This window comes from Eschrichtius robustus, chromosome 7, assembly GCF_028021215.1.
Source record: "Eschrichtius robustus isolate mEscRob2 chromosome 7, mEscRob2.pri, whole genome shotgun sequence".
In the NCBI taxonomy this organism is placed as follows: domain Eukaryota; kingdom Metazoa; phylum Chordata; class Mammalia; order Artiodactyla; family Eschrichtiidae; genus Eschrichtius; species Eschrichtius robustus.
This window is the reverse complement of record NC_090830.1, coordinates 82,314,563-83,276,688: the sequence shown is the minus strand read 5'-3', so window position 1 is coordinate 83,276,688 and position 962,126 is coordinate 82,314,563. Positions and strand designations below refer to the sequence as shown.

The 962,126-nt window shown below is 48.6% G+C and overlaps 2 protein-coding genes across 5 annotated transcripts; one reads left to right on the top strand and one right to left on the bottom strand.

Annotated features, from left to right (window-relative positions):
* Positions 1 to 462,481: 462,481 nt before the first annotated feature.
* Positions 462,482 to 904,502, bottom strand: RPS24 (ribosomal protein S24). 4 transcript variants are annotated; one of them, XM_068547968.1, is made up of 7 exons: positions 904,484 to 904,502; positions 902,859 to 902,924; positions 902,563 to 902,772; positions 901,130 to 901,240; positions 900,462 to 900,479; positions 898,688 to 898,709; positions 898,245 to 898,331 (listed from the first exon to the last, which is right to left on the bottom strand). In XM_068547968.1, exons 1-5 carry the CDS (start codon positions 904,484 to 904,486, stop codon positions 900,474 to 900,476), a joined length of 396 nt encoding a protein of 131 aa, XP_068404069.1. In that variant the 5' UTR covers positions 904,487 to 904,502; the 3' UTR covers positions 898,245 to 898,331; positions 898,688 to 898,709; positions 900,462 to 900,473. The 4 variants fall into 4 exon arrangements, with proteins under 4 accessions (XP_068404070.1, XP_068404068.1, XP_068404069.1 ...); XM_068547969.1 differs by lacking the exons at positions 898,245 to 898,331; positions 898,688 to 898,709 and adding an exon at positions 462,482 to 462,492; XM_068547967.1 differs by lacking the exons at positions 898,245 to 898,331; positions 898,688 to 898,709; positions 900,462 to 900,479 and adding exons at positions 753,921 to 753,940; positions 820,776 to 820,912.
* Positions 904,503 to 906,380: 1,878 nt separating this feature from the next.
* Positions 906,381 to 959,122, top strand: POLR3A (RNA polymerase III subunit A). The gene is made up of 31 exons (XM_068547966.1): positions 906,381 to 906,557; positions 909,557 to 909,692; positions 909,960 to 910,097; positions 911,815 to 911,986; positions 912,121 to 912,275; positions 916,948 to 917,187; positions 917,313 to 917,475; positions 917,652 to 917,788; positions 918,912 to 919,015; positions 919,826 to 919,967; positions 922,423 to 922,563; positions 923,403 to 923,472; positions 923,872 to 923,999; positions 924,205 to 924,343; positions 925,913 to 926,077; positions 928,785 to 928,957; positions 936,513 to 936,624; positions 937,976 to 938,094; positions 939,643 to 939,780; positions 941,585 to 941,755; positions 942,669 to 942,782; positions 947,730 to 947,816; positions 947,903 to 947,985; positions 948,913 to 949,083; positions 950,182 to 950,275; positions 950,470 to 950,562; positions 951,209 to 951,373; positions 951,877 to 952,041; positions 952,218 to 952,349; positions 953,775 to 953,907; positions 955,782 to 959,122. Exons 1-31 carry the CDS (start codon positions 906,514 to 906,516, stop codon positions 955,928 to 955,930), a joined length of 4,173 nt encoding a protein of 1,390 aa, XP_068404067.1. The 5' UTR covers positions 906,381 to 906,513; the 3' UTR covers positions 955,931 to 959,122.
* Positions 959,123 to 962,126: the final 3,004 nt, after the last annotated feature.

Sequence of the window (962,126 nt, the reverse complement as noted above, 5' to 3'; positions counted from 1 at the left end):
GCTTGGGGGTGGATGGTTACCCTTCCCCCAACTCCACAAGCTGCTGGAAAAACAGCAGGAAGAGGAGGGTGAATTAATCCTGGCCTCCCCTCCCCCGGGCTCTCTGTGATGCTAATTCCCTCCGCCTTTGATCCAGCCCAGGCCCCTAACTCTGAGCGGGAGCCGGTGCTGGGCTGGCCTGAGATTAGGGCTGCCTGGGTGAAGCCCCGGGCGCATCCCCAATGTGGCAGACTGGGGTCTCTCCTCTGGGGAGGGGTCTTGGGGATTAGAGCTCTGGTTACTGACCCTGGCATTCACAATGCGCTCTCCTTTGCCAGAACGTTCTCATTTTCTCTCCTCTTCCGAGGAGGCCCTGGGGTTCCCATTTTACACAGGAGCAGAGTGAGGCCCAGGGTGAAAGGACTCAGAGGCTTCTGGGCCAGTGAGTGGTGGGTCCAGACCCGGAGCACAGGTTTTTCAGTCTCCAGTCTCGCCCTGTTTCCACTGAGGGTCTTTGTTTATTCTGGTGACTAAACAAAACCCAAAACAAAACTCAACAAACAAACAACGATATTTATGGAGTAGTCACTACATGCCAGGAACTGTGTCTTAAAGCATCATTCCGTTCATTCCTCACAGCAGCTTTGTCATGGTCCCACTTTCCAGGTAAGGAAACTCTCCATGTAACTGTTGCAGTGGTGACATCTGGATTCAAACCCAGGACACAAGCTGAGCAGAGTCCCTCACAGTACAGAGAGGACACTGAAACCCAGAGAGGGGAAGGACGAAGCCCACAGAGGTAGTTGGCTGGGCATTTATCTCCTACCTTCCTGGCTACACCTGGAAATGACTGGAATCTTCTATGGACGCAGTGGAGCTGGGACAAGAGTCCAGCCCCTACACTGCCCTAGAGTCGGAGATGAGGTACCTGTGAGGATGCCAAGCATAATCACATAGGGGCGTCTCATCCAACCCGGCCTTGGAACAGCCTTGTAAACTTGGGCATAAACACAATTAAAACTTTTATTACATTAAATTTCATACATATAAAAGACTATTTGTAAGCCATGGAGCACATTAAATGAACCCTCATGACCCCTGCACTGACCCTGAGTATGACAGACACCAGTGAGGATCTGCCCCTCCCAGCCCCTCGCTTCCCAGAGGGAACCACTACCTGACGTTCATCCGTTGCTCCCTTCCTCGCTTTGACACATGGTTTTAGCACAAGTGTGGGATCCCCGGGCTAACTGCACTTTTGAGACATTGAATTATATGTATGCTGCATTCCCAGGGGAAGTGACTTCTTTAAAGGGAAAGAGGAGGAGTTTTGAGGGCCAGCTCACACCCATGTGTCTCTTTCCTTCAGGAACTGCCTTCTGCACTAGCTCCCGGCCCTGGGTCTGTTTGCAGTGTGGTGCCCCATTTTGCCCTCTCCCTCTCGAGAGTGCTCTGAAAAGGACACTTCTTCCTGGTGCAGCCAGCAGAAGCAGGGCAGGTACCCGGGCAGCTGGGCATTCCCTGAACAAGGCATGCCACTATGCCTTTGCATAAGCTCTTCCCTCCACCTGGAATGTTCTGCCCACCTAGTCTGCTCAGGAAACCCAGCTCCTTCTAGGTCCCACTCCAAGGTTCCATTTGCTGGGAGGTCTTCCCTGTGATCCCCACCTCCTCAGCCCCCAGCAGAGTTGGATGTGCCCTCCTCTACCCTGTCAGAGTCCTTGGACATCCCTCTGTCAGCCCTTATCCCAGGGCAGATGTTTTAGTAGCTCCCAAGAGCAGCCTTTTATCCCCAGATCCCAGGCATAGCCGGTGGTGTCAGACCTGGGCAGATGTTCCCAGAGTGACCAAGATAGAATTTGGGTGAAGGTGACAGCAGATGGATGTCCCTGTTGGACCCCATGCGCCTGGACCTCCAAGGTCCTAGCCAGTTTGCTCCAAGGCCCATCTTGACGGGGGATTTGGATGCAAGGCTGGGAGGAGACTGTCTGAGGCTTGGGGCTGCTGTTTACCCATCTGCTGTGTTGACGTGTGTGTGCAAGACATGTGTGCAAGCCAGTGGGTACGTCAGCTGGTGGGTGTGGTCACAGGAGTACATACGTTCACACATGTGCTTACACACGTGTGCATACACGTAGTCCCAAGTCCACAGGCCCCGAGGAAACAAGCAGGGGCACTTCCTTTTCCTGTTTTCAACTCCCCCTCCTGAACAAGCCTGTATTCTCTCTGAGCATCACACCGCGCACATTTATGGAGTGCCTGCTGTGTGCAAGACCCGAGGGGCTGGGCAGAGCAGAGTAGGGGGCAGCTGGCCCCTGGGAGGACAGGAATGACAGAGGGGTTGCACACCATCTACCCGTCCTGCTCTCCCCTATGCACTAGCCCTAGAAGCCAGGTGCCACTGTCTCCTCTTCCCTTTAGAAGCCCCTGAAGTTCAGAGGCCAGACAGGGGCACCAGTGAAGACAGGTGGACGAGACCAGAAGCTCTGTGCTCAGTTCCCAGTCCTGGGTGCTGGATGGTACAGGGCCTGCCAGAAACCCCTGCTTCCCAGGGAAACCTGGTATTGGGAGGGACTGCCCAGAAACCTCCCAGTCACTCTGCTTTCCCCCTGTTGGAAACCACACTTTTTGAGTGACATTTCCCGGAGCGTCCTGTAGGAGGGCGCCATAACTGTTAGCAGCAGCAGGGACTAAGGGTAGCTCTGAGCTGAGTCAGACAGGACAGTGTGGAACAGGGCCAAGGGTCTGAACTGGGGATCGGGCACTGCCCCCCCCCCAACACTCACGCACACATGCATGCATGTGCACACACAAATACACACGTGCATACACGCACGCACGCATGCACATGCAGAGAGGCGATCGGGGTAGTCTAAGGTCACACACAACCAGTGCTGGCCCTCTGCCTCCCAGCCCTGTTGGCTCCTTTAACTCAGGCTGCCCTAAAGGGGACCTCTGGCTGCCAGGCTTCCAGCTTGCCTCCAGCTGAGAACCAGGGCCCAGTGCCTGAGGGAGATGACCTTGGGGGTGGTTAGGTGCTCCTTCTGCAGCACCATTAGCCTGTTGTTCAGGTGGGAGGGGGACGTGGGTTACCCATTGTGAATACGGAGGCCAGAGGAAGGGAAAATCCCTGCCTTTCCTCCCCCTAACGCCCAAATGCAACCCAGAAGGCCCTGCATGGAGGCCTCTTTCCTGTGATGAGGATGCCCTGCGGCCTGGCAATCAGGAACTGGCTCTGGATTCTGACGGCCCTGCGCATACCCTGGATTCCTCGCTTCTAGCTGCAGGGTTGTGGGCTGGCCGCTTCACCTGGCTGGAGCGCAGTCCTGAACATGTACCCAGAGGAGGAACACCCTCACTTCCAGGTGTTTGGGGATGGTGGCCCAGGCCGGTGCCCAGGAAATGGCCGGCAGGTGGTCAGCACAAGGCCAGGCTGCACTGTGTCCAGACTGCCTGGTCCACAGGACTCGGGTCTGGCCTCCGGAGAACCAAGCTCTGTCTTGGTGCTGCCTCACCAGCTGGGTGACCTTGGGTGCCTCACCCTCCTCAGCCCCGAATGAGCACACCAGTTTGAGGGGCTAGAAAGACCAATCAGATGGGAAGGGCCTTGCAAATGCCCACTCTGGGGATGCTGGGGTGGGGAACAGGCCCCTGGGTGGGACCTCTTCCTTCTGGCCCCCAGCTGGGCTGAGAGCTGCACGTCCCTCACAGAGGGGAGAGCGTGTTCATTTGGGGACCCTCTCTGAGCCCTGTGCCTGCCCTCCCCGCAGGCCCCTGAGCTGCCAGGTTGGAGAGCTCTCCCTTGGGGAGTCTGAGGCCCCTTTGAAACTGGGAAGTTTGTACTGGAGGGGCAAAGGCAGCCTGGATTCAAAGCATCTCTCCTGGCCCTTAATTACCCTTCTTCACCCATAGGTGGAATTTCCACTCAAAGAACTAAAAAGAAAGGCACCCGCTCTGCCGCGGGGGACTGGGTTTCCCTGTTGCCTTTGTGTGACAGCCGCCAGCGGGGTGGTGGCACGCAGCTTGGGTTTCTGATTTTAATGATTTCCTGAATTCATTCTGTTTCCTACCTCAGGGAAAGGAGCAGAGGTGATCCTTTTGAAAATTCGCATAATTGCTTTTATTTGATTTTTATTAAAATGCATTCAGGAATAATGTGATTGCCTCCTTTATTACGTTGTTCATCAATCTGGCATGGGGAATCAGCCTGGAAAAAGAGGTGGGTGCAGGAGCCTGGTGTGTGGTAGGGAGCAGGGACAGCCCCGCACTGGCCAAGTGGCACTGGGGGAGCCCAGCCCCGGCTGCTCCCGACCTGGGAGGTGAGGTGACGACCCTGCTGGGCCCACTGCGTGGCGAGCTGGAAGATGGAAGGCAGTGCTGAGCGGGGAGTGCTGTGAGCACACTCTAGATGTCCTCCCCACCCCACCCTCTCCCCCTCTGTGCCTCCTCCTCCCAACCCTGAGTCCCCAGAGGCTGAGAGCCACAGCGGTCTGCCCTCCCAGCGTCCCTCGCACCCACACTTCCCTCGGCTCCCCCAGTTGCCTGCACCTTTACTGTAGCCTCCTCCCTGGTCTCGCTGGCTCCAGGCTCAGGGCCCTCAGTCCAACTTCCCACTGCCCCCCTGATCACGCCACTCCTCTGCTCAGGAACCTTGGTGGCTCCCGAGGGCCCTTTTCCTGCCAGGGCCTTTTGCTTTGGGACCTTCACCCGCAGTGGAAAGTACCTTGATCTCTTGTCAGACTCGGTTCCGAAGTTGCTCTGCTTTATACTGGGCAAGTCACTGCCTCTCTGAGCCTCAGTTCACTGATTAAGGAAACGTGAGCAACCAAGGCCTTCGGGATAGGGTCACTGAGAGTGAACCACGGGCTATGTAACTTACACAGCGTGGTTTGGGGGGTTGGGGCGGAGAATCACGTGACTTGGCCCGGTGAGAGGTCAGAAGAGCTCAGCAAATGCTTGAGGAGAGAGGAAGGGCAGATTCAGCCCTCGCCCCCACTGAGGCCCCAGACCAGCTGAGGTGGCCACAGGAACGGCGACAGCATTTACTTCTAGCACTTCTGCCCTCATGGCCCGCGGCCCTTCCCCTCCTCCCAGCAGAGAGTTCTGGACAGGACCGGGCCCAAGCTTTCAGCCTAGCAGGTAAGAGTGGGGCTCACTGTTCTTCCTGCCTCTCGCTGCCCTTCTGGGGGATGGGGGTTGTGGTTTCCGAGGAGGGTCAGAGATGCGTTTGCTGGGCTTCCTGGAAGCCCTGTCCCCGCTGAGTTTGGCACATGCACCAGGTGCCCTCCCTCCTCCACCCTCGGCATGTCTTATTGCCCTCCTCTAGCAGATGAGGTAACTGAGGCTCAGAGAGGGTAAGTGACTTGTTCAGGGCAGCTCAGCTAGGAAGTGGGGGGGCTCTTGGGCACAAGAAACTAGGATGGGCTCGTGACTTCCCTGCTATCCCTGAAGCTGTTGGTGAGATGCTTTGAGGGGTTGGGTTTGGCAGCTGGGCCGGGCCCGGTGGAGCCCCCCTGTGCCCTGGGGTGTGGGTGGACCCTTGGGTGTTGGAGGCAGGCCCTCTCCACTCAGCCTCCAGTTTCCCTAGGGGGGTCTGCCTCTGCTGGGTGGGCTGCACAGGGAGTCAGGTTAGCACGCGGGGCGTGGGCCTACGCATCCAGAGCCCCGGTGGGTGCTTTTAATTTCTGTGAAAAGCCCATCTTCACTGAAAAAAAAAAAGACAAACTTTTGCTGTCTGTTGCCGGTTTTCTTTTTTATGTGTTTGTTTTTATGCAAATCATTTGGCGGTGGATACAGCTGGGGGAATTCAGAGAGTGGAGGCCGTACATTTAGAAATTCAACTGTAGGGCCCCTGAGGGCCAGCTGGGGCCCTACCATCTAGGCCAGCACTCAGTACAGGGCGCGCGCAATGCTTAGTCCACCATCTGGCCGCTCAGCCTTGGGGAAGCTGTTACCCCCACTGGAATGCCCTTCCCTGTTCTTCTCTGCTTGGAAGACTCCTCTGTGAAGCCCATGCCACACCAAGCCTCCCTGGATGCGCTCACCCTCCGGTTCTGATACCGGCTCACTCTGCCTGCCTGTCCCAGGAGCTGTCTGGGTTCCCTGGCACAGGTTCACATCCAGTCTCTGCAATCAGTCTGTGAGTCTGTCCAAGAGGCCAGGCCCAGTCCTCAGTCATGGGGAGGGCCACGCAGGGAGCTGGGAAAGTCCTCTAGTCTCAGCAGAGGAAATCCCAGCCCAGAGAGGCAAAGGGTGACCAACATCTTCCCTAGGACCAAGGGGTTTCCTGGGATGCAGACTTTCATTGCTAAATTGGGACAGTCTCCATCACCCTAGCTAGGGCTGCTTGCTCAGGGCCCAACAGCAAGCCCAGGCCCTGAACCTCCTGATTCCCAGGCTGGCACCATGGCCTGATGCTGTCGCTATAGACAGTCAGTACCTTCTTTTGGGGGAGGGGGACACTGAGACCCCTCGGGTGTCCAAGAGACTGGCCCAAGGCCATGGGTGAGTGGCTACAGAGCTAGACAAAGGAACCACCAGCCGTTGAGCCTCTGGTTGGCTCCTGCATCCAGGGAAAGGGCTTGCCCCAAGGGAGGGGAGAATGGTTGAGCTTTGTAGTCCTGTGGCCTGAGTGCCACTCCCCAGGCGATCTCAGACCCCACCTCCCAGCTCCGTGCTTGCAGGGCTGGGGAGGGGCTGAGCTTCCCTCCCCCACTGCACCCCAGCCTCCCCTCCGCCCCCAGGCCCCAGGCCCTGAAGAGCAGAGCTCCTTATCAGATCTTGGTTCTCTCCTCCGCTCTGCTGCCTCTGCCTGGCCTCCGCCCCCAACCCCCCCGTAGTCCTTTCCTCTCAGAAGCTCCTTTTCCCGTCACCAACACACGCAGCCTGCAGAGATGTTGGTTTCTGTTGCTTTCAAAAAAAGTTTCCTTTTGGTGAGGGCGGTGAGGGGTTGTTTACTGGGCCTGCAAGGCCTCACCGTGGGCTGCAGCTGGGGGGTGGATTTGGGCCCGTAGGCTGCACGCACAACCCTGAGCCTCTGGATCCTGTGCAAAGGCAACAAGTGAGGAATAAACACCTGCTGTGCCCCCAGCTCGGGGGGGGGGGGGGGGGGTGGGCTCTGCAGCACCTACTGTGTATTCACACTCCCCCGGGAACCTGTGCATCTGGGCCCGGGGCAGGGGGGGTGGGGGTGGGGGTGGGGGTGGGGCGGGTGGTTATTATCCGTTTCCCACAGGAGGCAACTGAGGCTCAGCAGAGGTGGCTGGGCCCCAGGCCTCTGGATTTGTGGTGCGGACTCTGCCCACCACACCGTGCTGCCTTCAGAGCTCACCATTCCAACCTCCTCCTTCCTTACCTGCCTTTCCCCACACACACAGGGCCCAGGCTCTCCCCAGCTGAGGGACAGAGCTTCCTGAATCTTCCGTCCTAGCATCGTGGCCCCTCTGTAGGTAGGGCATGAGCTCTAGCCATGTTACCAGAGCTGGATTTGAATTTCAAGTCCTCCTGCTGTGTGACCTCTGGCAAGTTGTTTAGCCTCGCTGAGCATCAGTTGGCTTAGCCATCAAATGAGAGAAACTTGGAGAAATCTCTGAGAGAGACTGGTGGACTCTGAAGGCTGTCAGGCAGGGGGCTGGGGTCTCTGTCTGCTTAACAGGGGCCTCAGGAAGTTTCAATTGTCAGCCGGGTCTGGGGAATTGGCAGAGGTGGTGGGGAACTGCTGAAGGTGGGTGAGTGAGGGAGCACCGCAATGAAGACCATGTTCCAGAAGGATCACGTAGGCATCAGTGTGGGTGAAGACTGCAGGGGAGAGGTAGAGGCTGGGGGGCTGTTGAAGGGGGCTTTGACTTCCTTTTCAGAAAAATAGGGTGATGTTCTCCCTACCCCACACCCCTGCCCACGCTCAGCCCCTGCAACCAGGAGCAAGAATCATGGAGGCCAGACCATGATGGTGTGCCAGACTCCTGCCCAGGACAGATTCCCCCCGCTGGCCTCCTCCCAGCTTCAGCTGTCATGCCCTGTGGGAGGAGGAACTGGAGGTTTAAGGGGTCCTGAACCCCAGCCCACACCAGCGGCCAGGTGTGACATAGGGTGTCCTCCTCCTCCCAAGAGCCCCAGTGTCCCTGAGAAGTGTTGGCAATCCAGGTCCACCTGAGAACCGCAGTTTCCATTTCTCACTGACCTCTTCCCCTGGGTTTCCTAAACCTCTTGCTACAAGCCTCCCGACACTCCCTGAGCCCTTGAGAAACTCCCTCCAACCCCTCACCTTACAGGTAAAGAAGTCCCCCCAGAGCAGGGCAGCAGCTGGGCCATCTGTGTACACTTCCCCCGCCGCAACTCCAGCCTCCCCGCGTCCAGGACATGGGAGGGAAGCTCATGATGCAGGGAATCGAAGGCCATCTCTTTTTGTGAAGGAAGCACCTTTTCTGTAAAGTGAAGAGTTCCCCTGACATGTGTCTCCCTGTGAGTGTCACAGGCATTCTTAAAGATGAACGATCCTCCGCCACCTGTACTAGGTTTTCCTGGGGATAAGCCACAGCTTGGAGGAGCTGAGGAGGCCGGGACGCTTGAGGAAACTTTACTGTTCCCCCTTCTCCTGAAGTTTGTCGGATGGAGAGTGTGGAGAGTGGGAGCACCGTTACGTGGGTCCATTCAGGCTGCTACAGTAGAATACCATGGACTGGTGGCTTATATAAACAAGACATTTATTTTTCACAGTTCTGGAGGCTGGGATGTCTAAGATCAAGGTGGTGGCAGATTCAGTGTCTGCTGAGAGCCTGCTTCCTGGTTCATAGACAGCTGTCTTCTCACTGTGTCCTCACAGGGTGGAAGGGAGCTCTCTGGGGTCTCTTTTATAAGGGTACTAATCCCACTCATGAGGGCTTCACACTCAGGACCTAATCACCTCCCCAAAGTCCCACCTCCTAATACCATTACCTTGGGGGTTAGGATTTCAACCTATGAATTTCCACAGGAAGCATTCGGACCATAGCAATCTTGTTCTGGCAAAGGTTCTTTAATGGCAGGAAAGAAGGGTGTTTGAGTTTCACAGCCCTCCTGTGGCCATTGTACCCACTTCCGAGACAGGTACACTAAGGCCCAGAGTGAGAGCCTAGATGTCCTTGCTCATATTCAGAGCCTGACTCTCTGGACTTTTGGTCAAGAAGAAAAGTCTCTCTCTGCTTGCTTCCAAGGCATTGCTGCCCTGCCGCTTCCACTGTCCTCAGTTTCTGGCCAGCACACAGTCTCTTGCACAAGAGGAGGGATGCTGTTCCTTGCTAGCCCTGTGGCTGCTCTTGTGATGCTGGGCTCCTCTGCTGTCCACATGCTCAACCCTGTAATAAAAATACTTCTCCAGTTAGTTCTAATTTTAACTCGCATTAGGACCGGCATTGCCTATAAGGCTGGCAACCAGATACCCTGGGGGAATGTGCCTGCCTCACCCTCTCTCCTGGTGATAGAGGCCTCCAGGCAGGGAACGAGTGCTCATCCTGCTTTGCTGTGTGACCTTCCCCAAGGCTCTTACCCTCTCTGGGCCTCTTCTACATCATCTGCAGTGCCTGCTTTGTGGGATTGCAAGGATCAAAGGATGTGAGTGCAGGGGATTGGAAGCCCTTTCTGTGGGCCAGCACTGGGCAGCCCCCTTCTGTGTGTTTAATTTGTCTTCACAGCAGCCTTAGATGTCTGACACAGAGTGAGCTTCATGGACCACTTACTATCTACCCACCATCTGAGGGGGTTCTGCGCAGGAGGATTTTTATAGATATTAAACTGGTATTCCCCTGCTGACCAGGCCTTTGCATCCCTTTACCCGGGGGTTTGGGAGCTATAGCAGAAATGGCTCCAGATCCAAAGCTCTCTCTTGTCATCTCAGACAAGATGCTGTAAGATGGCCTGGAGGGCCTTCGAGGGACAAGACCCCAAGGAGGATGGGACAGACTGAGAAGGAAGGTGGGTAAAACAGACCCAGACTCGGGTGTGTGACCAGGCCTCAGCATTTCTGGGAGGCCAGTCCTGCACCTGGTCCAGCCTCATGCCCAGCAGTGCAGGAGGCCACAGGACGTCAGGGACACACAACTCAGAGCACGAGGGCCTCCGCAGTGGCCAGGACAGAGTGGAGATCCAAGGCCCTGCCCTACTTCCTGGGCACCATGGGGCCTCCCTCTTCTTGAGGCCGAGGGTAACAGCCTGATAATGATGGAGGTGAGATGGTCAGAATTTAGTTTCTTGAAAGAAAAATCCAAAATGTGATACTTCTTGCAGCTGTACATTTTGGTATAGCGTCGTGCCCTAGTAGTTCTATTAGACCCACTGCACAGATGAGGAAATTGCAGCTCAGAGAGTTTATAATTGTCCAAAGACATCTTGCTTGGAACTGGTGGATCAGAGACCAGAACCTTGGTCTGTTGATGTCACAGCCTCTGCAGCTTTTGCCTTTTTTATGCCTCCTTGACTGGCAAGATCACCCCACTTGGGGGACAGATAGGACAATAAGGCCCACATGGGAAAGTGACACAGCTAGGAAGTGAGGGAGGACTACCCAGTCTGTGCTTAGACACTAAGCTGCCCTCCTCTTGGTCCAAGCTGCCCACGGCCCATCCAGCATCCCTCTTCTTCAGCCTAAGGCCACCCACACCAGGCCTCCAGGTCCTGACAGTGTGGAGAAGTTCTGGCCTCCTTACCTGCTTCCCACAGCCGTTGCTGGCTGCAGAGCCTGCCCTGGACCCACTGAAGCCACATCTCAATCCCAGATGTTGCAGCAGGCACAGCCCCGGCCCTGCCCAGGCCTGCCATGGGCTCCTCCTCCCCATGGGCTCTGGGCCTGGGAAGTGATGCCCACTGGCTCAACCTGAGATTCAGTGGGTGGGTTTATGTTTTGGGTCAGCAGATCCAGGATCAATGCTTTTGATTTCTAGCATTTCTTTTTCTTTTTTAGAATTTCCATCTCTCTACTTGTATTACCCATCTGTTCATCCATGTGGCCTACTTTTTCCATTAGAGGACTTAGCATACTAATCATAGCTGTTTTAAATTCCTGGTCTGATAATTCCAATATTTCTGCCATATACGAGTCTGGTTCTAATGCTTGCTCTCTCTTCAAAGTATTTTCCCCCTTTTATCACGCTTCGCATTTTTTTTTTAATTAATTAATTAATTTATATTTGGCTGCTTTGGGTCTTTGTTGCTGCCCACGGGCTTTCTCTAGTTGTGGCGAGTGGGGGCTACTCTTTTTTGTGGTGTGCGGGCTTCTTGTTGAGGTGGCTTCTCTTGTTGCGGAGCGTGGGCTCTAGGCGCGCGGGCTTCAGTAGTTGCAGCACACGGGCTCAGTAGTTGTGGCTCACGGGCTCTAGAGCTCAGGCTCAGTAGTTGTGGCACATGGGCTTAGTTGCTCCGCAGCATGTGGGATCTTCCCGGACCGGGGCTCGAACCTGTGTCCCCTGCATTGGCAGGTGGATTCCTAACCACTGTGCCACCAGGGAAGCCCAAGCAGGACTTTCTAATGATAGAAGTCTCAGGCTTACTCTGTTAACTCTTTTCTGCACAAATGTTTAAAAACTTTCATTTTATCTAATACAAGCCTTTAAAGCTATGCATTTCCCTCCAGCCAGTCTTTTAGCTGCATACTACAACAATTAATATATTGTGTTTTTATTTTTTTGTTCAGTTCAAAATATTTTCTAATTTCTCTTGTGATTTCTGTTGCCCTGGCTTCAACTTGTCTGCAGCATCTTATCTGTTATTAATTCCTTCCTATGAAATTTTTATTTTATAAATTGTATTTTTCAGCTCTAGAAGTTCTGTTTGTTTCTTTTTATGGTTCTCATTCATCTCTTCACTATGTTTTCTCTTAAATCCTTGAATATTTTTATAATAATTATTTTAATGTCTTTGTCTGCTAATTCCATAATTTCTGTCATCCATGTCTGTTTCTACTGAATTATTTATCTTCTAGTTGTGGGTTGTATTTTCGTGCTTTCTTGCATGTCTAGGAGTTTTTGTTTGGATGCTGGACATTTTGATGTTCCATTGCTGAGTGTTTGGATTTTGTTGTCTTCTTTAAAGATTATTAAAGATATAGCTTTGGCAGGCAGTTAGTTAGTTTACTGGTGGATCAGGTTGCTCCTTTTGAGGCTTATTTTTAAGCTTTATTAAGCTGATCAATGAGGCCTCTCTGCTCTGCTCTGGCTGGTTGGAACTCAAAGTCTTTCAGCTCTGTGTGAGCTCTCCAAGTAGTTAAACTCATAGTTCCTTGGTAATAATTTTTCTCTGATAGATGGACTTTGCCTGGCTTCATCACGTCTCACCCCAGACAGGCACAGTTTATAATTCATTCTAAGGCTCAAGAGGACCTCTGTGAAGATTTCTGCAACTTTCTCTGCCTAGCTCCCTCTTCTCTGGTACTCTGCCCATGACTTCCTATACAGGCTTAGCCTCCGTGTTCTCCAGCCTGTCTCATCGGCTCAGTGAGATTGCTGTGCTTTACTTGGATTCTCTCTCTTTGTTCAGTAGCCTGGAACGTGTGTCCAGTTAGACAACTGAGACAATCATAGAGCTTACCTCATCTGCTTCCTGTCTCTCGGGAATCACTGACCTGTGCCTCTATGTGAAAATAGGTGTTTCTATGTTTCTTCAGTTCTCTTTTTCTATTTCTTTTTATGTTTTTATGGTGCTGATGCTAGTGCTAATCTGATTACCAGTTACTCTGTCACGGCTAGGAGTGGACAGCACTGACTCCTGTCCAATGTTCATGTTGAGTAGAAGTTAACCAGGAAGAGATGTGTAGGGGCATCTTAGGAGAAAGAGCTGCATAGGGGGAAGTTGTGAGTTTGGGGCATGTTCAGGGATGGTGTTTGTGGTACGTGTGTGGGGAAGGTTATGCGTGAACAGACAGATAGGCAGGAATGTATTTGCAGAGGACCTGGAATGACATCTAGGAGTTTGCACATTATCCCAGAGGTCTTGAGGAGGCTATAGCAAGAAATAATTATAAATACAATAACATGTTACTGATGTATTTTCATGTGCCAGGCAGGCACTGCTCTAAGCTCTTTCCATGTCATCTCATTTACTCCTCTGCCAGCTCATGAAAGATTACAGTGTTACTAGGAATTGCCATGTGCCCTGTGTTATTCTAAGCACTTTACACAATCACCTCATTTAGTCCTCACAAGAACACTACTTGGTAGGGCTATAACTATGCCTATTTTATAGATCAGGAAACCGAGGCACTGAGAGGGGAAATGACTGATGGTAACACAGAGAATAACTAGCAATTAGAGGTGGTTTTCTTTTCTGCCAAAATACTCTTTTAACATTATTATAATAATGTTCTTAAAGCTGCCTTTGGGTCATCCAGGTGTCCATGGTACCCCATTGCCTGCAGATACTGTGAATGCTGGGGCGTGTGGCCACCATGCCTGGTGGACATGGCATCGCCTTGTGGTCAGGTGGTACCTGTGATAGTATCAAATCACATCCGCAAATTCTTTGACACTTTCCATTGGAAGGTGGACTCTAATTCCCTTCCCCTTCTGGCTTTAGTGACTCGCTTCTAATGAATAGAACATGACAGAAGTGATGCCTAATGACTTCTAAGACTGGTTATAAAAAGACATCCCTGCTTCTGCCTCACTCGTTCTCTATGACACATGCCTTGGGAGTCCCAAACTGTTTTCTGTCCCTATAGTTTTGCCTTTTCTAGAATATCATATGAATGGAATTATCCAGTGTGTCGTCTGGCTTCCTTTATTTAGTATATTGCTTTTGAGATTCATCCATGTTGCTGTGTATATCGGTAGTTTGGTCCTTTTTATTTCGGCAGTGTTTTGTTAATTCACGCATCTGTTATTCATTTGTCCATCCCAGGGCTGGGCATACGTTGGGCGCTCAATAAATGGGTGTTGAGTACCTGAGGGGGTGAATGGAAGCTGAAGGTGGGGACTTTGCAAATCTGTTAAAGCCAGGCTTTGATGGAGGTTGGAGGAAGCAAGGTGATGACGTTTTCCCAAGACTCATTTATCATTCATTAATTCACAGATACTTACTGAGTATCTACTCTGTGCCAACTGTTGTGCCAGGCTATCACGAATGGTTTCTGCCCGCTCCAGAGCTGACTGTTGAGCTGAGAAGACAAATAACTCACCAAGCGGTTAACAGCGAGGGAGATCAGTGCTGGGAGAAAGGAAGACAAAGAAAGGGTGGGAGATGGGGAGGGCAGGGCAAGGGCATGATGGGGTGGACAAGGCTTCCCAGGGAAGTGAAGCCCTGAAGGAGGCGGTGTTTGCTGGACCGTGGAGGAGGGAAGGGTGTGCCTGGCAGAAGGAACACGTGTGAACACACAGAGTACACAGCATGTTGGAGGAATGAGGCCAGTGTGAACGTGGGGAGTGGTCAGATTTGGGGCTGGAGAGGTGGTCCTAGGGCCCATATTTTGCATCAGTGAGTTTGGCTTTTAGTCTAAAGACAAAAGGGATCCACTGAAAGACTTTAAGTTGCAAAGTATTAATCAGGATCTCTGTACTTCAGAGTGGAGAAAGGATTGGGTGCATAAATACAGGGAGAAAGGCCCGTGGGGGTGTTGTAAGTATTCCAGGGAAGGGTGGTGGTGACCTGGCCAAGGGCAATGGGAAGCAGAGATTTTAGATCAACTTAGGGGAAACCTGCCAGAATCTGGTGACTGACTTTATGTGGGGAGGAGGCAGAATGAATTAAGACTAGATCCCAGGTTTGGGACTTGGGCAACCATATCCCTGGAAGGGGAGCAAGTAAGGAGGGGGCAGGGGGTGTAGAGATGATGAGTAAACATGGGAACTGTTGAGATCAAAGATGTCCAAGTGGAAAAGTCCAGGAGGCAGCTGGATATTGTGGCCTGGAGAGGGAATCGGCTGGACATGCAGAATTGAGAGGCCCTGGCACGGAGCAGGGAGCAGATGAGCGTGCCCGTAAATGCGTGAAGAATGTGGAGGGCCGAGGGCTCAGGACAGGGACCTGAGGAGCACCAGGATTTCAAGAGAAGGACAAGAGGTGTCCAAGTGAGATTGAAGGAAATGGTGTGGGAAATAGAGATGCTGACAAAGGAGGGTTGGAGGAGCCTTGGGGCGAGTGTTGAAAGGCATGGCAGCGGGCACCAGCAGGCATGCTGCCCAATGGTAGTCAGATAAAGGGCAGAACTCAAAGATGGCCAGGCCCTGGTGACCTAAGAGATGACCCCCTTGGAAGAGTGGGAGGAGCAAAAGCCGGAGAGCTGGCTGGTGGTGAGGAGTGGATGGTGGGGATGGACAGGGAGGTCGTTTGGAGCGTGGTGTCTCTGTCTTGTTTTGCAGTTTGGTGGGGACGGGTGAGCCAAGGCTGGAGCTGGTGAGGGATGTGGGATCCAGGGAGGATTTTAGATGAGAGCAGCCTGGATTCGTTTAAGTGCTGATGCAAAGCAGCTAGTAGAGAGGGGTGTTCTGGTTGTCTATTGCTGTGTAATAAACCACCCAAATCGTAATACCTTAAAACAACAACCATTTATTATCTCTCATAATTCTTGGAATAACCGGGCTCCGCTGGCTCATGTGGGGCTGCAGTCACCTGTATGTTTGACTAGAATGTCAAGATGGCCCATCACATGGCTGGCGGCTGGTGCTGGCCGTTGGCGGTGAGTTGGGCCGACCGGAACATCGAGGTTCTTCTCCGTGTGGCCTTTCCATCTTGGTTGGGATTCTCACAGCATAACAGCTGGCTTCCAAGAGTATTCCAAGTGCTCCAAAGAAGCTGTAGATATCTTAAGACCCAGTTTTGGAAGTTACCCAATGTCACTTCCACCACATTCTATATAGGTCAAAGCAAGTCGCAGGCCAACCTCGAGTCAAGTGGGTGGGGGCAATAGACTCCATCTCTTCTTGCTGGGAGGAGCTGCGAAGAATTTTGGCAATCTTTAACATAACACAGGAAAAGGGAAAGGTGAACCTGAACGGGAATAATTGATGGATCTATCGAGAAAATGGCAGGGCTGGAGGCCCAGGGCACATGCAGTGGGATTGGCTTTAGAAAGAAGAAGGGCTTGGAATGGGCTTCCAGGAGGGTAGGGTCATCGTATATTTTATCAAGATCTGAGCAGGTCAACCAACCACAAAATTCTGGGTTGTGTAAACCACTTTGAACTTCCCCTCCCTTTGTAGCATAGCAGAGAGACTCCTAAGAACAACACTTATTATTGAGTGCTACTTTGGCCTTAATCAGTTCTCCTGGTGGCCCTGTTTGGTTGTATGAGGTCAATGCGGTGATGCCCGTTTTACAGGTGGAGCAACTGAGGCTCAGCAAGTCTCTCTCTGTCTTTGAGTTTGTGTGAATGTGTTGATTGTCTGCACATAGAACGTGTTTGCTCTCTCCTATCCGAGGAGGGACCCCATAATGGATGTGGAGTGAAATTCTCACCCAGGAGAGGGGAACAGGGAGTGGTGGCACCGGCTCAGGCCCTGGTAACCTGAGGGGGTCTTGGGCTGGGATGGAACCTGGGACTGTGAGGTTCAAACCCCTCAGGACAAGAAGACGGAGGAAGGAAGGGAAGGTTGGCTGCAGAAACCTGTACTGGTGACCAGCATTCCCGCCACCCTCATCATGCACTCGTGATATTAATAAAAATAATTTATGTCATGTGACTGCTTTTTAACTATCTGCTTTCAAGACTTAAGACCAGGATTATAAAAGACATGCATTTATAAATTATCAGCCCAGAGCTCATAAGCACATATACATTGGGGAACACTTTGGTAGCACTTTAAATTAATTTATTGTCATTCATTCCAGCTGTCTGTGATGTAAACCTTCAGCTATAAATTTGTACCATCATCTGACACACCATTAACTAAGGTGCTGCCCGAGCCAGAGCACGTTATAAAACATTCAAATACAATTTCTGTAGGGACTTACAGCTCCCATCTCCTTCCTTTCCTCTCTTCTCTCTTTCCCCTCCCCTCTCTTCCCCTCTCCTCCCCTCTCTTATTAATGACAAGCAATATGGAGAGAAGGCAAACACTTGAGTGTTGTGTTGGCAAAGGAATCAGGGCAAGTAAGACTCACTCTGCCTTGTGGCCGTCCACGGAGCTCATGGGGTTTCATCCCATTTTACAGATGGGACATCAGAGGTCCAGAGAGAGCGTGGGTTTGTCTAACTAAGATCACACAGCCAGCAGAGACCATGACCTCCATCCTACCTCAGTGCCTCCTTGGCAGGCAGGCTGAGTCTCTGCTCCTGAGAACTTTGGCCTAGGCGTGAGTGACCCCCAGAATTCAGAAGAAATGTAGGAAGAGGGAATAAGATTTCTTTGAGAGGCGTTTCTGGTGGGGCAATCAGAAAAGCTTTCTGGGGATGCCGGGCAAAGAGAAGGAAAGAATGGAGGGGGATTAATCCCATGAATACTGTTTTTAAACATTATAAAGGCAGAGAGTGGCTTGTTTGGGGGGCCCAGAAGGGCTGAGCTGGCAAATTGGAAAGCAGTCCCAGGGGACAGCTTGGATCCCATGAGGAGGGAATTGGTAATGGCCAGAGCTGGCTGACATTGGAGGGAGCTCCCTGTCACTGGAGGAAAGCAACTGGAGGGCTTCAGGAGACATGGAACCGTGTATTAGTTTCTTATTGCTGCTGTAACAAAAGACCACAAGAGTCATGGCTTCAAAGAACACAAATTTATTATAGTTATGGAGGTCAGAACTCAAAAATGGGTCTCATTGGGCTAAAATCAAGGTGTCGGATGGACTGCATTTCTCCTGGAGACTTCTAGGGGAGAGTCCAATTTTTTGCCTTTTCCAGCTTTTAGAGGCTGCCCGCTTTCCTTGACTCACGGCCCCTTCCTCCATCTTCAAAGCCAGTGACACCAGGCTGTGTCCCTCTAGTGATGCCATCTTGCTGGTTCTCTCTTCTGCCTCTCTCTTCTATTTTATGTACCCTTGTGACTACATCAGGCCCACCCAGATGGTCCTAGAGCATCTCCCCATCTCAAGGTCAGCTGCTCAGCAACCTCAATTCCATCTGCAACCTAATTCCCCTTTTCATGTAACCAACATATTCCCAGGTTCTGGGGACTAGGATGTGGACATTTTGGGTGGCGTGATTACTCCACCTATCACAGATGACGGGTAAGACCTCTGAGGTCTCCGTCACTCAGAGAAATTTTCTAATCTGGAGCCAGAGGACATTGCATTGCTTCTCTTAAGCAAGATAAGGTATGAGGTAGAAGAAAGAAGGAGAGGAAAAGGAGAAAGAGAAAGAGGAGGCAGGGCTTGGGGGCAGGACAGGAGAGGAACATGGGGCAGGAGGAGGAGTAGCAGAAGAAAGAGGAGGAGGATGGAAAATTGACTTTCATCCCATGTCAGACGGCCTCAGCCACTCACTATGTGGTCAGGCTGAGCATCAGGAGACTTGAAGTCCAATCCCAGTCCCACCATGCGACCGGAAGCCAGTCTGCTCCCCACCCTCACTGGCTTCAGTTTCTCCCTTGGTCCTGGCCTTTGATAGTTCTCCCAATTACCCATCTGGAGTGAGCCACGTTGAGGAGGCCACAGGAAGGCTATACTGGGGTCAGGCCAGGATGGTGGGGATGTCCCAGAAGGGCTGCCTGGCAGGATGGAGTTGGCATCCACTCCCAGCACCAACTGGCCATCACTGCTCCTTGAAGGGGGAACTGTGGACCTGAATGGTCCCTGGACTCCAAGCCCCAACTGCAAGGGCCTGTGTGTTTGCCCTCCTCCACCTGTCTGTCGCCCTCACCTCCCCTACCTGTCTATCGCCCTCACCTCCCCTGTCCCAACCAGGCCTTCTTGCCCTCATCCCAGGAAGCCCTGACCATCCTGAGGATCAGTCCCGGGAGAGTTCTGGGGCAGCCTGGGAGGAGCCTTGCTTGGAGCTGCCTGGGGCAGCTGGGTGTTCTTGCCTGACAATCATTCATCTTCCTCTTACATACTGAAGTGCAGGGGCTGGGTCTTTTTAAAACCTCATCTGTCCACCTCCCTCATTCCTCTCAACTCCTACGGATAAGGTCCTTAGCTTGGATAAAACAGTATTTACCCCACAGGGCTTTGGGCAAAGTGGAGTGACCGTCACTCTAAATGGCTCCGCGGCACAGGGTCTGGCACATAACAGGAAGTAAGTGGTGGGTGGTGGCCTTCCCATCGGCGCTGTCCCCGGGCGGGCCATGTCCATTCATTCTCAAACATGCCTTCCCTCCTGACGTCTGCCAGGGACCCTGGCCCGATAACTGCAGGTCTGAGCTCTGGGGCTTCTCCTAATGTGACCAGACCGTTGGGGTTAACGTTTCTGTCCCCTGACTGTCTTGCTGGCCTGGGGCGGCCATGCGGACTGTGATGTCCCTGAGGCAGGGCCTGGGTCTCCTTGGCCGCCCCGGCTCCAGGATCCAGCCCCAGCTGGGCACTTAGTAGGTGCTGGGTCAGGTGTTGGAAGGAATGACTAGATGCTGAGCTGAGAGCTAATTCACTCAGCAAACATTGCTCAGCCCTGCTCAGTGCCAGGCCTGGTGGGCACCCCTGTCCCAGCCCCCGCCCTCCAGGCGCTCACCGGGCCTTCTTGCCTGTCATGTGCTGCTGTGGTGGGTGTGTGGCTCACTGGCCAAAGAGGGAGGAGGACGAAGGCTCTGATGGTGGTCCTTGAACCCTCAGCACCCACTCTGTTGGTATTCACGTCTCCTCTTATCTCTGACCAGACCTCGAAGAGCCAAGAACCAGTTCTATTCATCAGTTATCTGCTGCCTGCGCTGAGAGCAGGGCTGCCTGGACAGATAAAGCCCCAGGGGAGGGACAGGGGGCCAGGAAACAGACAGGGTGCAGGAGTGGAGCCCCCGCATCCGGTGGGCACACACCACGGTGGGCATGCACCCTCACACTCTCACACACAACGATGGGGACATCTCTGGCACACCTATCACCCCTCTCACGTGTACATGCAGCCCCACACCCTCAAAAGGCCCTCCTGCGTGCACCTGTAGCGCACACGAACCCACAATCACACCTGGATCGCTCCCGCAGCTTGTCCCCTACACACATTGCTTCCCACACCCACGGTCACATGCACCCTACGTGGACACACCCTCCCCCAACATCAGCCCGCAGAGCCTGCTCCCATCTGCCCCGCCCACCTCCGCACACTCATCCTCCGCCTTGACAATCACACACACCTCTGGCACGCACGCGTGTCCATACACACGTTCTCCGTGCACACACCTTGCCAGCACCCATGCTGAGGGCTTCCTCCATGTTCCCCCAGGCAGAGAGTGGTGCCAGAATGGACTGGCCTTATGGGGTTTCTGAGGGCAGATGGATCATTACCTGGAGCCGGTTGGTTTGGTCTGAATATTTGGCTGTGGAATCAGGAGACCTGGGTTTGAGTCAGAGGTCTAAATTCACTAACCATGCGGGCGCCTGGATGAGTCCCTTTCACAGTCCAGACCTTGGTTTCTTCATCTGTGAGATGGGAACAATACCAATCCCAGTGGGTATTTCCAGGATCCAATCAAGTGCTGTCATGGAAGTGAAAATGTGAACATAGAGAGGGTCAGTGTGTATTATTATTGCTGTTTGCTGCCGTTGTTGATTAATCGGGTAATCAATCAAAAAACCTTTGTTTTTTAATTATTTTTTATATTTTTGTCCGTGCCACGTGGCATGCAGGATCTTAGTGCCCTCACCAGGGATCCAACCGCGGGCCCCCTGCCGTGGAAGTGCACAGTCTTAACCACTGGACCGCCAGGGAAGTCCCAGTAGTTCATCTCTTTTTATTGCTAAGTAGTATTCCATAGTCTGGATGTACTAGGGTTTGTTCAGCCATTCACCTCATGGAGGACATTGGGTTGTTTACAGTTTAGGGCTAACACATAAAACTGCTATGAACATTTGTGTACAAGTCTTTGTATGGACAGTTATTTCCTTGCCTTATGGGTGAGTAGGAATGGAATGGCTGGATCATATTGTAGATAGATTTTTTAAAATAGTTTTATTTTATTTTACTTTTTAATTTTTGGCTGCGTTGGGTCTTTGTTGCTGCGCGCGGGCTTTCTCTAGTTGAGACAAGAGGGGGCTACTCTTCATTGCGGTGTGCAGGCTTCTCATAGCAGTGGCTTCTCTTGTGGAGCACGGGCTCTAGGCGCGCAGTCTTCAGTAGTTGTGGCACGTGGGCTCAGTAGTTGTGGCGCGCGGGCTCTAGACTGCAGGCTCAGTAGTTGTGGCACATGGGCTTAGTTGCTCTGGGGCATGTGGGATCTTCCCAGACCAGGGCTCGAACCCGTGTCCCTGCATTGGCAGGTGGATTCTCAAGCACTGCGCCACCAGGGAAGTCCCAGTAGATAGATGTTTAACTTTTGTTTTAAATTAAATATCTATTTTTTAAAATTTATTATTCATTTATTTACTTAATCTATTTTTGGCTGCGTCAGGTCTTAGTTGCAGCACATGGGATCTTCGTTGAGGCATGTGGGATCTTTCGTTGTGGCGCACGGGCTTCTCTCTAGTTGTGGTGTGCGGGTTTTCTCTTCTCTAGTTGTGGTGTGCAGGCCCCAGGGTGCATGGGCTCTGTAGTTTGTGGCATGCAGGCTCTAGTTGAGGTGTGGGCTCAGTAGTTGTGGCATGTGGGCTTAGGTGCTCCGGGGCATGTGGGAGCTTAGCTCCCTGACCAGGGATTGAACCCGAGTCCCCTGCATTATAAGGCGGATTCTTTAGCACGGGACCATCAGGGAAGTCCCAATCGGGGTCCATTGGAGGATTAGGAGACCCTATCAAGGTGCTTGTGACCAGGGAAACCCGGCCTGATCCTGGTAACCTTGAGGGTTCGACACCCTCCAGCCCAAATCACTGGGACCCTGCCTGGGTCTAGTGCCTCACCCAGGATGCTCTGCAGCAAGCCTATCCCCGGGCATGCGCTCAGCGGGCCCACAGCTGCCTCCCGACCACCTCCTCCGTCCATGCCCAGGCATCCCTGCACCCAAGACGTTGGGGTAGATTTCCTTGCAAGACTTTCCCGCCCGATTCCCAGTGTTACAGCGGGAGGGTGACAGCATCGCTCATAGCACCTCTGCGGGCGGCCTGGGCGGCGGGGCCGACGTGGGAGCACACGGAGGGGTGACTGTGGGGTGTCCGTGTGGGTCTGTGCGGTAGGAATGTAGCCTGTGTGGCTGGGCAGATGTGTGGTGTGTGGGCACGGCTGTGCTGTCTGGGAGCGTGGGAGCGTGTGGGTGAGTGTGCTGTGTGTGCACAGGTCCATTTTGCCGTCTGAGAGGGCGAGCAGTGTGTGTGTGTGTGTGTGTGTGTGTGCGCGCGTGGTGGGTGTGTGGGTGCTAGTGCTCTGTGGTGCCGGGGAACGTGAGTGTGGAGATGTGTGTGTCTGTCTGTGGGTGTGTCTGTCTGGGAGGGTGACTGCGGTGCGGGTGTGGGTGGGAGTGTGTGTGTGTGCTGTGGTGTGTGTGTCTGTCTGGGTGTGTCTGTCTGTCTGGCTGTGGGCGTGTCTCTCTGGGAGGGTGGCTGCTTTGCGGGGGGGCGTGGGCTTCTCCGTGCTTGTGCGGCGTGTGGGGTGAGCGTGCAGGGCGGTGTGGGGGGGGCGGCGGTGTGCGCGGGAGCGGCGGGCGGGCGGGCGGCCAGGGCGCGTCCCCGCTTCCCCGCACACAGTGGCTGGGCTGACAGCCGGGCGGAGAAGAAAACTAGACGTCAGGGAAATCAGTCAGAGACAAATCGATTCCCTTCAGAGGTGAGAAAAAGCAGATGCTGCAGCTGCTGGTGGCCTGTTCGGCTCTGAGCCACATCCCTCCCCAGCCCGAGCCCCCTCCCCCAGTGCTCTTGGCTGCCGACGTCCGCCCAACCCCCTCTGCCTTTGTTAGGGGCCCTGCGGCGGGCCTGCTGCCTGGGCTGCCTCCTCCCTTCCCCGGCAGGCAGGCAGGAGCCCGTGCAGGGCGTGAGTGTGTGTGTGAGAGTGTGTGAGAGATTGGGGGTACAGACCTAGTTGTGGGCCTTGCCTGATGGCAGAGCCCCCTTAGGGTCTTCAGAGACGTTGGGCCAGCGACTTGGCTAAGGACATCCAGGGAGCTGGAGGTGGCACTGGTCCTGAATTCAGGCCTGCTGGGTGCCAACCAAGGGGGATTTTGCCCACCTCCTGCTCCCCCCAACCCCACCCAGGGGCTCTTTGAGCAAAGCCCCCTTTTCTTCCCTCCATCCTGTGTTCAGGGATAGCACAAGAGTTGCTGCCCCTGGGCAGCGCTGGTGCTGCATCCTTCCTCCCGGTGTGCGTGTCGGCCCCCGGGGTGGGGGGGTCTGGGGCTGTGGGCAGAGCTTCTGTGGGGTGGGGCCCTGACACCCCGCCTGGGTCTTGCTGGCACCTGGCTGCCCGGTGGTCGCCCCCCTCCAGGCCCTCCTCTCTGCCACCCTCTTTTCCATTGGGTCGTAACACCCAGAACAAATCAGGAAACAAGGGCAAAGCCTCTTAGAAACAGACCCATCTGGAGTCAGGGCTCTGCTTTCGGTGTCCCGGGTTCTCACGGCCAGCCTCTGCAGCCGCCTGCTCGGCAGACCTGCCGAGCTTTTGTTCTGGGCCAGGGCCTGGATTTGGAAGTGAGCAAGACAAGCAGCGTCTGCCTTCAGGGAGCCTCACATCCAGCTGCGAAGACACGCCTTGACTCCAGCTGGGATGAGAAGTAAGGGGTGGGGAGAGAGGGAGGGCAGGGTCCCAGCCATAGGCAGCCCGGGTGCCCTCGGCTCCACCCTCCTTTCCAGGAGCCCATGGGCTCCTAGCTTCAGCTCAAGCTGGTTCCTCAGCCACATTGCCCCCTGCCCCCTGCAACTGTCCACTTGCCCACCTCCTCCCCAGCGAGTGCTCTCCCAGGCCCCGCCTCTCTTCCACACTTGACCCCTGGCTAGGATGGGTGGCTCTGCCAGACCCACGCTCTATCTTCCTTCCTTTTCAGGACAGTCGGCTTCGTCCAGCATGGATGCCCCGCTGTTTTAGTGTGAAGGTGTTCCATTGAGCAGAGGGCGGGAGAAGTGGCTGTTCCAGGGGCTTGGTTTCTGGGATGGCTGCACCAACAGACTCCCCCCCACCGCGGACCCTGTCCTCTGCCCATGAGGACCCTGGTCTCTGCTCCCCACTCTCAGGCACGTCCTGACCAGTGTCCTGGCTCCTGGCCAGTGTCTACCTGCTGGAGCCCGCCATGGCCATCCCTGGCCACACTCTGGAATCCAGAGCCTGTACTGAGAAGCCTGTGTCCCCTGGCTCTCCCAGACCTGGCTGTGAGTCCTGAGCCAGGCACTAAACCTCTCCGGACCTTGTGTTCTACCTAGCTAAAAGGATGAGGAATCGGGCCTTTTTCAGCCCCAGAGGGCCCCAGAGTGGGATCTGCTCGGAGTAACAGCTGTGTTTTTGTTACTGCTGGTCGGGGGATGGCTCATGGAATCCTTTCCAAACCCCACCCCTGGCCTAGATTCCCAGTGGCCAGCCAGATGGGAGAGGCCATGGATTGATCTACAAACATTGATTGAACCAATTTGGGGCCAAGCCCACGGGCAGACAGCACCTGGCCTAGTGCCTGGCCCATGAGATGTGTCCAAAAATTAACTGCGGAGAGAAGGAATGGATGGAGTCGTGATTGTGGACATTGCTGGCATGTCCCTGGCCCCCAGGAGCTTTCAGTCTCACTGGGATGCGTTGGGTTTCTGACTCCAGCTCTGCTTCTGACTGCTCCTGGCCTTCCTGTTTGTCCCTCAGTAACATCGGCAGCTCTGTGACCTTGAAGATCATTTCCTGCTGGGATATTAATACCACCACTAATAATAACAGTAGCCATCGAGGCAGGAGCAAGCATACTAATATTAGGGCCCAGCCCTACTAATATTGAGGGCCCAGCACGTGCCAGGCTCCCGCATGTGTTCTGATGTCAGTCCTCCCCTGAGCCATGAGCTGGACCTACCATCTCCATGTTGACAACAAGAGGACGGATGCTCTGCACTTGCCCAGGGTTTCAGAGCTAGGATAGAACTCAAGGCTATTTTGGTTGGGCTCTGAGGATGACAAAGCACAGAGGTACTCAGCTGACCTCGAGTAAGGGAGGGCTGAATGAAAAGAGGAACATCGTGGGGACGTGGGGTGAGCCAGTTCCCTGGGCTGCAGGCAAGGCGGGACTGCGGTGTGGAGCCACAGGAGCTGGGGGCCCGTGCAGCAGAGAACCCCCGGGGCTGCAGTGCTGGCATCACCCTCAGTGGGCCTCCTCCTTCCCAGCTCTCTGCTCTGTCTGTCCCACGCCAGCTCCCACGTTCCCTTCTTCCTCTCTGTGTGTCTGTGCTGGACCCCTGCTCCTCACGGATGCGGCTGCCTGGAAGCTCCACTCTCCACTGGGCCTCTGTCCACGCCTCCTTTCAGGCCCTCTCCCCCAGCTGCCTGCCCAATTCACTTCTTATTTCCCAGTTCAAGGTCAGCTTCCCACCCTGCCAGGTCCCCTGCCCCAGCTGCCCGTTGTCAGGCCCCAGCCCTCGTGCAGTCAGCGGCGGTTGGACGGGCACTTTCCGTTCACCCAGAGGGTCTCAAACTTGGTCTCAGGACCCTGTTATTCTCTTAGAAATTACCGAGGACCCAAAATAGTTTTTGTTTATGGGGTTATGTCTATTGATATTTACCACATTCAAAATGAATCTGAGAAATCATAAAATATTCTTGAAGAACAATGACAATAAATCATTACATATCAACCATTAACATATTTTTCGGGAGAAATAACTATTTTCTAAAATGAAAAAATTTAGGAGTGGTACCACTGTATGTTTTCACAGTTCTCTTTAATGGTTTACTGGGACTTCCCTGGTAGCGCAGTGGATAAGACTCTGTCCTCCCAATGCAGGGGGCCTGTGTTTGATCCCTGGTCAGGGAACTAGATCCCATATGCATGCTGCAACTAAGAGTTCGCATGCCACAACTAAGGGTTCACATGCCGCAACTAAGAGTTCGCATGCCGCAACTAAGAGTTCGCATGCTACAACTAAGGAGCCCGCCCACCGCAACTAAGACCTGGCACAACCAAAATAAATAAATAAATAAATATTTTTAAAAAAATGGTTCACTTAAGAGAAGACGGTTGGGTTCTCATGTCTGCTTCTGCATTCAATCTGTTGAAGCCGCTGGAAAACTCCACTGTATGTTTGCAAAAGGAAGAGGGTAAATAAGGCAAATAACACCTTCCAACCTTGCAGAGCCCCTGAAAGAATAGGTGTCTTAGATCGTTCCTGATATGACCCCTGCACGGGCTCCTCAACCTGACAAATGCCTCAGGAACCCAGCAATCAGCCAAAGGCCGAACACCAGGCCCAAGAGCTCAGTCCTGGGAGCTGGGAGCTGGAGCAGCGGGAACTAGGAGAGCGAGTGGGCCGAGAGCAGCTTCCTGGAAGACATATAAGGTGAATGGAGCCATGGCAGATGGGCATCTTTGGAGAGGCAGAGAGGAGAGGGAGTTTTCTGGGCCCTGGGAAATGATTGGGCACATCTTCAAAGTGGAACGGAGAGGCATGTGGCCAAGGCTGGCTGAGACCTTAAGGGCCCTGAGCTCTGAGAAGATGCTTGTTCCCACCCTGCATAACTCAGGATAAAGTTTACTTTCCATAGCAACACTAAGCTTCCTTGTATGTTGAAATTAAATTAGCCCCTTTCTAGTTTCTGGATTGTAAAACTGGATAAGTGCACAGAAGCAGAACTTGTCTCATTTGGGGAGCCGTGTTGTGTTAGTGCCTGCGCCGTGGGCTCGCTCTACCTCGTGGGTCACGTATGGGCACTCGGAGTTGGTGATGGGCAGGGTGGGCGGGGATGAGGGACTTAGAAAGGCCTGCCAGCGCTCCCAGAGCACCCAGTTATTCCAGGCACCCGCTGCTGCCGAGGGAGGGTCTGAGCAGCCTAGCCTGCAATCGGTGGAAGGGGGCGGGGCGTGGTAGAAGCCCTGGAATCCCCAAATCTGGGGCGGGGTGGGAACAGTCATCCCCATGGCTACTGATCTTTCTACTTCCTTGTGAGGTGGTGGACCCTGGAGGGTTGCGGGGAGGAGTACCCTGGAGGGAATGACCCCCGCCCAGCAGAGAGCGGGAGGAAGTGGGGCTTGGTTAGGGCAGAGGTCTCGGGGCCATGTGATGGTCTGTGGAACCCCAGCTCTGAACCCGAGCTCTGCCACTTACTCCGGGCCTCAGTTTCCTCATCTGTAAAGCAGGGATGAGGACATCCAGCTCACGTGGTTGTCTGGAGGTGACATGAGAAGGTGAAGGTGAAATGAGATAAAAGGGATAAAGCAGGCGGTACAAAGAATTGGGCCAGCTCCATGAGGCACGAGCTTCCTTTCACTTCTGTTCGGTGCTATAATCAGATCCTGGTTCACAGGAATTGCTCTGTAGATACCTGTTGAATGAAAGAATTAATAAATGAATGCATTGGTGGCTCAGTTAATGCCAGTTCCTTCCCTTGGAGGACCTGAGGATCAACAGCTAGAAGCTGAAGGGCAGTCTGATTTGGGATGTGCTTCTAACCATCTGTACTGTCTGGAGGTCAGCCAGCTGCCTGTAAGGTAGTGAGCTCCTTGTCACTGGAGCTGTGCAAGCAGAGACCAGGAAATCCGGTGGCCATGGCTGTGGTTGTGTGTGTGTGAGTACGTGTGTGTATATAGGGCAGGATTGAGACCGGGAATTGTGAGGGCCTTCTGCCCTTCTAGGTAGGCCTGCTCAGGCCTGCTCTGGGGTCAGTGTCCCCATGGATGGAGGCTCTGCCGCCAGCTGCTTATAATCCGTGGCTCCTCTAAGGGGACGCTGCCGGATCCCAAACAGGAAACCTGTCGAGAAAGCTGTAATTAGAGCCGGGAGCCACAGGCCCGAGAGGTGCCTGCTGTAGCTTCAAGTGCAGACATGCTACCCTGGTGAAGTCCTTGGGCAAGAACCCCGTGAGTCAGGCACTCAGATCCTCTCCTTGCATGTGACACCCCTCCCCCACCCAATTCTCCCTGGAAGGAGACCAGTGTTCCCTGGGAGCCTACTGGGTGTCTGGGTTTCACATATGTTCTCTCTTCCATTCCTCCCCAGAAACCTGGAAGCGAGGCAGCGTTCACCATGATGCAGTGAGGAGCCCAAGGCCCTGAGAGGTCATATGACTCACTCAAGGTCATCCTGCCGTAGCAGAGATGCGATGAAGCCCTGCCTTTGTGAGTACCTGGTCTAACCTTGTCATCATTCTGGGGGAGGCTTCGAGTCAAAGGTGGGGTGCAAGAGGCCAACAGCACAGGTAGAGGAGGCCTAGATGGTCCTGGCTGGGTCCTGGGTCCGTCCTGACTGAATGTGACTTCCTTCAGCTTCTGTGAATCTGCCACAGAGGGGTGGGTCCCTGCCATGCTCCCCTATCAGGCTGCTGGGCCACCCATGGCGATTGTGGTGGTTTAAAAACATGGCCACAAATTCTTCAACACTCCTCCTATTGAGAAATAACCTCTATGTCCCCTCCCCTTTAGTCTGGGCAGATTGGTGACTGCTTCACTCCACAGAGAATGGCAGAAGTGATGCTAAGTCAGTAAAGACCATGCAGCTTTCCTTTTGTTCACTGGAGCTCATTTGCTCCTGGAGCCCTGAGCCACCATGTAAGAAATAAGAAGAATCACTGACCTGAGGCTGCCATGTTGTGAGGAAGCCCAAGTCACATGGAAAGTCCGTGTCTAGGCACCCTGGTTAACAGTCCCAGCTGAGCCCAGCCATCTAGCCTCTCCAGCTGTTTCATTTTCCCAGCTGAGGCCTCAGACGTCATGAAGCAGAGACAAATCATCCCTGCTATGCTCTATCTGAACCCCTGGCCCATAGAATCTGGAAGCAGGGTAAATTTTTTTGTGCCACTGTTTTTTGGGTGATTTGTTATGCAGCGATAGATAACCAGCACAGCTATGCCAGCTGGGACGTACCATGCAGTCATCTCAGAGGTCCCACCCAGCCCATCTTTTCCTCATGGCCCCTGGGCAGCTGGCTGGGCTCACACTCTCCATGCAAATCATTGCTCCAAGGGAAGGGTACAGGATTGGTGGTGGTGGAGGGGGGCTCTGTGTCTCCTGGGGGTTGCATCTGCTCAGCTTCCTCTGCCCACTCCTTTCTCAGAAATAAGTTCCCAAATCCGGATCTGCCTCAGGCCCTCTTGTGTGTGATTAAGAGTCCTGATCCCCGCTTTACCTCTTCTTAGCTCTGATGTCTTGGACAAGCTACTTAACTCAGTTTCTTTAGTCTGTAAGATGGGGGTGATAATTACGTTCGTCAGAGGGTTATTGTCAGCAGTGCCGTGCACATAGCAAGCACACTGATTGGTGTGGCTCATTATTATCCTTGAAGTCACCCTCTTCCTGGCCCCTTGTGCCATCTCCAGGTGCACAGGACTTTACAGTTTACCAGGTACCCTCTAGTTCCCCCAGCAACCCTGTGGGGCAGGTCAGTATTACTGCCATTGAACAGATGAGAAAACTGCAGATCTTGGATGTGGCTCGTGTCCATGGCCTCAGGTATAGGCCCTTTGTCCTCCTCTTGTCAAGCTTCTTCTGGAATTTTCCTCTTTGTCAACCCCCAAGGCTCCTGGCTGACTTGCCTGGTCTCCTCTTTACTTTTGCTCTCTCCTGCCTCTGGACTTCTGGAGTCTCAGCCTGTGTGGCTTTGGATAACTTCCCCTTTCTGTGTCTCAGTTTCCCCCTCCATAAGATGAGGGAGGTGGGCTGGCTGATGTCGAAGGGCACTTTCAGCTCTAAAACAATCGAGTTTGTTTTCATATCCGGGAGTGGCTTGTTCTCAGGACTGCCTGCTGCTCCTCTCCAAGCTGAGTCTGTCTTGGCTGTGAACAAACCAAGAGGGCCTGATATCCATGATTCCTGGGCAGCAGGGCCAAGCTCTGAGAATGGGGGAAGGGGCAGCACCCATGAGCTGGAAGGAGCCAGAGAGGATGCTGGGGCATTTGTTCCCAGCTTGGCCACACTTGTAGTTCTGCCTGAGATTGATCCTGACAGTGGCTGGGTGAGGGACCCAACCCAACCAGGCCTGGCCTCTGGGGCCCCTCCTAAGGCTGTTCTCAGTGGCGTCTCTGGGCAACGATGGGTTCTTTGGCATCCTGATTTCTGGTGGTCCAGCCATTGCTTCTTCACCTGCCAGGTATTTCCCAGGCCCACCTCAGGCCTCACTTCCTCCAGGCAGTCTTCCCTGATGTGCAGCATTAGGCCTTTTCTCTGTCCTCCCATAGTGACCTGGGCTTCCCATCGGGACCCTTGTTGAACTGTGGTCTGTAACTGCCTGTTTACTTACAGATTCTCCTCCAAGACCCTGAGCCCTAGGAGGCCAGGGTTCATGTCTGTCCTGCTCACCTCTGCTTCTCTAATGCCCTGTACAATGCTGGCACTACTTAGGTGCTCAGTAAGTGTACGTGGCGTAAAAGAATTTTAGATAAATAAATAAATAGCAACCAATGCTATTAGCAGTAATAGCAATAATGCTCCCTGCTTAAAATATCCCAGCCTCATCTGCCTGTACCTTAAGCTAGGCCAGGAGAAGATGGCTTCCATAGCATATTATTTTGGTCCCTGTAGGACTGCTTCTCTTGAATTGTCTCTTTGTATGATGTCACTCCCCAGAAAACATCTCCATGAGATTTGTTTCGTGTCTATTCGTAGAATTTTATAATGAAGATTGCCAGGAAATAGTCCTGCTCTATAATCAGAAGCAGTTATGATTTTCCTATTTGTTTCCTTTATTTATATATTTATATTTTATTTCATGGAATCGTGTAACTGAGCAGGTTTCCCCTTTTGCAGTTGCTACCAGGAAGCTCAGATCTAAAATCTGGATCCTTTGAAGCAACGTTTAGAACTTTGTAGTCCTCATTTCTAAACTAGTCATATTTCTGTCTCATTTAATGTCCTTTCCTCTGTTTTGCCTCTGTACTTTCTTATCAATTTCTAATTTATGTTTTATTGCAGTACTTCAGGTATCCTTGTAAATCCCTTATGGGTTTGAATATGTTTTAAATCATTTTTCTTGGAACAAGGCAAGATATAACCAAGTGCATACACATGGTACTTCTGAGCACATTGATCCCAGATTGACCCAGGATTCAGTTACAGGCTGAAGAGCGCTGGTGCTGGGTCTGCTCTCGGCCACACAGGCCTGTCTCCCTCCGGGCTCTGGCTACACGCACTCCTGGCAGCCTGGTCCATGTTCTGTGGGCTGTGGCCTGCCAGGCCTTGTATGGGGTGGACGCTCCCTGACAAGAACAGGGCTTCTTCCTGAGCTGTTGGCCTCACTGCCCTGCTGCTGCCTCCTGACCTTCCTCATCTCTGTGGTTCCTCACCCCCTGCCTCATCCCCCTTCTGTGATGATGCTTAATACGGCTCCCGAGAAGCTGGCTTGGCTGCCTTCACAGCTAAGATTCGACCTTGTCCCTTGGATGTAGCCTGATCCCAGTTGCCATGGGCAATCGCACTCACCATCAGTCAGGCCAGGGCGACTGACCTCCAGACCATCAGAACACACCCTGGACAGCTTGAGTCAGCACCAGGGGTGGGGGAGCTAATAGTAAATAGGCATAAAGTTAAGTGTTATCATTTTATCTTTGGAGATGAACATTTACCCCCAGAGGCAGCGAAAGAGGGTAGTATGAACCTGTTTGACAAATGAAGAAACTGAGGTTCAAAAGGATGTGATTTTCCCAAGGTCACACAGGAAGTCAAAGGACCAGAGGGCTTTGCCTTCCACACTGGGGCTGGGTCTACTCTATCTCCTTCCATCGCCGAGGTAGGGGCCTGAGTCTCCAGTGGAGATTGGGCTGAGGGGGTCTCCAATCACTCAGTCCCCGGCAAGGAGACCCCTCTGAGGGTCACAGTCCTCTGAGAACCCCATTCCCAGCCAGAGCCATCAACTGCCGACAGGGCGTAGGGCCTGCGAAGTTCGCTTCATTTCCTCTGCAGAGCTGCCTGGTTGTGGAGATTCAGCCCACGTGATCTGATGATCTGCCTGCTGGGTGCAGAAATGAGGAAGGGGAGGTGGGAGGAGGTGTGTGGGGTGCCGAGGCCTCTGCCTCAGGAAGCTTCATTTTGGTCTCTGCCAGAATTCAGAGCCCGGCCGTCTGATCAAGTGAGGCTGCCACACGTTCTCCCTAGAGCTGTACCCTCTATCCTTTTTACGAGGCTGTAGTGTTCAGAGCTGGTCATTTTGGAAGTAGGGAAGCCGGGGAATTGTAAGTCTCCTATATGGGCATCAAGACAGCTGGTGTGGGCCCTCCTTCTCTGAGTGACTGCACACAGGTCCCTTGACTCTGGGGGTCCGAGTTTTGTCATCTGTTAGATGGGATCCGGAGTCTTTGCCCACCTCTCTCTCAGTAGTGTTGTGATAACCAGAACCTATTTGTTCTAGAATGTTTCCCCACCTCACATTTGAGATGCTGTGCAGAAACAGTTCCCCAGGGGACTCTGTGTACCTCCTTGCCGCCCACTCGCGTTGCTGGAGGAAACAAAACCCCTCCAAAAAACAAAAGACATCAGCGCATCAGAATGCACGGAGTGGTTGGTGGTGTTTGGATTCTATTCCGTAGCAGAGCTGTATTCATGCAACGAGAATTTGTTAAGGTTTTGTTCAGTTTACAAATATTTGTCGAGTTCCTGCTTCGTGCTCAGCCCCCTGCTCCATGTTGGAGCTGCAGAGGTGATAAAGCACTCTGGGGGTGGGCATGTGGGGAGAGCCCGACCTGGCTCTGGTCCCCACCTCCTCGGTGACCTTGGGCAAGTCACTTCACCTCTCTGAGCTTGTCCCCTCTGTGAGCTGGAGATAATGCTAGCCACCTTCCTCATAATGTTGCAAGGATCAAGTGAGGAAATGCGATGTTCTTATTAGCAGTGACTGAAACACCAAGTGTGGTTATTGTTTTATCAGGAGTGTTGGGAAGACATGGGTCCTGCTCCCGTGGCAGCGTGGTTAGGGAAGTTATTAGTTATGGTAACGGGAGATTTGGGCTGGGGGGAGTGGACCTAAGATGCTGTGGACGCACAGGGGAGCCGGGGGGATTTGTGGCCTTGGTGATGATTTCCTAGCAAGCAGCTGTGAGCCCTGCCCAGGACTGCGGATGGAAGGTATACATGGGATTTAGAACAGACCCGTCTACATTCCTGGGGAGACAAATCTTGTGTATGCTAGCTCTCTTACTCAGATGGTGCCCTCAAATTATCCTGTTGGCATTTTCAGGAAAATTACAACCATGTGCATCTTGGAACGGGGTTCAGGGGAGGGGGAGGGTGGCAGTGGTGGGTGTCTTAGTTGGGCTGGCTGCTATAACGAATACCACACACTGGTGGCTTAAACGGCAAACATTTATTTCTCACAGTTCTAGAGGCTGGAAGGCCAAGATCAGGGTGCTGGCTGATTCCGTGTCTGGTGAGAGCCCACTGCCTATTTTGCTCTGTCCACACGTGGCAGAGACCATTTCTCTAGTGCTTCTTCTTATAAGGGCACTAATTTCATCAAGAAGGTTCCACCCTCATGACCTAATTCTCTTCCAAAGGCCTTACCTCCAAATACCATCACTTTGGGGGTTAAGGCTTCAACATATGATGTTTAGGGGGAAACAAACATGCAGCCCATGGCAGAGGGTTAATTCTTTGAAGGTGTCATGGTACTGGTAGTGTTGGCTGTGTGGTGGGAAGAGAGTTCCAGGTGAGGGGAGGGCAAGGGGTGTGCAGGTGCCTGGTGTGTGTAGGGCAGAATGAGGAGGCCTGTCACTCCAGGCCCTCCTGCCATCCGCTTCTTTCCCCTGCCAAGTCAGAGTATGCAGCGGGTCCACTGGTCAAGGACGGAGTGCCCAGGTAGGGGGTGTGTGCTGGTTCTCTGGCAGCGTGGGCAGGGCTGAGACGGAATGGGGCGTGGGGAACACAGGTTCGAGATGCAAAAGACTACTGAGGCAGCTGGGGCAATTCTGCAGGTTAGTGGAACTAACTTTGGGTGTAAGAATGGGTTTTCAGATTCTGCCAGGTTGAATGGGTCCTAAAAGCCCTGCCCTATATGAGCCATCTGTGCTGCTGGGTTTTCTCCATTTCCCCCTCACATTCCTTTTCCACCCTTCTCCTCCCTGTTCTGTGCTCTGGGAACATGGTCCCTATGGACCAAAGCAAACAATTGACATAACTAACTACTCCAAACATTGTGGCCTAAAACACCCACCATTTGATTATGTTCATTGATTCCATTAGTTGGAAATTTGGAAAGTACACAGTAGGGACAACTTGTCTCTACCCCACAGTGTCTGGGACCTCGGGCTGGAAACCTCTAAGGCTGGGGATAGAATTATCTGAAAGCTGAAGACTCACTCACTCACCTGCGTGACAATTGATACTGACTGTGGCCCGGGACCTCCGATGTGGTAGTCCACAGGAAAATCTGTGTGTGGCCTCTCCACGTGGCTGCTTGGGCTTCCTCACGGCACGGTGGCTCACTTCAAAGCGTGAGCATCCCAAAGAGAGCCAGGTAGAAGCTGCATCGCTTTTTATGACCTAACAGATATCACATAGTGTCACTTCCGCTGTAATCACAGCTGTGCCCAGATTCATGGAGTGTTAAAGTTCTACTATAAGAAGAGTGTGTGGGAGGGGAGCTATTGAAGCAGCCATTTGGAAAATGGCATCTGCCTCAGGATAAATCAGCAGGAGATCAGATTCACTGATTCACTTACTCTCTGGTTCCATCCACAAACATTCCGTAGCTTCCTCCCGGCTGGACCGTGGGTCAGTAATGGCTGTGTTCCTTAGCAAACGCCACAGCTCCTGTTGGTCTGTCTTCTCCTTCGTGGCAGCTCCCAACCTACGGGCGTTTCTGGAATCATTCTAGGGGTGGCAGCAGCTCCCACTGTCGCTAACCCTGGGGTGCTTCACCAGTCCTTTATGCTTTCCTTTAACCCTGCTAACACTTTTAAAAAGCCCCTTCATTAAACTCTCTTCAGTCACCCTCTTGAGTGATCATTTCTGCCAGAACTCTCACCGATACACTGTATGTCATAGAAGGAAACTGAGGCTCAGGGTGCCTCCCACAGTGAGTGTCAGGAGGGGCAGGATTTGAGCCCTGAACTCCTGTCCTTTTCCAGGCACCTCTTTTCCTTTTTCAGGCACCTCTAGTGATGTGTAGTAAGGGAGAGCTCATCTGAGCAGCAGGGCCAGCCGAGCCCTGGAGCCCCGTTCCGCTGGGGCCCTCGAGCACCCCATCTTTGCCTGCTGGGCTCAGCTCGAGGCCTGGTGTAACCTTGTTTGTGGCGTCCCCAGGCTGGGGGAGTCCCCAGGCCCCGCCAAGCCCCTGGCCCTCCCTGGGTCAACTAGCAACAGAGGGCCCAGCGGGGTGAGAGACGTGTTCTCCCAGCTGCTCACAGGCACTGGGGCGTCAGGGCCAGGAAGGATATTGCGTCACAGCTGGACACCCAAGCCAGGGAAGTGAAGGGGCTTGCCCGTGGTTACAGGGCGAGAATTCCCAGCCTAGTGCCAGCCCTGCACACCCTCCAGTCTAGGTCCCTAGAGTTTTTAAAGAGCTTTCATTCCTCACTAGATGAGTGATATCAGCAGTGTTGGTGATGATGATGATGATGGTGGTGATGGTGACAGCAAGTTTGCTGAGTAATTCCCATGAGCCGGGCACTTGACCTACATCATCTCATTTAAACTTCCTCCTTTTTAAGAGGACACGACATTTCTGGGGCCCCTCCTCTCAGGACTGTGCAAGTTCAGTGGCTCCTGGGGTGAGCTCCTCTCTCACTGCTGTGCCTCTGCTCACAGCATCTCTGTAAAGCAGGTCGTGTCTCAAATGATGGCACCACACTGCAGGGCAAAGTGACTTGCTCTGGGTCCCACGATTAGTAGGAGGCAGAGCTGGGATTTGAACCAGGCTCTGTCTGACTCTAATCCCATGTTTTCATTATGTCCTTCCCACCCAGGAATGAACAGACTTGAGTGGATCAGGTGATTTGCCTCGGGCCACAGTGGTGTGGGGACAGGGATGCCCTTGAGCCCAGGTCTTCTTTCTCAGCAATGCCTTCGTGTGAGCGAGAGTCTGAATTTTCTCTTGGCAGTCCTACTGGTGCCACCTCAGGCTGGGGGGCAGTTAAAGGAAGATGAGGGGTGCAGGGCAATACCATGAAGGTGTCAGTTCCTTGAGGACAGGGCTCTTCTGTCTTAGTCACACCCCAACTCCCCAGCTCAGAGCCTGGGTACAGCCTAGGGTACTGACACTGGGGCAGCTTGTTGACTGAATCAGTGAAAGAATGAATGAGTGAATGAGTGAGCCCTGAAGATGGGAGGTGACCCAGTTAGGAGGCCAGCGACTAAAGGTCCCAGGGGCAGATGACTGCCTTTCACCTGGATGGCTTCCTGTTTATTTATTCCGGGGAAAAAAATAAAAATACCAATCTGACGATGAAGCAAGGCTGTGTGCTAATTCTATTCCCAGATCAAATCACAGTGCGGGGAATGCGTTATCAACAGCGTGCTTACCTTGGGGGAACAGAGACAGAGAGTTTTATTAAATGAGACAATCTCCCTAAAAGGAAGCCTTACATTAGACTTTGGGCCTTAAATAATATTAGTGTCAAGAGCTGACAGACATTTTGCACATGATATTAGGGAGCAAACCATCTCGGAGTGCGTGGCTTTAGTGGGGGTCGCTGGACTGGAGTGACCAAGCAGTGGCAGGCGAAGAATCTCCCGGGCCCAGTGGCCACTAGACAAAGCAGTTCAGGCCCCACTTTTCTCTCAGGCCAGCAGGTGCCTCCTTCCTGGTGACGTGGCAGCGGGACCCTCTGCAGCCCCACAGGGAGAGGGTTGTGCATTCCTGTCTGGGCACAATGACTCTGAAACTCAGCAGGCCCCAAATGGAGACAAACGATTGTTTCCCAGATGGGATTCCCACTCCCCTCCCTGAAAACGTGCCCAGGCTGCCCTGGGACGTTGCACCTGCTCTTTTTGCGCCTGTTGCCCTGTCCCATCTCTCCCTCCCTGGGTCTCTGTCTTTCGTAGAGACCTAGAGCTGGCACCACTCAGCTGTTTAGAGCATGGAGCCATGAAGATGGGGGAGGACTGGCTGCACCTAGAGCCCGTGCTTCGCAACAAGAGAAGCCACCTCAACGAGAAGCCCGCGCACTGCAATGAAGAGTAGACCCTGTTCGCCGCAACTAGAGAGAAAGCCCATGCGCAGCAACGAAGACCCAACGCAGCCAAGAAAAAAAAAAAAAGGCAGATACATTCATTAAAAAGAAAAAAAAATTACCCTTTCTGAGCCTCAGTTATATCACCTATAAAGTGGAGGTGATAATTCGTAGGGTCGTACCTACAGTGGTCATTGTGAAGCCGAGAATCCTGGAATTTCAGGCTGCAGGGACCTTAGGAACCATCCCATCTGGCCCCTATTTCATGCCCAGAGAAATTCAACTTGCCCAGAGTTGGGGAGCTGGAAGGGACCGGAGCTGGGACTTGATGCTTGGCTACAGGATGTCATGGCCGTGTGGCGGCTCCTGGTTTCCAGGTCTTCCCAGGAGGGCTTGTGCCTGCCCCGCAGCACTGGCTCTGCCCTACTCCTCTGTGGTCCTGTCACTCTCTCTGTACCAGGTGTTTCCCCTGTGACACTGTACCCTCCTCACCATCCCTGCCTGCAGCTCATCCCAGCTCAGAGAGGGAACCGGGCAGAGCAGCAGCGTCTGGACTGGTGTTTCGGGAGCTGCGGGCTCCGGTCTATCTCCGAGGTTGATGCGGTGTCTGGATTCTGCAAACCCTTTCCTCTTCCTGGTTCCCAGAGTCAGAAGGGACCATGGTTTTATCTATCAAAAACTAGACAAGTTTATCTTTCTCCAGAGTATATTTCGTGCACATCCCCACTTCCAGTGGATGCTTCTAGGCGTTACACAAAGCAACAATTCATCATCAAATAAGTTTGGGAACTGCTGGGTTAAACAAAGTTAAACAGATTTCTTTTCCTAACGTTACTTTATTTAAATAATTAATTTAAGTTCAAAAGAAATGCATACTCACTATGATCCGCGGGAAGTATAGAGTGCTATAAAGCAGTTGCCAATAGCCACCACCCTCTGTAATGCTCACTTCCCAGGGCAAGCGCTGCTAATGGCCTGGGCTGTGTCTTTACACATCACTCTCCGTGCCCATAAAACACATGCACACACACATGCACATACGTAGGCGGTTTAAGAACCTAGTCTTGTTTCCTCCTGAAAGCCTTGTCTGTGCCTTTAACTTGTAATGAGCTCTTGATCTCCAAGACCAGCTATGCTGCATAACTTTTCTAAGTACTGGGCCCTTTTCATCCCTGCGGAGCATCTCGGGGCAAGGCTCTGGGCCAGGCTGGACTAGATGACCTGATACTTGGGCCTCAGTGACTCACAGGCCAGTAGGGGAGGCTCTATGAGGTGGGTGGGTGGTTGGGTGCTGGCCGCTGCCCTGGGAGTTGGCTCAGTCCACAGAAGCACTGGGCCTGGGTGGATGAGTGCCAGCACCAGGGGGCCTGGCTTTTGCAGCTTCCCTGAGAATGCCACGGGCAGCTGCTGCCTGCAAGGAGCCAGGCAGGCTGGGTGAGAAGGGGCAGTGCATGTGTTTCTGCCTGTGTCCAAGGAGTAATGAGAGGCCCACTCAGCCATAGAGCCCTCTCCCACCCAGATCCTTCTGGCTTTAGGGTAGATGGACGCTTTGTCCTGGCTACCCTACTCAGAGCTTGCCTGTGCACCAGCAGGTTTATACTCTGCTCATCATCTTCACCCTGAGGGCCCAGGTGATCAGGGACATGCCTGGGGTGACATAGAAATTTGGTGGTAGAGCCAGCCCACAGCCTGGGGCCCAGGATCCTCCAGCTTTCTCCAGGTGACTTCAGGTGGGCCACCACTCTTCCTGGGGAGCCAGGCCCAGGTGCCTGAAGACCTTGGCTTGAGTGCTGGCTCTGCCACCCAAAATGCTGTCAGATGCTAAGGAAGCTCCTAACTTCTGGTCCAGGTCTCCATTTTCCAAGTTGGTGTGCATTGGGCCTTGGCCTTGTCTGGGCTACAAGTCCCTTTGAGAAGGAGCCTGGGCCTGCTCCCCAGAGCCAGGTGCCGATGTCCATACCCGCAGAGCATTGTCTAGGGGGTGAGGGGGGGTCCCCTTGCAACTCTAACACTCTGGTGTCATGGTTCATTTTTGAGGACCTGTTGGGTGCATGGTCCAGTGCTGGGTACGGGAGAGTGGCGGGGTGGAGGATGGGAGTGAATTTGTACCCTCTGGGAACATCGGGTCTGGCTGAGTGATGAGGATGCAGCCACAGGATGCACACATCCGGGTGAAGATCAGAGGAGGCGAGAGTCCTGATGGCCTGCAACGGAGCAGCTCTGTGCCCAGAGTGGTCAGGGAGGGCTCCCTGGAGGTGGCTGAGCCTTGAGGCACGGACAGGACGGTATTCTTGGTGAGGGGCACGGTGCATACAAAGGCATGGGGGTCGGAGAGGTCAGGTGTTAGGAGCCAGCCCTGGACGGCTTTGTTGGGAAGATGGCTCAGTGTGCCAACAGGGCCCCCCAGTGAGGGGCTGCAGGGCTTGGCCTTCACCTCCTCTGTTGGCACAGCTCCGATGGCAAGAACCTGGCAGCGGCAGCCGCCCACCTCCACTCTGCGGAGGGAAGCCCGCCTCTGTCCCCGCAACAGACTCCCACAGGCCAGAGCCAGCTGAGGGATAAACATCTCTAATCGTTAATTACCATGCATGGTGTGATTTTATGACTTTCCAGATAAATGCTCTCTGAGGGAGTGTCAGCATTACAGACCTCCAGTTCAATGATCTGGGGTCATGATTGAAGGGGTGGGGCCCCAGAGGGCTGGAGGATGGGAGCAACGCTGCGGGGAGGAGGGTGGGACCCCTCAGGAGTCAGGCCCAGCGTTTCTGGCCTGGCAGCGGCAGGGGCTGGCCCGAGGCTGAGCGTCAGGCTGGGGTAAGGCTGCCTGCTGCTTCCTGTCACTCTCCCGAGCTGTCCACCTGCTGGCTGCTTCCTGTGACCCACAGCCCTGGCCAGGCGTCGTGGGACGTTTTGGAGTTGGAGATGCTGACAGTCCTTCCCGATCTCTGTCTGCTACCTTAGCCTCGACTGTCCGATAGCCGCTCACCTCCTAGCTCTCACTCCAGCCCAGTGGCTCACTGGAAGTGTGCTCTCCCTTTCTCCGACACAGCCCCACCTGCCTGCTAGCCCACCTCTGCTAAGAAGCCCCCGCACACTGGGGCCCATGACCCCCGGCTTTCCCTCCATCTTCCCTGAACCAGAGGCATTTCTTTCTTTCTTTCCTTCTTTTTTTGGCCACGCTGCGCAGGCATGTGGGATCTTAGCTCCCCGACCAGGGATTGAACCCGTGCCCTCGGCAGTGGAAGCTCGGAGTCTGCCAAGAGCATCTCCGAACCCTCCCGAAGCCTGGCTTGCACTGGGCACGTGGGGAGCCTGCCCCAGTGTTCACTACATCTGTCTTCCTTTTAGGGAGAAGGGCTGCCCCAGGGTAGAAAAGCCCTTCGCCAAGCGTGCTCCTTGCCGTGTGCTACACACTGGGTGAGGCCCTTTCATGCCTTTGCATAAGGTCAAGGTCAGGACCCTGGAGCCAGACTACCTGGGCTCAACTCTCATTGCTGTCGCCCATGAGCTTGGTGACTTAGGTGAGTAACTTACCTTCTCTGTTTCTTAGCTTCCTCATCTGTAAATGGAGGTTACACTGGTACCCACTTCATGGGTTTAGTGTGAGGATTAAAGGAATTCATCCGTGGAAAGTTCTTGTTACTGTTTCAGCCCACAGACCGTGCTGCTAGCTTGCTGTTGTTAGTGTATTTTGTGACAAGAGGAAGAAAAGGGGCGTGGCCAAGGGTTTAGGTACAAGCTGGCTGCCTGTGTTTGGTTCCTGGTGTGCAACTCAGAGTGGGACCTGTGAAAGGTCATTTCATTCTCTGGGCCTGACTTTCCTCATCTGTAAATGCTAATAATAATAGTAGTAGCTGCCTCCTAGGATTCTGCTTCTGATTATATGAGTTCACGCCCATAAGATTGGTAGCGAAGTGCCTGGCACGTAGCTGGCTCCCCATAAATGGGATTGTCACTCCTGTTTGACAGATGGGGAAGCAGCCTTGGTGAGGGGAAGGGACTTGCCCAAGAAGGTCGTTTAAACTCAGCTCCATGTGAGTCCAAAGCCAAGCCGTCGTCTTCCTTAGTTCCCTCTTCCTCCCATGGACAAGGGTCACGGTCAGGCCCTTTCGGGTCCCTGAAGCCACCTCTTCTGGTGTTCATAGTTGGAAAACCTCCACCAGCCTCCTCCCGCCCCAGCACAACTTATTAGCTAATTGAACCTTGGTGAATTGAAGTCTCTGAGGGCACCCGTCCTCCAGGAAGCAGGGCCAGCCAAGGCCACACCTCGGCAGGCACAATGGGTCCCGGGCCAATCAATCCCCTTTATGACCAAGGTCACCAATTTTCTCCATGTTAGATCCCCCCTGCGGAAGCCTGGTGTGTCCACCAGCACCTGGTCAGGATGCCAGGTTCACCTCCTTCCCTTCTGGTTTCATTCTGCTCCTGCCTGGCTGCCCGGCCACGTGGGGTTTGTCAAGTGCAGGGCCTGTCTCTTGCTGCCTGCCTGCCCTGCCCTCCGCAGAGTGCTGACCAGGCGAGCAGGATCTGCGGCTCTGCGCTGCAGACATCACTCTCCCGTGATAAGGGCCAGTGAGCGCCCTTGAACGGGGAGCGTGCCATTCTTCACTGGGCAGCAGGGTGGGCAAAGCTGCCTCTCAGAGTGGGGGACTCAGCGAGCAGACAGTGGGGGGGGGGCCACAGCAGGCCTGGAGGCGGCAGATTTGTATCCCTTGAGGTCTGAGCCTGGGGGTGTTGGAATAACAGAGGTTCCTGCTGCTGCCCTTGGAGAGAGAAGGTGTGTGATTTCAGCCACATGGCCTAGGTGCACCACGAGGCAGCGCTTAAGAGCAAGGACTTTGGATGAGGCCAGCTTGTGCCCTTGACCAGCTGCCACCACGGCTAATGACAATTAGGTTGAATCTCATCACATAGAGATGCCAAATGTGAGCCTTTAAAATTTGCTCATTCCTTTTTTTGTTTTTTTTTTTTTGGCTGCTTTGGGTGTTCGCTGCTGCGCGCGGGCTTTCTCTAGTTGCGGCGAGCGAGGGCTACTCTTCATTGCAGTGCGTGGGCTTCTCACTGCGGTGGCTTCTCTTGTTGCAGAGCACGGGCTCTAGGTGTGTGGGGCTTCCGTAGTTGTGGCTCAGGGGCTTAGTTGCACCGCGGCACGTGGGATCTTCCCGGACCAGGGCTCAAACCCGTGTCCCCTGCATGGGCAGACGGATTCTTAACCACTGCGCCACCAGGGAAGTCCTGCCCGTTACTTTTTGACACTCCTGCCTTCAAAAGTGCAGCCTCATTCCCCTCTCCTTGAGCATGGGCTGGACTGTTACTGGCGTTTCCCCTCACCCAGGCCAGGGAGGGACCGTGGGCACCATAGACATTTTTAACAGCCATCATCATTGCAATTCCCTGAACGCCTACTACAGGCCAGGTGCCAGGCTAAGCAGTTTCCTAGAGCCACTCATTTGATCCTCAGACCCAGCAGTTGGGGAGCTACTCTTGTTGACATCCCCTCTCAAGAATGAGGGAACAGGAACAGAGAGGTTAAGCAAATCACTTACAGCATCTGTTGGTTAGTCACTAAGCTGGGTTTGAACGCCCTTCTTAGCCACCATGTTACCCCACCACAAGGATGCAGCTGCAAAGAGAGTCCTGGGCCAGCTGTCCGGACACCTGGGTGTCCGTCCTGGCCCATGCCCCGAGCCAGGCCCTCTCCTCTCTGGGTTGGGGAGATGGATGTAGTGTTCCCCACAGGAGGCTGACTGTGCAGCTGAGAGGTCCCCTGAATGAGAAAGAACCTGGTGACCTCGGCAGCTCAGAACCCACAGGGGGCTGGTGAAAGGCAGGAGGAAGTGGTTCCTGAGAGATGGGGGGGTCAGCCTCCTTCCTGAAGGAGGACGAGAGAAGCCGGGACTCGGAGCCAGGGCAGGAATCAGGACGTGGGCGCGCAGGGGCTCTGGAAGCTGACTGAGGAATCCCTGGCTCAACTTTGCACACAGCGGAAATCTTTAACAAAATGCCAAGAAGATACTTTTTGAGCAGGACTGCATGACTGATTGATTGATTGATTTAGGCCTCACCACTCCGCATGAGGCATCTTAGTTCCCTGACCAGGGATCGAACCCGTGCCCCCTGCAGTGGACGTGTGGAGTCTTAACCACTGGACTGCCAGGGAAGTCCCAGCACTGCTTAATTTACACACAGTTTTCGGAGCCATCTCAGGGAATTCTCACTTCACCCTGGGTGTGCTAGCTTAGTAGTGCCCCACCCCCATCCTAGTCCCCCAGACAAGATCCTGGGGGCCCCACTGGCCTCTTCCTGTCACCCAAGTACCTTCATCTTGTCAGCCACTGGGAGGTCCGTCCTCCTACCGCCCTTGCTTCTGCCTGCTTCCTTCCCACGCCACTGTCCCCGCCCTACTGCCAGCGCCACCTCTGGCCTGCTGGGTCACTGCCATCGTCTCCGGCTGCTTCTCTCTACCCAGGGGCTTCTTCCCTCTAGCTATTTCTCTACCTTTCAGACTGAGGGGTCTTCCTAAGGCACAACTGAGCTAATCTTCCTTCCTTGCTTATAATTCCTCGGTGGCTTCCATGGACCTCAAGAGCAAGTCCGAATCCCTGAGCTTGTCTACTGGAGCCTTTTGTGCCTGGCCACCCTGGACACAACGCTGAGTCGTGTCATTGAACTGGAAGACTCCTCTGACTAAGGGCCGAGGTGGTAATACAGAAGGCTTTCTGGAGGAAGTGACAACTAGGCTGGGGGCTAAAGGGTGATTGCGAGTCCATGCCATTGACTACACAGGAGAGGTGCTCCAGGACACCAGTGGCCGAGGACCTTCCTTGAGGTGCCCTCCCACCCCCTCAGTCCCCTGTGCCTTTGGATTTCCAAGAGGAAGCAGAACTATGGGGCTATGCCACCGGTCGTGCAGTGTGGACATTCTGGGAAATACCACTGGCCACCGGGTTGGCGTCCACACAGGAAGGGGGATGCAGAGCTGGATTTGCTAAGCCCAGATAAGCAGCCCTGGAGCTCCCCAGAGCGGAAACCCCCGTGCATGGGAACCTCATGTGTGCGGGTGATAGGCGTGTTTGGAATGGGCAGGTATTGACTGAAACTGCCACACACAAACAGGAGACAAAGTGGGTGGTGGAGGGCTGGCCTTGGGGAGCCAGAGAGCATCCTGTAGGGTGGAGAAGGGACCGCGATTCTCTCCGCAGGGTGTCCAAAGAGATCCCAGGATGGGTTCACAGCTGGAGGGGGTGTCACCATCTGCAAAGCAGAGCGGGGGAGGGGATATGCCTTGCCTGGGAAGCTGGGGCACCTAAGCTTAGCATTTGTTCAGATAATGTATCATTAATCATTTGAGATGAATCGATCCCTCTACACGGCAGTTTGTCTCAAACCCAGTCCTCTACTCAAGAGGTGAAAGAGCCCCAGGAAAGAACCAGACTTGACATCGATGAAGACGCCACTGTCCCAGCCCTCCAGGTGTCAGTTGCTACTGATATGTGATGCTGGGCAGCTGCTTCCCCTTTTGAGGACCTCCGTCTTCCCATGTGTGAAATGGGTGTCAATAATAATCTTTCTGCCTTCTAAGACAGCTGGAGGATCAAATAATAGAGATAAGGTTACACAGGTATCTGCTGAGCTATGTACAACCATCGTGGGTGTGGGAGATGAGAAGAAGGCTTGGTCTTGCCCTCACACATCTCATGGTCTGATAAGCAGGCAGATAAGTAGTCAGACTAGAAAATCCCATGGGGAAGGTACTCCTATGGGAGCAGTTCAGGGGGCTCTGGGAGCATACAGCAGAAGCACTTCAACCAAGGAAGCCTTCCTGGAGGAGGTGACTTCTGAGCTGAGACCTGAAAGAAGGAAGGAGGAAGATGCAAGTGGGAAGGGAGAGTGTTCAGGGTGGAGGTCAGGGAGAAGGGGGGAGGAAGGCACCTGAATGGCTCTTGTTAGTTCAGCGTCTTTCAGTCATTGCTGTTGTAAATCTGGCAGGAGTTGGTGAGAGTCAGCACGTGACAAGTACCGTGTGTCTATGCACAGTGGCAAGGAGAGGGCTCTGGCCTGGAGGGCTTGGCTGTGCCCCAAATCTTTTTTTTTTTTTAATTGAAGTATAGTTAATTTACAATGTTGTGTCAGTTTCAAACGTATAGCAAAGTGATTCAGTTATACATACAAACACACACACACACACACACACACACACATATTCTTTTTCAGATTCTTTTCCATTATAGGTTATTACAAGTTACTGAGTATAGTTCCCTGTCCTATACAGTAGGTCCTTGCTGTTTACCTATTTTCTATATTGTAGTGTGTATATGTTAATCCCGAACTCCTAATGTATCTCCCCCCCCGCCTGTGCCCCCTGCCTCCGCTATCCCCTTTGATAACCATAAGTTTGTTTTCTATGTCTGTGAGTCTCTTTCTGTTTTGCAAATATGTTCATTTGTATCATTTTTTAGATTTCACATATTAGTGATATCATGTGATGTTTTTCTCGGTCTGACTTACTTCACTTAATATGATAATCTCTAGGTCCATCCATGTTGCTGCAAATGGCATTATTTCATTCTTTTTTATGGCTGAGTCATATTCCATTGTATATATGTATTATATCTTCTTTATCCATCCATCTGTTGATGGACGTCTAGGTTGTTTCTATGCTTTGGCTATTGTAAATAGTGCTGCTATGAACTTTGGAGTGCCTGTATCTTTTTAAAAAATTTTTATAGGAGTATAGTTGATTTACAATGTTGTGTTGGTTTCAGGTGTACAGCAAAGTGAATCTGTTATACATATACATATATCCACCTTTTTTGGATTCTTTTCCCATATAGGCCATTACAGAGTATTGAGTAGCGTTCCCTGTGCTATACAGTAGGTCCTTATTAGTTATTTATTTTATATATAGTGGTGTGTATGTGTCAATCCCAATCTTCCAATTTCTCCCTCCCCCCCCTTTATCCCCCGGTAACCATAAGTTTATTTTCTACATCTGTAATTCTATTTTTGTTTTGTAGATAAGTTCATTTGTAGCCTTTTTTTAGATTCCACATATGAGCAATATCACATGATATTTGTCTTTCTCTGTGTGACTCACTTCACTCAGTACGACAATCTCCAGGTCCATCCATGTTGCTGCAAATAGCGTTGTTTTGTTCTTTTTTATGGCTGAATAATAGTCCATGGTATATATGTACCGTATCTTCTTTAGCCATTCCTCTGTTGATGGACATTTAGGTTGCTTCCATGTCCTGGATATTGTAAATAGTGCTGCAATGAACATTGGGGTGCATGTATCTTTTTGAAATATGGTTTTCTCTGGATATATGCCCAGGAGTGGGATTGCAGGATCATATGTTAGTTCTATTTTTAGTTTTTTAAGGAACCTCTATACTGTTCTCCATAGTGGCTGTACCAATTTACATTCCCACCAACAGTGTAGGAGGGCTCCTTTTTCTCCACACCCTCTCCAGCATTTATTATTTGTAGACTTTTTGAGGATGACCATTCTGACTGGTGTGAGGTGATACTTTATTGTAGTTTTGATTTGCATTTCTCTAATAATTAGTGATATTGTGGCCCAAATCTTAAATCAGATGCAATAATCAATCTTGGGAGGAATCCCAGAAATTAATACCACTATCAAAGAATGCAACGATGGAGGCCCACATCACATCCCCATGCAATTTACCAATCTTATTCATGCAAACACCAAATGGAACTAGGATGATGGTGAATTACCACCTCTTCTGAGAAGTCTTCATGGACTTCCCCTGGGCTGAGTGAGTTACAACCTCCTGGGGATACCCATGATACCCAACATGGGCTCCACCGTGGAGACATTTGTACGCCCTCTGGCAGGTTAGCTCAGGGACACTTGGGCCCTCCTGCCTGTCCTTCCGTGCCTGGGGCAGAGTCACTGGTGGTCCTCGGTCAAAGTTGTTATCCTGAGCGACTGGCTGGCAGTTGTTTGTCTGTGGTAGCCTGGTGACAAGGTCTAGTGCCTTCCAATCTGCTCTGTGTCTAGAGCCTGGAAAGGTAAGGTCCCCGAAGGGGGGATTTCAGAGACATTAGCCCACTCTGGGAAAATGAGAATTTCCACATGCAGATATTAGCTAATGGAGACCCTCATTACTTGTCATAGCATTAATTTTAGGAGATAGTCGTGGTGCACATTAAGATGCTATTTTTGTGCCACACGAATTAGACACCTTTATTAGCCATCGGAGGTCAGAGAGGTAATGAAGTACTTGAGCTAGAAGGGAGAAATCACACTTCACCTTGAGTCTGGTCATTTCCCCCATGTTTCAGCGCCGTCAGCTCATCCGTCAGGCACTGCCCACGGCCTGATGGAGTCTCAAGCATCCTAGAACAGGGGTGCGCAGGCAGAGGGAGGGTCTGCATGGGTGGTCTGACCTGGGTGCACACTGGGGCCTGACTGGTGTGCACATTGTGCAGGAGTGTGGCATAAAAGTGTGTGTTAGGGTTTGCATTTAATCCTAAAATGTTCACCTTCTTTCATGTCTATTTATACTACATTCCTATTTACTAAGTTGGGAGGGGGCTTCTTTAAACAGTGCTTCACCGTTAATAAGTCAATGCCTGTTCTGTTTCTGGGATGTTCGTTTTGTGCATTAAAAAACTTCAAAATGAAAAAAACCCAGCTCACCTGTGAGCGTGCCTGTGTCTGTGTGTCTGGGCGTGAATGTGTGCGTGTGTGCGTGTGTGTGTGTGAAGAGTGAGTGGGTTTCCACGCATATGTATGTGTGTAGAGACCTTTTTAACTGAGCTGGAGGAAAGCGGACGGGCTGCCTGTGCGGGGGTGAGCTCCCCGTTATGGGAAGTGCTTGTGAGGAACAAGAGGCCCCCAGAGCTAGCCTGGGCAGCCGGTCTCTCTGGAGGGGCTCTTATAAGGGAGGAAGGACACTGCAGAGGTGGTGGATGGACTCAGCCTTGGGATCCCAGGATTCTGGATCTCTCTGGGCCCCGACTCCCATTGCTGGGAGACTTTAGACCAGAGACCTCCAGCCGCTTCCCAGGAAATGTGGTAGCTCCGTTCAGGCCCTCTCTGTAGGGCTCGTGTAGGGCTAGCAGGCCCTCAGCTAGCTCTGGGGTCCCCCAGGCCCACTCTGGGGGCCTCTGTTCCCCCAGGCTGGGGCAATCAGACCTGCTCTAGGGTCTCTGCTCTCCTCCCTTGGGGCTGTTGGCTTGGCTGGTGATGCTTCTGGAATGCTCATGTAGTGCCCTTTGAGGCACCCCCTGTCCCCCAGCCTGCCCCTCTCTGATTTCCTCTTGGATGCCAGCTTTCCTGATAAGCCAGCAGATGTGAGGAGTCACCTGCACCCTTATAAGGACTCAGAAAGGCCTGGAATCTATGACTCGCCCGGGGTTGGAGGGGGGGGCAAGTGCATTCCCGGGGTGCCCTTTGGTGACAGGGAACAAGAGCTCTTTCTGGCCACCCTGGGCTGTTGGCCCCCACAGCTGCCCTGGCCCTAGTGGGGACAGCACTTTACAGTCTACCAAGGACTTTCTCCTCCTTTGCGCAAGAACCCTCAGAGTCCCAGCGGCAGCCACTGCCCATTGGACACATGAAGGGAGGGTGGCCAGCTCGCAGTGAGTGAGGGACTGAACTGGGTCTGGTCTAGAACCCCTGTGCCCCCCAGGTGGACCTGAACACCCCATTCCTCTCTCTCTGCTTCTCCTGCAGCCTCTGGATGCTTCGCTGGGCAGAGGCGGAAGGGCCTGTGAGCTAAGTGGGCAGTGTGGAGGGGCAGGGAGACTGCCTCTTGGGAGAGCTTTGGAGTCGCCCCTTCAGACCTGGCCTGGGTTGGCAGGTCCCTTCATCTTTCTGGGCCTTCCTCCCTTCACCGGTAAAATCTTGTCAGAAGGAAACAAGAGGGGCCCAGATACGTTTCTGGAGCTTAGGAGGCATGTCTCATAAAGCGGTTCTTGGCCCTTTCCTTCCCCTTAAAACTGAGTGGGTTGGCATAGGCTCGAGTCTGCTTAGCCAGGGAAGTAGGTGGGAGCCAGTGTGCCTGTGAGGATTCTGCCGTGGCCCTCCCCCTTGCCCCTCACTCTGTCACCTTGGGCCCGACTGTTCCCTTCCCATCTGGGCCCCATGGCAAGCCCAGGCGGCCCCGATTGATCAGGGAGAGTTGGAGGCTGGAGGAGCACCCCCGGTGGGAGGGTGAGCCTGGTGACTCAGAGCTCTCCCGCTGCCCGCCGTCTGAATTTCTACAGAGCTTAGAGGTCCAGTGAGGGCGCTCATCACTTTCAGCTCTGAGCCCCATGTCCTACCTCCCTGCCTGGACGAGGGGCCATTTGATTCATCACTTTCTCTCTCCAGCCCCTGATGGATGCCTGACACATGGTGGCTGTTTGCAGAACAAACACACAAAATCAATTCAGCAGCGAGTGAGGGTCTTGGGGACCCGCTGGAGTCAGTAAGCCCTGTCTGGGAACTTATGTAGCCCTCACGCCCTCAAGGAGATGAGGCAACTGAGTCCTGGGAGCAGAAGTCTCGGGGGCAGGGTGTGGACAGAGGACTCAGTGGGCCAGAGTAAGGCTGCCGGGGAAGGGCTCAGAGCTGGGAGCTCAGGGCCCCACGGGCGTGTGGCCTGGGCTTGAGGGCGCGGGAGAAGATGCAGAGCAGCTGGGCCGAGGCTGGGGAGGAGGAGGGAGGGGGTGGGGCAGGGCAGGTGTCTTCCAGGCTGAGCAGAAAGAACATATGGCAGCCCCGAAGTGACAGTGCGTAGCCACTTTCAGGACATGGTGGAGAGTTCCTCAGATCCTGGAGCTGCCTAGGCCGTGGCATGAGGTGTGGGCAGAGACAGGACTAGAACCCCATCTGGCCAGGCTCCTTGTCCAGTGCGCATTCCGTGTGCACCCGACACAAGTCCAAAGGCCTGGACAGCCAGGAGAGGCTGTGGCCAGATGCCTTTCTCCTGGCCTGTCTGCCCACTGCACTCAGGAACAGATGCTAAGGCTCCTCCAGGCCTGGGACCCACTAAGGACGAGACCTGGTCTCCAGGACACAGCACGTGGGCTTGCAGATGACCTCCGCCCCCAGGCCTCGCAGAGACACCCTACATCCCGAGGCTTTGTTTTCTCGGGGCGGCAGGGCTGAGGGGAGGAGGGAGGCATGGGCGGCCTCCACCCGTGGTGGCAAATTTGGGCCATCGATTTGCATTTATTTCCTGCTCAAATGATCCAGGCTGGCTGCTGCTGGGGGCGGGGGTGAGGGGGCTGCTCTTTAGCATTTTAAGTTTGCAGATAATTGGAGGAAAATAACTTCAATAATGAAATCACTGCTGGATCGCATTCTGATACGTGACAAATCAATTCATTTATGATACCTTCTTTGTCACACTGTGCCATTCTGGCACTCAGTGGAAACCTCTTAAATTAATAAAACTGTTAAATCCATAAAATCCTCCGTTCTGAGTAGCACATCACAGCACAAGTTTGAATCATTAAAGGAATAAAACTGATACATGTGAGCTGGGGAGTGTCTGTGTCTGCAAAGAGGGGCTGGCTTTTAAGACAGATACAATATAATAGTCATAAGCTCCAGTGTTTCCTCCCTGTGTGTAAAGGGGGAGGGGAGGGCGGGTGAGGCCATCTGCATATTCCAGTGGGTGGAGGCTGGTAGATACAGGCCTAGCCAACGTGGGGCAGGCTGCTTTAGTGGTGATTTGTGGGGCTTTAGCCTTTTAAGTGAAATATGATTTAATAGCAAAGAGAAAAATATAAAGCCTTTATTGGATCCCGTTGAACCTGACTTAGCTCAACAGGGATTTTTCAAAATAGCTGTACTTGTCTGAAAGGGGAGGGATGGCAGGGCTCTCACATTGCACACTGACCGGGGGAGCGGGAGGCCTGGCGGACGGGGGGAGGGGAAGGGGGGTTACAGACCTGTGGGCCCAGGTCAGTCTGAGTGGCCTCCCAGCTTGACTGCTTGGTGGCTGTGTGACCTTGGGCAGGCTGCTGCACTTCTCTGAGTAAACTGGGGATGGAGATGCTGATCTCATAGGGAGGAATGCACGAGCTGGTGCACGAGCCAGAGCTTTATAAACTGTCAAGTGCGAGGGGCTGGCCAATTAACGTTCATTTGAACACGACCCCAGCTGGCAAAGATTCCTGCACTTCTTACAGCACAGGGCTGGCTTTGATGGGCTGCGTGTGGGTGGAAGGATGTGGTCGTGCTGGAGTACACTGTCAAGTTGTGTGCACATGACCTACATCATGTACCTTACAGCCGCGGACTTCATTTGTGCATATTCTTGAAATTCGAGAGCTCCCACGTCACTCATTCGGGCTGGATGGGCTTGGGACGAAGCAGCAGGGAGCCCGGTACACAGGAAGCAGCCAGTGAAGGCTGCTCCTCCCTCCACATCAGTCCAGTTAGGAAAACACCTATAGGAGTGTTCAGGGGGCGCTTCTGTGCCAGGCACTGGGCAAGGGTGGGCAGTGGGAACCACAGCAAGTGAATGAGACCCTGCCTGGCTCTTTGGGACCCATGTGGTCTCCTCTCTTGTCCATTTGCCTTTCATGCCAATGAGACTGGAGGCTCCCTGAAGCCAAGCTCTAGGCCTTCTCCTTTCCTCCACTCCTCCAGGCTCTTTTCTTATAAACTGAGGCTCCACACACTCTGGGTGTTCAGCCCCTATTCTAGAATGTAGGGGTCATCCAGTGTGACAGCTTTCAAACTTTATTTACCCAAAATATGAAAAACTTTTTACGTTGCACCCCAGACACACATCTGTGTTATACATACATAATTGGAACAAAATTTTAGGCAACAATACTTACGCTTAATGAATGTTTGGGATTCTATTCTATTCTATTCATTTCATTCATTCTATTCCATTCCATTCCATATTCCATTCTAAATTTTTAAAATGTTGTCTCAATCCATTAAATTACTTTTATGATCCACTAATGGTTGCGACCAGCAGTTTGAATACTTATGATCTGGTCCACCCCCTCAGTTTTCTGACAAAGGACTTGTCAAAGGCTGCATGGAAATGACTAGCCCCACCCCCCCCAGGCTGGGAGGCGCCCAAGGCCACAACCTACCAGGCCATCTGACCTTCATGTCCACTCCTCCCTCTGGCTCAACCTGAGCTCCGCTGGAGCCCTCCCCACTGGTCACTCTGTGCAGGACTTAGAGACTCCAGATGGAAAAGGGGTGGGAGAGCTGTCACCAATGGCCTTGGCTCACCTTCCTGAAAAGAGAGTGGGAGAGACAAGCCAGCTCACCTGCTCTCTCCACCCCACTGCGATCAAAGGGGTCTGAGGGTGGGGGACCCATGCCCCTAACATAATGAGCCACGTGGGCCCAGCAACCTGACAAGTCTTCACTCCCCCCAAGCGTCAGGAGTTCTTGACAGCCGGCAGCTTGAGCGCTAATTGCCAGCCAGGGTGAGGGTGGTAGCCCCGCAATCCATATCAATTATGGGCACTGGCCATGGCTGTGAGACAAAAAGCTTCCTCTGAGGCTGTCAGACCCCGGTGTCATTACTCGGGGCTGCTGGAGGCTGGATGGGAACAATGGCCCCCCCGCCATCCCCTACCGCCTTGGCGGCCTGGCCCTGGGCACCGCTGGCCTGCCAGGCAGGCCCTGACAGGTGTAAGGGCAAACACGCAGGCTGCCTGCCCGCTTTGATGTTTTGTCACCGTGCTTGTCACCCTGGGACTGATGGGCTGCCATCACCTGCCATCACCTCTCTTACAGAGGGAAAGCTTCAGGTCCGGTTTTTCTTTAAATCAAATGTTTTTTTTCCTTGTCGGGAAACTAAAATGGCCCCCCAAAGCATCATGACTGGTAGCTTTCAAACTAAGAGCTGCTGAGGGGAACTGAGAGGCTCACTGGGTGACATTCAGGAACCTCCATGCTGCGCTCAGGTTAAATCCGTTTTTCGAGTCAGGCTTTCTAGGACAATATTGGTTCTCAAATTTTTGCATGTTTTTACCTGGAGGGCTGGTTAAAACAGAGCCTGTGGGTCCCAAGAGTCAGTTTCCATTCGGCGAGTCTGAGGCGGGGCCATTATTTGCATTTCTAACACGTTCCCAGTGATGCTGATGCTGGGGTCCGTGGACCACACTATGGGACCCATTGTCCTAGAAGGTGCTTCTCAGTTTGTGTGTGTGCATTGCATATATCTGGGGGATGTTTTTCAAAACACACATGCTAGAGCATCACCCCAAACGTAGAATCTGAATTTTCAGACCATTGCTGGGGGCTGAGGAGTCAGATAAACCCCAGTGCTCTGGCCCCAAGTTGCTGGAGGAGGTCACAAGAGATGTGGTGCCTCCCTCTAGGGTAGGAAGTGCTTTTTGAACATTTGGAATTGTTCAGAGAGGCAAGGGACGCCCAGACAAGTAGTCAGCCTCCAGCCCCCGGTGCTAGAGGAGTCCAAGCCCAATCTGGGCCACCAACCCTCTAGGCTGTGCTAGAAGGGACCCTGAATGAGATAGAGGTTGGGTGGGCATCTCCAGGGTTTTCCTCCCTCACGGAGACATCTGTGCACAGGGAGTTTGGGGACATAGAGTTTGGGCAGGTCCTGGGTTTAGAAGTCTCTCTCCCATTTCCCGGGATGCCCTGGGGCTCAGTGGTTTAATTTCCCACCACATTTACTCCGTGATCTGACAGTTCTTCAGGCACCATCTCACCCACTCCCCTAATATAGCCTACCTCCCCACCCCCTACCCCAGAGAGAGGCAGGTGGCGGTACCATATCGGCAGATGAGGAAACTGAGGTCTAGGGAGGTGAAATGACTTGTCCAGGGGCCCACCACACTTCCTTCAGGGCTCCTGGGGGGGTGGGATCCTGGCCACACAGCACTGGTGGTGAAGGTGGCGGGGTGGGGACGGGAGCAGCACATGAGGCCAGCACGACCCTGGCACCGCGGACTGAATGATGGTGCTGTCGACGAGCCTGGCAAGAGGCCTCTGAGCTGTCTACTGCCTGGGGCTCTGGGGGAGTCTAGGGATCGGGGTGTGATCAAGGGGCTTCCTGGGGCTCAAGTCAGTCTGTGTTCTAGGGGTCTGAGTCCAGGGCACTCTGCCTCTCCGTAGCCAGCCTTGCCCCTCAGAGTCTCCCACGGCCTTTTCCAGGCTTGCGCCTTGCTCTGGCTTTTTAGAAAAACCAGCTTTGTTGAGGTATAATTTACATACCATAAAAGTCATCCATTGGAAGTGCACAGTTTGATGAGGTTTAATAAATTTACGCAGTGCGCAGCCATCAGGACAATCCAGTTTAGAACATTTCCATCACTCCAAAAAGTTCCCTCATGCCAGCTTTCAGTCACTCCCACCCTCAGCCCCAGGAAACTAGCGATCCACTTTCCTTCTCTCTAGTTCTGCCTGTTCTAGAAATTTAGTGTAAATGGAATCACGCAACAAGGAATCTTTTGTTTCTGGCTTCTTTAACTCAGCATAATGTTTCTTAGGTACATTTTTGTTGTTTTGGGTGTCAGTACTTCATTCCTTTTTATTGCCAAGTAGTATTCTCGTGTTTGGCTATCCACCTTTTATTAATCTATTCACCAGATCACGGACATTAGGATTGCTTCCAAGTTTGGGCAATTTCAAATAATGCTGCTATGAACAGTTGCAGATAAGTCTTTATGCAGATATATATTTTCATTTCTCTTGGGTAGATACCTAAGAGTCATATGCTAAGTATATGCTTTCAAAGAAACTGTCAAAAACTGTTTTCCAAAGTGGCTGCCCCACTTTGTATCCTCACCAGCAACATATAAAGGTTTCAGTTTCTCCTCTTCCTCTCCAGTGATTGCTATTATCTATCTTTTTATTAGAGCCATTCACCTGGGTCTATAGCAGTGTCGCTAATTTGCATTTCCCTGATAATGAATGATGCTGAGTTTCTCCTTATGGGCTTGTTAGTCATTCGTGTATCTTTGGTGAAGTGTTTATTCAAATCTTTTTCTTTTAATTGGGTTGTTTGTTTTATTATTGAGTCGCAAAATTCTTCATATACTCTCCATACAAGTCCTTTATCAGCTATGTAATTTGTCAGCATTTTCTCCCAGTCTGTTGCTTATCTCCTCATTTTCTTAATAGCCTTTAGAAGTACAAAAGTTTTAACTTTTAGTGAAGTCCAATTTATCAGTTTTTTCTACCGTGGATCACATTTTGGTGTCATAGCTAAGAAATGTTTGCTTAAATTAAGTCATAAAGATGTTCTATATTTTTCTAGAAATTGTATAATTTTAGCTTATATTTAGATCTATGATCTATTTTGAGCTAATTTTGTGTATGGTGTAATGTAAGAGTCTAAGTTTTTTTCTTTCTCCTTTTTTTTTCCTTTTTTGCGTATAAATATCCAATTGTTCCAGCATTATTTGTTGAAAAGACTATCCTTTCCTCATTGAATTGCCTTGGCACTTTGTTGCAAATCAACTGATCATACATACAAGAGTTTACTTCTGGATTTTCTACTCTGTTGCATTGATCTATTCTTCTATCTTTTTAATACAATGCTGTCTTGATTACCGTAGCTTTATAGTAAAATTTGAAATCTAGTAGTGTGAGTTTTCCAACTTTGTTCTTGTTTTTCAAAATTGTTTTGGCTATCCTAGGTAATTTTCATTTCCATATAAATTGTAGGATCAGCTTGACAATTTCTACAAAAAAAGCCTGCTGAGATTTTGATAGAGATTTGATAGGGATTTTAATGGTAATTTGGGGAAACTCGCCATCGTAACAATTTCAAGTCCTCCAATTCATGAGTGTTTACTTAGATCTTTTATTTAGATCTTCTTTGATTTCTTTTAACATATTTCATAGTTTTCTGTGCACGATTCTTTTATTTCTTTTGTGAAATTTATTCCTAAATACTTCTTTCTTTTTGAATTGTGAATTCTATTCACAATTGCTATTGTGAATGAGTTGTCTTCCTAATTTTATTTTCAGGTCGTTCATCAGTAGTAGACAGAAATACAACTCATTTTTGTATATGCATCTTATATGCTGCAGTGGTTTTAAAACCAAAATGTCTTGACATTCCTCCCATTGAGAGATGGGAATCTATGTCCCTACCCTTGAGTCTGGCTCTGGAAGTTCTTTTTTTTTAAATTATTTATTTTATTTATTTATTTTTGGCTGCATTGGGTCTTCGTTGCTGCACACAGGCTTTCTCTAGTTGCGTTGTGTGGGCTGCTCATTGTGGTGGCTTCTCTTGTTGCAGAGCACGGGCTCTAGGTGCATGGGCTTCAGTAGTTGTGGCCCACGGACTCAGTAGTTGTGGCTCACGGGCTCTAGAGTGCAGGCTCGGTAGTTGTGGCGCACAGGCTTAGTTGCCCCGCGGCATGTGGGATCTTCCCGGACCAGGGCTTGAACCCGTGGCCCCTGCATCAGCAGGCGGATTCTCAACCACTGCGCCACCAGGGAAGCCCTGGAAGTTCTTGACTAATAAGATATGGCAGAAGTAACAGGGGCAAGTTCCCAGGCCTTTAGAAGCTAGCTGCCTCTGCTTCCTGTCTCTTTGGATACTTGCTCTGAAAACCCAGCCACCATGTTGTGAGGAAGTCCAAGCAGCCTGGAGGGGCCCATTGGATGTCTGTGTGGAGAGGAACCGAGGTCTCCAGTCCTCAGCAGCAGTAACTTGCCAGCCCTGGGCGGGGAGCCATCTCTGAATTGGATCCTCCAGCTTCTGGGTGAACTCCTTTAGCTGGTGCAGCGTGGAACAGAGATGAACCTCCCCTGCTAGGCTTTGCCTTACATGCGGATTTGTGAGCAAAATAAATGACCATTGCTGATTTGAGCCACTAAGTCTTGGGGATGGTTTGTTTCACAGAACTAGATAACTGGAACATTTGCCTTCTGAGTCTGATTAAGACTCAGGTGGGAAGGAAAGAAGTAAGGGGGAAAGGCAGAGGGAAGGGAAGGATGGAAGAAGGCAGGAGGGTGGGAAGAAGAAAGCAAAAAAGAGGCTAAAATGTGTGATGATTTGAGTGCCTGCTCTGTGCTCGTCATGTGTCTTGATCATTAGAGTCAGACCAGCTCACAAACACCACAGCTCTGCCACAAACACACTGTGAGTGCCTGACATCAGGCAGGCCATTCCTCCCCTTGGGGCCTCATTCTCCCCATCTGTGCAATGGGGGCAGGTGAGGAGAAAGGATGAGCTGGGTAAAGTGGGAGTTGTGTCTAGAGCTGCCCAGTGCTTGGGGTTGCTCTTAAGGGGCATCTGTGGCCGTGGACCCTTAGTCACTTTAAGAATCTGACTGCATCTTTGGAAAACCCATATGCCTGAGGGAAGAGGAGGAGGAGGAGAGGGAAGACAAGGAAGAAAACCAGGAAGAGCCATAATAATTACAGTAATACTTTATATTGTTATGCTTCTTTCTTTTATAAATTATTTTTAATTAAATCTTTTTTTTTTTGAGGTAATTGTAATATACATGCAGTTTAAGAAAAATACAGACGTCCCGTGTGCCCATTACCCAATTTCCCTCATCAGTAACATCTTGTAAAACAATAGCACACTATCAAGACTGGGACTTTGACACTGATGGAGTCAAGACAGAGAGCATTTCCATCACCACAAAGTATGCTTCTTTTTTGAGAGTAGACTTTCACTCAAGTAAGCAGGTGGGCCCAGGGACACGGTGGGGTTAGGGGGGCATAGGACACAGCAGAGGAAGGGTGGGCCCCTGGGCTTCCACCCTGCTAGGGACTGGCCAGGTAAGGGCAGAGCAAATGCAGAGCAGAGGCAAAGCCTGCATCCCAGGAGCTAGGGAGGCACTGGCTGAACCTGGTTGTTCTGTCTCAGAAGAGAGGGCTCTGGCAGGGAGTGGGGTTGGGCTGTCCTGGGCAGAGGGAAACAGGAGGAGGAGATGGGGCCTCTTTGGCCTGGAAGGCAGAACTGGAGGAGGCTGATTCCAGGCTCAGGATAAAACCACTTGAGAGCTCATCACTGGAGGTGCATGGGGGAAGCTGCACAGCCCCTGCTGGGACCCCAGGGTGGAACGCAGGCCCCCATGAAGGCTGGACTAGATGGTTCTTGGAGCTGGCTCCCCGCCCTGATAGGCTGATGTGGCTCTGTGAGGCCAGATCAGAATGGCCCAGGCTCTGCCCTGAGGGATGCACGTGGCCTGGGTGGGCTGCTTTGGCTGGCCCCTGCCCCAATCTCCCCTCTTGACACAGCCCTTCTCTGGCCTGGCCTGTCCCACAGAGCCCAGGGCTCCTGTGCTGCCCTGTCCTCCCAGGACCAACGAGTGATCACGAGGCCCAAGTTCATTTGGAGCTGTCTGGAGAGCAAAGATTCGAGTGAGAGAGGCAAGGTTGGGTTGGGGGCACGTAGGACTGACAGGTGGCAGCAGGGCCTGGCTTGCTTGAGCTGAGGGCCAGGCTGGCTCCTCTGCCGCAGCTCCCTTCTTGGTGGGCTGAGCTTTGTACGCTGTCCCCATGGTCTGGATCCCCTTGCCTTTTGCTCTTTTCATGCCTGGTTCTTCTAGGCCCTTTAGTTCTAGCCTTACGTGTGGATTTGGACACCTCCTCAGAGAAGCCCTCCCTGATTGCCACAAAAAGACATCCACCATCCACTCTCTCTTCCTTGAAAGCTCCTCCATCCCCTGCTTGTTTGCTCCCTGGCACTATCACAGTCTGCCATTGTCTGTTGGCTCATGAGTTCTGGGTCTGGTCTATCTGTCCTGCTGGACTGTCGGCTCCGTGCCGTGGGGTCACTGTGGCCTTGTCCTCGGCTGTGTTCCCAGTACCCAGCGCAGCCAGTACCCGATGAATGAGTTACAGGAATGGCTAACACTTGATAGTGTTTATAGGCACTAGGCCCTGTTTTAAACTACCAATATTAACAGAATAGCTCCTCTTAACAACCTATAACGTAGTGCTATTAGTACCCTCATTGTAAAACAAAAAGGTTGTGTCCTTCAGCTAGTAACTGGTGAGTCTGGGATTTGAATCCAGCGATTCGGGCACCAAAGTCAATGCTCTCAAGCCCCTGAGGAGTGATGGTCACCTGCCTCTGGCCCCTCCCCTGCTTCGTGGGGATCCATTGCTCTCCCCAGGAGACATTATGCATAAAGTCTCCCTCCCCGCTGCCCTTCATTCTCCTCTCCTGGCTGAACACTCTGACTCCACTGGTCTTGGCGGGTCCTGGCAGGCCTCTCCCCTCCCAGAAGTCCCGTGTGGGAGGTCCCATCCTCTTAAGACAAAGGGGAAACTGAGGCCCTGCAGAGGAAGACAGTAACGCTGCCTCGCTTGCAGTCCAGGGCCCTTTTCTCTGTTCTTCAGCTGCTCGACCTCACAGGTGGGAGAGTGTTCCTAAAGGCTGGGTGGGTCCCAAGATGGGGCTCTTCTTAATTCCCTACAGCCCTAGGGGGAGGGCAGCAGGCATGGCTTTTATCCCCATTCTGCTGATGGAAAAACTAAGGCCCAGGGAGGTGAAGCCTGTTGCCTGTGGTCTTCTGTGTGAAGAAGCCCCAGACTTCCTGGCTTCCAGCCCTGGGCTCCATCCAGGGTACACATGACACTAGGTCATGAGGGGCCTCTGCAGGTTCACCTGCCCCAGAATCAGGGTGAGAAGTCAAGGAGGCTGGCACACAATAGGTGAGTAACACAAGACCAAACTGCATGGCAGGCGATTTTGAGGTTCAGGCCTAGCCAGGCATGAAGGAACGTACGACTGAGTGAATGATCCCCTGATGTATGACCCATGGTGGGGCCTTGCACCAGAGCAGGCACCTGTAGGGGCTCTGTAAGTACCAGCTGCCCACTGAGTCCTCCAGAGACAGCCTGTGTGGCCTGATAACTCAGACTGGGGAAAATGGTCCCTTCTCTAAGGGAGAGGCAAATGCAGGGATATGGAATGTCAGGGAAGGCTTCTTGGAGGAGATGGCCTTGGCACAGGGCATGGACGTTGGAGGGGAGAAACACTTTCTGGGCCAAGGGATAGGAGACCTAACAGAACCCTGGGTTCAGCTGAATTCCATCAGTAGTATGCAGGGGAGAGCAGGATGGAGGAAGGGCTCAGGTCCTGGGGATGGGGTGGGGGTCTCACCGTACCTTGTATGAGGCCTGGAACAGCCAGGGTCAGGACAGGAGGGCCGTTCCTCTGGTCCCTCCATGCCTCAGAATCTGAGTCCCTAACATTTTCTTGGAGTCTCCCAACACCTTTTTCTCTCTGAAACCCATCACCTCCTTGGCAGCGAACTCCAAGGACTCACTGGTTTTAGCTTTAGACACATGTGGGTCCTGCTTCAAAGACTTCCAGGCTGTGAAAATCCAAACCTCTAGGGGAAGGGAATTTCATTCCTTCCCAGGGACCTAGGCATTTACATACACTCATTTCTTCCTCAGAAGAAACCATGAAGAAGTTACTGTTCTTTTATTTTTTAACAGCTTTATTGTTTACACCTCACCTGTTTAAAGTGTACAGTTCATTGGTTTTTAGTGTATTCGCAAAGTTGCGCAAGCATCACCATAATCTAATTTTAGGACATTTCATTATCCCCCAAAGAAACCTTGTCCCCAGCAGCAGTCATCCTCCATTCCCTCCCTCTCTCTCCTCCCCATGTACCGAAAAAGTAGAGAAGGCATAATGAACTCCTTTTATCCAGCCACCCAACTTCATTGTTATCAAGTTCCATCCCGCTTCTACCTTTTTTGCCAAGGCAGTTGCTGAAGAATCTCAAAACTATGCTTACTCCATGGACCAGCAGTACAAGTGTCACCTGGGAATTAGTTAAAAATGCAGAACCTCAGGCCCCACCCCAGACCTACTGAATCAGAACCTGTCTTTTAACTACAGCTCTAGGGGATCTGCGTGTACAGGAGCATCTGAGTAGCTGGAGATAAAGCAAACCCCAGACTTCACGTGTGGCATGTTACTTTCATGCAGTTCAACACGCACCTCTGAAACAGGGACGCTGTCTTCCATAACCACAGGGCCATTCTCACGGCTATTGAAAGAAGCAAAAAATTCTCATTCTGAAATGTGGAAACAGACCCAGAGAGGTTATGCCCCTTGTCCCGTGTCCCAGCTAGGAAGGCAGAGCAGGATTTGAACACAGAACCATCTGGCTAAACGCCTTTCTCCCCTCCAGCCTCACTATTCTGAGGGGCTTTTAGCTATGGCCACCATTTCCCGCTTTTATTAAGGGCAGCCTGGAGCCTTTGGCAGAGTGCTTTATAGATACCTAGACACACAGGCTGCTGCTTCTGTATCTGCATGACTAGATTGGCAATGGCAGCGCCTCGGACGATGACCAGATGACCACAGCCGGCCTCTCAGTCAAAACACTAATGATGTGAGAACAGAGGGAACTGCTGGCTGCTGGGGCATTGGCCCAGCGGCTGGGCCACTCTGGGCACTAGTACAGTGGTGTTCGCTGGGGAGCCCATCCCGCCTCCCCTGGCTGAACTCCAGCAGGGTGCTGTTGTGGTGAGGGCATCTGCTTAGTAAGAACTTCCGATGAGAAATGGAGGGTGGGTTCTGTGAATTTGCTCTGATGCTGCAGAATCAGGCCTAGTGTCCTTGAGGCTCTGCAGGGGCCTGGCCCTCTCCTAGGTCTCCTGGGGGAGCCCAGGGGAAGGGCAAGTCAGGGCATGGTCCCCCTGGGGGCTGGCAGGCTGAAGCGGAGGGAGGACTTGGAGAAGGTCCCACCCTGGCATCGGCTCGAGTTGTGCAGGCTCTTCATTCTATAGATGGGGAAACTGAGGCAGCACAGCAAGAACTCAGGGCTTCTCTGGCTCTAATGATGGGAGTGCTGTGTCCTGTCCAGATGAAAGGCCATGAATGTGCTAATGGGACTGTTCCCCCAACCCCTGAGCTCAGCCTGTCAGACAGGGCAGTTGGGGTGTAGGCTCTGGGGTCAGGTGGCCTGAGCCGAAACCCCGGCTCTGTCTCTGACCAGGTGTGTGACCTTAGGTGAAGTGTAGAGTAGCCTTGAGTCTTGGCTGCCTCTTATGGAAACAGGGAGTGGTCATCACAGTACCCATCTCAAAGCACGGTCAGGAGGATTGACTATGGGTAAGCGAGCCGGCACATAGCACTCTGTCAATATGGGTTAGCTATTAATATTAATTAGTATCATTGTCCTCTGTGTCAGAGCCCCGATGTCTTATTGGACGTGGAAGGCCCTTCACTACCTGGCCCCTGGTTTCCTCTCCTGCCTTAACCCTCTCCCACTCTCTGCTTTATGTTCCAGCCAAAATAAATCTTTAAGTTGTTTCTGGAACAGGTTTCTGACCTCCGGACTTGGGCCCATGCTGTTCCCGCAGTCTGAACCACTCTTGCCAATTCCTGCTTTCTTTCAGGTCTCAATTTAGACCTCACTTCCCTGGCAACCTCCTCCCACCCGAGTGAGGATAAGGGGTCCCTCCTGGGGGTGCCCCTTACATTCACCATCAGCCTCTGCATGGCCATCTCTTGTTTACTTGTGTGACTTCCCCGTCAGACGGTAAATTCTGGGCCGCAGGGGACAGTCCCCAGCACCTAGTGCACGCCCTGCTCATTGGAGGTTCCCAGGGAATATTAGTCGAATGATCGAAGGGGTGCTGTCTGTCTGTATACAGTAAGTGTCAAATGAGTGCAGGCTGACTGCAATGAGAGGTCAGGACTGTACACCCAACAGCACACATTTATGAGAAGTAGTGGTCAGGAAAGGTTTTCTGTGGGAGGTGAGGCTTGATCATGGCCTTGGAGGATGCTGAACAGCTGGAGAGAAGGGAGAGGTATTTTAACTGCTTTCTATAAACGTTTATGAACGTACTTGAGTTAGTGGTAGCCTGTCTCTAATTTCAGGAAGCCCTTCACCCATGTGGTGTGTTTGGGGAGCTAGGTCCACAGGGGGAATTTACATTTGCGACAAATATATTTGATTGACGTGGAAAAAGCTATAGGAATTGGGGCAGGAAAGCTTGGGAAAGGCTTCAGATAGGAGCTGGCACTCAAGCAGGGCTGTGAAGGATACATAGGAGTTTTCAAGGTAGGTAAGAGAGGAAAGACAGCCTGTGCCGTGTTCCCAAGGGAACAGCCAGTAAAAAGTCATGGAGGGGAGAAGGTGTGTTTGAGGAATGGTGAAAAGTCTTACAGGGCTGCGTGTGGGGTGCCAAGCTGGGTGGGGGGGCATATAACAAAAACTTGTGAATATCAGGCTATGGAGTTTGGACACTATCCTGTAGCTCGTTCACTCAGGCATGTCTTTCACTAATATTGATATTTACTGAGCACTAAGTACATGTAAGGTTCTGTGTTAGGTTCTGGGCATACCCTGGTGGAAAAAGAGAACATGGTCCCAACCTTTGCAGAGCTTAGAGTCTATAACGGACCCACTGAAGATGCTTAAGCAATTAGTGACATGGTTAGACTGGGATCTTGGAAAAATTAAGTATTATGGTAGCTGAAATGGAGGATGGAGGAGAAGGCAGAGGCAGGGGGACTGGTCAGAACCAGGCCCATGTGGAGGGGACAGAGAGGGCGGTGACATGTGATAGATTAAAGACATCTGTGTATTTTTTGCTAATCCTGCCCTCAAGAGGTGCCATCTAATTTTTGACCCTTGCATCTGAGCTGCCTTTAGTGACTCCCTTGACCAATGGAATGTGGCAGAAGTGATGTTTGGGACCTCTGAGGCTGGTCGCAGCTTCCCTGAGCTCCTTAGGACAGACACTATGTGGGGGCCTTGAGCTGCCATGGAAGAAGTCTGACGACCTCAAAGCCCCCATGCTGCAGAGGCCACATGCCGCTGCTCTGCGGACAGTCCCAGCTGAGCTCTGCCTTCCGGGCATCCCCCCGCAAGGTGGCAGACATACAAATGAAGCCAACAGAGAACCTTGAGATGGGCCCATCCACCATGTGGGTGAGTGACCTTCACCCACACCATGTGGACCAGAAGAGTCACCCAGCTGAGCCCTGCCTGAATTCCTGACCTATAAAATCGTAAAGTATATTAAAATAGTTCGTGTTTTAAGCCACTAAGTTTCAGAGCAGTTTATTCCATGGCAACAGAGAAAGTGGAACAGGATGCAAGACAGAGGCCCTCGGGAGGCAAAGCCAGCAGGGCTCACCCCCTAGATGTGAGGAAGAGCACCTGTCCCTACAGGTGGGATGGAGGGATTGAGGCATCCAAGTGAGGGTGGCCAGATTCTGCAATTAAAAATACAGGATGCCCAGTTAAATTTCAGATAAACAGTAAATAAGTTTTCAGTATAAGTGTGTCTGAAGTACGGCATGGGATATACTTATAGCAAACATTCATTGGTCTTTTTTTAGAAATGTTTTTTTTTATAAAGTGCATTTTTTAAAAATTAATTAATTTTTAAAATTTGTTTTTGGCTGCATTGGTTCTTCGTGTTGCGTGCAGGCTTTCTCTAGTTGCGGCGATTGTTGCAGTGCGCAGGATTCTCATTGCTGTGGCTTCTCTTGTTGCGGAGCACAGGCTCTAGGTGCGCGGGCTTCAGTGGTTGCGGTGCGCGGGCTCAGTAGTTGTGGCGCACGGGCTTAGTTGCTCCGCGGCATATGGGATCTTCCCGGACCAGGGCTCGAACCCGTGTCCCCTGCATTGGCAGGCGGATTCTTAACCACTGCGCCACCAGGGAAGTCCCCAAACATTCACTGTTAATCTGAAACTCAAATCTAACTGGGCATCCTGTACTTTACCTAGCTACCCTGATCCAAGTGGTGAGTGAAAGTATGTGGAGGTAGCAATCCAGGAAGACATCAGCCTGAGAGGTAATGGGGCGGGGGGGGGGGGGGGAACCCTGGGGTCAAATGGGCAGGGACTTGTGGGATCCTGGCCAGGGAGCCAGCTGTCATGCTGCATGTGGGGAGCCTGTGCTGGGTCCACGATGGAACTGGTGTACGTTCTTGGGGCAGCCGTCCTGGCAGCAGCTGGACATGAGCCCCCCTGCTGGAGCCCCGATCTCTGTGTGCTGCTGGTGACCGGGGAGGGGCAAGTGCAGGGTCTATTGCCCCTGATGAGCCCCTCCCTGCAACATGTGAGGAGTGAGCCCACTAAGAGCTCCCTGCGTGGCTGGGCGCCCAGGCTGCTGGCCCCGTGGGCCCCTCGGAGGTGCCTCCTTCCCTGTCCTATTGGTTCCCCCCCCCCCCCCCGCAGACTGCTATCTTGGTAAATCCAGGCTTCGCCTCCGTGTCTTCAGAAACGCTGACGCACCGGCTCAGTCTGGGGAGCCATCTGCTTGCGTGCGGGGTGCTCCCCTGAGCAGGGCTGGCCCAAGGCAGCAGAGACAGTTTGCCCTCCCTGCTGGGGGCTGGCGGGATGGGGGACTCACAGGACCGGGGAACGGGAGGACCAGCTCCCCAGTCTTTCTCTCTCCCAGGGAGCCAAGCCTTTTCCAGCCTTGGGCTGCAGGAAGCCCCTGGGAGGGACAGGTCACCACTCTGGGGTCTGCCACTGCTGCCAGTCTCTCCTCAGGAGAGTGGACCCCAGCCCACGTACGGATCCCGGACCTCCACAACAAACATCTCTAAGGTCTCTCATCTCGGGGGAGCAGCCCCTCCTGAGTTGAGTCTGCACGCAGGGCTACAGCTGAGCTGGCGGCAGCGTGGGGATCTGGGCTGGGTTGGGGAGTCCCACTTAGACTGATGGCTCTTTCCTGGGGGCGCTGGCTAGGAGGGCTTCAAAGCAACCTCTCTTCACATCCTCCAGTGACCCCCATTGCCTGCACATCCTCACCTAGGGCCTGGCTGGCCTCGCCAGCCTACCCCAGTCTGCCTGCTGCCCTTTCTCCCACTGTCACAGACACAGTGCTCCATCCGGGCAGTGCCGCAGGGACCCCTTCTCTCCGCTGCCCCGCACTGCTCAGAGCCCACCCCTTTGTCACGAAACCATAGGACCTGCTGTGCGCTGAACACCGAGCTCCACGCTCCAGGGGCCACCGTGAGACCTGGACAAGGCCGCTGCCCTCAAGGAGCGAGGGGATGACCTAAGGAGACAGGGAGGGGTGGGAGAAAGATGGGCAAACAGAGTCAGAACTGGGAGTCTCCCTTCCAGAATCTAGACGCTAGAGCCGGCCTTGCACAGGGCGTGGCCAGCAAGCGACCACGTGGCTGCGGACAAGTCCCCTGAGGTCTGAGGTTTCTGAACCCCAGGTGCCTGCTCGTCGATTGTGGACAGTGCTACTCTGTCCCCTCTCACTCCGCAGACTGTGAGAGTCAAGTGACAGAGCAATTGTGAAAGCAGGGTGGCAACACGTTTCATAGCTGATAGGGATTATTTCTGTCTCGGTCAGAGCACGGCTTTTGTGTATTTGTTTGTTTGTTTTGAATATGAAGTGCTGCTCTGCAGAACTGGAGGATAAATTGTTGGATTCCAGCTAGGAGCTTGGGGAAGGCCCACGAGAAAGGGACATCAGAGGTGGCCCTGAGGCAACAGGAAGGGATTTTAAACGAAGAGGAGAGAAAGGTGGGGCTGGGGAGGGGCGGGAACAGTGTCTCAGGCTCCAGGAATGGAATGTGCAAAGCCTCCTCGCAGTGAGAGAGCAGTGAGCAGCAGGCCAGGAGGCTGACACCCAGGACCTGTGAAGGAGGGTGGGCAGGGCGGGCAGCCCCGGGATGCCAGAGTGGAGGGGTCACCTCGGGGTCAGCGTGGGGAGGCCTCGCACGCCAGCCCGGGGAGTCTGGACTTCATCCACTTGACGGCGGGGAGCCAAGGAAGGCTTTTAGCAGGAGAGAGACACGATCAAAGACACGCCTTGGCTCTTCTTGACACTGTCTCCTCCTCACCCCGCCTTCAGATCCTGCCTCCTCGATGAAGCTTTCCCCAAATGTCCCAAGTGCCCCGTACTCGGGACAGCAACGGTGGCAGAGCACAGGTGCGGCAGCCTACCTGGCACGGCAGCTGTCCTCTTCCTCCTGGGTGCCCGCAGCTCCATGTAGGCTGCGCACTGCATGTCCTCCATCAAACCTGGCCCATGGTCTGAGCACGCGCACACTGTGCTCCGAGTCTCGCTCTGCGATGTTGGCGTGAAACCCTCAAATGCCACCACAACAAGGATTGACCTACATTTCTGGGGTCAGATCAGCTCGGATGGGCCAAGTCATGTCTGTATTTGATTTTCTTGGATTAGACTCAAGCTTAGTGACTGCAATGAAAATAGGAGAGTTGTCTTAGCTGGATCTGGTGGCTCTGGCTAATTTTTATTTTTAACAACTAAAGGTGTCTTGTGGCCAGAGGTGAAGCACAAGATGCATAAACAGGAGGGCAGAGAAGCGGTGGCCTTCGGGGTCCCTGTGGATGAGGATGTGGACTTCTCCTGAGTCCCTTGGCGACCTCCAGGTCCCAGCTTTATTCACAGCCATGCCACAGCTTTATTCTACTTGCAGAGCTTAAAGGCCCGATGGGTCCTCTGTTCTATCCTTCACTCTATGAGGGGAAAACTGAGGCCCCAAGTGGGGAAGCACCAGCTAAGATCACACCGGGGGTCAGTGGCAGAACCAAGGGTAGAACTTCGCTTCCTGCTCTCCGTGGGGCATTTTTCCAGGCCCTGGGCTGGTTCTGGGCATGAGGACTAAACCAAGTTAGGGAGAGCTTAGAGGGGAGTTGCTGGAGCTGAAGATAGAGCTGGAAGAAAAGGAGAATCAGAGAGACACACCAAGGGAAAGCTGGGGCTGAGTGTCAGGTGGAAGATCTGGCTTAGATTTGGCCCCAAATTATATATTACTTATATTTCAAAAGCTGTGATGGTGTCTCCCGACTTACCAACCCACCCCCTGGCCCCGCAGTGGAAAGGATGGCCAAACTAAGGAAGACAATATGACATTTTTAATATTTTCAAAGGCTGGAGGGAGGAGCTTCCCTTAGCCTCTGCCTGGGGCATCAGCTGGGTACCCACTGTGTGCCCGGCATCATCCTCATCTCCATTTACCCTCTGTGAGCACTTAATAGGCTCTGGGTGCTGAGGATACAGGTATCAAGAAAGACTCATAACTTATGGAGAAGAGGGCCAGCTAAACAAGTACTTCTAATAGAATAATCCTACACCCAGAGCAGAGCCTCTAACCTTAAACGGAGGAGGGGTGGTGAGAGAAGGCTTCCTGGAAGAGGAGGCACCTGAGATGAGTCTTGAAAGACGAGAGAGAACTAAGCGGACTGCAAATGGGGCAGGGTGCTGTCAGCAGATCCAACAGCGTGAGCAAAACCAGGGAGCCATGAAGCTGTGTAAAGTGATTACTGCTTTACTCTGTGATAACTAACACACAGCCCAGCCCAAGAGTGAAGGCAGAGGACAATGGAGGGATCGGGGAGGGGACAAGGTCTGGTGCCTGGCCCGTCTTCCTTAGCAGTTTGAGTTCATCCTACAGGTGTTTTAAGGTGGAGGGCGGCTTGTTTGGATCTGTGTTTTAAACGATGGCCCTGGCAGGAGTGTGGCAGCTGACTCAGAGGGAGCCAAGGCAGGAGGCCGGGGAGACTGTTGCAATCACCCAGGAAGACAGGATGAGGGCTTGACCTTGGGCGGTGGTAGTGGGGACGCGGGGAGAGGGATGAGTTGAGAAACATTTAGGAGGGCAGGTTGTCAGGACCTAGTGACTGATTGGCTGTGTGGGATGAGGGATGGGTTGGACTCAAGGCTGGCCTTATCAGGGGTTGAGTGGTGTTGCAACCCAAGCCACAAGGAATTCAGGGGGCGGGGCAAACTTAGAGACTCAAGACTGATCTCAGGTTGAGACACGGTGACTTTTAGGTGCCCAGGAAGTGTTAAGGTGATGAAAGAATCCCAGGAGGCAGCTGGAAACCCAGGGACTGGAGGTCAGGAGGGAGGCCTGAGCTAGAAATGTAGATTTGAACTGATGAGCATATGGCAGTGGTGGGAACCGCAGGAGTGGTGAGATGGCTCAGGCAGACAGAGTAGAGGGAGGAGTGGGTCCCTCCCTGCGGACCCTGAACTTTAGGGGGTGAGCGGAGGAAGGGAGGGCCCCAGGAGATGAAGAGATGATAGAGAGGCAGGAGGCCAGCAGAAAAAGTGACATCATGCAGGCCAAGTGAGGAAGGGCTGCAAGAGTGAGGGTGGGTAACTGAGTTGAGTGCAGCAGAGTCGCTGGTGAGAAAAGGACCGAAAAAGGCCCACCAGGGAGAATGAGAATCTGGGAGGGTTTCGTTGGATGGAAGAGCCCTGAGCACATTTGGAGGCTTGGTAGGAGGAGGAAGTCTTAATAGAGGGAGGTCTTGGAGGCCCAGGAGAGATGGGGGCATTGATGGAGGGTCCAGAGTGGGTGGCCCAGCACACAATTGGAAGGGTGGCCTGTCAGACAGAAGGGGGACCGTCCTTTCCCTCTGATTCTGGACAGAGTTGTGATCAGGGTGGGCGTGGGGGCTGTGATTGGAGGTGGAACAGGGGCAGCAGGTTGCACCTGAAGGCCTTAATGGATTTGATGAAGTTAGGCATCTCCAGGAACTGAGGTGGGCAGAAGGGACAGGGGTCATGAGAAGAGGGCTGAAGGTCAGTGAGGCAAAGAACCGGTGAGGGAAATGGAAATGGGAAGCTGGCCAAGGCAGGCCAGGGGAGTTTGGGGTGACATCGAGGGTTCAGCTGAGGCTGGAGATCTTACAACTGACATGGATCCCTCATATTCCTGCTTTGGGTTCTCACCAGCCTGAGCGTGAAGTTTACTGGGGTTGGCCCTGGGTGATGTTAGGCTGCACAGATGAAGGGAATGGTGGCGTACAAAAAAATCAAGGGTGCTGGTGAGAGGGCCATTCGGATGACCAAACCATTGGAGCAGCTAGAGAATGTGGGCAGAAGGAAAGAGATGTTGAGGTTAAAATGGAAGAAAAGGAGCAGTTCTGGGTGATGGCCAGGGGGTCATGGGATTGGGGGTTGGGCTTGAATAGGGGAGAAGGTCCCTGGGGAGGGGGAGCTGAAGCTCTGGAGAGCCCAGGTGTTGGATGTCACCTAAACAGATGTCGAAGACCATCGGGCTGATGGCAGGCCTTGGCAGGGGAAGGAGAGACAGTGATCTGGGGCAGGTGGGCAAGGAGGCACTCAAGGGTGACTGGGAAGGTGGAGGCTGAGAGGCAGGAAGAGAGGGGCAAGGTAGCAGAGTTGGATGGCATGAATCTCAAAGGAGAAAACCCCATCACGTGAGGTTGATGGAATCATGGAAATACCCCTGGGGACGTGAAGGGGATGTGGGGACCTTGGGGACTACTCGAGGAAGTGAGATGTGGAAATAGGAACAGCCTCCCCGGGGAGGACCGAGGGCACGGGAGTCGCAAGGTTTCCATCACAAGGCCAAGGACAGAGGGAAGTGTCCTTGTGAATACTTTTTGCATTCACAAGAAGAAGTGAACCTGCTTCTTAAAGGAAGTGAGTTCCAGAAGGGGCAGAGGGGAGGTGTGGTAAGGAAGGTGGGTCAGGCCTGGTGAGGCACAGAGCAGGGAGGGGAAAGGAAGTGCACTGTGGGCCATGACCAAGGATGCGGGGCAAGAAGCACACAGCAAGGACTGAGAGAGGTGGGGACCTGGAGGATGAGTAGGAGTTTCCCTGGGGAACAAAGGCAGGGGGGTGGGAAAGGGGGAAGAGGACTCAACAAGAGGGAGTAGCCAGTGTGAAGGCCCATTCATTCATCCCACCCTCCATAGAGGGTTTCTATGAGATGGGAATGGTTGGGATACATCAGTGAACAAAAGGATGTTCCCTGCTCTTAGGGAGCTTACATTCTAGCTGGGGTGGTGGGGTGGTGGACAGAAAGAAAACATGACAAGAAGTACATTTTAGAGTATGTGAGAAGGTGATAAGGCTATAGAAAAAGGAAGAAGCAGGGCAGTGTAAGATGCAGCAGTAGTCCTGCAGGTGGAGTGGGGCAGGGGGCTGGGGGGTGTGTGCTGAAATGGAAAGTATGGTGGTCAGGGTAGGCCCAGGTCAGCCAAGGGCTCTGGGTCTGTGGGAAATTCCACGTAGTTTGACATGGATGGGTGGTAGGGGGTGAGGATAAGGGAAGAGGCGCCTGTATGGTTCCCCTGATGGATGGTTCCGTGGGAAGAGTTTTAGACAGGAAGAATCGACTAGGTTGGTTGAGAAGTGATGGGAAAAGGAAGGAGATGAAAACAAATATTCATGGGCATCTGTTAAGGGCCAGGCACTGTGCTAGGATGGCTCCTTAAATCAGTCTCTACTACTCTTCCTGACAAGCCTAGGAGTCAGGAAGGAACTGTCCTTATTTGTCCCTAGTTTACATGAGAATAATGGCAGTATCAAAAGGAGTTAGTACTCAGCATGGTCCTGAACACTGCCTGCATTTTCTTAATGCATCCTCCCACCCCCTCATGAGGTCAGGGTCATTATCTCCATTTCCTGATGAGAAGTGTGTGGTTCAGAAGAGTCACACAGTGGCCAAGATCACAAACTTGAGAGCTAACCTGCTGGGTGGCCCCCGTCTTACTAGCCACGGGACATCAGGCAGTTCCTGAATCCTTCTGGACTCAGCTTCCCCATCTGGAAGTAGGGATAATAAAAGCACCTGCCTTATAGGGGTGTGGTGAGGATTAGATGAGATTACGTATGGAAAACACACAGAACAGAGCCCGACACACAGTAGGTGCTATTGAGTGTTCCCTGTTACTGTTATTTATGTTCAAGGTCCTTCAGGTAGAAAGGGGAAGAGCAGGGTTTTGGACAGCCCGTGGTGGGGCTGACCCTGCCTCCTCCCAGCTGACCTTGGCCCTGAGTGGGACCCACCGTGCTGACCCAGACTGAGGAAGGAGGAGTTGTACATCCCCCACCAGGCCCAGTCCTCCGCAGCAGCCATGTGACATATTGTGGCGTGATGTGTTTTCCCCTCATGGTGCAAGATGTGACTCAGAGGGGCATGCTGGGGAAATGAGTTTCTTGGATTTGCCCACCTCATCGCCCCTGCGTTCTTTAGAATTTCTCTGAATCAGACTTTATATCTGGCGCTGCCGCTCACCGCCTTCTTTATGCAGAAAACAGCCCCATGTTTCCAACTTGCTCAACAGCCGTCAAGATTCATCTTGGGTCCGGGGAGGGTAGCAAAAGGCGGGGAGGGCCAAAAGGGAAAAGAAAGAAAGAAGAAGGAAGGAAGAAAGAAAGAAGGAAAGAAAGCGCCAGCAACAATCAAAACAAGCCTTTTCTCCCTGTGTAATCTGGGCAGCTTCCAGGAGGATAATGTCTTTCCACCGTGCATCGCCCCCTCCCTCCCAGGCTGTTTTCACAGGAAGCAAATCCTGGAGCATTTTCAATGTGCCCCTCGAGGCAGAACAATGAGGCCCTTGAAGCCTCGGCCCCGCGCTTCCTCCAGTTATCCGGAGCCCCGGCCGAGCCCCTCCGGGAGCGGGGCGGGGAGGCGGCGGGCGAGGAGGGGCGGGGGGAAAGGCTCTGGGAAATGGGGGAGGGGGGAGCCTGCGGGGTGTTGCGGAGCCGCACGAGGGAAGCCCATTAGCCAAATAATAGGTTTGGATCCGACTGTTTTGCCAAGGTACCCGGCATTTATCCGGCTCCCCGATTGGGGGCGGGGAGCTGAGAGGAGGCGGTGCGGATCCAATTACGGCTGCTCCTGCCCGGTCGCCTGGAGGTGGGGGCGGGCCGCGCCGGGATGGGATGGGATGGGATGGACCGGGCGGAGCAGGCGGAGCGGGGCTCCTGCGCGCAGAGCCCGGGCGGCGGGTCGGGGGGCGCCTCTCCCCCGGCCCCGGCCCGCGCCGCCTCCCTCGCCCGCCGGCTCAGCTGCCTCATTGTTTATTGTGGAGTCTGGTTCGCCCCCCTTCCCGTCCCCCTCCCTCGCTCCCGCCTCCCTCCCTCCCGCTCCTCTCTCCCCTCCTCCCGAAAAGAAAGAAGAGCCAGTCTGTGGAGTCGAATGAGTCATGAATAAACAAACAGCGTGGGGGAGCTGTCACTCCGGGCTGACTTCCTGGCCGCGCTCGGCTCCGCGACCTCCCGGCGGGCGCAGAAGCCGGGCTGGCTGGGGTGGGCAGGGGCGGGCGGGTCCCCCAGTGGGCATGGAATGGGGTGCCCGGGACCACAGTTGCCAAGCTGGCCTTGAGCACAGACCTCTCAAACATCGTGTCCGTTAGAGCAAGCGAGTGTGACCCGATGTCCGCAAGCCTATCTGTACACGTGTGCTGAGGGTTGTGAGTCTGATTTTCTTGGGTTTGACAAAAGCCATACGCCACAAACAGGCATGTGAGCATCTGCTGTGTGGGGTTGATTTCCCTGTGTGGGCTCACCCTCTGGGAATGCCTCTGTGTGTGTGTGTGTGTGTGTGTGTGTGTGTGTGTGTGTGTGTGTGTTGGTGTGGTTTCTCCTTTATGTGTATGTCTGGTGTATGCTGCTGACGCCTGGACACTGTGAGGGTGTGTATATGTGGGATGTGTATGCGTGCGGTGTATGTCTGGAGTGTGGGATACACAAGAGTGTGTGTCCATGTCAGGGCTGGTGGCCTGTGTGTGTGTTTGTTGTGTGATGGTTTTTCTGACACTGAATCTGCCTCTGCCACTTTAAGGTTTGAGATTCTTGCTTTGTGCTTAGTTTCTCTACTTGGGCCTTTTTCCTTTCCCTTGTGTGATCCTGTGGGTCATTCGGGGCCATCTCTTCCCATTAGTGAGGCCCCAGGGCCCCAGCAGACCTCCAGGGCCTGGCCTGGCTGGCCTCAGAGTCCAGCCAGCTGTGGCCACACGCAGGCTCCCGGCGCTGACTCATGCCTGGCGAGAGCAGAGCGGAGCGGAGTCTGACCAGGGCCCGGGCTGGGTGAGCCCCCAGTGTGGGGAGGGCACTCTGGGCCCGGCCTGTGGGAGTTCTCATGAGCTTTGGGGCTCAGGGACAGAGGCCTGAGCTAGCCCAGACGTTCTGGGGGCTTCTGGTGCAGAGAAGAGCCCACTCCATGGGGTCAGAGTCAGGGGCAGGAGTGGGGCATTTCTTCTGGCTTCCCTGGCAATCACACAGCTTCACAGAGATCCATCCCAGGGCCAGTGCTGACCGCTAGGCCTTCAGGAAGAAGGTTGGTGAGACCAAGCGTGGGTGTGACTCAAGCTGCAGCCCAAGCCCTTGCTACTTGGCTGAGTCCAGAACCCTGCCAGCCCTGGCCCAGTTCCCTCTCCACGGGCCAGCCCAGGCTCCTAAAATTCTCCAGCTCCGGGTTGGAGATTTGCACTTAGGGCCAGGTCCCCCTGAGACTGAAGCAGTGTGCAGGTTTGCTGCCCTTCCCTCACCATCACCCTCTCCTGCAGCTCTGTTGGCAGCACTGGCTTGCTGGATTTGGTTTCTTAGTGCTGGAATCACGGTGGTGCTTGTGGCCCTGACCGGCCACACCGGGAGGCAGGCTCTGGGGGCAGCAGGCCAACCCTGGTCATTTCCCAGCCTCCTTCCCATCCTTCAGCTGACAGGCAGTTTGAAAGTCTAGATCAACATGGGTTGGAAAGCAGGTAAATGTGAGTTCATAGCCTGGCTCATTCACTTTGTAGCTGGGTGACCTAGGGCAAGTCACTTAATCTCCCAGAACCTCTCTTTGTTGTTCTCCTTCTTCTTCTTTTTAAAAATATTTTCTTGGCTGTGCCGCGCAGCATGTGGGATCTTTTTGTTCCCCGACCAGGGATCGAACCTGCGCCCCTTGCATTGGAAGCGTGGAGTCTTAACCACTAGACCGCCAGGGAAGTCCCTCTTTCCTCTTCTTTAAAATGTACAAACTGACCCCTGCCTCATGGGGTAGTTGCAAATATTAAGGAAAAAATGCCCATGAGCCTTTAGCATGGAATAGAGGCTCTGAAGAGCTCACTGTCTGTCCCCGTCTCCAGCCTGCCTTGGACCTAGATCATCAGGGCCCATAATTTTACCTGCCCAATCTTGCTTATCCTCTGACCTAGGGAAGTGCTGGCCCCCAAGGACCTTGTCTAGAATTTGAGGACTCAGAAGCAGTCCCACACAGTAGCTGGGGTCTCCCAGGGTAGTGGTGGGATCTGGGCCTGGACTTCAGAGCCAGGCCCATCTAGGCAGGACAGCTTGGACCTACAGCATCCTTCTGGGGCTTTCTCTGTGGGGAGGAGTCTCCACCCTTCAGAGCATACTCTGGCTGTGCCTGGGTTGACCTCGACTTGTGGACGAGTTGTTTGGTCTACGTGGGGTAAAAAAAACAGCGAATTCTTAGGAATGAAGAAATTTCCCATGAAAATGTGGATTTTCAACTTCCTTGGATAATTGGGAGATTTGGCCACCCTGGGCTCACATTCCTATGTGGCAACTGTGGGCTGAAGCTGAGAAGTGGGGGGCCCCTTTGGGCAGGACATGTGCTCTCTGTTTACCACAGTCTCCACCACTCCCTATTGCCCTGGTTCTCAAACTTGAGTGTGCAGGAGAATCACTTGCTTGTTAAAACTCAGATTGCTGGGCTCCACCCCAGTTTCTATTTCAGTGGGTCTGGGGTGGGCCTGAGACTTTGCATTTGTAACACATTCCCGGATGATGCTGATGCTGCTGGTCCAGGGACCCACTTTGAGTACTCCTGGCCCATCTGATATTGAATCTGACTGTTGGTTACCACATATCGGCTCACTTGGCCCACTGTCTTCCTGTGGGGTAGGGCAATATTTCTCTCTACTCAAACTCTAGCAAAAGTAGGAAAATAAAAAAGGACAGAAAGCATATTTTTTCTAGTAAAGTGGAATATGTATTTCTCTGGGGACGAGAAGGATATTCCCGTGTGTCTGTGTGCAATTTGCACGTATGTCAAATAGACACTACTTAAAATGTTATAGTGATGCCTGCCCTGAACGTGACATGGGGGAGGGGCCAGGTGGGCACTCTCTGTGCTGGATTCTTACACCTGTCCACCTCATTCATTTATGTTATTTGCTCAGCCCCGTGAATGTCTGAGTGTGTGACCGTGCCCACCGTGGTTTATTCGTTGAACAATCCTAATCTGAACCAGTTCTGTTGCTGTGCTGGGTTAGCATATGGAGACAGGGCAAATAAGATATGTGGTCTCTACTCTTGTCGGACTCAGACCGTTGGGACTGACGACAAAACAAATTGAACAGATATATAAAAGGAGAAATTACGAATTGTGATAATAATCAGGGTGCTGAGATGGAGATAATGGGGTATGTGGGACCTTCTTTAGTCTGGGTGGTCAGGGAAGCCTCCCAGAGGTCCCTATCCTATGTGGGGGAAAAGGAGGTTGGGAAGCAAATGGGATCCTAGACCAAGTCAGCCTGAATCTCTGCCCTAAAAGATGGAGCGCAGATGGCAAGTCAGGAGACCAGGGCTCTAATCCTCGCCCCATGGTCTCCCCCTCCACCCGTGCCCTCCACCCCTGTCATTTTAACCCCCTTCAAAGTCCAGCCCCCATTTCACCAGACCCAGGGAGCATTCCTGACCTTCGTGCCCAAGTTTTGCTCTCTCTCTCTCTCTCTCTCTTTCCATCCTCTGACCCGCAGCTCTGGCAGCTGCCTGACTCTTCAGGGGCGCAGCCCCTCAGCGCCTCTGGTAGTTACGTAGTGGCTTCAGGAAGGTGCCCTGGTGTGTTCAGGAGGCTGCACCACCCTCTGGCAAATTACTTTGTCTCTCTGACCTCAGAAACTTCAGGACCACTTTGAGTACTTCAGGAGCCCCAATCCAGTGCTTTCAGTTCCCCCCTACTTTCCAGTCATTCTTCAACAACTTGGGTCAAAGGGCAGAACTTTTCCTCCCTCTTGGCTTTCCTCTCAGAGTCCAGCCCAAGGATGAACACAGAGCAGGGGTTCCACACATGCCAGGGCGTGGGACTGGGTACTGGCACTTCCCATATTTACATCTCCTAAAATGGCTAAAGAATCTTGCCCTGTATGGAAAACCAGTGGCACATTCTTCCAATAGTGTGCTCACAGCAGACATCACTAATCAATCATGACACTCTTTCCCATTGAGCCCACGCATAGCATCAGAATCTTTCTCAATACCGTCCTCCAGGAAGCTGATGCTGTTGAATTAGAGGTGCCTTGTAGGATGATTTTTGTTGGTCACTCCTGTTTTAGGAACAGGTCTCATATCATGTGGGTCTCATTGGCCTCTTGAATAAGTAGAAACCTGGGACACGGACTTAAGATGGGATTTTAGGCACCGGAGCTGGGCACGAGGTGGGGGCTGGACTGGTCTGTTAGCTACTGAAAAGACCTATGGGAAGCTGACGGGCAGTGGCAGGGGTGCAGTCGGATGCAAATCAGCTTAGAGTCCCACCTGAGTGTCCATCCAAAGAAGGGAGCACAGGCTTTGAGGCAATGGGGTGGAAGTGAGGACTCAGATAGAGCTGGGTTCCAGGAATGACGAGGGGACAGTGGGTCCTGCCTGGGATCCCGGAAGGCCAGCAAAAGGCTCCTTTGGCTCTCCTGAGAGTGAGGACAGGAGAGAGCAGTCGGGGCTGAACTGAGACCTATCCTCCTGCCCACCCAGGTTGAAGTGTCATCCTCGCAAAAGGGCTAGAATCCCCTCCCCTCCAAGTGCAAGCAGAGGCAGCCCAGGGCACTTTGGAGGGTCCCTTTGTAAGCAAAAGAAGCTTTTATGGAAATTAAATGTGGATATCCCTGTTCCGGGACCATCAATATATCTGACAGAGCTGCGGTCATTAGGAGACTGCACGGGGAGGCTGATGTCTGTCAAAGCTCCCATCAGGGTTCTCAGGAATGATCTGGATGTCCTGTAGCCTTGGTCTGACCAGAGGCCTGGGCTGTGGGCTGAGTCTGGCTCCCAGGGCTCTGGCCCTCCAGCACTGGAAGTCAGCAAAGGGTATGGAAGGGTCTTCCTGCTCCCCCTCACCTTGCTTGCCCTCCCTCTTGTCCTGGCCCTGTTCCCGGGCTCTGGGATGCTGCAGGCTGTGGGTGCAACGCTGCAGACTCTAAACTCCGTCATCTGCTAGTTCAGCCATCCTATGGCTGGTGCCCAGCCCTTGATGAAGGGAGGACTGACCAAGGGCACCTCTCCTTTTGTAAGCTTGCCGGGCTTTCATGCTTGCTTAACACCTGCTGTCTTTGCTACACCGTCACTTCACGAGGGCAGGGACCAAGGCTGGGAGGTCCACACCAGATCCGGAACCCAGCGCCATTCCCCGTACATAGTGAAGTTACACGGGCTGAAGGAAAGGCCACATCTTACCGGGCCCTCAGCCTCTGTTGAGTTCTGGGTCTGGGACACGAGGGGCTTTGGGCAGTTCTGGAGCTGAGGCCCTTATGGTCTCTGAGAGCACTGGACATCCCAACCCCTGGGCACCTCTGGCCATTCCCCTGATGCTGCAGGCGCTCCCACTGCTGGGCCTTTGCTTCCATTTGCCAGGCCTGGAGTTCCCCTCTCTGCTCCGTTTTGCCTGTTCAAAATCCTCTCAGTTCTTAAGGCTCAACTCCAGGGCCACCTCCTCCAGGAAGCCTTGCCTGGAGAAGGCCTCTACTCTCCACACGCCCTGGGCTTTCCCCACTGCTGTCCTCGTAGGATCTCTGGGCCTCATCCTGGTGTCCATGAGAAGCTGAGGCCTCCATGCTTTAAGCAGGCTAGAAGGGCAGTGACGGACCCAGCCACAGCTCAGGAATGAGGCCTCGCTGGACCTTGTGAGCAGCTCCAAAGCCATCTGGAGAGACACCTGGCCCTGTCACAGGGGCCCTCACATTGCTCTGGTAAGAGAGCACATATGGCTCTTTCTGCTGCAAGGAGAGCCCTTACTCATCTCCACGCGTGTGGGCTGCAGGCATGAACAGACATGGCCTCTCCCTCCACACCTTTGCTTCTTAGCCTCAGGGCTCAGGTGCAGGGCTTTGGGGATTGGAAAGGCACGGCATGTGGCGTAGGGTCTGGGTCATGCACCCCAGCTGGATGTGTGGGCTCTGTGGTGACTCAGCCTTTCAGTGTTTCAGTTTCCTCAATTATAAAATGGGGCACCCATTCCCATTTCATAAGGCTATTGTGGAAATTACAGGCCCCATTGTGCCTGCTCCCGCCTGTCTCAGGTTCTCTCTGTCTGAAGTGTTTCTCCCTTCTTCTTTGCCTGGCCAGCTCCTATTCATCCTTCAGAAAGTCTGGGCTCAATGTCACCTCCTCCAGGAAGCCCTCCCTGGTCACTGGTTCTTGCGTGAGTCTCTATTTGGGGTTGGCCTCCCCCATTAGACAGTTAGCTCCGTGACGGCAGGGGCCGTGCCTCCCTGGTACACAGAGAGGGCCTGGCACTTCAAAGGCAGTGAATATTTGCTAAGTAAATAACAAATTTAAAGTGTCCGTGCAAGAGGATTTTTAGGGCAGTGAAACTCTTCTCTGCATACAATAATGGTAGATACATATCATTATATAGTTGTCCAAACCCACAGAATGTACAACACCCAGATTGAACCCTAATGGAAACGATGGACTCTGGGTGATAATGGTGTCTCAGTGTAGGTTTATGGATTGTCATAAATGTACCACTCTGGTGTGGGATGCTGATGGGGGGGAGGGGGAGGTTGTATCTATGTGGGGCAAGGGGTATAAAGAAATATGGGAACTCTCTGTACTTTCTGTTCAATTTTGTTGTGAGCCTAAAACTGCTCTGACAAAGTCTATTTAAAAGAAATAAGACACTAAGAATTAAAAAAATAAAAAAAATAAAAAGTGTCCATGCATACTAGGGACTCAATCAATTACAGATCTTCTTATCAAGTGCAGCCCCCAGAGGCCATGTAATTGCTCCTCATTTCAGGCTGCCGGTGGGAAGTTCCACTGGCAGAAGGATCCCCGTTCAGCCTGCACAAGTTTGCCTTTTCTGGGGAAGTAGCCGCCCACTGGGTGATTTACCATCCTCTTGGCCCCTGATGCGGTGAGGTCAGGGAGGGACAGGTGAGGTGTACCTGTGACCTGAGCACCCAGTGTTGGTCTGCTTGAAAGAAAGCCCTGTGTGCCAGGGCCTCCCAGGATACATCCCTGGCGCAGAGAGCGTCTGCACACAAGGTTGGTTTCCTCAGCCTGATAATGGGGCCTTGCCTGCCCCTAAGCCCACAGCTAAGAGAGAGTGCCATGCCCACTGTGGTGGCTGTGTTCAGCCTGGGATTCTGGGGTCATTGTCCACACCTCCCCAAACTGTGTCCGGCTCTTGAATCCACTTCTGACCACAAGCCTGGCACTCGTGTCTCCTTATCAAGCCACCTGGGTCCTGGCTCTTCTATTTCATTCCTCTGGGCCTCAGTTTCTTCATCTGTCAAATGGGAATTAGAACCTTGTAAGGTGGGTGGTATTTTGAGGAGCCAATGGAATAACTAGCTCTCACAGTACTTTACAGTTTGTAATAGCCTATCGTGTTTTCCTGACCATGCAGACCATTCCTTTTCTGGAATCTCTAGGGTCTTAATGGGCACTGGGGAGATGACATACCCACACGTGAAAGTTCAGGATGCCGTGGTGTGGGTGCAACTCTGGGGGCACCATTCATGTGGATACAACGTATGTGCCCCTGGCAACAGAGCGAGGTGGCTGCACTGTGTCCTGGGACAGACAGGCCGCTGACAGTGAGTTCTGCCTGATGCCTGGTGAAGAAGGTGTCTGAAGGAGCCGGTCTGCCCTGCAGAGCCACAGCTTACGGCTTACCTGAACTTCTCACATCAGTCACAAGTAGCCAAAGGGGCCCTGAGCACCGAGGATGACGGCTTTGGAAATCCTTTGCCCTGGGCCCTGCTCTGCCTGGGCCATGGCCTGAGTGGCCTGAAGGATGGACACATTCATGGTGGGGACACACCTGCCTGTCCAGTCACATGTTTCACATGTGTTCACATGCATGCACACACACAGGTGCAAGCACACACGCATACACAGAGGCACACGACACAGGCACACAGTGCTCTAGACTGATCCCCTCGCTTGCATGGACCCAAGCGAGTGCCTCGTGTCTTTTTCTACACACGCGTGGAAAGATGATTCCCCAGAAACTTCCAGGGAGATTGTTCTGTCCATTTACCTCTTGCCTCCCCTCAGAACCATTTTATAAACTGGGAAACTGAGGCCAGAGAGGGTAAGAGGTTTGCCCAGAATCCCACAGCAGGGCAGTGGCAGAGCCAGTAGCAGCAGGTCTGGCTCCAGGATGCCTGCCCTTACCTGCGAGTGAGATGCCCTTACCTGTGAGTGAAGTGACTGCCAGCTCGCCTCAGCTCAGCATTCTCTTTGACAGATAGGAAAAGGGACTTGGCCATGACCTCCTTCGAAGGGCTCTCACATCCCAGACCGTGCAGAGTAGAGACTCAGAGGCTCTGAGTTGGAGCCCTGGGCTGTGGGTTTTGCCCCACACTGCTGGGAAATTCCAGGTCTACAGCTGCTGCTAGAAGAGCAAAGCTCATTCAGATCTGTAACTTAAAAATTAAAAAGGGAACTTCATAAACAGTGTGTTGTGCAGAGGCCGGGGTAGGGGGCAGCCTCTCCAAGTGACCACGCACTTGGGAGCACCTTGTCCCACTGTGTGGTGGTGGCCAGCAGCCCTGGCCGGGCAGACCTCCCATCCCCCCCCCACTCCCCATCCTGTCCCCCTGACACTGGCTGCATCCTGTCCTCTCACCTCCCCAGCCCTCTCGGCCCTGCCCTCCTGCTAGCAGGCTTCGGTAACAAGATGCCCTTTGTGTGTGCTGGATGGGGGAGGGGGCTCCTACAGGGCTTTTTGCTGCTGAGTCACAGCTCCCTGCCAGGCTCTGGGGACAGAGAGTCGCAGGTGACTGGCCAGGCGGCACGGAGCCCAAGACCTTGGAGATGACCTCAGGCAACCCCTTCCTTGCACTGATGGGGAAACCGAGGCTCAGAGAGGGTCGGGCCGTCCTCATACTTTCCTAGGGGCAAGCATCAAGATGAGCGCCCCCAACCCGGCGGCCTTATGGGCACCCAGAATTGTCGTGTGGTCATCATAGTGTCCTACTTCTCCTCAGAATGGCCTGGTGTGTCTGTGGGTGTGCACACACAAACTCATATCTATGAGTTCACGCTTGTGAGCATTGGAGGGTGTAATATTGTGTGTCAGTGTGTTTGCTTTTCTAGGGTCCCTGTGCCTTATCCCAGAGACACCCATGGCCTGGCCTCCATAGCACTGCCCTTTCGATCCACCTCGTAGGGCTCACCTGGACTTGTCCTGGCCCCGCTGCAGGAGGCCCCTGCCAGCCTGGAGAACTTCAGCCCCTGGGTGGGGATGGGGTTGAGCGCCTGTGATGGGCAGCTCATTATCTGTCAAGTCACACCCCTGAACCTAAGGTAGGGGGTCCCTTGGCCCTTCTGCGCTGTGCTTTGTAGGAATCACCAGCTGGGGGCCCAGCCAGAACTGTGGGGTGCCTAAGAACATGGGCTCTAGGGCCAGGCTGCCTGGGTTTGAGTCCTGACTTTGCCATTTCTTAGCTGTGTGACTAGGGCAAGTTACATCTCCTCTCTGAGCCTCCATTTTCTCACCTGTAAAATGGGATCATAATAGCCTTGCCTCATAGAGTTCTTACCAGGGTTGAATTTGTACTTGAAAAGCTTTTAGTGTGCAGTGCATAGTAGACCCTCAAGAGATATTAGCAATTAGTATTACTGTTAGAATTATTCATTGTGACCTTCAGAGATCCCACTGGAGATGCAAAGCCCTGATGTGGACTCTTCAGCCTCTGGGCAGCATGTGAGCCCCAGTCCTTTGGTCATAGACAAGCAGGCAGCGAGGGGTGGTGGCTGAACCTGGGAGGAGTTGCCCTTTCTGCAATGTGCCCCCACTGAGTCATACCACCTTCAACAGTAGGGCCCAGGCAAGATCTGTACAGTGCAGGGACCAACCCCTGCCTCTATGCTTATGGTCTTCCTGGCCTCTGAGCAGCGCCAGGCCCCGGGAGGCAGGGCAGGGCAGCCATGTGGCTGGAGCTGGCACTCCTCCCTCGATGATGGGCCTCTGATGGCCTTGGCAGGCGGAGGGCTTCCTGTTGCTGCTGCTGCTGCGACATCCTGCCTGGTGCCCAGGGCTCGAGGGCTGGGCCAGGGGCCCGTCGGCCATCTGCCTGCTTGGAGCTGGCTGCTTCCGAAAGGCAGCGGGTCACCTGTGAGAGCTGGGCTGCTGGAGGAGGCTCGGAGTCCGTTCTCATGGCCCCAAACTGCCCTGGGAAGGCCTGGTCCCCATGCTTCCTGCCCTAATTCTCCCCGCATGCACCACACAGGGCCCAAGAGTCAGGAAACCCAGCGTGTAGTACCAGCAACTGCAAGGACTGCCCTGTGACCTCAGGGAAGTCCCCGCCCTCCCTGGCTTAAGGTCTTCCATCTGTACAGTGGGCAGGCTGGCCTCCAGTGCCCCAGACCTCTGTCCAGTCAGAACTGCCTCTAGGCCCAGGTCTGACTGGGGAACATGCTCTGGCTGGAAAGGCTGTTTCCCAGCTGTAAACTTTTTTTCCAGCTCAGTTCCTGAGGCCTGGCTTCCTGGCCAACTGTGGAATTACACAAAGCCCCAAATGATCAGGTGCAGATCGGGTCCAAGCTGGGGTACTTGCTCAGCCCCAGCCCAGCCCAACCCCGGTGCCTTGCATGGTTGGTGTAGGGTGATAAGACCCTGAGAGATATCTCTCCAGAGAGTTGGAGGTTGGCTAGAACTGAAGAGGCAGCTTCTCACTCACTTACTCATTCATTCATTTATTCATTCATCATCCATCCATCCATCCATCCGTCCACCTGTCCATCCATCCACTCATCCATCCGTCCACCTGTCCATCCATCCACTCATCCATCCGTCCACCTGTCCATCCATCCACTCATTCATCCATCCATCCATTTGTTCATTCACTCATCCATCCATCCATCCACTCATTCATCCATTCATCCATTCATTCATTCATCGCCTTGCTCATTAATCCATTCATTCATTCAAAAGTTTACTGAGCATCAATGTCATGCTCAACACCGTGTCAGCCTCTGAGGACATGATGGTGAACACAATAGTCAGAGTAGGAGACACGCCTGTGTCTTGTCAATCACCACACAGTGTGACAAACGTGAAAATGGGATGACCTGGCAGGGATCTCACTCCAGTCCAGGGAGCCAGGAAGAGCTTCTGAGATGCCACAACTGAAGGAAAAGTTGGCGTGAGCCAAGGGTGTTTAATCTCTGTAATAACCTTATGAGATAGGCAGTTACTATCCCCACTTCACTGGCGAAAAAAGCGTTGCTCAACAAATAAATACACAGGCAGCTTTCCTACCATTGCGCCCCAAGTAAATGGGAGAGCCAGGACGGGAGCCCTCATCTGTCTGACTCTACACGCCACTGGGTCCTTAAGTTCTCCAGGTTCTATGGCGCTCCTGCCAGCCATGTGCTGCTGACCTTCCGTGGTGAGCAGGTCCTGAGCAGGAGAGGAGTGGACAGCAGAGGGCAGCTGTCCTGGCTGTCCGTTCCTTTGACTCGCTGTGCAGGGTCAGTGGGTGGCCTACGCTTCTGACTCTTGGAAGAGCTCAGGATACAGCCAGGCAGCCCCTGTACCTCTGTCTGGGAACAGCAGTCATACCTTGGTTACCTGGGGTTGGGGAGCTGCTGACCTGAGGTGACACAGCCAGCTGGGAGCTGGGAGTTCCAGTCCTGGTTTCCTATGGACACCCCTCCCCACTGGCTCAGCCATTGGGCACCGCTGGCCTAGCCCCCTTGGTTTCTTTCTCTGGGATAAATTCACCAGAAGGCGTTGGGCAAAGGCACGGCTGCCCCTGCCCTGCAGGCGGTCCTGGTCAAACCTGGATGCTCTGAGCAGGCCCAGAACTAGGGAACTTCCTCTTCTAGACCTCTCCTTAAGAACTGTTGAATGAATGAATGGACTAATGAGCGAGGGGATGAATGAAGGGGTGGCTGGCTGGATGGACGGATGAACGAACGGATGAGAGAGTGAACTTCTTGAGGGGAGCTGGCATTAAGCCCCACATCTCCTGGACTCAGGGAGGGCATTTCCTAACCCCAGATGGCCGGGCAGGCCCTCAGTGGGTACCCCATCCAAAAAGATCATGGCTTATATCAGCCTCTTGATTTCTCCCCAGGCCGGTCTCCGGGAATGCCCCACATCGCCCTGAGTCACTCTTGGTTCCTTGCTTTCCTTTCCTTGCTGACAACCAATTCTATTGACTCTACCTAGATGCCAAATTTCTCCATGTCTCACCACCTCCACTCTCACCATTCCCATCCACACCCTCATCTTCTGTCTGCCAGATGACTAAACTGGCCTCCGAACTGGGCTTCGATTGTCTGCTTCTGCACCCCTATGCTTCCTTCTCCACGCAGCTGTCAGGAGAGCATGGCACTCCCCTGTGGGGCCTGGACCCTGGCCTGAGAGGAGACGGCTTGTGTGACCTGGTCCTGCCCACCTCCCCCATCCTCCTGGCCCACTGTGCCTCGGCACTGCTCTCTCCTCTCTCATCCCTGACTTCCTGGCTGGTCCCACCTCCCGGCCTTTGCGTGGTGTCCCTGCTGCCTGGAATTCCCTTCCCCTGGGTGTCTTTGTGGTCTGCCCTTCTCACCTAGGTCAAGCAAGCTGCTCAAAGAGACCCTCCCTGGGCTTCCCTGGTGGCGCAGTGGTTGAGAATCTGCCTGCCAATGCAGGGGACACGGGTTCGAGCCCTGGTTTGGGAAGATCCCACATGCCGCGGAGCAACTAAGCCCGTGAGCCACAGCTACTGAGCCTGCACGCCTGGAGCCTGTGCTCCGCAACAAGAGAGGCCGCGATAGTAAGAGGCCCGTGCACCGCGATGAAGAGTGGCCCCCGCTCGCCGCAATTAGAGAAAGCCCTCGCACAGAAACGAAGACCCAACACAGCCATAAATAAATAAATAAATTACTTAAAAATTAAAAAAAAAAAAAAAGAGACCCTCCCTGACCGCGAGGCCTGGCGTTGCTCCACCCTATTCACTCTATCCCTTTACCCTACTTTGCTTTCTCTGGAGCTCTTACTTGTTTTGTTGTCCTCCCACTACCCCAACTAGAATGTAAGCTTCAAGACAAAGGGCACTTCCTGTCTCGTCCATCCTGTGTCCAGAGCCTGGGCTGGAGCCGAGAGGGTGTTCCAGGAACATCTGTCAAATGAGTGAATTTCAGGGTGCTATAGACACCCAGTGGGAAGGGATCTTGGTCATTTCTTGGCTGGATCTTGGAAATTCCTCTGCATCCCTCCTCAGCCCCAGGGGACTACTGGGAGATCATTGGCCCTGAGGCAGCACTTTTCATCTCTGGGCAGCTTGGACTGTTAGCCATTGTGCTTATCCAGACCTGAAATCTGTTTTCAGTGATTCCACTGGGCCCAGCTCAGTCACTGAGCCTGACCCCTCCTCTGCAGGAACTTCTATCCACTATTTGAAGAGCATGGCATGATAAAGACAGAATGGGGGACACAGCGTCACAGGTCATAGGTTTGAGTTCCCTCTAGTCCACTTCTTCCAAGTCAGTTGGCAGTCGTGGAGATCGCTGACCCTTGGCCTCCCCTCCAGAAACTGTGCCCCTCAAGGCTGCACTTGGATCAGAGGAAATGCTTCCAGCGTGACCAGCCTGGGGCCTGGCACGGGGCTGGTGCTTATTAAGCATTGCTTGAGTTTGGAAAAGTCTCCATGATTCTTCACTGCTCCAGAACATCTAGGCCCCCCTGCGCCCTCTGCCCTGGGGGACATCCTCCATATAAGAAAAAACAGAGACCAACAGGCCAGCCCTGCTCAGGTGGGCCCTGGCTGCTGGAGGGAGGTGGGGCATGCGTGGTGTGCCAACCTCTCCCGCGGTGACTTATACTGTTTTGCCTTTTGGAAACCATTGCAGTACAAGGTTGCCCAAGGTCAGTGCCTCTGTTCTGCGATCGCTTTATGAAACAGAAGAGAAAGTGGGCAACGTTTCCAATTTTTTAAGGAGCTGGCTCAGAGCCAGTCACTAGGCATCAGAGGGAGGCAGCTGCCTACACTCGGCCGCATCCGGAAAGTATCTGGAAGCGGAGGAAGGAAGCAGATGTTTCTTAAGGAACTACTGTGTGCCTGGGCCCATGCTAGGAGTGCTATAATAGGGAACAATTAATGCTTGCTTGGGATGGGCCAGACATTCTTGTAAGCATTTTATGTGGATTAACTCATTTAATGGATTTAATCCTCACTCCATCTCTAGGAATAGACATTATTGTTCCCATTTTAAAGACAGGTTAGTGAGGCAAAGGAAAGTAAAATAACATTTTCTGGATCTTGCAGCCAGCATGGATGTTCTTTAATCCCATGCTTATCACTGCTGTTTTATAAATGAGAGTTCCGAGGCTTGGAGAGTTAGGCAGTTTGTCTGAAATCACACAGCAAGAGGATGTGGCTGAGCTGGGGTTTGAACTCCAGTCTGGTGGCTGCAAGCATTGCATCCTTCTGTGCTGTGCAACTTGGCTCTTCTCCTCGTCTTCTCCCCCTTCCTCTGTTCCCTGAAATGGACGGGCCAGGGAGAGGGTGGGCTGCACACACGGTTGCTGAGAGTCTTCAAGGACCAGGAGAGGGGATGGGAACTAGGCCAACCCCAGAGCTGCCGTGGGCCCCTCTGATTTCCCTGCCAATGGTACCTTGGGCTTTATGTGAACGTCCGTGTTTCCAACACAGACCTAGAGGAAGAAGCTGAAATCCCCAGTAAACCTTCTGTTCTCTCTTAAGCTGCCTTCTTTGTTATCAGAGGGGTGTCAGGAAAGACTCAGATAAAGAGCCCATGTCTGAGCCCCACCGTCCCAGAACAGACCCCCACACACCACAGGATGAAGGCAGATGGGAGAAGTTCCTGGGCTGGAGCCAGGGCCTACTTGGGGCCAAGGCATGAGTTGGCCCAGCGTGCCGGCCTGCATCCAGCCTGCAAAGCCCTCCCTGCCTGCCTCAGGGACAGTCGTGCTCTGCTCTCCCTGCCACCCTCAGAACCTACTCCCAGGAAAGGATGGGATTTGCCCCAGAATCTGGGAGCCCATGGAAGTCAAGGTCCTTGTCTTCGAGACCATCCCCAAGGGCCCACTGTAGCTGTGCCGATGTAGGCAGAGTCCAACTTTGAGGGTTTGGAGGATGGGCTCTTGTCCCAGCCTTAACAATGACTGTCTCAGGAGACAGGGCAATATCCTAGGCCTTACTTTTCTCTTCTGTACAATGGGTATAATAATGTGGTTCCTCAGCCAACAGATGACCATCAGATGGGGCGATGGATAAGAAAGCACTTTGAATATGGTCAAGTCTTGGCCAGCTGCCTACAGTTACTATCCTGTCCTGTAGCCCCATGGTTTCCAAAGTATGAGTCATGCTGGAACCAACTAGGGATCCTAAACACACTGATGCCTGGCTCCTCCCCCAGGCATTCTGATTTCATTGGCGTGGGGTGCGACTGAGTCCTGGGAGATGCTAGAGCTTTCAGAGGATTCTAACGTGCGGCCACGTGAGGGAACTGCTGCGTGGCCCTTCCGTTCTGTGGTTTCACTGGATTGTCAGGTGACAAGGGAGCTTGGAGTCCACCTCAGGCCCAGATTTTTCTCTGTTCTTTCTCTATTCCTGTCCTAATGTGGCCTGCTGAGAGTTTTGAATCCTAAACACCTGCTTTTTATGGAATGTGCCTCTGGTGGATGTCTGGGGAGTAGCAGTGCCCCGTGATTTTTGCTGACCTCCTTCTATGGGGGGATTCTGCATTAGGGAAGGAGGAGGAAGGGTAGCCTCAGGCAGGCAGGTCTGCCCCCTACACTCCCTGGGGGCTCTCATCTTAAAAGTCCGGTGCAGGAAAGGGGAAGGCAACAGAGCATCTCTGAGCACGTACCGCCTGCTCGGTGCTTTCCTATGGATTAGCTTAACTAATGGGGAACGGCTTTGCCATCCAAACTCGCAGAAGAGGAAGCTGAGGCTCTGATAGGTTCCAAACTTGCCTGAGGTCTCTTGGATCACAAAAAGCAAAATGCAGTTGAACCCTGACCACCTCCTCAGCCCATGCTGCCGCAGGGAAGGGACAGGTGCAGACGGAGAGGAGGTATCATTCACTAGAGGCAGGCAGGCTTGGGGGCGGGGGTCAGGGTTTTGGGGGCAGAGTGCATCCAGGGTCCCCTCTGCTCTTCCTCTGACCCTCCCCCTTCTCCCCTCCTTCCCTGTTCTCCAGAGCAGGGGACAGCTCTGGATGTCCGGGGCAAAGGAGGGTTATGAACAGGTGTTTCCTCTCCCAGGGTTCAGCGCTGGGGATCTCTGGGTCTATAGTTATCATCCTGCAGTGCTGACTTAACTTGCCTTGTTTTTGGAGTAATCAGGTGGGAGTCAGTGATCGGTAAGAGAGGGGACGACATCATTAAGATCTACCTCAGCCTCAGTGGCTGGATCTGAAGAGGACCAGGAAGTCAGGGCTGTGTCAGGACCTGGGAGTGCCACATGATAAGGTGGCCACAGGGAAGGCTCCCATCGCTGTGGAGGTCTTCAATGCCAAGCAACAGTGATCCCACTTGAGTGGGGAGTCAGGAACAGTATTCCAGGCCCTGCTTATCCAAGTTCCCTCATTGAGTTGAAGGTGGAGTCTCTATCTCCCCCAGCCTCACTTTTCCCCATCTGTAAAATAGGAGGTGCCGTAAGTCACCACTCAGGCAAGTGCAGGGTAAAGCCTTATAACGAGAGCACCCAAAAACATCCATCCATTCGTGCTTCCTTTCACGCATCCACCAAATCTTATGAGCTCCTCTGGGGAGGCAGCTCTGAGCGGATATTTGCACACAGAGATGGATCAGAATTAAACCTGCTTCCCAGGGCTCTCAGCCGCAGTGGGAAGGCCAGTGCTGGGGGTGAAGGAGGCCATCATTAGTGCAGCCTGGGCCACTGGGGCAGGCTTCATAGAAGGGGCACCCTTTGAACTGGTTTGAGAGAAAGGTGAGAGTTTGCCAGGGGGGTGGGGTAGAAAAGGCATCTTTAAGTACAGAGAAAGGCCAAGGCCAAAGTGGGATGGGGTATTTAGGGCCTCTTGGCTTCCTCCTTGTTGTGGCTGAAATTTGACAGTAGCCACAGATGAAGCTATTGGAGGGGGTTTCTGAGCCAAGGCCCAACATGCTAACAGACCGCACTTAGGTGGCAGAATCTACTTTAGGCGGCAGAATTTGCTTGACTCGGGTGGGCAGAGAGGGGCTGCTGGCAAAGCAGGGCAGGCCGGGGTGAGGGCGGGCTGCCGGGGAGGAGGGTGTGCTGGGTCCGTCTGGTCCCTCCAGTAAAATGGGCCTCCTGCTTCTGCTGACCTTCTATCTGCTTTATTCTGTGGGTCAGGAGGCCTGTCCTGCCCAGATGTGGACAGACAGGAGCTGGGAAGCACCAGCCTGGCCCTCATCATTCCCTGTTCAGCCCCAGTGGAAGGAGTGACGCTGTCATTTGCATTTCAAAACCTGTATCACCCTGTATCTTCCCTTAATATGAGTCAATTACACCTCTGCCCCAAACCGCAGGTTGCCTGCGTGTCATTGGACTTTTATCCTGTTTGGGGTGGGGAGGAACTGCTCCCTTAAATGTCACATTTAGCATATGCAAATGAAGATAATTGTCCTTAATGGAAGATGAACTCACCTGCTTGCTGAGAGCTACAGACAAAAGCAGGCATTGATGAAATGTGGGTCTGGGGTCTGCTCTTCCATTTCCTGCCTCAGCCACGGGCTCAGCTGGCCTTGCCTACATCTCTCCACCCATCTGCAAGAGGCCAGTCCCGGAGTCTTTGCCAGTTAGACGGTAACACATGTTGAGCTTATTCTTCCATTTGACAAGTGTGGACGCTGGGGCCTGGAGGTGGGAGGGACTTGCTCAAGGTCATAGGCTGAGTCAAACCTCTTGGGGGAAGAGTGGAAGCCTACAGCAGCCCAGACTAGGGGAATCGAGGACTCAAGAGATCCGATGATTCTCTAACCAGGCAGATGGGAATGGAGAGGCAGCCAGGGGATCTAGCACTTGCCGGGAGCCTATGTCCTCAGTAGGAATGATTTTCAATCTGGGAGCTGTGCTGATCTGGAGGCTGAGGGAGAGGGCTGGAGAGGGGAGGGGCTTTGGAGACCATGTCACTCACTTACCCTCAGAGCCTAGTGCCACCACCCATTCGTGCTACATTTGCCTCAAACCAAGAGTGGTGGCGGGGATGTGCTCAGAGTGCGTGGTGTGCAAATACTGTGGGAGTGGCCTCTGAGTGTATATCCCCCAAAGAGTGGGAGTCCTCTCTGAGAATGAGCCCTGACTGGTCTCCCCTTGTCCCCTGAGCTGACCACAGGATGAGGAATTTAAGGAGCCCTGGGCCTGGGTGGAACTTGGGAGATTTGGCCTGCCCTGCTCCAAGAATCAAAGCCCCCTGCCTTGTCAGGAGTTGGCACTGTACCTCATGACTGGGTCCCATCCTGGTTCCTGCCTGGCCTTAGGGTCCTGCTTCTGACCCCTAGGGAAGTGGTGTTTTTGTGGAGTTTGAAAATCTCGATTCTAGCCCCAGCATGTCCACTTAAGCTGCATGATCTTGAATGTTTGTCTTATCCCTTCTGAGCCTCAGTGCCCTCCCCAGTGGAGTGGATGTGACGTACCTGACTCTTTGCGGTACAAGGCGGGTAATATCAGTGGGCTCAGAGTGATGGCTGGTACACGGGAGGGACTCAGTAGAGATTTGCTTGAATAATCACTTGCTCTATCCCCTTCCCCTTGCCTGTGGAGAGGCCTGAGTCCTGCTGCAACCCCCCAGGTGCCCATGCTCTGCTCATCAGCCCGGCCTGGCTGCCCTGGGCTGTCTCCCTCCTGTTGCCTCTTGCTGTGTCTCCCAGATGGCCAGCTCAGCCCAGCCACCTCACTGCTGGCTGACCCAGGGATGCCAGTGACCTTGGGAAAAGACACGGGAAATCTCCAGGCTCTCTTTCGCCAGGTGTTCTGACAGGGCTCAGAGAGGAACAGGAATTTGCCCAAGGTCATATGATGAGGTCAGGGGTCAGTCAGCACATCTCCAGCTTTGATGGTCTATGCGCTTCTGACTGTCACGTATCCCTGTGGGACATGGAGGACTCAAGTGTTCCAAGAGGAGGCCACAGCCCTTGGCACCACAGGCAGGGTGAGGATGGGGAGATGGGGCTTGGTCTGAGCAGGGAGAGTGGAAACCCAGCTCCTGGCAGTTGTCTGTCTTCATTCCTGTCCCTGCTCTGGGCTCCCTGCTCTCTGCAGTGGCTTCTCCAAGGCCCTGCTCCCTGGGGCTGCGTAGGTCAACTCCCACTGCCAAGCCTGTTCAGTGACTCAGATCAGGCCAAGGACCATGGCTGACTTTCTCCTCTGTGGGTCTAGGGATGGAGGGTGTGGGCATCAGTAGGGGCCTTCCCCGCAGTGTGATGACTAATTCTAGGATGTGCACACAGGTACAGCCAGAGCTCTTTCCTCAGTTTCTAGAATCTGAGGTCCAAGGTCACACGACCAGCCAGGCAAAGAACCAAGACTCCAGCCCTCTGGCCTTGGAGGCTTTCTCTGATGCTTCAGTGGATAGAGGAAGGAAGGCATGATGGCAGAGGACATACCCACCCTTCTCTCCCGACGTCCAGGCCGCAAGCAGGGCCGGCTGGCTCGCAAACATTCCCGGGGCTCCAGAAGGCAAGATACTGGCTGATGGATTCAGTGGGAGCCCTGACCTCCCCCGGGAACTTGTGGGGAGCTCCCTCCCAGCTCCAGTCTCCTCGGTCTGTCTTCGAGGCTGCCCGGAAGCCGTCTCCCTATGATTAATGAGCATTTCCCCTCCCGTGGGCCCCACGCTGGGGGACGGATGGGATGTGGCTTTGGCCGTCATGGGTAGTGCTGGGGTTTGGGGAGCCTTGGAACGTGGACTACAGCTGTTTACTTGGCAGGGCCTTGCTCGCAGATGTGAGGCTGCAGGGGTGAGTGGGGACGTGAGGGGGTGGGGTGGAACCCGGAGAGAAGCCCGTGCCATTGCCCCTCCTCAGAAGGAGCCCGTTCTTGGGCCCCTGCGCTCCTGGAAAGGACTCACACCCATTGCTGGGAGTTCACAACCATTGCTCTCAGAACCCGCCCCTGATGGTGGCCCAGCTGCCTCCAGCTGTCTCCAGATGTTGGTCCAGTTTCTTCTGCCCCTGCACCTCCTAGATGCTGACCCCAAGGCCCCTCTTACTCCAGCCAGTGTGGTTTTGGTTTTGGGATTGAAGCAACATTGGCCACAGGCCCCGGCTCCAATTATCTTGGGCAGTGGAATTTGGAGCCGGGAGAGGCCAGGCTTGGAAGAGTTCTTAGCTAACGGAAAGACGAACCGTGGGCTACTCCCTGCTTAGCTCATCTCAGGGGACAGGGCAGGCCCTGTATCTTCCTAGAGCATAGCCATAGGTTTCCAGGATGTGAGCTCAACACCAAGGGTGGGGGTCCATTCCCACCCCATCTGGGACACTTTTCTGTTCCTTGCTCAGAGGGGCCTGCCAGGTCTTTTTCAACCTGGAACAAAAAGATGTAAGGGAGGCAAGTAGGGAGGCTTCTCGAGTTATTGTCTGAGTGTGGTTCAGGTGGAGGTTAGAGAGGTACTCAATATATTCTGTTGCTGCTGAATAATTTTGTGCTTTTTTTTTTTATCTTGGCTGCATTGGGTCTTCATTGCTGTGCGCGGGCTTTCTCTAGTTGTGGTGAGGGAGGGCTACTCCTCGTTGTGGTGTGTGGGCTTCTCATTACGGTGGCTTCTCTTGCTGTGGAGCGTGGGCTCTAGGAGTGAGGGCGTTTCAGTAGTTGCAGCACATGGGCTCAGTAGTTGTGGCGCACGGGCTCTAGACCGCAGGCTCAGTAGTTGTGGCACATGGGCTTAGTTGCTCTGCGGCATGTGGGATCTTCCTGGACCAGGGATCAAACCTGTGTCCCCTGCATTGGCAGGCAGATTCTTAACCAATACGCCACCAGGGAAGTCCTTGTGCTTGTTGATATGAGTAATTCACCTGTTCCTTCTTCTTCCATCCTTTCAAGCTCCATCCATCTCTCCATTTAATTATCCATCTTCCAGTCATTCCTTCCATCCATCCATCCATCCATCCATCCATCCATCCATCCACTCATCCATTACTTTATTTCCACACATCTCTCCATCCAAGCATCCATCTATTCTTCCATTCATGCATGCATCCATACACACACTCCAGTTGAATGCTTGCACTAGGCCAGGCCCTGTGCTAGTTTTTAGGATACAGAGAAAAACAGTTAACCATCTCTGCCCTGAGAGCATTCCCAGTCTAGTGACCAGATATAAACACCAATGTCTCCTCAGCAATGTCAAGTTGTAATGAATGTGAAAGTTGTTTCGTGAATCCAGAGGATTAACTGACTCCAACTCAAATGACACCTTCTCTAGGACACTTTCTCTGATCCCCCCATGTGACATGGGATTTTGACAGGCAGAGAAGGGGATGAAGGGCATTTCTGGCAGATGCACCAGGCTTTGCCAAGGCTAGAGCTCTGCAAATACATAGCATGTTCACGGGAACGCAGCACTGTGGCTGCAGGGGGCTGAGAAGTGGGGAGATAGGCTGGAGTAGAAGGAGCAGTGCTCAGGGCCAGGTGGTAGACCGCCTTGGATGCCAGGTTAAGGCTCTTGAATTTCCCTGTGGTCCTCGAGGCACCAGGGAGCGGTGGGAAGCAGAGGCGAGACCTGGTCAGACTTCTATTTTAAGAAGATCATCCCAGCTGCGTTAGATATTTTTGAGGTATGCATACATGGGTTTGGATCCTTCTATTTAAGACCTTAGGCAAGCAAATTAATTGCTCGGTTTCCTCTTCTCCAAAATGGAGGTGATGCTCTCTACCTCATTGACTTGTGTGGTGTAAATGAGATGTTACTTAAGAAGTGCCTGGCAGAGTTCCTGGCACAGTTCCTGACACATAGTAGATGCCCACTAACCACCTTATTCTGGGCTCTGCCTGGACCCAGCTGGAATGAGAGCTTGGGTCTTCTGCTACTGATTTCAACTCACGGTACCTATTTGGGCCAGTCACTTTATCTCCAAGGACCTCAATTTTCTCATCCACAAAATGGGCACAAGAGTAGCCACATGGTAGGATTGCTATGATGAGTGGACCAGGTGATGAGTGTGCCTGGCAAGTCGCCTGGGCTGCAGGCATAGTGGGGGTATCAGACTCAGAGAACCAGTGATGCCCCAGCTTGGGACTGGGGGACTGGGCCAATGACACTAGGTGCTCTGGCACAGGGCCATCTGAAGCTCTTCCCGCCCATGAGTAGCTCCCTCATCCCCGCACTGCCTCGCCCTGCCCAGCTGCTCCGAGGAGATGGCTCCCTGGCCCCATGACTACAGCTGCTAATCTCCGGGAGCAGAGGGCTGAGACGAGACCCAACACGTCCATGGCACTCGACAGTCTGGTTTACCCAATGCTGTGGCTCTGTGCCATCCCCCCAGCTTCCGGGCTGGGGCTGCTGCCCACCACCCCTGCCAGGCTCTCCACACGGACCTCAGCTGCTGCCTGACTCTTGATCCTGCTGGGCCAGGAAGAAGTCAGAGACAGACGTGTCCAAGAAAAGAACCATGTCCGTAAAGGGCCCGCTCCACCTGCCCTTCTGCGGTGACCAGGAATGTGGAGCGGGAAGATCTCGTACCCACGTCCTCTCCTCTCACTTGTCACTTGGCCTCTGGGAGAGCCTCAGTTACCTCATCTGAAAAATGGGGATGATAATACTTCCCTCACAGGTTCTATCTGCGGGTCAAGAAAAGACAGGGAAGAGAAAGACCTTTGTAAAGTGTCACTCACGTGTGTTCTGTGCCTAACAGCAGAGTCACCTAGTTCCTGGCCTTGTTCTCAAGGACAATATTGCCCTTCCGTGGGAGCAAAGGGCAGGCCAGGCTGATGGCTGCAGCAGGAACAACTTCCAGAAAGAAATAAAGTGCCCTGGGGAACTAGGAACCAGGAAGGGCTCTCGAATTCCATCCCTTCTACCTAGCCCTTGCTATGCTGCACACGTACATGCTTGCACACGCACAAAAGCACACTCATGCACCCACACCTCATACATTCGCATATGACACAAATTCACAAATTCGTACAAGTCCACTTACACAACACATGTACACACAGCACCATACCCCGTGTTCACACATACCCACTCTTCTCCAGGATGTGTACACGTGTTTACACACAAATGCACAAACCTGTGCCTGCATCTGTATGCACACACCTACAACCCCTTCACAAATGATGACTTTTCAGGGGTAGAAATACCTGCAGTTGATTGTGTTGACTTTGATACCCTGGAGCAGAAAGTACCAGAATAAACATCATACTGTAAAATTGCAGCACTATAGATCTGCAAAATAAGGGAGCAATTATACGAGCCCCCTCCCTCTCCCTCATCTGCTGCTTGCTCACTTGCAGGTGGGGAAATTGAAGCTCGGAGAGGCAGGGCCCAGGCCACAGGACAGCTCTGTGACCTTGGCCAAGACAGGAGTCTCACCACGGTTGTGGGCAGACCCTCTGACAGCCTGCGCCCCTCCTCCTTATTTCTCTGCTCTGAACACTGGATCTGGCAGCCCCCATGGTCGCCCAGCCCCTCACTGTGCTCTTGGTTCCTCATTCGGGGCAGGACAGAGGAAAAACCCCTGACTTGGGGGGCATGAGCAGCCCCTGCCAGGGATGACACAGATAGTGGGCCACTTGCCAGTTGGGTCTTCTGAGAGGACAGAAAAGCCTGGCTCTTCACCCCAGGAAGGGTGGTGTCCAGGGTCTGGTTTATCCATGGGCACCCCAAGCCCGGGCCTATGGATTACTGTTTTTCCAAAAATATTTGTTACCTGAAAAAAAAATGATCGGCTTCAAAAAAATGACTGCAAAATCAAAATTAATTGATGTTTAATTGAATATGTGCATAATGTAACATCATGTCAACTTGTTAAGTTCAACTCAGCTCCTATGAAGTTACATGTAAGTGATATTTGAAGTGGGATGTAGACGCATTCTGATGCGTTTATTATGATGTGGTATGACATTCTAGAGTGAGAGGGTTGCAGGGGGAGCTATGAAGATTTAAAAACAGCTCTATTGGGGTACTGTGGGGTAGGAGTGCTGCCCGTAATAGCTGAGCTACTTTATGACTTGCCTGTCAATGCCTGCTGGGGACTCCCTGGAAGAATCGAACCGTTTCAGTACCCACCAATGGATAAGCTAAACTCTAGAGAGCCATTTGAACTCTAATATTCTAGACTCTTCCTGGACCATCCAGCAGGTTCATGCAGCAGCTGAATAGGCTCCGCTTGCCCCGGCCTGTCTCCCTGGGGCTGGGGATGCAGATAGGATAAGGCAAGACAGCCTGGAGAAGTGGAGACTTAACCTTTACCTCCATAACCGAGGCAGCCCATGGGCAGAGCTTTGGGGACCAGGGGCCATCAGATTTCGGGGGACCGTAGGAAGAACGATAGAGCAGTTCTGCAAAAAAGAATTACAACGGCGCTCACTTCTGCACAGCCCCGGGGCTGTTTGCACAGCATTTTTAGGCTCTTCATCTTGTTTTCACGATCACCTTGGGCAGTCAGGCTCAGTTTCCATACCTGGGCGAGGGGACCAGGGAGGCTCAGAAGGGTTGAAGAAGTCACACAGGTTCTCACTGTTGAGAAAGCACAGTTCTGGGACCACAGCCCCGCCCTCCTGACTCTGGGCTGGGCAGAGCTCCCCTGCCCCCCATCCTGCCCTCCTGGATCCCTGCATTTGCATCTGGCTTCCTCCTGCCTGCGCTCTCCCGGCTCCCATCAGCTAGCCACCCTGAGCTCAGCACACTGTTGGAAAAGGTTCCTGCTCACAAAGAGCCAGGTGCTTCCTCACACCTCCCAGCCTCCTGTGCTGACACCGGGCCCACGTCCTAGTTCCGGCTAATGGATTGTGAGCAATAGGGGCGTGTCTCTTCCAGGGCCCGCAGATGCCGAATTATGCCGAGGCTAATGGAGTGTGGGCTCCAGGACTCTCACTTGCCCTGGCCCCTCTCTCTGGGGGCCATGGGTATGTTATTTTGTAATTTCTGTGTACAGTGGTGTTGCAACAGCTGAAAAATATAGATGTAAAATACATGTGAAAACAGGGAGATCAGCTCGGTGCTTTGTGACCGCCTGGGGGGGTGGGATGGGGAGGGTGGGAGGGAGGGAGATGCAGGAGGGAGGAGATATGGGAACGTGTGTATGTGTGTAGCTGATTCACTTTGTTATAAAGCAGAAACTAACACACCATTGTGAAGCAATTATACTTCAATAAAGATGTTTAAAAAAAAAAACATGTGAAAAGATATATTTTACATGTATAATTTTATATAACTTTTCTGAGAGACAGCCCCTAAATTATATAAGTTTCAGGCCCACAAAACCTGGATGTGCCCCTGTGGCTGAGGGAGTTAATTGATGTGTGCCTCTGCCATCCGCTGTCCCCTTTTCTGCAGTGGCCTTGGAGGCTGAAGCCACTAGATGAAGGAAGGCTTCTTGCCCGATGTAGGCCTTAATGTGAGTGAGAATAAAGCTATCCTGTGAAGTCTCTGAGGCTTGGGGATTTATCTGTTACACAGCTTAACCTACAATGCTGACCCATACACACACTTTCATCCCCATTGCATGGAAGTGGAGGCTGAGGCTCTGTCTTTGGTGGGTAGTGCAGTGTTCCCAGAGGGGCAGTGGAAGGGTGGGGACTTGGAGCTTGCTTCCCACAGAGACCAGGACCATATGAACCCTGGTCTGTGGACTCTCAATTCAGAGCTCTGAGTGCGGGAGACTTGGGTTAAGACCAGGTGTTCCAGAAGCTTCATGGAGACCAGCCCTATCTCCCAAGGGACCTCAGAGTGAGGGGTAGCTGTGTTAGGGCCAAGCTCTCAGCCTGGAGTCACAGGGTGTGGGCAACTTTGGGAGTTATCTGAAGGTGTCTGGTGCCCTCCGGGACATCTGGGTCCCTGCAGCCCAGCACCCCAGATGCTGACCTCAGAGAAGGAGGTCAAGGTCATGGCCTCAGGGTAATCTGTTTCTCCCAGCATGGATGAAACAAGCAGCCCTGATTTCTGGCACAGCTGCTCCCTGACACGACTCTAGAACCAGGCTCAATCCCCTCCTAGGAGAGGGGAGAGGCCACAGGTCCGGAGATCTGAAGGACCCGGGCAGGAGAGGCTGCGTACTGGGGCTGGCTCTTCCTGCTCTGGGCTGAGGGCAGCAGCTGCTGGAGTGCCGGGGACGGCAAGGGCCCATGAGCCAGAGCTGCCAGGGCATCGGGGAGTTCTTGCTGCCGTCTTAAGGGCAGCTTCCTTAATAAACTGTCCCATGCATAGTACTGCGTTTATTCTGCAACAGCTAATCGAAACGGTGACACGTGGGGCTGTGTATGGTGTGTACATATATATTTTCCTGACTACACCCAAGCACGTATGTGCTACACAAGTAGGCATGTCCACCATTTTATCTAAATGGAGATTCTAATTCTCACCGAGAATGGCGGGAGGACTGAATAAAATATTGGGTTGGCCAAAAAGATCGTTCGGGTTTTTCCATTAAGACGTTATGGAAAAACCCAAACGAACTTTTTGGCCAACCCAATAATTTGACGCCATGCGTTAGCAGTGGCTTGGCCCAGAGTGGCACTTGATTCAGTATATACATTATAATCACTATTATAGTTGCTCTTGCCTTTGCTATAAATATTTGTACAGTTTGGTAGCTCTGGTGCCACCAAGGTTAAGGGCTTTGTAGTACTGGGGCAGTCCTCAGAACCTTCCAGCCTGTTTCGGAGCCCGGCTTCTTTGCCTTGTGATGCTCTGGTCTGGGTGGTCTGCAGGCTCCTATCCTCTGTCTGTGCTGGTCCCCAGTTGACTCTGCTGAACTGGTCAGCAGGGCTTGAGCCCCAGTGAGTCTTGCAGCCTTGGGTAACCTCGGAGGCTTCCACCGGCCGGACTGTGCCCTGGCCCTGTCTGCTGCTGTGGCCGAGCACACAGGCCCTCCTGGGCGTGCACAGCAGCACCAGTCAGCTCTGACCCCGCCAAATGCCAGCTGTGAAGTGCCCTCTGCCCTCTCCTGCCGCCAGGTGAGCAGCTTGACAACTCTCTTGGCTTTAGATAGGGAAGGCTGCTCCCCGAGCTGGGTCTTGTCTAGAAAGCTCTCACTGTCGTCTTAGGCCAGGTTCCCTAGAAGCAGAGGGTAAAAGCAGGATTCCTGTGCAAGTGCCTTGCTGAGGGGTGTTCTCAGGAGAAACCAGTGAAGCAGTGAGTGAAGCAGGGGAGGCTTCCTGCCAAGCAGAGCGGTGACGGTCTCTTAGCCTGATCACATGGGGAGCTCTGGAGTATGAATTGCACCAAAGGTTTGCCCCAACTTGAAGCAAAGGGGCTGGGATTTAAACTCTGGCATCTGTAAGTAATGGGTAGAGGGCTGCCCCTTGGAAGGATGGGCAAATTCCCCAGCATCTTCTGGCAAGACGGCTCCCATCAGCTAAGGGCGGTTCTGTGGAGAAGGGTACAATTAGCAACCCCCTACCGCCGGCAGCTGGGGGATGGAGACATGGACCCGGCCACGGGTCCAGGTGGGGCACCAATCATACCCGCTGCCCCCTCCATGTCCATTTCTTCTCTTCAAGGATGATCTTGTATTCTTCCCAGATTCAATTCTGCTTGGCTTAAGAAACATCAATTATCTGAACCTACTGTGTGCCCAGCCCCAGGGATGGCCTGCGTATGCTGGAATGCACACAGGTAACAGGCCTGCCTGGCAGGGTCTGTGGTTGCTTCTGCTGCGGGCTTCCACTCTCACCCACATCTGACCCCCTGGGTCTTGCTCTTTCCCTCTAAGACCTGCCCAAGGCCACGTTCACGAAAGCTGTGTGATGGCGTCTGCTCCAAAGCAGAGGGAGGTTGACCTGGCGAATGTGTTTTCTGTTACAAAAGGAGCTAGAAAGGACCCATTTTCTTTGGAATTGGTGCTGGGCGGTGGAGGAACGGTCTAATGCATGCATGTTTTTCCCTTTCTGCAAACTTTCCAGCCAAGCAGAGGAGGCTGCAAAGAGACAGACTCTCTCTCCTGCCCTCCTCCCCACCCTCTCCCTCCCGCTGGGCTGTCTCAACTGCGGCCTCGGCCTTGTAGCTACTGCTGGGGAAAACAGAAAACCACAGCTATGCGGCACCAAAACAGGCCTGCATCATGTTTACGCAATGACAGAGGACTGGGCCAGTCTCCAAAGAGGCGGGGGCCCCTGCGGCAGTTCAGACAGCCCTTCCACGTCCAAGGCTGTGCTTCGGAGGCCGCGAGGGCTGAAGGGCCCTTGGCGGTCACTGCCTCCAAGTCTCTCATTTCACCAGGAGGCCTAGAGACAGGGAGTGAGTTGGCCAAGGTTGTGCAGAGAACTGAGTTCTGGTTTGGGGAACGTGGGAGGGAGGCCGAGGCTGAGGTTCCGGGGGGAGGTGTGGGGCATGGGGGGTACTTGTTCCCACTCACATGTGGCTGTTCTCAGCTCCTGTCCCCTCCTCCCCTCGTGTCTAATCAGCTGCTAGGTTTCACCCCGAGGCCACTGTCACCGGATGAACAAAGAAGGGAAAAACAAGGAGGCCAGGCCTCAGAGATGGCCTGCAGTAGCTCCATTTCCTCAGCCTCACGTCTTGTACCAGAAGGATGAGGACTGCATCCCTCACTGAGAAACCAGAGGCCCGAGACGGCCTGAGTTCCGCAAGGAGTCACTCCGGGAACCTTTCTTCTCTCCCACCGCCCTGCAAGTACCTCTAGCCTCTCTGGGCCCCATTCACATCTCATGACCTTGTCTCCTGTTTCTGCGCAAAACTGAGACCAACTTCTCTTCTTTCCATCTTGGATCTGTTCATCCTGGGTGCCCAGCCTCTCCTGCTGGCAAAGGAGGAGGGACAGTATCCCTCTTTCCCTTCTCCGGTGCCTTCTCGTCCCCCAGAGACTGGCTCCAGGAATTCGCATCTCTCTTCTACAGCACCAACCCGTCTCCAGGCCCGGGGCCCCTGCCCTCTGCGTACAACTCGGCTCAATTCCTGAGGCTGCCACCTCAGCTCTCTCACTGTTTCCACTTCTCCAAGAAATGTGTGGCCACAATGCTTTAGAACTCTGGAAATTTGGCCGCTTGTTTCCACTCCGTTCCAATGTCTTTGAGGTCACCAATGAGTTGTCAAAACTTAGTCCTACTCTATTTAGTCTCTGTCCTGCATTTGACACTGTGACCCCCTCCCCAGCCCCACCTTGTCGTTTATCCCATTCCCCTTTCTTGAATCAACTGTCTGATCTCTCCTCAATCTTCAGCAATGCTTTCTCCTCTGTCTGATGTCCAAAGCTGGTTCTTCCCCTGCTTTCTAGTCTCGGCAGTTTTTGCCTAGGAAATGAGTGTGAAATAAGAAAAGCTTCATTTATTCCTAGGGATATAGCTTTGTCTACATTGTTGAAGACTTGAAAGTCACACTCTCAGATTACCCATCCTCTGCTCTGAATCTGCATGGATCATAACCTATCAGGACCCCCTTCCTGGATGTCTCCCAAATTTCTAATTAGAATCAGCATCTCCTACATCAAGCTCATCATCTTCTCCACCAAACCCCTCCACGCTTGGCTGAAAGTGCCACTCAGTTGCCAGCGTCAAAAATCTGGGTTTCTTTCTTGTGGTAGGCTGAATAATGCCTCTCCCCTGCCCCGCGATATTGAGATCCTAATCCCTTTGCAGATGTGATTAAGTTTAGGATTTTGACATGGGGAGATTATCCTGCATTATCTGGGAGAGCCTGATATAATCACAACAGACCTTACAGGAGGGAGACAGGAGGGTCAGAGTGAGTAGTAGGAGATGTGACAGTGGAAGTAAGAGGTTGGAGTGACGTGGCCACAGGCCAAAGACTGCTGACAGTCCTTGGAAGAGGTGAGGATGGTTTTTCCTCTGGGGCCTCCAGAAGGAACAGCCCTGCTGACGGCTTGATTTTAGCCCTGTGAGTCTCATTTTGGACTTCTGGCCTTCAAAACCGTAAGAGAAGAAAAGTGTGTGTTTTAAGTCAGTAAGTTTGTGGCAATCTGTTAGAGCAGCCATGGAAAACTGATAGAATCCTAATCTTCTCCATCACTGCCTATGCTCATTTGGTCCCAAATCCTATCAAATTTCTCTCCAAAATATCTTTCAGGCTTACTCCTTCCTTTCTATCCTCAAGCCCATGCCATCATCATTTCTCCCAAGAGCTTTAACCGATCACCCTATGTTTCTAAACTGTCCCTTCTGTTGCTTCCAGAGTTAGGCTCTGACCTGTGTTTTATGGAGAAGATGGGCCCCTCTTCCACAGTTTTGACTTCCAGGCTAGGGCAGGAGCTTGATGTGTTTAGACTATGGGGAGCCATGGGATGTGTCGTGATCAGTCCCTAGCCTCTCTTTCCTGCCCATATCCCTACCTCACACCCTACCATATAGTCACATGGGACAATAATGGCAGGCACTCAGCTGGTGTATCATCCTTACCCTGAAATACTCCTCTGTGACTTCTACTAAACCTTGAAGAGTCTGAGCCTTCTTTGGGCCTCAGCTTTCTCAACTGTCCCATTAAGAGGCTTGTCCAGACAAGCTCCAGAGCTGTATGGAACACTTTACCCTCAATAACTGAACCAAGTAGATTTTGTTGACCACTCAGTGCTCACGAGGTCCCTCAGTGGCCACTAACCCACCCTGTCTTGCTAATAGATGGTGTGTAATGGGCTGTGTTTCCCAGGGACGCCCTCTCAGAGTCAGTGGGCTGTGCATACACGTGCGGCATATTGTGGGTTTGTGCTTGCGTGTTTTGGGGGGAACAACAGAATTCTAAACAGTTTATTAAAGAGCTGCTAAAGGCGCCTTGGCTATGAAATTTCTCCAGGAAAAAAAAAATCCCTACTTTGACGATTTAAGTGTTAATGATTCAAAACCATATGGATCATATTTCCCTCCCATCCGTATGGTTTTTAAAAAGTATCAGTGAGACTGCTTAGGGCAAAATGCATTTATGATTCTATCGATCCGGCAGCTTTGCGAGGGCCATTCAACAGATCTGAGTGAGAGGAGAGCCTGGCGGGCCAGGATGTGGGCCCTTCCCTGGGCGTTTTCCTCATAGCCTCCAAGGAAAATCACTCTTGATGTCTGGGGAGAGTTTTCAGCCTGCAGCTTGGTGGGAAAGGAACGTTCTATCCCGGTGGGGTTTTTTGCAAAACCTCCAGAACTAATTTTAAAAAGACTTAGGCTTTGGCAGACTGAAGAGGTGTTAACTCAAACCCGGGTGTATTTCAAGGGAAATGTAATTAGAAAAATGCTCTCCTAGTTAGCTGGGAGACCGTGCCGAGCAATAAAGATTCCTGTTGGAGAATCGTTTGGTGAGATAAAAACATGCTGCATCAGGGTCAATGTGCAGGCGTGCATGTGAGCTCCTCACCTCCCTCCCCTGCTCAGGTACTGGGGCGACGAAACCCAGTGTGAAATGGACACTTGCAGAGACCATGCACGGGGGTCCTGCCGTCTCCACCAGTCCTGCCCTTAAGGAGCCAGTTACTGCTGGTCTCCTCCATGAACCAGAGTGGGATGGAGTGAGGGCACCTGGTTGATGTGAGGGCAGGTTTTGATCCGTAAAGATTCCTGGGCTTAACCCCTTTCCAGCCCAATCAGATGATTCTGACAATTGGTCTGATTTGGGCATCTCTGGCCTATGGGTGAAGTCCCACCTCCCAGTGTGATAATCCAGACCCTTCAGAGCAGGACTCAACTCCCCTTGCTGGCTTTATCTTTTTTCCCCCTTCTACCATGTTTCTTTTGCTAGTAGCCCTTCCAGAGTCGTTGTGGCCCCACTCCTCCCCACCTGGTTCAGGCATCCCTATGCCTGGGATAACAGGTTCCCTTTCTTCTCTAGAACGATCCATGCTGCAAGGACACAGCAGAAATTCTGCTTTGCCTGTGGAGAAGCCCCTATGGGAGTTTGTCCCCCCTTTCACTTTGGCCCTTCAGCAGAGTGGACACACATCCGTGACCACTGTCTGTAGCACTGTGTGTTGTCTCCCCATTGGGCCTGAATCTTGGCCCCAGCTTTGAGCTTCTATGGGGAAGAGACTTGTCAGAGTCCCATATGCACTGCAGTCAGGGACTAGCATGGGGCTTGACATGTGGTCAAGTGGAATGAATGTGGAATGAATAGGGTAAACTTTGAGACTCTCCAGCAGCGTTTCACCCATCCGTTCATCAGACCCATCCACTCATCGATCCACCCATCCGTTTACCTCTCCACCCACCCACTAGCCATCCATCTATCCATCCTTCCATCCACCCTCTTATCCATCCTCCACCATCCTTCCATCCACCCATCACCCATTCATTCTTCCATCCACTTATCCACCTACCCATCAGGCACTCATGCAACAGATTGGATGCTTTTTCTTTAATCACACTGAATTTAATATAAAAATGATCTTGGAATATTTCAAACCCTTATACTCTACTAGCATATTATAACAAACAACCAAGGACTACCCACCCAACTCTATCTTATCTTAATATTACGCCATATGTACTTCAGATTTTTCTTATTAGGAATTTAAACACTATAGAAATGGTTGAAGGCGCATATGTGAACCTCCAAAATCCTGTCTTTCTTCTCATCTCCCCAGAGATGGAGTTTCTCATTCTTATACATGTTTTAATTTTTTTTTACCATGTATTTCTGTGTTCATAAACAATACATAGGTTGGTTTTTCAGGTTTTAAAGTTCCACGCAAATGATGTCCCCCTGTATGTGTCATTTTATAACTTGATTTATTTTTGCTTATTCTTATGATCCTGTTGCACTTTTTATGTCTATCTCCATTAAAGCAACTATTAGCTTGTCGTATGCTCATCTATGTCTCTCCGTTTGGGTTGCAAGCACACTCCAGTGGGCAGAGAGCTCATGTTTACATCACCATTTCCCCAGAGCCAGCCATAGTCTGGTTGGCTGCATGGATAAAGGGCAAACATTTACTGAGTGCCAGTGCTATACCAAGTGCCAGGCTCTGGGGTGGGCACCCAGATGTGGCTCAGCCTCAGCCCCAGCCCCAGGGGTCAAAGACAGTCCAGATCAAGAGCCAGGCTAGAGGTGGGAGGGAGTCTACAGAAAGGCAAAGGAAGAATGAGAGATTTGACGACTTGGGGGAGAGGGTCAGGAAAGGCTTGGCTTGTCATGGGGTGATAGGAGTCAAGCATTGAAAGATAAGGAGAAGTTTCACAGTCAGGTGAAGAGGGAGAAAGACATTGATAAGCAGAGGAAACTTCACAGCTGAGACTTGGCATCTAAAGCCATTGGTTCCTGCTTCCTTGCCTGGGAGATGCCTCCATTGGAATCATTTCTTCACTTAAGGCCTTGGGTCCCCTTTTTGGATACACCTTTGCATCCAGCATGGGCCTTTTGGAGCTTTATCTCATTTACCCATTCATCCCTTCATACATTCAGTCCGCAGATATTTACTGAGCACCTACTATGTGCCAGGCTCTGTGCTCGTGCTACGACACACCAGGGAGCCAGAGGGATGTTTCTTGCCCTCAGTCTCATGGGGAATGAGAGAGACAACAGGGCAAACAGATAAGAAAAACGTCAGATGGTGAGCATTCTCCACACAGAGTCCTTAACGAATCTGATGGGCTTTTGAGTCCCAGATCAGGTACTTACTGGGGTAGTGGGGACTCCTTTCAGAGGAGGGGACACTTTAACTTGAGATCTGAAAGATAAGACGGAGGCAGCCATGGGAAAACCAGGGGGAGAGCACACAGGAAGGAGAGAACTGGCTTGTTCAAGGCAGGGAGAATGGCCTGTGTGTCTGGGATGGGGCCAGAGAGAGAGTGATGGGACGGGAGGCAGTTGTCAGGTTGCCTGCGGGGCAGGTAAGAGGCTTGTGCTTTATTCCAACCAGATGAGGAGACTTAAGAGGGTTTTAAACAGAGAAGTGATGAGATCAGTTACTTTTACAATGAATGAAAGTAGGGGCCTGAGCACTGGAGTTGGAAAAGAATCCGGGAGGCTCTTGTACAGTCCAGGTCGAGGTGACTGCTGCTTGCCGCGGTGGTCGGCAGCGGCGATGGAGACAGGTGGTTTTGGGGTGTGTTTTCAAGGCAGAGTTCATAGGTTTTGCTGAAAGGGTGGATGTAGGAAGAGAACGAAAGGGCAAGTCTGTGACCTTGAACCTCGGGTGGATGGTGGGAGTCATTTTCACTGGGAGAGGAGCAGATTTGGAGGCTGGGGCAGGAATAAAGAGTTTTGCTTTGGCCTCACTGATTTTGAAATGCCTCTGAGACAGCCAAGCGGAGCTGCCGATCAGGTGACGTAGGTTGGGGTCCCAGGGAGAGGCCACAACTGGAGATGCAGCTCTGGGCATCTGTCCTTAGCGTGGGAATGATATCTGCTAACCAGCAGGTGCCTTGTCCTGCCCACCTGCCAGGAGGTGCAGCTCACAGCCTCTCCCCCACATTCACTGTGTCCCTTCTGAGGGTTGGTCAGGGCAGGGATTAATGTGACCATTTTATCACTGGGGAAACAGAGGCCAAACAAGGTCAGAGAGTGGTCTGAGCACCCAGGCAGAGGCAAGACCCCACTCCCTGCCCCAGGCCTGGATTCTCCCCACCATGCCGTGCAGGCCTCCTCTGCATGCCTGGGTGAGTGAAGGCAGCTTCAGCCTTCCCTGGGTCTCTGGATCTTCCTCTGTAAACTCGCCTTTTTTTTTTTTGTTTTCATGATGCATCCAAGGTCAAAGGTGGCAGAGCCAGGGCTCACATCCAGGTTTTCCCTGCATGTACCTGTGTATTCTGGCTGTCCTGGTGATCAGTGCCAGCCAGGGGCTGATGGTCACCCAGTGGTGGGCACCATGATGGGCTACAACCCTCCACATTGTAAGGGAAGGGCAACCAGATTTAAGCTCATGGCGGGCAGGGAAAGGACTTATAAAAATCATAGCTTGCATCCCTAAATGCTTACAGCGCTGTAGGCATGGTTCTGAATACTGATACATGCAAGGTATTACACCCTTAGAAAATTAAGTACCAGGATCACAGGCATTTACAGAGGGGAAGCAAGGCGCGCCTCAGAGGAATCACCTGCTCAGGGTCCCACAGTGAGGAGCAGAGCTGGGACTCAGACCCAGGTGGTCAGATTGCGAAGCTCAACCCTCAGCCACTTCACTCGACATGGTGTTAAGTCAGTAAGTGGTTGTCGTCGGTTATGTTAGAGGTGGGGAAACTGAGGCCCTGTGTGTAAACTGTTTCCAGCTGGAACACACAGAAGACAAAGGTCCCCAGGGCCAAGACCTTGTGTTGGTAGGAGGTTCTGGGGACAAGGTTCCCTAGGACACGGGTCTCTGCCTGCCTGTTTGCGATAAGCTCTTGACAACGTAAACAGCCGTGTCCTGGGGAAACAGGAAGGGCAGACAGAGGCCCTGGCACACAGGCCGTAGCCAGATTAGCTAATGGCTGGAAGGAGAGGCTCACGCATCTGGGCTGTGCTTCCCGCCCACGGGGAGCTGCTGACAGGGAAGGGGAAGGCTCAGGGGCTCTTCCAGGGACAGGGAGACCTGGCCTCCACCTCCTCCACCGACTAAGCCACTGTGTGACCCGGGGCAGGGTCTGGTCCTCCGCTGGGCTGCACCAGCTTTGTCTCTAAAACCAGGGCTGGGTTAGAGTCAGATCCTCCATTCAACTAGTAAATATAGTTAGCCCTCCATATCCACGGGTTCCACACCAACAGATTCTATACCCACCGATGGACAATATTTGGGGAAAAAAAATTCCAGAAGGTTCCAAAAAGCTAAGCTTGATTTGCTATACTCCAGCAACAATTTATGTAGCATTTACATTTATTTATAATTATTTACATAGCACTTACACTGTATTAGGTCTTATAAGTAATCTAGAGGTGATTTACAGTGTATGAGAGGATGTGAACAGGACATGTGCAAATACTACACCATTTTATTTAAGGGACTTGAGCATCCATGGATTTTGGTATCTGCGGGGGATCCTGGAACCCAACCCTTGTGGATACTGAGGGAGAACTATACTGAGTGCCTACTATGTGCCCGGTGAGGGGCAGCTGTGGCTGGGAACCACCCTCTGCCCCATCTTTTATTGAGGTACCAGCAGGTGGACACCAAACAGTCTGACAATGTCCCCTCCTGGGGGTGGGGGGAGGACATGGCATTAGGGGGCACCTCCTTGAGAGGCCAGCAGAGGATCCCTGGAGGAAATGATTTCTAAGATGAACCCTGAAATGTGAGTAGGAGCTCACCAAGCAGAGGAAACCACCTGGGCAAAGGCTCAGAGGCTGGTAGGCATGTCACATTTAAGATGGAAAGGAGCTGGATTTTTTCTTTTTTTTTGTATTGAGGTAAAATTCACATAACAAAAAATTAGATAATTCATGGGTATTTCATATATCCAATCGCCTCTGCCTAGTTCCATCAGCTGTTTTTCACCCTGACCTTGCTGGTTTCCTGCTCTAAACGCTACGATTCCATGATTCGAACGGCAGAGGCAGGCTTGGCAGCATAGTGACAAAACACACTTTGGTCACACGGGATGATGTCATATTTACAAAAACCATTTGGTGATAGATATGACATCGCCATTTTACATGTGGGGACACTGAGGAAAACCGAAGAGCTCTGCCCAAGGTCACACAGTCTCGGGCAGAGCCAGGATTCGCATGCAGGCGTCTGAGCTCATGTCTCAGGCCCTGGTGGTTCCCAAGTGTTGGTCTTCAGACCAGCTGGGCACCTGGATAAGAATTCAGATTTGGGGCTGGGGCCCGGGCATCTGTGTTTCTCATTCCTCCGTCCCCCCCAGGATGGGGAAATACCTCATGCCAGCGCCTCAGGGAAGAGACAGCAGGGGGCTGCTCTGGCTCAGGCCCGGGGCACCGGGATCTGTGGCCACAGAAGCCTCAAGGTGGGCTCTTTTCCGGGGTGGCAGCTGGTGGGCTGGCAGCTTGAGAGTGGTGGGCGTCTGGGGGCAGCAGGGAGGGCAGATGGTGTGGGGAATGGGGACCAGGCAGCTCCAGGACAAAGCCCTCTTTGCCAGCATCCCCGGGCGTTGGCCCTGCTGACAAATGGGCCACGGTTTCTCTCATTAATTTGCGGTGTGGCGTGTAATAATAAAACGCTCCTTAAAGCTGGAACGTGGCGAGAGCGACAGCTTTCTCAGGTCCTAATGAGGATCATTAACTGCATATGAAAAGGTTTTATAAACATTTGTTAAACTCCCCGAGCTTACCGTGCCCATGGCCCGGGGCTCCCTGCGATGTCTCTGCCAGCCAGAGCCAGCTGGAGAGGGAAAGACCCAGGGCCCAGGCTCCTGCTGGCACCTTCGGAGGCTCCGCCACTCCCAGGCTTCTCCCGCTTGGCTGTGAAGTGACTGGGGGCTGTGCGTCCGGGAGCCCTTGCTTCCGAGCAGGGCAATCAATATCTGTTGAATGAATGGGCGGGTAAGTGGGTGGAAAGAGAGCCGACTCCACCATTTCCTAAATATGGGCCTTTGGGAGATTCCTTTTACCTCTCAGAGCCTCACACTCTTCTCCTGTAGAGATGCTATTTACTTCCCAGGTTTCTGGGAAAAGATTGGGTGCAGTGGAACACACAGGTAATGGCTTCCTGATTACCCTCCTCCCTGTTCTCCCTCCCATCCTCCTCTCTCTTTGCTTCTCTGTAGTAGGAACGCTCCCCCTGGAAGCTCAAGAGGAAGGAGAGATTGGGGCCGCAGGGATTCAGAGAAAAGGGAGGGTGGACGGACCCTCTTCTGGGTGGGGAAGAAGGGCCCAGGGGTCAGTCTCCTGCTACCTGTCAAATCATCCAGTTTGTTTCCCATTGCGCTCTGTGCTATACTCACGTCCCGTAACTTCCCAATATGCAGGAAAGTTCTGTCATGCATAATCATCTGCTGTTTATAGCCTTTGGGGTCATGGAAGAGGGTGGGCCTAACCAGGCCGAGCAGGGTGGGGTGGGGGGAGGGCAGGATTCGGCCAGCATGGACTGGCCCTGGGCAGCTAGGCCTCCTCCCCGCAGTGGGGTGGGGGCCACGCCAGCAGGAGGGGCCTCGCAGGGCTTGCTGCTGGGCCTCCAGGGGAGGAGAGGAAGGGGAGGAGGCCAAGGGGCTGGCAGGCTCCCACCTCTCTCCTACCTGCAGGATGGCCCGGCAGCCCTTGGAAGGACTCTTCCTTGGTTGAGGAATCCTGTACCTCTCCCTGTGTTTATGGAGGCCTGGGGCACACCCCCGAGCTGGCTGGTCCCCAAGATCCTTCTCCCCCCGGTAGTCCCCTCCCTTCCCTTGCACCCCTGTCTCGCCCCTCAGCTCCTACTTCTCCGTTCCCGAGGAAACTTGATTATAAAACCACAAACAACACTGGTCTGCTTATTTAAGCCCATGTGCACGTGTGGCCCAATCCCCCAGGCCGAGCAAGAGTTTCCAACAGGATGGCCAGGGAGGAAGGGTGTGGTGTGCGCTGCGGTGGGGGGAACAGCGCAGAGACAGGTCCGTGAGCTGGGAATGTTTGCGGAGGAAAATCTTTATCAAGAGTGACCCTGGTGAAGCTGGAGCTGGGGGTGATGGGGTGTGTGTGTGGACGTGTGTATGTGCGTGTACACACCATGCACACTGGGTGAACCGTGGAGACGGAAGTTGGGAGTTGGTGAACACATCTAGATTCACTGGCCCTATTCCCAGGATAATTGTATACCAGAAACTGTGCCAGGCTCATTTATATCCATTTGACCACAGAGTTTTACCCCAGTCACTCTAAGAGGGGTATGCTCTTTTTATTCCCATTTTGTACACTAGAAGACTGAGGCTTTGGAGGTTAGTGTCTTGCCCAACATCACACTGCTGGACACCTCAATTGGAAATCCTTCCTCTGTGCTCCCACCTTGACCTGCCTCTGTGCTGGTTCTTGTCACACTGCGTTCGAGGCGCCCGGCTGTGTGCCCAGGACTGCCTCTTGTTTCTCACATTTGGAGGTGCATCTTCTTCATCCTTGTTGCACTAGTATGTGGCTCAGGTCCTGAAATGTGGGAGGGAGTCAATACAGTCCGATGGATCCATAAGTGATGGTGCTCAGTCACCCCCAGAGCAGAGGAGGGCGCTCTGCGGGGAGAGGACTTGGGGTGATGGTTCAGCTGTAGCACACCCTGATCCCAGTACGCTTCATGGTTCCAAACTGGGCCTCGCATCAGAATCACCTGCACAGTCCCACTTGCTCAGTCTGCCCTGGGGTCCTGGAATGCATATGTAAATGAGCCCCCCAGGGGATTATGACACCAGCCTGGCTCCGTGCCTTGCTCTGTTTTTCCCAAGAAGTGCTGAGTGTAGGGGTGAGAGAAGGTCCTGTATGACTTGGCCTCACAAGAGAGGGAGAGAAATCAACCAACATCACTATCTGCTGAGAACCTCACCGTCAGGACTTAACGGACAGATGGGGGAACCCAGGCTCAGAGAAGGGACAAGCTCACACAGTGGGTGGGGGCAGAGTTGGGACTGAGCCTAAATCACCTGAACTCTCAGCCCAGTCTTGTAGCTAGAATCAAAGTCTGAAGAGTGAGTGTGCAGATGGAGGGGAGGAAGGCAAGGGACCGGGCCGAGGTGGGTGTGCTCAGCTTTTGCTATGAAACCCACTAGCTGCCTCTCACTTAGTTAAACTTATTTCGTGTTTTCCTCTTTCACTCAGCCAACCACGTTTCAACCTCAGGCATCTCTCCTGAAGCTAGAAAGAAGGGCAGGAAAGAGTTATAAGATTCCCTTTCAAAAGGAAAAGAAAAAAAGAAATTCCTCCCATCTCTTTAGCTCCCTCTCCTTCCCTTAAGGCAAAAATATGGATCGGAGATGTTTTTAGTTGCAGCACTTCCTTGCAGCTCCTATGAATGTTTGTCTAGCTCTTCGTGGGCACTGTGAATTTACAGCTTGGCATCTCTGGAAGTAGCTTCAGGGAGAAAGATGGTGGAATTTTATTCCTGCTAATTTAAAACAATAATAATGGTTCACACGTTAGGAAGCATTCCTATTAAATCAATCCAATCTTTCGGAACAACTCGAATAGAATGAAGCTAAATTTCCTGATCGGGCTTCCGTTGGCTTGGTGACATTCATTGACTCATCCTGCCTTTTGTTTCAGCAAACAGTGGTTGAGAGCTGACCACGGGCCAGCCCCGTGCTAGGCACCATGCATGGGGAAAGGGGAGACAGCAAAGAATTAAGTGGTGATCCCAGACATGGGTGTGATTTTTCTCGTGGGGAATAGGGGGACAGGGGTGTCAATCACCTTAACATGGCTATAGTTCTGGGGACCGACAGGGCTCCCCTTGGTGGCTGGACACCTGGTGGTGGCTTTTCCTAACATCAGGAACCCAGGAGGAGGATGAGTTCTGGGGAGAGGTTGTGGGTTCACTTGGCCAGGTTTGTGTTCGGGGAGCAGTGAACATGGGGGTGAACATGACGGAATCGAGCCCAGGATGGATGTGGGCACTGACTCAAGGTGAATCAAGACCTGAGTCGGACAGGGGCTTGGCTTCTCAGAGAATTCAGGGCAGGGAGAAACTGAGACCTAAACTCAGAACCAGGCTGAAAGGGGAGAAGAAAGGGAGGAATGGGTGTCCATTTCCAACTGGAGAACAAACACCATGGGTCTGGCAGGAATGAGGAGAGTAGCCAGAATTGCTGGACTGTCTGTTTCAAGGGGGTGAGGCTGAGCTCAAGGCTTTGTCTGTGCTGAGAATTAGTCTTTATTTTGATTCTTGTATGTGCTGTGGGGTAGACCAGATCCCCACATGCAACCGGGACCTGAGCAAGGCTGCATTTTTGGGCTTGTGAGTCATCCAGGAGGAAGTGTTCGGGGTTGGGGGGCGGTAATTGGGTGGAAAAATCTGTGTCCTAGAAAGAAGGTCTGAGCCAGCGCGGAGGAAATCTGTGGTGTCCTCAGAGATGCCACTGTATAAGGGGTGCCGTGGGGCTCTCTGAGGTGGGCATGTTAGAGCAGAAGAGGCTGGCTGGGGGGACCTGGAACTGGACGCCTCTGTGGCAGGAGGACCATATGCCGTGGTTCGCCAGGGATGGACCTGGTTTGTACCTGTGTTTCTGTGTGGACGTGAATAGTGCCTCCTCACAGTCCCAAAGACCCGGTTCGGATGATAACTGTTTATATTATCATGCCATCTAAAACAAACCCAGCACTTTGTGGGCCTGCCCATCGGACTGTCAACAAGCCTCTGCCTTGAAGAACCTCTCTGCTTCTTCTTTCGGTGCCAACCTTTATTAGCTTGGTAACTCCTTCCTTTCTGATCTTTGGTTTTGTAAAATGATCATCACATAAATAACACAAGGGTCCGTTTCCCAGAATTGTTGTGACACTGACATGGATGAGAAAGATCTTTGTAAGCTCTCAAGGGCTCTATAGGAGACTGTGCCATCTCTCTGTCTCTCTCCAGCTCTCTGTCTCTGTCTCTCCCCACCCCCTCCAGAAATCAGGCCACCACGTCTTTGAGGCAGGGAAAGCGTGCTGACTGCTCTGGGACCAAGAAGATAGTGACTTCTCTTTCTCTTTTTTGTCCCCTTTCTTCTTTGTCCTGAAGATTCCTGAGGCTCTGTGGAGCCAAAGAGTGAAGACCCCAGGGACTCAGCTTAAGGGGCCTGGGCGGGGAGGACAGGTGACTGGGCTTCAGGGGAGGGAACGGCAGTGATTACACGTGTGCCCTGTGAGAGCATTTCCCGCTTCAGGTCTAGAACTGTGTTCTGTCAAAAAGCCGCACAGGCTCCAGGCACAGAGAGGGAGGCTGTTTGGAAGGAAGGAGGTGGAAGTTCTGCTTGCTCTGGGTGTTCAGGCCACAGGGAGATGTTGCATTTACTCAGGATGATAATGAGACTCAAATCCATATCAAACTCAGTGTGTTGAAGAAACAGAGATATTTGGCCCGGAGAAGACTTAGAGGCCAAGGATTTACTGATCTTCTAAGAAAGGAGGCATTCCCATTTCTAGAGTTGATGTTCAATGAACCAGCTGCCCCAAAAAGGTAGTGAGCTTAGTGAGCTCCCCACCCCTGGAGGAATGGGAGCAGAAATTGCCTAACTACTTGGTAGTGTTGTGGAGAAGCAACAAAGCATGTGCTCAAGGTTGGACTGTTGACTTTCAAAGTCCCTTCTAGGCCTGGGCTTCTGGGGCTCTCCTAACACCAGCCTCCGCTTTCGGCAGCCAGCTGCCTTCTGGATGAATTGAAAGCCTGCCCAGCTCTGGCCTCCTTGCTGGGTGGGGCTCCAAGGGAGCTGCCCAGGCCTCCCACTCCTGCTACACAGGGCCACTGAGTTCACAGTCTCTGGGGTGCCTCTTGCAGCCACCAACCTCCTGGAGTCAAGAACTGAATGCATAGGTTAAACAAGGAAAAGGCAAAAACTACACACACACACACACACACACACACACACACACACACACACACACACACGGAGACTTAGTCTGAAATGAGAAATACTGTCGTGCTTTGGCCTTTTATCATAAGCCTATGGAGATGAATATTCTGACCTAATAATCAAAACAGGCTGTAATTGCAAACAGACTCTCAAGGCTGCACGGCCAAGGGGAGAGCAGATGAGATACCCGCTGAGCACAGCAGGCCTGGCCCCGCCAACCCTCCTCCCACCCTCGGCGGATCGATGCGGCCAGCCAGACATGCACCATTCTGCTGGACTGGCTTGATGGAGCCCTGCTCACATTCAGCCTTCCTCCAGGGACCCAGGACTCCCTTTGCAGGGGAGCCTCTTCAGAGGAAGCCAGCTCCTGTTCCCATCCTGAGAAAAACATGATTAAATACCCTGCAACATCCTGAAACACAACAGGGAGGAGGGAGGGAGGTTTTGCTCCCACCCCTCCCGATCTCCACCTCCTCTTGGCTCTGGAAGATGTTCTCCTGGGTGCGCCACCAAAGCTGGAAGGTCTTCGTGTCCCCTCCCTGCTCCCACCTCCTTTTTGTGTTTTGTTACAGACACACCCTCAGCTCAAATTTGCTTTGAAGGTCGGTAATTTCCACTCCTTTTCAAAACAACTGCCCAGTTCTTCTGGGACCCTAATGTTGATTCTCTGCACTGAGGAATGAGCCTCCATCAACAACAAGTACATTCCAGAAATATCCATCCAGCATCTTCAATGAGCAAGACATCCAGAGGGACCAAAGACGAACCAGGCCTGGGCCTTGTTCCCAGGACACTCCCAATGGCTCCCAAAGACTCAACCACCGACAGAGCACAAGGAGCCTGTCTGCGCCCCTCTTAGGAGCCGTGAGAACCCTGAGGAAGGTGTGCTTCCACTGGGTGGGTCAAGGTGGTAAAGGGTTTTGAGCTAAGTATTGAGGAAAAGGAGGACTGATAGAATGAGTTGATTAGGGAGGGGTCTACCAGGTGGATGGAACGGCCTGGGCTAAGAAAGGGCAGGACAAGTTGGTGGTGTATTTGAGGATGGTCTGGTGGGCTATTGTGACTGGTGTCTGGGGTCTGGGGTTTGATGATGGTGGAGCCTGTGTGGGGAGGTGAAGCTGGGAAGGTATGTGGATTGAGATGACATTGTGATGGGCTTTGAAGAGCTTGCTAAGAAGCTTAACTTCAGCCCCAAAGGATTAGGGGCCCCTGGAGGGTGAGAAGCAGGGCTGAGGTTTAGAGACGACATTCTGGTGGTGACACAGGGGATGGAAAGTAGAGGGAGAGAGTGGAGACAGAGGGCTAGAGGAAGGGGTCAGGAGTCTAGGCGAAAGGAAACGCAAGTCTAGCTCAGAGCAGTGGTGGTGGGAAGGAGGAGGAGAAGAGTCTGGGCACAGTTTCTTCTCGAAAAAGTCCTAGCTGGGTTGGGGTCTTTGCTTGGATGCTGAGTGGTACTGTCATCAGGTTGGTGGGATCAGGTGCTGAAGACTAGTGTCATGACTCCATGTTTTTGTATATTTTCATTTTGGAATAATTTTAGATTTACAGAAAATTGCAAAGATAGTACAGAGTGGTCCCTTCGCCTGCTTTCCCCTGGTGGTTGCATCTTGCAGAATTATAATATGATATCAAAAGAGATCAGCGCTGTTTGACCTTCAAACCCAACCAGACCCTGCCTAGAGAGCTTGTGGGTATGAGCTGTGGCTTCTCTGAAGCACTGACCTGCTCTAGAAGAGGGAGGGTCTAGACAAATTGGACAGGACTAGAGGCCTCAGGAGAGTCAGCCCCAGCAGCAGGCAGCCCTGAAACTAGTTGGGCAGTTTTGGCTCGGAACCTGCAGGGCTGGGGTGAGCTGTACTGACTCAAGCTTCACCATAGAAATCCTGCCTCAGTTTCCCTTCTTATTACTCTGGTCCTGGCTGAGCCTGGCACCTAGCTCTGAACCCCGACTTGTCTGGGTGAGCTGTGCCATCTCTCTCTAGCTTATACCCATCATAGCTTGGAGGGATGTACTTGCTCCCTGCTCCCGTCCCAAATCCCAGACTGGCTCCAGAGACGACCCAGAGGGCAGCATCATTGCCCAGAGGGTCCTAGAGTCCCCAGGAGCCTCCTCACCATCTTAGAACCATGGTCGAGATGGATGCATCCTTCTGAGCCCTGCATGAGGTCCCCCAGGGTCCCCCCTGCTCACGGCTCTCCCAGCCTTGCCATCCTCCAGCTCCCTTGCCCCACAGAGGACCAGCCCACTGAGAAGACAACCCCCCCAGCACCAGGTCACTCTGCTGTCTTTGAGCTCTTTACCAAGGCAGCTGTGGTAAGGGCTGGACGGGTCCTGGGCTGGGAGGCAGGGCAACTGGCCCCTGGCTTGGTCCATCATTGACTTTCCATGCGACTCCAGGCAAGCGACTAAACCCTCTCCTGGGGGCGATCTCAACACTAACCCCAGGTCATCATGAACAAGTTTTGGAAAGTAAAGAGCTATAAAAATTATAGACATTCGATCAGGCATTAATTCCCTTTCACAGTTTGAGTTCTACTGATCACTTTCTTTACCTATGAAGGATAATTAATAATGAAACCATCTATGGAGCTTCTACCATGTTCAAAGTGCATTACAAATACCCCAAATGAGGGATCTTGCAGGAGAAGGGACCAAGGATCAGAGACAAAGAGCAGACACTTCCTTCAACCAACATTGTAAATCCCCCATCACGGGCAGCGCGTTACACCTGACACTGGGGCTTCGGACCAACCCCATCCTACACAGAGTCATGACGGGGCTCCAGCTATGCTCCAACCCCAGACTGTCTGCATCCAAAGCAAATGCCCACTGCTACCCCCACCCCCGCATTGCTCACTTGCTCTTTGTGGACAAGTTTTTCCTGAGACAAGGCAAGGGCCTAAAATGACTGCCTCCTGATCCTTCTCCAAACACGGGATGGAGTCCCTGTCTGTAGACAGCCCTGCTGGAATTCTAGACATTCAGCTGGAGAGGGTTCTGGCGCTGCCGCCTCAAGTGCACCTTCCACCCTGGATGGCCTCAAGGCCTCCAGCTGCTCTTCTGCTCCGGTCTTTCCCCTGCATTCTGGCTGACCTTGGGTTGGCTCTTGCTCTGTTCCAGAGGCTTCCATGGTTCCCTAGTGCCTGTTAACTTCAGTCAGACTCCTCAGCCAGTGTCTCAGCTCTTCTCAACTTAACCTCCACCACCTTTCCCACCCCACACTCCTCCCTCCTTGTACCATGGACCCCCTGCAGATGATGTGGCCACCATGGGTCTCTCTCCTCCGAGGGTCTGGGGTCTGGGCTGGGCTTGAGTCCTCCCTCATCTCTGCCTGGACCCTCTTTGGGGTCCAGGATCCATTCTTTCCTTGACAGCTGTGCACTCTGCCCGGTAGGATGTTTCCAAGCTACTTGGATGGGGAAGAGGAATGAGATTCCCCGGCACTAGAGTCCAACCAAGCAGGGCCTTAGGACGTGGCTATATTTTACTGATTTCTATCTCTCTAAAAATAATATTTTCCTATTGGGAGAAGCATTTCATAACTAAGGCACCCACCACAGCCAGAAGCTTGCTAGTGGGGTCGCAGTAAGGCAGATGCAGTGTGACCTGGGGCTGGGGCTGGGGTGGGCAGAGAGGTCACGTTCTTAAAACACCTGCAGAGCTGAAGGCCCCACTGAGGGCATTCAACCCTCCTTTACCAAGTGCTCCCCCGGGGTGCCAGGCTGGGATGCCACTCCTGAGGGTCTGCGAAGCATCCTGAGAGGCCTGAGAAAAGAGAAAATGACTCCTGCTTTGTTTCTTCAGGGGGTTCCATTTCCCCTGTCTCGCTATGTTCAGAAAGAAGCCCTGGGAGGCTTCTCTTTTAAAGGGAAACTGAGGGAGGCCCCCAAAGAAAAGTGCTGATATTCTGACACGTGGGGAGGTCTTTCATGGCTGTCCCTGGTTCACGTGTTTATTTGCTCTTGGACTCACGAACTCACTCAGTGGTTAGGCAGGTCTGTACCAAGTGATCACCGAATGCCAGGGGCGTCCAGAGCTGCGGGCGAGCAGCGTGGAGCAGGGCGGAGGCTCTGCTCTTGGAGAGCTCCAAGTCCCCCATCCACTGGCTGGTTCCTCAGGATGCTGTGGACTGGCCTCCCGGCTGCCCCACAGGCAACTCTGCCAGAGTCCCTCCTGTCTCCCCGGGGTGAGACCCAGCCTGCCTCCTTCAGGTCCCCATGAGCCCTGGCTCTCTTTGCGTCCACCTCCTTGGCCGGCTCCTGACCTGGCTCAGCTTCAGGGCAGGGCCCCATCCTCTACTAGGCCTTGGCAGTGCCAGCAGCCAGACCAGTTGCCCAGGATGGGGTGACATTCCTAGTGGCACCACATGGGATCAGCCTGCAGCTGCTTTCACTAGCTCCCGGGAGGGCGTCCCAGCTTCCCTGTGTCCCAGGTGAATTACTCATCCATCCCTGGAGCATGCCTTCCTTCCACCAACATTTAGGAACGCCTGCCATGTGCTGGGTACTGCAGTCAGGGCCAGCTACTTTGGGGACTTCTGCTTTGCCGCCTCGGTAACAGCTTCTGGTTTCCAAATGACCTCTTGGTGTGTCTCTGTGTGTCGCCCTCACTATTGATTTCTGTATCATTAACACCTGGGCCTGGGGACCCACAATAAATATTTGTTAACCAAGTGAATGAGGACATTTGGGAAAGGCTTCCTGAAGAATAAACATTTGAGCTGGGTCTTAAAGAGGGGTAGGAGTTTTCTAGGTGAATAAAGGGTCAGGAAAGGCCACTTTGGGGAAGAACACGGTATGCACAAAGGCTTGGGGGTGTCAGAGAAAGAGCTTGGGTCTCGGGGGTCTGGAGAGAGGATCCACGTGGTTACAGGTGAGAAGAGAACATCCTGGGAAGAAAGCTGCTGTTGAGACTGATGGTAGAGGGAGGGCGAGTTGGAGAATTTGAGGAGCCTTGAGGGACACTGGGGGGTTTGGACTTCAACCTGACAGAGGTCAGCGGTGATTTTTTTTTTTTTTTTGGGCCACGCCACCACGTGGCATTTGGGATCTTAGTTCCCTGACCGGGGATTGAACCTGCGCACCCTGGGTGGAAGCTCGGAGTCTTAACCACTGGACCACCAGGGAAGTCCCCAGCGATAATTTTTGAGGAAGGGAATGACAGCATTTTATTTATTTATTTTTAGGTCACTTACTGTGGGTGCGGAGAGGACGTGAACTCAAAGGGAGCATGATCGAGAAACAGAATATTTAGAATATTTGGAAGACTTTTATGATAGCCTCTTTAAAATATGTGTATTTAATGAAGCTCCAAATAGTGAAAAGGGACAAGCTAACCTAAAAATACCTAAAAATCCCATGATGGGGAGAACAATAGGTTTTCTAATTATTCTGTTATCTAACTAGAATCAAACAGGCCACATTCCCGGAAGGGCTCACCTGTAATTCTAGTGGTAATACTCATGAGTCTTTAACTCGACTTTTCTTTTTGCTGTATAAAAATAATCTGATTTTCTCATGGTCTGTCCATGCAGCCATCGGAATATAATTATTCAGAAAAACGGTTAGTCTCAGCCTTGTTCATCAGATGGCACATCAGCTTTCCAGCTTTCCTTTTTTAAAAAAATTTATTTATTTATTTTTGGCTGTGTTGGGTCTTCGTTGCTGTGTGCGGGGTTTGTCTAGTTGCGGCGAGCAATGGTTACTCTTTGTTGTGGTGCGTGGGCTTCTCATTGCGGTGGCTTCTTTTGTTGCGTAGCATGGGCTCTAGGTGCTCGGGCTTCAGTAGTTGTGGCTCACAGGCTCAGTAGTTGTGGCGCACGGGCTTAATTGCTCCGCGGCATGTGGGATCTTCCCGGACCAGGGCTCAGACCCGTATCCCCTGCATTGGCAGGCGGATTCTTAACCACTGCGCCACCAGGGAAGCCCAAGACACTAGATTTTTTGTTAAGCAAAGCTGAATACAGTTTTTGTCACACAATTATATGGACACGTTTAGCACACCTGCCAGGGGAAAAAAACACCTTAGGGGCTCAAAAGCTTGCCAGGCGTATTTATGCATGTTAGAAGTGTCACGTTTTCCCAGACCCTTATCTGTTTTGAAGACAGTGGCAGCTAGAAGTGAAGTCTCTGTGGTCTGTGTTTATTGTTGGCATCTGATGTGAGGCATTAACAATCATGTTAAAGGACATTGGAAACATGCATACGTGTACCCTGAGCATGTGTGCACACACACACACATGCACGCCTGCAAACACACCACACACATGTGCACACACATGCACATGCACACACCACGGTCTGGAACTAAACATCAGGCTGATGATTTGACCTCTAGGATATTATTGCTGGAAAGGATTTTGAAATCATCTAAGCCAGCCCCTCATGTTATATATAAGGTAACTCACTGCAGCCCAGAGAGGGGAACTCAGCAAAGGGAAGGCCACTAAGGGAATTGATGGCTAAATCCAATTCCAGCAAGCACACAACCAAGACAATTTCCTATAGCAAAAATTTCCTTCCAGGCTGTGCCCTCAAAAGAGCTGTGCTGTTTTCTGCAGGGTCACAATCTCACCTGAGGATACCCCCTTGAGACAATGATGGCTGTACCACAATCCTTGTTTAATAAAAGGAGCTGGACACATCCTCAGAACTGGTCTTTATATAGGCTGGATTCCATTCCATCCATCTAGCTCCTTGGGGTTGGCAAAACATGTGGATTAAAACTGCCCCGGAGAATGGTGTCCCTGTGCCCTGAGCCTCTTCTGGTTTAACACCCTTGCCAGGTGGAAGACTGTGATTTCCTGGAATTTTGTCCATGGGGGGTCTGTTTCCATTTTACTCCTATAAACATCCATCCCTGCCTCTTTTTCCTTCTCCCTTCTCAGATAGATGTGGGGAGGAATTATCGTTCTCTGTGGTGTTTAACCAATAAGACTTCGCCGAACACCTGCCACGCACAAGCTCACCTGGGTGGATGACGGCAGGGATGCCGAGGAGGACAGTGTGGGCTCAGCACATTGTAGGCACTCGCCGACAAATGCCCTAATTTCCTGGAAATCAGGAAACGCCTCTTACCATTCATTCATCCACTTATTGATTATTTCGTCAAAGGACGATCGTGTAGTACATGATATTTCTTGCACTGAAATGCAATGTTTCATTTGATTATGTGATAAGGTCATTCTCTCCCATCTTTCATATTGCTTAATTATTTTAAGATTTTCATATAAACATCTATTGAACTCTTGCCATATGGCAGACAAATGATCCCATAGGTGCTTTTTCCTATTTAATATCATTTTGTTCCTACCACAGGCCTAGGAGATGGTTATTATTGTTACTGTCGTTTTTCAGACGTGATGCCTGCATGTATTTGCTTCAGGTTACACACAGGCAGGAAATGGCAGGGATGCAGCTCACTGCCAAAGACACTATGTTATGTGGTCAGAGAAGGTATCCTGGAGGTGGGCGGCCTTTGAGTTGGACCTGGAAGGAATGGAAAAGTAGAGAAAAGAGGATGGAGCCTTCTAGAAGACAGAGAAGGGAGACTTGGAAACACAGGCAAAGGGGAAGAGAGTATCTGTCGTGATTCTTTGTTGCAAACAGCAGGATGAGACTCTAGCTAATTCAAGTTAAAAAAAGAACTGAGAACCAGGTGCAGAGTCTATGCTGACCCACACATTGAGAAGCCCATCCTGAACGTGCTACCTGTGATCTGCCACCTCACGGTCTATTGGGAGGCAGCCTGGACCCAGAAAGGCTGGCTTCCGTGGAGCAGCTGCAGAGGGCCTAGGCTCTGCAAGAGTTGGGTGCGGGGGTGGGGGGCGCCGTCTGTGGGTCCAGCCTGTGTGCTCGGCAGATCAGAGCCACTTCTGTCACCCGGGCCCAGCCCTTGGGCTCCATCAGCGGGAGACCTGGGCTTCTGGAGACGGGACCCTGGCCAGGCCTGAAGCCTTCTCTGATGGGGAAGCTTGAGCCAAGGTGAGTCTGAAAGGATAAAGGATATTCCAGGGAAAGGGCCTGGATGGGAAGGGCGTTCAGGCAGGCTGAGGTCCTTGCACGTGGAGGATGGAGAAACAGTGCTGCACAGTGGCTGAGCGAGCTGATTGTGCCCCTTGCTTCCTGCCACAGCCTCTCTGTGCCTCAGTTTCCCTACTGGTAAAGTGAGAATAGTAGGGGTATTTGCTGATGGGGTAGTTCTGAGGTGTCAATAAAGGATTACCTACACTGGTGAGAAAGTGCCCAGTGAGCCAAAGGTCTTAACAAATGTCAGCTGTTAAGAGTATTATTATCACCATCACGGCTGGCAGATAGGCTACATGATGTGTGTGTGCAAGTGTACGTGTGCATGTATGTGTGTGTGTGCATGCGTGTGTGTGCAAGTGGGTGTGTGCTCAGGGTGCAGGGTGAGGACTGTCCCTGTGGACCCCCAGGGTTTGGATTTAACTCTGAGACATTGAGAAGCCATGGACCCTTCACCCAAAGGCAACAGATATTTGTGCTTTAGAAAGTTCTCCATGGTGAAAATCTGGATGGTGGATTGGAAGGGGGCACGTCTAGAGGTGGGGAGACAGTGAAATGTGGGCCCTCACCAAGCCTGTGGCAGGAAGACTGGGGAGGAGGACCAGATTTGGGGTAGAGCCCACCGGTCTTGACCCTGATTGGATGTAGGATGTGAGCAGAGGTGAGTGGAGACACCAGCTTCCTACTAGCACAACCGGGGTCACACCCAGGGTCCATCCACTAGGAGAAGGGGAGAAGAATCACGTTCTGTGGGTGGATGGGGAGCTGGGGGTGGTGAGAGGGTTGGTGGGGTGTCCTGGCGGGGGAACTATGCCTCCCGTTATGGGACTTACTCGTTTGAGCAGCCATCCAGGGAGCAATGCCCAGAGGCAGATGGCCCCATGGGATGAGTAGGGAGCTTAGCAGACAGGTCTGGTGCTGGAGAGGGAGCTGGGCCATCGTCAGACCCCAGAGAGCATGTATGCAGTGAGCCTCAACCAGGGGACATCTGGCAATGTCTAGAGACATTTTTGGTTGTCATGACCGGTGGGTGCTACTGGCATCTGGTGAGTAGGGGCCAGGGATGCTGGTAAACATCCTATCGTACCCAGGACAGCCCCACAGCAAATAACCAGCCCAGATGTCAGTAGTGCTCAGGTGGAGAACCCTAATGCTGAGTGAAAAGAGAAGAGCCCCAAAGGTGGAGGTCAGAGAAACACCCATATTTTTGGGGTGCAGGGGTCTTGGATGTCTCCACATCTCAGGGAGCTTCTCTGACACCCTGGAGGGGTTAATTGCCCCCCAGGCTGTGATAATTCCAATTCCATAGGCAGGTATTACAGCCCTCATTGTTTGCCTCTAACAAAGCAGCCACAGATGCTTTCTCTTTAACCTGAGTAAAAGATTCTCCAAATCAGGAAGTATGTGTATATGTATGTATGTATGTATGTATGTATTATTCATTCATTCATTCATTCACTCACTCGGCACTGACTCAGCACCCAGACACTGGGCTGTCCATCTCCACCACCAGCCCCGTTTCAAGCCCAAGGCTCTCCTCTCTCCTCTCCTCACCTCTCTATCTCCTCCAGGCCGCATAGGCATGTCCTGATTCCGGCGACCTTTGGTGCCTTTTCTCCATCCATGCCCCAATTTATTGCCAAACTCATAAAAAGCAAAACTTGGGAGAGAGCGATTGAGTTTGCTTCTCGCAGCAGAATTTGATTTAGAGCCAAGAAGGTGGCAATCGCTGCGAAGTGGAGATGGGCTATTTCGAGAGTGCAGTGAATGATTTTTTTTCCATCTCCAAATGACCTTACATATATTCCGCCTCCCGCTCCCCACCCTCCTGTGGTTGGGATTGATAGGGTGTGTGCGACTGGGCTCCCCTGGGCCCTGAGGCTGCTCCTAATAAATCTGTCTGACGGGCAGAAGGACCATGAGCACCTGGGTGGCTGGCTGGCTGGCCGGGCCGGCAGTTTAACACATGGGGTTTGGGTGAACACATCAGCCTCTCTGGTCACCAGTGCATTCTGGCTTGATCAGATGGAGACTGTCCACTGGCACTAAAGGCTCTGTCTGCTGGGGGAGGTGATTGGCACATTTGTCAGTGGTCTCTGAGTCCAATGGGGTCCTTCCTCCTCATGATCCCTGGCTCTCTGCATTCCTTGTCCCCACCGATGTGGACTCCTCAACTCTTCCCATGGGTCACGGTTATCCCTGCCCCAGGACACCAGAAGGTGCTCCTGTCCTGGGTCAGGAGTCCAAAGACTTGGGTTTGGAGCTCCTCCACTGCTGGCAAAGAGGGCCACCTTCAGCAGATTTCTTCTACTCTCCGTGCCTCAACTTTGTAATCTGTAAAATGGGGTTAACACTAGTATAACAGTATAACCCACCTTCTGGGAGTATCAGGAGGATCAAAAGAATTTGGGATGTGGAATCGGGGGACTCAGGTTTCGTTCCCAGCTCTCCTCTGGTTAGTTCATGGAGGTTGGGGATGCTTTCTAGCCTCAGTTTCTCCATCTTTGATGAAGACTAAGCGAAATAGGGAGTGTGTGGGATTCTGTGATTCATAAATACTTCGAGGAAGTCTTCCAAGAGGTTCTGCTTAGCAGCGTTGAGGCTGGCTTGTCCTGCCTACCCTGATCAGGTGCGGCCACTGCCTGTTGTCTCCCTGCCTGGGCTGCTGGGCTTCAGCTCTGCAGCCTGAAATTTAGGGGCAAGTCTGGAAGGCACAGAGAGGGTGTCCTGATAAGGGAGTGTTTTGATTTGGCTGTATCAAAGGTCCCTTGTCAAAGTGAAAATCGCCGCCCTTTATTTCCAAGAATGTGCCCAGCAGACATCCTTGCCCCCTTCCTCAACTCTTGACCATCCTGACCCCTCCCTCCTCTTCTTATCTCATCCTGGCTTCGCACTCCTTCACTGGTCCTCACCCAAGAGTGGGGCTGGGTGACGGCTGCAGAAAGTTGAGGACGGAGGGAGTTGGCAGTGGTCGTTTCCGCCTCTTACTTGATGACTATAAAATAATAGCTGAATATCAAATCACTGGTTCTTAGGCAGAGTCAACATGTCTCTGCATCCACACGGCTGTGTCAAAACATGGACTCAAAAGCAGTTATAATGTTGGGGACCTACAGGGCACATGGGGGTGGAGGTGCCACAGTGGTGGAGATCTGGGTGCGTCAGCCCTCAGGAGGCCGGTTCTGTGGGAGCCTGGCAGGGCTTAGACTCCTGGGGTCCCACTCCTGCTGTCCCCACAAGAGCACGGTGGGTGAGATACTCACCCGAGGAAGGCGGGGTGGGGGGCAGGAGGCTGGCTGGGGCAGAGGCGACCATCCTGACTCTGTCGTCAGCTGCATCCCCCTCTGAGTGGGCACAGTGCCCTCCACTCCCAAGGCCAGGTAGAAGCCTGGATTCTAGGGAGCACGGGGAACGTTTCAGGGGACATTTCCCTAAAACAAATGGGCTGGGGAACTTGAGGTGGGCTGGAATCTGTGATTCCACCTCCCTCTTATGACTGAGCAAGAGTCAAGAGGCTGAGTGACCTTCTCAGAGCCACAGAGCCAGCGAGGGGGACCCGAGTCCCCTTGCTTGGCCTCCACTGCTTCTCACCATGGCACACCCCCCGACGCTACTCACTTCAGGGGGGTGGGTTCTCTCTTGAAGACTATAAAATAATAGCTGAAAATAAACTCAAAACATATCCATTTTTATATTAAAAAAATCTCGATTCTGTAGGTCTTTATGTGTGAACAGGGTAAAACAGGGCCTGGTGTATTAAGAAGAGAGGGAGGCGGAAACAGCATTTATGGAGCGCCTGCTGCACGCCTGCGGCTATGTGTTGTGTTTCCCATGATTTCTTTTTTCTTTTTTTTAGCAGCTGAGTCCTAACCACTGGACCACCAGGGAATTCCCTCCCATAATTTCTGATATGATCTTACTAACACACACTTGAGGCATCTGCCCTTGTTCCCATTTCCTGATGAAGAAACCAAAGCTTAAAAAAAAGTCAGTTCCTTCTCAGAGTCCCTCAGAAAGTAAGAAGAGCCATCACTACCTACAGCTGAGTGAAAGAGCTCTGTCTTTTGGGAGCTTACGTGTTGAGGAAGGGAGACTAAACAGGAATTCCAGCCCCCCAGTCTCTCCCTCTTCATTTGTTCATTCATTCATTCTGCAAATACTTGCTGTTCATCATCGCCAGGCGCTGTTCTAGGCACTGGGAATGTAGCAATGAACAAAAGAATGATTAAAACCCTTTTCTTCATGGAAGAGAGGTGGGGAGAAAGTGGAGGGATGAACAATAAATAACATAATATGTTGAACTCTTTAAGCTTGCTAATATCCCACAATTTTGACCTACAAAAATGGCCATTTCATACAGTTTAACTGAAGGAGTGAAATATACAGATGGTGTGAAGTGCTATGGAGAAAAATAAAGTCAGAAGGTGGGCTCGGGAGCCCAGAGTTAGAAGGCATTGCTTCTCCTTTCCTGCAGGAAAGAGGTCTTTGTCGCGTCTTCACCTGACCACGCACACCCTCGTCTCCATCGAAAACTCCCAGTCTTGCTGAAGGAGCCCCCGCTCCTTCCTGGATACTCAAGGCTCTTTATACTCTGGATCCCTCCACCTTTGTCCCTCCGTCAGACCCACAGCTCCCGGAATACAGCCCCTTCTCTCTGCCAGGGCAGCCGGCCCTCGGTGGAACCGTCCTCCGTGCCATTGTCTGCCGGCCCTTCAGACCCAGCTGGAGTGTCAGGTCCTCAGAAGTGCCTTCCCGAGCCTTGCCCTCCTTCTCCCAGACAGTTTTAATTGCTCCCTCCTCTGCACTCACACACCACTTTATTACAGCACTTAGAACTGCTCTTCTCTTTAGAAGACACCGTGATTTATTCATGTGCCTTATTAATGGTCCTATTCCCAGTGGCTGGTGCAGGCCTGGTAGACAACAAGGCTCACGACAGGCGTGATGAGCAAATGAAGGAAGGAAGAAATGCCGAGTGGGAGCTGCAGGCAATGGAGAATCAGGAAAGGTGGGCTTTATGGAGAGGGTCAGCAGAGGCAGATCTTGAGGGTTGGGGCATTGCCCAAGGGAGAGGAGAGGGGAGGCCCATGCCCGGTCAGCCCACACCTGCCCACTCTTGTCCACTCCTGCCCAGCCCTGCCCACACTGACCTGCCCACACCCAGCCCGCCCATATCCTGCTCACACCCTGCATCCTCCCACGCCACCATCTGGCCCCGCTTCGTGCCCTCCATCCACCCTGGACTTGCTCTTCCTACTGCCTTGGTGGCTCTTGTCCTCACTTCTCTCCCTGCCTCTTCTCAGAGGTACTCTTCAGCATCCTCCAGACCGGGGAGCTTGCCCTGACGAGCACCCATAGCTCCCAGCTCTGCCCCGCCTAAGGCTCCTCGCAGCCGTTAACGCCTGCTGGGCAGCAGGGCGCAGTGGCTGAGCTGACGGCTCTTGGATCCGACTGCCTGCGTTTGAATCCTAGCCGTGACCTTGGGCAAGCTGGTTGTCTTTTCTGCCATTCCTCAGCCGTTTCTTCTGTGAAGTGCGGGTGATAACAAGTCCTGAACCCCTGGAGTACCCGGAGACTCCTGGAACTAACCCACGTGGAGCGCCGGCCCAGAGCTGGGCTCATTACCATGAACGTCCGTCGTTGACGGCAGCTGTGTCTTTCCTTCAAGCGGGACTCTGCGAGGCCAGGGGCCCTCCTGGCCTTGTGCTCTGCCCAGCACACGTGGAGGAGCCTGGCTGTGACAGTTGGTTGAGCGCCTCCAGGAGGGAGCAAAGTGGGCGGCCCTGGAGCCGGGCTGAGCAGAGAGCGGACAGTACGACGGGGCCAGGGGGAGGACCAGAGCCTGGCGACCTGAGTGCACGGCAGATGCCGAGCCCTGTTTTTCCGTGCGAAGAAGACTAGTCTCTCCCACGCGCACATTGATGAGCAACTCTTTGTGCATCCAGGAACAAGGTTGCCCAGAAACCAGAGATGCCCGGAGCCTATGTTTGGCCTCTTGCCGAAACGCTTCTCTCCGTGAGATTATACATTCTAGGCCACATCCTTCCCATCGACACTTCCTCCCTCACTTGACTCCTTTTCTTACTCCTCCATCATAAAAATCTCCAGAAACAGGTTTTGTTCAAAGTGAATGAGGCAATAAATTCTCTGTTTCTGCCAGGCCAACAAGAGAGATAAATTCTGTAATGGGAGAGGCAGCCCTGCTCCCTTGCCCTGTGGAGCTTTGGCTGATGTTCAGGTCTGTCCAGGGAAGCGGGGACTGTGTCGGGGGAGAAGGCAGAGGAAGCTCCAGGAGGCCCCTGGGCCCACCTTGGGTTCAGGTGGGCAGCTGCTCAGGTGAGGTGGGATCTTAGTCATTTATCAACTTGCTCAAGGCCAGGGGCAGGTCTTCCTGGCAGACAACAAGCTGGGTGGAAGGAGCCTCATTCATTCATTTATTTATTCACTCATTCATTTAGTCATTCAATCTCCTATCCATCAATTCATTCGGCAGTCACCTAGCGTGGATGAGAGATACCCAATTCCCCTCGGGTATGACCTTTTAGAAGAAGCCTTCCCACAAAGGATCCCAAATATTTGCAATTCAAGTCATAGCAAAAGATTGATTTCCCTGGTAAATAAAGAGCTCCTACAAATCATTAAGGAAAATAAACAAGCCAACAGGAATCTGGGCAAAGGATATGAACAAACAACTCACAAAAAGGGAGTACAAAGGGCTCTAAGACCAATGACGTGTGAAAAAGGCTGACTCTCACTCATCATGAGAGATGTGTACATGAAATGTCACTGCAATGCCAGCCCCACCCCCAGATTGCTCGAGACTGTTGATGAGGGTGTGTGGCGGGCACTCACTGCTGCGTGGTGGGGACAGAGTGCTGCGGTACAGATACCGCGGAGATCACTTTGACCCCATGCTTCTGGAGGGTGACCTGGCAATATTTCAGCACTGCTTCTACCCAGCAAGTCAACCTCCAGAAAGTTAACCCGCCTCTACATGGACAGACTATTCTACACGTATGAGATTGTTCCCTGAAGCATTTTCTGTATCACCGAAGACTAGAAATGGCCCAAATGTCCTTCACTAGGGGATTGGCTAAATAATTTATGGTGGATTTGTACAACTGAACGCTATGCAGTCATGAAAAAGAGAAAAAAAAAAAGGGTAATAGGAAGTGCCTTTAGGCACTAATATGCATTGGGCTCCAAGATACATTTTTAAGTGAAAAGGGCAAGGCGTGCAATGGAATGGAATACAAATGATGCTTTTGTTTGTATTAAGGAGAAGAAAATGAAAATATATGCACACATAGGTATACAATATACATATGTGTATATAATGTACATATATATTCATTTTCTTCATTTTAATATGAACAGTAGCATAATTTGTGTTATGTACAGCACAATATAAGTAGCACGTGCATTGTATGTTCATATGCACATATATGCATAAACGGTTCTGTACATTTACCTCTGGGAGGACAGAGACCTGTGAACAATGGCTGCTTCTGGGGAGCAGAGCCAAGAGCTGGGAGGCTGGGGGACATGGTCGGAGGGCAACTTTTCACTGTATATCCTTTGTGCCTTTTAGGTTTTGAATCTTGTGAATGTATTCCCTACTCAAAAAAGTAGCTATCGTTAACGTTTTTCAAAGAGAGATGCGAAGGAGACGTCTTCCTAAGTCTCTTAGCTGGGTCAGAGGTCTGGGAGTGGGTCAGGTGGAGAATAGAGGCAGGGCCTGCAAGGGCAGGTGCCTGAAGACATTGTGGCACAATCTGGGGACCAGGCTGTGGTCGGAGCACAGTTTTGGGGAGTCTTGGTAAGAACGTGGCAGGTGAGAAATGCAAGGGATTATTTATTGCAGTGAGGGGGTCTTGAGGGATTTAACAGGGGCCGGACATGGGTTATGTTGAATATTTTGGGAAGAGCTTCCTGGAGGCAGGGTGGGGAGCGGTCTGGGGAGAGAGAAGGCGCCTGATTCTCTGCCTGCCTTTCCGGCCTTTGCTCATCTTCGGTGACTCTGACAAGTGAGTAGCGTGAACACTATTGCACATGGGGACTGAGGCTAAGGATAACTGACTCCTAAGTTCTCACAGCTTAGAGTCAGGATGCAAACTCAGGTTCCTGTGTCTCTGAAGCCTGAGCTCTGATTTTAGCTCCGTGTGCTGGGTGTGCTCACAGGGCTGTGAGAATTGTGAATCGGTGGCCAAGCATCAGGGCCAAGTATGTGGCTGATTAAGTCAGTGGATGCAAGGGCAAGATCTTATCATCAAGCTCCCACCAACTCACTGATCCTTCCCTCTCCCACCCCCGAGCTGCCATCCAGGTGACATAAGTCCCCGGTCTTATCCATGGGAAGAGAAGCAGCGCCTTTCTTAACGATCTGTTTTCTTCTTCTGCGGACATAGTGAAGGTCAAGGCAGGCTTCTTACAGCTGTAACAGGAAGGGTTGGAAGGAGGTTCCCTCCAGATAGGGTCTGGGGGAGATGCATTTGGCTCCAATTAAGCTGAGCTTTCTAAATTTCCTGGTCATTTGGTTTGCATTTTCCTGTCATTTCTTTGCTTGCATTTGTCTACGACTCCCGTTTTATATATGTGAAAACTGAGACTCAAAGAGGCAAACATTCACCTAAGGTCATCTGGTTTGTCAACGGTGGAATCAGGTCTTAAACCCTTGCCTTGGGACACCAGATCTTTCTGCCACAGCATGCGTTTTTTGGTTTTTTTATTTTACTATTAATAGGGGTTTATTTGATGTCTCATGAAACGAACCCAGAAATGGCTTGTGATTACTTTCGCAGACTTTCAGTAAAGAGAAATCCGGGTGCCCCTTGTTGTGAGGCTGGTATTTTCACTGTTTGTGGCCAGGTGTCCGGGCCTATCAGATGCCGGGCCCTGGGGCAAAATGGGTGCCCGCGGGAGGCTGGATCCGGCAGCCGGGGGAGACAATGGGCGGCTCAGGAACGAGGCGCTGCTTGGTTGGGCCTCCGCTGTGACGACTACCACTGGCTAGTTTAATTAAGAGCTGGGGGAAGAAGGGTGCATTGTGTCCAGGGAGCTGATGAGGTCAGCCTAGGGGGGGTTGGGAGGGGCCTGGGAACCAGAGGACGGTCTGTCTGCTCCGTCTACCTCTGGGGACAGCCCAGACTCCCAGCATGAGCAGGTCCGCGCAGGACGCTGGCGGGGACGCACTGCAGTGGGTCTGACTAGGTCGGCTGCCTCCTCAGATGCTGAGACCCTCCCTGGCTATGAATAGAAGGTCTCCGGTTCCCTCTGGGCTGCCTGGGGTTCCCCCTAACCTCAGGGGTTGAATCTCTGTTCTGTCACTCATTCACTCACTCACTCTGTGACCTTGGGTAAGTCCTATCCACTGTGTGAGCCTTAATTTTTTCATATGCAAAATGGGAGTAAATAGTACTTGCTTTTCCTACCTCCACAGCATTTTGGGGAAGACCAGCTGGATAAATGGATGAGATGCAGTTTGGAAATTGTAAAGCATCGTACAGTACATGCAATGACACTGACAAAAGCATAACCATCCCCGCCATTGGAACGTCTTCAACACCCCAGCTTTACCCCGACCACCCCGTGCCTTCCTTTCTTATGTAATAGTAGGGTCGTCTTGATTTTGTTTAACTTTTCAACTGAAAATACCTTATTATTTTTCGAATTCCCAAAGTAGTACAGACTCACAGTAAAACATTTTTTTAAGGAAAAAAAAAATCAAGATTTCCAGCTTTAACATTGTCACCACGTGACTTGGGGGAAGCCACTTCTCTTTTCTGGGTTTGATTTCCCCATGTAGCCACTAGATCAAAGATGACAAATGTATAACACATACACTGCCCCTCTTCTGTCCGGTGCTTGTGGCAGACCTCACTAGTGGATCACAGCGTTCTCTCCTGCTGTCCCTGGAGGCTGCTTCAGAATCTTGCTCAACACAGCCTCCCATCTATCAGAACGGCTGGGAGAAGGAATCTATTGTCTTTTGATGACCGGATGAGCTCCCACGTTCTCTGACATCTTGGAGGGACGAGTCCCAGGGTTCAGGCCCTGGAGAGAAGCTTGGAGAGTCCCTCAGCATGTCCGTCTAATAGGGAGTTTCCTTTTATCCGGTTCAAGAATCTTAAGTATTGTGTAGCACATAATGGCTTCCAATGGGGAGTTCCCTGCAAATTTTTAAGAAAAAAAAAAAAAAAAAAAGGAATAACTCTTGGAAAGTCAATGGTATGCGAGCAACTGACTTAATTCACACCCACACAAATGCGTGTGCTCCTTCAGCTCCACATGAAACTGGGTGGGGTAGAATATTTCTGAAGCACTAGCTTCCAAAAAGCATACAGCGTGGGGAAGCGAGCTGACACTAGCAGGACCTACTCTGTGGAGGCATTATCCTGATGTCTCACATTCCTAGAATGTGAGTGATTGTAACAAATGAGGAAATGGACCTAGAGAACAGAAGTGAGCTGTCCAAGGTCATCTGGCTTGTAAGCGATAAAGCAGGGAGATGAACCCAGCTGCTAGCCCTCCACTTTTTCAGGGGGAACCACACAACCTGCTAAGTGAAAGTCCCCACAGTTTGGAATATTTCTATGAAGGAAATGTCTCCTCGTCGTTGATGTGGGGAAAAACATCATCTTGGTATTATCGTCCAGTCCACTGCCACCATCCGTGTGTCTCCCCACCCTGAGTCGGACGTGAGCCTTTCCCTCTTTGACATGCTTGCGTCTGCAGAGATAAAAACCAGGCAGCGCAGGGAGCCAGGAAAGTTGGGTTCTGGTCCAGCCAGCAGGCAGTTCTGGTCCCTCTCTGGACTGCAGTGCCTTTGGTAAACAGTGAGGGGCTCCTACTGGCAGCCCTACCTAGCACAGCGGGTAAGGAGATGGCTTCTGGAGCCAGCCTGCCTGGGCTCTTTCCGTGGTTTTAACCAGTATTACTTGTGCCATCTTGCACCTCTCTGTGCCTCAGTTTCCTCATCTATTAAATGAGAATAATAACATCCCGTATCTCATAGGGTTGCTGTGAGGATGGAATGAGTTAATTCACGTGTAGTTACAACAGTGCCAGTCAATGTTAGCTGTGACAGAAAGGACCCGGAATCTCAGGGCCTGCGCCCATGCAGGGAGAAGTGAGGGGTGGCTTGGCTTGGGGGCCCTGGCAGGTTTCACGATGGCACTCCAGCTGGGCTAGCAGCCTTACTCTGGGCTTCTCTTCTAAGAAGCTGCGGAGCTTCATTCAAATATTTGGCCAAAGTTCAGTGACATCAGCTCCTCCTCCGGGAAGACCTCCTGGATGGGTGGGCTGACATGCTCCCTCTCCCTGCCGCGGGCTCCCAGCCCCCGGTGCCGATGCCACCCTTTGGCCTCAGACAAAGCGGGCACCAGCAGAGGCAGCAGCCGGGTCTGCTCGGTGGCTTTCACGAAGCTGGAGCTCCCGGGAGCCCGAGCTGGGCCGGTCTGCTTTGAATCCTATTTGCATTGCAATAGGCGAGCCTAGCCTTCAATACAGGCCTCTTCTCTTTTGACAGAACAGCCTCACAATTGCCTATTGACCGGGCACCTGTTCCTGCCCCAGACATTATGCAAATGCCGGCCAGGAGCGAAGCCGCCAGCCCCCGGGCCATTGTGCATTGAACCCTGATGGCGCCCTGCCAGCTCCCAGCCGGCCTTTGTTCCCCGGCTGCACAGTGCCACCCCTGCCCCCCATCCCCCGCCCACCCGAGGTGCCCTGCCGAGGAGCCACCCCCTGACAGCTACTTGGGTCCTTGTACCTGAAGAAAGACCCTGCGAGCTGGAGGCTGGCCCACGCTGAGCCGGGGCTGGGGGCCCTGGAGGCAGCCAGGGACCAGCCGGGTCCTTCAGTCCCTGGGGACCACGGAAAGGGGGCCTGGCAGGCAAAGGAGGGGGCAGCCCGGATTGTGCCATCTGGGGGAGGGGGATTATAATAATCACTCTCACATCTGCTGAGGGCCTTCCACTTTGCAACCCCGTCTCATGGCCATCTCCCCGAGAGGCACACCTGCCCCTTGAGGAGGTGGGCGGGCAGGGGGCTGTGTGCCTTTCACACAGGAAGGGACTTAGGCCCCCTGGGGGGGAGCTGGCAGAGTCGGGGGCAGAGGGGGAGGGGGACTCAGACTCAGCACTGTTGGGGTCTCTGGCTCCCCGGCATCTTGCCTTGCTCCTCTGGGCCGCCTGTCTTTGCCCAGGCTGTGACTCCCCCCAAGCCACCGAGGAAGGCCCTGCACGGCATGGCTCCAGCCTACCTCCTCTTTTTTGGTTTCTTCATCCTCTTCTATACCCTCGGCTTCACCTTCACTCAACCCAGAAGGACTTTTCAAAGCGTGGTCCTGGGACCAGTAGCTTCGGCATCACTGGAACCTGTTAGAAATACCAGTTCCTGGGCCCCAGCCCCGGCCTGCTGCTCCGGGGTTAGTCCCAGCTCTCTGTTTTAACCAGTTTCCAGGTATTCTAATGCACAGGCAAGTCTGAGGACCACAGGCCCAGACGGCCACGTCCACTCCCTTCTCCGTCCAAGCCTTGCTGACCCTATTTCCGCCCCTACAGCTGGGCCCCTCTTCTCGGGACCACCATTCCCATCCTCCCTTCCCGGCTCCTGCTGTTGGACTTGAGGGAACATTATTGAGCGCCTGCCTGGTCCTGGGTTCAGGGCACCCAAATGAATGAGGCATACCCTGAAGAAACTCAGTCTGGGGAGGGCACAGCCAGTGTGCCCTTCAGCATTTCCAAGCAGAGCTCTGGTGCTTTGGGAGACATCAGTAGAGGTAGTGGGCGCGTGCAGGGAGGGTGCAACCCAGGACCTCCAGGAAGGCCCTGCCATATGTGTGTGCCACGGGCAGGGTCTGGCTGGGTGGCATCGAGCAAAGGCGGGAGACAAGTGGTACTGAGGTCACTCGAGGGGCCCAGTCACGCTCTCCACGCCCTCTTGTGCCACGTGGTTAATGGCTGCTTTGCATCTAGAAGGAGGCCTATACTCCAGGAGGCAGGATGGGTGGGGACTGCTGAGACCTCCTGGAGATGGAAGTCGGAGCACAGGAGGGCAGCTCTGGCTCGGGCACCGTGCAGAGGTATCAAGAAAGGAGTAACCCAACTCCTGTGGGACCACCGACCTGCAGCTGTAGCAGCAGATGCCCTTGGTAGCGTGGAAGCCCAGGTCTCCGTCCCACCCTTTGTGCCCAGTTGGGCCACGTCTGGCCCATTTCCTTGCTTCAGAAGAGCCATCAGGATGGGGAGTAACAGCAGGAGCAGGGCAAAGCACCGGCGTGGCCCCGGGTGCCAGCCAAGCTGCCCCCCGCCAGCCTTCTGGCCCCGAGCATCTTTCCCCCGATGCCAAAGTGCTTTAAAGAGTTTGGCCCCAAAGCAGGGAAATCTGATCTCATGAGAGGCCAGGGCAAGGTTCTCAGAGCCAAGTGTTGCTCTGGTCTCACAATTTGTCTTCTTCAAGTACTGTCAGAGTGCTCTTTGCCTAAAAGACAAATCTAAAAGAAAAGTAAATAAAGTCAGCCCTCCACAAACCACGTTCCTTAGTGTGGCATTCAATGCCTTTTAGGATCTGGCCCCATGTCTTCTCCTGCCTCAGCGCCTCGGCATTCCATCACCCTTCCAAGGCTCTGCTAGGAGGGGCCCGTCGGCCTGGGGGACAGGAGTGGAGGGGGTCATTTAAACACTTTTTCCTTTCGGGTCCATCAGATTAACTTCTACTCATGCATACAGACTTTCCTCGATGTCTCCTCCACTGGGAAGGCTTCCTAATCTATTTTCTCTATTCAGAATCACTTATTAAGGACCTACTGGGTACCAATGTTCTGGGCTCTGGAGGTAACATGTTGAGTGAGAAGTTGCCCATCTCTCAAGGAATTGCCGGTCTAGTGGAGGAAACAGACCACCACTGCATGACCTGAATGAGGGTTTAAGTGGGTGTGGGGAAACAGGGCTTAAGGGAATTTGGGTGGACCCAAGTTGGGGAATAGTTCAGTTAGGAGAAGTATAAGGGAGGGGAGGAGCTCGGAGGGATGGCCAGGTTTCCGGATGTGTGGACGGTAGGATTATCCCTAAGAGGGAGACCGTAGAGGGAGAGGAAGATTGAGGAACAGATGCGAGGATGAGGAGGTGGGTTTTGGCTGAGCTGAGTTTGAATTGCCCGCAGCACAGGCGGAAAGAGACCCCCACTGGTAGCTGGATGAGGGCTCTGCCCTTCAGGGAGAGTCTGGGCTGAGATTGACACTGGGCACCAGAGTATGGAGGTGACGGTGGAGTCTTGGGCTGAGGCTCCTGTCCTCCCAGATAGGAGTCATGGCAGTGCCTGCTCCATCTTTTGGGTTCTCATCGTACATTCCCTCCCTCCTCACGGCACTGAGCATGCCATGTCCTGGTCTGCTGCTTCCCCCCTCGCCCCCCCCCCCCGCCATCACCCCGTCCCGGTATTAGGAGCACCTGAGAAACGGGGGTGAAAAGCACTGGTTTCCAGATTACTGGGGTCTAATGGCTTGAGGAGGCCTTGATTTTTTGCAGCCTCCCCTGTGTGACTCACCTCTCTCTGCTTGTATCTTTGAGGAAATGTCTAAGGGCATCACGTGGAAGGAAAGGGGCTCCTAACAAGACTTGTGCTGCCAGTGCCATAACCCCCCCCAGTGAATCAACAGCAGGTTAGGGCCAGAACTGAGAGGGAGGTGATGCTGTCCCATTTCATAGAGGAGGAAATTGCGGCTCAGGAAGGAGCAGTGATGTTTCCTGATTGTACTGCGATGTGAGCAGCAACGGTACTTTGAGAGGGTGAAAGACGAAGATCAGGTTTTGCAGATGGGGGAACAGAATCCCACAGAGGGGAAGCCACTGACCCAGGCTCCCTCCATGGAAACCGTGTCCTGACTCCTGGTTCAGTGCCCATTCCACTGTATACCGTCCCATCCTCCAGGACGGGTGACATCCTTGGCAGGCTGGGGCTTCTGACCCTCAGGAGAGAGTGCCCTGTCAGGCCTCGGCAGACGCCAGGCCCAGGTGTCCAGCTGGCCCAAACATTCCATAGGATGCTCTGGTCCTCCCCCCAGCTGTCTGGGACTTCATGAACATCAGCTGAGAACCTTCCGGGTGCCCGGCACGGGATGTGCTTTGGTACAAGTTATCTGAGTGAATCTTCCCAGCAGCTTTCGAAAGCAAAAAAAGCCTCCTTCCTTTTGCCAGGTGTGGAAGTGGAGGGCAGAGGGATTCAGCTCTGGCTCACCCCTGTCAGTGGTAGGGGAGGAAGCAGGCTTTGAGCTGGGTACCTTGACACCCCCTTCATCTCTCCATCACCGAGCACAGTCTCCATCTTGCTGCTCCCCATGGCTCCCAGCTTTGAGAAGGGGACCCTGGGCACTCTCTCAACTCATAGACTTGCTCCTTGAGCTCCACTGCGGGGTCCTACCCCCTGGACTTTCCTCCACCCGACCCACCCAGGCGAGAGGTTCTAGACCCAGTTCTGCCACCAGGGCATCCAGGGAGCCTGGCCAGGCTCTTCTCTCTATTGTGGTCCCCTTTCCCAGTGTGCCCCATGTTGAGGGCTGGGCTGCTTTATATTTACAACTGTCACTTCCAGCTCTGGCCCCTCCTCCTCCTGCAGGCCTGCCGTCCAGGGCTGGGGAGAATGACTTTTCTCCATGGGCTTTGGAAAATGTTCCTTGGGAATTGCGATTCAGGCTTTCCCTCTTCCCGGTCACCAGCCCCTGATTTACAATCCAGATAAAGTGTATTTTCTTTGTGAATCAAAAGTGGGTGGAGGGTAATGGAGCAGGAACCCCTTTCATTGCTGTCCCGGGATAAAACCACCCAGCTGAATGGGCTCTCGTATGACTCTTGGAAGGTGGCTTAAAGCCAAGAGGGGACTTGTGGGCCTTTGTCCTTGAAGGGTGTCCCCTCTCTCCCTTCCACAGCTTGCACATTTTCCATGGGCCCCATGTTGCTCTCCATCCCTGTGGACGCCCGTCAGCTCTAGTCTGTCCTGAAGCCACCAGCCCTCCTTGGGTTGAAGGGCTCAGGCTGCGTTCACTTCGCTTTCAGATCCAGATTTAAGCATATCAATCAAGGTCCCACTATGTGCCAGGTCCCAGGCCAAGCGCTTCCTACCTTCTCTCTTTTTAATGTGAGGATGGATTCATCAGCCCACTTAACAAGGGAAGACCCTGAGGCTCAGTGGGGTGAAATGAGCCGCTGGGGCTGTGAAGTGGTGGGAGATGGAGCCGAGGCTGGGACCAGATCTGCCGCTTTCTTTCCTTGTCATTCCTGTAATTTCCTCGTAATCCTTTGGTTCCGTTTTACCGTGCTATAAAACGAGGGCGCCAGCATGGCTTCCACTTGTGTCTGTTAGACTGTAAACTCCTTTTCAACCTCTCGTGTCTGAAATATCTTTTTTTCAGTTCTTAGCACCTAGGAAGGTGATGATCCCAAAGATGGGCTGCAGAGAAAACCGTCCAGGACTAGGGCCCCAAAGTACTCACTGCCCAAGTTTGAAGGCCTCAACGTTGGGTGAGGCCTTTAATTCTAGCTCTAGTGTTCACAGAATATTCTGGAAGCTGTCGATTCTGAATCTAGCCTGCTTGCCTTTCTGGGTTTAAATCCTGGCCCTGTACATATAACTGTGGGACTCTAGGCAAGTAAACTGCTCTGTGCCTTGGTTTCTTCATCTGCCAACAAGGTTAATAGTAGCACCTACTCCATCGGGTTGTTGGTGAGGATTAAATACATTTATATGCGTAACATGCATAGAACTTATTGGTGATTAGTGGTAGTAAGCACTGATTAGTGGTAGCAGTGGTAGAAATGGGTGCGTTGGGTCTGAGGAGGGTACTGGGCCATTATTCTGGCTCTTTTTTTGGCTCCTGCTATGATGTCCAGGGCTGGGGCCCAGATGGGGAGCTGTGGCCTGGGGTCCCTGCCTGTCCTCTTCTTTCCTGTCTGGCTGCCCTGGTGGGTACATGGAGAGCAAGGGGCGGGAAGTGGAGCATGCATTTCTGTGTCCTTGGTTCCCGGGAACCAGCTGGGGTATACATGTGAGACCCTGAAAATTCCAAGATAATGTTAGGCAGATCCGGAGCTCAGTGCAGCCCTGGCTGAATGAGCCCTGTGATGAATTCCAAATGGTGCCGTGGTTTCAGTGCCCAGGAGCAGCTGGGGCAGCTGTGGCCCTGCCCGGGCCTGGGGACTGTTACTCGAGCCAACACGAAACATGGCCTGAGACCCCCAGGAACTCTCCTGGCTCCTCCCTGCCAGGTCTCTACCGGGTGGTCCCGTGGCACTCACTGGGCAGCCAGCGGCCCAAGTGGCAGTGCAGAAATTTATTCTGGGGGCCCCTAATCTAGTGACAAGCCCTCCTTCCCTGTGTTCATAACTAAGCTCTAGAGAAGCAGGTAGGGCCAGGACATCAAGGGCAGCGTCCAGCCCTCTTGCCTGGCCTCCTGCATTGTGCCCACCTTGTTCTCTTTCCCTGCCTTTAACCAGCCACTCCTGAACCGATTCAGCATGGCAGGCACGGGCGGGGCCATTGTGGCAAAGCCAGCATGACCCCTGGCCTTGAGTTCTTCTTCTTTCGGGGAAAGGTACAAGCCATGGATGATGCGGTGTGATATGGGTTGCAAGCAGGGACAAACAGCTTCTACAGGAGCCTAGCCCAGGCTGGGTGTGTGTATGGGGTACCTAGGAGGGCTTTCTGGGGAGAGGTGGAAGCTCAGACATGGTGGACACAGGAGTCAGCCAGGCAGGGGAAGGAGCGTGTAATAGACAGTGTTGCAGGCAAAGATAGTGGTGTCTGCAAAGCCAGAGAATTGCGGGGTGGGTTATGGGGAGAGAAGAGGAGGAGGAGGAGGAGGAGGGGGCAGCAACAGCAGGCAGCAGGTAGTTCCTCCTGGCTGGGCATCACGTGTGGGGATGTGGGTGGAGACAGTGCACTGGAGAGATGGTCAGGACCAGTTAAGGAGCCCTTGGTCGCCATGCTATGGAGTTTCAACTCTATACAGAGGGCAGTGGAGGCCTGGGGGTGGGGTTGTGGTAGGTGAACCAAAGGAACTTATTCCTGCTTTAGGAAGATCACCTCCGGAAGTGATGAAGGGGAGAAGGCAAGCTTGGATGCCAGGGGAGCATCCCAGAGCTGCTGTTTCATCTAGGAAGGAGGAAATGGTGACATGGGCCGGGGTGGTAGCTGTGGGGATAGACTGGAACAGACAGCTTTAAGAGTCATTTAGTGCTTCGTGATTGAGTGAATGTGTTAGTAATTGAAAGGAAGAGGGAAGGCTCAAGAATGACAGCTCTCTGCAACATTCCTGCCAAGGTTTGCACAGCCTCTTCTTGCATACCTCCAGTTACAGGCAGCTCACTACCTAATTGTTTAGCAAGGTAGTAGTTACCTACTTTAGTTTAAATCTGTCCACATGTGTGCTTAGGGCTGCAAAAACAAATATAAACCTTATTCTATAACAGCCTACCAGGCGTTTGAAGGCAGTATAGTCCACACATTCTCACCTTTTTTCCTGCCTTCATTGTTTTTGCTGTTGTTGTTATGTGAATGTTCTCAGATTTGTCCATCTAACTTGGACATTTTGTCCTGTCCTATTCTATTTTATTTTTGGCAAACAAGAATACCAAATAATAAATTTACAAAAAGAGCTACACCTGTCATGTTGAGTAGAATAGCCTCATCCCCTTTGTTCAGCATACTCTCTTCTGGTAGATGATTCTAGCAGGAAGTCAAGTTATAATTAGTAGGTCACTTGGTAAGCACGAAAACAGAGTCAAGGGAGTTAGCTCACTGATGTCAAGATGCTCAGAAAGTAAGTAATTGGCCCAAAGTCACACTAGTAGAAGTGGCACAAGAACTCAAGTCCGGTCTGTCTGGCTGCGGAATGCAAGCACCTATTCTTGCTCCTGTTCTTCAGTGATGATTGTGGTGGGAGGGTGTCATGGAGGGAGGGAAGGATGAGAGGCAGAAGCCCAGGTAGGAGGCAAGTGCAGAAATCCAGAACAGAGCCACGTGGCAGGAGTGGGGAGAGAGAGAGGCCTAGAGGAAGCCAGTTTGAAGGTGGCTTTCATGGGGCGTGGCTTGGGGGTGAGAGATTCTGAGGAGCGGTCGATAACCTCAGGGGGTGGGTCCTGAAGGCGCGTCCAGGAGGAGTGGGTCAGCAGTGGTGTCCGGACGGGATGTTGAGCTCGGATGTGACGTGGTGTATTGGAGGTGCCTGGGAGACCCCCAGGAGAGGTCCAGCCGGCAGCAGCTCCCTGCGGAGAAGCATTGCGGTCATGCCTGCCTCCCCTGTGACTCTGAGTGCAGCTCCCTCCTGGGCTGCTCCGCAGCTGGCCATCCTCCAGGCCCAGGACAAAGGATCTCCCTCCATTCCAGCACAGGGCTGCTCTCTGCGGGGGCCCCTCTCCAGCACAGCTGAGGGGCCACTCGTCCCCACCTGGGACCCGCTGCCTCACGCCACTCTGCAGGGCCAGGCCGCGGTCCCCGGAGACTTGGTTCCAGGAATCATGGCACTGCCGGTTACTGGCATGTCCAGGGACCTCTGGAGTCAACTAGGGACGGCGGAGCTGTCCCTCTGGAGTCAGGCTGGCTGCTCTGGAAGAACAGGGGTCAGAACAAGCCCAGAGAAGTTCAGGGCTCAGGCAGCTCATTGCAGCCACGTAAGGAGGTGGTTGGGCATCGCTGGGCACTCGGTGAGGCCAGAACACACCCTGCACAGACGCTCTTAGCGATATTGGCTGATGCTCCTGTCGGGAGGTGGCCCTGACAGCTGTGTGACTTTAGACAGCCTCTTGAGCTCTCTGAGCCTCTGCCTTCCCCTGGGCACAGGGAGAAGTAATCCCCCCTTCTGCCTTTTTCCCCTGCTTCTTCACTGTCGTTGTCAAGAGCAAATGAGGTAATAAACGGACAAGCGCGTTCTCAACTATACTGCAACACTGTGTGAGAGGTAAACAGACCCAATATGCACATGAACACGCACACACACCCACACACACGAGAGAGACGAGAGAGGGAGAGAGGGAGACAGGCACAGAGACAGAGCCACAGAGACCTTGAGAAAGAGACACACAGAGAAAAAGAAGAGGAATAAGGAGTGAGAGGGAAACAGAGAAAGTTAGAAAGACTAAGAGAGAAGAGATACGGGGTGAGGAAGAGAGCAGGAATTGGGGAAATCACGAGGAGTTGAAAAAGAGGGCAGAAGAGTGAGTGAGCAGAAGTGGGTGAGCGAGGTCAGGGCCTGGGGACAGAGGGGCAGGGCGGAGGATACAGGGAGGGGGCAGGAGGTAAGGCAGGAAAGGGGCCTGGACTGAGGGTCTGGCTGGCCCTCACTCCCTCGCTGGGCGCTGCAGCCTTTGGCCCGGGCCCCTCCTGGTTAGTGTGCTCAGAGCACGGAGCCAGGTGTCCCCAGGCTACCTGCAGGCCAGGAAGTCTTGTGGTGCCCCCGAGCCTACCATGGCCAGTGGGCACACCCAGATCCTGCCCTGAAGAGGCCCCGCGAGGAGCGCTGAGCTGTGAGGTGGGTCGGGCAGCGGGAGTCTGGGTGCTGGCTGGCCCAGCAGCATGCCTGCCGAGCGCCCTATGCAGAGCGCCCCTTTCCCGGCCTCAGTTTCCCCTCTGCAAGATGGTGCTCCCTCAGGGCCCTGTGAGTTCGGAGACCCAGGCAGCCTGGCGTCACACCCCCTGCCTTTGAACGAGGGTAGCCACAGACTTTTTCCTCTGTGCGATGATTATTTTAAAGCCAAGTTTACCTGTCTTTCCAGTTCCTGTTCTCCGTGCACATAGCCTTTGTCCACCAGCCCCTCCAGCCCCCCGACTGGGTGTCTCCTCCCCATATTTGTCCCAGGAAAGGCTGGGACTCTGATGACCCCCAAGGGGCAGTATCACATTGTAAGGGGCTGGACCAGGCCCAAGAGAGCTAAATGGCTGTCATCTGGGCCCCGAGGTTTCGGAGAGAGGAGTTTGGAGCATTAGGAGACCTACACAAAGCATTTCCTTTTAAAGGGGAGGTAGCTGCTCAGTGAAGAATCCGCATCAAGAATCCATAATGGGCTGGCACTCTGGGCAAAGGTCAGGAGAGGGGCGTCTGGGTGGAGTAGAGTAGGATGAAGTTACCGTGCCCTCTATTCCCTCAGCTGGAGCCCCCTCTCTGCCCAGAGCTGTGGCCAGAGTCCCATGAGCAGGGCTGGAGGGATGGGCCAATCTGTCTCACCCACCCCTGCCCAGGATCTAGGACCCCCAGATGTGGCAGCCAGCACCACCTCTGGCTGGAGCCACCTGGGGCCCCTTGGGGGTAAGAGTCAAGTTACACTTTTGGCTTTTGAGGCAGGACATCCTCTTTAACAGAGGGTACAGAGGTCACATCTCTTGCCCAAGGGCATGCTGCTAGGCAGTCTTTTCTAGAACCAGGGCAGAAATGCTGGTCTTTTGACTTGAGAATGTTGGGGACAATGGCCTGTTCCCAGGGTCTGCTTCAACGAGATGGGACGCCTTTCCTGAGGAATGATATATGGAGGAAGTGGGTGCAGCAAATCCTTGGAGCAAGGTTGGAGGGGGTGATGGTGGTGATGGTGGTGGAAATGGTGACAGGTCTTCAGCCCCAAATCCAACTCAAAAAAAGCAAGATGAGCCTGAGTCGACCTCTGCTGAATTCCCCTCCCTCGTACTGGGCCGGACATTTAGTAGGTGCACAATAAATATTTGTGAATGAGTGAATGAATTCACCCACCACGCTGAGAGTCTGCTGTGTGAAAAAGGCGGAAGCATGGGCGGTTGGAACCAGCCCCGTGGTGCAGGCTTGTGGATGCTGTGAACCCTCTGCTGCTTCCTGCAGCCCCTCCCCAGGCATGACTTGAGAGGGTGGTAGGATAGTTCTGTTTGAGGAGGGACCCAGAGAGATAAGAGACCTCTTTTCTCCATGGAGTGGCCTCCCATCCTCTGGAGTTTGGTACCAGGGAAGAGGCTGATTCGGACCTGGGCTGGGCTCTGGGTCTGTAATTGACACGGTTAGAATTCCTTCCTCATTTCTCCTGCCTGCATACCTGCCAACTTTCTTACCCATCCCCTATTTATCAAATTTTCTTTAGGCTCCTGCCCTGTGCCAGGCCAGTGCTGGGATGGAACGGTGACAACGCTGATACCAAAGAGAGAGATGCAGTTTAAGGGTCAAAGGGGCTCACCGTCTGGCAGGGGAGCGACCACAATCATAGAGTTGTCAGGTGCTGTCGACATGACTGGTTACTCAGGTGAGAGTTGGGGCAAGGACTCAGAGCTAGGTGGGAAGACTGATCCTTTCCTCCTAGAGGCAGGAATTTGATCCTGACCTTGAGGGATACATAGGATTCAGGAGTCAGAGAAGGGGAGAAGGAGGTGCGCGTACCGAGACAGAGGTAGAAAGGTGGGGTATGCTCACAAAAGTGTTTGGTGGGGCTGAGCCTTGAGTTGTTGGGATACAGGGTGGGCTTGGTGGGAGATGGGGTTGGAACACTAGGTTGGAGTCAGAGTGCAAATGGACAAATGCTAAGGCATTTGGAATTTTTCTGGGGGCAGTGAGCAGTTACAAACCATGATGGTCATGACTATATCTGTTATTCAGGAAGAACGTCCATGCCAGGTAGAGGGTTGATCAGCAAAGGCCTATGGAGAGGATGAGAGACCTGGGAGGTGGGGAGGATAACGGTGATACTGACGGTGATAGCGATAAGGGTGGTGAAAATGGCGGGTGATGGTTGTTATGATGATGGCGATGGTGATAGTGGTGGTGATAATCATGCTGGTGATGGCGAGATGGTGATGATTTGATGATGGTGGCAGTGGTGATGATTCAGGCCCCCGACTGCAGCCTGGGCTCTGTTGTTTGACACGCTGCTCCCCATCCTCTTGGGGAGATGGGGGTGGGGGCTGAGAGAACTTGCCACGGGGGCTCCTTTCTCTCTTCTCCCTCAGCAAGCCCTGCACAGCCCCTAAAGCTGTTCAGAGGGTGGGTTTCTGCTTGGTGGGCTCCAAGGAGTGAGTATGGAGTGTGGCTTGGGGAAGCCCCTCCAACACCCAACATTGCCTGAAACTGGGTGGCCGGTTCAGTCCAAACACAGCGCCCACTCAGCACATGGCCTCGCCCACCATGGGACCCAGGTGGGACCCAGCTGCAAATGGCAGCCTGGCCTGTTCTGCCCTTTCCCGCTACAGGCCCTCGCACCAGGCAGAAATGTCCTCAGGAAACGGGTTACCTCTCTCCTGGGGGTACTTCTGGATTCCCACTTGCAGCTCCAGCCAGGATGTTTTGCAATGAGCTTAGAGAAAGCATTCATTCCGGGAAGACTCAGGGAGTGGAATGCTCCCTGCCAGCAGGGGTGTGGGTGAGAGGGCGCAGGGCTGCCTGCTGGGCTGGGGCGGGCTGGGGTGGGGGTGAGGTAGGCAGGGGGCAGTGCTGGCTGCCTGGCTGGCCCGTTCCTCAGCCCTCGGTGACTTTGGCCTCTGGGCTGTTTATCTGTCTGTCTGCTTGTCCATCTGGCTTAGAGGAGCTGGCTGGATCAGGCTAGTCCCCCAAGCTGTCTGCTTATTATACGGTACCTTGAGCTTTGTTTTATTTTATTTTTGAATATTTTTGAATACGACTCAGAAGTGATTACTAAATGAAAAGGTATACTCACCTCCAACCCTACTGCTTCTGACCATGCCCCCATGACCCCCATAAATAACACCCCCCAGCCCCTGTTTTTTGTTTATTCACTCAGTGTTTCTGTTTGCAAAATAAGCAGCGACATAGCTGCATTTGGATCTCCCACATTTCTTACCCCAGCAGAAGCACTCTGTGTGCCTTGCTTTGCACCTTGTTTTTTTCCACTGAACAGTCTTACCTGGAGATCCCTCCACACTGGTAATGTGGAGACCTGCGTAGTCCTCTGTTGGAGGGGCTGAGCATGATCATTCCAGGCTTTTGAGTTTTAAAACCCACATGCCTACAAATACTGGGCTGATTCCCCAGCTGGGCTTTTTATAATTTTTCCAGGACCCCAACCAAAGGTGCCCGAGTCTTCCCTCCTCTGTACAGCCCTGCTAATGCCATGGTCTCCTGCGAGTCTTCCCTCCTTCCCATGTGGACGTATTACTGTTCACGCTTTGCAGGGGAGGAATCTGAGGAATTGAAAAATCAAGTAACACACCTAAAGGGATAACTAGTAAGTGATGAAGTCTGGGATTTGAATCCCAAGCAGTCTGGGTCTAGACTCCTTCCTCTTTATGATGTCACACTGCTGGGGAATATAGAGCTACCTAGTCCTCCCTCTTCAGGAGCCAGATGGAGCCCCTGAGCCCAGAGAGGGGCGGGGACTTGGTCAAGGTCAGAGAGCTGCGCACTAGCAACTCCCAGAGGGGAAGCATCACTTGGTCTCCATCGGGTACCCGACGCTCTCCCGTATGTGAGTGAGGGCTCCCCAGGAGGACTCCTCTCCTCTGAACTCCTAGGCTTCAAGCTCATGGTGGCTTCTCTGCCCACTTGCCAGGCTTAATGTCAGACGCACAGAAGCTCGCCGCTAAACGATTTAACAGTGTCATTGCACAGATGGACATACCGAGGCAGGAGGGAGAAGGGGAAAGGTCACACAATCCAACTGCAGCAGAACCGGGGTAGATTCCAGGTCCCATGACTGGTAGTCTGGGCATCCGTCCAGGCCCCAGCTTGCCCCCAGCTTGCCCCCAGCCAGCACCCTCCTTACCTGGCAGTGTCTGTGTGCCTCCCTTCCAAGCTTCCTCCTGGCTTCTTTCAAGATGACCACTTCCTCTCAGTCCTTGCCCATGGGTCAGGAAACTCCATTTCCATTAGTGTTCATTGGCTAAGGCGGTCTCTGCCAGCAGAGGGGTTTGTGCATGAAATCCTGGCAAAGTCGGCAGCTGAAATAACATCCTGGTCCGTGTAAAACTCAAGGGCTGACTGTGTGTGTGCATGCATGTGTGTAGGAATGTATTGTGTATGTGTGCATATGTGTATTATTTGTGTATATGTGTATTGTGTGTACATATCTGTCCTGGTGTGTTGCGCATGTGTATGCATGTGTGCATGTGTATTGAACTTGTGTGCATTTATGCATGTGCGTGCGTGTATTGTGTATGGTGCACATATGTGTGTGGACATGTGTATTATATATGTATGTGTGTGTGTGTGTGTGTGTTGTGTATATGTTTGTGTGTGTATTGCGTATCTTGTATACGTGTGTGCATGCAGGTGTGTGTGCATGTGTATTATGTATGTGTGCCTATATGTGTGTGCACATGTGTATGTATATGTGTGCTCATGTGTGTATATGTGTATGCTGGGTACATGTGTGTGTATGCATGTGTGTATGTGCATGTGTGTGTGGCAGTCAAGGCTCAAACACATAGACCCACAGCCATCACTCCATGATCTCTTGGTGTTGAGCCTTTTTCCTTCTCCAAAGAGATGCAGTTTGAAAGATCTATAGGTCCTGGGTGGCCTCGAGATTCCTTTGGCACTTGGAGGTGGGGAACAGCCTGAGGTGGGCGGCCACCTCTGCTGGTGGTCTGAGGGCAGGCTCAGGCCCCAGGGAAACTTAAGATCCATACTAAACTCCTGCTGGGAGTTTAGTATGGATATTCTGGTGAACGTGTGATCTTAGACAAATCACTTCCTCCTTCTCCTCTCAGCTTTCCCTCCCATAATGTGGAGGTATAACGTCTGTTTTGTTTTACCCCCAGGGGCATCGTGAGGATGAGATGAACTACTTGTTTTGGAAACTGTACCAAGCTCTTCCCAATTCTGTGATTTCCAAGTTTTGCAGGCAAAAGAAATCTCACTACAATGTTGTCCTGTATCTGTAGATGTATACTCACGTATGAATGCAAACCTGAATTTAATTTTGCGTAGGAGTGTTTGGGGACTAGGGTCATATACTTGAGGGTGTGGGTGCCTGTGTGTGTTAATTAGGATTTCCTGACAATCGCGTACCCTCTGCATGGAGCAGAGCAGGGCCTAGTGGGTCAGTTTGGGTTTGAATCCCACTGCTACCCCTCGCTTGGCTGGCTTGGCTTGAATAAGCCGTATAACCTGGGTGGGCTTCAGCTGCTTCATCTGTGAATGGGCCAATGAGAGTGGCCACTTCCAGAGTCTCGTGGAGATTTGACGGACTATGCACAGAAAGCTCTTGACACAATGGGAGGCTCGCAGATCAGATTAGTAGTTCTTAGTTCACCAAGAACTGGAGGAGAAATAGCACCAGTGCCATCACCTCTAAGGCGAATTATTATAAAAAAGAGGATCATATCCTCCACCTCCCACCCTCTGATCTTTTGCCTTGTCCAAAAGCCTGGATTTGATGGTCTTAAGTATTTGATACTTGGGGTGGGTTTTTCTGCTTGAGGGTGAGAGTGCTAGAGGCGGTTGATGGGAGAGGGAAGCTTTTGGATAGACCCACGGAGCCCCTTGCTTTCCTTTCCTGGATGTACCTTCGTTGCAGAGGAGAATCCCCGTGGCTGGGATCAGAGAACCACACGTGTCTTACAGAATGTCCCTCTGTCCCTGGTAGCTCTTGGGAACTGCAATACTCCACACTCACCAAGAGGGGTTCTGGCTTCAAGTGAGTTTGGGAAACACCGCAAACAGACCCCCTCATAGGCGTTAACATGCTTACTGGTATTATTAAAATGCTGTAAAAAGACGCGGTAAACAAATAATTTTAATTTGGTTTAACCCAGCATTTCCCAAATGCACTTTTCTTTTTGCATAAGCCCTGCTATAAATCTCTGCAGAATACACTCTGACAAGCACAGACCAACGGAATCAATAGTATGGAAATCAACAAAGCCACGTGGCCCTGGGTCAGTCTCCCAGTCAGGCAAATGATATGTTATAAAGCAGTGCTTCTCAAATGTCAGTGCGCACACATGTCACCTGGGGGATTGTGAAAAGGCAGATTCCAAGTGGCAGGTCTGGGTGGGGCCCAAGGTTCTGCATTTGTCACAAGCTCCCAGGTGCTGCCCCTGCCGCTGGGCCCAGGACCACACTTTGGTAAGATTACAAAGAGACCTCTACTACCATGGAATTTCACCTGTGTCCTTCCTTTCAACGGTATTTGGAGACGGGTGGCCACCAAAGCAGTCCCCGAATCAGGCCATTAGACCCATCACCAGGGAGGTGACCTTTCTTTCTGTGCTGGACAAGCAGTCCTGTTAGGGCAAGCCCAGGCTGGGTTAGTGGCTGAAGGGAACACAAGGACCAAGGTTTGGGGGATTGCAAAGTCCTTCAGAGCTATGAAATCTTGGCTGAGTCTGCCTGAAAAGATGACAGTCGGGTTACACTCCTGCCATCTCTCCCGTCTGGGCAAATAAGGTTGGGATTGTTAGTGTTTAATTTATTTATTTATTAATTTTTAAAGAGACATTTCCCCTTTCTCTTTCTTGGGTCTGGAGTCATTAAACAGGGATTAGCTGGATAAATAGAGGAAGTGATTTTTAAACTGTTTGCAAACTTAATGTGAAGAGCCCAGCCTTGCAAATTATCACGTCTAATCAGAGGCCCTCGCTTCACTGCTCCAGTAATTGTACTGGTATTAGTCAAATTCTTGTTGTCTCCTCATTAGCCGTGAAAAGGAGACTCAAGATGTACTTCATTAGAGTGTCCTGGAAATATATTGCTAACTTCGAGATGGAGGCAGAGGGAGGGAGGGAGGGAAGGAGGAGGGGGAGGGGTGTGGAGGGCGGGGCAGGAGCTGCAGGCCCACACCTGACACCTCACCTCTCACCAGTCCCTCTCTCGCCTGCCTCTGGGTTCAGTTCCTCTGCATGCAGCAAGGAGGGTGGGCCAGCTGAGATCCGAGGGCCCTTTCTGTCCGACACTGTTGAGTCTCTGGTTCTAAGTTTTGAGGCTTTGATCAGCACTGGATGTTCTTTCAGATCCTGGAACTTATGCTTTTCCAGGAGCCGTGCTTACCAAGGACAAAGAGAGCTTTGGGTGGGCTCAGCTGGTCTGTGCTTCTCCATCATTCCAAGGCAAAACGGCGAAGCGCTCAAATGTCAGCCAGATGCCAACCTGCAGCTTTCCTTGATATTGTCTGCTAGGAGTTGTAGTCAACATTTTCTCCTCCTTCCCAGCCTGCATCCTTCCTTCCATTCCTCCCTCTTTCCTTCCTTCCTTCCTTCCTTCCCTCCTACCCTCCCTATGTGTTCGGCATGCATTTTCTTCATCCTCATTGTCTTCTTCCCTTTCTTCTCCTCCCTTTTCTCTTTCTTCTCCTCCTTCTCTTCTACCCAACATATATTTATGGAGTGTCTAGTCCTGGAGCTATTTAAATTTAAATTAGTTGAAATAAAGTAAAATGAAAAAGTCAGCTCCTCATTTGCACTGGCCACATATCAGATGCCCACGTGCCACACGTGGCTAGTGGCTGCCACATTGGACGGTGCAGAGAATTCTACTGGACAGCCGCGGTCTAGTCTCTTTCTGTTACACCCTGTGCTCATCAGCCCAAGGGTGAGGCGTCTGTGGAGCCAAGGAAGAGAGAATCCTCCTCCTAAGATGCTCACAGTCAGGTGGGAGAATGATCACACCCGATATAGTTGGTTAAAGATGGGTCCAAGGACTAGATTAGAGGTCCACACCTATAGCTACCTGCACGGTGGGGGTCAGCCTGTTGAGCTGGAGAGTCAGCCAGGCTTCCCAGAGAGCAGGGACTTTTCCACTAGAGGTCTGTCTGCATTTGTGCTTGTCTTAAGGACGAGCCTGGCCCATCAGTGCCCCTGAGCTTAGGGTAACATTCCTGCCAGTGGGTTAACAGTGAGCACTAATAGACATGCAGCACGTCCGTCCTCCACTCTCAGCAGCCACAGAGGCATTTGTAAGGCCTGTTGTTTATATCCCTCTGCAGGGACCACGTGTTCCTGGGCTCGGGGTCTGGCGAGCCTTAGCTGGGTGTCTGGGAGGTACCTGCCAGGGCCATTCACCATGGCACCACTCTCTCCTTACAGAGCCTTCCTGGCAGCCAACCCCGAATCACTGCGTAGGGCAATGAAACGTGCGTGGCTTTTGAGATTCAACACATCTGATTCTGAATTTATGCTGTATCACTTGCCGAATCCACTGAGCTATGTAAGTCACTCCACAGTCTAAGCCTCAGTTATGACAACTGTAAAATGGGGGTAATAATACCTACCTTGAAAGCTTGCTGTTGTTGGTATTAATGACGTGGCATGCACAGTACCTGCTGTGGAACCCTGGGCAATCAATCAATTCTTCCCCCTCCCTCCCCCCCTGTTTCCCTTCCTCCCTTCCTCTATCCCTCGCTCCTTCCCTGCCTCCCTCCCTGCCTCCTTTTCCTCTGTCCCACCTTTGCTCTCGACGGGAACTTTGAGCTGCCGTCATCTTTGGCAGAAGCCCTTGGTCTCTCCGGCCTTCTGGATGCCGACCTGCCATCCTCTGTGGCTTGGAATCCAATTTCTTTACCTCTGAGAGGCTAAAGGGCTGAGTCAGCTCCCCAAAGATTCACTCTCGAGGTTCCAAGGAGTCTGGGGGCATTAGTGCTAGCACTTGGGCTGCTAATGGACTCAGAATGGATTCAGGGCTGATGACACAGCCCTGAAATGTGGAGTTCGCAGGAGGAACCATGGTGACCTTTTTTTTTTTTTTTTTTAAATGACTTCCACACAATAGGTTTCCTTTTAATCAGGAACTTGTTGTCTGCCTTTCTGGCTTCCAGTAACTTCCTCCCTGGCCCTACAAAGGCCACAGGAGGATCAATTAGATGCCCCTGATGCTGAGGGATGGAAAGGGCCAAAGCGGCAGCCCTGGCTCTCCTCCCCACTGTCCTGGTGGTGTGGAAGGCATGAAGCCCCCGAGGAAAACCCACTTCACTGGGCTCTTAGACACTCCCAGCACTGCAGATTCAGACCTGCAGGTGCATGAAAGTCAGAGGTGAGAAGAGGGTGAGAGCTTTGGGAAAGATGACCTGGGAGGCTCAGAGAGGTTAATTGACCTGCCAAGGGTCACGGAGCTGGTCAGGTGCCCTGGGCTAGGCTCTTCTTCCCAGGGTCCTTTCCACACTTGACCCTTAATCAATCTACCGTCGGTGCCCACCCACCACTTGGGAGGCACTGTGGGTCTCCCGGAGTGTGTATTTCACTGTCAGCCACTGTTCCTGGAAGGCACGCTTTTTTTTTTTCCTGTGGCAATTGCCTTTCCAGCCTGACTGCCAGCGCAAGGCCACGGGAGACGATCTGGACTCCATGACCTTGATTGTGCTGTTCCCCCTCTAAGAGCCAGCTTCCTCTTCTGGAGGGTAAGGGTGCTGGTAATGGCACCGTCTTTGGATCCCTGCCGGAAGGCAGAAAGGAGGCGCCATGTCAGTGTTCAACAAACTACTGGCTCAAAATAACCCCCTTTTAAGGAAGAAGTTACCGATTGCGGTAAGTTCTATAGGACTAATGGACCCAACCTGAGGTTCTCGAAGTATGGTCCCTAGACCAGCAGCAGCAGCCTCATCTGGGAACTTGTTAAAATGCAAATTCTCAAGCGCCATCAGAAATCCTGAGGGTGAGGCCCAACAATCTGTATTTTAACGAGCCCTCCAGGCAATTCTCATGCCCCTTAAGTTTGAAACCCTCTGGGCTAGACTTTTGTTTTCCATGGACCCAGAGGAGGGAAAGATTGTCATGGATGGGGATGTGGGCTTAAGGACCACCTCCAAAGAAGGCAATAGAAATGGACACTGGAGGGCAAGTAGTTGCTGGGTGCTGGGGAGGCATTCAGGTGCCAGCACAGTGCCTGGAGCAGGGATGCTGAAGGCAGATCTGCCAAAAGCCTGACCTGCTCCCACCAATGCCCACAAGACTGGAAGAGTGACCACTGACCATGGTCAGGATTCAGATTTGACCTTGACTGAATGATCACAAATGCTATGTCTGTATTTGGTAAGAGAATTCAGGATGCCCGTCCATTTATCCATTCATCCATCCATCCATCCATCATCCATCCTTTCTTCCAACTAAAGTTTATTTGTTTGAATTAAAGTTATTTGAACTGTATTCTGTGCCAGGCATTCAGCTATGCCCTTGGCTTGCAGAAATGCAACAACCAGAGATAACAGTTTGTGTCCTCTGATTAATTTAAAAAGTTAAGTTCTTGAAAATCCACTTTAATGAAAACAAGTTCCCACCAAATGTCACTATCTGAAGTACTAGATTAAATATTTCTGTGTGGCATGAAACAGGAGCAATATTTAACTTTAAGGCCTGTTCCCATCTTTGAGGACCTCAGAAGGCTGGGTGTAGGAATTAGACGTGTGACAGGTGGAACGTCACCCAGGGGAGGGTCACGAATAAGCTCACTAATTGTTTAGCTCCCAGAGTTTCCCACCTCTCCTTCTTATTCATTTTCTGATTTAATCCTGAAAACAATACTGTGAACTCTGAGGAAATTCAGACTCAAAATTTAAGTGACTTGCCCCAAGTTACAAAGGAAATGAGCCACAGAACCATGACGAAAACGGAATCTTCAGATTCTCCCAAACCCTGAACTCACCATGCTGACTTCCATTCATAATAGTAGAAGATCAGGCGCTGTGTTACCCGAGTCCTGTTTTGGGCAAGGTTGGGACCCTTCTAGGATGCCCAGGCTGCCCACGCCATCCATGCGTAGGGGCAGCTGTGGAGCTGCGTCTAAACCAGAAAGCTACTCAGGAAACCCAAGATCCATTTCCAAAGAAAGGTCATCCATTTTCCAGCATGTGCCATTCCCTGGAGACACTGGTCTCACCACCAAGCATGGCTACTCTGAGATCGGAATAAGAAACCCTCAGCCTCCTAACACTTGGTGAGTCCCAAGAATTTAACACCTCATCCATGCCGACAGGTCACTGTGGGGAAAAAAAAATCAAAACATACACTGGTAGTAAAATCGTGGCTCTTTGAACAATATTAAAACACTTCAGCAATGTTTCATATAGAATTAATTAACATAAACCCCAGCATCCTCATTGCTGCAGAGCCCTAAAGTGGTTGCCAGAATTTAATTAGACTTAACCTTTTTTCCTACACCAGTACCACTTTATAATAACTGCAAATCATTATTAATTCCTTTGGTGTTCACTGTAATAACATTAATCATGATGAACTTCTTTCTGTAGTAATGTGTATGTAATATGTAATTCCATAGCAATTTCGTATTAGTTAAGGCTAAATTGAAATTAATTTCACAAAAAGATACTATTTGTTATTGGATCCTGTATATTCATAAAATAATATTTTAGAGCAATTTATATTGAGGTGACCAGATTAGGAGGCATTTGGCAAACTGCGAAAAGTTCAGAGACAGAACAGTTTGCTGCTGATTACTGGAGCATACCTGATTGCTGGTGTCTCGTATCACAAGGTGCTTGAAACAACAAATCAGAAAATGGGTAAGCTATGATGCGATGGCCCTTTGAGATACCGTATCTTATCAATCTGAAGCCATAGCATTAGACAAGAATGTATCTTGGAGTCATTTCCAGAACCAAGCCTGTGATTTATTATCCCAGATTTCAAGAGTCAAGCCACGTTTTTGGCCTCTCCCAGGCTCAGTCTTCTCTCCTGTAAAATGGTTACATTATCCCCTCATGATGGTCTTCAGGGATTCCAAGGATGTGATAGATTTGAGTGACTTGGAAAATTGCAATAGCTGAGAAAGTATGCGATGCTAGGAAGAGAAGTTATGGTCTATGTGTGCTTTATTTTGTTGTTTAATTTCATTTATTTTTGTGATAGAATGCTTGGAAGTGGAGATGCTGAGAAGGGAAAGGAAGGTTTTTTTTAAGATATCAGCTGTACATGTCACTAATGTTTAGGCGTCACCTTGTCTCAGCCTTTGCCCTCTGCTGGGCGTATTCGGACACTCTGATGTTGACAAACCTCTGGGGACTTTCCTCCGTTCATTCATCCATTCATCTCACCAGGCAGGAGTGGAAGACAGAAGGATGAGTAAGACATAGCTCTGCCTTCGGGAAGCTGGTGGTCTAGGGGACATGACTATAAATGGATATTTAAAATATATTCTAATAAGGGCAGTAGATACATGCTCAGGTAAGGGGTGATACTAAAAGTAAGTAACAGCACATAAGGCCTCAGCCCTGACTAATCAGCGTGATGGCTGGCAGGTGGGCTTCAGGAGGGCATCCAGAGGGGCAGTAGATGGACACGGGCTGAGCTCAGGGCATGATGGGAGCCCAGAAGAGAGCTCTCTAGGCTGGTGGACAGGAAGGGGGAATTCAGGGAAACCCCCCTAGAGAAGGAGAAAGTCTTAAGTGACAGCGGGCTCTGGCGAAGAGCAGGGAACAGCAGAGGGGCAGCTCAGCGACAGGAGACCCCTCGATGTGTGTGAGGCAGTAACTAGGAGCAGTTTGCGCTTATGGAGGACACAGTCTCCTGAGAGAGAAGGGGCAGGCCCACTTGACCAGCGCACAGGACCCTCATGGAGGGCTTTGTAAGCTGCACTGGGGGAACTTGGACTTCAAAGGCTGAGGGTGTGGGTTGGGAGTGATGCAATGGGCAGAAGCATTGCTTCTGTTATTGTTCTGTTTTGAGCATTTTAAAAAAATGCCCTCACTGTTACGGTATAAATGATATATGTGACATAAAAATTAAGCATACATGTCTGGAAATAGATACCAGTAACAAAATCAAAAGACATATGATAAATGTTGGAAGAAAAGATTTGTAGGATGTATTACGAAAAGTTAATAGCCTTTATCTAGAAGGAGCTTTTTACAAGTGGATAAGAAAAAGACAAATAACCTGATAGATAAATGAACACGAAAAAGCCGCAAATAACCAATAACATAGAAAAAAAAAAAAAGGCTTGCCCTAACAAAGAATCAAAGAAATGAAAATGAAAATAACAACGAAAGACCAGTTTTTAAACCAAATTGACACAATTTGAAAGTGTTGGTAGTATCCATTACGGGAGAGGGAAAACGGGCACTCTCATGATTGGTGGGAGTGTAATTAGGGTACAATCTTTTCACTATTAAGGTTTAAAATGTGCATATTAGTTTGATCAGAACCCCCAGTTTTGGAAGTTGAAGCTACAGAAAAATTATGATGTAAGAAGGTGAGGTGAGATATAAAAAAAACCCTGAATGTTCATGGATAAGGAAATGTTTGAATAAATTAATGTACATCCATGCTATAGGATATTAATCAGTGACTTGGAGGCATGCCCTTGGTAATTATTAAGTGAATACAACAGAAAGTACACTATCAATTCATTGATGTTAAAAAAGTAATACATGCTCATTATAAAGAACTCAAGAAATTAAGAAAACCATTAAGTAAAAAAAAAATAATCCCCTCCCAAACGTAACCCCCAGAAATCAATATATATCCTGATAGAAGCCTACATAGACAGGAATGTAAAGGTGGGATCACACCACAAAGCTACTTTTTAATTAAAAAATATTAAATTTAATTTTAGTTTAGTTTAAAAGAAGAAAAAGAATCTAAAGTAAAATGGAAGGAATTGCTCCATTTAGACAAATATTTCTTCAGCACAAGAGATACTCTTTTCTAACAGATCCCCTCTGAGGGATTATAGAAAGCATTAGGAGGTGGGAGTCAGTTTAAAACGACATCTTTTAAATTTACACAGTATTGATTGACTTCCTGCTGAGAGAGATGAGGGGATGAGCACTCTTATACTTCCCTCACCTCCCTCTTCTCGTGCCTGATATTGTTAGTTTTATTACTTTAAAAAAATATTTTAAACTTTACAACATTTCTATTCTATTCTGTAGGCATAATTACACCAGTTTTTAAGTCTTAGAAATACATTTAATGAACTCTGTGTGTAGAACAATAGCTTCTCCATACCTAAGTTCTTTATGTAGATATAACTGTTAAGTCGACTGGTATATGAGTCAGAATTTGGTTCCACCGCATATAACATCCACAGAACAACAACAACAAAAATGGTGGTTGAAGCAAAATGAAAGTTTACTTTTTTTTCATATAAAGTAAACCTGAAGCAGCAGACCAGAGGAGGTTTGGCAGATCCACAAATATATTAGGCAGCCAAGCTCCTTCCAGCTGATTTCTCTATCATCATTAGGTTTAGCTTTTGTCCTCATGGTTTAAGATGGCTGCCAGGACTCCACCCATCACATCTATCTTTTAGGCAGCAGGGTGGAAGAAGGTTGAAGATGACGTCCTCCTTCCCTTTAATTAGACTTCCTGAAAGTTGCACACACCACATCTGATTATATACTATTGGTTAAACTTCACGACTTGACCATAACTAGCTGCAAAGAAGGTTAGAGAATGTAGTCTTGTAGGTGGGTGACAATGTCCCCAGGGAAATATCAGGATTCTTATGACCAAAGAAGGCAGAAAAGTAGACATTAGAAGGTAATAATAAGTCTCCACCACTGGGTTTCTACCACTACTAGCTGGATTTCAAAATCAAATAGCTTTTCAACAAGGAATCAAGCATACTATAATTCCTTCAATTCTTTCCTAGTTGGAAATGTCTTCCTGTGGCCTTTATTCTTGAATGACATCTTGGCTGGATATAATAATCCTGGCTTACATTTTCTTTCCATCAGAATTTTGAATATATTCCTCCCTTGTCTTCTGGAATTATATATTGTTGCCAAAGATTCTAAGGTCCATCTATTTCAATACAGCTTATCAATGACTTACTTTTCTACCTGGACTCATGAAGCATTCTGTCTTTGTCCTTAAAGTTCAACAAATTGCCAGATTATGTCTGGATGTTGATGTTTCGGTATCATCTCCCTGCCTCCTACCCCAAGACCCTTGGGAACAGTGTGCTTTTTAATCAGCAAGTTCTACAATTTCTCTTTTCAGGATCTTTTATTTCTATTATTACATTTCTATTTCATTTATGGTGTTTTCTACTATAAAAGCATCAGTTATTCTAACATAAGATCAACTTTGTCCTCCAAATCCACTAAAATCTCACTATATTCTTTGATCTTCTTGTGTTTTTCCTGTGCATTCACTGTGATCATCTCAAGCGGAGGGGTGGCATAGGGCCACAAGGGCTATGGACTGCAGGGCTCCAGGGGGCCCCTGCAGTACATTCACATCATGGACTAAGATATGAAAACTCCCTGGAGTTGTACCACTTGACAGCACATTCACAACTTTTTATTTGATATCAGGAATTAATTTTTCCTCTGCATTTATTCTGTTCTTCATTCTTATGATTTATTTATTAGTTCTATAATTGCATTATGATGGTTCTCCTTTTGTTTCATTGGCTCTGCAGCTCCCTTTTCCTATTGTTCTAGAGCTTTTTTAAACAGCTTCACAGAGATATAATTGACATACAGAAAGCTGTACGTATTTAAGGCGAAAGTGTGGCAAGTTTTGGCATATGAATACACCATGAAAGCAATTAACACAAATCAACATAATGAACACATACACCACCCCCAAAGTTTCCTTGCACCCCTTGGTAATCTTTTTATCTCCTCGTTAGCTTATTAACACTATACCTCTTAATTTAGTTATTTTGTCATTCTAGTCTTGCTTTTAGGGTATGTAGTATACGTCTTCAGCTTAACACAGTACACCTTTATTTGATATTTTATCACTTCATGTATGGTACAAGAACCTTACAACCATATACTTCCTTTCTCCTCACCAGGCCTTGGAGCTATTGTTGCTATACATTTTACTTCTACATGTGTTATAAGCCCTTTTATGCATTGTGATTAAATGTGTTTTAAATGGTCAATGATCTTTTAAATAGATTTAAATAATAAAAAAAATCTTTTATGTTTATTCACACAGTGATCATTTCCAGCAATATTTATTTCTCTGTGTAGATTTCAGTTTCTTTATGGTATCATTTCTTTTCTGCTTGAATGCTTTTCTTTCCCATATTTTGTATGATGGGCTTGTTGTGATAAATCCCTTCAGCTTTTGCTTGTCTGAAAAAAATCTTTCCTTTGCCTTCCTTTTGGAAGGCTAGTTTTGCTGGGTATAGAATTACAGGTTGGCAGGTCTTTTCTTTCAGTACTTTAAAGATATTGCTCCTTGTCTTCTGGCTCACATTGGTTCTGACAAGAAATCTGTTGTTATCTGTATTTCTTTATACATGATGCGCCTTTGTCCTAACTCAGGCTGCTTTTAGAATTTCTCTTTATCACCACTTTAAAGCAATCTTTTTATTGTATGGCTTGGTGTACTGTTCTTCATGTTTTTTGTGCTCGGGTTTTGTTGAACTTCTTTGATCTTTGTGTTTACAGCTTTTATCAAATTTGGAAATTTTTCAACCATTATTTTTTTTAGATATTGTCCTGCTATTTCCTTATGACTCCAGTTACACATCCATTAGGTTACTTGAGTTTGTCCAACAATTAGGCAGGCTTTCTTCATTTATCTTTAAATTTATTTCTTCATGTTTAATTTTAGATAGTTTCTACTGCTGTATTCAAAGCTTATAAATCCTATTTTTCTGTGATGATTTATTGGCTGTTAATCTCATCTAGTTTACTTTTCATCTTAGACACTGTAGTATTCATCTCTAAGATTTTAATTTTGGTCTTTATATCATCGGTCTCCATATCGCTTTCCCTCAGTTTCTTGAACATAAGAAATGCAATAATAATTACTGTTTTAATGTCTTTGTGTACTAATTATATTATCTGTGTCACTTCTAGGTCAGTTTTGATTGATCATATTTTCTCCTTATTATGGATTATCTTTTCCTGCTTCTCTGATAATTTGTTATTGTATATCAGAAATGTTGAAATTTATCTTATTGGGTGCTAGTTTTATATTCCCATATATATATATATATATATATATATACTTTTTTTTTTTTTGCGCCTTGTTCTGGAATGTACTTAAGTTTCTTAAAAACTTAATCCTTTCATGTTTGCTTTCAAGCTTTGTTAGGTCTGACCACAGCAACATTTAGCCTTGGGCCAATTTTGCTTCACTGCCTGAAGAAAATGTTTAAGTACTCTGTTTAATGCCTGTGGATTCTGCCTGGTGGGAACAGGAACTCTTCCCACCCTGCATGAGCACCTGCATGTGTTGATGCCTAGAAGCTCCAGGCCACACAGTGGGGCAATTGTAAGGCTCGTCTCTTGTTTCCCATCTTTAAGGGATCACCATCCTTTGTTGCCTGTCCCCCATCTCGAAAACTGTTGTTTCATATATTTTGTCCATTTTCTTGCTTGTTTCAGGTGATAGGGTAAATCTAGTGCTTGTCTCTTCATTTTGGCTGCAAATGAAAGTTTTTCTATTGTTTTACCATCTGTTCTTTACCTTCTTATTTTGATACATTTATTTATTTATTTAAGCTTTATTATAATGAGGAAATGTTCTTCTTTTATTTGGAATTTATTTTCCAGACTGGATCCTTTTTTTTTTTCTTGAACAATGTTTGTATGGTCTCCATACTGATTATTTTAATCCGTTTATACCTAACATAGAGACTGCTGTTCAGTTCTTGACTATGAAATTGTGAGTGGATTTGCTTAATGTTCCCACTTTAACTGAAACATATTTCTCTTTCTCTCTGAACTATACTTTAAGGTTTAGGTGTTTTTATTGTATCAACCATTCTGTAGTTGAGAATGCAAGGGGAAGAGGACAGATTTAAGAAAGAAAAACTTTCAATTTCACCCACACACAGGGTCATCTGACTTTTAGAAAATATTCAGGGAACTAGGTTATAAACACCATGAAGGCAGAAATTTTGGCGGGAAGGGGTCAGTTTTGTTCACTGTTGTATCCCTAGTCCTGAGAATGGTGCTTGGCAATAGTAGATTCTCAGTAACTAAGATTCGAAAGAGTAATTGATTCCATTTATTGATTCCTTGTTTTATTCCAACTACCCCCCTCCAGGAGGGTCCAGCTCTCTTGGGCAATAGGGTAGGTAGAGCATCCAAGCATCAAACTGATACAAGTGCTCTGCAACCAAACTGACTGACAAGCGTCCCTTGGGCCAAAGTTATTTCAGGCAGCTATGCCCATCAATAGAATGGTTAGGACTATGTGGACATGTGGTCACATGACATAATTTAGGCTGATTTCACCCCAAGTCAGTGGGAGAAACCATGGCCTCTCAAGAGCACACACCCATTTAAGCTGACATAGCTCTCAAATGCTCCCCCTTTGTCCCTAGCACAGACCTAGGGACTTCTTTGTCCCTAGCACAGCCCTCTCCCAAGCTCTTAAGGTAGTACTAATTGGATGATGTGCCGGTCCATGTCCGAGTACCAATAACTGCACATACATGTTGCTTTTCTCTTTCTGTTACTCTCTTCTAAGACAGGGAGGAGCTCATGCACAGACCAGCCTCTGTTGGAACCCCTGCTTCATTTGGTCAAACTCCAGCAGGCTCTCAGCTCACCTGACTCTTGAGATGGCAAGGATGTAAACAGTCTGCAGCAATTCCACGCCTTGCTTTGTCTGTACTTCCTCAAGGTCCTAGTGACTTGTATATTTTCCATCGAGTTCACTGACTTCAGACAGTCTGTGTTTATTAACCATTGTGATATATTACCCCTTCAGTAGAATTCATTTCCTTTTGATCACTATTGCCCACTCATCAACATTTCTATGCACCATAAATATCACAGAGCCTCTTGACAGCACTGCGATGTTTGCTGAGCCCCTCAACCTCTCTCTGGGCTGAGGGGCTCTGGATGGTTGTTAATATCATTGTCTAGTCTCAGCCATGATTTCTGGGTCTCCTGGAGATGTGCTGCCTCATGGGAACAGGGAAGAAAGAAGGACAAGCGTGGTGAGGTCCTGGGAGACTCCCAGTTAAAAATGGAGATTCGACACTCACTGCCTTTTTTGGAGCGTCTGCCAAAAGTCATGATGGAGTCAAGATAATCGGCCAGGGAAACCTCACATTGCAAAGGTGCACAGCCATTGGCAGGTCTCTAATGAGACGTATCCGGGAAGAGGATCGTGAGTTCCAAGCTTGCCAATATCTGAAACAGGGAGAGAAATGACAGGATCCTCACAGAAGAGCAATAAAAATGATCGAGCGTCCAGAGAGACTGATTTATGACCAAGGGTCTAGGAGCTACATACATTTTACTGTGTCCCAGCAGATCAAGGGAAGGAAGGGGATGGTGGTGGGATTCTTTGCAAAACCAAGCCTGGGAGAGTGGTGGGAATGGAGGTGGACTTTAAGGGGAGGGAAAGGTACTGAGAAACAAGGAGAAGGAATCTGGAGAAAGGGAGTAAAAAATGTAGGGAAGGAAAGAAAGAATTTGGGGGTAAACTATAAGGACTCTTGTGTAGCTATAAGGGTCCTAGGACTAGAGGGGCAGCTGGGGAAGGATTGAGGTTGCCAGGGTCAGCGGTGTCATTCAAATGTACATCACCTCTCTGTCAAGGTCAGAGCTGGGGCTCTTCCCAAAACACCTTCCCAATCCCCTGTCCTGGGGGCCTCTGCGTCTCCCTTCACTGCGTGGAAGCAGTTACAGAGATGACCTGCCTCCCCCAGACTGTGGACTGCCTGGGATTCCAGCATCCAGCACAGGGCTTGGCACAGTGCTAGGGGCTCCAGGAAGACTGTGAAATCAAATCCCCAAATTTGGGCTAGAAAGGACTGTTCTGATATAGGGTGGTCTAGAGATGGTTAAATGTGCCTCATTGCCTCCCTTTATTCCCGTCCGAGGAGGCCTCTGGCTGCGGAAACCTCTTTATGTTGCATTTAATAGAAGCAATAGGCTGGTGGGAACTGATGCTCTGAGACCCAGGACTGAGACTTAGAGGAGAAGTATGAGGTTGAACTGTTAGAGAGGTGTCTCCAATTCCACTTCCAAAATTACAGTGTAAAGCTCTTCAAAGAAGAGATGAAATAAGGATAATCATAATAGTCATGGTGAGGTCCTACATTTCTGTACTACTTTCAGGTCACAGAAAGCTTTCACATCCATTAACCATTTGCCCTCGTAACATCCTCGCCTATCTCAGTGGGTTGTCAGGAAAATCAAAGGTTTCCCCCATGAGCTGAGATTACAGGCATGCCCCACTTTAAGCAAATCCTGCTGTGAGCATTTAGGTGAAGAAAGCCTGCTTTGTGGAGGAATTTAACGGCATTATTTTAAATGGTGGGTTCCCCAGCATGTGAAGAAATAAGAGGCAATTTACTAGAATGTGTGATTGATTGACACATACCTTGTTCGGAATGAGCCGCATGCCTTTAGCATCTAATGTGTGCTGAGAGTGGCTATTTGTGTTGGGAAATATGGGAATGAATCTGATGTGGTCAATCCCAAGACAGGAGAAATCTCTGTATCTTGGGGTTCATTTTCCAGCCCCTCCTCTGCACACACAGGAGCGACTATCAGGAACTATCTTACCTACCAGAGATGGCCAGGATTGTGTTAAAATGGCACCCCCTCCCCAAATGGGCCAGAACCCTTCTCTGACACCTTTGATCTAGATCTGGCAAAGAGAGGTAGTTCCCCCACAGTATGGAGGGCTGTTGGTGGCCATGCTTGCTGCCCAGTGAAGAGAGGGGGAAAGACCCAGACGTAAGAACAGACAGACAAGGGAGGTGTAGAGAGATCAGGTGCCATCTGGTTCTGAGTGTCCTGACCCCGCCTTTCCTGCAGTTCGGTCGTTCAATTCTGCCATCTATGAGCCAATCACTTCCGCTTCTTTCAATTTAAGCTAGTTCAAGTTAGGTTTCTTTCACTTATAATCAAAAGAATCACTAATAGAATCCTTTGCTGAAAGACATAAGATGTACATGCCCAGGGCCTTAGATATTTGCAAAGGCAGTTAAATGTGGTGGTTGAGAGTTTGGGGCTCAAGTAACTGAAATAACAAAGACTGGAGATATCCAAAAGCCAACCAAAAAGGGATCAGTTAAATAAATTTTGGTGTATATCTGTACAAGGAAGTACGATGCAGCTGCAGGAAAAAAAAAAAAAAGGAGTAGCTCTGTATTCTGATATAGAAAGAGCGCCAAGTTCTCCTAAGTTAAAAAAGTAAGGTGTACTATGAGGTACTGCCACACACCTGTTAGAATGGCTAAAATAAAAATGCTGACAATATTAAGTGCTGGTGAGGATGCAAAGCAACAGAACTGTCATGAGGAAGGCAAAATGCAACAGCCAATCTGGAACACAGTTTGGCAGTTTCTTACAAACAAAGTTAAACATGAACAAACCCTATGACCTGGCCATTCTACTCCTGGGTATTCACCCAAGAAAAATGAAAACTTATGCTCATACAGAAACCTATACACAAATGTGAAAACAGCTTTAATTGTAATAGTTACAAATAAAAACAAGCCAAAGATCTTCCACCAGGTCAATGGATAAACTGTGCTGCTTTCACCCAATGAAATGCTACTCAGCAAGGACAAAGGTGAACTATTGATACATGCAGCATGTTGGATGCATTTCAAGGGCTTTATCTTGAGTTAAAAAAGCCAAACTCAAGGGTCACATACTATGGATTCCATTTATTATTTATTATTCTTTTTAAACAATTTTTATTGAGGTATAGTTGATTTACAATATGAGGTAAGTTTCAGGTATACAGCATAGTGATTCACAATTTTTAAAGGTTATACTCCATTTATAGTTATTATAAAATGTTGGCTATATTCCCTGTGCATTATTTATTATTATTGAAGTGACAAAACATGGTGGTCGAGAACAACTCAGTGGTTGCCAACGGTTAGGGTTGGGAGATGTGTGTAAATATCAAGTGGTATTTTGTGGAACTTGTTTGTGGTAATGGAACAGTTCTGAACCCTGATTGAGGTGGTGGTCACACAAATCTACACATGTGATAAAACTTCATAGAGCTATTCACCAAGACATAAAAATTTACGGCACCTAAACCTGGTAAGATCCAAATAAGTTTAATTGTATTGTTCCATTGCCAGTTTCTTGGTTTGATAGTTGTGCTATGGTTATTTAAGATATTGTCATTGGGGGAAGCTGGGTGAAGGGTACCCTGGAACTCTCTGTACTATTTTGGAACTTCTAAGTGGGTCTTAAATCATTTAAAAATAAAAATAACAAGGTGCAGAGCAACATGTAAAAGGGAGGGGTAAAATTTGTGTTCGTGTTTGCTTGTATATGCCTAAAGAAACTCTGGAAGTTAAAATAAGAGATGTAGAAGAATAGTTTTGGAGAGAAGGATGGTTGAAGATGCAGGATAATGATGAGAAGGAGGCTTTGCTCTGTCTATCTTTGATGCTTTCTGCGTTTTGAATCATGTTTATGTTTTCTTAAGTTTCTTAAAAGTTAAGAAAAGGTGAACATGGGTTTTAGAGTTATGTGTAGCTATGTTTGAATCACAGTTCCAGTGTTTACTGGCTGTGTCACGTTGCAGAACCCAATTTGCCTCTCTGTGACTCAGTTTTCATATCTGTAAAATGGAGACTATTATTATTACAGTCTATAGTCTATTACTGTACCTATCTCATAGGGTTGTTAGGAGGATTAAATGATCTAAAGTATGGAAGATGTTTCTACCTGGAACTTTAGTGGTTTGTATTCTTTTCACATATCCCCATTTTGTAGAGAAGGAAGCCAAAGCAGAGAGAGATAAAAGAGCTGATATAAGGTCCCACATTAGTAAACACTGGAGCCTCAACTCAATGCATTCTTGACCTCTACCCTTGCCTGCCTCCATTTCCCACTGCGTTTACACCTGGGAGAAGGAAGGAAGAAGGGAAACCAGTCAGCTCCCAGCACAAGTGAGCTCTTCCTTTGAATCTCTTTCTTGTATCCGGATAACAGCCTGAATGTCCCCATCTCAGCAAGCAGCTGCCCTGGGATGGGGTGGGTCACAGCCCTGGCCTTAGCCAGGCCCAGGGCTGCCAGGGTCAGTGTCCCCTGAGTGGGCCCAACAGCAGAGATACAGCAGCCATGGAACGTGGCTCCAGAAGACATTTTAATAAAATGCATTAATTTCATATTCTAAATAGTAATTTCTGTTTTGTCTTACATGAATGGCTTTCCAGGTGCATCTCAAGCTGAGTGCATGTTGGGGTGATGGTGGCTCTCAGGCCTTCTGCTGGGGAAGTGGGATTTGGGGAACTTGTGCTGCTCCAGCCCTGTCCTCAGGATGGGGGCAGGAGGGAGGGTTGGTCCCCAGAGCACGGGCAGTGCTCTGGGAGAGGAAGAGAGGGAAGTAGGGCCCAGGGCAGGGGTATCAGCGACGTCCACACCACATTGCCCACCTCCAGACAAGAGGTTCAGCTCAGATCATGGTTTGGCCTCATGCAAATCCTTTCTTCCTGTCAGACATTGGTTCCTGCCTCTGAATCATGGCCACCATAGGCTCTATGTCCCTTCTACTTCTCATCCTCTTTGGCCCTGATCTCAGTTTGGGAAGCTGGAGATGTGGTGAAGGGAACAGAGGGGACGGAGGCTTGGACTGGATGCATGTGTCAGGTTTTAAATTAGGCACTATGGAGGTAGAAGGAAGAGAATGGGCAAATGCAGAGAGGTTTGAAAGTGCATGATGTTTATTCATTCACTCAGCAGACATTGTTTGAGCCCTCACTTGTGGGGCCTTTTCTTAGTTGCTCTGGATAGAGGGGTGTATAATCCATGCTTCTCAAGGGGCTCAAATTTTAATAGGGAGACAGATGAGAAGATAAGGACGGCACCTGTGGCAAGGGTGGCAGAGAGAAACGCTGTGGGAGGGAAGGAACCAGGAGGCAGAAGGGTGGGAAACTCTCCTCTCTCAGGGAAGAGACAGGTCCAAACCTCCCACTCACCAGGGGGAAGTAACTGCTTGCTATGTAGAGGTTTCAAGATGTTGGCCCACGGACCAAATTCCAGCATGGATATATTTTATCTGGCCCCATAAAATATGTTAAAATGATAATAAGCTTCCAACTATAAAAACAGAGAGATTTTGTACAGAAACCTGGAATTCTGCTCTTGAAGACCCAGCATCATGGGCTGCTTTCCCAGGTAACAAGGGTCGGCTGGAGCCGAGCCGAGGTTACCCCTGAGGGAACGGGCTCCCTGACCCACAGTGTCTACCTTGCCCTGCTGTGTCCCCTGCCTGCAAGCGCTACTAGTTTCCTTCACCTTCCTGACTGGCTGCCGTCTGAGTTGTGACTGCAGTTCTTTTGAGCCCTGGGGGCTGGCTCCATTCTGGGCCAGGGGGACAGGGGTCTGCCACAGGTCCCCATGCCCCGGGAACCACTTTGTGCCTCTGACCATCATAAACACGATCCGTGGCCAGGTTGGAAAGATGGGAAGCATCCTTCCATCCTTCCAGGCCCAAAGGCTCCCCCTTGGCAGGTGCAGAAGCCAATTCAAATTGTTTTCCTTTTATTTGCTCATCTGATAAGTCCTCCCAGATCCTCCTTCTTATTAACAACCTGCACGTCACGCTGTGCTTAAAGTTCAGGGCGCCCTAGGATACGGAGCTGCAATTAATCTCTGTCCCCGAGTTCTAGAACACTTAGAGCAATTATAATTTACTGTCGGAAAACCAATTTGGGGAAGCGGTGGTGTTCTCACCCCTGATCAGGGCTCCACCAAATGCCACTTCCTGTTCACGTGCTGCCTGCCGGGAGAGCAAGGCCTTGAGTCCCTGCACCTCTGGGAGGTGACACCGAGTGGAGAAGGCGGGGGAGAGAAGAGGGAGTGGGCGAGCCGCCCGCGGGGGCTCTGCCTTGCAGGACTTCCTCCAGCACTGCCTCTGAGCTGGTTTTTTCTCCTGGCTGCAGGCACCTCTTATTTCCCAACTTACTTCCATTTTACAACCACTGTCCGTGGTCTTCCATGTCCCAAAGCTGTTTGGTTGGGCAGACGCCATGGCCCATTTCCTCTCTTCTGCCCCCATCCCCTTCCTCAGCCGCTGTCCCTGTTCCCTGGGCTGCACTCAAGCTTTCAGCTCCTCAGACAGAAGTTCCCTTCTTTCTCCTCATTGCTTTTTCGCTCAAGGCCAGATTGTCATATCATCAAAATCACTCTCAGATGACTGGGTCCGATGGACTCACCAGCCGTGTTTCCAATTATCGTTCGGGGGATGAGAGTCAAAGGGCCCGGCTCAAGTGGAAACGCACTTCCACACAGGTCAGGCGCACCCCTGGCTGGATGCGGCCGTGTGTTTATGGGCCTGTCTGCCCTGTCACCCGTGCTGTCTGTAGCCAGGAGCCAGGTCCCATTTGTCCACTGGCCCCAGGACACGGCAAGAGGCCCCATACAGGGCGGGCATGTAGTGTCCACAGAGATGGTTAGCTTAACAGAAACGTGCATAAACCGTGGTGCATGTGCAAATAGAAATAGCCACAGGGGAACAAGCTGATAATGGTCTGTCTTCCTGCATTCCTTCCTTCCTTCATTCATTCAACCTATTCTGACCAACACCAGCACCTGTGCTCAATCTTGGGGATATTGAAGTGAATATATCTTTGTTTCTCATTCCAACTTAAAAGTATCCATAAAACAATGTGTGATAAGTGCCCTCCTAGAGGTTCATTTAGGGTGTTACGGGGGCACACGGGAGGGCCCCCTGACTGTCTGGTGTTAGGAAAGCATCCTAGAGGAGGTGACACTTGAGCAAGACCTAGATCATACTGTGCCTGTCTCCTGCACTGCACCTGAAAGTTGTTCTAAGCTTATACGTTTATGTGTTTGTGTCCCCAGCAAGGCTGGGGACCCCTTTAGAAAAGGAACCTTGTTTTAGCTACCCTTGAATCTCACCGTCTAGAACAGTGCCTGGCCCACGGGATAATGTGCTCGGTAGATGTTCATTGGGTGAATGAGTGAACGAGCATTTTCCAGGTAAGGAAGGTGGGGAAGGGCACGCCAGGTGGAAGGAGCATGGATTGGTAGAAGGACGTAGGGCTGGCAGGTTAGTGTTGGGGCTGAGAGCCTGGAGAGCAGGGTTGGAAGGAAGGGTAGGGAGCACCAGGGGAGTAGAGGGGCAGAGACACAGAGAGCAGCTTCCAGGGGTCACACTTGGGTTGGAATTTTCACCAACACCTCAGCACAACTCATAGCCAGACACAAAGGCCCGGTCCCCCATCGAGGTCTGGACTCGGGCCCCTTCCCATTACGTGTGCTGCCTGGTCCTCACTGGGGCCTTGGGGGGAGGCCAGTGCAGCCCAGGACTGCCTGGGCCTCGGTCAAGAGGAGCTAAGGATCCTGGGAGGTGGCTGTGCCCCGAGGGCCTGTAACCAGAGTTCCCAGGCCTTTTATTTGCCCGGATCCTAGGGTCATGGCAAGGCTCAGCTTGCTGGAGACTCTCAGCCCCTCAGGTATGGCGGAGCCCACCACTGCATTTCAGCCCTGCAGAGGTGCCCCACACAGAGTAGGTGCTCCACAGATACTGCTGGACACATGAGCGGATAGTTTAGAGCCCCAGGAACCGCCAGCGCCCAGTCTCCAGAGGCCTATGAGCAGTTAGAGAAATACCTCCTGAGCACCTACCAAGAGGCAGGGGTAGTCTGGTGGCCAGGGCCACCCTGGTGACTGGTGTGGATCCGGTCCTGGCCCCGGGGAGTGCACAGAGGGGGAGGCAGACAGAGAAGGGGAGCGCAGCCCTACACACCCCCATGGCTGGAGAACCTATAGCTGCCCCCGTAGCTGGGCAATGATCCTCTGCCTGGGGCTCCCCGGGGGGCTTTCTGAGGCCCTCACTCGTCTCCTCCTTGCCCTTGTCTTGTCTTCCTGCAGCTCCCATTCCCTCTCCAAGGCCTGGCTCAAACAGCACCTCTTCTAGGAAGTCCTCCTTCACCCCCTTTCCAACTAGGCTTTCCCTTAGACCAGTTGTCACTGGTCTCATAGTCTCACCGTTCTCATCGGCTGTACTTGGGGGCTCCGGGCTTATGGAGCGTCTACTGGGTCCAAGGCTATGTGCTCGGTGGATGTTTGCTGAGTGAATGCCTGACCTGTCAGCACTGGAGAGAACATTCTTCTCTCCTTGATGGAAAGCGCAGACCGGGAATGGAAGGGCTTGGCCCTGTTCGGTGGGCCCCGGCACATAGCAGAAGGCACTGCTTTGCTAACATCAGAGCGCTTCTGAGTGTGCATGGATACTGCTCAGCCCTGGGTTTGCGTGATCTCATTTTATTCTTCCCACAGCCCTGTGATGTGAGGTTCTGTTATCATCGTTGTTAGACAAACATGTAAAAGCGGAGGCTCAGTGGCTCAGAAAGGCCAAGACATGGGCCAGAGGTCACACAGGTCTAGCATGGTCCTAAGACGGATGGCTTCGCCTGTGTGTTTGGTTAAGGAGCAGCCTGTGTCCGGCCAAAGGGGACAGAAGAAACCCCGCATCACGTTCTAAATACTAAAAGCATCCCCACCTGGGGGACTGTGGACTCGCCCAGGCCCTGCTGTAGCTCCCACAGGGTGCTCCCTGAGTGGTGCCTTCTCTTGCGGCTTCTCTGGCTCTGGGGGACTGAGTCACAGGCAGGGCCTCCAATTTACGCTGCTCTCCCCGCATGAACTGTGTGTGGGTCAGTCTTGGTCATCTGGCTTACAGGGTCGTCGAGGTCAGGGAGTGGGCCTGGGCACCCAGCAGGTACTTACTAAAGACAGGTGGCTCGGTCATGTCCTTTTTGAAGATTGTCAACCCCCATACACAGCCACCTGCATTTTCCCCTTAGGGCTGATGGTTTATCCATTGTCCACTAGAACCAGTGTCCTTCCTAGACGGCCACCAGTCTGCCTGGCTAGTGGGGAAGGCAGGAAGCCAAGGGCTCATGTCTCAGCACTGCCACTGACTGGCCATGGGACTTTGCCTCTGGGGTCCTCAGATGCCCCATCTATGAATGGAAATAATCAGATGTGCCCTTCAGGGTATGGTGAAGGCTGGAGGAAATGCAGGTGTAACTCTGTGTCTCAGTTTTGGCTGAGCTGCCTGAGGCTGAGGACCAAGCAAGTGACGCTAAGTACCCTCCCATTCCAAAGGGGGCGCTAGACCAGCTGGCTGGGCTTCAAGGGAGCCAGGTGACAGCAACTCACATATAGAAGGGCTAAGGAAGGGGCCAAAAGAAGAGTTCCCTTGGAGGGAAGTGTGGGAGTGCTGGGGTGTTTGTCCTCCCCCTCTCCCCTCTGGCCTAGTGAGAGACTTTCAAGGAGGGTGTGTTAGTCGGGGTCCTGCAGAGAAACAAAACCAATAGGATATCTATATCCGTGTCTACCTGTATCTTTATCTCTCTCTCTAGATACATCTATGTATCTATATATATGCATATATATGTAGAGAGAGCTCTGTCTATCTAGAGAGATATAAAAAAAGATTTAATATGGGAATTGGCTCACGTGATTATGGAGTCTGAGCTATTCCATGATATGCTGTCTTCAAACCGGAGACCCAGGAAAGCTGGTGGTATATTTAGTTAGAATCTGAAGACCTGAGAATTGGGGGGAGGGGTGCTGATGTAAGTCCTGGAGCCCAAAGGCCCAACAACTTGGAGCTCTGATGTCCAAGGGCAGAAGAAGAGGGATGGCCCAGCTCAAGAAGAGAGAGGGAATTCGCCCTTCCTCTGCCTTTTTGTTCTATTCCGGTCCTCAAGGGATTGGGTGATGCCCGCCCACACTGGTGAGGAGGGAGCTTCTTTACTTAATCTACTGATTCAAATGCTAATCTCTTCTGGAAACACCATCACAGACACACCCAGAAATATTGTTTTACCAGCCATCGGGGCATTCCTTAACCCAGTCAAGTTGACACATAAAATTAATCATCACAGAGGGCTTGGCAAGGGTGCCCCCAAAGTTTGGGAAGTGTAACGATAGGCAATATCTGCAAGGGAGCAGCTGGGTGTGAGGCAACGGAAGGGGCAACGAGGCCTGTATGGAGGGAAGCTGCCTTCTCTCACCGGCAAGGGAACAGGTGAGCACCTGTGTTCTAGGCCGGCTGTGGAACTCCTCCCAAGAAGCAGGCCCAGAGGGCAGCATGGCCTCCAGAGGGCCCTCAGATGCCCAAGGCTACGGAAGGATCTGGAGGTGATGGTGCAGAGCTCCCGCCAGGGGACTCATCTGAGAACCTGTGGCAGCCCCCGTGAGAAAGAGCTGGATTTTCCCCGCCCACCCAGAGAGGACAGGACCAGGTCCAAGGTGCCCTGCTCCAGGAGGCTGGGCAGCCTGTTTTTGATCCCCTTTTCCTCTGCGCCTCACCCCAAGAGGTCAGAATCCAAGGTCATGCATTGGAGGAGGAGGGCAGAGGTCACGGGAGAGGGGACCTCCTCCCTCAAGGCCAGCGGCATCCAACCCCACTGGTGGAGGGGACAGGCCGGAAAGGGGGTTTGAGTGTGGTCTTAACTGGACCGGAGATTCTAATTAGTGAAATAAGATTCTTTTTGGTTACTCAAGTGACCAGACGACATTTTATTATCCAAGAGTAATAGGAAAAAGGTATGGGACCAACCTGTTGAGATTTAGTTAAACTCAAGGAAAGAATCACGCCGACCAAGTAGGTTTAAATTTTGATATTTTGTACCTCGTGACTTTTTCTGCATTACTTTTGATTTTTAAAAATATTGCATTAAAATGTGATTTATTTTGATTACTGGGACCTTTGGTGCCTTCCTACATTTTGTTCCCAAGGCCACAAGTGCCTCCCTTGTCTCACCCTGCTCCCAGCCCTGGAGGGGAGGAAAATTAAGGGTATTCCCAGCTTGTACCCTATGGAGTTTAGCAGGTTCGCTCTAATGCTTAACAAGGATAATACTCTAGCCTGGTGTGCAGCAAAGTAGTGGTAGTACTAGTGAAGATGATGATGAAGATGACGACAGCAAATGCTTACATAGTGCTTCCTGACTAACCTGTATGGAAGATACCATTTTATCTTCATTTTACAGAAAAGAAAAGTGAGGCTGAGAGAGGTTAGTCAAACTACCTAAGGTCACACAGCAGTTACGTGGCAGATCTGGGATCTAAACCCAAACAGTCCAGCTCCAGAGCCCATATGCTATCTCTTATAGCCTCCCTGAGACACAGTGCCCTTGTTTGGTGTCCTCAGATGCTGCCTGGACTTAAAATCAGAGGCTGGTGGTTCCACTGCAGGTGCTTTCCCAGTTTGGTCTCGTTGGAAATTGATGGTGGAAACCCAACTTGCAACTGGAGCCTGGTTTATCCCCCCAGCCTCTGCCTGTGGACAGTTCCGCTCTGTGGTATGAAGCGTCAGCCCTCGTCTACCTCCTGGCTCCCAGAGCGCCCCTCCCTGGGTGGCAGAGGCTGACACGAGGGCAGGCTCTGGAGCTGGAGACCAAGGCAGCAGCCCGACAAGAGTGATGTCCAAGCTGTGCTGATTTGCAGATGGAAATTTACATACATAATGTAATTTGGGCCAATTGAATTCTCGATTAAGATGGAATCACTTGACAAGCAACGCATACTCTGGCGGGTGACCGAGGAGACAAGAGGCCCTTGAGATGCCTGTAGCGAAAACATGCTTTTGTTTTTGAAGGAGATGGCCATTTCCAAATTCCTCATTTTAACGACCTCCTCTCCTAAGCCCCCCACTTCCCTCCAGGTCACAGCTGGGATCTGTTGAGATGAAAAACTTTATGGGCAATTAGTGTTTGAATCTGAGGCCAGTAAGCATGTCCGTGGGTGCAGCTGGCGAGATGAGGGGCCAGGACACCTCCTCCGCCTGGGGATGCTGTGGGCCTGGGTCTTGGGTCTGAGCTATACAACCTCACACCTATACCAAGTGAGGAAGTGGTGCTGGGTGCATACTGGGGCCATGGGGAGGGGAGAAAAGAGGCTCCCTTGGGGTCACAGGGGTCTGGATTTGAACCCTTATAACCACTTCCTGCTCTGTGACCTTAGGCACGTGTTCATTTCTCTGAGCCTCAATTTCATCATCTGTGAAGTAAGGAGAATGTTCCACCATAACCTGTGATGACTATAGTGGGAAAGAAATGTGATAATATTAGAACCTCTAAATTCCTTCAACAGTGTTAATTGCAATAACGAAGGGTGACTAAAGCATTGCCACTATGCACAAAACTCTCTGTCCTAGTCCTTATTTTCAGATCTATTAACATAGTAAATTCCTTGCTGCCTCAGGGCCTTTGCACAGGTCATTCTGCCTGTAATTCTGTTCCTCCCTGCTGCATCCCCTTTGCCTGTCAGACCTCTCCTCCTCTTTCCTCAAGCTTTGGCCTAAATTGGCCTTCCCAGGGACTTTTGTCTCCACCCGCAGCCCAGCCTAAGTATTCCCACTCTACGTTTTGAATGTCTTGACCTTTTCTTCTTACACAGCTGTAATTCAGTGTTGTAATTATTCATGTCGCATCAGTGTCCACACCATGCTCTAAGCTCCATCAAGGCAAGGACTGTGTTTGCCTTATTCACTGCTGGAATAGACAGCAGTGTCTGGTCCAAAGTAGACATTCAAAAAATAGGTGCTGTTTATTGGAAAAACACACTCTTTCCCCTTTTCCACCCGGCTAATTCCTGCTAATCCTTTAGGTCTCAGCGTACATGTCCCTTCCTCCAGGAAGCCTTCTCAGATGCCCCTGATGTGAGTTAGGTGCCCTCGCCATGTGGTGCTACTGCAGGCCCCAGGACTTGCCTTCCTACAGGATGGCCCCTGGATTGTCACTGTTCATTTACTGATCTCTGTCCTGTGCTATACAATAAGTTTCCAAGGTTAGGGCTGGTGTCTTGTTCACCGGGGCATCCCCAGCACCTAGCTCAGGGTTTGGCATACGGCTTATCATGGAATAAACAAATCACAGAGCACCCAGTCTGAGCAGAGAGAGCCCACACCGCCTCACATTGTGGCTGTGGACAGCTAAGATCCAACGCAGAGGTTTAAAGAAAGGGAGTGATGAATCCTGCTGAGAGATGGGGCAGGGCTCTCTAAGCTTCTATGGGAACTCTGAGCATGGTCGCCAGGCACAGGAAAGACCCATGCCAGATGAATCGGGGCTACCCAAGTCTAAGGAGAGCAGAGTATTGGATTTCTTCAGGCTTCCTGGAGGAAGCAGACTGAGCTGAAGGCTGGGGGTGGGTGGTGCTACTTGGGACTGATTGATAAGCTGGAGGGAGGGGCCTGGGTTAAAGAGGAGCATCTGGGTGGGGTAGCTGAGAGCCCCTCATTGTGCCCAGGACTGGCCTCCAGGAGATACCTCCTGGGTGCCTTTATCCCACAGGGTCACCAGGCCTGCGGAGGGAGGGGCAGCAGCTGGTGGTGGTGGTAGCTCCTTGCCACCCCTCCCTCTCACCCCCTAGGTTAGCAGCCACAGAGATTCTGGTTTCAGGGCTGTCTCTTAGCAACTGGCACCCGGAGTGGCTTCCCTGTCGCGCTGGGGTAGCAGGGTGCTCACAGGACAGGGAGGCTGGTGCCAGTTTATTGCTAGCACTCAGCCTTGCTGCCCTTCTCCCATGCGAGGCCCCCACCCGAGGGGTCTGGGTGGCAGTGTGGAGCCCTTGGGGTCCTGTTGGGCTGCCCTGTCCCCATAATCCCTTGGACTGCTGCTGCATCACCCAGGGGCTCTTCTTGCCTCAGTTACCCCACTGCATTCTTTCCTCAGTCTCCTCAGGGCAAAGAGTCTTCACGAGCCCAGGGGACAGAAGCATTTTGCACACAGTAGGCACTTAATAAATGCTTGTTGAAACCCTCTTTGGAATCCTGGAGCTGCCATCCTTCACACTTGCTTTCCCGCCCATCTGATTGGGTCAGCATACAGTCCATGTAGGAACCTAGTAAAAACTCTCAGTAGCCGAGTACAGAGAACAGAGCCCTGTGGCCCTCCACTAGACACTTTCTTCTACTTGTCGCTGTGAACCCATGTTCAGCAGAGTTCTGGAGTTTCACAGGTTATTGGATAACAAACTGTGCCCAACCCTGTGGCAATAGAGCTCACATCTTTCTGCCTTTTCTAGAATAAAGGGTGGGCTAAGTAGGACAACACCACTCAGGAGAGCTTTGGGTCCTGTTGATTTGCTCTTCTCTCCCAGAGCCTCCTGTTACCTTCCGTGGGTCATGGTGTGGGGCTCCTCCTAGAGCTGATCTCATGTGCCACCCACCTCTGTGAAGACTGGTTACATGCTGGCCTTGGGACGGGTACCTTGGTCCATTTCCAAGGGATACATCTGGGAGAGGAGACAAAGGGAGGGCACAGGGGAGGAGGGCTGCTGGGCTGTTCCGGTCTGTCTGTTGTTCACGCCACTGCTCCTGCCCACCCCAAACTGGCCTCCTCCTCTTCCCATCCATGCCCCCTCCTCTCCTGAGGCCGTGAGCTCCCCCTGGTCAAGCAGGGCGATCTGTGGATTAGGTTTCCACTGACCTGTGTTACAGTGAGAGCTGCCACCCAGCTCCCCCGTGGAGCCGGCATGTCCCTTCCCCTCTCTGGGCCTCTGCCCCACTTTATAAAATGAAATGCTCTGAGGTTGATGATATCTAAATGGGTGTTCGTGTGTAAGACGCCCTGCACACAAATAAATGTGCGTTCTCAGCCCAGTTCAGCCACAAACAGTGGGTGTCAGGAAAGTCCCCTCTTCTCTGGCCTTTAGTGTCCTGAACTCTAAGGTTCTGGGGTGGGTGGATGGGTGGGTGGGGAAGTGTGTGCAATAAGCTTTAAGAACACTTCTCACTGTTCCTTTTTTGGATTCTATGTATCCTAATGTGAGTGACTTAGAAAAAAAAACTATTTAAAGAAGTATCCCTGAAAATCACTATGCTGTAAGATTTGATTTCTCAGAAATGATCAGGAAGGGAGAATGTGGGACACCTCAAGGTGGTGCGTGTGTGTGTGTGTGTGTGTGTGTGAGTGTGTCTGTGTGTGTGTGTGTTTTTTTTTTCTTCTTGTTTTACACTCCAGTGAATCCATCTTTGCAGAGAGTATGAAATGAAAATCTGGCACCTTGCAGTAAAATTAGAGCTGGCATCATTGTCCTTAAAAAAATTAAAAAACACAAAAAGGAAGCCTCAGAGAAATTATGACCAGCTGCCTGCTGGATTCACCCTGCCGAGGAAGCACCTTGTGACACAGTTTACGACCCTGAGGATTATGGCGGTCTCGATGCTATCATCTTAATTGCAGGAGCAGGGCTGCATCCAGCAGGCTCCCCCGAGCCCCCGTGCTCCGGCCCACATGACATGCCTGGCTCTCCATCTGACAAAATTTTTTCTCCCACTCTACCTCTCCAAATTACTTTCTGGAGACTACAGGTTTCCTGGCTGCTGCTGATTGTTTTCTGTTTGATTTTTTTCTTTCTTTCTTTCCTAAAATGGCGTTGTGGAAACCCAAAGAGTGGTGGGGAGAGGAGGGCAATTCGTTCTTCTGCCTAGAGTCTACTCCCCAGGTTGCAGGAGAGAGTTGGAGAGGGGAACCCTGTCTTTCCGGGCCATGAGCTGTTGAAAATTATGATGGTGTCTGAATGTTTTGGGATTATTGGCAACACCAGGATTTGGACCTCAGCCTTGAGACCAAGGGAGCCCCCAGCATCTCGGGAGCCCAGCATCTTTGGGCGGGAAGGGATGGAGGAGTGCTTCTGGCCTAAGACATCACTGGGCACATGCGCTGGGTGTGGTGTATGCTTCCAGAGACACTGCTTGGAGAGGAACTAAGCAGAGGAGGATGCCCGAAGCTCTGGTCTTGAAACCCAACTTCTAGGTCTGAGCCCCATCTGCACACCTTACTTGCTGTACGACCTTGAGAGATTTACCTTCTCTCCCTGGGTCTCAGTTCCCCCTTTGTAAAACTTGGACTTGGGATTTGAGCTGGGGTTGCAAACTAGTGGCACTGAGATTTATTTAGCCTGCAGCAGTTGTTTTGTTTGGCTTGAATTGTTCTTTTAAACCAGGAAATTTCATATTTAAAAATAATCCAAATTAAAATACAAAGACTTACGAAAAAAAAGGTTCATGTTCTCCTGTGGCAAAAAGTGGCTAGACCTAGAAATCGACAAGCTGATCCTAAATTCATCTAGGTCAAGAGACCCAAAAGAGCCAAAGCAATCTGGAAGGAGAACAAAGTCACAGGACACACACTTCCTGATTTCAAAAGTTACTACAAAACTATAGTAATTAAAACAATGTGGTAGTGGCACAAGGATAGACATATAGATCAATGGGATAGAACTGAGAGTCCAGAAATAAACCCTCGTGTTCATAGTCAAGGGTGCCATTTTCAACTAGGGTGCCAAGATAATAAGATGGGGAAAGAGTAATCTTTTCAACAAATGGTGATGGGACAACTGGATATCCACAAGCAAAAGAATGAATTTGGACCCCTACCTCATACTACATATAAAAATTAGGTCAAAATAGATCAAAGACCAAATCTAAGAGTTAAAACTGTAGAAGTCTTAGAAGAAAAGGTAGGTATAAACCTTCATGACCTTGGATTTGGCAATGGTTTCTTAGATATGACACCAAAGGCATAAGTGACCACGCCCCCCACAATTAGATAAATGGTATTTCATGAAAATTAAAACTGTTGTGCTATGGGTGAGCCATGATATTTTTAAGTATGTCTCTATAAGTATTTCATAATGAAATAGATAGAATATAATAGAGTACAATACAATATAATACAAAATGGGAATAAACAAATGGCATTTAATAAAAAAAAAAAAACTGTTGTGCTGCAACGATACCATCAAGAATGTGAAAAGACAACTCACAAAATGGGAAAGACATTCGCGGATCATGTATCTGAGGAGGGACTTGTAATCAGAGTATATAAACAAGTCTTACAACCCAATAATAAGATAACTCAATTTAAAATGGGCAAAAAAAATCTTAATGGACATTTCTTTAAAGAAGATATACAAACGGCCAATAAACACATGAAGATGTTCAACGTTTTTAGTCATTAGGGAAATGCAAATCAAAATCCTAATGAGATACTACTTCACATCAACTAGGATGGCGATAATCAAAAAGACAGATAAAATAACAAGTGTTGAGGATGTGGAGAAATAGGAACTCTTCTACATTGCTGGTGGAATGTAAAACAGGCAGCCACTTTGGAATGTAATATGTCTCCACACCCATGTTTATGCTCTTCCCTTCCCCTTCCCTGGAGTGTTTTACTTCCCCATACTCCCTAGTGAGACACTTGTGCCCACAGGCTCAGCAGTTGGGCTTATGGGTTCCACTGCACCCTTATGGGTTTAGAGTCAGTGTGTGTGTGTGTGCATGTGTGCGTGTGTGTGTGTGTGTGTGTGTGTGTGTGTGTGTGTGTGAGAGAGAGCTGGGAACAAATGAGAGGGGAGGCAATGGGCCGGAGGAGTGATCTCTGTTTTAGGAGCTAAGAAAGTCTCCCAAACTTCCTCTAGACCACAAACCCAAATGCCTAAAGAGGCCAGGCAGGTTTTGGTCATTAGTGAAGCAGGGGGGTTTGATGGGCAACAGCGAGTAGTGGAGTCTGTGGCAAACTAGGGAGCGTAGGCTCTGTCTAAAGGGGAAGCTGCTATTATTTCCTCCCCGTTGATGCTTTGTGAGAAAGTGCCAGAAAGGCTTGATCTTTTAATTTTGGGGGAGGAACTGGAAATCTATATTTGTATATAAAATGTACTGATCTTAAAAAGCATTGCACAGGACAAATAGAGTTGTGTGATGCTTTTAAAATTTTCAGGTACTGGTCTAGACTACTTGAGGCCTCTTCTCTAGGTGAGGCCACTGGGCATTGGAGGGTCTGAGAACCGGTCTGAACCCAAAGGCACCAGCCTGCCACTCTGGGCATCACCTGAGCTTCCCTCCTGGACCCTCCTTGCTGAGGAATAGCAATGACCAGAAGGATGGTAGGCAAGAGGGAAGCCAAGAGAAGGTTCCAGATGATGTGGGTTTTGAGAAAGAGAGAGAGAGAGAGGGAGAGAGAGAGAGAGAGAGAGAAAGAGAAGGGAGGGAGGATATTGAAAGGGAATGGAATGATGTGAAGTTGATCTATGTGTGGTGGAAAGAGCACCGACTGGGTTAGGGGTCAAGGGCCCTGAGCCCTCCCATTGGTTAAACTCCAGGTGTTGGGACACAGAGGTAGGTAAGCCATACTTCCTGTCCTATGGTAGGCCTAGTCTCTTATGGTAGAATCGGATGGAAACCAATCCTTATCTTATATGCCTGTGTGGTATCCTGGTTGTTGCACCATATTCAAGGGCTGCCTACCAAGGAGGGAGCCACCTATGCTGCCTAGGGCCTGGACAGAGATGGCTCACCATGGAGAAAGAAGGGGACGTTTGAGCTGGGTATAGAAGAATCAATAGGATCCTGTCATCTAGATAAAGACAAGTAGGAGGAGTATTTTAGGCCTGAAGCTATCAAGGCATGTGAAGGCAGGGTCTTCTGGAGTAGTAGTGGGCTTTGTCCAGAGCCGTTGTAGTGTGTGGGGTGGTGATATGTATGAAGAGAATCATGGTGGGAGATGAGACCAGAAAGAAACTTGGATCAGATCATAAATGGCCTCAGTACTGGGTAAAGGGCTTACCAGTGAAATCATAGGGGTGGGGAGGAGCCATGGCAGGCTTTGAAGTCAGAAAGAGCCGTGATATATTCATTCATTCATTCATCAAATATATTTTGAGCACTGAGGGCTCAGATGTGAGCAAAGCATACCAACTCCTGCCTTCACGGAGTTTTTCGTCTGGGGCAGGGGGAGACGAAAATTAATAAAAGAATCACCCAAACAAGTTCATCACTTAAGAGTGTAATAAGAGCAGTGAAGAAAGAGGCGAGGATGCTGTGACTAAGAGCTGGGAGTGAGGAGGGAGGGGGAGCAGAGGAGGCTGGAAACCCAGGCTGCGTAGACTCAGCCATGCGTACAGGTTTAGATTTTCTTCCAGGTGCCCAATGCCTTTGTACTGCTTTACCCAGGGCAGGACTCAGCCACGACCTTGCTGGGAACGCTGGGCATGCCTCCCATCCCCCAGCCCCCAACCTCCCCCTCCCGGCCTCTGAGTCTTGGATTTCACAACTGTACAATGAACTGGCCACCTCCAAGGTCCCATACAATCTCTCCAATTTTCTCCCTCCCCACTGCTGGCCCCCAGCTCGTAGTCTTAGAAGATGCAGCAGAGTCAATGTCAGTTTCACATGCTGGCTTCTCCCCCTTGTCTCCCTGCCTTCTACTTTGGAAGCTCCCTCTGGCCTCCCGGCTGCTTCTACCCTTCATCAGCTCAGCCTGGAGGGTAGGAGGGTGACACTGAGGTGTCCTCCTGATTGCTGAGGCACAGATCCTGCTGAGGAATGCTCCTCCCACCCCGAGGGCTGAGGAGAGCTTATGTGTTTGGGGGGCCCGGGGAGGCTGGGGCCTGGCTGTGGGCCTGGACACTTGTCTAGCACTGAACCTGACAGGGTGTGGGCCACCTGGCGGGGTGGCCAGAAAATTGGCCTGGACCTAGGGTCCTGGGTTCTAGCTTTGGTCTCATCCTTGATTCACTGTGTGCCCTGGGTACATGACTATGGCCCACTCAGCCTCAGTTTCCTCAACTGGTAAGATGAAATAGTTGTTCCAGAGAAGTAGTTTTATTAATAATCTGTAACTCCCTTTTCTTCGAGGAAAATCCTATGTCCTATCCTGATGTATTGATATAAACCAGATATAAACCAGATGGAAGCAAAGTCACTTAGCTTTTTGTGATGGCTGAGGGTCTGGGGCACTGCCCACACAACTGGTCTGACCCCAGGGAGCCCTGGGGTAGATGACCCGGACCGTGTGGTCTCCAGACATGTTGTAATGATGGAGCTGGAGGAGACACCTGCAACCATTTCAGGGCTGAAAGTGATGGGGCTCTGTACCCCGACTGGATGGGTGAGGCCGGGGAGGTCCAGGACGAGAATAACCCCACTGCTGTCCCTGGCCCTCTGCACTTGGTCTGGGGCACACAGTCTGGAGGGGCTTCTGGGAGCCAAGCGAAGGCTCTCTCCACCCACGTGTCTCCCTGGCTCTGGAGGGAATGTTCTGGTTTGTTTGGGCCCAGTCCTGCTTACTTGCTCCCTGGGGCCTTCTTTTGCGGAGGCACCAAGCATCCTGCTCCCCACCCCCACCCGGCTGGATGGAATGCAGAGGGGAGGACAGCCCAGGCTGAGGCAATGTCTTGAATTATTTTGCAAACACGTTGGGTTCACCAAAGCCCCACATACATCTTGTCCCCAGCACCCTCTCCCTGGATGTGTGAGCCCATATGTTCCTGGGCAAATGTGCTCCGTCTGCTCGGGCTGCATTTGCACTTAGCTCATCAGGATGCTGTTCTCTAATAGCCCTTTGATGTCCAACGAGCCTCCTAAGCCTGTGTGTTTCCTTTCCTTTGAAGCAGGACATCGTGTTTTGCCAGAAGTCAATGAAACGCCGTAGTAGAACAGAACGGTTTAATTCCCTCCTCAGATACAGGGCTGAGGGAGTTCAAACGGACTTCCGCCCATGCCTGCTCCCCCCATCGGCCTGTCAGATGCCCACCTCAGAGGCCTGGTGGAGGCCGCGGCCCCTGGAGGCTGGACCTTCCAAGGAGGCTCTGACCACCTTCACCAGGTAATAGCCCAAACCACCTGGCAGCCTTGGCCTGCCCTTGAGCCTTGGGCCTCCTTCCCTGACTGCATGTGGATTTGCCCATGACCCTGACTCCTCAGTTGGCTCTCACCTTGATTGGCTATTTCCTCTGACTTGGACCAGGCATGGGGCTCTGGCCTGGCCCGAGTTCCCCTCTCAGGCTCTGGTGCCCTCTGCACTCCGGTTGGGCTACTTTTGGCTTCTGAACTCCCGTCTCAGCCCTGACAGCTTATGGTGACCGCACGTATTAAGTGTCTAAGGGAGCATGCCCCCAGGGCCGGCTGGGGCCTCAGAGTCAGGCCTGACCCCGAGCGGCCTGGTCTTCCCGTGCTGGTTCTCACACGGATGTGAGCACCTGTGTCTCACATGCTGAGTCCATCTGCTGCTGTGGGAACTTCAGAGTCCTGCAAACTTCCCTTCCTTGGTGTTTTGGGAGTTGCTAAGGGTGCGGTTCCTTCCTGCATTTTTTGATGCAACCATCACTGCTGCTCACTAGGTCTGCTAACCAAGCCTTCACTGGGGACCTCCAGCCATACCAGTGCCTACTGGACGGGGCCAGACCAGTTCTCCTGGCAGAGCGCTGCTTCCTTGGAGCTGGACATGCACAAACCCAATGCTGGGAGCTGTCCTGGGACCCCCAGAAGACATCCCAGTCCCCCTCATTATCTGCTGCCTGGTTCAGAGCTGGGAGGTTTGGGCACAGACCCCTGCATGTTCCTTGTGAAATTAGAAGGAGCATATTCCCTGCCTTGGCGTCATATTGGCTGAGGGGTAGAGAGTTCCATGCAGGGAATTTGAATCCCAGTGAGTTATTCATTCATTGATTAATTCACTTACCAAAACTTGGTTGAGCTCCTATTAGGTGCCTCACCCTGTCTGCCCTCATGGAGCTTATACTCTAGTGGTGGGTACACCCCATTGCACAAATAAATGGGAGGTGTTTATTACTGGACAGGAGAGAGCAAATCTAGGATGACAATATGACAGGGAGCGACCAGAGGCCAGTGTAGGTAGCGTGGTCAAGAACTTCTTTGAGGAAGTGACATTTAAGCTGAGACTTGGATGACGAATAAGAGCCAGCCATGCAAAGCTCCAGAGGGAGAGCGTTTCCAGAGGAGGAAGGAGCGGTGCAGAGGCTGGGGCTGAGGATAAGTCTGGTAGGTTCAGGATCAGAATAGAGCTGGTGTGGCTGAAGCATGGTGAGTGAGAGGGGCAAACAAGGTGGGAGATGGTGTGGAGAACTTGGGGGGTGCCAATCACAGAGGGTCTCATGGACTAGGATGAGAGGTCAGATTTGATTCCAGTGGGAAGGAAAATCCTAGGAGGGCTTGATGACCAGAGAGACTGGGTCAGATACAACCAGGGCATTATCATTTCACTTCTTGAAGCCTCAGTTTTCTCATCTGTAAAATGGGCATAATAATATCTCCTCCATAGGCTGGAATAATGAATGAGGAGAGAGTAGAAGAATAAAACTAGATCATGAATTATGTGCTGAGATGAATTGTAACAACTGAAGGTAGCTCTTCTTTTTCAGTTTCCAGGAAACCAGGATGAAAACAGAACGGGTTACTTAGCGGTAGGAATCACCCAGCTCAACAGGGGAGACCATTTCTAGCCCTAAGTTTAGAAAGGCATTTACCCCTGAAGGTTTAGATGCCCTATCCCTTATTTTCTACATCATTCCTACGCTCTTGAGATATCCTGATCATCTTTGGCCACTGGTTGGTTTAGGACAGACCTGGGGAGATGGAAATAGGACCCAGGCTACTCCTGGCTTAGCTGTAAACTGCAGACTTACCTACAGATTTGGAATAGCTGCCAGTGAGCTACTGCCCTCAGCTTTATCTCCCATGGTCTGTGCCCTGGTCAGGGGCTGGTAAGAGGGCCTGGTAACTATCCAGAGGGTCTGGACTGAACCTGGCTCCAGGCACTGGTGTTTACTTCCTTCAGGTGTTCTTATTTGAAACCCACGACTTGTAAATAATCTATGGGTTGTTGGTAAAGATGGAGCAACTTATGATGGTACAGAGTCGCCGTTGGATGGTAGTCTGACTCCTGCCATGGTTTGCCCTTTATGAGCTGTATGATTGGGGAAAATCACATTAACCTCCTGGGCTACAGTGTCCCAGTCTGTCACACAGGATTGGGATCTCTTTTGGGAGGGCTGTCGTGAAATCAAAGCTAATGCCCCGTCAGGCCTGACCATGACAGAGCTCTACACACCATTCTTTTTATTCACGAATGTAGCTGCAGTTGCAGAACCACAGCCAAATTGTGAATTAGTGATAGACAGCCTTGTTGGTTCCAAGGATAATCAATTGTTGAATAAGTCTAGATCTTGGCCGGCCAGGTGATGTTTGAGGTAGCTAGCTGGCAAATGGCTTGAAAAAATGAATGGCTTTAAGGCAACTCCAGACAGCCTTCCCAGGCCCTCCCAGCAGACGCAGAGGCAGTGGAAGAGAGGACTTCATCCCATCCCTATATCTGTGGCTGGGAACCGGGCAGGGAGCCCAGGGGGCAGACACGTGGTTGACTCCTCTCCAGGCCACTTACAGCTGAGGGCACGGGGCCCAGCACAAGTAGATGCTCAACATTCAAACACGAGTCTGTTTACTGCTAGATTCCAATGGTTTTAAGCAAGGCGTGGCTGGGCCTTTAAAAATAAACAAATCAAATGTGCCGATATGCTTTGACAATCTCCTCATGCATGTCTTTTGCTTGGTCCTCTTCTACTGGACCCACTGCTTAGATACTGTCCTTTACTTGCACCCCCTAACACATTCATAAACACTCATACACGTTCTCTCACGCCCACTCACACACACCCACACAAACCCCGCAAGTGTATTCAGAGAACAGCGCTGCAGAGGGACTAAGAGCTCCATTCGAGCACCTGGAGTTTGATCCTGGTTCTAGCGCGCCATTGCTATGGGACCCTGGGCAAGTAACTTAACCCCTTTGAGCCCCGTCTGCAAAATGAATAGAAAAATACCATGCGTAACTCCTGTTGCCAAGCAAGGCATGTAAGGTGGTCAACATGGCACCTGGCAGGTAGGAAGTCCTCAATAAACACTAGCTATTCATCCTGCAGTGTCCCCACGTGCACTTACACACCAGCACTCCAGAAAAAGCACATCTAAACACACAGCGAAGAATCGGGGCTTTCCCCCTCTGTGAGCCACTGGGCCAGGAGACAACCAGGGTCTGGACCCGGTTGTAGCTGGATGGTGCTGGGCCTTGCTCCTGGTCTCGGGTCGGGGTATGGCCTGCTGGGGCCGTGCTGGGCAGGGAGTAGCAAAGGTTTCTATCTGGGGAGAAACGGATGGAAGCCAACAATGGCCTCTCATCCTCTTGTCAGAAGGCTGCGGAATAAAAGCCAGCTGGCTTTTGTCTCTATCAAGTGGTCTTTTATATGGAGAGATAACAAAGGACAATTAATATAGCAATTGGGAGCAACCTTTGATGCCCTGGTAATTTCTCTGCCTTACAATTATCGAACAATCAGGGTTTTCCAGGCTCCCAATTAAATCACAGTCGGAAACAGAGACAGGCAGAAAGTGGACATTGCAGCTAGAGGCCACGCTGACCCAAGGAAGGACAGTGATCTGGGACTCCAAGGGAATGCCCGGGGTGGGTGTGGTGGCAGAAAGAAGAGTCTGGGTTGGAAAATGAGCCTCCCACCTGGGTGGCAGCTGGACCAGCCTGGGAGAAGAGCACATGCCATTGCTGATGGAAGGTCTGGGAGGGAGCATCTGGCCCCCAACGCTGGCACACACCTCGGAGAAGCAGGCTCTTGGCACGCCTGCTTGCCCAGGCTGGCACACCCTGGGATCAGGAGCCGGCCCTGCGCTCCATCTGGGGGAATCGCCATTAGCGGAGGCTGGTCCTCTAACTCACAGAGGGGTCGCCTCTGTGCTCATGCAGGCACCAGCCTATTGCACCTCTGAGCTTCCTCCAAGGGCAAAACACTCGATGATTCAGGTTTAAGTAGCATCAGAGAGAAAGGTTGGTTCTCCCCGAGAAGGCCAGTTCCCTGCCTGGAGCACCCATCGTGATGGGTCCTCCCCAGCTGCTCTGCATCAGGACAGCTGTTCAGGCTGTTCACAGCTAGGTGCACCTGCCCTGGCTTCAGTCCCCCATTTTGGAAACTGGTCCTCAAAATTCTCCTCTTCCTCATTCATCGTTAATGTAGCCTCTACTTATTCAGCCCCTCTGAGGCGCCGGGCTAAGAACACCACTCACATTACCTTATGTGAGCCCTACAACAACCCTTACGAAGTACTTACTATTGTGTCTGCCTTATGGAAGAGAGAATAGTTTTCCCTGAGGGTACATTACTTACCTACAACTATGTTGCTCATAAATGGCACAAACAGAATTCAGACCTATATCTACCTGACTTCAAAGGTATAGCCTTAACCACTGGACCACACGGCCTCCCCTTGATTGTTGCAAAATAGACGGCAACCTAGCTGGCAGCCCAAAGCACAGTCAGCTCACACAGCAGGAAGGGTGTTTGGAATGCTGCCCATGGCCTGGCCACTGCTGTCACCATGCCATCCCTTGAGAAACCTTTAACTATGCCTGTGTCTTTGTGTCACCTGCTTTATACTCAGAGTCCTGAGTGGGACCATCCTGTTGGCCAATGCTAAATCCCATTCTCCTGTCCTGGAAGCTGAGAAAAGAAATTTCCACTTCCTGGACAATATGAGGGATTTTGAACCCCTGCACCCCACATACTTTGGGACTCTCTCAAATAGAAATCGGGTTTGGAGACTGGGAACCAAAAAGAAAAAGTACATTTGTCTAGTTCAGATTCCTAGGAAACGTCATCCCCATCCCCACCCCCTAACACATGGGAAACATGCTGGGATTGATTCGGGAAATCTGTGGTCTTGTAGTGGGAGGTGGAAGCACATGCCACATAGCCTCCATCTGAGATCCCATCTTCCTACTTTCCTTTATGGGTGGAGATGTTGGGGCCCAGAGAGGTTAATATACCTGCAGAAGGTCACACAGCTGCTTAGTGACATTATAATTATAAATAAAAATTCCATCCATGTATACCAGCTTGGGGTGGCTGGTCTGAATCAGTGAATGTTGCACGGAAGGACTTTTCCTCCTTTCCTCCATCCCTTTCTTTCTGTTTATGTTAACTAGCAAGCCCTATGATAAATGCTCTGGGGATACAGGTAAGTATGAAACCTGATCTCTGAGCTCAGGGAGCTATCCAAGGACTCCCAGGATTCAGGAGGGGTGAGCAGAGGGTGCCAAGAGCAAGCTCCGCTGGTTTAGACAATGACTTGGGTCTCCTCATCCTCTTGCTTGAGGCCAAGGGACGTCTGAGCTATAAGAAGGCCTCATAAAGTTGTAAGGAAGAATGATGGCAATTTCTCAAGGCTGATTAGGGACAGAGTTGCTGGCAGAAGGTCCATGGGATGGCACATGGCCCACCTTTGGGCCATGCTGGGGACATGCCAGTCCTTGTCCCACAGAGAAGATCTCTGTTTCCTTGTCTGTGAAGTGAAGACCATGGTCAGACTTATTTTACAGTGTTTTTTCATGAGGATTAAGTGGTGTATGGTGATTAGAGTGCTTTGTAAACGGTGAAGTGCGTGCACACTTGTCACTAACATTTTGTGAAGCTGGAGGTCCAAGGATGCCAGCTCCTCTGAGACTGATGGAAGTTTGGAGGCCCTGGGGCTCTGAGAAGGCCTGGATTTTAACTCCAAATCTGCATGGTTTTGCTGCTCTAAGGCAAGAACCTAGAGGAAAGCAAGTGGCATCATGGAGCCATGGAAGAGCCTCAGATGGGAGCCTGTGATCTGGGCCTCATCCCGGGCTTCCTGGCTATGGAGCCTTGGGCCAGTCTCTGCTGATTCTTGGGTCTCAGTTTCCTCATCTGTAAAATGAGGCAAAGGTGGAGGGGCCACAGGGATGGGTGAAACAATAGAGTAGTCAAGAGCTCAGGGTCTGAGCTGAGGCCTGAGTTCCAATCCCAGCGTCACCACATGTGAGACATGCAAATTGCTTGACCTCCTCCTTCTCCCTCCTGGACCTCAGTTTCCTTATCTTTATAATGGCATAATAACAGCACGTCTCCCACGAGGTTACTGTAAGCCTCCAAAGAGCCAGTATGTGGCAAGTGCTGAGGATGGTTCCGGTGGTGAGTGCCGAACCCTTGAGCAGTTTTGTCGCTGCCACAGATTTCTTCTTCTTCAGACATGCTCTTGTTCTATGGGTAGGGATGGAATGTTTTGCGGGGGAGCAAAGTGCCCTAGAATAGATGAGCCAGGACACGGCGCCCAGGGGAGGGTGACAGTGGGGGGTAAACTGCAGCAGCTGTTTACTTGGCATTAGCCCACTGACACCCTGCCTCCCTCGAAAGCCAGACAGAGCCTCTAAACTTCTCCACCTTTGGAGGACGTTGGGAGGCTCATGCTTATATTTCTGAGTTCCTTCCTCCTGGGGAAGGCCCCGGCAGCCTCCATGCCAAAGCTGCTCCTGGGGATTAGGGTTGAGTGACGGCCCAGCACTGTGGAGGTTAATGGCTCCTGGTCGATGTGGGGTGGGGTGCACGCTCGCTGATGCAGAGACAGCAGGTGAAGGGTGCTTTATTACGATGTATGACTGGTTCCTTGGCCGCTCCATCATCTGCCCATGTGCACGCAGAAGCTAATAAGCGATTCGCTCTATTTTGCCCCTGAGTGTGCCTCCCGAGGAGGGAAATTATTGATTTTTAACACCAGACACATAAACTCGAAGCTATTCCCTGTATTCTTTGGTTCCCGGCGGTACCCTGGTGGACGAAGTTGGCCGTTTCAGGCATCAGACACACACACAGCAGAACCAGGTGGTCATCACCTTGCCACCACGAGGTGGAGGAACCTTGGTGTTCTCTGAGCTGGTCCTGCTGATTGAGATGCCAGCCCTGCAGACCCGCCCTCATTCCAGTCCACTGCCTTTGCCGAGCTTGTGGGGAATGGACCGCTGAGCGATTGAAGGAAGTGAGGTCCAGGTCCGGGAGAGAGGGTGCTGGTTCTGGGGAGTAGAAGTGAGCACTGGACGTGATTCTGACCTCTGAGACGGGACAGCTCTAGGGCTGTGGTCATCACTTTATCTCCTCCAAGCCCACAGTTTACATCTGTAAAGTGAGGGTTAAATGGCCACTGTGTGTGAACCCATAGAAGATGGATGGACAAGCTTCCTGCGTATTAACCACGGCTCTCACCATGACCCAGGGCATCTGTAGTGTGTGTGTTAACACGCTACAGCATCGAGCATCCCTGGGCTATCAGGCTGGGTGGAGACTTCCCTAGCTGCAGTCCTATCTGCTCATTTTCCAGGTGGGAAAACTGAGGTCCAGGGACGGTGAGTTTCAATGAATCTTCTTGTTTCCTGTCTCAATCTCCATCCACCCTTTCCGAAATATCCACCCTCATATCAAACACCCAAAATGTTTTCTTCTATTTTCTTATCTGCTTTGTAAAGTGTCTAAATATATTTCGCTTTTATAATTAGAAAAAAACTTTTACAATAATGCAAATCCATTGCCATTTTTTTCTTTTCAAGAAAAGGCAGAAAAGTAAATGTCTCAAGGACATTTGAAGAAGGCACAAAGTTTGGCAAATATCATTTACATCAAGCTTATGATCTATATGATTTTAAAGAAATTTTAGTGATCTTTTCCCATGGCCTGCAAAAGAAACCAAAACTCCTCAACCCAACGTCCAAAGCCTCTTCCTGTCTGTTCTTAACCACCCATTTCCCAGTCCCATCTGTACGCACACATTCTCTGCTCAAAGCAGCCCCCTGCCTGCTTCCTCTCCCTCCAACCCCACATGCCATTCTTCCAGCTCCCAGCTACTACCTCTGAACTTCCTTCTTTTAATTAAAAAAGAAAACATTTTTTTTTCAGCAATAAAGTCATTCCCTCACCTCACTCAAAAAGTCTGGAGGTGGGCAGGGGTTTAATGATGGAGTCAAGGGCCAGGCTCCCTTTCTGCTCCAACATCCTCAGCATGCTGCATGTATGGCCTCATATTTATTGCTTCATGGTTGCAAAATTGCTGCCACAGCCCCAAGCATCAGCTCTGCACTCAAGGCAAAAAAGGGAGAAGGGCAGCACTAGCAAATCTCTCTGTCGTCAAAAAATGAAAGCTTTCCCAGAAGCCCCAAGCTGACTTTCTGAGATGTCCCGTTGGCCAGAACTCATCATGTGACCACCTCTAGTTGCAAGGTAGTCTGGGAAAGTAAATGTCAGCCAGAAGGGAATATCATTACTTGATTGGTCCAGACAAACCATGATTCATCTCTAGGGGTAGGGCACAGTGTCATTCTGACCAAAATCGAAGTTTTGATAGCAAAGAAGTGGAAAATGGCTTTTGGGGAAGCATTTCCTGGTGACTTCCTGGGCACCGTGTTTTGTGACTGAAAGCCTTGATGTTCTTGATCTTACCCGCATCCACGTGGGTAATTCTATCTAATGACCCACCAAGCCATTGATTCTCAATTTATCATGAGAGCCTGATACTTCCTGGGTCAATCTCCTGAGCTCCAAAGCCCTCATCCAGCCTTGGCCATAGGCACCCACTCCTCCTTGCCCAGTACAGGGCAGGCTCCATATCCGGATCCCTCATCCCTAGTCTTATTCTCTGACTTCACCCTCCCATCTCTGCAGATCTTTTCACCCTCTACTTCTGTTTTTATTTTATATTAGTTAGTTAGCTTGACTCTATCCAGCCCTCCTATCCTCTAGCCCAGAGTTGCAAATTCTTTCTTAAAGGGTCAGATAGTATTTTAGGCTTTGTGGGCTATACAGTCTCTGTTTTAACTACTCAACTCTGCGCTTGTAAAACAAAAGCAGCCAGAGACACTGCATAAAGAATGGACATGGTTGTGTCTAATAAAACTTTATTTACCAAGCAGGCAGTGGGTTGGATTTGGCCTCAGGACATAGTTTTCTGATCCTTGCCCATCACTGCCTTCACTGGGCTATCTCACCTAGACTCCTTGGAATATTGCTTCCACCCTTCGCTTCAGGCCCCTTGGTATCTTTACCCCCATTCTATTCATTGTGATATAGCCGATCTTTAATGAGAATTCTGGGTGTCATGTTCTAGGCTAATTGCTTTATCTACGAGGTGGAAAACATTAATCCCATTTGCCTGATGGGGCTCAGAGTTGCACTGTAGAGAGTGAGCTCCAGACCCCCACCATAGGACAACACTCTCCCCTGCTCCTTCCCCCACGGGTGGCCTCCTCCTGCCAGATGTGACAGGGTCTGCAGAAGTCCTTAGGCTGCTGTGAGCTGATGGAGCACTCTGGACGTTCACCTGAGCCTCTGGACCCCTACATGTTCATGGCCCAGTCTCAGCTGTACCCTCTGCAAAGCCAGCCATCTTTACTCGACTCAACCCCTCCGTACCCTACTTACGACCACCCTTTGCCCTCTCCTATCTCCGTCATCACACCTCCGATGTCACTGAGGACATGGAAGCCACCATGCAAAAATATCCGCTCGGCTTCCGGCCTCCCACCCCTCCCTCTCGTTTCTGTGTCGGACCCCCTTCCTGCCCTTCTCAGAGGAGGTCTCCTGATCAGGTCTTAACCTCCCGTGCATCATGGAACCCACCTCTCCCTGCCTCCTCAGGGACCTTGCTTTGTTAATTATGCCTGGTTTCTTGAGAAGTCCTTCGCCACTGTCTGTAATCCTACCCTGTCTCCCTCATCTTAAAGCAACAAACAAACATAAAAAAAAACAGCCCTCTCCTCAGCCTGCCCTCTAGACACTGCTCCTTTTGTCTCCTTCCTTTCACAGCCTAGTGTCCAGACATAACAAGAGCCTCCCCTCATGATCTCCACTCTCTCATCTCCCATTAACCCTTCAACCCGCTGAAATCATGTGTTCCCTCTCTGTACGCCCCTGAAATTGCTCCCACTGAGGTCACCACATGACCTAATTGCCAAGTGCCATGGGCTTTTCAGTGCCCCATCTTGCCTGACCCCTCTGTGGCATCTGACCTTGCACAGCATTTCCTGTTTCTTGAGACCGCCTCCTCCCTGGCCCTTCTCCCCACTTCTCCCTCCTGCCTCCCTCCCTCCGTGCTCATCCTCAGTGTCTTTTGCTGGTTCCCCTTCCCGAGCCTTTTGCATTAGCGTAACGCTCTCAGGGGCTCTGCCCCTGGCACACCTCCTCTCTGGGTGAGTCTGACAGTTCTCTTGGCCTCAATGATCACTCACGTCTGGTTATCTGCCCAATGGCTCTCTCTAGCACAGTTCTCCCTGCTGAGCTTCAGACCTAAATATCTGAAGGCTTCTAGAAATTTCTAGCTGGACCAACATGCCATCACTGAAGGTATGATCTCTTCCTCCCAATCCTGCTCCTCCTGGAAGCCTTATTTCCCCAATGGCCACAATATCAACTCAATCATACAAGCCAAGAGTCGAGAGCTATCCTAAGCGTGTGTCTCTCTCTCAGTGCCCACATCAGATTGGCTGCCAGATTCTGTCGATTCTGCCTTTTTTGTCTCTCCAAATCCAATCTATCCCTTCCTCTTCAACTCTTCTGTTTACATGTCTCTTGGGAATAATTTAATTGTTTGACTCAAGTGTCTACATGTGGGCTGCTGGCAACAATCATTCCTCTGCGTGGCTTCCATTCCTCATGGATGCTGGCTTCCAGCGGCAGCAAGATGCTCCCCACAGCTCAGGATTCCTTCATTTGGGGTTAGTCGGCCCCTTTTCTCAACCTCTGACCCAAACAACTGACTCTCTTCAGGAGCTGGATTGCCCACGAACCCTCCCTGCACTCTCCCACACCACTCTGACTGCTGTTGCATGGAAAAAACCCAAGCGCACTCAAGAACTTCCTAACTTTTCTTTCTGGACTTTGATGAATTAGTTCAATATGAAATGGGTCACTGCACACATGGTAAACCATTCAGATATTACAGATACAAATAGACAAAGAACTCTTCTTCTCCTCAGAAATATCTGACACCCCAGTTCTCCTTGGCAGGGGCAATGACTGTTACCACTTCTATCGTTTTTCAGAAATGCTACTTTTGTTCACATGCACAGATGTGTTTCCAGCCTGCATTATCGAGCACCAGAGCCACATGTGACTATTTAAATTTAGATCGATATAAATTAAAATTAAAATTAGATATTCAGTTCCTCATTCACACTGGCTGCATGTCCAGCATCACCAGCTGAATGTGGCTCATGGCTACCCTACTGGACAGTGCAGATCTAGAACATTTCCAACAGCACAGAAAGTTCTAGTGGACGGCGTCTAGTTGATACAGTGCTGTGCACTTTGATTTTGTAAAAAAAAAATAATAATTTTATCTTAGAGATAATGCCTCCACCTCATTCCTTATCATTATTGCATATCATTAGTTGTTTAACCAAGTTCCCTAGCGATGGACGTGTAGGTTGTTTTCAGGCTTCTGCTGTTACAAACAACTTTACCACAGACTTTATGTATATATGTATTTATGTCCATGCACGAGTGTGTCTACAGGATACAGTTCTACAAGTAGATTTGCAGGTTCAAAATGTACGTAATTTTTAAAATATTTATTGGAAAATTTTCCTCACATGACAATTACTCCATAACAGCGGGACACACAACTATTTCCACATGACTTCTTCAACAACACACATTATTGAGTTTTTCAGTTTTCTATTTAATAGGTGAAACATTATACCACATTATTATTTTACTTTCCATGTTTAAAAGTATGAGGGATTATAAGTCATTTATATATGAATTTTTTTCTCTGAAATGCCCTTGCCCTTTCTTTACATTGGATTGTTGTTGTTTCTCTTATTGATTTACAAGATCTCTTTACATATATTAGCCCATTGTCAGATGGCCTGCCATTCTTGTAATCTGGGTTTGTCTCCACTTCTCTTCCTTACCAGGAAGAATTGTTTCATGCTAATGTGACTAATGTTATCAGTACTTTAATGGCTTCTGAATTTTGTATCTTAGAAAAGCCTTCTTTAATGTTATGAAAGGTACTCTTATATTTTCCTTTACTTATTTTATCGCTTAATTTTTTTTTCTTTCCTATTTGATCAATGTGGAGTTAATTTTAGTGTAAGGAGTGAGATAGAGATCCACATTATTTTTCCAGCTGGCTAGCCTCAAATTATTTATTGAGTGATGCTTCTTCTAATGAACTAAAATGTCAACTTTACTATAGTATATGAGTTGCAGGAACTTCTCTGTATCTTGGTTACCAGATTTGTAAATGAAAATAATAATTTAGGGTTGTTGAAAGGGCTAATGAGATAATTATGAGTATGTAGAACAGTGCCTGGCACAGAGTAGGTTCTCAATAAATGCTATCATTACTGATATTCCCTCCAGATATATATGTCTATTTCTGGACCTTCTATTCTATTCATTTAGTCTGTGTACCGGTCAGGATTTGAAATTGCAAACAAAGAAACCTACTCTGCCAACTGGAGCAGAAAAGGAATTTATTAAAATCTCCTGGGGGACTCTCCAGGGAAGCCAGAGAATCAGACCTGGTGACTGTGCAGCCAGGAAGCTGGCCTCCCTGGAGGACTGTTCTGGGGAAGACACCATTGCTGCTACCACCTCGGGGCACAAACCTGAAGCCCTCCCTGATGGCACTTGGGGGCGGGGGTGGTCATCAGGAGCCCCCACGCCCTACTTCTCCCACCCACAAGCCTGGTGTCTCCACCACCTCCCCCATCAACTCAGATCACGTGTGGCACCTGCTTTCCTATTACCCTCTCCTAATCCAGGTCTCATGTGGGACCACCTGGTTGGCAGAGTCTAGGTCATACGCCTGGGTGCTAGCTGTTGGGACTTTTGGATCACACTAATATAGATCAATTTAGGGGGAAGTGGAATCTTTACAACAGGTCTCTTCTAATCTGAGAACAGGGTGCGTTTTCATTTATTGAAATCTAATTTTATGTCTTTCAGTAGAGTTTGACAATTTTTTTTTCCTATAGATTAGGCTCATTTTGTATACAGCATATTTTTAGGTTTTTAAAATCTTTTTATTACTGTAAATGGGGTCTTTTCTTCATTTAATTTTCTAATTGGTTATTTTATATAGGAAAGCTATTGATTTTTTAATATACTGATTCTTACTAAAATCTTTTAGTGTTTTTCACACTTTTTAAAAAATCTGGGATTTTCTCCTTGTTTTAAAAGTGTATAATCAGATGACCAATAATTGATGATCATTTTGCATGATCCTTTCAATGCTCTTCCTCCTAATTCTTTCTCTTATTTATTTGCATTGGCTAGTGGGTCAAAAACAATGTTTAATAATAGTCATGACGATAGGTGTATCAGCTTACAGTAACTCTGCATAACAAACCACTCAAAGTTCAGTGGTTGAAAATAATAATTTATCCTCGTTCATATATCTGCAGGTCAACTGAGTGGGGCTGATCCAGGCTGGGCTTGACTGGGTTTGGCTCCAGACTGCAAGTGGGTCCAGGTCCGCTCTGTGTATCTTTCATCTTCCTTGACCAGCTAGCAAACTATGGCATCCTTTTCTATGATGATGATGGAAATGCAAAAGTGGTGAATAGAAACACATGGTGCTGCTTACATCAGTGCTCAGATTTGGCACTCGGTCATTTCTGCCCACTTCCCACCAGGCAAAACACGTCACGTGACCAATCCAAACCTCAGTGGGTGGGAAAGATACCCTGTCTTTAGGAGGAGAAACTGCAAAATCACATGGGTAATGACATGGACACAGGGAAGGATGAAGACTTGCACAATGAGTAAATTACAGTGGCATTCTTGCTTCTTCCTGACCCTAATGGAACGGATTCTAGTGGTTTGCCATCAGAAATGACTGTGAATTTTGGCTTGAGTTGTGATATATACATATATATACACACACACACATATGACATGTATATATAACTACAGGTATAGGTTAATACAGGTAGAGAGATATATATATACACATACACATATATATAAGTATATATGTGTAAAAATTCATATTAAGGAAGTTCCATATTGTTCTATTTAATGAAGAGTTTTTAATCAGGGATCAAAGTTGAATTTTTTATCACCTACTTTCCCAGGATATATGGAGAATTACATGGTTTTCTTATTGATATTTGATATTGTGAATTATATTAATTGATTCCTTCATAGAAAACCATCCTTGCATCATGGAATAAACTCCATGTAGTGGTAGCATATTCCCCTCGAAAAATATATTTGTGTTCTCCTTGCTCATATTTTATTTAGAATTTTGCATTTATGTTGTTTTAAAGATAGGACTATAGTTTTTTGGTGATGATGTTCTTTTTGTCTGGATTTTGTGTTCACCATTATACTGGATTCTTAGATTCATTTTAAAGTCCTTTTCCCCCTTCCCACAATCTTCAGGAGCACTTTAAATAGCATTGCCGTTATCTACTTCTTGAACTTGTAATGGATTTCACCTGTGAAGCTGTCTGGGTCTAGTACTTCAATGAATAGTGGCTCTTTGACAACATTCTCAGTTTCTTCTCTGGTAATTGGACTATTTAGATTTCCTATCTTTTCTGAGGTTAGTTTTCATCATTTATATTTCTAGAAAATCACCCATTTGTCCATGTGTTCAAATCTATTTTCAAAACTGAGTAATGCTGTAATTCTTTTAATTTCCTCTCTATATGGTTATTTCCCCATTTTCATTTCTAAATATATGTATTTGCACTTTTTTTCTTGATTCATTTAGCTAGTGATTTATCTATTTTGTTTCTTCACAATATCAAAGCAGACACGGGTTCAAGATCCAGTTGTGGCTTTGACTCCCTCTATGACCTGTGTGTACACTGCCCTCTTAAAACCTCAGGGCAGTGTCCAGACCCCTGATCTCAGCATACAGACCTTTCATCTGGCCCTTGGCTTTGGCCTTGATGAACTCCCTGAAGATTTCTCCACACTCTAGTGCTTCCTACGGCCTCCAGACCTATGGACGTGCTGCTCCTGGTGCCTGAAACGCCTTTCTGTCCTTTGTCTCAACCCCACTCAGCAAACTCCTACTCATCCTTATGGACTTAGCCCTGAGGCCCCTTCTCCTAGAAACCTGGGTTTCCAATGCCCAATCTTCGTAGGGTCCACCACCTGTGGGTTCTCATCGCAGTCTGGCCAACCTCTCCTGATCCCTGAGCATGTCTGCTTGCTCGTCTGACTTACCCTTTAGAATGTGAGAGCTCTGGAAGCAGAGGCCTGCAGTCTCCATCACTGTATCCCCAGTTCCCAGCACAGGGCTTGGCAAAGAGTCGGCAGGCGGGCAGCGTTTGTGGAAGACAGACAGGAAGGCTGTAGATACACACAAACTATATAACAAACACATCCGGGGATTCTCACAGGGATTTTCCCTGTTGGCATACTCTCTGCTCCCAGCCCTCCTGGGAACAGCTGAAATCCAGGGCTGTAATTCTCACACCAGTTATACTGAAATATTCAATGTCTAGAGAACAGTGTTTGTTCAGCACTTAGCTTAGGGGCTGTCAGCACCCCTGCTTACATGCTTCCATGTTTCCGATGCTGCATTTGTCAGCTCCAGCTCACATGCCTGGCTGATGTGTGGGGAGCCTTGCTTGCTGCTCTAGCAGACTTTCCTGATGGACCCCTGGGGCTGCTGCATTTCCTGGCCTGCCATTAAATCCAATACATATTTTTAAAACACCTATTTTGCGCCCAGCTCTCTGCTGTTATGTGGTGTCCTCTCTGCCGAAGGGACGACAGAAACATCGCAGTGAGAGAGGAGTGGGCTGCAGGACAGAGAGTAAGGATGGGGAAAGAGGTTGATGTGGCTGCAGAGAGCAGTCAGGACGGGACCTGGTCCCAGGCCTTCTGCACCGCTCATCTTGAGCTAATCCTCAACTCCTGGGCTTCATGCTTGTTTCCCTGCATCTCTTCTTCTTTTCCTTTTTTTTTTTTTTCTTGGCCGTGCCGCATGACTTGCAGGATCTCAGTTCCCAGACCAGGTATTGAACCCAGGCCATGGCAGTGAAAGCCCAGAATCCTAATCACTAGGCCACCAGGGAACTCCCTCCCTGCATCTCTTCTGATGGGCGATGGCCAGGCCTTACTGATCGCTCAATATTATGCGTACTGTTCCTTCCCTTCAAGCCACAGAGGGCAAGTTGGCCTTTAGCTTAAGAGAAATGGAGAAGCATCAAAAGGTTCTTTGCAGGGAGTAAGATGATCAGATTTGGGTTTAGAAAGATCACGCTGGCTGCCAATGGAGAATGGGTGAGAGGAAGCATGAAGGAGGCAGGAAGACCATGGGAAGACGTTCCAGTCTTCTCGAGGAAAGATACTGGCGGCCCGCAGCATGGTGGGCCTGCAGAAATGGAGAAGGGGGTGGATTCAAAGGGTGTCTGGGATGGACTTCCCATTGCTCGTGGGTAGTGAGTGCAGAGGGAGAGGGAGAGGAATGCATCAAGGCAGACGCTGGAAGGGGTTTGGGTGGGGGACTGGCCCCCACGGAGAAAAGGAACACTTCAGTGAAGATGTTTCGGAAGAACACTGGGCACCTCCAAGGATGCTTGCCTGCCTTGCTTTTTGTTAAAGCCACAGCTACCAAATGCATAGTGATTTAGTGATTTTCCTAGATACTGGGGAAGATAAAGGGGATATCTTTCCCATATCTGAGTTATGAATGTTCTATCTTCTATGCTGTAGCTCCAGGGAGGCCAGGGCCATTTGCGAGCACAGAACCTAAGTTTCCTTTGCACTGTGACTCAGCATGCATCTACTGAGTCCCTCCTCTTGACTGGGTTAGGCAGCCTCCTTACTCTCAATCACCCCATTAGTAAACTTCCCTGGGGGTATCACACTCTGTGATACGTAGAGAGATGTGCACAGAGAGAGTGCCCTGAGATCACAGAGGACAGCGTATCCAGACCTGGGGGAGAGGAGGAAGGCTTTATAGAGGTCTTGATGTATGAGTAGGAGTTTGCCAAGGAGATCGGAGATGAAGAGCATACCAGGAGGGTGAAAAGCAGGTAGAGGCATGGAGTGGGGACTAGAGAACATGGAGAAGTTGGAAAGGGAATGGCTGGAGATGAAATTGAAACCACAGGCTGTGGAAAGGTCCTAAAGGGCCTAGAATGCCACGCTTCAGAGGTGGAACTTACCCTTGAAGCATAAGTAGGCTTCCTTTTGTACGTCATCATCATCTGATTGACAGTGGTTGCCTGGAACATGTGTTAAGAAGGATTCTGAGGTGGAGTCAGGGGGAAAGAAGGACATGATTACTAGTGAGGACTGCTTGGCTGCAGGAGTGGAGCCGGCAGTCTGAGTGTAGGGATTTGCCATCTCTGCCATAAGAGATGAAGAGTCACTGAAGGAAAGTAAAGGGTGGGGCTGAGGAGTGAGGGCTAAGAATGTGCACTGGAGAAAATCAGCTGGAAGCTCTGGGGAGCACAAGTTGCTGGGAGGCCGGACTAAGGCCACAGTGCCAATGAGCCAGCAGCGAGTTAAAAAATAACTGAGGAACGAATGAACTACCAGGTGTCTGCAAGGCAAAGGGTAGACCTTATTGTAGCTGCTTCTGTAATGAGGGCGTGCAGGAGGAATAAAGAATTTCAGCACAAGCACTGTCAGTCTCCCCTTCCCTTTCAGCAAAAATACCTGGGGTAACAAAAGCCACATACACACACACACACACACACACACAAAGCAATGACCCCATGGAGGGGCACTTTCTACCTCCCCTTCTCTGCTCCCTAGGAAGTCAGTGCATAATTACCGGAAAGCATTTTGGACTGAATTTTAGATGAGCATTTTGACAAAATATAATATTGGAAACAATCTTTATCAAACATTCATGTGTCGTGTGAGAGATAAAGCCCGGAATCCATAATTCATACGGCGTGTGTATTACCAAGTGTGCATGAGAGGCTGAATTTCAATGAGGCAGCCTGAACAATATTTTCTGCCAGACGCGGGCTTTCATCATTTACATTATTCACTAGGTTTTCCAGAACAGTAAATCTTAAATATATATTTGTGTTGGGAAGACCTCGTGTGCATGTCTGTGTACACACAGAGGGACACGCACCCGTTTGGGCACAGAATCGGCGGATGCACGTTCCAGCTGGAGGGGCACGCAATGACAGCAGGGAGGCTCAGCGCGCAGAGTTCCTTCTGGAGGACAGCCCACGTCACCATGGACTCCACGGCTCGCTGCACAGCCATTAAATCTGCCCACCCTGTTGTCTCCCTCTTCAGACCCATCCAGCATCTCCTTTGGAACCCTAAAAGAAAACAGGACCCAGAGTAGGGGTATTGCCCTAAGTACCTAAGAGCAGAGCTACATCTGCTGGACTAGTCAGGCAGAAATTGTCCACATCTCCAAAGCTCAAGATGGGAATGAATGATGCTTAAATCATCTTTAAATCTTCAACAACAGCTTCAAAGTTGGGAGGACAGTCTCTGCTTCTATACCTTAGAGACAGGGAGCGCCATCTTTCTGGAGTTTGCCTCGATCTGTCTCCTAAGAGTCCGAAGCTCAAAGGTCCTCCCTTGACTGAGGTGAAATTTGTATTATAATTATTGCCCACTGTAGCTGGGCTGGCCCATGCGATCCTACAGAACAAGTATGCTTCCCGGAGCACATGACAGCCCTTCAGAGCTCTGAGTATGGCATCAGGTCCCTGGAACCTTCTCCCTCCTGGCCTTTGTTCCTTTGGCTTCTCCTCTCTTGGCTTGCGTGGTGGGTGCAGAGGAGCACCGCCCAGACTCTCCACAGGACCGAATTGCTGGTTCTCCCGCTGCCAGGAGTGTTGCCTGTCAATGGCTCACATTGCCTTCCGGAGATGTTGGGTCTCCCTCATCCAGCCAAGGCCCTGTGGGTCCCCCATCAGAGGAGCTACGAGCAATAATTTCCCAGATGACTCCCAGTCCAAGAGGCAAGTCCCGCTGATGGTTCCAGAATCCTAAATAATGCCTGGATTAGTCCAGGTTAAGTGCTGCTCCCTTTGACCTAAAAAGAAAAGTGCCGTGAGTTTTCCATCTGTCTCCTTTCTCAGGACTAAGGAGACCATTCCTTTGGCTTCACAGGATATGAAGTCAAATACTTAACCTAGTGAAGGCTAAGGTTAATTATTGGAAAAGAAAAAAAAAATTCCTTCTCAGGAATTGCCCTGGGCCGAAGGGATTGGCTGGCCTAAGATTTTGCCCCTCCCCGGGGGCAGTCACAGCCAATGACTGGTAGAGGCACCTCTGAAAAGTCATTCCCAACTCTAGAACTGCCGTGGGGTGGCTGAGGCCCCGTTGCAAATGCACTGCAGTTCAACCTCCCCCCTCTGCCCAGTCCTGCCTTCCTCAGTCCCCACAGGAGTTGATCCGAGGACGCGCCCCAGGAAACTTCCTGCATGCCAAGCTTCATGGCAGACTCTCTGGGATCCTGACCAAGGACAAATGGACCTGGGAGTGGGCTGAGGAAGTGGACTCCAGATGGGATTGTGGAACTGGATCCCCCACTGGCCAGCGGGCAATGAAGACCCCATTGTTAATGGTGGGTGCAGAACTGAGAGTTCCTGCCTGTGCAATTGTTAGACATTTCCTGCTGGAGAAACTGGGATGGGATGCTGGTGGAAGGGAATGCAGGGCAGGGTGCCTATTTCAGGAGGTTGAGAGGATTGGGGAAATTAGTAATTTTAAGGACAGTGGAATTGTATGGCTCTTGCTGAGTTCAACTGATGGATTGGAAAAAAACAAACAAACAATGAAAGTCTATAGTTGATAGATGACCAATTGAAGGCAAGGAGTGAAAGCCAGTGGGCTTCCTTGGCTACATATAAAGAGAGAGATTCACTTCTCCAGCAGCTGGAGAGAAGAGAAAGCTGAGGATCAGGACCCAGACTTAATCCTAAGGGTGGAGCTCAGAGAAGACTACATTCTGAATCCTCATCCAGGGTAAGCTGGTGATGCCAAGATCAGGGCCCTGATTTGGAAGGAGCAGAGCTGTGAGGCTTGGGGTCAATGAACTTGAGAACTTTGAAACCCCAGACCCACTGAGCCCGCTTCCCGCCATTAAAGCCTAGTGCCACCCCTCCCTTGCTTGAAGATGATGCAGAGGCTTTCACCTCACATGACAACATCTGTCCACTCAGGAGGTATCCCATTCCCCTCCTGGACATTGGATCAACCACCAAGTCACTACACAAACTCCCAGGAAAGTGGGGGACCTTCTAGGGGAGGAAAGGAAGTTGGGACCCAAGGACGTGTGGGACCCACCATGCGTACTGGCAAGGCCCAGGGGTGTACACATGGCAAACTGAGGCTGCTGCATTGGCCGGATGGAACGTAAAGTTGGATGAGTGAGTTTATCAATGTGGAAGACTCTCCCCTGATACAAGATTTCACACCCTGACAAGGACCCTGGGAAATGTTGCTAACATGCTGCTTGGGAAGCTCTTGGAAGCTTGGAAGAAGATATGGCCCACACTACGTGCAGTAGAAATGCCAGAATTACCATGGCAGATGGCAGGAGAGGGAATCAAAAAATTCTGAGGAGTGAGTGTGTGGAGAGGATATTATACTTAAGGCTGGAAACCCCACCAACTGACTGTTCCACCGAATGGCCTGGATTATACGCCATTCATCGAAGCAATGGGAGGTGTGCTGGTGAGGAGGTCCAGCGTCAGGGAGGAGTTCATTGGGGGTGTGGTCTGCAGACCAGGCATGGCCATAGGAGATATTGTAACAGACCTGCTCTCCCTGCCAACAACTGGGATCCCAGGAAAGAACAGAGGCCAGGGGGTGGGGCTTATCTGTTGGAAGCAGGATGGGCACAATGATTGCTGTGACCAGTAAGGTCAGAATGGCAGACGGGTGTGCCTAACCTGCAGATTTATGGGTGTGGCTGGAGAACAAGGTGTCCCTAAGGCAGGGTGACCAACTGTGCTGGTGTATTCAGGACTGAGGGGGTTCCTGGGAACAGGTCTTTCGGTGCTAAAACCAAGAAAATCCCACTCAAACTGAGATGAGTACGTCACCCTCCCCTCGGGGTAGAAGAAGCTAACAGAGGCATCGCTCGAATCTACAAAATCAGAAGAATTCAGAGATGAATGCTCAGTAGGCTAAAAGCTGTCCCCGTTAAAGACAAAAACAAAAACCCTATGATCCCTTGCCCAGTTTCTGGATCTGAGACGATTTTCAGGCTGGGAACCCACTGACTGAAGGAGAGGCTAGGTGTCCATAAGGAAGGACTCTGCATCACCATGGAGACTGGGTTCAGCGATGACTATCCTAGTCCTTGGGGGTTTATATACCGAGGAATGACAAATACTCAGAGCTGACATTGATAAACAGTGACTCAAAGTCATCGTGGCCACCACTGGAGTGGGTGCTCGTGGGGTCAGGTTATAAATACACTCCTGGAACAGATCTGACTCATGTGGATCTACAGCGTTCACGGAGCCACTCTGGGGACGTTTCCCCGGTCCTTAAATGCATAGTGATAATGGATATACCTGGCAGCTGGCAGATCCCTTGCATTGGTTCCTTGGATTATGGGGTACGAGGTATCCTAGTGGGAAAGGCTGAGTGGAAGCCTCTGAAACTTCTCCACCCCACCCCCAGTTAAGATGGAAAGGGAAATGGCAGAGATTAGTGCCACCTTTAAGGTCCTACAGAATGCAGGGGTGGTGGTCCCCATCATTTTATCATTTGATTCACCAGCAGGAGCCTACATAAATGAGACGGATCTTGGAGGATGAGGGTGGACTACCACAGTCAGACCAGGTAGTAGCCCTGATTGCAGCTGCTGTGATTCTGCTAGAGCAGATAAAGACGGCTCCGGGTATATGGTGTGTGCTCACTGATGACACCAGGAAGGAGGGCCAGGCAATTCACATTCTCATGGAGGTGGAAAAGCAGACACATTTATGGTCTTTCACCAGGGTTAGTTAACTCTTTTAACCTCTATCATCATAGAGTCCCAAAGGTCTAGAACTGTCTAGACAATCTGTAGAACATCTCATTGGTCTGTGGAATTGATGACATCAAGTCAATAAACCTGGCTAAACAAGAAGTTGCAAGGATGTTGAAGGCCTTGGTAAGCCATGTGCTCCAGGGAATGGGAGATCAGCGTACAAAGATTTAGGGAGCCACCTCTTCAGTGATGCTTTTAGGGGTTGGTGTTCTGGGGCATGCTAGGACATCCCTTCCAAAGTAAAGGGCAAATTATTACATCTTAAATCTTCCACCAGTAAGAAGGAAGTATAACACCTAGTGGGTCCATTTGGGTTCTGGAGGCAGTATATGCCACACTTGGGAAAACTGTTCCAAACCATGTATCAAGTGACATGGAAGACCCCTAACCTTGTGGGAAAGATTCCTGTAGCACGTCCAGGTTGCTGTGCAAGCAGCCCTGCTGTGTGAGCCACAAGGCTGGGTCGACTCCATGGTATTACAGGTGTCTGTGATGGGAAAAGAAGCTATGTGGAGTTTATGGTAAGCTCCAAAAGGAAAATTACTGCATAGGCCCCTAGGGTTCTGGAACAAGGCCATGCCACCTGCAGTGGAGAATTGTAGCTCTTAACATGCTACTGGGCATTGGTACAGATGGAGCCTTGACCATGAGACATCAAGTGACCATGAAGCCAAACGTGTTCAGCATAAACGGGATTCATCCCGAGCCACCAAGTCATAAGACTGGTGTAATGTGGAGGTGGTACATCTGGGATCAGGCATGATGGAGCCAGATGACTCCAGGAAGCTGCCCATGAAAGAGGCCCAAACCCCCAGGTCGTGTCTATCACTGTTTTTCAGCTCGCACCTGAGCCTTCATGGGTAGAGTACCTTAAGACTAGCTGCTGGAGTAGAAAAAAAGTCAAGTTCTGTTCATGGATATGTTGACTTGATATATAGGTAAAAGCTGGAAATGAACTGCTGCTATGCTACAGTCCTACTCAGGGGTGGCCCTGAAAACCAGCAGAAAGGGGAAATCCTCCCAGTGGGCAGAGCCCCAAGCAGTATACCTAATCATCAGTTTTGTACATAAAGAGAAATCCCTGAGGTAGAACACATATGGGCTCATGGGACGCAATGAATAACTGAGCTCTTGGTCACAGTCTTGGACGGAGAAAGATGAGAAGTGATGAGAAGGTCCAGGCAAGAGGCACATGGATGAAACTATGGGAGTGGTCACGTGGTGTGAAGATCTTTGTATTACATGTTACCATCCACGAGAGAGCATCCACCCTGGAAGAGGCACCATGTGGACAGAATGACTCTGATGCCATGATGCCAACCAGCCTCTGCCATTTGGCCACCCTCATGCTGGCACAAATGGATGTCCTGGGGCCAGAATAGAGACTACACATGATCCCAACAGCAAGGGCTCCTGACGCATCAAAGCTGGCCTAGATACTGCCATTGTCCAAAGTCTATGCTGCCAGCAACATAGACTAATGCTGATACCCCAATATGGCACCGTCCTTCAAGGAGATCAACTGGCCACTTGCTGGTAAATTGATTACTTTGACCCCCTTTCACTCTGGAAGGGGAATTGATTCATTTTGATTTGAACTGACATAAATTCTGGGTATGGGTTTACCTTTCCTGCCTTGCAGGGCCTCAGCCTGCACCAAGTCTGATGGCTTAGGCAGTATTTGACCCACCAACTCTGGATCCCATGTAACATCAAATCACATGATTCAAGAGAATCACTTTAAGACACAGGAGGTATGGCAGTGGGCATAAGAGCACAGGATCTTTTAGGTCCATCACAAACTGTACCCCCAGACACTGCCACCTGATGGAGTGATGGAACAGCCTTTGAGTGTACTGCTGGGGCACCAGTTTGGAGATGATGTCTATGAGTATGGGATATAATTCTCCAGGATGCATAATGGACTCTACATCAATGACCACTTTATGGTGCTACATTTCCAGGAGACAGAATGAATGGGTGTGGGTAATGAGAGGTAGAAACAGGAGGGTGTCTGTTTACCATCACTGCCAGAGACCCACTTGGGGAATCTGTGCTTCCTGTCTCCACAACACTAGGCTGTGTGGGTCTGGAAGTCCTGGTTTTCAGAGAAGGAATGTTTTCACTAGGAGACACAGGAAGAGTCTCGTTAAACTTTAGGGTATAGTGTCACCCAGTCTCTTTGGGCTGCTTATTTATATTGAGAGACCAGTAGGCAAGGGAAAAAGTCACTAACGTAGTAGGGTTAAGGGACCTTGATTGTCAGGCGGAAGTAAGGTTATTGCTACACACACAAAAAAAAGGGCAGAGAAGAATATGCTTGGTACCAAGGCACGAGGGAGTCTCTTTTTCTTTCCTGCCCAAATTTGACGGTAAATGAGAAACACAGTAACCTGTGAAGTAAGTCCCGTTTACACAGAGAGGTCTGAGAAGAGTATGGCAACCAGGGATTCAGACCCCTCAGGGATCAGGATCTGGGTCACGACACCAGATGAGCCACAGAAACCAGCATAGGTGCCAGGTGCCTAGTGAAGGGACTCCAGAACAGGTAGCAGAGGAGGGAGATTATGAGTATCTCCTGCAGTAGTGGTGTCTACAGTTTGTCCCACTAACTCCCCTTTTATACGTTTCCCTGGGAAAAGAGACAACCAGAATACTGGAGACAGAATAAGCTGCTCCAAGAACTTATATAAAATAGGTGAAGCCATGCACTGCCAGGGGTGGACTGTATTGGACACTGTGATGTGATGCCCAGGCTTCACGCATCTGCCAGGATCTCACTCCCACAGCTGCCAGCAGTGTTGTTTACTGATGGTCCCCAGCTGAGTCCCTCCCTCTTAGAATCTGTTTCCTGGTGAACCTATCCTGTAACAGCTTGGTTTTGAAATCCCTGGTGTCTGTTTCCTTGCCATGTTCTAGGATACCAGTATCCCTCTTGACAAATGCCTCCCCAAATAGAAATAGAGCTCTGATTTTTCAGGGTAGAATAGGAGACTCTCACCTCCCTTACTATAGACTCTATACATTTATTAACATGATCCAAGTTAGCAAAAACTCTTGCAGCCACACCACACTGTTGACTTTTCTAAACTCACTCTTGGTTAAAGCTCCACATATTTTCGAAGCCTTGCTGCTGTTAAATGTTGTGTCCCTTATCAAGCATGTGCAGTCAGCATTGGGGGATCAAGCACAGGACTTAGATTCTTCTGTTCAGTTCCATCTGGTTGACTACCACTTATCAGTCCTACCTGTGGAAAGATTTTTGGATCAGACTTTCATTCGATTCATTTATCTTTCCTTTCAAATTCATGTCAGACTCAAATTTGATAAGCTGGCTTTCCATGTCCTTATTCCGGTCATTAATGGAAATGCTCACAGGCTCTCCCAGGCCTTCGCAGGTGTTGGCTATGTCCTTGCTGCAGTGGGACAGACGGCTCAGTCATGCCGGGAGACCACACATCTGTTCTCTTCTCTGCTGTGGGTCTTTGTAGGAGTTTATTATTACCATTGCTGACATGTGTTGGCCCTTTTCTCTGTGACACCATCCTAAGCACCCTCCTTCATCCTCCCACCTAATCCTCACAGCAGCCCTGTGACGTAGCCACTGTTATTAACCTTCTAGAGAGGCTAAGTAACTGGCCCAAGGTCACACAGCTATGAGGTGGCAGAGCCTGGATCTGCACCTGGCTACGTTGACCCCAGAGCAAGTTGTCCCCCACTGTGCCATCATGCCTCTTCCAGGAAGCGAGTCCCACGGCTGGCAGTTTCCTGCTGTGGGGAGTGTGAAGAAGTGTGCAGAGGGACAGGTGACTTGGGTCAGGTGAGGGGAAGTGAGAGAGAAGCTGAGGCCTGGAGAGGTGCCCATAGCATCTCTTCTCCCTGGAGAGAAGTAAGCCTCTCGAGGGTAAGACAGCGGAGGGAGGAATGAAATTCACTTGGTTCTATGTTCTTTGGATAATAATAATCCCTGCTGAGTGTCCCCGGTGTGCTGGGTACCTGCAAAGCCAACGACCTGTACTAACTCAGTTGTCTCTCCAACACTCCTCTGAAGCATCTGTCACACCGAGAGGTTAAGGAACTTGCCCTCAGTCACAAAACTAGTTGAAGGATGCAGCCTAGATGGGAAACTGCCAGTGTCTTTGCAAGAGAATACCGGCCTCTGCCTCAGTTTACAGATGAGCCAACTGAAGCCCAGAAGAGGGACAATGACATTTCAAGTCACATTGTAATCTGTGGCAGAACCCTCGCAGCGATTCTGTAAATGCTGCAGATGACGTTGTTACTTTCCACCCTCGCTCTGTTAGAATACAAGCTCCATGAAGGCAGGAAATATTGGCTATTTTATTTACTGATTTACTATTGTGTCCTAACTCCTAGAACAGTGCCCGGCACAGAATGGGTACTCAACCTGCTACTGAGTCACCAAAAATGAGTTTATGATCTCTAGGGTCCTGGTCGTGAACCCAACAGCCCTGTATCAATGTGTGACTTTGATCAGTGTGTGACCCACGTGCAGAGGGTCAGCCATACCAAATGTTTTGTCCAAGATCTCACCCCAGTGCGGTTAACGCTTGTGAATTGGCTGGTCCGTTGCAGGATGCGTGCCTCGCCCGGTAATATCAGCTTTCAGCTGTTTGCTGAAATCACAGCCTGAGCGTTGCTCAGGTAGGAACGCACGGGGAAAGCCTGCACTGTTCTCTGAGCAGGTCTCGGTTGCTGCCCTGTCTCTTCTGCCACCCACACAGCACCCGGGCCGAGGCTGGGGCCCAGACAGCTGACTCTGGGCACCTTGCAGCTTCATGAAAAGAACAGCTGGCCCTTTTGCTGGGCAGGTTGTGCTGTGGATGTGTTGGGATGTGTTGGGATGTGTTTCTTTCTCTTTTTCTTTTTTTTCTTTTTTGACAGAGAAATAGGAACACGCTGTGCTCCTGACACAACACGAAGAATCCGTCTCCACAAGCCCTTTTTCAAGTTAGCAATAAAACATTACAAGAAATCCACCGAGGTTTTAATTATGCAGGGCCATCCAGCCTGTAAGGAGCGACAGTGGGAACCTGGCTCCTTTGGGGACCTCCCTGGAGAGCAGTGCAGAGGGGGGCCACTCCTAAGCCTTTGAAAGGTCTGGAATCTAAGCCACTCTGATTTCAGGACGGACTCGGAACAAATATTTACGAAAACAAAATATTTATTTTGAACTATTAGTCAATACCTAAATTCATCGGGCAAGAAGCCGTTTTCAGTGGCCAAATTGCGGTTTCCTTTGCTCTGATTCTGGGTTCAGAGGTGCTGGCCACGCCCATTACCGCGTGGTCAGCTAAGAGACCATCAGTCCTTGGCGTCATGACACAATGGCAGCTGTGCTCCTGCCCAGCGTCCCAGCGGCCCCCGCACCAGGGGCTGTGCTCACCCACTCTGAGCTTTCTACTCAATTAAGGGTCCAGTAACCTGGGCAGATCGCAAATACCCTCCCTGTGATAGAAATCAGCCATGTCAGCAGGAACATCTTCCGGCTCTGTCCCGCATGTCCCTTTATTTTGCAGCTTCTGCCATGTGGCTATTTCTCCTCGGGATCCTGTTAGGATGGTCCTAGTATCTCGCAAAAGGCATCCCTTGCTATATTTTAGAGGTGTATACGTTTGACTTGTGGAGTGTTCAAGCTGCAAGGCCACCTGGAGACCGCCTAGTCTTTCATCTCCTTTTATAGAGGAGGAGATGGAGGTACAGAGAGGTTCAGAGCCTTGTCCAAGATCACACAGCTTGTGGTGGCAGAGGTGGGATTCAAAGCCAAACAGGTGGGCTCCCAGCTCCTGCCCTCCACTGCTTGCACTGCCTCTCCAATAACTTGTTCAAGTCATTCAGCCGGGAGAAAGCCGAATTAGAACCTCTGTTCATTTTCTAGGGCTGCCGTAACAGAACACCACAAACTGGATGGCTTAAACAACAGAAATGGATTCTCTCACAGTTCTGGAGGTTAGAAGTTCAAGATCAAGGTGTGGGCAGGGTTGGTTCCTTTTAAGGCCTGTGAAGGAGAATCAGTTCCATGCCTCTCTGCTAACTTCTGGTGGTTGGCTGGCAACTTTTGGCCTTCCTTGGAAGTCCAGAGACACATCACCCCAATTTCTGTCTTCATCTTCACACGGAGTTCTCCGTGTATCCAGGTCAGTATCTAAATTTCCCCTTTTAAAAAGGGCACCTACTATATATAAAATAGATAACTAATAAAGACCTACTGTATAGCACAGGGAAGTCTACTCAGTAGACTGTAATGGCCTATATGGGAAAAGAATCTAAAAAAGAGTGGATATATGTATATGTATAAATGATTCACTTTGCTACATACCTGAAACTAACATAACATCGTAAATCAATGATACTACGATAAAAATTAAAACAAAAAAAGACACCCAGTCATATTGGCTTAGGAGCCCACCCTACTCCAGTATGACCTCAACTTAACTAATTATATCTGAAATGACCTTATTTCAAATAAGGTTCTGGGGGCTTAAGACTTCAACATGTAAATTTGGGAGGACAAAATTCAATCCATAATGAACCCCCATCTTTTAACACTTAAGTTATCCTCTTGTTATCCAGACCAACTTTTAATTTAACAAATCATAATCAAATTGAATAAAATATAAGCTCTTAGTAGCCTGAAAGGAACTATTTCAGCTTTAAATAATTGAATAATGCGACACCATGAGTCTGAACTACTGCCACGTAAATTGGTTGTGCCTCGGGTCCACACTCCCTGGAGCGACCATCCATCTGCAGTCATTTGAACGGGATGGTTAGTCGAAGAATCCAGAAAGAGAGGAGAGGAAGGGTTTAGACCCAAGGTCCCATGTCTGACATATTATTTACTCGGAGGTTTATTTGCATTGTCCAACTCCATGAGGGCAGAACTGGAAATACTTGGTGGGCATCCGTCGTGACAGCATAGTGAGGCTCAGAGAGGCCAGGTCCCCCACCCAGGGCTGGAGGTGGGGCTGAACCACACGGTCTTAACCACACGGCAATATTGATGCCTGGTTTATGCATTTCAGACTTGTCTTCTCAACTGAACTGTAAGCCTTTTGAGGGCAGAGACCCCCTGTCCCATTGCTGTCTCAGAATGCAACCTGATCGGAAGCTGCTGGGCTCTGGGGTAGGTCTCATTGTGACCCATAGCTTCAGCCTCTTTCCCCACTGCTGAAATCTCAGAGAAGCCCTCACGCAGGCGGCATCCATGCTGTACAATTGCTCTGGAAGCACAATGCATCACAGTGGCCCCTCACCCTCGATCTTCTGCTCCCCCCGCCTCACACCCCCCACCCATTCCCCCTTGTGTAATTAAAGGAAAAATGTTCTGCATTCATTTACTTTATACTTTATCAAATAACGGAGAGATGAATTAAGAGGTCCGTATTTCTATTTCAAGGTTCACGTGCTTTCACAAACTGTGCAAAGTCGCACTCTTAAAACCAGCCGCGTCAGCAGGAAGTCTCTGCTCAGAACATGGCCATCTCTCCCTTCCTCTTTTCATTCCCCAGTGTGATGTCTAAATAGATGTGATGGTTGGGAATTCTGCAGAGACAATTGTGAGAGAATCCTCAGAACCTCCGGGATTCTCTAGTCTTTCTCTCTCCCTCTTCCTCACATATTGCACAAGAAGTCTCCTGGGGGAGGGATGCCAGGCTCTAGGCTCAACTAATCTCACTGCCACAAGCATTTGCTCAGTACCTACTGTGTACAGAGGACTGTAGTAGGCACTGCTGGGGAAGTGGAAATGTTCATATCTTAAATTTCTATAGTTCTTTCTAGTTAACAAAGAACTTCTATATTCACAGTTACATTGAATGCTTGCAAAAACTCTCTGACATAGATATTATTATTATTCGCTTTGCCACTGCTGTGAGGAAACTAAAGCTGAGAGAGATTAAATAACAGGGGTTCTTTATTTCCAGTGGGTCAAGGACCCCCTTGGTTAGACTGGTGAAGTCTGTGGACCGCAATTCAGAATAACTTTCTTAAATGCAAAAAACAAAATACATAGGCTCACAAGGGCAACCAATGATACTGAAATACAGTTTTCAAAATAACAAAAAAGCCTGTTATAGTAATTTATATGCTTCTTTGTTAAGGCACTAAATAACAAGATTCTCTAATAACTATTTTAATTTTAAAGTAATGACTTGGATATATCAGAAATCAGCAAACTACGATCTGGATCACCATTTTTTAAAAATATTTATTTATTTATTTGGTTGTGCTGGGTGTTAGTTGTGGAGGCAGGCTCCTTAGTTGCGGCAGGCAGGCTCCTTAGTTGTGGTATGTGAATGCTTAGTTGCAGCATGCGTGTGGGATCTGTTCCCTGACCAGGGATCGAAACCGGGCCCCCTGCATTGGGACCGTGGTGTCCTAACCACTGCACCACCAGGGAAGCCCCTTGTAAGTAAAGCTTTATTGGAACAGAGCCACCCCCGCTTATTTTCCTATTGTCTATGGCTGCTTTACAGCTACCACAGCAGAGCTGAGTAGTTGCAACAGAGAATGCATGGCCCACAATGCCTAAAATATTTACAATCTGGACTTCACAAAAAAGTTTGCTGACCCCTGTTGTGTTCAATATTTTGAAATAACTGCAACAACTTGAATCGCGTAGAAATTGCGATTTCTACGGTGACAAAAATCTCAGCTATTACAAATATGACTGTGGTTTGTTGCCTCCATTTGTAATTGAAACATGTCATTTTTCCCGTCCAGCTTCATGGGTCCCCAGAGTTCTATCCATGATGCTGGTGAGGGTTAGAATTTAAACCCAAGTTGGTGTGGTTCAGAAACCAGCGTTTGCCCTACAACCCCCTGATGTCTGGTACTTACGAATCTCACAGCCTAGTGGAACACACACACACACACACGCACACACACACACCCCTCTAGGCAGGCAGTCCCTGCCTGGAGCTATCATGAGGAGTGAGAGTGACATGGAACTCTGAGGGAGGCAGCAGTGCTCAATCTTCTAGCCTTCTGAAGCCCTTGCTGAATCCAGGGCCACCACCTGTGATTGTGTGGGTTGGCCACTGGCCAAGAGGGTGAAGTGAACTCTGGCTCAGTTACCGAGCCTGCTTGGGGTGGGATGCCTTTCTAAATGTCTCACAAAGGTTTTCTGGGTACATCTTCTCTTGAACAACATGGATGTTCTGATGTTTGGGCTTAGACTCAGGGGACGCTTATCAATGTGTGGTCAGTAACAAACGCAGTTCTATTGATGGATTGACTCTTGGATAGATAGTAATAGAGAGGGAAGGTCATCGTTACATTAAGGGATTTTAAAGACTACACTCGGCAAAATTTTCATTCACTCATCGCTTCATTCATGTGTTCCTTCCTTCCTCCTTCCTAACAAACACTCATTAAATATCTACTATGTGCCAGTCTCTTAGCTAGGTGCTTCTCTGGTATACGTGAGCTGGGGAAAGTTTAGTCCTGGCTCTGTAACTTCCTAGCTATGTTACCTTGAGTAGCTTCTACTCTCTGATCTCTGTTAGCTTGTCTATAAAATGGGAATCATAAGTACACCTGCTACCTACCTCACAGATCTGAGTTCGAGGAGATTATAGGTGAAAAGAGTGATGGGGAAAAATTGTTTCAGAAATTGAAAGGAGGGAGAGAGCTCTATATAGTTCAGGTTGGCTGGGCTGATTCATAGAAGTGGCCCTGAGTAAGACCTTGAAAGATGGACAGGATTTGAAGAGGCCAAAATTTAGCAGAACCCAGTAGTAGAAACCAAAATGGTGCCATGAGTGAGGGCTGGGAGGCTGAGAAGGAGCTGTGTAATCTGGCTGTTTCCCTGAGGGGCTGTGACACTCAGCACACTCCCTGCTGAGGTTTTAGAGCCAGCTGGGAGGCACTGTTATGAGAATGTGTTTATTATTATCATCTTCGTCAACATTATTATCATTATTAATGATATGATATTTGGAGCATTTATGCACATTAATTTTAAACAAGCTTATGCAGTGGCTAGCTCTGACGCTGCTACCAATAAACAGCTATAACGTGGATCTTTAATTTACATAAAATAACTTATGCTAATTTAATTAGTCCTTTGTTTACAACTGAGGCTCACTCACCACCGGGCTGTGAGATACGGTTTACTGCAGCACACTGCAGAGCTGGAAGCCAGGCACATGCCTCCCTTGTGCAGAGATGCGCCTCCTATAGAGAGGAAAGAGAGACACTTGCTTTTTTGTGGGAGGACACATTCAGATTCAATAAGTTCTTATTTACAACTTTCTTCCTTATAGGAAAGAAAGTTGACAGGTGCCGTGATGGATGCTGTCCTGTCTTTAACTGATTCCGTCCCGACAATCACCTGAAGAGGATCAGAGAGGTTTTATATCCAACCCCATATCACACAGCTACCGAGTGGTGAGACAGATATAAAACCCATATGTATCCATTTCTAGTTCTCAGCCTCTTTCTACATCCTTATGAAAACTCTTAAATAAGAAGTGCTAACATGGCTTGGTATGTGGTATGTACTCAAAAAATGCCGGTTGAATGAATGAACAGCACTGTTTCAGTTAAAAGTGTTTTCAGGTGCATTTTCTCCCTGACACTCTGCAGCAGCCCCGAGAGGCAGGTCTGGCCAGTTCCATTTTGCAGAGGAAGCTGAGCAGGTGGAGTAATGGAGAGGGCATTTCACTGTGAACTCAGAGTTCTGCATCCTCCCGCTGATTGTGTCACTGATTTATGCCCTGACCTTGGCCTGACCTTCACTCTGGTCAAAGTGCTCCCCTCACCCCAGTTCCTCCATTTCCCCATATGCGAGACAGAAAGAAGAATCCCTTGTCCTTCTAATCTGACGGGCAGAAATAAAAAAATGAGAGTGTGGGAGGGACTGTGCAGGGTGCCTGAGAATCATAAGGTGGTATTTGTCAGACTTGCATTGGGAAACCTTGAAAAATTGAATGGAAACCACTGGGCTCATTCATCTCCTTTTAACAGCCCCATGTCATCCAGCCTGGTCTTTTCCATTCCTGCTCTGTCCAATCCTGACAACATAATTTAGTTCCAGGGAACTTGAATAGAACACAGTGGACTGATATTTCTACGCGCTCTGGCCTTGATGAATACTGTCAGGGCAGCTGCCGGTGAGGACGAGGAGCCAGAGGGGACGCTGCTCGGCCGCCTCCTGTGCTCGCTGCCTGGGGCGCCCCCTGCCCCTCCCCTGCCCCTCCCCAGGCCCTGCGCCCCACTCCCTCCTCCTGCCCAGGCTCTGCTGAGAGTCCCTTACCTGGTCTATTTGTTCTTCCCACTGTCCAGCCACCCATTCTGCAAACATACTGAGTATTTACCGCTGCCAGGCAATGGGGATTCAGAATTAAGTAAGGACCAGCCCTGTCCTTCAAGCATTCAATCCAGGGAAAATGAAGACCAATGGACATGTGAGCAAAAAGTGTTCAAGGAAGGAAGCAAGAGCTAGAATAGGGATGGAGGGATACAGGGGTAGATGGAGGGGTGGGGGATAGATGGAAGGAGGAGGCCGCTCTGCCTGGCAGGGGTAGAGAGGGCTTTACCGAGGAGACAGGGTCAAACAGGGAGTTTCGGGATTAGCGAAATATCCCCAGGAGGAGGTGTACGGGGTGGGGCAAAAGGAGAAGAGATTTCTGGCAGCGGCCACAGCACAAGCAAACTCATGAGGGTCCAAGATACCCAACTGGACAGGGCTGGCAAGCGGTCTGGGTGGCCCTACTGTGAAGCAGAGGGATGAGGTGGGGTCGGGGCCCAGAGTGGAGCCTGGATAGGGAGGAGAAGGGAGCAAGTCGCCTCTTTAAGGCAGATACTGATGGGTTTGCATAACCTGTGGTTTCAGCGTCATGCCTTTCTTCGGGAATGCACCCAAATCTGCATGGGGAGATGAAGACACTGAAGGATTGGTGGGTAGAGAGTTGGAAAGCAGATAAAGGGAAATTCCATCACATCTCAACTTAGCAAGAGTGAAGGTAAATCTCAGATACTGGCAGGTGGGGGGAGCAGGCAGCAGGGATAGTGTGCAAGGCAGGTATTTTTCTTCCATCTGTGTGAACAGGGACAGAAATGGCAGTCCTCTGAAAACAGCGCATGCTTCTCTTTTTTGCTTTCTTCAAAACATGCACCCACCCGGAGCTACCTAAAAACTGCTAAACACACACAGGCCTCCTTCCTAATATTCCAACCAAACAAGAGTGCCCTTCACCCACCACAGAGGAGGGAGGAGGCCCTCGCCGCGAAGGCGTCCCTGTCCTCTCCAACAGCACCTACATTAACGCTTCTTTTCATGGATATCAAGATTTATTGCTCCTTAAAATCAAATATTGACCTTGGCTTTTTGTCCATCAATATATGATCTTTCAAGTCAATAAACCTGGATATGCTAGTCAGTGGTTACTTATTATTTCCCCTGTCCTGAAATGGAAATCTCAGACCCCAGTGCATGGATTGAACCACAGTGATGATCTGTTTATAACCCCCTGCACTTGGAATTTGTGATTGAAGAGTTGGTTGGCAAGCTGCATGATTTCCAGGGATCACCCCCATCCCCCATTCCCCCCACCACCGTGCCATCAGAAGCCACTCATGGCAGATTTGCAATTCCGTGGCACCTGCCTCCCTTCCTCATGAGAAACACTTTAGTCTGTCGACTTCTCTTCCACACAGGCTAGGGATGGTCCCAAGCCACAGGGGAGCATGGCATCCCTCTCTGAATTTATCTAATGCCAAGAGGACATGGATGCCTTCATTGGGCTAATTGAAGGACGGCACTCTGACAATGGATTGCCCATTTCTGAAGTACCAATGACCTCTGAGAGTCTGGGAGGAAGTAGAATGAGGGTTAAGCCCCCAGACCTTCTGGGTTTAATTTATTAGTCTTCCACTACTAGCTGTGTGGCTTTGGTTAGGTTCTTTCTGTTCATTCTCTCTGTGTCTCCGTTTCGTTATATGCAAAGAGAAATAACCTATGTAAGGTGCTTAATCAATGCCCTTGAAGTTGAGTGGACCAAGTGCCACGTTCAGGACAATGAAATTTGAGCAGCAGTAACAGATGTCACTTCTGAATTGGGATCATGAAAAGCCAGTGCACCATTCTCCAGTGTCTCCTGCCGCAGCCGTGACTGAGAAGGTCACATGGGGCAGCTTTGGATGGTGAAGGACCTGTCAGCTGTGTGGCCGAATCACTGCATGGAGATCACCCATCCTGGAGAGTTGCCAGGATCTGCAATGAATGTTGTGTGAGCAGGAAACAAACCTTTGTTGTGGTAAAGGCTCTGAGGTTTTGTAGCTACTTATTGCTGCAGCATCCACAGACTCTCCTGACTGATATGGTGCTCAAAAAATATTAGCGATTATTATTGGTAGGGTTGTTACTGTAATAGATGAGTAGAATGCCCTGGTAATCCTGCCTCCCCAGCAGCAGACACTTGACCATGACCATCAGGCGCTCTTGTTCAAACCCAGCTTGGCTATGGATTCTGCCCTGATCCTCTGCCTCTGTCTGATGATTCGGTTCTTGCCTTCCCCCTTTGCCTCTGTCGCTGCAGCTCCACTCTCCCCCGAGACTCTACCTAGATCTTTTTATTCCATTAAATGGTCATTTTATTGATGTCCAGATCAATTTACCTGATGCAGGTAGGGTGGGGGGAAAGCATGGCACTTGGTGCCAAGAATCCTGGGTTTAAATACCAACTTGGCCTCTGCCTTTTTTTGAGCTTCTGCCCAAGCAGGGAAGGACCCTCCCTGTGGCTCATGGCACTTGGTTACCTGGGCACTGGATCTGGGTACCTCCTCCCCTGGCCTAGGCGCTCTTCAAGGGCAGGGACCTGTCTGGATCCTCCACACCCAGCTCACAGTGTGACGTGTGCTCCATGAATGCAGACTGACTTAAGAGTGATGTTAAAGAAGCAAAGCTTGTAATGATCATCTGTGCTGTCACAGCCTCAGAGGCTGTCTTCCAAAACTGCCTGCTGGGAAGCCGTGGTGTTTATCTGGGGGGACTGATGTGAGCGATAGCCCAGCACCCACCCAGGGCAGCCCTGAGGCACCTCTGAGGAAGTCCAGAGCTCTAAGGAACACATTTGGAGAACCACTGCCTTGCTCCAAGCTCCTCATCTTGTAAATGGGGTCGCTGGGTCCTGGAAGCTGTCAAGATGCGATCTCAGGTCCACTCTTCTCCAACCCTCTTGCTGGTTGCACATTTTGTGCAGTTTCATATCATTCAAATCAACTCTCTCTTAGGTGACTTTCAGCTGTGTTTGATCCCTCTCTACACGGAAAAGTGACCCCCCCCACCAACCAAGTGGGTTCTGAAGACAGCGTCACAGGTGATGCATGGGGTCCTTAGCCTAGGGGCAGGAGAGGTCACATCGCCCAGGCTTGGATCCTGGCTCTACTGTTTATTAGCTCTGTGACCCTACTTAGGTGACAAGTTACTTATCCTCTTTGAGCCTCAACTTCCTCATCTGTTAAATGGGGATAACCATAAAACCCACATGCAGACCTACTGTGGGTATCTGACGAGATGGCACGTGGGACGCACTTGGTCCGTGGCTGGCACACCCTCAGACCTCGGCGATGCCATGCGTCTGCCTGCGTGCCCTCTGCAAACCCACTGAGCTCATCTGGATTCTGTGCAGAGCAGCTGTCAAATCGATCATCTGTACTTCCAAAAAGAGCTGTCTCCGGGAGAGGAAGGGGCCCCTGAAATGCAGAAACCAGACCAGAAAGTACACATGCTCTCTCTCTTCACCTGGCAAGTCCTGATTTACCTCCAGGTCCTAGTGGGATATCTCACTTCCTCAGAGAAGCCCTCCCTCACTCACCCTCAGTTGGTTACATGAGCATGTCCCCTGCTCTCCATGCCACGATGCTCTGCCCCATGTAGGACCAATCACTACTGCCACTTAATAAATGTTTATGAAATGTCTTTCATCTGTTCATATCAGTCTTCCCCTATGAAGGCAAAGGACTGAGCCTGTTTTGTCTCACCACCGCTGGGCACAGTGCCCTGCACATAGTAGGGTTTCAATAAATACTTGTTGACTGATTGAATGATACCAGACATTTTTGCTTAGATTCCTGCCATATGTTGGGTTTGGAACTGGGCGTGGTCTCAGCCTTATATATGCAAGATTTGCAGACTACTTTGCTCCTAAAAGGGCTCTTAAAGCCACCACGGACCGAAAATATTTATGAGCTCAAAGTGAGACTCAGAGAGGTTTAGTACTTTGCTCTTAGTCACCCAACTGGCTAGTTGCAAATCACTGCTTGAGCCCAGTTCTTAGTAACTCTAAAAACCACTCTCTCTCCCTTTCATCACCACACTTCCAGTAGATTCTGAACGTCAGCAAGCATTAGGATTCCCTGGGGCATTTGTAAAAATACAGATTCCTGAGCTTCCTCCTCAATGCTATAATACTATTTTAGTGGGTCTGGAGGCAGGGCTGCCCATAGGGCATACAGGGCCCCAGGCCACTACCTTTTTTTTTTTTTTCTTTTTTGCAGGCGAGGCAAAACACTCTGAGTCGCTCAAAATCATGTGAGCACCATTCTGCTGGCCCAATCTCATGTGATCCTGTGAAAGAAATACTTCGCTGGCTAGTGGGAGCAATTCATTTGCCAAGCTTTCTGCCTGGTACGGGGCCCGAGCATGGGGCCCTGGGATGACCCCATATATGTGAGTGCTAGGAGCTCTATAGGGCATCTGGTCAACCCATGGGGGCAGTGGGGTGGTGGTAGCGGGGGTACACAGTCTCTGAGGAAGAGAAACAAGTGGGGATTGGGATTCATACGGGACCAGGTCCAGGCATGGGAACACCATATGGATGGCACTATGAACCTGGCCAGGGCACAAGGAAGGCCCTCCAAAGCAGGGAGCCCCCCGAGGTATAAGCCACGTGGCAGGGGAGTACTGTCTGGAGGAGACCTGGGAGCCTGAATTTACACCAGCACCCTAGGGGATTCTGATGCGGAGGTACTGTGGGTCATACTTTGGGAAACATTGCTCTAGCAGACTAGTGTCTGTTCCAGGTAGGAAGGGCTTCTGAGAGCTGAAGCTAGTCAGGGATGGAGGGCTTCCTGGGTCACCAGTGAGCTCTGGGGCAGGCTCACAGGCCTGGGGGCTCCCTGCCTAGCCTGGTGGCTATCACCCTTCAGGTCCCTCTAACAGGAGGAGGGGGGTGGAGGTTAGATGGTGACTCTGCCTCCCATGGGGCCTTCCGATCAGACGGGCCCTTGGCAGCCTCCTAATTTGCTTCCTCCTCACAGCGCCAGTATCAGCCTTCTGATGCAGAGGGACCCCAGTAATGAGTTTCTATTAAAAGAGCTGAATCTCAGCTCTCGGAACTCAATGTTCAGAATAAACAATAGGGCAGAATCCTATTAAAAAAGGCTTCCAACACAGACAAATTAAGCCCTTGGGAATGCCTTACAAAGAATACATTTTTCCAGTGTCGAACCAAGATCAATAGAGAAAAACAAATAATTTCAAGTGGAAGTCGTCATAATGATACCCAGGTAGGGGCAGGGGTTGGGTGCGTGCGCTATTTTGGCCCGAGGACACCCCAGCAGAGATAATGAGGAAGCAGAGGAAGGAAGCTCGTAATGGGCGTGAGGGGTGCCTGGGTCTCCCAGGCGGCGGAGCCAGGAGGATGTCACGTCTCATTTGTCTCTGTCGAGAGGAGACTCCCTCTTTCTCTGGGGGATGGTTAAGCCCACGGTGCTGCTCTCATCGGGCTATGGCAAGCTTGGGGAAGCGGGTGGGAGACCTTGGCTTTGTTTGCCAGGGGGATAGATCTTATCTCTGCTCAGGCAGGGCAGGGAAGTTGGATATGCCTCACTCCGGAGCAGAGTGAAGGTCCCCAGACATCTGCACAGATGCCTGAATCGTCACCACTAAGGCTCTACCCCCTGCTCTGCTCTCTCCACTTGTGACTGCTCTGTGAATATCACTCTTGCAATATCCAATTTTGTTCCCTGGAGCCGAGTAAAATCTTTCCCGGCATTCCAGGCTGATCTCGAGTTGCTCCCCCTTCATGAAACCTTTCCTGAACTCCTCCCCACTCTTCTAGATTCCTAGCGATCTGAGTGACACCCCTGAGTGTGTCAGGAGTGCAAGGAGGCTCCCTGCCTGGCACACCTCTGCCCCTGCTGCCTGCTTGGAGCCTGTCCCAGTGCTGTTGTCTGTCCTGTTGATGCATTGCCAGTGCCTCCTTCTCCTTCCAGGGACCCCAGTATTCAGCCCAGCTCACCCCACTTCACTGAGCAGTGCTCCATGGTAGTTTCCATGCCAGGTTCTGGGAGACCCAGGTTGACCAAGACATAGGCTGGCATCCTCTGAAAGTAGAGACTCACCTAGCCTTCCACTGTGGTCCAGTTGCCTCCATTAACAAATGAAGAAGCAGAGATCCTGAGGAAGAGGGTGATGTGGTCAGGGACAAACAGACAGTGGGCAGCGGAGGGATGTGGAACTCAGTTCTACTGCTTCCCTCTAGCAGAGGTTCATTGAGGCCCTACTCCATGCAAAGCACTTTTCGGTCTGCTCTCTCTATACTAATGCACAATAGTATCCCAGGTGGCTATTGAATTTCCCCCCATTTTACAGGTGAGGAAAGTGAGGCATAGTGAGGTTAAGTAACAGGCCCAAGGCCTTTAGCTTCAGGTGACCAGATCTTCTGCCCCTAGCTAGCCCTCTTTCCTCTGAGTTACCCAGGGAGGACTGTGGAGGGTGGGGCATGGTACAGGCAGACCTAGAAAGAGGATAGGGGCCCCAGGGAGGACCAGGGTGCCAGGGCCACAGTGGGGAGCAGGAGGAGAGGAAGGTCCCAAGCTGCTGATATTCCTGGCTGACTCAGGGTGCACTCCTATTGGCTGGTCATGGAGCCAATTGGGGCTGCCACTCTTTGGGTGTCCTGAGTTCAACAGAGATTGCAATTGCATTTTGCTTCACTCAGTAAAGACCCTGAGAAGTCCTGCAGCAACTTCAATTTTCCCAGTGTCTACCAGACTTCCTTGGCAATGGATGCCCTTTCTTGTCACCTGAGAACGCCTTTTAACATCCCTTGCCACTCCCCTTGGGAAGTTCATTTCTAGGCAACGTGGATGCCAGGCCAGGAGGGAGGAGTTGGCGACGGGGAATTGAAATGTATAGTGGCAGAATCAAGGCTGTGGGTTTTCCCATTCAAGGGAGGGAGAGGATGTCCAGGATGAGGAGGAGGTGAGCGGTGCAAATGCCTCAGATGCCGAGGAAGGTGAGGCGTGAGATGGCCTGCAGATTTGGTGAGGAGGAGTCTGGGGTAGAAATCGTATGCAGGCGCTGGTAGGAGTACACACATATGTCCAGTCTACCATCTACCGCTCCACCAGCGGAGCTATGGAAGGTGCACCAAGAGGGGTGGGGCGGGGGGAGGGTGGCTTATCTCTGAACACTCAGAATGCACATGTGTCCTGATGCAGCGATTCTACTTCTGTCTGTTTACCCGAGAGAAACACTCACACGCGTGCTCACGGAGCCCTGCTGGATGTTTATTGCAGGCTTGTTAGGCAGAGTCAGAAATGGCAACAACCTTAATGCTTATCAATGCGAGAATGTCTAGAGGCCTTATGGCGGGTCTATATTTCAGCAGTTAGAAAGAATGGGGGAGAAACTTAGGTACAAGACAGAAGGGTCTCCAGGATAGTATTGAATGAACAAAGCGCAGTGCAGAATGCATATATAATATGATCCTCCTGAAGTGAAAAAATACATGTGCATGTGCACACGCAAACATACACTCAGGCCCACATACACACACAGACACACACAGGCACACGACGCATATATGCACACACAGGCACAATGCACACAAGCACACACAGAGACACACAATGTACACACACATATGCATATATAGTCATACACAGACACAGTGCACACATGCACTCACAAACAGAACACTGAGCATTGGTGGTGAGGAGAGCAATCTCTAAATCCAGAATTTCTCTGAATCATCATTCTGCCACTTCCTAAATTTGTAACCTTAGGCAATAGTCTAACTTTCTTGTACCTCAGTTTGCTCATCTGTAAAATATGGATAATTATATTTCCACCTCAAGAAATGATTGAATGGAGTTGGGACTTCCCTGGTGGCACAGTGGTTAAGAATCCGCCTGCCAATGCAGGGGACATGGGTTTGAGCCCTGGTCCAGGAAGATCCCACATGCCGCGGAGCAACTAAGCCCGTGCGCCACAACTACTGAGCCTGCGCTCTAGAGCCCACATGCCACAGCTACTGAAGCCTGCGTGCCTAAAGCCTGTGCTCTGCAACAAGAGAAGTCACCGCAATGAGAAGTCCGTGCACTGCAATGAAGAGTAGCCCCTGCTCGCCTCAACTAGAGAAAGCTTGCACGCAGCAACGAAGACTCAAAGCAGCCAAAAAAAAAAAAAAAAAAGGAAAGAAATTATTGAATGGAGTAAGTGATTACCTGAGTTAATATGAGCAAAGTACTTGTGAGAATGCCTGGCCCATGGTAAGGGCTAAATAAGTTAGTTGTTGCTATGACCATATTTCATCTATTCTAACATACACATCTTTTTTCCACATCTTAAACCAGCAATTGAGATGTGGTTTATAATTGATACCTCTTAACATCAAGTCATGGTTTCATTGGCAACTTTTTCTTCCTTCTTGGTAGCACATAAAACAATGGCATGTCTTACAATTGGAGATGTCTTAGGCACAATGAGATAGAACATTATTTCCAGGAAATATTTACTAGGGCTACACACGTTTGTGTAGAAGCATGACCAGTAAGCTCTGGGACACACACATCCAGCTCATACCAGTGGTTCCCTTGGGGAAGAATGCTGGCCAGGGGGGTGTCAGGAAGCCTATGGCCTTATCAAGGCTGCCTTAGTGTTTTACAAGCAGTTTGGACTCATGTTTACATGTGGTTTCACTTAGCGTTGCTTGGCTGCAGCCAGCAGACACTAACACTGGTTAACTTAACCGAAAAGGAATTTATTGGCAGGATGTCGGGAGCTCACAGAAGTGACAGGAGCCCAGAGAAGCAGACTTGGAGAGGGGTGGGGGCCCAGGCCTCTCCCAAGGGCCTGGATTAAGAACCACAGCCACCACCTGGTAGCGGGAAACATCTGGTCTACATGCCGCCACGGCTGAGACGAATGACCTCCAATCTTCTCCTCTGTCTCTGGGTTCGGTGGCTTTTGCCATTCTTTTTGGTTGTCCATCATCTGATGACCCCCTCCTTCCCAGGCTTGAGAAATTCTCTATCTTAAAGGTCTTCAGGGGAAGAGGCAGGGGAAGAGGAAGGGGAAGAGCCTTCCAGTGTGGACCGGGAGTGATGGATTGGCATGGTCCCAGCATCCCTTGCAGCTAGGGAACGGGGGCTCCTGCCCAGACTGGTCAACCGCCAAGCCCCCCGCCCATACAGCGAGCCAGGAGCAAGCAAGGCCATGGAACAGGGGCAAGGCACATCTCTGCTGGTGGCAAGAGGCTGGGGACAGCAACTGCAGCAGCAAAATTCACTTCCGGGAGCACCACTGGTCAGCGCCCGAGCAAGCTGCGGTGCAACAGCATTGTCCTCACTGCACTGGCTTCCTGAGGATGGTTTGGCTGTGGCCAGCTGTGGTCTGGCCTCTTTGTCCATCTGTGGCCTAGCCTCTTTGTCTGTTTCTGTGCCTGGTTCCCATCCTTCCCAGTGAGTCTGTGGGCCACCTCACCTCCTTTTGAATAAATCCCCCTTCCTGCTTCAATCTGACCAGGTTGGGTTCTGTTGCCAGCAACCAATAAGCCCGGCTGACACCCTGTGTCACTCATTCCAGATGCAAAGTCCCAGAAGAGACGTCAGGACATGTGCCTGCTCCCTAGGGTAGACCAGGAGATGTAAAAAGCTGGCTTTTGTAATGGGAGGCAGAAGACTAGAATTCCCCTCCACCAAGACCACACACAATGCAGAAGAGGCAAGTTCCAGAAGGAAATCAGGCCACTGTTAGTGAGAGAGTGTCAGGCGGGTGGCGGGGGGCAGCCAACAAGACATGACAAATGTGCATTATTGTTGGTTTTTCTTTTTTGTTTTGTTTTGTTTTTTGTTCTTTTTTTAAAAAAATTTTATTAAAGTATAGTTGATTTACAATGTTGTGTTAGTTTCTGGTGTACAGCAAAGTGATTCAGTTATACGTATATACATATATTCTTTTTCATTATAGTTTATTAGAGGATATTGTATATAGTTCCCTGTGCTGTACAGTAGGACCTTGTTGTTTATCCATTCTAAATGTAATAGTTTGCATCTGTTAACCCCAAACTCCTAATCCTTCCCTCCCCCACCCCCTTCCCCCTTGGCAACCACAAGTTGTTCTCTATGTCTGTGAGTCTGTTTCTGTTTCGTAAATAAGTTCATTTGTGTCATATTTTAGAGTCCACATATGAGTTATATCATACGATATTTGTCTTTCTCTTTCTGGCTTACTTCACCTAGTACGATAATCTCTAGGTCAATCCATGTTGCTGTAAATGGCATTATTTCATTCTTTTTGATGGCTGAGTAGTATTCCATTATATATATATATGGTGTATATATATGGCATATATATATATATATACACCATACATATATATACCATATATATATATATATATATATATATATATATATATATATATATATGTATGTATGTATACCACATCTTCTTTATCCATTCGTCTGTCAATGGACATTTAGGTTGCTTCCATGTTTTGGCTATTATAACTAGTGCTGCTGTGAACATAGGGGTGCATGTATCTTTTTGAATTATAGTTTTGTCCAGGTATATGCCCAGGAGTGGGATTGCTGGATCATACGGCAACTCTATTTTTAGCTTTTTGAGGAACTTCCATACTGTTTTCCATAGTGGCTGCACCAGTTTACATTCCCACCGACAGTTGTGTAATTAAAATAATACATACCCCGCTTGGAGGAAACTCAGTCATTGATTGATTCATTCATTCATTCAACAAACTGACTACAAGCCAACTATGTGTAGACAGGGTCAGCCCTGGGGACCTAATGATGACACCCCTTTCAGAGCCTGGGTCTGGTACCAGCTAAGTAAACAGACAGGGAAAGGCAGTGGGCCCAGTGCTGCAACACCAGATGGTCCAGACATTGTGGCCTAGGGAGGAGGCAGTCAGGGAAGTCTTCACAGAGGAGGTGGCAAAAGAGCTAGGCCTTGAAAAAGAGGCAAGATGGGCAGGGGTTGCCAGGCTGACAAGGGCAGAGGAAAGGGGCGGGGAAACAGCACGTGCATAGGCTCAGGATCATGAAGGGGCACCCACTCAGTGCTCAGGGAAAGGAGAGGGCCTCAGGGGACTGGATGTGGCATGAGAGTGGAGCATGGAGAGGCAAAGGGTCCTCAGGAGGGCAGAAGTGGTGAAAGATGAGCCTGAGGGTGAGGATGGAGCCAGAAGGCTAGGGCCTTGACTGTCAAGTGAAGTAACATGGAGTGAAACACGGAGTTAGCAAAAGTGTTTTAAGTGGGAGAACACATCATTAGATTCATCTTTGAGAAAGATTACTCAGATGGATGAATGACGAAGAGTTGGTGGTACAGGGGAGGAGGGGACAGTGCAAGAAGAAAGGAGAAGGGTAGGCACAGGTTCAATCTCAGAGCCTTGGTTTCGGAGAGGCAAGATCCTAGGGCAATAGTCACCGCAGCTGCCACTTCTGCCTCTGCCTCCAGCTTGCTGGGTGACTGGACATGTCACTTCCCTTCCAGGCTACAACGATTTCTAGTAATGCCTGGTGGAATCCCCAGGACTTTCCCAGAGCAGTCCCATCTGGCTGTTTTATATACTGGGGTTGCACCTAAGATTTCGTCCTACGAATGGTTCTGCTACTGAGAGTCTGTGTGTAAAACTACTGGACCAGCTCCCCAAGTTCCTGTGAGGCTCTGACATCTTAAGGTGACAAACTCATTCTGCTTTGCCCCGGATGTTCCCCATAGTAACTCAGAAAGTCCCATGTTGAAACACCTCAGTACCAAACAAACTAGAAGGCTGCCATCTTATATCCAAGATCCATGAATCTAACATCCTGATTCTGCCTGAAGAGACAGGACCTTGGCATGGAAGAGGTACTAGTGGTGAGACGGAACATCACGGCCGAAGGTCTCAGATGGGATAGGAATGGGATGGCCTGAGGCCTCAGTGGTTGCAGAGGTATGATATCTTGTGGGAGACGCCATGGCAGCTGGAGAGGAATTTGAGCTCCAGGAGGAAAGAGTAGCAAATCCTGGGAGCCTGTACAGTGCTGGAGCTGCCAATCCTGGTGTGGGATTTGCTTTGGATTGTGTGTCATGGAGAATCCAAAGAACACCTGCTTAATCGAAGAGTGATTTATTTTTCTCATTAAACATTTTGTCCAGAGGGCCAGAGTCCAAGGTTAAGGGGGCTCCATGAAGCCACTGAAGTCTGGGCTTCTCCATCTTGTTCACCATGTTTGGTGTGTAGGGTCATGTCCAAGATCAAGGAAGTGGCAAGGAGGAAGGGGCAGTGCCTACAGGAGAAAAGCAAGCTTTCCAGGCATCCCTTTCAGACGCTTGCGGCTTTCATTGGCCAGATGAGTCACAGGGTCTCCCTGGTTGAAAGTGAGCCTGGGAAATGTAGTGCTTCAGCTGATTTGAACAAATTCAGGGGTTCCATTTGCAAGAAAGAAAGGGGAGATGGATATTATTTAGGCAGCTAGCTGAGCCCACCTCACCAGGTTTTATAGGATTCTATGCAACACCGAGGCATCCTAACTCCCCACCACGCAGCCCCAGTCCCTGCCCCAGGGCCCCTCACGGCCATCGCTGCCAGTGGTGACATGATGGGCACTCCCAGGCTGCAGCTGCTGGGGCCTCTCCTCATTTCTCTTCCCAGCAAAGGCAGACGGCAGGCGGCATGGCCCCGTCTCCTGGCAAGGTCCAGGGGACCTTGAGTGCCCCCGGGGAAGGCTGCAACCCCTCCCAGTGGGCTTCCTGTGGCCCGGGGCCTGACCTCATTCCAAATGGGATTTGCCCTTCCTCCTCCAGTGCACAGCCCGGAGTGTGTGTGCCCATCTGGTTCTATTTCACTCCGTGTTACTCATCAGGATGTGTTTGCCAGAAGCTATTTGATGTTCAGAAAGAATTCCAAAGCTTTGGAAAAGAAGTAAATAAAATCTTTTATCCCCCAAAGAGTTGTGAAATTGCATTTTGCTGAGGAGATGGCGGGTGCCCGCGGGCAGTCCAGCAACCCCGCCTGACACAGGTGGCTGGTGCTCCAGGTTTGCCCTCGTGCCAATTGCTTCCCTCCACAACCCTGGGCTCAGCTGGATCCCCTGGTACTCACTTGAGCCTCTCTAGTTTTTCCTGTGATGCCCGAATTTGGCAACAGAAGAAGACTGCCAGTGGGGGACACCTTTGCCTGTCTCTTGCTCTCCAGCCAAAAAAGCTTTTAAGGAGAGCTCCTCCCCACCCATGGCCTTGTCCATGGCCTCCCTGTTGAGAAAGTGTGAGCTCCAGAGGAAACAGGCCTGGACCTGGAACTCACGCCTATGTTCTCTGCTGCGGTGGCAGTCTGCAATGGTAGACAGTACATTTCTCATGGTCCTGGGAAGACTTATTCTGGATCTGCTGGGGCCTGCTGGTCACAAGGCAAGGGGATATGGTCTCTCTCTCCTCTATTCTGAGCTATCTGAGTAAACGACAGAACTCACTTGATGTTAGGATATCCAGAAGGGAAAGGAAAACCAGTGTACATTGCCTGGCCTTACTTGCAGGGTAAGAGACCACCTCCATCCCAGCAGCACTGTCTCTGGAATCCACATTGCCTCTTGCCTCAGTACAGAGGTGACACTTACCCCTTCCCTTGGTGCCTTGTGGCAAGGCTGGAATTTTCCAGAGAAGTTTTGGTGAAAAATCAAATAGATGTTTCCTGGCAAGTGCTAGATCTGTAGGTTCTTTTGGCCATGTGGACCTCCATCTGTACCTAGTTACCCTGAAAGCATCTGCTGGATGAATGGATCAGGGCAGGAAGGGGTGCTCCTGGGGCAGAGGGAGGCTGTATCCTCACCCTTTCTTCCCTAATCCTGCCCACGCTCTGGCCAAGCCCCCAAGACAAGTCCATGAATGGTGGGGTGTGGGCCCTGCACCAGAGCTTCCACTCGGGGACCCTGGAGGGCTGATCCTCCCCCAGACGTTGCATTGCAAACCCTGTAATTCACGCAGAATCCCTCCTGGAGCATCACTCATGACAGCTTACAACTCTGACTATTAAACACTGATCGCTCAAAATTTAACATCCCATCTTCCCTTTGATATCCTCAACTGCTGTCTGCATAAGACAGCAAGTGCTTTCTGCAGCTCAGCATGAGGGAAGACTTCAAAGCTGCCTTCCCCGCTCACCCACTCCCAGCAGCTCTGGTGTTCAGCGAGAAGAGCCGCCGCGTGCAAGGGATGGGGATCCCCTGTCGGCCCCATCTATGGGACTCAGGCTAGTGGGGAAACCACCCGGATTAAGATTCTGGGGTGATTCTGGGGCGCAGCGTGGACTCAGGGGCACCCTGGTTCTCTCTAGAAGCAACTGTGGGTCATGGGAAGTGATTTGGATGGAGAATCAAACAAACTGGGTTTGCACCCCTGCCATGCCCCTTACCAGCTCTGGAGCCCCAGGGAAAGCACTGTGTCCTCACCAGCAAAACAGAGATGATAACACTTCTGTCTCAGCCCTCGAGAGGCTTAACGAGAGGCTGGAAGGGAGAGTGCCTGGTCCAGAGCAGGTGATCAGGAGATGTGTACTGCTTCCCCCTCTGGAGAGAAGTTTGGTTAAGCCCAAGAGCGCCATCACGTTTGTAGGAAGGACTTCTCAATGGCTCCGTGAAATAGGTGATTTGGAACTCTTCAGAAGGTAGCCACTTGCATAGACACTGCTGACAGGCTGATTACAAATTATTACCATCCTTCCACTCAATCAGGCTCCCAGGGGACTGCATTTTATTAAAACTATATTAATTAGCATAGCGACCATTTGTTAAGCCTGACATGAACCAGGCCCTGGGCAAAGTGATTTCCCTGTGTCACCTCGTGTAATCGCCACATCAACCAGTGCAGGAGGTTCTTTCACTGGGCCCCATGGACAGACGAGAGTCTTGAGGGTGACAGAGGGCACACTTCCAAGATATGGCAAAACTGGGACTTAAAATTAGGTGAGTCAGATGCCAAAGTCCACGTTCTTCCTCTGTCTTCTAATTATTCTGGGCTTGTCTAAAGGCACTCTGTACTTCATGTACCTGAAGTCAAGTGACATGAATAAACTGCGTTCAGATTCTATCAGGGAGCCTGTGAGCATTTCTCTCCAGATAGATGACAGTCATATGCACGCATGTGGGTTTTACATCCTCCTGCGTGGCTGGAGACCATGTAACTTGACCCCCTGCAGGCTCCCTGTTTGCTCCCAGCCCACCTGTAGAAGAGGGGTCTCAGGGCCCTGGCAGTTTGCATCAGAAGACATACTGTCATGGTTGGATGCAGCTCAGCTCATCCAAGGCAAAGCCATTCCATTTCATGCACCATTTTTGAGAATTCTCCAGTGCATAGAGCAGTGCCAGGCCAGAGATAGCAAGTGCCAAGCACAGGTCCCCTCACATCCCCAGCCCTTGTGAATGGATAATAGCACTCCTTTCCTCCAAACCCTGATGTGGCCTCCATCTTCCCTGACACCTCCCCCCAAGCTGCTGGGTCTAATAGGAAAGTTACCACCACCCCTGTGCCAGCGAATCTTCACAGGTGGAAAGGAAGCCCAGTGCAGTGGGGCAGCCTCAGTGCTGCTCAGGGAGACCTGAAACCTCTCATTCCAGCACATCCTCCACCGCATCCCTGATACTTGGCCCATCAACGCTGGCGTTGCCTCCCAGGATCACATAGAGTCTGTTTGCCCCTTTGTCAGAGATGTGAGAGTGGCATTATACCCCCCAAGTCTTCTCTTTTGCAGGCCAAATGGCCCCAGGGTCATTCTTCAAAACGTTCTCGCATCGCATGGCTCTGCATCCTCTAACTTTGCAGGGGAGGGTGGGAGAAAAGGAGGCTGGGAGAGAAGCTAGGTGTATAGCTGCAACCTTCCAGGAGGGCTGCCAAGGGGGCCTGAGCCGGGCACAGCACTGGGCTGGAGAGGGGGAGGCTGGGGTGACCACAGTGAACAGTGACGGGGCCCCCGCTCCCAACCCCCCAGTGCTGTGTGCTCAGGGAACCCTCCCGTGCCCCTCAGAAGGAGAGCAGAGCAACAGAGCAGGGCCCATCCCTTTCAGCCTCCACGGCCTATTGCAGCCCAGGATGGGTGGCCAGGTCCTCACCCAGCAGCTCACCCAGTTCCATGGGGAAACTACTGATTTCCCCTGAAATTACTGGGTTGGGCTCTAGGGCTTGATAATCCCATTTTCTAGGGTGTCACTTGCACTTGCCAAGGGCAACAGATATTTCCTTTTCTGGAGAGGAGCTCTCATGCTGTGGTGGTTCAGGCCTGCTGAGCAGCTTCCAAACCCCTCCACATGGCGAGTCTGGGCAGCAACCCTGGAGAGGTCTGTCCAGCGGCACCGCCCTTCCCATCACCATCAGACAGTGTCCGAGATCCCATCCGTCACAGCCCGCCCCCCTCTCTTCCCGAAGCTCTTGTTGAACATTTAGTTTGTCACCCGTGCAGGTTTTCTTTACCTTCTGCACCATCGAGGGCAGCAAGGTAATGAGGTAGAAGATGAACTGGATTTTGAGCCTGGATAACATACATCATCGTCCCCTTGATTTGGGGCAATTTATTTATTATCTCCAAAACTCAATGCTTTGTTTGGGAAATGGGGTTGATGCCGTATATATAACTCACAGTGTCCCTGGAAGGGCTGATGTAATGGCATTGGGGAAAGTGCTGTGCATGGGTATATAGTAGGTGCTCGATAAATGTTATTGGAAAAGAGAGCCACTTCCAGATGTGGGGAAGACGGGACATCTGGGTATCAGACTGATAGCAGCTTGTAAAGGATCTGTTGGTAAGAGGTTCCAGCTGGGGCTAGGGGTGGAGAGTTGTAGAAGCAAAGAGTAAGTTCTCTGGGCCTGAGAGCCTCTCACACCCACTCTGAATTCTCCAGCCCTGAGCTCGCTGTCCGGCTGTGAGTGCCAACATCTCTAGGACAGCTGCACCGAGGGCTATTGCAAAAAAGAAAGGATCATGGTCAGCCTCATCCCAACAGCCCCAAGAGATGGATTACCATTAACTACCCTGTCCCGCCACACCAGCCTTTTGACAGGACCCTAGCAAAACCATTAGAGACCCGCTCAATGACAGAGAGGTTCTAAATTTGACCCCAGGAAAGGTAACAAATTAACCCATTACCCCCTATTAACACCCCTGCACGGCTTCATTTGTCATAACGAGCTGCTACTTTGAAGAAGTGGGAGCTGGAATCCGGGCCCTGGTGGGTGTTGCAGGCATCCTAGTTCTGAGACCGCTGGGATGCCATGGGATTCCCCGGGGAAGAGTGATTGGGGAAAGTGCTGACCGCCCTGGCACCGCGATAGGTGCTTTATGTCCAGCCTGAGAGCATTATTTCCATTTAGCAATGAAGGGGCTTCAAAGAAGAAATAACTGACCTGGGTGACCAGATTAGGACTAAAACCTGTGTCTGGCTGCAGAGCCGGCCTTGCTCACCCACATCTGGTATTAAGTGAAGCGATCTGCACATGTTCCTTCACGTAACTCTCACTACCATCTTATGAGTAGATGTTACTATCGTCCCCATTTTTTTCAGCTAAGTAAATCTTTATGTCTATTTATTTCTCTATAGCTTTGAAAAATATTTCTTTTTTAAATATTTTAATATTATTGGAGTATAGTTGATTTGCAATGTTGTATTAGTTTCGGGTGTACAGCAAAGTCATTCGGTTATACATATACATGTATTCATTCTTTTTTAGATTCTTTTCTCATATAGGTTATCACAGAATATTGAGTAGAGTTCCCTGTGCTACACACTACGTCTTTCTTGGTTGTCTATCTTATATATAGTAGCATGTGTATGTTCATCTCAAGCTCCTAATTTATCTCTCCCCACCACGTTTCCCCCTTCATAACCATAAGTTTGTTTTTGATATCTATAAGTCTGTTTCTGTTTTGTAAATAAGTTCATTTGTATCTTTTTTTTAAAAATTAGATTCCACATATGAATGATAGCATATGATATTTGTCTTTTTCTGTCTGACTTACTTCACTTAGTGTGATAATCTCTAGTTGCATCCAGGTTGCTGCAGATGGCATTATTTCATTCTTTTTTATGCCTGAGTAATATTTCAGTGTGTGTGTGTGTGTGTGTGTGTGTGTGTGTGTGTGTGTGTACCACATCTTCTTTATCCATTCCTCTGTTGATGGACACTTAGGTTGCTTCCATGTCTTGGCTATTGTAAATAGCGTTGCTATGAACATTGGGCATCCCCATTTTTGAGATGAGGAAACTGCATCTCAGATTGCTGAAGGGGCATGTTCGAGGTCACATGTGCAGGTCGTTGTGGAGCTAGGTTTTGAGCCCAGGTTTGTCCATTTTCAGGGCCCCCAATGTTAAACATTCCATTAGCCTTCTTGCTTAAAATTAATCCATCTATCCCCCAAACTTTACCAGCAAGATGTTATGGGCAAGGCTCCACTTTAGACACTCAGGGAGGGTTACAGAGGTTGACTGTGCCAGGGTCCCTGCCCTTAGGAGTCTGATCCGTTTTTCCACCCTCAGCTGGACCTTCTCCATCCTCTGTCAGGAGGCACCCTGGGCCACCCTGGCTTTCTTCTTTTCTCTCCTCTGAGTTCATGTGGTGGCCAGACCTCTCCTGGGGCACCTGAAGAGACAGGGCGACCCTGCAGGAGCCATGCCCACGGAGGAAACTGGAGTCCGGGACTCCTGTATCCCTGCATCCTCCCCACTGGCCACTCCACGGGCATTTCCTGTCCTTCAGCAGAATTGATACCAGACAGATCAGGTTGGGTCATGCTGGGCCAACAAAGACCTCAAAATTCAGTAGCTGACTACAACAAGGCGCTTCCTCTCATTATATACACGTGGAAAGGTGGTCAGCAAGGGAGCTCTGCCCCTCGCTGTCACCCAGAGATGCAGGCTGAAGCCAACCCCATGGTCTGCTCCCACCACCGCTGAGGCGAGGAAGGCCATGTTGTAAACCACACACTGTCTCTTCAAGACCTGCCTGCGAGGGACACCTGTCACCTCCGGTCCCATCTCATTGGCCAAAGCAAGTCACCTGGCCTGGTTACCTTCAAAATGTGCTGGGGCTGCCATCACACCAAGCGTCACGAGGGAGAGGAGAGCTGGACCCTGACCAGCTATGTTGTGTGCAGCCCCGTGGCCACCAGGACAGGTGACCATCGTCAATACAAAGAAACCAAAGCAAGGTGCTATTAAGTTCTTGCCACGGAAGATTCTGAGCCTGAGAACTCCTGTCTCTTGTTTCAAAAGGGAGATTAGCAAGCCTTAGAGGTTGTTAGAGACATATTAGCTCCCAAATGAAACTTCCTGTTTCATTCAATCACATTTAACGAACGTTTATTAAGAGCCTTCTATGTGCCAAGCGCTCCTAAGACCCAGGACACGCCAGTGAATTAAACGAGCAGAAATTGCTGCCCTCAAGGAGCTTGTTTTTAGAGGGACAGGCACAGAGCAGTAGGAATCAAACGTGAGTCAGTGACACACAGACAACACGGAGTTATAGAAGAGCCGATGGAGACTGAAAGGCAGTGCCTTTCTCAACGTGGGACTCAGTGTCACTGGAAGTACCAGCCATGCCCTTGAGCTCCCTCCATGTATGTCTCCGCAGATGGGAGCCTCTCTCCAAGCCCTTGTTGCTTTGGTCCCCACCCTTATTTTAAATGAGAACATTCAGCAAGAGCCACAGGACATGAGTTTTCTCACTTCCCCATCAACTCCTTCTCTCCATCTTCACGAGCTTGTTTCTTTCTCACTCACATGGCCATTTCAGGGCCCTGGGCTCTCTTCCTGCTTGGGGATCTCCACCTCATCATCTCATGACATTCAATGCACCTGCACCCCGCAGTTCACATATATATAATTTATAAATAATAATGCGATGAATTGTGGGTGCCTTCTTGACATAGGGCATTAGTAAGTGACATGATTATGTATCATAATCATGATACATAATCAAGGGGACCTCTTATGTATCAGGCATGTTCCTAGGTGCTTATATGTATATGTGTTATCTTTTAATCCTTAGAAGGAGTCCACGTGGTAGGAATTGCCTGTGTTTCCATCTTACAGAGGAAGCAGTTCAGGTTCACACAGCCTAAGCAGCTTCCCCAGGTCACACAGTGTGGGGCAGAGGACAGCAAGGCAGTCCCTGCCTGTCACAGCCTTTACTCTTTATCTCCCTGCAGGACTGCCTCTCTGTTTGGGGGCCATTGAATTAAATATTTATTCATTTTGAGTTTGCAGTATTCTTTCCTTAATTTGGAGTGTCTGTGTCTGTGTGTGTGTGTGTGTGTGTGTGTGTGTGTGTGTATGTTTCCACGTCTCTTAAGATTTTCATAGACTTTATGGTGCCAGATGTATAAAACAGTCCTGCTTACTCCTTAAACAGACATCTATCACGTAGGAAGCTGGCACCCTCGTTCCAGGCTCCCAGGAGGAGTTAGGGAGGACACACAATTGTCCTCCACATCATGGAGGACAGTTTGGAGGAGTGGGTCCCTAAATGAAAACACGTGTGCTTTTGAGCACAACGGACCACTTCTAGAACAGATAGACTTTCACGTGTGCTCAAAGACGAGAGTATGTTCACTGCAGTGTTGTTTATATTATCGATAGCAGTAAGGGGGCTTCCCTGGTGGCGCAGTGGTTGAGAATCTGCCTGCTAATGCAGGGAACACGGGTTCGAGCCCTGGTCCGGGAAGATCCCACATGCCGCGGAGCAACTAGGCCCGTGAGCCACAACTACTGAGCCTGCGCGTCTGGAGCCTGCGCTCCGCAACAAGAGAGGCCGCGACAGTGAGAGGCCCGCGCACCGCGATGAAGAGTGGTCCCCGCTCGCCGCAACTAGAGAAAGCCCTCGCACAGAAACGAAGACCAAACACAGCCAAAAATTAATTAATTAATTAATTTAAAAAAAGAAAAAGAAAAACTCATAGCTAACATCTTGAAAACAAAAATTAAAAAAAAAATAGCAGTAAGGGACTGGAAATCACTACGTACTCAGTAGTAGGGGACTGCTTGAATAAATGATGCTGCTTGTGTGCAGTGGAATGCTACACAAGCATTCTGATAAGGGACTGCGTGTGGCCTGGGTGGAAACAGTAGTTTCAGGGAACTTGTGGTGTGTACACTCATTTGTGTAAAAACATATATGTACATATATTACAAATAAATGTTTGTAAGAGTCTAGGATATTTCTTGAATTATTATTATATGTCTAGGACTCTACGCAGCCCTCTTTAAGGTATTTAATCCATACAGCTGTGGTACAGATTGTAGTCCTGTTCTCATCTTACAGATGCCAAGACGGAGGGAGGCACAGAGAAGTTAAGTAACTCACCCAAGGTCACTTAGCTGGCAAATAGTGAAGGGAGCATTTTCATCTGGGAAGTCTGGTTATAGAGTCTGAGCTCTTAATCTCCATGCATGTATGCTGCTGAAATGGTCCTAGCCCTTCTCTCATCTTCCAGTCTCAGAGGGGACCTTGCTCTCTTCCAGCCAGAGCCCTTCACCAGGCCTCATCTGCCCTCTTCTGTCTTCATACCTCCCTCTCCGCCAGTTCCTTTTCCTCTGTTTATAAATGAGTCAAATCCTCCTACAGTCCAGAAAACATTTGTGGGGCAGAGGCAATGCTGTGTTTTTTTTGGTTTTTTAAAAATTTATTTATTTATTTATTTATTTATGGCCGTGTTGGGTCCTCGTTTCTGTGCCAGGGCTTCCTCCAGTTGCGGCGAGCGGGGGCCGCTCTTCATCGCGGTGCGCGGGCCTCTCACCGTCGCGGCCTCTCTTGTTGCGGAGCGCGGGCTCCAGACGCGCAGGCTCAGTAGCTGTGGCTCACGGGCCTAGTTGCTCCGCGGCATGTGGGATCTTCCCGGACCAGGGCTCGAACCCGTGTCCCCTGCATTGGCAGGCGGATTCTCAACCGCCGCGCCACCAGGGAAGCCCCAATGCTGTGTTTTTATGGAGCCACTTCTTTTTCCAGGGCACCTGACATTGCCCCAGATCCCATGCATCTAGGAGAAGTCATAGCCCTGATTCCTGCAGATGGAAAGTGAGCAGAAGTGAGGTGCCACCTGTGGTCCAAGGCAGTTAAGAGCAGGCGAGCCTTCTCCACCCACATTCTTTTCTTTTCTTTTCTTTTCACTTTTCTTTTCTTTTTTATAGCTGGAAGTTAAGGTCTCCAAGATTCAGGGGTTGCAAAGTAGAAGCAGCCTGGGTCCCTGAGTCACCATACTGCAGGAGGACCATGCAGGACAGCTGCCAGAGCTGTCACCATTCTATGAAGGGAGCAAGATGACCCTCTGTTGGGTTGAGCCGCTGAGATTTGGGGGTTCCTCTGCTGCAAGAGCTAGCACTGGTTACCCTCTCCTTGGAGCCCTGTCTGTTTTCTTTAATATTAAGTACTTATAGAATATGCAGACCCCAGATCATTGTCCTGCGGACTGCCATGCCTCTGCTGGGCCTGCTCATCCACAGTGACCTCCCGTGGGCAGAGCCAACAGTCACTTCTCTGTTCGAGGCCCTTCTGACTCTTCTTGACCTTTAGGACTTGTGTCCATAGTTTTTTGGATCCTGCCCTCTCCTTATCCTCTCCTCCCTCCTCAGGAGCACATTCTCAGTAGAGAATCCCCATCGAGAGGCATGGGCCAAGAGTCAACGTGATCTGTCTCCTGAACAGGTCACATGGTCTCTTAACTAAGCCTCAGTCTGTCTCTCTTCCTTGGGGCACCAAGAGCTAGGTCTCAGGGCTGTTTCGAGGACAAATGAGATAATCCAAACAAGGAGTTTGGCACAGGGCTTGACAAACCTGCCTCCTCTTCTTTCCTCTTTTTATTTTATATTTTCTTTTTTCTTATTATCTTTCTGCCTTATACATCAATGCGGCAAATACAAATGGTATTGTTTTCTTTTCTCTCTTTCTCTTGTCCTCTAAGGAATCTTAGCTACTCCCACAGTTTCATTCACTTCTGTGCAGGAACTCCAAATGAAGACCTTTGGTCTAACAGCCTCCCCCAGCCCTGGAGCTTTATCTCAAACTACCCAGTATATGTACAAGGAATTAATCAACCTGTTCTACACTGATTTATTGAGAACCTACTATGAACAAGGCCCTGGGCTTGGTGCTAGAGACAAAGAGTGAACAAATGCAGACATACTCTCTGCCTGGTGGGGCTTATAGTCTAGTTAAGCAAATAATCTTGCAAATGTACACCTGGGATTTTGACAAATGTTTGAAAGGAGAGATACATGATTCTTTGAATTCCAATAATGGATTCTTTGACTTAGTGAGGATGTTTCCTATGGAGGTAAAGGGTATGCTGAGTTCTGATGGGAGTGACTGACCAGGAGTGAATTAGGAGAAGTGGGAGGGGAGAGAGGTAACAACATGGACAGGCATCTCATGTTACCAGGGAGCGTGGCAGGAAGAAGGTGGTGAGCAGAGGAGAAACTGAAGGGAGCATGGTTGTAATCAGGGTGGAGAGAAAGTATGGAAAAGACTGAATTTTGTCCCCCAAGATATAGTTTCCTCTTTATTTCTGCCTAGAGAGCCTTTTATTTTAAATGAGTCTAAGACAGCCTAGAACAAAGACTACATTTCTCAGCCTCCCTTGCAGCTAGGCATGGACATGTGACTAAGTTCTGGCCAATGGAATGTGCTATGTGCGCCTTTTGGGAAATGTTCTTAAAGGGAAGGGCACAGGCTTCTTTGTCCATTACTCTTTCTGAGTGGGTGAAACCCAAATATCATATCTATAGCCGAGCTGTCACTGTGGATCATGCTGTAGAATTATGTGTTAGGGATGGCAGAATGACAAAAGGGAAGAAGTCTGGGTCTCTGATGACCAAGGAACTGCATTCCCTGCCCTCCGCCATTTGTCTCTTTGTGTTCAGGAGAGAGGAATACCCTTCTCTCATATCTAAGCTACAGCTATTTGGGAGTTTCTATCATTCACAGCTGAGCGTAAGCCTAACTCATACAGAAAGGCAGAAGCCAGAATGTGCAGGGTTTGGTAGGCCCCATTAAGAACTTTGTTCTCAGCCTAAGAGCGTGGGAAACAGTAACTGAAGGGGGTGGGAAGCCTTGCCTAGCACAGGCTCGAAAGCAAATTGTTTCTTTATGTATTCATCTGCTCAGTCCTTCCAGCTGCCTTCACTGAGTATCTCTGACATGTCAGGCACTGCCTTGGGTCCTTGAGGATTCAAAAATAAATATGACACTCTGTTTTGTGTCAGAGGTAGTCTAATGAGAATTATAGACATGTAAACAATGGTTAGCCTTCAATCAACAATGTTTATCAAGCACTAAGGTGGTGTTCAGTGATGGCATCGGCACAGGCAACTGGGAAAAGAGCTAGGACCTCCCCCCGCCCACCACAGGCATCAAAACAGTGTGGCCACCCAACTCTACGTCATGTCCAGCTGTCAGAAGCAGTGTCGGACTGTGGGAACTGCCGTGGCCAAGGAGATAACGGCTGCTCTCAGGGAGCTTACAGCCTCTCCTCTCCAGGAAAGAAAAGGGCCATGGAAATACTAGGAATGAAGACCTGTGGGTCCTGTGATATGTATAGGATAGTGAGATGAGGGATGGGGTGGTCAGTTTTACCTGAAGGCTCAAGAAAGGCTGTGCAGAGGAGGTTGCCCTTGAGCTACATTAGGAAGGATAGTAGTAGGTACAACGGCGTAAGGTGTGGGTGTTAGGAGCACTGAGGATGAACGAGCTCATTTGGTCTGGCTGTGTGTGTGTGTGTGTGTGTGTGTGTGTGTGTGAAGTGCATATTTTTAAGGAGGTGAAGGGGGTTACGGGAAGGCTTCACAGAGGAGGTGACTATTGAGCAGAGTTTTGAAGGAAAAGTAAGAGTTCCCCGGTTGGTTGGACAAGATGCAGCAGAGGTTTAAGGCAACAGGGACTGTATCTAAAAGCCACATAGGGGTACGGAGGGACTTCCAAGAAGTCTGAGGTGGTGGGTCAGAGCGCCAAGCTGAGAAATGGCTGGAGATGACATTCAGAGGGAAAGGCGGCTATGTGTGAAGACTCCACTAGTCAGAACCAGGGCTTTCAGTGTGTTTTGTGAGTAGTGAGGAGCCAGGGAGAATTTTAAACAGAATAGAAACACGGTCAGCTCTGTGCTTAAGAAGAAAAATTAATTGGAACAAATTCCCAAAATGTTCCCCTATAGAAGTTGGGTAAAAAGTGATGGTACATCATTCAGTGGAACCTCAAATAGCCATTAAAAACAACAAGGTGGATCTATATGTGCTCATATGGCACCATTTCCAAGATAAATCGTTGAGGTTAAAATAATCAAGGTGCTGTATGGTGTCTATAGTACGGTTTTATTTGTTTGAAAGATGTGTGTGAAGGTGCATGCGTGAAGGCATCTATCTATCTATCTATGCTTGTATACTACTAAAACAATTCTATAAAAATACACAGAAAACTATTAACAGTGCTGCTTCTATGGAGGAGAATTGGGAGTAGGAGTTGTGAGGGAGACTTGCTTTAAATTGCAAACATTTTGTACTGATGGAATATTTTTTACCATGTGCATGCATTATTTTTCCAATATATTAAATAAATATGTATTAAAATTTTTATTCTGCCTGAAATGTGAGTGATGGATTGAAGAGAGGCGAGATTCAGGATAGAGCAAGCCCTCCCCCACCTCCATTTTCTTGATTAATGGTATCACCATCCATCCAGTTATTCAGTCTCAAACTTTGAAGTCATCTTTGACTCCCCCTATGTCTAATCAGTTATCAAGTCCTGCCTGTTCTACCCCAGAAATGTCTCACCCCTCAGCCCCAGAATAGACAGAGAGATCGATGGGACAGAACCACAGGCCCAGGGACAGAAGGGAGTATGTATAAATATTTAGTATGTGATAATGGTGACATTTCACATCCTTGTGGGAAGGATAGATTATTCAATAAATGATGTTGGAAAAAATTAACTCCGATGCTTAGCTCAGTCATAAACTAAAATAAACCCCTAGGGAATTAAAGACATGTATATAAAAATAAAGTCACAAAGTACTAAAAAAAATGTAGGCCACTCTATAAAATATGGGGCTGGGGAGGGTCTTTCTAAGGAAGATTTTGAAAGACGATATTATAGAGACAAATCCAATAGGTTAGACTATATAAAATGATTGCTGCTATATGCTAAAGACATCTTAAAAATCAGAAGCAAGTGTAAAACTTGGAAAAATACATCCAAAAAATGGCAAATTGGAAGTGTTAATAAGCTTAACTTATAAAGAAAGCTTACAAAACAATAAGATAAACACTCCAATAAGCTAATAGGGATAAGTAATTAACAGAAGAGGAAAAAAATGGTCAGTAAATATACGGAAGAATATTTAATGTGGCTTTTTTTTTTTTTAAAGCACATTAAAGCAACCATAAGATGCCACGTTTTCACCAAATATTTTTAATTAAAAGATAACCCCACCCCCAAACTAATCAGCGTTCTGGGAAACAGTCTTGAACACCATGGGAGGGAGTGTAAATTACATCAAACTCCACAGCATAAACCACCAGTATATATCAAAATCCTCAAAAAATGTACACATCATTGACACACTGATTTCATGTCGAAGAATGTATACCAAGGAAGTAATTAAAGCTATCACAATATTGTTCATTACAGTGCTGTAGATAACTTCAGCACTGTATTGAAATGGAAAACAAAACCCCGAAATTCCTTGTAAAGAAAGGCTGATTAAACATATTATGCGGCATCCAAACAGCATAATATTATGTCACCAGTAAAAGTATTTTGGTTTAAATTACATTTGTACTGGAAAAGATGTTTATAATATAGCAAATAATTGCATTTAGAAGACAGTATGTCCAAGGCAATCCTTGTTCTGTTTATACAAACATAATGCACAGATGAAAAGGTATAGATGAAAGTCTATTTTCAATAGTATCTGTTTCTGGGTGGGAAAATTAAGGATGATTATTTCCTTTTAAATCACTCTATATTTTTAAATTTGCTTAATAAATATCAATTACATATCAATTACTGGAAAAAACAATGAAAAACTGAAAATGTACCTGCCCTTTGTCCCAGAAATTATAGGAATTCATTATAAAGAAATAATTAGAGATGTGAGAATGGATGGTGGTAAGAAGGTACTCAACACAGCACTAAAAATAATGATAAAAATCGGAAACAACCTGAATATTCAAAACCAGGGAATATTTAAGTAAATGATGGTTGGATACAATGGAATGCTACACAATCTTAAAAATCGAGTCATAGAAGAATATTTGTTGAAATGGAAAAAAACTTCACAAGAATAAGGGAAGGCAAAGCATATGTATATGCTTTTCATATGTACATGAAATCATATACAAAATGATATACCTTTGTTTGAAAGAAGCAGAAAATATTAGGCATTCTATGCTAAAATATTAGTGTGGTTATTTCTGGGTGACTGAGTTAACGAGTAAGCTCTTTTGTGTGACATTCTTCTGTGTTTTTTAGTGTTTCATATTCCACATGTATTACATATTTCACTTTTAAAATTTAGGGAACCATTAAAACATCATCAATAACATTAAGTCAAATGACAAAAATAGGAACATATTACAACATATACCCGAAGTGTTTTAATATACATAATCTATTAGAGCTCTTACAAGTCAAGAGGAAAAATATGAACATCTTAATAAAAGGATTTGCATGGGAAATATAAAGACACTTAAAAAGAAATATAATCATTCAGTTAGCATATTAAAAAAAGCTTGACTATCACTAGTAATAAAGGGAATGTGACTCAGAGGGAGATGGAAATTTTTGCTCTTCAAATTGGAATTCATTCTTCAAACACTGATCATACCCAGTGTTGCTCCTGGGTGGGAAATAGCCCCTCTCTCACACAGTGATGCTGGCAGTGTAAATTGTTCAGCTTTCTCGAGAGCAGTTTGGCAGATATATTGAGAACCTTGAAAATGTTAATTCTTTGTGACCCAGGAGTTCAATTTCTAGGAATATATTCTGAGGAAGTAACCATGGATGTGCAAAAAATTTATGGGCAAGTATGCTTTTTACAGCCTTACTTATAATAATGAAAATTAAGAAACAACCCAAGTAGTCAACAATGAAGGCTTGGCTCAGTTGGCAATCAGAGCGTAGGCCTACAATTCAGTATGTGCAGTTCCAAAATCCACCAAACTCTTTGAACTGACAGATTTTTGTTAAGTTTGCTGCAAGTTCACTGGTGGCAAAAATCTGACCTAAACTGAAAGGAGGCTTTCTCACAGCCATTACCTATCTCCCTTCGTGTGATTCTTCAAATGTTTTCTTGCTCAGATACTGTATTTGATTCTAGGCTGCTGCTCATGTTCTATTGCAGGGGCTTCATAAGATACCATTTTTACCAGGTCTTACCTTTCTCAAATCTAAATAATTCTGATTTCTGATACATTTGGCCTGAGGGGCTTCAGATCATATTCATATGATGTAATCCTACAGCATCATTTAAATTGACATTCGCAGAGAGTATTGTTGGATATTTTAGTTAATCACACTTTTTCTTATTGTTAAAACCCAAAAAATATAGTAGAATATAAAACTATGAGCATTTTAATGTGTTTTGCTTTTTTTTTTAAAGTATGTGTCTACAGAGTCTTTTAATAGACTAAAGAGATTGAAAGACTATATCAAACTTTTAACAGTGATTATCTCTAGATGATGCAATTATGAGTAATTTTAATTTTCTTCTATACATTTTTTATATTCTCCGAATTCTTTATAATGAACCTATATTATCTCCAACAAATAAATATATTTTAAAAACCTAAACTAAATCTAGATGATTTTCTATTACCTAGAAACTGAAGTATAAACGCCTTAGAATAAAATGTCAAAGACACATAACCAGGATTCAAATTTAGTTCTTCCAAATCTGACTCCTGCATTCTTTCCCCTCTAATGTGCTGCAGTTAAACTGGTGTTTTTGAAAGAAGGTCCAGCAGAATTTTAATAAATGCTACATGCAAACAGATTTCTGTAGACAAATGCATCTTGAAAAATATAACATACAGGACTTTACTGCAGGACTTCTCAGCGCCTTTAATATCTGAAGATGTAATATGTGTTTCCATAAGAGAGGTATGATATGCTTAGTTCCTCCATATTTGGCCATAAATCTTTTCCACTTTATTTTATTTGTGTTTTTATTTTATGTTATCTTGTGGAAGATCTTCTAGAACATCTTCGGAATGTGCTTCTCCAAAAACACTTTGGAAATGCTAATCTAGTGGAAAACTTCATTCTTCAACGCAGGAAAAATATGCGAGAACCATTTCTAGATGGTAACAATTTCCTGTGGGAATGCCGACCTTTCCTAGTTAATAGTTCTTCCCTTTTAAGAGTGATCTTCATAAACATGTGAAAGGCCATGTTGCTGGAATGGAGATTTTTATTTCTTTTTGGCAGCCATTTTGTCCTGATGTGATTCTGTATAGATACTGATGGAAAGTCTGTGGAGGCAGGAAATCTAAGCTCCCAGATTTATTCTCTGAATCCTCTTTTAGGTATTCAGGCACCTCAGAATTTCTCGTCTCTGTGAAGGGACTTGGGAGATACCCAGGAAATGGGGAGTTTAGCGAAATAAGTCTTAACCTGGGAGGCAGCAGAATATTCCATGTAACCTCTGTCAGGTTGCTTCTTCTCTCTGTGTCTCAGTCACTTCATATGTAAAATGAAGGAGTGAATTAGGACAGAAGAGCAACCTTATTTCATCTTACCTGCCAACTCTCATCAATTCGTGAAGGCTTCCCGAAGTCTTGAGTCTGCATCCCTGCTTGGTGAGAAAGAATGCTGATTGACTACTAATGTCTGCCCTGGGTATAGATTAGAGGAGTGGCATCACTTCTGCCCTTCCTTTGCCATCTCAGAGTTAAGGAATATCTAAGTACCCTTGAAGACCTGGGATGCTTTAGAATGGACACATGGGAGCCGGCTCCCAAATCTACCTCTTGTTTCATAAACTCTGGTGATCTTTTGCCTCACTTCCACCCCCCCAACCCTGCTTTTTTAAAAATTTCCTTTTATCCTTGGAGATTCCAAACTTTTGGCTCTTGGTCTCTGTAATAGCAAAGTAACGGTTTTCTATAGTAATCTTCTTATACTCGCTTTCTTTCACCCCCTTGCCAAAGATGAATCTGTTTTTACTAAAAGAGAAAAAAGGAAAAAAATACATATGTAAAAATCACACATCCTCACCATGTGCAAAAATCATGTGTTTGGCAGCAAGAACATCTTTCTGAGGCCAAATGGCATTTTTCCTTTCCTGCAAAACGAGCAAAAAAAAAAAAGTCTCACTTTCCCAGCAACTGGCACTGAATTATTGGCCCTTGTCAGCTGCTGTCACTAAGGGGTCTCTCATCTGGGAAACCCGTGACGCTGGGAGACCAATAAGTCCTGGGGGAATCTGGTTGCAACTGCTTCTACTGCTTTGCACAGGGACTGAAACACACAAAACCATGGTTGGCAGAACCATTATCATGGGTGTAGGAGGCAGCATGGTATGGAGGACAGATAAACCAGAGTGTCGGTAACTGCTTTATGACTTAACAGCTGTGGGATCTTGGGCAGCACTCTTAGTTTCTCTGAGCGTCAGACTGCTCAATAAAATGGTAGCATAGTCCCTGTACCCCTGGAATCAGTCAGTCACTGTGTGCAAGGAATACCCCAGAGAACAAAACAGGCAATAGTCCCTGCCCTTGGGAAGCTGATATTTTAATAGCGAGGGGCAGGCTGGGAGGGAAAGATGGACAATAAACTAGTTAATATACACGTTAAAATCAGAAGGCGGGAAGTACTCAGAAGAAAACTCCATCTGGGCAGGGGAGAAGGAAATGTCTGGGTTGGGGTACCGTTTCCGGTAAGATGTCCAAAGAAGGAGCCATTAAGATGCCATTTGGGTAGACCAGGAATTGGTGGGGCACAGGGTGTGGGAGGCAAGGGTGGAAGCAGGGAAACCTCTCAGGGGGCTGTTGCCAGACTCTGGGGGAGCCGTAACGACAGCTTGGACCAAGAGGGAGCAGAGGAGGTGGTGGGAGGGGATCCGTGCACCTTTTGAAAGCGTAGCTGACCCAGCTGCTGTGGGAAATTGTGGAACAACGTGGGAAAGCCCCAGCTCAGTGCCTAGAGCGCAGTAGGTGCTCCGTTAAGGTAGGGCCACTCTCCCCAGTCATCTGACCAGTGGTGTTTGCCGCTAGGGAGGAGGAAAAACATGGGGCTAAGCGGCTCACCCGAGGGCATCCTCATGCATTCAGGAGACTCACCCGATGTTCCCTTGCCAAGGGCCATGGGATTGGAAATAAGATGGCGACATGGCTTACAACAGGTGTTGGTGCTTCAGGAAAGCAGGACAGGGGACCCTCCTTGACCAGAGGGAAGGCAGAGAAGGAGGTAAACGGGGGAAGAGACACTTGGGGGATTTTGCTTCTCAAAGAGAAACAAGTAATAAAAGCTTGCCAAGAATTACCTTGGAGGAATCTAGTTGGTGGAGAAAATTCTGGAGCTAGTGTTTGAATTGCTTTAGGGAGAACACATTTCAGTTGGAACTAAGCGGTGAAACTGGATTCTTGAGAAAGTTTGTAGAGGATGAACTCCTGAATGCATCCCAATGACAGAGTGAGGCAGTGTGTGGAGCTGTGGGCAGTACGTGGCCGGGGGCTTCCTCCCATCCCTCACAGGCTATGGCCCCGGGGCTCCCCACATGGTAAGCAATGGCGTGCCCTCCACAGTTGAACTTGGCTGGTGCAGAAGTCATTCCCGTGGAGCGGGGCAGAGGACACAGGAGGATCTGACCCAGGATTGGCAGGTCTGAAAGGGGACGGTGGGGCCTCAAGCTGTGTGAGCCGGTGCCAATTGTGAAGGTGTCTGAGCCACGAAGCGGCAAACACGGCAGAGGGTTGGGTGAGCAGGGGAGGGAAGAGCTGACGCAGCATCCCGTAGTGAGCGAGGTGATTTGGGCTGGTACACAGGAAACTGTTTCATACATCTTCATAGAGAGGTATTTTAATGCTTTAGAAAAATACCCATTTCCCTTCTATGAGAGTGATACGAAATGGTCTTGGAAAATGCGCTTGTAGAAGCTTAAAAATAAGTTGACCTAATGAAAATGAATAAGCCGATAACAGTCTAGGTGGTAAAAGGTGAAGGTGAGACAAGAGGGCCTGCAGGATGATGGAGGTTTGGGAAACTGTGGGCTCAAGGGCTCCTTGGTCCACCGGGTGGATTCAGGAGAGTCTGTCAGGGTTGGCAAGGCCCTGGATGGGGGCAGGGGTCTGTTGTCACAGCTGAAAACTCTCTGGACACGGGGCTCCTACATGTCAAAAGACATTGTTTTCTCCTTTCCAGATGCTTCCATCTCACCGTAAGAGCAGGTACAAAGGCAACAGGATGAGAGAGAGAAAGTCCTGGGGCCCCTTCTTTTTATGTAAGAACCCAAAGGCCGTCCTTCAGGCGGCCCACGTCTGACTCGCTCTCAAGGCTTCCTTTCTCCCAGGCACTTTGCTCCCCTCCCGTGCCCGCCGGCCTCCCGGCCCCACAGGATGCCTTCCTGTCTACACAGTTTGTAAAACACAGACCTTTAGAAAACGGAGCTCAATAGTGACCTGGTTCCCCTCCGTCAGGGCAGGGGAAGGGGCGACGGCAGGAGCAAGCCTGTCCCATCCCTGCCCATCCCCCGATTCTGCCTTCCTTCCCCCTTATCCCTCACTGTAGGACCTGTGTCCCTGAGAGCTGGCCGGACCTCGGGCCCTGCATTCGTGTGGAGGCCGTGGGTGGGCAGAGGGTCAGGCCCCCTGAAGACCATTCAGAAGCCTCAGAAATGTCGCCCTGGGGCCTCGGGGGCCTGTGCGCTGGCAGCAGGGTGGGCAGCAGTGACGACGTACTGATACACTCATTGAGCAATGTCACACAGGTGTCAGGCCCGTGTGCTGGACAAGTGTGCCTGCTGGCGCCGGGTGTCCGGGCTGCAGGGCTGTCCCGCGATGGGCTGTGAGAGCCTGACGAGCTGCTTACCCGCATGGTGGCTCAGGGTCCTCACCTATAAAGGGGGTGTGCCAGCACTCCCCTCTGACCCTGGAATGGGAATTAGAAGCTGTCTGTGTGTACAGGGTTTGTGCCTGGTCCCGGGTCCGATCTCAGTAAATAAGAGCTATGATTATTGTCACTGTCATTGTTGTCATGGTTGGTGCCAATTCCTATAACTAATCTGAAAAGAGTCCCCATCCTCACCACTGACCAGGAGTGTGTGATGTCCGGCTGCTTGTCTGATGGCCTCCGGGGGCTCTTCCAGGCCTGTCACCTTCACCATGTGACAGTGCAGGCCCAAGCAGGGAACAATCAAGATGGGGATTTCCTGCATTTTTTTCAGTCTTGGGGACCCTCCTCAGAGGACCGAGGTGTGGTGGCCCAGCCCTGCCTGGTGCTCTGCTGGCAATCCCGGGATAAGGGCACCCGGGGATGCTGTGCAACTCAGTGGTCTTCAGCGTGGTTGCCCAGAACTTGCCTGAGCGCCTGCCATGCGCCAGGCCCCTGCTGCCCGAGGGAGTAAGCCGCAGACGCTGCCCGAGATGGGGGCAATTTAGCAAAGCAGGCAGAGCGACTCCAGGTATCAGCTCTGAGATTTCCCATATACATAGGCGTGAGGGTCGGGTAGCCCATTTCTATGGCTTGGACTACTTTCTCCACAGCCCTGCGAAGTGGAGACCAATGTCTATTTCATCAATAAGGACACCAACACCCAAGAGGGTCAGTGATCTCTCCAAGCTGACTTGGCCTCTGGGTGTCAAGGCAGGTCTTGATCCTGGTGGCAAATCTCCCAGCTCCATTCTCTACCCCAGAGCTAGTCCCTACATGTTATCACAGACTTTCAGGACTCGGGGTGGGGGTGAGGGGGGCGTGTCTGAGGAGGGAAAGAGGGATTCAGATCGCAGGGCCCTGGCTTCTTGAGACCTGGGAGATAGGCCAAAGCCAGACAAGTGACAAATTTCCAACCAAATTGTCAACTTTCCCCTTGAGCCTCTGAGCACACGGGTGGGCAGGGTGGACAGATGTTGCCATGTGCCTTCCTCATTCGGCTTCTCCAAATCCTCAAAGAGCCCCGCACCCTCGAGGTGCCCCTGACAGCCCAGGCCTCGGGCTTCCTGATCCTCCACACCCTCATCTCTAAGAGTGCACAGCATGGGGCAAGGAGAGGGTTTCACCCTGTCCTTAGAGTTTGGGGCATTCTTGCTAGAACATTCACCCTCAGCGGCAGGGACTACCTGGGGAGGGAGAAAGAGGAAACACAAACTCCTGAGTCAGACTGACCATGTTGGAACCCCGGCTGTGCCATTTTTAAAATGTGTGATCCTTCTCTATAATTTTGAGCCTTGGTTTCCCCATCTATAAAATGGGCACGACGATGCCTGTCTCACAGGGCTGTAGAGAGGAATGAAAAGGATCAGGCATAAAATTCACTGCTGAAGCCTGGGATGGTGAGTCCTCAGTGCATCTACAGCCTCCTGTGCCCGCCAACCCCTCCCCGCCACATCAGGCTGGGGCCAGGCTGGGCAGAGCCAGCTCTGAGCCAGTGCTGCTTGGTGGACGGATCGTTTCTCGTGTTCTCAAGAATGTGCTGTATGCCTGTATGTTGTCTGGGGGCATCTGTGCCCGTCTTCCTCAGCTATGTGACTTCAGGTTGATCCCTTTCCCTCTCTGGGCCTGAATGTTCTCTCCAAGCAGGGAATATAAGTTCTCTCGGCCTTCTCGGTTGAAACATCCTGTGGTGCCAGGATGCAGAGGACAGCCAGTGCAGCTGGTCTGGCCTGGGGCAGAGGGCTGTGGCCCTTTCCCAAGCCCTCTTTGGCCCAGGTGACCAGCCAAGTGGTTAATTAGCACTCTGGTAACCAGGTAATCAAGGTCAGCATGTCAGAAGTTAATCATTTCTTCAAAACACAAGCAAACACCCCATTTCCACATACTTGGGTATAATAAAAATCACACAGCCAGGGCAAGGTTCAGGGGCACCTCTTCTGATCTGGATTGACCCCAATTAGCCGGGTGACCTTGGGCAGTTATCTTCTCCACCGTGGCCTCGGCTTGCTCATCTGTGAAATAAGAGTTTGGGATTCAGAGGTAGTTGCAGAGGGCACTGTTTCTTGATGGATTCAAAGGTTGGAAAGTGGTCTGGAACCCGGCGACCTCAGGTGTCACTTCTTCCCTTTCTGGCACAGTCTTCTCACACACTTTCCCCAGAATGCATGCTCCTGGGGCTTTCCTTCTGCTGTGCTGCACAGGAGCCCATGTGCCCAGCCTGCTTGCCCTCCAGCTCTTACCCTTGGAATCCAATTGATCCCATCCTCCCACCTGGCCCACATTCCTCCTCTCGGGAAGGGAAGCCTTCTGTGCCCTCGCTCTCTCACCCAGCCCTTCTATCTTCTGATTTTTTTTTTTTTTAGATTGATTGATTGATTGATTGATTGATTGCTATGTTGGGTCTTTGTTTCTGTGCTAGGGCTTTCTCTAGTTGCAGCAAGCGGGGGCCACTCTTCATCGCGGTGCGCGGGCCTCTCACTGTCGCGGCCTCTCTTGTTGCGGAGCACAGGCTCCAGACGCGCAGGCTCAGTAGTTGTAGCTCACGGGCCTAGTTGCTCCACGGCATGTGGGATCTTCCCAGACCAGGGCTCGAACCCATGTCCCCTGCATTAGCAGGCAGATTCTCAACCACTGCGCCACCAGGGAAGCCCCTATCTTCTGATTTTGATCGTGGGTAACAGCGAAGGTCTATCCGGGGTGCTCGGTATGGGTGATCAAAGGGCACTGGGTTGGAGCTGGCAGGAGAGTCCTCGACTTGCAACCAAATTGTGTGCTTCCTTAGGGCGGGAGCCACGTCTCCCCCAGCACCTGACACTTAACGGCACCAGGTGGTTGTCAGGACGCACACTGTAGGGGTGCCGTGTAGTTTGTCTGGTGGGTTTGTGAACATATGGGAATTTTATTCCGGAAATAACTGGACACACTATTTGTAGGAGAATGCAATCGTCAGACTCCTCACGTGAGGGTACATCCATATTCAAAGAACAAACAAACCAAAACACCTCTAATGGAGAAGAGTCTAAACATGGCTCTGCCGTGGACCCCCTGGCAAGGGACCTGGCTCTTCCCTGGGGTGGAATGAAAGAATGTCATCCCTAAGGCTCTCCTCTCCCAGCACTGTGGGCCTCAAAGTCCTCCCAGAGGCGACTGTGCCTAATCGGGACAGACTCTGCTTCTAGAGAACATGCGTCTGGGCTGGGCTTGCTTCCCATCTGACCCCGACTGTTCCCTGGCTGCCCTGAGGCTTGCCTGGGTGCAAAGTCCAGAGACCTCTGCCTCCCTACTTCACTCCTGCCATGAGCCCAGGGGCTCAGCTTCCAGAAGATGAATCGTGTGCTCATTCCCACCAGCGGGTCTCCTTGTTCCCCTATCCCCAGGGTGAGAAGCAGAGGGAAAAAAAAAAGAAGAAAAGTTAGATGTTGTAAGCAAGAGCAAAAGCTTACAGGGAGCGCCTGCTAAATGTGTGCTTTGTCTCTCTTCATACGGGGCGGGCAGTGGAGAGCCTGGGTGGAGTGCGGGTTACACAATGTCGCTGCAGCTACCTAGGGCCTGGTTGGTGTCTGTCCTGGCTCTGCCCCTTTAAGAGAACCCTGGGACCAAGATTTATTGGCTGCTGGGGCCCTGCTGCGTGTGTGGCTTGGTGTTTACAGGCCTGGGGAAGGCTGAGGTCTCCCTTCCCAGGCTGCGGGGAGGCGGCGAGCTGGAGTTGGGGTAAAGAATGGCTGCCATTCATGGCGGGGTTTGCAGCAGGACTTGGTGTGCCGCCCAGGGGAGCGGGCGGCCGCGTTCCTATAACGGCCAGGCCAGGGACGGAAATCCCACCCCGCTGGGTTCCGACAGGGAGGGGAGGGCGGGAGGGCTTGTCCCCTCAGAGTGCCTGAGCACCCTTGCCAGAGCCCAGCGGGCAGGCAAGAGCCATTGACCGTGTGTCCACCCTGGGTGTGCAGGCGCTGGGGGTGACTCAGAGCAGGGCAGGCAGGACGTACCCCCAGGAGCTGAGACCAGCCTGAGAGCCCCAAACCAAAGCAGGCCAGACGTTAAATAATGCAGAGGACAGGAAGGGTGGACAGAGCGGCTGCCCCCTGTGGACTGGGGATGTCCAGCAGCAGACAGTGTGTCCCCAGCCCAGGCACTTCAGCAATTTGAGTCATTTTGGAGGTGGGAAGGATGACCTCTGCCTCATAGAGTTTTGGGGGGGGGTTGCCGATTAAATAATGTAACATCCACAAAAGGCCTGGCATACTCCGTTCTCAATAGTGGTTATTATTTTTAGCACCACCCCTACTGCTGATTGTTCTAGAAGGCAAACTAACTCTACTCCTCCAGCCTTGTGGTCCTGTGGGATGAGCACTCCGGAAGCCTAGTTTCAAATCTCTGCCTTGCTCCCACCGACAGTGGGACCCTGGGCACATCACTCAGGGTTGGGGGACACACCTGGTTGGCCCCTGAGCATCTCCTTCATGGCCAGAGCCTGGCTCATCTTGAATGAACAGGAGCTGACGTTCGCTGAGCACTTACTATGAATCGGGAGCCAAGCCAAGCATGTTACCTGCTTCATCACTTTCTAATTTATTATTGTGAACCTTTGATTGTGGAAATGTTCAAGGATAGACAAAGACAGACAGGATAGTCATGAAGCCCCTGGGGCCCATCACCCAGCTTCAAAAATGATTGATGTTTGTCATTCTTTTTTTATCCATCCCTTCTAACTTTTATCTTCTCCTCCTCTTCCTCCTCCTCCTTTTCTGTCACCTCCCTCCCTCTCTGCTGGAATGTCTAAAGCAAATCCTAGACATCATATCCTTTCGCCTGTAAATACCTCAGTGTGTATTGCTACAGGATACAAAATTTTAAAAAAGAAAGCAAAAACTGTGATCACACCTAAAAAAGTAAACAACCATTCTTAATATCATCTAATATCCAGTCTGTGAGTTATCTCATTTAATCCTCAAAATAACCCTTTGGAATTACAAATGCGATTTCTCCCACCCTTCAGATGACAAACGGAGTGAATGAGACATTAATCCTCGCGTGCACCATAACCCGGCTTGTGGGCCCATCTCCTGGATCCAGTCGCCTAGTGGGAGCTGGAGGCGTGATTTGGACTCAGGCAGTCAAATCCCAGAGCCTGAGCCCTTCCTTCCCCACTGTCATCCCTGAGCCCCAGAGCCCCTGGTCACTCAGCTGGCAACCTCACACGCAAGTCAGCCCCTCCCCGAGCCTACTTTCCTCATGGCCTTGTATCGACCTCAACTTCCTTGTGCATAAAACGGCAACCATGCGACACATGCCTTCAGGACTTGTTCGTTTCTTTCTGCCTTTGACAAATATTTATTCTGCGTCTACTTTGTCCCAGTGCTGTTAGTGCTGCTTGGGATCCAACGATGAACTAGTGAGAGTCTTGCTGTGCAGTTGACAGGCTGCACACTTGCTACTCAAAGTGTGGTCCAAAGACCAGAAGCTCAAGCATCCCCTGGAGCTGGATAGAAATACAGACACTCAGCCCTGCCCCAGCGCTGCTGAAATGGGATCTGTGTTTTAACAAGATCCATGAGATTCATTCCCAAGATGGTTGAAGTTTGAGAAGCACTGCCTTGGGCTACAGTTCTCACCCCAGGCTGCATGTTAGAAGGCTCTGCAGGGCTTTAAAAAATACCCACCCCCTCTAAATAAGTCAGAACCATTGATGGTGTTTAAAAGCTCTCAGATGGGATTGAGAACACTGACTCAGATTGATCATTTTCAGGATAAAAGAGCTGAGATGAAATCTTCAGCAAAATACCTAGGACACAGTAGGGGCTAAATTAATGCTCTATTTTTTAATGCTCATCTCAACCTTGTCCCTAGGACCCCCTCACTTCCTCCCCCACCCCCCAAAATACCCTCGTGTTCTTGGGTGGTTTATCGCCTTTCCTGGTCCTCACGAGCTTCTAACCGGAGTGCTATTCTTAGCTGGGAACCCCAAGAACTGTAACCCTGGGGCCTTCTCCTGGGAAGTCAGGCTGCAGGAGAGAATTGAGTTTTCCCCTGTCACGACCCGGTTTGCCGAGCTGGGCTGAGAGCCGCAAACAAAAATAAATAAATAAGTGCAGGCTCAGCCACATGTGCAAAGAGCTTTTCTTTCACCATGGCCGGATCCCAGTCCAGACGTTATCTCATCCCGCTCTCTCCCGCCAGGTGATGGGGCGCAGGGCAGGTGCCACCAGCAACCGTGGCTTACCAGGCAGAAGCTGCGGTTTGTCACCGGGCATGCAGGAGAGGGCGCTGACCCCGGACCCTGGCGCACAACAGCAGCAGGGGCCCAGCCTGGCCTCGCTGGGTGGCCTGAGGGGCAGAAATGTTTTCCTGCTGGTGGCGGCCTTGGCAGCATCCCAAGGGGGTGGGCGTAGGCCTGTGGGAGGTTCCTGTTTGCCTCCCCTTCTGCAGGCTGCCAGGACACTGCTCCTGGGGCTGTTTACAGGCCTGTAAATGAGCCACGGCTATGGGGGAGGCTGGAGAGGGGTCAGAGGTCCTTCTCTGAGAGCTGGAAGGGGTCAGGTCTGCTGGACAGGGGAAGGGAAGAAAAGGAAAGAGGGGAGAGCTGCGAGCTATCTCCTGGGAAGCCAGCACTTCAGGCTCATTCTCCATCTGGCCATTCATTCTGGAGGAAGCACCACTCTCCACACTATATAAATGGGAAGACTGAGGCCTGGAAATGGAGAGGCACTTTCCATGGAGGGGCAGGCTGGTCTGGAGATGTCAAAGCCTGTGTTCTCTCTGAGATATGTTTGCACAGGCTTAGAGAGGACCCAAACATTGCACTGGGGCAAGTTCAGAACTGCCAACCTATATCCCCCTGACCCCAGACCTTGGCCATTCTAGAATGGGGAGAAATGAGGCCAGCAGGCAAAATATGAGAAGGGGGCTCAGGCACAACTGGGCTGTAGTCCTACGTTTGGTGCTTGCTGGGGACTTTGGGCAAGTCACATCACCTCCCTATGTCTCAGATTCTCTCACCTATCATATGGGGGTACCACCGGTGATGTCACAGTGTGCCTTTGAGGGGTCCTTGAATAAGAAAGTGGACGTGAAGAGCTGCCTGAAAGGCCTGTCCGCTCTGCAAGGGGTGGCATGCACTCATGCCATCACTCCCCACTTCTGAGCCCAGGGCAGACATCGCTAACTGATCACAGCACTCTCTTCCCCTGGATGTGGACTTGTCTCAGAGCTCCTCTCACGCCATAGTGCCCCAGGAAGCCACTTCCAGTCTAGTGAAGCTCGAATTTGAGCTTCCATCCTTACATGGTCTGCTGAGAAGCTGCTGCTCTGGAGCCAGGTGTCCGCAGGAAAAGCCAGAGCTTCAGTAAAAAATGAAGCAGGAAATCAGGAGAAGGTAGGAAAGGAGACCCAGCCAGGGTAAAGGGCTCTTGGTACCAAATGGACCATGCAGTGTCAGCAGCACTTAAGAGCCCCTGGCAGTGGGCAGGGTGTGCAGAGCAGCAATCAGGAGGACAGGCACCAGGAGAGGGGCCCCACTTGGCTGAGCCACTGCCCTGGACCAGGGACTGGCCCCTGCATCTCATTCCATGAGCACAACATTTCTGTGGGGTCTGTGCCATTAATATCTCCACTTTACATGTAAGGAAACTGAGACTGGGAGAGGTTACAGTCAAGAGTGCATGGAGCTGGTGTTGGTACCCAAGTTTGCCAGATCGTAAAGCCCACATTCTCCAGGCTGCCTTTCAGAGAGCACCGTCTGGTGCCTTGGACCCCTCTCCTGAACGGGGCTGGGACTGGAAGTGACCTGCTCTGGCCCCAGCATTCGGGAGCAGGAAGGTTGGGTCCCTGCCACATGAAGTGTGCAAGGCAGGCAGCCCTAGAGAGGATTGCTGGCACCTGTCTCTCTGCTTTTCCAATCCCTGAGGCATTTGAGAGTGTGAACCCTAGAACAGGGGGCAGAACAGCGGGTGGGGTCCCTCTCAGCCCCTCTCGTTCATGGTGCAACCTCAGGCAACTCTCTGCCCCTTTCTGGGCCTCAGTTCACCTAATCTATGACCAAGAGCCTTGTGACTCAAGGTGGGGTCCACCAAGTGTCAGCATCAGGAGCCCTGCTGGAAGGGCTGAATCTCAGGCTCCTGGATCAAAATCTGTGCTTTTCCAGGGCCCCGGGTGATTTACATGCTCACGGAGGTTGTAGGACAGTGAAGCTCTCGTGAGTTCCTGAGTCTCTTGCACACTCAACGACTTGGGCATTCTGCAATTCACAGTCAGTACCTGAGGCCAGGCCAAAGCCTAACCTTGAAGTTTGAAGCTCAGCCTGGATGTTCTAGATAAGAAGGATGAGTTGGGAATACCCAGCAAGGCCCTTATTGGGAGGGAAGGGACAGCTCCTGCAGGAGTGGCCGTTGGCAGGCCCGGGATGGCTGGGAGAACTCAGCCTCCTGCAAGGAGCTCCCTGGCTGGGGCAGGAGGCCAGAGGAAGGTGTGGTCAGGGTGGGCCTGGGGCCAAAGGCTGGGCAGAAGAGATCGCTCATGCGGACTGGAGCCCTGGAGGCGAAACATTTCTCTCCACTGCTCTACAGGGGACCCCAAGGCCCCATAAGTGATATCTCAAGGCCCCATCACAGAGCAGTGGGGGCCCACAATTAAATTGAAATGCTCATCCATTTTTCCCACAAGCACCAGCATTTTCCAACCCTTTTATGGATTTCTGAGGAATGATAAAATGCAGCTGTTACGGCTCCTGAGCCAATGAAATAATGTAAGGTGCCCGGAGTCCCCTCCAGGGAAATCAGTGGCTTATTTATTTATTTTTGACTCCAGGACTTCTATCCAGGTCTCAGAATGAACTTGAGCTTCTAAATCTGACCCTTATCACACTGGCTCTCACCTCAAGCCACTTTTTGGTGACTTCTTTGTAGACACTCAAGTCTTCTGGTGACATGACCTTGGTCAGTTTTTATGCTCCACTTTCCTCTTGTGAAAAAACATGCGTTTCCTAACCCCTATGCCAGGCAGAACGCTTGGCACAGTTAAATGAGATCCTGCAGGCCACGGCCTCGCAGAATGCCTGGCACATAGTAGGTGCACAATAATGCCACGAGCCTGCCTATTTTCCTGCCTTTCAGAGCTCCTGGGGGTTAAGGAACTCATAAAAAGCAAGCTGCCTGCTGTTTTCCTGCTGGGCCCCAGATGTTGCAATGAACATAGCCTTGGCCTTCACAGGCACACAGTGGCTCGGGTCCACAGGTTACGTGGGCCTTGCAGTGACCTTGAGACATGTAGGGCCAGCGTTGGTGATTCCACAACATAGGTGACGCCCAGAGAGCCAGAAGGCTGGCCTCCCTCAGGGCCGTTCTGTAAGTGTGGATTAGCCCAGAGATCTGCAAGCAGGACTCTGCCACCACACTGTTCACGGTCACGTCCTGGGGAGAGCCTTGCTTCAGAAGGCCTGGAAGTGCTTGCTGCCTTTTACCTCCTGAGCTATTCTTCTTCATTTTGCCAGGATCTACTCTTTGGTTTGATGTCAAAAAGTGCAGGAGCCGCACGTATTCAGGAAAGGGGGAGGAGTCTTGAGCTCACGATCATCCTTCCTTCCGAGGCTCCCTGACAGCCTCACCACTGACCCAGGCTCCCTCGCCAGCTGGCGTGCCCAGCGGGTGACGTGCTACCTGTCCCTGCAGATGTTTCAGCCGACACGCAGATCATGTGCGGTATCTATCACCAAGTGTGTTAGGTCACCTCCAACCCAGACAATCCTGCGGTCTCTGTTACGTGTCATCATCAGCTGTTCAGGCCAAAGAGGTATTTTTGAGTTTCTAGCATGATAACTCCATGAAGTGGGTGGAACTGTGTCTCCCCAAAAGATATGCCCAAGTCCTAACCCCCAGTACCTGTGGATGTGGAATATTCCCTTATTGGGGAATAGGGCCTTTGCAGATGTAATTAAGTTAAGAATCTTGAGATGAGATCATCTGGATTTAGGGTGGGCCCTAAATCCACTGACTGGTGTCCTTATAAGGAGCTAGAGATCTGAGACACAGAGAGCCCCAGGGAGAAAGCCTGGTGGCGATAGAGGCAGAGATTGGAGTGATGCGTCTACAAGCCCAGGAACGTCAAGGATTGCTAGTGACCACCAGAAGCTGGAAGAGGCAAGGAAGGGTTCTCCCTGGAGCCTCTGGAAGAATTGAAGCCCCGCCGATACCTTGGCTTTAGACTCCTGGCTTTTGGAACCGTATGAGAATACATTTCTGCTTAAGCCACCCAATTGGTGGTAATTTGTTACCACAGCCCTAGGAGACTAATACACCCCATGAAAAATAAAAAATTTAAGATAAAGAGACTACCCACGTGTTTGAGATGTTTTCAGAGTGGTGGGGTGATGAGGTCCCCTGATGGAGTGGGAGGGCCCTGAGGGGTGTCTCACTGTTCAGTGGAGGCTCTGGTGGGCTGCGAGGCCAGCAGGCCAGGCTGTGAGCGGTGCTGCTGGGAGGCGGCCTGCACCTGGGCTTTAAGGATGCTGAGCGCCGGTGAGGAGCCAGGGTGCCTCGGCCCACGTGGGGGTTTGGAGGTGGGCACTGGAGTGCTGTGTTTCTGGGAGGTGGTGATACATTAAAGGAGACACAAAACACAGTGGCTGTCAGGGAATTGTGGGAAATCAAGTCTCCCAGCTTCTTTATCTACCTTAGAAGGCCCTGGGAGTGATCTACCGGTCCAGGGGCCGGTAGAGTGGAGATTACTGAGTTCCAGGCAGTGGACCACGTGGTGGGAAACCAGAGCTGAATCCTGCCCTGTCCCTTCCTGTCTACAGGGAGAGAGGAGTCGGTGAGTTGGACACCTAGAGCCCCAAGGGTGACAGTCACAGAGGCATGCAGGCAAAATGCAAGGGGATCAGGTGAAAGAGGCTTCTCCCTGGGCTGGGGTGTCCAGGGGGACTTCCTGGCGGAAGCGGTAGGTTTGGTTCCATCCAGTGGCGGTGTCTGCATGGTCTTTGAGCAGGGAGCCGTGAGATGCTCCAGGGAGTGTGATGTGGCCGTGGGTGTGTACAGGACTGGGGGGGGGGGCCAGGGCAGAGCGGTGGGCTATGGGGCAGAGGCAAAGGTATTGTGGGGGCCGAGGGGAGAGGCCGACTCAGCTGGAGAACGTATGCTGAAACGTCTTGTGACCAAATGGGTGGAGGGGCGAGGGCAGGAGGGTGGGCCATGACTCCGGCCACAGAGCCCAGAGAACCGAAATGTAGCTTGAGGGCATCTCAGGTCTCTTTGTGGTGGTGCTGAAGGCAAGGCCTGGCCTGCGAGGACTCTTTCCCGGCCAGGCGGCCACGCACACACACATGCATACGCACACGTGTGCACACACAGACACACTCAGACCCACACAGGCTCACAGAGGAGCCTGGTTCTCTGACTCTCTCCTTCCTTCCCACCCCTGCCTCTTACTTACTCTTTCTCTTTTCTCCCTACTGTCCACTCGCTACTCACAGGGAGGGCGAGGTCCAGCCCCAGCCCAAGCGTGGTGAGGGAGAGACAAAAGCAGAAGTCCAGAGTCCCAGAGAGAGTTACCTCTTTGCAAAGGCAAAGTTCAGAGTGGGACGGGTACATAGGCAGGCCTGTGGTGACCCACCAACACACCAAGAAACCGAGAGACACTGTGACGCAGACAAACACACACTGACCCACACAGAGACACACACAGATACAACACACATACACAGGCACACACAGACACACATCCACACCCAGACACACACTGGCATGCACAGAGATGCACACATCCACTCTAAACAGAAAGATACACACACAAAGACACACAGATGCAGAGCCAGATCGACACAGGCAGAGCCATGTAGACAAAGAGGCTTTGAGCAAGGCCAGCCCGCCCCCAGAACCCAGACATCCCAGCTTTGCAGTCCCCCTAGGAACCCTCTGAAACGCCAGGAGAAATTCCTGGGATATTAGCTAAATTTCAGACACAAACATTCCGGTCTCCCTCTCCAGATGTAACGCTCGTGGAAACCTGCACAGCCCTCCCTCGGCTGGCCCCTCAGCACCCACCCACTGACTTCTAGGAATGCTGCCAGTTAGAGATGGAGGCAGACACAAGGAGGGGGGCCAGGAGAGGTGAAGGGACCACACCCGGCAGGGAGCACGGGGCCACAGTGGTGGAGCTCAGTGCACACTGGGGGATTCTGACAGATGAGGGGGGCAGGCAGAGAGGGGGGCTTCCTTGCAGCAAGATGGGGCTGCTGCTCAAAGCCGGGGCTGACCACGTCCTCCGGATGATGGAGAGGGGTCTAGACCAAAGTCAGATACCCACCAGAAGGCCCAGCCCATCCTAGGGGCCCTTACAAGTGTAGGGGGCCCTGGCTCACCTTCCCACAGACACACTGGCCACTTCTCAGCTCCAGAAACATGGCAGATCCTTCCTACCTCAGGGCCTTTGCACACACCCATCCTTCTGTCTGTTACAGCCAATGCTTAGTGCATAGCAAGTGCTCAGCAAATATGGGTTCTGTCTCTTGGGCCACACATGTCATTTGAAAAGCCTATGGCCTCAATTTCCATATCTATAAAATGGGTTGAAATTGCATTTCTCTCACAAGGTTCTTGTGAGAAGAAAATGAGATGATGAATGCAAATGGACTTTGGCAAACATCCTCTAACCTCGTGTGAGGGCTGCATGATTTTCCTCCTTAACCCCCCAACGAGAATCAGCAGTGACCCTGATTTAGACATAGACAGGGCTCTGGAAACACGTGCCCAGAAGTGTTTGGCTGCCTAAGAAGTATGCGTTCAGAAGTGCTATGAGGTGCCCTGACTTTTTGCTGATGCCTGAAATTCCACCATTCTTACCACAAATCTGTGTCAACTCAAAGCCCATTAGAGTAATCAGTCATTTCACCATCAAAGTAAAGAGGTGGCGAGACAGACCTTTCCCTGAGACACAGACAGCCAGGAAATCTGTGTGTTTCACATCCAAATCAGTCTCACGTCCATCTATCCCAGCACCTGGGACACCAGGGGCACAGCAGGGCACCTGCTCTGTGGGACATCCCAGGACAAGCCAAATCTCATCCTCCCCACTTACTAAGTCACTCCATCTCCATCTTCTGTGCTGGCTTCCTGCAAAGGACAGTACTTGCCAAGGAGCTTTGCCTCTCGTGAGGTGGCTGATCGTAGGCAAGTTACTTAATATCTTTGAGTTTGGTTTCTGCATATCTCCCTTACCCCACATTTTTCCCTTGAAAAAAAAAGTGGTTCAGCCTACAAGCTAGTCTCTGACAGTGCCCCAGGCACACAGTAGTAACTCAGTAAATGGTGACTGCAATGATGGTGATGAGGAAGTAAGAGGAGCTCCCCAAATGATGATGGAATGTGAAGTTGTTGCCCTTTTCAGAGGCTGCTGGGTCTGAGATGTGGGCCTGCCTGCCTGCCTGCCTCCCGCCCGGACAATGCTTGCTTTTGCAAGAGGCAGCTCGTTACGTGGGAGATATATGTCCTGCCATAAAGCATTTAATATTTTAGCTCCTAATTGCGTTACCAGAGACAGACAGCTGTTTATCCTCATCACTCTCCCATCGCTGTCTTTGGCAGGACCCACTGGGCCGCTCCAGGTGTTTCCTTGCCTTCTTTTCTGAAAATCCCGGACGGCCATCCAGGCCCCTCCAGGCAGTTCCATGTGGTCAGGCGGTGAGTGGTGCCAGCAGGCAGGGGCCTGTGCTTGGCATCGTGTGGGTTCGAGGCGACCCGCATTCCCTATCTGCCTCCTCCTCTCTGCCCTCTGCCTTCCCGTTTATTAAGCATTGTGGCAGCCATCAGCTCATCTGATTCTCCCAGCAGCCCTGCGAGACAAGAACTGCTATTATTGATCCCAGGATACAGAGGAGGGAGCTGATGCTAGGAGAGGCTGTGAATTTCACTCACTCACTCATTCATTCATTCACTCAGTCAGCCATCCTTTTTGGTAGGAGCAGCGCTGTGGAAGGCACTAAGGACAGTGACATGAATGCCACCCTTACCCTCAGGGACCCACAGACTTGCCCAGATGGAAAGTGACAATGACACGACCATCCCTGGGGTATCTCTGTCCCCCCAGGTAGTGCTCGCTGCTGGCAGAGTGCTAGTTCTAAAACACGAACCAACCTCAGAGCTCTTGGATGGGCTGCTCTTAATTTAAAGCCCCAGACCCTAATCTTTCTACTCAAATTCTTGTCTGGCCAGCCTCCTCTCCTGCCATCTTCACTACATTGAGCCCCACGGAACCTCACGCTTACCAACACGTGACACATGTGACAGCCCTGCTCGTTGCCTACCCAACGGCCATTCCTCTCTTCCAACCAGCTGTGTTCCCTGCTAGCAGAGCTCTGATGCTGTGGGAGTGGTGGGCAGACACTCTGGTACCCAGTCCCTCAGCAGCCCCAGTGTAAACGAAGCATGGTTATCTTAATCCCCTTTGCCAGGCACTTCCCCAGTCTTCCTCACAGATGGTGGTGACCAGCCCAATGACAAAGTCAGTGAGAATAGGGGATTGCTATGGACCGAATGTTTGTGACCCCCTCAAGTTCATATGTTGAATCCCTAACCTAATACCCCTGATGGTATTAGGAGGTGGGGGTCTTTGGGAGGTGATTAGGTCATGAGGGTGGAGCCCCCATGAATGGGACCCCAGAGAGCTCTCTCTCCCTCTTTCCGCCACGTGAGGATATAATAAGAAGTTGGCCATCTGCAACCGGAAGAGGGCTCTCATCAGAACCTGACCGTGTTGGCACCCTGATCTCAGACTTCCAGCCTTCAGAAATGTGAGACAGAAATTTCTGTAGTTATAAGCCACCCGGTCTATGATACTTTGTTATACCAGCCCGAACAGGCTTAGACAGGGATATATGCCAGAGAGCGTCAGGACAGAAGGTGGAAGCATTCCCTTGAGTCTCCCCATCCTCTTCTTCCCCTCTGGGACATGGTTGTGAGCGGACGTGATGTTTGGAGCCTCAGCAGCCATCTTTTGATCATGTGATAACACACAAAGAACAAAAAGCCAGTACACTAAGGAAGGCTGAGCAGAAACGCGGGTGAGTCTGGGTCTTTGCAGGCATTGTTGGGCCTCCATATAACCCCGGGACCATGCTGCTCTTAGGTAGCGATGACATGCCCCTCCGCAGATACCACTGCTCTTGGGGTCTCCCTGGTTTGCACTGGATGCATCTTTTTTTCTTTTTACTTGTATTTAATTTTCACTACCTCCTTTTTTTATTGTGATTAGAATTTTTTTAAACATTTTTATTGGAGTATAATTGCTTTACAATGGTGTGTTAGTTTCTGCTTTATAACAAAGTGAATCCAGTTATACATATACATATATCCCCATATCTCTTCCCTCTTGCGTCTGCCTCCCTCCTACCCTCCCTATCCTACCCTTCTAGCTGGTCACAAAGCACCGAGCTGATCTCCCTGTGCTATGCGACTGCTTCCCACTAGCTATCTATTTTACATTTGGTAGTGTATATATGTCCATATATACACTACCACTCTCTCATTTTGTCTCAGCTTACCCTTCCCCTTCCCCATGTCCTCAAGTCCATTCTCTAGTAGGTCTGCGTCTTTATTCCCGTCTTGCCCCTAGGTTCTTCATGACCATTTTTTTGGTTTGTTTTTTTAGATTCCATATATATGTGTTAGCATATGGTATTTGTTTTTCTCTTTCTGACTTACTTCACTCTGTATGACAGACTCTAGGTCCATCCACCTCACTACAAATAACTCAATTTCGTTTCTTTTTATGGCTGAGTCATATTCCACTGTATATATGTGCCACATCTTCTTTATCCATTCATCTGTTGATGGACACTTAGGTTGCTTCCAAGTCCTGGCTATTGTAAATAGAGCTGCAATGAACATTGTGGTACATGACTCTTTTTGAATTATGGTTTTCTCAGGGTATATGCCCAGTAGTGGGATTGCTGGGTCGTATGGTAGTTCTATTTTTAGTTTTTTAAGGAACCTCCATACTGTTCTCCATAGTGGCTGTATCAATTTACATTCCTACCAACAGTGTATGAGGGTTCCCTTTTCTCCACACCCTCTCCAGCATTTATTGTTTGTACATTTTTTGATGATGGCCATTCTGACTGGTGTGAGATGATATCGCATTGTAGTTTTGATTTGCATTTCTCTAATGATTAGTGATGTTGAGCATTCTTTAATGTGTTTGTTGGCAATCTGTATATCTTCTTTGGAGAAATGTCTATTTAGGTCTTCTGCCCATTTTTGGATTGGGTTGTTTGTTTTTTTGATATTGAGCTGCATGAGCTGCTTGTACATTTTGGAGATTAATCCTTTGTCAGTTGCTTCATTTGCAAATATTTTCTCCCATTCTGAGGGTTGTCTTTTGGTCTTGTTTATGGTTTCCTTTGCTGTGCAAAAGCTTTTAAGTTTCATTAGGTCCCATTTGTTTATTTTTGTTTTTATTTCCATTTCTCTAGGAGCTGGGTCAAAAAGGATCTTGATGCGATTTATGTCATAGAGTGTTCTGCCTATGTTTTCCTCTAGGAGTTTGATAGTGTCTGGCCTTACATTTAGGTCTTTAATCCATTTTGAGTTTATTTTTGTGTATGGTGTAAGGGAGTGTTCTAATTTCATTCTTTTACATGTAGCTGTCCAGTTTTCCCAGCACCACTTATTGAAGAGGCTGTCTTTTCTCCATTGTATATTCTTGCCTCCTTTATCAAAGCTAAGGTGACCATATGTGCATGGGTTTATCTCTGGGCTTTCTATCCTGTTCCATTGATCTATATTTCTGTTTTTGCGCCAGTACCATACTGTCTTGATTACTGTAGCTTTGTAGTATAGTCTGAAGTCCAGGAGCCTGATTCCTCCAGATTAATAGATGTCTGAGTCAGCCTCTTTCATCCCTCTCCTGGAATGCCCTTTCCTCTGGTTTTGTTTTGAAAACTGCTTCTCTTCTTTTAAGACCCAACTCAAGAGTCCCTTTTTGAGAAGTTTTCACCCCATCCTGACCACAGGGTTGAGCGCCCACTCATTGGAGCCCCTGCAGTACTTAGTTCAGCCTCCTTGTAGCCTCTTCCTGCCGTGGTGGGTGCTGCCCACGATTGGGCCATTCACAGGGTGGCGGGAGACTCAGCTGGGCCCTGCTTGTCCTGGCACAGCTGCCCGGGGAAGGGATCGGGGCCATTCTCTCTAGGTAGCTGGGGCTGGGGCCCATCGCAAACTAAGGCCCAAGCATAGCCAGCTGGGGGATGAAGTCATGTGGAAAAACACTCAAGTCAGGACAAACCTGTCTTTCTGCAAATGACTTCATCACGTTGCCAGAAGGCTCGATCACTCCACCTCTCACCTCTTCCAGCCCGCCCATGGGATCGGGAAAGACCAGTTCCTCGAGTCCTGTTGCATCTCTCAGGCAAAAGTAAATGTTACAGAGGCCCACCCATGAGGTGCTGGGGAGCTGATGCCTCCACTTCCTCCACAGCCGGGGCTTCCTCTGAGCTCTCAGGCTGGGAAGGCCTGGAGGGCAGGTCGGGGCCTTCTCCACCTCTGTGTTCTCAGTGCCCAGCTCAGAGACCAGCAAAAATGTAAAATAAAATAAAATACTCACTCACTAAATGCATGTGTTCAAGAATTCTAAAATACTCAGCAGTTCTTCTGCTCTTTCTACCAGCATCATGGGGGCACTGGGGTTATGCTCACAGAAAGAGGAAATAAAGGAGGGAAGGAGGGCAGGAAGGAGGGAGTAAATTCCTCACTAGGGTGATAGAGCCCAACAAAGCAGAATGGGCCCTGAGAGAGGCGTCAAGAAAGCTGAGTTCTATTTCTTATTCCAGCAATACATTTCTATTCAACAGCTTTCTTGAGCAGAGCCTCTATTCCCGGCTGTGTGGTGGGCACCTAGGGGAGCCATTCTAGTTCTCTGGCAGTGAAAGTCATGCACGGGGGATCGACATAACAATGACACGGTTACAGGCTGTAGTGGAGGTGTGGACAGGGTAGCGTGGGGCACGCAGGAGGAAGTGCTGGGCGGGCTGGCCAAGGAGGTCAGCCTTGAAGGACGAACACACCAGGCTGTCCAGGAGATGGTGGAAAGGCTTTTGAGGCTGCAGGGTGCTTGGAAAAGGGCGGGCAATTCCCTGTTTTGGGAGCAGAGGGTACGTAAAGTAAGTGGCAAAAGATGGGGCTGGTGAGGCAGGCTGAGGGGCCAGACTGCGGGGGAGTGAGGTTCACTCTGCTGGGAACAAGGAGCCACTGAAGGGCTGAAGAGTAGAGTGTCCGGTCTGGGTGTCCATTTCAGGAAAGGTGCTTTAGACTGGATGGCAGAACGACTATAACACAGAGACCAACCAGGAGATCCCTGGAGTGGTTCAGGGGCAAGAGGGAGATGGCCTGGAGCAGAGTAGTGGCAATGGGTGGAGAAGAAGAGGAAAGAGAGATAGTGATGCTCATTGCTGATGGGACTTGGGGACCACCAGGATGAGGTGGGAAGTGGGATCTGTGGATGTTCTGGTCTCTTAGATTGTAAGTTAAAATTTGGATTCTAATGCTATGGCAGAGAAACTCAAATCAGTGGCCGAAAGAAGATAAAAGACCGGGTAGGCAGTCCCAGGCTGCTATGGTGGTTCCACAATAGTCAGAGACCCAGACTCCTTCTATCTTGTTTCTCTGCTATCTTTAATACCCAGCCTTGATCATGTGGCCCAGAATGGCTGCTCCAACTCCCTCTGACACATCTGCATTCCAACCGGTGGGTTAAGGGAAAGGAGGAAGGGGGTGCACCCGTTCGTTTCAAAGGTATGACTTAGAAATCTGATAACATGCCATTGGCCAAACTTAGAGGCAAGATCATACAATTGTAAGGGATGCTGGGAATTGTAGGCTTCCATGTGCCCAGCTAAAACTTCTCCCACTGTGGAGGAACGAGAGAAGGGATCTACGGAAGAAAAACTAGTGATGCTGTGCAAGCCCACTGGCTTCTCTTAGTTTGATATTTCTTATTTGCAAAATACATTCTGTGAATTGTCATACTTATTTTTAACCAAATAAAATTTAAATATGATCAAATCTCTGCCAGCAACATGTTGTTTTCCTGGGAAAGTGAGGTTGCCCTATTTGGCCTTCGTTTTCCCAACCATTGAAGGAGACGTTGGAAAATACTCTTAACATGGACCCCATGGGGCTAGCCGAGGGGGGCTTTTGGGGTCTGTGAATACCATATAATTATATGCTCAATTTGGGGGTATACATTTTTCCTGGGAGAGTGACTATGGCATTCAAGGTTTATGAGAGGTTTTGTGACCCTAAAGAGTTGAGAAACAGAGTGAAAGAATTACTCATGGCCCTCCATACCCATATTGTATGATTCCTTTGTACCCACCTTATGGCATACGCTTGGAAAGGAGTCTGGGGGGGAAAAAGGCAACTGAAGGACACTGGGGAGGTTGGAGCACGTGGCTCCAGCCTCGTCCTGACAGTGACCGCGTGGCGCGGGTGTGGTCCGCCGTCCAGGGGTCTTTCTCTCTAGTCCCTGCCCTGGCTGAACTGGGACTTGGCTGGGTGTACACCTGGCACACTCTGCCTAATATCTCCCAAGCAGTTCCCAAAGCTCCCAGCCAGGAGCCAGTTAGGATTTCAGAGGCACAAGTGAGCCGCTGTGCTTGGCCTGCCAGGTGAAAAGAACAGAGCCCGTATTAACGCGACGCTCCTCTCTTGGTATCGGCTTTCGCTTTGCAGGCGATGTCTCGGACCGGGAGCAAACCTGTCTCTCTGTCCGGAGCCAGGGATTTGATATTGTCCTGAATAGAGGTTTTCATCCCCCAGCTAGTCGTCTGCCCTCCGTGGCGCCTGCCGCCGGTGCCAGGCTTGGCACGTGAGCCCCCAGCTGTAGGAGGAGTGGGTGGACGGGGCAGGACTGGGCTCAGCGGCTCCCCACCCCACCCAGATGTGGTGGAGGAGGAAGAGGCATCCGGCCCTGGGAGAAGGAGCAAGGAGACAAGCGGAGATCCGGCTGCACACGGAGCAATCACTTGGCAGGATGGGTCCTGATGCACGGATGGTGTGTACCACGTGGGAATTTCTCCACAGCCCACGGATGAGCCAGACCCGTCAGAGCAGCGTCACCATCCACAGTCAGGAAGGCACAGAATAAAGCTAGAAACAAGGACTTTATCAAAGGGGAATGGGCAAAGAGACAAGCATTGTGGCACCAAAAATCTTAGAGCAGGGGTGAGCATCTCCAAACACAGAGGACGGGGAAGGAGAGGAGTGAAGGGCGGCTGAGGGACCACCCCTGGACACACTTGGGAGATGGGTCAGGAAGAAAGCCACGTGAGGGGAGGAGCAGGCAGGGGCTGCCATGGAGGCCCCAGCTCGGGGTTCTGGCAGCTGGAAAATGGCACCATCACCCCAGCAGAGCTAGGCTAGCAAGAGAGGTCAGGGCTGGGCGGCAGGGCGTGGCCCTGCAGTGGCCAGGGAGCTGGAGACAAGCCTAACATCTTGACAGCTGGCCTGCCTCATTCTTACGTCTGCAGGCCCTCCAGCCTCTTTCCCCTGCCCTGAGCTCTCACTCAGCGCAGGCTGGGGACTTTGTTCTGGCAGCCTTTGACTGCAGGTGTGGAACGGAGGAGGGTGGCCAAAGAAAAACAAACGGGAAGAAGGGAACCACTATGCTTTCAAAGAGCTGCACACACAGGCTGGAGTCCTGGCTGCAAAACACTCAGTTGTCCGTCCTCTGGTTGAAGCCTGTGCGTTAGGGCAAGTCCTTATAAACACCACTGAACTGAGGACAGCTCGACGGCACCACCACTTACCACACGTCCATGCAGGGCTAGGTCCTGGGATGGGTGTGGCCAAGACAGAGACAAATAAACCCCTTTCCCTGCCCTGTGAAAGCTCACAATCTGGTCGGGGTGGAACCCATATGTACTAAGAGCTTCCTGAAAGTCAGCCTAGGGGTCTGACATGCTTCTCTCGAATTCCAGCCTCATAGCACCCTGCGAGGGAGGCAGAATCCCCCACTGGAGCACACAGAGGTTCAGAGACGCTAGGCAACCTGCTTAGGACCACACAGCTGGGTCATGGGGGAGTGAATTTTAAACCCAAGTCCGTGTGACGCCACTGCCTGCCTGTTTCCACCAGGGCAGACCCACACTCACCTCTTTGGGAGGAGTGGTGTGGAAGGCCATTGCGGCTGGCTTGAAGCCCGAGGGTGGAGCTGCTCACAGGCCCTTCCACTGGATGTTGGCCAAGGCACAGTAACTCCTGGTTGGATAGATAGATAATCGAAGAGATGAAAGGGCCCTCCAGTTGATAACCACCCACAGTGGACAAGGCCCCAGGCTCTGGAGGAGCTTGGAGGGAATGGGTCAGGCCCTGCGCTCCAGGAGCTCACAGACCAGTAGGAAGTAGATGCAAATGTGTTAAGACCCACTCCACTGGCATCGGCGCAGACAAATCTCTGTCCCTTCTGGGCAGAGTGACCTGAGGTGAGAGGGCATCTCAGAACCTCAGTCTCTTTCTCTGTATAACACAGGTAGTTGTACCTAATTTATTGCATTGCTGTGGAGATTACATAAAATAATGTGTGCTAAGCACAAGGCCTGACACAAAGTAGAAGTTCCAGAATGTCTGGCTCCGAGAGCTTCCATGGGGTACTCACAGCCAACGGGGGCTGAGCATTCCCCGCCCCACACAGGCCCAGAGGGGAATCCCTGCTCCCTTCTGGAGAGGGCAGCCTGGAGACCTTCCACCACCATCCGAGGACCAGGGAGGACGCAGAGGGCAACCGAGAGAGGTCCGGGGGCCTGGGTTAGCACCTGCCACCTGGAGATGTGGGCCAGGCTACTTGCCCCTCTGGGGAACAGCAGAGTCCTATGCCCCTGGCCTGCCCAGGCTCTACAGCAGAGGGTGCTAGTTTTGCCTATGGGGCAGCCAAGCCTGGACCGGTGAGGTAAGAGTTGGTGGGCATACGCCTCAGCCCCTCAGCCTCACAGACAGCCCCCGGGGGAATGAGCTAGATACCTCTTCATTAATATGTGCTTAATTTGCTTGTCTGTATTTACTGTCTTGTTCCCTGTGTACCCACCGCGCTCCTAGGTTGGGGTCACTTCCCAGATAAACTACTTGCACCCAAATCCTAGCCTTAGGGACTGCTTCTGGGAGCCCAGCTACAGAGAAATGTGTGGCTGGGTCACTCCGTGGCTGGGGGCTGGGAGGGCCCTGTGGCTGGGAGATGCTGTCTCCATGGCCTCCTGGCTCCAGCGTCGCCTGGCTCTTACTCAACGTGGCTGCCTCACCCCCATGCCAAGGTGTGGGAGAAGTCAGGACCTTCTGCTGGCCGTCTGGATCGTACAGTGACCTTCGGCTCCCAGGACATAGCATGTTCCTCCATGGGAGAACCAGGCAGGTGGGAAAAACTGAAACTGCTTTGGGCTGGCTTCAGGAGGGGCAGGAGGGGGTTCTCCCACGCCTCCTGTGAAATGGGTGTGCCGGCTTTGTATTTAGAGAGAACGCCGTCAAGGGACCGGGGAAAAGCGGCTGACTCATCAGTTCCTAATGACACTAGCAGGCAGCATCTGTGAGCCCTCCTGGGGCTTCGTCTCAGGAGGAGGGGGATGATTGCCTTGCTGGTGCTCCAATATCAGAGTCCACATCTCCACCTCCCTGAAGTGTGTCATGCTCTGGCTTTTCACAGGAAAACTGCCTAATGCCATGGCAAAAGCAAGGTAATAAAATATTCATCTGCTGAGGCCAGAGGACGGAACTGATCGTTTCTTCCAGGAGAAGCAGAGTCCTAAATTAAAGACATGCACAGACCCAGACAAACGCACATGCCCGACCAGCAGACATTCCCAGGCACGTGTCGGAACAACACAGCCTCGCATATGCAGGAAAGCATATGCCTAAATAATCACACGTAGACACATGGGCCCTGGTCACACACCTATGCAGCACGCAAAACTGTGTTGAGGACACATGGATGCCATGTGTGAACGCATGCATGAACACTGCATGTACCCGTGAACTCCCACCCTGTATTCTCACCCACCCACATGTCTACCCCCTCAACGTGGCAATGAAAAATGATGTCTTAGCTGGTGTATTGGGGGCAGAAGAGCCCATCACCGGGCCCTGACTTTGGAACAATAGTCGCCTGTCTGGCTGTCCTGGGGAAACTGGGCTTTGTCAGGCAGAAAGCAAATACTGTGCTGGGGGAAGTGTGACTCAGAGGTGAGTTACACAACTCCATTCTGCCTGTGTGCTCTGCCCAGGAGGGGGAGGAAGAGGAAGGCTTGCAAATGTGAACTCTGAAAGGGCTGCTGTACTTCTGGAAGCTTCCACATGTCATGTCACTTGTCCAGGCTAGTGGAGGCAGAGGCTCCCTGAGGGCAGAGTGAGGAGCTAGTACACTGTCACGACCTCAGAGCCAGACCCTCCCCACTGACCCACTCCTGCTCGTCCAGCCTGCTGCCCAGGGCTCCAGCATGCCTCCAAAGAGAGAACATTAGCCCCTTGGCTCATGAGGTAGGCATGTATGTTGGCCTGGGTCTGCAAAGGTGATTCTGCCTTCTGATTGTTCTAGAAGCTCTGATGGAGCAGCTCATGATGAAAGATGCCAGACCTGAGTTTTGAAACGACCCCAGTTCACAGACCTCGTGAGAGAACGGCAACGTCCCAGTTCCCTTGGATGCTGTGTGTTTCCTTATAGCCATTCTGCAAAGATCCACTGAACTTCTACCAGGACCTAGGGCCTGGGGTGACAGAGTTGGCTGCCCTAAGGATCTCATAGGCTATGAGGGAAGCAGACAAAGGCCAAGGGATTATTGCTATTTGCTTTTGGAGGAGGGGACTCTACTGACTCTAGAAGATTAACCAGTTGGCCAGATAAAGAAGTAGGTATGTGTTTGAGTGGGTGGGAGGTGGGCAGGGCAAGGGGTGGAGGATGCAGAGGAAGCAGATTTAAATTCTGAGCAGAAAAGCAGCATTCAAAAAAAGAAAACAGCTTTCTACAAAGGCAATATTAGGCCAGGGGCTGGCAAACTACAGCTAATAGGCCAATTCCAGCTTACCTCCTGTTTTTGTTAATAAAGTTTTATTGGCACACAGCCACAGTCATTCATTTATGTATTATCCCTGGCTGCTTTTGAGCAACAGTGGCAGAGTTGACTAGTCACAGCATGGCCCTCAAAGCCTAAAATATTTACCATCTGAGCCCTTACGGAAAAAATTTTATCAACTTCTCTTCTAGATCTATCCAATAATTCTGGAACCCATAAGTCTAGAATCCAGCATGGTTTTCTAGAGCTCCCTGTAAGAGTAACATTTGTGTAGGGATTTAGACGTTTACAGTGAGCTTCTGCATCAATTATCCCATTTAATCCTTCAACAAGCCTGTGTGAGGTTAATGGTAATTTTATCCCAGTTTTGCAGATGAAAAAACTAAGACAAAGGGAAATAAAGAGACTTGCTGAAGACCACATGGCTGGGAGATAGCCGAGTCCCGGGTAGCCTGATTCTAACATTCCATGGTCTTTCCACCACATTAACCTACAGATGTTCCTCTGTCACACATTCCACCACTGAGCTGTCTTCCCTGACAAGCCATTTCCCTCCTCCTTCCTAACATCTCTGCTGCCACCAAGGAAGCCTTTTGTCCATTGTGCTGCCTTAGTGGGAGAGGGGGTTCGGAGGAGAATCGAATTTCCTTTCTGCATCTGTTTGCGGAGCCTGGTGCACCCTGGGATGCTAACGAACAGTGACAGATGAGCTTCAGTTGGCTGGCGCGCGGGAAGAACCACTGGACCAGGTAATTCCAATCCACCTCCTCAGCACTCAATCCAGGACGGATCCCAGGGTGGCAGTGTGGCCCCTGTCCCTGGGGCTGAGAGGGTGCTGAGAGAAGGCTGTGAGACCCTGGCTGGGTCCCTCCAGGAGGAGTGGGCACCCTGATAGACCCCCCCCTCAGAGCACAGGACTGCAGCACTGTTGCTCAATTTATTTTCACAGGAGCTGCTCTTAATAGAACTACATTCCATTTATTAGATACAAGGACCTAAGATGTGGCTGTGTTATATCAGGTGAATTCGGAAGGTCCACCCCCGCCACACACACTCACACACACTCACACACACACACACACACACACATTTCCTGCAGCTCCGCGCTGCTGCTGACTGGGGCTCTGCATGCTGTGGGTAACACATTTAGCTCGGTAAAATATAATATACGACGGGATCATATTTAACAAGGAAAACAGGGCCCGAATGGACAGAGGAGCAGTGTGGCTGGGTTACCATGGAAACCCCGGGTTCAGAATTTCCTGACTCCTAGGAGATTACATTTTCAACCTTAATGCTGTATTAACATAAGCTTTGGCACTTAATGTCTCTGTTTTTCACCCGCCCCCCTCCCCCTTGCTTACAGGCAAAAGAAAGCATCATCGGAGATGAGCCAGGGAGGAGGAGAGAGGCTTCACTTCATGAAAAGCTGAACAGCATCCAGCAGAAACCAGCTGCAGCACCCTGACGAGGTGCTCTGCAGTTTTCAGAGTGCATTGCATCCATTATCTCCCGTGACCTGCAGACAGGCTCGAGAAGCAGGCTGATGTGAGGCCACCAAGCCCCGCGCGTGCGGCCCCTTCAAATGCCTCTCGTGTCCATTCCTTCTCCGTTGCTCCGCCACTGCCCTTTTTATATCTCTTGGGGATATTGCAATAGCCTCTCATGGTCTCGTGCTCCCAGCCCGTGCCCTCTCGTCCCCTCTTGCTGTCTGAGTGATCTTTTTGTACCGCAAATTTTTTCATCCTGCGGTTGGTGTCGTAGCCTCCAACAGCCCCACAAGCTATAGACTGAAGTCCCAACTCCCGTGCATTCAAGGACTGCTACCTCTCTCTACAAGCCCCTTTCTTTGGAGTTTCCACCATAGCCCCACCGTCCAGTCTTTGGAGGTGATGCTGTGCTTTCTGAATACACCAAGTTCTTCCAGGGGCCGTGCCTCTGCTTGTGTCATGAGCTCAGGCTGGACCTCTGGCCTCTCTCACCTTGCTCACCAGCTCTTATGCTTCTTTAACACCAGTTCAGCATCACCTACTTCAGGGGTCCCCTGTGCACCTGGCTGCCAGTGTTCCCATAGGGCTTATACTGAAGGCTGTTGTATTTCTCACCACCTGATGGTTCCCTTGGTCCTTCCTGCACCAGCCTCCTCCACCACGTTGGGAGCTGGTCAAGCCTATGAGTCATGCCCCCTCACTGCCTTATGCCCTCCACCCAGCGTGGTTCTGGCACCTTGTAGGGGCTCAACTGGCATTGGTGAAGTCGAGTTTACAGGTGAGAACGCTGAGGCTCAGAGTGGTCAGATGGGTCAAATGCCACTGGCCTGGGAAGCAGTCCAGTTGGTGTCCCTCTCCTGTCATTACCCCTCCCTGCCTCTCTGCTTGCTATGGCCTCCCCGCACCATCTACAGCCCACTCACCACCTCTCTGTTTCTAGGGCTACACCTGTCTTTCCTCTGCCAAACCCTCCCTTCCTTCCTCATGTTTTCTCCACCAGCTGCCCAACAGCCTTGGACCAGCAGGGCCATTGGAAAGCCAAGGCCTGGAAGAATGAGGCTCACAGACCACCGGAGACACTTCGATTCATGGAAAAATCCATGACTTCCTTCCCAGGAGATTCATCATTCTTCCAAAAATGAGGTTCTCAAAGGTTTCAAGTTTTACAGTAAGGATCCAGGGAGCCATAGTGAAGACCAGAATCTTTATTCCCACAAGCTGGGACATTACTTGGAATAAGGATCTTGGCAGACGTAATGATTGTAAGAATCTTGAGACGAGCTTATCCTGGAGGAGGGTGGACCCTCAATCTAATGGCAAGTGTCCTTACCAGAGACAGAAAGGAGACGACGTACAGAGACGCATGAGAGAAGGCCACGTGAAGATTCCCGTGAAGACAAAGGCAGACAGAGGTTGGAGTGATGGGTCTATAAGCCAAAGAATGCCAGGGATTGCTGACAATCACAGAAGCTAGGAGAGGGACCTAGAATGGATTTTCTCTCAGAGCTTCCAGAAGGAACCAATCCTGCTGACACTTCTGGCCTCTAGAACCGTCAGAGAATAAATTTCTCTTACTTCAAGCCACCTGACTGTTGTCATTTGTTACCTAGGCAGCCCTATGAAGTGAATACAACTGTACAGTGTAAGAATACAGGGGAAGCCCACCAAGGCCATAGGGACCAGGAGGTCAGGGGGCCCTTGCTCCTTACCATCATGTGTGGGTTCCCCACCCTCCTTCTCACCCTGGCAGCTCTCAGCTCCTCGGTCTCTCTGCTCTGACTTCTAGCTGCCACCAGCCCATCATTCCCCCCTCCTCCGTGTACCTCCATCTCAGGCCCACACGCAGGGGCTTTGCTTTGCTGGAGGCTCTCTGCAGCCTGAGCTGCATCTGTCTGCTTGTTGGTCTTTCCATGTTTTACATATATGGACCAGCCAACTCTCTCACTACATTCAAACTATCCAAGAGAGGTGATCTAGTGGTTTAGCTCACCACATGAGCTCCAAAGGGCAAAGCTTTCACCCCAGGCCACCTCACAGGCAGCGGCCCTCTGCCCTGCTCCTCCAGCTGTGGCCAGGGAGGCCGGCCATGTGTTCCCACCTGCGTAGGGAGGCTCCAGGAGGGCAGGACAGATGACTGGAGACAGGTTGGTGGCACCTTCACTGCTGAGACTGAACTCCCTATAGAACTGAATAATATGCAATAGGGAGAGGAAAGGGAAGAGGCACTTTTTTCAGATGTAAGAAGGAAAGTGTCATCAACGGAAGCTTTTGAAAAGTCAACATTGCAACCCGCTTGCCTCCCTCACTGGAGGATGCGCTGCTCAGAAGAGCTCAGTGCTCTGGGTCCGTGTGGCAGCAGCTGGTGATGGAAGGGGTGGGCAGGGAGACGCTGGGCAGGAGGAGAGGGCTGCCAGGGCCCTGGCCCAGCTGGGGGTCAGCCAGTATGCCCTGGGTGTTTGCAGAGGGTCTGCGAGGATGGCTCTAGTGCATTGGGCTGTTTTACTATCATCCTACTCCCTGAATGCTTCCTGTGTGCAGCGCTGTGCTGAAGACACAGTCCAGAAGTCCTCTCATTCTCTCTCCCCCAGGCCCCAGGAGTGGGCGTCGGGGTTGAGTTGTACAGCTCAGAGACCACAGGTGTGAACGCCCAAGGTCACAGGATACGTAAGTGATGGAGTCAGGATTTGAGCTCAATCAGAGGGGGCTAGACACGCAGCGGCCAAATGCAGTATGGAGAGGATCCTGGGGGGCAGGAGAAATAGCTATAAAGGACGTTATGGGGACAACTGGTGACATTTGAATATGGAATCCAGATCAGATAATAGTTTTGTATGGATGTTAAATTTCCTGATTTTCATAACTATACTATGGAAATGTAGGAGAAGTTTTTGTTCCTAAGAAATACACACTTAGTGTTTAAGAATAACAGGGAACAATGTCCCCAATGTAGTCTTAAATAGATGGGGGTGGGGTAGGGAGGGAGAGAGAGAATAATAAAGTGAATGAGACAAACGTGGCAACTGGAGAACCTGGTGAAGGATGTGCAGGGGATCCTTGACTGTTCTTGCCACTCTATGCATTTAAAGCTATGTCAAAATTAAAATTCTAAAACAGAAAACTCCAAAGTCCTGGCTTTTTTAATTTTGTTAAAGCTGCTCTATTGAGGTATACTTTCCATATGATGAACTGCCTGCATTTAAAGTGCGCTGATAAGCTTGACATATGTACCCACCCATGAAGCCATCACCACCACCAAGCAAATGAACATACCAATCACCCTGAAAAGCCCCCTCCTGTTCCTGTGTCACAATTCCCTACCAGCCCTTCTCACCCCCAGCCCAGCCCCAGGGAACAGTTTACTATAGGTTGGTTTGCATTTCCTAGAATTTTATATAAATCTTAGTAGTAGTATGTACTCTTTTTTGCTTGGCTTCTCTCACTCATATTTGCTTTGAGATTCATCCATGTTATAGCATGCATTGATAGTTCATTCCTTTTTAGGGCTGAGTAGTATTTCATCCGATGAATATACTACAGTTTGTTTATACATTCCCATGTTGATGGACACTCGGGTTGTTTCCAGTTTTGGGCAGTCATGAATCAAGCTTCCACGATTTGAGTACAGGTCTTTGTATGGACATTGCTTTCATTTCAGCAGAATGCCTCGATCATATGGTAGGTATGTGTTAACTGTTTAAGAAACTGCCCAACTGTTTTCCAAAGTGGCTCTACCCCCAGAAGCGTGAGAGGGTTCCAGTTTCTCCATGGACTGACTTGGCATTTCCAGTCTTTTTGATTAGAGCCCTTCCAATGGACTTGCAGTGATGTCTCATTGTGCTTTTCACTGGCATTTTCCTAATGACCAGCAGTGTTGATGTTACCACCCTGCCGTTCCCTTTCCTGCTTCTCTGGGGCACTGTGCCCTTCTGGGTGAAGACGCATATGCAGTGAGCCTGGGAAGCTCAGGGACTGCCCCCCTGCAGCTTAGAGGTGAATGCTCAAGTCCCCAGCAGAGAACGTGCAAGTGGATGGGCCCAGGATGAAGACTGGAGGGCCACGTGAGGGCCCAGGGCACTTGCAGACCAAGGTATGGGTCCCGTGGCTCCGACTGGCAGAGACCACCCTTCGGATAGTGTATCCACTTGCTCAGCAGCCAATCCTGGAGCTTTTCCATAGGTATTCAGTACGTAGGGTGCATCAGGTCCTAACCCTCAGACTTGATTTGTTTGCTCAGCAATCTAAGTTCCTCCCCAGTGTTCAGTTCTGTGACCAGCATAAGTCTTTGATGGGCTCTGGTTGTTGGCAACTTCCGGAGTAGTTGCCAAAACGTCAAAGCTCTTTAAGGATGATCTTCGAGGCCCTTCTTGATCAAGTTCCTAAATTTAGTTTCTCCCACCCCATCCTTCCACGTCCACCCAGCCCGTGCTCCAGATCTAACAAACGTCCCAGTGTCCCAGACTTGCCAGCTCCTTCCTGCCTCCCTGCCTTAATCTTCCCATGTGCTCTCCCTCTCTGGGCCGATGGAGACTTTCTCAGCCAGCCGTAACACCAAGCCTCCCTTGTAGCCCTCCTCATCCTCACAGGAAGGCTTTATCGGGGTCAGCATTGTCTGAACTTGCATCCGTACGCAGTTTGGGGGGGGTTTTCGGGGGGCTGTGAGCTCCTGAAGGGTAGGATGCTATTGCACACCCCCCGTCTTAGCATGGAAGGTTCCTAGTCAGCTAGTTCCCGGCGGAATCCAGCGCATCTCTGTACTACACCTTCCCCTCGTGCATGTGGGAACTAGGACTTGTCACTGCCACCACCTCACGTGGCTCACAAATCACTCCAAATGCCGGAAGTGGCACCCGCCACGTTCTGAAAAGTTAACTGCCTTTGCCACCTTGCCCACCATTACCTGGAACAGCCATTATCGCTGTGTGAACACATGGCCCAGGAGTTTAAACACTAAAACCAATTAGTTTCTCGGGCTGCATCATCTTAAACACGCCAAACTCGAGATGTGAGCTGGTCCTAGAAGCCTTCTTTCCTCCTTCCTGCATTTTTTTCTTTTTCTTGTTCTGGCAGCACTTACCCATCCGTACTTCCACGACAGACCTATTCCCACTAGAAATGCCGTGAAACCTTTCAAATAAAATATTTAACGTGTGGATCTGGTAATTTTATGTTGTGAGTTATGAAACCTTTATTTAGGTCCCACCTTTTATTAAACCTCCGGGTTCTCCTTTGGTCTCTAATGACATTACGTTGCATCAGAATTAGACAGTTTTTTACAGGGGTTTGTATTATTTGTTGTGACTCGGTAATGCTAATGTTTAAATTTTGAGTCCTTTTACTGCTGATTAAACCTCTAAAGACTACAGCAGAATTTCCGCTTCGCTGCTAGAAGAAAAGAAAACAGCGCGGTTTGTACTGAGGAGATCACTTGAAGAATGTGCGGGAAGGTTGCTGCATTTATGAATAAAGCGAGGCATTATCATTTTTAATAGGAATTCAACAGCTAGAGGGAGAAGTCGGGCAACGCTGTGATCAGTGCAAAGGAAAACAATCTAACAATTTTAATTAACTGTATTTTAATAGCTTTAGTTATAATTGAATAATTTAAATACCAAGGGAAACAGTTAAATCTCCTAAAAGCCTTTTTTTATTTACATTTTAAATACAGTTCACGGTGAAGAGATGATAGTATGTGTGCTGGGGAAACACCGGGATGACTCCAGCAGCTGGGCAAGCCTGCAAGAGGTAGGATGGAGCCCGAGTGATCCTGGGCTGGGGGCTGGCATGCCCCGCCGAGATGGCCCCCAGAAAGGACCGGGGGCAGAAGTGAGCAGTGAGGTCTTTCCTGCCGCCCAGGGTCTGCAGCACGTCTGGTGTCACAACCCCCCAGCTAGTGGGGCCTAGAGTGACTCTTGATATTCATTCAACGTTCAGGCGATATTTATTGCGCGCCTACAGTAACAACCACCACGGCAGTCATAAAATAGTAGAAATAACAGCTGACACTTACTGAGAGCTTCCTAAATGTCTGGGGCTGGCAATAATGGCGAGAGAGAGAGAGAGAGAGAGGGGTGGTCCCTACCCTCCTGGAGTCTTTCAACTTGAGGGAGAGAAAGACAATAAACAAGTGAATTACCAAATAAACAAGATAACTATGAATTCTGATAAGAAGCCTAAAGGAAACGAAACAGGATGTTAAAATAGAGGATACTAGGATGGTGGGGATAATTTAGATAAGGTGGGCAGAGATGGTCCTTCCCTGGAGTTGATACTTAAGTAAAGACTTTGAGAAGATCGGCGTAGGGGCTGGTACCAAAGCCCAAGGCAGTCAGAGCTTTCCTGCCAGATAGAGCAGCATGTGCAAAGGGCCTGGGGTAGGGAAAGACTTTTAGAGTGTTCAAGAGGAATTGTGAGGAATCAGCAGTGGCTAGACCATTGGGAGGAGAGGAAGGTGATGCAAGGTGGGGTGAAGAACTGGCCAGGGCACATGGCACAGGCAATCACTGGAAGGTTTAAGCAGTGGAATGATGAAATTCGATTAGTGATTCTAAAAAATCTCATTGCTGTTTTCCTAAGCCTAGTGCTGGGGTGTGACCTCCTCCCTCCCTCACCCCTGTGGGCCTGCCCAGGCACTACAACCGGGCCCTTCCCTGGACTGTGGTTGGAAAGAGAGCACCCCACCACCCATATTCTACCCCACTTCTGCACTGTGCCTGCAGCCCTGCCCCTCAGCCAGCCCCTGTGTCAGCATTCCTAATACCCTAGTTCCCAAACACACCCCATCTGAGAGCTGTCTTTATTCCACCTCCCTCGCTGATGGGAGCCCAATGTGGAACTGAAAAGACTCCTCTCAACCGCTGCCAACCCCAAAACCATGGAGCTGTGGCCCCCCAAACTCCCCAAATCACCACTAGCTGAAGATTCGTGCTACTGCATGGCCACCCTTGGCTGGGGCCACTGTGTATTAAACAACAGCTACCCCTTTGGAAGACCAGCCACTGCCCACTCAATGCCCCTTCCTTTCTTCTCACCAGCCTGCTGAGAAAGCCCCCTCATGCCCTGCAGCCAAGTCCTTCTGAGGCATGAGCATTTCCATCAGTGCTAACAAGGAATCCTGGGCCAGGAAAACATCCGCCATCCGCAAAGACGGGACAGTGGGAGATGGTAAGATGCACTCTGCGGGGAGTGGCTGGGGTCACAGCAGAGGCTGCTAATGGACAGTGTTTGGGGTTGCCATCCCCTTCCATTAAGAGCTGGGCACTCTCGCAGCTCCAGGCCATCCTACATGCCAGTGTCCTCTCCTGCTGGGGGAAGGCTGGGCTGGTTCACTAATGGGACCCCCAGCCAGCTCAGAGAACAGCAGGGGAAAGCCCCTGGCCGAGCAATCCATTTCTTCCTCCTGGGAACCTCACTAGCTTCTCTGAGGGCTCGATGCAGGAGGGACCAGCTCAGACTCCAAGCGAAAGCAGCAGGCTGCCCTGATAGGTCTGGATCCTGAGTTTATTCATGAAATGACGCAGAGAATATTCATGCTGGAGGGGAGGGGGCAGGCTGTGTGGGGCGATGAAGAGCTCTGTGGACCTGGAGTCAAGCAGGACTGAGCGTAATAGTGAGAACAAAATCACGCGTGTGCTGAGTGTGGATGGGGCTATTTATACTCTCTTCCCAGCCTCGGGGTGCAGCACCCCTTGAGCTGAGCCCCATCACCCCTGCTTCCCGAAGAGGAAATGAACAGCAGAAGGTGTGGCAAACTGTGGAAGTCACCCAGCTAGTGGGTGGATGGAGGAGCTGGTGGGCAGGGCCCTCGTCCTTAACCGCGATGCTGTCGGCTCGCTCTGATCCCGGCCCTGGTCGGACACTCGCCGGCCGGGGTCGCCCAGCAGCGTGGTCCACACCATGCTCTCCCCCATTTGCCCTACAAACAGTTACCCAGTGTCTCCTCTGTGCCTCTCGTCGATCTCATTTACAGAAGAAACTGATGCTGGGAGACACGAGCTCCTACAGAAATGCACACAATTATTCACGTCCTGAAACGTGAGCTACGGTCTACAAAGCCCCACGTCTCCCCCACTCAGGGATGCTCTTTAGTGACAGCTGCTGCGGTGGGGCTGGGCGCTGGCCCTCCTGGTTCACGGCAGGGCTGCTGGGCTCTGTCCAGAACAGGTCCACAGCCCAGAGATCAGGACCTGGCGGCGGTGTCTCAAATGCCACACGGCTGAGGGGTGCCCAGGTGGGTGACCCACCAGGGACAGCCCAAGGAGCCCTTCTTTGCTCCGGGTTCCTGGAGTACCAGGTTGAACACGGAGCGTGACCGTGTCCTGCTCCAGCCCCCCATGCAAGGGGGCAGCCCCTTGGAGGAGCCCCTGTCCTGCACTAAGTAAAGCGGAAGGAGGGAAGGGCAGAGCTGGCCTGGGCAGAGGGGCCAGGAGGAGAAGGAAGACCCAGATCAATGGATGGCAAAGCCGGGGGCGGGGTCAGCAGTATGGGACTCTCGTGATCTGTCCTGGGTGTCCAGGTCTGCCCCGCAGGAGAGGAGGACTTTCTCCTCCAGCTGCTGGGAAGGTTCTCAGCTGGGAGCGCTCCATGGTCAGCCCTCTTTAGGAGTTGGCCGACTAAAGAGAGTTGCACTGTCAAGGTCACACCCCACCCCCGGCAGCCCACGTCCACTGACTGCCACGTGGAGGTGGAGAGGCGCAGCCCTTATGCCTAAATGCAGGACCGCTGTGGAAAGCCACCAGCTTCAGTGCTCTCCCATGGGGCCAGCTGAGGGCTTGCGGTGACTTCATCGCAGCCTGATTCTCCCTCGGCCCAGGCCTGCTTTCTGCCCTTCTTTCGCAGGTGTGGATCCTAAGAACATCCCACACTAATCTTCTGCTCAGAGCCTGCTTCCCAGGGAACCCAACATGCAACAGTCACTGACCTATATGTAACACATATTCAGTAAATCTGCATCTAGTCCTGTCATGGACCAGACATACGCGGGCACCGGGGACAGGTGTACAGCTGGAACATCTTGTGTGGGCTCCCGTCCGTGGGCTCTCCGTCTGGGGAACCAGAGAGGTAAGCACATCTTAGTGTAAAGTGTGCTGGGTGCCGTCACAGGGGTTTGCTCCTGGAGGGTCTATCCAGGGCCACTCGAGTTTCCCCGAGCGCATTCCCAGTGTCCTAGAATTGGAAGGTAGGAAGAGGCTAGCCTCCCTCTGAGGCTCGACTCCCCCGCCCCCGCCCCCATAGTCAGCCTGCCTGGCCTCGCACACGCATCTTCAGTGACAGGAGCTTCCGCGGTCCGGAGCAGCTCTGCACAAGTGCAATGTGCTTATGCAGAGTCTGTCCCTGCCTCCCCACGCTGGTTTTGCTCTCGCCCTGAGGACTTCCAGGAAAACTCCATTCTGGGGATGCTGAGTGAATCAGGGGCTTCCTGGCAGGGTAGGAGATGCCCAGCGCACACAGCAGGAGGGAGGGACTCCAGGCTGCACAGGTCCACAGAGAAGAGTGTCTCCTGCTGGTGGGCGTGTGCGCTGCGTCTCCCGCCTGAGCCCGGTTTCCCCTCCAGCCTTGCAGTGTGTTCTCCCATTCCGAGCAAGTGCTCCGAGGATAAAGCGTCATCTGGGAAATGCTGCAGGCCTTCTCAGTGCCTGGATCACTCCAGTGTGCACTGGGAACCACAAGAGCAGGGCAGGGCATGAAGCATCTCCCCAAACTTCTTCTTTTTTTCCTTTTTTTTTTTTTTTTTGCAGGACATCTCTCACGGCCAATGTTGTAGAGAACATGTTTTGAAAAAATGCTGCCTTCCAGAAATTTCCAGAGCTGCTCCTGTTCTTACTCAGAAGGGAAAGAGGAATTCCATCCCGGTGGAGGCTCGCAGCAGAACTGGGGGTGGGGGAGGCAGTGGTATCAGGGAGTGGAGGAGAGGGGGGCGGGCAAGGGGGGCAGGAAGCAGGGTGCCCCCTCTGTCACCTTCCCCAGAGCTGGGGGTGACCGTGAGAGGCTGCCTGGCGGGCCACGGCAAGAAGCCTGGGGAGGCTTGGGTGGCATCCATGAGTCCCCGTCTCTGACAAACACCGTGCTGCAGGCTGACAAAACAAACGCAAGTGCGTACCGGCTGTCCTACTCTCTGCCAGTTCAGATGCTCAGACACCAGGCTCTGGCTTCCATCCTCCCTGACATCTGAATCACGGCAAGGCAGGAGGCAGGGCCCGGCCGGCTCCGGAGCAGGGAAATGATAAACAGATGTCAGAGGACAAAGGGGCAGGATGTGCTGGGAGGTTTGTGGCACATCAGGCCTGCTTGCAACAGCCCTCTTCCCTGGGGAACGAAGAGGGCGGCGAGGGCACGACAAAGAGAAACCGGTGGCAGAGGGGTTAAAGCCATGGGCTTTGAAGCCTCGCAGGCTGGGCATGAGCCTGGCTCCACCACTTGCTCACTGTGTGACCTTGGATGAGTTATTTAACCTCATGTGTCAAGTAGGGAAAATAATCGTTCTTTACTCAGAGCGTGGCTTTGGGTGGATTAAATAAGATGATGCATGAAAAGGACTTAGCAGGATGCCTGGCACACCACCTTCAACAAATTTAGTTGTTAATGCTGCTGCTGCTGCTGCTTGGGAAATGGGTCCTGCAAAATGAAACGTTTATTTATCCAGCCAGTACAGACTGTGCTCTGCTTGGTGCCAGGTGCCAGGGCAAAACCCCACATGGGCCCTGACCCTGGCTTTACAGAGCTGACAGGCAGGGAGAGACTGTGCTAAGAAGCCACTGTTGGCCACAAAGTGACATCTAGACCCAGAACCCTCTGGACGGTTCCTAAAATGAGAAGGCTGTGAAAGCGGCAGTGTGCAGGAAGCATTGAACTGTGTCAGGGCCTGGCAACGTCATCAGCTAGTGGCAGTGTCCTCCCCCGAGTTGCCTCTGTCAGGTAGACTCTTACTCAGCCTTCAAAGCCCAGCCCAAATGGCCCTTTATCCAGGCAGCCTTTCCCAAACAGCCAGAGCCCTCCTAGCACTTGATGCATGTCTTGATTGTGGCACTTGCCATCTTCTGGTAGTGCCAATGTTTATTCTTTACTTGGCTTGCGTCTCTTTTTGGACTAGTGGGTGCGTGTGGGTAGGAAATATTTGGGGAGCGGTACATACTGATGCTTAGTGGTGTGACTTCTGGAATCAATCACATGTGGGTTGATATCCTTGGATGCACCAGATTTTGTGACCTTGGGTGAATTAACATCTCTAAGTGTCTGTCCCTTTATCTATAAAACCGAGCAAAACATACAGATCTCCTGGAGCTGTTAGGAGGCTAAAACAGAGACACTAGCCACAAAGGGCTCAGCACAGAGCCTGACGCACAGGAGTCACTGGGTACACTCGTTAGCATGATTGTGTTTCCATCTTTGTGTCCATCTAGACTTACCCCGATACTTGGCCCATTGTAGGTGCTCTACAAGTCGTTATCAATTGGTTAGTTCTGCAGAGCACGGATTCTCAATAGCCAGTTTCTTTCCCATCTGAACTGTTTTTGTGCAGAGGAAATATCAAGGTGTATGATGTCAAGGCAGTTAAGTAATGCAGCCAGCTGTGTAAACATCTGGAAGTAGTAGAGACACAGCCCCAGAGCAAAAGCAGGGATCAGTGTGTCCAGACGTCTCGATGAAGCTTCTAACCTGTAACCTGCGAGGAGCCAGCTAGGAGAGGCAGGCAGTGCTCTGATCAGAAATTCGAGCGTGCATTCTTTCCTCTTCAGGCTCTGCGGGCCAAGGAGGACAAGAAGGCCACTGTACCTGGTGTGACTTTGGAAAATGGATGTGAGGTTTAGGAAAATCCTGCTAATGACATGTTAGCAGCAGCTGGAAACAACTTGTCAGATTCACAGGGAATTGCCTCTTCTCACTCTTTCCCTCATGGCAGGGAGTGGACGTGGCCATGCCCTGAGTCCAGATCCCCAAGAGCAAAGGGGTGGGTTTGGAAGTCTGGAGTATAGGGCTTCAGACTGGGAATCCCTGATCTGCTTTCTCCTTAGACGTGACTATTCACGACCCAGAGAGACCACTGGGGAAAGGTTCTGCAGGAGCTTCTGGCCCAATGCTCAAGCTCTCGACGAAGGAATTGAAGCTCAGAAAGTGATGCTGCACAGCCAAGGTCACACAGCTGGGAAGGGAAAGATTCAGAACGAGGAGCCAAGCTTCCTGACTCCAAATCCATGCTGGTTTCCCCATTACCCAGTTGCCCTCTCTCATTACTTAAAATGATTTTAATAGCACTTATTGTTTCTTTTTTATATCTAATTACAAAAGTAACATTGTAAGAAATGTGGAAAACACTCAGAAGCACAAAATAAAATTGTTAACAAAATCTCTGGCTGGATCTAATCACTGGTTCTCTCTCTACAAGCACACACACACACACACACACACACACACACACACACACAAATGGTGTCCAGCTCCTTTGGTAAACTTTCTCTCTTTTCTTTACAATCCCTTGACAGATGTGGTCTGTGGTTTCCTGGGACCAGATATTGTAACTTGCATGTACAGAACACAAGGCAATGGGGGAACCTGGATTCTGTTTGTCCCTCGTGAACTATGGAGTCTCCTCCGAACCTCATTTTTCTCGTCTATAAAATGGGTTATCACATATGCCTTAGAGTAAGTCAAATAAGAGCAAAGATATGCAATTGCTTTTATAAAATATAAAGCACGTTGCTCAAACAATGAATGAATAGTGATGGTGGCAATGGCTAGTGCCTGGGGAGGGTGGAGCTGGGCTCTGCCGCAGGCCACCCGGGGCTCACTTCCTGTCTCTACTCCAGCGCAGCTTCCTTCTTCTTCCCCAAGTCCAATTCCAGCTCTCAGGCCAGCCCCTCTCCCACTCCACCCCCATCACAGCGCCCCAAATGAGGCCCCCACTGCAGAACCCTCCAGGGATGGATGAACAGGCTGGGTGGGCACTAGAGGTGGCCATGGGGAGCAGGATGGCCCTGCAGGGGAGACAGGCAGCTCTCCCACCTCAGATGTCCTTCCTTTGCTGGACCCCAAAGGCTGCCATGCTTATCTCTCAGATGCACGATCCCAAACATCTTGGGGTAGTAAACGCTGTCCAGCCAATATGCCAGCGATTTCTCCTACAATTTCCCACAGTCTCTTTACCCTGAGTGGGGAGGATTTTCATACCTATTTTCATACCAGCCGGGGAAACGGAGGCCTTCGGCCCACGTTACAGAAATGTTTGCCTTTGAAAAGGAAGCTCTCAAGAGCCCCAGGGAACCGAGATGGACCTTCGGCTGCTATGTCTGTGCTGTTGCTGGTTAGGGGACTGCAGGGTCCTGGGGAGGTCCTGTCTTCCTCAATCCTGTGGCAGGCACGTGGGGCCTGGAACAGGACTTTACTGTCAACTGCCTCTCCTCCTCGTCTGCTGGGGCGGGACAGAGATGGATGACACGCCGTCATTCCCCTGGGCACCAGCAGAGAGACCAGGAACAGAGGCTGGCGCTGGCTCACACCAGCTGAGCACAAAGGTGGTCCAGCCTCAGGATTCCACCGATGCCCATCTCTGTGGGTCACCACACCGGCCCTCGGCCGGCGGGCTGGTGTAGGTGCCTGAGACCAGGAAGCCGTGGCCTACCCGGAGGAGAGTCCTAGCATGTGCTGGCCGCATCTCATCAGTCATCTCAACTGAATCTGGACTTCAAGGGACCGAGGCGCATGGGTGTAGGCGCCGTTAGGAGAGGAACTCTCCCCCTGAAGTCCCCTTGTCTTAGTGACAGCCTCCTTGTATGTTAGACAGGCAGATCCCAGTTTCCACTTTACTCCCTTATACCCTGACAGAGAGCTTGGACAGATGTCTGAACCCTCTTTGCACCCCAATTTGCTTATCTGCAAAGTGGGCATGATAACAAGGCCCACTTTGCCTCCCCGACGGAAACAAATGAAGGACTATTTAAAACTCTGTTTAAGTGTACAGGGGTTTGACCATGGGACTGACCGGAGATGTCTTCTGGCTGAAATTGCAGGGGACCCGGGGGCCCAGGGTGAAGAATCCAACAGTGACACCACCCCCAACCTCATGGATGGCAGTCTTGGCTTTACTCAAGAGAAACTCAGAATCGGCACTGTCAGGGAGCCAGGTCCAAACCCTGGTCCCACCGCTCCATCCCACTGAGACCATCACCACCAAGAGTTCGTGTTCTCTGCGTGCACCTCCTGCTTCTGGCACAGCCTGCTGTCTCCCGGGGCTTCCTGGCACCGCTCCACAGGCCCCATCAGCTTTGGGCTCAAGGAGTGGGCGAGTCTTTACCTCCCCGTGACCTCTGCATAGTGTCTTCATCTCCCTGTGGAAGGTGCCTTTGAATCTGGCCAGCCCACGTGGGCCACGGTTGGGGAGTTCTGCAGGTGGCAGGGGGCTTTGGAACCCATGTTCAGTGCAAGCTTCTGAGCTCAGTGTGCCCAGGTCAGCCCAGGGAGGAATCCTCTGGCCCAGGCCTTGCTATCTTCTCTGTCAGAAAACAGGTGGTTCTAAACACCCAGCTCCGGGGAACTGATGGAATCCTAACCCCGTGCCTTTAATGGGTCTTGTCGAGCAGGCCCTGATGCAGTGGTGATAAGGAAGGCCTCGCTGCTGGGGACAGCACCGGGAACCAGCCAACAGCTCCTATTTTCTGTCCTCACGGCATTCAGTGGAGTGCAGTGGTTTCCATTTATCAGGTAGATGTAATCTCCTCAAATAGCTGCCAGCCCTGCTCTTCCCGGAGTTCCTTATGATAACTGCTTCCCCAGGAGGTGAAGGGGCATTTCCTTTCCCAGGAAGAGATGCCATCTGCATGCAGGTTTGCACGAAGCCACTCACTTCCAGTGACAGAGGTTGCTGGTTGCTTTCCACAACATTCATTCTCCTTCTTCTTGATAACAACCTGTGTTCAGGGCAGCAATGGCTCCAGCTAAAGTACTACTATTTCCAGCTTTCCTTGGGGCTGAAGGGGACTATGTATTAACTAGGTTCTGACCAGTGAGGCGTAAGCAGAAGTTGTATGGTAACTTTGGGAAGTCTCTTAAAAGGCATAGGGCACATCCTACTCCTTCCTTTTCTAGAATGGGGATGTGATGCCTGGAGCTCCAGCACCTTTTTTGGGTCTCAAGGTGACCTACACAATAGGAGCCAGGTGCTAGGCTCCTATCATGGGTCAGCAATATTGAAGATTTAGTCCTTCACTCTTAGGAAACACTATACCAACCCCAGACTGCCTGCCTATGGACTTCTTTATAGAAAATCTAATAAGCTACCATTCTGTTTAAAGCACTATGATGGGTTTTCTGTCACATACTGCTAAATCTAATCCTAACAGATACACTTTGACTCCAAAGTCTGACAACACCACATTGCTTTATTCATTTACTAATTCTCTGAGGTATTTTTTTAGTCACTCAGCAAACATCCTCTGTGCTGGGCAGCGTGCTGGGTGTTGAGAGCCTAGAGATGAATGAAACCTAGCCTTATGCTTCCCAAGAGCCCCCAGTGCTGATGTGACTCTCCTCTGCTCAACAGTGGAGAGTCAGTGGCTGCCCTTTGCCTTGGGCACCATGTGACGCAGATCCCCCTGCCCCTCCTCTCCTGCTCCTCCTCCCTCTGTGCTGGACCACTTGGCTGGTGGTGCAGCCTAGAAGCGAGAGCAAGCGCTGTGGAGTCAGTCGTTCCTGGGCTGAGATCGGATATTGCCTTTCACTAGCTGTGTGGCCCTGACACGCTCCTAGAAGGTGCTCACCTGTTTCCTCACCCTCACACAGGACTAGAGAATTTGGTGAAATAACGTGTGTATGACACGTAGCACAATTCTCTATACAGGTGTCTCCCACTATCCAAACGTAGAGGGCTCCTGTATCCTGTGAAACCTTTCATAAGCCGAAATGGCGTAAAGTAAAGAAGCAGTTACCTTAGGACACCTCTTGCTAACGGATGCACAAAATAGATGGAGATGAAGCACAGATGCTCACAGACACAGTTCAAAGCTCTGGCAGCTTGATGCTGAGACGCTGAGTGTAGTTTTGGGGAAGGAGTAGGGCGGTGCCACTCTTGCTGCCCAGGGTGCCTGCTGCCTCTGTAATGGCTCAGCTCCCTGCAATACAATTGCTGAAAGCTATTTGTGCTTTTCGCCTTTTCTCATAAAAGCTAAAATCCTCTTTGAATTTCTTTTGTGAAAATAGGTACTAATGTAGGTCTTTCGCAAAGTGAAGTGATGTAAAGCAAACTTTTGAAAAGCGGGGAACACCTGTAATGCATAATATTTTTGTTGTCACTCTTCATTTAATTCACCCTGTCACTTCATGATGACCATTTTTGAAGCAGCTGCTTTGTTCCACTGCTACAGCCTCCCCAATGTCCCCTCCTCCCACTCTTTCCCTAGAGGTCCATCTCCCCTCCTTGCCTGATGCCTAGGCTCTCGGAACCCTGAGCCCACCTGCCTCGATCTTCCCAGTGTTCTCAGAGGCTGAGGTCAGTGCCTCCTTAGCCAGCCCATTCTTGCTTAATCCCACTTGCCCCACTTCATGGGTATTGCTTTTTATGCACTGAGGTCCACGGGAGTCAAGACCATGCCCTTGTTTGTTTCTTTCTCTTCAGTAGTAACTGGTACTTAGAAAATGCTTGCTGACTGCATGGAGGGATGGATGGATAGATAGATAAACAGATGAGTGAGTGGATAAATGCACTGAAGAGCTGGCCATAGTCAGTGAGGTAAGCATTGAAATAGATGAATGTACAAAGTGCTATGGGAAGAAGAGGGGGTTCTAGCTCATTTAGGTAAGGGAGAGGGGAGGGGGAGGACATTTGTGCTGAATCTCAGTGGGTGGGTGGGAGTCTCCAGGGTGGGTGGGGGCCTTTATGTGGGCATTTACCTGTACAAAGTCATACAGTGAATGGGGTGACCTGTGATTTGTTGCACTAATCCCAAAGGCTGGGCAATTTCCACAGAAATCAAGCCTAAAAGTCCCAATGTCCCTTCTTAAGACTCTAACCCATAGATAGGACTAGAACATGCCCTAGTCCTTCCCCTTGGACGAACACTCATGAAATGTTATCGGGAAGAGGCCGAAGGCTGGTTTCAGGGCCACTGAGGAGGAGGAGGGAATCATCACGAACATGCCGAACGTCCTGGGGTCAGACATGCATGACCTCTGAGCCCCTCCCAATGACCAAGGGAAGATAGTAGCTTACTGCTCTGATGCAGGCGTGGAAATTGGGGCTAGGAGCTGTAAGTCACCTTCCCAATCAACCAGCTGGTACTTTGTGGACCAGAGCCTGGAACCTTGGATTTGGGGGCCAAGAGCCCCCCTCCTTCAGGTTCCCCCGGCTCCCTGGGGCATTACAGGGGCAGCCAGAGAGACTCACTCCAGAGCCAGCTGGGTGGGAGAGGGTCCTGTTAGTAGAATGGGAGGGGCAGCTGGCTGCAGCAAGGAAAATAGCACACGTGCTGGTGAGCGTAAGGGAAAGTGTTTGAATGGCTCCATTCACTCACCCACTCACTCTTTCACTTATTCATCCATCATCCAGTCATTCAAACACATTTTTCGATTGCCTTTTAGGTACTAGGCACTATTCTCGATGCCATGGGGAACAAAGCAGGCAGGATCTCTATATCCTGGAGTGTATGTTACAGAGTGGGGAGACAGAAAACAAATTACATGAGCCAAATGACAGCAGGGGGAGACCAGTGAAAGGGAAAAGACTGAATGTTGTAGAGGCTAGGGTGACTAAATGTAGACAGGGCCAGGGAAGTCTCAAGGAGATAAGAATGCTGAGCTGCTGGGGCTTCCCTGGTGGCGCAGTGGTTGAGAATCTGCCTGACAATGCAGGGGACACGGGTTCGAGCCCTGGTCTGGGAGGATCCCACATGCCGCGGAGCGGCTGGGCCCGTGAGCCACAACTACTGAGCCTGCGCGTCTGGAGTCTGTGCCCCGCAACAGGAGAGGCCGCGATAGTGAGAGGCCCGCACACTGCGGTGAAGAGTGGTCCCCGCTTGCCGCAACTAGAGAAAGCCCTCGCACAGAAACGAAGACCCAGCACAGCCATAAATAAATAAATAAAATTTAAAAAAAAAAAAAAAGAATGCTGAGCTGGAAAGGTTTGGGGGAAGAATCCCAGGCAGAGGGCCCAGAGGGCTGGACTGGTATCAGAGCTGCGCTCCCGGAATGAATGCCCAGGGGAGCCACCACCCAGGGCCAGGGGAGCACGGGGCCCAGAGAGCTATGTTAGCGATAGCTGGTGAGAAATCGCCCACCACCCTGCACTGGCCTCTGTGGAGAGGCTGGCTGGGGGCGTGTGGCTGAGACATGGAGGTCTGAGTGGGACCTCCTATTTCGGTCACCCTGACAGACAAAGTTTGGTATGGATATTTGCTCCACTGCGCCCAGGGAGAGAGAAAGTTAGCAGGCTCGGTGGGGGCAGACCCTGGCTCAAACCACTCACCATAGCAGAGGCCACGGTTTGTCTCCTAATACCCTCTCCCCCTTCTTTGCTTGGTAATACGACCCCCAACTTTTATCTGGGCACCTGGCCACCACATGAAAGGCCACATTCCCCAGCCTCCCTTGATGCTTAATGGAGATCTCGTCAACGAGATGTAAGTGGAAGTGTGGTGTGGCCACTTCCAGGAGCTTCCTGAAAAGACAGTGAGCTCCCGGCCCTTCGCTTCCTCTTCGACCTGGCATTCTCTTCTCCCTTCCCGTAAGCTGGTGTCTGGGCATGTTGGCTGGCATGGTACCAGCCTTCCGGGACCTTGAAGTGGTCTTAGGAGTGGAGACCACACATGGTAGAGCAACAGGATGGGAGGAGCACTGATGAAAAGAAACCCGCGGCAGGAACTCCAGACTTCCCGCAAACCAACTCTGACTCAAAAGAGAAATAACCGACTATGTTATGAAGGGGCTAATACTGTATCTAATAATAGCCTTGCTTAATCAGCAAAACTACACAGCTACCCAGGGAGGAAAGGCACATACCAATTCATGCCATCCCCAAGGACACAGGGTATGGGGTGCCCAGGATGGAGGGATGGCTGGTCTCGAGGGACCACAGCCTCCCTCAGTCCCTGTGCAGCAAGAGGTGCACAAGAGGCCAGGTGGAGATGTGGATCCTTTATCATGGTGAGTACACGGAAGTACACTGAGTACACGGAAGTCTGAGATATCATGCTACCATGGTGGGATGTTCAGCTATTTTGGTAGCTTGTGGGTACTGACAAGGATTCTCTCTTTGACCAAATCTCAGCCAGGCTCCCATGAGTCCTCTTGTGGAGTACGCCTTAACCTTGGACTATAAAGACCTGAACAGACACTAACATAGTTTCTAACAGCTCAGGGCCACATCCCTAGGATGATGCTGGCCCCTCTTAAAGTGCCTGAATGGGAAAACTCAAGGCTGCTGAAAGAACTGACTGTTCCAGCCGTCACCTGAAGAGAGGGTCCACCTCCCAGCCTCCACGGGAGGGGAGGAGCCTAATCTCCATAAGGCCAGTAAGCCAACCCTCAGGGTTTCATGTGGACCAACACCTCCTTCCTGCTTTTTGTAACTCTTTACTTCTCTGCCTCTCCTGAGCCCCCTGCTCACACACCCCCCCCTCCCTATTTCCTGGTTCTCCCTTTAAAATGCCCAGTCACCTCTGTACAAAACTGAGCTCCGTTCACCCTGGACTTTTCTCCCTCTTGCAGTAGTTATCACTGATTAAAATCTGTCCTGACCACATGAACTAGTGTCTGGCTCTGCTTATCTTTAACAGGGCCAAACAGAGACTAGAGGACCATGGGTTCATCTGTCAGACCTGGGACTCTGGGCGCTGGCTCTGCACGCCCAGTGAGTGTTGGTGTAGCCGCTGGGCCATGGCTGTGCGTGTGGTGGTGAGGTGGGTGTGGCGGGCTTTGGCTGGCTCCCTGCAGAGTCCAGACACTCCCAGGTGTGGTCACAGAGCAGGGACTTGGCCCTGAGGATGGGTTTTCTAGGAAGGCCTGGCACACTCACATTTGTCACACCGTGTGCCGTGATAGTGCCGCTTCAGGAAGGTGAAAGGCTGAACTGCTGGCTGGGTATCGTCCCGTTGCCAGAGGGGAGGTTTCTCGAAGGAGAGATGGCGTGACCCCCGCAGCTCCTTCCCGCTAAGGGCGTGACCCCCATCCCCCGGCCCCTGTTTGCTCTGTCTGGTCTAACGCTCCGCAACTCCCACTCCAGGCTCTGTCTTTCTTTATTTTGCTGTAAATGTCAAAAATGTCAGTTTCATAAAAAGTCAGTTGGAGGTCTTTTTGACCTCTAGAGCTGGAAGACGGCACCGGCATCTAACCCTCCAGATCTGGGTTTTACTGCTCTGATGACCCCATAGTGGAATTTCCCGGGCAGTTCTGATCTCCTAATTCAAAAAGCCCATTGCACTCAATGTTTGGGTGTCCTGGAGCGCTCTCCTGCTTGCTGCGGACACACAGGATCAGCGCAGGTCTCTTTTTTCCATCGGCGTGTTCCTCACTGTTGAGGAACTGGATGTGGCTAACTGAATAGCGGGGAGCCACCCCCTCCGACCACCATCAGGGGTGTAAAAGCATCAAGCAGCACAATGTCCACTGGCTGGTCGGCTCCCTCCTCTTCCCACGGTCCTGACCTCCCAGCATCATTCAGCGTCACCCAGCTGGGAGAAGAGGAGACAGCGAGCGGAGCCGGGTTTCTCAGCTTCCTCCACAAGATCGACCTATTGACCTAGAGGATTCTTGGCTCTTGGGTAGGGGTGGCTGTCCTGTGCATTGTGGGGTGTTTGGCAGTACCCCTGGCCTCTGCCCACTAGAGGCCTGCAGCACTCTCCTCCCCTAGCTGTGACCAAAAATGTCTCTAGACTTTGCCCAACATCCATGCCTGGGGTTGAGAACCCCTGATCAAGGGAGAGAAAACAGAGCAAAAGGAGGTGAGACCAACCCAAACCTCACCCCCTCCTCTTCCGCTGAAGGAGGACGTGCAGTCTGGTGGTGAAGAGCATGGTCTTTGGAGCTCTCTGCCCTCGTCCACAGCCTGTCTCCACCACACATTAGCTGTGTGTGTGTCCGTTGCTGTGTGCCCATAAAGTGACTGAATCTCTCTGTGCCTCGGTTTCTTCATCTAGACGTGGGGAAACCCTGGTTGTGGCCCCAGCAAGCTCTGTGATAGTGGGGGGTGCTTGGTGAGCACTGTACCAGGTTAGATGTAGATGAGCATCTCTCCTAGGGAGGCTGTGCCTTGTATTCTTACACTCTGTGCCTCGGGATCAGGGTCTCCATCTTCACAATCTAGTCCTTGTCCCCCCCTCTCCAGGGTTCTCTCTCACCAGCCCTTATCCCCCAGGTGAACCACTCACAGCTCATGGGAGGCACTGAGTTCTCTCTTCCAGCCGCAGCCCTGCTCTTGGTGTCTGCCCCCCGGCCAGGATTTCAGAGCCCCTTTCACCTCCTTCCTTACCCAGCCTACCCCTACTCAGGTTTCAGGAGTCACTTCCTCCAGGATGTCCTCCTGCCCTCCCAACACAGGGTTAATTGTCTCTCTTAGCTTGTACCCTTGCCCCTCATCTCCCCAACTAGCTCCTAGGTCAAGGGTTTGTAGGCAGGTATTTACTGGGGGAAATGATCTCAGGGCGGGGGGACTGGAGAGAGTGGAACAGGAAAGGAGAAGCCATGAGTGTGTCATTGAGCTGGTTACAGCTCTGAGCAACCTTCAGAAAAGTGCCTGAGAATTCTGCGCCCTTGATAGAACACAGGAGTGTTTCTCCAGCAGCTTGCGTCCCCCATTGGTTGGGTTGCCCCAGGGGGTGTTGACCCCTCACTTACGTGTGCCTGCGTGGCTGAGCAGCTCACAGGTGCCCCACTGGGTGGTGGCAGAGGCTCTGGGACAGGATGCAGGGGGCCTTAAAGCAGCTGAGGTTTGGTGTTGTCAGGTCACATCTAAAGGCAGCCAATTGTTGTAGCAGTGGCCAGAGTGATAGGTGGGCCAAGGTGTGGGACGGGGCATGAACACACATGATACATGTGCCTCTTCAGTCTCCTCCACTCCCCATCCCTCCCCTACCCCGCTTACCCTGCCCCTCCACTCACCCCCTTGTACTACAATCCTCCATTTGTCTGCCTTGCCCCCTGGGAGACTGTGACTCCTGTGAGCAGAATCTGTTCTTCTTTGCTATATACCCAGAGCCCAGAGAGTCGTTGGAAGAAACTAGGTCTTTCAATAAATGCTAGGTGAATAAGTGAATGGGTGAATGAATGAATGAGTCAGAGGCAGGCCTGGAACCCAGCTCTCTTACAACTTCTGGGGCTGTGATGAAGCCAGTGTCTCATGTGCACCGCAAGCCGTGTCCCAGTAGTATCAGCCTGAGAATGAGCCAGTCCGGACGGGAGGTTAGCTTGGTGGGTGACATGAATGTCTGGGAGGCTGATTTCCAGAGCACAGCCACTGCCCAGGGCCACACTTGGCCTTTGCAAAGCTTGACCTCCATGAAGACTTGACATGGCCACAGTGTAGGCTGCACATCAGATGCTCAGCTTTAGCTGTGTCTCTGCAGGCACAGGTCCTGCACGCGAGTTAGGCAGCGGAGTCGGCCGCAAATCGGAGAGATGCCTGGCTGCAGAGCGAGAGCTGACACTTAAGACCCAAGAAGAGACTTCAGTGCCCAGGGCAGTGTCAGAAGACACCAGTTCTTGGGAATTCCCTGACGGTTCAGTGGTTAGGACTCCACACTTTCACTGCCGAGGGCATGGGTTCAATCCCTGGTTGGGGAACTAAGATCCCGCAAGTCACGCAGCGTGGCCAGAAAAAAAGAAGAAACCAGTTCTTAACACCCAGACCTCTATGGGTGGCAGGAGCCTTTGAGAGCATCCTCCCAAAGATTCTGTTTCATAGACACAGGTACTGAGACTCTGCCTGAACCTCACAGGGCCGGGGTTTGGGCACCCATCCTGACTCCTGGTCCAGTCTTCTGTCTCCTGTAGACACCATACATTGTGAGGCCAAGGACTGTTCTTAAAGAGATTTTGCAGATTGTTTTAGGTTGCATTGTCCCAAAAGTGGATGCTGATTCAAGGACATGGATGCCAGTGGTTTATCAGGGAGGTGATCTTGGGAAGCAGACATGATGGAGCAGGGAGAATGAGGTTAAGAAGGGGGAAAGCCATGGTTCAGGGGATTTAGTGAGGTCACTGCCATCGGCAGCAGGGCCCAGTTTCAACAAGACTTCTGAGACGCATAGAGGATGCCTGTGAACTATCCAAAGGAAAGCTGAGAAGCTGGGGTGTTTATCCACTGGCTACAAGCCCTGTTGATTTGAGGGTTGCCCCTGGGGACAGGAATTCCCTGCTCTTCTCTGTGTGCAGGTTGAGTGATCCCTGGCAATGCTGGACAGAGGGACAGAATATAGAGAGTTGCTTGGCTGTCCTCGAGGGGAGACGCTGGCAGTGGAGGGTGAGTCTGAGCATGCACAGGACTGCTCATGGGGCTGAAATCAAAGCTGGGTCTGCGGGATGTGATGCAGGCCCCTGGTGTCTGTTGCGTGCCTGGGGTCAGATACGAGCTTCACGGCCCATGCAAGAATTTTTACTAGGGGTCTCTCTAGTTGGACGTGGTGGATTGTTCTGGGTTCCTTACCTAAACTTTGGCAATCTGGTGTCACAGACACCCCGGCATTGCATGATGTTGGGGCCTGTCTGCTATGCCACGCCACTCTCTAATCAAAGCTGCCTGCATGCTCTGAGTTTGAGAAGGGCCATCAGACAGACAGTTTTGGAAACAGGCAGCAGAAAACAGCTCAGGCTAACCCAGCCAACAGTGGATTTGCTGGAAGGATCTCGAGGACTCAGAATCACTGGGAAAGTTGAAAATATGCCAGAACCAAGAAAGGTGAACTTGGTTTGGGTCAGTACCTGCTCAATGGTTGAATGAGTAGAGACTTAGTTACTATCTCATGAGAGTCTAGATTGTAGAAAAGAACTAGTTCCTCAAAAGGAAATTGGCAAAAAGTTAAACATAAAGTTACTATATGACCCAGCAATTCCACTCCTAGGTATATACCCAAGATAAATGTAGGCATATATACACAAAGAAACTTGTATACAAGTGATCATAGCAGCATTATTCACAATAGCCGAAAAGTGGAAACAACCTAAATGGTCATTAACTGATAAGTGGATAAATAAAATGGGATATATTCATACCAAGGAATATTAGTTGGCCATAAAAAGGAATGAAGTACTGATACGTGTTACAATATGGATGAACCTTGAAAATATGCTAAGCAAAGGAAGCCAGACACAAAATACCACATGCCATATGATTCCATTCATATGAAAGCCCAGAATGGGCAAATCTATAGAGATAGAAAGTAGATTAGTGGTTTCCAAGGGCTAAAAGGGATGTTGAGATTGAGGGCGTCACAGCTAAAGGGTTCGGGGTTTCTTTTTGGGGGTGATTATAAGTTTCTAAAATGGATTATAGTGATGTTGCAGACCTCTAAATGTACCAGAAACCATTGAGTTGTACACTTGAAGTGGGTGAATTGTCTGGCTGGTGAATTATATCTCAGTCAAGCTGTTTAAAAATGAATGGAGGTCCGAGTCTCTTGTGTGAGTGTGACACCTGTGCTCATTCACGGCTCTGCTCACTTTTCTGCATGGGTTTTATTCTGAAATAAAAGAAAATCAGGGTATGAGGGATCGCTAGATGCCGAAAGACCACAGAAGCCATTTCTCTTTCCCTGGGGCCATTTGCACAATGCATACAATTCTACCTATTTATACCTGTTCGTGCTGGGCATCAGAGAAGAACCCAAGGCCCAGCTCTTCAGTAAAGCCCCTCCCTCCAGTCCTTACAGGCTGAGGTCACAAGGTGCTAAAACCCAGGAGGAAGTCACGACTCTCTCCCAGGACAAGGAAACTGAGTGTCTCGATTGAGTGTCAATAGCCCCTCCCTTGTCCTGATGTGTGGGTTGCAGTGCTGGGCAGGGGTTGACTTTGGGGGGACCGGTGTCATGTTGGCCTGTGGGAAGGAGTTGGACGTCTTGGTCAGGAGGTCCAGGAAAGATGACGGGTGTGAGTCGACACTTTCTCTGGGTCCTCTGTGGCCTTCAAGTGCGGCAGCATCACAAAGACTCTCCAATTACTGCTCCCCGCAGGGACCTCTGTCTGTCTACAGTTTAGTTCAGTACTACTCAGGATGGTGGCTGGTCACTTTATCCGAAGAAATATCCAAGGTCCAGAGCAACTCAGTGTCTTGTCTTAAACTTGCCCCTCATATGCGTCCCCCGTGGGCATCCAAATCCAGATGACTTATTCCTTCCATAAGAGGTGTTTGCAGCCTCTCTGCCACGCATGGGACAGCCCATCCCAGGGCTCGTCATCCCTCTCCCTGCTCTCCATGCGGTTGGGGCAGCAGCCAGTATTCGGGGCATGGGCTCCCCAGGTGTCTCCGGAGTTGACTTTCTCCTCTCCGCCCTCCCTGGTTGATCTGACTCAACCAGACAATCTGTGCACGGGGAAGACTTCTATCTGGACTGGGGCCTGTGTGGGAAACCAGAGCTCATTCTGCAGTGACAAAGCCACCAAGGCATGTAGCTCCCAGCTCGGGTCTTGTGCACTTGAGGTCTTTTAGAGCTTGAACTTCCTGTCTGCGGAGCCAGGGATTAATTTGGCTCTGCGCCCAGAGTCTGGGAGTCAGCTTTGGTGCCAGAGACCATCCAGTGTCTTGTAAACACACCTTTACTTCCTTTTTCACAAACTGGGCACTTCCTTTGCTTTGGGCTCCGAGGGTCACAACGGGTGGGCTCTGGAAACTGGATAGTTTATTAGGCACCAGGGCGGGAGGTGGGCGTGCACAGACACAGAGAAGGGAGATGGGCAGACGGCAGCCAGACACAGCAGTGATGCCGTCGGGGACTCCTGGTGAGAAAATGTCTCTGCTTTGTGTTGTCGTCTGCTAATCTACACAGAGGGTTATTTTCCCTTTTGAATATCACAGCCCCTGTGTAGGTGGGCTTGTGGGAGACCTGTCAAAGGGGGAATGGGAGAGATGTAAGAAGAGAGAATGGAAAGCCACTTATGCTATGTTAAAAATAACTGGAGGACTACACAGGGGTCACCGTGAATTTTCAACGCAACGTCTCCAGTAGAGGAAGCTGGAGAAAGCCGCCAAGGCGAATTGCGCCCCTATTACATGTGGATGCTGCGCTCGGTGCTTTGCAAACACGAACTCATTTAGTCCTCATCACACGCCTGTGTGGTGACTTGTATTATCTTCGTTCAATAAATAGTCCAGAGAGGTGAAGAAAGGTGTTCGAGGGTCATCTGTGGTGAGTAATCTGTACTAAGTGAAGGGACCAGAGTGAAGCTGGGGTGCAACTGATCCCCGGATCAGGCACGTGGAAGGGGCTGCATCTACTGCGTGCTCTCTGTACCCACGCCCCGGCCCACCAGTTTACCTGTGGAACCCCTTTGCTCCTCAGAAGCCTCTGCAAGGGGGCTGCTGCGGCCCCCATTTTACAGGTGAAAAGACTGAGGTTCAGAGAGGTTCCTGAGGCAGGCAGTCGGCGTTCTTTCCAAGGAACGCAACCTCTCTGTTTGGTGCCACTTGTGTGATCTGCTAAGTCTCATTTTCAGAAAACTTCCTCTCTCTCTTTCTTTTTCCTGTTCCAGGAAACCACTTGAAAGCTTTGCTGCCCTTGACGAAGAGTGTTCCAGGTCAGCTCACATTCTAGAAGCATCTGTGACTGAGAGTATTTTAAGAGCGAGTGAGCCAGGCAGGGAAATTTGGAAGGCAGCCAGTTCCCTGATCTGTGTCTTCCAGGGGGTGGTGGTGGCCAATAGAGAATACGGAGGTTTTTCTTTTTTATTTTTCCTATTTGCTTTCCTTAGAGGGAGTATACTGCTTCTGCAAATACAGACTTGGGGTAAAAATGAGAAAAATTAACAACTAAAAAAATTCTTATATGTGGCTGTGCTCTACATCCTTGCTACTTCAGGTGCGGTCTCCCAACCATCACCATCATGAGCATTCTTTAGAAATGCAGATTCCTGGACCCTACAAGACACCTACCAAGTCAGAATCTGTACTTTAACAAGGTCTCCAGGTGACAGGGTGAGGCGAACGCACTTCAGTTGGAGAAGCCCCGGTCTCTGCCATCTCAGCAAAGCCCACATCTGGATTTCCTCTTCTCACTGCCACAGGGATGTCATCACAGCACCTCCAGTGGGTTCTGCCCAACACCGAACTCGAATCCTCCCCTAGACTCGCTCCGCCTCTGTGTTCTTATTTCCAAGGCTCCACCTCCCATAACCTAGGACCATACCCAAGCCAGGGAGACCTCACACTCTAAATACCTCTTGTGCAGGTGCCCCTGTGCCTGTCCTCACTGTCACTCCCCATTCATCTAGGTTTTCTGACAGTTCTCACACTGAGCCAGAGTGTTCCTCCCTGAACCCAGATCTGAAGGCGTCATTCCCCATGGAAACCCCTCCCTGGCTCCCTGCTGCCCCTTGAACCAGGTTCCAGCCCCTCTGGGCTGGTCTGATCTGGTCTTGCTCACCTCTCCAGCCTCTCTCTGCCTACTCCTCCAGAATGATTGCAAATTTTGTTCCTCTGTGTATGACACCCCCCCCTACCCCCCGCCTCTGCCACCCCTGGCTGCTTTGCAGTTTTTCCTTTATCTTTGTCAGCAATTTGATTATGATGTATTGTGATTTGGTTTGCTTTGTGTTTTTCCTGCCTGGGGTTTGTTGAGATTTTTGGGGTCTGTGGGTTCAATCAAATTTGGAAGTGTTCAGCCATTTTTTTTTTTTTTTTGCCAAATACTGTTTTGCCTCCCTACCTTTTATGCTTGTGTTTGGCTGTCTGATATTATCCCACAGCACACTGAGGCTCTGCTATTTTTCAATATCTGTGCTTCACTGTGGATAAATTCATTTGCTAGTCTTCAAGTTCACTGATCTCTTTCCCTCCAGCATCTAATCTGTTGTCAGTCTCATCAGATGGAATATTCGTTTCAGATATTGTATGGTTTTAATCTCTAGACGTTCCATTTGCTCCTTCTTTATATCTTCTGCTTCCCTCCTTGTTCTGTTCCTATTTTCCTTTAAACATTTGAACATGATAATCGTTTTAACATCCTGGTCAGCAAGTTTCACCATCTCTGCAATTTCTCACCCCTTTGTATTGACAGGCTTTTCTTCCTCATTGTCTGCTTCTCTTCCTCATTGTCTGCTTCTCTTCCCGCTTCTTGGTACATCTGGTGGTTTTTAGTGGAAGATGGACTCGGTGAATTTTATGTTGTGGAGTGTCTGGATTTTGTCGTCTCCCTTTAAAGGGAGTAGGATTTTGTTCTGGAAAGCAGTTAAGCTACTTACAGATGATTTGATCCTGTTCAGCCTATTTCTAAGATTCGCTAGGGCAGATCTGAGGTAGCCTTCACTATAGGGATAGTTCAGCCAGAATATTCAGATGTGACCCCTCTGAGGTCCCACTGAATGCGCACGTGACTGCTGAGGACTCATCATTCTTGTTGTCAGTGTTCAAACATCTCCCTGCCCTGTGTAAATACTGGAAATTGTCCATCTTACAATCCACTATTCATTGTTTACCTGATTTTGTGGAATTTCATGCTATGAAGCAAGGTCCCGTACTTATTAAGACCCAAGGAGACTCTTTTGTAGATTTTTGGAGCTCTTTTACTCCATTACTCCAGAAATATGTCCTGTGACTTCCAGCCATTTCAGCCTTCCCAAACTTCCATCTCCACTCACAGCAAGGCTGTGAGTCCCATTGGACCTCCCCTTCCTGTGTCATGGTCCAGAACTTGCCTCTGGGCAGAAAGCTGGGGTGACGCAGCCAGAAGCCTCCCCTAATATGTTGCCCTTCTCTCAGGGATCACAGTCCTGTGCTACCTGTTGCCTCATGTTTGGAAAGAACTATTTCATGTATTTGTTCCATTTTCCTACTTGCGCACGGCAGGAAGATACGTCCAGTCCATAATATTCCATCTTGTCTCAATTTTAGGATTTTGATGATATTTCCTCCAGCTAGAGAACCCTCCTATTCGACTCTCCCATCCTGCTCCCCAGTGACTTCAAATATACTGTATCACAGGAGATACCTTTTCCGGGACAATTCCCATTTGTGGTAGGTTATGCCCAACCTGAGCTACAATCTGACTCCCAGGGCTTCCTGCAGTGCCAGGAATAGTTACAGCAACACTCACTCACAATTGGTGTGGCATGTTGCAATAGACAAAGCACTTTCCCTTTTCTAAAATTATCTTCACAAAAACGTGGCAAGGCCCCTAAGACACAGAGGCTCAGAGGCGCTCAGGCCCTGCTTACGCAAGCGGCAGGGCTGCCTGACCCCAGAGCCCACACTTTGGGATTTGCCACCAGCAAAATTTAAATGCCCGTGGTTCTTGTCCTCCACCCCAACCAAAGATGCCGGCACTTTCTTCTCCTGGTTTGCAGCTGCACACACTGCACTCTACCTGCCAAATCCATAAGCCTCTATTTGTTGTGACATTATAGTTATTTCGGGGCAAACAATTCTGCTCTCCCGGCAGCACTGTTATGACTCCGGCTAGGGAAGGAGCAGTGGAAGCCCAGGAATCACTGGGAAAGAAAGCCGGGTGGCAGGCGAGCCTGTTAAGAGTGGTGATAAAGCTTCCTGCAGACTAAATGGTGAGGGGGAGCTGCCCTCTGAAGGGCACTGGCTCAGGCATCCATCAGTCAGCCAGGTGCACCTGAGACTCTGACACTGCCCTGGAATATGTTGGAAGGGTCAGAGTGAGGGCTAGATGGTGCATGGCCCTAAGAAGAAGGATTTCTGAACAAAGAAGGAACATTCTATTTGTCAAGCACCCACTCCATGTGAGCAGCTGTGCAAGGAACGATATTCTCAGTGGGGAAATTTCTGATATTATGAATGTAATATATGCTTAATTAGAGGAAAAAGTAGAAGCCACCCAAGAACAAAACACACACAACGCCTTTGATTTTATCACTCAGAGATGACAACTCATCAGTTTGCTCTCTGTCCTTTCAGAAACTTTTAAAAACAGCGTTGTTGGAATATAATTTACATGCCATAAAACCCTCTCATTTTAAGTGTATAGTTTGATGAGTTTTAGGAAATTTTTACGGCTGGGAATGTATCGCCACAATCAAGTTTGAGAACACTTCCATCACCCCCCAAATCCCTCTTGGTGTCCATTTGTAGTCAATCTCTGCTCTTACCCCCAGTTCCAGGCAAACACTGATCTGCTTTCTGTCCCTTTTCTAGAAATTTCTTATAAAAGACATATAGTCTTCTGTATCTGGTGTCTGATGTCTTTCACTTAGCATAATGCTTCTGAGGTTCACCATGTCATCACGCGTGTCAGGCGTTCATTCTTTCTTATTGTTTAGCGTATTCTTCTGTATGAATGTACCAGTGTGTTTATCCATTCGCTAGTTGGGTTTTTATTTTTTTATTTTTATTTTTTAATAGATCTTTATTGGAGTATAATTGCTTCACAATACTGTGTTCCTTTCTGTTGCACAACAAAGCAAATCAGCCATAGGCATACACGTGTCCTTTTAAGCTGTTTCAAGTTTTGAGCTATTATAAGTCATGTTGCTATGAACAGTCTTGTACAAGTCTTTGTGGGGACTTATGTTTTCATTTTATTTAGGTAGATATCTAGGAGTAGAATTGTTGGTCTGTGTGGTAGGTGTCTGTTTGACTTGATTAGGAAACTGTTAAACTGTTTTCCAAAGTAGCTGTACCATTTTACATTCCAACAACAATCTAAGAAGCTTCCAGTTTCTCCATATTCTTTCTTTTTCTTTTTTTTTTTTTTAACATCTTTATTGAAGTATAATTGCCTTACAATGGTGTGTTAGCTTCTGCTTTATAACAAAGTGAATCAGTTATACACATACAATATGTTCCCATTTCTCTTCCCTCTTGCATCTCCCTCCCTCCCACCCTCCCCATCCCACCCCTCTAGGTGGTCACAAAGCACCGAGCTGATCTCCCTGTGCTATGCGGCTGCTTCCCACTAGTTATCTATTTTACATTTAGTAGTGTATATATGTCCATGACACTCTCTTACCCTGTCACATCTCACCCCACCCCCTCCCCATATCCTCAAGTCCATTCTCTAGTAGGTCTGTGTCTTTATTCCCGTCTTGCCACTAGGTTCTTCATGGCCTTTTTTTTTTTTTCCCTTAGATTCCGTATATATGTGTTAGCATACTGTATTTGTTTTTCTCTTTCTGACTTACTTCACTCTGTATGACAGACTCTAACTCCACCCACCTCATTACAAATACCTCCATTTCATTTCTTTTTATGGCTGAGTAATATTCCATTGTATATATGTGCCACATCTTCTTTATCCATTCATCTGTCGATGGACATTTAGGTTGCTTCCATGTCCTGGCTATTGTAAATAGAGCTGCAATGAACATTTTGGTACATGACTCTTTTTGACCTATGGTTTTCTCAGGGTATATGCCCAGTAGTGGGATTGCTGGGTCGTATGGTAGTTCTATTTGTAGTTTTTTAAGGAACCTCCATACTGTTCTCCATAGTGGCTGCATCAATTTACATTCCCACCAACAGTGCAAGAGTGTTCCCTTTCCTCCACACCCTCTCCAGCATTTATTGTTTCTAGATTTTTTGATGATGGCCATTCTGACCGGTGTGAGATGATATCTCATTGTAGTTTTGATTTGCATTTCTCTAATGATTAATGATGTTGAGCATTCTTTCATGTGTCTGTAGGCCATCTGTATATCTTCTTTGGAGAAATGTCTATTTAGGTCTTCTGCCCATTTTTGGATTGGGTTGTTGGTTTTTTTGTTATTGAGCTGCATGAGCTGCTTGTAAATCTTGGAGATTAATCCTTTGTCAGTTGCTTCATTTGCAAATATTTTCTCCCATTCTGAGGGTTGTCTTTTGGTCTTGTTTATGGTTTCCTTTGCTGTGCAAAAGCTTTTAAGTTTCATTAGGTCCCATTTGTTTATTTGTGTTCTTATTTCCATTTCTCTGGGAGCTGGGTCAAAAAGAATCTTGCTGTGATGTATGTCATAGAGTGTTCTGCCTATGTTTTCCTCTAAGAGTTTGATAGTGTCTGCCCTTACACTTAGGTCTTTAATCCATTTTGAGTTTATTTTTGTGCATGGTGTCAGGGAGTGTTCTAATTTCATACTTTTACATGTACCTGTCCAATTTTCCCAGCACCACTTATTGAAGAGGCTGTCTTTTCTCCACTGTATATGCTTGCCTCCTTTATCCCCATAGTCTTTCTAACACTTGGCATTGTCAGTCTTTCTTTTTTTTTTAAAACCTCTATTTTTTTTTTTTGGTAATTATTTATTTATTTATTTTTATTTATGGCTGTGTTGGGTCTTCGTTTCTGTGCGAGGGCTTTCTCTAGTTGCGGCAAGCGGGGGCCACTCTTCATCGCGGTGCGCGGGCCTCTCACTGTCGCGGCCTCTCTTGTTGCGGAGCACAGGCTCCAGACGCGCAGGCTCAGTAGTTGTGGCTCACGGGCCCAGTTGCTCCACGGCATGTGGGATCTTCCCAGACCAGGGCTCGAACCCGTGTCCCCTGCATTGGCAGGCGGATTCTCAACCACTGCGCCTCCAGGGAAGCCCTGTCAGTCTTTCTGATTAGAGCCATCCTAGTAGATGTGAAGCAATATCTCACTTTGATTTTAAGTTGCATTTCCTTAATACTAATGAGGGGTAAGCCTGCTTTCATGTGCTTAGCAGCCATTCATGTATCTTCTTTGGTGAGAGGTCTGTTCAACTATTTCACCATTTTTTTAACTGCATTGTTTACATTCTTATTGAGTTTTAAGAGTTTTTGAGGGGCCCGCGCATCGCGATGAAGAGTGGCCCCCGCTTGCCGCAGCTAGAGAAAGCCCTCACACAGAAACGAAGACCCAACACAGCGAAAAATAAATAATAAATAAATAATAAATAAAAATTTAAAAAAAAATATATATATATATTCTGTATATGCGTTCTTATCAGATGTAGGACTTGCAAATGTTTTCTCCCAATCTGTGGTTCATCTTTTCATTTTCTCAGCGGTGTTTTTTAAAGAGTAATAGTTTTTTTGTTTGTTTCGATGAAATTCAGTTTAGTACTTTTTATTTTCAGAATTTTTACAGAAATGTGTTTTAATAGGATATTTACTATCACGTTTTATTATTTTGAACTTGATAAATTATGCTGATTGACTTTTAAACCTACCATACCCAGATTATACCTTACCTAATCAAAGTGCATTATCCTTTTAATATACTTCTGAAACTTGATATACATGCATACTTTATTTAGAATCTTTACATGTAAATTCACTGGTGATATTATCTTGTAGATTTAGTATTTTTTGTATATTATCTTTGTCAAACATGGTTATTAAGAATATTCTAACTTGTAAAATGAACTGGGTACTGCTTCATTTTTTTTAGCATTCTAGAATACTTTATATAGATTGGTAATGATTTATTCCTTGAAATTTTGAAGAGAAAAAAAAACAGTCTGTGAAACTATTTTAGTCTGTTACTTTTCTTACAAAAAAATGCAAATTGGTTAGAGATGTAATTCATTGACTTTTTTCCCCTCAATTTTTCCCAGGGTTTTGCTCTGATGAAATTTTTGTTTTTAAAGTTAATTTTATATTTTCACAGAAAAACATGCATTTGATCTTGACTTCAACATATTTTACATAGTTAGTACATATATCCTCGTATTAGTTTTATAATGCCCTCCATACAATACCAAGGGTCACATTCCCTTTCCCAATCCTAATTTTGAGTATTGTTTTATCTCTACTGTTTCTCTTAATTAGACCGTCTAGTTGTTTCCCTATTTTGCTGGTTTCCAAGTTCTCCACTCCTCTTACCCTTACCTCTGGTTTTGACCTATCTCATTTGGCTGGTTTCTAAGATGGGACAGTTGATAGATCTTTTATGCCAATTTCTGGAAGTCCCAGCAGACCTTTTACAGAGTTGTGATTTTATAGATGAAGATACTGAGGTTCAGAGAACTCACAAGACAAGGAAAGTGGTAGAGCTGGGACTGGATACAAAGCCGGCCCTTCTTCCCCAGATCACTGCTCATCCCTGACAAATGCTGAGGGTGTTTGGGGGTGAAATGACCAGGCTTTTCTAACACACACATATGCCACCAGGAAACAGCCGGCAGTAGGGTACACAGGGCAATGACCCCTCATCTCTGAGGGGCATGAGCAAGCCCAAAGCCCTCCCTTCCCCATGCATGGTCTCTGCGATCATTCCAGCCCTTCTCTGTGAGGCTGCAGGGCCAGAACTGCCAAGTCCCTAACCTATACATCTGTATATTGAGGCCCAGAAGCATCAGGCCCCCCTCTCTCCCCTGGCTGTCAAGAGATGAATGGGTGTGTATAGGGGTGTGTATATGAGAAGGCAAAAGGCCAAGCATATGTTGTTCCCCATCAGCACTGCCCAGAGAAAAGAGGTTGACCAAATATTTGGCAAGATAGAACATTATGGTCTCTGGAAAGATGTTCTCTGAAAGGAAGAGAGAGGGGTACGATACAAGCTCTGCTGTAGCCTGAGCCCGTCTACCCCCCTTTCCCAAGCACTCCCCCCCAACAACTCACACTCTGATTCTAGGCACAGCTGGAAACCGAGCAATCACTACTGTGCTTCCCAAGTTTTTTGACACTCAGCTAATGTGCAAATAGTCTGGTTGCAGAACTCTGTCCCCAATTGTTAAGTGGTCTTTGAGCTTCTACGTGAGGCAGGAGGACACCCTATAATTCACAGCCAGAGAATCCCCAAAGCTCCAATGCCGCCTCCTCCACGAAGCCATCCCAGATCCCCCAGGTGGAGGTAGTGCTCTCTCCTCAGGCCTCCTAGGGCTGCTTGGTTTTACCTTTCTGTTGACTCTCCTCAGTGCCTGTCTTGCGTTCATTTATTTATTCTTTCTTTCAGCTTTTATTAAAATACAACTGTGCCACGTGATAAAAGAAATCTTTACATAGTAAGGTATGGGAAAGTCATTCTGGCTTATACATGAGTTCACTTGAATTTTATGCTAACTAAAACAGCCTACTTGTGGCCTATCAAACATGCATTGTACATCTGCTTTAATTATTAAAAAAAAAAAAAAGTGCATTGACTAGAAGTAAAGAATGTCCAAGTTAAAAAATAAAGATCAGCCTCCCTTCCTGGGATGCCGATGCTGGTCCTCCTTCAATGATAAGACTCCCTTCCCAGGTGCCAAGGCCATCCTGACTCGCCATGTACATGCTGATCTGTTTTTCTGAAACCCTGAAGGAATCTATCCCTGACTTGTTTGACGTTCTTTGTTCTGACAAGACATAAAACCGTGCTGAAAACCATGCTTCTCTGGAGCAGTTCCTCAGAGTTACCTGAAACGCTGTCTTCCAGGCTATAGTCCACAGTTTGGCTCAAATAAAACTCTTTTCTATCCCCGTTATAGACTGTTCATTGATTGTTTTCATCGACATACGCGATAGGCTACAATGGCGCATGAATCAGAAGTGGTTAAAGTTCCTCATGGAACTTGTAGTCTGGTGGTAGAGAGAGAGCATGAATAAGAATCTATTACAAATTGTGATTGGTGCTCTGGAGGAAAGAAGTCAAAGAGCCACCCATGTGCACAGTTGTGGGAGGGGACACGCTGGGCAGACGGTCCTCGGGGCAGGAACCCAACTGCTGTTGTGGCTGAAGCTTAGGGATAGAGAGAGAGGGATGGAGCAATAAACAGAGAGGGGTGCAGAGGCTGACCTGCACACTGCTCTCCCCTGGCTTCTCAAGGGTCTTCTTCATCCCTCGGCACAACCCTGTCACGATGGAGACCTTATTGGGTGTCCTCCTCCAGCTCAAGAGCAGAAGCTCCTTTAGCACAAGAACTGGGTCTGAGTCATCTCCAGGACCCCCATCTTGGGCACGGGGTCTGGCCTTGAATCAGACCACGATTAACGAACAAGCAGAGTTGGGGTGAGCATCTTCCTTGGTGAAGTAATAGATAAGGGAATTATTTGCCCACCAGATTAGGGACTATTTCAAGCCCAGCCAGAACCCGCCAGGCAAACCTACCCATTCCCTGTGCCTCTTCAAGTCACAGATTCCTCATCTATCGCAAGAGCAGCTCTGCTTGCCCGTCTGCATCCCAGGGTCCTTTGTAAGCGCACAGTTCAGTAAGAATGTGCGTGGAAAGCACTGTTGAGCCCCAGAGCCACACTGGTTTAACAGAGGATGGTTCACGTCCCTTATTTGTGTTTGAGAGAGAAGTTTCCGAACCAGCTCACCCCTTCCCTTGTCCCACTTTGACCTTGGTACTGGGCTCCCTAGAGGCTATCGACCCGGCAGTGCCTCATCTTTTATCTCTTCCCCAGGAGTGGTGTGGGGACACCTGCGCAGAGGGGACCGGTCAGGAAATGTCCCTAACATGAGAAGCCAGCCTGCGAGGTGTGTTGGGGAAATGCATAATTGATGGGCAGTCCAGTGGAGGCCCTCCCGGAGGACTGAATTGTAATCAGCAGTAGCGCTCGGCCATGACAGAAATTCCTTTTACCTCCCGGTGTAGCCATGAGCCTGACGAGCAAGTCCCCCTGTTCCTTAAGAAGCATCCTGACTTCAGCAGGTCGCCTCGGGTCACTGCAGCCGCCTACACTCTGCCTGCTGGATTCGAAGTAGGCGTCAGGCAGCGACCAGGGCTCTGGCATCCTTGGGGAGTGGACTGCTGAGTGCTTGGTCCCTCCCACACTTGGGCAGGTTGAGGGGTGAAGCCATCTCTCCCAAGGCAAGAGCAGGAGAGGGCACGCACACCAAAATGTGAAAATGTGACACGGCTACTGCCACAATGAATTATTCACGCACCAGGATGAATTAGTAGTCTGAGCTTGGAATTAATTTTATTGGGTTTCCAAAAAGGTGAGCATTTCAGAGGCAGGAAGGAGGTGGCCTGCTCCCTTCCCCCCACCCAAATCGTTAAGGGCGGGGGCACACAGGTTCACCCACACCAAGTCACCCAGAAATTCCATTTTTTACTGTGTTGGAAGGTGACTCATGGGCTCTATCTATAATTTCTTTTTGATCTTAATAAGAAATTACAATATCCCTCATTGCCCCAGAATCTTCCCCTGTGGTAGAAGTAAAAATTTCAAATTAAATGACTTCTGTTCTTCCCTGAGGTGAGCGAAGACAGCCTTGTAGACACAAATCCCTTTACACTTGGACACGGAGAAAAGAATGAAGATGGATGGCCCCAGCCCTCCTGGCCTGCTGCACACCTGCCTGCCCTGCTCTCGGCCTTTCACCACCTCCCTCCTCGCTCGTTTCTTGACAAGTTCATTGCTGTTCACCAGAAAGCGATCAGCAGAGTCTTGCTTCTGGAGAAGTTAAGTGCAGGCCGACAATTCCTCAGAGGTTCAGTGCATAAAAAGCCTGCAAAAGAGGGTTTGGAAGCGCTTCACAGAGCGGCCCATGTCTCCACATACGTCAAGAGGGTTATTGTTTGGGGAAAACAGGCTGTATTGGAGACTTTGGGAATTGCAAGGAGGTTTTGCAAGAATTCAAAGAAGCAAATGGGAACTAAAAGACACAGCTAACATTTACTGAGTGCGTACTATGCGGTCAGCTTCCTGTTAGGCCTTTGCAAGTCATTGTTTCACGGAATCCCCAGAACCCCAGGGGACTGGCTATTGTTATTAACTCACAGAGGTTAAATAATCCTCCCAAGGTCACTGAATGGGTAGGAGGGCTAAGACTCAAAACTCAGGCTTGCTTGGACCTAATAGCCAGTGATTTTCATCTGTGTGCGTGTTATCCAGGTTTGTGGAAAGGAAAAGAAAGCAGGCACATGCATGCACAAGGTCGCAATGACAGCAGCATAGAACAAAAAACAATAAGGCCAGGAGCGCCCCCCTCCCCGAGTAAGGACTTGCTCCCTAATCCCATCACCAGCTCCCTGGGACACTTTGGAAACATCCCTTTGCTGCGCTGCACCTTACTCTCCTCACTATGAGATGGCGGGTTTGAAGTGCGAGATCCCTCAGGCCCAATTCTGTAAGCCTCTCCTCTTCCCAGTCCACAGACGAGGACAGTGTGGCTCAGAAAGCAGGGCCACAGAATTTTGTGGCCAATCGGGTGCAACCAGTCACGGGGGCCTTAAAGCCCCAACATGCCCAGGGACTCCGGGCCCACCTGTCAAGACCTCCAAGATGGAAATGAACGAGGCCCAAGGCTGTTCATGCCACCTCCAGAGAGGGTTGGACAAAGTCTGCCGCCTGCCAGCCTGGAGTACTGTCGGGGTTCGGTACTCATTTATTGAGCAGATATAGTATTTTTAGCATGACTTCCCTAAGTGCTTTCTACGTGCCGGCACTAGCACTGAATTCCCCCGACCCAGGGCCACTGGGATACTCTGTGACAGCCAGGCGCTGGACCACCTCTGTCTCAGGGGAATGGGGGGGGGGGGTACGTGGGTGGGGATTCAAGGCAAGCCTTGACTGAATTTGATGGAAGGAACCACTTCTAGCAGTAAGACGTTAGAAGAAGGGTAGAGTGTCTGGTAGAACAAAGAGTATTCGCTATGGTGTCCAGTGGACTTGCTTTGAACCGTTTCTGACACTTACTGGCTATGTGATTCCAGACAAAAACCCCTCCATCTATATATCTTGGTTTTCTTCCCTGAATCAAGAGATGTAGAAATCCAGCCTGTTGAAATCAAAGCACGAGAAAGGAAGGGTGGGTGTGCATTCAGGGATGCTTACAGCACCATGGTCTCTAGTGGATCTGGACCCAAGAGAGCAAGGTGAGTGCCCAGCAGGAGTGGAGTGGGTGTGAGCTCTGCTATGCCGCTGCCCCCAGGGTGGAATGTGGGGCGGCCTTTCAAAAAAGCAGGTACCAGTTGACTGGGAGGGGCTTCAAATGCAGAGAAGTGTATAGAATATGATCCCAATGTGTAAAATCAAGAGGAATATTTATATATGATTATGTGAGCGTTGAGGAAGGTGCGTCAGGGACACCCTTCAAATTATTAACACTGGATGCCTGGGGTTTAGGGAGATGGATTGAAAGGTGAAATCAGGAGGAGGGAGAAAAGCAGGGGAGTGGGGAAGAAAATGGTAAGTCAAAGAGGAAAAAGTGAATGAAGGTGTCCATAAGCTAAACAGCTTGTCTGCTAGGATATCTGCATGCATATATGCACAGAGGAGTGGATGGAAAGATTTTCAATCAAATGTGACTCGTCTCAACAGGATGCTGATGCCGTCTAGAGCGCTGTCCTGGGGGTCAGATGATTTCATCGTATGTAAAGATGAGAGAACAGTCCAAAGCTACATCTTCAGAGGAGCGCCAAGACCTGACAGTCTGCGAAAACCCAGGCCAGTGTTTTTCCATCACCCCACAACCGCCTCACCAAATCATTATGAACCAGACATATTCCAGTGATTGACTTGTTGAATGTGGGACATTGATTATTAGTCATTCTCTCAGGCTATGAGCGTGAATCAAAACAAATGACAATCCTCTCACTTTAGGTGGGAGATTTGCACCCGGTCGACCACGAGCGCTGTAATCAAGATGTCAAAGCAGCAATCACATTGCAGTTTAAAAATAACTGGAAATGCTCACTTGAACTAAGTATGTGACAAGCATGAGGCTAATGGGTGGGACCAGTGGATGACTGTTGACATAAACCTGTGGTCAGACACAAGGAACTCATGTCCCTGAGAGCTATGTGCTGGGTGCTTGCTCTGTGCAAAGCGTTTTGCATAAATACTGCCAAGAACCCCCGCATAAATTTACCATTTTACTGATCAGGAAACTGAGGCTCAGTGAAGTTAGGTAACTTGCTCAAGGTTTCATAGCGGGTGTATGGTAGGACCAGGATTAAAATCCAGAGAACCTTGACTCAGAGAACGCACACTTTTAATCCTCCACTACAATGATACGACTCCAAACTGAGAGATTTTTCAGGCTTTAGTCATCTAGATTGCTGTGTGTGTCCATGGTGATCTAACGCAGCTTTTCAAGCCGCCAGTGGTAGCTTAATTACGGCGTGCTCTTGATATTGTTGGAATGTGACATTAATCAGCGTACTCGTCTGCAGTGGGATATGACTCGCAGGTGTAATTTACGTGTCCTTTGGTGTGTTATTAATGTGTGCTCTCAATGGAGGTTTAATTTTGGAAGTGCTTTTCCATATCATCGTGGAGACTTGAGCGATAATTGGAGAAGCACCCCTTGAAATGGAAAGAAAGGCGTCCTGCTGCTCTCTCAAAGGTCATCAGTGACCGCCGAGACCCCAGAGCGGGGGACGCCCTCACTCTGCTTCCTCCTCCACTTTGCTGCACAGGGGGCACCATGGCTGTCCTCCCACCATGGGTCCTCCTATCATCATGGAGATCCAGATGTGCGGAGGTGAAGGAGGTCTTGGTAGAGTCATCACTTCCCATGGCTCAGCTAATTCTGAAGCCTCCTCCCCCAAACTCCTGCTAGGCTGGCGTCCAGCATCTGCTCACTTCCTAACAATACAGTATTTTCAATTTTGGGCGGCTATACTGTTGTTCTTTCATTCAGAGTATGGAAGGACCCAAAATATGGAGGGCCTCTGCTTCTTGGTGCTAATTCTAACACGTGTACAGCAGACACTGCGTCTAATCTCTTTCAGTTGGCAGCCCCTTAAGGAGTTGAAATAGGGAATATACACCCTCTGAATTTTTTTCAGGCTGATTGTTTATACTTCCTCGTACTCTTATGATGAGGTTTGAGCATGTTAAAGATTGTCAGTTTTCCTCCTCAATCTTGGCATTGAGAACTGAATACAGGACTCAGACGAGGCCTGATTAGGAAAGCCCTGTATATGAGACTTTGAACTTCTTCATTCTACACGGTCTACTCCTATTAATGCAACTCCAAGTTGCTTCTCTCCAGTGAGAGTTAGAGCACAGTGCCGATGCCTATGGAGTGGCTGAGGACCTCTCCTGTCTCACTCAGGCTGCTTCCAAGACAGCTCTCTCACCCTGTGCTTGCACAGTGGAGCTTCTTGGGGACAACTGCAGAAGCTTACTTTTCTCCTTTGTGTTTTTTGCCTTGTAAGTTGCGTTGCATCACCATAACCCACTGAGAGCTTCTTGGATCGGAATTCTCCCATCTACCTCATTTGTCATCCCCTCCCAGTTCAGTGGCGTCTACAGATGTGATAAGGAGCTTTCTATGCCTTCATTCAAGTATTCACAAAATTTGTTTTAGCAGGAGAGAGCCAAGGACAAAGTCTTATCTCGGCGCCCTGGAGAGCTCCTGAAGTGACAAGCTGAACAGGCATGAATTAATCAGCAAGCTCTGGGCATGGTTCTTGAAGTGGTTACAAGTCCACCTTCCTAACTGTGTTATTACCTTAGCTAGAGTTTTTCATGTTACCCAAAAGGATATCATAAAAACTTTATTATATACCATTTGGAAACCCAAATACACTTTGCCCAACTGCATTTCCCTGATCTAACTATCTCATAATTACAAACACCCTCAGAAAAAAGAAAGGAAGGGAGGGAGGGAGGAGAAGAAAATCAGATTGCTTTGACAGGATTCATTTTTAAACGGACACCCTGACTGTTATGAATCAACATTTGTTCCCAGACCATCTTTTCACGAAAACCGTGCTTTTTATTGCTGGATGGCTGCGCAGGAACAACATGCGGCATGGGCCTTTAAATATCGCCCTCGCGTTATTTTTGAAAACTGAAATAGCGTTGCCCATCTTTACTCATCTGTCAAACTTTGTCAAGGCGCTGCTCTCTGTCTGGCACTGGGCTAGCGGCCAGGGCTCAGAGTACCGGAAGTTCATGGTCCTGCATCAACATAGTCAGAATCTTCCCTTCTCCCTTATTTCTCAACTCCTTCCGTATCTCTGGCCAAGGATGAGTGACCCCATGTTCACGTTCTCTCTTGGCCCAATGGCCAGAGGTCTTGGGTTTTTCTTCTCTCTCCAGAACCCTCAGCTCTCCCTTTCAGCCCAAAGCACATCATCCTGAGCTAGAAAGACAGGGTCCATTTCCATCATCACAGCCGCATTATCTTATTGGGCCCGAGCAGCAGGTTAATTTCTTCCTCATCTTTCTTCCTCTGAGTATGAATTTAAAAGCTCATTTCCCCAAGATATCAGTTTCCTCTGGGCTGTGGCCCTTCTGACACTAGAGTATTAGGACTATTTTATTTGCAACGATCGAGAACCAAATGCAAACCAGCTAAAGCAAAACAAGTAATACATCAGCTCACATAATTGAAAAGTCTGAGGACAGACCATGCTTCAGGAAGTGTCGTGTCCAGGGTTGCAAGCAACATCATCAGCATCCGATCACTCTCTCTGTCTCTCAATTCTCTTTGACTTCATTCTCAAAGGACATGTTTGGCCCCCCCAGAAGCTCTAGGCTTTATCTTCACTGCTGTAGAGCACAAAGAGAAGAGTGTCCTTCTCATCATGTAATTAAAAGCACTGGACTTAGCAGTGATTGGACCTTGGCTTGAGTCACATGCCCACCCTGACCAATCACCATTGTAAGACCATGTTGTGCTCTGGTCAGGAAGAGTCACATGTCCACTTGTGGCGCTGAGGTTACAGCCAGCTCCACCTGACACTTGAACTGAGTCTGGGCAGGTTGCCAGAGGAACATTTGGGTACTGTTATTGAAAGAAAGGGGAATAAATGCTGAATTATAAAAAAAAAATACTGAGAAGAGTTCCTCCATTCTTATAAGGTGCCTGGCACAGAGTACCTACTCAGTAAATTTCTGTTGAATGACTTTAAAAACCACGGCATCCATTATACTCTTGCACGTCCATCTTTCTCTGATGTCCTCACCAGTGGGAAGCTGATCCTTGTGGTTGTCTACGTAACAACCACTCTCCCTTTCTCCCTTGTGAATAAAACTTGATTTGGCTGAGGACTCCACACCTCAGGGAAGATGATGTTTGGGACACAACCTGATTGATCTAGACTAATGGGTCTCAAACTTCTGCTTGCTGCTCAGAAACATCTTGAGGGCTCCTTTCGACACAGGTTGCTGGCCAGTGCAGGGACCATGTTTTAAGAGCCGCGTTCTAGAGAGATCACTCCAGTACAAGATGCAGGTAAAGTCTGAGAACCTCTGCTGCAGAAGACAATCAAATGGACAACAAACAGAAAAGCCCAGATTGGATGGTGTCGGTATGTCTTGACTAAAGTAGAAGCTCAGCCAAAGCCCTCCCACGTTTGTAACATAAAACCCAACCCTCCCAATAAGGGCTTTCTTGGCCATAGCTTGTCTTCCAGCTCCAGCCCCACTCCTGGCATGAGTGTTCTCCCTGACCACGTGCAACCATGATCTTTCATGGACTTATTCTTTTCCTAGCGCTCTTGCCCATGCGGTCCATTCAATCATCCTCTTCCCTCTCCTGTGAAGTCCTTAATGGACAAGCCACCTACTTACTGCAGGACCACGGTGTGTCTCCCTGCCTTGTACTCAGCTTCTGGAGGGCAAAAGCTTGTCTCTTCTCCTGACAATCCAGCGCTCAGCACTAGGCTGGCCCACACTGAAGATTAGTTAAATGAATGAGGTTCCCCAGGCAAGAATAACATCTATCATCCATGTAGCCTTCACCCTGCTGAGCACAGAAGGCCCTATATATACAATGGCTAAACAATAAGACATCTGAGAGGTCACTGCACACCTAATGCCATGCCAGGAAGCACAAAGCCAAGAGCTCCAATGCAAACATCAGACGAAACAATGTTTGATCCTGGCTCCGTGATCATAAGCAAATTATCTAAGCTTGCAAAGCCTCACTGTCCTCATCTGTAAAACGGGAATATTATAGCACCAAAATTATTATTATTAAGATAACATGAGTTGAGACACCTAAGGCACTACGCACCATGCTTGGCACATTGCAGGGTTCCATTAATGCCAGCTCTCATTATTATCTTATGACAATCATTCAAATATTGCAACCAAGCAGGTATACCAGCTTGATTAATGTTTGCTTCAGTGGCCTTGTTCATAGGAGAGAATCCAGCACAGGATGCTAAGGGGCTCATATAACTTGGCCTAAGGCTACTAAAGTGCCTGACATGGCCGATTGGACCTGAATTCACCAAGAAATCGTTACGTGCATCCAAATTTGTTCTAGGCAATCTCCACGTGTGCTGGGGAGGAGAGGGCAACAATTCATCAGAAATGAAGACACGGCTCTAGAGGAACGTCCTCCCCACCTAGCTGCCTGTGCGGCAAACTCTTTTCCATCCCCTAATGTAATCCAGGTGTTCTCTGTCCTTGCACCTAGAGTGGCCACCCAGCTTCGATGTCACCTCTGTCCCTCGTTCTTACTCCTACTCTGGCCTCGTCCCCACTGTGCAATGCTTAGTTGTTGGCGTATGTGTCTTCAGCAGGAGTGTAGGAGTGCCTTGAGCCTAGCCCAGTGCCTGACGAAAGTGGGGGGCAAAGTTGGTGGTGTCCCTCCTTCTCTGGGGAGCCCTTCGGCTCTTTGAGGGAGGCTCTACTGAGCCACAAAGCAACCCAGTGAGCTTTAAGTGGTGTGGTGCTTATGACAGCCTGGGCTCAAGGGCCCATCAATCCTGTCATCACGCTCCGTGAATGACAGAGGAGGTCTGGGTGGTCAGAGGGGCCAGTCACAGGATGAACGGATTTATAGAGAAGAAGGGGACAGGAGGCCAGTCAGGAAGAGAGGAGAGCCCCGGAGTAGGAGGCAGGGGACCCAAGGGACACTGAGGGCCTCAAGCCCTCTGCATCTGGTGAGGCTGCTTCAGGCTCTGTCCCAGCCCCAGGGTATTCGGGGCAGCTGTCCTGTGACTCCATGGTTGGTGGATGGGGCCCAAGTCCTACTTAAAGTCACCATGGGAATTTGTTCACTGGATTTAAGCCCTGGCTCTGCCGTCCACTAGCTGGGTAGCCTAGGGCAGTATTTTGCCATCTCTGATTGTCAGCTTCCTTATGATCTTGTCATGCATCACTTGGTAGCAGTTAGTCATGTGGGCATATTAACTCTTCATCCTACAGGTATGGAGAGGGAAGGAGGGGCACAGAGGGCAGAAATACCAGGACCGAGTTTCTTATCCTGGCACATCACAGCAGGATACCCACCTGAGCTTTCCCGTAATACTTTTACATCCTATCTTTTCCTTTATTTCAATCTCTAATACTCGCGGGTTACCCAAAATGCCAGAAGCCAGCGCTGCCAGAAAAGCCAAGGAAAGGAAACAGAAAAACTGGCCATTTCTTCTTTCATTGTTAACTCAACCATCTCATGGTCCACGGTCTGTGTTTTTAGAAGAGGGCTCATAGAGGCCAATCCATGCCTCAGCGACCCTGATGTTTCTATCAAATGAATCATTTGAAACGGGATCTTCAGTTTACTTGAGCAGAACCATGTCAGGGCTGCTCGAAATGAAAGGTGTCTAGGCTCTGTGTTTGGACATGAACAATTTTCATCACAGCAAAGGTATAAAGCTTGCATTTCAGCCTGGCACTTCCTGCAGCCTCGAGCTTTCTGCTTGGTTGGAATCGACTTTCCTTATAAAGAAAAGAAACCTGCATATAACCAAGCTTAATAAGGAATGAATGAAGCCCAGGCCAGCTTCTACGGTGGTAAAGTAACACCACCCACAAGCCACAAAACCCCAGTCTGAGGGAGAAATAAGGCTGACTTTTTGCCAATTGTGCCTTTTATTCTTTCCTTTCCTCCCTCCTTTCTTTGCCACACACCAGGGTGGTTAAAGACACGGTGTCATTTGTACAGATCAGGCTCTCTTCTTGTAAGTTTCCAGTTAAACATTCTTTTGTAGCTGACACCTATTAATAATTTAAAATGCCTGCTCTTTTGAACAATGATCAAAATTAAGCTATTACCCACAGGGGGATATTTACATACAGTTAGTCGGCAGCTGTTTAACAGCCTTTTCCACTCAAGATTTCTCGTGACCCTCACATATCATTTGTAAGCAGAAGAATATTTGGTTATTGTATGATTTTTTTTCTTCCGTGTATTTGATAAATGGCCACTGGGAATCACTTAGGAAGTAAATAAGGTAATTCTTTGTGATTTCTGCCGGCTGCTGAAGTTACAGGAGAAGGGCAATTACTTTTAGATCTCTCTACATGCAATTTACTAATAAGCTACAGAATGCAGAAACATGTAATTAGTAATTACTATAGTATGTAGTGGTGCGGTGCTTACCCAGTCAGTCTATGGGCCTATAATCTAGTGGCAGAAAATGAATCGCGCTTGGTACACTCAAGCAAACCCGGCATATTTGGAGAGAGCTGTGATGATAAACATAATGGCTGTTTATAGGCACTGTGGAGGGCACAGCAAGCATTGTTACATCCAGCTTCTTACCTGACCCCATGGCAAGGCTGATGTGCAATTGCCTCCTTGCCTCCACTTTTAATGACCGGCCAGATTCAAATAATGTTGAGGACCTGCCTAAGATTACAGGCCAATGAGTGGTAGAGCCAGGCCCAAATCCTGAGCTTCAGGCTTCAGGCTCATCCCTGTCAATCCCACCAGAGCATTGTCTAGTCATACTGCTGGAGGAGTGATGCCACCTCCCAGGGCTCGGATGTGGACAAGACTCAGGATCCCAAAGAACATTTCATGACAGAGTTAGGAGTTCTGAGGAGAAGAATGAAGAAAAGGACATAAAACAAGTGTCTAGTTTTGAGGGGGGGAACACTGCACACTTGATGTCCATTACCTTATTATTGTGCCCATTTCATAGGAGAGAAAATTGAGACTCAATGGAGGGTCAGTCGAGGTTTATCAGGATCACTCAGTGTTAAGTGGCAGAGCTGGAGTGTGACCCCGGGTAAGTCTGACCTCAAGGACAACAATCTCTCCCTCACACCAAGAAATTATCCTGATGGATGTGACTCCTTAGTTCAGCAAACTGAGTGTATCTGCATCAAATATCTCAAAATATTTAGGGCAAATGAGGGGAGCTCACAGATGCAGGATCTTAAAACTGATGACTATCACCCAGTAATCTCAATTTCAGAAATTCATCCTAAAAAAAGGACAATCTAAAAACTGCAGATAAGAGTTTATGCACAAGTATATCCAACAAAGATGTTCTTTATAAGAACAAAACCTGGGGAAAGAAGGCAAACACCCAATAACACAATAATAGAGAAGGAAGCATGGTTATAGCCATATGATAGAATACTAGGCAACCATGAAAAATGATATTAATGAAGATTTTTTAATAACATAGGAAAAGCCTTAAAACCCAATTGAGAGTGAGGCAAAATACAAAATGATGTATACAGCAAGAGCTCATTTAGGTAAAATAATATTTATGGAAAGAGAGATATAGACCAAAATTGTGTGTGGGAAGTTAAGGGGTGACTTTATTTTTATTAAATAACAGCTTAATTGAGATATAATTCACATACCAAAAAAATTCCCCCTTTTAAATGTGTAATATTTATGGGTATTAGTGTATTCACAGAGTTGTACAACCATTACCACTGTCTAATTTTAGAAAAATTTCATTACCCATACCCATTAGCTGTACCCCCATTACCCCTACCCTCCCAAGCCCCTGCCAGAGACCAATAGATTTTCTGCCTCTATAAATTTGCTAATTCTGGACATTTCATATATAAATGGAATCATACAATATGGGATCATTTGTGACTAGCTTCTTTCACTTAGCATAATGTTTTCAAGGTTCATTCATGCTGTAGCATTTACTGGTACTTCATTCCTTTTCAAGGCTGAATAATATTCCATTGTATGCATATATCACAATTTGTTCATTCATAATTTGATAGACATTTGGATTGTTTCTATGGTTTGGCTATTATGACTTTTGCTGATATAAACAGCGATATACAATATGTTTTCAATTCTCTTGGGTATGTACTGAGAAATGGAATGGCTGGTAATTCCATGCTTAACATTTTGAGGAACTGCCAAACTGTTTTCCAAGGTGGCCGCACCATTCTACATTCCCACCAGCACCACCAGCAATGACTGAAGGTTCTAGCTTTTCCACATCACTGCAAATGCATGTTGTTATCTGTCGTTTTAATTTTAACCATACTAGGGGGTGTAAAGAAGTATATCCTGGGCTTCCCTGGTGGCGCAGTGGTTAAGAATCTGCCTGCCAATGCAGGGGACACGGCTTCGAGCCCTGGTCTGGGAAGATCCCACATGCCGCGGAGCAACTAAGCCCGTGAGCCACAACTACTGAGCCTGCGCGTCTGGAGCCTGTGCTCCGCAACGGGAGAGGCAGCGACAGTGAGAGGCCCGCGCACCGCGATGAAGAGTGGCCCCCGCTCGCCGGAACTGGAGAAAGCCCTCGCACAGAAACGAAGACCCAACACAGCCAAAAATAAATATAAAATAAATAAATAAATTTAAAAAAAAAGAAGTATATCCTTATGGTTTTGATTTATATTTCCTAATGACTAGCCATGTTGATCATCTTTTAATGTGTTTATATCTCCTTTGGAGAAATGTCTATTGAAATTCTTTGCCAATTTTTTAATTGAGTTCTTTGTCATTTTGTTATTGAGTTGTAAGAGTTCTTTATATATTCTGGATACTAGTCCCCTATAAGTATATGATTTACAAATACTTTCTCCCATTTGTTAGGTTGTCTTCTCACTTTCTTGATGATATTGTTGACAAAACAAAAATTTTGAATTTTAAGGAAGTCCAAATTCTGTATATTCTCTTTCGTCATCTGCGCCTAATCCAAGGTCATGCAGATTTACTTGTATGTTTTCTTCTAAGAGTTTAACAGTTTTAGAGCTTGCATTTAGAGCTATAGTCCATTTGTGTATGTTGTGAGGTAAGAGTCCAACTTCATTCTTTTGCATGTGGATATCAGTTGTCCTAGAACCCTTTGTTGAAACAACTCTTCTTTCCCTATTGAATTGTCTTGACACATCTGTCAAAAATCAATTACCTATAAATGTAGGAATTTTATTTCTGGACTCTTGATTCTATCCTACTTATCTACATGTCTGTCCTTATGCCAGGACCATGCTGTCTTGATTACTACAGCTTTGTAATTGAAGTTTTGAAACTGGGAAGCAAGAGTTCTCCAACTTTGTTCTTTTTAAAGATCATTTTGGCTATTTTGAGACACTTGCAACTCCATATGAACTTTAGAATTGGCTTGTCAATTTCTACAGAAAAAAGAAAACAACTGGGATTTTAATAGGGATTGTGTTGAATCTGTAGATCTGTTCACAGGGGTTGCCTCCCCATTGACAAAATGATGGCTGTGACCACTTCAAATGCTATGGCTTATTCCGAGCTGTAAGTGAATGCATCTTTTCCTGGCAAGAGAAGTGCAGCTCCATGGAATTAAGGCAGGCTGGGAAATTACATATACACGGAGACGGCCTATTAGAGCAAGGCAGCTTCTCCCCGGAGGCCAGTTCTCGGCTACTCCATACACCACGCAGCTTCTATTACTTAGGCCAGAAAGGCTTTAAATACCTCTGGGCACCCCTCCCCTATTTCCTGTGGAATACTATTTCACAGTCTAATAGATCTTCCTACAGGGAATTTCTCCTGTTACTTAGCCCACATTTCCTTTTTCGTTTTCGTCCATTGCCTCCTCAGGACCATGCCACTGCAGACGGATTTGCCTACTTGGGATTCCCATGTTTCACAGCCTCAGAGCCCATATTCTTTCCCTGTTGTTGGGTAAACTCTAGGTTTTACAGATGAGGGTTCAGGAAGGAGGCCCCTAGTGAGGGCTGACACCAGGCCCCCTTGAAGCCAAGAGCAACCACGGCCAATTCAAGGACACCAAGGAATGAAGGTCCTCCTCGTCAAGAACTGGGGAAGCCCTTGCTGCAGTCTGGGGAAGGATGGCTCACTTCTCTAGGCTCCCTCTTTTGTTGTATGGAGCTGGGACTCTACTTCCCCTGCAAAAAGGATGGGGCATTGGGAGCCAGCCAAGTGCCTGCTTGGTAAGCTCACAGGAGAGCTGGCCCCCAGGGCCACGGGGGCTCACTCGTCACTCTGGAGGAAGAATAGAGGGATTCTGGAGGCTCAGATGAGAGAGAGAAGCCGGAAAGAACACGGACTTGGAACCAGCTTTGTGTACTCAGGGTCTGTGTCACTGCTTTGCCCGCATTATCTATCTGATCTTGAACCAGCCTACCCAGGCTGGGGGTCCTAACAGGAAGACTGTGGTGCAAGAGGTGAAGTCACCAGCCTGAGCCAGGCAGCAAGCAAGGCAACAGGGTGGGCGCTCAGACCCACACTGGTTTTCCTCTGAAACCCACACTCTTTCTGATGCATAGCTGGGCCTCAGTTTCCTCATCTATGGGATGGAGCTAATGCCGTACCACAGGGCAGCTGAGAGAGTCGAGTGGGAGAATCTCTAGGTGAAAGAAATCAGGCTCAATAAATGTTATATTACTTCCTGCCTTTCTCCCCCTGGATGGCTGATTAGGACCATTTCTCTAAGTAATTTAGCAAGGCGAGGGTCTGCGGTCCCTCTCCTCCCAGACTCCTGCCCTGCACTGATAAGTTTTATTAGCAAAGAGGGAAGGGATTTTCTACGACCAAATTTCTTCTGGGCTTTCCAGGAGAAATTGATGAAGCTGCCCGGCTCCTTGGATGGCATTTCATCCTGACGGGACTGCCTGGCCTGTGCGGGGACTGCGCGATACAGAAACCTTTCTAGCCCAGGGAGGGAAGGCTGGGCAATGTTATTCTTCTGAAGGGGAAAATCATCATTTGGCTTCTTGGGTTTATGTACTCAGGGTGCCGGGGAAGCAGCTGGAATTTGCTTGGAAACCACAGTGCTGTCTGCTTGGTTCTCAATAGGTGACTGGGGACAAGATTGCGTTTGACAGTCCGTCAACTGTCTTTCTGTTCTGCATAATAAAAACCAGTTCTTGGGGCATCTCATTGGCTCTGCTGAGATTCACATTGTTTGGTTCCCTGTACAGGTGTGTGTGTGTTATGTGTGCGTGCACACTTATGTGTCTCTGTGTATGAATGTGTATATGGAGTATATGTATGTGCCTGTGTGTATGTATGTATGTATGAGGGTGTGAGTGTATTTATGTGTATGGATATGTATTTGTGTGTGTGTAGGGGACATATGTACATGTCTGTGTGTGTGAATGGATGGGTACGTGTGTGTGAATATGGTATGTTTTGGGCACAAGTGTGTGTATGTGAGTGCATTTATCTGAATGTGTTTATGTGTGTGTATGTGTTTGTTTCTGTTTCCATAGGGTACTCAGTAGGGGTCCCAGAGACATCCTGAGGCATTAAAGCTTCAGGAGATGCAGAGACACATTTGCAGATGTCCCGTCAACCAGAGACCTCAACCTACTTGAGAAGCAGGGGAGAGCAAGGGAGGGTCCACCCAAACCGAGTCCTGGGTCCGCCTCGTGCAAGCTGGACATCTCAGGCAAGACCTCCTGTTCCCCGACCCCTGATGGCTACAAGGGTAACTCTTCCTCAACCTGCTCTGCCTGCCACTTCCTCCCAGAAGCCCTCTGATTCTGACTCCCATTCCACGCCTGGGTTGAGCTCCTCTCTCTGAGCCTGCATTTATAGCAGGACTATAGATTCGATCCTGAATTGGCACAGGCTCTGTCTACACATCTGCTCCCCACTCTGGGCTGCAGAGTTGTTCCTGCTCTGTATCCCAGGGTGTAGGACTCTAAGGCACCTCTTCAAAGCACAATAAATGATGTGGAATGAGTAAATGAATGAACAAATGTTCTGGGTGTCTCGGTGTTCTTTCTCATCTGTAAATTGTGGGTAAAAATACTTTACATGGTTCCTAGGAAGAGTACGTGAGATAAACTATATGAAAGCATGCTTTAAAGTGTTAAGAGTTAACACAACAATGCAGCCCTTTGGGGTCTGGGGCACCCCAACAGTTGAACGGGACAGCAGGCAGCAGGCATGGTAGAAGGAACGCAGCCTTTGGGGTCAGAAGGTCCTGATTCAAATTCTGGTTCTACCATTCAGCATCTGATTGACCCTGGGTGATGCACTTTGCTCTCAGCCTTCATGTCCTCAACTACAAAAGAGAGCCATTAGCACTTTCCTTATAGGTGTAAGGAACAACCTTTACAAAGTTCAGCACACACGGAAGCATCCAGTAAAAGTTGGTTAAACAGAAAAATGTGGGTGGGAACACGGGCATTGACAGAGTTGGTGTGTATTCAAAGAATTGTCAGGAACCTCGAGCAGAGGGGAGCAGTATGCCCCAGAGAAGAAGGGGCTGGAGTGGGGCTTTGGAAAAGCAGGAGGGAAGGTATCTTGGGTGGGTGGACCAGAATGAGCACATAAGTGGAAGGTGAAAGAGGCCATGTGAGTTTGGAGTTTGCATTAGTCTTCTAATGCTGTGTAACAAACTAACAGAAACTTAGTGGGTTAAGACAACATCCATTTGTTATCTCACACTGTAGGTCAGATGTCCACACACAATTTAACTGAGTTCTCTGCTCAGGGTCTCACAAAGCTGAAATCAAGGTGTCCACAGGGCTGTGTTCTCATCTGGAGGCTAGACTGGGGAAGGATTTGCTCCCTCAGGTTGTTGGAAGATTTTCCCTTGCAATTCTGAAAAGATGTTGCCATTTTCTTGCTGGCTGGGGGTCTCTCTCAGCTCCTAGAAGCTGCCATTAGGTTCTAATCACATGCCCCTTCTCATAACATAGCTTACTCCTTCCTTACTTCTTGCTCACTTCCTCTTCAGGAAGGGCCAAATCCTTCTAGTAAGTGCTTTCACCTGATCAAGTCAGGCCTACCCAGGAATCTCCCTTTTGAATAACCCAAAGTCAGCTGGCTTGAGACTTTATATCTGCAAAATACTGTCACCTTTGCCAAATGTAGCCTATGCATGAGAGTGAGATCTCATCATACTCACAGGTCCCACCCAGATGCAAAATAAGGAGATTATACAGGATCTGTGCACTGGGGGTGGGGGAGGTGGGCATCTTACAATTCTGCCCACCAGAGGGTTATCAAGCAGTCTTATTGGGCCATGCTATGAAGTTAGAATTCCATAAAGAAGCCACTTTGCTGTCTGTCCTATACCAATCCATAGCTGACAAAACCAGTAGTGGAAGGGTGACCATATGTCCCCATTGGCTTAGACAGTCCTGGTTTATTCCTGTTTTGGGGATGTTATTATTAACAGTACCTCCTTTCACTCTCAAAATTGACCCAGATTGGAGGAAAATGTTTATTGTCACTCAGGCTAAAGGAAGCAGCTCCTCTTTAGAGTCTTCCAGGCTCTTTTGGAAGAAGGTTGGAGGCATGTGAGTTGTCTTCATGGGCAACATGAGTGAATCTACTCAGCCATGGACAGACCTTAAAATGAGAAGGTAAAGGGGGGAGTAAACAGACTCTTTCTACCCTAGCACAGAGCTCGAATGTCAGTTCCCTGGGGGTGGCAGCTACATCTTCATCGCTGCATCTCCGATGTCTAGCAATGCTCTCATAGACCACATGGAACCTGTTAAATATTTGTTCAAAGGATGAGTGAATAAACCCTTGACTCAAGGGAAATTCAACTTTAATATCAAAGTCAACTTATCTCTTTGAAAATGCATTCCGACAAAGAATCCAACGCACCCAACAATTCTTCTACCTGTCTGGCTGAACCTTCCTTTCATAAGACCCGGTGTCATGAGAATGAAATAATACACATTTTAAAATAATGGCTAAGATCATCGATTTACACAAGTTCTCCAAGGCTGAGAGCAAATTAACCAATCAACGGCCACTTCGATCAACTCATAGGTGATGGCATGAGAGGTTTGCACGGTGTTCTGACTAACACACACGGGTGTGCTGGGTTTCTTCTGACTCAGAGGCTTTGTGATTTGTGTGACGTGGTACTGATGGAGCTGGCAGATCTGAAAACCCGATGGGGGAGCTTTTGTATGGGATGAAATGATGAAGCTGATTACTCACCTCACCTTTGCATCCTCACAGGTAGTCCTGATTGCTGGGTGACGCCAGCCGGGGCAGGGCTTCTCCCCTACTGAAAGGGGATGGCAGGGTGTCTGATGGCATTTGCCACAAAATCCCTCCTGATTAATCAGGCTGCTCCAATCTGTGAGTCAGAATTTCTCAAGGAGAGAAATCTGCCTTGAATAGAATTGTCCTGAACTCTGATGTCAATGCAGGTAAGCTCTTCAAAAAGCGGAGGCAGCTCTTGGGAAGCCCAGGCTTCTTGGTGCTGAGACACAAACTTCGTGAGAAGAAAATGGCTCACAAAAAAGATGAGAAAGAAAGGCTGAAGGATTGATTCTTCCATTTCTCAGGGATTGGGAAAGCCATGGAAAGGCCACTGTATTTCTCTATTCAAAGTAATTTTATGTAGGGCAGATGCATAACTATTGGGGTCTTTTAGACTCAGGTTTGACACCATTTTTACCACTTACTAGCTGTGTAACCTGGATGCGTTGTATGTTTTCAGCTTTGGTTTTCTCTTTTTTTTTAATTGGAGTATAGTTGCTTTAAAATATTGTGTTCGTTTCTGCTGTACAGCAAAGTGAATCAGTTATACGTATACATATATCGCTCTTTTTTAGATTTCCTTCCCATTTAGGTCACCACGGATCATTGAGTTCCCTGTGCTATATAGTAGGTTCTCATTAGTTATCTATTTTATACAAAGTATCTAATTTCTTAAAGGGGGAAAAAACCAACTACCCCCAACTCCCAGGGTTTTGTAGAATAACATACTACAGAACAATGCCTATATCTCCTAGTGGGCTTTCAATGAATGTTAGGGTCTTTCCCCATGGTTCAAACCAAAACAGCAGTAGCAAAAGGTATACGTAGTCTGACAAAGGCTATTAAATTTTTTTCTATAAATACATTTGCAGGAAAAGTCTTACAGAGGTATACAAATTAACTCACATTGAACATGTTATTTTTACCAAAAATAACAGAATTACCAAAAAAATTCAGAAACCCAGGACATGTAGGGCTGCCCTGCCCATATGGACCGGTACTCTTCCAGCATCATGGCCATGGGCTCTCAGGTCTGTGTTTGCAAATATAAATGAGCCAGCCTGCAGTCTTTAGCAGGGCCAAAGTGGTGTGTAGTCAGTCAGCTTTTGCACTAGACAGCTATGCCTGGCCCCAAGGAGGAGGTGACGATCAGAATAGGTGCGGGTGTCTTAGCTGGGTTCCCAGTCTTCAGTTTGAAGGGTCTTCCTTACTGCTGCCTGGACCCCCACTTCTTGAGCAGTGGTTGTTCTCATCCATTTATGACCCTCTACCTTCTCACCTTGAATTTACCCTTCCTTCCCTCTACTTGATCTTAGACATGCCCCTTAGATTACTGCTGTCTCTGGTTCTTTTGGGAACTCTGCCCACTCCATTCGAGGAGACGAATCAAATAATCAAGGGCTTGTGTCTTTCTGGAAAAGAAGGATGCTGATTTTTTTCATTGCTCACAGGTCATCACCTTCATTTTCTTCAGGAGATGGATGAAGTAAAGATCCAAAACCAAGAGAATCTGGAGAGGCAGCAGGGTCTGTGAAAGGCCCTGGAATATTCACAGAGAAGCCACCCAGAAGCCTGCGAAGCAACTGAGTATTTTTTAATCAGTATTACTCTCTTCTAGGGGGGAAAAAGAGTCATTTGTAACCTGGCAACAGAGATCTGCCTGTTCCTCTTTCATGCCAAGCCGTAAACACAGCCTTCCCTCTGCTAAACCTAATGATGCTAAAAGGCCGGTGACCAGGAGGAATTAGGGCAGCAGCACCAATGTCTATAGGCACTGGTGGTGTGAACAGGCCAGTAAGGAGTGACACAGAAAGTGGCACTGTGAACAATGGGCACTCAGTAGGAACCCAGAAGTTCATTGGAGAGGGAGTTCCTACCAGACTCAAGGCTCCCTGAGCCTTCGTTTCCCCATCTGCAAAATGGGGTTGATAATCCATCTCTTAAGTTTACCAAGAGCCTTTAATGAGATTATAGCCCAAAGACATCTACTCTTTCATTCAACAAATATTTGGGGGCCGCACGATGTGCCAGGCCCTGAGCCAGAAGCACAGCAGATGCTTAACTGATCATTCTTTCCCTTCATCCAGATGGACTGCAGACCCTGCAGGAAGGAACTGGTACCATGACCCTATCTTCTTCTCTTCTGGGCTGTGCTGGAGGGAAATGATGTCGGGCATAGCTTCGGTGCCACTGCCCCAAGAACAAGTGTGGAGGGCAAGGTCTCTGTCTCTGGGGGTCACAGGGCCTGCGCTGCCAGGTGAAGGAGGCCTCCTTTGGGTGGCCCAGGCCTCCACTCTCAGCCTGCACAGTGAGAACCCTGGGCAAGCAGGCTTGTGGGCCAGCCACCAGGCAGCAATAAAGGCAGGGAAAACAGCTGCAAATTCCTCGAAAGTCAACCCTCAGCCAACACTTCATCATCAGGTTAAGGTCAGAATGCAGGTTCAGAATGGAAAGTCCAAGCAAGTTCCAGGACTTGAGGGCTTGAGGGTTTGAGGGTAGGGCCTGGTGGGGCAGAAGGAAGGGTAGCAAGGACGCAGGGCAGAGAAAATTCAGCCCAACTCATAGGGTTTCTAAACAGCACTGGGGCGCAGTCTTTGAGCAGTGGATCACTGTGATCAGCACTTTCTACACATTATTTTATCCAATCCTCAATGAACCCATCTTACAGATAAGGAAACTGAGGATCATCTGGAGTCAATGCCTTGTGTGACATCACCTTAAGTGACAGAGATGTGATGAGAACGCAAATCGACCGACTCTTTGTGCTACTCAAGACTGACCTGGACCACTGGGGAATATTTCTTCACCACCTTAACAAAAACTGGACCCTGAGCCAAAACCTAGAGCAATCCATCTGTAGTAAAACTCAAGGGGAACAGAATCGGCTCCCTTGTCACTCACCCCAAACACCTAATTCATCTGTGCAGACCAGGACCACCCCACATCTTTTATTACTTAACTGGAGCTTAAGTATGATTAAAGGTGCCGTGCTGGGCTCAGAGGAGAAAACCATGGTCCCTGCTTTCCAAGGAGTACACGTGTGCAAGAGACAGATGGGGGGCACAGAGAGAGAAGAATGTGGGGGCAGGGCAGGGGGTGCCGAGCTCAGAACGAACCAGCTGCAGGTTGTAAACTGGAACGTTGTCACTAGCACGTTGAAACCCCCGTGGTCCCAGCTTTGTGTGCCAAGCTGGGCACCGGCATTTTTGTGGAAAGTAAATCACCAGCATGGGCTGCTCGCCAAACCTACCCCTCAAGGCGTACTTGGTCTCACGGAGGGCCACCCTCGGCCCTCATGCCCGGGCTGCCGCCTGGGGCTGCACAGCTTTCCTGCTCCCATCTCCCACCCGAGGTGCTGGCACTACCTCTGGCTGGCAGTGGCTCTAGAACTGGAAATCCCAGGTGGATCCAGGATCTGCAGTCTGAAGACAAAACGTTCTCGGCGTTCCCTAGCAACCCAAGCTGCTGCAGCCTGCAGTTCCACAGCTGACGCCCTTCCATCCATTTGCACCGAGGCGTTTGGTTTTTGGTGCTCCAGAACGCTTCCTAATGTTCCTTCAATGATCCACGAAGCCATTTGCTTATAGAATCTCCCTCCCTCCTCCTCCCGCCCCCACCCCGCCCTTCCACCAGCTTTTAGTGCAGTGAACCCTCTGCGGCAGATGCAGTGAACAGGAGCCCCGGGTGGCTTGTTGAACAAAGCCCTTGTTCCAGAGTGGCAGCAGCATGGGGGTTACCCCCCCTTTCGGTGATGCTGCCCATTGTGGGCTGTGCTGGGGGGGTGGGCAGGAGGGGATGGAGGGGATTCAGAGACAGAAGCAAAACAAGCCCAGCTCCAGGCAGAGGTGGAGGGGGAGAGGACAAGCGGGGGGAAGAAGGGGTTGAGGGGATTAGAGGAGGAGGAATCGGGGTGCAGGAGGAGGGGGAGAAGAAGTGGAGGAGGGAAAGGAGAGGGAAGGAGGAGGGAGGAAGGGGAAGAGGGGGAGGAAGGAGAGAAGAGGCCACTTCGTTTATTTATTATGATGCTAGTTGCAGTGTCGGTCTCACACGTGGGGAGCAGCCTGTATTTTATGTTTTAATCCTCCAAGCTGTGTGTGTGGGCTGGGGATAATTACATTGAAAAATGTGTATAATATGCAGAAGGTTCTCTTTGTGGGGAACAGGAATGCTCCAGTGGAATATCTTCCTCATGGCAACCGACGCACTTTCCATAAGCCGCTCGGGAGGTGCCAGTAATTGGGAGCACAGTGGAAGCCTGGGGCTGCTCCACCGCCCCAAGACGGCCAAGTCCTCCTCTATTTTAGGGGAGGCCTCGGCACGGAGGAGAAAGGCCGGCATCCCCTCACCCCCGCCTGCCCGCCAGGCCCGCAGATGACAGGCGGGATACAAATGGGAGCCTGATTGCTTTCTTGGTGCAGCCTTGGGGCTGCCGCTGAAGAACGCGGGAGGAAGATGACAGGCAGGCAGCTAGGAGACAGTGCCCACCGTCTGTGCACGGCACACACACACGCGCATGCACACACCTTCATGGCGTGCACCCGTCCACACACGATACACCTGTGCATGTGCACAAACTCACACTCACACACAATATATGCACATGCACACACCCACACTCCCCCCATTCATACACACACATACATACACACAGAAACGCAAGGCATACACACACTCGCACATCCACACCTTCAGACACGCACACACACATTCACACACACAGGCTCACATGCGCGATCACACACATGCACTCAAATGCCCACAAACTCACGTTCACATGTGTACACATTTACACAAATTCAGTCTTACCCATGGCCATATATGTGTCCATGTACACCTTCCGTTCTCTTACATGCTCACACACACACCCTCATATGGATCTGCGCACACACACACAAGTACACACACCACTGCTGACCACTGTGAAGTGGAATCAGAAACATTGCCAGTGACATTTTCATTTGGAATTAAAAAGAAAAGAAAAGAAATGGACATCTGCCTTCCCTAGAAGAATATCCTCCACCCTGACATTCAGAATGTTTATTTTTTGGTGCACGTGCTTTAGTGACGGCACCACTCACTAATTTGAGCTGCATGGCGAGTTTGCAAACTTTCCTTCAGCTCATGCCAACTGCTGATTTGATGCCTGTTTACCCAGAAACTGCAGATCTGGTGGAAAAAACACCCCAACCTATAGAGGTGCTATTAAGTCTCTCTTCACATGGTGGGCCAGCATCCCAGAGAAGGAAATCCAAGGTGGACAGCAGCACGGTTCCCAGAAAGCCTGGCTGTGGTGAACAGGGCTTCTGGCTCCCTTGGGACTCGGCTGGTTATTTCGTAGGAAATGGAATTTCTTGGTACATTAGAGGATATGCTAATGAGTACTAATGAGGGGCCAGGGGGGCTGGGGTGGCCGTGCTCCGACCTGGGCCGGCTCCCACTCCTGCCTCTGGGATCCCTGGCTCCCCCCTTCCCATCCTGCTCTCCTGCCGGACTGGCCCAATGCCACCCCCATGTGCTCTCCCTGGGCACTCTTGAGAGTCTGTGTTGAGCTCAAGCTGCGTGCCAGCCTCTGGCCACACCCAAACCTGCCTTGGGCAAAAGCTCTTAGACAACTTAGGGCCTACCGAATTCAGCCAGATTTTCTCAGCCTCTTAAGGCTGCTTCTCGGGACCAGCCACCCTGTCTAGCTCATCTTCTGCTAGTTCTCCACCCCTGCCCCCTTGGGTAGACAGACAGCACTGCTCATTGTTCCCTGAACTTGCCCTGGTCCTACACCTTGGCCAACTCTACCAGTCAACTGGACTCACTCCCTCCGTTAGTTGCCATCTCAGTGAGAGAAGAGCTCAGCTTCCTGGGGTGAGGTGGGGGTTCTGCAAGGCCTAGAGCATCTGGCTCCCTGCAGCAGCCAGGCTGCCCCGTTACATTCCCCTTTGCCCACTCAGCCCCAGCACGCTGGCCACACTCTAATGCTGGGGCTCACCCCCACTGCAGGGCCTTTGCACGGCTCTTTTTGCTGGACGTTGTCCACCCAGACTTGCACACGCTCACTCTCCTCCTGCTAGGTCATTTCTGGAATGTCACCTCCGTGAGGCCGTGCCTGGTCACCCAGTTTGAAGCGGGTGACCCTCCACCCAGTCTAGTCGTCTGTACCCCCTCCTCTGCTTCCTCCTGCTTTCCCCTGCAGCCCTTGCCACTTGACACACTCTGTGCTACTAGAAAGGAAGCTTTTGGAAGGCACACGATCTGACTGTTTTGGTTACTACTATATATTTGCACCCAGCACAGGAGCAGGTACTTAGCCGATCCACAGTGGACTGTTGAAAAAATTAATGATGAAGCCCGTCCAGTCATCAGTGTCTACCCGGCCTTACCAGCCCATCTTCAAGATGGCCCGTTCTGGGTTCGTATTAGGCTGGCAAAAGGTGCTGAACTTTTCTTTCTCTGTACTCTATACCTGTGTTCAGGGTTCTCGCTGTGTATTAACCCAGATCACAGACTCATACTTTTTCAATTGAAAATATATTGAGAGTTTGTTATCTGTTTTTAAGCATTTTACTCTATACTTGTGTTCAGGGTACTCTATACCTGTGTTCAGGGTTCTCACTGTGTATTGACACAGATCACAGACTCATGCTTTTTCAATTGAAAATACACTGAGAGTTTGTCATCTGTTTTTAAGCATTTTACATGTATTATCTGATTTGCAATTCACAAATGCAAATGAAGTAGGTGGTTTTTATTATATCCACTTGACAGATGAGCAAACTGAGGCTCACACAGGTGAAGTGACTTGCCCATGTCACACAGCTTCCACCTTCCTGTGCTCTTTCTGCTAGACCCCACCAGCAGCACTATTTATACCCCCTCTCCCTGGTGGGCAGTGATCTCTGTACCTTAGTTAGCAGTCAGATCTCCATAATCAATCTAGGCCATGTCTGAAGGATGAACCACAGGAAGAAGACCCTATTTTTCAGCCAAGAGAGCATGGCCACACCTGAGACCCAAGGAGAGAATTTGTTCCCACTGAAGAATGGGTTCCTTTTGAAGGTCTCTAATCTGGCACTTCCTGGCCATGTGACCTCAGGCATATTTTTTATTCTTTGAGTCTCTGTGTCCATATTCATAAAATGGGTCTATACATGCCTCCAGGGTAGTCATGAAATGGCACAGTTGATGTATATAGAAGGACCTTAGTAAGTTTAGACTTGTTCCAGCCTCCAAATAATCTTTCAATAAATAACTTGAGAATTCCTGACTCAGGGACGTCCACTCACCAATGACGCATTTGTCATCACCCAAGATCACTTTTGCTTTACTGGGCAGCCACCCTGCTCTGGGCACCCACGGGGGTTAGCAGGCAACCAAAAGTGCCACGCCTTTTCCTAGAAGCTGCCCAACTCCCCAACTCCCAATTCTCAAAAGAGGGGTGTGCAGGTGATGTGGGAAAAAACCCAAACAGAGGAGGGGTACCCAGAGCCCATTCAAGGCCAGCGTGGGAAGGACAGAGGCAGCCGTGGGGACAGGCGGCCTGGGGGGCTGGGACGCGGCTCAGGGCGCAAGGATGCAAGCTGGCGGGAGGTGCCTGCCTTTGCAGCCCCCATCCTGGGGACATTTCCCTGCCACAGCCTCTCAGCCACCGCGGAGCAAACAAAGCCAGAGGTGCCGCTGCAGACATTGCACGCGGCTGGGAAACAGGGGCCGTCTGTACCTTTCAATGCTCTCATCTCATTAATCTTGCACCTCTGCAGTCCTTCTGAAGAGCGCACTCACAGCGGCTCATTCATTACAGCTCTAATAACAGCGGCAGGCATTAAAGCACCAGGCTGCGGAGGAACTGGCCTCTGCAGCTGCAGAAAGCCAATACCTTTTTAAATACATTTACACAGCAATAAATAAAAGCGGTCTCAGTTTACCTCTTTATTAAACTCTATTTGCTCGTCGGAGTTAAGGGCCGCATTTGTGTCTTGCTATTCAAATTTATTCGTGCACATCGCCTAGGCTGGCCACATTTATTCCACCCCGCAATAATGGTGGCTGGAGCTTAACGGGGCCTTTCATCACCAAGCAGCCCTCATTAAGGGCTCTGCTCCAGGCTCCTGGGCTCAATTTGGCCACCATGAAGACCACCCCCATTATCCAGAGGGGAAAAGGAAGGCAGAGAACGAGCACGCCTTGATTAGTCTCGCCCAGCAACCAGCCAGCTGATGACCTGAGGCTGATGAGATCAGCGTCCCCCACGCTCTAGTCCAGAGACGGTCCCCCGAGGGGGCTGCTACCTCTGATGCCACCCCACTTCCACAGTGCTGGAAAGTCACAGGCGAATGAGCACAGCTCAGGCTCTGAGGAAGCATGTGTCTCTGCAAAATGATTTTGACTTTGGACCTTTTCTCTCTATCTCTCAATACCTGCTCTTGTTCCAAGGAACCAACATTCTGTGTACGTTTGTGGGAAGTGCAGGATTACCAGTCGGGAAGGTTTCCCCCATCTGGGATATCTTGACTGCTCCCATCATGGATAATTTTTCACCTCGACAGGCAGTTTGAAGACTTCGGTGAGAGTCTTGCTACTGCCTCCCTCACGGGACCCTATTTTCTTTGAGAATCCTGGACTCTCTGAAAAAGACCCCAGTGGATGGGTGAGCATATTCGCCAGCCATAAACCCCTGTACCAAGCTCATGGGGTGCTGCCATTCTTCTGACTGTAATGCCCCAAAGCCTCAGGGCCCAGGCCACTGTCCAGACTCAGGCCAAAGCGAGAGGGCAGCAGGGTGCTGGCTGATGGTGACCGGAAGACTTAAGTGGGGTGGGACTTCCTGGGCAGGTGTGAAAACAGGGTTTTGCAGCTGCAAGATGGGGAGAGCCCCAGGAGGGTCATGTGAGGATGCCTGGAAGTGTGGACCTGGCTTCCAGCGGAGTTGAGTGGTGGCTTATCCCCCAGCGAGGTCCAGCTGTGAATGAACTGCTCTTCGGCTCACCTGGGGAGTACTCCCTCTCCACGTTCACTGCAGTGGCTCATCTGTACTGACCATGAGTGACACACCAGGAACACGTTACTACCTTCAATGAGATAGCAGACTCAGGAGGTAGCAGGAAGATTATCCCCATCTCACTGATGGAGAAAGTGGGCACAGAGAGGCTGTTTGCCTTGCTCGAGGTCACAAAGCTAGTCAGGATTCCAATTCAGGAAAGCCACTCCCATTCTTAACGTCGCACTGTTGCCGCTGTAGAAGAAGTGTCAGGAATCATTTCAGCACCAACGGGCCACGGAGAGGTGCTGAGGGATCCCTGAGTCACAGACTGAGGAAGGCTCCGCAGGGTCAGAGTGCTGAAGGGCCCCCAAGGTCCTGCAGCCAGTTCATAGCTCCAAGTTACACCGAATACTGGAGTCTTCTTTCCCCAGGATTTTCTACTACTTCCTGCCCCCTCCCCTCCATTCTCCCCCATCACACACCCAAGAGTGACCAGGCCTGGGCACAGTAGAACAAACAATGATCAGGAGACCAGCAGATAAGAATTCTTGTCCAAGATTTCCCCATCCTTGGGCAGGTCACTTCACCTGTGTGGGAGTCAGAGCATGAATCCACATCTTATACATGATTCCAAGCCTGGTGTGGAGATTTCTTTTAAAAGAAAGAATACAGGGGATGGCCTCAGGCTGGCCTTGAATCCTGGCTTGCTGATTTCCAAGCTATGCCATTTCAGGCAAGACTCGCCACCCCTGTGGGTCTCAGTGTCCACATTTGGAAAAAGGAGAAAGAACGCACACTTCACATACTGTGTACACAGGGTCATTAAAAGGACGGGATTCACAGGAGGCACCCAGCGCCTAGCACAGGGGAGATGCACAATAAATGTGGATGTATCAATAGCTCTCTTCCTTTATCTGAGCTTCTAGGCAGCTGTGGCAGAGGAGGGAGTCAGTTCTTATTTATTTATTTATTTTTGGCTGCGTTGGGTCTTCGTTGCTGCGCACAGGCTTTCTCCAGTTGCGGCGAGCAGGAGCTACTCTTCGTTGCGGTGCTCAGTCTTCTCACTGCAGTGGCTTCTCCTGTTGAGGAGCACGGGCTCTAGGTGTGCGGGCTTCAGTAGTTGCGGTGTGTGGGCTCGGTAGTTGTGGCTCGTAGGCTTTAGAGCGCAGGCTCAGTAGTTGTGGCGCACGGGCTTAGTTGCTCCGCAGCTTGTGGGATCTTCCCGGACCAGGGCTCGAACACGTGTCCCCTGCATTGGCAGGTGGATTCCTAACCACCGCGCCACCAGGGAAGCCCAGGGAGTCAGTTCTTATAAGCTCAAGTGCAGGGAAAGAAAAACAGAGCAGCCAACTTACTGATTGATAGCATTGGAACACTGACATAACCAGGTCATGCCAACTAAGTGGCCAAGAAGGCTGACCACCACTGCACAATGAGAGGGGCGGGGCTGTTGTGCTCACCCTCTTTCCCCAGATCCCGAGCAGTCGCTGGGCAAACGCTATTCATTAGCTGGCCCAGTGTTCACACTCAATCCCCTTTTCCCTTGTCTGCTGGAAATCAATGTAGTGCCTTTCCCAGTCGCCCTTCCAGTTAGGATTGGCCAAGAAAACAGAAATAAGAAATTGAAAAATCTTCAGAGTGGGCAGTTTGCCTCCATAAAAGATTCTGTGGAGGTAAAGGGTACATTCACCATCCTGATTGTGGTGATGGTTTCGTGTATCAGAAGTGATCGCAGTTAACAATACTGTATTGTATGTTTGAAAATTGCTGAGAAAGTAGATCTGAGAGTTCTCATCAAGAAAAAAGATTGTAACTATGGGTAGTGATGAGTGTTTAAACTTATTGTAGTGATCATTTTGCAGTATATACATATATCAAATCATTATGTTGCACACTTAAAACTTAATATAATGTTATATGTCAATTATATCTCATTTTTTCAAAACCTGATCAAATTGTACACTTTACATACGTGGAGTTTGTTGGAGTATGTTGGAGTATTGGAGTATGTCAATCATACTTCAATAAAGCTGTTTTAAAAAATCTCTGCTGGGGTTCTGGGAAAGATTGGCTTCCCTAATCAGAAGGATCTTCATGGAAAAAGCCTCTACTCTCCCCTCTTCCTGCTTCGAATGCTCATTGAATGCCTGAAGCCCGGGCTGGCCATCTGATAACCAGGAGTGACCAATATGCTGGGAAAGCCAAGAGAGTTCCTGAGAGGGTGACGCCAAACCCGTCCAGAGGTATTGGGCTGGCCAAAGATTCATTCGGGTTTTTCTGTAACATCTTAGGGAAAAACCCGAACGAACTTTTTGGCCAATCCAATACCTTTTTATTATATGAGGAAAATTCACACCAATTTGTTTAAACCCCTGTAAGTGAGGTATTGGGTTCCTTGCAGCCCAAAGCCTTCCTACATATACTTAGCTGCTCAATCAATATCTGTTGAATAAATGCATTAAGGATTGGGTAAACCAATAATTTTAGGGGAAGAAGAGGTCCCTATGATCTTTCAGGCCTGAGATTAGAGCCGGCTCTGGAAGGATGGGGAGGATTAGACGAGGATGAGAAGGCTAGGACGGCACAGGGCACAGAGATGGGGATGAGCAAGGCCCCCTCCTCCCAGATATACCCCCTCCCAGGCAGGGGCAGCTCTGCCCCCTCCCTCCGTGCTGGCTAATAAGCCACCCCATATTTGCTCTCCTCCTTACATTACTTTTTTCCAGTGGCAGAAAATTACAGCTGACAAGCGGCAATTGATCTCTTCACATTATTTTGAAGCAATTATATTGAAATGGGAAACAATGCTTCCAGGAAAGAGCCCGATAACAAAGTCCAATACAAAGCTCCCTCCAAGACAGGGGAGGCCAATTTGCTCTGCATAGAAACTGACCAAATTTCCTTCCCCTGAAATTATAGTGAATTAAAGCCTGGAAATTTTCAGAGATAACTTCTGCTTCAATCCAAGGGCCAGAGAACAGGCTAGGGTCAGCTAGGCACCCCCAAGAGGGACTGCCTAGCCTTGGGCCTGCTGGGAACCCCCAACAGGGGACCCTCAAGCCCCCATGTACCGAGGTGTTCTGTGGACCCAAGTCTGGGCACACAAAACCAGCCTCTATGGAAAGAAGAATGCTATAATTCCCCAAACTTAGAATAGCCTAGGACCCCTAAGAAAAGCAGAGCAGACTCCCACTAACCCCCAATATTGACTTAAATTATTGTATTTGAATGTCACTTAAATCTGTACAAACCAAAGCTAGGAATAAACTTCCTTTGCTTGTAGTTTGTATACAGTGATAAACAAAAACATCATTACAGATGAAAACATGGTATAAAACCAGCAAAAGTGAATTAACAACATCAGTTTAGTGTGAAAGATCATGCTGCCTCTGTCATACCTGAATTCACACCTGAGACCTGCATCCGATGACACCGCCACAGCAGGGCCAAATCCTGTGAGATTTCCATGGTCCTATTGCTGGGTGACATGAGATGAGGCAATTCCCCACCACCTCTCTCCACCAGAACCTCTGCGAAGCATCCGTTCATACAATGCAGCCACGGTGCTACTTGGCTGTCATCTGGTGAGGGAGGCATCGCTGGGGCTGCCTTTGACCTTTCCTCATTAGTCTGCAGCATTTAATATGGTGCCATCATGATTGTAGCACATTTAGGACATCTGCAAATGTAAGGGGCACTTTGGTGTAAGGCAGTTTTCTAGATTAGAGGTTCTTTACCTTGGCTGCACGTTGGAGCTGACTGGGGAGACTGTAAACGTTCTATTGCCCAGGCTGAATCAGACCAGTTGGAACCTTTTATATGCCCTCTGGGTAATTCCAATAAGCAGCCAAGTTGAGAACCAGCGATCTAGATCGGGTTCTCAAACTTGAGCGTGCATCAGAACGACGTGGAGAACCTGCTAAAATCCCCATTGCTTGGTCCCATCCCTAGAGTTTCTAATTCAGTATTTCTGGGGTGGGGCAGAGGAACTAGCATTTCTGACCTGTTCCCAGATGATAATGCTGCTGCTGGTCAGGGGACCACATTTTAAGAACCAACAACTTCAATGATCTGAATAAGCTTATATTCACTTGTTCTGGATTATCTAGAATTAAAGCATTTGCACCAAGAACTCATATGAGTCCCAGAGAGTGCATGTGAGAAACCATTTGTGAAATATCCATGTAGTGGACCCAGCATTGGACTTGGAATTCAAAAAGCAGGGCTCAAATCCTACCTCCACTCCTGTACCACTTAATCAGGTAAATCACTCACCTCTGTGAGTCCCAGTCTATGGGAATAATGTCCATCTCAGAGAGTGGCTTGGATGCTCAACATCACTAATCATTAGAGAAATACAAATCAAAACTTCAGTGAGATACCACCTCACACCCATTAGGATGGATACTATTTTTCTAAAGCAGAAAATAACATTGGAATAAGAATAAGAAAATAAGAATAATTGGAATAAGAACAAGAATTAGAACGCGTGTGTGCTGTTAGTAGGAATGTAAAATGGTGCAGCTGCTATGGTTCATTAAACAATTAAAAGTAGAATACCATATGATCTAGCAATTGCACATCTGGATATATACCCAAAGAATTAAAAGCAGGACCTTGAAGAGATATTTGTACACCCATGTTCACAGCAGCCAAATGGTATAAGCAATGCAGTGGCCATCGACAGACGAATGGATAAACAAAAAGTGGTCTATACATACCATGGAATATTATTCAGCCTTAAAAAGGAATGATGTTCTGACACAAACTACAACCTGGATGAACCTCAGGAAAGCTATGCTGGGTGACATAAGCCTGTCACAAAATGACAAATACCGTGTGAGTCCACTTATACGAGGTACCAAGAATAGTCAAATTCATAGAGACAGAAAGTAGAAAGGTGGCTGCCAGGAGTGAGGGGAGGGGGAAAGAGGAAGGAGACGTTTTTCTTTAAAAAGAAAGAGAAAACGGCTTGGAGAATTCACCAAGGCGCTGCTCAGAAGTCAGGCTTTGTTAGGTGGGGAGAAGACTCAGGTTCTGGTGACCTCTGCGGTTTGCTGGCTGTGTGACCTTGGCCAAGGTGCTTATCAGCACCGTTGAGATGAGGAAAGGACCAAGAATAGCTGACAGGTTTGTTATGAGGCTCAAATGTACAGGGAGGGACTTTTTAAATTGCAAAGCACTGAATGGCTTATTTTGTAAATTAAAACACACTTCAGGGCTTCCCTGGTGGCGCAGTGGTTGAGAATCCGCCCGCTAATGCAGGGGACACGGGTTTGAGCCCTGGTCTGGAAAGATCCCACATGCCGCGGAGCAACTATGCCCGTGAGCCACAACTACTGAGCCTGCGCGTCTGGAGCCTGTGCTCCGCAACAAGAGAGGCCGCGACGGTGAGAGGCCCGCGCACCGCGATGAAGAGTGGCCCCCGCTCGCCGCAACTAGAGAAAGTCCTCGCACAGAAACGAAGACCCAACACAGCCAAAAATAAATAAATAAATAAATTTTTTTAAAAAAAAACCACACTTCAAAGGTTTTGGGGGACACTTGTGAAACAGTTTACAAAGGCCACACTAGTCCATCTCTTCTGTCCGTGTTCAGAGTGGTTTTCCTAAAGGGGACCCTACTAGGAGTTTGTTGAGAAGCCCCTTATGTTTGCAAAGCTGACAAAATTATCTGAATCCCAAAGATGGTTGCTGGTGGGTGGTCCATACAATGGGACCTGTTCAATATCCTGGCATTTACAGTCAAGGAAACCATTACAACTAGCTCCTCTTCATTATCTGCCCTATGTATAACTGATGCTCAACGTCAGTTGAATGAACACCTGAATGAAACAAGTAAGAGGTTTTAAAGACATGCCTGAATAGCACAGAGCTCAAAAATGTGCTGATGCTTCAACATTTGTAAGATAGCAAAGAGGAGGTCATTTTATGCGGAAACCGAGAAGGATCTTGGAAAACCAAGTAATTGAGTAACATGACAGCAGATGAATTTCATTTAAGGGAACAATTTAAAGTGTTTGCACCAGCTGATGGATTTGGAATTAGCTGTAACCTCTGAGAAAAAAAAGGAAAAGATCTTGGTGTCGCTTTAGACTCAGTGAAAAAGTCAGAATATAATGGAAGACTTCACAGTTGAGATGTTCAGTCTGACTGGGGAGGGGAGAAAGGAGATGGAAATTATTTTAATATCTGCAAGAGAAATCCACTGAGAGAGGAGCCTGGATCATCTCCTTCCAAAGATACCTGGACTCCAAACCAGAGGGAAGAGAATCAAGTTTTAGGTTTATGAACAACAGCAGATCCAAAGAGCTTTCTCTCTTTCGGAAAACTGAAAAATAGCAGCTGGGAAGAGAATGAGGGGAGTTCAGATTAGGAGCTCGCATTTAGCTTATTCCATTTGGCAGAAGGCAGCAGTCACTCAGAATGAAAAGCCCCAAATTTAAGGCAGAAAGAAGGAAAGCGCTTTTTCTAGGCCATGTCTAATTAACCCTTGGAGCAACATGGCAATTTTGTTTTGCTGCGACTTCTCGCTTAGGAAGACTCAAAAATAAAGATTAAATAGGGGGTATCTGTGAGTGGTTATTCTCACCAGGATGTAACTCGAAGAGGCCATCAATCCTTAAGCCCAGAGGAGCACCAGGGGCTAGCAGAACGTTTCTGCTCTGACACGTCCAATGCAGAGAATTAGATGCGTAAAGGGAATGAGTTTGCTTTCTGGAGTCTTTGTCGATGGTTATAGTTTAAAAAAGGAAAAATGGAAATAATGAAAAAAAAAAAAAAAAAAAAGACAAGTCAACTGTGTACTTATTGCTGCTGGTTCTTCGAGGCAAATAAGAGTTTCCTTTGTCTGCTGTATCCTGATGGTGACCCTGACTCTCCTGAAACAAGACTGTGTAAATAGACACATCCTTTCTTAAGGTTGTCTCTCTCATTCTCATGAGGTTTGGGGAAGGATTTCTTAAATTGTTGTAAAAGCTATATGAAGAAAAAAAAGAAAAGAAAAGAAAGAAGCCCTTGGCCCACAGGTGATCAGTTACTCTGGGCAAAACCCATTTGAAAGTCTTCTCAAATAAGCTGCAGAGCTGGTCTGAATGCTTAAACAGACATGACAGCCCAACTTGCAGGTGAAAGATCTGCTTTGGCTCCTGGTATAAATAGCTGCATTAGCACTCCAGGCAGAGAATAACACAATCTCCACCTTGAATATGCGAAATGTCCTCATTACTCAAAAGGCATGCAATCTGGCCAGGTGCTCTTTTTAAATGAAGGGACAGCATGTAAGCCAGCTGCACAAGACTCAATGACAGGCACTCTTCAGTTTAAGCAGATTAGTTCTACCTAACGTCTAACGTCCAGATATGATAAAGGAGGGAACGATGTATGACGCCTATTTGGACAAAATGATCTCTAAGACCTCTTCTACTTTTAGTATTCCATGATTTTTTTGAATCTTCAGGTAGTGCGTATACCATGCATCAGAAAGCGCCCTCTACTGGTGAGGTGTGATATAGCAGCCCAGCTCAAGTAGGCATGGTAATGGGAGCCAGCATGTTTAGGAAGTGCTTCCTGTATCAAATATTTATGTGGAAATCCTTGGTTGAGAAAAACACAGGCTTAGATGAAGATTACGGAACGATCCTCAAATGAGAGGTAGGCTAAGGAGTCTTCCGTCCGTGGAGTACAAAACAAACAGCACTCAACGACCACAACCTCCTGTACTCCAGAGGGAGCAGATGCTGGCCCAAACCCTTCCTTTACAAAATATCTTTGATTCAGTATTTTGAGATACTAACTTTGTAATGGAAGTCAATGGAAAAGTGATTTGTTTTGTCATCTCCCCACAGCCAATTAAAAAGTTTTCTATTGCATGTGACAGTCACACTATGGGAATCCTCTGAGTTTTAAGGCACATATACTTGGTCCCCAGAGAGCAAAGGCAGATCCGTCAAGACAGTTTAAAACCTCAGGTTAGAAGGATGAGGTCTGATGCACAGAAACACAGCACATCAGAGTTGGAAGGGTCCCAGAAGGCCATCTTACCCAGTTTTCTCATTGTACAGATGCAGAAGGTGAGGCTCAAAGAGGGGTGGTGATGTCCCAAGGTCTTTTCAGCAAGAGGCCAATCTAGTCAAGGACAGACTTATGGCTTATTGCTACCCGGGCCAGCGCTCCTTATAATTTGATAGCCCCGCTCCTGGATTTTTTAGTGAAGTTCCCATTTAAATAGGCTGTTCTATAATCCTTCCAAAATATGATTTCATATTGGCAATTCTAGGAATTCTGCACCCAACTGTATTTCCCACACTGTCTCTCCCCCCAGGAAGTGATCCTGACTTTGATTCAGAAATTATGGTTATGGTAACATCACACCCCTCTAATCGTATTAACCCAGATGACTATGTCAGTATGTAAGATGCACCTGGAAGGCTAACCACACAAGAGCACAAGAAAGAGGAGCCCACTCCAGCCCACCTTGAACTCTCTTCCTGCAGAAAGAGCAGCTCCGGCCGCCCAGCCCCCAGGACCTCTTGCAGGAGAGGGGAACTTCCGTGCCCTTCAAGAGACAATTACAGTCATCTTAAAGGAAGCGGAATTAGAGAGAACGAGCCTCCATGGACTCAAGAGCTTCTTCCCTCCCAACGTCCCTTATGTTCCTCATAATGGATCCTTTCTTTAAACATTACACCCCTCAATTAGCTCATAATTGCTGTCCATGCCATATGAATTATGCATCATGCAATGCAAATCCAGGTTCCCTGGCACTGGACAAATCACAAGCTGTTGAAGAAGCTGGAGTAATTACCAAAACAATCCCAGGAGACCTGGAGAAAATGAGCATTATCTGGTCGACAGGCCGTTCTTCCGCCCTGCCTTACCCATGTGCAGCCCAGATTCACCGCCACTCCACTTGGCTTTAATAAATAGTTGCCGGGTTTTGAGCAGGTGCCGTGTGCCAAGCAATGTGCTAACATTATACCATGCTTCGACATCTTTATTCCAATCCCGGGAGGCAGGGACTACTATTTCATACATCACACACCTCAGCTTGAAATACCCTCTCCTTCTGGAGTTTCTGGGTTTCCCAGGCTGGGGCTTAGGTGAGGCTCACCTTTGCGACATAAATGGATGACAGGGCATGTTCAGTCAAGTAACAAATGTCATGACAAAGGATGGCTTAACGCTATTAAAAAAAGGACAAAGAGGGCACTTTAGAAGCACTCAATGCATTAATTACTAGTCAATAAAATTACATTTATTGAAACTACTTCTTGAGAACCACTAAGGGAGGGTTATTATATGTATTCAAAAGCATTAAAATCACACCTCTTCCCATACATTCAAATTCATGTATGCAGATTCCCAACAGCCTATGCTTTCAAACAACTACCTCAAATCATTTAGCTAATACTATACATATATAAGCACACGTATGTGTGTGCGTTGGTTATGTCACATTTGACGGTAAGAAGAGGACATGTCCCCCTCAGTGCTTCCTTCCACCGCCATCTCTAGATTCTAAATTTGGAGAGTAACACATCACTGCAATTATACCGATATTCAGGTTGTTTCAATAAGATATATCCAGATTTTTATATCCAAACCATTCGCAATAAAACAAATTATTCTCTGTAAGTTCACTCAGCTTAAGGAGGTAAATGTCTATCTTCAGCTTCTACCCATTTTTTAGATAAATGTTAATAGTATTCTCTTCCCTTCCCTACCTACCCTACCTGGAAATAATATTGAAGTAACTGCTGCTTCAAGCTTTTAATTATTCACTCACTTTCTCAATCATTTATTCATTCTTTAAACGTTTATTTAGGATCTATTATATGCCAACATATTAAGCTAGGAACTGGTGTTGCCAAAGATAAATAAGACGTGATCTCTGTTTTTAAGCAGCTCATGGTTGAGTAAAGGACAGAGAAGGTATAGTCTGAAATGGTTCCATGTGTCTGGGGCTCAAAAGAGCGAAGGACAAAGGACTTGGAGGCAGACAGGCCCAGCAGCACCACTTAAGTAATTTCATGATCATTATAATGTTCAGTTTCGTTATCTGTAAAATGGGGGTAACACTACAAACGTGTAGCGTTATAACACCCTCTAAGTAGCACTTTAGAATCCATTTTTCCTCTTCAACTGTCAGGCATGCATCAGAATTTTTACTAAAACAAAAACCAAAAAACAAGCAGACACAGCTTTGCAATTAATGCTAACACAGAATGGATTCCTGGAGGGATACCCATACCCAGAGACATCTTTTCATCCTGCTGTCTGCCCAAGGACAATTCACCTATCTTATCTGATTGCTACTTTCTTCACTGGACAAAAGATAAAGTTGAACAAATGGCCTTAAAGGTAGCTTTGATGTTTAAAAGTCAATGATTCTAGTTATAGGTAACAAATCATAAACCCCTCTGGTGGTCTTCCCATCCACAGGAAATATGATTGGGGTCAGGCCCAACGGGGTGGATGGAGGATGGGTCACGGTAGTTGTGATGGGTGGGCGTTAACTAGTGGTTTGTGAGTGATGTGGCCAAGAGTGGTGGCAGAGAGCTGAGGTCAGGAGATGAGAGACACCAGAGCATGCATCAAACTTGAAGGGGGAGATAGTGTTGAAATAGAAAAATGACATCAAAGCTGATAGCAAAGGAGCTCAAGGGATTGATGTAGAGCCCAGGTAGACGAGGCCTACTTTTTCACGTGGAAATTCGTTCATTCATTCACCCACCCAACAAATATTTTTTTAGCTCCTACTGTTTGCCAGTCTGTGCTGGATGCCGAGTGTGCCATAGGAGCAAGACAGGCATGCCCTCAGTCCTCATGAGGTTTACAGTCTAGTGGGAGAAGCAGTCACTAAGCAAAGAATCACTTAAATATGTATTTATCAGCCCAGAGAACTGCTCTCACAGAGTAGTCATAGAAGCAGAAAAAGCGGACCAGATCAGTCTGCAGTCAGGGAAGCCATCCTGGAGGAAGTGACATTTAAGCTGTGATATAAAACATACAAAGGAACTAGCTAGGGGAAGTCGAGGGAACAATTTCCATAAATGACAGGCACTTTGGTGATGCCATTTTATATGGACATTAAAGGGGGGAGCAGGAGGGAGATTCCTTAGGAGGGCTGATCAAAACAGAATGGCTATCACATCGTCTTTGTCTATAAGTGGGTTTATATATACATAAATATAGAGTATCAAAGTATTTCTTGTACCAAAGTTTCAGAAACTGCTGTAACAACATCCATTTCTTGTGGGAGAGCTTAGATTTGAGTTCACGTTCTTGCTTTTCATGAGTGAACTTTCTGGGCACTTTAAGAGCTGTGGGTGAGTGCTCTTCCACGCAGAAGCTGAACAAGGCCTCTGGTTAGCCTTAAATGAACTCTCTCCTCCCACTCCCACTCCCTGCCCATTACCCTTCCTGAGGCCCACTGCTTTTATACCCACAGAGAGAATGGAAGGCAAGGCATGGAAGAAGTGAGGATTAGTGAACTTTATAGTTATTCTAGTTTTTCCGAAGTATGTTAAATAGCAAAGTAGTTTCACCAAATGTTAATATGGGGAGAAAAAAGGGCCCATAATCAAGTATGTCCAGAAAATAAATTAAATAGTTATGCAGGCTTTTGTTGCAGGACTTATCAGAGCCTTTGACATCATAATGTACATAGTAAGTCTCTCACTGAGGATACAGTTAGTAATATTTTCCAAACATATTTGACCATGAAATGTGCTTCTGGGGACTGTTTCTTGTGGGTGTTGCGATTCAGAATGCATTTTGGTAAATGCTGTTTAAATAAGTAACTCAGATTTAGGCTTTAAAAGTGAAATGGGTCTTAGAGACATCCTTGTCCAAACCTCCAACTTTACAGAGGAATATGAGTAAAAACCACTGATCTAAGTCCATTTCTCTGACATTATTATATGCATTTCTCCTATACTATGGATGCCCATCCTATTAAGTTGCAGGAGGGAAAAGTGCTATAAAGGGATAAGAGAACCTCTGCATGTTACCATGTAACTTTGGGCAACTGCTCTGGACCTCAGTTTCTTTAAGTGTTGAATGAAAATGATGCATCCTTCGGTTGTTGAAAAGTCAATGTTGTATGTACAGCAGCTGGTACAGGGGAGGCACTCAGTAAGTTATCATCTCTCCCTCCATTCCCACCACGAGAAATAAGCATCATGCTTTACATAAATGCTATATACAAAAATCCTAAATGCAACATGCAAATATTCAAGACTTTTACAAAGAATAATGTTGGGTTTTATCCTCGTCACTGAGGGAACATATTAACACAAAGTAAAATACTCTGTTCAGTTCTGTTGGTTTAGACGATGCCTCGTTCTTCCCAAAAGTGCTTCTACTTTATAACCTAGTGTTAAACTTCATTAAATACACATACTTTGGAGTTTATCAACCTTTATAAGAACCTATGCTTCAGAATTAGAGCATTTCAAAAATTGGGCTCCCTTACATTTTAGAAAAGTAGAAATAGACTCCATGAGGGGAAGTGACTGGCCCAAGGTCACTGCCTGATCTAGAAACAATCTTAGCTCCAGTGAGCTAGTAATGTCTAGCCTGGGCCTTTTCTCCAAATCAACAACTCCTCATTTATTTTCTTGGAAACTTAAGGTGAACTGTTTGCTCTTTACCTTTGTAAACCCAGGAAACTTCAAGGGATTTCTGTTTCCTTCCTGAGGCGGGAAGATGCAGTTTGTTGAAAAGAGAAAATCTTCCACCCGCAGAGTTTGGTGTTTTGGGCTGAACAGAGAATTCAGCAGGTTTTAGCAGGGTTTGAGCTAGAGTCCAAGCTGGACAGAGACCTCTCTCTTCCACCAACTGGGAAAAAGTGTTCCAGTGGAAAGCCTCCTTTCTGATGTACACACAGAGGAGCAAGTGCCAGGCTGCAGCCCTGACAGTTAGGCAAATCAGTTGTCCAAATTTTAAAAACAAAAAAAAAGGTAAACTGAATATCCCTGAACATAACATCTTATGCAATGCCAGTGTAAATAACAAAAGTACTGATTCCTGCTCTCTGGTCCTCACCCAGCTGATGGCTTGGGCGGCGATGCAGATGGAACAGGGACAGGCATGGAGCTTGTGGGTCTGGGTTCTAATGCTGCTCCTTCCACTCACTGCCTGGTGACCTTGGACAAGGCATGCTCTTTCCTGTCTGATCCCTCATCTGTCCTCTGGGGATGAGAGCTATTTGCCTTTTTATAAGAACTAAATGAAAGGCTGAAATCAAACATCCACACCAATGCCTTATTGCTACTTAAGGGCAGGCACCGCACTCTGTGCTGTAGAAGGAATAAGACTGTCCTTTGCCCTCCAGGGTCCCCTTCTCCTGGGGCAGTTTCACCCCAGATTCTGTGACAGGCACTCTCATAAAGAATCCCTATGGAGTGCCCACAAAACAGCAAGGAAGTACAAGGCAGACCTTTGTGATTCACCAAGATGATGTATTTGCTTATTCCTGGCCCACATCAGAGACATGGCTTTTGCAGCCGTTGTGGTCTTGAACCCCTGAGCTGATGAAGGGATTCTGTGAGTGATAGTCTGGTCTGTTTGAGCAAAATCTGAGAATCTGCCGGGGAAGTAGGAAGCACAGCAGGCAGATCCCTGAAACCAATTTTAAAAAGAAGGCACCCGGTCACTTTATGCTCAGTGGATGCGTCTCCCTGTTGGTAAGTTATGGGTCCAATCTCCAAGTGTGACATGGGGTTCAGGCAGTATATTGTAGCTAACTCAGGATAGGGCGGAGGGTGCCCAGAAAGTGGGAGCAAGACCTCATGAGATTGGAAATCAGACTAATCCCAACATGCTTGTTCTAGATGGACCCCAGCCCATTAGAGGATCTTGGAAAGGCCCTAATTCCTTGTTGGAAACAGAACTGGAAGGGAGCAGAGAAGGCAACCAGGTTTAGTCTCCTCAGAGAGATCAAACAGTCCTAAAGTCATCCAAAGAATGCTCCTAGAGTGTTTTCTTCCCACCTGGATAGTAAAATCCTAAATCAGAGTAGACTCGTAGCAAGGCAAAGAACAGGGTAGAGCTCTAGACTTCACCAGGCCCACCTCTAATGTGACAGCTCAGGAAACTGAGACAGGGAGGATTTGCCAGAGGATATACCCAGTAGCTAGGGGCAGGGCTGGTTCTGAACCCCCCTCTCCTGACCCTGGAAGCAAACTGTGGAGGCCCTGGGGCTGAGCTCTGTCAGCCGGGAGGGTGAGCTACATCACGTGGGTGGTGTTCAGAGCACGCCCTGGCAGGAGATTCACATCATCCGGGAAAGAAAGTGGATTGAAGGCTCATTTGTAAAGACCAGGTCTTACTGTGTAGGCCCTGCCCTCCTGCTTCTGCTCTGTCACAGCCCCTGCCCACCCACTCACAATCAGACCCTCCTGGGTCCCTCGGAGCCACAAAAACGACCCCATGCAAGATGAAGACGTGTGAGTTCCCCCTAAAACTTGTACACAAGTTTGCTCACCTTGGCTGGAGCAATGACTTGTCTCAGTACTTCTCAGGGAGTGCACTGCCCAAGAGGCCCCTGGCGGGCAGGGATGTGGAACTGGTAGTGGAGACTGGAGAAGATTTTTAACCCCGAGTAACACGTCCATTTACCTTTGCAGACATTTATCGAGGGCCTACTATGTGCCGGGCACGGGATGCTCACGATCCCAGACATCTAATCAACACTCTGGGCGGGGCACAACCTTCTTTCTGAATGTCAGCCGCCCAATCCTGGGCTTTGTGCTGCCTCTCTTTCTTCTTTACTCTCTTTCTTTCTTTTCTTAAGCCACCAACAAAACTCTGACCTCTCCCCAAGCACACAATGCAGGCAGTCACTCATGCATTAACAACCACCGGGCCCCAAAGGTCGTTTCTATGACAACCTCGGGGTCCTTAATGACCCTGGCAGGCCAATGATTTTGTTTTGTTTGAGAGTGAAGGAATAATAAGTCAGGCCGGCTCGGCTCCGGCGCTCGCTCCCTCCCCCGCGCCCCCCCTCCTCCCCCGCCCGCGCTGATACACTGTTCATTATCTGGCGCTGCATCAGCCCCAGAGACGGGGCGGCAGCCCGCAATGAAAGACAAGAGCCTGGCTGCAGACAAAGAGCTGTAAAGGACCAGAGTGTGCCCTGCATACAGGGCCGCTGGGCTTCATTAATTCCATCGCTGGCCAGGGAGTGGGAACGAGGGCCCTGGGGTTCCCAGCTCCAGGAGTCTGGAGTCGAATATACCCGCATGAACCCCAAACAACCGCTGGGCTCTTCAGAAAGAGCAGTGTGCGGGACCCAGTCGGGAAGTCTCAATCCAGGAGGTGCGCCCGACTCAGCCAGGCAGCACCACTCCCAAGGGCAAGACCTGTCATTTTCATGATGGGATGAACGAGGCAATTAACGTGCCGCCCCACCAGCCTCCACATGATCCTCAGTAACTTCGGAGGCTGGGCCCTTCCGCCCAGACAAAGGAGGGCAGTGCGATTCCTGTCCACTGCCCCCGGGGAAGGCGTTGCTCCTCTGGGTTCTCCAGTGGGGTTTTCTGGTTCCACCCTGAGAAACTTCCTGGGGAGGAAGCTTTTACTGTCTCCTGATCTTGGGGCAAAATGGGCCTCCAGCTTGTCACGTTACTTTTCAGATGTGATGTTCAGCAGCGTGGGATTTTGCTAGCAGACAATTGGAATTATTTTTGTTGTGTGTGCACGGCTGAAATCCCCTAGAATAAGTCATTATCTTCTTTTAAAAAAAAAAAAATCATCTCCTACTGGCTGCCTGGTGACCCAATCAGCTGACTCATTCTCCACGCTTTCCCTCAAGTAATTAGCGTTTTCATTTTTCCCAACCTACCTATTAGATAAACTCCAGGATCTCATTCGGTTGAAGCACATTTTTGTGAGTTGACTTGCCCCAGCCTCTCCCCAAGAAACAAAAGAGGACAGATCTGGAGAAGGGCACAAAGAGATGTGTGATTTCCGCCCATGCTGTCTCACCTGGACTGTTCACTAATGAAGGGCAGCGCGCTGTGGTCGGGGACCCTGGGCAAGCGGCCCTGCGGGGGAGATTCCAGCCTCCGTTATTGGGCCCTAGCATGATGTTGGGCAAGGATGTTTGGTCATTCCACAGCAGGGACTGGGCCCCTCTCAGAGCTCACAGATCCAGAGATGCAGAAACAAGATGCTGCTGGTTCCAAGGAGAACATCCATCAACTCCTGTCCCTCCCTGGCCTCAGTTTCCCCTCTGTCAAATGAAGGGCTTGCTCTAGATCAGGAATGGAAAACCATGAGGGTGTGAAGCAGGCCGGTGGTGAGGCCTTGGGCGATTGGAGGGTGGATGCCCTGCTAAAGTGGGCAGCTGCAGATCAGCTCGAAATTTGCTGCCACATTGCTATGTAGGCCCAGTACTGCCAGCGTTCTTGAGGGTTTCAAGAGAAGACAGAACCTGGATTTTTTTAAATGAACTCTTCAGATTTTTAAATGTTTTCAACTAATTCTAGTTTTTTAGAACCTTATGCTGATCAAGAAAGACACACTTGCACATGATGAGTGGTCCCAGGGCCACCAGTTTGCACCTTCTGCTCTAGACCTTTGCAGCTCCAAATGTGGTCAGATAACCAGGCACATCAGCATCACCTGGAAGCTCTTGGAAATGAACAATTTCAGGCCTCGCCCCAGAATTCCTGCATTATAAACCCGTGATCCATTAGTACATTAAGCTTGGGAAGCAATGCATTGGATTTTCGAGGTCTTTGAAATCTGCTGTCTAACTTTCCTTAACTGGGACATTCTCCAGCACCTTCCCCCGAGTACAGATTTGCTGGCTGTGCCTACTGTGCTCACCTCTTGTTACATCCTCCAGGAGAAGAATGGTCCACTAGGAGGACAGGAGACCAAAGTGTGTGGGCTCATCCTAAGGGCCCTGTGTGCATTGGTCCAAAAGCCTCCCTCAGGCAGGGAACAGTTAAGCCATCCAGGGCATATGGCTGTCTGTTCTCTTCTCCAGGGAATGGGATAGCTCGATCTCATGATAAATGTATATTTTAAAGTCCACATTTTCTAGAATTGACAGCCATTGACTAAGTTCTTTCCTGAAATTCCCTCCTCCAGATGGTTGCTGATCTGACATCATACCAGTTTGCTTCCCGATTATTCTCAAGTCTTCTCTTGTTTTTCTCCTTCCTTCCCTAACCTTCTAAATGTGGGCTGTCCGCAGGGCTACATCTTCTGCTGCCTCTACAAGGGTGTTCCTCTAAGTTCCTTGGACCTCTGAATCCACTCTCTCAGCTTCGACCTCTCGGAGAGATAGTGGTACCTTCGCAATGGCTTGGTACGCCCTCAGGCCCAAATGACTAGAAGGAAAACATTACATTGTCCCAAAGCTCATTCTAGTCTTAGTCACGCGATCACTTTTAGTGGCCTCATCATTCAGGCTCGAAACTGGGTGGCAGCTGGGCACAAAAGGAAGAGCCAGTGTCCTGTGTCCTGATGTTAAATTTTCTCATCCTCAAGACATTCTAGGAGTAAGCAATCTGGAAATTGATAAGTCAGCAAGATGATTTTGGGAACATACTTTGTTTTCAACTCTCGGTGATAATGAATATTTTTCTCACCCTCCTCTCATCCATATCCAGCAGATGCAAAATGTGGTCGATGCCACCTCTTGGCTCTCTCTCGTCTACCTTCCCGAGGCTGTTGCCCAGGGCTGCACCCTCATTAACTCTCACCTGCCAGAGCTTCTAGGTCTGAGCCTCTCTGAGATCTCCAGATTAGTCCTCTGAAGACACAGTGCCCCCTTGTCCACGGGGACAAGGGGAGACACGAAACTCCCCTTGTCCAAATCGGCAGTGAGTCCTCCGTGCTCCCTAAAGGAAGCCCACAGTCTTCATTCTGACTTTCAAAGCCCTTTACGACGTGACCCAGTGTGTCCCACACTCTTCCATATAACACACACCAGACTTTCCAGGCAAACGGAAGGTCTGTGTTTTCCTACTGCAGGCTGAGCCTGCAATATTTCCTTTAGCTGGAATGTTCTTCCACTATCAATTTCACCTAAATCCAAGTGCTTCCAAGTGTCTAAGCCTCAGTTCAAGGTTGCATCCTCCAGCAAGTCTTACTCCCCCAGTCAGCACTTATCTCCCCTCCTCCCCAGTTCAATGCTACTTTGTTCCTCCCCCTTATGGCACACCATGGGGCTTGTCTTAGACTGCTTGGGCTGCCATAATGAAAATACCATAAAAAAAAAAAATACCATAGACTCAGTGGCTTAAACAACAGAAATGTATTTTCTCCCGGTTTGAGTGGCTAGAAGCCCAAGATAAAGGTTCTGGCCAATTTGGTTTCTCGTGAAGGCCTGCATTCTGGCTTACGGATGCTACATTCTCATTCTGTCCTCACGTGGCCTTTCCTCCTTTCTGGTGCATACATGCAGAGAGAGAGACGGAGCAAGAAAGAGATAGAGCTCTCTGTCATCCCTTCTTATAAGGACACTAGTCCTAGAGGATCAGAGCCCCACTATTATGATCTCATTTAACGTTAATTACTTCCTTAGAGGCTCCCTCTCTGAATACAGACACACTGGGGTTAATACTGCAACATATGAATTTTGAGAGGTCACAAACTTTCAGTCCGTAACAGATAACTTGCATTGGTTGTTTGTGTGCACATCTTATTTCCCCTTCTAAGCCCTAAGCTTTCCAAGGACAGAGTCTGGGTCTTGTGTATAAATGGTATTTAATAGTACCATCCATGTATTAGGTGCTTAGCAAATATTTGGTGGATGGATTTGCAAACAAGGTCTCCATCACTTTCCAAGTCATCAGAACCCAAGAGAACCTGGATGGCTCTGGGGCTTTTTACCTAGATCTGCTCCCCTCTCCTTCCACCTGGGATGCAGGGGTTAGCTCATCCTTCGCTTCTTTTAGAGCCTCCATCTGACTCCACCAAGTACGGGGAGGGTTTCTCATCAACCTGGGGAGTACTTCCATCTCTGTCTTTATTGCATAGTGATGGACATTTCTTATATGCCCGTCTCCCCACATGAGATCCTTAAGGGCTGGGACTTGGGCTCTTCAGTCTGTGTACCCAGCACCTGGCATGTTGCTTGACAACTAATAATAGCACAATTAAATATCTGTTGAAAGAAGGAATGAATAAAAATAGGAATGCTAAGAAAATTTTCCCTATTGTTCCTATAACCTTCCTGAATTTGCCTTTTAAAAGTAAATTTATTATAACATTTCAGACAATTGCTTTACATGACTGTTCACAGGATATTCTCATTTCAGATCCCATGACAACGACAAAAAAAAAAGGCTTAGTATACAGAGAAGGTGAAAGAAGGCAAATTAGAAATCTATATTAAATTCGAAAAGAAAATTCCACAATAACAGTAGCTCCTTGCCATTCATAGAAATATATTATGAAACCGTCATAAATACTCAGTTTCACTTTTTCGAGTACAGCATGTAGTTGCCATCCAGGAGAAGGCAGGTAGAATGTATGTGAATCCATCAAATCCATGACTGTTATAATAACAGTAATAATAAATCATAATATTAACACTTGTGGAACCAAGTGCTCTGCTAAACTCTCTAAACACGTCCCCATTTAATCATCACAACAGGTATAATAGGTCAGAATTATTATTATTTACATTTTACAGTTAAAGAAACTGAAGTTCAAAGAGATCAAGTAACTTGTCCAAGGACACAAAGTTTGTAAGTAGCTAGGGTGCCCAGGATGTGAGACTTTCAGTGCTAAACTGGGGAGGTCCCAGGCAAACCAGGATGAGTGAATCATCTCATAAGTGACAGATGTAGGGTTGAAAGCCAGTGTCTGATGCCAGAACTTGAGCTATTAAACATACTCAACGCTTGCTTGGTAAAGATTTCAGCTACCTTGTTTACAAGCTGAGATGACATTTTTGCAGGGGTGAGTTCGAGTGTTATCAAGCATCGTGGGTGTGTGAGTTTACATTCTGAGACTGGAAGCTCCCTGAGGGTAGGGGTTTCTGTTTTGTTTCTCTTCCTTCACCTCAAAGTCCCAATAGGAGGCCTGCACACAGCAGATATTCAGGAAAAGCTTGTTCCATTTGCGGTCTTTTCCAACCACCAAAAGACAAAAAAACCCAACCATCACTGATCGATCCTTCGGCTCCTCAAATGCCATCCCCCACTCCAGTCATTCCTCTCTCTTGACTTATTTCCTTTTTCTTTCAATGCAGACTCTCAAACTGCTGCTTTTTTCCCCATTATGCTCCCGAGTTCCAGGAGAAAACGTGTGCCCCTGAACGTGATTCTTCACTTGCTCTCCCTTTTCCTTTTTTAACACTGTCCTGTGACTCTTTTAAGTCCTGTGACTTCTCCGTTTGCCTTCCTGGGATGCCTCTACTGGAGAATTGTGTACTTGATGTGCCCACTCTGGGGACCAGAATCCACAATTGCCCATTAGCCTGCAGTTCAATATGTTACAATGCCTCCGCTTTTCCCCTAATTTACAACTTTGTGAAGAATTGGTCAATGTGGTAGATATTGTCACCCAAAACCACGTCCCCTTCTCCCATAGGAATGAATGTTTACCAGGGTGCACTGCATGGCTGCCCTGAACCAGGACCACATCTCCCAGGCTCCCTTGCACGGCCATGTGACTAAGTCCTGACCAATGGGATGTTAGCAGCAAAGTTGTGTAATAGCTTCCAGGACCTTTGCTAAGGAGAGCCAGTGTGAATACTTCATCCCTTCTTTTCCATCATTTTCTCTCTCCTGGAACATAAATGCACCCTTGGACTAGGAGGGCAAGGGCCACACTGCAAGGATGGCAAGGTGGTCATTTAGAAGGTTCCTGGGCCCCTGACCTAGTGGGGTGCTATATTGGCCTTCCTACCCAGACTTTTATATAAAAAATAAACAAGCTTCTATCTTGTGTAAGTCACTGTTACACTTTACTTTTTGTTTAGTTGCAGTTTAATCCTAAATAAGATTGTTGCCACAACTGAGGTTGCTGCTTGAGACAAAGTACCTGTCACCTTACGCTCAATTACACAGATGAAACACAGAGACACCGCTCAGCTTTGGTGCCCACTCTACGGAGATGGAAAACAAAAGACCTCAGGTGGCCATGGCACTGTCTGCTTCTCATCTTGATTTGGTGTCATCTTCTCTTCCCCTGTACCCCTCGCTGTCCTGTGGTCCCTGCTGCTTCGTGTTGGAGTGGTCGTGGCTGGGCTTTGATTCCAAATGCAGACGATGTCTTCATCTGTGATCACACACATTTTACACTTTAGGTGGAAATTCTCCACCAACTTGGCATCTCTCACCCTGGCTGTCCTCAACCCCCCTGTCAGCATGTTGACCATCAGATGCTGGAACACATTCCACTGAGCCTCCGAGGGGCGACTTCTCTGAGTACCAATCTGCTCTGTCATTCTCACCGTTCCCACTCTATTGCGCTTCTGAGCTACATCACAGTGGAAGAAAAGATTTTCGTAGCCCTTGATTTTTAATGTTTTGAATGAAGCAGCTTCCAGAGTAAATACAACATGAAAAGGGCTCCCTGAGGCACTGCAGTAAAAAAATGCACACTCTCCATCCCCCAAATCATGATGGACTGGAGGCTTCCACTCCAAGTCCACATACAAGCTCCAGAGGATGCCTGGCCTAGAGCAGCACAGGGTACTTAGCGAAGCGAGATGAACTGAGTCATGGCTTGGATCCCAAGTGTTATATCCTCTCTCATTTCATCTCTCTTGGGCACATGCTGTCCCTTACCTTTATAATATAAAGCTTATATTAGCTTTAACCAGTAGTTTGTTATGTAAAACGTTCCACATGACAGCTCAGCTTTGCCCTAATTCTCCCATTTCCTGCAACCTCTTAAAGATCTTTCTTAATGTCCTTGCTCTGTAATCCATTAATTTCTATTTTACGAGTAGAGACTTCCCTTGATATTTCTTTGCTACTAACCTTTTTTTTCTTCTTCTTCTTTCTCTGTCTTGTTTCCCTCCTCTTGACATCCTCTCTGGTCAAGCTCTTCTCCACATTTGACACAAACCTCTCCTGTTTTAAGTTAAGTCTTAAATATTTTAAATATTGCCCAATATTTCATCCTCCGCTCAAAGGGAAAACAAATAGTCAAGATGGCCTTTTCAGAAACAAAAGCAAAAAATATTTTCTCTATGTCGTTCAGGGCATGACCTAGTTCAAAATGCCGACTCCACTCTCCTGTATCTTTTTTTCCTTCTCTTTTCTCCTATGAACTCCATTATCCTCTTTGTTCTTCTCTACGGTGCTGATAATGCCTATCCAATATAATAAGCACTCACTTCCCCTCACCTACTATGCTCTGAGTACTTGGAAACCAGGGATTATGTCTTTTACTCTTTTCCCCATGGGGCCAAACAGTTCTTGGCACATAGTAGGCTCTATGTAAGTGTTAAACGATTGGATCTTGTAAACCACTCAGCTTTCCTTGTTTTAAATGAATAATTTTATGATCATGAAATAACAAATTGATAAACCGGACTTCATCAAAATTAAAAACTTCTGCTTTTTGAAAGGCACTGTTAATAGAGTGAAAAATAAGCCACAGATTGAGAGAATATAAAGGTCTTGTAGCTGAATATTTAAAGAATTTCAAAAACCAGTAATAAGAAAACAACCCTAGGACTTCCCTGGTGGTGCAGTGGTTAAGAATCCGCTTGCCAATGCAGGGGACACGGGTTCGAGCCCTGGTGTGGGAAGATCCCACGTGCCGCAGAGCAACTAAGCCTGTGTGCCACAACTACTGAGCCTGCGGTCTAGAGCCCACGAGCCACATTACTGAGCCCGTGTGCCACAACTACTGAAGCCCACGCGCCTAGAGCCCACGCTCCGCAGCAAGAGAAGCCACCGCAATGAGAAGCCCGCGCACCACAGCGAAGAGTAGCCCCCGCTCGCCGCAACTAGAGAAAGCCCGTGTGCAGCAACGAAGACCCAACGCAGCCAAAAATAAATTTATTAAAAACAAAGAAAAGAAAACAACCCTATAAAAAGTGGGCAAAGTATTTGAGCAGATGTTTTATGAAAGAAGATATATGGATGGAAAGTGGGCACATGAAAAGTTGTTCATCTTTGTTAGCACTAGGGAAATGCAAATTAAAGACATGTTAAGATACCATTCTCTATTAGAGTAGCAAGGATTCAGAACTCTGAGCACCCGAGCATGGATGGAAGTGGGGAAGGAATAGTATCCAGGGAAAACAGGCAGGAGGCTGGTCCAGATGGGGATGTGCAGGAGAGGGCTGACAGATCCAAGAAGAGGTCACTCTGTCCCTCTCCCTCCTCAAGTGCCAAGCATTGCTCATTAACTAACTCACCAACTAACTGACCAAATGAACGAGTCAGTAAGTGAGCAAATGAAATTGAGCAAACCCAACTCTGGAGGCCCTTGAAGACTGCACTGACATGGATGGTGGCCTCCCCAAAGATATGTCCACCCAGAGCCTGTGCATGTGACCTTATTTGGAATAAGCATCTTGGCGGATGTAATTAAGTAACAATCTTGAGATGAGACCATCCCGGATTATCAGGTAGGATTCTAAGTCCGATGACAAGTTTTCTTGTAAGAAAAGAGATGGGAAGAATCCAGACACAGAGAAGGCCAAGTGAAGACAGAGGCAGAGACTGGAGCAATGCAGCTACAAGCCAAGGAGCACCAAGGACGGCCAGCAGCCACCAGAAACTGGGAGAGAGGCATGGAACGATTCTCCCTCAGAACTTTCAGAAGGAACTAACCCTGCTGACACCTTGATTTCAGACTTCTAGCCTCCAGAACGGTGAGATAATACATATATGTTGTTTTAAGCCACCAAGTTTGTGGGGATGTGTTACGGCAGGCCTAGGAAACAAGTACAAAGACCATTCTGTGCTACTGAGATATTCTTTTGGAAAGCAGGGAGCCATTGAAGGTGTGGGAGCTCGAAGTTGGTGGAAGAATATTCTGATGGTATATGTAGGATGGGCTACTCTCAGGACCTGAACAAATCGGGAAAAACTGGAGCCTGGGTTCTAGGACACCTCTCAGAGCCACGAAGCTTTACTGATTACATTCCAAGCATGACCCCCTTCCTCATCTCCCCAGCCCCAGATGGGGGTCTGCTGTAGTCTTCTCACACCAAGGCTAAAAGCAGCACAAATTTACGGAGGCAGACTTAAAAGCGATCAGGAAGGGCATTTTCCTTTCCTTTTGCCCCAGTCCCTCTACGGCTAAAATGACCTCCCTGATAGCAGGCCCCGCTCTCAGGGAACGGGGGTGAAGGAAGGTCCTATGAGAGTCCTATGGGCTAACTGTGAGGGGACCAGACCCAGCTGAGGCCTGGGCCCAGCATGAGGCATCCCCCATCCCTCAACGCCTGTTTGTCCAGTTTTATTTTCCTCTGGCTTTTTAAATGCCCTTCAAACGTGTACACATCTTCCCCTCTTCCCCACCTTCCTGTAGCTTCCTCTTTCCAGCAGACTCTCTCCACTGGCTTCTGTGCGGTTGCTGCCTGTCTCAGAATGATGCCCCTAGGAGGTAGGTGCTGTGCTCACGGCAGTGTGGGTCTGTGCAGGGGGGCACCTAGCTGGATGCCAGAGACACAGGGTCAATCAGATCCCATCAGACTGGCACGGGGAGGAGGCGTGGGCGGGACCACACGAGCCAAGGCCTTTTTCTGTCCCTCCAGATGCTTATCTGATCATCCCTTCTAACCCTTACTGTTCTGGAGTATGTGGATAGTTAATGATGTACAGCGGTGGTTTCCAACCAGGTGCGATTTTGCCCCCCGGGGGACGTTTGGCAATGTCTGGAGATATTTTTGGTTGTCACGATTTGGAGTTTGCTACTGGGATCTAGTGTTTAGAGGCCACAGATGATGCTAGACTTCATACAGTGCACAGAGCTGCAACCACAAAAGGAATTATCCAGCCTCGAACGGCGGCAGTGGCGAGGCTGAGAAACACTGACACACAATGAGGCTCCATTAACCAGGTGAGAAGCAACTGTTATAAAGCCTATGCATGTGACTCCAGGGAAGAGAAGAGATGCTTCTTCCTTCAGGGAGCCTCAGACACATAATTATTGTGAAATAACCAAAGATAAGAGCCCAGAGGCTTCAGCAGAAGTGACAGCTGAGAGCAAAAAAAGTAATGGTTATTTGTAAACAGGACTGAGAAGGAATTAATTGGGGCCAGTGTCTAAGGATAGAATATCTTCTAGAAATAATAGGTGCACAATACTTACTAGTTTTTATGACATGCTTTCTTAAATCTTATCAAAAATATTAAAAAGCACTTTTTTAACCAAAATAACACCACCACCAACAAAACCCACAGGCTCTGGCAGGTAAAAGTTTAGTTAAAATTAGCTGGAACAAAACTCAGACAAAGGAGGTGCTGCCATATATATTTTAGAGATTTCTAAATTTTTAGACGACAGAAATGACTATATAAAAATCATTTGTTTACCTGAAGATCTTTTATTTATTTATTGTTTTCTTTAGCACAAGATCTTTGGCTCAAGATTTTCTTTGGCACCAGCTCTTAATGGGAAAGTTATACAGTATATGCCAGTGAAAGGAAGGCAAAAGACCCATAATTCCAATATCTAGAGATGAATGCTGTTAACACCTTACTGAATATAATCTATATCTTTACTAGAAATGATTATCACATTATACAAAATACACTGTAACTTTTGAAAAATATGTATATTATGAACATCTTCCCAGCTAAGTATTCATACACAGGACATCAGTTTTGACGGCTGGGTGGCTGTGCTCTATTTTGTAACCATTTTCATTGTAGTCAATGTTGCAGTGAACATCAGGCATTGTCTTTTGTTCATGTAAATGTGAGAAACTCCTTGAGGTCCGAGGAAGGATTTTTTTTTTTGTCCTTTAAAAAAAATCCCAGCCAAGTATGACCGCATCCCAAGTCCCTCCTGCATTCTGTGTGCCCTATCCTTGGATGGGAAGCTAGCTGGATGGGATGGTTAGTTTTATGTGTCAACTTGGCCGGGCCAGGGTGCCCAGATATGTGGTCAAACATTATTCTGGATGTTTCTGTGAGGGTATTTTTGAATGAGATGTACATTGAAAGAGGCTGACTTTGAGTAAAGTAGATTGCCCTCTATAATGTGGGAGGAACTTATCCAATCAGGTGAAGGCCTCAATGGAACGAAAAACTGACCTCCTCCATGCAAGAAGGAATTCTCCAGCAGGCTGCCTTTGGACCCCAACTGCAACTCTTTCCTGTGTCCGCAGGCCTCCCCCATCAGATTTTTTTAAATTAATTAATTTATTTATTATTTATTTTTAAAAGCTGCATTGGGCCTTCATTGCTGTGCGCGGGCTTTCTCTAGTTGCGGCGAGTGGGGCTACTCTTCATTGCAGTGAGCAGGCTTCTCATTGCGGTGGCTTCTCTTGTTGTGGAGCATGGGCTCTAGGCGCATGGGCTTCAGTAGCTGTGGCTCAAGGGCTCTAGAGCGCAGGTTCAGTAGTGGTGGCGCACGGGCTTAGTTGCTCCGCAGCATGTGGGATCTTCCCGGACCAGGGATTGAACCCATGTCCTCTGCATTGGCAGGTGGATTCTTACTCACTGAGCCACTAGGGAAGTACCCCCCATCAGATTTTGGACTTGCCAATTCTCTACAATCATATGTGCCAATTCCTTGTAATAAATCAATATCTATGTAGCTATCTACATATCTATCTCTCTACCTATACTTGTTTCTATATACATCTGTCTCCTATTGGTTCTGTTTCTCTGGAGAACCCTGACTACTACACTAGGTAAAGGCCCTTCCTCTGGGTCTTGGCTCCCTCAATTGCATCTATCTACAGGGTTAATCACAGCTGACTCTTAGAAGGAGCAGATAACAAGACTGACCCCAGCCCCACTGCCCCGGCAATGTTACCAAAAGGATGGCCCTTCTTTGTCAACACCAGTGATGGAACACTGGTATCAATGTACAGTCACAGTGAGGGCCTACACTCAGCCCCATGCCAGTAATAGCGCTGGAGTTCCACATTTATGTCTCTTACATCACCTGCATCATCCCATTTTCCAGGTGAGTGGACAGGCTTAAGAGAATGGATGTTACAAGAGAGACCATCAGCACCAATCCAGCTGGTCCGCTTCCTTGTCTAATGGTCTACCTGCCACACCAGGCTTGGTAGGACACCAGATAGAGGTTATTTCCTCTTGAAACATCCATAAAAGGGAGTCCAGGGTGTGACGGGCCAGAAACTCGGCGTACAAGCACTGTGCAGACGGAACAGAGGGAACGGGGCCACTTGCCTTGAAGAAGAGGGTAAAGGAGGGCTGTGGTTGGTGTCTTCACTGATGGGCTCGTTATGAAGGAGGGAGTTGCTTTATGTGACTGCAGGGGACAGAGCCGGGCTCAGTGGGTGGAAGCCACAGGGAGTCAATTTCAGGTCACTGTAAGCCAGTTGGGGCAGGCAATGGACTTCCTTTGACCAGAGGAGTGTAAGACACACAAGCTATAGAAAAAATTCAGCCTGTCTTGGACGGATGATCTTTCACATCCTTTCCAGCCCTGGATTCTGTGACATCTAACCAGACACAGCCCGGGTACAGAAGAAGCCACCACCACCCCCCAAGCTGGATAGTGGATAATAAAACAGCCACCACAAAGATACATGAGATCACCTAAGATGTGTTTCTAGGGCAGGCAGGCCTGCTTCAGCCCAGGCAGTCACCCAGGTTCCTGGTTCTACCAGCCCCCTGGAACAGGGCCTCGGACTCACCCAGGCTGCTGAAAAATGTTTTCTGTAAACAAGGCTGCGCTCCACCTGTGGCCCAAATGGCCTGTGCCCTGCGTCGCGCGGACCTCCAGGCACCCAGGGCCTGCACGTGTTCACAGTACTGCCGTGGTCCGGCCAAGTGCCCGAGTAATCGATGATGAGGCTGTGGATGTCAGGCACTGACCCAAAGAAAACTTTTTGAAACGGGTTCCAGCTCATTGCAGCCTAACTCTCTAGCCCCAGCAGGTCCTAAGAGGGTGCTTCTCCACCAGTTCAGGAGTGGAGAGACTCTGAGATGAACTGGGTATTACTGACCTGAGAGACCCTGGCCTGCCTCGCACTTCTCAGGAGCGGGGGGCTCCTGCGACACCCCTCAGTCACCGCTGCCTGCCGCAGGGCCGGCTTGCAAGCCTTCCCGGCTCCTGGCAACACAGGCAGCAAGTGTGCTCAGAGGAGCATTGGCTCCTTTGTTCCAAATGCCTTGGGACACTTGGGAATCCACGGTTTCAGGAGGGCAGGGGCCTAGTGTGGCCACGGCACATGTGCGAATGGCTTGGGCTTGTCCAGGGCTGGCTGGGGCTGGGGCTGCGTCCGTGTTCTGTGGCTGCCACTTCTCCCGCTTTCAGGGGTGTCGGCAGTGTCGGGAGGAGGGCAGTGATGGCCCTGGGCTTCTCTGCTGCAATCAGGTCCTTCCAGCTACTGTGTTTCTCTCTGGGCATGTGGATCAAGGGAGAAAGGCAGAGCCGCCCCAGGTTGGTGAAGATGCAGGAGTGGCAGAGGGCTGGGCTGTCGAACAGGGGCAAGAGGCGGCAGAAGACGGTGGGCGGGGGGGATGTTTAACCTGAAGAAGCAAAGATTGGGGAACACGTGAGAGCAGTTTTCACACCTCTGAGCGGCTGTTGGGAAGAAAGAGGATGTATCTATCCTGTGTGGTCCTGAGGGTCAACGGGTGGAAGTTAAAAGAGAGGGTTTGACTCATGATAGAGAAGTTCAGCCACTGTGTATTTCTAAATGTGACACAGGCTCTGCCGCAGGAAGGACTGAGTCCCCCATCCCCGATAGTGCGTAAAGTGAGAAGACAGCGTCACGTCTTGGTTTGGTGACCGTGGGGAGGTACTGGCGAGATCACCACTCAAGCCCATCCAGAGATGAGGTCTGGATTATTAACACCTTTCTAAGAGTCTGTTTCCGTTAGCCATGGCCACATAAAATGCAGAGTGGCACACAGTCAGGGAGTCTCAGAAGCTGATAACAAAACTCTGACTTAGCTCCGGTGTCTGGCTGGAAGCAGGTGATCCAGACTGGGGTGGTTGGGAGTAGCTCTATGTCACTTGATTCTCATCTTCCTCCTGCGACCATTGGGCTACCTGGGCTTATTTGTCTCATCATGATGGCAGAGGAGCCAAAATGCAAGCAGGCCTCTGGAAGCCCAGGTCCAGGAGCCATCACTCTGCTGCCCAAAGCAAGTCAAATGGCTGAATCCAAGGTGATGAGTATCAGTATGTCCTGTTCGTGGATATGGGGAGCAGAGAAGAATAGGGGCCAATAGTGCAGTCTACTGCAGTAGGCAGTATGCCAGTTTTGGTGGACACACACAAAGTAGGTGTGCAGACATTGAGTGAATCAGTGAGAAGCTTCCTAGCAAGCAGAGTTGTTCCAAAAGCAGATTCACAAGGAAATCGGTGCTCTTGGCAGAATGCAAAAATTCTTGATCATGCAAAGCCTTCTGGGCAGAGAGTCAGGGCTTTGGCGTTTATGCTGCACCTAAAAATCTATGAGCTACAACAGAAGGGACCCAGGCATCGTCCAGCCCAAACATCTCACTTCTCAGACTGGAAATCCCAGAGCCAGAAAGGGGAAGTGACTTGCCCAAGCTCATCCAGCTCGGAGCCAGCTCTCAGTCTAGTGTTCCTCTTCCTCCCCTGCATTGCCAGGGCTCAGGTGGGCTTGCTGTACTCTGAGGTGAAGCTGCAGGGGCCAAATGTGAATGCAAACCCAATGCAGACCCACCACTACAACTGCTGTGATAATTCAATCAGGTGACAAATTGGCAATGCCTGGCACACAGTAGGTATGCAATATCTGATGGACAGTGCCAATATTAATCAATAATGTACCTTGGACACTCAGAGACAGGAGTGGAGGGTTGGTAGGGGGAATAGGAACCAAGGTGGGCATTAGAAAGGCTTTTGCCAGGAGCTGGGATGGGGGAATAGGTTTGGTGGTGGCCAGTAGTGCACACAGCTTCCTTTGCCCTCTTTCACACTCGCTCAAGTTGGGGGCGCTGGCCAGGTCCTGGAGACAAGGAGGAAGATCCTGCCCAAGTGGAAGGACTCTGCCGAACTGAGTGTGGCAAGGATGGCTGGCCGAGCAAGCAGACGACAGGGAAGGTCCTCTCTGCAGCCCCGCTCACATTGCTCCCTCCCTAGAGAAGCCGAATCCCCAAGGGCCACATCCAGAGAAGTGGCTGCTGCGAAACCATTCTCTTCAGCTTTCCCAGTGGTTCCCCAGCACATCTCATGTCCTTAGCATCATGCAAGCTGCCGTGGGGATGGAGAGGTAGACGCTGCCACGTGGCAGAGAGAAAACTGCCAGCAATGAGGTCAAACCAATGCCCACTGGGCTGTGAGGACACAGGAAATGGGCCCATTGATTCCATCTGACTGTTTCCTAAGTTCTGTCATAGCAGGGACCACATCTTTTCCCAGCACCAAGAAGAGCATCTGGCATCCAGAAGGTGCTAAATAAGTGTTGGTGGAATGAACGAGTGTCAGATTGGTCTGAGAGGTTCTTAAAGTCTTACTGGTAGAGATGAACATGAACTGGGCACTGAAGGATGGGTGGGATTGGAATCTATGATGGTCAGTTACACTGGGTAAGGATTTGCCTTTCCTGCACGCATTGCCTCTGGCAAAGTTCCCATTCAAGGACTTAACAAAAGGCCTTGACCACCATCACGGCGTTCTATAGAGTCGTTTCGATCAAGAAACTCACCTCTCAGCAAGTAAAGTACAGCAGTGGGCCTGTGCTCGTGGAATTCATTGGTCTTCCCATGTTCCTCTTCTACCTGAAGCAGCTGGCTTGATAGAGCAGCAGAATGATTTGGAGACAAATCCTTGCAGGGTGGGGCAATGCCCTCCAGGATGCTGTCTACGCTCTAAATCAGCATCCAATACGTGGTCCTGTTTCTCTTCATTGCCCGGATTCTCGGGTCTAGGAGTCAAAGCATGGAAATGGGAAGGGTACCACTCACTGTCACAACTAGTGATTTTCTAGCAAAAATTTTTCTTCCTGGTGCCATGACGTTATGTGCTGTTCCTTAGAGGGCTTATTGCCAAAGGGAAGAATGCTTCCATCAGGAGACACAACGATGATTCCATTGAACTGGGAGTGAAGATGGCCATCCCAGCCATTTTGGGTTCCTCATGCCTCTGAATCAACAGGCAAAGAAGGAGTTGTAGATCCATATCTGCCACTAATTCTCTGGGTGACCTTTGACTGATCATGCCCCTCTATTGAACTCTGCTTCGTTTCATGATCTATGAAATGTGGTGGTCATATAAACACCTCCTGATTTAACTCTCTGCCCAGCTCTAATATCAGAGTCCATAGTGTGTCGAGCATCTGTGCTAGGTACAGTAATGTTCCTAATCAGAATTCCTTTCCAACAGCACGTCCAAGTGTTTGGCCTCACTTTAAACGCTCGAGGCATTGGTGGTGGCTGCCTCGAGCTCCTTTGAGAAAGAGACTTAGGCTGCATCCAAGTTCAGCGAGAACGAGTTCCGTGGCTGATGCCCTTGGAAGTTCGGAAGTGGTGACTTTGTGATTTGCCACTGCTGAGGTAACTGCTCCAACCCAGGAGAGGTGTGTGCAGTGGTATGTGACAATAATGCTTATGGGCTACCGGTTCGACAGGCAGGCATGAGGAGCCAAAGCAGACGCTGTTGGATGCTCCTGGCACTGCGAGCTTTCTGCCAGGCTCCACCAGGAGCAGATCCTCTGACACTTTGAAGCAATAAGAATGTGTTCCCTTGGGCTTCTCGGAAGGCATACGGGAAGCAGGCTGTGCGTATTTGCTCACTTCAGGTCACCTGTGGCTGCCCATGGAGCCCCCGTGATAACACTGACCTCTGTGCCTTCGTGAGCCCTGTGGCCGCCACGGGGCATGGCTGTGCACACCATCCTCTCGGCGTGGGAGGCAAGCACAGCCCGGTCCTGGGAGACCCTGGGGCCCAGCTCCATCCTCAGCTCCCTGTGTGGTCTTATGAGAATTGTCAGGCCTCTCTAAGTCTCGGGATCCTCACCTCTAAATTGCAATCATGGAACAGAAGCAAGAGTCAGGAGGGGGGACTTGGACTCCAGGACCCCTTACAGCTTCTAAACGTTCAGTTTCTATAGAAAACGAGCTTAGATGGGAGGAGTTTTAGAACAGGAGACTGGAGTGTTTGAGTCTAGAGTCTTTGAATTATAAGTGGCAGAAAACCTAAGCCAAACTGGCTTAAGGAAAAAAAGCATTTTGCTCATATAACTAAAAGCACAGGAGTGGGATTTAGTTGCAGGCTTGGTTGGGTCCAAGGTTCTCACACCACCATCTAATAATAACACATCCAACACTCCCTGAATGTCTTAAGTCTGTTTTTTCCTATAATGGCTCCATTTACAGGCAGGATTCCTCCATTTGGCAGCTGTTGCCCATCCAGAATCCCTCATCTCCTAAAAACAAAAGATCAGCCGAGAAAGAGCACTGTTTCTCCCTTTCTTCCTTCTGACACAAGTTCCAGGAATGTATCAACACTTCATCGGCTGGGTTAAGTTCTGGGTCCATCCCTGTCTCAATCACTATGACCTGGGATGGGGCCTCACTTATAAATACATGGACAGAGAATGGGAAAAGGTTATGAAAAGAAGGGGGAATGGATGCTGGAAAGACAAAAACAACAGGTATGCATGCCATGGAACAAGGTCTCCGTGTTTACAGCTGACAGCTAATCTAGCCAGGAGACATTCCTGAGGTAGGAAAACCAACCAACAAAGAAACACCACGTCACTCATCTGCAAAAACACCCACCACATGCAGGTGGGTGGCTCTACGTGCTCAGCACTGTGCTAGGTAACTTTTACAATAAAAAAAGAGGTAGATTATGAGATCCAGTCATTAGAGACATGCAATGCAACTGGGAGACAACAATTATCACAAAACAGTAAATGAAGGTCTAAAGCATTTGATTCACACCAGTACTCTGGGAAGTGAGAGCGTGAGGGGGGTGGTCATTGTGACCAGAACAGTGAGGACCAGGGCCTCTAGGGAGAGACTGGGAATGGATGAACGCCAAGAGAAAGACGAGTGTTCTGGGTAAGGGGAGGATGCTTGGAGGTGTCAGGATGACTCAGGGGCCCCACAGATGCAGAGTGGAGAAGGCTAAGCAGACAGGAGAAGGCAGGGCAGCCAGAGTAGGGCCAGACTCTGAAGGACCCAGACATCAAGAGGGGATTCGATTTACTCTAGTGGCAGCAGGGAGTCATGGGAGGCTTTAGAGCAGGGGCAGGACAGGACACTGCGCTTGTTCTTACCACCAGGTCTGCAAGTCCGCCTAGCATAGCAAGAGTCCCCTTAGAAGGTCCCCCAAGGATGCAAGAATGCTCATGTTAAAAGTGCACATCTTAAAGTGTCAATAAAAAGGAAAAAAAATACAAGACTGTATATATTGTATGATTCCAATTTGGTGAAAAAGAAAAAAATATATATAGGCATTATGCTGCCAACTACCAGGTAGTGAGTATTTATGTTTACTGAGCACTCCTTGAAACGTGCAGCAGAGCCCTGTCAGTTAATTAGCCCTCACCCTGCCATGTAGGTATTATCTTCCCCTTTTCACAGTTCTAAGAACTAAGTTTTACACAGAGCAAGTGAGTGGCAGAGGCGGGGTGTGACGCCAGGCGTGTCTAAATCCACATCAGCTCCTGTGTTGAAATGTTAACCGTGATTATGACTCTGTGGGCAGATTACAAGGGATTTTCGTTTCCCTTTTTATACTCTTCTATAGCTTGCAAATGGTCTACAGCGAATATATGTTACTCTTGTCGGTAGTAAACAAATATATACTTTAAAAAAGTCCTCTAGTCCCCATGCTGGGGAACCTCAGCTCTCCAGAGAAATTACTACCAAAACTACCAGTTAATTTTCCCAGCGGCTCAGCAGTAACCAAGGTTGCTCACAAGCCAGAAGAGAGAGGTTTTACTCTCAGACTTGCCATCCCTAATATTGCCACAGAACCCATTTTATTTTTTGCCAGTTCCTCTCATTTTAAAATTAATTTTAATTATGTAAATGATATCAGGATACCTGCTCCTTGTAGAAAATTAAAAATATTATAGATAAGATTAAAATATCATTTGACCACCAGCCCTCCTATCCAGTGACCTCCTGTGAGAGGTCATTGAGTATCGTTATTGGTGGGGTGTGTCCTCCTTCTTTTACATACGTAGCCAGAAAAAAATGTGGTTATTATTGCATGTGTGTTTAACATCATGATGTTCTATTTTGTGTACTATTCTGCAACTTGCTTTTCTCACTCACCAGGACGCCATACCTGTCCCCTGGAATTGCGAAGAACCAAGGAATGTCATTCAAGCAAGGCAGGTGGGCGGGTGCTTAGAAGGAGGATGCCTTTTACCATGGAATCTCTTGCCAGGCCTGAGCTTTGGCACTGCCTCTGCAGGGAGCAATAGTGTCTGCAAGGGGCCAGCAGATAGTGTGCGTTCAGTGGGTGGCAGTTATTATCACTGGCCACCATCAGTGACGTGACATCTTTAGTGACCCAGAAGGGAGTCATGTCACCTGCAAGAAAACCATAGCGCCATTATTCCTCCTCGCTGACTAGGGGCCCAGTTTCAGGGATCTGGCCTAGAAACATAGAACCAGAGATGCAAGGGAAGGCTCTTCAATATCTGTTTCACCCAGGAAGTCGGGAGATGGAGGGTGTGTGGGAAGGGGGTTGCCAGCAGGTCTGGCCTTTCTGAGAGGACCACGTGGGCGTGGGAGCGTCCACCACAGAGACAACAGTAAACTCATACAGACGAGGAGTTAGCACTGCACCCATCTGTTTTTATTTGCACAGCCATGAGGGTCGCAGGTGAATCAGTGCACTGGGGAAAGGCCTCTATAGGGACAGACAGGGGACTCCTCATGGCCCCCGTGGATTAATCTGATGGAGAAGAAATACAGATGCATTGTCCTGTGTCCTCAGTGTCATGGTTGCATTCATAATCCCTTTTCACGTCCCTGGGAAAGAGTCCAGAAAACCCGTGAAGGTGAAGCGCAAGCAGAGGGAGGCCTGGAGCTGCTTCCCAGGCCGAGGCGAGGGGAGCCCGAGGGCACCACAAGCCATGGCTCCCCACTCTGAGGTGCTGCCCTACACTTGTAGGACCCTGTGAGGGAGTGCCTTCTTCATGTTTGCACCCTCAGGCCACCACCCCTGCCTCACCTCTGACCAAACTCAATAGTGATAGTCAGGAAGTGCGGAGCCGTGGAGGGAAGCCCGGCTGAGGGTTCGAACACACTCAGGCTCAATTTCCAAACTCTGATTCCTCCCAGCTGGTGGCATCAAGGGCCTCCACCCTCTCTGAGGCTCAGTTTCCTCTTCTACAGATGGGCAGTAATCAATCCAGCTCACGTTCAATGACAACACGTGCAAACAGGCCTAACACACGCGCTCCGGGAACACTGGTTTCCCTTCACTTCAAGTCCTCATTCCCACTTTCCAGAAACAAGAGACCATCAACAGCCCATGCTTGAGGCCCTGAAAGGGGACACAGGGCCTTGGGGCTTTGAACCAGTCCCCAGGAGCCCCCAGCCTGCCGTCTCCGTCCTGGCTAGCCCCTCTCTCATCCCACTCCCAGCAGCCCCACACTGGAGGCATCAGGGACGACCAGCAGGAGATGAAAGCGGCTTCTCAAAAGGAGGAAAACCCTCTCTTCTGAGCAGCCTTCTTCCCTGCTAAACCCGTCCCCACCCTGTCCCTGGCCTGGACGTGCTTATTTACGGTGCGACTGCATTGAGAGGAGGGGTGCGCTGGAGGGATCACTCAGAGTGATTCTGCTTGTTTGCGTGGCTGATGCTGTTCCTGAGCGACGGGCCCTGAGGAGTACGGGGCTGCCGGCTGGGGCCATTCTCACCGGAGGTGCGAGACATCGCTCAAGCGCGGACGCATGTCCCTCTGCGGGCCTGCCAAGTTCCCAGAATAATTACCTACACCCGGTCGCTTCACCCAAATGTTTATACAGCTGGGAAAGATAAGAGTGCTGGAGAATAAGATCAGAAACCACAGTTATTGAGAGACTCGTTTGGGAAAGTAGACGGGAAGCTCCTTTAAGTCAAGGGCTAGGAACGTGGGGTGTGTCTAAGCTACCTACCTCGCCGGTCTGGTGAGAGACACCCATTATCTGGGGGCACACCTGTTCTGAAATCCTTTCCAGCACCCCCGAGGGGTGCTCCCTTGGTCCTGACACCAGCTTTATCTTACTCTGTTGTCCTTTTTCTTACTTTGGTTTCTGGAATGCTCCTCACTAGGGCCCCAGCTCTTTCAGGGCCTGTAATTAGGTCAATGTCTGATTCATCTCAATACCCCAAGTGCCAAGCACATGGCCCAAAACAGAGTCAATGGTAAGTAATGGTTTGTTGAATTAAAAAAAAAGAAAAAGGAAAAGAAGCCAGAGAGCCCTGAATGGAATGTTCAACCCCCAGTGCAGCCCACCTAGATTTGTGTGAACATCAGCAGGGCAACCAGAGTCCAGAGCCGTGGTGCCTAGGGGCCCTCAGCTTGGTCTCTGCTCAGAAGCAGAGGCAGTTCAGTTCCCCATCGTCCACCCCATCCCATGGTCACCATGCCTGTCCCATCTGTGTCCACCCAGATTGGAAACACTGACCCTTCCTTGACCTCTAAATAAACACGCCCCCTCACAAGGCATGTGTGTGTGTGTGTGTGTGTGTGTGTGTGTACGTGTGTGTGTGTGTGTGTGTGGCTGAGTATGCGCTGGGTGTGAGGTGTGCTGACGACCTCAGATGTTGGTGCTCCTGGGGCGACATCCCCTCCGGCTGCCCTTCCCGAGGCTCCTCCCAGCCCCAGGTCCATGTTACCCCTCTCTTCATCCTCAAAGGCTCCACATTTATCTTCTCTCAGATCACCAGACTACATATTCTTACAGCCCTTCCTCTTCAAACTCAAAAAGCCTCCTCCAGGGACTGGAAAATTCCACCATCATACTCTAAAACATCAAAAATTAAAAAAAAAAAAAAATTCCCTGAGGACAAAGGATGCCAAGCTTTGAGAAACACCCTGCTGTTTTCTCCTAGGTGAGAATGGAGAAAGGGGAAGAAACACTTGCACCCTCCCTGGCAAGTCTGTAACCAACAACAGCAAAAAAGGAGGCACCAAGCACCTTCCCAGTACATTGCTCTGCAAGCAATTTTCAATCACTGTCTTCAGTCTATATAGCATGTTGGAGCCAAGCCCTGGTGTAGGAGTTGACCTTTGAATGGTTGTCAGCGGCAGAAGAGCCCAGAGCTCACCTGATTGGGTCAGGGATTGCAAGATCACTGTGTCACGAAAGAGGAATCCCTTCCAATGGGCACCCGCCGTCAGTATTATTCATAGAACTTTCTAGACCTATTACTCGAACAACTTTGTGTTAATGATAACAGACTCCTTGGCTTGAACTTGAATAAGTATGATTCCTTGGGAAGAAGTGAGAGAGCAGCCACCGGGTATGTTCGGCGGCGGCTGATAGACACTGCAGCTGCATTCAGTCTGGTTAGCTCATAAAAAGAGGAACCGCCTGTCTCCTCTCTTGGGCACGCAGGAAGTCCGCCAGCCCTGCTGCTGCTGGGCCCCTCATAGAGCCTGTGGTCTCCCTGGACCAGAAGCAGCTGCCCTGCAATTCCAGCCGAGGCCCTGCTGCCTCTGCAGGCCCCGCAGGATGCATGGGATCGGGCGTGCCCTGGCCTCCTCCCCGCACCCTTTGTGCCAAGGGGTGGTGGGAGGGAACAGGGAAGCACGTGTGTTTCACTCAAACACTTGGGCATGGCCGTGTTTTGGCTCCACCTGAAGAGAACCAGACAGAAGTACGTGACCAAGTTTATAACTTGGTGACAACGCAACCCTTGGCCAAGGGTCAGAGCTTCAGGGTTGCAGGTGCTGAATGAGATGGACAGGGAGAGCCGGGCCAGGCCAGACAGCAGAGCCTCAGAGGGCCCAGGACACACGGAGCAGGGAGGGCAGAGGTGGAAGAAGGGGCAGGAGGAGAAAGGTGTGACTCCCATGAGCACCGCAGGGAGTGTGGACCCTGCCCCCGGGCTCCACTGTGCAGCGGGGAGAAAGGCCAGGACACCGTGCTGTGCAGGACAGCAAACAGGACGGGGTGTCAGGGGACTCTGGTCTCTGCTCTTTGGCTGATTCGTCCTGGGATCTTTGGTAAGTCTCTTGCCCTCTCTGAGCCTCAGTTTCCCCCATCTATGATAAGCTCTTAGGAATCTTTAGGAGTCCTTCTGCTGTCCTGAAAAGGAAGGAAGGAAGCAGAAAGGGGAAGCAGGTTGTGAGGAGCCGGGAGCCTCACACCAGCACACCTTGCCTTCTCCTCTGACCTTTGCTACAGCTGGCAGCCAACAGGAAGGGCCCCTGCAAGTGTCCTATCACCCAGAGCCCCTCGCCAGGGCTCACAGAGCCCTGCAGAGCCACGAGGACAGAGCCAGGGTCCTTCCCGGAGAGCCCAGCTTCAGCCCTCACATTCAGCCCGCCCATGGCGGGGTCGCTGCCCAGCGCCTCACGAGGATTCAGGCCTGCTGAAGGCAGGAAGCCAGGATAAAAACACAGCAGAGGAGAACCCACATCTGCCCCCTTTGAGCAAGAAGCTCAGCCTTCTAACCAGGGTCTCCTTCCCAGCCTCCTTCTAGGACAGGGAGGAGGACGTGGCACGGGAACGCACCCACAGGGGGCCTTTGGGACAATGCCTTGCTGACTCAGAGCTGCTTGCACATCAGCCTGAATTCACCCCTCCTTTCCTCAATATTTAAGTCCTATGCACCCTTTAGGTCAATGTCGTACCTCCTCCAGGAAGCCTTCCTGGCCTACACTAGCTCACAGGAGTGTTGCTCACACTTATCATACTCCTGTTAATCTTGCACTCAATCTTCCTCCTATCACCTTACACTTGCTCCATTTTTCTCTGCACCTAACATGGGCTATAGCCCAATACTAATTATAGTCCACTGCAGAAGGGGCGCATTGGAAGCCGCCAACATTTAAGAAGTACCCCCTGTTTTCTTCATGTTAGCAAAGGCTCACGATTGGCCATTTGTAGTCTGATGTCTTCATTTTACAGATGGGGAAACTGAGGCTCAAAGAGAGGACGTGCTCTACCTGAGGTCACAGAGTGAGTCAGTGGTGGGGCTGGCCCTGGAATCCATATCACTGTAACTTCAATCTCACAGCTAATCCTCAGTCTTTTCTGGAAACTCCTTGACGGATGGTCTTCCTCTGCATGGATGCCTCTAGTTCCTGGGAGCTCAGCCCTACATTTCTTCTACCCAGAAAAAAATCTGTTTCACTGTAACCCCTCCCATTGATCCACTTTTGCCACTCATTCATTTGTTTGATCTCTCATTCATTCATTCATTCATTCAAACACTTCTTGATCACTTGCCTTGTGCCAGGTGAGTTAAACAAGTGTGACTTGCCTCTCGGAGCAGGGACAGCTGCATAGAGCATTAAATGCTTGGTGTGAAACTCTGAGTTCCAGGAGGGTGGGGACCACTTCTGTGTTCTCTTCAGGGCCAACCACAGTGAGTAGCACTGCAAAGGTGCCAATAAGTATTTAAGGAATACAAAAGAAAGAGTGGATGACACTGATATGAAACAGGGAAAGGATTGTTCAGGGTATGACGGTAACAGAGAGAGCAGCTAGTTCTGCTTGGGTTGCGGGGAGGAACAGTCAAGGTGGGCTTTGAATTAGGCCAGAGAAAGGATGGGGTTTCAGCAGACAGGGGAGGTGAGGAGGGTCCACCTCTGTACAACACCACAAAGAACAGACTACATCCGGCCCCACTAAACCTTCTTGTGGAGCCATCATAGGGCAGGAAGGGGGAGTAGGAGGAACTGAGGCAAGTAGGGACAGCTGGACCATGAAGGGCCTTGAACCCTAAGCTAAGGGGCCTGGACTTGGCCCTGAGGCAGTGGAGGTTTCTCCGAGGTGAGCGCCAGCATCACAGCAGTGCTTTGGAAAGATCACTCTAGTGACTAACAGTGGACGGAATGAATCCGCCGGCTCACGTGGGGACCCGTTGGGAAGCTGGTGCAATTGTCCAGGTGAGAGATGATTACAGGGCGGCCAAAAGACCAATCATTTCCCAGTTGAATGGTAATCGGGCATTCCAAACACAATCCTAGGGGCGTCAGTGTCCCCCGCCATAATTTCCTCCCTGCGATGCTGGCTCGCCCTGCGTGAGCAGCTTAAGCAGCTTACAGCTAATCCTCTGTCGGCCCCCAGGCCCTCCTCGCCACACCGCCACGGTCAACCCCTTGGTGGGTAGAGCTGTGGTTCTGCATGAGGACTCTGAGATCTCCTTTCTCGTCCCTTCTCTGGGCCACCATCAGGCCCCTGAGCTTCCTCAACACCAAGATGGCCTCCATGGCTCTCAGGCCCAAATTGATTAATCATCACTTTATTTCAGCTATCAGCTCTGCTGCAATTGGCATATTTATTCCTAATCAGCTCTTAAAAACGGCGTCATTCAAAGGTGCTTAACCACATTACTTAATTCTCAGCCTGTGTTGCTATTGATTTCAAATATTCTCCTCAAGATATGGCTCATCATTCAATGCAGAAGTCTGTTTATATAATAATCTTATCTGGTTACTAAAATCTGTGAAATCTCTTCAATTGCCTCTAATGCAAGATCGGAGGCTGGTTGCTAAATGAGTCAATCTAACTTTAATTTGGTTTATTTACAGTACATGTTTTAATGCTCCGCATTCCCGTCTTTTGCAGCGGCACTGCAAATAAAGGCAAATATAGGCAGAGAGAGAGGTCTGTGCTTTTCTCAGTCTGCGGGACTCGAGGCAGCCTGACTGAGCGCCCTGAAACGGAGCTCTCCGCCTCTGCCGGCCAGTAGAGAACATGCAGTGGTCTTCAAATGCCAACAGCAGCAGTGCACAGGAGGGCACTCACCTGATGGGGCTCAAGTCCCTGCTCTTGATCGCTAAAGATCAGCAGGTTGCCTGACATCACGGAGCTTCAGTGTCCCATCTGTGAAATGGGGATAATGTAACATGCTTCCAGGTATCCTGGGATGGTCCTGGGAGGACCACCCGAGGCTATAAAGTTAAGATGCATGTGGTAGGTATTCCGTACGTAAGATTTCCCGGCTCCCGCACCAGTCTCCTATCCCTGTGCATCAGCCCCCTCCCCGTGTTGGTTTGCTCCTGGACCAAACAGCCAAACAGCCAAACAGCCGCCCCACCCGCTCTGTGTCACAGCACTTCTCCCTCCTCCCTTTGCTTCGTACCCACTGCTGGGGGACAACTGCTTTCTGTGTCTCTTTGATGAAATGCTAAGGGAGAAAATGCGATTGAGCCCTTGTGTCACTAGCTGCCGGCAGCCTGATCCCTGGTCCGGGCACCTGTGGCCGAGGAGCAGCAGCCAGGATCAGTGGTAGAGGACCTGGCCGTGCCTCCTCTGCAGAGCCCGGAATACGCCAGATGCTAGGCTGTGCAACTTTACGCCCCCCTCACCTTGCTACAGAGACACGCGCACAAGCAAATCAAATGACACAGCATGGCGAGGTGATGTTGTCGGGCTGCAGGAGGAGGCGTGGGATGTTAAATGAACCTAACACTCTTTTCTGTTTTTCTGCCTGCTAAAGATGTGAGAGGAATGGGAGCCCCGGGCCGTCCCCAGGCCTCTCCTTTGCTGAGACAGAGCTTAGGGGCCCCCTGCCTGCAGCAGGCGGTTCCCATCTTGCCCCAGGACGCGGCAGCTTTCTCTTGGTCAGGTGTGAAAGCTGCCATTTCATGCTCATCTTCCCCAATTAACAACAGCTGGTCCCCTATAAAACCAACTGGTGAGATGGTTTGTTATTGGAAGACAATGCAACATCATTAGGCATTAATGGCTCCAGCCTCGTTTCCTGGCCCAAGTTCCCAGGGTTAATGTGGCGAGAAGTCGGGCCTCACCCTGCAGAGCCACTCACTCCAATTTGCAAGCACCTTCTTCAAGCTTCATTTTCTGAATCAGGGACTAGGAGATGGAGGGAAAGTGGAGGAGGGTCTGGATTTCCTGGAAGGGAAATTGTTCAGGAAGCGGTGAATACATCACTTAGAAGAAAGAGACCCTCGGTGCTTCTGGCTTGAAAGTTAAGAGGGGAATCATGGACTGTGTTCAGACAAGACCCCTTTCACTGGCAATTTAAAGGCTTGACTGGGAGAGCCCATCTTGGGCAGGCCAGGACCTAGAAATCACGCATAGTGAATAACTTCACTACATTTAATGCAAACTGGCCTCCTATTGTGGAAATGTCATCACAGGTTTGTGCATTTCCCGTGACTTAAAGCCTTAGTCTACATATTCCCCTCCATCTTACTAATAGTGACCAATATGGTTCCACAAGGAAATCTCCTTTTCAGTAAGCAAATCACAAATCTCCACAATATTCAATCATTCATTCACTCAGCAAACATTAAGTGACCACTTATTTTATCTATTTATCTATCTATCTATCTTCTAGGCTCTACTGACAAAAACACCTGCCACTCCCAACAAATGTAGTTCGACCAGATGCACCTCATGGATTTTTGTTAAAAAGAAAAATTTCTATTTATCCTTCACTTCTTCCTTTCTTCCTTTTCTTCTTTCCTCCTTCCTTCCACAAAAGGATTATACTTAAACAATCATACTTAATGTAGACTTAAGATTTGGTTTCTGTGCTAAAGGACCAAGGAACTTATATGCTCATAGTGACAACATGGCACCCCCCACCAAGAGGAAGCCCAAAGCCCAGTCAAGGAGCCCTTGGTGCTGCCAGCAACCAGCTGTTCCAGCATGAGGTCTGAACAGGAGCCTTGGGGGTGAGCCAACAATGGCGGGTCAGAGCCTTGGGCTGAGTTCATACGTCTCATTCCATCTATGTCTGTCCCCCGACCCCCCGTTGTCCACCCTTGATGTTCAGACAAAAGGATCGTATCTCAACTCCGCTGAGGGAAACCAGCAAGTAGATGTGGAATCCATCCGCAGACAGCACTTAATTTGGAGAGGAGCATCCCTAGAGCCAGCCTGGTGTGGCAACACCATTCCACCCCAAAGAGAAGATAAAACCTGGGGAACCACACCAAGAGCCACTGGACGCACCTCCTGGAAAGTGCATGGAGTGAAGTCTCAGCCCATCAGGGTTTTGTGTTAACAAAGGAGGACGACCGTGCACATACACCCTGGATAAGGATTAGATTAAAAGGACTCACTGTCTGTTCCACTCGTTCGGCACTTAATCACCTAGTGCCCTGAGCACTCACTTTCATTTCCATGTCGTTTTCGAATTCTTCCTGGGAAGAAGTCTTAACCTCTGTATATGTGCTCCCAGAGGAAAGAAATAGAGACCTATCCACATTCGCTTTCTTTTGAAACCAAAATTAGGGCATAAATTCTGGCAAAGGATTATTGCACCCCTTCTGGGAATTCCCTTGCTGAGAAGCAATCTGGGAAATTCAGTAGTATAAATACCAAAATTTGGGGTATTTGGGAAAGTCGAGTCATTTAATGGAGACTTGGGACATCTTCCCAGCTTTACTACTTGAGAACTTACTGTGTGGCCACGGGCAAGCATCCCCCCATCTCTGGTCAGAGTTCCTGTCTGAAGGTGCACTGTTCTGGACACTAGAAGGTAGATGGTTGCCAGAGTCATAATTCACCGCCCCTCTCCACCTCCAGCATCTCACACATGAGCCCAAGTCCAGCAGAGAGCTGGGCACCCAGAGTCCCTCAGCAAGGAAGTCTTGAATGAATGAAAAACATTTTACAAGGGGGAGACATGCTCCAAGTGGGCTACCCCCAAGTTCTTTGCAGTAGGACTTTTGGAAAATCTCTCTAGATGCGGCTTCATCTGGATGCTGATTTCCTGCAAACCAGCTGACCTGTATTTACAGGATCCACATTTGTTTTGGAAAATATCCAAATGTCCACTTAACTGGGCTGGAAGCCAGCATAATCTTCCTATATTGTTTGTAACCACGAGATTAATGGCGGGCCTTGCTCTGAACCTTCTGGTTACATCATTCACCTGGGGCTGTCTCTTCAATGCAGATAACCATGATGGATTGGTCGTCACTGCGGCCATCCTCCTGCTGTTTTAGGAGCCTCAGCCTCTGCAGGGAGGCAGTGTGGGCATCACTTTGGAGATAGACTGGGATGAGTGCCAAGATGAGTTCCAAACCCTCATCACTTTGGAGATAGATTGGGATGAGTGCCAAGATGAGTTCCAAACCCTCAATCCCTATCTCTCTCTCTCTCTCTCTCTCTCTATCTATCTATCTTGCACCAGCTGTATGATCTTGGGCGAGTCATCTAATCTCTCTGAAACCTTAGTTTCCTCATACATAAAGGTCATATCACTTACTTCACACAGTTATGGTGAGGACTAAACAAAAGAAGTATTCCATAAATGCTGGTGTTCTGTCCATTGATAGTCACATTCACTCACACATATTTCTGCTACCAATGGAAAGACAGTCCAGCAGTTCATTTGATGTTAAAATAGGAAGTGAGTTACAACTCAACAACAACAACAAAACCAAACCCATTACAGAACAGGCAAAGGACTTGAATAGACATTTCTGCAAAGAAGATATACAAATGGACTTCACTAATCTTTAGGGAAATGCAAATCGAAACCCCAATGAGATACCACTTCACACCCATTAGGTACTGAAAAACAAAACAAAACAGAAATAGTAAGTGTTGGTGAGGATGTGGAAAGACGGGAACACTTGTGGGCTGCTTATGGGAATGTAAAATGGTGCAGCTGCTTTGAATATGGTGGTTCCTCAAAAAACATTAAACAGAATTACCACATGATCCAGCAAGTCCATTTATGGTTATATATCCAAAATAAGTAAAAGCAGAGATTCTAATAGCTATTCATACATCTATGTTCACAGCAGCACTATTAAAAATAGCTAAAAGGTACAAATAACCCAAGTGTCCATTGACAGATGAATGGATAAACAAAAGGTAGTACACACACACACTGGCATATTATTCAGTCTTTATAAAAAAGAAAGTCCTGACACATGCTATAACAGGGATAAAACTTAAAGACATTATGCTAAATGAAATAAACCAGTAAGAAAAGGACAAATACTGTATGATTCCACTCATATGAAGTATTTAGAGAAGTCAAATTCATAAAGATAGAAAGTAGAGCAGTGACTGCCAGGGGTTGGGGGAGGGGAGAAACAGGGTATTAAGCGTTTAATGGGGACAGAGTTTCAGTTTAGGAAGATGAAGAAGTTCTGGAGGTGGATGGTGGTGACGGTTGTACAACAATGTGAATGCACTTAATGCCACTGAACTGGGCACTTGAAAATAATCAAAATGGTGACTTTTATGTTATAAATATTTTACCATACTAAAAAATTCTAAAAAAATAGGACATGAGTTATGATATTATTTCTAACAGAGAAATCAAGTTCCTCCAGGGTTTTAATTTCCAAAGGGACTTCAACATTCCCCGAATTATCTTTATTCTCTATGATGATGATGATTGGTGGTGATGATCTTAACCATAACTATTTTACAGTTTTTTGAACCACCGGATACGATCTCATTTCCTGCTCGTGGCGGAAACACCCTTATTTTAATAGATCAAGAAATCAAGGCTCCCAAAGGGCTCACTCCAAGGTGAGGACCCCAAGGTCACCCTGCTGCTTGCTTGGTGCAGCCAGAACCATGAGCCCAGCTGGAGGGACGTGGGCTAATGGCCGTGTATGTGGACAGAGCAGGGGAGCAGGGAGACTCTTGTCCACTCAAGGCATGTCTCCTTTGGGTGGGGTTATCTGGGCTTTTCATGAGGCGTGAGGCCTGGCAGCTCCCAGTAGGCTGGAGGAGCCCTAACCAGAAGCAGCTGACCTCTGCCAGCCCAGTCGTCCACCAGATGTGGGCCAAGGAGTGGTGTGGAGGGGATGCGGTTTCTCCAAGGGAGTCATCAGTTCCTTACAGAAGATTGCTCCTGACTGAACTGGGGAATCTGGGAAACGGCAGTGGCATGGATGCTCCAGACCTGGTTAGCGGCCTTAGCTCCATCTATACCTTCCTGTGTGACCTGGGGTAAAGCACTAACCTCTCTGGGCCACTGGCTTCTCTCTGCACCTGTACCTCTCAGGAGGTTGTTCTCAAAGACTAGGAGTGGACGCAAAGGCCTGTGTGAGTGACAAAGCCTCTGTGTATGTGAGGGGCGCCTGCCCACTCACCAGAGGGAGGAGGGGCCTGAGGCTGGGGCAGTTTCACAAGCACAGTTAAAGACTCACGTTCAGCCAGCATTTATGGAACACGTGCCCGGCTTTCTGGCGAATGTGTTTACAATGGATATTCTACTTACTCCTCACACAGGCTGGTAAGGGGGGTATGTCTAGCCCTGTTTTCCAGGTAAGCCTCGGAGGGGTTAAGAAATGTGCTCAGAGTCACAGAGGTACTGAGCCATGGAGCGAAGATGCTAAGGCAGGTCGGCCTCCTTCACAGTCACTGAGCCACGTGTCTTTCCTCAAGATGTCTTCAGGCCAGTAATGGATGCCGGGTGCTGCATGCAAACATGAAGAAGATACAGTCCTGCATTTGGGGGAGTGAGTCTCAGCAATAAATAATGCCAATGTACTATGGTGAGTGCTGAGCATTCAGGGTCCCAGAACAAGGGATGTGTACTTGAACTCAGAGGTTCTGGGAGGGATTGCTGGAAAACCTGTACGTGAGCTGGGCTAGGAAGGGTGCCTAAGAGTTGGCCAGGCGAGGAAGGATAGAAAGGCATTCCAGACAGAGGTCCATGCATGAGCGACCACAAGGAGGCACAGAACAGCACACTGTGTTTGAAGAAACAAAAGATGACTGGTCCACCTACAGCTCGGAGCTCAAGGAGGGGCAGAAAACAGAGCTGGAGAAATGGGCAGAGCCTTGGGTATGGCCCAGGGGCTTAGGCTGTATCCTGTGGGTAATAGGGAACTATGGAAAGGTTAAAAGCCAGGACACCCAGAGTCAGGTTTGCACCCACACTCATGCACACACTCAGATTGAGAGAAGCCTCCAGTTGCAGCACTGAGGCTGGGGGTAGTGGTGGGCAGCCATGCGGGAATAGAGTCTGAGGCGCTTGTTCAGAGGCTAGTGAATAGTCTTGGCAAGAGCTGAGCTGGTCCAGAACTCAGCCTGCTGTGAATCTGCATCCCAGGTTCCCAGCACAGGGCCAGGTAGCCCCGAGAGATGGTCCAGAGCGGAGGGTGTGTTCCTGAGTCAGGCTGCCTCATCCCGTCTCCAGCAGCCACCAGCTGTGCAGCCGGGGCACTTATTTCATCTTTCTGTGCCTTGGATTCTTCTGCTCTCAAACAGAGATGACACTAGTACTGCCTGGGGTTGCGGTGAGGACTGGGGAGCAAGTGGGCAATGGAAAGGGTGGAGCGCAGTGCCTGGTGTCCTGCATGGGGTCAGCTCCTGAGAAAGGGGACCCTCTTCCCATCACTGTGAAGGCCCCAAACTCCCCCTTCCTCGGTGCTCCCTCCCCATCCAAGCCTCAAAGGAGGGGGCGGGCAGTTTAGTATTAAATGGCCTGGATGAAATGCATTCTGCTGGCAATTGCCTTCATTGCCTGCTGTAAAAATACATCTATATTTAAATATGCTGGGATAATTCTTAACTTTTATTAGTACCTAAATATTTTGGCATGTTTATTTCTCCTGGAACAATTATGGAGGTTTCATTGTTTTACTCACAAAAAGGAGACTAAATCTCTTTTGACAGTAAACCCCCTGACAGGTGAATATGGCGCTATCTCCAGTGTGGGTCCCATTATTGTCTAGCCAGCTCACAGGACGCAGAGGCAGAACGGGGAGGAGGTGACCAACCTCAGAGAGGCCCGGGACATCTCCCGTTGTGCCCTCCCCGTCTGCACTGCGGCTGCCCAGGTTGACCGCATGTTCTCGGGCTCCCCACTGAGTTCAGCCAGTGGGCAGCTCCGTCCAGCAGGAGACCCCGGGGAGGGAAGAAAAAGAAGTCGGGGTATTAGACCTCTGGCTTCCTCCCTTTGGGGGCACAGGGGCTCCTGCCCCAGCCCTCGCTGCCTCCCTGTTCTCGTAACTGCTCCCTCCTCCTGTGCCTTCAGACCTGGGGTGCTTAGGGTACCGCAGTCCTACTAGCTGCTGCATGCTTCACTGTGTCCGTGCATTTCCTCCACTCTGGCCACACTTTTGTCAACAGTCTCTTATCAACTCCTCCTCAGTTCACCACTGGAGTCAGCCAAAGGTCTCCTGTGGGGACCCTGGTGGACACGAAACCCTCGGTAGACCTTTGCCACTGAGGAAGAACTTTTCATTTTAGCACCAGCATTTAGCACCAGCATTTTAGTTAATGCTCCTAGCAACCCTATAAGTGGAGAGGTCAGGGCTGCTCTCCCCAGTTTTCTCATGAAGATACCAAGGCCCAGAGAGGTTGCCCACCCTTCTCAACGTCACACAGCTTGTAAGCAAAGGAAGCAGGACTGATGACCAAGGCCACTGAGCATAGGCTCCAGATTCTTCCCACCCCTTCACAGCTGCCAGTGCTGGAAGAGCAATGGAGAAGCACAGAGGCCGACCCTTCTTCCACCTTGGAGGAGAGCCTGCTCTCACCTGCTATCCAAACTGCCTGCCAGTTCCCTTCTTTGAACAGGTGGGTGTGCAGGAGGAGGGAAGCACAGCTCAGCGACATGGGGGAGACTGAGAACTGACCCAGTCTCTCTTTTAGCCGTTTGACCTTGAGTAAGTTACTCTCTGGGCTTCCATTTCTCATTTGCATCAGGGAGATAATACTTGCTGGGCAAGACTCAGAGCTAAAATGACCACTTCTGCCATAAAGTACTGAAAATGAAGGGTTACTGAGCAGGCACCGTGTGACTTTTCTAAGCACTTTATGTGTAATGCCCAGCTGAGGCAGCTACTGCTATTGTTATCCCCATTTCACAGGTGTGGAAACCCAGGCACAGAAGAGTTAAGTGGACGCTTTCTGCCCCCCACCCCCATCCCAGAGCTGACATTTGAATACAGGCTATCGGACCCCAGGGCCCACTCTCAATCCTCGCCCAGGAGGAGCTGGAGGGGGCCTTGGGCTGCATCCAGCCCAAGTGACTTGACAGCTGGGGAAGTAAGGTTGGGCAGTGCAAGCACCCTGACCAGCATCACACAGTAATGGGGAGCCGGGCCTCCTGGCCCCAAATCCATGGTTTGTCCCTGTGGACTTGACAAAATACAACTGACTAAAGATCAGCATTTGCAATCCCTTTCTCCAAGTGGTCGGTCTCTTCTTCACTCCTCTTCCATGTGAACAGAGGGACCACTGATCCCTCTGGCACCGGAGGAGGCCCTGGGCCCTCCTGCACACCAGCACTGATGCAGGTGTCTGCCCTCTGAGGGCAGCACTGGGGCCCAGCAGGAGTGTTTTTCTCATGAATAGCTGGGCTGCACTGCCTGGAGGTCGGGTCCCCCACCTACCCCCATGCAAATACTGACCCCAGGCCTGTTGAGAGCGGGAAGGCCTGACCTAGCCTAGGAAAGGGAGGGAGCTGGGCTTTGAAGCTGAATGGTGTGCTGGTTAAGTGTGTGTGCCACAAACACTCCAGGCTTCAATGCCCAGCTCTGCTGAGGTCTGGCTGTGTGGCTCTGGGTAATTTACTTCTCCCTTCTGAGCCTCACTTTCCTCATCTGCAAAATGGGCATCCATAACAGCACACGACTTATAGGCAGGTGTGGTATTATAATATCTAACAAGGGGTACACAGGGGCACTGACCAATCAGAACTGGGCCAGTCACAAACACAGGTGCCCTTACCCCAGAGTCACCTAAATCGATTGTCAAGAGTCAAGAGAGAAACGCTCGAAACACGTCCCACAGCAGATGCTCCATAAATAGAAGCCATTGTTTTATTTGTAAATTTCAAGAGCTCTGGTCTCCTCCAGGTTGTGATATTTTCGACTTCAATCCTTTAGGGCACAGGGTGGAAATTTCATTACTGCAACTCTAGGTGCGGGGAAAATGCCAAGCACTAGTGGGGAGATTTCATCCAATCCTTCAAACACTGACGGAGCAGGACCTCTGCACGGCACTGGGAGGGAGCAGGGGAGAACACAGTAGCCTCTGTTCACAGGGGGACCCAGAGCAGGGGGAGAGCTACACAAACAAGCCAGGACAGAAAGTCAGGAAGAAAGCAAGCCTGGGTGCAGAGACAGGAGGCGAAGCAGGACAGTGGGACAAAACACAATCTCTGAGTGCAGACCCTTTCATCTCGCAGCTATGTGATCCTGGGCAAGTCAGTTAACCTACCCACTCCACCTGCACCCACGCAGTTCCTGATCTGTTAAGCGGGGATGTTAATATTTATCCCAAAGCCTTGCTGTGGGGACTGACCGAGGTCCTGCCTGTTGAAGCAGCTGCACAGGGCTCAGCACCATATTCTCCCCCCTTCCTGACACACAGCTGGGCTTACGGAGAAAGGAAACCTCACTCCAGTTCGAGTAGTCTGGAAAGGCTTCATAGAGGAGGTGGTAGGGAGCTTTCTTGAAGGGTGAGAGGAGCTCTGAGGGGTGGAGAAGGGCGAGGTAACAGAGGCGGAGGGACGAGGGACGGAGGGCATATGGGGCCCGAGGAAAAGAGGAGGAGGGAGGGAGGGTGTATGGGGACCCCAGGCAGCAGGGAAGGGCAATGCGACAGCCAGTGCTCCAGGGGTTTTGCTGATCACCCTTGGAAATCCATCGTCATTTGCAGTGGGAGTAATGGCTTCTATCTAAAGAAGTCAGATTCTCATAATCTGACTCAAGAAGCAAACCCCAATGAAAGCTACCATGAGGCTTCTGCCCAGGAAGCACCAAGGTTAGGAGCTCTGAGTGGGGCTGGGATAGAGGGCTGGGAGGGCGGGGTGGGGGGAGAGGGAAGGCCCCTGGCGGGCTGACCATAGGGCGGTATGTGGACTAGACAGCCATCCTCTCCCGGGCACAGCACTTGGGCACGGGAGTCTGGCTCCTGCTCAGGCTGGCCTTCTGGGCAAAGGCCCCTTTCCCCCAGCCTAGAAGTTACTAGGAGGAGAAAAGTGGGGTGGCAATGAGGGAAGAAGGAGACCAGGCTCAGGGAGGGAGGTGAAACCTCCTTGTTCTTACTCAGATGGAGCGGTGGGTGCCCCCGAGCTCTTCAGACCAGGTACAGGGTGTCTGGCCCCAGGCCCAGCCGGGTGGGATTGAGCCAGGTCATAGCTATCTAGGCCTTAGTTCCTATTCTTGAAAATTTGGCTGTGACCCGCTCCCGGCTTTCTGTCAGGCCTACCTGACAGACACTGCCAAGGGAGACCCCAACTCCCATTATCCAGCCGTTTTAGACAGAGCTGGGGAAAGAAAAGGAAGGAGTCTGAATACTTCTCGTCTCCACGTAGGAGAGCCGTTTCAGGCTTCACCTGACTGGTGGGTCCTCTGTCAGAAGGAGGCTGGGTTTAAAGCTAGAGAAAAAGTGGGTTCTGAAGGCCCCATGAGCAGTGCTCCCCCCACGCCCAGCTCCCACGCGCTTGCTTCTCAGCTTAGCCGTTAGGAGAGCGGCCCCAGCACCCAGCAGCTGCTCTCGGAGTGTGTGCTTGTGATAACCAAATTCTAGGGTGGAATCCAGGAAGGGACCAGGCTATGGTCCTCTTCCAGGCCATCCATTTCACAGATGGCGAGACTGAGGCATCCAGAGAAGCGAAGGCACAGCCAGGTGGAGCAGAGCCCAGATGAGAGCTAGGAACGAGGACCCCTCCCTCCCCCATCTCTCTGCTCTGGACGGGTTTGTTAGTGGGGTCCCAGAGCTCAGAGATGGACTTCAAGGAATCCATCCTCCTCCCTTCCATCAGATGCAAAATGTCAGATGTCTGTGCATTTTTCTGGAGAGAGGACCCGCAGCTTTTGCTGGGTTTTCTGATGGTTTGTATCTTCATACCCCAAAAGTAACAGCGGGCGCACACTGCTGTGTTCAGCTCGTTTCCATCCCTCCGCCCGGGGGCAGGGAGCACCTCCCCGTCGGGAGGCAGGTCCTATCTTTAGTCTGGAGGTCTGCTGTCTTCACAGTGACGGCAGGTCCCCCTCCGTGTCTCTGACACATTTTCGCGGGCCCCAAGCAGGGGTGCTAACTCATGCTTACTCACACATCTTCCTCGAAGCTCATCCCACACAACCGCACCGCTCCCTGGGAACCCTGGGAACTCGGGGTGGAGCTGCCACAGGAGGACACCAGGATGCCGTTGCCACATCTGCCTCCCTCCTCATCTTTGCCTGAAATGCTGGGAAAGCTTTGGGATCATCTGGGGTAGCCTTTTCCTTTCATAGAGGGGAAGATAAGGCCCAGAAAAGGGAAGGACCATTCTCACATTCACACCTGTTCTAAAGTTAGAATAAGATTAATAAAATAATGTAGGCCACTAGATTCAGCAGAGGTCCCTCCTCCACCTGGAGGCCCCACGTGGTTTAACTGTGAAGATGAACATTTCAAGGGAAGAGCCAGTATGTGGCAATGAGCAGCTGGCCTGAGCATCTCCCGTAGGCCTCAGGCTATGGACTCCTATCATCATGGATGCAGCTGACCTGGAGGACCATGAGAACCACGCACAGATAGGCTCAGTAAACCAGGACTTTATAAAGAACACTAAGGACCCAATTCACTCGCTGACTTATTCATTCATTCAACCAATTTGTATTAAGTTGTTATAATAAGTTGTATGCCAGGGGCTAGTGAAACAGTGATGACCAAGAGAGACCCTGATGTCTTGAGACTCGTACCCTCGTAGAATAACAGCATGACTGAGCTTCCACCATAGGAGGAGAGCTATGTGTGGTTCCTTATAGAGTTTACAGCCGCATAACTATATTCAGCAACCTCAAGATGACGTACAGTGAGACCTGCTATTAACTTCCAATTTCTTCTCCTCTCTCAGTTGTTGGTGAAACCCTTAACCCTAAGTAGCTGATGAAACCCTTCCTCCCTCCTGTCCTTCCCTCCTTCCTTCGGGGCTTAATATGCACCATATGCTAGAGAAGATGCTGGGAATGCAAAAGTGGTTCTAGGAAGGAAGCAGACTAGAAATCAGATCGTTATAAGGTGACATGACAGTGCTTTGGTGATGAGCAAGCCCGGGGTGTTATGGGAGCTCAGAAGAGGGGCCCCCAACTCACACTGGAGCATCCTGGCCAGCTTCTGCAGGAAGTGATGATGGAGCTCCTTCTGTCACCTTGCTGAGCAGCTGCCGTGTTCTAGACACTGGGCTGGGGGCTGGGTGCAGAGTGGTGAGGACAGGCCAGACCCCTCCCGCATACACCTCTCTTCCTAGGGGGCTGGCCTTGATCACCTGGTCCCAGGTGGATATTTCTGCTTGCATTTTGTAGCTCCTGGTCCCTCCTCTCTGCACCCCTTGTGTCTCTGGCCCATCTGGTCTGGGATGGACTGTCTCATCTGCCTTCAAAAGGTCTCCTTACCCATGGAGGAGGATGCCCATTTTCTGCCCTTAGAACCACTTAGAATTCTGGTCTTCACCTACTGTATTTCTGGTGTTCTAGAATACAGGGTTCTAGATACCTCCTAGAGCACAGAGCTGAGGAGGACTGTCTACCTGCCTCTGCACATGCCCTGCAGAGGGTTAGTCCCCACTGACCCACTGCACAAGGAATCCTACAGAGCCCACCGTGTCCCACTCAGAGCCACCTCTGTTGCTGCCCTGTTGCAAGGGCAGGTGGAGAGCAGGTGTGAGCAAGAAGAGTAACTCCTAGGTCAAATCCAAAGGAAGCGTTTCCTCCACAGTACAGAGATATGTCTCCTACAGTCCTCCCTGTGTCACCTCTTGTTAAAGTGCCCTGAGCTGGTGGTGCTGGGGTCTTAAATCACGTGGGCTCTACATGCCATTCGTGCAATTCAGAAGTGAAATCAATTGAAACTGTTAAATACAGTTCAGGGGTGGAGTGGTTTAAATAATATAAGCAATATGGCCACTGTACTTAGCAAAATGTATTTGATATTTTTAAATTCAGATTTTTTATTCCAAACCAAATTTCAGTGAAAAAAAATGATCAATTTCCCACTTAGTCTCCACATTGTTCAATTGAACAACAGAATCAAAATGAAAATTTGGGTTTTATACCCACAGAGGCAGTGTCTGGTGGTCGAGGTACAAATACTATTCACTGTGAATTTGCTGTGTGACCCTGAGCAAGTCACTTCACCTCTCTGCTCTAGTCTCCTCATCTATAAACTCAGGATATTACCTGACTCATGAGAATGGCAAATGAAATAAGAAAAGTGAGGGTGGTTTTCACATGGTTATCACTTGATCACTTGTTTGGTTGTTTTTTTTATTTGAAGCCCTCTTTGAATCACTCAGTACTGAAGGCTGGGATTAAAAAAAGCAGAATGTTGCACACATGAGAGGGGTCACTTCTCACTGCCTTAATCTCATAGGAACGCCCAGTTTCCAAGAACTGAGAAATGGTCTCCCCTAGAGGAGGCCCACTGGGAGGCAGAGGAAGTGTCCACACTTCAGGCTTAAGATTTCTACACTTCAGTAGAAACGTGATTTTCGAGGGCCCGGAGTTTGTTCCTAGGTTTGGGATGAAAGGGACGATAGGCAGGTTTACCTTCAAAAGGCAACGCTGGCTTCTGTGGCTTCCTCATTCCATCTGGAGCCATTGCTTTGAATTATACATGAGGCGCTTGCAAGAGCTGTGATGATTTTTCAAATATTTCTCTAATTGATGAGAAGGGCTTTGATAAATTGCTGTAGAACCAGGAGCATCTGATCACAAGGAATTCTGTCTTGTTCCTCCTTGACAGATGTTTATTTGACTTAAAGGGAGTGCAGGGTCCAAAGGAAATACTTTTCTCTCCTGCAACTTTTATTCTATTGAGGGAAAATAATTCTATGAAATTATATGGTTTTGTTTCTAAATCCCAACAAGGGGAGATCTCCAGGGTCTGAAGTCTTGTGCCTGCCATGTTCAGATGAAGGGCTTGAGGGCAGGGAGCGGAAGGGCGGTTAGGGTTAGGGTTAGGGTTAGGTGCATGAAGAGAAACCTATACACCAATATCCCTCATGAACATGCAAATATAATCAACAAAATATTAGCAAATCAAATCTAGCAATATATATTAAAAAATAATATACCACAACCAAATGGGGTGTACCTCAGGAATGCAAGATTAGTTCAATATTTGAAAACTAGTCAACACAAGCTATAGTATTAATAGATTAAGTAATTAAAGGCACACGATCATATCAATTGATGCAGGAAAAAAATTAGCAAAATTCAATGTATATTTGTGATAAAAATTTCAGCAAACTATGATTAGAGGAGAGCTTCCTTAACTTGATTTAGAGTATCTACAACAATTTCATGGCTAACATCACACTTAGTAATGAAGGACTGAATGCTTTCCCCTTAAAACATAGAACAAGGCAAAGTTATTCACTCTCACAGCTGCTATTCAACATCATACTAGAAGTCCCAGTGCAATACGGCAAGAAAAAGAAATAAAACGCATATGGACTATAAAGGAAGAAATAAAACTATCCCTATTCACAGGCAATATGACCACAGAAAATCCCAAAAGATCTAAAAACAAAAACAAAAACAAACCTTATTATTGAGTTTAGCAAGGTTGCAGGACATAAAGTCAACATGAAAAAAAATCCATCATATTTTTATTTGCTGGCGATAAACACTTGGAAGCTAAAATTTTAAAAACCAATATGATGTACAAAAAGTTCCCCCAGATTAAATACTTAGCTATGAATCTAAGAACACATGTTCAGGACTTGCATGATAAAAACTCCAAAATGCTTATGAAAGCAGTAACACCTAAGAAAGTAGAGAGACTTACTGTATTCCTGGATTGGAAGACTCAATATAGTTAAGATGTCAAATCTCCCCCAAATTGTTCTATAGATTTAGTGTACTTCCAATCAAAATCCCAGCAGAATTTTTTATAGCAATGGACAAGCTGATTTTAAAATTTATAGAAAAAGGAACCAGAATTAGAATAGCCATAACAGTTTTGAAAAAATAAATAAATTTGGAGAACTGACACTACTCAATTTTAAAGCTCTAGTAATCAAAACTGAGGGACATTGGTGAAGGGACAGACATGTAGATCAATAAAACAGAATAAATAATGCAGAAACAGACACAAATATGACCAACTGATTTTTTTATAAATTCAATAGAGATAGCATTATCTTTTCAAGAAATAGCAATGGAACAATGGGACATCCATTGCAAAACACAAAACAAAACAAAAAAACAACCTCACACATTCTTTATATAAAATGGATCATAGATCTAAATGCAAAATGGTTAAACTTTTAGAAGATAACAGAAGAGAAAATCTTCATGACCTTGAGTCAGGCAAAGAGTTCTTAGCTATGACATCAAAAGTATCATTGATAAAAGAAACAAATTGATAAATTGGCTTTCATCAAAATTAAAACCTTTTTCCCTATGAAAGACACTGTTAAGAAAATGAAAAGATGGACTTCCCTGGTGGTCCAGTGGTTAAGACTCCCTGCTTCCACTGCAAGGGGCACAGGTTCGATCCCTGGTCAGGGAAGTTCCACATGCCACATGGTGCGGCCAAAAAAAGAAAGAAAGAAAATGAAAAGACTGGGAGAAAATATTCATAAACCACATATCTGACAAAGGACTTGTATCCAGAATATACAACTAACTCTCAAAGCTCAACAGAAGGAACATAAACAACCCCATAAAAAATTGGGCAAGCAATTGAGACAGACACTTCCCCAAAGAAGACACACAGATGGCAAATAACTCCATGAAATTCAAAATAAAATAAAAACCCAAGATACCATTAGAATCTGTTAGAATGGCAACAACGAAAAGCAAACAAAGTCCCACAAATGCTGGTGAGTATATGGAGCAACTGGAACTCTATAATTGCTGGAGAGAATGCAAAAAGGAACAGTCATTCTGGAAAACAGTTTGGCAGTTTCTTATAAAGTTAAACATACACATACCATATAACCCAACAATCAATCCCATTCCTGGGCGTTTACTCAAGAGACATAAAAACGTGTTCATGCAAATAGCGCTCCATTTATAACTGCCCAAACTGTAAACAACCTAAATGTCCTTCAGTGGGTGAATGGATAAACGAACTGTGGTCCATTCAAACACTGGAATACTAACTACTCAGCAATAAAAAAAAAGAAGGGGCTTTTAATGCATGTCACAACATGAGTGCATTTCAAAGGCATTATGCTGAGTGAAAAACCACCTCATAAGGCTACATATTGTCTGATTCCACTTATATGACATTCTGGAAAAGGCAGACTATAGGGATGGTGAACAGATCAGTGGTCACATGGGATACAAGTGGTGGGAGCATTGAAAAAAGCAGCAGCACAAGGAATTTGGTGGGGGGAATGATAGAACTGTTCTGTATCTTAATTGCGATGTTGGTTACATAAATCTATACTCATATAACTATATTCACACACACACACACACACACACACACACACACACACATAGCAGTAACCTCCACCAGTCTATGATGGTCACATTAGCTCCATTTTTATCCAGCCCTTCCAAGAAGGTCTCCTTCCAAGGGACTCCTTGTCCCAAAGGCTCCACGAAGACCTCTCAGCACAGCCACTGTTCCCAATGCCCACCTATCAAAGCTGCCCAGGGGAAGTCTTCCTGTGCTGGCCTGGAATCTGGCACTACCTTCTGCCCTCGGCACTGCCACCTGCACTGCCAAGCACCCAGCCAGCAGGCAAGTCGGCCAGTACCAAGGCGCCACATTGGGCTATGCCCTTCTTAAGCCCCTGTGCAGCAGGAGAAAATGTATTATTTTGTGCTAAAGGGGAAAAGATATCTATCCCATTTTCTGAATCACACTTTCATAGAGATGTTGCAAAGTGCTCCCAAATTATGAAAATTTTTATAGAAATAGCTCATGCATTTTTACCTCCACTCACAGCTGATCCCCTACCCCCATTTTTTTAACCCCCTTCCTCAAGACGCTGGGCTGGGCTGAGCTGAGTGGGAGACCCCAAGTGGTACTCAGACTCAGATCTCCCTCTAGCACCTGAGGCTCCCTCTTCCCTTAGGGTGAGTGGGATCCCAGAAGACAGAGGGTCCCCCAAAGCCATGCATGCCCTAATCACTGGAACTTGTGAATGGGTTACATTACACAGCAAAAAGGACTTTGCAGGCATAATTAAGGTTATGGACTTAAAGCAGGGAAAGTATCTGAATTAGTTGGGTGGGCCCGATCTAATCACATGAGCCCTGAAAAGCAGAAAACTTTCTCGAGTGGAGACAGAAGAATTGAGGCAGAAGAAGTCAAAGGGATTGGAGCATGAGAAGGACTCGCTGTACCATTGCTGGCTTTGAAGACGGAGAGGGCAACGGGACGAGGAATGCAGGGGGTCTTAACAGGCTGAGAGAGGTTCCCACACCCCCAGGAGGGAACAGGAGATCAGTGGTGCAGCCACAAAGGACAGAACTCTGCCAACGACCTGGATAAGCCTGGGAGCAGAGTCTCCCCCAGCACCTCCAGAGAAGAGCCCTGGCCATTCGACACTTTGACCTTGGCCTTGTGAGACCTGGAGCAGAGAAACCAGCCCAGCTCACCCAGACTTCTGACACACAGAACTGTGAGCTAATAAACTCGTGTTGTTTCGAGCCCCTAAGCTTGTGGTCATTCTTATGACAGCGGTAGAAAACAACTGCAGTCATCATGCAAATAAACCCCTGGCAGGCCCTTCCAACACACCCGACATGACGAGCCCAGGGCCCTGGAGTCAACCTGGAGGCCCTCTGTAGTGTCTGCTGTCTCTTCTCTGTGCTTCATCTCCTCTTCCAGCAGCCTCTGTCCCCAGCACATAAGGGGGGCTGACAGACACCTCACTGAATCAGCCACAAAGGGACCCTCACAGAGCCCCAGAATTCTTTGAACACGTACATTCTAGCTCCTCCTTCACAAGCCCGCCCCAGATACAGCGTGGTTCACAGCTTCAAACTGAGGCAACCACACAAGCTCCCTGTCAGTCTCCTTTAAGTCCCTTCTTGAATGCAGGCAGATTGTAAATGATGACCAAGGAGAAGTGGGGCAGGCCTAACCTACTTCCTCTGGCACCAGGAGCCAGCCCCGTCCCTTCCCTGGTTCAGTTTTCCTCTGCTGGAACATGAGGGGGAGGCCCAGATGGGCCCCAAATTCCTCCCAGACTTAGGGATCTAGAAATAGAAGACACCCCACCCCCACCGTCACCACTACCAGTCTGTGTTGGCTCCTGAAAAGGAAACACTGGCTCAGCCGTGAAGTGGCAAGGATCCCACTCCAGCAGGAGCCCTTCCGAAACAGAAGTCAGGAATGGAATATCCCAGGACATTCTTGGTATCTATTCAGTGTTACAGGTTGCATCATGTCCCCCCAAATATGTAATGGAGTACTAACCCCTAGTATCTGTGAATGTGACCTTATTTGGAAAAAGGGTCTTTGCGGAGATAATCAAGTCAAGGTAAGGTTATTAGGGTGGGGCCCAAATCCAGTATGGTTTGTGTCCTTATAAGAAAGGAAAAGACAGAGACACAGGGAGAAGACGACCATGTGACGGCAGAGGCAGAAATTGGAGTGATGCGTCTACAATCCAAGGAACCCCAACGACTGACAGCCACCACCTCCGGAAGTTAACAAGAGGCAAGGAAAGATTCTCCGCTACAGGTGTCAGAGGGAGCATGGTCCTGCCGACATCTGGATTTTGGACTTCTCACCTCCAGAACTGTGAGAGAATGAATTTTTGTTGTTTTAAGTCACCTAATTTGTTGTATTTTGTGACAGTGTCCCTAATAAACTAATGCATCCAGTTGACCAATAAATATTTATTGAAACACGTGTCAGGCACTGGCCTGGGCACTGCGGATAGAGAAGGAACCCAAACAGCTGAAAGTTTCTGTCCCTGTGACATTTTCATTGAATTATTGTTCAGAGGGAACAAGGAATTTGTCAAAAAGGTGTGATGAGGAGTTTAGATGGTGCCCATAGCCTTCTTGATTTATTTGGAATGGGACGTGCTGTGCTATTTTCTGGTCATTTTCTAGACATAATCACAGAATTTTAGAGATGGAAAGGACCTTTGCATTTCTCTAGTCTAAAGTCATGATTTCTCCAGTCTGGGAACTTAAGTTTAGAGAGAGGAGGTGCTGGGTCCAAATTGACATCCAAGTTGGGGTGATGCACGCCCAGGTCTCCAGTCCGTGTGGGTCTTGGGCTGGGGATGAGGTCCACATGGACCACGGATTGGTGGGGCTCTGGGAATGGGGTTTTCTGGGACCCAGTGTTGGGGACCCCCATGGTGCCGTGAGTTGGGGGCTTGCTGAGACAACCAGGAGGCTCTTCAGTGGTGAGAGTGCTCCCACCACTCCGTCCCAGGTCTCTTGCTGTTTAGGACTAAAGGGACATGGGGCAGGAAGGGAATGGGTTAGGGTGACATTGGTCGGAGTCCTAACAGTGGCTTAGAGCGAATGAGCTGAAGTGAGATCCTGGTGCCGGCCAGGTATTTCCTGTGCTGGACACCACAGCCCTACTGTGAGAGGCAAAAGGCACCAGGGACCCTCGGCCACAGGGAAGAGGTCTGGGGAAGGTGAGGCCATGGGGAACAGTCTCATGCCCCCAGCTGAGACCCAGCCTGGCTATTGGGCTGAGAAACCAGCAGGGACAAGCAGGCAGGGATTAGTGGTGAAGCTCAGCCAGAGATCCATTGCCAGTGGCATGACCTTGGGAAAATTAAGTCATCTCTCTGAGCTTCCACTTTCTTCATTTGCAAAATGGATATACGTATGACTAGTACTTTCCTCCAGGAGCTGCTGGGAGGATTAAGTGGGATGGTCAATATAACTAGTTAGCTGCCACGGTGGGGAGTGGCGGACGGGACCCCCATAGGAATGGCCCACAATGCAGTGCAGGGAGAAGCAGGAAGGGACTGAGGGGCGAGGGAAGAGGGACAATGCCCAAACTGAGGCCAAGAGTGTGCAGTCAACCCCCTCCCCTCTCTGTGGGCATCGCCATGCAGGACCGGTGCCAGAGCAGGAAGACAGAAGGAGTGCGGACCAGATGGCTACAGCTTTGCTTATATTTCAATGCCATTTTGCCCGTGGCTCCAACCCTTGCCCATACCTGGATATTATTCTGGTTTCATCTCTTAGCCAGATGTGAACTTTTGTCCTCCTATAATCTCCTGGGAGGTAGCATCCACATTTAGAAAAACAGAACAAGGGTGACCATGACCACTATTTCTTATTCCCATTAATGGCACTGGGGTCCATTCAGCCTAGATATTTCCTATTCCCTCACCCCTCCCAATAAAATCCTTCACCAGGTCGATGCAACTAGAGATTATCATGCTAAGTGAAGTAAATCAGAGAGAGAAAGACAAGTACCATATGATATCACTTATATGTGGAATCTAAAATATGACACAAATGAACCTATCTACGAAACAGAAACAAACTCATGGACATAGAGAATAGACTGGTGGTTGCCAAGGGGGAGGAGGGGCAGGGGAGGGATAGATTGGGAGTTTGGAATTAGTAGATGCAAACTGGTATATATAGAATGGATAAACAACAAGGTCCTACTGTAGAGCACAAGAAACTATTCAATATCCTGTGATAAACCATAATGGAAAAGAATATGAAAAAGAATGTATACATGTATAACTGAGTCACTTTGCTAAACAGCAGTAATTAACACAACATTGTAAATCAACTATATTTCAATTAAAAAAAAAAAAGGAAAAAAATCCTTCACCAGGTCATGTTGACCTGACCCTTTAAGCGTGTCTTGAATCCATCCATTTCTCCCCAACTCTCTCATCATCACTCTTGACCAAGTGACTGCCATCTCTCTTCTGCATAGATAATGCGAAGTCCTCCTAAACAGTTGTCATCTCTTCTCATCTGCCTGTCCCTGTTTCCCACCCCTCATCCACCAAAGCTCTCAGCAGGACCTTCTTAAACACAGGTCTGAGGATTGCTCCCTGCTTCACACTATTTGATGGCTTCAAGTTGCTTTTATGAGGAAGGACCACCCCTAACCTGTCCTACAGTGTCCTCCATCCTCTCCTCCATACTCTCAGTTTGTCTCACTCATTCCCCCACTCACTGAGCTTCAGTGACCTTGGCCTTCTTTCAGCCCACCCATTGTGCCATGCTCCGCCCTGCCACAGGGCCTTTGTACAAGCCGTGTCCTCTGCCAAGAACGTTCTTACTCCTTCTCCTGTTCTCCTATTTACCTTCTTCTCATCCTTTAGGGTTTAGTTCAGAGATCACTTTCTCGTGGAATCCTCTTCTCCAGATTAGTTTAGTTTCTCCTTCATGTTTATCTCACATTAGCCTGTATTGTCTTTCTAGCATTTTCTTATCTTGTTATTATATAGACATGTGTGCAGTTGTCTGCCTCCCAACCAGGCTGTAAGAGCTGAGAAAGCAAGGATGTTTCTGCTTTGCTCATCATTTAGCCCAGCCCCTGGCACTACCTGGAACACGGTAGGAACTCAGTGAAGATGTTATTGAATGAATTAACAAATCCCCCTCCCACCCCCAATCCCCCGCCAGAGAGGATGTCTTTCCCTGTGTTCTACCCGTGCTCCTGTGCAGCTACCAGCTACCTTTGGTCACCTCCAGCCATTTTCAAGATCTCACATTTGCACACATGCTCATAGACACTCACACCCCTTAGAAGCAGCTGTTGCTCACAGTGCTTTTGATTGATTTTTTCCTCTTTCCATCAGAGACTCACACAATGGGGCAACAATAGCCCACTGAGCCTCCCAGTGTGGTGGGGAGGAATCCATGCGGAAAGAGACTGGAAACGTGCTTGGGACTTTCAGTGCTTTATCCTAGTGCTTGAGGAGTCTTAGGTGGTATTTAGCAGGAGAATAATATGCTACAAGGGATCCCGAGATGCTCAGATATCCTCATGAAGCTTTCTTCCTGGAGCTCAGTGTTCCTGTTCTAAGTCCCCGCACGCATAGGGTGGCTGAGGAAGGGGCCTGGAGTTGCGATGGGTTGACTGGGAAAGGCCCACCACCACTTAAGTGGCAGAGCTGAGGCCAACCTCTCAGTGTTTAAAATCAGATGCCTCTTTCAATTATCAGCTAACTTGCCTCCCCTGGGACTTCTTAAACGGCTTCTCTCTTTATGGCATGTAGAGAAGAGGAAGTGAGGACTAGACCATACATCACCGGAAGGACAGGGATGAAAGGTTCAGGAAGCTTGGACACACAGCTGGAAGACGAGCACTCACTCGTGGGGAAGGTTAGGTGGAGGCACCGCACAGGAGTGGGACCGAATGGCCCCAGCACAGACCCACCCCTGCTCTCCTGTGAATCTGCTTCTCTGGAGCCCTGGAGGGCAGGGCACAAGCTTCCTGCTGTCTGCAGCCTCCCACAGCTGTGCCTCGGAGGGGACTCAGCTTCCAGTGGGCTTTTAGAGAGCGTGTTGGCACTTAGAGAGCCAACCTGGCTGTGACACTGAACAACCCTTCCCCATTACTTGGCTTCAGGCCTCCATCCCCAAGAGAAGAGGTGGGACTCTGTAACGGCACCCAAGCCTCCCAGAGCTGAATTCCTAGGGCTGAAGACATGGTTCCTGGGCCCCTCCCCTGGCTCTGTGTTCACGGGATGAAGGGCCAGATCACTTCTCTCCAGCGGTCACTGGAGCAGGAAAGCGCTTGTGGATACTGATGCCACGCCTGAGTTCAAAGTCCACCTGTGCCCCTTCCAAGTCACGTGACCCTGTCCAAGTTACTTAACCTCTCTCAACCAGAGCTTCTGTCTCTGAAATAGGGAAACTAGCATCTTCAGCCTGAGGTTATTTGAGGGTCAGCAAGGTAATGCATGTCACATAATGTGCCAAACCCAGGAGACCATACAGTGGGTGCTTCCCTTTCTGGATGGGAGTGGTTGCCCATTCCACAGACTTTGGGCTTTTGTGGCTGCCCTGGGGGTGCTTCACCAGCTAGCAGCACCACAAGCAGGCAGAACCCTGCAGAAGAAATGTCTGGTGCAGGGGCTGCCCGCAGGAAGTACGGAGAATCATTTAGGATCAGTCGGCTATGAGGAACCACACTGCTCAAAGCTCAGGTGCTCTGACCCAGGTCCACAGCTCCACAGACCAGAGGAACCACACCACCTAAAGCAGGAAACCTTTTCTGAACCCCACCTAGAGGGCACACAGGCCCAGCTGCAAAAGGAAGGGCTGAGAGAGAAAACTTGTTCCAAGGGTTTGACAGCAAGCTTAGACACGAAAGCTTTACCCAGGAACTAATATCGAGAAAATTAGTTGGAGCTTTTCCCTGACAAGCGTGTGGCTCTCTTAGCCTGACACTGTCCAGGAGAAGGAAGAGTGCTCAGATCAGCAACCAGATTCATCCCAAACTGGTGAAGTGACCTGGGCTGGTAACCAGCTTCACTGACCCCTGTTTCTGCATCAGCAGAATGGGTTTAATCCCTGTTCTGGGGGTCTCCCAGGGCCATCACAAGAGCCAGGGTGTCAGGTGATGAATCTTCATCTCAAGCGGGCAGAATGAGAGAATTAGGGGGAACAACCAAGAGGTTCAGGTCCTGAGGGGCCGCTCCGGGGGCTAGACACCGGGTGATGAGACCTGGATTGGCATCTCAGGCCGGCCCCTCCTAGCTGCACCACACTAGACAACATACTGAATCGCCCCCAGTTTCGGTTTCCTGATTTTCAAGAGTGAAAAGGGCATGTTAATATCTCACCCAACAGAGAGATCCCGAGATTAACTTCAGTCCAGCTGGTGAAGTGCAGCTGGTCATAGGGGTTTGGAAAATGTCACCTGGACAAATGGTGGGTGTTGGGAGGCGGGAGGCACCCCCGGTGCCCACACACACAGAGGCCAAGGCAGAGGGAGGGGGCCACACAGACTGTCTCTGTTTATCTTCTCCGAGGAGGCATGTCTTTGGCCAAAACGGCTGCCAGGAGCATCACACGGGGACATGGCTGCTTTTGCGAAATCAGACCCGCTCCCTGTCCCTCGGGCCAGGCGTGATTTAATGAAATCCTGTTTACCTCTGGCTGGAGCTGCCGTTTTCAAGATTTCCTTGAAAACACATCCCAGATGGCCCTGGGCGGCTCACTTCCTGTACCAGGAACACACCACACATCCCTCCTGGGCGGCCGGGTCCCCGTGGCAGGGAGATGCCTTAATTGACAGCAAGCTCAGGGCTCCAGGATCTTCTCCCCCTCCTCTCGGCCCCCTCGGCCATGCCATTAGCCACTGGTCCTGCAGTGCCCGGGATGGGTTCTGGCGGCCAGAGAGAGGCCTGGCTGAGCGCAGTCTTTGCGTTTGGGGAGGCCGGCCGCGGGGGCCCTGCCCCAGACCCTGGACCCGCACAAGCAGATGTGCTTCTCGCACTGCAGGGCCAGCATGTCTCCCAGGCAGATGCCACGGGCTGCGTTCTGGGCCGCTGCCCAGCAGATGGAATTTCTGTGGACTCAGCCTTGCCTCAAACAAACACCTCGGGTCTGCAGCTTGCTCTCATCTCTGTGTCCTTTGCGTACCTTATCCTGTGCTCCCAGGGCAGCCCACCTAGGTGCCGAGGTAGGATTTCTTAGCGTTCACCTCCAATTTTATGAATGGGCAACGTGAGACCCAGAGAAGATGAAAATAACTGTCCCAAGATTGTATAGCCAGAGAGAGTGAGAAAACACAAGAACAATTGTATAGGACTTGAAAATCAGGGGTCTGTCTACTCTAGCACGAATCCTTCAGGGAATCAAAGAAACAGTGCAGTCCCTAATATTACAGATGGGGAAACAGGCCCAGTGATGGGAAGAGAGCTGCCTGAGGCTGCCAGGGGCAGGGGGAGGTCAGAGCAAAGGCTTTCTCTAGACCCAAACCGCATCTTCTTGTTCGTCATGTATCAGGGGCTGAAGGGAGACAATGGAGCAGTGGACAGGGCTGTGGGCTTAGTGGCTGGGGTCACGTGCCCCTTTCTGAGCCCTTCAAGGAGTCTCAAATCTAGAGTGTTTGAGGATGAGGCTCATCCTCTCCCACTGGGGCCGCACTGCGAGGGCCTGGGAGAGTGAAGTCAGGTCGGAAGGGCTGGTCACCCAGGACCTCTGAGTCTATCCGTGGCACCTATGCTGCACTGCACCCCACAAAATATTTTAGGCAAAGGTAGCATGCTGTGATTTGTACCTTAAACAGTAATTGTGTGCTGTGAATTCCCATGGATACTGAAATAATCCAGGGCACTGGCATGGCTTCAGTCAGAGAGAGAGACCAAAAGCCTTCAGATGTCATCACAGCTGGTCACCATCTTGCCCACCAGGCTGTTCTGTCAGCTTAGATGGGCGGTGACCAGGTCTCATTCACCTCTGTGTCCCCAGGCCTGTGGCTTACTACCAGGGTCATCTTGGACAGGATAATCCCTCTCAGAACTTCTGTTTCTTCTTCTCATTCCTTCATTTATTCATTCATGCACTCAGCATCGATTGATTACTTGCTGTGTGTCTAGGAAAGGAGATACAGCAGTGACCAAAAGGGACAAATATTCCTAACCTCATGGAGCTTAAATTATAGCTGAGAGTGGAGAAGGGAAGGAAAAAATATATGAGAAACAATGATGGTAGTTCGACGGTGATAATACAGAAAAAAGTGAAGCAGGAGAGGATGCCAAAGAGAATCACTGGTGGGGGAAGGAGGAGGAGCTGCCGTTTTAAGTAGGTTGGCCTGGGCCTCCCTGGGGAGGTGGTAACGAAACAAGACAGGCGTGAGGCAAGAGAGAGGGCCACAAGGCTGGCTGGGGGAAGAGTGGTCCAGGCGGACAGGACACTGGAGCTCAGGTCAACACGTCACTCAGAAGAGCTGCACGATACGATGCTCTCAGCAATTAAATGCGCGACTGGCTCCATAAGGGTGTGGCTCAGAGTAGGTGTTCAAGGACTGTCACGTTCCCTTCCACTTTTCTTCTCAAATTTGTTAGCAAAATGAAGCTTTATTTTATTTAAAGCCTTTTTTTAAAAAAAAAAAATACAAGCTGTTTTCCAAGGCAGTTAAAGAAATGTAATCAATCGTACGGTGTCAAGTGACAGATGGAAAAGGAAACCAAGAAAGAACAGAGATTGGAAAGGCTCACAGGAAAATGTCACCACTGGAAGGAAGATAAACAATCACCTTCTCCAAAGCTTCTAGTCATTAAAAGGAAACTGAAGTCCAGGGAAGGGAAGGGACTTGACCGAGGTCAGCCCAAGAATAAGTATTACAGTAAACTTCCTCTCGTTCAGAAATAAACAGGTGTTCTGATGGCAAAGGGCACACAGATCCTGCTGCCAAAGGGCAGGAAAGAGCTCCAGGCAGATGTGTTCCAGAATGATACAGAGCCGGGTTTGAATCCTGGGAATATCAAGTGTTTGTGAGGATGCAGGACAACTGGGACTCTCATATAAAATGGTCCAGCCGGCTTGGAAAAAGATCTGGCAGTTCCTTACAAAGCTAAACACACCCCTATCCAATTACCCAGTATTTCCACTCTTAGGCGTTTACCTAAGAGAAATAAAAACATGTTTATACAAATCCTTCTACAAGGATGTTTAAAGCAGCTTTATGCATAATTGCCCTCAAACTGAAAAAACCCAAATGCCCATCAACCTAAAAAAAAAGCCAAAAACCAAAAAACAATTATGGTATATTCATACAATGGAATCATACTCAGCAATAAAAAAGATAATCCACAGGTACATAAAAAATATGGATGAATTTAAAAAACCCATCATTTGAGCAAAAAAAAAAAAAAAACCAAAAGAAGAGATAAAAGCAGCAAAACTGGAGAAATAAAGGTGATCCAAGAACTCTAACAGTTACTTGTCACATTTTCTAGTGGCCCAGAACCTTCTGAATACCCTTGTTTTGCTTCCTAAGTATATTGCATTATGAGTTCAGTCTTCTCAAGGGAGAGGTCAGAATACTTGCTTACCCAGCCTCCTTTGCAGCTGGCACAAGCATGTGACCCCTCCAATCAGAGGTACCTGCTGGAGAGTTAGATTTAGAGATGAGCAACTGGAGGAAAGAAACTCAGAACAGAACTCAGAACAGAATCTGTGTTTGCTGGTGAGGGTGGAGGCTGAAAGTTCTCAGTAGGCTGTAGTAGCAGCAGTGACTGCACAGTTGCATTTGGGTACAGAAGTGGCATGGAGCTGATAGCATTTGTGATGGTGGCAAATAGGAAATCCTATTATATCTAGGATATAGTGATGACAGAGCATCAGCGGCATGGCAGGTCCCTTATCAGACCATTTCTGGAGCCAGGTTTCAGGCAGTGTTTATAGAAGCTTAACCTCAAGACAGGTCCTCAAGTCCTTACAGTAAGTTCATTAACTCCCCAGTATGCCCACTGTGGCCCAGAGTAGACTCATTTCAATAACCACCACTCGCACACCTTTTTCCCCACCTTCTGCTATACCTGCATGGTCCTCCATGGCATTTAATGGCGACTGTGTCCTTCGACTTGCTAAAATCAACAGCCTGATTCCTTTTATTCCTCTCATATGCAACACTCGATCTAGCAGAACTTCCGGTTGAAAGGCCTGATCTTTAATATAGACCCAGCATCCAGCCTCCTCATCCCCTTCAGTGTTGCCACCCTTCTCCAAAGCATCATTTTGTCTCTAGATTTGAAAAGACAGTAGGCTAATTAACTTTTCTCCCTGCTTCCATCCTTGTGTGCTATCCTCTAGTTTCAAAACTGCAGACAGAATGACCCTTCTAAAAATATTAATCAGATCTTGTCATCCCTCCACTGGAAAGCCTATGGTGACTCTCCATCCCATTCAGAGAAAACACCAAAATCTACACAGTGGTCCAGATGGATGCAAAACTCCTAAATATATTTTTAGACAACTGAATATAATGGTATATATTTTTTAAAAATATATATCATGATTAAGTAGCTTGGCCTACCAGACATCAAGACTCATTACAAAGTCATGGTAGTTAAAATAGTTGGTACTGGTGTAAAAGAAAAAAAAAAAAAAAGACAAATACACTAATTTAAAAAGTACACAGAGTTCCAAGTATATGAGAACTTGGTATTGTTAAGAACTGTTAAGAGTGAGATTTCATGCTACTTGCAAGATCACAAGTTAGCCTGCCACAATTTCAGGGTTGTTGGCGAACTTGAGATCCCTGGATCAAAGGTAAGGAACACTTTAAAGATAGCAGTAGCCAGAGTATCAGCACTTGTTGGGACTGGTTCCCTGGGTCCCAATTCCTATAGGCTGACATGCAGAGATCCGGGTGATGCCTGCACACGCACAGTGGGTTAAGTGACAAGAGAGGAACTCCTAGCTTAAGGAACCCAGATCTTCATAATGGTCCGTAAGATTACTGTCTTCTGCCCCAGAGGGTGATATTATCTTTATTATACTGGGCAGTATATATATAAAAAACAAATCTATTCTTTGCTCTGCATGGAGATACCATCTTGATTTCTAATGATCGCTGTATAAATATCCTCGAAAAGATAACTGCAAACAAATCTGCCATAGCTTCTGATCACAAGGTGTGCAGAAATGCAGGAGCCACATGAAGAACTGTCTCCCAACAGGTATACGGTAGAGTCAGCATCACAAATCATTGGGGAACGGGATGAATTATTTAGTAAATTACGTTAGAAATAGTAACTTCCTACGCAGAAAAAAATAAGAGTCCTTACCTCATTCTTTCTATAAAAATAAATTCCAATGATTTAAAGACCTAGGTTTGAAAATTAAGACTAAAAACTAACGTTTTGTTGTTGTTGCTGTTGCTGTTTTTAGTTTGGTGTCATGAATTATTTCTTAAGTAAGACCCCAAAAGCCCAAACCATAAGGAGAGAAACAAATGGATTTATATCAGGATCGCACTCATTGACGTACACCATTAAAAACCTTAACAGATGCATGACAATTTGGGGGAAAGACTTTGGCAAAATCTAAAACCTAGCAAATGACTAATAAGTAGATTATTCAAGTAATTCTTATAAGTCAGCAAGAAAAAGAAAGGAAAACAAAATAGAAAATGAGCAAAAACTGTGAACAGGGAATTCACAAGAGAAACCCAAATGGCTAATAAATTTCTTAGGAAGCACTCAAAACGTCAAGAAAGCACGGAAACGCACATTGGAGTGAGGTACCACTTTATACCCCACCTGACTGGCAAACATTAGTAAGTTGGAAAATATTAACTCTTGTGCAGATGTGGGGGGATACCCTCATGCACAGCTGTAGGAATTTTGTTGTTTGGGAGAGTCATATAGATATTCTGAGTGAAATTAAGGTATTTATACCCTATGGCCCTGCAATTCTGCTCCTGGGTATACATCTCAGAGAAAGCCTCATACATATCCACGAAGAAACATGTCCTGTGACTCTGCACGCCACCTCTCTCTGCTTGGCTTACCCTCACTCATCCTGTAAGATGTAGCTCAAGCTTGATCCTCCAAAAGCCTTCTCCACTGCCGTGATGGATCCTGGGCCCTTCCCCCAAGCTTCCATCCCACTCTTGGCTGCACTCTGTTTACACACTCACCACATTGTATATTTGCAGTTGCTTAGGTGCCATCTGCATCTTCCATTAGGCTGGGAGTTCCCTCCCGGCGCTGACTGTATTTTATTCATCCTGTGTCTATAGCACCTAGCACTATTCCTGGCACAGAGCAAGCATTCAGCTATGTGGAATGAGGAAATTCATAAAACACAGGGCCTGGATCTGGTTCCTGGTATTTGTAAGGCAGAACTTCTTCCTGGTGTTCAGATTCCACCCTGAGTACGGTTATCTCAGCTGTTCCGATAAGGGCAGGGAGGACTGCTTCGATCTGGGGCTTCCTGGGTATCAGCAGGAATTTCATGCATCCACTCCTGGCATATCCTTTTGGGGTGAGTTTGCTAATGGCCTGTGTCGTTTTGAAGGAGAAGACGTCTGCCAGGCCAGGATGTGATATGTACTCAGCGCAGCTGGTGTTTGTCAGCCACAGGCCTCTCCGGCTCACTCAACTTCAATCCTCCTGTTCCCCGCCCCGTTCCCACCCCTCAGTGTTCAAGAATGTGAGGCCTGGCTCCCTCTGGGCTCCGAAAATGCCTCAGGCTGGGTCCTGTGAAATCCTAACCTTTCCTCCCGCCTCTATTCCCTCGGCATCACGACCTTCATCGTAAAATAATTTATGCAAGTAGAAAGGGAAAAAAAATCTGGTGCAGAAATACCATATGTAGAACAATATCACGAAAGCTCTGTAATGCCCTGAACGCTGTGCTTAGGCCATTTGGAAGATACATTAGCTAGATAAGTATTAACAGAAGGGCCGATCACAGAAACGTTACCCAAACCACCACCTTTTATTAAGCCCCCAGGAGAACTTAAAACCAGTCCGTGACTCTGACGGACTGGTTGGTTTTTTCCCAGCCAAGGCAAGCTTAAGTATCCTAGAAAAGGGACACGGATTAACCATAGGTACAAATAAGGGCCATCACCTTCATGTCAGAACCTGAGGGGCAGGGGAGCTTGACTGCCAGCTGACGCTCAGAATTGGGCCACATGTCAGTCATCTTCAAGCTTCTAGAGAGCCAGAAGGGAGAGGAGAGCAATTAATACTGTCTTATGGATTGGATGCCCACCTCTTTAGTCTTTCTTCAGCAACCAGGACACACAGGGGACAGTAAGACTTGAATTTTACCCCTGCTCCTAACTTGCTGTGCGACCTTAGACAGTTACTTAAACTCTCTGGATCTCAGGCTTTTCATCCACAAAAAGGGAAGCGTATCTGTGTCCCTGAATGGTCTTTGGGGAGACGTAGTCCAAGTCACTGAGTGACCGAGGCAGGCTGCCAGGTCCACAGCTCTCCCAGCTCCTAGCTGGGTGGTTTGGGGGGAATTATGTAACCTCTTTTTTTTTTTTTTTTTTTAACATCTTTATTAGAGTATAAGTGCTTTACAATGGTGTGTTAGTTTCTGCTTTATAACAAAGTGAATCAGTTATACATATACATATGTCCCCATATCTGTTCCCTCTTGCATCTCCCTCCCTCCCACCCCTCTAGGTGGTCACAAAGCACCGAGCTGATCTCCCTGTGCTATGCGGCTGCTTCCCACTAGCTATCTATTTTACGTTTGGTGGTGTATATATGTCCATGCCACTCTCTCACTTCGTCCCAGCTTACCCTTCCCCCTCCCCATATCCTCAAGTCCATTCTCTAGTAGGTCTGCATCTTTATTCTTGTCTTGCCTCTAGGTTCTTCTGACCATTTTTTTTTCTTTTTTTTTTTTTTTAGATTCCATATATATGTGTTAGCATATGGTATTTGTTTCCCTTTCTGACTTACTTCACTCTGTATGACAGTCTCTAGGTCCATCCACCTCACTACAAATAACTCAGTTTCGTTCCTTTTTACAGCTGAGTAATATTCCATTGTATATATGTGCCACATCTTCTTTATCTATTCATCTGTTGATGGACACTTAGGTGGCTTCCATGTCCTGGCTATTGTAAATAGAGCTGCAATGAATATTGTGGTACATGACTCTTTTTGAATTACAGTTTTCTCAGGGTATATGCCCAGTAGTGGGATTGCTGGGTTGTATGGTAGTCCTATTTTTAGATTTTTAAAGGAACCTCCATACTGTTCTCCATAGTGGCTGTATCAATTTACATTCCCACCAACAGTGCAAGAGGGTTCCCTTTTCTCCACATCCTCTCCAGCATTTATTGTTTGTAGATTTTTTGATAATGGCCATTCTGACTGGTGTGAGATGATATCTCATTGCAGTTTTGATTGCATTTCTCTAATGATTAATGATGTTGAGCATTCTTTCACATGTTTGTTGGCAATCTGTACATCTTCTTTGGAGACGTCTATTTAGGTCTTCTGCCCATTTTTGGATTAGGTTGTTTGTTTTTTTGACATTGAGCTGCATGAGTTGCTTGTATGTTTTGGAGATTAATCTTTTGTCAGTTGCTTCATTTGCAAATATTTTCTCCCATTCTGAGGGTTGTCTTTTCGTCTTGTTTATGGTTTCCTTTGCTGTGCAAAAGCTTTTAAGTTTCATTAGGTCCCATTTGTTTATTTGTGTTTTTATTTCCATTTCTCTAGGAGGTGGGTCAAAAAGGATCTTGCTGTGATTTATGTCATAGAGTGTTCTGCCTATGTTTTCCTCTAAGAGTTTGATAGTGTCTGGCCTTACATTTAGGTCTTTAATCCATTTTGAGTTTATTTTTGTGTATGGTGTAAGGGAGTGTTCTAATTTCATTCTTTTACATGTAGCTGTCCAGTTTTCCCAGCACCACTTATTGAAGAGGCCGTCTTTTCTCCACTGTATATTCTTGCCTCCTTTATCAAAGCTAAGGTGACCATATGTGCATGGGTTTATCTCTGGGCTTTCTATCCTGTTCCATTGATCTATATTTCAGTTTTTGTGCCAGTACCATACTGTCTTGATTACTGTAGCTTTGTAGTATAGTCTGAAGCCAGGGAGCCTGATTCCTCCAGCTCCGTTTTTCTTTCTCAAGATTGCTTTGGCTATTTGGGGTCTTTTGTGTTTCCATATTATGTAACCCCTTGAAGTCTCAGTTTCTTCATCTACAAGATGGGGTTCATACAATGAACCTCCTGAGTTGTATGAAGATCAGATAAGACTTCTATGGAAAGAACTCAAAACAGTTCCCAGAGCATAATAAGAGCCAACAAATATTAGTAGTTATTACTGGTTTGGTTTTTTTTTTTTTTTAACATTTATTTATTTACTTATTTATTTATTGGCCACGTGGCATTCAGGATCTTAGTTCCCTGACCAGGGATCAAACCTGTGCCCCCTGCAGTTGAAGCGCAGAGTCTTAACCACTGGACTGCCAGGGAAGTCCCATAGTAGTTATTATTGTTCTCACTTAGCTTCTGTGGCAGGGAGCCTCTAAAATGGTCCACAGTGATCCTTGCCTCCTGGTAGTCACAGCCTTGTGTAATGCTGGCCCCTTGAGCGTGGGCTGGACTTTGCAAATTTCTCTTAATGAAGAGAAGACAGCAGAAGTAAAAGGATGTCACACCCAAGACTAGGTTATAAAAAGACTACATTTTCCGTCTTGCGCATCCCCTCTTGCTCTCTCACTCATTCCCTCTGAAAGGCCTCCCTGTGGCAAAGCCCATGCGGCAAGACACTGAGGGCAGCCGCGAGCCCACGGCCAGTGAGGGACTGAGTTCTCCAGTCCAACAAGCCCCAAGGAAACAGACTCTTCCAACACCCACTTGAGAGCTTCCAGAAGAGGGGCCTCCTCAATCATGCCTTGAAATGACGGTGGCCCTAGCCTCACCCTGAGTACAGCCAGTGAGAGGCCCTGAGCAGAGGATGTGGCACAGCCGTGCCGGGATTCCTGATCCACAGAAACTCTGGGACATCTTATGTTCATTGTTTTAAGCCACTCAAGTTTGGGGTAATTTGTTACACAGCAATGGGTACCTAATGCAGGCTTCTTCCAGCTCCAATACCCAGGCTCCCTGAAGCAATTCCAAAACATGAGCTTATTCTAAGACATCTGGGGACACCCAGTGGGAACTGTGATCTATCAGTAAGGAAGCATTACAGAGCTCCTACCACATGCAAAGGTAAGGCACCTAGAAGGTGAGGATATGTCTTCACCCTTGCATCTGTGTGGCAGAAATACCATATAACTCTATAACATCTATTGTCTCTATATGGTGGAAATGCTATATAACTGTAGAGCATCTATTTTATTTATATGGTGAAAATACTATACAACTCTGTAACATCTGTTGTATCTGTACAGTGGAAAGACTGCCTAACTCTTTTTGCCTTGGTAACTTGAAATTGGCTATGGTTAGAGTATGACACCATGGAAATCAGCAAATGCTACAAATGTTACAGATCAAGGCTTTGGGGGTTTGGGTTCTTTTTTTTTTTTTTTTTGATAGCAATGTTAAACATTTACTAGCACACCATTGAAGTTAACCCATTATTCTAAGAATTTCAGGGAAACTCAAAAGAAAAAAAAAAATCTTCCCTACTTTGTGAAGACAGAAGACTTGGGACATGGGCTTGGGACGTGGGCTGCAGGTGATAGGGTCTCTCAAAGTTCCTGCTAGCTCTATATTCCGCAATGGTATAGAAATTTCAGAGCTCAGATGCAAGCGAGAACCCTGTGTCTTTGGAGTAACGAAGATCTGGGTTCAAATTCTGTTCTGACTCTCCCTAGCTGATCGCTGGGTCTGGTGCTTCCCTTAGCCCTCAGATTCCGTTCACGTTTCAGAAGACTTCAGAACAATGAGGCATGTTTCAAACACAGCAGGAAAGAGAACTTTCAGGCTGGTTTTTAAATTTTTTATTTGGGTTTCATTTTTTAACACTGAGGAAGCTCCACGGCGGGTGCAGGAATGACCCCTTACAAAAAGGAGTTAGGGGCACGTGGGGGAGTGGAGTGAGGAATCTTTCAAAGTTGAAAACCTGCTGGTCCTTGTTAAAAAGAACAGAACAGCATTCTCCCTGCCCCCAGGGCTCTGCGGGATTGACCCTCCTCCTCCAGAACCCCTGATTTTATTTTATAGTCTAACTCGGCTGCACACTCCCTAGCTATGCGGCTGACTTTTTACAGCCACGACTGGGGAATGACTTCATCTCGGTGAATTTATGGGTCACAGCAGAGGATGGAGCAGAGGTACTTTAAGGGGGAAACTGCAGCCAATCCCGTCCCCCACCCCATCGTGATGATTTTCCCAGCCATGGCCTTACAAAGCCCGTTCATGCCCTGCTCTAGTATGAGCAGTGGTGCTGGACCAGAACCCTCTGCCACTGCCTGGCATGTTCTGTGGAATCTCAGCAGGAGGACAAGGTGCCCGGCTGACACAGCTTGTTCAAAAAACTAGAGGGGATGAGCACGGGGCCTTCTGAGGCCCCTTCTGCCTCTGAGGGACTGGGTCTGGCTGAGGTTAGGGTGACAGTTTTGAAGACGGCGTGTGCTCGAGACATGATTTGCTGGCACTGTCTGCCCTTAGCAAGAGCCCTTCATCTGGGACACCCAGCCTTGCGGCTCCAGAGGTACTGACTGTGTCCTCTGGATGCAATGCCAGTGCCTGGGGCTGGCAACATTGCATGTGCCAGCCTGCCTCCTGATCTTTTCCCCAGCCACCTCACTAAAATGGAGCTTCCAGAACAGCACTTGCAGTCCCACCTCTGCCTTCCCTTCTGCTGTGTCCTGGGTCCGGAGCCCCCTCCTGCCTCCCCACCTCCTGATCAGGCTCACCGTCTATTTCCCCTCAGCTCCCCCCTCCCTTCTGCCTCCAGTGTCTGGCACAGAGCTGGCGCTCAGAAAGCCACGTCCCACAAATCAGCACATCCACAGCCAACCCTGAAATCCAAATATTTGGCAAGACAAAAGCCCTTCCCTCCTGACTCAGCGGATGGGAGTCGGGGGCAGGGCTGGGACTGGGGTGAGATGAGCGAGGTGCCAAGGGCACAAGGTTTAGGGAGGGCTTCACCCTCGGGGGTGTGCAAGTGCAGGACTGGCACCAGAGAGTCAGTGCCTGGTCACATTTTGCACCTCTCCCACCTCCCCCAGTCCCGGCCCTGTTGTCTACGACAGAACTTGAAACTCCTACCCTCTAGTCCTTGAACGTGGACTCTCTCAGAGTGGGACTGTGGGAGAGTTTGGGCTCAGGAAGACCAGGCTCAAAGCTCTGCTGGAGCTCTGGGATTTGGGCAGAATGATGATCCTTCTGAGTTTCGGTTGCCTCTCTGTCTAGTGGCATATACACCCACCCTTCCCTTCCCAGCAAGGGCAAGCGAATGAACATGCCCCGCATGGGATCTGGCTGGTGTAGGCAGGTGAGAGAGGAACTTGGAAAGGTTTTCAAGCTGGATGTAACCCTTGATGTGAGCCAGGCCCTGGGAGCCCAAAGGTTAGGAAGCCAGAGTCTTCGTCCTCAGGATGTCCACACGAAGGGGAGGCAGGCGGGCGGAGCTTTCACTCTCACCCTGCGTGATGCGGGCTTCAAGATGTGTGTCCAGCTGGGCTCCAGCTGGAAAAGGAGGCGCACTGTCACAAGAGGGTTTGATCAAGGTCATTGCCTTGCTGGAGTGACTGCTGAGCTGGAGGTTGAACTTTAAGGGGGAGGTTTTCAGATGCACGAGGAGAAACAAGAGTCCCAGGTAGGGACCAACACATGCAAAAGGGTGCAGACATGAAAAGTTTTGTTGGCTTTGAGGAAGAGTGGGTAGGCAGGTTTCGCTGAAAGGTGGGCTGTCTGGGGGAGGAGGATGAAGACGAGTGTCCAGACAGATGAAGGAGGAGCTGACGAATTAGGTAAAGGATTGTGCAACTTCCTTCTTTAAAACTTACACTCGGCAGTGGCTGTGTGTACATGTGGGTGTCTGAGCACATGGTGGGGACGTTGTTGAGGGCGGTAAGAGAGCCTGACTGTGTGAAGAACTGGGTGGTGAACCACGCGGAAAGGGAGCGTGGGCTGTACACGGTAGCCCTGGGAGTTCTTCTGCCTGGTGGCTTGGATGGAAACTTGCTCCATGGGACCAATGAGGCCGAAGCCCTCAGGCTGGCTCTCGAGGGGATTAGAGTAGGACTTTCCCCAGGTCCGCAGCCCCCGGAGGCCCCGGGCCAGCTTCGAGGCAGGGCCTGGGGTTTCTCTCAGGGGTGGGATTGAGCCACCGCTAATTCAGGTTCGGAGCTCCATTCCCCCTGCTGCATGCCTGTGCCTTTGGGGGCTCAATGAGCCTCGAAGGTTGGGCTCCGGTTACTTTGCTACATTTCCCCACATCCTTCACCCGCTTCCTACCAGCTTGGCATCTCCTCGTCACTAGCACCCACAGAGAAACTCACCCCTGCAGGCAGCCCCTCAGCCTGTGCTGGAAACAGCTTTCCCATCCCCCTGCCCGCTCGCCCCTGGACCCCGCTTCTCCCTCTCAAAGCGCCTCGCACGCCTTCTCCGCCTTTCTCATCTCTTCGGAATAATCATTTTAAGAAAACCACGCTGCTTCCTTTCTTCAGCCCCATTGAGATCTGAGCGCTCGCCGCCCCTGGTGTATTTGATGAGTCTTCCTCCCCTCCTGCCTACCGTCAGGGAAACTGGAATCATACTCCAACCTGCAACAAGATTAATGTTCTAAAGACAAGCGTGCACCTCAGAGTGGGATTGGGGCTGCTGGTCTTTGATAATCTATTCAACTCATTTGGTTCCATCGCTAATAGACAGCCGTGGATTCTGTGATGACTACAATATACATTAATCAAAGGCATGTTATGCTCAGAGCTGAAAATAACACTTCCCTTTCTTCCCCTTTGCAGAAAAAAAAGAAAAGAAAAGAAAAGGAAAAATGTTCCTCTATTCAACAACCAGGAGAAAGGTATTCAGATCTGCAGAAAGCAAGCAATGAGCCTCCTTTCGAGAGCCTGAGAGCCAGTTCTGGAAACAGTGAGAAATTATCATTAAAATGCCTTGGTGGTCAGATAAGAACGAGGCTGGGGATCAGGGTGACCTGGGTTTGGAAGACAGTGTCCATAACATGCACCAGATTCTCGGAAGAGACTCCGACCACCACCCCCCTACCCCAAACTGTCAGAAATTCCTGGATCAACAATCTTCAAGGTTCCTCTCTGCATTAACAAGGTCTGATCTTACATTTAACCAGCTCTAGAGGCTCTCCAGCCACACATCCAAAAAAGGCCAACTGGACACTTAGCCAATTAGTAATCAAATGAAATGCACCAAGTACTGATTCTTTCCACTCCCCTCCCAGGCCTGGAGCCGTTCACAATGACAGGCAAACGTGCGCTAGAAGGGAAGGATTCACGACACAAGGGAAAAAGCCCTTTAAGGCTCAGAGGATTTGATTTGGGTGCCAGCTCGGCCTGTGACGCACAGAATCACATCACCTTTCTGAGGATCACTGTTGTCATCTCAGCAATGGGAATAACAGTGTTTACTAACCAAGGTCTTGGCAGCAATGGGTGTAAAATACTCCATAGAGTGGAACATGCCATATAAACACAAGGTATTGTTCCACTGAGAGGGCAGCAGTGTGGGTACCAGGTCTGAGCACAGCACCTAGAGTCAGAGGGCTGGGCTTTGGCTGTTTGGCTGTTGGTCAGCACTTTGACCTTGAGCCAGTTGTTTCACTCAGTTTTTTTCGTATTTGGACTGAGATAATAATAGTACCTACCTCTTAAGGTCATGAGGGTCATTAAATGAATTAATATACCTAAACCAGTTAGATGATGCTTGGACATAACAAGCTCTATGTAAGTGTTTGCTATCACCACTTTAAAATCTGCAGTAGGATAAAAAAAGAGTACACACACACACAAACCTGGGGTCATAAAGCCACTTTTGGGTTGTGTTTTGTTTTTGTATAGGAGCCCCAGGCAGGGCAAGCAACATTTTTTAAATAAAAGGCGACAGGTCCTGTTTCGTTTCTTAAAAAAAAAAAAAAAAAAAAAAACCACATCTGCCTGGCTCAGTCTCTATCCCCAGTGCTTAGCGTGATGTTAGAACACAGGTGCCGAAAAAAAAGCGTGGAATACATGAACATCACTTGTGACTCAGAACTTCCTGGCAGCCACGGCAAGAAGGGAAACATCTTGAGTCATACAATTCTCACCTATTGAGAAAAGGAAAGACCCACATCTCATCTTTAGTGGATACTAACTCCTTGCATCAATTTTTAAAAAGGATGTATTGCATGGGTCTTGGGTTGAGACTGCCAAGCACTCTAATGGATCATGCCTTCCATCCCAGTTAATCAAAGGATGCAGAAATGTCCTTCATCTGACCTTGGCTGACAGCTGGACCACAATATTAAAGTATAGCTTGGAGCCAGACCTAAATAAGTAAGGTTGGGAGAGGTGGCTTCTTTGGCCATCTCCTTAACATAAGAACCAAACTTAAGCATTCTTAGAGTCTGATACCTCCTTAAAGAATCTGATTTTTAAAAAAAACAAAAAAACGAAGGCCCTCTCCCCAGCAAAAGGTACCTGCACCCAAGGTACCCTTAGCTGTATTTTGCACACAGCTATGGGGTGGTACACAGATCTCCTAGATCTCAGGTATTAGTCTATTTACCCTCTAGGCATCTATGAAGCGTAGACAAGAACCACTTAGAATAGTGGTTGGAGAGACTGCCCTTGAGATACCATGTGTGAAAATGGCCTTTCAGCTGCACAGCGATTAGAAGTACAGGCCATTGTTCTCCATTGTTTCAGCTGGGCTCTGAGCCAGGAGTTGGTTACAGGCTGAGCTTTTTGGCAAGAGCCTGGAGTGTGGATAGCTTCTATTGTTGATTGAAGGACAATCCAAATAGTTTAGAAATAAACAGGGAAGTAGTTTAGACACCCTCTTTCTACCACCTTCTCAGAGAGTCAGGTCAGGGGCGTAACCACCTGATGGCACCAGCATCTTCAAGAAGCAGTGCTGGATGGTTCTCTCCAGCTGTTGGCCCCAGGAAGCAAGGCAAAGCCTTTTCCAGAGCAAGGCTACCTCTCTGTCATGGGCCTCGGCCCTGAGACAGCCATGCCCCGGGGACACCAGTGCCTTTCCAGCAGCAGTGACTTCTTTTTTTTTTTTTTTTTAGTTTTTACTGGAGTATAGTTGATTTACAATGTTGTGTTACCTCCTGCTGTGCAGCAAAGTGACTCAGTTATACATATACATATATCCACTCTTTTTTAGGTTCTTTTCCCACATAGGTCATTACAGAGTACTGAGTAGCGTTCCCTGTGATATACAGTAGGTCCTTATTAGTTATCTATTTTATATATAGTAGTGTGTATATGTCGATCCCAATCTCCCAATTTATCCCTCCCCTCCTCCCCCCCACCCCGGTAACCATAAGATTGTTTTCTACATCTGTAACTCTATTTCTGTTTTGCAAATAAGTTCATTTGTACCATGTTTTTAGATTCCACATATAAGCGATATCATACGATATTTGTCCTTCTCTGTCTGACTTACTTCACTCAGTATGACAATGTCTACATCCATCTCTGTTGATGCAAGTGGCATTATTTTGTTCTTTTTTATGGCTGGGTAATATTCCATTGTTGCGGTACATATGTAATATATACAGTGGAATATTACTCAGCCATGACTTCTGATATCCTGGCCAGAGAAAGGGTTGAAGCTGCTTCCAGGTCCCTGGGTGGGTTTTCCTTGTGAGAGAACTGCTACCTCTCCCTGTGGATGTGGGGCCTGCAGCTACCAAAAATGAAGAGGAGCTTGGATGTGTATACATTTCCTGCCACTCTCTCCAACCAAAACGAGGTAGTACAAGAAAACTGCTTTGGATCCTCTCTAGAACACTGGGGGATATTGGCAACCAGCAACAAAGTGCCCATGTGAAGGTGCAGAATACCTTTCTGGCCTCATCACTGCCCTTTTCCCAAACATGCACACATGCACTTCTCCTCTGCTCCAACTACACACCCCACCCACACTGCCACTTGATGCCTTTAAATGTGATGCCACTTCCACCATGCTCACGTGCCCTCCCCTTTCTCAGACGGATGGCATCCTTCTCACCCTTTACAACGCCCCTCGTATTTGACCTGCTCTGGGAAGCCTGCAGGGGGCATCCCAGCGCGGGAGTCCCACAGCACACCCTGCATCGCTTGTCAAGGGGGATCGCGCTGTTCCATTAGAGCTGGTTCCTCGTCTGGAACGTGGGGACACACGACGACCCCTGTGAGGAGTTGTCCTGAGGACTGTACCCGTCAGCACAGGCTAGGTGCGCAGGGCAGCGTCCTGCACAGATGCCAGCAGTGGCGCCCATTATGACCCCAGCCGATGAACATTCTCCCAGCACTCTCCCATCCTTTATCTTAGTTCATCGTCATCTCAGTTCTTGAGAATGACATTCGTGTGACGTTGAAGCCGAGTCATCTAAAGGGAAGCAACTTGTCCAAGGTCACAGGGAGAAGCAGCAGTACCAAAGCCCCAACCTGGCTGCTCCCACGGCTCCTCATCTGTTACCCCAGCACCTTGTCCTGGACCCTGGACCCTGGACCCTGGACCGGGAACCCTGAAGAAGGACTGAATGGGAAGAGGCAGGTTCCCAAGCAGGAGCATTTGCATTTTCCAACTGCCTGCGTGTTACCAGACGGAGGTTTTGTGACAGCCTCATTAACACCCTTCCTCCTTACAAACAGCGTTGCTGCAGCGAATCTCAAATGAGTACACAACGATCAGCCCTACCGTGGAGGTGTGACTGGGCCCACCAGCCAGTGACAGTGTTATGACATGAATCCCCTCACAGGACACATCCCGATCCAACATGAGGGGCTGAATACAGTGTAGCCCACCGAAGGACCCTGGGAATGTCCGCCAGAGAAAAACTGCAGAGCATGCCAGGATGCAGTTGCCTTACAAAATGAATGGGCACAGCGGGTGGAGGACCACTCAGACCTCTGTGCCTGTTAAAAAATCCCGACCTCATTTGGAAAAGCCAGAGCAAACCTATCTGGCCACCTACAGAGGTCTTCGCCCTGCCGAGAGGCTGTTGGTTTCTTTATGAACCTGAGCAGATTGATTTTTGCATCAGTGTCTGCAGCAATGGGAGCTCCGGCTTTGGGTTGGAGGGTCAATGTTTATCTATCAACCTATATTGGGTTCAACATGAAATTCTTTATTATATACCACCTTGGCTGATATTTAACGAGGCACGTGTTGGATCTGGGAACCAAGTTAAACCACCTCTAACGTCTTGTCCCAGACCTATATTTAAGAACTACGATGGGATAGGACTAAATATTACATTGCAATCCTTTACATGTGTTAGGAGGTCTCAAACTACAAACCATTTTCACACCCATGTTCTCTTTTAATTCTGAAGGCAACCCTGTGTGTTAATCAGAGCATGGATTTTACATACCGGAGGATGAGAAAACAAAGGTGCAGAAAGAGAAATGACGTGTCAAAGGTCACAGAGTTACTGGAAGAACTAACAGAACTTCCACATCGAAGACTTTCTTTGCAAATTGTCCTTCCACCGAAGGTCTGCCCAGTGATAAACGACATCGAGAGTCAGGCTGAAGCAGGACAATCCCAGGGGGTGTGTGGAGGGACGAGGAGTGATTGTATCCAACCTGGCCCTGCCCTCTGGGCCCTGGAAGAGCTGAGGGCCATGTGGAGATGAGCATCCCTCAAATCTCCTAGTGCCAGTGAATGGTCTAATGCCCTCTTCCTTGCTCAGACTCCCTGCCCAACCTAGAGCCTGAGTTGGGCTAGGGGTGCTGACCGGTGCTGCCCCCTTGGGAAGTCTACCTCTGAGAGCAAAGGTTTGCGGACCTCTTGCAGAGGTTAGAGTTTGTCAATGGCCTAATATTGCCCCAGTTATCTTTCACACACATACAGTATGCTTCCTAGTGTTCCAAATATTACATGTGTACTCTCTCTGGAGCTGCACAATTGCCTTGTGAAAAGGCAGCAGTGTAGTGACTCTAATTCCCACTGGGGTAAGTGACCTGGCCAGTCACAGTCAGGGTGCAAATAGCCAGGTCTTATCCTGTATCCCCTGCTGGTCACGGTTTGGATTTGGCCAGTTGCCTCCCTGGTGCCCCTCTATCCAGCAAGCATTTACTTCTGAACGTAACTAACCACTTTTGATCACCAAGAGAGAAAACAGCAGCTGGTAATGAGGCTTTCTGCTTTGCTGATATGATTAAGTGCCTTATCCCCCAAATCCTCCCACTCACTCCCCTTCCCAGGGCCTCTGACAGGCTGTACATACGCAAGATACAGGAGGGCCAGGAGCAGGTCTGAGGAGCAGTCTCCTTTATTTGAACCAGCACGCCTCTCCACCACCCAGCAGCCTTCCATGTCACTCTTCCCTAACAACCTGGCTGGAATATGGTGCTTAGAGCAGAGGACCAACGTGAGGCATCCTACTTCCTTCCCCTTGAACCAAAAATGGATACGTCTGGAGCTCATCACCCCATCTGACCTCCCCATGGGCTGGAAAGCAGGAACAGAGAACAAGGAGAGTGACTGGGTCTGCTCTGTGCTGACACTGTGTCAATGAGCAAAGTAGCTACTCTATGGGACAAGAGAGGAAAAAGACAACATTCCCCACAAGGTCCTAACTGTTAATACACATGACCCTGCCCACTAGAAAACATGGCCCAGTGACTGTCATGGGCTGTAGCCAATCATCAAAGCAACCTTCCCACCCACCATCATTCCCCATCCCTCACCGCCAGTGAGAAGCTCAAAGAAGAAAGTGAGTGCAGAAGTTCTCCTCTCCAAGAGCTGAGACCCCAGAGTACATACAATTAAACACTCATGGCAAAAACCGCCGTCTAGAGAATCGAAGGCTTCCGGGGGCAGGAGCCAGTATCCTCAGCTGAGTCCAGAGGAATAGGGCACACACGGTTTAGGAAATGCTGGGCAATTGCTCCTGGCAGGTACAGCCTATTGACTTGTCTTTCTTGTTTATCACGTCTGGGTTTGGAGAAATAATAGCCAGATGTTCAGAAAGAAGTTTTCCTCATTCTTTATAAAGTAAAACAATGTACTGTGGTCGGATGTGAATTTGTCTGTGTGTTTAAAAGCTTATGCTGTTGGTTCCATAAATGCTTAAAAGATGTTACATCCTATATGATTACACTCAGGACCATAAACAAAGCCCAAAGCGGTAAAGGATGGAAGAGGAATTTCATTCCCCAACTAGCACTTCATTTTCCTACTTACTCTTCTCTCCTCTACCCTTGCCTGCTCTATCTTGGTCCCCGTATTGTCCCTGCCTGTCTTCCCAAGCTGCATCATAGGGAATCTTTTCAACAAACAGGTAACTTGAGTTTCAGTCTCAGCTCAGCCATCAAGCAGCTGGGTGGCCTTGGACAAGTCACTGGCCACCATCAGACTGTCTTTCGTCTGCAAAGTAAAAATAAAACGCTGCCCACAGCACTGGCTTTCCGGGTCATTCCAAGGACATCATACCCAAAAGGTCTACTCAGTGGGGGATCCCATACATTGATTCAGTGGTTCAGCAAACATTTATTAGGCACTTATTTGCACTGGGCATTATTCTAAGATGTAGGGGACACCATCCAAGCATCATGGTCATGAGAACAATTGTTGGTTTCTTTTTTTCCAGAAATAAGAGCTCCCTGGGAATGTCATTCCTCTGCCTATGACCCTGAAGTGGCTTCTCACTGCCCAAGGGCAAAGTCCCTGAGGGCTGGAGATGGAAGCAGGAGCCAGTTCGAGGAAATCACCTGCTTTCTCCTCCAGTCCTACCTTGAGCCAGGTTTTTTCTCCCGCACTGCGCACGAGCTGGCCCCTGATGACCTCCTCCGGGCACCATGCTTGTCTGTGCCTATACTTTGGGCTCTCCGTGCTGGCTGCTCCCCTGCTGCGAGCTTATATGCCAGGCTTTCTCCTCTACTGGGTGAGAGCGCCTGACTGCAGAGCTTATACACCAGGAGGGCAGGAGCCACGTCTGTCCTGCCTGCCTCCATTTGCCCATCACTCCTGGCACACAGTAGGTCCTCGTGCATCCTTCCGTGGAGTGACGCCTGGTGGCTGATCTAGAGGTTCTTTATTATCTCCTTTAGGTCTCCTTCATTTGGGAGAAAGAGTTTCACACGCAGAGCCGCAGAGCCTAGGGGAAAGACTCATCCCCACAGCTTAGAGAAGGGCCTGCACCACCCGCCCGAGTACAATCCTTGAACTCAGGCTGAACCCTGCTTGGGAGCGTCATCCTGGGGAAAGAAACTGCATTTGCATCGATTCTCTGCATAGCCATTCTCTTTAGGGCTATACATTGTTCCTTCTTGACACGGGGCCTGGGGAGCGGTGGCAGCACCCCCTACGCTCTGTGTAAATACAGGCTCCTTGAAGGATATTTATTGGCCTGCAGAAAAGATGCGGGGGAATTTTGCTCCGTAGGTGAGTGATAAAAAACAGCAGTGAGCGGATATGTTCGCCAGCTTATTTACCGCAAATCTCTTATTTATGGCCTCATAACCTCCTGATGGCCTGGTGCTCTCCTCCCACACCTGGTTTTCTTCCCAGACGGAGAAAGTGCTGAGCTGAGGACTATTTGTCCAAGGTTCCTCTCTGCTTCTAGTTTCCACAGCTGGAGCCGGACCAGTTGATCTCCCTGTGACTGCGTGGATGATGAGGTCTGCAGGATGAATCCTGTCCTGCAAAGTGTGCTGTGCTTAGGAGGGCCGTGAACGTGGTGACTGGGGTCCAGCGCAAAGTTCCACTGGATGAACATTCACTGAACACCTATTGTGCCCAGCACCAGAGATGATGCCAGGAATGGGAAGGAAAATAGGCTCTGCTTCCCTCCCTTGGGGCCCTTTCTCCAGTCTTCTCCCAGCCAGTCGCTGCAATAGGCACTTTGCATATATTATACTCAGTCAATCCTCTGAGCAATGCTACGAGGATGCAACATGTCCCCGATCCAAACGTCACAGCCTCCCGAGGCCCATCTTCCTCCATCCCTTGGTGGAGCTACACCATCACCCAGAACCCTAACGGGGTGTCTGCCCGGAGGCCTTCCACATAGGTAGCCCAGGCTCTGGAGATGGTACCTCCTCCCCATGTGTCCTCCATTTCTGGGCTCCGTGTCTGACTTTCCTCCGCCCCAGTCCAGCTCCCACCATGCCAGGCTGGCACTGCTGCCACGCAGGCCCTCTGGCTTGGGCGCTCAGCTCCTGATTGGCCCTTCCCTTTGGATCCCTGAGTGGTCTTTTCAAAGCATACACTGAGCAGGTCACTCCCCTGCCGAAGTCCTTAGATGAGTCCCTGTTACCCACAGAGCAACATCCAAACTCTTGGGGTAAATCCAAGCAAACCTACGATGAGCAGGCCCGCCTTTGGCATGGTCTTTGGCTGGTTCCCAAGCTCCGGGCCTACTAGATCATTTGGATTCTCTGCCCCTGTCTCGCCTCTTCTTGCCTCTTTGCCTGTGCCGTGCTGGGCCTTCTTCCTGAATGCCACTCTTCTCCCCTCCTCCCAGCCCAGCCACCTTCTACTCAGACTTCAGGACTCATTTCCAATGCCACCTCCTTCTGAAGCCTTCTCAGACAACCTTCCTGCAGATGGTCAAGTGCCTGTATTAGTTTCCTGGGGCTGCTGTAACAAAGTGCCACAAATCAGGTGGCTTAACACAACAGGAATGTCTCCTTTCACAGTTTGGGAGGTCAGAAGTCCGAAACCAAGGTGTGGTTAGAACTGGCTCCTGCTGGAGGTTTTGAAGAAGTATCTGCGCTCCATGCCTCTCTTCTAGCTTCCAGTGGCGGCCAGCAATCCATGGCGTTCCTTGGCCTGTAGACCCATCACTCCAATCTCTGCCTCTGCTATCACATGGCCTCCTTCTCTGTGCCTGTGTCTTCTTTCCTTCTATCTCGCATAAGGCTATGTGTCGCGGGATTTAGGATGCACCCAGATAATCCAGGGTGACCTCATCTCGGGACTTTTAAGTTAAATACATCTGCAAACACCCTCTTTCCAAATAAGATCACATTCCTAGTATGGGGATTAGGATCTGGTCTTGTCTTCTGGAGGCCACTATTCAACCCATTATAGTTCCCCTCCTCTGTATTCCGCCCCCCCACCCCCCCCCCCGTACCTGAGCAAGACGCCTCCCGGGCTTTCACTTCACTTGGAGTGGTGTTTGTGGCCTAGTTCTACAGCAGGGGTGAGCTGCCCTGTGGGCAGAGGCTTTCATTTCTGCATCCCTAGCACCCAGCTCCTGGCTTGGCCCAAGGACACTCATAAACAGTGAATGGGTAAATGGATGAAGTGGGTGCTGTCTCCCCATTGTACTGATGAGAGGAACAGAGGCTCATGGCAGGGAATAAGACGGGCCTAAGGCCATGGAATGAATTACAGCAAAGCCAGGAATATGTTACCAGGACCTTGGCCTGGAACTCTCTCCTTGGAACCAATTACTCTGCCCCAGCTGGGACCAGAGCCACCCTTAGAAAATCTCTTCTCCCCATGGCTTAGGAAATGAAAAAGATCTCCATATCCCCCTCCTGTCAACAGGCTTCCTCCCACCTCCCTGCCCCTTTGATTCTCCCTCATGTGTCCACTCCCCCCAAACCAGAAACACATGCTTCATTTGACCTTGGCTGTTTGTGAAGGAAAGTGACTCCCCAGTTGGTGGATTTCTCGAAGGTCTTATGGGCCTCCCCTGATCTGAAGTCCTGTGGGAACAGTTTCTAGGGTCCAGGCTGTGCTGAGACTGGCGAGCTGGGAGGCCAGTATTGTGCGAGGCTGGAGTCTCCAATGGAAATAGCTCCTGGAAGGACAGGAGGACTGCTTCCCCAACAGGGGCTGAATCTCTACCATGTGCCTCTAAATCCCAAAGAGAGGGGCTTTCTTCGCGGCACATGAACTCTGAGGACAGGGATAATGAGTGCGTTTAACAGAGGAGGAGTCTAGGGTGCAGAAATGCAAGCAGGGATAAGGCAGAAGCAGGTGCCTGGGGTGCAGAAATGCAAGCAGGGATAAGGCAGAAGCAGGTGCCTGGGGTGCAGAAATGCAAGCAGGGATAAGGCAGAAGCAGGTGCCTGGGGTGCAGAAATGCAAGCAGGGATAAGGCAGAAGCAGGTGAGACGCCCCAGGCAGCCCCACTCAGACCACCCCCCCCCCTCCTTCCCACTGGGCCCCTCCACGACCCTATCCCCACCCAAGAGCCTTTCTGATGGGAAGAAGCAGGTCTGTTGGAGAGGCACCTGGCTAGGTCATCAGCTCAGACATCACCCCCAAAAGGAGGAGAGATTTCCCCCCCAAATACACTCACTCTAGCTTTCCTTTCTGACCCATCGTGGCCCAAGAAACTCCCCCTCTGCTCTGCGAGCGTAATAAGAGTTACCCATGGCACAGTGAGTGCCCGTCCTTCCCCAGCCCGCCTCTACCACAGAGTTTTCTCTGGCTTGCTGGAAGCCGTCTCTTTCGGACTCCATCAAGGGCCTCCCTTTCTCTCGAGCTCGCTGGAGTCGGGTCGGCTGAGGAGAAATGGAGAGGTACCCTGAGCAGTGTGGCTCCATCTCTGACTGGCTGCGTGCCCCTGGGGAGACCACTCCACCTCTTTCAACAGTTTCCTTAACAGGGAACAACAGGATAATAACACCTACTTCACAAGAGTGCTATGACAAGTAAACGGAATAATGTATGTAAAGGGGTGGGTCCCACCGTGTGCCTGAGTAACAAGCCAGCTGACCCGGAAGCACTCAGCGCGTGCTATCTCAGTTAATCCTCCAGCAACCCTCTGATGAGGTGCTTTGCTATCACCCCATTTTACAGGTGATGAAACAGAGGCACAGAGAGGTTTGGGACTTGTCCAAGGGTGCACAGCCCTTAAGTAGAAAGGCAGGAACCATAATGCTATTTTGCCTCCCTGCCCAGTGTGCATTTCTTGCTTTTCTCTTAACCAGGTGCTTAGCGCTGTCCTTATTGAGCATAAACGATTTTTCAAGTGCACAGTCTCGGTCAAGTACAGAGGATGCGAAGATGAATGTGATGTGGCTGTATATTCCCCTGACAGTGAGGGGGATGGGCACAGACGGGTAATTACGATACTGTATAGGATATGTGTGTGTGCGTGAGAGCGAGAAAGAGAGAATGAGAGAGAGAGAGAGGTGGAGAGAGAGAAAGAAGGTGTGCACAGAACAGGGAGAGCTGTCTCCACACTCGGGGGTCAGCATGCAGCAGTGGGGTGGAGGTTCCTGCAGCAGGTAATACCTGATCTGCGAGGGAAGAACCAAGAGGGATGAGCTGGGTGACAGGTTTGGGGGACAAAGTTAGGATATTCCAGGCAGAGGGTCCTGAGTAAGCAAAGGAACTGAGCCATTAAACAGCCTGCTGAGTGCACAGAATGACAAGGAGCTAGGTGTGCCCAGAATACCGAGTGCCAGGCAGAGACTGAGGATGCTGTGCATGGAGATGCAGGTGGGCACCAGCCGTGGAGAGGCTGCAGGGCAGGTCTGGGGGTGTCAACCACGTGCTGCGGGCAAGAAGGAACCGCAGGAAGGTTTTAAGCAAGGAGGGATGTGGTCACGTTTGCATTTCCGAGGATTATTCTGGCAGTTCTGTGTGGATCAGGTACCAGCCTGGGTAAGGGAGACCTGACGGGAGGTGAGAGGTGGGAAATCTGCGAGCAGTGACAGAAATGGAGGAATCAGCTCGGAAATTAGTGAGGCAGTGAAAGCGAGCAGGAACTGCCAGATTAGGGGAGGGAAGTTGCGGAGGGGAATGGGTCTAGGATGGTGTCCAGCTTCCTTGCTGGGGGTCCTGGCAGAACCTTCACGAGCTGGGACCCAAGGAGAGCTGCTGATCTGGGCAATGAGGTGGTGAGTTTCAGACGCGCTGATCCTGGAGTCCTGGAGCCATCCAAGGTCGGGGATGTTCGGTGTGGAGCGGGGGGCTGGTTCTGGGGAAAGGAGTTGGCTGTAGGTGTGGACTGGGGGCTCGCCAGCTTGTAGGCAGAGGCTGATGTCTTGGGCGTGTTGCGGAGCAACAAGGGGAGCCAAAGGAAAGGGAAGACCCTGCGGAAGACTAGCTTTTAAGAGGAAGCCTGTAGAAAGAGAACCCAGGAAGGGGGCTAGACTGGAGGAGAGAGACAAGGGGAAGAGTTTCAGGAGGAGAGGACGTTAACAGGTCGATTCTACAGAGGCTGCAAGGTAAGGACCGGAAGTGTCCACTGGACTTGGCACTGCAGGGTCACTGGATTGAGGCCACAAATGGATTTACTAAAGGTTAGGAGCAGATGTCAGAGCAGGGGAGACAGCGGATACGGGAGGCAGGATAGTGGAGTCCCACATTGCAAGTTCTTTTTCACCATTGTGGGGAGGCCGAAAAGAGAGTACCATCTGAAGAAGGGCAGGAGGTCAAGAAGGGGCTGTTTTTCTCAGGATGGGACTTGTTCATTGGCATGTCCATTGCATTAAGAGGAAGAAGCCCACATAAGAGATGGGTTGACTATGTAAGACAGACATGAGATCATCGACAAGACAAACTTTGGAGGAGAAAGGCGGGGCCAGACTCCATGGGGAATACAAAAACTGGGTACCACCCCTCACAGAGCACCTCCCCGGATGACTGCCTGGCCATTCCTATCAAGCTGAAACCCCTGTTACCCCCTCCTTGCTTTAATTTTCTCCAATCACTTTTGCTATATAGCATTTATACTTATATTCATTTGATGACTATTTTCCACCAGGAGGTTTATGTGCTTTATGTCAGATTTAGTACTAAATTTTGAATAAAGTGGCTAATGGATCTAAGGAGATGTCTGTCTATATAGGTGGTGAATATCTAAGTAGTTTGTTGGTATGGTGGGGTGTTTCTGAGCCTACCTGGTTTATGGATGTTGAGGGTCTATATTTTTCAGACAAGTGAAACCTGTTCCAGGAGGACAGGGATGCTGTCTGTCTTTTCCAAAGCTGTGTCCTCGGTGCACAGAACAGTCCCTGGCACACAGCAGGAGCTCTGCTAACGTCTGCTGTTGGGTGGATGTGTTGATGGAGTGGCGAAGGAACCCCCGCACAGCTGACTCTGGATCAAGGAGAAACGGGTCTAAATTTTGACAGGCAGAGAAGGTGTTAGGGCGGCAAGAACGGGAAACCACAGAGGAACTGGTGAGCATGACCTGTTGGGGAAAGGCAAGAGGCCCAATATTCATCAATCCCATCCCTTTTTCCTTCCTTCCACATTGTACAGCCCATACAACGGACCAAGAACTGCAGATGCCAAGATGAGTGACACAGACTCTCCCTCCATAAGGAACTTATAGGCCAGGGAGAGGGACTGTCAGGTGGAGGTTTGATATATATTACATGGGTCACACATCTGATTGAAAAAAAAGCAGAGTGAGGCCAAATTAAAAAGGCCTTTGAATTTTATCTTAAAAACAATGGGGAGCCATTGATGGTTTATAACCAGGGAAGCACTACAGTCATCCCTGTGTTTCAGAAGAACTCTCAGGAATGGAAGAGGGTTAAGAACAAGGAAAGAGAGGTCCAAGGAAACATTCCTCGGTGGTGTGCTGAATATGCCTATCTCTTCCCAACTCCTCCTTCAGGGACGCTACCGCTGACACCTTGAAACTGGCCACAGTGGGAGGATTTACACCATAGAAACTGGCAAACGCTACACTCAGAGCTCTGTTTTCTTGGAGTCCCCATTTACCCATACACCCCCAGTTAGTCCGGGTGCTAAGGATGAAAAGTAGATGCACAGCATAGCACAGGACTTCCTGACAAGCTGGGGGTCTCTGTTCAAACCCCTCTAGGACTTTATCAACTGGTTTTCATCTCAGCTTCCACCTTGTTTCTTTAGAAACAGACTACATTTTGCCTTCCCAACTTGGACCATCACGTCTGGTCCTGTCCTCTGGGTGGAACTGACAAAATCAAGGCAAACTAAGAGGTTGAAAGGACTCGGCAGCCCTGAGATGGGCTCTGTTTTGTTTTGTTTTGTTTTCATAGCTTAGAGACCTCTGGAGCCTGGGGGATGAGCCACTGAGCAGTGAGGGAACAACATGTTTCATCTTTGTGTGGTGTCTGTGTCCAAATTACCTGACCCAGAAGCAAGAGAACTGGAAGGGATAAAGCTGCCGCGTCAAACTGCCTCCCCCAGTGTCCCTGAGCTCCTGTCCTCCTGCTTCCCACGACAGGGAACCGCACACAGCTAAGCCACCGAGGGCTGCAGACGGCACTCCAGCGGGGACGTGGGTCACCAGGAAAATGGGCTCAGAGAGAGATTATCTCCCAGCTCTCTCCTCACATGTTTACCCTGGGGGTGCAGCTGCTTTGTTTCTAGGTAAAACACAACTGTGTCTCTCCAGGGTGGCAGGAAGAGGAAAGGGATTTGCAAGGATTCCATAAAGCTATTGACTTACGATGTCAGTTACAATCTGAGAGTGGAAACAGGCACGATGGTCGAATTATCACAGTTTTGCGGAAATGCTGACCCTGAGCAGGAGATCCCGCGCCATGTTTCACAACCCCCCGGGCAAAAACTGCCTGTTACTGCATGTGCAGTGTGTCGGAACCGTGTCCAGGTGTCTACAACAAAAAATAAAGCACTTCCTGCTTTCACACACCTTCTCCCGTCTCACCCTCCCATCCATGCTGCAAGGGAGGCTCATTTCTATTTTGTATGGTCTAGAAATTAACCAACAGATGCGTGCCTGTCCATTACCCCATCTTCATTGGTGCCCCTCCTTACTTTTTATTCTCTTTTGCTCACCTCTCCTCCCTTCTAATTTTTACGAACAAGAGATTTCTCCTCTTGTCCTGAGTCTGCCTGTCTCCTCCTCCTCACTGCCCCCACTCCATCTCCTTTCCTTCCTCTCCCTTTTCCTTTGTGGCTCCTGTGCCCTTTTCTGACTCCTCTTTCTCCTCTCCTCTCTCTTTTCTTTCCCTTTCTCTCTCATTCAGCAGTCCCTACTTCCCAAGGTCAACAAGCAACTCTGCGGAGATCTTCACTCAAAAGAGCTTGCTTGGCTTTAATTAGGATCCTTTCAGAAACCCTGACCTCAGAGAAAACACTGCACTCAAGCTGCAGGTTTCCTTTGCTCCGTCTTACCTCCCTCCTCCATGCCTTTAAGAGCAATAAAAGAGATGTAGAATAGACATCTGGAGGAGGAAAGGACTGAAGGCATCCCACCTTCTCTTCCTCAGTTGTATAGATGAGAAAACTGAGGCTCCGAGAGGGACCACAACGCTCCACGTCATGTAGCCAGTGAGACAGAGGTATAGTGTCAGAACCGCGGCTCGCCAAGTACCATCTCCATCAACTTGCCCCTGGACCTGGCCACAGAGGGACTCCAGAGAGCACTAAGAGAACACCTCCCAGGACCAGACTCTGCTTAGCAACAAGTGCTGACATTTTTCCAGACATGCCCCGAGGCATCCTGGGAAGAAGCTACAAAGCTAAACAAAAACAAAGGGTGAACTTAGTAATTGCATACACTCTTATTTTCTTAACAAACCGACTAGATCTCGTTAAGGGAGGCTTCTGAACGTAGACAGAGAGAACCTTGTCGTCACCCATTAAGTATGTCTAGTTTCACACACTGTCATGTAGCTCTCCATCCAGCTGGTTCTCTGCTGAAAAGGAGTAAAAGATTGCGCCCTGGCCCATTTCTTAGCTCTTAGGGGTCTTTCGCAGGGAATATGAGGGACCCTGCTGTAATCGTCTAGCATTGGTAATCTTGCATAGTTGGCATCCTCAGCAGACTTTTAATTTATCGAAAACAGAGACCTGGCTATTTCAGATAATGTCCTCTGCCCAATGCAGACGTGGCAGTTTATCTTACCTGAGTCCTGCCCCATCTCCTGTCCTCAGTTTCCCCAACTGTAACACGAGAATGGACTAGAACCTCCAAGGGCCCTTCCAGTGCTAAGCTTTGTTGCTGCCCAGACTCTCTCTACATTTGCCAAGACCTTAATTGCATAAAAATGTGAAGCAAAGTCTGGTTTTTGTTATGGCCTTTGCTTGTGGAGCCGTCTTCCAAATCAAGGACCTTCCCGATGCCTCTTAATATGCCGATACCTTAAAGAAAAATGGAAATTAAAATATTGAACCTCTGGGTGCACTCTGCTCCCTGTAATGAAATATGTGTGGAGGACACGCATCCGGTTCAAGGACTTCATACAAAGTTATAATAACTTAACAGTAATAAGCTAATAGTCAAATGGAATTAATAACAGCAATGTGGCCATTTAAGCAGTGAGATGGCCCCGTGTCGTGGAATTTTTGAAGCTAAACCCTCTTGAGTTTCTATAAGCTGATAGCAATTAGCTCCTGAGTTAATGGCAGCTGCGGTCATAATGAGATTGGAATTGATCATTTAGAAGCAGGCTCCCATAAGCTGGTCTTATGAGGCATTTCAGTCATAAAGCACAGCCTTGACCCCTTCTTCTCATACCTTTCATCATGACCCCATCTTCTTTAAGGCTTTCTGGATCAGTGTGCTCCTTTCCCCATGCAGCACACAGCTCACCAGGGCTCCAGGAGTGAAGCATTAAGGTGGGTTGTGCAGCCTGCAGACCAAGAATTCCGAGTCTTCAAAGGACAGAATCCACTCCTGCTGCCCAAACCCTTCCCTTAGCAGGTTAAGTCCATCTTAGCTTCAGATTCTATTCCTGGCTCCACTAATTCTCTGAACTGGCCAGTGGAGCAACTTCTCTGAGCCTCAGTTTCCTCAACTGTAAAGTGGGGAGCATATTATCTACCTCTTGGAGTCATAGTAATAATGTAATAAGGAAATCTATAGAAAAGATCTTGTGTAGTACCCTTCATAGAGAGAGGCTCAATAAATGTCTTCTTTTCTGTATTGGTTAGCTTTTGCTGTGTAACAAATCATCCCCAAAATTAATGGCTTAATACAACATAACAATTATTTTATGTAGCTCATGATTAGATGGGTTTGCTGGGTACTTTTCTGGTCTCGGCTGATATAGCTGATCTCTGCTGGGCTTTCTCATGTGACTGTGGTCAGTCGATGGGTTGGCTGATGGCTGGATGGTTCACACATGCTGGTGGTTGGCAGGCTGTCAGCGTGGGTCAGAGGGGTAACTGGACCACATGAATCTCATCTTCCAGCAGGCTAGGCTGGGCTTATTCACATAGTGGTCTCAGAAATCCAAGCACAGAAAGAAAATGCAAGTCCCAGTGTTCAGGCAAGTGCTTTACAAGTCTCTGCTTAAGTCACATTTACTGCCGTCCCACTGGCCAAAGAAGTCACATGACCAAGCCTAGAAATGCTCTACCTCTTGATGTAAAGAGAATCTATTCAGAGATGGAAAGAATATATGGTCATTTTTCCAGTCTCCCATACTTTATTTTCCTTTCATTAGTATTATTCATCTACATACTGTGTCTGGTAGCTAGTAGGTGTTTAGTAAGTGGTTATTGAGTGAATGAATGAATGAATAGGTGAAACCAGCCTTCTGACAGTAAAACTGAGACTCTAAGACATGACATGGCTTGCCCAAGACATCCCTGCAATTTGGTGGTAGCAGCAGTACTCAGACCCCAGTCTCCTGACCTCCAGCCAGACAATTTTCTTTACGTGGGTGAGGAAATCAGTTAAAATAAGAGATATGAACATGCTTTATAAAACATAAAGTGCTCCAGCGCTTCAAGATATTTTTGGTATGTGCCTTTTCTGAGCATCAGTTTTCCTCATATATTCATAGGCATGGGTTGGTATCAGTGATCCTCCCACTCTGTTGTCCAGGGTGATTTGGAAGGTGTTGTGGTCCAGAAGCAGTTTTCTGTCTCATGCTTCTCCAAGGAGGGGAGGGGGGAGTGGCAATAAAGCTCCCTATGCCCCTTCTGTCTTTGGACATTGCTGGGAATTCAGTACATGAGTCAATATTTAGATCCTCCTTGAGCTAGCTCTGAAGAGTTTGAACAAAAGGTGATTGAATCACTTAGGAATCAGTTCCAAAGCTGTTTCCCTTTTCTATTTAAACAGCACAAATGATTTTCTCCTGAGGATGAAAATCAGTATTTGAGGAAAAATTGGGCCTTATACCATCCCTATCAAAGGCTCCAAATTTATGGCTGGGGGAGATGTGGGGAAATTGTGGCAAATGCCAACTTTACCTTCCTGTTTTAAGTCAGTGAAGGCTGCAGAGGGAAGTTGGAGGAACAAAGCTCCCACCTCTGGGTTTACCTGCAGGTACTTTCTCTCTCTTCCCATACTTCCTGGGATATTTGATCTGAAGGGACCTCAGGGCAATACATCATCTCCTGCCATGTCTGGTGCATGAGTCAGCGTAGTCTAAGTTATGCTGCAGTAACAAATATCTCCCAATTCTCAGTGGCCTACAGCAACAAAGGTTTACTTCTCACTCACATTATATGTCCTTTAAGATCAGCTGCAGCTAAGTTCTAGGCCATCCTCCTCCTAGTACCAGGCTAAGAGAGCAGCCCCTATCTGGGGCATTGTTAGTCTCAGGTCTGGGGGAGAACAGAGTAGAACTCAATAGCTCTTAATGCTTCTGTTCAGAAGTGGCACAATCCACTTCTGTTCATATTTCATTGGCTAAATCAAATCAAATGGCCAAGCCTAATGGGGTAAGGAGGAATAATCTTCCATGGAAAAGACCAGCAAATACTTTAAACAATAATATAATCTCACACATATGGCCTCTGCATGGGTCTGCTTGGTGCTGGTGTTTAGATAAGGGTATGTGTTTTCCACGGCTGGGCCGGGAGGGAGGGAGAATGAGACCCAGGAGGAGCGTGGGGGGCGGTGGGAGGCCCACTGGCTTTTGCTCTGTCTACTTCGGTCTCAGCAGAGGAAATTTTAATAGGTGCTTCCATGGAGCCATTTGCTCATGAACTCCACACATTTCCAGACATTTCTTCTTGAAGTAGCCCCAAGAATTGCTGAAGGAAAGCCAGCAGCCTGGGCTGTCTGGCCCTATTCTGAAGAAAAAAATGTCCCCTCCTCCAAAGGTCACACAAGGTAGAGGCTGAGTGCTATTTGGAAAAGGTGTGATGGGGCCAAGTTCCATGTCTCGCCATGGGTCATCCCAGAACCCCTTGCAACTGACCCCTGAGCCCCACACGGAATCAGAGAGCCTCGGACTGGAGAACGATCACTTAAAATCTCAGCTTAGCTTCCTCAACTTGTCAGTGATGTGGTTTTTGACAGTCAGTTCTCCACTCTGTACTTTTTTTTTTTTTTTTTTTTTTTATTTATTTTTGGCTGTGTTGGGTCTTCGGTTCGTGCGAGGGCTTTCTCTAGTTGCGGCAAGCGGGGGCCACTCTTCATCGCGGTGCGGGGACCGCTCTTCATCGCGGTGCGCGGGCCTTTCACTATCGCGGCCCCTCCCGTTGCGGGGCACAGGCTCCAGATGCGCAGGCTCAGTAGTTGTGGCTCACGGGCCCAGCTGCTCCGTGGCATGTGGGATCTTCCCAGACCAGGGCTCGAACCCGTGTCCCCTGCATTAGCAGGCAGATTCTCAACCACTGCGCCACCAGGGAAGCCCCTCCACTCTGTACTTTTAATCAATAAAACGAGGATGAAAGCGCCAGACCTGCCTTCCTTTGCTAAGAGATGGGAAATTTCCATGGAAGAGAGTGAACAGCAGTTTGCTTTACGGTCGCTAGAGGTGTGGGAAAGGTGATGCATCTCAAGTCTGCTGTCACCACGTGTCTCATGAGGACTCAGAGAGTGGGAAAGCCTTTACCTCCAAGATCTCCTTTGAAGGGTGCTCGTGGGGTGGGGAGAGTGGGTGCAGCCCCAAGGAGGCAGGGGTTGTAGCTCACACGAGGAACACTGTCTAACAAGGCCAGAGCCATAGGGAGAGGGAATGGGCAGACATGGGGGATAATGGTTCTTCATCATAAGATGTGTGCAGGTAGGGCTGATGTCCGCTTCCCAAGGATGCTGTAAATGATGGTAAGCATCGGATGGATGTGGAGAGAGAATGCCTGAGGATCACAGACTCTCAGAATTGAAGGATATCTAGCAAACTCGGGGCGCAGGAATATGACCTCATGGATGAAACCATGAAAGACCATGTAGCAATAGGTGTAGCACATGCTCTTGCCTGACCTCGCTTTGGTCCTTTTGAGGGTCCATCCTCCCTGACAATTCCAGGAAGCTTAGACTGTTATTAATGCTCCAGCCTCTTAGTATTTCCTGCAGGTCTCATGGAAACAAGGCATCAGTCTTCTGCCCCCAGGAGACAGGATATGCCATTTGAGCTGCACCCAGGGAACAGTGAGGGGATACACTGTGGCCCCTGATGGCCAGGGAGCGGTGGTGCCCCAGTGCCCAAGGCATTGTACTGGCCCCGGACTGAAGGACAGTGGCAGAACCTTGAAGGTGGGCGAGGGTGAGGAGGGGAAGCGGGGAGGGAGGGGAAAGGTGTTGTTAGGGAATGGATTGTGTCACCAGCCTTGGACAGGCCGGGCTTATAGAAGAGCTCAGGGTTGGGGTTTTATAATGATCACTTTCTTGGACGTGGGGCAATTTGGTTCTCTCCTCCCTCTCCTCCTATTTTGCCATTTTTTTCTTTCTTACCACTGAAAATGACTTTGGCATTCCCCAAGGGCTGTCAAGTTCACATCCTTCTGAAGGGCTCGTGTGGCAGCCAGAGTCAGGAGCACAGTCCTCTTCTGGTCAAGAAGACAGCTGTGGCTGGGAGGATGTGAGACTTCCCTACTCGAACCCTGGACCGGCACCAAGCCTTGACTAAGTCCGCAGCCCGGAAGCCGGCCACTCCATTGGGGAGCATCCTCTCAGACACGCAGGCAGCCCTTCCCTCCTCCGCTGGAGGTGGGAACCATCAGGGCTGCTGGGACTGGTTGCTGCACTGCAGCATGACCGTGGGTGTGGCCCTCAGGTCACTGCCTGCTGCAGAGTCCCCAGCCCCGGCCTGGATGCACACTTCAGGCTGGTCCCTGGTCTCCACAGGCGATGTGGTGGTGTCCTTCCATGGGTGAGCCTGTACCCAGCCACACCAGCCTGGGGGCTGCACTGAGCACTCTTGGACTTGCCTGAGCAGTCCTTACAGCCAGGGATGGGGTAGGCATGCTGCCATGTTCTCGGCTTGCCCCCAGTACCCCTGAAAAGAGGAGTGTTGGTCTCCATTTCACGGATGAGGAAACTGAGATTCAGACAAGTAACTTGATCAGGGTCACCCAGGGATCAGTGACCAATGCCCCTCCCAGGGGTACAGAGTGCGGTCCCCCAGGCCAAGAGACCCCCAGCTTGTTCACATATGGAACATACAGGGGAGCCCTGGAGCCACTCAGATGCCTGGACCCCCATGCAGACCTACCCACCAGGTCACACTGGGGTGGGGGAAACTGCCGCCCAGGTGACCCTGATGCAACAGAGGTCTGGGAACTTCTACACCACACGCCCCCTCTGCTGGTCTAACCTGGCCTGGTCCACTGGGGATGGACCTTCAATGACAAACATGCCCCTTCCAAAGTGCAGAGTTGGAGGCAAAGAGAGCAAGGCCCTGACTGGTACAGCTCCTCCTGGGAATGCATCTTAGGTGCTCAGGAAGATGGGGAAAAAACAAGGCTTTGCTCCACTCCAGCATCTAATTTGCTGTGTGAACTTCAGCAAGTTCCTTCCCCTCTCTGGGCCTCAGTTTTCCCACCTATAAAATTAGGGTATGAAGGGCTGTAGGCTGGAGTTGCCCTAAGCTGGAAATATCTGGACATTTTCCCCATTCCCCCAGCCCGAAAAGGAGGAGTCACTGGGGAGAAATTAATGTTGTCGGCCCTGCTCAGGCCCCACTGGTGTCTCTACTTGCTCTGGGCCTCCCACTTGGTAATAATGACATCTATCTTCAACTGACCTCAGGCACTGTGTTAAGCAGTTTATATAATTGGCTGTATTTAATCCTTGACCACCATGTGGTCATATACTCCCATTTTACAGCCCAGAAAACTGAGGCTCAGCAAGGTGAAGTGATCTCTCCAAAGTCAAACAGCTGGGAAGTAGCAGAGCTGAGATTCAAACCCAGGGCAGTGATGGGCTGTGCATCCTGCCTCGAGCCAGCACTGCTGCTTTGCCGTCCCAGCTAATCGTGGACAGTTCCTCCCTGAGGACGGGTACAGCTGAGCTGCCTCTCTCCTCCTTTCTTCTGAGCCTGCCATGAATCAGGAGAGACAGAGCAACAAAATAAACTGAGACGGATTGGAGCAGAGGGTTTCAAATGGAATCATCTTGCAGAACTGCCTTTTTCTGCAAGCTGCCCCTCTTAGGAGGTTCAAAGAGAAACCTGCTCCCAAGCAGGATCTTCTGCCTGAGCCACAAGCCATTTATCTGGAATACTAATATGCCAGCAGCTGCCTGTGACGGTGCCTGCCGGTGAGCACACACTCCCAGCAAAGATTCCTCCTGGGAATGCTCTGGGAGGCTCCAGGAAGCTAATGGGCCCCCTGTGGCACATTCTAGTTACCTTTTGTTTGGCTTTCCCAGAGCCTCAGATGGGACCTCTGGGTAAGACAAGGCCTCTGGCAGCACAACCACGCCCACTGCACAGCAGGCAGAGGCCCGCCTTGCTCGCAGCTTTATGCTTGGAAAATAAGAACAGAAAGACCCTCCAGATCCGACCCCCATGCTGCATCTAGCACCAGAATGGGTCAGGCTAGGGACCAGCCTCATCTTGAAGTAAGGGGGGTTGAATTCAGAGGAGGAGACCCAGCTTCCAGCCGTACCTCAGCCACGTCAGTGCTGGACAACCTTAAACCAGCCACAGGGCCCTCGGACCGCAGTCTCCTCTCCGTAAACTGAGCAGGTTGTACTTAATGCTCTCCAAGAGTCCTCTGGACGGAACACATGCTAATGATGTGCTAGGAAAACAAGGCAGAGACTGAGGCCTTGGGTTCGAATCCCAACTCTGCCACAGGGAATCTTTGTTAATTTACTGAGGCCCCTATGTCATTGTCGTGACACAAACGGAATTGAGATTATCGCTGCAAGGGCCAGAGAAGGGCCTGGTCTGTAGAATCAGAGGGCATTTGCTGAACCTGAAGCTGAGATTTCATTCACTACCTAAAGCCAATGCAGAAAATCCAGCTGGAATGATTCTACTTCCTCTGACCTCCTCACTTCACAAGACCGGTGGTTCTTAATTAACCACCATGAACAGTAATGAAAAGATGTTTCCTGGAATGTCACAGTGCAAAACGTCTCCTCCCATGGGAATGTCTTGAATCAGATGGCAAAATTTTATGACACCAATTCACATACCCACCCCTGGCAACTATGTGACCCAGCCCTTGTCACATAGTAGGTCTCAGTAACTGTTGCCCTACTTTGCCCTTTTAGTGGAAATTCAGAGAACCTACTAGATAATGGTAAACACTCACTGGCAATTAACACATTGCATTACTGTTCCAAGTGCTTTATATATTTAAATTCACTTAATGCTTATGACAACCTTGTGAGATGGGTACTATTTCACAGAGAGAGTTTAAGAAATGCACCTAAGGTCACCAAGGTGCTAAGTAGCAGAGGTGGTATTTAAATCTAGGGAATGTGGCTTGAGTTTGTTTCTTACGCAACAGGTCAGTGGTTCTGCTGAGAACTTGCAATTCCAAAAAATTCCTAGATGATGCTGGTCTGGGGACCACACTCTGCGAGCTACTGCTTTAAGCCATGCTGCCTCAGAGTTAAAGGGAAACTGAACTCCATGTGAACCTCATGGTCTCTGGGGGTTCCTGGATCCCAGTCTTTCCTGAAGTGTTATCCACAGAAAATTCTCCCACAGGTTGCTGATCAGCATTATACGGGGAAAAGGGGGATGAGACCCACAGTCAAGTATGTTTGAGAAATTTAGGTTCAATAGATTTAAAAAGGTTGTTTTGCTGGCTTTCTGCTTTGTGTCTGTTTATGTAACATCTGAATGTACACTGACATAGTTTGGCAAGTTTTCTAAACATATTTGACCTTGGTGTCTTTTTTGCACAAAGTAGCTCATGGGAACAATGTTCCCCAGAAGACCCCTGGAAAAACGCTGGCCCAGACTGACGCTCACCATCCTCAGTAGGGGAGGCCTTGGAGGCCTTCCATGGGAGGCCTAGAGTCGAAGCTGACTGTTTTGGGTCTACTAAGATGGTCTTCCAGATAGACTCCTAGAAGTGGGTCAGAACCAATATGGATTACACAAGACAAAGACTCTACCTCTCTTCTCCAGCCCAAAGAATCACACTTACACTTTCTGCAAATCCCTGAAGCAAATACTCTTAACTGTAGAGATGTTTAGGTACAACTCCATCTCAACTTCCACCTATTGCAAATCCAAAGACCTTCAGGACCCAAGGTTAGAACACAAGTACCACTCCCTATGAAAGGGGAAGGCCAGTGTTTTACTCAAACCAGCAGGAAGAAAAGATGAGCTCCATTTCCCAAGTCTCTAATGAAGATTTATGCAGTTCTAGGCACTGGGAGAACACAGTGTGGTGAGGGAGGCCACCCCAAAACCAAATAATACATGTCAAGGTAGGCTGTGATCAGAGACCTCCAGAACATTTGGAGGACGAGGAGTCACTTCTCACCAGGGATCAAGGAGTTATGTCAAGAGATAGATGGTAGTCTAGAAAGGAAGTGGCTTCCCTCTCCATCTAATCCAACCACAACTCCTTCTCCAGAGGTAATGAGTGCTGGAGTCAGTAAGCAGCAGGATCTGCAAACTGGGAGCAAATTCCCAAGGTTTGACAGTGAGCACAGAATTTCATTTCCTCTCTGGTCCAGGCAAGAGTTTGGGTCTCAGCAGCCGAGAACACAGAGAAGAAGATCAGAGCAATAGCAGGTCTTGGAGAGACCTCAAACTTTGGAGATGCCAGAAGAAGAACCTCATAGGCCAGCCTGAGTGTTCCTGAGAACATCTGCTGGCCTTCCTGCCCACCTGAATAGGTGGGCTGAACAGGTGGACTGGGTCCTCACCAATCCTGTGGCTGAGGAGATAACAGGAAGATGAAGACAATTCTCCTGGGTGCCTCAACATGGGGTCTGCAATTTGGCAGCTGTAGTGATCTGAAGACTTGACTGGGACTGATTGGGGGCCTGCTTCCAAGATGACACACTCCCATGGCTGATAGCAAGAGAACTCCATTTCTCACCATGCAGATGTCTCCATAGGGCTGCTTGAGAGTCCCCAAAATACAGCAACTGGCTTCTTCCAAAACGGTGATCCAAAAGAGACAGCAAGAAGGAAGCCACAGTGCTTTTTACGGCCTCATCTCAGAAGCCACACAGTGTCGCTTTTTACATTCTACTCACTAGAAGCAAGTCCAGCCCTACACAAAGGGAGGGAATGAAGCTCCACCTCATTAAGGGAGGAGTATCAAAGGATTTTTGGACTTATTTTAAAACTACCACATCATCTAAGGACAACAATTAAGGAAGAATTCAGACCATAAAAATGAATCAAAACAGAGACTGGTGGGAGACTGCAAAAAGCGAGAGACAGAGAGAGAGAGAGATAGAAACAGCAGTGAGGAATTAACCTATATATAGTTAAATTTAAATGGATAATTATAGAGTTTCTTGGAATGTGTAATGAAAGTGCTAAATAAAGATCTTATAACAGAAATGACACAATATTAGAGGAAAAACCTAATAACGATCTGGAACTAATTATAATAAAACTATCTTGGGAAAAACTAGGACTTGGTGAAGGGGGGAAAAGGGAAAGATGGTACAAGAGAAAGGGTTCTGAAGGTCCCATCTGTAGGAATAGGAGGGAATTAAAAGAGTTTTAAAGGCCATACAATATTGGAATGAGGAGAAAAGCAGTAGGGGTAATATTTGGCATTTTGTTTTCACAGAATACAGAAGTGTGTATTTAATTATGAGTGTGGGGAAACAGAAGGAAACTGTTAGTAGAATAGAAAAATTGAGTCAAAATTACAAAGGGGAAAGGAGAATGAAGAATCACAAAAACTGAAAAAAAATAAGAAAAAGGAAAAAGAAGAAACAGAATAAAATAAGTGGTAAATATAAAGTGAACTGTAAGAATACAATTATCTAAAAATGTTGCTACACTAAATGTGAATGGACAAAATCTTCCTCTTAAAAGGTAGGGGGGGAGCTTCAAGATGGCAGAAGAGTAAGACATGGAGATCACCTTCCTCCCCACAGCTATATCAGAAATACATCTACATGTGGAACAACTCCTACAGAACACCTACTGAACGCTGGCAGAAGACCTCGAACCTCCCAAAAGGCAAGAAACTCCCCACGAACTTGGGCAGGGCAAAAGAACAAAGAAAAAACAGAGACAAAAGAATAGGGACGGGACCTGCACCAGTGGGAGAGAGCTGTGAAGGAGGAAAGGTCTCCACACACTAGGAAGCCCCTTCACTGGCGGAGACAGCTGGTGGCGGATGTGGGTAAGCTTCGGAGCCACGGAGGAGAGCACAGAAACAGGGGTGCGGAGGGCAAAGCGGAGAGATTCACGCACAGAGAATCGCTGCCGACCAGCACTCACCAGCCCGAGAGGCTTGTGTGCTCACCCGCCAGGGCAGGTGGGGGCTGGGAGCTGAGGCTTGGGCTTCGGAGGTCAGATACCAGGGAGAGGACTGGGGTTGGCTGCGTGAACACAGCCTGAAGAGGGCTAGTGCGCCACAGCTAGCTGGGAGGGAGTCCGGGAAAAAGCCTGGAGCTGTCAAAGAGGCAAGAGACTTTTTCCTGCCTCTTTGTTTCCTGGTGCGCGAGGAGAGGGGATTAAGAGCGCCGCTTAAAGGAGCTCCAGAGATGGGCGCAAGCCGCATCTATCAGCGCGGACCCCAGAGACGGGCATGAGATGCTAAGGCTGCTGCTGCAGCCACCAAGAAGCCTGTGTGCAAGCACAGGTCACTAACCACACCTCCCCTCCCAGGAGCCTGTGCAGCCCGCCACTGCCAGGGTCCCGTGATCCAGGGACAACTTCCCAGGGAGAACACACGGCGTGCCTCAGGCTGGTGCAATGTCACGCCGGTCTCTGCCGCCACAGGCTTGCCCCACATCCATACCCCTCCCTCCCCCCGGCCTGAGTGAGCCAGAGCCCCCGAAGCAGCTGCTCCTTTAATCCTGTCCTGTCTGAGTGAAGAACAGACACCCTCAGGTGACCTACACGCAGAGGCGGGGCCAAATCCAAGGCTGAACCCCGGGAGCTGTGCGAACAAAGAAGAGAAAGGGAAATCTCTCCCAGCAGCCTCAGGAGCAGCGGATTAAATCTCCACAACCAACTTGATGTACCCTGCATCTGTGGAATACCTGAATAGACAATGAATCAGCCCAAATTGAGGTGGTGGACTTTGGGAGCAATGATATATGTATTTTTTCCCCTTTTTCTCTTTTTGTGAGTGTGTATGTGTATGCTTCTGTGTGTGACTTTGTCTGTATAGCTTTGCTTTTACCACTTGTCCTAGGGTTCTGTCTGTCCGTTTTTTGGTTTTTTTTTTTCTTTTTTTTAGTATAGTTTTTAGCCCTTGTTATCATTGGTGGGTTTGTTTTTTGGTGTGGTTGCTCTCTTCTTTCTTTCTTTCTTATTTTTTATTAGTTTTTAATTTTTTTTAATAATTATTTTTTATTTTAATAACTTTATTTTATTTTATCTTTTTCTTTCTTTCTTTTTTTCTCCCTTTTATTCTGAGCCGTGTGGATGACAGGCTCTTAGTGTTCCAGCCAGGCGTCAGGGCTGTGCCTCTGAGGTGGGAGAGCCAAGTTCAGGACATTGGTGCACCAGGGACGTCCCAGCTCCACGTAATATCAAACGGCGAAAATCTCCCAGAGATCTCCACCTCAACACCAAGACCCAGCTCCACTCAACGACCAGCAAGCTACAGTGCTGGACACCCTATGCCAAACAACTAGCAAGACAGGAACACAACCCCACCCATTAGCAGAGAGGCTGCCTAAAATCATAATAAGGTCACAGACACCCCAAAACACACCACCAGACGTGGACCTGCCCACCAGAAAGACAAGATCCAGCCTCATCCACCAGAACACAGGCACCAGTCCCCTCCACCAGGAAGCCTACACAACCCACGGAACCAACCTTAGCCACTGGGACCAGACACCAAAAAAAAAAACAGGAACTACGAACCTGCAGCCTGAGAAAAGGAGACCCCAAACACAGTAAGTTAAGCAAAATGAGAAGACAGAGAAATATGCAGTAGATGAAGGAGCAAGGGGAAAACCCACCAGACCTAACAAATGAAGAGGAAATAGGCAGTCTACCTGAAAAAGAATTCAGAATAATGATAGTAAAGATGATCCAAAATCTTGGAAATGGAATGGAGAAATTACGAGAAACGTTTAACAAGGACCTAGAAGAACTAAAGAGCAAACAAACAGTGATGAACAACACAATAAATGAAATTAAAAATTCTCTAGAAGGGAGCAATGACAGAATAACTGAGGCAGAAGAACGGATAAGTGACCTGGAAGATAAAATAGTGGAAATAACTAGTGCAAAGCAGAATAAAGAAAAAAGAATGAAAAGAATTGAGGACAGTCTCAGAGACCTCTGGGACAATATTAAACACACCAGCATTTGAATTATAGGAGTCCGAGAAGAAGAAGAGAAAAAGAAAGGGACTGGGAAAATATTTGAAGAGATTATAGTTGAAAACTTCCCTAATATGGGAAAGGAAATAGTTAATCAAGTCCTGGAAGCACAGAGAGTCCCATACAGGATAAATCCAAGGAGAAACACGCCAAGACACATATTAATCAAACTAACAAAAATTAAATACAAAGAAAAAATATTAGAAGCAGCAAGGGAAAAACAGCAAATAACATACAAGGGAATCCCCCTAAGGTTAAGAGCTGACCTTTCAGCAGAAACTCTGCAAGCCAGAAGGGAGTGGCAGGACATATTTAAAGTGATGAAAGGGAAAAACCTACAACCAAGATTACTCTACCTAGCAAGGATCTCATTCAGATTTGACGGAGAAATTAAAACCTTTACAGACAAGCAAAAGCTAAGAGAATTCAGCACCAGCAAACCAGCTTTACAACAAATGCTAAAGGAACTTCTCTAGGCAGGAAACACAAGAGAAGGAAAAGACTTACAATAACAAACCCAAAACAATTAAGAAAATGGTAATAGGAACATACATATCGATAATTACCTTAAATGTAAATGGATTAAATGCTCCAACCAAAAGACACAGACTGGCTGAACGGATACAAAAACAAAACCCATATATAGGCTGTCTACAAGAGACCCACTTCAGACCTAGGGACACATACAGACTGAAAGTGAGGGGATGGAAAAAGATATTACATGCAAATGGAAATCAAAAGAAAGCTGGAGTTGCAATTCTCATAACAGACAAAATAGACTTTGAAACAAAGACTACTACAAGAGACAAAGAAGGACACTACAGAATGATCAAGGGATCAATCCAAGAAGAAGATGTTAACGATTGTAAATATTTATGCACCCAACATAGGAACACCTCAATACATAAGGCAAATACTAACAGCCATAAAAGGGGAAATTGACAGTAACACAATCATAGTAGGGGACTTTAACACCCCACTTTCACAAATGGACAGATCAACCAAAATGAAAATAAATAAGGAAACACAAGTTTTAAATCATACATTAAACAAGATGGACTTAATTGATATTTATAGGACATTCCATCCAAAAACAACAGAATACACTTTCTTCTCAAGTGCTCATGGAACATTCTCCAGGACAGATCATATCTTGGGTCACAAATCAAGCCTTGGTAAATTTAAGAAAATTGAAATCGTATCAAGTATCTTTTCTGACCACAACGCTATGAGACTAGATATCAAGTACAGGAAAAAAATCTGTAAAAAATACAAACACATGGAGGCTAAACAATACACTACTTTATAACCAAGAGATCATTGAAGAAATCAAAGAGGAAATCAAAAAATACCTAGAAACAAATGACAATGAAAACACGACGACACAAAACCTATGGGATGCAGCAAAAGCAGTTCTAAGAGGGAAGTTTATAGCAATACAATCCTACCTTAAGAAACAAGAAACACCTCAAATAAACAACCAAACCTTACACCTAAAGCAATTAGAGAAAGAAGAACAAAAAAACCCCAAAGTTAGCAGAAGGAAAGAAATCAAAAAGATCAGATCAGAAATAAATGAAAAAGAAATGAAGGAAATGATAGCAAAGATCAATAAAACTAAAAGCTGGTTCTTTGAGAAGATAAACAAAATTGATAAACCATTAGCCAGACTCATCAAGAAAAAAAGGGAGAAGACTCAAATCAATAGAATTAGAAATGGAAAAGGAGAAGTAACAACTGACACTGAAGAAACACAAAGGATCATGAGAGATTACTACAAGCAACTATACGCCAATAAAATGGACAACCTGGAAGAAATGGACAAATTCTTAGAAATGCACAACCTTCTGAGACTGAACCAGGAAGAAATAGAAAGTATGAGCAGACCAATCACAAGCACTGAAATTGAAACTGTGATTAGAAATCTTCCAGCAAACAAAAGCCCAGGACCAGATGGCTTCACAGGCGAATTCTCTCAAACATTTAGAGAAGAGCTAACACCTATCCTTCTCAAACTCTTCCAAAATATAGCAGAGGGAGGAACACTCCCAAACTCATTCTACGAGGCCACCATCACCCTGACACCAACACCAGACAAAGATGTCACAAAGAAAGAAAACTACAGGCCAATATCACTGATGAACATAGATGCAAAAGTCCTCAACAAAATACTAGCAAACAGAATCCAACAGCACATTAAAAGGATCATACACCATGATCAAGTGGGGTTTATTCCAGGAATGCAAGGATTCTTCAATATACGCAAATCATTCAACGTGATACACCATATTAACAAATTGAAGAATAAAAACCATATGATCATCTCAATAGATGCAGAGAAAGCTTTTGACAAAATTCAACACCCATTTATGACAAAAACCCTCCAGAAAGTAGGCAGAGAAGGAACTTACCTCAACATAATAAAGGCCATATATGACAAACCCACAGCCAACATTGTCCTCAATGGTGAAAAACTGAAACCATTTCCACTAAGATCAGGAACAAGACAAGGTTGCCCACTCTCACCACTATTATTCAACATAGTTTTGGAATTTTTAGCCACAGCAATCAGAGAAGAAAAAGAAATAAAAGGAATCCAAATTGGAAAAGAAGAAGTAAAGCTGTCACTGTTTGCAGATGACATGATATTATACATAGAGAATCCTAAAGAAGCAACCAGAAAACTACTAGAGCTAATCAACGAATTTGGTAAAGTAGCAGGATACAAAATTAATGCACAGAAATCTCTTGCATTCCTATACACTAATGATGAAAAATCTGAAAGAGAAATTAAGGAAACACTCCCATTTACCATTCCAACAAAAAGAATAAAATACCTAGGAATAAACCTACCTAAGGAGACAAAAGACCTGTATGCAGAAAATTATAAGACACTGATGAAAGAAATTAAAGATGATACAAATAGATGGAGAGATACACCATGTTCTTGGATTGGAAGAATCAACATTGTGAAAATGACTATACTACCCAAAGCAATCTAGATTCAATGCAATCCCTATCAAACTACCACTTGCATTTTTCACAGAACTAGAATAAAAAATTTCACAATTTGTATGGAAACACAAAAGACCCCGAATAGCCAAAACAATCCTGAGAAAGAAAAACAGAGCTGGAGGAATCAGGCTCCCAAACTTCAGATGATACTACAAAGCTACAGTAATCAAGACAGTATAGTACTGGCACAAAAACAGAAATATAGATCAATGGAACAGGATAGAAAGCCCAGAGATAAACCCAGGCACATATGGTCACCTTATCTTTGATAAAGGAGGCAAGAATATACAGTGGAGAAAAGACGGCCTCTTCAATAAGTGGTGCTGGGAAAACTGGACAGCTACATGTAAAAGAATGAAATTAGAACACTCCCTAACACCATACACAAAAAATAAACTCAAAATGGATTAAAGACCTAAATGTAAGGCCAGACACTATCAAACTCTTAGAGGAAAACATAGGCAGAACACTCTATGACATAAATCACAGCAAGATCCTTTTTGACCCACCTCCTAGAGAAATGGAAATAAAAACACAAATAAACAAATGGGACCTAATGAAACTTAAAAGCTTTTGCACAGCAAAGGAAACCATAAACAAGACGAAAAGACAACCCTCAGAATGGGAGAAAATACTTGCAAATGAAGCAACTGACAAAGGATTAATCTCCAAAATTTACAAGCAGCTCACACAGCTCAATACCCAAAAAACAAACAACCCAATCCAAAAATGGGCAGAAGACCTAAATAGACATTTCTCCAAAGAAGATACACAGATTGCCAACAAACACATGAAAGAATGCTCAACATCATTAATCATTAGAGAAATGCAAATCAAAACTACAATGAGGGCTTCCCTGGTGGCGCAGTGGTTGAGAATCTGCCTGCCAATGCAGGGGACACGGGTTCGAGCCCTGGTCTGGGAAGATCCCACGTGCCGTGGAGCAACTGGGCCTGTGAGCCACAACTACTGAGCCTGAGCGTCTGGAGCCTGTGCTCCGCAACAACAAGAGAGGCCGCGATAGTGAGAGGCCCGTGCACCGCGATGAAGAGTGGCCCCCACTCGCCGCAACTGGAGAAAGCCCTCACACAGAAACGAAGACCCACCACAGCCAAAAATAAAAAATAAATAATAAATTTTAAAAATTTTAAAAACTACAATGAGATATCATCTCACACCAGTCAGAATGGCCATCATCAAAAAATCTACAAACAATAAATGCTGGAGAGGGTGTGGAGAAAAGGGAACCCTCTTGCACTGTTGGTGGGAATGTAAACTGATACAGCCACTATGGAGAACAGTATGGAGGTTCCTTAAAAAACTAAAAATAGAACTACCATACGACCCAGCAATCCCACTACTGGGCATATACCGAGAAAACCATAATTCAAAAAGGGTCGTGTACCAAAATGTTCATTGCAGCTCTATTTACAATAGCCAGGACATGGAAGCAACCTAAGTGTGCATCGAGAGATGAATGGATAAAGAAGATGTGGCACATATATACAACAGAATATTACTCAGCCATAAAAAGGAATGAAATTGAGTTATTTGTAGTGAGGTGGATGGACCTAGAGTCTGTCATACAGAGTGAAGTAAGTCAGAAAGAGAAAAACAAATACCGTATGCTAACACATATATATGGAATCTTAAAAAAAAAAAAAAATGGTCATGAGGAACCTAAGGGCAAGACGGGAATAAAGACGCAGACCTACTAGAGAATGGACCTGAGGACACAGGGAGGGGGAAGGGTAAGCTGGAACGAAGTGAGAGAGTGGCATGGACACATATACACTACCAAATATAAAATAGATAGCTAGTGGGAAGCAGCCGCATAGCACAGGGAGATCAGCTCAGGGCTTTGTGACCACCTAGAGGGGTGGGATAGGGAGGGTGGGAGGGAGGGAGATGCAAGAGGGAAGAGATATGGAGATATATGTATATGTATAACTGATTCACTTTGTTATAGAGCAGAAACTAACACACGAGTGTAAAGCAATTATACTCCAATAAAGATGTTAAAATAAATAAATAAAAAATAAAAGATAGGGATGCTCCAGTTCGTTTTCAAAAATCAACAGGAGGAAATTAAAAAGCTTTCTATATGACAGGAAGACTTTGAATAAAGGTAAAGATGAACAAAAACAGAACAAAGGTGGGGGCAGTCTCTATGGCACATCTGGGGACCTGAAAACCTGTCACTACTTTTGCCAGTACTGTTTCTTCAATAGTTCCTTGCCCTACTGCTGCCATGAGTGTCAAAAGTGAACAGATAACCAGGAAAGAACTCTATTTAAACTGAAGGCTCACAGTTGTTATAAACATCCCAGAAATTAATACCACAGAAGAGTTGCAGAAAATTGCTTATTTCATTTCTTTCAACCCCAGCTGTGGCTGAAGATTGCTTCATTTTTAATTTTTCTATCTCATCAAAAAGAACTGGAAGTTCAATATCACAGAATATAGTTATTCATTCATAGATGTTTGTTAGGCAGCTGCCAAGTGCTAGGCACTACAGCAGTCTTTTGTGGACATAGAAGTCAACAAAACAGAGAAAGCCACTGCCCTTGTGAGGCTTACATTTCAATAAAGGTAACAGACAATAAATAATATAATACAGTATAATATAATATAACATAATATAATATAATAATGAAATACTGGTGGTGGTCAGTGCCATAAAGAAAAATAAAGCAGGACAGGAGAGCAGGGACTGTGTATTATTTTAACCCATCAACCATATGCTCATTAAGGGTAAAGTTTGTTTACCTCCGTGCCTATAGGGCCTCAGTCCAGACAGAGATGGTATATAATAATGAAGAGAAAAGCAAATATAGATAAAGAGCAAAGGCAGTTTTAGATTTGTGCTTATTTATGTGGCAGATAACAGGTAAGAGAGAATCAGTAAAGGTTTGGGACTGGTGTGATCAATATGAATCTCCAGGAGGTTTGATTCAACCTCAGTATACAGGATGAGTGAGGGTTGGGGGATGGGGAGTGGGGGGATCCACACCAGAAGTGAGGACACCAGCTTTCTTGAGCAACATTGTCCAATAGAACTTTCTGCAATGATGGAAATGCTCTATGCCCTGATGTCCAATATGGTAAACACCCGTAGTTCTGAAGCACTTGAAATGAAGTGACTGAGGTGCTAAATGTTTTATTTTAGTAAATGTAAATGTAAATATCCACAGGTACCTAGTGGCTGCCACGTTGGACAAGGTGCTTCTAGGGCGATCCAAGCCAGATCCTGGGTGCTGATGGTGTGACTAGAATGGGGAGCCAGTAGGGAGGTTAGATTAAGTTTAAGATCTTGGGCAAGTCACTCAACCTCCCTGAGCCTCAGTCCCCTCCTGAGAAAATGGAGCTAATTAGACTTATCTTCCATCCACGAGAACTCACCCAGAACTGTGAGAAAATAAATTCCTGTGGTTTGAGCCATGCAAAAAAAAAAAAAAAAGAACTCACAAACCACAAAGACTGTCAACTATCAAATGATGCCTTGTGATCAGCATCTGAGTCTACATTGCACTAGAAGTGTAATTGTACAATCTTCTTGGGGGGCAATTTGGAGACAGATGATAGATAGATAGACAAATATATTTATCTATCATCTCTTTATTTATTTACTTTATATTGCCTCTTATACATGCATTAAAAATGTTCATGGCCTTTGATACAGTAAGTTTCCTTACTTAAATATATCCTAAAGGAATAATCACTCAGGCAAATATGTAGGCAGAAAGATGTTCATTAAAGTGTTATATATAGTAGCAAAGTTAGATGGAACCTAAATCTTGAACTATAGATTACCTCAAGAAGGAAAGCCTCATCCTTATATTAGAATACATACACTAACAAAATGGTGATGTCAAATAATATTTAATAAGATGCCTGTGGAATATTATTGATAATTATATAGCTCTATGTATTGACAAAAGACTGAGAGGAAAGCAATCCAGCTACTAGCGGTGGTTATCATTAGGTGATGGGATTACAATTCGTTTTATTTTTTTCTTGTATCTTTTCATATTTTCCAAGCTCTCCATGATGAGCTTGCATTGTTTTCTTTTGTAATGAAGTAGCAGGGGTGGGAAAAGATTTTTAAAAGAGGAAAAGTAACATTTAAAAAAAAATTTTTTTTAAAGATTTTTTTGATGTGGACCATTTTTTTAAAAAGTCTTTATTGAATTTGTTACAATATTGCTTCTGTTTTATGTTTTTTAGGTTTTTGGCCATGAGGCATGTGGGATCTTAGCTCCCCAACCAGGGATCGAACCTGCACCCCCTGCATTGGAAGGCAAAGTCTTAACCACTGGACCGCCAGGGAAGTCACAACATTTTATTTTTAAAGAGATATTCTTTTTGAAATAAATAGCACCACCCAGAGCCCCCACATATTGACATCAGGATGAAGGCAACTTCCCAGAGCTAGAGACAAGGGATACGGGTCCCAAAATCTCTGTAGGTTCCAGAGGTCCAGGAATTTATTGTGGCCACTGGCCTGGCATGAGGCACCTCTCTCCCTTCTCCCCCACTGGGCCAGCAGTTGGGCTTCCAGGCAGGAGAGCTGTCTGCAGGACATGGGGAGGGCCAAAGGGAGGGTGAAAGTGACAGAGGACAAATTGCTTGGCACGTCCATCTCCACCTGTCTCCATCTGCCACCCCCTCTGACTTCCTGTGTCCCTGTGCCTTGCTATCCACATCTCTCTCTGCCTCGTGCCCCTGTCTCTGCTCTCTGCACCTTCTAACTCTGCCTCTCTCTGTGTCTGTCTTTAGCCCCCATCCCCAGGCAGCCTCTGCCTCCGCCCCCTCCCGCCTAGGGATGCTGCTGAGCTTGGCAGGGTGCTGAAGGTTCTGGGACCTGTTGCAGACCTGGGAGCTGTTACTATTACTGGGAGCTGCTTCTGTCAAAAGCACGTTCTCACCTGTTATGAATCAGAAGAGGGTGTCTTGCTTCGTTCTGCCTGATCTCAACAAATTCTACACATAGTCCCCACACTGCTCCCCGCTACCCGCAACTGCAAGGAGCAAGGCAGGAGGCATTCTGAAGGCTGCCCTAGAACATGTCAAGTCACTGAGGGCACAGAGTGGGGAGTCACATCTGAATTCTGAGTGGAGAGATCTGCCCTCACCCACCCTCGCCCGCCCTTGCTGAGCGTTCTCTGCTGAAAACATTTCCCCGGGCCGAGGACAGCAGGCCTTGGTCTGGAAGCTGAGCCACTCGTTAAGCACTCCCCAGAAGACCTGATGGCTGGGAAGGAAGCTGCCAGGGCACAGGGCGTGGCTGGGCTTGGAGGAGAGGGAGGGATCTCACATCTGGGCTGGGCAGCCTCCTCTTCTGCTGATAAAAACTCAATGCCATCCACCTAGGGACCCCAAGAGCATGTCTGCAGCTCCCCTGCTCCCCAACGGCCAAGTGGGGTGGTCGAGGGAGGGTGGCCCAGTGGGCAGACCCTTGTCTGGGAGAATGACCCTCAGAGGCAATGAACAGACCAGGTGAAGCAGGCCTCTTAGGTCCCAGGGGTTCTTCAAAGAACTGTTCCCCTGTGAACACAGGGCCATATTCTGTTTTACTGGATTTTATTTTGCTTTTCCTTTGCTGCCCTTCCCCTCACCCCTTACCTTCCCTCCTGCCCATGAACTTGCAGTGACTCTGGACAAAGAGCTCCCCTCTTTTGGTCCTTTAGTGTCCCCACCTGCAGGGTGATGGAATTGGAGCCTCATGGTCCTGGCCCCATAGTGAGGGCACGTCCGTGCCCCAGCCCCCAGGCCTTGCATTGTAAATACTGGGCTTCTGCACTTGGTTGGGGGAAATCTGCTGCTAGAGTGTTAGAACTAGACGGTTCTTCAGTCTCCACAGCTTCACCTTGCCCTTCTTCTGAAGAGCCTCCTCTGTGTCTCACCACAGTGCGTCTCGGGGGCAAAGGACCCCACTCTCTAGAAAGAGTTGTCATCTGTTTTAACCTTTGTTACTCCAACTGTGAAATGAAAGCAGCCTGGGCTAGAGGATCAAAGCAGGACTGAAGGTGGAGGGTTTGCCCCAGGGCAGAAAGCCACTGACTGTCAGCCGATTTGAATTAGAAAGTGCTGGGTGACTGACTTCTGGGTTTCCTTTCAAACAACCGAGTTGGTTCTGTGGGCCTGTGCGCTGGTGGCAGCAGGGGCGCACACTAACTCAGGGAGTCCTTCGGGAGGCTGCGCAGTGAAATGAAATTGGTCAAATCAGTTTCCAAGTTATTAAGTGGGTACTTTAAACATTTACTTCTCTGAGAATGGAGTACAATAGCAGACACAGAGAAGCTATTTGTTGGATGAATTGAATGAATGAAACAATCATTGAATCAGTGAATCCACAAGCAGTACTAGGCATGGTGCTGTCATATTAAATCATCCAGGATTTGGGACAAATTTTGAGCGGGAAGAAGATCTAGAAGTGGCCCAAGGCAGTTTCCCTTTCACAGATCAGCAAACTGTGGCTATGTGAAGTGGAACCTCTGGCCTGGGGGTCACACGCCTAGCGATATCAGCACCAAAATATGTGGCCAGTGTCTTTTCTCTTACCTACTATCTTCAAAAGAGAGCATGTTAACAAGACTCATTGTGTTGAGTTTCTCCGAATTTGCCTTGGAATTCCAGGACAGACACCTAGGAGAAGGTGACAGTCTTATGCCCCAGGGAGTTGATAGCATCCTAGCACTGGATAGAAAGTTTTTAAGTTGGTCATCTGGGGTCACAAGACCCATCAATGAGGGCTTTGGAACCAGACCCCTGGGGTGAGTCCTGGCATCACCCATTTAGAAACTGTGTGACCTTGGACAGGTTGTGGACTGTCTCTGAGTCTTCAATTTCTTAACTAAAAAATGGAGAAAAATAGTTCACTGAGCTGTTGCGAAGATTCACTGATATAATTTGTAAGACACTCAGAACAGTTCCTGAGTGAGAGGAAGTCCTCAATCACCGCTGACTGCTAGAGCGGCGCTGCTCTAGCCCTTACGTGAGCTCTGAACATCAGCACGCTCAGAATCACCTGGAGAGCATTTCAAAGCAGAGCTCCCTGGGTCTCTGCAAGGGAACAATGGGGTCAAGCATCTGGATTTTTAACAAACACCTGTGTCTAGGTGTCTAGACACCTCATGTTTCACACGAGTCTGATGTAGGCAGCTCTCTGTGCCCACATCTGAAAACATCAGGTCCACACCTACACTTTGTACTGTGATATGAGTTGCCTTCCCTGCAAGATGGAATGCCAGGAGGGCAGGAATCAGGTCCACGGCTACATGGTTTTCACAGCACGTACATTATATGGTCATCAGTCAGTTGAAAGGTAACATTTGGTCCCAAGGACTGCCACTAATTTCAGGGGCCAGAGCCTCTGGAAACCAGGTTTTCAGCTAAGTATATAAAATCCTGAGCTGTTTCTGCATCTTCTTCCAACTGGCTCTTGATGACATTGTCCGTTTCAGTCAACGTGCAATGACTGTTCTCTAGAAGGGATGCCACATAATTCATCTTACAAGTTCAGTTCTAGAAAAATGTCATTCCTCCTGACAAATGTATATGCTTCCTTTTATCCTGCTGTGGCAGATTATTTTTCCAAAGATGGTCACAAAAATATCTCCCACTCCACATGCTCTTCGGCAATGTGACCTGCTCCTCCAGCTCAGTCAGGACATGGAGTCCACTTCTTGAATCTGGGCAGGTTCTCTGGCTGCTTTGACCAAGAGAATCTGGTAGAAGTGATGTCGTGCCAGTTCTGGTCATGGCCCTTAACTGGTCTTGCAGCTTCTTCTTCCTATCTCTGAGAAACCAGTTGCCGTGTTAAAAGTGTAACTACTCTGAGACCATCATGAGGTGAGAAGCCCAAACCCCATGGAGAGGCCCTGGAGGATGAGATGCATGGAGAGAGAAGCCAAGGAGCAATGATGGAGCAACACAGGACTAAAGAAGCCATTCTTGGAAGTCAGTCCTACAGTTCCAGCCACCTCACCTGCTGCTGTGCATCTCAGAGATGAACTGCCCAGCATCTCGATGCTCCCCCAATTCCTAACCCATAAAATTTTGAGCAAAGTAAAATGATTATTTTAGGCCACTAAGTTTTGAGGCAGTTTGTTATGCAACAATGGATACCCAAAACATATGCTATGAGAAAAGGTAACCATCATGTTTTCCTTTTTTCCTTGGCTGCCAGGAAGTTCAGAGCTAGATTTCTGACTCAACTGTAGCAATCACCCTTAACTTATCCCTACCTCTTGCTTTATGTATATAACATTTGATATTTTAACCCTATGTTAATTAGATTAGATTTGTATCTTTTATTATAAAACTCTCCCACATTCTTTTGATAAAGAAATGGGAGGATGTTGGGAATTTTACTGCTTCCTCCACCCTTTCTATACATTTAAAACCTCCCATGTGTCAAAGTTCTATTTAATTTCCAGAGCTGGCCCTGGGTACAGAACTAGTGCTGTTGCCCAGTGGGTCACATTTTCACCTCCGTGATTCCTTGTCTTGCTCCCATCCTTCTCTGGTTCTGGTTTATGAGTACCTCTCACTCTCAACATTCAATCAACCAATTTTCAATTTTCATCTTTACAAGTGGTCTCTCAAGAACCAAAGAGCTTGAAATATCTAAAGAAATGGATTTCTTTTGAGGAAGTTCAGGTTGAATAGTCAAAGAGATATTTTTGGTCAAGGTCATGGTTATAGAATAAATAATACCTGAGGACAGTGTCATATGCAAACAAGTCTCTGTGTGTCCTTGGGCAAATCCCTGAAGCAGAACTGATGATGGCTCTCAAGTACTGAGCAGTTAACACAGCCAGATCCTCTACAGGTCCACAATCCGTTGCATGAAATCTTTAGAGCTATATGCATTTTGGAAATCAAACCATTATAGATTTTAGAAAGGTTATAGATTTTAAAATCTATAACCATTATAGATTTTATGGTACATATAGCATGTAGCTTATGTTACCTAACACTCCCAGTGGATACTGAGGTATTACCCTGTGATCAAAGGCATCAATATTTCTAGAGCAAAACACATGAATAGTTACAATAACAACTCTAAATAGTTTTACTTAAATTCAGGTCAGATTTTTGTTGCCAAGTGAGTTCAAGTGAGATTAGATTTTACTGCCAAATGAGTTATGAAAAATGCTTTCAGTTCTCAGAACTTTCTAAGTTTGGCATTGTGGATGGAGTTTATGGTTTCATACTAAATACTTGCTTGTACTGATCTCACTATCTCATAAAACTGCCAGATGATTAATATTAGTATTATCCCCATTGTATAGATGAGAAAATGGAGACTCAGAGACATTAAGTCATTTGGTAGAGGTCAAAGAGCTCATAAATGGCAAGGCTGGGTTTAAGCTCAGATTTGTCTGATTTTTAAACCTAGATTCTTAATTATTATCCTATCCTGTCTCCTTTGCTCTGTGCCCCTGGTCACATGAGAAGAAACCTTCCGATAGAGGTCTCTGGGAAGCTAATTTGTTAGGTTGAGGGATTACTAGGGAAGAAGAAGGAAACAGGGAGAGAGAAATTTCCTTTTACAAAGTAAATAGAATGTAACCTTTCCTCTCCAACCCCAGTCCTCAATGGAAAAGCTAAGCAACCTGAATCAACGTACAAAAGAGGAGAATCTTCCAGAAATGCTCCAATTCTTTTCCCCAACTTCTTTTGGCTTGTGGACATTGGACTTTTATCCCACTGCTGCCACCACATGTAAAGAAATAGGTATTTTAAAATGGGCTTTGCTTTATAGAAAAATGAAAGTCCCAAATCTTTATTAAAACATAATGCTTAGAAAGAGCCCTGGGGGACTTCCCTGGTGGCGCAGTGGTTAAGAATCCGCCTGCCAGTGCAGGGGACACGGGTTTGATCCTTGGTCCAGGAAGATCCCACATGCCGCGGAGCAACTAAGCCCGTGCACCGCCACTACTGAGCCTGCACTCTAGAGCCCATAAGCCACAACTACTGAGCCCACGTGCCACAACTACTGAAGCCCACATGCCTAGAGCCCATGCTCCACAACAAGAGAAGCCACCACAATGAGAAGCCCACGTGCCACAACAAAGAGTAGCACCCACTCGCCACAACTAGAGAAAGCCCGCACACAGCAACAAAGACCCAACGCCGACAATAATGAAATAAAAATTTTAAAAATACATTAAAAAAAAAAAGAGCCCTGCACTTAAGGCCCATAAAGATGTGGCTTCCAATATCAGTAATGTCATTCACTGGCTCTAAGATTTGAGAATGTTTCCTCCTATCTAAAGGGCCTGCCTAGAGAAATCCCTTCTTTGCCTCTACCTCTTGGTCCACATCAAAGGTTGGGCCTGGCTGGGACAAGCCCTCTAGGCCTTCAGACAGCCTGCGGAGGGAGCGGAGCCTCACACTTCCCAATGGTCATTCATTCAGAGTAATCCTCTTACGGAAGTACCCTCTCTGGACCTCTCACCCTCGGTCCCACAGTCACAAAACAAGTCTTACTTCCCCGTCCAGTGTCAGGACAGACCTCTTTAGAGCCAACTGAGCTGTGGACACCTTTGTGCTTCAGCCTGTCAAGCAATCCATCCTAATGAGCTTTCACTGTCCAGACTTTATGCCAAAACAGAAAAATCTCCCTTCGTCCTTTCATTCACTTGAAACAAAATTGATTGTTCATCATGCACCAGACACTGTGTTAAGCATGGGGAATTCATTTCTTCATTCATTCATTCATTTAAAGGACATTTATTGAACACCTTCTATGTGCCAGGCAATGTACATGGCACTCTGAATACAGCTGTCAATGACAGAGAAAACAACCCCTGTCCTCACGGAGCTTAGATCTTAAGTAAGTCAGGCATGGTCTCTGACAACCCAGAGCTCATTGTTTTGTAGAGAAACTCTCAAAATACAGTGTGATGTCTAGTACAATTGATGTAGCACAGGACTCTATAGAAATGTAGACATCGAACCTGGACATGGGGGACAGATATAGACACAATATCTTTCTGGGGAAATGACAGAGACACTAAATCTGAAGACTGAGTAAGGACTATGGTCAAGAGCAGAGAAGAGTGTTTTAGGCAGAAGCAATGTGTGCAAATAGAAGAAATATCATGGCTCACACAGGGAACAGAGTGTAGCCCTCTGAGGTCAGGGCAGAGGGTTTGAGGTAGAAATTAATGGACTTGTGGCTAGAGAATAAGGAGTAGTACATCCCGCATAGCCTTTTCTGACAGCAGTGGAGAACTTGGAGCAGGTTACACATACAGGCAGGAGAGAAAGAAACGGGTTCTCTGTTATGATTGTTACAAAGCTTCACTAATGACACATTTGGAGAATGACCTCACCCTCATGTGGAATGGGCAAGGGGGAACCTCCTGACACCTACCTGGACCCCTGATGCCCTTGGGGATCCTCTGCCTGAATTTGAGGCCCTGAAACAAAGCTGTAGCCTGCAAAGGTGGTGGCTGTGACTGAAGCTGTGGCGTGTGCATTCCTCTAATCATTAAGATGAGTTTCCGAGCTGCTGGGTAGCTAACTCTAGTTGGTGTCAGGGTAATTAACCAAGCTGCCTGAACTTTATTCACAGCCTGACAAGGTGCACTCCTGGGACTTGTCACTGTGGTTAGTCGGGGGGCGGGGGACTTGACATAGGCTGATTAGGGAGTGTTTTACACAGCAAGAAGAAGCTCTCTGATCTTCAGCTGAGTGGGGCTCCCCCCTCCTACCTCATATCTGAGATGCCTGCGAGGCTAGAGAATAAAGATCATCCAGTCCAACCCCCTCATTTTCAGATGAGAGAACAGCCGTTCTGAGCATGGCTGTGGTTTTCCCAAGGCTGCACGGCGAGTTTGTCCTGGAGATGAGATTACCACCAGATCCTCATGTTTCTGCTCACAGCCTTTTCTCCGTTGTGTCCTTGCTTTATTTTTTTTTTTAAGGCTATTTCTTCTTTTTTTTTTTTTTAAGGCTATTTCTTAAATCACTGCTTCTCAAAACCTAATGTACATAGGAATCACTGGGGAACTTGTGAAAATGCAAATTCTGATTCAGGAGGTCTGGGTGTGGCCGAGGCTCTACACCTCCAATGACCCCCCAGATATTGATGCTGTTGGTCCAAGGACCATATTATGAGCATCAAGCTGCCCAAAGACCCTTTCCCAGAGACCACCTGCATTTTCAGTGAAACTGGCATGAGTTACCTGTGCTTATGGCTCACTAGCTCCAATAGGCCCTGAATCCCAAGACCCCTGAAATCAGACTACCTCTGGTTAAAGGGTTCTCAGAGGTCCTACAGTCCAGCTCCTGTGCACAGCTGAGTCCCCTTGTTTTGGTCAGGGCTTTTCTATGTTTCAACAAATCAACTCAGTTCATTCCACTAAAGCAGGGTTTAAGGGACTGCAGGGAAGCCAGGGCACGAAAGGCATCTCTGCTCACCTGCCCTACTCCCAGCTCTCTAAAGACTTACGTACTCATCAGTTTATTCATCCCAGCAAAAGCAAACAAACAAACAAAATCTGCCACCCGAGTTCTCAAGGCTGTGTGACCTTCAAAACCCAGTGCCCGTCATAGCTGGAAACTTTCCTCTCTACTCCTTGTTTCCTTTCTGAATGAGAGAATCTGATGGGCACAGCCCATCTGTTTGCATCTCTTTTCTTCTCTGGGCCTTGGAAACACCTGCAACAAAGTGACAGGACTTGACTAGGTGGTCTTCCAGGTACTCCCAGGTGTTGATTCTCTGTGACTCTAAGGTTTTTTGCAACCAGGTACTTTAGGAAAACACCTTTATCCTGCTCGCTGGGGAGGACATTCACTCAAAGGAACTGCATTGGGTACTGTTCTCTCCAACTGGTGAAGTAATGACAACAGGTACCCAAGAAAATGGGAAGTTTTCATATTTCATTTACATGACTGATGCCAGGATACCATCCCCAAGTGGTGACCATCCCAGCAAGAATATGAGGAGATACAATTCTCAAGGCTCAATTCTCAGACAGGGGGTCAAAGGGCTTGGGCATTACCTCTGTGGGTAAGTCCTGTCCCCTTTCCAGGCCACTGAGACGATTCTCATCCAAGTCACATTTTCACAGCTGAGAAAACTAAAGTCTTCTTAGAGCTGGTCTTCAATGACTCCATCATAATTCTTATTTTACTTTTAAATTCTAAGTCCTTTCTTAATTGAAAGAAGTTTGAAGAGAAAGCAGATATTGCTACTCCCACCACCTCTATGCCCATCTTTGGCTCAGGCCCTGTTGGGTTCCCACAGGCCGCAGTTGCCGGGGGATGTTTGAATATGTTACACAGGAAGTGTCATGGCACTCCCCAATGGCGGATTATTTTTCAGGTTGCACTTAAGAAGAAAGGCTTCTTTGTGTCAATACCACAGAGGGTTTAAACCTCCTTTCTTCAGCCCTCTGCCTTCATATTTCCACTGCAGCCCCTCATCCCCAGCACAACGGAGAGTGACTGTCCTACAGAAAGAACACAGTTACTAGAAAAAAATGACAAAGAACTTTCAGCAGCCAAGATCACCCAGCCATGACCAAGGCTTTCAACACTTCAGTTTTTGAAGTCAGAAGAGACACTCCAGCTCAGACTGTGTTATACGGAACCAGGACACTGTGAGACACCTGAGGAGGATAAAGACAGAGGTAGGATGATGCCTTTAGATAGCTACATTATGGCTTCTTAAACTTCCGATTATTCAGAGTTGAAAATTTAATGAAAGATAGGGACTTGTTCCTAGATAAAAGCCCATGCATAAACATGGGTAAGGTGTTCCCTGCAATTTCAGAAGCTTTATACCCACCCTAAGCCAACTCGAGAATCTACCCATAGACCACCATACTTCAGGATGGCCACTTTTTTATCTAGAGCCAGCCGTGTTGGACTTGACTTTTAGATGCACATGCTAGAGCCCAGTCAGCAGCTGTCCCCCAGGATTATCTCGGGCTGTGCACACATGACGCTCCATTGGATACCCTTGGCCTTCACCATTCAACCAAGCGTTGACTAACAGGAGAATGTATGACTGACTGGTGTTAAGAGAGCCAGGCCAAGCAGGGGCTGCTTCACACAAACGGACTTCGCTTTTCAGCAAATATCGCCCAGTGGCTGAAACCTGCTTTGGCCGGACGTGTGTGTGAGCATCAGCTTACAGGAAGGAACGGCACTCAGCAGGATCACAAGGAGTGTGAAGGAGGCCAGAGGTAGGTGGGCTGTGGCTTGGCCTGCGACATGGTGACAACAAGCTGGGAACTTTGATTTGTGTCTCTTTTCTCAGTCCCCATGAGCAGTGGCCTGAGAATCTGGAGACCTGGTTCCAAGCCTCATGTGTGACACTCTCTGATGCCCAGAGGTAAGTCTCCTGATGCTGCAGCGTCTCGATTTTCCTGTCCATGAAACAGGGAGCAAGTGGGTTACCCAGTCTCCACCCCTAGCCTGAGCATGTCCTAATTCTATGTGGAGAAGGACAGTACGAGACAAGATAAGAGGTCCCACTCCAGCAGTTTCCTCCGCCGGAGTCTGGTCTGGGACCCTTGATACCCAATACCAATGGTCCCTCTTACCCCCCTCCCCTAGGCATGAAAGTTGAAGCTTTGTGGCAGGTAACACAACTTGCCTTGTGTTCTGCACTTGAGTGCTCTTGAGTTTCTGCTCCCCAGTAAGATCAGTTTCTTGCCAATGTCATCACTCTTAGCCAGCAGGGACCTATCAGTGGCTCCATCAGGCGCTGGAGGCCCCAACCCCCCCTGGCTTTAAGTCTGAGCCCTGGGAACACTGGGGAAACTTAATTCTCGAACACCTTCCACTCAAAGAGCCACTGTTCTGCAAAACCAGTGCTGGCCCCTGCATTTCAACAGCTTTCGGGTGGGTTTCCCACCCCAGACGTCGATAGGGCCCAAAACGCCTGTGAATGTGTTGACCTGACTTCAACCGCAGGCTCGGTTTCAAAGGGTTGGCTGAACTCTTAGCCCGCCCTCATTCCGTGTGAGGCTTGCTCCTGGAAGCCTCAGGCTGGATCTCAGTTACTGGGAAGGCTTTCCCTGAATGTGGGTTTTCACCCAGTGGCTCCTGATGAGCCCTTTCTCGTGGCAGGATGCCCACCTCGTAGGGGAAGCAGCCTTGGTTCTGGGAATTTCTTGCCTCATTCCTCCTTCTTTCTGTGCCACAGGTTGATAGGAAAGTGCACCAGATGTGCCATCAGAGGAACTGGGGTGCAGCCCTGCCTACCCTTCCTACTTGCCATGCAACCTTGGACAAGTCATTTCTCCTCTGTGGGTCTCGGTTTCCCCTCTGGGCTAAGAGTATCTGGTCTGCCTTCCTCATGGGGAGGAATAAAAGTGCTTTGTAAACAGGAAGCACTACAGAGTGCTATCAGGGAACCCACTCAAGGACTATTTTGGACTTTTTGCTATTTCCCTTCCTGCGCCTGAGAAATTAGCAGGCAGATTGTGAAAAACCAGCCCTGACTTTGTAATTACAAATGTGCACACGTCCCACTGAGCATCATTTTCAAAAGGCATATTAAGCAGCACAGACCGCAGGGGGGACCCATGTAAACAGGCCTCCTCAGATCCTGGCAGAAAGGGCCCGGAGAAGGCAGTGGTCCCCAGGAGCGGCTGGCTGTTCCTGCAATCCCAGCCCCGCCTTGCAGCCCTAGCAGCTGTATGTTTATCTCCCGCGAGCAGGGTTCTGGTCCACGGCGAGGGGGTGGGATCCTGGTACTCTGCAGGATTCGTGCTGCTCCAAGTCCACACCATGCCTTCCAGATTCAAATCCCCCAGACTAGAAGCCTTCCAGGAGCTCGCCCTCAGAAAACTCTCCCAAAGCCCCAGTGGCGCCCCTCTGCAGGACTGGTCATTTACCACTTTGTATCATAAGTTTGCATGTCCAAGTGTCACTTCTTATACTAGACTGGGAGCTTTCGAGAGCAGGCTGTGTTTTCTTCCTGTTTTCTCCCTCATGGAGCCCAGCATACAGTTGGCATTTGGTACATTTTGAACTGAGGACGAAAAAGAGGCGGGGCAGAATTAAGGCTGCATTAAGTCTCTCATTTATGTTATCTCATGTGACTGCCATGCCAGCCCATGGGGAATGTTGCCTCTGCTTGGCCAGTTAGGACACTGATGCCCCATGAGTTTATGTCACTGGCTGAAGACCACAGGGCTTGTTGTGACGCTGGGATTTGATGCCACATCTACTCAAAGTCCTTGCTGTTCCTTGCACTCTCTCGTCAAGCTGTCCAGAGGCAGGAACGTAGGCTGTGAAGTGTGGGCAGCAAAGAGCCTTAACCAATGAAGCCAAGTGTCAACTAAACCCAGGAGTCCTGCCCTGACACAAGGGCAGGGTCTTCTCAGATATCAAGGCACCATGGCTATGCTGGCTGGACCACCTCTGCTTTTTAGCAAGGATTTTGGGAGCTATCGCCATGTGCTCCCAGAGCCCTAGGGACCACAGGGATGCAGGACATGAGGGCACGCTGCGCTTGCCTGAGCTGCTGAGGGCCATGTTGGGCAGGCCTCTCCTCCCTCCCATGGTGACATTCCATATGACTAGTTTCACAAGCCAGCTCTCCTGAATGGCTGAGGGGGTGAGAGGGTCTCATCAAAGGTGGGGACACTGCCTAGGATATCCAGGAAGCCGCCGAGAGTCAAGACACAGCACAACCACCTTGCTCCCACGGGAGGAAGGAAAGGAGAATGTAATTCAACTTGGGGGTGGTTAATGGAAGGCTTCCCAGATGATGGGAGGGTGAAGATTAATTCTGAAGCAGGCATAGATGTTATTCAGGACGGGAAGGGCATTCAAGGCAGAGATGAGGTGAAAGACGGCATCGATCATTCACCGACGACAAACAGTTGGATCTGACTGCGGTAGAAAATGAAGGGAGCAGGGCTGGAGGAGAGGGGAGGGGCAGCGGGTAGCAGAGGCAAGGGAGCAGGCAGAGGCCGACTGTGATGGTCCTTGTGAGCCACGCTGAGGAGCTGGATCCCCAAGGCAGGGAGGTGTAAGGAGAGTTTTGAACAAGGAGCGGTGTGCTCAGAGGCAGGTTCTAGAAAGGTCACTCTGGGAGTTGGTGGGAGATGCTGGTCCCTGGGAGCCAGTCTTGGCTCTGTGGACAAAGGGTGTCCCTCTAATGAAGTGCTAATTGCAAACTGGTCAGTCACACTTTGGAATGCTCTGGGTCCCAAGACCCCAGGTTTAGCTATGCTCATATGAGTGTGGATGTTGACCAGGAAGCGGGGCCAGCTCGTTTTCTCGGAAAGAAGCAGTAATTAAAATGCAATCCTAAGACATCAAGGACCCCTCGAGCTCTGTTTATTTTCGCGTGCTCATAGAATCCTCAGAAAGAGAAGCCAAGCCTTTCAGAGCCTGCCTGGATTGCTGCAGGTCTGCGAGAAGTCCGACTGGGAAGTGTGGGTGACGATTTCAGAGGGGATGGAATATGAGCCAGCCTGAGGAAGTGCACACATGGGGTTGAAGGAGTTCTGAACACAACTGCACAGCTCAGGGTCCCCAGAGCTACAGCTGCAGCCAGTTCAACTCCGCCAGCATGGCAGAGAGTACCTACTGTGTGCAGAGACCTTTCAACATACGGGTGCGGAGCCAGGGAGCACTGGGGGAGAGGAAAGGGCCACTCTGCAGTGCGTGCCTTTTGGAAGGGATGACCAGCTCATCCTCTTAGTGGGGGTCAAACTGGGCTTCTCTACGTGCGTTTATAATACATTCTGCCCTGGAGTTCCCACCAAAGGAACCTACACATCAGATTCCCATCCCCCTTACCCATTTCTTGCTGGAACAAAAATTCCCAATAATTTAGGAGGTCATGCGGGGTAGGCAGCCTCTGAGATGGCCTCTCTGATCCCCGTTTCATGTATTCACACCTGTGTGTCGTCCCCTCCACATTGTACCAGGGTTGGTCTATGTGACCAATTGCATCCAGTGGACGTGAAGGCATGTCACTTCCAAAGTAGGTTATAAAAGACACTTGGCATCTCTCTCTGTCTTGGATCACTTGTCCTGGGGGAAGCAGCCACATCACAAGCAGTCCTAGAGAGAGCCGACATCAGGAGGAACAGAGCCTGCCAACAAAAGCCGCCTGAGTGAGCCCAATCCAGCTTTTAAATGACTGCAGCCTCGGCTGACATTGTGACGGCAATTTCATGAGAGAGCCTAATATTCTCTCTCTAGAGAGAGAAGAGACCTGGGTCTGAGTCCACACCAACCTTACGATCTTGGTCAAGTTACTTAACCTCAGTGATAGCATTTCCATCCCTAACATGGAGGTGATAACAGTACCTACCTCAAAATGCTGTGATGAACAGATCAGTTATCAGGGGTAGTGCAATTAGCCCAGGGCCTAGTATTTACTAAGCTTTCAATAACCAGGACTAAACACCCTCACCGCTTGTCCAGCCCCTTCTCCCAGACTTTCTGTGGCTGCTTCTGCTGGAGACTCTTTCCTGCGTCTCTCCACCTGTCACCCTCACCCATCAGGCTTACTCAGGTGTCTCTTTTGCTCCACCCCCAGTTCCTCTAGGTAGATAATCACTCCCTCTTCGGGGCTCCTACCACGCATTGAAGATTGTCCTGTTGTTGTTTTTTTTTAATCATATTTTACTGTCATTTTTCTGGGTCTGCAAGAGCATTTATATCCCCAGGGACACGCACATAGTAGGCATTCGGGAGAAACGCATTAACTGAATGGCTTTCTTGGCCTTAGGTAAAAACGCCCAGGAGGGAAGGAAGGTTGCTCTTCTGCTGACTTGAATATTCGCTTGCAGCCTACGGCAGCGATAATTAGGGGGATGTTTTTCACTCTCATGTGTTCCTTTTACCACCACAGACAGCTCTTGCTATTTCATCCAGTTCCTTTTTGAATAATATCGTCGATTTGCTTTTATTTTATCTCTTCTCATAATTTCGTCTCCCCTTTCAACCTTATCTTTTAAATGGAGACAGCAAGTGCCCGTATAATTGAGACCGTAAATGCACACATTCATTAAAGCAGTTGACACAACTTTACTCCTTCAGTTTGGGGTCTCAACCTGGCCCCGGTTAATCCCTTCATGTGAAGTCGATCAAAGGTGGAGACTCTTACTCCCACATCCTTGTGCCACCTCCCCCATACTTGCCCTAGATGCAGAGAACACCCTGTGGAGGCACCACGTCACGTGGCTTCTTCACCTCAAGACAACTGTGCTTCTCAGAGAGGAAGTCGGAGCTCCAAGAGCTGTGGCCTCAAATGCAGGACCACATGCTCCCCAGCAAGCGGAATGCCAGGAGTCACCCACCTTGGGCTTTGGCCCAGGCACCATCTCTAACTCACTGGGGACACAGGACACATCGCCTGGCCTCCGTCACCCTCCATTTCTTTGTCTGTGTGCTAGGGACAATGACACCACCCTCTTGGGATTTGTTCACCCAGTATTTCTTGGGTGCAGACTCTGGGCCCTGCTCTGTGCGAGGTCCAGCATCTGCCTGGGGCAGGGGGACACTTCCCTGCGCTCCAAGGGCCTCTCAACCTTGACAGGAGAAGGTCTGTCATCAGACCCTCTGCAAGGAGACAGTGGGGGCATTGACTAGAGGTCCAGAGGACACCAGAGAACAGGGAAGAGGGACAGCCAGCCAAGGCAGGAGCCCTCAAGGAGTGTGTCAGGAGGTGGCGGCACCAGAGCTGAAGGCAGTCTGAAAGGAGGAGGAGGAGGAGCCGGAGGCTACGGGAGGCATTGCGGGCGCGGGGCTGAGGAACAGGAAGGTGGATTCGCATGTATGCATCTGTCTGCGTGTGTGCAGGGCAGAGCTAGGGTACAAGACAACCGCAGTGTGGTGTCCCAAGTACGTGAAGCAGGAGTGGGGAGGGAGAGAGGGAGCCCGAGAGCCTGGCACCAGCCAAAACACAGGACAAAGATAACACAGATGAAAGTGCTTTGGGAACTCTGATGTGTGGGCCATCGTCTGTTCCAGAACACTTTCCTTTCCAGCTGCCCATTCTCACAAAAACATGCTGAAGCCAGCAATTTTTTTTAAAAAAAGCAGTCACCCTTCCTACAGATTTGCAGAGGACAATGAATTACGTGAATGTTCACGAGCTGTCATATAATCAAATGATTGGTGATTTTCTTTCTAATTTCCCTTTCTTTCCCCAGTTGTGTTTCTACTGATTTCATGTTTCAGGAACATAAACGCCACTTCTCTGTGTTTTTAGGAATAAATCGAGAGGCACCCATTTAATTCCATTATCCAAGAAGCAAAATCACTCTCCCTCCGTCCAGTCCTGCAATCCAATCACCTGCACAGGAGATGAGAAAGGAAATCATTCTGTCTTTCTTTTGCTTTTTTTCCTAACTAGTGCTATTTGAGAAAATTGAGTATGTCGTGCTTGATATTCAGGGCCCAGGTCCTCAGACAGAGCTGGGGATTGAAATGGGAGAATGTTGGTTGGTTATAGAGGCAAGTATTTCACAGCATCCTTCAACCCCTATGAATGTCTTTGCAGATGAAATAATCCATTTTGTTGTTGTGACACTACCTTAAATATTTCCATTCAGGTAAGACTCAGAGCATTGTAAATAGTCCCTTTTTATCACACATGTGAAAATTTCACTTTTCTTGTTGGGATTGTGAAAGCAGGATGCCTCACCCCAGTAACCCAGTACTGTTGGCTTGAGTCCTGGCTCTGTTCGTGGTATGACCTCCATCATAGACTCCTGGGTCAAGTGGGGACAGCTGGAGGCAGTAGAAAGAGCACTGGACTTGGAAGTGGACAGACTGGATTTGAACCACAACTCTGCTGTTTACTAGCTGTGACTTTAAGGCAATTTACTGAAATTTTATGAGCCTTAGTTTTCTCATTTTGTCAAGCAGGAATAATAACCAGCCCACTGGATTACTGCAGCAACTAAAAGAAAGAGATGGCACATGGAAAGGTCTGAGATAGTGCTCGGCACATGGGTATGCTACATACAGTCGCATGGTTTCTGCCCTGCCCAAAGATGCCCAGCCGAGGGGCACGTGGAGCTGACATCCTGCCTCACTTTTTAAACCTGCTGGTCACTCATACAGGGTTCTTTGAAAAAAATTCATCCAGCCAGAGAACTTGTGGATGATTCACCCCCAGATAGAGAGCTTCTTTGTAATTTACACGAAAGTGCAATGTGGAGAGAGCGGTCCCTGAATCTCCACTCCACTCCGTTGGTTTCTGCTCCACCATCCTCCTGCCAAAAACCATCCAGCCTCAGCTACAAATCTGTGCAAAAGCAGACTTAGCACCACGTCCTGAAACAGCCCAGCTCATCTTCAGATGTCTCCGTTAAAAAAGTATTATCTTAGAGTTTCAGTTTTGCAAGATAAAAAGCGTTCTGGAGGTAGATGGTGGTAATGGTTACACAACATTTAAAAATGCTTAAGTTGGTAAATTTTAAAGTATGTGTATTTTATCACAATTTAAAATAATAATTTTTAATTTTAAAAATATTCAGCTATTTAAAAAAAGAGTCTACCTCCATTTGGTGCTGAGAGGCAATAAACTGATACTTGGCATAGCAGGGGAGTGGGGACTTGCCCTCTGATAGTCAGAATTGTGTACCTATGCGGGGGAAAAAGTACTTTCTTATGTTTGAGCTGAAATCTGTTTTCATGTAACTTTTCTCCATGGTGGTCTTTGGGGCGCTAAAGAACAAATGAATCAGTAAATATCGTGGGCTCACTGGGCTAATTTAGTGTACTGTTTAGGTTAGGTTAGGCTGTATTATGCTGCAGAAAAAAAATCTTTGGGGCTAACACAGCAAAAATATATTTCTATCCCACACTGTGAGTCTATGATGTGTGTGTGTGGTGCAGAGGTGGGGGAGCCTATGCAAGACCCACACGCAGGGAGTTTTCACTCTGTGGGCCACCGTTCCCAGTCGTGGCCGTGGGAGAGAGCCTGGGGAGTCCTGCACGGGCCTTTCCCTACTACAGCCAGCAAGGGGCACCTTTCCCTCCAGTGGACTTTTCCTTGGCCAGTCACATGACCTTGCCACTTACAAGGGGTCCAGGAAATGTCGGGGAGCAGATGGCCACTCCAGGGAGCATTGCCGTCTCTGTGACTGATAACTGTGGGCTGATCTGGCTGGGATCTTAGACAAGGTGCTGTCCTCAGGCTCTGGTGCTGGCCTGGGTCCTGCAGGCAACCCCCATCCCGTTGCCAGGACTCAGTTTTCCCATCAGAGAACAAAGTTATTAACTACCACCTTGGCTATAGATGGGGGATAGAGCTTGGGTGTTCCACACCTCATGGTTCTCTAACATGTGCCCCCGTGGGCTTGAGGCATTTGAAAGCACAGCTGGGAAAGACCCCAAAGAATATGGGAACATATGAAAAACAGAAATCTGTCCAAGAAGCCAGGGCCCTTTTTCAAATGTTTGGCCCTAGATCCCTCCGAAGCAAATTATGAGTATGAAGAGAGAATGCATTTCCGTTCCTATTTTACCCCAGCCTGTGACGCCTACAGCTTACAGAATCGCCCCACTTTTAATAGTGCCTGGGGTGGAAGGAAAGGCCTGGTCTGTGGCCACAGAGAGAACTTTTGTCTCCAGGGGTGTCTGACCTGCCTCCATCCTGAGGGTTACTATAACTTTTTAAATTAAGGCAAAGTTTGTAGGGAGTTTGCTCTTTTGATGTGGCAGCTGTAGCTGGAAAACAGGCCTATGTATAAGAGTTTACTGCCTGCCGGTGGCCCAGCAGCCTGCCACCCACATATCAGAGCCCACACCCCATAAACAGCCCAGATCATCTTTCTTTAGAACAGGGTGTGTGAGATGGGCCTGGGACCACCATGGCATGGAAGGACCACCTGTGCTGACAGTCTCATGGGGCCTGGACCACCCAAGGGTCCCCCCCAAAATGGGGGTAGTGTTTTGAGGTGGCAGAGGAGTGGATAAGGTGACCTCTAGAGGCCCGTGACTAAGTGTTTATTCTTGACCTTGATGTTCTACAAGACCCAGGCAAGAACCGAGTGAGGAGGGGCACGGAGCCAGAACGATATTTCAGCATCACCCAATCAGAGCACACGTTTCTGGCCCTGCTCAACGGCGGGAGGGTAGGGGGGGCTCCTTCGGGCATCTTTATATCCCAGAATCCCACATGCAGTAGGCTGGTAACTTAGATGTGAACAGAACTGACAGCTGTATCTTTGGGGAGAGTGATGAATAGAGTGAATTTTGAGCACGTTGTTCTGTTATATTCAATACCCATTTAGGAGCCCCTACTATGTACCAGGTATTTGTCCTAGGCACTGACAATTCATCAGTAAATAGTAACCCTGTCCAATTAGAGCTCATATGCTGGCGGATCTGAAGTTTATGGCAGCCAGGTCACACAGTTAACCAGTGGCAGACCTGAGACAAGAATGGGTTTGCCAGCTCCCATGAGAGCAGTGCTTCTCAAGCTTTCCCATTAAAGAGACCCCCATGGGGTGTCTGGAGGCAGAGCCCAAAGCAGCCAAATACAGATGTGACATTTCTTTGACTTTCCAATGCTTTACTTTAAAAATTCATACAAATGGTGACGTCTATGCCATTTCATATCCATGTTTGTTTTACTATTAAGTAATGGTGTAGGTTACTTAGTATATACATGTATATATATATATATATATATATATATATATATATATATATATATATATATATATATATATTTTAAGTTTCCACCTTGTTGATCCTGCATCTCTGTATTTCCCTTGGCACACAAACGTACACTCCTGGGGATCCACAGGGAGGGAAGTACATTTCCAGCTCACGTGGACTCTTCTAAATGTCTACAGGCCTTATGACCTGGCTCCTCTTTGCTTTTGTTTTTAAAATGAATGGCATCATAAGCAAAGTTAAAAACAAATGACACACTGGGGGAAAAAGTTTTGCAAATTATATTGCCTTGGTCTCCCAAATATATACCCTACAAATCAATGAAGAAAAAAGACCACCAGCTCAATACCATCTATAACCATTTACATAGAAAGATATACAAATGGCTGTTAAACATAGAAGACTGTGCTTAGCCTAATTCATAATAAGTGCAAATTTAAATTATGTTGAGATACTAATTTTTAGCTCTCAGACTGGCAAAAATCCAAATGTTGGCTAACACACTGTATTGGTGAAAGTTGCAGAAATGGTCGTGTTCACCTGCTCCCGCTGTTGGGATGGAGAATGGCTCAGGCCCTGTGGAGGGCAATTTGGCAGTATTATAGAGCAAGCACATTCATGAACTAGATTCTTGTATTAAGTCAACCACTTCCTTCTGAGTGTCAGTTATATTTTTAGCACTGGCTAGAAACTTTATGAGAATAATGAGGTGTACACACCGAGCCTGACCCCAAGGAGCTTGTGACCCTACTTAGAGGCATTGGCGATAGCACATAGTAAAAAATAACAATATTTTAACTCTTGTTTATCAAGAACTTCCACATGTAATATAGGTCATTGAGCATCACAGAAATCCTGCAAGGTAAGTATTTTTCTTTCTATTTTTCAGTACAGAAAACTGAAGTAGAGCATAATTTGCCCAAGGCCACGATAAGGTAATCCCAGAGCTAAAGTAACCCCAGAGCTAGAGGAAGATTCTGGGATCCCCATGTTCTTTCCACTGGGCCAATAGCCGGCCCAAAGGACGACATGGCCACCAGCAGTACCCAGTGTGTGAAGCGTCCTGAGAAATGGCAGGGAAGGTGAACCCGTGTAGGGGCATGTTAAGAGATGGCATTTGCATTGCTCTAACCTGAATCTGAGGTTTCTCTCTATTACTTGCTTACGGGTATGATCCTAGATGAGTTGCGAAACCTCTCTGAGCCCTAGAACTTTCCTCCATAACGTGCAGGTGATAAGATTTTTGTGGGGATTAACTGAGAAAAATGTCTTTAAGGTACTTCACCTATTGCCTGCCACGCCGTTTGCACTCAATAAATAGTGGTAACGAAGGAGGAGGAGCTAGTGGTGGTGATTACAGGCTTCATGAGCAGGGGCAGACCTGGATGGAATTCAAGTTTGTGGCACACACGTGAGCTTGTGCATCAGGAACGAGAGGCTCTTCTCTGAGTTGAGTCCCTGTTGTTGCCCAAACACAACCCAAGAAGGAACCATTCTGTCACCCTCAGCAATGTTTTAGGAAGGTCATGGCAGCTGGTCCATGAGATCAAGGAATCACAGTGTTTCCAAGCTGGGAGGACCGAGGCTCTCAGTGCTAGTCTGGTCGGACCCCTGCTTGTCACAGATGGACAACGTGAGACTTCGCCCCAAGTGGCGTCGTCTCCCCCAGCCAGCCCTCGGCCCGCTTCCTCCAGCTCATCCCAGGGCCCACGGGCTGCGGACGGCCTTGGCCTTGATGCTGGAGGAACAGCTCCGCATTTGGGAAGCTGATTCCCCTTCACCCTCAGGTCTCCTAGAGCCCAGCAGTTGAGCTACTTAGAGGGGAAGTCACATTATTGTTAGGAGAAAGGGGGAAATATCTTTCCTTATGACTTCCCACGGAGGGTTAAGCGCTAATGCGGATTCGAGAGGCTTCTGGTGGAGTCCCCTGAATTGCACTATATCCCTGAACCTCTGCCTCGAGGTGAACTTTTAACTCCCAGAATGATCCCTGAAAGCTCTTTTTTCCTCCCTGTCTCGGCTGCCAAATTGACTCCCCAAGTCTGCCCTCCACGTAAAAACACAATGAAACCTTATACAATCAGGAAGGTATTCAAGGCTCGTAGTAAGTAATTGCCCTAGGACCAGCGGTTTGGATCCCCCGGCACACCCTCAGTGGGCCTTTTTCTTTAACAGAACAAGTAAAAGGAACAGACGCAGGGCCTTCCGTGCCAACACCGCAGTGGCCTCGTGCGGGCCTGACCAGGGTCCCTGGGAGAGCATCATTCCCACGCTAACAAACACACATGGGGAACAGCGGCACAGCAACCGCCCCAGAACGCTGCTCTGGGGACACCAATGCACCTTTGGCCAGTGGCAACACTTCCTTCCTGTGTGCTCCTGACCTGTCCTCCTCCCTTGCTGATGGGGGAGCAGGTCCACAGAAGAATCACCATGGCCCGAGTGGAATTCCGATATTCCATGACTAACTCCTTTTTCCCCTTACACCCCCTTTGATATCTTTTATCTCTGTCCCATTTCTGCCCCCTCCTCTTCTTTCTGCCTGCTTCTTCCTCTCTCTCACCCTCGTCAGACTGTAAGCTCTTCCCAGGTGAGGTCCACACCTGATTATACTCGGGACCCTGGCATAGTGCCTGGACGCACTAGGAACCCAGTAAATGTCGGTCAGATCAATACATGAAACGAAAAGCACGGTGTTGTTGAAAAATAGGAAACAGAAGTCTACCTTACCAGACGCCGGGATATTCTTTTCGAGATCAATTTCGCTGCGTTTTGCAGATTTCGAGGTCTTTGCTTCTATTCCCCAAGTGGTTGGTGACAATGTCCGCCAGCCTGGCTCTTCCAAGAGGAGTCCTGTGAGACAGAGGGCAAGGCATTTCTGAATCTGCCGTTAACAGCACGTAATGATTGTGGGAGGACACATGTTGGCTCTGCCCACCCAGAGCACAGCCCCCTTCTGCTCAGAGCACCTCTGTTTTCCTCTCTGAGGCTGGCCCCCTGCCCCTCACATGCAGGTCTGGAAGCACCTGACCTTTGGCCAGCGTGGGCCCAGCCCAGGGCAGCCAATCAGACTCTCTCTCCCAGGCATCTACATCCCCTTGCTAGTGATGAAAGGGCAGGAACTGGTGAACCTTCAGTGGCACTTGGAGGAGACTGGCCTGAAGTCCCTTCCTGTTCCACACTGGAGAGGCCTCATCCCTACTCTTTGCAAGATCTGGTACATCACCACTTCCCTCTATTCTGTCTACTAACCCTTCCCCTTCCAGTTAAGTTCCCTTTTATATTTAGGTTGGCTGGGGTGGTTTCTGTTGCTTGGAACCCCAGCACTCTAATCAGGTTTTCTCAACCTCGACATGATGGACATTTGGGACTGGGTACTTCTTTGCTGTAGGCATCTCGTTGGGAGCCAATGTGGCAGATATCCAGTGGACGGTGGGTCACATTGGTATCCTAATGCAGCCTAAGCCTCTACCCTGGGTTCCTCAACCTCAGCACTACCGATATTTTAGACTGGATAGCTCTTTGTCATGGGCACTGTCCTGGGCACTGTAGGATGTTTATCAGCATCCCTGGCCTCTAGCCACGAGATGCCAATTGCAGCCCCTGGTTGTGACACATGTCTCCAAATACAGCAATACTGTCCCTGGGAGGTAAAACCACTGCTGTAAACTGATTTAGTGGTTGAGAACCAGTTCGATGAGGCATTGAGTCAGAAGTCAGAGGGTCTGGGATTTATCTGGCCCTGAGCCCCTTGCACTGTCCTCCTCCCAGGTCCACAGCCCAGCACCAGCATAAGCTTGAAGAAATCCAAAGAGCTGCACAAAAGATGACGTTGGAAGATACGTTACCACCTCACAGTGGGTCTTTACTTGTCAAAGAAGTTAAAACCTGCTCCTTGGCCAGCTGGCTGAATTTGATGATAACTAAAGAAAGTGAATAAATATCCTGACCGGTGGAGTCTGAAGTATCGACATTTCACTTATCATACTGGGTGGCATTCTACAGACAACAGAGAAATTGTTCTTGCAGGGACAGACCTGTCTTTCTTCCATCAAGTGCTCTTTTTGCTATAATGACTAGCATGGCTGGGGTGGGAGGCAAAACAAGGTGAAATTATAAACCTTGGAGATATGAAGGCTCAGAAGCTGCCCTTTCAAACAAAACCAAGCTCCGACCCTTTCTCACACTTCAAATTGAAACCTCTTTGAGCTCTGATAAAACGTCAACTGACATTTTGTTCCTCCATTCTCGGGCAAGGTGTGCTCACCTCCATGCTTTCTGAGACCACTAGAGCACAGGTCTGCCAAGGACAGCCTGGCCGGTCCAGCTCCAAACAGGTAACACTTAATATGCTGATCTTTGAGCTCCGTGCTTTACCAGCACTGGAGGAACAGCTCAGGCTAATGTGGGGGACAAGATTTAGTGTAAACTGGGAGTCCGGAGACTGGAGAAGGCTTCCAGCTCCACCACTCACATGAAGCTTGGGAACCCTTTTTTCCCGCCTTGGTATCAGTTTCCCCATTTACGAACTGGTGTTGGAATAGATCAGTGAGTCACAAGCTTATTTTGGTTTCTCTTTGTTAATCTGAACCCACCCCCAAGAATAGACCCTTGGCCACACTCCCATAGACACATCATTTCATAAAATGTATGAAGGTTCTTGGAGTCCTCCACGGCCATGAAGTCCAGGGTGAGGCCATCAGACCAGATGGTCCTTAAGGAGCCAGCCCTTTCTTGACCCTACTTTGCAGTAGCCCAAGCCCACAGTTAGTTTCATGCTAAGACAGACATGAATTCTAAACACATTTGGCTTGGAATCCCAGCTCCTTCTCTCATCAGCTGTGAGATACTGAGCAAGTTTTCTAAACTTTCTGAGTCTATTTTCTTTGTTTACAAAACAGTGAGATAACATCCCCCAGTAGTTAGTTCTAAGCATTAACTACGTATTATATGACACCTAGAAAACGCTCGATTCATTTTTGCTTTCCAATCCTCTCCCTCTTCCTCCCTTGACCCCTTATTGGTATTAAGTTCCTCTTAAAACAGGAGCAGAAAAGCAGTTCATCAGATTATTTTGGTATCTGGGCAGGTCTGGGGGAAGGCATGATTACGTATCAATTGTTTACAGAGAAAAGAACTCCACAGTGGTCCCCGCAGAGATGAACTGAGATTGTAGGAAGCAACTCTTTACAGGCTGTGTGGCTTTAGTTAATTGGCTTAACCTCTCTGAGCCTCCCATCTGTAAACAAGGATGAGGATAACACCTCCTTGATTACCATCCACTCCACTCAGAGAACCTCTCCTGGATGCCAGGCAACGTACTGAGCACTTCACATAGAGTCCATCATGAACGTCAGGTCTATTGGAAAATGACGTGAAATAACATACTTGGAAGGGCTTTATAAACAGTGAAACATGAGGCAGACACTTCATTTTCACCATGATCAGGGAGTCTCAAGAGCTTGTTTTCTATTGTGAAAATAGGAGTGGCTTTTCCAACCAGAAGATCAAGCACATAGAGCAGAAAGTGACAAGTGACATGGAGTTAGGCCGTCTCAAAAACAAAAGGTGAGCGCCAGTTGTAAGCTTCTTTCCTGGAACCTTGGTGAGAAATACAAGGAGGACAGAAGGCAATGCGATTTCTTTTCCTGTGTGTTTCACATGACATACGTCTCTCCTCACTGAAGCTCCAATTTGCCCATTTCTCATTTAGCACTTGATTTATTGGATGCTACAGCAAATGCCAGGTGAAATGGTAAATCTAGTAATAAAATATCTAAATGATTTATAAATATGGTTTAGAGAGGCTTGGGTAGGTAAGGTGGCACACGGCTAGTCTAACGAAATCCCTGTGCTTCAGAAACCCTCCCCCAGACACCAACATCCAACGCACAGAGCTTTTTGTCTCTATTGAGCGGAGCTGACAACTCCAACGTGTGCAAATACAGATTTAACAGGCAAACGTGCAGCCAAGCCCAGGACTGTAAGTGTTTGAAAAGGCAGATCTGTTTGATGAGCAAATAATGCATCATCAATAAAGACTTGTCGAGATGAAATGAATGAGAGCAGCTGTCCCTGAACATCTAGTCTGGGCTAGAGAGGATGCAAACTGAAGGAGGAAAAGACAGTGTGGGTGGGGGTGGGGATGGGATGGGGGAGGCCTAAGCAGCATGTTTTAGAAAGATCATGCTGGTGTTCTTGACCAATGTGGGCCACCTGGACTGAGTGGGTAGGCTGTACTAGAAGAAGGCCCTACCTGGAGGCACCCGGGGTCTTACTACCAAGGAAAGAAAGATGATCAGGAAGTGCCAAGAGAGCAAGGCCAGGCTTTGCAGAAATTAACATCTTAATTCATATAATATGATATCTCTTATATGTGGAATCTTATAAAATGATACAATTGAACTTACTTACAAAACAGAAATAGACTCACAGACATAGAAAGCAAATTTATGGTTACCAAAGGGGAAAGGGGAGGGGAGGAGTAAATTAGGAGTTTGGGGTTAGCAGGTACACACTACTATATATAAAACAGATAAACAATAAGGACCTACTGTATAGCACAGGGAACTATATTCAATATCTTGTAATACTCTATAATAGAAAAGAATCAAAAAAGAATATAGGGCTCCCCTGGTGGCGCAGTGGTTAAGAATCCGCCTGCCAATGCAGGGGACACGGGTTCGAGCCCTGGTCTGGGAAGATCCCACATGCCGTTGAGCAACGAAGCCCATGCACCGCAACTACTGAGTCTGTGCTCTAGAGCCCGCGAGCCACAGCTACAGAAGCCCGAGCGCCTGGAGCCTGTGCTCCGCAACAGGAAAAGCCACCGCAATGAGAAGCCCGTGCACCACAACGAAGAGTAGCCCCCGCTTGCTGCAACTAGAGAAAAGCCCATGCGCAGCAACAAAGACCCAACACAGCCAAAAATAAAAACAAATAAATAATATAAAAAATAGGAACATGAGGACACGGACAGAAGGGGGTTGTCTGTAAGCCAAAGAGAGAGATCTCCAAAAAAAAAAAAAAAAAAAAGAATATATATATATATATATATATGTATATGTATATATAACTGAATCACTTTGCTGTATAGCTGAAACTAACACACATTGTCAATCAACTATGCTTCAAAAAAAATTTTTTTTTAAATAAAGTCTAGGAAAGAGCTGAAAAAAAATCTTAATTCACAACAGCCAAAAGGTGGAAGCAAGCTAGGTGTCTGTGGATGGATGAATGGATAAACAAACAAGAGGTGGTATAGTCATACACTGGACTATTATTCAGCCCTAAAAAGGAAGGAAATTCTCACTCATGCTACAACATGGGTGACCCTTGAAAACAGTGCTAAGTGAAATAAGTCAGTTACAAAAGGCCATTTATTATATGATTCTACTTATATGAAGTACTTAGAATCATCGAATTCAGAGAGACAGAAAGTAGAATGGTGGTTACCAGGGGCTGGGGGTGGGAGAAGTAAGGAGTTATTGTTTAATGGAGACAGAGTTTCAGCTTGGGAAAATGAAAAATTTCTGTGGATGGATGGTGGTGATGGTTGCACAACACTGGGAATATACTTATGCCACTAAACTATACAATTTAAATGGTTAAAACGGTAAATTTTATGATATGCACATTCTCCCACAATAAAAAAATTAACATCTTTTAATATTTGTCCCGTTCGGACTTGGATTTCAGTTGCCAGCATTTCAAGCTCCAACAATAGATGATGAATAATTTGATGTCAAGAACTGGATCTGCCTTATCTATGAATCCCCCACTGCATCTAATACAGTGGTTCTCAAAATGCAGTCTGTGGGCCACTGGGGGTCTCCAGGACCCTTTCAGGATGTCCACAAAGTCAAAGGCTTTTCATAATGTTACTAAGCCATGGTTTGCTGTTTGCTATGATGGTGTTACAGTTTGCACTGATGCTACAAAAGTAATGGTGGGTAAAATTTCTGGTGCCTTCACGAACCAAGGCAGTGGCACCAAACTGGACCAGCAGTCATGTTATTCTGATGCACTCACAATTAAAAAAGAAACTGTGCTTACGAATGCCCTTGATGAAGCAGTACAAATTATTAATTTAATTAAAGCTCAACCCTTGAACATACATATTTTTAACATTTTGTATGACAAAATGGGAAGTCTTTAAAAAGCACATCTGTTACATCCTGAAGTACAGTGCCCACATCAAGGAAAAGCACTTGTGTGATGGTTTGTGTGTCAAGCAGAAATAGCCGCTTTTTTTTCATGGAACACCATTCTTACTTGAAAGCACAACTGACAGACAAACAAAGGTTATTCAGATGGGGGTATCTGGTAGACATTTCCTCAAAAATGAATGAAGCAAGCCCGTCACTTCAAGGAAAACAACTGACCATATGGTTGCCAAATCTAAAATCCAAGCTGTCGAATGAAACTTAGGAATTTGGACAACGCATCTCCACCACTTTGAGCTCGAGCGTTTCCAAATACTTAACGGCTTACCAATACATCATACTCCAAAATCACATGTAGGTAAAAGATCTATTTAAAGCCCAAGACAGATTTTAATGTAGCCAGGTACCAAAAGTTCACTAATATGGTTTCAGATTCCACATCACAACTAAACTTTAAGAAACTTCCACTTGTTGAGTTTCGGTGTAGGATCAAAGAAGACTACCCACAATTATCCGAAAAGGCTCTTCTCTTTTCCAGCTACAACTCTGAGTGAGGCACGAGTTTCTCCACACACTTCAACCAAAGCAACATATCACAACAGACTGAATGCAGAAGCAGATACAAGGATACTTTGTCTTACTGCATTTGGCAGATATTGCATTTTTTATAAACTGAAGGTTTGTGGCAACCCTGCATTGTCAAATGATGGTTAGCACTTCTGGGCAATAAAGTATTTTTTAATTAAGGTATGTAAATTGGTTTTTTAGACGTAGTGCTATTGCACACTTAATAGACTACAGTATAATGTAAACATTAACTTTTATATGCACTGGGAAACCAAAAAATATGTGTGACTTGCTCTATTGCAAAATTTGCTTTATTGCAGTGGTCTGGAACCAAACCCACAATATCTCCAAGGTAAGCCAGTATAAGAATCCAGCTGTCTTCTATTAAGCCAAATATCAAAGAGATTTACAAAGGCATCAATGCCATTCTTTTTTTTCTCAGTTTTTTAAAAAAATTTATTTACTTTATTTATTTTTGGCTGCGTTGGGTCTTCGTTGCTGCACGTGAGCTTCCTCTAGTTGCAGTGAGCGGGGGCTACTCTTCATTGCGGTGCGCGGGCTTCTCATTGCGGTGGCTTCTCTTTGTTGCAGAGCACAGACTCTAGGTGCGCGGGCTGCAGTAGTTGTGGCTCGCGGGCTCTAGAGCGCGGGCTCAGTAGTTGTGGCGCACGGGCTTATTTGCTCCGTGGCATGTGGGATCTTCCCGGACCAGGGCTCGAACCCGCGTCCCCTGCATTGGCAGGCAGATTCTTAACCACTGTGCCACCAGGGAAGCCCATCAATGCCATTCTTCTCACTCATTTTTTTTTTCTGTTTTGGAAAATAGTTGCTTTTAAGAAAAAAATGTTTATGTTAACATGCGATAGATTTTTTTATTGCTATTGTTAAATGCATTCTTAGATAAGTATTATTAACATTTCTCAGTATTCATTTTCCATATCAATAGATATAACCTACATAAGCAAAAGCTCTTTGGGTTCCTCGGTAATTTTTAGGAATGAAAATGGATTCTGAGATCCAAAAGTTTGAGATCCTCTGGTCTAACACAAAGTCTTTAATAAACGTCTTAATAAGAAAATAAATGAATGAATGTACAAATGAATGAATGAATGAGGATGTTGCTGGCAAAAAATTATGGTTATGAGCGGTGTAAAGGAAAGAGGTGGGTTGATGACCCTTCCAAAGGGTCAACCAAGGTAGGAGAGTTAGCTGTTCTTGATTTGAGCATTTCACAGGTGGATAAAATTTTCAAACCATTTTGGGAACCCACATAGAATGGCCAACTTTTTATTTGGTCAAGTAAAAACATTTGGAAAAATAACTGCAGTTTACCATCACCATTATTTTGTAAAAGTTAAGGCATTTTAACAGAAAAAAAAAGAAAGGAAGGATATAATCTTGGTATAAAGGGCAGTCTCTATATTGATAAATTGAGCTTTTTTAGACGCTCACCTTCTGGTCCTTGATTTTCCTGCTTTGCTCTGGACCAGTGGACACTTTTCCCTGCACCAGACTTTGTAAGCATCAACCTAGAGCAGGGGTTGGTACAATTTTTTACAAAGGACCAGACAGGAAAGATTCTAGGTTTTGCAGGCCGTTACATTCTCTGCTGTTGCTGCTCAACTCTACTGTTACAGCACGAGAGCAGCCACAGACAGCACATAAATGAAGAAGTACGGCCGTGTGCCAAGGTAATTTTATTTACAGAACCCATGGTGGCCGGATTTGGCTCACTGGCTGTTGTTTGCTGACCCCGATCTAGAGAGCTGGGTAGAGATGCGTGGGAGACTAGGGCGAGGCCATTCCTGCCCGGTCACCATGGACTTTAGAACTGTCAAGATGACCAGCATTGCCATTTCCCTGACCAGCAGACCAGGAATATCTGCTCAGAAAGCTGGCTGTCCTACGGGGATACACTGAGCCTGTCCTTTCCGGCATCTAAGCAGTAGGGGGGTTGACAAAGTCATCAAACCTCCCCTGGAAGAGCAGTATTGAAGCACAGTGACACAGCCCACCACACTGGCATCTGGGGACAGTAGCCAAATAAAGAAATGGAAGAAAGGCAGGTGAGATGGCCTGTCCACAGTGACACGGGAAGGGAGGTCAGTGACGGACTGGCACTTGAACCAGAGCTCCCTACCGCGTGTCACCATCGTTCTAGCAAGGGACACTTTCATCTTGCTCCACAGTGTGGGAAACAAACAGAATCTTAGCTTGATTTAGAGGTGTGTTTTAAATGCCCTAATCTCCAGAAAACCCCAAATCCTTTCTTTCAGAATAGAGGGATGCAGTTTTAGAATGGAATCTCCGTTGCCCATCTTCTCCCTTCCAAGATGTCAAGATTTGCCAGGCAGCCCTCTGCCAGCCATGGGCACATCCTCCGCCCCCACAGCTGCCGATCTGCCCGTCAGATTAGGGGTGTGCGCATATGGTGGCAAAGGCAGGGAGAATGAGCTCCATCGCTTCTGACATGTGAGCACCAGAGCTGTGAGCATATGGCCTGGAAGACTCTCCAGGAATTTCACGGGACATTTCATGCAAGTTGAGACTGAGGCATTCAGGAACCCGGATCCAGAGAGAAAAAGAGAAACTGCAGAAAATATTTTCCTCTGAAATATTTACAACAAATGTGACAGAGAAGAGTTAATTTCTGTAATGTACAAAGCTCATTTGAATCATTTAAGAAAAAGGTGAAAACCCCAAAAGAAAATCGGAAAATGACACGAACCAATCATTCATAAAATAACCACCAATGGCCACTAAACTAAAAATGAAATTTATCTTTACTGGTAATAAACAAATGCAAATTGCAATGTGACACATTTTTACTTATGTTTTAAAAGGATAATACTTAATGCTGGTGTGAGTGCAGTGAGAAGGACAGTCTTTGCATATTGCTGGTGGGCATGTAACTGGGTCGGGGACACACCAGCTGGAAATCAATCTGGTAATACAGGCAGAGAATTATAAACACATTCATAATCTTTAACTCAGCAATCCCACTTCCATGAATATGCAAAATAAACTAACGTCATCACTTCCCTCTGATGGAATATCTACCTCTATTAGCAGAATCCATACTGCTGATAACTTTTTCTGACAGTTTCACAAGTCATTCATTTTGAACTACAAATTAAAACTTGAATGCCTCCTTTTTTCCCTCCAAAAATGTTGCTATAAACTCATATACTCATAGCTGCCTTCCTATGCAGGTATAGGTTTGGGAGATTTCCCTGAATAGAACTCGGCCTTTATTCTTGGTTGAGTCAGCCCGTCACTCAATCATTGGGATCCACACCTGTCATACAAAACAGCCTCAGCTTCTCCCAGCGAAATGTCAGCTGCAAATGACAGCCAGCCCTCCTGCTCCCGCACTGCAGTCCACATTCCCAGGAGGTGGTGTGGCAGGACACGGCTGAGGATGGAGCCTGGTGGCCGGCCACTAGACAACTCCTTCCGTGTTGTTTCTGATCCATTACCAGCAGTTGGAGTTGTTCAACCCGTTACAAATCTGCTTTGTTTAACTGGGATTTGGACACATTCTTCTGTCTTATCCACCCAGTAATCATGAAAGGTAATGTCAAATGTCTTACAGAAGTCTAGGAGAACAACTGCAAAGGGGACGAGGGGACAGTGCTTCCCTGGGAGAAATCTCCCCAGCTCTGCCTGACTCTGCGACACCGGCTTGTCTGTGTCCCCACCGGCCCAGAAGCCCCGCTTCCTCTCTCTCCAGCTATCACCTCCTGGCCTCCCCTCTGGGCCTGGCTCACGGCCCCCTTTGACATCACCATAATTAGCTCACCCTGGCTAGATGAGCAGAAGCGTGTCTGGAATGGGGGTTCAGGCTCAGGGATGAGAGACCTCGTTTTACGATTTATTACCCATACGACGTGTCACTTCACCTTTCTGATCCTGAAGTTCCTCACCTGTAAAATAGACATAATACACCCTGTGCGCCCCACCCCCAAGGGTGCTTGTGGAGCTCAATGAGACAGTGGACGGCAACGTGCCTTGGAAACCAAAGGCCTGCACAGGAAGACGCTAATTTGTCAGGGTACCGCTAGTACTACTAACAAATTTTATTCATCCTATTTGGTGCAGGGAAAGGGCAAAGCTTCTCTAGAATGCTCTAGGACATGTGATGGGATCCGACCAGTGGTGCAGCAGCCGGAGACTTCCTGGGGATTTCCTAAACAAAAGGGGTCAGACACCTGAGAAATGACTGGGCCATGGTTCTGGAATCCTCGAAAATGGGCCCCTCGAGACCCAGCCTAGACCCCAGTCCCTGTAGGTGTCTCAGAAGCGTGAGCCCTAAGGGAGGAGGGGACGTGTCAGAGGACACACCGCCAGTAAGTGGAAGGTGAGGCCGGGTCCTCTCACAGCGCCCAATACTGCTCTCCCTGTCACCCGCCTCCTACAATACTCATTTGAAGGACCTGGAAGGAAGTTCTGGGAGATGAAATTAGAAGCCACTAAAATGCTGATTTAAAATATGTGTGTGTGTATGTATATATATATATATATATATATATATATATATATATATATATATGTATATATATATATGTATATATATATATATGTATATATATATATATATATACATATATATATATATATATATATATATATATATATAAAATCCAAGGGAACAAAGCCACCCTTGCAGCCTCCACTGGCCACTCATCACTAGTCGCCTGGTGGCCTGTCTCAGGAGATGCCATCCTGAAGGTGGAGAAGGGGAGGTCTGTGCGGTGCGTTTCCTGTGAACCCAGCAATCTTGAATTTGCCCGGGAGACCTCCAGCCCCGGTCCTATTTCCAGATGAGGAAGCTTCGGGTCGTCCTATTTCCCCCTTTTTCTCTCACACCACAAGGCAGGGACCTTGGACTGTTGTTTTGACTGTTGTGTTTTCTGAATGAATGAACTAGTCCTAAGGGTGAGCTGACTTTCCCAAGAACGCCGGTACCAGGGGCAAGGGCTGGGATGAACTGCTCCCCGCTCCCTCCTGTCTCCCGCACTCACTTTGTAGAATCACAGGGTACAAACAGACCCAAGGAGAGCACATCCTCCCCCAACAGCCTTTGAACCCTTGCGTTTCCACGGGTACTTTTCTTGGCCGCCACACCCAATATATTCAGCCTCTCATCATTCAACGATGAGGACTGCTTATTTTATACAAAGCAGCGAGTTAAGCACTATCACATCTTTGACCTCCAAATCCCTTCCCACCTCCGATTCTGAGGTGGAAATCCCACTGGACATGGCAACCTGCCCTTGGCAACCAGGCACAACACGGGACTCCCAGCAGGCATGTTGTTCTGTCTCTTGTCAAGCTCCCATTTTCCAGGGAGGATATTTTGACAAGAAATCCCCCCTGGCCTAAGACGCCAAACCGCACATAGGGACGAGGGTGCAGCTGTGTCACAGCTATCGGAGTTTTAGAGAGGAGGAGATGGGATCCGACAGACCTGTCACGGGTTCAGCCTGGGAACACAGCATCCCCCAGGACTTGGGAGTGTCAACATAGGTGCACTGAATTCCTCACAATAACACAGCTCACGCCACAGAGGCACCTCCTCCTGTAGCCTGGTTGGGAAGCCAGGTTTAGCTATCAGCGTCCTTCAAAGAGAAAGAACTTCAGCAAGCCTTCTTGTCTTAGAAAGGAGGAAACTGATGCCCGGTGATATTAAACAGCACATGCTGGGTCACAGCTGGAGCAATGACAGTGACAAGAACTTAGACCTCTGGGACATTTGGGCCACTGCTATATCAAATGCCACCAGGACACACACGTTTCAGAGTTCATCTGCTGTGTGAGTCACTTCTCTCACATGTGTGGTTGAGAAATCTTGTTCTTCAGTATGGAAAGGATTGAGTCCAAATGGAGACATCCTTAGGATGGAATATTATGTAGCCAGTAAACCTCATATCTTCAGAGCATATTTCAAGGCATGTGGCAATATTCATAATGTAATGTTAAATGAAAGTTGCAGGAGATCGATTATTCATGCACAAAGAACCCTAATATTCTAGCTTTATACTACAGTATTTCCTCTACAATGGTAGTGATTTTAAGATGCACCACTGACTTAAAAATATTTCAAAAAAGGAAACATTAACTATAAGAAGCACATTGATTTCAGAAACATTAAAGATGAAAAATGTGTATCCAAGAAGAAAGGAAGTGTGACATAAATTTAACACACAAATGTCGTGTGTGTGTGTGTGCACGCACACACATGCATATCAGACCAAGAAGTGAATTACACATTAATACTGGTTATGTCTGAGGGGAGATTTTAATTTTTATTTTATCTATTCTTTTCAGTATTTTTCAATTTTGTCTCTAATGTGGAGATACTAATTTTATAATCCTAAAAAATAAACACTGTATGTAGAACATTAAAAGCAAATGTAAGAAAAATGCACGTTACTTTTTGACTCACACAAGGACTGCAATTTCCATTCCCCAGTCTCGACACATTTTTAGCCCTTCTTTGTTTTGCTATGTTTCTCCCCTCTGGTTTCTAAGCACAGTTTAACATTCCATCTTCCATGAACCATTAGAAGGCTGCCGTCATGCTCTCCCCACTCAGCTGCATTTTAATGGGATGCCCTTGGTCTTCAGGGAACGACTCTCAGGAAAGTCAGGTACAATTTCTTGGTGCAGGTGCCATAGGCACGTCTAAGATGCCACCCTGAGCTGCAAGCAAAGATCTTTGTAAAAAATGCCTCCTGGGAAAAAACTGTTTAGACTCTAGTGCTAAGAGAATCTTTGCTTTCCTTTGAGATAATGGTATGCTTCGGTTTTTTACTCTAAAAATCATGAATATTATCTTAACTGTATATTATTTCCCTTTTTCCCTACCTGCTAAGAAACTCAACTATGATAACTCTGTTGGTCCCTAGGGTGGGGCTTTGCATGCTTTTTTTTTCCCTTTGGTTCTGATTCTTCAAATAAAATATTTGATTGTACTGTTGGTGTTCTCTTGTAAGAAGTCGCAAATCATTGGTGGCAGCAGCATAGAGTAAATAAATACGTGCACTCAGTGAAATCCTTTTCTGAGTTCACCTTTGACTTCTCCCCACCCTGTACCCACTGTATCCAATCTATCAACAAATCTTGTCAGTGATGCTTCTAAAATATGTCCCACATCTGTCCGCTTCCCCCACCTCCACTGTCACCTTCCTAGCCCAAGGCACTGGTCAGGGACAACAACCTCCTGGCCTTTCTGCAACTTCTCTCATCCCTCCTCTGTTCCATTTACTCCCTCAAAGTGTACTTTTGCCCACTGAATAAAAGCTGCCCTCTCCCACTCATCCTCCATCTCATCACCTTATTTTACTTCCCTTACAGTGCTTAGGATGCTGGAAATAACCTTCGTGTATTCACTTGTTTGTTTTTATCTCTCCCCTTCCCCATCCCCAAAGTGAAAGCCCCACCTTGTTCCCTGCTGCATCGTCAGGGCCTGGGACTGCCTGGCACATTGTAAGTCCTCAAAATATGTTGGAAAAATGAAATCCTGGCTCATCTCCAACGTGCTCCTAACTGCTGGTGCTTGCACAGGGCCCTAACTCCCCATGCCGGTGTTTGCATTTTCAAACAATGAACATATGCCATCCTGCAAGCCCCTTCGGCTCTCGGCATGGGGCTCACCTAACCTGTGCGCCAGCGGTGAGGGGGTGGGCAGCTGCCGAGATCCCATCCACCTCCTGGGAGGTGGGAAGGAAGGGCTGGGAGGGAAGAAGACTGCAGGGGTGATGAGAACCTGCCCAGGACAATCGTCAGCAAGATCAGGGTCACTGCTGAAAGGTCCAGAGAGTCGTGCAGCCCCACAAGTTGTCCCAAGGGTTATTCTCTGTCCGTCCCTTTGGATTACTTCATTTGCCAGACATTCAAATACCACATTAAAATTCTTTGCCCTGAAGGAGCAAAGCTTCCCAAAAAGCCCTCACACGCTCTAAGAGACTTGTTCCTGGAGATGAATTTTCTCCTAGGCGATAAGAAACCACGTTCTTCTTTTCTCTGGCTGTGTCCGCCCTACAAATTAGACACATGGATCCAACTGAGGCCAGAGCTCATGCCTTCACATTCTCTTTTTTCCAAGAAGTCTTGCTGGCTCCCCAGGCTGCAGGAACCCCTCTCTGCTCTTCATGCCTTGGCCCCAGGAAGGTCTCACTGGCCCCAGAAAAACATTTATTGGCATGCCGGGTAGAAGCCCCCACCCCTTTCAGAAGAGACTCTACCCAGTTATCCTAGGCACTGGTGACAATCCCTAATTCCTTGTTCCATCACCATCTAGTCCGGTCACCAATGTAAATCAAGGCCAAGGACTAGCCCCTGGGAACCTATGGTTTTTAAGCTCAATAAGCAAATCGCTCTGGTTTCTCCAGATGGGTAACTTCATTGAGAGTTTGCTGGGGCAGGGATAGGTCTGTGGGGTGCAGGCCCTGGGAAAATGCGCCATCCTCCGTGCTCCAGGAATATCATCACTCAGAGCAAAGCCAGAGCAGCTGGAAGGGGAAGAAAGTGCTAGATGGCAGTCCGGTGAGGGTACCAAAGAGGTGGGGTGGGAGAGGGGCACCTCCTCGTCCTGGTGGGATTAAGGCTTGGAGAATTTGAGTCTCAGAGACTTTGGTTTATGTATCCCAGTCCCACTGGGAGCCCCCCCCCACCCCCCGCCCTCAGGCCCCAAACACTGCCCAGAGCTCCTGGGAATCTGGGAAGGGGACCCCAATCCAGGCTGATTTGGGGGGACTTCCAAAAAATTCTAGGAGACTAGTCATAAACACCCTTTTTTCCATTTTACAGCTAAGGAAGCTGAGGCAGAGAAGGTTATGCAGCAGCATGTAAAATCAGCCCATCCTCTGGCCTCCATCTGCCACATTCCAAGGCTACGCTGATTCTGGGTATAAGATTCCCGTTCCCTGCCCGCTTCCTGCAGGGCCCAGGTGAAATCTATATCATACACATGTATGAAATATTCAAGCCTCTCCCGAGGAGCCTCGTGTCACTTCTAAATCAATTTATTCTAATCTAATCTTCATCTTCCATGGTTTTCTGGGCCAGCGCCATCAAGGAAACTTCTTGGCAGGTGAGAGAGACTGAAAACACAGAACGTTTGTTTTTAGCAGTGCCTCCACAGCCAGCAGTTTCCAATACGGCGAAGTCCACGCAAACCATGAAATATGACTGGTCCTTGGAAATGACCCCTGATGCACTCTGAGATCCATGCGGATGGGTGCTAGCCAAACTGCAAGCATAAAGTTGTCAGGAGCCCCCGAAAACTCTAACAGGCACCGAGGTGAAGTCAGGAAGGTCCAAGAGCCAAGGGACGGCCGGGAGGAATCCTGGCAGGAAGGCAAGTCACGGCCAGCCATCGTGTTCTTAAGTGGACTTTTAATAGCTTCAGCCATAAAAGGCACAGTTTTCTCCATCTCTGCCTGGGCTTCAACAGTATTCACTTTCCCCCAGCTCCTTTTATTTTGATATCAACAGTCCAAAACGCAGAAACTGGCCTTCCCTTGCTTTTCCACCAGGCTCAGCTGTGGAACTCCAGAAGAAAACTCCAGAAGAAGGTGGGCACAGGGCCCAGGAAGCCTCAGGAGTCCTTCTGGTGGCTGCAGTGCCCAGATTGTAATGTGCCAGGAAGGGACGCATGGAAACCTCTCCTATGGGACACAGGAGCCTCCAACCTCTGTCTGATGCTTTCCTGCCATATCGAACTGTCAGCTTCCTGCTTGCTGCCAGGCCCTCCCAGCCAGAATTCCCACCAGGCCCCCTTCCCTGGGCCAGGGCAGGAAGTGCATCCACAGCTCTGCTCCAGGGGGCCTTGGCCTCCAACCTGAGAGCCTGGCAAAAATAAGCTGGGACTTTTGAGTCCGACTTTCCACCCTCGGTCAGTCCTGCCCAAAAGTGGTGGGGTTTCTCCCGCCCTTAATTCTCTACCTCTGGGCTGTGGAGTGAGGTCTCATCTTGGACCCAACCTGAGGGAGCGGCTGTGTCTCCAACATTCACTGTTGCAGGCTCAGGGACTATCACAAACGGTCAGGAACCCGATGCTTCCCATCTGCCTGGGATTTAGTATTGGAGAATGCAGGCTTGAACAGAGTGGAGTAAGGCAGAGTAGTGTTCAAATTCATCTCTGGCACATCCTAGCCATATGACATCAGAAAATCAGTCTACCTCTATGTGCTTTAGTTTGCCTATCTGGAAAATGGGTATAATAATGATAATCCCTACCCGAGAAGTAAATGAGATTGTTCACGTAGAGCATACTGCACACGCCCATATACGGCAGTTGTTGTGGGTATCCCTTCATGGTCCTAGATGTGGTTCTCCTTTTTGTAGGCACAAGGAGGACATTTCTGCCTCTTACCGTCAGTGACTATTGGCCAACTGGCAGTGAGCAGAAGTGTAGGACAGGTAAGAACAGGCTTGCTTTTAACAGTCTCTCCCCTTCTTTGGTGAGCCCTGAAGGCTCCTGTTGCAATGGCAGCTTCGCTAGATGATGGGGCCTTCACCAGCCTGGGTCTCTGAGAGAATCTGCGGAGCAGAGCCCTCCACCAGCCCCTGCAGTGCCTGACGTGTGAGCCAGAAACAAACCTATATTGTGTTAAGCCACCAAGACTGGTGACCTCAGTATCACTCAGTGCATCTTGACAAATACACCATCCAACTCTCCCCGCCCCTGCGTCAGCACCAGGCCTAAGGTCTTCATTCTCCATTTCGGACATGGGGTTTGGATTTGGGATGCCCTGCACCTTCTCTCTCCCGCTCCTGGCAGTGAACGGCAGCCTTCGGCCGCCCCCAACCCCACTGCCTCCCATCCCTCTGGCCCACAGTGCTGAGGACTGTGGCCCAGACCAGGGTGGGGGCAGTAGGAAAAGCCAGGGAGGGAGAGAGCTGTCTGGAGCTCCAGATGGATCTGCCCCCTTGGGGGCCAAGGTGGCCTGCTTTGACTCAAAGCCCAGGACAGCAGAGGTGCCCCACACAGACTGGCTGTAGCTGCAGCTCCCCTGCCCACTCCCCCAGCTCCATGGCCCTAAACTCCTTTCCAAGGAGATTCAGAGAAAGGGCACCCTAACATTGGGTTTCCTCTGACTCGGCCAGATTTTCAGGCCTCTGGAATGAGAATCTGGAAGCTAAAACAGGCAAACATTTCCATAGGGTTGTAGAAAGTCAGAGCTAGAAGGACCATGCATACCACCTTCATTGTACAGAGCAGGAAACGAGGACCAGTCTTGCACAGCAGTTACAGCGAGGCAGTGACAGCGGTGAAACAGAATCCTGCCGTCAGCTTAGATACTGAGCACACATGTCATCACATCTGACTCTTCTCGAATCTAATGTCCCCTGGCCCCAGCTAAGCAGTCTGGCCAAGGAGGCAGCCTCCACCGATCAGGGATGTTCATTCCCAGAGACCAAAGATTCCTCCTAGACAGACAGAGGACCCAGAGGGGCTGCCTGCGTGGCTGTGCCTGCCTGGGTATCCAGCAGGGGGTGAGATTTCCGTGTGTGCAGAAGGGAGGCCTCCTGGCAGGTCCACGGCCCTCCCCTCCCATCAGTCTCCACCCAGGCTCTGACCCTGACCCAAGTGCAGAAATGAAAGACCCCAAGGATCCAAGAGTCTGGGGCAGGGAGGGGCCTTGAAGGCTGTGGATGGATGACCACACCCAGGCCCTCTCCCTGAGGGATCATCCGGCCCCTGGTGAGAGCCCCGTTGTGATGCTGGGATGGGCGGCACACCACCTCCTACGGCAATCGTTTTTCATCTCGAACTTTGTCTCAGTACTTGATGGTACGTCTCCTTCTACCCCAGACCTGCCCTGTGGGGCCATGCTGAACCTCCCTATCCCACGGTAGCCCTCTACAATGGGAAGTTCCCCTGTGAATCCTCTTCTCTCTGGTACGGACAGTCCAAGGCAATCATGGAGCTTGTGGTCCTATCCCCTCACCTCCCACTCCCTTACTACTCAAAGTGTGCCCCAGCACGTGGACATCACCTGAGAAATGCAGAGAATCAGTTCCACCCCAGGCCTGTGAGAGTTCCAAATGAGTTGGCACCTGCATTTTAACAAGATCTGCAGATGCTTCCTGGGCACTTTAAGTTTGGGAAGCTCAGGCCTAGACATACCTCACACTCTCCACATACCTCTTAGAGGAGAGGACTCAGAACTCAGGTGTGTAGGACAGGACTCCCACCTTTCTCCTCCTAAGGCTTCTTTACATCTCGAAGACCCTGATAACACAAAGTATCCTGGGTCCACTCAGATCCCTGAGTCTCCTTCACAGGAACTTCTCTCAAGCCACATCTCCCAGAGTGGGAAGGAGCTGGTGTGTGCCAATTCAGGGACAGAAACTTCCATTTAGCCAACTTAATCATTGTTCTTTCAGCTGTGTCTGGTCTACTACTTAATCCACGAGTTTTCAAACTTGCCTGCACATCAGGATCACCTGGTGGGCTTTTTAAAAAATGCTGATGCCAAGACCACATGGCAGAAGAATTGAATAGACCCTCTGGGGAGAGTTCTGGGTGTCTAGCTTTGTTATGCTCCCTAGGAAATTCTAATATGCAGTCAGGATAGAGAGCCACTGGTTTAATACATAGAGTAAGGAGTGGATTTTTTTGGTCAACTTGAGGCTCTAGGGTCCATTGGTGTGGGCAGCTCACCTCCCACAGTGACTCTGAGTTCATGGCAATGTATCTGTTAGCTATTGCCACAATACTGTTGTGTAACAAATAATCACAAAGTCAGAGAGGATGCAATAAGAAACACTCACGTAGATGACACATCTGTGGGTCAGCTGAGACAGCTCTGCCTGCCTATGCATTGCCCAGTCAAGGCTGTAGTGGCATGGTGGCCCTCTTCAGACTGCAGCTGGGTTGGCCATGCTTCTCTTGGCAAGTGTGTGGGTAGGGTGACTGGCTCGTACTGGTTTTCCCAGGACTGTCTCAATTTTGGTGCTGAAAGTCCCACATCCCAGCATACCTCACAGTCCTGGGAAAACTGGGACCGTTGGACATCCTATCTGTGGTCAGCTTGGGTAGCCCTGCTCTCCATTCTCTCATCCTCCTCAGACCAGCCGAATAACTGGGGCAGGTGCCTTTCAAGACTTCGGCAGAGACTCAAGACAGCCAGCAGAAACAAGGGAGACTCAGGCCCAGACTGGCATGCTGTCACTTTCCATCATGTGTCAGCTTTGTCCACCATGTTGGACAGAAGTCTCCAGTCCCAATTAAACTTCCTCCTATTAGATTTAGCCTCACTCCAGGCCGTCACCATCTTTCTGAATCTTTATTCAGGCATCTGGTACATTGGCCAAAACAGGTTTCACAGCTGAGCCCAAAGTTAAGGGGCATGAAAAAATACTCTTCCCACGATGAGGCCATGGCAGGCGTCTGGCTGCAGAGAGGGGTTCATAATTGGGGCCAATCATCCCACCTCCCACAGGATTCTGGCTTCCAAATGCAGATGACCTAATTCCTTCCTGGCTACTGACTCTCCCCAGGGAGCCCAGTTCCAGGGCCCATGACCCTCTCAACCCCAGTTTGAATCCAGCTCCTAAAGCGCAGATCTGCTCCGGTACCCAATCTTCTGTGGCTTCCCCTCTGTCTCCCCCTTCCCCCTCCTTCTGCTCTTCCTCCTGCTCCATCAAGCATCTGGAAAGGGAGGGATGATCTCGCATCAGCCTCGTCATCCATCTTGACAAGAAATCTCCTGTGCAAATAAACTTCAGCTTCCCAGGCTCAGTCTCACTTCACCCTGGCAGGATCTCTTAGATCCTGATTCACTATCCAATACATTCCCCAGCCTCCAGCTCTGCATCCTGGGCCATATTTTTTGCGTATCCATAACCCAGATGTCAGCTAGGGCCTCCGAGCCCTGAATATTGAGGCACACTTGGGTGGAACCCCCAACTCCAGCATCTGTGAGCACACAGATCCCTGCCCTTGGCTTTTTCTGCTCTCTCAACAACTTCATGCAGACATCTGTGAACCAACCTGGTGCCCACACATACACAACCAATGAGTAAGAAGTTAGTGACTTTGATGAAGCCATCAGGGGGCGGGGCGGCTCACATCACAAACCTCACAGTCCGCACGATGCCCTGATGCCCGGCCCCGCACCTGCTCCCTTCCTTCCTCCTCGTCCCCCGCCTCCCCACACACAGCCCTGCCCTGTACCTCTTGTTGGGTCCTTCTGCCTCCACTGGGACCCATAGGGATCTAAGCTTTTGCCTCAAGAGGAATGTAGGAGAATGTACCCCCATCTCATCGCATGTTAATCATTTCTGACTCAATTTTAGGTCCCAGGGCTCTTTCTTTCCCCAGCCACCCAGCAAGCATCTGGGCTCTGATCCCAGTTAAGTGCAGTAGAGCACAAAGAAGGAGTAGGGCTTCAAGGGACAAAATTTAAAACACCTTCATTGCTTGAAAAATTATGTGGGCTGACTCACCCCGCATCCCTAAATGTATGACTGCAGGCTCCACAAAATAGGAGAAAGAGAACTCCTGACCTTGTACCCAGCCTCGCTCTGCAGCCCACCCACAGTCTGGCCCCCCTAACTGGTCAGCCATGATGGGACTATAGAGTTCCAGGGGCCAGCGTGGGGCTCTGTACCTGCTAATGGGATTCAGCTCCTGGCGCTGACACTTAGAAGTTGACTGTGCCTGGACACCTCCCTTACCTCCTGGGCCCCCGCTTTCTGCTGGGCTGACACCCAGGGAGCAGGGATGCTGTGGAAAGTGCATCAAAGGAAAGCATCATTGGGGAGGTGCCTCAAATCCAGAAGACACTGCCCCAAAGTGAAGCGCTGTTCTTATTTGTGGAGCTCAGAAAATGCTGCTGATTTCGACACACGTCTCAGTAAGTCTCTAATTAGAAAGGAGATCCACTGTCACGAAAACCGCGTCTCATCCCCAAGCCAAATGGAATGGGTTTCTGCATGGGTCGCACCGGTGGAATATGAAGGGTTGCCTCCCTCTCCGGCAGAGATGACCTCCGGAGGCCCGGCTTTGCCACTCGCTCCCCCAGCTCCCTTTCTCAGCGCGTGAAGGGGGACTGGGGGCGGCAGGCGACAGAACAAGAGGGCTGGAGCAGCTGAGCCTGGGTTAGGTGCAGGGGTTTGGGCTCAGCAGAGACAGCCAAATGCACAGCCCAGCTGCCACCGCCCCATGCTGGGGCCCTACGCTGGGCCAGTCCCTCGCGGCCAGGCTGGCAGGCTCCCCTCTGCAGCTGCGAGGCTGCCTGGACCCCGCCTGCCACCTCCAGCTTGTTTTCCCTCCCCTCCCCTGACCGTCTCTTGCTTTGCCTCTCTGCCTGTATCTCCTCACTCTGTTTTATTTTGTTCCTTTTCTCTCTCTGTCTTTCTTTGTCTCTCCATGTCTGTCTGTCTCTGTCTCATCCTATGTCTCTTTTTGGCATTTTTCTCTTCTTTGTTTCTTGGCCTCTCTCCATCTCTCTATCTATCCCTCTGTCTCTGGAGTAAAGGGTCAGGGAGAGGAGATGGGGCAGGGCTCGAGAGGAATCCCAGACAAAATTGAGCAGGGATCTCATTCCCTCCCATTCGAAACTCAGGCAGGAGGGGGGTTGGGGTCCCGGGAGCAGACTGAACTTGAGTTGGAAGGAATATGGGGCCTTGGGTCTTTTAGACATCCTCACAGAATGAGGCCAGGGCCCTGCGCCGTCTTCCAGGGCGGCCAGGGAAGCCCAGCACTCACCTCTCACTGATGTCACAAGGATCTTCCCTGCAGCAAATGTTCTTGGGGCTGGGGCTGGGGAAGAGGAGGACTGAGGCAGGGAGGCTGCTCTGATGGAGCTCCACGCACGCAGGTAAAGGGTTAAATAAGCTACTACACAGCTCTGCACCCTGCAGCCAAGGGGCACCCAGAGGGGAGGACCGTGGGTCCAGCAACTCTGCTCACTGGAGAGGCAAAGGTGGAGCTGCGCCTGGAATAACTTAGAGCTTCCTGGGCTAAGGAGGAGGGAGGATGCCCTAGAGGGTGTGTCTGGGAGCAAAGGGCATGCTCCAGCCTAAGCGCAGGAGGAGCGCGGGGATATGGGGAAGGCGACACTGCACTGGGAAGGGAATCAAAGTCCATCCTGCATTAAGAGTTTCCTGAAACAGCGGCATGGGCGATCCTCCGATGCTGGAAGGCTTTGTCCTTCTGTGAAATTGGGAAGATGACCCTTCCCTCTCCCCTGCCTTCTGTGGAGAAGGGGAACTGGAGGAAGAGGTCATGTGGACAGCGCTGTCTGTCGGCCGAGCAGAAGGGGGAAGGCGTCTGCCTGGCTCTCAGTGCTGGGAAAGGGCGTCACAACGAGCTAGTTGTACTCATAAGGGAGGTTGTGGTGGACCACACACTGGGGCTGAGTTTCTAAGAGCAGAACCTTATTTAATGCAATTTCTTCTGTAATGGGGCAGAGGCGGTAGCGGCTGTGAGGCCAGGGGACAGAATATTAGTGGAGAACGAAATAAAGTGGTGCCTTTGGCAACTGGAGTTGACGCTCACTTTGGGGTCATTAGGCCACCCTGCCACGCCTTTCCCAGCTCAGTCACACCCTCAGAGTGCTGTGAGACTGAAGATATCCAGCTGCCACTGTGCAAGTGGGGAAACTGAGGGCAAGGTGGGGAAGGTGCTCGCCGAAGGTCACGGCATCTGCTGGAACTGAGTCAGGGCTCCTGGCTCTGCAACGCCCATGTGCACCCGACCACTCCTGGCTTCCCTGGGGGGTTGGAGGTGTGCAGCCCGCAGGTGGATCCCGAGCGTGAGCTGGTGACCTGTACGTCATCCATGCACAGGAGGGGCTGGGAAATCCAATCGCAGGAGAAGAGCAGCTTCTGAAGACCATCTCTCACGCCCACGGCAGGCCCCCTTTGCTACCACTCTCACTGCCACTTTGGTCTGTGAGGATAGTCAACATGTCTGCATCCCCGACGAGGAAACTGAGGCTTAAGGAGGGCAGGGGTCCTGATTAAATGCTGAGGCCCAAACCAGAGTCTCCAAGCTCTAAGGCTGATCCTTTTTCTCCATCCTGTCAGACGTATGTAGATACTTGCACTTGAACACTGCCACATGATGTGGGCGTGGATGGTGTGTATGTATGTGTAGTATATGCACACACACCTAGGCACACACAGGCACAGGCAACATACATGTACACAGTTTTTTTTTAATTTGTACTGCCTCTTCTTGCCCTGTGCTGCATGGAAAATTAGTATATTGCTGCAGTCACTAATCCCTTTCATTTGGATCCAAGCAAATGACAGGATCAGTCTCCATCACTGCCATGGCTAAACCCCAGGGCTCTCCCTGGTGCCTTGAATAAGAGTCAAGATGACCCACTTTCCCCAGCTATCCCCTGTCTCCAGGCTGCTTTGTCTGGGAAACTGTCAGCCTGGTAAATATCACGGGCTTAGCAGGCTGGTTCCAGCTTCCAAGCCTGCCCTCCTTTTGGCTGCCCAGCCTGCCTTATGGGACCAAGCCCCGGGGTCCTGCTCCAAATGCCAGGGTTCAGCTGCCCATACACAGACAGGACCTGTCTGTGAAGCATGCCAGCATCCACAGAGCTGCTGTGCCCAAGCACAGACCAAGGGCACTCACTGCCTCAACCAGCATTTCCTGGGTGCCTGGTCTGCATCAGGCACATGATGAGCCCAGGCTAGGGGCTTACAAAGACGCAAGCTCTGCCCTTGTGAAGATTCCAGTTTGGAAGGAGCTGGTCATGAAAACAAACCCAGAAATAAATAGCAGAACAAGCCAAGTTTTCTCTGAGCTCAGAGAAGGGAACAATTACTTCTGCTGGGAGGATCAAGGAAGGCTTTTAAGAAATCTCTAGAGTTGAGACTAGAATGAAAATTAGAATACACCACATTGAAAAGTGAGGTAGGGCCCTCCAGGTGGCAGGGACAGCATGAGCAAAGGCAATGTAAACAAGAGTGGCAGGAAGGTCAGCTGGAGCCAGACCCCGACTGACCTTGGATCCCAGAGCAGGGGACACCTTTGTCCTTCACGCCAGGGTCAGAGGAAGCAAAGCAGAGTTTTAAAGAGAAGGCACTGCAAGATCCAGACAGCCTATCAAGCGGCCTTGCCCTCACTTTGGACCATCGTGCCACCCCATACCTGAGTCTTTTCCACCTCCCAGTGATCTCACTCCCTACTGATGGGTGCCCTGCCCCTCTCTTCTCTCTTCCTGGGATTTTCCTTCCCATCGAGTGTAGAACATTTTCTCCGGACAGCAAACACCACTCAGTGTGAATGTTGGTAACTGCAACCTTCCTTGCAGGGCCAGTTGCTGGAGGCGGGAGAGAGGGAAGGATGCTCAGAATCCACAGAGGCTGCCACCGCCAGGGGCACAAAGCCAGCCTTGCAGGGAAGCAGACCCTAAGGCTGACCTTTGACTTTGCCCTCAAACCTCTAGGAGCCAAGGCTGATGGAGGGCTCTGCCTGCCCCTGTGTTGCTGGGGCCCTCTGGAGCAGGGAGCAGCTATACCTAAGAGCCCAGATTATTCAGGGCATGGGCAGCCACCTCTGAGCCTGGAGCCAGAGTAGTCTCAAAGCAGGTGACAGGAAAAGCTGTTGCTTTCTGCAAGGCCTCCTCACCAGGGTGGACACGGGGACGTGGAAGTACAAATGGGAACAGGCTGGGAAGGCAGCCACAGACACAGCCTCAGTGCCTCCCTGGCTCTGAGATCCTCATACACAAGCAAAGCCCTAGAGGTGCTCTGGGTCAGGGCTTCCCACTCCCAGTTAGGTGAGTGGCCATGGGCCCCACTCATCTCCCTGGTTCTGGCGGCCACAGGGAGCCAGGATGAGATGCAGGTGGCCTGGAGGAGGAATCAGTTGATCTCTTACATTGATGTGATGGGGAGATGTACTTTTAGTATAATAAACCACAGCCACCCAAAGGTATACTGTGACAAGTTTGGATAAATGCAACCACTAGCACAATTAGGATTCAGAGCATCTCCATCACCCCCTAAAGCTTCCTCCTCCCCCTTTGCATTTGCTCTCTCTCTACACCTCCAGCTCCAGGCAACCATGTTCTGCTTTCTGTCATTATAGATTAGACTTTTCTAGAGTTTCATATAAATGGCAAAATATGCTATAGTTTCTGTCCTTTCGTATCTGGCTTCTTACACTCAGTATTCTGTTTTTGAGATCCATCCTTTTTGCCTGTATCAGTTACTCACTCCTTTTCATTGAGAGACACTTGGGTTGTTTATAGTTTTTTTGGCTTTTATGAATCAAGCAGCTATGAACATTCATGAACAAAATTTTGTGCAAACACATTTTAATTCCTCTTGGGTAAATACTTAGGAGTGGATTTCTGGAGCATATGGTAACTGCCATGCTGTTTTCCAAGTGACTGTGCCATTTTACATACCCACTAGCAGCGTAGGAGAGTCCCCTTTCCTCCACATTCTTGCCAACACTTGTTATGATCAGTCTTTTTAGTTCTAGCCATTCTATTGGGTGTATTTCACTGTAGGTTTGATTTGCACTTCCCTGATAACTAGTTATGTTAAGTGTCTTCTCACATCCTGATTTGAGTCCTGAGTCTGCCACTTGCCAACTCCACCCTTGCATAAGGCACTGCATTCACCTCTCTGGATCTTAATTTCTGAGTCTGGAAAAGCTGAGTACCATCCCTGCCCTGCCCCCATCCCCAGGCCTTTGTAAAGATGGCATCAGATAATGTACCTGTATACCAAAGTGCACTGCAATATTTGCAAGATGTAAAGCTCTAAGTTGCCACTTCTCATGGCCCTCAGCTCATTGGTCTTTCATTTCACCTTCATCATTTCATTGCAGCAGCCTCCTTACTAGCTCTCCCGACTCTAGTCTTCCCTCCGTCTCATCCTCCACGTGGCAGCCAGGTGGTTCATCTAAAGCACCACCAGAACCTGACCTTTTGTGCTTAAAACCATTCCCAGGTCCTGCCATAGGATCCATTTCATTCTTTCAATTAATAATAACCTTGATCAAAACCTGTTACATGCCAGGCACTGCTTCAGGGCTGGGATTAAGGGCTAAACAGAGCAGACAGTCCCTGCCCTTACAGAAGGAAAACCCATTTTCCTTATTTTATAAAGGCAACAGAGGCCCAGAGAGATGAACAGACTACCCAGAGTCACACAGCAAGCTAGCAACAGAGCAGAGATTAGAACCAGAGAACTTTCTATCACTTCCAGCAGCCTCCCTCTCCTCGGGTTGTTTTCTCAGAGCCTCATTGCCCAGAGCTAAGGGGAGGCAGCCTGCAGGGGACACCACAGACATCCACCCCCCTCCTTGTGGGGAGCCCAGGAGAAAGCTCCACTGGGGCCCTGAGCCCAGCTGCGCCTTTCTTCAGGAGCCTTGTCTTGAAAAACTGCTTCTTGTCAGAGCCCAGACCTGTGACTAGTTGGTAAATGGTGCAGTTTGCTCCTGCCTCCCTTTCCCAAGGCACCTCTTGATTTCCAGCCTGTGAGATGCTCTGTCTGCTAAGAGGAGGAGCAGAGCGGCAATCTTGTTAGGTTGCTTGTGGCTGTCAATCTCCCTTTAAATGGTAAAGCCTTGCACCGTGACACTTAAAGAGGGCTCTGCTGAAAATCCCAGCCTGCGTCCCACCCCCTACAAGCTCCCTCGGTTATTTCAGACCCAGTGCCACAGAATGTCAGGGTTAAGAGTAAGACCAATGGAGACGCCTGAGTTCAAGAAAGAGTAACAGACTCACCAAAGTTCACACATCGAGCAAAGAGGAGAGAGGCAGCTAGGGAGTCAGATCTTCTACCTTCCAGCTCAGTATCTTTTCTGTATCCCATCGTGGCTCTCAAGAGAAATACTGGCGGCGTTCTCACCGCCCTCCCCCCCGCAGGACCCCAGATCCCTGCCCACAACCTGCCCCTGGGCTGGGAAGGAGCCTCCCCCAGCTGCTTCCCCCCCACCCCCTTGCTCCCCTTCCTTGCCGGGCATGTATCAATCAGCGTGCCGCAACAGATCATAGACACCACTCTGGCTGGGTTAAGCAGAGAGGGATTTAACACAGGGATTGGTGCTTACAACATCCTGGAAGGGCTGGAGGAGAGGCTGCAGGCTCAGCTCCCAGGAACGAGTCTCAGACGCCACCACTGACAGAGGAGCTGCGCCCCACGCCATAATCAGAAAGCTGGAGGCCCCAACTGCTGTCTCAGTGAACCACACTCTCTCTGCTGTGACCTGGAGATCACAGGCCACCGTCCCACGTGTCTGCTCCAGGACTGCACTGCCTCAGAGCCCAAGGCTGGGGGGCCTGGGACGGAGGTACATGAGCCCATCTGTGACATCTGTCCCAGGAGCTCACGGCGGCTTCCTCTAGAAAAGGCTCATCCCTTTTGCTACGTTAAACAAATCTCTTTGCTCTACCTAGGTTCAAGCTATGGTGCCGGGCTTTCTTTTATTTATTCTCAGGCTGTATCTTGGGCTGTAAACTTGTGAAAGGAGATGAGGTACAGGGCAGAGCTTAGGAGAGCACTTAGGACAGAGCCGGAAACCTGGATTCACACCCGAGCCCCTCAGAGAAGTGCAGCCTAGTGGTGGAGAGCGCAGGAGCTGGAGACTCTTGCTTGGTGTACACCCTGGTTGCACCCCCATACCCTTGTCATCCCAGGTAAGTCACTGGCCCTTCCCTTCATCTTGATTTCCGTGTCTGTCATGGGGTGATAATAACAGCACCCATAAAGTCCTCAGAACAATGTCCGGCACTGAGAGAGCAATTGATATGGATGGATTTTGTCTCCCCAGAATCCATATGTCGAAACCCTAACCCCTAATGCGACTGAATTTGGAGATGGGGGCTTTAGGAAGTAATTAAGGTAAAACAAGGTCATAAGTGTGGGGCCCTGGTCCATAGGATGAGTGTCCTTGTAAGAGGAGACACCAGAGCTCTCACATTCATGCTCATGCTCACCATCTCTCTCTCTCCCTCCTCCCCCCAACAAGCACACACAGAAGAAAGGCCATGTGAGGACACGGTGAGAAGGTGGCTGTCTGCGAGCCAGGAAGAGTCCTCACCAGAAACTGGCCGTGTTGGTACCTTGATCTTGGACTTCTAGGCCCCAGACAATGAGAAAGTAATTTTCTGTTGTTTAAACCACCCAGCCTGTGGAATTTTGTTATGGCAGCTCAAGCAGTGTAATACAGCTATTAATCAATGTGAATTATCACTGTTATTCCTAATTGTCCAGCTCTGCAAAGTAACACAGATAATTTGAAGTCTCTAAGCCTCAGTTACCTACCCTAGATCAGGGTTTCTCAACCCTGGTACTATTAACATTTGGGGCTGAATAACTCTTTGCTCTGGGGCCTGTTCTGAGCATCACAGGACGTTTAGCAGCGTCCTTGGCCTCTACACACTAGACACCAGTAACACCCTCCCCCACCCAGGTTGTGACGGTCACAAATGCCTCCGCACATCAGCTTACATCCTCTGGAGGTCAAAATCACCCCTGACTGAGAACCGCTGCTCCAGAGATGAGGACAGTTTTATTTGTTCAGAGCTCTGTCACGTAGATTAAACAAGGCAAGAGATGTGACTAGCTGTGTGTGAACTAGAGGTCACTTCACCCCTAGAGTAGTAAATAAAGTTAGCGCAAACCTTACCTCATGCCCTGTGGGAGCTTCAACGTCCTCCCCAAGATTTCAGAAAATTCTTGGGAGTCGACATTCAGTTTCCTGCTCCAGTTTTCTGTTTCTGAAATATTATTGACGTTGTTACTTTTGTCTTTGCATTTCGGGTGGCCTCTAATGAGAAAGATGGACCCTCTTCCTTAATTTCCTCAAAATACCACTCAAAGAAGGCAGCTGAGCACATCAGTTCCTGGAGGTTCATGGTAACCACAGCCCAGTTGCACGGATGACTGGGGTTTGTGGGTTAGCCGTCCCCAAATTGACCCACCGTGCAGAAGTTCTCATGTCCACTATGTCCCTCATCCCTATCCCTTGGAGTCTTCTCCCAGGTTCCCCTTCTCAGGCTCCTCCAGGACGTCTGCATTTAGCACCCTTGCTAGCTGCGCAGGCCCGAGGACCAGCCCCTAGAGCCAGAATCACCACCACCTTCTGCTCTCTACGGAGCACGAAGCTGCTGTGGAAAGCATCCTCAACCACCTTCACCAAAACCATCACACCCCCTACAAACACGAAGAGATGCTGGCTAAAACATAACACGAGCACATTTACAACCACATCGATGAACTCGAATGCAAGAAGGGAAAATCCTCCCACGCCAGAAACAAAAGAAAATTCAAAGCCAGAGCAGCGAGCAGGAGCTAACACGAAATAGCCCGCAGGGGCGTTAAGAACTGGACGGAATTGCTCATGTTTTAATACCCAGGAGGGATGAGGAGGTGAGGCACCAGGCCCTGTGCACAAAAGAGGCTAGGAATGATCTTTCTGCTTAGAGCCAGGAGCCTGGGAGAGCCGTCCCTTCGGTAAAACGAGAACAAGAAAACCACCACCCACCCACTCACAAAAGTGGGCCCCCCTCCCCAGGCCATGAATGAGAAAGGAGACACCTGAGGCAAGTCAGAACTCTAAACCTGCTCCGTGTGCACTGTAGGGTCCCAAAGCTGCACCACTCACCAGGTACAAGACCCTGAGGAAAATATGTACATCAAAGCTTGCCCAGGCCCAGGGAAATCCCTAGGCTGGGGTGGAGGCAACTGTGAAACCAGAAATTCCCATATGGGAAACAGCACTTTCTGGAGATGAACTCGGAATAAAACACAACAAAGCAGGTGAGGAAAGTGGAGCCCATGACCAGCATCTCCCACCTGGTCAAACAGGAGTAACGGGAGGAGTAAAGAGGGTGGGGAGAGAGAGTATTTGAGGAGGGAGCCGATGGTCCTCGAGAACTGAAGATATCTATTAGGTCGTAGGTCAAAAATGTAGCGTTAAGTTCCAAGCAGGATAAATACGAACACATACTCACGTATGAAGAAAAGGGTCAACACATCTGAAGCTGATAAACCAAGCAATTGATGTACTGTAGAAGGATATTACGTAAAGTATAAAAGAACTAATAATAATAATAATAGTAATATACCCAAGGAGAAATGGGAGAAAGTGAAGTAGAGGAAGGACACTAACTTGCTTGTTTTTTATGGTGGGAAAACCTCTTAAGTTATATAATTCGAGAAGTAAGACATAAAAGAATACTGTATATAGTTACAAAGTAACCACTGAAGGAAATAAAAATACTCCACAAACCTTCCAAATTATTAGAGGGAAAACTAATACGCAAAGCAAACCATGGAAATACAGACCATGAAGTAAAAGACTTTTAAAGGAAGCATTAAAATCAGAAAGCATGATATAAAATAATATGACAGAACTGAGACCAAATGTACCCTATAATATCATCAAATATAATGGGATAAGCTCATCTATTATTTATTTTTAAAACTCTCATTTTTGGATCAAAGAGTGAAACAATAAATACAAGCTTGTTGAAGATACCTCTGATTCCCCAACTGATATCTTCTCAGCGTCTCGCCTGATTTCAGCCATGCCAGGGTAGACGGACGGTTCTATGGGGCTTGGGCTGACTTCAAGCTGACAGAATCCGGATGTAGCTGGCATGTGCATCTTTTTCCTCTGACCCTGAGCTCCTCCAGTGTAAGTGGGAGCTCTCTGGGTCCACACGTATGTGAAGCTTGAAAGTGCAGGAAAATCAACACCTTAGGGAAGCACCCACCCAATTTTAAATGAAGCCCGTTTGTGAAAAGGTGTTCAGCCCCATTAAGCCATCAGGGAAATGAAAAGTAAGCCCCACCCAAGATGTGATATCATTTTATACTCATTTTAGGGGCAAAAATCATAGTCCATCAGTGCAAAGGGATGGAGAGAATATACAGCAACAAAGCCTTTTATATGTTACTAATGGATATGTACATTTGTAGAACCACATTAGAAAACAACTTGACATTATCTTGTAAAATTGAATATTCCCATAGCAAGTCCATGCCTAGGTGTATTCCCAAGAGAAATTCTTTCAAATTTACCCTAAGAGATATTGATAAGTATAATCATGGCAACGATCTTCATAATAGCAAAACCATGGAAACAATCAAGTTATCCATAGATGGGATAATGGTTAAATAAGTTGTGTCATATTTACACAATGAAATAGTATATAGCAGCCAAAATGAATGAACCACAGCCACATGCAGCAATATGGCCATATCTACAAAATAGCATATCAAGAAAAGTAGGTACCAGAGGTGATATACTGCCTGATACCCGTTTTATAAAGTTACTAAAAGCAAATACTGAACGATATAAGTTTTAGAAGAATATAGATACAACAGAACTACATTGAAATAGGTCTGGACAGCTAAAATTATACTTAATGGTGAAAGACTGGATGCTTTTCCTTAAAATCAGGGACAAGACAAGGATTCTCCTTTCAACACTTCATTCAACATTGTACTGAAGGTTCCAGCCAGAGCAATTAAGCAAGAAAAGGAAATAAATGACAGCATATTGGAAAGGAAAAAGTAAAATAACTTCTATTTGCCTATGACATCATCTTGTATTTAGAAAGTCATAAGGAATTCACTAAAAACCTATTCGAATTAATAAATGAGTTCAGAAATGTTGCAGGATACATGACCAATATAAAAATCTATTATATTTCCATAAACTAGCAACAAATGATACAAAAATGAAACTAGGAAAATAATTCCATTTGCAAGAGTATCAAAAAGAACAAAATACTTAAGAATAAATTAAACAGAAGACTGTAAGACTTGTACACTGAAACTCCAAAATACTGTTGAAAGAAATTAAAGATCTAAATAAATGGAGAGATATTTTATGTTCACGGATTGTAAGATTTAATATAGACAAGATGGCAATATTCCCCAAATTGATCTACAGAATCAACACAATCCTTATAAAAATCCTAGCTTTTTTTTGGTAAGGGACTAAGAATAGTCAAAGCAATCTTGATCAACAATTTATTTCTGGACTCTCAATTCTGTTCCACTGATCAAGATTGCTTTGACTATTTTCAGTCTCTTGCATTTCCATATGAATTTTAAGATCAACTTTTCAATTGATTCCCAACAAGTTTACCAAGACAGTAAAGTGGGAAAAAAAATAGTCTTTTCAACAAATGGCACTGGGACAATTGGATACGCAAATGTAAAAGAATGAAATTAAGCCACTTGCTGACACCATACACAAACATTAACTCAAAATGGATCACAGACCTAAACGTAAGAGCTAAAACTATTAACCTCTTAGAATAAAACATAGGAGTAAATCTTTATGATCCTGGGTCAGGCAATGGTTTCTTAGATACACTACCAAAAGCACAAGCAACAAAAGAAAAAATAGATAAGCTTTTGTGATACCAATGATAACATCAAGAAAGTAAAAAGACAACCCACGGGATGGGAAGAAATATTTTCAAATCATATACTTGATAAAGGACTTGTATCCAGAAAACAAAGAACTCTCACAACTCAACAATAAAAAAATAATAATAACCCAACTAAAATTGGGCAAAGGGTCTTAATAGACTTTTCTCTAAAGAAGATACACAAATGACCAATAAGCACACGAAACGATGCTCAATATCATTAGTCATGAAGGAAATGAAAATCAAAAGCACAATAAAATACTTGACATCCACTAAGATGGCTAAAATATAATAGATAGAGAATAATAAGTGCTGACAAGGACATGGAAAAATCGGAACCCTCATACATTGCTAAAGGGAATGTAAAACAGTGCTGCCACTTGGGGACACAGTTTGGCAGTTCCTCAAAATGTTAAACGTTGGGTTACCCTATGACCCAGCAAGTCCACTCCTAGGTGTATATTCAAGCAAAATGAAAACATGTCCCCACAAAAATTTGTATATGAATGTCCATGACAGCATTATTCATAGATGCAAAAAATGAAAGCAACTCAAATGTCCATCAACTCATGAATGAATAAAATGTTATATATCCACACAATGGAGTATTATCCATCCATAAGAAGAAATGAACTTCTGATACATGCTACAATATGACTGAACCTTCAAAACATTAGGCTAAGTCAAAGAAGCCAGTTATAATAGGGCACATTTTGTATTATTCCATTTACATGAAATGTTCAAAATAGGCAAATCCTTAGAGACAGAAAGTAGACTAGTTGTTGCCAACTAGTGAAAGGAGGGGAGAACTGGGAGTGACTGATAATGGGTATGGGTGTTCTTTCTAGGGTGACAAAAATATTCTAAAATTAGATTTGAGTATGGTTGCACAATCCTGAATATACAAAAAGTATTGATTTGTACACTTTAAACTGGTGAATTGTATGGTATGTGAATTATATCTCAATAAAGCTTTTTAAAAAAAAAAAAACAGGTGGGGAAGCAAGAAAACATCCGCACGAGATTTATAATGATGGATAACTGAGGTGAAAAGAAGAAGGAGGATGTCTATGACAGGACCGCAAAAGTGGATACAAGTTATAAAATTCTAGTTTTTCACTATGTAATAGATCCACAGATCTTTATTATTAAAAGCAAACAAACAAGTATCCAACAAAGAAATACAGAATAGAAGAGAGCTATGCATGGACCAATAACGGAGTGTGTAATAAACCAAGGAGGTGACTGATCCACTTCTGAACACCTATAGTCCAAGCAAAAAAATTAAAATGAATATCTAGGAAATAGCAATAGTATACACATTGCCAATCATTACGCATGGGTACAGCTCAAACAGTGCCCATAAGAAACTTTACAGCCTTAATGAAGTTATTTTACTAAATAAGAACAAATGAAAATAAGTCAATGTAAAAGTTATGCAAAGAACAAAATATTGGGCATGAGAAAAGCCGAAGGAAGAAATTAGTAAAGATAAAAGCACAAATTAATCAATTATAAAATAAGACACAGAGTAAATAGCACAGACAAAAGTAGGTCCTTAAAAAAGCAAAATCTAGTTTTTTAAAAAATAAAAGCTAGCCAGACTAATAAGGGGAAAAAAGGAGTGAACTCACAAATACACAAAAGTAGAAATGAAAATGGAGACATAACCACAGGTACAAAGAAATGTAAACAAACCATAGAGATTAATGTCAACCCTGGTCCCTCTTTGCCTCTAATAATTTCCAATGCTCTGGAGCCTCCTTTATCTGATATTAATATATCAATAGCTAGTCCTGCTTTTCTTTTTTTTTTTTTTAAAGTATTTGTTTATTTATTTATTTTTATGGCTGTGTTGGGTCTTCGTTTCTGTGCGAGGGCTTTCTCTAGTTGTGGCAAGCGGGGGCCGCTCTTCATCGCGGTGCGCGGGCCTCTCACTATCGCGGCCTCTCTTGTTGCGGAGCACAGGCTCCAGACGCACAGGCTCAGTAACTGTGGCTCACGGGCCCAGCCGCTCCGCGGCACGTGGGATCCTCCCAGACCAGGGCTCGAACCCGCGTCCCCCGCGTTGGCAGGCAGACTCTCAACCACTGCGCCACCAGGGAAGCCCTCCTGCTTTTTTAAATTAATATTTGTATGGCATAACTTTTCAATTCTTTATTTCCAGGCTATCAGTGTTTTTGTATTTGTGGTCAGTTTCTTCTAGGCAGGATATTATTTGATCATGTTTTTTAATCCACTTGCCAATCTCTGTCTTTAATTGGTATATTTAGACCATTTATATTTAAAGTAACTATTAATACATTAGAGTCCAAGTCTTCCATTTTATTAACTTGTTTCCTGTTTCTCGTGTCTCTGTTTTACTTTTATCACCTTCTTGTAGATTATTTAAACATTTTTTAAATTCTATCTTGATTTATTTATAATTTTTTTAGTGTCACTTTGTGTAGTTATTTTAGTGGCTGCTCTAGGGATTACAATATACATGTATAGCTTATCATATATATACTACTTGGAATGAACTTACAATTAGGCCTATTTACCATCCCCATTTTTAACTATATTTTTGTATTTCTTCTGCATACATTGATCCCCACATGAGATGGAATCGTATTTTTTGCTTCAAGTGTCAAACATGACTTAAGAAACTCATGAGAAGTAGTACAGCCTATTTTTACCTATCCAACGTTCTTGTTTCTTTTCTGAAGTTCCAAAACTTCCATTATTACTTCCTTTCTGTTTAGAAAAATTCCTCTAGTCATTCTTTATGGGTAGGCTTGCTACCAAAAATTCTTAGTTTTCCTACATCTGAGAATCTTTATTTGCCCCTTCATTTCTAAAGGATACTTTCTGTAGATACAGAAGTTGCTGATGACCATTCTTTTCTTTCAATACTTGAAAAATGCTGTGCTCTTCTGGCCTCCATGATTCAGATGAGAAATTCTCTGTTGTTCATATTGGTGTTCTCTTATACATTGTTTCTCTCTGGATATTTCTGAGGTTTTGTTTCTTTGTCTTTAGTTTTCAGAAGTTTAATTATCATGTATCGTGTTATATATTTCTTTCAGCTTCTATTTGGGATCCACTCTGCTTCTTGAATCTATACATTTCTGTTTTTCACCAAATTTAGGAAGTATTTGGCTCTTTACTTCTTTGAGTTTGGTTTTTCTTTTTTTTTTTTCGGGTCTTATCTCTCTCTCTTTTCTGGGACTCCAATGAAACAAATATTAGTTCTTCTGTTATTGTCACCCAAGTCCCTCAAACCAGACTGTTCCTTTTTTTCTCCAGTCTATTTTCTCTCTGTTGATTAGATTGGGTAAATTCTATTGATCTGTTCTCAAGTCCTCTGATTCTATCTTGTGTCATCTCGACTCCACTACTGAGCCCAACTAGTGAGTTTTTACTTGTTATTGTATTTTTCACTTCTATAATTTCCACTTAATTCTTTTTTATATGTTCTACTTCTTTAATGCAATTTTCTATTTTTTCATTTGCTTTAAGAGAATTCTTAATTGCTTGTTGAAGCATGTTTATGACGGCTGCTTCAAAATCCTTGTCAGATAATTCCAACACCTGATCATCTCAGTGTTGACAGTCTATTCTCATTCATAGTGTGGTTTTCCTGGTTCTTGGTATATGAATGATCTTTTCATTGTATCCTGAATATTTTGGACATTATGTTATGAGTCTCTTTATCCTATTAATCTTCTTTGTTCAGCAGGCAATCCCTCTGTTAAGGCGCAGCAGAGGGATGGGTGGGTGTCTAGTTCAGCTTCCTCCTGTGCCCCACAGTCACCAAGGAGCAGGAAAGCGCAGGGCTGACTCATACTGTGTTGTTGCTGCAGGCTGGGGGAGGAAGCTTAGTTACCCCCTCGGGCTGGGCCCTCCTGACACGATGACATCAGGGAGGGGAGGGAGAGAATGGAAGTGCCACGTAGCCCCGCCTACCACTACCTCATTCTCCCTAATGATGCTGAGTGGCCATGGAGGCTCACCTCCTCACCGGACCCCACTGACACCCTCCTGGTGGGAGTTTCAGAGCACTGACTGCTTCTACCAGGCAGGGGATAGAAGACCAGCTCCCTGCTCTGCCCGGCCAGCACGGGAGCCTGGGAGTCCCACCTGGTTCTACTGGGGAGAAGTGGAAGATTACCTGTCTACTCGGCACCACGAGGAGGAGGGATCGCGTGCCATCTGCTTCAGTGAAGTGGAGGGGATGCGTGGGTGTGTGTGGAAGTTCAATTCCTGGCTCAGCCCTGCAAAAACCACAGCTGTGGGTGGGTAAGGTTTTTTCACTGGTGTTTAGCTGGAATAAGACAAGTATTGCCAAAAGGGTTTCCTGTTGTTAGGTCATCCCTATCCCGGGCGGGGCTACGTGGCACTTCCATTCTCTCCCTCCCCTCCCTGAGTCCTTTGGCTAGGGATAACAGTTTTTCTTGGAGCTTTTTTTTTTTTTTTTTTGGCCTATGTCTGTTGGTGGTTCAGGGTTGGAGGCTTCTGTGGCACCCTGATGGTGATACATGAGAGGCAACAAGGAAACCCAACGAACTCTCTGCCATGTTGTTCCTCAAGTCGGAAGGATCCATCTTCCTTCCACCTTCCAGAGTCTTTCTGTGCTTCTTTGCTATGTTAGGGCAACAGTATTTTAGTTGTAAGAGGGAGCACCTGGGAAGAACAGAACTACTCTATCTTGACAGAACTGGAACTAAGGGATTTTTTTTTAAATGTGGACTTTGTTTTGAAGAATAATCTACTTATGGAAAAAGGTACAAATCATAACTGTCCAGTTGGACGATATTTTGCACACTGAACACATCTGGGTAACTAACAGCCAGTTCAAATAACAGAGCATGACCGCACCCTCCGAAGTTCATTTTCTGTCCCTATTAATCACTACTCTTCCCCAAAGCTAACTTCTCTCTTGACTTCTCATAGATTAGTTCTGCCTGAGAGCTCTCATCCTTTCTTCTAATAAGCAATAGAATAGTGACTGATTATTTATTTCAGTCCAGGGTGAAGACTGGATATCAGCTCTGGTGTGGCTCAGTCTGCCTCTAGTCTGCCCTTGCTCCTTGGGAGTAGTTAGCTCTCTGTATGAGAGGCTTTTCTCCCTGACACCAAATACGTGTTGTCTTTTCCAACATCAGTTCTCTGATTCTCCAACACCAACTGGGTATCCAATGACTCAACTCAATTCTGATGCTATCTGGACTTGGCGCAGGCCCCAGAGGTCAAGGGTTCAGTTGCATAGACTGCCGTCACTACAGAAGCCAGTAGCAAGTCCCAGTACTTCTGACCAAATGCCTATAAGTGTGGGGATTTCCACAACCTACTCCTTAAGGTTCAATAACTCGCTTGAACAACTCACCGAACTCAGGAAAATGCTTTACTTACATTTTCCTGTTTATTATAAAAGATATATCTCAGGAACAGCCAAATGGAAGAGATGCATAGGGCATAGTATGGGGGCGAGGGCAGTGGTGTGGAGCTTCCGTGTCCTCCCCAGGCATGTCACCCTCTCAGCTCCTCAATATGTGCCACCTGGCCGGATAGAGGTCTGTGGGTGGGTGGAGCTGAAAGTTCCAACCCTCTAATCAAGGCTTGATCTTTCTTGACCAACCCCCATTCTGAAGCTTTTTAGGGGTTCTCAGCCACCAGTCATCTCTTTAGACACAAAAGACACTAATATCACTCAGGAAGTTCCAAGGGTAGTAGGAGCTCTGTGTCAGGAACTGGGGACAAAAACAAAATATATATATATTTTTTAACACACCACACCATGGTTCCCAACTAAGAGCTGCCTGATGGATCTCAAACGCTCATCTTTGTGTCGCAAGACTGGCAAAGCTCTGCTGCTCTGTATAGCCTTTCTACTTAGGTTCTTAACCTAGTTTTTACTAGCTTAAACCTCCTCCAAAGTCTCTGTCAAAATTTCTTTGCTTTCAGCAGCATCCCTCTACCTAGATTACCAGCCTAGATTACCAGCCTCCTGTCCATACCCAGAATTAGCAAATGCCCCTGCTGTAAAAAGGATGAAAAGAGTCAGCTCACTTTTCCAAAACCATCCCTTCTCCAGAGCTTCGGCTTCTCTACTTTTGTTGCCTCAGTGTCCTCTGACACCTTTCAAAGAAATTATGTCCGTATTTTTCAGCCATTATTGATGTTCTTGGTGAGATAAGAACATGTTGTTCTTGGTGAGACAAGAACATGTTCTAGTTTGCCACAAGTTATTTCATCCCACCTGGAAGATAATCCCATTGCTATTTCAACTGCTCCAAAATTCTTCATTCGTTAGAATAGGACATAACTAAAGCGGCACAAAACAAACACCAGGTAAAACTTATTTATGAATTTTGATGTAAAACTACTACTAATATTTTCAAATAAAATCTAGCAGTACATTAAAAGTACAACACAACATGGCAAAACAAGAATAATGGCAGGAATGCAAAGGTGGTTCAAATTTACCGTAATAATAAGTAAGTTAAGGGAGAGGAAAAAAACATATGTTTATCCATACAGATGAAATAATAATGATTATTACAAAGGCAGCATCCAAGCATGAAAAAACTCAGTAAAATAGGAATATTTTAAACACTTCCTTTATATATAATAAGCCAAAAGTCAGCATTGTACTTAACGTATAAAGTTGTGAAAAAGAAATATTCCCAGGATCATGATATTATTTACTATTCTACCAGAAGCAATTATGCATTGAAATTTTGTTAGAGAAATATATAAGATATAAAAATCAGAAAGAAGAGGTTTAAAAATTAGCCTTTTTGTAGATGGTATAATTTTTTATCTGGAGATCTCAAAAGAATGAACTGAAAAACTATTAGAAAGAATAAGAGAATCTGCAACATGGCTGGTTACAAAGTTAATATGTCAAATCAGTAGATTTCCTATATATAATCAACAAACACTTAGAAAATATAATGGGATAATAGATCCCATTTACCAAACAGGAAAAATGAACATATAAAGGAACAAAGATAACAAGAAATTTTGAAGAGCCATATAAAGGAAGCTTTAAAATAGCAGAAGACATGAAAGAATGCTTAACAAATGGGAATATATATCTTTTCAGTTCATCAAAAATGCAGTATTGTAAACATGTCAATCCTCCTATAACCTATAAATTTAACACAATTCTAATAAAAATGACCATGTGATTTTTTTTCCTGACTAGACAGTGTGGCTTTTATTTTGTATTTTTTATTTTTGAAACAATCTCAAATTTTCAAAAAGTGAAAAGTGCCCTGCAAAGAACTCTTATCTTAACCATTTGGAAATAAACTGCTGAACTTATGACGTACCACTCTTGAATACTTTGGTGTGTTTTGTGTGCATGTATTCTTGTAAAAACCACAATAGTGTCACTCTAATCAGGAAATGAACATTTTTCATTACTACCATCAGACCCTCAGATCCCATTCAAGCTTTACCACTTGTCTCAATAATATTCTTTACAGCAAGAGGATATAGTTCAGAATAGCATGTTGCATTTAACTGTCATGTTTTGTTAGTCTCTTTCAATATAGCATTGTTCCTTAGTCTTTCCCTGAGTTTGATGATCTCAAACTCTAAAAGATTACAGGCCATTAATTCTTTTAGAATATTTCTCAACTGTGGTTTGGCTGCTTTTCCTCATAATTAGATTTAGATTATGTATCTTTTATATGACTCTTCCAGATGTAATGCTGTTTTCTTATTGCATCTTATCACATGGCATTTAATTTCAATTTGCCCCGTTATTGAAGATATTCACGTTGATCACTTGATTAAGGTGGTGTCTCCAGGCTTTCCCACCATGAAACTACTTTTTTCCTCTTTGTAATTAATACATATTTTGAGGGAAGATACTTTGAAACTATACAAATATTTCATTCCTCATCAAAGCTTATATTTATTCAGGCATTTATATCAGTATATATTCCTATTTTATTTAATGCATTATAATCTGTAACTGTCGTTATTTATTTTGGCCTTTGGGAGTCCCTTCAAGCTGGCCTATGTGTCCTTTAGAAAAGCCCCCGTTACTCTTTGAATCCTTTCTTATTTTCTGGCACAAGATGCTCTGACCCTTCAATCAATCATTTCTCCAAGGACCCTAATTCCTTTAGTGGAGAATGGTGTGGTAGGTAGAATACAGTGCCTAAAGATGTCCACATCCTAATCCCCAGAGCCTGTGACTATGTTACCTTACATGGCAAAGGGACTTTGCAGATGTGATTAAGGATAATGAAATGGGGAGTTTATTCTGGACTATCCAGGCAGGCCCTAATTGTCATCATAAGAACGCTTATAAGTGAAAGAAGAAAGCAAGAAATTCAGAGTCAGAGAAAGAGGAGTGAAGATGAAAGCAGAGGTCAGAGTGATGCGATTGCTGGCATGAAAGATGGAAGGGGCCGTGAGCCAAGGAAGGCAGGCAGCCTCTGGAAGCAGGACAAGCAAGGAAACGGATTCTTCCCTAGAGCTTCCAGAGTGAACTGATGTCCTCTACCCTGCCGGCATCTTGGTTTTTAGTTCTATGAGAGCTATTTCAGATTTCTAACCTCCATAATCGTAAAATGATAAACAACAGTTTAAAGCCACTAAGTGTGTGGTAATTTGTTATAGCAGCAGTAGGGCACTAATACCAATGGATGTACTCATGGCTATTGGAGTGTCACTGCTCCCGGGCCCTTTCAGTAAACAGAGCTAGAGTACAGTCCCTATACACACATTTTCATGTATGTTTATTTCTATAGATCGAGATCTAAAAAACCATGAATTCACAGCGATACCTTCAGTTCTGTCCAACACCACAAGATCCATTCTAGTTTTCTCCCTTTCTGTATTTGCAACTCCCTGCTCCAACAGACAGAAGCCTGGCTTCCGTTATCCTAACAATTTCACTTCTTTGACCAATCCTCCTGTGTGTAACCGATCTCTTACTTTGGCCACCACCTCCTCCCTGCATGAGCACCTTCCTCGCCCAGCTTGAGCAGTGCTCCCCCATGGCAGGCCAGCCTCCTGCATGAATGTCCTCCTCGCATTCCTTGAGCTAAACAATATGATTTGAAAATATATGGGAAAATAAACTTTCAAGAAGAACCACAAAAATTATGAAACTAGGAGTGCTAAGAAGGAACTAATCTAATTATACCATAAAGCTGGGATGATTAAGTATTAGATACGGGTACATTAACAAAGAGACAGATCAATGATAAAAGAATAAAAATTCCAGTTTTTAGAAAGCTCCCAAATAGTTTAGTATATAGTGAATGTGACATTCTAAATCAGCAGGAAAAAGAGTAATACAATAAATAATTTTGGGACAATTGACTAAGTATAAGAAAACATAGTTTCTGGATCTCTACTTCTTAACCCAAAGCAAATTCCAGATAGATTTAATTTAAACTTAAAAATAAAACCATGAAAATTGTATATAAACATTATATTGTTGATAAAGCACAAGTGATCTAGATATAGACACAGTATAAAAAGATAGAGATATATCTAGCTAGCTTTAGACTTATAGAACATATGGAAAAGAACTAACATTCTTAATAAGTAAAGATTACTTGCAAATTAATAAGAAAAAGGCCAACCATCAACAGTAATATGAATGGCTTATGATCACATGGAAAAAATATGCAAAGCTACTTATAATTAGGTAAATAAAAATTTAAATCATGAATAAAATTTTTCATCTACCAGCATAGAAAAAATTTTAAATTTTAATAATATACAATGTTGGCAAGAATGTGAGTATAAATTGATGCAGGTGTAATTTGACAATTTCTCTTTAAATATATGTATACATATCACTCTAGCAATGCTACTTTTAGGAATTTAACCTACTGATATACATTGTGCAATGATAAATATACAAGAATATCCACTGCACTATTGTTTATAAGAAAAAAGGACATAGTGAACAATCTAAATACCCACCAAAATCTGACTACTAAATATACTATGATATAACTGTAAAACCTAATACTATGTACATGTAATGCTATCCAATGATACAGGCTCAGTGCCTTGGGAAGTCTTCCAAAGGCATAAGAAAATGTCTGAGACCTGGGAGGGGAAAAAAGGTTTTTTTAAATGTATAAAGAAAACTGCAAACTCAAAATTAAAGGTTCAGTTGTTTATGAAACATGGCAACAAACAAATCAAGTTTAACTCAACTCATATATAAATGTAATGACGTTTAAATCAAAGAACAAAATGAATTATTCATCTATTGATTGATTTCTCGCTCCTCAGGGGCAGAGGTTTGAGTTTATCACACTCCTCAGATCAGGGCAGACTCTCCCCATTTGCCTGGCCATCGAGCTTCTCTTGTTTTGTTTTCCATCCATAATGGGTTCCCTTCCCATTACCTTTTCCACAGTAGGAGTGCTTCTAACATGTTTGATGTATCACTCTCCAGTAGGTAGTGAATTTTGTGATTGTATGTGTTTTAACTGTACATAAAAGTTAGCATGCTAGATACCTCATTCCTCTTTAATTTTTATTCGCTCAACGCTATTTTTTTAGGATCTATCCATGTTGCTCTACGTACATTTGGTTCATTGTTTCTAACAGCTGCATAGCATTTCTTAGTAAATCTATTCATTTCCCTGGTGGATCCCTAAGGAGCCTCCACCACCCCACTCCCACAAACATACAGCAATGAACAGCTTCCAGGACGAGTGGGAGCTCTGGAGAGGATTCTAGATCGTGAAGTATCTGAACACTGAATTTCCCTACTACCAGACTGCTCTCCAGTCACATTTCCCAGAACAGTGGATTAGAGGTCTCAGTTTCCTGTGTCTTTGGTCAAACTTAATGATGGCCAACTTTTGACATTTTGGCCAGCTCACGTGGATGAAGTCACACCATGTTCTAATGTGCATTGTGCTGTTAGGAGTGATACACACTTCTTTTGTCTCCTTCTTTGCCTCCTGGATTCCTCCTTTTGTGAATTGCCTACTCATAGTCTGTGCCCATTTATTCTTCTTGGATTTCCTATCTTTTTCGCAATGATATACAAGGATTTTCTTGTACAGCCTTGATATTGATTACTTGTCAGGTGTTGTTAATTTTGTCTATGGTGACCTTTATTGAACAGAAATCCTTAATTTTGATCTTGTCACACCCGTGCAGTTTTTTCCCTTGTGGTTGTGACTTTCTGGTCTTGTTTAATACATCCTTCCCCATCTCAAAGTATATGAAGAGATTTGTCTATATTTTTATTTATATTTTATCTTTCACATTAAGGTCTTTAATCTATTTTGAATTCACCTTTGTTTATGTTGTGAGATAGAAATTCAATTTTATTTTTCTCCACGTAATAAATAATTTTTCCCACAGTCACCTAAGAAACAAAAATCTTCCCCCTAATTTGTAGGCACCTTTGTCACGTATCATTTCCACATACATGGGTCTGGTTTCTGAGCTCTGGGTTCTGTTCCAATGCTTTGTGATTATTGTCACTAATGTACCTTCTTTCCACTTGTTACTACAGCATTGTGACACGCCTAATCTAGGGTAGGGGAAATCCCTTCTCTTTGATTTCAGTGTTCAAAATTGACTTAGTTCTTCGTATACCTATACTCTTACACATAAATTTTTGAAGAAGGTTATCAGTTCCTTAAAATCTGTGATGAGTATTTTTATTTGGAATTGTATTGAATGTACAGATTTATTTGAAGAACACTGACATAATTATAAAGCTGTCCAATCTATGAATAGGGTTCACATATATAATTGTGCATGTTTTCATTTACACCTTCTAATAGAATTTTTACATTTTTTTTCTCCATTAAGCCCTTGTACAACATTTTGAGGCCAAATTCTAAATATTTTATAGTTATTATTGTTACAGTGAAAATTATAATATTTTATAACCGGTGATTGTAGGAGAACATTATTTATTAGAGTAAGTTGTGCTATTTATTTTTGTAAGCACATGTGTAGACTGTGTCTGAAAGTATACCTAAGAAGTTTATTGGCATTGTTGCCTGTGGGGAGAAAGGTCTGGGGATCGGGTATAAAAGGGAGACCTACTTTTAACTGTATATACTTTAGGACTATTTGAATTACTCTTTCAATGAGAGATTAGAATATATATTATTAACATATTAGTGTATATATTAAGTATAATGAATGTGCGTGTACTGTATCTATCTCTCTATGCATGTGATATATCTATATCTGTATCTGTATCAGTATCAAGAGGGAGAGAGAAAGAGATAAGAGATCCACAATGGGTGAAAGTGAAGGTCTGCATACCCCATAAGTTTTCCCCGTCGGTGCAAAATTCATCACCAGCTACACGAAGATATAGAACTGTGTGCTGTCTGTCATTCGCTTGAATTCGAGAAGCCTGCATCTTATTCTAATCTGAGCGACCCCCTTTGCTACCTACTTCATTTTTTTCCCAATATTTCTGCATCTGGCAAAACAACTGAGAAAATGTATGTGAATAGGAGTTACTCTCAAATCTTTTGTCTTGGCAACCGCCAAAGAATTATTTGCATACTTTCCTTCTCTAATTGTCTCCGTGTCAGAGATGAATAGTTTTTTTTAATAAAATTTATATCATACAGGCACTTAAGAATTGTCAATCCATCTCACCTGTTAAGAGTTTCACACTGGAGAATCTAGAATTCCAGTTCATATATGTTGAGTGATACATATGGGACAAGGGATGAGGGCATGAACTGAGACAAGGTTAGAAAGTGCTCATGGGTCATCTATTCTTTTGGAAATGAGTAATGGAATATCAGTGCTCTTGACTATTTAAAAAAAGGACTGAACAGATATGACACCATAAAGCTTCTAGAGGAGAACATAGACAAAACATTCTCAGACATAAATCGTAGCAGTATTTTCTTGGATCAGTCTCCCAAGGCAAAAGAAATAAAAGCAAAAATAAACAAATGGGACCTAATCAAACTTAAAAGCTTTTGCACAGCAAAGGAAATCATCAACAAAATGAAACGACAACCTACGGAATAGGGGAAAATATTTGCAAACGATGCTACCGATGATAACTCAGATGTTGACAACATTTGATAACTCAGATGAAATGAGCCAACTCCTTGAAAGACATAAATTACCAAAACCCACACAAAGAGAAATAGATTACCTGAATAGTCCTATATCTATTTAAAAATTTTAATCTTTCTAAAAAGAAAGCTCCAAAGGGTTTCACTGATGCGTGCTTCCAAACCATTAAGGAAAATATAATATTAATTATCCAGAACCTTTTCCAAAAAAAAAAGCAGATTATACATTACAAGAAAAGAAAGCTACAGACCCATCAATATGTTAGATGAACATAAGTGGAAAAGTCTCAACAAAATATTAGCAAACTGATTCCAACAATGTATAAAAAGAAGTATACACCACTACCAAGTGGGACTTATTCAAGATATGCAAGGCTGATTCAACATTTGAAAATCAATCATGTACTCCACTACATCAACAGGCTAAAGAAAAAAATTCATATCATACCAATTGATGCCAAAACATTTTGCAAAACTCAACACCCATTCATGATTTAAGAAGAAAAAAAAAAACAAAAAAAACTCTCAGCCAACTAGGAACATTGGCAAAATTTCACAACTTAATAAAGAACATCTACAAAAAACCTACAGCAAACATCACACTTTATGGTGAGAAACTAGATGCTTTCTCCCTTAAATTTGGAACAAGCAAGAATGTCCTTTCTCAGCACTACTATTCAACACTGTACTGGAAGTTCTTGCTGGTTCAATAAGACAAGGGAAAAAAATGTATGTATTGAAAAGGAAGAAATCAAGTTGTCTTTATTACCAGATGACGTGATTGTCTAGGTAGGAAACCCCAATGGATCTACCAAAAAACTCCTGGAAAAAATAAGTGGTAAAGAAAAGTCACAGGACTCAAGGTCAATGGACAAAGTCAATTGCTCTTGTATACCAGTACTGAGTGACTGGAATTGAAAATTTTAAAAACACAGCAGGCTCAAGAATCTCTTTGCATCTTTTAGTTTTAATACTCCATAATGCTACATTTTAAATATCCCATCACTGTATATTCTACGTGTTTGGTTTTTTTGGCATCCCAGAAGTCAGATAAAGTTGTCTTATATCCTTTGAGATGCAAATAAATTTGGCTGAAACTCCTTTCCACATATAGGGTTCCCTGCATCCTTCTTGATATCTCTAGGAATTCCAAAGAAGGGGTGTACTAATCTTGACTCTTTGGATTGCACGTGAAAGAAACATAACTCAAACAAAGATCAAATACTATGGGGCTTAGGAAAGGACCTTTGGATTTAGCAAGGGCACTGGTGACCTTGACAAAGTGGTGCAAAAGGCTGAATGAAATCCTCCAGGACTCAGTCTCTTCTCTTTTGTCTTCAGTCTACTCTCACTACCTTAGAAATCTCAGAGATGGAATTGAAGAAAGCCTCATCTCAGGGTTTTAAAACCCTCATCTCAGTGTTTTAAATTCCATCAATAGGTTGATGATTCCCAAATTCATATCTACACCCTGGAATTTTCTCCTGAATTCCAGACCTCCATACCCACTGCCTACTTGATATTCCATAATAATAATCTATAACCCTATAATCATGTTATCCCCCTTCCAAGTAGCCTACCCAGGATATAGGAAGCAATAGCTTCCTAATTGGTCCATCTGCTTCCACCCTTATGTCCCTCACAATCCATTATCATGCCAGCATCCAGGCAGAACCAGAACTGCAAGAGCAGCTCCTTCCTTTGCTCAGACCCCTGCAGTGGTTCCTCATTTCACTCAGAACAAAGTCTTAATAAAAGCACAAAAGATGATGTAGGGACGCCATCCGCCTGCAACCTCTGTTGCTGCCCTGACCTCATCTATTACCTTCTACAAAGTAGTTGCTCACTAACTATTTCTTGGAAGAATGATTCAATGGTTAGGCAGGCAATTAGCAACAGTGCCTACATCACAGAATTGCTGTAAAGACCCAATGAAATAACAGATGCAAACACTTAGAAAAGTGCCTGGTACACAGTGAATACCCAATAAACAGTAACCATGGTGACCGGTATCGGTTCCCCAGACAGGGTTGGGATAATCAGAGAGACTCATCATATTTGGCAAAGGTGAGACATCAGCCCCAGGTCCTCCCACACCAGCTTTGTGCTTTTCTCAATGCCAAGTAGCATATGTAGCTGAAACGCCCTGCCATGTCGTGTTGATTTATCTCTGACACCTCTATATGATCTCGGATAAGCTGCTTTCCTCCTCTGGGCTTCAGTTCCTCCATCTACAAGATGAGCAGTTGGGACTAGATTAGCTCCAAGGGTCCTGCTAGTTTTGACCTTAGGTATGTACAACCTGAAAGAAGTAAAAATTGGTCTGTGCAATATCTCTATAGAAGATGTCTCCATGCAGAGCCTCGGGGCTGACGGGATGGCTCTAACACAGGGATTTTGTAGGGCTGGGAAGACTCTTCTGGAAGAGTTGGCATTGAATGCAATAGTGCATGTTGCAAAGCGTGGTACAGCCTGGCGCTTCTCAATGTAATGTGCACCTGACTCACCTGGGGATCCCAGGTAAGGACTTAGTGTTACCAGGACTTGGCAGCTGAGCCTGAACTGGGAGAGAGGGGGTGTGCTCTAAGCGGCTCCCTGGACTCCTGGACTTCAGAGCCCCTTCTCATAAGGCCCAGGAACTGGACACTCCTCGTAAACCCTGCAGCTCGGGAGCCTACTTCAAGACCAGCGAGGTCCATGCAGCAGACAAGGCTGAGCTGCCTGGTGAGAAGTCATTGCTACCTCACTGATCCCACCAGGGCAGGTTGAAGGCAGTTAAAAAGCCCTGTGCCCTGAAAAGATTATGGTTCTCCCCTACATAACGTAACATGAAGTTAGTTCTAATCTGTGAAGTATATGCAAGGATGTCCAACAGTGTTATGATTTTTAATTTAAAGACTACTTCAGTGTTTTTTTGTGAAATTAACAAACATCAAATTCTTCCCAAAATGGCTTCGTATTTTTCTAAATTTGTTTCTTTTGGTTTTGGTGCCCCTGCTTTGCTGAGGCCCTGTTAGGTTCTAAGTCTTCTATTCAGTCAAAGAGTTTAAAACAGAATCAAAACGTGCACAACGTATCTTAGAATTTAGCGCTCAGAACAGGAGTTCTTATCAGGATTCTTGGGCCTGGGTGAGTTTCACAGGCTCTACGAAGCTACTGAAATCAGATGCAAAATTCTGAGTTTATTTCTGGGAGAAAATTCTTCAGCTTCCATCAGATTATCGAAGGGTCTATAACATCAAAAAGCCCAGGACCACTGACAGAGATTCACAGAATTGAAGGCACTCCTACAGAGACCTGAGTCTCCCAAAGACTAGTGATAGAAATTAGTGCAACCACTTTGGAAAACTGTCTATCAATAGCTCCTAAAGCTGGGCATACACAGATGTGATGTTTCCACTCCAAGGTTTACAGCCATCAGAAATGTGTACATAGGCACAAAAACAACATGTACAAGAATATCCATAGCAGCTTTATTCATGAAAGCCCACAACTTGAAACTGGCCAAATGCTCATCTATGTATGATGAATGGACTCATGAACTGCAGTATCTCCATGCAATGGAATATCATGCACTAGTGAAAACAAACAATCAGCAATCGCATACATGATATTGATAAATATCAGGCATAATACTGAGTGAAAGGAGCCAGACACAAAACTGTATATGATTCCATTCCCATAAAATACAAAAGAGGCAGCACTAGTCCACGTTGTTAGAAGTCAAGGTAGTGGTCACTGAGGGGGAAGGAGGTACAGGGGGCCTTTTGTTTCTTAATCTGGGGGCTGGTTACATGGCTGCGTCCAGTTTGAGAAAATTCATCGAGCTGTGTCCTTACACAGCTTATATAAGGTGTCCTTACACCTTATATGCACACACTTCAATGCACAGTTGAAAGAGATTGTGATATCTGCGATGAAATCCAAACTCATCAAAATGGCATTTCAGACCTTCCCCAAACTAACCTCAACTTTCAAGCTGAGGGCCTCCCAGCCCGCACTGCCTGGGGATGAAATGAGTTGGCTAAGGGCCTGTCTTCACCCTCTGACTTGGAGCCAGGTGAATGTGAAGAGCCCATCTTCTCCCTCTGACATGCCCAGAGCCTGTCCCCAGAAGGTGCCTGGCCACATCTGCTGGAAAAAATGTGTTGCTAATGTTATCCCTTCTTGAGGACATGGGAAAAGCAGAACCTGGGAGTCCCGGGCTGGCCCCTCCACCCCAGCTGGGAGTCACCGGGCCTTTGACCTCCTCGGATTACAGACAAGGACTCAACTGAAATCACAGCTGGAAAAACACTTTGTGCACCCACTGTAAACCAGCCTCCCGTGTGCGGGATTACTGGTATTGTTATTGTTGTGGCTAATGATAATAATAATAATTATTATTATTATAATAAATCAAAACAGCATATTTTGTTCCCCAAACTGTGAAAACTATTTGGAGCCCCAGAGGAATAGCATGCAGATGACTTTCATTTTTTTCCAATTTGGCTTTAGAAAAATTCAGCATGAAGAGATAGATTGGTCTGGGCAGTGGTGTAGACATCACCCCCCAAAAAACAGAGTGGGGGCTGAGGGGAGGGCTGTGATCCCTGCTTGGTTTTCAGTCATCCTGCTGCTGCGGGCCCAGAAGCCAGCGCCTGATTTCCAAGGGCTGCAAAACCTGCCCGCTCATTAGCGCAGGCATCCAAGTCTGGCTCCAAGGCTCAGAGTGGACTATTGTTCTCTGCTCTCTGTGCAAGAGGTAGAGGAGACTGGTCATTACTGGGCTCAGAAACTGGCCCTGAGTGGCCTCCGATGGATGGGCAGTAAGCTCATGGTCCCTGGGGTGCTGGGGTGACTCTTGGCTATTCAAGGGCCATTTGTTTTGGTGATGGACGTCAGTGGGAGGGGACAGGCCTCAGGCTGCCCTGTATGAAGGCCTGGAAGTTGCCTGTCTCAGAAGACAGATCCCAGGCCCTGCTTTCCCTCTTGAATGAGCCAGAGGTGGCTCTGAGTGTGGGGGCAGGGAGGAGGTGATGGGAGGAGAGAGGGACAAATGGGAGGCCCAGACTCAGCCTCAGACCTTGGCACAGGCCAAGAGGCTCAGAATCCAGCAGGTTTACTCAGGCTGCCAGGGCCCCAGTGATGCCGTGAGTCAGATCAGAGCAATGAGCACTGCACTCAGGCCCAGGCACCAGGAGGGCTTCCTGGGGTCGGCTCAGGGGTGGGGCGAGGTTATCAGTGCTAGGAGACAGGGAGGAAAAGAGGGAGGGAAGAAAAGAAGGAAGGAGGAAGAAGAGAGGAGGAAAGGAAGGCAGAGGGGAGGGAAAGAAGGGGGAGAAGAAAAGGAAAGAGGGGAGAGGAGGGATGGAGAGGCTGGACTTTCAGTCTCGTGGACTGTATGACTTGAGACAGCTCACTTATTCCCTCTGACCTTCATTTTTTTTTTTTTCCTTCATCTTTAAAATGAGAGCTGGAGTTTACTGAGCCAGATACCGCCCTACATGTTCTATGAATTACCTCATTTAATGCCATAAACTGGATGCCAGTCATTCCTATTGGACAGGGGAGGAAACTAAGGCACAGCAAGGTGAAGTGACATGCTCAGGGTCTGGCAGTTAGTAACTTACAGGGCTGGGATCCAGCCTGGGCCCAGGCACCCTGGTCCCAGACCCCCCATCTTCACCACCACACGACGCCCTCTGTCAGCACAAGGCCGGGTAGCAGCTTCCCGCCTCTGCCCAATTCTCCTGCGCGGTGTTTCTGCCACAGAGCACAAGACCAAGGCCCTCTGCCTGGAGCGCCTTCCTCTGGCGCCCAGCCCTCCACCTCCTCCTCCAGGACCCAGCTCACCTGGCGTCCCCTCTGCAAAGCCTTCCTTGACATCCCAGGCTCAGCCTGTGTGCCCACGTGGCCCTTCCTCACCTCCTAACAGTGCCCTCACACGGCAGGACGGTCATTTGCACATCTGGTCCCCCCACTGGATTAGGAGATGCCGGAGCAATGGATCCTGTCTTGGCCTCTTTAATATCCCCAGTACTAGCACAGCAGTGACTTAATGACTACACGCCCAAAGTCACAGAGCTAGGATAAGAGCCCCCAGGCCTGCAGGTGGCCAGCGTCCATCAAGCTGCTCCTCCCTGCCCTCTCCTCTAGAAGCAACAGCAGATTCTAGAGGTGAAAAGGAAGCAGTAGGTCATCGTGTTCAATGCCTCAGGTTTGCAGATGGAGAAACTAAGGCCCAGACAGGGCAAGAGCCATGCCCAAGCCCTCCCGACGGCCTGCCCACCCTTCTGCAATCTTGTGGAGCCAGATCCCGATGCTGCCTGCAGGGGACTAAGGAAGTGCCCGTGTTTGGCTACAGCTGTGTGGTTTTACAGAGGATGCGGCTAGAAGCTGGCCGCTGTGGCCCCCACTCAGAAGGCCCTTTGCTCATGGGTAGCTTCGTATGAGAGTGTTATCAAAGCGTTTGACCTGGACTGAACCAGTGGTCAATTACAATTTCCCATGGTGGGCTGGGCTTACTCAAGGCAGACAGGCTGGTGGGAAAACAACAGTGCATGGGCATGCGATCCAATGACTACACCTATTCGTGCCTGGCATGTGTCCAGGGATCCATTAGCCGTGTTACTCGCTGGCTCTCCTTCAACTCTGACAATAACTCTGGGAGGTACACATTATTACCCTGGTTTTAAAGATGAGAACAAATACAATTCAGAGTGGGTCAGTAAGCTACCTGAAGTTACACAGCTGGTCACTGGATAAGGAGGGATGTAAAACCAGGCCTGTCGATTGCAAACCCATACTCTTCCCACTTGACAGAAATCCCCACATTCTGTAAGAGAGACACTGGCCCCCTTCATCTGAGCTTTATAGATCATATTGCCGTGAAGAATGCCATGAGCTTCCTTGTACCAGATCTGATAAGGGTCTCTACTCACTGCGCAGATGAGAAAACTGAGGCACAACAGAATGGGAGACAACTCCTTCTGGAGCCAGCAGTCAAAGCTGAGACCCCGACAGGCTGAACAGTGTGCCCCCAACGCTCACCACCCTCTCCTGCCCGCAGCAGTATCAGTAACACGTACCTCCGGTCCATGTAGAACCAAGGCAGTGACCTGCCAAGCCCATTCCTGGGGAATCCTCTCCCCCAGGAACTGTTCGCCAAGGCTTCCCCTTCCTCAGGGCACACAATCTCTGATGGGTCCCTACCTCTCTCTGTTCCTTCCCTCACCCTCGCCTCCCAGAAAACAGGGCTCAGAGCTCTGTAACTGTAGCTCCTGTTTGTGTAACTCTTCATAGGTGCAAACCACTTGCGCACACATTCTCATTTAACCCTCAGAGAGCCAGGTGACAGAAGCCATAACTCCATTTCACAGTTGAGGCTGCCAAGACCAGAGAGGTTAAGTCATGTGCACAGCTGGGAAGTGATAAGTGAAGCTGGGCTTCTCTAAACCCATTCACATCCTTCTCCCATTTCAATCCACTGCCCTGCCCACCTCTTTGGGGGGGGGGGGTCCTCCCTGGATCATACGGCCCCCTCTGACCTTCCTTCTCAGGGAGAAGAAACATGCCAACATACTACTTCTACCCCACCCTACAGAGTTACCCCTGATGGCAGCCATGGCCCACGAGCCTATGGAATGTGAGCTGCCCTTTCCAAGCAGGGACCTCCCTGAGAGATATGGGTGTTCCCACCATGAGCCCTGGTGCCAGCCCCGTAGCCCACTGTAGGAACGGTGGGCCGGACGTTGGGTACCGTCCCAGACCCTCTGCGCCTTATTCTGCTGCGAATGTCACAGGTTTCACAACAACCTTCCCCTGTTTGGAAAAGAGCCTCTCCTCGGAGTCACCTGTGAACTGGCTCTTCTATCATCCGGGAAAATACTCCTGGCCAGCCACAGCAAGGCACTAGTGGGGGCTGAAGAGGCGTGAACCCCCATCAGAAGCCCTCCCTTCATCTCCGAGGGGCGCAGTGTCAGCTACCACGCTCAGCGATCATTTGTCCAACTGAAAGCCTGTTCACCAAGGCCCAGTAAGGATCTGGATGCCCAGGGGAAAACCCAGCCTGGATGGAGGAAACGCTGTGTCAGAGAGTCACAGAACCAGTAAGCATGGAACGGCAAGTCAGGTGCGAGGTCCCCCGTCAGCATCGCCAAGAGTGCATGCAGTGGAAATATCCAGTCCTCCAGTGCTAGGTAAAGGGAAATGCAGATGAAATGCAGATTCTGTGGACAGTTGGTTTAGGGAAACCCTGAGCTGAATAAAGCTAAACAGGTGACTGCAGAACTTTTCAGAGCCTTTAAAATGCTAATATGCCTCACAGCTCTCCAAGACAAGGATAATGTGCAATATTTTCTGAACGTGCAGTTTTCCAGAAGATTTCAAAAGAACAATGTGGAATTCCCTTTAGAAAACACTATGCTGTGGGTCCTCTGAGGAGGAATAAAGCAGGACTAGCCACGTGGGAAGGTGGCCTTTAAAGTCTCTACTTAATTGATGGTGCTGGGACAGGTGACTAAGAGGAGGTCATACATTACCAAATGGGGGTTTGGTGTTTGCAAAAATGCAGCATTGAAAACGCACAGGCTGCGTTCAGGCAGTAAGGGTTCCTCCGAACATACCCTCCTACAAGCTGGCATCCCCAGAGCAGCCGCACTTGTTATTTGGTTTGCATGCCTGGCTTCCCAGTAAGATTTTACTTGACCAAAGGGTTCTGCGGCAGAAGGGGACATCTGTTGTTTTTCCTTCCCAACATCTGTTCTCCCTGCTTCTGGTAATAGAACTTCCATTTTCTTTGGGGAACGCACCCTCTTCTGCTCCCAGCACATGTGGTTCGGGGGTATTCCAAGCCCCAAGCTTCTGGCACTGCCAGTCAACGTATTACATCGCTTAACACCATCTGACACCCACCTCGGTGATTGGCTTACAGGTGGGCAGATGATCAGTGGTCCAATGAGACCCAAGCCAGGACTTCTGCTGGGATTATTAGGAAAGAGGTTCGCTTATTGCCCAGGTTCCTAAACTGGGCGCTGCTGGAGGCCGTCTCTGCCACCTCTTAGGGAGAGCTTGCCTGAAAATGAAACCATCATAAAGGCAAACAGAGCCTAGAGATGGAGTGAAATGGATTTCTATCAACATCCTATGGGTCCCTGCTCCCAGCCACACCTGAAGTTTGACTGTACCTCTGGGGCCTGGACTTTTTAGTTACAGGCAATAATAAATTACCTTGTTTCTGAAGCCAATTTGAATTAGGATTCTGTCACTTGCAATTCACAGAATTAACAATAGTTGAAACCTTTACAGATTCTTTTGCTATTAAACAAATTATTCTTCATGCACGTTTTTCATTTAGTCATTCAGAAGAAGATATATTAGGCATGTATCACGTACATGTAAGCTGTACAGGTAAGGCTGCCATGTACAGCCCTTCAGCTTGTGCACTACACAACTCCTCAAGTGGTTCCCTTTCACATGGCAGCACCCTGGGGTGACACAGTGCAGCAACCTAGGGTCTGCGGGATACAAGAAGATATACATCAGCCCACAACCCAGAAGGGTCCATGTCTCACTCACACCCACTGTCCCTGCCACTCTCTGAATGACAACAATCTTCCTCCTCTCCCTGTGGAATCCTTCCCACTCTTCAAAGCCCAACACGACTGCCACCTCCTCCAAGAAGCCTTGCCCGATTGCCTCACTGATCGCAAAGTGGTGACCGTGGAGGAAAACAGAGGGGAGGAAAAGTACATCAAGAATGAAGAAATGGCCTGGGAAGCTGAAATCCGAGCCCAGCTAATGCAGCCTATTTTTCTTAGTACTTTCTCACAGCGGGGTGGAGGTAGGAAGAACAGGTTCTGAGCTCTCTCATGGGATGATTTGCATAGTGCCTCCCGACACCCCAGAGCGCTGCCTTGAGTTAGGGAAGGACAGCTGTGCGCTTGTCTACACCTCCAGAGTGACAGGGAGGCCTCTCTGTCACCTGTGCCACCAAAACCCAAGCACTCATCAACTCTGGCGGCAGTGCCTGTACTCGCCACCCAGACAGGAGCTAATTCCCCAGGGCACCAGGCTGCATTCTTCTCATTTCTGCCTGTTTTTCCCATGGTTGGGGGAGGAAGGTGACCTGTGGGGGGCAGAGATGTCACATCTGGCTTGTCATCCTCCCCCAGGTTTCAGGGCAGAGGGACTCCCCCAGTCACCCAACCTGCATTCCCCCTGGGACCCCTCCCTCCCATCCAGGCTCACCAGCTTGCTTCTGGGCAAGACAGAAAACACCATTCCAGTCCCTGGGATTTGTTCCTTTCCTTCCCCCTCCATCGGGACACAGCATGCCTCCAGTCCAGCTCGTGTTCCAGAGCCTTCCAGACTCCCTGATGTCTGCATTTACATGGAATCCAATCTTCCACACCCCCTCCCTCCCAACCCAGTCCTTTCTTCAAACCCCCAACCTAGGTAAACAGCGAATAACCCTCATTAACATCTCGTAGATGTCGTATTATGCTTTTTTCCCTTGTATAAAACATGATACAAAAGACATTCTAAAAAGAAACAAAATGCCCTTCTTGTGTGTTATTTACAGCAGGGCTGCTTCTAATCTAATCATCTTTCTTCTCTCCCCCTCCACCCAATACTCCCCCCTCCCAGGGCACTGCAACTTTGCAGGCGTGTTATTAAAATGAACACGTTGTTTCTGCAGCCCAACTCCCTCCCTTTCAGGCCTGGCATAAATAATTTATCTGAAAGCTGATTTGGTTGGCTACGCTTCTGTAATTGAAGGCCGTCCCCCACAGTTTACTGGCGAGCGCCGGGCCCAGCCACTCAGAGCTCAGGCCCCAGATGGAGCAATTCAAAGGCCCACCGTGGGCCCCTTCAAAGCCTGCTCATTGATGCTGGCTCCCGCCCCGCCTCCCTCTGCAGCCCACTCAGCCCCAGCAGCCCTCAATCTGTCAGGAGGTCAGGCTGCCAGGCTCCTCCCCAGCCGAGCATGCTCAGCTGGCCACAGACCGCCCTGCGTCGTGGACTCCCGTGGCCCACAGTGCAGCCCTGCCTCCACATCATCCAGCCTGCCGGGCACCCTCGGTGGCCAGCATGTGCCACGAGTGAGCCCTGGGGCGCAGGACAGGCCTGGAGACACTAAGGAGAGGCAAAGGAAAAGCAGTCTAGACTTTGACCTCATGGCCTCGAGTCTTAAGTGGGCCCTGCGCTGCCAGGCAATGCCCCAGTGTTTCCCTCCTGGCTCATGGAGCATCTCCCCTGCAAACTGCCAGCAACCCCTCCACCCCCTCACTCAGGGGAGGGCTGTGCTGATCTCAGGAAACTGGCACACCAGCCTACAGCATCCTGCCCTGTGCCTGCCGGCCTGTGCTCCCAGCTAGGACAACTCCTCCATTTGCCCACCCAGCCCCATCCATCTTGCGTTTCTCAAGGACGACATTCCAGCAAGCCTCCCCTCGCTAGCCTGTGTCATCGATTTTCCCCTCTCTCCTTGAATTCCTATCAGGTGGAAAGATGCACGTAGCAAGGTGGTTAAGGTACAGCCACGGAGTCATATTGCCCAGGTTCAAATCCTGGCTCTGCCACTAAACTGTCACGTGACCTTAGGCAAGTTACTTAACCTCTCTGTACCTCGGTTTCCTCATCAGCAAACTGATGAGAAGAAATAGTAACTACCTCACGGTGTTGGTGGTGGATTAAGTGAGTTAATATGTACGAGGCACTTAAGGCAATGTTCGTCCATAGAAAGTGGTCCATAAATGTTTACCATCCACATTATGTCAAAAATAAAACTGCTCTTTACCCCACCTTCCCCTCCAGCTATCACCCCAACGTTCCTGCTATCCATTCGTAGCAAAACTCCTAGAAAGAGACATCTGTATGCCTGTGCCCAGCTGCGCTCCCCTCATTCCCTCTTGAAGCCACTCTGATCAGGCTTCCCACCTCCCTCACAGCTCCAGAGCACTTCTCCTCACATCCTGGTGACCTTCACCTTGCCCAATGAGCCCCAGGCTCACGTGCAAGTCCCCTCCGTTCAGACCTGCAGCAGTTACCTGACACGGTGAGGGGGTCAGTCTCCTCCTCAAACCTCTAAACGTCAGATGCCACAAGGGCTCAGTGCTGTGACTTCACTGCCTGGGTCAGCACTGTCCAGTGGAAATACAGTACAAGCCACAGACGCGATTTGAAATTGTCTAGTAGCTACGCTAAAGGAGTAACAAGGAACAGGTGAGATTAATCGTGATAATAGACTTCATCTAATCCAATACAGTCAAAATATTGGCAGTTCCACATGTTAGCAATCTAGTTATTATCAATGAGATAGTTTACATTTTTTGTTCTAAGTCTTCCAAATCTGGTGTGTATGTAACCTTTCAGCACATCTCCATTAGGACCAACTATGTTTCATGGGCTCTACGGCCAGGTGTGGCTAGGAGCCACCATACTGGACAGCGCAGCCCTAGGGGATCTGCTCCATCCTCATAGCATGAATGCCATTGGTACTACCAGGACTCAGGGATTTTTTTTTCACCAGTCTGGACCTCTCCCTCAAGCTCCAGATTCTTGGATCCACTTGGGTGCCTCAAAGACACTTCAAACACAAAGGATCCCCATAGAACTCTTCGAAAGACTTTTGAACCACCCTGACTCCTCTGGTTCTCTCAAAGCCCACATTCCATCCAAATCCTGTGGGCTCCACCTTAAAAACAGACCCGGAATCTAAGCCTTGATGCCTTCCCTCCTCCTCTCCTTTGTCCAGGCTCCCACCATCGTTCCCAGGTTTACTGCAATAGCCTCCAGCCTCATCCCCCAGCTTTCTTCTCAGCCTGTGGTCCATCCCCCATCCTGAGCCAGAGGATCATTTTAGAGAAGTCGGATGCTGTGCTTCCTCCACCCAGACCCCCAGTGGCTTCCTCAGCTCTCTCAGACCAAGAACCAAAGCCTCGCCTGGCTCCCTCCCCCACCCCTCCCCATTCCTTGCACGTGGACGGGCCAGACTCACGCCCAACCCAAGGTCATTGCACCTGTCCTTTTATCTGCCTATAATGCTTTCCTCCCAGACATCTGCAGGGCTTCCTCCCTCCCTGCCTTCACGTACGTTGTTGCTCAAATATCATTTTCATCCAGTGTCCTTCCCTGTCCACACTACAGAAAATTACAAACCCAGCCCCACACAGTATTCCCTACTCCCCTTCTCTGCTTTCTTTTTCTTGATGGCATTTAATACCAGCTTATATACTGGAGGTTTGTTTGTTGTCTCTCCCCCTATTAAAACATAAGCCCAGTGGAGGCAGGTCTATTTTGTCCCTGCTGTTTTCTCTTGCACCAGAAGAGTCACTGGCACATAGAGTGTGCTTGATAAATTTTGTTGAATAAATAAATGAGTGAATGCTTGGAATGGTAAGGGAGGAAGGAAGAGGAGTCAGAGGCCTTTTCACCACTGAGAAAAGATCACAGCTATCTTTGCTCTACCTGTAGGGTGTACCTTCCCCCAGAATGTCTTGGGAGCTCAATCAGCATCTTCAGTAAGATAACCAATGAATACTCCTGCTGAGGTGTCAATCCCTGCCCTGCCCAGTCCACTCCACCACATGGAATAATGGTGATAATTGTAACCACCAGCACCGAGATGCTTACTGAGGGCTAAGGACTTTCCATGCTTTAACTCATTTGAGTCTTTACAACAATCTCTATCATGACCTAGGCCAGTAGCGGGGAGAATCTGAACCACCCCCCAATCCCATCCTCCCCCAGAGAGAGGGGTCTGGAGTCATCCTGGGCTCCCCAACACTGGCCTTCTGCCCAGTCTTTGTCCTGTTCCTTGGTTTGCAGCCCTTGGACCAGCCACGTAGAGGGAACAGTAAATGTTAGTTCTCCTTGCTCCTCCCCAGCCCTCCGCAGAATCCCATCCAGCTCGCCTGGAACCCCACTTAGTCTTTGCTACTCCTTGCCCTTCCCTGGAGAGCTGATCCTATCCTTGGCCCTCTGATTGCTGTTTGGAATCTTGTTTGAACTTAAGGAAAGCCCCACCCCTCTCAATATCATTTCAGAATCAGGACCCGGTTTCCAATCTCGTGATGATATTCATTACACGTGAAGGTGTGCCACCTACAACTCTCTGCAAGGAGGGGTTCTGTTCCAGCAGCTGGGAGTGCAGCCCTCAGCTGTCAGCCCCCTCGGGGCTGCCTGAGCTTCAGAGAGCTGCCTTGCCCAAGGTCACGACCTTTCCCGGATGCCCCGTACCAATGACTGATAGAGGTAAGGTGCAGAAAGCTGGCTGTTTGCGCCCACGCAGATGACTCTGGTGGGCATCTGAGCTCAGATGATTCTGGGACTGTCAGGACTGTCACCAAGCCTGCATCACAGCTCAACTTCTCCCCTGCCCTGGCCTGCCACCTGCTTTCCCTCCCGCAGGAATTTGTGACACGTACCCTCTGAGATGCATTCCACACAGTAAATCCCTTCTCGGAGACTGCTTCCTGGGGAACCTAACCTACGTCACCCACCCCCCACCAGATCCAATTCACAAATTCTCCTGGACAAAGCAAAGGGGCAGCGGGCCTTTCTCCCTGGCCGCAACACATGGGCCAGCCAGGCCCTGACACCCACACAGTTGACTCCTGGCTCTGACGCCCTCCTTTTACCAGAGGCCCACATATGCTGAAGGCTTTGGCAGCAATGATCAGTAAAGAGTCTTAAAACCTACCACCTTGGCTTTTGTCATTATCAACTAAATTTCAGGGGCCATGATGCCCAAGGCCTATGGACACTGAGGGCCCAGAGATAAGAGGTCCCCTGTCACTGTGCCCCAAGAACAACTGGCCCAAGCCCCAGGCAGCCCCTCTTCCTCCAGCAGAGACTGTTGCTGCCTTTTGCCTTGACAAAGGATATCATCTGACCCACAGAAGTGCAGGAGGCCAGACTGCAGCATGGCCAAGCAGGACCTGGAGACCGCAATGAATTTACATTTCTAACGAGTGCTCCCCTCCTGCTGGAGGAGAAGCTTACACTGGGATTGCCAGTAAAAGGGTCTGCTAAGACCAATCCGAGTGAGTAATTGCATCTGGGAATCTGTCCAGTCTTCTAGACTTTCTCAGGAGATAGCACAGGCTTGTGTTGAAGAAAGAACTAAAGACAGAAGAAGTTAGACAGGGCCCTTGCTGGGCAGATGGTGACTTTCTGCCAGCCTTGCAGTCCACAGAGAGGACTTCCATGAGACCAAAGGGCCATAGTCTAGGGGCAACGGGCGGCTAGGCCAGGGAGGGGAGGCCTCAGTGAGTTAACTCACAGATATTCACTGGCCATCTACCCTGGGCCAGCAGCTGCTCATGGGGGAACTGCTGGGGGGAGTGGGGATAAAGGTACCTCTGCAAAGAGCAGGGCAGGGGGCTGGGATTCCAGAAACCATGGCCAATTCCCAGAGCGGAGCTGAGCACAACCTATAAAACACAAAGAGCAAGAGAGCTGGGGCCGGAATGCTGAGTGAGGCAGGCCTGCTGTTCTTGAAAGCCCAGGCCCCTGGGGACCCTATGCCCAGTGATACAAGGCCCCTGTCACTCAGGAGCAAGAACAACTGAATACAAGCCCTGGGCGGCCCCGGACAGGACAGATACTCTGGGCTTTGGCTATCAAACGAGGAGTGACACAGAGTCCCCAGGAGTACTACGGCATCCTTAGGGTGCCACCTTAGGGAATCCCTGTGCGATCTTTCCCCCTCATCCACCCTCTACACAAGGTAGCCCATTTTAAAAAATGAAAGCATCCAGTAGGCTATGGGACCCAATAATTGGCTCGATTCATGGACCAGGAACCCCTCAAAAGCAAAGAAGTGTCTCCCCCTTTGTAGCTCCAGCAACTAGCAGGGTTCTCTTGCAGTTGAACAAGCATAGCCGGGCTTGCATTCACCTGCTTGTTCCCGAGTTCTCCTGAGACACAATGTTGGACTGGTGGGCACTCGTATATTCTATGCACAAATGCTGGAATAGCGCTATTTCAAACAGCTTAATGATAGTTGTACATGTGCCCTGAGCAAGGCTGCATGAATAACTAAAATGTCACATGTCTTTGTTGTAGCTGCTATTCTATCAACTCTGCAGGTCTCATAAGCATGAGCCACATGCCAGTTAGAAACTCTGATGGTTAAGTATAAATGTCTTTGTTTCATAAAAATGAAAGAAATGAGTTCATTATTACTTAAACTCTCTCTCGAAGAAAAAATCTTTTAAAAGCTTAAGATCCATGAGTAGTAGGAGGGAGGGTTGTTAAAGGGGGCCCTTCCTAAAGATTATTTCCTTGCATTTGAATAGAACAAATCCAAGGGCAGAGTTCCCTAGGTCTGAACTGGAATTCCCCTCTGGAGCCCAAACCCCAGAGAGCCCTGGACATCTCTCTATTTGTCAAAGCTGCAGACACAGACACACATCAAGCCTGGAGGAGGGAGGATCTCAAGAGTGATGGTGTCCACAGGGGCTTCTGAGATAAGACGAGGAGTCTTTATGGTTTCCAAAGGGAGGAAGCCCAGCTACAATCTCCCTGGCACCAAGAATTGGAGAGGTCAGCGGTCAAGGGCCCAGGGAGACAGCTGCTCTCTGAAGACCCTTCCCTAATGATCTGTGCCTCAGCTACAAAAAAATACAACCACAAATCCTGTGTTTCTAACACAGTTCCAATTCCAGGCAATTTCATTCTCTTTAATCAATGAAAGTATATATGTTGCACATACATACATGTATACATTTGATACACATATATGCATATATGTGTGCATATATGGGTACCATCCTCTTTCACCAAGGGAAGTCTATTATATACATACACTATATACATGCATATACAGGGATATACTTGTATATACAGACACATATATACATGTGTGTGCATAAAATGATTTGAGTTATAGACTTATACCTGTCTTTTCACCAAACAAATAAATAAGTAAACATGAATTGATCCATCGGGAAAATTCAGTTGTCAGGATCCTTGTTCAGCTTTTACTTGGGAAAATACCACTTGTCATTTTGTGGGAGGGGTGTCGTCTAGAGCTGAGCAGAGGGCTGATGTGGGTCACTGGAGGCATGGCAAGGATGAATCAAGGCTGTTCTACTCTCCCCAGGACTCTGCTCTGTTGCCAGGTATGTGTGTGGGTGAGGGTGGGGAGAGGAGGTGCGGGTCCCAAGACCTGGGTCCCTCAGGGAACTGTGGCGCTCCAGGAAAAGCCTCAGTCCTGCGAATCACTGCCATGTGGTGCCTGTGGGATCAGACCGCCTGCCTTCTAGGCCCACCTCCTCACTCACTAGCTGTGTACCTGGGTCTCAGTTTCCCCATCTGTCCATTGAGGACAGTCATACTGACCTCGTGGAATGGTCAGGTGAAGTCAGTGTGAAAATGACCAAAATGCAAGACAATTAGTGGTGATGATCAGATGAAGTCTAGAGGGAGGCACTGACCCACAGAACACAGTTGGTCAACAAAGGACCTACAATTGAAATCTACCCTTGGATTCTCAGAACAGAGCTCTTTTAAATGTACCAGGGATTTCAAAGTGGGATCCACAAATATACCATTAGAGGTTTCTCGGTGGTATGAGAAATTTTTTTAATTTGATGTTTTCATTTCAAAAATGGAACAATGTTAGTGTGACCTTATTGGGGTTGATGTGGATGATCATGTAACCAAATAAAGCCTCGGGAATTCAGAGCTCAAGTTTACATTTGGGTTTACGATCACGTTTTTGCAAAATGAAGGCCAAATAACTTCAAGGGCTGCCGTGCAAACAAAGGTTTAGAGATTGTTCAAATAGAGACAAGTAGAGGGAGGACTGAGTCATCAAACAGTAGAGGGGACGCTGACAGGCCACGTGCAATCAGCTCTGTGTGCTGAAGGGGGCAGAATCATAGTCACCACTTTGCAAGCAGGTGCTGGAGCGAATGCCATCTTAGTTTATAATGACCTGCAAGACAGCACTAGCAGTAAAGGTACGCAACTGAAACTGTCTTGCTAAATGGGATATATTTAATATTTTTAAGGTGTTATATTTTCGGGTGCTCTATTAAATTGATGGGCCCACCAAAATCCTAGGTCTGTGGTTAAAAGTTTCTCCACTGTAACATATGAGAAATAATAATATTGATAAAATTTCTATATTAAAATACTAATAATATTGACAATCACTCTAATGACAGCCCAGCATGTTCAAACATAAGACAATCTAGTTGATAACAAGCAGAACTTAAAATGGGAAGACATCCTCCTTCTATTATTAAACCCAACATTGGTTATTTTACTCTCAGCAAAACATCATCTGTCACATTAAATTAATGCCATTAATTTGAATTTTAATAGTTTTGTGGTTTTGTTTGCATTAAATCTGTAATTGTGTTTTGGTTTTATAGCTGGGTAAGAGCTAAAAGCATAAGGAATTTATACTTACTTTTATGTTTATATATATTTAACTAACAATATGATCAAAATAATTTTAGTCAACACTGGGGGTCTGTGATAATGTTTTCCCTTTAAAATGCATATATTAGTCAGTTTTAAGAATTACTGAGCCTGCACCATAGCACACTGCTAAATGCACAAGAACGATTTAATTTAAAAAGTCATGGGTGAGTGACTTCCCTGGTAGCGCAGTGGTTAGGAATCCACCTGTCAACGCAGGGGACACGGGTTCGAGCCCTGGTCCGGGAAGATCCCACATGCCGCGGAGCAGCTAAGCCCGTGCGCCACAACTACTGAGCCTGCGCTCTAGAGCCCGTGCGCCACAACTACTGGGCCCATGGGCCACAACTACTGAAGCCCGTGTGCCTAGAGCCCGTGCTCCACAACAAGAAAAGCCACCACAGGGAGAAGCCCACACACTGCAATGAAGAGTAGCCCCCGCTCGCCGCAACCAGAGAAAAGCCCACGCGCAGCCAACGAAGAACCCAACGCAGCCAAAAATGAATCAATCAATAAATAAATTTATTAAAAAAAAAAAAAGTCCTGGGTGAGATTGGATTTGGCCCAATGCATTGTGGGACGGGGGTGTGGGGCAAAAATTCCTCAGGAATTTAGACGTGAGCTTTTCAAAGTGCTAAGCAAGTTAGTCCTCATCTCAGCTGGCTCAAGGATCCTAATAGGCTACTGATATCTTTTTGGCCTCTTTCTGCTGTTCCTTTCCTAAACAGTTCGGAGCAATTCCATGCAATTTGGTGATCAGCTGTAGAGTGCCCAGAAACTCATAACCTGAATCATATATGACAAACTTTGCATACATGCACTTTGCTGGAGGAGAAGGTCCACAGCACTCGCCAGTGTCAGGTCCACACTTCCAACATCCTTGGAGGTTGGTGACCAACCCCAAACACAGAGGGCAGTGGCTGGGCTCCCCTTGCCTGACTCCACCACAGACCTTTCTTCATTACCCTCCATTCCCACATGAAAGCTGAGGAAACAGAGGTTTGGAAAGGCTGGGCTGCTTACCTGAGACCCAAAGCTGACTAAGTGTGAGCAGGGACTTGAACTTGTGTCCCTATGATTCCAGAGCCTGGGCTCCTAGCCCCTTGGCTTCACTGCCTCCCTCTCTCCCAGTGGCTGTAGGTGAAAGTAGAAAAAAGTAGAGATTGGGGCCCTTGTGCTCAGGAAGGAGCTAATCTCATGCACACACAGTACTTGCTCAACTATGTAAAGGGTGGTAAGAGCAGTCCTTCAGCTGAAACCCCAAAGCCAGGGGCCGATGACAAATACCCCCATATTCCAAACGGAAGTTGCCAGAGTCCCGCCCCCATGTTTGTTGAGAAGTGTCTACCATGTTTTCCTCCTCACTTCCTCAGCCCACATACAGCCTATTTAAGGGAAGAAAGGGAACTGGTGTGAGCATGTGAGGGCAATTCTATGTTAGGTAAGGTGCCACGACATTACTGCTCCCCGCACCTCCGTAGCTTTCAGCAGGGGCTCTGGAGAACCTCTTGTAGAGGTGAGGAGACACAAGTGCATTCCCCAGTTGGAGGCCCACGGCGCTGAGGAAACCCCAGCCCCAGCCCCGGGCACAGATACTTCCCAGAGAGTTTATCACACAGCCCCCCAGGTTGGCGTGGAGGGCACCTCTCTGAGTAGGGACTGAGCCTGTCCTGCTGAGAGCGCCCAGGACAAGAGCTTGTCTGGAGGACGGTAAGGTCAAGGGCAAGCTGCACAGCCTGCAGGCCCCCCTTGGCCTGTGGAATGAGAATGTAAGTTTCTCCAGGACCAAGAAGAGGCTGCAGAAGGTAACCCAGTTCTAACAGTGTGATGGGGACCACCCCAGAGACAGCAGAGGACCACCAAGGGAACACCTGCACCCCACAAAATACCCAGCATTGACAGACACCTTGAAAGCCAGGCAAGAATTTAGGCAGCCCTGGCCATCTGAAAAGATAGGGCCCCCTCTCCTCCATTCCCCCCTCATTTTGCCTGGGCCCTGGAGAAACCAGAAGCAGAAAGGTGGGTGTAATCGTTTCCTAGAGCTTCCATAAAAAAAACCCACAAACTTGGTGGCTTAAAAAAAAAGAAATCAATTGTCTCACAGCTCTGAAGGCTAGAAGTACGAGATCAAGGTATCAGCGGGGCTGTGTTCCCTCTGATGGCTCTCAGGGATAATCCTCCCTTGGCTCTTCCAGCTTCTGGCGGTGAGTGGCAATCCTTGGTGTTCTTTGGCTTGTAAACACATCACTCCAGTCACACAGTCATCTTCTCCCTGTGTGCCTTCAGGTCATCTTCCCTCTGTGTATATGTTTCTGAGTCCAACTTTCCCCATTTTATAAGGAAACAAGTCATATTGGATTAGGGCCCATCCTAATGACCTCATTTTAACTTGCTTACCTCTGTAAAGACTCCATTTTCAAACAAGGTCACACTTTCAGGGAGTAGTTATTAGGGTTTCAACATATCATTTGGGGGGGCCAGCAGGGGGAGGCTACAATTCAACCCATAACAGCAAACAAGGAAGAAGAGAGAAAGAATGGACAACCCATCCCCAGGCCACTGCAGGGCTCCACCCATCCACATGGTCAGGCCTGAGCTGCAGGGAGAGAGAAACTATGAGCTGCATGGAGAGGGAGGCTATGCATGGGCTGGGCTGGACCTTTTTAATACGTGAGAGTAAAATTTGTTCTGTGCCTGAAAATGATTGGTATGCTCCAGTATGTGCCTGCCATATATCAAGGGGATGTAAGGAGATCCAGCCTGGCATGCTGGAAAGCACTGAAGGGAGAAAAATAAAGCCATTTCCTGTTCGTACCCCATCGAGTTCAGCCCATTCAATATATGGTTATATATACAAGAGGCGACTAGGGACCAAGGCAGCACAATATAACACCAAGTGAATTAAATCAAGTGTGGATTAAAAAATGCACAGAGAAAAAAGTACTAAGGTAAGGAAGAAAGACTCGGTGTGGGTCCTTGCAAGAGACAGGTCTGGATGAGCCTTCAAAGATGGGGTAGATTCTGCCCAGTGGGCAGAGAGACAGGTGAGGGCAGGACCCGTGTGAGCAGAGGCCCAGGAGCCAGCCCCTGTGCCAGAGCTGGAGACGGCCTGGATTCCATCCCAGGAAGGTCTACGACCCTCTTAAAGAACTTTTATGTCCCCCATCCTGGGCGGCGGATGCAGATTTTATGTGTGTCTGCTGCAGCAGGCTAAAACTGTCTTCAAACACAAAATTATAACGATCAGATGTCTGTCTCGGGGATGGGAGCATTTCCTTGAGCTGAAAGAGCACACAGACAGTGCCAGAAGTGGATTATAAATAACCCACTACCACTTCGTTCTTTCCGACCACCGAGTCTCCCGGCCCTGAGTCTCTTTCTCCCACTTGGCAAGAACCCAGATTGATTTTAATTAACAGTTTTGCTTTCTCAGCTGCATGCATCCAGGTTTCTTCGGATCGAAAAGATGTGCTTCTGCCTCCTCTTGTCTCCTGGCTTTCGAGCAAAGCAGAGGCTCTTTGGGGGTCTTAGAACGTTGGAGAGAATAGAAGGGTACCACTCATCCGTTAGGAAGGAGTGTTTAGAGGGAACTACCCTACGAAGAGGAGGCCTGAGGTTTCGCAGAGAGGTTCTCAGCCAGGCGCTCACCTTCATGTCTGAATTCAGTGGGTCACAGGAAATCAATGGCAAGGTGTCTCTAAATGGAGGCTCCCAGGCTAAGCCCCCGAATTCTGCTGTGATCAGACCCAAGCCGGAAGAACTGATCTAACCTCTTTTTTCAACCCGATGTCTGTTCTCCCTTTTAAGCCTGCTAGGCAGATTCAGCCAAATGGGCCATGTCCTTTTCACACCCACTGTCCTTGAAGGCCCCACCCTCTACAGTTGGCTCTAGCTTTTCTGCAAGACCCTTCTCCCACCCAGGTCCCCACCTCCAACTCTAAGCCTCCCTCCAAGCCCAGGACTCACACAGCCAGAAGCTGCCTCCCTGGACCCAAGACCCCATCTCCTGTGCAGACCCAGCATCTTTATCTGTTGTCCTTCCTAGGGAGTCTTTTCTACTGGCCATCAGAGCCTTGTTTCCCAAAAGGGTACTGCTGCAGACACAGAATGCCCTTTGCATTGCAGAGGGGAGGGGGCAGTTAGGAGGAAGTGAAGTAGAGAGCCCAGATTCTGCAGCCCCCTCGGGAGAGTAACAAAGCACAATGCATATTGAAGCCTCTAAAGATTCCTGCATAGGAAACACACTTAACCCCATTTGAGTCAGTATTTCCCAGGTTCTTTTTTTTTTTTAAATTAATTTATTAATTTATTTATTTTTGGCTGCATTGGGTCTTCACTGCTGGGCGCTGGCTTTCTCTAGTTGAGGCGAGCGGGGGCTCCTCTTGTTGCAGAGCACGGGCTCTAGGCACATGGGCTTCAGTAGTCGTGGCACACGGGCTCAGCAGATGTGGCTCGCGGGCTCTAGAGCGCAGGCTCAGTAGTTGGGGCGCACGGGCTTAGTTGCTCCGCGGCATGTGGGATCTTCCTGGACCAGGGATCAAACCTGTGTCCCCTGCATTGGCAGGCAGACTCTTAACCACTGTGCCACCAGGGAAGTCCCTTCCCAGGCTCTCTGATCATGGAAATCTCTGTTCCCATAACGTCTACCAAAGGCCCCCAGGTGTGGCATGTGGTATGTCACAGACCCCACTTTCAGAAGAGCCACATGAGGGTCTGTGGTACAGCACAGCCCACCCTCCCCTGGCAGGTCCCTGAAGGCAGTGGGGTCCAGGGGTATGAATCCATGCCCCGTGTCTGATCGGCCTTTCTCCTGACACCATGCCCTGCACCCATGCAGCAAGCAGACACAGGGAGATGTTAGCTTGGGTGCTGAGGTAGAAAGAAGGCATGGGCTCCCCTTTTGCCTTTTAAGCCCACTCCGCAGTACCTTGTCACGTGTCCCCTCTCTTCTCCACAATCAGAAGGACACTGAACTTCGCCAAAAGGTGGCCAGTTTTTAGTAACACATAAAACCTCTCAGATGATGAGGTGTAGCGGGAAAACCATGGGCTCTGGGACCACACAGACCAGACCCTGCTCTTCTCATTTGGACAAATTACTTTACCCCTCTGAGCCTCAGTTTCCTGATCTGTAAAAGAACCACTGTCACACCAGCTGCACCAGGTCAGCATGAGGTCTACCAAGATACTCTACAGGTGGGAATGGGCACCAAGTCTGGCACAGGGGGGAGGTGGGGCCCACAACATGCTGTGATTCTGGATCCTGTCTGCTGGCAGACTCCCTTTTGCTGACACACAGGGTGTACATTTGGGTCTTCAATACTCCCCTTAGAGTCTCACTTAAATTAGTAACAGATTTGGTGGCTCCAGAGCTGATCTGGGGCCCTGGTGACGTTGTGGGGAGCTCCTTCTGTTTGCCAGGCCCGCTGGAATGGAACAGATCAGAGGTGCCATGGGAGCACATCTGAGCCCTGGATGAGGGGGCCGTGGCCCTGGGATGCAGATCTGGAGAAGACGTTGGTTCGGCAGCTCTGTCTCCATGGGCCCGGCATGGTTCCTCCCTCGAGCCTCTGCCTCTGTCTACATACACAGTGTTCTCCAGGTAGAAGCTCTTTCACCTAAGCCCTGGAGGTCTGTCTAACTGCCTCGGGGAGAGGATGGCGCTGGAGGAAACAGAGACTGGACATCTCTTTCTAGTGTGGAACTCCAGAGAGCCATCCCATCAGAAACGAGGAAGACTAATGGTCTCTGATAAAGGCTGTGGAGGATACACAGTGAATCAGAGCCAGAGTTCCCGGGTCCCATGTCTGGGTCTCCCTGGACACAGAGGGGAAGGGGAAACTGTAGCGAGTGATATCAAAAGAGTCGTCACTAGGTCCCAGAGAGATGAGCCCTACACACCCCCATTCCCCCACCAGGAAGGCAGCAAAATTCCCACATCGAGTCATGGGATCAAGAAGACGAAAGCCTGGGCCCCATGGCCAGAAAGACCTGGGGAGGAGGAAAGGTTCTGGAAAATAAATGGCTATAGGACATGTCTAGGCAGATGGGGTGTCAGGCAGCCTCACAGGTTTTCATGCCCCAATGGATATCAGAAAGAGCACATTGGTTCTGTGAGTGCCCAGGCCTGGTGAGAAAGCAGCAGAGGACACTGCCAGGTTGCAGGCGGCTTACAGACCATGCAGCCACATCTCAGCACCACTTACAGCGAACACACCTGAGGCCCCGTTGCCTGAAGGACATGTCCAGGAAGCCAGGTGTCCCACTCACCCCATCACCTTCATAGGCCCCCAGGACTCACACATCCCAAGGAAGGAAAGGGCCGCAAATGCACAGGGCCCTGTGTGTATCCCCTTGGTGGAATGGGAACCAGACACAGAAATTGAATTGCTACAGGAAATTTGAGGAGATTCCATTTCTGGCACACCTGAGCATTTGACTGACGTTCCCAGCCACTGAACCTGCTCCGGTTTCAGAACCATCCCCCCATGACCATCAGAGACACACAGATCCAGAAGGGGATGGGCCGGGGGCTAGCTGGGAGCACAGAGCACTCTCTCCAACACTGTCTACCTCCTGGGGGCCTGGAGGAGAGCAGCGGCCGGTTTCGTCAGGGCCTTGCACTGCAGCCTCACTCCAGCTTCTGACTCCCTGAGCCTTGGGTCACAGGTCCTTGGTGTCGTGGACGAAACGAGATGCTGTGTAACGTTAAGTCCTTAGTACTGTGCCTGGTGCAGATTAAGAGGCCCTTGGTCAGCGGTGCCTAGTGTTCTTATGATCACAGAAGATACCCCTGTGCCTCTCCCTCTCCTTGGCATTTTGCTCACCTCCCCACCCCACCCTCCGAAAATGGGCCACCACTAGTCGGTTCAATTTGTGCTTGGTGGGTGATTGCTAACGTTTCTCTTCTCGCCTGGCTGTCATTTTCCACTGAGGACAAGTCATGGCCATCACAGCCCCCATCCACAGCACCTGTCGGCAGGGAGGGAGAGGGGACCTGAGCGGATGTGGAAGCGAGCCCCAGCTGGCCCATTTGGGGGCAGAACCGGTCGCCTCTGGTCCCTCACTGTCACCTGTTGGAGGATGGGACCTGGAAGGACCCCCGGATAGAAGGGCACTCACACTGCTTCTACAGATGGGAAGGCAGCCAGGAGGACGCAGGGCGTGTCCCTGGCCACACTCGGGGCAAAAGCAGAGCCCGGGCTGGAAGCCAGAGCTGCATGCCCAGCCCACCGCCTTTCACGGGGGCTCACGGAGGAGAAGGAGGGAAGGACTGCTGACGCCTCACATCTAATGACGGCATCACTCACTTCCTTGGATCGGGTCCCAAAGGGGTGGTCTTGGGAAGTCAGCAGGTGGCAATGCAGCCAGCTAATCCCCCCGCCTGCCCTCCAGAGACCAGCTCTGAGCTAATGGGCTCAAGTCTGCCTCCTTCCCCATGCCCTGCCAAGCAACAGCCCAGACCCTGCAGCTGCCTGGCAGCTTGTACGACCCAGAGGCCCCATCAGTGGGCAGGTGGGAGAGACACTGTCCCCACCTGCTCTGCAGGCCCTGCCATGGAAATTCCACCTGGGAGGGATGTCACCTGTTTTCATGAACACTGCCAGTGGGACTGCCCTGTGCCAGGCACAGAAGGGCTAAGAGGGAAGGAGAGGGGGCCCTGATTGGGAGACCCCCACCGGGAGCCCCCGTTTCTGTAGATGGCTGCACCTCCGCTACACCCTTTCTCATTCTTCTCTTTGTTTTCCCATCCTGTCCCCACACTGGTCCTAACCATCTGACTGCTTCAGTATCCTGCAGCCATCTGCACACTCAGGGCCACAGTATGAGAGCCCACCTCGCCCTCCTCTCTACTCATCCTGGCCCGCACACACCTTCCTTTGCAGGGTGGCCAGAAGTCTGACATCCAGGTGATGTCTCCCCTTACACGATCATAGGCACTCCAAGGAGCCCTAGCCACCAACCTCTGTGGCAGTGATGGAGCCCAAATCAGCTTATTCCAGACCTGAGGGGGGCCACATTCTCCTCCAACCCTCTGCTCCATTCCCCACCCCCAAAGGGTGTTACTAATTTGGTTTTAGCGCATCAAGCTCATGGCTCTGGCCTTCGCCTCCTCCCTCTAATAGTTTTGCTGCCTGTGATAGATCATGCTCAGGCCTCCTGTGAGCTTGAGGATCCAGTAAGAGGTAGGATGCAGAAGAGCGTAACTACAGGGCAACAAGGCATTGCCTTACAGGTGATAGGTAGACCTTGGACCACTGATATCAGCCTAAGGTATAAAAGGCAGTGACACGCAAGGGAGCACCAACAACAGTGAGAAGGAGTCAAGTACAACCAGACTCAACAACCTAGAGACATCTCACAATATTGAGACAGAAGCCAGACACAAAAGAGCATCGCGATCCCTGGGATGCTGGCCGCAATCTGTTTCTGTTCTGTTTCGCGTTCTGGATCTCAGTACCGGTTACACGGGTGCGTTCACTCTGTGAAATTCCATCAAGGTGGACATTTGCTATTCATGACCTGTTCTGGAAGTATACTGTACTTGAGTAATAAGTCTATAGAAAAGGCAGTGAACCTGCATTTCTGGGCTCCTAGGGCCTGGCAGCTCCCCTACTTCGTGCAGGATGTGCTGAGTTCTGTACTTTGGGCACACTTCCAAAGTAAGGATGCACAGGGACCCATGCTCACCTCTGCAGCCTGCTCTGGGTCCAGCCTCGGCACTGCTTGCTTGCTGTTCAGCAGCAAACCCAGGTGAGAGCATCCAGGAACCGAGTCCAAGTGATTCTCACCAATCTTTTCATCTAGACCCGGCAGCCTGGCTTAGATCACCAGCAGGCCAACCTCAAAATCTCAAAGGCAGGACCGTTTCCTGTGTATGAGGACAAAAGTCATGCCACTCAGCTCCCCTCTAACTATCAAACCAATTAACTATATTAATCACTCAGTATCTCATGCCCACTCTTGTATAAAATACAATCTGTCCAAACTCCTTCCCTGTCACAGGTGGGGAAACTAAGGCAAAGAGGGAGGAAGGAGCTTGCCCAAGGTCATCCTGTAACTCTTCTGCAGGCATGTCCAGGGTCCTCGTCAAGGGCTCAGACTGGGTCTCTCACCCCAGCAGCCGCCACGTGCCCCGCATATGATTGCCCTTCAGTGATTGGGAGTGGGGTTAGTTAGAGGCTTCCTTCTTTTAAAAGAAGACCTCTTAGAGGGCGAGGCTTAAGCCACAAAGGGAACCTCACTGGGTGGATTCCAGGCATCGGGGAGATAGTGGTGGGGAAAGGGCATTTCCGGGGCATCTAAGGGGGCCCACAGCAGGCTGGCAGCCTTCATCCCTCCCTGCAAGAGGCAGGCACAGACATGATCAGCCCCAGACTATGATTTGCAAGGTTGTTCAACACTGCAGGCTGCTGTCCGAGTGAAGGAAAGGCAGTCCCTCCCCAGCCTGTGCTCCAGGCCCCAGTGGCCCTGGAGAGGACGCTCCTGCAGCATCCACCCAGCGGCTGCTCGGTGCAATTCTTGGGATAAATGTAGCCTGATTGGAGGTGGTGAGGGGAAGAAAAGGAGAGAAACTTTGCTTGCTGCCCTTCCAAAGCAAATGAGGACCAATGCCCTCCCTCCTCTGCTTCTCCATTCTCACTTCTGCTCATCCATTCACCCCTCACCCACTCTTGGCTCCATCCTTTAGGCCACACTCATCCATTATTAGTCCTTCATTCACTCATTCAGTCACTGGTTCATTCACTCCTTCATTTCTCCTTTCACTCCTTGATCGCCCTCTCCTCATTCTCCCCTCCCTTCCTTCAATCGTGCCCTTGACCCATCTCTTCTTCTCATCCCTCTTCTTCATATCCTATGATGGTCATTACTACATTCAGATATGCCCAGCTCTCCCACTTCCAGACAGGCAGTGGACTTTCACTTGCTAGGTCCCTTATGGTAGATGATCAGTTCTGGCCGATGGGTTACCAGTGGAGTTGACATGCATCTCCTCTGAACTAGAGCCTTCAGTTGCCAGTGGAAGGCCCCCCCGCCCCAGGGTATCTTTTTAACTCTGTCCCAGTGACCAGCGACACTCCAGACAGTGGCTTCTCCAAAGAGCCTGGGTTCAGAGTGTGGAGTGCATGGATACTTGCTAGTATCCATGTCTGGGATACTAGAACTGGGCCATTCCTGCCCAATGTGGGATTCCACTGATGGACACCTTGGGGTTTGGGGCTCCCCATCAGCCTGCTCCAGACTTTCTTGGTCCTGCCCCGTAGTCAGGCTCTTCCTGCCCAATCTTTCCTTACCTCTCCTTTCACAGGTCTCAGACCTGCATCATAGTTGCCGGTTCTCTCCGCCTTCTCCTGCCCCCTCCACCTTCATCTTCCATAGGCACGACCCTCAGTAAAGTCCTATCCAGTCCCATCCTGGAGTTCCAACCGAAACAGGCACCCAAGCTCACAAAGGACACGTAGCGCAAGCGAGAACTAACCCTCACTCTTTGTCACTGCGGCATGATGTAGCCTTACTCACTCCTCGTTCTCTCCTCCAGCCACTCAGCCTACACTCCTCAGCTGGCGTTTCCCAGCTCCACCCAACCCCCCGCCCCCTCCCCGTTCACTGACTCCCCTCTCACATCCACATGCATCTGTCATGGGTGCAGCTCTGGCTCTTGGTGTGGAGGCTCCAGTGGTAGCCCAGGTTCCCGATAAATGTGAGCCCTCTGTCTGCCCCACTCCCAGCCCTTTCTAACGTCTATGGGACATGGTCAGGGTGAAGCCAGTGCTTGACTCCACTGAGTGGAGCACAGGACATCAATCCTCCTAGACATAACCACCCATGAGAAAACTTAAACCATGTCAACCCCATCCCAAGCAGCGAAGGGACCTTGCCTCATGTTGGAGATGGAGCAAGCAGATGTCGGCGCAGACAGCTGAGCCGAGATTTGGAAATGAGACACAGCAGCAATTACTGCCATTAAATCATCCCCTCATTCCCCGACCCCTTCCTCCCTCCAAGTGACAGATATCTATGGCCCCGCCACACACATCACAGGCTCTGTGCCCTTCATCAGCCTGTGAGGTGAGTTTTTGTAGGGTGAGTATTTGGGAATCCAGCCACCTTTCCAAGGCCCTTGGGACCTGGATCCCCTCTTTTTTGCCACCCATTCCCGGGGGTGATAACTGGGGTCAGGGGATCAAACAGATGAGTGACTACTGACCCTTCTTGCCCTGATCCATCCTCCAGATGCCTCCAGAGCATTCCCCTAAAGATCCGTTCGTATCCCATTAAGCACCCTAAAGAGCTCCCCTCACCTTAAGCAGTTCCCCTCCCCGAACTGCTTAGAAGGATGGTTCACAGCCCTCCTCCTGCCGGCTCCCCTCCTGCCCCTTCCCCTGCACACACTATGCGTGTCCCATCGCCCCGGCCGCCTCCCTTTGCTGAGGGAACATGGATTTGGTGGACCTCTGCCCTTCTGACTTTGCTCCTTCCTTCCCTCTGCCTGAAGTATCTTTCCCACTGCTTCTCCACCTGGCACAGTCCACATTGTTCCTAAGGACACCACTGAAGGATGAGCTTCTTTGTGACCCTTGACTCAGCTGCCCTGAAGTGAGCGCACTGGTCTGGCCCCTGTCGGGTGTGGTTAAGTGCTGGAACAATCCCTTGCTTCCCTGCCCGGCTCCCTCCTAGACATCAACGTTGAGAAAGAGCGCTGGACTTGCTATCAACTTGGCTTGGTGTTGCATCACAGTCCTACGACCTTGAGAAAGTTACCCCACCTCTTTTGAGTCTCTATTTTTCCATCTCTAAGGTGAAAATAATGACACTAACAACCTCATAGAGTGGTTGCGAAGACTGAGAAAGATAAATAGTATATACGATCCTGTTTTAGTTCTATGTTTAAGTATGCATAACTGTAGTCACAGGAAATGGTCTGGAAGAGTATATACCATAACACGAAACTTGGTTGTCTCTGGGTGGATGAGATTTATGGGGATCATTTCTGCCTTTGTTTTCCTTAGCTGAGTCTTCTGTATATATTTTTAAGATAATAAGCATGAACTGCTTTCATAACGAGAAAAATAAAAAAGAAATATATTTCAGGGGGTAAAATTAGTAAGTGAACGTGCCTGGCTTGCAGCAGGTTACCTGCCTGCAGGAAGGCTGTGGGCTCATCTTCCTGTCTTTGACCCTCAGCACCTCCCTTAGTGGCTGGTACCTAGTGGGCACTGATGAACTCATCTGGTCCACCTCCCTCATTTAGACGATGGGGAGTCTGAGGTCCAGAGAAAGAAGAGATTCACCCAAAGCCACGTGTGAAATGAGTCTCTGAGGAGGGGCTGAACCCCAGACCTTAAGTCCCCCAGCCTAGGCTCTTCTTCCACTGACAGAAACCAAGCTGAGGGGGTTGACTGATAGAAGCCCATTAGCCCCTTTCCTCCTGCACCACCTGCTCTCCGGTTGAGTCATCAGGCCCCGTCTGGCCAAGGTTGGGCTGATTCTAGCTCTGGAATGATAACAGCCTATGTCCTAAATCTGACAGCGAGATCATAAGACCCACCAAGGTGTTGGAGCACATCCATGGGGGCAAAATCACTGAGACATGCCGAGGCTCGTGTCAGGATTGGAGACCCCAGAGGAGGCAAAGCCACCACACCACAGGGCAGGACAAAAGGGAATCTAATCTCAGAGATCCAGCCTTGCCTTGTCCTGCCCCCACTGCTACCTCCCCTTCCCCTCCTCCTCCTCCTCCCCCCTTCCTCCTCCTCCTCTCCCTTCTCCACTTCCTCCTCGTCTCCCTCCTCTTCCTCCTCCTCCTCCTTCTCTTTCTCCTCTTCCTCATTTTTAGATTAACTTCAGGAAGACCCATTTAAAATGAAGGCCAATTTTACAAAGTTCACATAAATACCCACACTTGAAAGTAGCACTTAATTTTCAAGGGCAGCAGAATAGCTCTCCGGTGACACTGAAACAGGAGTGGCTGGGCGCTCTCGCCCTGAGTCTCTAATTCCCCTTTCATGATAAAATCCTAGTAAAACATCAAGGACTCCCAGCATTCGGGAGACTAAGACCTGCTTGGATCTGCTACTTTTTCAATCCTAAGGAAATGGAGCCATTTTAATATCAAGACCCCCATTCTGGTCTACCCCATATAGTTGAAGGTGGCTGGGATGGGGTGGAGAGCGCTGGAGCTGGTGGGGAAGAGTTCTCTAATATCTGGGTCTTGTTGTGGAAGAGGAAGCCCACATATGTGGATATTATACATACATGATCGTCTCCCAATAATCCCAGAATTCCAATACTGCCCACCTTGAATGTAGTTGGATCAAACCCTGGCATCCAAAGGTAGAGGAAGCACCAGTGTCCACTCTATAGCACTAGTGCCCTTTGTATTCCTTCTAGCAGCTTAAACCTGCCCAGAGCCCAGCACTGGACAGCACCAGTACCACAGCTCTGCAGAGGGAACAGAGGACTAGGAAGGGCTCCACGTGAGAGCAGGTGTCTCTTAAGCAGGGCATGTTCCATTTAGAGCCCTTCTCTTTTTGAAAGAGAGTGAGAGTGAGGAAAGAAAGGAGGGAGGGAGGGAAGAAGGAGGGAGGGAGGGAAGAGGGAGGGAGGGAAGGAGGAGGGAGGGAGGGAGGGAGGAAGGGAGGGAGGGAGGGAAGGAAGACAGGCAGTTGCAAGGAAAAGAGCATGAACTCAAGTGAGAAGATTGTTAAGGACTGAATCGTGTCCCCTCAAGTTTATAGTTGAAGTCCTAATCCCCAGTACTTCATAACAGACCGTATTTGTACATAGGATATTTAAAGAGGTAAGTTAGTTAAAATGTGGTCATTAGGGTGGGCCCTAATCCTAACCAGTATAACTGATGCCCTTACAAGAAGAGATGATTAGGACAGAGACTGGTACAGAGGGAAGACCATGTGAAAACACAGGGAGAAGGCAGACACCTGCAAGACAAGGAGAGGGGCATCAAAAGAACCCACCCTGCCCACACCTTGATCTCAGACTTCCAGCTTCCAGAACTGGGAGAAAATAAGTTTCTGTTATTTAAGCCACCCAGTCAGTGGTATCTGTTATGGCAGCCCTAGCAACTAAGCAAGATCTGAAGACCACTATCACTTACCCAGGAACACACCATGACGTCATCATAACTTTGGTGGGCATTTTTTCTCTTCATGGGCCCCTTCACATATGTATATATATAAATATTAATTATAATACTGATTATATACTTATACATAATTAATATTAATGTATTAATTATAAATATTGATATTATATCATTATTTTGCAATGCATTGCTATAAAGATTTCATATATTAATACGATATACTGAAAGATTTTCTTCAGCCTAAAAGTTTTTCTTTTCTTCTGATTTTAAAAGAAATTTAAGCATTTTTGTGAGCACCTGAGAGTACCATGGGCCCCAAGCACCGTGCCCACTTGCCTGTTGGAGCAGTGGTCTTGCACAGCCCTCTTTGAAGCGCCTGGTGCTAAATCCATACCACTGGCTGGGCTGAGGCCCAGCTCGGGCAGCTAGGAGGAGAGAGAGCTGAGCTCTTGCGCGAAGGTGGCCCAGTGCGGGTGGCCGGAGCCGGGCCTGCGCCTCGGCAGAGCGCACAGAACACGTTCCACCTCCCAGGCAGGCTGCCTGCCTCCTGGTTCCTCGCCAGTGAGCTGACCCAGAGTTAGAGAAGCACACTTTGTGTGGCTCCTGGCCGCATGGTTGACTGTTTCCAGGACTTTTTCTCCCGGGTCACAGCAGGCAAAGCCAACAGGGAGAATGAACCGCTGCCTCTCGGCAGGCTGCCCTTGCACTCCCCAACCCTGACCCAGCCCCTCCTGCTCCGGTCCAGTTCTCCCTCCAGTGATCCCAGAGCAGTGTTGGGAGGAGAGGTCCCAGTCCCCTCCTCTGCAAAATGCACGGCTGGACAACATCAGTGGTTTTAGACTTTTTTTCCTGCCACAAAGCCTTTTCTCCCAGTGAATTCCTATGTGGGAACCCAGTGGATAAAAAGAGTAAATAGAGAGCTGTCCTGGTTGAATCAGGGGCACACTCCCTAAGGGGCTCCCTCAGAACCCCAAAGGCCCTAAGGGACACTTTTTGAAAACCACTGCGCTGGATAATCTCTGGGCCCCAGAGTGGGGAGGGAATGGTCTAAGTCTCACACCTAGTGGCCAGCAGAGTCCTCCTACTTCTGGGCCAGGGAGACCAAGGCTGCAGCAGGAGTGGGAACAGGAGGCCAAGGCAAGTTGATAGGGGTGGGGCCCCAGAGGGCTGAGCAGGGGAACTAGAGCGAGGGTGGGACCTTGTTCTGGGGAGTCCAGAGGGTCTGAGCCTCTGTACACAGCGGTCATGGGTACAGTGGTCATGGACACAGACATCACAGACATAGCAGTCACTGGCACAACAGTCATGGACACAGTGGTCATGGGTACAGGGGTCACTGACACAGTGGTTATGGACAGAGCAGTCATGGACACTGGGTTCATGGTCACTGCAGTCAAGAGCACAGGGGTCATGGGACAGCAGTCATGGACACAGTGGTCATGCACACAGCAGTCATGGACACAGAGGCCATGGGCCAGAGGTCATGGCCACAGTGGTCATGGGCACAGTTTTCGTGCACACAGCAGTCACGGACGCAGAAGTCATGCACACAGAGGTCAGGGGCACAGCGGTCTTGCAAACAGCGGTCGTGGGCACTGCACTCACTCATGCACACTGCAGTCATGCACACGGCAGTCATGCATAGCCCACAGGGGCACTTCTGCAGAATCCATTAGCAGACTGGCGGCAAGTCCCCACCCCTCCTTGGGAGATTTCTGGCAAGCTAATCCCCACATAGCTGGGACGTTAAATCATTGCTTCTTCGGCCTGTGGGCTGGCCAGGTACATCTGGCTTCATTTAGTCTCCCCCATCGAACAGAAACACATGTGGGTCCCGGCGGGCCTCTGAGGGGAGTCTGTGTGTCAGGGCTCCCGGGGTAGGCGGGGCGGTGGAGCTATGAGGAGGGATCCAAGGCATCCCTTTCAAAAGTGTGGGTTTTGGCACACAAGTGTCCTGCCAGATGTTAATTAGGTACTATGGAAAAAAGGTTTCCTCGGTCAAGTAAATTTGGCAAACTCTGCATTGAACAAAAGTAAGCAGAGAATTGTGGGATCTCTCAGAGACTTTGATAGGTGACCCTAAGCAGAGGAGAGAAAGTACAGTGTTTCCCAAGCATCTTCTGCTGGGGTATCAGGTAGGATGCTTTCTGGCTGCAGGTAATAGGAAATCCAGTTCTAAACAGGTTAAACTCTCTGAGAAGGTATTCGTTCGTGCAACAGGAAATCCGAGGCAGGCACCAAACAATATCCCCAAAGCCAGAGCCCCTGCATCTTCCCCCTCTGCCACCCTCAGAGCGTTCTCCTTGGGGTGGTCACCCTCATGGGACCAAGATGGCAGCTGCAAGTCCAGAACTCCCACCGCGTGGACACTATAACCACCAGCAGTAGAGGGAGATGTCTCCTTCCCAAATGTGTTTATGAGTGAGGTAAGCCTTTCCCACAAACGTCCCAAGACCTTCCTTCCCATTTCATTGGCCAGAGTCGTGACACATGCTCCTGCCCAAACCAATGGCTGATTGCTTTAGAGCCATCGTTCCCAAACTGTGGGCTGAGGCACCCCAGACCACCACAAAAAACTCAGGGGTGCTGCAGGATATTTAAAATTTTCAAGGGAAACACAGCAATACTGGCCACCACGTGAGCTACTAGTTCACGTTACTTCATAGTTTCCACGTTAGCTCACGCTGCGTTCCTCTGATGATACTATAGCCTTGAGAAGCAGTTTTTGGTGGTTGCTGTGATAAAAATCAAGCCCTGTATGAAAACCAATGTGGAACGGAAAATGGTGGTGATGTCCAATCCAAATCCAAAGTTTGAGACGTTGTGCAGTGCCCAACAGGTGCACCCATCCCCTTAGCACGTAACTGTAGTTTTAAAAATAAATTTAAATGATTACTTTTTCTTTCCATTCATGTACTTTGTTTTTTCAGTTGGCTAATAAGTTGTTCCAGCCTAAATATTAAGTTGTTTGAGCCTAGCTAAGCAGGCACACTGTGAAAAAAAAATCACCGAGACAAAGGACCAATGAACAAAGTTTGGGAACTTACAGCTTAAACTTATCATGGTTTATTCCTTGTGACGGGGCTGGGGCTCAAACCTGCCTCACCTGAAACCCATGAAAGGTTTATATCCACGCAAACCCTCATAAAGAAAGAGGAGGGGTATGTGTTAGGAATGCAACCGCCAAGGGCTACTAAGCTAGGGCATTGTTCCTGCCCCGTGCAGGGAACTGGTGTTCAGCAGAGCACACTTTCAGAATTGCTGATCCAAGCGAGCAACTCTGTTCTGTAGGTTTCTCTCTTCCCTCTGCAATGTCACTCCTGGGACTTGGTGTTCCCCGCCACCCCAAGAATGCCTGTGACGTGTTGGGAGCTCCAGGGGCAGCTGACTGCAGCAATTCTCATCCCTCCATCCTTCAGCCTCACCAGCTCTGCTCTAGCCTCCTTAATCCTTCCCTCCATCCACCAGAGGCAGACTGAGACCTCACAGCCCCCCAGACATGCTCAAACACCAGCTCCCATCTTCCCTCCAGGCCTGGACCGGACCCCTGTGCTCTGACAGAGGCTACACACCAGCCTGTGCTGCCCACACTCCTGCCTGAGCTTGCAAAGTGTGGGGTACCCACGGTGGCTCCCCTTAGCCTCCTCCTATGTCAGATCGAGCCTGAGCACATTTGAGCATCCACTACTGGCCGGGCCCGGCTCAGCCCTCATAACTGGCCCCAATACTTCTCCACCGCATCCCTCCCCACCCCCAGTGCACACCAGCTGCTGGCCTCGTTCCTGCCCCAGGATCTTGACACTTGCAATTTCCACAACCTGGGATGCACTATACATCCCTGCCTCCCTCTCATCCCAAAATGACTCCTAACCCACCCAGGAAATTCGCTTGTGTTCACATTGCTCTGTTATATCATAACCTCAGTGTGAAGGGATCCTCTTTATTCCTTTTTTGCTTGTCTTTTGGCTGCCTGCTCTACTAGAGAGGGAGCCTCGTGAGGATGGATCCCCGATCTAGATCACACCAGTTCCCCTTTCTGGAGCAGCACCTGGCACTAGACGATACCTCTCCAATCTCTGTTCGATGAATGTCTGATGCACACAACAGCCCTAGGAGGTCAGAGTCATGCTCCCATTTCACAGATGAGGCAGGTAAAGTCCAGGAAGTAAAGCCACATGAGCCACGCCACAGCCTAGACAGGCGAAGCTGGGTCTCTTCCTCCTCTCCCAGGTAATCTGGGAGCCCCCTCTCCGCTGTCCAGTTGACCCCAGTGCCTGTGGTCACTTTTATAGGGAAATGCAGAGGACAGGCCAAGGGGGCAAAACATTCTGGACTCCTACAGCCATCTGTAGGCCAAGTGCCCTCACAGGCGGAGTCCAGGAAACCGGCAGGTCAGGCCTGACTCGGCCACTTCCCTTTCTGTGGCCTTGAACAGACGCGTACCAACCCCCCACCCCCACCCCCACCCCCACCCCGCCCCCTGCACGGTGGGCCTTGGTCTCCCGATCTTAGCAATAAGGGTGCTAGCTTGACTTCGTGCATCACTGGCTTCCCCTCCTGATACCAGATCCCCAAGTCCAGGAGAACACAGTGGATTGGCAGCAGGAGGAAATGAGAAGAATCTGCCCCTACCAGCCCCTTGACACTCCACTCTCTTTTCTTTTCCCAGGGCCATTCCTTCACTCTGCCTAAGATCCAAGAACCAGCTGTGCTTTGTTCCTACCCACTCAACTATACCTTCTTGAGGACAAGGTCATACATGACCAGCCCCATTTGCCAACAAGGACCTCAAAGCCCAGGGGGGACGCAGCTCTCCTAAGGTCATACGGCAGTAGGTGGCAGAGCCAGAGTTTGAACCCAGATCCGGGGACGGCACCCGTGAGCTCTGACTGCCGCCGTCTGTGTCTGCTACCAACTCCTAGGCATCCCCGCATCCTGCATGCCACGCTGCCCTCTTTGAGCTTCTCCGGATGCCAAACTGCCTGACGTATGGACTATTTTCTCTGTAGGTGGCAAGTATCAGGCAGAAATGTTTCCCAGCAAGTTATTTATAGAGCTTCTCGCAAAGGCAGAGCTCTGAAGAGTTTTCTTTTAAAAAAAAAAAAAAAGTACTTCCACGAGGGGCTATAATGAAAGAGGACATGGAGCTCACTGGGCCACGTTCCTCACTTGAACCCAGAGGGGACAGCCGGCCCCTCCCGCAGGCACCTCTGCCAGTCCCCAGGCCACTAGGCCAGACTGATATAATTTTGGAAACATTGCTGGCAATTCAGATGGTCTCTGCATCTGCTTTGCTGAGTGATCTGGGCTTCCTCTGTGGGTAGGGGGATTGCTGAGCTGTGTCTGCTTTTTCTCTCCTTCTCAGACATGCTTTGCTGGGCTCCAGGGCCTTCAGGGGCTGCTGTAAGCCGATTTTCATATCCGCTTTAGATCCTGGCCAGGTGGACAAAGGCCCAGTGTGTCTGTGGCCCAGGGAAGCCCCAGTGGTCCTGCTGCAATTTCTGTGTTCTCAACAAGGACACCCCACAATGGACACAGCACTAAGTCATCAATCATGTCAGCCATGGGCCCTTTCCCCACCTGATGAGCCAGCTGGTCACCACAGAGGTTCTCAGGGAAGGAATTAGGGCCAGAGGCCAGAGTCTGGATTTCCAAGACTGGCCTGACTACCAAGTGCTGTGTGACCTTACACATGTTACTAGAACTCTCTGTGTCTCCAAGATCATTTTCTGGTTTTACTGGAGAGGAAATATATGTACCTTCCTACTTTAAAAAATACAGTTGCTCCACAGTAGTCTGGGAATGGGGAAGTGGGGTCAGGGAAATGACACTGTTTGTGTGTTTTCTCCTGGATTGGGCAATCCTGGGGCATGGCTGGGCTTCAGCATGGGTTTCCCACCAAGGAAGGGGGTCCTTTGTCATGTGCTGAGTCCTGGAACAGAAGCCAGAGACAGGTAAGGAAATGGGGAGAGGCACATACAGACCCTCCAACAAGGGCCACGAGGGAGCAGGGCAGCAGGACCAGGGCAGGAAGAACGCTGGGCCTGTCTTCAAACCTCTGGTGGCCCATCCCCAAGCAGGGGGACCCACAGGCCACAAACAAGATAAATGTGCAGAAGCTAAAAGGAGGCAGATGCTCTGCTCCACGGAAGGAAGACCTTTCTAGCGCCTGCCCAGTGCAGAGTCGGGGGAAGTGGACTCGGGGATTGTGCCCCACGCCACCCCATCCTTCATATGTGCACACGAGGTCCGCAGCAAATCGGCCACCACATGGCAGCCGCCGTGGCAGAGGGCCCCGTGGCTGTTGCTGCTGCTGCTGTAGGACACTGCGGAGCAGAGCGAGTCACCCTGAAGCTTCTCCCCGAGACCAGAGAGTTTGCGTGCGCCTGGCCCAGGCTGATAGTGCTGCACCCCCTCTCCAAACTGCTAAGTGACGGCGCTCAGGCCCAGGCAAGTGAGCCACAGACGCCTGGAACAAAACACCCGGTGCCCCCAGCTCTCAGGAGCCTCTTCCTGGTAACATGCCCCGCCCAGGCCCTCGGAAGACATTCAGCAAGTACCTTTTATGCTGCCACTTGGGTTCTAGGTACCTGGCTTTGTCAGGAGTTAGAGATACCCTGTCCCTGTCCCTGTCCTGGGGAAGCTCCCCCAGCATGGTACCCTGGATAGTTACAGGTAGGGGCGGGGACTCCATCCCACTGGGGCGGAGAAGCAGAGCAAATGAGGTCAGAGTCGGCAGGGCCCACTCCCAGCCTAGTGAGCCCTTTGATGCCGGTTGGAGAGGGGGGTGCCGAGGCTGGCAGGGCTGGGCTCCTCACTCCATGTCCCCCAGCTGAGAAGTAGAGTAACCAGCCCCCGAGACCTAGGCTGTCAGACTCCAAAGCCTTCCAATGGCCAGGCTGCCTCGTGTCAGAGACAAAGCCCCATCGGCTGTGGGCTGGATGGGGAGGGAAGAGGGGGCAGGTGGGCATATGCCTCGCCCATCACCTGGGGACAGGAAACCCCCAGGCTTTCTCTACAGGGGTCCTCTGCGTCACACCTCTAGGACCGGGAAGTGCACCCCTGCCCCATCTCCTACAGCGTGCTCAAATCCCCCACATCATCTCCTCGGAGCAGGCTCTGCCCAGGCAGCAGCTTGTCCCACAGAGCGATGATCTGCATTCTGGCTCTGCCAGTCATTCAAGGTTTACCCAGCCTGACCTCTACCTCAGCCTCCCGTCTGGAATACAAACGCGCGAAAACCCATCTGGATGAACTGGAGGCTTACAGGAGGGTCCAGCCATGCCAAGGACAGGCCCAGAACCCAGAACACATTCGGCAGGTGCACAATAAACACACACTCGCACACTCCCTGCCACCTGTCCAATGACGGGGAACTCGTTCCATTTACAGGGCCACCCTTCCAACTTTTCGCCTGATTCTGATGGATAGTGACGTCATCTGAGCATAGAAAGAGGCCTCTCTTTTCCATCTTTGGTACAACATACACTCCTTAAAGACACTCTTTCCCCCCTGCTCCACGACGACCCTGCAAGTGTGCCAAGATGAGACAGGGCTTGGCTCCCCCTGTGTCAGTACTCCCCTACGCACTGCCTCAGGCTAAGCGCCCCTGGATCCTACCATCCACCTTCTGAACGTTTGGTTTTTAGGACCTGCACCAGCTTGAGCACCTTCTTTTGGACTTCACGTCACATACCCCCTCCACCCTGCGCCCCCAGTGTGCATGAGGCTCTCATCCGTGACGCCCTGCTCCACGCACAGCCTGCCCAGGGCCGAGGAGAGGGCAGGGGTGCCCTGAGCAGGACCGGGGAGAAGCTGGGGGGCTCCACTGCAGCCCCAACTGCTGGGAAGAGGGACTCTCCGTCTGCTCTGAGAGCCTGCACATGCTCCCTGAGTCTGGAGCCAGGGCCCCAATTCTCCACACAGCCATCTTTCTGAGAAGCCAGATGCTCCTCTGCCTGCCTGCCTGTCTGTGCTTCATCAGAATTCAGAAAAAGGGACGAAAATAAATAAAGGAAACTCTGCTTAGTTCTTTCCTCCTAATGATCACCAACATGCAGACGCTTAAAGAGACAACTTTTTTCCAAAGGAACAATGGGTGAAAAGCATCCAGACCGGGGAAGAATTTGCTGTCAGATATTATTGTTAGCTGCATTTTTTTTTTACAACAGGACGAAGCAGGGGGTGGGGGGACATCACTGAGATTTCCATCAGACCCAGGAGGCCTCCTGCATTTCAACTTTTGTTTATTTGTTTTTTTTGTCAATACGTTAGCGTCTGAAATTTGTAACACACTCGCTCGCAGCTAGAAAAATTCCCTAGTCGGAGGGCAGTGTTTGAAAACACCATCTTTTTAATTTCTTTCAGCTGGGCCTCTGTCGCTGGCTCTTTGGTTAATACGGATTCTTTATTCATGATCTTTCCCCCTCCCCATCTCTGTGCGGCTAATCAGCCGTTGGACATATGGGATTGTTCATGCTCAAAGCGGTTCTCAACACCCCAGGCCAGAATGGCTTCAGACCAATGTGTCACTCACCTTTGGGCAGAGGCCCTCAGACCCTGTTAGGCCTTCTTGGGCAGGAACCCCCATAGCCGCAAACAGAACCCTCAGAGAAGACTGTGCAGGGCCGGGAGCGTGTTTTCCCAGGGGGCACAGGGCAGGGCATTGGGTGGCTGGAGGGCTGCTTCTGGCTCCCCACTGCATGCTGTGTGACCATGGCAATACTCTTTCCCTCTCTGGCCTCCTTCTGCGGCAGTCAAGGGCAAGGCTGAACTAGAAGCAGGGAAAACATTGGGAGGGACAGACAGCCCAGGATTTCTTTGTAGGGGGACCTCTGGTGACCTAGGACCATCCCTGTGCAGGCTCTCTCATGTAATGACAGCCAGTGGCTCACTCAGGCTGACCTGTTCCATCGGGGAGAGACAAAAATGGGGGTCTCACAAGAGCAGGTCTGACTCATCGAACACCCAGACTTTCCTCCATACACTTTGAAGGCATCAATCCTGCCCATCAGGTGGTACTGAGCCAGGGGCTAGTATGAAACAGGCAGTCTGCCCTCCATGGAGGTGGAGGGTCCTTGGCTCTCACTGGCCCCCCTCCTCACCTTAGTGGTACTGATGAAGCAACAGACTCCCAGAGAGGGTCTGCCATACACTTGCCCAGACCATAGGATTGCCAGACAAAACATGGGGTGCCCAGTTAAGTCTTAATTTCAGATACAGGACAAATCATTTTTTAGTATAAGTATGTCCCAAATATTGCAAGGGACAAACTTATTCTAAATAATTTTCACTGTTTATCTGACACATAAATTTACTTGGGAGTCCCGTTTTTGTTCTGTTTTTGCCAAATCTGGCAACCCTACCAGGACATAGAGTGTGTAGGCACCAGACCTGGGGCCAGAACTCAGGCCCCACCCCCAGCTCCTACCTCTTTCCCCAGCACCTCCCACCCCCTCCCTTCTTATATCCTCTGCCCCCAAAGCTCCGCAGGGAGCAGGTCACTATAATGATGCTTGGGAGGAATCGTCCCCATCCTCCCCAGCAGTCAATTCTTAAAACTCTGGAGCCAGAATTGGGTTCTGAACAAATCCAATGGCTCTTTATTCATCTTGAATAAATGATGGGGCCCTGCCAGGGCCTAGAACAGGTTCTAGGATGCTATAAGCATCAAGAGAGGTTTACGGAATGAATGAGGGGGATGTATGGACACAGGGAGGGGCTGAGTTGCAGTACCTCTGACTGGCTCTTGGGAATGGAGTTTATAGAGCCAAGGAGGATGCTCACATCAGTGGAATCTTCTCACTAGGCACAGCATCAGCCTCCCCCATCCTGTGACCCTCCTGCCTCCCAGGCCTTAGGACCTGGGCAGCACAGACATGAGTTCTCTTCAATGAGAGTCTGATCGTGGTGAGGAGGCAAAGCTCTACCATGGCCCAGTCCTGTGCCTGAGGCCCCTGCCTGTCACCCCTAATGCTTCTCCATCCTGGCCCAGCACTCCTTTCAGAGTCCACAGAGCCAGTGAAGCAGAGAAGGAGGGGAAGAGAAGGTTGGGAGTGAGCACTGGGCCGTGTCCTAAAGTGCCAGCCAGATGGCCATCTGTGCAGCTTGGCCTCCCCAGGCCTGCAGGGGAAGGAAGTATGAAACCAGAGCCAGACGAGGGTGGGGATCCATCCAAGTGCCTCTCTGCAGGCTCCTCCAAGCACATGCCACTTCCTCGCCCTGCAGACGTGCACACACACGCGTGCACACACGCCACTCGGTCATCTAGCTGTTCGACACTGATGGGTCTGGGGGAGGGCCCCTCCTCTGCCCAACCCACCCAGGATCATGGTCCACCCTGCAGGAGCATGGGGAATGCTCGAGGGCTTTCCAGAGCACCTACTGAGTCTTAGGCACTGTTCACCATGGCTGGAGATGAGTCAGATATGGGAGGACAGGCCCCAAAGACAGGATGGTGTCATGGAATAGCCCAGAACTCAGGAGTGGGAAAGCCTGATTCTTTCTGGAATCATTTGCACTCCCCAGAGAAGGCCATAACCCCTTTCTCTTTCAGGCCTCAGCTGCAGCATCTGTAAAATGGAGACCTCCCCCCAACCCCTATTCTCCCCTCCTCTGTAGAAAGGAAACTCCTTGTAGACTAGAAAGGACCAGCAGAACTCACAATCTCTGCTTTCTGCGTGTGCTTCCAGGACTGAAAGGAGGCTTTTCTATTTTCACTGGGTGTGGTATGTCTCCACTCAGCCCAGGGCCTAGTGCTTGTACAACAGTCAGGGCCAGAAGAGCTCAGATACTGAAGTTGCTATAGGCTGGTCTCGTGTGTCACACCAGCCTATCCCTCCTTCTGCCCACTGGACCTCTATTAATGTAGCCCCTGACTCTCACAGAACTTATTGTCAGCTCCAACCCTACGCCTGTTTCCCATGCTCTGCTGCTAGCATTCCAGCTCTGGCTTGGGTGGGCCTGGGGCCGCATGGAGCTCTGTTCCCAGGCCTGCACAAATCCTCTCTGGGGGCACCTCCAGTAGGCCTGGGCTGAACCACGTTCCTGAGCCAGGAGGGGATTAGAGGCCCCCACTGAGCCGGAGCTGGGGATTTGGCAACGAAAACCCCTCCCTTTCAGCTGGGCAGAAAGGAGAGGGAAGCAGCGCCAATAGCCCCAGGGCTTCCTGAAGAGACTGCACCAGAAGCCTCCTGTTTCCTGAGTTTCTGCTGATGGAGCTCACTTCCCTCAGCCCTTAGCTGCCCGGCTCCTGAAACAGGCTGCCCTGCAAACAGGTACCGCATGGGGGCCCAGGGCCAGGCTAGGATGGCAGGGACAGGGTTCCGGCTTAGGTCACCCCTCCCACCTCACCACCCACCCAGCTTTTTGCTCAGTGGCCCCCAACAGCCCCTTCCCTTCCTGAGGCCTTGATTTGCTCAGCTGTAGAATGGAGCAGGGAAATAGGGCTGTCCAGTGAAATTCCAGAATTGAATGGGTCTTAGAGAAGCAGATTCTATATGGGGAAGGGGTCTCGGGTGCCACCATCTCCCCTCTCACTTCCACTCCCCTTCAAGTTGCCCCCTCTCACAGCCTGGCCCTTGCTGCCCCGAGGTGAACTCTGGGATTTCATAAACCCTGGCCACAGGTCCAAAGGACAGAGAAAACAACCTGAAAGGCCAAGGCTGGGACAATGTGAGCAATAAAATAAATAATGAGAATACCAAATTATAACTCATTCATCAACTAAATACCCACAAGTCCATATGGTTATAAATAAATAACTGAATCGATAAGTAAATGGGGGCAGCTCTTTCTTATGGAAGAATTCCAATTAATAAATGTAGAATGGATGAGGGAAAGTTAAGTATTCACCATTGCAACACCACAGTAATAATTATTACAGACAAGGTGCTAAAATTAATGGGTGAAAGTTTGAGGAGAAATAGAATATTTGAATTATCTCAAAGTATCTCCTCCAAGATATTTATCAATACAAAGGCCAAAACACACACAGTGATCTGCAGTGGAGAAACCCAGCCGACCCCACTTTTACCATGATGATCAAGGTTAACATCACCAGTAATGGGACATATAGACACCACCTGGCCCCTGATATGATGCACTAAGAAAGGTGCATCGCATATGTGGTATTCTTGCCAAAAAAATATAACCTCAATCTAATCATGAGGGGAAAATCAGACAAATGCAAATTGAGGGGCATCCTATAAAATAACTGCTCAGTACCCTTCTAAAAGGTCAAGGTCATGAACAGCAAGGGCACACTGAGGCACTGTCACAGATTGGAAGGAACTAAGGAGACATGACAACTAAATACAACATGGGGTCTCGGACTGAATCCTGGAACAGGGAAAGGACATGAATGAAAAAAAACAGTGATATCTGAAAGAAGTCTATAGTTTAGTATTAGTGTTTCCCAATACTAATTTATTGGTTTTAGTAATTATAAATTATGTAAGATGCTAACATTGGGAAAAGCTAGGAGGGTACACAGAAACTTTCTGTACTATATTTGCAAATTTGTATTTCAAATAAAAAGTTAAAAATAAAACATCTGCCCATATTCCATTCTCTGGGGCTCTTCACTGATGCCAATCAGCAGATCACAGTGTTTCCTCCCGTGGTTCCATCCCTTAATAAATGGTGGGTCCTCTGTGCCAGGTGTTTTACATACACAATTTCACTGAATCCTTACGATGATCCTCTGAAGGAGGTATTAGCAGCCCCATTTTACAGATAAGGAAGCTGAGGTCCAAGGCCACAAATTAGAAAGTAGAGGACTTCTGCATTCAGAGTCCATCTGAATGCAGAAACTATAAGTGATGCCTTATTCAAACGCAGGAGCTCATAGAGGAGGTTGTAGACATATGACAGGGCATCAGGGGCAATGCCTTGTGGTCTTTCGAAGCATGGCATTCAGATGCCACCTACTTAATCCAAACACAGGGCTGTCCTCTTGACAGTCAGGTAGTGGTTTAGATCAAGTCTCTAAGCTTTAGTTAAGAACTGTTTCGGTACAAATCCCAGGTCTGCTACTTATCTATCATGTTCTTTCAAAAGTTACTTAATCCCTCTGTGCCTGAGTCTCCTCCTGTATAAAATGAGGGTAATGTTTAGTGCCTGTCTATAGCCTGGCTCTGAGGGTCAAGCATTTAAAACAGTTATACACACTTCATAAGTGTTAACCATCACTTTTTGTTTTCACTCTCTGCATCTGTCTTCAGCCACCTGTAAAATGCCAGCTTGATGAGTGGGTTTGTCTAAGCCAAACAGTGAGTCAAAGCCCAAGCAAAAGCTAAGAGTGTGCTGTGGAGAGAGGAGCAGAGAGGGGAGTCATCTGGCTGCTATTATCAGCCTAAAATCTGAAACTGGGTATCAGCCAAGAATCATCTAGGGGCATTATGGAATTAGAAAAAATGTCAAGGCAGGAAAGGAGCACTGGAATAATCCAGTTCCCTACTAACTTGCATGTGGTCCCCAGGCAGAGGCGTCTCACCACTCCAGGTGTGACCAACCTAGGGTTAACTTTAAAAAGAGAAAGAAGAAAGAGAGGGAAGCGGAGAGAGAAAGAGAAAAATGGGGGAAAGGAGGGGAGAGGAGGGGAAGAGAAGGAGGGAAAAAGGGAAAGAAAAAATTCTCCCCTAAGGATCTCACCAAAGAATCCTATATAGAATCCCTGAAATTCTGAACATGAATCAATAAATCTCAGAATGTTACTCAGTATCAAAATCTAGATAATATTTGCCTCCTGCTGGTTCAGTGAAAGCACTATTTTTTTAATGCATAGAATGACTGAAACCAAGCTGAGAACATCTTTGCTGATGTAAACCTGGAGATGGAATTGATAGGAACACTGGCAGAATATGCCTGGGGTTCTCCAGAGTGCTGAAGTCTGTTAAATAGCAGAATTCTCATCAACTTGATCAAAACCAATCAATGACTCATACCAGGTCTATATGTGGGCACTGTAGAGGTAATAGGCTGATTTAAATGATTTGGGGACTGCAGAAATCCATAGTTTTGTATAGCTAATGGGTTGGCCTTAGCTACTATGTTTGGAGGATTTACATCTTGAATTCAAACGCACTGCAGACCTCCTGACACAATTGCAAATACCTGGATGCCAAGAGACAGTCTCCTGGGAGGATATAAGGTATTATACATATCCTGTACTCCGTTTTAGGTGGGCTTTGCAACAGACTGTGATCTCATCTACATTTGCTTCTAACCATTCTTTGCTTCAGTGGCCTCAGCTCTAACTTGGGAAGGTTGGATGAGGTCACTGGCTTTCAACCCTGCGTGCACATTAGAACTAACTAGGAAAATTTTTTAAATTCTAATTCTCCTACTCTGACCAATTAAGTCAGAATATTTGGAGTGGGTCACACTCCAGTATTAAGTTTTCTACCAAATGTGTAATTTGGAGTCCCCAAAGAAAAAGCACACAAAAATTATTTGAAGAAGTAATAGCTGAAAGTTTTCTAAATTTCGTTAAAAATATAAATTGACATATCCAAAAACTTCAACAAACCCCAAGGTAGGATAAGTACAAAGAAAATCACATCAAGGCGTATCATAATCAAATTTAAGAACACCAATGTTAAAGAGAAAATCTTCAGAGAAAAAATACTCATTGCTTACAGGGAAACATAACTAAAAATTACAAAGACTACTCAAGTGAAACTATGCAAGCCAGAAGACAATGGAATGACATCTCTAATGTATAAAGAGCAAAGGGACTTCCCTGGTGGTTCAGTGGTTGAGAATCCGCCTGCCAATGCAGGGCACATGGTTTCAATCCCTGGTCCAGGAAGACCCCACATGCCGCGGAGCAACTAAGCCCGTGCGCCACCACTACTGAGCCTGCGCTCTAGAGCCCATGAGCCACAACTACTGAGCCCACGTGCCACAACTACTGAAGCCCGCGTGCCTAGAGTCCGTGCTCCGCAACAAGAGAAGCCTCCTCAATGAGAAGCCTGTGCACTGCATCGAAGAGTAGACCCCGCTCACCACAACTAGAGAAAGCCCACGCACAGCAATGAAGACCCAATGCAGCCATAAATAAATAAATAAATATTTTTAAAAATGTATAAAGAGGAAGGAAAAATGACTATCAACCTAGAATTCTATATCAAGTGACAGAATCCTTCAAAAGTAAAGGCAAGGGGCTTCCCTGGTGGCGCAGTGGTTGAGAATCTGCCTGCCAATGCAGGGGACACAGGTTCGAGCCCTGGTCTGGGAAGATCCCACATGCCGCGGAGCAACTAGGCCCGTGAGCCACAATTACTGAGCCTGCGCGTCTGGAGCCTGTGCTCCTCAACAAGAGAGGCCGCGATAGTGAGAGGCCCGCGCACCGCGATGAAGAGTGGCCCCCGCTTGTCGCAACTAGAGAAAGCCCTCGCACAGAAACGAAGACACAACACAGCCAAAAAATAAATAAATAAATAAATAAATTTAAAATTAAAAAGTAAAGGCAAAATAAAGAATTTTCAGATTAAAAAAAACACTGAGAGAATTCATTACCACTAGCAGACCTGCATTATAAGAATTATTAACTAAAGCTCTTCTGGCTAAAGGAAAATATCAGATGGAAATCAGGTCTACACAAGCAAATGAAGAGTCTTGGAAATTCTAAATATGTGGGTAGATAAAAATGTACATGTTTTCTCATTTCTCATTTTTTTAAAGGTAGCTGACTAAATATAAAAATAACAGTATACTGTGGGGTTTATAATGTATGTTTAAGTAAAATATATAACAACACTGGCACAAAGGACAGGAAGGGAAGAGGAATTATACTGTCGTAAGATTCTCACATCAAACGTAAATTTGTATAATATTAATGGAAAGTAGACTTGGTAAGTTAAATGTATATTACAAACACTAGAGCAATCACTGAAAACATAAAACGATGAGGTACAGCTACTAAACTTACAGAGAAGATAGAATGGAATTCTAAAAAGTACTGAACTCATACACAATAAGGCAGGGAAAAAGTGAAACAAGGAACAGATGGAAAAAATAGAAAATAAATAGCAAGATGATATATTTGAACCCAATCTACCAATGACCATTCCAATTCAAAGGTCCAAGATTGATAGACTAGATAAAATTCAAGACCAAAATACATGCTGTCTACAAGATATACACTTTAAATACACAGACACAGATAGATTAAAAATAAAGGATGGAATAAAATATACCACCCAAACACTATAAGAAAGTTCTATTCAGCATGGGGTATATAGTCAATAATACTGTAATAACTTTGTATGGTGACAGGTGGTAACTAGGCTTATCATGATGACCATTTTGTAATGTACATAAATACCAAATCACTGTGTTGTACACCTGGAACTGACATAGGTAAATTATACTCAAATTTGTTTAAAGTAGCAGCAAAAAAAAAGTTCTATTGTCAATATAGCTTAATAAAATAATAATAACAAAATAATTGTTTTAATTTTTATAAAGGAAGTTCTATTGACTATATTGATATCAAGTAAAATAGACTTCATAAAAAGGGGTAACAAGGAACATTACATAATGATAAGGGGTATGGTGAAGATAAACAGTATAAACAATTTTACACCATAAATTCAAGAGCTTAGAGAAAAATGCACAAATTCCTTGAAGGGTACAAACTACCAAAATTCACTCAAGAAGAAACAGAAGGACTGAATAATCCTATATCTACAAAGTAAACTGAATTTATAGTTATAATTTTCCTTCAAAGAAAGTATCAGTTCCAATAGCTTCACTGGTAGATTCTATTTTTAAAAATTAGAAATTTTTAAATTGGAAAAAAAATACCAACTCTGTCAAACGCTTTCAGAAAACAGAGAAAGAGAAAACCCTTTTCAATTCATTTTATGAAGCCAACTTATCTTGATGCCAAAACCAGAAAAAAAAAATTATTAAAATAGAAAACTACAGACCAATACTCTTCATGGGACAAAAATACTTTTAAAATATGAGCAAACTGCATTCAATGATATATAAAAAGGATAATATACCATGACTCACAGGGATTTATCCTAGGAACAAAAAGTTAGTTTAATATTCCAATATCTGTGAAATCATATGATTATCTCAAAATAAAATTTTTTAAACTCATTTGACACAATTCAACATCATTTATGGTAAAAACTCACCATATAGCAGGAATATATGCATTCACTTGCAGGACACTTGTCTTTGCATGAGGCCCAGGACCTTGCTTTCCTCGCTGAACTGGCCCTTCTCCCCAGGTTTCAATCATGCTGAGGCCCAGCAGTCCAATGTCAGCCCTGGGGGAAAAAAAAAGGGCAGTTGAACGCTTAACTGGGATCATTTTCCGAGTCAGAGGCTGAGTCTTAGAACAGCTCAGAAGTGGCCCAACAGGCCCTAACCTAAGGCTCCGGGGTGGGAAGAGCAGACTGGGAGTTCCAAAGCTCTTTCTATTGATATTCTAGAATTTCCAGTGCACTTCAGAAACTGTTTACTGACCCAGAGCCTCTGAGTGTGGCAGATCTCAGAAATCTGAAACAAGGCTGTCCTTCATTTACAAGCAGAGAAACTGAGGCCCTGACAGTTTTGCAAAGTCACACACAATTTGGGGGCAAGGCCAGAGCTCCAGCCAGGGACAGAAAGAAGTAGCCACCACCCAGTCACCAAACACAAACAGATCCCAGCATCACCCTGGGTCTTCTTTTTGATTATGAACATTTTCAAACTTACCAAAAGCTAGAAATAACATAATTAACACCCACAGATATATATCTGTCTTCTAGACTGAACAACTGCTAACATTTTGTACTATTTGCTTCATCCTTTTTTTTTTTTGCTAAAATATTTTACATTACAAATATCACTACCTTTCACGCTTAAATTTTCATAACCCATTTCTTTAAAAAATAAGAGCATATTCCTATGTTAATTACAATGTCATTAAGGTGCCTAGCGAAAATTTTTTTAATTCCTTAATAATGCCCAGTCTCAGTTTGTAGCAGATCCTGCTGGTGTCCATCCCACCTCTCCCGGCCCTCCTCTCTGGAAAGCAGCTGCTGCTGCACCCTTACACACTGACACTTCCAGCTCAAGCACCTGCATGTCCGTCTGAGGGCAAGCTAGCGCTGCAAGACTTTTCACCATAACGGGGCAGGCTCAGAGTGCTGGGCAGTTAAACCCCAGGAGGGACAGGACTTGGTCATTAGATAGCCAAGCTTCCTTGCCCCTTGGAGGAACCCTTCTGAGTGTGCAGTCACTAAGGGGGTCCCAATGCAACTGAATTCCCATGGCCCACAGCAGGAACCCACCCACTAGCTCAGCCTGCACTAGTTTTCCTCCGGAGCTTCCCTGTGCCACTCTGCAGCCCTTACTGTGCTTCGTGGGGTAACTTCCCAGGTAAACATCTCACACCCTGATCCTAGCCTCAGCATCCACTTTTAGGGACCCCAAACTAAGACAATGTTCAAGTTTTCCAATCGTCTTAATCACCCTGTGTTTTCAATAGGTCAAAACCAAGAGCCTAAGCAATGTGGGGTTTGGAGGGGGCAGGGGTGCGGTCAGGGAAGATAAGAAGCCACCCTAAGTTCTGTCACTGGGCCTGGGCTCCTTGACCAGTGGGACTGGACATGTCTTGGTTTTGCCCACTCAGCTTCTGAGCCCCCTTCCTACAGAAGCCACCTCTCCCTGACTCTCTACTCCTGGCCCTGGGGTGGGCAAGTGAGCCAGGCCTGGACGGTCGGGGTTCCCCACTCCCCAGACCACAGGCATTTGTTCAGGGAGGAGCAACGACCCTGGTGAACCAAGGAGAGTCAGTACTAGGCTTTGGTTGCCACTGGGGAAGAGAGGTTTACTGCCTATCAGGCAGGATGTGAGCCTGGAGCTGCTGGGGCCATTTGTGCCACCCTGTGGGGACAGCTAGCCTGAGGATGAAGTCGACACAGAGGAACAAAGGCTGAGAGATGGAGCTGACAATTCCATACAAAACCTGGGCCCTGTCATGCCTGACTCCTGGCCTGTGAGTCAATCACCTCCCCTTCTGCTTAAGCCAGGCTGAGCTGGATTTCTCTCCCTCCCCGACAAAAAGCGAGTGCTGACTGCTACACAATCAAAGAGTTCTCCATTCGCTGGGAACCCCTGATTCCCGAGCTCAGTGGCTGCGCCTGTGTCATGCACCAGGTGTTCACCAAGGTGGTAAAGAAGACTGCTTTGAATGGACAAGGACCCGCAAAAAAGCCAGGTCAAATTCTCTCCATCATTGTCCCTTGCCTCCTTCCAGCCTGTTGTCTGCACTGCCTACAAGAATGGCCTGTGTGTGCCCACCACTGTGCTTTACAGGAAAGCAAAACCTTGATGCTGGAAGGTATTATAATTTCAATAATTTGTGAATTCCCTGAAGGCCCATAACAGATACTAGTTTATACTATGCTGAAGCCCAATTTGTTTTAAATACAATAATAGCTGGTGAAAGGAGCAAGTCACTTCCCTGGGGAGTGAGCCTAGCCTACCGCCTACATCCACGTCTCCTGAAGGGGAAATTACATGCTCTGGGAATGGCCAGCTGCTTGGGGACTCACAGAAGCCCAGGAACTGTCCCCGTAGGGCTGCTGTGGGTTTCCTCTGGCAGGAACAGGCTACTGCTGGTTGAGCACCTACTTCTGTGCCAGGCATTGTACCAAGTGTTCCACGTACACACCATGTATGTCTCCTCAAGACAGTCTGGAGAGAGGGACCACTGTCCTCATGGGACAATTGAGGGAACGCAGGGCCAGAGAGGTAAGTGATTTCCCAAGGTCACGAAGCATTTGTGATGGAGCTGGTATTCATTTCTAGGTCTAGAAAACATGCTTTTCCCGTAAGTCCTCTATCTTTTCCCACTAACTTTAGTAGGGGTTCAATAAGCACGTATAGGGCTGTGAGCAGAATTTCAATTGTCTGCACACTGACCCTCTGGCCAGTGAATTGGGAGATGAGACCACACAGATGTTGCCCACATACAGAGAGCGTGTTTAGAGAAACAGGGCTTCCCGAACTGTCTGGGCTTCTTTTCAGTAAGTCTGGAGCAGGTACTGAGCATCCCTACTTTTTTAACGAGAGTCCTAGGTGGTTCTTGTGATTAAGCACTGTTGACAGCTGTGCCATGGGGAGCTATGACAGACAGAAAGGACAGACAGAAAGTGGCTGTGACACTCCTCTTACTCAGATTGAAGTGGAGGGAGTAGCAGTGCCTAGTTACCGACCAAGGTGAGTGCAAGTGGGGGCGAGTGAGGGCGGGACCAGAAATCAAGGAATTTTACTCCTGCCCGTGACAGCGAACAGAGTGGTTTTTTCCTCCTCCAACCCTGAGGGTTTTAGAGGGTTTTTATCTGTACTGAGACTACAGCCAGGACCATGGGTATGGGGCTGTTGAGCGGCTCACACTATTCAGGAAAATAAGACATTTGCATTTTTTATTACTATTTCACTCTCCAAGTCACGTCTGCTGCAAAGCCGATGAACAGAGCCTTCAAGACATCAGCTCAAAGCTCAGAGAAGAGAAAGCCCAGGAATGCCTTAAATGTCTGCTGCCAACTTCCACACCCTGGTCCCCTGGTCGGGCCAGGGAGCCATGTGGTAACGTGTGACTCTTCCAGAACCAGTGAGGGCCCTGGGAGAACCCTGGGCTGGGCAGGTCAGGGCAGCCTTACCTGGAGTTATTCACCCGGAAAGGAGGGAAAGTCTGTGGACTGGGAATTATGGCACCATGGAAGGGCATAAGCCTCCATTTCTACAACTGAAAATGGGGATAACTGTATTTTTCCATATGCTATCTGTTGTTAGTATTCTCACCTCATCTAAATGCAGATTCTACCTTCAAAGATCCATTCATTTTTCACCTGACTCTGAGCACATAATTATATAGTGTCAGGACTGGAAGAGCCATCTAGAGATCCCCCATCTAGTCAAACCCATTTATGCCACAGATGGAGAAAAAAAACAGAGAGGTTCAAACACTTAAGAAGGTCACACAGAAGTTGGTCTAGAGCCAAGACAAGCCCCAGCCCACCCAGCTCCCGGTTCCTCACCACCCCACCAGCAGGCTTGGCAGTTTCTCATACTGCAGACATGGTGAGTCTAACAAAAATTTTGGTGTATCTAAAAAAAAAAAAAAAAAAGATTTTGATGTTTTGAGGCTTCGTGAAACCAGCAATTTTAATCAATTTTTCAAAATTGCTAATTCCATCCATCCAAGGAACTCACACACAAACAGAAGGGCTGATTGAAATTTAAATGGCGGCTGGCTTGTTAGCTGCAGGCACCAGGCTGGGTATCTTCATATGCAAGTCTGCAACTGTGTCCCGGCCTGGCAGCAAGAAGAAGCAATCTCCCTGAGACACTCGAAGGCATTAAGAATTCAGGCAGCCAAAACGAGAAGCAACAACATGAAATGATAAAACAAAGACAGATCATTATTAGCGCCAACATAATGTGTTCCCATGTCCTCCGATCTCATTTAGAGCCCTGCCCATCGTCTATTGAAACTATAATTAGGCTGATAGGAACCAGAGGATTAAAGTAACTTTCTCCCCTGGAATTGCGAGGATTTCAAACAAGCAAAGAGGGGGAGGAGATAAACCTGAGAACGATTTTAATATTCTGGGCTGCTGCTCCCACAACAGCACAGGCTGACAAACAATGGCCAGTTCCTTCCCAAGGTGGCCTGGGGAGGGATGTTACATCGCTGTCCAGCCCACCTCAGGGATGGCAAGCCCACCTCCCTCCCCAGCCAAACCTTCACCTTTGTCCTTGACACCTCACGCTTAGTGACCCCTTCTAGGGTCTGACTCAGAAACCCTTTGCCAGTCCGTCCTCCTCTCACTTCTCACAGCCTCTGCTGGTGTGACCTCGTCCTAACACACCTGCCGCAGCTACTGCATCAAACTCCTGTCTGGCCTGGAAGATCCAGAGGGCAGGGACCCCTGATCTCTTACTTCAGTCTCTGGTGCCTTTAGTTAGATGCCACTTTCCCGCCTTAGTCGGGCTCCTCATGGCCACCAAGGTCACCTTTCTCATCCCTTCTATCTATAAACCAATTACGGGACCCACTCCTCCACCCACGAAATAGCACCAACCCCAGCAAACATTGAAGCCCCTTCCCATCTGTCCCCACGCTGCCTCTCCGGCCCCTCCTATCCCTGGCTCTGGTGGCACGGGACCACTTGCCCACCAGAATATGCTGCACACTTTGCCCCTCAGGCCGGCGCACACACACAGCTCCAGCCCACCGCTCCTTTATGTGGCAAAATTCTACATGTCCTTCCCTATTCCCTTCTCTTCACCAGAGGCCCTTGGGAGTCTATCATTCCCTCCTCAGAGCACCCACGGGACTGTCCTCACCCTCCTCCCAGATGTGGCCCTCAGTGTCGGTGACCCCGTGGCGACCCTCCAGTGGACTTTAGCTCTGCAAGGGGAAGGACCAGACCATGCTCAGGCTCACATTGGTGGAATCTAGTGCTTGGCCGGAATCATGGGATCAAAGTTCATTTTAACACTGATCAACCTGGACATGCTATCTGGGACCCCAGCAGCACTCAGCCTGGAAAACTCTTACTGCCCCTCCCTGTATCCTCTTTTCCCTGCAGGTCTCATCAACTGGAGAGTGTTTCCTGTGTGAGTGTGAATGCGTGTGCAAGAGAGTATGTGGGAGTATGTGGGCATGTGTGTGTACCTGGGGTGGGTGCACAAACATGCACATGGAGAGTCCGGACGAGCTGGGTGAAGAGGAACTCTCACTTCCCGACTGAGGCGTCTGTACAAGGGAGGAAGAGCGACTGTCCTCACCTGGGATCAGAGGAGCAGGTCAGCATCCAAATTTCCCACAATCACTTGCACAAAATGTAACATTGCCTCATCCAGGCCTTCACATTCCAAGTTCTCAGATGCCTCAAGAGCTGATTCGAAAGTGGTAAAACAGCAGCATCTGACAGTCCTTCACCAAGTGTCCACTGAGCAACTAGGAAGTGCCAGTCATGGTGCTAAGCGCCCAGCCCTTCCCTTCCCAGCCTCAGTTCCCCCACCTGTGAAATAAGGGGGAATCTAAATAGCTAAGGGCCTGTGCAGCCAGGAAAATCTGACCTCTACTTACTGCCCCTTGAGGGTGTGACTGCTGCATTCCATCACCTGGGCCAGCAGAGGAAAAGCTCTGTGGCCCATCAGGGAGAACTGGGCCTTTCTAAATGGCCGCCACATGCCTGCACTTAGAGGGGCCGAATAAAGGGGGTGGAAGTGCTTCATCCCCACTTGAGTGTTGTGGAAACTGAAATCCAGGGAGGTAAAGGCGAGGACCAGCTCATCCCTGGAGAGGTCCAACCAGGCCCTCAGGTCCAACCTCCCACCTGCCCTTTTTCTTTTGTTTCCCGGCATAAAACTACTCATTGTCTCTGAGAGTTGTGGGGAGGGCAGAAAGCAGCTGAGAACTGTTGGCTCACTTTCCTCATCCCCTCCTTTAAAAGATTAGATTTCTTTGCTCAGAGAAAAAGCATGTGCAAATGTGAGTTTTCCATCTATGCTTGATGTGTATGCGGGTGAGCGTGTCCACGAGAGGGAATGTGTGTGTGTGAAGGCAATTTGATGTGGGTTGTGTGCGTGAAATCAAGTCACATGGGTACACGTGTGTGCGTGTGAGTACACCAGCAGGTGCATGTGGGCGTGTCATTGTGTGAGCAGCATTGTGACTGTGTATTTCAGATGTACAAGTACGAATATGTGTACCCACGTAGCTGTATGCGTGTGTGTGCTGTGTTACACAAATATGTTGTATTTTGGATTGAGGAGAATAAAAGGTCATAAAACGCACATGCTTCCGGAGATGAAAACCACATAGCCTGATCCCAATGACAAGTGTCGATGGCTTTTCCCAAGACCTCTGTCAAATAAAATCATCCTCATTTAGGCTAACTTACGATTCCCACATGACCCCAAAGATCAGACAAGTAGCACCAGCTAATGTCACATGCAGGCTCCCACTTCCTGGATGGGTTCATTAGATTCAGGGTACCAAGGAAATCATAATGCGGTCTCCTTAGAGTTTTATTAGAGGTAGATTTCCTTACAGTCAGGCTGATCCAGAGGCAGCTTCTTCATCTGCAAACTGGATGGATGGCGCCTGCCTGGTGGGGGTGTTGTGAGGGTGAAGTGGGGTAGCAGATGTGTGAGGCCCAAGGCCAGCACCTGGCACATAGTAGGTGCTCAGCCCACGTCACCTGTACTTCATTCTGACAGCTAAGGGGCCTGCGCTTTGGCTGCCAGGCATCATTAATGCCCGCTCCTCTTGTGCTGGACCAAACAGGCTTTGGCAGGGTCAACCCCGCCCAGCAGCCCCTCATTGTACATGCCCCATTAGTTGCACAGTGCCCCAAAGTACAACGGGAACGCTTCCTACACTGTTTCCTCTGCTAAATACCTCTGTGACAGCTTCTTGGCAGGAGCAGAGTGCCAGGGTTAACATATGTTAAGAATATGTGCTGCAGGCATCCCACCTCAACGTGGAAGCAAGAGGGATCCACACCTCACCAGGGCCATCCCTGAGCCCGCAGCCTGGAAATCTGGTTTCCCCAGTGCCCCATGCAGCCTCACCCAGGAGCCCCCAGGGGAATCTCAGCCTGGGACAAATCTTCTTGGTTATCTCATCTGCCCTTCTCAGAGTTCAGAACACCCTCTCCTGCATCCCTGCCTAGTGACCAGCCAGCCTCAGCTTACACAACCACCAACAGGACACTCACCACCCCCAGGGGAAGCCGAATACCCTTCCAATACTTCCTCTGGGTCAGGCTCTGAATAGGACACTGGGATGAGATTGTGAAAAAGTTACAGCCATGCCCCCAAAGGGCTTACAGTCAAATGGAAATTTCTAACCAATATCATTGTGAGGGTAGGGATTGCTGGTATACTCTCCCTTCAGGGGTCCTGCCCCACCTTTCCAGCATGTCCTCCAATCCCAGAAAAGACAGTGACTAGACATATGGCAGGCCACAGTCTGAAGCTTCATGGCGCCAAGAAGGGCCTCTCCCTGCTACATCACAATGTTACCTTCTTTACATCTAATATCCAGGAGCTGGGGGAAGCTGGGTATCACACCTACACAGCCACAGTAGCGTTTGGCCCCAGAAGCCCCCGTCTTCTGGGGAACATGCTGGTCTTCCTAGAAGGGCAGAACTGGGGAGTTCCAGGTCCCTGGAGCAGACATAATTTGGTCATTTTGTGGGTGATTAACTCAAGGCTTTGAGAGGACATGTGATTATTCCAAAGTCATACAGCTATGGGGATCCCACCTCTGGTTTTACATCTAGGTCAGCATGCTACAGGGTTCCAGGCTTTGGTCAGTGAGGTCAGTGGATGGTGGCCTTTCCAGGAGGCTAAGTTCAAGGGTGGTTTTTACTGGGCATGGTGCTGCTGAGAGCATCCTCTTAAGTTGTTCCATTTATGAGTTCCATGTCTCAGTTACCATCCCATGAAATTCATCATTTAGACTAAAAACCCTCACTGACTGAATCTATACTAGGTGACGTCTGTGCTCAGAGCTTCCAGGAAGAGGGACGTGAAGATGGTTGGGAAGCGGAACAACAAAGGAGATGTAGTGTTAATGTTAAACAATGTTAGCTGCTGCATCAGAAAAATCCCCAAATCTCAGAGACTTAACAGGATAAAGTCTGTTTCTTGATCATATTACATGTCTAATGCAGGGCAGTAGGAAGCTCTGATCCATGCAGTCATGCAGGGAACCAGGCTGCCAGAGGATCTGTCATCATGTAGCTGTGCCACCTGGATCACACAGCATCTGTGGTTGCTGCAGAAGGGGAAGAAAGGGATGGAGGACTCCTGCCAGCTCTTAACTGCCTCCGCCAGGAAGTGACACATGTCACTTCCACTCACAGTCTAGAACTAGTCACATGGCCCCACTTTCCAGCCAGGGAGGCTGGAAATGTAAGGGATGACATGGGATCTTTGGTGAGCACTCACTGTCTCTGACACAGACATTTTGGCCTCACTCCTCCAGGGGCTTACAAATTGGCCAGGGAGAAAAGAAACGTCTTCTGGGGAAGAGAAACTGGTCCATGGGTTTGTGTGACACTGGAGGCCAGAGAAGGGAGAAGTCCATGAAGAGGATAAAGATAATCAAGGAAGGCTTCCTTCAGGAGGTTGACCTAGAAAGAGGTATTTATTCAACACCAAGGTGGGAACAGATAGAATGTTTCACTAGTCTCAGAAGAAGGAAGGTGGAGGCCCTGGAGAGAGGGAGTTTGGTCAAACCTTTGGGGCCAAAGAGAGGCCCTTGAGGAACAGCCTGGGGAACTGGATTGGGAGGGGGTGGGCAATTAGTATGAAATAGGCATCAAGGGAAGGAGAGGCTTCCTAGGGAAGGATTAGAAGCAAGGGACATTTAAAGGGCTCTTCTGGGAATCCTGGAGAGGGGAAATGAAGACAGAGAGGATGGCATTGAGCAGGGATCAGACAGGAGAGACATCTTACATAGAGCCAGCTAGTCTCCAGGACAATCACCCAGCTGGTGATGGAAATGCCTCTGAGCCTATAAAATCCTGACCTCCATCCCACACAAGGAGCTTCTGGAAAAGCTGCAGCATTAACCCCACGAGAATGTCTGTTCAACAACTGTGCTGAAAATGAGATGATTTGATTTCGGGTGGTAAAGCACATCTTGAAGTTAAACTCTTGGCTCTACTTTTAAACCCTCTCAAGTGGGTTAGAATAGCTGGCTCATCCTTAATGGATGGAGCTGGGCACTCCCTTCCCCTACCAGCCACTTGAGAGGGTGTGAAGACACACAAGGTCTCCCTTTTGATAGCACATTTCTCCCCTGCATGGGGGTCACATTGCACTAGGGCTTGGAGGCAGGGAGGGGAAATGCTTGAGGACCTGGATTCTGGAAGGCAAGAGGGAGCAGGCCCATCTCCTCTGCATAGAAGTCTCTCATACCTCAAGTTAAGCTTCTGTTCTGGAGCCAATGACCCTCCCCTACCAGCACCTGGACTATGTCCTGAGGTCACAGGTGGGAAAGGAGGGTGAGAGGACGTGAAGTCATGACCAGCAACGACCTGGGAGGTTGCTTGGAGGGTACGTGGTCAGGCTTCAGTGGTCTGATTAGCTGATCAATATCATATGCTTGGCTCCGCAGGGTAAAATTCCAACTTACAAGTGGTTCATGGGATTTACAGGGAGGCCCAATTTTCTAACAGTCAAACTTACCAATGAAATGTGCCACCTCAAGGAAAAGACTGTGGTCTCTATCACTGGGGAGCCCAGACAACCACCAATTTCTCAGCTGGTATAAAAAGGGGTCGGACAGGAGCGAAGCTAATGCCCTGGCAATTCTGACATACTAAGGGGCTTATTCACAATCCCGGTTACCTGACAAGTCTGCACATTGTCGTAGGGTGGTTAGTTTGACTCAGTTTGCCCAGAACATTCCCAACTTTAGTACTGAAAACCCTTAGTCCCAGGCAAACTGAGACAACTGATCACCCTACTTTGTAGGCCCCATAGGTGACAGCCTTGAAACTCACATTTAATCCTTTAGGACCGGGTAATTCAATGGTTCAAGGTTGTGACGTGCCATGCGTCACCATCATTTGTTATGCATGCTAAGGTTGAAAAAAGGATCAGAGTTTGCAAAGATTTTTTTTAATGAGTGGATTCAAGGTTGTTCATAGACGAACACCATTCTAACCTACACGCATCCTAACATGCTTTCTTGTATGGGATGAAAAGAAGCAAAACTCTGGGTAGTTAGCGTGCCAGAGCGCTGCTTTATCAGCAGCTGAAGTGAGCAGCCGATCCTGATATGAGCCGGTTGGGAAATCACTACAGACCGTTACTACCTTGAAAATAAGAAAGGAAGCACCACCTGTGAAGCGTTCTTGGCAAAAGAAATGAACCTGGATCTGGAGAAGCCTTTAGATCTAACCTCTAGTGTAACAGATACCAAGGAGAGAGGAACCAGTTCTGCCACCACAAGAAAGAAGGCAACCAAATCCTGAATGTGGGACATTCTATTCTTCATCAAGCCAAAAGCAGGAGAAATAAGGGGGTGGGAGAAGGGGGCAGAGAAGCTGCTCTGTTTAGAGCCGTGAAAACCAAATACAAAGAGAGGGTTGAGTTTGGACAGGAGTCAGACAAACTGACTGAAAACAAGGACATATTTTCTGGACTTAGCAGAAATATTTGAATACGGATGGGACATTAGAGTAGTAAACTCAGTGCCTTCTGAGCTGTGAGTTTTCCAGGCTGGCTGGTGGGAACAGAAACTATAGTCATCCCTGTGCAAGCTCCATGCTCTATTCCCGATAATCCTCTGGGTGTTCCCCCTCACCCCCCCAGGTAATTGCCTCACATGCATATGCTGATGAGAACTCTGCCAGTACTGGAGGGGGACCTGGTGCAGCTCTATCAACTGCAGTCTCCCTGCACTCTCGGCTCCATCTCCTCCAATCAGGGAGTCCACCAGGCTCCTTGGGCCCCCCTCCCTGTGCTGCAGGCTGAGATTCACTCCAGGCAGGTAACCGGGGACAGTCATAGGGCTCACCTCACTTGTCTCCCATCTCTCGTAGATCACAGCACTTTGCTTCCTGATGCCCACCGTCTTGAAAACCGTGGTTCTTATGTTCTATTTTTTCTTCAGACAGGAGGCTAAATCCAGTGCCTGTTATTCCATGTGGGCCAGAAATGAAGTCCTCCCAACAGCTTCGACAGGTGGACAGAGCAGGAAGGACCATGTCCATTTCACAGACCGGGACCCCGGGGCTCTGAGAAGCGGGCCAGCCTGCCAGCTCTAACTTGCTATGGACTCTAGCCCTGGGCTCTAATTTCAGGGCACTTTCAGCAGGCTCCTCAGGTAGGCTATCCTGGCAGGCCTCAAGCACCCAAGTTTGGGCCTGGCCTGCTTGGGGGAGGCACTTTCTAGCTCCTTCCACTGGGGTCTGAAGAGCTGGCGCTAGCCTGTGCTAGTTGTGAGTTTCCGTCAGCATTTTTTCCCCTGTTATCAACACTATATAAAATAAACATTTGTCTGACTTGAGGTTTTTGGCTTTCATGGACTGTTTCCCATCTGTTTCTTTTTTTCCTTCCCTCTGCCCCACTCCCTAACTCTCATTCTCACCTCCTGGCCCCGCAGGCCCAGCAACGCCATTCCCATTCACCCCTAACACAACACACACTCACACACACTCACACACACACACACACACTCACACTCTCTCTCACTGGACTATGTTCTTTGTTTTGGGAAGCACTGGTAGTCTTTCCTTTCTTCGCATTGCTTTGCTTTCTTTTGCCCTTTCTCCCATATCCCAGCTCTTCTCTGAGCATCTTTCTATATTCTGGTGTGAAGCACCACCGTTCTACTTCCAGCTCTGCTCCTTGCTGTGTGACCTTGAGCGAATCACAAAACCCTCTAAGCTCTTACTCTCTCTGAGCCGTAAATCCCCACCAGGTCCCGAGGGTGTGCGTCCCAGAGCACCTTCTGCTGACCGCCAGAGGTGGCATGGCATGAGGCACGCTGGGGCTGGAGGTCCGAGGACCTGGACTTGAGCCCAGGTTCTGCTGCTCCTGACCGTGTGGCCCTGCAGAGATGCCCAGGCTCCCCAAGCCTCCGGTTCTAACCTGTAAAGTGGAGACAAGGATCCTGCACAGCTGGCATTGTGGGCGGGGTGTGAGGGCTCTCTGCTTCCCTGGGGCGACTCTCACATTTGACACAAACGGTTCATGGGGTTCTGGCGGCACGTGGACACATATGGCAATGAGATGACCCCAATCAAGCATGCTCAGAGAATGGAGGGGACTCTCTGGCGACACAGGCCCTGGCCTAAAGCCTTGCTGTTACCCAGCACACATCACCTACTGGCCCAATTTCCCTGACATGAAGAACATAGTTCATAGCTAAGAAAGAATACAGATATATAATTATTTTATCTTTTTGATCATCTTCACTTGAGAAAATGAGAAAGATACAGTAGAGTATATTAAGGAAAATTTTTTAAATAGCTCATAGCCCCTTCACCCAGAGATAACCAATAAACTGATCTATTTTTTCTTTCAATTTTTATATATATAAACGTAAGTACACATATTTTGAAATTATAGACAGGAAGGAAAACATGTAGATGCATGCCGTGGTAAGAATTTCATAAGCCACATAGGCATGCATGCAAAAAATATCATTTTCATGATATTTTTCTACATGTGAAGTTCATTTCTTCCTTGAGTCCCATTTTCCCTGACAGAAGAAGTGATAACCCAGTCAGCCCTGGGTGAATTCAGTCACTTCAGGTTTTCTCCTCAGTAAATGCAGATTTCAATGCAGTCAGCTCAGAACTTTTCTCCCTCCATCTCACCATTCCTAAAAGGCTGGTCTAAGGTACCCATGAGGCTAGGATGGGGGCTTTGGACAGGGGTCCAGAGAAGGCACCTGGTCAGCTGTCCTGCGCTGGTGCTCGGCTGTGGACATCCATGAGGCCATCCACACGTCCCCTCTGACCCGGGCCACTTGGTCCCTCAGCTCAGTCACAAGTCCCCTTCATGGCTGCTGCCTCCTTCTCCTCGTGTCACCTCTCAACGAATATACACTACACACCTTGCTCGAAGGAACAGGAAAATTCAGCGGCCCTTGGGTGTCCCACTGGGCTGTGGGAGAGGCCATGGAGCCGAGGTGCACAGAAAGAAGACAATGCACTGCTCCTTGCTTTACAAGGCCAATTCGTCACGTACCCTTAACGACATACCTATCCATCTATCCAGCTCCCTCCATCTCTGTTTACTAATTACAAAAGCAAACACTTATCTAGTGCTCACTAGGGCAGGTGCTGTACTACGTACTTTATGTGTACTAACTCATTTCATCCCCACGACCACCCTGTCAAACAGATATTGTTATTATGCCTCTGTTACAGGAAAGGAAACTTAGCCCTCGAGAATTTAGGCATCTCACCCCAAATCACACAGCTGGAAAGATGCAGAACTAGGATTCCCCCCAAAATAGCAGGACCCAGAGCTCACACTCATGACCAACATGTCACTGTGTCCATGACTCCCCTGCACAGACACACGTGCACACACACACACACACACACACACACACACACTTTAGGTTCTACTTTCTCATTTAAGATTATAACAGTAGAGCAAGTGTCCTCAAATTAGGCCGATGCGAAGTGTCAGAGTCCCAGAGACTCCCTCATCCTCCCTTTGTTCGGTCGACCAGCATGGAGCACCCACCAGGGGCCGCAGTACAGAGTGGAACCAGGCATGGTCCCTGCCTGCCCAGGCAGCTCCAAGCCCCCAGTGAGGGAGCCAGACGTGGAGACAAATGAGATTTCCCCCGGTAAGACAGGGAGGGTGATCGCCGTGCCTCTCTCAAAGGGCTGGTGTGCAGACAAGATTAGATAATTTGCCTAAGTGTGCACTGCACTGCCTGCATGTGCCACTGGATAAATGTCAGCTATTAACAGTATTTTAAAATGTCACCACCCCATGATCCAGGGCAAAGGAGAAGGGCATGCTTCCCTAAATGGGCCCAGTTGAGGGATAACCTAGGGAGGGCCTCGTGGGAACCAGCGCTCCTGCCCGGGAGCCGCCCAGGGCTCGCCCTGGCCTCCATGCTGTGATGTGATGTGAGCAAGGCAGGTCAGACAGCGCTCCGGCCACGGGTCTGCCGCAGCAGCGGGAATCCCGTGGTCACTCAAGGGTTCCTCCTCAAGGCCTTGCACAGTACCAGGCAGGCAGGTGACCTTGGTTCCTGGGCATCCCCTCCTGTGTCTGCATAGCATGAACCGAGCGAACACACAGGAGTGCCTCCTAAAAGTTAAAAGCTCTGTGCAGGTTCCCTCCCTGGGGGCAGCTAGCTGGGCATTGGTGGAGAGGAGTTCTGGCCTGTCCCACAGGACGTGGAGCAGCCAGTCCTGTGTGCGGATCTGGAAGCACCAACCACGCACCCCGTTTCACAGCTGGGGCGAAGCAGACAGAGGCCGGTTGCTGGGTCTCTTCCAGCCCCCATGAAGTCGGTCTTCCGGCTGCTGCTGAGAAGTGCTCAACACAGAACGCCTGGAGGCCCTCCAGAGGCTGAGGCGGAGCCTGCTTGGCACCAGCTCCTGGGAAAGAAAGCTGCAGATAGCAGCCGATTCCCAGAAACTGGAGACTGGGGTCTTCTGCGAGGGCCAGACTGCTTTCCCGAGCTGCAGGCCTGGGAGACAGGGTGCTGTGAGTGGCACATCCAGGACTGAGAGTGGCTGTGCCAGAGCCCCCCAGGGGAACAGCGCTCCTGCCACCTGGCACAAGCCTGGCTCCCTGCCCGTCCCCAAGTCCTAGCAGCTTGCAGGCCACGCAGGGCTTTGGCCCTGGGGCACTGGCCGAGGCTGACCTCCGCACAGGGGCTTCATAGCAGGAAAGAAAATCTGCCCCTGCCCATCTGCAGAGCTGGTCCCACACTACGTCTTTGTCCTCAAGGAGAGCTGGTCACAGATTCCTGTCCCCAACTGACACCTAAGGAAGTAGAGGCTCAGAGGGTGGAGGTGAATTGCCCAAGTTCACAGTAACAGGACGGGCCACGAAGCTCAGCCTCCTGCCTCACCCCTCACTGCCCTCTTCTCCCGCGGTCCATCCACACTAGTTCTCTGGACCAGGTGTTAAGGCCACATGGAAAGCTTTATGCGATTAGCTAGAAGTGGCACAGAGTGGAATGAGCACCTGAAATGGACTCAGAGAACCTGGCTTCCAATCCTGGTTCTACCACCCAGCTGCTGTGTGGCCCCGGGAAAGTTTATTTACCTCTCTGATCCGTCTTGTCATCTATTATAGGAGAACGATACTTGGGACCGGCCACACAGACGAGGCTGTGGTGGAGAGTGAAGGAGCCCAGGCATAGAACAGTCTTGGCCAAAATCACTCTTTCGTGTTCCGTGATCCTAAAGAGAGGCAGGACCTCCCAGCCAGAGCCAGCTGGGGCCTAAGCCATAAAAACACAGGCAAGCTCTCCACTTCCTCAGCAGGAGATGATGAGCCCAGCCACTCACCTTTCTGGACATCAGTTTTGTAAATGGAGACAATAACACTCAGAAGGTCACTTATGATTAAAGAGCACGTATAAAACAGCCTCAAGAAGGGGAGCTATTAGCATCAATATTATCCCATTTGAGATAGCTCAGTAGCCCCATTTGACTTCTTGAGGCTGTGAATATAACAAACATCTTGTGACACTGAGTTTAATATTTAAAAGGTTGTCCTAGGCCAAGGCCACCCAATTCCCACCCTGTGAGGCAGGTAGATGAACCCGATCATCTTCAGTTTCCTCAGTTTCCAAAATTGAAGACTGAGGCCCAAACTCTGGGGGATGACTAAGCAAGCCCGGAGACTAGGATTCCCTTGTCTCAGGTGAGAGGAGTGCACCGACTTCATACAAGACAGGGAGACCTGGGGTACACTGGCCCCATGCACACAGGGAAGGGGACCCAGGGTCACACTGGCCCCATGCACACAGGGAGGGGGACCCAGGGGTGCACTGGCCTGATGAACACAGGGAAGGGGACCCAGGGGTGCACTGGCCCCGTGCACACAGGGGAGGGGACCCAGGGGTGCACTGGCCCTGTGCAGACAGGGAGGGGGACCCAGGGGTGCACTGGCTTCAGGTAGACTGGTTGCAGGGGAGAGGAGCTTTTCAGAGCAGCTTCACAATGAGCTAAGTTGGAGACAAAGAACCACCCAATCCCCCACGTGGCACAGGCAGGCCCAGCCAAAGCCCCTCCCCCCACCCCCTGTGGCTCAAGCCCATCTGGCAATCCCCTAAATGGGGCAGGAATGTTTACAGGCCAAAGGCCCTGGCCCAGAAGCCTGAAACTCCCCTGCCTCCTCAAGGCATCCGGCGGCCAGGTGGGGTGGATCCAGGGCAGCGGGATGCGGTGAGAAGACCCAGCTGGGCCCGGGCCCTCCCTAGGTAGAAATCAGGCCCGCTATTGCCCCTAGTTGGTTCTTATATTGTGACACTCTGAGAGGTCATGGGGGAGGGGAGCAGTAGAGAGCTGGGTAGGGATGCAGAAAACCTAGGGTGGCAGGCGGAGCTAAGCAGCTCATTGGCCTGCGGGTGTGTCGATCATCACTGCTCTGCAAGGAGGTGAAGAGGAGCCACAGAAAGGAGGGCAGGCACCTGGGAAGCTTTGCAGGAAAAAGGCTTCTGGGAGCTGTTGGGAGGAGCAGAAGAGCAGCTGGACCCAGGTCCTAGGCCTGCCCGGGAAGACACACGGGTGCAGAAGGCTTCACTCAAGTATGGGGGCAGCTTTGCCAGCCCTGCTGTGAGGTGCTCCAGGACTGGCACCCTCACCCAGTGCTCGAACCAGCCACCTAGGGGTCCACCTTTGTCACCTTCCTCTCCCTCGCCTACTTGCCACAGCCAAGCTTGCCGACATTTCCTACTACCTGCTCTTTGGATCCGTCTACTTTTCCTGGCCCCATTGCCACCTTCCCTGCCCACCCCCCCATCATCTCCAACCTGGACACTCCCTGACTTCCCAGCGTTTCCTCCCACCCCCTACAATCCATCCATCCCTCCCCTCTTCCACCCTGCGGGGGCTCCCCACTGCATTTATTTTGCTCACCCCCGGGTCCTCCAAGACTTAGCACATTGCCCAGCATAGTAGGTACTCAATAAACATTTGCTGACTGAATGGAAGGAAGAAGGAAAGGGAGGGAGGGAAGAGCAGCAAGGCCTCTTGCCCAAGAGAAGTCAGACACTGAAGGGGCAGAGTAGAGGAAAGCTGGGAGGTTGGCATGAGCACCAGGTCAGCCAGAATATCTTAATCCCCTCATTTTAACCCAGGTGGCAAACCGTGCTGGGCCAGGCTGGGCTTGTTCCTTCTCAGAGCCTGTGAACCAAGCATTATAAGGGGCCCCTGCAGTTTCCTGGTCCCTTCTCCTTCTGTGACAGGCCACTCCACAGAGCCACATGGGCAGTCAGGTCTTCTGCTCAGACACCTCCAGTGGCAGCGTGCTCACTACCCATCAGGACGGCCCATGCTGAGGGTTATTAAGATCACTGGGCAAAGGGCAGTGACGCGCTCAAGCTGACCGGCACTCTCACGGTAGAGGCCGGCTCTCCAGCCCCCTGGCCTCCTCGCCCCACAGACCGGGGCCTCTGCTTTGCCATGGTCAGCGCCCCTCCCCACACACCCTGGCTGCCCGCTCTGGCCTCGCGCCAGTTGGTTAACGCCACTGCTTGAGTTTGGAGCCCAGAACTAAACACAGCTCTCCCAGGAGCCCCGGAGGGAAGCTGGACAAACGTGGGGAAGCTGATGAGGAGAATGAACGCACCCACATCCATGCCAGGGGCGGACGCCATCGGCTGGGGATTTAGATGTTCTCTAGAGCTGCCCCTGGGTGTGGGGAAGCTCGACCTCAGGCAGGGGTTGGGGCTTGTCCCATGCCAGGCCTAAGGATCTGTCTTCACTGTTTTCCAAGCCCACCATCGGCTCCATCTGGAAAGAAGGGAGAGGGACCCAGGCTACAGCCCTCTTCTGGTCCCACCTCTTCTCTTCGCACCTGCAGGCAGTGCCTCGCCCCACACTTCCTCCTATCAAAACAGACTCCCAGGGGAGAAACTGGACCTCACTGCAACCAGGGTGAGCGGTTAATAACATCTTAATGCATCTTCCTTCCAGAGGGATTAGCATTGGCAGGATCCAGGATTTAACCCAAAGCAGCAAAGCAACAGTGAGGGGATTTCAGGCTCTGGCCAACAGATCGGGACTGAAGAGAGGACCTGGGAACCCTCCCAGCACGCGCGAGACCATTCCAACATTATCAGCAGGACAGACGCAGGCCTGGGCTTTGTCAGCTTTACTATTTGCTTGCTGTGTGGACCCATCGCTGAACATTTCTGACCCAGTTTCCTCATCTGTACAATGGGGGTAACGCTCCCACTTTTATCAAATTGTTGTGAAGGGCAAGAAAATAATGAGGTCAGCCCCCTGGCACAGAGTGGGCACTCCATCACCATTTTCCTTCCTCCTGCCACGTTTCAAGCATCTAGGCCATTTTCCTGGAGCAGTGGACAGAGAACAGGCTGGGGCAGGATGTGGGCAAAAGCATTGCATCTGTGCACTTGAATCGTGGTTATTTCCTACAGCCTAAGGTAATCCCAACCCTCCCTCTACCTTCTGCCCCAGGGCGGTCTGCAGAGGCCAAGGGGGCCTTGGAGATCAAAGGTGTCCCCCCCCCTAGTCCCTTCTTCCACATCCTGAAAACTCAAACGCCAGAGGCCCTCTGGAGTCGTCCCCAGAGACAGGGCTCAGCAGTCACGTCCTCGTCCTCCTCCAGTCAGCACCGGGCCCAACGTTCCGTTAATCTAACCGCCACCCCAAAGCTCGGTGACTGAAAACAAGCATGTATCATCACCTCTCATGTTCCTGTGGACTGACCGGGCTCAGCTGGGCAGTTCCCACCCCAGGTCCCAGATGGGACTGCAGTCAGATGTCCTCTGGGGCTGAAGTCATCTGAAGGTTTGACTGCTTGGACGTCCCAGAAGGCTCCCTCACATGGCCGGGCTGTCATCTGGGAGCTCAGCTGAGGCCGTCTGCCAAAGCACCCGCACGTGGCCTCTCCATGTGGCCTGGCCATCTCATAGCATGGCAACTGGCTTCCCGGAGGGTGCATCACATCCGAGGAAGCCAGGCAGAAGCTGCAAGGCTTCTTGTTGCCTATTCTTGGAAGTCTTGGTGCATCACTCTCGTCACATCCTACTGGTCAAGCAGGCCAAGCCCAGCCCAGATTCAAAGCAAGCAGGATAGGAGTCCACCTCCTGATGGGGGATGGGCAAGGTCACACAGCAGAAGAGCATGTGGCATGGAGATAGTGTGATGGGCATCTCTGGAAAATACAGTTGTTGCGCCCCAGCAAAGGAACTTGTGCTAATGGGGGAGGAGAATCAGCACTGTCCCAGGGGTCAGAGGGAGCTGGGCCTTACTTGCAGTCCCCCCAGAGGCCAGCCAGCTGTCACTCACACTGCCAAGGCAGCAGGTCTGTCCCAGCTAGCTTCGAGTGTTTCCCCATCTGGGTTAGGGGTGGTTGTAAAGATGAAATGAGATCTCCTGCTTCTTCATTCTAGTCTAACAGGTGTTCATCAAGTGCCTTGTTTATTCATTCATTCAACAACCATTTGCTGAGGGTCGACTTGTACCAGCCCAGAAAGGAAGCCAGCACGGCCAGGGTTCGATGGAAGACACGCGCTTGCTCAGACAACTACAAAACACTGCTCAACGCAGTAGAGCCAGGGTGGACAGAGTTGATGGGGTGCAGGCAAGAGAAAGGCTGGCTTTGGTTGGGGAAGGAGAAATCGGGGAGGGCTCCTACCTTCAAACACAGACCTGAACCTCTTCGTGACAGACCCATGCAGGTCTCCCAGGAGGTAAGGAGGGAAGAGGAAAGGTCCCCAGATGGAGCAGGGTATGAGAAAGTATAGCAGGTTTAGCAAGTGGCAGGCCACCTGGATGGCTGTAACGCAGGGAGGGGAGAGGAGTGGGTGTGGGGATGCAGTTGGGAAATGTGATGGGGGTGGGGATAGAAAAGCAGGGGTCTGATGGTCATGCAAAAGTTTAGACTTTAAACCAAGGGGAAATCCATGAATGACTTTATCATAATCAGACCTATCTTCTAGAAAGTTCAAAAGGATATGTTGCATAGAATGGATTAGAAGAGAGTGACACAAAAAGTAGCACGATGATGTTACTTACTATTCGATTATTTAATTACCAGGTTCCAGGCCCTGCTCCAAGCTCTTTATACTCACTAGTCTAACAAACTTCATGACAACTGCATAATCTAGGTAATACGATAATCCCCATCTTACAGATGAGAACACTGAGGCACAGAGAGGGAAAGTTTCCTGCCCAAAGTCACCAGGCAGGGAAGCGGCAGAGCTGAGAGCTAACCCAGGTGTGTGGCTCCGGGGTCTGCCTGTTTCATCACGGGCTTGCTCTGCTTTCCCATAATCCAGGTGAGAAACACAGCAGGGCCTCAGCAAAGGGGATGGAAGGGGCAGGGCAGGTGTTTCCTGCCTACCACTGAGCCCCCGGGGCTGGCCCAGAGCCTGGCAGGGAATAGGTGCTCGATGACTACATGGACACAGAATAAGTGAAAGGAAGGAACCCCACAGCCCATTCTGAATCTCCATATCACAAGGATTACTAGCCTTCCGTTCATGAGGCAACATGACCATCACACCCACCACCAGCCCAGTCCACTGGGCACCGGAGATGCTGATTGAGAAATAGGATGCTGAGCCGGCCTGCAGACTGACAGGCAAGGCCCCTCGGAGACCCGGGCAGACAGATGCGGGCTCGTTTTGCAATGTCTGCCGCAGCATCCAGGGACCCCAGAACCAAGCGGCACCTCCTCCACAGGGAGCCCTGGCCCCCTCCTCCATCCCCCCCACCCACCTCTGTCCCCTCCCGTCCCCTGTGGAGAATGCTAACAAAAGCACTGAAATGAAGCCCATTTTAGGCTTAGAAAGAGTCCCCTGCTGGAAGGCTGTTTGCAGCCGCGCCGGGGAGGCTTCACTCTGCGGCACACACAGAGGGTCTGCTGGGAATTTCCTGAGGGGCTGGTGCTGAGGGAAGCAAAACAGATGCTCAGTGGGGACAAATTGCACTTCACAAATACTTAGCACTGTCTGGGTACAGAGACGGGCTCTCACTGGCGCCGGGAATTGGAGGCACCTGACTGGTCGTCTCATGAAATCCTCAGTGGCTGTCCCGCCCCATCAGGGCTCCAGCAACCGCTCAGCTCTCTGGCTCCGGCTCTTCTGTCCTCCTTCTTGCAAGAAGTGCCAGTGGGCCCCAGCCCATCAGGCCTCATCACCTGCTCTGTGCCCGGAGCCTTTGCACACTGCCTTGCCCCTTACATCTAGCTTCCCAACAAGCCAGGGTGAGAGAGGTATAATTGGCTCCATGCAACAGGTCAGAGAAGCCAAGGAGGTGAAGCAACCTGGCTCAGTGAATACATGGCCAAATCAGGATTTCCAACCCGTCTTCTGACTCCAAGTGCAGTGCCCTGTCCCCCTCGCCCCTTTCTTTCTCGTGGTGCGGGACCTTCAAATGAACCATGTCTTATTATACACCTCTAGAGAGACACCACTTCTGGCTGAAGCTCTCACAGAGGGCCAGGCCATGGGCATGCGGGAATGGAGGAGGATGTACTGCAGAGAAAGGCTCAAAAGGGGAAGGTACAGGCACAGTGCCTGGGGTTGGTGAGCAGAGAATGCCTGGGCGGGTCAGAGTGTCCTTCCATTCTGAGGTCAGCAGAATGGAGGAGTGATGGAGGGAGGGAAGGGGAGGACTTTTTCATCCTTGACCAGCTACCTGCAAGAGTGATCAGAACCTCACAAAGCATGGCCCAGCAGAGGGTCTATTAAAAAGCCTCTAGTTTATTCCTTTGGCCCTGGGGGGAATTTACTGCATGGACCATTCATATATTTTTTTCTTTGAAGCAAGTTCTGTATCTACAACAAAGGAGGTCTAGGAGAGAAGACAGACCTGGATTTTATAGCTGAGCTCGTGAAGCAGAGTATAAATATTCAAAAATGCAAGAAGCAAGTTCCAGAATCTCCTCCAAAGATGCATGTCACCAAATCTAACCCTTTTATATTTTTAAATACACTTGGATAAGATGCCACAGAGGAATATCCATCAGACCTATGGATCCCCCCTGTCATATAGGTCTGACCCTGGGACACCATTTAGCTCCTGGGACGCTGTCCAAGGTCACTTGCCGAGGACACTGATGAACCAGCAGGAAGCAGTGTGACTGCTAGGAGCAGCTGTGGGAGCTCCTGAGCCTGGATTTCCTGAGTGTTACCATGGCCAGGACACAGCAGCTACATGGCTGTGAGATCATGGCCAAGTGTCTTCATCTCATACACTCATCTCCACTCTGGGTCTCAAAGATTCCTCTAGACACTAACATTCAATGATTCTTATCACATAGCCCTGGTCAACCCTAAATCTCCAGAGAGATGTCCAGAAAAGAGACTGTGAGCTGGACCCCAGGGCATCAGTTTGGCCCAGAGATCAGGGTGGGGCATTTCTGGGCCTGACCAAGAAAGGAGTTCAAGTGCTGGAGTCTGGTCCAGGTGCCAGCCAGGGATGGGACTCATCTCATCCAGCTGGCCATTCGGGCTTATACGCTGCCCCCCCCCCAGAGCCTTAAGGAGCCAAGTTAACATGGCCTTGATGTTCTAATCTGTAAAATAGAGTTTTATTTCTTTGTTTTATCATAAAACAGAGTTACTGTGCCTGTCAGGCTCCACCAGTTATGTGTTCCTAAGCTTCCTGTCCTTTCTGGGTTACCTATTTTTCCACATGGTGGGTGGAAAGGCTTCCAGACAGGAGTCAGAGTTGGGGGGAGCCTTCTCGAAGGTCTAGCCCTGGCTGACTGTGGACCACAGCAGGTCATTGGATTCTCACAACCCAGAAGGAGGCCAAGCAAGGATTATCAGCCCCATCGCTTAGTCAGAGCCCCTTCAGCTGCTATAAAAACTCAAGAGAACCTACTTTTTCAAAAAGAGGAGAGATCTGGCTGGCCACAGGAACAGTGGGATCCAGGCACTCAAATGCCCCAGGATACTCTCTCTCCTTTCTCCATCTCCATCCTCTGTGCTTCTCTGAGTATTCACTTTATTCTCCCATTTTCAGGTTTTCAGGAGGATGAAATACTGGCCACAGGCATCTCTGGCTTATATCTAAGCAAACTGGTATCAAAAAAGGATTAAACATTTTTCCAGGCCAGCTCGAGTAGCAAAAATCCTGGGGAAGGGCTCTGATTGGCCTGGCTTGTAGCACACAGCCACCACAGAGCCCAGGAGGAGTAGACAGGCAGTGACCAGGAGAAGGCAAGGTTAGGGGCCAGGGCAAAGGCAGTAGCCACCGTACCCCAATCGGCAAAGGAGGCTAAAGAGGGTAAGGAAGGAGGAAATACTCTGAAAAGTGGCAAATGCTGCTCAGATGCCAGCAGGCTGTGCCAGCAGGTGCCACACTTGGCCTGGAGGAGTCTACTGTCTTTTAAGCGCTGGGCCAGTCCGTTAGAGGGTGCAATTCACCTCCTCTCTCAAGTGTCCCCAATATTATATTCCCAAAGTGGTGAACAATATGAGGGTAACTTATTTTCTCAATTTCAGCATCCATAAGGTCCCCCCAGGATCTGAACAGAGCAGCCCAGGGGAGAGGCTGCCCTCAGCCCTGCAAATGAGCAAAAGAAAGATTTCTGGCCAACAAGGACACTCTGGGGGTCATGCAGGCAGAGGGAATGGCAGGTGCAGAGGCAGGACACAGCAAGTACTCTCAGGCTAGCTCCCCAGGATTTTTCAGCATTCTCTGCTGCTGGCCCCAGGCAAGCAGAGCCGGATCCCAGCCCCGCCACGGGTCTGTGCCTCTGTGCTGATGGGTCCTTATCAGATAGAAATGTGATTGCCACTAGCATGCTCACTTCTTGCTTCTCCTACCATCCACCCAACATTCACACAAATTCTTCTCTCTGCTTCATGTTAATTCTTTCTCCTGGTCCTCATTGGTCCCAACTCATCAGAGGCAGTGGGGTATAGTGGAAAGACTACGGGTAGAGGATCCAGGAGCCTCCAATTTACTGTGTATCCTAAGACAGGAGTCACACCCTCTCTGGGCCCTACCTACTTCCTCTGCAAACCAATGGAGTTGAACCATTCAGTGTTAGAGGCCCTTCCGGCTCTTTCTGGAAGAACGTGGCATAGCTGGGCCTGGCATTGCCACTTTTAACCCCTCTCCATCTCACTTCATCCCCACATGTCAACTCAGCCACACTTAATTCCAGCCAATTAGCCCCTTACAAGTTGGGCCACTGACAGACGAGCCACAGGCAAGGACATTACCAAGGCAGTGGGGAAAGGGAGAGATATAGCAACACTCTAGTTCATCCATACCAAACCTCTGGGCAGGAAGCATCTCGACTTAGGGCAGCTGTAGAGCAGGTTGGTCACCAGGAGGGGGTACCTCTCTCCCATCAAGGGTTCTCTCCCAGGGTTTGGTACATTAAGCAATCCCCAAGGATACCATCAAAGGGCCTACATACTTGGAGCTGTTTCTGCTCTAAGTTATCCATTGTACAACTACAGCATTGAGCCTCAAGGAAAGTGACAGGACCAAGATCACACAGTACACTGATGTCAGAGCCAGGCTCAATCTTAGGGTTCTCAAGCCTTGATTTCCATTCTGGGCTAAAACCCAAGAGGCCTTTTAGATGGACTGTGATATAACCAGAGAGCAAGCCAGCCCATCCCTGGAATCGGCTCCCTCTCTTCTTCTGTCTTGCTCCACAACACACCCATTTGCTCTGTAGAGCCAGCCCCGACGCTGGTGCATTTTTCCTGCTGCTGCTCCCACGTGGCTTGCTTCCCTCTGCGGTCTCAGTTTATGCAGATTCTCCCTGCAGGAATCCACTCAATTCCTGGACTTTCAAGACACCTTCTGTGTCTCCTCCAGCTCTCAATAACCTTTTTATTTCCACTCTCTAAGCCCTCCAGCGACTTGCATCACACTCAGGATAAAAGCCACGGTTCTTCCTGTGGCCACTGAACCCCATGGCCTGGGCTCTTTCCAACTCTGCAGCTTTCCCACCCTTCTCTGCATCCATCTCCTGTTCCAGCCACACTGGCCTGCCTGCAGTTCCCCAAACCCTGGAGACTCTTCCCACCCATGGCCTTGCACCTGTTGTCGTCCTCCTCTGGCTCTCCACTCAGCCCATCCCCCACTTCACTCTGTCCCCAAGCCACCTCATTAGAGAGGCCTTCCCCACTACCCCATTTCATCTGCCTTCGTGCCCTTCAACTCCCTAACCTAAGGCTAATTCATTTTCTTTAAAAGCACTTGTGATCGCCTGAGATTATATTACGTACTGAGCTACTTGGTTTATTATCTGCCTTCCCCATTAGAATACAAGCTCCATAAGGGCAAACAGATGCTTTGTCCACTGATATACCCCTCGCTCTTAATACAGTGTCTTGCCCATGGGGGCCCTCAACTAATACATCAGTGAATGAATAAATGAACTGTTGTAATAAAATAACAACTCAGAATTAGAAAGCGCTAGGATGCCCCTCGTGTGTTCAAGGTAAATCTTTTTCAGGAAGTCCTTGTCTATATAAATAATTTGAGTCATTCAAAATCAGTGTGTCAGCACCATTCTGATGACCCAATCATCATGTAATCCCACAAAAGAAATACCGTGTAATGAAGAATCTGAAGATGAAACTAAGAAAACAATTCCATGTGACACTATTCTGCAATAGTATCAAAAGGAATACTTAGGAACACATTTAACAGAAGAAATACAAAACTTATACTCTCAAAACTACAAAACATTGTTGAAGGAAATTAAAGCTCTAAATAAATGGAAAGACATCACATGTTCATAGATCAGAACACTTAATATTGTTAACATGGAAGCATTCCTCAAATTGATCTACAGATTCAATGAGATTCCTATCGAAATTCAAACTGGCTTCTTTGCAGAAATGGATAAGCTGATCCTCAAATTCATATGGAAATTCAAGGGACCCAGCATAGCGAAAACAATCTTGAAAAAGAAGAAAGTTGGAGGAATCATTCTTCCCAATTTCAAAACTTACTTCAAAATTACAATAATCAAGATAGTATGGTACTGGTATAGGATAATTATATAAATTAGTGGATTAGAATTGAGAATCCAGAAATAAACCCTCACATTTATAGTTAACTCATTTTTAACAAGCATGCCAAAATAACTCAAAGGAGAAAGAACAGTCTTTTCAACAAAATGGTGCTGGGACAACATGCAGAAGAATGGAATTGGATCCCTACCTCACACCATAAACAAAAATTAACTAAAAGTGGACCAAAACCCCAAGTGTAAGAGCTAATACTATAAAACTCTTAGAAGAAAACATACGGATAAATTTTTGTGATCTTGGATTGGACAATGGTTTCTTAGATGTGACCCCAAAAGCACAAATGACAATAGAAAAAATTAAAAATTGGACTTCATCAAAATTGAAAACTTTTCTGCTTTAAATGACACCATCAAGAAACCAAAAAGACAACCCACCCAATAGGAGGAAATATTTGCAAATCATATATCTGATAATGGACTTGTATGTAGAATACATAAAGAACTCTTATAACTCAATAATAAAGTGAAAAATAATTAAAAATGAGCAAAGGATCTGAATAGACATTCCTCCAAAGAAGGCGTAAAACGGCCAAGAAACATGTGAAGAGATACTCAATATCATCAGCCATTAGGGAAATGTAGATCAAAACCACAATGAAAGAGATCTTCACACCCACTAGGATGGCTAGAATCAAAAAGTCAGATAATAACAAGTGTTGGTGAGTATGTAGAAAATTAGAACCCTAATACACTACTGGCAAGAAAGGAAAATGGGACATTTTCCAAATGGCCACTTCGGAAAAGAGTCTGACAGTTCCTCGAACAATTAAACATAGAGTTACCATATGACCCAACAATTCCACTCCTAGGTATATACACAAGAGAAATAAAAATATATGTCCATAGACATATGCACACAAGTGTTCATAGAAATACTGTTCATAATAGCCAAAAGGTGAAAACAACACAAAGGTCCATCTATGGAGGAATGGATAAACAAAATGTGACATTTCCCCACAATGGAATATTATTTAGCCATAAAAAAGAATGGAGTACTGATACATACTACCACATGGATGAACCTTGAAAATATTATGCTAAGTGACAAGTAAGTCACAAAAGACCCCATGTTATATGATTCCCTTCATATGAAATGTCCAGAACAGGCAACTCTACAGACAGAACATAGATTAGTGGTTGCTTAGGGCTGGGGGAGATAGGAGAAATTGGAGGATAACAGCTAAACGGTACAGGATTTCATTTGGGGTGATGGAAATGTCCTAAAATTTATTCTGGTGATGGTTGCACAACTCTGAATTAATACTAAAAACCATTGAATTACACACTTTAAATGGGTGACTATATGGTATGTGAACTATATCTTAATAATACTGCTATTAAAAAATTAAAATAGAAAAGAAATACCATGCTGGCCAATGTAAGTAATCCACTCGACAGATGGCCCTCCCAGAATTAGGCTCTGGTCAGCCTCATAGGCCTGAGTCCTGCAGCCTATCTAACCTACCTGAAGTGGGGAGAGTCCCAAGTGGAGAAATTGGGACCAGGGTCACCGTACGTTTCCTGAAAACTTCAAGGAAGACACTGCAGAGCATGGGGCCTGGGCAGGAGCCAAGCTTGTCCAGGTCTAAGGACAGGAGTATCCCAGGGTATTCTGAGCATTTTCAAAATACTAGATTATTTCTTCCCCACAATAACCCTGGGGTGGTATACTAGAGCCAATTCATATCAGCTCCTAAGAGCCAGTTGTTACATTTCCAGGAATTCTACAGGATGTGTATTAAATACAGCTATTATTTAAAAATTAAATTACACAAATTCAAAACCCATCATTTCCCAATTATCTTACTACATTTTATTGTTATCTAGGCTTTTCGAGGTTATTGTATTACATCTGTGGGGTGGAAATACTATATAATGGTGGCTATCAAGTCTCTCTTCCCAATTCTGCTTTAGGTGATGTCACACGGAAATCGTTAAGGGCTGCAAATCAGGACTTGATTATTTTCTTTGTTGATTTCCTAGACTTAAGAAAGCGATAGAGAAAATATTAATCATGCAAATGAAACTTAAAGGTGTACCTGAGTCTGCAGCTGTTGTTTTGTGACTAGCACCCAAAAAAAGAGAAATATTTTTCTATATTCAAAAACGATCATCCAATTCATCAAAGAGGTCCCTCAGGTCTTTGAAGGATGAGTGAAGTTTGTATATATCTTTCACTGTTTCACTTTCACCTTACCCATTACTGTAAACAAAAGTGCCAACCAACTTTCCGGCTGGAACTACACCTGGAGAGTCGGCTGTTAAGTGTTTACTGGCACACAGTGCCTCTGAGGTAGGTGCTATCTGTAAGCCCACTTTACAGACGAGAAACTGGTTGGGGGTGGGGGCAGAGCAGGACTCCTACCAGGCAGCCTAGGCTCAGAGTCTGAGCTCTGAAGCACATGGAAGGGGAAGGGGCATCCCAGACAGTCCCAGGCAAGGCCCAGGGAGAGCCTGCTTCTAATCCAGGCTGTCTGATTCCCCCACCCCAGACAAGGAGCGCAGGACAGACACAGGGATGGGCAGGACATGCCAAGGGCAGCGAGGGTGTCTTGAGAGCCAGAGGAAAAAAGGAAGCTGAGTCAAGCAGCATCAGGCCTGGGCTGAGATGGCACTTGCTGGAACGAAGCCGTGGGTGCGCATTCAGGAAAGCAGGGAGTGGGAGTTGGGGCTGCCTGAGACTCCCAGAGCAGAGGCCAAGGGCCTCAGTCACTTTTCTGGGGCCTGTGGGCATGAACAGGAGGGTCCTGCCATGATGCCAACCAGGTTCAGAAACTCTCCCATCTCCTGGGCCATTTCAGGTGCCTGTGACGTGCCCTCCACAAAGAGCAGCCTCCCCGCAGGACCGTGAGCAGACAAAGATAAAGGGAGCAGATTCGGGGCCATTGCAGGGGTAAGCAGGGCTGGCCCTGGCACCTCGTTCTCACCACAACGATGGAGCCAAACTTGCCGGGCCTCTGAGGCCTATCCCCCACCACTCAGCTCCCTTTCCAGCCTCTCCCCATAGTGCATTCGACACCCTGGCCACACAAACTTCCTACTGTCTCCCAATGAGCAGGGCCCTTTCCTGCCTCTGCGCCCTTACACGGGTGGATGCCTCTGTTGGGGAAGTCAAGGGAGGCTTCATGGAGGAGGGGTTTCTAAACTGGATACTGAAGGAGTGAGCTAAGGTTTGGGGGAAAGGTATATAGAATAGCCCGTGGCTCCCTCTTCCACGTGCACACAGCACCTATAGTATGAACAGCCCTGCTGTGATGCTGTAAGTGCTGTAACGGAGATGCAGTCTCTCCAGCACACAGTAGGCGCTCAGTAAATGTGCAGGCTGCACAGCTCAGGCAGGTTGCCCAGCTGTGAGACCCACAGTCGTACTAGCTGGGAGCCACATGCATTTGCTGATACAGAACAATGTTTGGCCTACAAAAGTAGCAATTTCATGTTTTCCAACCTAATAGCCTCTCTGTGACTCTGTAAGTGGGGTTAATTGCAGTACCACTCTCATAGGATTGATGGAGGGATGAAATGAATTAACACCTGTGCATACACCTGGCCGGTGCCTGGACCAGAAAAGGAGGTGCTCACAGCAACCACTCACACTTCGTGGCTCCCACTCTATGCTGGGCAGGGTCCTAAGTGTGCTGCCTTGTTAATCCATGAGCTCCTCCAACACTCAGGGCCAAGTCCTGTTTTTAGCCCCATTCACAGAGGGGCTTACCCAGTCGTGGGTGCAGCTGGACACGTGAAAATCTGGGAGAGGACCCGAGGGAGGCTTCCGTAGCCCAAAGCACTGGCACAAGTGGGTGCCACAGTGGGAAACCACAGCGCATCTGGCTACTGAACGGGGAGCTCACAGAGAGGCTGCCGCCTCTGGGGGATCTTCTGTCCAGCACTTGGTGGGGGGCTTGGGGCCGCCAATGATCCCACTGGTAAGGCCGGGTGTCAGACAAATGAACTGGAATTTGACGTATCTGGGTCTGTCTGTCATCATATCTGATCACCACAACCTGCTGAGAAGGATGAATTCTTCTTCGCTTCCACCTTCCAAATCTCACACAATTCTACTTTTGGCCAATCCTAACTCAGAACCCCACAGAGAAGGGGATTCTGGGAAATGCAGGTCCCCTCCTTGGCCAAGCCGGCAGAACCCAACCCAGTGCAGATGGCGATTCCAGGAATAGCATTATGGAGTGAATGGAGGTGGGGTGGTGTGGGCCTGCCCCGCACGCTTCCCATTTCCCCTTCTCCTGGTAACAGAAACCCACCGTCCAGGGGAGAGCCCGCTCCCCACAGGGCCAGGGCGTTCAGACTCTGCCACCATTGGGCGGCTGCCGCTCAGCCCCCTCTCTAGCTACCCCCCACCCACCTGGCTCCTGCCACCCCCAAACACACGATGCCCATTCCCAACACCACAACTTGGCATCGATGGTTTCCCCAGCCAAAAAGGCCTGCCCATGCATCTTCCCCTCCCAACCCCCCACCCCGTGTGGGCTCTCTTCATTGCCTGCCCATCTCCCATTCCTCCTAGCCTCAATTTGGTGCTGGTATCCTGTCCTTTTCACAAAGTCCAGTGGCTCAAGGGACGTGGAGCTCATTCTCCCCAGGCATGGTTCCTAGTAGTCTAAGCCAGTTAACACAGGGGATCGCCATGGTGACTCACTGGTCCAGGGCAGGTTCCTCTCTGAAGTTGCCCCAATTGAGTTACAACCCATGCTTGGGGGAATTATTTCTCCCTCTCCCACTAGACCAGAACAAGAACACACACAGCCTCCAAAGTTGCTCACAGCCATCTTTTGACTATGGACTGAAACCAACACAGTGGATGACAGTGTGGAGAGAGAGAAATAACCTGAGTCCCTGGTGACACGACAGAGATGCTGAATCAACCAGCCCTGAAGCCTGAACTGCCTCTGTTTAAGATAACAATTTTTTTTTCTGTCGCTTGTAAATCTAAAAGCATCCTGACAGATATACCTGCTTCTTGACCAGATGTCCTCTTATTCACCCCCTCCAAGCCCAGTACAAAGGTACTTCTCCTTCTGGAAAGTCTCTGCCAGCCTCTGAGTGGAGTCCCTCCCTGGAGTGCCCACGGCACCCTGAGCCTCCATCTATTCCAGCGCTTTGATACATCCTTCATTCCAGTCCCTGAGCTGTCGTCTCCCCTATGAGTTGCTGAGCTCTTTAAAAGTGAATCGTCTCACTGAGACTAGAGCAAGATAAGTGTATCCATTTAATCTCATTCACTCCACATTCACTCAGCAAACATTTGCTGAGAGCCTAGAAGACAGTATCGGTTTTGCATATACTTTGGGGGTGGGAAGATGGAGTACATTCATTGCTGGAGAGAGGGAAACAGACAGACAGACAGACAGACTAAAGGGCAGGATTAAGATACCAGCAGAGACTTCACTTGAACCATGGACTTGGCTCAGTGGTAGGGAGGAGTCACCCTTGGGACTTGGGGTCTTGACCCTCCTCCTATGTGTCTCCTCCTGAGTGTGTGTGTGTGTGTGTGTGTAGGTGGGGGGCTTGGGGGAGAGGGGGTTGAGAAAGCTTTGGGAAGAAACACAGCACCGAAGCCAAGATCGCTAGGACGCCTGTGAGAGGCGGCATCCTTCCCCACAGCTTTGAGCCAAGAGTGAGCTCAGAGGATTCAAGCATTCACGCATTCAGCTCACATTATAGTGTCTCCTGTGTGCCAGGCACTGTACTCAGTACTTGGGATTAATCCATGAACACGGAGTCCGTTGACCCTGCTCTGGCTCAGGGGGTCAGAAACTCCCTTCCCTGAGATCTGGAGATATACCTGTTCACCCTCCAAGGTAAAGACAGAGATGCTGGAATCAGAATCAGCTTTTGGGGTCCAACCCCAGACACAGAGCTAGGTGACATCTGGGGGTCCCTTCACATCTCTGAGAGTCTATGATAAGCTCGTACAAACCTATCCTCTCCAGATGGCTCCTGTCTGCACCCCAAATCCCTGAACAGAGCCTCCCTGCCCCCCTGCCCCATGCCCTTGCAGCTGTGAGGAATGCCAGGAACACAGAGCAAGCCCTGTAAATACTTCATTCCTGTATGATGGCAAATGCTCCCTCATGAACCACATGTCAGTCAGGACTCGTGCTGCCAGTGACAGAAACCCAACCTGAACCAGCTGAAGCCAGAAGGGGAATTAACTCTCTCACGGAATCCAAAAGAAGACTGATGACAAAATTGAGAAAAGGCAGGACCCAGCCGGACCTCAGAACAACGGGAACCCAAACTGGACCAGAACCTTCTCTCTCCATCTCTCACCTCTACCTCTCTCTGCACAAGGCTTCATTCGTTCTCCTCAACATGGCTCAAAACCCCGAGGCTGAGTGCTCCTGGCTTTTACCATCCAAGAGACTTCACTGGAGACTTCTTTCCATTTCCATCCTGAAAAATCCCAGGCAGAGACTCTGATAGGCCCAGTGTGGGTGCAATGCCCACGCCAGAGAAACTGAGTCCTCTAAAAACACAGCAGCATCTACAGGAGTCTAGTGGCGGGAGCAAAGAGAATAGAAACTTCCAGAAGTTGGAGAATGCTTACAAGAAGGGAGGTGTCCCAAATAAAGGGAGCAGACACTGGTGGATGACGCAGTAGTTGTCCACTGTAGTCCAGAAGCTGAATCAGAGACAAGATTTCTAGGGAGTCACTTGCACAGCCATTCACCTCCCTTGCAGTCTCCCGGTCTCCAGTATCTAATAACAGAATTAGCTGGTTACGTTAAAAAGTTCATTGAACCTAGAGCCAAAGAACTAAGCTTAAAACAGAACTCTGCCACTTACTAGCTAGGGCAGGTCACTTAACTTCTCTCCACCTTGATGTCCTCATCCGTTAAACAAGTACAGGTTCATGTGGGTCATGTGCAAGAATGTTATCAGCAGCTGCTTCCCTCATCAATGGTGGTGAAAGACCCCAATCAGAACCTCAGTTCCGGGTCAGCCACATGGACTCCAAGGCTCCTAGTTCAGTTTAGCTCCACGGAGCTACACGTATCAGCCCCAACAAGGAAACCTGGGAACCCTCTGCTCACTGCATCTGGGACATCCATCCCCCTTCTCCTAAGCGTCCTCCAGCTCCCAGAAGTCTTTGTTCTCCTTGCTCCCACCACTAGACTCCTGCAGATGCTTCCAGGTTTTTCAGGGACTCCATTGCTCTGGACTTGAATGACTGTTTGGTAAGTGGGAGTAGGAAGGTAAGTGATCAGCTTCCCCTACCCCCTGGGCCAGGGTGTGCACCTAGAGAGGGTCCCCTTTCTTGCAGTTACCAGGCTGCCACAAATAGCAACACTGCCTCCTTTGTCCTGCTCAACTTGGCTGACTAAAATACAGATTTTCCCATGTCATTCTCCTGCTCGGGGACAACAATGGCTCCCACTGCTACCGGCTCTACCCAGATTCCCAGGCCCTCCAGGGTCAGGTACCAGACTCGGCACTCAGCTCCACGTCCTCACTCTCCTCAATCACACGCTTATGCCCCACTCGACACTCTGCTTCCTGATATGCCCTCCCCTCTGCCCTCCACCCGCCCCATCCTGCCTATCCCCCAGGCACCTGACGGGCCCTCCCCACCTCAGGAAGCTGCTCACTGCACGCTCTCGCTGCCTTCTGATGCCCCACCTTCTTTCCTCCTGAACTCTGCACGTAATTAAAGGCTAGACTGGGCCACGCTCCAGAGAGTCCTCACCTCTGAGTTCTTACACACAGTGACTAGAATACCTACTCTCCTGAAACTTAAAATCTGGCCAGGAAAATAAGTTTCTTCTTACTGGATCCTTTTCTCCCACCTTCTCCTCCAGCAGTTAGTGTAAGCTGATCTTAGCATAGACCCTTGGAGAAGTTATGTACCTTGATCACAGGTTAGAGGGCAAAATTCAAAAAGATAAGAAGATCCTAATTGGAAAACAGATGCCAGATAAAGAGATCTCCCTTCCTTAGGAATCGCCAGTACGTAGCACACATGCTACTGAGGCCTCCTGTATCACCTGCAGCAGACATCACCAATGGATGTCTTTTCCAGTGAACTTGGACCCAGCCTCAGTATCTACAACATTGCTCTCAGAGTAGGTATGACCAATCAATGGGATTTGGGAAATGAATTGAAACTCATTTGCCAATTGTTGTATAATTTAAAAAAATATATATATATATATATAAATATATTTGGTCTTTGTCCCCCATTCCTGACTCAGAGCTTCAAAACCTCTTAGATATTCTGAATGAGAGGAGTATCTTTTGTTACTCACGATGAGCACCTTTTGGTGATACCTGAGTTTATGCGAATGAGATGACTCCTTGCGGGCTCCTAGATCATTTCCAAGGAGGGACTGGCCACACCAGAAATACCAAGCATGTAACTACAGGGATGGAACTTTCAGCCCTACCGCCCAACCTCCAGGGTAGGGGAGGGGGGGGGCTGGATGTTGTGTTCAATCACCTAGCCGATGATGGAATCAATCATGGTGACCTAATAAAACCCCAGATAAAAACAAAAACAACAGAAGACATACAGATGGCCAAAAAGTACATGAAAAGATGCTCAACATCACTAACTGTTAGATAAATGCAAGTCAAAACTACAGTGAGGTATCACCTCACACCGGTCAGAATGGCCATCATCAAAAAAATCTACAAACAGTAAATACTAGAGAGGGTGTGGAGAAAAGGGAACCCTCCTACACTGTTGGTGGGAATGTAAATTGGTATAGCCACTATGGAGAACAATACGGAGGTTTCTTAAAAAACTAAAAATAGAGTTACCATATGATCCAGCAACCCCATTCCTGGGCATATACCTGGCGAAAACCGTAATTCGAAAAGACACATGCACCCCAATGTTCATTGCAGCACTATTTACAATAGCCAGGACATGGAAGCAATCTAAATCTCCACTGACAGAAGAATGGATAAAGAAGATGTGGTACCTATATACGGAATATTACTCAGCCGTAAAAAAAGAATGAAATAATGCCATTTGCAGCAACATGGATAGACCTAGATTGCCATACTGAGTGAAGTAAGTCAGACAGAGAAAGACAAATATCATATGATATGGCAAATGAACTTATTTACAAAACAGACTCAACAGACATAGAAAACAAACTTATAGTTACCAGGGGATAAGCAGCAGGAGGGATAAATTGGGAGATTGGGATTGACATATACACACTACTATATATAAAATAGGTAACTAATAAGGACCTACTGTATAGCACAGGGAACTCTACTCAATACTCTGTAATGGCCTATATGGGAAAAGAATCTAAAAAAGAGTGGATATATGTAAATGTATAACTGATTCACTCTGCTGTACACCTGAAACTAACACAACATTGTAAATCAACTATACTTCAATAAATATTTTTTAAATAAATTAAATAAATAAACAAACAAACGTTTATGGAAATGAAAATTTAAAGAAACAAAAACAGGCACTTCCCTGGTGGCACAGTGGTTAAGAATCCTCCTGCCAATGCAGGGGACACGGGTTCAATCCCTGGTCCGGGAAGATCCCACATGCCATGGAGCAACTAAGCCCGGGTGCCACAACTACTGAGCCTGCGCTCTAGAGCCCGCGAGCCACAGCTACTGAGCCCACGTGCCGCAACTACTGAAGCCCATGCGCCTAGAGCCCGTGCTCCATAACAAGAGAAGCCACCGCAATGAGAAGCCTGTGCACCACAACGAAGAGTAGTCCCCGCTCTCCGCAACTAGAGAAAGACCGCGCGCAGTTATGAAGATCCAACGCAGGCAAAATATAAATAAATTAATTAATTTAACAATAAAATAAAAATAAAAAAACAAAAACAACAAGGCTCAGGGAGCTTCCAGATTGGTGAACACATCGATGTGCTGGGAGGGTGGTGCACTGGGATTCCTGGAAGAGAGGGTATAAAAGCCTGCAAACCCCCCACCAAAGACCTTGCTCCTGTGACTCTTTATCTCGCCGTTCATTTATATCCTTTATAATAAAATTATAAGTATAGGGCTCTCCTGAGTTCTCTGAATCATTCTAGCAAACTTGAATGGGGTGGGGGGGACAGTCTTGTGAGACTCTAAGCCTTTAACTTCTGGAGTCTGTGCTAACTCTAGATAGTTTGTATCAAAATTGAATTGAATTATGATATACCCAGTTGGCGTCAGAGAGTTGGTGTTGGAAAGTTCCACCTTCACCCCCCACACACTGCTCTCAGACTTGTTTACTAAGGAACCTCTAAGACAAAGCAGAGTGCCCACACAGACTGAGAGCAGGGCTCAGCAACTCTGGCCCCTGAACCAAGTCCAGCCCACCTCCTATTTTTTTTTTTCTTTTTAATATTGTTTTAGTTCCAGGTGTACATTTTTTTTTTTATAATTTTTATTTTTTTTTATTTTTATTTATTATTTATGGCTGTGTTGGGTCTCCGTTTCTGTGCGAGGGCTTTCTCTAGTTGAGGCGAGCGGGGGCCACTCTTCATCGCGGTGCGCGGGCCTCTCACCATCGCGGCCTCTCTTGTTGCGGAGCACAGGCTCCAGACGCGCAGGCTCAGTAATTGCGGCTCACGGGCCCAGTTGCTCTGCGGCATGTGGGATCTTCCCAGACCAGGGCACGAACCCGTGTCCCCTGCATCGGCAGGCAGACTCTCAACCACTGCGCCACCAGGGAAGCCCCCCACCTCCTATTTTTGTAAAAAAAAGTTTTATTGGAACACAGCCATACCCATTCCTTTCCATGTTGTCTACGGCTGCTTTCAAGTTCGTAAAGTAGTGTTGAGCAGTTGCAACAGAGACTAGACAGCCTGCTGAGCCTGAAATAGCTACCTCTTCCTTTATAGAAAAAGTTTGATGACCCCCTGACCCAGAACACCAGGAGGTGTTATCCAAGCCAACATTATAACCCCCAAATCCCTTTCAAGTCTCATGTTTTATGGTGAAGACTCGGGTTAATGTTGCATTCTTTCTGTTTTATATGTCTATGTGTACACATTTCACATGAAAGTCATTTTTTAATTACCACCAGGTACATAAACATGCCAGGAAGATGCTCCACATTTTAAAGATGCTCCAAATTTGGGTCAAACCACAGTTTAGGAGGCACCATCCACAGCAACAAGCTCTGTTTGCTTGGTGAGTGGGAGTCAGTCTTCAATTTCCGAAAAGTCTGTGATTCCAAGATGGGAGAGAGAGGGCTGAGTGAGGCTGAGGCTCAGGGTGTTGCCTGGACACACATCAGAAGCCTCACACTTTGGGTTCTTCTAGGAAAAAATGTAGAAGGGACGAGAAGATGCAAACCACGGGCTTAAGCACTGACTCAGACACTCATTTTCTATGTGAGCGTGAGCAAGTCAGTTGTCCTCTCTAGGCTTCCCCTGGAGCCTCTAAGGGCTTCTCAAACTCTGCTGGTCTTGACCTCCAAGGTGTTGGCTCCAGGCAGGGCATCTTCTGTTGAATTTCTGGGGTCCACAGGATGTTGCCACTTACTTGTTCTCCGTGAAAACCATTTGTAAACCATGTTCTGTGGGCTTTCCACAAATTTCAAAGGACTACTGGGATGGGAGGTAGAGTCCAAGTGAGGGGAATCCCAAGTCCACACCAACCTTAACCATGAGATTCCCTATCACCTGCTTTATAGTTTGAGAAAAAGGATCTGCTGATAAAATAAGATTTGAAAATCACAAATCTAAATGACAAACTCAAACACTTATGGGGACAGACAGATAATATAAATTAGCAAATTAGGCAAAACGTGGGACAATAGGGAGCAGTGAGGCTTGTGGCAAACTATCTAAAAAAAGCAAGTGGCCCTGAGATCTAGCCGTGTGGGGCAACAAATTTAGTGTGTCCGGGTTCTTCAAATTTTCAGTAAATCTGAAATTTTATGTGGATATTTTATAGTTATTAAGACATGTGTGGGCCAAACAGATTCATAGCTGTGAACCACATAAGGCCAGTGGACAGTAAGACTGCAACTCTCGGCTTGGGCATTGTCTTTGAGAAAAGCCAGCCAGGAAGAGTTGCTATTTCCTTGAATTCATTCCTGACATTATGGGGCAGCAGGAAGACACACCAAAAAGACAGAAACTACAGTCCTGGCACTGGCCCTTATGGCTGTGTGAACTTGGATAAGGTCCTGGAACTTTAGCAGGTTTCTGCGCAAATGTGATGATAATAGCAACCAAGGCAAGTGGTAGGGAGGGAAGAACAGAGAACACGGTAGGTAAAGGCACCTCCTGGCACATGTGTTACAGGGAGGGTACCCAACGAAGGGTGTGCTCCCTGTTTTCCTTTACTGGGTGGAGCGGGGTTGCTCAGTATTAATGGAACAGGGGCATGGGTGGGGGTTCTCCAGATCAGCCCCAGGGGTGCTGCCGGCCCAGAAAGCCCCAGTCCACCTACTAAGAGGGATGAGAAATGGCCATCTTCCGTCTCTGCTCATCAGTAAACAGATGAGATGCGAGAGCCCCATTGGAGTGGAGCTGGGCGCCTGGGCCCGCGGCTGTCTGGAGGGATCATTAATAAGATAGATGCTCCTAATGGCTCCAAGAAGGATCATGGAGCTACTCATTATCAGGGACTGAAATTGCTAATTATTCGTTTCTCTGCAGCTGTCACTGGCCGCACCCACCCAAACCATGAGGCCCCAGCAAAGGTCCTTTCTCCCGTGGCCAACAGGGGGCTGTGAGCACGCACGGCTGCCTCAGGGCTAGGGGCAAAGTCTTCTTCCTGCATTAAATACTTATTAAAGTTGATTAGAACTCAATGCACCATAAAATCTCTTTCAAGTCAGTGAAATGCCTTTGGCTACAGATTTTTTTCCCCCAATTCTATCCAAAAGAAACTCCCAAGCACTCAGAGAGTATTGGAAAAATTCGATGAGGGTTGAGGAGGGGGAGTGTGGCATTCCAGATGGGGAGGAGGGGAGGTGATTTAGAAGAGTTATGGGAGAAGATAGCAATGCCTGGAATGAGGGGCATCCAGGACCAAAAAGGGAGTGCGGATTCAGGCGGGGTGGGAAGGCTGCCGGATGCATGTATTTTTAGGAATGATATTACCCTGGACCTAAAAATATGAGACATGGCTTTCTTTAAAAGCGATCTAGGCCCTATTTACATTTCAGAGCAAACAGCATATTGTTTTCATCAGGGGGAAATAAGCACTCATGTTTACCTTATGTTTCCTTCAAAATATTTGCATTTCAAAGCCTTCTGAGCTTTAAGTTACAGAGCTGTTCAAAACGTGGCACCTGGGCTTCTCCCAGATGGGCCATGTTTACGGCAGAAATCCATACCACCCAGCCAGGATGGCACCCCAGAAAAGGGCAGCGCCCCTGTTAAGACCCATGGCGCATGCCCAGGGGCACCGCAGCTGTGACCAAAGGTGGTGGCCAGATGAGGGGTGGGAGGGCCAGGCAGCCCAGGCACAAAGCTGCTGTGTGTCCGCAAGTCTTCCTTTGTGGACTGTGAAGGAGAGAGGAGGCTTGGGGGCCTGAGCTAGAGAAGGAGGAAAGGGGACGTCCTGGAGCCCTCGGGAGACGTTACAAGTGAGGCCGTACCGAATGAACAGCGTAGCCACCCCACTGCCAGCGGGTTGGACCAAATGACCTCAACCACCTCCTCTTCCCCCAAACTTTCATTCATTCACTCAACAAACAATTAGTGAGGGCCCACTGAGTGCTGCGCCTCACGCTAGGGACTAGAGTCACAATGATAAACAAAGTAATCAGAGGTAATAACATTTATTAGAAGTTACTCTGTGCCAGGCACTGTCCTCTGCTATACATTAAAATCAACTAGAGGGCTTTTAAAAATCCCAATACCCGAGCCACACCCCAGACCAGTTAGATTTGAGTCTCTGCAGGTGGGCCCAGGCATCAGTAATTTTTAAAACTGACCACGTGACTCCAGTGCACAGTCAAGTTTGAGAACCAGCGTTCTAAGCATTCCACACACAGGACCTCATTCAATCCTCAAACAACCTTCTGAGGCAGGTAAGAATTACCATCCCCTGTTTAACGGCGGAGCACAGAGATACTAATTCAGCCATGGCAGAGGAGAAGAGCCAGAATTTGAACCCAGTAGCTGGGTTCCAGACGCTGCCATCCTAACAGCTCTGCTGTAATATCTCCTGGTATCACTCGCTGTCTTCACAGAGCTCCTGCTTTGGAGAGAAGCCAACAGACAGTTGATCCCAGTGTCGGAAAAGCAGTGCCCAGAGGGGCAATGTGGAAGGCACCGTGGGTTGTCCAGCCATCAGCCATTTCCACCTGCCTCCCACTATAGAGGCTGAAACTCCAGACTCCCTGTCCCAGCTTCCCTTGCATCTAGGGTTCTGGCCAATGAGATACCATGGGAAGTCAGCTTGGGTGCTTCTGGGAAGGGTTTTCCTCCAAGGTAACGGGACAGGTGTGTGAGGAACACTCCTATCACCTTTTAACCCAACCTCATACTTCTGCCTGGGACGTTGCTGCTGTGTGAGGACACCAGGTTTGGAGCTGCTGAAGCCGTCCTGTGACCAAGAGAATCGCAGAGACAGTGATCCAGGCTGCAGAAGCAACCATGGAAGCTCCTCCCTCCAGATTTCTTGTTAAAGGAGATAACTAAAAAGGCTTCCTCACTTTCAGGTATTCAGTTACTTGCACCTGCATCAATTAGAATGAGCTCTGATAGAAGCTTTTCTCTTTCATGTAAAAGAAATCTGAAGATAAGCAGTCCAGAGTGATAGACAAGCATTAAAGTTATCAGAGAGTCAAGCAACTTTTCTCTTGTTCCCCTGACATTCTTAGCCTGTGACTACAACTCACGTGGATCAAAGATAGCTGCCCAAGCTCCAGGCATCACATTTGCATTCCAGCTAGCAGGAAGGAAGAGGAGAGGTGGAAGAAGGGGGTGCACCCATCCTTTAAAGAACACTTCCCAGAGCTCTTCTGTTTATATCCCATTGGCTAGAATTTAGTGACATGGCTACATCTGAGGTTGGGGACCATGTTTATTCTAGGTAACCATCAGCTTAACCAAAATGAGAGATTCCACTGGTGAGCAACAAAGGAAGGATATTTGGGAGCAGTAAACAGTCCCTGCCATCCAGCCAACGCCAACTAATTAATCCAGGTGGTTGGCTGACACTTGGGTGAGGAAGGGCTCAGAGATCCTTCTCTGATGAGGAAGGAAGAGGACTTGGGAGTTAGCCAGGCCAAAGGTAGGGAGAAGAGGGTTCCAGATGGGAGCAACAGTTGGGGCGGAGGCCAAGAAGTGAGAGAAAACTTAGTACATTTGGAGAACTGAAAGAAATCCCATCACTCGATGATAAAATCAAGGTGGGTGAGAGGCAAGGAGGGAGAGGAAGCAGGGGACCAAGTTGTGCAGGAGCCTTTTCTTACATGGAGGAACTTGGGCTTGACCCTAAGGGTAACAGAGACCCACTGGAAAGTAGTTGGCAGGAAAGTGACGTGACCAAGGCTGCACTTTGGAAAACTCATTCTAGCTTCAGGGTGGAGGATGCATGCGGGTGGAGGAGGGTAAATCTAGAGGCAGGAGACCCACTGGGAGGCTCCTGGAGGCCAATATGCAGGTGATATTGGCTTGAAACAGCACTGGGGCAGGTCCTGTCTCACACTGGGAGGCAGATGAGGGATGGTGTCAAGAGTGCTGCTCAGAGGGCTTGTCTGCAGTGAGATTCCCACCTTGCACTAGAACATAAGTCAACACACTGCTTCCTTCATTGAGAAAGTCTTACTTCAAATATTTCACAAATATTTGATATACGTGTGCTTTGTGCTGTATTTGCTTTACACTCTGGTGCAAGCTCCTTCCTTCTTTGTGAACCATTAACACTTTGCAGACCAGCACTGATCTCTGCAACCAGACCACACTTCGAACATCACTGGTTTCAGGCGAGAGGACCCTGAATTCTTCATGTAAGGCTGCCCTCCTCGACCAGGGAAAAGACTGGTTTCTCTGTGTCACACACAAACCATACTAATTCTTAATTGCTCCAGTGTCCAATGCCAACCCACGAGCCTAGACTAAAGGCAACCAGGTCCTCGTGTAGAGATTCATCCTCATGTCAGCACAGACTTCCCTGCAATATCCTGGCCGCCAATGTATCAGTCAAGGTACCTGGGAGAGGGGCTCTGGAACCTCTAAGCAGGACTCCAAGGAGAGGTGGGGTATGGAACCCCACCAGAGTGTAAGGGACAGATTCTCAGAGCAGGATCTTCCAAGAGCATCCAGCCTGACCTGCTCATTGGACAGATGGCATATCTGAGGCCAAGAGGGGGAAGTAGCACAAGGTGACAAGTAGAACCCAAGGTGACTCCAAGGATGGCACGTCTGAGGCCAGGTATTGTCCCCAACAAACTTCGCATCTTCATGCACTGGCTCCCCCTCAATGACCAGAACAGTGCTACACAGGGAAGAAGCCCACACAGTTCTGCTGAACACATGGGGTGATCCAAAGGGGACACCAACCCCTCGCTGAGGCCCTTTGGTAGCACTGACCAAGGAGGAGGGCTGCAATGTCCACGATCTTGACTTCTAAACGCTACCCTGAGAAACCAGGTCAGTGACTGGGAAGCAAGCCAAGGAACATCAGAGGACAGACCAGCCACCCTCCCTGCTGGCTGACTTCTCAGTCAGAGGCCAAGGCACCCACCCCTGACCTGGCCTCCTAGTCCCTCTGCTGTAAGGGAAAGCCAGCTCTGCACACTTCCATCCTGGCCAGTTGAGCCCTGCCCTCCCCGCAGCTCCTGGTCTCCAGCTTCATGTTTTATGTAAAGGAGACTGGGACTTGGGAGGGGTGGGTAGCCAGTGGCAGGCCAGAGAGGCAGGAGAGAGGCAGTGAATGAAATTCTTTGTTTAAGAAAGGCATGAGCCACACGTCGGCAAGCCCGGGAGAAGCATGTCATTTTGCTGGAAATGCGATTTTCCCTAACAAGTACAGAATTCTACATGACATGTTGAAAAGTGTATCTCTTTGAGAAGCTGCTCTGTATCTCAGAGGCATCGCCAGTACAGAACCATGTAATGTGGCAGTTGCCATGGCAACGCCTCGTTTCCCATAGACAGGAAAATCAGAGTGGCTAAGTCGATTGAGAGGCCCCAAATAATGCCTTGAGAGCAGGCTGAGATGTGGTGCAGGCTTTCATGGCGTCTGGGGTGCTATTTGGTGGTCTCAAAGCCACCTTATATATGCTTCATGGAGAATCCCCAGGATAATGCTGAGCGCCTCCTCCTCTTTTGTCGGGGGCTTGGAGATTGTAGAAGAGGTTGCCTAAGGCCACCAGGCAAGGTGGTGACAGGGCCAGGATGACCAGGCCCCTGCCTCCTTGGGCAGGCAATGCTCACAGCGAGGGGACACTGGCTTCCACCCTCCCTCCCACCAGTGTCCCCTTCGACCACTGGCTCAGCAGAACTTTCCTCTGTTGCCCTGAAGACAGTCATTGCCCCTTGGCACCAGCTGAGTTCGATGAAAACATGCCCCCAGCATCTCACTCATGCATGCCCATGGACACACGTGCTCCCAGTGTGAGCTCTCCGAGCACAGGGACGGGCCACAGCACAGGTCATATGTACCCAAATACACCCTGGGGAGACCTTAAGCTCAGGGGCCACAGCTCCATCACCCCAGGACCTGGCACAGTGTCTTACAAGGGGTGGACATGCATGAATGTGACACCTTGAACTCCACAAACACACACACGCTGCTGCCCTGCCCACTAGTGTCATGCCCATACTTCACAACGCATCAGCACAAAGCAGTGTACCCCTTGTCCCTCCCTGAGCACAGTGCTTTGAGGTTCACAAAGGGAAGAGATGGGATGCTCAGAGGGAATCAGACCAATTTGGAGCCCATGGATGAAGCACCTTGACCCCTACGGATTCCTGAGTGTACAGGGCTTGGCCCGGTGGTCCTCTCCACTCTCCAATGTTCAGGGCTCCTTCACGTATCTGTAGGTTGTGTACTTCACCCTCCTCCCTCCCAGGGGGTGGCTGGCAGCTAACATGGGGGCAGGACAAGAAAAGCAACCTTACTGTTCTTTCCTCTCCAAATACAAGCTAGCATGGGAAACCGGGGACTAATGGGGGGGACGGGCAGGGGGAAGACGCACGCCCCCTTCTCAACTTCCCAGAGGAAAAATTTTATAAAACTGTCAGAGATGCAATAGAACTGTCAGAAGTACAGGGAAATCAGCTACACAGATTACAAAAACATATGTCAGGGACCTATTGGTTTCATGACAGTGTGAAAATCACAATTTTTCTGTCAAGATAGAAAATAGAAACAGAGAAAAACCAGGAACACTTTAGCATACACCAGCTGACAGTGGCAAGTGCAACCTGCCGTCATGACCAGAGATCCCCAGGCACAGAAACAAGTGATCCAAGCTCCCCAGCCCTAACCCCAGGGAAAAGCCACACTGCCTTCCGTCCCCTGTCCCCCTCCTTCTGAGTAAGTAGAACTGGTTCCTCCCCGCGGCCCTGACAGCTCCTCCCCGTCGCCCCACCTCCAGCTAGTAGCTGTCCTCCAATGACAGGCCTCTCAGGTTCGGAGAATCCCAGACAGTAACTGGGTCACATGTCAGCCTGGCTGCCTGCAGTGGAAAAGCCAGCCATGAACTCAGGCCTCCTTGCTTTTCCCTTTTGGGGTCATGAGAAAGCCAGTGGGCCCCTGGGAGTGTGGAGGAGGGTGAGGCAGGGTCTTGGGGGAACCCACGGTGCTATGACAGTCACCACTGGCAGGTCCCTTGGCCTCCTAGTGTGGGGCTTTGGAATCCTCTTTTCTCTAAAAACCTTCACATCCCAGGCTGACCAGCAGCATTCCTGGGGTTGTAACCAGGGTTTGGGTGGAAGCATCCTCCTCTCAGAGCCCGCAGGAGGTGACGGATGTTGGCTGTGCATCAGCACATGGACAGTGAAGAAACACCTCAGAGCAAACGCTGAGATGCGCTTTACGGTCGGACAGACCTGGGTTCGAATCCCACACCTAGAGTCGGTGTGCCCTTGGCCAAAGCACTTGACATCTCCCAGCCCAATTTCCTCAAATGTTCGCGAAGACAAGAGCGCAGTACCTTCCGGATCCACTGGGTGGGTTTCGGGAGGTAGCAAATGCGTACTCCGGTTTCCAGCAAGGGCTTGGCCTAATCCCTAACCCCTGCAACAGCAGTCGACACGGCCCCGTCTCTGAACACCATGCGGCAATTGGAAAAGCGTTTTACATCTAGAACTCTGCAAGATGACAGTTCCACTCTCACGCTTTCCCACGAAACTGAAATGAACCCTCAGTTCCCGAAGCACTTCCTGCTTGTGATAATCGTGGCCTTGCGAACGCAAACACCACATGGGATTCAAAGCGCCAGGGATTTATTAGGGAACCCTCCTCCTCGTGAGAAAAAATGCAGAGGGAGACAGGAAAGCTGGGCGAGCCCTCAGATCACAGCACAGGTCTGACCATGAGCAAAGGAGAGAAGGAGGGCACCACGCAGGCGGAAGAAGGTTGCTTCCTGGGCGCCACTGCCGCGCTCAGCCGCAGACACAGCCATGGAGGTCAGAGCGCAGACCCCGGGGCCCAGGGTGGTTCTGCCCCCGCAGTGGGAGGTGTGTAAGGCTTCTCCTTGCCACTCTCACAGCCCTCTTCCCATTCACTGTCCCCCTCTGCCTGCAATACTCTCGTCTCCTCATGGCCTGACCAACCTCAGCTTGTCCAGTGAGTCTTGCAGTAGAGGTCCCTTCCTCCAGGCAGGCTTCTCAGATCTCTGCCCCTTCCCCCTGGGCCGGAGACTATGCCAGAACTTGTGAATATTGCTGAGAACGGATAAATGGCCCAGGGGCTAGCAAGGGAATTTGAATTTGGAAGTGCTGATTCCAGAACCCCTCACCTGCCCCAGTGTGAAGCCCCCTGCTCAGGGAGATATGCAAATGATTAGTAACAGGAAGAGCATAGGTACCAGCCAGCCAGAATGGCACTAGACATCGGTAGGCATTTGCCCTGCCTCTGCCTGAGCCCAAATCCAGGAGGCTGGGGTCCATGCACTCATGTGCCAGGACATAAACAGGTACTCGGGACCTTTCTTAATGCTGGCTCAGTAAAGACAGCATCCAGGAAGCAGGCATTCCCATCAATGAGCTGGGAGACACTTAGAGTCACCAGGCATCACTCTAACAGGCACGTCTGGCTCATCTACTTGACACTCCCTGCTGCTGTGCCAAGGGTGAGCGAGTTACTACCTTTCTGAGAACGTCGATCTCCTTACCCTCTTGAGGGCCAGAGCGTTCCTGGGGCATCCACAGCCCCCAAGCTGGCCTCTCCTAGCTGTAAACAGCCTTGCCTGTTGACCCTATATACTGCACCAAGTTTATTCTTCTCTATGTGTACCATGACATTAATAACCAAAAGGTCAGGAGGCACTAATTCTAGTCCAATCCTAATATACAGATGAGAAAACTAAGGCCCAAGAAGAGAAATGGCACTTCCTCAGAGGCACCAAGAATGAGGATTCTGGTTAAACTGACTTGGCAGGATTCTTACTAAAATTGGACAATGCAGAGATGAACATGAAAGCCCAAAAGCTGAGGTCTAGCTGGGAGGAAGATTCAGAAGAGCCTGGCTAGAATCTGGCCAAGGAGAGAATCTCTCTTCTGGGTTCTCATGCCAGGGTTGCCACTGGGTCCACCATCCCAACTCAGTAGGGCACCTCAACTCTGCTCCTACCAATCCCAGCTCCTTGTCCACTCCAGATCCATCCGGGCCTTCATCCCCAAAGCAGCTCCCCTTCTTCCATGAGGGCCTGGAGATCCCTGAGTCCCTCCTGAGAGCCTCCCCAAAGAGAAAACTCAACTCTCGGCAGCTACTTCCAGCTCCGGTTTCCCTCTCATTGGGGAAGGCATCACACGGAGTAGGATGTTCAGCTAATAAATATGTATGCAGGATTTTTATTACTTAATAGTTGTAAGGTTAATCGTCGTGGTGAACGCCTATATTTAATGTGTCAATGGAGCTGCAAAATGCCAAACTGAATAGCTTTAACACACATTAGTTCTACCTGTGAATCTAAAAATAGGAACCTTGTCAGAAAAGTATTCAAACCAAGATCAGTATTGATTTCGGTCCTCCGGAAAGGCACTGGACTGTGACAGTTTAAAATGATAAATGTCTAGAGAATTATTTGCCCGTATTGATAAAAAGAAGCAGATATAAAGCTGACAGTCTCAGAGGCGTCGCCACTGAGTGAGGGCGGCACGTGTAACATTGTTAGGGGCTCTGAGCTAATCTCCCCTTTGATATGGAGAAGATCCTCATCTGATCTAGCCCTGCCCTGAGACCGGGCTTGTAATTGCAGAGGAGGGGGCCCTCTGAGCGTGTTCAGTCAGCTCCAGGCTCCCGCCCAGACCACCCCCACCATATTTTTGGAAGGTAGCATTCTGCAGGGACCCAAGGACCTTTCATTCCATCCCTTCCCTCCTGCTCAGTAACCTTCTGTGGCTCAGAATGCAAAACTGAGGTCCTCAGCCTGGCCTTTAACTCTCATCCCAAATGACACCACCTCCCTCCCAACCTCAGTACTCAAAGCTCACCCTATAGACCCTCCGTGCCAGCCAGGCTGGCGGGTTGCAGCTCCTGTCAACTCCCCCCAGAGGCTTGGCTCACACCGTTTCTCTCGCCTGGAATGCGCCCCTCATCCATTTCAGCTGTCTGAAGTCGATGCTTTCTTCAGGATAACGCAACCCCACATTCTCTTCATTCTTCACTCCGGTGCCACCAGTACTTGAGCAAGAGAGGGCACAGACCAAGATTCTCTCCTTGGCCAGAGTCTAGTCAGGCTCTTCTGAATCTTCTTCCCAACTAGACCTCAGCTTTTGGGCTTTCGTGTTCATCTCTGCATCGTCCAATTTTAGCAAGAATCCTGCTAAGTCAGTTTAACCAGAATCCCCCATCCTTGGGCTTCCCTGGTGGCACAGTGGTTAAGAATCCGCCTGCCAATGCAGGGTACACTGGTTCGAGCCCTGGTCCGGGAAGATCCCACATGCCATGGAGCAGCTAAGCCCGTGGGCCACAACTACTGAGCCTGCGCTCTAGAGCCCGCAAGCCACAACTACTGAAGCCCGCGCACCCAGAGCCCGAGCTCCGCAACAAGAGAAGCCACCACAATAAGAAGCCTGTGCAACGCAACGAAGAGTAGCCCCCACTCGCCACAACGAGAGAAAGCCTGCGCGCAGCAACGAAGACCCAACACAGCCAAAAATAAATAAATTAAATAAATTAAAAAAAAAAAAAAAAAGAATCCCCCATCCTTGATTATCTGATCACCCTGCATATCTGATCAGGTTCCTCATCCTCCATCATTCTTCCCCCCGCCCCGGTGATGTCTGACCACCCTGGCCTGCCTACAACAAGAATCCTGCTGTAGGTTAGTTTAGTCAGATCCCCTCGTCCCTGATGTTTCCTCTCAGTAATTTTCCATCCATTGACCCCCACCCTGCTCCTTGCCCATAAATCCCCACTTTTCCTTGTTGTATTTGGCATTAAGCCCGATCTCTGTCCCCTACTACAAAACCCCTTTGTGGTAGCCACATCCCCGAATAAAGTCTGCCTTACCTTCTTTAACAAGTGTCATGAATAAATTTTTCTTTAACACTGGACCCCCAAGCAAAAAGAGCATCCCTCCCATTCTCAGTCTCCTTACTCTACTGAATTTTTCTTCTGAGCCTGTTTCACCACCTGGTAGATATGTTTATATGTTGGTTAATTTCTGTCCTCTCCCCCAACCACCTGTAAAGACAGACACTTTATTTTCTTCATCGCTGTGCAATTGTGTCTGGCTCTTGGAAGGTTTGAGATAAGTATTTGTTGAGTGAATGAATGAATGAATGAATGAGTCCTTCAAGAAGCCTTCCAGACACCCTCCAGCTCAGTGTTTATCTATTCCTCTCTATTCTTCAAGCGGACCAGGATATTTCCAGTTCTCTCAGCACCAACTCCTCTGCTCAAAAACCTTCCATGGCTCCCTATGACCTAAGGACCAGGTGTGAACTCCTCAATCTGAACTGCAAAACCATGCCCCTTCATGGGGCCACTCCCCAAGCCCCACCTCTTCCCTTCTCTCCTGAATCTCAGGCTGCTGCCCAGGACCTGGCTGCCCCCTCTCTGCAGGGCACCTTGAGACTGCAGCTTCTGGCGGACATCCTGCTTGGTCTGAGTGTGGCTTCATGATGTTTTGCCTTAATGGACAGCTCCCAGTTATGCAGCCAAGGACCTGTGCTGCCCTGTGTCCACTCCAGGGCCTGGGCCAGAACAGCAGAATCCAGCCCATGTCTGAGCTCCTCTTGTTTCACGGGGACCTTAGTCATGAGCCCAGTCACAGGCACTCATGTTCCCATATGTTTCCACCAAATGGTGTGCCTGGCTGCTATTTTAAAACACCAACTCACGGAATCTTTTCCTTCCTGAATTTTCTGCTTTCCTTTCCCTGCCCCTGGTCTCTGCACATCCTTACTTCACAAGAGGATTGCTGCACAGCAGAAAGCAGAAGCTGCCTCCGGACGTCCAGACTTTTGCTTCCCAAAGCATAAATCCATTAGAAGAATGTGGAGGGTTTGCAGGAAAAAAAAGAGGGAGAATCACATTCTCAGCAAGAGATCTTGGAAGAATCATGAAAGGGGAAGGGTTTCTCCCCAAATCCATGGAGATTTCTCCAAGCTGGAGGGAGGAGGGCAATGAAAGTTGTTCCTCCAGGGGAGGGGACCTGCACGCTGCTTCCTGGTGCTGCCCCCAGGGAGCAAGAAAGAGCCCAGGGCAGCGGCTCCATGGGGGTCAGGACCATGGCAGCCCCAAAAAGAAGCCCTTGACCTAGACACGACTTCTACTAGAAGGTGGCAGAGAGCAGGTTGTGCCCTGAAGTGACCATGCAGGCAGGGCGAGGGGCAGGTCCTAGGTGCCTGGGGGTGATGACCAGAGGGCCCTCCCTCTGATGTCTGGGCACACTGGATGGTGCCCTCGCCTGGGAGGCAGGAGAAACCCAGAAGAGCTGAGGTGAAGCGTTTCTGCTAGGCCCACAGGATGAGCGGAAGAGGAAGCCATGAGCTCTAGGGAACAGGGACCGGTGATTTGCCTAAGCCGGCTAAGTGTGGATGAAGACTCATAACCACGGTGACAGTACTGCCAGCTCCCCCACCAAACTAGGCATCTCTGGGGGCAGGAGCCGAGTTCCTTCCTCCCTGCCACGTCATACCTGTGCAGCCTGGTGCCCAACAAGAACAGTGGGACTCTGCCTCATCCAGAGTGCCGGCTCCCTTGCACTTTGGGAGATGGTTCATGCCCACTTCCCATCAAGAAGGGCCCATGAGTAGGTGTCACCGGCGGAGTCCCAGGAAGAACAGTGGGACAAAGACACAGGGCAAGATGTTGCTCACTGAGCCAGCTGGGGGCAATGGGCAGACCCACATGCCGTGCTCCCTCCAGGGCCCCCAAGACAGGGAGGCAGGGAGGAATTCCTCCACGTCCTCACGCTCTCTACCGGAAGCTTCTCCCTTGTCCCTCGGGAAAGAGCCTGACATTACCTAGAGCAGGGGTCCCTGAAGAGACCTTGAGAGATCCCAGAGTCAGACCGCTCGCTGCACAACTACGGCGCTGTGGGTGAGAGGAGAGGGCAAGCTTCTCACTCATCATCACGCAGTGGCTTAGCAGATCTGACACCGCAAGCCCAGGCTCTGGCTGCCCAGGAAGTGACTCCTTCTAGCACCCTCAATACCTCACGGGAGAGTGCTTGTGCCTCCACGTGACTTTGACCTCCACAGCCACAACCAGCCAATATAACAACTGCCAAGGGCACGCAGCTTAACTGGGCTGATGAGAACTGCACGGAGAATCGGAGACCTGGGTTCCAGCACCACCTCTGGCTCTTTCCCTTTCTGGGCCTCCAGGACCTTAGAAGCCTGGTTTTCTCAAGTGGGAAGGGAAGGTCATGGAGTAGGTCAAAGGGAACATGTGTGTATGTGTGTGTGTGTGTGTGTGTGTGTGTGTGTGTGTGTGTGTGTGTGTGTGTGTTGGGGGGGAAGGGAGTGCATCATAAGAAAGGAACCCAGAATCCCACCCCGCTGCTTTCACCCAAGCAGCTCTGCTTTCAAACGTCTTACATCTGGGGCCTCTGCTTAGAGTCCTTAGAAAAGGGATTCCACTACTAAATAAATGCGTGACACTCCCCTGTCCCAACACACGTCCCACCTCTCGTCCCCAAGGAGGCAGACTCTTTAAGAGGCTACACTGTGGCTCCGTGGGAGGAACTTCACATGGGCAAAGGGTCCCCCAACAGCCTCTCACCAGGGGTGCCCTCAGCTTCCAAACCATCCACTGACCCAAGGCAGTTTTGAGAAGAACCTTGGACAACAGGCGCTCGTTACAGGTGACACGTGAGGTCTAAGGAGCTCTTTATGAGAGGTAGCAGTGTGTCCTGGGAAGAGAGGTACTGTCACTCCTTCTTTGCCACATCCAGAGCCTTTGGCCTGGTCAGAAACAGCTGCGCAGCCGCAGGGCTTGCCGGGAGCTGCTGCCAAGGAGAACAGGAGAGTGCAGCAGAGACCAGGAACAGAAATCCAGCCAAGCAGGGGTCTCGAGGAAAGTTTCAAAGATTCCAAAGCTGGGAATTAAGGGAGCCCCAGAATCTGAAATGCCCTGCAATTTAGGTGGAGGAGATGGTGAGTCTTGTCATCATGAGGGCCTGAGGCCCCCACCCCAGAGGAATACAGGGAGATGGCAGTGGGATCAGAGAGAGACAAATGGCCAGGAGCCTTCAAGTGGCCAAGAGCAAGAGGTCAACAGCAGAGAGTCTGCAGCTGGGCTCCCCCATCAGCCCAGGAGGCTGATGGACCCCAGGAGCAGCCCCAAACAGTTCCCAGACTCGGGCCGGTGTCCTCACTCCCTGCTTGTAATTACCCTGTGATAGACGTTGGCATTGCTGCTAAAGGTATCTGCGTACAGCCTTTATGGTCATTTTCCAACAGCCCAGACCTTTACTCTCTTGTGGGAGCAGGTTAAGATGATTATGCAGATAGATGGACCCCAGTGCAATATTATGTCAGCAATGGAGAGGTAGGAGCTGCAGTCAGGGCACAATTACCACCAAGAAGAGGCTGCCGCCACTGGTGCGAGACAGAGGGAACCTGCACGGGAACCCTGGGCTCCTGAGCATTACACACTCACACACACATACTCACACACTCACACTCACTCCTCAGCCTCTATAGTTAGTTCTCTGGCTACAGCTGGACTCTGTTCCCATGGAAACATGAAATGTCAGCCACGTCTGTTGGGATGCCGGGAAGGCACAGGTCTGCGGGGAGGAGAGGCAGCCAGGACCCAAGGAAGACCTGCTCCCAAGCTTGCTTGGCAGGGATGGGGAGAACAAGGTCACATGAGCAGGCAGACCCCCAAAGGACTGCCCAAAGTGTCACCCAAAGGGACCAGCACACTCCCTTCAAGCCCTAGGCAAGGGTAAGGTCGGCACACAGAAGTGTTGATGCTATAGTTCTGGGCACCTCCTAGAGAGGGCTGCACCGCTCTGTGCTTCCCTGAAGACAAAGCAAGGACGAAGAAACAATCAAGTCCAGACTCATTCCACTAGACAATAAGAAACTCCCCGTGATCCACCCTCCTTTTCCAGGTTCTAAGAGCGAGAGAAATGCCTCCCAACAACTTCCTTGGCAGGACCCCTCCTAGAGAAGCACAATAACTAGCTTCTTAGGGCTGGTTCTCCTAACACTCTGCCTTCAGCACAAGCCAACAGCCAAACACCAGTGTGGAGCTCAACAAGGCAGTTCTATTGGAAATGACACAGGCAGTGGGACAGGGAATGGTCTGCAATGAAGGTGGAGCACAGATGCCTCTGGGGGACAAATGGAAGCACAACCTTCCACAACTCTCCAGAAACAGTATCTTCTCCAGACTGCAAAGGGCTCACAATCGTCCTCTCTGAGAAGAGCCAACAGGGCAAATATCCTGTGTGCCAATGAAGGGTGGAGCCGTACCTTCTGACATCACCAAGCAGAGAGTATGAACTACCTGTATAAAGCACCTGGCACATAATGGGGGTCCAAAACAGCAAACATTATTAACAGCAGAAGAAGTATTTACAAGCCTGGCTGCCCGTGGCCCGCCCTGGACTTGGGCCTTGTAACTAATCCTAAGACCACCGTGAATCAGGTGGAGGCTGCTTCTCTGCTGACAGCCCATGTCTAGGCTAAGCTGAGCCTGAGCCGGAGAGGGAACAGCCACGGGGAGCTGGGGGACAGGGGCAGGGGAGCAAGGACTGGGTTGGTGCTGCATTTCCCATATGGATTCCATTCCCTGGGTCTGAGTACGGAAGCATAAGCCACGACCTGTATTTTCTAAAGCTGGGAATTGGAAGCCGGTAAGAGAAATGGATTCTTTGTAAGAATAGGAAGCAGAAACCTAGCACCAACTCACATCACCACTTACTACGATTAGAAGCTCTTACTGGCCAAGCACCCACTAGTGCCAGGCCTGAGTAATTTAGGTTCATCCTCCCCACTCCTCACTACAAACCTGCAAAGGACGTGTAATTACCCTCTTTTTACAGGGGGAGGATACTGTGGCTCAGACAAGCAGTGTGACTTCGCCAGGGTCACCCAACGAGGAAGGGGTCAGGCCCGGCACATCGTCTGCAGAGCTGCCCAATAGACCAAAAGAATCAGCATCGGAGGGCCCAGCTTTTGGAGCCAAACACATCTGGGCTTGAATCCCAGTATAGCTGCTTCCTTAACTGTGTGACCTTAGCTGAGTGATTTAACTGCTCTGAGCCTCCAGTTCTTCATCCATAAGTTGGTGTTAATAATGCGCGTCTCCAAGAGTCATTGTCAAGACTAATGAGACTGTGTACAAAGTGCGGCCAGACCACAGCCATGCCCACTAACTGGGAGACGGTATCACCCTTTGGGACGTAAGGGCCAGCTTGTCACATGTACCACGGGATCCACGGGGTTTTGAAAGACCTGGCACTGAATAAATAGCTGGGGAATGAATGTGGGCTTTTTCCCCATTGAAAAGCAGCATATGCTCATAGAACACATGAGAAATGGAAACTCGTTTTCAAAATGTCACACTTAAGTCCCACCTCTGCAAAAATAATTGCTTTTCTGCTTTTTCTTTTAGGTAAATCATTTGAGTCTTATGAATTCCTCACCTCCCAGCCAAGTTTTCTGCCGCTCAGATTTCAGCCAAAGACTCCCCAAACTGAGCCGGTGATTGTCCAGATGCTTAGGCCTCCTCCCGTGCGAGCCCATCTGAATTAGGATGGAAAGGGAGCTGTTTCTTCCTGGGCCCTGCCCGGTCTCCGCCGTCCACCGTCCCTCAGCCCTGCTGCAATCAAGATGGAAGACTCCTCTCAGGAACGGTGGCCACTCAAGGTGGCCCAAGCTCAGGAGTGGGGCTTTAGAGCTGCCACTGTGTGAAGAAAGTGGGCAACCAGACCCTTCAGAACAGAAGCCTTGGGGTGGAGGGAGGGGTGTTTAACCAGATCCCCTGAAGGTGCTTCTGAGAAGTGGTCCTGGCCCCTAGCATGGTCAACATACAAGGCCCTTCATGACCTGGTCCCTGCCTGTCCCTCACTCCTTCCTGCCATCTCCTCGATGCTCCAGTCACACCAAACATCCACACAGGTCCCCAAACAATCAGCTTCCCTTTTCTGTTTATTCCCTCAATATAAAGGGTTTTTCCATTCATCCTTTAAGATCCCACTCAGATACCACCTCTTCCAAGCCAGAAAGCCTTCCATAAGCCCGCAAAGTTGGTGAGGTGGTCTTGTCCTGTGTTCCCTCACCCCTAGGCTTGCCTCCACTACAGGCTGACCATGTCATTGTCACAGCCTGGTCACTTGTCAGACCAGGAGCACCTGGAGGGCAGGGGATGGTGTTGGTGACAGTAGGATAGTTCTGCCATCTCTCAGTGAGTCCAGGGGGATAGGGGGAGCTGTCCAGCCCCAATTCCTTAAAGACAGGTCTATACCTCCCAGTATCTAGAAGTGGGCCTGGGAGACAGTCAGGCTCACTGAATGTCCAGGGTAGGAAGGAAGAGACGGCAGAAAGCAGAGAAGGATAAGGGGTGAGTTAATAACAGGATGCTGGTTGGGACTTGCCCATGGGTCTGGGGTGGCCGCTCGGGCCCATCCATGGAGGTGATACAGGAGGACCAATGACACCACACAGAGAAAGCTGCTGACAAGCTAGCCAGGTCCCCACAGGACTGCCACCAACCATCCTCCCCTTCTTCTCACCCTGTCTTCCATCTAGGAGCCTCAGGGAGGGGGGTGGGGACTGCTGAGACCCTTGGCCTGTGGAAGAGCAGAATCCTCTCCTCTGCCAAGCCAAGGGGAAGAAAAGTCTCCAGGAGAATCATTCCGAGAAACAGGGATGCCTGCAAGAAGAGGAGACTAGCATTTCCCCCCAGCTGGATGCTGGCTGAATGCAGAAGTGTGAAGCATGGGATGAGGGCAGTCCTTGGAGGGCTTAAAATATGCCCCTTGGAATTCAAGGGAAGCATGAATACAGGAAGTGGTATCCTACTTGTCTGGGGGTGGCCGCAGAGCCCTGTACTTGCCAAGGGAAAAGGGGCCAGGGCTTAGAGGGTTGGGAGAAAGATGGGGGACCACTGACCCCATCCAGGCTTTCCCAAGTCCTAAAGAGCACAGAAGAGGACCTCAGGGCTCCACACACGTGAGCACAGAGGTTCAAGGACAGGGCAGGGTCATGGGCTTCCCCGGGTGGCTGCCACCCAGATGTGGCCACACCTGCCCAGCCAGGGAGATAGAAGTGTGGGCCTCTGGTGGCTGGAAAGGAGGCTCCCCGGCCCTTCCTTGGGAGCATCTCAGGGATGGAGGGGGCCAGGGTAATCTGGACACTGCCCCTGAGGCATTCGGATTCACCTTCTACCCCGAGACCACCTCTAGGGAGGAGGCCGCCACTGGGAGGTGCCGACACACAGCAGGGAGGCGGAGTTTACGGAGCCAAAGCAAAGCCAGTCCATCTCACTGACAGGAGACGAATGAAGCAGGGACGTCTCACACCTCCCTTCCGGGAGACACAGGAGGAGGAAGAAATGTTGCAGATGAGAAGGTCATTCCTCCCTCCCGCTCAAGGAGAGAGCTTTGACACAGCTGCGAGACTGACTGATGTTTCCGACCAGGCCAGAGGAGGTTCTAACAACTGAAAGTGGCCAGAGGTCATCAGACTGCCCATGACATTGTAAGTGACAAAGAGTGAGATGCAGCAGAGGAGAGGGGTAGGAGAAAAAGAAAGCCGTGGAATGACTCCACTCCACACAGCCAGGGTCCTTCACTGAACTAGTTGCAGGAGACAGAAAGGGAGGGAGGGAGGGGAGAGGGGAGTCCCAGGAAAGAAAAAGGAGAGAAGAAGGACAGGCAGACTTGGCATCAGAAGCCAAGACCAGGAAGCTGGTACCTAGGCGTCCCCATCCCGCCGGCCTTCTTACTCCTATTCAAGCTGAGCTTCTCAGAGACTGGACAAGGGCTCCTCTGCTCCCTAGAAAGTGGGTCCTTGCGTGCCAGGAAAGGGCCTGGCTGGTGTTCTCACCCCCAACTGCATGTCCAAATCACCAGCAGAGTCTTTTCTAAATATCCACCACATAACCTTCTCCAGACCAGGGGACCCTCGCTTGGGGAATAGGCTGGAAACTGACGGTTTTTAAAGCTCCCCAGGTGATTCTCATGTGCAGCCAGGGATGGGAACCAGTGGACAAGGAAGTTCTCAAAAGGTGGTCTTTGGACCAGCAGCAGCGGCAGCACCTGGGAATTGGTAGGAATGCAGATTTTCAGGCCCTACCCCTTACCCATGGAATCAGACACCCTGGAAATGGGGCCCAGTGATGTGTTGACAAGCACTCCAGGTGAGTCTAAGCCCGGTCAATGTTGAGACCCACTGGACTAGAATATATCTGAAGAGAGGGTGAGGGAGGAGGAGGTGGTAGACGGACTGAGAGGTAAAGAGAACATGGGGGTGGGAGCGGTAAGGGCCTCTGCAGCCAGCACCCAGGACCCTGACATCCCATCCAGGCCACGTCCCTCCTCCCCAGCTCTTCAGCTCCCAGGAGACACATGGGCACTAGGCGCCATGCACCCCAGAGGGGCTCACTACAGCACAAAATGCTGAGCTCCCCAGAGCACCATCTATTTACTCACTCTTGGTTTCCCAGGCGTGTGGGGAGTGAGGGGAGCTGCTTGTGCTCCCATTAACCAGTCCTGATTAAATCAGCTGGGCTCCTCAAAGGACAGCACCACACAAATGGAAACTAATAATAATAATTTACTAATTGTCTCCAAGCTGGAGTCACTCTAATCGCCCACGGACAAAAGAGAACAATTAAAAGTCTCCCAAATTCCAGGAACCAAGGCTGTGCCCCTCCCCCAGCTAGATGGACTGCAGGAGGAGTGCGCAGGTGGCAGCGGTTCTGTGCTGAGGAGCCAAGATGCAGAGCAGAGGGAAGTGTACAGGGAGGGGTGCATCCTGGATGGTGAGAAGGGGACAATGAGAGAACCCAGGGAACCAAGGCTGGGAATGGACTCACCCATACCCCGCAACCTTCCCCTACCCCACCCCCCTCCTTCGTCGCAGCTTGCTGCTGCTGAGAGACACACAGAAGCTCAGCCTGCGGTGGTTGAACTCCCAGCTTCATCTTTTATCCAGCAACCCCCTTCTGTACCTCCTCCTCCAGGAAGCCCTCCCAGGCTCCTGTGTGAGGAGATGGGCTGAGCACACAGGTGTGGAGCTACACGGCAGGAATGATCTGTTCCCATGACCAGTGAGCCTTAACTCTATTTTACACATTAGGAATCTGGGGCTCAGAGAGGTGCAGTGACTCGGCCAAGGTCACACAATAAACTGATTGAAACCCAGGCCTGCAAACACAAGGCTCTTCCCAGACACAGAGCCAGAGGAACAGGCAGGAAAAGTAGCTGTTCTTTCTAAGCGTTTTCTCCCCAGATGTCATCTTTTCAGCCAATTTTAAGGTAATAAGTTGACAAGAGAGTTGTTTTCACTGTGGTGAAAAGTCATTAAAGAAAACAGGGTAAAAACAAGCCTGTAAGTCATAGAGAGCAGGCTGGCTGAGGGGTCGGTGCTTTCCACAGGCTCTCTCCCCCAGGCAATAAACAGGCCCAGCCCTCCCCACCTGGACCGCCCCCAGCTCCCTCCTGCCCTGTCTAAAGCCCTCCTCCTCTCTAGGAGCCCCCTAATCTCCTATTACCAGCTCCCAGACCCACTTATGTGAGACTTAACAGCTCCCTGTCTAGACTGCAGACTCCAAAAGTCTTAATTGCTCTTTCATCAGCGGAGAAGGGCTGCTTCTTCGTCAAACAGCAACCACTCAGCGAGTCCTTGTTGAGCTCCTACGGGGTACCAGGCCGTGCAAGGGATTCACAGATGTCTGAGGATTTGATGGATCATCCAGGGTCAGAAGAGGACAGCTGCCTGGGCTGGGCCTCACGCCAGATGTTAGGCCTCCAACAAAAGGGAGAGCCAAGTCATCCAGGAGCTCCACTAGCTGGAGAGGGAAGGCAGGGGGAGACACCCGGGCTGCAAATGGCCTCCCTAAGCTGCCTTTCCACAACCTGGTCCCAAGACAGCATGGCCTGGGAGTGCTCCAGACTGATGCTTGGGCACTACTCCCCTCAACAGGGATTCTGAGAAATTACTGTGTGGTGGGCACATGCTCTACAGAGGGAGAGTAGACACAATGTACGTGCTCCTTGACCAGGTAGAGTTTATCCTCTAGTTGTGGCCAGATAACTTGTCCTGACTCTCATTCCCGCCCTGCCCCAGTGATAGGCGGATTTAAGGGTAGGTGTTAATGGGTGATGATGGCGTCGTGGGTCCAGCTCCTGCTAGCTGTCTGCTCTCTCTGACATCTCCCTGTGAATGGGTTCTGGCCTGTCCCGCCCTCTGAGCCCATCTACGTGGCTCTCCTCCCACAGCACTCTGCTCTGGGTACCAGCGCTGCCTTTTCTCCCACCAGGCCCCTCGCACACGATTTTGGTTGTCCTCCTCGGGCTCCATGAGCTGTAGCTACGGCCGAGTGATGTTCCCACATCTCCTGGGGACAACTAAGGCAGGAGGTCCGTGGGCGCCTGTGATGCTGGTCCCCAAAGGACAGTTCTGAGGGGCTCAGTGGAATAACAACCTCTCCTTGGCATTCAGCACAGAAGAGAAGAGCCCTCCTTTGTCATCATTCTGGAAAGAATGGCCCCCTGGGAGCAAGGCTCTGGGTTGTCACAAACAGGATTGTCAAACGGAGAGCCATTTATTCATCCCACAATCTCCTAAGTGCCTCTGTTGTTTTGTTGTTTTTTTTTAATCATTGATTGTGTGCAACATGCCAACCCTTGCTTCTGCCTCAAACCCCCACCACCACCCCCTACAGGGAGGAAGCTGGGCTCAGAGAAGGGAAGGGACTCGTTCAGGGCACCCAGCAAGTTAGGGCACTCTGGAACCCAGCCCCCCTGGCTCCAGGTCCAGGGCCCTGGGCACCCTGCCTGCAGTGGCTGCCTCTGCCGCTGCTCCCGGCCCCTCCAGGCAGGGGAACACATCAGCCCTGCTGCAGGCGCCCGGGGACCTCGCGGTGGATTAACTACCTGAGGTCGTGCCTCGCTCTCTACCAGCCGCCACTGTGGCAACTGCAGTCAGGATGAAATAGAGCTGCAGAAAAACCAGCAGAGCCTCGGCCATAAACCATCTCTCTCTGCCAGGAATGGCCCAGTGCCTCTCACAGGAAGCGGGGGACAACGGTCTCCGGATATGGCAGCTAGGATGGAAGAGGGGAGGGTGAGGGGTCACTTCTAGGTCCACGTTGCACCCTGGGAGGTTGGAAGCCAAGCCAGGAGGGGAAAAAGGATGTTCTGCTAGACAGAGGCCAGGTGCTGTTCTATTGCGGGAGGGGGGCAGTCCCATCTGAGTGGGGACCGTATTTTCCCCATGACATTGGTCGTATTTCTGTAGGGGAGCCCCATGGTGGCCTCGTGATGGAAATGTTAGGGCTCTGCTGTGCTGATATGTCCATCAAATCTGCCCCTGAGGGGCAGACACTGTGCCTTCCAGAGCAGAGAACAATGGACACCCAGCTGCGGGTGTGTGTGTGTACATGTGAGCGTTCTCCCAGACATGTCAAAGGAAGAGATCAATTTAGAGAATTAGAGGCCAGCTCACTTTGCATGGCTTCTAGGAGGCTTGTATGGTAAATAAGGATTCAAGAAAAGAAATGTTGCATCATTCAATTAATTTCAGCCTTGAATCACAGTGGCTGGGTGGGGATGGGGGGGGATTGTGGGGGGAGTGTAATCAATACCAAGCATTCAGCTTGCTAACATGAAGCACATTTCATACAAAGCTGGACATTTTTCTCCTTGTCATACAGAATTATCTTAATTATTGTTTCAAGGAACAGCCTTATATAGCATCATCTAGTAGTCCAGGAGGCGGCTCAGAAACTCGTCACTGGAATAATTTATGATTTTTCTTTCTAACATCTTGGTCTTGTTTGATATGCTTGCCATTTCTCCCTGACAGGGAGGTCGATTAAATCACATTTATATTGTAAACGTATGCATTGCTTTTTACCCAAGGCGCTGGATGAAGAGATACAGGGGCCCCGAGGGAGGGAGAAGCCAATCCACTTTCATATTGCAAATTTCTGCTGTTCGGAAGAAATGAATGGTTGCCAGGGAGAACTGGGAATTACTTGAGGATGCAAAATGTTATTTTAGAATCCTTTTGAGAGGGTTTTTTTCCCTCCCCCACCTCTTCCAGAATTTTCACTTCTCTGGCTGCTAATGGAGGTCAGGACCAGTCTCTGTGCAAACGCCGAAGGAATGCACTTCACCGGCATTCTTCAGGGGATCGGCCGGAGCCAAATTTCGTGCTGGCCAACCTTAAGCAGACTGCTTCTTGGCCTCAAAGGAGAGTGGGGGACACGTTTAGAAAAAAGGAGCTATTCATATTTTGCAAAGCACTTCATCCTCCCGTCTGGGGCTAGATGGGGCCCCTCTGGAAGCTGGTTGGATTTGATGGAGGTTTTTGGAAATTACAGAAAGTGTTCAAAATCAAGAGGGGAAAGGTCATTAGCAGAGACCAGGAAGAAGGGACACTGCACCATCATTAACCTAACCGAACTAATTAGGAAACATTCAGGTTTTATAAATTATGCAAGACACTCAATTTATACTTTTTCAAATTCCTACCATAACATAGATAATGAGGGAACATTTACAGTAACAGCGTAACCTAATCAAGAAACCCTTTCATTAGCATGAAATCTTCCAATACGGTGTTTGCGAGCACAACAAACGGAATTACAGATGTTGGGGGAGGCTGGGGGAGGCGCAGGCTGCATAGAGGGAAGGTGGAAGGGGGCTGCTGATTTCACTTTGGGCCAGGCCTGTGGTTCTAAGAAACCTCCCCCACCCACCCCCAGCATGAAACAGGTCTTCCCCAGGGCTCAGTCTTGCAAAAGGGCCAGAGAGATATATCTGGAAGGTCCCTGTGACTCCCCAGCAGCCCATCCTGGGGTGTGAGTCAGCCAGTGGATGATTTATAAGCACCTCTGTCTTGACCCTCTAATCCTGGAAGAGTGATAACCAGGAAGCATGGCAAACCAGCCCTTTCTTCCAGTGGAAATACCCGCCCACCCCCAGAGGGCATGAGTCAGGCTCCTGTTGACAGTACTGTCCTCTGTAAATATTGGACAAACATCTTAAATGCCATTCACCAGGTGACTTTGCCTGGTACTTCTGAGATCACTGCCAGTGGACAGAAGGCAAAGAGCACACTCCAGGCACCATGAGGAAATCCCAGGACTCAAAGGACATTTTCCGAGATCAACAGAGCCAGTTGAATCCCTATGGTAAGAACTCACTACCTCCATGCTAATAGTGACAAAGCCTTTCAAAGGCTCTCATAGGCTGCATACCACTGACAGGGTAGCTTAAACAACAGAAATTGATCCCTCCCAGTTAGGAGGCTGGGAAGTCGAAGATCAAGGTGCCAGCAAGGTAGGTTTCATTCTGAGGCCTCTTCTTATGGCTTATAGGCACCCACCATCTCACTGTGTGCACACATGACCTCTTCTTTGTGTGGGCAGAGAGAGAGAGTGAGAGAGACAGCGAGAGAGAGAGTGAGAGAGACAGCGAGCTCTGGTGTGTCTTCTCATAAGGGCACAAATCCCCTCATGAGGGCCCCACTCTCATGACCTCATTTAGCCCTAGTCCCGCTCCAAAGGTCCCATTTCCAAATACCATCACTTTAGGGGTTAGGACTTTAACATAGGGATTTGGGGGAGACACAAATATTCAGTCCATAATACCCCCCAAATGGTATGTCTACCCAGAACGTGTGAATGTGACCTTATTTGGACTAAAGGTCTTCCCAGATGTAATGAAATTAAGGATCTTAAGATATCACTCTGGTTCTAACCCTCCAGTGCCAGGGATAACAGCCTGCTCCCCATCCTGCCTTCAGAAACCTGAAGTCGGGGGTACTTTATGCTCACAGATAGAGACCCTTCCCCTCGTTCTTTCTACTGTTTCCTATACAACATAGTTGTATATGACCTCACAATTCTGGTAGCTATCTTTTGGGCAAACCAAGGCACAAGCCATGAGATGAACATGGGTGCAATATAGTGGAGCTGTCACATCACTTATTCCAGAACCATTCATGTAGTCACTCATCATTCATTCATGCATGTGTGCATTCATTCATTGAACAAGAAATTTTAAGGAACTCCTAAGCATGAGGGCCCATGCTTGGAGCTAAGGGTATGGTGGTGAAAAGACACAGTCCCTACTCTCAAGGAGTTTTCAGACTAGCTTGCACCCAACTTCTACCCACCCAGCCAGGACTCCATTGTGTGGGAAAGGGCCGAATGGGGGCAAGCCCTGCCTTAGTTCTGAGTTCCTTGAGACCCAAGGGCCTTGTATGAGTCCAAGCCAAGGGCTCCCTGGTTCTGTCCCTCATCCAAGTCTGGCTTCCCCAGCCCTGCAGTCTTCCCAGTGCAGTGGGGATATTTCAAACACCGTCATGGAAATTACCTTTGCTATAACCATTCAGAGCATGAGCTTCAATTACCCAATCTCTGGTTCTCTGGTGCAGGGAAACCCACGACAGTGCAGGAAATGTTCTCCCCCATCATGACCCACATTTCTATATTCCCTCCAGTCATTTGCAAGCAGCAGACTGTAAATTCTGCCAGGAAGAGGCCAGAGGCGATGGTGTCCGCTTTACCTTCATAGCTGTGTGGGAGGGATGGCTCTCGGGCTTCTCCCCTCTGGTTTTACCACTTGCAAAGAGAAAGGAGCAAATGTGTCCAAATTACTCCCAAATGTTCCTCTGAAAAACCTTAGGCTGACCCTGGCTGCCAATGAACTAGTCATAGGGTGACAATTTCGTTACATCTTGGTCAGTGAGCATAAACCTCTGGTTGGAGGGTGGGGTGATGGTGACCCCAGTTTGGGCAAGCTCTCACGCAGATGTTCCCAAACATCCAGCTGTTTGGCACCAGAATGGCGCATCTGGATAAGAAGCTAGAGGTTTCGTATCCAGTGGTTTGGGAGTCAGGCCAAGATAGTGCCAACGAGGGGCTGGGATAACTGCTTTCTAAAGGCGGTCATTGGAAGAAGAGCCCGGGCAATCCACATCCAGCCGCAGTTCCCACTGCCCACAGACCCAGTTAGCGGAAAAAAACTTCTGTTTTACAGAGGAGGGAACCAAGGGCCCCAGAGGCCAAAGAAGAAAAGAGCTTAGAATTAACAGATTTGGGATCAGATTATTTTTGAGGCTAGGTGGAATGATTCAAGCACCGGGCCTATCCAGTGGGGTCAGCAAGACACAATGACCATCTCCATCCTATGTCAGGGCAAACAGAGGCCAGAAGAGGTGAAGCCCAGGACTCAGGGTGCTGGTCAGTCAGGGTAGAACCAGGTAGGTATTCAGACTCCAGTCCGTTGCTCATACATATACCCCAGTAGCAGCCTCTTCCTACACCAGGCTAGACCGAGCTGGAATGTGTGCCTAGCTCCAAAGGAGATAAGAAAAGTCACACAGCCACATCTGGAAGTCATATCTTAGATATTTCATGACCATAAGTAAAAATTCAAGGGGAAACATATGTTTTGATTACATCATTTTAGTACCTAAGATTTAACAAGAGGAAGAGGTGAGGGTGTGGAGTGACAGGGAGTATGAGGAAAGAAAGAGGAGGGCAGAGCCAACGTGTGGGGAGAAGCAGGAACACCATAGAAAGAGGCTGCTCCCTGCAGCTCCATATTAGATATAAGCACCCTTTGGGCTCAATTCCCATGAGGCCCCACCTGGGTACGAGTCCTGTTTCTGGAGCTCCATGAAAGCCTGTATCCTCCAATAAGCCCTTTTTAAGAGCTGCTTGAGCAGGCCTCTATTCTTGGCAATTAAATGGACCCAACTGAAGGCGTCGGTGACCATCTCCCCTACCAGCCCTTGTCAATGCACAGTTTTCATCCTTTCTTCCTCCCAGATGCACATGAGCATCAACCCTCCAATGGACAGCCCTCTCCTCTGGGGCCTGTGTCCAGATCCACTCCTAAAGTCATTCGCTGCAGTGTTTTCTCGACAGTTACAACTAATTCGAGTCAAACTCCCCTGATGGTGAGATGCTAGTTGCTGCATCATGGTGGACATACGCTGTGCTACTGAATTTTTGTTACAGGCCAGGGATGCAAAGGTAAACAACATTGAAGATGGAACAGAGGGGCAAGCAGAGTTTATTGGTAGCCAGAAGAGATATCAGACAGGGGAGTCAAGGTGGCTTCCCGGAGGGGATGCCGCGGAGATGGACCTTGATGGAATGTCCGCTTGTAGGAAGGGTGGGGAGAAGGTGGGAATGGCATAAGGTAAGGGCACAGGACCATGAATGCATCTAGCTCATTTGGAGGATGCTGATGTTTCTTTTCCTACTGACCTTAGCTGGTCTCATCAGCTATCAGCCGTGGCCACTAATACCTCTGGGGCACGTGGGTGGTAGGGGACAGGGAGGAAACACAGACATATTTTCTTTCTAATTTCCTGCTTTGCTCCTATCAGTTAAAGGCCAATGGTGTCACCAGATGTTATTATTACACGATGAGATATCCTGGGGACGGGGCTTTCTCCGAATTTCACAGATGAGGCTCAGAAAGGTGAAGCAATTTACCTGATGTCACCCAGCAAGATAATGAAATAGCCATAACAAGGATCCATTTTTGCTGACCCCAGACCCCTGGCATCTTCCACTGCACCCTTCTCAGGGCAGCCAGCTGTGAACATCTTTTGATTCTCTCCCCAGTGGACTCTACGGCAAGGCCTTCCAGGGCCTGGCCTTTCATTATTTTTAATGCTGTTTACATATGAGAGAGAGATAAGACACATGGGCAGTCAGAAGGTATAAAAGGGCACCCGGTCAAATTTAAAGCCCTGGGGGCCACAGTGCCCTTCTCTCCCCTCTCTACCTCTCCACCAAACCCCTCTGATTGTTAGGAAAATAACTGAGGCTGCCATCTGACTCCCAGCTGAGGGGCTGAGGCTGGGTCAGGGAATTGATGGCCTCTCCTGGCAGTGATGGAGGGGCTGGAGGCAGCCAAGGTTAGAAATGCAATTTCACAGAGAAGTTGAAGACGCGATATGGGGGGTGGTGGGGGGCAGAGAGGAGAGGAGACATCATGGTTGCAGGAGGAGGGAGAGATTCGTGTGGAGAGCTGTTGAGGGCTGGTGGCAGGCTTCCCCAGCCAAGCGTGGGGCTCCCCAGGGGGCCTGTGGGAATATGAACACTCTCTGCTGGTTTCTAGAGAGAGTTCCTTCTTAGGGGACTAGCTTTTCCCTCTTCTAAGTCTCTCTGTCCTTTAAGACTCAGCTCACCTCCCCCAGGAAGCCCCCTTGAGCTCCCTCAAGACTAAGCTATAAACACCTTCTCTCCACAATCCTATATAATCCCTCTATCTCAGCCCTTATGGCTTGGTACCAGGAGTGTGTGTGTGTGTGTGTGTGTGTTTCTACATGTGTGTATGTGTCTACATATGCATGTGTTTGTGTGTGTTGTGTGTTTGTGGGTGTGTTGTTGTATGTTTGTGTGTACATGTATTTATGCATGCCTGTATGTACACAGTAAAATCTCAACACGTGAACGCTGAATGAGTGAATGAATCCATTGAATGAATGAACTAACAAATGAGCTGTCTCTGGGACACAACCTGGAGGATGGGACCTGCCTCGCTGATTGTCCACCTCCCCCACTAGGCTCTAGCCTCCTGGAGGGTAGGGACTTGGTCTGGATTGCACACCACTGGGAGCCCAGAGTCCTGAGCAAGGTTTCTCAGCCTCAGCACTACTGCCACTTGGGGCAGATAACTCTTTGCCGTGGGGGCCATTTTGTGCCCTGCAGAATGTTTAGCAGCATCTCCAGCCTCTACACACTTGATGCCAACAGCAGGCCCCGCCTCCCAGTTGTGACAATCAAAAATGTCTCCAACATTGCCAAATGTCCCCTGGAGGGCAAAGGAGCCCCCGGTTGAGAACCACAGAGGGATGCTTGGCACAGGGTCAGCACTAACTAGTATTGATGACCAACTAGCTGGCCTTCCTCAGCCTTGCAGCTACCTCTGGCTTGCCCAGGATGACTGCCAGCCCAGGGGCATTGACTCTTGGGTCAGGGGTGACATGCCAGAAGAGTGTGAGGGCAGGACTTCAGTCCCCCACCTGCAGGAGCAGTGGGCAGCACTGCAACAGGATAGGCTGTGGACTCTGGGCTCACTGCTTTCCCCCTGCAGGCAGAAGCCGTCTTTAACATCCTCCCATCCTGGGCCTGGGATGTTAAGGATGTCACTTCCCGCCCCAAGTGCTCAGCACCCATGTACCTAACAGGAACTGGATTCCAGCTCTTGAATAGAGAATAAACCATCCCTCACAACCTCTCCGTGGAGCCTACATATCCAACAGTGCTGAAGGCAACACCCAGTTCCTGCGTGAGCTCAGTTAAACCAGGCCAAATCTCTTGGCCTTTTTCCACAACGGCATCCGTCTGAGACCAACGTGGAAATGTAGTCTCATGAAGAGGCTATCAAATTCTCCAATCCCTACGCCACAGTGGGTAACAAGGACGTGACCTGGAGGTTTTTCACTGGTGGGAGAATTGTGATTGTGTGTGTGTGTGTCCCATCTACCTTCCCCAGGGGATTAGAAGATTGAGACCAGAGGCTGGTGAAGGCAACCAGGACAATGTCCCATAGGTCTTGATGGGAGATGCGTGCAGGGAAACAGTTATGACTTGGCCAAGACAGACAACTGCAGATATACAAGGTAGAATGAAGCTGGAGCATTTTGGAAATTTGACCACCCACCAAGAAAAGCGGAGAACAAGAGAAGTCTAGAGGGCTAAGGGGCTTTCATACATAGTCCCTGCACCAATTGGCATCAGCATGCTGGACACTCTTACTGGACCAAGAATATAAGAACGATAGTCATCATTATGGGGCTGAGACAGAGAGGACATTTGAGGACTCGCTCAACTGAATCTTCTGGGTTTTTTCCACTGACTACATTGTTAAGTGTTTCAAGGGCAGGGACCAAGGGCCTTATGTTCCATTATCCTCCACAATGCCTGGCATATGGTGCAGAGTGCAGTAAGTATTGTGCATTTGTGGCTGATGGTTAAGATAACCGATGCACATTGACTTAGAAAAGTGGACTTTCAAATAAAACAGTTTGCTCCCTTTAGTTCTCTCACTTCAGACCAGGTCTGCCTGCTGGTTGCTGGGAGACAAAAACCAAGAGGCAGTTCTGACCATTCTTTCATTCAACAAATAATCCTGAGAACTCCCAGGCCACCTCAACCCTGGCCATACACATCCTTGCTCTAAAGGGCACTGGGGGTAAATGATAACAAGACAGAGGGATTTCTTTCCCTCATGGAGCTAAACAAGACCCAGAGCCCTAGCGGCACAGCCACCATTTGGGAGAGAGGGTGGATGGAAGAAGGGCCAAGGTGGTACCAGCCTAGCTACTGAGTAACAGTCCTTTTGCACGGAATTGGTGTACATGCTCATCCCTCTCACTTAAGCTCCCTAAAAGCCCAGGCTGCACACTGCTGTCCCAGCACTTCTCCCAACCCTGCCTGCTGTGCTCACCATGCACACCCACCTGCAGAGTCTTCTCCAGCCTCTGGTGGACTAATCTGCCCACATCACAGCTTGCCCTCAGCCTAACCCATGTGGATACCCAACCAGAAGTTCCCTGCTGTGGCACCAGGGACTCACCAGTGACCACAATCACCCATGGAGACTTGGGTCCCTGAGATGCCTTTGGCTGTGGAAGGGCCCACACCCAAAACTACATTCCCTCTATGGACAATCTGAATAGACCTATAACAAATGAAGAGTTTGAATCAGTAATTTTGAAACTATTTTACAAAGAAAACCTCAGTCCCTGATACCTTCACTGCTATATTCTAAGAATTAATACTAATTCTTCATAAATTCTTCCAAAAACTAAAAGAGGTGAGAATACTTCTCAACTCATTTTATAAAACTGGTATTACCCTGATACCAAAACCAGACAAAGACATTACAAGAAAAGAAAATTACAGGTTAATATCTCTTATGAATATGGGCACAATAATCCTCAACAAAATACTAGCAAACTGAATCCAGAAAGATATAAAACATATATCCTGCAACATATAAAAAGAATTATACACCATGATCAAGTGAGACTTATCCCAGAGAGGCAAGGTTGGTTTAACATTCAAAAGTCAATTGATCATCATATCAATAGAATAAAAATGAAAATCACATGATTATCTCAGTAGATGCAGAAAAAGCATTTGATAAAATCCAGCAGCTTTTCCAGTCAACAAATGAGAAATAGAAGAAAACTTCCTCAACCTGATATAGGGCACCTATGAAAAATACAAAAGCTAACATCATACCTAACAGTGAAAGACTTATCTTCCCCATAAGATCAGGAACAAGACAAAGATCTCCAAACTCACCATCTGGATTGGAAAGGAAAGAGTAAAACTATTTCTATTTGCAGATGAAATAACCTTGTATCTTAAAAAATCCTAATGAATTCACTAAAAAGCTGTTAAAGCTAATAAACAAGTTCAGCAAGGTTGTAGGATACAAGGTCAATATACAAAAGTCAATTCTTTCTATACTCACAATGGACAATCCAAAAATGAAATTAAGAAAACTCCACTCACAATAGTATCAAAAAGCATAAAATACTTAGAAATAAATTTAACAAAAGAAGTACAAAATTTATACTCTGAAACTATAAAATACTGTTGAGAGAAGATAAACGGGGGAAAAAAATCTCATGTTCTTAATTTTGTTAAGATGGCAATTTCCTTCAAACTGATCTACAGATACAGCATAATCCTGATCAGAATCCCAGCTGACTTCTTTGTAGAGCTTGACAAGCTGATTCTAAAACTCATATAGAATTGCATGAGACTCAGAATAGCTAGAATAATCTTGAAAAAGAAAAAGTTGGAGGACTCATATTTCTCAATTTCAAATCTTACTACAAAACAACAGTAATCAAGACAGTGCGGTACTGGCACAAGGACAGAGGTATAGATCAATGAAATGGAGAAGCCAGAAAGAAACTCATATGTCTACGGTCACTGATTTTAAACAAGGGTGCCAAGACCATTTAATGGGGAAAAGACAGTCTTTTCCACAAATTATGTGTGAACAAGTGGTTAACTATATGCAAAAGAATGTAGTTGTACTCCTACGTCATACCATATACAAAAATTAACTCAAAATTGATCAAATACCTATGTAAGAGAAAAAACTAGAAAACTCTTAGAAGAAAACATAGGGGTAAATCTTCATAACCTTGGATTTAGCAAAGAATTCTTAGATATGACACCCAAAGCACATCAACAGAAGAAATATAGTAGAATTAGACTTTATCAAAATTAAAAATTTTTGTGCTTCAAAGGACACCATTAAGAAAGTGAAAGGACAGCCCACACAATGGGAGGGAATATTTGAAAATCATATATATGATAAGGGTTTTTATCTAGAACATACAAAGAAGTCTTACCACTCAATAATAATAATAATTTTTTAAAAAACAAATAGCTCAGTTGAAAACTGAGTGAAGGATCTGAATAGACATTTCTCCAAAGAGATATACAAATGGCCTATTGGCCTACTGGCACATGAAAAGATGCACAGTATCATTAGTCATCAAGGAAATGCAAATCCAAACCACAGTGAGATACAACTACATACCCACTAGGATGGCTAAAATCAAAGTCAGATAACAACAAGTGTTGACAAGGACGTGGCATAATTGAAGGCTTCATACACTGCTGGTGGGACTATAAAATGGTACAGCCACTTTGGGAAACGGTCTGGCAGTTCCTCAAAAGCTTAAACATAGAGTTACTATATGTCCCAGAAGTTCCACTTCTAGGTATATACCCAAGAGAAATGAAAACCTATATCCACACAGAAACATGTACAGAAATGGTTATAACATCATTATTCATAAAAGCCAAAAGGTGGAAACAACTCAAATGTCCATCAACAGCCAAACAGCTAAACAAAATGTGATATATACATACAGTAGAATGCTATTCAGCCATAAAATGGAATAAAGAAGTATTGACACAAGGTACAACATGGTTGAACCTTGAAATCATTATGCTAAGTGAAAGAAGATAGTCACAAAAGACCACATTCTATAGGATTTCATTCACATGCAAGTCCAGAATAGGCAAATCTATACAGAGAGAAAGTAGATTAGTGGTTTATTAGGGCTGGGGGTGAAGGCCAGGGGTGTGATAGCTAAAGAGTATGGGGTTTCTTTTTGAGGTGATGAAGATTTTCTAAAATTGACTATGGTGATGGTTGCACATATTTGTGAGTATACCAAAACCATTGAAGTCTCAAAGTGGGTTTTTTTTTAAATCTTAAAAAAAAAACCCTATATGTCCTCTAAAACATTGAATTGGTTAGAATTTTAGAAAAGCCATCATCATCCAGGACCTGTAGATTATCATACTAAGTGAAGTAAGTCAGACAGAGAGAGACAAATATCATATGATAGTACTTATATGCAGAATCTTTTTTAAAAATGATAAAAATGAACTTATTTACAAAACAGAAACAGACTTACATAGAAAACAAACTTATGATTACAAAAGGGAAAAGGTGGGGGGGAGGGATAAGTTGGGAGTTTGGGATTGACGTATACACACTACTATATTTCAAATAGATAGCCAACAGGGACCTACTGTATAGCACAGGGAACTCTGCTCAGTAATCTGTAATAACCTAAATGGGAAAAGAATTTGAAAAAGAATAGATATATGTATATGTATAACTGAGTCACTTTGCTATACACCTGAAACTAACACGACATTGTAAATCAACTATAGTGCAATTGAAAATAAAAAATAAAATAAAATAAACAAAAACAAAGAAAGAGGGACTTCCCTGGTGGTGCAGGGGTTAAGACTCCGCCTGCCAATGCAGGGGACACGGGTTCAAGCCCTGGTCCAGGAAGACCCCACATGCCGCGGAGCAACTAAGCCCGTGCGCCACAATTACTGAGCCTGCGCTCTAGGGCCCGTGAGCCACAACGACTGAGCCCACGTGCCACAACTACTGAAGCCCACACGCCTAGAGCCCGTGCTCCGCAACAAGAGAAGCCACGGCAATGAGAAGCCCGCGCACGGCAATGAAGAGTAGCCCGCGCTCGCCGCAACTAGAGAAAGCCCGCGCGCAGCAATGAAGACCCAATGCAGGAAAAAAAAGAAAGGGAGGGAGGGAGGGAGGGAGGGAAGAAAAAAATAAAAGACATCCTCCTCCACTGTAACTCTCTCATTTTACAAATGTAGACACTCTGGCCCAGAAAGGGGTGTTAACCGTCACAGAGCACGTAAGTGAGAGGGCCAGAACTAGAGCTGTGCTCCAAAAGCCACAGATTGGAGGCTACACTAAGCCTCTGACTCAGTTTTTTCATTCTCAACCTGGGAGCTCCCCCTCATCCCTTATTCCCCAAACCCCGGCCCTAGTGCATAAGAGGAGAGGATGTGCATAATGGTTCAGGAATTCCAGGGGAGGAGGAACACTGCTCCCTGTAGCATGTTTTGGGATGTCATTCTTATCTCTGGTGAGTCTGATGGCCCCCATTAGCCTGGGCCTCTGTCCTGGCTCTGCTAAGCCCCAGGATGAAAGCCCAGAGCCTGGGTCTTTCCATCAGCATCTCACAGACTCTCTGGGTTACTGCTTCTGGAGAATGGCTGTGATGGATTGGTGATGACTGGAAGCACTTTGCAACCAGCAACAAATCATGCTTAATTCCTCTAGCGTTCATTAGTGTGACATTAATCCTGATGGACTCATTTGGGGTATGAGGTGAGAGCACTACGCATGCCCAGTTCCCCTGAACATCTCAGGCTGTTGAGTTTCATTCTGGACTAGCTGGGACACCCTTTTCTAAGAGCCCCCCAGAATTCTTCGTCAGGGGCTGGGGATGTGATTGGAAAGATGCTAGTGTCTCAGTGTCCCACTAGGGACAGAGTGGAGGAGAGAGGCTTAGGACCCCTAGGTGTGGGTGGGAAGCCAACGCTGGCTGCAGTGAGCCGGCCACAGTCTGGGAAGCCTGCGCATACTGGGGAGCTGCAGGGCTCTGGTGACCAGACACCAGCCTGGACTTAAGCCACAGTGTGGGCTGCAAGACCCACAGCTTCCTGCCTGTATGACGCCCAGGCCCCCAAGGCCTCACTGCCCTGCTCTGGGGTTTGCAGGGGCTCCCCCATTATCCACACGGCCCTGTCCAAGCTCCTCCAGGAGCCCCGGACCAGGCAACACCCACCTGGGATGGAATCATGCTGCACCTCTAACCCTGTGTGTAGTTGGAGCAAATTATTTCCACTCTCGGGACCCCAATTCCCTCATTCTGAAAACTGAAATAGACGCTTGATTGAGAGCACGGACCAGGTAAGCAACGTAATGAGTAGAGTAGAGGGGACTGGGGAAACTGGGAAATGCAGGCTGTATCTAAAAGATTTTGAAAATTAACAAAATAATAATAATTAACACTCAATGGACCAAACAAAATATCTGCAATGTACATTATCTGGCCCAGGACCACCAACCAGTTGGTGACCCCCACTCTAGACATTTCCCAAGGTCCCTTAAAACATTGGTGCTCTATGGTGTTAAAAACAATCTATCCCACGAGCCTCCCCCCACCTCCTGCCTCACTCCCTCCCTCACTCCCCTGCCACAGGCTGACTTTTTCACCATGACCCTCTGCGCCAAGCTTGCCACCAACTCTGTTTTTGCACACGTTGTCCACACCCCTTCTCTCTACCATCTCTCTCCAAACCCTCCCACCCTCCCAGTCCCTGGTCAAGGCTGACCTTGTCCTATTGACCTCCCATGGCCAGAGTAGCCTTTCCCTTTCCTGTTCCACACAGCTGTGCCCCTGCAGATGTGGCCTCCAGGGGCTGATTCATCACTGAAGCCTTCTGATAGCACTTGTGTGGACTGCCAGCAATGTGACGGCAGGGACCACGTGCTGGGGCATGCACCAAGATGGCACTGAGGCCCGAGGTGCTGCCCGTCACTGTGGCAAGGAAGAGGAAGGGGCACCAAACTCCCATCAGGCAGCTTCCCGGTGTGAGACACGGGTCTGTGTGATCATCTATGTGAGCCCCCTTCACCCTCACAACAGCATCTGTTCCGTGACTCCCATTTTACTTATGAGAAGACTGAGATCCTAAGAAGACCTAACAGAGACCAAAGGGGATAGTGGTTTAGATCAATATTTGCCTCTGTTTTTTGGAAAAACAAAATGGTCACAATCTCCTCTTCTCCACTAGAGTAGGGAAAGGGGTGGGAATGGAAGAACGGAATTCTCACTGGGGCAGCCAAAGTCATCAATATCCTGTTTAAGAGGGAAATATGGTTGACAAATTATGACATGTGAAAAAGGGAATGGAAACAACAGCATCCAACTCTCCTTAGCAATCCCTTCTCCCACATCATCAAAACATTTTGGCATCTTTTAGATTAAGACAGGAGATAGCCCCTGGCCTCTAATTGCTCTCAAAGACTGTAGCTAACATGTTATTAAATATGTAAATAATATGAAAGCCAGAAGAGAATTAATATTTCATATATAATGAAGTTAAGATGAATCCTCCTGTGTCTAATTTTCTGTTTTTAAATACATAATGCACTGTGGAGTCCAAAGTGATTCATCGTATTTTACATTGGTTAAAGATGTTCAAGGTTTCTCTAAAGCAGCTTCCTAAGTGATTAACCTGAATATTATTATGACAAATAGGATTTGTTTTTTAAAAAATTAATTCTGTAGTTAATCAGAATGAAAAGCATGGAGTTCTTTGTTGGTGGGCCTACTTTAATGGGGAAAAGGAACTGAGATAGGGGTTGCAAATACTAATGCCTACAGGGGTCTGGCAAGTAGATGAATGAGGCCGGCTGGGTGGCAATAGGGAGAGGTGGGGACTGCAGCAAACTGTGAGAGCCCAAGCCCCATCTAGAGGAAGAACCACAGTTGCCCATCAGAAATAGGAGCCAGAAGTTCAGATTTTTATGTGAAACTTACTGATTTATCAAGTTGGTTCCTAATTCAAATAATTTTAAACATCGTGGATTCAAAAGAAGATGATCTGGGGGCTGCCAGATTGCCACCTCCAGACTGAGACATGTAGCTTGAGGGAAAGTTGCCACCAAATCCAGGTCCTTTAGGTTCAGTGGAAACACTTTGCTCTCACCTTGCCTAGATGGTGAACTAGTGAATATAAAATCTGATTAGTCAGGCTTTGGAGAGGGCAATTTGGCAAGATGTGAAGAAAGAGTAAATCCTTCAACCTACCAGTTCTACTTCTAAGAATTCATCCTAAAGAAATAGTTAAGAATTGCCAAACAACAAGGTACTACCGTATAGCACAGGGAACTACATTCAATATCTTGTAATAAACTACAATGGAAAAGAATACGAAAAAGAAATACATATATATATATATATATATATACGCATATATGTATAACTGAATCACTTTGCTTATACCAGAAACTAACACAACACTGTAAATAAACTATACATCAATTTTTAAAAAAAATAATTGGCCAAAACTTCAACTATAATCATGTTCTTCATAGTACTGTTTATAATAGCAATGTTGTTGCTAAAAAAAAAAAAAGGAACCAACCTTAAGGTCCAACACTCATATGTGATTACTGAATTATACTATGGTGCACCTAAGAACATTACATTACAAATATGCAGTCTTTGACAAATATGAATAGGCATTCAAAAACAAATTTAAAAAGCACGGATGAAATATATTTTAGTATAATCATAATATTGTTTTTTAAAATGGACATACATTTAATCTGCCCAGGGAAAAGGTGGGACGGTGATAGACCATGCAATCAGCAATGGTCATCTCTGGGTGGGTGGTGTAACTGCTAGTGAATTCCATCTGTTTCTGTTTGCTTGTCTATATTTTGTGAATGATTTCAACTGAACATTCAGGGCTTCTATATAAAATCAATAAAAGCAATAAACTCCGTATGACACGGTATGATGTAAAGAACACTGGCCTTTGGAAGTTTCCGCACCTATATCCCCATCTTCACTCTGTTGATGACTCTGTGTGGACCAATGAGAGCTTTCACTCCCTGAACGTTACAGTCCTTATCTATGTAATGAATGGTTGAGCTGCATCATTTCCAAGGTCCCTCTACAATTTGAGACCACAGTCAAGGGACTTTGGGGACATGGCAGCTCACCTATCTATTTCTTCACAAGAATGATGGACTGCTAGGTGGATGCCAAGCCTTGGGCTGGGCTGTGGACCTGACACTGTTTTCTATGAACACCCAGGTGGGAGGCAGACAGGTGTAAGTAAGCATCACTCGCCTGCACCTTACCACGCTGTGTTTATACACAGGATTCTATAGAAGCACAGAGGAGGGGCACCTGCTTTTAGGACTAGTCAGAGAAGATTTCCCAAAAGAAATGATACTTGAGCTGAGTCATAAAAGATGAGTAGGAATTAGCCATTCAGATAAGGAGACAGAGAAAGGCCTTCCAGGTAAAAGAAAGAGTGCGTACAAAGGTAGAGGTGAGGGTGGGGTGCTGAGGTGGGGGAGAAGAGGCAGGGGCTGATCAAAAAGGTGCTCTGTTCCCTGCTTACGAGTTTGGATTTTAAACTGGGGTGAAGGGAGCCTTAAAGGTTTTAAGAATGAAGGAATTCATATGGCCAGATATTTAGAAATCCCCGTGGCAGCAGCAAGATGGATTGGAGGGAACAGGCACAAAAGAGCCTGTTGTAATAGTCCAGGTTAGAAACGGTGGTGATGGAGGCGTCAGACTTCAGGACCCACTGTGTCGGGGAGGCAGAGGAAAGAAGCTAAGACGACTCCCAGGCTTCTGGCTTTGATGGTTAGTGGATGGGTACGCCATTCACCAGGACAGGAATAACTGGAGAAAATGCAAATTTGGGGGAAAATCCCACGTTAAGTTGTAGGAGTTTATGAAACATCCAAGTGGATGTGTCAACTAGGCAAATGGATGAAAGCAGCTGGAATTCAAAAAAGGTCTAGCTTTGGAATTCATCAAAAGATTGGTTACAGTAAATATGAGGGATGACATGGCCTAAGAGGAGAGAAAAGTGAGCTGTGCCCAGAGCCCGGAAACCACAAGCACAGAGGGACCAGCTGGAGAAAGAGGACGAAGATGAAGGAGGCTGAAAAGGAGGATTCAGAGAGGCCAGAGGAGAGTGTGGCAGCAAAGAAGCCCCAGGGGAAGATCATTCCAGGAAGAGGAAACGGTGTCCAATGCTTCTGCAAGGTCACGTAAGATGAAGCCACTGGTGGCTTAGGGGAGGAAGTGGCGTCTGTGGGGAAGGGAAGAAACTCTCTCAAGATCGGAAGTGTGTGAGATGGGGTGGTTGGGCAGGTGTGAGTAACAGGAGATAATGCACGTGCAAGCAACCAGCAAGGGCTGTGTGCCTCCCAGGGCCAGGCACAGAGCTGGGCCCCAGGAAGAGGGACTGGCTTTCTCCCTCTGCTGAGTTCCTACGTAAAAGCACACTCCTCTGTTTCCTGAAATTGTGCCACTGAATCGGGATCATAGGGCAGCAATTCCATCGGGATGCAATCGGGGGTCATGGAAGGAAAAGGGGCCGCGCTGCCAGTTTTCCAGCAGCCTGAGTAAGTGACTTCATCTGGCCCTTCAGGACACGCTTCCCAGCCTTCCAAGAGCACTCGCAGCTGGGAAGACAGCATTGGAAAAGGATCCCTCCTACAAAACAGTGAAGGGTTTTCCATGTGTGGGAAAGTGGGTTGGGGAAAGTGAAGGACAGAAAGCCAGGGTCCTGAAGGCCAGTGGGGCACCAGACCCCTCTCCTGCCCTCAGCACTCTCTGCCTCATCTTCTAAATTGGCTCATACCACCCAGGGGCGTCTTTCTCGAGAACAGCTGGCTTCCCTGGCATCCTGCTTAGGTGGTCTCAGAACAAGACCTTCAGGAAATCTGAGACAGCTGCTGTTCCAGGCTTCTCCCATTCTGTCCTGATGCTTCTTCAGCCTCTGCTGGAATAGGGCACCCCCGGAGCAGTGGGAAGAGCTCTCAACTGGACTTTCCTTGGCCTGAAATAAACCCATGGCTCATGTATTGTAGCCAACGATGTTGTTCATCAAACACTTCCAGCTCTCCACCTTCCGGACACACACTAAGATCGCCCACCCTGGCCCCTCAGCGTGGCTAGGGTCATGTAACCAACTGAGTCAATGAGTTGTGAGCAGAAATAAGATGTGCAACTTCCAGGCCAAGCACTTCCTCTCCAGTGTGAGCCCCCATGGAAGGTCTCTCTTCCCTCTGCCATGGGAACCAGTAATGCATCAGATGACGGCTGCTTTGATAGTCTAGGTCCCAGAGCGAGGGTGACAACAAAGCAGAGTTCCAGCCGACCCCAGATGGCTTTGTAACATAAGCATGAACTAAACCTTTGTTGTCTGGAGCCACAGCAGGGTGTTACAGCGGCAAAACCTAGCCTATCCTGATTGCTACAGCTTGGCTCCGGGCAACCCTGGACAAGTGGCCTCCCCGCTCTGAGGCCAGCATCCTCACCTGCAAAACTGGGCAGTAACCACCAATCTCCCTGGGACACTGGTGAGGATTAGAGGAGGGGGAGCACACAGATGCATGTAGCAGGCCCTCATGCACGGTAGGTGCCCATTAAAAGAGCTCAGCGCCTCCCGTGACAGAACTCAGTGCCTCTGGAGCAAGCCAACTCCAGGATCCGTGGAATTCTGCCAGCTACACAATGTGTCCTCAGGCTTCCCCTCAGCCCTCCCAGAACATGCTTTCTCTGTCTTCCTTCTGACAGCCATTCAGAGAATTGAGAAATGTGGGGTGCGTGTGTGTGTGTGTGTGTGTGTGTGTGAGAGAGAGAGAGACAGAGACAGAGACAGAGACAGAGAGACAGACAGAGACGGAGAGAGACTCAGAGTTGGAGCTACCGACTGTCAGGCTGTCACATTCCAGCGCCTGTGCTGGGACTTCCACACTCCTTATCAATAACCCTCCTTCCGAGCGTGTGGTGGTCCCACTGCAGGGAAAGAGGAGTGCACTAGTGATTGTTTGCCCCGCCTGCCCCATCCATTCGCCACCCTCTACTGCCCTGCTCTGGCCTGGGAGGCGGGCCCTACTGAGTGCACCAGCCGCCCTGTGCCAGCTGGCAGGAGTCTGGAGGGAGAGGAGAGAGGGTGGGTGTCTCTCCCCCACTCCCTTCTCGCTCAGGCCGCCTCCCGGCCGTCACTCCAGGCAGCCCTCCTCTTTGAGTCCAGCCCTCACAGCCCTCTGCCGGCACTGTCTCCCAACCCCCGGTCCCTTCAGCCTCGGGGACGGTCATGACGTCCGCTGGCACTGGTCGCTGAGAGCATCATGATATCTCGTGTGTTCCCCTAACGCTGCCGACAGCGCAGTTCTCTCTTCACTGGAACCATCTGGGGTGAAATCTGTTTCCTGACAGAGCCCTGAATTCACACCCAGGCCTCTAACGCCAGGCCCTGACTCTCCTATGACCCCACCACACCTCTCAGAGCCCCTATGCCTCCCCTTGTCACCGACACCTCCTTGCACCCCCTCTTCTGCGCATGGCAGTCTGGAGGCCCCTCACCTCCACCCCGCTCCCCAGGCATGTCAAATGCGGAAGGAGGAGGCCCAGCAGCAGCCCGGGGCACAGCCTCTGCTCCGTGAACCCCCGCTGAGTTGCTCCTCCTGGCTCCCTCCCTGGCCCACGCCCAGACTGGCGAGGTGCCGTGGGGCGCTTCCTCCACTCTGGCTGACCTTGGTGCTCCGGGGTGCCAGGATCCCGGCCCGGCGGTGGCAGGCTGAGAAGGACCTGTGGACGCAGATTTATGGGAACCCTCAGAGCCAAGACAGCCCAGGGCCGGGGCGCCCAGCCCTTCTCCAGTTTGGGCTTCTTTTGTTTCACTCCGGTTTCTGCTGTGGCAAGTGTGTCAGATCCTTGTCACCCTTAAACCAACAGCGCTCATGGAGCAATGGCCCCCAGTGACCATCAATTACCACAGGGCTGTCACCTTTGAAAACATCGCCAGGCCGGCAGCATCTGCCCTGGCCACCTGCACCCTGCAGCTGAGCAAACACGGAGTGACCAGAACTGGCCAGGGTCAGCCAGGGGTGGCTTTGTCTTCCTCTCCCTCCACGGCTGATCCCTAAACCAAGGCAACAGAAAGCTGGCCTCCTTGTGAGAAAGGCCCGAAACACTTCCAGGAAAGCAGGTATCTGAGCAACTCTTGGAGTAAAGGAAACAGTTACTTCGGGAAGAGATTTCTGGGTCAGGCGGGTCTCTGTCACTATCAGCCGTGGGATCCAGAGCAAGTCCCTCCACTTCCGAGCCTTGTCCTCATCCCCATGTCACTGCTAAGGAAGGAAGTCCTGACTCTGAAGCTGGTGTAAGGTGCACATGCAATAAACAAAATAATGCAAACATTTCCGGAAAGCCTCCTGTGTGCCCAGCCCTGGGCTAAGCACTTTGATTCTACCATGTCATTCCTCTGCCATCCTATGAGGTTTCATGTAGTGATACCTCCATTGGACAGGGGAAACCAAGGCTCAGTGTGGTTAAGTAACTCGTCCAAGGTTACATAGCTAAAAAGAATAAAGCTGAGATTCGAACCCTGGAATCTCTGATCCTAGAGCTCTCATGCTTTATTTTTTCATTTATTATTATTTTTTAAATTTTGGATCTCTATGGCTTTCCTTTTTAATTTTTAAGTATGGAAATTTTCAAATATACATAAAAGTAAAAAGAATAATACAATGGAGCCCCATTGCCCATCACCCAGTTTCAACAATGATCAACATCCTGCTGTTTCTGGTTCACCTATCCCTAACCCCACAACTTGTTTTTTTTCTTTTGGAGAATTTTAAAACAAATGCCAGGCATGGGATTTCATCAGTAAATAGCTGAGTGAACATCTGCAGAACCCTTATTCCTCATCATCACTTGACCACCTTGATTACACTTCGTAAAGGACAATGAACAATTCAAAAGGCTGGGCTCTTTCTTGAAAGGCAGGGTAGACAGGGCAGGGGCCAAGTCAGACCTGGGCTCAAATCCCAGCCTTGTTACTGTGTCTCTGTGGACCTCTCTGACCATCCAACTCTTCTGTAAAATGGAGATTGTAATTGGAACTTCAGTGACTTGTCATCTAAATGAGATAATGACTGTTGGTGGCCAGGAAATGGGATGGGCTCAGAACACTGGGTTCCCCTACCTAGGCCCAACATACTCATTTCCTAAGGGTGCCACAACAAAGTACCACAAACTGGGTGCCTTAAAACAAGAGAAATTCATTCTCTCACAATTTGGAAGCTAGAAGTCCAAAATCAAGTTACTGGCGGGGTCATGCTCTCACCGAAGGCTCTAGAGAAAGATTTATTACAAGCCTCTCTCTTAGCCTCTGGTGGTTGTTGGCAATCCTTGGCATTCCTTGGCTTGTGGCAGCGTAATTTCAGTCTCTGTGTCCCTCTTCACATGGCCTTCCCCTCTGTGTGTGTGTCTGTATTCAAATTCCCCTTTTCTTTAAAGATGCTAGTCATTGGATTAGGGTCCACCCTACTCCAGTGTGACCTCATCTTAACCTGACCACATCTGCGAAGACCATATGTGCAAATAAGGTCACATCTGCAGGTTTTGGGTGGCCGTGAGTGGGAGCAGCAGGGACACAGTTCAGCTCAGGACACTCGAGCTGCTGTCTGCTGCTCAGGGCTGGGCGTGGCTGCCCAGGGCAGGTCCAGGAAGCAGCTGCTTCTCCTGCTGCTCACCTGAGGCTGAAGAAGCCGACTCCTGGGAAAGGAAAGAAGATTCTCCCTGATACCATTTGCCCTACACCAACCATCCTGGCTCCTAGTTGCTCAGAAAGCAAGCACTGAGCCCTGGCACTTTGGAGAAGGAAACCCATCCTGAAGGATGTCCACCTGCCGCCTGCTTCCTGCTGCACACAGGACAAAATCCTGCTCTCTGGCCCTGCCACCCTGGCTGGGCTCACCCCAGCCCGCCCTTTGCTCCCTGCCACCCATCCCTGACCTTCCTCAGTCAGTGACCCTCCTCGGGTGCCTGAATGCACTAAGGCTGTCTGCCTCTGCGCCCTCATTCATGCTCTCTGTCTCTGCGACCCTTTGCCTGGGTAATTCCGATCACACTTGGGTCTCATTTTCACCATCAGCCCCCCATCCTGAAGCCTTCCTGACCCCTCGTGCTAGTCTCTCTTGCAGCGCCCTGCTCTTCCCCTCCAAAGCACTGAGAACAGTATATATTTATTTCATCGTCTGATTACTTGTGTCCTGACTTGCTCCCCACTGCAAGCCCCGCGTGGGCACTGACAAGATGTGTTTCATCTGCCTTTGTATCCCCGGGACTCAGCACAAGGTCTGCACCTAGCAGGTGCTCAATAAATACATGTTGACTAAATCAATAATGAGGTTACCTCTTCAGAACCATCTAATTGTGCAAGGAGAGAGTTCAGATCAAAGAGAGAGGAGCTTCTTCTCCTCCTGACAAAATAGATCCTCCATCTGGAGGCCATTAACACTCCCTTGTTATAAAGCTCCACCTCCCCGTGGCCTCCACACGGCTCTAAGCTTGACCTCCGCATCACACGGAGCCCGCATGCCTCTGCCCATCTCCTCCTTTCCCTCAGGTGATACTGGCTCTCACGGTCCTCCACGTGGGTCTCCTCTTTCCCCAGCAGGGTGGCCCCATGCATCAGGGTCGAGGCCTCAGCCCCCTCTCCACTGCTCCATCTCATCCAAGCCCCTCCTCAGGTTCTACCTCCAGGTCAAAGACCGCAAGGGGAGGCATTCCAGGCTGTCAAGGATGCGGGATGCCTCAACCTGAGCCACCACCCCTGGCTGGCCTGGCACTTATCTCAGGCTGGCCTCCCATTGCTGATGTGTAGGATTCGTGGTTAGAAGCCCTGGATCCGAATCATGAAGCTAGCCGTAGGGTTGGCCCTCGACATGAAGATGAGTGGGAGGTGCCCGTGGCCCACGCAGCCAAGGCGTGGGGGCCACGTCACAGTGTGACCCGCCCGCACGCAGCACAGGACAGCCTCGCCTCCCCTGCACCCAGCGTTACACTCGATTGATGTCGCTGATTTGGCCGCCGCACAACACAAGAGCTCACGGGAACCGCCAGCTAGAACCCTAAAGAGAGAAGGCAAAGAAGCGCCTATCCCTGAGGACAGACTCTGTCCTTTATGATCCAGGTTAGACCAGCAGGGCCTGGCCTGGGCCGAGTTCTACATTCCTGGGGGAAAGGCCTGCACTCTGATGACTAGGAAGAACCTAGGGGCGTGATCACCCAAACTCAAGGCATGAAAGGAAAATGCCTGCTAGAAACCACGAGCTGGAAAACACAGGTAGCAACATTAGACGCAGCTACCTGCCTGCAGGTAAGCGAGGGATACTCCTGAGACTCCTGACACCTCAACTGGGGAATCATCTTGGCCAAGCTTCCCAGCAAGGCAGGCTGAGAACCAGGTCTGGCGAGCCCTCGGCTAATTGGCCCCCTGCTCCTGCAGGAAAAGGCACCGGGATCCCACACCAAGGAGGAGGCAGGACAAGCAGAGGAACAGGTAGCACCTTGGTCACACCTGTGCTGCCTCCCTGGAAAGGGTCCCCACCTCCTCTAACCCGACAAGCCCACTTCCCCGTGCTCTGAAGGCTGCCCCCGGTGCTCCTCTCTTCCAGCAAATGAAGGTGACCACCGCATGTTAAGAATCTAAAAATCCAAGGAAACAACAAAGAGATCCAGACTTTGGCCCGTGCTTAAATAAACAGAACCAGACCTTGCATCCTGGCCTGCACTGTTTCCCTCTTCCCTGGTGACAGCATCTCAAGCCCAGCTCTCTTGCCCTGAGTGTGCCGTGGCTGGCACTGGAAAACCTCGGCTGTTTTGGAAAAGAGCCAGCCCTCCCCAGCTGCACCCCGTGGGGCAGATGTGGACGAGTCAGAGCAGGCGTCATGGAAATGTCCCTTCCGCCAGCTGTGCCCCTCCTGCTCACCCCCACACAGCAGGTCCCTTTTCCCCAATGTTGCCTGTCTGAAATGGGAGGCCAGCCCTGGAACTTCTCAGTCAGAGAGAATTCCCACTGCTCCAGTGCTGTTTTTTTCTTTCTCTCTCTCCTCCACTATGAGTAATAACTGGCTCCGATGCCTGCATCAGTCAGCCTTGCTAGAGGCCCAATTAGCTCACCCACATGCACCCATGAACTCTCCCCTGGACCCCGGGTATCAGGCAGCAGGCACCTCTCTTCATGAGCCTGGAGCCTGGCACATTCAGAGGCTCCTCCCTCTGCAGCCACACACGTCCACCCCATCCCCCTCACCTCCTGCCACTGCCCAGATCCGGCCTCATCACCTCTCTTGACTTGTTCCCACTTTCTAACAGGTCTCCCTGCCTCTGAGAGCAGGTCTGTCCCCTCCCCAGCTGCTTGCACGGTGACTGTCTGAAACCAGACCTACTCAGGTCACCACCATGCTCAAGAACCTTCCATGGCTCCCCATTGCCCTAAAAGATAAAATTCACTCTCACTGGACTTGCACTTAAGGCCTTCTCTAGAGTCTGGCCTCTTCGTCCTCTACAGCCCTCCCCAGAGCTCTTCTTCCCTGAACTAAACACCTAGCCCCACCTCCAGGCTCTGCACTTTTGCTATGGCCAGTCTTCCTCCTGTGAATATACTCTCTTAACAGGTTAATCCAGCCCCTCCCTGCTCAGGCCTAGTTCCCACCCCCCCTCCTCCTGAAAGCCTCCCTCCACTGGCTCTTTCAAGGGCAGCTCCGTCCCTCCAGAAATTCTGTTTCATCTCTGTCACTCTGCCACAGGCACGTTCCAAACTGCACTTTCATCTAACTATTTTTTATAGGCCTAATCGTCTTCTCAACAACATTGTAACCTCTTAGAATAAACCTAAGTAACCAACAATGGGGGACTGTTTAAGTAAATTACAGAATATCCACGTAATAGATGACTAAGTAACCACTAAAAATAAGTGGTGGGAAGAAAGACTGATATGAAAAGATAATGATTATACATTAATCTTGGGGGAAAAGGGTTGCAAAACCAGATGCACACGGAGTGCCCATTTTTGTTTCCGATATACGCTTGCATAGGAAAAGAATCTGAAAGGTTCTACCACAAAATGCTGATCATGGTTTTTTTTCACTTGGGTAGTGGGATTATAAGTAATTTTTATTTCTTCTTCTTACTTGTATTTTCAATAGTCAATGTGTATAACTATATAATAAAAAAAACAATAAAACATGTATTTTAAAGATTGGTTGGTTATATATTTTAAAGCATTTTGGAACAAGGCAGGCTAGTTCTTCACCGTTTTCTATGTTCATCACAGGACTGGCCTGCAGAGAACACACACACACAGTGTGTGTGTGTGTGTCTGTGTGTGTGTGTGTGTGTGTGTGTGTGTGAGAGAGAGAAAGAGGATGGAAGGCTATGAAGATCTACACCTTTCCGTGCTCATCACTCCCAACCCCTTCCTTCCCCATAGGAGGAAGCTGCTACTGAGAATTCCTCGGGACACGGCCCTCTGCAGGGCGGCCTTCACCCCTAGTCCCAAATCCACTGCTCAGGAGTGCCTCGTGGCTTTGGGAAAGCTACTTCCCTCTCCCACACTTTCCTTTAGGTTTTTTATCTGTAAAATGGGGGAAATGACAGTACCAGCCTCTTTTCAGGATCAAAAGAAGCAGCATAAGCAAAATACAGCTGAGGACACAGTAAATATGCAATAAATGTTTGCTGTTGTTACTATAAGCACTGTCACCACCCCCATGTCACACTTAAGGAAATTAAGAGGATTGAAGAATTTAACACACACACACACACACCAACAACAAAACCCACAAACCTGCTCAAGGCACCGTATCTAGGAGATGGAAGGGCAGAATTCAAATTCGGCTCTGTTCCCTCCATAGCCCATGCTTCCAGCACTAACTGCTCTGATACTGAGGTATGACGTGACCCATTAAAGCCTTCACGTTGAAGCTTTATGGAATCAAGAAAAGTTAACAAGACCTACATCATCAAAGAACACACAGCTCCTCCTAACTCCTAGGTGGCCACTTCTGCACAGCCCTCAGGCTTCCCCTGTGGACCTGGGGACCTGAGTCCTCTGCCATGTGGCACCACAGCCAGGGGACAAGGAGGCAGCGGGGGGTACTATCTTGCTCCAAATTGTATTCCTGGAACCCAGACGCCTGCCCTCCTGCTGCAGGCCCTTTGCCCTTCCTTTGGCACCTTAAATCTTAAGGTCTGCCCATACCTGACAACTCAACCACCTTCCTGTCACCTGAGATCTCACGCTGCCTTAGTCTCATGTGCCACACCCATTCTCTCTGGGATAAAACTGCAGCCAGAGAGACAAAGAGGTGAGAAAGGGCATCGCAACAGGGAACTCTACTCGGTGCTCTGTGACGACCTAAATGGGAAGGAAACCCAAAAAAGAGGGGCTATATGTATACGTATAGCTGATTCACTTTGCTGTACAGCAGAAACTGACACAGCAGTGTAAAGGAACTATACTCCAATAAAAAAAAAAAAAGGAAAGAAAGAAAGGAAAGGAAGGGAGGAAGGAAGGAAGGAAGGAAGGAAGGAAGGAAGGAAGGAAGGAAGGAAGGAAGGAAGGAAGGAAGGAAGGAAGAAAGAAAGAAAGAAAGGGAAAGAAAGTAACGGCATCCCAACCCATTACATCAGGAATGACCTGGAGGGGGCTTATTTCATAATCTCATCAAGTAAAGAAACAGACCTCTACTCCACAAAACACACTGGCCCAGAGCTGGAAGGGGGCTGGTGCATGAAACCACTCGAAGCACTGGCAGCACCCCAAACAAAGTCCTGTGCTTTCAGCCACCTACAGAGCAGACAGAAATCAAATAAATAAACTCCTGAATGGACAAGGCAGTTTCAGGTAGGGATGAGTTCTGTGAAGGAAACAAGACATGTGGACGTGGTTGTGCGGCAGTGAGTACGTTAGATTTGATCATCAGAGATGACGTTTGAGCAGAGAAGGAGCCAGCTTTGAGGACATCTGCAGACAGAGGGCGCAGCAAGTGCAAAGGCCCTGAGACAACATGGTGAATACTCAATACTCTATCTGGGGTCCCAGGGCCCACTTCCTTACACAGGACGTAAAGTGTCAGATATCTGCTCATCAGCCTCCCTTGCAGCCAGCACATGGCTGCTGTAGGCTCCTCAGTCAGATATACTGACCCCAGACTTTGAGTCAGAAGTGAGTGACACACAGAAATGGGGGCTGGGCAGAATGCAGGCTGGCAAGGGTGTCCCCAGTACAGTGGTCACCCTGTCTCTAGGAGGGCAGCTGTGGTTATGGCTCCAGTGGCAGAATCCACATCCAGTGCCAGCACTGTTGGTTGGGATGGCCGTGGGGCCTGTGCCCGGAAGCAGCCTCTCAGAGGTGCCCTGCAGCATGATTTGGGGCGTGATTTCTAGTTGCATACCCTCTGATCTTAGTTTTCTGGCCCTCCAGAAAATTCACTGCACTCCATAATATTGTTTTATTAAATTTCTTTTCTACTTACAACACTGGAAGTCACTTTCTGTTGCTTGCTACTCAGAGCCGTGACTGATACAGGCAAGTATGGCAGAGACAGTAGTGCCCACTGAATATCCATGTGCTCCCTTCCATTGCCCAGCCTCCCTTCTGTTTATGTTGGGACCATGTGATTAGTTCTAGCCAACAGACTGTGAGCACCGGTGACAAGTGTCATTTCAGGGTCTAATATATTTACCACCATGGCCACTTTGGAAGCTACCAGTTGAGACAGCAGCATGATGAAATGGAGGGAGCCTGGATCCCTGGGTCACCAGATGAAGAAAAGCCCTGCCAGCCCACGTCAGATATTGGATAAAGAAGAAACAAGTGCATAGGAGCTGAGCCACTGAGATTTTGGGGTTTATTTGTTACTGAGGCACAGCCCAGTCTATCCTAACTATTACAGCAAGTTTGAAGATCAGATAAAAAAAGGCAGGTGGCATGAAGCATAATGAATACTGGAAAGAGGAGAATAGGTGGGGAGAATGGTCTGAAATAACATTGAAGTTATTAATAATATGAGAAGTTTTTCATGATTTTATTCTAAGTGTGATGAAAAGGCACTGGAGGGCTTTAAACAGAAACTGACATAGCCAAACGCTGGGGCAGACTGCCTTTCCCACAGCTTGTAGGAATGAGGAGCTTGAGGTGGGTGAAGGCGTCTCAAAAGACATCTAATCAACCCTCAGCCACTGTCACACACTCCCCCACTTTGATGCTCTTAAGGAGATACCTGGCGTCTTCTTGCATATTTTCATTGACAGGAAATGCACTTCCTTCTAGGATGCTCATTTTATTCTGGGACTTCCCTGACCTTTTTCATTTTCCTATAGCCTCTCTCTCCTGGTAAACCCCAACAAGTGTGAACACACTTCCCATTCCTCAGAGGTCCCCTCAGAGCTTGCTGCCCTGGTCATGCTCTGCTGAACACACAGCCCCTGGACACTGGCCTCCCGAAGTTTGTAGAAGAACTGGATTCTGAAAGCGGAGATAAGAGTATGGGCTTATGGATCCAGGATCTCTGCACTGAGAGTATGACCAGCCCAGCAGGAGAGCAGGGCATGCCAGGAGTGGGTTCACACAATCTGTTATGTTCTCATCATGCTCCTCACATGTCCCCTAGAGAGAGCACAGGGAACATTTGAACCTCTGGGCCTGACTGCCTCTGCCTGCCCTTGTCTACATCCCCAGCCTAACCTTCAGCTCCGTGAGCTGATGCAGCAGGAATTTATTTACAAGCTCATTATCCCTGTGAATCATGTCCAGCTTGAGTCGGGGCTTAACAAGGAGCTAAGGGGTGGTCCTTCAAACAGCTGTGCCCATGCAGCCTGGGGAGGGGATGGGCCAGGACAAGTAGGGCCTCACTGTGCCAAGAGCCAAGAGGGCAGATGGAAGCAGGGGATGGAAGATGGCTTGTGCCAGCCCTGGGGTTTGTTCTGGCTCCAGCAATTGTAGGGCTTTTCCAAACTCTGGCTTAATTCCAACACAGAGGTCCCAGATGGAAGATCTGGCTTGCAGTCATTCTTGACTCCTAAGTCCCAAAATGTACCAGCGTACTTGAGAGGGTAGAGAAGCAGCAACCCAACATCCTTCTGACTTCTGTCTCATCAGGAGTGCCCCTGCTCCACCAGCCCCTAGAGTGGAAGGTTTTATACTATAGTGTTATTCAAATGCAAATGATGACCATTAACTTATTCAAACTTCTCTTACAACCAGCATTTTATTTGATCACTGCACATAAGTTTATCCATCTCCATTTAAGAGAAAAGGGTTCAAGGCTCTGAAAGGTGAAGAAAGTGGCCCAAGGTTGACTACAGTAAATGGTGCAGTCCAAGACTTAAAGCCAAATCCTTAACTCCACATCCACATTAATCCAAATCTTAATACCGGCCTCTGCTTTCTAATCGCCTTCTGAAGTGCAGAATGATGCTATAACTGTCACAGTTTACTCAGGGAAACAGAAACTCTCCAGATCTTTCAAGCAGAAAGGGATTTAGTTCAAGAAATAGATGCCACGGAAGACCGTTTGCAACACTGGCCATGATTATTGTCCTCCCTGTATCCAAATGATGTGGCTTTGAATTTGGGCTGGTCTTGTAGCTTAGTTTGGTCAACAGAATATGGCAGAAGTGAGGTTGCTCCACTTTCAAGCCTAACCTTCAAGAAATCTTGCATTCTTGTACCTGCTTTCTTAGAACCCTGCACAGTCACCATGCATACAAGAATGAGAGACCACGTGGAGTACAGACTAGTCATCCCAGTTAAGGTCACTCTGGACCACCTTGCACCTGACTTCAGATGCATGAGAGAGCCCAACCAAGACCAGAAGAACCGCCCAGCTGAGCTAGCTCAAATCCTGATCCACAACTTTGTGAGCTAAATATATCACTGTTGCTTTAAATGACTAACTTTGGGGGCTACTTGTTATTCAGCAAAAGCCAACTGATACAATACTTACAAAACTTTTGGAACAGCTAAAAAATGAAGGTTATTGGATACTTAAAGAGTGAAGTTTCTGTGAGAGCTTTCAGAAGTAATGAAGTTGCAGGATCTGCTGGAAGTACTACAGTGCTCACAGATGCTCCCAACATTGTTGACTCACAGGAAAACTCTGAGGTTGTTTTAAAACCTCACATCTGCCAAAGACCACCAATCTACCCACCACAGTTAGAGGACAATGATATGGCTTCTGCTTCTTTCCTTCTGAATCTCAATTACCTCTCATTGCAAGAACCTGGAAACTGTTTGGTAAATGTTCTCAGAAATGTAGTTCTCAGGCTTCCATCCCCTGGTATAGAAAAGAGAGTATGGAAGCAGAAAAGTGAAACTAGCTTGCCAAAAGCACAGGGGTCTACTCTGCCTAAGACACTGCTTCTGAAGATACTTAATATCAGGAAGGACTTCTTTTTCCACTGCTCCCCATTGGCACTAGTTCTACCTTTGGCATCACACAGGCATTACTGGCTCATTTCATTCTCATTTAAGGTCTGCAATGAAGGAATGGCTGAATGTTCAGGTACCTGAAATTACAGAAGGATAAGTCCCTTCTGTAATGAAGACAATCCTCAACTTCCCCAACTACCACTCTGATGACTCCATTCTTCTTGTGTCTACATCAGCAACTTTGGGATGGATGAAGGTGACAAAATCCACTTCTCCCTATTGTAGAGATGGGAAAACTGGTCCAGGAGCATTGACAAAGCACAGCGATGACAAGGTAAGAGTAAAGAGCTTGGGACCCTGGGTTTTCTCTCTCTACCTCTAAGTCATTAAGTTATGCTGGGGCCTAATTATAACAGCCCATGTTTGAAACAGACAGAGAGGAAGGAGTTGAGGGTTTCCTCCACGGAAACCAGTTCCTCTGAGAATTTGAATTTATGAGAATTTGAAATTCGAAGTGCCTGCAGAATCTCTGCTCTAGCAGGAGGATTCTCTTTCCTGCCTCCCCTCAGGGGTCAAGCTCCCCAGGTTGCCTTGGTCTTGACCCTCGTTGAACAATCCCATTCACTCCTATGGATTCAATTTCCACTGAAATACTGATGGCTCCCTGATCTCAGTCTCCAAGCCCATACATCCAACCGCCTGTTGACTACTGCTACTTGGACTGCCCACAGGGTCCTCCACCCTGTGGAGGTCCTTCTCTCTAACCCAGCACCAATCACCACCAATTCAGTTGGTGGCATCACCAAGTCACCCAAACCAAGAATTTCCCCATCTCCTAGTTTGATTTCCATAACCAGCTCCCTGCCTGGTCTCTTGGTCTCCAGTCTTGTGTCTCCTCAACCAAAGAGTCCCACAGCTGCCAGAGGGAGCTTCCCAATCACACATCTGCCATGACACTTTCTAGATTGAAACACTTTATTAGCAACCTGTGACCTATAGAATAATATCCCAACTTCTTGGTCTGGCATTCAAGGCCTTCCCTGTGCTGATCCCTGCCAACATCTTCAACACTATCAATCTCACGTTATCCCCCAGCCACACTGAACTGTCTGGGATACCCAAAGCTGTCAAGCACCTTCATGCCTTTAGTCTGCAACACTCTACCTCCATGCCCCTCTGTCCAGGCTCGGTGCTCTTCCTGTGGGCTGTCACAGTACCATGCTCTTAACATCCCTCTTTGTAATTACCTATTAACTGTATCTACCCCACAAGATTGGAAATTCCATGAAGGCTGAGGCCATACCGCCAGATTCATCTTTATATCTCAGTCCCCATTGGGAGAGGACACCTGTAAATGATTGTTAAACAGATCCATGAGCTCCGCCAGAGGCTGTAAAGTGCACGGCAGAGAGTGTGTTCAATCCATCATAACATAATAACAACAGTAATAGATAAATATTTTTAGCACTTACTTTGGACCGGAGAGTTTACAGCCCTTATTAGCGCATTTAATCCTCCTTGCAACCTCAAGAGATATTACTGTTTATTTATTTATTTATTTTTGGCTGTGTTGGGTCTTCGTTTCTGTGCGAGGGCTTTCTCTAGTTGTGGCAAGCGGGGGCCACTCTTCATCGCGGTGCGCGGGCCTCTCACTATCGCGGCCTCTCTTGTTGCGGAGCACAGGCTCCAGACGCGCAGGCTCAGTAGTTGTGGCTCACGGGCCTAGTTGCTCCGCGGCATGTGGGATCCTCCCAGACCAGGGCTCGAACCCGTGTCCCCTGCATTGGCAGGCGGATTCTCAACCACTGCACCACCAGGGAAGCCCGATATTACTGTTATTATCCTGATTTGTAGATAAAAAAACTGAGATTTAAAGAGGTTAAATAACTTGCCCAAATCATTCAGCTAGCATGTGGTGAAATCAGACACTAGTTCTCCATTTGCGATCACACAGGCATTATTAGCTCATTTAATCCTCATTTAAACCCATCCGTGGGCTCCAACCCTGGGTGATCCCTGTGGAGATAAGAAGATTTCACCTGTATGCCTGTACTTCTCCCGGCTTAAGAATAAAAGGAAGGGACAGAGGACCTGGATGTGTTGGCTCAATGCTGTGCAGTGGGATCTCCTCACACCCTCCCTCACCAGGCTAGCCCAGTGCTCACTCCAAGTCAGCCGGTCCACACCCTCGACCACTAGACATACGGCCTCTATAGTGTATCCCCTTCACAGTAAAGTCATCTCCATCATGACAGGGTGAGGGCCGGGGTGACATGGAATCCCGTCTTCTTTGGTCACATTGTTAACAAGTACAGTCAGCTTCCATATCCATGGGCTTCGCATCTGCTGATTCAACCAACGGCAGATCGAATAACAGTCTGCGGAGCCCGTGGATATGGAGGGCCAACTGTACACCTTACTCTACAAATATCTGGGGGAAGTGCTTAGCTAATTAAAAAATCTTTCTTGCTGCAGGACTTACCAGAGGCTTTAATATGCCAGTGCACCTTAAACAAAAGATATGTAGCATTTCCTAAACTCATTGGACCACAGTGCTCTTCATTTCCTCAGGCATCTGCCAGGACTAGGGACCCATGGAACACATTTTGGCAGACACTGATTCCGGGTTCCTATCCCTCCAGAGGCCTGGCTGCACTTGTCTTCATGAGATAAACCAGATTCTTTCCAATGAATTTTCTTCCCTGCTGAAGTTAACCCAGGTCAGTTTACATAACTTGCAACAATAGACCTTGACTGAGACATGCCCTCACTTGCCCTCAGAAAGGCCATACCTTTGGCGACGGCTGGGATTTACACTCAGAGGTGGAACATGAGAGGAGGATTTGGGGAGGCCCAACCAGTCAGATGTGGTCATGGCAGACTGCAACTGACACCCACCACTGACAGGTCATCCTCAGAAAAGCATGCTAAAGGGCTCCTAACACATTTTTTGTTTTCAATTTCCTTCCTGATTAGAAATTTGCCATTTTTAAATAAAGAGAACTGTGACTTATGTTTTTGGATTCCTGTGGCTGACTTCATGTACTTTTGATCTTTCTATCATGTTTCTGGCTGTTGCAAAGTTGCCCTTCTTCCAGGATGTTCAGGTAGGGAGTCACAGGTCCCTTCCAATCTCCACTCACCCCAACTCTGATACATACACACACAAGCAACCTACTTCTACTTAATTTCTCCCAAGTCCACTCTCTGGGCTGAGGAAGGGTTTATGGGTAGAGACAGTGCCCATCCTTGACCAGTGAATGCTCCATATTGGTTTCTAGGAGAATCAGAAGCCCTGGCTTGCAGAATATACCCCCTTCTCCTCACCATGCCCCCACCCCAGGTGAGCTGAAGCTGTGTTTTGTTAGCTGACAGAGCCCATTTAGAATGTGAATGGAGATGGGCTGGTTGCCACCAAAATGTCATCAAGTGTGGACAGAATTGTACTAGGTTTCTCCAACTCTCCTCCTGCAAACTGTCCTCACTGCCTGATCCATGCTGCATGGCCACGCTAAGAGAAAAGGGGGTGACTTGGAGATACAGCCAGACGTGGTTACTCCATGTGGGAGGAGACGCTGTTCCCCAGAGCCCTGGGCAGCAAAGACCACTCATTCCCATGCTCCCCAAATCGCAGGCTGGGAACAGGTCCATCCTGTCTCTCACTCCACACCATGACTCACCACCACATGTGAAAGCCCCCTGCTCCTTGAGGCTTGTGCCACCTGGCGACAGTACCACACTGCACACATCCTATGTGAGTCATCCACCATCCTTCCAGTCCGTCACCAAGATCACTGAAGGCTTTGGCACTGGGATGCAGCCCCCATCTCCACCCAGACCTTACCCTGGTGACTTCAGTTCCCACATGAATGTCCCATCCAATACCTCGGATGCTCAGTTCCTTAATCTCATCCATGATGACCTTCTCCCTCTCTCCACTCCAGCCAGCCACCACATATTTGGCCATACGCTGGGTTTTGTCATCACCTCAAACTGGCCTACTTCTACTACTCTGAAATCATAAATTCAGCCCAGCCCATTCTTTCTGTTTTGCAATTTTTTGTTATGATAAAATACACATAACATAAAATTTACCATCTTAATGATTTTTAAGTGTACAGTTCAGTGGTATTATATATATATTCATATTGTTATACAACCATCCTCTGTAACACTTGTTATTTTCTGGGGTTTTTCTGGTTCTTTTTTTTTTTTTTTTTTTTTTTTAATTTTATTTATTTATTTGTTTATTTATTTTTGGCTGTGTTGGGTCTTCGTTTCTGTGCGTGGGCTTTCTCTAGTTGTGGCGAGCGGGGGCCACTCTTCATCGCGGTGCGCGGGCCTCTCACTGTCGCGGCCTCTCTTGTTGCGGAGCACAGGCTCCAGACGCGCAGGCTCAGTAGCTGTGGCTCATGGGCCTAGTTGCTCCGCGGCATGTGGGATCCTCCCAGACCAGGGCTCGAACCCGTGTCCCCTGCATTGGCAGGCAGATTCTCAACCACTGCGCCACCAGGGAAGCCCCTTTTTTTTTTAAGATAACAGTCATCATATGGGTGTAGGGTAGTATCTTATTATGGTTTTGATTTGCATTTCCCTAATGGTTAATAATATTGTGCATCATTTCATGTGTTTATTAGCCATTTGCATATCTCCTTTGAAGAAATGCCTATTCAAGTCCTTTGCCCATTTTTGAATAAGACTGTATGGGTTTTTGTTGTTGTTGAGTTTTAGGAGTTCTCTATATGCTCTGGATACTAATCCCTTACCAGATATATGATTTGCAAATATTTTCTCACATTCTGTGTGTTGCCTTTTTATTCTATCACTAGTATCTTTTGATGCACAGTTTTTTAATTTTCATGAAGTCCAACATGTTTATTGTTGTGTTGTGGGTGCCTTTGGTGTCATGTCCAAGAAATTACTGACAAACCCAACATGATGAAGCTCTTGCCCTATGTTTTCTTCTAAGAGTTTTAGACGAAAACTCTTAGAAGAAAGAGTTAGTGAGTGCTCCAGCTTTGTTCTCCTTTTTCAAGATTGTTTTGTCTATTTGGGGTCCCTTGAAATTCCATATGAATTTTAGGATGGACTATTCCATTTCTGCAAAAAACATTCATTGGAATTTTGATACGGATTGACTTGCATCTGTGGATCATTTTGGTACTGTGAGCATCTTAACAATATTAAGCTTTCCAATCCATGAACATGATATGTCTTTCCATGTAAGAGTTTTCATTCTTAAGTATTTTTATGCTATTATAAATAAAATTGTTTTTTTAATTTCCTTTTCTAATTGTTCATTGTTAGTGTATAGAACTACAACTGATTTTTGTGTGTTGACTTTATTGAATTTGTGTACTAGTTCTAACAAATTTTTGTGGGATATTTAGTGTTTTCTACATATAATTCATATCATCTGTGAACAGAGATGATTTTACTTCTTCCTTGCTGATTTGGTTGTCTTTATTTTTCTTGCCTAATTGCAGTGACTAGAACTTCTAGTACTGTGTTGAAGCAAAATGGTAAAAGTGAGCCTCCTTACCTTGTTGCTAATCTTAGAGGCAATGCTTTCAGTTTTACACTATTGAGTATATGCTCACTGTGGGTTTTTCATATAAGGCTTTTAGAATGTTGAGGTAGTTTTCCTCTATTCTGGTTTGTTGAGTGTTTTTATCATAAAAGGGTGTTGAATTTTATCAAATGTTTTTCCTGCATCAATCGAGATGATCATGTAGGGTTTTTTACCCTTCATTCTGTTAATGTGGTGTATTACATTGATCCGTTTTCATATATAGAACCATCCTTGCATTCCAGGAATAAATCCCACTTGGTCATGGTCTATAATCCTTTTAATATTCTGCTGAATTTAGTTTCTTAGTATTTTATCAAGGATTTTTGCTGCAGTGTTCATAAGGATACCAGCACATTCTTTAATGAGCATCTCCAATTCTTCTGCATCTCTCCCTCACAAATGCTCTAGGAAAATTTTTAACCTCATAGAAGCCTATTTTCTCTTGATCCATCTACATTCTCCCAAACTATCCCCCTTTTGGCCTTATACTTTTCTCTCTCCATTGAAGGCCCCAAGGTTCATTATTTTATCCATTCTCTTGTCAATATTGTTTACTTTTTGACTCTTCTCATTCCTAATAAAACCCCAACCCCATATATATTTCATTCTCTGATATTTTTCACTTCAACACTTGGGGACACAGAGCATAACCAGAAAAAAATCATATACAACCATGACTGTGAGTGTCATTGTAAATTTTGGGGCTCTAACTTTGAGTGAGCCTCATTATCCTGGTTCTAGTCATTTATTTCTCCGTCTCCCTGCAACTCTCTATAAACTCCACCATGAGCCCTCTTGTGTAAGCAGAAGACCATATTTCCTTGAAAATTAGAAGCATCAGACATTCCCTTTCAGGCCCCATTCATTCCCACCTGAACCCACCCTTGGCTTTTTCCTCCCTCTTCCAATAAGAGAGGTGCTCATTCCTGCCCAAAACTATTCCCACCCCTATGTTCTGGATTCCAACCTTGTTGGCCTTCACCAAAAAAAACCCACTTTCTTGATGATCCCTTGTAGTAGCCAGACTTCAAAGATACGTTCCACCACCAATGAACTATTCCTCTGGTATTCAGACCCTTATGTAGCCCCTGCCACACTAAATTTGTCCTGGCCACATATAACTAAAAGAATGCAATGAAAGTAACTCTACATGACTTCCAAGGCTAGGTCATAAGAACCTTGTGACTTTTGCCCTGAGCTCTTGGGACACTTGATCTTGGGAACCCTGAGCCACCATGTAAGAATTCTACTATTCTGAGACCACCACGCTGTTAGGAAGCCCAAGTTAGCTACGTGAAGAGGCCACATGGAGAATGAGTGATGCTGGCCAGATTCCTGGCTGTTCCAGCCACCCCAGCCAAGATGTCAGACATGTGAGTAAAGAAGCCATCTTACACATAGAGGACTGAGGTCCCACACAGCCCCAGCCATCTTCTGCTGCCAAGTCTCCAAGCCTTTATCTAAATCCTTAATCTCTCTGTAGTATTCCATGCCGTGAGCCACTCCCCCTTTCTTGAAATGTTCTTGCCTGGCTCCTCCAGTGCCATTCTCTTCTAGCTTTCTAAGAATCTGACTGCTTGTTCTTAGTCTCCATCATGGCCTCCTTATCTTCTGCCACTCTCTTTGTTATTTTTGTGGGGGAGCATATAGAAGTAATATGTTTTGAACATTCAAAAGATGTAAAAGTGTGTACAGTGAAAAGTTTTCTTTCTCACTCCTATCTCTCAACCACAAGGTTCTTCTCCCTGGAGGCAATCTTTTTCAAATATTTGTCCACAGACATATTAGGTATAAACATGCATATATCTACAAATTCTCCCCCCACTACACACACACACCTTTTTTCCCCACAAGACTGGCAGCATTCTATATACAATAAAATACACCTTGCTTTCTTCACAACAATATATCTTAGAGGTCTTTCCATATCAGTACGTCACAAATGTCTTCATCCCGTCTATTATACCTACATAGTATACTTTTCTATGCATGTACCTGATTTATCTCATCATCCCTCTTTTTGTGCCTGTTTGGGGTGCTTTCCATTTTTTTTTTTTTTTAAACTTTGAGCTTTTTTTTTTTTTTTTTTTTTAATTATTTATTTATTTATTTATTTTTGGCTGTGTTGGGTCTTCGTTTCTGTGCGAGGTCTTTTCTTTCTAGTTGCGGCAAGGGGGGGGCCACTCTTCATCGCAGTGCGCGGGTCTCCCACTATCGCGGCCTCTCTCGTTGCGGAGCACAGGCTCCAGACGCGCAGGCTCAGTAGTTGTGGCTCACAGGCCCAGTTGCTCCGCGGCATGTGGGATCTTCCCAGACCAGGGCTCAAACCCGTGTCCCCTGCATTGAAAGGCAGATTCTCAACCACTGCGCCACCAAGGAAGCCCCTCCATCGTTTGCTATTTCAAGCAATGTTGTAATAACTAATCTCATATGCATCATTTTTCACGTGTGAGAATCTTTCCATAGCATAAATTCTTAGAAGTGGTTAGGTCAAAAGCATTTGCAATGTCAGAAGATATTGCCAAATTTCCCTCCATTGAGCTGTACCATTTCCACTCGCATCACCAATGCATGAGCGTCTGCTTCCCCATACAGTGTGTTATCAAACGTTTTGATCTTGGCCAAACTGAGAGATGAAATGAGGTCTTAGTGAAACTTTAATTATATTTCTCCTATTATGAATAATGGGGCATCTTTTCTTAGGTGTCAGTAACTCTGTACACCTTGTCCATCTTTCTTCTGTGTTGTTGATCTGTTTTATATTGATTTGTGGAAATTCTTTATATAACAGGGAAATAAATTCTGTCAGTGGAGTTGTAAATACTTCCCAAGTTTGTCTTTTGACTTTGTGTATGTTGGGTTTTGCTGTACGGAAGTTTTGTTTTTTTTTTTTTTTTTTTTTTAAATTTTATTTATTTATTTATTTATGGCTGTGTTGGGTCTTCGTTTCCGTGCGAGGGCTTTCTCTAGCTGTGGCAAGCGGGGGCCACTCTTCATCGCGGTGCGCGGGCCTCTCACTATCGCGGCCTCTCTTGTTGCGGAGCACAGGCTCCAGACGCGCAGGCTCAGCAATTGTGGCTCACGGGCCTAGTCGCTCCGCGGCATGTGGGATCTTCCCAGACCAGGGCTCGAACCCGTGTGCCCTACATTGGCAGGCAGATTCTCAACCACTGCGCCACCAGGGAAGCCCGGAAGTTTTGTTTTAATAGTTAAAATTATCAGTCTTTAGTTTTATGGCTTCTGAGTTGTGTGTTGTGTTTAGAAAGCTTTAAAACTCTCTCATGTTTCTGGTACATTTAAGGTTTCATTTTGTTACATTTACATCTTTGTTTCATATGGAATTTATTCTACTATAAAGTATGAGGTATGGATCCAACTTTTTTTCCAGATGGTACTCCAGTTGCCCCAACCCCATTTATTGAATAACGCATTCTCCCACTCAATTTGAAATGCCATATTTACCTTAGACAATATTCTCCTGTATAATTTCTGGAATTATATTTTGTTCCACTGAGTTGTCCAGTACTATGGTTTACTCAATATAGCTTTATAATACAATTTAATTTCTGATAGGGCTAGTTATCCCTCTTTACTATTCTTTTCCAGAAATTTTGTGGCCATTATTGCTGCCAAGGAACATGAAGAGTCTGAGGGAGCTTTTACTCTGCTTGCAAGCCAACAAGTTAGCCTGCCCTGTTTCCTGGATGCTGGCAGAAGACATGAGACTTCTGGGTCAGAGACAGAGGACTTTATTACTCACGACAATAGCAACAGCCAGAGTATCAGCGTTTGTGACAGTCCCACGAGCCCCAGTTCTCACAGGGTGTCATAACAAAGTCTGGGTGATGCCTGCACATGCAGCGGGTTGTGTTATAGGAGAAGAAACTTGAGTTTAGGGAACCCAAATCTTCTATAATGGGCAGTAAGCCTGCCTGGGTTTTGCTCCAGAGGGAGACCTTATCTTTATTCTACTGGCCAGTAAGCAAATTTGCCCAGTTCTCCAGAGGGAGACACTATCTCTACTTTCCAAGTGTGTTCAGTACACAAACATCCCTGAAGAGACAGTCTGGAACAGAGGTAGTCACTGCTTCTGCTCACCCAGAAACATGAGAAGCCCATGGAGAATTGTCTTTTCAACACTTGTTTATTTTTCCATATGAACTTGAGGATCAGTTTGTCTAAAAACAACAAAGGCTTCGTTTTTATGGAGAATCCTATTGAATTCTAAAATTATCTGAGGGAGAAAGGACAATTTTATGATGTGAGTTTTTCCTATCCAAAAACATTCAAATGCTTTTTTGTCCCTTGGAAGCATTTTAATGCTTTCTCCACTTAGATTTTGCACATTCTTGTTATGTTTATTCCTAGGATTTTTAAATCTTTTTTTTTGTTGCTATTGTCAATGTTTTCAATTCCCATCTTGTCTCTAACGGGTTGTCATTAATTCCTGCTCTTTAAATGAATGGTTTTCCTCCAGGGTCCCTTCTCGAACTTCTTCTCTTCTTACTAAAAGACTTCCCTGGATGGTCTCATTCTCTCCCAAAACTTCAATGAGCATCTGGCAGCCGATGCCTCTCGTTCTGTCATCTCCAGCCCTGGTCACTCTCAGGAGCTCCTGACACATATGCTGTGGATGCCCCCTGAGTACTTCACACCCAGCCAATGGTGAAAGTAAACTTCTCATCCTTCTCCCCAAACCAGCTCCCCCTCTTTTACTCTAGCCTCAGTCAATGGTACCAGCATTCCCCCAGGTGTCTCCCAGCAGAAGGGGGAGGCTTTCCTTCACCCTCTTTTCCAATCAGTCGCCAAGTCCTGTCTATTCTTCCTCCTCAATTCCTCTTTAACCTGTGCCCTTACCTCCATCCTCACTGCCATGACCTGAGCTCCTCGCAAATGACTGGGGAGCCCACTAAGTGACCACTTGGTCTTGCGTCTCCTCTCTGGTATCCATTCCTATCCTGCTGCAGGAGTGGCCCACAGTTTCGATCACGCCATCTGCCAGAGGTTCCAGGATAATATAGGGACCACCATCCCTTCCTGCCAGCTTGGCATCCCCTGGCCATCAGCGACCTGGCCCCTCCCACCTTCTTGAACTTCAAGTCTTCCATTCCCACGCTATCCTGCACCCATGCATTTGCACATCCCTGTGCCTTAGCCCCAGCCTTCACCTGGAATATCCTAACCCACCATGACCCTCTTTACCCGACTACCTCCTACCTCTCCCTAAGGTTTCAATTCAGACATCAGCTCCTCCGGACTTCCTGACACCCTCATCTGCATGAGATGCTTTCACTCATTCATTTATTTCCTCATTTCAGCAGGCATTTATTTGGTTCCCCACTTGCCAGCTCGGTACCACAGATACCAAGATGAATTGAGAACACGTCACTGCCATCTCGGAATTCACTATCTCAGTTATTGTCATTCAGAATATGGTCTGGAATCAGCATACCAGGGAGCTCGTTAGAAGTTAGAAACCAGAGACTCAGGCCCCATCCTAGACCTGCTGAAGGCAATCTGCATTTGGACTAGATCCCCAAGTGATTCAGGTGCAAAATAAAGTTGAGAAGCACTGATCCAGGTGACATGTAAACAGAGAAATACAATAAACACAATAAACGAGGTAAGTGTAACCTTAGAGCAATGCAGAGGGTGTTCTGAGAACATCGGGAGAGAAAACTGACTGAACATGGAGGGAGGGAGGGAGAGAGGGAGGGGCTGGAGAGGTGAGCTCAGGACAGAAAAGCAAGTTGGAGTTGGCGAGAGGGGTCTTCCAGGCAGAGGACACAGCTTGTGCAAAGGCATGGAGGGAGGGAAGTGTGTATGCTGGATTGGGAATGCAGGAACCACTGGGTGCTAAGTGCAAGGTCCTAACACAGACTCCTGAGAGAAAAAGCACACTCCAGCTTCACTTCCTAACACTCCACCCTAAACTCATGGCCCATCCCTTCAACCACCCACGGCTGGGGGCGGGGAGCTACCACTTCCTCAACTGCCAGGCCAAGGAGCTTAGGCATGCACTATTAAATCCCTGCCAAATAAAACAGTTTGCATTTCAAAGGCACAATTTGCTGGATTTGAGTGTGAGGTGTCTTCAACGGGGAACCTGATTAGGGATCACAGCTGTGCAGGCCAGGGGTGACACCTAACCAAACTCAGGCAGAGGCAATTTGGGTGGAGAGGAGAAAACAGATTCCAGAAAGATTTGAGAGGTCAAGTGGTAGGGATGGATGTGGGAATGATGCAAAGAAAGGAGCAGGTATAATTCTCATGACACAGGTTTGTGTTCATGAAAGTAAAAACCAACCAAGGCAGGAGCAATAGGAGAAAGAACCAGCATGGGAGCGAAGTTAATAAGTGCCGGTATTTACTGGTCCAGTGTTGAGCACCAAAATCAGTACTTTGCATGGATTTCCCCGCAGCAGGGACTATTACTGTCCTCAGTTTACTGAGGAGGAAACAGACACAGAGAAGTTAAATTATTTGTCCAGAATCACACAGCAAGAAGTAGCGGAGCTGGGATCTGAGATGGGGCCATGACCACTTTGTCACCCTACTTTGTGGACTGGCTGCTGACGTGCTGGGAGCTAAGGGCCTGCAGACTTGCAGCGGGAGAAGGATGAGAGGGACAGCGGCTCAGGTGGGCCATCCGGTAGGGTGTCAACCCATAAAGGTTGCCAGAGCCCTTGAGTGGATGGACAGGACGATGCAGGAAGCGGATGCGGGCGTGCTAGGGTTGGTGACAGTGGGTGGGGCTCCACAACCACAAGGCTTCTCAGTGCCCCTTGTGCAGCCATTTGCTGGCTTAGCCAGAGCCCAGCATTAGGCAGATAACCCAGGAAACTTAGGAACCAGCCTCTCCTTCTGGGACCCAGGGCAGAGACTAGGGAGAGCAGGAGATCCTTATCAAAGAAGGGAGACAGACGAGCCAGAGCCAAGCAGGAGACGGGCTTCAGGGGTCAGAAAGCGGACATAATACTTCACAGGCCCTTCACCTCCCACCTCCCACCTCCCACCTCCCACCTCCCACCGCAGGGATTCCACTATAGTGGCACTCTGCCCCCACCCACCCCACCCCAGCTGTGTTGACAGCAAACCCTTTCTGTACTTTCTGACTAGGTAGTAATACCACCTCCAGACCACCATCTTCTCAACTGTAAGACAAAGGCTGTGACACCCTCCTCTCAGTAGGACCAAATGGTCCCTCCACAAAGAAGGTACTAGACAGATTGCAGGGAGTTTCCACATCGCTGGCAGTACCCCCACCACCCCGCAGTGGGGAAGGTCTCTTCACTGTGGGTATCAGGGCCAAAGCTAGCCAGGAGAACCAAGGCCCTCGCACGCCCAGCTCAGGCCCCAGTGGCTGGGCGTCCAGGCTGGGACTCCTGGCTAGCTGACAAGGGCTCCCCAGGGAGCCCCTGCCTCTCACCTGGGCTGGCAGCCTCAAATATTCATTGAGGGGGGCGGGACAGCTGAGGGGGGAGAGCACAGCCTGAAGGGGCCCCTGCGGTTCAGCCCCAGCCCATTACAGCCGCCTGAAACAGGCCTCAAATTGCCAGAGCTTCTGGTTTTGCAAGGAAATGCAGAAATTCAAATCTTTATGTGAATCACCAGGTTTTTAAATGTAGACAACTAATTTATAAATAGTGTAAACATTGGGGTGGCTAGTCTAGTCTAGATCATGTCTAGGATTTGAATTAGGTATTACGTCACCTCAGCCTTTGGCAAGGACACGGATGGCACCTGGCCGTGCCTCTGAGTGTGCACGGACACGGCCATGTGTGTTCCTACATATGAGCATGTGAGCAGGGCATGGCCACAGAGTCCACAGTGATGCGTGTGTCTGTCATCACACGCAGAGATGTGTTATAGGTAAGCCCGTGAGTGAGCACGTGTGCTCGGTTCTCACGTGCGCATCTGTGAACCGCATGAACAAGCACAGGCTTAAAATGTGTGACAGCACGTGTGACCATGAGCTCGTGTGTTCGTGTGAGTGCGCACATGTGTGTTAATGCACTTGCACGTGCACTCCAGAGTGGGCCCGTGTTTGCACACGTGGAAGAGCCACTACCCCAGAGGGGAGCTGCGAGCACACGGGTGGCCACAGGAGCGCACTCCCGCGGCGGGGGCGGCGGCCTTGGCCTTGCGGAAAGCAGAGCCTCCCTCCTACCCCGCTTGGGTGTCCCGCGCCGGCCGGCTGGGAGGAGGGGAGGGGCGGCATGACAGCTGCGCCCCAGGCGCTGCGGGAGGGAGGAGCGCAGCGCGCAGCCGCGGCCATTAGTCACCAGATGTCACCTTCTGCTGCCAAGGCGGCGCCGGGCGCAGACAATGGCCTCGCGGGACGAGGGGCGGGCCGAGCCGGCCCCCGACCGACCCCAAAGCCGCGGCTCTGCCGACACCTACAGCCCCGTGACCACCCTCGGCCTGCCCCTCTGCGCTCCGCGACGCCGGGCTGCCGCTGCCGAACCCCTTGGCTCTTTGCCTTACCGCCAACCACCTTCTCCACGTCCCCTCCCGTTGTCTGCTTTACGCCTCATTTTTCACGATGGCAGGACAGGTGTCACCTCCTCCAGGAAGCATTTCCTGGCCTGCCCCTCTCTAGTTCTCACAGCCCTCTCTCACCCCCGCCCCAACTTAGATACCGGTCTTGGGGCCAGCCCTGTCCTCCCAGACTGGCTCTGTGAGGTCAGCACAGACTATCCTTTCTTCCCCTGTGTCTGGCACAGCGCCTGGCGCTCAGGGCTGAGTGCCTAGAGTGACATTTGGTGCCTTCTAATTTGCAGGGGAATCATGCAAGATGTTGAAGATCACTGCCATCCACGCATTGGTGCACTAGACCCTTCACCCCAGAAATCCAACCAGGGAATCACTGAGCTTTTCCCTGGGCACAGATACCCCTCGAAATTAAAGTGGTGGCGTGAGGCTACCTCCTTTGCAGCAGGGGCCTAAGCGGTGGCAGAATTTTGGGGGATCATTTTTAAATGCCCACCACTGCCACAGTCACGGCTTTTGGTACACAGCCTCTGCTCACTGCTGACATTGGGGTAGCCAAGCGTGGAGGATGAGGATGGCAGGCCCAGAGAATCCTCCTTGGACCTCAGGATCCTAGGCCAGAGGTGCTCAAACTTCTTCCGTAAAGGGCCAGAAGGTAATTACGTTAAGACTCTGCCAGCCACTCTTTCTCTGTCACTTATTTTTCCTTATGTAAAAATCATTCTGAGCTCCGAAGCCCTACCAAAACAGGCTGCATTCTGAGTTCTGAGGTCCTACCAAAACTGCAGCTGCAGGCTGGAGTTGGCCCTAGTTTTGCGATAGTTTGCCGCAGCTGTCCTAGCCCTGCAGAATATCAGTTGCCAGGGAAGCGTGGTAGCATGGCAGAATGCTTGGGTCAGGATCAGGGCCAAACCAACCCAAACTGGAATCCCAGTTTTTACTCCTTGAGTGAATCCCTTCACTGGCCAAGCCTCAGGGGTAAATGGGAATGTCATTAGAACCGACCATGCAGGTTTGCTAGAAGGAGAGCATGGGTTCTAGCACGGTGCCTGGCACGTGGGCACCCGCCAACTGCTGCCCTCCCCCTCCCCTTCTGCACTCACCCAGTACATGTGTGTGTGAGTGTACACGTGCACACACACACACACACACACACACACACGGCCCTCTAGCAAGAAGAGGCTGACCCATGATCTCTGGAGATATTGCCATAAGGTGAGGATGTCATTCGAGCCAGACAGACTGGGGAATCCTGGCTGTGTGACCTCCAGCAAAATAGTGAACCTTTCTGAGCCACAGTTTCCCCATTTAAAACCAAGATAATATCTGTACCAAGTTCCTGGCATTGTCATGGTGACTCGCTGAAGTTACCAGTAAAGGCACTCAACAGAGTACCTGACATAGGTTAAGCTGGACAAGTGCAGCAGTGTCATTGTGGCTACTGTGGTGTTCCCTGATGGGAAAGCAGCCTGCTTGAGAAGAGGTATGGGATCCTCAGCCCCATGAACAGGGCAGGTGAGGGGCAATGACAAACGAGTCAGGGGAGGCTGCCTGGAGGAGGTGCCAGCACTACCTCAGCCCTTGTCTTAGAGTCACCTGGTCTCCCTCAGTCAAAGGAGCAGTGACTGGATGGGAAGGATGGTTGATTTGTGGGGCCATTTCTTTCCCCTGGGAACAAGAAACCCCAGAAACAGTGATAGGGAAGAGGCCTCCATTTCTGATCAGTTGGGATCAGACTAGCTGAACTCTGTGAGTTAAAAAGCCAGACAACTAGGAGAGTAGTTTTGGTTTGGTTTCTTTCTTTTTTCTTCATTACAAAAGTAATTCTTGTCCATTGCAGAAGATATAGATAAGCCAAAAGAAGAAAACAAGTAACACCCAGTCACACCATAAAGAGACACCATCATTAGAACCTTGCACCAAAGCTCCTCTTAGGTCAAGAAATGGGAAGAAGACCTAAACAGACATTTTTTCCAAAGAAGACATACAGATGGCCAAGAGGCACATAAAAAGATGCTCAACAGTGCTAATTATTAGAGAAATGCAAAGCAAAATTGTAATGAAGTACCACCTCGTATCGGTCAGAATGGCCATCATCAAAAAGTCTGCAAATGATAAATGCTGGAGAGGGTGTGGAGAAAAGGGAACACTCCTACCCTGTTAATAGGACTGTAAATTGGTGCAGCCACTACGGAGAACAGTACAGAGGTTCCTTAAAAAACTAAAAATAGAGTTACCATATGATCCAGCAATCCCACTCCTGGGCATATATCCAGAAAAGACAAAAACTCTAATTCGAAAAGACATGCACCCCAATGTTCAGAGCAGCACTATTTACAATAGCAAAGACATGGAAGCAACCTAAATGTCCATCGACAGATGAATGGATAAAGAAGATGCGGTGTGTGTGTATGTATGTATGTGTATATATATATATATATATATCTATATATATATCTATATATATATATATATATATATCACAATGGAATATTACTCAACCATAAAAAAGTAAAATAATGCCATTTACAGCAACATGGATGGACCTAGAGATTATCACACTAAGTGAAGTAAGTCAAAGACAAATATCACATGATATCACTTATATGTGGAATCTAAAAAAATGACACCAGTGAACTTATTTACAAAACAGAAACAGACTCACAAACATAGAAAACAAACTTATGGTTACCAAAGAGGAAAGAGGGGAGGGATAAATTAGGAGTTTGGGATTAACAGATACACACTACTATATATAAAATAGATAACCAACAAGGTCCTACTGTATAGCACAGGGAACTATATTCGATGCCTTGTAATAACCTATAATGGAAAAGAATCTGAAAAAGGATATATATATATAATATATATACATAGTATATATATACTATACATATAAAAAATATATATATAAAACTGAATCACTTTGCTGTGTACCAGAAACTAACACAACCTTGTCAATCAACTATACTTCAATTGAAAAAAAAAAAGAAGGTTGGCAATAGTGAAAATAAATGATATTCCATTAAATCTAAAAATAAATTAAATTAAAAATAAAAATGCAAAGCACTATAGCTAAAAAGTCAAATAATCATATTAAAATGGAATTTTGAAACAGTCACTCTGACTCCTGGGTGGACTGCAGGGGAGAAGGGTGAGATCAGGGAGACCAGTTAGGAAGTCATTGACATAATCCAGGAAAGTGATAATGTTGGCTTGGACAAGGATGGAAGCACTGGAGGTGGTGAGAAATGTCAAGATTCTGGGTGTGTTCTGAAGGCAGAGCCAAAAGGATTTGTTAATGGGTCAGATTTGTGGTGTGAGAGAAAGAGCCAAGGGTGACCCTAAGGCCTGTGATCTGAGCTATAGGGATGGAGTTACCATTTACTGCAATTCCAACGAAGGTTCTTCTCCTGCCCGCCCTCCCCACTCCTCTGTGGTATCTGAGAGCTGAAGCAGCCCCTGTGCTTGGAAGCCGAGTTGGGCTGGAGGCCATGTGTGGAAGGAGAAGAGGACAGAGTCATATGCCATCCACAGTAGCCCTCAGGTTGGATTGGGGAGGATGGGGCATACGTGCCTTTCAAGGTTCACGCCAGATCAAAAAAGTCATACTTATGGCTTCTTCCATAAGGAATTCTTGGGGATGGGGCTTCTTCCAGCTTCCAGAGCCCCATCCCCAAGAATTGCTTTCCAGTTGGGAAGTAATTGAGAATAATTGCTAATATTTCACAGAGATGGCAGAAACCTCAGCCCCAGCCTCTGGTGAAACAAATTAGAGATGAAGACGAGGTTTAGCCCTGCTTCTCACTAGCAATCGCAAATAAGATTACGGGGAAAATGTTTCTGCCATGAGGATGGTGTCTGCCTGGAAAAAATTAAACTCATTTTAGGGGCCAAGTGGAGACCCTGGACCAGGATTCAGGAATCTGGGTCTAGAGTAAGGCTCTAGGATTGACTTGCCCCAAGTCACAGGGCAGCTTTGCCACAACCTGTCTGAGCCTCAGTTTCCAAGTCTGTTAAATGGAAAGAGGCTGCAGGACTCAACTCTGGAGCTGGACAGTCATTTCTCCTCTGTGTGAGATGCTTTTTGCAGCCAGACAGTCTGGGCCCACCAGCTCAGGCCCACGGAGCTGGATCGTGAGGAGGTGAGGAGAGAGCCGAGAGCACTGGCTTAGAGATCTATACCTCGCCGCGGCCTTCCCCAGTCTGGCCTCATTCCTGTATCCGCCTCCACCCCAAGTAGCAAAGGCTGACACTTATTGAGTGATGGGCACTGTTCTAAATTTTCTATCTGTGTCCACTCATTTAATCCTCACGACAACCCTAAGAGGTAGGTACTACTGTTATTCCCATTTTACAGAGGAAGAAAGTGAGGCACAAAGAGGCCAACCGACTTGGCCAAGGCCACAGAGCAAGCCTGTTGCAGAGCCAGGATAGTGAACCCAGTCTGACTTTCAAACCTGTGCCCCTAACCATCATACCATCCTGCCTTTCAAGGCTCGTTAGTCTCCTTAACTCTGCCCCAGACTTCCAGAGCTGAGGGGGTTTTGGCAGTTAGCCCATAAAAGGATCCCAGACTCTGACATCCCACAGACTTGGGTGTGAATCCGAACTCTACCACTGGTGGCTGCGTGACTGAGCCTGTTTTTGCTTGTGTATGTTTTTAAATTGGTTATAGATTTGGCACAGATTTGCTCTAAGGAAGAAAGCAGGCCTGGGTACAAGATACCAGGCCCTGTCTGAGGGTCAGTTCCTCTCCCCTCCTCTGCAGCCCCATCTCCAGCCTGGGGCTAAGGGATGCTCAGGACTCCTTGAAACGCTCTCTCCCTCCAGGCTTCTCTGTCGTTTTCCTGACCCAGCACCAAGGCCACGTCCTGCTGAGAAGCCCTCCTACTCCCACTCCTTTTGTCTGTGCATCGGTGCTCCTTCCTGGGCCTCTGTGGCTTCAGGTGTTGCCACCTGCGTGGCCCCCTTTTCCACCCAGAAATGCAGACCGTGGCTACTTGGTCCTTGGGGGTTCTCCCTTCCCTGTTGCCACTAAAAGTGGTGTTTGAGGAAGACCAAGGTCTTCAGCCTGGCATTCAAGACCTTCCCTACCCCTGCACTCTGGAATGCTGACCTCATTTTGGTAACCTCTCCAGGCTGCATTTTCCCTGCACACACAAGAGCCTTTGTCCAAACTGTGCTCCCCCCAGCCCACACCCAGGGGCCAGGAGACGGGGCGGGGGGCGGGGGGTGGGGGGGGGGGAGGTGAATTCTGAAATAAAGGATATTCTGGCCAGAGCTGCCCTGGGGACAGGCTGTGAAAGAGAGTCCTGAGGCCAAGGCAGAGGGGTCAGGTTACTGGAGAGATAATCTGATTATATCTAGTCAAGGGAGGAGGGGAATGGGGGTGGGGGAGATCCTTGAGCCTAGAAAAATGGATAAAAAGACAAAACAGGATGCTGAAGCCAGAAGTGGGAGCCGAAAAACAAGAGGACAGAAGAGAACGCAGAAGGAACAAACGGTCCTGGGTTCCAATCCCAGCTCCACCACCTACCTCTACCTGCCAACTGGGTGACCCTGCACAGGTCACCTAACCTCTCTGAGGCCCAGTGTCTTATTCTAAAGTCAGGCCAACCCACCCGGTGACCCAGGCTTGTTGGGGTGATTCCAAGAGAAAGCATAGGAAAAAAGAGACCAGGGGCTGTGCTTTCTAAGTGTCTCTTCCCCTTGTCCCCCTCTCCATGCACAGAGCCTTCAAAGTGGGCCCACCCCACCCTGGGGGCTAGCAAGTACCCACACAGTGTCCGCTGGCAGCTGGCCTGTCAGCCTGAGCGAGAATCTGCCCCCGGGGAGGCTCCTAATTTAATCAGCTTCACAAATCAGCTCGATGGACTTAACTGATCTTTTTCACTCCTAATATTGTCACTGTCACTTTCTGAGCTGTGCCTCCTCCAGCCACCCCATGCACCGTGCTCAGCCAGCTGGAGAGCGAGAGGAAACACTTCGAGTACACAGCCGAGGGAGGGAGCTGGAGCACAGGAAGGTGAGAAGGGCGGTGTCGTGGGGAGGGTCAGGACTGACATCCCGAGCCAGACCTTGTGGACCAACCACGCCGCGCCCACGGTGGCCATGGTGGGAGTGCCGAGCAGAAGGGGTCCTAGTGAGTCATTGGCTGGAACCTCAGGAAAACCACTCTAGGGCCCCTCTGGGCCTCAGTTTCCTCATCTGTACAGATCACAGCAATACTCTGCCCTTCACGATTTATTCATTCGGCAAGTGCTTATGGAACGCCTCCATATCTCAGGCACGTGCTGGGTGTAAGGAACAATGGCAAGCCAAAACGAACCTGTTCCGGCCCTCATGGGGTGCTCTAGACAGGCTGTCCTCCCCTGGGTGACTCCCCCAATGGAGCACATAGACTAATGGTGGGGGCGACTGACATTGATTCAATAGCACATGAACCAATGTCAAATTGCAACAGGGAGGATAAAAGCTGGAAGAGGAGGTCCATGGTGCCATGGAGGCAGATAACTGGGGGGCTCCCTGAGGAAGCCACGCTTGAGTTGAAATGCAAAGGATGAGGTAGAGTGAGCTCAATGAAGAGGCAGGAGGAACATTCCAGGAAAAAGCCCTGTGTCTTTGACTGAAAGCTGAACACACTTACAGCTGACCGCTGTGGCTAGGGGCGGAGAGCTAGGGGTGTGGGCAAGATGAGGCTAGACCAGGAGCTCCTAACCCAAGCTTGGCTTCCCGAGTCGTTGACATTGCCATAAGGAAAACATTTTGCGTGGTGACCCGGACCACAGAACACACACGGGTGCACACATATATTACCTGCATATATCAATTTTTAAAAATTGGTACAACAAAGTTTCTTTTGCCACATTAAATGTGATCCACTCTGAGAGTTTCTATTTCTATTCTCCTGTTCTACTTCTTTGACTTAAGAAATCGCAGGTCACCAACCACTACCATTGATTTCCCAGCCCCCTAATGGGCCACGGCTTTAGGTTAAGAGACACTGTGCTTTGCGGGGCCTTGGGGGCTGCGTTCAGGAGCTGTATCTTTACCCCACAAGCAATGGGAAGCCCCAGTTCTCTTCTGCGGGGCAACCCAATGAGACTTCCATTTTGGAAAGGTCTCCCTGGGTGCTTCATGGGAGTCCATTGGAGGGGGCAGGAGCAGAGGCAGGGAGACCAGAGAGGAAGCTGCTAATAGCCAGGAGAGAGATGGCGGCGGCTTGGATTTGACAGTTTTCCAAAGCAAATAAGGTAATAAGTATGAAAAATTTTTGAGCCATTTTATAAAATGTTTTATGAAAAGTTGCACGATGAAACAGCAAAATCTCCAAATCTAGATCCAGGCAACCTGGGTACAAACAGCAGCTGCATCACTTCCCAGTTATACCATCTTGGGGGAATACTTTGCCGCAATGGGTCTCAGTTTGCTAACTGTAAAATGGATCATAAGAGTCCCTACCTGCTAGAGCCATTGCCAGGTTTGGATTCAACGGTGCATATCCTCAGCCAAATGCCTGACCTGTAGCAAGAACTCGGTAAGTCAGCTATAAATATGAAGGGAAAAAAAAAAAAAAAAAGCTAGAACTTACTCACTCATCGATATGCATTCAGTCCCTGTTCAGTGCTAGGCATGGGGGATATGGTGGGGAATAAAATCACACAGCACCTGCCCTGTGGGAACTCCTGGTCCAAGAGGAATTTCCAGAGCCATAACAGATTTATCAGGGTTGAAACTGATTTTGAATCTCTGACTGAGCTGCCAAGCTCACCTGGTCAAGCTCTCCCGTTTACAGGTGAGCAAACTGAGGCCCAGGCCAGCTAAGGTTCATTTTTAAACAGGTTATACCTTCAGATGAACAGTTACCTGGAGCCTATTACCTGAGCCCAGTTCACTTCTGCAGGGAATTGTGCCCTCCCTGGTATATCTGGTACACCTGTGTGGTATCTCTTAAATATACAGCTCCCCACTCATTCCCTCTCCCTCAGAGGCTTCCTTGGGGCAGATTTAGGGACAGGCCAGAGCAACAGCAGGCTGTGCAGCCAGAAGCTGGCACAACCGGCTAGGCTGTCTGTTCCCTGCAAGCCAAACTCAAGCGAGCAGACGGGGGGTGGCTGGGAACTCCCTGACGGCGAGCATCACCACCTCCCCTTATACTTCTGGGGCTCCATTAAATGGCCCTGGGTAGGCGGATACAGGTCTGCACTGCCCACCTTGGGCTGGGCTCTGAGCACCTGCCGGGCATGCAGAGAAAAGGTACATCATCTTCACCACAGCACCCTCTCGGCAGCCAAGACTCACTGGCCCTGAGCGAGCCGTGTGGCCACTGAGCATCAGGCGACTCTAGCTGAGAGCCTGCCAGGTCTGCATCTGACCTCCTCTGCTCTTTGGCCCGATGCCTGGGACTAGGGGAGAGACTCTCAGGTGTGTGCAGCTGGCTCTGTCTCTCTCCCAATGCCACGGTCTTCACTCCTCCATAGCCATGTGTTAATGTCCCCTCTGTGTCTCTGCCTCCTTGGGTCTCTGAATGTACCTCTCTGGCCTGTCTCTCTAAGTCCGGGCAGATCTCTCGGGCTCTGTCTGTCTCGGGGTGTTTGTCTCTGGCTTGCATCTCTGTGGATGTTTGGGAACGACCCTCTCGGTTGTCCCTGGTGGCGCTCTGTGCATCTTGGATTGCCCTCCGCTTTCCTTTTTGTGCTTTCTTGTCTCTGTGTTTATCTCTTTCTTTGTGTGGCTGAGTGAGTCTCTCTGTCACCTACCTGGGGCGGGGGAGTGGGAGGTGCCTCTCTCCAGGTCTCAAAGCACCTGCATTTGAGTGAAGGGCTGTCTTTGGAATGAGCCAGTCAGACTGTAAAAGTCACTTCCCTGCCTGCCCATCTGGCCCTCCAGCCCCACCAACACACACCTGCTTCCCTAAGCTTTGTACCAGCGAAACGCCTGGGAGACACTGACTCTGCACGGCAAGTCACCCCCCTCCACACTCCTCACAGTCAACGTGCTAATTCTACTGCTCTCAACCAGCCTCAGATGCTGCTCCCACACACCTCAGCTGTGTGACCTTGAGCAAGTTACTTAACCTCTCTGTGCCACGCCCCCCCCCCACCCCCCGCAGAGGTTCTCTACACAGCATCATGCTGCCTTCTCAACTGACTCCTCATGTAGAGGATAATTAGCACTAATTACCCTTGGAAGGCCTCTTCATTAAAGGAGGAAAACCTAAATTTGCCAGTGTGTGATCTCCTCTCCCCTCCCCAAGAGGAATCTCTGCACTGGGGCAGTAATAGCGCTCTCTGTATCAGGAGTGGGATCAACCACTTTACCTGGAGAAGAGCCTGGCTGTCTTTCAGCTCTTTGCTAAACAAGAGAGAAAGACTTCTTCCTTAAGAAGCTGTTGCTCTGTGAAAAATAAAACTAAATAGAGCCACAGATAGCACACTGACAGTGGGAAAATCTAATTTGATCACCCCGATGCCATGCCTTTCCAAGGGCAGGAGCAAAATGGGAGCAGCCTTATCTGATGGTTTGTGTCTGCAGAGGGAGGAAAATGCCAGCTGGTAATAGGCCTCTACTTGTTTACAGACATCCCCACAGATGCCCCCAGCATCCAGGAGAGGCCGTGGAGGGGGATGCACGTAGTCTGCGTGGGCAGGCTTTCTGGACGAGGGGGCCTGGGCTACTTGGTCAGCAGAGCTGTAGCAGGCATTTGCGGACACCACGCTCTGGACCAGGGGCTGCACTGAAGCCAAAGACAGACAAGGTCCCTGCCCCCACCCATGACAGGGAAAGCTTTAGAGCACAGCCTGATACCAGGCACTTGACCTAGGATGCTTCGTTAGTGCTCACAACCTCTAATGACGTGAGTGTTTGTATTAGCCCCCGTTTTACAGATGTAGAAGAGGAGGCACAGCAAGGGTAAGAAACTGGCCCAGAGCCACCCAGTCACCCAGCTAGACTTGAACCCAGGCAGTCTGGTTCCGGAGTCTGTGCTCTCACCTACTGTGGAGTAAATACAGACTAGAAGGTACAGCAGAAAACTGAGCCAGTAAATTCACAGGGTGGGGTGCAGGCACCTGTCAGGACTTCTTGGGGATAAAGGGAGGACCTTGCTATCCTCACGTTTTGGTTCTCCTAATACAATGTCTTAAATAGTCAAAACAGGGTTACCAAAACTGTGGATGGTTTTAACTGTTTACATCTCACAAATTAATGCTTTTAGTCCTCGAAGTACGATGCAATAAAAATTAGACTCTTTCCCAGATAGTTACATTACCTGCAAAAATAATGTGATTTCATAGTGCACTACAAGCACTGTGGGCTGGTAAGGGGGCAGAAGAAATTTTGGATGATCATTTCCCTTTGAGATTGCTTTGAGGCCACTAGTCTGACCGCTTTAGGGGATAACATTGTAAATCTAATCTGGGAGGAATCAGCCCAATTTTGCTAGCTCTGAAGTTGGAGGAAGGCGGCCATGAGCCAGAAATCCAAGGAATGGATTTCTGATCTACCAAGAATGGAATGGGACACTGAAGTGGTAATGAGTTCCCCAGCACTGGAGGTATTTAAGCAGAAGCCAAGGGCCATCTGGCAGAGATGTTGACAGGAGATTCAAACATCAGGTAAGAGCTGGACTAGTTAATCTCTGAGTTTTCTTCCAGCCCTGAAAATCTCAGATACTATTTTGTCTTTGTATTAGAATAGATTCAAGATGTTGCCTTTGGGGGGAAAATAGTAATCAAAATGTAAATACCATGGGAATAATAGATTTGGCCTAATTATCAGCGATTACTCAGAGTTTGTCATTATTTCCGTACAATATATCCCAAAGTTCCGGAAAACAAATCAAAGAAAGTACCACGGGCCAATGCCATTAATAGAAGCAAAACACTTCAAGATGAGAATTTAATTTACTGGGTGAGTTCTTGAGGCACGTTTTTGTTGATGAATATTTATAAAAGTGGGTTAGGCTGGACTTGGTAAAGATTGCAAAAAATTTTAATGCTGTCCCCCTCATTAATTTACTTTTAATGAATGACTTGGTAAAGCGTAACCATTCGTATGTAATGATTTCATTAATGGCTATGGCATATGCAACCGTTTTTTCACACGTTTGAATGTCACTTGAATAAAATGATACCTTAAATTATACAGTATAATAAAGTATGTTTGTTGAAACATGACAAGCTCCTGCCTCTTTGTACTCAGGCTCCAAGGACTCCTTGCATTTGGAATGGCAACAGTTTAACGGAACTGGAGTGATGGATTTCTTCTTCCATATCTGAGGTTTCTCTCAAAACTAGACGCTGGGCTTCCGCCCTAAAAAAACCCTGTGCGTGAAAACTTGGAGCCAGAGAGCGCAGTGAGTCCCTCATACCCCCGCAACACCACTCTCCTCGCCTCAGCCCGTAGGATTTGATTAAAACCGCCCCTCGGAGCAGAGACTCAGCCAGACTATCCCGTAAAAAGAGGGCATCTGTGGGCAGGACCCAGCTAGGGGCGGTGCCAGGCCTGGGGAGGGGCCAGGAGAGGGGCGTGGCCAGGAGAGGGGAGCGGTCTGGTGGGTGGAGTCTTGGCTATTACTTGGTTGGGGAAGGAGCACAGGTGAGAGCTGACTTTCCAGCGTTGGTCAGAAGGGCTGCCAGGCCAACATACTTCCTCAAGCTTTGTTGAAGCCAGTTTAGGAGAACAGAGAGGCCTCGTCCTATTTAAAATGGGTACCCTTGATAATTTCCTAGCTTAGTCCTGTGTCTGTTTCCACAGAGTGCTGATCCAGTTTATAAGTATTTCATTTAGCTGTTTATTTCTTTAGGGCAGGGACCATACCACTGTGTTCACTATTGAATCCCCACCCCTAGAACATTAACAAGTGGTCAGAAAAAGAAATTTTTTTTAACATCTTTATTGGAGTATAACTGCTTTACAATGGTGTGTTAGTTTCTGCTGTGTAACAAAGTGAATCAGCTATATGTATACATATATCCCCATATCTCCTCCGTCTTGCGTCTCTCTCCCACCCTCCCTATCCCACCCCTCTAGGTGGTCACAAAGCACCGAGCTGATCTCCCTGTGCTATGTGGCTGCTTCCCACTAGCTAGCTATTTTACGTTTGGTGGTGTATATATGTCCATGCCACTCTCTCACTTCGTCCCAGCTTATCCTTCCCCTTCCCCGTGTCCTCAAGTCCATTCTCTATGTCTGCGTCTTTATTCCTGTCCTGTCCCTAGGTTTATCAGAACCTTTTTTTTTTTTTTTTTTAGATTCCATATATATGTGTTAGCATATCATATTTGTTTTTCTCTTTCTGACTTACTTCATTCTGTATGACAGACTCTAGGTCCATCCACCTCACTACAAATAACTCAATTTTGTTCCTTTTTAATGGCTGAGTAATATTCCATTGTATATATGTGCCACATCTTCTTTATCCATTCGTCTGTCAATGGACACTTAGGTTGCTTCCGTGTCCTGGCTCTTGTAAATAGAGCTGCAATGAACACTGTGGTCCATGACTCTTTTTGAATTATGGTTTTCTCAGGGTATATGCCCAGGAGTGGGATTGCTGGGTCATACGGTAGTTCTATTTTTAGTTTTTTAAGGAAACTCCATACTGTTCTCCATAGTGGCTGTATCAACTTACATGCCCACCAACAGTGCAAGAGGGTTCCCTTTTCTCCACACCCTCTCCAGCATTTACTGTTTGCAGATAGAAAATATTTCTTGGCAGAGAGAGAGAGAGAGGAAGGGAAGGAAGAAGAGAGCAGAAGAGGGAAGAGGAAGGAAGTGGGGGGAAGGAGTGAACGAGGGGAAAGGAGGAAGAAAGGCTGACTGAATTAGATTAGAAGCATAAAGCAAAGCAAGCCACTGGCCAAAAAAAGAAATGTTGAGATCAATGTCACGGGCTCTGTGGAGCAGCTGTTTCCCTTCCTGCCACCCTCCGCCACTCCCCAGCAGGGCACAGGCCCCCTCCCCAGGTCTCATCAGCCTTGCTACCCACGATTATTTATTCCCTCCTGTCATGAAAGTGGTCCCAGAAAGGAATAAGGTGTTTGGACAGCAATGAAAACAATACTCTTCTGCAGGTGTACCGTGGTATGTGGTTTTCAAAGTGTCTTCCTATCTTTGATGTCCTCAAATTCTTGCCAGTCCAGTCTATCTCACAGGCTGTTTCATTATTCCCATTTTTTCCAGAGAGAATGGTCTCCATGGAATTAAATGCTGGCTCAAGGTCACAGAGCCAGGAAATGGCTCAACTAAGAAGACTTCAACTCAGGTCCTGGATTATGTGGCTGAGCAGCTTTTAATGGTTCTCAGCAGTTTAATAAGTTACCTTTCCCAAGGGTGTTTGCATTTTAAAAGAGAACTAAAAAGAGAGGAAAATGTATAATCCAAATGAATGAACTGTGAATAGTAAAATGTCCTGTACAAAAGCATGTGTACAGGAAAGGCTGACACTGGGGCCGGAGGGACGAGGTGGTCCCAGAAGATTCTCAACACACAGGCTTTCAGGGTCAAACAGATCTGGGTTCAAATCTCTTACATTCCATTCACTAACCCAGTGATCTGGAACCAGCAGTTTCCATTTTCTGAGTCTCTTTCCTAATCTGTGAAATGGGGATGATAATCCCACCTCAAAAGGGCGATGTGAGACTGGCATGCATAGAAATTGGCACAAAGTGGGAGGTCAGCAAAGATTGGCAGCCTTACATGGAGGGTCAGAGGAATGGGACCCATCCCAGTTGGCCTCCACAGGAATCAGGGTGCTGGGCGGAGCCGGTCCTCACCCCCCAGCTCCACAGGGGAAGGGGAAGGGAAGATAGGAGATGACGAGCCCAGGGCTGCTGCTCCAGGGCCATCTCTGTGCCCAGCGCTGGGCTAGACACACTAACCCTCATGCTAATTGCCCGGCCGTTAGGATCAAGCCGGGATAGGAAGGGCTGGGGTACCTACAGCTACGCTGCAGCCCTCATCTCTTCTGAATCCTCCCCCACCTCCTCGGAGAAGATTTATGGAAAGATTAAGGGGCCTTTTTTTTTCAATATCTATTAATATTCATGGCAGTCTTCACAGCCATCTGCTTTTAACGATTTTGTTTGCAAAGACCTGAGATTAAAATATGGCCTGCTAGTGCTCTGAAGCATCTGAACTGAAGGCTTTGATAAAACAAAGGCCTTTTCAGGAGCTCCATTCTGGCCTGTCACTCTACCTGCAGCAGGGGAGACTAATGACTAGTGGGTGGGAGGGGCGGCGGAGGGGGGGCGCCCAGACCTGGCTGAGATTAGATCCAGGGCCAGTGCTCCCCCTCAGGCCTGGCAGTGTTCACTGCGGGGAGTGAACAGCCCCAGCTCCCCCCCACCACCGCCTTGCACGGGGCCCTGGGGATGAGGGGGCTTAGCTAGGGCAGGAGGAAGATGATGGCTAGAACGTCCAGGAGACTCAGGGCTTTGAGGACTCCCAAACCCTGGGATCAGCAACCTGGAGAGGGGGCTGTCCACACTGGAAATGTCCAGGGGTACAGAGAGGGCAGGGGGAGCCCCTCGCTGTGATGCTGTGTCCCAGACCCGTCAGTGTCACACCACACCTCCTCTATACGTCAGTGCAACACAATCCAAAGCCTGTGCCTCTGTCCAGACTTCAAAGTCAGTCACTTCAGTTTAGCTCTGTCTTGGGTGGATCCCGATTTGCCCACCAACATCTTGGGATTCCCGTGGCCAAGCTGGTGTCCTTCTCTTTGCCTCCTCCTGAAGAGCAGTTTCAGTAAGCTGTTAGGAGGTGGCCTGGGGACAAGGGAGGGACCAGCAGTGGCACTCGGGCCAGCATGTGTGACAGTGCAGATTGTGCCCTGCACAACTCCAGGGGGCACCCTTCCTAGCCTCTGCGATGGTCCTGAATAGGCCTCCAGGACCCCACCCCGAGCAACGCCAGGGCTTTCTGCTTTCTGCTTTATATGTCGAAGCTCCACGCAGGGCTCATTTGACTGAAGGCTCCTGCCGCTTAGGAATGTTTGAAAACCAGCAGAATTCAAGTCACCTCTCTCATTAGACAGGCACCTCTCCCCTCTGGCTCCTTCGATTCTAGGTTCCACGCTTCCAAAACATCCCCAGCGGGGCAAAGCCCAGTTCCTGGGCAGGCAGGTAGACAGACATGGTGGGTTTCCATGTGCCTGCCCAGCCCCTCCCCATGCCAACAGGGTCACCTCCTAGTCTAACTATCAACCTTCCTGTCCCAGGCTCCCACCCTCCGGGCGTGGAAAGTCACCATCTTTGTCCGTCCACCTGCCTCTGTGAGCCAAAACCTGACCCACGAGTGCCAGGAAACACCCCCTGCTTCTCCTCACTGGAGAGGACCTCCCCCAGGGACTGCATCAGGCCTAAGGGAACAGGTTCTGTTTTCCATCTCACAAGTCTGGGAAGTCCTCCTTGCATTCCCACTCCTGGCCAGCCTGCTTATGATTCTAGAGCAGGGCGGCCTTCCTAAAACACCGCGGATTCCACCTGCCCTGGGCCCCCTCCCCGTGGCCTTCCAACAGGAGTACTGCCTTCCCCAGCCCTCAAGGCCCGAGCAACGGAGAGGCGGCTGCCAGCCATCCCCCCTCCTCTGAGCCCTGCTCGGCACCACAGTCCTGTGAGGGCTGGGACCCCACCGCTTAGTCAGACCCGATTAGACCAGGCAGGCCCCATCAGGCTCTCTACCCAGAGAACCCAGGGCTGGGTCCAGAGAGCTCTGGGCGCTTGGTCCAGGTGGCGGCAAGCTGAGGTGGGTGCCACTTCCAGCATCAGGAAGAAAGGAGAGCAAACCAGAGGTGACAGGTGGGACTCGTCCAGAGCAATCCAGAGGTGAGCCTTAGCGCAAGACTGGCCAGTGCCGCAAGACGGCCCACTGCCCCTCCCTCCCTGGGGCCCCGAAGACAACCCATGGAGCCTTCCTGGACCTCCCTGCCTCCAATGAGGCCACTTGGGATGTGTCTCTGTTCCTTGAAGCTAAAGAAAACCAAGATGGAGGCCTCCAAATATCTGCTCCAGGTCCCCCATTTCTCTGTGACAGTGACACCCATCCCCAGCCCACCCTAAGCCTCCTCTTGGGCTCTGGCTGTGCCCCCTGCCTGGAACACCTACCGTCCCTGACCCCAAAGGCCCAGCCAGTCCTCACACACTGCCCCCTCCCCATACAGAATGCCACCTCCGCCTTGCCTGGTGCTTGGAGACCCCAGCATCTCTTCTGAGACAATCTCTGTACTCCAGGGCCCCCTACTCTCCTTGGAGGGCCAGGGTCAGGAGCGAGCAGGATGCCGACTTCCTGGTCTGTCTTCTGACTCAGGTTTAAATACCCTGAGGCTCCTGGCACTGGGTTTGGCACTCAGTAGACTTTCCTCCGAAAACATTTCCTCTTTTTGCCTTGAAATGAGTCTGTGGGCATCTCTCTAGTGCACGAAGTGTTGGTTTACCCTCGAGAAGATCCTAGAATAATATCACTAGACAGACCCTTGGAGAATATGTTCAGCTCTCCCATTTTACAGCTGGAGAGACTAAGGCCAGAACCAGATGCCAGGTCTCCCGACCCCACCTGCCTAGGGCCATGACCAGCCCAGCCCTCTGCCTCCAAGGCGCCCCCTCAGGATCACACAGGAGCACACATCACAGAGCAAAGCCCTTGGAGGTTTATTTTGGCAGTTTCTGCCATTAGTCACATCTCTGCCAACCCACTGCCAGGTAATTAAGGAGTAAAGAGCCACTGCAAAAAAAAATTAAAATTAAAAAAAAAAAAAGAGCCACTGCAGAGAAATGAAACTGGACTTAAAAATATCCATTTACATATTCAGTTTGGGAGACAAGAGTAAAAGAAAGTGTGTGTGTGTGTGTGTGTGTAACTAAGCATGTGTGCAGGTGTGTTCACGCGTGACTGTGTATGAGTGAGTGTGAGTGTGTCGTGTGTGTGGGAGCGCGTGTGTGGTGGGAGACCAGCCTCCTCTCTGGTTCCCCTGCCCTCAGGCCCACGCAGGCCGGCCCACCCTGCACCCTGCTTGTCCCTGGCCTTCCTCTCTTCTGATGACATGACTCAGCTGCAGCCTCAGCTTCTACAGGGAAACCCACCCCTGAGAATGAAACACAGGGTCTGTCACCATCAGGACCTGCCTACCTTTCCAGAATCTTCTCCCACCCAAGCCTCACACTAAACATGCAGCATCCAATCACACCAAACATGCAGCATTCATGGGATGCGCATGCCCACCGTGCCTCTAAACCTGTTCCCATGCTGTCTTCTCTGCCTGGGATGCGTTCTCCCTCTTTTCGTCCAACCTTCAAGGCCCCAACCTCAAATATCACCTCCTCCATGAAGCCTCCCCTAAATGCCAGGCCACTTCCCTGCAGGTAGAGTCAACCGCTCTGCCTGACCCTAAATGACAGCTAGCATTTGGGCAACACTTTACCTGTATTACTGCATTCCGTCCTCACAGGGCCCTGAACAAGATGTCCTATTCTCATCCCCAGTTTACAGGTAAGGACACTGCAGCACATAGAGGTTGAATGACTTGCCCGAGGTCACACAGCTATAACACAAGAGTGCCAGGATTCAAACCAGCCAGTCTGGCCCCAGAGCCTGAGCTCTTACGCCCTCCAGCACACTGTCCCCACACACCCACATCACATGGGACATCAGTGCAGTGCGACATGAGCACAAGCAGAAGACGGGCTATGGTCCACCCACCTGTCTTCCCTGCTACCCAGCGCAGAACCTCTTGCATGCCTGTTTCCCAGCACCCGGCACAGAGCCTGGAGCAAGGTGGGGTATGGAAGGCTTCTGAACAATCAAATGAAAGAAGGAATACTCACCTGTGTGTGTGTGTCTGTGTGTGTGTGTGCGCATGTGAGAGACAGGTATACAAGAGGGTGTGCGTGGGTGGGAGCCTGTGAAAGAATGCGAATGTGAGACTACGAATGGGGCTGAGTTTGAGGGGTGCGTCATGGGCACTGAGTGTGAACATACGTGATGATGCTATGGGGCGACGTGTGGAGTGTGTGCTGCGTGTGAGTGTGTATGAGGGTAGAGGGGATGGGGTGCTTGTGTGTGGGGGGGCTTTGTGAGGCGGGTCATGAGAGTGGCACGGACAGTGCGGGTGGCGTGTGAAGGGGTCTGTGCACAGGGCATCCTCAGACACCCTTGGGAGCCCTCACGGACAGCTAGAGGCCCATCTCGGCTGCATGAATAGTTAAAGCCCTTAAACTGTGCCGCTTCATCACTGCTATTTTTACAAAGTTGTCACAGAGAAATATCATTTTTCTTCCTCCTTTATTTCATTTTCTTTGGGATATAGTAATTAACAAAAGCCGTTAAATGCCAGCAAAACTGTTTCTTTTGAAGTTTCTACATGGCTGTCACCCGGGAGATAAAGGCAGATTATTCAATCTTGACATTATAATTGTGGATGCCAGATAAAAGCCTGGATTAGACACTTCACAGCCCCACTCGGAGGGGAGGGGGAGATCACGGGAGGGCGGGAGGGCCGGCGGGAGGGGCGCCCCCAGCAGGGGGAGGGGACAGCTCGCCACGTGGTTGGCTTCTTTTCATTTTGAGCTGGACAGTCCCCAAGTCACACAATGTTAGGTGGGAAGGAAGCATATTCCACACCAAGGTGCAGCAATCTAGAAGTCAGGGGCTAAGCTCCTGAGCCTGGTAGCTCTCCCTCCCGGGGCTCCCCGGGGTAGCCCACCCCACTTGCCTGGCAGGATACTTCTCACCTGCCATCCTGGGTGCCCAGCTCCTCGAAGGCGGGGCTGGGTCTTCTCAGTGAGGCTGTCTCCAGCCATGGCACTGAGGGTGGCACATGGTAGGCATGGGATGTGCACCTCCTGCTGGGAGGAGCCCCGGGTTCTAGTCCTGACTCACACTCCCTCCCTTTGGCCTGGATTTTGGAGAAGGCAGGAGAGGCAAGTGTGTGAGAAAGTCATCTGCCTGCTCCAAGCCCACCAGAGGCCCTCGCAGGCCAACCTAGAGCAGTGCCACCTGTTGCCAGGAGGGGGCGCCAACCAGGGAGAGGCTGGGCAGGGCAGAGCCAGAGGAGGCCCCAGCATGGAGAGGGAGAGGCCGGCTTTTTAGTGGAGGCGGAAGGGGCAGAAGCCAGATGCCCCGGAGACTTTGCTCACTCTTAAGACTGGAAGCTTCTAAAGTGCAGGGACCAGTATTGTCTGATTTCTCGGGTCAATCCTGAACCAAGTAATGACCTTGAAATTCAGTTTATCCAAACTGGGGCTCCCCATACTCCCTCCAGCCCACAGACGAGCCTTCACTGTGTTAAATCATGATAATGATAATAATAATAATAATATAATTTTTAACTGTTTCAGTCAGGGTCCAGCCAAGAACCAATCAACCACTCTAGGTATTTAAAGCAGAGGGAACTTAACTCAAGGACCGGTTACACAGGAGATGAAAGATGAGTAAGACAATCCAGAGATTAGCAGCAGCTCTGGAGGAAGGAAGGCAGGAGGTAGGGTAACCAGGGCCCAGGGGCCACGATGACCTGGCCGACCTGGAACCCCGGTAGGTCACAGAGACATGAGCATTGCCAGAGATGGTGCCTGAGGCAGAGAGATGGGGGAGACACCCTGGCTTCTCCTACCTCCCACCCTCTCACCTGCCCATCTCCAACCAGAGCCTCTCACTGACTCCACGCAACCCACCCAGGAGCCTGAAGGGGCCAGTCCCCCAGGATACAGAGCAGAACAGGAGAATGGCGAGGAGGGGACCTGAGGGCAAATTAACCAATGGCTGGCACCCTTGCCAACATTTTTAAATCTTGAGCTGGATTTCCAGCATCTCGTGAAAAAGAGCAACATCGGGTCTGTGTTCCCAAGTTCCCAGATGCAGCAAACATCTGGGGGGGATAGAGGCTGTCCCCTTCAGAAGGAGCATCCTCTTCTCCAGTCTTTCACAAATTCCATCAGCCCTGCCTTATTTGTTCATGGCACCTGGAGGTACTTCACTGTGCAATTCCTGTTCTAAATCAATGTTCCCATTGTGCAGAGAGAGAAACTGAGGCCCAACCAAGGAGAAGTGATTTACCCATGGTTACACGATGGAACAAGAACAGAGGCAAGACCAGAACTGAGACACGCTGGATTATATTTCCTACGTGCTGAAATGATTAGCAAAGAGCGGAAAGCATTTGCGAAGTAACCGTGTCTGTCAGTGGGGAAACGAGTGGCATTTACTGGACCAGCACTGGCAAAACAGCAGCGTAGCTGCTCGTGGTCCCCTGGTCAGTGAGCCTTGTCAGGAGGACGGCAGGAGAAATGCCAGCAGGGATGACCAGGACAGGACCCGGGCGGCAGAGGCTGTTCTGAGCCTGGCGCTGCCACTCAACTGCTGTATGACCACAGCAAAATCGCTCTCGGCACTCTAAATGCAAGGAGGAAGGACCAGACACCCTCCTGGAGCCTTCCCCACTCCACCAGGCCGGGACTCGATTTCCTGAGCAGAGACGGGAGGAAACCATCCCGCTAGAGAAGCCAGCCAACTGCATGAGGGTCCTTAAAAAGGAAGGTCGAGGGGAGACACTGGGAAACATAAATCTGCTGGCACGGCTCTCTCAGAAAGGGTTTTAATTAATTGTTTTTATACGACATAAGAGCAACTCATTACCGAACAGCTTAGATTTGTGACACCTGCATTATAGATGATTTTTAAATTAACATTTCCCCAATAAAAGGTGTCAGTAGAGAGCTGAGGGCGCCCAGAGAAGTATAAAAGGATAATAATATGAAAATACAAATAAACACCAGTCCAGCCTAACAAAGGGGGCTGCTTAAACAATTTTACAATTAATTAAGGCTGCCTGGGGTAGCTGGGGCCCTGAAGGCAACTGGAGGTACTGGGTTGAGGTTCAGGCATCAAAAGCTAGGAAGAGGGGAAGTGTCTGAGGCTTAAGAGAGAGAGACACAAGGAAAATGAAAGATGCTGCCAGGCTTCCCCTTAAGGGGAGAGAAATACTCCTCCTGAGTATTCTTTCTCCCTTTGTTCTCCTGGATTTATCATTCATTCGTTCAGTAAGTATTTATAGAGCTCCTACTACGTGTTCCAGGCAGAGCGATGAGCCCAGGCAAAGGCACCAAGGTGAGAGAGAGAGAGTGAGTGGTTCCTTGGAGATGCTGAGAGCCCCATAGGTCTGGACCAAAGAGTCCAGGGCAAAGCAGTCGAGAAGACTGGAAAGGTAGGCAGGGACTAGACTATAGAGGCCTCTGGAAAATATCAACCGCATTTGGAGTTATTTTCAGATGCCGTTTGAAGAGTTTCAAGTATAAGAGACACAGGCTCAGATTTCCATTTTAGGTAGATGCAAATGGCTACTGCACTGGAAGGGTGGAGGAAAGAAAAAGAAGTCACCCAAAGTAAGTCAGACAGAGAAAGACACATACTGTATGATATCACTTACATGTGAAATCTAAAAAATGCAACAAACTAGGGAATATAACAAAAAAGCAGCAGACTCGCAGATATAGAGAACAACTAGTAGTTACCAGTGGGGAGAGGGAAGCAGGGAGGGGCAATATAGGGGCAGGGGAGTAAGAGGTACAGACTACTATGTATAAAGTAAGCTACAAGGATATATTGTACAGCACAAGGAATATAGCCAATATTTTATAATAACTATAAATGGAGTATAACCTTTAAAAATTGTGAATCATACTATATTGTACACCTGTAACTTACATAATATAGTACATCAACTATACTTCAGTAAAAAGAGGAGAACACACCAACGTATCACGAAAAACTATTACCTCATAAATTACATTTTCATGAAAAATAACTATTTTCCGGAAAAAAAGATCACCCAAGCAAGACATGCTGATGCATTGAGTTCAGAGGGAGGTGGCTGAGGTAGGAAACAGACCGATCCCCAGGGAGACCTCAAAGCTGGAGCCCACAGGATTTGCTCCTGGGGATCCTGCAGGAGAGAGGGGACGGGGGAGCGGAGGAGGATGCTGGGGAAGCAGCCATCCACAGAACAAGGGCTAGGTCCCTGCCCGCGGGGGTCTTAGGTTCTGGTCAGGAGAAACGGGAAAAAGATGCACACAGGGATGCAGAAAGGATTTCAGAGAGTGCCAGCGGGTGAAGAAAATGGAGTCCGGTGCCGTGGTGGGACTCCTGGGGGAGCAGAGTTTGGGGTGGGGCGGTGGGGGAAGGCCTCTCTGAGGAGGTGTCATCTGAAGTAGACCTGAAGAATCAGGAGCCAGCCAGGCCAAAGGTGGGGCAAAGGTGGTCCAGGGATCAGTTCAGCAGTTGCAAAGGCCCTGAGGCCGAGGGGGAGGAGGAGGAGGCGCCAGGACCGCCCTCGCCCATCTACAGCTGCTACCGCTCTCTCGGTTCTGTCTTTGCTTTCCCTCTGGTTGACCAAAGGGGCTGTGAAATTGGTATATAAATGAGGACTGGTCTCCTCTATAGACAGAGGCCATGGAGCGTTGATAACTGTTTCCCAGGCCTCATTCCAGGCCTTTACACTCTCTTGTGGAGGGATCTGACCGCTCCAGGGGAGTCAGTGGCCGTCTCCATGCCAATGACTCCCTGTTTTTATGGATGCCCCAGAACTCACTCTTAAACCCCAGATCCACTTGGGTGTCTCTCAGATATCTCATAACACATCCATCCTCCTAAAGTCAGCTTTTCCCTCTGTGTCCCCGTCTCAGTTAAAGACGCCACCATCCATCCAATTGCTCAAAACAGAGACCTAGGAATCGTCTTGATACTCCCTCTCCCCCATATCCGAGTCCTGTTGGCTCTTCCTCCTTATAAATCTTGAGCACATCTTCTTCCTTTTTCCATTGCACTCCATTCTACCTATCCTAGCCACCCACACGCCTTACCTAGGTGACTACAACTGTCCCCCTCTCCCTGATCCTCCTCTTATCAGTGCACCCTGCACCCAACAGCCAGAGGAATCCTTCTAAAATGAAAGCCCATCACATGTACCGCTGTCCAAAACGCTTCCAGAGCTTCCCATGCCCTCAGACTAAAGTCCAAACCCTGTTACGATGCTCATCAAGGGCTCCTGGAGTCTAGTGTCTCCCTACCCCGTAGCACCACGTTGTCCCCTGCTCCCTCCATGCTTTGCTGTCCAGACACAGGGGTCTCCCTTCAGCTCCCAGACTAATGTTGCTCCTCTCATCCGTCTTCTTTCACAGCCGTGGTCCCTCAGCCTGGAACATTCCAGATGCTCTGCCCTGCATCACCCCACCTTACCATGGTCTGGCCACCTTCAACTCCACAGCCCAGACTGTGATCTCATCAAATACTTCTGCAATTGTTTGCTGAATTGTGTAGATACTCCACAATCCCAGGAACTATTTCTGCCTTGTTGGCCCCTGTTTTCCCAGCACCTGGTGGACCGACCATATTGCTGAATGAATTAATAGATGAATCGAATGATGTCACAGAACACAGTGTGCTATATCCTTACTAGAAGTTTAGATGTTCAATGAGACCAACAAGGAACAGCATCTTCAACATACATCTCACTGGCCAGTTTGCATCCTCACATGTCCCCAGATAAGGTCACTCTCCTAGGATGGGTATTGGTAGTGTGATGGAAGGAGGGGGCGGACCTCCACCTGAGATGCTGCATCGCCTGCTTCCATGAAGCCAGTGGGGGTCATGAGGCCTATAGACTGTCTGCATGGTCTGTGAGCCAGCTGGTTTCTGTCCTCTCCATATTGCCCCAGGCCCCAAGAGGACATGGCTACCAACAGGGGCTCCTGGCTGGGGGATTTGGGTGCTTTAGCTCCCCTTTGCCTGGTAGGAATGTGAGCTAGCTGAGTCCTGCCAGGCTGGCCCCACAACAGAGCACCTCCAGCTCACAATTCCACACTGGACCCATTCACAGAGCTCAGTGGTAGGGTTAGGGTTTCAGGGTTAGGGTTAGGGTTAGGGTCAGGGTTACAGAAGTGGTTATAGGGAGTCTGCGACCATCAAATCAGCAAGTAGGGGAAAAAGACTGGGGTGGAGGTCAAGGTCAAATACTTGGGTCCTTCAGAAAGGGTGAGATGGCCTGTGCCTGGAGGAATCCAGGAGGGCTTCCTGGAGGAGGCAGGCTTGAGCTGTGCCAGGAAGGATAGGGAGGGTCTGAGAGCAGGAGGTTCCTGATCAAGCCGCTGCTTCCTTCAGCTTCAAAACCTCTCACCAGGAGGAAGCACCTCTGAAGGACAGCTTTCTCCTTCTCATAAGTCCACTGGCAACATAATTACTGATTGTCAGGACAAGAATGGACCACGGTCCACCCATGCATTTTATAAATGAGGAACCTGAGGCCCAGAGAGAGAAGAAAAAATCATCCTTTTCGTTTGAACAAATGCACCCTTTGCATTAGAAATGGGTTTCTTCCAACACACCTGCACAACAGGTGTTATGCTCCACCATTTAACAGATGAGGGGGCTGAGGCCCAGAGGGGTTACAGGGCTAGTGGAGGTCACATGGGATCTGATAGAACCAGGACTCAAACCCGGGCTGGTCTGAGTCCACATCTAACACCCTTGGGTGAATGTTTCTGTCTTTGGTTCTGATTATTCTGCAGCACAGAAAGAATAATTGGCAGTTGACGTCAAACAAACTTGTCAAATAATAGTGTCTTCATCCTTGCTGATGATTTTCCTGGTCCCACTTAATATTTGTAGCAGTCACTTTCTAATGATTAAAGAGTATCATTGTCCAGTTCAAAGCCGCCTCCTGCATAGCTTCCACGAGCCCCAGCAGCAAGAATGGGAGTGCCCTGCTTGTGAGTGACTGGCTGCCCCTTGGTGGGGAACTGGATACTACCTGCAGTATCCTGTGTAACTCTGGCCACTGGTGTCCTCACCCCAGCTGGCCTCCAGCACTGGGGGAGGCCCGCTGCTAGCTCCTTATGTGACAATGTAACCCTCTCCACAACCTCTGACATCAGGAACCTCCCAGGGCATGGCTGCTTCTGCTCCTTCTAAAATGCCCCTCTCTTAGCAAAGCCTGGAGTGGATACTGTAATGGGGACCACTCACTCGCCACCAAAATTCAATCTCCCCTGACAGAAAAACAGCCAGGTCACCATCCAGACCAGGTGTGTCTGCACACTATGCCCCACGGGCCAGATCAGACCACTGCCTATTTTTGAATGGCCCATGATCTAAAAATGGTTTTTACATTTCTAAATGGTTGAAAAAAGAAAAAATATTCATGACACATGAAAATTACATGAAATTCAAATTTTAGTGTCCATGAATAAAGTTTTATTGGGATATAGCCATGCCCATCCACTTGCATATTGCCTATGGCTGCTTTCAAGATACAAGGGCAGAGTCGGGTACTTGAAACACGGAGAATACGGCTCTCAAAGCTGAAAACATTTCCTATCTGGCCCTTTACAGAAAACATTTGCTGACCCCAGATCAGGATTCCATTTCCCAGCCTCCCTTGCAGCTGGGTGGGCCCATGTGCTAAGCTGTCACCAGTGGAAGTGGAATGGAAGTGATGTAAGATATCGGGGTGCCCCCTCCATGCTCTCTTCCACCTCTGGCTAGAGCCAGGCATGGCAGCCCCTGCCACTGAGACCACAGGAAGGCTCTCAGGGATGGTGGGGCAGTGGGTCAGAGCACCCCAGTCCCTGAATGACTGGGTCAGAGCTGCCCTGCCAACCTGGGCCCGTTCACCTTACACTGTAAGGTAAGAAAGGAAGGAACTTCAATCCTCTCTATGCCGCTGCATTATCATGATAGAGCAGCCCATCCTCACCCTGACCAGTACGGATGTTTATCTCCAGCTGAGCACTGTCTCCAGAGACCTTTACTTAAAAGTCCCAGTCATGTCATTTTAGGATATTGTCCTTGTGCAGGAGGAGATGCACACCATAGATGGGGTTGAGCCCCTCCTCGAATCATCAGTACCCTGTAAACCTGATAAGAGAATTGTTCATCTTAGAGTTCTCCTGCTTACAAGGAAAAGAGGGGCACTAGCTCAATAAGAGAGACTCAAGGAGAGAGACTAGTTCAGTATAAAGCAGGTCCTCAGCAGGATCCCAAAACAGAAGGCCAGGAGCAACCAAGCTCCATGGGAACCAGCATTGTGAGTCACCCCTCCAAGACCAGGGGTCTCTCTCATCGCATCCACGCAACTCTCTGCCCTCCTTCTTGGCTGGCCAGCTCCCTCCAGCCACTCACAGCTGCTGACCATGATTGGCCCCCCCGTCCTAACTGTAGCTCATCAGCTCTTCCCCCTCCCAGGCTCAGCCTCTTTCTGACACCTCCGCCAGTTAGGAGTCAAATGGGCCCATCTTAGGCTTTTGAGCCATAAAACCCAAAAGCATATAGTGTGGGGAAGACTTTGCTTCAAGTGCCCACCTTGGATCAACCAGCTGAGGTCTGGAGGATACAGACACGTCACATAAACACAGCTGCTACCCACGCAGCATGCACTGGGGGACAGAGGGTTCCCTTAGCCAGGAAATCGACCCCTCTAAGGGGCTGAGGAGTTCCATGACTAAGGGCTTGGACTTGGGGCTAGGATGCCGGGTTCAGCTCCACCTCCTTAGGCGACCATGAGCAAGTTTAGTACATTCATTTTCGCCTCTACGAAATAGGAAACATAACTAAATCACCTGCCTCACAGGGTTGTCAAGAGGATAAAATAAATTAATCCATGTAAAGCACTTAGAACAGTACCTCCTGACACACAGTGAGCTTACAGGGAAGGTGAGTGATTGGAATTATTATTAACATTATCTCTAAAACAAGAAGGAAATAATAAGTCAAGGCTCTATTCCTTTGCTGTAAAACATCTCAATGTTTGCTCAGTGAATGATTCAAGTCAGCTTGAGAAAAGCACAATGATTGGGCCACAGGTGCACCTTCCTAAGGAGCCCAGGGTACATGGCTGCCGTCTACTGAGGACTCACTCACTCACTCTATGCCCATCCTATGCTCGGCCCTCTACACACATTAGCCCACTTGCTGGATGACATTCCAAGAGGGTCAATAAGTTGTCCAAATGCACACACTTCAGGCTTAATTCCACTCACTATGTATTTCCATCAGCATGGATAACCCAAAGGGTCCACTGCAGGCCAACTGCTGAGTCCTGCCCATTTGGAGATAAGCCTGCTAAAGACAGAGAAAGGGGTTCCAGGAGCAAGGAGATGGAAGGTAGAGTGATGTGGACAAAATGTGAGGAGGCCCAGAATTGGGAAAGGAAATGCAGCACCATCTTGGGGAAAGCGCATCGGGTTTGGGGCAGGGGGAGTAGGGGACATGGCTATGTGCATGGTCCAACCTCCCCCATCAAGCTATCCAAATACATGCAGCAGAGTCCCCAGTTAGTAAACAGAGCCCTGGCCTGGAGCAAAGTCAGCAGCCCTGGTTGCCTGTCCCAGCTCTGCCTCCCTGTCTCTGTGTGACCTTGATAGTGAGGCCCCTCTCCCAGGCACAGTAGTCATATGTGGTAGACCAGATGACTCTAAGGCCCTCCTGACTCTGGTCCCACTATGGTGATTTTCTAATTTCTGTTGTGTTCTTAGGGGCAAGCCCTGAGCACACACCACCCCATGACTTCCATCCCAACCTGGGATCATGGACTTTCACTCCAAAATTTATTGTGTGCCTAAGAGTCATGGGAAAAAAATAATACTATTATCCTCAAAACCCCAGCAGGTCTCTTAATGACTATTCCGCTAATTAGTAGCAGCTGTTAATGAAGTGTGCAGGTACAAGCCTAGCCTCGTCAATTAATCCATACATGCTCCTGGGCTGCAGTAATATTTAAAGGAGAAATCAATACCTGGCAGCTGGGCCTGGGGAGGCCAGTCCAGGTGGGCAGGGAAGGTGTAGCATTTCAAGGAATTTGTAACTAAAATAGCTTACGCCTAGAGCACAGTGCAGGGGAGCAGAAACCAGGACAGCCCTTAAGGGGCACAGGGATCCAGGAATGCCTGCAGAGTTGGGGGCAGAAGGGACTGGGTGGGCAGGGCGAGCTGGCACCTGCTCCCTCCATGGGCAGGTAGAGAGCTCCAGCCAGGCCAGCAGGGGTGTACAGAGGTAACCTCCCTCTCCAATTCATCATATCACAAAATCCACTTATTCCTGCGGGGTGTGGAGGCTAGGGGGCCTACTATTACCTCCTCTCGGCAGATGCAGGGATCAAGGCTCACTCCAAGTGAGACACCATCTTGTCCAAAGTTGCAAAGCAAGTGAGAGTAACAATCGCTTTTGTGACCTATGCTGTGCCAAACACCCTACACGCGTCACCTCATTTGATCCTTACATGTCTATGAGAGAAGAACGACTATACCGCTGCTTTGGAGATGTAAGTACTGCAGCTTTGAGAAGTTAGAGCACTCCCTAACAAGGCTGGTCATTGGCAAAGCGGGTGTTCAAACCCAGGCAGCCTGACTTCAGAGCTCATACACTTAGCACACGTGGGCTCCTGAGCAGCAAGAAGCCTTCAACCCTATAGAACAAGATCCAAACTCCTTTGCATGATTTACAGCATCTTGAACTCTGGCCCTCTGTATTAGTTTCCTATTGCTGCTATAACAAAGTACCACATACCTACTGGCTTAACACAACATAAATCTACTATCTTGCAGTCCTGGAGGTCAGAAGTCTGTAACGATTTTCACTGTGTTAAAGTCAAAGTGTTGGTGAGACTACATTCCTTCTGGAGGCTCTTACGGGAGAAACTGTACTCTTGCCTTTTTCAGCATCTAGAGGCTGCTTGCATTCCTTGGTTAATGGCTTCTTCCTCCCAGTCGAAGCCAACAATCCAGTCACTCCAACCTCTGCTTCCATCACCACATCTCCCTCTCCGACTCTCTTCTTCTGCCCCTCTCTTATAAAGACCCTGTGTTTACATGAGGCCCACTGAAATAATCCAAGATAATTTCCTGAATAATCCTGGATAATAGAGTCCCTTTTGCTATGTGAGGTAACATAGTCATAGGTTCCAGAGATTAGGACGTGGACATTTTTGGGGGTATATTAGTCTGTATACCATACCATCTCACCGTCTACTCTTTCCCCTAGTGCCACCCGTGTTCTACCCTCCTCAAACACCTGTATCAGTCAGCATCCAGTCAGAAAGACAAGACCATTCTTGGTATTTCAAACAGAGGGAATTTAATATTCCACAGGTGATGGAAGAGCTGAAATGCCAAACAGGGGCTGTTGAAGCAGCCTAGAAATCAGCAAGAAGCCTTTTCTCACCTTCCCCACTCCACTCACACAGCCACACGCAGTCAAGGTCAGTGGCACCCTCCTCCAAGCTACAGTGATCTATGTGCCAACGAAATGGCTGAGATCCCTAAGCCTCTGTCTGATCCATGGCATGTCCCAAGCACTGAGCCCAGAGCCTTGCACAGAACAGGTGCTCAGAGAAAGTCACCTGGGCCAGGGCTCCTCTCTCCACACCAGAGGTGAGAGCACAGCCACAGCCCAGGGCTCCCCAGAAGAGGTCATAGTGTAGGTGAGGCAGGCAAATAAAATGCAGCCACTCAACAGCTGACTGTCAGCCCCTGAAACCAGAGACTCAGTGTTGAGTGCACTTTGCTGCCAATCACAGGCTCAGGCAACATGGGTCTTTCCTTTTCGGAGAAAGCGTTGAGGGCAGAGAGATCACTCCTCTTTGGGAAGAGACCTTGGGCCAGGGCGTGGGGTACATGCTCCGGAGGGCCTGGCAGGAACCTGTGATCCACAGGCTGCTTGAGGGGAGTCCCGAGCTTGCTTTCAGCTAAGCCATCGAGTCCGCCTTCTTCCCCTATAAGAGACATGGGAAGCCACCATGATTATAATCCTGGGTTAATAACCTTTCCCTGAGTGGATGTTATTCCATGGCTCCTCTTCCCCAGCTGCTCATCCTAAGATGTCTGAGAAAGGGGAAAGGAGGAGATTGAAAGAATATGGCAGGGAGGAAGAAGGAAAGGGAGGGGCAGGAGCCGGGAACCAGCCTTTCCCAGTGAGCCTGGGTCAGGGCTGGAGGGGGACATGTACTTTACAATACGTAACTTGCCCTCACATCCACCCAGCGGTGCAAGCATCCCCCTCCCCGGCCTGGGGATGATGCCTTACTCCAGGGACCCCTATCCTGGTGAACGACACCACGCGCTAGCACCTCCAGCAGCTAGCAGACTACACCCCTGGGGGTGGCAGGGAGACGGGCGGGGTCGGGGGCGGGGGGGCTCCGAGCCTCACTTCTCTCCCTAGGGCTCCTCCTTGCACACTGGTCAGTCTCCAGGCCCTGGCCAGTCTACCTGTCCTCAGTGCCACAGCCTTGATCAGTCTCCTGCCATTCCCTCTGCTGGCTTCCTCCAGCGGCCTCCTAACTAGTGTCCCTGCCTCCAGCCTCACCCCTAATCTATTCTTTACATGCTGCCAGGACTGTCTTTTCTGAAATAGAGCTGGTCATGTCACTCCCTTACCTAAACGCATCACTTCCCGCCACGTCCAGGGGATTCAAGGCCTTCACAGCCTGGCTCCCTCACCCCTCCCCTCCCACCTCCTTCCCTTCTCCCTCAGATGACCCTCCAGGAAACTACCTGTAGGTTCTCTCTCTCTCTCTCTCTCTCTCTCTCTCTCACACACACACACACACGACCTATTTACACTTGCTGCTCTCTGTGCCTGGAATTCTCTCCTTCCCCCACCCTGGGAATAAGCTCACCAAATTAGGAATCTTTAAAATCCTATTCCAAATCTTGAGTCTTTGGAATCACCTTCAGGAGTCACCTCAGATCTGAAGATTCCCCTGTGCTGTCCCCACCCCGATGCCAGCCCCTCCTGCTGCCCCTGTCCTGCTTCTCCACGTGGTCTGTACCTGGTCCCGTCCATATCAGCTGCACCACCTCCAGGTCTGGCATTTGGGGAAAGATGGGCAAGGCAATCCCCTGAGAGTGCCCACAGGCATGGCAGGAGCAGGAACTGGGCTAGGGCAGTGGATGTCCATTCATAACCACTGATGTTCCACTACATGTTCTATCAGGACCTTCCTTCCTTTACTATCCCTGGTCTCGTGGGGACCCGAGTAACAGAGAGAAGACAGAAACCGGTCTGGCTGCTCACTGAAGATTAGGAAATGTTACTGACGTCATGATACCTACCAACACTGTGGGAAAACGATATACCCCTTTTCAACGCTATTTCGAAGGATTTCATTTGAACCAAGCCTGTGGATTAGTCAAAAACCCCTTCTCCCTTTGTGCCATTCAGTTCAGCCATGCCATCACCATAACAGTCAGCACCCCATGACAAGCCAGGGTCACTGGGGGAGATGAGAGGAGTCAGCCTGCCAGTGTAGCCCTTAGCATAACTTCAGGATCTATCGTCTCCTTGGAAGCTTTGAGCATCCTATAATATTCACCACTCAACCATGAGCATCACAAGATCTCAGATGAATTTGGGCTTGGCTGATTCACTCAACATCTTGCCACTTCAACGTGCCCCATGTCAAGTGATCCAAGAATCATCAACCCAACTGCCACTCATTCAATGATTCTTCAAATATGCGTTGAAAGCCTAACAGTTACAGCAGTCCTTAAAGGGCTGGGGGTACAGGAGCAAAACAAACAGCTGGCCCGTGCCCTCACAGAGCTAGGACTGTAGTGTGGGGAGCCAAAAACAAAGTACTAGTCAACGTGGGGAAGACAGAGAGATGTGCTCTGGAGAACAAAAAGGCAGAGAAGGCAACAGGAAGGCTTTCTTATTTTGCAAGAAGAAAGGGCAGATTATTCCAAGAACAAGCAAATGGCAGTTTCCCCCATACTTAAGAGTTGAGAAAAAGTAAAATAATAAGGACCAGAGACCTGTGTTAACAGTGTCCAGTCCTGGAGAGTAAGGGAGAAGGAAATATCACCCCAAGACTGCTGTTCTGTACATGGAGACCCCAGGATAGGGCACCTCCAGCTCTCACAACATAGTGGTCCAAACAGGCCTCCCCCAGAGCGTGCACAGAAGCACCATCCTGCCCGGCATGCTCGCCCTCATGCACCCTCCATACAGGCTTCTTTCTCCTCCTCCTCATCCCTCCCAAGCTCTGTGCATCTGTGCCTTTACTCAAGCTGTTCCCTGCCCCTGCACTGACCTTCCTCCCTTCTCCAAATGCCGGCCCACTCCAGGCTCAACTCAGCGCCATCCCATGAAACTGCTCTGGTCACGCCTCTCGCTCCTCTGAGTCCCCAGACTACGGTGCACTGGTCCCTCCTCTGTAGCAAAGTTATTTGTGATCACGCACCCGGCTCCCCCGCCCCGGGTCCACACATGCTTAGGACAGTGCATGCAGAGGAGGGAGAAGGGGACAGCGTGCAGGGAGGCCCACACCCCACCAGGAACACCGTCTCAGCTCACCCTCACGCCGGCAGCACAGGACACGCAAGTACACGGCCACGGCGCAGCGGCCGGCAGCCATCTGTCCATGTCACACTTGAGTAAGAGGCTGAGCTAAGGGCAAACGGAGCTCCGACTGACTGCGGACCTTCTTCCACTCTCCCATGCTCCCTGATCCCAGGAAGCACTCAACAAATATCTGATGGGTGAGCGAGTGTCTGAACAAAGGAACATCTGCCCTGTCCCCTCCCCAGTCCCAATACCCTCCTCTGCCTCCCCCTAGACACACAGGCCACGCTGGGCTTTGAGTCTCCAGGAAGAGAAGCTCTTCTGGTGCCTTGAGCAGCATTGTATCTTGAGGGAGGGCCTTTTACCAACCACCGAGCTGGCTTCTTAACTCTGTCTCCTAGAGAACTTTCTAGACTCTTCCTCCAACATGGAAAACGGGAGCCTTGTTTTTATGAGGTTCTAAGGCTATACTCAGTGAGAGCCTGGAATCAGCAAGTATCAGACTCAAAAGGCCTTCCAGGTCTAATGGGCCAGCCATTTGCTCTCATGAAGGGAGGGGACTCAATCCCAAATACACAGCCAGCAGACAGACGTGACCGGGCCACCCTGCTCCCAGCCTCGCACTCCTCCAGCCACGCCTGTGAACAGCTTCCCCCTCTCACCTCCAGAGCTGCTGGGTACACGGTGAGGGAAACTAGACTGTCTTCCTGACCCTGTCCTATGGCTGCGAGGAAGCGGGCGTTGTCTGCGGATCACACGGAAGGTATGGATGCGCAATGTTCATTTGCCAGTTAATACGAGGGAGCTTTTGTCACGCAGCCCAGGGCAGGCAGGTGGGGATGCTCCCTGAGCATAATCAGACCAGGGCTGTCATTTCACAAGATACGGGGTCATGCTCATGTTAATAGGAGGCACACACATTTCTCACCTATCTGAAGGGGAGCTTGAGAAGGGAATTAATTCTCACAGTGGTGAGGCGTGTTTGATTGCTGCTGGTTCAGAGGAAACCAGCCCCAGCCTGGGGTGAGAGCCTCCCCGCTCCTTCCCACGCTCCTCTTCCCCTCACCCCTCCTCAGAGCAGGGCTCAGCCCTCCCTCTGCAGAGCCAGCAGAAAATGGGCAGAGAGAAAGCCACCACGGTCGGGGGATGGAAGAGACAGCAAAATGCAGGGGTAGGAGGAGAGGAGGGAGGAGTGACAGGGGACCGCCCCCCACAAAGACTTGGGAGCATCCACATGCCATGTGCAGATCAAGGGAACACGGCTCCACCCTCTCCTACACCCTTCTTCCCGACACCCTTCAGTCCAGAGCCCATCAAACTGTCATCCCCGTCAGAAGTCGTACTTTATTTGGGCATGGTGGCAGAGGTTGGATTTGGGGCAGGAAGGGGTGACTTTTCGCTGCCACCTCTCCCTCATGGGGACTGAAGCCACCTCGGTGGGAGATACTGGGTGATGGTGAGCGCTTCCTGCAGACAACTAGGAATAATACCCCCACCCCTAGCCCAAACTCCACCCCCTCCAGAGGCCCTTAGAGACGAGCCACATGAAACAGGAGCGAAATGGACCGGCCTCATGGGTTCCAGCACTAGTCTGCTGCAGAATTAGCAGATCTAGGTCAAGGCAACGTTGGAGGGAAGAAACCTTGTGAAAACGTACCACTCCACCGCCACCCCCAGAGGCAGAGCCGGCGCTGTGCCCCAACCCTGCACAGACTGTGGAGGGCAGCAGAGGAGGGGCAGGGAGGCTTAGGTCTGTTTCCAGGGCCCTGATCTCCAGTGCCCGCTGCCAAACTCATCTGGGCCCTCCTGGTCCCAATAGCGCATTAATACAAAAATTCCAATGTAAGCTGACCTCCCTTAATATCACCCATCTCAACTCCATCCAAACCAGAAACCCCTGACTCAGGGGCTCCTCCCTCCTGCTCACCCCTCACCCACCCCCCATTTAACGCGTCCACTCATTTAATATCGGGAACCTACTCGGCTGGGCGCTGTTCTCAGTGTTGGATATACTACCCAAGCCAGAATGGCCCCTGCCCCCTGATGCTCCCAGTCCCACGAGGGTTCCCAATATGGGACCTGGCAGTGACCACACAGCGGTAAAGTGCTCTGATGAGGGAAAGGCAGAGCACTGCAAGTGTGCAGGAGACAGAAGGAGGGTGCCTCAGGTGGAGGTGGGAGAAGGGAGAAGAGTCTTCCAGGCAGAGGGGAGGGCATCGGCCAGATCCTGACGGTCAGAGGAGCTGAAAGTTTGGTGTGCCCGGTGGTTAGCATTGGAGGTGGGAGTCACAGGGAACAGGTGGCAGCCAGCTAAGATATCCAGCCTCCTAAGCCACTCTAAGGAGTTTGGAATTTATCCCAAGAGCAGCGTAGAGTCTTCCAAGGCAAAGGCAGAATCAGATGTGTAATTGAGGGGCACTTCTCTGGTGGTGGAGGAGAGCAGAGATTAGCGGGGCCACACAGAGGGGGCCAGATCAGGTCTAAGGTGTTGTCACAGGTGGAGGCAGAGATGGGAGCACGGAGGAGAGGATGGTGAACACAGAGAAGGGGCCCTGAGAAGGTAGAACCTATAGCATGTGGTCTCGATTGGCAGAAAAGAGAAGAATGGCAGAAAAGAGGAGTCAGAGACGCTTGCTGATAGTTTCTGAGCACGTACTGTGCCAGCCACTGTGATAAGCCCTCATCACCTAATCATTACCATCTCATCTCATCCTACAACAGCTCTGTGAAGCAGATACTGCTATTATCCCCATTTTACACCTGTGGAAACTGAGGCTTGGGGAGATTATCCTCTCTGACTTACCCTAAGTCAAAGAGCTAGCAAGTAGGAGGACCAGGATGATTCAAGGTTTGGGGGCAACCAGGTGGATGTGGGTGCTTTTGCCCTGAGAGGGGCGCCAGAGGAGGAGGAATGGATCTGGAGAGGCAACAAGGGGTCAGCAATGGCATGTAGTTTGAGGACCTGGAGGACATCAAGGTGCTGGTGTCTGGCGGGCAGTGGAATGTGTGGGTCTGAAGGTCAAGGGTGTGAGATATGGATTTGGGAGCCTCTGTTTAGAGAAACAAAGCCACAGGAATGGAGGAGGTCTTCCATGGCCCATGTGTCACGGAAGGAAGTCAAGGACAGAGCCCTGGGAACACAGACATGTGTGAGGTAGGCAGAGCAGGACTGGGGAGGAAAGAGTTAGCAGCAGGCCATTCTCAACCTTGACTGGGGAAGAAAAAAAGATGACCCGGTCATATGCCCTCATAATCACTAATGACAGAGCCCCTGGCAAACACACTAATGATATTGGCTAGCAGAAGAGTTCTTATCTATGGAATGCTTTTAGCAAGATGTACCCTATCTGTCTAGCACTGCTTATGGTAAACAAACCTGGACCTTATGGATTTATGGGGTATGGCTCCTGGGAAATGTGCGAACTATGTAACTATCAGAGAATAAAATGGAGATACTGCGTGACCAAGATAGCTCCCTTTTTAGTAAGGGATACCTCACATGTATCACAGATAGACCCCTTTTGATAAATCCGAGCCAGGGCACTTCCGAATGTGGCAAAAAAAAAAAAGGTCCTGGGGAGAAGTACTGGTGGTTCTAGACCTCATGCTCTACCTGTGCCTCACAATTATTTGTATCCTTGCAATTATTAGTAGAGCTTAATACTGGGTAAGAACTCTGGTTCTTAGGAAGCTGATTTTTCAGTCTGACCCATTGTATTTTGTCTCAAGGACAGAAACTTGCTAAACTTGGCCATGATCTTTTGAATTTTCTGCCCAGCCCCAGGACTGAGCCAGGCTTGAGAAGTGACTATTTGATCTTGCCAAGGAATGAGCACCTGGGGACGGGAGAGAAGCCATGAAAGGCTTTCTATGCCAGGCTAAAGTGGCATTTTGTCCAAACAGAGGCAGCAAGACACTACTGAAGGCCTGAATGTAGGGGAATGACAAGGTCAGACTCAAACTCTGGAAAGGCCCCTCGGTCACTGCAGACACCGCATGGGAGGAAGCAAGCTTGGGGGCAGAGAGCCCAGATAAGGGGCTCAGCCAGGAGAAAAATCACAGGGCCTTGGACAGGTCAGTGGCAATGGGAATGAAGAGCAACTGGGGAATTTAAGACCTATTTAGGAATTCGTGTACGGGACTTGGAAATCGATTGGGTCTTTGGCAAGGGGCCATGAGGAAAGGGGAGCTGAGGTTTCTCACTTGGGTAACTGGGTGGCTAATGGTGCCAGGGACAGAGATGGGGAGCATGGGGACAGACAGGCTTGGAGAAGATGAGAGGTCCTGCTTTGAACGTTTCAAGTACCTTTGGAAAATCCTCACAGAGGTAGTTGGATAATGTGGTTCTGAAACTCAAGAGCAATGACTGGGCTGGAGACAGAAGGTGGACCCCAGGTGGTAGCCGATGCCTTGAGCCAGATGAGATTTCAAAAGAAATGCAAATGGTGAAGAGTGAACAGGCTCAAGCCAAGGACCACCAACGATTGCAAAATGTAGTCCAAACACCACATGCATCAGATGGCCAGGAGGGTTTGCAAAATGCAGATTCCTGAGCCTGCATGAAAAGTACAAAATCAAAATGTGTGGAGTGTAGGCTAGTCTCTCAGTAAGTTTGGCTGTGAATAGAGACCAGGAGGAGAAGACAGAGCTGAGAGTGGGGAGGGGTGGATGAAGCAGAAGAACCCCATTGTGAATATGGAGAAGACACAAACATACCTAAACGGTGATGGAATAGTTCAGTAAAGGGAGAGCATGAAGACAGAGCAATGAGGGGCCCTTAAGACAACAGCAAGTGGTGGCATTAGCCTTGGTTGAAGAAGGTCTGGAGAACAAAGACAGGATGGTGGACAGTGTCTGAAAATTTAATTGGCACTGCCAACTGACATCTTCTATTTTCTCTGCAAAGCAGGACATGGGATTAACTGCAAAGAGAGAGTGAGGTGGAGGCGATAGCAGAGATTTGTGGAGAGAAAAAAGCAATAGAAGCAAGGCAATACTAATGATGTCCATGGTTCTGATAGTGAGTATACTTCAGCTTAAAATGTATTATGCAGTTGAGATGATTTTGTCCAGATCAATAGAGCCTAGCCAGGGAAATGTTCTACCTTCTACAATCACCATACTTGTGAGCTTCTAAGTCACATAAAGTAATAGAGCCCACAGTGAATAGACTTTTGCTTCTCTGGTTAGCTCCTAGGAGGGGCCGGATGAGTGACACCACCCCTGATCCAGCAGTCTTAGGAGAGCGGCCAGAGGAGGACTCGCCGCTCCGGAGCACAGGAGTAGGGGTGCTGCTTCTGTGCTCAGCCCTAGTCACTCAGAAATGCTTCAGAGAGACAACTCACAACCTCCGCAGTTCCAGAAAGCCAAGTCACTGCAAACGGGGATCATCCCAGCCAAATCCTGATGCGCAGAGGATCATGGCAATGGCATCTACCGTAAGTCACGCCCGCTGTGGGGAGAAAAGCCCAGATGGTACAACACCCAACTACGGGTCCAGAGGTGGAAGATTCGGAGGAGAAGCAACTTCTGGCACATCCTTTCCCACTCTGTTCACAACTTCCAAATAGAGAGCTCACTTTTTCCTTCTCAAGTGCCCGGGGCTGCATGGTTAATTTCAGCAAAGCCTGCACAGGACCTTAGGCGAATTAAAATGGCTCTGTGGAAATCACTCAAGTGAACCCATTAGCCAATCAGCAGCACCAGTGTAGGGGTTCCATGGAGGCTGGAGGTTCCAGTGGGTTCCATGCGGCCTGGAGCAGTGTGGTCACTGAGTCTGGCAGCCGGTCTCCCCTCCCTTACGCTCAGAACCTCCTAAGGAGCTGTTTAATGGAAAGGCCTGCCCCACCCCAAACTCATCTATCAGAATCTCTGGTGTGGAGCCCATCGGTTACACCGATAACCTCCCAACCTTGAGAACCCTGGGCCAGGGCCTGACCCAGACCTGCAAACCAGAAACGCAGAGTCATCAGCACCCAGGCTCGACAGACTCCAGGATGCTGACTCACAGCTCCCAAGGATGATGACCAAAACCCAAGCGCCAGTGTATTCATTTGCAGATGGCTCTGCTGTCTGACCAGCACATTCTCTCCCCAAGGACCGGCAACAGAGGGGAGCCAGTGGCACCAGGCTCTGCTAAGTCCTTCTTCATGACCGAGGTCCGGTGCAGCCATCCTGGGCCCTCCAACATGTGCCCCGGGGACACCCTATTTCCTCTGTTCCTATGGGTTGATAAGGCTCCTTTCTGGAAGCACCACCTTCACACACATGCAGTCAGTAATTTCCAAGCTTTCTTGGCCCACTGCCTCTTGAAAGGGAATCTTTGTCTTTGCTTTGCTCCATTTTATGGGTTAATGTCTTGGTTGAGTGGTCAGAGGGCCATTGTATCCCCCCACATTCAAATTCTTGGGAACACTTCACATTTTTAGGGTACTGCCTCATCCCCCTTCACAGGTAAGGGAACTGAGGCCACCCGAGGTAGGTGTCAAATCCAGCCGGCCACATCAAGGCCACATGGCTTCCTCCTGGGAAAGGTTGAGCTCGGTGGTAGTGGAGACAGCCAAGTGGGGAGAGGCTGGAGCCATACTGAGGAGAGCAAGGAGGCCAGGCTTCTAGCTTGGAGACCGGGCGGGTGGAGTGATACTAAGGAGATGGATGGTAGGAGGGTGTTCAGGTGACTTGGTGGTAGTGAGGAGGGCTGTGCTGCCCCTGGGTCAGCCGGACAATCAACACATTTCCTGAGGACCTTGCTAGGTGCTGCAAGAGGGGCGTGGATGGGGACAGGAATGGACGTGTGCCCGTTCTGACAAAGCTTTCAGACTATAACAGGCTTATGATGAACCCTGTTATAATTACCTGTTTTGTACCTGTTCTGGTGAGCATTCATCTGGGCTGTTCTTCTAGGACCATAAGGAGCTCACAGCTGACTAGGTAGTCTGCCTGCAGCTCAGACATCCCTGTTGAGGGACCCACCCTGCCAGTATCAAGTAAACTATCAATCAAGACTCTGAGTTTCAGCATAAATCAGCTTAATCCAAAAAGAGAATGTGAGACTCAGATAGCAGAAAAGTCTACAAACAGTGTTCTGGCTTCAGATCCAGCTGGATCCAGAAGCTCAAGCCACACCCTCTGGACCTCTGCTCTCTCGCTCTTTGGTTCTCTCTCTGGTCTGTCTCTAGGCTTGGTTTTCCTCTGAGCTGTGTTCACTCTCAGGCACACTCTCTCTACATGCGGGATTCCAAAAGCTCCAGGTTGACAGCATCACAGCCCCAAATCCAGAAAGAGAGAGCTCTCCTCTCCACAACTCCACAGGAGTGCCAGCATTGGACTAACTTTGCCCTGGACCAATTACAGTGCCAGGGAGAACCTGATGCACTGATTTGCCAGGCCTGGGTCACATGCACACTCTGGAGTTATCACATCCATCCACATGGACTCAGAGTGGGGATGGAGTAGATTTCCAAGGAAAAGAGTGTTCTATTGCCAGAAGGAGATGAATACTGGGCAGACAACAGATGCCTACTATCGTAATGAGCAGAGCTCCCTGTCTGGACCAAGGGGAGGCAGTGAGGACCAGAGGCCTTCTGGGTCCAGGCCACACCCCAGGAGCAACAGCCCATTCTCCTTCTTATGGCTGAAGCTGCTTTGCTAGCACCTGCAGGGTGCACTCTCCCCGCCAACAGAAGAGGCCCCCAAAGGTTTTAGGGGTTGCTGTTTTGGGGAGAAGAAAACATGGAAAGAGGAGAAAGATGGGAGAGAGCCACTCCCAGGGCTCTTAGTCCTATTAACAGTTATAGCAAGAAGGAGCTGAGTTTGCCAGACGTGGTCACAATCAGAAAGAGCCACAGGTGGGTGTGGGGCAAAGGAGAAAGGGGGTTGTGAGAAAGCAGGTCTGTAGGGAGCAGGACCCAAATGGAAGGGAAAGAGGAACCTTGGAGGAAGACAGAGAAGTGAGGCTGGGCTACGGCTGTGGCCCTTTCAGAATGATGAAAACAGAAAACTGCTCATAGACCTCACTGCTGCAGAGGAGGGAACCACATGTCTCGGGTTTAGCCCCTGACTTTTAATAAACTTCCTTCCTGGCTAATTAATAGCAGAGTACAGGATGGGGAAAGAGACTGACAGCTAGAAAAAGCCAGGTTAGTGCTGTGACAGCTCAGACTTCCCTCGGGGCCAGCGAGGGCCCTCCTCCACGAAGCCTGCCCTGCACACACACTCTCCCCCAGCTCTCGGGAGCCTCCCTCCTCTCAGCTCCTAAGCCCACCCTATCTCATCTACTGCTCCTGTGGTTCATGGAAGATGATCTTGTCTCCTCGACTGCATCTTATACCAGTTCACAACACTGCATACATAGGTCAGAATCACCTAGGGCACATGTTAAAAAATGCAGACTCCAGGCCTATCTCGAAGATTCTGATTTGGAAGTCTGAGGGGGTCCCAGGCATCTGTGTTCTCAACAGGCTCCTTGGGGAATCCTGAAGCAGAGCTGAGTTGGAGAACCACAGTCAGAAATACAAGGGTTGCTAAAGCTGAGAGGGAGCTTCTCCTCCAAGAAATGAGAGCAACCTACTAGAACAACTTTGATCTGAAGGCCCAGTCCAGGACATGCTGCTTGTTCTTGTAAATAAAACTTTATTGAAACATGGCCAGAACCCATTCATTCACATCTTGCCTATGGCTGCTTTCAGGTCTTGGCAGAGTTGAGTCCTTGTGGCAGAAACCATATGGCCCAGAAAGCCAAAAATAGTCACTGTCTAGCCCTTTCTGGGGAAAGTCTGCCAGCCCCTGAATTAGAAGGCAATCTCTGAGCTCCAGAAATATGTCTCTTGGTCACAGATTTAGAGACAGAAAGGCCTGCTTCTTCCTCTCTTTGTCTAGTGGTCATGCCACCTCCACTGTTTGGACTGTGCAGTGGGCTTCTGTTGTTCTACATACTCAGAATCCATTACCTCCTTCTGGAAACAGCCTCTTACTTTGGGGAACCCCTTGCCCTGACTGGATGAAATATTAATACAACCGTCAGTCAAAACACCCTACCTTCTCCTTGGGCATGTGACCCAAGCTGAGCCGATCCCATGCTCTCTCCCTGCAATTTGAACCCTGAGCTGAGAGGAGGACCACTGACAGCCTTTAGATCTCCTTCCACCCACCCATGGAGCCCAAAGAGACAGGCTGGGACCCTGCTCCCAGGTCCCCAGAGCTGCCCTGCTCTGCCCCATCGGGGCTGATTCTTCAGCCTTTTCTGTGGTTCTGTGGGTGGCCCTGACTCCTCCCAAATATTCCTTTTACCAGAAGTTAGACGGCGTTTAAGCCATATGCTAATACCCAAAAAAGCCCACTTGATGCCACATGCGGGGGTTGGACTAGGCGATGGGGTATGGATCTGCCCATTTCACAGATGGACGCCTGGCCTCTAGAAAGGAAAGGGAACATGGGGACAAGACTCTAGGCCTTTGTCCTCTGTCCTCACATCTCCTCCTATCACAATGCTACCTACCCCTGCAATCAAAGTCAAGAGCATCAGACAGTGTCAATCCCAAAATCTTTTTAAGAAATTAATAAATACATAACAAGGAGCACTCCTCACACAGAGAGCAATAATGACAACTCCACAGAAAGAACGAACCCCAACAAGAGCTGTGTGTGTGTGTCGTGTAATATCAGGAATCAAAGAGCGTCAAAAGATCAAGTGGGAGGAACATGAAATATGAATGGGATGAAAGACACATTTCTACACACAGAATAATGACTCTAATGAGTTTCCTCACCAAAGTCCCGCATCATAAAGTACAAACGCCGAGAAGGGATTGAGGAGGGGAGCGGGGAGTGCAGGGGGAGGCTTGTGTGTCGAAACGAGATTAGCAGGTGGGTAGGGGAGGAAAAGGCAGAGCAGAAAGAACTGTCTGTGCAGGACTGTGGCCCCCACACCATCACCAGCCTCCCAGGAGGTGCCTCATGGGCACAGGGGCAGCTGGCAGCCCCCAGGGTACCTGGAGTCCCACCACCCTGTAGCAGATGACCCAGGCCCACCCCAGCCCACCCAGACAGAGGCAGTGTAGGTTCCTCCCAGCCGGCAAAGCCCCTCTGCTGACACTGGTCACCCAGGTGGGAGCATGTGTTGGCATTTCTTGGATACTATACTGTGGAGTTTCCCCAACAGGCCAGGAGCAACTATACAAAGGGAGACATGGCGTGCACTTTAAAGGCAGACAGAGCATGGCTACCAGCCCTGGCGCTGTCACCTCCCGGTGTGGGACTCTGAGCAGGTGACTTGATATGCTCCAACTTCTTCAGCATTCCTGGAGGGTTCAATGGGACGACACACATAAGCCTCTCAGCCCAGTCAGAAACGTCTGCCTGGGGACTTCCCTGGTGGTGCAGTGGTTAAGAATCCGCCTGCCAATGCAGGGGACACGGGTTCGAGCCCTGGTCCGGGAAGATCCCACATGCCGCGGAGCGACTAAGCCCGTGTGCCACAACTACTGGGCCTGCGCTCTAGAGCCCGCAAGCCACAACTACTGAGCCCATGCGCTACAACTACTGAAGCCCGCGCACCTAGAGCCCGTGCTTCACAATGAGAGAAGCCACCACAATGAGAAGCCTGTGCATTGCAACGAAGAGTAGCCCTCGCTCGCCACAACTAGAGAAAGCCCACACGCAGCAACGAAAACCCAACACTGCCAAAAATAAATAAATAATAAAATAAATAAATTTTTTTAAAAAAAGAAAAAAGAAGCATCTGCCTTTGTTTGCATCATCAGGCCAACATGCTGGGGAAATAGTAATAATGACAGCAAGACATAAATGGCACTTACTGTTAATCAAGTACTTCACATATACTATCTCATTTAACCCTCCTGAAAAACTTACAAGATATATATTACTATTATCTCCATTTTACAGAAAAATAAACTGAGGCACAGAGAGGTTAAGCAACTTGTCCAAGGTCACACAGCTAGTAAGTGGTGGAGGTGGGATTCAAACCCAGGTCGTCTAGTTCCAAAGTCCATGCTCCTAACCCCAAAGGACTGCATGGTACTAAATAAGCCTATCAGCGAAGGGGGCTGGTGAGAGGAAGCCTGAGAGGTAGGCGTTGATAAGCCCCACCTAGAAAGAAAGCAGAGGGTGAAGTTGGAGGAGGCTTCTGTTTGCCGTCCTAGACGTCACTCAGGAGAGGCAGGTCAGGGACTGGGGCTTCAGAAGATGACCAAGTCCTGGAACTTTTGTGACATCTCAGAGTTGTTCTCTCCCTTGTCCCCTAACTGTTCTGCAGTGATCAGCAACAATGCAGTTAAACTACAAAAGCCCGTGGCTTGTCCAGGAAAGAAGCCGTGGGGCCAGCTGGTGGGGTGACCATTGGGGGATGAAACGGACTTCCATACCACACAGGAGCCAGGGCAGGATGGGCTGGGGCACCAGGCCGGGCTCAGAACTGGGGCAGGTGATCCAAGCCTGTTCTGCTGTCAGCATCCCAGCTGCACTTAAATAATTTGGTTGTATAATTATTTGTTTAACTTCACCCAGCTGGCTCTAAGTGAGAAAGTAAACAGATGTACGTCCATCTTGTTTAACTCATGTCCCCAGGTCCTTGGCTTAGAGCCTGGTGCACAGTAGGTACTCAATGAATATATATTTATTAAATGAATGAGCAAAGAGAATAAGTATAAGCCGGTGTTTCTCAACCTCAGCACTACTGATATTTGAGGCTGGATAATTCTTGTTGTAGGGGGCTGTCCTGTGCATTGTAGGATGTTTAGCAGTATCCCTGGCCTCAAACCACTACATGCCAGTGGTATCTGCTCCCAGACGTAACAACTAAAAATGCCTTCACACATTGCCAATGTCTCATGGGGGAAAAGGTTGCCCCATATTGGGAACCACTAATATAAGCCAATATCCTTGGCTAGTGCCATTAATTGAACAAAGGAAGCCAAACTGAATCTACTCATCCAATGGGCAGGAGGGGATCTGAGTACCAGGAGCCAGAAAGAGCTGAGAGAAGGCGGCATGAAATCATGGCAACACATGGAACTCCCAGATGATTAGCAAGAACAGAGCCCAGTTGGCCTTTTCATTTGTGAGGCACGGGGGTGACTTGCACCGATTTGAGCATACAGAATTGGGGCAGGTGGGGATGAGGAGGGTGATCAGGAGGAGGAGGACGGAGACCAGACACTGGAGTGAGGACAGAAACAGTCCCCAGCTTGGGCCCGAGAACAGACTGGGCACAAGAAATCCCTACGCAGTTCCCAACACAGGGACCTTTGACAGGTGGCCTTGCAACAGAGACCCTCTCTTGTCTGCACTTTGAAGCCTGCCCCATGACATGCAGCCTCGCGCCCAGGAGGCCTGCGGATCAAGGCGGTCTCGGCAGATCTACTCGGAGGGATTAGCCGGTGACATTACAGCTACATGACAGCCTCGTTATTATTACACACACACTCTCCCTGTCTAAGCTTCTGCACCCTGATTTGTTTATTTCTGAAAACTGTTTCCACCAAGACACCAAGCTGGGCTACAAGAGATAGCATTGACTCAGCCATTTCCCCATCCTCGGCATGAAAGGGTCTAAAAAGAATAATTTAAGCTCCTCTGGAGTGAGATCATTTAATGAATCTTCTCGATGCTAAGAGGTTTTATATGCCTTTTTAAAAACCCTTCCCCAAGCACGGGGCTATGATATTACCTTGGAGAGGGGAGAGATGAAGTGATACACGTATGCACAGCATACGGGGAGGAAGGAGGTGGTTTCCTTGGCAACAGCATCCATGTTCTGGCTTCCCTTGGCTAAACTGGAATATAGTGAAATACCTGCTTTGGGCGCCTCTCTTGCGAAAGGAAATGAGTGGTTTTCTATTCAGGCACTCTCACAACCATGGGCCCACAGCTGGGGAGCCATGTTCTGTGAGTCTGACACATTTGATGAGGGCAAGGCAGTTAGCAAGCTGGCAAAAGTCCTCAGTCTTGGTTTGCAAAACCAAACCATCCTTTCCGGAGCCAAAGGAAAATGAAAGCAGCAAACACAGGAGGTTCGACTGGCCCAACAGATAGGACTCCATCACACATGGCCTTTGTATATCCACTGTTCTGCAACTTTCCAAACATGCCCAGCTCAAGAGATCAGACTCTGAAAGTCTACACACAATGTGCTTCAAACGAGAATGGCTCAAAGAACAATGGAGAACTACCAAAAAATGTCCTCAGCTGATCCGCTCATATCTTTGGCAATAAAGAGGCAGCTATGGACTGAAAGCACAGTGCCTGGCACACAGTAGGATGCCAACACCCACATTTGTGGACTTGGAGTCAGATAGACCTGGGTTTTTGCCCTGGCTTCACCGTTAATGTTCCACATGACTTAGTACAAGTTCCATAAGCCCTGAGGCCTCAGTCTGCTCATCTGTAAAGTGGAGATAGAATTGCTGGGAAGATTATATGTGGTGACCCATCAAATGCCTGGCACAGAGGAGGCATTCAGTCATGTTTTCTTCTCACCACCAAGAAACAAGTAGCATCCTGTTTCTTTAGGACAGTGAAATTTACAAAAAACCAGAGCAGTGTCTTAGGGAGCAGGAACAACTTCACCAAAGGAAACCATCTCTTTTCTATTTGTATATCTTTGTTCCCAGGGTGCTTTTGCAGAGATGAGATGGCCCAGGCTGGGAAGGATCTGGATAGGCAGGACAGAAGGACCAACTCAGGCCGTACTGGAGAACGAGCTACACGCCTGAGAGGATGTAAGTGGGCCAAAGAGACTGTAAGCACTGAGGTCCAGGCAGGCCAGTGGTGGACAGCACTGTGGATGCCAGCGGTGGCTGCCAACCAAAGCATCAGCCATCAGCAGGGCCGGAGGTGGGGGGCTAAAAGAATGGGGAGGGGGACTGGCTCTTTGTGTCTGGGACATGGTCTTTATTTTATTTTATTTTTTATATTTATTTATTTTTTTTATTTTTTATTTTTGGCTGCATTGGGTCTTAGTTGCGGCATGTGGGATCTTTTGTTGCGGAGCATGGGCTCCTCTCTAGTTGTGGCGCACGGGCTCCAGGGCGCCTGGTCTCTGTAGTTGTGGCGTGCAGGTTCCAGAGTGCATGGGCTCTGTGGTTTGCGGCACGCAGGCTCTCTCGTTGAGGTGCACAAGCTCAGTAGATGTGGCGCGTGGGCTTAGCTGCCCCGCCGCACGTGGGATCTTAGTTCCCCAACCAGGGATCAAACCCGCATCCCCTGCATTGGAAGGCAGATTCTTTACCACTGGACCACCAGGGAAGTCCCAGGGACACGGTCTTTAGAACCAGATTCTCTATTTGAAGACCCTCACAGAAGATGCCCCACTATTTTTTGTTCTAATATCTCACACCCCTTATTCCTATGAAGGCCTTTCTGGAGCCTCAGTTAAAATCGTGCTTCAATTTAAACATACATATCAGGACCAAAGATTTCCCATTAGAAGCACAGACTTCAGTCCTGATTCCTAGATTGATGCTCTTTCTAGAGACCCTTCTGAATACAAAACTGCATTGTTGTACTGTTCTGATACTTACTGTGTGACCTTGGGCAAAACCTTTGTAAGCCTGTACTTGTGGTCTATGTAATGACCACCTATTCCTAAAGTCACAGGACTGCTGTGAAGGTATATTTAACAGGCAGGCAGCATCGTGAGTGCAAATACACCATCTGTGTCTTTATTTCTCCTGCTTTTATGTCTTCTGGCCATCTGTGAAACAAGGGTTTGCTACTTAGCTGAAGAATGTACAAGTAGGGGGCTTTTCCCCCAGGGGAAGGTGAAAAGGAATTGAAAATGCAATAATTTAAAAGTTCCTCTAAGCCAGTCATTTATAAATTTCTGAAAAAGAACATCATTAAAGGGATATTTGCACCATAGATATTAAAATGAATGCTAAACCTACAATAATTAAAACAGTGTGGTACCAGCAAAGAAACTGGCAGACAGAGCAATGAAACAGACTCAGCAGATTTGAAATTTTAATATACTTTTAAGACAGAATTCCATATGGTTGTGGAAAAATATGGAATATCCAGTGAATTATGGTTTGGGATATTGATCAACCCATCAGGGAACAAATTTAAATTCTATCCCTACCTCACACCATACTTCACAATAAATTCCAGATAGGTTAAACATTAAAATAAAAAATCAACCATATTAAGAGAAAATGCAGATTAATGCTTATATTATCTTTGGATTGTGTGCCAGACATCTTTTATGCCCCTTCTCACATCCTCTCAGCCCACTTTTGCTCTGGCTATAGCTGTAGCAGCCACTATACTAGGTGCGGTCTGCCAACCCCTCGCCTCAGCTACACCATCTCTCTCTCTCACTCTCTTGCTCTCTCACTCTCTTGCTCTCGCTCTCTCTTTCTCTCCTCAGCTTCTCTGACACAGCCCTGGGGGGCACTGGCATTAGCCCACTCAGCCATTCTGGCGTTGCACAAACCTGGAAGTGCAAGGGATTTAACACCCCCCTAGGGCAACACTTGGCTTTGGGAGATAAAAGCCTCAGGGAGACAATTTTGGGGCACGTTGCACTCAGTTCCTATAGTGAACCAGCAGGACTGAACCTCCACTTCCCTTGTTTTGGCTTCCCCTCCTTCCCTGTTTCACTCTTTCCAGCCTCCCACTCCTCTTCCCTGGGATCATTTATCAAAATAAACTGCATGTGAACCCTGTCACAAGTTCTGCTTTTGGGCGACCCAGGCCAAGATGACTGGGTAAGGCCTAAGCACAGCACTAAATGGAGAAAACATAAAGAAAAATGTCCAGAGATTCACTTTCTTTAAAACGTTTAACTTTTGTACATCAAAATATACCATGTACACGCTTCCCTTCTCTTCCAGAACAACATAGGCCAAAACCATTAGTGGGGTCAAGCAAGGTAGGCATCCATACAAGGTGGGCAACGATGGGGTGTCAGGGGGCAACAAGGGGTCTCAAAGTCTGAACAGGGCAAAGGGGGCACACCTGAGAGTGGGATGTGGACCAGTGGGGGTGTCAGAGCTCACATGCAGTGAAGGGGGCATATGTGAGGGCAGGTGGCCTATGTGGGATGTCAGAGCCCAAGTGGGGTGAGGAGAGCATCTGAGGAGTGGGGGACAGCCCAGAATGGGTTATCACAGTCTGAGGAGAGTGAGGAGATAGCCATGCAGAGGGGTGGGCCAGCATGTGGTGCTGGAGCCTCAACAGGATGAGAAGGGCATCCGCACTGAGAGGGAGGGGGGGGTGTGCTAGGCAGTGACAGTGATGGGAAATTGATTACATACAAAGTATTGATAAAACAACAAAACATATTGTAGATGATGGGATGGGAGCCAGGTTTCTCACGTCATAGAAGACAGTTACAACAATGGAAAGAGAGAAAGCTAGAACGTACCCCATGGTGTATGGTTGGAATCTGAGACCTTAAACTCATGGTTTTAGGAACATATATATGTTTTTAACATATGTAGATATATAGATATAAATATAGACATAATAAATGTAGATGTAAAGGTGTGAATGTATGCGTACATGTTTATGTCCACAAAAGAAAACTGGGAGAAGTGACACCCCAATGGTAATGAGCACACCTAGGACCCAGGTTTTGGCTTCTAAATACTATTCTCCACTAAAAGGTGCCAGGGTTCCTTCAAGAAATGGCTGATTCCAGGGCTGAGGAGGAACACCTTGGCTTGCCAGAAAACAAGGAAGTACTCAAAGAACGATGGGGACAAAATCAAAAAGACACAGAACCCACTTGAAGGGGCACCTACTGGCCAAGCCGAGGACAACTGGAGCATCAGAATAAACAATGACATGAATGGATTACAGACCACTGCATAAAACGGAAGTCCATGAGTTTACATGATAAAAATATACAAATGAATAAATTGAAAGTTTGAAGAACAAGATATTTACATAGTCTCAAAATATCTCCCCACAAAATATGTACTAATTACAAAGGGGAAAGGTAATTTTACAATGGGGAAACCTGGCAGACACCACCTTAATCAAGTGATCAAAGCTTCACTCTGTAATGAGACCAATCCAAATCATATGTGAGCTGATGGGATGCAGTGAGAACTCCGCATCACTTCTGATGTCCTGCCCAATATGGATAAGCCAGAGCAAACAAGAGGAAACATGAGAAAACGCACTTCGATGGATATTCAACAAAACAACTGGCCTGTGTTTTTCAACAGTGTGAAGGTCATGAAAGCCTAAGGAACTGCTGCAGACTGAGAAGAATAAAGAGACATGACAACTAAGTGCAATACATGATTCTGAACTGGATCTTTCTGCTACAAACGACACTGGGACAATCAGCAAAGGTTGAATGATGTCTGAAGAATAGCTTGTACCCATGTACAAGGTCAGCTTACTGATTTTGATGGTTGTATTATGGTCGTGTAGAAGAATGTCCTTGTTGGTAGGAAGTACGCACTAAAGTACCCAGGGATGATGGGCATCAGGTCAACAACTTACCCTCAAAAGGGTCTGGGAAAAAAAAGGTCTTTGTACTGTACTTGCAACATTTCGACAAGCCTGAGAGTATTTCAAAATAAAAGTAAAAAACAAAAAAACATATAAAAATGTAAAAGACAAACTGGAAAAATGCAAATCATATGGTAGAAAAAGACATATCCTCAACATAAAAACAATCCTTCAAATTGCATTAGAAAAAATATGAATGCTCAGACGGAAGAAAAATGACAAAAGATGAACAAATAATGCCCAAAAAAATAAATGTCCAACAAACATGAAAAAGTTTACCTTCTCTGGAAACCAAAGAAATGCAAATGAAAATGAGACACTATGATTTTTGGCCCTTCAATTTGCAAAATCTATTTTTATATAATAATATCTCATATTGGCAAGAGTGTAAGAAAACAGGCACTTTGATTTACGGCTGGTGGGAGTGTAAATTCACACAGTCGTGGAGGACAGTTTAGCAATTTGTATCAAAAGCCTTAAAATTTTGCAAAGCCGTTGCCCCAGTAAGTCTATTTCCAGGAATGTCTCCTTAGGAAATAATCACAAATGTTCACAAATATTTATTGCACGGTTGCTTGTAAAGAGAAACAATTAAGGGAACAGATAAATTTGCCACAATACATCCAAACAATAGAATACTATGGCAACCATTAAAAATTATTCAATCAAATATTATTTAATGACCCCTGTGCATATAAATGTAGTTGTATTAGCATTAATATTCAAATCCTGGTGGCTCTGAGCTACCACCTGCATAACTTCAAAGTGTTATCATCTCCCGCCGCAAACCTCGCCCAGGTGTTGCTGGGAGACACTGCAGGTGCCTCACCTGTCCTCAGGAGCAAACCTGACCCGCTCTCCTGCAGAGACTGCCCACCTCGGGAACTGCTCCCTGGCGCCATCCCACACTGCCACTCAGTTCTAGCACCACACTGACACTGTGTTGGACCTGACCCCAAAGCGGGCCTCCTTGAGCTCTGAGTCTCACCACGACTTTTATTAATGCTTCTCAGTCAGCTTCTGCCCCATCCCCTCTCCCATCTGGGCCAAAACCCAATTCTTCAGGCCAGACAGGGGTCTCCCTTCTTGTCCCACCCATGTGCCACCCCTCCGAAAAAAAATCTCCAAAATCTCCTCCATTCAACTACAAAGAAGTAAATTCCCTTCTGCATAAACAATTTCTGGGGGTGGAGAAGGGGAATCAGCAGGTCTACCCCCTGGAAGAAACAGGCTGGTCCCAGCTCTGTCTCAGGATGGACACAGGTACAAGTAGAGACAAATGCATGAACAAACAAAGATAAGTAAATAAAAGCCCAGAATGTTACCTACAGCAAAAGGTTACCTGTGTTCATTGCCTTGGGGTGAAAAGAATGAGTGATTTATAATTTTTGTTTGTTTACCTAGATTTCATAAAACTGTCCCTTTAAATCTGTTGTTTATTGGAATACAGAATAACAATTATAAAATATGTGTAAGTTTAAAACAAGAAAACCCATAACCCAAGCATATACCCATCACCCTATGACTCACTCATAGACTCACCCACGTACCCACCGCCAGCTGAATGCACTGAACCGACCACACTTTCAGGCCCCTGTATCCCTCACGATCCCTGTCCCTTCCCTCCCCACAGCAGTAACCACACAGCACCACCCGAAACTTGGCTCTTCTCATTCCTTTGCTCTTCTTTGTAATTTTACTACAGTATATGTTTGTACCCCTAAACAGTAATTTTGCATTTGATTTAATTTCCCATAAATAAAATCACACACTGTGTATTCCTCTGAGACTTGCTCTTTTCACTCAACATTCTGTTCCTGAGATATACACAGGTTGTTTGAAGCTGCGATTCACTCATTCTCCGTGGTATGAACACAGGTGAGTTACTAATCCATTCTACTGTGATGGGCATCTGGGTCACGTCTTTCTATTTTACTATCACTGGTAATGCTGTGTTGACATTCTCATCCACATCTCGCGGAACACATGGCCACAAGATTTTCTAGGTTCTACTCCGAGGAACAGACTTGTGGGACACAGGGTGTGAGCATCTCTGACTTTTATGGATGATGTCTAGTTGTTTCCCATAATGATGGGCCAATCCACTCTCCCCCCACCCCCCAGCAGTATTTAAGTGACAAGACTGGGGTCTATTTAGAAGGTTCAAAAATGAGGACTGTCTCCACCATGAAGCCCTCCTCAGGCACATCTTCTTTGGCTGCTGGAGTTGCTCTTAGGAACAAAAAGTGATCAAATGGCACCTCTTTCTTAAAAACACAAGTGGCGATCACGTCCTGCTCTCCCAACCCATCTTCAGTTGTTCTTGGTCCTCTCTGGGCAATCTGAGCCATGTTCTTGGTGGAGTCCTTCGCCCTCCAGAGCCAGAGAAGCATCTCTGAAGTGCCCTGACAGGAGCCCTGGGGTGGGCCAGTCCCTGCCCCCACTCACCAGGTGGTCCTGGGCAGGTCACTTCTTCCTGGGGAGTGAGGCAAGGGGATCGGGCTGGACAGCCTCTGAGGCCCCTTCCACCTTCAAGCTGCATGACTAAATCTTCCTGCTGCCTTTGCACCTGCCTGACAACATCAGCCATAAATGAGGCAACCGCTGGGGGCAACCGCATTCCTCACCAATGCCCTCACCCCAATACATCCTGCAAGTTGTGCAGTAGGAAGAGATGGTGATTTCCCAGGGTCACACCTCTGTCTTGCCTTGGCTCAGGGATGAAAGCTGCAGGGACCCCCATAGCCCCATCACTCTACCCCGGTTCCCTGAGGTGCCTACTGCCGGGAGCCCCTAGATAGGAGTCCCAAATGAGAACCTTTGTGCCCACCTTCTATCTTGTTTTCTTCCTATTGTGTTAAAGAATGGAGTCATCAGACCTGCATCTGAGTCCTGGCTGACTTTTCAGCCTGTGTGACCTTGACCCGATCACTTAACTTCTCTGAACTTCAGTTTCCTCATGCACAAAATGATGACAACAATACCTAGCCCATAGCTCTGTTGCGAGGGCATGATCTCACATATGAGATCACATACTTGGAGCACTTAGCACAGTGCCTGGCACAGAGAACACGTTCAATAAGTAAATAAATAAATAAGTAAATACTATTAAAATATGGCTCCGTTTGGACAGTATGGACCCCACCATGGCAAGGTTAACCTGAGCTGGGAGAATTCAGCTCTTCCCAATTTGTTACAGAGAAGGACTTTTTGAAACTCCAGCCTGCTGCTCAGCATTGAAGCAAATGGAAAATGGTTTCAGCCTGTCCTTGAGAGGAGGACAGAGCAGCCTGGAGAGGCAGCAGCAAGGACCAAACAGTGAGGCCCACCGAGGGAGGCAGAGGCTCAGGCAGAAACATCCAAGCCCACATGCTTGTCCAAAGAGGCAATACTCCAACACCTCTTACGAAGGCTTTGGTGTTTCATTTAACTAGATTTGGTGGAAGGTTTTTTTCTCAGAAATTCTCCTTGCACACTGTTGTGTCTCTATCCTAGTACACTGACCACAGTCTGCATGCACAGACACGATGTGTGTGTGTGTGTGTTTGTGTGAGCACATGCCCACCCAGGAGCGCACATGAGCACCCTGGTGGGTCCTCACCCCACCTTATGTAACCACCCTAGTGCAGGGATTGTGTTGGAATCATCCCTGGATTTCCATGAGACAAGTCCAGAGGTTTACACAGGAGCACACTCAACAAGCACATGTGTTTATCAAGAATCTTCAAGTATTGATTGAACACACACCTACCACGGGCCAGGGGCTTGGTAGGCGCTGGGCAAATAGATGTGACTATGCCTTAACCCCTGACCTCAGAGGCCTCACAATCCAGTGGGAAAGGCAAGCCAAGGTCAACGGTGGTAGCAGCCAAAGCGAGAAAATCCTAGGCAGAAGCAGAGCAAAGGCACAGAGGCCAGAGGTTGCTTCGTGTGTGCAGTGTGATGAGTTGGCTGGAACAGCTGCAGCTTTGGCTACCCAGAGAGGCTTAACGTGATGACTTGAGAAACAGGCTGGGCCTGTAGGTCACCAAAAATAAGGGACTTCTTGAGGCAATATAGACCCATGGAAGGCTTCAATACGATGAATCTATGTTTTAGCACAATCATTCAGGGGCAATATGGAGAATAATTTGAAAATTAAGTGTATAAATAAACAACAAGGTCCTACTGTATAGCACAGAGAACTATATGCAATATCCTGTGATAAACCATAATGGACAATAATATGAAAAGGAATATATATGTGCATAACTGAATCACTTTGCTGGACAGCAGAAATTAACACAACACTGTAAATCAATTATACTTCAATAAAATTTTTTTAAAAATTAAATGTATAAGAGTGGTAAAACTCAATAAAATGATTGAAAGCTGAAGAAAGATTTCAAAAAAGAGGTCAAAAATACAAAGGGAAAAGGAAGAAAAAATGATAAAGCTAGAGGACCAATCCAGGAAGTCTAATATATATAATTATAAGAGTTCCCAGAAAGATAGAACCAAAGAAACAGAGGGAAGGAAGTCATCCAAGAAATAATTTGGGAAAATTTCCCAGAAATAGAGGGCATGAGTTTGTAAACTAAAAGTTCCATTAAGTGCTCAACACAATGGATAAAAATAGAACTTCAGCACAGTCTGAAGGTCAACTTTTAGACTTCTGGCGACAAGAAGGGCCCACAAGCTTTCTCAAGCTTTCACAAGGAAAAAAAAGCAGGTAATATACTCAGAATTGTGAAGCAGAATGACATTGACTTCTTCACATCACTGGAAACCAAAAGATAATAGCGAAAATTTTCACATTTTAAAAAAGGAGCCAACTCTCAATACCTAACAAGTGTGATTTTCCAAAAGGCAAAAATTTTGCCTCTCGTGGATTTTTTCTTAAAAGCTATTGGAGGATGTGCTCTGACAAAGCAAAGTTGTAAACTAAAATAGAGGGATACTGAAGATATAGGAAACTCTGACAAAGGAGAGATAGGAAGGGCATCCCTAGGATGGTAGTAAAGGAAGACTGCAAGATGAGGCAATGGCCAGGCATAGGGCACTGCCAGTTCTGAAGGCTCAGGTCAGAGAGTCTGGGTGACACTATTTCAGGACAATGAAATCGATAGTGTCTGATGTATGTGGAAGCCTGGGAGAAGGCACAGGCAGCAAGGACTTGGGAGGTGAATTAGTGATCATCACATATATAGGCAAGCAAGCAAAAGAACAAGATAGTTATTAGCTCTGGGGAAAACAAAAAGAAAAGTAAAGTATACGACACAGAAGTAGTTGCCTCCTTAAACAATAAACATACATGAATTTGACAAAATTTAAAAATAGAAACAGCCCACTTATTCAAATGTACACATCCGAATCCTCTTCCCCTCCTTCCTGCTTCCCCAAAGTGCCCAGAATGGGCCAAGCCAAACTCAAATACCACCCTCTGTTCATTCCCAAGTAGGCAGTTTCCCTTTCAGGAACAGGAGTTATTTGGCCCCAGTTGGGGGAAAAAAAAACAAGAAAATAAATTTGAAAAGAGACCTGTAAGACTAAAAGGGAGAAACCTGGTAATTAGCGCTTCAGACAGATAATAAATTCTGAATCTCACAAATAAGGCTTTACGAGTTGAGTGTGCATAATTGATACCCCAGCCTGGAGAGCCTATCAGATCACCTTAATCCCACTTTTTGTCTTATGCATTTTAAATTATGCAGTTCTTTTGAAAACCAGAAATACTGCCTTTGTATAATCAGACAGCTCACTCCACAGGGTGCCAATTTAGGATCTCCACAGTGGGTTTGGCCAGAGATGCTTGCCTTGAAGTCTAGAGATGTGTATGCAGTCAAACCACAGTGATCAGTGCCGGGGCTCAAGTCTGCTCCATTCTGTCTGCATCTGCTGCCTACAGACCTCTCCAACCCGGCGACTCCACTGGGAGACAGCCATCTGCGGGGCACCAGGCAGAGTGAGAATGGTGCCAAGACTAGGCAGGTGAAAGGCTCAGAATTCTCAGGCTGCTCAGATACTCCCCGAGGATCATGTCCAGCTCCAGCCACCCAGGTGCAGCAGGGAACACATGCTGGTCACTTCTCCGTTCCACATTCTTCTCACTGCAGACCGGCTATAGGACTTGGCATTCTCCATTCATGATGCCATTTGATCCTAATAACAGCCCTGTGTAGTAGGTGATACTATTAGACCCATTTCACAGATGAAGAAACTGAGGTTCAAAGAAGCACGGTGCTTTGCCTAAGACCCCACAGCTAAGAGGCAGTAGAGCTGGGATTTGAATGCAAGTCTGTCTGACTCCAAGGGCCACTTTATTACGCTACTCTCAAGGACATCCTCTGGGCCAGACCCAGGGCTGGGTCCTAGAGATTCAAAGAGAATTAAGATGAGGTCCCCGGGCTTCCCTGGTGGCGCAGTGGTTGAGAGTCTGCCTGCCAATGCAGGGGACACGGGTTCGAGCCCTGGTCTGGGAAGATCCCACATGCCGCGGAGCAACTAGGCCCGTGAGCCACAACTGCTGAGCCTGCGCGTCTGGAGCCTGTGCTCCGCAACAAGAGAGGCCACGACGGTGAGAGTCCCGCGCACCGCGATGAAGCGTGGCCCCCACTCGCCGCAACTAGAGGGAGCCCTCGCACAGAAATGAAGACCCAACACAACCAAAAAATAAATAAATTAATAAATAAATTAAAAAAAAAAAAAAGATGAGGTCCCCACCCTGAAAAAACACATATCATGGGAGAGTCAGGCACATAAACAGTTCCAACATGATATAGGGTTCTCCTTATTAGAGGGCTGGTGAGCACAGGTCCAGAGGAGAATGACCTGGGGGTAACAGTGATGAGTAAGGGGCTGCCCTACCCTTTCCTTGCTGGGACTGACCTGAGAAAGAGTAGACTTGAGGGTGTAGGAATTTGTCTTCAAATCCCTGATGGGCATGGTCATTCTAAGCAACCCCCAAAATTCAACCTGACCCAGTGGGCAGAAATCACAGGAAGGCCAGCTGGCTGTGTGGGAAAAGAGCTGAGCTGGGAGGGGTCGCTTTGCAAGAGTGCAAGGTCCCTGGAGTAGAGAAATCCTTGAGCTAAAGCCAGGCATACTTTGTCAGGAATGTAGCTCAGAAGATTCTCGAGCTGGGAGAAGGGGGCGAGAGTGACTTGTTCTCTGTTCTGATCTATCTTCCCCTTCTCAGAACATCTATTACCACTTTCAGTCATCTGAAAAATTGGAATGATTATAGCCCCTGCCTCACCGAGTGGTTGGGAGGACTAAATGGGAAACTAGGGCTCAGAGCGATTAAGCAATTTGCCCAAGGTCACACTGCACAAGAGCAGAGGACCAGGGTCCCTTTCACTGCATGATTTTCCTTTTAAACCAGCAAGGTCATCCGTCTTCCACAGTGGTCCCATTGTGTTGCTATTGGTGCTCAAGGTGAGGGATTGAGAAGGAGGAGCTCAAGGTGAGGGAGAAAAAGATTGGAGTTAGAACTCTCTAGCTGGCAACTGACCTACAATCACCATTCATAGATGCTGGCCCAGGCTTGAGCTCACCCTTAGTTTCAAAATTCTGCAGGCTGGTAAAGCAGGAAGACTTGAATCTCAGAAGATACGGTTCATGTCCCACATTTTCCACTTACAAGATCTATGACTTTAGCCTCTGTTTTCCATCTGTAAAATGGGGATAATAATTCCCACTCTAAAAAACCTGCCAGGGTTAGCATACACTTCCAATGAACAACCTATGTGAAAGCCCGCTATTAACTAATACACTTGACAAATGGAGCGGGGCGCGAAGGGAACCAGTGCACACTGAAATCCTAATATGTACCACGTCACAAGCAGATCCTGAGATGAAGATTCCCGTGCAAGTGATGTGTTACAAAATTTCTCCTGGGAGAACCCACTAAGGGAGTGGGGGAAGCAAGACAGGGAAGGGGAAGAAGCCACACACTGATACAATTACAGGTGAAGTCTCAGCACGGCCTGTCCTGCAGGGAGCTCTAGAGGGTAGGTTATACCGCCAAGTTTGCTCGACCTTGAATCAAAGGAGTTAGGTTTCCATACTCCTGCCTCTGTTGATCATTGCTTATAGGCCACTCTGAGGACACTTCCTGCTCTCAGCACCTCTTGGGTGAAGTTACTGCAATAGCCTAAAAGTGGTCCTCTCAAGAAGCTTGCAACATTGAGATATTAGGAGAGAAGCCAACAGAAGCCGGGATGGACACACAGAACTCATAACGGAGATCCAAGGGGATCCAAAGCAGAGAACTGATAGTGTCCACTATACAGATCCTCAGTATACATGTTCTCCTTTAATAAACACTCAACTCAATGAGGAGGATATTATTACCCCACTTAACAGATGAGGACACTAAGACTCAGAAAAGTAACTCACTCAGGAGGTCATCTCTATCTACCTCCAAAGTCAGGCTCTCACTGTATTGATTTTACTCTCCTTCCCCTTTGCTTCATCCTCCAGATCCCTCATGGCATTGGTCACCTTGGCCCTACTCTCCTTCAGGGCTGCATTCAGTTTGCTTATTCCATCAACATCACCAAGGGTCAAGGTACTCATGGAAAGGGAAGAAATGGAGATAGCAGTGTTGATGGCAGAGATGATGGCAGTGGTAATGATGAAAATAGTGATAATTCTGATGGTGATAATACTGGCTGTGGGAGTAGAGGTATTGGGGTGGGGCGGTAGAGGTGGTGAGAGCAATGGAGATGGTGTTGGTGTTAGTGCAGTGGTTAGTAATGGTGGTGGTATAGTGGTAGGGGTGATGATGGAGGTGATGATAATCATGGTTGTGGCCATGGTAGTACCAACATGGTGGAGGTAGCAGAGGTGATGAGAGTGGTGGTGACAGAAGTGATGATGGTGGTAGTGGAGGTGGTGGTGGTAATAATAATGGCAATAATGGCAGTGGTGTTATGATGGTGGATATGCTGTTTGGGCAGTGATAGCACTGTTGTTATTAGTGATGCCTCGACTGTCCAAAAAGATAACTGTCAACCCTTGCCTCCCTGGCTGCATTAGAAAATGGCGCCAGTGGGTCCCCACCTGGTAGCCACAGGACGGCAGAGAAGCCTTCTAAGGGATCAGGGCTAGAAGGAGAACACAGCCTGCCATGATGAGGCTAAGACTGTCCCCCTCAACAGAGCCAGAAGTCTGCGGAGGGGCAGAGGATGACAGAGCCAGCAAGACAGCACAGCAAGTCAGTCACATCATATTTCAGTAACAGCGTGTAGCTGCTTGTTAGCAGAGATCTGCTTTCCAACGGCAAATAATAAAATTATGCTTTTTGTGCAGCTAATGAAATGCAAATTGAAGTTGGATGCACATTAATGCAAAGAGTTGAATATCCATTTAATCAGCTCCTCCCTGCAGGGGCCAATGATAAAAATGACAGAGGAATTGCATTGCTAATTCCGGCCTGTCACATCTTATACGCTCTTACCTTGCAAACCCACTACTCCTGCGGCCGACACCTGCCTGCAGGGCCCCAGGTTTATGGATCAGGGTTCTGGGAGCCTGGGAATCCCTTTGGGGGAACGGGATTAGGCGATTTGGTCCAGAGGGGGAGTAGGGAGGCCTGGGGGGGGGGAGTACAATGAAATAGATGAGATCTCTCCTATATTCCCAAAATAAACTGCCACTATTCTCTCCTCTGTCCCCCACCAGGCCAGCCTCTCTCCTATGGGGGTGGGTGGGATGATGGTCAGAGTATTTCTTCCTGTGGTAGTAATCAGACATCAATGGTATCATAATGCCAGCTACCACGTATCAACTGTTCACTCTGTGCCAGCTACCACGTGTAATTTACATGCATCTGCTCATTCAATCAGCACCCGTAAAGTGGGTACAGTTACTCCTGTTTACAGACAAGGAAACTGAGGCTCAGAGAAGTGAAGCGTCTTGCCAAAGGACACACAGCTAGTAAGGGATTTGAACCTAGACGCTATGACTCTGAAGGCCATATTCTTTACTACAGTATCCTGTTTCCTTTGAAGAAAGTGACACTGGGGAAACAGTCCAGGGCAGACTGCCCGATGCTTGGTGTCCAACAATAGAGAGGAGCTTGGAGGAAGGAGAGGTGGTCAGGAGTGGAGCTGAAGGAGGTGAGACTAGTGCTGGGGAGTAAAAGACAGGAAGCATCTACCTAAATTGTAAGAGGGGCTGGAGGTCGTTTCTACCTGGCTCTGAGAGCTGCCCAAACCAGCGACTTCGGGGCAGATGAAGTGACCCAGCCTGTCTGGAGCTAGCAGAGAGGAATCAGGCCAGACATGCACTCCAGTAAGCCCAGGAGAAAGGCAGTTGGCGCTGATCTGTGAGTCAGTGATTCCAGGGACAGCGATGAAGACAGGTCAGAGAGGACAGAAGGAGCAGTGAGGGCCTGCTACGGTGGCAGAGGCCAGAGGTGGTGGGCTGGAGGTGGGGTCCATCTGGGCGCATCCTGTCTGGGCCTCCACTCTGTCACGCCGGAGGAGGGCAAGAAAACGTTCAGGGCTTGGGGTCCTCCCCCTGCCTCTTCACCAGCACTGAGAACAGCTTTGGTGGGCTCTGAGGGGCTCTAGTGGACACGTGTAAGTGCACCCAAATGACGCTGTGACAAGCGGGTCCTTAGCCTTCCTGGAAGCCCTGGAGGTAGAGGTGGGGGCAGGCATGCTGGGAAGCGACACACGCTGCCTTCACAAGCCTCTGCCGTGACAACCTGTCTCCGGATCCAGATCGGGCCTGACAGGCTCCTTCCAACTGTCACACCGCTACTCTGGCAGGATTTACCCATAGTCTGGCCTCTGACAGGACACAGATGAGGAGGCGAGAGCTCCCAGCTCTGCTGTAAACAAGGACCGGAGTGAGCTACACCCCCAGACCTGCCCGCCCCACCAGCTAAAGGGGAGACGCCAGGTCCTCCGAGCCGCCCTCCCAGCCCAACTCTGTCATGGCCACACTGATGCCACTCACCGCTCTTATTTCTGCCATTTATTGAGCACCTACTGTGTGCCGGGCACTGTACACTCGGCACTCTGTTGCGTCATGACAACAGCAACCCTCTCAGAAAGGGATTCTTATTGAGCCCATTTTACGATGTAGAAACAGAGGCCACCAAGTTCACCAAGAAGACGACTCCACTGATTCCAAAGGTCTGTGCTGTGTCACGCTGCGTTCAGCCCTGGGCCATGCCCTGAGGGGAGCCGCAGAAGGAGGCACAGCCCCTGCTCCCAGAGACCCTGTGGGTTCATCCAGGGCGACTGTCTTTCAAAAGAGTGAGACTCTCCCACGCGCACAGCATCCTGTAGCTTGAAGCACAGCTCAGAAAACAACGCTCACAGCCACGTGCTCACTATGCTACTGTTGGTGTACAACAGAGAGAAATGAATATACGTTTGTGTTTGCTTTAATGGAAACACATTAGAAAGAAACCCTCTGGGACATGAGAAATTGGCAGTGGTGTCTAGCTGGGAAGAAGGGATGCACAGATGGGGGCAGGGGGGCCGGAGGAGGTTTTACTCTACCACCCTTCTGTTTTATTTTTATTTTCGAATACACAAATATACCAGCTACGCAAACTTTTAAATAGAGTTTTTAACTAAAAAGGTTAAGCACGCTTTCACGTAACGTCCACAACAGGACCGTGATGGGGGCATTCACAGCAAAGGAGCCTGAAGCTCAGACAGGTTGGACTGTGGGTCACGCAGCTGGTCAGCAGGGGAGCCAGGGCCGAGCCAGCCCATCCAGCCCCTCATTCCACAAGCACCTGGTCTTAGTGCAGTGCCCAGGGGGGCCAGGCACAGAGTAGCTCTCAGTAAGGAAGACGTCATCCCTCCCCACAGGACATCAGGTGGGAGGCCATGGTAAAGTAATTTGCTCCCCTAAAAAAGCGCAAAGGAAAAAGAGCTAAACCTCAGAGCCTGCAAGGTTTGGCCAGAAGGGCCGTCGGTAGGAAGGGAGGCTGGGCCAGGGCACAGAGACACCGTCACCTTGAGACCCAGCTTCTGGGGGGAGGTCTGACCTCGGCTCCCACTGCCTCCCCAAGAGACACCTCGGCCTCGCTTAGCGCCGGCGAGACCAACGTAACTCCCCAAAAAGCTCCACTGAGGGCATGAAGGGCACCGAGACCAGGAGAGAGAGGTTCTGCTACTGGGAACTTGTTTCCAGGTATCCCATCCGCATGCCTGCTGGCCTGTCCACCTTGGCCATGTCCTGACTGCCACCTGGCGTCCTCGCCAGCCCACCCGCCAGGAACTGCCCTGACTCCCTGCTCCCAGGTCAGGCTTCTGAGCCTCATCTCCAGGAAAAACGCACCGATCAGGGTCTGGGGTCCTGCCTGGCTGTGCCTTCCCCTCATAGGCCCACACCCACCCACCCCCTAATGCCAGGCGGTGACAAGTGCTAACTAACAGGAGTTACGTGTGGGCAGTGTGGGCAGTATGGGCAGGGCAGGGGTCACTCCCTCTGGGGACACAATGCCTTTGAGTCTGTAATTTTTTTTTGGCCGTGCCACGTGGCTTGCGGGACCTCTGTTCCCCACCAGAGATTGAACCCGGGCCCACGACAGTGAAAGCGTCGAGTCCTAACCCCTGAACCTCCAGGCAACTCCCTTGAGTCTGTCTTTGACGTGCCCAAGTGTGATAAGACAGACATTGAGCTGGGGAACAAGGCAAATGAGAAGGGAGAAAGGCTTTCACAGAAGTTTTGAGCTGGGACTTCTCCACCAACGTTCTAGATCCTGGCCTGTGATTGGGGGTCGTGAGATGAATGAAACGGGGCTCCCCAGGGCTAAGGGAGACTGGAGTGAAAACGATACAGGCAAAAGAGTGTCATAAGTACAAGAGAAGAGCAAGGGAATGGTGACCACTGGGGATGTCAGGGGGATCTTCCTGAAGGAAGGACGAATAGAGGTGCATTCACCAGGCAGAACAGTGGGGAGGAAACTTCCAGACAAAGGAAACACGCTTCCTTTCACTGTGATTGTCCAGACCAGGTCTGCACCAGAGAAGCAACACTGTCCACTGTTTATGCAGTGAAGAGGTTCTGCATCTGTGCAGCCTAGCATGGTAGCCACTAGCTGTGTGCAGCTCTAGAGCACTTGAAATGTGGCTAGTACACCTGAGGAACTGAGGTTTACGTTTTTTAAGTTTTAATTCATTTAAATGTAAATAGCCACACTATTTAATGGCTAGTGGCTACCATATTGAACATCGAGGTTTTGAAGTTTCCAGAAGAATCAAGGCAAGAAAAGCTGCTGGTGCCCACTAGTCACTTGTTGGCTGTGTCACAAAAAGAAGAAATCTCTGAGAATTGAGGCTGTCAAGGAAAAGCCTGGTCAAGGAGAGAATGTGAGCATCAGTGAAGTTCTAGACGTCAAACCAAGGCTGGGGTCAAGCTCACCTCACACACCCAAGCCGAACATGGGCCATCTGGTTTCCGTGAAGCCAAGGACAGTGGCTCTCCCTGAAACCATCAGTCAGCTGAGTTTGGGGTAGCCCGAATTGTCTTTGTTTGGGGCTGTTTGTTTTGACTGGTGTCATTATTTTATTTTTAAATTACCTATAATGCACCCGTTAAAAATTCCCTAATTACAGATAGGATAAATACATAATTGCAGACTTTTTAAACGCACGTATTATTTACTCAATGCTCCATAATTACGGTCTTTTCCACGGAAGGTATTATTTCCTGGATGGTCCGTAATCGCTTCTTTGAAGCCGGCTGTGGAAGGCTGAACTGTTCCTGGGATTCAGTTCACAGGTCACTGGTCCCCTCCCATCAGGCAATTTATGAGCCCCCGAGGCCAGCTGTCGGAGCCCAGCAGGCCTGCACCCACCGGAAGGACTGTGCTCAGCTACTGCACCAGCCGATCGCTCCACCACAAGCACGGGCCAGGCTGAAGACCGGTGGGGTTTGGGGTTTGGGGTTTGAGGTTGAGGTCTCCTGTTTCTCTTTTGATTCTTCTGCTGACAGGCAAGATGGTTAGTGGTCGTGAGCTCAGACTTAGGCTGGTAACCTGGTGTGTCTCCCAGCTCATCACTGACTCACTCTGCAACTTGAGACAAGGGTCCTAGTTCAGGTTATACGAAGCAGCCCCTGAGCTCAGGATTTGGGTGAGGTCATCCCAGGAAGTCCAGGTGAGGGAGTGGGAAAGTGTGACAGCAAAGAGGGAAAAGCCGTATGCGTGTGCATTTGTTCCTACTGTCATGCACACCTTGAGAGACTACAGAAGACACCTCAGAATTGTCCCCTGAGGGCCAAGGAAGCTGGGGTGTTTATCCACCAACTCTTGAGGGTTGTCACCAGGCACATTAACTTCCAGGCACTCCCAGGCTGCCCTGCACATAGGTAACCTGACGCAGGAAGCTACTGGCATGTACAGCCACTGTCCACCAAGGCTGCAGGCAACCTCCAGGAAGGACCAAAGGGCTGTGGACAGGCCTCAAGAGTATCTGCTAAAACAAGTTACTTGTCCTCTCTCTGCCTCAGCTTTCTCATCTGCCAATGAAAATCAAAATAGTACTTACCACTTAGATTATGGGGGAGAAAAGGTGAGGTTGGATAAATGGAAGTTACTACTGAATAAACACAAGTTGCTATTATCATGAGCGACTGCGGACAAGGCTTTTGCTCGGTCCTGGCGTGCTTTCTCCAGGCCTCCATCTGAACTGCCCTTGGCAGCCTAGGTGGCAGCCAGCACCAACTCAGAGAGGCTTTCAGGACTAGCCAAAGACTTATCTCAGGGCCTGCAAAGCCGAACCTGGCATGATGGCAGATCCTTTGCCACACTGCTGGGTCCCCACGTCTGTTACCCTAAGTCAGACACTGTTGGCTAATTCATCATTCCACTCCCTCCTTTATCCCTATACACCCCCAGTTGGCCCAAGAATGAGTGGTTCAGAAAGCAGAACCTGGGTTAGGCTCAGCCAATCACAGTAATTCCATTCTCCTCTCCCCCAAGTGATTAGTTTACATATTTGATCCATTTCTAGCCAATGAGATACCAAGAAAGTCATTTGGGAAAACTTTCTTTTCTCTAAAAAAAAAAAAAAGATAGTCTCTCTTCTGGCTCTGGATAGTGTTGTATGAGGAGTGATGCTTGATGCAGCTGCAGCCATCTCGCACCATGAGGGTACAAACCTGAGGACAAAGTCAGAGGCAGAGGGACAATGGGAAAAATGACCGAATGACAATGGCAGAGCAGATAATGGAAAAATTCGATGCCTGCTCATGTCACTGAGTCCCCATATTGACGAGCCTCAGAACCATCCTAGCTCTGCCATAAATAACAATCAATGCTTATGTACCCCTTATCACGAGCCAGGAGCTGTTCTAATCACCTTGCATTTATTAATCCATTTAATCCTCACAACAGCCCACTGAGGAAGGGTAGCATCATTTACAGAAGTGAAAACTGAGGCCCAGAAAGATTAAGTAACTAGTTCAAGGTCATAAAGCTAGCAATTATTCCTCCTTATGCAGTCTGGCTTTGGGCTCTGAACTCTTTCTGGTTACAGTAGATGCTGCTACCACTCTACTATTCTTGTAATGTGCACAAATAAATCTCTCTATCCTTTAAGCCATCTTACTTGGTTCTCCTGTTAAATGCAGCTGAAAGTATCCTAATTGCTACACCTCATTGGGATGAGGAGAAAAAAAGAAAGAAAAAAAAAAAAAAAAAAGAAAGAAAGAAACCCAAAATTTTAAATTAAAGGGGCCAGGATAAGTCTCTGATATGTTTATCAAGAAAGTGGTACCTGGGAGTTTGTGTCTCATGCACTTCACTGGCAGGACCCCCCCTTTGTGATGGTAACATGAGTGACAAAGTACTATTGTCACTATGAGGCCAGTTTTGCTATGAGTCAAAATCTGGGCTCAGTACTTATGTAGTTCATCTCATTTAATCCTCAGGATGACTCGGCAAGGCAGGTGCTACCACCCCAAGCTCACAAATTAGGAGGTCATAATAATACTACCTAGCATGTATTGAGTTCTTACTCTGTGCCAACCACCAGGGTAGGCACTTTCCAGACCTATTCTCACTTAATCTTCTCAACAATCCAATAAAACTATCATCATTTTACAAAGGAGGAAATCAAAGGCTCAGAGAAGCTAAGTATCATGTCCAAGGTCACAAGATGAGACGGAAAGCTACAAGTCATACTTGATCTCCCTCACTCTCAGCTAGGCAGGCTGGGGGTCTGCAACAGGGAGGAAAGTCATGGCCAGAGAAACAGCCACCACCAGCCGAGAAATGGTCAGGGAGCTCAGCCAGCAGGGGCCCAAGTGGCCCTGAGTCCAGAGTGATGGCCATCAGTTACAAGGAGGAAGGAAAGAGAACTTGGTATTAACTGGTATGGCCAACAATGGGGAGGGGTGAGCTCCCCATTGCCAAAAGTATTCAAATGAAGGCTGGGTAAGGATTTGTGCCAGGAGTAGGAGGGTCTCCAAGAGACAGGGATTTTAGCATTCTAGAATTCTGTCCATGTCCCATGTCCAAACTCTCTCCAAAGTCATAGAGACCTTGCAGCCTGTGTGTTTCCTGCTTATTCTAGAGGAAGGCCACAGAAGGAGCACTGGACCAGGAGTCCAGCAATCTGGGATTTGCCACTCTGACACTCCCTGGCTCAGGGTTTCCAGACCTCTTCATGTTGCCTTACTGAGTACCCATCTGGGCACAGTGCCAGGCATGGCTTTCTGCTGGTACAACAAAGTACAAGAATAAGCTCGAACCTCAAGGGGCTTACCATTTAAACACCAGCCTGCAGGGTTTCCAGAGAAATCCATCTACTGGCTAGCAAGCCCTCCCAACCCTGTCTGGTCTTCAGGCTTGTGAGGGCTGCTCAAGGGTAGACAGCAGTCATCTTCACCTTGGCTACTCCTCAGGAGGAATCTGAGGCAATTCTCTATTCCAGCCTCAGTCTTCTCCTCTGTAAAATGGGGGTGTAAACAAGAAGTTCCTAAGGTCATTTCCGGTTCTGCAGTGAAGGATGCCAGAGGTCTACACAGGGTTGCCATATGGTCCCAGACCTTGGGAGAGGGTGAGTACTTCCCTGGCTTCTAAGAGCACACTCTGGGGAGTGGAAAATCACGGGGTCCCCCTGGGCTTTGTCAAGACCACAAATGGTCTTTGTGGAGACCACAAATGGTCTCCAAGACTCACCCAGGAAGATAAGTTTTAAGGTGGTCAGGTTCACTCTTCAACTTCATCACTCTCTCTCTTAGGAAGGCAGCACAGACACAGAAGGACCCAGATTAAGGTCCCTGGCCCCAACCCTTCCTGGCTGTATAATCCTGGCCAAGTCTATGTAAGACAAAGGTAACTTTGGTTTCTCATCTTTGAAATGGGAATATAATATCCCATTATCCCACTATTGGGAGGATGAAATGAAATAAGGCATTAAAGGATCTGACACAGTATACAAAGCACACAGCTGGTACTCAGTAAATGCCCATTTTCTGCCCACAGGCAAGGGCACAGCTCCCCCCTTCTCCCCATGGAGAAGGGCAGCTGGCCTATGGGCAGCTGCAGGGCCTGCTTTGATGCTGGCCAGGACGGAGGTGACATCCCTGCCCCCAGAGGCAGGACTCCTACAGTGGGGGAGCCGACTGGGATGCAGCACGTTCTCAGGCCAGATAAAGGACAAAGGAGGGTCCAAGGCAGAGCTGCATCAGCAGTTAGGAAGGGCCGTGCTGTGACAGTGACACAGCACAGCCCACTCTTCTGAGCAATGCCCAAAAAAACACACACTTGGCCAGAAGAGTGTGCACCACCTAACAATGAGCAAGAATGACTGCAAGGCCCCCAGACCTCTTCCTGACAAATCCTGGATTCCAAATCACAGGAAGATGAGGACAACTATGGAGAGAGGCATGGAGAAGGGACAGTGAAACGGGGTGCTGGGGTTCATTCAACAGTGATGCAGGACCTGCTCTATTGAAAGAAACACAGCCCACACAGGGCAAGAGATATACCCAAGTTCACGGCGTGACCCAGTAGCAGAGCCAGGGTCCTAGGTCCCCAGCATCCCTGAGTGGGGCCATGCCCTCTACACCAGTGCCCTCTGCCTCACCCTTCACTTCGCTCCCATCCTACCTAACCAGGCCTTGACATGTTCAAGGCAGGGCACTGGGGCCCACTCCCACCTCTCTCTCCACCGGCAGCCCTGGAACCCAGTCCAGGAGGGAAACAGGCATGAAAGCAAAGAATCCCAATTCAGGGTGATGAGCGGGAAGCCGGAGGTAAGCAGGAGGCACAGGAGACAGCAGGTGCCTGGGACGAGGAAGGGCTTCCCAGAAGAATGATGTCTGAGGGTGGCTATGTGAAAAGGCCAAGAAGAAGGGGGAAGGAAAAAGAGAGAGCAAGCCAGACGCATCGCAGCCAAGCCGTCGGCAGGCTGGCCTAGAGCCAGTCTCGGGATAAATCATGACTCAGTGCCTGGCTCCTACTATAAATCTGGGAGACAGGCGCACTCTGGAGGGCTGCTGCTCTCTGGGGAGGGCCCCAACTTTGTCACCAGCTAATAGGAAATGCAAACATGTCCGTTTGTGTGTGCAGAGATACGTAAGTCTTCACGCACACACACGCACACACACGTTCTCCAAAAAAGGGCACAGAGCAAAATGGCAATTCACTGCCAATGGGTCTCTGTAATAAGTCACGAACAGAAGGGGATTCATCCCTGTCTTCAAGGTAGGAGCTTCAGGGAAGAGACCTGCCCAGCCCAGGCCCAAAGCCACCTCTCTCAGCAACAAGGTTCGTTTTGCCCTTGTTGCTTCTCTTAAAGGGAGAGATGAGAGTGTGGAAGAACAGGAGAGTGCAGGCTTGGGAGGCAGACCACTGGGCTTCCAGCCTCAGCTTTTCTAAACTGTTTAGGTGGCCTCCCCTATCTGGGCCTCAGTTTCTTCGTCTGTACATTAAGGATGTTAGTCTAGATCAGCAATGGCAAGGAGCTGTCATTTTACATACCAACCCTAATCAACTGGTAGTGGCTGCCTGGAGCACTCTGATGAGAAGGATCTGGGGTTTAAGCAGAGGCATGATTGATTAGTGATGTCTGCCGTAAGCACAGATAGGAGTGGAGGCGGCATGTGTGCTACTTTCCATCCCTTGCCTCTTAAGCCTTGACATACCGCGAGTCTCTGATCTGACTTAAACTGGGCTTAAACGGGGCTCCAACCTGTGATGTGCCGGAGCTAGCTCATACCCAATCATAAGGGCCAACTGTGTATCTCTTCCCAACTCCACATTCAGTGACATCACATTGCTAACTTGAAATCAGCCAGGATGGGAGTATTTACACCGTGGAAATTGGCAAATTATACAAATCAAAGTGTTTTTACCCCCAGACGACTTGTTGCTAACCATTTATTAGCACACCACTGGCTCTATCCCTCCCCACAGCCCTGGGCAGCTGTGGGGAAAAGAAAATCCAGGCAGTCCCTTCAGTCCTGAGAGCCGCGGATAACCCTTTTCCACTGACGAGTGACTGGTACCTGCAAGTGCTAAAGTCCAGACCATTCTATCAGAGACTCACAAGCCCCACAAGCCACCTTATTCATGATCCTTGTTACTGCTTGTCTCAGTCCACTGGAGCTGCTATAACAGAATACCGCAGGCTTAGTGGCTTATAAATAACATTTATTTCTCACAGTTGGGAGGCGTGGGAAGTCCAAGATCAAGGCACCAGCACATTCAGTGTCTGGTGAGCGCCTGCTTTCAGGTTCACAGACAGCGGTCTTCTCCCTGTGTCCTTGCATGGTGGAATGGGTGAGAGAGCTCTCTGGGGTCTCTGTTATAAGGTATTAATCCCGTTCATAAGGGGTCTGGTCCCATGACCTAGTCAACTCCCAAAGGCCCCACAAACATTCAGTCCATAGCACTGCTCTTGCTGCACACACCCCCATTCAAGGGTCCACCCCATCTCCCTTGAGAGCATCCAGGCTCTCCTCTTCCAGGAAGCCTTCTCAGACTACTTTAGTTTGCAGTGAACCCCCCACTGCAAGCTCTTATTTCACTTTCTGTGTTTGTTAGTTCTCGGATGAAAACTACCTCTCTGGAAAAGCTTCTGGGTTCAAAGCCTATGTCTCCTCCTTCTTCAGCACCCACAGTCAATGCCCCATGTTGGTCTGGCCATGGAACAGACGCCCAGGGAGACACCAGCTGCGTCATCCCCTGCCTAAGACCGAGGTCTGAAATGCCCATAGCCCTCATCCCAATCAGACTCTCATTTTCCAAATAGAGAAACTGAGGCCCAGAACAGCATGTACTGCCTGTTGACATCCAAGCAAACTCAAGAACCAAGGTTTCCAGACTCCCCACCACACTGCCTGAGGAGTCCCATTTACAGAAGCAGAGACTGAGGCCCACACAGGGCAAGAGATATACCCAAGTTCACGGCGTGACCCAGTAGCAGAGCCAGGGTCCTAGGTCCCCAGCATCCCTGAGTGGGGCCATGCCCTCTACGTCAGTGCCCCCTGCCTCACCCTTCACTTCGCTCCCATCCTCCCTAACCAGGCCTTGACATGTTCAAGGCAGGGCACTGGGGCCCACTGCCACCTCTCTCTCCACCTGCAGCCCTGGAACCCAGCAGAGAGCAAGGCCCCATCTGGGTGCACAGGCTGCACTTGGGGCCGTCTCCTCCCTGCTCTTTCTCCTCAAGCTGCTGCTTAACATGCACACGGGAACCTCAACACTGAGCGTATAGATTTCTCTTTGTCTTTGGTAGTAATTATTAGCTGTCTCGGTGGGTGAATGCAGGCAGAAACAAAGGCAGCAAGGGTTGTAAAACCTTTTATCTCGATCAAGCCGCATTATTTGATAAGGTGCTAAGCTAATAGCAACGCATGTCAAATTGTGTTTAGACAGATCGAGGGGCTGGGAATGGAGGGTATATTTGTCTCCGGAAACGTGCACCTGGAAGGATAAAAAGAAAGGCACACTGATATTCGCAGCCCGTGCAGAATGCAGACAGCCCAGCCTCTGGGGCTCATAGCATACAGACTCCCTGGAAAGGGGGTGAAACCAGAGGCTGGGGAGGGAGAGAGCGGGCCCACGTTGTGCTCATTCCCATTCAAGACCATCTCAGGGCCTCTGCCCTGAGGCCCACGGGCCCACCCCCAGGGGTCAACAGGCAAAGGTGGGATTTGAATCCGGGCTCCCTGGTTCCCAGGCCAGAGCTCTTACCGCAAGCATTTATTAAACCCCAAGCACGTAAATCTGTCCTGTGCATAACACTGACTCTCACAGACAGAACCTCTACCCACAGGATGTGGCTTGGACCATACAGGATTAGTACTGAATCGTGTGCAGCCTCCGGGGGAGGCTCACAAGGGCTAGAAAAGACAAGAAAGGCTTCCTGAAGGATGTGGAGTTTCAGATAGGCCTTGCAGGATGAGAACGGTTTGGAACAAGAACCTGGGAAGAGGCACCCTAACCACCAAGCTCCAAACCCCTTACTGTGAACTCCCAGGTCAATATTTGTCTGTCTCCCTGGATCCTGCCAGGCACCTCTAATCTGCCTTTCCCAGTCCCTACAAGAGATCCTCATCGACCTCCAGATCCCCTGAGCACACCCACTGCTGGCCCCTCTGGGCCCTTTGTGGGCTGCAAGGTGGTAACAGAGCAAGACAAGAAGGGGACAATGCAGATGCCACAAATACTTCCCAAAGCCTTAGAAAAGTGCACGCCTTTGAACCAGTGTCTTTATGTCGAGGAATAATCCCTAAAGAAATAATTAAGAATTGAGCTTCAAGGATGTCCACCACAGGATTGTTTACAATAGCAAAAAAAAAAAAAAAAAAAAGAAAAAGAAAAAGATGGAAACAACCTTTAACGTCCAACAGTGCAGGATGGGTTGGGTTGAGAAAAATACTCGGGACATTCACATGACGCCATTAAGAAGTAATCAATTATCAGAGTCTTAGTTAGGGGTCTCCCTGGAGCAGACCCAGGACTCGAATGCAGGTACACCTGAATGAGTGGGAGGCGAGGGTAGAGAAGTGGGGAGGTGAGACATGGAGGGCAGTAATGAGGGGTGTGTTTTCAAATCAGCCACCACGGTGGGTGGTGGGAGTCTAATTCCTCTGGGTAAACTTTGGGACCAACTTAAAACACTGACCTCAGAGTTGTCCTACCCAAAGGGTGAGGGAGCTGGAGTATTGATATACCGACTCCCTGCAGTCATTGATCGAGGGCTGTTGGAGACAAAAGCATGGATTCCTGCCCACCACAGGGCAGCTGAGCAGGCCCCTGCAGCAAGAGGAAGTCCTCAGGCCACAAAATGCAGGTGCCAGCAGGTGGAAGGAGGGCCAGCCGTGCACTGAAGTGGCAGGGCCAAGGGGATGTGGGGAGGGCACTGCCACTGTCGGCTACAATCTGTGTTTCTTACACCGCAGCCCTCAAATTGAGAGAAGCCATGCCAAATGAAGACAAACTTGTTTCTTTACTTCAGGACATCTCTTGACATACTAATGTGCATTAGTGAGTTTCCAAGAGCTCAACTATACACCTGCCCTGATTTTTTTCCTCCCCAGACACACCTATTAATGTCTCACTGGACTTTAGTGCTGTCTAGAGCAGACTTTGGGAAATGCTGTCACAGCTGCCTTTTTATTAACATGGAGAAGTGAAGAAGGCAAGTTCCTATGGCAGTTGGTCCAAGATGCTCCCATTTTCTTAATGGGTGTGAAAAGAGAGTGACCAGCAATTTCTCTTCTCAGCTTTGATCCTAGAAAAGTATTCTCACCTAAGGAGGCATGTTCAAGAGCATGGAAGGCAGCATTGCAATAGCAAAAAAAAAAAAAAAAGTGGAAGCAATCTAAAAGCCCATCACCAGGGGGATGGCTAAATAAACTCTGATGTATCTGTGCTAAGGAATTCTACCCAGCAGTCAGAACGAACGAGTTAGAGCTATAAGTACTGACATGGAGAAAACTCCAAGACTGATAGTTAGGTGACAAAATCAAAGTGCAGAACAATACATACAGCATGATACCATTTCTGTTGAAGAAAAAACATCTGAACACACTAAAAATAAAACCATGTATCTCTATATGTACAGATATAAATGCGTGTGTACACTTAGAGAAAGATCAGGGACGATACACATCAAAATTATAACTGTGGTTACCTCTGCGGGAAGGGAAGGGAGATGGCTAGTTTGGCCTGTATTGTGTGAACATTTCTAACAAGAATGCATTCCTATATTTTATGTGTAATTAAAAATAAATGAAAACGTTTTAAAGAAGAAAAAGGGAAAGCCTGGCAGTATATCCACCAAAATACCAAAATATTTACAGGGTTTATCTCTGAGCGCTAGGATTAGGGGTGTTTTTAATTTTCTTCTGTTTGCTTATCTGTATTTTTAAATTTTCTACAAAGAACATGCATGCTTTTGTAATAAGAGGAAAAAAACATGAAGTAATGTTTAATTAAATACCTACTACACTAGCCTCCGGAGGGGAGAGCTGTCCCCGCCCCTGAGCAAGTTTTGTGTCTTCTTCTTTGCTTGCACCCCTCCCAAGCCATTTTGGACTTCGATTCCAGGGTTCCTAGACATTACATTCTGTGCTGACACCCAAAGGACTGAGGTGCAGGCTCTCCTAAGGGCCAGCTCTGTTCTTCCCTCTCTGTGCAACCTTGGGTCCCACGACGCCCTCTCTGAGCCTCTGTTTCATCCCCTACTTAACAGGAGTCCTAAGACCCACCCTGCCTTCTCCACACTGCAGCCCAGGAGATGAGAGCTGGGCTCTTCTCGTTTAGAACCCTGTCTTTGTATGCAGGTCACCATTCCAATGGTTGGCAGAAGGAAGAATGACCTGACCGGAGCCAAGACCGCCAAGTCCCAGGACCCTGGACCCTGCCGAGAAGGCTGTGGGCCAGTTTCGGGGAGTCCACAGAATTCGAAGTCAGGCTGCCTGGAGAAATGTGAAGGATGCAAATCAGACACGTGAGCGATGCCCGGGTGGAGGAACTGTGTCTCCCTCAAAGTGGGGCTCTGAGTGTCAGATTTTCCACTCTATTTCTCTGTAGCATGTTCTGCACATCCCAGCGCTAAAAATAACTGCAGCACGTGAAGGGGTGGGGGGCAGCCCCAGAGTGGCTCCACGAGCCGTTGGGGCTGGCTTAGCATGACAGCTCCCTTCATCTGGGCAGGCCCCCCGCTGCACAGACCCCTCCCCACGACCCTCTCCTCTCCCACCCTCACTCCCCAGACCCACCCTCACTCCCCAGACCCACAACTCCTTCCTCCCCTATGACGCCAGGGACCCTGGGAGCTGGCAGCCGGGAAATCACAGGGATGAAAACCCCCAAAGAGGTCATCTGTTTCCCCACCAGGAGGGGTGCAGCCACCCCTAAAGTCCCTAAGGATGACACAGAAGGTCCCCTAAGCCTAAGACTTGTCCCTGAACTCTAATCTGTCAAATGGCCCCCAGTCTCCACGAGCTGGAAAGCTATTCCCGAGTCCAGCTGGGGTCTCTGCTGCTCAGCTGAAGCCACTTCCTCTTGTTCCTATCTCTCCTAGGGATACATAAGGAGGGAAGTGCTGGTTCCAAGTTCAGCTCAAACTGAACATGGGACAGATGTATGGACCAGGGATGTGTACTGTCCCAAGTGCCTGGGACTCCGACACCAAGGCCAAGAGTGAGTCACCAGTCCCTCTGCACCTCAGCGTGAAATTCCAGCCATGTCAGCCAGTTACGAGGTATCAAAATGCCTTTCCCTCCTCAGCTTTCCCAGTGCCCGCTGCCCACCAACCCAGCCACGAGGATGAACAGTGCATTCATCCGTGCTGGGCCTGGGAGGGCATCAGGAGACACTGCGGCCTGACAGGCGCCTGTGTCTGCAAAGAGCTCAGGTTTAGTTCAGGGCGCAAGACTAACGCATGAAAAAGCGACTAACACGGTATGTAACCCATCACAGAGGGAGGCACGGCCGTCACAGCCCACCCAGGGAGGTGAGCCCTGGCTGGGGGTGTCCCTGGAGGAGTGAGTGGAGACGTCTGAGTAAAAACTGGGATGGGAGAGGCCACGGGTCCTATGTAGACCAGGGAATGCCGAGGAGAAGGATTCTTTGGGATCCGAGAGAAAGAAAACTGAAAACAGGGTTGCATCCCAGCTATGCAGCCCTTCCTTTGAATACCAAGGGTAGAGATTTGGACTTTACCGCTTAGGCCACATTTCTTAAAGAACATTCCAAAAACAGGTGTTAAAAAGTGATTTTGTGAAACAAAAGAAGGTGTGTGCTGTGTGTGTGTGTGTGTGTGTTGCAGGGTGGGATGCTATGATTAAATTTGGCAAACTTTGGCTTAAACCCGAGTGAACCCATCTGTTTACCAAGGCTCCTCAGGGCCTTCCATTTATGACACACAGCGTGGGTCCTGAGAAGGGAGGGGTGAAGGAAGCCATGTTTCCCAGATCATTTGACCACAGAGCCCTTTCGTCACCGAGCTTCTCGTGGGACTAGAGCTCCAGCAAGCACAGTTGGGAAACGCGGCAGGGCTTGGAAAGCCAGGAGCGTAAGGGGACCGTCATTTTGGGGTGCGGGTCTGGAAGCATGTGCAGGCCTGCTGGAGGGAGGGAAGAGAGCGGGGGCAGCAGGCCATGCCTAGAGGAGTCAGAGCTGCAGTGAGGCCAGCCCTGGGGGACCTGGAGGAGCCGTGTGACTTCTCCCGGCCTCAGTTTCCTCTCCTGTGGAAGGGGCAGCAGCCCCTCCCTGGGTGGCTGGGAGGACACGGGGGCCTGGGTGGCTGGGACAGTATGGGAAGCTGTGAAATGACTCCCGGCCCAGAGAAGTCTGGAGCTGGTCCCAACACCACTCCAGGAATAGGGGCTGTAATCAAAGTGGGGGGCTTGGGACGGAAGGACCAGTGATGAATCAGGAGACAGTACATGAGTCTGGACGTCCCGGGAGACACAACCTAGAACTTGAGATGGGACAATGTTTCCCTCGACTCCGCATCTTCCTATTGTTTCCTGCTCCCCAGCCCCTCTGATCCCTCTCCTGACAACACAAAGCCTCCGAGGGAACAGTGTGGCGTTTAGAGGGGGAACGCTGGCGTTCCAGGCCCGGCTCTGGCATCTCCAATCTGTGCAGCCCTGGGCAATCCCTTAACTTCTCTGAGCCTCCGTTTTCTCAGCTGAAGGGCAGACAAGGATGACGACAGTGACAAGGACACCTCCGAGGCCTTGCTGTGTGCCAGGCCGTGTTCTGCATGCTGGATGGGGCGGGCTCTAGTATTATCCTCCTATTTTACAGATGTGCAAACTGAGATGCTGGGGAGCAAAGGGAGCTGCCCGAGGTCACACGGTGAGTGAGGAGGTGGGGAGAGCCCTGCCGCGGAAGGCTGCTCCAAGACCTGGATGCGGTGACAGAGAGGAACGCTCTGGAGACCGGCACTGTCATCCCCTTACAACGTCACTAGGATGCTGTGGCATCACTAGGATGTTGCATTTTCAAAGATGCCCATGCCACCATCACCAGCCCCGCCAGGCTCACCGGCAATACCACCTTGCTCTCCTCCATGAAGAAGAGGGTTCTATTTCTCTACCCTCTTGAACCTGGGTGGGCCACGACTGCTTTGTCCAGTAGAATACGGAAAATGGCATGGCCAGTTCAAGGCACAGCCCTTGACTAGCCCAGCTGCCTCCACTTTCTGTACCCTGGAGCCAGCCTCCATGTTAAAAGTGCAACTACCCTGAGCCCACCCTACTGGGAGAGGCCCAAGTCATGTGGAGGGGCCTGGAGGAGGGGACACTGCCCAGACAGAGAGGCCAGGGACCCTGAGGAGCCGGGCATAGGAGGCAAGTGGCCATTCCTTAGGTGACCTCCAGCCTGGCCACTACATGAGACCCCAGCTTAGCCCAGTCAACCCACGGAATTGGGCACAATAACAACCAATTGTTCCCAGACACTAAGTTTGGGGAAGATGTTACACCCCAGTAGATAATCAGAACAGATGTCTCCCCCCACCGCTTTCAGCTGTAAGAGAGAAGGTCACCACAGAGATGAGGAAGAGGAGGAAGAGAGACAAGGGGAGGGAGTCAGGGTTACAAGGAGCTGCTCTGCCCTCAGGCCCCAGGCTGGGAGTCGGCCTGGCTTAGTGCCCTCAGACACTGGCCTGGTCCTAACTTGGTCCTGGCCCCTCTAGGCTGCCTTCTCCCCTCCTTACATAAGGAGCTGAAATCATGACCCCTGAGGTCCCCTCCAGCTCTTGCATTTTGGATCTCCACCATGGGGGTCATTCCAGCCCTGGTTCTGTCCTGCAGACCCAGAGGCCCTTGGGATGTACCCCCAGCCACCCTGGGCCTCTAAGCCCCTGGAGAGAGTAGCACTTCAAGCTCTGGGCCCAGCAAGCCCAGCCCAGCCAGCCAGTGGAGCTGGACAGCAGGAGGCTGTGCCCTACTGACCCGTACACTGACGCACTGTGGCTCTGAGCCTTTGACGGTGCCCTGCCTGGCCCTTGACACAGATGATTCTATTTCATCCTCACATCATCCAGAGAGATAGATATTATTATTATCTCATTTTTCAGATGAAGAATCTGAGGCTCAGAGATGTTAGGGAACTAGGTCAAAATCACACAGTTATAAATGCGAAGCCAGAATTTAAACCTGGAGGCCTGAGTCCACGGCTCTCCCTCTTATCCACTACGCTAAACCGCCACCAGCAGGCATGTGTGAAGACACAAATACTTCATCTGTGCTCCCCACACAACCCCACTGGTGCATCTACATGCTCACACACTCGCAGCTACACATACGCATAGGCACAGACCTGTGGGCCCAACACTGACAGCTGCGCATGTAAAGACGCCCCTCACACTGGTACACACTGAGCCATGAAAACCCACATTCACATAGCTGCACACAAACACTCCTACACACACATCTCTACTACACATGTACACATGGACTCAGGCACACATGGCATGTGCTCACACACCCGCTACACTTCCAGCCCCATAGGCTCATATGTAGACATCTGCATTCACACATACACACACGCACGCACGCACACACACACACACACAAACACTGCACCTTGTTTAATGATGCCCGGGAAATGAGAGTCATTATTTTTATTTTTTTTTAAAAAAAGGGCTCTCAAATGCCAATTAGATTCCAGTGTGTTTTTCAGTTCTGAAAGGTTTCACAAGCAAAAGTCGCCCAACAGTGCCACCTGCTGAAGGCCAGCAGTTCTCGTCCTCTCCCTTCTTGCCCCTCCCACCCTCATCAGAGATCCTTCCTCAGTTTCCCCCAAAGTGCTCATGACTTGGGAGCTGGGTGGGGGAAGGTGGGGTGGACGCAGATGGGAGAAGACAGGAGGTGTGGAGGCGGGAGAACATGGAGGAGGGGAGAGGGAACTGGGCTTCAGAAGCCAGGCAAGAAGAGGAAGATGGAGGGAGGGGTCCCAAGAGAGACAGAGGCAGGTAGAGCAGGTAGGAGGAGAGCCAGACCCCGAGAACGTGAGAGAGAGCACAGAAAGAACCACACCCGGAGGACAAGTCAGGCATGCAGGGAAAGTAGACAGGGGGCGGGCAGGAGAGACAGGGAGAGAGAAAAAGGAGATGGAAGAAGATAGAGGGGCAGGGCATCAGGATGTGCAGGGCAGGCTGCGAGCCACCCCCAGGACCCACAGATGCAGCGAGCCTCCCTCCATGGGGTGGCAGGGACCCGAGGCCGCCGTCTGTCCTGGAGGCCTGGGCACCCATGCCACCCCCGGCTCTCCAAAATGTTTGTGCAGCAGCCCCTGCCCCCAAGGGGCTCAGGTCAGGTTGGGGTGACTCTCAACAGGGAAAATTTCTTATGTGAAGTATCTGGCCTGGCTTCCGAGAGGCACAAAAATACTGCAGGGGGACTCACCCAAGGCCACACAGCAGAGTAAGAAGAGTCGGCCTTGTAAGCTTCCAGGGCCTGGGTGCTACCCCACCCCCTTGTCATAGGAGGCCGGGGGGCTGCAGGGGTCCTTGCCCTCTTGTTTCTTGATCGAATCCCTGCAGAAAGAGGGAGCTTGGGATCGAAACCTCCTCTGAGTTGCTCCCAGTTTTCCCTCAGTGGCCCTGGGGACCCCAGCCCACAACGGCTCTCCAGCACAGCTCACAGGCATACGAGGGCAGGGGGTTACCCTCAAGTGCCCTGTGAGGAGAAACAGCCTGCAATACCATCACCGTCTCAGTGATCACCCCACTGGGGCTCAGGGGGCAGTCAGCGCTGGACAATCAGCAGAAAACCACAGACCCCCGACTCACTCACCGCAGATCCTCCTTCGCCCTTCCTGAGGGGGACACTGAGAGCAGAGGAGTGGGGGGTGCCGAGGGGATGAGAACCCCGGGCTCCCAAGCCAGCCTCCCAGCCCATCGGCCTCCCCGAAGGAAACCACATCCCAGAAATCCTGAGTCCTGGGCTCCCTCCCAGTGGCAACTGTGGGGACTTCATCCTGCCCTTCTGGGGCCTAAACTCTGGTCCTTCACTCTCCCAGTAAGACACTCCCCTCTACAGAAGGACCCGTGGCAGGGCAAGTCTTGGGGCAATTCTATTTTTTATGCAGCCTCATGAAGTGTCCTGTAGCTCAGCTACTTTTGTTCACCTTTGTTGAAATGCACAGGACCCTCCCTGCTGCAGAAAGCCAGCTGACAACACAATACAGAGCAGGTGCTGGCTTGCATCTCATTTGCATGTGGTTTGCATATGCGTCCTGACTTCTCAAAATACCAGGAAACCCTCCTCCATCCTATAACTTCTTGGCGTTCACAGTCCCTCCTGACTGACGAGGGCCATTTCAGAGCTGTGGACTTGCATTTGCTTAGCTAGAAAAGGAGTTCAACCGTAAACCAGGCAGAACCTAAATTCCTTAAAAAAGGCATCCTGGCTCCACCCTACCTCCAAGCAGTAATGCCGCCCACCCCTCCTGCCAGGCCTGACAACAGCACCCCTCACTGAAAATGCCCTGCTCCTCTGTGCAAGAGTTGGCTCTCTCTGCCTGGAATGCCCTCTCCTCTCCTCCTCTACCTGAAAAATTCCTACTGACCCTTCAAGGCCCAGTTCAAACGGAACTTGTACAAAGCTTCTGCCTATCATCTTCCCCCACCCAGCACCGCTGAGCAGAACTATTGCCTCTCAGTGGGCCCCAGCACTTCAGCTCGTTAACAGCCAACCATTAAAGGAGTGATTGACTATATCACAAAGTGATGGTATTTAGCACATGTCTTTCCTATTAGACTGTGAACTCGTTGAGGGCAGGGACCGTGGGGCATGCATCCATCACAGCATAGCCTACAGTTCCTCGCTTGGGAAAAACGGCTGTTTAATCAACTGTTTGATGAACAAATGAATCATTTATTAGTTTTCTCCAAGGGCCTTCCTGCTCAAACACACTGATTTTTCCCCCCCATAATGGCTCACCCAGGTTCGTTAAATAGCAGTGCTACTCCACTCAATATTTTACAACATGAAACAGCACAGAACAGAGGGCCCTCAGGGATCCAGCTCTGTATAGATCCCCATCTACTTTTGAGCACCCAAGTCTTCACAGACAAAACCCCAAATCAGAGTCTACAATCCCAGGTAGGGCCTTGGGCCCAAACGCAAGTGAGGCAACAGGACCAAGGCTGCTGTTTAAGAAGCAAATAACCAAGGGGGGAAATTTACAGTCAGATAATTGGCAGCTCTGGTGCATAGTCAAAGGCAGTAAATTAAGTGTTTTCCTGTAAATCAAGTTTATGATTTGCACTGGAGATGTAATTGTTAAAACTGTTCATTTTACCCGCAAATAGCAGTTGAAAGAAACCAATTTAGGAGTGACAGATTGGTTTTGATTCTAAATGTAGTGCTAAAACAGTTAATTTTAATAACATCCATTGGACAGGAGTCTGCTTGTTACTTAATATCATAGTCAACAATTTGAAAACTGCACGTTCAGCCACCGCTGCTTCCGCTAAAAATTAATCCCATTTTTCCCCCGAATGGAGGCATTTCTCAGCAGGAAGTGGCATATGCAGGCAGGAGGGCTTTCCTCATTCATGAGGTTAATGGCCTTCCCACCCTGGAGAAGAGAGGCCACAAGAAGGTCAGCTGTGGGCTGGAACAAAAAGTAGGAGCGCCCTTGATGGTAAGCAGCACCACGGTCAGCCGCTTCTGCCTACACACCTCCAGCGATGGAGAACACGCTCTCTTATTTACCTCTTTTCTCCCTGGGCAATCTCTGAAGCTGCGGAGATGTCAACTCCATTATCCATGGTCCAGACCTCCAGTATATGGAAGACAGTCTCCAGGTCTCTGCCTCTCCTGCGTGGCTTCTTTTATTCTCCAGGTTAAACATACCCGTGCCCATGCCCACAGCGATGTGGTGTGTGGGAGCACCTTGGGGGCCAGTGGGTATCTATTGGGTAATTCTGAACAAACAGGACAAAGTCTCATCTTCCAGATTTTTCACCATCCCCCTTGTCATCTCAAGACACACACTCCAGTCTTTCAAATATCCAACCTTGACTTGTGGTGTCCAACCCTGAACCCACTATTTTTGTCATAAGCCAACTTGGGTCCTAAGCACACAGGGGGGCCTACAGCTTCCCAGGATTGGGAAACCTTTTCGCTAAAGGAACTTGTGAACTCTTTCAGTGGCTCGCCCTGATGTTTCACAGGCTCCCAGCTCTGCTCCCAAGAAGTCAGAGCATATTTTAGCATGCATCAGAATCACCTGGAGGGCTGATAAAACTGATCGCTGATCACTGGGCCCCGCCCCCAGATTCCAATACAGCAAGTCTGGGCACAGCCAGAGAAACTGCATTTCTAGCAAGCTTCCAGGTGATGCTGATGCTGCCTGCCCGAAAACCTCACCCTGAGTAGCACTGATACAGGGGATTTGTAGTACTGCCACCGCCTCCGCCCTGTTACAGATGCGGAAGCTGGAGGCCAGAGAAGATGCAAGAGGGAGGACAAACAGCCCCTGGACATCAACACATCAGCACCACACCTCCTGGGCCTCACCTCCTACTGTGGGAGAACCGTCCTACCCCAAGACATTTCCAGGAGCTCCAGATTCCCAGCAAGGAAGGCACACAAATCAGCCCGTTTACCCAGTTTCGTTCAATAATTTCAAAAGGTATTTAAAAAGGAAAACTTTTGTAAAAGAAGCAAAAGCCTGTTCATTTTCATGGCCACCGCCTGGAGGAATGGTTCTTCTGGAGCCTAGGAAATCGCTTGTAAGAGTCTATTAGAAAGGGAAGCCTAAATCACATTTATGGCTCATACTGTAAGGCAAATGTAGGTATTAAAATTGTTCCTTTTAAATGATAAACACCCACTGAAATGGCGCAATAGAGCCGCATCAAAAACTGTCTTCACCCAAAACTGACTCAGGAAAGGCAGTGAATACTGAATTTGACTGCAGTCCCATAACAGCTGTGGATACAAGGAGTGGGGAGGGACGGGGCAATGGAGAGAAATTAGCACATGGAGACCATGTTTGTTTTAGCAACATTCACCACCTTGCCTAGCCCAGCCTTCTCCAAGGTCTGAGAGGTAGAATTTCACCCCAAAAGGGACACTGGCTACTTGTTTTCTCTCCTGGTTTTAGATAGCGGGGCCTCCGTTTTACTGTGCGTATCACAATCATTGCAGTTTCTATTCTGAGAAGGAAGTAATGGAAGAAATAGTTAATCACCCATTCATAATCTCTTAAACTTTATTTTTAAGCTGATAGTTGCAAAACAAAATGCAATCTTTCTAACATCTTCAAACAATTACTTGTCATTTTCCCAGTTTCCATAATAAAAGGAAATGGGGGGAGTGGCAAACTCTGCCTTTGACTTTGGGGAAGATGAAGGACAGACTTAAAGTAAATTCTGCCCAGAGTTTTCCCATCAAAAAGGAAGACAAGGGCTTCCCTGGTGGCGCAGTGGTTGAGAATCTGCCTGCCAATGCAGGGGACACGGGTTCGAGCCCTGGGCTGGGAAGATCCCACATGCCGCGGAGCAACTGGGCCCGTGAGCCACAATTACTGAGCCTGCGCGTCTGGAGCCTGTGCTCCGCAAGAAGAGAGGCCGCGATAGTGAGAGGCCTGCACACCACGATGAAGAGTGGCCCCCGCCTGCCACAACTGGAGAAAGCCCTCGCACAGAAACGAAGACCCAACACGGCCATAAATTTAAAAAAAAAAAAAGGAAGACAAGTGCCAAGCCAGAACAAGTGATGGGAATTGGGGACGGGGATTCTCCTGGTCCACCCCACCCCACCCCCAAAGATAATGTAATGTGTGTCTAATTACCTGAGCTTTGTTAAGCAAGTTTGCCTCTGCCCACCCCCTGGAGGAAATGGGGAGACATGCCTACTTTCCTCCCTGCCCCAAGAGACTCAATAAATGAGGAGTCACAGCCAGAAGTCAATTTAGCTCCTCTGAGCATCGTAGTGAGGGCTTAACTCATGATGAATAGATGGATGGATGGATGGATGGATAGATAAGATGAATGAGTGAAAATAGTTTCTTGAGACTTCCAAGCCAAGGTAAGTCTCCTCAAATTCTCAGTGTGAAAGGACCACATTTCATTTGCAATCAATTCATTCTCTAATCTGTTAAAGATACTTCCGTAAAATAAGTTATCATGGTAATGCCAAGTTGCTGTACCAGTGTCTAATTCTTACTCTCAGTTTCTGTAATAAACAGGGTGGAGATGGTGCTGGTCCCAGGGCCAGGCTTGGAGCAGAGCTGCCCTCAGGCTCAGCACTGGGCAAGTCACACACGTTAACCGCCTGTCCTCCAGGCCACTCTCAGAGACGGGTGCTTTCATACCTACTTTCCAGAGGGGGAAGCTGAGGCCCAGGGATGGTTAGTGAGTCACCAGATTCCAAAAGCTAACAGCTAGAGAGCAAAGCTTTACACCCAGATCTCTCGCACTCCAAGCCTTTGTCTTTCCTGACGCTGGGCTCCAAAGGTGGACTTAAAGGGTGAAGCAGAAGGATAATCTCCCTGCTGGTCCGGGGAAGGCTCCTCCAGGGACACAAACTCAGCTCGGGAGCTCGGAGAGGAGGAGGATTCTCAGTGGGAGGCAGGGCACCCAGGAATCCAGAGGCAGGAACGTGCTTGGTGCGAGGTGAGGAGGACCACAGAGGAGCCAGAGCGGGTGGGGACAGGGGACGGGGAGCCTGGCCCGTGGCTGGCCTGGTGGCTACTCTCCCTGGGCAGCCGGGCAGGCAACGGCCCTCGGCCCAGAGCAGGGAGTGAGGAAAGAAGTCGCCCCTGGATCTCTCCCTGTGCCTTGATCCTCACCATGGAGCCCAGCTTTCCCATTTTGAAACCCGTGGAGCGGTAGTTGGCATTAAAAAAATGTAAATCTGACAGGAGACTCTCTCGTCAGGGTATTACTCCTTTACAAGAGTTTTAAGAGACTAGAGGGGTCAGAGCGACTCTCACTTCCCGCTGAGCTGCTTCTGTGAAGCTTTGAGCGCGGAGGACCAAGGGCGTAGGGCTGGATGTTCAGAGAGGCCCAAAATGAAAGGGAGGATCAGAGAGTACGTGCCAGCTGCCCCAGCCTGGCTGAGCCGCTCTCTGTGGGCCCCGAGGGACACAGCAGGGTTCATTTGGGAAAACCAAGGGCTCCGGCAAGGCCCACGAACAAAATCAGGCCTGGGAAATGCAAGTTAAAATCTCACTACCCTCAGAGGGGGAGGGCCTCACCTCTCTCCTCCCGGACACCCACCCACCTCTGTCATTCAAAGATGCTTCAGGAAGGGGCCTCACAGACTCTGAAAGCAGGGCCTTCCATTCCCCCTGGCCCCCAGGAAACTGCCCTGATCAGAAAGTCCAGAATCTCCTCCCATTGTCTGATGTTATGGCACTTCACTAATACTGAGTGAGGTCCTCTCGGATCAGCCTCTCTGCTAAGGATGGAAACTCCAAGATGCAGGACACCCCACACCTGCCCTCAGGATGCTCCCAATCCAAGGGCAGAACAAGTTGCCCCACAGAGAGACGGGTGCCTTGTAGAAGGAAGCCCAAGGTTATGGGTAGCCAGAGGAGGGGCCCTAACCCAGCCAGGGAGGGTGGTCAGGGAAGGCTTCCCAGAGGAAGAAGGCATGCCTGAAGTGAGCCCTTCCTGAGCAAAGGAGGGAGAGTGGCATTCCAGGCAAACACATACACACAATAACAACAGCAACAACTTTGAGTAAAAAAGTCAGTTTTCTTTTCCTGATTAAGAGAAGGAATTTTCATAGTTTCTTGGAGAGAGAGTTCAAGCTTTTTATTCCCCAGGTAAGGAAACTGGAGCTCAGAGAGGTAAGGTGCTGCACCCAAGGTCACACAGCAAGCTGGGGGTGGGACGGAGGGTCAGAGGCTCCCCAGATTCCCAGGCCAGCTCCTCTCTGCCATCGATATCTGTGACTTTGAGCTGTGCTTTCCCCAGCCAGGCATTACCATGCAGAAAGTAGAGAGAAGGCCTCTGGAGGGAGCAGAGGTGCCACTCCCAGGAGCTCCCCTGAGAGAAGGGAACTCAAGGGAGCCAAGAGTCCTGCTCTGTCCCCAGGGAGCATATCTGATGAGTAATACACAGGGAGGCAGCACACAAGCAAGTCACAACATTAAGGTCCCTCACAGCAAACAGGAGACTGTTGTTTCAACATCACTGGCCACTCACCTGCCCCCTTCTCCAGAGCCACCCGCCGGAGGAGAGAAGGGCATTGCCAACTCCCCTGGAGAAATCCCAGCACATGCTCTATTCTTAAAAATCTGGCTGCTGAGCCAGCCTCATAGGTGGGAGGGAGATAGGTGGGGGCAAACTGGCTGGACTTGGGCACCAGGTGACCCAGTCTAGCCAGGATACCCCACTTCCCTATTTGCTACGTGGCCTTGGGAGACTTGATAACCACAGCGACAACAATAATAACAACAGCAGCTCACTCTTAGCCCTTAGGAGAAGCCGCCTTCTGACAGCAGCTCCCATGACCTCTATGACAACGTGCCAGGCAGGTGCCATTAGCATCCCCATTGCACAGATGAGGACACTGAGGCTCAGAGACACAAGGTTTCTTGCCCCAGGCCACAGAGGTGGGGAGTGGCAGAGCTGGGAATTGAACCCTCTCTTGGCCTCAGTTCTCTGTCCCTGAAGAATGGGGCCGGTCACCTCCTGGGGCTGGAGAGGCAAGGGGCCTGGTCTAGACACTCACTGGCCTCAGGCGAAGTGAAGCGGGGGAGAGACACGCAGGGGGCACAAAGAGAGAGGGCAAGGCCCCTGGACTGGTGGGAGAGAGCACACGGGAGCCAGCAGAGAGGGCCTGCAACATAGGGCATGAGGCCCTCAGGGGGCACCCAGAGGAAAAAGTATCCAGTCCGAAGGGATTCTGAGAAGCAAGGCAAACCAGCAGGGCTGAGCCTCGAAGCATGAGCAGGTGGGACTCTGATGCACAGGGGCTGCAGGGGAACATTGCGGGGCAAAAGGAACAGCACGTGCAAAGGCTTGGAGACGGGATGGTCCAGCTGCACAGAACGCTTTAATCTTTGGAGCTCCTGGTGCCAGGATGGGAGCAATGATGCTAGAAAGGTAATAAAAGAAATGGCCACACTTCCAGAACATTTACACACTAGGCACTGTGCCAGGTACCTGACATCATCTAGTCCTCACAGTAGATGAGAAGGAGATGAGATTACCTGCCCCATCTGACAGGCGAGGAGCCCGAGGTTCACAGAGGTGAGCAGGCTGCCCCAGCTCATGCCGCTGGTCAAGGGCTCTCTGTACCATCCCACTGTCCCACCTCCCACTCCAAAAGCAGTGTTGTCAAGCACAGAGGTTAAAGAGGCAGAAACCAAGGCACAGAAAAGGGAAGGGACCGGCGCAAGGGCACACAGCCAACGTGTGTAGCACTGGGACTCACACCCTCGTCTCCCTTGAGTTCCCTTCTCCCAGGGCCTCTCACCTCGGGAAGAAGGCAGAGGGGGTCCTAGAGGCCCTGTTGCGGCCCACATGCCCGTTTGAGGGTTCGGTGAAGGTGTGCGGAGCAGGCTGGCTGCAACAGCTAAGAACACCGTTAGTACCGTACATGGGGTCCACGGTGAGTGATGGAACCAAGCCAGGCAGTGGCTTGGAAAGATGATCTCATTCCTGCAAATGTGAGAGTCTGCCACACTCTCAGCCCCCCGCCCCACTCCAGCCAGCACCACTTGGTCTGGTAGGGAGGGAAGGGGGTCCCACAGAGGTAGGCTGGCCCAGAGTCCCATGTCAGGCAGGGTGACTATATTGTTCGTCCAGCTGACATTTCCTGAGGCTCTGCTCTTTGCTGGGCTGGGCCCACCAGCTATGCAGCCTAGTCTAAGCCCTTGCCCTCTCTGGTATTCATGAAAGGACTGGGCCAGATTATCTCATTAACGTATGCATCCACCCATTCATACATTCACCAAGGGCAATATAGACCACAACACCCAGACCCTGCTCTCAGATGCCTGTTTTAGTTTTCTAGGGCTGCCATGACAAAGTATTACAAACTGAGTGGTTTAAAACAAAAGAAATTTATTCTCTCACAGTTCTGAAGGCCAGAAGTCTGAAATCAAAGCGTCAGCAGGGCTCTGCTCCCCTCAAAGGCTCTAAGGTAGAATCCTTCTTTGCCTCTTCTAGCTGCCGGTAGTTGCCAACAATCCTTGGCATTCCTTGGCTTGTGGCAGCATAACTCCAATCTCTGCCTCCGTCTTCATATGGAATTCTTCCCTGTGTCTCCTCTGTGTCTTCAAATCTCTCTCTCTTTATAAAGCACTAGGCATTGGACTTAGGGTCCATCCTATTCCATATGGCCTCACCCTAATCCACTAGGAACTCATCCGAACTTGATTAAATCTGTAAAGACCTTATTTCTACGTCGTCAGGTACTGGCATTAGGACTTCAGCATTTCTTTTTTTGGAAGGGGTGGGGGAAAACAATTCAACAAACAACAATGCTCAGCCTCCCTCCCTGGAGTCTAGGTGTCCTGGTGCAATGGATAGAGCCCAGCCTGGGTGGGGGAAGGGGGCAGAGCCCTGGGTTCCTGTTCTGGTTGTCCCTGACTTCCCAGGTGACCTCATTTATTCATGCATTCAACAAACATTTACTGCGTGCCTAACCATGTACCTGACAATGTCCTAGGCCCTGGGGCATGCATTAGCCCACAGAACAGTCGCAGTTTCTGCCTTACTAGAGCTCATGGGAGTGGGGAGAGAGGCTATAAAGAAATTAACAAGTAATCTGCCCTCCAAACTTTAATTTCCCAAACCTTATACTGAGATACTATCGGGTGGGACTGATCAAGCATGTACTACATAGCAGAACAAGATGACACCAAAAGTCAAGAGGAACTCTGTACCCCAAACTTGATGTGTGATCTTGGGCAAGTCACTTCACTTCTCTGTGCCTTGGATTTTTAATCTGAGAAATGCGGACACTGTGTTCTCATATGCACTAAAAAATATATCATCTATTCTCCATCCCCTAAGAACATGTATGAGTTTGAGTACATGAGGCCTGGGCCCCATCCACAAGCACATTTGAGAACCCTCACCCCTCCAGCCTCATCCCTAGCTCCTCCTCTGTGACTCTGAAACCTGACCCCGCACTGCTCCCCATGATCTTTCCTGCCTCAGGACATTTGCACATGCTGGTTCTTCCACCCAGTAAACCATCCCCTAGCCCATTTCTTTGCCTGGGTGATTCTTTAAGGTCCAGCTCCACTATAACCACTTCAGTTAACCTTCCCAGCTCCCACTTCACTCCAGACAGAAAGAGCTTCCTCCTCTGCGATATATGTGTGTGTGCATGCATGTGTGTGTATTTAACTGATTTTGAAATAAAAGTTAAAAATGCCTTTGATAAAAATTTTGAACTTTTTTCTAAAGGTATAAAGTAAAAAGGAAGTCTCACCTTAACACATGGATCCCCTGCCTTCAATACCCCAACTAGCCCCTGCTAACATTTTGTGTTACTTTCAGGGAAAAGAGAAATTATATAAGTATATACGGTAACAAAAATAGCTGATGAGGACTTACTCTGGTCCCCGCCCTGGTCATGCTTTATGTGTATGAAACACACTGAACCCTCACAACAGCCCTACGATTAGAGGCTATTATTAGCTCTGTTGCACAGCCAAGGTGATTAAACCTAGAGAGGTTAAGTGACTTTCCCAAAGTCACACAGCTGGTAAGCGGCAGAGCAGGAACTCACACCCCGGTAGGCTGTGTCAAAGGCCACGCTTTCAACAGTCCTTTTTTATAACACAAATGTGTTCATATATACACTGCTCTGCTTCTGGCTTTATTTTGCTGAAAATGCAACTCTGAATCTCTCCATGTCAGCACAAAAACAGCTACAGTCTCTCCTGCAGCCACTTGGCACGGAAGCATCACATCTTATATACTCAGACCCCTGATGGACATTTTGGTGGCTTCTAGTTGCTGTTACAAACATTTATTAACACTCAGGCTTGCATCTATATCTCGATGAACTTTTCCAAACACATCTGTGGAATGTGGCCCTGGAACAGCTGGGCCAAAGGTCATGGGCTTTTCAAATTTTGAGAGATGTGGCCAAACCGCCCTTCAAGTGCTTGGGCAAGTTTGCATTCTCACCAAGGCTGTTGTACCCATAGTGCTGTGTACCCACTTCTCCTAGGATACGAAGGGGAGGGTTGGTCCGTCAGGGTCCCTTCCTGATCTGAGCTCCCCGGGGGGAGGGACTTGTTCTCCTCTGGAACCCCAGAGCACTTGGACCGAGCTGTGGAAAGGTTTGAAAGAAGTCCAGGACCTCTTTAGGGAACCGTCAGTTTCATGTAACAAACAGCAAGAATTTCTTTGGCACCTTCCTTTGGTACAGGAAGCAGAGACTGATTAAACCTGGGTTCTCAAAATCAAGTGCCTGCAGGGGCCAGGCAGGCTGCATAGAGGAGTGACATGGGCTAGATGAAGGTGATGCTAGGGCGGGCAGCCACAGCTCAGTACCAGCGCCGGACACCTGGCAGGAATGCTGGGTCGTGAGCCAGATCTACGATTTTTACAGAAAGCCAGAAACCTGGATTTTTAGGTGAATTTATCCTGATACACAGCAGAACAGCTGGCACTTGAGGACTCCATATTTATTTAATGAATAAAGAAAAGAATGAATGACCCTGAAGCCCTTGTTCTTCCCTCTGCAGTTCAGTCTGGTAGAGGAACCCACCTCTCCAGTAAGAGATGCAAAGCCCTATACTCACTCTGCACAGGTGGGCAGGGCAAGGCCTAAGCTTCCTGCCATCGGTGTCCCCAGCAGCAGCGGCTCCCAGAACAGGGCTCTCCGGAAGCCATTCCGCCCTCACCCCAACACACACATACCCACCATCAAGTAGGTATGTGTTTTCCTGGGGGCTGCAGGGGGAGAAGACACTTCCCTGTTTGGCAAGGTCACTTCGGGTTTAAAATCAGCCTTGTTCAGCAAATCCCACACCCTGACCTCCTCCCCTTCTGAATTCCTTCCCCACCCACCAGCAATTGCACAAGGACATAAAAAAGGGAATTAAAAGAATCAGCCTCTACAACCTGAGGGACATTCATCCTGTCTCTCCTGTCAAGAAGGCAGTGATCCTATCTTACTCCAATTACGTATCAGTTGTCAAGACGAATGAATGGTCAGTATGTGGTCCTCATTCCCATGCTTATGTGTTTTGGGTGATCAGGACTGACAGGCGGTGGACGGTGGTGCTATGGCCAGGGTAGCACCCCAGAAAGTATCAGCTCAGGAAAGCAGGGACAGAAACTAGGTGTGGCTCTGAGGTTTGCCTTTCAAAGGGACAGCAAGAAGCCCTCAGGGCTGAAGGCACAGAGGAGGCAGGTATGGTGTGGATGTCCTCCAAGAGAAAAACACCTGGCTCGGGAACAGGAGCATGGGGCACCCAGGGAACCTGGAACTCAGCCTCTGTGAGGCTCAGTGGCCCCAGGCAATGCTTCTCAGTTCTCTGGGCCTCAGTTTCCCCAAGGGCATATTTAGCAAGAAGATATTTATCATACAAACCAGGCGACTTTTCTATGTTTTGATTAAACCGTACAAAATTGCTATCTTATAGATCAAAAATAGTTGGATATTGGCAACCCCACATGATCCAATCTCAGAATAATTACTCCAGGACACTGGGCATAAAGCAGGGCTGTTCCGAGCAAACTGGGGCACGCGGTCACCCACGGCTCAGGACCACACTGACTGCTTCTCCCCGTTACTTGCAATACAAAGCACCACCCCCTGCCCCCAGCCCCTCTGTCATTAGGCTGAGGTATAAAGATTAAGTTAATGGTGGGCAGAGAAAATCAGCTTTGTCGGCAAATTGTCTCTGATATTTACTTTGAACATTAAACGAATCATTCCGACTAAAGAGGGCTGCAGTGCGCGGCCCGTTAAAATGCATGCATTATGTATAACCCTCCCGGCTTCACCTCCGAGTGTTATCAGCCTAAAAAGCAGACACGGTTTTTAAAGCCCCTTGTTTACGACATCCCGTGACAGCTGATTAATGGCCACAGTTTCCAGATCTGAAAGCTTAGTAACCCAAGCTAGAAACTTCAGTCTTGTTCTAATATAGCTGGGGGGCGGGGGGGTGGGGGTTGGACAGGAGGAGCCCAGCAAAACAGGAACAGAGCAGAGCTCTTCAAAGGGACCCAAGCTGAGGGTTGTAACCATCGGAGCAGCATCAGGAGGAGTCTCTCACTGGGCACTGTATTAGCTTCCTAGGGCTGCTGCAGCTAATGGCCACAAACTTGATGGCTTAAAACAACAGAAATGCATTGTCCCACAGTTCTGGAGGCCAGAAGTCTGGAGCCAAGGTGTCAGGGCCACACTCCCTCTGACTGCTCTAAAGGGAAACTCCCTTGGCCTCTTCCAGTTTCTGGTGGCTCCTGGAGTTCCTTGACTTGTGGCTGCATCACTCCCATCTCTGCCTCCGTCTTCACATCACCTTCTTCCTTGTGTTTCTGGATTTCTTCTGTCTCTTATGAGGACACTTGTCTTTGGATTTAGGGCCCAGTCCAATTCAGAATGATCTCAGCTTGAGATCCTTACCTTAACTACATCTGCAAAGACCCTTATTCCAAATAAGATCACATCCTGTGGCTCCAGGTAGACACATCTTTTGTGGTGGGGACACCACTCAACCCACTGCAGTTCTCCTTCCGTCTCCCAGAGTACTCCCTCTGTTCTTAGGAAGGTCGTGGGACCAACCAGACCCGCAGATCCTATCAGATCCTAGGAAGCTCTCTGATCTGTCCACCACATCTGTGCCCTCTCACTGCCATCCCCTGGCTCAGGACTCCAGCTGGCCTCCTCGCTGGTTCCCTGCTGCCATGCCTACCCCTACAGTGGATTCCCCACCAGCAGCCGGAGCAGTCCCTCTAAAGAGCCCACCTGACCCTGTCACTCCTCCTCTTGGCCCTCCAAGTCTCCCCAGGGCCAATAACTCTCCTTATCACAGCCAAGAGGGCCTGCCAGGTCTGCCTTCTGACCATCCTGCCAACCATACTCACAGGGCGCATCCTTTACTGGGTCAGTTTTGGCCGCAATGTGCCACTGCCCAGTAGGAATGCTGCACCCCAGTGTCCCGACCTGGATGCCTTGAAATCTCACCTCAATGTCACCTCCTCTGATACAGTCAAGTCCCCCACAATCACCACCAGACATTGTTTACTTCTCCTTCACAACATTCATCACACTTAAATCATTCGTTAGTGGATTTGCTTAGCTTTTCAATACTTGAATAGGAGAATGTTGACGGGCCTGCCCAAAACCCTACTATAGCAGTTACAGAAACTCACACCACCTTGTCCTCACACAGCCCTGCATGATGGGTCCCACCTGCCTGCATCCTTTCCTCCCACTGCCTCCCTGATCACTCACTGTCCAGCCATAGCAGCCTCCTCCTGTTCCTCCAGAATGCAAGCCCCTGCCTGCCTCAGGGCCTCTGCACATGCAGTCTGCTCCACCTGAAATGCTCTGCCTCCAGATCTTCCCCATCTGGCCCATTTGCACCAAGCAGGATTAGTTCAAATGGCATCTTTCAGGAGACATCTTCCCTTAATCCCCCTGTCTAGAACATCGTCCAGACCAATCAATCTTACCCTCCTTTATTGTCTTCATAGCAATTATCACTAAAATCATCTCACACCTCTGGTTTCAGGGGGCTTTTCTGCTTTCTGATTTATTCTCTGTGCTACCCACCTAGTAAGCTACCGAGGACAGGAACCTTGACTGTTTCATTCGCTGCCGTATCCCCATCTGTATCCCCAGAGACTTAGGATGCTGCTGCCCCCATCCCACCAACATTCGTCGGATAAGTGAATGTTTATCCCAGAGTCTTGCACAGGTCCTAATACAGAGCAAGGCCTTACAAATTCCCTCCGTGTAGCTCTCTTTGTTGTGGGTGAAGGAAATACCCTTCCTAGAATTCCTAAGGCCATCTACGTCTTAATCTAAAGTCAGCACTGCCAACTTCACACACACATACACATACACAATGCTTGGACGACTCCCACATTCATTCGTCCATTCATTCATTCTGCAAACATTTACTGAGCACTTGCTGTGAGCCAGGCATCGTTCTGGCCTCAGAGGTATGGTGGAGAGCAAGCTGGCCCATCTCTACCCTCTCTGAGCTGACACCCCCATTCTGTCAGTGCCTAGCCTAAGCGATTTCCAGGAGGGGAGCAAAGCACTCTCTCTTTCTGAGTCTCAATTTTCTCATCAGCCCAATGGTAAGCAAGATCTGGCCCACTGGCCAGGAAGCCCCAGGGCTGAGCAGGGACTGGGAAACAACCTCTGGAAGGGCAAGGCCCCGGGATGTCCCTGGCCCGTTCCTTCCCTGCCTCCCAGCTGCCTGCTGACCATGCCCACCCAGGACCTCCACCCAGGACCTGTGGTCCCCCTGACCTGCACAGGAGCACAACCCTAGGCCTTAGACACACCTGAGCTCAAACGCAGCTCTGTGAATGAGCCTGGAAAATCACCTAACCTGGCGAAGCCCGAGTTCCCTTGTCTGTAAAACGGGGATAATAACGTCTACAAACTCTGTTGGGAGGATAGAATGGGACATGCTTCCTAGAGATCCTGTACTCCCCAGGCACTGGGGAATGTTGGTCATTCCCCTGGAATGTCCCCATTCTTCCCTGCTGCCTGCCTAACACCTGTCCATCCCCAAGGCACAGGCCAAGTGCCCCTCCCCAAGAACCGCCCCCACCGCCCTTCACCCTCTGTCCACACTGCTCAACCCTGTCAGCCAAACAATTCTCCTCCTGGGCGCATGTTTGGGGCAATGAGCAGACCAGTCCTCAGCACCCCACACAGTGCCTGACACTGCTGGGCACACACTAGGGGCTCAGCAAGGATTTCCACTTAACTGCTTGTTCACTGAGCATCTGTTCCTGCCGGGCCCTGTTCCATGTTCTGTGGACAGCAGTGATGTGGTCCCCATGCCAGAGGCATCCACAGCCTGGGAAGGACACAGACAAGCTAGCAAATGAATCTCCTGTGCAGAGGTGTAAGCAGAGGCATGGCAGAAGGAGAAATCGGGGGCCTTCCTAGAGAAGCTGGGCCTTACAGGAACCACCCTCTTGGCCGAGGGGAAACATTCGCTTAGTAAGTGTATTCCTGGGAAAGGTCACGGGGATTAGCATTCCTGCTGGCATCTACGTCAGCCTACAGGTCCTAAATCCTGATTTATGACGACTTCTTTAATTGGCAAAGGCTGTTGTTGTTCCCAGTTCTTGGTCATGTAATTAAAGACCTGTGAACCAGCACACAAATGGGGTGGGATCACAGGGTCCATTTCAGGGACTCCTTGATGTGGGAAGGAAGGCTGCTGGCCTCAGTCATCCCCTCCTTACTACGTTTGTTAAGACTAAAATTATACTGCCTCTAAATTTTCCAAAACATTCAAAAGACAGAACATGTGTCTTGAAAGCTCTTTCTTATGCAATATCAAAACATTTGGTCGCCCCAGTAGAAGTCATTTTCTCCGTTTGTTAGAGAGGATACTGAGGCCCAGAGAGAAATGCTGGACCCAAGGACCCTCTGTGAATCAGGGCTGGGCCAGTACCAGAATTGGGGCTCCCGCGTCCCAGGCCAGGATTCCACCCACCACCTCCGGGCCTCACTCCTGGGCCCCGGTGGGGGGGTTACCCTTGTTGTGAGCACGCACCTTAAACAACCTCTCGACTCCCCCGCACCAACAGGTGTGTCTTCTACCCCCCCCCCACCAGCAGATGGGGGAGGGCATCCTTTACACCTTCTGAAGGCCAGGGAGGAAGGCGAGGTGGCTCCAGGGGATAAAAACCGGGCTCCCAGTGAGCTCTGAGAGTTGACGGAGAGTCGGTGCCATGCCGCACTCTGTGGAGGCAGTCATTTCCCTTAATAACTGTGAATTTGGGACTGCAGCTAGTGCTGCCACTGTGCCTGGGCCCCCGCAGGGAGACCGCTGGGCTGAGATCTTAGCAGGGCCGCCCCCCCCCAGAATGCCCTTTGTGGCAAGAACAACAATTGCCTGCTTGTGCTGTCTGCTCTTATCTAGTCATCAAGCCGAGGTCCTAACAGTCATCTCACGGCATCTGTCTTGGAGTTCGGAGGATGGGGGGGATGCATTTGCACCAACCCCTGCTGGTCCCTGCAGTCCCCAGAGTATGAATCATTAGGACATGTCGCAATACTGGCCAAACCCTGTGCACCTCCAGCTGTAGGGACTCACATGCAATCTGCCCACTGGCGGGAGAATGTCAGCAGCCAGGCCCTCAGACGGCACAAACTCCAACCTCCAGACTGGCACTCAAGGCTCTATCATTCTCCAACCCCAGGCTGGCTTCCAGCAATCCTGGCTACTCTGTTCCCATTGTCTAAAATCCCATTCCCTTCCCTTCTCTATATATATCCAAGCCCTCTGGCAAATCCCACCCCAGAGTCCTCCTCCACCAAGAAGCTTTCCATGATTGCTGCAGCCCCCCGACCCAACCCAAGCCAGCTCTCTCCTACAAATGGCTGTAAGGTTCCTATCTCTCCCACGCACTTCACACTTACAAGTTTCTTATTCTGCTTTCATTAGTTATCTTTACATGGAGGTTGATCGTGTGCTTACCTGAGCTATGAGCTCCTAGGGAGCAGGGGCTCTGTTTTACTAGTCTCTGAGTCCCTAGGGGATAGCAGATAGCTTATCACAAAGCGGTTCTCAGTATGTATTTGTTGTTTGCCTCTAACTGGGCAGTCAGGCCTTGGTAATTTAGATTCAAAGGAGGAAGGCTGTCTGAATGCCACAGCTGAGTTCCAGGATGTCTAAAAAAAAAATGCAGGTTATTCCTGTACATCAGGCCTCTGTCTAGAATTCCCTTCCCGCTCCTCCACCTGGAGAATTCCTGATCTGTCCTCAATGCCCAGTTTGAACATTACCCTCTCCAGAAGCCCCCCTGAATCCTCTAGGCAGACTCATCATGCCCTTCTCATGACTTCCAGACACACCCGGGTTTGAACTCTGTTATGCGTTGAATTACAACCCCTCAAAAAATGTTGGAGTCCTAGCCCCCAGTACCTGCGGATGTGACCTTATTTGGAAACAGGATCTTTGCAGATGATCAAGTGAAGACGAGATCATTGGCAAAATATACACACTATTATATATAAAATAGATAACCAGCAAGGACCTACTGTACAGCACAGGGAACTATACTCAACATCATGTAATAACCTGTGATGGGAAAGAATCTAAAAAGAGGTATATATACATAATATTCATATAACTGAATTACTGTGCTGTACACCTGAAACTAACACAATATTGTAAATCAACTATTTTTCAATTAAAATTATATATATATATGTATCATGCCAAAAAATATATATGTAATTAAAGATGAGGTCATTGGAGTGGGTTCTAATCCCATATGACTGGTGTCCTTACAAAAAGAGGAAATTTGGACACAGAGACAGACATGCACAGAGGGAAGACGATGTGAAGACCCAAAAAGAATGTTATCCACAAGCCAAGGAGCACCTGAGGCTACCAGGAGCTAGGGGAGAGGCATGGATCAGATTTTCTCCCACGGCCCTCAGAAGGAGCCAACCCTGTGACAAAAAAAAAAAAGGTATGTCTCACCATTCTGGAGTCTGGCCTTGATTTCGGACATGTGAGATAATAAATTTCTGTGGTTTAAGCCACCCAGTTTGTGGTACTTGGCTACGGCAGCCCTAGCAAACTAATACAAATTCTGACTCTGCCTCTTACTGACTGGTTGACCTTAAGGCAATCTACGTAAGTCCCTGAGTCTCAGTCTCTTTCTCTTTAAAATGGGAACAGCAAATCTACCGCAAACCCTTCTCTTTTCCCATCTTCATACATCCAACCAACATTCCCAGCGTCCCTTGCTGGTAGGTGTGAGGTGTGGCCAGGTGGCTGAGTCCCGGCCAGTGGACGGTGGGTGGAAGTGATAGGCCCCAGCTGACCTGCTTCACACAGTCCTCCACACTGGCGCTCGTGTCCCCATCTGCCAGCAGAGCATGGTGAGGCCCTGGCAGGTGGCAGAGCTACAAGAGCCCCTGAGTGACTGCAAGGAGGCCCCACGTGTGGAACACTGCATCATACTAGTACAGGAAAGGTTAAGGTTGCTCACAAACACAGTTACCATACCCCCACTAATAGAAATACGTGTCACATAGTATTCTCATGAGGATTAGAAAGATTATGGTTAGGCAGGCAGTTAATAGTAAGTTTTTGGTATCACTGCTACTCTTTCTAACTGCCCTATCACCTAACACAGAACCTGGAATAAGTAAGGAAACAAAAAATTCCTGGTGAATTATTGTCAGTTAAAGAGCACTTGGCATCACAAGTCCTTGGCTCTAGCTCCGCCCCAACCTTTGACAAAGGCTTAACCCTCTGGGCCTCAGTGTCCTTGCTTATAAAATGAAAGAGTCAAACAGGATTTAAAATTGCCTATATGCTACAGCTCACTAATCAATGAAAGCTTGCTTTCTCCTTGATCAAAGACTCCACCTCGGAATCCTTCTCAACACAGAGCCCTAGATAGCCTCTCCCAATTAATCTGAGTTGGCTCTCTAGGTGATATACATTAGCCATCTCTGACCACCTGAGACGTGATTCGGGCACTGACTTGCTTTACTATCTATTCTGAGGACCAGAATCTCAGTCCCCAAACTCAAGCTTACAGGAAGAATCACATTTAGCCTTTTCTATAAATCATTTTAATTTTGAATTCTGGAGGCCTGATCCTGCTGTCTAGAAATGTAACCCCAATCACTCATGGCCAGGAGGCCTTCCTCCCAGGCAAAAATTATGCAAAGGTCCCTGGGTCTTAAACAAGGTGTAGGCTTGGGGAACACCTCCAGGCCTCAGCAGTTCTGCATGCTGCAGACACAAGCACTGTCCCCAGTGTCAGTCCCTTCACGTGTCCCACACTCTGCTTCTGTCCCACACGGGGGTTGGAAACCTTCAGGGAGGCTGAAAACCACCCAGCCATTCCCCCTGGGGCCTCTGCAGAGAGAGGTACATTCCTACTGCTGGCAGGCACTCTTTGCTCTGGTCTGGAGACTTTGGGGTTTAGGGGAGGGGGACAGCTTCTTTTCTCTCTTCTCCTGTTTCCCTCAGGGCTCTCCCATCCTCCACCTCCCAGCATCATTGCCTCAAGATAGCTTTAGAAAGAAAAGCCAGGGATGGGATTATCTTCCAGACAACTCTTTTCTCCTGGCCACAGCTACCCGTAAGGGCAGAAAGCCAGGTGCTACTGCCCGATTTGGGGAGAGTGAAAAATATATATAACTGGGACTAAAAAAAAAATACACAGCCTCAACCTGAGAAGTCTCCTTCCAGTAAAGGCGTCAAGTGTTTTCAGGGCACGAGGGTGCTGTGAAAGCACAGGCAGCTAAGTCCCCTCTGTGGAAGCTTCACCTCGTAGGCTAGGTCTACCTTCCCCTAGATGGTTGGGGTGGAGTCCGCACTGAGCTTCAACTTCCCCCAAAACACCAGTGAGAGGTCGAACCAAACACGATGTATGGCAACATCTTATGCTACAAGCCCTGATGTCACATCATACCAGGTGTCCCACTCAGGTGGGAGGTGTGTCACGAGTCCTTTTATAATAAATGTCAACATTTGTAACAATTCACCTCTTTCACAAATGTCACTCTCACTCCCATTCTGATATGTTCTCTCAAGAGGAAGCGGAAGGACTCGTGGCATTTTACAGCCACTCCCAGGAAGTTCCACAGGACCCACTGAGAGAGACCCAACAGTCTCAAAGTCAGCTGTCTCCACAACAGGGCTGCTCAAATGTACCCCTTAGAGCCAGGGCAGGGACAGGCTCTAATTCGCCCCCAGGATGTCAGCCTACATCAGAACATTACACATTCTCAGACTGCGGACAGCCACAGGGCTCTGCTTTCTCTCAGTTAAACCAGGTCCCAGATGAACCAGAGTTAACCCAACAGATCAGCTGTTCTAGTTAAAGTAACCGTCTTGGCTCTGCTGAGCCCACATCCTCACCTTTGAAACAGGGGCTAGATTTAGGTGCCATCTCAGTCTTTTCTGGGCCTGTCCCTCTGAGGCTCTCTGTAAGTGACTAGTCACTAAAAATGAGTCCTATGTGGCCCATTCTTCAGCTTCCAGAAGTCCTCCCCATTTGGTCTCTCCACGGCTTGCCAGCAGGCGACAATCTAAATGAGACTGGTATGGGAGACAATGTCCCTAGCCAGGGGCCAGCATGACGCCACCGTCTGCTCAGTTCATGGACTAAGGGTCCCAGGACCCACAGGCTCCTGGAGGGCTAAGTGTAGGCTGGAGGCCAAAGGAGGAAGGGCTGGATTCACTGAGTGGTGCCCTGCCCCTGTTCTCATGGAATCACTGTGTCTCAGAAGCCCAACAGATGACCCAGTCTGGGGGTTTGTAAATGCCGGAGCATGGAGCACCAGATGCTAGGCCAGGCCTCTTGCATCCATACCACCTGGGAGCTTACAAAGAGATTCTGATCCTATTGGCCTGGAATGGTGCCTGGGAATCTGATCTTTCAAACCCTCAGAGGGTTCTGATACAAGATCTCCACGCACCCTTCTCCAAGAGGAAATTTTCTGGCTTCAACACACCCAGGGTGTTGGCAGCCTGTGCTTGGGCACCTCTCAGCCTGCCCAGACCTCTGCACTGTGCAGCGTCTTATTTTCTCTGCACATAAAAGCCCTTTCCCTTAGTAAGGGTTATATATAGTGTCATTACTTGGCTCAGAAAGGGTAAGCAACTTGCCCTGGGTTGCCCAGCAGAGTAGACGCAGAATCAGGACCCGAAGTGGGTCCTCCTGCCTCCCAGATCAGCGCCACCACAATTCAACCAGCAGGGCTGGCACGCCTGCTCTATGCCAGGGCCCCAGCCGCCCGGCCGGCTCTGCAGCGCAGGAGGCTGCTTATGTGAACTGACAGCTCTGATCTGCAAAGGCGCCCGCTTCCAGCTCAGCCTCTAATAATAGCTCTTCCTCGGAATTCCTCCCGTCTTGGTGGGAGCGGAATATTTAGACATATCAAAGATTCTTTCCCCTTCTTTCATCGAGCCAACAGTGATATGAAAGCAGTACAATGAAAAGACGGGTCTCTGTGACAAGCTTCAGAGAGCAGCCAATTCCCTGACATCCCTCTAGACTCCAATTGACTCCATGCTTCTCTGATGGGAATCAGTGTGGTTACATAACAATAACACCTTCCATGTCTACGGCGCTATTGTGGGGCTTTCGCCAGAGTGCTTTCACAGGCATTAGCTTATTGAGCCCACAAAGCATGAGGGAGGCGGGCAGGGCAGGGATCCTTCTGCCAGTTTACAAATGAGAAAATTGCTGTGCAGAGAGGTTAAGTGACTTGCCTAAGGTCACACGGCAAGTTAGTCGCTAATCACGGAGTCCTCGCAGGCAGGGAGCCTGGACAGCACTGAATTCTACATGGTCTTCCCTGGAAGACGCAAGAGGGCCTTTGCTGGCCGGTGGGCCCCACCTGTCCCACCCACACCTCCTCTCTCCCTCACATTCCCTCCCTACCCTGCTCTCAAGTTACACAGAATTCCTTTCAGTGCCTCCAAACCTGTCATCCTTTTAATACTTCTGTGTCTTTACACATTTTGTTCCCTCCACTGGGCACACCCTCCCTGCTTCCTCTTCCCTGTCCTTATGACCAGCTCCTCCTCATCTTTCTGCACCTAGCTCCCGCACCACAGTCTCCTCCAGGGAGCTTGCCCTGATGCCCACCTGGCTGACCCAGGTGCCGCCCCCCTGCGCACACCTGTATGGTGCTGTATGATCATCAGCGACCTCAGTCTCTCTCACCAAACTGTGAGCCCCCCTGCATTAGTTCGCTCAGGCTGACATTACAAAGTACCACAGACTGGGTGGCCTAAACAATAGAAGCTTATTTTCTCATAATTCTGGAGGCTGGAAGTCTAAGATCAAGGTGCAGTCGGGGTTGGTTTCTGGTGAGAGCTCTCTTCCTGGCTTATAGCTGCCATTTCTCGCTTCTCACAGGGCCTCTTCTCTGTGTGCTCTTGGGGAGGGAGATCTCTGGTGTGTCTTCCTCTTCCTATAAAAACACCAGTCTTATGGGATTAGGGCCCCACTCTTATAACCTCAGTTAACCTTAACTACCATCTTAAAGGCCCCATCTCCAGATATTGTCACACTGGGGGTTAAAGCTTCAACATATGGATTGGGGGTGAGAGGGGCGACTTAATTCACTTTATAACAACCAGGTCTGGCTCTCTTTCAAGGAGACAGTGTCTAGCCAGGGCCTGACCCACATGAGGGCTGGACACATGTCCCATGCAGGAGTCCCTGTTTACAAGTGCCTGACACGTCACCCAGCATCTGCTTGACACTCCCCGGATGGGAAGCTCACCATTTCATTCTTGTCAACTCTATCATGACTCTGCGGTAAAGCACAGGAAAGAATAGATAAGGAGATAACAGCTTAAAAAAGACAACACGTGCCCACAAAGCCCAGTTTTTCCTATTGAAATCATCAAAAAAGTCCATTCCTCATTCCCATTATTTGAAAATAACATCATTCTGCCCCTAAGTCTTGGCTCTTCTAGGCTTATCACCCCTAGGCTATCCAACTGCCCAGCAATTGTCTACTCCGACCATCCTCTGACCCACATCCCCCTCCCAGAGAGGTGCACGAGGCCTGGACAGAACCAGACAGAAGCACCACCCCTCTGGAGCCCCTTCTTCCTCACTGCCAGGGATAAACTGCAGACACTCTTTGGCTCTTGAAGGTTAAAGCAAGGCCAGGCCTCAGAGATGATCTATCTGTTCCCTCATTCAGTGACAAACTGGTACAAAGATCAGCACAGACGCCTTCTCCTCCAGGAAGTGCTCCTGATTGCCTCTTCAGTGCTCCTAGGACAGCAGTACTCCCTTCTCATATGTAGCACATATCCCACCTTAGTGTACATTTTTCCAGTCATCTGCACCACCACTGGAGGCCCATGAGGGCAGAGTCTGTGTCATGTTCATCTCTCTGCCTCCAGCACCCAGCCCAGCTGGGAGGTCTTCATGCCAAGACCCCAGGATCCACAGTTCCCGCTGCAGGGGGCTGCCCCCTTGGCAAGGGTGTGGGCAGGACTGGCCCCTGGAGAGGTCACATGGGCCGCCTCCCCGTCCAGCCTCTCAAACCCAGGCCGAACCTAGGGCCTCACCACTTAGCAACGGCTGAATTTTGACAAACACTCCAAGAGGTAATGGTTAATTTCACAGAGCCATGAGTGGAGGCTGTTAAAATGTTAATATTATTTAAATTGTTTTACATTTTCGACAGTTTGAGCTGCAAATATAAATGTTTTCCATGCTTTCCACGGAGCTGAGCTCACAAAAATGATTGATGAGGCGCCGACTATGGAATTTCCCACTTTAAATTAAGAAATGCAACGTGAAGGCAATGAGAAAAATACAACCCGCCATATGCAGCCCCCCTGTGGCTCCAGAGGCCAAATTCCTCTGCATGGGGCCCAGGCCAGGTCACTTGTTCCTCTGGCCCCTAGTGGGCTCCTCACCTCACCTTCCTGCGCCTAACGTCCTCGTCCGGAGATGACAATAATATCTACCAGCATGCCTTTCCAAAGATTCCATCGTGGGCTCACATTTAGGGGCGCTGGGTATCTCCTCTGCACTGTCACCGAAGCTCACCGAAATGACCAAGGGGGGGCTATTTTATTCCCATTCTATACAGCGTGTGCACAGTCACACACCCAGAACTGGAGGTGCCTTCCTGACGTTAAAGCCAGTGCTCTTAATCATTGAAGAGTAAAGTAAAATTAAAAGTGCCTGCATACAATAGTGATAACTAGCAAACGGTGGTCTGCTCCCCTCCCCACGTCCCACCTCCCTCACCTCCACATGGCAACGTTCCAAACCCTCTCTGAGTGAGACCCCTCACTCCCTGGGCCTCCGCTTCACCACATAGTAAAACCTCAGTCTGCCAGTTCTAACTCTGGCTAAATCCAAAGGAGGGATGAGCAGCGAGGCAGCCTGCGGGCAGTGTGGGAAACTGCCAGGCCTTGTGCTGCCCCCTCTTTAACGCTCCCTCTCAGTCCAGGCCTCAACGCCCTCCTGATTGCATAGCCTAGACCCGCCAGCCCCACCTCCAGGTCTCAGAGAAGCTTCCAGCTTGGCCCTGGTCTCGTGCCCACGGGGGACGCCTGGGTTCCCTGCTCAGACCCAGAGGGACCCATCTTTTATCCTCTGCCAGGCCCAGCACGGAGTTCAGCGTTGCACAGGCATTGTGTCCAGGGTCTCTCCCGACAAGTTCCCAGCAAAGGAGTTATTATTATTTCTGTGTTGCACGTGAACAAACTGAGGCTTGGAGAGGCTAAGCCCAAGGACACACAGCTTGTAAGCAGTGGGGTCTGGTTCTAAATTTCAGTATTCAAACTCCAAAACACCACACTGCTTCCTCCTGCTGGGATGCCCCCTGGGTCTGAGCCCCTGACCCTTGCCACACCTTCAGGGCCCCATCTTAGCCTTATCAGTCATCCTTCATTCATACATTCATCACATCAGTCGTTCATTCACGCAGTGCCTGTTGCAGAGCAGGCCCCGTGCTAAACCCCGGGGGAACACAGGTGGTGGGGCACACTCACTACCTCCCTGTATGTGACAGTCAATAGAGGGTGACAAACAAGCAGGGAAGCAATTGGGGATAGTGTGGTTTGTGCCATGATGGAGGGAAGAACATAAAAGGGCCTCTTTAGCCCAGTCTGGCATATCAGGGAAGGCTCCCTGGAAGAAATTCCATCTAAGCTGGGGTCTGAATGATAAGTAGGAATCAGCCATGCAGTGAGGCATGAGATGGTGCACCGACTGAAAGCAAAGCAGGAGCAGAGACCTCAGCATGAGCCGGAGGTACAGGCAGGGGCGAGGGGCAGGAGGGGCCTAGAGAGCTGAGCAGCCCTGCAAGTCAGGCCAAGTAAGACGTGTGGGCTCTACCCCAAGGCGGGTTTGGGTTTTTAAGCCGAGGAGTGAGTGAGCAGACGTGGGGTCCAGAACAGTCCCCCTGGCTACAGTGGGGAGAAGAAACAGAACCTGGCAAGACGAGGCCAGGGAAAAGCAGGAGCTGGAGCAGTCACCATGAGCAGCGGTGACTTGGGAAAGGGGGCTGGGTTATGGATTTAAGAACAGTTAGCAGGGGGAGCTGAGAGACTGGGGACTGACTGCACTGGGGACCGAGGGCGAGCCCGGTTCTGACTGGGGTAACTGGGTGGAAGGAGGGACGGGATCATCCCATGCCGGTGTCCTCAGACCTGCCGTGGCTGGTCCTCTGCTGGGCACTGACCACCACGTGCACTCCGAGCCTCAGGCTCATCCTCCACCTCCCTGCTGAGCACCTGTCCTCCCAGCCGATCCCCAAGTAGAGAAGGGGGGAGGGGAGGTCCCGGGCGCGCACACCTGGGCCGAGTGTGGCTCCAGCACCCTCACAGTGACCAAACCTTCCAATGTCAGGCTCCGCATCTATCAAAGGGCAATAATAACTGTACCTGTTGGTGATGGGGGAGTTCAGGGAGATAAACTACGTAAGGCGCTCAGGTCTGCCCGGCACACTGAGCATTCAACAAATGGTGCTCTTGTTATTATCACGGCTCAGCCAACCCTGAAGCTCCTCCTCGGGCCCCTGTACAGGGGAAGGGGTGGCCACGGGCACCTGGCCATGGCCGTGTCCCCTCTCCCTCGCTCCACTTCCCACACGCCGGCGGTACAGGCTGAGGCCCCTCTCTGAGAGCAGGTCGGGAAGGCAGGCAGAGGGGGATGGCTGTGATGGATGGCTTTCAGCAGCTCGGCGATGTGTCAAATGTTTAATGGAAGTCAGCAGAGTGAGCCAGCCCTTCCCGCAGGGCGGGATGCGGGTCTGGGGGCTTCCTCGCCTTCCTCGCTGATGTTCCCTGATGTTCCGGGAGCGCAGAAGGCACTTACCTGCTTTGCTGAGGAGGGAGGGAATACCAAGTGAAGCTGAGACCTCCTTTCCTCTGCTCTGGCTCCAACAAGGACGCTTTCCTTCAGTAAAGGAGAAGGGAGCTGGGCCAGGTGCCCTCAAAGGCAAGAAGGCAGAAAGGAGCTCCGATGCCAGACACCTGGGCCCCTCTTCCTGGCTAGGTGACCTCGGCTTCTTCATCTCTAAAATAGGGATGATAATAATAATAATCCCTACTTGATAAGGCTGTGGTAGGGTTAAATGTGGAAATACACACAAAGAACTAGAACAGTACCTGACACACGGTAGGTGCTCAATCAAAGCTAGCTTCCATAACGGGAAAGAGGACTTCCCTGGTGGCACAGTGGTTGAGAATCCGCCTGCCAATGCAGGGGACACGGGTGCGATCCCTGGTCTGGGAAGATCCCACATGCCGCAGAGCAACTAAGCCCCTGCACCACAACTACTGAGCCTGCGCTCTAGAGCCTGCGAGCTACAACTACTGAAGCCCCTGTCCCTAGAGCCTGTGCTCCGCAACAAGGGAAGCCACAGCAATGAGAAGCCCATGCACCGCAATGAAGAGTAGCCCCCGCTCGCCGCAACTAGAGAAAGCCCGCACGCAGCAACGAAGACCCAACACAGCCAAAAATAAATAAATAAATTTATAAATTTATAAAAAGCAATGGGAAAGAAACAGGTATGAGGCACGCTAGGCCTCTATCCTGCCCTACTGTTGACTTGCTGTGTGACCCTGAATAAGTGCCTTGCCCTCTCTGGGCCTGGGTTTCCTCACTCTAGCCTGGGGGTGTTGGCCCCCCCCCAGGGTCCCTCTAGGGCTTTAAGGCTCCTCTCTGCACACAGTCAGGGCCATGCCTGCCAATGACCGACAGGGACTCACGCACCTGGGCTCAGCGTGGCCCACCCAGAGAACTCTCTCAATTCTGGTCCCCTCTAAGGCGAACTCATCCTTTGATGAGCAATGATGCCCACATGGTGAAAAGCAACGAAGAAAGGAGGGGCTGCCTTCCATCACCCCCGACCCTTCTCTCCCCCTTTTCCCAGCACGTCCCCCTCCCCTCCCCACAGGCTAGCTTCCTGACCCTCCCTCTCACTCATTCTTACCCCCAAGCCTTTTCTCTATGCTCCTTGTTCCTCCCATCCCCAAGTCCTTCCCACCCTTCAGGCCCAGTTCAACCCACACCTCCTCCAGGCAGTCTTCTAGCTCAAACTGACACTCCCCTTCCTGGCCCCTCCCAGGACAGATGAAGTGGGGCAGGACAGGGCAGAACAGAGTGAGGCAAGGTGGGCTGGACCTACCGACCAGAAGTGACACACCAGAACCAGAGCAGTGGGTAGTGTCTGACAAGCCGTGCGTGGAGATGGGGCAATCCATTACAATATAGTAACAGCCGTCCTGCGTGGGGCACAGTTGCCCCACCAGGCACTATCTCAGCCAGCCCTTACAACCCACGTGGATGGGTTAATGGGCAGAGGAAGAAGCCTGAGGCTCTGGGGTAGTAAGTCGCATGTGGATTAGAAAGTTAGTAAGTGGCAGAACCAGGGTTCCCACTGAGGCCATCAAGTCCGGGGCCCACTCGGCTAACCACAGTCACAGGCTCTCCAGCCTCCCCCCCAGAATCCATGAGGAGCCAAGGCGGGAAGCTCAGAAACACAGCTGGTCCTGGAGGCAGAAGGGTGAGCTTAAGCACAGGACTTGGTCAAACCATGCCCGCCCTCCTTGCTTGGGCCCGTTTTTATGAGGGAAATTTTTTCCACTGGGTCTTAACAACCACTCCGCCTCTAACGAATACTGCTGGAGCGACGAACTTAGCAGGGCTCGAAAAGATGTTTCCAACAGAGCGACGGGCAAGGCTTTGGGCTGCCAGGAAGCCCCCCAGGGCACGGTGGTCACCGCTGCACACTCCCTTCTCCTCCACCCACAATAACCTAACCGAGCATCGCCCTGGCCCTAAGGTGGTCTTCTGAGAACCCAAAGACTCTCCCACCCGCTCCATGGAGGCCCCCTGTGCGGGGGTGTGGGTCCACCCCTTGAGCAGCTGATTTCTAACAGCCAACTTCAATTCTCCTTTTTCCCTCTCTGGCACCTCTCTTTCCCCCAGTAAATAGTCCTAAGCTGACTGTCCTGATAAACTGGGGGCTTGGGGACTTTTTTCAAGTGCTTTATAAATGGAAGCGTCTAAGGCCGACAGCTCGCGGTGTTCAATGAGATTATATTTCTTATTTAAATAGCTGATTGGAGGATTGGTTTCAAAGTAAGACGCCGTATGCCCGTGGCCTCCTCTGGGCTCCTGGGGAGAAGTAATATTGTGTGGCATTGTACAGTGGCAGGAGCCTCTCCTTCGAGCTCCCGCTCCCATTCAGATGCCTCCAGGATTGGAGTGGGGGGAGCCGGGTGGGGGTGGATAAAAGCCTCCTGGTTTAGGGAGCCAGAGATTATGCCTTTCATTCGAGAGCGCCTTCTCTGGGGCTTCCCACCACGCTGGGTGCCGGTTGTCTCCCCTCTCAAAGCGACAGAGAGATAAAAGGCAATGCATTGGCTTCATCCCACATCCAGGGAGAGCTCACATCAGCCTTTTGTCAGCGGACGATAAGCGCCACCGTTTTAGGAAGGGTTGTTGTTCAGCTGCTCTGCTGGAAGGGTTCGTGCAGGCTCTCCCCCACCTCCCCTGTGCTGTGGTTTCCCTGCCCCGTGTGAGGGCCTGGGGAAGCTGGTGCATGCTTTCTGATGGGGTGCCCACACCCAGCCCCGAGAGGGGTGGCATCATCGTGGGTAGCAGGCGACCCCTGGCCCGTAGGGAAGGGCAAGGTTTGCACTAGACCAAATTCTGCCTGAACTGTGCAGTGCAGACCCTGAGAGCGCCCGAGCTCTTGCTTAGAGCAAATTTGCAGTTAATTGTGTGTCAAAATAACGTATTAGAAACAGCAGCGTCTGGACCACGTGCAATTAATTCTTCTCCTTTCAAGCCTTTGTCTGCCCGGGGCCGAAGGGGCTTGTCAGGGCATCTTTGAGACAGGCTGGTGGCCCCCCGTCAAAAGCAGCCCCAGAATCTCAGTGACTGTCCCAGAGCCCTGGGCAAGATAAAAGGCCAGTAGTGGCCTTGAAGGATGCCTGGCTCTGTCCATGGGGCCAGGCGGGGCCGGTGATCTTCGTTACTGGCAGCTGTGGCGCTGAGCCAGGCAGTTTGGTATTCCAGGCACATCCGGCGCCTCGTGCATCCAGGGACTGCAATCAGGTAGCTTATGGGGATGCAAGTCACATCGCCTGGACCATTGCCACAGTGAACTGATTCATGCTGCTACTCTGAGGCGGGGAGAAGGGACAGCAGGGCCCAGAGATGAACCAGCCTGGCTTTATTACACAGCTGCTGTTTTCAAGCTGGAATATTCCAGCCTCTCCTGCTCCCTCTCTTTCTGCCAAGCCAGCACTGGCTGCCTACCTGCAAAGACAGTGCTCATTCTGGCCCTTGGCTCTGGCTGAACAGTGGCATTATGCGATACATAAAGAGTACCCGGGCAACGGAGACAGGCACGGCTTAACTCGCTCAGTGCCCAGTGGCTTTTGAACACCCCTGCATTCAGCCTTTATCCCCAGCAGCCTGGGGCCTCCCTACCCTTTATTCCCCAGCCCTCCCCATCACAAGCTTCCCTTGGTTCCTACACAGGTCTGCAATGGAGCTGATAGCCATGAAATGAGGGGCACAAAGAAAAGGGGAGACAAGAGCGCTCTCGAACTGGGAAAGACTCCTGGTTGTGGGTAAGGAGACCTGGAATTTGGTCTCAGTTTTGCCATCAACTCACTGGGTGGCCTTGGCAAGTCCCTTCCCAGCTCTGAGTTCCAGGTCTGTGTCTGCAAATAAGAGAAATGGGAACAAAGCTCCAGAAGGGCTTTTCCACCTCCAACATTCTATGATTCGGATTCACACAGCTCGATGGCTTCGTTCTGGCCTCATTTATTGATAACAAAGGGTCTTCCACTTTATCAATGATATTCTCCTGCACTGTGACCTTAAGGCCAGGCCACAGGCCAGGGCCGTCAATGAGTGAAGCAAGTCAGGTGACACCCATGGCACACGGGTGCCCACCTGCCCTGTCTAGAGCAGCAGTCACTGCTTGGCTTTAGCTTGGAGCTGCCTTATAGGGAAAAAAGCCCAGTCTTATGAGGTTTTCCAATTTTTTTAAAAGAAACCAGAAATGTAAACTTTTATGCAAAGTCTCACAATTTTTCAATGTTAGATCCACTTCTTGCAAACACTAGCAGCTCAAACAAAATCCCTATCAGGGACTTATCTGCTTGACAGGCTTTCAAATTGTAAAGTCAGGACCTGACAGGGCTACTGGGTATCTGAACTCCAGGGCCAGCATCATATAGAACCCTGGAGTTGTGCAATGCGGTATTCCTGGGACTGGACGAATTATACTGGGCAAGGATACCCCTTTATGTTTTAAGAAAAAAGAGAAGAGTGGAGAAGAGAAACCCAACTGGGCCCAATACCTTCAGATCACCTGCCATCTAACATCCAAGCTAACTCCAGACTGGCCCCTTCCCAGAAGTGAGAGAAATACTCCTATGGAGCCTGCTAGATCTCACCACGTCATTGCCCCTGCCACCCACCCCAGTAGGACCAGACGATGCACCTAGATTCCCAGCACCCACACCTCTGTGTAGCCAAGGAAATGATTCCACCACCTGTGCTCCTTCCTGCCCATCCAGACACTGGGCCCCTGCACTTCAGGGCCTTAGTCTCTGAATCCCGCCTTCCTGATGCAAGCCCCCCTCCCAACAGGGGGCACCTCCAAGCAACGCCACATGAGGACCCCAGGACCTGGAAGGGACTGTAGGAGAATTTCAAGCAGACCTCTGCTCAGGGAATCCCAAACTGGCTGTGATATCCCATCAACTCAGCATATAAAAATACATCCTGAGGAAGAGATGCCACATCTTAATAACATACCTGGTGGTCTCTGAAGCCACAAGTTCATATTATTTCAACAAGTATTGAACAACTAATATTTGCTGGCAGTGAGGAAAAATATTAGGTACAAGGTGCTCCTTGAGGGTCAGGAGAAAAGACAGACTCATACACATGTTCAGTTAGATAGTAACCAGGGAGCAGGCAATCTGGGGCTAAAAGCAACCATCCTCTCTGTTGATAGTGGGAACACTATATTACAGCACCAGACATGCTGTCAATAACGTCTTCACCAGACACAGCATTAGTATGAGGCATGAGGCCGACTCCCTACTCACCACTGAAATACAAAATCAAAAAGCCTCTGTAGGACAAGGATCTGACTGCCATGGGAGGTGAGAGGAGAAGGGGGTGATGTTTGATCTGTTCTCTAAACAGACATGTGGAGGTAGAGGAAGAGTGCCCCTCCACACTAAAAAAAAAAAGAAAGGCACCAGTGGGAGCCAAGATGGGGGGTGGTATGCAGAAAGTGGAAGGGCTTGGACAGTCCATTGGGTGAGTGGTCTCCAACCGCAGGGTCGCTCAGGCTGGCTGGAGCAGTGAGAACCCGGAAGGAGAGTTCAAAAAATAAGTGAGAGAGGTCGATTAGGGCCCAATCAGGATGTACCCTAGGCAAACAGAAGGGTTTGCATTTTATTCTGTAAGCAATCGGGAGCCAGTGATTGTTCATCAAAGGAAAGATTCCATCAGAACTGGGTTTCAGAACGAGTCTCCACTAGCTACATGGAGAGCAGACTGGGGTCTAGGAGAGTGGCCAGAAGATGAAAACAACAGGCCAGGGAAGAGGATGACAGCCTGAGCCAGGACATGGATGATGGGATGGAGAAGAGGAGACAGATGTCATAAATGCTGTAAAGAAAGAATCCAAACAGCTTGGTAGTGGTTGGACCTTGGGAATAACGATCAAAGATGCCTGCAGTGTCGGGGAGGATGATGGTGCCACCCTCAGAAAGAGGAGGAAGAACAGGTTTGGGGGAGAAGAGGATGGTTTCAGACGCATGCTCTGGACAGAGGATTAGTCAAAGACCAATGAGCAATCTCAGGGCTTGGCTGTGTCAGTTGGAGGGTCCCAGAAGAAGGGGACTGGAGCTGGGGGATACTGGGCAGCGGAACTCCCAAGGGGGCACCATGGGGGAGCCATCATCCCACCAACACTCCCCATACCCCTGTCCACTGGGCCTGGAGCCAGGACGTGAGCTCCAGTCTCTGGGGACCTGCAAGGCCCTGAGTGCCAGATGGAGACAGTCAGTACTCGCCTGGTTAAGAGCCCCAACTGGAGACCCAGCAACAGCTCTTCCACGTGTGGTAATCGACATCTTTCATGGAGGGCTCAGGAGGGGAAACCGTCTCAAGTGATGCCACTTCACACTCAGCACTTGACATTTCCGAGGCACTCCACAGGCATTAGCTAATTAATCCTTGAGTCTGTTTAGCCCCAAAAGAAATCCCAGAGGCTCCACTTGTACCCCATGGACGGGGAGCTTCACACCCTCCAAGGCTCAGGATACCCAGCGTCGGGGAGACAACCTTGCAGATAGCCACTCGCCCGCCCCTCGCTTGCTGGTGACTCAAACGGCTGCCAGGCAAACAGCAAGAGAACCTGAGAAAAGAGGTATTCACTGGGTCAGATGCTTCCTGGGGAAGAGACAGGAAGATGAAGAGAGGGACAGGAGACCGGCATCTATTCAGCTCAGCCCCTACTAGGTACTCTCACCGTGCACTTTATTTTTCACCCAGCATATTTAGTGTCTGCTCATTCAACACTCAAAATGATCCTGTGATAGAGATATCTGTCTTAGGTTGGATTCCCCTCAGGAGTCCCTGAGACAAGGATTCAAGTCCAAGCAGTTTCTTTGGGATGTGATCTCAGGAAGCACCAGTTTGGGAGAGGGAAAGAGAAACAAAGAAGGGACAGAAGTCAACAGAGGGCATGCTGTGAGGCACACCATTCCTGTGGGCAAGCGAGGCTGCATTCGACAGAGCACACCACAGTCGTCCCACTGAGGGGCCAGGGAGCTAGGGGATTTATCCTCAACTCCCACCAGCCATGGGTGAGGGCTGCAACCAGCGAATTAACGCCCACTACATCTGGCCTGTGCCAGGTGTACACTCAAATCAACTCCTTAGACATATACTCACAGGTGCTTGCATCAGATGCAGCCAGGTCAGAGTGCAGAGGGGTGGTCACTGCCAAGAGATACGAACAAAACACCAGCAGCATCCGTTACAATACCACTATTCCTATTTTAATAGATGAGGAAACTGAGGCTCAGAAATGGGACCTACTTGGTCAAGGTCACACAATTAGAAACTGACGGAGCCTAAATTTGAACAAAGTCAGTTTGCCGCCAAAGTCTTGGTTCTTTCCACTGTCTTCCAAGTCTATTCCTCTTCTCACCCTCTTCCTCCCCATCCTGGAGACATAAAACAAGGGACAGGCCTGTCTGCTGACAATGTTCCCTCTCCCTGAACCAGCCTCTCAGACAACTGACTCTTTCAAGCAGCTTTCCCTGAGATAAAGGATTGATGACAGATCTGCCTATTGACAAAGTCTGGAACCAAGCAGGGCACGCAGCATCTATTTCTCCTTTAATTCATTTGATAATGTTGTGAAGTGCAGACCTGAAGGGTTTCAAGGAGCTGTAAATTCCCCATCCTGATACCACAGCTCGTGCTGCTGGGTTTGTGCTCTGCTTTTGCTTGCACAAACCAGTGGTGAGCACTTATCGCCGGCTGGAGGATTGAATTTGGCAGGAAAGATTTCTGTGCATTTGGGAGATTCATCTGCCAAGCACCAAGGATAGCCGTCAGATGTTGAGGGGAGCAGGCAAACTGGCAACCGTGAGCCAAACCCTCTTTCATAGCTGGTTCACTCTAACCCTGAGAAGAAATACAGCATTTCTCTGCTTTCCACCCCAGAACACACTGTCTTCTTGTCCCCCAGTTAACACTGTCCCATCAGGGTCCGGCCCAGGAGGGAAGCTGGGCGTCAAGGAAGTGGTGAAGTGGCCAGAGGGAAAGAGGAAGGTACCAGGGACCAGGCATGTCCCCTAGGGTGGGGCACATACTTAGCCGGGCTACCAGTGTGGCAGTAGGTAAGGATGGCCAGCACTGAGCATCAGATAGGGCCAGCTACAGGTAGTGGGCAAGAGGGTGACCAGAAGTCTCAGGTAGGGAAACAGGAAGAGCTCTGGCAGATAGACAGGCAGGCATAATAGCCATTCTCTTTCAAAGGGGTGCTGATATGGCTTATCCTGTTGTCAAAAGGCAGCTGTTAAATTTTCAGGAAGTCTACCAGTAGTCGCTAAACACAGTCATTAGTAAAAATCAAATTATATAAAGTATAATTAAATAAATTATATTAAGAACAAAGGTAAAAAGTACTCAAAACTTATTACTTCCTAATTATTTTACTACATCTTACTATTATCTATACTGTTGCATTTATTTATATTTATTGTATCTGTATGATGGAAATTCTCTATCACAGTGGCTGCTGTGCTTCTCTTGAAATGAACCATGTTGGTGGTACTTACACCATGGAATTTGGCAAATAATAAAAGTGTGGGCTCTTTTTCTTTTCCTGAAAACCCTGTGCGCGCTAGCATTTACCAGCACACTGCTGGTATTTCCAACCCTAAATCAAGCACCTCCTTCCTACCTGGCACCATGCTAGACACCTCACGTTTGTTACATGACAACCTGGGCAGCACACACCTGTATGGCACGTGAGTTGTTACCATATCAAATCAACTTCATTTTGGTTGGTAAATAGCTGCTGTCCCAAGGCCCCTGTGTGTCTTCCTTCCATCCTAGCCATCAGCCCCTACCCCAATGCCACTAAAGGTTAGTGCCTGAGCCTGCTCTAGCACTGGCTGATGGCCAGTGTTCATGCACTACAAGTTGGCAGTATTTTTACCATAACCTTTGCTTATAACTAACCTATAAGTTAGGTATTATTATCATCCCCATTCTATAGATGAGGAAACTGAGGCCCTGAGGAAAAAAACCCAACTCACCCAGAATCACACGGCTAGCGCAAAACAGAGCTGAGATGAAGCCTAAGTTTGCCTGAGCCCAGTCAGAGTTCCCAACCACAAGACCATGCCATTTCTGCATGGAGGTCTGGAGGCTGGTAGCCCAGGCTGGGCTCCAAGCCCTGGGAGACAAATAGGGCAAGGTGAGGCCTCTGTCCAGGTTAGCTGCATAGGGCCCTGGACTCAGAGGGACCAAGGGAGTAAAACAGTGGGGCTTGTCTCATGAACAAGGCAAACCCCAATTATTAGAATCACATGGCGCACCAGAGCGGGCCCACTAGCAAGGGTGTTCTTGGGGTGAGAGCACAGCGATCCAGCCTAGAACTCCTGAGGTCTCATGACAAGACTTGCCTGTGAGGCCAGGGTGGTTCAAGAGGCCTCACAGCTGAGCCACTAGACACTCCTCCCTCCGCTCCCCTTCTCTTCCCTCCCCTCCGCTCTCCTTTCCCTTCCTCCCCTTCCCTTCTGCACCCAATCTGAGCCCTTGAACAGTGAAGTATAAAATGCCATGACTGCCTTCAGGAAGCTTACACTCTGAGCTAAGGAGAAGCCACTCATATATATGAGCAATATAAATACTAAATATTTGATGAACACAGCGCAGGCGAGGTCACAAAGCCCATGTTACGGCTCAGAGACAACAGGAAAGCTTCCAGAAACCGAGGGCCAGATGCCCTCATCTGTTAGGCATGTCATCTATTGGACAACACAAAGATTTTTCCATTACTTCAACTCTCAGACATAATGCGCACCATTGTATGACTGAATCACCAAGCTAGCAGTTTTCTGAAGGAAAAATACTGCTGCATTAAACATATGTGACAATTATAAGAGCCACCCTGATTTTGGAAATGCAACATTGTAAGATAGAAAAATATATTCTCATGCTCCAAGGTCACTAGGACAAAGGATACATACAGCAAAGAGTCAGTCCCCCTCAAAGCTCCCCTTGAGGTTCAGTCATTCAGCCATTTGACAAATATTTATGGAGAGCCCAGTGCTGGGGACACCACACAGAGCAGTAAATGCAGACTTGCTCCCTGCAAGACCTCCCAGCCAAGTGGAGGAGACAGTCATCACATAGTAAAACAAGCACATAAAAATGCACTTATAGGGACTTCCCTGGTGGCGCAGTGGTTAAGAATCCGCGGGCCAATGCAGGGTACACGGGTTCGAGCCCTGGTCTGGGAAGATCCCACATGCCGTGGAGCAACTAGGCCCATGTGCCACAACTACTAAGCCTGCGCTCTAGAGCCCGCGAGCCACAACTACTGAAGCCCGTGCGCCTAGAGCCCATGCTCCACAACAAGAGAAGGCATCGCAATGAGAAGTCCGCACACCACTACGGAGAGTAGCCCCCGCTTGCTGCAACTAGAGAAAGCCCGCGTGCAGCAACAAAGACCCAACTCAGCCAAAAATGAATAAGTAAATAAATAATAACAATAAATTAATTATTAAAAAAAAAATTTTTATTGCACTTATAAATAGAAATACGTTCTAAGAAAGTGCTGGATGCTGTGAGAGAAGTTAAACAGGAAGGACCCATTGAAACAGGTCATCGGGGAGGGTGGAGGGAGGGTGCTCCAGGGAGAGGGAAAGGCAAGGGGATGCCTTCTGGTGGAGTCTGGTGTGCACACAGTACTGAAAGAAGGTTAGTCCAGGGAGAGCAGAGTGTGGGAAGGAAGCGTACGTAGCACGGAACCAGATCAGAGAGGTCGGCACAAGCCAGATCAGGCAGAGCTGAATAGGCCATGGCAAGGGGTTTTGATTTTAATCTGAGTGCAACTGGGAGAACTTAGATAAAAGTTTTATGCAGAAAAGTGACATATGCTGATGTAGGTCTTAGATGTACCCTCTGGGCACTGGATTGAGAACAGACCCACTGGGGGTGGTGGGAAAGGTTGATACAGGGAAACCAGTGACAAGGCTATTGCAGTGACCCAGGTGAGCAATGGTGGTGCCTGAGACTAAGGTCATGGCCACAGAGGAAAAGCTTGACTCAAGATTTGGAGAGAGCCAAGAGTATGTTGTGATTCACTAGGTATGGGGGAGAGAGGGATGCTTTCATGGGCACTGCCCTTGGGTAGGTGGAGTTGCTGCTGACTAAAGAGATGCTGGTATGTACACATACTAGTACATGTGAGGGGAGGTGGAAAAACTGCCAGGACAAGAGTGGTGGAAGCCTTGTGAAGCATCAGGAGAGCCTGAGAGAGTTAGTACTGATGCAGGACTGAACACTTCTTATTTGTTTCCTAATCGCAAGACACACAGTCAAAGACCTGAGTAGTAACATACAAAATAGATGTTACATGAGCATATAAGATGAAAAAACACTAGTCTGCTGTGGTCCTAGAAGGCTTCATGGAGCAGACAATTTCTCCCCTAGATCTAGAAGGACAAGTAGATTCTAAATAGGTGAGGCGGATTGGGAAGGCATGACCTGACAGAGGGGGCAGTGGAGGAGAGGTGGGCAAATGCAAAATAGGGAGACGTCAGAGCCAGTAGTCCATTCCATCTCGCCCCCTTCCCCTGGACAGAACAGCTTTCTCGGGTTGCCTTACCTGGTCCAGGGGTTGCCGGTAGAGATACACCCTCCCTTTCTTTTTAAAACAGCATGGTTAAGATACAACCGACATACAATACACTGCATGTAATTAAAGTACACACTTTAATAAGTTTTGACATGTATAGACACCCAGGAAACCATCACTGCAATCAAGATAATGAGCGTATCCATCCCCTCCAGAAATTTCCTCCTGCCTCTCCCTGCCAGCCCCCTGCCCTCATCCCCCAGCAACTACTGATCTGCTTCCCGTCACTATCAATTCATTTGCATTTTTAGAATTTTATTTAAATGGAATCATATAGTATTACACTTTTTTCCTGGCTTCTTTCACTCAGCATAACTATTTTGAAATTCATCCATGTTATATAGCATGTATCAATAGTTCATTCCTTTTTATTACTGAGTAGTATTCCATTGTATGGATACACCACTCATGAATGGATATCCATTCATCTGCTGAAGGATATTTGGGTTGTTTCCAGTTTGGGGCCATTACAAACAAAGCTGCTATGAACATTTGTGTACAAGTCTTTGTGTGGACACGTGCTTTCTTTTCTCTTGGGTAAATAGCTAGCTTTGGACTGACTGGATCACATAGTAAGTGTCCATTTAACTTTATAAGAAACCGTCAAACTGTTTTCCAAAATGTTGCAGCATTTTATTTCCCACCAGCAGCATATGAGAGTTCCAGGTCCTTCACATCACCAACACCTGGTGTGATCAGTCTTTTTAATTTTAGCCCCTCTAATAGGATGTGTAGTAGGACCTCACTGTGGTTTTAATTTGCCATTCTTAATGACTAATGAGGTTGAGCATCTTTTCATGTGTTTCTTAGCCATTTGCGTTATCTTCTTCAGTGAAATGTCTACTTAAATCTTTTGTCTGTTTTTAATTGGTTTGTTTGTCTTATTATAATTGAAAGCTCTTTATATGTTATGGATACAAGTCCTTCATCAGATATATGATTTGTGTTTATTTTCTCTGTCTGGGGCTTGCCTTTTTAATTTTCTTAACAGTATCACTCAAAGAACAGAATTTTTTATTTTTGATGAAGTCCTATTTTTTATTGTTTTTCTTTCATGGATTGTGCTTTCAGTGTCATGTTTAAGACGTCTGCCTAAACAAAGGTCACAAAGATTTTCTTCTGCTTTCTTCTAGAAGTTCTATAGTTTTAGGTTTTACATTTATCATCCATTTTGAGCTAATTTTTGTGTATGGTGCAAGTTATGGGTCAAAGTTCATTTTTTTGCATGTGGATATCCAATTGTACCAGCACCATTTGTTTAAAAAAAAAAAAAAAAGACTATTCTTTCTCCACTGAATTGTCTTTGCACCTTTGTCACCAATCAGTTGTCCATATATATGTGGAACCACTTCTGCACTCCCAATTCCGTTCCACTGATCTATTTGTCGGTCTTGATGCCAATAGCACGCTGTCTTGATTACTATAGCTTAATAATACGCCTTAAAATCAGGCAGTGTTAGTCCTCCAACTTTGTTCATTTTCAAAATTGTTTTGGTTATTCTAAGTCCTTTTCATTTCCATATGAATTGTAGAATCAGCTTGCCAATTTTTACAATTTCCATGCTGCTGCCCACCCCCTCTTTGTACTTGGACCATTTGACAAGAAAACAAACAGGGAAAATCTGAGCTGGGGGTTGGTGCCGAAACTCTCAACAAAGCGAGGACTCAGGAAGACTGAACTGAATGGAAGGAATGCTCTCCCCGTCACCAAGACAGAACAAGGGTGGTTTTGTGCTTCAAACAAAGCATCCCATGGTCAAAGGTGATGGACGCGTGAGCCCTCCACAGCCTGGCCCCTCCCTCTGGGCACGGGGCATTGCCTCTTATTCCTCCACTGGAACACTCTCTCTTCTGCTCTGGTCTTTCCTGGTTGTTTGGTGTAGCTTCTGGCCCTGAGGAGCTCCCAGGCTGTATGCTTCTACATCTGGGTAACCACAGAGTCCAGAACAGAAAAAAAATGAGCCCTCAGTGGACGTCAAGGGGGAAAGACAGTAAGAAAAGGAAATGGGTATGTACGCTGGGAAATCCAAAGGAATAACAATTGCTGGGCATTGCTTTAGTAGCTATAAAGGCTGTTTGGGGAGTTTTCTAGAAATAATAATAGCTACTACATAGAATATGCTATGCTCTGTGCTAAGCTTTGCTCTCCATAGTTTTCTCATTCAGTCCTCAAAAGCATCCAGTGAGAGAGGAGTATAATTACATCTATTTTCCAGATGAATCAAGACATGCAGAGGTTGAATAACTTGCCTAAGTCATTGTTTGCAAGTAACAGAACCAGAACAAGAATCCAGGTCTGTCTGATTCCAAAGCCCACACTCTAGACTGAACCCCAGGATGATTCTGCCTTTAGGGATGAGGAATGGAAAAGCCTCATGAATGTGTGCAGTCAGATTAGCATGATTTAATGAGCTGCTACTATGAGCCAGGGTTGTACTCAGGACCATCTGACATGACCATATGTGACACAGCACACAGGGAAGATGACTGACTCTCCTCTAGCCAACTTGGGAAGTCACACCCTGACCAGAGAGGGAAGGCCTTCAGTGACGGATTTGAAAACAGAAAGGAAAGACCTGGGGGTACCAGTCTCTTTGGGAAGAGGGTCATCTGGCAGAATCTTCACCCCTGGAGGCTTCTCAAACTGACTTAAGCACAAAAGAGGATTCATGGTATCAGGCAAGCAGAGGTGCTGTAGCTTTGGACACAGTGGGAATCATTCTCAGCCGGTTCTTTCCAGGTGGCAGCCGTGTGGCCACCCACACCTCTAGGGTTCATTTCCCCTGCTCAGAAACCTCTCTTAAAGAGTTCCAGCAAAAATTCCAAGTCAGACTCTTACTGACTCAAGTAGACTCATTTAGAACCCATCCATGAGACACTACTGAACCAGTTCTGAGTTCCATGACACTCCTGAGTCAGAGGATGGGAGCCAGCTCAGTCAGACTGCCCTGCCAGAGAGCAGGAGAGTGGAAAATCCCTGAAGGAAAGCAGAGGTACCATGCCAGAATATGGTCAGCTCTGCAGGCAGAACAACAGATGTGCACTCTGACTTCCCCCCGACTCAGACATCCACAGCAGTCCCGCCCAGCCCACAAGGCATCAACCGATAACATTGTGTTTGCTTTGCTGGGCTCTCCTTCTGGTATTGATCTTCACAAAAACATGTGTCTGCATCCAGCTGCTGGATCCTCCTTCCTTGTCCTCTTCCAGCCAATGAAGCCCAAGGTTTGGCACCTACAACTTTCAGAAGGCATGGGCTTCTTTCTACTTTAACAGTGATCCTATTTCAGATTTATACACTCCTGCCCTCCGTACACAGAAATTGTACGTTCTCTCCCAGAATCTGGGCCTGTATTGTGATATGCACCATTAGGGACAATGAGAAGGGCATTTGGAACTAGAAATGTCCCCAACACCTAAACTGAATGGTCACTGTACCCACTGTCCTCTACCGAGTAGCATGTGCAGGAAGCCAGGAAGCAATGCTTGGGTTGGCAGCTCTTTATCCCTCGCCAGGTGCCCCTGCAGAATCATGCCTTATCCCAGGTCCCAAAAGGTCCAAGGGGCTTCTCCAAAAGCTACTGTTGGCTCCAATTAACTGGACAATTTTACACAGGACAGATGAGACCGAGTGAATCTCCAGGACAGCCAGGATAAGGGACCAGGCCCCAAACTCCTAGGTCTTCCCTGGCCCACCACTGCCCAGCCTCCGGGGCAAAGGAACCCCAAAAGGGGTAAGGCAGACCCCTCCCTCCCATAAAGAACTGAGTATGTGAGATGTTTCACATGCAGCAATAACAGCCACTGCAGCAAGAAAGGCAAGTTCAAAGGTAACTGGACGAGGGGTTTTAAGCACGGCTATTCCCGCAGCAAACTGTTTCATGAATACCCATCGGGATCTGTCCATATGGACAGCAGAAGGGCTCCTGCTGTTCTTTTGCTAATAAAAACTGTTGTGATTACATTTCCAATCCTCTCGGAATGGGGCCTTCGTGGGGCCGCAGCGTGGCGTGCCGAGCCGAGAAGGTGTCTTCCCAGCTGATAGGCAGCACCCCTCCCTGCCGTGGAGACCAGCACCCTCAGGATGCGGAAGGAGGATCCTCAGGGGAGTTGGGGACGGAACAGGTGGGTGCATGTATCTGTAACTGTGTAGTCTCACACCTGCTACGCACACACACAGGAAAATCTTAATTAATGGAACAACCTTCCATAAGTGGTTCCAGTTATTGGCATTTTCCAGTTAATTAGAGGTAAACCTGCTATCGCTTCTTTATTTCACTCTCCTTGTGGAAGTACATTAGTCTAATTTCACCCCTACCCTCATGCCTGAGCTCCAGCCAGCATCTTTGTTGAGAATGGCCTCCCCTACCCCTCCATCCTCTATCAAAATCCTACCTGTCCTTCCTGCCCTGAGTCAATTTGAAAGCTGTCTCCTCCATAAGACTTTCTTAAATTCCTAGCCTTAGGTGGCAAAATTTTCCCTCCTGATTTTTCCTACCCCTCAAAGACTCCTCTTATAAAGCACTTACCACATTCTTATCTTCTCTCCCCTAGGAAGCTCCAGGCTCCTGTAAGTCACTGTCAGGGCCTTGCCTTGGAAGCCCCAATGCTAGCGACACAGGGTTCGGGATACAGTAGGTGCACAATAACTTTTCATTGAATGAATGAACATTCATTCTTTTTTTTTCTACACACCTGAAACTAATATAATATTGTACATCAACTATAGATATAGTTGATGTACAATATTCAATTTGTATTGAACTATATTCAATAGAGTTCAATTTTTTACAAAAATGAACATTCATTTTCACTGTAATCTGAAAGTTTAGGAGCCTGGGATCAATCAAAATTTAAGACCTCCATAATACTAAAAATTTTTTAGTTTTCAAAAACAAATTCCTGCTTTTCATTATTTTCTTCATTCTCATAAAATGATTAAACCTTATTAAAAAGCTCAATTCATCGGGTATGTATTGATCAAGAACATATCCTCTGCACATTCATTCTCTTCCCTTGGAGTCGGCACACACAAGGTATTCAGAATACACGTACATACATACATACACACAAGTAGATGGGACATCACTATTTTTTTTTAATCTCCAACATACAAAAATTCTTGTTTGCAAAACATATCAGCGAGAAAGCCACTATTCACCTTCTTAAAGAGTTCTCGTTTCACTTAAGGAGTCATCCTGGTGTCCCCTTCAGAGTGGGCTCTCCCACCACATCTGAGGGTTTGTTCATTAACATTAACTGCTTGACTACAAGGGTAAGGAAGCTTCCATTGGCTGTGGTTCTTTAAACTTCACTTGAGCATAATCAAAATGATGATGAAGCACCTCTGAGAGGATTGAGTGAGGCCAACAGGAAAATGAAATTCTCTTTGCAAAAGCACATCCGTTTACACACAGCTTGTTAAAGCAGAGGTTGTAAAGGAGGACTATGCCGCTAAACCGGTCATGTAAACTTATGCTTAGGACTTCACCTCTCTGGGTCTCAACTTCCCCATCTGTTGAGTGAGATCAAGAGGGTTGGTAAGGCAGCTGAGGTCTAGGGTAGGAATTTATCCCTAGAACACAGTATAAATGGTACTTGACCAAAAATATTTGGCTGAGTCTGTGAAACACCAGTATCCTTGCACATTATGGCCACCAACGATCAGTCATCCCGAGCGCTCACTTTGCTGTGGAAACAACTCCAAAATCTCTGTGGCTCAATGAAACAAAGGTTTATTGCTGCTCCTAGAGCCAACTTAAGTCTCAGGAGAGCTCTGCTCCACAGAGTCACTCAGGAACCGTGGCTGACAGTCTCCTCCGTGTTAGAGCTGCACTACACCTCAGTGTCTTAGCCTCCTCCATCACTGCAGCAGAGGGAGAGACAGCTGTAAGATCTTCCATGCTTCATCCCAGAAGGGATCCCCCTCACTTCTGTTCATAGCCCATGGCCAGAGTAGTCACATGGTTCTAGAGAAGCAGATGGACTATCAGTGATGTGATCACCTCAGTCTCTGCCACATCCAAGGACGCTCCCCACTCCTGTGCCCCCATCTACAGACTCAACTAAGTCACTCCTCCGTCTCCTTAGAGTAAAGCCAGACTGTCCTCCATAAGATTGTTCTCCATAAGAAAGCCAACGGGGCATCAGTGTCCCCAACCACAGGGCTAATGTCACCAGCGCTTGCCATTAGGTCAACAAAACCCTCTTCGATTGGCAAAACGTGCCTGGTTGGTGCCACTTCCAAACTAAGTCAACCCAGCCATCCCCAGACTTCAGAGCAACCCAACCCCCACTGCCATGGGGCCAACAGGACTGGTCCCCAGCTGCATACCACCTGGGTCTTCTCTACCTCTGGGCCAACCAAGTCACCCAATGACTACACCCACCACTACAAAGGGCTGTCCCAGCCAGACCCCTGCCTCTAGCTCCTACTATCCCTGCCAGTTGCCAGTCTCTGCCCACTGGGAGGCCCTGTGCCTCCCAGCACACACTGGCCATCCCCCTGCCTCAGATGGCAGCCTCCCATGGCAGATCCTCCTCCCAGGCTACCAAAGCCCTCCCTCTTGTTTAGTCCCCGGTCGTCAGCCCACAGTCCTGGTGGGATAGGGAACAGCTGGAGAGAGGGGCCCATTCACAGCCCATCAGTCCTTTGGGGGTTTTTTTTCATATAGTATGTCTTTATTCCTCTTACTTCCTGGTCCATCAGGAGGCCACATTCATCAAGTTCACAATAAAAAGAGGCTGAAGGGAAATGACTGACCTCTCTATCAACAAAGCAGAGAAGTCCCCCCTTCTATGGCCAGAGGACAGATTTGACCATGAGACAGAGAAGACATGGGGTAGCTCCCACCTTTTTCCAATGCCCCCAAGTGAGTCATATCAACTCTGAATGGGTAAGAGAACGAGACAATGAATGAAAGAATGTCACATGATAGGTGCTTAATGAATATCCATTCATTTATTTTTCGTAGCGCTGGCTGATTAACATGTCAGCAGATCCTTGGTCCTGCCAACAGAATTGGACAAGATTGCTGAGAAAAGAACAAGAATCTCCTGCGATAAATATTTTTCAGCATTCATTATGCACCAGGCTGTATAACACACATGGTCTTTAATTGCATTAGCGCTCTTGAGCCTCACAACAACCTCATGAGGTATACGATTCCTACATTCTGATTATTCCTCTGATTATAATTCCTATGAGATATTATTCCTATGATTATTCCTACATTACAGGTTGAGCAAACTGAGCTCTAGGGTTTGTTATGAGAACAGCCGAGGTCATCTAACTAGCAAATGGCAGAGCCAGGCTATGAGCTCAAGGATCTAGGTGATCTTTGGGGAATGCCCAGTTACAGAATTTGACTGGGATTAAATTCAGTCAGAACTTCTTGGGCTCCTACTGTGTGCTCATACAGTCTACGCTAGGTGAATGCGGAAATGGAGAACATGGAAATGATGGGTCATGATCCCTGCCCTAAAGGAGCTCACGATCAGCAGAAAGGATGTTGACAGTGATGCCTCATCCCACGCCCACCTGGAAGACACCACAGGTGACAGCTGTAGAAGCACTGGGTAAACAGAAACACTGAACCAAAATGGATCATCATAGTTGCCATGGCTACCCACAGGGCACCAGGGGAGCCACGTCCCAGCAGAAGCCACTAGGGCTCAGAGGGAGGCAGACTGTCCCCTGCTGCCACCCCCAGCTCAGAGAGCTGGAGCCACAGGGTGAGTCAGGAGGGCCTGCCACTCCCGGGGGGCCCGCAGACAACAAACACAGCTTAGGCAGAGTGATGTGTGCCCTCGAACACCATGATGGCTAAAACCCAGAGACGTGGGAGGGACAGTGCGACGCAGCTGTGCCTCCTAAATATAGCCTGACTTCAGCTCCCACAGAGCGGGAGCCAGAGCCACCTTCCAGGGGTGGCTCTAAAAATAAAGCTGCAAACAGGCCTAGCGCTCCCCTGGGCTGCTCAGGGCCCACAAGTTGGCATCTGCACCTGAGGGGTTGGCAGAGAGAGTGGAAATGAGGCAGTGGACCATGGGCAGACTTCGTGGTCCCTGGGACCCTCCTGAGGACACCTGGAACCTATCTAAAGGACACCTGTCTAAAGAGCTAAACGGGTGAATGAATCAATGTCAGTGACTTCAGTAAGTTCACTAAGCATCTGGATTCATTATTCCCATTTTACAGATGAAGAAACTGAGGCTGCTCAGAGGGGAGACATGACTTGGCCAAGTCACACTAACAGTAAAGAGTAGAGTTGGGGGCTTCCCTGGTGGCGCAGTGGTTGAGAATCTGCCTGCCAATGCAGGGGACACGGGTTTGAGCCCTGGTCTGGGAAGATCCCACATGCCACAGAACAACTAGGCCCGTGAGCCACAATTACTGAGCCTGCGCGTCTGGAGCCTGTGCTCCGCAACAAGAGAGGCCGCGATAATGAGAGGCCCGCGCACCGCGATGAAGAGCGGCCCCCGCTTGCCACAACTAGAGAAAGCCCTCGCACAGAAACAAAGACCCAACACAGCCATAAATAAATAAATAAATAAAATGTTAGTTTAAAAAAAAAAAAAAGAGTAGAGTTGGAACATCATTGCATCTTCCTTGGCCAGACCCGCTGATTTTTACACACCACAGCCTGTCTTCACCCTCTGCCTCCTCTCTCTTCACTGCCTCCATCAATTCCACCTGCCACTTCTTCACCTTCTCATCCCACTCCTACCAGAGCCCCACACCACCCCAGCCTTCCCCAAACAGGCATAGAAGAGATGTAGGCTGTAAGCTCCATGAGGGAAGAGATCACATCTATTTTATTCTCTACTATCCCCTCAGCCTCTAGAATAATGCCAGAATAGAGAAGGCATTCAATATTTGCTGAATAAATAACTCTTCTTTCTCTCATATCAGATCCAATCCATTAAAATTCCCATAGGCTCAACCTCCAAAAAACATCCAGAACATTTATTAGAATGGCTGAATTAAAAAGACTGACCACACCAAGTGTTGGTGGGGATATGGGGAATTGAAACTCTCATCTGGTGCTAGTGGGAAGGTAAAACAGTACAATCACTTTGGAAAACGGTCTGGCAGTTTCTTACAAAGTTAAACATATACTTACCATATGATCCAGTCAGTCCACAGCTATTTACCCAAGAGAAAAGAAAGCACAGGTCCACACAAAGACTTGTACACAAATGTTCATAGCAGCTTTATTTGTGATAGCCAAAAACTGAAAACCACCCAAATGTTCATCGGCAGGAGAGTGGGTAAACAAACTGTGGTGTATCCATACAACGGAATGCTACTCAGGAATAAAAAGGAATGAACATGCAACAACAACAGAAGGAATGATGCATGCAACAACATGGTTGCAACTCGAAATAGTAATGCTGACAACACCGCTAATTATTAGACAAATGCAAATCAAATGGACAAAGAAGATGTGATGTATATATCACAGTGGAATATTACTCAGCCATAAAAACAAATGAAATATTGCCATTTGCAGCAACATGGATGGACCTAGAGATTATCATACTAAGTGAAATAAGTCAGACAAAGACAAATACCACATGATATTACTTATATGTGGAATCTAAAAAAAATAATACAAATGAACTTATTTACAAAATGGAAACAGACTCACAGACATAGAAAACAAACTTACGGTTACCAAAGGGGAAAGGGGAGGGATAAATTAGGAGTATGGGATTAACAGATACACACTACTATATACAAAATAGATAAACAACAAGGTCCTACTGTATAACACAGGGAACTATTGATATATTCAATATCTTGTAATAACCTATAATGAAAAAGAATCTAGGTATGTGTGTATGTGTGTGTATGTATCTGTATAACTGAATAACTTTGCTGTACACCTGAAACTAACACAATACTGTAAATCAACTATACTCCAATAAAAGAATAATAATAATAATGCTGAGTAAAAGAAGTAGAACAAAAAAAAGAGTATACACCTTTTATATGATTTCATAGACACAAAATTCTAGAAGATACAAACTAACCAATAGTGACAGAAAGTTCAGTAGTTGTCTGGGACTTGACTGGTGGTGGGCAAGATATGGTGAGAATGAGCAGGGGGTGGGAGGATACAAAGGGCACAATGAAAGTTTTTTAATTATAAATTTATCCATTATCTTGATTACTGTGATGGCTTCATGAATATATACATATGTTAAGACATCAAACTGTACCCTATACATGCAGTTTATTGTATGTCAAATATATCTCAATAAAGCTGTTTTTTTTTTAGGGTTTTCAGTTCTGTTTTGTTTTTTTAATATCCAGAATCCAACCATTTCTCGCCACCTCCACTGCTAGCCACTCTGATCCAAAGGCTACAGCCACCTGATGCCTCACTCTGTATGCCCCAGCCCTGCTGAAATTTCTCCTGTACCAGAATATTCCATCCTCTCTGCGGCAGATGCTGTGGTTCCTGCTCACAGATCCACCCACCCACCCCTGGCTACTCTGCTGATTGGCTGATGACAATTCACAGCTGCCCCTCTTCCAGAGACTTGCTCTTGGCTGAGCCACGTCACCTTGCCAGGGAGGTTACAGCTCCATCCCAGGGACACCAACAGCCAATGACTACTTAATATAGGGATACAAAAGTCTAGCCCCCTTGCTCCAAGAGCAGATGATTCCTGCTGCAGAGCCCCACCACCACGCGTCAGGCCAAAGCTAGACTATCTGCAACCACAGCCTTGCTCAGCTTCTTCTTTCCCATCCTAATTTACTCCCCACCTCACCCCGGGTTGTACTGAAAAGCACTCCCTGAATAAAGCACAGAAACCTGAATCCCTTCTCAGGCTCTGGGAACCCAGCCAAAGACAGGTGGTGCCAGGGGTGGACCTAGGAAGCAGATCTAAGGATGGGATTCTGGGGTGGATCACTCACAGCCAGGTGGCAGGTAAGAGCTGGGAGTCCAGAGCATGGGATAGCCGTGCACTTGCTGACTTTCGCCTGTGGCGACTGGGATGGGACACAGGAGGAGGGGGAAGCACAGACTCATGAAACATCTGTAGAGTTTCAGTGGTACAGAAGAAAGGGTAAGTATATGGGCCATCCAAGTGGCTGCTGCCGAACACTCAATGCTTTGAAGAGAGAAAATGGCAAGCTTGGGACAATCAATCATTAATTTAAAGCAATTATGAGAGGCAGACACCTTCTTCAATGGCATTTAAAGAGTTAGAGAGACCCTCACCTCCTGCAGTTGGACAACAGAGCTAAGACTAGACCCAAGACACAACTGTAAGAGTAGCAGAACTTTGGAGAAAGTTGCTTTCTCAGGCCAAGCAATTCTCATACACCAAGTCAAGGCCCTGAGAGGAAGAAGTGGGACCCTGAAATTTGGGATGGAGACATTTAAGTAGATACACTTGAACACCCTGACTCCCCATTTCCCCTGAACCCTGGGTCTGCTGAAAAGGCCTACTCCCCTCTGCTTTAAGTCTGTACAGAAGCCTCAGATGAGGCAGGTGGCTTAGGGGACAATGCTAGCGCTCCTCAGGATGTGCCCCCACCTCCTTCCCTGGCCACCAGAGCCATAACTAGGACCAAACTGCAGCATGGTTCACTGGGCAAGTGCTCAGCCTGCTGAGAGAGAGAGAGAGATTATACACCAAAGGAGCTATAAGACCCAGCTAACACGAACCAGCAGAAACCTGAAGAGTATATCTGGAAGTAGGATGCTGAAGGAGGAAAGCTGAATGTAAAGCTGGATTTAAAAGTTTATTATTGCCGTGGAGGCACTCCTATATCACAGGATTTAACACCCTGGCAAAGAGCCCTAGAGGGTGGTTCTGACGTGCTGCTGGTATGGCTCTTGGAAGCTGCTGTCACACACTGTAGGGGAAGGGGTCCAAAGACTCAAATGGGACTACTATTCGACCAGCAATGGAGGACATATGGCCCTTAAAACCTAAACCATTTACTCTCTGGCCTTTATGGAAAAAAATTGCTGACCTCTGATGCATGGGGTTGGCTAATAATTATAACAGAATGTTCCCAAGAGCTAACAAGGTTATTGTTTAATATGTAGAATCGAACTAGATGAAGAATGGATGAGCCCAAAGCCAAGATTAGATACTCCAGTGGAGATTTACATTCCCTTGCCCAGTTTCCAGACTTGAGCCAGTTCTCAGACCCAGAACTCATTAACTGGTCCCCATAAGACAGATCTTGAAACATTATAGTAAATATATATGGTAGTCATTCCCCACCGGAACTATGATCATTTACTCAAGAGAAAGGAGAATTACAATGGGGAAATGAAATATCCAGACCATTTGGGGGATGTTAGATACAGGATCTAAGCTACCGTGGGTATCTTGAGACCCAAAGTCCCATTATGGTTCCCTCATTTTAGTAGAAGCATTTGGGGGTCAGATAAAAAATGGAGTCATGGCCCAGGATCACTGGTCATTTCTCAGTTCCCAAACATATAATTGGAACATATCCACATAGCAATGATTCCTTGACAAGTAGAGTAAAAGCTCTTTTAGTACAAAAGGCCAAGTGGAAGCATCTAAAGCTGCCCACATCCCTGGACCAAGATGGCAAATCAAAAACATTATCACTTCCCAGGGGAATGGCAGAGATTAATGTCATCCTCAAAGACTTAAAAATGCAGAAGAGATGGTCCCTATCATAGCTCCCATTTAATACACTAGTCTGGCCTCTGTCGTGGCAGATAACAGTGAACTACTCCAAGCTTAAGCAAATAGTAGCCCCATTTGCAGTTTCTAAGCTGGATGTGGTATCTGAACTAGAGCAAATTAGCATAGCTGCAGGTAAGTGGTAGGCAGCTTTTGATCTGACAAATGCTTTCTTTCCCATACCCAGCAGAAAGGAGGACCCAAAACAGTTCACATTCACATGGGATGAATAGCAGTATCCATCCACAGTTCTCTGTTCATCCTCTCACAGGACTCTGTTCATTCTCCTTCATTCTGTTATAATATATCCAAGGGGGCCTGAAACATCTAGATATTCCACAGAACATCATTGGTCCACTATATTTACGACATCATGTAAATCAAACCTTTATGAGTAAGCAGTAACAAGCATGATAACAAGTCAGATACAAGTGCCCGAGGTGGGTGCAAAATAAACCCTACAAAGAATCAGAAATCTTCCAGTCGTTGTTTCTGGAATTTCATGGTCTTGGGGATGCTGGGACACCCATTCCGATATAAAGAGCGAGTTATTGTACCTTGCACCTTCTACCACCCAGAAAGAAGCACAATGCTTTGGAGGCAACATATTTCACACTTGGGAATAACGCTCCAACCCATTTGTCACGTGATACAGGAGGCTACTAGTTTTGAGTAAAGCCCAGAATACGAAAGTCCCCTGCAGTAGGTTCAGGCTGTGATACAAACAGCACTTCTACTTGGGCCATATGATATAGCATACCTCAAGCAACCAGAGGTATGTGTGGTGGGAAGGACATCTTGAGGAATCTCTGGCAAGTCCTAACAGGAGAGTCACAGGCAGACTTATGGGATTTTGCAGCAAAAGCTTGCAATCTGCAGCAGAGAACTATATACCATTCCAGAACAACTCCTAGCATGCTAATTGGTCCTGGTAGAGACAAGAGTTTTTGATCATGGGACACCAAGGGGCCAGGAGTCCAGAACTACACATTGTGATCTGGGAATGTCAGCAATCCATCAGAAGTTGGAAGTGGTACATCCAGGATCAGGTTCAAACAAGTCCAAGGACAGAAGTAACTGAACAAACAGGAGGCCCATACTCCATGTCACCAAACATATTTGCACCAATGTCTCTCCCTCAGCTCACACCTATGGTCCTATGAGAGGTTCCCAAAGGCCAGGTGATGGAGGAATAAGGAGCCCAAGTTAGGTTCATAGATGTTGGTACAAGCAGAAAATGGACACTGTTGCACTACAGACCCACTCAGGGGACCCTAACAGACAATAGTGAGGAGAGATCCTCCCAATGCACAAAGCTTCAGGCAGGGCATCTGGTCATCCACTTTGTGTGGACAAAGAAGTGGTCTGAGGTAAGGACATACGTAGACTGATGGGAAATGGTGAATAGCATGGCTTGTTAGTCAGGAGTCTGGAAGGAACAAGACTGAAGTTCAGGGACAAGGAAGTCTGAGGTAGAGACAAGTGAATGGGCTTATCGGAGTGGACACAAGGTGTGAAGATCCTTGTGTCATATGTTAACACACACCAGGGATCAGCCCCTGTGAAGGATGAGACAGGATGACTTAGCCAGGCAATGTTAGCTAGCCTCGGTTCTTGACCACCACCAGTTTGTACAACGTGCTCGTAAACAAAGTAACCATGGTGGCACAGACTGAGTTATGTATGAATGCAACAGCACAGGCTTCTTCTCACCCAGGTTGATCTAGCTACTATCACTGTTTCCTGGGATACTAGATCAGCAGGCACAGGAAGAGTTTCCATACTGTCTGGGGTCGCTGGCCCTGATCATCATAAGGAAGTGTGGCTTGCTTCCATATAATGGGAGCATGGAGAAATGTGCTTGGAACTCACGTGATCCACTGGATTGTCTCTTGGCATTTCCATGCCTACTGTTATCTATAAGTAGCAGGTATACCAACCACAGCCTGAGGAAGGCATGGTAACCAGGTGCTCAGACCCCTTAGAGAAGAGTGACTGGGTCACCCCACCTGGCAAGCCACCCAGACCAGCAAAAGTGCTAGCCAAGATAAGAAAAAGCTAAAGTAGATAGAAGAGGAGGAAGATAATGATGATCAATTGTGGCCTTGAGACCAGCTACAGCTATATGGACTGTAGCTTGTCCCACTAACCCTCCTCTTATAAGTTTCCCCAGGAATTGTGACCATAGAATTCTAGAGAAGCTGGGACCAGGTGGACTGTACTGAATGTGAGAATCAAGAGGATCTAAGTCGTGCAAGTGGTGGGCTGTGGTAGACATTGTCAGTGCCCAGCACAGATGCCCTTTACCTGGCCAGGATACCCATCTCCCAGCTGCTGTGAATGTTGGCTACTAACAGTCACAGCTGCCCCCCTTCTCCATAGAATTGTCCTTGGCTGGTGGGAGCTGCTTTGCCCAGAGATTACACAACCCCAGAATGCAGTCCATAGCCAAAGCCTGATTGGATCAGGAGTATAAAAGGTTGCTCCTCTTGCCTGAAGCGGGGACACTTTGCAGTATGGTTTACACTTCAGGGCCCCATCACCACCTTGTGGATCAGACCTAGGGAAGATTTGACCTCAACTTTTTCACTCCCTCCATTAAAGTATTTCCTAAGAACACTCCCTAATAAATCACATGGACCTGAACCCCTGTTTCAGGCTCTGCTTCTAGGAAACAAGACCAAGACTTTCTTTTGTCTGTGTCTTATGCATCATTGAAGCCTCATCACCCAGTATCATTATGCCTAGCAAAAAATAAGTGCATGCATGAATGAATGGAACTGGGGCAGCTCAGAAGTCAAATGCTTGGCCAAGGTCACCCACATCTTAAGCAGCCAAGCCTTGAACTCGATTTGAACCTGAACTTCATCTTGATTTTTTGAGGCCAAACTCTGGCACAGTAGTACCTGAATGAATGAATGAATGGCAGAAGGAATTCATGCTTAAACAAATGTCCTCTAGAAAAAAAACCATTCTCGGTTCCTATGACTGACCCACTGATACAAATGACTCCAAGTTTTGAAAGCTTTAGGGGGACAAAAACCAATATTTTTGAACCCCTGCCATGTGCTGGGCACTTTACATGCACTGCATTATTTCATCTTAATAATAATTCTTTCCTAAAATATTGATTTATAATGGCAAAGCAAATCAGTGCTTGCCTGGGGCTGGGGGTGGGAGGAGGGGATTGACTGCAAAGGGGACACAAGGAAACTCTGGGGTGATGAAAATGTTCTAGACTTTGATTATGCTGGTGCTTATGTGGGTGGTGGTCACATGGATTACATTTGTCAAATCTCATCAATCTGTACACTTAAAATAGGTCTATTTTATTATATGTAAATTATCCATCACTAAAGTTGATTAAAAGAAAAATAATAATAATTCTTTTAGATAGATTTTAGTAACATCCCCATCTTACAGATGTTCAACGGGTTGCCAGTAAAACAAAGATCTCAAATGCAAGTGCCTACAAGGACTAGGAAGGTACAAAATAAGCAAAGGGGCCCCAAAGGTCCTTCATTGCTCTGATCATCAGGACTGTACCAAGAGGCCTTCTCCTCCCCTGCCCCAGACAGGACCTCCTCCTACCCCACAATTTTCATGTCCACAAGCCTGGAGACATCCTCAAGGCTTTGGGGAGGAGGGGAGGTTTTCTCACAGCTTCCCGAATCTAGTTTGCTTTCTCCAGGGACAGGCGGAAGAGCATTAGAGGCCAAAGAAGGAAAGATTCCTAACCCCTGACATTGTCATCATTCCTCATGCCTTCTGGACATCTGCATGCTCTGATCTCTTTTATCCCTCAGCTTGGCAAGGTGGGTGTTACTACCTATCTGACAGGTGCAGAAGCCAAGGCTCAGAAAAATTCAATGGCTTGCCCAAGGTAACTCAACAATGTTGCCTGAGTTTCCTGAGATTTCATCTAGAGCTCTTTTTACAAAGGCACACCATGTACAGAGCTGGAGCAGCCACATTCAGCCCTCCAGCCCAGGGACGACCAGCCAGCATCATATGCCACGTGTACTTGGGAGCCACAGAGGGTTCTGCAGGCCCTCCTGCCCTCACCTTGGGTCCTCTGGGAACCCCTCTAAACACAGCACTGGATGTGCTGGCTTCCACTGTGGCCCTGCTATCTGTCCCCAATCCCCAGCCTGTACTGACAGGTTCATTTGCCTCCTGAAAACCTTGGGCGTTGAAATGGCCGAGGAGGACTCTGTAATCACTGACTGCTGCTGTTGCTAAGAAACAGGCCCTTTAAATTCAATTTACAGAAAAGATAGAGCGAGCGAGCAAGTGAGCGAGAGCAAGAAAGAGATGCTTGAACATCTGGTTCTCCTCCCTGGCTGTCTCCGGTGACTGTGAAAGTGAGATAAGTGCATTCCAAGATGGATGCTGGCCCTCTCCAAGCCATTTTCTGACTTTTCTCTAAGCTAATGTTTCAGATCAGCTCTGGGTTTGATGGGCTGGAGTGTGGGGGAGTGCCCTTGTGGGAAACTTGGTGGGTGTGAAAGAATCCCAGTCACCTTGTCTCCTCCAGGAACGACTCAGATGCCCCAAGACGCTGAACTAACCTGGTTCTTATATCTAGGCACCCCCACCCCACTTCCACCCTCAGAATAATCATTCCGCAGATTTGTATAATCCTCTTCAGCTCACTCAGGATTTTCACACATGTTACGCTAGCTCTTATGGAGGAAATACTATTTTCTGCATATCACAGATGAGGAGGGAAGTATGGCAGTTAGAAAATGCACCTGCACCAAGAGAGGAGGGGGCATGAGTCCAATCCCCAGCTCTGCCAACAACAGGCTCAGCTACTCACTTCCCTCTTTGGGCCTCAGATAACTCAGCTATAAGCTGCCAGGTAGGGTTAGATCATGATTTCCCATAGTGTGTGCTGCAGAGCAGTGTTCCATGGGAGGTTACTGGGTGCTGGGTAAAAAAAGAATTCTCTGGTCAAACAAGTTTGGGAAACACTGTGTTTAAGTTGGATAGGTCTCACTGCAAGATTTCTCAGACCCTTGAATGCTTTAATATGCTGTAGCAATCTCCCAGAGCAGCTATCTTGGCTTGGGTTCCCCCAGAAGCAAGCTGAATATACCAGGATTTGAGTGCAAGCAGTTTATTTGGGAGGTGATCCCAGAGAACCCTGGCACGGAAATAAAGACAGACAGAGAAAGGAAGGCAGCCATGAAGGAGGAGTTACCAAGCAAGTTACCTCCATGGGCAACAGGGGCTTCATCCCACTGGGGATCTCTGGGAGATGGTGTGGGACAAATGCCTCAGAGTTATCCCACCAAGAGCAAGGGAGCTGGAGTATTTACACATCAACTGTGGCCAGTCATTGGTTCAGGGCTGCTCCTGCTGGGCTGGGGAGGGGTGTCATTAATTGCCATTAAATGTCCAGTACTTCCTCTTGTTTCCCAGGCACAAGAAGAAAGACCTTAGACAGGGCTGCAGATGCTGGCAGCTGGAAGTCCAGCCCAGTGCCCTGGCTTGGCAGAACCTGGGAGAGACTTTTGGGGCCCTGACAGCAGCTACTATGGGGGAGAGAGCTGCAGTTCCCAAGGCTGATTCAGTCACAAAACTCTGAGGAGAACAGTTCCCAGGACTCGTGTTCTGTGGAAGCGTCCATGGAAATATCAAGCTAGGAGCTCTCCAAGGGGTGGGCCGCTCTACAAGTCTGAGGCAATAACCTTATAATGACCAAAGAGTCATATTTGCTCACCACCGCCCAAAAGCTGGACAGATGAATCCTCACAGACATGAGACAAGTTTGCCTCTGATCTGCTCCCAGTTCATCCTTCAGCACATTCAACCCAATTTCTGAGACCCTGCCCCCTGACCTAGGTCCTAGTCTGGACCATCCCAGCCTGACCACACACCCATATAGTAAGCTCCTGCTACTATATGCAGGCTTATCATATCCCTACCCCCAGGAGTCACCATCTCCTCCTGGGTTCCTTAGGTTGGCTGGAAACAGGGAAACTATTTTAGAGTGCCCCCTCTACTCACCCCTCTCCTCCCACTGGCCGGCTGGACCTCCAGCCTGATTTTTGAAAACCAAATAACAATACTTATTCCAAGAGAGGTGGTAGCAGGGTGGTTAAGAGCATAGGTGCCCAGAGTCAAATTGTACCTCTACTACTTAACACCTGTGTGGCCTTGAGGAAGTTACTTAATGTCTCTGTGCCTCAGGTTTCTCTAAAAGGAATGATAACAATACTTCCCACATAGAATTATTATTACAATGTGTTAGTTATTACTAGAATGTAATGCACGGTGCCTGGGGACAGTAAGTACTCAGGAATGATGTCATTAAGACAGCCATATGATAGCAGCTAATGTTTCTGAGCTCTTATCCCATGCCAGACACTGTGCTAAACACTTTACATGTATTAAATCATATAATCCCAACTATCTACCTACATACCTACCTATGCTATTATCCTCATTTTACCGATGTGGAAACGAGGTTCAGAATAGCCATGCTGCTGGTCCAAAGTCACTACATGGGTAAGCAACCAAGAAAAATCTTTTATGTCTCCAGGAATGGTTGCCTGATGGTGGAATCCTGGGCAGTGTGAAGCAAGGTGTGGTGTGGCTCAAAGGCCACTGGGGGTGACTTCTAGATGATCAGGCCATGGCCAGTCCTTTCTCTTCCCTCATCCCAGAAATCTACAGAAAATACATGGTTCTCCTTGGGCCCCAAGATAAACGCCTGATATTTGGAAGTAGAATCTTTTCACCTCTGTCCTCTCTGCCTGCCAGAGCTTGGCCTGTGCCATAAGGCCCTCTTCTTCCAGGAAGCCTTTTACAATCCTTCCCACACCCAACTGCAAGAGGTCTGCCTCCTCCCCTATTAGAGTACTACCTCAGTGTGACACTCCTTTGGTATATTAACCTCCTGACACCTTCTTTGTGTAAGTCTCTTTGCGCATTTGATCTCATGAGCAGATATGGCTACCCCACACAGGCAGAGGCATTGCCTTAAACCCTAGGCTACAATGCCTAGCCCAAGTGGTATCTGTCACAGGCACTCAGTAAAGAGTCAAGCATCCTAACACTGAGTGGGAACTGAGAAATCATCTCTCCCTGCATTTTACAGCGAGGGGCACCAACCTGTTTCAGTCACCCAGTCAGGAAGTGGAGGAACCAGACTCATACCCAGGACTCTTGACTCCCAGGCTACAGCTCTCGCACTGAGGACCTGGAGGACTGTCTCTGGAATGATCTAGGATACTGAACTAATAGGTAATATATCCAACAAGGGACTCCACCCACACACCCATCCCCGACCACCACCATCCATCAGGACATTGAGTCTCCCTCTGACCCGCTCACTCCTCTTCTCGTGATTTCTCTGCAGTTACAGCCCAGTATCTGTAGGTCTGCATCCCACCCATGAGACTGAAATGTCAGCCATTAGTCTCCATTCTCCACACTCTTAAATAAGAGAGCCAAGATTAATGAAGCATCGTCTCTCAATCAGAAAGACATTTCAGGCTGTGCTTTTTAAGCCCAGTGAGTTGTACAGATGAATTAATACTGTTCGACCTTTTTATTTTCCATGGGAAGATTTGTGGTGCTCCCCCTACCCCTACACTGTCTGAGCTACCCCTACACTTGCTCCCAACTACTTCGTTCAGCACCTGTGAGTGTGGCTCCAGAGGGAGGGTGTCACCTCTCAGCACTGTGGGCAGATTACTCCTGGGAGTAGTTGGGTGAGGGGAAGTAGGTCGATGTAGGTTCTAGGGGCTTCTCAAACTCAATACACCCACACCTAACAAAACACAAGAGACCCACCTCCCTCAACGGGCAGACAGAGGAGGGGCCCCAACAGGCAGGTTTTTCCGAGCCAAGTCCTTGATGTGTAGTGGAGGTCCCAGAGCTGAGTCTGGAGCTAAGCCAGGGCAACATTCAAAACAGCTAACAACAAAGTATGGCACGAGCACCGACCAATCAGGGCAGACGCCCACCGTGAACCACCATAAGGCCAGCCAGGCACACCCCAGGGGCTATCAGCTGTGGACAGAGCATTCATTCTTCCCAAGAAATGAAGAAGGTTGGGGTGTTGATCCAGAGAGAGAGAAAGAGTGAACAAAGAGGGAAGAGGATCAGGTAACACAATGGAAGGCTAGAAGCCAAGTCATGGAAACAGTCAAGGGACAGTAAATAAAAGAAAGAAACACCTAATCTTAAATCTTAAGTTGTCTGTGTTTTTGCAATATAAATCACTGCTTCATAACCCTTCAATGAAAGTTTCTGCCCACACAAATACCTTGAGAGAATGGTGTGTCTGTCTGTCTGTCTGTGTGTCTGTGTGTGATGTAGCAGGGGTGGGAGGGGTATAGGGGAAGAGGCTGAATTCTACATCTGATCGCCCACATTTCTGGACAGGAAGGCTTTCTAGAGTAGGGGGCATATGAGCCTGACCTTAAAGGATGAGTAGGAGTTTTCTGGTGTGAAGGGCTCTCTCCCCTATGCTTCAGAAGCAAATCTGTTCCTATTTCTACTGAAGTATTAGCAAAGCTTTGTCACTATCTATACACGTCTTTCCCTTTAGGATGTGAGTTCCTTGTTGGAGGGGTCCTGTTTCTTTCATCCCTGTATCCTCAGCACCCAGTACATGCTCGGCCCAGAATCATTGGCCTGTCTTTCCCACTAGGATATAAATGTATTCAACTAGGACAGTGCTGGAAGGTGAAAGAGAGGCTGATAATAATCATGGTGAGGGAGAGTCCATAAGTAAGATGATGCTGATGAAGGCTATGCTCAAGATAGAAAGTTCCAGAAGATGAAACTGTGGCTGTTGGGTGGTTGGCTAACAATTTCTGGTTCATTCTCTCTTATTTCCTGAGTGAAACTTGTAAATGCTCTGTTTCCATGTAGACCTCATGTCCACTGAATGGACCAGTGTCATCACACATGCAGTTACACACACCCACAGACACACACACAAACCGATAACAATAATGAGGATGATGAAATGAGTAGATCAGCGTTTGTTTCCAAGGTCAGAATCGTAATATTTGAGCTTAGTGGTACAAGTTTCAAAAGGAAGCCAGTACTTGCATTTTTGTTTATTCATTCAGCCAACAGAGCACCTCCTAGGTGCCGGCAGCTGTGCTAGGTGCCAGGATTAAATACAGTCCCTTGACATCAAGGAAAGAAAGCAGTCACTTCATACAGGAGTCACATGAGATTGTTCTCGTTTGAGACATGTCATAGGAGCACAGAGAAGGAAAGGAGGAATTGTCAACTAGCTGAACCTGGAAGGAGGGTGGGATCTGGGCAGGAAAGGGAGCAGGAAGGGAGTCTTGGGCAGAGCAGGATCACGAGTGATCGCCTGCTTTTCCTTGTATTTGGTACTGCTTTTATAACTTGTTAATAAATATTTTTCTGCTTAAAAATAAAAAGCAGGGGCCTCCCTGGTGGCGCAGTGGTTGAGAATCTGCCTGCCAATGCAGGGGACATGGGTTCGAGCCCTGGTCTGGGAGGATCCCACATGCCGCGGAGCGACTGGGCCCGTGAGCCACAATTGCTGAGCCTGCGCATCTGGAGCCTGTGCTCCGCAACAAGAGAGGCCGCGATAGTGAGAGGCCAGCGCACCGCGATGAAGAGTGGCCCCCACTTGCCGAAACTGGAGAAAGCCCTAGCACAGAAACGAAGACCCAACACAGCCATAAACAAACAAATAAATAAATAAATAAAATTAAAAAATAAAAAGCAAAATGGCATTTAGAGCCTGGAGCAAGATACAAAAGTTGTAGCGAGAGATGAACCACAAAAAGGGGGTGCCCTGGGGAGGTGGCTATGCTTACTGCCTGCAGTGCCCTGTTAAGGAATCTGGACTTTATTCAGCATGAATCCATGGAGGGTTTCTAAGCTTGGTGAGAAGGGAACGGAGGCCAGAGTCAGGGAGCTGGCCATTTCTTTGAGGCTGGGAAGACCTGTTTCCAAGGTAAGCTCCATAGTCCACCCACTGTTCCCAGGGCACCGCCCTCCGGCGCAGACATTAGCATTTGGGCTGTGTGAGGGCCAGGAAACACTTCACTCATAAAAAATCATCCTTCTCCTCATTGTTTCCCTTTTCCAATAAGAAACAAAAGCCTCTTGTCTCTACCCACGGTTGTGTCACTCACGTGTGGCCATCCTAGTGAGACCAGTGAGCTGGGGTGGTCTCCACGTAGATGCCGTGTTAGTGCAGGGTGGAGGGGCAGAGCCGTCCCTACACCTGTCTGAACCCACACCTGGGCAAGCTTTGCATTTCCCAACAGGACAAGGTAGAGCACATCGTCGGGAATGAGTGGATCCACTCAGGAAAACTCCTTGCACTAAAGACAGAGTTAGAAAACCAACCAGCAGGAGGCAAAACCCATTCATAACATAAACAGAACCCAGCCACTCGCCACGCGCCTGTGGCTCACTCACAACTGAAACACCCAATCTAGATGTCTGTCTTATTTGGAGCTGCATTTATAGCTTGTCAATAAATATTTTGTTTGAAAAAGATGTTTTGACTTCCTTGCAGGAACGTGCACTCTCCTTATACCAAAAAAACTAAAGCTTAATGATTAAATTCTTTAGCAAACTGATACAAATCCAAAAGGGAAATATATTCTGAAACATGCGAAAACAAGCCTACACACACACACACGCACACACACACACACACAAAACTCACAGCAGCACACAAGCAACTCCCCAGCTCATTCTCCAGAGCCCCAGAAAACCTCCCTGCCCTTGGCAGCCAGGCCATGGAGGGCCCCCCCAAATCCCCCACCATCTGGCATTTTTGTCTGCAAAGTACAGGCTCTTCTACCCTGGGCTGCCTGCCCACCCTGTGGCGCTGGCGAGGGCTGCCTGGGCTTTGCCTCCCTGCCATGGTAACCACACACACACACACACACACACACACACACACACACACACACACACACACACACACACACACACACACACACACACACACACACACACACACACACACACACACACACACACACACACCCAGCCCTGCCTGCCTCCTGGCCCTGCCACACTGGGCTCAGGCCAGGCCAGCTTTGCCTGTCAGCTCTGTCCTAACCCCACCTTCCCCACACACAAGCCAAAAAGGTACAAATGTCAGGGAGGGGGCCAGGGAGGGAAGAAGAAGCCACAGGGCAGCAGCAGGACTGGAGGGAGGAAGCAAGGCCCTGAGGGGGGCATGCAGGCAGGTGGCAGAGAGGGCCTCATTTGCTGGACCATCTGTCTTGAGTGAAGGAAAGGCAGCCAGCTCTGCAGGCCAGGGCCCTACTATACATACACTCACACATGTACATACCCACACACACATAGACATCCACCCACGCACACATACCCACAGAACCCTACACACACAGAGATACACTCACACACATCCTCTCCCACATATGCACACATAAATGTACACAAATGGCAACTGCACACACATACACAAACATGCATACCCACCTATATGTAGTCATATACTCATACCCGTGCATACACCCAGGCACAGAGATAAACATAACCATATGCACACATGTGCTTAAACTAACACCCATATGTAGTCAAACATGCATGCACAGACTTCTGCACATAATCACATACTCCCACATGCCTACATTCTCTCTCACATGCACCCACACACCCGTGCACAAATACATCCAGAGCTCTTTCCCCATTGTCATCCTGCCAGGCTTTGAGTCCTCTGTCTCCATTCTCTGTGCCCCCTTCATACTCCATACCCCTTTCAACCACCCAGCAGTCCTTCAAGGCCATGCCAGACTGCCACTCTTGTCAAGAAAGCAAGGGGTGGCAAAGACTTGATGGGTAAGAGTTTAACACCATGGCGAGAAGTATTGATCACAGTCTTGTTCTGGGGATGCTTAAAATGGAGGGAGAAAGAGAAGTCAACTAACAATCAAAGAGGGAAGGAGGGGACAAGACCAGTATTTCCAGCTACCTCCAGGGCCTGAGGCACTGTTAACACACTACTTGACTGTCGTACGGAAGATGATAGGGTACGCAGGCTCAGGGCACTGAGCAGGTTTGAGTCTTGGCTGTACCACACCCTGGCTGCATGATCTTGGCTTCTTAGGACCTCTGAGCTAAGATGGGGGTCACACCTTCCTCACCAGGGTACTGCACAGTCTCACGAGATCACACCTGGACTGCGACCACCTGGCGCCTGGCACATGCTAAGAACTCAATAAACCTTGACTATTTTACTCTCATTAACTATTGTCCATGTTTCAAAGCTTTATTAAAGAACCGTAATCCAGGTGAGGGCTCCAGGTTATTTCAAAGTATCTTCTATTTTGAATGAACCAAAATGGTGTCCATGGGCTAGACTCTTCAATCAGTACTGCCTGGCGGTATTGAACATCCACTGTTACCTGATTATGTTCCCCACATGCAGCCCTGGAGGAGGAATAGCCTCTGTTCCCAGAAAGCTTAGCTTCCCCTAGAGAAGAAAGAGAAGTTTGGAAGCAAATACAATAAAAGGAAATAGATGAAAAATGAAGAAAACAACCCACATCCATTTGCACATAAGGAAAATGACACTCGGAGAAGCAAAATGAAAATTTGCCCAAGGACACACAGCTGGATAAAGGGCAGAGCAGGGACTTGAGCTCAGGCTTGTCTTGGTGTCAAATTTCATGCTCTTTCCTCTGTACATAAGTGCTCAAGCAACTTCACTTTTAGAGCAAATATAATCTCTGGCAGATTGGGTGGTGGGTTCCTAGCAAGCATGGTCTAAACCCCTCAGAGTGACTCAAACTTGATGAAAATAAAAAGTCATAGAGAATGGATAAAGAAAATAAAATGAGAAGTTTTAAATTTCTCATCCATAAACAAAGCAAAATACATAAACAACCCAGGAATGGCCCTCGCAGGAGATAACACTATACATTTTTACAGAAGGACTTACAAGACCTGAATAAATGGGAAGATATGCCGTATTTCTACATTTGAAGACTGACTATGAAGAAAATGTTCATTTTTCCAACTTTACACAGAACTTTAACCAACTCTAATCAAAATCCTAAGGGAATTTTTTTTGAACTCGGAAAAATGAGTCTAAGCTTCATATGGAAGAATGAATAAAGTTGGGCAAGAAAATATTGAAAAAAGAAACACAGTGATAGAACTAGGCATACTGGATATGAAAACTTATTTATACATCTATAAAATTTAAAACGTCGGTATTAGTGCAAGAACACACAGGTCAATAAAACAGTATATGTAGCCGGAAACAGATATTGGTACATGCAAGAACTTAATATCAAATCAAGGATGCTTCACAAACCAGTGAGAACAGGATGGATGATTCAATAAACAGACCTGGGGAAACTGGATACCTGGGGGAAAATCCTGTTAAGGGTCTCACTTCACAGCATATATTCAAAAAAGCAAACCTAGAAAGAAATATAACTGAATATTTATCTAACTTCTCTCTAAACACAACTACAAATATTGGGAGGAGCCACACTAGAAAAGAACAAGATTGAACTATGTACAAATCTGAAACTTCTGAAAGACAAAAATCAACATAAGACAATGGCTGCAGCTGGATGATGTGTACAGGGAGGTGTTCATTATTCTTTTCACTCTGCTTTTGTGTATGCTTGAAAATGACCATAGTTAAAAAGAAAAGTTTTTTAAAAACATAAATTTAAAAGGCAAACAACCATAAGGAAAAATACCTTTACCACCCGTATGGCATATAAACATCTTTAAGGTGTAAAGTGCTCTTCCAAAATGACTAACATAAGCATCAGCAGACAGGTGATTGTTTGTGGATCACCCTCTGAGCATCCAATCCCCCTTCCTTCTTCCTCACAGTCCTGGATTTCTACTGAAAATCCACAGGTTCTGGGGATGCTGACTCTATCCCCAGCCCTGAGGAGATCTTGTGACCTGGCTACACCGATCAATGCATCCCATTCCCCAGCCACTGTGATTGGCTTGGAAGGGGCATGTGACCAAGCCAGCCCCAACAGGATGAACCTCAGGGCTTCTAATAGGAACAGGGACTGAGAAGTTTCTTCTTTCCTACTGGACTTTAATGGATCCTCAGAAGCTCTGGAAGAACCCTGGGTACTGGGAGTGGTGAGAAGTCTCTCTGAAATAAAGTTAACACTGGGAAGCTGAGCCAAGAAGAGACAAGAGAGGGGAGGGCTCTGTGATATTTTTTTGACTCCTGGACCAAGTTTCACCTAAAGCTATACCTACTCCTATATAAATGCAAATGGACAAAAATTCCATTTTTTATGGGTTTCCATTACTTGTAACCAGAAGCAACCAAACTAAAATGAATGAGCTGAATGAGCCTGAATGTGTAGAGATCTCCAAGCACGCCCCCCAGCAGGAGGCAGACGGCAGATGTGGCACGTGCTCCACAGGTGGGCAAGGAAGCTCAGCGAGCGCTGGTGTGGGTAGGCTTCCCCTCACTCGGAGGTTCGGGAGGTCTCACCTATGCTCTGGTTCCAGGCTCCCCACAGCGCCCTTCTCTCTCGCTCTCTCTGAGGGAGTAGACTCAGACACCACTTGGGCCCCCGGAGTCACCACAGCAGGCAGCCCTCCCTCAGTAATATAACTTGCTGTGCCCAGGAAGGTGGTGAAACATCTGGGGGCAGGTGCTCTTGGGTTATTTTACTAGGGATCCATAATATGCAATCTGAAGCTTCCTTCTCCTGCCCTGAGTTTGGAAAGCAGGTCAGAGACTCTTCCAGCAGAATGCAGCCTCACTGGGGTGGTCAGCGTTGCATGGGGGTGACCAAGAGCAGCGGCCAACTTTACCAGCCATCTGGGTGGGACGTCTTCAACCTCACAGGGCCAGAATGGAGCCTTCTCTATACACCCAGAGAGGACCAAACTCAGGGGCAGTTAAATCAAGACACCTGTTGGACAAACCCAGTGGCCAGGTGTGTTCATCCACGGTGGTGGACCTTCCTTTGTAGACCTGAAATGTCCAGGCCCATATGCAGGGTGCCTCCAGGCATCTCAGTCCCCGAAGTGGCCTAATGAGCATGATGTTGGGGCCAGTGAGGACGCTGATCCTCCCCCAGGCGTGGGGAGGCCTGACGGTGTGAACTGCCCCCTGCACAGGGTCTGTGCTGAGAGGCCAGAACCCTCAATGCCCCACCTTCTGTTCCAGGCCCCTGAACTCTGCCCCAAAGTGTATTTGCCAAATTTGCTTCTAGAAAGCCCACTTTTTAAGACAGCTCTTTTCCATAATCACTCTTAACATTTTTTATAATTATTTATTTTCCTAGTTGTTATTTTTGCACTCTTTCTAATTCCATTTTGAACATAATATTTGATAGAGATGAAAGAATCTAACAAATGTGTTAAAATGTATAGTATGAAAATGACCCCCCCAACCTCACCACCCAACTTAGAAGCTAGACCATCACCAGTAAGGTGTAACCACCTATCCCATGCCCATACTCTCCCCCACCCAAAGCAGCCAAATCTCGATTTTTGTGTTTATCATTCATTTATGTTTTGCATAATTTTTTTCACATGAGAATGATTTATAAAATTGGAATCAAACTCTGTGTAGTCTCTGGAGACTTGCTTACTTCACTTAATATGTTTCTAAGATGTATTCATGTTTTTCCAAATAGCTGAGGTTTGTTCGCTTTCATTGCTGCCTTATATTCCTTTGTGTAAATGTCTTCTAATTTACATAACCATTCACCAGTCTACAGACATTTAAGATGTTTGAGTTATTGGGGGTTTTATGCTGTACCAAACATGCTCCTAGAAACATTCCCGCATGCATCTCATGGTGCCCACATGCAAGAAGCTCTCTGGGCATTGCTGGGTCAGTGTATATTCCAATGTTCAGTTTCACAAGATAAGGTCTAATTGCGTTCCCACATTCTCCCTTTAAGTGTGTGGTTACCTGTATTATTATTTCCCGTTACTCACTCCCCAACCCATAAGGGGATTGATTATAAATCTCTCCTCATATCTGTGGCATGCAGTGTCTTGCTATAGAGGACACCTCCCTGCCAACTGACTTGCATTGACTAATGGAACATGAGAAGAAGTGCCAAGTACCTTATCTAAGCAGGAACTCTAAGAGCCATCACAAGGTTCCGCCTTTGCTCTTTTTCCCTCTGCCATGAGATTCTCATGTCCCAGATGGGAGCTCTTCCATCAGTCTGGATCCTAAGATGAAGATGCATGGAGCAGAGCTGCAACCAACATAAATGACAAAAGATTTTGAGTGAGAAATAAAACTTTGTTGTTATAAGCCATTGAGTTTGGGGGCTGTTTGTTACTGCATCATAATACAGCAAAACCTGACTGATACAAGATGTTCCACTAATATTTACTGAGCATTTCCCATATGTCAGGCACATGCTGGGTTCTGTGAAAGCAATGATGCCCGAGAGAGACAACGTTCGTGGCCTCATGGAGTTCAAACTCTACCAATAAGCATCAGGTCCCAAAGGCTCTAGAGATTTCCTAGTATAACTCTCAGGGACAAACTCATTAGTTAGGACTCTTTCCACCAGAAGCGACATGCTTGATAAAGAAACATGTTCACTGATTCTCAGAAAGTCCAGAAATTACACTTGAAGCTGGGATAGATCCAGAAGCAAATAATATACTCAGGGCCCATTCTTTCTATTCTCTCTGTCTCTCAGCTCTGTTTTCCTCTGTGTTTGTCTTCACTCTCAGACAGCCTCTTCTCTCGTGGTGGCAAACTGGCCACCACTAGATCCAGGGCACTCCTTCATAGCTCTAAGACCACCAATTCAAACAAAGGTACTGGGCCTGACTCCCAGAGCCAAATTGGGCCACAAGCCCATCCCTGAACCAATCAATGTCCAGGGAGATTAAAATACATTTATTGGCCCAGGCCTGGGTCACGTGCCAATCCTGGACCTGGATGGGATCACCCTACCCAAATTATGTAGGTCAAGAACATGGTAGGGGGGGATGCCCTCAGGAAAACTTAGGGCACTCTTTCTAGAAGGGGAAACAGATGCTGGACAGGCAAACCACAAATTTCCCTAAGCAATTTCATTCCCCTTAACAATGGTACACCGGAACCACAGAAATTGGCTTGTGAGAGACAACTGTACATCCCTTCCAAACTCCATATTCAGTGGCATCGCATTGGTGTGAAATCACCACCATGAAAGTATTTACATCATAGGAATAGACAAGCACTACACATCAGGGCTTTCATTTTCCCAGAGGTTGTTACACATTTACTAACACACCACTGCCCCAACCCTAAGTTTCCTATTGGTTATAGTTCCAGCTCTGCCCCCTGTCACAGTGTCATTGGGACAAGTCCCTGGCCCTCTCTGGGACTTGATTTTTCCCAATTGTAAAGTGAAGAAGTTAAGCTCACTCCTTTTGAAGGTATCCTCCATCTCTGACGTCTGTGAGACCCTGAAGTGTGTGTGTGTGTGCGCGCACGCGTGTGCGTGCATGCATGCACACATGCACGGAAGTTTCTATTTGCTTTCTCTGCATCATAAATCACAAATGCAGTCCTTGGCTATAAACTCCAGTATAATTTGGTGAGCTGTACCTCTTGACTTGGGCTATTAAATCATTTTCCCTCCAAAGGTACACATGTTGTGGCATAAGGAGCAAACTGCTGACAGATGGTGGAGAAAATTCGCAGGTCCATAATTGAGACTTATTTTCATACACACATGCCAGTTTGAAATCTAATTGCCAATAAAATAATACTGTGATACTGCCACACCTAATACCTCCGCCACTCTCCAAAGTTACACTTGAATCCACTAGTAAATTCTAATCTCCTAGAGAAAAATATTTCCCCCTCTCCATCGGAAAAGCAGTGCAATAAATCCACGTACAGTAGTTCATTTTCAAATGTGAGCCTCCTTTCCCTGGTCCCCAAAGAGCCCTCACTTGGCTAATGTTAGTGCCTGCCTGAGAGCTGTAGATATTCTTTGTTTACTTGACAGAGCACAGATGTGGCTTGGCGAGTCTGCAATGAGATCTTTAGCAGAGAAATGCTCTGATGGGCCAGGTTCCTCCCCCTTTTGGAATGACCCAGTACCATGCTTTGGAGATATTTTACCCCAACTGTGGGAAAGTGGCCAGAGACCCAGCACCACCTGCTGAGCAAGGGAAGGTGGAGGAGCCCCGATCTCCCCTCCCTGCTTTTCTATTTTCACCCTCCCTCCTGATGAAAAGGTTTGAGGATAGATCGATCCAGATCAATTGGGGCTGTAAATAAAAAATGGGCTTTCAGTGGGATGAAGGCGCGCAGGGGCAGGGTTCATTTGTGTCTACTGAAAAACGCAACCTGTCACCCAAACCACAAGCCTGCTGCTAATAGCAGTAATAGCCATCCTTCACACATCAGAGCTTTGCCTGGTTTACAAAGAAATCGTTATTGCGGGCTGAATCTATGCCAGGTCCGTGCCGAGCTCAGAAAGGGTGTGGTAAATACAGTGAATATGGTCCTTGCCTACACAGTCTTTACATTAGCCCTGGCAGGTGGATTATTATTTTCCCCATTTTACAGACAGTAAACTGAGGCTCAGAGTGGCTAAGTAATTCTTCCTTCAAGATGCACAGTGATCAGCAGTGGTGAGATTCAAACTCAGATTGTCTGACTTAACTCCAAGTCCAGTTATTTTGTAACAAGGATTAAGTGAGACTAACTACGGAAGCTCTAAAAAGTTCAGTTCCCTTTCTCCCACCCCAGCCCTACCTCCACCTGTGGTCTTAGTTCTTCCACCTGAGACCACATCTTTCCCACCTCCCACATACAGGCCTTTAAATATTTGAAGATTGTTATCACAGTCTCCTGAGGCTTCCTTTTCCCATGCAAAACACACTCAGTTTCTTCAGAAATTCCCCAAATCATCACCTGACATCTAGATCACTACTTCTCAAATGGTAGTGAGCACAGGAAGCATCTAGAGAATTTGCTGAAGTGCAAATTTTGACTCAGGAGTTCAAATGAGATAATTGTGAGATATCACAGCTCCCTCATATTTGTCAGCTTCACAGCTCCCTCATATTTGGTAAGTTTGTCTTCATGTCTTAAACCAGAGCAGCAATTAAATTGTTAAAGGAGAAAGGCCACATCTAGAGATTTATCTCAGACCCCCAGAGCCCTGCTTCCAGAACGACAGCAACCCATTCATCAACACCCTTTGGGTACCACACTTCACTCTACCGTCTGTGCTATCCCCCAAATCCTCTTCTTCCTCTATCTGTAGCAAGGTAAAAGAGCTTGTCCACAGTTCAGCTGAAATTCCATTTCCCAAAAACTTCCGTAGGGAAATAACCATGGATGTATGAGAAAATACAGCCAAAAGGAAGTTTGTAACAGTGCTATTTATAATAGAAGATAGTAAGGAACAACTTCTACGATGTCTACAACAGGAATTGGTTAAAAGAGAGTATGGTAAGTCCACCTACTGTAATGATCTGCATACATTTAAAAAATGATGTTATAGAAAAATATTTAACGACATGGGAAATTGTCCTCAATATATTTAAGTGCTAAAAGCATGTTACAGAACAGTATGTAAAGAACGATAGTGTTTTTAAGTACGTATTTATATTAAGTTGGAAAAAGACTGGTGCAAAAATATATCAAAATGGTAAACATGGTTATCTCTCGATGATGGAATTGAAACCACTTTTATTTTCCATGCCAAGTGTTCTGCTTACATTATCTTGTTTAATACTTGCTGCAACTCTGTAGAATAGGTAAAATCATCTTCATTTTACAAGAAGACCAAAACCAAAGCTCATAGAAGTTATCCAGCCTGTTCCAGGCCCCTCCAGAGGAAGCACAGGGCCATTGGAGATCCAGTCCCCCTGGCTAAGTCCAAGGCTCTTCCCCAAGACCCACAGTGTCCCTCCTATGGGGTAGGGCCTGGAGGGTTCTGCAAGTATGGGATATCCAGATTTCAGCCAAATGTCTGATTACAGCCATTCCTTCAATCTGTGCTTTAAATCTATTCCCCTCTCACCTACTTGAGGACATAGCTTTAGCCATCTTTCCCCTCTCTCCCATTCATCATATGCCTCCTCACTACTGATCATTCCTTTCAGCATACAAACATGCTCTTATTATTTATTTGTTTATTCATTCATTCATTGGTTTATTTATTTAAAAAAAAAAAAAAAAAAGCCTCTCCTAACCTCACTTTTCCCTCCAGGTACTACCTCATTTCTCTCCTTCCGTTTAGAGCAAAACTCCTTGAAAAGGAGCACAAGGGAGTATTCAACAAATGGTACCAATTTTTAGGAACCCCATCAAACATGGAAACGAGATGACAGGGTGGCCAGCTTTGCAAGACACAATTATCTCATTTGCTGCTCAGAGCCAACGACAGGACATTCTGCCATTTTACAGCTGATGCCCACTTGCGAGGAACAGCTGAACTGGCAGAAGCAGCTTCAAACCCATGGCCCCTGGTTCCCAGAGGGCATCTACAGAGAGGATATGAAGAGGCTCCCAGGACCCATGCCCCAGGACGTACGCCGCCTCTTTTAGAACAGCAGCAGTGACGGCTCCTCCCCAGGATGAGTATCAAGCCCAATCCAGCCTGTTGTGTAAATCATAAGAGTATCATCATTTCATGCTTTCTGAGCACTTCTGTTACCTGCCTAATGTAAGCGCATAATCTCTGGCATCAGACAGACCTGCATTTGAACCCTAGCTCTTACCATCTGTGTGACCTCAGGAAAGTTTTCTAACCTCTGAACCTCCATTTCCTCAACTGTAAATAAATCGTCATGAATCCACAGAAACGACAAAAGCACACTGAAAACTTGGTGCCTAGCACATAGATGTCCCTAAAACCGTACTGATTAACAGTAGCTATTGACCTTCACAACAGCACTGCACTTCAGGGTAGTGTAGTGGTAGGGTCCCTTTCTGTGGGGACTGGCCCTCCAGACAAATGCCACCTTCAATGAGATGTTTCCCTTTTGGTCACCAGCCTATCCCCTGTATAGGGTGAAGCCTCTAGTCTCAAGTCATACAGAAGAACACACAACTCTGTTAGAGTACAGTGGGATTAATTCCCATGCAAAAGCTACCATGGGATTATAAGAGCACATTAGGATTACAGTGACATAATTCAAAAGGATTCTAGGGGGTTGACTCCTAGGTACTCAAGCTTGTGAAGACTTGGTTATCTCCATAAGAGCATGGCTACTCCCAGGCAGCCCCATAAAAGCGACGCCTCTCCAGGGCACACAGTGCTGTCTGAGATCCTGCTATTACACCCAGTGATGGAACTTCCCTCCTGCCCCTGAGCACACATGGTGGACACAGAACTTTCTCTGCAGAGACCTTCCAAGATCAGGCCCCACCATCATTGTGTGCCACACCCTGCCTGGAGGAGTAGGCCTAGTAATTCTTTGCTCTCCCCGGGGATGGGGCTCCTCCCCATCTTCCCCGGCTACATCTAAAGGGGCTAGAATCTGCAGCAGTCCTCTGTGTTTGCTTTACTGACATCTGGGGAGGGTATGTTCTCTGGGTGAGGGCCAACTTGGTTAGAGGAAAAAGGATCTGATCTTGGTTTCTCCTTTGGACTAAGAGAGAATCCTCTGACTCCATGCTTGAGAAGGAGAGGTCTACCCCTCAGTGCCCACAGCCACCTGCAGACCGCTGTCCCCCTACAAACTTTCAGGAAAGTCTCTTGCTCCTGGCATTCCCCAACCTCATTACCATCTACCATGTTTCCCAAATTGTGTTCCACAGATACTAATCCTACAAAATGCTTCACTGACTAGAGGTTCCATGGTCCCGTATGTTTGGGAATCACAAATCCTATACCTCCATCCTGCAGATTCACCAGATACAGAGGTGTGTTAAAAACTAGAATTTCGTAGTAAAGATACCTGGCATTTCCCAAACTTCCTCCTCCACAGAACCTTTGTCACAAGAACGCCTATTAACATTTGCTTGAATTGGAACTCAGTGGAACACACTTTGGGAAATATTCTACCAGCCTATGTGACACTCTCTCACTCTCCTAGTAGCCTCACCACCTGGCACAGATTCTCCTTCTGCTTGCCTCCCTTCCTCCACAGCCCTTCTCCACTTTGCCGCTTCTTCAGGTGTAGTAGAAATGACTTTCTACTTGCTCAATATCCTTTATTCTTCTTCTGATAAAAATACCTTGGACTTCCCTGGTGGCGCAGTGGTTGAGAATCCACCTGCCATTGCAGGGGACGTGGGTCCGATATCTGGTCCAGGAAGATCCCACATGCCGCGGAGCAACTAAGCCTGTGCGCCTAGAGCCCGTGCTCCACAACAAGAGAAGCAACCACAATGAGGAGCCCGTGCACCGCAATGAAGAGTAGCCCCTGCTCGCCGCAACTAGAGAAAGCCTGTGCGCAGCAACGAAGACCCAACGCAGCCAAAAAAGTTAATTAATTAATTTTTTTTAAAAAACAACTCATTTTCTTCTGGGACTATCCCTCCTCCCCCACCCTCAGACCATGTGGTTCGGCTCTAAAGGTTAAGTGGGACTTGGGCCTAGCCAACAGCATTGAATTCCCCTGGCCAAAGTAATCAGATAACTCATGGGCTGGGAATACCAGCCAGGTCAGTAAGACCCAACTCCAAAGTCTTTGCTGAAGCTTCAAGAAAAAGGAGCTCTGACTTCTGCTGGCATTGCTCAGAAAGTAAGATGTAAACACAGAGAAGCTGTTGGCCATCTTTTGGAAAACCTGCCTGAGAAGTAAACCAACACAGAAGAAAGCGAAGCCTCAAGATATTCCTGATAATAAAATGGATCTAGAAATGCTTGGTTTCTTATACTTTTCAGTTACAAGAGTCACTAAATCCCTCCCTTTTCCCTAATCTAGTTGTGTTGAATTTCTGTTACCTGTAACCAAGTCAGTCATCATAATAGCTAATATTTTTTAATGTTTATTAGGTTCCATGCACTGTTGTATATGCTTAACATAGATTTTTAAATGTAATCCTAATAAATATTAAGATATCAATATTAATATCATTGTTTATTCTATAGTTGAAAAAATCAAGGCGCAAAGAGGTTAAGTAATTTGCTACAGTCCTCAGAACCAGTAAATGGCAGACCCAGGATTTGGATCCAGACCATTGCCCCAAACCCATCTTCTTAAGCACAAAGCTATCCACTTCTATAAGTATAATTAAGAACTCTAAACAATGCAGCAGTCTCCTAGCCCAAACACTGTGCCCTATCCTACCCTTAATCAGGAAGAATTTCAGTGGCTGATTAATTAAGGAAAAGTTGGCCTCAAGTAATCCCAGGATCAGAAAACCCTTTCAAGTCCCAACCAAATTCCCAACTCGTCAACTCCCAATCAAATGCCCCACCTCAGCTCTTCTGAAGTTTCTCTCTTACTTTAGATTCCCTTTGATGTGATTTTCTTCAACAGCATCCTTCTCAACTCAAAATTTCTTTTCAGGTATTCACTCCTCCAACACAACTCTTAGAGTAAGGCCAGGCACTCCTCGGTTCCAGGGCTAACCATGGACAGGTGTCCTTGACCCTCTACTGCCCCCTTCCCTGGGAGCTGACTCCTTCAGTTTAATTGTCCCAAAATGGAAAAATGACTTGGTATATTAGAGTACCACAGCATGATGAGATACTCTGTAACTAATTTACATGATGCTATCAAGGTGTTATAGCAGCAAAAGGAAATACTAGTATTCAGTGTAAAAAGTGGAATACAAAGTTGTGTGTGAAGCAGAATCTGATATGTGAATACAGAGAGATCAACAGGTAAATGATAACAACTGGCAGGAAATGCATGAAAAGACTGGCACGTGTCCTTTCCCAGTAGGACAATGGGTGATCATGTGTTTGTGTTTTTCTACTCCTTTTTATTTTTCTAGTCTTCAACTTGTAAGTATGACTTTTAAGTGAAAAAATATTTTTTAAAAATATAGAAAATCACGTGAGACTATAGAAAATTGACTACTTAATTAAAACTATTTTTAATAACCATCCTTTCTGTTGTCTAACCTCCAAATATTTTTTTAAAGACCTCTATACTTAACGCCTCCACTTTCCTCACCCATAACCCCATCACTCCTCCCCTTTTGCTTTCTGACTTTTCTCCACAACATTCTCCTAAAGAGCCCCTCTGGAACATTGCCAAGTCAACTGGCACATTTCTGATCCTCTGCATCAGATAATACTGTTGATCACCATTCACTGTTTTAATGGAAAATTTTTAAGTGGTGATAATAGTATAATGAACTCCCACGAATCCATCCCCCAGCGTTGACCATTATCAACTCTCAGCCAGTCTTGTTTCATCTATATCCCACTCACTTCTCCCACCTGTTTTTTTTTACATGTTACATTACATACATCACATTTTCTCAAGTTTTCTGAAAAAATTTTTTTCCAATTTGATGAGGAATAGATGCACATTGTGGAAAACATAGAAATTCAGAAAAGTAGCACAATTAGATAAGAATTCTTTATTTATTTTTTTTAGCCCAGGATACCTACAACCACTGTGCCCAGTGGAGGGCCCTGAGTAGCATGACGGTCAAAAGCAGGATTCCCTGCGGAATCTCCCGCTGGGTGACCCCTGGGCACAGAGCTTGGCCTCTCAGAGCCTGCTTCACTATCCCAGTAAGTATTCTTTTGGTTGTAAATAATAAAAACCCAGCTCAAATCAACTTAACTAGTTTATGGAATGAGTAAATCCAGAGTGCAATAGTTTCAGGCATGGCTGTTTCTAGGAATTCAAATAATGTCACCTGAGTCATATGTTTCAGGGTTTGGGGTGGGAAAAGTGGGGAAAAACAAGAACTCTGGCTGCACAGTCCACTACAAAGAGCCAGAAGCAAAATGATGGTTCATACTCCCATTACTCAAAATAATCATACTTGATGTTTTAGTATATTTGTTTCATCTCTTTTCCATGTACATTTTATCCTGCTTACATGCAAATTCTGAACCAGTCAAGTACTGCATCCTACAAGGTGCAATAAAGAACTGGATATTTTCAACAGCTTCATCACAAGAAGTAACCACTGCACGAATATGTTACTTGCAGTCATTGCAAGTGGATGTCCAGGAGAGCATGTTTGTAATGCCTGCCCTGGCTCTCTAGAGCTGCCATTCTACAGCAGCAGTGCTGCCAAAAGAACTTTCTGCAATCACCCCTACTGTACAATATGGTAACCATATAAATATTTTGTTTGTTTTGATGCTATTATAAATAGAATTGTTTTCTTAATTTCATTTTCAGATTGTTCATTGCTAGTATTTTGTATTTTTTTTTTTAAGATTTTTAGAAATTTCGTGTAATGTCTGAAACATTTATATTAACATATTTCCATACAAATAACCCAATGAAAGTTTAGTATTAGTTGTTTTGTTTGTTTTTTTATACTGCAGGTTCTTATTAGGCATCAATTTTATACACATCAGTGTATACATGTCAATCCCAATCGCCCAATTCAGCACACCACCATCCCCACCCTACCGCAGTTTTCCCCCCTTGGTGTCCATATGTCCATTCTCTACATCTGTGTCTCAACTTCTGCCCTGCAAACTGGCTCATCTGTACCATTTTTCTAGGTTCCACATACATGCATTAATATACGATATTTGTTTTTCTCTTTCTGACTTACTTCACTCTGTATGACAGTCTCTAGATCCATCCACTTCTCAACAAATGACTCAATTTCGTTCCTTTTTATGGCTGAGTAATATTCCATTGTATATATGTACCACAACTTCTTTATCCATTCGTCTATTGATGGGCATTTAGGTTGCTTCCATGACCTGGCTATTGTAAATAGTGCTGCAGTGAACATTGGGGTGCATGTGTCTTTTTGAATTACGGTTTTCTCTGGGTATATGCCCAGTAGTGGGATTGCTGGGTCATATGGTAATTCTATTTTTAGTTTTTTAAGGAACCTCCATATTGTTCTCCATAGTGGCTGTATCAATTTACATTCCCACCAACAGTGCAAGAGGGTTCCCTTTTCTCCACACCCTCTCCAGCATTTGTTGTTTGTAGATTTTCTGATGATGCCCATTCTAACAGGAGTGAGGTGATACCTCATTGTAGTTTTGATTTGCATTTCTCTAATAATTAGTGATGTTGAGCATCTTTTCATGTGCTTCATGGCCGTCTGTATGTCTTCTTTGGAGAAATGTCTATTTAGGTCTTCTGCCCATTTTTGGATTGGGGTGTTTGTTTCTTTAATATTGAGCTGAATGAGCTGTTTATATATTTTGGAGATTAATCCTTTGTCCGTTGATTCGTTTGCAAATATTTTCTCCCATTCTGAGGGGTGTCTTTTCGTCTTGTTTATGGTTTCCTTTGCTGTGCAAAAGCTTTGAAGTTTCCTTAGGTCCCATTTGTTTATTTTTGTTTTTATTTCCATTACTCTAGGAGGTGGATCAAAAAAGATCTTGCTGTGATTTATGTCAAAGAGTGTTCTTCCTATGTTTTCCTCTAAGAGTTTTATAGTGTCCAGTCTTATATTTAGGTCTCTAATCCATTTTGAGTTTATTTTTGTGTATGGTGTTAGGGAGTGTTCTAATTTCATTCTTTTACATGTAGCTGTACAGTTTTCCCAGCACCACTTATTGAAGAGGCTGTCTTTTCTCCATTGTGTATCTTTGCCTCCTTTGTCATAGATTAGTTGACCATAGGTGCGTGGGTTAATCTCTGGGCTTTCTATCTTGTTCCATTGATCTATGTTTCTGTTTTTGTGCCAATACCATATCGTCTTGATTACTGTAGCTTTGTAGTATAGTCTGAAGTCCGGGAGTCTGATTCCTCCAGCTCCATTTTTTTGCCTCAAGACTGCTTTGGCTATTCGGGATCTTTTGTGTCTCCATACAAATTTTAAGATGATTTGTTCTAGCTCCGTAAAAAATGCCATTGGTAATTTGATAGGGATTGCATTGAATCTGTAGATTGCTTTGGGTAGTATACTCATTTTCACAATGTTGATTCTTCCAATCCAAGAACATGGTATATCTCTCCATCTGTTGGTATCATCTTTAATTTCTTTCATCAGTGTCTTATAGTTTTCTGCATACAGGTCTTTTGTCTCCCTAGGTAGGTTTATTCCTAGGTATTTTATTCTTTTTGTTGCAATGGTAAATGGGAGTGTTTCCATAATTTCTCTTTCAGATTTTTCATCATTAGTGTATAGGAATGCAAGAGATTTCTGTGCATTAATTTTGTATCCTGCAACTTTACCATATTCATTAATTAGCTCTAGCGGTTTTCTGGTGGCAGTTTTAGGATTCTCTATGTATAGTATCATGTCATCCGCAAACAGTGACAGTTTTACTTCTTCTTTTCCAATTTGTATTCCTTTTATTTCTTTTTCTTCTCTGATTGCCATGGCTAGGACTTCCAAAACTATGTTGAATAATAGTGGTGAGAGTGGACATCCTTGTCTCGTTCCTGATCTTAGAGGAAATGCTTTCAGTTTTTCACCATTGAGAATGATGTTTGCTGTGGGTTTGTCATATATGGCCTTTATTATGTTGAGGTAGGTTCCCTCTATGACCACTTTCTGGAGAGTTTTTATCATAAATGGGTGTTGAATTTTGTCAAAAGCTTTTTCTGCATCTATTGAGATGATCATATGGTTTTTATTCTTCAATTTGTTAATATGGTGTATCACATTGATTGATTTGCATATATTGAAGAATCCTTGCATCCCTGGGATAAATCCCACTTGATCGTGGTGTATGATCCTTTTAATGTGTTGTTGGATTCTGTTTGCTAGTATTTTGTTGAGGATTTTTGCATCTATATTCATCAGTGATATTGGTCTGTAATTTTCTTTTTTTGTAGTGTCTTTGTCTGGTTTTGGTATCAGGGTGATGGTGGCCTCATAGAATGAGTTTGGGAGTGTTCCTTCCTCTGCAATTTTTTGGAAGAGTTTGAGAAGGATGGGTGTTAGCTCTTCTCTAAATGTTTGATAGAATTCACCTGTGAAGCCATCTGGTCCTGGACTTTTGTTTGTTGGAAGATTTTTAATCACAGTTTCAATTTCATTACTTGTGATTGGTCTGTTCATATTTTCTGTTTCTTCCTGGTTCAGTCTTGAAAGGTTATACCTTTCTAAAAATTTGTCCCTTTCTTCCATGTTGTCCATTTTATTGGCATAAAGTTGCTTGTAGTAGTCTCTTAGGATGCTTTGTATTTCTGCGGTGTCTGTTGTAACTTCTCCTTTTTCATTTCTGATTTTATTGATTTGAGTCCTCTCCCTCTTTTTCTTGATGAGTCTGGCTAATGGCTTATCAATTTTGTTTGTCTTCTCAAAGAACCAGCTTTTAGTTTTATTGATCTTTGCTATTGTTTTCTTTGTTTCTATTTCATTTATTTCTGCTCTGATCTTTATGATTTCTTTCCTTCTGCTAACTTTGGGTTTTGTTTGTTCTTCTTTCTCTAGTTTCTTTAGGTGTAAGGTTAGATTGTTTACTTGAGATTTTTCTTGTTTCTTGAGGTAGGCTTGTATAGCTATAAACTTCCCTCTTAGAACTGCTTTTGCTGCATCCCATAGGTTTTGGGTCATCGTGTTTCATTGTCATTTGTCTCTAGGTATTTTTTGATTTCCTCTTTGATTTCTTCAGTGATCTCTTGGTTATTTAGTAACATATTGTTTAGCCTCCATGTGTTTGTGTTTTTTATGTTTTTTTCCCTGTAATTCATTTCTAATCTCATAGCATTGTGGTCAGAAAAGATGCTTGATATGATTTCAATTTTCTTAAATTTACTGAGGCTTGATTTGTGACCCAAGATGTGATCTATCCTGGAGAATGTTCTGTGCGCACTTGAGAAGAACGTGTAATCTGCTGTTTTTGGATGGAATGTCCTATATATATCAATTAAATCTATCTGGTCTATTGTGTCATTTAAAGCTTCTGTTTCCTTATTTATTTTCATTTTGGATGATCTGTCCATTGGTGTAAGTGAGGTGTTAAAGTCCCCCACTATTATTGTATTACTGTCGATTTCCTCTTTTATAGCTGTTAGCAGTTGCCTTATGTATTGAGGTGCTCCTATGTTGGGTGCATATATATTTATAACTGTTATATCTTCTTCTTGGATTGATCCCTTGATCATTAAGTAGTGTCCTTCCTTGTCTCTTGTAACATTCTTTATTTTAAAGTCTATTTTATCTGATATGAGTATAGCTACTCCAGCTTTCTTCTGATTTCCATTTGCATGGAATATCTTTTTCCATCCCCTCACTTTCAGTCTGTATGTGTCCCTAGGTCTAAAGTGGGTCTCTTGTAGACAGCATATATATGGGTCTTGTTTTTGTATCCATTCAGCCAGTCTATGTCTTTTGGTTGGGGCATTTAATCCATTCACGTTTAAGGTAATTATCGATATGTATGTTCCTATGACCATTTTCTTAATTGTTTTGGGTTTGTTTTTGTAGGTCCTTTACTTCTCTTGTGTTTCCCACTTAGAGAAGTTCCTTTAGCATTTGTTGTAGAGCTGGTTTGGTGGTGCTGAATTCTCTTAGCTTTTGCTTGTCTGTAAAGCTTTTGATTTCTCCATCAAATCTAAATGAGATCCTTGCCGGGTAGAGTAATCTTGGTTGTAGGTTCTTCCCTTTCATCACTTTAAGTATATCATGCCACTCCCTTCTGGCTTGCAGAGTTTCTGCTGAGAAATCAGCTGTTAACCTTACGGGAGTTCCCTTGTATGTTATTTGTCGTTTTTCCCTTGCTGCTTTCAATAATTTTTCTTTGTCTTTAATTTTTGCCACTTTGATTACTATGTGTCTCGGCGTGTTTCTCCTTGGGTTTATCCTGTATGGGACTCTCTGCGCTTCCTGGACTTGGGTGGCTATTTCCTTTCCCATGTTAGGGAAGTTTTCGACTATAATCTCTTCAAATATTTTCTCTGGTCCTTTCTCTCTCTCTTCACCTTCTGGGACCCCTATAATGCGAATGTTGTTGCGTTTAATGTTGTCCCAGAGGTCTCTTAAGCTGTCTTCGTTTCTTTTCATTCTTTTTTCTTTAGTCTGTTCCGCAGCAGTGAATTCCACCATTCTGTCTTCCAGGTCACTTATCCGTTCTTCTGCCTCAGTTATTCTGCTATTGATTCCTTCTAGTGTAGTTTTCATTTCAGTTATTGTATTGGTCATCTCTGTTTGTTTGTTCTTTAATTCTTCTAGGTCTTTGTTAATCATTTCTTGCATCTTCTCAATCTTTGCCTCCATTCTTATTCCGAGGTCCTGGATCATCTTCACTATCATTATTCTGAATTCTTTTTCTGGAAGGTTGCCTATCTCCACTTCATTTAGTTGTTTTTCTGGGGTTTTTTCTTGTTCCTTCATCTGGTACATAGCCCTCTGCCTTTTCATCTTGTCTATCTTTCTGTAACTGTGGTTTTTGGTCCACAGGCTGCAGGATTGTAGTTTTTCTTGCTTCTGCTGTCTGCCCTCTGGTGGTTGAGGCTATCTAAGAGGCTTGATGGGAGGCTCTGGTGGTGGGTAGAGCTGACTGTTGCTGTGGCGGTCAGAGCTCAGTCAGTATTTTGTATTTTGATCTCGTATCCTGTAATCTTGATAAACTGGTTTATTAGTTCTAATAGTTTTTTTTAATTCTTTAAATTTTTCTATATATAAAATCATGTGATCTGCAAATAGACATAGTTTTACTTCTTCCTTTACAAGCTACATTTCCTTTTATTTCTTTTTCTTGCCTAACTGTCCTGGCTAAAATACAAGTGATGAGAGCAGACATCCTTATGTTGTTCCTGATCTTAGAGGGAAAGTGTTCAGTCTTTCACCATTAGGTGTGATGCTAGCGGTGGGTTCTTCATGAATGCGGTTTATTAGGTTGAGAGAGTCCCCTTCTGAATATAGCTGCCAAAACAAATTCCCACAGACTTGGTGGCTTAAAACAAAAGAAATGGGGGACTTCCCTGGTGGTCCAGTGGTTAAGACTCCGCGCTCCAAATGCAGGGGGTCCGGGTTTGATCCCTGGTCAGGGAACTAGATCCCACATACAGGCCACAACTAAGAGTTCACATGCCGCAACTAAGGAGGCTGCCTGCCGCAACTAAGACCTGGCGGAACCAAATAAATAAATAAATAAAATTTTTTTTAAAAAGAAAAAAATGTATTCTCTCACAGTTCTGGAGGCCAGAAGTCTGAAGTGAAAGTGTCACAGGGCCATGCTTCTTCCAAAGGCTCTAGAGGAGAATCCTTTGTTGCCTCTTCAAGCGTTTGATGACTGCAGGCATTCCTTGGCTTGTGGCTGCATCACTCCAATTTCTGCCTCCAACTTCAGACGGACTTCTTCCCTGTGTCTTTTCTGTCTCTTAGAAAGATACTCATCATCGGATTTAGGGTCCACTTGGGTAATCCAGAATCATCTCATCTCTAGATCCTCAACTTAATTACATCTGCAAAGACACTTTTTCCAAATCAGGTGACATTCACAGACTCTGGGATCTGGACATTTGTGGGGTGGGAGGACAAGTCAACCACTACATCTTCTATTCCTAATCTGAAATTGTGTTTCAAATTCCTAGTATGAAAAAGTGCTGGATTTTGTCAAGTGCTTTTTCTGTGTCTACAGAGATGATCACATGGTTTTTGTCTTTTATTCTATGTATTGATATATTACACTGATTGATTTTCAGATGTCAACCAATCTTGCAATCTGGGATAAATCCCACTTGATCATGGTGTATAATCCTTTTTATAGGCTGCTGGATTTGATTTACCAGTATCTTGTTTGCATCTATATTCACAAAGGATACTGATCTGTAGTTTTATTTTCTTGTGTTGTCTTTTTCTGGTTTTGGTACCTAGGTAATAAGGTATCTGGCGTCATAGACTGTGTTGAGAAGTGTTCCCTCCCTTCTGCTCTTTGGAGGAGTTTGTGACTGGTATTAGTTTCTCTTTAAATATTTGGTAGAAGTCACCAGTGACGCCATCTGGTCCTGGTATTTTCTTTGTCAGAAATTTAATCACCAATTCAATTTCCACTTGTTATAGGTCTATTCAGATTTTCTATTTCTCTTGAGTCAATTTTGGTAGTTTGTGTCTTTCTAGGAATTTGTCCACTTCATCTAGATTATCTAATTTGTTGGTATACAGTTGTTCATAGTATTCCCTGACAATCCAGTTTATTTCTGTAAGATCCATATTGATGTTCTCTTTTCCATTCCTGATTTTAGTCACCTGATTCTTCTCTCTTTCTTTCTTGGTCAGTCTAGTCAAAGGTTTGTCAATTTTGTTGATCTTTTCAAAGAACTAACTTTCAGTTTCATTGACTTTATTGTTTTTCTATTCTCTATATTAAGTTTACTAAGACTTGTTTCATGGTCCAGCATATAGTCTGAACTGGAAGATGTTCCACGTGTACTTGAAAAGAACACGTATCTTGTTTTTGTTGGATGGAGTGTTCTATAGATATCTGTTAGGCCAAGTTGGTTTAGAGTATTGTTCAAACTTAATTTTGTTGATCTTCTGCCTCATATTATCCATTATTGAAAGTGGAGTACTGAAGACCCCCAACTATTATTGTTGAATTATCTATTTCTCACTCCAATTCTGCCAGGGGTTTTTTTTTTTCCTTCATGTTTTCAAAGTTCTGTTGTTACATGCATATATTTTTATAATTGTTATGTCTTCCTGATGGATTGACCTTTTTAATCATTATAAAATGTCCTTCTTTGTCTCTAATAACAAGCTGTCTTAAAGTCTATTTTGTCTGATAATAGTATAGCCACACCAGCTCTCTTTTGTTTATTGTTTGCATGGTATATATTTTCCATCCTTAACTTTCAACCTATTTGTATCTTTGAATCTTAAGTGTGTCCCTTTTAGATATCCCACAAGTTTATTTTAAAGTAAATACCGGGACTTCTCTGGTGGTCCAGTGGTTAAGACTTTGCCTTCCAATGCAGGGAGTGCGGGTTCGATTTCTGGTCCAGGAGCTAAGATCCCACATGCCTCACGGACAAAAAACCAAAACATAACGCACAAGCAATATTGTAAAAAATTCAATAAAGACTTTAAAAATGGCCCACATCAAAAAAACGTCTTAAAGCAAATACCAAACACCATATCATTTCATCTGTAAATCCTTCACTATGTATCTCTAAAGGATTAGGACTTTAAAAAACAAAACCAGACACAATATCATCACATCTAAAAAAAAGTCACATAATCTCTTAATATCAACAAATACCCAATCAGTAATCAGCATTCATTCTTGAAATTCTCACCTCACAGGCTCCTAGACAGTGCTCTCCTGGTCTCCTGCTATATCACAGAGTGCTCTCCTCTTTCCATGGGCTACAATTCTAGCCTAAAACTTCAAAAGTTGTTGCTCTTCCCTAAAATCCTGTCCTCAGCACTCTGATCTGTCTCCACATTCTCTCAGGCATCTCATCCTTTCCTAGGGTACCAACCATCAGCTCAACACAGGAGACATCCAAGACTCCTGTCCTCTTGGTCACCTGCCTACTACCTCCCATAGGTGACAGTTCCCCTTGGCCAACACTACCTGCCTCTGCCAAGTCCTCTCCAATAGATCCTTGGGGTTTCATCTCTCTTAACCCCCCCTACTTGCAGGGAATCCTTGTCACCACTGCTCAGCTTGTCTCATTATCAGCATGTTCTCAAAATCCTCCTCTCACAGTTCCTCAGGTTTGTACAAGGTTTGGCACCTTATTTGAGTCTTAAAATGTACATGAGGTAGTGGTGGACAACAGAAGTTAATTTAGTTACCCAAGGATGCACAGTTGGTGTAGTTGAGACCCCCATTAGGTCTACCCATCTTTGAGTTGTTCCATTCTGCTTATTAGCAGATGTGAAGTAATTCATCAGCCTTCTGGAGGAAACCAAGATGACTATGCCACAGTCCTTACCTTCCAGGAAATTTTGATGGGAGCCAAGAGGCAAATAGGACAAAAGTCTTTTCTGTTAAACAGATTTAAAGCTCAGCAGAGGCAGCAGCAAAAGAGACAAGAGAGGGATTCTCCAGGCAGTTGACGGTGCCATTAGCTATAATACAGTTATCAATGTTGGGCCCTAGGGACTGCATTTAAAAGCTATTCCAATCAGCCATGAAGAAGCAGGACCAAGGGGATCAGCCTAGAAGGCATGGCTTGGATAGGGCAAGAGGGGGAGGAGTCTGAGGTAACAGGAGAAAAGGCTAGGTGAAAGACACTGCGGAGGGTTTGAGCTACCAGGATGATGACTTTGCACTTAATTTAGCAATGGCTGTGTTTCTATTTGTTTAGAAACTTCATGTGATAGAAGCTCATAAGACATACTGGTGCAGGGCCTGAGTTGGCTAAGATCTGAAACTCACTGTTTAAGTTTCTCCACTAATAGACAACTCTTCGTGATGGGCCCTATTCTAAGCACCTCATATATAGTAACTCACTTAATTCTCACAACTCTACAAGGTCAGTATTTTTATCCCCATATTATAGATGAGAAAACAGAGACACAGTGAAGTTAAGTATCTTTCTCAAGGTCCCATGGCTAGTAAGTGATGGAGCCAGGGTTCAAACCCAGGCCAACTGGTCTCAGAGTCTATGCTCTAAACTAATATACTCTACCACTTCCCTACTAGGCCATTCATCCTTGGCCAGCTGCTATACCTATTCTAATTTTGGTTTCCTCATTTCAAACTGAGTCAGTGTTCTCTAAAGTCCTTCCCAGGGCAGGAAGGCAGAAGCACATAGTCTGAACTTACTGTTCTTAATGGTAGACCAGCCCTCATCTCCCCTGCCTGATGAGATCCCTGTAAAATGACAGTGAGAGAATTTAAAAGGCATAAACCCAATACGACAAAGAGAACAGAGGTGGGACATCAATGGAAAAGGAACTTCATGTACTTCTAGAATACAGAAACTGGCTGGAAACGGATGGAGTCGGACGGAGGAAGCAGCAGTCCGGAACACATGAGAATGTGGTTACAGACAATGAGGAGGCTGTCCTGCCGTGTCCAACCACAGAGAGGTTCAAGATTCAAAGTTACCAAGTAAGAAGGAGGGTGAGAAGGTAGATCAGGGAATGAATAGAGGGGGTGAATCCGAAGTCTTTATAAGGCTCATCACCCCTCCTATACCACTCCATGTGCAGTGGGGCCCTACATCAAAGCGTGCATCACCCAGTGACAAGGAAGAACGCACTCTCGGGGGCTGGAATGAACTATCTGGGACCACCAAAGACAGCTCATGGGGGTGCTGCAGCCTACACCTATGGCACTCGGGCTCTTCCAGCGTAATAGCTTCCTGTTCACCCACCACAGGGGAACCCTGCAAGCCCTACGTCCTCAGAGCTCCCAAGCTGCTCCTTCTTAAACATGAATGGACAACTCAGAATTGCCAGACATTTGAGGCAAGCTGCCAACACGAAAGCAAGAAACTAAGAAATACAGAAAAACAGACCCACAAGGAAGCTATGATAATTCAGCATAGAGAAGAGCAGAGAGATTCAAGAAGCTACTTCATTCATGAAGCAAGAAACATAAAACATGAAACAAGTACAAGATACAGTGAAAATCAGAATAAGAAAGGGCTGCTGGAAATTTAAAATGAGATTACCAAAGCAGAATTTTCCACAGGAAGGGTGGAAAGGTAAAGTCAAAGAAATTCTCCATATAGAAAAACAGAGACTATGTACAAAAACAGGAGAAGGAGAGGGACTTCCCTGGTGGCGCAGTGGTTAAGAATTCGCCTGCCAATGCAGGGGACACGGGTTCGAGCCCTGGTCCGGGAAGATCCCACATGCCACAGAGCAATTAAGCCCGTGTGCCACAACTACTGAGCCTGCACTCTAGAGCCTGCAAGCCACAACTACTGAGCTCACATGCCACAACTACTGACGCCCGCCTGCCACGACTACTAAAGCCTGCGTGCCTAGAACCCATGCTCCGCAATAAGAGAAGCCATTGCAATGAGAAGCCCGCGCAACTAGAGCCTGTGCTCCGCAACAAGAGAAGCCACCACAATGAGAAGCCTGTGCACCACAACAAAGAGTAGCCCCCACTCACCGCAACTAGAGAAAACCCGCGGGCAGCAACGAAGACCCAATGCAGCCAAAAATTAATTAATTAATTAATTAATTAAAAAAAAAAAAAAAGACAGGAGAAGGAGAGAATACAGTGATTAATCTAAGAGGTCCAATATTTGGCCAATAGGAGTTCGAGAAAGAAAAACGAGAGGACTTCTCCACAGAGGAGTCTTCTGACAGGGACCCAACAGGCATCCCAGGCACAGGGAACAGTACACACAAGACACAGAGGTCTGAGAGTATGAGCTGTTTATGGAGCTGCAAGCAGTTCTGTGTGACAGAGGATAGAATATCCAAGAGGAAAGGCAGGGAGATGAGATCTCAGAGGTAGAACCTGAAAAGCCTTAAATACCACACAGGGAAGTTTGGTCTTTAACCTGCAGACTTTTGAGGACTTCTTAAGCAGAACGGCAAGATGATCAGGTTTGCAGTAAGGAAAGACTAGCCTAGAGTCCAAAATATGGGAGATGAACTATTCTAGATATCAATGGCTGTGTAACAAATAGCCCCAAACTCAGTGGCTTAAAACAATAACAATATTTGCTGGCAAATCTGTAATTTGGACAGGTCTCAGTGGGGACAGTAGTCTCTGCTCCATGTGGCATCAGCTGGGGAGACTCAAATGCTGGAAGTGACCCGGTAGCTTGGGGGCTGGAATCACAAAATGGCTGCCGCAGCTCCTACCTCACATCCTTTGGGAAAAGTAAGAGAATGGCTTTCCCTAGATTCCCAGCAAATGTCTCATTAAGTCTCATGGAATCTGACTGGGTCACAAATGTACATCCCTGAACCTATCACTGTGGCCCAGGCAATGCAGTACACTGATTGGCCCAGCTTTGGCTACATGCTCTCCCTCCCAACTTGAGCTGGAGAGGAGCCCCACCCTTGCTTGGACTGAGAATGACAAAGGGGAGCATCTCCAAATGATAAAGCAGAGGAGGAAGGGAGATGGATGCTGGGAAGGCAAACATCAAGTTTGCATGCCTCTGTCTCCCTGTTCCTCCCCTCCCCGTCTTGCCTGCTCTTCAACAGAAGGAAGCTCCCTGTTCCCATGTCTTGCTGGGTGGAAGGAATGCTAATTCCTCTAACTGGAGAGTTCTGTACCCAGAGGGCCACTTACACTCTGCTCAATACAACTGATGAAGCATAATCTAATTAATTCTTAGAGTGAGAGCATCCCTATCAGGTTTTTCCCAAATAGTAATGAATCATTATCAGCCCAAACCTTAACATCTGCTTATTCAATCAATCCATGGCTAGTCACATGCTATTAATGTCATCTGCACCGTTGCCCCAGTATCAGGCAGCCTGCATCCCCAACCCCCAGTCTCATTAGCCTTTGTAGCCAGAGGACCTCAGGCCTGTGAGAGGAAGAGGGCTTTATTATGGGCGCTGGGGTGCAGCTTGTTGCGGGGATGGCTGTGTGTGCTGTGAAACAATGACCTACTTCCAACTCTTATAATCAAAGTATCTTGGAACTGAATGGATCTTAGAGCCAAAAGGTCCTTCAGTCTCTTCTTACATACCTCTGATGGTGGTGAGCTCATGACCTCACAAGGCAGCACATCTGTTAGAATTTCTCAACCTGTGCCCCCATTAATTAGATAATTACATGCAAATTTGAGGCAGCTTGAATGAATATGTCCAATGCAAAGGGTTAAAATAAACAGCAAAGGGACAAAAGGGCAGGAAAAAAATAAAGCAAGGGGTAAGATTAACATGCAGAAAGGCAGACCAGCCATTCTACAGAAGGCAGACCAGCCATTCTATAGAGCCACAAATTTGACATTAAGCTTCTTTGTGGCCAAAAGGAAGAGGGAACCATTATCAGTTACAAATTTACATCAGTGAGAGAGAGAGATCCCAAAAATTGGTTGTTAAAAGAACTTGTTATAGAAGCCTGTTTTTCCTCAAAGTGTTTGCTCATCCTGAACCAAAATCTGATTTCTCTCTAATTTCTACCTATCAATTCAACTCAACAGACATTTAAGAAAGCCCCAGTGACTATTTCACTCCACAAACTTCCAAAGTTTTTCTGTGATGGGCAAGACATTAGACTTTGGGCTCTGGGGGGGCTCATGTTCCCCAACTTCTACCATTTATTACCTGTGTGACTGTAAGCAAATCCCTTAATTCATGTGCCTCAGTTTCCTCATCATAACATGGAAACAACACTGGAGATGCAAATGGTATACAAGCCCCACTTTGCTCCAGGAGTTAGTCCCTCTCTACCCTTCTAATCTTACTGTCAACCACACCCTTCATAAACTCTCTGCTCAAGGTGAATCTAGCTCCCTGGTGCATCCCCAAACTTCAACTTCTCAGTTTTTCTTTGCAAAAGCTGTGCCTTCCACCTGGAATGCCTTCCTTCCTACTCCTACCCCACCTCCAATCTCTAAATCCTGGGCACCCTTCACAGCCCAGCTCACATGGCGGCTCCTATAGGTAGTCTACTGTGAGTTCTATGGCTGCCCATCGTATTTATCTCCCCCAAATCCTCTAGCTTATATCTGCACCTCCCTCGAGACTAGCATATCCATTCAGAAATTCCTTCCTGTTACTTCTCAGGGAATTTAAATGCTTTTTCAAATCTCAACTCCAAGAAAAATCAAGCAAGAAAACAAGAAAAAAAACACCATAATTCTCCTGTGAAAATTAAAGTGTATCAATATAGAGACTTTACTTGTTCAAAGGAATCCACCAATGTCAAGTCAGAACCAAGAGCAGGAAATGCTGATATATAGAGTTGAAGGTCAGGGTTCACATGAGTCGGTCTTGCTCATAGCTGTTGTCGTGTTATCAGTGTTTGTTTGAGGCCCGTTTTGCTAATGATGGTGAGTTATTCTTGCAAATAAAATAAATAAGTTTTTATGCATAGTATACTTTACATAAATCCTATGAGGGGTGTTCCAAGAAATAACAAGTTTTGGAACTCAAGTACTTCCTTAGTGCTGTCAGCCTTGCTAGGACATCCCAATGTTACATTATTCAAACACTACCCAATAATATTCACTGGCATTTTCCTGTGAAGCCATTATAGGCTGTAGTTCTATTCTACTAACTTAATAGTAAGGGAGGGGAGGGGAAGAGAGGGAGGGGGAGAAAAGAATTTAGCAAAAGGCTCACTTAATAGGTCATCTGGTGAGGAAACCAGCAGTCTCACAGCTCTCACTCATGGGAAGATGGAATAAGAAGTGGTGAGCCATGTTTTTTCTTTTCTTCATAGGCATGGAACTAGTCTTCATAGGCATACACACTAGTCTGCAAGTTTGCGCCAAGTCAGACATTGGATTAGTCAGGACTCTTTCAATTGCAAGCGACAGGAATCCAGCTGAAAATGGCTTCATCAAAAACAAATAAATTTATTGTCTTCAGTGAAGTCCAGGATATCTCCTCTCTCTCACTCACTCTCGCTCTCTGTCTCTCCCGCTCTCCCTTTCCCCATCTCTCTTTAGCTCTCATCTCTGCTCCCCTCTTTTGAATTTACCCTCAGGGAGACCGTCTCCCCATGGTAACCTTTGGATGCTTTACCTCCCACCAGCTTAGCAAACACTAAAAAGAGAAATTTTATAGGAGCAACAAACAAGTGGAAAATGAAAAATTTAAAAACCTTTTACAGTAGCATCACAAAATATAAAATACTTGGGGATGAACATAATGAAAGAGCTCTACACTGAGAATAATACAACATTGTTGAGAGAAATGAAAGAAGAACTAAAAACATGGAGAGAGATATCATATTCTTGGATTGGAAGATTCAATATGGATAAGATGTCAACTTTTTCCAAATGGATCTATAGATTTAATTAGGTCCCAATCAAAATCCCAGCATGTTGTTTTTTGAAGAATTGGAAGTGTTATTCTAAAACTCACATGAAAATTCAAAGGACCTAAATAGCAATATATATATATATATATATATATATATATATATATATATATATATATATATTGCAAAAGAACAAAATTAGAAAACTCATACTGCCTAACTTCAAGGCAGTATGTCAAGGCAGTGTGATATCAAATAAAGAATAGACAGATAAGTGGAACAGAATGAAAAGTCCAAAATGAAAAGTTCTAGAACAGGAAAAGTAACCTATTGTGATAAAAGTCAGACTAGTGATCACCTCTGCTGTGAGCACTGGGGAGCGAGTGGTATTGACCAGAAAGGGACAAGAGGACACTTTCTGGGATTGACTAGAAAAGAGCCTGAGGGACCCTCTTAGGGTGACGGAAATGATCCATACCTTTATTTGGGTGTTAGTTACACAAATGTGTATACAGTTGACCCTTGAACAATGCAGGGGTTAGGGACATCCCACACAGTAAAAAAATCCTCGATAACTTTACAGCCCTCTGTATCCACAGTTCCACATCCACAGATTCAACAAACCGCAGATGGTGTAGTACTGTGGTACATATTTACTGAAAAAAATCCTTGTATAAGTGGACCTGTGTAGTTCAAACCCATGTTGTTCAAGGGTCAACATGTTGTTCAAGGGTCAACTGTACATTTGTCAAAATTCTTCAAACCAAACACTGAAGATCTGTGCAGTTCACTCTGTATAAATTATATCTCAATGTTAAAAAATTTAAGAGAGAGCTTCTCTATTCTAAGTTCTAATAAGTTCCCAGAGCTGCGTCTCAGTGCACAAATGTGGTCACATGTCCATCCCTGAACTAGTCCCCAGCCAGGGGAAGGGACTAACCTGGTCATCCAGGCCTGAGTAATCTGTCCAACCCTGGAGTTTAGGCATGGAGCCAGCACCCCGAACCACATGGCCTGGGGTGTTGTATTTCCCGAGTAAAAGTCAGGGTGTTCATCCCTTCACATTCAAGAGGTGGTGAGAAATAAAAGATGGATGGAGGAAGGGAGAGAGGAATTGAGGGGAAGCTGGCATTCAGGCCATTGTGTTCTACCTTTCCCTTCTAACTGCAGTCTCACCTTGAACAGATAAATTAGATAGGTTGAAGGGAAAGCCAAGACCGTCCAAAGAAGTGAAGACCCACCTCCCACGTCTACTGGCAGGAGTCTGTAAACCTCTAGGAAAAGCCCCTCATAAGAGCATTCCGGCATGGCAGAGGGTGGTGGCACAGCAGGGTCTGCAAGAAATGGCCAGAGGAATGAGCCTGAGGCAGCACCCCTGACTCTCCATCCAGGAGGGGAGCCAAAGAGGGCACACAAAAGTACTGAGAGGGCAGAGGCACAGGATCAAGAAAAAGAGGGCACCATGGACAGGAACTTTGTGACCCGAGGACAAATGGCCAAAACCGTAGACTCCACCAGTACATCACCCAGAAGGCTAGAAGTGACCAGTCATATCCTAGTGGCTAGCAGTCCAGGGGAAGAGCAGACCAGCTCTTGGATATGGAGGACACCTCTCCCCACTGCCATGGGAGTGCACTAAAGCCCTCAAATACCCGGGTGTCATCCTGGAGAGAAGCAAGGGAAGGAATGAAACGGAAAAACCAAGCATTGACTTGAAGAGCTATTCAGAAACCCACAGGGACGATTAAATCAGCTCTGAGAGCAAAATAAAATGAAGAGTGGGGACATCTGCACTGAGAGGAGACTGAACAGACTGGGAGAGACTGTCACCTGCATGTTGGGTTTTCCTATTCCCCTGCAGGAAAAGGGGCTCGTCAAGAAGGTAGGTAAATGAAAGTGGCTACCTTTTGGAGCATGCCAAAGTAAAGTAAGAAAAGCTGCAGGTTCTACCACACAGACCTCATCGAATTTCAGCATCATAAAAGCAAAATTATGTGCCCAGTGTCATATAGATAGTAAAAGACACAGCTGAGACCTGAAAGAGGTCTGTCATGTGCCAAAGACACATTCTTTCTGCTGCTTTACGCACCCTCCCTGCTTTGGTGCCTTCCATTGTCTGTCCTGCTGTGTCTGGAATCTTCCCCCCCATCATCTCCCCCAACCCCAGCCATGCCTTTGTCCTAAGGGATGTTCCTGCCTAAAGTAGCCCCTTCCTGTTTTCCACCTGTTTAGAGGACCGTGGCTCTAAGGGCAGAAAGCCTCTGCACTAAGGCTCGGGGGCAGCCCCAGAAACCGCAGCCTCCAGGCTTCCTAGTCCTCCCCAGCAGCACGCCAGACCTCACTGCAAACGGTCTCCCCAGGGTCTGCAGGAACAAAGCCAAACTCCTCAGCCTGACATCCCAAACTAGGCCCCTTCTGGCTCCGCGCTGCCTTTCCTCTCACCCTCACTGTTCTTACACACTCTGGGTGACAACCAGACCTGCCTACTCTTGGTCCCCAAACTCTCACATCTCTGCACCTTCACTTGCCACGCTCCTTGCTCCATTACACCCTCTCCTCCCGCAGGCCCTCCTCAACTGTTGCACCTGAGACTGCCCCCCACCCTCCTCTAACTCCTCCAAAACCCATTCATGGGGAACTGCTGCTGGGTGGAGAGAGTTCTGCAAAACTGACAGAACTAGATTCAAATCTTGCCTGTTAGTTGCTTGACGTTGGGCAAGTCACATTATGTCTTGATACCTCCATTTGGCTCACCTGCAAAACTGGAATGGAATTGCTTACCTTATAGAGTTGCCCAGTGAGTTAAATAAGATAATGCTTGCCAAGTATGTGGCACACAGCAGGTGTCCCAGAAATGGCAGGTCCCTTTTGCTACATCCTGAAGCTCCTTTTAATTTTACCCTCCTACCCACAAAGGGATAACTCACAGTGTAAGTGCGTCTCTCCTTGCCTACGTTAGAAGGGTCACTTACATCAGAATACTATGGCACAGGGAAGCAAGAGTGGCTTTTAAAAGTATACTTGGAATCAGACAAATCTCAGTTTGAGTTTTGGCTAGCCACTTGAGCTGTGTGCCACTAGACATGTTACTTAACCTCTCTGAGCCTCAGTTTGGTGATATGTAAAATGAAGGTAATAAGAGTTACTACTTCAAAGGATCATTTTGAGGATTAAATGCATGGGTAGTTGGTTTAGTAGAGTCTGAATTAGTGGGTCACATAAAAAAATCACTTTATTTTCTAAGTACTGCCTTCATCCATGCCCTGATGAATCTAAATTTCCTATTTTGTAATGACATCTCAGGAAGAACCCCTCCCCATCTCCTTTCATTTTCAAAATCTAAATGGAAAGTCCAGTGTGATTTATATTCTCAGTTGCAAATCTAATTTAGCTCTCACGCCCTCTCCTTCCTCCCATACTGCCAGGCATCAACCTGAGAGTCATGCCATGAGGGAGGGCACATGCTCTGCTCTTTCGCCCATCTCCCCTTCCTGTCCTGGTGCCCTTTCTCCTCCGGAGCTTCTGGGCCACGAAAGGATAGAAAGGAAAAGGGGGATTGATGGACATTTGTGCTGGTGGATAAATATCCCCAGTTCTAACCCCAGGCACATGGTAGGATTACACTTTCCTGTCCCCATGTGGCTCCCTTTAGCAAACGACATGTGAGCATGGATCCCCCTAGGATGAGTAGAGATGGACATGGAGAATGGACAGGGAATATACTACATTGTCATAAAGCGCTAAGATTTGGGCTGTTTCTTACTTAGCATAACCTAGCCTATCTAACTGATACAAGTGGCTAGTGGCTCTTTCACGGTCCAATCTTCACTGTTCTGGTAATAATCTATATGTGGCAGGTCCTAAACTGATCTTGGAATGCATGCATGAGCTCTTCAGGAAACCCTACAGGAAGGAGGGCTCTCCACTACACATCCCCAAGAGCTGCTCCAACCTGATCTCATCTGATCTTTCTCAACTGTCACCCTTGGTGGTCTACCCCAAAGCCTCTTGCTGCTAAGCTCCTTTCCCCTGCATCTAGTCTCTTGGATGTGTCTTGGCAGAATGGCTCAAGCCTGGCTGTATTCCAAGATGTCCACTCAACTCACGAACAACTCATGCAATTTTACTGTGCCAAAATGCTGTACCCTCTCTCCAACCCCATGTCTCTCTCTGTATTCATTTCCTATTGCTGTCATAACAAATTACACAAACAGTGACTTAAAACAACACAAAAACCTCACAGTTCTGTAGGTCAGAAGTCCAGCACAGATTTCACTGTGCTAAAATGCAGGTGTCAGCAGGGCTGTGTTCCTTTCTGGAGGCTCTAGGGGAGAATGTTTCCTTTCATTCCCAGCTTCTAAAAGCCATCTTCATTGCTTGGATCATGGCCCTCTTTCTCCAACTTTAAAGCTAGCAATGGCAAGTCAAGTCCCTTTCATACCTCTAATTTTCTTGCCTCTTTTTCCATCATCCCAGTCATCCTCTCTCTCTCTGAGGACAGCGAAAGGTTCTCCACTTTCAAGGATTCTTGTGATTAGATTAGGCCCAGATGGATAATCCAGGATAATCCTGCTATCTCAAGGTCTTTAATCTTAATCAAATCTGCAAAGTCCCTTTGGCGATGTAAGGTAACATTTTCATAGGTTGCTGGAATTAGGACACAGACATCTTTGTGGGGGGTGGATTTTTCTGTCTACCACACTCTCCAATTATCTTTTCCCCCTGTTCAAATCAGCAGAGGGAGCAGGTTAGCAATTCTCCTGCTAAGGAGAAGTTAAGCCAAGAAATAAGATTCCAATCTTCCTTCATCCAGCACCCCTTCATCTCTCTTAGCGATGCTCTTAGAACCTCTTACAAACACCCTTCTAGCCTCCCCCATAAGAAATGGGAGGGGAGAGCCACGTCACCACCCTCCTAGTACTCCCTACTCCCACGAGATAAATTATTTGCATATCTAAATATTTCTATTTCCAATAGAAATAAAATGTGAGACACATATATTTTTAGATTTCCTACTAGTCACATTAAAATAAGAAAAAAGAAACAGGTGAAATTAATTGTAATATAATATTTCATTTAACTCAATATATCCAAAATATTATTTCAACATCAAATCATATAAAAATTATTGAGATACTTTACATCCTCTTATTGTATTAAATCTTTGCAATCCAGTGTGTAGTATACACTTACAGCACTTCTCAATCTGGACTGGCCACATTTCAAATGCTGAATAATTGCCACCTGGGGCTAGCGGCTACCATATTGAACAGCGCCAGATCTAGACTTTCGTTTGTATAGTTTGGGACAAAGTGGGGCCAGGGGCCAGGCTACAGTGATGGATGGAGATAGAAGAGTCCACTTAGTAGCTTCTGGAGGGGGGGGGTCTGTACCTCTCTGCTTTTGGTGTTCTTTATAATACAGGTGTTTTCTGCCTCTTACCCCTACCTTTACTTCATCATGGTCCATTCCCACGCAATTCACCATGCTCTTAAACATGTGAAGTGTTCAGTTCAGTGCTTAGTACATAGTCTATATTCATATATGTTACTATTATCCTATGTAATGCCAAGTGTAAGGACAGATACACAGTAGGTGCCCAAAAAAGAAGTTGATGAATGAATTGGCTTTTACATAGTCCCCAAGTAGAACTTTCCAACATCCACCAAGTTATACCAATACCAGGCTCAGGGCCAATCACAAAGTAGGACTCACTGAGCATTACCCGCCTCACGTGTATACAGGGCACTGACCACAGAGGGTGCTCAACAAGAATGCACTTTCACTTCACAGAGAAGTTAGAAGGCAGTGTTACAATCTGGTTATGGAAGTTAGACCGTCTTCCTCAACGTATGAAGCCATAGCCAAGTGAGGAACTTAGAAAGTAGATGACAGTGAGGACTGTCAAAGCTAAAATAAGTGGCATCTGAAACGTCACCTCACCCAACTGCTCTGTTGTATAGGTTGGAAAGGTGAGACTTGGAAATAGAAAGGCACTTGCACTTGGGAGGCAACCCAAGTCCCCTGACCCGGAACCTAGGGCTCAGATCGGAAATAAAGACTCAGAAATGCTCCCCATGGGACTTCCCTGGTGGTCCAGTGGTTAAGACTCCATGCTTCCACTGCAGGGGGCGAGGGTTCAATCCCTGCTCAGGGAAGGTCCACATGTCATGCAGTGTGGCCAAAATAAAGAAAAGAAAGAAAGAAAGGAAGGAAGGAAGGAAGAAAGAAAGAGAGAGATGGAGGGAGGGAGGAAGGGAGGGAGGGAGAAAGAAAGAGACGCTCCCCATGAATTTTAGTGCAGACAAAAATTAAAAATTCTGGCTTAGGAGGCAGAGGGGTCATGAGAAGTGGGTCTGAAAGTTCTCATCTTGACTCTGCCTCCGACTCCCCATGTAATCCTGAGAAAGCCCCTTCCCTCTGGGGTCCCCATCAGGTTCAAGAGGACAAGGAGAAGAATCCAAGCAAATGAGATGCTGCTGAGCTTCTACCAAGCTCAGCCCAAGACCCACTTTTCAAATGGGAAAACTAAGGCCCAGAGATGGGAAAGGATTGATGTAAGATTACCCAGCAAATTAGTGGCAGATCCTCACTTAGGGCTCTTTCTGATATGCCAGGAAGTATCCCCCAGATTACAGCACTCACTTCCTCTTTACTTCTGAGCTCAAAAGCAGGGGCAGGCATCCCTTCTTTGGAAGGCAGAAGGGGAGTAAGTGGCATCTGGAGGACAGGTGGGCAGTCAGCTGACTTTTCTAAGCAGGGCTCTGACACTGAGGAAAAAAAATGAAAGTTCTAGGGCCAGGCTGGGATGAGAGCTGGCAGCCAACAATCAGGCCTAGAGAAAAATGCAAATGAAATGCAGTCAAGGAGGAGAAATGTAGAAACCTGAGGCTGGTTCCACCAAGTACACACACACATACACACACACACACACTCAGCCTCGCATCCCACGTCATTCAATTCCCTTGCGTGTTCTAAACCTAGATGATCAGATAATAAGAGGTTGAGTGGTATGCATAACATCAAGTTGATTAAATTTGTTTACTGATAATTCTTTCAGGTTCCCATGAATATCGTGTAATTTCCTTGCTGTATTTCAAACAGATTTGGGCTAATGCATTATTGACAGCACCCTTGCAGACCATCTCCACAATGTCATTCAGGATAATTATTTCACAACAGATTTCCAGAGCCCCTGGTTCCTGTTGGGATTCACTTGGGCATAAATTACAGAGCCGAATATTTAATCAGTGTCCCCATTAGAACCCCGTGGCTTATTTTTAGGAGTTGAGGAGGGAGAGGGGGTGGGGGAGAGGGTATTTGTGTTATTACAGCATGAATACATTTCTTCTGTTCTGGGTGGGTTTTTTTTTTTCCCCAAAGCTCAACCAAGCTGAAAAGCAGCCTGAAGCATCCTTGCCTTTTTTTAGAAATAAACACAAGCATTAATCTTTTGACTGCATTAAATTAAATATTAGTGTTAACGGATCACATAATGTGAAGTTAAAAAAACAATTAACATTTACACCACATTCTCTCTCTCCTAACCAATAATTACACAAATTAGTCCCTCTCCTAACTAATAATACCTAACCAATGGCACCTTGGAAAGGTAGGACCAGGAGGCAGGGGCTGGATGATTGTTTTGGGCATTTCTTAAGGAGAACTGGGGGAAAGGTGTCAATGGGCAGCCGCTGACCAGACCTGCCTCCCTCTCAGGTAGTTCAGCCGTAACTGAGGTGTGATGTAGCTGCTCCCTTGCAAGGAATAATCTCAGGGCTAATTAGCAATGCCAAGAGCTGTGCCAGGATCGGGCAGTGTTTACATTTCCAGCTATTTGTGTTGTTCAAGCAACAGAATCAATCAAGCAGCAAGCCTGTGCTGGGAGCCCACTCCCAGCCCACAAGCGATGCCTCGGCTGCCTGCCTTCCACTGCTGTCCAGCTTTGCCACCATCATGCCCAGAAAGCCATCACACCAGGCTGCAATGGCCTCCAAACTGTCCGCTCCAGCCACCTCCCCCCAGCCCTGCACAGACTGACCTCCTCTGAAGCCTGTGAAGTTGGCCATCACCCCTTCGTTTTAAAAGGGTGTGCCCCTCAGTTTTTGAGACTTCCTTTGACCCCTCTTTTCATTTGAAATTATGTATTACCCACTGCCTGGCCCATCAGAAGCTACCAGACAATATAGGTCCTCTCCTGCCCTTCCTTTCTTCTCCTCCTCCTCCTTCTCCTCCTCATCCTCCTCTGCCCTAACTGCTGATTCCAGCTCTGGCTGCCCCTCTCCCACGATGCCTCCCCCACTGCCTAATTCAGACCTAGCCAGCATCCCAGACCCGCTGAGTGGCCTGGTTGTCCACGTCCAGGCTCTCCCTGTACCCCCGGGCTTCCCACCTTACCGCTGCCTGAGACCACAGGTTAATTCAGGTTAATTCACCTCTACTGGCTCCAGGATAAAGTCTCCCACAGCCTTCAAAACCAGCCCCAACTCTGAGTCACTCACTGCCATACACCCTCTGTTCTAGCCATGAGGTTCGTCATCATAAATGACTTCTGTCTGCAGAGAGGAGACATGAGGTCAGGAGACCTTTCCGCCTTCACAAAACCTTACTGTGCACCTAGTTTGCCATAGGGTGGGTGCTCTCAAGGAACCCAATCCTGCCCCCCTACTCTGAGGAGGGAATTGACTGGCTCACTCTGCCTGGGGTTCCTGCTCTGTAAGAATAAAGAGATCTAGTGTACTGGGGGTGATCAGAAATCTTCGTGGAGGATCAGCATTTGGGCTGGACCTTTGAGAAATAGTAGGATTTCAATAGGCAGAGAATTTTCATTTTATTCATTTATCTGTTCTGATTGGCACTTGGCAACGAGAAGAGGCAAATGGGACCAGGCCGTGGCAGAACCTCTCGCAGGGTCCCAAAGGTATCTTCCTCCTCTCTATGAAGCAGCAGCGATGGTCCCAGCATGAGGAAGTTCCTCAAGGTCAGCAGCTGCCTGTGAATTGTCTGCTTTACCAAATCTGCTTCTTGAATCTGGGACCCTGAGGTCTTTCAGCCTGGGCCAGAAGAGGGTGACACTCATTCCCTGCCCAAGTAATCGGCAACCTCTTTCCACCATTCACTACATGGGATATGGAGCCAGTAAACTGAGTTCCAATCCCAGCTCAGCCATTTACCTGTGATGCGATCTTGGGCAGGGCCTTGGAACAAACAAGCCCCCAATTCTTCATGTGCAGATAGGGGTTAGCAATACTCCCCCATCACAGGCATGAAGATCACGCAGCAAGGAGGGCACGGTGAACCCAGAGCCCTGTGCTCCAGCATAGCCTCATGCCCCCGGCACCTCTGGGGTCCTGGGCTCTGGCATGGAAGGGCCTGGCTGGAGTCCATGGTGAGGCCAGTGCCCTGACTGCCTAGCAAGCACAGCTCTGTCCTCCAGAGCTTCCCTGCTCAGTTCACTCCACAGCCTACAAGCAGGGGCCCTCTGGGTCTCCACATCTCCCTCTCCTTTGCAAGGTGCAGACAGAGGCCTGGAGAGCTAGGCCATTTGTGAGCATGTAACGGTGAACTCCGCCAACACCTGCTGCCACATTCCCCCTCCTCCTCTCTCTCTGGGCACCACACAAGCCTTGCTCGTCTTTGACTTGCAGCCTTGGCTGCCAGTACTCCAAGGACCAAAACACCAGAGGGCTAGACAGGCCTGTGGTCCTCTGTTGTTGCTCCTTTTTGTTGTGTTTTCATTTTTTGAGTAGTACATATATATGCTTTAAAAGCTCAAATGGTACCAAAGGGGATACAGTGACCAGTAAGTCTCACTCCCATCCACCTTCAACACCAGTCCCTAAAATGCCCTTCCAAGAGGCATCTCCTATAGCCAGAGATATCTTACATATATTCAAACATATTTATATCTTCTTCACACAAATTTTAGCATATTATATATACAGTTCTCTACCTTGTTTTTTTCACTTACTGTATCTGAGAGATTGGCCCAAATCAATACACACACATTCTCCTCATTCTTTTTGACAGTGCAGAATATTTGATTGCATGGATGCACCACAATGTATTTAACCAGTGTCCTATTTGCAGATCCATAGCTGTTTCCAGTCTGGTGCTTTAAAAATCAGAGCTGCAGGAAGACCCCCTGCAAACACATCATGGCACACACCAGGTCCACAGTCGGCCCACAAAAGTCATCTATCCAGTCCATGCCCCAGGTACCACCTCCTCCATGAAGCCATCGAATACCTTTCCTTTGATGGATAAGTAAATTGTGCCCAGAGAGATTCTGTGACTTACCCAATGACGCTCAGCTGATAACAGAGTGAGGAACCCAGGTTTTTCCACTCCAGGAATTATTTTGCAGTTTAAAAAATCATCCAAATTCTCCACTTCACTGATGGGGAAACTGAGGCCCTTCGGGAAGGAGAACATCTCCTCAAAATCCTAAGGCAGTGGTTCTCAAGCTCAAGCATCAGCATCCCCTGGAGAGTTTGCTACAACGGTGCTGGGCCCCACCCCCAGAGTTTCTGATTCAGCGACTTTGGCGTGGGGTTTGAGAATCTGTGTTTTTAACATGTTTCCAGGTGATGCTGAAGCTGTTGACACAGAGGCAACACTTTAAGGACCACTTTCCTAAGGGTTCATGGTGTTGTTTCAGGTGATGCAGGGAAGGCTATGTTCCAGCCCCCCACCCAAGCATCCACCTACCCCGGATTTGAACAGACCAACGCTACTTCTTTTTTTTTTTTTTTTTTTTTTGGCTGTGCCACGTGGCTTGTGGGATCTTAGTTCCCCAACCAGGGATTGAACCTGCGCCCTCAACAGTAAAAACGCAGAGTCCTAACCACTGGACCGCCAGGGAGTTTCCGAATGCTACTTTTTTGTGGTGTGGATAAGACTCGCTTCCTTTTTTTAATTGGTGTTTGACTGCTTAAACGCTGTTCTGTGGAAACAACCAGAATATATCGTGGAGAGGCCTTATCATTTGGTGACGGGAAGTTACCTGTCATTTCCCTGGAGCATGGTGGTCACCCACTGCGTGGGATGGGGTTGGGGGTCGGGGGTGAAGCCCCAGGACATGAGCGATGTTGTCACAGCAGGAAAAGAACATTTTCAGCCAGTCTCCTCCCTAGTGGACACCCTACATCATACAGAGTAGGGCCCAGTGAGGACGGGTGTCACACCCAAGTGTCTCTCCACAAACACAGCATGGCAGCTCCCACCATGGTTGCATTGCCGGCTCTCCCGCTGCCCTGCAACCTTGGCTCTGACTCACTGTCCCCCTAGACAGCTGGACTCTGCCCATGGCCTGAACTTGTTGACCAGCTGCCTTAAAGGCAAGGATAGATCCAGCCATCACCGATTCCCTGCTCCCTCACCCACCCCAAGCTCCCAAGCAGCCTGTCATCTGAAGATCTGGGCCTGGACTTCCAGGAGTCCAAGCCCCTTTCTCAACACAACAGGAGGACAAAAGCAGCAGTCAACGCAGAAATACACCAGAAATGTGCCAGGTAAGGTTTCAACATCACCATGGTCCACTTAATGGAGATTTTGAAGACCTCTAGCATTTGCCGTTGACATACACCACTTTATGGCTGCCCCACAACCAAGTCTTCTTACTATGTAATATCCACCTGTGTGAGTCTTCAGGAGGCAGAGCCCTCCTCCCAGTTCAGAAAACAATGAAGGCCTGACAGTCGTTTAATATTTCCCTACTCATTTGTGCAGCTGAAGTCCAGTATATCACCAAGGAAGAGTGGATCTGATACCCAGGACATGTAGAGGCACGGAGAGGCAGGGTCAGGAGAGAACACCTGCCAGAAGCAGAGGCAGCTCCTGTGTCCCCAAGGTGTCAGTGTGTGGCCCCACGCACATACCCAGTGAGGACAGAGGTCGCACAGCTCCACACCAAGCCTTCCCTGCAGCACAGTTCTGACTGTGGTCCTGGTGCCAGCCACCCTTACCCTGGTACCCCAGCTTTCTCTGAGATACCATATTCTCTTCCAAGAAAATTCCTTTCCTACTTAAACCAGCCAGAGTCCATTTCTGTTGCTGGCAACAGTGAACTTGGACTAATGCTCACCCCAATGTCAGAATCCTCTGAAGCCAAGAGGAACATTTGTCCTGAACTTCCATGTCATCAGAACAAGCTAGCCATCCCTGGAGGATTCTGGGGCGTCTACTTAGCTTATTGGCAACAATAATCCCTATGCTTAAGCACCAATTATATCCTCTTCAAAGCTGTGCCGTCCACTATCCTGCCTCACTATCACGATGCACGGGTTGAGGTAGACATGGCAGGTCTTTGTTATTGGCAGGTGAGGTTGAAGAAGGACAAAGGATAGGAAAGCAGAGAGACTGGGACTTAGGGCACATGAGGACATTTTATTCTATTAGCACTACTATTAACGATAATAATAAAAACTGCCGTTCTGAAGAGCTGGCTATGTGCAAGCACTGTGCTAAACACTTCATATACATCATGCAACCCTGTAAGGTAGATACTGTGATACGCATTCTGGGAATAAGAAAATAAGCTCAGCGAGGTTAGGTAATCTGCCTAAGGGCATCCAGCTGCTAACTACAGAACTTGGACTTGAATCCAGATCTGTCTAGCCCCAAAGCCGGAATTCTCAGTCATTATATTGAATGGCTTCCCACTGTCCTGCCACTGTCCCTGGACAAGCCATCTAAGCCCCTCTGGACTCCAGGGTCACCAGCTATGGTAACTGCAACAATGAAGTTTAGATTCTCCAGGAGGAAACTGAGTGTTCTTGAGACAAGGTTCTCATGAGCCAAGCTCTGGTGGGGGAAGGAATTTAATTAGAAGCCAGATGTCCTGAAACCCAGCACCTAAGCTTACTGGACAGGTTCATATCCAGCCAACCATACAGCCCTGATTTTGCAGCCTCAGCATTAGTAAATCCTCTCTCCTGCTCTTTGGGCTGTCTTAAAGGCAAGGTAGCTAGCTGGACAGATGGGTGCGGCCAATATTAACTTGGATGCTGATTCATTCGGCCTCCTAATTGAGAAGGATTCTAATTACAAAGCTTGGAAAGTGGCAAGTCCTGGTGGCTGGTGGGATGGGCCCATTAAGCTCCTTCCCTTGCCTTGCCTTGCCTTGCCTTGCCTTGCCTTGCCTTGCCTTGCCCCGCCTTGCCTTGCCTTGCCCCGGGGGCAGTGTGGAAAGGTGGCACAGAGCACGGGACTGCTGGCTGGAGAGGGCACATCTCTGCCAGCTGAGGGACGGGGTGGCAGGCACTGCTTGGTACAGAGGAGGGGGCCTGGGTTCCAGGCAGCTCAGTTGGGGGCCCAAATAGCTGCCTCGGCCTTTCATGGTGCTCAGAGGAAGTGGAGCCACACCCCACCCTCAGCCCAGTGAGGCCAACTAGAGCATTTACAGTAAAGCAAGGGAGGGGATGTACCTCCGTCTCCATCTTGCCGAGTTTGCTGAAGGAGCACCTATGTCATTACACAGATTAATACTCCACTGAGCAAATTAATCCTTGGGATTTCCCTCACTACCTATGGCTTATAAATTTTAATTGGCTCTAAACCACCACCTGAATTGATGCTAGAGTGTGGTGACGCAAGAAAAGACAACAGGGGCTTCCCTGGTGGCGCAGTTGTTAAGAATCCGCCTGCCAAGGCAGGGGACACAGGTTCAAGCTCTGGTCCGGGAAGATCCCACATGCCGCGAAGCAACTAAGCCCGTGCGCCACAACTACTGAGCCTGTGCTCTAGAGCCCACGAGCCACAACTACTGAGCCCGTGCACCACAACTACTGAAGCCCACACGCCTAGAGCCCGTGCTCCGCAACAAGAGAGGCCATCGCAATGAGAAGCCCACGCTCCGCAACGAAGAGTAGACCCCGCTCGCTGCAACTAGAGAAAGCCCGTGTGCAGCAACAAAGAACCAATGCAGCCAAAAATAAATAAATAAATAATAGTTAGTTTAAAAAAAAAAAAAATCAGAAACAGTGCCAACTACATGTGTAGCTTCTGGAAGAAGGAAGGAGGAGGCACAACATTCCAGGTGCCAAAGGGGTGAGGGAAGGAGGGAATGTCTTTCAGTTGCCCGCAACATTTCCATCTGCATTCAAGGGGGCGGGAGGAAAGATGAAGAGGAAACCCGTGGCCTCCTCTTTGCCTCTGCTTCCCTCATCTTGTCCGTGGTTCAAATCCCATGCTCATTCAACACCTCAACAAGCTTTGACTGAGCACCTGGTATGTGCCACTTCCTGGGCTGGGTGATGGGGAGTCTATGTGCTTAGAGATCACTGGGTTGTAAGAAAGGGAAACCCACTGAAACTCCCTTGGTTGTGAAGATGCCCAGGTGTCACAGGGCGGGGAGAGGGCCTTGTGGGAAGTGACGGGGGATCAGACCCATACTCTCTCAGGCTGTTACTTTCAGGGGAGTGGGCCTCTCCCTTCTTCTCTACACACCTGCTATGCTCCTCTCTCACCATAGACTGACTTCTCATCTTCCGGCACGCAGTCTTCCTTGTAGCATCCCAAACATGGCAGCCTCAGCTCCATCCCCTAAGCTAATGACCTTCCAACTCAGCTCCTGCAGTTAATGGGCTCAGTCACTGTGTCTCAACTCTAATATCCAGGAGAAAGGAACCAACTCGCCCAGGTTAAGTCTCCTGACCACCTCTGTTCTTGCTAGGCTCACCAATGGCTTCTACTTCTTGAAACTGTCCTTCTTGGCTTCTAGGACTGAGCTTGAGCCATCTTTCCTCTGACTCCTGACTATCCCTCTCCAGCCACTCCCATTGTTTCTACACTCTGCTAGTGGCATCTGGGCATGGATTCCACTCCACCTATGTACTACCCTTGAAATTGGCATCTAGCACTTTGAGAGGGCTCCACTCTGGCCCTCCTCTGCCACACCCCTCTCTCCCTGGGGTGAGGAGTCCATGGATCCAAGGAGATGTGCCTACCCAGACATTGGGGTTCCCTTCCGGACTAGCACTGTCCAACAGAACATTCCACAGGAATGTTACATAGGCACTGGCCAACGGTAGCCACTAGCTACATGTGGCACAGAAGCCCTGGAAACACGGCTACTACAGCTAAGGAACTGAAGCTTGTTTTATTTTAATTAATTTTACCTCCCAACTAGTCTCCCAGCCCTGCCTGGCTTCTTTTCTAATCACTCTCCACTCAACAGCAGTCTCGAGTCACTCCCTCGACTATAAAATACCAAGTGGGGCTTCCCTGGTGGTGCAGTGGTTGAGAATGTGCCTGCCAATGCAGGGGACACGGGTTCAAGCCCTGGGCTGGGAAGATCCCACATGCCGCGGAGCGACTGGGCCCGTGAGCCACAGCTGCTGAGCCTGCGCGTCTGGAGCCCATGCTCCGCAACAAGAGAGGCCACGACACTGAGAGGCCCGCGCACCGCAATGAAGAGTGGCCCCCACTTGCCACAACTAGAGAAAGCCCTCGCACAGAAACGAAGACCCAACACAGCTAAAAAAAAAAATAAAAATAAATAAATAAAAAATTTAAAAAAAAAAATTCAGTGTTGTAATTCTTAAAAAATAAAATAAAATAAAATACCAAGTGACCTCTATCATCTGGATTTCAGAACAAAGTCTAGCTTTTCAGCCTAACAGTTTTTTTAATCCTGCTTCATCTCTCCCTCTTCCTTCCCACTCATTGCACACAGTCACACAGCAATGTCTGCACTATGCTCTTGAACAATCCTTGCCTTTCTCACCTCTGTGCCTTGCAAAGACTCTTTGTTCCCTCTGCCCAAAGCGATTCTCTACCCTGCACTCACTACAGTGCTAGCAAACTCCTACTGACCCTTCAAACCCCAGGTGCACTGTCCCCTCAGCAGCTCCCCTGTGACCTGCCCTGACCCTCTTCTCCTCTCTCCAGCCTAACCATGCCCTCTTCAGTGCCCAGATCCCAAGCCCAGGCCTACATAAGCTTTGGGTAGACCTGGACCTGTGTAGATTTAACACTGAGATGATATCCATAGCACTGCTATTTAAATATCAATTCCTCTCAAGGTCCCATATACATGCGAGCATCCCTGGAGGCCTCTGCAAAGGAGTGTTTGTCATTTTGCACAAGTGTGTTTGAATCTCATTCTGGAAGGCTAGTGTGCAGGGGGAATTTCATGAGCCCAACTAGCCAGTTGACATTCATTTCTCAACGCATACTGGTTATACTCTATTATTTATAAGGCAAAGTGATTTTTTTAATGGAAAAAAACCCTTATTCATGAAGAAAAATGCCCCTCTCATCTGCCAGCCAAAAAAAGCTCTACGATAGTGGTGTATATATACATTTAGATACAAATCAAGATGGTCTCGGGATTTAACCTCCTAAATCCCATGAGTCTCCTGCAGTGGTTCTCAGAGGGTAATCCCTGGACCAGAGCATCAGCATCATCTGGGAACTTGTTAGATATGCAAATTATCAGCCCTCCTTAGACCTGCTCAGTCAGAAACTCTGGGGTGGGGCCCAGCACCTTGTGTTTTAACAAGCCTTCCAGGTGGTCCTGGTCTATTTATGTATTAGGAGAGCTCCTGAAGGTAGGAGCTCTGCCATCCTCAGTTCTCCAAGCCCAGCCCTTGGTCCAGTGCTCTAGAGTGATGGGCCTTCCATAGCTCGATACGTGTGCACTGAATGAACAAATGAATGCATGTATAAGAGAATGAACAGAAAGTTAAAAACAAATAGAAAAGAAATTGAGCAACAAATGCAAAAGAAACTAAGAGAACTTGTTAGGTATCCATTCAGACCTTCTGATCCAGTGAGTAGAAAGATAAGTGTGAAAGGACAATGCAGGCGTTGCAGACTCCCCCTCAGACCTTCTCTCTATCTCTTCATTCCCATCCCTGTTGTACTGACATCTGAGTGGCAAGGCTTGGCCACTCAGCCTCTCCAACCCATGTCCCAGGTGAAAACTCCTGTCCAAACAACTTCCTCAAAAAAGAACCCCAGAAGCAAGGGAGCACTTGGTCCTAAATGACCTGTGCAGGACCCATAAATTACTTACTTAATATCATTTACAGGCCAGTTGGTCTCAAGATGAACGGAGCTAATGCTGTTCTTGGCACCGAACTTAAAGATTCAAGGCCAGAAATACAAAGCAAGGCCTCTTTCAACTTCCAGACTAGGCTGCTGAATAAAGCTGGAAGGGTGGGATGGGGGAAGAGGGGGCCTATTCGAAAAAGGAATAAAGGTTTCTTTGGTGAAGAAATATTAATCTCAATATTCACATGGTGTTAAAATATATGTTTGAGATCTCCAGAATGAGATGTTCATAAATAGATAAGCTCTAAGTGGATGATTTTTTAGCCTTGATTTTCCTTTACTGAAATATAATTAACACTTCCTGAAACCAGCTAGCTTGGAATAATTTAGTTCAATTGTAAGTATGCAAAACACTTAACAATTAGCTCCATGAAATGAGACCAGCCAGCACTGAGCCGACTTCATTAATGCCCTAAAGTGCATATGCCCTATTATAAGAGCTTTCAGAAATATTGTATAAATCTGAAATGTCCCCATAGAATGGAACGGGGAGGGAGTTTCTGATTATTTTCATTCACTTGAAATCTATGTCTCATCAATGCAGCGGTCTGAAAGGTGACAGCAATTGGTTTTAATATTTTTACTGCTGCTTCCAAGGTGGTAAAAAGAAAAGAAACCAAGGTATTACAATGGGGTCTTTAAAGCCAGCATGATTTAACCTGCCATAAAGAGGGGCAGCTTGGGAAGCAGGAAAAGCTCACGGGTTCTCAGAGTCAGGGGCCCTGGGTTCAGCTGTGCAGCCTGGCATACATCCTTCACCTGAGTTTTCCTCTGTAAAGTGGGGATAACCAAGGGTACTATTCAAACAGGTAAACATCAGTGCAGCACGAGACATTACCAATCAGAATGGATGCTGGCAGCAAAGGATCAGGACTGTGGGCACAGTGGTATGGTCTGCATGCCCTGTACCCTCACCTGTTCACCCTGGTTGAACATCGGAGCAGCAGAATAAGAATACCTCTCTCAGAAGGTTGTTGAAAGCATTACAGGAGATAATGAATGGGACAGGGCTTCAAAGGAGGAAGACTCTATTCAAATACTGGAGATTCGAATACTTTTATATTTTTTCCTTCTTTTTCAGACACTGGCTGGAGACAAAGCCTTCGAGAAGTTAAGATCAACTTAGGCTACTTCCATTTTTTGAAGCTCTGAGTAAAAAATGAAGAATTGCCAAAGCCAGAATTAAAGAAAAAAAAAAAAGGGAATTTTTAACATGTACATTTACCAAAATATTGTTTTCACCCACCAATCCAAAACAAAATGCAATGCAATGTGATTTTGCTAGTCATAAAATGAAGCCTTTTTGAAGTCATAAAATGAATTTTTTTAATTGAAGTATAGCTGATTTACAATACTGTGTTAGTTTCAGGTGTACAGCAAAGTGATTCCGTTATATATATATTTTTCAGATTTTCTATTATAGGTTACTACAAGATATTGAATATAGTTCCCTGCATTATACAGTATATCCTTGCTGCTTATCTATTTTATGTATAGGAGTTTGTTAATCCCATACTTATAGTTTATCCCCCTCCCCACCCCTTTGGTAACCATAAGCTTGTTTTCTATGTCTGTGAGTCTGTTTCTGTTTTTTATATAAATTCATTTGCATTATTTTTTAGATTCCACATATAAATGATATATATTTGTCTTCGTCTGACTTACTTCACTTAGTATGATATTCTCTAGGTCCATCCGTGTTGCTGCAAATGGCAATATTTCATTCTTTTTCATGGCTGAGTAGTACAACATTGTGTGTGTGTGTATATATATAGATATATATATGTGTGTGTTTGTGTGTGTGTGTGTATATATATATATATCTATCTCACATCTTCTTTATCCATTCATCTGTTGATGAACACTTAGGTTGCTTCCATGTCTTGGCTATTGTAAATAGTGTAATGAACACTGGGGTGCATGGATTTTTTCGAATTAGAGTTTTCATCTTTTCTGGATATATGCCCAAGAGTGGGATTGCTGGATCATATGTAGCTCTATTTTTAGTTTTTTAAGGAACCTCCGTACTGTTTTCCATAGTGGGTGCACCAATTTACATTCCCACCAACAGTGTAGGAGGGTTCCATTTTCTCCATATCCTTTCCAGCATCTATTATTTGTGGACTTTTTGATGATGACCATTCTGACCAGTGTGAGGCAATGCCTCACTGTGGTTTGGGTTTGCATTTCTCTAATAATTAGCGATGCTGAGCATCTTTTCATTTGCCTGTTTGGCCATCTGTATGTCTTCTTTGTTGAAATGTCTATTTAGGTCTTCTGCCCATTTTTTGATTGGGTTGTTCAGTTTTTTAATATTGAGTTGTCTGAGCTGTTTGTGTATTTTGGCTATTAACCCCTTGTCAGTCACATCATAAGCAAATATTTTCTCCCATAGGTTGTCTTTTTGTTTTGTTAATGGTTTCCTTTGCTGTGCAAAAGCTTTTAAGTCTGATCAGGTCACATTTGTTTATTTTTGCTTTTATTTCTTTTGCCTTGGGAAACTGATCTAAGAAAATACTACTATGATTTATGTCTGAGAACATTTTGCCTATGTTTTCGAGTTTTATGGTATCATGTCTTACATTTAGGTCTTTGAGCCATCTTGAGTTTATTTTTGTATATGGTGTGAAAGAGTGTTCTGCTTTCACTGACTTACATGGAGCTGTCCAGCTTTCCCAACACCACTTGCTGAAGAAACTGTCTTTTCTCCATTATACGTAAGATGTTACGGAAAAACCCAAATGACTTTTTGGCCAACCCAATACACTCTTGCTTCCTTTGTCATATATTAACTGACCATAAGTGTGTGAGTTCATTTCTGGGCTCTCTATTTTGTTCCACTGATCTGTATATGTTTTTGTGCCAATACCACGACAAAGCCGGTATACTTGAGAAGTACAGAGAACGACAAGTAGTGAAGGCCAGAACAGAGACACAAGTTCAAGACTACAAGATGCACATCTTTTTGTTTTTTTTCTTCAGTCCCACCAGTGGGCTCTGCGACTGTATACGTGACCCTATGGGGTGATGACATCCAAAGTCCACATCTTAAGCCCTTCACAATTTGGCCTGAGCCAATGTCTCTCCCAGGCCCCTGTGGGACAGGGCCTGGGGGAAGGCAGTCAAAACACCTGGGTCCTCCCACAAACAAGGAAGGTAGCAAGGAGCTAGTTCTACCTCTGGAAAGTCCTGGCGAAAAGTGAATTCTTCCCCACTGCCTGGCCCTAACTCTGTCCATGGGACAGGCCACCTCTCCTCAGGAGAACCAAAAAAACATGAGGCAGTGAACACGACCCCCACCAGACAAGAGGGTTCTCCTGGGGAAGAAGGATATGGTGCATCCAAGTCAAGCAGAAGTAGGCAGCAACATTAATTGGGTTAGAATCTACTGAGTGCTAGGCCCATGTCAAGTATTTCTCATGTGTTGAACCCTACTCTATAGATATGGAAACTGAGGCTCAGAGAGGTCAGGTGACTGGCCCAAGATCACACTGCTAATGAGCAGTAAAACTGGTATCCTTGCTCACATCTTCTACATCAAAGCCCACACTCTCCACACGCACTCATCACACTGCTTACAGAAATCCATTTAGGTGGAAGTACCTAGCACAGTGCCTGGCCTGGAGGAGGTGCTTATCATTGCCTGTGAAATTTGAGTAGAAAATATTAAATAAGGATCTTTTACTGATTTCCTACTGCTGCTGTAACAAATTACCACAAACTTAGTGGCTTAAACAATACCAATTTATTACCTTACAATTCTATGGGTCACAAGTCCAGAATGTGTTGGCAGGGCTGCATGTAATACCTTGTGGAGGCCCTAGAGGAGAATCTTGTTTCCTGGCCTTCTCCAGCTTCTAGAGGCTGCCCACATTCCTTGGCTCATGGCTCCTCTCTCCATCTTCAGAGCTAGCAGCAAATCATCTTCAAATCTCTTTCTGTCTCTCTGAATTTTGCTTCCATCATCATATCTGCTTCTCTAACTCTGTCCCTCTTGCTTCCTTCTTATAAAGACCCTGTACTGACATTGGGCCCACCCAGATAATCTATTAGATAACATCCCCACCTCAAGATCCTTAATTTACCCACTTCTACAAAGTCTCTCTTCCCACATAAGGTAACATATTCACAGAGTCTGGATTTAGGATGTGGACATTTTGGGAGGTTCTTTATTCAGCCTACCATAGACTTTAATAAAAGAAATCATAAGAGCCATTCCTTCTTTAGAAATTAGCCAAAAGCTTTAGCATATGGTTACAACAAACTTAATTCCAGATTTCCAGGACGAGACTCAATATCAAATATTGGCATTCCTAATCAATAATAATAATTTACTGGCTACCACTTTCATTATTTGGTATTATAAGTGACTTCCAAGAATTGTCTCATTTCAGCCTAAAAAATGCCCTGTGATTTAGACATTATTTAATTTTATTTAATTTTATTTTATTTATTTATTTATGGCTGCATTGGGTCTTCGTTGCTGCACGCAGCTTTCGCTAGTTGCAGTGAGCGGGTGCTACTCTTTGTTGTGGTGCACAGGCTTCTCACTGCGGTGGCTTCTCTCGTTGCAGAGCACAGGCTCTAGGCGCACAGCCTTCAGTACTTGTGGCACGTGGGCTCAGTAGTTGTGGCTCACGGGCTCTAGAGCACAAGCTCAGTAGTTGAGGTGCACGGGCTTAGTTGCTCTGCGGCATGTGGGATCTTCCCGGACAAGGGCTTGAACCCATGTCCCCTGCATTGGCACGTGGATTCTTAACCACTGCGCCACCAGGGAAGCCCGGTTTAGACACTATTATCCTCAATTTACAACAGAAACTGAGGCTTCAACAACTGTTTGACTTGGTCAAGGCCACAGTCAGTAAATGGTGGAGCTGGGATTTGAACCTGGGCTGTCTGAAGTCGGACTGGCCATCCAGATTGTTGGTTCAGAAATTATGGTCGCCAGATAGCCTGTGCATGGAAGAGAACGTGCTCTGGAAAATATAAAGAGAGCCTAATATACTGAAAGGAAGCACAAGGAATACTAAGGAAGCATTTGGGGCCGAATCCTGGTTCTGCCACTTTGACCTCAATTTCCTCATCTGTAAAATTGGCTTAACAGCACTCCTCTCCTGCGGCTGGTGTGATTAAACAGAGATAATGCATGCAAAGCACTAGTGCTCCATATATGTTAGCTGGGCAAGGAGAAAGGCCAAGCGTTGTCCTAAGAGTCTCAGCACAAGGACTAATGCTGGTCAACCTTGAGCCACTGCGTTCTCCTGTCTGGACCCAAGTCTCCCCCAAGTGCAGTGAAAAAGACAGACTACGCGGCTCTCCAAGGCCCTTCTTCCCTGATTTCCTGGGAGAAGACTGTACAGACATCCTCTGGCTCCAGACCAAAGGCCTTTGGAGAGCAGCTTCCCAACGCTGCATTCTCATTTCTCAGTCCCAGGGCAGCCTCAGAATGGATGGGAATGTGTAAAAACGTCTTAAAGAATCTTGCTGAGAACCACTCTCCACAGATACGCTTCAAGCCTCTTCCAGCAGAATCATCTATCAGGCATGTGAAAACATGGCTGTGACTACGGGGTCTGGAGCCTGGTCCCAAGCTGTGTTTTACATGGGGATTAATGACTAGTGTGATCAACCAGGAAAGCTGTGCAAGCTGGCTCTCACAGCTTGTTGATGATGTCATCTGGACAGCTCCTCTGTCCCTAGAAAGAGAAGCTCCACCCCTCACCATCTCACACCCTTGCAGAGAGTCCCAGGGCCAAACACAGCAGCCAACAATAGGCAGGGCACTGCAACACATACAACACAGAAAGAGGCCAAAGCCCTGCCCCAGGTCAAGCAGCAGACTTGCACATGTCATGACTGTCTGATAAGCCACTAATAGGCAATGTGACCTTGCGCAAGTCACTTACCCTCTCTGTGCCTCAATTTTATCAACTATAAAACAGAGACAAGGATGTACCTATTCCATAGGGTTGTTGTGAACCTCAAATGAATTTAAAACACGTTAAGGTGCTTAGAAAAGTACCCAGCCCACAATAAGCTCTATGTTATTATCAGCTACTGTCTTTTTAGAACTTGGCTCCAAGCCTCCTAACTTCTATATTCATGCTCTTTCCATGACATCAAAGCACGTCCTTCTGCAGGTCAGCTCTCTGACACCGCCACGTCTTCTCTCCTCAGCCAACAGAGACCACAAGGTCTGCTTTCATTCTCCCAACTCATCCAAAATAGGACCATGCTTTCATCAGTGCTCTCCCTGATGGCTTCTGGGCTCGTTATAACATAAAGGAGTTAGTTATAACAGCCTAGGAGTTAAAAACTCCCAGCCAGAAGCTCCTTCTCTATGTAGTGATGAAGGCAATCAGGCAGAGGGAGAAGGCCCTCCACCCTTTCCAGAAAGCTGGCCGAGCCTCTTAGTCTCTGTTGGGTTTAAGTCTCCTGGATTCCCAGGGCCAGAGGGAAAGCTGTCCCTTGCTCCCCAGCCCCGCCCGATTCTGGCTCACCTCCTTCAAGGAAGCAGGAGCCCTGTATAGATGCAGTAGGACCTGGTTGGCTGTTGTGATAGCCAATTAAGGACAGTCACCTTGTCACTGTGCCCATTAAATGCCCTGATACTAAGGCCTTCTTTGATATCTAACTCTCTCTCTCTCTCTCTCTCTCTCTCTCACACACACACACACACACACACACACACAGGGCTTGTTTCTCCAGCGAAGACATGACCCTGACACAGGAGAGGTCCACAGGAGCATGGGAGAAAAGGTCGGCAGGGGAAGCCACAGACAAACATGGCCCTGCACAGCCAGCTGGGCCACCAGAGCTCCCAGACATGAACACAGGGTCCTAGTCCATTCGAGCTACTATGACAAAATACCACAGACTGGGTGGCTTATAAACCACAGAAATTTTTCCTCGAAGTTCTGGAGGCTGGAAGTCCAAGATCATGGCACTGGCAGTTGAATGAGGGCTGTCTTCCCGGCTGCAGGCTTCTCATTCTGTCCTCACATGACAGAAGGGGTGAGGGAGCTCTCTCCTTCTCTTCTATAAGGATGTTAATCCCGTCCATAAGGGCTTCGCCCTCATGACCTAGACACTACCCAAAGGCCGAGCACCGTCTAAAAGCATCACCTTGGGGATTTCAACATATGAACGGGTGGGTGGGGGGAGGGGGGAGGGGGGTTGTTGGCAGACACACACCCTCAGACTGTAGCACACAGTACAGCAACGCAGCCTACAAATGGGCCAAGAGTCTTTGTGACCTAGAATGGGGAACACCACGCAGGGAGGAGCAGGAAGGGGGCCAGGAAGCAGAAATGAAGCCCTGGGTATGAAAGAGGAAGGTGGAAGGGGCATATCCAGGAACCCCACTCCCCACCCCTCCTTCAGGAATTGAAGTAAGCAGCTGAAGCAAAGGCCACGAGAACATTAATTCCCAGGCACCCCTTGAACAGCGAAATCTGTTTTTTCAGAATTTCCAAATTACATAAGAGGGCATTAGGCCTGGGTTCAAATTCAGATTGTGCCACTTACTGGCTGTGTGACCTTCTACAAGGAACTTAACCTCAACCTCTCTGGACTTCAATTTCCTTATCTGTAAAATGGATTAAAAACAGAAATTCTCTCATAGGATTGTTCTGAGGATTGAAAGGGATAAAATATATACCACCCCCTTCACATGGTCTCTGGTCTACAGTTAGCTTTCAGGAATGGTACCCAGCACAGCCCTAGCACTGTGAAGCACTCAATAAATACTTGATGAACAAATGCGTGTTTCTTCTTCACTTGTGTGATGGTAGTAATCAGGCCCATTTTTCCAGCCGAGTTATGGGAATTAAATGAGATTCCATAGGTAAAGTGTTGAGCACAGTGCCAGGTATATGGGAGCTGCTCGGGAAATAGTATTATGAGATTCTTGACTAATGTGGATACGTGTCTCTCACCGTGCCCTCCCTCCCTCATGGGCTCAAAATGATGTGAACTCAGAGAGAAACCCACCCGTGAACTGTAGTCTTGTGGGCCTCCCCTGCTCAGAGCCTACAGAAGTCAACTGCCCACGTGGAGAAAACAAGACCACAAAAAAACTGAACCTGGTTCTGCTCTCCTGCCCATGGTCTGAGTGAGACAAATGGCTTCAGCTTGGCCCTCCATAGCAGATGTGTTCAGGCATACCTGCCCTGCCCACATCCCCAGCTGAAGAGGCAGCCCCAAGTGGCCATGTTTGCACCACATGTTCTGTTCCGAATGGACGAGAGATAGATACCTAAGGACATCTAAGTTCACTGGCTAATCAGTGACCAATCAGATTTTTTTCTCTCAAGAATTTGGACCACGTCAGACAGTGATGGGCATTTGGGGTTGTGTAAAGTCATGTTGGCCCTATAGCAAAACCAAGCAAGAAGGCCGGAGGAGAGGGGTGTGCCAAGCAGAGAAACCATGAGTAAGCAGAGGAATCCTGCCTGCAGAGAGGAAAACAAGAGAGAGGCAAAGAGCAAAGCCCAAGAGAGATGGAAAACTTGAGACAGAGACAAGCTGCCTCACTCTCGGGGGGCGTCCCAGATCTGATTCCCATGAGCTGGCTGGCCTCACTTTCCACCTAAGAACTCTGTACTGCTCCAGTAACCATGCCCTGCCCTACTACTCCCAGTGTGTGAGCTGGCTCACAAGGATTGCGTTCCATGCAACCCAATGATCCCCACCTACAACAATGATGCCAAAGGGCATCTGCCAAGGAGAAGGGGTGCGTCTTTCAGGAGCCTCTTGGCCCTGGTGTAAGGGATCAGACTCCATGGCTGTCTGAATGTCCTTCTCTCCACCCTTCCCATGGGCCCAAGTCTCACATGCCTGTAAAGACATTCCCGAGTTCCTGGGCAGTATGCAGATTAGGCAGCCACAGAATTCAGGGTGTTACAGCTGAGCTGTCTTTAGAGATAAGAGGAGATATCTACAAAAAAATTCCTGGAGTTACTGCCCTTCGCTGAGAAAGCTTCAGTGCAGCCACAACATGATGGATTGTTTGTTTTGGTCTCCTGGAACTGAAAGAGTCTCCTCCACCAAAAAAAAATATAACCCTTCAAGGCCACTGCATAATTAGCCGAGCAAGCCACTTGGAGTCAAAAACTTGGATTCAAATTCTGGCTCCGCTACTTACTAACTCTGTGACTTGGAACAAATAACTTAACCTCTCTGTCGCTCAAATTTCTCATCTCCTGGGAGATAGTATCTGACTGGTATGGTTCGGAGAAGATTCAGCAAAATAAGGTATCTAATTAAAAATATTGTAAGAGGTTGTCTATCTGTCTGCCTTTCTTTGTAAGTGACTGGCAACAAGTAGGTATTGTCTGGACAGGGGCAGCTGCTTGGTTGACTGGTTTTAATAAACCCATTAATGACAGAGAAAAACCCGCTGAAACGGTAGAAACTCAGGTAGAAGTGTGAATAATGTTTTACATTTTTGTAGGAGTTGATCTTTTAAAATACCGTCTCACAACCACTCTGGGATACAAAGGGAGGCAGAACTACTATCCTCAACTCACAGAAAGCATCTGACTTCCACACTGCCTTTTCCATCCCTCACCAGGGTGACCCAATTCTGCTTTGTGCCCAGAGGGAACCGTGAGTAGACTCAGGGAGACCAGCTGTCCCTGTCTTGAGCACTGTCTCTTTTCCAGATTCAAGACTACAGGGATGTCCGAGAGGACTGGGGAGCTGTTTTATTGTTTTTGTGTTTTTTTGGCCATGCCATGCCTTGTGGGATCTTAGTTCCCTGGCCAGGGATAGAACCCGTGCCCCATGCAGTAGAAGCGCAGAGTCCTAACCACTGTACCGCCAGGGAATTCCGTGGAGCTGCTTCCTTTTGTCCCTGGGCATTCAGAGGGACCCCTGGCTCTGTGGATCTCCAAAAGCCAGGCTGGGAAGCCTCTGCCCAATGGAACAACAGATCACTTCTGCCAACTACAGAACCACGCTTAGGTGGACGCAGTTCAGCACCTTTCCCCACAAGCAGACTGGAAGCCACCAGGAATTAAGAGTGGGATCTCTACAAAAAATCTACAAACAATAAATGCTGGAGAGGGTGTGGAGAAAAGGGAACCCTCTTGCACTGTTGGTGGGAATGTAAATTGATACAGCCACTATGGAGAACAGTATGAAGGTTCCTTAAAAAACTAAAAATAGAACTACCATATGACCCAGCAATCCCACTACTGGGCATATACCCTGAGAAAACCATAATTCAAAAAGAGACATGTACCACAATGTTCATCGCAGCTCTATTTACAATAGCCAGGACATGGAAGCAACCTAAGTGTCCATTAACAGGTGAATGGATAAAGAAGATGTGGCACATACAATGGAATATTACTCAGCCATAAAAAGAAACGAAATTGAGTTATTTGTACTGAGGTGGATGGACCAAGAGTCTGTCATACAGAGTGAAGTAAGTCAGAAAGAGAAAAACAAATACCATATGCTAACACATATATATGGAATCTAAAAAGAAAAAATGGTTCTGAAGAACCTAGGGGCAGGAAAGGAATAAACACACAGACGTAGAGAATGGACTTGAGGACACGGGGAGGGGGAAGGGTAAGCTGGGACGAAGTGAGAGAGTGGCATGGACATATATACACTACCAAATGTAAAAGAGATAGCTAGTGGGAAGCAGCCGCATAGCACAGGGAGATCAGCTTGGTGCTTTGTGACCACCTAGAGGGGTGGGATAGGGAGGGTGGGAGGGAGACACAAGAAGGAGATATGGGGATGTATGTATATGTATAGCTGATTCAGTCTGTAATAAAGCAGAAACTAACACACCATTGTAAAGCAATTATACTCCAATAAAGCTGTTAAAAAAAAAAAAAGTAGAAATAAAAAAAAAATTTTTTTTAAAAGAGTGGGATCTCTAGAAATTGGCTGTCCAAATTCAAAGCCTGCCCCTGTGTGACCTTAGACACTTTGCTTACCCTCCCTAAGCATATTTCCTCCGCTGGAATAGTACTGATCTGATGAGGCAGTTGTGAGGATTATTCAAGAAAAGTTTAGCCCCGAGGCAGGTGCATGGTAAGGGCCCGACAAACATCGGGCCCCCCCCCCCATCCTACAGAGGTGGCTATCTGTGACACCAAGTGCCATTAAACATGCGCATCACATAACCCACTCTCCCAGCATGCACCAGACTATGAACCCCTTGGGAGCAGGAGCTGTATCTTATTTGTCCTGCTATCCCCCAATTCCCAGTACAAGCTCTGATACAAATTTTAAGAAAGAAGAAACAAATGAATGGGTTCCTTATAGCACCTTCAGCTCTCAAATTGTTTGTCTCTGGTTATCATGAAAATGCATTCTGTGAGTCCACACCTGTCACCTGGGAAAGTCAGGGGCCTACGCATGGGCTTGGGACTAGGACTTCTATCCAACCAAAATGTAATACTCCCATCGCAGATAACGCACATGTAGAAGACTGGAGCCAGGGCAAGTGGGCAGGGACGCCCAGCTTCCTCTGAGCCCCAGGAACAGATTCTCAGCTGGGACACTGGCTTCCTGCCAATCTCTCTCAACACAGACAGACACAAACACGCATTCATATGCACACGCATACACAATCAGGCCAGGGAAGAAAGTCTCCAAGCTGACCTCACCTAGAAGATCCCAATCCTCCTGGACAGTTGGGTAGAGGCCAGGGGTTGTGGGAGTTGGGTCAGGCACGGATCTATAAGGATAACTGGGGGCCCATAGGTGGGTCCTTTTCTCTGAGGGTGTGTCCGACCATGTGCAAAATGTCAATGCCAGCAGAGATGGATCTACCTAGGCTGCCTACTCAAGGAATCAGATGGAATCTGGAAACCAGATTCTGAAACAAACTCAGAGGCCAAAAAGAAAGCAAAGGGAAGTCACGAATCAAGGAGATTCGGAATTCAGACCAAGAACTGAGCCGAAAGGAAGGTCAGGGTGATGGCCTTGGGATAGCTGCCTTATCCCAAATAGCTTCCCATCCTCAAATGGTTCCTCCAGGCCACCTCCCCCAGGAGAAGACATAACCATACTTACCTATTGGTGGCATAATGTCAAAGTAGGAAGATACCATGTGATCAGCCACCCCACTCCATCATTCATCCTGTGGTGGGATGGATGGCAGTGGGTGAAGGCATTTGAAGAGGTGCCAGCCACAACTCTTTGGAGGAGGACCGGGAGGAGGAAGAGGCCAGGACGGAGACAGGAACCAACCCGTCTCTTACCACTGCCTACCCTGCATATTAGACCCCAGGAACACAGAACTGTTACAAGTTCTCAGCATATTCCATGCTATTCCATGCCTCCATGCCTTTGTTCTTGCTATTCCCTTTCCCCAGGATGCCCTTCTTACATTTCTTACCCTGCTAGTTATTACAATTCAAGACTGAGCTCAAAGATCATTCCCTCCAAGAAGCCTTTCCTGAGTGCCCAAGTGCTTAGAGGTTAGTGAAGTAACCTCTAAGACCTCTCCACCCACATCCCTTAGATCTTACCTTTTCATACCGAGACTCTCTCCCTTAGGTCTATGGCCCCCACTGGACCAAGAGCTCCTTGAGGGCAGGCACCATTGGGCAGGCACCATTTTTAGTCATCCTTGGATCCTCAGTACTTATCACAGGACTTGGTGTATAGTAGCTGCTTGATTAAGTGCTTTTTGAGCAAGTTCTCATGACAGAGAAAACGCTGGTTTGGATTGTGGAGGCGAGAAGGGAAGGAGAGATGAGGAAGTTAGATACGAGCATAATGAAATCTGGGGGGATGTCCAAGTGGAGACAGAGTCACAGAGAGCTCAGGGCTGCTGACAGAGGCTTGGAGGTCTCCCACGTGGAGGCGATAATCAGAGGCATTGAAGCATTTGAGCTCTTTGGGTTGGGAGGTGTCTTACAGGGTAAGAGAGAAGGATGGGAATCCTCATGATGTTCCTAAAATGGTTCCAGTCATACATAAACCCTCACTCTAAATGTGTGCAACAGGATGTCAGGGCCTCAGCTGCTCCTGTGAAGCCACGTGGAGATGCAAAGGAGAGATGAGCTGGAGCCCAAGGACATCCCAAGAAGCAGTGCCCCACCCAGAAAGGAGATGGGGCATGCACCATTCATGGGGCTGAAAGGAGGCCTGCTGCCTCTCTCTGGGGGCATCTTCAGTGATGGATGGTGCTGGCATGAGATGGACTCTGCCCCAAGGATGTCAGCCTCCCATCTACACACAGACCACCAGGTCAGCCATGGCAGCAAGCCAAAATAGAGATGCCTCCCACAACCCTGGGGACTGCTTCCCTAGGACACCCTGCCTCCGCAGCCCATGGTCCCTGCCTGTGAATTTGAAGGAGTGAGACCCAAGGCTCTGGAGCTGGAGGGGAAATGAGAGAGCCACCACCACCCCCTCCCCACTTCAATCATCTGAGAAGTGTCTGGCCTACTGCAGGCCAAGGGGAGGGGTTCAATTCAGAGATGAGGCAGTAGTTTTGAACCAGCCTGGACCATAAATGACCATAAAGCTATGGACTCCACTCGAGCTGATGTTAAGGGTAATTTGACAGAGTTCAGCAGAAAGCAGTGTCTGGAGAAAAATAAACTCATTTCACTTCTCTATGCCACCAAGTTGACACCTGTCAATATACCAGTTACACGGAGGCCAGTGTGAAAAGCCCCTCTCTGGGCTGACAGGCAAAGGAAAGAGGGAAGACGTGGAGAGTTCTCGGCCCCCACCTCTGTTTCTCAGTAAGACAGAACTTAAGTCAAAACCTCCTCCGTCTTAATTACCAAACAAAAAATAACCAGGCAAGCCTCTCACTGTATGTCTTTATTTACACTGTCATCTGCTCCGGCATTTTAATATCCAAATTTCCGTTGGAAGACAGCTGCCTAGATGTTCACACCCCGTTCTAATTGTTTAATACCCTGGGTACGGGAGCACGGAGGGGGCTGCAAGGAAGGAGGGGGGATGAAAGCCGCCACCACACTGAGCACAACTTTAGAACAAATGGGTTTGAATATTCATTAAACAACATTTAATTTAAACACCCAAACTCTGAAAGCAGCAGCATATGGCCTGTTTTATTTTACATAAACTGAATAGGAGGTTGGGCCATTAGCTTCTGCAGACACAATGTGCATCACCAGTGAAGAATTCTTTCCTTTGGGGACGTCCCTGCACTGTGCTGGCCCCACGCCCTGCTGCCCCCGTGGGCTCAGAGAGCCAAAGCTGAGGGCTCCCTGGCAGCCCACTAGTGGTGGTACAGCAACATCAACCAAATACCCATCACCCAACCCATCAGGGGACAGATCAGAACTTCATCAAGCAAAGGAAGGTTCTGGAGGCCTCCTGGCCCCTCGGTTTATGCCTTGGGAAAGTGGGTTAGACAGAATTCTGGTCCTCCTGGACTGGGCCTCCTGGGGGATGGGTAGCAGTACCCAGATGGCATGAACCTGGCCTCTTCTGCCCTTGCAGTGGCCATGCTAGGCCCTGAGGCTAAGGATTGTGCACGTTTATACAGAAGGCTCTGGGTACAAAGCTGGATATGTGTGTGCACACACTTGTGCACGTGAGCATGTGTAAGTGTGAGCATGTGTGTGCACTTCTGTGGGGGGATGTGTACACATGGTCCCAAGTGTCTGACCTGCAAGTGTCCATGCGCACATATATACAGTGTCTCTCTGGGTGTGTCGGCAGCTGGGTATGCGTGTGCACGCACAACAGGTTCACCTGGGAGGTAGGAGGTGTCCTCCATAGCTCTTTGTGCAGGTATGAGGATCCCAGGTGTCTACATCTTCGTATGCACCTACATGCACACATCCTCATAATGTGTGTGTGTGTGTGTGTAAGGGTTTTGGTTGTGTTTTGTTTTACTCAAGGGTTCTTAACTTGGGGCCCACAGACATCCCCCACAGGGTCCATGGATAGAACGCAGGGGACCGTAAGCTTGGATGAGAAAAAATTACATCTTTATTTCACTATCTCTTTTTTAAATTATGAATGTAGACAACACCCCCCAATAGTCTGATCAGATCCAGTGACTTTGCTGCCAACAGAAAGCACAAATATTTTCATAGAACATCACAGCTATTACAGGTATCTTGTTATGTCCTTTATGCTCACCATGACAACTCTGAATTGGACCTGCCACAAGATACTCTTATTATTGCATTAACAAAGAAGCATATATGGGACTTCCCTGGTGGTCCAGTGGTTAAGACTCTGCACTTCCACTGCAAGGGATGCGGATTCGATCCCTGGTCAGGGAACTAAGATTCCACATACTGTGTGGCGCAGCCAAATAAATTTTTAAAAAAAGAAGCATATATGGCACTTCATCACAATTTTTTAATATTTTGCTATGTGTATTTGAACAGAATTGGTTTTCTTTGTAAGTTCATGCTTTTTATGCATTTATAAATATTCCAGGAAGGAGCCATTGGTCACCAGCCTACCCAGGAGCAAAGAAAAGGTAAAGGCCCCGAATGCGGGGATGGCATGGAGTCACCTGTGGTCCAGCAAGCAAGCACTCCCAGCAACCCAACATGGATCTGTGCATGGCCCACTAGCAGAGGCAGGACTGGGGCCTTCCCCTCTGAGCAACACACCCCCACCAAGAGGGCCCGTATCCACAGGGGAAGGGGGTTAAAAAACCAGTGACTCTAAAAAGATAGATATCTCTCCATGGTCCCAATACTGCTAGAAACCATACAGACAGCCCCAGCTGGCCCACTTTCAGGAGAAAGAGCTCAGAGTGTCTCCTGGGTACTTATCCTCAAGGCCTGGCGGGATAGAAAGCTTCTCAGAGGGACGCAGGCAGGGCTGTGGAGCATGCTTCCAGCAAAAGCCACACCTGGCTCTCATCATGTTCACTCATGCCTCCTTATCACTGTCTAGCAACCAGTTAACAGTTAGGCTTTCTTCAACGACGAGGACAGAAAAGTCAACTCAAACTACCCTAAACTGTAGACAGCATGTGCTAGCCCCCATAACTGGGACAACAGGTGCTCCAGGTAGGTCTGAGCAGGGCTCTGGCTGTTTCCCTGCTAGGCTCTTGGCTCGCCCTGCTATAAATCTCAACTCTGTCCTCAGGCTGGCTTCCCTCATGACAGCAAAATGTCTGCAGCAGTTCCAAGCCTCATATTTGCATATCACACCACGTGGAGCAGGAGAGATCTCCTTCCAGCCATCAAACAGAAGCTTTCCAGCCAACTCCGAGTGGCCCAACCTCAATCAGTCACTTTGGCCAGGGGTGATTCCATACACTGATTGGCTTAGGTCTGGGTCACTGCCCATCGCCAAGCTATCACTATGGCAGAAATGGATGCCATACTTTTATTGGCTTAAGCCAGTCAAGACCCCATACCCCCTGCAACCAAGAAAAACAAGTGGGGAGAGTGGTAGGGGGATAGAATGGATGCCTGGAGAGGCAACTGGAAGACCCTCCAAGATCTGTCTTTTCATGAACTGCTAAGCAGGCATCTCAACTTTCAACCTAACTGGCAGTGCCTGGGGCAGGAGCCATCTTATGCCCTTCTACTCATCAACCCCAAGGTGACCACTAAGAAAAGCATTTCGTACACGAACTCAGTCACCATGGCAGGCCCTCAACCTGCCATCGAGTACAAAAGCAGCTGCTCTCAAGTCACTGCCACACAGCCCCTGAGGCTTCTCCTCTCCCCGCCAGAGACCAAAGTTCTTTAATAAGATGCCGTTGGGGAACAGGAAGGCTGCATTCTGCCCCTAACTTAGCGGGGAATTCTTTCGTGGGCCGCAATTTCCCCAAATGATCAAAGAGGAGATTAGACAAACTTAAACCTAAAGTTCTTCTCAGTTGACAGTTCATGCATCACAGCAAGGGGAAAGCTGCTAAACCTTGCCATTTGGTAGACCCAAGAACACTGACCATCTCCTGTCTGAGATTCTGCCACAGCCTCCCAGCTGGTCTCCCCACTCCACCCCAGTCCTGCTCCCCAGCCCAATGCACTCCCACACAGCCACCATGAGGTCAGTCAATCATTCTGAAAGTATTTATTTATCCTGCTGAGCTCCAGGTACTGCTCTAGGTGCCAGGATAAAGCAGCAATGAACAAATTAGACACACATATTTAAAAAAAGATCCCTGCCTTCATGAAGCTTCCTTTCTAGTAGGCAATCAATAAACAAAAAAACAAATTAGAAGTAAATTCTGAGGGCTTCCCTGGTGGCGCAGTGGTTAAGAATCCGCCTGCCAATGCAGGGGACACGGGTTCAAGCCCTGGTCTGGGAAGATCCCACATGCCGCCGAGCAACTAAGCCCATGCGCCACAACTACTGAGCCTGCGCTCTAGAGCCTTCGAGCCACAGTTACTGAAGCCCGCGCACCTAGAACCCGTGCTCCACAACAAGAGAGGCCACCGCAATGAGAAGACCCCACGCAGCCATAAATTAATTAATTAATTAATTTTTAAAAAAAAGAATCCGCCTGTCAATGCAGGGGACACAGGTTCGAGCCCTGGTCCGGGAAGATCCCACATGCCATGGAGCAACTAAGCCCATGCACCACAACTACTGAGCCTGCACTCTAGAGCCCGTGAGCCACAACTACTGAAGCTCGCGTACCTAGAGCCCTTGCTCCGCAACAAGAGAAGCCATCGCAGTGAGAAGCCTACACACTGCAACGAAGAATATCCCCCGCTCGCCATAACTAAAGAAAGCCTGCAGGCAGCAACTAAGACCCAACGCAGCCAAAAATAAATAAAAATAAATCTATAAAAAAAAAAAAGAAGTAAATGCTGAGAAGAAAATATTAAAGCCAGGAAGGAAATTTGAGGAAGGTTACAATCTTTGATAAGGAGGTCAGAGTAGTCTTGAGCAAAGACCAAAAGGAAGGGAGAGCATGACCTATGAAGTTTGCTGGGGGAAGAGTGGGCCAGGCAGAGGGAACACATGCAAAGGCCCCGGGGCAGGAGCAAGGCTGACAAGCTGGAAGAGCAGAACCAGCAGCTGGGAGGGGAATGGGAGACCAGGTTTTGAGCCATGTGGATCATGGAGAGCCTTTTGGCATCTCCCTGAATGACATGTGCAGCCCCTAGAGGGTTCTCTGAACAGAAGGGTGACCTCATCTGACTCTGACTTTCACCCTGTACTCCAGCTGCTGCATGGAGAATAAACTGAAGGGACCAAGGTGTAATCAGAGTGCAATAAGTGGATCAAGGCAGTAAAAAGGTAAGAAATGTGGGAGCTTGAACCAGAGGAGCCGTGGAGGTGGTGAAAAGCAGTCAGATCCTGGATATATTCTGAAGGAAGAGCCAAAAGACTTGTGGAGGGACTGGAGATGTGGAGGGTGAGAGAACGAGTCGAGGCCTTTTACCAGGTTTTCAGCCATAGCAAGCAGAAGACGAAGGTGCCATCCACAGGTGGGGAAGGCCAGCAAGGCACAGGGGACGCTGGGAAAACCGGGGGCTCGGTTTCTAGCCAGTGTCCTTTGTAAAAGGAACCATTCCTCTGCTTAACATCTTCCTGTGGCTTACTACAGCTCCATCACTACCCAGTCCTGCCCACCCCTCCGGCCTCATTTCCATACACTCCCCAGTCCCGGCTCTTCTACCTTTCACAAACCCATCTGCTTTCTCTTGCCTCTAGGTCTTAGCACCTGCTCTTCTCTCACCAGGCTTGTGACTCCAAGCCCCAATTCCCTCATCTGCAAAAAGGTGACAGGGAGTATAGTATCAGATGATTTTCAAGGGACCTTCCAGCTGCAGTGGTCTCCAGTCTGTAGCCTTGGGTTTCTGTGCCCTCCTTGCCTGGTGCCAGGGAAGACTAGCAGCACTCAGAGTCCAGACAAGAGTGTCCCCACTGCAGACTGGGCCACTCGCCGAGGGCCAGCCTGAAACAAAATGCCAAGGCTTAAAGGGAAAGAGCTTGGGAGGGATGGAGAAGCCAGACAGATGCCTGTGAGACTCTGAACAGAGGTAGGAGTGACAAACAGCATGGTCTGGAGTAGACAAGAACCCCAAAGCCAATATGCCTTTGCCCAAGCAGAGCCCTTCACCTGGGGTCCTCTTCCCTTCATCCCTGCTCATCCTTCACAGCGGTTCCAGCAAACCTCTTCCCTGAGCTAGTCCACAGTCTCTCCTCTGCATGCCCAGGCTCTTTAGCCATCCATGCAACAGCACTCAGCTCACAGGCTCAGAATCTCAAAGAGCACCCTAGGCAAGCCCTCTCCTGGGGAGAGTGAGCCGGGGGTGGGGGGCAAGAACTTGACCCACGTCGCATGGCTAGTTGGTAGGAAAACCACTCAAACTCTGAGCTCCAGAATGTAAATCCAGAGTCCTCGCCAAGACTCTCCAAACTTTGCTCAAATCCCCTCCCTGAGGAAGCCCTCCTGCTGCCTCTGGCCCCTCCCCTCTGCTAGAAGTTAGTGGTGGACACATTGGTCTTCCCCCCTCTCACCTTGGGGCTCAAACTTCATCTGCTCACCTCCATGCCCACCCATTCCCACTCCTGACTGAGTTGACCTGGAGCCATATGCACCATGGGTGTGTCTTAAACTTTTTATGGAATCAGATCACCAATATACTATTCCCAAGACCTGAGCTTCCTGCTGGGGAGACACACCCTTTACCCAGTGTGCAACCTGGCTGTATGTGGGAGTGGGGGGGTGGGTGGGGAGCCTGAGGGTCTGTGATCCAGGCCACGCCCCCAGCCCCGGGCTAGCTCCTAAACCAGCCATCCCCTCTCACCTTCAGGATGTGAAGAAGTCAGAGACAGATTCCTTCCCCTCTCTGGCCCTCCCTCACTTTCTGCCCAGGGATGTTATGAGGATTAATGGGATAACAGATGAAGTGCCTCCAAGGAAACAGGCCAAAGTGTTGTTATTAAACTCCAAATTTAGCCCTCGGGATGAGTGAGGCATGACAGATCTGAGCTGGGAGCAATCCCAGCTGCAAGGATAGGAAGTCCTGTAAAACCAGAAGCCATGACATATAAGCTTTGGGGGTCAAAGGAAACCTTAAAAAAATCCCATAGGCCTTCACCCAAAGAGCCTCTAGGACAATCCACAAAGTATGGAGCTAGATTCTGTTTGTATAAAACCAGTGACAAGAAGCTCACGACTCCCCAAGGCAACCCCTGCCACCTCCCATTAGCTCTGAGTTTTAAAAACTTCCTCCTGACCAGCCAAACCATTTTGCCACATTTTCCACACTCTGGCACAAATCTCACCCTTTCTCTGCGTGATAGCCCTTCACCAACAGCACCACTCTCGGCTCATTTCCAACTTAAATACCACCAGACCTTTCAATTGGGCCTCACAGGCCATTATCTGAAGGCAGGCCACCATCCTGATACTCTTTTTTCAATGGGCTCTACTTCATGGCTTCCAAAAATAACATAACTCCCAGGAGTGGTCCAACAGGACAGGGCAGAACAGGACTCACCCACCATTCCTTCAGTCTAGGTGCCCACTTCTTACAGAGGCAGCTGGAGGCAACAATTGGCTTTTTTTTTTTTTTTTTTTTTTTAACATCCAAAGCACACTGTGAAATCATATAATCTTATTCAGGTTTCAGGCCATCATCCTTGCCATACATATATCTGGCTAGTCACGGCCCCAAAGAACTCCAGAAATGACACCCAAGCTGGGTGGGACCTCCTGGGAACAGATAACCGCAGCACATGGCTGGGCTCAGCCCTTGGAGTCACACTGATCTAAGTTCAAGACCCAGCTCCACCACATTACTAAAGGACCCTCAGCAAATGGCTGAAATCCTAAATTCCAATTTGCTTATCTCTGAGATAAGGATAATACTACTCACCTTGAAGAATTATCGTGAGGACAAGAGAGAATATATATAATGTGCCTAGCACTGTAAATAGTAGGTGTTCAATACAAGAAAGACATTATTGTTTATATTCAAAGTCTCATGGGAACCCTGACAGCAGTTTCAAAGGACAGAAAATCCAGGAAGTGGCTACAAAGAACACTGATTTTCCACAAAGGTGTCAATACAGTTCAGTGGGAAAGCACAGTCTTTTCAACAAGTGGTGCTAGGACAACTGAGAAGCCACATGCCAAAAGAATGAAGTCAGACCCATCCTAACACCAGCTACAAAAATTAACTCAAAATGGATCATAAACCTAAATGTTAGAGCTAAAACTATAAAACTTATAAAAGAAAACATATCCATCTTTGTGACTTTGGGTTAGGCAATGGTTTCTTAGCTATAACATCAAAAACACAAGTAAAAGAAGAAAAAAAAGTTTCGAATTCATTAAAATGTAAAACTTTTGCCTTTTAAAGAACACAATCAAGAAAGTGAAAAGACAACCCAAAGAATGGAATACCTGCAAACCATATACCTAATAAGAGACTTATATCTAGAATATATGAAGAATACTTATAACTCAACAAATTGCAGCAAAATGGATGGATCTAGAGAATATCATACTACGTAAAGTTAGACAGAGAAAGACAAATATTATACAGCATGACTTACATATGTAATCTAAAACATAATTCAAATGAATCCATATACAAAACAGACTCAAAGAGACAGAAAAAAAACTACGGTTACCAAAGCTGGGGGGGGGGGGGGTGCAGTGACAAATTAGGACTATGGGATTAACAGATATAATAAACTACGCATAAAACAGATAAGTAACAAGGATTTACTGTACAGCACAGGGACTATATTCAATATTTTATAATAACCTATAATGGAAAATAGCCTGAAAGATATATATATATATAACCGAATCACCCTGCTGTACACCTAACACAGTACTGTAAATCGATTATATTTCAATTTTAAAAAAAAGGACAAATAACCTAATTCTAAAATGAGCAAGACTAAACACTTTTCTAAATAAGACATACAAACAGCCAACAAGCACATGAAAAGATGCTCAGTGCCACTGATTTTTTTTTTTTTTTTTTTTTAATGCGGACCACTTTTAAAGTGTTTATTGAATTTGTTACAATGTTGCTTCTGTTCTATGTCTTGGCTTTCTGACCAGATGCACATGGGATCTCAGCTCCCTGACCAGGGATCGAACCCTCACCCCCTGCATTGGAAGGTGAAGTCTCAACCAATGGACCGCCAAGGAAGTCCCACCACTGATTATTATCAGATGCAAATCAAAACCATAATGAGAAACTACTTCATACCCACTTGATGGCTAAAGTCAAAAGTACAGATAATAACAAGTGCTGACAAGGATGTGAAGAAATGAGGATCCTCATACACTGCTGGTGGGAACATAAAATGGTGCTGCCTCTGTGGAAGATGGTTTGGCAGCACCTCGAAATGTTAAAACACAGAGTTGCCATATGACCTAGGATTCTACTCCTAGGTATTATATATAATCCAAGAGAAAGAAAAAGATATGTCCACACAGAAACTTGCACATGAATGGTCATAGCAGAATTATTCATAAGCAGAAAAATAGAAACAATTCAAATGTCCATCAACTGATGAATGGATAAACAATATATGGTATATCCATACAACTGAATATTATTTGACAATTAAAAGGTATTAACTGTACTGCTGTCTGTCACTACATGGATGAACCTTAAAAACATTATACTAAGTTAAAGAAGCCAGACACAAATCATATACATGGTATGATTTCATTTACATAAAATGTCCAGAATAGGCTAATCCACAGAGACTTTAAAGCAGATTAGTGGTTTTCAGGGGCCAGGAGGGGAGGAATAGGAGAGACTGCTAATGGTTAAGAGGTTTCTTTTCTGAAGTGATGAAAATGTTCTAAAATTAGATAGTGGTGAGTGTTGCACAACTCTGTGAATAAACAAAACACAACTGAGTTGCATACTTTAAATGGTGAATTTCATGGTCTGTGAATTATAACTCAATAAAGCTATATTTTTTTAAAGGAATGATGTAATGATACATGCTAAAATATGGATGAAGCTTAAAAACATTAAGTGAAAGAATACAATCACAAGAAGACCACATTCTGTATAATTCCATTTATATGAAATGAGTATGTCCCAAATCAGTAAATCTATAGAGACAGGAAATAGCTTAGTGGTTGCCCAGGGTTAGGGGTAGAGGCTGGAGTAAATGGGGAGTGACTGCTAATAGGCACAGGGTTTCTCTCTAGCATGATGAGAATGTTTAAAAGTTAGGTGGTGATGATAGTTGCACACCTCTGCAAAAATCTTGAAGCCCACTGAATTGTACACTTTAAAAGGATAAATAGGGCTTCCCTGGTGGCACAGTGGTTAAGAATCCGCCTGCCAACGCAGGGGACACGGGTTTGCCCTGGTCCGGTAAGATCCCACGTGCCGCGGAGCAACTAAGCCCATGTGCCACAACTACCGAGCCTGAGCTCTAGAGCCCGCGAGCCACAACTACTGAAGCCCGCACACCTAGAGCCCGTGCTCCACAACAAGAGAAGCCACCACAATGAGAAGCCCGCGCACCACAACGAAGAGCAGTTTCTCACCGCAACTAGAGAAAGCCCACGTGAAGCAACAAAGACCCGATGCAGCCAAAAATAAAATTAAAAAAAAAAGGATATTTTGTTATGTGAATTATATCTCAATAAAGCTATTTTTTTAAATAAAGTTTTTAAAAATAAAGGTTTGTTTTGTTTTTTTTTTTTTAATGGTAACATGGTGGTCTGGGAGTGACAAGGAAAGCAAGTCTTAGCAACACGAGGGGTGGCTGCTGTGGACACATCAGCAGCCCCCTCTGTCTTCATTCCTTCTCAGCAAGTGCTCCCTCGGCCCTGGTTAAGTGGAAAGTGGGCTCCATGAGCTAGCAGGACCAGGAAGGGACCCTTCTCCCAGGCCAGGCCAGTCAGCGTCTCATTCTTGGGAAGTGACAAGTGGGATGCAGGGTCAAATTAATGTTGTTGGATGCTTGGAATGGGAGGGAATGGAAAGCTGGAATGGTAGCCATGGGAAAGAAAGGAGAGCAAAAGAAGCAGGCCTGCAAAGGAGTGGAGTAGACTCATAGAGGGGGAAGGGGGGAAGAGCTGATTTGTACTGGAACACTTTCCAGTCCCACTCCCATGGGGGCCACCAGCACCGCCTACATTCTGGTTGTTAAGACACCTCCAGCTTTCCAATAAATTCCCCCATTTCCTTGAGAGGCTTCTGCTCAAAGGGTCCCCATAAAGCATCCATTTTCTTCTTCCTGCCACGGCAAAGACTAGTAGATGTCCCCCCAAACCACTCTCCTCGCCTCTGCCTGGGCTAGAGCTAGGCTACATTCCCCAGCCCCCTTGCAGTTAGGTGTGTCAGGAGACTAAGTCCCAGCCAACAGAGTAGGAATAGAATGATGTGGGTGACTTCTAGTCAGGCCTTTGTGGAGAATGGGTGTCTCTCCTCTACCTCTTTTTCCCACTCTGCCAGGCGGATGCAGGTGACCGTGAGGCCCTAAAGATGGCAAAGGCACAGGACAGAAGGAAGCTGTGTTCTTGAATTACCACACGCAAAGGAAAGCTTCCTGCTGACCAGGAATACCCTGCCTTGGACTTCTAGAATTAGGAATACGTCTGTATTGTGTTTATGCCAATCACATTTTGGGGGCCTATTTGTTGCAGCAGTTTAGCCTACTCTAAGTGAAATGAGGCGGCGGGGGTTGGTGGCGGGCAGTGGCAGTCTCTCTCCCACGAACATGAAGGAGGGCAGGGTTAGCCCCAAGGGCCAGAACCAGGGTGAAGTACTCCTGGAGTCATAAACCCTGCACCGTGCCCACCCCGAGTGAACACCTCCTTAAGTTTCACGTCCCAAGTGTCTCACCACGCCACCCTAGTCCCAGCCCTGTTAGCCCCAGTGGTACTTGGCAACCACCTTGCAGAATGGAGCCAACACAGTGAGTAGCAAAGCAGAGAGAAATGTTTAGGTCCTGATGACACTGTTGAACTGCTGCATCTACATAAGAAGCCATCTAGATGCAAAGGGGCCTGCAACCTTGAAGGCCCTGCTGCATCTAGATGGCTTCTTATGTAAGCAAATAAATGTCGTAACTGTTCAAGGCAGTCTGGGTTCTCAGTTACCTGCAGCTGAAGGCCACCTACCTAGTATACCATCTAAACCAAAGACAAAGCTGGCTCAGAAAGCACCAGGAGGAGACATTTAAATTCTCGGCCTCGGGACTTCCCTGGTGGCGCACTGGTTAAGAATCTGCCTGCCAATGCAGGGGACACGGGTTCGACCCATGGTTCGGGAAGATCCCACATGCCGCGGAGCAACTAAGCCCGTGCGCCTCAACTACTGAGCCTGCGCTCTAGAGCAGGCGAGCCACAACTCCTGAAGCCCGCACGCCCAAAGCCCGTGCTCCGCAACACGAGAAGCCATTGCAAAGAGAAGCCCGCGCACCGCAACAAAGAGTAGCCCCAGCTCGCCGCAACCAGAGAAAGCACGCGCGCAGCAATGAAGATCCAATGCAGCCAAAAATAAATAAATAAATTTAAAAAACTTAAATTCTCGGCCTCTGAGGGAACACTTCTGTACCAGCGACTCTCTGTGAGACAGCAAAGGGCAATGAGCTGGACAGCGTGGAGTAGCACCCCAGACAATACTACAGTGCTCTGTAACCTTAAAAACAGAAGGAAAATGGTACTGGGAAAACTGGACAGCCACATGCAAAAGAATGTGGACCTCTATCTTACACCCTACCCAAAAATCAACTCAAAATGGATTAAACACTTGAACAGAAGACCTAAAACCATAAATCTCCTAGAAGAAAATACAGGCTGTAAGCTCCTTGACATCAGTCTTGGCAATGATTTTTTTGGATTTGACACCAAAAGCAAAGGCAACAAAAGCAAAAATGAACAAGTGGGACTATATCAAATATAAAGGCTTCTCCACAGCAAAGGAAACCATCAACAAAATGAAAAGGCAACCTACCGAAAAGGAGAAAATATTTGCAAACCAAATATTGGATTAGGGGTTAATATCCAAAGTATATAAAAAACTCATGTAACTAAATAGCCAAAAAAAAAAAAAGGCAATCCAATTAAAAAATGGGCAGAGAGGGGCTTCCCTGGTGGCGCAGTGGTTGAGAATCCGCCTGCCAATGCAGGGGAACGCGGGTTCGAGCCCTGGTCCGGGAAGATCCCACATGCCGTGGAGCAACTAAGCCCGTGCGCCACAGCTACTGAGCCTGTGCCCTAGAGCCCGCGAGCCACAACTACTGAGCCCATGTGCTGCAACTACTGAAGCCCGCACGCCTAGAGACCGTGCTCTGCAACAAGAGAAGCCACTGCAATGAGAAGCCCGCGCACCACAACGAAGAGTAGCCCCCCGATCGCCGCAACTAGAGAAAGCCCACGTGCAGCAACGAAGACCCAACGCAGCCAAAAATAAATAAATAAAATAATAAGTAAATTTAAAAAATTTAAAAAAAAAAATGGGCAGAGGAACTGAACATTTTTCTGAAAGAAGACACACGAATAACCAAAAGGTACATGAAAAGGCGCTCAGCATCACTAATCATCAGGAAAATGCAAATCAAAAACCACAATGAGGTATCACCTCACACCTGTTAGAATGGCTGTCATCAAAACGACAGGAGATAACACGTGTTGGCAAAAATGCGGAGAAACGGGAACCCTTGTGCATTGTTGGTGGGAATGTAAATTGGTGCAACCGCTACAGAAAATAGTATGGACGTTCCTCAAAAAATTAAAAATATAACTACCATATGATCCAGCAATTCCAAACATGGGTATATATCCAAAGGAAATGAAATCACTATCTCAAAGAGGTATCTGCCCTCCCATGTTCACTGCGGCATTATTTACGATAGTCAAGACATAGAAACAACTTAAGTGTCCATGACTCGATGAATGATTAAAAATGTGACACACACACACGGAATATTATTCAGCCATAAAAACGGAAATCCTGCCATTTGTGACAATACAGATGGACTTGGGGGTAATATGCTAAGTAAAATAGGTCAGACAGAAAGACAAACACTGTATGATCTCACTTATATGTGGCATCTAAAACAAACCAAACTCACAGAAACAGAACAGGTTGGTGGTTGCCAGAAGCAGGGGGTGGGTGAAAATGGGTGAAGGTGGTCAAAAGGTACAAACTTCCAGCTGTAAGTTCTGGGGATGTAATGTACAGCATGGTGACGATAGCTAACGATACTGTATTATATATTTGAAAGTTGCTGGGCTTCCCTGGTGGCACAGTGGTTGAGAATCTGCCTGCCAATGCAGGGGACACGGGTTCGAGCCCTGGCCTGGGAAGATCCCACATGCCGCGGAGCAACTAGGCCCGTGAGCCACAACTACTGAGCCTGCGCGTCTGGAGCCTGTGCCCCCCAACAAGAGAGGCCGCGACAGTGAAAAGCCCGCGCACGGCGATGAAGAGTGGCCCCCACTTGCCACAACTAGAGAAAGCCCTCGCATAGAAACGAAGACCCAACACAGCCAAAAAAATAAAATAAATAAATAAGTTAGGAGCTCTTAAAAAAAAATATATATATATATATATATATATTGAAAAAAAAAGTTGCTAAGAGAGTAAATCTTAAAAGTTCTCATCACAAGAAAAAAAATGTGTTAACTATGTGAGATGATGGACATTAAATAGACTTATTGTGGTGATCATTTCACAATATATAGACATATCAAACCATTATGCTGTATACCTGACACTAATACTATGCTATATGTCAATTACATCTCAATAAAATGGAAAAAAACCCAAACACCTAAGGGTGGAATATTTTCTTAAAAAAAGAGGAGGAGAACATGGTACCTGAGTAGCAAATGGCTCACCTGCAGTCAGGAGGGGAGCCAGCTCAAGGTGAAGAGGCCTGAAGCTCAGTCCTCCCCCACACTGATGAGCTACGGGACTTGGGAAAAGCCACCTGACCTATGCCTCAGTGGCCTCATCCAAAAACAGAAGAAAATGGAGCGTTATGTGCATGCAAAACAGAGATGCCAGATCAACTGAAGAGCTTTCTTTCCTTCTCCAAGGGGGCCTGATGGAAAGAGGCATCTTGTTTAACGAGCTTCCTCCACCAAGGAGAGCTGCAGCTTGACAGCGTTTGCCTATTGGGCTGGGCAATTTCTAACCAAGCTCTCTGAACATCGTCATATAAAGGGGGAGCCAGCAAGAGAGCTGAACCAGACCCTCTCTATAATCCCCTCTGGCTCTGAGATGAGCACATCTACAGCTCTCTGAAAACACAATTCCAGAAACCAAGTGCCCAGGCAGAGTAGCTCAGCTGGGTGAGCAGTCACCATGAGGTGCTGGACGCCAATCCCTTGATTAATGAGGTGAATGCCAGAGCCCCCAACACTGTGACAGCCCCTCCTTCAGAGGCAATGTATTTTCAGAAGAAATACACGCTGCAGCTGAGAGGACAATAAGGTGTAAATCTCTCATTCTTCCAAGCATGTGCAGAACAGAAATCTATAGAGGCAGATCCTTGCCTAAAGATCTGGACTTTTTTAAAAAAATCCAACTTGATAGGTTCCACCTTCTGCCTTGTACCAAGTACCTGACAAGGCTTACTTAAATGGATACAGGAGATGGATGTCCTGCAGCAGGGCTTACAGCTGCCCTGCAATCCCAGCTCCTCGAGTAGGACAAGCCTATCTCCTCCTCAGCCCCCCAGGGAAGCATTTTATATGTGGAGAGAAAGATGCTGAAAGCCACCTTCTCCATACCACTCCCTTATCTAACACAAAAGAAAAATGAGGCCCAAAGAAAGGGGACTTGCCTGAGATCACAAAGCATGGCTGGGGCAGAGCTAAGGCTTGAAGACAGGTCTTATGACCCAGCACTCCACCCTACTCCCAAACTGTGAAAGAACCAGAGGTGTCGCCTATAGGGAGCACAATGAACTAGAATCGGGCCGCTGGGGTTCAAGCATTCTTTCTTCCAAAGAAACTGCAAGCGCCTTGGCTGGGGAGCTACAAGAGGAATGCTATTTGCACAGGATCTGCAGAGACACTGCAGCACGGACGGGTAGACATTCCCATGCATGTGTGAACAGCAGAAGGCCCTGTAGGTTCAGCTTCCCTACAAGGGACCAATCCTATAAACAAGATTACCACCCCCATTAGACCTTTTCTGAGAAGAAAGAATGACCTCTCCAGTTGATGTGGCACCAGGCTTTTTTCACGCTTCCAGCAGGGTAGCGGCCATGACAGCGTAACAGGCAGCATCCAAGCCTGTGCCCACAGTGCCCCCTCGTGGGAGTCTGCGTGGCTCACGTGACCTCTTGATTCCACCAAAGGGAAGGCCAGTGATGGGCCAGTCTGCAACACTGCCCTTCCTGGTCTCCACGACTGTGCCTCCTGTAATGTCCTTCTCTCCCCCCAACTCAGTGGTTCTCAAACTTCAACCTGCATCAGTACCTCCTAGGGGACATGTTAAAACACAGCTTGCTGGTCCCCCAGTTTCCGATTTGGTGGGTCTGGGGTAGGGCCTGAGAATTTGCATTTCTAACAAGTTCCAGGGGGATGCAGATGCTGCCAGTGTCGGACTACATTTGGAGAACTACTGCCTTAGCTAATCTCTCTGCACCCATCAAGACTCAGTGCAAATTCTAGCTCCTTACTGGGAAGTTCCACAAATGTCCCCAGCTGTACCACAGGCAGTCAAACCTGCATAACTTTGACCAAATGCACTAATCTCTTTGAGCCTCAATCTCTTCATCTGTAAAACAGGGATAAGAATACCTCCCTGGTAGTGGTTATAAAAGGTAAATGAGAGAAATGAGTTCAATACCTGGCACATAGAAAGCACTCAATAAATGTTAGCTATTCTGTATTACTTTTATTAGCAGTAGTAACAGTAGTATTACTGTTTACTTGCCAGCTTCTTAAGGACAGAGACCACATCTCCCTCAGAGACACAGAATTCTCAGAGGCAAAAGGGACATTAGAGACTTTTTAGTCCAGTTTCCCTAACCTAGCTCGTCAGTAGCATCACCTGGAAGCTGTTAAAACGTCAGATGCTTCGGTGCCACCCAGAACTAGTAACTCTGGAAACTGGGACAAGAGACATGGGCATTTGCATTTTTAACAAGCCCCCAGGTACCACGCTTGGGACCCACGCATCCGGCCCTTGTACCTCACCTAAACACAGGGAAATGGAGGCCCAGGAAAGGGAAGCCCCTTGCCCATCCAGGGCCCCAGCCAGCTGTCAGCTGACTAGGGATCAGAAACCAGGTCTCCCGATTCCCAGTCTAGTCCTTTTCCCACTAAGCTAGACTGCTTGGATGCCATCTCAACAACCCAACCTCCTGCACAAATCCCCTCTCCAACATACATGAGCAGTCCAAGGGCTTAAGTACCCTCCATGCAAAGGAATTCACCATGACAAAGACAGTCAATCCACTGCTGAACATCTTATCTCTAAAGTTTTCTTTTAGTCAACCAAAATACTGAACAAGATACATCCTTAGCCCAGCATACAAGGTTCCTCCCTGACCTGTTCCCTGCTGACCCCTCCAGCCTCATTTCCCACCAGAACCTCACTTGTCCCTAACTCCCAACCAGACCGTGGACACTGTTGTTCTGGGGGGTCTCACTTCCACAGTGTCTAGCATACAGGAAAGGAAGTTCAAGGGTGAGTGGAAGGGGAAGGACAAATGAAAGTGAGGTGTCTTTACTCCCTAGGCTCACACTATAGGGCTCCAGAACTCAGGAAAGCCTCTGCTTTGCCAGCATAAATAAATCAAGTGTCACTGATGAAAGAAATTAAAGATGATACAAACAGATGGAGAGATATACCATGTTCTTGGATTGGAAGAATCAACATTGTGAAAATCACTATACTACCCAAAGCAATCCTTATCAAACTACCAATGTCATTTTTCACAGAACTAGAACAAAAAACTTCACAATTTATATAGAAACACAAAAGACCCTGAACAGCCAAAGCAATCTTGAGAAAAAAAGACGGACCTGGAGGAATCAGACTCCCTGACTTCAGACTATATTACAAAGCTACAGTAATCAAGGCAGTATGGTACAGGCACAAAAACAGAAATACAGGTCAATGGAACAGGATAGAAAGCCCAGAGATAAACCCACGCACATATGGTCAGCTTATCTTTGATAAAGGAGGCAAGAATATACAATGGAGAAAAGGCAGCCTCTTCAATAAGTGGTGCTGGGAAAACTGGACAGCTACATGTAAAAGAATGAAATTAGAACACTCCCTAACACCATACACAAAAATAAACTCAAAATGGATTAAAGACCTAAATGTAAGGCCAGACACTATCAAACTCTTAGAGGAAAACACAGGCAGAACACTCTATGACATAAATCACAGCAAGATCCTTTTTGACCCACCTCCTAGAGAAATGGAAATAAAAACAAAAATAAACAAATGGGACCTAATGAAACTTAAAAGCGTTGGCACAGCAAAGGAAACCATAAACAAGACGAAAAGACAACCCTCAGAATGGTAGAAAATATTTGCAAACAAAGCAACAAACAAAGGATTAATCTCCAAAATATACAAGCACTCATGCAGCTCAATATCAAAACCACCAACCAAATCCAAAAATGGGCAGAAGACCTAGACAGACATTTCCCCAAAGAAGATATACAGATTGCCAACAAACACATGAAAAGATGCTCAACATCACTAATCATTAGAGAAATGCAAATCAAACCTACAATGAGGGGTTTCCCTGGTGGCACAGTGGTTAAGAATCCATCTGCCAATGCAGGCGACACAGGTTCAAGCCCTGGTCCGGGAAGATCCCACATGCCATGGAGCAGCTAAGCCTGCGCGCTACAACTACTGAGCCTGTGCTCTAGAGCCCGCAAGCCACGACTACTGAGCCCATGTGCCACAACTACTGAGCCCATGTGCCACAACTACCAAAGCCCACGCACCTAGAGCCCGTGCTCCATAACAAGAGAAGCCACCGCAATGAGAAGACCGTGCAGCGCAACAGAGTAGCCCCCACTCACTGTAACTAGAGAAAGCCCACATGCAGCAAAAATAAGTAAATTTATTAAAAAAAAAAAAAACTACAATGAGGATCACCTCACACCAGTTGGAACCAATGATATGATTAATACTTTTTCTTATAATCTTTAGGAAAATTTGAAACAATTCAGTCCTCAGCATTAGAGATAATCCCTCGTTCTTTCTGTGTCCTGTTAAAAAGAAGTACAGTTCTATATTTCAGTAAGAATTCTGAGATCCCAATAATATTATTTCAAAAAAAAAAAAATCTACAAACAATAAATGCTGGAGAGGGTGTGGAGAAAAGGGAACCCTCTTGCACTGTTGGTGGGAATGTAAATTGATATAGCCACTATGGAGAACAGTACGGAGGTTCCTTAAAAAACTAAAAATATAACTACCATACACCCAGCAATCCCACTACTGGGCATACACCCTGAGAAAACCGTAATTCAAAGAGTCATGTACCACAATGTTCAATGCAGCACTATTTACAATAGCCAGGACATGGAAGCAACCTAAGTGTCCATCAAGAGATGAATGGATAAAGAAGATGTGGCACATATATACAATGGAATATTACTCAGCCATAAAAAGAAACGAAATTGAGTTATTTGTACTGAGGTGGATAAACCAAGAGTCTGTCATACAGAGTGAAGTAAGTCAGAAAGAGAAAAACAAATACCATATACTAACACATATATATGGAATCTTAAAGAAAAGAAAAAATGGTTCTGAAGAACCTAGGGGCAGGACAGGAATAAAGACGCAGACATAGAGAATGGACCTGAGGACACAGGGAGGGGGAAGGGTAAGCTGGAACGAAGTGAGAGAGTGGCATGGACACATATACACTACCAAATATAAAATAGATAGCTAGTGGGAAGCAGCCGCATAGCACAGGGAGATCAGCTCAGGGCTTTGTGACCACCTAGAGGGGTGGGATAGGGAGGGTGGGAGGGAGACGCAAGAGGGAGGCGATATGGGGATATATGTATATGTATAGCTGATTCACTTTGTTACACAGCAGAAACACACGAGTGTAAAGCAATTATACTCCAATAAAGATGTTAAAAAATCAATCAATCGTTACACCTCTGTGCTCTTGCAGCCAACCTGAAGTCTATTTTTGAAATAGGATTTCTCTTACCAGTAATGCATTGGGCAACACTCTGCTGGAAGCCACCAGTCACCACAGCGCCTTGCACCTCACTGAGGATGACAAAGCCTACCTGCACTCTGCTCCCGCACGCTCCCACCTCATCCCCACTCTTCCCCTGCAGGATGACTGGTGCATCTCCGTGTGACCTTTCTCTACTTTCATAGCCCCAGTGAGACACCTGCTCCCGTGTGCCCTGATCAGATCACATCTTACCCCAGTTAGTGTTACTCTTGGAAGACTTTCTCGCCTCTGGAATCCCACCACCTAACTTAACATAATTACAGTCTGCTGCTTCATGCTAAGGAGCAGAAACCAGGCCATGAGGCCCCAGACAAGGTGCTTAAGCCCCTCTGAGCATTGGGGGCAGGGACAGCTTCTTCACCCATCTCCCCAGCTACCAGAACAGGGACTAGTGCGCACAGCCGTTCAGTAAATGGGGAATTCAGATGGTCATCTATGACTTGTTCAGTAACACTACTGGCAACAGGCACCCTAACTACTAGTTAGACAAATACAGTACGTAGTAGGTATAGTCTTGCACACCATTATACACCCTGTGGAGGAAAGCTGCTCAATTAACATTTGTTTCACAATGGGTAAATGCATGACAACAAAGACTGCAGTCAGACAACTGCATTCTAATCCCACCCCACTACTTAGTTAAGTTGCTTAACTGCTCTAAACCCTCTCCAACATGGGTCCAATGAGACCTGCCTCTTAGGATTATTGTACAGATTAAAGGAAGTAATTGTTTATACAGTAACTGCCTCAGCTACAAGAGTATGGTGTATTTGTCAAGATGCTACCTTTAAGGAGAGCCCAGAATAACCAACTTGCCATTTAACCTCTTCTTTGGAGGGAAGAGAGCAGAGCAATTAAATGCTGGCTGACTACCTGGGCACATGCAGCTACAAGTGGAACGAAGGGGTACAGTTCTAAACTTCTTGCCAGACTCTTCCTTGCTATCCTCATGAAGCAACAGCCTCTCACAAGTGCCAAGTTGAGGGAAGGGATGTGCCCTCCCTGCCTGTTGATGAGTAAAGTCAACTTTGCATTTTCACGGAGGCTCTTTCAAAGCCTGTTGACAGCTGTATGGTCTGGTTAATGTCAGGGCCGACAAAGTGCTGAATCTCCAATCCTAGAGTTCCACAGCACAACTGTGCACAACTGAACGCTAGTCCTTGCTTCCCGTCACACAGTTGCTCAGCACTTCAGTTTCCAAACTATTCTCACAGGTGCTTTATCATCTGAGACTCAAATTAGCCTTGTGAGTCAGGTCGGCAGAGAAGGTACCCTTGGGGGCCCCAATTTATAGAGAAGTTAACCCAATCAGGGGACCAAGCAACTTGCTCAGACACCCAGCTGGACTAGATGGAAGTTAAGCGGCATGCAGAGGGGACACAAGACCAGCGGGCAGGCGGACAAGGGCGCAGGCTAGCTTGCAGGAGCAGAGGCCACAGGGGACGACAGAACAAACACCTACCGTGAGGCACACAGCCCACCCTCTAACCTTGCCAACTGTCACCATGCAGGAAGGTGGGCCTGCTGTTGATTCTTCTGATAACTCAAGAGGCTAGGAACCTGGATCTTCATGTACGGTTTGTCCTATTTTGAAATGCTTTGCCTGTCCATAAAGCTTACTGACAAGACTGCCAGTTCGTGACGTTTGTAATATCCTAGCCCAGGCAGTTCCCCTAGAAAAACAGGCTCAACCAGAGTTAATCACGATTCCCTTCAAAGAGACTACTGGCTGAATGACTGCAAACTTCGCCCTCCCCGGGCATATCCCAATGGAAAAGCCTACACATCTTGTGACTTGGTTGCCAAACTCCACCTCATCAGGCTCCCTGCAGCTGTGCCCTGTCTTCACACCTACCCCTAGTACCTCACTCTGAAAACCACCTCCTACCCTTCGGTTCTTGCTCCATTGCTTCTTCTAGCCCTGCTCCTGAACTTTGTGACCACAGGCCCCTGGGGTCACCCCCCACCCCCGCCCACCACTGCTCGGCTTCATCTCCTGCCCTGTCCTGAGCCATCCCAAATACAACCTCTCCCAGCATCTTCTGCTTCTTGCCCCTACATGCTACTCACCAGCCCATCTCTGCTCCTACACCCTAGATCAGTCCTGGGGAACTGCATCTCCACCAGGCATGGATGATCTCTGGCCTCCATGCACTGCCCATTTAAAAATGCCACTCACCTCAAATCCCTTAGGGATTCCACACCACCCATTAGCCATTTTGGTGAAAACGGAAGTGTGCAGACCTAAATCCCCCACTCCTCCAAACTCTTCCTATACAAGTGGACCATCTGATCTTATTTCCTGGTCCTATTTAAGGGAGCACAAAGCAGATTCCCTAGCAATGGAACCCACAAGGCCATGCTTTCCACAAACCCAAGTATGCAACCTCAGCAGAGCCACACATGGAACTACACCCACCCCGCCCTCTGCACCCTGGGCCAGCAGGTTCAGGCTCCTTACTTACCTGGTCACATCCCTGCCCTCCCAGGCTATAGCTCCTTCTTCAAGTCAAGGCCTCTCACCAGGCTCTCTCCAAAATATTCAACCATTCCTTCCTGCAACACTCACATGCCTTCTGCTACCATGATTCTTGCTTTTTCCTGGTTCCCCTTTCAACCCAACCAGCCAAGCAGTCCTCTACTGCTTCCTGAGTTTTCTCTGAAGCTTTTCATCCACTGACATAGTTCTTAATAGCATTTATAAGCTTGACTCCTACATGGACCCACTTAAGGGAGAAACCAATCACACACCAACCTCAGGGAAGAATGACACCCAAAACCCATAAACCATTAATGCCTCTTCTGTCCCCTCCCAAACACCCAGGCTCTCCTACTCATGTTTCCTATCCTCTCAAAGGGCACCCCAACCCCCCAGCAACCTTCAAACAACCCCCTCCTCAAATCCCCCAACCCCACACAACTGAGCAATAACCCACATTTCAGGTTCTCAACCTTGACGCCTAAAAAAGCCAGTGTGAGAATAAGCATCTGGCAAAGAAAAAGTAGCACTAGATAACCCTCAATGCTTCATAAAACCCATGCACAATCAGATTTACCAAGCAATTACACATTACGCACAAATATTCACCACTCTAGAGCCTTTTTCAAATTCCCCACCCACAATAAACCACTCATTTATCACATAAGCACAAGCCCGCAATAGACAAATAACCATTTTGACAGATCCTGTTTACTTCAGGATAAATGATGAGAATGCAATCTAGTAACTTAATTTCTATCAAGGCCAGCAAATTTTTTTTCCGTAACAAAGACTAAGTGGGGTTCTAGTAAGACCAAAAAGGAATTCAGGTTTCAAGAGTCTCTTTCAGAGACTGACCAACTATAATACCAAGTATTAACATGAGCACACCAGACTGGCCCTACATGCTCCCACGTTGCCAATACTCTACACCCTGACATCTTTGTGCCATTAAAGGGAAGGACAAACACCACCCCAACATAGCAAGTTTTCACTGAATGCTTAATGGAACATGTGAACTTGGGCAGCACTCTAAATCTGTTGAACAGCAAACAAATTTTACAGCACTCCCAGTAAACTTCAAATACATTCCAAACAACCAGATATGTAAAAAGTCTTAGTTTATTAACTCTCTCATGAAAAATCTGCACAATCACCACAGACACAGTCACTGCAGAGTCTTTATTCCTTCTGTGAATTAAAGAAAAAGAAAAATTTAGTTAGCAACTGCCTTTAAAATTAAAGTTCAAAGTCTTCAACAAACCCCAAAATTAATGACACTCATGCAGAACGAACATTAGTAACCTAGACCATATTAAGTTTGTGTGATCTTAATACAATGTAAGCATCAAGATATAAAACTCACAAACATTCAAGTTAGGGATGAGACAAAAGTTTTGACAACAAAACCATGTCACTGCTAGTTTTTAAGAGGCACAACTCTTGAGAGCATTTGTAAATATACTTCTAAATCATTTCACATGCTCTATTTTTAATGACTGTCAACCAAGGAGTCTAGCAATCTAAACGAAAAGCTTGAATTATACCTGTTGTCCAATCTCCAGCTCACTGAATCAGTGGCAGGGAAGGGGGAAAGGAGGGAAGAGGGAAGAGAAATATTTCATTAATAGTCCCTTTTCAAACTCCTAAATAATCTGCATGCAATCAGATACCTTAATGACTACTTTGTTCTTTGCAATTGTATATAGAGCACTCCCTAGACACACTCACTGATTTTATTCCACCCAATTTTGAGAACAGCCTGCCAGATCACTATGGTTCGTAGGCTGCCACTGCCTACTTACAAATGAAGGCGCCTCTGCTTTGCTCAGCAACACTGTGCTGGGCACGCTAGCACCATCAACAGACCTGAGAATCATCGCAGACTGAAGTCTAATTTAACCACAAGGGGAGAGCTCTAAATGATCAAGCAAGTCTTTTAAAACCTGTCTCAGTTCAGTACTTTAAAAGCCACCATTCACAATCAACACAAGTAGTGTGAATTAGTATTTAAAAAGGCAGAACTCAGCTGATGTAAAAAAAATTCAACTGCTCTTCAAACATGAGACTATTCCTTAATTTAAAACAACTCTATTATACCTGAAAGGTGCAACTCCAACGTCTGAATTCCAACATCTAAGTTCAAAGGACATTACTATGCCTGTTTTTATTTGAGCCAAAGAATACACGTGCTCATTTATGCATTCCTTTTCCAGCCGCTTTTCAGAGCAGTGCTAGCGAAATGCACTAGTGCAACCTGAAGCAGGAATAGTGATAGCTCAGGTCCCCACAGGGCTAAACTCTGCACGTCACCGCTGAGCACTAACACACGGGACTCAAAGGCCGAATGAAGAAAACAATGTGTAAAAAAGTTCTTCAGATCTAGATCAGAACACAAATATTGACTGTTTTTCAACTTCTGGAACTTCTGTCAACAGGTATTCTAAGCCTCACAAACAGGGAGCGGTTCTTCTAACTAAGCAGCAAGCAGTTCCTCAGGCAATCCATTACCACAACTCCGTGGCACCCAGAAGTCAATGCGATTACAGCCCGGAGCAGGCACACCAGGTTTACTGCCTGGTCTGGCGGGGAGTCACGGTGAGAGGAAGCACGTGGAGTGGAGACCACCACTGTTTCAAAACCTTACCAGCCCCAACCCACTCTCAGCCCACTTTACACGTTACTGGTTTAGGCTGCTCAGATGTGCAAAATTATTTAAGTACCTGTGGGAAAAGCGTACTTATCAAAGGCTTTAATGTGAATATTCAATTATCTTGGAAATTTTCCAATTAAAAAAAAAAGGGCATCAGGTGGAAAGCTGGAGATCAACTAATAAAAAGCAATGGGACAGTAAAGGAGACAGTAAAAGGCAGCGTTGGGTGTGTGCTCCTGGACAGAGGCTTTGCCAGATTTTCTGGACCAGTTTATCACCAAAGCTGCCAGAGAATCAACCAATCTCCAGAGTCCCCAAGGGAAAGACTGCTCATGACTGGATGAGAGAACCCTTCCCAAGCCCTGTGTTAAGTAAAGCCATTTCCTGGGTATGTGGCGCTCTGGAACACAGCATTTCCCAAGTGCCAGTTAAAAGCGGCTACCTTCCTCCACTGGGGCACTTCACAACTTAACATGCATTTTTGAGTTTCCAAAATAAACGTCATTTAAAGTTTTTCTCCTTTGCCCACAATATACTATTTTAAACCATAGCAGTGGTGTTATAGTAGACTACACTACAAAACTCTCTTCCGAAAGCCAACATGCAAAGCATCAAAGCAAACTTAGTGAAGGTGATGCATCCCCACACCGTGCTCACAATCTCAGTACCTGCTAGGCACTTCATTTCTGATGAACAAGAATTCCAAGAAAGTAGAGGGAAAAGGCAAAAAAAAAAAAAAAAAAAAAAGTTCACAGAACACTTGATTATTTGTTAATTTAACAACCCAACACCTAAATTCTGTTCAACTATTTACAATTAGCTAGCAAAGCTGGTAAAAAGCTGATCATTAAAATCACTTAAGTCCTGACTAACTGGAGAGGAAAGCAATGGAGGACTGTGCTACCTCTCCAGCATGCCAGGAAAACACGGGCCACATTGATTCACCTGCTTCTTCAATCAGCTGTCAATTTTAAGAAAATAAGTCTTGGGAAACTAGATCGGCTCCCCCTTTAACAATCTTTGTAATTAGCAGTAAAATGAAAACTTTCCTGATAGGACTTGCAAGGCACCCACCAGGATCACTCTACCGATCACTGAACCGATGTGGCCCCATGTTGTGCTAATCTGTGAGCTGACAAGGGGTGGGCAAAGCTACTCTACTGAGGTGTTAAGATACTACGTTACGTGGCTTCTCAAAACAGGTTACCTTCTGTAATCCAGAAGAAGTGAGAAAAGAAGAAACATTAAGAAAGGTTATTAAGAAAACAAAACCCCACCTTACTACAAACTAAAAACCTGGAATTGACATTTCTGTATTTCCCTTGGTAAACTATACCTTTTTGCCAGCACCAACATTGGCCTTTGCAGTCCCCCTGACTTTCTTCATTCTGTTCTTGCGTTCCTTTCGCTGTTTTCTCGAGGTCTTTTTCTTCTCATACAGGCCATGCTGAAAAAGAAAGGAATATATATATATATGTAGGTGACTTGCAAACATCAACTTATCGTTACATACTAATTTGGTAGGGAAAGTGACCAGGCTGGAGCTCAAGAAATACAGCTTCAGAAGTCAAAACTCTTCAAGTACATTTAACAGTACTTGTTTGTGCTAGAACAGAAACGGTCATCAAACTGAGATAGCACGAACAGAAAACAGCACAGGAAAAGTGTGCACTCAACGCTCCGTGCATGCTGTTATGGTTCTGAGCCTACAGTTCGCTAGGTCTCCACATTTTCAGGGTCTCTTCCATTTCAACTCCCTGTTTACTACTCATAGCTGACAGAGGAATCTTTCCCAAGAACTCTACACCCCCCACGGAGACCACATCCAGCTACTCATCTTCACTCCGCCCACTGCTGCATTTGCTCTTCCTGCTGCCTACAGGAATGCTCCCCAATCTTTACAAGGATCTCGGCTTCACTTCACCTCAGCCAGGTCTCCCAGACCACCCAATTAAGAGTGCAGCATCTACCTACCACATATCTATTCAATGGAAAGATTTTATCTAATAGCAAGGAGAAAAAAAAGTTAAAAGGGGGCAGAAACAAGAACTATTTCAAAGTAACAATCCATTTGTTCATTCACAATTTAGTATGTAAGCTAGGGAGTTTGCCCGGTCTACTGCTGTACAGTTGAGCCCTGAACAACTGCGCGAATATGGGTGCCAACCCTCAACACAGTTGAATATCTGAGTATACCTTACAGCTGGCCCTCCACATCCACACTTCCCTTCGCATCTGTGTAGTCAACCAACCTCGGATCGCTGTACTACAGATTTTACTACTGAAAAAAATCTGCGCGTAAGTGGACCTTCGTAATTCTAACCCGTGTTGTTCAACAGTCAACTGTAGGTCATTGTGTAGTGCCTGGTACTCAGGAAGTGATTCAAAAGCTTTCATGGCTCCTGGCAACCTATGAAGTTAAGCCCAAACTCAGACGTTTGGGAATAAAGATTTCACTTAATTTGGTGCCAACCTACCTTTCTAAACTCATCCCCCTACCTACTTCCAGTTCCTACCTCCAGGAGCACTGCTTTACCTGCTCTTCTAGACCCAGCTCAAGTGTCACCTCCTCAAATCCTGCAGACCCCATTCTGAACTCCTGTACTCTATCTGTGCATTTACCAAAGAACCTTTTCTCTCAACCCCTTAAGAGTTTTTTAGTATGTTGTTCCCCCGCAGACTGCTTGCTTTTGCTCATTCCACTGTACCCACCACACAATGTCACTGAAAAAATGTCTTCAGCAGCTGTTGAAGAGAGAGGACACCTACTCTTGCAAGCCTGTGTTTGGGCTCATTCTTCTTTGCATAATCCAAGGAATCGTAAATCATGCCAAAGCCAGTTGTCTTGCCACCACCAAAATGGGTTCGGAATCCGAACACAAAGATGACATCTGGTGTGGTCTTGTACATTTTGGCTAGTTTTTCCCGAATTTCTGTCTTAGGTACTGTTGCCTTCCCAGGATGAAGGACATCGATGACCTAAAAAGATTATCAAGTTTAGTGTTTATTATAATGAAATACATCAAAACTGAATAACAACCAACCTTTGACGTACCCTTCCTTACCATTTGTTTCCGCTGAAGTAGTCGGTTGGTCATGAACTTCCTTGTCCGGATAGTTACCGTGTCGTTCTGAAAACATAACAACACTCGTTAATAAAACTATTCAACCTTTTCTTGACCCGCTGTGATTTTCCAAGAGCTAGAATTGCAATGTCCAAATCAGTAGACCCTGTGGCTATCCATCTGTGGATAATTAATTAAAAATAAACAACATTTAAAACGCAATTCCTCACCTGCAGGAACCACATTTCAAATATTCAGGAGCCACATGGGTTAGTGGCAAGAAAGCTTCAATAAAAGAAAAAAAAAAAAAAAGCACAAATTCCCATCTCCTCCTAACCCACTTAGCACAGTGCCTAACTCACAGGTCACCCCATCACAAAAACTGCATCAAGAAAACACGCTCAACAGCCACATTCTGAAGCTGTCAAGATTTTAAATCTGGAAACGTCTTACTTCACTTCATTACAGAAATCACTCTGCAGCAAGATTTCTCAAACCTCCGATATTTTGGTCCAGCTACTTCTGTGCTGTGGGACTGTCCTGTGCATTGTAGACTGTTTAGTAGCATCTTTGACCTCTAACCACTTGATGCCGGTAGCACCCGCGCTTCCCAGTTGTGACCAAGAATGTCTCCAGATTTTGCCAACTGTCCCCTCAGAGGCAAAAATCACCCCCAGTTAAATCCCACTTCTCTGGAGTAAAGCTGTGATTCTATAAATGTTACTGTCACGGCACCCTGTTTATTGCATCCTGCACAGATGTGACAAGCACTGCACCACCTACTTGTAAACTACCCTTCTTGAATGACCAACGCTACACCCCACAAAAAAAACTGTACCCCCTTCTCAATGGCTCCGTTGCTCTTTTACACTATGAGTGACTACCAAGGAATGTGGGCATTCAGCGTGCTTACACTGACTAAAAAAATTCACCAAAAAGGAGAAGAGGAGCTCTCATAGTAGATTGGTTGCTAGTTATCGACTGCAGTCTGAAAAACCACACCACACTAAGTTCACTTCAACAATATTCAATTCTTGAAAGTAAGGGTCAAGAGAAAAACAGCTCGCAAATAGAGTGGGGTTAAAAACAGGTGAACCTTCTAATGAACTAATCATGACAGGGCAAGCCTTAAAGTGGCTCCTCTTCCCGGGGCCTCAGTTTCCCCCCTGTGAAACAAGAGGATCCATTCGGCTGACAATATTCTAGCTTACACGTGGGAACGGTTTCAGTCGTCGCAACTCGCCCGGGCGCTGCCGACACCCTCTTCTCCTCCTGGGCTGCCTTCACCGGCGAACCGCCTACCCCAAATTAAGCGTTCAAGTGCGATGTGTCTCTCCTCACCCTACCCCACCCCACCCCACCCACTAGACTCCACGAAGCCGAAAAACGCAGCAGCCGCTCCCGCAGTCCCCATTCCCTGGACTCCGAAGCCCGGCATGTCTGGGTCGACAGCGCAGCCCGGACTCCCCACCGGCGGCTCCCCGGCCCTCGGCAACTGGCCTCCGTCAGACACGGCCAGGGAAGAGCAATCGGGCTTCGGGCGGCCGTAGTGCTAACGGCGGGACCAGGTGACGGAGGATGGCCCAGATATGCGTCGGATGATCCTTGGATCCGCGGAGACTCACCATAATGGCGGCTGATCTTCAAGCAGCCAGGAAGGAAAAGAGAACTATCTTCCGCCGGCCAATCATATCAACGCTCACGGAAGGACCCCGGGAGACGCCGGCGTGGGGGCGTGGCCAGACCGCGAGGCCGACCGCGCCAATGCCTGATTGAAAGTGTCTAAGACCTGGTTTCTTTGCTCTTTCGCCACACCCCCGGAACGTGAACGGCCAATCCGGAGGGGGAACAGTTTGGGCCGACCAGGTTTACGCAAGCATGTGTTCCACTTCAATTCATTATCTTGAACTGTCTCTACTTAAAATTCCGGTAAACCGGATTAAAGTTAAATCCTCTCCACCCGCGTTAGAGGTTGGTAAAGCTCGAAGGCATCCTTGGAGGTCCTCTCGACCAGTCTCCTCATTTTACTGCTAGGGAAACTGTAGAAACCCGGACTCAAACTTTTATTTCAAGTACGGAAAACTGACCGTTTTAATTTATTGCTATTATTTTTTCTGAGCTTAGAGAATCTGATTTTCTAATTAAAAATAAAAAATTCTTTAATTTGTCTTTTTCTGAAAAATCTTAATCCCTACAAAAGTGAGCTTTTAATAAGTATCTGCTTGATACAGAAATTTGTTAGTTTACAGTGAGACATACGTGTAACAATAAAGATCATAAGCATGCAGGTTCAGAGACCGACAAATCAGGTTGCAGGCTTTTGAGAGCAGCTTTGCTATATTCTTCAGAATAATAAGAATAGTTAATATTCATTGAATGGCTGCTATGTGTCTGTTACTGATTACTTTTACCTTTATTTTGCCATTTAACCTTCCCACCAACTCTAAGAATTAGGGTACATATTACTTATCCCTTTTATAGATGGGGAAACTATGACAGCACGAGGTTAAGGAACTTTCCCAAGGTCGCTCAACTTTTAAGCAATAGTGTCTAAACACCCATGGATACTGTGGTTCCAGAACCTTTGTTTTTAACTTCTAGATAATGAAAGTCACTCACCAAATCTTCAAAGACATATTGATTAACTGCTGAAATAGGTTAGGAAAATCTGGTTTGCTTTGCTTTCTGTCTGTGACATATGTGTTTTACTAGTGGGGATCCATAAAGTCTGAAGACAGCATCCCTTAAAATTCAAAGGTGTTGAACCACTTTATTGGGTTCTGTTTAGAGTTTCTCACAAATAGTAAAGAAGTAAGTTTCAGGTTCTGTAGCACTGAGTCCTATGGTGGAATGGTTTTCTTTCTAGTATCATGCGCTAAGATGTCACACTAGGATCACCTCCCACAGGGTGTGAGGTGTGAGACAAGAAATTTATTTCCTCAGTACATGAATAATCACTTCCTATTCTCCCTTCATCTTGTTTCCCTAGCTCAGCATGGCTCACTTTTCACACTAAACTCACAGATTTTCATCTTCTGTTTTTGTAATCAATAATATAAGTTTGATTCTTCTTCTTTTTCAAAATAACTTTGTGAACTGGAGGTGCATGCATGGCTGTGTTTTCTGCCCTGTTTACTTCCTTTGTTGATAATCTAGATGAAGTCCTCTGTTCCTTGGGCAGGTTCATTTTAGCCTCCACCTTTCCTTAAATAATTAGAGGCTCTTAATTAAGATGGTATTGATGTTGGTAAGACGATTTTCCATTGTATGCAATTTTTGGCTCTCTGGTTTTCTAAAAGTTTTGAGGCAGGGGGTTGTAGTTTCTTTGCAGGTGTTAGGTGACAAGAAGAAATGGACCGGAAACGGGACTTTGAAAATACCATGGAGGTTTCGGTACAGTTTCAAGGAGGTGCCGCCAGATGGCAGTGTAGAAAGAAGGCGAAAAGCGGCGTGTTCGAAGCCTCTCTTAACTTCGGCGCCGGCGAGTAGCGGAAGTGGAGGCGGGCACGTGGGGCGAGCTACGGTGGCCGAAAAAATGCTGGGGCTGTGTTAGCAACCAGTCAAAAATTAGTGCCGGGGGGTGGGGGTGCGGAGAGCGTCGTATTTCTAATCTAGCTCCGCGAGTCTCGAGGAGGGAGCCCCGGCAGCCGTCACCATGGTGAAGGAGCAGTTTCGGGAGACGGATGTGGCCAAGAAAATGTAAGATGGAGCAAAACTCCCCAAAGGGCAGAGAAATTAGGGGCAGAGGCGTCCGAGGTTAGGGAAGGGTCAGAGGTGAGGTCGGTTGGAAGGGAAGGGCCAGGAATCAGTGGGAGGTGTGGGCACAGTTCAGGAGTATCAGGTTAGATTAATGGATATTGATCGGGCAGAGGGCTTTCAGGACCTGGGGAACCCAGGCCAGGGGTGGTTCCTTGGGCGGAGAAGCGGGGATGTGGTGGGAACCTGGGGGATGTGGTGGAAACTTTGGCGATCCGTGCACCATGGGCCGAAGCTCGAGTTCTACTGAGGTGAGACGATGACCCCTTTCAGCAAATCTTTGGTCATTGCAGTGAATGGGAGCAACCTGGGGCGGGGACTCATTTTGCTGCACAGCACATGACACGGAGGTAGTATTTGCTGACCAAAAGAATGGAGTTGCCAGCTAGAAAGCTGTATCACAGGCAGATGGATAGCAGTCTCAGAAATGAGGCTGTTATTCTGGACCTTCTTCAGAGCTGTGGCTGTAGGCCACAGCCTCTCCTTAGACCTTACAGTAGAGAAACAAATCAATCATTCTTGCAGTAGATGCTTAGTGAGGAAGGTACTGTGTGCTGAGCCCGATGATAGACGTGAAAATATGACATGAGTAAGACCTTACTGCCTAGTCTAGCTGGAGAAGGTAGACAAGTCAACATTGGATAGGACAAGTGGGAGGACAAGGGTAGGCATAGGGGGTTCTGACAGCACAGGTGGGCAAGGGGTTCAGGCAGAACAGCCTTCTTCCAGGAGCTTACAGGAGGGAGAAAGTATAGTGATGAAAAGGAAGCAGATTTGAAGCTTTGTTCCAGAGCCATCTTGCAGGCAGTGAGGAATCTTTTTTTTTTTCTTTAATTGAGGTATAGTTGATTTACAATGTTGTGTTAGTTTCAGGTATACAGCACAGTGATTCAATTTTATATATATATATATATATATTCTTTTTTAGATTCTTTTCTCTTATTGGCTATTACAAAATGTTGAGTATAGTTCCCTGTGCTATACAGTAGGTTCTTGTTGGTTATCTATTTTATATATAGTATGTGTATACTTTAATCTCAAACTCCTAATTTATCCCTCCCCCCCCCCACCTTTCCCTTTGGGAACCATAAGTTTGTTTTCCATGTCTGTGGGTCTATTTCTGTTTTGTTTTTTTAATAAATTTATTTATTTATTTATTTATTTATTTTTGGCTGCATTGGGTCTTTGTTGCTGCACACAGGCTTTCTCTAGTTACGTTCAGCAGGGGCTTCTCTTCGTTGTGGTGTGTGGGCTTCTCATTGCTGTGGCTTCTCTTGTTGCAGAGCACGGGCTCGAGGCGCACAAGCTTCAGTGGTTGCAGCACGTGGGCTCAGTAGTTGTGGCTCATGGGCTCTAGAGCGCAGACTCAGTTGCTGTGGCTCAGGGGCTCTAGGCGCGCAGGCTTCAGTAGTTGTGGATCGCGGGCTGTAGAGCACAGGCTCAGTAGTTGTGGCGCACGGGCTTAGTTGCTCTGCGGCATGTGGGATCTTCTGAGACCAGGGCTTGAACCCGTGTCCCCTGCATTGGCAGGCGGATTCTTAACCAATGCACCACCAGGGAAGTCCTATTTCTATTTGGTAAATAAGTTTATTTGTATCTTTTTTTTCCCCCACATATAAGCAATATCATGTGATATTTGTCTTTCTCTGTCTGGCTTACTTCAGTGAGGATAATCTCTAGATCCATCCATGTTGCTGCAAATGGCATTATTTCTTTCTTTTTTATGGCTAATATTTCACTGTGTGTGTGGGTGGGTGGGTGTGTATGTGTGTGTATATATAGATATAGATATAGATATAGATATATGTATGCATATATCTATATATATCTACAGCACATCTTTATCCATTCATCTGTTGATGGACATTTAGGTTGCTTCTATGTCTTGGCTATTGTAAGTAGTGCTGCAGTGAACATTGGGGTGCATGTAGCTTTTCAAATTATAGTTTTCTCCGGATATATGCCCAGGAGTGGGATGGCAGGATCATATGTAGCTCTATTTTTAGTTTTTTAAGGAACCTCCATACTGTTCTCTATAGTGGCTGTACCAATTTACATTCCCACCAACGGTGTAGGAGGGTTCCTTTTTCTCCACACCCTCTCCGGCATTTATTATTTGTAGACTTTTTGATGATGGCCATTCTCTCAGTTTGAGCGGTGTGAAATTGACAGGATTGGTAGGGATGGGTAGGGAGAAATGAGATTGACACACAGAATTTCTTGCTTGGGCAATCTTACAGCTGGCTCCCTTTTATTCAGATTTTAGCGGGAATGTCAACTTTCCAGACTTTCTGACCACACGACATAGTCTCCTCAGACTCTCCTCTACCGCTTCACGTCATTTTCCTTCCCTGCGTCTATTCACTTTTGTGTATCTATTTGTTTATTCTCTGTCTTACCCTCCCTGAAATTGAGCCCCATGTTGGCAGGGAATTCCCTGTCTTATCTAATCTGTATCCTCAACCCCTCAGGATGGTGCCTGGCACATCATACGTAAACCCCCAGTTTTTTTGGAAAATGAACAAGGAACAGATTTGGGAGAGAAAGTTCTGGGTTTTGTTTTAGATGTGCTGAGTTTGAGGTGCCTGTTAACTGTCCAGAAGAAGTATCTGTATGGTCTCCAGCTGAGCAGAGGTAGCTGGCCTGCAGATAGAGATTAGACAGACACCACTCAGAAAGAATGTGTAGAATGATAAAAGTTTGAGGGTTGTAACCCTAGGTAGGGGGAGATGCTGATATTTAAGAGAAGGCGGTAGAAGAGACCACAAAAGAAACTGAAGAGGGAACGAGTCAGCAGGATGAAGTGACATTTAATAATGAGAGAGCAGAGCCTATATGAGGGAGTTGGAAGGGTAAGGTTGCTTCTGGTGGGTCATATGCATACATGCTATTTTTGGTAAGTGGTTCTGATGTAACTGTTCCCCTGTCTCTTTCCATTGCAGAAGCCACATCTGTTTTGGAATGAAGTCAGCTGAGGAGATGCGCCAGCAGGCTCACATCCAGGTTGTGAGCAAGAACCTGTATAGCCAGGACAACAACCATGCCCCGCTGCTGTACGGGGTGCTGGACCACAGGATGGTAAGAACCCTGCCCTTCCCGGTTCCATGTGTTTTGACTTGCTGATGAAACTGGTGACTTACCAAAGAGGAAGAAGCAAGGGCTTCCTTCCACCTCCCCCATTCCCCTGCGCCTCTCAGGGACTCCAGCCTCCTTTGGTCAGGCGGATGTGAATACCCTGCAGTTTCCCAGGTGATTCTGACTCTGAGTCCCCTGGTCACCTGTGAGGACTGGTCCCACTTTCCTGTCCACTGGTCTCCATTGATCATGGTGTGCTTTTATCCACAGGGTACGAGTGAGAAGGACCGTCCTTGTGAAACCTGTGGGAAGAACTTGGCTGACTGTCTGGGCCACTACGGGTACATTGACTTGGAATTGCCATGTTTTCATGTGGGGTACTTCCGAGCAGTCATAGGCATCTTACAGGTAAGCATGTGTGTGTTCATCTCCAAGGTATAAACCTGGGAGTTATTGATCTAGGGATATTGGAGTGAGCTTGGGAATGATGAGTGGTGGGAGATACATGTAGGGAACATTTTTATACTAAACATATAATATTTCATCTTGCAATAAGTTAAATTGCTTAAAGATTCTTTTTCTTTGGTTTTCCTTGAGTAGGTGGTAGATGTGCATTGTAAAAGATATTAGTAATTCAAGCAGTACAGAACAGCACAAAAAAGAAAAAAAAGTTAACAAAAACGCCACCAGCTGGCTATGACTATGGCCAGCATTCTGGTGAACATGAGCTGCCTTTGCGTGTCTTCATGTAGATCTGTACATTGTAGTTAAGTGTCCTGGGCAAGGGGTGATGGTAGCTTTTTTTAAAAAAGAAGAGACTTAGAAAAAAATCTATTACTGGCCAAAGCTCAAGAGATCATATCAAAAAAGTTTGTTTTAAAGGAATTGAAAGTTCCCAGGTTCCACAAGTTCTAAGGTGTTCTCCTCATGGTTCCCCAGGACCAGAAGGCAACCATATTTCAGATGTACCACTTCTAGATAGTCCCAATCCCTGGCTATGTTCTTCATTGCCTGCTCCTTCCGTGGTGGCCCCAGTCACTTTTGCATCTATTGTAGAAGAAGAACTACAGCAGGAAGCAGCTCTTATCAGAAGTCGAAAAAAACTCGTGGCTTTGGTTCAGACTGAGGAGCGTGCACTACAAGATTTATTAGCTTTCTGTGAAGCATTTGGCAACCCTGATGAGTTTGTCATTGTTGAAAGGACCCGCAGGGACCACTGGCAGTACCTATGTGCAATAAGCACGGATGCTAGTTCACCATGGAGTTGAGATACAATTTTCATAAGTTGTGATTGTTATAAGTAAATGCTATGGGAAAAGAGTTCTTACAAATTTGGTAACAGATCATTCTAGATAGAATAAGAAAGGATTTAATTTCTTTCCTGAATTTTAAGCATATACTGTTTGTATGATTAAAAAGAAATTCCTCAGAACTGTGATTTTAGTAAGCTTTTATGTAAAAATGTGTGAGAGGAAAAACTTATTAGGTTAGGTTTAAATAAAACTATTTCTTCTGAATAGTCTTAAAAGGAAAACATGAGTGATTGAAGTGTAAAATTTAAGAGAGATGCATTAAAAATAACTTTCCATTTGAGAATTTGGGATAAATAATTTAGAAGATTTTTGCCAAATATCTTTTTTTTTTTTTAGTGTGACATTGATGAGCTTAAAGTAGGAGCATCGGCCATTACTTTTGATCCATTAATGGCCAAAGTTTTGTGTTTGTATAGTAGTTATGCCTCCATCTTGTGTCTTTTGTCATCAGGCTTTGAACGTTCTGGCCTGATTCTTAAAGCTTGAGCTGCTTGAATGCCATATTATTTCGGTTTGGACAGCAAATTCTCCATTTTGCATTGAACTGTGGAGTATAGTGGAAAGGAAATAAGAATACTATTCTGAGCAGCTTAGTCTAAGATAATAGTTCCTTATAAGACTTGGAGTCATTGTGGGGATTGTTTTTGGATGGGGAGAGGAGACCTTATAAAAGCCTTATTGTGAGAGAATCCATTTCTGAAAGTGTTAAAATTTTCTAAGATAAATGCTTAATTATAAAAAAAAAATAAGAAAAAGAAAAGACTTTGTCATCCTCTCTTATCCTTTTACCTGTTTTGTTTAATTTTTAAAAGATGGTCTGTAAAACCTGCTGCCACATCATGCTGTCCCAGGAGGAGAAGAAGCAGTTTCTGGATTATCTAAAGAGGCCCGGCCTGACTTACCTCCAGAAGCGAGGGCTGAAGAAGAAAATCTCTGATAAATGCCGGAAGAAGAACGCGTGCCATCATTGTGGCGCCTTTAATGGTGAGTGGAATGCACCTCTCACCTTTCATCGTGGTGGCAGTTTCTGTAACTGCATTTCCTAGACCGCAACCTCAGGCCAGCCTAACCAAGAACCTGATTTTTCCAACCGTGGTAAAATAAGTTAACTCTTACAGGTACTGTAAAGAAATGTGGGTTACTGAAGATAATCCATGAGAAATACAAGACCAACAAGAAAGTGGTGGATCCTATCGTGTCAAATTTCCTTCAGTCCTTCGAAACTGCCATCGAGCATAACAAAGAAGTAGAGCCTCTGCTGGGGAGGGCACAGGTGAGCCTGGAACGCAAGCCTGCCTCTCTGTGCATTGAATGTCCTCTCCCTCCCCCTCTGGGTACACAGCTTCCTCCAGAATGAGAGGTCCCCTGGAGCTGGACCTCCGGGAGTACTCCACATGACAGACGTTCATCTGGCACTGAGTTCAATGTGCACCAGCCTCATAATTAACACGTTTTTAATTGTACAGGTAACACGCGTTACATTTTCATTGTAGAAGATTGTTAAATTATAGCTGCGTAGGGCATACACTGAACGATCCTGTTTCTCACATGCATAATGACATAGAAGAATTTGCAGGTACTTTACCTGGCACAAACTTAATTAGTAGAATTTTTTGAAGTGTCTTGTTCTGAATTTGATTAGCACTTAAGTCACTTGGTACCTTCTGGAATTGATAGTATACCAAACTAAGAAATTAGTTGAGTGGCTGCTGAGTACCAAACTGTCAGACCTGCGGGGGAGCGTCAGGAACTGCAAGGCAGTGGGTCTGTGCTCAGGGATCCCATGGTTTAGATGTGTCGTAGGTCACTAATCTGTGAAAACATAGCCAATACCATGGGGCACAGTGAATGTCACAGGAATGGCAAGGACAGTGAGTTCAGTGGGAAATCAGGAGGAATATGTCACTTTGGACTTGGCTGGGGAGGACTGTGAAGAAAGGTGTGGTTTTGTTCTGGTCCTTAAACTTGAGTAGGGTTTAGAGAGTCGAGGGCAACGAGCTCAGCACGTCCAGGTGGCAGTGTTCAGGCTCGTTCTGAAGCTGAGGTTCTGTTGGAAAGTCCTGACGGCGCTAATAAAAGCACCTTGCAGGTAGTGACTGCTTTTGCCTTCCAACACCGTTCCAAGTTCTTTCTGTGGATTGCCTTGTATTTAATCCTCACAGCAACCGTGCAGCAGCGTCGCCCAAGACAACAGTGAGCAGTGGAGGGAGAGTCCTAGCCAAGGCCCTCGGAGCATAGCCTGTGCTGTAGGAGGGACGAACAGCTGAGTCTGCTTTCCAGAGGGCATCCCACTCTGGGGAATGTGGAGCCATTGAGGTTTTGAGCAGGGAAGGGACATGAATAAATAACGAAATTTTAGAAGAGCCTGACTGCTCATCAGAAGACACCATTACAAAAATGAAAAAGCAGGTCACAGAGTGGGAGCAAATAGTCACACTTCACTTGTCTGATAAAGGACTCTCATGTCCAGAATATAGGACACAGTTCTTACAAATCAGTAAGGGGGGGGAACCGGAATTTTTTTTTTTTTTAATTTAATTTTATTTATTTTTGGCTGCACCACGCGACATACAGGATCTTAGTTCCCCGACCAGGGATCAAACCCGTTCCCCCTGCAGTGGAAGGGCGGAGTCTTAACCACTGGACCGCCAGGGAAGTCCCAGAAAACCCTGATTTTTGAAAGCAGAAGCAAGACTTGAATTGGCACTTCACAGAAGGTTATATTCAAATGGCCAATCAATGGATGAAAAGTTGCTCAATGTTATCAGTCATCAGGGAAATACTAATTAAAACTACACACACACATACCCTCTCAGAAAAATTAAAATGTAAAACAACTGAAAACCGAGTGCTGGCAAGGATCTGAAGCAGCTGGCCCTCCTGCATTGATGGTGGCCGTGTGAAACATTTCCACCACTCCAAACAACAGTTTGGCAGTTCCTTGTAAAATAAGACCCACACTCACCCTGTGATCCAGGTGCTTTACTCTTAGGTGTATACCCAAGAGAGATGAGTGCATATGTCCACAGAAATATTTGTACAAGTATGTTCATTGCAGCTTTATTAATAAAAGCCAGAATTAGAAACAGCCCCGATGCCTGTCAACAAGAGAATGTAGAAATTGTCACAGATCTACACAATGGGATAGTATCCCGAAATGAAAGAAAGGAGCTGACACACACAGCCCGGCTGAATCTCAGGATCCTGCTGAGAGGAGGCAGCCTTATACAAGAGAGTACAAAGCATATGATTGCATTTAGATCAAGTCCAAGAACAGGCAAGACTGATCTGGGGTGAGGGCTTAGTACTGACTGGGAAAGGGGGTATCAGGGTATTTTCTGGAGAGAGGGACATATTCTTTATTTGATTTGAATGGTGGTATATGTGTACCAGTGTATACATGTAAAAATTTATCAGTCTCTTTAAGATTTGTGCAATTTTCTATATTTAAATTATGCCTTGATTTGGGGGATGGGGATGCAAAAAGAAAACAGATCCTGAACCTGGGTAGTGATAGTGGAGCCAGGGGCAGAGTCATCGTATGCAGTCAGAATGGACAGGAATTGATGACCAGCCACTGTAGCGCTGGGTGTGAGAGGGCGGTCAGAGGCGAGCGGGTGCCTGTGCACAAGCATCTGGAAGCATGGTAGTTCTCCTGGAAATGGGGGAGGGCATCAGCAGTGCGTTCCAGTGGAGATGTCTTCAAGGCAGTTAGAACTAAGCTCCTGCAGAGGAAGTGAAGGTGCAGGCTGAGAAAGTTGATCTTGTCCTTTTACTGTCATGAGTGTAGGAGAATTCTACCCTCCAGGCTGATGGCTGTGTAGAAAGCAGTCAGAAACCTGGCTGGCAGCCTTGTCAGTGAGCCTGAGGGGTACCCCAGCTCTCTTGGGTGTGGCCTTACTTGCAGCCTCCCCTGCTGCTCCGAGATCAACCTGCCTGACATCCACTACCACTTTCCCCTGCCAGCTCTCTGCCTGGACCCCTGTGGCCACTGTCCTTACTTGCTGAGGACCGCTTCTCTGCTCCACACACTCTGCAATAGAATTCTCTTCTGGGGCCTGGAAGGCATCTTGTTTGGAAAAGTCTCCAAGTGACTAGGCCTAAATGACTGGGCCCAGGAGGTAACCCCCTCCCACTTAGGAGTCACTTGTCTAGCGCGTCTAGCTCGCCTCTCAGGGTGTCCCCCACTGCCACCATCTCCCTGTCCACCCCAGCCCACCTGACCCAGGCGACACCCTAGACGTGGTTTAGGCTGGCGGTTAAGAGCTTTGGCTTTGGGGTCAGACAGACCTTAGATTAGAGCCCAGCTCTGCCTCTTATTTATTCTGTGACCTTAGACACGTGACCCAACCTGCACTTGACAAAAACTCTGGACTCTATCCCCAGAAGACTAACATATATCCATTCCCAATTTTAATACAAATCCAGGGGGTGGTGGACCTGCAGATAAGAGTCTCTCCATAGATGGCATCATCCCTGCAGACTGAGTGTTAGGCTGCCCTGGCTGACGTCCTTCTAGCCGTGTCGTCTCACCACCACCCGAGGCAGCCACGCTGCGTTGCTAGAGAACTCAAGCTGTTAGGGTATTCCGCCATGTACAAAGCTGAGCCCTGCTCTACTGTCCCTCAGTCCCTGACTTCCGTTTCCTGGCACATAACAATAAGTCAGCAGCCTCTTCCACGTGCCTCTTGGGATGCAGTTGTTCTATCACTCTTGAGTAACTGCTCTGAGAACTGGTTTCCAGGCTCTTGCCAGTCCTCCTGCCTTCCTTGCCCTCCTGGATGGCCTTCAGCTCCATGATGTTCTCATCTAGGACTGACTGTGGTACTGCAGGTGACATCTGGCCTTCATGTCGTTCTAGAATTCTATTAGTTTTAGACTTCCTCCCTGATTGCTTCTGGTGGCAGCAAGGTGTCCATCACTGGGAGACAGGGGTGCTGAGGAGGGGCATTCTTCTCTGGACAGGGACCTAGACCAGAAAACCTCTAGAGGGATTCCTAGAAGAACCCAGCTGCACTGCCGTCTCCTCCAAGGCGGGACCACAGAAACTTTTCATTGGCAGTGTTCTAAGAGCAGTAGCTGGCTGTTCAAACGTTTCTTTCTTAACTTTGTTCCCCTTCTCATTAAGTTATTGCATAGCAAATGCTGCTTATAACATATAGTCTCAGTCATAATTTTGATCCCAAGAAAATTTAATAACCAGCAACGGCACAATCTGACCATTCTTAGCTGTGATGTTTGAATATCTATGATAATTTACATAGTTCTTATGAGTAAGTTGTTAGAGCTTAGCACTTCTATTAAGTGAAGTTAATACAAAGACAATATAAGTTCACTACAGAAAGTTTAAATGTAAAAAAAGAAGCAAAAAGATGATAATTCCACTCATCTAAAGACAGCCCTGTTCACACCTTGGTAAACTCTTCCATTTCCTCTTTTCTGTATAGATGTACATTTTCCCCAAAATTAGATCACATCATAAACATACTTATGTCATTTACCAATATTTTGTGAACACCTTTCATGGCAGTAGCTACATTTCCGTAGCTTCTTTTTTGTTTGTTTTTAATAGCTTCATAGTTTTCCATGTATGGATGTACCATGGTTTTATTGACTCAGTCACCTGTCAGGCTGTTTCCAGCTTTTCACCGTTAAGAACAGCTTTAGTGAACATCCTTGTAGCTGAATCTTTGTGTTAATTTCTAAAATCATACCCTTTGGAATAATTATGAGGAGTGGAATTGTTGGCTTAAATTATTGGAATAAAAGGCATGAACATTTTTAGGGCCCTTGCAACGTAGCATGTTATCAGAAGTCTCTGTCATCACTTGTGCGTATTATCAGTTAAGTGGCAGATAGGTTAGAGGACATGCAGAAGTAAACCTTTGCCTAAGCTGTGGAAAACTAACATGTATCTCCACTCCTTCCTTCCCTCCTTTCCATAGGAAAACTTGAATCCCTTAGTAGTTCTGAATTTATTTAAACGAATCCCAGCTGAAGATGTCCCTCTACTTCTGATGAATCCAGAAGCTGGAAAGCCCTCCGATTTGATTCTCACACGACTTTTAGTGCCCCCTCTGTGTATTAGACCCTCTGTCGTGAGCGATTTGAAGTCTGGCACCAATGAAGATGATCTGACGATGAAATTGACAGAAATCATTTTCCTAAATGATGTCATTAAAAAGGTGAGTGCTTCCCATTAGCATTTCCAAGCCCCAAGTTCTGGAATATATCTATGAAAACAGAAGTGTCTGATGGAGAAAGTCAAATAGACCAGGCTTGTTTCTGTTTATCCTCTGCTTATTCTTAGCATCGGATATCAGGAGCTAAGACCCAGATGATCATGGAAGACTGGGATTTCCTGCAGCTGCAGTGCGCCCTCTACATTAACAGCGAGCTCTCAGGCATTCCCCTCAACATGGCGCCCAAGAAATGGACCAGAGGGTTCGTCCAGCGCCTGAAGGGAAAACAGGGTACGTGTCCAAAGATGTGTGCAGGAGACGGTTTACTGCCTTTGTTTCATTTTGGGGAACGTATGTCCAGCTTATCTGGTTGGAGGTCACAGACTCTCCTTGGGCCTTCTGGTCACATTGTCCCCAACAGCACACGTTGTAGCTTGGAGGCCTGTGATATATTGTTATTTGTTTAGGTCGATTTAGAGGCAATCTCTCAGGAAAGAGAGTGGATTTTTCCGGCAGAACAGTCATCTCACCTGACCCCAACCTCCGAATTGATGAGGTAGCTGTGCCAGTTCACGTGGCCAAAATCCTAACTTTTCCTGAGAAGGTAAGTACATTGAGTTGCTCAATATTTTGTCCGAATCCAGTCTTTTGTGTCATGTTCTGAGATTCCAAACAACAGACAGTGGAAAATCCCCAGTAACCCACCCAACCCCCAGTTTGGCATGTGAGTTTATCTTTACAGTTTGCTTCATACGTATGTCACCATGTGTAATATCTACAACACGTACAGCCACAGCTGTGTCTGCCTTTATGTATATATACTCAGATATACATTGAACAGACAAGTCTGCAACTTTTTTTTTCCAAATAATATCATCTTTGACATCTGTCTGTGTTAGTTCATACCTCACGTGTTAAAGTAACTTATGATAAACACAACACCCAGTTAATTTTCTTGGGATAATTTATTACTTTTAAAACATTAGAATCAGTGAATCAAAGACTTTGAATATTTTAAGGCTATTGATGCATAGCCAGAAAGGCTGTACTGCTTTACACTCAATTCATATTCATCATGAGTGTAAATTGGTATCTACAGTATTTTTTTTTTAACCGAGGAGTAGATAATCGAAAGGCCTGATAACAGGAGGATATTGATTGGCCTTGGCTTTGCCCTTGAGAGTCATAATTAGCCCAAACCACAGAGGCTTCTGGTTAAGCTTGTGTAGAAAGTGTCCTCGGTTGAGTTACTAATGATCCAGAGTTTCCTTCTCTGAAGTGGTGTCCCATGAGACTGTTGTCCAAGAGGCTACAGGACGTGGCGGTACAGACCAGGGCCTATGGTGCTGGTGTCACAACTTTTAAACCTTAGAAGCCCATGGAAAATCATTGCAGATGAAGTTGCCACCTGTTTTTAGGATTACAGAATGCTGGAAGGTCCCTATAGATCATTCCAGTCCACTCGTTGTACCACTAGGGAAACCAAAGGCCAGTAAAGGCCTTGGCCCTGTCACCCAGCAAGTGAGTGACCAAGTTCAGACTTGAACCTGGTGCCATCCCGTTGTTGTCCTTACACTCAAGACCCTGGCAGCAGGGTGCCTGCAGGTGCCTCCCTTTCTCCTAGGACAACATAAGGAAAGTAAAGACTGAGATCCAGTTCAGTATAGTGTACTAGCTTATAGAAACCTTAACAGTATCTCATTCTGCTTTATATTGTGGTCCTCCAGGTGAACAAGGCAAACATCAACTTTTTGAGGAAGCTGGTTCGAAATGGCCCTGAAGTTCACCCAGGAGCCAATTTCATTCAGCAGAGACACACGCAGATGAAAAGGTAATGCTTTCCCGATCTGGTTGGATGTAACTATCTTCTCGTGACCAAGTTTACTGTCACCATACTTAGCACAGAATGCACTCCAAAGTACAATTGTTGTGATATTGTAGCACATGGAAAATATCTATTTAAATTGCAGTGAGCCTAGGTACATTGCTCGTTTGCTCTGCTTGGCTTGTTGAATGTACGAACAGTGTTCATTTATTCCATAGCATTTAATGTTATTGGATCTAGAAAGACAGAAGGCATTGGGATATGAAAGCATATCATTTTCTATGTCACCTGGGCACTCTGGGGTTACCTCAGTGCGCTCATGACCCAGGAGACATGCCTTTTGCCAGTTCTGGCTTTTCACAGCGAGATGAGCTGATCACCAGTGCCTTTTTATCTCATGAGATTCAAACATATCACCAGGGCCGTGTGCAAGAAGCTGGTTTATTACTCTATTTCTGTGGTTCCAAGACATGCTTTTATCATATCTTGACATTTCTAAAATTAAGATAGATCTTACAAGCAGTTTGTTGTAGTTTAGGGAATTCCCTGGGGGTCCAGTGGTTAGGGCTTGGCGCTTTCCCTACTGGGAGCCAGGGTTTGATCCCTGGTCGGGGAACTAAGATCCCACAAGCCATGCGGCTCAGCCAAAAAATAAAGTAAAATTTTGTTGTTGTTGTAGTTTAATTAATGGCATATGGAGGCACCTTAAATACAATGAAATGTGATCATTTTAGAGACTGAATCCTGATATGAAGAGGGAGAAACTTGCTGAGGAAACTTTGTTCTCACAGATTATGTCTATTATTGTATGTTAAGGTTTTTGAAATACGGAAACAGAGAGAAGATGGCTCAGGAGCTCAAGTATGGGGACATTGTGGAGAGGCACCTCATAGATGGAGACGTGGTTCTGTTCAATCGGCAGCCTTCGCTGCACAAATTGAGCATTATGGCACATCTGGTGAGCATGAGACTGGTTTTTATTTCTGTTGGGTGGAACTTTGCTGTGTGTGCCATGCTAAATTCCAGACTTCTAAAATTTAAATGGCCAGTAATCTCAAATTTTCATAACTTTTGGCTTTCCTGTTCTCTCATTTTTTAGTTTGAGTGAAACTCTTAAATTTCAAACTTCCCTTCAGTATTTTTAATATTTGTAACATACTGTTCATACAACAGTAAAACAGGAACTAATTGAAAATTAGTGTGAAAGTGACTACCGTGATTTCACTTGCAAACAACATATATACATATACGTGTGTGCACAAAGTTATGTAAAATAGATATGGCAGAAAATTGACTTGATTTAAAATAGCATATTAACTAAGGAACTAAAATGCTTACAGGATTTCTCTTTGCAATAGTCCTCCAACTAAGACCTTGAACCATATTTTTTGGGGTGGTTTACTTTTTGCAACAGCAGCAGTTCCTTTTTTGGAGATTTAAAATGGAAACAAGATGCAACTTTAATTTGTTAAATATTCATAAATTCTCCCGTCTGCAAAGCCATTAAATCCCTGAACATTTGCAAACAGTGTTTAAACAGGCTCCTAAGGTAGTGTTTTTCTAGATTCCTTTTTTTAGTAGTTTGTGAAAACATTACATCAGTCTTTTTGCTCAGTGGTGGAAATACCAAAGATGCAGTTTATGATTATGGAATTATGATTATGGAGATCTAGGAGGCAAACAGAAGCCTTCCCTTTCTGGACACTTTTGCTTGGCTTTGGGGCATTTTAACATAGAAATATTTTTGTTTGAAAATTTTCAAATATATACAAAAATAGAAAGAGTACTATGATGAACTCACAGTCTCATCCTCTATAGTCAGTAATTTTCAAGATTTCGCCACACTAGTTTTCTCTCTCTTTTTTCTTTGTGAACCCAGATGCCATGTCTTTTTTCCATGTGTATTCAGTTTACTTCTGCAAGACACACGTAATTACAGTGCCAGTGTCACACCTCACAAAATGAAGTCGTTCCTTGGTATTGTCTAGTACCCTGTCCGTAGTCAGATTTCCCCAAGTGTCTCAAAATCTTTTTGCAACTAGTTTGTTCAAATCAAGATGCAAAGTCTACACATTACGTTTAGTTGATACATGTCTGAAGCCTTTAATGATCTGGTAATGTCCCACCTCCTTCTTTTAATTTCAGTGTCATTGTTGAAAAAAACCAGGTCATTTGTCCTGAAGAATGTCGCATGTTCTCTGTTTGTCTGCTTGTGTGTGGTGTAAGGGTTCCTTCATGCTTCATTTTATTCCTGTAAACTGGAAATTAGCTCTCGAAGGATGATCAGATTCAGGTTCAACTTTTTGGCCAAAATAACTCATAGGTGGTGCCGGCTACTTCCTCTTGCCATATTTCAGGAGGCACACGTTGTCTGGCTGGCCCACTTTAGTTATGCTGAGAAGGTTAGGGATTCAGATGCTTCAGCCTGGTGCCTTATTAGCCTTTTCTCTAATGATCTCTTCCATTTATGATCATTGCCTACATTATTTCATTGGGGTCACAAAATGGTGATTTTCTAATTTAACATTCCTTTCACATTTAATACCTACCACTCTTGTAATTAATAATTTTCCCCTGTTAATTAGGGCTATTTACTTACCCAAAAAATAGAATTCATAAAAGAAAGGAAGAATAAGCGTCTAATTCTTTTTCCTTTTTTGTCAGTTTAGGGCATAAAACTTTGGTGCTCAGTTTCTTCCAACTAGGTTGGTTTGGGGTTTTTGTTTGTTTTGGCTTTCCCTTTTTTCAGTGTCATCATGAGTTTTTATTTAGTCAGTGTGTTTTGTTCAATTTCTGCCAGTAACCTTTTAATAGCAAATTGTGACATCATTGGCCAGTGGGGACCCCTTTCTCATGGCTTCTTTGTTGACGTTTGCCTCATAGTATTAAAGCAAATTCATTGTGTTGTTTTGGCCTAATAAAGCTACTTGAATGAGACCACAAGTGACATGTTACTGGCCAGAACATACTAGAAATTTACTTCCTTAATGTAAAGTGTCCAGTTCTCCAGTAAGCCATTTTTTTTATGTTGAAACTAGGAAGCTTTTATTTTTATTTTTTTATTTTATTTGAATTTTATTTATTTTTTTATACAGCAGGTTCTTATTAGTTATCCATTTTATACGTATTAGTGTATACCTGTCAATCCCAATCTCCCAATTCATCACACCACCACCACCCACCCCCCAGCTTTCCCCCCTTGGTGTCCATACAGTGTCCATAAGTCAGAAAGAGAAAAACAAATATCGTATATTAACGCGTATATGTGGAACCTAGAAAAATGGTACAGATGAACCGGTTTGCAAGGCAGAAATAGAGACACAGATGTAGAGAACAAACATATGGGCACCAAGAAGGTTTTAGATAAATGACTTAAGTCCTTCTCCTGGTTTGTTTTGTTTTGTATTCCACAGGCCAGGGTCAAACCCCACCGCACCTTCAGATTTAATGAGTGTGTCTGTACACCCTACAATGCGGATTTTGATGGTGATGAAATGAACCTTCATCTTCCTCAAACAGAAGAAGCTAAAGCAGAAGCCCTTGTTCTCATGGGGGTATGTAGGGTGGTGGAGCCCAGCTTCTAAGGAAAAGCACCTTAAAAGGAGGGAAAGGGGAGCCTGTCCTGTTTGCAAACACCCTGCAGTATGTAAGGGAGTTAGTTTCTCTGATAGGTGGGGAGTTGAGCGGAGTGGGTGTCTTCCGACCTGTAATGTGGGTTCCTAGGAGAGTAGATATACTTGAGCGCCAGTTATGAAAGGGTAAGACAAGGGTATAGCAGAAACTTGACTGTTGGCTATCATGGTCAATTACACCTCAGTTAAAAGATTTGAGCAAATGCACTTTGATGCACAGAACCTTCTTTGAATTGGTTAATAATGCACTGAACAAGTAGCACCCATTTTTGCCACTGTAGGCACTCATTACATTTTAATTAAAATCCTGTTGTTCAAACTTAATGTGTGATGCAAGAGAAATTCGACAATTCTGCCATCATTGTAGAGAGTGTGGAATGGACTGACTTCAGAGATAACACAGTGCTACTCATCATTCATTCACAGAAGTAAATTTTCTTTGGAGGAGAGCATTTGTTAATTACAATAACATCTTATACCCAAAGTGTTCTTCATAGAAACTCAAAACGACTTCATGCAGTATTTGAGTGCAGGAACCTCTGAGGTCAGTCTCGCTGGTAATTTTTCTCTCCCCTTGACAGATTAAGGGATGGAAGTTAGTGACAAAGCTGCAGTTAAGGACCCTAGCTTCCAGTTCTCAGCCTCATCTTCCTGCTACTCTTCATTTATTCATAACAATTCAGAGTCTTTGTGGTGCAGGTCTTTGGGGCTGCATCATGCATCCAAGGATGGCTAACTTACTGTGTTCCTTTTTCCTTCAGACTAAAGCAAATCTTGTAACCCCAAGGAATGGAGAACCACTAATTGCTGCTATTCAGGATTTTCTGACAGGTGGGTTTGTGGAAATCACTTGAAAGGAGACTTTGGAACACAGGGATTCTCATTCACCGTGTTCATGTGTCCACTTGAAAAGCTGTTTAATTGCCTGTGTTTAATTCTGTTGTTTGGTTACTAAGTGTAATTGTGAACCTACTTGAGATATTTTGCATTGGTTGGTTATTTAGTGAACTCCTGCCATACACGAGACATTTTTATTTTCTAAGTGCTGGGGCTATGGCGGCGAGTAAAACAAAGTCGCTTTCCCTGTGGAGGCTGGATTCTAGTTGGAGGAGAAAGCCAAGAAGCAGCTGTGTTTTACTTTTACCTCACTCTTTTAGTAATAGTCCACGTTTATTTTAAAATTGAAACCTTGTGATTTTTCTCACAATTTCGTTCCTTTTCTTTCCTCAGGTGCCTATCTCCTCACTCTTAAGGACACTTTCTTTGACCGAGCCAAGGCTTGCCAGATCATTGCTTCAATATTGGTGGGCAAGGATGAGAAAATTAAAGTTCACCTCCCACCCCCTACAATATTAAAGGTTTGTGCAGGAGCTGTGTGTGTACGCACACAGGTGTGTGTGTGTGTGTGTGTGTGTGTGACTGTATGGACACACCAGTGGCCTTAGTGTACGCACGCTGCTGCCCGGTTGGTGTGTGACCACTGTACCATCTTGCCTCACTTGCATGAAGGGTGGTTGAGACCAGGCTCAGCCCTCCAGTGCTCTGGCTTCTTTCCTCCTTCAGCCTGTCACCCTGTGGACGGGAAAGCAGATCTTCAGCGTCATCCTCAGACCCAGCGATGACAACCCAGTGAGGGCCAACCTCCGAACCAAGGGCAAGCAGTACTGTGGCAAAGGAGAAGACCTCTGTGTCAATGACTCCTGTGAGTTAAAGCAATGGGGTGGGGCCGGGGGTCAGGAAAGCAAGCGACCAACAGTTACCTTCGCTTAGCCAGCAAATCCCAAGTTTCTCTGTAGCCTTAGGCAGGAAGTTTGTTCTTCAGGGAGATGCAGGTGGTGTTTCTCTAAAAGGTAGAGATCTTGTAGACACATGACCAACCCAATGATTAGAATGTTCGGCTCGTGTTTTGTCTCAGGTGAGACTCGTTTCTACCAATTAATGCAAATTCTTTTTTCTTCCTTTTTTTGTTGTTTTTTTTGGCCGTACAAAGGTCTTGTTATTTAAGGCATTTAATTTACTATTTTATGTCCAAAAACATGTTCATTGTCTAAAAGTGTGACTAAAAAGTATAACTGAAGAGGCTAATTGTTTTAAGCTGCCTCACCTGGTCAATGGATGGTTTGATAACATGAAGATCAGGTGTAACAGTGAGGATTTATTTATTTATTTACTTATTTATTTTTTAATATCTTTATTGGAGTATAATTGCTTTACAGTGTGTTAGTTTCTACTGTACAACAAAGTGAATCAGCTGAATGTATACATATATCCCCATAGCTCCTCCCTCTTGAGCCTCCCTCCCACCCTCCCTATCCCACCTCTCTAGGTCCTCACAAAGCACCGAGCTGATCTCCCTGTGCTGTGCAACATCTTCCCACTAGCTATCCATTTTACATTCGGTAGTGTATATATGTCAATGCTACTCTCACAGTGAGAGCATTTAAATGCGAGCCATCTGAGTCCCCTAGACTGATTCAGCCCAAAGTGTGGTCCACACACCAATGCCGTTCAGGCAGCATTTACTTTCTGGGTCCCAGGCTGCTAACAGGCAGTTCTCCAGCAGGCTGCTTTGAGTAGCACTGATTTAGAATGGGCTTTGCTAGCAAGGCCTAGTGACGAGAAGTGGATCTGCAGGGCTCTGTACTAAAGAACTGAACCGCAGAGTCTCTCTGAAGGTCAAGGGTTTTCTGCTGTCTCATGATGAAGAATAAATGTTTTGAAGAGCACTGATATTTTTCCCCAGGTTTATATCCGTTCTTTTGAAAATATACTCTCTGGTCTTTAACGTATTTTGGCTTCTTGTTTTAGATTGTGTTTTGTTTGTTTCTAGATACAAATTTCATTTTGTTGTTTAGGCTTTTCATGATGGTGCCACTGTTAGTCTTCAGTGTCTTAGGTAAATAACAAAGTGCTTTATAAACAACACTTCGTTGTACATGATTGAATTGATGCTCAAAACACCCCCATGACATCAAGATGGCAAGAGCTTGATACTGTCATCCACAGTTCACAGATAAGGACAATGAGTGTCAACTAGTACCTTTCAGAGTTAGGGCTATAGGGTAACTAACTAGACCTTTCATGCTCTTCAAAAGTTCCTAGATTTCTCTTTTCTTCCCCCTCAAAAAAAAAAAATTTTTAAGAGCATGTCTATTTGTTCTGCTTTAACTTTTAATATGAGAACAAATTTTCTCAACTGCCTCAAATTCATTTTGGAATGAGGCAAAGTAATAAATAATTGTGTAAGTCCATAATCATTGTTTCCTTCCAGACGTCACTATCCAGAACAGCGAGCTGATGACTGGCAGCATGGACAAAGGAACGCTGGGATCAGGATCCAAGAACAATATTTTTTACATTTTGCTGCGAGACTGGGGGCAGAACGAAGCTGCCGATGCAATGTCACGGCTCGCCAGGCTGGCCCCCGTCTACCTGTGTGAGTATCTCAGCATCCTCGTTTTATTGCTAGTTATTGGTGTTTCAGGGGTTTCTTTTACTGTTTCATCCCCCTGCCCCACACACATACACACACACAAAGAAAAGGATATTTATTCCAGGCTAAACTATTTATGCTTTCCTTAATGAAATTAACTTGATACTGACTAGTTTGGCTGCAGATTTGAATTTGCTTTTCAGTTCTCTTCTCAAAAGCTACAGTAGCTCCCTAATGCCCATCAGGTAGGGTTGTTACATAAAGGGTCCTTCATGGGCTGCTTCCAAGGTACCTGTGCAAGACTGTCACCCTCTGGGTCTTCCACAGTTCAGCCCTACCGTGTTACTCAGTATTTGTCTACCATCCTTGCACTATTCTGTTACCTTTGCTTGCTCATGCTTTGAACATACCATAGGCCAGGAGATTTTTTGCATGCCCAAAAACATCTTTAGTCTACTCTTATACTTGACTCTTTGGCTGGGTGTAGAATTCTAGACTGAAGATTATTTTCCCTGAGAATTTTGAAGGGATTACTCTACTCTGTTCTAGCTTTAACGGTTGCTGTAAAGTGTATTTCCGTTCTTATTCCCAAATTTTTGTATTTGAATTGTCTTTTTTTTTTTTATTTGAAGCAATAGTGGACTTAAAACATTGTGCCAGTCTCTGCTGTACAGCACAGTGACTCAGTTCTACACATACATCTGTTTTTTTAACATTCTTTTTCATTATGATTTATCACAGGATATTAAATATAGTTCCCTGTGCTAGACACATTACGACCTTGTTGTTTATCCTGAATTGTCTTTTTATTCTGGAAGCTTTGAGACTCCTCTTTGTTTCTGGCATTCTGAAAGTTCACAGTGACACAACCTTGCGATGGGTCTGTTGTCACTCATTGCGCTGAGCACTGTATAAGCTCTCTTAATCTGCAACATGTGTCCTTCAGTTCTGGTTATTTTCTTGCACTTTTTCTGATCATTTTCTCCCTTTTACTTTCTCTGTTCTTTCTTTTTTGAATTTCTGTTCATTGTCTAGTAGAGTTTTTGGATTGATTCTCTGATTTTCCCTGTTGTCCATTTCTTTGTTTCTGGATTCAGTTTTCTTTTAACAACTTCATTGATTTTTAAAAGTTTTTTCACTATCATATATTTAATTTCCAACCATTGTTCTTTTTTGCCAGTAGTTCTTTTTTTTTTTTTTTTTTTTGGCTACATTGGGTCTTCATTGCTGCACATGGACTTTCTCTAGTTGTGGCGAGCAGGGGCTACTCTTCGTTGCAGTGCACGGGCCTCTCATTGCAGTGGCTTCTCTTGTAGTGGAGCACAGGCTCTAGGCTCATGGGCTTCAGTAGTTGTAGCACGGGGGCTCAGTAGTTGTGGCTCACAGGCTGTAGAGCACAGGCTCAGTAGTTGTGGCACACAGGCTTAGTTCCTCCACAGCATGTGCGATCTTCCCGGACCAGGGCTTGAACCTGTGTCCCCTGCATTGGCAGGCGGATTCTTAACCACTGTGCCACCAGGGAAGTCCCTTGCTGGTAGTTCTTTTCTTTTCCTTTCCTTCTTTTAATTTTTTTTTTTTTTTTTTTTAAGGCTTCCTATTCTTGATCCCCAAATTCATCTTCTCTATCACTCTGTCTCCCACAGGGGTAAGGATCTGGGGCCTGTTTCTTGTAGGCAGACCTCAGAGACATTGCAGGTTCAGTTCCAGACCACCACGATAAAGCAAATACCACGATCAAGCAAGTCACATGAACTGTTTGGTTTCCCAGTGGTTACAAAAGTTGTTTACACTATACTGTAGTCTGTTAAGTATGCAATAGTCTTGTGTCTTAAAAAACAATGTACATACCTTAATTAAAAATACTTTATTGCTAAAAAATGCTAATCATTTGAGCCTTCAGTGAGTCATAGTAGTCACAGTACAGATCACCATAAAAAATATAATAATAATGAAAACGTTTGAAATATTATGAACATTACCAAAATTTGACACAGAGACACAAAGTAAGCAGATGCTGTTGGAAAAATTGTGCTTTTAGACTTGTTCAACACAAGGTTGCCACAAACCTTCAATTTTTTAAAAACCACTATATCTGTGAAGCACAATAAAACAAGGTATGCCTGTCCAAACTTTCCACCGGGTTTCCCCGTTTCCAGCACCTACATTACCTCCCACAGAACCTGAGGATTTTGTTTCTGAGACTTTCCAGACTCGTGGCCCTCCTTTCTGCAGCCACTTTTAGGCATCCCCTTCCCCACCCTACTAAGCCAGTAGCCTCTCGTAGGCAGATATTAGGGTTAGGATTACTGTATAGTTCCATCAACGGTGCAGTTTACATTTGTTTCTTAGTCTCTGTATTTCGGAATAATAATTTCTGAAAAAGAGAATCGGGCAGAGAGGTCTCTGCGACGCTGGGAACCAGCAGTCAGGTGGCCCACTTTCCATAGCTGGCTTTCTCAGGCGCTCCTTACTATTTAGTGGCTGTCTGCTTTATAGTGTAGTTAGTTGGGACATCACTGTGGGTTGTGAGGTCTCAGAGGAGTTAGTGAGTCTTAGTCATTTTTGCATAACTACCTAGAGACTGATACAGGAACATTTTGTTTAATTGGGTTGTAACAAGTTCTCTGAAGGTATAAACTTGTTTCTGTGCAGCAGGTTGACTAACATCCGTGGCTCTCTCTTCCTGCTCTCCCGGGCAACTATTCTGCAGCTAACCGTGGATTCTCAATTGGGATTGGTGACGTCACACCTGGCCAAGGACTGCTGAAGGCCAAGTATGAGTTGCTGAATGCTGGCTACAAAAAATGTGATGAGTACATTGAAGCCCTGAACACAGGCAAGCTGCAGCAGCAGCCTGGCTGCACTGCTGAGGAGACCCTGGAGGTGAGTCTGGCTCTTCGGGTCAGTTTAGCCACTTCATCACTGGGTGGCGCTGTAGGCCCTGAAGAGAAGGAGCAGAGGTGAGTGGGAAGGAAAGGCAGTGGCTTTAGCCTGTCTCTGTGCTGTGCAGCTTGTGTGTGTTCTAAAGCGGGGAGGGCCTCCCGTTAGATCTGTTACATCTCTTCCAGCTTTCCTGTTCTAGGTGGTGAAAACATGGCCATCTGTTCATTTGGCCACATGGGGCTGCTCTTGTTCCAGCATCATGCTTGGGCCCCTTCTGTACCTGGTACTTCAGTGCTTCTGCCCTTCCTACTTCCAGCATCCTGTGACTAGAGACTGACACCACAGCTGTCTGAATGGATGGTCTTTGAAAGAGACGTGGCTAATTCCTGTCTGAGAGTCACATACCAATCTGCTGCCCTCTCACATGTGGAGCTAGGTTAGCTGAGAACTGGGCCAGCACATGGCAGAGTCAGAGTTGCCTGAGAGTCCTGCATATTCTCTGAAGCAGCCTGGCTCAGCAGTCCGCCTGCACCAGGGTTTTGCCTGGCTCCCTTCTGCCTCCCCAGTAGCCTGGGGCTCAGAGCTTTAACTCACCTAAGCAGAGAAGAAAGGTTTTTTGAACAGTAAGAAATTTTCTGATGAAATGAACTTTTTAAAGCAGACAGAAAGCAGCGTTGTGTGAGGTGTTCACAGTTAACTCATTCTTTTTAGTTTTTTAAAAAATTTTTATTAGAGTATAGTTGATTTACAATGTTGTGTCAGTTTCAGGTGTACAGCAAAGTGAATCAGTTATACATATATATATGTGTGTGTATATATATATATATATCTCCACTTTTCTTTAGATTATTCTCTCATATAGGCCACTACAGAGTATTGAGTAGTTCCCTGTGCTATACAGTAGATCCCTATTAGTTATCTATTTTATACATACATTTAGCTTATTCTTTTTTTTTCTTTTAAATTCATTTTATTAGTTATCTGTTTTATACAAATTAGTGTATACATGTCAATCCCAATCTCACAATTCATCCCACCTCCACCGCTCCCCACACTGCTTTCCTCCCTTGGTGTCCATACGTTTGTTCTCTACATCTGTGTCTCTATTTCTGTCTTGCAAACTGATTCATCTGTACCATTTTTCTAGATTCCACATATATGCGTTAACATATGATATTTTTCTCTTTCTGACTTACTTCACACTGTATTACAGTCTCTGGGTCCATCCATGTCTCTGCAAATGACCCAATTTCGTTCCTTTTTTATGGCTGAGTAATATTCCATTGTATATATGTACCACATCTTTTTTTTCTTAACGTCTTTATTAGAGTATTATTGCTTTACAATGGTGTGTTAGTTTCTGCTTTATAACAAAGTGAATCAGCTATATGTATACATATATCCCCATATCTCCTCCCTCTTGCATCTCTCTCCCACCCTCCCTATCCCACCCCTGTAGGTGGTCACAAAGCCCCAAGCTGACCTCCCTGTGCTATGCAGCTGCTTTCCACTAGCTATCAGTTTTACCTTTGGTAGTGTGTATATATATACATGCCACTCTCTCACTTTGTCCCAGCTTACCCTTCCCCCTCCCTGTGTCCTCAAGTCCATTCTCGAGTAGGTCTGCATCTTTATTCCTGTCCTGCCCCTAGGTCCTTCATGACCTTTTTTTTCTTTTTTTTAGATTCCATATATATGTGTTAGCATACGATATGTGTTTTTCTCTTTCTGACTTACTTCACTCTGTACGACAGTCTCTAGGTCCATCCACGTCTCTACAAATGACCCAATTTCTTTGCTTTTTATGGATGAGTAATATTCCATTGTATATATGTACCATATCTTCTTTATCCATTCGTCTCTCAGTGGACATTTAGGTTGCTTCCATGACCTGGCTAAGTAGTGCTGCAAGGAACATTGGGGTGCATGTGTCTTTTTGAATTATGGTTTTCTCTGGGTATATGCCCAGTAGTGGGATTGCTGGGTCATATGGAAATTCTATTTTTAGTTTTTTAAGGAACCTCCATACTGTTCTTCATAGGGGCTGTATCAATCTACATTCCCACCAACAGTGCGAGAGGGTTGCCTTTTCTCCACACCCTCTCCAGCATTTGCTGTTTGTAGATTTTTTGATGATAGCCATTCTGACCAGTGTGAGGTGATACCTCATTGTAGTTTTGATTTGCATTTCTCTAATAATTAGTGATGTTGAGCAGCTTTTCATGTGCCTCTTGACCATCTGTATGTCTTCTTTGGAGAAATGTCTATTTAGGTCTTCTGCCCATTTTTTGATTGGGTTGTTTGTTTTTTTAATATTGAGCTGCATGAGCTGCTTATATATTTTGGAGATTAATCCTTTGTCAGCTGCTTTGTTTGCAAATGTTTTCTCCCATTCTGAGGGTTTTCTTTTCGTCTTGCTTATAGTTTCCTTTGCTGTGCAGAAGCTTTTAAGTTTCATTAGGTCCCCTTTGTTTGTTTTTGTTTTTATTTCCATCACTCTAGGGGGTGGGTCAAAAAAGATCTTGCTGTGATTTATGTCATAGAGTGTTCTTCCTATATGTTCCTCTCAGAGTTTTATAGTGTTCGGTCCTACATTTAGGTCTTTAATCCATTCTGAGTTTATTTTTGTGTATGCTGTTAGGGAGTGTTCTTTTTTTTTTTAATTTATTTATTTATTTTTGGCTGCATTGGGTCTTTGTTGCTGCACGCACACTTTCTTGAGTTGCATTAAGTAGTGGCTACTCTTTGTTGCGGTGCATGGGCTTCTCATTGCAGTGGCTTCTCTTGTGCGGAGCACAGACTCTAGGCACACGGGCTTCAGTAGTTGTGGCAGAGTAGTTGTGGCTTTCAGGCTCTACAGCACAGGCTCAGTAGTTGTGGCACACGGGCTCAGTTGTGGCTCGCGGGCTCTAGAGCGCAGGCTCGGTAGTTGTGGGCGCGCAGGCTTAGTTGCTCCGCGGCATGTGGGATCTTCCCAGACCAGAGATTAACCCGGTGTCCACTGCATTGGCAGGCGGATTCTTAACCACTGCGCCACCAGATAAGTCCTAGGGAGTGTTCTGATTTCATTCTTTTACATGTAGCTGTCCAGTTTTCCCAGCACCACTTATTGAAGAGACTATCTTTTCTCCATTGTATATCCTTGCCTCCTTTGTCATAGATTAGTTGACCATAGGTGAGTGGGTTTATCTCTAGGCTTTCTATCCGGTTCCATTGATCTATATTTCTGTTTTTGTGCCAGTACCATATCGTCTTGATTACTGTAACTTTGTAGTATAGTCTGAGGTCAGAGAGTCAGATTCCTCCAGCTCCGTTTTTTTCCCTCAAGATTGCTTTGGCTCTTCAGGATCTTTTGTATCTCCATGCAAATTTTAAGATTTTTTGTTCTAGTTCTGTAAAAAGTGCCATTGGTAATTTGATAGGGATTGCATTGAATCTGTAGATTGCTTTGGGTAGTATAGTCATTTTCACAATATTGATTCTTCCAATCCAAGAACATGGTATATCTCTCCATCTGTTGGTGTCATCTTTGATTTCTTTCATCAGTGTCTTATAGTTTTCTGAGTACAGGTCTTTTACCTCCTTAAGTAGGTTTATTCCTAGGTACTTTATTCTTTTTGTTGCAATGGTGAATGGGATTGTTTCCTTAATTTCTCTTTCTGATCTTTTGTTCTTAGTGTATAGGAATGCAAGAGATTTCTGTGCATTAATTTTGTATCCTGCAACTTTACCAAATTCACTGATTAGCTCTAGCCGTTTTCCTGTGGCATCTTTAGGATTCTCTATGTATAGTATCATGTCATCTGCAAACAGTGACAGTTTTATTTCTTCTTTTCCAATTTGTATTCCTTTTATTTCTTTTTCTACTCCGATTGCCATGGCTAGGACTTCCAAAACTATGTTGACTGATAGTGGCGAAAGTGGACATCCTTGTCTTGTTCCTGATCTTAGAGGAAATGGTTTCAGTTTTTCACCATTGAGAATGATGTCTGCTGTGGGTTTGTCACACATGGCCTTTATTATGTTAAGGTAGGTTCCCTCTGTGCCCTGGAGAGTTTTTATCATAAATGGGTGTTGAATTTTGTCAAAAGCTTTGTCTGCATCTGTTGAGATGATCATATGGTTTTTATCCTTCAGTTTGTTAATATGGTGTATCACATTGATTGATTTGCATATATTGAAGAATCCTTGCATTCCTGGGATAAACCCCATTTGATCATGGTGTATGATCCTTTTAATGTGCTGTTGGATTCTGTTTGCTAGTATTTTGTTGAGGATTTTTGCATCTATATTCATCAGTGATACTGATCTGTAATTTTCTTTTTTTGTAGTATCTTTGTCTGGTTTTGGTATCAGGGTGATGGTGGCCTCATAGAATGAGTTTGGGAGTGTTCCTTCCTCTGCAATTTTTTGGAAGAGTTTGAGAAGGATGGGTGTTAGCTCTTCTCTAAATGTTTGATAGAATTCACCTGTGAAGCCATCTGGTCCTGGACTTTTGTTTGTTGGAAGGCTTTTAATCACAGTTTCAATTTCATTACTTGTGATTGGTCTGTTCATATTTTCTATTTCTTCCTGGTTCAGTCTTGGAAGGTTATACCTTTCTAAGAACTTGTCCATTTCTTCCAGGTTGTCCATTTTATTGGCATAGAGTTGCTTGTAGTAGTCTCTTAGGATGCTTTGTATTTCTGCGGTGTCTGTTGTAACTTCTCCTTTTTCGTTTCTAATTTTGTTGATTTGAGTCCTCTCCCTCTTTTTTTTGATGAGGCTGGCTAAAGGTTTATCAATTTTGTTTATCTTCTCAAAGAACCAGCTTTTAGTTTTACTGATCTTTGCTCTTGTTTTCTTTGTTTCTATTTCATTTATTTCTGCTCCGATCTTTATGATTTCTTTCCTTCTACTAACTTTGGGTTTTGTTTGTTCTTCTTTCTCTAGTTCCTTTAGGTGTAAGGTTAGATTGTTTGAGATTCTTGTTTCTTGAGGTAGGATTGTATTGCTATAAACTTCCCTCTTAGAACTGCTTTTGCTGCATCCCATAGGTTTTGGGTCGTCGTGTTTTCCTTGTCATTTGTCTCTAGGTGTTTTTTGAATTCCTCTATGATTTTGTCAGTGATCTCTTGGTCATTTAGTAACGTATTGTTTAGCCTCCATGTGTTTGTGTTTTTTATGTGTTTTTCCCTGTAATTTATTTCTAATCTTATAGTGTTGTGGTCAGAAAAGATGCTTGATATGATTTCAATTTTCTTAAAATTGCCGAGGCTTGATTTGTGACCCAAGATGTGATCTATCCTGGAGAATGTTCTGTGTGCACTTGAGAAGAAAGTGTAATCTGCTGTTTTCAGATGGAATTTCCTATAAATATCAATTAAATCTGTCTGGTCTCTTGTATCATTTAAAGCTTGTGTTTCCTTATTAATTTTCTGTCCATTGGTGCAAGTGAGCTGTTAAAAGTCCCCCTGAATTATTGTGTTACTGTCAATTTCCTCTTTTATAGCTGTTAGCAGTTGCCTTATGTATTGAGGTGCTCCTCTGTTGGGTACATATATATTTATAATTGTTATATCTTCTTTTTGGATTGATCCCTTGATAATTATGTAGTGTCCTTCCTTGTCTCTTGTAACATTCTTCATTTTAAAGTCTATTTTATCTGATATGAGTATTGCTACTCCAGCTTTCTTTTGATTTCCATTTCCATGGAATCTCTTTTTCCATCCCCTTACTTTCAGCGAGTTTTTGTGTCCATTCAGCGAGCCTATGTCTTTTGGTGGGAGCATTTAATCCATTCACATTTAAGGTAATTATCAATATGTATGTTCCTATTACCGTTTTCTTAATTGTTCTGGGTTTGTTTTTGTAGGTCCTTTTCTTCTCTTGTGTTTCCCACTTAGAGAAGTTCCTTTAGCATTTGTTGTAGAGCTGGTTGGTGGTGCTGAATTCTCTTAGCTTTTGCTTGTCTGTAAAACTTTTGATTTCTCAGTTGAATCTGAATGAGATCCTTGCCAGCTAGAGTAGTCTTGGTTGTAGGGTCTTCCCTTTCATCACTTTATATATATTGTGCCAGTCCCTTCTGGCTTGTAGAGTTTCTGCTGAGAAATCAGCTGTTAACCTTATAGGAGTTCCCTTGTATATTTGTCATTTTTCCCTTGTTGCTTTCAGTAATTTTTCTTTGTCTTTAATTTTTGTCAGTTTGATTCCTATGTGTCTCAGTGTGTTTCTCCTTGGGTTTATCCTGCCTGGGACTCTCTGCGCTTCCTGGACTTGGGTGGCTATTTCCTTTCCCGTGGTAGGGAATTTTTCAACTGTAATCTCTTCAAATATTTTCTCGGGTCCTTTCTTTCTCTCTTCTCCTTCTGGGACCCCTATAATGCAAATGTTGGTGCATTTAATGTTGTCCCAGAGGTCTCTTAGGCTGTCTTCATTTCTTTTCAGTCTTTATTCTGCTCCTTGGCAATTATTTCCACCATTTTGTCTTTCAGTTCATTTATTCGTTCTTCTGCCTCAGTTATTCTGCTATTGATTCCTTCTAGTGTAGTTTTCATTTCAGTTATTGTATTGTTCATCTCTGTTTGTTTGTTCTTTAATTCTTCTAGGTCTTTGTTAAACATTTCTTGCATCGTCTCGATCTTTGCCTCCATTCTTTTTCCGAGGTCCTGGATCATCTTCACTGTCATTATTCTGAATTCTTTTTCTGGAAGGTTGCCTATCTCCATTTCATTTAGTTGTTTTTCTGGGGTTTTATCTTGTTCTTCATCTGGTACATAGTCCTTTGCCTTTTCATTTTGTCTCTCTTTCTGTGAATGTGGTTTTTGTTCCACAGGCTGCAGGATTGTAGTTCTTCTTGTTTCTGCTGTCTGCCCTCTGGTGGATGGCATTTAGCTCATTCTTAATCTCACTAACTCTTAAAGAAAAACAGAGAGAGAGAGAAATGGGTGTTTCTCACATAGAAAATTACTTGAGGCCTCAGCTGCACTCATTTTTAAGGGAAGTATGACTCCTAACTGCTTCAGCATTGTAAGTTGTGAGTTGAGAGATCACAATCTGGATGAGCTCATGGACTAGAATATTCCTATAGAGTCACCCCATAACATGCTTAACTGGTGGTAATTCAAATGTGTTCTTAGCAGAGAGACAAATTTTACAAATAGCACAAGCAACTCTCTTTTACTACATATTACATAATTTGTTATAAGGTATAAGATATTATATTTGTTTACACACAGTATACACATGCATGAGTATGTACAGTCACATATATACGGATATATTGCCGTATAGGGTACTGTACACAAAGCCAAGCAAGCACATTTATTGGCCATTTAAATAATTTCCCAAGGTTTTGTTACTGATCATTTTTTCCTTACACACCAATTATGGCAGCCTGTGGAAGATGTCAGTCTGTAGAGACAGGCTATCTTGGTCTTCTAAGGCTCTGAAACCTTTTATCTGCTGACGTCTTGCTGAAATCTGACATCTTGCTGAAATTCTTCACATTTCCTTAAACGTCTCATTGAACTTTGGTAATCACAGAGCCACCACGCATCTCCCTTTCTCCTGCCAGGCTTTGATCCTGAAGGAGCTGTCCGTGATCCGCGACCACGCGGGCAGCGCCTGCCTCCGGGAGCTGGATAAGAGCAACAGCCCCCTCACCATGGCTCTGTGCGGCTCTAAAGGTGAGTGCCCCCCTCCGGCCGCTGCTGTCACTGCGCTGCATGTGGGCTGGCTGGTTGTGTTCTAGAAAATGCAAGTCAGAACTTCAGGCCTGGCAATTCCCTGGTGGTCCAGTGGTTAGGACTCTAGGCTTTCACTGCCAGGGCCCAGGTTCAATCCCTGGTCAGGGAACTAAAATCCCACAAGCTGCGCTTCAGAAAAAAAAGAACTTCAGACTTTTTGTTTATAAGGGCCTGAAGTTTTTTGTTTGTTTTTTTTTTATAGTTTTGGTTTTTTTGTTTTGTTTTTTTGTTCTTTTTTTTTTTTAATTTTATTTATTTATGGCTGTGTTGGGTCTTCGTTTCTGTGCGAGGGCTTTCTCTAGTTGTGGCAAGTGGCGGCCACTCTTCATCGCGGTGCGCAGGCCTCTCGCTATCGCGGCCTCTCTTGTTGTGGAGCACAGGCTCCAGACACGCAGGCTCAGCAATTGTGGCTCACGGGCCTAGTCGCTCCGCGGCATGTGGGATCTTCCCAGACCAGGGCTCAAACCCGTGTCCCCCGCATTGGCAGGCAGATTCTCAACCACTGCGCCACCAGGGAAGCCCAGGCCTGAAGTTTTTTGAATTATACATAGAGAAAGAGACTTAATTATTTGCATTTTTAGAAGTCTCACCCCTTTGGAGAAACTTATTGGTCATGTGTGTGGGTTTCTGAGTTTGAGGGTGCTTTGAGTAAACTTGACGTTATTTTTTAAAGAAAAGAAAGAAAACCTGCGGATTTTTAAAATGATGTGTTTGATGATAATTAAGAACACTTGAATGTCATAGTTAGCCAGAACCTAAAAGCATTAGGTTTCATGATACTGCACTCAAATTCCGAACCTCCTGCTTTTCCTGTTTCTGTAAATTTTTGCCAGAATAAAGTCCAGTCTCTTTAATCTTGCTGCCTTTCACCCCATATTCTCCTACTCCCTGCTCCTGGTACGTACCCCACACTCCTATCCTGTGTCTTTGCTTCCCACTCTCCCACCCACTTTGGAATTCCTCCCCCACGTCTTCTATGTCTAAGTCATAATGTCCTCCAGATGTCCAGCTGGTTGCCGCTGCCTTCTGGAAGACTCCCCTGGAAGTCTTTCCTCCAGCCGCAAAGTGCTCGTTCACCCCTGAGCAGCTCTAGCCCTGCTCGGCCTTTCTTGTGTTACTGACAGCTCTACCCTGTGTTACTCTAGTTCTGACTTTTACTGTCCCTAGACTATGAACTTGTTGAGGATAGGGGGCTGTGCCATGTATTCCTGTTTTATCCCACAGATCTGCTTGCACTTCATTTAATGTCATTTTGGTAAATGAATGTTACATTCCTGACCTGCTTCCCCAGGTTCCTTCATTAACATATCACAGATGATTGCCTGTGTGGGACAGCAAGCCATCAGTGGCTCTCGAGTGCCAGATGGCTTTGAAAACAGGTCCTTGCCTCACTTTGAAAAACACTCAAAGGTAAGCAGTAGCGGATGAGGCAGAACTTTGAAGGACAACCTTCAGCAGTGCAGAAGAGAGTCACGGAAGCTCTGGGGCTGCCAACCAAGGGGCTCCTGGAGCTGGTGTATAAGGGTGGCGGCCGCTCAGGGTTATTCCCTCTGCAACCCAAACCTGAGTCCTGTAGAAGGAGCCTTGTTAAACTCAGAGCTGTATAACTTGAGTTTGGACCAAGAGGGAGGATTTCAGATTCCCATCCAATTTACCTTAAGTGTTCAAAATGTGTAGTTATCATAACATGTGCATTCAATCTGTATGCTTACTTGGGGGGCACTTACATAAAAGTATAAGGATTTTTAAACAGTGAACATGTAAAACGACCGGGAAATTCCAAGTTTTCCTCTCTGGAATTCTTAAACTCTGCTTGTAAATGACTCCTGGGTTCCATTGGCCCTCGTGGTCTAGACACTAGTGTCAGCAGAGCACAACTTAGAGCAGATTTGGCCACTTAGTAAATTCTGGATGGAGTCAGCTGTTATTCGCACTGAAGCAGAGATGCCCCAGCTGCTCCTGCCCGGTGGAACTGTAGGATTTCTGTCCAGCCCCTCCTGGGGAGATAGGACTACTGTACTGAGAATGGACAGATATTCTCTGTATCAGGCGGCCTCAGGAACAACTCAGGTTCTCTGCCCAAGATCAGAAATCACTAGAGGTCAGGCAGCCAGCTGGTCACTGGAGAGGTACCCGACTATGCTTATCTGGCTCAGAGTCAAAGCCTGACCAATTTAGAAGAGATGCCAGGGATATCCAGTGCTAGACTTTGGAGTAGATGGTGCCTGCCTAGAAATGCCAGCTGCCCCTTAAATGAAACAGGGAAGCAGGAGGTTAGCCTGTTCATCTGAGTTGTCCTCCAAGGAACACAGACCTATCCAGATCAAAGGCCATTTGGCATTTCATATGGTGTTTTATATATGTTTGTTTCTTTTTACAGGTTTTTTTTTTTTGAGATACATTTCATTTATCATAATATTCACCCATTTAAAGTGTAGAGTTCAGCAGCTTAGTATGTTCACAGAGTTGTATGATCATCATCACAGTCTAATTTTAGAATATTTTCAACAGCCCAAAAATGAATCCCCATAAACATTAGCAGCACACGGTTATGTTTTGGAGGTGGACAGGTCTGGCCCACAGGAAGGGTGTCTTGGGAGGAGTCGTTTCCCAGGGCAGGGGCAAGCTGTCACAGTCAGCAGGGTGCCCTCTGAACCGAGGTTGGTAACTGCCTCCCTGGTCTAGGGGTAGCAGCCCAAGCTTTGGTTTCTCTGTCACGAGCCACCTGGCTGCCAGTGGCACCAGCACCAACCCTGGCTGGGCCTCACCCTCCTTGTCTCTGGTAAGGATGGTCTGGGCTAAATTGTTTCTCCTTTAGGAAAGGGCATAAAACATGAGAGTGCATTGGCTGGGTATTTATAGTCTGAAGTTGAGGCATTTTCTGATTTGAATGGGCTTTGGAATTGTGGACCTTGAACTTTTTTGTTAGATTTTTCTTTTTTTCCTACCTCTCTTTAGCTCCCAGCTGCCAAAGGCTTTGTGGCTAACAGCTTTTATTCAGGTTTGACACCAACCGAGTTTTTCTTCCACACGATGGCTGGCCGGGAAGGTCTGGTTGACACAGCCGTGAAGACAGCTGAAACAGGATACATGCAGGTAACCTGAAGAAATGTAGGCCATTAGCAATGAAGCAGGATAGGGTCTGCAGATCTTGACTGCTGAGTGTTTGCTTATTTTGTACCTGAGCTCTAATTTATCCAGTCTTGGTATTTAAAAGGAAAAATTGAGAGATGTAGGGTACCCTAGAAATAAACAACATACAAAGGTAGTATGTTCCAAATCACACAATGTCCTTCGAATGATGAAGACCAGGCCGGAACCACATGTACCAAAGCATTGCTGGAGGAGAGCATGGACCCAAATGCATCCCAGAGCACGTCATCGAACCTCACTGAGCCTCTGATTCCTAATACACGGAGGTGGGGTGACAGTACCTACCTCGTGATTACAAATTGAGAGGACTCTGCTTCTCACTGTGCAACTATTTATATAACCCATTATTAATACCACTCTAAGAGACTCCAAGAACCTATTCCAGTGCCCGCAGGAGGGCTTGGACACACTTGGAGGGCTGGCTTTTTCTCCATTGTATGTACAGGTGTAAGATAGTAGTCTCCGGGGACAGGGCTGAGCTAGACACTCCTCTATGCCTGTGCTTCTCAGACTGCCGCAGAAGTACCCCTGATGGCAGAGGGGTGAAAACACATCCTACCTTGTTCTTCCATAAGACCACAAGGAAAGGATTTCTCACCAGTGTCTAATTCTCGTTTCTACTCTGTACTCCATAATCTCTGTTTGTTTTTAATTTTTTGATGTATTTATCTACTTACAACACATGATGAAGTTAACAATCCAAGTTGCTAGGCCATGAACTGCTGTGGCTTTGTGTCCCTTTTCTCCCCACCGTGGATTGAGAAACACGGCCCTTTGCATTACTGGGAAACCAGGACTGATAAACCAGAGATGCGAATGAGTGAGCCAGAGCACACAATGATGAGGGCGAAATGGACCCGAGTCAGTACACACCTATTTCCATAACCTCGTCTGGACCTCCTGTAGCATTACTGATAACTGCTTCCCTTTTAATCATCTTTTGATGGGAAATTGCCCTTTAGCTTTGGAGTGTGCTGCTTTTGTCAGAAACCTAACAGCCTGTGAAATGCTTTTACCACTCTTGCCCAAATGTCTGTTGACTTTATTTTTTGTCTTCACCTTTTTTGAAGTGGAGAGTATGGCTTTCCCAGAGCAATGTGTTAGCCTAGAACAAATTAGTTGTGGCATGAGTGATTTTTGTTTTGAAGTTGCCTGGAGGAAGATTTCTTTCTTTTTAACTCCCTGAGCCCCCATCACATTGCTGGCTGGAGTGTTCTGCTGGTGGGAGGTTCTCCCTAAGCAGACTTGAGAAATCGCTGCTGCCTGCTGGTTCAAACGCAATGCCATTCCTGTTCTCTCTTCTTCCCACTCTGTCCCAGAAGGTGGCCTGCACCTGATCCTCTGTAATTCATATTGAAGTCTACAGGGGTCCTGGATTAAGTTGTATTTAGAAATGCAAAGCAATTGCATTAATTTATACCTTAGGGAGACAGAGAGGGAAGGCGAAGCAGCCTAGGAAAACAGTGTTTGCAGAGTCCTTCGGGGGTGTTGGGGTTTAAATTGCATGTATTCTAATACACTGGAGGCTGGAGCATATTCTAAATCCCACCGCACAGGCTAGTGAGGCCCTTGTGGGCCTGTTCTTGCAGTCAGGGGACTCTTTTTAAGGGATTTCTAATAAATTGTTTTTATGTGATTAAAACACTGGTAACCTTGAAACTCAGAGTTGCAAATCTCAACCTCTTTATGCATGAGTAGTCTTCTCAAAGCAGCTGAGCTTTTGTCTCCTCTCCTCCTTTTACTTTAGAGGAGGCTCGTAAAGTCCCTTGAAGATCTTTGCTCACAGTATGATTTGACAGTCCGAAGCTCTACAGGCGATATCATCCAGTTCATTTACGGGGGAGATGGCTTAGATCCTGCAGCCATGGAGGGAAAAGATGAACCCTTGGAGTTTAAAAGAGTTCTGGACAACATCAAAGTAAGATTTAGCATTATATCTGTCAGTGTTTTCAAGGCCAGTTCTTTAGAATGGAGGTGCCCTTTGGCATAGCACACAGTTAATGCTGTCATATCTACCCAACCACTGAGTTAGTATTTTTCTTTTTTGTGTTCCTTTGCATAATTTCCCCCAAGTATTAAAGGAAAAATAATTTCTCAATTTCAAAGTCTAGTTATTGGTAGTAATCAAATGCCAATAGAAGAGGGTTTTGTCTTCTTGTCTGTATCTAGTAAAGTGTAATAGAGACGGTGTTAAAGCCATGGGTGTGGAGAAGCAGGCACATTTCACACACTTTAACTGGGGGTATAATTTAGAACAATCTTTTTGAGAGGTAGCTGGACAACACTGATCTGAATTTAAATGTGGGTGCCTTTGACCAACATTTAAGTTCCACTTATAGGAATTTGCCCTACAAAAATGATCTAAATGTGCCAAGAATGTTCTTCCAGAATTGTTTATAGCAGACACAGATCATCAGTGGAGGACAGGTCAAATACAGACTGGTCCGTCCGTTAGGGTGATGTGCAACCATTAAAACTTTAGGGGAAACCCCATGAGCTTGGAGGTGGGGGAATATTTTCACTCTTGAAATTTTGGGCTCTTTTTAAAAAACAACAATTTGTGATTTTAGTGCAAATCTGGGGTGGGGTGAAGGTTGGGGAGAAATGGCATGATACCCACTGAATAGCCCACAAGCCTTTGTATTAAGATGGAGTATCAGTTTATCCCGTTTTCACCTTCATATTAAAGGTAGAGTCTACAATTTGTTTTGAAAGAAAAAAAAAATCACAGGTTGCTAAAAGCTCACTCTGAGTGAGGTTGTTTTGTCTCTTGTAAATTCCTTCCTCCAATACTGCCCCCCACATCACTCTATTTCCTTTTGATACCTGAGGCCGTCTTCCCGTGCCAGAGCGAGCCTGCTCTCAGTAAGAATGAGCTGCTCCTGACCGCTGAGTCCATCACGAAGAAGAATGAGTTTCTCTGCTGCCAGGACAGCTTCCTGCAGGTGAGCTCCGCGGGGGCCATGCACCCGGCTCTGCTGTCACCAAGGATTTGTTCACCAAGTGCCAGCAGTGCAGTTTATAAGCTGGGTGGGTGTTTATGTAAGAGTGTTTCTTGTTAAAAAATTTAAGACTGGCCCAGGCAGAATCTCAGCAGTCAACATAAAGAATTTACCTCATGTCTTTCTTAGTTTGTCTTTTGCGCAAGTGTTTCCCTGGTAGAAGAAAAATGCTTTAGTTAGAGAACTGATTTTTTTTTTAACCCTGTCCCTGTCAACCCCCTACAACCCACATTTTCATCCTGTGGGCCATCTCCTTCCTCGGTTGTTCTGAATCCCAATCATTTGTAATAGTAGTAGCATTGTTTTAATGCCATTTATTGTGTCTTGTACAGTAAATGATGTCATAGCATTTACTTAATACCATTATCATTTTAAATTGTTTTTTTTCTTACTGTAACATGGGTTAGAAATGCACAGAGTCAGCCTTCCATTTTCTTCCAGGGACCTGTTACCTTGACATCCTCTTTAGGTTTTTTTGGTTCATTTTTATTTCACTGACCTGCTCCTTCCTGTTTATAATCATGGTTATGATCAAAAGCAGCGTGGCCAAAACAAAAAGCAAAAGGATACAGGAATCAGTACCTGGTTCCCTTTGTGTACTGATTGGTGATTCAAATATAGCACAAATGTATCCCTTGAAGTATATCAAAAATAAAAATAGTAAAAAACGTAAATAAGAATGTTTTAGTTACAAGCGCTTCACTCCGTTCTTTCACATGACAAGATGTGAAAGGTGAAAAAGAGACTCTTCCAGATCTTAATATATTTAAAATTAAGAGTCTGACTAGGCTGAGTGCCTTTGTTTTGGTTTTGGTTTGGTTTTTTCATAGCTTTTTTTTTCTTTTTTTTTTTTTCTTAAGTAACAAATGAGAAGTGTGATTTCATTTTTCTTCACGATCATATTTACTTATTTATGTTTCTGTTTCTCCTTGAAGACCTTAACTGAGACAGGCTATGAGAAATATAACGAGGTAATGTGCTTAACGTGCTGTGGCTGCCGAGCGTGGAGGAGTAGTTCTGCTGCACCCCAGCTGTCTGCCAGGCCCGGGGACCACAGATTTCTGTCCCAGTTCTGGCAAACAGGACTTCCCTGTTCATCACCTTGGACTGGTCCTTTCTTGACTTAGACGCGGTTTGACGGTAACCCCCTGACCAGCAGCACTTGTGGGTTCAGTGAGCACTTGTTCAGCCGTCCCCTCGTACTGTACGCCCCACAGATCACAGGGACACAGAGGTGATTGAACATGTCCTCGCCCTCCAGTGGCTCACAATCTGGGCTCAGATTGATTTGCCAAGAGGGTCTGAAATCCACTGGCCAGAGCAGATTTTTCTGAGCTGCTGAAATGTTGTCCGGCCATGGCCCGTGTCAGAGCTGAGGAGACAGAGGCAGCTCCTGGGTGGTGCTGAGCACTGGCCCTGCCAGAGGCCGACAGCTGTGCTCACAGACGCACTGTGGACTGAGCGTGAGAGTTAGCTGCTGGTCAGTTGTGTGATTAACTGCCTGCCAGCTGCCGTGTTCTGAGTTCCTGTAGTATGCATGGGTTGGTCCAGCTGAATTCTTAGTAGCTTATTTCAGTTTTCATTTCCAAAAAGTGAGCTTTTTTCCTTTTAACCTAACTTCCAGAATATCTGCCCTAACTCTTGTGTAAGGGAAGTCATTCCTTTCAGCATAGCCACCAGAAGCATGTCCACGTGGGTGGCAGCTGAAAACTGTCCTTTCCAGCACCTGAGCTGGGGAATGGTTTGAGGTGTGTGCTCTTGACTGCTCATGTGTGCGGAGTTTCTCACAGATGAAAACCCCCTGGTCTGCTTGGCCTTGGGCTCTGGCAATCGAACGGCAACATCTGGTTAGCCTGTGCCTTGAACACCTGGCAATCGAATGGCAACATCTAGTTCAAGAGGGCTTTCAGAAGTTCGCCCTAAAGGACACAACCACAGCTAGACAAGTAGGCTCAGGGAGGACGTCACCCATGTAAAGGAGGCTCTTAATACTGAATAAAACAGGGGAAAAATTAAGTGGAAGTGGGTATTATCGCTTTTGAAGATTCACAGTTTTAGGCAGAGCCACACCAGGAGAGATTGTCCCACTGCCCTCTCCAGCTCTAATTTCCAGCTGTGGTTTGTAATAACTAACTGTATCTGAAAACGTGGCCTCAAACCTGTAATTAATAAGTAAGCCTGTAGAGTTTCCCTTTAAAGAGTCTCTTGAGAATTTTCAAGTTCTTGTAAATTAGTAAAAGTCCTTTCTTAAATAAAAGTCTTTTCTGCATAGAATGATGGCTGAGCGGCATGGTAACCCTCCACGTATTTCCACGCTTTGTCAATGAGGAGAGTTGCCCAACAAGGACAGTCATGGGAAACCTGTGTTCATGAGCAAGGGGCAGCCAAGATGTGTTAGATTCCACCCATTAAGCCCCCTGATCACCTGGGCTCCTAGGAGACAGACTGAAATGCCCAGTGGGCAAAGATGACATGCAGAAAACCCCTGCCCTGAGAGCAGACTGTGGAGAAGGCATTTGACTTTGTAGAGGGGTCTCTTGTCTTGGCCAAGCCCCTGACCTTAGTCAGCCCGAGTGGCCTCTGCTCTAGAGCGATGGGGCCAGTGCCCTGCCGCCCCAGAGGGAGAGCTTGCCAGGCTGGGCAACAGCTGACGAAGAAGAGCTTGTGAACGTGGACCATGTGGACCTCAGAAGTCTTAGTGGTTTGCTTTCAGCAAAGATAGTAACTAGAAATTGCTCGTTAGTCTGTGGGAGGCTAAAGAGATTTATTTTTGCAGTGTTAGGATAAAACCTGGCTAGTTAAGTGTTAGGCTCTCTGTAGGTGCCTTATGGCAGCAAGCAGTCCCCAACTTCTTCAGCACCAGGGAGCAGTTTCGTGGAAGACAGTTTTTCCATGGACGGGGGTGGGGAGGTTCAGGCAGTAATGTGAGCGACGGGGGGCAGCAGATGAAGCATCGCTCGCTCGCCCACCCGCCCGCCGCTCTCCTCCTGCTGGGCGGCCCGGTTCCTAACAGGCCGCGCACTGGTAGCGGTCCATGGCCCAAGGGTCGGGGACCCCTGCGTTAGAGGATTTTGTTTTTGCAAAAGTGGGCTTCTGTTCAGTCTGCTTTTTGAAACATTTGTTTCAGACAAAACTTGTGATGTTTTCAACTATGTGATATAGATTGAGCAGACTCTGGGCAGGCATGCTGGTCTTCCTGGGGCCCCTCAGCCAGCCTCGGAATCAAGAATCAAGACCTCATGAGGCTTTGCAGCCACTACAGCATGCATCCAGTCCTCGGGCTCGCCCACTGGTCTGTCCGGGTGTGTGGATCCACCCTCAGCCTGCTGCGCGGAGCAGCTGGGTGCCTGTAGTTGGCCAGAGTGCCTGCACAATTTGTCCGAAACCACTGAGGGGAATTATATTCCCCTGAGGGCTGCTGAGGGGAAGTGCAGTCTCTCCACCCTTTCCCATACTCTCAACAACGCCCCTGGATCAAACCAGAGCGGCCGATGAGCAGCCTGTGAAGGACACTGCTACTGCACCGGGTGTGCCCTCAGCTCACCTGAGAAGTGCTCTAAGAGTCAGTCCCGGGGCTTCCCTGGTGGCGCAGTGGTTGAGAATCTGCCTGCCAATGCAGGGGACACGGGTTCGAGCCCTGGTCTGGGAAGATCCCACATGCTGCGGAGCGACTAGGCCCGTGAGCCACAATTGCTGAGCCTGCGCGTCTGGAGCCTGTGCCCCGCAACAAGAGAGGCCGCGATAGTGAGAGGCCCACGCACCGCAACGAAGAGTGGCCCCCGCTTGCCGCAACTAGAGAAAGCCCTCGCACAGAAACGAAGACCCAACACAACCAAAAATAAATAAGTAAATAAATAAATAAATATTAAAAAAAAAATGTAACGTCTAAAAAAAAATTTTTAAAAAAAAGAGTCAGTCCCACGCTGCTGGCCCCCTGGCAGCAGGACGTGGATGGGTGTGCTTCGTGAAAGCGTACCATACCCTCCGTGAGAACTCCCCGAGAGGACCTGCTGGCTGATCCTGGTTCTAGGAGTGACCTTGAGGCTGGGTTCATTTCACAGACACACTATAAATTGTAAAGCAGATGGGTTTTCCCCTCAGAGCAGTTTCTAGAAAACTTAGGCCTGTCGTCTCTAGCCGTGCCCTATGGATCCTCCACATGATGTGCTTTTCCCCTTTTTCTTGCTCCATTTTGTCATCGTCCCGGGGCGTAGAGTGCTGTTCTTAAGTACAGTGGGAACAGCAGATATGCCGATGTTTCATTTCCAGCTTGGAGAGTGGTGTCCTGGAGACCTTACAAAGTTCTGACTGTGTGGGGGAAGGGAGCCTGTTGGGGGACCAGTGCAGAGCTGAGGGTCAGAGACAAAGCTGGGATTTGGGAGTGTTTCCTTTGAAATGAAGGCAAGTGTTTGAAATGTACATAGTGTCTACAAAACCAGACTTCGTAGTATTTAAACTGACCAGCACAACTGCAGAAGAAACCTCAAAAAGTTATCAGTCTAGAGACTAAAAGTACAAGTGGTTCAATTGTACTTGCTCTGGGCTGCGTGAATGTGGGCAGCAGGGTGTGCCAGGGGAGAGAAGAGAAGGCGGCAAGTGGGAAGGGCTGTCCTGCCGTCACTCTATACATACGAAGCGTCATCAGAGTAAAAAGGCCTTAGAAACACTAAACCAATGAATGATGTGTCCGGGGTGTGGATGGTGTGTCGTGTTCCTTGGAAAAACATTTTGTAATAGAACCCGTATCCATTTCGTACCCTTTACAGTGTCATATTTAGCTGCCACTAAAATAGGATGGACTCATCACACGTTACTGAAGTTTACAAAACGAATCATGTCATCCAGATTGCTGAGAAATATGTATCTGATGTTTGTTGTGTAATCTTTCAGGAGATAAAAAAATTTATTAAGGAGGTTTCTGAGAAGATCAAGAAAACCCGAGATAAATATGGCATCAACGATAACGGCACAACAGAGGTAACGGCCCTCCCAGATGTGTCAGGACATGGAGGTATTTTCCATTGCTGCCAGCCCTGACTCATACTTGGCTTTTTTCCTTCCAGCCCCGGGTGCTGTACCAGTTGGACCGGATCACCCCCACCCAAATAGAAAAGTTTCTGGAGACGTGTAGGGACAAGTACATGAGGTAAGGATGCTAACTGTCTTAGACTGCCCGGCAGTCACGTGGGTCTCTTGTATGCTTCCTGTTTCCCCAGGAAACAAAATCATGCGCCCACACCGCTTACTGACTGCCAGCATTGAGCAGGTTCTGTCACCTCTTCCCTAGGGACTCCAGTGGCTAGACAGGCTGGGTGCTCCAAGATGTGGAAATAATTGCAAAGAGATTTCCTACTGCCCTCTCCCCACAGAGAAACTACCGATATATTTGGCAATTGCCAGCTGCTCTGTCCACCTTCAGTACCATTTGTTAGCAGAGCTCTTAGATCCTCTCCAGTCATCCCACGCTGACCACCGGTAGCCACACAGTATTCACTGTCGTCATCGGACCCCTCTGAGCATCACGTCCCCGCATCTGCACCTGTAACTGATTTGTGCCGGGTGCTTCCTCGATCACAAGCCTAGCCTGGGTCCTTGCCAATTCCTTCCTGGCCCTGATGGCATCTGTATTTTTTCTGTTGAAAGGAGATAATCAGAAGCCTCCCCAGCAGTTTTTGGTTTTGTCTTTTTTGGCCCCTTTTTCTTTTTCCCCCTCGCATCGTGAGGCTTGCAGGATCTTACTTCCAGTTCCCCAACCAGGGATTGAACCTGGGCCCACCCGGGCCCTGGCAGTGAAAGTTCGGAGTCCTAACCACTGGACTGCCAGGGAATTCCTGGTTTTGTCTTTTTAATTGAAGTATAGTTGATCTACAACACTGTGCAAGTTCCAGGTGCACAACATAGCGATTCGATATTTCTATATATTGCAAAAAGATCACCACGATAAGCCTAGTTTACCATCTGCCACCATACAAAGATATTATATCATTATTGTCTGTATTTCCCATGCTGTACATTTCATCCCCGTCTCCTTAGCAGTTTTACTGGACTTTTCATCCCTACCTTGTCCTTTCAGGGCACAGATGGAGCCAGGTTCTGCGGTGGGCGCACTCTGTGCCCAGAGCATTGGTGAGCCGGGCACCCAGATGACCCTGAAGACTTTCCACTTCGCGGGCGTGGCCTCCATGAACATCACCCTGGGTGTGCCCCGCATCAAAGAGATCATCAACGCTTCCAAAGCCATCAGGTACCCGCATCCGTGTCCCTCTTGTTCTCACACTCACCTGTCGAAACAGTGTTTCTCTTGGGGGGGGGGGGGGGGTGTGTGTGTGTGTGTGTGTGTGTGTGTGTGTGTGTGTGTGTGTGTGTGTGTGTGTGTGTGTGTGTCCGGAGTGACGCGTGCTTGTGTTAATCATATCTTGCCTTTTAAAAAACCCAGACTGGAAAAAAATAAGTCCAAACTGGATAGAGTCAAAATTGATGCAATGGTTCTTTATGGCCACAAGTCACATGAAAGAGAGAAACCTAAAAAAAATGCCTGGAAAAATTGGAACCATGTGTCAGTGTAGATTTCATCCTTTTGGTGTCATTATTCCCAGCCTCACTAGGCCTGACTGACGTGTCTACCACTTGAGCTATGGTCATATGCTGTGACACACTCCCTGTCCGCCCACACCCCCGCCCCGGTGATTTCATGATAGGATTTGTGGGTGATGTGAGACTAGGAAAGATAGAAATACCTTATAGCGCATTCAGTGACAAAATCACGTTTCACCTCTGATCCGAGTCTAACGAAATGACAGTATAACATTAAATGAAAGAAAGCTGTACTTGCTTCTAGAACAGCACCTGTAGACGTCCAGGGTGGCAGGAGTTCTGCCTACCTCCTCTAGGTTGGTCAGATCTCCCAGGAATGTGCGTTCGGGGGATGCCGTCCAGGACAGCGAGGATGGAAGCTCCTAGCTGGTGGCTGGAGGAGCTGGAGGTGTCCTGAAGAGGAGATTGTAGGGGTGGCAGTGGAAGTGGAGGAAGCTGCAGTACACGAAGGGTCAGTTTACTCAGGGAACAGAACTGAAATAGCTACTCATTAGGACCAAAGAGGAAAAGGTAGGTTCGCTTGGCCAGGAAGAATGTTGTGAAAGTAACTCAGTGACTGATCGAGTGGGCTGCCTCATGAGCACGTGTATGTGAAGCCCTCAGTGGCATGCCTGACTCCAGTAAGCGCTCAGTAAATTGCAGTTGCTGTTAACATGACGACTGCAAGTGGTACCCGGGCTTAACAAAGCGGTGGTCTTCAAACAGCCTCATTCCTTGTGCTGTCATCATTTGCCCTTCCTTCCCACAGCACTCCAATCATCACAGCACAGCTGGACAAGGACGACGATGCAGATTACGCTCGCCTCGTGAAAGGGAGAATTGAGAAGACCCTCTTGGGAGAGGTAAGAAGAAATCCCTCTTAATAATAAGAAAACCAAACCAGCAGCATTGCCAGTAAGCGTAAGAACCACTTGTAGTGCATTTGCTAGTCAGTGTGTCCACACTGCTCTGTATCCTTAAAAAAACAGAGTGAGCCTTGTATGCTCTGAGGGAAGGGAAAGTGACTGATGAACATTCTGATCTTTTGACACCACAGATTTCAGAGTACATTGAAGAAGTGTTTCTTCCTGACGATTGCTTTATTCTCGTCAAGCTCTCCCTGGAACGGATCAGACTTCTGAGGCTGGAAGTGAGTCATGTAATTAAATGCGTGGAGGAAGTCATCCTCTTTTAGCCCCAAGATAGGCGCTGATAAACGAGGGCAAGAGCTACGCAAGGCACAGGAAACCCTGCAGAGGCTTTCACTCAGTGTCTGTTCTGTGAGTCTGTTGTACCTTCACATTTTCTCTCTACACCTGACCCCAGCACAGACATTGCCACCCAGGGGCACACAGGAAATCAGTGGAGGTTTTGTGCAGGCCATAATACCCATTTGCTGTGATAACAGCATTACAGCATCTGGAAGGACCGTAGTGCCAGCTGTGTCCTACTCACCTTTGGGCCCCCAGCACAGTACCTGGCTGGCTCAGGAGATGTTTTTGGATGCGTGGATTGACCTGGCTTAATTATCATTGGTGTTTATGTACAGGTAGCAATGGCAAAAAAGGGTTGGGGGTGGGGATCTACTCTTTAATGAATAAAACAGAGGTATACATTACGGTACATAAATGCACAGTATATCTCTGGTATTAAAATATTGTGATGTGGAGAGAGATCAGGGGGGAAATGACAGAAAAGGCTTCTTAGAGGGGCAACGATGCAAAAAGACCAGGAAACACTGGAACCGCAGCCTCCACACCCTGCTAGTAATGTCCTGGGCATGCGGTCCCTCACAGGTGAACGCTGAGACGGTGAGGTATTCCATCTGCATGTCCAAGCTCCGCGTGAAGCCTGGCGACGTGGCCGTGCATGGTGAGGCTGTGGTGTGTGTCACCCCCCGAGAGAACAGCAAGAGCTCCATGTACTACGTGCTGCAGTTTCTGAAAGAGGATCTCCCCAAGGTGAGACACAGGTCACCTCTCCAGGACCGCGTCTAGCCTAATACCTGGAGAGGCGTAAAGGGAGGGACCGCGCTCACCTCTGACCTGAAGAGCCAGGTGTCAGGAAGCCACAAGGGCGTTGTCACTGCTGAGACCGAGGGTGGCGCCCTGTTTCTTCTTTTCTTTGCTGCACCCCTAAGGAGTCAGGCAGGTTCCGGTTTCCTTCTTAGCACTGCCACACCAACTCTGCCTGTTCGTTTTCTCTTTGTTCTTTCATAAAACTGGTGGTGGAAGGGGGCATGGTCCCCTGAGCTTCTGCTTCCCCCCAACCACTAGAACAGCACACAGGCGCTCCCAAGTTTGGCATGTTGCCGACAATCACCACTGAAAATGGGGTGATCAAGGTCACAGACCCAGGCCCTGACGTTCCCAGTTCTCACAGCCGCTGTGGTTTCCCAGGCTCCCGGGTGGGTGGGGGCCGCAGGCACTGCGGGGTCTGGAGACTTATCTGTCTGTGAGTCCAGGTGGTGGTGCAGGGCATCCCGGAGGTGTCCCGAGCTGTCATCCACATCGACGAGCAGAGCGGAAAGGAGAAGTACAAGCTCCTGGTGGAGGGTGATAACCTGCGGGCAGTCATGGCCACCCACGGTGTGAAGGGCACCCGAACCACCTCTAACAACACATACGAGGTACTGCTTCCGGCCAGGGGCACCTTGCCGTCGTCCCGTCTCCCTCCTGGCACGCTCCTCCGACCCTGCCGTTTGCTCTCGGTCTGCACTCCCATCTCTGGGGAAGCGCACGGGGTGCCGGGAGCTGCAGGGTAGAGGAGGACGCGGCTGCCCCTGCTCACCCTAGCCCTCCGCAGGTGGAGAAAACCCTGGGCATCGAAGCTGCCCGGACGACTATCATCAACGAAATCCAGTACACGATGGTCAACCACGGCATGAGCATCGACCGGCGGCACGTGATGCTGCTCTCCGACCTCATGACCTACAAGGTTCGTGGGGGCCTGGCAGCCAGGCGTCGCAAACCCAGTCTCGGGAGCACGAAGCTTGTAGGACACATAGCGTGCCCAACTGTGATGACCACCGTTACCCAAGACCGAAATACAGTGGTCAGGTTTGGGTGTACTGGTAAAATTCCAGCGTGAAAATTACAACCTCATGGCAGGAGGCAGAGCATGGTTTTTGTCCTTTTTAGAAATTTTATTCTAAAAGAAAACTAGCCATTGCCGAAAGCCCAAGGATTCCATGGCAAACTGAGGTTTATTCCCTGTTAAACCCATTCATCACGCTTCTTCTGTAGCCATTTCCAGGTTAAAGAACAAGTTAACATAATCTGAGGGGGGAACTGAGGTTGGTATTTTTGGCCGTGCTGGGTCTTCGTTGCTGCGCGCGGCTTTCTCTAGTTGCGGCGAGTGGGGGCTACTCTTCGTTGTGGTGTGCGCGCTTCTCATTGCGGTGGCTTCTCTCGTTGGGGAGCACGGGCTCTAGGCATGCGGCCTTCAGTAGTTGTGGCACGTGGGCTCAGTAGTTGTGGCTCACGGGCTCTAGAGCACAGGCTCAGTAGTTGTGGCACGCGGGCTTAGTTGCTCCACGGCATGTGGGATCTTCCCGGACCAGGGCTTGAACCCGTGTCCCCTGCATCGGCAAGCGGATTCTTAACCACTGCACCACCAGGGAGGTCCCAAGCATGTCATTTTTATTCTGGCTTTTTTCTAACATTATAAATGTTTTCCATGTTGTTACACAGTTTTATAAATAAACTTTTTTAATGATGGCACAACATACCTTTAAATGAAAGCACCTAAATTTACATAACTCTTTTTCTACTTTGAGGCTTTTAAATTATTTGAGTTTTGAGTTCTTTGAACCATAAGAAACATCTTCAGAAGTACTGCCTTTTTAAAAGTTAGATTCTTAATTCTACTTTTCAGGGATTTTTTTTTTTTTTGACTGTGCTGTGCAGCTTGCAGGATCTTAGTTCTCCAACCAGGGATTGAACCCAGACCCTCAGCAGTGAAAGCGCAGACTCCTAACCACTGGACCGCCAGGGAATTCCCTACTTTTCAGTTCTTTTTTTAATTAATTTTTATTGGAGTATAGTTGATTTACAATGTTTTGTTAGTTTCTGCTGTACAGCAAAGTGAGTCAGTTATACATATACATATTTCCACTCTTTACTTCTCAGTTCTTGATTCTTTGTTCCAATGGCACCTGGCTGTGAGTGTAAGGATCTGTGTTGTCAGTGGCTGATGGCCTCAGAGGGACACAGGTGGGACAGATAGCTGTTAGGATCCTGTTTAAACCTGAGGTTGTGACTTGCGGCTCTGCTGATTTTTGCTGCTTCTGTTGAGGGAAGGCAGGGCATGCGTTTTGTACGTGGCATGAGTACCACTCTGGCTCTCTCTCCCGTGGCGCAGGGTGAAGTCCTGGGCATTACTAGGTTTGGCCTGGCCAAGATGAAGGAGAGCGTGCTGATGCTGGCCTCCTTCGAGAAGACAGCCGACCACCTCTTTGACGCCGCCTACTTCGGGCAGAAGGACTCCGTGTGTGGTAGGTTTGGTGTTCGTAGCAGCCTCCCCAGAGGCCTTTGTTGATGCAGCTTAGACCGTGGCCGGGGCTTCTCAGGAGGTGGAGAAACTGAGCAGGCAGAGCTTTTACTTAAGAATAAAGTCACAGATCATGGAATTGGAACTGACCTATCTTTTATCTCCAAAGCCTGACCGTGGCAGCCTGCATCCCTCACATTTGTAGAAGGCTTCTCTGTCAGTACAGAGAAAAGATCGCCGCTGGGCATGTAGGAATTTTCTAGTCCTCAGAATTACAGTCAGCCACTCTGACCCTGCGCCAGGCACCCGCTGTCCTGACTTCCTGAGCAAGGCAGCCAGCATGCCTGCGCCAGGCACCTTGTATGGCGTCTCGGCACATCAGTGAGGCGCAGGTATTGAACCCTTTCTCGGTGAGGAGACCGAGGGAACTGACTCGCTTGTTGTTAGCGTCTTGCCCTGCCCTAGCCTCCTCTCCCACCACACAGCGCCTCTCTGACGGGCCTGGGGGAGAGGGAGCACGAGGGGCGGCTGTCACAGCAGATCCCCACCCACCCGGAGTGCCCACTTTGCTCTAGACTTTCTCATGCCGCAGCAAGACCCTGTGGCCTGAGGTGGGAGTTTGTGAGGGCCTGGGGCTCCAACAGCGACGCCAGGCCTGGCCTTCGTCCCCGCCGCCAGAGCTCTGCTTCCTAGTGGCCATTTCCCCTCCCACCTCCTTGTGTGGATTGGCCACCCAAGACGACGGTCAGGTGGGGCCCCAGTTGGTATATGCCTATTTTTTGCTCCTGAGATTAACTCTTTCTTTCCCAAGGGTCACAGGTTGCAAATAGAGGGAAAGAGAAATTACATGATTCTTTAAGATAATGAAAGGTAAAAGGAAAGAAAAGGGAGCAGAGATTGGGGCAGGAGAAGGGCAAGGCCAAGGCAAAAGTAAGAGCGAGTCTGCTTGACAGCAGGGCTAAGACCCAGCTCCCCAGCTCTACCACCAGGACGCTGGGCCTGGTCTTTGCTGCTGCCCTGCTGTGGCCCCGCCCACCGCCCTTTCTCCACCACTGACCCCTCTGGGCACCTAGTGTGGTCACCCTACCCCAACTTTGAAATCTCCTGGTCCTTTAAATGTTGTAACTCAGTGTCAGCCCTTACTACGTGCTGGTTTTTAGTTTGGTTGTTTGCCTCTCTGGTGCCCTGATAGCACAAAGCCCAGAACATAGCAGGTACACACTTGCTTGTTGTAAAACCAGAAGCCTGACGCAGAGCCCAACATTTAGATATTAAAAATCTGAAAAGGAGCTTGGAGAATCTGCACTGTCACCTTACTCCTGTCACTCTACGAGGGCCCTGCCTTCTGAGTGTTTCTGATTCAGGCTGTGGACTCCGAGGTTGGGGTTCTGTTAAGCCGCGCTGACCCCTGGGCCCAGGGAACAAGTCTCTGCTGCTGTCTCCAGGGGGATTGGCATCTGCTTACTATGATCCCATTTGCTTGTCTCCTGGGCCCTAAGTTAAGGAAGCGCTGGGTGGCAAACTTGGGGTTTCCTGAGTGTCATTCAGTATATCCCTGCTGTCTGAGTGTAGTGCTCACGAAGGTGAGGCCCACACGGTGCCTTTGGCTCAGATGGAGAGACCTCTGAGCCAGCAGCGGGGCTGTGGACGGGCACTGCCCTTCGCTGGAATTCCCCCAACCCGTCCAGGAGCGCCATGCCACGCCTTCAGCATCTATAGATGAGGCGTGAAGCGAGCAGCCCGGATTCAGTCCGTCGATGTGTAGTGGGGCTGGGACTCCGAGCCCAGTTAACTGACTCCCAAGTCAGTAGTCTCTCTGTCCTGAAAACCTACCTGTGTGTCGAGAAGCCCTCTAACCTCCTTTCTGGTTGGTTTCAGGGGTGTCTGAATGCATCATCATGGGGATCCCCATGAACATTGGAACCGGGCTCTTCAAGCTGCTCCACAAGGCTGACAGGGACCCAAGCCCTCCCAGGAGGCCCCTGATCTTCGACACAAGCGAATTCCACATCCCCCTTGTCACATAGTCCAGGGAAGAGGGGACCGTTCCTGACCTCGGCTCCTTGTCGTCTGGAAAGGGGCTGGAGGCCAGCAGCTGACTCGTGAGCTTTGTGCTCCCCAGGACCGAGGCCCTGCCGTCCCCACCATGCTGGCAGTCAGAGAAGGCCCCCGGCATCCTAGGAGCCACTCACCCAGTGACCCAGACCACAGCACAGTGGTTGCTGGGGAGAACCGGGATTTGTCTGTTTGTTTGAAACCTAATTAATCTAGGGACAACTCAGCACCTCCTGCCCACTCCACCTCCCTGGACTTGCGAGGAGCCCCCAGCCCAGCATCTTTGCTCGTTCCCACATCACCTGCCCCTCCATCCACTCAGAGAGGTGTCCCACCCTGATCGGGAGCCAGGTCTAAGCCCCAGGGCCAGGGCACATTCTCGGTTCTTCCGTTCCCCAGTCATGCTGCAATCTCCAAGTGTGACATACTAATGTAAATATTGTTACTATTATTTATTTGTCCACTTTGAAGAATTTGCAGTTTTTATTGTTATTTTGGTTTTCCTTTTGAAACCAAGAAGCTATAGAAACCAAGAAAGCCAGCTTTGAAGCGTCACTGGAAAAGCTGGTTAAGCAAATGGGACCGTGTAGGATTTGTAACTGAGCTGAAACTGTCGTGAGGCCGCGCTGCTCTGAAACATCTTTTGCAGACCTCCCAGCTACCCTCTTTTTGTCTACTTCCGACCCCCATAGTCGGGGCTGAACCTCATGACAAGAGGCACACCCATCCTTCGTGGCCTGGAGACGCCTCGCTGGAGTGCGGGGCCTGCTGAGGTGGGGACTGTCGTGTACACAGAGAGGAGGAGTGAGGCTGGTCCAGGCCCCCACACCGCCTGGGCGGCATCCACACCCTCCTGCGGAATCTGCATGTGTGCCCTGCCACCTGCGGCCGAAGAGCACGCAGGGCAGTTGCAGAGCCGGGGGCCTAGAAAGTGTCCCAGGGGAGTGGCGGGAGAGGGTTCTCCCGGAGGGTGCAAGCAGACACCAGCTCTCGGGGCTGAAGCGGTCACCCAGACAGGAAGGGCGAAGGCCTGCACAGGAGTGGGTGCCAGCTAGGGTTGGGGACGCGCCCCAGGTGGCACAGCAGGCTCCTCAAAGAGGAGATCTGTGACAGTAGAAAGCACACGTTGGGCTATGAGGAGATAACCAACCGGGCATCCCGGGAAAACCTATGTTTAACTGCCTGCTTGGGCTTCTGCCAGTGACTACACCATCACTGGTGGGTTTTTCAAGGCTTATGAGGGGGTTTTGTGCGACATAGGAAAGAAATGTGTGTAGCTTGTCTTCCAGAGAGCACAGGGGTTTGCTTCTGGAGACGGTGGTTCTTTGTGCTGAATTTGCTCCTGGGGATTGGCCCAGGGCCACGGAGAAGGAACTGCGGCAGCTGCAGATCTACTCCCTCTGGAGAACGCTCCATGGATCCTTTCCTCCTTCCTTCCCTGCCCAGAGCCAGGTTTATCGCTCTGGCTCTAACTTCCCTCCCATGAGGACTTGGAAAACCAAGGCTGCTTGGTTGGAAGTGAGACGATAGTGAAACCTGGGGCTTTGACCCTGCTTTCTGGCTCCGTGCACTTGAGAAGGAAGGTCTACTTCTGAGATGACAGCCTGTTCATCTCAGTGTATCAAGCCCCTGGAAGAAACAACACAAACCAAAGAGATGGGCATCTGTTGAGCAAGAAGATGGTTTGGATGATTAAAGAGATGGATGTGGTAAAAGAAAAAGTAGGGGAGAGTCAAAGAATTCAAGCAGTATAATGTACTTACCTTCTTTGGTCATTCCCTAGTTGACTCCCCAGGTTCTGAGTTAGTGCCACTAAGGCACTTAGCGTAACCCTTGGTTCTTGGGTCTGTGTTTGGGATGAGTGCTTTCCCTCCCATACTGACGTGATTTTGAGTTAGGAATTCCTGACCTGAGTGACTTCGTCAATGCTCAGGCTTAAATTCTGTTAAAATTAGTTTGATCCCCACGCCCATGAGGTTAACCTACAGATTTCTCTTAGGGTGCCAGTGATATGAAAAAAGGCCATTTTTCACATTCAGGCCCCCCCACATCTCTGAACTAAGGTGGCCTGGTTGAAGACAAAGTGTTGAGTGCATTAACACGCTTACTCAGGGTCGCCCCATGAAGCCTCACCACGGATTCTGCTTCTCTCACCCAACCTGCCAAGAGCCACAGAGCCACACGGCTGGCTTCCTGGGAAGTAAGCCACAGCTGATCAGATCCAGGACTGCTGGAATCCACGCAAGGGCCAGGGAGGGTGGAATTGGGTGGCGGGAGGGAACACCAGTGCCCACCTTGCTCTGTGTGACACATACGTGAAGTGGGGGGGAGGGACCGTGGCATCCATGTGCTGCTGTGAGTAATAAAGGCGGCACTGGGACTTCCCTGGCAGTCCAGTAGTTAGGACTCTGTGCTTTCCATTGCAGGGGGCACGGGTTCCATCCCTGGTCGGGGAACTAAGATCCTGCATGCCACCCGTTGTGGGTGGCCAAAAAAATGTTTTTAAATAAAAAAATAAAGGCAGCACCGCCAGGAGCCTCCTCCTGCCTCGGCGAGCACTCCCTGACTCCCTGCGTGAGACCTGTAATTGCAGTGGCTGCAGGCCCGGGCTCGGGTTCAGAGCAGCACGCGGTTCCAGGAAGGGGCACACCCCCAGTGAGGAGTGAGATACCCTCCTCGTGGTGCTGCCAGCCCTGCTGGGCCCATAGGCAGCGCTGGCCAGTAAACCCTACTCCAGGTTCCCCACTGTGCGTCCCAGGGGTGGGAGTTAAAATTCTCCCTAATGTGATCATCCGCCCTGCCCTGGCCTCGGACTTTGTGCAAGCACCGAACTCAAACACCAGATAGCAGTGTATTCTCAAGAGTGAGCTCAATAGAAGGTGAGGATTTTATTGTGGCCTGTTTGGAAGAAATAAGAAAAACACATTTAAATTCCGTCTCATCCGTTAGCAGACACATGTTTCTGACTGGTGATCTGTCCAGTTCTTGACCCTTTTTCCATCCTTCGTACCAGGGGCTCAAAAGAGCGACCGACTCAGTTACGGTCCCCACCCCCTACCCCCCCATTCTCCCCACTTTGTTCAGGACTTTGGGGGTGGAAGAGACATTCTGGAGTCTTTCAGAGTCTGTGTCAGAGTTAAATAAATTACAGTGCTGTGTTTCTATTTCAGGGTTTATCCATTTGTATTCACATTGATTCATGTCTGATTGAATCTGACACTATGTGGAATGATGATTTTTCTTGAATTTTTGTTGTCTCTTGGCAGAACTCTCTTTTTCTACCAAAAGTCAAAAGAAGAAAACTTGTTACACAAAAAAGTGTAGCAGTTCATCCCTGTGGGTTGTGAAACAGGGTGATTGGGATACATGTGAGCTTTAACTCCCAAGATAATATTCCCGCCACAAGCCCACCTCTAGAGGTAAGCAGTGAGCACCCAGCGCTCCCCCCACCCCAGTGTAGCTAATTCAAACCCAGTGGGACGCAGCAAAGTGACCCCCACACCCGTGCCCTGGAGATGCCACCTGGCCAGGATCAGGTGTCTAGCTTAACTGTTCTTTCATTCTTTCGACTAGTAAAGGCCTGCTATGTCCAGAGTCTTGTCATAGGTACTAAAAGTACAGCAGTAGACAAAACAGGTAAATCTGATACTAATGCATCTAAAAAGAATTCTTCAGCAGAAAGGGGTGGAGCAAACTTGATAAAAATGTGTCCAGCACAGGGTAGGGTTAAAGCTGCAAAATTCCATATGACCTAGCAACCCCACTAGTGGACATATATCTAGAGAAAACCATAGTTCAAAATGATATATGCTCCCCAATGTCCATTGCAGCACTATTTACAATAGCCAGGACATGGAAACAACCTAAATGTCCATCAACAGATGAATGGATAAAGAAAATGGGGTGCCTATACACAACGGAATATTACTCAGCCATAAAAATGAATGAAATTGTGCAATTTGCAGAGACGTGGATGGACCTAGAGACTCATACAGAGTGAAGTAAGAGAAAATTATCGTATATTAATGCATATATGTGGAATCTAGAAAAATGGTAAAGATCTTATTTGCAAAGCAGAAACAGATGTAGAGAAGGGGGTGTGGGATGAATTGGGAGATTGGGATTGACATATATACACTATTGATAACTATACACACTATTGATAACTACGTATAAAATAGATAACTAATGAGAATCTACTGTATAACACAGGGAACTCTACTCGGTGCTCTGTGGTGACCTAAATGGGAAGGAAATACAAAAAAGAGGAGATATATATATATGGCTGATTCACTTTGCTGTACAGCAGAAACTGACACAACAGTGTAAAGCAACTATACTCCAATTTTTAAAAAAAAAATGCAGAATTGAGGGCCTGGCTCCTTTGGGTAGGCTCAGTACCTCAGGCCTCACCAGGGCAGAGAATGGTCCCTCTGAGCCAGCACAGCCCCCAGGTTCCAACCCTTTTATATAGGCCCTCCATGCCCCATTTGGCCTTCCCTTGGGCCTGGATTCTGGAGGGTGTTCCCTGAGCAGAGGACGTGAGCCTGTAGTTAACTGGGAAAGGATGCAGCTATCCTTATCCCACCACCAACATAAAGTTAATAAGTGGATATTACGCTTTCGTTCTGTGCCAGGTGGTGTCCTGAGCCCTCAGAGAAAGTCCCTGCATGCATGGGGTTTACCATCTGATCAGGTCGTCCGGGTCGTCTTGTGGTTAAGAGCCTGGGTTCAGACTGTCGGAATTCAAATCAAAATTTCCCCTTTTTATCTGGTGGCCTTGAGCTAATGACTTAACCTCTTTGCCTCACTCATTTATAAGATAGGAATGCCGTTTATTGGTACCTAACTTATAGGGTCATTGTGAGTTTCAACATGATTATGCATATAAGGTCTTAGTACAGTGCCTGGCACAGAGTACATGCTCATTAAGTATGTTTGCAATTATGGTGACTATCACTATTTTTACTGAAAAATATGATTTGCGAATTCACAAGTAAAACCCAGTCCTCTGACCCTTTTTAATTCACTCAGATGGAGCTGTCTTTTGCGGCCTTGGAAATAGGGTCTCCCTAGACATAACTCCTGGCTCACTCTCTGCTCAGTCAGTTCCTGGGAAGTATTTCACACGAGGGACAAAGAAGGCTAGGGAAGGGAACAGACATTTAGCAGTCATGTGGCTGAGGGCTTGAACATTTTCATTTAGGCCATGAAGTAAATGTGATCTCATTTGAAGGGTTGTGGGTAGTAAGTCCAAAATAACTCAGACTTTTTATACAGAGATGTGGATATTGACATATTTATTTACATAGGTGTATTGTATAACAGGGTGTCCCTCTCTTTAAAAGAGAGGTTGCCATTGAAAAATCGTCAGCAAAGAATATATTAAGAAATTGGTAATAATGGCCACTTCTGGGGATAGAAACTGGAAGACTGAAGGGTAGAGGCATGAGGTGACTTACTTTCCACTCCTTTCTAATGTTGTACTTAGGTACTTAAGTACTTAGGTATTGCCCTTTTTTTTCTTTTTAAATCAATATCTGATGGTAAAGGAATCAAGTCATCTCGGAGCAGACTTTGTTCTGGAAAGTGATGAGTGTCCTGTCCTGAAAATAGCTGAGTGATCCCTTCCAGTTATATAAACATAAATCAAGTAGGCAACAGATATTCAGGGAGGAGGACATCGTTATCAGGATAAGTTGACAAGAAATCTAAGTTAACACAGCCTTGGGACTTCCCTGGCAGTCCGGTGGTTAAGACTCTGCATTTCCACTGCAGGGGGTGCGGGTTCCATCCTTGGTCAGGGAACTGAGATCCCACGTGCCGCATGGCGCGGCCAAAAAAAAAAAGTTAACACTGCCTTAAATACCTAGGATTTTCTTTTCTGACATAAAAAGACCACAGAGGGCATTCCAGGATTGATATAGCAGTTTCACAAAGCTGTGGGGGACCCAGGCCCCTCCCAACCTCCCCTTCCACCAGCCCTAGGATACGGCCCAGCCCTCATTCCTCATGGTCCAAGGTGGCTGCTTGAGCACCAGGCGTTAGAGCCAGAAGAAAAGGGGGAAGAAGCGTAGCACTTCCCTTGAAGGAAAGTTCCCAGAAGTTAACTTGGCATTTCTGTTTACATCCCCTCAGCTGGAACTAGCCAAACCGAGTTCCCAAGGA

Coding starts and splice junctions, on each gene's coding strand:
- RPS24 (XM_068547967.1), bottom strand. Junction 902,773..902,858: donor TACTTCAGCGGAAACAAATG/GTAAGGAAGGGT, acceptor TAATCTTTTTAG/GTCATCGATGTCCTTCATCC. Junction 820,913..901,129: donor ATGTTGGTGCTGGCAAAAAG/GTATAGTTTACC, acceptor TGTTGGTTGCAG/CTCTGCTCCATGCATCTTCA.
- POLR3A (XM_068547966.1), top strand. CDS start 906,514: ATGGTGAAGGAGCAGTTTCGGGAGACGGATGTGGCCAAGAAAAT. Junction 917,789..918,911: donor TCCTAACTTTTCCTGAGAAG/GTAAGTACATTG, acceptor GTGGTCCTCCAG/GTGAACAAGGCAAACATCAA. Junction 923,473..923,871: donor TATTCAGGATTTTCTGACAG/GTGGGTTTGTGG, acceptor TTCTTTCCTCAG/GTGCCTATCTCCTCACTCTT.